The sequence below is a fragment of the Ambystoma mexicanum genome, chromosome 3p (genome assembly GCF_040938575.1).
Source record: "Ambystoma mexicanum isolate Mex_15411 chromosome 3p, UKY_AmexF1_1, whole genome shotgun sequence".
NCBI classification, from domain to species: domain Eukaryota; kingdom Metazoa; phylum Chordata; class Amphibia; order Caudata; family Ambystomatidae; genus Ambystoma; species Ambystoma mexicanum.
In genome coordinates, this window is record NC_090925.1 from 506,781,441 (window position 1) to 507,934,873 (window position 1,153,433).

Genomic DNA, 1,153,433 nt, shown 5'->3' on the forward strand with positions numbered 1-1,153,433 from the left:
GCTATTCTCTTGCACAATTTAGGTGCTGAAGGACGTAGAGTGTACGATGGTCTGCCGGAGCCACCACAGGAAGGTCAAGGAGAAGCTGATCTATACAGTATAGCTGAAAAGAAACTGGAAATCCACTTTGAGCCTAAGAAGAATACATTTGAAAGACACATGTTCTTCAAAAGAGTGCAAGAAACACAAGAGCCAGTTGAAAATTTCATAGCTGCACTGAGGACATTGAGTCATTCATGTGACTTTGGTCCACTCACTGATTCATTGATACAAGATCAGTCGGTCCGTTGCACGAATAGTCCCAAGATTCAAGAGAGGTTATTATCTAGAGATCTTCTGCTAGAAGCTGCGGTTGAAATGGCACGAAGCATGGAGCTGACAAGCAAGTATATGATAAACATGAAGGCGGACAAGTCAGCATTTGAAGTGGCAGCAGTAATAAATTTGGGCTCAAGTAGACCCAATACATTCAGAGAAATTAAGTGTTTCAAGTGTGGCAGCAATCGCCACATCGCCTCCAGTATGTTCTGCCCACCAAGGAATATAAATTGCTTAAAGTGCAAGAAAAGGGGTCACTTTGCAAGAGTGTGTAAGGAGGCAGGGCAGGTCAACAGTGTAGAAGTGGGAGTTCCCGAACAAGAAGAAAGCCATGCGTTCTCCTCTCAAGGGACACATGTTTTGGAAGTTGCTGAACTGTATCCTAGTGGAAAGGGGCCGACGGATGTTTTCTTAAACGAAGGCAGAGTGGTGACCATAAAGGTTGATAGTTGTTCACCATGGACTCTCATATCTAGGAAGACATTTGAAGGATGTGTACAAGGACAATTGTAACAATTAGATGAGCACATGATTGAACCATATGCATATGGTAATGTAAAAATCAAAGTACTGGGGAAGTTTCAAGCATCCATAAAATACAAAGGTCATAGTTGTGAGGCTGATGTGTACGTCACACATGAGGGATCCTCCCTGTTGGGGTGGGCAGAACTAGGAAACTAGGAATAAGGATACAGGCCAACACTGAAAGCCCCATATCTGTTGCTGAAGTAAAAGATAAATGGGAACAAGTTTATCCCAGAGTATTTACAGAAATTTTGGGGATGTTGACAGGATTCCAGCATGAAATTGTCCTCAAGAAAGGGGCGGTGCCAAAGATGCATAAAGTCAGGCCTATACCGCATCACCTGAATGAAAAGGTGAAACAGGAAATAGAAAAACTACTGCAAGGAGGTATTATTGAAAGAATTGAAAGCTCTGAATGGCTTTCACCGGTGGTGGTGGCGGCAAAGTCCAACGGTGAAATCAGATTATGTGTAGATTTAAGAGATTTGAACAGAAATATCCTGGTAAGGCACCCACTCCCTAATATCCGAGAGAAGTTGACAACACTCGAGGGTGCAAGTACATTTTCGTTTATAGACCTATCACAAGCGTATCATCAAGTGCCATTGCTTGAAGAGAACCAAAAACTGACAGCCTTTATAATACCGCTGGGAACATTTAAGTATTGTAGAATTCCTTTTGGACTGGCATCGGCTGCCGCTGTATTTCAGCGAGTAAGGGAGACTGTGTTGGAGGGTGTAGGAAATGTAATAATATTTCAAGATGATATCTTGGTACATGCTAGCTCAGAGAGAGAACATGATGAAGTCCTTTCTATGGTATTGAAAAGGTTTGATGAAGCAGGGTTGACTGTGAGAAGAAGTAAATGCAGAATACATGTGAAGAGTGTGGAGTTTTTGGGACATGTTGTAGATAAGAATGGTGTGAAGCCTAAAGAAAACTTGGTGGAAGCGATTAGGAATGCACCCAGGCCTGAGAATAAGGATCAAGTAAGATCATTCTTAGGACTTGCAAAGGATTTTGCAAGTATTTATACGCCTTTGAGAGTACTACTAGGAAAGGGAGTGAAGTTCATATGGAGCACGGATTGTGAAGAAGCACTAAATAGAATAAAGGAAGCAATAATAAATTGTAAGAGGATTCAATTCAACACTACAGCTAAGTCAATGCCTAGTCTGGGATACTGAATGGAAACCCTTATTGATATATCTTTATGTCCAGTTCATGAGTTCTGGATGACTACCCCTATATAACACCCCTCTCTTGGAATCCCCCTGACCCCACTGAGCCAAGAAGTAGTTCTGTTTTGCAAGTTAAAAGGTTTATTTGAGAATTTAAACAATATATATATATATATATATCACACTTTATAATAAATTAATAATTGAATATCACACTTAATCTGAGCAGTAATCAATAATGGATAGTCTGGCACTAGCACACTTCTTTATAATCAATGATGAGTGGTTATAGGATGGATAAGATAGCAACAATACTTTTATGGTTTCAAATAGATGCCATGTGGAATGAAAATGCAGTACAGAAAATAACTTGATAGGATTTCAGCAAAAGACAATGTAATCACTTTCTTGTACAACTCACCCCCCCTTTATGCAGTGTAAGGAGATGAAGAGGAAAGCACACAGTTCTCAGAAATGCAATCAAATGTAATTCAGTTCACCCCAGCAAGCTTAGAGAAAACAGGTATGAGTTTGAAATACAAGCAAAAGTGCTTTGAGAGGTGGCAATGAAGTGAGGAATCTGCTAAAAATGGTTTTAATTCCCTTTAGGAGGTTCAGGGTGAGTGAAATATACTTGGGATGAGTTCAGGCTCACTTTAGCAAGGATCTAGGAGTAACTAGCAGGTTAAACGAATTTTTGGCAAAGGAAAGCAAGGAAGCTGCTGTTTTCACACGTGGCTGGATTTTTAACCAAATCGCGAATCGCGGCAAAATTTGCGAATGCGTGAATCACGATTACGGCAAAAGTATAAGGAGTAGCAAGATTCTAAGCTTTCAGAGGAAAGTTAAACCAAGTTCCTAGCCCAAACGGTTCCAGAGATACGGACGATTAAATAAAGGTAGTTTTTCGGATTTGAAATTTTAAAAGTTCAAAGTGACAGGTTACAGCTTGCAGCTAGAAAATGAGAGGTGACAGCTTTTCAAAATAACAGTGACAGTTAGGAGGCAGTTCTGTTTAGATTAAAATAGTTTGAATTATATTATTTTAACTAAGAGATTGGTTCTGCACAGTTCTGCTAGGTACTCACAATATATTTTGAAATAGGCCTCCCCACGGATCTGGTCAGGTTTTGGACTGGACTCCGGTTCTGGTCTTGGCACTTCACAGTGATCTGGGTCAGCTCTCTGGTTCTGCTAACAGCGGTCTGGGTCACTCTGGATCTCTGGCCTCTGGTTCTGGATACTGCTCTGCTTTCTCTGGGTACAGCACTGCTTCTGGATCTTTCTGGCACAGGGTTTCAGGCCAGAATTAACACCTGGGTCCGGCTGTGAATAGTCTGCAAATGATTTTTGGGCCTGCTGACAAATACTTTTGCTTGCAGTGGGCCTTCTTGGTTCAAAGTTCTGTAGTCTCTGTTTAGCTTGGAAGTCTAAGTGTAGGATCTCTGGATGTGAAGTCGCCGATCAGCATGCTCCGCAGCAAATGGAATTGAGTGTCTCTACCTGTCCCAGCAGTCTCTTTTTATGTGTTTTGAAAGTGGGTGGAGAGGCTAGCTTTCTAGGCCCAACCCCTTCCGAGTTCTGATAGGTTGGAGAATTCTTTGCGTTCTCACTGGAGAGCAGGATTGTGTGTCAGAATGATGTCATTTAATGGCTTGCAAACAGGACACTCCGCTGTCAAATTGCACACAAATCTATATTTGATCAAAATACACATTTCTCAAATACATAGTGGTTTGTCATTGCATGTACATATTACCTATCGCATGAGGTATAATCTGTTCAAACTCTGCTCTTCCTAAGGGCTTGCATTCAAAAATGGCAACTTATTTTCGATTTTAGTGGGTTATGCAACCTTGGTTCTTCATTAAAAGTTATACACATATACACGGCCTGTCCATACATACTCCAGTAAATTCCCATGTCTCTAGCTTAAACACAGAGTCTGTAGTATACATAAATAGCGGGGTTTTGCCCCAGAACATCACACAAATTCCCAACGCGTCTTAAAACGTGCACAGAAAATTCACAAGAATTATGGTATCATTTAAATAATTTTGACAAGTCTGCACTGTGAGTTATACATCTTTCTTAGAATCATATTCTGGCCAACAGGGGTGTGTCTTTTCAGGTCACATGGTGTAGAAACCAGTTATCCAGTTTCTACCAAGCTCAGAGACCCTGCCCCTCCCAGCTTCTGCCAAGAGGAAGCTATTTTACGGTCCCCCTAATAAACCATCTGCCTGGGACCTGGAAGGCCCATTGTTCAAGAGGAAGCCATTTATGGCCTCCCCCCAATAAACCCTCTGCCTGGGTCCTTTGTTTGGTCTCTAGCAGTCCCTTGGTAATTCAATCAGAGAGGGGTAACCTCCCCTCAGAATGCAGCCAGGCCTGAGAACTGCTGTGGATCCAGTTTCACTCCAATTGGGGGGAAGTTGTCGGGCAGAATCCAGTTCCTTAAGCGAGGCCCCAGCTACTGTCACTTTTAGTTACCCAGTTTTCTGCATTCAAATAAAACTAACAATTTTTACACATGCAGCTGGAATGCTGATTCTGAGTTCAAAACTATGACATTTTAACAGTGATAAACTATGTGGCAGTCACAAGTCTGTCCCTCAGTTTATTTACACATTTCGATTTTTGGTAATTTTAAATCCAGTTTCAGTTTAAGCCCCTGCAGAGCTCAGCCAGTCTTGTTATAAACCTTCAAGTCACTTCAGAATATAACTTTACATTGTATCCACCTCTCAGTAATTCTTTCTTTGGCCTGCTTTGGGTTCATTTATTCAGTTTTACACAAATGTCTGGTGTTGTTTTAAAACGCCGGCTTTCTGATAGTGGTGAGTACTGGTAATGCAACCATTTTTGGGATTTAAGAAAATGAATTCCCCACAGTTCTAGGTTGCTTTTGGCAATCAGCATTGCCATTCCCAATGGTTTCAGGCTACCGTGTGGGTAGTCCAATGGTGGTTTTAGGCAGTGCCCTTCTGTGCCCATAACATCGGCAAAAATGGGTGGCAGCCTATTCTTCATGCATTTCCCTGTGCATTTTCTGGGAAGCTCTGGCCATCATGATGTTTTCAATGCCAGTAATGCACAGTTTCTTTTTTTTGGTAGGGCTCGGATGCATGGGTAAAAACATCCCACAAAATTCGCCCTCAATTGGAAAGTTCATGACTTATGACAAGTGTTTGTTAGTGGTGGATGCCAGTGGTATTGGTTTGGGTGAAACTATTGTACAGAACGACAAAGATAATGTGGAAAGAGTAATTGCATTCGCCTCACGTTCTCTGAGAGGTGCTGAGGCCATCTATTCTGTTATTGTAAGAGAAACTCTGGCAATGTTTTGGGCTATTAATCACTTTAAATATTTCCTGTGGGGGAGAACATTTATAGTGAGATCTGACCACAAACCCATGTTTCAGCTGTTCGAGAGTTCCAGGTGGGAAATTGGATCCCCTAGGATTAGCAGGTGGGGATTAGGTTTACAAATGTAAAATTTCAAAGTGAGCTACCTGCTTGGGAAGAAGAATGTGGTGGCAGATTATTTGTCCAGATTACCTGTAGAAAGGGAGGAAAGAGTTGAGGATGTTTTGGATGAAGGAGTAGTGGCAGACGTCATGGATGAAGGTGTAGTGGTGGATGTTGAGGGTGCAGTAACACAGGAAGTTTAGTTACAAGAAGAGGATGAAGATGAGGACATGAAGTTGTTGAAACGGTGGACTGTGGAAGGGTGGCCAGATAAGAAGATTTTAGAAAAAAAACTTTCAGGTATGGTGGGAAGTTAAAGATGAGCTGCATTGGTTGAATGATAAGTTATGGAGAGGACAGTTTTGTGTTCCACCGGAGGGAATAAGGAGCACCTTGATAGAGCTGGCTGACCAGGGTCATCCTGGAGAGGGAGCTATGAAAAGAAAGTTGAGACAAAGCTATTGGTGGCCAGGATTAGACAAAATGGCAGAAATGAAAGTAAAAAATTGTGTGATGTGCCAATCCAGTGATAAGTCTAAAATAGTACGTGAAACACCAATGATTTCAAACATTGTTCCAAGTTAACTGTGGGTGAAATTGGCTGTTGACATCATGGGGCCTATTGCAGGTCTGGGATAAAATTGCAAATATCTGCTAGTATTAGTGGATTACCATTCTAAATGGATTGAGTGGGAATCGGTGAAGGAAGTGACTGCGAGTGATTTAATTAAATTCCTGGAGGGAGTTTTTATGAGAGAGGGTGTTCCTTCTGAATTGGTAACACATAATGGAATGCAGTTTGCGTCAGCAAGAATGAAAACATTTTTGTCAAGCTATGGTATAAGACACACAAAAACAGCATTATACCATCCCAGGGCAAATGGCTTGGTAGAAAGAGTGAACAGGTACTTGAAAGGTGGTATTCAGATGGCATTGAACAGAGGACAACCATGGAAAGAAGTTTTGAAACATGTAACATGGAGTTATTTAACTACTCCACATTCCATAACTGGTGTAGCTCCATTTGTATCTCTTAAAGGAAGAGAACCTGCTACTAAATTGTGTCCAGGTTGGCTGGGGTTAGCTAAAACTGTTAAGGTTAATAGGGAAGAGATCATGAGGATGATTGAAGAAGGACAGATGAGGAACAAAGAGCATTTTGAAATGAGGAAGAAGGTGAAAGCACATGAATGGAGTGTAGGAGAGAAAGTGTTTGTAAAGAATCCTAGGTTTGTGGAAAAGTGTACAGAGAGTAAATTTTTGGGACCAAAGAGGATATCTGCGGTTAGAGATGGAGTAGTTGAGATGGAGGGAGGTGAAGTATGGTGAAGGGAAAATTGGCGAAAGCAAGTGAGGAACATCTTATGGATGGTGATGGAAATGGCCGTAATAATTTGAATGATCAGTCCAGGGTTGTAGATGGGGACTGTCAGAATGTCATTCGTGTGAGCACGAGAAGAGAGGCCAGATTGTGTAATGACAGCAAGAGAGTCACCTCTGAAGGAAGAATAAGCAAAAAACCAGGTCGATTGGGTGACTATGTACATTGAATGTATCTTTTATTCTGTATTCATTATACATGTTGTAATAGTGGGAAATGGGTAATAAGATAACTTTCTGTTATTAAATTGTTCCGGTTATAAGGGGGGGGATATGGAGGGATGTTTATTATTGAATTCTTTGTCTCGTACCTGCCTCGTCTCTCTCCGCCTCGCGCTGTGTTGACATTCTAGGTGGACGGGCGCGAGGCGGAGCAGAGACGGTTGGAGGACAGCATTTGAAGGGCGGCTCGTGTGCGGGCCTGTTTGAAATAAAGCGAATACTTTTAGCTTACCTACCCGTGTCCACCTCATCTATTTACATTGCTATCAGGTTAGTGTCCCGGGCCTGTATATGTTTTGTTGTGAATATGTTGTGGCGGAAGTGTAAAAGTGTTTTTCTTATTATAACCCTGTGGGGTGGTATTAGAGGATGATGTTGTCCAAGGCTGTTGTCTGTCTCCCGTGGCATGTTTTGCTGTGGCCTTTTCTACTAGTTTTGTTCCCCGGGTTAGCTAAATATGAAATGGTAATAGTATTTTTATGTATCTTCCATGGACATGTGGGAGGGGTTTGGCGTTTATCAAGGTGGACTATTTTCCTGTCTGGCATTCCATCGAGAGACTGAACGCAGCCTTTACTGTTTGGCATTTCTTCAAGTTGAGACTGAATGTGTTCTACTATTAAGCGTTCCACCAAAGGAGACTGAAGGCTGTGTTTACTCAGAGACTGATTGTTTACAGTTGCAAACAATTTTCAGTGATGTTTTGGAGTAGCTCTCATTTTGCAGTAAAGTGACACCTGTGTGGTGTCAGTACAGACTGTTCCGGCACCTATGTGTGCACAGCATTTGGGATTCAATGTTGTCGGGGCGGGCAGTGTGTGTGAGGGTTTATGTTACCAGTAAAGTAAAAAGCATTGATGTATATACCCAGTTTGTGTGTTTGGGGCGAGAGTACGTGTCAAGCGACGTAAGTCGGATTCCCTGTTGAGTTATTCACACGATGTTAAAGGGGGTGATTGGGTACAGGTACAAATTGCTGCGTAAGGTTTATTAAAGCACAGTCATGTTTGTTTATTCCTAAATTAGGGGCTGTGAAGTTAGTTTTGCAACAAGTTTTGCAGGTTGTTTCCAAGGAATGCGAGTTTATAGTGCTCGCTAGATGCTTTAGCGAGGTGTTATATGGGGGCATGGGAGTTGGGTGTGCCCCATTGAGCTGTGTGTTAGAAGTACTTTCGGGAGCAAGGGATGCTCTGTTTTGTGTCCATAGTGCCGGGTCATAGTGCCTGGGTAGTTCACTATAGGTAATGAAAGAATTCAGTTTTGCATGTCTGCTGGGTAGTGAGAGCAGGTGGTGATAACTGGTGGTGGGTGTAGGAGTGTGTTGAGAGAAAGGGTTGTTCTGTTGTGTCCATAGTGCTAGGTCATAGTGCTAGTGCCTTGGTAGTTTGTGTTGCGCAATGGAAAAGAGCAGTTTTGCCTGACTTCTAGGTATTGTAAGCAGGTTGTGTTGCTCTGTTGTGTCCATGGCGACTGGTCATAGTGCCTGGGTTGTTCGCTATGAGTAATGGAAAAGATCATTTTTGCCCGACTTCTATGTATTCTAAGCAGGTTGTGTTAACGGGTGTTGTCTATGGGTAGTGTAGTAGGAGAAAGAGAAAATGGTCAATTGGTAGATGTGTGGTGGTGCAGTTGTAGTAGTATGGAATAAAGTGTCAGTTGTTGAGAGTTGTTAAGTGTTTATACTATTTGGGTCCTTCAATGGTTAGTTGTGCATTTGTTGTTGCTCCTTATGGAGTTTTTAGTATATAGAGCACTGCTGGTGAGTTGGATAGTTTGTAGTGTTCTCTAGCTTGTCTAGGAGTGGCAGTCCTAGGTCCAGAGGGGCAGCTCGGGACAGGCGGTGGTGCATTGTTTTTGTTTTTAGTCTTCGAGGGTGGCCGATGAGTGGCAAGGGAAAAAGTGTAGTTCCAAGTTAGGTGCACATTGTTGGTAGGTTCACCAGGGTTAAAGGATGCTTGGAGTAAGGGAGGTGGTGTGTGCATCGTAGAGCTTTTGGCATTTTCAATGGTCCTGTTGGCCTGTGAACATTTCCTAATGTGTTTCTGGTGCCAGAGTTTCTGAGCATGGGTGGCCACTGTGTTGCAGGAATTCTGGTGTTGTGTATGTGTTGATGATGATTGGGGTTTGGCGCTGGTCATGGTTCCCTTTTTGTCCTGTTATGTTTTCCCCAGGGAGGAAGAGGTGTTGTAATGTATGCTTGTAATGTGTGAGGTCATGTTGGCGTGGAATGTGAGAGTCAGAGTGTTCTGCAGTGACCGTTGGGTTAGCAGTGAGAGAGCTGTTGTGGATGGGTGTGGGGGCAATCCCTGTGTCTTATCTTCCTTCTTATCGTCCTTCTTGTCTTGTCATTCATTTCCGCTACGACCCCGGTGTGCATCTTGAAGGAGTACAGGACCAGGACAATAAAGCACAAAGTAACTTACCTTGATGGTCCTGGATCTGTCTTCTTTACAGAGACATCTCCCAAATCTCATACCAGACAAATTAACTCATGGAACAATCTATTTACTTCGGAAGATTAACAAACCTGATAATCCAGGCCATTCAGTCGTCTCAGGAATGCAGACATTATCCAAAACTAGCTTGGATACACTTGGTGTCACTTAACTCTAGTCCAATATTCCACAAGAAGTTGGAATAGCTGCTTGCCAGAGATTCCTGTAAAATGAGACCAACATCATAGCCGCACCAATCGGACTGGCCACACCAGACCTCGTGAGATTCATTCTTATACAGAACAACCTTTGTTTTAATGGCCAACACTTTGTGGGATATTTTGACCCATGCTGATGTGCCCCCACTGCACCACTTTACAAATGGGGAAAGAAACAGCCAAAAATGGATGGGCTAACCCCTGTGCGTGCACACATCTTCAAAACTGTGTGGGTCACAACCACAAAAGGCAGCACACCCCTGCCACAGAGCCAAAGTGGGGGTGAAAACAGAAGTCACACTGCAGGAGCATGCCAGTGGGCTCTGTTCCATTCAACATGAAGCAAGGCTGCAGAATTGGGCTAAAAACCGAAAATGCCTTTTAAAATGTAGCTTTGCAACCTTCAAAGTGCGGTTTTGGATCTAGATCCATTCATTTCCAGTGAATACTTGAGAGTAAAAGGGTTACAGATCATCCAGTGTGGATTGAGGGGCTCAGAGGAGCCGGGCCTCATGGACTGACAGCAGCTAAGAAATGTATTTCCTGAAAAAGGCAGCCCAGCAACATTGTTTTCAGTTCCACAGGAAAAATGCGGCTAAAATGGCAACATGTAACAATTTCAGCTGTGTAGAGAGAACTCCAAGCACAGGCTGGATACATACATCCAGACTGCAGACAAGTCCCAGCACTCAAGGACAGAAATAATGCTGAATAAAATGTGTGGGCTGCAGAGGAAAAGCTGATGTAAAAGATTCAGTTTAAATGTGTTTTTCCCTGAAAAAAAGTGCAACATTGCCTGTTTAAAGGCATGTTTTTGTTGAAAGGCCTAATTCTTTGAATGTTAAAATCCACCTACAAACTGTGTTCATTTATATGTTTTAATGAAAGATGTAAGTAACTTAAAGTAAACCTCAGTGTTGAGTTAATTAAAATATTTAATTCTGGACTGACAGCCTCAGCCTGGGAATGGGTAACACCTCACTGCTAGCAGGAAGGCCCAATTGCTATGGGGAGGCCTCACATACTCAGAACAAATGCCCTCATTAGACATTCGTCTTTGCTTCAGGCACAGACAATAGAAGGCTTGGACCCCCATCCTCCCAGAGGAGGGACAGGATGTGGGGGAGGCTTCTCAGTGAACTTCAAAGGACTGGCCATTTGCTCACTATGAAGAAAGAGAAAAAAAACCCTGACATGGATTTTGAACAGAACTTCATGACATTTAACATGGCAGCCAAAATAAGTAGACAAGAGAAAAATACATACTTATGAATCTGAACTTGTGCTCCTTCTGTGAAGATGTGATTGAACCCTGTACTACATCAGGAACAAAGGTTACACAGAAAGATTAATTGTGCCAAAACTATTGATGCTGCAAATATAATATTGTATACCCGTGTGCTAGGGGTGATTGCACAGATATGTACTGAATTAGGAATTGTTAGGCCAAATCTGTATGATTAAAATTGACAAAATTCCACAGAAAGACAAATCCAGCTCTCACTGACGTCGGAATTGGATGTAAGGGTAACCCACAAAATATGTAATGCATGTGTCCGATTTTATTAGAAGGCATAATTATAGAAATGTGTATTTGTAGGAAAGTTAAATTGTGGTTCAAATAATTTGGGGCGTTCCCTAATGACATCATAAAATATGACAGCTCTTTATGGCTTCCAACCAGAAAAAGGCAATTGCATTTGACCACTCACAGCCTTGGGGGTGTGGATTATAATTCCGCCCCTACCATAAACTGAGTGATGTCACTTGGCATGAAAAATATGGGAACCTCACAACACACAGACACTGATTACTGACTATATCCTGATTTCCGCGTGATGCTCTGGTCCTGACTTCTTTATCCTCTTCCAGAACTTTTCATCTTGTCCTGATTCCAGACTACTTTGCCAAACCCAGGCCTCAGCATTTGCTGAACTCTTTTCAGCTAGTCCCAAATCCTGAACCATCCCAAACTTAATGGAAATAATTCTGATCCAGTTTGGCTTGCTACCATTAAGGCTTGCCTGCTGAAACTTGCCATCCTGCTAATCTACCGTGTCCAGTGACCCGACGATCCAATCCAATCCAGCCTGAGGTGCCAGTCCAATTGACCAGAACTGCCCAGTTGACCATCCCACCAGAACTGCCCTGCTGCCTGTAGACCCAATCCGTGATTACCAGAACCTGACGGTCCAATTTTAATTTACAGTTAACTGTAAGTATTAACAGGAATCATAGTAACCCATAGTATATTTGCCTTGCCCTACCCCAATCTCAACCCATCCTCTCTTTAACTTAAGAACCTCCAATAGTGTCAGAACCATTCTTGCAACCCTGTTTGTATCCCTAGTGTTAGCGCTGATGTCTCTCATTTGTTTTGCTAGACCATAAGCCATTAATAATTTGGGTTAAATAAAGTAATTCCCATAAAGAAAACGTAGTATCCACCATGTGAAGAGTTACAAGCTGCCGTGCGTAACTGTGGAGATTCCCGGGTGGCATTCTTCTTTTTCTTAGTCATTAATATAGTTTAAATAAAACCAATCTGTCCTTTAAAACCGATTTTACGTTTTTCTCTGATATTTTTCTTTCGAAAACACCTCTCAATTAAACTTGCATAACTTCTTCAATTTTATAGCTAGAGACTTAATTTCAGCTCTCACTTAAACCTAAGACCTGTACCTACATCCACAACTAGAAACAGTGTATTTGACCCATTTCTATTAAAAATTGCATAGCTAAAATTAATTATGTTAATGTTAAAGGACATTTGTACCGCGCACTATCACATCCGGAGTGGTCCCCTGCTGCTCTGGCTGCTCTGAAAGAGCGAGGGAAGGTGAGTTAGTGGGAGGATGCTGGAAAAGTGCAAGAGTGCAGTGATGTGCTGTTGGCAGCCTCAGCCCGATGGGTCTGTCGGCTGGGCCTGGGGTGTTTGCGGCCGGTCGTCGGCGTGTACTGATGTGTGAGTCTGTGTGTTTTATTATTTTGTTGTTGCAGTGTAGTGAAGTTTGTGCGGTTTGTTGTGCTGGAGGTTTGTGGTTGTGTTTGGTTTGGAGTTTGAGAGGTGTATGCAGAGGAGGAAATTGTTAGTGGTATTGGTTAGTTGGCATCTCTATCGTGAGTTGAGGAGTTGGGCTTGCGTAATCTCACCCGATGGGGTGCTTGGGCACCCTGTGCCTCTGGATGGTCTGTGCCCAGTTTGCATTCGAGGCCCCTTGAACATCTCGCTGCCTCCTCCACCCACTCCGTCAAGAACCCTGCATGTTCCTCACTCTCACTTACATGGCTAGTGCACCTGCCAGTGTCCCCACCTCAGTTGGTGTGGTGATTGGTGGTATCTCTACAATTCCACAACCCAGTGGTGCCTAGTAGCAGCTAAACGGGCGGTTGGGGATGTTGGTAAGGGTTGGCTGGGGTTGTTGCCTCCGTCTCCATGGGTCTCGCATGTGAACCAATCTGTCCGGCGTCACCCGTCCAGGTGCCGTGGGTGCTTCTCAGTTGGTTCTGGGAGCTTGTCAATGTCCTTTCCCGTTTAGTCATTTTATCCTACTGCTGTTTCGGTTTTAGTCTCTGGTATTGAAGAGCCAGGTTTTTAGGAATTTTCTGAATTTTAGGTGATCTTCGGTGTTTCTTATTTCTTTTGGGATGTTGTTCCAGGTTTTTGCGGCTAAGTGGTAGAAGGCGTTTTTTTCTCGATGTATGGTTTTAGTTCCAGGCGGATATCGTTGGTTGACCTGAGGGGTCTCGTTGGCTTGTAGATTGTTATTATCTTTTGTAGGAATTCCGCTCCTTGTCCTCCGATTGCCCTGTGCATTATGCACAGTGTTTTGAAGGTGATACAGTGTTTTACTGGGAGCCAGTGTAGGGTTTTTAGGGCTGGGGTGATGTGGTCTCTTCTGGATAGTTTGAGGAGTAGTCTGGCTGCTGTGTTTTGGATCTGTTGTTGCTTCTTCAGTAGGTATTCCAGTATTCCAAGGTAGAGGCTGTTTGCATAGTCAATTCTTGACATGATGATGGTGACGATAGTGAGTGTTTTGTGTGTGAAGGAGAGGAAATGTAGTATTTTTATTATCGTGTGGATGAGGAAGAAGCATTCCGTGACTGTTGCGTTCATTTGCGGTTCTAAGGTTAGGGTGTTGTCCATCAAGATGCACAGATTTTTTACCTCCTTAGACTGTGATGGTTTGGTTCCCATTTCCATTGGCCACGGGATGGCGGTTTCCTCCTCTTGGTCTTTGGATATGATCATGATTTCTGTTTTTCCTGGGTTGATTTTCAGGTTGTTGGCATTCATCCAGTTGAAGACTTCTTTTAGACAGTCAGTTAGGTTTGAATGATCAGCTTGGGTGTCTTTGATTTTGTAGATGATTTGAGTATCGTCTGCGTAGTTTTAGCATGCAATGTTGTGTTTCTTGAAGATTCTGATAACTGGGGTTTGGTAGATGTTGAAGTACAGTGGTGATAGTGAGGATCCTTGTGGCACTCCACAGTCGTTAACTCGTGGGGTGGATTTGTAGGGTTTAATCCAAATGGTTTCTGTTCTGTGTGCTAAGAATGATTTAGTCCAGCGTAGTTCTGTGTCTGTTATGCCTATGTCTTCTAGTCTTTTGGTTAGGGTGTCATGGCTAACTTTGTCGAAGGCTGCGGAGAGGTCGAGAAGAATAAGGGCTGATGTTGTGTTGGAGTCTGCGTTTGTTTTTAGGTCGTCCCAGATGGATAGTAGTGCTGTTTCAGTACCTCTTGGGGGTCTGAAGCCGACTTGAGCTTGGTCTAGCAGGTGGTGTTTTTCAACTTATTCTTGGGTTAGTTTGTATACATAGGTTTCGAGGAGTTTTGCCAGCTAGGGTATGTTAGAGATTGGTCTGTAGTTGGAGAGGTCATCTTGCTTGTGTTTTTCAGAAGTGGTTTGATGTAAGCTGATTTGAAGATCCTCGGTACGGTTCCTGTTGTTAGTGATAGATTTATAAGGTTTCTGTAGTATTCTGCTGGCGTTCCTTGTGCGAGGATTGATGGGGGGCATGGATCCATCAGGGAACCCGCTTTCTTGCTGTGTTTTACCAGCATTGCGAATGCCTCCGCTGATATTTCGGGGAAGTTATTGAGTTTGTGCTGCGGTTCTGAGATAGGTTCGTTTGGTTGTATGTTGCTGTTGGTTGGCCTCTGTTGGATGGTTTGTCGGATGTCATTGATTTATTTTTTGAAGTCGTCTGCAAGGTCATTGCAGAGTTTCTCTGAGGGGGTTGGGGTGTTGTCACAGCCTCGTGGGTTTCTCATTTCTTTAATGATGGGAAACATTTCTTTTTGTGTGTTGGTGGCCTTTGTGATTGTATCATCATAATGCCTTCTCTTTGCCTTTTGAATTTCCTTCTTGTATGCACAGATTTGCTTCTGGAACAGTGTTTTTTTGTCTTGGTTGTAATCTTTCCTCCATTTAAGTTCCATCTTTTTGTTTTCCTTTTTCATGGCGCTTAATAGTGGGGTAAACCATTTTGCTATTGCTCTCTTTTTTGATGGTGTAAATGGTTTTTCTGGTTCTATCTTGTCTGTTGTATCTGCAATCCATTTGTGTAATATCTCTGCTTTCCTGTCTAGGTCAGCTAGCTCTAGTTCTGTTGGTGAGGGCTTGGTTAACTCCAGTTGTTCGAATAGGTTGCTTTCGTTGACGTCTTTCCAGTTTCTTTTTGTGGTAGTTGAGAGTTTAGGGGGTTGGATGCAAACTTGCTTTGGCAGAGTGATTATGAATGGGATGATGAGATGGTCTCTCCACAGTATTTGTATTGGCGGTGCCGTGGTGATGAGTTTTTCCTCAGTGGAAATTGCGTCCAGAGTCTGTACTGCCGAGTGTATTGCCCCTTTTACTAGTTGTTGAAGTTTCATGGTGGTGAGTTGTTCAGTCAGTGAGTTTTGGGAGTTGCTGTGATTATCTTCGAACCAGATATTGAAGTCCCCCAGGATGATTAGGTGTTCATGGTTGATGGCTATGTTGGTGATGCCTTCTATGAAGTTGTCGACGAAGGATGCATCATAAATTGGAGGTCTGTACACCAGGATGAATGTGATGTTGGTTTTTGGGCTCGCTGTTAGGTGTATGACCATGGATTCGCAGTTGAGGATGTTGAGTGGTTCGTCTGTTCTTATTTTTAGGTGTTATTTGAATGCTATTGCAATGCCTCCTCCTCTTGTGTTTTTTCCTGTTTATTTGAAGGCATTTGAAGTTTGCTGGAAGGCAGCTTTGGAGTGTGATTTTGTAGTTGTCGTCTAGCCAAGTTTTTGTGATAAATGGGATGTCAATACCATTGTCATCGAGTAGGTCGAAGATCTCTCTAGAGTGTTTTGACATGGATCTTGCGTTTATTAGATTGCAGTGGACTTTGGAGGTGTAGTTTAGTTTGGCTTTTCTTGTTAGGGTCGTCGCCTGATCTTGTTGAGGTGTAGGTTTTGGGTTGTCGGCGTCCTAGAAAAGTTCTTCTAGGTTTTGTCTTGGGTTTTTGTTTTCATTGGGTTCGTCTCCCAGGGGTTGCGGTTGTCGATTGGAGGTTCTTCTAGCTTTCGTCGTGTGTTTGTTGTTTCTGGTGGTGTTCATTCTTCTTCTTCTTGATTTTGTTAGGTTATTTAATGTTGCTGCTTCTGGCGTTGCGTTCGGTCTGGTGAGCAGTTCTCAGCGAGGTAAGGATTTAGGTAGAGGGATTTGTCTCTTCTCTCAGAGTTGGTTCGATTTTTGATCCTGTCTGTGGGGGTGTGTTCTGTTGTTGCGGTTCTTAGTTGCAGTTCCGGAGTGTTTGTTCTTTCTTCTCTTCTTTCCCTCGGGGTGGGTCATTTGTGTGGCTTTGCACGATTCCGAGTTGTTTAGTCTTTCTTTTTTTTTTTTTAGGTTGGTTATGTTTTGGTCTGGTTGTCTTGTGGTGTAGGACTTGGTGTGGATGCTGTCCTCTACCGGTTTTAGTCTTTGTCTGTAGGTGGTATTTCCAGCTGATGTTCTCTATTCGTTCAGTCGCTGTCTTGGTGGGGGCAAGGGAGGTGGTTAAGGGTTGGTGTTAACTGTGGCTCTCTTTAGTCTTTATCTACCCGAACGTGGTTCACTGTGGTGAGTTAGCCATGCGTGCTTAGGAAGGAGAGACCTTTATAGTGGGAGAGAGGCCTATCAATGCAATCCGAGTATCATACAGTGCAATTTGGGGACAGAACCCCAGCTAAACTTGAGAGACCTCTATAGTGGGAGAGAGGCCTATCAATGCAATCTGAGTATTATTACAGTGCAATTTGGGGACAGAACCCCATCTAAACTTGAGAGACCTCTATAGTGGGAGAGAGGCCTATCAATGCAATCTGAGTATTATTACAGTGCAATTTGGGGACAGAACCCCAGGTAAACTTGAGAGACCTGTATAGTGGGAGAGAGGCCTACCAATACAATCCGAGTATCATACAGTGCAATTTGGGGACAGAACCCCAGCTAAACTTAGAGACCTCTATAGTGGGAGAGAGGCCTATCAATGCAATCTGAACATCACACAGTGCAGTTTGGAGCCAGAGCCCCAGCTGAAGCTTGAGAGACCTGTGTAGTGGGAAAAAGGCCTATTGGTGCAATCTGAGTATCATACAGAGCAATTTGGAGACAGAACCCCAGCTAAACCCGAGAGACCTGTATAGTGGGAGAGAGGCCTATCAATGCAATCTGAGTATCCTACACTGCAGTTTGGAGACAGGGTCAGTAGTATGTTTATCTGCGTTTGTGTCAGTCACATGCCCAGGTATGATCCACCATACCTAGGCCATCATCCACTAGCTCTGGTCCCTGGCCACTTTGGTGACCCCACTAAATGTTCCCAGTATATGGCAAAGAACGTAGTCACAAAGAGGAATTGGAAAATAATAACCGAAATGGGTGTTCAGATCAGGAATCTGGGCAGTAATATTTTTCAAACATGTGCAAGAATGACCACAGAGCTCAATGTCAGGGATACTTCACCAGATTTCTGGCGGAACAGCACAAAGACCTACAAACACTTCCTTTTTCACCAGAGTGTAACTGTGGTAGTTTTCTTACAAAAACCACAGTGCTTGGGATAATTTTTGGGATTTTACCCTTCTTTTAAAAGTGTATTTTTACAGACGTTCAGCGAAGAGGGGAAGGGCAATTACTTCATTGTCCATTTAGCCTCTTTCTCTCAGGTCCCAGTCTTTCCTTTGGTGACCGGTCTCCAAGTTTCTACTTTCAGCCCTTCCCTGGAAGGGAGTGGTGAGACCTAGCTCCGCCCCTTCCTAGCGGCCAGGAGTCCAAGGTGCTCGTCCTCCCAACCGCCCTGCAGCATGGCAGACCAGTGTCGTCCTAACTCCTGTGAGTGTTTTTGACTTTCCTCGTTTCCCCCATGTGAACTGGGCTGTCCGGAGTTCACACTGTTGTTTATTAGGGTTGGTGGGATGAGCCTGTGATTGCGGCCACCCAGTGTCAGTTGGGGAGTGCTGCATCTCTGTGCACCCGCTCAGCCATCCCACGGTACATCTCAGCCCAGTGGCATGCTGCAGCTAGGCAGGACGTGCCTCCCACTGATCCGGACCATCCTGCAGCACAATGCATCCGTGCGGTGCGATGGTCCAAGCCAGGGCACGGTCTGGCCGAGACCCACGACCTGCCGCCTTCCATCCCTGGTGGGAATTCGCATTTTTGCAAAAGTTTTACACGTGTCTTTTCCCATTCAAAGTATTTCCATACTCTGATTCTGATTCTAAATGTGTATTGTTGCTCATATTGTAGCTTATGTTTGTTAGAACCTGTTCAGTGTTGCTCCCTTAGGAATGTATATCAATTTAAGCATTTTTGCACATTTTTCATTGTTTTCCAAGCCATTTTCAACTGTCAGTTTAAAACTGTCAAAGTTTCAAAAACGTTTTTCTCTCTTGTTTGGGGAGGGAAGATTAGATATTCACAGAAAGGGTGCATCGTTTGGCCTGTTTAAGTATGGGGTGATACCCTAATATATCCTTTCTTAGATTTCTGAACTTTGGCTCGCGTCGCATCTAGATAGAAATGTGACTGTTAGCATGTGCCACACTAGTACGGAATTCTGAACTTTAGCTTGCATCGCATCTAGATAGAAATGTGATTCTTAGCATGCACCACATTTAATTCTGAACTTTAGCTCGCGTCGCATCTAGATAGAAATGTGACTGTTAGCATATGCCACACTAGTACGGAATTCTGAACTTTAGCTGGCGTTGCATCTAGATAGAAATGTGATTCTTAGCATGCACCACACTTAGAATTATGAACCTAGCTTGTGTCGAATCTAGATAGAAATGTGACTGTTAGCATGTACCGCGCCTAGATGGAATCCCACAATTACAAGGACAGCAATGCCAACTAACCAACCAGCTAACAATTCCATCCCTCTACATACACCTCTCAAACTATAACCAAACACAACCACATGCCTAAAACGCAGCAATCCGCACAAACTTCACAACAATGCAACAACAAAACAAACCACACATGGCACAACAGCACATGACGACTACGGACCAAAAACACCCCAAGCCCAGCCAACGGACCCACCGGGCTGAGGCTGCCAACAGCACATCACTGCTCTCTTGCACTTTTCTAGCTTATTCCCACTAACCCACCCCCCTCTCCTCCCCTTTTTTAGAGCCGCCAGAGCGCCAGGGGACCACTTCGGTGGTGATAGTGCGCGGTACAAGTGTCCATTAACATTAACATTAACATATTCAAACACTGTATTCTGTTTTTCATTCCTGAATACCTGCTGCTTACTTACATCTGTGTAGTGTTAGGGAGAATTCTCTGTTTCGGCTGAATTTCCTAACCTAGTGAGTCCCCCAGCAGCTTTGCTGGATTCTGGAGTTTGTTTTTTTCCATCCTGCCAAGAGTGAGACTCTTTTCTCCCACTCTTGGACATGTATGTGTGTAATTCCTTTGAAATGTCAATGTGTTCGATGGGCTATGGGGTCTTTTACTCCATAGGGTCTCATATGTTTTTCTATGTGTGTTACACCGCACCCTACGTGTCGTAACACGGGGGCGCCCTAGCGGGTCCCCCACCGTAGACTCCATACCCGGGGACTGACTACTGTCTCCCCGGGCATGTAAAGTCACCATTGGCTTTACTAGACCTAAATTTACTAACAGAACTAGTACCAACCATCTTATTGTGTACGTACTAGTAGGGGTAATTCGATTACTCCTGGATCTGTTACTCGAGGGGGCACTGTCCCGTCCCCCCTCGTCGAGTTTTGGCTGGTGGCAGTGGAAACTACTTGTTATGTTCGATCCCGAACATAACCCTATGGGATTCGTCCCATTGTTGGAGATTGATACTTTTTCTCATTTATCTCTGACGTACCACCGATCTACTTATCTTAAATAAGTTGATCAAGTGGTATTTTCTGCCAGAACTCGGTTTTAAAATGGCGTCTGTGTTCGTCTCTGTGACTCCTAAACCAAAGGTTGAGCCCTTTGTTCCACTTTTGGCGGGCCTCTGTACAGAGGCCCTCCAAAGTGGTGCCATTCTGTCTGGGTTACCTCAGGGGTGTGGGAGGGGGTTTAGGCACCCTGGACCGAGTTGCCTTGCCAACTCAGGTCGCACTCTGGAGTGATTGGCCCAGGTGGTGAGCCTTCCCGCTCACCACTTAGCATGTGTTGATTGACAGCTAGGCTGAATGAAAGGGGGTCTTCTGCATAAAAGCAGGGCTTTTGGGACTGGATCTTCAAAAGTCACCACAGGACCTAAGAATCCGACGAGGGTAACGCTGAGCCGACCTGCAACGACGACACCTCCGGTGGAGCCCTGCTGAGCCGACTCACCACTTCCCGACGACAGAGGAGATCTCCCTGCCGGAGAGTCTCTTCCCCTGACTGGTGGGAACAACCAGTCCCCTTCGCTTTTTATTCGCCTCAGGACGCAGTGGTCGAATTGCCCGTGCAGAGCACCTCGGCAACCGGATAGCCACTACCCCTGTACCGCGACCAAAAGGTGGTGCCTTGTGACAGAGCACTCCGCGGCTGGTCTCTTCCTTGGTGGTGCACCGGACTTCACTTTCCTTCGACGACGAGATCATCTCTACTCTTGGCCAAGACCCGACGTGCATCCACCACCAGGAACAACTGCCCCCGCCGGAGCTGCCCTCCACAACAGGGTACCGTGTCCGCCTGGCTTCCCTTTCTTTCGGTTCGAGTGAGGTGTCTTAATCCTCTCCGTTCCGCTGGGTCGCCTCCAAGCTTTGCTCATTCTTTGTTCTGAACTGGTTCAATCTGCCGATAACAATTTGCTATAAAGACTTGAATGCATCTCCACTAGAGACTTTTTGGGACATCGCGCCTTGCCTCTCTCCGAGTGGGCCTGGCCTCTGAACTTTACGATCTATTGTGATTCTTGCCTTCCTGCCTTGCATTTTATCCGCATAGGATTGAACTGTGTTGATTTCATAACCTGCCTATCTTTTTCTCTCCCGTCCTAACTAATATTCGAGTGTCATCTAGGTTGAGGTATACACCTCTGTCTGAAAATAAGTGGTACCGGTAGAACCTAGAGTTGTCGATATTTTGCTAGGGGGATTGATCGTTTTCTACTTCGTAGATTAATTGTGTTTGACTTGTTTGCCGTGATTTGCTTTAGTGTTTTCCATAGATGTTGTGTTATAAATAAATACCTTACTATCTTTACACTAAGCCTCGTTGCGTGTTTGCTTGTCTTGCTGTGAAGAATTGCCCTATGTTGTATACTCCACATACTGCTCAACTTTTCTTGAGAGAAGTCTGACTGCTCAGCCACAGCTACCAAGTGAATCTGTGTGGTGCAGACTGCTACCAAGTGGGTTCACCGCCAACGCCTGTAGTCCTAAATCTTTTGCAGTGCTCCCAGAGGGAACTGCACAGGTTTCCGCCTAACACTGGTGTACAGCGGTGGGATTTGTATCGAGTATACAGTTTAGAGTGCTTTTCGACGCTGTAGGATAACTAACAACAAAACTTAGCACTAAAAGGCAACTTTCACAAACATGTCTACGATGGAAACTTACAGTCAAGAATCCTTGTCAGGTGAAAATACTGAGAGTTTGCGAGCTCTCTGTAGGCAAGAGAATCTTTCTGTAAGAGGCAAGAAGTTAGAACTAATAGAGAGATTGCTGGCGAACCAAAGTCTGGATACTGGTTCAGAGGAACCACTCTCCCCAGCGAATGTAGATAACAGTGATGGTGTTGATCTGAATCATAATTCTGATGATAGCGATGAAGAGGCTGACGAGGACGGAGAGACTAACGAAACTGTCTCCCCCGCTCCTCTACCTGCCTTACCAGCTGTGCCTACGGGGCCCATACCAGGTCCCACAAGTAACCCTCCTTATTTTGAACTTGAAAAAATGAAGCTTGAATTAGAATATAAACGGTTCTTGGCTCAATCTGAACGAAACCAAGAGCTCGAGTTCAGACGGATGAATGCCCAGGCTGAGCAGAAGCAAGCTGAGTTAAGACTCAGAGAAATAGAACTTAATCACGAGTTAGAAATGAAAAAGTTGTCTATGGAAAATGCTTCTCTCTCCTCTGGTTCCTCTAGGAGCTCCAGTCCCAAAAGACCCCGGATGCCGAAGGAATTAGTGGGTATGTATGAACCGAGATTGGATGTGTTGGATTGGTTGAAACTGTTTGAATACAATCATGGGCTCCAGGACATCACCTGGAATGCGTTGCTTCCCTGGTTGTTCTCTAGGCTCCCTCCTGTTGCGACTGATGTGGTAATGGAGTTGGGGGAGGCGGATAAGACGGATTACGAAAGTGTGAAACTAGCTTTGATAGCTAGATTCGGGAAGACCCCTTCCCAGTATCTTAAGAGGTTTAGAACCCTCAAAAAGCATGATGGTACCCCTTGGGCTACCTGGGTGAGTGAAGGGTTGAAAAACTTAGAGGGGTGGATTAAGGGTTACAAAGTGAACACTTATGAGGGTATGAGAAATCTTTTTATGTTGGAGTCTATTTATGATGCCTGTTCTCCTGAGCTCAGACAGCACTTGGCTGATTCGAAGGAATTGGATTCCAGGGCACTAGCTAAGGCTGCTGACTTGTGGGTTGCCAACAGGGCTACTCATAAGGATTCTGGGGCAACTCAGAAAAAGAATGAGGGAAAACAGCCTAAAAAAGACTCAAAAGAGAATTCGAATAACTCACATTCCAAAGAGGGCCCCAAACAAAACCAGAAGGGTAAGCCACCGGGAAAACCACAGCAGAATAGTGTGTCTTCTGGTGCCAAACCAGAAGGAGGTCAGAACAAGCAACCATTCCACAAAGCATTTGGTAAATGCTTTGTTTGTGGCTCGACTGACCACGTGAAAGGAGATCCCAGATGTAAGGGTAAACCTTCAGGGGTCCAGCTTGTCTCCTTAGCCTTCGCTCCAGAGGAGGAAGTCCAAATGGCAAGTGGAAACTTTCTACTGCTAGCTGACGAACCCATTGGAGTCTCAGCCAGCGTTTCTTTAGTATCTCTGGGGTTGTGGGAACAACAGAATTTAGATGTCTATAATTCTATCCCCGATAATTTAGATGTCTATAATTCTATCCCCGATAATACTAAAGAGTATTATAAGGACAGTGTCCAGGTGAATGGTCAGGAGACTCCTGCCATTAGGGACACTGGGGCCAGCATAACTGTGGTGGATAAATTGTTTTTTCAGGCTGAGGATGTTGCTAAGGCACCCAAACGCCTCACCAAGTTAGCTGGAGGTCCTGTGCAGATGCTTCCCCAATTACCAGTTCTCATCCAGTGTAACGACATGACTGTGAAGATACCTGTCAGCATACAGAGTGAGGTACCAGGACGCGTACTGTTGGGTAACGATTTGAAAACTCTCTGAGTTGTATCGCATACTCCCAGACCTCCTAGTAAACGGTTACAGGAGCTAACCAGACCCGCAAGAGAGAGGACCATGCGCGGAACTCTCCAGGAGATGATGAAGAAAGATATCACTCCTGCTCCACTGGAATTGTCGGCCGCTGTCTCCAAGAAATCAGAAGCGAAAGGGAAACCTAAGAATTCTATCCTGAAACCAGCAGCCAGCATTCCAATGCAGCCGACACAGACTTCCCCGCGGTTGTCCAATGTCACACCCGTAACTCCACCTCCAGCCGAGGCTGAGAGGGAGGTACAACCCTGCGTGGTAGAATTAGACTCTGAGGAAGAGCTAATGGAAGGCCAGGAACTCATTGGAGATCTGGATCCTGTTGACCATCCTGAGCTGCAGTCTTTACTGGCAGAAGGTGGACCCAGCAGGGCAGACTTCAGTAAGGGACAGAGAGAATGTCCAACTCTGGAAGGTCTTCGCCATCAGGCAGAAGCTCAGGCTGAAGGGCAAGAGCCTGGGAAATACAGGTTGCACTGGGAAGATGGCCTCTTCTACAGTGAACCGACCAAGTCTGCACCGGGAGACTACAAACGCCTTGTAGTACCCCAAGAGAACAGACTACCGTTCTTGCAGTTAGCCCACGAGATTCCTTTGGCTGGTCACTTGAGTTTCAAGAAGACTAAGGAAAGGCTCTTGCTCTACTTCTATTGGCCAAAGATGGGGGCCGAAGTAGAAAAACACTGCAGGAGCTGCCACACCTGCCAGATCTCTGGTAAGGTTGGATCCAAGAACGTGGCACCGTTAGTGCCTCTCCCGGTTGTGGGAGTCCCATTTGAGAGAGTAGGGATTGACATCGTTGGTCCCCTTGATCCTCCAACCTCCTCAGGCAACAGGTTTATACTTGTTGTAGTAGACCATGCTACTAGGTATCCTGAGGCAATTCCTATGAGGATTGTCACAGCTCCGGCTGTGGCTAAGGCCCTCCTTGGTATTTTTACCAGGGTCGGGTTTCCTAAGGAAGTAATCTCTGACAGTGGGTCAAACTTTATGTCCCACTACATGAATGCCATGTGGAAAACCTGCGGAGTAACTTACAAGTTCTCAACGGCTTACCACCCACAAACCAATGGGTTGGTAGAACGGTTCAACCGAACCATGAAGAGCATGATAGGTGCTCTAGAGGAACCCCTTAATCGTAAGTGGGACCTTCTATTGCCATGCCTTCCCTTTGCTTATAGATAAGTCCCTCAGGAGGGAGTAGGTTACTCTCCCTTCGAACTACTCTATGGTCATCCCGTCAGAGGTCCATTGGCCCTGATTAAGGAGGGGTTGGAGAGTGCTCCTTCCCCCAAGCCAGTCAGAGTGACTGACTACGTGATAGGTCTCCGGAGGAGAATGTCGCACATGATGACGGAAGCAAGCGATAATTTGAAAGCTGGACAAGCATTGGTCAAGCACTGGCACGATCAAAAGGCTAACATGGTTGAGTTCGCTCAAGACCAGCTCGTTCTCGTTATGATCCCAACAAGGCAGAGGGCCTTGCAAGATAAGTGGATGGGACCCTACCGAGTAGTGGGTAAACTCAGAGAGGTTAACTATCTGGTGGACTTGGGCAATCCCAAGGAGGCTCTGACAGTCTTTCACACCAACCGACTTAAAGCGTATGTCTCACGACCTGATGTAGGAGCGTTGCTTCTAGCATCATCCGAGGAAGAAGAAGAGAGTGAAGCTCTTCCGGATCTCCTCAGAGGCTTACCTTTAGATGAAAAAATTGAAGGAGTGAATCTCTCCTCCTATCTGACACCCGAGCAACAAGAAGAGTGCAAATCTATGTTGAATCAGTTTGCCTCTCTGTTCTCGCTTTCACCAGGCCTGACCCCTTGGGGCCAGCACGACATACTCACTGGTGACTGTCTGCCGGTCAAAAGCAGAGGATACCACATGTCAGAAAACGTACGAACCCACATCAAAGGTGAGGTCAGCAAGATGCTTGATCTCGGGGTAATAGAGCCCTCTACTAGTCCATGGTCTAGCCCAGTTGTGTTAGTACCAAAGGCCGGATCTAAAGAACTTAGATTCTGCGTGGATTATCGAGCTCTTAATGCAGTCACCATGACTGATGCCCACCCTTTGCCAAGAACAGATGAGTTGGAGGATAAACTTGGCGCCGCCAAGTTCCTCAGCACATTTGACTTGATGTCAGGCTATTGGCAAATAGCCCTGACAGACCATGCCAACGAGAAAACTGCATTTTCTACCCCCGTTGGCTTATACCAGTTTAAGGTAATGCCTTTTGGACTAAAGAATGCACCTGCTACGTTTCAACGGATGGTAAACCAGGTTCTGAATGGGATGGAGGACTTCTGCATGGCATACCAGCAATTCCTGGGATGAACATGTAATCCACCTGAGAGATGTTTTGCAGGCTCTTGGACGAGCCAATCTGACCATAAAGGCAAGTAAATGCCAAATTGGACAGAGTAAGGTAGTCTATCTTGGGCATGAGGTAGGCGGTGGAGAAATAAGGCCTTTGCGCAGTAAGATTGAAGCTGTGCAAAATTGGACAACACCGACTACTCAAACCCAGGTGAGAGCCTTCCTAGGCCTCACTGGGTTTTACAGGAATTTCATAGAGAACTATGGGACCATAGCTTCTCCACTGAATGTCATCTCCTCGCCCACATTTCCTAAAAAGGTTAAATGGAACGAGGAGTGCAATCAGGCTTTTGAAAACCTGAAACAGGCTCTTTGCCAAGCCCCAGTAGTCAGAGCTCCTGATTACCGCCAACACTTCATTGTGCAGACAGACGCTTCCAATGTAGGGATAGGTGCCGTACTCAGTCAACTGGATGGGAAAGGTAGGGAGCACCCCGTTTGCTTCATCAGCCGCAAGCTGAAGGATCCTGAAACAAGGTGGGCAACAATCGAAAGAGAGTGCTTTGCTATCGTGTGGGCTCTGAAGAAGTTTAGGCCGTAGTTGTATGGTTCTACTTTTGTTATTCAGACTGACCACCAACCCTTGAGATGGTTAATGCAAATGAAAGGGGAGAACCCAAAACTATTGAGATGCTCGATCTGCCTGCAAGGGTTTGATTTCACCATTGAGCACAGGTCAGGGTGTCACCACCAAAATGCTGATGGTCTCTCTAGGATGTATGTCATCGACTAGAGGTATGAGATTCATCCAGGAGTGGATTAAATCCTCCTGTCCCTTAGTCTGGGGGGGGCGAGTGTTAGGGAGAATTCTCTGTTTCGGCTGAATTTCCTAACCTAGTGAGTCCCCCAGCAGCTTTGCTGGATTTCTGGAGTTTGTTTTTTTCCATCCTGCCAAGAGTGAGACTCTTTTCTCCCACTCTTGGACATGTATGTGTGTAATTCCTTTGAAATGTCAATGTGTTCGATGGGCTATGGGGTCTTTTACTCCATAGGGTCTCATATGTTTTTCTATGTGTGTTACACCGCACCCTACGTGTCGTAAGACGGGGGCGCCCTAGCGGGTCCCCCACCATAGACTCCATACCCGGGGACTGACTACTGTCTCCCCGGGCATGTAAAGTCACCATTGGCTTTACTAGACCTAAATTTACTAACAGAACTAGTACCAACCATCTTATTGTGGACGTACTAGTAGGGGTAATTCGATTACTCCTGGATCTGTTACTCGAGGGGGCACTGTCCCGTCCCCCCTCGTCGAGTTTTGGCTGGTGGCAGTGGAAACTACTTGTTATGTTCGATCCCGAACATAACCCTATGGGATTTGTCCCATTATTGGAGATTGATACTTTTTCTCATTTATCTCTGACGTACCACCGATCTACTTATCTTAAATAAGTTGATCAAGTGGTATTTTCTGCCAGAACTCGGTTTTAAAATGGCGTCTGTGTTCGTCTCTGTGACTCCTAAACCAAAGGTTGAGCCCTTTGTTCCACTTTTGTCGGGCCTCTGTACAGAGGCCCTCCAAAGTGGTGCCATTCTGTCTGGGTTAACTCAGAGGTGAGGGAGGGGGTTTAGGCACCCTGGACCGAGTTGCCTTGCCAACTCAGGTCGCACTCTGGAGTGATTGGCCCAGGTGGTGAGCCTTCCCGCTCACCACTTAGCATGTGTTGATTGACAGCTAGGCTGAATGAATGGGGGTCTTCTGCATAAAAGCAGGGCTTTTGGGACTGGATCTTCAGAAGTCGCCACAGGACCTAAGAATCCGACGAGGGTAACGCTGAGCCGACCTGCAACGACGACACCTCCGGTGGAGCCCTGCTGAGCCGGCTCACCACTTCCCGACGACAGAGGAGATCTCCCTGCCGGAGAGTCTCTTCCCCTGACTGGTGGGAACAACCAGTCCCCATCGCTTTTTATTCGCCTCAGGACGCAGTGGTCGAATTGCCCGTGCAGAGCACCTCGGCAACCGGATAGCCACTACCCCTGTACCACGACCAAAAGGTGGTGCCTTGTGACAGAGCACTCCGCGGCTGGTCTCTTCCCTGGTGGTGCACCGGACTTCACTTTCCTTCGACGACGAGATCATCTCTACTCTTGGCCAAGACCCGACGTGCATCCACCACCAGGAACAACTGCCCCCGCCGGAGCTGCCCTCCACAACAAGGTACCGTGTCCGCCTGGCTTCCCTTTCGTTCGGTTCGAGTGAGGTGTCTTAATCCTCTCCGTTCCGCTGGGTCGCCTCCAAGCTTTGCTCATTCTTTGTTCTGAACTGGTTCAATCTGCCGATAACAATTTGCTATAAAGACTTGAATGCATCTCCACTAGAGACTTTTTGGGACATCGCGCCTTGCCTCTCTCCGAGTGGGCCTGGCCTCTGAACTTTACGATCTATTGTGATTCTTGCCTTCCTGCCTTTCATTTTATCCGCATAGGATTGAACTGTGTTGATTTCATAACCTGCCTATCTTTTTCTCTCCCGTCCTAACTAATATTCGAGTGTCATCTAGGTTGAGGTATACACCTCTGTCTGAAAATAAGTGGTACCGGTAGAACCTAGAGTTGTCGATATTTTGCTAGGGGGGATTGATCGTTTTCTACTTCGTAGATTAATTGTGTTTGACTTGTTTGCCGTGATTTGCTTTATTGTTTTCCATAGATGTTGTGTTATAAATAAATACCTTACTATCTTTACACTAAGCCTCGTTGCGTGTTTGCTTGTCTTGCTGTGAAGAGTTGCCCTATGTTGTATACTCCACATACTGCTCAACTTTTCTTGAGAGAAGTCTGACTGCTCAGCCACAGCTACCAAGTGAATCTGTGTGGTGCAGACTGCTACCAAGTGGGTTCACCGCCAACGCCTGTAGTCCTAAATCTTTTGCAGTGGTCCCAGAGGGAACTGCACAGGTTTCCGCCTAAACTCTCTTTTCCCTGTGTTTTATCTTCTGTGCTGCTCAAAAGTGAACTCAATTGTCTTACTTATTTTCTGATTTGTGTTGTCACCACATTGGTGATTGCTGCCCCATATATTAAAACGTATGTGTGATTTGAAGCTTAAATAAATACATAAATATTTACCTTTACCAACCAGCCTGATTCCTGGTCCAGTGTGACCTGTGGGGTATTTTGAGAAGGGTGTGATATGAGTGGTATATAACTCAGAATATTGAACCTATGGACACTATAAATAAGTATTTTATCTGCGCACTAAATACTAGGCGAGACCCGGGTGTATTGCCTGATTGAAATCCTTAACAGCTTCCTATAATTTATAGGAAGTTGTTAAGGATTTCATTCAGGCAGCACACGGCACAGAGACAGCGTTGCTAGATCTGAAGGCAAATATGCTACAAAAAATGGACCAGGGCAGCATTGTGCTGCTGATGCTACTGGATTAGTCAGCTGCTTTCGACCTGGTTGACCATTCGATATTGGTTGAGAGATTGCTACATTCCACCTATTTTTCACCACCAGCAGCAAATTGGGTAAAGGGCTATCTATCCGACCGATCAGCTAGGATATTTAAAAGCACTGCAGCAGCCGATGTGGTCAAACTGCTCTGTGGTATACCTTGGGGGTCCTGCTTATCTCCTACACTCTGCAACATTTTTACCATGCCACTGTTTGAGTTACTGGATGAGAGGGGAATAATGTATACCAACTACACTGATGATACACAGTGTCTGATCCCGATCTCAGGAGATTATGAAAAAGACAATGAATTTGCCAATTATTCAGCAATGGATGCTCATTAATGGTATGCTCTGAATGACACCAAGACCGAGCTGAGGTTAGCAGGTACAGCAAATAGATAAACCAAATTAGGTGTTGAATATGACAGCTTTGTCATAGCTGGATGCACCATAGCAATGCTAACAAAAATGTAAACCTTGCTCATCGTCTTGGACTCTTGAGTTGAACATGAAGGCACAGGTGAACAACGTTGGGCTTCATTACAAGTTTGCCGGTCTGGTAGTAACGACGCCGATAAGCTACCAGCGCCGTTACTACCGGACTGGCAAACTACAAGTTCTGCTTGGGGATGCCTTTCCGCCCACCTGGTATGACCTGGCGGGCATACCGGCACCCGTGAGCTGAGCATATCGGATGCACCGGCACCATTCACGACTGGTGCCGGTGCATCCGACCTCCCCATTCTCCTTTGAGCCCTCAAATGGGAATGGGGAGTGTTTATTACCGGCACCCGGCAATGGGGTTGTACCGAGTCTGCCGGGGCTGGAATGCCCCGGTACATCCCCCATGCTAGGTGCCGGTAAAATAAATGACTCAGGTGGCAGCCGTGCTGGAAAGTACCGGCACGGCTACCACCAATGTCGTAATGAGTCCCATTGTCTCCATATCTACTTAACATCTCAAATTGTTGAGGCAACTGCAACCTTTTCTGTCTAAAATGAGCTGTAAGGTTGTGGCCAGAGCAATAATTGGTGCAAAATTGGACTATTACAGTAGTTTGCTTCATGGGATTGGCAAGGGAGAGATCCCAATACTGCAAGTGATTCAAAACAGCGCAGTTTGCCTAATTGAAGGGCTACGAAAGAGAGAGCATGTCTCGGAAGTCAGATGGGCGTTACTCAGGTTACCAGTTGAAGCTCGGATTTCATTTAGGGTCCTGACACTAATGAATAAATGCCTCTTTGGTAATAGCCCAAGTTATCTTTCAAAAGTATCTCTAGGCTACCTATTCGTAGGACACTACGATCGAATTTCACCAACCTGCTGCTGGTCCCGCAAGAAAAGCTGGCAGCAGTGAGCCAGAGAGCCTTTTCAATTGCAGCACCTAATAACTGATAACTTGGCAGAAATCCCAGTTATTTGAAATCCTCTCTTCATGGGGCCCACCTCTATTCTAGACAGTTGGAGGTCTTACCAAGAGAGAGGTTGCTGCATCTCGTGAATGCCCTGGCCATTGGTCTCAGGAATGACTGGGTCTCTGGAAGACAATTGCTGGTGTTTGGGGGTCGCATGGTTTCTTGGGTTTCCTTGCTCCCTTGGCTCTTCTCCACTGGAGGCCCCTAATTTCACATCTCCTGACTTCTTGGGTCCTTGCCTCTCAGGCCTGCGAGGCCTGAATTGTGGTGACCCCGGACTTACAACAGGGTGTGGAGTGGTGGTTGTTCTATATGAAGCCCGGATAGGGTGTTGGCTTGGTGCACCCCATGCCTCCCATCCTTGCTTCAGATGCTGGTGGTTTCGGGTTGGGGCGGCACTCTGGGGTTGTGACTGTGCAGGATTTGTGGTGTCAGGGGGACCCTTGGTTCTCATGATTGGAAGGGACCTTCTCTCTTTGTAATGCTTTGTCCTTCTCTGGGTAGACCACAGACAGGGCTGGCTTGGTCAGGATGGACATGCCTCTGTCTTGGCTTTTGTGACCCTTTAGGAGGGTTTGGCGCAAAGTCCCTGAATGGCTTGGTTGCACATTTGGGTCCTTTGCAGATGACCTGCCTCACAGGAGGTGGTTCTACCTGGTGGCTAGTGTTGTATCTCTTTGCTACCCCTCCTTGGCTAAGGAGCAGAAGGTTTGACACAGGTTCTAGGCGATGGGTGCCTGGGATTGATTGCCCTATATCAGAAATGGCTGCAGTGTCTGTTGTTTGCCTTGCATCTGGTTCCCCCCAGCATGATGCAAAGGATCAGGAGAGGTGGGGTTGCTGTCTTCTAGAGAGTCCCCTTTGTTCAGGGAGTAGATGGTTACCTGCTCTTCTGGATCTTTGGGGTCAGGACACATGGTAGATACCGAGGTGGCCTTGCCCTCTACAAGCGGGTTATGGCTTTCGGGACCTGTATTTACTGCGGTTGGTTGTTGATTATACGGTTGTCAGTGCACAGTTTCTGCTTCGGTGGCAGATGCTATCTTCCATGCCAAACACCCTTTCACTTTGAACTCCTTTGAGTGGCGGCATGGGAGTTTCTTAGGTGGTGAGGGGGTTTGGGTAATTTGTCAATTGTAATTTATAACTGTTTATTTGTACAGCACTTATACACAAGTGAAGTGCTTCAAAGTGCTTCAAGGTGGGAAGCGAACAAGGGAATACAGTTGTCATTCTTAGACTTTGAAGTTTCTGAATGATCTAACAAAAAAAGTAACTAGCGTACTAGGCCTGTGTCAATCTCATACACAATAATGGGGAAGGTGAGTCGACATTGTCCCCCGAACCACGGAAGCCGAATGAAAGTCGACCCTCCAGCCGTGGTTGGCACAGGTACCTGATATACTAAAAACAGGACACCACGTGGCAGCCAGTGGGGGGAAGAGGGTTAGGGAGAGGTTGTGGACAGGGAGGGGGAGGTAGGAACACCAGGTAGAGGATAAGGGAGTACCTAGTTTGGATCGGACTGGGGAAGTATCAGGGAAAAGCCCTACTCTGTCTAGTACCTTGTAAATAACATATACCATACACTTTCCTTGCTCAAGAACACCAATAGCACACCTTGGTACGTGCACCTATTTCACCCTATTACATGGATACCATATATAGCAAGCAAGATGAAACATACATATGGGATTGTTCCCACCATGATAAACAACACATGGACCTCTGGGCAAGCGTGAGCAACATCTACAAAAAAACATGGACCATAAATGATCATGGACATGGAATACCACAACTAGGCAGTTTTGACACCCTCTGCTCATAGGTTTTCCCCACAATAATCGAGTTATCAGCACTGGTTACTCAAGGGGAAAAAATGCAGCCCCTCAAGAGTGAGAGCGTGAAAATGCGCAGAAGCCCTAGTAGTCCATAACCACATTTAAGAGAACTTTTCCTCCCCGGGCGTGTTTACTTGTAAACACCAATATGCTGAGCTCACGTGGATTCCATACACTGGTATTCAAACACCCTGCCCCATATTAGCAAAGTCCGTTCACATGAATTATAACCATTGCGCTGAGTGCATTACTTCACTGTTCAAAAGAGCCCCTCCCGCACTTATCTTAAGTCCGGGATGCTCATGAGCATTCCCGGACGTAGTCTTGTGTAGCCCGTAGCAGCCGCGAGTGTCACCTCCTATCGTTGCTGCAAATTCCAGCCTACCCGCTCATAAAATAAAAGGCTCCTTGCACGGGCGTCTCCCTCATTCCTCTGACATGACTCCGTCCCGAAATCCAAAATAAGCCACACCAAACGGCAATGAACTACACAGTTTTCCCACGGACTGCTGGGGAATGCAGATTTTTCATATGTTGGCAGAATCTAGCCTTTTCTGAGTCCCTGACACATTCCCCTCCTACTCCAACCCATATTCCTGACAGCCTGACAGAATTTCTCCTAGTGCAAGTGCATGAAAGTGTAACATGCGCAACCAGATAAGGGAGGGGAGACAAAGGGGGGAGAAGACAGAACTCACTAGACCTAGTAAATTCAGGTCATGCAAGTGTACAGACGGAGGTGCAAGGGAGGGGGCAGGGGGAACAAGTGCACCCAGTGCAGTGGGGCCCAGGCTTAAGTGCGGAGAGGTAACCCCTCTCATGGAGCATATACTGAATGTGCAGTAGTGCTGAGCATAGTGCAGAAGCCCAAAGGCAAATGCAAAGACTGGTGGGGGAGCATGGGACCTGTGAGGCTCTGGAGGTGAGCCAGGCAACCAGTCAGCAAAGCTGAAAAGAGTTAGGCTAGGGGAGAGATGTAGGAGTGAAGCTGGAGAGTAAGAGAGAGGAGGTTATCAAGAGCGAGGGAGGGAGAAAGAGTGAGAGGAGAGGAAGGTCTTGAAGAGTTTCTGGAACTTAAGGTCCTCTGGCCCAAGGCAGAGAGAGGCAGGGAGGCTGTTCCAGAAGGAGGCACCTGCAGAGGATGAATATCTACCCCCAAATCTCTGCTGGGAAAAATGGCTCACACGCAAAGAGTTGGAGGAGGCCGAGCAGAGGGCTCTATAAGGAGAGTATTTAGCAAGATAGCGTTGCAGATCGTGTGGGCCCGACCCCAAAAAGCCTTGTGAACTATGCAGAGTGTCTTGGACTTGATCCTAGAAGCCACGGGGAGCCAGTGGAGGGATTTCAGTGCTAGAGAGATGCAGTCCCTGGGCTTGAGGCCAAGGATAAGTCTTGTGGTCTGTTCTGGATGAGTTGTAGCGGACAGAGAGAAGAAGTAGGAAGATTGAGAAAGAGGCTTTTGCAGTAGTCCAGCTTAGAGAGAACAAGGGCTCTGGAGACGGTGAGCTTTTGGGGGAAGGTGAGAAAAGGTAGAATACCTCTGAGGAGTTGCAGCTGGTATTGGGACTTTTTAGACATGTCCAATATGTGAGAAGAGAAGGAGAGAGTAGAGTCGAAAATGTGGTCTCCCTTCTGTGTTCCTGGAATATTTGAAAGGGGGCTGACGAGGTCCTCTCTGGGATCCGTATGGATAGCCATTCAGCCTCTTGCAGGGAGCATAGAGGGCAAAATGTATAGAGATTCTCTGGTGTGGTGCTTGTTGTATAGTCTAGTTCCCATTGCCCCTGCTCCTGTAGGGGCATTTGTTCTGGGTTCTATCTTTGATGTTGGGAATTATTTGGGGTCCTCCCTTTGTGCATTTGTATGACGTTGGCCTGGCTCTCCTCACGCTCGAAGCGGCATTCTTGGTAGCTTCTCCTCTGCCCATAGGTTGGGTTGGATGGGGTTTCTTGTGTGTTCCTCCATTCAGTGAGTGCTCCCAGTGGCAATTGTCTTACATTGTAGCCCTTGTCTCTTCTGAAAGGTTTGTCTAAGGTTTCATACGGCTCGTCCAGGCACACTTTCAAAGTGTTCTTGCTTGGGGAACGGTGGCCTCCCAGACACTTGGGTTGTCTCATTAGGAGATATGCGGTGCACTTGGGCTGATCAGGTCTACTTTCTTGGGCATTGTGGCCTGCCTGTGGTTGATCCAAAATGTGGGTCCTTTGGCGTTTGTGGTGCTGTCTGTTCTCATGTGCTGTTTGCCTTTATGGGGATGTGTGTTGGTAATGGGATGCAGCAGCTTTTTGGAGTGTTTGTGTGTCTCATTGGGACCTCTCCCCTTTACTAAGCTTTGTCTGCCTCACGGGTAATTCCTGGGACAGCGAAGAGGGACATGGAGGTAATGCCCTGATTACTTACTGGCAATCTTAATTACTCCTAGTCCTACTCTTCCTCATCATAGTACTGACGACCATCCTCCTCCCCATTGCCCACCGGAAGACGGGGAAGGTCCCATGACCTGGCTTTGGAAATTAGTAAATGCTGGTTTTCTAGGTAAGTGGGAGGTATTATAGCTCAAAGAAAAATATAAAAACAGTGTTCCTGGAGTAGAAGGTGGGGCCTCCTCAGAGGTAAGTACTCTGACAAGGAAGTGTAGTACTAGGCGCAATGAAAATTACTGGTAGGTAATCAGGGTAGACATATTTGTTGCTGTTTTAGGACCAACCGATTGCCAAGCGCAATAGAATGAAGAGTAACAAAGCTTTGCCACCTCTTTCTCCCCACTGCTAAGCTAATGTATTCCTCTGAACATGTCGGGTGTACATTCACTGCTCTTTTGCTTCTGTCTACCCTGCACCTTTGTAGCTGCCCAATCAACTGTGTCCTGTTTGGATGATGTACCTATGAGTGTTGGAGTTTAAATTGAAATAAGGAAAGGAAAAGACAACAGTTATTATAACATTACATGTAACAAGCTCATTATAGTAGGAAAACAAAAACACATGCTAATTTGTGGGGGAAATAACAGCAACAGAGTTAAAAACAAAAGCACACAGTTAGGGTAAGTCAGCATTTAAAGTGTATAACTAAATCTGCCACAGTAGGCACACGAAAAAAAACACGTTTAAATGATACGTTGGTACAACTGGGATTTTCAACATTTTTAAAGGCGTGCTTTGATGTTTGGTTCAAACTAGAGCTGCTATTGAGTAATTAGTATATGGTTACAAATAATAGCTAAACTGGATTCAAGGGGAACTCCATCACAGAAGTCACAGGACCAGAACTCCGGAAGAAGTACGCTTTGAAAATAACTGTCACAGTAAAGGAAGCTATGGAAGTACCTAGAGCTGAACAGCAGGGGTGTTGTCAGGTCTGGAAAAGATCCGGGGCTACGCTAATGTCGGGACTGTCGGTTCTTAGGGCGAGCTCGCCTTTTGGTTGTAGCCCCTGAGTTTCTATCCGGGCTACAACCAAAAGACCCGGGGCTATAGCCCCCTTAGCCACCCTGTAGCAACGCCTCTGCTGAACAGCATCCTTCATGACAATCTGGCTTCAGGCCTATGAGAGGACGGACACAGCCCTTGCCAATGTTAAGGCGAAGTTGCTCATATCCCCAAATGAGGACCAGGCTGCCTTGAGCCTCATTGACCTCTCTGCTGCACACAGTATGGTAAAGCACGCCAAATGCTGTTCAGACTAACAGTATTACTGATATTCCACTGGCCCAGAGCCAACTCCTCCAACCCTTTACAGAAGTTATGAAGTTCAGACTGGGTTAGCTGAATCAGCATCTTGTGCAATCTCAATGTCACTAGGCCCATTAAGATCGTTGTCTTTGTGATCCCTCTGTTTCTCCTCCCATGCCTCGTTGCTCCTTAAAATACTTATGTATAGGCGTGTTATAAATCTATATCATATCATATCATATCATATATCCCAAAGACTACCTTAAGGGGCCTATATTTGAAGACACCCTCCCTCTTTCCATTGCATGTGAACATGTTTCCTCTTGCTCGTGCCGGTGACATCCAAAGTCACACACACCTTGAGAATGGTTGGGGCGGGGGGGGGGGGGGCGGTGCGGGGGTCCATCAAGGTCAAACATTATGAAATGCTTCGACCACATTCAACATGGGATGATGCAAAGCGTCCTCTGCCTCAATGGTGAAAAAACAGAGATTCTGATGCTCATTATAACAGAATGCCACCGATTCCTGCTTCTATCACTCTCTCATGGTCTCTCTAAAGGTACAAAACCTGGTAGGGATATTGGATGTAGAGTTGTATTTTACAGTCCAGCTATCAGTGATGTTTCTACATATCGCAAACGGGCCACATCATGCACAGCCCCATTGTGCATGTGATGCTCTTTGTACACAATCTTTCGAGATTCTATTCATCATTTGACTGCTAAGTGTCTCCTTGCCATTCAAGGGGGGGGGGGGGGAAGTTGGAGAACCTGCATATTAATGCGCTGGCCCTGTGCACAGGCACAGGGTGAGTGGGAGGAGAGTGTGATGTAGGCATCTATTCAAACACAGGGCCAGCACCCAGGATGGACAGGGGCTGGGGATCGAACCTCAAATGAGCCTCATCAACTGGGCAAATTCCTCATCAGCTGGGCGACCCCGCAATCAAGCAGGCCATGCGATTTGAGGCGCGCCACCATGGTTACTTTTCAAAGGGCCAGGAAATAATTTCCATTACAGCTGTGGCATTAATATATCATTTATTTATTGTTTTGGTTTTGATCTATCCCAGGCGTTTTATACGCTCTGATTTTGGGGTCTGGAAGTTAAGCCCCAGAAATAAGTGCGGGCGAATGTATGAATGTTTTCTTGTTACTTGTTATTTAGCTTTATATTTGTTTTTCCAGAACACAATGAATGCTTATGGCATATTAATATGTGCTGCATGCAACAGAAACACTCTATTGCACAGTGCGCTTTTTGTTCAAGCTGCTCGTCCCTCGCTCGCCTCACCCCCTCCAGCGGTTCGCATCTGACAGAGGGCAGAGAACTACAGTTTGGGCTCATCAAGCTTACGGTACTGCAGATTTAAGGGAAAGGGGCCCATGAGCAAGCTTGGCAGAGAGTCTTGGGTACGTGGAATGGGGGCGGGGGGGATCGAAGGTTAGGGCGGGAGGAGTTAATGGCTGTCACAAGTGCGACACTCATGAATTGTAGGTAGGGATGTTCCGTGTTCCTTAAGCTGTATTTTTCTGCTATTGGAGTTATGTATTTAGGGGTAGGAATCTGTCTGAAAACAGACTAGCCACCTCACTAGGATTTGACAACATGAATTGATTTTCCCAGGATCACTCAATTTGTTCAAGTTGCAAATACGCTCTCTCCTTCCTTTCGCTCATTCCTTCCAAAAACGTCTGCTCTCCATTTCCATCTGCTCCTTGGTCTCCTTCATCTTCTTGCATTAGCCTCCACTCCTTTCACCTTCCATTGGCTGTCCTCTTCATGTTCCATCAGTTATCCATTCCTCTCACTTGCCAATCACTAGCTTCCACCCACTCCCCGCTTGCCCACAAGGAAACCAGTTGCCAAAACAAGAAAAATGAACATTCTACACGCTGACCCCCAAACAAGGGCCTGGAAGATGAGTCCCATTTAATTATGCCATAAGATTACATGTTTAGTAGCTTTTATTCAACATAAATGCATTATATTAAAAAGCGAATACAAACTAAAAAAAAAGAGAAAACGAGAAGCGCAGAAAATAGCGAGGCAACATAATTTTTTTAAATGGTTTTTCATTTATTTTTTATTGTGATTATGGTTTTAAAACAGAAAAAAACCTAACATAACAACAAACAATCTTCCACATGAATGAAAATCTCAGCAGTCACAGAAATGTAAAGGATATAAGATCACACATTATACATACATAGCAAAAAGGAAAATAATAATAACTATTCAGCAGGTTCCTGTCAATTGATCCAGCTCATATACAAAAAAGATATTCAAAGCTAAAATCAGTGACCCATTTTCTCCCCACATTCGTCTACACCAGAACAGATTATTTGCGAAATCCCGAATCACTACAGCTTTTATCATTAAAGCAACTAAGCTTTTGGTAAAAACTCTACAATCAATAATCCAATGCTTCAAACTTTCCTTCATATCCATATTATTGCAAAATCTACAGTGTGCTAAAGTGCTAGGTGCATGTGAATTATTCCAGCGCTTTACCCATTCCCTAGAGTGGAATTGGTTTAACCGGAAACATAGATATTGAGCCCGGATTTACCACACAGAAAAGTGGGAACATATTTTGACCAATCATTCTTTCCCATGTGCACCCCTTTCTGTTACATCCATTGCCCTTTCACATTTCACCACTAATCACCTTCCAGTTTGTCCCCCGTACCAACAGTGTGAGGAATTCGACCATTCACACAGGCACAGTGCGCTCGCCGGGGATTTTTTGATTTTTAATAGTGAAAAGGAATGATGGGAGATGAACCTCCGTGGACTTTGTGAGGCCATTCCACACACTGTCCATCTGCTTCCCACACAAAACACATAGTCACATTTACTCCGGTAAGACACAGCATACAGGTGCCGTCTTCCCCTGTCATATTCAGCTAGGAATGTGGCAGCCCCAGGTACATCAAAGCATCTCCAGAAGGGGGAAGGCACACCTTCCTACAGCCATGAGGAGACTAATTTAAATATCAAAGGCTCATGGATCTGTATTCCTTTTGTCCTCTGGCTGGTGGCAGTGCATACTAATGAGAGATAATTGAACCAAGCCTGAAGGGGCTTGGTTGCTGGAATAGAAAAGAGGAAAGGCGGGGCTAAGACCCCTTTGGTATGCAGTGTCAACTTGAAGCTAGTTCCCACCCCTCTGTATGAAAGGCAGTGCAATGCATGTCTGGGTCCACTATTTACCGTAGGCAAACCACTGCAGAGATTACCCCTTTCAGAGGGGCGAAGTATATGGTTTGGGGCAGACAGGAAGTCTGCTCCCGCACAAACCTCAAGGGAACTTTGCACTTTAATCAAGAGTCACAGAGGGCTCAGTTAACCAGAGAGACACTTTGATCTACAACACACAGGGAGATGGGTGAGACTTAGGTTTATGTTGTCACCCCCTGGTCTGTCCTGTTGCAGAGCACTCTGGTCCTGACTTCATATATAACAGAAGATTGTTGGTGGAGGAACCAGGATTGGCTCATTAATGTAGACTTAGCCTGCACAAATCACTGGGGCCCATTTGGCTTTCAAAGTGGGCTGAACCCCTCACTTAGCAGATCATCTGAAGACTTCAAAAGGAGTAAAAGGACTCATTTAGACCATAGCTTAAGGTACAGTCTAGCTTACATCTTCTGCCAGTGAAGGAAGGCCAGGAGTTCCAAGAGGGAAGCAGGATCCCTCCCCATAACATCTCCCAGGCAGATACCGGACTCAGAGGACCCATCAAGCAGCTCCAGAACCGGTAACCAACCAGCACACAGTGTGCCCTGCTAGGTTCTGCCAGCAAGCTTCCTAGGTGGGAAGAGCATTGAGGACCTCTGGGCAAAGGACAAGGCCATTTCCTGCACTCTCCTAAGCTTGGGGCCATCCGCCTTGAAAGGACATGAGCCCTGTGAAGATGCTAGGAGGAGTGTCACACAAGCATCATACAGCGTCCATCTTTTAAGGACATTTTCGAGACCGTCGAGTCCTCAAACCACATCCCACTGCACCGCTGACTGTTATCACGCCGCAGTCACCCGAGCCGTCCGAGATGCCTCACCGAGCATTCCAGAGCCACCAACCAGCACAGAGACATCAATTCCTGGCACCGAGCCACAATGCCAGACAGCCTGCAAACGTCCGTCCAGCCTCACTTGCCGAACTGCCTGCTGCCTAGTACCCGCAGCTACCTCACGGCACTAACTCTGTCTCAAGGGCTGCAAAGGGCCCTGAAACTGCTCTGACACTGTCGAGCACCACATACATTGTGGTTCTGCCTCCCGGATCCTTCTCCGAAGGCCCCTAGAGACAGTTACAAGCCATTGCTCTCTTGGTGCTGAAACCAAATAATTTTGAACAGTAAGACTAATTACTTTACCAACTGCCTTTCTGTCAGTATCCAGAGTGTGGCCCTTTCCTTCATGAAACTGTCCTCTGTGTTCCTTTACAGGGTGGGTTGTATTTTGTAGTGTGGTAGAATTTTCTGTTGTAGTAATAATAAAGTAGATATTTTTTATACAACCTTGACTGGACAGTTCCTTTTATCATTGGGTAATAATTGTATTTTCACTGTGTTGCAATTAACCACAACATTGCAGAGATAAGCCTGCTGTTCCATCCACGTTACCAAAATTGGACAACAAGGTCTTATAATTCACTTGTATTCCAATCTGTTCAGATCCATTCTGGTGTACTAGATGTGTGAGGCTGATTGATGGTTTAGAAACCAATATTCATCCCTGTTCCACTGATGCCCCGGAAGTTGATTAATCACAACCAGTCCAATTTACCTCCACTCCCACCCGCATCACGTCTTCTTGGCCTGGCTGAAGAGAATTGAACATTATGTCTCCCCTCCCCTGCAATGGAGGAGCAAGGAGGCCTCCAGCTCTTACTCCATCTCACCTTTAGCATTCTCCGACAATACCTCCCTGAACACTGTGGCTACACCAAGCATGCTGCAGAGGAAGGGCTTTGGGTCTCACAACTTGTTGTTAAAGACAGCCTCCACAGTCTTGTGCAGCAAGGAATGAGACATTTTGTGGCTTAAAAATGATGCTTTGAAGCACAATATTTTACTTTTTGCAGCACATTTTCTATTGAGTTTAGGGTGCCAGGGAGTGCTTGCATGCAGTAGAGAGAGTCAGGTTGAAACAGAAATTGGAAATGTAATGAATATTATCATTGTGACATAACATTTCAGAGCAACATGTGCTACCTTGTACAAATAATTATTATATATTGAGAAACAGTAGTCTTTTAAACCATGAGTGAGGCTTTTTTTGTCATAGCTTACACTGCAAAGTGAATCACTTTTAGTAGCAACTAATGTTGGCAGGTGAGATTAAATGATTTGCCCAGGAACATACACTTTGGTTAAGTGGTGAAGCCAGAATTTGAGTCTAGTCTGAAAAGTAGGTGATTGACCACGTATTTCCCAGCACACAAATATGTCTTAATGTTTGGTATGGAACATCTCAAATAAAACTCCATGCTATTCAGACAACTTTAAAAGTGCACAGGATACATTATAAAGCAACCTGACAATGTATACCTTACTGTCGAAACATGTTGATCAGAAAGATTAAGCCGGTCATTCTGTTTTGAATCCTAAATTGCACGCAGGGGGCCATTTCTGTTTACATGTTTGTGCAAAAGGGTGAAAATTAAATAGTGAAACAGAGACCTTTACTCTTTACTTTGCCACTATGTGTCTGTAAAAGTGCTATATCTAGGCCTGACAGTTTCTCTTTGAGGTGAGAGAATAAGAGCAGTGGGCACATGGACATGTTTTCTTTGTGTGACTGTTAAATCCATCTCTGAGTACATGGCACGGTATTGGTTGATCACATCACAGACGATTACTGCGAATCCGAGTTCATCTAATTATTTTGACCGAATTTCGCCGTAAATACAGATGGGGGTTGAGTTTGGGTTGTGTTTAATGTGAGGGGCTAGCAGGGAGTTGCAGGGGATCTCCACCTTATCTGTTTTTTGCTGAATTGTGGTAAAAATAAATATTTTAATGACGTATTCGCAGTAATGGATTCGATGAAATCACGTATATCCCTTGGCACCGTGGCAAAGCAACTGTGTTCCCTTTAAAAAGGAGCAAGGTGTGAACATCTTGAAATGGACACCTTGAGGTGCTATCAAGCACTCGGCAGGAGGTTAACATCTCTATAAGGAGTGGTGCGCTCTCACCCACAGGAACCAATTCAAAGGTACTGTAGGAAAGTTAAGGAATGGAAAAGGTGACCCAAACCACAGCAGACATTTTAGTTATGATATACCAACCAAATAAACAAAGGTTTAATATTGTGGGGGTGTTGCAAGTTTGCGGGGTGTTGCAGTGACCCCCCCAAACCCAACCAACAATGAAATGTACATTGAAAAAGTTAGTCCAGCATTTTTGTTATAATATTACTTTACCCAAAAACCAAAATCTTCAGTTACAAAGTAAGTGAACAGAACCGCTCAGCCAACCAAGTCATCAAGCTAATTGCTTCCCCAAGCATACATAAGCTGCAACCCAAAACTATGTTGTCATTTTGTATCCTAGTTATTAGTATTCTGTTTGCATTTTTATTGGTTTTGTCTTTTTAATTATTTAAAGACATGAAGACTAAAGAACCAAATCAAAGGCGTTGGAGCAGGCAGGAGGCAAACGCTCTCACTGCTTCACAGCAAACTACACTAAGATGGAGCTCGGAGGAGCAAAGGTGAGCCTCTACTCGTTCCCTGGCATCACAGCCCACTCAGCTACAAAAGGACCATCACAGTATATCATACCACAGTATGTTAGGCTCATAGCATCTCCAAGCGTTTCTGTGTTTGTTTATACTGTTCCTAAAGCAACAAGAGAACTCTGCTCAGTAAAAAACCATGCCCATGTGCAGTGCAGTTTCCATCTGCATGCACTGGCTCCTGCACCAACAGCAGCAGATCGCGACCTGCTAGAATATATCTATTGACACCAGCTACCCATGTGACCCAGCACACCTGGCAGCGCCGTTACATTACCTGCAAGTCAAGTAGTCCACTTGCTCCATGTGTCTCCAGCCCAGGAGCTACGTCATACACACGCTTCTTCGCCTCTAGAGTGCCCAACCATGCTAGACTCATGAAATGGAGCAGAACTCACTGCATGATTCACCAGCATACAGCCCTACCTGACCCACACACACCTTCTTGATAGATGCCCAGAGATCGCCATCCCCACTGCATCCCTCAAAGCACAGAGACCACCCTGAAGAAGGACAACTTGTCCGAAATGCATTGGCAATGGGTCTCTGCATAATATTAATTTATGAATTAACTATTAAAAAGAACACTTCTCTCAAAATTTGATTTGTTTAATCAATTTTCAAGGAAAAATTGGATTTCGACAATAGGCAGTAGTTTTCGCTACATCCTTTGGCGTCCTCAGGTCTGGTGATGCTTTCACCAGACACTCTTTTCTGGATTCTGACCATGGTCACTAACCAGTCAGCCAAATAAACTGTCTCTCATTAGGGTAAGGGCAGCATCATAAATTGGCCAATATTTCAAATATTGATAACAGTCCCTGTAATCTGGGTAAAAGCAGGACCATTTTTTTTGTGATCCATGTTACTGTAAAGTGCACACACCCTAAATCTACCCACCGGCAACATATTCAGCACCATTCTTGTGGGTTATTACTGAATTCCATGTCTGAGGAGGTGGCACACATATAGTGTCTCTTTTTTTATGATCTGCTGACTCCCTACTGCCGCCAATACTCCCTGTAATGGAAGAGTGGAAAAACCCTGCCCGAGCAGACCAGGTAGGCTGGGAAATCCCAGGCCTAGAAACGGAACAGTGAAAGTAAATGACAAAGGCCTGTTTTATTTAATTATTGTAAAACAGGGATAGCAGTAAGAACACAAGTGTCAAAGCTCTCACATTTCATTATGCAAAACATCGGTTTAAAAGGCAAAAATAAGTCACTCCTGATGTCACAATGTTATCTGGCTTAGTAAAACCTATGGGAAGCTGGGATTGGTTTAGTTCTATCATATAAGTGTATATTCTATAGGAGTCGATGTTCTGATTGGTTTTGCTCTATCTGATGGCGCCACTAGGACCACCTTTAAAATGATAACAGTAGCAGTGTGCCATTTCTAAGCCTTTGGATTGTTTCATGTAACTGTCGCAAAACAACACCATTTTGAGAGCAATAATTGGTGGGCATTGTCTTCGACCAACCTTGATTACTTGGCAGATCATCAGCAAATAAGCAACATTTTCACGCCGATTCATGGAATTAATGTGCGCCGAAAATTCCGGCGCAGAGGTGCCAAAACGTGCGATTCGCAGTAAAAGTGCGAAAATCGCAGTGCAACTGCGAAAATCGCAGGGAAACCAGCACACATCGATTCATGGAAGTCCGTGCGCGAGAAAATTTATTGGATGTGCGCTGAAAAAGTGTGCGGCGCATGCCGGTGCACAGGTCATCCAACGGCGTGTGCCACGGCCGCTGCGAATTCGCACATAGCGCGGCGCACATTACAAAAGTAGGCGGAACACGGGGCGTAACACTCAGAATGGGGAACAACGCGTGAAAATATGGGCGTCACGGAGGAACTACAGGAGGCAAGTGCGCGGAACGCCCACATGCTCGCCTACCACTCGTATTCATGGAATCGAATAGGGCAAACCAGCGCACGGTCAAAGACGCGCACAGGGCCAAACAAGTACGCCACAAGAAAGCAGGCGGTAGCGTCCCTGCGCCTGAAATAAATGTGCGCCAAAATGTGCGCTAATAAAAAGCACCCATATACAGCTATGATGAATGATCCATACTGTGGCCCTCTAGGACAAATGAGGTGCAAAGGGGTACCGACAAACACGGACACCCGCTGTGTGAAAAATAGCATGTGTGTGTATTACGGGGTGCGCGGGAAGTTCCACATGCGATTGGCTTGGGCACGTGTATTCCGGGGTGCGCGGGAAGTTCCACACGCGATTTCAGTGGGGTATGTGTATTTCGGGGTGCGCTGGAAGTTACACACGCGAATTTGCAGGGTACGTGTATTTCGGTGTGCACGTGAAGTTCCACACGCAATTTCAGCAGGGTACGTGTACTCCGGGTGCGCGGGAAATTCCACACGCAAATCCAGCAGCCTACGTGTATTTCGGGGGTGCTGGGGAGTCCCACACGTGAATTGGCCGTGTGGGTCCTCCCAGCTGTTCCCTCTACACCCTCCACGGCCCCTGCAGGCAGCCCACACTACAGGTGACTACCCTGCACCCCTGGACATGTCCCGCAGGCAGCCCATCCACCATGGCCATGCCCCCCAGCCAACCCACATGTCACCTTGCACTACTGCCCACCAACGCATGTCTCTCAGCACCCCCACGCCCCGGCATCCAGAGGCACCCTCCACCAGGCCCCCACTCATGTCCCCCTGCGCCCCCACCCCCCTGCACTGTAGGGCACCCTCCACCAGGCCCCCACTCTTGTCTCCCTGCACCCCCACCCCCCAGCACTGTGGGGCACCCTCCACCAGGCCCCCACTCATGTCCAACTCATGTCCCCTTGCAGCCCCACCCCCCTGCATACAGGGGCACCCTCCACCAGACCCCCACTCCTGTCTCCCTGCACCCCCACCCCCCAGCACTGTGGGGCACCCTCCACCAGGCCCCCACTTCATGTCCCCCTGCACCCCCACCCCCAGCACTGTAGGGCACCCTCCACCAGGCCCCCACTCCTGTCTCCCTGCACCCCTACCCCCAGCACTGTGGGGCACCCTCCACCAGGCCCCCACTCATGTCTCCCACCCTCCCCACCCCCCAGCAGTGCGATTTGCCTGGGTATGTGTATTTCAGGGCTGCGTGGGTAGTCTTACATGCGATTTCATCAGGGTACGTGTATTATGGGTCCGCGTGAACTTCCACACGCGATATCAGCAGGGTACGTGTATTACGGGGTTCGCAGGAAGTTCCACACGCGATTGCCCTGGGTACGTGTATTTCGGGGTGCACAGGAAGTTTCACACGCGAATTTGCAGGGTACGTGTATTTCTGTGTGTGCGTGAAGTTCCACACGCAATTTCAGCAGGGTACGTGTACTCCGGGTGCGCGGGAAATTCCACACGCGAATCCAGCAGCCTACGTGTATTTCGGGGGTGCTGGGGAGTCCCACACATGAATTGGCTGTGTGGGTCCTCCCAGCTGTTCCCTCTACACCCTCCACGGCCCCTGCAGGCAGCCCACACCACAGGGGACTACCCTGCACCACTGCACATGTCCCACAGGCACCCCATCCACCATGGCCATGCCCCCCAGCCAACCCACATGTCACCGTGCACTACTGCCCACCAACGCATGTCTCCCAGCACCACCACCCCCCAGCATCCAGGGGCACCCTCCACCAGGCCCCCACTCATGTCCCCCTGCACCCCCACCCCCCAGCATCCAGGGGCACCCTCCACCAGACCCCCACTCATGTCCCACTGCACCCCCACCCCCCTGCATCCAGGGGCACCCTCCACCAGACCCCCACTCCTGTCTCCCTGCACCCCCACCCCCCAGCACTGTGGGGCACCCTCCACCAGGCCCCCACTCATGTCCCCCTGCACCCCCACCCCCCAGCACTGTGGGGCACCCTCCACCCGACCCCCACTCATGTCCCCCTGCACCCCCAACCCCCTGCATCCAGGGGCACCCTCCACCAGGCCCCCACTCATGTCCCCCTGCACCCCCACCCCCCTGCATCCAGGGGCACCCTCCACCAGACCCCCACTCCTGTCTCCCTGCACCCCCACCCCCCAGCAATGTGGGGCACCCTCCACCAGGCTCCCACTCATGTCCCCCTGCACCCCCAGCACTGTGGGGCACCCTCCACCTGACCCCCACTCATGTCCCCCTGCACCCCCAACCCCCTGCATCCAGGGGCACCCTCCACCAGGCCCCCACTCATGTCCCCCTGCACCCCCACCCCCCTGCATCCAGGGGCACCCTCCACCAGACCCCCATTAATGTCCAACTCATGTCCCCCTGCACCCCCACCCCCCAGCACTGTAGGGCACCCTCCACCAGGCTCCCACTCCTGTCTCCCTGCACCTCCACCCCCCTGCATCCAGGGGCACCCTCCACCAGGCCCCCACTCCTGTCTCCCTGCACCCCCACCCCCAGCACTGTGGGGCACCCTCCACCAGGCCCCCACTCAATCTCCCACCCCCCACCCCCCAGCAGTGCGATTTGCCTGGGTACGTGTATTTCAGGTGTGCGCGGGTAGTCTTGCATGCGATTTCATCAGGGTACGTGTATTATGGGTCCGCGTGAACTTCCACATGCGATATCAGCAGGGTACGTGTATTACGGGGTTCGCGGGAAGTTCGACACGCAAATTTTCAGGGTACGTGTATTTCGGTGTGTGCGTGAAGTTCCACACGCGACTGGGCCTGTGAGAGTGGGGTATGTGTATTCCAGGGGTGGGCGGGAAAATTTACTCGCGACTGGGCCTGGGAGAGCGTGTTACGTGTATTCCTGGGGTGGGCGGGAAGAATTACACGGTCGCCTACAACACGCCAAAAAAAAAGGTCCAATCCGGAAACATACGCCAGCATGAAGCAGGCGCACGTCCCGCGCAGCATAAAAGAGTGCGCAAACAACAAACAAGCTCAGACGCCAGGATGAATATACCGTTCCTAGCAGTAGTGGCCGTGGGATACCGCAGGAGGAGGAGAAGGATAGTCAGGGCCAGAATCTTCACACCCAGAACCAGCCTATTTGGTATGCCTGATGACCAGGTGTATGGGAGGTATAGGTTTCCAACACACATAATACTCGACCTGGTCAGTGAGTGGGAGGATGACCTCACATCACCCACCCTGTGCTCCCAAGAACTCAGCCCCCTGGAGAAGGTCCTCAATGTACTGCACTTCTTGGCTACCGGATCATTTCACCGGCCAAGTGCCATAGTGGGGGGGGGGGGTGTCACAGGCCACGCAGTCACGGTGCCTACACCAGGTGTTGGCCATCATCACTGCACGCCCATCAGTCCACAGACCTGCCCAGAACACCTGCAGAAAGGCAGGCTGTCAGCCAGGATTTCTACAGGGTGGCACAATTCCCCAAAGTGCTAGGTGCCATTGATTGCACCCGTGTGGCTCTACGTCCCCCCAGGGCATCTGAGTACATCTATAGAAACCGCAAGCACTGGCATTCCATCAACGTCCAGGTAGTATGTGATGCCAAGGGAATCATCACCTCAATATATGCCAACTATCCAGGGTCCACCCACGACAGCTTAATTTACAGGATGTCAACCCTAAACCGGGACATGGAAGCTGGGCGGCATGGCGATGCATGGCTGCTTGGTGAGTAGAAATGCCACAGCACACGCATGCATGACAGATACAGAGTAATGTCACTACCCCACTAATGATCCCCATCACCATCTCCCCGGGGGACAGTGCCTACCCTCTGAGCACCCACATGATGACGCCAATTCGGAACCCCATCACGCCTCCCGAGGTAAGATATAACACAGCCCATATTGCAACCCGGGGCATAGTGGAGCGCACATTTGGAGTGCTCAAGTCACGCTTTCGCTCAATTGACCGTTCTGGCGGGCAGCTGTTATACACTCCCCCAGTAGTGTGCGGGATCATAGTGGCAGCATGTGTCCTGCACAATGTTGCAACACGCCGGTACCTGGCTGTGGACATGGTGGTGCCCCCACAACCCCAACAACATGCACGCCCGCTGCACATGGGAGGGGAAAGGGCATGGGGTGAGGCAGCCTGTACGCAGCTGGTGGCTAATTACTTCACATAGAAATCACACCCCTGTGGAGTGCACACAGCCCTGGCACATACCATCTGACAATCAATGATGACTCAATCTGACAATTATGATGAATTAAGGGACAGTCAACTGTCAGAACCATAGCAGCCTGAGATTGTTCATCTGGAAGTGTCACAATGTGTGCATCCCTACCTACACAAACACCACCAATGCAGTGTCATCAATAGACACACTTCTATGCAGCAAAAATGAATACCCACTTGCAAAATACAACATGAGAACAGTGCCATGTCACACAACCCCTCCCCGGCACCGCCACACAACACACCATGGCATGTCATGCTATGTGAGAGCAAACAAATTAATTCCCACAACATGACACAAGTGTCACAAACTACAGTGTCCCTAATGGAAACTGGCCACACATGAAATGCTCACAGTAATGCAGTACCAACAACACAAATTACCAACAATTTACCAATAATACTAATCACCTACACAACCTCCAACCTACCATAAACATGACAGTATGGACTTAAAAAATTGGTAGCCTCACTACCTGATAATGTCAGCACTTCGAACACTTCCAACTGTACAGTGTTAGCGCCACGCAAAAGTGTAGGTGCACTGCTTACAACATGGACTCCATTTCCAAAGTAGACCGCCTTGTGAAGACATGAGAAATGGACCTGCAAATTAGGAGGATGAGATGGATGCAGAGGCACATATCAATACACCATGCAGTGTACAATACAACAACAATATGCACTAGGAATGTACACACAGTATTGGCTACAGACTGCCCACACATCAAATGGGAGTCCAACGTCACCGTGTAAGTCAATGTCACTTGGGCACACCCTTTGCAAGCCCATGGAAAAGGGAAGCAGGAGGGGTGTGTGTCACACAAACCCAAGCATCTGACCCAAATTCAGGACAAGCCTGCATGTGCCCAGCCACAATACAGCGTATGCCCACGGGAGCCACACAAGGCAACACACTATCCAAAAAATCAAAAATCAAAATTCAAAAATCAAAAATGGCTATGAATGGGCAAGGGGGGTTGGGGGAGGCCACCCACGAGGTCCGAGGAAAGGGTGCACACCAAAACCCACCTGTGTGGATCTTGCGAAAAAAAAACACCTCCATGGGCTCATGGCCTGCACGGCTTCCCGATTGTAAGAGATTCGCTGCTGTCGCTCTCCTCACCCTCTGCAGCTGCATCAGGAGGTGGTGGCACTATGGGAGGCAGCCCACGCAAAGCCCTAGTCTGGTCCTCCATGGCAGCAAGCATGCGGGTGTGGAGGTCTGGTTCTGGAGGATAATCGTGCGGAGGTCCCCATGCATCAACTCACGGGATGCCCGGACCTCCTCCCTAGTTGCCTGCATCTCAGCTGAGAGCGTACGTGTGAGCCGCTCCAGCTGCTGTTCTTTCCTTGTGTTAGTTGAAGCCTCAAGCTCAACAAGAGTTACCCTGAGCTGACAGAGTTCCACCCTCAGGGCTTCTCTGTGGCCCTGGGACTCAATAGAAATGGCTTCCTGCAGAGTCTCCAGTGCCGCCCGCCTGTCCCTGTTGGACGCCAACATGTCCTCCCTGTGTGACTGGCAAATGGAGTCTGTTGCCTGCTGTAGTTGTTCAATCAGCCTTTCTTGGGGGGACAATGGAAATGGCCACCCTATCCATGGCCTGAGCCATCATCTCAGATGATGCTGCCTGTTGGTTTGCCATAACGTATATGGATTTCTCCCATGCGGCATTGCCAGGTGGCGTATGGCCATCGCGTCAGCGGGCACCACAACTTTCTGGGGCAAGGCGAACTGCGCCTTGCTGTGCCGGCACTGCCTGAGGCTGCAGGACTGCATTCCCCCTCTGATCTTCTGGCCCAGAAACAGGATCAGATGTTGCGGAGTGTGACCTTGCATCCGTAACCACCAAAGGCGGACCTACCAACACTGACATCCCCATTGAGGGTTCTACCCCTGGTGCAGGTGGGTTGGACAGTACAGAATCCCTCCCAGAAACACTTACCTGCGACGGCACCTAGGTCTCATCATCCGAATCGACACCTGAATAGAGCTCGGGCAGGTGCACCCAGAGACACCCCTTGAGATGATGGTCTGCAGCAAGTGTGGGTTCTCACCCACCACCACACCACGTCCCTCACTGGTGCTCGGTCGGGCCTGAGACCCCCCGCTGGGTCTGCACCATCTCCACAACCCCAGCAGTATCAAGTGTGTCATTCCCTGCAAAGACATGAAAGAAAAGAAATGGGAACAGGCATTAGCACCATGGCACACAATTAGGGCTGAGAAGCAACAGAAACAGTACTTCATTGAAACATGTCCCACATGACTATAACCCTCCCATGTATGCACCATCACTGCGTATGAAGGGGAGGCAAATGGCACACATTGATGACACCAAGATGGAAGACCAACACATTTGCTGCATGCTGGCTAGCAGTGCCATCACACATTGGCCTGTGATTGGCATGTCCAATACACATACATGACACATGCCATCACACAGATGGCATGTACCCTAGCCATGTCACACATGTGACAATAGGACTGAGAAATGCCTAGTGAAAGTGGTGGAATGCAGACAATCAGCCTGAATGAACACAGAATAATACGCAACTATGTTGTGGCAAGATGACACTTCAAGGGCAACTGGCGTGAGGTTGGGCTGAATGTCTACTGTTGCCAGAAGGGATACTGCAATACCCAAATCCTGGTGCGCAGAATGTATTGGATGAAGCACATGGGTGACCCAAACCACTCAGGCACACACACCCTCACCTGGCACTCAATCAGAAGCCCTCACACACACACCATGCACATGGATGACACACACATGCATGTGCACTCACTGGACAATGCCTCGTAATCTGGCAGGTCTCCCACGCCTTGGATCTGTTCCTCCGTGACGTAGGTCCCAGCAACATACTCATGTGGAGTGAGTTCTATGTCCTCTGCTGGAGACCCACCTCCAGTCACTAGAGTTGCGGCATGACTTGAGGCCAGCTTTTTCTTTGCCCTGCCCTTCCGATCATTCCAGCGCTTGTAGCAATCATTAGCTGTGCGCCTCACGAATCCAAGGGCACTTATGAGGTCCGCGATGGTCTGCCAGTGTGCCTGACGTTGTGCAGGTGTGGTCTTGCATCCAGCAGTAATCACCATTTCGCTGTCATGTGCGGACACATACTCAACAAGTGCATCAAGTTCGGCCTGATTGAAGCTGGGCTTCCTTGGTGGGCCGGACTGTGTAGCCGTGTCTGGGGCATCAGCCTGTACTGGACGAGCACTCTTCCTCTTCCGCTTGGAAGGTGGTGGGGATCCTGAGTGTCCTACGCTGCTCTGGACACTAGGGGCAGGAGCCCCGGTGGACTGTGGACTAGGAGTGTGGGAATGAACACTCACCATGGGACTTGGTGCAGGCATTAGCTGAAGTGTGATGTAGTCAGGGGGAACGTCAGCAGGATGGACTGGGACCGACATTGTCCTGGCTGGGAGACTCAGAGCTGGGGTGGATGGAGCCGCAGCTGCCCCTGCAGCCTCCCCACCCTGCCTACTCGGGGCAGCAGATGACATAGCTGCCCCTGATCCACGTGGCCTGGTGACACCAACGTGCACCGCCACACGTGGCCTAGACCTGCTCACCTGGAAGTCAGCCATGGAGTCACCCTGTGCCAGGTCTGGTGCCACAATGGGCTGGTCCAACAAGGGCTGAGCAGGGATGGTGTCAGCCACGTTACCCTCAACCAGGGGGGGGGGCATGGGTGTCCCTGACTGGTCACCCACACATGGGGGGCTAAGGGCACCTTGCAAGTCCCGGCCACGTCCCCTACCGTATCCACCACGGCCACCTCTTGTGGCTCGGCCACCTTTGCCACCCTTACCGCGTGCTCGCCTCCCAACCATGGCACTGATGTTGTTGTGCGTATGGGAGTTGCAGTAAACTATTGTCCTGGGCAATTGGGGGTCAAAGGGGTAGGGTACTAGACAGAATTCGTACCCTAGTGCTCTAGCAAGGCTGTATGTGACCCCTGGAGGAAGATGACGGGTCACGCAACGCACAGGAATCCCAAAAAAGGGAGATAATGTGCACGCAACCCCTCCTAGACCACGTACGTGCAAAAATAAACCTGCACTACGCTGTGGCACCCAGAAACACAAAAATTAACGTATGCGTGTCACACGCAGCCTACACTGACCTCTGAAGGGCAACACACGGGGCAAGCACAGATGTTAAATACGTGCGCGACTCACCGTCTGCCAGGAAAAATCACGTGAAAAATATGCGCGTGTGCGCGTTGGCAACACACATGCCAAAAGAAGAATTGTACGCTGTCTGAGGAGACAGGACAACAGGAGAAGTGAACGCTGTTTGAGGAAACGGGCCCAGGAAAAAGACAAAAAGAGAAAAAGCTGTCAGAGGTAACAGGGAGTACGAACTTGGAACGCCGTGAAGTAAATTGCATGTGAACCGACAAGAAGTACAGATTTCACCCACTCGCTCTCCACGAAAAGCACATATAAGGAAACGTCGTCCTACACGTACCTTTTAAACATGCCCACACGTCCAGCGTCACTTCCGCGTGTACGCGCTAAGGCCCCATCCTCCAATTGCACGAGCTGACACTCTGACGTGCAGTCATTGGACGTGTAACATGCACCCGTGTACAGGCAAACGCCCGTGCACACGTCACAGATGCGCATACGCGCTGGTGGCCTTTGGGCCAATGAATTCGCGTACGTGTGCTGACGCGCTTACGCCCTTTCCTCGAATTACACGCAGACATGCTTGATTTTAACGTGCCAAATCACTCCGTATCAAGCTGGCCATGCGTAAGCACACGGAAGACCACGCTCCTGCCCAGAAGGCCGAATTACTGCCCCCCAGAGCCCTGAGCACACTCCCACCTGCCATCTGCTGCTGCCTGATTGTCTACTGCCCACGTGCCCTGCCATTTGCTGCCTGCACATCAGCCAGGGGTGCTGTTGCTGTGACCACCCCTGCCGGAACCGAAGACTCCCGACTGGGATTCCATCACTCCACAGACCAGCCCCAGGACCCAGTTGCCCACCCACTCCTGCCTCTGGGGTTGTCATGTCGAGTACTGCAACATCTGGCACCACTGGCAACCCCCGGCCAGAGAGGCAGAGGGGCACCAGCTTCACTGCCACCAAAGTTGGTGTCCTGGTGGAGCAAGTCCTGGGGCAGTATGATGCCCTCTTCGGAAGTTTGCGTGCCGACAAGGAAGGACGGACTTGGATCTGGACGGACATCGTGACTGCCATCAACGCGGAGGGGGTGGCAGTCTGACTATTCCATCATGTCAAGAAGCGCTGGGAGGACTTCAGGTCCAGGACCCTCAACAAGGCCTGGCGCCTCTTGAAGGCAGCGGATGCTAAGGGGCGCCGGGGCCACTTGTCGGACGATCAGATGAGGGTCCTGGAACGCATATCCCCAGCGCTCCACGTCCAGGTCCTTGAGAGGCAGACCCGTCTGGAGTCGAGCGGTAAGTGTACATGCATCATCATTGTAAGCTGTGCGTGTGGTGATGTGCCAGTAGTGTGCAGGTTGCACATGTGTTTTTATGGGGCCAAGTATGGGGTGGGGTGTACAGGGCCGTGAGGCTAACTCATGCGAGGGCTCTCATGTGTGAGACATGGATGGTGCTTGTGTGTGTAGGCTTGCATGCCAAATGCAGTTGTGTGGGCACACATGTTTGGATGAATGTGTATGTAAGTAGGCATGTTCGTGATGTCACACATGGATGTTGATTTCAGCTGCATGCATCAGCAGTGTATACATGTGCATGTGTGTGTATTTGACAAGGGTGCAACAGTGATGCAGCATAGATGCATGTGACAGTGGGAAGTGGAAGCCTGATTGGCAGATGTGACATGGATGCCATTCTGAACATTGCGACAGTTGGCAAAGGTGTACACATGCATGCAAGTGTGGTGGTGTGTGTGCATGTGTAGTGCACTCCCTGTGTTGCATGTGATGTCTGGGTCACCTTTGCCTGCTCATGCTGTTGTATATGTATGGATGGTGCTGGCTGTTGCAATATGGCTGTGGTATGGCTCATGTGTGCGAGTTGAAATTACATGTGTGTTGGCGATTGTGATGCCATGTCTGAGGTTTGCCAATGCCACTCATGTACAACTGTCATGTGTGTATGTGTCCATTGTACAGTGCCCTGATGCCTGTGTTTTATTTCTCCCTGTCTGCAGCGTCAACTGATGAAGAGGGCGGAGAAGGTGCTGTGGAGCACAGCGGCGGGGATCGCACCGCCAGCCGGAGACGCAAGGCCCGGCTCCCCTCCGAGGTTGTCATCTCGTCAGGGAGTGAGGAGTCCGGTGCCGCGTCCCAGGCCGCAGCTGCCGGGGGAGGTCCAAGAGGCGGAGGTCGGAGTTGGACTCCTCGGCAGCAGAAGGGGCAGCTGGGACCCCACAGGGCCCAACGGGGGAAGATGGCACGGAGTCATCCAGGTTGGTGGAGGGTTTGGTGGAGGAGGAGGCCGTGCAAGCGACAGAGACGGGGTCTGGAGGTGAGGATTCCACTGGTGCTAGTGGTGCAGTGCAGGACCAGGGACAGGAGGCAGCACAGGCCGCCGCGGAGGTGCCTGTGTGCAATCCTTTCCCTGATCCTGTCACTGCATCATCTTGCACCAGCAGGGATGCCTACGTCCAGACCCATTTTCAGGCAGGGGATGAGCTTACGACAACTGGCCTTCCTCTGCCTGTGGACGTGGCTATCCAGGTACAGGTTGAGCCTGTCCTGACGGGTGTGGCGTTGCATCAACGGGCCATGCAAGGTGACCTGCAGTCTTTTCATGAGGAGACTGCACGTCATCTCGAATGGCTCGTTGACCGCGTCGGCCTACTGGGACAGGTCACCCAGGCCGGATTCCTCCGTTTGCTGGAGCTTGTTCCGACCCCCTCCTCAACTGAACACCCTATGCGCCAGTCGTCCTCCGTGCCATCTTTCCACCCATTTGTCACCTGGGTGCCCTGTGGAGCTGCCTCTGACGGTGCGGCCAGGTTGGTGGAGGACACATCCCTGCCACAGTTGGGAGTCGGACGTCCAGCAGGGGTGGCCACATCAACGACTGCACCCCGGCCGGTGGAGGATGTGCAGGCAGCAGGAGCCAGGGCACGGGCACAGGCACAGCAGCAGCAGCAACGAGGTGGGAGCCATGATGGCTCAGGGCCTTCGACATCGGAGGGGCAGGCATCGGCCGGAGGGCAGGAGGAACCAGGACAGGAAGTGTCTTTCATGTGGCAGCGGTTGGGCCACGCCATAGATGCAGAGCGGCAGCGGGCGGAAGAGGCACGGCTCACGATGGTCAGGTCGGAGAGCTCCATGCGGAGAGCCCTGAGGCGGGCCGAGTGCCTCGAGGCAATCTGCAGGGAGTTGGAGGAGAACATGTCGTCGGCCCTGCAGACCCTCGGGGCCATGGAGGAGGACCGCCTCGGGGACATTGAGCAGGAGTTCGATGATGCCCTGGCCCGGAACATCCCGAATTGAGCCGTCGGACTAGCCCGCTGCCCTTGTTAATAGTTATGTAGTTAGTGTTAGGTTTCCTTTGGTTTTTCTGTTTTTTTTGGACCTTTTGGACAATGGACCACATTTTTGTATATATTTTTTAAATTAGGTAGTATTAGTAGATAGGTTTAATTTCTTCTGTTGGGATCATGGACCCTGGGTTGGTTAAGCTGTATAGTTGACTGTTGGATTTTATTTTTTTGTTTTGAATTTACCCATGGAGCAATGGTTTTCAGTTTTGATTTTCCTTTGGATTTACTTTTTTGAACTGTGACTTTGGACACCTTTCCTTTGGATTATGATTTGTGGTTTTACATTATTTTACGGACATGCTGCTTTTTGTTTTTAATTCCCATTGTCGTTTGTTTATTTTTGATTCCATTTATGTTGCTTTTAATACATATTCTTCATCAAATTTCAATGTGTAGTAGCATCTCATTGGTTTCATGCATGTCATGATATGTGTTTTGACATTCACTGACACCCATTGTGTGTATGTGAGGGACATGTGTTCATTTACATACTTGCCATTGGGGTTGTATCATGTAATTGGCATTTCTAAGTGGGTGGATGCAATACTTGGGTGGGTGTTTGGCATGTCGAGGCAGCCCATAAGGGCCAAGGATCTAGATTCTGATGACGTGGTGGTTGGGAGACATGAGTAGGGGCCTGATGGAGGGTGCCCCTGCACTGCTGGGGAGTGGGGGTGCTGGGAGACATGAGTGGGGGCATGGTGGAGGGTGCCCTGCACTGCGGGGGGTCAGGGGTGCTGGGAGACATGAGTGGGGGCCTGGTGGAGGGTGCCCCTGGATGCTGGGGGGTGGGGGTGTAGAGGGACATGAGTTGGACATGAGTGGGGGCCTGCTGGCCAGTGCCCCACAGTGCTGGGGGGTGAGGGTGCTGGGAGACATGCGTTGTTGATCAGTAGTGCAAGGTGACATGTGGCTGGGATGGGGGGCATGCCCATGGTGGATGGGCTGCCTGTGGGACATGAGCAGGGGTGCAGGGTAGTCCCCTGTGGTGTGGGCTGCCTGCAGGGGCCGTGGAGGGTGTAGAGGGAACACCTGGGAGGACCCACATGGCCAATTCACGTGTAGTACTCCCCGCTCACCCCTGACATACACGTACCCTGCTGGATTGGCGTGTGATACTTCCCGCGCACCCCTGGAATACACGTACCCAGGACGATCGCGTGTGGAACTTCCTGCGCACCCCTGAAAGACACGTACCCTGCTGAATTCGCGTGTGAAACTTCACGTGCACCCCTGAAATATACGTGCCCTGATGGAATCGCGTGTGACACTTCCTGCGCACCCCTGAAATACATGTACCCTGCTGAATTTGCATGTGATACTCCGCGCGCACCCCTGGAATAAACGTACCCAGGACAAACACATGTGGAAATTCCCGCGCACCCCTGAAATACACGTACCCTGCTGGATTCGCATATGAGACTTCCCGCGCATCCCTGGAACACACGTACCCAGGACAATCGCGTGTGGAACTTCCCACGCACCCCTGAAATACATGTGCCCTGATGGAATCGCATGTGTTACTTCACGCGCACCCCTGATATACACGTACCCAGGACAATCGCGTGTGAAACTTCCCGCGAACCCCTGAAATACACATTCCCCGCTTGGCGTTTGCTGTTTGGCAGCCCTGTGAACTGGTCCAGGGTTAGCGCAGACATTTGCGATGAATTGGGGATTTTGATGGCTTTTCCTTGCGCGAGGGCGTTCTTGGGGGAGTAACTGGTGCTGCTGCAGGGTCGCTGCACCACTCTGCGCCACGGATGGTTTTGGAGGCTAAAATCCATGAATACGCTGTGCGATGAAATGGATTTTATCGCACGCGGCTGGCGCAGTGTATCGCATGGGGACACTGTGCGACAGCCGCGTGCGCCACTTTTGTGCGAAATTCTATGAATTACCCTGTTTATGTCACAGGTATAACATCCAGGTGCTGCCTTTCCCAATTATAATCCACCCTCTCTGATTTCCAAGGCCACGAGCCAGGGCTTCAGATTTGAAGTGGGTTGTATCTTTTATTTTCTATTGTGAGAATATCCAGGCAGTGAAGGTCTTGGTTTCTCTGTCTGAGGCTAATGAATAGCCCTTCTCCTCCAACTCTAAGTGACGTGTGAGGAGACCACAGTTAAATTATTATTTTCAGCTTTCCCCAGGATTTTAACCTATTTTACTATGGGTGCCATTACCCTCTCTGTCTACTGGAGACTTGTTCAAGCTACTTCTCTCTGTGTATTAGTTTTAATTAAGGAGCACCTCGTCCTTGAAGGTTGTCTGTTTCTTTATTTAATCTAAGAGAAATATGTCTTACGCTTGGGAACTGTTTATCTCATGCAAACCTCGGTACCAGTCCAAACCTCCCTTTCTTCAGAAACATTGGAGCGCTGTGCAGCTCTTGTTCAGTTTGTTCATCTGTGTGCTTTTTTAGCGAATTCAGCGGGTTTGCTTTTCCAGCAGCTTTGATGCTCCTTCAAGCTCTCCCATTCATTTATGCATAGCAGCGCCGTCCATTTTATCCAAATGTCTGCTTATTACTGTCGTGTTTATACATTGAGCAAGCATTATGTGTGTTCTTGTGCATCTTGCATTACAGCAGATATATTCAAGTATATTTTTTCTAGTGTCTATTGGGTGTGATGTTTATTCTTCATGTATAAATGTAGTTTTACCTAATATCTGTGTGAATTCCTGATGAATGTATATTTGCTTCGTGTCTCGTGCATCTATGTGTGTCAGAAGCAGGATAACCCCACTTGGTTTCATCATTCTTTGGGCTACAGCACGTTCGTGTATGCAAAATCCTGTAAGCTCATCTCTTCTACTGTTCCGGGGTAAGGTCGATAGGGTCGTCTTAGAGAATAACGTCTTTCGTGTCTGCAGTATGGCAGTGGAGGGACGCATTTGTCAGGACTGACACGCTTTTCCCGTTTCTACGACATAGAGGCAGGCGAGGGGCTGGAACCATGGATGATATAGTCATCTGTCTCATGACATTCCTGCCTCTGGTTGAGTCCTCAACCACTTCTCTCGGAGGACCCTCTCCTCGGTAAGGTGTCTTGCGCGCCCAATTTCTTCATCACCCCCCTCCAGTCACCCAAATGCTTATGTGTTCATCTACGCTCCAGGTCATATAGCAGCACTCCCTGCCAGGTTTGCAGAATACACATCACTCAAGGTAATTATGCAGGTCTCAGGGATAACATAATTTAGATCCTGGAGGGACGATAGGACTTTTCTTTAAGTCCAAATGAGGTAGATCTTCAGTTTATGTGCATTCATGCATAGTTGTCTCTATGCTTATCATCATCTTCATAACTGCTGCATTTTTCATAGTTTTTTTGCACTGGCTTATTGCTATTCTCTAGCAGAAAGCCACTAGTATGATTACCAGTAGTGCTAGCAGTATTTTTAATACATTTGCTAGCCAGGAGGGGACCCAGGAGAGCAAGTATGAGAGTCAATCATCATTCAGGATGTCTTCCACTTCCATCATTTTTATTTGCAAATCGGTTCATAATGTTTTTGCCACTGTGAGGGTTCCATTTTCCTCATCATTAGCAGGTCAGTCCATGCAGCAAGACGCGCTGATTTCTGTGCATGTGCCACCCTCCATAGCTGTTATGAAGTCAAGGACATTCCTGTTTTGAAGGGTTATTAATCGTATGGCCCTTAACTCTTCCCTAATGGCATTAAAGCCTTTCACTGTAGTGTTAATTGTCTGCGCCATTCCCACCATGTGATTTGGGGCCACTTTGCATTTGCAGCAATTTGCATTCCAGGAAGAAAGTTGACACTGAAAACCACTGCTGTCTTTCTTAACACCTTGTGTTCCTCTGGTTTATCGTCCTATGCCTCTACTGAGTTTGCTGGGAAATAGTTCTCTCTTTTTCACACTTAAGGATAAGGGATCTTTTTCTCCTCACGTGTGCATCCATTCTGGGGAAAGGTGAGGTCTGTAAATCGCTTTGAGGCACTACCAGAGATGGCATGTTCATTAGCACCAAAGAGCACAGCCTTCCCCAATCAGGAGGTAGCTTCATGTATGCTTTGATTGCACAGGCCCAATAGGGATCCATTAATACTGAGGTTCCTGCTTTCACTCCTACAACATTAAAAACTTGTTTACACCCCTTGTTTTCTCCAACGCTTGTGCCATTATTTCAGAACCACAAAGTAGCATTTCATAAGGGTGCTATTGCACTGGTCTCCCCTCATCATGAACCCATGTGAGTAATTCTGAAATGTTAGGCCAGAAGTAAGTGCACACCTTATCTGCAATTACAACAACCTTTTCCCATTGTTCCAATAGTGCCAATGTTTTGCATACTACTAGCAGTTCGGTCCACCCCTCAGTGTGAGCACTGTTCCTTTTATTTTTAGCTGTCCTCGCTCCCAACATCCTGGTACTTCTTTCACATTTTTAGCATTGCACTGCAGTATTTTATTTTCTTCTACTCTAACTCCCTCTTCGGGTGATTCAGGTTCTTCATATCTTATTACCCGATTCATTGTCTCCTTTTTTATCTTGGATTTAATTTGTTGCACATAATTATCTTCTTGTTGGGACTTTGCTTTATGTACCCTTACTAAGGATGCAGTATGCCCTTGGAATTGTCCTCGGGTTAAACAGAGTACCAGATGTGTCATGCAGTATGCCTTTTATTCAGGTATTTCTGAGACTATAAAGACCCTGGAAGCACTCATAGCTTAGGGAATGAAAGAACACATGTACCTGGGTCATGTGTTGATTTCACATATTATAACTTATCTGGACTGATCCAGCCATGTAAGCATTTATGCGCTGGAAGTTGGTGTCAGTATCTCGTCTTAATCTTTTGATCTGTTTAGTAGCAACAGGGAGGCATTGGATTGTTGCCTTATCCAACATAGGTATGGGTATAATGTTAGTATACATTTGCTTGGGTTCATTATATAGAATCACTTCTTGTAGTGCCATGAAAATAAAGAGGTAGAGACAACAAAAGCTAAAAAAGGCAGCTACGATCATTGCTGCTAAAGTGGCCACCTGTTGCAAGTTGGCACGGCCGTTGGGTGGTCTGCGTGCCAAAAGCCTATACTTAACAGAATACAAAGGCATTTACACATTAGATAACACATAGTTACCTACAGATGCGAGATGAGACAAAGCTAATTAGCTTTTTATGTTTACACAGAAAGGCGTATGAAACGACCTTCATTCAAAGGACATAGGAGGAGTAGACTATCAAGTATAAGAAAATTTGAACCTCTCGTGAGAAAGTCAGATATGGCTAATTAGGACAAACTTGGCTGTTTAGGAATGTAACCACGTTAGTAGTGAGGTATAACAACTTTGGTGGGCAAATGAACAAGTATTACTGAGTTTGATGTTCACTAACTAGTCAGCTGTTCTTAATCGTACATAGATTATTCTAAAACGGAATCACATTTTTAATTATTTTGTGGAGTAGGTTTCAAGAGTGTTTTCAAAACCTATAAATTGTAACTAATGATTTGATTACTGAATTATTATTATTCTGAGGAGAAGTTTACTAGAGTTTTTCCAATACTCATAAACTGTAACTAATGACTGATTTTGCCTTTCTCAACGAGTCAATGTTGAGCTACTGTTACACAAATGTTGCCATTTATATTATTTCATAGTAACAATGAAAAAATGAACCTCTGATGAAGAGAATGTTATTCTTGAAATGTGTTGGGCTTTAAGAATAAAAGATTAACTACATGTTAAGTCAATTTTCTCAAGTTACATTTGTTTCATTAACCATATTTTGAAAATCTGGCCATCAAATGTTCCTAAAATATATATGAATTTACTCAAATGTTTGGCTCTAATTTGAGGGTCTATGATAGTGTATGGGGGATGGGAGTTCCCTAACTGGGAACTTCTTTCATGTTCCTTTACTTGCTTATGAGGAGTCAGGTGATGGTCTGAGCCGGGCATATTCATAGTGCAAATAAGGCTAAGGTTAGACAGTGGAGCCATTCTTTGTTCTGGGTCAGTTTTAATTTGGCTATAATTTCTTTGAGGATACTGTTGAGTCTCTCACAAACATGGTTTGACTCTGGGTGATAAGCAGAAGAAATTATGTGCTTCATACCCAGTAGGATTGTTATGTGCTCAAACATTTCATTCACAAAGTGCGATCCATTATCAGACAGAAGGACTTTGTACACTCCTCATCTTGGGAAAAACCCTCTAATAGGGTATTTGGCAGCACAGGTGCCATTGGGGTGTGTGCATGGTCCTGCTTCGATCCATCAGGGGAAAGGGCACACGACTACCAACATCTATCAGTAGCAATTGCAACTTTGAAGCATATTTACATAATCAATGTACAAATGCTGAAAAGGTCTAGTAGGATAGGGTATTGCTCCTCTCACTACTCGCAGCGTATGCCCTGCAGTATATTCCTGGCACACTGTGCAATTAACTATAAAAGCGGCAACATGCTCAGCAAGATTTGGCAAAAACCAATCCTCGGAAATCAAGGCTGAAAAAATTCTCACATTCTGTGTACAGGATGGTGGAGCTGATCTAATGCTACCTTCAGTAATGCGAGGGGCATGACTGGTTTGCCGGTGCTGTACTGCTACCACATTGTGCTAGTAGGGGATAACAAAAACCCTCTCCTTTTCCATAGATCCTGCTCTTCTTGTGGTACACGTCCCTGTAGTTCATTTATTTGGGTTATGGGAAGATAATTAAACCCCACTTTCATTCCAATGCTACTCGCTCTGGTGCATTTATTAGGTGGTGTGTCAAATTCAGATACTTCGGAAAAATAAGCTGCTTTTCTGGCCCATGTGTCAGCAGCCTTCGTTGCCACAGTAAATTATGTCTCTGCCCCTTGGATCTGTGGCACACTTCACCAGTGCGATGGACAATGGCAGCTGTAGTGCAGCTATGAGCCTGTCCAATAATGGCTTGCGCTGAACTGGTGTGCCTTCCGTGTGAAGGAAGCCCCGCCTTTTCCAATGTGACAGTCCTGCATGTACTGTTTAGGTCACGTAGGTGGAGTCTGAATGCACTGTGATCTGCTCATCCTCATGCATTTTAAGAGCTACAATAAGCACTACTAGCTCGGCTGCTTGCGCTGAAAATTGTAGAGGCAATTGTGCGCTCGCCACTTCCTTAAATTTGCCATTCAGTTTCAATTTTACAACTAACCACTGCAGTCCCAGTGTGCCTTTCCCCTGAATCCTGGTCAATGGTTGATGACCTGTCAGCAAAGAGTATCTCCCCCTTGCAAGGGCATTTTCACTAACATGGGGTATGTCGTCATAATGTTCAGTGTACTTTGCACAGTCATGCAGATTGTCTTCTTCCTCTATTGGCTCTGCTCTGCTCTGAATGTTGCTGGGTTCACTACTGTGCACCTCACTTGATTGCTGGGTTCAGCATAATCACTGCATGCCCAGATGCCGTCTGCATACTCAATGTGCTTTTGGGTTTCTCAAGAATGGCAAACAGAGCATGCGCCACATACAACAATAGCAAAAGCTGCCACAGCCAATGATTGCTCACAGGGATAATGACCTCTCATCACTGGGTCTAGTATCCCGCTCTAATAAGCTAATGGTTTGTGTCCCAAAGAAGTTTTCTGAGTGACCACTGATGTCATTACCACTCCATTTTAGTTAGAACATATAATAAATACTGTAATGCAGTCAGGGATACCTAAACCGGGTGCTGTGCATATTGCTTCCTTTAATTCATCAAATGATACTGTCATCTCACTCGTCCAAACTACAATGCTGTCCTTTTTCAGGACTTCCTTAAGTCCCTTCAAAAGCAGTCTGGTGTATGTGCTGTAAGACCCATGCCCTGCAATAGTTACAAAGGCCTAGGAAATGCTGTATCTCTCTTACTGTCCTTGGCTGTGTTTTCATAATCACTTTTGTTTTCTCAGGATTCACTTTCCTGCCGTTTTGTGACATCACCTGTTCAATGTGCATTATTTCCTCCTGACAATACTGTAATTTCTCCTTTACTTCCTTATAGCACTTGTCTTCCAGGATTGTCATCAGCTGTATTGAATATTTTCTGCACAGTTCCTTTGAGTCACTACATACCAAAATGTCATCCACATGCTGAATCACTGTGCTATCAAGATGCACGTTTCCTAAGTCCATCTGAAGTACTCTGTTAAAGATGGACGGGGATCCGCAGTACCCTTGAGGTAATCGAGTATGTTTCCACTTTTTATTTCTGTATGAAAATGAAGGCAAATCTTGTGACTCTTCATGAAGGGGGGTTGAAAATAATGAGCTTTTCAGGTCAAGGACCATAAAACATTTGGCTCTGGTTGGAATATTGCATAATTTTGTGGCTGGATTTGGGACCAATGGAAATTCTGCTTCAACAATGTTGTTATGGGGCACAAATCCTGAATAAATCTCCATGACCCTCCGTTCAATATTTTCACTGGGTACACCTCTGTGTCACATGGGAATTCAGAGGAATCCAGTATCCCTTGCTGTACAACTGTACAAGCACCTAGATTGTCTCATAAATACACCTGTCTGCTTCTTTCGACATGATAGATTGTTTTACTCTCAGTAAAATTGCTCCTGGCTTTAATTTTATTTTAACTGCACCCATTGCTTTAAGCAGGCCAGCGTCATAGGGACTGCCGATCCATAATGTGTCTGGTACTTGTGCCAAGTCTTCCTTGCAAAATTATGTCTTTCTTATCATTGCCATCCTTTATGGCACTTCTCTGTTCTCAATCTTCACCCAATATATGAGACATATGAAGAATATTACTTTATCATCTGAATTTTCATCTTTGAACAATTCCTCATCTGTCAAGTCAGTAAGTCTGTGTCCTTCTCTCAAAGCTATTACGGCTCACTACACCTTCCCTTCATCATCAGTTCTGTGAATAACCACCCTTTCCTCTCTCACTATGACTGCTTGCAGCATCAATGGGAATGCATGCCCATCTTCTTCATCCATATGAAACTCTAGTATAAATTAGAACATTAGGGGTAGTTGTAATAGTTTTTTCCTGATCCCTTGGAAACCATGCTAACAGGAGATTCACTCCATATTGAAATACATAAAAATCCATAGGCACACCCCTCTGTGCATTCTGTCCTGAAAAGACCAATACAAACTTGTGTGCATTAATATAGTGAATCCCAGGAGTGGAACACACTATTCCATGATCGGTAAATGCGATGGTCATGTTGAGTTTACTCATCATGTCCCTTCCCATGAGGTTGACTTGTGTTTGGTGAGAATATAATAGTGGCAAGGAAAAATCACGCTCCCCTATGGTAATGGGTACATTGTCAGTGAAGGGAACCAAATGTGTAGCCCTAGAAAAACCTTGCTCATTCATGTCAGTGCCTGACATTGAGTATTTCCTGCCCCCAATACACAAATGGGTCTCCCCATGTCTACAAGAAAGGAAAATGTTTTGTCACCTGCTTTTACCCCAAACCATGTTTCCTCTTTTGGGTCAGGTGTAACCGATAGGATTGAATGCATTTAGTCAGTATGTGGGCTGTCCTATTGTGGATATAGGTTAATTCACATCCCAGTGAAAGGATTTCCTCCTACCACTGTCACAACTGTGTTTGGGTTACAGATCTCCATAGTATTCTGTTGCGCTGGCACTGGTGTTTGCATCAGTGCATGCTGTGTCTGTATCTGTGGTTGTTGCGCAGGTTTTGATTGCGGCACAGGTGTCTGATACTGAGTGTGATCTTTTCTATTGAGTGGAGGATATGCTGTCCCCCTTGGGACCCTGCCAATTTTGTTGCATCCCTACCCCACTTCTACACACTTGTGCCAGGTGCCCCATCTTCCCAAATGTCCAGCACTGTTGTGCTGGCCCCATAGGTCATGGCTGTCCCCCATTAAACCCTCCTCCTTGCAGAACCTGAAGTTAACCCCCTCTTCCTCTAGGGGAAAACCCTCTTCCTCACCGCCAATAATCATACTCTCCCCTTCCTGCAATGTTCCCTCCAGCCATTGCGTGTCCTTGCTGCACTTCTGGTGTAACCATTCCCCCTCCGCTTGTCAACATTGCTCCTGCCATTAAGCAATTTGACAATTTCTTCTGCACCAACTTTGCTTCGTCTATTTTTCTTTCCTCGAGTTTCTTTCTGTTGTCTCCTGTAATAATCAACAATGATGGACTATGGTCAATTGGATTTCGGGCAATGGTTTTGCTTCCATTCCTACTAGTTTTTTCAATTGTCTCTGCATTGGTTTGTGTAGGATGTGACATAATATGTGCTAACAAATTCACACATTTTTGTCCCATGTTCCCTCGTCTCAAGGCGCCATCGCTCTTGAATCTCTTGCATGTACACAATGGGGTCTTCGTCTTCACGCATCTTGCATGTCATGATCGCACTCATGCCTGATGTGTATGGGTATTTTACTCGGAGTGCCCTCCATACATCTGCTATGCAATTATGAAATGGTGCTCTTGCATGGGCTGCATTTTGTGCGGTCACTCCAGGGTTTCCCACCCTTGTCAATATCTCGTAAGCCCGCTCACCTATGGTGGCGGCTAGCAAACTCTTTGCACTGATTGCTAACGTCATTCCTGTCCTCAGTTCCTCTAGTTTAGCTCACGAATCCACTTTTGTGCCCTGGAAGTCAGTGTTGGTAGCTTAAACCTCAAATTGTCCTTATCCCTTTATGGCCATGGCATATATTCTGGTCACCCTCCCCCTTCTCTAACAATGGAAATGTTACTCAGACATTGTGCCCAGGAATGGTTGCAGTCTTTGTTTTTGTGAAGGCTCCTGTCATGCTCACTTTCCTTCACCGTAGTAATGTTCTCAACATGGTTGTATATGGGGTTATCTCTTCTATATTCCTTTGTGTGTTTAGGGGATGGCATGGGCTCAGGTCTTTCCTCTTCTAATTTCTTCATCAATCCCACTACGCTCCGTGTTATCCTTTTGCTAACACTGCTATCTCTCCTGCTTCTGTATACATTAACAATCCTCCTTTGTATTGCTGCTTCTCACGTTCATCTGGAAGAGAATGATTTTTCATTATCTTTTCTCTCTCTCGCTCCTGTTCTTCGCTTCCCTCTTTTCTTCGATGTTCATGCTCTGCAGACATTTTGTCAACTCCCCTTTGCAGTCCCCCTCTACTCTGCTCTGTCTGTCTTTTTCTTTCGTCTACTATTTCCGTCACTCATTTCTCTTTCTTCTTTTTGCCTTCTCACCTTTCTCTTTCTTCTTTTTGCCTTCTCACCTTTTCTCTGTCTTCCCTCTCTTTCTCTTGTTCTCTTTCCTTCAGTTCCCTTCTTGTCTGTTCCCGACATCTTTGCTCCTTTTCTTTGTTGGCTCAATGTTTTCTCACCCTTTCTTCTACTTCCTTCATTAGGTTGCCCCCTTTTCGTTCTTCTTCTAATTTCTTCATTTGTCTCGCTTCTGCTTCCTCTTTTTCCTGTCTCCTTTTATTCTCCCCATCTCTGTCTTTTGGTGTGTCTACATTTTTTCTGTCCAATTTAAGTAATATCTGTCCTCCCACCTACTCATTTGATGTCATACCTGTCCCTTTATTGTCATTTGGCTTATTTTTCTGCCTTTGAATTCCCTCTTCAAACTCTATCAATCCCGTCTGTAATTCATGGTGCTCGCTATATTCTTCATGTATGGATACTCTTTTTTGGTGGTTTAGTTTAGCTCCCTTTAGTGCGCCCATTAGTGTAAGCGGGTGGCACATATGTGGGATTAGTGTACCCTGCAGATCTATGTGATTATTGCGCCCAAATTACTGCAACCACCTAAAATGTCAACTTTATTTTTTCCGGTCCCCTTTTCACTGCATATATATGCGGGGGAGACCCCCCATAATCACCCCTACATATATTCATTATTATACCCAACCCCCACATATATATGAGGGTAAAGGGGATTAACATTTTAAAAAGAGGTTGATATTTGGGGGTCGCAGTAATTGAGGTTGCAGTAATTGTATAATCCTGTACCCTGCTGCTGCTTTTAATTCTTTTAATGGATAAAATCCCTGTCCCTCGGCTGGTGGATCAAGGCTCCGGAGAGGAGGAGGAGTCAAGGACCCTTTCTCCTTCCCCTTATGCTGATTAAGCATCCACTCCTTCAAGGGTGGATCTTCCACCTCGTCTCCGAACATTTTCCACAATTCTAGAATGGCTAATCGTTTCTGCAACCTTTTCCCTAATATGCAGCATGTAAATATGTGGTCATGTGTTGCAGCACTGATTTTGAAAGGGTTCCCTCTTGAGGCCAAGGTATAAACATTTTATATGCAGTCACTTGGACCTACTGGATGCAATACTTTTTTATATTATCTTTGTATCTTGGCAGGGATTTGCATAGGTGCATAAGGGAAGCATCTCATCCCATAATGGCACGTCACACTCTTGGCTGCCAATACTTACCGGATTTAAAATCACAAACTCTTCAAAACTACTACCTCTTCACTCTCTGTTTAAAATTTTCTATCAGCAATTCTTTACTTCACTTCTGCCACTTTTCTATATTTCCTTCCAAGCCTCTCAGCTTCACCAACAACCATGTGGATCCACATCATCGGCACCATCTATACTTCACAACTCTGCCTTTTAAGTCTAAACCAAAACTCCTCTTGTCCTATGATAGGAAGACATTTTAACAAAACCTTGTTTTCCACACCCTAAAATGGCTTCATCCCACACCGCTGGCCAGCAATCACTAACATATGTATATATATATTACCGTGGCCGTGTAGTTATGGTTAAGTTACTGTTTCCATAGGAAGAGCACTTTTTGGGCGGCTTATAACTCCGCTCTCCCTGGACGGATCCTCACCAAACTTTGCAAAAAAAGTATATAGCCCAATTTGTTTGAAAAGTTTGGTGAGGTTTGGTCCAGAGGGGGCAAAGTTATAAGGGGGGTCCCAAAATGTCCCAGCATATCACACCCATAGTGGCTTATAACATTGGCACCCAAGACCAAATTTATAAGAAACGAAGTTATAAGCTAGTATGGGTGTGATATGCTGAGGTGGTTGTGGGCAGGGCCTATAGTCTTGGGTGCATGGCCAAAGGCCAAAGGCCATGCACCCAAGATCAAATTTATAAGCACCAAAGTTATAAGCCACTATGGGAGTGATATGTTGTAGTGGTTGTGGCCAGCACCTAAAGTCTTGAGTGCATGGTCAAGACTAAATTTATAAGCACTGAAGTTATAAGTTACTATGGGTGTGATATTCTGCAGTGGTTGTGGCCAGGGCCTAGAGTCTTGGGTGCATGGCCAATACCCAATGTATAAGTACAGAAGTTATAAGCCACTATGGGTGTGATATGCTGCGGTGGTTGTGGCAAGGGCCTAGAGTTTTGGGTGCATGGCCAAGACTAAATTTATAAGCACCGAAGTTATAAACCACTATGGGTGTGATATGCTGCAGTGGTTGTACTTATTATAATATACTTACTGTTTGGTTTGGTAACTGGAGCACATATATTCCTTGTCAATTTATGTGATAAAAGAAAAGATCATGTTAGTATTGGTAGTTTGTAACGACTTATAACATTGAATAATAGACATTTTTTATTTATTTTGACCCTCATATTTAGTAGATTACAAACCAGTGTGCTGTGCAATTTGCTCAGTTTCTGTGTTTGTTGCTAAAATCATTGGGTCTGTGGGAAAAAAAACCATGTCGGATTAAAAAACTCTTTTTCTGTTATGCTACAGTCTATTTCTTTGCTTGTTTTCAGTGTTCACTTGTTGTTTCTGGCTAATGTTCTATCTGTTGGCTTGTTGCAGATTTTTGGAGCAGTTAGATACCTGTTGGCATATTTTAACTGTCTATTTTTTGTTATAATGTAGTGGTATTGATTTATCTGTTTGGTTATTGCAAAATCTTGGGGCAGTTAGATACCAGTTGCCATATTCTGTCTATTTTTTGTTATAATGTAGTGGTATTGATTTATCTGTTTGGTTATTGCAAAATCGTGGGGCAGTTAGATACAAGTTGGCGTATTCTAACTGTTTTTTTTTCTGATATAATTTAGTGGTATTCATTTATCTGTTTAGTTGTTATAGAATCTTGGGGCAGTTAGATAGTTGTTGGCATATTCTAACAGTTTATAGTTTTGTAATTGAAGTTTTGTTAATGTTTAAGTACAGATTAGTTATTAAATGTTGGTTTTAAGAAGATTAAATAAGCGTTTGTAAGATTTGCTGGTAATCTCTGCTTTAGAGTAATGGTACTATCATTACATTCAAACAATCCACATTTTTTTTAATATATGCAGTGTAGTGACCTGCATTGGTTGTGGCTCCTGTGTGGTAGATTATACCTACTGTTGTGAAAGTTTTCTTATTAAGTGATACTTGACCATGTGTGAATCCAGTCAGCTTGCAGTTGTTTTTGGTACCATCTGCATTGTAACGTAGAAGCATTAGTATTACGTATTTACTATGTGTTTGTATTAGTAAGGTGTATTGATTATCCGAATTGCAGGTAGTACATAATCTACCATGGTTTGCATTTTGTACAAGTTGCTGAAATGGAACAGATTCACAATTAGGTATGGATACATACACAAAGCGCTCATTAGGGATTTGTTCCTGTGTCACATTGTTTCAGAGAGTGCATGTATGTTTCCGCATGTATGAAATCTGGAAGATTTCATTTATAGGTATGTTTTTGTTTTCCAGTACTTGTAGTAAGTACATTAGAAATTCTTGTGGATCTTCCTGTGAGTTTATAGTGAATTTCACCATTCCAGCACAGTAGTCCAATTGTTGTCTTATTCCATGAACACTATACGTGTTGTCAGAATTGTTTGTTGCATTTCTATGAAGAATAGCGGATCCTGGCCAGCATGTTCTAGGCAATCAGACCTGGCGAATATAAAGCAGATTAAGATATATCAAATTTGGTATAAAGGAAATCTACTTTCAAGTTCTGAAATCATAAAAAACCACAAATTATCTTTCAAAAAGTGAACACCACAATATGAATCTCTCCTGAGGAACCACGGCTAAAAGCTGTGGAGAAACACGTGTTGGGAGAAAAAGTGCTTGCATGTAAACTTAGATGATTGGAATGTATGAAACTAATACATGAAGAATAAAATCACCTATGAATCAAAAAACTAAGAATCTATCGTATCATATTTGGTGCAGGAGTCGCACAAACTGCAAGTGACAACATATGAGAAAAAAATAGAGAGTGCATGTATGTTTCCACATGTATGAAATCTGGAAGATTTCATTTATAGGTATGTTTTTGTTTTCCAGTACTTGTAGTAAGTACATTAGAAATTCTTGTGGATCTTCCTGTGAGTGTATAGTGAATTTCACCATTCCAGCACAGTAGTCCAATGGTTGTCTTATTCCATGAACACTATATGTGTTGTCAGGATTGTTTGTTGCGTTTCTATGAAGTACTAACATTTGCAAACACAATTGGTCTGTACTGTGTAAGAAAATGTTGTCAACAATTGGTGGAAATTGAAATAGAATATTCATTGCTACATTGCGTAGCAATTTACACCAGTTATATTTGAAAATTTAAATGGACCAGATAGGTCTGTGTCCAAGTCATTTTTTCGGAATGTGTGTTGTTTCTTTGAAGAAGTACCCGAGTTACTTTGTGTAATAGGTTCTTCTTTGGTTCTGGTCATTGATGAAGTATTAGTTTCTTTTACTCTCTTTCGAGGATTTGCAGTGACATCCTGTTGCATTTCTGTTTGAATTAGTTTTCTTTTACAACGTTTTACTTTTTGTGGAACAGGATATGTTTTTAGATGGTGGGTGTATAGTGAACGTAGTCTATTGTATTCTAAAATGCAAGGAATATCAGCATTTACTTTACTTGCATCAAAGTTGATTATAAATAGGCCATCAAGTGTACGTAAGCATGATAGTGCTACGCAGCTCATGCATTCTTTAAAGACTGTGTTACCAATATCTATCAATGGTTTGTCTAGGGTAAGACCTTGTGATTTATGAATGGTGACTGCGTATTTAAGAGTTAGAGAAAATTGTTCTCTGCGTACATACATGTCTTTGAAGAGAAGGAGTCGAGCTGTTGAGCGTCCTATCCTTTTCACTTCTGAAAGTTTGTCAATGAGAATATTGACAAACTGAATGTTGTTGTCAATTGGGTATGTTTGAAAGCCAACAACTGTACCCAGTGCTCCATTAAATAGTCCTTGATCCACATCAAGGTTACGTTTAAGCATTACTCTACAATTTAAGGATAATTTTAATATTTCTTCCAACCCAGCTGTGTTGGAGATTGAATTTTCTAAACTATTTAGTCTTGTTGTGGCTTGCTCACACATGGGTAGTGTCATACCATGTACGTCTAGTTTGTCTGTGTCGCTAATTTCCATTATTGGTTGCATTTCTTTATTTAACATTGTTTCATTGAATGTGAAACAGCTTGCAAGAGTTGGCATTAAGGCCATACAATTGACATTTTTGTGCGCTTATTGTTCCATAACATCAGTAGCACATGCATTATCGCCATAAAGTGCATGAATGTGCCGGGTTTTCAATATTGCTTATCCTTCTTGAGATAGTATACCAACTTTAATACTTTTTAAGATGTTGGCATACGTGAGATCTGCAGATTGCTGCATGTTTTCTGTTAATTCTCTGTATTGGAAATGTTGCCAAAGGTTGACATTTCATCTGCTGCCAACAGTTTTAAGGCAAAGTTTGTGTCCTAAGGTATTAAAAATAGGTTCACCTTTCACTGGTGTCAATTGAAGAAGATCTCCGAAAACAATAATCTGTTTTCCTCCAAAGAGCTCTTCGTAGTTTGTTTGGAGTACTTTTTGTAATCTGAGGTGAATCAAAGCCAACATTAGGTTGGAGACCATGCTCACTTCATCTATTAGTATCATTTTCATTGGTTTTAACACTCTGCGTAGTCCCATTGCAGCTTCTGTAGAAAGTTTGTAATAGTTTAATTTGTTTTGGTGTTCTACTGGCAGGAGTAGTAATCGGTGTAAAGTGACACCGCCTATGTTGTAGACAGCTAAACCTGTGGGGGCAGTGACAACAGCTGACAGTTTGTTGTTTGTCAATTGTTGAAGGAACTTGCTGATGATTTTGATTAAGAATGTTTTGCCTCAACCAGCTTCACCACTGACGTACAGTAGTATAGGTTTGTAATTTTGGTAGGTGCATTCTTTATTTTCATGTTGTACACCATGTGCAATTTCTTTTGTTACTTCTTTAAAAATGCTACGTTGCTCATTGTTTAGTTTTGATTGTATAGTTAAGTCTTCTTTATCTTCATACTGACACATGGTGTTTTCTACTTCTGTCATAGCTAATTCTGCCTCATTTGCTATTAGTGGCTGTCCCAGTGGTTCTTGGCTTCCTGTTACAGAAGGCTGACTACTGTCAGGAGTGTCCTTATCTAATTGGGCCTGGAGTTCTTCTTTGTGTTGCTGTTCATTGTGCGACATTGTTTTGTAGTGTGTAAAGTTTACATTGGTTATAGTGCTTTCATTTGCTTTGAAAGAGTCTTCATAGGAGTCATAGTTATCTAGTATTTCTTCTTCTTTGATCCATGGTTTAAAGAGTTGTAGCAGGGACATGTAATATAGTTCTTTATGTTGAGGAGTCTTTAATGACAATTTGATATGATTAATTAAACTTGGTTTGGTGAGTTTTACTAAGCTGCCTTCACAATTTGTCACTCTGTATCTACCTTTTTTTCATCAGGTTTTATATTATTTTTGTATGTGAAGTTTTGGGCTATGTGGTATAGACACATGGTTTCCAAAGTGGTACTTCTGTTTGGGTTATATGTGTCCAGAAAATTGTTTTTTAAAATGTCTTGGGTGTTGGGATAATTTTTGGCTATTGTTTCTATGTCATCGTATGATTTGAGAACTCTTTTTCAAGACTTAGCCATACGATATTTTCAGATTTTCCATACAAAGCAGTACCGGTTAAACGATCTGCTGCTTCATAGGAGCCACATTCTCTATGAGAGAGCATTTTTATGCCCAAGCGGTACTAATTTCTGAGACAGTGTTTTGTCAGATGACAGGTCATTCCAGAGGTCTTGAAGGTCTGTTTTTTCTGCTTTGGTTAAGTATGCTGTAACATATCATGCGACTACAGTGGAATTGTCTGCAATGTATGGCACATCTATGTTTGCATTCCATAAGAGGGCAATGATTGCATTGTAATCATTGATATATTTTGGTTATTCTGTTCTTTTTATGTAATATGTATTTTTAGGTGATTTACCTTTAACACTATGTCTAACTGAAGACATGAAGTTGTTCACTTGACCTGTTTTTGTAACTGGTCTAGGGAAACCAAAGCAGCATTTGGTGTAGTATTTCCCTTTGTTTTCGTATTTGCGACGACAATATTTGCCACATTTGTGTCTTTGAAATTGTAAAATTTGTGCATGAAGATCACTATTTGTTACTTCCAATGGAATTTCGCAAGTGACATATTTTTCGATAAACTGTAACACAGTGGCATCATTGTCTTGACCAAATTTAGGAGCATCTTTAATCCATAAAAGCATGTGGATATGTGATGCTCCTCTGTCTTGGTATTCTTTTCTCCAAAAGAAGTGTTGCACTTCTCCGAGGGGAGGAACAGTTTTATTACAAATAAAGTGTAGCATAGCAATGAAGCGATGGTCAACATATCTTGAAACATTAACAGGATCTAGAGAACAAAGTTCTCCAGGTGTTAGAATATCTATGTTTGTTTTGTTTTTGTTTGATATGCATAGGAAATCATGTAAATATTCCCATGCATATTATGCACAACTTAATATAACAAACCAAGTGGGTGGGCCAAGGTTTCTTATCATACAACGTACATCTCCATGACGTCGGAACCAATTCTCTTTAGTACCACCCATGTTTCCGAATACATTTGTAATACTTGATTGTAAAACCTCATCTTTTTCTTGCACTTTTTGTAATAATTGCATAGCTGACATATTTTGAAAGTGGGTTCCTGATTTTAATGTGTGTGCAACTCCATAACATAGAGTTGCTATTTCACTTTCCAAGAGTAGGTGGAATATGTATTCCACATTTTGTCTAAATCTGGGATCTTCAGAATACTTCAGTAACGAGAGGTATTCTGATGCTGTTATTTGAATAGGTCTATCATCGTACCTTCCTCCTTTGCCAGTAGGAAAGAGTAGAGGAAAAGCACGTGCTTCTATACTTTTTTCCCATATGCTGATTGGTGATCCTTTTGTTTGTCGCATATGGTACGTTTCTAGTGCATCTTCTATGGTGTCATTAGAGTGCAATGGATGCATTATATAATGGTCTAAAATATTGGATAATGTAGCAGGATCTAGAAGCTCAAATTGACCAGTTTCTGGTGACTCTTGAATTATTTCAATGGTTTCCTTCAAGTTTTCTTCAATATTAATTTCTTTGTATTATTCATTATTGTCTTTTAGATATTGCAAGGCTTGTCTAACTTTATGTAAGTCTACCAGTTGCCATTTTTTTATGTCTTTTGTAGGTACACCATTTACTAAGATAATTAAAGATTGCTCTATTGGACGTTGCACTCCCAGAGTGTGCAAATTTTGTTTTAGATCTAATGGTAAATACACTACTTTGCCACGAATGCCTTTCACCAATTCCGAGGGAGGTAATTTTGCTGTTTTTGGTTGAAGGCGTATTATTGCTTGAAAGGGGTACACTGTTTGAATTATGATGCTCTCATATAAATTGAGTTGTTGTAGGGGTTTTGGTAGTGGGAATAACTCCAAATTATTTGTGATAGCACGTGAAGGAGTTTGGTTGTTGTCACTTTTTGTAGTGCAGTAACTGCAAAGTATTAAGGGGTCAGTTATTTCGTATTTGTTTTGTGCTATAAGGTAGAGAGCTAATTCAAACCATTTAGAATCTTCATTGTCTTCTATTTTGTATGTTAGGTCTACAGTTTTTGTGTTATTTTAATAAAAAGTTCTGCAGCAACACACACACACATGGTTTGGTACTTCAGCAGATTTACTTTTAAATTTCAGTATTTCTTTTTAGTATGTGTGTAGTAGAAGGTTGCCATGCATAGAATTGTTGCTAGTCTGTTGTAAAGCTATTGCATTTTGTAAGTGGCTTTCACTTCCAAAATTTTTTTTCTGGATATAGTCGATTTCTTCGAGTAGGTCTTTGGCTGTACCATGTAGAAGAATGCTATTTAAATTGGCTAGTGCTAAAGCAGGACTTTTAGCATAGTACAGTTTATAGACTAGATTTCGTATAGTTGAATGATTTGTTGATATCATTTTGATATGATGGAAGGTGGTTTTGCAAATAGGTCCTGAAATGCAGGCTAATGAATGTCCTTGCAGTCCTGTGTATTTGCGCAATGGACAGGTATCCATATTTTGCAGTAGTTTCATTTTGATTTTGTCTTTGCCTTTCACATATAATTGAGGAATTGGCGTAAAGACTTGAAAGATTTTTTTGGAATGTTACACATTGACGTGCATGGCCATTTGTATACTGGACGTTCTGGTTCAGTCGAATGAAGAGGTAATTCTGAGTTTTCTGGGGATATTTTTGTAAGCAGTATTTCTTGTTCCATTATGGTATTATTAACTTTTTCATAATCTCGTCCACTGCTATGTATGGCAATTGTATTTGTTTGCTTTTGTTTGTATGCTTCTTCATTAAAATAAGGTTCTGTGCTTGTGGTGTGACTCCATTCACCTGCACAGATATTTAAGAAGTTATTTTTGTTGACATTTCATTTATTGAGAAGTCTTTTTTGTAATTTAGTCATTAGTTTTGTTAGTGGTTTCATTTTGTTTAACACTAAAATAAATAACTTTCTCTTGAGAAGGATTGCACTCTCTATCAAAGCTTCTAAGATGAATTTTCTACGGTAGGATTTAAGGATTGTGCACGATTTCTCTCCCGTTTTTATGAGATTTTGAAGGACTCTGGCGGAACATTTTTGCTAAAATACTTTTTTTGGTATGCTTACTTGGCAGTATATCAAGATTTATAGGAGCAGTTTTATCAGTAGTGGTAGCTGAATTCTTGTTAATTGTTTTCTGTTTCGTTTTACATTTTGATAGAGGAGGCACAGTTTATGTACTTGAAGCTTGTTTTCTTTAGCTAAATTACTATATTAGCTGTTTTGTTTGAACTTTTTGTACAAATTCTGCTAGATATGGATGCTTATTTTGGACACTTCTATTTTCATTTGCTCTACTTCTGCGTTGCTTTCTACGGACTTGCTTTTTGGTAGGCATTCTTTGGGGTCTGTTGAAAAAAATAAAGAAGGTATGGGTTGGGCTGTTCTGCAATGTATGTGTGCTGCATGCATGAGTGTCTGAGTATGATGGTAAAGATGTATGTGATGGTGTGTGATTGTGCATTGGGCAACTACAATTAGTTGGGATGGCTATTCTTGAATTTGTGTGTTACTATACTGGGGTTCAGATGGCAGCTAGTAAGTTAGTGGTGAGGAGAAGCACACATAGTAAATCTAATGGTATAGAATTAAAACAGTTCTTTGTTCTACAATACTAACATTCTAGGGGCTGAGTTATGTCATTTGTGCGCCAAAAACGGGGATTTGTGTGACGTTCTGCCTGCAAATCCCTGTTTAACAAATGGGGATCTGTGGGCAGAATGGTACACAATCTCTGTTTTTTGGCGCAGAAATACCATGAATGAACCCCACAGTGTGTTTGAGTAACAGTAAAAATATTATGGTGGTATTTAACTTACTTTTTGTGTGGAATGAGCAGGTTTCTTCTGAGTTGTTGTTTGTACTTCAGATTCTGCTGCTGCTTTTCAGAAGAGTGGTCTTCACTGCAATTGTAAAGGAAAGAAGTTAGTCATTTTGTGTGTTTATAGCACTGATGTTAATTTAGACATAGTGTGTGCATGCAATTTTGTTTGACTATGTGCAGTCTTTATATTTTACTTTAAATATGTTAGTTCAACATGCTTTGCAAATGTGTGTAAAAAGAAATTAAATAGCAGATAGGTTTGGAAGTGACAGTTGATTATAGCAGATGGGAAAAATGACAGTAAGTTCATTTTATAGGTTACACGGGTTAAAAGGCAGTTAATCTGTTTATATGCATTTATAAGAATTGTACATGTACTTTACAGAAAATATGCATACCTGTAGTTTGTGTTCATGCATATGGATATGCATGCAGCTGCAAGTAGAAATCTTGGAGACTTGTACAGTAGTTCTTGTAGTAGGTGCTTTCTTTTTTTATTTTTTTTATTTTTATTTGGTTTAATCAATAAGATTTTTACAAAAACGGTAAATCATTTCGAGCTGTGCTGTTGCGAAGAAAAGAAACGAAGAAAAACACAAGAGTAAGAGGATGAAGAAGCTGGAAGAAAGAACTATGATGAAACAGCCGGTGAAAAAGGAGAAGAAGAAGGATAGCCAGGGAGCTTTGATGCTCATTCGGCAGCCTGGTTAAGCTGGGGTCGACCGACCAAGAAGTTCAGTGTTCACATAGTCCAACATTTTGTAGGTGGCCAGTAGCCACGAGGGACGGTCTCCAGCCATCAGTCGGGACCAACACACGTCCTGGTCGCTCAGTGTGTGGTCCGAGAACATCTTTGTCAGGTAGACTGTTCTGATCCTGGCTGTACTGGGACATGTCAAGAGCAAGTGCCTGATCGACTCAGTTACTTCAGGCACTTTGCAGAATCGACACTCGTTCGATGCGGAAAGTCCTCTGATTGCCAGGATCTCATTTGTTAGTAGGAGATTCAGTCGAGCTTGCATTATCAGATCACAAGCGTGTCTTGATGGAAACTTTTTGATATAAGGTTGTAATTTGTTGAATCTTCTGATGTTGATAGGTAGGTGCTGTGTCAATTTATTCTTTGAGGCTGCTTCGCTAGTTTGTATCCAGTCAATCTCTTTAAGTTTTTTTGGGATTTTTGTTGGGTTTGTAAAGAGTGTCTCCTCGTCACACTCTGTAGTAGCCAGTAGAGCCAGGTTCGCTTGCCTTCAACGAGTTAGCATTTTGCTTTGGCCATTTTCACATTCTTTCTTGATTAGGTTGAAAATTGATAGATCCGTCGAGATTCTGTACTTGCGCTAAAGCATAAGCATGCTGGATTTCACTGTGCCCCCGAGAGATAATAAACTGAGTTCTTTCCTTATTATAGTGACCGAAGTGGAGTTTGGCAAGCCCAATGTCCCCCTCCAAAACATTGCTTCCAGTATCGGCCACAGAGTGGCTGGTAGATTAGGGAGTGCATCAGCGCCGTAGGTCAGAGTGGGTATAACCTTTTTCTTATAGAAATCTAAGACAGGGATCAGAGAAATACGTCCACACTTTCTGTTTATGGCTTTGGCTTGCGCAGTTAGCTTTTTTGTTGTTGCTTTAAGATGGACTTGCATTGCCAATTCATTTCTGGAACAGTCGAGAGTCACTCCCAGATATCTGAATTCGTGAACGTTCTCGACTAACTGCTTTTCCAAGAACGGCACGGTTTTTTTATTCTGCTTCGTTGATGATGTAGACAGAATCATACATTTTGTCTTTTTTTCGTTGATCTCAAGTTTGTTCTCTGTCATATATTCCGCTAGTGTCGACACCTGCCGCTGCAAACCCACCAGCGTGTGGTCCAAAAGAACCAGGTCATCCACATATAGCATTCTGTTGATGTGGGTAGGACCCAACTTCGGCGGAAAGCAGCGGATTTCTTGAAACGTGATTTGCAGGTCCCCCAGGAAGGCAATGAAGAGGGCCGGGGCCAAGGGACACCCCTGTTTTACTCCTCTAGCAGTAGGAATAGCTGGCGATAAGATGCCTTGCTGGTTTAATCTCACACGCATGAAGGTGCCAGTATATAATGCTTTGATTGGCTCCAAAATCGGGGTGGGACATCTCCAGGCTTTGAGTTTCTTATAGAGCCGTGGGCGCTCTACTTTGTCGAACGCCTGGGTAAGGTCTATGAAGATGACATAGAGTGGCGGTCCGCCTTCCAACACTTTTCCTTTGAGCACACTGAGCATCAGTATGTTGGCTGCTGTGCCCAGTCCTTTTTTAAAGCCTGTTTGTAGGTAGTCGTGGCAGCCTGCCGCTCTGGCCCAGTTGTTAAATTCTTTCAGCAAGAGTGAACCAAACACTTTTCCAATACAGTCTAAAAGGGCTATGGGCCTGTAGTTTTTTGGATCTTCCTTGTCGCCCTTTTTGTAAATTGGAACAACTGTGGCTGTTTTCCAGGATGGTGGAATGCAGTGCAGTTGAGCACATCTTTGAAAGATTTTACTGAGGAAAGGTGCCCAAGCTCCCTCACAGGATTTCAGATCGACATTAGTAATGCCGTCTGGGCCCGGAGCTCCTGAGTTTTTGAGTTTCCTGATTTGGTGTGTGATGCTCTCAATGTCGTCTATTTTGACCCATGACGATGATGTTTCTTCCACCATTTCAGTTTGTTCGTTTTCCGATTTCTGGAATAATGAACTAAAGAAGTTCACCCAGGTAGGTTCGCCGATATTTGAGATAAATGCGGATTCTCCATTGAGGTTTGTAGAGTTCAGGAGAGTCCAGAACTCTCTACTGTTGTTGGCTGTTATTGTTTTCAGGATTTCCTCTGAATCTTGCTGATATAAGGTCAGACGGTAATTTTTAAGCCAGCTTTTGTACTGTCGGCACCCCTCCACTGCCTCAGCCATTGCTGATTGGGTTCCTTTAGATTTGGCATGCCTTTTTAGCCTTCTCATCTCCTTACTTTTAGTCACAACGATGTTGTCATACCTGTGGTGCGAGCTGTTTGACTTGACTATTTTGTTGACTTTGCCTTTGTATGTTGCTAATAGTGGTAAGTAGTCAATCTGCTCACTTGTTTCCTTTTGTGTCTGTGCTTCGTATTTAGCCCCTAAATCCTTTATGGCTTTTGCCGACAATTTCAGTCTTGTCCGTTGGTTGTTCGGACTAAGCTGGGGGAGGGCATATTCCCTTTCAGCCTGTACTGTCGACCAGACTGTCTCAAGCAAATTGTGGTCGCTCGCCGGGGCATCAATCACGTCGAAGGAGGTTATCACGGCCAGCTGCGGTGTGGACACAAATATGTGGTCTATTGTGGCACTTGTTTTTTGTCTCGCCCATGTGGGCAACCGTTTTGGGTCTGGAAAAGCTGTGTCTAGACTGTGGAGTTCACGCAACTTCATCAGTTTCAGCCACTCCGCCCCTCTCTTTGCGCCTGGGATGTTCTTATCGATTTCAGTGGTGCTGTGGACTGATGGCTGGCATATAGCGTTGATGTCCCCACAGATCAGAAGAAAAGGAGTTAATTGGGTTGCCAAAGCCTCGTCAATTGAGCTTTCCATTTGTTCCAGGTAAGATGTGTCGCTGATCCCTGCTGGATTCCAGTACGTATTTATTATGATCAGTGTCTCTGGAGTTTGCTTTACTGAAAGATCTTCACACTGTGTCCGGACTACTTTGGACATCAGGATAAACGGCTGTTGACTAACGTCGCCTCCAGTGTGAATCCACACCCCTGACGGCAGGCTGTCAGAATTCCTGAAGACGGACGCCCTGTCCGACCTTTATTTATGTAGTAGGTGCTTTCCAATGATATGACACTGGTACTCAGAGTGATTAACAGTACATTTTAAGTGCTGATCTATGATGATGGAGAGGTCTTGGATCTGATTGGTGGATGGTTGTGTGACTGTTTAGCTGTATCCAATCAGGGAATGGGACAGAGAGTGAAGTGGAAATGGTAGAAGGGCTGTCCATGTTACGATATGTCCGCGGACATCGCGTGTTACATACGGGGATTTTGGGGTGGGGAGCTATGCAAATGAGAATGAGCAGAGCAAGGGATTGGTCAGTAAAGTTTAGTGGGTGTGCTGTGTCAGGAGAGAGTTTGTCAGAAAGTCTTTTTCCTGAGAGAAGAACAGATAGCTATGGCTGTGTGTTTCAGAAAACAGATTGTCTGGATTTTGGGATACATTGGTTGAAGGTACATGCAGAAAGCTGTGGAGTAGCTGTAGATCTTGGATTCCCACATGTGGAAGTGCACTGGCATGGAGTGCGTGGAATGAAGTGGCTGGACTTGGTACCTCTCTGTGCTACTTTGGAGACAGAGCATCATCAAGACATAATGATAATTCATTGTGGAGGGATTAGTTTAGGACATGTGTCTGGAATTTCTTTGCAAATGTGCATTGACATTTGTGATGTCATCTTTGATGTCCTGGGTGTTAGTCTTAGCAGTGCACGGTGACGTGAGTTATGGTTACTTAGCTTACCATAACTGGCAGATTTCAAGGGTTTTTCGGTTTTACTTTGAACCATAACGTCCCTTTAACAATGTTTTTTATACTGCATTTGATAGGTTTTTAGTAGCGCAACCTAACCATAACGCCCCTTTAACAAAGTTTTTTTAATGAATATATATATATATATAGGTGCACCTTCAAAATTCCACAATAAAAATATTCTTACAGCTGTATTCTTATCATAGAGAGGGAACCTTCTTATTTTACATCCCAACAGGATGTTTGCATCGCATTCTTCCTATCTCCTTGGCTAATGATATCATTTTATCAATCACTACTTCAATACCTAGATCTGAGGCTTAATGCGTAACCCTCCACGACCCTTGTCACAGGTAATCTTCTCATAAATAAAACACTTTATCACAATTTTCCACTTTATACAAACAATTCCCTTGTACCTTTGTTTGTCACTAGAATTGCCTCATACTTACATTATCTGTGCATCGGCTGAGGCCTCCGGTATCACTCCTCCCTTCACGGGTCACTCACCTTTGCCGTGCGGGGTGCCTGAGTGGGGATCAGGGCAGGATTTTCACCAAGAGGGCTCCTGATAACCGTCTCAAGGTTCACATGCGACAGGAAAAAGTCGACCTTCTGGGGGTTCCTGGTCAACCATCTGGCTGTGCTACCATATGTAATGGAAGGGCGGAAAATCCCAGCCTGAGCAGACCAGGTAGGCTGGGAAATCCCAGGCCCAGAAACAGAAAAGTCAGAGTAAATGACAAAAGCCTGTTTTATTTAACAATTGTAAACCAGTGATAGCAGTAAGCACACAGGTCTCAAAGCTCTAACATTACCTGATGCAAAACATCTGTTTAAAAGGCAAAAATACATTGCTTCTAATGTCACAATGTTATCTGGGTTAGTAAAACCTATGGGAAGGTGGGATTGGGTTAGGTATATCATATAAGCATATAATCTATAGGAGTTGACATTCTGATTGGTTTTGCTCTATCTGATGGCTCCACCTGTGACCACCTCTAAATTGATAATGGTAGCAGTGTGTCATCTCTAAGCCTTTGGATTGTTTCATGCAACTGTTGTAAAACAACACAATTTTGAGAGAAATGATTGGTTGGCATTGGCTTCTCCAACCTTGATTACTTGGCAGGTCATCAGTACTTGAGCAACATTTTATGGCAGGGGGATGACATCCAGGTGCCACTTTTCCCAATTATAATTCACCCTGATTTCCTAGGCCATCAGCCAGGGCATCCGCTTTGAACTCGGCTATATCGTCTATCTTCTATTCTGAGAATTCTGAGGGATTGATGGTCTTGGTTTCTCTGTCTCAGGTTAATGAATAGCCCTTGTCCTCCGACTCTAAGTCACATCTCAGGAGACCACGTTTTAATTATTATTCTCAGGTGTTGGGGGGAAATTCTCCCGGGGTCGGCTGGACCGTCCGCGGACCTCCGGGCAGGGAGGCCCCATCTCCTCCCGTATATCCCAGAAAAATGAGTATAAGGCACACGCAAGAAGCAAGGTGATTCTGCTGTTCATTAAACAAAACGGCAGGGATGGGTCAAGGATCGTACGCGTCCGTCCTGACACTCTCTCTTCAATCATGAGGCTCACAGGCCCTTTTTACCTTAGTCTGACACGCTACTTGCGTCACCTGGGAAAAGTTAGCAAAAAACCTATCGCCACTCTGGATTGGTTCCTCGAGTGGTAGGGTTAGTATAGCATACGTATAGAGAGCGTTGTTAGTGGTCGAGGGTCAGTCAGGTGGTATACTTGGGTTGTCCCTTCAATTTGATACATGAAAATTGTTACACGAAGACCCCTGAGGATTGGCTAATGTTAATGGCGTCAGTGATAAGAGCCCCATGTTCTGATTGGTCCACTCGCGAGCCCCCCAGTCTGGGACCATCGCTGTTCCCAGCTCGCGGTGCACCTGTCATTTGCAACAATGTATCACTATGGGTATGTGCAGACAATGTGAGGATTTATTCATATGCTGGAAGGTAGACTACTCCCACCGCCACAGATGTCCATTGAGTCGCTTAATTGTATCTGCCTGTGTCTTGAAACGTGGGATCCAGGCGCCTCCCTCCTCCTGGGCCTGGCACCCTGTCAGGTTCCGCTTGGTCACGTGAGGAGAGACCGTGGTTGAGGCAGAATTCTGCACATTTAATATTGCATTTTCCACTGTGTGCCTGGCTTAAATTGCAGGTGTGACCTTAGCGTCGGCTTGCGGCATGCGAGTTTGCAACATTGTGCCCTTGACTGTCTTCTCTCGCCGGGCTCATTCTGCAGGGTCAGCAACTGTACTCTTGCTCGTTCAATGTTCATGGAAGCTCTTGCTCGCGGCCTACTTGGGCCTGGTGCATAGGTGGAGATGTTTGATGCACGGCGCTTTAGGTTGTGGTATCATATTGCTTTATCCCCAGTATCATGTCTTCGTTATATTTCTCATTGCAATGCATGGGTTTAGGAGAAGCGTGAGCAGGCATTTTAGATGAGTTCATTGTGCGTCTTGCGTTTCTGCATTTTGAAAAACCTATGTGAAAAATAATAACGGTGCGCGTCAGTGGGTGTGTCCGTTACCTACCTCATAGCACTGAATATGTTCTTCGTGTGGATTGGTGTGGGAGTGTCCAGTGTGCATGTTTGCACGGGTGTGCAGACCGTTGGCTAGGTCGTCATGGCATCTCTAATGATGTGTTCATTTACTGTTGAATGGTTCAGTCGAGTTCATCCATGCCGCAGGTGTTGGCATGGGCAGGGCAGGCTGGTGGGCACATCCGTATGTTCCTGTACCAGGGTATTTGGTCATCTGGTAGATGGGCAAACTCCTCTCGTGGCGGGTGTCTGGGCCGCGATCCTCTAGGCCAGGGGTGTGAGGGGATTGGTGGGAGCCTTTTGTTCCATTCTCCCACTTCACAGGTTTCACCAAGATTTCAACCTATTTTACTATGGGTGCCATTACCCTCTAAGTCCACTGGAGACTTGTTTGAGCTACTTCTCACTAATTATCAGTTTTAATTAATGAGCACCTGGTCCTTGAAGGTTGCTTGTTTCTATATGTAATCTGAGAGAAATATGTCTTACGCTTGGGAAGTGTTTATCTCATGCGCTCCTCAGTGCCAGTCCAAAACAGGACTACGGTTCATCTGTCCTTTTTTTAACCAATTCAGCGGGTTTGCTTTTCCAGCAGCTTTGATTCTCCTTCAAGCTTTCCGATTCATTTAAGCATGGCATTGCCGTCCATTTTATGCAAAATGTCTGCTTATTTCTGTCATGTTTCTGCATTGAACAAGCATTGTGTGTGTTCTTGTGCATCTTGCTTTACACCGAATATTTTTGAGTATATGTTTTCTATTGTCTATTGAGTCCAATATGTATTCTTCATGTATAAATGCAGGTTGGCCTAATGTCCATTGTATATTTGCTTTGTGTCTCGTGCATCTACGTGTGTCAGAAGCAGGATGACATCAATTGCTTTCCTCATTCTTTGGCTAGAGCATGTTCATGTATGCCAGATCTTGTAGGCTCATCTCCTCTTCGATTTTTCGGGGTTAAGGCTGATAGGGTCATCTTTGTGAATACCACCTTTTGTGTCTGCACTATGGCGGTGGTGATTGTGCATTTGTCAGGCCTGATATGTATCTCCCATTTCTTTGATATAGAAGCAGCAGAGGGGCTGACGTAATGAATAATGCAGTCATCTGTGTCTCGACATCCCTACGCTTGAATTTCCATGTCTTGCCAACGCTGACCTCTCTTACATCATATGGCACCAACACACTTTACTTTATACCATTCCTTTTTAGTGATGTCCCTTCAATGGGTGGATAGTTGTTGGCTGGTCATGATATACTTTGCCACTCCCCTCTGGTGCTGGTCACTGTCAGATTAGCACCTTTACTTTAGTGTCCCAGGAAAATGATCAATAACATTGCTCCACTTCTGCCCTCATAGACACTGCCATTGCCAATGGTTGGCAATAATTTCCAATCAACTGGAGAAAAGATGTTTGGTGTCTGCTCTCAACCATCATCTGTCTGCCGCACTAGGTTAGTTAGGGTGTGGACTATCTCTCATGTATATTCCCTACAGAAGGCAAAGATTTCTTGGTAGTGAGCTGCATTGTATATTATATATGTTGGGACAATGGCCTTCATTAGGTGTTTAGCGGTGCTAGCGGTGTTTACAAAAGGATTCACAGTTGCTGCTGTAGTAACAGTGGAACATCCGACACATCGTGAGTTTGAGTTACTTCCCATTTGGAAGCCGCATAGGACATCATTGGGGAATGGAAGAATTATTGCTGGTGGTAATTTCAGCAGCAGTATTTCTGGAGGAAGCTATCTCTGATATAATTCATAATAATGCAGACTAGAAAAACAGTCAGTAATTCCATTACGCTTGTTCAACTCGTAGGGCCTCATTACGACTTTACAGGTAGCCATGGCTGCCTCCAAAACCGTGTCCGGGTTCCCTAAATGGGGAAATATCGGGCCATTCCGAGTATGGAGGGTCCGGTATTTCCCCATTCAGGGAACCCGTACCCGGACCTTCCCCATTCCCATTCGAGCACCCATAGGGCTCAATGGGAATGGGGAGGGATCTAACAACGGGCCCATTACAAGAGGGCCCATTGTTAGCTCCCTGGTTCCTTCGCGGGACCCACAATATTCTCTTATTCAAACCCATAAGAACTGGATGTGGCTATGTTGTTTTAAACAAACTCAAGAGGATGCAGAGGCTATGTTTGTAACTCTTACAAACAAATCGGCTCAAGCATTTTGGCGACTAATTAATAAAACTGGTTGCTGCAAGTTAGTAACCAAATAATGTGGTTGCCGAAAGTGTATGGTTTGCTCATGGCAGAATACATACAGATCAAGAGTAATCCCCTCTAGAATTAAACACCTTAGAGATAATGGGCCTCATTACGACCCAGGCGGTAAGGGGTTAACGGTGCCATAAAAGGTGGTGGCGCCGTTAACCCCTGGTTTTACCAGCCGTTAAGGAACGGGCCCGCAAAGGGACCTTGGAGGCAATTACGGTACCGCAATTTGTGGTACCGTAATTACCGCCTTCCCCATTCCCATTGAGCCCTATGGGGCAAAAATGGGAATGGAGAAGGGCCAATGGGGAATTTCCGCCCCGCCAACCTTGTGATGGGGCGGTAATTCCGCCATTCACCATGGCGGATTCCGGCATCATCCATGGCGCTAATAGCGCCATCGTTAATGCCTGGGTCGTAATGACCCCCAATGGATCCTACTCTGTTTGGCCGTGATGTTGCATTACACATCAACAAGACAATTAGTCCCTCTCGGGCCCCTGGGCCGAACATGCTTTCCAAAATATTGTTTAAAGGAAACCTGGAAGCCTGGGCTACTGCCTTATTGTTAGGCGATCCTCAGCACATCAGGCCTCCCCTCATCAGAACACTGCTCACATTCCCCAAACATCTCCACCCCAGCTTCGAGGCTCAAGGGATTCGGTGAACCCACAGAACCGAAGACACCGTACCTTCTTTGGTGTACGGGCTCGTTTACAGCCTTTCCTGCACTGGCAACTGCCTTGGAGGATGTATCGCAGAAGGGACGGCGTTACGTCTTCACGTCGGTCACGTGATACAGTGTGGCGTTCCTCACGTGATCTTGGTGGACGTCACATGGCCCAGAGACGTCACATGACCCAGGGACACACAGTATAAAGAGCTGAGAGGCAGGACGATCATTGCTTCTCAGCTGGCTTCGGACCCTGTTTGGCGTTATTACTTGCTCCTTGCTACCTCGACCACGGAACTCTATCTTGGACTCTCTTGGACACCCCTTTGTACCTTTGCCTGGAACTGTTTACCTGTTGCCGGATTTTTGGACTGCACATCGACTTGTCTTTGGATCATCCCTGAGTATCTTGCTGTACTTCTACGCCCAAGTCAAGCCCTATCTTACAGGTGGCCTACCTGGATCCACGCTTACCTGCGGTTCTACCTCTCCAGGGACCGCTGCATCTTGTTGAGCCTCGAACCTCCCTACTAGGTTACCTGGGTCTCCCTTACACCAGATAGGTAAGACACTTTAGATTCTTTTGTTTACCTGCCTGTATTGTGATTGCCTGGTGCTTAACCTCATTCCTTCTTGACAGCAGCATCGGTGTTCCAGAGGCTCTGTGGATCTGGGAAGACATCTCTCACCTGTGGCCTCAAGGGTCGCACAGCGGGTTTCTATTTTTTTCCCCTGTGCGTCACTTGGGGACGGAGGTCTCATCGGTCTACACGACACTCAAGTCAGAACAGACTGAGAAGCCGTGTAGTCGTGTTAGACGATGCAGGGATCCACGGACGAACCCATAACTGCTCTAGTTCAGGCAATTACAATACTAAGGGCAGATATGGCCGCCGCAAACACAGTGATCCATCAAAGGTTGGATACCATACAGAGCGTTCAGCATTCTCTTCCTGCAGACCCTGAGTTTGGAGATGGCAGCTCCTCCACTACACCCCCTCCCTTGGCTGCTTCTACAGTCCCGACTCCAATAATCCTCCCGACTCCTTCCCCCCTGGCTGCTCCTGAACGTTACCAGGGTGATCCCAAGAAATTCAGAACCTTTGTTAACCAGTGCAAGTTACATTTCTTATGCAGGCCGTTGGCCTTTCCCACGTCCACTGCTAAGGCCGCCTTCGCCCTTTCCCATTTAGCTGGAACAGCTGCCGCTTGGGCTAATCCCCTGTTAGAAAACAATAGCCCAGTTCTTTATGACTTTGATTTGTTGGTCCTAGAAATGTCCCGAGTATTCGATACTCGACACAAGGCACAGTCTAGGGATTTGGAGTTGTTGGAATTGACTCAGGGCAAAAGAACTCTGATAGATTACATCACCCGGTTCAATCAGCTAGTTGCGGAAACATCATGGCCAGAAAACAAGCGGGCGGTGGTCTTTTATAGGGGGTTGTGTAACACCATGAAAGACGCTTTAGCAGTGATCCCTTCTATGCCTACTCAGTATCAGGAATTGGTTGATCTCGTCCTGCAGGTAGATGCACGCCGATCGGAGCGTAGAGCTGAATTGGGGGCCTCATCCTCTCCTACTCTTGTTAATACTCCCGCTTCCGGTACTGAAGAACCTATGCAAGTGGGAGGGGTACGTAGTCCTATTACAACATCTGAGAGGGAACGTAGAAGGGTAGATAATGCGTGCTTTTACTGTGGCACCACTGGACATTTCGTGAAAGAGTGTCCTCGACGTCCCAAGAAGAGTCAGGTTTTTCGGATGGCTCGACCTTAGAACCGGAGACCAGGTCGAGTTTCCCATCTTCTTCTCCGGGAACCCCTCTTGCCTTTGCTCGTGTTCAACCCATCTCCGTAAAGGCTACTCTATGTCCCTCTACTGGCCTTCTACATGCAGTCAATATCATTATTGATTCCGGCGCCACTGGTAATTACATAGATATTGATTTGGCCCATTCCCTCAACCTACCCTTAGTGGTAAAAACACGACCGGAACATGTTCAAGCCGTAGACGGCTCCGCGTTGGTTTCTGGTCCTGTTAGACATCAAACTGCACCCCTCTTGTTGAACATACAAGACATACACACAGAAACCTTATGTTTTGATTTGATCACCGCACCTCAATTCGGTATCATACTAGGGATTCCCTGGTTACGTGAACATAACCCACTGATCAATTGGCAAGCAGGCACTGTACTCTTTGAGTCCGATATTTGTCAGAATTATTGTCTCCCGATCCATCAAGCCCCTGACACACCCTCTCGGGTCTTGGGAGCCTTAGCACAACTCACACTGACAGTTGACGATCCAGAAGTCATACAGTCCCATACTGTTGGGGGGTTGGTGTCTGGGATTCCGCCAGAATATCGGGCTTTCGAATCAGTTTTCGATCGAGGCTCGTCTGAGGTACTTCCTCCACATAGAACTTATGACTGCCCAATCGAATTGCTTCCTGAGTCCACCGTTCCTTCGGGCAGGATCTACTCTTTGTCTCCTTCGGAGGAACTGGTGTTAAAAGAATATGTACAGAACGCCCTGCGTTTAGGACACATCCGCCCCTCCACTTCACCAGCGGCAAGTCCTATCTTCTTTGTACCCAAGAAGGAGGGGATTTACGTCCTTGTGTGGATTATCAGCGTCTTAACGCGATCACCAAGAAGGATAGATATCCCATCCTGTTAATTACTCCACTCTTAGATCATTTAACACATGCTTCCATTTTTACCAAACTTGATCTACGCGGCGCATACAATTTGGTACGCGTTCGCGAGGGAGACGAGTGGAAAACTGCTTTCTGTACTCGTTACGGCTTGTACGAATACCTTGTCATGCCCTTTGGCTTATGCAACGCCCCGGCCACGTTCCAACGATTCATGAATGACATTTTCAGGGATATTCTGGATGTGTACATGGTTGTGTATTTGGACGACATCCTGATCTTCTCTCGTGATCTTGATGACCATGTAAAACACGTCCGAGAAGTATTAACCCGTTTAAGCAAACATTCCTTATTTGCCAAACCTGAGAAATGTCAGTTCCATAAGACCTCTGTTGAGTTTTTGGGTTTCCACATCACCCCTGGGGCGTTATCCATGAACGAGTCTAAGGTCAAAGCAGTCTTAGATTGGCCAGTACCTCAAACACTCAAGTCCTTGCAGGCCTTTCTAGGATTCGCCAACTTTTATAGGCGTTTCATTTCTTCCTTTTCTACGATTGTAGCCCCACTCACGGCCCTGACTAGTCCTCGGGTATCATATCAGTGGCAGAGAGAACAGCAGGAGGCTTTTGAGACTTTGAAAACCGCCTTTACTACCGCACCGGTACTCCAACATCCCAATCCTGAGCTTCCGTTCATAGTCGAGGCAGATGCCTCTTCCTTTGCTCTCGGGTCGGTACTGTCACAAACATGTCCTAATACAGGCAAGTTACATCCAGTGGCATACCACTCCCGTAAGTTTTCCAGTACTGAGTCTCATTATACCGTTACGGAAAAAGAACTCCTGGCTGTCATGGACGCTTTCCGTGTTTGGCGTCATCATCTTCTGGGGGCTAAACATCCCATCACAGTATACTCCGATCATCGGAATCTACAGGATTTGGCCTCTCTGAAATGCATTAATAGCAGACAGGTCCGATGGCATCTTTTCTTTTCCTCTTTTGACTTCCGTATTATGCACCGTCCTGGAACGGCACATGGGAAGGCGGATGCCTTGTCACGTTCCCCGGGGGGGGTCCAATTGCCTACATTCCCCGACACTGTTCTCGGAAAGAGTCATGTGATTTGTCTCTGTACTCCCTCATTGTCACTGATAGACTCGGTTCGATCCTGGACTAGCGATCATTCTGACCAGTTGCGAGAATGGGACCCAGTGTTTTCTGATGGATTACCGTTCGTACATGAACGCCTGTTCCTTCCCACACCTGACACACGTAATCTGGCCCTTGAGTGGTCTCATGACGCTCCCTTTAACGCTCACCCCGGACAAGAGCGCACTTTAGATCTTCTCAAGCGTTGGTGTTGGTGGCCTTCTATGAAGCGCGATGTAGATTGTTATGTTAGATCATGCGCAGTATGTGCTCAGGCGAAACATCAAAGGGGTCGACCAATAGGGTTGTTGCTTCCGCTTCCGGTACCTCCCAGGCCCTGGCATACGTTGACGATGGATTTCGTTACTGATCTCCCCAAGTCGAAGGGCTTCGACTCCATCTGGGTGGTGGTGGACACGTTCACTAAAATGGCCCGTTTTGTTCCCTGCAAAGGTATCCCTTCGGCTCCTGTATTAGCGGATTTGTTTTTTGAACATGTGTTCATGCTATTCGGCCTTCCTTCGGTCATTATATCTGATCGAGGGTCACAGTTCACCTCTCGGTTTTGGAGATCCCTGACGAGGCTATTGGGCATTGATACCAGGTATTCTTCGGCCTATCATCCTGAGACCGATGGACAGACCGAAAGGACGAATCAATCTATGGAACAATACCTTCGTTGCCTTATATTGCAACATCAGACCTCTTGGTTGGCCGCTTTACGGCTTGCGGAGTTCGCATATAATAATGCGGCTCATTCAGCCACTGGTTATTCTCCTTTTTACGCCCTCTATGGCCAACATCCCAAGGTCTTGCCGGTCCCTGATGCTTCTGATTCTGCAAACCCTGCGGCCACGACATGTCTTAGGGATCTTTCTGCCTTACACGCTAGTACAGTGGTTCATCTCACTGAAGCAAAGGCTGCTATGAAGGCCCGTGTGGATGGCAAACGTCGGGCTGCTCCCCCTCTGGTGGTGGGTTCCAGGGTCTGGTTGTCTTCCCGTCATCTTCGCCTGGTGGGTTGTCGGAAGTTGCTACCTCGCTTTGTCGGTCCTTATGTGATATCAAAGGTTGTTAATCCGGTGGCTTTCCGTCTAGTGCTTCCCAGCTCTTGGCGCATCCATCCTGTGTTTCATGTCTCCCTCCTCAAACCCTGTCCCGACTCTGTCCGTCTTCGTACCCCTGTTGCGCCGGTGTCCTTGTCCTCTCCTGATGTTTTTGAGGTGTCGGCCATTTTGGGCTCCAGGTGGTTTAGGGGGGGGATCCAGTATCTGGTAGATTGGAAGGGTTACGGCCCGGAGGAACGTTCATGGGTTTCCACCTCTGACCTGAACGCCCCTCGCTTGGTAGCCCGTTTTCATTTAGACCATCCATCCTGCCCACGGGGTCGTGGGCCGTTGGGGAGGGGCTATGTTAGGCGATCCTCAGCACATCAGGCCTCCCCTCATCAGAACACTGCTCACATTCCCCAAACATCTCCACCCCAGCTTCGAGGCTCAAGGGATTCGGTGAACCCACAGAACCGAAGACACCGTACCTTCTTTGGTGTACGGGCTCGTTTACAGCCTTTCCTGCACTGGCAACTGCCTTGGAGGATGTATCGCAGAAGGGACGGCGTTACGTCTTCACGTCGGTCACGTGATACAGTGTGGCGTTCCTCACGTGATCTTGGTGGACGTCACATGGCCCAGAGACGTCACATGACCCAGGGACACACAGTATAAAGAGCTGAGAGGCAGGACGATCATTGCTTCTCAGCTGGCTTCGGACCCTGTTTGGCGTTATTACTTGCTCCTTGCTACCTCGACCACGGAACTCTATCTTGGACTCTCTTGGACACCCCTTTGTACCTTTGCCTGGAACTGTTTACCTGTTGCCGGATTTTTGGACTGCACATCGACTTGTCTTTGGATCATCCCTGAGTATCTTGCTGTACTTCTACGCCCAAGTCAAGCCCTATCTTACAGGTGGCCTACCTGGATCCACGCTTACCTGCGGTTCTACCTCTCCAGGGACCGCTGCATCTTGTTGAGCCTCGAACCTCCCTACTAGGTTACCTGGGTCTCCCTTACACCAGATAGGTAAGACACATTAGATTCTTTTGTTTACCTGCCTGTATTGTGATTGCCTGGTGCTTAACCTCATTCCTTCTTGACAGCAGCATCAGTGTTCCAGAGGCTCCGTGGATCTGGGAAGACATCTCTCACCTGTGGCCTCAAGGGTCGCACAGCGGGTTTCTATTTTTTTCCCCTGTGCGTCACTTGGGGACGGAGGTCTCATCGGTCTACACGACACTCAAGTCAGAACACTTATTGACTCTTTTCATGGACATAGTTGCTTTTGGGGCATTTCCCTTCACTTGGTCGCTGGCCCGTGTTGTACCTATTTACAAGAGGGGAGATTGTACCTCTCCACTTAACTACAGGCCTATTGCTATATTGGATGCGGAAAGCAAGGTGTTCTCTTGTATCTTGCTGTCCCATCTTGAATCATGGGCCTGTGGGGTTGGTAGGCTCCAGAAGTGGCAGACAGGTTTTCGTCGTACTCTAGGTACCGCTCTCAATGGTACAATAGTTTATATAGTTCAACATCTTGCTTGGGAGGGGAAGTATAATACTTTATACATCGCCTCAATTGACCTGTCCTCTGCGTTTTTTTTTTTTTTTAATTCTCTTTATTGAGTTTTCCAACAACATTAGCAATCCCCATAACTCCCCCATCCCTCCCTTTCCTCCTCCCCCAGGTGATGTTCCAAAGTCTCCGTAGCTAACTGTCACCACAAAGTGTCTAGTCGGGGTTATGCCAGGTCCAGAAGTCTTAGACGTTGCGGGCGCCACCCGATCCTGAAATCGTCTCTGAGAAAGGAAAGGACCTCACCCCACTCGCCCACACATTTTTGTACTGTATTGTTCATTGCGTAGGAGGCCCATTCCATCGCTACTATCTCCCAGACTTTACGCAGCCAGTCTTGAAACATTGGTATGATCGAACTCTTCCATCTTTGGGCTATGATTGTCATTGCTGCCAGAGTGAGCATCACCCTCGCTCTTTCCCTGTCCCTCGAACCCGCTGGCCCTTCTGCTGGCCTCAAGCCTAATAGTGACCATTCTGGGGGTATACCTCCCTCTGCCCCAAACACTTGTTCCATCGCCTGCTTGATGTCTCCCCAGAACGGGACTATTTTTGGGCATCTCCACCAAATATGTTCTGCAGTGCCCTCCTGGCCGCATCCCCTCCAGCAAGTTCCCGATGAGTCCAGGTAGATCCTGCGTAGCCGAGCTGGGGTATAGTGCCACCCATATAATATCTTATACCAGGCCTCCCGGGTTTGTGAGGCTCTCGCTAGTTTGGGGATCTTCTTCCATAGATTTTCCCACTCTGTCTTCTCTATTTCCCTGCCCAGAATTTTTTCCCACCGTCTCATGTATGCCCATTGCGGCCTCAGGGTAGCCTCATCCAAGATCTTGTAAATCTGCGAAATAAGGCCTTTCGAGCCGTCATTGGTCATCAGGAATTTTTCAAAAAGGGTTGGTGATCTAGTGGCTGCCTCCTTATTTATGGGGTGTAGAAGCCAGTGTCGAAGTTGTGAGTATCTCAGTCGTTCACGTTCCCCCAGTGCGAAATCCTTTTTACAATCTACAAAGGAACTGATCTCCCCTCCTATAAACATGTCCCGCATCCAACGGCAAACTCCCTCCCGCCAGTTCCGGAATGCCTCTCTTTCCAACCCCGGGGTGAAGTTTTTATTATTGAAGATGGGGGTGAAAGGAGACGGGAAGGTTGTAATTTCCTTCCGTTGGACCAGTCTGTCCCAGTTATCTGCAACTAGTATAGTGATCGAGCTAAGGTGCATATGGCCCGGACGGTGCTGTCTGGGTAGCCACAGAACCTCCCCAGTTCGTGTCGCGTGACCGCTCTATCCATCTGAACCCAGTGTTTTCCTTCCCCCTCCCGCAGCCATTCCCTAATCACCCTTAGTTGGGCTGCTTCGTAGTATTGACGGAAGTTGGGAAGAGCTAGTCCCCCCCCCCTTTTCTTGGGGCCATAAATTGCATCCTACTCACCCTTGCCCTTTTTCCCTCCCATATGAACTTGTTTGTTATTACCTGGAGCTCCTTGAAGAAGCTAGCTGGGACTGCTTGAGGAATAGCTTGGAAGAGGTAGAGCAGACTCGGCAGGGTAACCATTTTAAGTGCCTCTAGCCTCCCCAACCAGGAGATCCGCAAGTTCCGCCACTTACGGAGATCTTTCTTAATTCTTTGCAGGAGTGGGGGGTAGTTTGCTGCGTACCATCCACAGGTACGTAATTCCCCCCGGTCGCCAGGCAAAGGGCGTCATCCCCTTTAGCTCCTCCCTCTCTTCCCTTGCCAATGTCAGGTCCATCAATTCGGACTTGTGCATGTTAATGCGTAGTCCGGATGCTTCCCCAAAGTCTTCTAGTAGTAACCTGGCTTGCGTACTTGACTCTATGGGATTGGTCAGGGCGAGCAACATGTCGTCTGCGAAAGCCGCCACCTTGTGATGCCTGCCTCCAAACGGTATTCCCTGTATTCCTTCAGATTCCCGTATTGCCTGCAGGAGGGGCTCCAGGTAAATTGCATATAGTAGGGGTGATAGGGGACATCCCTGTTTTGAACCTCTTTGAAGTTGGAATGGTCTAGTTAAAAACCCATTTACCACCACCCTTGCTCGCGGGCCCTCATAGTTCGCCTTGACCATCTGTAAGTAAGCGCCTCCTAACCCCATCTTTTCCATGGTTTTGAAGAGGAAGGACCACTCCACCCGGTCGAACGCTTTTTCAGCGTCTAGGGACAGAAGTACTGCCGGTGTGCGAGTCTTTTCTGCCTTTTCCACCAGGTGGGCCACCATTCTGATATTATCCGCTGTCTGCCTCCCCTTTACGAATCCCGCCTGATCCTGATGGATCAAATCCGGGAGGAGCCCCTCGAGCCTATTCGCCAGGATCTTAGTGTAGATCTTTGCGTCTACATTAATGAGCGCTATTGGCCTATAGGAGGATCTTTCAAGGGGGTCCTTGCCCTCCTTCAGAATCAGAGAGATCTTGGCTTCTTTCATAGACGGGGTGATTTGCCCCTATCTCCGCATAGGTCTTATAAAAGGACGCAGTGTACCCATCAGGGCCGGGGGCCTTACACGCGGGCAGCTTCCGAATAACCCCCCTCACCTCCTCCTCCGTTATCTTTTGTTGTAGACCAATCTGGGCATCCTCCTCAATTTTACGTAGGTTAACCCTTTCCAGGAATTTCTCTTGAGCTTGGCCGCAGGGGTGCTGTGAAGCATATAAGGTCTCGTAAAAATCGGCCATGGCCTCTTGGATATCTTCTATTCGGGTAACACTTTCCCCCCTATCTGAGTTTAGCGCCGTGATTGTGTTTCTGGAGGCAGCTCCCCGAAGGAGGCGAGCAAGCAGGGCGTCCGCCTTATTCCCTCTTGCATAGACTTTTTGCCTCACAAAAAGCATGGCCCCCTCCGCTTTTTTGGTCCTAAGGATCCCCAGTTGTCCTATTGCCCTCCTGTAGTCCTTCTGGTTAATCCTGCTGGGGTTCGCTGCTGCCCTACCTCTCGCTTCCTCAACTTCCGCTTCCAGCCGGGACTCCAAGGCCTGTAGCTGTTTTTGTCTCTGTGCCTTAGCTGCTATAATTTCCCTTCTCAGTATGGCATTAAATGCGTCCCATCTTGTACCTTCCCTCGTGTCCCCTCTCTTGTTATTATCGAAGAACTCTCTCATCTTGCCCTCTATCTCCTCTCTTACCACAGGGTCCCTCAGCAGGAGTTCCGGGTATTTCCAACCCCACAGCTCCCTCCTCCTCTTTCCCAGTTCCAGCTGCATCGACAATATTTTATGATCTGCTATTCCCATGGGCCCAACCTCTGTCTCTGTGACCTTACCCACCAGGTTGGCCGAAATCCAGATGTAATCAATTCTGGACTGGGTCCCATGAACTTCAGAAAGGAATGTGTAGCCCTCCTCATCCCCCCTCAATTCCCTCCAGACGTCCCTCAGCCCTATGCTCTCCACTTTGTCCCAGAGTTCCGCTGAGGCTACCTCCCCTCCCCTACGGCTTCTGGTCCCTCCTGACCTGTCTTTAATCTTGTTCCAAGCTATATTCAGGTCCCCCATTATGATTATCTGGCCTGTTGCCCAGCCACCTATTTTCCCCATGAGATTGCAGAGGAAGGCGTCTTGCCCTGTGTTGGGCGCATAAATCACCCCTATTGTGTACGATTCTTCCGCAATTGTGCCTTTTACCACAACAAACCTACCCTCCTTGTCCCTTAGGGTGTCTTCCAAGCAGAAGTTCACCATGCCCCTGATGGCCAGCGCCACCCCCCACCCGATTTCGTGGGACCAGACGCCTGAAACACCTGATCAAACCCTCTCAACCTTAAGCAACTCTGGTCCTTGCGAAGCAGATGTGTCTCTTGTAATCCCAGAAAGTCTGGTTTTCCCCGCTTCGTAAATTGTTCCAGCTTTTTCCTTTTCAGCTGGGTATTTAGGCCCCTAACATTATGCGTTACCCACTTGAATTGTAGTTAGACACTTGTCCCCACCGTTCAAGACCCTCCGACAGTTCCCCACTCCCACTCATTTGCCCCATGCCTGTTACCCGGGTGCGTGGGTCATTTCTAGTTCGCCCCTCGTGCAGCACCTGAGGATCCCTCCCCTCCCTCTCCCCCTTTCCCCCGCCCCCCAACCCCTAATGACCTTATACCTTGGTCTGCCCGTGTCCCTCCCCCACCCCCCCTAGGCTTCCTCGCCCTTGATGATCCTATGATGTTTGCTCTTAGCACCCTCTCCCGTCCTTGTATACAAAACTGCCTTTGTGTCCACCACCCCCTGAAATTATTCAAGTACCCGATTAGTTCTCCTCTGGTCCAGCTCACTCCACCGCCGCTGGGTCCGCATCAGTTCCCTTTCCGGGAGACCTCCGCCGCACGGGCCTCCTCCTTTTTCCCTCCCCGACCAGCGACCATTCCCATGGCCTGGCTCGGGCACCACTCCTCACCTCCGAGGAGCTGCTTGGGCCCGCCATCCTTGATTCCTCAACCAGTTCTTGGTCCAGTTCAAGTTGAAGTAGGTCTGCACCTTCCTGCATCGTGGTTATCCGCTTCTGAGAACCAGGCCAATCGAATACAAGTCAAAACGGGAAGGTCCACTTATATCTAATCCCCTTTTCTTTAAGCTTCAGGGTGAGGGGGCTCCATTGTCGCCTCTTGAGCAAGGTGCAGCTGGCGAGATCCTGGTACAGCTCAATACGTTGGTCGTTAAAGGATATCGGCTCTTTTTGTCTAGCGGCCTTGAGTACTACCTCCCTAGACTTCGGGTTAATATTGAGGGAACCCACTCTGTGAACCCTGTCCAGTTCGATCCGATCAGGTGAGGACTCGCCCAATAGTTCCGCGAAAATTCCTTGAACTATTTCCTTCAGGTCCCTATCTTGCACCGTCTCCGGCAGGAGCTTCAACCTGATGTTGATCCGCCGAGACCTGTTTTCCATGTCTTCCATTCATATTTCCAGGTTCCACGTCACCATGTCGAGCCTCTCGATAGCTTCACTGTTCTCCGTGGTCTCTCTGCCTATCTCCTGCAGGCCTTTTTCGACTATGTCTGTTCTCTCACCCAGTTGACCCACTTCCTGCTTGATTTCGGCCAGCGCTTGGTTGATGTCAGATCTTATTAATTGAAATTGCTCTTGAAAGGTTTTCCCCAAAGATGCTTGGAATGAGAGCAGCTCACCGTGCAGGTCCTGGCATTAGATCTGAGCGGACGCTTCCAGGGTCTCGCCGTGCTCCTGCTCCATACTTCCCCCCCTGTGTGGCCCTGCGTTCCTCGGTTGCATCCTTGCTTGCCCAGAGGGCCATGTTGGGGCCTGAGGCATCCGGCTGCGACTGGCCGCCCTTATTGGCCTTTCCCTTGTTTTTAGCCGCCATATTTTTTGCTCAGAGGTCGGGGGGTCCCCCCCAGTCCTGCCCGTGCCTTCCCCGGGGGTCACGCCTGCCCGGTTCTGATTTCCTTGCCTCGCTGTTCCCGACCAGGCCTGAGTCCCCAGCCTTGCAGTGCTTGACGTTGCCTGTCGGGGTTGCGTGTAGTAGAGCAGTACCTCCGTGAGGCCGCACGGGGCACCAATGCCAGCCCCGCAGCCCGGCGCAAATGTCGCCCGGGCCCCACTCCCTTCGCCGCTCACCGCACTGCTCTGGTAGTATCCGCTCGCCGCCCGGGCCGTGCTCCACTTCACGGGCGGGGTCACTGCCCGGAGCTCGCCATCGCTCTAAAGGACTTGAGTGGGCCCCCGATCCGAGGCTCCGCCGCTGGGCCGATATCAGGTCCTCTGGTGTGTCCCGAAGGTACCTCCTTTCCCGGGGTCTCCTCCTCCTCCCCGGCTCAGGCAGCCGCGTTGCACCCCGGCGTGAGGACGGGACAGGGCTGCGATCTCGTCTCGCCTGGAGCGCCCCCTCTCCTGCTCTGCCCAGTAGGCCTGAAGCGTCTCCCTTCGCCCGCGGGCCTCTGGCACGCGCCGCGGTATTTTCCCCTGCTCCTGCTGGGTGAAATGGCAGCTACGGGTGGTCGAGAGTGCGGGAGGGCGCCGGCCGCTGTTATCCTGAGTTCCTCGGCTCATAAGGAGTGGTGGAACCGCTTAAATGAGTTGGAGGTTCTGGAGCGCCGTCGACACACGTCTACCTGGTGTCGGCGGCCATCTTGGAATCCCTGTCCTCTGCGTTTAATGTGGTTGATCTGACATTATTGTGGTCCAAATTGAAGTTATGGGTGTGCCTAATGGATTACTACGCTTAATAATTGGCCTTTATTCTACTTATAAGATGAAGGTCCGTCTGAATAATTTGGGAGCTTTGTCAATGCACATTTTTACCTTCCGTGGTGTTATGCAGGGGGGTGTATTAGCTGCCTGTTTGTTTCATTTGTACCTTTCAGATGTTAGTAAGCACCTCAAATAAGCCACCTTCATTTTGCCAAAGATCAAGCAATTTAAACCCTTCTGGCTCAAATATTCAGATGACTTTTTACTATTTGAGTGCACTGTGGTTTGTCTGCAAAGAATGTTGAATGCATTTACAATTTATATGAGTAAGCATGCTTTTAGTGTTAATCAAATTAAATAAAAAATCCTGCAATGTACTGAGGGCTGGATAAAACTCTCTTATCAGTGGAAAATTAATGAAGAAGTAATTGAGAAGGTGGATTCACTCATTTATTTGGTTTTTTTTCTCTCCTCAAAACAAGGGCACGCAACCCTTTTTAAATGGTTTAAGAAGCACGCTCATAATTTTACCAACCAATTAGTGAAAGTTGATAAAAAATATGGTAAATTCACTCTGAAGCCAACTTTAAGGTTCTAGCAATGTAAAATTGTTCCAAAGTTATTATGTGGCTCTGCTATTTACCCAATGGCACTAACGGACTATTTACCCATCTTAGAGGCCTTGATTTGGCAGAGAGTTTTCCGGCTTCCTAACTCCATACCCATTGATGCAATTAGGTACAATCTGGGTATTGTTTGATTATGGGAACGTGCAGTCTGGAAAATTCTAGCACTTATAAGGAAACATTTTTTTCCATCTACGGTTTCCTTATTTGAAGACCTGAACAGTATGGTGAAAGGCCCAGTGGTTTGTGGTTACTTGAAGTCTGCTTATTTAGTATCACGCTTTTGGCAGAACTGGGTACTTCTATTTATGATTTGAGAGATAATCTAATGCACACTAAGAAACTATTATCTGAGTCAGATTAGATTTTAACTATGGAAACATTTCATTTATTTCCATAGCTTAGCCATCTCCAAGGTGGTCATAAGAAGCTAGGAACTCTTGCTTCTTTTCTTTCAGTATATCCAGCCAAATCTATTAGGCCTGTTTTTTTGAGATTTTTCCTTAATCTGTGCAAAACTAGACAAATCCTCGGAAGATATGGGTTTCTCAAGGATGACGAGGTGGGTTGTCGTTTCTGTGAGACATTGACACATCTACTTATCTTTTGCGCAGTTCTTCAGGCGCGTATGTGGAATCTCAGGAAAAGGTTTACAGATTTGATGGCTATGGGCGATGATGATAGCATCTGGTCAATTTGTATATCAGGTCCTACAACTTCATTGGTTCTTGCTATTACTAACTTTATCAATTCTCTGAACCTGGAGATGGGATATTGAGTATAGTTTGACCATAACCCACTTGTAATGGTCACATCCCCTTTTTCCTGTGCTTTAGATCAAAGACATGAATATTTGAACTTTAACCTATTTGTAATGGTCACCTCTTTTTAGAAGTAAGATCAAAGTATGAACTGTATACTTGTACTTTTTAGTAGGGTAAGTTTTATGTGAATTTGTTAGTGTTCTTTTATGAATTGATTAATTGTAATATGAAAAATTGGGATTGGTATGATTTGACCGTGGCATAATTGTTTTTAGCGGAATTGAACGTAGTCAATTTTGCTGTGACCCCAATTTTGCTCTCCATGACCCCCTTAAATCCCCCGATACATCCCCACCCTCCACCCACTTACCTTTCAGCGTCTGCTTTCCATCTGACCCTGCGACTTCAGTTCCGTTCCTGCAATGCGGGTCAGAACTGATGCTGCAAGGACCCTTTCTCTGTTTTTCTTTTTTTTAAAGTCCCCTTTTCCAAAGTCCCAGAAGTGGGGGATACCCCCACAACCTCTGTTCCCGTTATAGTAAGCAAGGAGAGCAGGAGACACCCCCGCAACCACTGTTCCCATTGTTCGCTATAATGGAACCGTATGGTCCAGTTGACCACATTTTTGGTTGTACGATCATTTCGTGCAGCTTAAATTCGGTCAACTGGGCCATACAGTAACAATGTTTTGGTCAAATTGGCCAATTTAAAAAATTGTGATTGGTGTGTATAGTTTTACCTATTCATTGATTTTCATTTTTGTAATGAATGTATATTAAAAGTTGTTTTCAACCAAATAACATTGAATAAAACATGTTCTAAAAAATACTCAACCCAAGGCAGTACAATCTCAAGGACTCAGACAACAGCATACATGTTTCACCCTTTTTAGGGATCATCAGTACAGTAGATTCTAAACACTTGCTGGAACATTGAGGAATGTTGGGCAAACACCAGCAAAGTTACGGTGGGCTTAAAAGACTTGATGTGAAAGCAGAATTAGCCCTTTCAGCCAAGCCGTGGACAACACAGCACCACTCAGTAGCCACTACCAGAATTTCCCTTCCAGTTCAAGCCAAGCGGGCAATGAATTGTGGGTATACAAATGAACTGAGTTTATTTGTTTTATAAAGTATCATCTTAAGTACAGCCATCAAGGTTTGGTACCTTAATCAGGGCCTTTTGAGGTATTTCATTTAGAAAGAAATTGCTTCTGTGAAAAGATGTAAACACTTTGCAAATGGCCAAAGGTGGTACTTTGCCCTGTGAAGAGGTTAACAGCTCCATATCATGGTGGTACCTTGACCCCACAGAACCCCAAAGCCGAAATAAAAGCGGCGTTGCATGTCAAAGAGGTTCATACCTGTGCCTGTCCCGCATTGATTTATACACAGGAGACACCGACGCTGGCCCTAGCACAATGCAAGACTATTTTACAGATGTGGCGTCGATGAGTAGTAACACATATTCATGTCTCCCATGGCCGGCAGTATTGTATTGTTTCATATGTCTAAATGAAAACAAAAGCAGACAAATAATATACAATAAAAAAAGCTTTCGAAATGTATTGGTGGAGATGGTATTAGATGATATTAGAACCCAGTTTTCACAAACTGCTCTCAGTTGCGGGTCTGTGCTCAACCACATCACAATCTAACGTGGTGTGCATGAATCCCATAGAAGAGTAGATAAGCATTATCACACCCCCATATGTCACCATGTAATTTCTGTCTAGCGCCACACCATGGAGAGATTGAAGATCTGCAGCTGGTTTCCCTTTAGGCATATCAGGAATTAAGAAAAAAGAAATAAATCAACTAGGGGTCACTTGACAAGACACCAGTTCTCGTCAACAGGAAAAAGGGACCTCACCATGGGCCAATATCACAAAGCTTGATGACGAGTACTGTAGTTAATGCCATTAACTTCCAAGGTGTGTGTTCAGAATAATCGTCCCTTTCTCATAATCAACCTTCCCATGGAATTCACGTGAGCCCTGGTGATGGCCTGTCTCCACTACTGTAACGCACTTTAAACAGGGCCCCCCCAAAATACTCACAAACAAGTTCCAAAGACAAGACCAGATTGACAAAAACAGCCTGAACCTCCAGAAATGGGATCATGTAAAACCTCCAATGAATGCGCTTCACTGAATCCGAGTCAATGCCAGAATCCAATTTAAGACAATGTGCACTATACTCGAGGACAGGATCAGGTTACTGCCAGAAAATGGGAGCTGACTACAGACCAGCCGGAAACCTCTGATCGAAAAATGCTCCCTTGTGCAGCTTGTCCTTTGCACAGCGCAGCAACTGAGGAATACGTGAAAGCAGGCCACCCACTGTTTTCAGTTTCCTTCTAAATACTACCTGTACTTTCCAGACTGTAGTTTATCACCCTACTCTCTGAAGTGACCACAAGGTGACATGCATTGGTCGCTAACATTCCCCCCCTCAAAAGAAACAATAAAGAAAGAATGTGTTGCTGCTCAAAACTGCATGATGTGCAAAAAACATATTTTTGCAGTGTGTGATATACAGTTTTGAAGGACATAGGCATGAGATCACGATGTGTTTAGGTTCACGCCTTAAACTAATGCTTTTTTGGAACAGTAGTTGAGAGTTCAAGGTATTTTGCTACTGATGCATGTCAATGTGTTTGTAGTCCACCTCTCTGTATGCAAAGCCAGTGGTAGCATTTGTGTTATCTCAACAGAACCACCTTTCGGCACCTTCCCTTTTTTGGGTTCAGGTCCGATTTTCTGTTTGTGGGCTCGTTATAGCGCCTCGATGTATCACTTGATAACGACACGATCGGAAACCTGCCTAGAATTTCATTCTTGTTGAATCCTCCTTATCTGTTTAAAACATGACTATACTCATCAAATGTGTACAAACGGCAGCTTGTTGGGCTTTCAATTAGATACCATTCTTTTTATGTACTGCTGCAAGGAACAGATCTTGAAAATTCTTACGGTGCGTTGAAAAGACACTTGGTCAGGAAGGATCATCTCCCATAGTCAGGCTATCTATATATTAACGATAAGGAGCATTTATTTGAACAATGAAAAATGCATATATTTTAGGGATCTCAGCTTAGTTCCATAGTGTCGGCAATAGTTTTAGCCTATGGAAGCTCCACAGGGTCTATACAATGATTGTAAATTAAAATGGTAGTTAGATCTAATGAAGAAAGTCTCTGACATATCAAATTCCTAATCGATAAGTTCTGCCACAGGCCCCCAAACGCACAGCCACAGAAAGCTCCTGGTCTTATTTCCAGATTATCCGTATGCCTTTGGAGGAGTGAAATTAGAGAGTGCTTATAGGTTCTTGTAACGCTGCGAAGCTGTGATGCACGAAGAGTTAATCTGTGCTCGTACATAATCTATATCAAGAATTGGATCCAATATCCAGGGTTTTGCTTATTTCGACTGGACGGCTGACATTAATTGTAAGGAATAAACACACTCTCCCTTGGTGACTAATATTTTGCAATAGGTTTACGCAGTGAGCATAAGGGCTAATTTTATCACCCACTGACAAAAGGTCACTTTTTGGCTGCATTACTCATATAACTCATCTATCTGAGACCTTGATATCTTGGTTGCTCCGATAGTAAGTCTGTCAGGGATGTTCAGCACTGGTAAAGCAGTTTTATTGACGCAGATCACAGGTCATAATGGCTTATTATCTCATATTAAGATCTTTACTCAGGAGAGATCCTTAAGGATTGGGCCACAACATCTCCTTATCAAGATTAGGCACATTCACCATTTGAATACATTAACATTTAGGAGCCATAAACCCATTGAAGCCATATCTTTGGAAAATGGGGAAGGTTCAGTGCACTGAGACAAGTCAGTCACTTACATGCATTTTGAGGGGCCTTACACTTATGAACTAAAACTCTGGGGTTGTTCATTAAGAATATAATAATAATATTATTATTATTATTATTATTATTATTATTATTATTATTAAGTATATAGAGCTTCATACCAGATTCCTCACACTTCAAAGCAGTGCATTAACAGATGTTTGAATTGCTCAATTTAATGGTACTCAATTTATAAACCATATAAGGGTGAAGGGCTGAGTCATCCATTCCAAACTCTTGCAAACTGCAGGCCGCTCCATCTCTGAAGAAAGCACTTTGCTCCCGAAGATGGTCAAAGCCATGTCTAGCTCCTTGAAGAAAGACACTCGGAATTGTACAGGTAGGCACGGAAAGAGGTACATATTTGCTGGCTGGGATCATGTTTAGAGCCTCAGCTCTGCCCCACTAGGTTAGTTAGGGTGTGGACTATCTCTCATGTTTATCCCCACCAGAAGGCAAAGATTTCTTGGTAGTGAGCTGCATTGTATAATATATATGTTGGGACAATGGCCTTCATTAGGTGTTTAGCGGTGCTAGCGGTGTTTACAAAAGGATTCACAGTTGCTGCTGTAGTAACAGTGGAACATCCGACACATCGTGAGTTTGAGTTACTTCCCATTTGGAAGCCGCATAGGACATCATTGGGGAATGGAAGAATTATTGCTGGTGGTAATTTCAGCAGCAGTATTTCTGGAGGAAGCTATCTCTGATATAATTCATAATAATGCAGACTAGAAAAACAGTCAGTAATTCCATTACGCTTGTTCAACTCGTAGGGCCTCATTAGGACTTTACAGGTAGCCATGGCTGCCTCCAAAACCGTGTCCGGGTTCCCTAAATGGGGAAATATCGGGCCATTCCGAGTATGGAGGGCCCGGTATTTCCCCTTTCAGGGAACCCGGACCTTCCCCATTCCCATTCGAGCCCCCATAGGGCTCAATGGGAATGGGGAGGGATCTAACAACGGGCCCATTACAAGAGGGCCCATTGTTAGATCCCTGGTTCCCTCGCTGGACCCACTATGGAGGTCTGGATAAACCAGACGTCCACATCGGGTCCCGCGAGGGAACCTCGTAATAGTGCAGAATGCGTTTAACGGCACCGGCACCATTACCGCCGCCGTTAAACGCATTCCGCACAACTTGTAATGAGGCCCGTAATGCGGAGAGTGAGTATTTTAGGCATATTGCACAGATTTTAGGGGGGTACTCTTTTTTTGAAGTATTTTGGAAATAGACTAAGGGCCCGATTCAGAAGTCCGTGTAAAAAAACAAATGTGTTGTTCCAAGAAGGAACAACACATTTCTTAAACACACCATATATATTTCAGGGACGTCATTTAGGGGTCGCTGGGGGTCGCATCTGAGACTTCCAGGGTCTCCCTTGCTACCCATATGGTCTCCATTGCTACTCCTAAAAAAAAGATATATATACATTTTTTTATTCCAGCTTCCTGGGCTGTGGTCAGCAGCATGTGGCTCTTTGTTTCTGGAGTTGCTGGTTTTCTGATAGCTATAGCCAGTTAGGATAGCTCAGTGGGTTGAGGGCTCGCTGCTGCAATGTGTGTGTGATCTGCAGGTTGCAGGCTCGACTCCCGGCAAGGTCACTTCCTGTGATGTCATATGAGGTGATGTCACTTTCGCTACCCCTGGCATTTTGGTGAAATAGCGTCCCGGATATTCTGCCTAAGAAAGAATGCAGTCTAGGACATGAAAGCCTCAGCTTTTGCATGTGCCTGATAATGGTCTTGCTAACCACCTTGCTAACCACCAGTATGACGAGGCAGGGACTGCGAGGGGGTTCTCGTGACAGAGCCCTGCTTTGCATGTCAAAACAGGAATTAAAGAAGCATGGATCTAGGATATTTCATGAACCTCTTGTTAATTAATGCCTTTCGTAGACTAGAGCACCATGTTTCTAATTTACTAAAAGCTTAACGACACTTTTATAAATTAGAAAAGTGTCAGTCCACAGGAGGGATTTGGACAGGGTTGACAGCTCACAAACATGACATCACCCCTCTCTATTCTTTCCAGCCACCTCTTAATGGTGCTTCTGAAAACTGGAGGGAGAATGTCGGTTTTTAACACTGCTTTTGACATGCGCTCAGAATCGGGCCTTTCATTCTAAAGAATATTTCTGTACGTTGGTGCCATTTTGAGTGTAAATAGGGAAGGGTTCACTCTCACTATATAGCTGCTTGCAAGGCTCATGGATTACTTTGCAACCCAATGGATTCAATTTATCAGGCTACTGAGCTTTTAATATGTCCGTAGCTTTTGCCAGTTTTCAAATTAATAATCTTTTTTTTTATACATTGCTTGCAACCAAACTGTTTATTTTGTAGCTCTGTAAAATAACATATGCTTTTATAAACCAGCTTGGTGGCATTTACATTATCGATTCCAGAGGAATGAAATCCTGAAATGGCCCTGCCAGGAATTGAACCTCTGACCTGCAGGTTGAAAATGGATCACAGCGGCAAGTGTTTAATACTCTGAGGTATGTAATGGGCTCAAGGGTCAATCACTGAATGTGAACATGCCGAAGCCTCAACTAGGTTTCTGCCTGAAATCTATCTAAATGTTCATGTTCTTTAAATAGTTCATGTAGTTAAAGCTGGGCTGCCAAGAAGGACATATTTGAAATAGGATGGTAATTAGTCAAGCAGGATGGGTCCAAGTTGGCCTTCTTAAGTAGGGTTGGGGAGGAGGACATTGCAGCAATTTTTGATAACCTTTGGTGGCCAAGGTTTGGGAGGGAGCCAAGCATTTCCTCACATTGACTATGTCCCTATATCCCTGATATTGCCTACAGAGAGCAGTAAAAAGGCTTGGAAGGATGGTCCAAATCTTTGAGCAGGAGGAAAAGGCAGGTCGGAGTGGAATGTTCACGTTTGAGTTCAAATGACCTTCCATCGGCAAAAGATCCTGTATAGTTTGAACTTTGGGCAGAGTAAGGGAGCCGGTTAGTGAAGACAAAATCTGCTGAAGCAGATGGATTTATCAGCTCCTCTGGAGTCCTCTGTTAACAGTGCTGGATTATCCATTAGGCCAAGTAGGCACTGGCCTATGGGCCCTACTCCTTTTAGGGGGCCCAGCGCACACCAGTGCTCAATTTGGATTTTGTATTTGTGCCCAGAGTTCACCACAAATAAATTGAAGAAAGGGAACATGTAAAGTTTTGATGGTTTATTAAAATGAATACAATTGTTTTTGTTTAATAACATTAATATTTTTTTATGTTTAGTTAATGTTTAGTTTTGTATAATACAATTGTTTTATTAAAATTGTTGGTTGGTAAAATGTAAAGCATATTAGGAGATAAGTTGTGAGGGGGGGCCTGACATTTCGACTGCCTAGGGGCCTCCGCAGGGTTTAATCCGCGATGTCAGTAAAGCAAGTCTCTGTAACAAAAAGTAAGTCCAGCAAGAGTTCAGGTTTGTAGTCAGCGGTCCGCTAAGTGTTGCATATAATAAAAACCACGTACTCAAAAAATAGAGCACCAACTGGGCAAGAAGCAACACTGTTTATTACAGCTGGGTGACGCTGACATCTAAATGGACTATAAACAGCAGTTTTATAATAAGATATATGATAGTCGAAAGTCAGGAGAAACACTTGCAAGTTGGAGGAGTAGTTTTATTCTGTGCTTCCCAGGAATTTGAGTGGTTTTTAATCTCCTCCACCTCCGCAATAGCTACATTAATTGGTGAGAGTGTCATTAGAGCAAACAGTTCAATGGTTTCCCATCACTTCATCTCCTATAGTGGTACCACATTTTATTCACAACACACCCCGGAACATCTTGTTATCAATGAAGCAAAATTTGTGCTGACCGCCGGAACTTTAATTCACTGCCATTGGTTAGTACCATTGAGAACAGGACACAAGACACCCTCAGGCGGGTGGGAATGGGAATATTCACACAATGACTGTTAGATGATGACCTTCGTGTACTCTGGGGAAGATACTTTGAGAGCTGGCTCCCTCATCAGAGCTTAGGGACTCACCGTCTGATTATCTTCCCAGGAAGGCCACTACGTCCAGTGTTCCTTTCCCACTGCCACCTGCCGATAGTCATCAGCCATCATGTGATCGGCATACTAGTGCAGAGCCACCCTCCCTGCCACCGTGCAGGGTGGCTTGATTGGCTAACAGCCCTGCAGTTACATCACCCAATTCTGGTTGTCTTAATTCCCATATGACGAGTAAATTGAACCTCCTCCCCCCTTTGCACATCCCTGTCATTGTGGTCACATGTTTTGAATTGAAAAGGTCCCAGATCCAGCCCACTCTCAGGGACTTCCCACTATGCTCCTTTAGCTAATCATTGAGCGATGTGGTGGACCAAGTTTACATCCAGTGTAGCATTACCCCCTACCATTCCCAGTGAAATCCTTTATACAGTGTGTCTGTGGTTCAATCTGTGTTATTTCCCGTGTAGTCACCCCACTCTGTATCTTTTTTACTCCCGTAGTTGGTAGGCAAGTCCCCCTATCTGGTGCTGAATTAGCACCTTAAAAACATTTTCCCCTTCGATCAGTATTTTTCTTTTTTTTCTTTTTTTGTTGTTGTTGTGCATACAACTTTTCAAATGTATCATTTAAACATAAGTACAATCAAAGTAAGAACATTATATTAATTAAAGTGGTGACTTCTTAAAAATAATATTTACATACAAAGATTTCATATTCAATGTTTTTCAGTTTACAAGGTTTAAAATATAATCTTACACTTTACATAGTCTTAGAGGTGAGATTTAATCAGCAATTAGATTCTCTCAGGTCAGCCGTACTTCCAACACAATAGTGCATATCGCAATTTTCCTTAGATTTTCAGTTTTGCCAAGAATTTAATTGTAGTTATATTTAAGGATATGTGTAGAGCATTAAAGATCATTATACACATTTCATGTGGTGTCAGTAGGCGATACTCTGCAAAGAATTTATGAAAATATTCTCGCCTTAATGTAGTTAAATTTACACATTCGACCATAACATGTTCTAACATTTCCGAATAGCTAATCAAATTGCAGAATCAACATATAGATTCAGATTTGTCCTTCAGTCTTGAGGCTATTAGTGCCTTTGTAGCCCATAAATCGAATTGTAAGTGCATTAGTTGAGTACGAGAGTGTTGGCAAGGAAACGTCTCCAAATATACCGGCATTTGATTTGGTCTTATTTTAATGAAATGTCCGGAGGTAAATACTTTATATTTATTACATTCTTGCCATGTGTCATTCCAGTCAGAGTACCAGCATTTTTGCTTTGCTCGATAAGGATTGTTAATTAAAAGGTTCTGATCAATATCAGCTATATTAATTATTGAAATGCAGTATTGTTTCCAAGAATCTAGAGGCATATTACAATTCTTATCTAAAACGGATGCTAATGTTGGTATTAGGGAAGAATGGTACATCTCTTTATTTATACATTCAGTATATAACATTATGGCATTCCATGAAACAAGCACTTTCATCGATATTAGTCCGCGTTCGTACCAAACTATTTGAATAGGGAAAGATTTGAGTATAGGCAGTAAGTTCTTCCAAAAGACTCTCTCAAGGTAGTTCCAATATGGCTGATTTTCTGGGAGCTTTGTATGCGCGACAAAAGTTATAGCGAGGACTACTTTCTCTTTATAAAATGTTATTATGGGGATATAGAAGAATTTTCCATATTTCCTATTGACTAGTTTTGCTTGGGAGCACAATGTTGGCGTTTTGTACTTCAGGTCCTTTTTATATGGGATGTCTGCTTTGTTGTCATTGATTACCTGTCCTAGATATTTATACTGATGTATAATATCAATTTTGTGTATTCCTATTGTCGATTTAAAGGATGATATATTTACATTTCTAGAGCATTGCCATCTTAGAATATTTGACTTTCAAGTGTTAATAGTGAGCAAGTTTTCTGATGCATAATTCACTAGTCCTTATAGATTCCTCTGCAGCCCTATTGGGGTCTGGTCAATTATGACCAGATCGTCAGCATAGAAGAGATGAGCAATTGGGTAATTACCGAGTTTTGGAGGGAAAGCTCTTGTGTTTTCCAGGTGTTTATTCATATTTTTAATATAAAAATTAAAGCGAGTTGAGGCTAAGATGTAGCCTTGTTTCAAGCCACGGTCAGTAGGTATAGGATGGATTAATAATCCTTCTTGGTTCAGTTTAAATTGTACAACTGGTATTTGAGTAATATTGCCAAAGTACTTGTAGAATATAATTTGGGCACCCAGCTTTTATCAATTTTTGCCATAAAATAAACACGAGGCAAATAGGTTGTTTAGATGTCCAAACTTGCTTTTTACAGCTGTTAAGATTGGTAAATTGATTGAGTGCCAAAACCAGCTACAAAACTGGATTAATAGGGGTCTATCTTGTTTTCCGATTTCAGCCATTTATTTAGGTCTTTCAGATATCTAAGAGGGCAATCAGGCGATAGTTAGATGCTAAATTCAGATTTCCCTTCTTAAATATTGGGAACAATATTGAGTGCTTCCATGACCCCGGGATTGTTCCTGTAGTTTTTACTCTTTGAAATATCAGATACAGAATCGAGGCCCAATCGTAAGGATGGGTTTTCAAGATTGCATTTGAGAGACCATCTGGCACCTGTGCACTTGACGCACTTAATTTTTGAATTTGGATGATAATATCTATGTGGTCAAATTGTAGTAAGCTAAAATTGTTTTGATGCACATTAGACCTATTGATACACATGGTTGAGTCAGCAAAAAGGGTGGAAAATTAGTTTGTCCATGTATATTCCGACATAGAATTTTACAAAAGCGATGAGGTGCCAGTATTGGTTCCTTCATTTAGAAGTTTCCATATGTGTGCACTTGATTTCGATGCTAAAGCTGTCAGCATTTGTTTGTTTGCTTCTTGCATCTTGAGTGCTTTATTTTGTTTTACAAAGTTATTATACTTGGTATAAATCTTGGAGGCACTTTCATTATATTCCTTAAGATTACTAGTTTTTATATTTTTTAATTTGAGCCCTCATAGTCGCTTTGGTATTCTTGATAATTGGGTCAAATGGATATTTGTGTCTCAAGGATGGTCAAACACAAGCCTTAGAGGACTCCGCAAATAACAAAAGCGCTTGTGTGTATGCCGGTTGAGGAGCGATGTCTGAAGAATGTTCTTCTTTTTGTAAATTATCTAGAAGACATTTTCATTTAGGAGTAGTCCATTTTATTCTGTTTCGCCCTTCTGTGAGTTGACAGTGAGATGTATAGTGTTGACGTATGGAGGAGGCTGTTTTTCTCCAAATGGTTTCTAGGATGTTATGGTCGCTATATGTAGTTGGCGCAATTATAAATTTGACTACAGAGGCGATAGCTTCTGATGATATAAAGACATAATCTAAGACTACAGATGATTTGTCTCTTTTCCATGTTGGCTGCGGTGGAAAGTCACCTTCAACTGTACCATTAAGAATGGTAATATTTATTTCTTGCGTTAAATTTAACCACCTAGTTGCTCTTGTTTTTAGCATGATATTATTTTGAGCAAAACACAATATATTAAGATCTCCTACCAGTAACATTGTATATGGCTGCTTTTCAATGGCAATTAAGTCCACCATCTTGTTTACAAGATCAAAAAATTCATCATCATCCAATAGTGCTGGATTTCAATAAAGGTTCAAGATGGCAGTGTGAGTCGCTGCAGGGCATAAGGCATTTGGCAATATAGGTTTTGCTAATTGAATGCAGGGATGTGGGGAGGCCCATGCTGTAAGGCTATCATTCGTATACAATTTGAGGCCAATCAAAAGGCCAGCCATGGGTCTGCCTTTTGGCTGTTTAGTGGCAGGAATCCAAGAGATGTCATAATTTGGCCATAAGATTTATGTTGTTATCCACGTTTCTTGTAGTATTATTATATCATTGATCGCCAGATGGTGGTTGCTATTAGCACGCATTAGGTGTTTGAACCCTCTGGTGTTCAACACAGCCATCTTAACCATGTGAGAAATCGAGTTCAGTTGGCATTAATTGTTTAGATTGTGCTTTTTCTCCTTGATAGCTTTCTTAAGCCACCTCAAAGTAGTTTCCTGATCTGCATGGTTATCATTATCAATGTACACTGCACAAGTTAGTTGTCATCTGTTACCCTCACAGTTCTTGATTAGTTGATCTACCTTTTCTGGATTAGGTTGAATTTTTCAATGAGTTTTGAAGATGAGATTTTGTCTGTCTGATTTTACACTTGAACTTTGTGTATTTCTTGTGGTGTTCCATTGTTTGGTAATCGATCGTGTGAAACCTTTGTGTGCTAATGTGATTTTTTCTCCCCAAATAGTGTCTTTAACGATTTGTGAAGGGACAGTTAATTGTAACTGTATCCATTTTACCAGTTCTAAGCAAATAGACTGATTGAATATTGTGAGAGTCAATTATATTTAGGTTTAGAATTTTCTAAAAAACAGAATAGTTGATCTCTTTTTCTCTCATTCATTAGTTGATTTAAGGTGTCATGCCGATGTAATATGTTTTCTATCCCCTTAGTAGAATCCTTATTTGGGTAAGAGGCTGCTTGAAAATATTCAACATTTTCTACCGTGCGTGAACACCATCTCAATTTAGGGGTTTGATGTGATCTATCTTTTGAAGTACATGAGCGGGCTCTCGTTTGTGAACTATGATGATTAATAGGACCCAGTGATGGTTTGTCCCTTATTTGGTTGTCAAATACAAAATCGCTATTACAGCGTTTTGTAACATGGGCCTTTTTTTGTTCCATAGTAGCGAAAGTGTCATTTTCAGGCGACATATTTTCTGAGGAAAGATTATGTTTGGATATGCCACGTGGGCAGTCTACATGTTCTTGTTCAGGGCCAAAATTTGGTAAGGAAGTAACAGAATATGTTGAATAGTTGATAAGGTCTTCAATTTCTTCTTCATTTTCTTCTTCTTGCTCTATAGCCACCAAAGTATGCGCTTTGTTTAGGGTAAGCTTAGTACTACTTTGGTTATTTATTACCAGTTGTTCTTTAGAGACTGGTAATTTGGGTTTGGATCAAGTGTTCATTTCAACGTGCCGGGGTTATCAACACATCTATGATATTTTTTTATTTAGTATTAGATGTTTTGTTTGGTATTGATTGCTTTTCTTTTGTGGGGATTTAATAGTCACTCTTATTTCTTTTTTTACATTGAGGTAATTCAAAAACCTTGTATACTGTATCCTGCGAATCCTGTATTTCTGCTATGGAGGTCTGTGGTGCGAAGTCAAGTTGTACTGTGTCTTTTGCTGGCATCTCTAATAAATCATTTTTTAATGACTTTAGACCCACCCTGATTCTTTCCTTGGGTTTCAAGTTTTGAGTTGGAATGTCAACTACTATAAAGTTTTTTTTGTTGTTTTTTTTTTGTTTCTGTGAGCATTCAACGTCCGGAGACTGCAAGAAGAGGTGCATCTTGCTAACGCGCAGTCAAGTGCATTAAACATTTTATTAAACATGTGTTTTATATTGATACAAAGACTTTGAGCACCTGGACACCTTTTTCCTATGCCTGTCGGAAAACTTTGTGAGGGTTGACATTGACTGGAACATAGAAGCTATTTGCAGCAATCAAAAAAATGTTTGTACTTGTTACATAGGCCCAGTCTTGAAAAAGACCCAAGCGGGTCGAAACACGCATTTGCCTCCAATAGGGCCGCACACATGACTTTTGCATGTTGAATTAAATCAGCCCAACAGGGGCATTTCTAACGCATTATTGGTATTGTATGTTATTCAGTGAGAGTATACTGAGTTTTTGCAGCCTATTTGACATTGTTTGACATGAGCCAAGTGCCAGCGCACACCCCATACAAACCCTTTCCCCTATAAAACTGCACTATAATTGTTGATGGCAAAATCATTTGCACTTTTATAGAGCTTACATTTTTCTGGTTTAATAAAGCAGCTATCTAATCGAAGTTTGTTAAGGTGTAGACTCTATTATTCATTGCCGTTAAAGTAGTTTCATGAATTAGAATTGGTAATTGGTTTAACCGAAAGGAAGGACTTGGGGTGGGTTTTGCAAACGACATCACAGAGGAAACAGAAGAATGTATATAAGTGTTTGGTGAATCTGGATACAATATCGGTGAATGAGACACATTTATCATTTCCATCTTTGATGATAGCTCTTGTTGTGTTTCTGGAATTGTATCTCCATTGTTATGGAGCGGGGATACATTCTCTTTCAAGGGTTTTCCTAGCGTCAAGCCGGTTTTAGGCATACCATTAGTAGTACTTTGTTCATCCTTTTTTGCGCAGAAATATTTGTTTGCGTTGCGTTTTTAAGGGCTTGCGAATATAGCATTGGAAAATCCGAGCTATCTTGATCGTGAATTTCCACCTGACATTTTGCCAGGTATTCCATTTGATGAAGGATTTGAAGATTTTTCAGTTGAAGATCAGGTGAACTTAGTTCGACAAGGTCTCATTGGGTATGATGTACTAAGAGTTCCTCATCAGTAATCTGATGTGTGGGCAGCTGGTTGGTGAAACCGGCGGATCGTCCAGGCATAGTCGGTGCATTTGTAAAGAGCAGGGGGAATATTGCAGATTCAGCACAAAAAGTCATCAATAAATTTGAATCTTTAGATGTAGGCTGCCAAAAATTCCTAATGTCGGCGTTGAATGATTTAAGAATGCTTGTATTTTCTGGAAGTGCTTTTGCACTTTTTCCCAGGGTATATATGCAGTACTTGTTACACCGTGGCTGGAGAAGCTTGTTGTTGAGTTCCAATAAGAATATTAGCATGGCTGGGCATAGCCGATCTTAGAATGTAAAGGGCCATACTAAAAGAGCAGAGAAAGACAGGCCAAGTAACTAATTTGCACCAACAGTATTAAGGACAAAAAAGGAGGGGGGTGCTGAGTAGCAGGAGGGGCTGATCAGCTGAACAGCCAAACAGCACTCTCAAGCACTCCCACAATGCGCACGCATGATGCCCACGTCCAGGTTTATGCAATGTTGCTGAGAACAGATGCCAAAGACTGAGGAGCTAAAGGTGGTGCAGGATGAAGCTTGCAGGTGCTCAAGTCAAGGGAGCTGAAGGTGGCACAGAATGAGACAAATAGATGCCAAAGACAGAGATACTGAAGGAGGTGCAGAATGGACTTATAAATGCCAAAGACAGAGGACCTGAAGGGGGTGCAGAATATATGTTATAGGTGCCATAAACAGACGAGGTGCAGAATGAAGCTGATAGATGGCAAAGACAGAGGAGCTGAAGGAGGCGCACAATGAGGCGTGTAGATGCCAAAGACATAGGAGCTAGGGGTGGTACAGAATGAGGCTTATAAATGGCAAAGACAGAGGAGGTGAAGGAGATGCAGAATGAAGCTTATAGATTCCAAAGTCAAAGGAGCTAAAGAAGGTGCAGAATTAAGCTGTTAAATGCATAATACAGAGGAGCTGAAGGAGGTACAGATTAGACCATATAGATACCAAAGACAGAGGAGCTGAACGAGGCGCAGAATGGGGCAAATAGATGTCAAAGACAGAGATACTGAAGGAGGTGCAGAATGGACTTAAAAATGCCAAAGACAGAGGAGCTGAAGGGGGTGCAGAATATATGTTATAGGTGCCATAAACAGAGGAGGTGCAAAAAGAAGCTTATAGGTGCCAAAGATAGAGAAGCTGAAGGAGGTGCCGAATGAGGCATATAGATGCCAAAGACGTAGGAGCTAAGGGTGATGCAGAATTAATTTTATAGATGCCAAAGACAGAGGTACTGAAGGAGGTGCATAATGGATTTATAGATACCAAAGACAGAGGAGGTGAAGGAGGTGCCGACTACGTTTTGAAGATGGTGAAGACTCAGGTGTTAAAGGAGGTGCAGATTGAAGCTCGTAGATGCCGAAGATTGAGGTGCAGAAGGAGGCGCAGATTGAAGATTGTAGATACTGAAGACTGAGGTGCTGAAGGAGGTGCAGATTGAAGCTTGCAGATACTGGAGTCACAGATGCGGGTCTAGTGTGAAGTGATGTCGATAGGAAGCCCTTGACATAATAACCTGTAGGTTCTGGTGTGTAACCAATTGAAAGGAGACATGTGCAGGGAAATCTCTTCCATCGCTTGGCAGCACTTTCCTATAACAGACCAGTACTAGTTGTCTCGTGCGTTATCTTCCAACAATACTCTTTGTCTTCTTGTTATCTTTTTTATTGAATATCTTTGTTCATTGTCAATATAATCTTTTTAATAACATCATTACGACAGGCTTATTCAATGATCTGTCTTTGCATTGGACATTTCGGAAATTGCCTTCCTTATCCGATGCTGTCAGCGCTGCTAACACAAATGAAACTCCTTTTGTCAATGTGAATTCAACTTGTCACGTTATGTGCAAATGTTAAGCCACAGCTAACTGTACCAGTTGTATGTAAATTTTACTTAATATCACTGGCCCTGTTGAGTGAATTGGCTTCCCCTGTGCATCTCACACAGATGACGCGCAATGGCGCCATCTTTAACCGGCCATTGCACAAGAAAGTTAATCGTGTTATTGTCCATGTACTCCTTTTTTATTAACCAAGGAAACAGCTTATAGTTGAAAGTTAATAGACTGTCATTAGTAAACATAACGTCACCTGCTGAATTTAGATTTCCAAAAGTAGTGCTTGCATACACTGTGCACCAAACAAGCAGAAAGTGCCCTGAGCTGTAATCCATTTTATTTATTTATTTATTTTTAGTTTTTACGCGCCACATGCCCACAGGCCTGAGGGCGCACATAAAACGACAAGATGCACAAACATAAGAGAGTCAGACCAAAAGCGAACTGAAGAAGGCTGGAAGCCTGTTTTGTGATTGTATTACTTCCATTACAGTATAAGGTGCATTTATATAGCACACTTAGTGGCTGACTACTTTGCGGGGTAAATCATTGAATACCATGCGGGCCATTCAGTGCGTAAACCCCCCTTCGTAGATGCATGGAATGCAGATAAAATCTATATACCTCACAAAGGGTGGGTTGGGCTTAAGCAGAGCTCAAGGTAGGGGGCAGAACATGCAGGACGAAGAAGTACAAGGCAAATTGTAGGTGTGTCAAGGTACGGCCCGCGTGAGTCAATCGCACGTCCACAACTGCGCTGAACCAAGCGTACTCATCGATTTGACCACGCCACATCCTGTCGGGAAATCACCACGCTAAGATTGAGAGCCACCCGAATACAGACGTAAACACCTCTGTATGGGTGCGATACAAATAAAATATCATATCACATCGTAAAGGCCCTTGCTCATAGGAATAGCAGTGCAAAAGAAAGATCAGAACTTGGATTTAGGGGTGCGTGCACGCAGTCGGGGTTCTGATCGAAGTTAAGGCTGCGCGTAAGCAGCGTAGCAGGGTGCGGACCCGGTATACAGGGGATTGCACTCATGTTTACTGGGAAATGTCAACCTTTATGATACATGGTACGCATGTTGAGGGTGTCCTTGGAATAGTTACGGGGGACCCTACGCAGTGTTGCCGAGGTTCTGCCTTGGTTGTAGGGGTTCGCATGTATGCAGGGTGCATTACTTTGCGGTCGAAGAGTGCGCAAAGGTCTGTATACGTGGCTGGAATTGCTGTGCGTGGGGGCGTGTCATGGGCGTTCCGGTCGCAACTTGGGGATAGGGTTACTTTGTGGGAAGAATTCCATGAATACGTGTAGGATGCAGAAAATCTTAAGTGGTTTCGGGGGGCGGCCTTGTGGGATCATTGCACATTTTTCCATGAATCAGGCCCTTAACCTTCAAGGGGCTTTCTTGGCAATGAGGCCCCGTTGGGCCTACTAGCAGAAGACAGCTTTGAGCTTGACCTTATTAGTACCGAGAGTGATTTTATTTCCTAAAGCCTGCTCGAAGGCTCTTCCAGGTGTTTGCAGCATGAAACCAGTTCTCCTGTCTTCATTGCTGTAGGCTTTAAAGGGTTTGGCGGATATTCATTAAAGGGAATGCCCAGGGCAATAAAGGAAAACTCTTTTCATGAAGTAGGCTTCTAAGAATTTGGAACCAAGAAGAGATGTCTTGCGAGAAAATCATTCAATGGCTGCTAGCCAACACAGAGATTTCCACAACTTAGTTTGTGGAGGAGGTTAGTGGGAAGCCAGCAGCCACTGCAATGAGGACACTGCATTTTATTAGCAATAAAGCATAGCAGCCAGGTGTTTACTGGGTCTGGTAATGCCCGAGCTAAGCGAGGGCTTTAACGTTAGCCCGGTCACTGACCTGGTAAAGTCCTCCGTTCAAAGGCTGCTGTCGATTTTAGTCTTGACCATTCCAGCGCGTATTTGCTTTGATTCCCACTAACCTACTCCACAAATGAAGGCACTGCATTGGTTTCCAGCCGTTGAAGGCATTTAGAAGGATTGACCCTTCCCTCGCCCCTCAGGCCCCACCCCCACCCTCATTGATCAGTTTGACGAAGAGTTTCAAGGTAGGGGTTTAGTGGAGAGAGAAGTGAAAAGGTAAACAGTACCCGTGTTCACCTGCCATAGCTGCGGAATTTGGTGAAAATTGAGCAAACATTGTGGCCTCTGGAATGCAGAGATTCTATTGTTCAATTGATAGCCTCAATAAAATGTTGATACAATTGATTGATGAGAGACAACGTTCTGTAACTTTCACAAAGTGATGCTTTTGGCACAGCTTTAGGAATGACTGTATTGATGTCATGGAAGTTGGTATGTACCCTGCCCTATTTCAGAAATAAATACGCAGAGTCCTATTTGCGGGGTTGGGGCCGCAGGGCAGGGTGGGGAGGGGAGGAGTAAGTCTGTCAAAAATGCATCCATGCCGACATGTGAGGATAGAAAGCGGTGACAACTGTCAAATTTACTTAAAAACGGCATTCCCATTATTCATGATGCTGGCATTGAACCGGCTGAAAGGTTGCCATGAATGACAGACCACATGCCTAGTTAATTTGCGCAGATGTGAGGAACTCCAATTGGCCTGGAGGCATCAAGCTAGGATCACTGTGTTTATTTCAAGGACAAGTGCTTTTTCCTGGTAGGCAGAGCTTGAAAATGTACATTGGAAGGTTACAGTGGCATAGATGCCAACATGCCGCATGCCAATCAGAAGATGCATGTCCAGTCCTAGTTTTTTCTGCATCCTAGGATTTGTAGTCTTGGATTTCCCCTTTATAAATCTGGGCTATAAGTCCCAGACAGAAACGGACTCCCATCTGCCGAAAGGTTTTAATTGTATGACTTGATTATATTCGGGTTTTTTGAAGAATATTAAGGTTAATTTATTTAAACAGCACTGGAATGATAGAATGCTATGCACTGGATCACCAGTGAATGGCAAGTGCACCGGGAATGTAATAAGTGGTGTCCTTTAATTTAGCTTTAGTGCCTGCAGAGATTGGGATTCCAGTGATTAGGTGCCCTGAAGAATGACTTCATGAGCCTAAGCAAAAGGATGGCCTTTAAGGAGGTGTATCCTGCAGGGACGTCATTTGGGGGTCACCAGGGGTCGCAATTGTGACCCATGCGTTCTCCCTTGCTATCCCTGCGTTCTCCCTTGCTAACCATAAAAAACAAAAAAATAAAAATAAAATTGAGGATCCTGGGCTGTGGCCAGCAGCATGTGGCTCTTTACAGTAATATTGTAACCACATTTTCGTAGTGTAGTTAGAAACAATGCTATGTGATGTCACCTGCTGTTTTGTCAAGGGGTGAAAGGACATGTTCCAACGCTTCCTCTGATGTCACTTCAGGTGGGGTTAAATGGCATCACATCTTGTGATGTCATCAGAGGTCAAGGGTCGTATGATGTCACTTCCGCTACCACTGGCATTTTGGTGAAATTACGTCCCTAGAATCCTGTTCCCCTCTCATCCCCCCAAGGTGCTACGGCTAATAGCACCCATTCCCTGGAAGTGTCAGGCTAAGGGACAAACCTTTGTATAAAAAAAGAGGAAATCCCAGGCTTGGGGAGTGGTGCCCAGTGCGGACTGAGCTAGACAGGGGGTGTGATGACTGAGATGTCGGTTGTGCACTAAGGGAAGAACAGAGTGTGCACCATGGGGTGTCCAGAGACGCAGAGTGGGCTCTCAAGCGTACCCCATTTGCCTCCAATGCCGCCCTGAGGAAGTGTGATGATTTGGCCTGCCAGTAAGGAAGGAGGATTCTGATAATAGACAGAGAAACAGTGCCCTGAATTTACTCAGAATCTCTCCTTCCTGATTGGCTCCACTGATCAGAACATTCCATTCAAGGTGCTCATTTATTATTGGGGTGCATTCAAATGAATCTAAGAATGCATCTAGTTTATTGTGCTTTGTACTGAACCTGCGTGGCTAAATAAGCAGGAGTTCGCCCATGATTCTGAAGTGTGCTTGGGGGTCATTGTTCAGCTTGGATTTAGCATGTTGGTTGCAGTGAAAGGGTTTCAATAAGGTAAGTTGTCCAGGTAAGTAAACGGGGCCATTCGGTATGTTTCTTGAGCGAATGTAAGCTGGCAGTGGGTACTACAAGCTGGCCATTGGAACATGAATATACAGATTGCACCAAGTGATATGCCTGAATAATGAGTGCCCCAACAGTGTGTAAGGCTTGGACATAAATTCAAGATGAACATTACTCTGCAATATCCCTTCTTCAGGCTACACTATTAGCACTGTTGGATACAATTGCACACAATGCAGCATTTTCACCAAACAAGCAAATTATAAATTGAATGCGAGCCATACAATCTAGTAGCACAACAACATTGATAAGAACCTTAAATAACTTCCCAAAAGCAGCAAGAAGTGACATTAAATGGTGCTCTGGGCTTTATGCACGAGAGCATCCTTCTGATTTTCATTGCAGAACATATGAGTGGTGAATCACTCTTTCTAACAGCAGCCTCATTTCAACATACCTCATTCTATGCTGGAGATGCTAATCTCCTTTTTATTGGCATTCTGGGACTTGTAGTCTTGAATTTATAATAGAGAAAACCATTTACAAGGAGCAGAATGCAAGGCCAGGGCTGGGGTGCCGTGCCTTACTAATGGAGCGGGGCAAGTCAGCACGAATGCGAATGCTCTAATAAAATAAACTCGGCAGTCCTGGTACACTGTCGTCACTGCTCTCATTCTAAACAGCTGCTGTAACCCTCATTCTGTTGCTCGGCAGCATAGCTGTTCTACTTCATCCGTGGTAACATCAGCAAGATTCTTTGTCTTCAATAAATGTGGCATTCATGTTGTACATACCTGCTCGGGTTTCCAAGGCCCCCTCGCGCATGCTTAACACTAAGCTCATGGTTCTCTCCTTTCTAATGCCCAGGTAGCCAGATAAACACATTGCTGTCATGTGTGTGCTGCCCAGAGACTTTTTCTTTGTTATCATAGAAAGCACAGCCTGTGCTACTCCTGAAAATGGGTGATGTACAAAACACATATTTGGGGAGTTCAGGGGAAATTATATCCGTTAAAAAAGGGATATATTGTCTACCAATGCATGAGATGTCTTTTTCCAGTCCACTCCGCAAAATGCTCAGTTCCATATCAATGCACACTGTGTTGCTATTGGCGTGCCTTGCATGGGTGCTTTAACTGCATCCCAGCCACTGCGTGCAATGTGACCAAACTAAAAGGCCCTTGTCCATTTCTTCTCCATAGCCCAATGCCAAGAAGCCCCGTGTATATACTCTCTAAAGGGGTCAGATAGGCATGGGGGGGGGTCCTATTTTTGTATTCTGTCCTATTATCTCACCAGCACTGAATTGTACGCTGCCATAATTTATCAATGTGAAGTAAGTGCTTGTGAGGACCCAGACTGGAGCACCTCAGTGTGGGGTAGGGGAAAGTGCGATTAAAATGCATAGTTCTATTGGGTAGAAAAGTTCCAGCATGACATATTGGCTATATGTATATTTTTGAGACCCAGCAGCAATGGTGTTTGGACTTTATCTAATAATGACATTAATACTAATAACGATAGTAATAAGGTGTTCTTATATGGCACTTCATGACAGACTCCTCCAACTTCTAAGCGCTGCAATTACAGGTGTTAGTATTACCCCATTTTGATTGACAATTTATTTGGGAAACCGGAAGGATAAAGGATTTAGTAGGGTGTCGACAAAGATTAGAACTCGCGACGTGCAGATGGGCCTCATATCAGGGACCAGCACTTTACTTGCCCGGCTATCTACCCTTGGTCCATAAAAGGGTGTCCATCAGAGTCGGCGTAATACGGTTGCCAATTTCTAAACTAAAGTGCCTCCTAGGATCCTATGTACTCAACTCCATGCCAAAGCCTGCGCCATTAGAGATTCACAGATTTTCTGTTGTTTGCAGCAGATGCATACATATTGATTGCGCTGACTGTCTCCTACGGCTAGGTGATTTGAGATGTGAGCTGTGGCTTAGCATGTTCATACATTGGTCTAACATGGTCACATTTAGGATTATGACACTACACTTGCATTATTCCTATCGAATAAGCTGCAGTAATGATGCTGCGTTGTCAATGTACCGTGCAGTCATCCTGGTGATGTCATTGTCTCCGGCAGGTGCTTCGTAACCTTTCCCTGTTACACCAGAAAGATGTGGGAAGTTGATTTTCATCTTGTTTGAGAGGTTACATCTGGCCTGGGCTGGGAAGCAAAGCCATGTTCTTTAGCTACTTCAGTGCTGTTGATGTCAACAAGTCTGGGAGGAGCTTCTCTATGTGTGATCTACAGGTGCCTCCTCCTATGCAATCAATGGGCTCAATTTGGCACTAGTTGTGGCCTCTTCCAACCCAGCGGGTGAGTTCGAAAGGGTTCTTGTGCTCAATGGCCAATGTTGCTCTCTCCAACGGCTCTCAGTGTCTGCAATGACTGTGAGACATCTTAACTCTTGTATTGGCGCCCGAGGGTCTACCATACGAATGGTCACTTCGTAAGGGGCGATGTGTGGGAAATGCAAAGCTGTAACACAACTTAACTGTTCTATAGATGCCCAGTCTAGGTAAATAATGAAATCTATGTAATAAAGCCTTTGCCTTATGCTGGCTGACTGCCCCTTCCTTTGATCAATGCTACTTCATGTCATTCATTGCTCAGACACATCATTTGAGCCATGATTCTATAACACCTGGCTATTGTATCCACTCTACAAACTACATATTTGCTGTTTGGGGAAGACAAACACAACCTTTTGAGTTTCAAGAGAACATTACATCTCCTATCAAATTGTCCTTGGAAGGGATTGCTAAGACATTACGCAACAAAAGCTCCAGGCCCTGGTTTCATGCCCGTAGACAAGTACATAATTCACCAAGCGTTTGAATTCCATCCTTACATGTGGGTATGATTGCTGCAGCGCAAACAGAGGAAAGTCCCAAAGTTTTGTAAAGACCGAACAGTGGTTTCCATCTTGAGAATATCAGTACTATTCCAATCACAGCACTGTAGGCCAGTTATTATTATGGAAGTTAAGGTTAGCTTTTAATCTGGCTGGTCAAAATCTGATCTGGGGTCTGGCTACACACCTTTATACAGCTGGTTACGTTCAAAGGTGGCTACCATGTTCGTTTTTTTTTTACTCTGCATGTATCCTTTGACTTGGTAAATAAATCCTGAAAGATGTTTCACAGTCTAATGTGCAGGGTGGACAATATGACTGGGATCCATTCGGTTCCGTGAATTTGTGCTGAAGTGCAGACAAAGCGAGATGATTCAATTCCAGTCAATTTCCTTCCGGTTCACAAAGGTGTCAAAAACCTGCCACCTTGCTGTAGTTGTGTGCTTATTATAAGTGATCAGAAATGATCGTGATAAAGTGTTATCAACTGTAACTGGTGACAGCCTGCATACACGGACCAATTAAATGCTGCTCTTCCTTTGCAGTATTTTTGGCCACGAGCCACATCGCTATGGTAACAAGATTGACATCTGTGATACATTTAGCACTCAATTCATGCATGTTTTGAGAAATTGGCATTCCTAAAGAACATTATTGTACGCACTTTGGCTCCCTCTGTCTCACTAAGGCCCACTCATCAACTCTTCCATCGAGTTTACAGGAATTCTCATAGCAATCAGAGGCACGTCCCATTGCAAAGTACCTTCGCACAGCCATTTTATCTCTAGAAATGTTTGCAACAGTTTTGCCCCCTTCCATACTCTCTGTGTATGAAGAAGAACAGTTTCAGTGCTAAGCTCCACAGAACATACCTTACTCCTAACTTAAACCTGAGGGAGCTATGAGTTACACAAACAAGCTACTCTGAGTACCTCGGATTTACTACTGGCTTACTAAGAGTAAATCAGAGTTACTCCTCGTAACCTCTTACTAAATCCAATATCCCTCTCCAGGTTTAAGTCAAGAGTACGTGAGAGTAAAGTCTTTGTGAATCAGCCTTGTATGTCATTGAAATGAATTGCCATCTGGCAATGGTGTTAACATCTTGGCTTTTTTTATCAATTAATAAAATGTGGTGGGTAATTCCACCGCTGAAAAGGTAATTGATGAGCAGATTCTCCTTTCATAAACTCAATGCCAAAATCATAGTGTGTATTGATGTCCTGCTACATCAGTATCCTAATCTGGAGTGCCTGCACTACCAGTGGCCCAGAGCAGGTGCAGATGTCACAGTTGCCCATTTGACAACTGCAGTGACAGCCGAGTTTCTGTAGCACAGGGGCTGCATATATGATATGCACTCATGTACCACAACTATGCCGATCATAAGTAGCCCAAGCTGATGGCAGGGTAAACTCTAAATATAAACTATGACTGGGTTAAGGCATGGCGCATGGCACTACTTATGATCATTACAGCCACATCCAATTTGTTATCACAAATGTGTTTTTAGCCCACTACATGATAATAGGGAGTGATGTGCATTTTAATATTGTTGTGGGATTGTTTTATATCCCATTTGTCTATGTTCTTGATTTTCCCTTTTTTCTGTATGAAAGCTATTTATTGCATGTGTGTTATGATTGTTTTCTTAAATCCTCTTTATAAGGTTGACTGGTTTCAACCAGATTAGCAATAAATAAAATGTGTCAGCTCATTTGAGCCAGGTTTAGCTGTGGAAGGTGACACGTATTCTGGACAGTAAAGGCCAAAGGTGGTCAATCTACACAAATTATAGAGTAGAGTCTGTCTTCATTTACCAGTTGTACCAAAAGGGATTTCTAGAGAGGGGTAGTTGATCTGTCTCCCTTTTCTTTACTGTTTAACTCTCCCCATAGTACAGATTTGACCCCCCGTGAACAAAAATAGGGGAGAACCCACTTTTTTTCTGCATTTAAGGACAACCCTTTGGTTGTAGGGTTGATTATTTCAATTTAGGTGTCACAAATTAATAAGGACACCAGAATGGAAAGTGTCAATTTAGTTTCTTTTTCGGAAGAACACTATTTGAAACTTATGAGTCTGCCATCGCTACTAGGAAACAATACTGTTAATACCCTGGCACCAGCTCAGTGAGGGATGGATTGACATAGATGAAACTGCTTTTTTGGTGAATCTCCATCCTACTACGCCAGCCTTCTATGTTCTCCCAAAAATCCATAACAATCCACTAATACAACCAGAGAGACCCATTGTGGTGGCAATTGATTCAATATTACAACCTTTATCTGTATATCCAGACTGGTTTCTTCGTCTTTTTGCGTCCAAAATGAAATCTTATGTAAAAGACACAACCAGTATGATCAATATCATCCAATCAGTGCTGGAGGGCCCTAAAGATATTCTAGTTACCCTAGATGTGGTCAGTCTCTATACAAGCATCCCCAACAAGAGCGTCTAAAGGTGATTTCCAGCTATTTGAACAATCGTACCCACACACTAACAAAAGTCCCCACTGCTTTTATTGCGGAATGTATAAGATTAGCCTTAACAGAAAACTTTTTTATCTACAATGGCAAATTCTACAATAAACTACAAGGCACAAGCATGGGGGCTACATTTGCCCCAGATTTGGCTATTTTATGTATGGATAACCCGGAAAATTCATCCATCTATCATCCTAATAATCCTTTTGCCCAATACATCACAATATGGCTTTGCTATATTGATGATGTGTGTATGATCTGGAGTGGAACCACAGGACAACTAACAACATTCCATATTTGGTTAAACACACAAATCCATTTATTACATTCAGGATGGATTTTGATGAAAGAAAGGTGTCCTTTCTTGATCTTGAAATTGAAAACACAGATCAAGGCCATCTTGAAACAATACTTTACAGGTAGCCTATGGACAAAAATATGCTGCTCAACTATCAGAGTTTTCACCCACATAGTCTAAAAGAAGGACTCCCCTACAGTCAGTTCCTGCGTATCCGCAGAAACTGTACACAGATAGAGGCATTTAAAAAACATGGTAAAATCCTGAAAATGAGGCTGAAAGAAAGAGGATACCCATCCTCAACAGTACATCAAGCATATAAAAGAGCACAACACATGGATAGAGCAACATGTTTGCAACCCACAAACCATACCCACTTGGAGAAAATAACATGTGTGAGCACATTTAGCCCGATAAGTAGTCTACTTAGAAAAAACATCTTAAAGAATTGGCACATGATCAAGACAGAGGACTTTAACCTGCCCACTCCACATTTTGCCTTTAAAAGGCAAAAAAACTCAAAGACACTTTGGTACACATGTACCCCACTAAATCTAATGTACGCCAGCAACACACATTACTTTGGGGCTTGGCCCCCGTGATAGGACACCATCGCCGTGGAAATTGTTCAGAATGCGAACAAGCACAAAGTATGAAAAGTATTGTATTAAGAGACAGGACAATTCAACTCATATCATTTACAAACTGCCTCACACAATGGGCAGTATATGCAATCAAATGTCCATGTGACCAAGTCTATATAGGTAAAACCAAAAGACAAATCCGACAGAGAAAATGCACAAGTCTTGCATAAGAAATAAAGTGGATGCCAAACCATTGGTGACACCCTATTGGTCTAAACAACACAAATGCACAGACATGATCTGGTGCATCATTCAGGTCATTGACAAGTCACCTAGAGGAGGCAATAGGGACCTGAGGCTGACTAAGTGCGAACATAAATGGATATACGATATAGACACGGTCAAACATGGCCTCAATATAAGTGTTGAATGGAATGTGTTTTTATAAACAATGAGGTACTTTCACTAGATAACCATCTGTAAGACACCATATTACCTATGTGGTACACAAACGCACTCTATGTATGGGCAATATGAGTTTAGATCATGCAACCATCACTAGACTGGGGTAAGTGTAATTGGAGACAATAATAAAAAAAATGGCTAATACAATAGACGGTACTAATTAAATAATTCCAGGCTTATCCCGCTTGTCTCAAACAAACACCTTTCGGTTCAAATTAACATCTTGCTCTATGTCCATTATGCAAACTTAGGGTAAGAGACCCTTGAATTAAGCTGAGCACACATAATTTTTTTGTGGTGTGAAAAAGCCATGTGTTCACGTGGAATGAACACTACCTGGTAGTGGTTAAAGTGATGGACAACGATAAACAATATAGACATAAGGAAACCATAGAGTGGCATTCTGCATTAACCAAGAAGCCACAGTGGATAAGTTTGTGGTGTTTTTCCCTTGTCCCCTATACAATTCCGGGACAGTTCAGCTTTAAGTCGGGTGTACATGGTCCACTGATTATGAGTATATATTTTATGCGGACACTACTTATATCAAATATGGGCATCCTAAAGTGACAGGCAATGCGTTACGAGAAACAAGTAGAAGCGCCTCAGAATATGTAATTATGTGATCAGAAATGCTGTGTCACGTGTTAAAAACGTTTTTAGCCTGAAGACACGAGCACTATCGAGTGGGGCTGTGTTTTTTGATTTTTACGTTATGTGCCAAATGGTGACGATAACATCGACATGTAGAAACTACATAAAGACATGAAGGGTACTTGTCCAGTTCCAACTGATGCCATCCCGTAAGCAAATCACGTTCCTATTGAGAAGGGAAGCATACAGGGTTAGAACAGCCAAGAGCGCAGTGTTTTTGATGGTGACCCACTGCTAGCTGTGATTCGAGCGTGTTCGACACCGAGCTAACCTCCAGGACACTTTGAAGCTGCCTTCAACATTCATTGTTCTACAAACCACCATTTGCCATTCAACTCCCTTTGCTTCCGCACCCCACCAGCAGAAGCATGTCATTGCTTTGGCACAAACCAACAAAGTAGTGCTGCCTTGCATTTCTCAAGTTACTGTTCGAACCACCAGCATCTTCATCTCCACTCCTGTCAATCGACACGACCCCAGTGTCTCCCGAACAGTGACCTCCGAGCCTCCGCATCAAATCGACCCTCCTGCGCATTCTGGTAACACCTCGATCACAGTTGATTCTCGACCACTGAAACAAACCTAGAGACCGCCCAATCCACACAGCTCGAGTCAGTGCTCGGAGGCCGCAGCAACCTTACATTTGAACCCGACTCAATGCTAGCTTGCTGCTGGACCATCACGAGTACTGCACCCTTGTCAAACCACAAGATCTTTGTAAAGGTATTCAATAATAATCATTGCAGAGACATAATTCATCCATTAATTCGTTTTCTCATTTGTTTTAATGCCTTTCACCATAATTATGGTCCCAATGCTTTGTTGATTGAGTGCCCTCCGAGGGACCATAGTCCAAAGTTGGGAGAATTGGGAGGTGCTATTATGCGTGTGTGCATTTTGCCCATTACCGTTATGTGTGGGTGACCAAGGCCCTGCTAGTCACCCATGTCTGAATGGCGTGTGAATGGGTGCGGCAGAGGTAAACTATAAACTAAACAGGAGTGGATTGTGCTTAAGGAGACAGAGAATTATGTGGGAAGCTACAGTTCAAAATGTTGTCATTAAAGTTAGGTTAATTCTAATGGCAGAGGTGTTGTGCAATAGTGTTTGTGTTATATGTGAATGCAGGGTGTGCGGAATGAGCCTGTGCCTTCCGCTAAATTACGAAGGTGCAGTGTGTGAAGGAAGAAAAAGAGTTAGCTCTACAAAAAATGTTTTCATCCTTGGTTCTGTCTATGTACCAATGACAGGGCTAAGTATCGCAGACAAGATAAGTTATGTTATGTTATGTTTTGTTATGTTAAAGGTTCTTACACCATGCACTTTCACCACTTGCGTGGTTCCATTGGTGCTCTGGTGGATTTGTGAACCAAGAGAGTAGGAGGTCAAGCTAGCAGCACTGAGCGGGAGAAAAGAACAAGAGAGCTGTGATGTGCTGTTGGCAGCTTCAGTTCAATTTACACCGTTTGCTGAGCGAAGGTGTGTTTTTGAGATTGCAGAAATTCACAAGACAGTTAGTATTGAAACAAAATAAAATCACATATACCTGGGAACATTATATGGGCAAGAATCATACAGTTACACTGAGATCAATGAGTGAGCATGCAAAGAGTGTCATATCCCTACCCCACTGTATATATCTTTTTTGTTTAATAATCTTTATTGAGATTATAAGAAGTAAGAACAGAACACATTGATAACCTTGCAGAGATTCATTAAAAACATTAATCACAATTTAATCAGGAGGAATACAATAATATATTCGCAGAATTTGTGGCTAGATGGATAGGGCCCGAAGAATTGATAGTAATGAGGGAGGATCAACAACATTGACATCTGCAATCGAGTCAACGTTCATTTACCAAAGACTAACAGGGGGAACAAACGAGGGGACAGACAAATTACAAACATGAGAACAATGCGAAGGTGGGGGAGGTAGCAATAGCATTGTGATAAATGTTATTTTTGGTGCAAAGCATTGGAAAAATCTGATGAACAAATAAAAGATATTTGGCGATGCCTAAAAGGAAAGAAGACGATCAGATACCAAAGCTCAAGTACCATGCGATGACGCATTGACACAGTCCAGATAACGAATAAAAAAGCCCATTTGCCGTTATACTTGGGAATGATATCCAAACAAGTGGCCATGCATAACTCAATTCTTTGCATGTGACAGATGTTGTTCCACCAACCCCTGATGGTTAGGCTATGCAAGTCTTTCCATTTGGTGGTAATGAGCTTCAGAGCAAGGGCAATGAACAATGGCAGAGGTATGCAATTTCATGTTCGTGACCACCAGGCTTCCCAAAAATATATTCAGAAAAGATAACGGGACATCCACAGTAAAAATGAGTTTTAGGAATTTCCAAACTTCGTGCCAGATCTTACATACATAGGGACAGTCAAGATACATGTGTTTACAGGAGGCAGGGGCACCACCGCATGACCAACATTTATCATCTGCATCGTTCTTGGATTTGGATAATCTCAAGGGAGTGATCAATGTTTTGTGGATGAAGAAGAACAGATATTGTGTTATGTTTGCAGAAGCAGATATGTCCCTGATCCTAGAGTGCAATGGAGACCCCTTGTGGTAATTTAGAGCACTGCCCAGGTCATTTCCCCATGTCAAGCGCGTAGGCCATACAACATTCTCAGACATCAAAGCATTGCAAAATTTTTAAGCCTTTATGTCGGAAACCATGGTTAGCAACAAAAGTCTAGGGGCATCAGGCGATAGGATGATGTCAGCGAAATGATGGATGGCATCAAGGCACGCATTAACCAAAGTATTATAAAAGTTGAAGTCAGAAACATGGATGGAAAAGAGATTTCTTAGTTGCTGGAAGGAGAGAATGGAGGAGCCATTGACAATTTGCTGAATGAATCTGATGCCTCTTTTTAACCAGGATTTGCTATATAGTGCTCTGTTGTTAATAGTAATATTTTTATTGTGCCAAAGTAATGGAGAGAGGTCTTGGAAGGGGTCTTGGTATGTGGAATGAGAAATAGTTTAAAAGCAGAAATAGAGGCCTTAATGGGGTCAGAAAGGACCGTAGAAGATTGGTTGAATACATAAATAAGATCAGCTACAACACCGGGATGTACCAGGTGTTCTTTTTAATACACACCAGGAGGGAGTGTCTGAGGGATTAGGAGGAGCAAACTAGCAGCGGGATTGTTTAAGAAGGAATTCTGAATGATATAATTTGAAGTCCGGGAACCTAATGCCTCCTATGTCATATGGGACTTTTAACTGGGCAACAGCAATCCTTTTACATTTAACAGGACCCCATAAGAAATTGAGAAGAATAGAGCAGATAGGCTTGAAAAATGAAGGGATCATGGGACCGGAAGGAGTTGCAGGTAATATAAAACAATGGGGGACAGCATCATCTTAATGGTGTCCAGCTGATCCCACCTGGAGAGGTAAAAGGAGGACCTGATTGAGGTTAGTTCGCTAAGTCTGTCTAACAGTATTTGCATGTTAAGTTTGACATTATCATATGTTGAGGAGGCAAAACTAATACCCAGATATTTAAATGACTCATTACACCATTTGAAATGGAAGGCATCTAAGTCATGCTTATTGAAAAGGGAATTGACGGGTAACATTTCAGATTTTTCTTTAAGTTTGTAGCCAGACATTAGGGAAAATTGATGCAGTCTATTAAGCAAATATGGAAGATGAAGGTCTGGTTTTATAATAAGGATAAGAAGGATAAGAATATAATCAGTTCTTTCCTTCTTCGTTTTTAGATAAGAGGCAAGTGATTTACCTGCCTTATTGCAAGTTTGGTAAATCTTAGTTTAATATATTAGTAGGGTCCCAGAAAGCTAGTTCAGCGAGCTCATTGTTCATTTGGTAACGTAAAGCCATGGCCAGACGGAGGTTTGTTGCACTGCAGTCTTGATAGTAAAGTTTTTGAGCGTTGGACAGTTGGATATAGAGCCCATCAATGTGTTTTCTACGCAACTTCTTTTTTTTCCAGAGTAGGCTATGATATGACCCCTTAGCAAAGCCTTGAACGTGTCCCAATTGGTAACAACGAAGGTGTCACCATCGAGGTTTTCAGCAAAGAATTGCTGTAGGAATAGTTGTACTGATTGAATAAACTGCTGGTCTTGCAATTAATAGTTATTAAATTTCCATCTGGACGACAGCTTTTTGATGTCCTCAAAATTGAAAGAAGTGCAAACTGGGGCGTAATCAGAAATAATGATATTAAAGATCGAGAAGTCAACAATAGTACCCATAAGAGATTTGGAAGAGAAAATGTAACCTAGGCAGGAGAGTGTGTCATGTGGAGGCGAGTCAAATGTGTAATCTAGCTGCGTGGGATGGGAGAGTCTCCACGAATCAAATAGGCCAATCTCAGCAAGACAATTTGCCTGCCAGTGATGGCTTGAATTTATTGAGATGGGAAACAATCTTGCATCTCTTTATTGGGTTATTGCAGCCCTTAACGTTCCAAGTTACACATTTAAATACCAGTGAAACTGTTAGGTAATAGTAGAGTCAAGGTATAAACCATTAATGAGCACAAATTGCAGGCAAACCAAGATGAAATGAGCAATGCCAAAATGATATAAATCAGTGAAGTATAGATACAATTGGGACCTCCCATAATGGGGACAAGACACAAAGGGAAAACACACAAGGATAAGGGGATAGGGATGGAAAGTCTGATCAAGAACTGCTTTTCTGGGGTCAAAAAATGTGGAAAAAACCTCAGATATAGGGGAAAAAAAACAACAGCATATGTGACTTAGGAACAAAAAGGAGATCAGACCGGGAAGTGGGAAAAAATGGAAGAATGCGGTAAAAAGGGGAGTTGGTGACAACTACCGAACTGTCAAAAGGAAAATAAGGGAACTCAGAGCAGGAGAGGGATGCCACGACAGCACCTGACTCACCAATGTTATAGTATAAAGTTGGAAACAACATTGAATGAAGCCCGAAGTGGGTGAGGTAACAAAAACCTCATGTTCCGGAAGTGGTAGAGGCATTCATCGGTGATAAAGTGTCCAGGCCCTAAGTCTTGATGGAACAAATAAATGCTTTCAAGTCAGCAGGATCATCAAACATGGCAGTACGTCCCTCGTGAGTGACTTTGAAGGAGCATGGATGATATAAAACATATCTAATATTGAGCTGTACTCCTTGCCACATCCTGTGAGATATGCAATTTACTTCCATATGAAGTGAGAGAGTTTTTCTCCTTGATTGTTGAGATAATTAGCTGGAGCTGAATATATTCAAGCAAGCAGAACATATGAGTTCGGGGAGGAGGATGAGGGGATGCAGAGTTTCTTAGTGGACCAATACAATGAGCTCGCTGTATACTGAATGAAGTTTCCATAGGTAGATGAAGTATGGCAGGTAATCATTTCTGTATGAATGCAATGGGGTCTGAGTCTTCACAGCCTTCCGGCAGGCCTGAAATACATAGTTTGTTGCGTCTGCTTCGATTTTCCAAATCTTCATTATTTCACTGGAGGTCTTTGACAGTTTTCCAAGCTGCGCCACCCTAGAGGAGACATACTCCACAAGACCTACCCTTCTCTCCACCTCCTGCATTCTGTCTTTAAAGCCATTCCATCTATCGTCCAATTGTTGACATTTTTGATTAGTGGTCTCGATGAAGGACTTTAATGCTCTAATTTCTTGTAGGTTGGTCTCAATGGCTGGATCCGCTAAGCTAAACGTAGGTGGTGAATCACTCTTTGGCCTTTTCAGGTTAGTTGAGGAGAGGTTAGTGTCTTTAATGACAGGCGTTGTTGTTTGATTATTTGTACTAGTTGCCATTGTGACCAAAGGCACCAGATAGAAGATACCAAGGATAAACACATCTGATACAGAAGAGCAGCAGATGCAAAGCCAAGCGGTAGACCCAGAAAAGAGCTGTGCACTTAATACTACAGAAGGTAGTGACAAAGGCTGCACAATAACCAGGAATCCCGATGTCAATACATTGCTCAGTTTCGTATATTTGTACTGACCTTTCCTTAAATAAAATTACTTTTTCCCTTTGTTTCCCATTTATCTTCTTTCCTTATATTCCTTTACTTCTTCCCCTATCTAACTATATATTTTTCCTTAAATGCAGCAATATGTTAGAATAAATATAGCCAGTCTTAAAATGTCACCACACAACTCTTACCCTTTTTTGTATTACAATGTTGCCCACTTCAGCTTTCCACAAAACGTTGTGAAAAGAGCAAAGCAAAATCAAGTATCAGTATGTGATAAAAGAAAAACTTAGCTTGATGTCATTAATGTCTGGCAGCCCTTAGGTATATAGATTCCACAGGTGGTGGCGCTGTTACGGAGAAGAGCCAGCAAGGCCCAAGCCGGTGCACTGTAGTCCTCAGAACGCCGGGTGTCTCCTCAAGCAATGTGGCCGCATGCAGGAGCAGCAGGCACCCGGGAAATGAAGATCAGCGCTTCGGCCCACGCGTGAATGGTTTAAAGCCGGGACTTGAGGCCAAAGCATACCAAACCTTGCTGCGACTCCGGAGCAGGGATACAACAAGGAAAGAAACCGTTAAGTAATAGAAATGGCGTAGTTAAGACAAGGTGAGTCGCAGTGGCAGTTTTAGGCAGCAATCTTCCACGGCGCCTGACCACGCCCCCCCCCACTGTATATATCTGATAACAGATAAGGGTGCAACATTAGTGATGCTTTTGAATGCTGAGAAAGCTTTCAACTGAGTGTATTGGGCCCTTCCATGGCCAGTGCTGAATGGGAAGGGGTAGGCAGCAGTAAACCCTTACATCCTTCTACTAAGGGTCACGTATGTGTTAATAGGTCACTGTCAAAGGAATGTAAAATGAAAAGTGGGGGGCAGAGAGCTTTGCCTGCCCCTCTGTTGCCTTTATATCGATCCTCTAATTTTGCATATTTCCAAAAATCCAGCAACTAAGCCTGCAAATTGATGAGACAGGTCGACTACGATGCAGGCTTATGCTGATGGTGCTATCAAGGTTACTAGAAATCTAAATATACTCCTTAATGCAGCAGAATTGCTAGTCAAATGGTCTGATCTGTTCTCAGGATGCAAACTTGTTATAGGTAAAATGGTTGTGCTTGCTTCACGAATAGTGGGCACTATTTTCTAAGCTGATTAAATAATTGGTCAGTCGGGTGTGAGTTAAGAGATCTATCGGTACAGATATTGAGCTAAATACTTGACAAAAAAAACTTGCAGGCAATTCAAAGGTTAAGGTTCCAGAATTTTAAATGATCACTATGTATACCATTGTAATTTTTATAAAAACAATCAATGCTTTCTACAATAAGAAGTCAAAGCCACTTTATAAAAAATAACAGTAAACATTGTTCCATTGAAGACTAGCGTTTCCAAACTTCTGTTACTCAATATTTCTGCTGGTCCATCTCCAGGATCGCTTACAGGCATTGTTAAGTAATATATCTATGAATCACGTGACAGGATGTGATGGATGGAGAAGGAGGGTCTAACTGGTTTTATAATGAAACTTACAGTACTTGTTTTATTTGGAAAAGGCACGATTACACTTGGGTAGATATCAATAGACATACCAAAGTTCTGACAATTAATATCTGTGACCCAATCTGCAGTTGCAGCCCATTCCGTAATGGTCGAAGGGGAAGTACCCTCCCATTTATGATGGGGCTCCAATGTCTGCCATTCCGAGTGCTCCCCATCAGTTCTATGTTAGAACAATGCATTTTTTTGACCGGAAGTAAAATGATCGAATTCTTTTACCAAATGTTTTACCTCAAAATGTAGGGGGAGGGCCCCAGAGGTACACCATGGTAACAGACTGAGAAACGCTGGCACTACTATTTGTGCTTCCATGGCAGGGGAACATGACTGCTACCCTGGTCTTTGCTGCTCTGGAGGTCATCAGGAGTCATTAGATGGGCGCTGGATGCCTCACATACCTCAGGGGGATGCAAACACCCCATTTACATATGTTATGTTAAGTTGATTTATACCACCCACGGCTGCCATTTTTCATGGTCTCCATGCACTCATGTGACTCTGTAAGGAAAAGTGGGTAGTGTTGGTTAGTGAGGGGGAGGGATAAGATAGATGTTGTGCTCATCTGTTGATGTGTGCAGAACCAGGAACAACTGACGTCTGTGGGTGTGAGCTTACTGGATGTTTTTTTGCTTTGTGCACTGGGCTTCTTGTGTCCAGAAGGACAGCATCTTAGTTAGAGTGATGTGCGGTTTGCGTGTTTTGGTTGGTTCATTCGATTGCCCTCTCGGCATTTGTTGTATGTGAAGAGTGTGGGTTGTGTGTGGGAGAAGAGTTGGTTAGTGGGTTTTGGGTGATCTGGGGTTAGTTGTAGTTTTTTTTTTTTTATTCTCAATGTACCTCTTGTTTTCCATGTTTCCATTTTATGGTTTGTATACGCAGGTATTTTATGGGTTGGGCTGTCTGTTCATGGGGTGTTGTTAAATGGTTGGTCAGTGTTTATCTGGGTGAGTTGAAAAGCCAAGTTTGCAGACATTTCCTGAAAGTGAGGTGGTCTTTGCATTTCTTTTTTTCTTAGAGATCGAAATCTATCACATAGGAAAAGGGAGTTCCTTGTCATTTTAGTTTCTCTTAGTGTCTTGTTTCTGTTTGGAGGTCAGTGCTCGATATTAAGTCTCTCCTTGGCTGTTATCAGGTGATTTTTGTTCGGATAAATTTGACTCCTTGTCTGTGTAGTGATTTATAGACAATGCAGATTGCTTTGAAGTTGATGCATTTCTTTATTGGTAGCCAGGGTAGATGTCTTAGGTTTGATGTGATGTACTCTCTTCTATTTAGTCTCAGGAGTAGTCTTGCTGCAGTATTTTGATGCTCTGTAGTTTTTTGGTGGGGTGTTCGGGCAGTCCCATGTATAGCATATTTGTGTAGTCTATTCTTGATAATAGCAAGGAGATGATTGAAAAGGTTGTGTGTGCGAAGTTGAGGTAAGGGAGGATCCCTATTATTAATCGAAGGAGGTGGACACATTTTATAGCAATTGTGTTGACTTGTGGTTCCAAGGTGAGGCCATTGCCCATGAGGATTCCCATATTTTATCACTGCTAACATCTCTGGTTGGCTTCCCATGGGTGGGAGCCATCTGAGTGATGTCTGTGTTGGACTGTTTCCTTGTGGAGCGACTCATATTTCTGTTTTGGTTGGGTTTAGTTTGGGGTTGTTGTTTGCTATCCAGGTGTTTATTTTGGTGAGGCATTTATTGAGGGTGTTGACCGGGTCATTGTTGTTAGTTATAGTGAAGATGAGCTGTGTGTCATCCTTGTGGTACACCACATGTAAGATTTTTTGTATTTGATGTGAATGGTGGAATGTGGGTTATTTCTGTTTGGTATGGGAGGAAAGTTTTTCGCCATTATCGTGCAGAGATCTGTATACCAGTTGCTCCAATCTCTTGTAGTGAAGCAGGTGGATGCATTATCCCTAACTCCTGCCCCCTCACCGCTGTCATACTGGAATAGTAGAAGAAGAGCCCTATACAGGACTCCTTGTATTATGCCTATACCTTATGGAGTGCACAAAAGATGATATGCACTCAAACAACCGTATCAAAGGTATCCTCGCATATCAGAACGCACCATTGGACATCATGTAATGCTGAGTGAAATCTGACAAGTATAAAATGACGTTATGAAGAAGATATATAAGGACATACTGGGGGTCATTACGACCCAGGCGGTAAGTATGCCAACTTTACCACCATGGTGTAAACTATGTTTACACCATTGTGGATGGCGGATTTACCGCCCCATTCCAAGGTGAGTGGGGCGGTAAATCCCCATTTCCCATTTTACCCTTCCCCATTCCCATTTTTGCCCCATAGGGCATAATGGGAGTGGGGAAGGCGCTAATTACGCCACCGTAAATTACAGTGGCGTAATTAGCACCAAGGCGGTTTAGTGCCATGGATTTTAACGTCTAGCCGTTAAATTCGGAATCAGGCGTTAAGGGTTAACGACGGCGTTAACCCTTAACGCCTGAGTTGTAATGAGGCCCACTGAAATGATAGAAAATTACTTAAGAGTGACGATGTAACTGAAGCATTAAGAAAAAACATGTATGAAATGATAAAGTGATCATATACAAAAAAGACAAAGTAACTTGCTGTTCAATAAGTGTAAATATGCAGCAACGCAAGGTAGATGAGACATATAGAAGCTTGCTATGGAGGAAAATATAATGTGGCAAGGACAGCCATGATAGGGAAATGGACGGCAGCTTGTGCAAAGATTTAATCCAGCTACCTCAGAAACAGACCACGGTTGCAGACTCAGGAGACATTGGAGAGTTAGCTTTGTGTGCAAAATGAAGAGGAGTCTATGTTGGCCTGGGATCATGGATGTATTTCAAGGAAAAGCTGCAAAGAATAAAAGGAGGAAGATGGATAATCCATGGATGTGAGAAATATTTGTTTTAGATTAAAGAAGAAGAACACCTTTGCAAGAGCCAAGTATTGGACAATTAACAATGGATAAGGCTCCTACAAGATGGAGTAAGAAAGTCTCTGGAGGCCAAAAGGAGCAATGAAACCCAGCAAAATTGAATTAAATAGCAGTAAATAAGAAGTTGAAATGGACAAATTTGTGGTCTCCTCACACGTGATTCAGAAGTCCAAAACAAGGGCTATTCATTAAGCTGTGGATGAAGATTGTGATGTGTTTACACACCCTTAAATGTCTGAGAACAGAGAGGGAGCTACAAGGTCAACGACAGGTGGAAAACTTTGGCTTATGTCTGACTGATGAGAGATGATATACTAATTGGGAAAGTGGGGAGTTATCTGACGTGACTCAAGCACCTGGGTTTTATTGTGCTTATGTGCTGCTAGCCGAGCCAAAAGTCCAAAGTTGTGAGGGAATGCCAACCAATCAGTGGTTCTGTGAGGTAACCTTCTATACAATGTTACATAGACCAGTCTGCTACCATTTTGTCCTCTTTAATCAGTATTATATGTATTTAGAGGAAGTTGAAGACGGGCCTCACAGATAAGAGACATCCAATGAAGTAATAACCTATATGTATTGAAGTAGATATGTTCTACCAATCCCTCCCATCGATAGGTTTGACTGTTTTCCACGTAGGATGAAGTCATAGATGACGCATATTGGGATATAAAACCTCGGTGTGCAGTCATAATATCGAAAACAAAAAATATCGAAAGTCAAAATCTCAAAAACAATAATGTCGAAAAAAAAAAAGTCGAATAATTTATTTTTTTTATTTACATTTATTTTTTTGCTCTAGCATGTAAAAAAAACAACCGGGGGTTGGACGGGAACACCCCATTTCGAAAAAAAACCTAATAAAAAAATGCAACTTTTTTTTTCGACTGTTTTTTTCGAGATTTTGACTTTCGAAGTTTTTGTTTTCGATGTTATCACTATAAACCTAAAATCTCTGTTCAATCAATTTTGTGTGTGAGTGTGCAACATCAGTCTGATGTCTGCCAGTTCACCCTACTTTATTAAATTCAGAATAAAGTAGTATATTGCCATATTCTTTGAGTCTGTCGAACGTAGAGGGCTGGTGTTTTGTGGGTGAGTAGCTTTTTGTAGATATCTGGTGGTCATGGGTCTTTGGGAGATTGGGCTATTTTGTACCTTTTAATAGTTTGTCGAAGTTTTCCTCACTTATAGGTTTAAATCAATCAATTGTTGTGTTGACTGTTGGGGTGCTGATTTCTGTGAGGGTGTTGTTTGTGGTCCTGCGGGATGTGTCGATGGCCTTTGTATTGCTGCTATTTTTGCTCTTAGGTGGGCTATGATGATGTTGCATAGGGTTTGCGAGGGTATGGTGATGGTATTTCATGAGTTTAAAGTAAAAAAAATAATTGATGATTCTGAACATTTCTTTTTGTGGGTTTGTTGCAGATTGGATTCTTGAGGTATAGTATGTTTTCTTGGCTTTCAGAACTGTCGATTTGTATAGCTGAATTTGTAGTTGGTAGTTAATTTTGTCTATTTGGTTGTCGTGTTTGCTCCATCACTTTTCTAGTTTCCGGCTTGTTTTTTTGAGTTCCCTTAGTTCCTCTGAACCATCATGCTGTAATTTATTCCTTTGTGGTTTTGAAGAGTTTTCAGGGTGCTAATTGGTCTAACATATCTGTGATCCAGGTGTGAAGGTGCTCTTCAACTGTGACTGGTGTCATTTTGTTTAGGTCGGATGTGTCCGGTTTGGTAGTTTCTAATATTTGTGTTAAGGTTTCAAGGTCAAGTCTTTTCCAGTTTCTTTTGTTTGTTGCTGGGAGTTGTGTGTTTGCGGGCATCAAGCTGCTTTGGATTTTGACAGTAAAAGGGATCATATGGTGGTCGCTCAATGTGATTGGTAAAGGAGGGGCTGCGGTTGGAAGTTCAACCCTGCAGAAAACTGCATCTAGTGTGCGTCCAGCTCTGTGAGTTGGTATGTTCACTATTTGTTTGAGAACGGTCTAACGCTATTTCGGACAGTGCTCCCCAACCATCTTACCCCTACCTCGCCACGTCCGTAGTGCCACACTGACCTCCAATTACCAATTTGTCCCAGCAATGCCTACCCCTTCACTTGGCAACAGAGGTAGACACCCCCTCTCTGCCGCCCACTCTATTCCTCCCAGCATTGGAAGGGTTGCATCATCAGTGATCATGGCTGCAACCCCTGCCTAAAATGCTCTCCTCACACACTGTAGTTGATCCATTCACCAAGCCGATACCAACACGCTCTGCATATAAGCTATCTCTAATCCATCCAACCGCCTTGCACCTAGACAAGCCTGCCTTAGCCTGTCAAGCTTTCCAAAGTTATATAACCCTCCCTTCACCTCAGCAGAACATGCCACCACAGAACATGCCACCGACAGAAAGGACTACCCACCTGGCAGCCTGTACTAGTCTCCTGTGGCCCTCATCCATCCCACGGAACATCTCTACGTGGAATAGCCTCCTCCAACTGTGCACTAGCCTGGGACATATCTCCTTCCATTGTGAGCCGCCCACACTACCTACACCTTGACTGGTCCAACTGCCCCCACTTCCACCACTCTCTTCACCCTTCTGGTGCACTCTCATAAACAACTAGGTCCCTAGTAGCCCATGCTCATGAGATTCATGACCTCATCACAGATGAAAAACTTGACGTTCTAGCCCTTAGAGAAACCTGGCAAACCCCAGCATCTGGCCTACTCCTATCGATAGCCATCCCACCAGGTTATTCTATGATACGAAGTGATAGATCATTAAAAAAAGGTGGGGGAGTTGCAGTCATCTTTAGGGACACACTCCTACTACACACCACCACATCCACCGCCCGCACAACTGCAAGCATCTCTGGTCAAACTGATGTGCACCTCCATAGCCTAAATCACCATTCACCTCATTTACTGACCAACAGGCCCCACCCACTCCTTCGAAGTTGACCTCATCCAAATCATTATCTCCAACCTCAAACCATCCACTCATCTCCTCAGCGATCTCAACCTGGGGTTCAATGATCCAACTGATACCAAAGATGCCTCCCTCTCTAACTTACTGGAAGCTCTAGGCTGCACCCAACCTATCACACAACCCACGAATAGTCTTGGGCATACCATAGACTGGCTTGTAGACCACAACAGTAACATTAATATCCTCTCTGTCAGCCCCTGCTCATGGTCCAACCACCATACCATTACCTTCTCCGTACCTGACCCTGCCTCTCCCACCAAGACAGCAGATAGTGACACTACCATCTTAGCCCACAGTTTGCAGAACCTCACACATGACCATCTGACCCCCCTTCTCAACCAACCACTACCCCCACGTCCGACACTACCACCCTAGTGGAGCACTACAACACCCTGTTACACTCAACAGTCAACCAATCAGCTCCCCTCAAATCCCAAAAAAGTTGAACATTTTGCACACCTCAACTCATGGTTCATCCTTTGCATCCACGCTATTGGAACCACCAAAAGAGCAGCGGAAGTCGCATGGCAAAAATAATCCAACACCATTAAGAAAGCCCTACTCACAAAGATTTCCCTTTACTACAAACAAGCCTACCTAACTTCCAAAGTGGCAAGCTGCAACGAGAGAAAGCTACATCAAGCTCCCATAAACTCTTCTCATCCTCAAGGAATTAGAGAGCCCCATCTCCCCCCCTTGCCGTCCTCAAAGACGATACATGGTGCAACAGCATCCAAGACATTCTCATGAGAAAAGTAACCCGACTACAAGGAAAAATCTAAATCAAATAAAACACCCTCCCCACCCCTCCACCATCCCCTCTCTCCCTCCTGCCAGCCATCCCCCTTTTCGAGTTCCAACCCATCAACACCACCTGCCTAGCCAACATTATCAAAGGCCTTGAGCCATCATGCTGTAAGGGCAACTCCTGTTCTGCCTACTAATCAAAGATTGTGCAGAACCCTTACTATCCCTCATTGCTGCCATCATCAACACCCCCTTTGCTTCAGGCCTAGTTCCCGTCAGGCTTAAAGAATCCTGGGTAGCCCTGCTGCTAAAAAAAACCTACAGTTGACCCCGCCATCCTCTCCAACTACCGCCCAATTACAATATCCCCTTTCCGCCTCAAAAGCATGGACAGAGTTGCATATCTGCAAATCCAGGAATTCCTAGAATGCCGCCACATCTTAAGATCCTGTCAATTCAGCCTCCGCCCCAAACACAGCACAGAAACAGCCCCTCTTGACCTCAGAAACCTACCTGACATTGCCAACGACCAGGGCTCACTATAACTCCTCCTGCTGCTTGACATGTCTGCCGCTTTCAACCTTGTTGATCACAAGCTTCTTTGCCAAGCACTATCCACGTCAGCCCACTTCTCCCCAGACACAACTAAATGAATAGCCTCCTTCCTTGCCAACATATCTTCCTGAGTCTTTTCAGGAGAAGCCTCAGCTACCCCTGTCCCTACCTCTTGTGGTGTTCCCCCAGGATCCTGTGTTTCCCCTACACTATACAATGTGTATACCAAACCCCTCTTCGACCACTTAGACGTCCTTGACATCTCATACATAATCTATGTGGATGATACACACATTATCATCCCTCTTTCTAGTGACTACCCTTCCGACTCATGTCCCATCAACATTATCTACGAAAAAATCCAATCCTGGATGGCTACACATAGCCTCTGCCTTAATCGGGTGAAAATCAAGCTGCTGATTACTGGCATACCGCCCTGCCTGACCAGACTGGATGACTCCTACAAATATCCTTAACCATTGACTTTCATAATATATCAGTAGCTCCCTCTGTCAAAACTGTAGGTGTCCACTTAGACTCCCCCCTCACCATGACCCACCAAGTCAAACCCATTGCTTCCTCATCGAGGTATGCCATCAAACCTATCAATGCGAACAAACCCTTCCTCTCCTCCCAGAATCCTCTTGAAATTGCCAGGGCCCTAATAGGCTCAAAACTGGACTACTGCAACTCCCTACTTTGTGCAACCTCTGAAGAAACCCTGCACAAACTACAAACAATTCAGAAAATGCTCTCTGAGCAGTTCTCAACATCAGCAGAAGTAACCACATCTCAGAGACTAGAGAAGCAGTCCACTGGCTTCCTGTAAAAGACAGAATAAAGTTCAAGACACTCTCAATCACCTTCAAATGTATCACCAATGAGTCACCACAATACCTCACTGAGACAATTAAAAACATTCCTCTACCAGACCTATAGATCAGCCTGCAAACAACAGCTTACCATACCACAATTCAACATGAAAAGATCAGGGGGGGGAGCTTCAGAGCCTGTGTGCCGGCACTCTGGAATGAGCTCCCTGCACACCTGCAAAATTAACCTTCATGCTACACCTTCAGGAAACATCTAAAGACTTATCTCTTTAACTAATCCTATCATCCCCTTTCCCTCCCTCCCCCAGACCCCTTCTTTGTTCTTTTTCTGTAACAAGTGCCTAGATGCTTCTGGGTTACATGTGCTTCTTTTAAATGTACAAATAAATAAATAAAGAGTTTCCAGTAGGGCCCTGAGGGTGTTTGTTGTGGTTTCATTTTCTCTTATGAACAGATGTCGAAGTCTCCCAGAACAATTATATTATTGTAATTTGAAGAAAGGGTAGCTATGGCGTCAGTGAGCTTATGGCAAAATTAGGGCTGTAGTTGGGTGGCCTGTAGATCAGAAGGAAGTGTAAGTTGATTTGGTCATTGAGCTGTCAAGGGTAGTGGTGAGGAGCTGATGTGATGTTTGTGCACTAGAGCGATTCCTCCTCCTCTTCTAGTTCCTCTGTTAGATTGTAAAAGTTTGTAATTGTGAGGTATGGCTTCATGAACGATTACTTTTTAGTTGTCTGAGAGCCATGTTTCTGTGAAGAATAGAGCATCTGGAACCTCTTTGCTTAGGAGGTCATACATTTCTGGTTTGTTCTTTGCCATAGCTCGCACGTTGAGTAGGCTGCAGTGTAGTGTGTGAGGTATGGCTTGTTCTTTGTCAGGGGTTATTTCAGGTGTTCTCGGTTGGAGCGGCATTTGTGGGTCCTTTGACTCTCTATTGGGCTGGTCTGTTTATTGTTGGGTGTGTAGTTGTCTCATCTGTCACTTCATTGAGGAGTTCCATTAGGTTTCAAAATGGGTTCCTCTGCTCTGAGTCGTTGTAATTAGATCCTTTGCTGTCTTGGTAGTCTTTTCTCCAATCTCCAGTTATGTAAGGGGTGAAGGTAGCGAAGGATTCCTGTCTACCTCTCGTTTCTAGGTTTCTTTCCAATACTGATTTCTCTGATGTTGGGTTCTGTTTATTGTGGTCTGTTGTAGTTTGATAGTGTAGTGGGGTCTCCTTTAGTGGTCCCTTGGCCCTTTGTTGGGGGCTGTTTGATTGCTGACATGCCCCGTACTATATAGAAGAAGCCACTGCTGACCATGGGCACATGGGCACATTGAATGATCTGTACATCTGGAATCAACCATATCCGAACCTGGATTACAAATACAAGAATGGTCATGGAAACATACATTTCAATCCCTCAAACAGGGATAGAAATGCTTTTTCCCCTTGCGTTTCATACATGTGGGACACTGACCCCACCTCTGTCCTTTTGAAGGACCAAGGTGTTTTGCCTTCCCACCAAAATTCGAGCAGTTCCACGTTCAACTCCTTGAAGAAGGTGACTGGTACTTTTATCAGGAGCATTTGGAACATAAATAGCATGTGGGAGGCATCATTAATCTGTAATTTAATTGAGCCTCCGCATCCAAGATGGAGTAACCTTGGCCCAACACTTCATTTCTATTTTAATGTTGTCCCATAAGAAATACTATTAGCAACAAAGAGATGCTCCAATTACATTTTTACAGTGATTCCCACATATTTCATTTTCTGTTTTTATTTTAAAGGATAAAGTTTCGATTTGTTATTTGTATTACAGCCTGCTAGCATAGGATGCATGATTTTCTATAAGTCACCTTAAAACCTGAATCTTTGCAGTATCTTTGTACTTAGTTCAAAAGGTTGGTTTGGGATCAAGGACATGTGTCATGAGATACAAAGCAAAACATTATCAAATAACAAACAACTTAAATTCCATCCCTCCAGTTTTGAAGCCACAAATATGTTTTGCCAAATAGATGTTGCCAAGGGTTCCTTGACCATAGCAATAGTGCCCGTTGCCAAAAATAACCTTTCTAGAGCTCATTCTGCTAAGCAGAACTGTTGCAGAGGGAACAGATTACATGGATTCTATACTTCACATCCACCCTTTTCCCGTCCTTATGGGTTCCACTACTGCTCTCTTTAAAACTCCAACTGACCTGTATAAACGCCTTCTCCATGTCAAGCGACATAAGGACCATAGCAGATGAATTCCAAGAAGCCATTGGGTTCAAGATCTTCCTTATTTTATCAGCACCCTGTCTTCCTGGGATGAATCCTACTTGGTCAAATATGAACGTGCGTAGGGAAATGTTTTTCAAGCCTAGAGGCTAAAATGCTTGCAAAAATGTTGAAGTCAATATTTAATAAAGAAATGGGAACATACAATCTGTGCATTCTGTTTTATTCCCCTTCCTTTAAAATTACTGAATTTACTGCTTCCTGAAATTTTGGAGAGGAATGCTAATCTTCTAATATCTTATTGAAACGTGCTGTCAAATATGGTGCCAAATCATCAGAGAATCATTTATAAAGTAAAGCTGCAAAACCATGCCTCTAGATGCTGTCCACAGCTTAATTTCCCTTATTGTTCTTATAACCTCCAAAAACATTACGGATATCTCCAGTGTCTCTGCTACTAGCTTTGATAACCTAGCGTGACTCAAAAGGTTGAGATAGGCATTTACATGATCAATATTCTCCTCTCCGCATTGCTCTATATCTTACAGGTTATTACAGATCTGAACCCTCTCTTTCTTTACCTGCTAATTTCTGTGCTCGTATTTTACTTCCAAAGAAAGAGTCTGCTTTGTCCCCTTCTTCATAAAACCTTTGTTTTAGGAACCTTAATTTCTTAAACACATTGCCCAGTATCAGAACCTTTAGCTCTTCCTTCTTCATCTGTATGTCCTTATGAAGTCCTTATGAAGTCCTTATGAAGTTCCTTCTTATCTCCCTGTCCTTTTTGCAAGGAATCTTTCAAATCCTGTATTTTCATTATCAACCTTTCCTCTGACACCCCCCCTCCTTTCTTCTTCCTAGCACCTGCCTTGAAAGTAGGTCCCATAATTTGGCTTTAGCTGCATCCCACAATACACCCCATGACACCTTTCCAGAATCATTAAGCAAAAAAAGCAGGTCAGAACGAGAAGATAGACCAGGGTTTGCTATTTCAAGAAGTGTTTATTTAAACTAAATATGGCAATGCCTGACTTTACCTACTCTAAGGGTTTCCCTACCTATCAAAACTGAGCTAGGGTGCTTGTTGTCCATTCTATAGGCCAAAGTAACAATCTGTAATGCTTCCAAACCTAGTGTATTCTGACATTACCACTTATACCAAACAACTAAAGACCAGCTTTAAGCCCTGCTCAGCGCCTCTGTCTTACACACTCTGACCTGCTGTCCTCTGTTATTACCTAGCAGCACCGGCATCACTGTAGTATATGTAGATAGATTCCTTTAGTCACCTACTGTCTTTGTGTAAATTTGTAATTTTATGTCTGTACCTATGTATATCTGTAACCTGTACAAATTGTGCCCTGATGCCTCCGGGCCTGTTGGTCTGCGCGTTACAAATAAAATAAATACAAATACAAATACCAGGAGAATGACTACCTTCTCCTGGGGCTTGCTTTCCAGCAATGTTATTTTCAGTATAGGCTCTTCAATTAGCACTTAGCTATTTCTTGTACCATTTCATTCAGTTCTCATAAGGAACCTTTCCACATGCCTTTCTTTATCTCTCCTTGCTTTCTTATAGTCCTCTCTCTAGGTACCCTGCTACCTCTATACTTTTTTACTCCATCCTTCTCAATAGCAATAGATAGACCATATTTGTGCTATTTCCTTCATCAGTTGCATAGTTCTTCTTTTAGCACATACTATATCTTTATGACTTTTAGTTTCCTTACTGGGATCTGTGTCATGTACCCAGCGATTAGTCTCACTCTTATTATCATTTGTCCACCCACTTGGATGAGTAGGTAGAGCCCTTGAAGGATTCTCTCTATTCTTAGTATTTGGCTCTTCACTGGGACGAAGAGGCTGAGTCCCTAAAAGATTCTCACTCATCTTAGTATTTGGCTCTTCACTGCAACGAGGAGGATGTGCCTCTAAGAGTTTCCCACTCTTCTTATGACTTGGTCCTGCACTGGGACGAGGAGGCTGTATCCCTGAAGAATTCTTACTCTCTTTCTTATCTGGTTCTTCACTGGGACGAATAGGCTGAATCCCTAAGAGTTCATCACTCTTGTGATGACTTCGTTCTCACTGGGACAAGGAGGCTATGGTCCTAAGAGCCTCTCACTCTTCTTCTGACTTGGTCCTTTACTGGGACGAGGAGCCTGTGCCTCTGAAGGATTCTTACTCTCTTTCTTATCTGGTTATTCACTGGGATGAGCAGGGTGTGTACCTAAGAGTTCCTCACTCTTCTTATGACTTGGTTCGTCACTGGGATTAGTAGGCTGACCCCAGGAAGACTACTCACTGTTCGTCGCTTCTCGCCATTTACTGCGATGAGTAAGAGTACTCCAGTTTTTATATTTGGTTTTCTTGGGTACCGAATATGGTTATGGCAATCCGTATAAATGCCAAATTCCCTGTGTCTCCCAATTTCACCGTCACCTGAAATGTAATGGGATTGTGTCACTGAGTCGGTGTTCTCTTCTTCTTGTGTTCCGTAATCTGTCAGGACGGCTCTGTTGCTCACGTCACCTTCTCCATCTTCACTTTGGCGTTTCTTTTCGAGTGTGGAATCGGCACAGAAAGGTCTTTCCCTTCTCTTCTTCTGGCCACCGCTTTCCTCTTGTGTTCACTTCTCTGGACTCTCCACAAACAAACAGACCCCCATGGGTCTAGTGCTGATGCTGTGCAGCTCAAGCATTTCACTGTTCAGGCTTCCTTTTGCCAGTCTTCTTTGAACGTCCCTCCTGGGACCCTCTTCTTCCTGCCAGACTCTCGTTAGTCTGCTCGTTCTGCAGTCCGACTCAGACAGCTTTTCTTCACGACTGTTTGCCGGTACGTTAAGCAGCGTTCTCCACATGCTTTCGGTTTCCCTGACACCACTGCTTTTAAACTCCTGGGTCTCTCACTGACACTCTCTTGCCCCTCCTTCTTTTATGACATTGTTCTGGGGCTTCCCAAGCTTCTGGTGATAGTCATTTTTCTCTGTTCGTGCCATATTCGTTTTAACTCCGTTGGGTTTCTTAGTCCCCAGTACCTGGTAGGTACTTATTCTGCATTACGCCATAGATTTTACTCACCTAAGTACTGGTGAGATATTTGTCTTCTGTTGACACATCACAATAGTAAATGAGAAGAGGTTTCTCCAAGGTTTCTGTCAACAGGTTGGTTCTGAGTGAGATGGAAAGGGAGTTACTCACCAGAACTGGAATTATTGACCCCATGTGGGGATCCTCTCCCAGTAAGATCCTACTTGCCTCTACTTCTGGAGGGTATTGGTGTAACATCACACGGAAAGTCTCCCTTTTTGGGAGAAGTGACTGAATCTCATGATTATTCTCATACTCTTTCCCTCAACATTTTGGCTTTACCTTCCATCTCCACGCTGTTATAATCTGTTGCTTTTGACGCATACACAGACTTTTCAGAGACATTTTTTTTCCAGTTACATCTGAGATTTCTCCCTGTCGGTTTAATAATCTTTCATTCTAGATATATCTTATACTAAAAAAAACTTGTTCTCTTTAGTTATGATAATATTTCTAGTATAGCCCCTTCCTTATTGCCCTCCAACATATTCAGTTTTTGAGCCACTCATTTTAGGTTGTGTGGTGTGGCGAATCAGAAGAAGGACCTGTTTCACAATAATGTATTAAAGTAACAATATAAGGCCTAACTTTCCCTATCACTATGGGTGGTCCCTGCCTACGTTCCTAAGGTGCGTGCTTGTCTGTCAGTCATGAATATCCAAAGAAATAAGTCAGCTGTCTAAAACTACCCTAACTGACCCTACCACTATGGAAACTAACTTAGGTCAGGAGAATAACTCCCTTCTCCTGAGGGTATTTCCAGTACCAGTCTGTAGGATCATTCCTTAATATTTAATCTTCAAATAGTCTCTTGTGATCTCTTGAATCAGTCTCTGTAACTCTTCTTATGGGCTATTGAGTTTTCGTTCCTCCCTAGGAATAGCTTTTGGAGACCTTTTGTAAGATCTCTGTTCTTGGTTGTTGGTCTCAACTTCACCTTGTAAATTATTAGTTCCCAGATGGGCTTTCTTGCCTGGGTAATTATAGTCCTGCTTTTCCTGCTCTACTTGACCATGCATATATTTAAATTGCATAGTTCAGCCGGCGGCCCCCATAAAAGGCCCACATAAAAGGCCCCTGCCTGTCTGGACATGGCAGACCTGAATGGCCTCCTAGCCGCTGAGCTACAAACTTGCATTGCTGACCACTACTTGTGTATCTCCAAATGATCCTGACCCTGCAGGCTACACATAGGTAAGAGTGTGCCTGCGATTGCAGGCACCCCCACCACATTGCTGAATTACAGGTCACCCATTCACTCAGTTACTGGCACCCCCTGCCATGGATAGACTCCCTTACCCAATACCTTCACCAGCAGCCATTGACTGCTTCCCAGCCCGTCTTACTCTTCCATCAGGATGATGGGATCATGCAACGCTGTATGCAACGTTAATATCTCCAGACCCTACAAATGCTATCCCGTATAACTACACAGGGCAGCACTCGCTGCGTGCTGCTTCGAGACTCCTGATCATTGCTGAGGGTCTTAACACTGAAATCTCACTGTATGCTCATCTAGCAACAATGACAGTACCCTCGCCCAAAAGTATGGTCACCATGGCCATTCCCGATGACAAAGGCCCAAAAGCCAACATGCTGGGTCCTTATGCTGCTGGAATCTGTTGACCCATATGCACGCCTGCCAGCACAAACCCCTGCTGAAAACAAATGCCATGCGTCACCCCCCCAATATCATGTGTCCACGTAAGGATTTGTGCACACCCGCTTGCCAAAATTATTCAAAAACTGCCATAGTTATTTGCCTCACCAACAGCTCTGATACAATGTATAATCAAGCTAACAACTGCTTGCCTGTATGACCAAATGCTATTGATATGGCCTCTGTAAAATACTTGTACTCGTGCTGTGACTTAGCTGATGTTGATGCCCCAAGAACCACTTGCACTGTTGAATGGGTACCCATATGGTTTATTGCACTAGATGCTGTCTATGTAAAGTGTCTGCAAACTGGCTCTAGCACAATTGACATGCCGAAAGTCTTGAATGCCATGGAATTCCTACCCTTGTGCCCAAACATCCCTATTGCTGATCCTGGTAAAGACCTTAACTCCAATTTCATAACAATCAATGCTACTGCCGTACCTGCTCACCGCGTTACTTAGCGCCCTCAGTAAATACTGATACCACATGCTTGCATGATCGCTGCAGGAATGTTGTTGCGCTATCAGATAATTGCCTACTTGCATGCCCATATCATCTGGTTGCCACTACTTACAAATTCTTGTCCCCCACCAGTAAGGAGATTGAGTCCAAAAACAGTCTGCCCACCTGCCTCGTATTCAAAGAAACTACCACTGATAACCTAGTGCCCCTATGCTCAGTTATCCTGAGCACTCCTCCTGATAAATACCCTTACGCTAACCCTTCACTTGTGAATGACAACTTGGAAAACTGGGCACCCACTTACACCCTATTGGCCTTGGTGCAGACAACTTGTCCGGTTGAAGCCAAGTCCACTAGTATAACCTTGACACTCAACTATCACACACACATTCTAAACTACTTGAGTACATCTCTACTCTTCTGGCCAACAACATTCCTGCCCCCTCCAACTCATCACACATATTCATCTAATACGGAAGCCTCCTACACACCTAGGAGTAACCCAACCTTGCCTGGGTGTCTCCCGACTTGGGAGACTTAGAAGCAGAATAGCCCTTCTGCCACACAGCCAGTCATCTCTCCTTCCACCGTCACATCAAGGTGTAACTCAACCTTGCTTGGTTGACACGCGGATGGTGAGACTTAGAGCTAGAACAACCCTTCAGCCTCACCCCCCACCAACAAACAACAAAACAGGGTATAAGGGTACCAAAGGCCCTCCACACAACCTACATCTGTAAAACACAACTCCCCCTCACCCAGCAGGGAATTACAACAAGTTATCAAATCAAACAACCAGAGAGTTGTTAACTGCCTCAAAGGTAGCTTGTTGAATGTTCAATCACTGGCAGCCCATGCCATAGATATCCACAACTTTATTCTCAAACACCAACTTGACTTCTTTGCCATCGCAGAATCGTGGCTCCATGATGCCTTGGGCCCTCTACTCTCCTTGGTCATCCCGCCTAACTACACCATCCTCATGGTTGATTCCCTAAATGACATAGGCGGTGGAGTGGCTCTCATCCCCAAATTCTCACTTCAACTCAGAGCTTGCCCCATTCCCACCACTCTGGACCATGATATGATATGGCATTTATAATGTGCCTATACACAAGTGTTTCTAATGCTCCTAACAAAACTGTCACCTAACCCAAAAATTACCATCAACATACTCCTGATCAACCGTCAACCCAACAATGCCAGTTACCCCGACCAGGACATACCTTTACTGATCACACCATTCCTAAAACTTGCCAAAAAATGCATTATCCTAGGTGATACCAACCTGGGATTTAAGGACCTGGCTGATACTAAAGCTAATGCCCTCACTCTTGCCCTGGAAGACATGAACCTCACCCTAATAATAGGTTCAAAATGGGTTTTCTTCACACAGGGACATGCGCCACAAGAAAGCTCTCTAAAACTGAGATTTGGTTGAAACTTGCTCGAAGTTTATTTTGGTATTACTTGTATGATTTCTTTAGCCCTTTGTGATAATCCCAAGGGTCTTTCCGAACCTCCGCCCCGGGGATATTCTACACAGGTGGCCAGTAGTGGGCCATCACTTTTGGATCCCAACCCTGGGGGTGGACAAGTGAGGGAGGACCACCTTGATAGAGAGTCCTAAGAGATTATGGAGGGAATACCTGAGGGTGAGACATGGAATCCCCCCTTCTTGATAGTGACCTTTCAACCCCGCAGCCTTCATTGGGTATGTTCAAACACACACTTCTCCTTTCCCCAGACATGATCCAAAGACTGAGACAAAGAACAGTAAGTCAAGAGGAGTGCACATTTCCCATGAGAAACACCACTATGGTACTGGGATGACGTAGATGCAGATCAGAGCATATCAACTTCCCCCATGGACATGTCCCACTAACAAGGTTAGGCAAGGTTAGGCAATTGATTTCAACTGTGCCAACCTGCAGCCTGTTAACTATTAAGATGGATATAAAATGAACACACATGTTTGGCAAAACGAGTGAGTAGGGCGAGTAAAGGAAGTCGGACGGCGAGCAGGAGAGACAGCAGAGCCAGAGCTGCCCAAACCACAGCCACAGAGAGCCAAGTGCAGCAGGAGAAAGCACAGTGAGAAGGTCATGTCTCCAGAACCTATTGATTTGTGGAAATAGATTAGGACTGTGGACTATGTACCTGGTTTTGGGGACACTTGGGATACTATAGTTAGACAGGATAGAGAAAGACCAGCTGGCGAGAGACCGCCACAGGTAATACTGACTTTGCCTGATAGAATAGTCACAAAATTAAAAACTATAATTCCTGAGAGAAGGATTATTCGGGACAAACTTACTGTTTGTGTCCAAGGGAAGTCTGAGGGTGCTACCGAATTCTTTAATCGGTTTGAGCAATTGTTTTCAGATTTTAGTGGACAAGATTTGAGCACAGAGTCTGGAAAAAGATTATTCATAGATAGATTTGTGCGTGGATTTTTGCCAGATATCCAGATGCCAATGATGTCTTCTGAGAGCGCTTGGCAAGCTAAGTCTCAGTCTGAAGCATTGCATATGGCTCAGTACTATGAAAACCGAGTCAATAATGAAAAAGAGATAATTGAAAAGAGAAAGGGAGACCTGAAAACTAAAGTTCTATTGCAACAGATTGTTAGAAGCCTAGAGGGGGTAATTCACAATTTAGGGGACAATATGCTCCACAGGGCAATGTGCGTTGGGTCCTGTACACGCGAACCAATGTGCTTATTGCAGACAAGAAGGTCATTGGCAAGCACAATGTCCGATCCTCCAGCAGAGGTTGAATAACACATTTGGTAACATGGGTAGATGATCCAGATGCCGCCCTGGGGCGGGGGGTCCTGGTAGAAGCCAGTTTTCTCAAAATTTGCAACCTTTTTCACAGAATAATCAGTCACCGAGTGTGGATAGTAGAAACATTTTTGATCATCCTTCTACTGCATATCTCTGTTAAGACCTTCCTTTTGATGACATTTTGGGGCCGATTCATGGAGCAAACGTGCGCCGAAAATCTATGCGCAAGCAGGTGCAAGCGCGATTCATGGAAGTCCCTGCGCGTGTTTTCCTCGGGATGTGCGCCAAACCCGTGCATGGCGCACACGTCACTGAAACATCCCGGACGGCGTGCGCGACGCGCACAGTGAAAGCGCACAACCTCGGCGCACACACCAAAAAGGGGGTGGAACACGGGGCGTAACGCGCAGAATGGGGAACAACGTGCGAAAATAAGGGCGTAACTGGGATGTACTGCTGGGAAGCAGATGGAACGCCCACACGCACGCGAACCACACGTATTCATGGAATCGAATAGGGCAAAGCCGCGCACGGCCAAAGACACGCACAGGCCTAAACACGTCCGCCACACGAAGGCAGGCGGTAGCGTCCCTGCGCATCACAAAAGCGCCAATATACAGCAATGATGAATGTCCCATACTGCTATTGTGCCTGGGCCCGGGCTACGTGTATTTCAGGGGTACGCGTGAAGTTTTTCACGCGATCGGGCCTGGGTGAGCGGGCTACATGTATTTCAGGGGTTCGCGTGAAGTTTTTCACGCGATCGGGCCTGGGGGAGCGGGCTACGTGTATTTCAGGGGTTCGCGTGTAGTTTTTCACGCGATCGGGCCTGGGGGAGCGGGCTACGTGTATTTCAGGGGTTCGCGTGAAGTTTTTCACGCGATCGGGCCTGGGGGAGTGGGCTACGTGTATTTCAGGGGTTTGCGTGAAGTTTTTCCCGCGATCGGGCCTGGGGGAGCGGGCTACGTGTATTTCAGGGGTACGCGATCGGCCTGGGGGAGCGGGCTACCACTCACCGTCTGCCTTGCGTGTAGAAGAACGCGTAGCCAACACCCGCTGTGAAGTAATAGCGTGTGAACCCCAGTGGCTGGAAAACACACGCACCGCACCCCACGAAAAGCACGTACAGAGCAATGTAAAGGCACGTGGGATCTACAAGCCCTGCCATGGAAACGCCCGTGCGCGAAACGTCAGACGCGCTTACGCGCTAAGGGCCTTTGGTCCAATGAAATCGTGTATGCGTGCTGACGCGCTTACACGCTAAGGGCCTTTCCTCGAATTACACGCAGATGTGCAAGATTTTCACGTGCCAAATCACTCCGTATCAAGCTGGCCACACGTAAGCACACGGAAGACCATGCTCCTGCCCAAAAGGCCGAATTACTGCCCCCCAGAGCCCCGAGCAGCCTCCCACAAGCCATCTGCTGCTGCCTGCCTGCCTGCCTGCTGCCACCGTGCACTGCCATTTGGTGCCTGCACATCAGCCATCTGCAGGGGTCCATTTGCTGTGTCCACCCCTGCTGGAACAGAAGACTCCCGACTGGGATACCATCGCTCCACAGCCCAGCCCCAAGACCCAGTTGCCCACCCACTCCTGCCTCTGGGGTTGCCATGTCGGGCACTGCAACATCTGGCACCACTGGCAACCCCCGGCCAGAGAGGCAGAGGGGCACCAGCTTCACTGCCACTGAAGTTGGTGTCCTGGTGGAGCAAGTCCTGGGGCAGTATGATGCCCTCTTCGGAAGTAAGCGCGCCAACAAGGAAGGACGGACTTGGATCTGGACGGACATCGTGACTGCCATCAACGCGGAGGGGGTGGCAGTCCGCGACTACCAACATGTCAAGAAGCGCTGGGATGACTGCAGGTCCAGGACCCTCTTGAAGGCCCGGCGCCTCGTGGAGGGGGGCCGGGGCCGCATGAGTCCCATCCAGATGAGGGTCCTGGAACGCGTAGGCCCAGCGCTCCACGCCCAGATCCTTGAGAGGCAGGCCCGTCTGGAGTTGAGCGGTCAGTGGCCAAGCATTGCTGTGTGAGACAGGGCATGTCGCAGTGTGCTGGTTGTCTGATACTTGCCTGTATGTGTGACATAGGCCATGTATGCATGTGTGTGTGCAGGGACGTCATGCATGTGAGACCAGTAATGTGTGAACCACACGGTTGGTGCATGTGTTCAAATGCAACATGGGTTGCCCTATGCGGAATGGTCACATGAAAGCATGCCAGTCTCTGTTCCTGGACATGGGTGGGGGTGAGGGATGGGTGCTGATGCCATGTACATGTATGCTGTCCATGTCTGTGTGTCTGACCTGCGTGTCTGTGACTTGTGAATGCCAGGGATGCATGACACATGTCTGTCGCAATGTTCAGGTTCACTGATGCAGCCTAGTCATCCTTGTATCCACTGTGTCTGTGGTATACGAGGCCAGATGGATGAAACTAGGGTGAAGTGTGTGCATGTGATAGGCATGGCCCATGATGCATGTGAGTTCCAAAACAACATTGTATGTTTCAAGAATCCCTTGGACATGTATGCTAATGTCCATAGCATGCACCATGACTTTTACTGCATGTGTTTTACCTGCACTGACCCATGTGTTGTGGAGGGACATGATGGAAGTGATCTTTGACAGTGCCACTCATCTGCTATTGCTTCCTGTCTAGGGGACCATTGTACAGTACCCTGATGCTTGTGTTCTATGTCTCCCTCTACACAGCACCACGTTAAGAAGAGGGCGGAGACGGCGCTGTGGAGCAAAGCGGCGGGGATGCCCCCACGGCTGCAGCGGAAGGGGTGGGTGAGCCCCCACAGGGGCTTGCAACGGCAGAAGACGGGGTGGAGCCACCCAGGTTGGTGGTTTCCACAGAGGAGGAGGAGGCCGCTACTGAGGCGCACATGGGGCCTGGTGGGGGCATCCCTGCTGGTGCAAGTGTTGCAGTCCAGGGTCAGGTGGTTGGAGCTGGACACTGCTTTATCCCTGCGAGACCTTGGGGCCAGGGAACATGCCCGCCTCCAAGCCATTGAACAGGAGTTCGATGATGCCCTGGCCCATGACAACATCAAGGAGCCGTTGGACTAGCCCGCTGCCCTTGTAAATAGTTATGTAGTTAGTGTTAGGTTTCCTTTGTTTTTGCATTTTTTTGGACCTTTTGGACAATGGGCCACATTTTTGTATATAGTTTTTTTTTAATTAGGTAGTGCTGTTAGATAGGTTTCATTTCTTTTGTTGGGATCATGGACCCTGGCTTGTTCATCTGTACATAGTTCACTGTTGGATTTTCTTTTAATTTTACAATTTACCCATGAAGCAATGGCTTTCAATTATAATTTCCCAATGGATTTTCTTTTGTGGACTGTGACTTTGGACACCATTCCTTTGGATTATGATTTTTGGTTTTGCATTTTTTCACGGACATGCTTCTTTTTATTTTTTTACATTCCCATTTCTGTTTGTTTATTTTTGATTCAATTCATGTTTCCTTTAATACATATTTTTGGATCAAACTTCAATGTGTAGTATCATCTCATTGGTTTCCTGCATATCATGATATGGGTTTTGAGATTCACTGACACCCATTGGGTGTATGTGAGGGGCATGTGTTCGTTTCCAAACTTGCAATTGGTGTTCTATCATGTTATTGCCATTTCTAAGTGGGTGGATGCAATACTCGGGTGGATGTTTTGCAATTGGAGGCTGACCATAGGGACCAGGGATCTAGATTGTGATGACATGTTGGCTGGGGAACATGAGTGGGGGCCTGGTGGAGGGTGCCCCACAGTGCTGGGGGGTGGGGGTGCAGGGGAACATGAGTTGGGGCCTGGTGGAGGGTGCCCCACAGTGCTGGGGGGAGAAGGTGCAGGGGAACATGAGTTGGACATGAGTGGGGGCCTGCTGGCAGGTGCCCCACAGTGCTGGGGGGTGGGGGTGCAGGGGAACATGAGTTGGACATGAGTGGGGGCCTGCTGGCAGGTGCCCCACAGTGCTGGGGGGTGGGGGTGCACGGGAACATCAGTTGGACATGAGTGGGGGCCGGCTGGCAGGTGCCCCACAGTGCTGGGGGGTGGGGGTGCAGGGGAACATGAGTTGGGCCTGGTGGAGGGTGCCCCACAGTGCTGGGGGTGGGGGTGCAGGGGAACATGAGTTGGACATGAGTGGGGGCCTGCTGGCAGGTGCCCCACAGTGCTGGGGGGTGGGGGTGCAGGGGAACATGAGTTGGACATGAGTGGGGGCCTGCTGACAGGTGCCCCACAGTGCTGGGGGGTGGGGGTGCAGGGGAACATGAGTTGGACATGAGTGGGGGCCTGCTGGCAGGTGCCTCACAGTGCTGGGGGTGGGGGTGCAGGGGAACATGAGTTGGACATGAGTGGGGGCCTGCTGGCAGGTGCCCCACAGTGCTGGGGGGTGGGGGTGCAGGGGAACATGAGTTGGAGCCTGGTGGAGGGTGCCCCACAGTGCTGGGGGGTTGGGGTGCAGGGGGATGAGTGGGGGTGCAGGCTAGTCCCCCGTGGTGTGGGCTGCCTGCAGGGGCCGTGGAGGTTGTGGAGCGAACACCTGGGAGGACCCACACGGCCAATTCACGTGTAGTACTCCACGGAACCCCTGAAATACACGTACCCTGCTGATGTCGCTTGTGAAACTTCCTGCGCACCCCTGATATACACGTACCCTGCTGATATCGCGTGTGAAACTTCCCGCGCACCCCTGATGTACACGTACCCAGGACATTCGCGTGGGAAACTTCCCGCGCACCCCGAAATACACATACCCAGCACATTCGCGTGTGGAACTTCTCGCGCACCCCTGATGTACACGTACCCAGGACATTCGCGTGTGGGACTTCCCGCGCACCCCTGATGTACACGTACCCAGGACATTCGCGTGTGAAACTTCCCGCGCACCCCTGATGTACACGTACCCAGGACATTCGAGTGTGAAACTTCCCGCGCACCCCTGATATACACGTACCCTGCTGATATCGCGTGTGAAACTTCCCGCGCACCCCAAGATACACGTAGCCAGGACATTCGCGTGTGGAACTTTCAGCGCACCCCTGAAATACACCTACCCAGCTGAAATGACGTGAGGTACTTCCCGCGCACCCCAGTGATACACGTAGCCCGCTTGCCGTGCTGGTACAGGGTTAGCGCAGCCCTTTGCGCTGGATTGGGGATTTTGATGGCTTTTCCCTGCGCGGGAGGCGTTCTTGTGGGCGTAACTGGCGCTGTTGCAGGGTCGCTGCGCCACTGTGCGCCACGGCTGGTTTTGGTAGCTGGAATCCATGAATACGCTGTGTGCGGAAATGGATTTTAGCGCACGCGGCTGGTGCAGGGATTCGCACGCGCACACTGTGCGCCAGCCGTGTGCGCCACTTGTGCGCTGAATTCTATGAATTACCCCCTTTGTTTCGCTAGAATTACCCGAAGCAGGGTTTGGAACCGACGCCTATTCCCGTTAATCATAGAGGTCCCTACGTTGAAATGATAGTGGGAAATAGGAAACATCTATTCTTGATGGATACAGGAGCACAGAAGTGTTGCATTGACCATTCACAGTTTCCAAACATTCCACTGTCAGGGCAAACCAATGTTTCTCTAGGGTTTTCTGGTACACCAGTAGTCTGTCCAGTTTCTTCGCCGGTACAATTACATTGGGTCCATTCATGGACCACTGCCCATTTCTTTTGACAACGAACTGTGGAGAGAATTTGTTGGGGTTGAATCTGTTGAAAGAATTAAATGCGGTAATTCATTGTTCTTCGGATGGAGTACGTTTGACGATTTCGCCACGGCAACTTTCTGTCTCTCGGGTCTTGACTAGACCCTTGCCGCCGGAATTTAGTGATGTTCTGGAGTGTTTATGGGCAATTGATGACAATGATGTTGGTGTTCTACAAATTGAGCCTGTTAAGAAAATTTTAAAACATGGAGTAAAGTTGGCACGTATTCCTCAGTATAAGATTTCGGTTGATGGTGAGCAAGCTTTGAAGTGCATAGTCTCCGATTTTGTACACCGTGTGGTAATTGAGGAAATTGCAGGTAGTTTGTGCAAAAGTCTGATTTTGCCTGTGTATAAGAAAGGAGATAATGCAATTTCTTTTCATTTTATCATTGACCTACGTGCTATCAGTAAGATTGTTGCTCCACAATTTCCTATTGTGCCTGATGTAACGACGATATTAACTATGATCCAAGCTTCTGCTACTCATTTTAGTGTCGTAGATCTTAAGAATGGTTTCTTTAGTATTCCTATACACAAGGATAGCAGATACCTGTTCGCGTTCACCTTAGGGGGACGCTCGTTTACATTCACCCATGCGCCGCAAGGTTACACGGAAAGTCCGAGCATCTATAGTAGGGCTTTGAAAGAGCAGCTTGACACACTCAAGTTGCCTACCACTCGTACATTGCTTCAATACGTAGATGATCTTCTTTTAGCTGCTGACTCAGAAAGTGCCTGTTAGGAGGGCACAGTGTTGTTGCTTATTCACCCAGCAAAACATGGACACAAAGCCTCACTCAAAAAGTTTCAATATTGTCGACAGGCGGTCGCCTATTTAGGCTATCTCTTGTCAAAGGAAGGAAGAAGGTTGATGCCTGAACGGATTAAAATCACTTCTAGCATGTCTGTCCCAAATACACAGAAGGAAGTCAGAGCCTTGATAGGAATGGCTTCTTACTATAGGCAGTGGATCCCAAACTTCTCGTTAACGATTAAACCAATGTTTGCTTTGACAAAGAAAGGCATTTCTTTGCCATTGCCGTGGAACTTGGAACACCAGCAAGCGTTTGATCTGCTCAAGACTGCACTGTGTTCAGCACCAGTTTTGGGCACCCCAAATTATGAAAAGGCCTTTGTGTTGTATGTGCATGAACGTGATGGATATGCTTTGGCTGTATTAATGCAGGAACATGGAGGGAAGAATAGGCTGTGCGGCTACTTTTCTTCCGCCCTTGATCCTGTCGCATGCGCTTTGCCAAGATGTTTGAGAGCTGTCGCTGCTGCTGCTGCTGCATCTGTAAAACAGAGCGAGGGCATGGTCCTAGGCCATACTTTAACCCTGATGGTACCTCACTCTGTAGATGTTCTATTAAACAGAACACAAACGCAACACCTCACCTCCGCACGATTAACGAGATATGAATTGATCTTGTTCGCACCGCACATCAAAATTCAGAGGTGTTGTGTATTGAATCCGGCTGAACTTTTACCTTTCCCGCAAGATACTGCTTGCAGTGACGAAGCGTCACATGACTGCCTCTACACCACAGAGCAAGAGACTAAAGGCAGAATCGATTTGAAAGATACTTCTTTGAATAACCCACAAGGGGAGCTGTTTTGTGATGGCTCCTGTTTCAAACTTCTGGATGGTACATCCACGGCTGCTTATGCAATCACCACATTGAGCACAATTGTGGAAACCAAGAGAATCACGCATAACTCCGCGCAGGCCGCAGAGATTATTGCATTGACTCGAGCTGTGAACTTTCCGAAGGGCTTAGAGTAAATATATATACTGATAGCCAGTATGCTTTGGGGTGGTTCACAACTTCGGTAGACTTTGGGCAGAACGATGTTTCTTGACCTCACATGGAACAAAGATCCAATATGGCTCCTTGATAGTATGGTTACTCTCAGTGCTTGCACTCCCCACTCAATTAGCGATCATGAAATGCGCAGCGCATCAGAACATTATAGATGATGTAGGAAAAGGGAACGCTTTCGCTGACCAGATAGCCAAACAGACTGCCACTGATCTCTATTCAGAAATGTATACTTCAAGGGAAGCCACAAATGTTTGTACTATGGATGAGGGTATTGAATCTGTAAAGAATATCCAAGCTGATGCCACATTAGAAGAAACTAAACAATGGGCTGAGGGTTTGGCAAAATTAGATGATGATGGGTGTTGGGTGGACAAGTTAGATGGAAAATGGTTGCTGCCAGATGCGTACATTACAATTATGGTCGCAATGGCTCATGGGCCCACCCACATCTGTGCACGGAAGGTTTCCAAAATGTTACAAAATGTCTGCGTGAATGATAAAATCTCGAAAACAGCTGAACGTTCAGGTAAGGGTAACCAGAAATTGGCCTGCTGTATAGAATAGCAAAATTTGGACAACACACCTTAAGGATAAATTTAGGGGAACATCTGGCTGTCTGGTAAAAAACCTATAACCAACTTTATAATGTTATGAAATGATGTTATTTATTTATTTATTTCACATTTTTAAAGCACTCACACAGCCCGTGGGCATCGAAGCGCTGTTACAGGAATTGTTTGTTATAGTTGCATAATTGTTTTGTCTTAGTTGAGTTTCTATAACGCACTTAAACACCCAGAGGTTTCTAAGCGCAGACCCGGGGATCGAACCTGTGTTGCTTTGTGTCGTCTTGCTTCCAAGGCGAGCACGTTGCCGTTGCGCTATCCTCCCAGGACGTCATCAGGAAGCAAAAAACATGTAGGTCGCCCGGCCCTGATGGCTTGGGTAACATTATTATTAAGCAAAATTCTGATATCTGGGCTGACATTTTACTCATTATCTATCGTAAAATCTTAGAGACTGGCGTCTTATCCAAGTCTTGGAATACTTCTATAACCATACCTATATTCAAAAGTGGAAATGGGAATTTGCCTGGAAACTACCGTTTATTAGCACTTATGGATGCGCCTAGCAAGATCTTCTGCACGCTGGTCCTTCGGGAAATATACCGGTGGATAGCCCACAATAATATCCTTAACAAAGCCCAAACTGGGTTCCGTAAAGGCTATTCAACAGTGGATAATGGGCCTCATCACGAGTTGGGTGGTAATGCTGGTGGTATTACTGCCAGCACTATTAGCCCTACCGCCAAACCCCCCCACGCTATTAGCGCCGGATCACGGGTTTGGCGGTAATGGAATTCCCCATTCCCCACTGAGCCCATTCGGGAATGCCCCATTTTTCGCGCTCTTACCGCCGGCAGATTTCACGCCGGCGGTAACAGCACGGATTCTTGGCGGATTTCTCCCCAGCTCTGAGCTCAGTGGGCCCTGATTTGGCGGACCCTTAAATCCAGCGGTAACAGCGCAACCGCCGGATTTAAGGGTTACCGCCAAACTCGTGATGAGGCCCAATATCTTCATGGTTAATACCTTAGTTGAAGAAGCAAATAATACCACTGGGCTTCCTCCTTACATCCTCTGTGTTGATTTCTCGTCACCATTTGACATGGCAAATAGAAAAATGCTGTGGGTTAAATTTGAGCATATGGGTATGCCGGTCCATTTGCTTTATATCTGTAGGCTAATGTGTGAACATAATACCACCAGAGTAAGGATGAATAATATGTGCCTAATGTCCGACCCCATATCAGTCAAGATGGGAGTCAGACAAGGCTCTGCACTAGCACCCACGTTCTTCAACTTGTTCATGGCCGATTGTGGTGAAGTCTTTGTTGAAAAAATGAATGCATTTCCGAGGATTGGCATGAATAGGTTGGATTTGCTATGCAGACGATATAGTTATCTTTAATAATACTTATATTGGGATATGCAATGGCGATAGGGCAGTGTGTTCAGAATGGCCTGAAAGTAAACATAAATAAGACACAATGGGCCTCATCACGACTTGGGCGGTAACTGTAACGCTATTAGCGCGGGCGGTATTAGCCCTACCGCCGAACTCCCCGGCGCTAATAGCGCTGGATCACGAGTTCGGCGGTAATGTAAGTCCCCATTCCCCACTGAGCCCATTCGGGAATGCCCCATTCCCCATTGGGTTCAATGGGGAATCTTCGCGCTAATACCGCCGGCGGATTTCCCGCTGGCGGTAATAGCGCAAATTTTCAGCAGATTTCCCCCCAGCTCAAAGCTGGGGCGAAATCCGCCAAAGCCCTGATTTGGCAGACCCTTAAATCCAGCGGTAATAGCGCTACCGCCGGATTTAAGGGTTACCGCCGAAGTCGTGATGAGGTTATGGCTATTTGGCGCGAATGATGCAATAAGACGCCTATCCCTTGTAACATTGTCACCATCAAAAAGGTCAACTCATGTAAGTATTTGGGCCATGAAGTTGTGTTAGAAAAAAATGGGGTAAATTAAACATTGCAGCTTACCAAGAGAGCTAAGGTCCTTTCTACCATGGGAGTGGTCTTATCATTCTCTAAAAGATCTGCAGGCTATAGTCTGTGCGGGATTCGTACTTTTTATAGACAGAAAGTAGCATCGGCTTTCATGTACGGTGTGGAGGCATCTTTTAGTGTTTGGACCTCATGGGCTGACACAATTGAAGGTCTGATTTGGAGTAGAATTTTGGGACTGAGCAATTACACACCTGTTGAAGCTATTAGGCTGGAGATGGGAATAATTTCTCTCATACCCTGATTAGCCTAAACTGAGCAATTTTAAGATCATGTTCTCATATCCCGATACATTTCTGTCAATATTTCGTATGCCTATGGAGAATGGTACATGTGCAGCCATGAACAAATTTAAACTCATGAATGAGGGTTTCTATGAGATCCTGTGTTGGACACAGAGGTGGGAATATGGCGAAGGTGCCCTGTTGAAATCTTTGAAAAACTCTGCTGAGAAACTTGATTGGGTAGAAAGGCATGAGAGGGTTGCAAATATGAAGTCATTATCCCCCTTCTCCAGGATGGTCTTTAATTATGAGGAACTTCAAGAATATATAAAACTACATCCGTCTATGATAACATGCCGGATATTTATGAATATTAGGCTAAATCGGCTTGATGTGTTAGAAATTAGAGGTGCTTGGGCTGGAATCCCAGTACATGGGAGAACCTGCAGAATTTGCTGTGATAGACAGGAAGTGGAATCAGCTAGGCGTGTACTCACTAAATGTACTGAGAAGAGGTCCACTTATGAACGCTATTACTCTAAATTGGTGGAAGATCTAGACAAAATAACCTGTGAATCCTTTTGACTATTATGTTTGTCTGGCCAGAGCCATAGTAAAATCATTGCCATAATGCAGGTATGGAAATGTGGCAATGGGAAATTGCAAAAGTTTGAGGCCGATATCAAATTACTGGAGGAACTTCATTTGACTGAACATTATGGCCATCAGTGTTCTCTTCTGTGAGACTCATTCAGCCATAGATACCATAACACAGGATATTCTCTTTGCTGATCCACACTACCTTTGCAAACAATACCAGGTACACTATCATAGTAATACAATATACACACTGGCCGTCCGGGTTTAAACCCCTCTGTTAAAAGAGGAAACGAGCTTGCACGTCACAGGTAGGTCTTGTGCGACAGTGCTGCTGTCGTCCACTTAAGCCTTAAAGAACTGACCTACCTGTGAGACATTGCAGCAGCTCCTATGGGCATGCAAACATGCTAAGAGAGCAATACTATGGAGGTGGAAGGACTGCAAAGAACTCAAGATTCGCTTCTGGATTAATGATGTAAAACTGATGTAGGGTATGAGTTGGGTGCTGAGATACAACAGGGCATCCTCTGCTAATAAAGGCATCCTATGTTGCCCACCGTCCAAGTAAATACCTCAATCCTATTATGCAATCTAAATGTGTGTGCCAAAGGCTCAATTGTCAAGGATATACATTGGAGAGTGTGCCTATGTGAAGTCTTGTTCCAGTCTTGTGCCTGTCTGAAGTGCAAAAATGTGGCAACAAATAAATACCCATTCATGAGAACCGATGCCTGTGGATGGATATAAAGCGAACCTAACATGTTGATGAAATGCCCATCGATTCTGAAGTGGCGAGCATCTTAAACATACAATCTGAGATATACAGACGGGTGGGGTAAGTAGTTGGGGTGTGCGCCGAGACTCCAAGTTACTGATTTGAAAAATTCGCAAGGGCTGGCTCAATTATGTAAAGAGTGGTAGCTGCGGTTTCATGTGGAACTGAAGGGCTACCCCTGCCCTGCTGCAAAATTGACAAAATAACACAAGTTCCACTTCTGTAATATTTATGACAACTATTTGACTTAGAAAAAAGAGGCCACTTGGAGGAATTCTGCCTGAGAACTTGTGCTAATTTATTGTAAATATACTACATATGCGTAACAGATGAATGTCAATGATCTGATGGTATTCACTCTGATAACAAAGGTGACCAATTATGTGTCCATGTACGTAACAAATAAGTATCAATGATACTGATAGTATTTACACTTCAGAGATGTCAGGTAATAAAGATGGTACTATACCACCAGGGTGCCAGAGAAAGGCCTGTATCACTAGGGTGACAATGATTGCCAACACGTGTTTCGACCTTCTGACGAAGACGTCAGGGCATACAAACTCACATTGCAATCATAAATAGGTGTCACCTGTCGCAACATTAATATCATAAACCTGTACCATTGAGAAAGGAGAACATAAACATAAACAACAGACGGTTGGGAGGGGAGAGAGAGAAAGGGGAATAGTTAGTAATGAGTTCCAATTGCTAATTACATACTGTTCATGCATCTGGGGCATTTTCTTAGATCAATTATCACACATGTGATTCCATAGCATTGCACTTCATGCTTTAAACATCATCAAGTGGTTAGATTTGTAACTTTTCTGTTTCCTAACTATCTCTTCCTGAAATAGTCACTTGTTACTTCTGAGACTCTGGTCACCTAATGTCTAATTCATTGATAACATATTAAAACCATATTTAAATCTTATTTAAACTGAGAGTGCATAGGAGCCTGCCTCAGCCCTCGGTCCCAAATGATGGTACATCTCAGATAACATTATAATGTATAACTATGCCCATAGACTGACTGCTGCTCCTAAAGCAGCTATAGGTGAAAGATTCATATCGCTGCAATACTATCAGTATCATTGATACTTATTTGTTACGTACATGGACACATAATTGGTCGCCTTGGTTATCAGAGTGAATATCATCAGATCATTGACATTCATCTATTACGCATATGCAGTATATGTACAATAAATCAGCACAAGTTCTCAAATAGTTGTCATAAATATTATAGAAGGGTTAAGCGCGTATTAGTGGGACTTGTGTTATATTTAAAATCGGAGATAGCTAGGCTATATCGCTCCAATAACCTTTTTACCACATGTTTAAAAAGATACACAAGTCTACTGACTTGGTGAGTTTCGATCTTGTTCCAGATGGAGGAGTGGTGTACTGAGTTTAGTTTATTGAGTTTGGCGCTTATACAATTATACAACAGAACTGTGATTCGAAACGCCAGCAAGAGACAGAAGATGAAGGAGGAGAGCAGAGGCTGTGTTGGCCAAGCCAAGAAGGCCAAGTCGAGACACAGAAACAATGAGAAGGAACATCAGAAGAACAAAACCTGTGTTGGCCAAGCCAAGAAGACCAGTTAGTAACAGGGAAGCAGAAAAAAGGGTCTGGGGGGCAAGATAAGCCAGAGCTTAGGAAAGGCTAGGTTTAAAGGATAGACCAGACTAAAAAGGCAGCTAAGAACCTGGGCCCAAAGTCTCTCAATGACCACATTTCGAGGAAAGCATTAAGAGTGAGGTCAGCTGGGTGCTCCTGCCCGGTCTATGCTGACAATTGCAAGACTACTATCACACATAGAGAGACCTTGAAAGTCTTTGAAAACAAAGGTAGACATACTTTAATGCTCCTGTGCACTGAAAGTGGTTTGCATCTATTGGATTTTTGGATGCTATATTATCGCTGCAACTGGCAATGTAGGGGCTTTACTTATCATATGATGGCATTTTTTTTTTATTAGCAGATTTATAGTTTACATTTAAACATGTTTATGCTATTTACTAAAACAAAATAAACTTTCATAAAATTACTAGCAGAAAAAAAAACAAAAAAAACTCTTAATAGTGAAAAGGAGCCCCAATTCCCATCCCAAGAGTCTAAAATCGTTCCATCGTCATCTGTTTTTTTCCTCTCATCTCAGTGAAGCTCTTTCCCCGTCTTCTTCTATCGTCAGTCTCTCGAAGATTTTTTTAACATAGGCCATCAGGGCTAAAATCTCTGTATTTCTTCTCCCTTGACACAGGCTGACCGAAAGTGAATTAGGAAGTGATGTTGTTGGCTTCTGGAACAAATGTCCCAAATATGTTGTTCTTAAATCCTTCAGTGACTCGCATTTAGTTGTTAAATGTTCTAGGGTTTCGAGCGAACCATTGCAGAGCCGGCACGTGTAGTTTCTCATTGAGGATACTTTGCGTCTCTCGAGAACTTCTTTTGTAGGGAACAGGTTAAAGCTGAACCTCATGAACTCCTGTCTGATAGTGGTAGAGGGAAACTTTGTCAGGTATCTTGGAACTTGACCACGTTTCCTAACGTCTTTCCTTATCCCTCCACCACTTTTCATGCTCCGAAACCGTTCACCTGTGTCTATCCAGTCCTGATCGTAAAGTTTCTTCTTGACGTGGTCAGGATTTTTCAGTAGAAACTCTTCGCTCAGTGCTAGACTATTTAATATCTCCACACATGTAGATCTCCATTCAGTTAGAGGCTTCTCGCTGTTTAAGGAGATGGCTTTTTGTAGTACTTCGTACCCTCCTTCACTTGGTGTTGTAAACATTTCCTCAACATCGACAGTGATCTCCAAACCATAATGGTGTACATTCCCATTTCTCTCCTGATCACTTCTCCCGGTAGGGATCTTGGCATATTCAAAGCTTGTCACCAAAATGTTCCCTCAACCTGCTTCCAGAGCGAGCCTGCAAGTTGTAACTGTGTTTCAGAGCCATACGTCAAAATCGGGATCACCTTTGATTTGTAAAAGTTAATGATGGGAAGTAGGGTGAATTTTCCATACTTGCGGTTGATTATTCTGGCATGGGTTGCTAGTTTCTTGGCTCTGGACTTCACGACTGCTGCCCCGTGTGAGTCTACCATACTGGTGTTCACTGTTAACCCCAAGTACTTCATAGATGTAACCTCGGGTATTTTAACCCCTTGGAGACTCCAACTTCTCTTCGTTCTGTGGGTTCTATTTGCTTCTCCTATAACCATAATTTTGGATTTCTTAGGGTTGATGGGTAGTGAATTGTCACACACGTATTTAGACAAAGCATTCAGCTGTCTCTGCAGTCCCACTTCAGTTTGGTCCATGATAAGGAGGTCGTCAGCATAGAGTAGTCTTCCCACTGGAGTGCCTGCAATCCTTGGGCAGAAGCACCTCACATCTTCAAAAGCCTCCTCGAGGTCAGATATGCAAAGATTAAATATAGCCGGTGCTAGTCTGCATCCCTGTTTTATCCCTGCTGATGTTCCAATTTCGCTAGCAGGGTTCCTGCTCTGTCCAAGCATATTCTTAGTGTTGTTCCAGAATGCAGGAGTTCCAGGGCTTCCCTCAGGTCAGTCGGACAGCCCCATTTTGACAGTTTCCCCCCATAGAGTGCTCCTGTTTATTGAGTCGAAAGCATGGGCATTTCAACAAGTTTATCTGGAAAAGATTTAGGGCAGTTCCCGTCCCTTTTTTGAAGCCAGATTGCCAGCGGTCTTGGTGGTTTGATTGTTTGGACCGCGTGTTCAGGTGTTTCGGGAGTATTGCAGAGAACAGCCTTCCTACCACGTCCAAAAGGGCGATTGGTCATATGATGGCAATAACTCACATGCAGCTATAATTGGCATAATATGGACGTAACTATGGCAGTACCTCAGCCCATTTTTGCTTTTTTGTGTTAATAGTTTATTAAAAACGTTAACACATTTTTAATCATATACTTCGCAAATCTTAGTTCACTACAAATGACAATATATTACTTCAGGTACAACATTCTCAAACAAAAATTACAGATAATTCATTCAATTAATTCAACACACAAAATAGAATATAATATCATATACTATATATCTATTAGGGCCTCAAGATTAAATTTTCCACTGATCCGAAAAATTACTCCCTTCTCTACGTCAATATGGTGGACAAATCAAGAAAGAAAATTTCCACCAACTTTTTGCGTATCACTATTAAAATATTCACTAAAGCAATGATCATTGAGATATCCATACAAGAGACTAGCCCACTTGGCTTCACTTTTTAAATCCTCAGAAAAGAACTCATAACATACCTTTTCAAGGAGTCTCTCCTGCTCAACACCTAGGCCATCATGCCCCCGCCCCACACCACCTAACTCCCCACCACCCTCTAAAGCTGTACCCTTCCTCTGTGCCCCTCTGTATTCTACCCCCACTGTATATCTGTTCTGTTGTTACCGCTGAAAAGTGTTCTGTCATGCATCTGTACTGTTGTACACCTCTGTAAAGCATCCTGTTGTATATCTGTATTGTTGTTTACCTCTGTAAAAGCTCAGTTGCTTCTCGAAGCTAGATCAGCGCTCAAAAAATATAATAATAATAATAGTAATAATAATAATAATAATAATAAGAAGGCAGCATCCTTGTTAAAATGTGGTTGGTATCTAAAATATTCTTGTCTGCTTCAGTACACATTTTGTATTTTACATTTTTTACATGTATGCACTTTTTTTTACTCCCTCTTTATAAATGTTCAAATAAATAAATAAATATACTTTGTTTATTAAGCAAGAACGTTTTATGTCGCCTGCATGGACTTGGCAACTGCCTTTCGCTCTGCGGAGAGGTCCAGGGTCTAGAATTCTTTAAGTACCGTCTTAGGTCTTAGTTTCATTACACTCTGACAACCCAGCCGCTATTCGTTTAACCTCAGACAGCAAAGGAACAACGCCATTTAGATTTAACCACAGAGTGTGCCATGGCTGTGTTCTGGCACCTAACCGATCTAACATGTTCGCAAATGCTCTATATCCTCTGCTTTTGTGCCGAAGGTTGCTGGGATATCTGTTCCCATTTTGGCTTATGCTGCTGATTAGCAAGGACTCCACATTCCCTTCATGTGCTGCTTCATGCATATACTGATTTTATCGTGAAGCAACACCTGAAAGTTAATGCTAAGAAATCATCCCTTAAGCCCTTCTCTCTAAGAAAATAAAGAACTTCAAAAGATGTTTATTCCTTCAGGTCAAGGAAGTTGACTATCTTGGTATGAGACTTTCCCAGAAACTGCCAGGTTTGCCCCATGTGTCTAATCAGGCACACCCAGTCAAACAGACCATTGCAGAATGTGTAGGTGTCCAAAATTTGAGAGCAGCTATAGAAATGTCTAAACATAGGAACAGGCACCATTAACTAATTTCGCTTTTTTCTGGGTAGTCAACCCTACCTTTCATGGTCACCTTACTTTAAAGATCATCTCTTTGCTACAAAGATGCATTTTAACTGCTTCCCTTTGAGTGCATTGACGGATAAATGATGTGCTAAAATGTATCACATTGGCAATATAGAATCATTTGATCTATTTTCCTGAATTATTGATTTTAAGATCTTGGACAACAGCAATTGTCCTTTCTGTCCTCTAGCCCAAGAAACATTAATGCACTTTGAATGTTTTGCCCCAAATATAAAATGGTAAGTCCGAGAACTCTTAAACGCGTACTTAAGTCGTTAGAGTTCCGACAATGTTGACAAAGCTGCTCTTTTCACTTATGGCCCTTTCAGCCTATAGCACATGGGCCTTGCTGCTTTTTGCAAGGAAGGTATCAGGATTAGATGTAATGTATGGAGAAGTGTGGGTGTCAGCAAATTTTTAGCAATGTTCAACTTTTGACTGTATTTGTACTTGATTAAAATCTTGTATTGGTTGTTTCTAGGTTGATCATGCTTGTACAAAAGGCTATCTATGTGCTCATGTTATTTGGGCTTTAGACATGGGGCCTCATTACGACTCAGGCGGTAAGGGTTTTACGGCGGCGTAAACAGCGCCGACCTTTACCGCCTGAGTACGAGGTCCCTTAGCGCCATGGCGGACTTAACACCTGCTTTTAGCAGGTGTTAAAATCCATGGCGCTAAGGGACCATGGAGTTAATTACGCCACCGTAATTTACGGTGGTGTAATTAACGCCTTCCCCACTCCCATTATGCCCTATGGGGCAAAAATGGGAATGGGGAAGGGTAAATGGGGATTGGGGACTTACCGCCCCGCCAAGGTCGGAATGGGGCGGTAAGTCCGCCAACCACCATGGCGTAAACGCAGTTTACGCCATGGTGGTAAAGTCACGGCCCAGGCGGTAACTTACCGCCTGGGTTGTAATGAGGCCCATATGGTCTGGCTGATTATTTTACTGGCATTATCGAGCTAAATAAAGCTATTTCTGACTTATGTTAAAAATATATTATATAATAATTGTATTGTAAAACATTCGATCGAATATATGTATTCTAATAATGTGAAAAAAAAAGAAATAAAATTCAAATAATAAATGCATGATTTATAAATAAACATATAGCTCTACTTAAGAATGCATATAATATGACATAGATGTACCAAAATAATGATTGTATGCATATTAAGCATACACTAATTCAGAAAGCATTATTGTATGCATACGATGCATAGAAACATGATTTTCAGCAGAGGTTTTGAACGTTGCTCAACTTTGTGAAGTCTTGAAAGTTTTACAGTCAACTTTGTCAAGTGTGCGAAGGCGGAACCTCCTTAAACCCTTCCGCGTCTTGCTGCGTCACTTACACTAAGGTGCAGAGACACCTTCTGTAGCTGACTTGGATTGACCCCAAAGCAGACTACTATGACATTAAGCTATGACAGTTACCAACCACCCAACATATCCACAATGCAGGAGAACACATGCACACTTTACAGTTGCATTTAAAAAGGTTGTGTTCTATAGTGTGCACGAGTAGCCCTACATTTCCTTAAAAAACCTTCTTGTCATATTTCATGATCTGTGAATAAACCATTTGAAGCTTCAGGGTTTTCGACACATGTTTGTCTATCTAATTTAAAAGGGTATCTGGTCATTGCATCTAATGCCATTCCATCGAATGCCATTCCATCTAATTTTTTCCATCTAAAAGATGTGCAACGAAATGCATGTTTTTGGGGGGTAAAGGGTTAATTTGTGTTCGGTTGGATTTAAAAAGCTAAAAAACAGGAGTTTGGCACGGCCCGCACCCCAAAAAAAATAAATAAATAAATGCATTCAATGCACATTTTTTAGATGGAATCAATTTGAAGCAAATGCATTTAGATGCAAGGAATTAGATATAATGACCATAAACCTTTTAAATTAGATAGTATTGCATTTTTAGCTGTTCATTTCAATCTGATTGCTTCCAGCCTAGAAACATTTACCAGGCACAGCAATAGCACAGTGGTCGTTAACAGAATCCCTCATCTGCCCACCCCCTCCTGGCACATATAGTCGGATTGATCTGATGCTCTTAACTTTCTTCATCTGATTCCCAAAAATAAAAAAATCTTATGTTTTGTTATCTTATATTTATATAGCTTCTCCTGCCATATGTAATGGTGTCAAAGAGTTGCTGGATGCAGTGCCCTTCAGCAGACCAAGAGAGGTAGGAAGGGGAGTAGCTCAATGCATGCAGCAGACATTGTAGTTTAGGCACTCTACGGGGAGCAGAAAAGTCTAGTGCAGAGACATTGGAAGCTGAAGAGAAGATGTAGAAGAGGCAAGAAGTGTATTAAAGATGATATAAACTATGTCACAGCTGGACCACATTTCTTTCCTGGGAATCAGCTGTGTGCAATTGGGCTCAGTACTGCAAGAGGAATCTAGCAGGAATGAACAGTGTATGAATCTACAGTTGTGCGATCTTCTACATTTAACATGCAGTGTACATGCATATCGTAGAGACTATCTCCCAGCTGGATCGAATTTTACATGGGACTCAGCTCAGTGCTAGATGCAGTGTACGTGCCAAAACGAATGATATGCAGTCACTTGCAACAGCAATTCTGCAGATCTCTTACTTTGAATTCATGCTCGTGCAGCACACCTTTCCATGCGGCTACAGGTGAACTAACAAAGAGGAAGTTTATAATGAATGTATTTAACCTTGGACACTGACAACTATGCTGCTGTTTCTATATAGGTTCTGAACTCATAGACCTTAGAGTTCTTTAAGACGAGGTAGCAATACCTAGAGGTGGATGGGGATGCAGAAGTTACTCAAACATTAATCAAAACAACTCAGGTAGTTGGCAAAACTGTTTTATTATCAATTATCTAAAACAGGGAGTGCAATGGACATCATCCGATGTTGCACAGCACAATCTCAGCACATTTTCAAAAAACAGTACTTTTATAACAAAAAATCGTCATTTCTGACATCATACTATGTGGTGAACTACAAAAACGTATGACTAAAAGTGGTTGGCTTTCAGGGAACATCTAAGTATACGTTCTATATAGACAGAGGTTATGATTGGGTATCTTAAATCAGGTGGGCAACTAAGCCCATCCCAAATAAATGGTCATCATCATCATCACTAAATACACAACGATTGATTGGTTACACAAAATATAGGGCTCTTTACTACGTGACCCTCTATGATTGGTTTGGTCCTCTTGCACCCCTCTGGAATATTCCACAAGCTAGCAGCACGCAGCCTAACACTCCAGGTGCATGGAGGTTTGGCGTGGTCTTGCCCGCCACCAATTAGCCCACCATCTATCATCACTCCTACAGTCTGTCAGTCAATTAAGGCTTTGAACTTGGCCTTGCAGAAGCTGCTTGCGCCTGAGAAATAAAGGGGGTATGGCATCATTCTGTCTTCTTGGTTGTGGTGTAGCTTGACCCAAGCTATTTTGATCTCAACCATGTGACTAGAGACCACTCCTTTGAGCCTTTTGCTGCTTTTGATATTATTAAATGATGAACTCTTGACGCTGTCAGTGTTTTTTCATTCTGCTTCAAACAGAAGTTTGTTCTTTTCTCACGTTCGTTGTAGTATTTTTGACAGGCGCCCAACTCACTGTGGCCTCGTCTTCTTGGTGCTGGGCCAGCCAAGCCTTTCTGGAAATTCGTCCTTGCCATCATTAATTTCCAACTGCGCCACACACTGAAATCCTTTCCAACTGTGGGATTTCGAGCCTTGCTAAAGTGCATAGTTGAATATACAGGTTCTGTACATTCCTATATGTATACATTATCGTATCGCAGCAAAACAAATCACTACACAGCCAGCCTTATTATTACTTTTCCCTACTTCTGTAACTGCGTCTGTACAAGTGTAAACTGATTTACATAGTCTTCAGCGTTTCTGTAGCATGAGCATCTTCAGCTCGAGCCTGAAATTTTGCTTGTATTTACCATCATTCCTTCAGCTCTTAGAGAATGTTTATGTTCTTTCACCTCCTCCATCTCTTCTGGGTGCATCAGCTCTCACTTCACATGACGTCATCAGTCTTCTTCCGTGTTCAAATGCACATTTCTTCTGGCACTCTAGCCAGACAAGCACCATTTCTTCGTGCATTTGTATAGGGTTTTCTCAATGGGTACATTGTCTCGAAGTTTCTTTGCAGTATTGACATTCTCACTGGAACTGCACGTGGCGTCATTTCTGGTTCCCAACATATAGGCAACATCGGGGCAGAGCTTTTGTTTGGGGTACTTGGCTCCAACTCTACAATCCCCCCTCTGGGCGATTCATCGACCACTCTCTCATCACTCTTCACATCATGACATCCTCATCTGAAGAAAGGCTTCTTTGGTGCCCATATCTTTATCACTCCTTTCATACCTCCTGCTGATTTCACATGCTCATCAACACTACAAATCATAAGCATGCATTGTCCATTTGGGCTGCACTAGATCCATTTCCCCACATACTTCTTGTGGTGTCTCGGATACAGGAACTTCATTCCCTCAGATGCGTGGATGCTGGCCTTCACCTAGTCTCTAATTTCTTCATTTGTCAGCTCCTTACGCTCCAATACTGATTCAACATCAATCATAATCTTCATTCTTATTCCTTTCTTTGCAGTCTTCTTGCATTGTGTTATTATTATTCTGATCACTAAAAATCCGACCATGACCATCTCCAGCAGGGCTCCCAGGAACTTGAACATGTCTGCCATCCATTGTGGAACCCACAAGAAGATTGATCCAATCCAACTGTCATCAGCAATGTCTTCTACTTCGTCAATCAACTGGATTTGCAAGTTTGTCAGCATTAATATAACCTCTGTTAAGGTGCCATTCTTGTCATCATGAGAAGGTGTGAATGTGCAACAAGATTCTCCGATATTGGCACAAACACCTCCATCCATAGCTGTGATCATGTCAAGGACATGTCTGTTCTGGAGAGTCATTAGTCGTATGGCTCTCAGCTCTTCCTTGATAGCATTGAATCCCTTTATGGTAGTATTGATTGTCTGCAAAAGATCCTATAGCGAAGGAGCTAAGTACCCCCACCTCAAGCACCTTGCCCATTTTGCCTATATGCTGGGAACCAGATTGTGAGACACGTGCGGTGCCAGTGAAAATATTGATACCAAGGAGAATCCTGGAAGCAAGGTTCCCATTGAGAAACCCATACCTGCATACAAGACAGTATGATGGCCATTTGAATGAAATCCCGGAAGAAGCAGTACCAATGGATCGCCAAGACGAATGGTGACATCACACAGAGCCAAGCTGATGTGCATGGAAGAGATGCAGAGACTAGAGGATGCAGATATTATATAAGGCATCAAGAAAGTATCGAAGATAAGTGGCATCTTGGGATCAAGATGAAGAAACTTATGCTACAGAAAAGATGAAGATGTCAAGCTGTTTTACACGTGTACATATGCAAAGAAACACAAGCAGACACAGTATTCTTGAGGCTAGCTAAGTAGTGAATAGATTGAGGCATGCGCCAACATATACATATATATATAAGTGAGTAAAGAATGGATGTTTCCACTACGTGTTATAGCAGAGCTGGGCTAAAGAATGAAGGCCTCTTTTCCAGTGCGTCACAGTTAGAAAACAAGTGAATTACAAAGTGAATCTCAGAAAGATGAGGCTGGATGAGCCAAGAAGCCAAGGCCATATCAGGCTGGAGTGAGCAGAAATTGGATACAAATCGTGTGAAAGAACAGAGCTCCTGTTCAGGGAGCATGAAAAAAACAAGGAAGACTTCAGAGGTCTATTAGAAAATAGTATTTTTAATACACGAGAGGCTCGGTTTTGTGGCCTTCAGTCACGTGGATGGATGAAGTTGGACGAACATGATGGTCACACATACGCATGATGGCAGGGCGTGCCTTCACTCCCCTGAATTCTCCAGAGCAAAGAACACTCTCAAGGACAAGTTCAAAGCCCTAATTGACAGCAGACCACTGAGGTGATGATGGATGAATATGCTAATTGGTGGGAAGCTATGGTTAAGAATAGCTCACCAGCACCTGGAAGTCCAGTCTGCATGCTGCTAACATAGGTGGAAAGGTACTGACGGAGGTTAGAGTGCCAACCAATGGTAGGGGACTGCATGATTATGGGTCCTATAGGTTGTGTAGTAAATGGGACATTGTGTATTTAGTGACGTTCATAGTGACCTGTTTTAGGGGAGGGCTTAGTTGCCCCACCTGATGTTAAGAAACCGATCACATTTCTTCACCCTTTTAGACGAGTATGGATCGTTTACTTAGATGTTCCCTTAGACCCATTCACACTTGCCACTAGGTTTTCGTAGTTTGCCACGCAGGATGACGTCAGTAATACGTAGGTTGATGTCACCTATGATGATTCTTTGCTATAAAAGAATGCTTTTTTTCAAGATGCATTGTGAGATATTACGCTGAGACTTCCGTTGATGTCCGTTGTAGTCCCTGTTTTAGATAATTGATATTAAGACAGTTATCATTTTGCCAACTACCTGAGTCATTTCGTTTATTGATGTTTGAGTAACTTCTGCATCCATATCAAAGGTATTGCTACCTCATCTTAAAGTGCTGGAAAACCCCGGTTCACTCCCATCTGGTTATTTGTAACCATTTAGTATTTGTGTCTGTCTGGATCATGGGCATGAATATTATCGTGAATATCGATGAAGTCTTACTAATCTGTGTTCGTAGGGAATGGAATCAAAAGCTTCTATTGACTTTGCTGAGAAATAGTTCTGCCTCTTCAATCAATTCAAGAGCTCAGCAGACCTCTTCTTTCTCAGGTGAGCATCTGCCTTTGGGAACTCAACAATGTTCAGGACACTTTTTGGAATCACCAATGCTGGAACATGGACAATCACTATAGAACATAGTCTTCGCCAATCTCTGGGCAGCTTCATGTAAGCTTTGGATCCACAGGCCCAGTACTGATCCATTATCACTGCTATCCCAATGCTCATTCCTGGCACATCAAAGATTCAACCACAATTTTGATTCCCTCCAAGTTTTCTCGTGCCATTTTTTCTAAAGCACAGCTTTGCATTGTCCAGAGGAACTATCAGTAAAGGACCTCCTTTGTCTTCGACCTGCGCCAGTAATTTTGCAAGTTTCGGCCATAAAGGTTTGCATCTGGTTTCCAAAATGTCAATGGTTGGCTTGCAGCGACCAATTACTACCCAAGCTCTGCATATAACCACACCTTCCTCCCAGCAGTCCGGAGTAAGTACTGATGCCCAGATTTGCATCTGTCCCCTTTCCTTCCATCTTCAAATTTCTTCTGCAGTCTTTCCTGGGCTCTCAAGTCTTCTGTTTATTTCCCATCTGATTCCTCCTCCCTTCTTACCAGGCTGTTCATATCTTATCACATGATTTTTGGTGTGTGCTCTTGCTCTTGTCTTCAAATCTTGGCCATAATCATCTTCATCTGGGGATGACCATTCTGTCGCCAATACCAAAGATGCTGTTCGACCCATGAACTGGTCTCTTGCCCAGCAGAGTGCTATGTGAGATAGGCAATGTCCTGTTTGGACATCTATTTCCATGGCTATGAAAACCTTAGACTTCCCCATACTATAAGGCAGGAGTGCACATACATAGCATTCATACTCAGAAGTTCGTTTGCCCACCTCTTTCATATGCTGTTACCACACATTATTTCCTAAATGTGCTGTACTGTCTAAATAATTATTTAATTCATAATCATCTTCTATTGCGTGTCTCTTAGGTCTCTTTTTTGCATAATACTCAGGCATCCAAAGATCATGAAGAACTTGTAACGCAGACCTCCCTTCCCTCCCAGGTCCAACTTGGGTCCTTCCTATCATATATCTTCCTCTCCACCTGTGGTGTTCCCCAGGTTTCTAACCTCTTTCCCTGGCTTTTGCAACCAATACCTGTCAAATCTCGCCCACTGTATTACCATTTTCTGCTCAAACTTCCAGTGCTACGCGGACAACACTCAACTCATTTTCAGGCTGCCCTCGGCCACCTCCTCCACCTCTCTCATCACTGATTGCCTGACTGCCATTCAAGATTCATGTGCCGGCAACAATCTTTGTCTGAATGCCAGCAAGACGGAGATCCTCCTCATTGGCACACCATCACCTTCCTTTCCCCTCACTCTCTGGCCGGCCTCCCTTGGCCCTCCTCCTATCCCCACCTGCGAGGCCAAGAACCTTGGTATCACCTTTGATTCCACACTCTCCTTCTCCGCCCACATCGCTGATGTATCAAAAAAGTCAAACTTCCTACTGCACCTCCTCAGAGGTACTCTTCCTTTCCTCTCATTCCCCCAGAAGCTCACTGTCTCCCAAGCTCTGTGTAAGGGATTTCAATCAAGCACTCACCCAGGTCTCGGCCAGCATGTAGCGCGCGATGAAACCCTTATTTATTTTTGACTATAAGTTCAATATTCTGAATGATATACCACTCATATCACACCCATCTCAAAATACCCCCTAGGTCACACTGAACCAGGAATCAGGCTGGTTTGTAAAGGTAAATATTTATTTATTTATTTCGATATTGAAATCACACATAAGTTTAATATAGATATATATAGGGCAGAAATCACCTAACGGTGACAATACAATTCAGAATAAGCAAAGCAATTGAATTCACTTATAATGAGGCAACATAGAAAACACAGGAAAAAGAACAGTTTTGTTTTGTGCACAGATATCCCTCTCTCCCCTCTTCCTGGACAACTTCAGAACTTCGATGTGAAGGAAATTCCTGTCGAGGGGACTGTGGATTTAGACATTAAAATTGGGTGACACAAGGTGAAAGACCCGGTCATAGTTGTGACTCCAGAGGGCACACTATGTTTACTAGGGAATGACATCCTGCGTAGATTGTCTCCCCTAATAGATTGTGTTAACAAGGTCCCCTGGACCCAGACTAAACGACCAATAAAATTAAAACATAGTGTCAACCATGTTAGTTTAAATGGCGCATGCCACATGGTTGAACAAAAACCTGACCAAATTGAATTCCATTTTCAAAACAACAAAAACCCCAACGTGACAGTGATTGCAGTAGAACAACGAACTGGTGATGGGAAGTCCTCTCTATTTCTGAAAATCAACCTTCCTTCCAGTCTGAAGTGGCATTCCACACTGGAAGGAAATACTCTGAAATTCTATACCAATTCACAATCAGAAAATCCCACTTCTATAGTCCAAAATGGTGAGAAATCAGCTCAAAGATTGGGGAACAGTTGTTCATCCCTATTCAGATAAATAAGGGGAAGGACTCTATTCTCGCCCGAGTGTGTGTGAACAACGATAAGAGCTTCATCAGGGAAGCCATGTTACAAAAACTCCCAAAAGATCTAGCCATTTCCACCTTTAAATTGATAGACAAATGGGAAATGGACCTGGAAACGAAACACCCAATTCCAAACATCTCCAGCCTAGCAGGTGTATGCCCAAAATTTCCATAGGCAACAAGAGCATAGTCCATAATTGATGGGTCGTGCGAGATGTCCCTGCTGCATTTTATTTAGGCAGTGACATTCTCAATTGCTTTGCCATTAGTTTGGAACTTATAAACGTCAATGCCTGGTCCCGATTAGCGGGTAATCCCATGGACTTTGATGACCCAGAGAAAGCATTTCGGTAAGCTCAATTGCTGCCATATGCAGTTAAAGTTTAGATTGGAGAGGAATTCACCATCCCAGAACGGACCCGACAAATCACACTTAAAGTAAAAATTAAAAGAGGACAAAAACTACAAAATCCTGATGCATATGTTCACCTCAATGCCTATTTCCAACAGCAAGGGTTGGGGTTAAACCCAACACCACAAGTCAATACAGAACACAACACCATTCCAATAGTGGTGGATAACAGCGACCTTAGGAGTATCACTCTGGGTGCAGGCACCATTATTGGAATGGCGGTTGATGACCGACATTTTTCCATAGATTTAGGTAATTAACTGGTAGGACCAATCCCCAATGACTGTTTTGACAGTGATAGCGACAATGACACAACACCAGACAGGATCTTCACCTGGCATGGTGTACTCTTCCTGCCCTTATGGTAAGGAAGAGGTGACCTGTGACTTCAGGAGGGATGAGGTGATCTTTCAAGTCCACCAGGACTGTCTTTCCCACCTGAAGCCATCAGTCCAAGTCAGTACTTTAACCAGGGACTCCTCCACCCAGCTGGAGGAGGCCGCTGAGATAGCTAAACCAGAAGTTTTTCCGGGCTTCAGGCAAATGGTTGAAGAGAGAGTCAACCTAGCTGATGCCTGTGAGACTCTGAAGCTAAAGCAAAAATTGAAACAAGTTTTCTTAGATTTTCAAGATCTCTTTGCGGTGGACTCATGTGACTGTGGTTGCACCGAAATCCATATAACAACAATTCCCACGGACCCTGGCATGACTGCAGTCTTTGTGAAGCGGTATCGCTTGCCTCTCACATCCATGGAGTCCCTTACAGAAATAATTAAGAACCTTGAGTCCCGTGGGATAATTTGTCCAGTCTACAGCACCTTCAATAATCCGGTGCTGGGGATTTTGAAACCAAACGGCCAGCGGAGACTCTGTGATGACCTAAGGGAGATAAACAAACAGGTCCACACTTCCCGATGGCCTCTTCCCTACATTGACCAAGGGCTGGCCCAGTTCCAGGGGTCAAAGTTATACCCTGCCATTGACCTGACCAATGGGTAGTGGATTGTACCTGTTAGTAGGACCAATAGTAGCTGGCCTTTACCTTCGGGGCAGCAGTACGCTTGGACCCGGACTCCCTTCGGATACATCAACTCTGGCAACTAATTTAATATCTTTTTGCATAAGGCCATGCCCGACTTGGGTGAAAGAGGTAACCTGGCCTATGTAGATGATGTTCTAATCAAAAGCTCAACTGTGGAGGAACACATAGCGGAGATCCGTTATGTTCTGACACAGTCGAGGGCTGCCGGAGCAAAACTATCTTTCCAAAAGGCACAGTGGTGCAGGACCCGTGTCAACTTCTTGGGGCATGAGATAACTCCTGAGGGTCTCTGTCCCCAGGAAAAGAAAGTAGAAGCACTCCAGAAACTAAAAGACCCCACAACTCTGCGGGAGCTAAGGAGCCTCCTTGGTATGACTTATTACAGCAGAAAGTTAATTGAGGATTATGCAGAGAGCACAAGACCCCTGATCCATATGTTGAAGGGGGGGTCAAGTTGTCGAAATCGAAATAATATTATACCTCCTATCGCATTGTTTGAATGTATGTTGGCCTACGCCAAGTTGTCTAAAAACATTGTGTAAATAGATTCCGCGGCAAGGTCTTGACCTTAATGTATTGTGTAAATCGCCATCTTGGATTTAGCCGCCATTTTAGGTTCTCTTGTAGTGTGGAAGTCACCCTGAACATCAAAATGGAGGCCGAATGACATTTCGAGTGGGATTCTGGCCGTTGTGACCTCCGCACACATGAATAAGTAATATGCCTGCAGGCCACTTGTTGGGGTTGCGAACTGAGACCTTGTCCTATCCCTGACCTATGTGTAAATGAACAACTGTATCAGCGGAACTGATCAAAATGCATACATTATGGGATCAACCTGGCAACGAACTCTAGTCCTGGTTCTAAGAATGGTTAACCCGTGAGGGGGTTGGCCAGAGTTGGATAAAAAAGTATAAAAGCACAAGTATCCCAATGTACGGTCTCTCACACTAACACGGCGAACTACCGTTGATAGTTCGTTCTGTTACTCTGAGGGCCCAATAGCTATCCGTTTGTCAATTGACTTTTGGTAATTGTTGTATCTTTTGAATAAAGCGCTTTGTATGTTCTTTGTAACCTGTGTAGCTGTGTTTCCTTTGGGCTTCCCGGCCTCATATCAATTTCTCTGTTTCCACAGTTGGCGCCCGAATAGGGACCCTCAAGATTGATACCAGATCATTGAAGGTTGACGCAGACTATCGAACCGGGTTCGGACGGTGTGATTCTGCGGGCCCGACCGATCGAGACGCGATACCTCGGCAGCGCTGCACGATCCGATCCTTGGACGATAGTCGTGTGGTCTGACACGGCATCTTGACGAGGGTCCAATTTTGAGGCGGGCAGATTTGCCGGAACCACCAAACACAAGGTAAAATTCGTTAGGTAAGTTCTTTGGTAAACCGTACGGTCCTCCTTAGGTTTGGTCAGGTGCAGTCGTGACCCAGCTCTTAATTTAATCTTGACAATTTGAATTTGGCGTATTGTATCTGCAGACACAATTATTGAACCAGGTAACACCAATTTTTTGTGAAATGCCTGGGAAATTGTCTAGCTGCTTTAGGGCTCTGTTCCGCAGCGATCGACAATCCTTGGAATTTAACCGCCCGGCACCACAGGAGGGGTCGCCGGCGTGTACTATGTACTGTAAGTATGGCATTGGAAGTATAGTATTTAATGATATTTGGCACAGACAGACCAGACATGCCTCCGAATTTCAGTGGCCAATCAACGGTAGTTTCGAGATCCCCCGTATTGAATACTTAGAATCGATCTTGTTAAAGAAAAAGGCTAGACCAGCAGCCTTTGATGTGTTACAGAATTGGAAGAAAGAAGCATTACAGCAGCTTAAAAGTAGGGATAAACATGCACGTCGTCATAAAACAAACGCTGAAAAAGCATTATTATATGATAAAGAAAAGCGGTCAGAATCAGTTAAAAATATGGATAGAGCCTTTTCACTCGGGATCCAGAAAATTTACCCCTCTAAAGATTTCCATGTTTCTGAAGAATTTATTGAGAAGTTATTAAATGAACGCAGGCCCGATGCCTCAGCGCCACCTCCGTATGCTCCTATTTTGGGCGCTCTGACCATTCCTGCTGTTGCTCCTGTTGTTACTCCTGTTCCCCCTATACAACCTATTGTTCCTAGTCCTTTGGTTGTTGTTCCTCCGCCTATCGCACCGCCCCTTCCCCCTGCACCAATAGTTGCACCTTTGTTAAATTTACCTATACCTCCGCTCCCGAGTGGCCCCGTATTGACCGAAGTCGATCCAGGTGCAGGGTCAAAGATTGTGACTCGTAGTACTGTTTCTGCAGATAAGAAACAGGAATTGTTTGCATGGGCTAAGCATTGCATGGAGAAAGGTGATCAAGTTAATGTTTTTTCCACATTATCTAATTTGAAAAGTTTTCCCGAGAAAAATGTTTTTATTGAAGGACTGGGGACTCATTTGTGTGTGAGGTGGGGTAGATTACAAAATTCGGATCTTCCACAAGGGGTGAGAGATCTGAATGCTTTGGCACTTTCAAGGGACACGGAGCAGAAAGTATATGGACATGTTGAAAGATTGTTTGAGTTTAGGAAAGACTTCGAAAAATCGCGAGATGAGGACGACGAAGAAGATGATAGAATATATGTACAGACACGGTTCCTCCCGTGCCGTAGAGCGACACCTGAGGAAGTACGAATTTGTACTAAAGACGCGGTTCGATGGATCTCGGATTCATCGATATCGCCAGACTAAGTGTATGACACGTATAGTCAGTATACAGTAGAAATGCAGAGAAAGGTAATTCAGGTGATGGTACAGCACCTGCAAGAGGAATGTGTAAGGAAGAGGGTTAGTTGCCCCATAGAATTATTGGGGATTTGTAAAAGGGCTTTTTCGCCCGACACTTCTACAGCTGCCTTAGCGCTCGACCTGGCTCTATTGCTTAGTAAGCGGCCGGAGGTACCTATGTCTCAGTTGCCTATGAGAGAGGTTCCTTCGACCTTTGTTCCAAAAGTTGAGATCCCCGCCAACCCTGGGACTGGTGCCCCCGCTGTGGATATCCCCGCACATTATGTATCGCAATTTGTTCACGTCCCGTTTTCACGACAGGAAATGAACACAATTAGACAATCAGTTCCCGATATTAGGAAAAACCCGACGGGGTTTTACAAAGAAATAGAGTCCGTTTTACAGTTCTCTGTGTTCACCTTGAGTGACATTGACTTGTTATTCCCTGTACTCCTACCCGTAGATGTATGGAAACAGGTTCGGACAATAGATGATGTGCCGGGGTTGGGAGATACGTGGGCAAATATGATTAGAATTGATGGAGAAAGACCAGCTGGTGAGAAACCACCACAGGTAATACTTACTTTACCTGATAGGATTGTCGCTAAACTAAAAACTATAATTCCACAGAAAAGGATTATTTGGGACAAGCTTACGGCCTGTGTCCAAGAGAAAACTGAAGGCGCCACCGAATTTTTTAATAGATTCGAGCAGGTATTTTCTGACTTCAGTGGACAGGATTTAGGTACAGAGGTGGGGAAAAGGTTGTTCGTGGACAAATTTGTACGTGGATTGTTACCTGACATCCAGTCACATATTATGTCTTCTGAGAGCGCTTGGCAGGCAAAATCTCAATCTGAGGTTTTGCACATGGCTCAGTATTATGAAAACCGTGATAATAATGAGAAGGAGAGACTTGAAAAGAGAAAGGGAGATCTGAAAACCAAAGTATTATTGCAGCAAATTGTTAGAAACCCCAGAGGAGGTACGACACAGACTAGAGGTCAGTACGTTCCAAAAGGAAATGCTCCTCTGAGTCCTGTGAATATTAATCAATGTACTTATTGCCGCCAGGAAGGTCATTGGCGAGCACAGTGCCCTGTCCTTCGCCAGAGGTCAAACAGTTCGTTTGGGGGTATGGGTAGACGACCTAGGGGCCGCCCTGGAGCAGGGGGCCCTGACAGAGGTCAGCTTTTACAAGATTCTCAGCAACCTTTTTCACGGGAAAATCAGACCTCGAGTATGGACTCGAGAAACATATTTGATCACCCTTCTGCTGCCTACCTTTCTGAAGAGCTTCCTTCTGACGAGGCTCTGTTTCATTAGGATTGCCCGAAGCAGGGTTTGGAACCTTCGCCTATTCCCGTTAATCAGAAAGGCCACTACGTTGAATTATTAGTAGGGAATAGGAAACACCAGTTTTTGATTGACACTGGAGCACAGAAGTGCTCCATTGATCATTCTCGGGTTCTAAACATCCCACTGTCAGGGCAAACAAATGTTTCCGTAGGGTTTTCTGGTATACCAACTGTCTGTCCGGTTTCTACGCCGGTATCCGTTTCTTTGGGTCCCTTTACGGACCATTGTCCTTTTCTTCTCACTTCGAACTGTGGAGAGAATTTTCTGGGGTTGAACTTGTTAAAGAAGTTGAACGCAGTAATTCATTGTTCTTCGGATGGAGTACGGCTAACGGTTTCACCACAGCAACTTACTAATTCTCAGTTCTTGATTCGACCTTTACCTCCCGAGTTTAGCATTGTCCCGGAATGTTTGTGGGCAGTGGACGACAATGATGTCGGAGTGTTACAGATTGAGCCCGTTAAAATAGTTCTGAAACATGGGGTGAAACTGCAACACATCCCGCAGTATAAAATATCAGTGGAAGGCGAACGTGCTTTGAAATGTATTGTCTCCGATTTTGTGCATCGTGGGGTGATCGAGGAGATTACAGATAGTTTGTGTAACAGTCCGATCTTGCCCGTATATAAGAAAGGCGACAATGCAATTCCATACCGGTTCATAATTGATCTTCGTGCTATTAACCGAGTGGTCGCTCCACAATTTCCTATTGTACCCGATGTGACGATGATATTGACAATGATCCCTGCTACGGCTACGCACTTCAGCGTTGTGGATTTAAAAAACGCTTTCTTTAGTATCCCTATACATGAAGAAAGCAGATATCTGTTTGCGTTCACCTTGGGGGGACGCTCATTTACATTTACTAGGGCACCTCAAGGGTATACTGAAAGTCCCAGTATTTATAGTAGAGCTTTGAAAGAGCAGCTCGACACCCTTGAATTGCCACCTACTTGCACGCTGCTTCAATATGTTGACCATTTGCTTTTGGCTGCGGATTCTGAGAATGCCTGTAAAGAAGGCACTATACTGTTGCTTGTTCATCTAGCTAAAAATGGTCACAAAGCTTCGCTTAAAAAATTTCAATATTGTTGTCAGGAGGTTGCCTATTTAGGCTACCTCCTGTCAAAGGAGGGGAGAAGATTGACACCTGAAAGAATAAAACACATTTCTGGCATGTCTGTTCCAAATACACAGAAGGAAGTCAGAGCCCTGATAGGTATGGCTTCTTACTGTAGGTTGTGGATCCCGAATTTCGCACTAGTGATAAAACCGATGTTGGCTTTGACGAAGAAGGACATTTCTCTGCCACTGCCATGGGAATCGGAACATCAACGATCATTTGAGCTTCTCAAAACCACGCTATGTTCGGCACCGGTTCTGGGTACTCCAAATTATGACAAGGCCTTTGTGTTGTTTGTGCATGAATGTGATGGATGTGCTTTGGCTGTGTTAACACAGGAACACGGAGGGAAGAATAGGCCGTGCGGCTACTACTCCTCGGCCCTTGATCCTGTCGCATGCGCTTTGCCAAGATGTTTGCGCGCTGTCGCTGCTGCTGCCGCGTCTGTAAAACAGAGTGAGGGAATGGTCCTAGGCCATGATTTAATTTTGATGGTACCTCACTCTGTTGATATTCTATTGAACAAAACCCAAACGCAACACCTCACTTCAGCACGGTTAACAAGGTATGAACTAATTCTGTTTGCCCCTCATATTCAAATTAAGAGGTGTTGTGTTCTTAATCCAGCTGAACTCTTACCTTTCCCGCAAAACACTGTTTGCGGTGACGAAGAATTACATGACTGCCTGTATACCACTGATCAAGAAACGAAGGGCAGGATAGATCTCATAGATACTCCTTTGGATAATTCAGAAGGGGAGCTGTTTTGCGATGGCTCCTGCTTCAAACTTTCGAATGGTACATCTACAGCTGCTTATGCAGTTACTATATTGAGCAAAGTTGTCGAAACTAAGAGAATTTCGCATAACTCTGCGCAGGCCGCAGAGATTATAGCGTTGACCCGAGCTTGTGAACTTTCCCAAGGGCATAGAGTCAATATATATACTGATAGTCAGTATGCATTTGGGGTGGCTCACAACTTTGGAAAGCTTTGGTCGGAAAGAGGGTTCCTGACCTCACATGGGACCAAGATTCAGCATGGCCCCTTGATAGTACAATTACTTTCGGCACTCTCACTCCCTAAACAGTTAGCGATCATAAAATGTGCAGCACATCGGAAAGTTATAGATGATGTGGGCAAAGGGAACGCTTTTGCAGATTTGATAGCCAGACAAACGGCCACAGACCTTAGCACGGACATGTATGCCTCAAGGGAAATGAGAGATGCTTGCATAATGGATGAAGGTATTGGGTCTGTGTGAGATATTCAAACTGATGCCACAATAGAAGAATCTAAAAGGTGGGCTGAAGGAATGGGGAAACTGGATGACGAAGGGTGTTGGGTAGATACATCCGAGGGGAAATGGTTGCTTCCTGATTCTTATGTATTGGCAATGGTTACGATGGCACACGGTCCTACGCATGTGTGTGCCCAGCAGATTACGAAAATGTTAGAACAAGTTTGGGTGAATGACAAGATTCTGGACACTGCAAAGAGGCACATCCAGAACTGTATGATCTGCCTGCAGCACAATGTGGGTAAGGGGACAGTGGCTCCAAGGGGAAGTTTCGGGCCCCCTTCTGTCCCCTTTGAGGTTATTCACTTTGATTTCATTGAAATGGAGCGATGTAATAATCTAAATTATGTTCTTGTAATTATTTGTGCCTTCAGTAAATGGGCCGAGGCTTTCCCCGTCAAAGATGCTACCGCCGTGACCACTGCAAAGATTATGGTAAAAGAATTCTTTCCTCGATTTGGGCTCCCGAGGATAATCTGGTCGGATAATGGTCCTCACTTTATCGCAGCAGTAATTTTGCAAATATGTGCAGCCCTATGTATTGAGAAACAATTTCATTCAGCTAGACATCCTCAAAGCGCTGGGTTGGTGGAAAGACACAATGGTATTCTAAAGAATAAACTTGCAAAAACATGTGCTGATACCAAACTAAAATGGCCAGACGCCTTACCTATTGTGTTATTGGCTATGCGTACCACACCTCAGACTAGAACTGGGCTTTCTCCATTTGAAGTAGTGATGGGGAGACCTGCTAACATTTGGGGTCTCCCGAAACCTAAAGCCCTGAGAGAGGTGGAAAATGTATTGCTTGTAGAGTACTGTAACCAGTTAACTAAAAACCTGTATTTCATTTATCACCAGATTTACTCAGCTTTACCTGTACGGTTCACGGGCCCAGGACACGATATACAGCCCGGAAGTTGGGTCTTAGTAAAGGCCTACGAGCGGTCTTCCTGTCTCGCGCCTCGCTGGCGGGGACCCCATCAGGTGTTATTGGTCACCAGGACAGCAGTGCGGGTGGCTGGAAAGAAGAACTGGATTCACGCGACGCACGTCAAGAAACTTCCTCACCCGACGCCACACGTTACAGAAGAAGCAGATCCCCTCGCTGATGCTACAGTCTCTCATCTTGGAGTAGCAAACAGCGCTGTGAGTGTGTCGGAGAAGTTCTCTGAGCCTGAGGAGCTTGGGGAACAGTCCATTTCGTCTCCACACTCTCTTGAAAAATCACTTCCGGAAAACACTGTTTCGAGCTCTGCGACTTCCGTCGCCACCAACACGTCGCTTCCCTCAGGAAGTGACGATACTTTGCTTCCGGACCACACAATTTTGGGTACCATCAGGTACAACCTTCGACCAAGGAAATAGAACTACGGCACGAGTTTCGTGCATCTGGAAAAAAAGGAAGTGATTGGAAAATTGTCTTGTTATGAGAAAGTTTTGTTGAACAAAAAGGGATTCTGCTGGCTAGGGTTGGGAAGGACTAAGAAATCACGCGACCATAGCGTCGCCAGCAACGAACATTGGGGCCGTCGATCGAGAAACTACGATGCCTGCCACCTTCACCGCTGCTCCCGGCACTGGACTTGTAAATAAGGGGGTGACCAAATCGAACAATGAACAATGTGCCTGGGCCCCGAAAATGTACTGTTGTGTTTTGATAATGATTATTGCTATTTTTGCAACTGCTGCTGTAGGACTTTGGTATTTCGAAGAAATCTATCCTCTGAAACCTTTATTACCGACCGAGATTGTACCAACTGTTTTGACTCCCTTTGTACACCTTCACAGTCTGTCCCCTAGAGACTCCCAACATAGACAGAAGTATCATAATAACACTCTGATGATAGTAATGAATGCTACTCATGCCATTTTTAATAAGAGTAATTGTTGGATTTGTACTCATTTACCGCAACATGGGAACAAGGGACTGGGATGGTATATACATCCTCTACCTTTAACGACTGCTTGCTATGCCTATCTTAGAGCACTATTCTTTGGCCGATGGAATGATAGCATCTCAGGGAACTTTGATGGAACTAATTTAAATGATTTCGAGAAACGTGAATTGACTCCCCTGGGATGCTCGCTTTTCGCAAATAGAAGTAAACCTAACGTCGCTTCTATTAGGCCGTCTGACAAACTATCTCTTCCTTTTCAAACTCTGATTTCCTTTAAAATGGCTCCGATAGGCAATAAGGACGCTGTACCTCCTTCTTATTCTATAAAGCATAGTCCTGACTCAGTTCCCTTATGTGTACAGAGAAATGGCACTAGGCCAATGGGAGATTTTGAAGCTTGTAAAAACATTGTAAATTTGACTGGGGAAAACAGGCCTCTGTATGTAGGGGGGCCTGTTTATTTTGTTTGTGGTAATTTAGCATTTCCCTGGTTGCCCAAGGATTGGCAGGGAACCTGCTATTTAGGAATATTGTTACCCGGGGTATTTGTAGCAAGTACATTAGAGATTTCTGAGGCTCGCCCGCGGCGAGTCAACAACGGAGATACCCCTGGGCAAGTATTGGGGGACATAGCTAAATCAGTTGTGCCCTTTTGGGGACAAATAGCAAACTCAGAGAACATTAGGGGATTAGCAAGGGTACTGGAGAGAACGATCAACCGGACCACGGACATACTCTACAATATGACCTTAGAGCAAAAGGCAATAAGATTGGTAGCACTTCAAAATCGGATGGCATTAGATGTCATTTTGGCGGAACGAGGTGGGGTATGCAAATTAGTGGGGTCCGCTTGTTGTGTTTTCATACCAGACTCCTCGCCAACATTTTTTAAAGCAATTCAGAACTTGCATACTCTCAGTTCTGAAGTCCATATTCCTGTAGGAGACTGGGACCTTAGTACTTGGTTTTGGGATTCTTTGCGATCTTGGGGTTGGAAGGTGCTTTCCGTTATTCTGGTTATTTTAGGGATTCTGTTATTCCTTTGTTGCTGTTTTCAATGCCTCCCAAGTATGTGTGGAATGATAGGGGGGTGTTGTGATCAAGCAGTGAGCGCAATAGGGCATAAAATATATACCCCAGATACAGCATCGAAAGAATTCATGTTACAAGAGGTTTTTATGAACGACCTTATGGCTATAGACATTACAGACAATGATGCAGAATCTATGGATGATAACACATGGAGTTATTTTCAAAAGTATTAGGAATGATGTTTAGCACTTGGCATAGGCCAAAAGGTGGGTCTGTCGAAATCAAAATAATATTATACCTCCTATCGCATTATTTGAATGTATGTTGGCCTACGCCAAGTTGTCTAAAAACATCGTGTAAATAGATTCCGCGGCAAGGTCTTGACCTTAATGTATTGTGTAAATCGTCATCTTGGATTTAGCCGCCATTTTAGGTTCTCTTGTAGTGTGGAAGTCACCCTGAACATCAAAATGGAGGCCGAATTACATTTCGACTGGGATTCTGGCCGTTGTGACCTCCGCACACATGAATAAGTAATATGCCTGCAGGCCACTTGTTGGGGTCGCGAACTTAGACCTTGTCCTATCCCTGACCTATGTGTAAATGAACAACTGTATCAGCGGAACTGATCAAAATGCATACATTATGGGATCGACCTGGCAACGAACTCTAGTCCTGGTTCTAAGAATGGTTAACCCGCGAGGGGGTTGGCCAGAGTTGGATAAAAATGATAAAAGCACAAGTATCCCAATGTACGGTCTCTCACACTAACACGGCGGACTACCGTTGATAGTTCGTTCTGTTACTCTGAGGGCCGAATAGCTATCCGTTTGTCAATTGACTTTTGGTAATTGTTGTATCTTTTGAATAAAGCGCTTTGTATGTTCTTTGTAACCTGTGTTGGTGTGTTTCCTTTGGGCTTCCCGGCCTCATATCAATTTCTCTGTTTCCACAAAGTGGGAGTGGGGTCCAGAACAAGCCGAGGCAGTAAGACAACTCAAATAAGCCTCTCCCAAGCACCTTGCCTAGCTTACCCTGTCAAAAACAAGGAGTTCTTCTAGGAGACAGGGTTCTCAAATACATGCTTGACTGCAGTATTATACCAAAAGCATGAAAAGGTCAATAAAGTAATCTCCTATGCGAGTAAGACTTTATCCTCTGTGGAGGAAAAATTCAACGATTGTGAGAAGTCACTCCTGGCAAAGGTATGGGCATTGAAGAATTACTGCACGTTCATCGGGAAAACCTTATTGTGGAGACGTCACACCAGCCTCTGCAATATAGTGGAGACTCCACACCAGCCTCTGCAATATCTTCAAGTGACAGAATCCGGGCCGGAAATGTGAGCAATTCCCAAATTATTTCCTGGATTCTGTCAAGGAAGGCTTTCCTGTGGAGGTCATGGTCAACACAAGAAGAGTCCCCTCGCGCAATGTCTGGCTGGCTTGCATGATTGTGCCAGAGAAAACTGTCTTGAGGACGAAAGTCTTAAAATCAAGGACAACATGGAGGCATACCTTAATTCCCCACACAAGGTATATGAAGAAGACAAGTGTGAGGGAATGCCCACTGTCTATGTGGATGGGTGCTCCTACCATGTTGACAACAACGGGGAAAAGGAACTTGTGGCCGGTGTGGGGAATGCATGGGTGAATGAAGCCCCAGAACCCTCCGCTGGGTACAAAATCGGTCCCCGTAGTATTCAAGTGGCAGAGCTGATGGCTGTGCATCAAGCCATCCTCACTGCTGTCCAACACCAACTCCACAAACTAGTCATAATCACTGATTCAGATTATGTACGGAACGGGTTCGTGGAGCACCTGGTTAATTGGAAAACCAGAGGCATGCTACGTGCTTACAACAAACCACTAAAACATGGAAAATGTATACAGAATATTGATGATCTGGTCACCTCGAATGGGATGACCATCTACTGGAAAAAGATCAAGGGTCATTCCAAAGTAGAGGGACCAGACAAAACTGGAAATGACTTAGCTGATCAGCTGGCCAAATCCAGAGCCGTCCAAGGGGATCTACTTGAGATAGATTCCCTGTTGGGGGAAATCCAGGTCACTGCTATCACTAGGTCCCAGACAAATGCTCACAATGAACTCTCAAATGCTGCGTGGAGTAAGGAGACCCCAGATGCTGATTTGGTTACGGCTCAAAAAGGGATCCAATAATTGGTAAGTTTTATCAACACATTGAGGACCCTGAGAACTTTCCCCTCACGGATACTGATTGCATTGGGAAAGAGGACCTCAGCGTGTTGATGAAATGTCCAAAAATGTTCTGAATCCAAGACGGTTTGTTGGTGAGGAGATCCATATCTGGCCATGACCAGTGGGTGGACCCTACCTTATTCCAAAGCCTGATGCTAAGTCACACCCATTATGCGGCCACAGCCGGTCATCGGGGGTTTCATACGACATTAGAAAACTTATGAGAGGTTGCATACTGGCCACACATGGGGCAGGACCTCGACCAATACTTGAAGGGGTGTCTTGTGTGTGCACAATTTCAGCCAGAATCACTCACACACCATGCTCCCCTCCAAAAGAGGGGGATGACACTGCCTTGGTCGATTTGCAAGTCCATTTCATCGGGCCCGTGATTCGCTCCTCTAGGGGGAATAAGTACATGTTAACCGTAACATGCTTGTTTACTAAATGGGTGGAATGTCTCCCGGCCCCAAATTGCAAGGCAGAAACAGCAGCTGCCCTGATGATCAATCACATCTTCTCATGTTTTGGGCTACCCCAAAAGATTGAGTCAGACCGACGTAGACACTTCATTAGTGAAGTGATGTCAAAGATGTGGGAGATACTTGGGGTAAAAAGGAAATTACAAATTGAATACTGCCAGTCCTCTAGTGGTGGAGTTAAGAGGTACAATAAAACTATTGTGAGCATATTAAAAAAGTTTGTGGCAGATTCTGGGCCAAGTTGGGATATTCGATTACCCCTTGTCCTGATGGCCATCAGATCTACCCTTTCTTCTGCAACACAAATGTCTCCATTTGAGCTGACTGGACGAAGAATGGTGCTAATCCCCAGCATCTTCTCTACAGAACGCAAGAGCAGACCTTGATAAATGCCTCCACAACTCATGAGTATGTTGAGAATCTCAGAAAACACATTCAACATGCTTTTGCGTATGCTCAGCAGAATCTAAAGAGATCTGCAGACAGTATGAAGCCCCACTATGACCTTAAAACAACTAAAAAGGAATATCAAGTACGAGACCAGGTCTACTTGTACAATTTCCAAAGGAACCAAGCCCAAGAGTGCAAATTCCTCCCAAATTGGCAGGGTCTCACCGGTCGCCTACAGAATCCGCATCCCCAAGGGCAATTTGACAGAGGGGGAAGACAATTGGGTCCACATAAACCAGCTAAAGAGTTGCAATCCCAGGCATACTTTGGGACAAATAGAGGAGCTGACCGGAAACCCAGAAGGGGAAAATCCAGTGACATAAAAATAATTATTAAATGTTCATGGAGTACGTACAAGGAAAGAGTGTTAAGACCAGTGTTAAACATAGGCAGGGAATATTGTAAATTGTATTCAATGCATGCATCTGCCCCACTAAACCCTCAGGGAGTAGTAGTGGGGAAATTACCATAACCGTGCTATGTTCTATTTTCTAGCACTGGAACTAAAATCCACCTAATCACCAAGGAGGACTCCTCGGGGACCGGAAAAAAGAACCAAGAGCCCGTAGTGTCGCTCCACACTTCCAGCCAGAACCATCAAGGAGAGCGTGTCGCATCCATCGCTGATGGGATAAACAACTGGATTTCTACACATGGACCAAAAGAAAAATAATCCCACTTGTCCAACTCCTGCAAGACTGGACGTCACGATGGAGTCGGGGGGGTATATATGTGGAATATTTTTACCCACGCCAATGCGCCACGCTGCACCCCTTTTCCAATGGGAAAGAAAACGGCCAAAAATGGAGTTGATAACCCCTGTGTGCGCCAAATCAGGAAAATTGTGCATGGTGCATAAACCACATAAGAGCTGCACCCCCTTCCACACACACAGGCAAAGTTGGTGTAAAAACAGGAATCACTGCTGTCATCTGTCAACTGTCACATGAATCAATGCCACAGAAATGGGCTAAAATCCAAAAATACCCTTAAATACAGATCCCTCATCAATGGCAATCTTCAAAGTGCTGTTTTGGCACTAAATTCAGTCATTTTCCCCAGTGAATTATTGAGGGGAAAGTGTGCTGAAATCATGGATTCTCCAGGCAGTCAGAGGAATCCAGGCCTCCCTGTCTGGCAGCTGCTTAAGGAAATTAGCTGTGAAACCCATTTAAAGGGGTTTCTTTTCTAGAAGAAATTGCAAAATCCACTATTTCAAGCATTTTTGTGAAGGGCTAATTCTTTTAAAATGTTTAAATCCCTGATAAACTGTGCTTATATTTTATATGTGAAATGAAAAGACTTTAATGTCAAAGAGCCCAGTCTGGAGCCAATCCACTATTTAATTCTGATCGGACAGCCTGGCCTGGGAAAATTAACATCTCTGCTTGACACTTCCTTGAGAACAGGAAGGATAATGGCTGCTAATGGTTCCCGCATAATGTCAACAAGCAACACAATGGGGCCGCATTAGACATTCGTCTTCTGGCTGACCAAAGAACAAAGGACAGGCTGAGCATTGGCCTCTGCAAGGAGGGGCAGGGTGTGGAGGAGGTTTCTCAGTGAACTACAAAGGACTGGACAGCTGCTGCCTGGAAACTTTGATGTGATATCCTTATTTGGGATTAAAGTTTAAAACTCTTTTACTGAGCAACCTAAAGAGGGATAAATCCGAAACTTGGTAGACATTAAACTAATTGCAGCCTTGTGATTTGAAGACATTGAGGAAACTTGTACCATGTGAGGAACCAAAGTTATGAAAAACTTCTGATTGTGGCAAAACTATTAATGTTGCAAACTTACGATTGTATCTACATGATCCACTGATAAGCGCCCAGAGAGGTATCAAATAAGACATGATTAATCCAAACGGTTATGGGTAAAATTGATAAAAATCCGTAGAATGACCAAGACAGCTCTCACAAAGATGCAAAGTGAATGTAAATGTAGACAATCGAATATAAAATATATGTGTCCAATTTTATGAGGGTACATAATGTTTGAAATGAACATTTGTGCAAAAGTATGTTTTGGTAAAAATCCATGTCGGAGTTCCTAAATTCTGTCATAAAATGACAGCTCTGTTCAGACTGCCAACCAGGATAAAGCTCATGCCTGTAGCCCCTCACAACCATGGGGGTGTGTTTTGAAGTTCTGTCCATGCCATAAACTTTGTAATGTATAAATATAGGAGTTTCACTACACATAAGAGACACTGCTTCCAGAACCCATCCAGATTTCAGTGCAGCGCCTTATTCCAGAACATTTCATCTTGTAGCTGACTCCAGAACTCTTTGAAGATCCAGATTTCTTTGCAGAATCCAGAATTTAGCCTTCCAGAACTCTTGCTAGCTTGACCCAATTGCAAACCTCCAGAACTTAAAAGAATAATTCTTATTAAGCTTGGCTTACTACCATTAATGCTTGCCTGCTTAAACCTGCATCCTGCCATCTGCCGTGTCCAGTAACCAGAAGGGCCCATCCTAATCCAGCCTGAGGCACAATCTGAAATTGACCAGAACCGCGCCGCTGATCCAAATCCCTCCACAGGTGCCCTGCTGCCGCTAGACCTGATCCACCCTATGACCAGAACCGGACGGTCCAATTTAATTATAAAGGACTTTAAGTATAATAGGAAGAACAGTGACCCATAATATATTTGCATTGTATTATCCCTATCTCAACCCATCCCATCTTTAATTCAGAGCCCTAGTATTGTTAGCATCCTTCTTGCGCTGATTGTCTCACCTGTGTTCCAAAACCATAACTTGTTAGTGATTTTGAGTAACTAAAGTAAATCCCAGGAAGAAGAGTATCCACAATGTGATGGGTTACTCTGGCCACTTGACTGTAAGATCCATATGTGGCATTCTCTTTTTCATAGTCATAATATAGTGTAATCAAACCCATCTGTCATTTTCAAAAGCGCATTTCTGGTTTCATTTTCGCACCTATTTTGTAAAAACGCCTCTCACTGAAACCTCTATAACTCCTTCAGTTTTAAAAATAGAAACTCTCACTGATACCTAACACCCTTAGCTACTTCCACAACTAAAAATCGCATTGCGGAACAGTGTATTTGACCCGTTTTTCTTCAATATCGCATAGTAAAAGTTTACCGCAAATTTGCAAAGTTCAAAAGTTTACACGTGTCTTTGCCCATTTCAAAGTACTTTTTCCATCTCATCCTGATCTCAAGTGTATTGTTGTTTATATTATAGCTCATGTGTGTTAGGCCTTGCTTAGAGTTGCTTTACTTAGAATGTCTATACATTTAAGCATTTTTGCACACTTTTGCAGTATTTCACAATGCCATTTTCACCTGTCATTTTCAAAGTCTATTTCCAAAAACGATTTTCCTCTCTTGTTTGGGGAGGGAAGATTGCCTATAAACTCTAGAACTTGTCTTTCATTCCTGAAGACCTGTTGGCTACTCACATTGGTGTTGGATTGCTTATTGGTATTTAAATAAAACTTTGCACGGGAAATCTTAACCTAAACGCTATCTGTGCACAAAACAAAACTGTTCTTTTTCCTGTTTTTTCTATGTTGCCTCATTATAAGTGAATTCAATTGCTTTGCTTATTCTGAATTGTATTGTCACCATTAGGTGATTGCTGCCCCATATATATCTATATTAAACTTATGTGTGATTTGAATATTAAAATAAATAAATAAATAGTTACCTTTACAAACCAGCCTGATTTCTGGTTCAGTGTGACCTCGGGGGTATTTTGAGACGGGTGTGATATGAGTGGTATATCATTGAGAATATTGCACTTATAGACAAAAATAAATAAGGGTTTCATTGCGCGCTACATGCTGGGCGAGACATGGGTGAGTGCCTGATTGGAATCCCTTACATCTGGTTCTCTCTAGGTTGGACTATTGCAACAGCCTCTTTCTACCTCTTTCTACCTGCCTCTACACTCCGCCCTTTGCAACTTATCCAGAACAGGAGTGCGAGGCTTGTCCTTGGCCTCAAGCCCTCGGATCGTATCTCTCCAGCTCTGAAATCTCCCCATTGGCTCCCAGTGGATGCAAGGATTAAATTCAAAATCCTCTGCATTGTCCACGAGGCATTCTGGGGCCTGGATCCAACATACCTCGAGCACTCCGCTTCTCTACCTCTAACTCCGTCAGGGTCAGTCGTTTCTCAAAGAAGCGAGCTGGGGGTAGATTTCTGTCTTCGGCTGGGGCCTCCCTCTGGAACAGCCTCCCTACCACACTTAAACTTGAGGAGAACCATCTCCGGTTCCGGAAGCACCTCAAGACCTTCCTCTTTGCTTCTGCCTTCTCCCCTCCTCTCCCCTGCTGATTCTACTCTCCCTCGGCATCATGCACTTGGCCACCCTCTGTCGTCCGGTCCCAGGTACCTGCTCATCTTGCCACCCTCACACACTGCCTGCGGGCTACCCCTTGCACTGGGGTCTGTATCTGTACCCATACAGCCCTCCCCTTTTCTTCCTGCAATTATCAGACCTACCCGGCCTGCTGCCTTAAACCTAGCACTTGCCACTTGCTGGCTGCACTCCCATTGTTTGTTGCCTTTTTTAAATTAATTATTATTTATGTTTTTTCCCCCTCGCTCCGCACTCTCTTTTTTGTTCCCCCTTCCATGCACTTCTACCCCTCCCCCTCTACCCTACACTTGCGCATTCTCAATGTCACTGGGCCTAGTAAGATCATTATTTTTGTTCTCCCCTGTTCCCATTCCCTTGCTTTGTCGCGCTCTGAAACACTTGTGTATGAGCGCGATTGAAATAAAATATCAATATCAATATCAAAAACGGAAGCTCAGACCCATTTGTCACAAACTAGGTGCTTTCTCATGCACCACTGGTGTGGGGACAATCACATAAGGCCTAGGCTTTCTTGCAATGTCTAACCTCTACATTAGCTACTGGAGTGGGAAGAATTAGAGGAACTCTTCCCCTCTTTGGGCCCACAATATACACAGCATGAATTATCAGGATAAAAAAAAAAACGACTATGAACATTGAGCAAGCATATATTATGCACCAGTACATTACACTCGACCAACAATGTCTCTCCACTCGTCGATGTCTGTGATCATTTTCTGGAATAGCTAGGTGGTTTATGGACAACATGGTTTGCCTGTAATTATCTTTAAGGAAAGAAAAACTCTTTTTATTCAAGCAATCTCATAAAATACTCTGGCAGCTGTTGAATCAGGATGAGTGATAGGATTATGAATGAGCACAAATGTTTTATCTTTGCTCCAAACAAGATGTGGATGTGCTTCAAGCAAATAGTAAAAGATCAAGGCCAGTACATTGTGAATATCATCACTCGCAAGGACCATTCGTGCATTCAAAGAGATGTTCAGGTATTTGTCTGATCTGGTCTAGTATTGCTGCCAGAAGATGTCTAATCGCTGGGCCATTCTTAGGATCTTGGCCGAAAGTCTGCACATCCACACGACCGCCAACAAGAGCAGGGTAAACTCTGAGTATAAAGATAAAGACAGCAAGAAGTAGTCTGTGTACGTCGACATCAGTGAGCACCATATGGCCCTTCAAAGAGAAACTCGGTTTGGAAAGAGTCGGGGAAGTGCTCTCTCTTCGAATCGTCAAACATGAAATCCAGATCTGGTATTCTTTGCTTCTTCTTTTGCACTCCAAAGTCCAATGCAACACACTCCTATGGCTTAAGAACAGTAATTTTCTCCCTCCCTCCTATCGCAAATACAAAGAGTTTTCAGGGAAGCTGGAGTCCAATGTCACCAATCCCTGTGGCTCAAGAACAATTGCTGGTGTGCATTCCTACCAAGTATTTACAAGAGTGCCTGCGAAGGAGCCACAGTCAAAAATAGTCTTTGTCTATCTATTGGATAGTCTCTGTGTCCTTCTTCCTCGTCATCGCTCTAGTATGCACGTGCTGTGCTGCTTCTTCTTGACTTGCTTCCGAATGGGTTGTGGGTACTGGGGTCTCTCCAGCGTAGACTTTCACGTCACCTTAATGAATCCTAGCTCGTCTTCCGAGAACCTTGACTACTGACGGTGTGACGTTTTCCACAATAAAAGGGCCACCACATCTAGGCTTGTGCTACTTCCTTGTGAAATTTCTGATCTGTATTTGATCTCCTTGAAAAATCTTAGATATAGATATAGTTAGTTCTTGAACTCTGTTTGCTGAATGGTCTTCATCTGTGTTCTGAGCCCGACACCCAGTCTGCTTAACTTGATCTGAAATTACAGAGATACTAGCCATTGAGTCTCTCACATATCCCGTTTGCTTGCGGGTAATAAGCAGGAGAAAACGTATGTTTTATACTGAGTAACAAACTAATTTTCTCAACACCTCATTCACAAAATGGGGGCCATTAACTGATTGAAGCACCTCACATATTCCCCATCGAGGAAATACTTCTCAGACTAAAAACTTTACAGCGCAAGTGGCGTCAGGGTGTGTGCATGGACATGCTTTGATCCACCTTGAGAAGGGGCAGATCACCACTATCATATACCTATAACCCAAAAAAGGTAGCTGCCGCTCTTCTCCAGAAAGAACAAGGCATGATAACCTGTTCTGAGGTGAGAGTTTGCAGGACACACTTTCTGCTCACTATGCCTTTCACAGATGGGAAATATCCATTTGCATATCAGTCTTTGTCCCGCCCACATGGGCAGTCCAGCACCGAATTGTTATGGCAATTCCTCTCTGAACAAGAGTACCAAAAGCAACCCCATACACGTGTTTCAGCCTTGTTGGGCCTCATCAGTGAGGTGAAGCTTTGCCTCTCTGAGCACAGTGAGCAGGGAGTCCATGTCTGGTTGCCCCCAGGTAACTCAGGGTGACCAACCCCAAGTTCCTTTCAAATATTTCAAAAAAGGTAGCTGGCGCTCCTCTCCGGAAAGAACAAGGCATGATAACCTGTTCTGAGGTGAGAGTTTGCAGCACACGCTTTTTGCTCACTATGCCTTTCACAGATGGGAAATATCTATTTGCATATCAGTCTTTGTCCGGCCCACATGGGCAGTCCAGCAACGAAATGCTATGGCAATTCCTCTCTGAACAAGAGTACCAAAAGCAACCCCATACACGTGTTTCAGCCTTGTTGGGCCTCATCAGTGAGGTGAAGCTTTGCCTCTCTGAGCACAGTGAGCAGGGAGTCCACGTCTGGTTGCCCCCAGGTAACTCAGGGTGACCAACCCCAAGTTCCTTTCAAATATTTCAAAAAAGGTAACCCAAAATGCCTTTCTCTATCAGCTCGATCGATTCTCGAAGAATCATCAATAAAAAGAATCTCCCCTGCTGCAAGAGCATTTTCTTTCACTCTCGGAATATCCTAGAATTCCTCATAATTTGAACCATCATGCATTTGCTTATCCTCTGCCAGTGGTTCAGCAACAAGTCTATTTTCAAAAACGATTTTCCTCTCATGTTTGGGGAGGGAAGATTGCCTATAAACTCTAGAACTTGTCTTTCATTCCTGAAGACCTGTTGGCTACTCACATTGGTGTTGGATTGCTTATTGGTATTTAAATAAAACTTTGCACGGGAAATCTTAACCTAAACGCTATCTGTGCACAAAACAAAACTGTTCTTTTTCCTGTTTTTTCTATGTTGCCTCATTATAAGTGAATTCAATTGCTTTGCTTATTCTGAATTGTATTGTCACCATTAGGTGATTGCTGCCCCATATATATCTATATTAAACTTATGTGTGATTTGAATATTATAATAAATAAATAAATAGTTACCTTTACAAACCAGCCTGATTTCTGGTTCAGTGTGACCTCGGGGGTATTTTGAGACGGGTGTGATATGAGTGGTATATCATTGAGAATATTGCACTTATAGACAAAAATAAATAAGGGTTTCATTGCGCGCTACATGCTGGGCGAGACCTGGGTGAGTGCCTGATTGGAATCCCTTACATCTGGTTCTCTCTAGGTTGGACTATTGCAACAGCCTCTTTCTACCTCTTTCTACCTGCCTCTACACTCCGCCCTTTGCAACTTATCCAGAACAGGAGTGCGAGGCTTGTCCTTGGCCTCAAGCCCTCGGATCGTATCTCTCCAGCTCTGAAATCTCCCCATTGGCTCCCAGTGGATGCAAGGATTAAATTCAAAATCCTCTGCATTGTCCACGAGGCATTCTGGGGCCTGGATCCAACATACCTCGAGCACTCCGCTTCTCTACCTCTAACTCCGTCAGGGTCAGTCGTTTCTCAAAGAAGCGAGCTGGGGGTAGATTTCTGTCTTCGGCTGGGGCCTCCCTCTGGAACAGCCCCCCTACCACTCTTAAACTTGAGGAGAACCATCTCCGGTTCCGGAAGCACCTCAAGACCTTCCTCTTTGCTTCTGCCTTCTCCCCTCCTCTCCCCTGCTGATTCTACTCTCCCTCGGCATCATGCACTTGGCCACCCTCTGTCGTCCGGTCCCAGGTACCTGCTCATCTTGCCACCCTCACACACTGCCTGCGGGCTACCCCTTGCACTGGGGTCTGTATCTGTACCCATACAGCCCTCCCCTTTTCTTCCTGCAATTATCAGACCTACCCGGCCTGCTGCCTTAAACCTAGCACTTGCCACTTGCTGGCTGCACTCCCATTGTTTGTTGCCTTTTTTAAATTAATTATTATTTATGTTTTTTCCCCCTCGCTCCGCACTCTCTTTTTTGTTCCCCCTTCCATGCACTTCTACCCCTCCCCCTCTACCCTACACTTGCGCATTCTCAATGTCACTGGGCCTAGTAAGATCATTATTTTTGTTCTCCCCTGTTCCCATTCCCTTGCTTTGTCGCGCTCTGAAACACTTGTGTATGAGCGCGATTGAAATAAAATATCAATATCAATATCAAAAACGGAAGCTCAGACCCATTTGTCACAAACTAGGTGCTTTCTCATGCACCACTGGTGTGGGGACAATCACATAAGGCCTAGGCTTTCTTGCAATGTCTAACCTCTACATTAGCTACTGGAGTGGGAAGAATTAGAGGAACTCTTCCCCTCTTTGGGCCCACAATATACACAGCATGAATTATCAGGATAAAAAAAAAATGACTATGAACATTGAGCAAGCATATATTATGCACCAGTACATTACACTCGACCAACAATGTCTCTCCACTCGTCGATGTCTGTGATCATTTTCTGGAATAGCTAGGTGGTTTATGGACAACATGGTTTGCCTGTAATTATCTTTAAGGAAAGAAAAACTCTTTTTATTCAAGCAATCTCATAAAATACTCTGGCAGCTGTTGAATCAGGATGAGTGATAGGATTATGAATGAGCACAAATGTTTTATCTTTGCTCCAAACAAGATGTGGATGTGCTTCAAGCAAATAGTAAAAGATCAAGGCCAGTACATTGTGAATGTCATCACTCGCAAGGACCATTCGTGCGTTCAAAGAGATGTTCAGGTATTTGTCTGATCTGGTCTAGTATTGCTGCCAGAAGATGTCAAATCGCTGGGCCATTCTTAGGATCTTGGCCGAAAGTCTGCACATCCACACGACCGCCAACAAGAGCAGGGTAAACTCTGAGTATAAAGATAAAGACAGCAAGAAGTAGTCTGTGTACGTCGACATCAGTGAGCACCATATGGCCCTTCAAAGAGAAACTCGGTTTGGAAAGAGTCGGGGAAGTGCTCTCTCTTCGAATCGTCAAACATGAAATCCAGATCTGGTATTCTTTGCTTCTTCTTTTGCACTCCAAAGTCCAATGCAACACACTCCTATGGCTTAAGAACAGTAATTTTCTCCCTCCCTCCTATCGCAAATACAAAGAGTTTTCAGGGAAGCTGGAGTCCAATGTCACCAATCCCTGTGGCTCAAGAACAATTGCTGGTGTGCATTCCTACCAAGTATTTACAAGAGTGCCTGCGAAGGAGCCACAGTCAAAAATAGTCTTTGTCTATCTATTGGATAGTCTCTGTGTCCTTCTTCCTCGTCATCGCTCTAGTATGCACGTGCTGTGCTGCTTCTTCTTGACTTGCTTCCGAATGGGTTGTGGGTACTGGGGTCTCTCCAGCGTAGACTTTCACGTCACCTTAATGAATCCTAGCTCGTCTTCCGAGAACCTTGACTACTGACGGTGTGACGTTTTCCACAATAAAAGGGCCACCACATCTAGGCTTGTGCTACTTCCTTGTGAAATTTCTGATCTGTATTTGATCTCCTTGAAAAATCTTAGATATAGATATAGTTAGTTCTTGAACTCTGTTTGCTGAATGGTCTTCATCTGTGTTCTGAGCCCGACACCCAGTCTGCTTAACTTGATCTGAAATTACAGAGATACTAGCCATTGAGTCTCTCACATATCCCGTTTGCTTGCGGGTAATAAGCAGGAGAAAACGTGTGTTTTTTACTGAGTAACAAACTAATTTTCTCAACACCTCATTCACAAAATGGGGGCCATTAACTGATTGAAGCACCTCACATATTCCCCATCGAGGAAATACTTCTCAGACTAAAAACTTTACAGCGCAAGTGGCGTCAGGGTGTGTGCATGGACATGCTTTGATCCACCTTGAGAAGGGGCAGATCACCACTATCATATACCTATAACCCAAAAAAGGTAGCTGCCGCTCTTCTCCAGAAAGAACAAGGCATGATAACCTGTTCTGAGGTGAGAGTTTGCAGGACACACTTTCTGCTCACTATGCCTTTCACAGATGGGAAATATCCATTTGCATATCAGTCTTTGTCCCGCCCACATGGGCAGTCCAGCACCGAATTGCTATGGCAATTCCTCTCTGAACAAGAGTACCAAAAGCAACCCCATACACGTGTTTCAGCCTTGTTGGGCCTCATCAGTGAGGTGAAGCTTTGCCTCTCTGAGCACAGTGAGCAGGGAGTCCATGTCTGGTTGCCCCCAGGTAACTCAGGGTGACCAACCCCAAGTTCCTTTCAAATATTTCAAAAAAGGTAGCTGGCGCTCCTCTCCAGAAAGAACAAGGCATGATAACCTGTTCTGAGGTGAGAGTTTGCAGCACACGCTTTTTGCTCACTATGCCTTTCACAGATGTGAAATATCTATTTGCATATCAGTCTTTGTCCGGCCCACATGGGCAGTCCAGCAACGAAATGCTATGGCAATTCCTCTCTGAACAAGAGTACCAAAAGCAACCCCATACACGTGTTTCAGCCTTGTTGGGCCTCATCAGTGAGGTGAAGCTTTGCCTCTCTGAGCACAGTGAGCAGGGAGTCCACGTCTGGTTGCCCCCAGGTAACTCAGGGTGACCAACCCCAAGTTCCTTTCAAATATTTCAAAAAAGGTAACCCAAAATGCCTTTCTCTATCAGCTCGATCGATTCTCGAAGAATCATCAATAAAAAGAATCTCCCCTGCTGCAAGAGCATTTTCTTTCACTCTCGGAATATCCTAGAATTCCTCATAATTTGAACCATCATGCATTTGCTTATCCTCTGCCAGTGGTTCAGCAACAAACGTGTAGGGTTCACCATTTTACACCCGACTATTTTGATCGCCGGATTCGATATTACCACCGCATAAGCAGAGGCTCTTTGAGATGTCAGTGTACCATTTGGATAATCCAAAACAGCAAATAAAGCATGCCAAACAAATAACGTCATGGAACACCCCATTTCTATGGTTGCAGACTTTTCAATACTGAACGCGGTGGCTGCCAATGATTGTTTGCAACGGAAGTGACCCCTCATTACTGGGTCTAAAATCCCACTATAATATGCCAGGGTCTTGTACCCCAATGTAGTTCCCTGTGTGAGCACTGCTGTCATAACTGATCCATTTGTGTGCGAGAATCAAAATAACTCTTCAGAATAATTGGGGATTCCAAAAACTGGCGCTGTACATATGGCCTTTTTTAATTCATCAAACCCCTGATCCATTTCCTTAGTACATTCAATTTTTTCCTGATTCTGCTGTGCCTTTTTCAGGGATTGCAATAATGGTCTTGTGTAAGAACTATAATCAAATATCCATGCTCTCACATAATTGCACAGTCCTAAAAACTGCTGCATTTGTTATGTTGTGTGTGGTTTTGCTGTTTTCCAAATGGCCTCAGCTCTTTCAGGTGTAACTTTCTTTCCTTCATGTGAGATTAACTGTCCCATGTACAACACCTCTTCCTGGCAATTCTGCAGTTTCTCTTTGTCTACCTTATACCCTTTCTCTGCCAAAATAATAATTAGCTGAATGGAATCTTGTCTGCACTCTTCTTCTGATGTGCTGCAGACTAAATTGCATCTACATATTGCAGCAGGATACTTGGCATATCAATATTGCTTAGGTCCATCTGCAGGACCCTATTAAAGATTGATGGAGACTCAAAATACCCTTGAGGAAAATGTGTGCTTTTCAACTTAGTCTGACGGAACGTATAGGATGTAAGATTTGGGAGTCCTTATGCAACAGGATCGAGAAAAATGCATTTTTCAAGTCAATCACCGTGAAATATATCGTGTCTCAACCAGTATACTACATAGGATGGTCGCCAGATTTGGAACTAGAGGAAACTCTGCCTCTACAATCTGGTTAATCGTTCCCATGTCCTGAATTAAACGCCATGACCCCCTTTTGATTTCTTGATATGTCAAACGGCGGTATTGCATGTTGATTCTGACGTCACCAAGATGCCTTGATCCATCATGGCTGATATAGTTTTAAAAATCCCCTCATCCACCTCTCGAGACATGGGATGCTGCCTCAGTCGAAGTAAAATTGCTCCCGACTTCAGCTTGATCTTGACTTTTCCCACTCCCTTCAACAGGCCTATATCATAAGGTTTTGTTTTGGGTGAATGAGACTAATCTGTGCGCTCTACTTCCTGGTTTTTTTGTTTTTGTCCTTTATAGTTTATTTGCTTTCTGACTTATGTTATGTGGTGGCCAGTGGCTGTTTGTCTACATGGAGACCAACATCCACCTGTTGGTCGATTAGTTAGGATATAGATAATGTTTTTTCTATGCAGACCTTTGCGCATTCATTTATACATTAATCGTGTAAGTCATTTTTTGTAATAACTTGCTACTGCATGCTGTTTGGTGAATAACCGGTAACTGGTTTTAATGCAAGTATTATCCCTGTTTAAATATCAGTGACTTTTTAAAAAATATATTCAAGTGAATTTGTGCCAACATAACTCCGATAGGAGTCATGTGCTTGTGTTTCGCCCTTTCTTGGGCTTTGTAATGGCACTTAATACATTCTTTTTAGCAAATTCATTGAAATACAAAGTTACATTGCATTCTTTATTATAATAAAAAGATACATTTTCTTCTCAATAATCCAATAGTAATTTGTTGCTTTGTCTTTGATTGTGGTTCATTATTTAACACATTTCGGTGGTCCTTAATACAGTGAGTGTCTGTCAAACGTCGGTTCCACCTCCCCTGTCTCCTCACCGGATTCTTCAGAGGATAGATCCTGGAGCGGATTCTTCTTCTTTGGAAGCTTCTTCTTCTTGTTGCTAGATGACTCGTCCTTATAAATCCGGACCTTCTTTTCGCGGAGATAAGGTCTATCCCCTCCAGAGGCCACCGTGACAGTAGTGGGAACCTGTCTTGGGTGCCTCCAGTGGGGCCAGCCTCACTTTCAGGGAAAAAGCCAAAGCAGAAAAAACCCTGTAGGTCTTGATGGTATGAGGTGAGGCAGTCCTTGATAACCCAGGCCGTTGGAAGAAATGCGGATAGCGAAGGCTGACTGGAAGTAACCAGATGTCCGCGACCAGCTTCCAGACAGAGCTCCGAATAAGACTTGCAAGTAGAATCCTTCGATAGCAACAAGGAAATCGTAAGTAAGTAGCAGGATAATAGACGAAAAATTGGAAGAAAAGGAGAACAAATGGCCTAAGAAGGAAACCCGAAATGAAATACCCAGTGGAAGGAATAGATGGCAGATACCGCCGAGTAAATAAACCAGATACAGGAAGGGAGTGCCGCAAGGTAAGAAGTACCGGGCGGCAAAGGTAAGTAGTAAACAGAGCAAAAGAGTGCCGTGCACAGAGAAGGCTGCAGGCAGCAAGAAAGGAACGGTGAGATGTCGAGCAGAGAAGTAGGAGGAGTCAAGAATCCAGGTAAGCAAGACAGCAAGTCACCGAAGCGGTGAAACAGCGGAGTACACGCCGTGAACCCTAAGAACACGAAAGAAGGAAATGCAGCGAGAAACTAAGGTTGTACTAGATTGGATAGAGTTGGAAAAACTATGGCGGCTAAGGAAGCCCAATGGAAGGGAAAATACTAGAGAGCAACGGAGCGTTAGAGTGCGAGAAGCAAACACAGATACAACGCACCGTACAGGGAGGCGGAGTCAGTACTTATAGAGTCCTCCGCCATATTGGATAAGGACTAGAGCGAGGTAACCGCTAGCTAGTGCCGCCAGCGGTTCTCCGCCATATTGTATGAGGACTAGAGCGAGGTAACCGCTAGCTAGTGCCGCCAGCGGTTCCACAACTTCCACCCCTGATTCCTGACAGTATACCCCCTCTTTCTCGGGGATCCCCCTGGTTTGCTCGGGTGTAACCGATGGAATCTTCTTACCAGACTGGGAGCATGGAGATGGCTCTTAGGTTCCCAAGACCTCTCAGCTATCGGATAGCCTTTCCAATGTACCAGGTATTGTAACCTGCCCTGGTGATACCTGGAATCGATTAGCCGAGCCACCTCGTATTCCTCTGGAATCTCCTCCACCTGAGCAAGTCTCCGACGAGCTGGTCTTTGAAAGGGGTCTTCCTTATGCTCCTTGAGTAAGGAGACATGGAACACAGGATGCACCCTTTTGAGAGATATAGGGAGCTTTATCTTGTAAGCCACCGGGTTAATCTGTTGAATGATGGTGAAGGGCCCAATAAAACGTGGGGAAAACTTCCCGGTATGGACCCATTTTGGGAGAAATCTGGTGGACAACCAGACTAATTGTCCGTCTTCCAGCCTGGGTTAGATCGTCTGCTTCTATCTGCCCACCTCTTTTGTGTAAGACGGCTCGCCAGGAGAGCCTTCTTGGCTAGATCATGTACCTCATGCAGGTCTTTAAATGTACCCTCCAAAGCAGGGATCTTGGTTGTTGGTGGAATTACAGGGGGTAGATGGTGTGGGTGGAATCCATAAGTACAAAGAAAAGGACTCATCTGAATCGACGTGTGCAAAGTGTTGTTATAAGCAAACTCTGCTTGCGAGAGGAATTGAAACCATTCCTTCTGTTGATGACTACAGAAACATCTTAAATATTGCTCTAGGCTGGCGTTGAGTCTTTCCGTCTGGCCATTGCTTTCTGGATGGTAACCAGAGGAAAGAGCTCTTTGTATGCCCAAAACATGGCAGAGGGTAGCCCAGAGTCGGGAGGTGAATTGAGATCCTCTATCCGACACTATAGTCCTGGGCAATCCGTGTAAACGGACAATGTCTCTAAGGAAGGCAACTGCCGTATCAGGGGCGGATGGAACTTGTTTAAATGCAGTGAAGTGTGCCAATTTACTGTAGGAATCCACAGTCACCATGATTACCGTCATATCATAGGACTGGGGGAGATCCACAATAAAGTCCATGGATATATGTTCCCAAGGGCGTTCCGGAAGAGGCGGTTGTTGCAATAATCCAAATGGTTTGCCCGTCTGGTATTTACTGGAGGCACAAACCGCACAAGTCGACACATATTGGTATACATCTTCTCTAAGCCTTGGCCACCAAAAGTTCCTCTTCAGTAGTTCACAAGTCTTTCTAATTCCTGGATGGCCAGTCAAAGGGGTGTCATGGCACCAGGAAAGAACCTTGCTTTGAAGCTTCTTGGTAGGGATGAATAACGCCTTCTCATGATAGAACAACCCATCGTCTCCTTGAACCACAGTTGAAGGAAGCTCAGTGCAGGTTTGATATTTAGGTATCAATTCTTCTAGAAAGGAGGTGGTGGAGGCCAGAATCTTAATTCCAGGTAACATCAAGTCTTGTCTTTGACAGTACTCCGATCCTTCTCCGAGACTTCGTGACAATGCATCTGCTTTCTTGTTTTCTGTCCCAGGAATGTAAGTAATTACAAAATCATATTGCAAAAAGAAGAAGGCCCATCGAGCATGTCTTGCGTTGGAGAATTCCATCTGCTGTAGGACCCTGAGATTACGATGATCTGTGCGGATAATAAAGCAGTGAATGGCACCTTGTAAGAGATGACGCCATTCTAGGCAAGCCAATTTGATGGCCAATAACTCTCTTTCTAAGACAGAGTAGTTCCTTTCACTACTGGTCAGAGTCTTGGAAAAATAGGCTACAGGATGTTCATAGCCATCGTCCGAACATTGTAGTAAAATTGCTCCTACCGCTCCTACAGAAGCGTCAGTTTCTAGGATGAACTGTCTTGACTGATCTGGTTGAGCCAAAATGGGTGCGTTGGAGAACTTCTTTTTGAGAAAAAGGAAAGCCTCTCGGGGTTCCTTGTCGAAGGCGAACTTAACTCCCTTCTTAAGCAATGAAGTTAGAGGGAGTACCATCCTAGAAAAGTTGGGTATAAACCTCCTGTAAAAGTTGGCTAATCCTAGGAAGCTCTGTAGTTCTTTAATGTTAGTTGGTACCCTCCATTCCATGATTGCCTTGACCTTATTGGGATCCATCTTGATGCCTTCTTGTGATAGGATGAATCCTAGATAGGTCACTGAGGTTACTTCGAATTGACATTTTTCAGGTTTGACCAACAGTTGATGGAACTGTAGTCGGTGCAAAACCTCCTTAACTTGCTGCCGGTGATCGGCTAATTCTTCAGAATAAATCAGGATGTCGTCTAGATAGACTACGACTGACAAGAATAACTTGTCTGCAAACACCTAATCCATATATCTTTGAAAAACTGCTGGAGCGTTCACAAGGCCAAACGGCATTACCTTGTATTCATACAACCCAAAAGGGGTCCGGAATGCAGTCTTCCATTCATCTCCGTGTCTTATTCTCAGGAGGTGATAGGCACCCCTTAAATCGAGTTTGGTGAAATACCTTGCACCCTGCACCGCCTCCAGGATGTCCCTTATAAGGGGCATAGGGTATCTGTCTCGGATGGTTATCTTGTTAAGACCTCTGTAGTCTATGCATGGACGTAGCTCAGTGGTGTCCTTCTTTGGTATAAAGAATAAAGAGGCCCCACAAGATGATCTTGATTCTTGGATTAATCCGTTTTGGAGATGGGCATCGAGATAGATTCTGAGAGCTCCTCGTTCGGGAAGGGACAAGGGGTACATTCGACCAAAGGGCACCGTAGAGTTGGGTAACAAGTCAATACAACAGTCTTCGGCCCTGTGTGGAGGTAGGCTTTTAGGAATGGTATCCAGGAACACCTCAGAATATTCCTGATACTGAGTTGGGACTGTTGACACGATTACAGGCCCGATGACCCTGGTTTCTTCTTTGGCTACTTCCTTGATAGCAAAAGGGTCCATACAATTTGTCTTACAGAACTGGGAGTCAAAGCTGACCCTATTTGCGGTCCAATCTATATGAGGGTTATGCTTCCTTAACCAGGGAATGCCTAATACCAACGGAAAATGTGCCGCTCTGATCTGGTCAAAAACCAGAACCTCTTGGTGGTGGTCCAGTGCCATTCGCAGAGGAATTGTCTCACTTACAATAGGTCCTGAGGACAAAGGTGTTCCATCAACCCCTTCTACGGGAATGGCCCTTGACTTCGGTTTCGTGGGAACAAGGTTCTTCTTAGCCCAGTGTAGGTCCATAAAGTTTCCTGCGGCACCGCAGTCCAACATAGCCAACACTTCGACTTGTTTAGAATCCGATATCCATAGAGAGACCTTGAACACCATCAGACTATTTACTTCTGTGTCCCCTATTGTTCCTGCATGGTAGCAAGGGTTTTTGGCAAATCCCCCGACACTTCCCTTGTCACGGTTCGGGGGTTGTATTTTTCCTTCCGCCTGGGAGGGACTTCTGGACAATTCCGTAAAAAATGTTTTGTAGATCCGCAATACATGCATAAACCTGCCTCCTTACGGCGTCTTCTCTCTTCCGGAGTAAGAGGACCACGAGTAGCCCCGATCTGCATGGGTTCCTCTGTTAAGGGAGGCGTTCTCTGAACCGGAGCTTGGGTGGGTAAACCAGTTACCTGCTGGTTTCCGCGAAACCGTCTTCTTTCCTGACGACGTTCATGTAATCGAAATTCTATCTGGAGGGCTAAGGTCATCAGGTCTCGAAAAGAAGAAGGACGAGCTACTCGAGCTAGCTCGTCTTTAATTTCGTCTTGAAGACCTCGTCGAAAGATCGTTTGCTGTGCTGAGTCCGGCCAATCCGCCTTGGCCGCAAGTCTCAGGAATCTGGAAATGTATGTTTGGACGTCTGTGTTTCCCTGGCGGACGTCCAGGATAGCTTCCAAGGAAGAGTAAAGAACTTCAGGTCTGTCAAACCTGTCCTTAAATGCAGCTACAAATTGGTCAAAGTTATTTAATGTAGGATCTTCGTTTGTGACTAACGGGGTAGCCCAAGACAAGGCGTTTCCGTGTAGATTGGCTATGATGAATCCGACTCTAGATCGATCAGTTCCATAGGCATGAGGTCTGAAGGTGAAGTATACCTTACAGGCGTCCAAGAATTCCTTAAGTCCTCCCGGATGGCCATCATATTTGCCAAAAGAGAGTGGCATAGTAGGTAAATCCCCATGATCATCTCGGTGCAGTACGACCTGCTGTCGAAGGGCGAGATTCTCTGTTCTCAAAGACTGGACTTCCGCAGTGAGATTCTGCATGGCTGCGACCAGCTCTTGGTACTGCTCCAAGGACGCCATGGGTAATGTAGGGCGTTGTATTCTGTCAAACGTCGGTTCCACCTCCCCTGTCTCCTCACCGGATTCTTCAGAGGATAGATCCTGGAGCGGATTCTTCTTCTTTGGAAGCTTCTTCTTCTTGTTGCTAGATGACTCGTCCTTATAAATCCGGACCTTCTTTTCGCGGAGATAAGGTCTATCCCCTCCAGAGGCCACCGTGACAGTAGTGGGAACCTGTCTTGGGTGCCTCCAGTGGGGCCAGCCTCACTTTCAGGGAAAAAGCCAAAGCAGAAAAAACCCTGTAGGTCTTGATGGTATGAGGTGAGGCAGTCCTTGATAACCCAGGCCGTTGGAAGAAATGCGGATAGCGAAGGCTGACTGGAAGTAACCAGATGTCCGCGACCAGCTTCCAGACAGAGCTCCGAATAAGACTTGCAAGTAGAATCCTTCGATAGCAACAAGGAAATCGTAAGTAAGTAGCAGGATAATAGACGAAAAATTGGAAGAAAAGGAGAACAAATGGCCTAAGAAGGAAACCCGAAATTAAATACCCAGTGGAAGGAATAGATGGCAGATACCGCCGAGTAAATAAACCAGATACAGGAAGGGAGTGCCGCAAGGTAAGAAGTACCGGGCGGCAAAGGTAAGTAGTAAACAGAGCAAAAGAGTGCCGTGCACAGAGAAGGCTGCAGGCAGCAAGAAAGGAACGGTGAGATGTCGAGCAGAGAAGTAGGAGGAGTCAAGAATCCAGGTAAGCAAGACAGCAAGTCACCGAAGCGGTGAAACAGCGGAGTACACGCCGTGAACCCTAAGAACACGAAAGAAGGAAATGCAGCGAGAAACTAAGGTTGTACTAGATTGGATAAAGTTGGAAAAACTATGGCGGCTAAGGAAGCCCAATGGAAGGGAAAATACTAGAGAGCAACGGAGCGTTAGAGTGCGAGAAGCAAACACAGATACAACGCACCGTACAGGGAGGCGGAGTCAGTACTTATAGAGTCCTCCGCCATATTGGATAAGGACTAGAGCGAGGTAACCGCTAGCTAGTGCCGCCAGCGGTTCTCCGCCATATTGTATGAGGACTAGAGCGAGGTAACCGCTAGCTAGTGCCGCCAGCGGTTCCACAACTTCCACCCCTGATTCCTGACAGTGTCTTCCATTGTCCTGTGGTTCCGTCTATTCATGAAGAGACTGCGTCATTATGCAGTCCATCTTCTAGGGTGTCAGATACTTGGTTTATATTCCTTGTTTGTGGTTGCATATATCATTCCCAATTGGGAATCCCACTGCTCGGCACATATATGACAATGAAAATTCATTTCTGAAATAATTATTGGACATGATTTGATGGGACAATGATTCTGATGTGTATTTTTTAACCTTTTTTATCTTTTTTCTGTGTTTTTTATAAATGGTTTAATAATAAAAACGATGTATGTATTTGACTGACCTACTGTACTATTATTGAATTCAATCAAAATTGATGTATACTATGGTTTTTCCCATAGCATAGCTGCGTAAAAGCTGGGTAGCTACCTGTGGTATCTGTATTCCGGTCTCAGTGTTCTTGTCCTCATCCACAGAGCCCCCTATACAAACAAGAAGACCTACTTTGCTCATTTTGTTTACCTTGTACAGTGATAGGACTGCAAAGGTTGATCCTTGCATTTGCAAATTACACTAAAGAAAATGAACTGTTGATAAATCCCTCAAAAACTGTTGTTGTGGCTTTAAAATCTAATAAGGGAGGCGTAGTAAAATAAAAATGTGTGTGGTACCTTGACAATATCAAAGTGGCAATTCTAAAAGAAACAAAATATTTAGGTTACCAAATTAGAGAAAGATTGTAGTGATTGAGACTCACCTCATTAATAAAGTTAGACAGTTTGTAAGTCAGATAAAATCAATCTTACATAAATACTGTAAATTCATTTTAGCTCCCCTTCTGAAATGTTATGAAGGAAAGTTAGTCCCTGTTCTGAAGTACAGGATGGAACTCAAATCCCTGATGAAAAAAAACAACTGGACTCGACTGGAGGGTGGATTGTGGAAAAAGTCCTAAACCTGCCACACTCCTTATTGATGTCACGGTTGAGGTATGAACCGGGTATTCAATCGCTAGCTCCCCAAGCGCAATGGAAAGGAATGGCCCTATTTAGGCTTATCATAGTTCCAACATATAATTCTCTATATGACGACATTAAGCGTCTTTTGGATCTAAATACCAACCGCTTTTTAAATGATCTAAAAAATAATGTAATGCGGCAGCTCATAGTATGTAACTCGACAGAAAGGGAGTTAATTGAAAACCCCGTAAAAGTGAAGAACAACTTTGCGGAAAGTGATTGGATCATAACAAGATCTTTGTGGAAATGAAACATTTTGTGGACATGTTTCCTCTTGATAGATCTTTAGGTGAGTTAGCAAAGTATTTGTCAAAATTACTGGAGAACTAACTTTCTAAGGTTGAGAATGAATTTGATAATAACAAGAGAGACTGTTAGGATAAGAAAGAAAGCAGCGGAGAGGGAGGGTATATGTGGCCTTTGTGACTCAGGGCCAAAATAAATAGTGAAACATCTATTGATGGAATGCACAGGCACTCTGAGTTTGAGAACTAAGTTCTTCGGGCGATTTGTTCACAATTCTAATTGGTTGATGGCTGAGGAATTTTGGAAAAATTATGGGAAGGGAATGAGGTTTTCTTGGCACTAGAAGCACTGAGATTAATAAAGGAGATCGATTTCTTGATACATCCTTGAAGCCTTACAGATCCCCTCTATTTGCAATTGAAGTCTGAGCCTTCTCAAAGAAATAGATAACATAATGAATTTGAAATGTTGAGTTATTAAATCAATGTAGTGGGGGTGTATACTGTGAAACATGTTGAAACTTCCTTAGTCTTATTCTTTGTTTCCTTTCATGAAACTTTACATTTTTAATATAATAACGAATGTTATCGATTTTAGCACAATATTTTATGATTGATTTGTAGCGAGATTGTTGTATTAACTGCTTCGGTTGTTTTTTCTTTATTCTTTTGTTGCTTCTTGTGTGTTTTGCAAATTGATGACTTTCTTGTGTTTTGCTGTTTGTGGAAAAGTCAAATTTTGACTGTATCACAAATAAAAAAAAGTTTTTTTTAAAGTGATATCCAAGACAACATCTCTACTCAGCCCCCTCACCGCCACATGACTGAATGGATAACTGAATAGTGTATAACAGAAGAGCGATGGATTGAAGGTTTTAAATCAATGATAAAAACTGCTATTATTCTCGGCAAACCCCCAAAGAATGTGTTTTCAGCCTGTTGCTACAAAAACAAAAGGTAAGGTAAATGATGCGAGTTCGCACCCCAAAAGGAGCAGATCCACCTAAAATACCAGGCTGCATGCATCCCTTCTACTCCGGACCACAAGCAAACCGAGGCATGCTTCAACCTCACTGGGTCTATAGTCACAGCAAGCTCAGAGCCCATCCCACTGAGGGTGACTAATGCAAACACGAAGAGTGATAGTGTGTAGGTTTGGAATACATCATAACCACTGACATTTCACTGTGCAAACATATCAAACATTGTTTTTCCGCCTGCCATGTTATTACATATAGGGAAAGACGGTATTGTATTTTATTTGAATTTTTGACCGGTTCTGGTCCTACCCCAAGGGTCTTGAAGCATGGTTCAGCGGTTCACAAGGTAGAAGGTGAAACAGAATTAAAAAAATTTTCAGGACAGGATAGGAAGAAAGTAGAGATAGGTGATGGCAGGTGGGGGTGCTGTGGCTGGAATAAGTGTAGTAAAAGAGGTGTTTTGGTGTTTGGGGTGATGGAGGGTACAATGTGGATGTAGAGTGATAGGGTGTTTCAGGCTCTGGGTGCCCACTGGGTGAATGCTTATTTTTGTGTGAATGTTAGTTTGAAGAGTGAAATTGGTAGGAGATGTTGGTGGGTAGCTAATCTGCTGATTTTGTTGGTGATGGGTTTCAGTTTGTTGCCGATGGATTTGTATAAAAAGCAAAGTCCTTTTTATGCAGTTCCGTGAGGTATGGGGAGCCAGTGGAGTTGGGAAAGATCATGTGTTTTTCATAATAATAAAGCAGGGGTGATGTGTGAGGAGTCTTGGGCAAGTACAGGATGCGCCTTGCTGCTCCATTCTTTATGACTTGCAAGGGGGCGAGGGTGCTGTTGAGGATTCCAGTCAGGAGAGTGTTCCTATAGTCCAGCTTGGACAGAACTAGAGCTTGGATGGAGGGGCAGAAGTTGTGGAGGGCAGACCACTACGTCTGCTGCTTGTTTCCGCCCCCTATGGGGGCTGGTGCAGCTGCTGAGCTTCCACCAGCTGGGCTAGCAAACACTCTGCCTCTAAATCTGGAATTATCGCAGGTTATGGAAGCTGGAAGCAGGTTTCCTTTCACCACACTCATTATAAAGCACGCCATGAGTGCCTTTAATTCTCTATGCCATTTGAACGTGTTTGCGCCAGGTGAATAGTGACTTTGTGGGAACTCAAACGGAAAAGGAGAGAGAAGGAAAACATGTTGGTGCCCAATGCAGCTGCCATTTTGATTGGGGTCGCAGCGCTCCTTAGGTGTGAGTGTACAAGTGGTCTGTGCCAAACTTTTTTTTTCAAATATGACTTTTTATTTTTAGTCTGTTCAAAGTACCCACATTGCCTACACAGGTGATCCCGGAGACCCTCCTCATCTGTTGTTATTATAGCCCATGTTTTACTTGCTACACTCAATTTGCAAAGACATCTCCCGAATCTGGGACTATCCTAGATCACGTGAGAGCTTCACATAGACCAGTCATGTCATCATTTGTATTTTATTGTTTAAAGCACGGACCAAGGTCAAGAGCAGTGGAGCGCTGTACAAGGTTTGGGCAACCGGCATTTGGGCTGGCATCTTTTAACAGTAGCGCAGTACAGTGGCATTTTGTGCGGCATGTCTACAACAGCGGCTATTCCTACTGCATTTGTGTGTGAGCACATTCTGAACCAAAGGAGCTGCTCTCTAAATATTCAGGGCTGTTCTAGAACAAAGTAGTGCAGAAGTTCCTTGATTAGTGGCCAACTCTGAGACATGAAGCATTACATGATGGGCGCATACCTGAGAATGAATTACTGCTTGGCACCCTTTTAGTACCCAGTAGTCTGGAAGCCTACCATGCCGCGCTCCAGGGCACGGAGCTTTTAATTGCTGGGACTGCATTGGCTCGCGTGCGCCGTGTGCCCTTTGAAGCCTGCAGAAAGGTACAGTTCTGTTCAGCTGTTGCCTGGGCAGACGCCAGGTAAAAGTTAATAGGAACATTTGAAAAAAAAAATAGATTGAAGCCTTCGTGTTTGGAGGAGATGGCACACACTGGGCCACACAACAGAGACAACATGTTACACATTAGGACACTGTGTACCAGCTGGTGGTGAAAGGGTTTACTAATAGACCTGGAAGCAAAGAAAGAGGGTGACTATTGCTGTGAAGATGAAGGTGCACAGTCAGGGGGGCTTTGATAAATTCAGCTTTCTATGGGTGGCCATTGAAGCAGAAAACATAATGTATCACAAAGGCAATTCAACAGTGTATACAACTCAAAAATGTATCTTGACTTTCCAATTACCAAACTGTATGGTCCAAGGGGGATCTTCCCTCCCCTCGACACATATCGAGCGAGTAAGGATCGGGGCATATGAGGGTGGGCAGGCCAGGCTTGCCCTGTAAAACAAAGAACACAGGGAATTTCAATCGGAGCATTAATTGTCATCAGCATTGAAATAGATGCATTAAAACCTAAAACTGACATCAGGTATTTAAACCAACCAAATAGATGTGAGTAGAGGCATGGGAGCATCTCTTGAAGATACCTTGCTCATATGCTATCCAGACCATTGTTCATAATGCAGAGACAGAACACCGGCAGTACGGATTCCTCTAGAAGTCATAAGTAGCTCCATACTAGATGCTGCCACGTATTTAAACCAGTCAAAGTGATGCGAGTACAGGCATGGCAGCATCCATCGAAGATCCCTTGCTGATGGTCTCCAGACCATTGGTCATAGTGCAGAGACAGAACACTGGCAGTCCCCGATCCCTCTAGAACGCGTAAGTAGAAACATACTAGATTCTGCCACATATTTAAACCAATCAAAGAATTCCGAGTAGAGGCATGGGCACACCCCTTGAAGAAACCTTGCTCATGATACTGTGACTATTGTTCATAATGCAGTGACAGAACACTGGCAGTCCGAATTGCTCTAGAATGTATAAGTAGCATCATATTACATGATATGACATTTATAACGTGCCTATACACAAGTGTTTCAAGGAGCGACGAGGCAAGGGAGGGAAACAAAGGGAGGACAAGACAACGATCTTACTAGGCCAAGTGAAATTGAGATTGCGCAAGTTCAGAGGAGAGGGAAGGGGAAGAGTGCCACGGGAAGGGGGGGAGGAGCAAGTGCAGGACGCAGGATCAAAAACAAAACAAGTAGTGTGGCCAGCAGGTGGCAGTGCAAGGGTTAAGTGCAGACAACGAGTGCCTGATAAGTACAGCTAAGGGACTGTAGGGTTGCAGATGCAGACCCAAGCGCAAGGGTTGCCAGGAGGCAGTGCAGGTGTTCAACTGGGCAGGCAGGGACCTGGGCCCGAAGTTCAGAGGGTAGCCAGGTGACCAGTGCAGTAACAGGAGATCAGCAGGGGAGAGGAAGATTGAAGGCAGAAGCAAAGAGGAAAGTCTTGAGATGCTTCCGGAACCGGACATTGTTCTGCTCAAGTTTCAGAGAGGCAGGGAGGCTGTTCCAGAGAGAGGCACCTTGCCGAAGAGCAAGATCTGCCCCCAACTCGTTGCTTAGAGAAGCGCCTGACCCTCAGGGATGTAATTCAAAAGCTTAATAAAAATAATGTATGCACCTGTGGATCTAGCACTCAACCTCTGAATTTACATAACTTTGTGTTTGTTTTTTTGTCCTTGGAAATGGGAGGTGGTGCTGCAGCACAGGATTTCAGAATGCTTTAAAATGCTCTATCGTGGACAGTTAAAAAGAAAAATGGTCTAAATTGTGCATTCCACTGTGAAGTTTAGAGAGAGAGAGGAGAACGTGTCAGGTTGGCATTCCGCTACCAAAATTATCATATGGCCATTTAAATGCAGAAAATTATTAATATGTATACTTTTCCTCCTTTAGGCCTTAGGAAACTACATGTCAACAGAACGAGGAAGGTGTCAATTTGGCAAGCATCCGCATACTTGTAAATATGGGTAACTACTGTGCCAACTGGTAGTGTGCTCTACAGCCATGGCTGGTTTTGGTGAGGTCTCTATTAGATGCTGCCACATATTTAAACCAATCAAAGAGATGCTAGTGGAGGCATGTGAGCATCTCTTGAAGTCACCTTTATCATATGCTATCTTGACCATTGTTCATAATGCAGAGATAGAACACCAGAAGTCTGGGTTCCTCTAGAAGCCATAAGTAGTAAAGTAACATACTAGATGCTGCCACATATTTAAACCAATCAAAGAGATGTGAGTAGAGGCAGGGAAGCATCCCTTGAAGATCCCTTGCTCCTGGTATCCAGACCATTGTTCATAGTGCAGAGACAGAACACCAGCAGTCCGGGTTCCTCTAGAAGCCATAAATGATAACATACTAGATGCTGCCACATATTTAAACCAAAGAGATGCACGTAGAGGCAAGGGTGCATCCCTTGAAGAAACATTGCTCATGTTATTGAGACCATTGTACATAATGCAGAGATAGAACAGTGGCATTCTGGGTTGCTCTAGAAGACATAAGTAGGATCATATTAGATGCTGCCACATATTTAAACCAATCAAAGAGATGTGAGTTAAGGCATGGGAGCATCTCTCGAAGAAACCTTGCCCATATGCTATCCCGACCATTGTTCATAATGCAGAGGCAGAACACCAGCAGTCTGGGTTCCTCTAGAAGCCATAAAAAGCAACATACTTGATGCTGCCACATATTTAAACCAACGAGATGCGAGTAGAGGCATGTGTGCATCCCATGGAGAAACCTTGCTCATGATATCAAGACCATTGTTCATAAGGCAGAGACAGAACAGTGGCAGTCTGGGTTGCTCTAGAAGGCATAAGTAGAATCATATTAGATGCTGCCACGTATTTAAACCAATCAAAGAGATGTGAGTAGAGGCAGGGAAGCATCCCTTGAAGATCCCTTGCTCCTGGTATGCAGACCATTGTTCATAGTGCAGAGACAGAACACCAGAAATCCGGGTTCCTCTAGAAGCCATAAGTAGTAACATACTAGATGCTGCCACATATTTAAACCAATCTAAGTGATGCGAGCAGAGGCATGGCAGCATTCATTGAAGATCCCTTGCTCAGGGTATCCAGACCATTGCTCATAGTGCAGAGACAGAACACCAGCAGTCCAGATCCCTCTAGAAGCTGTAAGGAGGAACCTGCTAGATTCCGCCACATGTTTGAAGAAACCTTGCTCATGATACTGTGACCATTGTTCATAATGCAGAGACAGAACAGCGACATTCTGGTTTGCTCTAGAAGACATAAGTAGGATCATATTAGACGCTGCCACATATTTAAACCAATCCAAGAGATGTGAGTAAAGGCATGGGAGCATCTCTCGAAGAAACCTTGCTCATATGCTATCCAGACCATTGCTCATAATGCAGAGACAGAACACCAGCAGTACCAATTCCTCTAGAAGTCATAAGTAGCTCTATACTAGATGCTGCCACGTATTTAAACCAATCTAAGTGATGCGAGCAGAGGCATGGCAGCATTCATTGAAGATCCCTTGCTCATGGTATCCACACCATTGCTCATAGTGCAGAGACAGAACACCAGCAGTCCAGATCCCTCTAGAAGCTGTAAGGAGGAACCTACTAGATTCTGTCACATGTTTGAAGAAACCTTGCTCATAATACTGTGACCATTGTTCATAATGCAGAGACAGAACACTGGCAGCCTGGGTTGCTCTAGAATGTATAAGCAGGATCATATTAGATGCGGCCACATATTTAAACCAATCAAAGAGATGTGAGTAGAGGCATGGGAGCATCTCTTGAAGACAACTTGCTCATATGCTATCTAGACCATTGTTCATAATGCTGAGACAGAACACCGGAAGTCTGGGTTCCTCTAGAAGCCATAAGTAGGAGCATACTAGATGGTGCCACATATTTATAACCAATCAAAGAGATGTGAGTAGAGGCATGGGAGCATCTCTTGAAGACACCTTGCTCATATGCTATCTAGACCATTGTTCATAATGCAGAGACAGAACACTGGTAGTCTGGGTTCCTCTAGAAGGCATAAGTAGGATCATACTAGATGCTGCCACATATTTAAACCAATCTAAGTGATGCGAGCAGAGGCATGGCAGCATTCATTGAAGATCCCTTGCTCAGGGTATCCAGACCATTGCTCATAGTGCAGAGACAGAACACCAGCAGTCCAGATCCCTCTAGAAGCTGTAAGGAGGAACCTACTAGATTCCGCCACATGTTTGAAGAAACCTTGCTCATGATACTGTGACCATTGTTCATAATGCAGAGACAGAACAGCGACATTCTGGTTTGCTCTAGAAGACATAAGTAGGATCATATTAGACGCTGCCACATATTTAAACCAATCCAAGAGATGTGAGTAAAGGCATGGGAGCATCTCTCGAAGAAACCTTGCTCATATGCTATCCAGACCATTGCTCATAATGCAGAGACAGAACACCAGCAGTACCAATTCCTCTAGAAGTCATAAGTAGCTCTATACTAGATGCTGCCACGTATTTAAACCAATCTAAGTGATGCGAGCAGAGGCATGGCAGCATTCATTGAAGATCCCTTGCTCATGGTATCCACACCATTGCTCATAGTGCAGAGACAGAACACCAGCAGTCCAGATCCCTCTAGAAGCTGTAAGGAGGAACCTACTAGATTCTGTCACATGTTTGAAGAAACCTTGCTCATAATACTGTGACCATTGTTCATAATGCAGAGACAGAACACTGGCAGCCTGGGTTGCTCTAGAATGTATAAGCAGGATCATATTAGATGCGGCCACATATTTAAACCAATCAAAGAGATGTGAGTAGAGGCATGGGAGCATCTCTTGAAGACAACTTGCTCATATGCTATCTAGACCATTGTTCATAATGCTGAGACAGAACACCGGAAGTCTGGGTTCCTCTAGAAGCCATAAGTAGGAGCATACTAGATGGTGCCACATATTTATAACCAATCAAAGAGATGTGAGTAGAGGCATGGGAGCATCTCTTGAAGACACCTTGCTCATATGCTATCTAGACCATTGTTCATAATGCAGAGACAGAACACTGGTAGTCTGGGTTCCTCTAGAAGGCATAAGTAGGATCATACTAGATGCTGCCACGTATATTTAAACCAAAGAGATGTGAGTAGGGGGCAGCTCCTGAAGACACCTTGCTCACATGGTATTGAGACCATTTTTCATAATGCAGAGAGGCACCTGCTGCCCAGGTTCCTCTAGAAGACATATGTACTATACTATACTAGATGCTGCTTTACTTTGTAACTTCATTAACACTGCAGTGGAATCAAGGGTACTGATGGAATAGTGGCACCACCCTTGCCCTGCTACTGTCAATCCTACTGCTTATAGATAAGTGGGACAGAGGAGAGGGGGGCTAATTTGTGGAAAAGGGGATTGCGAAGTGGGGGGATCTGGAGTCACAGGGGAGCACTTACCTCTGTCACAACGGGGGAAGATGGCAGCCTCCAGCTCTGATGAGGCTTGGACCAGGGTTTTACCATGTGGTAACCCCCCCGACTCCTCTCTGAGCCTCCTGATTTGCTTGGAGGCCGCAACAACACCCCCACTGTGCACTCATTTAAAATATTATTAGATTGATAAATGCTTATGTAAAAATAGCACTTTTCCTCAGTGGGTTCTTGGCATTTTGTTACCCTCATTTGACAACATTGTGGCTTCGGTAAGGACAAGGAGCTAAGATATTAGTAACGATCCCTGGAGATAAGGACAATGCTACAAGGATCCCATCTTAGTAGGTTTGATAGAGCTTTGAATACTCTACATGTGCAAAGAGGCATGATGATGACACATTACAATGTCATTCCCCTGGTGTATGTGGAATTTGCATCTAAACAGAATTTGAACACACTGAGCACCTTGAAACTTCCTACCCTCCTTTTAGCTGAGTTTATATACAAGACATACACTAGACCATATGCGGAACCGGTTCCTATACTGCTACCCATGAATTGTCTATCATGGAATGACTTTACCATGCTGCTGCTCTGGATTCAAATGTAACATTGTTTTTTATTTCTTCTACTTTGTGTTTATTTCAATTGTAAATGTTAAAATGCTGATACAGACTGAGGTCTGACCAGGGGAGGCTCGTCCATAATGGAAGAGGGGGTGTCGACCCACCAGGTCTTGACCCCTTCTCACCCATTATGGAGGAGCCAGCCCGGTGAAATACGAGCACTCCCTCAGCTGTTTTTTTCAGCTGAGGGAGTGCTCTTAACTGTCATAGGGAAACACTATTTCCCGGTGGCAGCTGGTGACATTTGTAACTGGAGGGGCGTAAATATATCTGTACTAGATATGCAAGAGCAACCGGGCATAGCGAGGGAGCCTGCATCACTCAACGAGGGTGAAAATATTGCATTTTAGAGCACACTTTTTAGAAAAATTGGGTAAAAAGCCAAACAGTTTGCAATTGGGTTTTGTAGGGTAACTCATGAAAGAAATCCAGTAGATGCAAGTCACCAAGAGTGCACAAGAGCATTTCCCCAACACATGTTCATGATGCCTTTTCCCACAATATGTGCCAGTATAAAACATTTTCACACTGGCTATGCCCATACATTTCCAAGCTGACTGCACCATCATACACTATTATTCGATATAAGTACCTACTCATGTTTGTTTTGTGCATAATGCCAGCAATGATACAATAAGATAACATGTCCATGTTTGTTCGGCCAATATATGGCAATATCCCCACGCATGTACATACTTCATTTGGCTTTACCATTAAAAATGCATGCCGAAGTATGACAACATGTCCAAACTGACTGTACTAAAATGCCAGTCGAGCTACATAATAACACTTATCTTGCTTGCTTTACCAAAGATGCCCAATACAAAATGTCATACCACAATAAGAAATGACTAGACTGGCTGCATTGGAATGCCAGTCTAGCTATATAATAACACTTATGCTTGCTTTACCGAAGATGCCTAATACCAAATGTCATGCTAAGAATAATACCACTGATCGTGCTTGCTTTATCAGAGATGCCCAATACAAAATGGCATGCCTCAGTAGGAAATGGTTAAACTGGTTGCATAAAAATTTCCAGTCTTGCTTCGTAATAACACTTATCATGCTTCAGGATCAGTGGTATTATGCTTACTGTGGCATGACATTTTGCACTAGGCATCTTTGGTAAAAACAAGCATAAGTGTTCTTATATAGCTAGACTGGCATTCCAATGCAGCAAGTTTAGTCATTTCTTATTGTTGTATCACATTTTGTATTGGGCATCTTCGGTAAAGCAAGCATGATACGTGTTATTACGACGAAAGACTGGCCTTTTTTATGCAACCAGTCTAGCCATTTCTTACTGAGGCACGACATTTTGTGTTGGGTATCTTTCATAAAGCAAGCAGGATCAGTGGTATTATTCTTACTGTGGCATGACATTTTGTATTATGCATCTTTGTTAAAACAAGCATAAGTGTTATTATGCAGCTAGACTGGCATTTCAATGCAGCCAGTCTAATCCTGTCATATTGTGTTATGCCATTTTGCATTGGGAATCTTTGATAAAGCAAGCATGATAAGTGTTATTATGTAGCTTGAGTGGCATTTTAGTACAACCATTTTAGACATGTTTTCATACATTGGCATGCATTTTGAATTGCAAAGCCAACTGGAGTATGTTCTTAGGTGGCAAGGCAAGGACAGCCTAGGAGTCTCACCACGAGTAACTGCAACTGCAGCAAAATCTTAAGACCGGAATTTTTAGTATTGGGGCTGTCCACTGTGGGACAGACAGGAAGGCAAATAATCCCATGGTAGACTGCAGCTTTCTGTGGTTTAGGTATGGGAGTTTATTATGGCAATCCCCTGTGTCAGGGGGCAGACACAGCCGGTAATGTCCCGCTAGCCCGAGTATAGTCAGTGAGGACTATGGATTGTTACCGGCCATGTGAGCTCCCGAAAAAGGGTGATTGTCATTCGCACCCCAGGTTTATTTATGTATTTATTAATGTATAGAGGAGATGAGCTGCGCGCATATTGCATGAGCCCAATCTCCCATAAAAATGTTTTATTAAAAGACTTGGTCCCTTTTCCATTTCCATGGTGGTTGCCATGGGCAGGAGAAGCGCGGGGACAGGAGCACAACACTCTGGTCCAGCAGGTAAGTGGGGAAGGGGGTGGGGAAAGGGAATGGTATGCTTTTGTGAGTGCTGGGTAGGGTAGGAATGTGGGGGGCAACGGAGAGAGGCTCCCTCTTGCCCCCACACAATCAAAATGGCATCCCCGGGGAGGGCCTCGGGTGGCTATGAGCCCTTTCCCGGGTGCAAATGATGTTTTACAGCCTCAATCGAGCCTACTCCCATTGGTAAGAAACCAACGAGGAGACAGAGAAAGTACACCATCTGAGTCCCGAAAGTCCAAAATTAAAAGAGAGAAAGGAAGAATAAAGAATCAAATACGGCCAAAAGATCAAGAAGAACAAGGAGAGAAGAAAGTTTAGGATGACGAGAAGAAAGAAGTAAGTTAGTGATAGACAAGAGTGCAGTTTCTGTGGAATGATGAGGCCTAAAGCCAGACTGAAAAGAAGGTAAGAGAGAATGTGCATTAATAAAGAAACAGACTTGGAGATAAACAATACGCTTAAGAAGCTTAGAAAGAAAAGGAGGAAGAGATACAGGACAAACGTCAGGGAGTAGAGAAGAGTCAAGGAACTAGGAAGTATAGAAGCATTAACTAACCATATATAATTTATCCAGCATATAGTTAATGAATCTTGCAGGAGCCCCTTGATGCTTTGCCTTGGAGTATCTCCTCCCTGGATCATGCCCCTCTTTTCCGGTGCCACTGCATTGGGACTCTTCTTCAACCTCTGCGGTTTCTTTCGCCTTGCATGGTGGGTCTGACCCGGCAGGGTTTCCTCGCTGATTCCATATCATCTTTCCTGTGTTCTGTCCTCTTCACCACTCCTGCTCTGACTGGTGTTCCTCTGTTTTCGAAACCAGATGCAAGTTCTTGTCACTCCTGCTTCTTCTCTCTCTCTTCCTTGACCATGGACCACTTTGTTTCTATCACAGTCCATGCTGTAACTTTGAACAGACACTGCTTTTGTGTGGCATTTCGTGTAAGAATAAGCACCATGTCTCCCCTTTCGATGGGGGTGTCTCGTAGTGCTCTGCGAGCACTCAACCTACAGTTCACTTCCAGCTGCTTCCTTTTGGTGCTTGCCATGTCAACCTCTAGCTTCTGCAAAGATTCATATTCTGGGAGAGCTGACCACACCTTCCTGTTCCATGTGTCCTGGCCGGGGAAACTCCTCCGCCTTGTGAGATATCATCCTGTATGCCATAAGAAACTATGTGAGAGCAGCCTGGAGCGGTACCCCGGCATCATGGGCTATGCAAAATGCATTGTTTACGGTTTTCATGAAGCTCTTAGCCCAGGGCCAGCAGTGTGTGATCCTTTTTTGGACTATGCTGTATCTTGAAATGGCAGGCTCTCATTGGATTGCACTGCCTCGGGCAGGCCATTCGTTGTGAAGATGTCCACCAGCATGGACACCACCACTTTGTCCACCAGTGAGGGTATGATCCTGACCTCTTGCTACTGTAAGAACTCATCGAGCATGACAAGGCAATTCTGGAAGTCCGGAACTGTGCCAAAGTCAATGCTTATTGCCTGCCAGGGGTGACTCTATTGCAGGAGGTCGTGGTGCTGTAGCAGCCACCTGATACCACAGCAGTAGGCCAGGAACGAGTCGACCACATTCTTGAGGTGCCACTTCTGCTATAATGTTCAATAACCTGGTTTCACAGAAAGAAAGACAACTAAGATAAACTTTCTAGGACATTATCGCCACGAAATGTAGCAATCATAGCAGTGCTACTTCCTTTGAATATTGTTACCACATTATTTTTACTTTTCATTTTTATTAAGGGCCAGTGTACGCAATTCTATTATTAGAAGCAACCAAAATGGCAACTGCCCAAAAAACATAGTCTTGTGGTCACTGAAGTCGATAGGTTAATTTCGGATATCACGAGGCTGTTCCTGAACAAACACATAGTTTGAAGCTCTAGCATTGATTCTATATGTGATTCTGTACGTGAAATATTATATAGGAGACGATGTCTGGATAGCGCACTTCTGCGCGATGGACTCTGACCTAACATAAGGAGTTTCATTAGAGAGGATGTAGGAGGGCATATCTTGGGATATGGAATTCGATAGAGAGGGCATACTTCACATCATAAAGAAAGCTAAACCCTCAACAATGGAAGGGCCAGGTGAAGTCCTAATGGTGGTATTTGAAGGAAATGCCATTTTGTGGTCTAGAATTCTCTATAACTTCTTCCAAATTATCCTGTTTTTTAGAAACACTCTTGAGTTTTGGAAAACTGCGATCTTGGTGCATATTTTCAAGAAGGGAGATAGAGGCAGTCCGGGCAATTTTAGACCCATTGTCTTACTTGATTCAGGCAGCAAGATCTTCTCTGCAGTTGTCCTGAAGAATTTCAGAACTTGGATGGAGAAATATAAAACATGGGATGTAAACAGTCAGAATTAAGGCCAGGGTTAGACACAACACTAAACGTCTTTACTTTATCTCTTATCCAGCAACAATTCAAGATATTGAGTCAACCCACTTGTGTAGCATTTATGGATCTGTCGCAAGCAATCGATAAAGTGAACCGCACTAAGCCTATGGCTAAAGCTGCATAATATGGGATTCCCTTCCTCGTTGATTACCTTCTGAGACATCTACATACACCACGTTCCAAGTTCGTTTGGACAGTAAGGGCACCCTACAAGAGACAATTCTGTAGCACAGAGGATTGACACAAGAGTGCTTACTAGCCCTGTTTTATTTAACCTCTATATAGCAGATATGGAATTGGCTTTAGCTTCTCGAGATACTTATCCCCTTAAAATAGGCCAATGGCAGATCAGGCACTTGGCCTATGCTGATGAGATAATTCAGCTAGATCAGACACCCATAGAACTCCAGCAAGATCTGAGTATTATCGTGTAGAGGAGCAGCCAAATGCCTCGCAAGGAAGTCCCACCCCTATTCTGCTTATATGCTGGAAACCGGAAGTTGCGACATGTGCAAAACCAGTAATGATATCTATACCACGAAGAATCTTTGAGATGAGGTATCCGTTGCGAAGACCCTCTGAGAAGTACCCCCGAAAGACTGATGGCCACCCAAAAAGGAGCACCAAAAGAAGTGTGAAGATGTGAAAAGGAGAAGCTGGTGACGTCATGAGAAGTGGTTTTATGCACTGAAAAGGATGACTAGACAAGAGAATGCATATGTGATATAGAATCCGATTACAAAGTAAAGAATTAAGAAAGCTTTTATGTGTGGAATGAAGATTGCACCTGAGAAGAGCACTGCAGAAAACACAAGCTGTTTTACAATTGTACAGATGCTGCAAAGCAAGTAGACTAAGAATTCATTAGGCTGGCTATGTGTACTATATAGACTGCAGACGGTGCCGCAACATACATGTATACAGAGTTCTGGACATTCGATGATACATTTTTAGTAAGCAAGTCTCCAAGAAGAAAGACGGATTGGAAGCTATGTGTGTCGTGGCAAAGAATAGGCTTGAATTTGAAGCAAGACCAAAGCGGCTGTCTGACTTGATGTCAAAGACTGAAAGCAGCCAAGAACTGGTTAGCAGCTGCAAAGAACAGTAAAACATGAGAAGCTGAGGCATCCCTTGATAAGTTGCAAGGAGAGAACACCATGGGTGCCAAGATTCTTAATTAAGGAAAATGTAATACCATAATACGAGCAAATTCATGGTTTCTGATCTCGTGAGCCGAGGGTGAAAAATGGCGATGGGCATGGGGCATCACATTAAAGATAGCGAGTGCTCAACTCCCTTATGTTCCCAGAGATGAGAAGCTACTACAAGGGCGAGTTCTAAGACAATGTGAATGGCAGACGGCAAGAGTGATGAGAGATGTTAGGCTTATTAGGTGGGGAGATATGGTCAAGTCCACCCACCGGCACATGGGGTACCAGCTTACGTGCTGCTAGAGCATCGAATGTTCCAGAAGGGCAGAAGGGTACAAGCGTGCCAACCAATTGTAGAAGGCCATATAACAAAGAGCCTTATAGTTTAAGACCCAATGAAGTGTATTTCTAATTACTGTCAAAGATGACTTGCACTATGACTTGCACTAGGGGAAGGTATGAGTGCCCACCTGACTGTAGAGAACCAATCACGATCCTATCCCATATAGAAAGTATACTTAGATGTTCGCCTTGAGACATCCACAATCTCCCATAGGTTTTCTCAATTTGCCATGCAATATGACGTCACTTATGATGAACTTTTAGTATAAATGTGTTGTTTTTAAGAAATGATTGGAGATTATGCTGTCTGTCGTCCATTGATGTCCGTTGTACCTGTTTAAGACTATTGTTATTTGCCAACTTCCTGAGTCAGTCTTATTGCTTTGTGTAAGAAGTTATTCTATGTCCCATCCATAGCACGACATGTTACGTTGAGTAAAAGGGCCTCTAGGGTTCAATCACAACATATATGAGACACCCAGAGCTGGAAAAAACTGCCTGAAAACAGAATTTCTCATTTTTAACTCCCAAAAGACCAGAAACCCCCACTTTGCCTGGTACCTGAATGATACAAAGCTAGAATCTAGATGGAAATACCTGGGTATTTATTTTGAACAGCACATTTCATCTGATAATGTCTACAGTGATGCTCACTTGAAAAGTCTGCCACTTATGATGCAGATGAAACAAATGAGACAATATGTATGCCAATTTTTCCATATGGCCCCTCAATAAGTTCTACTGTGGGGCAGAATCCCTACCATTGAAAGCCCAATGGAGCAAACTGGAGGGCATGATTTGGAAAGTGGCTCTAAATCCGCATAAATGCAGACTGTATGGTTTGAATTTGGACTCAATTCTCTTAATATGTGGCTGCTATCCGTTGGTTTCATGAGATGCAGAGCATGCTCAAGTGTCTGGATCTGAGCAATGCGATTCCTTGAAGGGCCTTTAAGGGTCAAAAAAAGTTGCAGCATTTAGACTGGGTCGGAACCAGAGAGTCAATTCTCAATTACAGACTTTTTCACATCTCACATCTAACTAAAAAAGGCCTAGGCTCCATTTCTCTATACCTAAGAAGATCCCTGAGTCACAGGTGGAAGTATAATTTTCTAAGGTTTAGGCTGAATTTGCTTCCCACCCATGATATTAACAACAACAGATCTCGAGGGATGGAGGAGAGGACTACATGTAGACATTGCCGAGAGGAACCAAAGCCAGAAATGTTAGAACACATGCCTTTGACCTGTACCCATTTTCTGCAGAAGCTACGGTACATTTTACCAAATGTATAGATTCTTTTAAACTCAACAGCGATGAGGATTACGAGTGGGAATCAAATTTCTCTTAGCATCGCCGTGACAAACTATCTTAATGATGCGGTAAGACTAGACTGGCATAGTAGTGTATTGTGTCGGAGGTAGTATTTTATAGTGAGTCCCCAGAATAGTGGCTAAGGGAGCACTACAGTAAATTAAGTTTGAACAGTAGTTGGGAATATATAAGCAAAAGCTAAAAATATACTTTTTATTGCAGGGATGAACAAATGTTATATCAGACATGTTTTAATGAATGGTATATGTAAAAGGTTTGATTGATAAACCAACAAACACAATGAATACATTTTTTTTAAATAGCTGTGCAAGTAATCTCCATGAAATACTTTGTAGAACAGTTGGATTTCTAATCAAAATATTATAGAATAAACTGCCCATCGCAGCAGTTACAGCAAGATTACCTAATACTGCATATGTAGCACAATCATTATAAATGTTTATCAGATGATAACACTACCGAATATTTCATACAGTATATGTGTTTGGCCCATTAACAATTCCTTTATAGTTGTATATGTTTGACATTATTTTTTATTAGTTTTGTGGTTCAACAAGCATACATGTTAAGTCAAAGAATGCAGGGCAAACCATCAGATTTAATCCCTCCTCTCCGTGACCTTCCCACCCACCAACCCACCCACACATCTTAAAGTATCAATATGAGAACATCTGTTTCACCACTCAGAAATTAAACTTTACTAAGGTCATAAAGTCTCTTTACATAATCATGGAGCAATCGATTGCATGAAAATACATATGGAAACAGCTCAGGCTAAGAAATCATCAGATCACTCCCATTTTATATAGGAAACCCATCACAAAGTTGAAGTTAGACGCATGAACACACAGACACGATTCCCAGAGGTCACTCCCTTTCCTTCACCCTTTACACCACTGAGATTCAACACCTAGTTTCGGTCAGCACTCTCTGATAAGGCAATAAGCAGTATCACATTGCAATTTGCTGTGCAATTCTGTAGATGTGCTAATCATTTCAACACGTGTGTGGCAGATCTGGTGATCTAAATTACCCTAATGAAAAAAACTTAGCTCACCCTTCATTTTTCTCTTGCCTTCAGGGCTCTCCAAACCCTCCTTCCTGAGTGTTAGCCAGAAAGAGTTGTCTCTTTTTCAAATAATAGAAAATCAGCAGTAATCAGGGAGATACTTTTATTAGTGAACTACATTCTGTTTTGCATGGACCAGTACATGTATTTTTAAGTCAGTCCTGCAGTTCCATTCCTAAACATTTGAGTTGTTACATAAAGCCTAATTACAGTATGGCTCCTATAAAACACTTGATCATCCCCATGTTTCTCAGTAAAGTTCAGTTTACGTTAGTGCATCTAACTCTCACAGTGTGCACTAATTTTGATTGTGTAGGAGAAGGGGCATCATGTTGACAACCATGAGAGGCCATTTTTCAAAATGTACATTATCACACAGCTAAATGCTTTTGATGGACATCCTAGTTTGGTCACCTTCTGGTTAACTGTATCTGTGCAGCTGGTGCTCAAATCATGAGTTGATTGCAATCTCCTTAACATTTTATCTCATTAACTCTGAACACGTCAGTTCACAAACTACATTTTTACCTATATTGCCCAGTTCTCTGCCCGCTATGCGATCCACTACAATGCCATTGCTTACTCTCTCGCTTTGTCTTTGCTCTTACATAATGAGTAAACAAAACTAAATGTTTTTGCAAAGTAGAATCTATAGGTCTATTCATCCTATACATCTACAGATGTAATGCAACAGCATACACTATATTCAGTCTCCAGATGTCTCTTTGCTCTTCAGTTATGATTATATTATCTAATACCAATGGAAAGGCACTGCAAGGGGAATGTCCAAGTAACTGTCCACATTCCATGACTGCAGCATGCGTCTCTCACCTGGCTTCCAGCTTGGTGCCCTGAACCATGTCTCCCCATTGCCATCACTGGAGTCCTCACCCGATCCCCTCACTCCCTCACTGGAGTCCCCCATCCCATTTCCCTCCTCACTCGCATGCGCACCTCCCAGCTGTAAGGAACTCATGGTGGCAACGGTAAAGACAGAGACAAGTGATCACAGTTCAAGGGTGTATATTAAACTGTATGAATGGGTTGAGAAAAACGCCTAATCTAAACCTAAAGCTAAGATGGGAGCAAGCTACAACCATCAAATAATAATAAGGCAGTCCTAGTTTTTTTTTCATATAAAAAGGGCCTATACTAAAATTATCTATTTCCAATCCCTACCACTAAGTTACAAAAGAGTGTGGGATAATGTTCACCACAAAAGAAAGAAGTGTTCACAAAATCATAAGTCAGGATGGTCTGGCTCGGTCTCGCTTGCCCACGTTTTACGCACGGGACAAGGTGGAACTCCATAGCACAGCACGACGTTCAGAATTCCATTCAATGATACCAGCACCTTCGGGGGCCAAGTCTCTTTTCTACAAAGTCTCTTGCCTTAGAAGGCCTGCTGGATCAAATACAACAATCAAAAGTTCCTTAGATGACCTTGTACATTGGGTGATTGCTTTTTACCCCTTGGATCCTCCTCCGCCGGACTTGGATTCTTCTTGCAAAGTGGGCTTCCCTCTGCTGGGCACACTATGGTTTTTCACTCTGAATATCAATACTATCACTTAGCTTTTCCCATGGCATCCCTCCGTCGGGTTCACATAGCCAACACATAGCCATCTTTGACACAGTTCATGAATTTCTAACACTAAGTTCATGCTTTGTTTCATCTCATCAGAAAGCTTGTTTTTCCTTCTCCTAGCTTTCTCTTGGCAATGGGTCAGAGATGTTCGATTTTATAAGGGATTTGATGTGACACTTGTAGGACCACTCTGACACCTCATGACGCCCTTTCCTAGGGTCTTCTGGTACTTGCCGTTTCAACACAAAACAAAGGGGCCAGAGAGAGTCCTTTATACCTCCTACGGCGCCTGACCACTCTGCAGCTACCCCTTTCTCTGGGTTTTCCCAAAGTTCAAAGTTCAAACACACACACGTTCTTTGTTCCCAAGTCCCTCGCGTTCATATGAGGTTGCTACTTGCAACCTTGGGCTTAACACAGTTCGGTTTGCTATCAGCTTCCTCTGACTCACTGGCTGTGCTGAACCTGTTGGCTTGTCTTGCTTCTGGAGTCATGGATGGTACTACGGTAGCCAGCATGCCGCCCACCTGGCTTATCAATGTTATCAATGTTAAATCAAATATTGATCATCAATAGTGTGAAGTAACACCTTGATTTAATATGGATACAACAAATACATTTTTCTTCTTTGTTTACTCAATCATCTGTCAGTGAGCTAATTGACCTATTGACTCACCAGAAACATGACATATATCATTGATAATTTTGGTTGGCGCATTGTAGCTTTCCTCCCATTTATACTTTCTTCGATAAATTGTAGGTATCTTTATTAGTAAAAGATGGGGAATCTTTAAAAGGCATATACTATAAGCATGCATAGGGTAATCACAGATGAGCGAGAAAGGCATGTTGAGCAATGGACACATTTTTTAAAGTTTAGGCAAACTGTTGAAATGTTATTTGGAGAAGGGAAAGGTACCTTACCCAATGGTTTTCCAACATACAGGGAATGGGCATATGGAGGGGCCTCACACCCTTGTGTTAAGCAACAGAAATATTATTGCAAAACTGGAAGGGCTCTTAGATGTGTCAGTACACTATCTAAAGGAACAGCAGATGCACACAGTTCATTGTTATAGAATTTGTAACAATAAGAAAGCAAGGAAGTATGTCAGAAGAGGAAAATGGGAAAGTGATTGAGGAAGAGAGGGAAAGAAATGACGGTAAGAAAGGAAACAGGCATGGGAAAGCAAGGGTGAGATAGAGATTGCAATGAAGGTAAAGGAGAGTGCTACTAATAACCTACAGTGAGAATATTGGGAAATAAGAATAGAAAGAGGGGGTCAGCCTATCCCCCACCGCATAGCACAGAATCATTGAAATAATATGCCCAAGATCACACATGGTGCCAGGCATGCACCGAGAATAAAATAAAATCACAAATGCAAATTACACAACAGAGAAGGTTAATGTAATAAAATGTGACATCAGATCAGGCAGAAATTACCACAATTATAAGCACTTTTGCAGCAAATCACAGGATTAATGTGCAGGCACTGACACAAAGATTTGTATTCAGAATGGGGGAAGTAATAATTAGAGGGATCACTCTCACTAGCACAAAGACTGAAGTTACATACATTATAAGATAGAGGAGCATGATCTTTGTATACAATTATTACATTTTTTGTAGCATATTAACAGATATATTGGGGAGATATTTGAATAAGTGACTAGGGAATAATATGCACTATTTTAGAGATTAATTATGCAATTACACAGAAAGGCACATTAGTATTGTAAGGCCAGGAAACATAAAGGGGTATGCCATTAGTTCAAAGAAGTATTTTATGAAGCACACACCTTGATTAGCATGGCTTTCGAGAATAAAGGATAGATTGTTAAGATTACTTATAGAGTTGTGTATCTAGATAAAGCATACCTATGGATGAGGAAAAAGAACCAATGAGTGCAAGCAAGCTAGGAAATGCAGAAATGAGGGAATATAACTGAAGAACAGAGATGGCTCTTGGTGAAGAACACAGGTAGATCAATTTGACAAACAAAGGTTTGTTTAATGGAAGCTTATTAAGCAGTTAAGGATTATAAACAGAAATAAGGAGGATTTGGCACATATACTGAGCATGTTATGGATCAGTAGTACCAATGATGTTTGGTTTATTAGAAGGAGTGAAGAGGAAGGGAACTTGGAGATGTGGAAAAGAGAGGACATCATGCACAAGATTTGGAAAAACATAGTGATAATTAGGATAGAGTGTTTTCATGTTATGGCTATAAAGAGGGGTAGCTACATACACACACACAGGCCCTCATTCCAATATTGGTGCTAGTCATGGCGCTATTAGTGCCATGACTAGCAGCAATACCGGTACCACCACCGACTTGGTGGTATGGGGACTTACCGGTCTATTCCGACCTTTGCGGAAAATCCCCATTTGAAAATCCATTCCCCATTCCCATTTTAGCCCCCATAGGGAAGGCGCTAATGGGAAGGGGGAAGGTGCTAATAACGGTACCGCAAATTGCGGTACCGTTATTAGCTCTGAAGTCCCTTTGCGGGTCCCGTCCATAACACCTGATAAAACCAGGCGTTAAGGACGGGGCCGCAAAGGGACCTTGTAATAGGGCGCAAAGGGATTACCAGCGCCGGGGTCCTTACCGGTGCCGATAATCCCTTTGCGCCCACCTCGGAATGAGGCCCACACACTGAACATGTATATATCACCCCCACAATAGTAGACAATATTTTTACAATGTACGTATAGCGCCAACTTAAGTATCAGTAACCTTGTGTCTTGCTAAAACACAATATAGGAGAATGTAGAGTGTACAGTATTTGTGTAGTATATCTGGAGCAATTTAAACATTATAGGGGAGGGGTTAAAAGACATAAAGAGCACACATTAACATACAACTGTGAGGGCCAAGAATGAGGAGTTATGAGTAAAAACACAATGAGAGAACTCCTGCCAGTGCACAAAACAATTTATGAGAGTAAGTAACATATCCTCGATTGATCGTTACTTTTGACAATGCCTCACATGATGTCAGGAAAATAATTTTGAGACACTGGCGTATTCTTATGCTAGATAAAGACCTGTGCCCTGCCCTTCCTAAACGTCCAGTATTAACTTATAAGCAACCACCTTCACTAAGGGATAAGCTGGTGTCTAGTTGTTTGCCTCCCGTAGAAAAGGATTCCCCCATGACCTACTGGCTTTACTAAGTGCTTGAAATGTAAGGCCTGCCCCCATGCCACAGTACAAAAATCATTTCTGCATCCGATCACGGGCATTACATTTGAGATTAGACACTCTATCAATTGCAAGACTGCATTTGTTGTGTATGTCCTTTCATGCCCTTGCTTGAAGTGCTACGTTGGCATTACCACATGCAAATTAAAGCTCAGAATTTTGCAGCATTTTAGAGCCATTAAAAATTCTGACCCCACGTACCCGATGGCCAAACATTTCAAACAAGAACATGATAATGATTTCCATTTGTTTACATATAAGACAACTGGAAACAAGGTTCATCTTGGACTTTGATACGAAATATCCCAATGGTCATAATGTTGATGAGGAGTTACACACATTTTTGGGTATCTAATCTTGCTGTCTCCTCCCTCATTGCTCTCCCCCCTATATTTTAGCATGAAAAATATTTTCTATGCGGCTTGAGGTGGCACATCCTGGTCTGGTATTGCCTTTTAACCTTTTCTTGTCCTTGATTATAGATCCCATTTGTTGGCTCTATGGCTATCTTTTTATTCTTTCACATCTGGGGAACACCTTCAACCTTTTCACCTCTGTTTCAGTATTTTAAGACTTTGGCCCTTCTTTCCACTAGTGTCTGCTTTGTCGTTTCTGGCATCGGACACTGTTAGGATCCTTGGTATATCATTACACATGTATTCTGGCCTATGAATGACCGGCCATACTTGCACTTGCACTTTAAACCTAAGGCTCATGTATTGTAGATTGGAAGATAGTTGTCTTTATTGTGCATTATTGTTGATTGCGTATTTGTGTTGCTGCTACAATCTTACATCTGCATTTGCACTTTACGCTTATTTGACTACATCTATATTTTAACTCTATTGATATATCTGTTGCAGCATTTTACGTCGAACAGTACTGTATGCCTCCCTTTCTCCTACACTCTGTAGATTGAGAGATTTGTGTTTGCAAATGCATTTGCACTTTATCATCATCAAAGGTTGTATTTGCACTTGCCCTGTTATTGTATTAACGCACTAGCACTTGCACTTTATGCCTATGTGTTTACATCTGCATTAGCACTTTATGCTTAGTGTCATTGAATGTTTTTATCTCCATGTATTATGTATCTACATTTGTATTTTACCTAATATGTGCTTTATTGTTGGAATGTAACCTCTTTTTCTTGCATCACATGTATTATAGTGCTGTCCATGCACCATATTGTGGGTCCTATATCTTTCTTAGGGTCTCTTCTTTAACAACATTGTTATTTGTTCTTCATTGTGACAAGCTTCATTGTGGTTGGTCATAATTGATGGACTTTTCAGTAATACTTCCATTGAATTTTTAGGAATATTCCCTCTGGTCATGTTTTTGTTCCCTCTTTGGGTTCACTACGTCACTCTTAGTACTGAGCCGTATCTTTCTTTATTCTTTCTTGACCAGCTTGCTTTCTATTAATAGTATCTGTACTTGACACTTTCCAAGATGGCCGCCACGGTCTCTGTACATGGAACCACATTTTGGAGGTGGTTGAAATAGTGGTAGGACAATGCCTGCCTTTATATATCGAGATTGCAGCCTGGGTTCCCCCTACGTGACCAAGTGCTCAGGGAAGTGCGAAACGCGTCGTTATGGGATTCCCCCATGGTGTCCTGCCTCTGTCTGCTTTATGTTTGCTGGTGTGTCATTTATTGTGAAATAAATGTGTTTCTATTTCTAGACAGGAGTTCTCATGACTTTAGCTTTGGGAGCATGGGAAATGCCATATGCCTCTTTAAGAGTATGTTTTTTTTCCTCTGTTTGTTTGGATATATATATATATATTTATATATATTCAGTGAAAAAACTTTGTTACAGGGACATTATGGTTACAAGTAAAACCAAAAAAACCCCAGAAATTTGCCAGTCATGGTAAGCTAAGCAACCATAACTCACGCCACCACCGTGCACTGCTGCACTGCTAAGACTAACACCCAGGACATCAAAGATGACATCACAAATGTCATTGATGACATCACTGATGACATCTCATGTGAAATACATGTTGATGAAAACTCCCTATAAGGAGTTGTGTTTATATTGTTGGTAACAAGATGTCAGGGGTGATTGGGAGACCTATCATGAACTACTTAATCTGTTAAAGAATGTACTCATCTAAGAATGTACTCATCTAAAATTATTGTATTGGACTGTTGTTCTTAATACAGAAACCTAATCATATATGATATGATATCATATGATATCATATGATGTGATATTTTATTTATATCGCACTCGTACACAAGGGTTTCATAAACATAGGCAATGACTGCAGCATGCACCATAGAAGTACACTATTTATAATCTTGTAAATTTGGATAGTACAATAATGAATGCTACCTTATCAGAGTTTTGAATAATGTTAAATATGTAATAACTAGCTAACAATTCAAGACTTACAGCACTTGTGCTGGTACAAACAATGCATATGAAGACCCACAATGCGTACAAATCAGAGGCACATACAGGGAAACTAAAGTAAAAAAGAAACAGGATCATCAGAAAATGTTAATAACATTACATTTTATCTTCACTTAATACACCAACAGTGCAATCCTGTAACATATAAAACATTATGGAACATACCAAAAACAAAAGTAACCTATGCCTCGACCAGAATTACCTCACAGCTCCTTCATATGAAAACTGTGAACCAACTGTCAACAGTGCACTTTCCAGACCTCTAACAGCACAACTGAACAACAAATTGGTAAGTGAACTACATTTATTCCTACAGCAGAGCACTTTGTTCAATGGACTACAGTAAAAAAAAATGTTCTCTTTTTTTACATAGAAATGTCTAACACCTTGGATTGGCTTCAACAACATTTTCCTCACGATGAAATGACTGAAGACAATCATACTATTGGTACACAATGCATTTTGGAAATTAAGAAAATTGATACACATTGAACTACATATATTTGACACATTTTTATTCTTTAACAGTAGATACAGAAAATAACAGCAATACCAAAGAGACAGATAATCATGTACAAGTAAAAGACCATATCAAAGAAGAAACAGACACTGTGGAAAATCATCTACAGCATTTGGAACAACAAATGAATCTATTAATGACCAATTTCATTATTTTGAAGAACTTTTTTAGAAAACCATATCATGGAAAAAATGTAATATCACTGTCCTACGTGCACCTGTACCCCTTCTCCATGCCCCAGTCAACCATCCCCAAAATGTCCCCATCACCAAAAACAGTATGATGAGACCACAATCCCTTACACCCAACCTCTAGGACCCCCAGATTCCCCAATATATGTCTCAGTTTCTGCTTCCCCCTCTCTTTTATATTTTAAATTAAATATTAGTGTGTGTGAATAAAGTTATATGTATACTGTTTCTGTATGTGTCTGCGTTTATTTTTAAAAAGCTTGCTTGGGTGTCTGCGGACAGCGCGACTGTCCGTAATGTCCGTAATAAACCAAAATGGGGGTGTCCTAAGGACACTATGCCTGTTCGTACTGTTCGCAATCAAAATGGGGTGTCCGTAGGACACAGAAACTGTTCGCCTATCTGCAATTAACCAAAATGGTGGTGTCCTAAGGACACTTTACCTGTTCGTAATGTCTGCAATCAAAATAGGGGTGTCCGTGGGACACATAACCTGTTTGCCTGTCCGTAATTAACCAAAATGGGGGTGTGTTAAGAACATTGAGCCGGTCGTAATGTCTGCAAAATTGTGTCACACTTTTAATTAGTTCGGGGACCCATATCCTGTCCATAGAACACCCGCATGCATGCGTACAACTGATGCAGCGCAATTGGTGTCCTACGGACAGCCGTTCCATTCGCAAACGTGTCTGCAACATCATCATGTGACCGCACCCACGCTGAGCATAGGCCTTGTTCGTGAACACTGTCTGGGCCCCCGGACACCCATAAAGTGAGTTCTGGGGCAATGCAACGGGTCCCAGACCATGCCCCTGACAATCTGGATATTTTCAGGAACAGTCTGAGCCTTTTTTGTGTTCGTAGTGTCCACAGACAACACATCTGTCTGTGAAGCGCTACCTAGTACCCCTATAAAAGGCCACACCCCAAAACTGCTCATCATCCTGTTTTTGGACTTCCAGGACAGACACTGGTCCACATTGCTGGATTGCTCTTTCCTGTCTGCTGATTGCTGACTTCTTGGTGGTTCCTGAGAACTTTGGAGATGAAATCCGTGGCTGCTCCTGCTGCTGTTGCTTCTGCCTCAGCACCACCCCCACCCCCTCCACCACCACCACCTTCCCAAAGGCCTGGAGAGGGGAACAGGCGTGGAGATGCAGAGAGGGATGAAGAGGAAGGCGAGGATGAGGTAGAGGAAATTCCTACTAGGGCCAGCAATGTGTGAGGCTTGGTAGTGTAGGTAGTTTACCACCGTTGGATGGGTACCCAAGGCATGTGCATACAAGGTGCGCTGCACTGATTGCCAAATGGAGCTCAGTCATGACAAACCAGGTTTGTATAGCTATGGGACCACCACCATGAAGCGACACCTAAAGGCAGCACTTTGGAGGGTTGTCCCCTACGCTAGAACTAGTAGGTTGTTTTTTTCTACAGCATCCTCTAGATCTGCTCCTGTCACCACGAGAGACACTCCTGCGGGGCAGCGCATCCCTGAACCAGCCTCGGAGGCCATACAAGATGCAGTAGACCCTTACCTTTCAAGGGTCACTGTATTATGTATGTACTGCGACGCAGTATTCTGCAGGGGGGGGGAGTCATTTCGGAATGCTTTTGAGGCTGCGGTCTGGGAGAATGAGAAAGACTGCCAACTACCTAAATAAGGCCCACCCTACATTTTCCTCTCTCCACCTGCCTTTTCTTATCCAAGTGGTTGCTGTCCCTTCCCAACCTTCCTTACCTTTCCTTTCCTTTTGTGTCTTGTAAAAAAACAACAACAAAATACAAAACCACAAAAACCATAATAAAACAGCTCTTTTCTGAGTCACCTTTCACAGTTTAAAAATCAAAGTGCCAATGAAATGCTGCAGGGCCCTGTGCATAAATCCGTGGACAGTCTGCTGACTTTTTAAAAAAGATTTGCTGCAAGGGTATCGAAAACATTGCACTATTTTTCAAGGTCAAAGAGGTGTCTCTGAAAAGAGCATTTTTGTGGTGTTTGTTTTCAAAAAGTTGAATTGGTCATCTCTTACTGCAAAAATTGTTGCTATACTTCCAAAAAGGGCTGTAATGCATTTTGAATATTTCGCAGAAAAATCTGATTGCCAACATCAGTCAGATGGACTCCATCCCTGCAAAAAATGTTTGTGCTGCCAAACATAATATTTTCATTCTGAAAGAAGACATGCCAACATCTCTGAAAAAGGCACAAACAACCTTGTTGACATTGTGTTTCGCTTCCTCCATTTGTGTACCAAATAAGGAAGAGCGCAACCACATTTGTCTCTGTGCAATACGAGAAAAAATTACTCAGGAGTTCAGAAACATGTCCATCACTTTCCCAAGTCCTTCTTTCATTGAAAACTACAATGAGATTCCAGTAACATGTCCTAAACTATACCCTCCACAATGAATAATAATAATGTCTGGATGACTGTGTGTCACGAAAGTGGCACAAAAAGGGACCAAATCCAGCCACTTCATTCCGTGCACTCCACAACACTGCACATCCACATGATGGAATCCAAGATCTGCAGCTACTCCATATTTCTGTGCATGCACCTCCAACCAATATATCTACGAGTCTCCCAAAATCTAAACACTCTGCTTCTTAAAAGACATAGCCATAGTTATAGGCATCTGCTCTCCTCTAAACACACAGATCTTCTGACACAATCTCGCCTTTCAACCTACACCGAGTAAACCTTATTCACCAATCCCCTAACATGCAGAGTCCCATTTTCATGCCTTCCAACCACAAAATCCCTGGATGTAACATGTGCGGTCACCGAACTACCATAGTGTCCGCGGACATATTGCGCAATTTTTGTGGAATAGAGACACACATTTCAACCAGGATAGGAGATTTATTTGTAAAGGTGGCTCTGAAAAGGGCCTTTTTTTGTAAAGGTGCTTGTAAACAAAGACCTTTACTTTTTTATGTTTTCATATTTTCCTCTTCTTCACATTCTCACAGACTTACAGGAACCTTTTCAAAGCATCCCTTAGATTGCACAACCAAATAGCATTTCCAACAGTGGGTAGAGAAATGCCATCTGCATTGAAAAAGTTCAAATTCTGAGGATAAATGTTGTCATTGTCACAGGAGAACATTCCACAACTGCAAAGAAATGCCGACATTCCCCTTTTAACAACACACCTTCCAACATTTTGCTGTGGACATAGTATATTTGGATTATTCCATAGTGCTTTAGGTGTTTTATAAGGAAAAAAACACCTTCATGGTAGTACCAACTGCTTTAAATCTAGAAGCAAACTTCCAGCACTAATATATCCCAAATGCTTTCCTCCACAGTGCAGTATCAAAACATCAGGACTACCAACAGTAGCCATATCTCTGCACAAATCAAACAAAGCCTGCAAATTATGGCTTTGCACAAAGTTCCAAAAAGCCTGCACACCTGGAAAACCAATATCTCCAGAAATGCCTCTTCCCTCCCTCTTCAGATAATGCACAACAATATCTCCCACTATCCACACAATAATACTCTATCTCTCTCTTCAACACTAGCCATCTTCACTACACAGCCAACAAAGGAATAGAAAAAACTATAACCCTCCCTTCCCATACAACGCAGTGTTAACATTTGATTGGCTAATCCTCAAGTATACTCCCATTTCATGCAAAGCAGACACAGAAGCCCCGTATGTGGCATGTCCTGTCCACGAACTCCTGCGGTGTCCGCGGATGTCGTAACACAGAGACAGCCCTTATTCCCTTTCCACTTCACTCTCTACAGCACTCTATGATTGGTTCCTGTTAAACAGTCACTCAACTATCCACCAACCACATCCAAGACCTCTATATCTAACTCTATCATCACAGTTCAGCAGATTAGATCTACTGTTGAACACTTTCACTGTAGGTCTTCTGTAACTGCAAAACACCGACAGCAAACACTACTGCAATACTCTCTAGGATTTCTGCTTCCAGATTGATCTACATCTACATACATCAACACAAAATACAGGTTGAACACTTTCTGTATATTAGAATTACAACTCTATTATAAATGCAAATAAACAAAATATCTGCACTTACCCTGCAAAACCAACAAAAAACATACTGTATTTTCTCTCACATCATATCCTTACGTTTCACTTGCAAATCTATCTGCTTTACTAGTTTGAATTTATCAAAAATCACTCATTGTAATATGCAAACTATATTTTTCTTCTTTCTATTGCTCATTTTCACAACCACTTACTCCTTTACACACATGTTATGAAATTGCTACAAGGGACATGCAACTGGGACCAGTTTGTATCTTACCAAACAAAGTAAACTGCATATATATTAGCAAACCAAACCAAGTGCATCCTTTGCACAACTAACAAAAGGCACAATTTTTGCAATCATATATATAGAGAAAGATTAATTCATTTTTACAGACATAAATATTCTCCTCTACAATCTATATATCTATCCAAACCTTTTTTTCTCACTCTCCTACAACTTTCAATAATCTATTTACACAATAAATACTACAACACCACATATAATTTCAATAGTGCACCAAATACAAAATAATTACACATACTCCACTAACTACCTTACAATGATACTACAACTCTAAATTACACATTCATATACAAACCTACATAAGTTAACACATACAGTACCTCAACTTGACGTTTTTCAAAAGAAATTATGTCACAATTAACACATAAATGTACTAATTCCTTCTTTTGCAATTACAGTGAAGACCACACTCCTCAAGGCCAGTGGTGCCTCAAGTACAAAACAGAACCCAGAAGAAACCTCCTTTTAACAGCCAACAAAGTACACTACTATTGTTCTGTTCTGCCTATTACTAAGATAGTACAGTGTTCTTTTATAGCAAGACATACAATTGCATAAATGCAACCTTATTTCATGCAGTATTACTAATTGCACCTCAAAAGGTGCACATTTTCTATTATCATGTGAACATCAGCATACTAACATACAGATACAAGTACAGCCCTCCCAATCTAAACAGGCCATTGCACAAGCATACACCTCTACATGTATGCCTACTCTCATACTAAGACACTCATGCACAGTGCACACATACACAATATACAACCTCCAAACCCACAGTTTCTTTCTCCAACAGACACCAAACAATGCCTACCAAAAAGCAACTCTGTAGAAAGCAACGCAGAAGTAGAGCAGATCAAACTAAAATCATACAAAATAAGCATCCTCCTCTAGCAGAATTTATCCAAAAGGTTAAAACAAAACAGCTATTACAGTCTCTAAGCCAATCTAAAACACCTTGTAAGAAAGAAACTCTGACTCCCCTTTCAAAATGTAAGAATAAAAAGAAATTCTCTAAAAAGCTTACAACAACCACTAGTGATAATACTGCAATTACCAATGTTAATACAGCTTCAAGAAAACATTCCAAAAAATTAATTTTACAAAAAATGTTCGACAACAGAATCCTTAAGAACCTTTTAAATACAGGCAAAAGGCCACGCTCAACCCTTAAAACTTACCGGAGACAACTGATCCTGGAAGCTCTCGTAGACAGTGCAATGTTGCTCAAAAGGAAAATCTTTATATTAACTTTAAACAGAATGAAACCACTAACAAAATTAATTATTAAACTACAACTACTGCAAAACAAATGCAATATCAGCAGAGATCACTTTGGAAACATCTGCACAGGTGAGTGGTGTCACACCACTAGCACAGAACCATATTTCAAGGAAGAGGCATACAACCAAAAGCAAACAAACCAAATTTCCATACATGCAGTGGGTGAGGGTATATAAAAGGAGACAGTATAATTATGGAAGAAGAAATACTTATTTCAACAATACCCCCAACAAACTTAGCATCAACTCTCCAAACCACTGAACCAATACGCCCTTTCTACAAATGGCCATGCACATCAATGTGTTAAGTGCAGAAACAAACTTTAAAATCTTTGCAAGAGTTCCTCAATCGATATGTAAAAGCCAAAGACAAAGCAAAAATTAAAATACTGCAAATTATGGATTCTTGTCCAGTGCGCAAATACACATGACTACGAGGACATTCCTTAGCCTGCATTTCTGCACTTGCTTGCAAAAGCACCTTCCACCATATCAAAATGTTAGCAACACACCATTCTGGTGCAAGAAATCTCGTTCATAAGATGTACTTTGCAAAAAGTCCTGCTTTGGCACTGTACCATTTTAAAAAACATTCTCCTACATGGTACAGGCAAACAACTTCTCGAAGAAATAGAGCACATCAAAAACAAATATTTTGGAAATGAAGAGCTGTCTGAAAATCCAGTAACTTTAGGAAACAATACCAAAACTCATCCCAATGTCAACCTTCTATTACAGACATACAAAAAAGAAATAACAAAGTTTAAGCGAACATCTGCTGAAGTACCAAACGAAGTATGTGTATGTTGCCGCAGAACCTTTTATAAAAAAAGCTGCAAAACTATAGATATAATGCACAAAATAGAAGACAATGAGGAATCCCAATGGTTCCAATTAGCTCTCTACCTTATAGCAGAAAGCAAATATGAAATTAGAAACCCCTCAGTACTGTGCAAATACAACACAACAAAACTAGACTATAACGAAATGCCTTCACGAGCAATCTGTAATAAATATACCCACTGCCAAAACCACTCCAACAGCTTAACTTCTATAAGAACATTATAATCCAAACAGTACACCCATTTCAAGCAATAATACGCCTTCAACCAAAAACAGCAAAATTGCCTCCCTGTGAATTGCTAAAAGGAATTTGAGGCAAAGTAGTCTATTTGCCATTAGATCTTAAAGAAAATGTAGATACTCTAGGTGTACAACGTTCAATAGATCAATCTTTAATTATGTTAGTGAATGGTGTACCTACAAAAGACAAAATAATTTGGCAACAACTAGTAGACTTAAATAAAGTTAGAGAAGCCCTAACATATCTTAAAGACAATAATGAATACTAGAAAGAAATAAACATTGAACAAAACCTGAGGGAAACCACTGAAATAATTCAGGATTCCTCAGAAACTGGACAATTTCAATGTTTAGATCACACTGCAGCCTCCAATATTTTAGACCACTATACAATTCACCCATTGCACTGCAATGATAGCATAGACGATGCACTGGAAACATATCAAATGCGACAAGCTAAAGGATCTCCAATCACTATATGGGAAAAAAGTGTAGAAGCACAAGCCTTTCCTCTACGTTTTGCTACTGGAAAAGGTGGAAGGTACGATGAAAGGTGCAAACAAATAAGTGCATCAGAACACCGCTCCTTACGAATGTATTCTGAAGACCCCACTTTCAGACAAAATGTCGAATATATATTCCAACTCCTGTTTGAAAGTAAACTAGCAACTCTATCTTACGGAGTTGCACACACATTAAAAACAGGTGTCAATTTTCAAAACATTTCTGCTACGCAGCTACTTCAAAAGGTGCAAGAGAAAGATTAAGTTTTACAGTCCAGTATTACAAATCTCTTGGCAAACATGCGTGCAACGAAAGACTACTGGTCTCAACATCACGCATGTGTACGATGTATGCTTTGCAACCTTGGCCCACCCACGTGGTTTGTCACTTTAAGTTGCGCAGAGTACGCATGGGAAGACTTGCACGACTTCCTACACATAGCTAACAAAATTAAAGCAGGTATTGACATAAAAACACCAGGAGAATTATGTTCTCTGGTCCAGTAAACGTATCAATGTACTTCCATCATCCTTTTATTGCCATGCTGCACTTCATTTGTAATAAAACAGTTCCTCCCCTAGGAGAAGAAGAATACTTCATTTGGTAAAAACAAATATCAAGCCAGAGGAGCACCACACATCCACATGCTTTTGTGGATTAGAAATGCGCCAAAATATGGTCAAGACAGTGATGCCACTGTTATGGACTTCATTCATAAATATGTCACATGTGAAATTCCTTCAGAAACTTCACAGAGTGACCTACATGCCCAAATTTTGCAATTTCAAAAACACAAATGAGGCAAATATTGTCTGCGCAAATATAAAAACAAAGTAAACTAGCAACTCTATGTTACGGAGTTGAACACACATTAAAAACAGGTGTCAATTTTCAAAACATTTCTGCTAAGCAGCTACTTCAAAAGGTGCAAGAGAAAGATTAAGTTTTACAGTCCAGTATTACAAATCTCTTGGCAAAAATGCGTGCAACGAAAGAGTACTGGTCTCAACATCACCCAGGTGTACGATGTATGCTTTGCAACCTTGGCCCACCCACGTGGTTTTTCAATTTAAGTTGCGCAGAGTACGCATGGGAAGACTTGCACGACTTCCTACACATAGCTAACAAAAATAAAGCAGGTATTGACATAAAAACACCAGGAGAATTATGTTCTCTGGTCCAGTAAACATATCAAGGTACTTCCATCATCCCTTTATTGCCATGCTGCACTTCATTTGTAATAAAACAGTTCCTCCCCTAGGAGAAGAAGAATACTTATTTTGGTAAAGAAAATATCAAGCCAGAGGAGCACCACACATCCACATGCTTTTGTGGATTAAAAATGCGCCAAAATATGGTCAAGACAGTGATGCCACTGTTTTGGACTTCATTCATAAATATGTTACATATGAAATTCCTTCAGAAACTTCACAGAGTGACCTAAATGCCCAAATTTTGCAATTTCAAAAACACAAATGTGGCAAATATTGTCAGCACAAATATAAAAACAAAGGGAAATATTACACCAAATGCTGCTTTGGTTTCCCTAGACCAGTTTCAGCAACAGGCCAAATGAACAGCTTCATGTCTTCAGTAAGACACCGTATGAAAGGTAAATCCCCTAAGAACACATACAACGTAAAAAGAACTGAAGCCTCAAAGTACATCAATGACTACAATACAATCATTGCCCTCCTATGGAATGCAAAAAATAGATGTGCAGTACATTGCAGACAATTCCACTGCAGGTGCACGATATGTCACAGCCTACTTAACTAAAGCAGGGAAAACAGAGCTAAATGAACCCTGGGGTGACATATCATCTGAGAAAAAACGGACATAAAATTGTACAGCTTCGGTATAAAAATGCTATCCCATAGAGAATGTGGCTGCTACGAAGCCGCAGACCATTTAACCAACGCTGCCTTATATGGGAAATCTGAAAACATAGTCTGGCTAAGCCTTGGTCCTGCTGCATCCAGAAAAAGAGTTCTTAAATCATACCAAGATATAGAAACAATAGCCAAAAACGATCCCAAAAGCCAGGACATTCTGAAAAACAACTTATTGGACAAATACTACCCAAACAGAAGTACGCTTTGGACACAGTGTGCCTACACCATATAGCCCAAAAATTCTCATACAAAAATAATATTAAACCAGATGAGAAAAAAGGTAAATAATTAGTGAATGGCTGTGAGGGCAGCCTAGTTAAACTTACCAAAGTCAATCTCATTAATCATATGAAGCTATCTTTAAAATCTCCTCAACATAAAGAACTATACTACATGTCCTTAATCCTACTTATTAAACCATGGAGCAAGGAAGAAGATATATTAGACACCCATGACTCCTATTAAGATGCTTTCATTGCAACTGAAAGCACCATAACAGGCATAACCTTTACACAGTATAAAAATATGTTGGACCATGAATGCCAACAACAGGAAGAATTTCAAGAACAACTAAATATAGACACTCCTTAGAGCAGCCAACCTTCTCTAACAGGAAACCAAGAACCTCTTGGACAACCACATATAGCAAATGAGGCAGAATTAGCCATGAAAGAAGTAGAAAACACCATGTATCAGTATGAGCAATCTACAGAAGATTTTGCTCTAATGAAATCACAACTAAACAATGAGCAACGTAGCATTTTCCTAGAAGTAACAAAAGAAATTCAACATGGTATACAGCACAAAAGTCAAACTTGTACCTTTCAAGACTATAAACCTATACTGCTCTATGTAAGTGCTCAAGCTGGTTCGGGCAAACATTCTTAATAAAAATCATCAAAAAGTTCCTCCAACAATTAACAAACAACACATTTTCAGCAGTTGTAACTGCCCCCACAGGTTTAGCAGCCTACAACATAAGTGGTGTCACTTTACACCGATTGCTACTTCTGCCAGTAGAGCACAAAACAAATTAGACTACTACAAACTTTCAGCAGAAGCTTCTATGGAGCTACGCAGAGTTTTAAAACAAATGAAAATGCTCCTAATAGATGAGGTGAGCATGGTCTCCAACCTAATGTTGGCTTTGATTCACCTCAGATTGCAAGAGGTCCTCAAAACAGACTACGAACAACTCTTGGTGGAAAACATATTATTGTTTTTGGAGATCTTCTTCAATTAACACCAGTTAGGCAGCATAGGAAATGTAAATCTCTGGCAACATTTCCAATACAACGAACTAACAGAAAATATGCATCAGTCTGCAGACCTCACCTATGCCAACATTTTGAAAAGTGTTCTGATTGGCGTACTATCTAAGGAAGCACAATCTATCTTGAATACTAGACGCATCCATGACCTATACAGCCATAACACATGTGCTACTGATGTCATGGAACAATTAGCACACACAAATCTAAACTGTATGTCCTTAATACCAACTCTTGCAAGCTGTGCAAAATTCAATGAAACAATGCTGAAAAACGAAATGCAACCACTTGTACACATTAACTCCATAGACAAACTGGACATGCACAGTATGACACTACTTATGTGTCAACAAGCCACAGCATGACTAAATACCTTAAAAACTCTATCCCTAACACAGATGACCTAGACAAAATATTAACACTGTGTTCAAATTGTAGAGTGATGCTGAAGCATAACCTTGATGTGGAACAAGGTTTAGTTAATGGAGCACTGGGTACAGTTGTAGCCTTCCAAACATACGCATGTGACAACAGCATTCACTTTGTCAATGGTCATTTCGACAAACTTTCAGAAATTAAAAAAATAGGAAGCGTAACAGCCCGATCCCTTTTTTTCAAAGACATGTATGTACGCAGAGAACAGTTTACTCTGTCTCTAGCATACGCACTCACCATTCGAAAATTGCAAGGACTAACTCTAGATCAAGCATTGATTGATATTGGCAGCACAGTTTTTAAAGAAGGCATGAGTTACATAGCACTATCACGCCTATGTACACTTGAAGGACTATTTCAAGTCAACTTTGATGCAAATAAAGTCAATGCAGACGTTCCTTGTATCGTGGAGTACAATAGACTACGGGCACTCTACACACCCCATCTCAAAATGTACCCAGTTCCTCAAAAACACAAACTTTGTAAAAGAAAACTCAATCAAACCACAAAAGGATATACTGAAAAATCACATGCATACCCAACTCCTCAAACAAAAACTACCTCTGCACAGAAATCTCATGGACTTCCATGAAATGACACAGACACGGAACTGCCTGGTCCATTCAAGTTTTCCAATACAACTGGTGTAAATTGCTATGCAAATGTAGCAATCAATATTCTGTTCCAATTGCCACCAATTCTTGAAAACATTTACTTAAATGGTGCAGACCAGTTGTGTTTGCAAATGTTAGTCCTTCACAGAAATGCAACAAACAATCCTAACAACACTTACAGTGTTTCTGGAATAAGACTACTGTGCAGAAATGGTGGAATTCACAATAAACACTCAAGAGGATCCACAAGAATGTCTAATGTAATTACTGCAGGTACTAGAAAACAAAAATGTACCTATAAATGAAATAGATAAAAAGTGTCATTTTTGGAACAGAGAAGGAATGATTATATGGACTTACTGGAGTATAGTGACACAATTGGAAGACACATTATGAGAAAAGGTAAGTACTACTGGATAAATAAAGAGAAAAAAGGTAGTGGACACAGGACGTGTGTGGATATTCTCATTAACTATTATTAGAAGAAAGAGGACCCAGGTCAGTACAAGTGAAAGATAGGTATACAGTGGTTTCAAACAGATAACATTTGTCCCCAAGTAAAGTGTGGTGTTTGTAGATAAAGAATAGCACATGTATATGAGTATGGCCATATTTGGAGAAGAAGGAAGAGAAGACCTTTGGACGTAAGAAGGTGGAGTAACCCTTTTATGATTATGTTAATGTAAAAAAGTGTAAATTGGTCGATATATGTTTTGTTTTAATAAAGGAACAAAGCAATATTAGGATATGAAATGAAGTGATAGGCAAACATGGAATATATATATGCCACGCTTACATGCACTTACATAGGACCCGGGTTTCTTTCCAGCGTCAGGGGTAGGCAGATTAGAGCAGGAAGGGCAAAACATGTGTTAATTGTATCTCACCAGAATAAACACAGCAAATAAAGGAGAGACAGCGGTCCTACACTATTGGAAGAAGGACTACAACAGTAAGAGTACAAAGAATATTTTTTCACAAAACAAAGAGCACTAAAAGCAGGCCTGCCAACAACATTTACAAAAAATATAAATCAAAGTGCACCATCCTTTCTAATAAAAAAAATTACCTTGTGTTCTACCTGGCCATGGAGATAAAGAAATGACCGAGCATCGTGTTAAGGAAATACACAAGGGACAAGGCCTACTCCCTTCATGCAGAAGAAGGAGGAAATGCCTATTTTAGGGAAGTACAGTTCTCTTTGTTAGCTTACCATGACTTTTGCCTCCATTTGGTTTATGCAGGAAGTAAAATAACTGTGTATTCATTTATGCACCAAAAAGAAAGAAGAAGAGCAGCTGAAGAAGAAGACAGTTCCTTTTGTGTTGTTGGATTTGTCATGTGGTCTGTTTTGTCTTTTATTAATTTTTATTATAAAGAAGGGGACAATTTAACCCCAGTAGTGTAAAGCATGACACAGCCATTTATAAATAACCTCTATCAAGAATATAAGTGAAATGTTTCCTTTTTCAATAGAGGAGTTTGGAGATGATGTTTGAGTTTTGCACAGCACTAAGAAGGACAACATGGGGTGTGAACCTATGAAAAGGGTGGGGCAAGTGAGGATAAAACAACGTATGTGTGTGAATTCTGGTCCTATGTTATAGGTACACCCAGGTACAAGCATAGATAAACACAGGTGACACTAAGGTATGCACAAGAGGTAGGAGAAGCAGCCATTCAATTAAATTAAATAAGAGGAAATTTAGTAGCAAGTATTTTAGGAGGTAGGAGTAATATGTTTGAGAAATAGGAGCATTGAAGTATTCATGTTTAGGTTTTAGGAAGAAGTGTTGATAATGAAATGCACATCTTTTTGAAGAAACTCACCCAGTTTGTTATTTTTCAGAGGGAATACAGGCACTTCGAGTGATGTCAGCACACAAGCCTAAGAGTAGGGAAAACAGCCCTAAATGAAAAAGGGCTTGGGGGACCCAGCCAGATGCTCATTGCTGTAGAATAAAAGAAAACAAGAAGATGAAACAAACCTCTTTATGGACTCCCCCATCCTTTTGTCACCTTCACTGACTACTATACTCAAGACTCAAGAAGACAATGGGCCTCATTATGAGTTTGCTGGTCCAGGAACTACGGTACCGGTAAGCTTACCGGTACCGTAGTTCCCGGACCGGCAAACTATGAGTTGTGCTTGTGGGTGCCTTTCTGTCCACCAGGTCGGACCTGGCGGGCAGAAAGGCACCCGCGAGTACAGCATGTCAAATGTGCATCCGACCTCCCCATTCCCATTCGGCCCAATAGTGTCGAATGGGAATGGGGAGCATCTTTTTTCCGGCGCCCGCGAATGGGCAATTACCGGGTCTGGCGGGGCCGGAATGCCCCGGTAATTGCCCATTTGCGGGTGCAGGAAAATATTGCAAGTTTGGCAGCAGCCTGCCGGTTTTACCAGCCAGGCTACTGCCAAACTTGTAATCAGGCCCAATGCATCCTAAAAGAAGGCCCTTGTATGAATTAAGGGGCCCCTGAAATTGCTGCAAAGCTGAGGGGAAAAAACAACAATAATAAACTGATGAAAGGTCCTTGAATTCAAAATGGAGAGTAAAAGAGAACCTGATGGAAGATAATCTAACAGAAGCTAAGCAAAATAATGACCAGGAAATGGACTCCAGGCAGATGGCAAATGGGACAGGGACAGAGGAAATGTTATGGGGTGGAGAAGAGTAATAACTTACTGCAGGAAAAAAGAGGAAAAAGGAGAAATAATAATAATTAAAAATGAACGAGCTGGTGTGTCCCCTCAGAAGGAAACATATAAATGTCATTTATTGACCGACATTTCTCGAGTCTTGTAGTGGCAGAATCACTCACTGTGCATGTAAAGTAAAGTTTATTTGGATAACCGGGTGGGAACAAGAAGGAAGTAAAGAATGATACATACATAAACACAAATAATAAAAGATGGCAAACTATACAACTTTGGCAAAAAAGGATACATATACAATAAATTAGGAGAATGCAATTTGATTGGAGACATTATTGGTTCTTTAGAAAGTGTCTTACACGATGGCTCTCATGTAAGATAGAACATTGAGTTGAGGGGGGTGACTGAGATAGGGATGCATAGGTACATTGCATGCGGGAGAGGGTAACCAATAGGTAAGTGGCCAAATAGTGGTTGAATGTGTAGACCAGAGGGGGGAATGTAGAAGAGCAGCCACTCTCTCCCTCTGGTGAAAAAAAAGATGAATATGGTATTTAGGCTGGATACCCTTCTTTCCTATCCAACATAAAAGTCTGGAGCATTTTTCATGAAGGCAACCAGGTTGTCCTTATCATAGGCAGGTACATTAGAAATATTTAACACTGGCCACACTTAATTAGGGCTCATAAGACATAAAGGTATGCTTATATTGTGTACAACATAATTAACACAGAATATAGATCTCTGATGTAGAATATAGGTTACAAAAGACAGTCATTGCATTACGGATGGCTGCAGAGCTCAGAATCCCATGAAGGTTTAACAGTGCTGAAAGCACGGAAAACGTGCATTGTGCAACTCAAGAAATGGAAGGTCTGGGTAGAAGCGAAAGTACAGTAATATAACAGAACTTATTACAGAATATATGGTTTTCAACAGTGTGACTCATGAAGTGAAACAGGCATACAGTCAGAAGCAGAAAAGAAAGGCGAGATGGCCTTGGAGAGAATGTACTAGAAGACTGGAAAGTAAATGTGTCATTTGATAAACTTGTTTTTGTCTAGTTTAAAGCTTGCAACATATGCCAGATGATTCAAAAAAAGTGGAAAACACCTGGTCATTCTAATTAATATAGGATATCATGCGTTCAAGAAGTGTTTTTGTCCAATGATGTCCAATGATGTTTAACCTTTAAGTAAAATGCCCAATCAAAGTCTATTGAAATGTAAGTTTTATATTAGCATAAAATCAATGCATAATCTGTTGCCATTTATACACTATGATGTATGCAGTACAAAGTTGAGACATTCCCTTTTTCAGCTGTAAGAAGCAGTGATTGAATCAATGTACTCCCAGCCGGTTGCCCAGATTTCTCTTCCTTGGACAAAAGTATATTTATTTCCAGTGATGGCTGACTGCTGACTGCAGAGAATTATGGCTGAGAATTAATCTCTTTACATAACGCTGCACTCTGGCCTACCTATCTCAGGCTTGTGGACTGTTACCAGCCCTGACCAATCCCAGAAATGTGAATGTATCCCTACACTGAATCAAGATTCCATAAATTACTGGAAAGGGACATTTTGTCAATCTGAAGTTTCAAACTACCCTGCCTGATGCAACACCATACTCAGTTTCCATCTCTGACTTTTTTCTAACATTGAACTGTATGATTCATGAAACGTGTTTTTACACAGCACATGATGGGGCAGGCATAAGGTATATAGGGGCACTGCCCTCGACAACTCCAAATGCACCCAGCTGCACAGAGTCTTGCACTGAAAAGTGTTTTACAAGCTATTTGTAGCATATTATTTTAATGGCAGGGGGTTTGTGTTAATTTAAGCAGGTAAACTTTACATTTTAAAGGCATTCACGCCTCATTATGACCTTGCCAGTCTGGAAAAACGGGTGCCAGTAAGCTTACCGGTACCCTTGTTTCCGGACCAGCAAATTACAAGTTTGCCTGACTTGACCTCTGCGACCGACAGGTCTGACCCTGCAGGGCGCAGTGGCCCTGGTAAGCAAATTCATCACAGAAGCATCGGCACCGTTAGTAGCGGTGCTGATGCTTCTCTGAACCCATTCCCATGGAGTCCTGCAGGACTCCATGGGAATGGGGACTAACGTTTACCAGCATGCAGCTTCCTGGTTCCGCCAGGACTTGTAATGTCCCAGTGGCACTGGGAAGCTAGGTGCCCGTAAAATGTTACGAGCCCAGCGGCAACCTGCCGGTAGCACCGGCAGGGTTACGACAGGACTCGTAATGACTCCCATTCATCTCAGTCACGCAGGGGTCTGTTGACCCCTCCACTAGTATCTTATTTCAGAAGTTGAGAAAAATGCTGTATTGTTGTTTATTGTATGTCTTGGGTAGAAATAGTTTCTGGTAACATTAAAAACAATTGTACAACATTGCAAATCAAATTGGTTTTGTTGCTAATCAAGAAAAGTTCAATTAACAAACCCTGATAATCATTTTTTTTAAACAAATATATTCCTTTTCAGGGCTTTGCTACATTTAGCAGGGGACATTGCAATGTACTGGGGGGGGGGGCATTTTCGTAGGCGAAAAAGTTATTCTTGTATTGGTATTTTGTCATAGAACACAGTGAAGTGTTGAATCAAATGTACGACCAAGGACAGGTACAAAACATTTGAACCTTAAAATTAACCATTTCATGAAAGACTTAAAAACTAATTGAAGCATCTATTGGAGTAGCATTATGAAGATGACTGAGTGGTTAACAATTGCAAACAGATCTGATCAAATCAATGTAGATGCAATAAAAGTGGAGCGGCCGTAATCTTTACAGAATGTGAGTGGTAGGAGCATATGTGGGTTTGCTGTGAAAACCCCAAAATTGACAGCAGATTTCTTTAGAAGTGGATTCATCCACCCCAGGGAGATGAGCAACTCTTTCCAGTATGGCCGGACTCCATAATTCTCTGAGCCAATATGCTAATTTCCAATTTTGTAAAACTATTTCTTGGCTCTCCTCGGGCATCTGGCCAGCCGTCACCTTTGTAGAATTGTCAAGCTCTTGACATCCGAGAGGTGGTTGAATAGGTCTATATCAGTGGTCAAACGTTCTGGCTCATTTAGGTGTGATTTAGGCAGGTCTAAAGATACAGATGTTAAATGACCATACACTTCCCTTCTGTCCAGTTTAGGAAAGCAAACTCTGCATGATGCCTCTAGACCTGGGATGTAGCTCTGGATTCTGAATTTGTACGGTGATTGAAAAGTCAATGGAAATTCAGTTGTCAGTTGATTATTACAAACACAAACTAATCATGTTGTCCGCAGAATAAAGCTGAGAAGTTGTATTCTTAAGGATATCTCATTATTTACAATGAACCCTGGCTAAGGTGCTTCATGCTTGTAGCAAAGCAAGTAGACCTGGGGTGCTCACTGCTCTCATTTCTGTGGAAAACAGGTGTGCCATACCCAGGAAAATCACAAATGAAAGGGATACGGTGATCACGCCACTTCGTGTCAATAAGACAACTAGTTTGCTGTCCTGGTGTTTTATTTAGCAAATACATGATCTCTTGGAGTTGTTCTTTGATCAGTACGTGGACACTTTTCATGTGGAGGCCTGGTATTTTAGAGAAATGCCAAATTACAACCCTGAGGCAGTTAGCGATTTGGTGGCGCCATATTGGAAGCAAACAGAAGATACTCCAAGCAATGCCTCAATAATGTTGCTAACTGAAAACAATGGCAACACAAGGATTCATAGTACTTTAAACCCAGATTAATAGTAACAAAACATTTATTAAGCATTCCCAAATATTGGAGACAATAAATGTGAACAGTTCTTGACGGCACAATATAGTCGTAACTCTTCCGAGTGGTGCATTGATATTCCCTATTCTCATGTAATCCCAAAGCAATCTCATATTTCAGGAAAGGAACATTGAATTGATTTTTTAGGCTACTGCAGAGAGTGAGATGTTAAGATAATGCAATTCGCTGTTGTAGCACCTACACTGACTACAACAAGTGTGTGAGCTGTTGTAGATAGAAGCTGGCAGGTTAGGAGTCTGCTAAGTACACTAAACCTGTGTGCAAACAAGGTAGTGTGTGATAGTAAGTTTGCAAGATGTTTAGTAAAAGAGGATTTAGCTGTGGGATGAAAGGGATGGGGAAAGGGGCAAGGGATGAGGTATTTTAATTTCCTGGTTCTTAGTTGTAGCTTTGTTCCAGAGGTTCTGTTGTGGGTCTCTGTCATCCACCCGAGTGCACAAATCTGCAGAGTACCCCACGGAAGGTAGTTTAGGGAGATTTGCCAAGAGTCTAAGATGATTACCATTTGAACATCCCAGGTACTGTGTTATTGAAATATTATTATTCCATTTTGTAACTATTTGTAGTGAGGAGTTGGGTCTGCATGCTTCTCACAAGAGGATGGAAGAGGGTTGCCCTTACAAAAAGCGATGTTTGAGCGGCACACTTGATCCCTTGTCCATTTATTCTGCATGGTGCTGTCTTTGGGATGATATCTGCTGCATAGCTTTTCGTTGGTTCCTGTTATCTTTCATATTTTTCAAGCTGATTGGCTGTAGAACCAGCCATCTACAGGCAGAGATGTTTAGGTAGGGGTTTCCAAAGTTTCATGCCCAGAAAGGAGAATGAGGATATCCTTTGTCATTTCTTAATGAAATGTTTGATTAGGTCTAGTGCTACAGCATCCTTCCTCAGGAGATTGGCTGTGCAAACAGCGAATCTCCAGAGGGTGACAAAATAAACATTTGCACCACACATGAACCCGGTCAGGCGAATGGCTTTCACTCCCACAGCAGGGGTGCGGACATGGTCGGTAACGGCCTACAGCCCTAGCCGAGGCCCGTGCTTTGCTCGGGTCTACTATGACTCGGGCTGCTGGGCCGTTATCGGCCATGTCTGCCCCTCGCCTAGGGGGTGAAAGCCATGTTACAGCATCATTTATGGACTGCCCATAAGGGACCCGCTCTTGTCCTTGCATGTGCCCCTGACCGGTGCCACAAGATCTCAGCAATGGACATTGCTGCTGGTTATTTAGATCCTGCATGCCACAGAAAATCCCAGTTATCTAAGCTCCCCAGCTATCCCCACCTATAGGGTGAGAGCGCCTGACAGTGGTAGGATTAACGGTCAATGTTCTTAATGTTCTTTGATAGGTACAAATGGACTTTGAGGGTAATTAAGCAAGACAGAGGGGGGGGTGAATGTGCCAAATAGGCCTTACAACGTCTAATGGAATGTCATTGCCTGATGTGGTGACGGTGCCCAGTGCCAATGTGCTACCTAATTGGGTGTGGGGGCGCTGTGTCCGATACAGCGTTTATCCAACTGTACTGGCTGATGGGGTGACTGTGCGGATGGGGGTGAGAGGGAGGGGGATTGATCAAAGTAACCTCTAACCACGTGGACGGAAGGGAATTCTGGGCCAAACTTGTGAAACGAGCTTTTCCTACTGCTCCGGAAACATCTGTTGGCTCACTCACTGCTGTGGTGAGTAGCTGCCTTTCAAACACTCTAAGGTGCGGAGCAAGCGCCATTAGAGAGGCGGTAGGTTGCTCTCTGTGGAGTTATTCGCGCTGATTTTGGTAGTTTTCGAATGTCACACCAGTCAGTGTTCAGCAAAAAGTGCCTGCAGGCGAATTGTCACGCTTATTCCCAAGTACTTTTCACAATTCTGCTATACACTTAGCTTTACGGAAGCCTCATATAATTGTGTGCACATGAGGAATCTACACTCTTTAAACTTCATCCACTTAGTCATTTGGAGAAGCACATGAAGCATTGAGGTGGAGAAACACTGCCTCAATAGCCAGCTTTTTAGTTCGTGCTATTAGGAGGCAACGACACCTATTAGCCGAAAGTATTGCATTAAAGTACAGAGAGGGAGAAATGGCATATGAGGAGGGTCACAAAGCTTGTAGGTGTTGTGTGGTTATTAGACCACCCATTGTCTGCCCATAAGCATGCCGTTCCCACCCAATTCCTCCCTCTCCCCACCCAAAACACCTCCGCATGGGAACTTTTTGAGCTTCACTTAAACAAGTCTTACTATCAAAGTGCACACTCAAAGTGCCTGCAAGCGTTTTTTCAAAACAGTCCTCTGAAAGTTAACTTAATTGGAGTTCTAAACACCACGCTACTGGTGTAAAAAAACATGTGTTAACCAGGTCTGCCTTCAGCTACTCGATTTATGAGCACTATGTGTGTCCTTCACTGTAGTCCTGTTAAAAAACAACCATTGGCGAAGCCAACAGTTTAGCTTGTTTAAGCATTTGTCCGGCACTGTTATTAGATTCGCAGTAACATGCACCTTGTTGGTGCTGCTATCATAAATGACCAGTTAATACCACTACAGCAGCGCCTGGCAAGAGCCTTTCCCATGCCTAGACAAAAGTTCAAACTGTTGCCATTGCCAATGCTTGTTTATTAAAATAAGGGCAAGCTAACAAGACCTGAGTGCCCAAAGGAATACCCAGGGTTATAGCTGGCCCGAGGTTCCATCAAGGCCCCAGTTGTGTCTTGACAGTTGCCAGAAAGTGCAAAGTTGCTGCAGCATCTATTCATGGACCACATGTGAAATCCTGCCCCGTAGCGAAATCACTGGCCTACCAAGATTACCTCTCCACCAGGTGATAAACACGCCAAAGCTGGTATCTGATGAGATTGCTAGCAGTATAGCATTACCACCAGGGGCAAATACTGCCAGAAGTTAATAGAGTTAAGTATCATCTGCGGTAATTAGGACAGAGGTAGAAACTCATGTTTTTCTCATTTTGTGCGCTACCATGACTACCGCTGAAGGTGAAAATGCAGTTGGTCAAAAATTGCACTGCTTTTAAAATATGCATATTTTTGAGGCTGAAATGACATGGGGCCTCATTACGACCCTGGCGGTAAGGGGTTAACGCCAGCGTTAGCTGCGCTGACCCCTTACCGCCAATTACGAGGTCCCTTAGCGCCATGGCGCTTTTAACACCTGCTTTTAGCAGGTGTTAAAATCCATGGCGCTAAGGGACCATGGAGTTAATTACGCCACCGTAATTTACGGTGGCGTAATTAATGCCTTCCCCACTCCCATTATGCCCTATGGGGCAAAAATGGGAATGGGGAAGGGTAAATGGGGATTGGGGACTTACCGCCCCGCCAAGGTCGGAATGGGGCGGTAAGTCCGCCAACCACCATGGCGTAAACGTAGTTTACGCCATGGTGGTAAAGTCACGGCCCAGGCGGTAACTTACCGCCTGGGTCGTAATGAGGCCCATTTCCCCTTTTCTTTTACTCTCCGTTATGTAAAAGGTGTAAATACTGCCTGCAAACAACGCTTATCAGACATCATTTACAATGGATTTCTAAGGAATCAGCATCCCTTTAACAGGTGCTACATGTCGGTGGATCTATAAGAATCCGCTTGTTGCAAGCCTGCATGTAAATCTCATGTAGGCTTACATGTAAGCGGTTTTGCAGGCAGAGCGGGAAGAGCGAGGAGGCAATGCATTTCTATTTTTTGTCTCCCACTCCGGCTGGAAAACATTTTCGAAGAGACCCAGAGTGGTAAACCAAGCCATACAGTACTTCATGCCTTAGTTTAATCAACATGGTTGCCACGAACATGAGCATCTTTCCCTCCTAGAAACAATTGTTTCAATGGTCCCAAGGAGCACTGTAAATGTTTTGCTAGTGTCCATTCATTCAATCCATCAAAAATACTTTATTTGAGTGCATAATACATAGAAATGGACATAAAGGAAAAACATAACATTTGTACACGTTTGTTGCCAAAAATGCACTTCATTGCTTGGTTGCAATCCTCAGTTTCGTATCAGAGCAAGCATACAAGTGTTTCTTCAAAATGCAATGGGCCTCATTACGTGTTTGGGGATACATCTGTGGTAAATCCTATGATATACTGCCCAACTCTTTTACCGTTAGCCCCACTCGGACTTGTGACAATGCCATAACATTACAAGTGGTAATTAGGAAGTGTAAATCCCCATTTTTGCAATCTCTAGGACTTTATGGGTTTTCTTTGGTGGATTTACTGTGTGCGGAAATACCTAATGATTAATCCTCCAATAATTTTAGATAAAGTGGAGGATTCAACTCCAGCTTTTTGCCAGAGGCGAATCCTCCAAACTCAGAATTCAGCAGTATGGTAAAAGTGGTGGTAATTCAGCTACGGGCCAAAAAAGTTGCAAGTTGTAATTATCACGCTATTTTTGACCACTTCCAAAATCGTAATGAAGCCCAATGCTCTTTCCCAATTCTCTTATATACTTGGTTCTTAGTAAAGGTACCATAGACAAAAACTCTCATCGCATTTCAGGTGTTAGCATCCTTTAGTGCTAGCATCCTTTAGGGTTAGAATACTGACAACCAATTAGGATCCAGGGATTCTTGACAATATTCGCCATGTTGTCCATGGATACTGACACCTGTCGGGATTCCAATGATTTACCCAGCATGTGGCACTCAGCCCTCCCCGCTGTCACTACTCCTCTCCCACACTTACCCGAGCCCGAGACAGATGCTGTTATCCTCGCTCCATCGCAGCGCCACCCCCATGCTGTGGAAATGAAGAAAGGACTTCACTTCTTCGGCAGCAGAGGAAGTGAAATCCTTCCTGCGTTTCCATCACATGGAGGCAGAGCCACTGGTGAGCGAGAACAAGGCTGAATGTCCAAGGGTTTTCTCGCTTCTGCCTGCAAATGGTGTTATAGCCCTTGCCAACAGGGCAATATAGGCCTCTTAGGTGACCCTCAGTCCTCTTTCTGGGCCGTTGCTTTGTTCAGGCCCATAAATCGGGCTTGCAAACACATATTAAGCAATAACGCTTGATAAATATTCATAATAGCATCACGACAGCTACAGATATGTTTAAACTCAGTACTCTATTCCTTCCCAAATCTCTGAAACCGTTTGTTCTTACATAAAGTGCACTAGACTAGAAGCATCCCATTGCAAAACATGTGTTAATGTCCCTCAGCATTAGAAGGAACACCATAGCTGGTCCAAATTGTGAAAAGACATTTGCCTTTAGTAAAGGTCTAATGTAACATCATCATTTCCTTGATTATAAAAGGCAAAATAAGACAAACTGGGTTAAAGTTTTCAAATTACCTGACCCACAGTGACACCTCATGTCTCTACCTTTCCTTTGAAGAAAATGCCAGCTGGAGTTGTCAGCATCAACAGTCCCATTCCTAAGTGAGTCAGAATGTTCCTGCACCTTGAATTGGGAAGCATTATTAAATAGTCCAATGGGCACTAATAGGGGGTAATTGGTAAATGCAGGCCGTTAGCGTGCCTTTTTCCAGCTGAGCTTTGTTCTAAAAGGATGCTCTTCCTTATTTTCCTGCCATTCTCTGGCATTCTCCGGGACGCTATCCGGGTTAGTGTACTAATGCTTATATCCGAGTTTGTCCAAATTGCTCGGTACATAACACAGTTAAGAGATTTCGTTTGGGCAGGGCAGTGCATTGCGTGCCCCCTGGTTGATGGAGCTAGCAAGGATTTAAACCAAGGAATCTAAAGATAGGGACGACAGGCTGTCATACACGAATGACATTCCCAACTCTTGGTTACTAGGATAGGTGCATGTTGACTAGGGGGCACCTAGTAAAAGGTGCATGTTACGGTTTCACGGACGTTAAGTGAATCCATTTGTGTCCAGATTCCTGCACCCTATCTGACTATCCCAACTGTTCCCACTCTGTGGAGGTGTAGCATCTTCCCTGCATGCTGAGGCCACATTCTACGAATGAATCTAAACACATGCCACAATTACCCGGGTCATTTTCCTGCTTAGTTTGATGAACCGGTAATAGCAGGTTACCTTTCTATTAACCTTCAAATCATATAAATATATCCCCTTAGACTTACGTTTTGTCTTTTTAATCACCATCCCAGACCATTTCTTTGCATTAACCCTCAGACCACAGGAAATGTAAAGAGGCTGTTACCAGCTAGTATAATTTTAAGGGAGTTTTGGTAGTTAAAACTATGTCGTCCACATAGTTTAGGACTGCATTGTGTCTGTCTCTACCCTGTGCAACATTTAAGGTTACTTTCTCCATTTAATTGTGAGTATATTGCCCTTTGGGTATTGTGCATGCAATGGATGGGGTTGCAGAATAACTCTGACACAAAATAATCAAACAAACTCACAAAGATGGCAAATGTGCTGTTTTATTAACAATTATCTAAAACTGGGAGTTACAACGGACATCAACCGACGTTTGCTAGAGCTCTCAGTTTATTTCTCATACAAACAAACTTATACCCAAAACATACGTCAGCAGTGATGTCATACTACGTGGCAAATTAGAAAAACCTACAAGGGATTGTGATACGTTCAAGGGGAACATCTGAGTGCAATTTCTATAAGGGCAGGGATTGCGATTGGCTATGTACGGTCAGGTGGGCAATTTATGACTACCTCTAGAAACATGCCATCTCCAACACTATAAGGTACCCAGTTTATCATTGGTCTTCAGACTATAAGGCCCTTCGTTATACAGCCCTCTATAATTGGTTGGCAAGCGTGTGCCATGTCTGGAACATTTGGTTCACTTAGAAGCACATGAGCTCAGACCCAGGTGCTAGGATGTGGACTTGACCTTACCGCCCCACTCAATTAGTCCAACATCTCTCATTACCCATGCCTTCTGCCATGCAGATTGTCTTTGAACTTGGCCTTGCAAAGTATCCTTGTCTGTGGGAATATATGGGAGTACAGGCTTTACCTATCGTTGTTATAGTACTCCAAGCTCAACTTGATTTCCATCCACAGCTCACATGACAGGAGACCACGATTTGGTCAATTTTGCAGCATTTAAATGTCTCAAATGAATAAAACTTGGCATGCATAGTGTTCTTTCTTTGAACCTTAAAAAGCCATGATTCAGCTTTGCACGTTCACTGCCTTCAATAATAGGTAACCGACATTGGCAGCTTCATCTTTGATACCAGGCCAGACAGAATCGCCATTCGTTTCCTCGATCTAAGCTTATTTTTGCTGTGATACAGTTCTCGCCTTTGCACTCCATCCGTCATGGCTTACTAAATTCATGACACCGATGTCCAGTTTCAATACAATGGCGGCTTCGCCTGTGGTCTATTCACTACATATAGCCAGCTTCTAAGATGACTTAATCTACTAGCGTATCAGCGTCTGTACAATCATTGAACGACTGAATTTCTATAGCACTTCGCATACGTGCAATCTTCTTTTCGCATATGAAAGTTTATTCGATTCTTAACTTCATCATCAATTTCTGTAAGTTCCATGCATTCTCTTCAGCCAGTATCCTCAGGGTGTCACGCTCGTCTTTCGTGACATCACCAGCTCCTCTTTTTGCTCCCTTTCATATCCCTTCAGGGAGTTCTTCCCTCAGATTATCCTCTCTTCGGGGATACATTTGATAGGGCTGTCTCAGTGGGTACCTTCTTTCAAATACTCGCTGTGGTATGCTCACAAGAGCTGGTGTTAAGGATGGCACAATCTCAGGCTTCCAATATATAGGAGGTAGGGGGCAGGATTTCCTACAGAGGCATGTGACTGCTCCTCCGCAATTGTCAAGTGTATCCATTGAAACAGAGAGGTGCCAGCACACATCCTCGGTGGACACCCGGTACTGCAGTTGCGGGCATAGTTTGGCATTCCGCCCATATCTAATTTTTGCTTGACTGTCAGTTTATAAAGCATGTAGTATTGCCAACCGGTGAGATGGAAAATGCATATTGAAGAGTCTGCTATAATTTGGCCTCATTAACATAGCCAAAAGTAGCCGCATATACAGGTGGATTCTTCCCATGGATCCATTTAGACATTAACCCCTGTGAGTTTAGGCCTTGATGGGCCATGTCGTAGAGGTCATTCACATTTACCTATATTGAGAGTCTACGATCATTATTCATTTTTTGCCATTTTCCAAAAACACTTAAAATAGGAATGGGGAAGCAATACTGTGCAAACTGGACTCCCGGACCCAGCCACACTCAAGTCAGCTAAGATGGCTTACACATGCTCAGAATAAGGCCTTAATGCAGACGCTCTCTATTCAGAGATCCAGACTCTTCTTCCTCCCGCTTCTTGAAGCATTGACCATCGCCACACCTTGCTGCAGCTTATTACAGACACAGCAGACTATAATCTGTGCAATAAAATGCAGCGCGAGGGAGCAGTATTGTTAATGGCAACACATGCCGCTCATTAATAATAGGGTTAAGTGCACAAACAGAACATGTCCTCTACTTTTTCAAGCATGGAATTGACCCACGGGGAGGAAACTGCTTGGACGCAACCTGGAAATCGGACCACCCTCAGTTTTATAGACAACGTGGATCGCTCATCATGGAATAGCATTAGGGCTTAGTTAAAAAAAATGGGGTTCGAAATTCAAACAGGATTTTCTCATTTAAACTCAAGGGTTGACACTCCAATTTGACATAGGCATAGTAAGGAAGAGGAAAATATTTCGGTTGGGCCTCGATATTATGTGGTCAATTACAGACCTATTATGTGAAAGGACTTGAAGATCGTCTATCTTTTCGTCCCTGTCCCCCCCTCATGCATGGTGTCCCCTCTATGCTCTTGGAAACACTGCAGAATTATCGTCAGACCTATTGTTATCTACACTGTTAATTGTATAATATGCACTCACTCTGCCTGGGCAGACTGGTTATCATTCAGAAACTCAAGGTCTATGAATGACTGTTGTTTTTCTCCCCTGTCCCCTCCCTCCTTGACACTTTACAAATAAACATTACCATACCATACCATAGAAAGGGCTTAGATCTCTTCTGTGGGTTGCAGACTCATACCCAGCTGAAGAAAGGCACTCCCTAGTTGCTACCGAATTTAAAATTAATTGATTGTATACTGATTGATCTATTATTTATTACGTGCTTATACACAAGATGTTCGCGTCAAAACAGAGGTTTCCATTGAAAGGGGATTATTATAACTGATCATACTCTAAGAACAAAACGTAAGTAGCTTTCAGCGCCTAGATGCCCGAGGGCTTTGCACGCTTCTATAAATGGAATGCCTATCTGGCGAAACACTGGCACCTCCAGCTGGGGCATCAGGAGCTGGCTTGTGGCATCCCGGTGTCTGGGTTGCGCGGGTGCATAGATGGATGATTAATGATAATAAACTGAGTTAAAACCTGGGGCTGGGACGACATATAGAACTGCGGTGTGTGCGTGTACATACAATGGCTACTAGGTAACCATCTGGTCTATTCTCAAGTCTGCCCACACCGTGTGCCGTGCTTGCCACCATGTCATGTGTGATGGTTCGATGTGTGTAAGATAGATTTGAAGGGTTCCCTCAATAATGTTGGGAGTCATGTGTTAGTCGCCCGCAAAGCACCGGGTACTTGAGGTGTGGTGCTCTCTGGCCTTGTGTCTCTTGCAAAACATTGGGTACTTGAGGTGTGGTGCTCTCTGGCCTTGTGTCTCTTGCAAAACATCGGGTACTTGAGGTGTGGTGCTCTCTGGCCTTGTGACTCTTGCAAAACATCGGGTACTTGAGGTGTGGTGCTCCCTGGCCTTGTGTCTCTTGCGAAACATCGGGTACTTGCGGTGTGGTGCTCTCTGGCCTTGTGACTCTTGCAAAACATCGGGTACTTGAGGTGTGGTGCTCTCTGACCTTGTGACTCTTGCAAAACATCGGATACTTGGGGTGTGGTGCTCTCTGGCCTTGTGACTCTTGCAAACCATCGGGCACTTGAGGTGTGGTGCTCTCTGACCTTGTGACTCTTGCAAAACATCGGATACTTGCGGTGTGGTGCTCTATGGCCTTGTGTCTCTTGCTAAACATCGGGTACTTGAGGTGTGGTGCTCTCTAACCTTGTGACTCTTGCAAAACATCGGGTACTTGAGGTGAGGTGCTCTCTGGCCTTGTGTCTCTTGCAAAACATCGGGTACTTGAGGTGAGATGCTCTCTGGCCTTGTGTCTCTTGCAAAACATCGGGGACTTGCAGTGTGGTGCTCTCTGGCCTTGTGACTCTTGCAAAACATCGCACTTGAGGTGTGGTGCTCTCTGACCTTGTGATACTTGCGGTGTGGTGCTCTCTGGCCTTGTGACTCTTGCAAAACATCGGATACTTGCGGTGTGGTGCTCTCTGGCCTTGTGACTCTTGCAAAACATCGGGTACCTTTTCCGTTGGGGATGTGTGTCTACTAGGCGTGTAAGGGGAGTTTCAGCCACATTGTTATTGTTCTGCCTAGAGTAGCTAGAGTAATGGCAGTTTTTGCAGAGCAACGTGTTCGGATGTGCATGCATTGCGCTGGGGAGTTCCCACGTTGAGCTTGATAACTGCATCCATGTTGTGGTTCCCCTTTGGCCAGCCCAACACCCCTTTTACAGTGGAATTATTGCGTTTTGTGCAAGGCACATGCACATGAAAAGAGAAAATGGCCTTGTAGCATGCTACTATACAGAATCCACCAATACAGCATGACACCAGTTCCATGTGCTATGCCCGTGCCTGTGATTAAGCGCATGCTATGAAAGCCCCATTCATTATTACTCAGATGTACAGTACAGGGTGTTCATGTGACTTGTGAAAAATTATTTTGAAGTAATTTTAAAGACCAACGTTATATACCCCCAACCCAGGAAACCAATATAGTGTGAGACGTTTTACAGTGCATTACGATACGGTATAAGGCCCAGCACTAATTCAGCCCCCCCCCCGTACTACAGCTATGCTTTGCTAATCTGTGTTGCAGCTACACACTGCCTGCCTATAGCCTGCACTGAACCCTTCTACTGCTCCATCTGCCAATGGGAAGCACATTCGCTCTGTTGACTTTCTCCCGTGTGTCCGCAGGATGAACTAATTTTATTAACCAATACCCTAATTCTACAACTTGGATAACAGTACTGTAGCTGTGTGCCCTTACACTTTATAGTCTCTCAGACCCTGTCACAAGACCCTTCTCTCCCTTCACTGTTCGCTCCCTTTCACTTCCCGTCTCTCCCTTTAGGCCTATCTACCCCTTCACCCCTCATCTTTAACCCCTTTTCAAACTCCTTCATCCTTTTCACCTCCTGTCACTCCCCCTCTCCACTTTTAACCTTCCCATTTTAATCTTGGTCACCCCCTTTTGCCCTCAATGACCTCACTTCATCCCCTCGCATCCTTCACGAACTCTCCCTTTTACCACCCTCTTCCGCATTCACCTCTCTCCACTTCTAAAACTCTCCCCGTTAACCACCCTCTCACCCTTCAACCCCTTATTTTTTACTCTGCGTTTACTCCCCTTTCATCCTCTTTTGACTTTACCCCATCCACTGCCTCCTCGTTAATCCCTTCTCAGCCCTCTCCATGTTCACTCCTGATATCCCTCGTCACCCCCTGTTAGCTTTACACACCTCTCCCTTTCACAGTCCCTCCCACAATCCATACCCCTCCCATGTACACACCTCACACTGCACTTTCATACCCCTCTCCCCTTCACCTCTTTCACACCCCTTTTGCCCATCTCCCCTTTCAGCCCCTCCATCCCTCTCCCCTCTACCCTCTTTGCATCTTCTCCCCTTTCAGCCCTGTTCACCCTTCACACCATCTCACTCTTCATTTCTGTCCACACTTACACTCCATCTCTCCCCTTTTACCCCTCACCCCTTGCAGCTCTATCTCCCCATTCAACCCTTGCACCACCACTCCCTTTGACCCCCTCTCCACTTTCAACCCCCTTCAATTCCTTTCTCCTCCCTTTTCACAAGCTTTCACCTACCTTTCACTCCCCTATTTCCCCCTCTCTCATGCACCCATTTCTCCCCTGTCCCCTTTCGCCCCTTTTCCCACTCTCCTTGTACACCCCATTTCAACTGCCTTTCACTTTCCTTTTCCCCCTCACTTGTTACCTCTTTGCGCCCTCACTCCTTTCTGCCACTCACATTTCAGTACATCACCCCCTCTCCTTTCACACCTTTTACCACTTCACGTCTTACATCTCCCCCTCCCTTTCACTCAAAGTCACCCCTTTCACAGCCTCTCACCCGTCTAACCCTCTCTGCGTTCGTCCACTGTCACCCTCTCTCCCATTTCACCTCCTCTCATCCTTCATCATTTTGACAATTCACCCCTTCCTCCGCCTACCCCACTACACCGACTCTCCACTTTCACCCCTCCTGCCTTCACACCACCTACCACTTACGTTTCACTCGCTCTCCCTTTCTCACATTCAGCCTTGATATTTTGATTCCTTGCTTAGAGTCATGTTATGATTTTAAAGTCAGCAGCTAGGTGGTTTACATAATTTTTTATTGGAAGTATACATTTACTGCAACTCCAAGATGTCGCCAGGGACTAAAACTGTGCCTTTGAACAGTAAATAAATGCTGACCCCCCATTACTGTAACTAATAGAAGCAGGGATGTCCCCCGCACCTCGTAGTCGTGGTAATGGGGGTTGGCAGTGGCAGGGGTTGCAGAGGTTGCGGGTTGGGTCCACCGCTTCCATTAAACAGAGAGCGGGGGACAAAAAAGATTTAGGGAAAGAAAAAAAAGAAAGGAAAAAGGATCCTGCAGCGACAGCGCCGACCCACGTAAGTGGGTGGGAACTGACGCAGCAGGACCGAGTGAAGTCAGCGGCACAATTCCGTGTGTCCCGCGGTTAAGGTAAGTGGCTGGGGGAAGAGGGGTAGGCGAATGCGCACCACAGTGAGCTATCTGATCACTGCGCCGTGATGGTCATCGACATTTTCGTTGGCGGAATTACGGATGGAGCAGTGATCACATAGATTCTTTTTTATTTGATAGGGCACAGCTGATTAAATTAGGTCCTTATCTGAAAGGCCTGTCAGGTGGTCTGCCACAGGGCTCTGCATTGTAACTCTTACTGTTTGCTATCTATGTGAGACCGGTTATTGATATTCACGCCTATGCTGACGAAATCCAGGTTTATATGTATCTAGCAGATAGTAATGGGAAAATGTATGTTTTAGTGGATTGTCTAGATGAAGTGTAATCGTGGATACTGGACAATGCTTTACAGCTCAACCCCAATAAAAACAAACCTATCCTAAAAGGACCCAAGTTCAAAGCTTTCAGCTCCCATGATGTTTAACATCTCTATGGATTATGCATGTCAGGTAAATAATCTCAGATTCCTCTGGCAAAGTGACCTTGATCCGGAAGGACAGATAAACCAGGCGGTGAAAGCCACCTTTTTTAAACTTCAGCTTTTACACAGAGGGGCTCCATTTATTGATCCTGAGCATCTACCGAAGGCTAGTTGGTTCTTTAATAAATTCCAAAATTGAGTATTGTAATGCTCTGTATGTAGGCAGCCCGGCCTACCAGATCGAACGGCTACAAAAAATTCAAAACGACTTGTTTTTCCTGATTTTCCAGCTTTTGGTCACAATCCCACCACTGTCTTGCGTTAATGGCTGCATTAGCTTCCGGTTGTTGGGATGCAAGTCCAATACCCTAAACGTTAGAGAAAGTACAGATTAAGCAGGTTGCTATAGTAAGGAGAGTGAGCCATTTATAGGGTGAGTGATCCTGTCTTTGTGCGTGGGTACTCTGCTACATATTAGCTGTGTCAGGTGCACATGCATTTTTGAGAACAAGTCCACGAAGAAATGTAGGGCAGTGATATGCAGTATGCACCATATATAGAGGGCAGGCCAGATGGGATCATGGGACAGTTTTGCAGCAATGTAGTAGCTGATTAGAATTAGTGTAGATTTCTTAGACAGAGAAGAGTGCAATTGGCACCCCCGGTAATTGAAAATCTTTATGCAGTGTGACAGACAAGTAGTTGTAGATTACTTAATGAATGTATAAGGAAACTTACAGAGATTTGTACTAACAGCAAGTAGAGGGTTTTGCTAACATAGAATAGATCATGTTAGGTATTGCAGATGACTAGGCCACGGAAAGTCTTCAGAGTTTCTGCAGTGGATTAGGCTTCATTCTTTTTCGTCTTCGGTGGTGCACAGAGAGGGCCAGAGTCTTTGGAGGTGGTGTGAAATGCCACGTAGTGAATGGTTGAGGATGCAGGGCAAAGTAGGATCTCAGGCGTCAAAGTCTGAAATAACAAGTAATGTGTCAAACTCATAGCTAGCATTCCAAAGGGGAATGACACAGGTTGATGAGAACGAGGTAATGTTGAAGTACAGTCAGGTCAAGCGGGACAGGGTGTGACTTTACTGCCCCCACTGCAGGAATGGCCACTCAATTGGTACTGCAGAAATTAAGGGAAACAGAGCTCATACATTCATGAAAATACTCTCAGCTGAGTGGTGGCCTAGTATGATTTTTATAGGGTTGCTTGATCCCATGGTAAGAAGAGCTCTCGAAATGCAACACGTTTTCAAATAGAAATCGAAATATAAGCTGTCAGTTGTACAGGTAGAAGGGTGAGAACCATCAGGGAGTGCCAAGCGTTTTCCGGTCGCATGGGAATAGGATGAGATATTTGATTTTGTTGCTGCACTGTCTACACCTCACAAAGAGATTGGTTAAATCTGAGGAGTGAAGTACACCATGAGACACTCGAGGGTGGGTTGCCCAATGGGAGAGGGGTCTGAAAGCAACAAAGTGAACCTTAGCCACTGGGAAATGGGGATGAGGAACTCCAGCTGACCTGGACATTAAGACTCTGATAGAGGGTTGGTACTGGTCTGGTCACGAGAGAACATTTTAGCCTATAGGGCTAATAAATGTATGGTTTTCTGCAGGGGATTATTAGCATCAACTAATAAGATTGCAATGTTTTTTCATAAGTTTTGAAACAATGGCAACTCTTTTCTCATGACTCTGTCCTATATATATACACCACCATTCAATGGTGGTGTATATATATAGGACAGCCGAGACTGCATGTAATAGAATTTATTTTTCCTGCAATTCGTGCACTCATTTTTGCTCTTTGTGTTGATTTAGCTGTTTTCGGGTTTTTGGCCTACCTTAAACGACAGATGGATTGATTTTAAAATCATCTGGCTCAATTTTAAAAGTCTCCACAATCGCGACCCTACATATCTGCAGAACAAACTCAACAGACATATTCCATCACAAGCCTTACCTTAAAAAAACAAGATGCCGTTGGTTGCTCCGACTTCTTATTTCGTGCATAGAGGAGACCCGCTGTTCACTGTAACCACTTCAAGATTATGGAACTCTCTTTTGCAGGATATTCGTGAGATGTACAACTTCCTGCAATTTCAGAAAGCGATCAAGGCTGGGCTGTTCTGTTTGATGCGTTTTGGGCATACGATTTAACCACAGAGTGATTCCGTGTTATAGTGTTTTTTCTCGGGCCTTGATGCAATTTAGTTTTTTTTTGGTGAAACTATAAACCCCAATCGCAAATCACAACCTGTTTTCATTCTTCAACCTATGTACCCTTTTACCCCTTCACTGCTTCAGCCCTTTTTCCCACGTACCCCTTTCAAACCATCTACTGCATACATTTCACCCTCCCTCCTTCATTCTTTAAGCCACACTTCACCCATCACACCAAAGTCCCCTTTAATCCCTTCTCTCCTTTAACCTCCATTTCGCTCACCTTTCACCTACGATTCTGTTTCAAAACCATTTTCAACTCTCAACCCTTTAACCCGGTGCTTCCCCCTCTCCCTTCCCACACCTTTCATAACATCCTCATCTAACATTTCAGCCCCATTTCCACTTCAACCCCAGGTCCCCTTTTAACCCCTCTCTCCTTTTATCCATTTTACCTTCACCCCCTCTCGTTTCATACCTCTTTTCATCTTTCACCCCTTTCACATCATCCCATTTCCACAGTATCTTGCCTCTTGCCTTTCACCCATTCCACACCCCTGTCAATCCTCTCCACTTTCACCCCTTCATCTTCTCTCCCCTTTGACCTATTCCCCTTTGTGGGTCTTTCTTCCCATTCAATCCTTGCACCCCAAATCTCCTTTACACCCTCTCAGCTTTCATTCCCTCTCCCATTCACCCATTGAACCTCTCTCCTCTGTCACCTCTTGTTCCCCCTCTCCCTTACATCTCTTCTACCCTCTCACCAGTGACTCTCCATTCTTACCTTTGCACACCTTCTCCCCTTTGCCTCTTTACTCCTTCCACCCCCTTTTCCTTTCACCCCATCTCCCTTTAACCTCTTGCACCCTCTTCCCATTCACACCTTGGCTCCCCTTTCTCGCCCTTGCACCTCTTCTTCACCTTCTCTTTCTTTCCCTGTCAACCCACCTTTCCTCTCCTTCAGGGGAAATGTCACCCTTCTTCTGCCTTTACCCCTATTTTACTATCGATCCAGCACAAGAAATCCTCCCTTTCAAAGTCCACACTACCAAACAGCACAAGGCAATTTCTTCCTACAGACTAAATGGATGGATCAGGCAACAAGAGGAGATGACTAGTGGTTCTTGGGATGGAGTTGTTGGCTGACTTGGATGCCTGGTGCCCTGGTAGAAGCGCCGGTCGAAGCTTTTACTAGTGGCTCCTTCATTATCTAGAGTGTCTAGGGCTGGAGGACAAGGATGAAGCCTGCAGGATCATAAGGAGGGTAAAGGTGGGTGCACAAGTGCCTTACCATTAACAGAGATCTGATGGAAGAGCTGCTGAAGAAATGGGTTGCAAGTCTTTCAAGTGGTCCACATCTATTCATCCCTCTACATGTAATCATGGGAAGAATTGATTATACGGTATGCTTTGTATAATTTAGTTTGCATAATGCAGGACATTATTAACTTCTATAGGTTTAAGATACACGTTTGTTGAACCCCCTATCTAGAATTTTCAATTCCACATCAAGAAAGTATAGAAATAGTACTCCAATCTCCAGAGTGAATTTGATGCAATGGACTATATATTAGTATTAGTATTTGCAAAATAAAACTCTAAAGCATGTACAACATTATCTTTATATCTTATTGTATTGTGGTGAACCTATTTGCACCTGATGAAGGGAGTGATTCGGCATATATTTGAACATAAAGGAAGAATTTGAAAATCCGAGTTTCTCATATCATCATTTTCTACAGCATTACCAAGAATCTTAACACATAACTTGGAACTAAATTTATTTTACATGTATTTGAAATACTTTGGCTGATTTCTTCAGAAAAAAGGTGCGCAGGGGATGGGAGTGTCGGTCACTATGAACACCTTCTACTTTGTAAGTAAGCGTGTTGCCAGAAGTATAAACAGGTCAAGGATAACAAAGGACGACCTAATCATGCCCTCATTGAGAGCTAGGCTACCAAGTAGGATATTAGTTACATTTAAGAGAAAAGAGATTTTAAAGATCCATCAAAGACAATTCCAATCTTGGTTCCAAAACGTATTTACCAAGGGACAGTCAAAAAACATATGTCTAAAGGACCCAGAGGTTGAATGACAAGACCAGCATAAATCATTATCTGCCAATTTAAAAAATATTTCTTTGGGGTGATAAATGCTCTATGCATGAAAAGGTAAAGGATCTGGGTTACATTTGCCAATGTGGATATAATTTTAGTCTTGGACCAAATCATGGACCACAATTCATCACCAAAGTGAATTCCACAGTCTTCTTCCCATTGTAATTCAGGTGAACATAAATTATTGGGAATTCTTTCTGACCTTATAACCTTGTAAATGTTGTATGTTTTGATTGTATTAGGGGATTCTATGATACGCATTCTAGCAGGGTCTGCAAGTAATTGCTGGAAATCGTTTCTACTGATAGCATCTAAACATGCAGTAATTAAATAAAAATATGACTCAGAGGAAATGTTGGCAATAAGAATTCGTTTTTAAATTTTCTGCAGAGAGGATATTGTCATACACAATTATTTGATTAATGAATTGAATTCCTTTGCTAATAGAGATTTTCCAGAAAATAGGTCTATCATTTATGGTTATAGACTTATTGCACCAAATAAAGAGAGAGGGGGCCTAAACCAGTTTATTAATTTGATGAAACAGAAAGTTCTTCAAGTAAGAACTAATGAGACAGATTGTTTTAGAAAAGCCAAATTTGGATACGTTGAAAACATATATTGTACCTTTGATATAAAAAAGTGAAACAAGACACCTTTCAACAATTAACCAAGTTGGTGGGTTTATGACTTCATTGACGGGGAACCAATTGCTATCTTGTTTGAGAATGAAGGCTCTATGATTGTTTTTAAAATTAAGGAAACTGACACCACCATTGACAAATTGATACCTCAGTTTGCGAGCAGCAATTATTTTCTTTTTCTTACATCCCCATAAGAAATGTATAGATATTCTATCAATAGGCGTAAAAAAAAAAAAAGAGGCTGGAAAAGGAATGTGAAGCATTGGTAAGTAGCATGAAATCACAGGTGTGAACATAATTTTAATGGCTTCTAATCTTATGTACCAAGATAGGTATAAGGGGGACCATGTGGGTACAAATTAATTTAGCTTTGATTGTAGTTTTTGTAGATCAATTTGAAGCATTTGAGGAACTCAAGAGGCAATTGAAATACCTAGATAATCAATAGAGATAGGATTCAGCTAAGACCGAAATTGACCAAATCTTCTTTACCACAGTAGGCATTAAGCAGAAGCATTTCCTATTTATCCTTGTTCAACCTGTACCCCGAGAATTGAGAGAAAAAATTAATCGAATCTAGTAAGTGAGGAAGTGTTGTGGTTGGATTATCAAGGATATAAATATGTCGTCTGCATAAGCAGCTAACTTAAATTCAGATTCCCCACATCTAATACCAGCAATATCTTTGTTGGTTCATACTAATTCTAATAGCGGTTGCATGGCCAGTACAAATAAAATAGGTGAATGGGGACATCCTTGGCTAGTACCCTGATGGATGGTTAATCTAGGAGAAAATTGATTATTAATAAAAATTAAGGTTTTTGGGTCTGGGTATAAAGTTTAACTAACTCAAAATAACCATCCCCAATGCCGTGCCATTTTAAGGCTTGAAATAAAAAATCTGATTTGAGTGCAATTGCCATATAAGGTTTTTCGGGATGATTCCTCCTATGTGTATAGTGGAAGAAGTTCATGAATAGCATAGAGTTTGCTGATATAATTCTGCCTTTGACAAAACCTACTTGATCGAGATTTATTCATTTATACAAAAAGGATTATATTCAATGGGCTAAAGTCTTTGCAAAGATCTTTCAATCTGACTTAATTAACAAGATTGGCCTATAATTCTTGGATAGTTCATTATCTTTATTTTGTTGGGGAAAATAGGATCAGAAGGGCTTCTGTAAAGGAGCCTAGAAATGTATCAACTTTAGAGAATAATTTGCAGAGTGATTCAAGCTTGGGTGAAGGGGTAGAAGAAAAATGTGCAAATAAATCCTTAGAAAGCTAGTCCAGTCCCACGGCTTTACCTATTTTAAGATCTTTAATAGCCCCTTATTATGAAAAGTACCATCAAGGCTAATTAAATCAACATTAAAAGTATGGTTGTGCTTCAAGCGATCAGAAAATTAATTGAAGTTAAGATTAGTGTCAGTATGATCAGAAGAGTATAGATATTCATAGAATTTAGTAAAAACACCCAGGATATCCACATAAGAGGTTACTATTTTGACTGAGACATTTTTGATAGCAGATATCCTTGATCTTTCCTTGATTTTAAAATACGAGGCCAGAGCTTTACCTGCTTTATTGGATGAGTGATATATTTTGGATTTGAATTTCAGAAACACACCACATGCTTGTTCCATGTATTTTGTGTTAATGGAGAAATGGAGAGTTAGAATTTGTTTAAGCAAAGCATCATTTGCTGCAGCATTATACCGTCTCTTAAGAGCTCGTAATTCACTATATAAGGAGTCTAAATCTTTCCTGGCCTCTTTCTTTCTTTTGGCTACGTATGAAATGGTATGTCTCCTTAGGGCTGTTTATAGGCATCCCAATTGTTGGCAGTAGAGATGTCCTCATCTTTATTAATCTGAAAGAAGAAGTGGTGAAATTCAAGAAGGGATTTCTAGAAGTTGCCATCCTGAAGAAGTGAGTTGTTGAATCTCCATCTGCTTATATGACTTTTAACACATCCCAATTCTATACTAGTGATGACAGGAGAGTGATCTGATATTAGTGAGCATTCAATAGTGGAGTCAATTATTTCACATAATAAGGATTTAGTAACACAAATATTATCAATACATGATACCGAGTTATGTGGGAAGGAGTGGAAGGTGAAGTCTAGATCAGTTGGATGAGCAAACCTTCATGTGTCAACAACACCAATTTCCGCTAGATATTTTGTAAATTCAGCATGTGACTTACTGCGTTTAAATTGACATGGGGATTTTAGAAAGGGATCAATAACATTATTAAAGTCTCCAAAAATTATAAAATTTTGAAGATCTGCTTGGAGTATAATCTGTTTCATTTCGCTCCAAAACTTGGGATCAGGATTAGTTGGCCCATAAATATTTAGAATTAAAAAAATGTGACCGTTAATTGATAATTTAGCTAAAACCATCTATCACTATTATCTGTGTCTTTATGCAGATCTGATACTTAGTGCCCTTCTTGATCCGAATAGCTACTCCATTATGTATACCATCTGCCTGACTAGCCAATACCTCACCTACCCAAAATCTCTTCAATTTCATGGATTCTTGTAATGATAGATCATCTTGTGCAAGTAAGAAACAGTTGGTTTGAATCTATTGATGTAAGAACACACCCTTTTCTGCTTAATTGTGCTATTAAGACCTTTAACATTCCATGTCATACATCTGAGAGCCATCGTCTAAAAAGAAGTAATGATAGTAATATTAACATAAACGGGGTAATTCATAGAATCCAGCGCACAAGTGGCGCACGTGGCTGGCGCACAGTGTACGCGTGCAACAGTCTGCGCCAGCTGCGTGCGCTTCAGTCCATTTCCGCGCACAGCGTATTCATGGATTTCAACATCCAAAAACAGCCGTGGCGCAGAGTGGCACAGCGACCCTGCAGCAGCACCAGTTACATCCCCAACCCCTCCCCGTGCGCCATGCACAGTACACAACTCCCATACATGGCGCACAGGCCATTGGACCAGCATACAGCCCCTCAACCACGAAAACGTCTGTAAAACTCCCTGCGCACCCCTCCGAATACATGTACACCCCGGCGTGGGGCACTTCACACGCAATTGGCCCTGTGCGAGCGAGGTACATGTATTACTGCGGTTCGCGGGGAGTTTCACACGCGATTGGCCCTGTGCGAGCGTGATCCCAAGGGTTCGCAGGGACGATGACATGTTTCCCTCCAACTCCCTGCGAATTGCTTCGAGGCACTCGGCCCGCCTCCATGCCCTCCACATGGAGTTCTCTGCCCTGACCATTGTGAGCCGTGCCTCTTCCGCCCGCTACCACTCCGCATCTATGGCGTGGCCCAACACTTGCAATCCTGGGTCCTCCTGCCCTCTGGCCAATGCCTGCCCCTCCGATGTTGAAGGCCCCGAGCCATCATTGCTCCCACCATGTTGCTGCTGCTGCTGTGCCTGTGCCTTGGCTCTTGCTGCCTTCACGTCCTCCTCTGGCTGGGGTGCAGTTGTCGTGGTGGCCACCCCTGCTGGACGTCCAACTCCCGACTGTGGCAGGGATGTGTCCTCCACCAGCCTGGCCGCTGGGTCAGAGGCAGCTCCACGGGTACCCAGGTGATACATGGGTGGGAAGATGGCATGGAGGATGACTGGTGCGTAGGGTGTTCAGGTGAGGAGGGGGTCACAAGAAGGTCAAGCACACGGAGGAATCCAGCACTGGTGACCCGTCTCAGTAGGTGAAAGCGGTCAAAGAGGCATTCGAGATGACGTGCAGTGTCTTCACGAAAACACCACAGGTCACCTCGCATGCCCCGTTGACGCAACACTATCCCAGCCAGGACAGGCTCAACACGGTCCTGGATAGCCATGTCCACAGGGAGAGGAAGGCCAGTTGTTGTGTGCCCATCCCCTCCCTGAAAACGGTTCTGGATGTAGGCATCCCTGCTGGTGCCGGATGATGCAGTCACAGGATCAGGGACAGGATTACACACAGGCACCTCCGCGGCAACCTGTGCTGCCACCTGTCCCTGCCCCTGCACTGCACCACTGGCACCAGTGGAATCCCCACCTCCAGACCGCATGTGTGTCCCTTCCATGGCCTCCTCCTCCAAACCCCCCACCAACCTGGATGACTCCATGACATCTTCCTCCATTGGACCCCGTGGGGTCTCAGCTGCCCCTTCTGCTGCCGAGGAGTCCATCTCCAACCTCCGCCTCTTGGACCTACACACGACAGATGTAGCCTGGGACGCGGCACCAGACTCCTCACTCCCCGAAGAGATGACAATCTGGGAGGGGAGCCGGGCCTTGCGTCTCCGGCTGGTGGTGCGATCCCTGCTGCTTTGCTCCACAGCACCCTCTCCGCCCTCTTCATCAGTTGACGCTGCAGACAGGGAGAGATAGAACACAGGCATCAGGGCACTGTACAATGGACTGATACACACATGACAGTTGCACATGAGTGGCAGTGTCAAGCTTCAGACATGGCATCACACTCCCTAACACACATGTCATTTCTACTCACACACATGAGCAATTCCACAGCAATATTGCACCAGGCAGCACCATCCATACACATACAACAGCATCTGCATCCGAAGGTGAGTCTGACGTCACATGAAACATGGAGAGTACACAACACATGCACACACACCAACACACTTACATGCATGTGTACATGTCCACCAACTGTCAGAGTGATCAGATCGCCATCCATGTCACATCTGGCATTCAGCCTTCTACATGTCAGTGCTAGATGCATCCATGTTGTATCACAGTTGCACACTTGTCAAATACACACACATGTACACAGTGCAGATACATGCAGCTGGAACCAACATCCATGTGTGACAACACAACAATGCCAACGTACATACACAGTAATTCAAACATGTGTGCTCCCACATCTGAATTTGGCCTGCATGCTTACCCACACATACACCATCCATGTGTCTCACACATGAGAGGACTCGCATGTGTCAGTCTCATGCCCCTGTACATACACATCCATACATGGCCCTACAGAAACACATGTGCAACCTGCACACTACTGGCAGACCACGACACGCACAGCGTCCAACCAGTATGCATGTACACTTACCGCTCGACTACAGACGGGTCTGCCTCTCAAGGACCTGGACATGGAGCGCTGGGCCTATGCATTCCAGGACCCTCATTTGGTGGTTGGACAGGTGGCCCCGGCACCCCTTGGCATCCGCTGCCTTCAAGAGGCACCGGGCCTTGTCGAGGGTCCTGGACCTGAAGTCTTCCAAGCGCTTCTTGACATGTTTGATGTCGCGGACTGCCACCCCCTCCTCGTTGATGGCAGTCACGATGTCCATCCAGATCCTGGTCCGTCCTTCATAGTCGGCGTGCAAACTTCCAAAGAGGGCATCATACTGCCCCAGGACTTGCTCCACCAGGACACCAACTCCCTGGCACTGAAGCTGGTGGCCCTCTGCCTCCTTGGCTGGGGGTTGCCAGTGGTGCCAGATGGTGTTGTGCCCGACATGGCAACCCCAGAGGCAGGTGTGGATAGGCAACTGGGTCCTGGGGCTGGGCTGTGAAGTGATGGTATCCCAGTCGGGAGTCTTCAGTTCCAGCAGGGGTGGTGACAGCAACTTCACCCCTGGCTGACGTGCAGACAGCAAATAGCAGGGCACGTGGGCAGCAGGCAGGCAGTAGCAAATGGCAGGTGGGAGTGTGCTCGGGGCTCTTGGGGGCAGTAATTCGGCCTTCTGGGCAGGAGCGTGGTCTTCCGTGTGTTGTCGCGTGGCCAGCTTGATACAGAGTGATTTGGCACGTGAAAAAATTGCACGTCAGCGTGTAATTCTAGGAAAGGGCCTTATCGCGTAAGCGCGTCTGTGACGTTATGCGCGTGGGAGTTTCCCTCGTGACGGGTGCATAGTGAATCAGCACGTGAATACACCGCACATACGCAAATTCATTGGACTAAAGGCCCTTTAGCGCGTAAGCGCGTCTGTGACGTGACGCGCAAGGGCGTTTCCCTCAACATGGGTGCATGTTCATCGTACACGTGCAAAAACTGCATGTCCGAGTGTCAGCTCGTGTAATTTGAGGAAAGGGCCTTAGTGCGTACACGCGTAAGTGACGTTGTACGTGTGGGGCGGTTTAAAAGGTACGTGTAGGATGCCATTTACTTGTACGTGCTTTTCGTGGAGAGCGAGTGGGTGAATTTTGTACTTCTTGTCAGTTCACACGCGATTACTTCACAGCGTTTCAAGTTCGTACTCCCTGTTACCTCTGACAGCATTCAATTTTTTTGTTGTGCCTGTTTCCTCAGACAGTGTACAATTCTTCTTTTGGCGGGGGTGTTGCCAACGCGCACACGTGCGTCTTTTTCACATTCTTTTTCCAGGCATACAGTGAGTCGCGCTCATATTTACCACTGTGCTTGCCCCGTGTGTCGCGTACCCCTTCAGAGGTCATTGTAGGCTGCGTGTATTACGCGGACGCTTATTTTTGTGTTTCTGGGTGCCACAGAGTAGTGCAGGTTAATTTTTCCACGCACATGGTCTACGAGGGGTTGCGTACAGGTTCATTTTTGTTTTCGGGGTGCCTGTGTGTTGCGTGACCAGTCATTTTCACCCAGGGGTCACAGACAGCCTTGCTAGAGCACTAGGGTACGAATTCCATCTAGTACCCTACCCCTTTCACCTCCAATTGCCCAGGACAATAGTTTACTGCTACTCCCATACACACAACAACATCAGTGCCATGGTTGGGAGGCGACCAAGTGGTAAGGGAGGCAAAGGTGTCCGACCTTCAAAAGGTGGGCGTGGTGGGCGCAGTAGGGGACGTGGCCAGGATTTGCAGGGTGCCCTTATACCCCCATTTGTGGAGGACCAATCAGGGACACCCATGCCCCACCCCCCCATGGTTGTGAGAAACGTAGCTAACACCATCCCAGCTCAGCCCTTGTTGGACCGGCCCATTGTGGCACCTGAACCGGCACAGAAAGACTCCCAGGCTGACTTCCAAATCAGCAAGTCTAAGCCACGTGTGGCGGTGCAAGTTGGTGTCACCAGGCCACGTGGATCTGGGGCAGCTATGTCATCTGCTGCCCCAAGTAGGCCGGGTGGGGAGGCTGCAGGGGCAGCTGCAGCTCTATCCACCCCAGCTCTGAGTCTCCCAGCCGGGACAGTGTCGGTCCAGGTCCATCAAACTGACGTTGCCCCTGCCAACATCACCCTGCAGCCAATGCCTGCACCAAGACCGATGGTCATTGGGCCTTCGCACAATCCTAGTACACAGTCCACCGGCGCTTCTGCTCCTACTGACCAGAGTGGCGTAAGCCACTCAGAATCCGCACCACCTTTGAAAAAGAAGAAGAAGGGTGATCTGGCACTACAGGCTGAGAACCCAGACACGGATACACACTCCGGCACGTCAAGGAAGCCTATCTTTAATGATGCCGAACTTGATGCACTTGTGGCCTATGTGTCGGCACATAGCCACAAAATGGTGGTGACTGCAGGGTGCAAGACCACATCTGGTCAACGTAGGGCACACTGGCAGACCATCGCGGACCACATTAGTGCCCTTGGATTTGTGAGGCGCACAGCTGATGATTGCTACAAGCGGTGAAATGACCTGAAACGCAGAGCAAAGAACAAGCTGGCCTCAAATCATGCCTCTACTCTGGTGACTGGCGGTGGGTCTCCACCAGAGGACAACCAACTCACTGAACATGAGTCTGTTGCTGGAACCTTCGTCACAGAGGAAGAGATCCAAGGCGTGGGAGACCTACCTGATTACGACACATTGTCCGGTGAGTGACCATGCATGTGTGTGTAATCCATGTGTATGTTGTTTGGGTGACGGGTTCTGATTGAGTGCCAGGTGAGGGTGTGTACTCCAGAGTGGTATGGGTCACCCATGTGCTTCCTCCAATACATTCACATGCCTTGGATTTGGGTATGACAGTATCCCTTCTGCCCACAGTAGCCAATTAGCATCACATTACTGCAGTTGCCCTTGAACTGTCATCTTGCAACAACATTGTTCAGATTTTTTCAGTGTTCATTCAGGCTGATTGTTTCAATTCTCCCATTTTTGCAACACATTTTTCAGCTCTAATGCCACTTATGTGACATGCTTCTGTCATTGATTACACCACAAATTGGGCCACATTTGTTTCCTGGTTATGTGAAGGATTAGACCATTCAGGCCGATAGAGTATTGGCCTGCTCACATTTATTGTTAGGGCCTGTTTGTATGTGGAACATGATAGTTGTTTCCTGTCATGTTAAAGTGACCAACCAATGATGTGTACATCTGCCTACAATCACTGTATTATTGTACACTGGATGTGTTGCAGTGTGTGGCACATGCATATTTTGCCACACTATTTAGGATTTTTCATCTCATCATGTCCATCTCACATGGATGGGTGACAGTACTCATTCACTGACATATCGCTGTAGTTGTTTAATGTACAATGGCTATGCTGCATGCCATCTGTGTGCTGGCATGTGTCATGTGTGTGTATTGGACATGCCACTCACAGGCTAATGTGTGATGCCAGTGCTACCCACCATGCAGCAAGTGTGTTGCTTTTCCATCTTGGTGTCCTCAGTGTCTGCTTTTTGCCTCCCCTTCCAACTCATTGACAGTGCATGCATGCCAGGGTTATAGTCATGTGGGACATGTGTAAATCATGTACAGGATCTCTGTCTTGTCAGGCCTATGTGTGTGCTATGGTGCTCATGCCTGTTTCCATTTGTTGTATTTCATGTTTTTGCAGGTGATGACGCACTTGATGCTGGTGAGGTTGAGGAGATGGTGCAGACCCAGGAGGGATCTCAGCCATGACCGGGCACCAGTGGAGGACGTGGTGTGTGAAAACCCTTTGTTACTGCAGACCATAGTGTCCAGGGATGTCTCAGGGTGTACCTCCCCAGACCTCTATTCAGGTGCTGAATCGGATGATGAGACTTATGTGCTGTCACAGGTGAGTGCTTCTGGTAGGGATTCTGTTCTATCCAACCCACCTGCACCAGGGGTAGAACCCTCTATCGGGATGTCAGTGTTGGTAGGTCCGCCTTTGGCGGTTATGGATGCAGGGTCACACTCCACAACATCTGATCCTGTTCCTGGGCCAGCAGATCAGAGGGGGAATGCAGTCCTGCAGCCTCAGGCAGTGCCAGCACAGCAGGGTGCAGATCACCTTGCCCCAAACAGGTATGGTGCCCGCCGACGTGGTGGCCGTGCGCCACCAGGCAATACTGTATGGGAAAACTCCATGTACGGTACGGCAACCCAACAGGCAGCATCAGTTGAAATGATGGCTCAGGCAATGGAGAGGGTGGCCACTTCCATTATCCCCCCCATCCCTCCTGAAAGGCAGATGGAGCAACAACAGCAGGCAACAGACTCCATTTGCCAATCACACAGGGAAGACATGTTGGTGTCCAACAGGGACCGACGGCGGCACTGGAGACTCTGCGTGAAGCCATATCAATAGAGTCACAGGGCCACAGGGAAGCCCTGAGGGTAGAACTCCATAACGTCAGGGAGACTCTGCTTGAACTTGAGGCTTCTCAAAATTTTAGGGCAGAACAGCAGCTGGAGCAGCTCACACGTTCGCTCTCAGCTGAGCTTCAGGCAACCCGTGAGGCGATCCGGGCATCACGCGATGCCATGCATGCAGAAATGCAGGCAACCCATAAGGTGCTGCATGGGGATCTCCGCACTATCATCCTCCAGAATCAGACCTTCCAGACCCGCATGCTTGCTGCCATGGAGGACCATACCAAGGCTTTGCGTGGGCTGCCTCCCATAGCACCACCACCTCCTGATGCAGCAGCAGAGGGTGAAGAGACCGACAGCAGTTCTCCCACAATGGCATAGCCGCGCAGGCCATGAGCCCATGGAGGTATTTTTTTTCTCACAACATCCACGCAGGTGGGTGTTGGTGTGCACCCTGTCCTCGAACCACCTGGATGGCCTCCCCTGCCCCTGGCCCCCACATGGCCATTTTTGATTATTTTTTTATTATTATTATTTTTTTACAGTGTGTTATCTTGTGTGGCTCCCGTGGGCATCCACTGTGTATTCCGGCTGGGCACATGCAGGCTTGTCCTGAGTTTGGGTTAGATGCTTGGGTTTGTGACACACACACCCCTCCTGCTTCCCATTTCCATGGGCTTGCAAAGGGTGTGACCAAGTGACAAGACTTACACAGTGACATTGGGCTCCCACGAGCTGTGTGGGCAGTCTGTAGTCAATACTGTGTGGACATCCCTAGTGGGTATTGTTGTTGTATTGAACACTGCATAGTATATTGATATGTGCTTGTGCCTCCATGTCTTCCTCAAAATTCACAGGTACCTTCTTCATGTCTTCACAAGGCCGTCTCCTTTGCAGATGGAGTTCATGTTGTATGCAGTACACTGACACATTTGCGTGGCAGCAACACTCTGCAGTTGGAAGGGGTCGATGTGATGGCTTATTCAGGTTGTAAGACTACCACTACTTTGACTTTGTACTGTCATGTTTTTTCAATGTTTCATGCTGTGTTGCTGTATTGTGTTGGTGGTAAGTATTTGGTCATGTGTGCTGTTTGTTATTGATTACTGGGAGCATATTGTCTGTGGGCTGTTTACATTTGAGACAGTGCACTTTGTGACACTTGTGTCAGGTCTTGTGCATTGCTTTGTTTGCTTTCACATTGCATGACATGCCATGGTGTGTTGGGTGGTGGAGATGGGGAGGGGTTGGGTGACATGGCTCTATTTTCATGTTGTATTTTGCTAGGGGGTAGTCATTCATGCAGCATGAATGTATGTTTTTTAATGACACAGCATTGGTTGTCTTTCAATAGGTAGGTATGCACACAATGTAACACTTCCAGGTGACCAATCTCAGGCTGGTATGGTTGTGACAGTTGACTGTCCCTTATGCCATCATCATTGATTGTCAGCTGGTATGTGCCAGGGCTGTCTGCACTCCACAGGGATGTGATTTTAGGTGAAGTAATTAGCCACCAGCTGCGTACGGGCTGCCTCACCATGTGCCCTTTCGCCTCTCATGCGCAGCAGCCGTGCATGTGGTTGGGGATTTGGGGGCACAACCATGTCCACCGGCAGGCCACGGCGTGTTGCAACGTTGTGCAGGACACATGCTGCCACTATGATCCTGCACACTACTGGGGGAGCGTATAGCAGCTGCCTACCAGAACGTTCAAGGGAGCGAAAGCGTGACTTGAGCACTCTGAATGTGCGCTCCACTATGCCCCGAGTTGCAATATGTGCTTTGTTGTATCTTACCTCGGGTGGTGTGGTGGGGTTCTGAATTGGCGTCATCATGTGGGTGCTCACCAAGCAGCCAAGTATCGCCATGCCGCCCAGCTTCTAGGTCCCAGTTTAGGGTTGACATTCTGTATATGAAACTGTCATGGGTGGACCCTGGATAGTTGGCATATACTGAGGTGATGATTGCCTTGGCATCACATACTACCTGCACGTTGATGGAATGCCGGTGCTTGTGGTTTCTATACATCTGCTCTGACGCCCTGGGAGGATGAAGAGCCACATGGGTGCAATCAATGGCATCTAGCACTTTGGGGATGTGTGCCAACCCGTAAAAATCCTGGACAACAGCCTGCCTTTCTGCAAGTGTTCTGGGCAGGTATATGTGCCTGCGGACTGATGGCCGTGCAGTCATGATGGCCAAGACCTGGTGTAGGCAGCGTGACTGCGTGACCTATGGCACCCCCCCACTATGGCACTTGTCCACTGAAATGACCCAGTAGCCAAGAAGTGCAGTACATTGAGCACCTTTTCCAAGGGGCTCAGTGCTTGGGAGAACAGGGTGGGTGATGTGAGGTCATCCTCCCACTCATTCACCAGGTCGAGTATTATGTGAGGTGGAAACCTGTACCTCCTATACACCTGGTCATCAAGCATCCCAAAAAGGCTGGTCCTGGGTGTAAAAATTCTGGCCCTGACTATCCTCCTCCTCCTCCTGTGGTATCCCACGACCACTGCTGCGAGGAACGGTATATTCATCGTAGCGTCTGAGCTTGTTTGTTGTTTGCGTGCACTTTTATGCTGCTCGGGTCCGCGTACGCCTGCTTCCTGCTGGCGTACGTGTTTCCGGATTAGCGCATCTTTTTTGACGCACGCGTTAGTCCTGTTCGATTCCATGAATATGTGTTGTAGGCATGCGTGTGGGCGTTCCGCGCATTTGCCTCCTGTACTTCCCCCCGTAACGCCCACATTTTCACGCGCTGTTCCCCATTCCGTGTGTTACGCCCCGTGTTCTGCCTACTTTTGTTGTGTTTGCCACACTATGTGCCCTTTCGCTGTGCGTGTAGCGCACGCTGTTGGTGAAGTGTGCGCCCGCATGCGCCACACAGGATTTCAGCGCACATCCATGGATGTACACGCACACACTTTCATGAATCGATGTGCGCGGGTTACGCTGCGATTTTCGCACTTGCGCTGCAATTCGCAGGCTTTCGCATGCTTGAGTGGAAATTTTCAGCGCACAATAATTCCATGAATCGGCTTGAAGATATTGCAGTAGGGTGTCATCAAGTAGGAGCTTGTAATTTGATGATGCTTGAGAAGTTCCTACCCAATAAGTATGAGAGACTGAGATAGTGTAAAAACAAAAGGCTCAAATGTCAGAGTCTCCATGGCAAATGCATTAAGGGGTGCAGGCGCATCCCACAAAGGTCAAACCAGCAAGCAAAAACCAGAGAAAAACAAAAATCCACTCAAAAAGAAAAATCCTTAAGTTGACAGTTCTAGAGGGATGATTATTTCAAGGAAGTTCCTTTTGAGATGAAACGTAAGACAGGATCCGGTGAGGTGGAAAGAAGATCATGTGTGACTGACGTTGCCTGTATCCATTTTTTCCAGTCTTATGAAGTTCTTTGATTCGGCTGGGTCCTCGAATGAAGGTGTCTTGCCATTGATGGTGACCTTAAAGGTGTATGGCTGGATCAAGCCATATCTCATGTTCAATTGTTTGAGTGCTGGAAAGATCACTGCGAACACCCATCCGACATCCAGAGAACTCACTGGCCTAATAGCTACCCTCCAGCTCCCTTATACAGGATACAAAAACCACATTCAGACCATGCCTTGACAAAGACCTTTTTGGGTCGAAAACACGTGTTGGCTTTGGAACATAGCATATGGAACAACAGCATATCCATACTAATAAAAAACCACTGCACAACTTATATAAGTGGTATGAATCATCATTCTCAAATGCTCCACGCACAAGCCATATGAGTATTACCTCTACAAATCCAGCGCCAGGACAGACAATGTTCCCAAAAAAACCCTCTCACAACATTTTTACAACATAGGGTACCACTGAGCATTGCCCTTTGGGAACTGTCAATCAGGCAGCAGGACGAACTTCTAAAGAGACCTCCAAGATCAGTGCAGTGATCCAGCATCCCCTCTTGCTCTAGTACCTCCATATCATGCAATATGAAAGTAAGAATTTCCTTTATTGAGCTGTGATTTTGGATACATCTTGCAAAATAAAAATACTCTGGACATTCCATAGTAGATGTTCCATTTCTTTAGCTTTCTGCAGGATCAGTTGCAGGATCAGGATACTTGTAATCGAGAAGCAAGAAAATAATTATTCTTGGTCCATTTGTTTTATAGGATTCCGCCCTTTTAGGTCCACTTCTATGTGCCTATTGAATATTAAGAGCAATGTGTGGCTGAAGATTCAGAATTTTTGGAAAGGTTTTCTTAAGAAAGAGAGTGACATCATCCCCTGCAATTCCTTCTGGGAAACCAATAACACAGAGATTATTTCTGCTGTTCGTATTTTTTGGGTCTTCATTTTGTTTCTGAAGGGTAAGTATAGTTTGTTCAATGTGAGAAACTCTTGTGGAAACATCTTCAACCACACTAACTCTTCTCTCTACTTCTTCAATTCTGTTCTCAAAGCTTATCCATCTTTCATATAATAGTTGAAGCTTGGTGCTAGTGGTCTCCATAAGGGCTTAAGTGTTCTTATTTCCATTAGAATAGTTTCCATATTTGATTCCAAGATTGTTTGATTAGGAGGAGGGGATTCATTGTTTGTCCTTCTTAAGGTGGCCGCTGACGTTTCTTTTTTTTAGCCGGGCCTTTTGTTTGGCTTTTTTGAAAGGACATCTTGAGAAGTGGATTAAGACCACAAAAGGGTCTTTATAATGCACCAGGAGCATCTAAGTCCCTTTGTCTCCAATTATATCAAGGTGTTAAAATTACTACTTATTATTCATACCGCTTATTGAGAGACAATATTTATAGAAGATCTACATTAGTTCAGCTTCAATAATGAGAATAGATGGTGCAAAGAGTCACCATATGCACCATTCATCCATAGGATTAGTTATCTGCCTCTATTATGTATGCATGCTGGTAAAATTCTTAAATGCTGGATTTGTAGCGGAAAAGTTGTTATTAATGTACCAGCAAGTGCTGTGAGAGACGCATGCTTCCCTACAGAAGAAAAGCACCACAGCCATTTAGTATATATAAATTGTCGAATAGGGACTTAAAACAATGGTCAAAAGAGTCCACTTCCCGTGTAGATACAGGCTTTGTAAAAGGCTGCCGGTGTTACAAAGAAACACCTTAACCTTGACGGAAGAACAGGCCGCGTCAAGCTTCCGACGTGCCTGGACGTCTCTGACATGAAGCACGGGGCACTTCAAACTTGATGCTGATGTGTCGGGGCCACCTGGTCGTTTGACGAGGGATGAAGGCTGGAACGTGAAAGAAGGCTGTGGTGTCCTCCGGAGGCAAAGATGTCAGGTGAGGGTTAGCTTAAAGGGAAAATGTATTTTGATGCCCCTTTGGTGTTAAATATTTATAGCACGAGTGGGAGGTCCGGTTTATGCTGCCATCTCATAGCGTGTGCAGCCATGCCCCTCAGTAACTTTTGAATAATTAAAAACAAATAAGTACATTGGTTTTGTTTAGTTATTAGATCATCCTCTATTCATCCTCTATTCAGTGCAAAATAGGACCGAAGTAGTTTGCAATAAACTCCTTCAGTTAAGGCTCAATGAAATAAAATGATTTCCTCAGAATCACACATTTTAGTTAAGTGGCGAAGGCAGGTTGTGAGATAGTCTGCAATGTATACCTTTCACCTCACAGCGTCCCACTCATTTAATCAAAATACTTTCTTAATATGGCCGTCTTGGATTAGGAAAGTGGGGCTCCATATGGAGCCCCTCTTCTATTTACATGAGAGCCAGGAGGGGCAGCAGCACTGTGGTGGTGGGCGCCCCCACTGATCCTGTCGAAATGAGGTCAGTGGTGCTGGAGGTGGAAGGGATGGGACATTTTAAAGGAAGCAAGGGTGGGGATGATGGCAGAGCAGGGGAAGAAGCCATCAAGTTCCATGGAACATGGGCTTGAATCGGTAGATTCAGCCCGCGATCCAAGGAACCTGATTGGTTGATCACCCTGCCCCGGGTGCTTTCATGTGTTAATGTTGGCTTTCAAGGATACTCTGTTTGACAGAGATTACTTAAAGTACACTAATCATAAAAACCTGATGTGACAAATATCTAAGGATAAGATTGCCAACTTGTAGTCATTGTTTGACACAGGCATGCTGCTGTTTTTTTAGGAAGCGAAAAAAATGTGACGCTGCAGTAAAAAAAATATTTCTGTGTCACTCAAATAAGCACACTTCATGAATGTAAGACCGTTTAAAACATGTGTGCGTGCGTGCGTGTGTGCGATACTCTATATAAAAAGGTGCCACTGATTTGGGCAGTTAACTGCAGTTTGGTGTGGGCATTCATGAGCAATTTGCTAATCACAGTTCCGATCACAAACCATTAATACTTATTGGGATCTTGTCTGAGACAAGGCTTACTCCAATGTAGCAACACAAGTAAAGAGTTCTGCTTATAACAAAGCGAGTCTTAGGTATTTTGAAGCCTCCGTGTGAGGCTGTTAAATTTGCTAGGGACAAGGCATGAACCTGTCTCACAGCCATCCTCTGATCACTGCTTTGTTGGCTATCAAAGGTTGTAAGGTCGTAATCTTAAAGTGAGAATGTCATGGCAGCGGGCAATGCTCGACAGATCACCTCAATCAATATTTGCCACTTGGATATGGTCTATATTTGCTTCTGAGGGAAAGATCACCCACGGTGTACCCCGATAATTAGAACTGACCTAGATCCACTTTAACATCTATTTGGCAGCAATGACACATTCTTTTCTAGCTATAACAATGAATACTATTTGCTAATGAATGAGTTGTAGCTGCATGCACAAACCTTTGTGTGACTCGAGAATCCCTGGCTTGTCATGGATTGCCTGACTCAGGCTAATCAGTGCTTGAGTCGAATATGAATGTATTAAAACATCTCAAGAAAAGAGGTGCTGCTTATTGTGCTTGATGCTCCCACAAATCTGCTGTTCAACTATCCCACTACCATGGGGGCCCTCAACTCCCAGACCCTGCATCCTGGGTCCATTACATGGGACTCACCTTCAAAGATGAAGTGCATTTGTACCACTGGTTAAGCATGTGACTAAAGCATCATTCTTCCACTGTGTATGCTTCCTGTTATGCAAATATTGTGGCACATGCCATACCAGAATATCTGTCTCCTTGCATTGCCTCTCTCCTGTTGCGACTACTAAAGCAGCATCCATAATGTGCCAACAACTCAAGCAACAGGGAAGGTTCAGGGGGCTGCAGCTATCCATCCTGCCTCACCTCTTACCTGAAGCAAATGGCTAGCATCACTCCAGCTCTACAGTCAATTCACTTGTTGGAAGTCAAGAAGAAAATCAAATTTAAAACCCTCTGACTCATGTACAAAGCTTGGGATGGTCAAGCACAAGACTACCTATCAAAGCATTTAAAACCAGAAAAGGTGGTGGATGCAGCTTGTGACAGAGTAGTGGAAGAAGAACCTGAGAGGGCCCCTCAGTTCTAAGTGATTCATGGTTGGTGGTGGGTGGTGTTTTTGAATTGAAGATCCATTAATATTTCTCCCAAATTAGTGAAGTATGAAATAATCCAATAGTTATATGCTAGGTTACCAACAGTAAACATTAGAAATTTACAACATTTTGCTTGTGCCCACAATATATGCCAGCATTGCCACTGCAAAGCACATGTTCAGGATGCTTTGTACAGACTATATGACAACATGTCTCTGTAAAACGATATTGCATGCTGCATGTGCTGAAATATAGGCTAGTAGTGTAACGCTCACCTGGCTCCCACGGAGGCGCTGGTCTGGTCTGGGTTGCTGTGGCCACTTCAAGCGTGATGCGCAGAATTCGGACCACCGATTGAACTTTACCCCCAAATCTTGCTTGCCTGGCCCGTAGGAATATCCTTCTGCAGATGAGAAAGGGGATTAACTGTCTGCTGAATAATGTGCTTGCTCCCCTCTTTCCCCCTTCGTTCTCCTCTGACTTCCTCCAAAACCCCCGGTTTTGGAAGGATGAACTCTCCATCCTGCTTTTGGTGCAGGGGCGCGCGTTCGTCCAGTTACTTCACTGGTTTTCAGAATGGGTTGGCAAATCCACTTGACTTTACTGAGCGATACGCCGTAAGTATGAAGATGCAAAAGTTCAAGTGTGAGCCTCCTTTTATGTTGTCTTTTTCTGTCCTTTATTTCAGGTGCAGAACAAAGGCGATGCGTTGAGGGGTTAAATTGCCGGGGTAAATCAGGTGAGTCAGTGATGAGGGCGACCCCTCTAAATGTCTTTATAATTGTGGAGGGTTTTGACCCATGTGGAATCATTAGACGGGGTAAATGTGGGGATTAAGCTGTCGCTGCCCATCATTTTACCCCAGAACAAAAATAAATCATTGGAGTGGGTAAAGATGGGGATGCGCTGTCGCCGCCCATCATTTCATCCCAGAATCCAGGAGAGCTGCGCAGTTGTGCGCACACCAAAATGGGTTGCCAAAGGAAAAACAGTAGCGCCGGTTAGCTCAAAACAGCGCTTCAAAAACCACCCTGGTTTCCCTGAATGCAAGCTTCAAATGCCCATTTTAAACATTGCACATATGCAAAATGTTCACTGAACACCAGCAGACATTTGGCAGAAGGAAATTTTGTGTGCCTACAAAAATCTGGGAAGATGAAGAGCCCAGAACTGTGCTTATAACCAAACTGGCTGAGCTATGGAGTCAGCAGTTTTAAGTTTAACTGAACTACAGACATTAAAAATCCAAATGTTTAAAATAAATAAGTGACCTACTTTTGAGTGTCACATAGTCTGTAACTGTTGAAATGTCATAGTTTTAAACTTAAAATCAGCATTCTAGCTGCATATGTAAAAAATTGTTAGTTATTTGAATGCAGAAAACTGGGGAACAGAAATGACATGTGGCTAAAAACTGGCTTAAAGAGATTCCAATTTTGCCTGGCAACTACCCCCATCAGGAGTGAAACTTGATTCACAAGTAACTTCCCAGGCCTGGCTGTTTCCTGCTGGCCACACTAAGGATATGCCATCTCTCTGATAATTGAATTAAGGGGAGCCCCACAGAATACAGGAGCTCTGAACAATGCAACCCCCTTCACCCAGGCAGATGGTTTATTGCAGATGTCGTAAAACAGCTTCCTCTTGGCAGAAGCTGGGAGGGGCAGGGTCTCTGAGCTTGACAGAAACTGGAAAGACTGGTTTCTGTACCATGTGACCTGAAAAGACACATTCCTGTAGCCAGAATATGGTTTTAGAAAAAGATGGATCATTCATAGAGCGGACTTGTGAAAATTATTTAAATGATACCATAATTCTTGTGATTTTTCTGCCCACATTTTAAGACGTGTTAGGACCCGGTGGTATGTTCAGGGGGGTTTTAGCGGAAAAGAGGATATTACTCAAAATGTGTGCATGTGAAAAATCTGACACTTCATCAACTAATGTCCATACTCCTTGCGCACATGTGCGTAAATTTGGGTTAATGTCCGAAATTGCAAAATCAGTTAAAAAGTGCAAATGTTGCCATTTCTGAATGCAAGCCCCCAGGAAGAGGAGATTTGGACAGGGTATACCTCCTGTGATATGTGATGGGTGCGTGTAATTTTAAACGAATGTGTACCTGTGCAAATATGTTTTTTTTTATCAAATATAGATTATGTGCAATTTGACAGGGGAGGATCCTCTGACCCATAAAACCTACAGCATCACTCTGACTCACAGTTCCTTCCCCAATCATGGGAGAGGGGAGAATTGGGCCAATGGCAAGTGTAGAGGGGTAGGGTCTAGTGATGTTGCACACACACCCATTTTAAAAACAGATAAAAGCAGACAGACAGGACAGATAGGGACCTTCAAATCCATTTGCTGCGGGACGCTCTGCCGGGAAAATCCATACTTTACCTCCATCAATCTCTAGAGAAAGCTGTGCAGAAAGATCCAGACTTCAAATCCATCAATCTCCAGAATCCAGAGAGAGAGAGAGCTGACCCAGATCACTGTGAAGTGCAGAGACCAGACCAGAGTCCAGTCTAAAACCTGACCAGATCCGTGGCGAGGCCCATCTATTTCAAAAATATATTGTGAGTACCCAGCAGACTGTGCAGAACCAATCTCTTAGTTAAAATAATATAATTCAATCTATTTTAACCTAAGTAGAACTGCCTCCTAACTGTCACTTGTCATTTTCTAGTTGCTAGCTGTCACTTGTCTTTCTGAACTTTAAAATTTCAAATCTGAAAAACGACCTTTATTTAATCGCTCATATCTCCGTGACCGTTTGTCCTAGAGACTTGCAGTAACTTTCCTCTGAAAGCTGGGAATCGTGGCTTTTCTGAGAACCTAGAACCGCATTCCTACCCCCTATATTTGACATTTTGCCGCGATTTGCAAGTTTCTCCACGTGTGAAAACAGAAGTTTTCTTGCTTTCAGTTGCCAAAAATTCGTTTAACCTGCTAGTTACTCCTAGATCCTTGCTAAAGTGAGCCTGGACTAATATTAACTTGATACCACTCACCCTGAACCTCTAGAGGGAATTAAAAGCATTTTAGCATATTTTTCACTTCATTGCCAGCACATATAAAAGCATTTTGGGCCTGTGTTTCCAACTTCTGTAGTCTAAGCTTGCTGGGGTGAACTGAATTACATTTGATTGCATTTCTGAGAACTGTGTGCTTTCCTTCCATTTCCTTGCATTGCATAAAGGGGGAGGGGATTGCAAGAGAAAAGTGATTACATTGTTTTGTTGAACGCATATTGAGTATTTTCTGTACTGCATTTTCATTCCACCTTGCATCCATTTGAAACCATAAAGTATTGTTGCTATCTTATCCATCCTATAACCACTCATCATTGATTATAAAGAAGTGTGCTAGTGCCAGACTATCCATTATTGATTACTGCTCAGATTCAGTGTGATATTCAATTATTAAATTATTATAAAGTGTGATATATATATCTATTGTTTAAATTATCAAATAAACCTTTTTACTTGCAAAACAGAACTACTTCTTGGCTCAGTGGGGTCAGGGGGATTCCAAGGGAGGGGTGTTATATAGGGGTAGTCATCCAGAACGCATGAACTGGACATAAAGATATATCAATAAGGGTTTCCATTCAGTATCCCAGACTAGGCATTGACTTAGCTGTAGTGTTGAATTGAATCCTCTTACAAAATTGGGGGCTCGTGTCGGACGTTTGGATTAGATCTATCACTTGTGCAGATTAATACAGCGTGCCAGCTGACCAGATACACATATCCGGTCGGAGCACACGCTGTGTTACGCTGTAAAGCACTCCTCAAAGGAACGCTCTAAGAAAAAAGTCTGTTTTGCAAAAATAAAATACTAATTTTTGTAAGTCAGGACAGAGACCAATCTCTAGAATGACGACCTTGATAGATATGAAAATAGCCAGAGAGCACTTCTTACATAAGTTATTTGTGAGAGGTGAGTGGACTCTCCAGGACCGCATGGTCTGGTTGCAGGCCATCACGCAACAGGTCACTGAAACAGGGTCAGATATATGGGGAGATCAGGGTCCCCTACATGTGGCCCTGAGTGAACTATACATGGCTCCTAAAGCTAAGAATGAACAAGACAAGATGGTTAGGATAGCGGCATACCTGTACCTATATATGGGAGACATGCAGGATAAATGTACTGAAAGTCAAGATCTGGCGAATAAGCGACAGATGGCGTTAGAGAAGGTCCAATCTGACCTGGTCTCTTCTGAGCAGAGGCTGCAGGGGAGCCAGGAGTCAGAAAATGAGAGTAGACAGCACATCATTAAAATAAAGAGGGATATGGACATCCTGCAACAGGAAAAGGCTGACCAGGATACCAGATTTCTGGCCTTGCAGAGGGAGTACCAAGAAGGTTTGGACTCCCTACTGCAAAGCCAGAAAAAGCTGGAGCAACAATTAGACTTTAACAGGGCATGCACGGAGCAGGTAGCCACCCTGCAAAGTCATCTAGATAGAGTAAAGGCAGAGAGCAACAAGCTGATTTTGAAAGACCTGGATACCCAGGCAGAGTTTGATGAAGAACGCCAGAAAGCTGGTGCCTTTCAAAGGCAGAGGGACGACCTGGCGGCACAAATGCAGGCTCTTAGCCAGGAAAGAGACGCCTTAGGCCAGGAAGTCTGCCATTTAAAAAGAAAAACAGAAGAAAATCACCTGGCCCACCAGGGACTGGGTGACCTCCAAAAAGAACACCAGGACTTGCTAGAGCACACCAGGAGGGTGGAGGAGGCTCTGGCAAGACAGGAGCAGGCCAATAGGGACACAGCTCAGGAGGTAACCCTCCTGCAGCAAAGACTGGCCCAGTGCCCCAGGACCAATCAGGAAATGCAGAGAGAGAATGAGGCTCTCTGCCAGCACAATGATGGACTCCAACAACAGGTAGCGATGCAGGAGAGACTGATAGAGTCTAGTAAGGCCTTAACTGAGGAACTGAAGGCGCAGGCTCTTGCATTGCAACAGGGAGCAGGGGTGGATAGAGATGAGGTTCGCTGGGAAAGAGAAACTCCTGAGCATAATCCCAGGAGCCCTAGTACCAGAGGCCTTTATTTCTCTCAGTCCCTAGACTCTGCCACCCCCATGTCCCCTGGCGCACATGAGCACAGGGCCACAGGGATGGCAGATTACTATCCAGCCAGAAGCATGGGGCTCATAGGCCAGTACCTCCCAGGAATGGATGGGCGGGCATCCGGGTATGGGCACCCAAGCACAGTGCAATTTGATGGGGAACCCCAGGTGAGTAGGCCCATTAAGGGCATCCTGAAAACCTCTGCCCAGTTAGGTCAGTGGGGGGGGGGTACCCATCAAATCCTGGCAGCAAGGAGGGATCTGAAGACTCCTCTGAGCGGTACAGGACACAGGAGACCAGGTCCCCACATTCTGCCAGCCATTCCCAGGCTCGCAGAATCCGGGAAAACCTGGAAGAACAGACGGGAACCTCTGGGAGCAGTGCCTCTGAGTCAGAAGATTAATGGACCAGGGTTACCCGAACCAAAAAGGCCAATAAGGCAAAAAGGGCCTTGCTTAAGGACCCATTGAAGCAAATAAAGGCAATAAGGAGTGTCATCACGCCTTATCACAAGAACGCCAAGTACTCTGTTTGGGAACACTTGGAGCTCTATGAGCAAATGATGGAGACTTTTCATTTGAAGGACAGCCAAAGCTGTATCCAATATGTAAAGTGGACATTCTCCCCAGAGTACTCCAGTTTCTTTGCAGGGCTGGAGGACCAAAATCATTCCAGGTGGTCCACCTATAGGGCGGCCATATTAAAACATTTTTCTGTTCACAGAAATCCCCAAGAGGCTCGCAAGGCAGCCTACAATTTACAATGTGGGGAGGATCAGGCCCCACAAGAGTTCGTGCAAGAGTTAAAGCGTGCTTTTGCACAGACCACAAGAAGGATGCGCACCGACAGCAGAGAATTTATTAATACGTTTTTCCATGCCTTGCCCAAATACATAATGACCCAGCTCGTGAGGGATTTTCACGAGAAAAGATCTTTAGACTGGGGCATTGAACAGGCGACCCGGATCTATGAGGTGCAGAAGCCCATAGAAAATAAAAGCAATACCCAGAAAAACCCCAAAGCCAACAGCACCCCTGCTGCTGCCAAGGCGGCAGAGGTAAAGGTCACCCCCGTTTTGGATTTGGAGATGGGGGGGCCTAAAAACCTACCTGCACCTAATAATGTTAGGCCCAGAAGGTCCTCGGGCCAGTCACAGACAGGGGGCCAGGGAGGCAGCCCCACAAATGGGGTCCCTCGCTCTCCTGATTATGTAAGCCCCCGGTACAAGGGAAACAGACCCATCCTGGGTTATGTGTGGACTCCTCCAGCCCAAGGGGGGGGGATCCAGCCAAGCAACTAACCCAGAGAACTTCCCTCCCAACTTCTCACAGGAGGGCAGAAATTCTCTAAATCCTGGGCAGAACTTTTTCCCCAGGTATCCACCCAACTTTCAACCCCAAAATCCACCACCCTTCTTTCCTCAATTCCCTGAGCCCAGACAACCGAATCCGGGAGAGGGGAGGCCAAGGGTGGAGGGGTACCCAAATCTTCCCAACCCGGGGTACTACCAGAGAAGGGATAGCTACCCTTCCCGGGATCAGCCCAGGGGAGAAAACAGGGCCCCGTATCAGCCTGAGCGGGTTTCCCAGTTAGAGCGCCAGGTTCAGAACATGGCACAAGAGCTGGGTCGCGTGCTAAGGGCTCAGCAGAACCCTCAGATGGGCATGCCGGCGCAGAACGCACCCAACTCTGGACCTGGTGCCCCAGAACAATGACGGGGGCAGCACCCCGATAACTCACCGGTTCCCAGGGAGGAGGCACAAAGGGAAGGGGGGTGTAAAGCCTTGGAGGAAGCTTCCTTCCTCACTTGTAAACAGCCCCTGGAAACCCAGGAACCGGAAACAAAATCTCTTGCCCCTGAAAGTCTGCCTCCTAAGGAGCAGAGGGGGGGTAGGAGAAACAAAAGACCCAAACAGACTCAGTTTGAGGAGGAGGTACAGATCTTCCAATTTGAGGGAGAGGGATCCTCAGAGGGTCCTGGGAAAAGGATCTTCTCCTTCAGAGAGGGGGGAACTCCTCCCAAAGAAAAATGGGTCACTAGGGATGCAAATCCAGACTGGGGAGATGTGGAGACTGAGCTACCGCCGCCCACCATCTCATCCCAGAACCAACCGCAAGAAAATCCCCTGGTTCAAACCCATCCTGGTGACTGCCTCCAAAAAGGGGGGGGCGGCCCAGAACCGGAGCCAGGGGAACCCACAATGGCTCTGATCTCCAGTTGCCAATTTTTTCTTTCAGATTCCCAAGGCTCTCCACAGAATTCTGCCCAAATCTCTTCACTAGCGATATCCAAAACCAGAAAGTTAGCCCACCAGTTGTCCAAAAATGTGCATTATCTGTGCCCCCTTGAGGAGAAGGAGGGAAGATACTATGCCCCGGTCCAAGTACAGGGGCAGGGTACAATTTTGGCACTGGTGGACACTGGATCTCAAGCTACCCTTCTGTCCAGAAGGGCCTTTGACGAACTGAATGCAGGAAGGGGAGAGAATTACCAAATTCCTCTCACCTCTCTTCCTGGACAACTGCAGAACTTTGACGGGAAGGAAATTCCCGTCGAGGGGACGGCAGACTTGGACATTAAAATTGGGCGACACAAGTTGAAACACCCGGTCATAGTTGTGACTCCAGAGGTCACCCCTTGTTTACTAGGGAATGACCTCCTGAGAAGGTTGTCACCCCTAATAGATTGCGTAAACAAGGTCCTCTGGACCCAGACTAACCGACCAATAAAATTAAAACAGAGTTTCAACCATGTTAGTTTAAACGGCACCTGCCACATGGTTGAACAAAAATCTGACCAAGTAGAATTTCACTTCCAGAATAGCCAAATTCCTGACGTGACAGTAATAGCAGTAGAACAACAGACTGGTGATGGAGGGTCCTCTCTATTTCTGAAAATCAACCTTCCTTCCAGTCTAAGGTGGTATTCCACACTGGAAGGAAACACCCTGAAATTCTTTACTAATCCACAATCAGAAACTCCCACTCCTATAGTCCAGAAAGATGTGAAATCAGCTCAGAGCCTGGCAGATATTCAGCAAATTGGAGAGCAGTTGTTCATCCCTGTTCAGTTAAATGATGGGAAGGACTCTGTTCTCGCTCGAGTGTGCGTGAACAATGGTAAGAGCTCCATCAGCGAAGCCATGTTTCGCCAACTCCCAAAAGATCCAGCCATTTCCACCTTCAAACTGATAGACAAATGGGAAATGGACCTGGAAGCACCTAATTCCAAACATCTCCTGCCAAGCAGGTGTATGCTCAAAATCTCCATTGGCAACAAGAGCATAGTCCATAATTGTTGGGTCGTGCGAGACGTCCCTGCCGCCTTTTACTTAGGCAGTGACATTCTCAATCGCTTTGCCATTAGTTTGGACCTAATAAGCTTCAAAGCTTGGTCCCGATTAGCGGATAATCCCATGGGCTTTGATGATCCAGAAAAAGCATTTAGGTCAGCTCAATTGCTACCTTATGCAGTTGAAATTCAGATCAAAGAGGAAGTCACCATCCCAGAAAGGACCCGACAATTCTCCCTGGAAGTGAAAGTTAAAAGAGGACAATATTTGCAAAACCCTGATGCTTACATACATCTAAACGCTTCTCTCCAACAGCAAGGGTTGGGGGTAAACCCAACACCATTAGTCAACATAGAACATGACACCATTCTAATAGAGGTGGATAACAGCGACTTAAAGAGTATTACTCTAGCCGCAGGCACCATTATTGGAATGGCGGTTGATGACCGACATTTTTCCATAGATTTAGGTAATGAACTGTTAGGGCCAATCCCCAAGGACTGCTTTGACAGTGACAGTGATGACAATACAACACCAGACAGGATTTTTACCCGGCACGGGGGGAACTTCCTGGTGTACACTTCTTGCCCTTATGGTAAGGAAGATGTGACTTGTGACTTCAGGAGGGATGAGGTGATTTTCCAGGTCCATGAGGGCTGCCTTTCCCACCTGAAGCCTCCAGTCCAAATCAGCACTCTGACCAGGGACTTCTCCACCCAGTTGGAGGAGGCCGCTGAGATAGCCAAACCAGAAGTCTTTCCAGGCTTCAGGCAGATGGTGGAAGAGAGAGTCAACCTAGCTGATGCCTGTGTGACTCTGGAACAAAAGCAAAAGTTGAAACAAGTTTTCTTGGATTTCCAAGCTCTCTTTGCGGTAGACTCATATGACTGTGTCGACATCCACACAACAACAATCCCCACGGATCCTGGCATGACTCCAGTGTTTGTGAAGCAATATCGCTTGCCTCTCGCATCAATGGAGTCCCTTACTGAAATAATTAAGAACCTTGAGTCCAGGGGAATAATCCGTCCCGTCCACATCACCTTCAATAATCCGGTGCTGGGAATATTGAAGCCAAACGGCCAGTGGAGACTCTGCGCCGACCTTAGGGAGCTCAACAAACGGGTCCATACTTCCCGATGGCCTCTGCCCTACATTGACCAAGGGCTGGCCCAGATCCAGGGGTCACAGGTATTCACTGCAATAGACCTGACCAATGGATACTGGACCGTGCCTGTCAGCAGGGAGGACCAATATAAACTGGCTTTTACCTTTGGGGGCCAGCAGTACACATGGACCCGGACTCCCTTCGGATACCTTAACTCCGGTAATGAGTTCAATATTTTCCTACATAAGGCCATGCCCGACCTGGGTGCGAGGGGTAACCTGGCTTATGTAGATGATGACCTCATCAAAAGTTCATCTGTGGAGGAACACATAGCGGAGATCCGTTATGTTCTGACGCAGTTGAGGGCCGCCAGAGCAAAACTTTCCTTTCAGAAAGCACAGTGGTGTAGAACCCGTGTTAATTTCTTGGGGCATGAGATTACTCCTCAGGGTCTCTGTCCCCAGGAAAAGAAAGTGGAAGCACTTCAGAAACTGAAAGACCCCACAACTCTGCGGGAACTAAGGAGCCTCCTTGGACTGACTAATTACAGCAGAAAGTTCATTGAGGGCTACGCAGAGATCACCAGACCCCTGATTCATCTCCTGAAGGGGGGGGTCAAGTGGGAATGGGGTCCAGAACAAGCCGAGGCAGTAAAACAACTCAAAAGAAGCCTCTCACAAGCGCCTTGCCTAGCTTACCCTGTCAGAAACAAGGAGTTCTTCCTGGAGACGGGGTTCTCTAATACGTGCTTGACGGCAGTATTATACCAAAAGCATGACAAGGTCAATACAGTAATCTCCTATGCGAGCAAAACTTTATCCTCTGTGGAGGAAAACTTCAACGATTGTGAGAAGGCACTCCTGGCAACGGTGTGGGCATTGAAGAATTACCGCCCGTTTATCCAGGGGGAACACATCATAGTGGAGACTCCACACCAGCCTCTGCAATATCTCCAAAGTGATAGAATCCGGGCCGGAAATGTGAGTAATTCCCGAATTACTTCCTGGATTCTGTCAATGCAAGGCTTTCCTGTGGAGGTCAGATATGGCCAAAACAAAAAGAGTCCCCTCGCGCAAGGTCTGGCTGACTTGCATGATTGTGCCAGAGAAAACTGTCTCGAGGACGAAAGTCTAAAAATCAAGGACAACATGGAGGCATACCTTAATTCCCCACACAAAGTCTTTGAAGAAGATAAGTGTGAGGGAATGCCCACTGTCTATGTGGATGGATGCTCTTACCATGTTGACAACAACGGGGAAAAAGAACTGGTGGCCGGCGTAGGGAATGCATGGGTGAAGGAGTTCCCAGAACCCTCCGCTGGATACAAAATTGGTCCCCGAAGTAGTCAGGTGGCAGAATTGATGGCTGTGCATCAGGCCATCCTCACTGCTGTCCAGCATCAACTCCACGAACTGGTCATAATCACAGATTCGGATTATGTACGGAACCGGTTCGTGGAACACCTGGTTAATTGGAAAACCAGAGGCATGTTATGTGCTAACAACAAACCCTTGAAACATGGGAAGTTGATCCAAAACATTGATGATCTGGTCACCTCGAATGAGATGACCATCTATTGGAAAAAGATCAAGGGTCATTCCAAAGTAGAGGGACCAGACAAAACTGGAAATGACTTAGCTGATCAGCTGGCCAAAACCGGGGCCATCCAAGGGGATCTAATTGAGATTGAGTCCCTGTTGGGGGAAATCCAGGTCACTGCTATCACTAGGTCCCAGACAAATGCTCACCATGATCTTTCAATTGCCCAATGGAGCAAGGAGACCCCTGATGCTGATTTGATTACCGCTCAGAAGGGGGATCCAATAATTGGTAAATTTTACCAGCACCTTGAGGACCCTGAGAACTTTCCCCTGACGGATACCGATTACATTGGGAAAGAGGACCTAAGAGTGTTGATGAAATGTCCAAAAATGTTCCGAATCCAAGACGGTTTGCTGGTAAGGAAATCCAAAGCTGGCCACGATCAGTGGGTGGTTCCTACCTCATTCCGAAGCCTGATGTTAAGTCACGCCCATGATGCGGCCACCGCCGGTCATAGGGGGTTTCACACAACATTGGAAATCTTAAGAGAGGTTGCATACTGGCCACACATGGGGCAGGACCTCGACCAATACTTGAAGGGGTGTCTTGTGTGTGCACAATTTCAGCCATCATCCCTCACGCACCGTGCGCCTCTCCAAAAGAGGGGAATGACACTGCCATGGTCAGATTTACAAATCGACTTTGTAGGCCCTGTGATTCGCTCTGCTAGGGGGAATAAGTACATGTTGACTGTGACATGCTTGTTTACCAGGTGGGTGGAATGTCTCCCAGCCCCAAACTGCAAGGCAGAAACTGCAGCTGCCCTGATGATTAACCACATCTTTTCCCGTTTTGGTCTACCTCAAAGGATTGAGTCAGACAGAGGTAGCCACTTCACCAGTGAAGTGATGACAAAGATGTGGGAGATACTGGGGGTCACAAGGAAGTTGCATATTGCTTACCGGCCAGCTTCTTCTGGGGCAGTAGAGAGATATAACCGAACCATTGTGAGCATATTAAAGACGTTTGTGGCAGATTCTGGGCCAAGTTGGGATATCCGATTACCTCTGGTCCTAATGGCCATCAGATCTACCCCTTCATCTGCAACCAAAATGTCACCATTTGAGTTGATGACTGGGCGCAAGATGGTGCTTCCGCAGCATTTGATCTATAGGACCCAAGAGCAGACACTGATAAATGCCTCCACTACTCATGAGTATGTGGAGAATTTAAGGAAACACCTCCAACATGCTTTTGCTTACGCTCAGCGGAATCTAGAAAGATCGGCTGATAGCATGAAGACCCACTATGACCTGAAGACTTCCAGGAAGGAATATCAGGTGGGGGACCGGGTCTATCTATACAACTTCCAAAGAAACCAGGCAAAACAGCGGAAATTCTTGCCTACATGGAAGGGACCCTTTGAGATTATAGACAAAATCTCCCCTGTGGCCTACAAAATCCACATCCCCAAAGGTCCTTTGGCAGCGGGGGAAGACAAGTGGGTCCACATAAACCAGTTGAAATGTTGCCATCCCAGGCACACTCTGCAACAACTGGAGGAATCCTCTGGAATCCTAGCGGGTACTGTCTCAGACTAATTCAGTTCCAACCATAAAACATACCACATCTAGTCTCTAAAATATTGTGATTTGCATGAAACTGTCTCTTAGGTATCCTTTCTTTTTTAAAATAAGAATGTAATGTTAGGTTATTGTGAAATGTATATGCTGCCCCACTATCTCAACAGTTGTGGAAAAACGTCTATGAGTAGGTATTGCCGCTTTTGCTTTATCATCCTAGGAGAGATGAAACCATGGAGAATGACCAAGGAGGACGACCCAGGGACCGGGAACGAATATCCAAGGGGCCCGGGGTACCGCCCAATATTCCCATCAGGACCGGCAAGGAGAACTGACCGATCCGACCGGATGGAGAGGAAGATGCTGAACTGTGCCATCTACAGAATTGGAAGAAGATAATGTGGACATACCAGCGCCAGGGTTCAAAACCTCCCTTGCAACCGACTCCCCCTCGACTCAAGTCAAAGCGCAGTCGGGCGGGGGGGTTTGTGAAGGGTTTTGACCCATGTGGAATCATTAGACGGGGTAAATGTGGGGATTAAGCTGTCGCTGCCCATCATTTTACCCCAGAACAAAAATAAATCATTGGAGTGGGTAAAGATGGGGATGCGCTGTCGCCGCCCATCATTTCATCCCAGAATCCAGGAGAGCTGCGCAGTTGTGCGCACACCAAAATGGGTTGCCAAAGGAAAAACAGTAGCGCTGGTTAGCTCAAAACAGCGCTTCAAAAACCACCCTGGTTTCCCTGAATGCAAGCTTCAAATGCCCATTTTAAACATTGCACATATGCAAAATGTTCACTGAACACCAGCAGACATTTGGCAGAAGGAAATTTTGTGTGCCTACAAAAATCTGGGAAGATGAAGAGCCCAGAACTGTGCTTATAACCAAACTGGCTGAGCTATGGAGTCAGCAGTTTTAAGTTTAACTGAACTACAGACATTAAAAATCCAAATGTTTAAAATAAATAAGTGACCTACTTTTGAGTGTCACATAGTCTGTAACTGTTGAAATGTCATAGTTTTAAACTTAAAATCAGCATTCTAGCTGCATATGTAAAACATTGTTAGTTATTTGAATGCAGAAAACTGGGGAACAGAAATGACATGTGGCTAAAAACTGGCTTAAAGAGATTCCAATTTTGCCTGGCAACTACCCCCATCAGGAGTGAAACTTGATTCACAAGTAACTTCCCAGGCCTGGCTGTTTCCTGCTTGCCACACTAAGGATATGCCATCTCTCTGATAGTTGAATTAAGGGGAGCCCCCACAGAATACAGGAGCTCTGAACAATGCAACCCCCTTCACCCAGGCAGATGGTTTATTGCAGATGTCGTAAAACAGCTTCCTCTTGGCAGAAGCTGGGAGGGGCAGGGTCTCTGAGCTTGGCAGAAACTGGAAAGACTGGTTTCTGTACCATGTGACCTGAAAAGACACATTCCTGTAGCCAGAATATGGTTTTAGAAAAAGATGGATCATTCATAGAGCGGACTTGTGAAAATTATTTAAATGATACCATAATTCTTGTGATTTTTCTGCCCACATTTTAAGACGTGTTAGGACCCGGTGGTATGTTCAGGGGGGTTTTAGCGGAAAAGAGGATATTACTCAAAATGTGTGCATGTGAAAAATCTGACACTTCATCAACTAATGTCCATACTCCTTGCGCACATGTGTGTAAATTTGGGTTAATGTCCGAAATTGCAAAATCAGTTAAAAAGTGCAAATGTTGCCCCCAGGAAGAGCAGATTTGGACAGGGTATACCTCCTGTGATATGTGATGGGTGCGTGTAATTTTAAACGAATGTGTACCTGTACAAATATGTTTTTTTTTTTATCAAATATAGATTGTGTGCAATTTGACAGGGGAGGATCCTCTGACCCATAAAACCTACAGCATCACTCTGACTCACAGTTCCTTCCCCAATCATGGGAGAGGGGAGAATTGGGCCAATGGCAAGTGTAGAGGGGTAGGGTCTAGTGATGCTGCACACACACCCATTTTAAAAACAGATAAAAGCAGACAGACAGGACAGATAGGGACCTTCAAATCCATTTGCTGCGGGACGCTCTGCCGGGAAAATCCATACTTTACCTCCATCAATCTCTAGAGAAAGCTGTGCAGAAAGATCCAGACTTCAAATCCATCAATCTCCAGAATCCAGAGAGAGAGAGAGCTGACCCAGATCACTGTGAAGTGCAGAGACCAGACCAGAGTCCAGTCTAAAACCTGACCAGATCCGTGGCGAGGCCCATCTATTTCAAAAATATATTGTGAGTACCCAGCAGACTGTGCAGAACCAATCTCTTAGTTAAAATAATATAATTCAATCTATTTTAACCTAAGTAGAACTGCCTCCTAACTGTCACTTGTCATTTTCTAGTTGCTAGCTGTCACTTGTCTTTCTGAACTTTAAAATTTCAAATCTGAAAAACAACCTTTATTTAATCGCTCATATCTCCGTGACCGTTTGTCCTAGAGACTTGCAGTAACTTTCCTCTGAAAGCTGGGAATCGTGGCTTTTCTGCGAACCTAGAACCGCATTCCTACCCCTATAGTTTTGCCGCAATCGCGTAAAACGCACTCGCGAATTTGCCGCGATTTGACATTTTGCCGCGATTTGCAAGTTTCTCCACGTGTGAAAACAGAAGTTTTCTTGCTTTCAGTTGCCAAAAATTCATTTAACCTGCTAGTTACTCCTAGATCCTTGCTAAAGTGAGCCTGGACTAATATTAACTTGATACCACTCACCCTGAACCTCTAGAGGGAATTAAAAGCATTTTAGCATATTTTTCACTTCATTGCCAGCACATATAAAAGCATTTTGGGCCTGTGTTTCCAACTTCTGTAGTCTAAGCTTGCTGGGGTGAACTGAATTACATTTGATTGCATTTCTGAGAACTGTGTGCTTTCCTTCCATTTCCTTGCATTGCATAAAGGGGGGAGGGGATTGCCAGAGAAAAGTGATTACATTGTTTTGTTGAACGCATATTGAGTATTTTCTGTACTGCATTTTCATTCCACCTTGCATCCATTTGAAACCATAAAGTATTGTTGCTATCTTATCCATCCTATAACCACTCATCATTGATTATAAAGAAGTGTGCTAGTGCCAGACTATCCATTATTGATTACTGCTCAGATTCAGTGTGATATTCAATTATTAAATTATTATAAAGTGTGATATATATATCTATTGTTTAAATTATCAAATAAACCTTTTTACTTGCAAAACAGAACTACTTCTTGGCTCAGTGGGGTCAGGGGGATTCCAAGGGAGGGGTGTTATATAGGGGTAGTCATCCAGAACGCATGATCTGGACATAAAGATATATCAATAAGGGTTTCCATTCAGTATCCCAGACTAGGCATTGACTTAGCTGTAGTGTTGAATTGAATCCTCTTACAAAATTCCCCAGTAATATCTTTTGTCCTTTCCCCATAGGGGCCGGGGTGCGGTACCTGCCAGAGATGTGGCGCCGACCCGAGATGTGGAATGGCTCACCAAGAATAGCCGGTAAGTAATATGGCTGAAAATTCGGCTTTCCTCTTGTGCTCCCTTGCTCACCTTTTGTCTCTTCTTCTCTCCCTTAGGTGCAGTGCAGGGATGTGGTGACCGGCACTGAGAGCCGCAATGGAGCCGGGCGGCGTCTCGGGAACAGGTGAGTGAAGCGCGGCGCTGCAGCGAGCAACGCAGTGCTTTTAAATGGAAGTCTTCCTTCAGGAATGCTGGCGTGAAGATTCCGGATTCAGGTAAGAAGGTTGAAATAGTTCTTGGTTTTCACCTTTCTCTTCTCTTATTCCCTTACAGGTGTTCCAGGTTCGAGGCCGGCGTGGCTGGAGTCCAGGTGCAGGAGCAGACACGGTGAGCGTTCAGCTGCTGGGATGCAGAACAACGAGAAGCACGTGTGGCTTTCCGGGTGTGGCTTAAATAGCCTTGGAAGAAGTTCCAGGTGAGTATTCTTCCACAGCCCCACCCAAGTAACAAAATAGTTCCTTCAGAAAAATAGTCCCTCCTAAGCCTCCTTTGGCTTGGTTCTTCATGCAGCATGATCTGCATCAGGTGAGTGTGCAGCATGGTCTGCTTCAGGTAAGTGCACCAAACACTTCCCTTTATGAGCCTGGCGCCTATGGCGCCAGGACTGATGTCCAACTTGAGCCTGGCACCAACGGCGCCAGGACAGAGTCCAAAGAGTCACTATAAAGGGCCACTGGGCTTTTACCCGGGGGCGTGATGCCTGCTCCCGTGGGTGCTGGGTCTGTCCTGGTGCTCCGGGGGTAGGCATCATGACAAGTAGTTCCACTGTAAAACCTTTCCATGATGGTGACTGCAATATTTTCGAGTACTTCCACTACAAAGGACATGTTCATGATGCCAGGATCCACACTATATGCCTGCATGGCCCCTTTGCAATACTTGATAATACTGCCTGAGTCGAAATCTGTGCCAGCATTGCCACCACAAACACCTTTCATGATGCTGCCCTTTATATCTGCTAGCATTACCACTGTAAAGGACATTCTCAAGATGCCTTGGCCTACAATATATGCCCATATGGCGCTGTAAAACATTTTGTTAAGACTGCATGTGAAAAATATATATCAGTATAACCACTGTAAAGAAAGTTTATGATAGTGCCCATAATAAATGCCAGCACTACTACTATAAAGGATATGTTTATGATTGCCCGGTACATAATATATGCAAGCATGCTCTAGTAAAACAATAGTTCATGCTGCCTTTTTACAAATATAGGCCAGTATTGCCTCTTTTAAACACTTTCATGATGGTGTCCACAATGTATACCAACACTGCTACTCTAAACTAGACATTTTGGATGCTTGTGTCAGCTATATATGCTTGCCTGTCCCTGTAAAACACGTGTCATTTTGCCTGGCCCCAAATGTATCCCAGTAGTGGCACTGTAAAACACATTTCATGATAGTGCTTTCCTTACATGCTAAAACTGCCAATGAGAGGTACATATTTATGATGCCTTTGTTCACAGTATATACCATTCAGGCCAAATACAACACTTTTTAACTCTGTCTATCCCCAAACATGGCAATATTTTCACTGCAAAACACTTTCACAGTGCTGGCACACAACATAAAACAGCGACTGTAAAGCAAATATGCATGTTGTCTTGGTCCATAATATGTGCCAGTACAACACTGTAAACAATATTCATGATCACAGCATGGACCCCCTCCCTGACCAAAAACACACATTCACATGCATGCTTGAATTAAAACTCACTCAAACTCCCTTGCACTTATACAATGCATAAACATAGAAACATGCATGCATAGATACAAACACTATTATTTTTATTGTACCTTTCCACACAGTGATTTTCCTTCTATTCAGTCTGGGGTTTCTGGAAGGCAGTTCATATGAAATATATGTTGACCCAGGGGTCAGAGATATTACTGTCCAAGAAACCTGTGACTTTGGGGTAGAGCAGCACCTGTGTGGCACTGCTCAGCCCACCAATACCAGTGCACATTATATATATATTCTTTCCACATGACTGGCACTGCCACTGTAAAGTATATGTCTATGATGCTTGTGTCTACTATATATACCAGCATGGCCATATAAAACACTTGCTCATGTACCTGGCCCCAAATATATGCCAGTAGTGGCACTGCCTTTCGTGATAGTGTGCACAATATAAGCAAACACTGCCACTGTAAAGTAGATGTTAATGACACATTTGTACACAATATATGCCAGACAGGACTATTAAAATGGTGTTTAATTCTATCTGTGCCCAAACATGCCAATACTTACATTGAAAAACACTTTCCTGATAGTGGCACACAATTTAAGACGGCACAGTGCTGTAAAGCAAATGATCATTCTGTCTCTGTCTACAATATAGGCCAGCATCTAATTGTACAAAACATTCATGAACCCAGTTTACCAAAAATACTCACATACACCCCCCCCACACACACACATGCTTGAGCACAAACGTACACACACATTCAAACTCTTGCACACATACATTGCATAACATTCAAAACATACATGCATAGATACAAACACTTCATTTTAAGATTGAGGCTTCTGAAAGGCAGAGCAGGTTGCATGCTTATGGCTCAGAGACCTTTCTGGCTAAGCAACCTGCCACTGTGGGTTAGAGAGACACCTGTGTGGAACTGATCAGGACAACTACACCACAGCGCATTATATATATGTTTGCACCTGACTTGCTCACCATTCTGTCACGTGGGAGACCAGAATGGGGTGAAGGGGCCCCTTATGACTTCTACAGTGCGTAGACTGCCCATGCCAGCTGATCAGAACAGAACATCTCTCTAAATAGGGTGAAATGTTAATTTTGACCCGAGGTAGCAGCATTTTCAAGTCTGATGCTCTCATCTGAACTTCTCCCTCGAGGTGAACTTTGGAAACTACTAGGAAGGGTTCAAACCCATCTATTTCAATTAACAAGTGTGCTACTACCAATCGCACAGTTTGGATGTGTATTCCAGGACTTTTATATAAGCAATACCAGTTTGTCACGGTTTGAAATATGTATATGCCAGAAATATGAGAAATGCTGAGTTTTGCGCTCGTATGTTCAGCTGCGCCATGGCCTATGCTATTAAGTGGTTTCAAATATGGAATTTCCGCTTTAGGGCACATCCTGAAAATGTCTGATTAGTGGCTACTGATATGGGCATTGTTTTCGGCTCTTTGGGAGATTAGGGTGGCTACCTAAATATGGCGGCTTCCGCATCCGGTGGAACTTATATGGTGCCCTCCTTATATGATGCCCCGGCTTCCTAGGCATTGCTGTACAAAGGTTACGTTCAAGCAGTTTATTTAACATGGTTAAATGCAGGGGTTTTGTGAACATCTGAGTAATCCTGGCTAGGAGCCCATATAAAATAATTCCTGTCTAGCCAACGTATGCGGTGCTCTGCGAACAACAAGGGGTTGCAGTTTTATGCAGAGAATTCCACCGATCAGGCTATCGTAGGATGGTGGTATCGTTCTCAGCTCTCCCCTGAGACTACAGGGGTAGGGTCGGGCTCTATGTTCATGACCCTAGGAGTGTGAAAATCTGACAGTTGCTCCAGTGTTTGCAGCAAAGCTAACTAACCTTTGTGTTTACAGTCTATTGCTACAACCTGGTTCATTCAGATATATTCAGATACACATAAAAAACGGAGAAAACAATGTTCCTCTGTGTTTGTGTTCATCCAGACATGCCTGTTCCTTGCAGCAAGGTGGAAGCATGCTCCATTGCAGAATCCCTGGACCCATGTGATGTGTGTCCGCTCCGGAGCAGGCCTCTGCTCTAGAAAAGACTGTCACCCTGCTACCATTCAAGCTTCTGTGAATCTAATCATTACCAGACATTGTGCCCGGGGCTTGCAAGAACCTGCAAAATCTGTGGTGGCATAGTGGCTGCCATGTTTGCAATGATGACCGTCATCGGTGATCTCGGCTTTGCCTCTAAGCACCCAGGAACGAAGGCATGCATCTCAGCTTTCTGCTCTTTTCACTTTGGCATGCAGTGATTCACTGATTTATCACCGCTGTGTGGTGCGATGGATCAGATTAGTGGGAACCAACCAGCCCGACGGAACGGTCTCTCTTTAATTGCTAGTGCTAACATTGACCCTGGTACCTCTCTCTAGATAGCTTGGAATCAGTTTAAGAAGCATGCTTACAGTGACATTATCCTTATAGGATGACAATTTCACTGGAATACTTGCTGTCAAACAGTGTAGCTGATCCCTGATAAAAATGTGCATGCATATTCACAGCTTGTGGCTTAATTATCTCTGTTACAAAATGCTAGATTTATGTTTACCAGTGTATGTGTACCAAAAGACTTCATGGCGCAAAGTAAGGAACATTATTGGAAAGCCAAGTATTAATGATTTGACAAACACAATGGCAGTTCTCATGAGCATTCAGAGGGGTATATATATATATATATATACATATATATATATATATATATATGTATATATATATATATATATGCATATATATATATATATATTCAATAAAGAAACTTTGTTAATGGGACGTTATGGTTAAGTTGCGCTACTAAAAACCTATGAAATTCAGTGAAAACAAATGTTGTTAAAGGAACGTTATGGTTCCAAGTAAAACCGAAACCCCCCTGCAATTCGCCAGTTATGGTAAACTAAGCAACCATAACTCGCGCCACATAACCATAACTCGCGTGGTGGCACGCGTTATGGTTGTTTAGCTTACCATAACTGGCGAATTTCAGGGGGTTTTCGGTTTTATTTGGAACCATAACGTCCCTTTAACAACATTTTTTTCACTGAATTTCATAGGTTTTTAGCAGCACAACTTAACCATAATGTCCCTTTAACAACGTTTTTTTGACTGAACTTCATAGGTTTTTAGCAGCACAACTTAACCATAATGTCCCTTTAACAACGTTTTTTTGACTGAATTTCATAGGTTTTTAGCAGCACAACTTAACCATAATGTCCCTTTAACAACGTTTTTTTGACTGAATTTCATAGGTTTTTAGTAGCGCAACATAACCATAATGTTCCTGTAGCAAAGTTTTTTCACTTAATATAGATATATAAATAATGTAAATTTGATAAATGTTTACTAGGATGCCCTTAGTTTATATACATACAACATAGAACATACTGAACCCCCTACCTGCACTAGTGGGTCTGATATCCGCAGACCATGCGCCTCTTCGTGGACGGACTCGGACAACATTCACACTATCCAAAAACTCAGGGGGTATCTTACATTTTTATATCATCCAAAAAAAACACTAAACATGTTAAAAAAGCAGCACATAAATAAATGAGATTCAATAATAAATAAGAAGTGAAACTGTGTATGTAAGACACTAACAGTCCAATGACATAGCATATGCAACACAGTGGAATATACCAAAACACAATAAATATGCCTCCAACAGAATTACCTCATAGAAACTGCACAGCAAAAATCAACAGGACAACTACGCAGCATTAACAGCAAAACTTAGAAAGAAACTGGTAAGTACACTACACTTATTGTATATATTTATAAACTTTCTGTATTAGGTACACTAAAACTAAAGATTTTTTTTTTACACAGAAATGTCCAGTACTTTGGAATGGCTGGAAGAAAATGTTCCTCGGGATGAAATGAGTGAAGACAGTGATACTAATGGTAGACACTACACTTCTCTATATAAGCCAATTAGTAACCATTCATTTATGCTTATTTATTTATTTATTTATTTGTATAGCGCCGGGCAGCCCTTGGGCATCGTGGCGCTTGTTACAGAAGGCTTGTTGCTTACATTCTTTAGTTGCATACAAAGTTATATATGTGCAGGCAATCTTACAGGTTCCTTACAAGTTTACAGTGGAACAGTGGCTTGGTTTGGCAAGAGTTCGGGCAGTTGTGCAGAGTACTTAATTAAATGGTTCAGCATTTTTCTGAACACAGTGTATGATTTTTCATTTCTCAAGGAAGTGAGGAGGGCGTTCCAATTTTTTGGTGCTAAGTGGTGGAAGCTGGTGCCACTCGCTTTGGCTCTTTTAAAAGATGGGACGTAGATCTGGTTGGTGAGGAGAGATCTGGTGGGTCTGGAGGATTTGCAAGGGATAATCCTTTCGGAAAGATAGGAGGGAGCATTTAGTGAGAGGCACTTGTGTGTAATTGCCAGTGTTTTGAAGAGAATGTGCTCTTTATCTGGAAGCCAGTGTGCGTCTTTTCTTGCTTGGGATATTTGTTCCCTTTTGGGGATACTTAACGCAGCTTTCAGTGCATTGTTTTGCATCACTTGTAGTTTGTGTAGGTTTTTTGCAGAAGTGCCCAAGAAGAGGGTGTTGCAGTAATCAAGTTAGGTGCAGACAGTGGCTCTAGCAATGGATAGGCAGTTTTGTATAGATAGGAAAGGTTTGACTGCGTTGATGATTTTTGTGGTGAGGTCTGTGGACGAGGCTATGGCATTAACCTGTCGAGTCATGGATAAGGAGGAGTCGAGGTATACCCCTAGTGTTTTTACTGCTGAGGATACTGTGATAGTGGTGTTGTCGGCATCAAAGGTGTTATATTGTGGAGAGAGTTTGTTTAGTGATTCTTTGGTGCCTACTACAAGGATCTCAGTTTTATCTCCGTTGAGACAAAGTCCATTGGCTGCCATCCAGGTTTGGATTACAGCGAAGATGTTAGTTAGGGTTGCTGCATCTTGTTCATAGATGCCGGTGAGACGGATTAAAACTTGGGTGTCATCAGCATAGTTGGTGTAAGCTATGTTGTGACTAGCAGGATCATTAAACAGTGAAAGAGTGAATATGTTGTACAGAGTGGATGCCGTGCAGGAACCTTGTGGCACTCCGCAGTGTATGGTGGTAGGTGGGGCAGAGGCAGAGTCAGAAAACACTCTCATGAGTCTACCACGGAGGAAGGAGTCAATCCAGGCTGTGGCTTCTGGAGAGAAGTGGGCAGCGTTTTTTAGTTGCTTGCCCAGAATATCATGGTTGACAAGGTCGAAGGCAGTGGACAGGTCCAGCAGAAGGAGAAGTGCTGGTTTGCCTTTGTCCATGATATCTCTGAGTTGTATTTATAAATCTAGTAGAGCAGATTCGGTTCCATGGCCGGGACGGAACCCAGACTGCATTTTGCCTAGTATTTTATTTTCTTCTAGAAATTGTTGTATTTGCGTGTATGCCACCTTATCCAGAGCCTTGAGCAGAAAGGGTACGGTGGTGATGGGCCTGTAGTTGGTGGCTATTTCAGGATCTAATGTGGGTTTCTTCAGCAGCGGATGCCCCCAAGCTTCTTTTAGGCAGTCAGGGACTGTGTTCGAGTTGAAGGAGGCATTGATGAAGGTTTTGAGAAATGTGGCTAAGGTTTCTGAGCATTCTTTGACTAGTTTAGCCAGACACGCATCACCTTTTCAGTTGGAGGGTTTGATTTTTTTGCCTATTTCCGGTATAGTGACTTCCCTGAAGGAGAATGGTTTTATTTTTTTTGGATTAGTCTTGATTTCCGGGCAGGAAGAGAGATTGATGTGTTTGGAGAGGTTTTTGTGATGTTCCATGATCTTGCCCTGCAGGAGCTCAATTTTAATTATTAAGGCTGTTTCCACACTGGTGCACCATGCTACATCTTTGGTGATTTCTAAGCATTTAGTGGCTTGGATGGAGAGTTCTCTATAGATGGCAAAGAGTTCTTTGGATTCCATTGTTGTAGGAGGAGGATTTGGAAGTTAATATGTCTTTTTTTTATGTGCAATTAACACATTTTATTTTTCCTAACAGTTCGTACAGACATTAAAAATAATATACCAAGAGAGATGTTAGAAAATCCTCTGCAACGAATGAAGCTAAAAATGGATCTGTTAATGAAAACTGTAATTATTTTAAAACACTTTGTGGAGGACCATGTAAAAGAAAACATTGTGGGGCCGATTCATGGAACAAATGTGCGCCGAAATGCATTGTGCAAGCTGGCGCAAGCGTGAAAAAGCAAGCGCACGCATGCGATTCATGGAAGGCCCTGCGCATGTTTTCCCCGGGATGTGAGCCAAATCCGTGCGTTGCACACGCGCGCGCACACGTCACTGCAATATCCCGAACACCGTGCATGACACGCACAGCAAAAGTGCACAACATTAGCGCACAGCCCCAAAAAGGGGGTGGAACACGGGGCGGAACACACGGAATGGGGAACAACGTGTAAAAATAAGGGCGTAACTGGGGAAGTACTGCTGTGAAATACACAGAACGCCCGCACGCACGCAAACTACATGTATTCAAGGAATCGAATAGGGGATACACGCGCACGCCAAAAGACACCCTCAGGCCTAAACATGTCCACCACCCAAAAGCAGGCGGAAGCGTCTCCGTGCAGTATAAAAGGGCGAACAAACAACAAAGCACGTATATACAGCTACAATGAATGTCCCATTCTGTGGCCCTTAGGAGAAATGATGTTTCACGCAACACTCAGGCATCCCAAAAAAGCAAGAAAAAGAGATAAGCAACCACTGTAGCCCACGTGCATGTAAAAAAACACACACAATACGCTGTGGCAGCCAGGAACACAAAAAATGCATACGTGATCAACACGCAGGCTAGTATGCCTGAAAAAAGGGGTATGCGACTAACAGGGACACCCGCAGTAGGTATAATAGCGTGTGCGACTCACCGTCTGCCTTGCGTGTAGAAGAAGAACGCGTAGCCAACACCCACGCCAAAAGAAGAAGTACGCACTGTAGCCGATGTGAAGTAATCGCGTGTGAACCCCAATGTCTGGAAAACACACGCACCGCTTTCCACGAAAAGCACGTACAGAGCGATGGAAACCCACGTGGGACCTTCAACCAGTGCCGAGGGAAACGCCTGCGCACACGTTACGTCACCTACGCGCTTATGCGCTAAGGGCCTTCCCTCGCAATTCCCGCAAACATGCTGTTTTTCACATGCCAAATCACTCCATATCAAGCTGGCCATGCGACCACACACGGAAGACTACGCTCCTGCCCAGAAGGCCTAATTACTGCCCCCAGAGCCCCGAGCAGCACCCATGAGCCACCTGCTGCTGCCTGCCTGCCTGCTGCCACCGTGCCCTGCCATTTGGTGCCTGCACATCTGCCATCTGCAAGGGTCCAGTTGCTGTGACCACCCCTACTGGAACAGAAGACTCCAGACTGGTGTTCCATCACTCCACAGCCCAGCCCCAGGACCCAGTTGCCCACCCACACCAGCCTTGGGGGTTGCTATGTCTGACACAACACCTTCCGGCACCAGTGGTAACCCCCAGCAGAGAGGCAGAGGGCTACCAGCTTCAGTGAAAAGGAAGTTGGTATCCTGGTGGAGCAAGTTCTGGGGCATTATGATGCCCTCTTCACACCATCGCGCGCCGACAAGGAAGGACAGAAGAGGATCTGGAAGGACATAGTGGGTGCCATCAACGCGGAGGGGGTGGCACCCCGCAACATCAAACACATCCAGAAGTGCTGGGAGGACTACAAGTCCAGGACCCTCAAGAAGGCCCGTGGCCTCTTGGAAGCAGCAGATGCAGTGGGGCGCCTGCTCCAGCTTACCACCCAGCAGATGAGGGACCTGGAGCGCATTCGCCCAGTGCTTCACCACCAGATTCTCAGGATGCAGGCCCGTCTGGAGTCCAGCAGTAAGTGGCCATGCATTCACGTTTAAAAAAGGGCATGTTGCAGTGTGCTGGTAGTTATCTACTTGGCTGCATGTGTGACATGGGTCATGTTTGGATGTGTGTGTGTGCAGGGACATGATGGTGCTGCATGTGAGTCCAGTCAGGCGTGACCCACATGGATGGTGTGTGTGTTACAATGCCTCATGCGGAGCAGCATGCATAATGCACACATGTATGCATGCCTGTGTCTGTACCTTGACATGTTTGGGGTTTGAGAGATGTGTGCTGCTGTCATGGACATGCATGATATACATGTCCGTGTATCTGAGTAGTGTGTGCACCATGGATGCATGGCACATGTCCGTTACAATGTGTTGATTCACTGATACAGCCTAATCATCCTTGTATCCACTGTGTCTGGGGGTATATGGGGCCAGATGCATGACCCTCCGATGATGTGTGTGCATGTGACCAGCATGTCCCATGATGTATGTGAGTATCAGCCCACCATTGGATGAATCTACGGTGCCTTGGACATGGATGCCAATGTATGTTGCATGTGCCATGCCTGTTCCTGCATGTGTGTTGCCTGCACTGACCCATGTGTTGTGGAGGGACATGATGGAAGTAAAGTTTGACAGTGCCACCCATGTGCTATTGCTTTGTGTCTAGGGGACTATTGTTCAGTACCCTGATGCTTGTGCTCAATGTCTCCCTTTACACATCGGCGAGTGAAGAAGAGGGCGGAGATGGCGCTATGGAGCAAAGCGGCAGGGATGCCTCCACCGGCCGGCGACACAAGGCCCAGTCACCTTCCCAGGAAATTCCATCAACCGGAAGCGAGGGGACTGGTGCTGCGTCTGCCACTACGGCTGCAGCGGAAGGGGTGGATGAGCCCCCACAGGGGCTTGCAACGGCAGAAGATGGTGCAGAGCCATCCAGGTTGGTGGTGTGTATAGAGGAGGAGGAGGCCGCTACTGAGCCGCACATGGGGCCTTGTGGGGGTGGTACCACTGGTACAAGTGGTGCAGTCCAGGGGCAGGAGGCAGCACAGGTGGCCGTGGAGGTGCCTGTGCATGTCTCTGTCCCTGACACTGTGACTGCATCACCATGCACCAGCAGGGATGCCCCGTCCCAGGCCCGTCCGCAGGTAAGGGGAGGTCCATGTCATCTGGCAATGTGGATGAGGGGACCCGTGAATGGATTGAATCCATCTTGATTGGTGTGGCGTTGCACACACGTGACATTCATGATGATGTGTGTGCTTCCTGGGGGGACCATGCACGTCATCACGAAGAGCTGTGTGCCAACGTGGCCCAGTTGGGAGGGACCATGGTCGGGGGTTTCCTCCATGTGTCGGCCAGTATTGCAGCCCTCTCCTCCTCTGTGCACACTATACGCCAGTGGTTCTCCGTGCCGTCTTCCGGCCCAGATGCCACCAGGGCCCCCTGTGGATCTGCCCCAACCAACACAGCCAGCCTGGTGGAGATCCCATCCCTGCCACAGTCGGGAGTCGGAGGTCCAGGAGGGGTGGCCACCCCACCAACTGGACCCCAACAGATGGAGGATGTGCCAGCATCATCGGGCAAGGGCACGTACACGACGGCGCCAGGGGATTCCATCGGCCCGGAGGCCGTTGTGGTGGCAGAGGCAGTTGCTTTGGTGGCAGCAGCGGGCTCAGGGTGTGAGGCATCATGGCTCGGGGCCATCGACACCCCGGGGGCAGGAATCGGCCGAGGGGCAGGAGGACCCCGGACTGAGAGTGTCTTCCATGTGGCAGCAGTTTGTCCGGCAAATAGATGCAGAGAGGCAGCGGGTGGCGAGGGCACGGCTCACTATGGTCAGGGCAGAGAACTCCATGCACAGGGCATTGAGGCGGGCTGAGTGCCTCGAGGCAACTCGCAGGAAGGTGAGGGATTCCATAGCTGCATCCCTGCGAGACCTCGAGGCCAGGAAACAGGCCCGCCTCCGGAACATCGACGTGGAGTTCGATGATGCCGTGGCCAAGAAAATCACTAAATGAGCCCTGGGACTGGCCCGCCGCCTTTGTAAATAGTTATGTAGGTGTAGGTTTCCTTTCTATTTTTTTTTCCTTTGGGGCATATGGCCTATGCCCTACCTTATTGTAAATAGTTATTTATTAGGTAGGTTTTTTGTTAGGTTTCCTTTGGATTGTTGGGCTCATGGACCCTTGCTTTTTTAATTGTATATATTTACGGACCGGATTTCACTTTCTTTATTTTTTATTACCATGTAGTAATGGTTTGCTTATTTATTGAACTTTGCATTTTATATTATGTACGGCTGCTTTGGAGCCATTTTACTTTGATTTTATTGATTTCAGCATTCTTTTTTTTTCATTTGTTTCGGACATCCAGACTTTTATTTATTAATTTTTTTTCTTGTGTGATTTTTGTTTGTCATTCTATTTTGTATATAATACATTTTGATTATTTACTTCATTTGTGTGGTCTACTCTCATTGGTTTCATGCATGTCACAATGTGGGTTTTCTCATTCATGTGTCAACTTTGTGTGTGTCTGACGTTCATGTATTAATAAAAACCAACAAAATATGTCCCCACAGGTAGCAATCTAAAGGTCATGCGGTATATAATTACCTGCACATACCTCATTTATTTTTGAACAACAACAAGGAATGGGGGTGCAAAAGAATTGCGAGAGCAGCGATCACTTCTAACTGGGTGTGTTAATCTATATTCCCAGATGGTGTCCTAGTGTTCTCTATATATTCAAAATGACATCCCATGTATATATGGAACCAGAATTTATCCCATTATCTGGATCATTACACTCAATTTTTGTTCCTTGCCTGAACATAAGGCCTAACCAAAAAACTCAAAAACACTTATAATTTACTACAAAACATAAATCAATCTTTTATACAAAACCTCTGCAACATTTTACAAGGTATGTAACAATGTTCTTTAAAACAAGCTCAACTTCAAGCATATTACATAGATCAACAGACCAGGAAACATCTAAATTAAACATAAACCATACTTGACAATGGTGGTTAAATGTCAGCAAATAACGCAGAGAAAGCAAAATGTCAACAAATAAAGCAGAAAAAACAGTAAATGAAAAACAAAAAAAGTAAGAAGAAAAAAAGGCTTTCCATTAAGCTTACAATTTCACTGACAATCACATAAATTGGATTTGTGTCCTATGGTAAAGAATATTATTAAATGGCTCAATTTCCACCAAACGTCAGTTGCAAAAGTCGGGAAGGGTATGTTCCAAAAGCGTCAGAAAAATATTCAATTGTTATTTATTGTAAAATTTGGGATTAGTGGCTAGTGTAGACTGATTTATATATAAGCACTAGCCCACTGTTTCTTACAAGTCTGCTTGGGTTAATGGGCATACTGGTTATTTCGGATCTATCATGACATGGGGCTTTCAATGTGGAGAGGATGGAATGCTTGGTTGGGTGTTTGGACTGGAGTGGCGTGGGGTGGGCCATGGGTCTGGATTGGTGTAGGGTGGTCCCCTGTGGTGTGGGCTGCCTGCAGGGCATGGGGAGGGGGGAGAGGCACGCCCAGGAGGGCCCACACTGCCAAATCGTGTGTAAAACTCCCCGCAAACCCCCGGAATACACGTACCCTACTCGCACCAGTGAAATCGCATGTAAAACTCCACGCGCACCCCCGGAATACACATACCCTGCTCGCACCAGTGAAATCGCGTGTAAAACTCCACGCGCACTCCCGAAATACACGCATGCAGCCCATCCAGCCGCCCCATGGCCCGCAGGCAGCCCATCCACCACTGGGCATGCCCCGCAGGCAGCCCACACCACAGGGGTACTTTCTCCATGCGATTTCACTGGCGCGAACGGGGTACATGTATTCTGAGGGGTGCATGTGGATTTATACACACGATTTGGCTGGCATGAGCGGGATACGTGTATTCCGGGGGTGCGCGTGGAGTTTTACAAGCGATTTCGCTGGCGCGAGCGGGGTACGTGTATTCCGAGGGGTGCGTGTGGATTCTTACACGCGATATTGCTGGCACGAACGCAGTACATGTAATCCGAGGGGTGCGGGTGGATTATACACGTGATTTCGCTGGCGCGAGCTGGTATGTGTATTCCGGGGGTGCGCGTGGAGTTTTACACACGATTTCACTGGCGTGAGCGGGTACGCATATTCCGGGGGTGCGCGTGGATTTTTACACACAATTTCGCTGGCGCGAGTTGGGTACGTGTATTCCGAGGGGTGCGTGTGGATTTATACATGGGATTTCGCTGGCGCGAGTGGGGTATGTGTATTCTGGGGGTGCGCCTGGAGTTTTACACGCGATTTCGCTGGTGCGAGCGGGGTACGTGTATTTCGGGGGTGCGCGTGGATTTTTACACACAATTTAGCTGGCGCGAGCACGTTATGTGTATTCCGAGGGGGTGCATGTGGATTTATACATGCAATTTCGTGGTTGGGGGGCTGTATGCTGGTTCACTGGCCTTTGCGCCATGTACTGGCTTTGTGCGATGTTTTTGGCGCATGGGCGGGGTTGGGGCGTAACTGGAACTGCTGCAGGGTCACTACGCCACTCTGCGGCATGGCTGCTTATGGATGTATCAATCCATGAATACGTTGTACGCCGAAATGGGTTTTGGCGCATGCGGCTGGCCGCATGCGCCACTTGTGCGCTAAATTCTATGCATTACCCCCTAAAATTACCCCCTAAAATGTGCGCCAGCCGCGTACGACACTTGTGCGCTAAATTCTATGAATTACCCCCTAAATATCACTGTCTGACATGTACCTGTTCCCCCTCTCCATGTCCTAGCCAACTATCACCAAAACCTCCCCAGCAAGAAAAACATTATGATGAGACTTCAATCCCTTCCTCCCCTACCATCCATCATGTCAAAACCCCTAACTCCCCTGTATTTGTTTCAGTTTCTGGTTCCCACGATCTTTCATGATTTGTATACTTTTATACAATAATAAAATATTAAGTGTGTTGTTAATATATGCTGCTGGGTCTTATTTTTTTTAAAAACGCAGTTAGGGTGTCTGCGAACAGCGCGGCTGTCCGGGATGTCCTCAATTAACCAAAATGGGGGTGTCCTAAGGACACTATACCTGTTTGCATTGTTGGCAATCAAAATGGAGGTGTCCTTAGGACACACAAGATGTCCGACTGTCTGCAATTAACCAAAATGGGGGTGTCCTAAGGACACTATACCTGTTTGCACTGTCCTCAATCAAGATGGAAGTGTCCTTAGGACTCACAAGATGTCCCCCTGTCCATAATTAACCAAAATTGGGGTGTCCTAAGGACACTATGCCTGTTTGCAATGTCCTCAATCAATATGGAAGTGTCCTTAGGACACACAAGATGTCCGCCTGTCCGTAATTGACCAAAATGGGGGTGTCCTAAGGACACTACACCTGTTCGTAGTTATTCAAAATAAAGTGTCCGAAAAACATCCCCCCTGTTCGCATTGTCCGTAATCAGAATGAATATATCCGTAGAACACATAGCCCGTCCGCCTGTCCGCAAAGTTGTGACGCACGTTTATTTTGTTCGGGGATCTGAACACTGTCCGTAGAACACCTGCTTGCATGGGTAGCACACCCTTGCCCCTATGAACATAGTGGCGGTGTGCAACTGTCCGCCACACGTGTGTCGCACTTTTAATTAGTTTGGGGACTGGAAGACTGTCCGTAGAACAGCTGCATGCATGCAAGACCCAACCCCGTGCATTTGGTGTCCTACAGACAGCCGTCCCATTTGCCAACCTGTCCTCGACGTCATCATGTGACTGCACCTGCGCTTAGCGTAATGAAAACTGTCCGGGCCCCCAGACACCTAAAAAGTGTTTTTTTCACCGATCCAAGGTATTTTCCAGGCAAAGTTTACCCTTGCACATGTTCCACACTATGTCCCGGGTAATCTGCATACTTTTTGGAATTTATTTAGCCCTTTCTTAGTGTTCGAAGTGTCCTGGGACAACAGAGGTGTCCGTGAAGTGCACCCCAGCAACCCTGTAAGAGGACATACCCCAGAGCTGCTCCTTATTCTGTTTTTGGGCTTCCAGGACAGAGACTGCTCATTGTTGCATTGAATTGCTCTTGCTCTTTGAAACAACTGTCCTGATGGCATCCATGGCTGCTGCTGGTGCTACTGCTGTCTCAGCAACACCCCAACCCCTTCATCACCAACACCTCCCTGAGTGCCTGCAGAGGGGAACAGGCGTCAGGATACAGAGGAGATTGATGAAGAGGATGAAGAGGATGAGGTAGTGGATGTCCCTACTACTAGTTCTCACCGTGAATCTTGGGTGTGGAGGTTATTTAGCACTGTTGATGGAGTACCAGAATCACGTGCATACAAGGTGATCTGCAATCAGTGCAAGATGGTGCTGAGTCATGGGAAACTGGGTTTGTACAACTATGGTACTACCTCAATGAAGCAACACCTAAAATTGTTCCACGGTGGGGCTATTCGTAAGGTTGTACCTTGCGATAAACATAGTAGGTTGGGTTCCTCTGCAGCATCCTCCGTTTCTGCTTCTGCCACCACAAGAGACACTCCTGTGGGGCAGCGCGTCCCTCTAGCTGCCTCGCAGGCCAGACATGATGCTGTTGAGCCTTACCTTTCAAGGGTCACAGTATTGTGCATGTACTGCAAGGCAGTACCCTGCAGGGGGGAGAACCTTCGAAGTGCTTTGAAGACTGTGGTCAAGGAGCATCCGAAGAACTGCTACCTACCTGAATAAGGCCCACCCTACATCTTCCTCTCGCCACCTGCCCTTTCTTATCCCCGTGGTTGGTGCCACTTCCTTACCCTCCTTTCCCTTCCTTACCTTGTGTGTTGTGTTTAAAAAACCAGAGGAAGTGGTGTCTCTAAAAAGAACCTTTTTGTGTTGTTTTTTTGTGTTTCGAAAACTTCAAATGGTCAAAACCTACTGCAAAATGGATTGCTATAATTCCAAAAAGGGTCACAATGCATTTTGTATATTTCGCAGAAAAATCGGATTGCCAGCATAAGTAAGATGTACTTCATCTCTGCGAAAAATGTGTGTACTACGAAACATAATATTTTCATTGTTATAAGAGGACATACCAACATTTTTTTCAAAAAGGCACAAACAGCCTTGTTGACATTGCACCTCGCTTTCTTCATTTGTGGACTAAAAGAAGAAGAACGTAGCCACATTTGTCTTTGCGCAATACGCAAAAAAATTACTCGGGGCTTTGGAAACATGTCCATGAATTTCCCAAGTCCTTCTTTCATTGCAAATTGCAAAGAGATTCCACAGACATGTCCTAAACTGTTCCCTCCACAATGAATAATAATAATGTCTGGATGACACTGTGTCACCAAAGTAGCTCAAAGAAGTACCAAATCCAGCCACTTTATTCCACTCACTCCATGGCAGTGCACTTCCACATGAGGGAATCCAAGATGTGCAGCCACTCCACAGCGATCTGCATGCATATCCAACCAATTTATCCATGAGTCTCCCAAAATCCAGACATTCTGCTTTCTGAAACACACAGCCGTAGCTATCTCCTCTCTTCTCAGGAAAAAGACTTTCTGACAAACTCTCTGCTTACACATCACACCCAGTAAACCCTATTGACCAATCCCTTGCTGTGCTACGTCTCATTAGCATCCCTCTCAACCTCAAAAATCCTGTATGTAATACGCGGTGTCCGTGGACAACCGCGGTGTCCGTGGACAAATCGAAAAATCTGTGTGTGGGGAATTAAAATGTAAATAGTGTGCCCCATTTCCCCTTTGAGGTTGGCTCTGAAAAGAGCCTTTTTTGTTTTTTTGCAGATGCTTCAGAAACACTTTTTATTTAGTATTTGTTTTGTTTTTCTTCCTTATTTTCCTCCAAAAATATTCACATTAGCTTCTCCAAAGCAACCCTTATGTTCCAAAACAGCATGGAATTTCCCATAAAAGATAAAGACATGCCATGTTCTTGAAAGTAATCAACATTACCAGAGTCAATGTTCTCATTGTTGCAAAAGAACATGCCATCTCTAGTCGTAAAAGCAAACATGCCTCGGTTGATTAAACACCTACCAACATTTTGCTGAGGACAAAAAACAGAACTATTGTCCCATACTGCCCTTGGTACCAAAGCAGAAACAATAACATTTGGAACCACTTTCATGACTGTCTGAACCAAGTTTTGCAGATCTTGCAACAAAGTAGGGGCACTGACATATCTCAAATGCAAGGCACCACTGTGCAGAACAACCACATGTGGACTATAATACCTAGCCATATCCTGACAAACTTCTAGCATTGCATGCAAATTAAAACCAGGCACAGTGCACCACACCACTTCCACTTCCACTCTCTTTGTGTCAAAATGGTTAGCCACATTCCTAGATTTAGCATACTGCTCCAAACCATTCACAAACATATCTCCAAGCACCACCACCCTGACTTTCTCCACCTCCGCCATCTTCACTACACACAGCCTCTCTCAATACGAACCAGAACCTCAACACCTGATTGGCTAATCCTCAAAATACACTCCCAATTCATGCTCGGAAGCTCCAGATGTGGGATGCCCTGTCTGCGAACAGCCGCGCCGTCCGTAGAGCACGTAAGTAACACTAGGGCAGCCCTTCTACCCTTTCCACTTCACTCTCTGCACCATTCCCTCATTGGCTACTGTTAAGCAGTCACAGAACCATCCACCAATGCATGCAAGACCTCTACATCTAACTCCATCATCACAATTCAGCCCTTTAAATGTACTGTTGATCACTCCGAGTACAATTGAGCTGTGACTACAAAGCACCTACGGCAAATACTGGTAAACTCTCCAACATTTCGACTTGCAGATTCATGCACATCCACATGCATGAACACAAAGTACAGGTATGAATATTTTTTGCACAGTACATCATACATCCCAACATTCTGACCGACCTGGGAGGGACATTTCTTCCGAAAAATCGGGAGACAACATTTGTGTCATAAGAATGCATTTGGCAAAGATGTATTTTCGGCAGGAGAATGTGAGAAATAACAATATTTTTCAGGGAAAAATCAGGAGTCTCCCGCCGAAATCAGGAGGATTGGCATGTATGGTACATGTACATCTCTTGTATAAATGCATATAAACAGAGTAACTGCCACTTACCCTGTGTAACCTGTAAAACAAGCTTACTGTCATTTCTCCCATCTGCTATGATCAAGTGTCACTTGCAAAGTTTTTATTTACCCATATTATTAACTGCAATGTGCAAACTGTTATTTTCTTCATTCATTCTACCATTTCTGTAACCACTGCCGCATATTTAACCACATTTCAACCATGATAGCATTTAATGCATTAGAGTGCATAAAATGTACATACAATTTCCTCTCTATACATTCTGCATATTTCACATACATTCTATAATTTCAACTTTCTTTACAAATCACTATTTGTAAAATCAGACACAACACACACAGATATCTGACAAAGTGTCATTTAATGTTAAAAGATGGAAGAAATAACAGTATAATTATGGAAAAAGATTTTCTGCTGTGTTATGAAATTACACGCAGCCAGGATGTGTACATGCATCTTTATTTATTCAAACCGATAGCCAATATCATTTGAAAGGCTCCCAGCTGAAACAACACCACTGCATCTACAACTGTTCTTCCAATCTAGCCAGCTCTCTCATTCCAGCTGGTTGCCCATTCCGTTCTAGAATTTATAACAGCATTCAAATATGAACAGGTGCAGTCATGTCTATCACATCATCTACAACTATGTATAGTGTTGTAAAGCAAAACATATGACATCTTCCCCTTCCCTTCAGTCTGCAACACAAGCACCAGGTCTTTCCTTGCAACCCTTGCTTTATTTCAGACTCTCCCGTCTCCAAGCACCACATAATCATCCAGTACTCTAGTAATTACCTGCTGTGTAATAAGCTACTGACCCCATCAAATCCTTCTGATTTATTTCCCACACCTTCACAAATACATACATTGCATACTGTTCCATACAGTTCCTGCCATTTACCCTGTAAAAATAGCAAACAAAGCATACGATTATTTCTTCTATCTCCTAACATCCAATAACACCGCCTTACGAAGCCAAGTGTGCTCCATGTGCTTACTATTGTACTCATTTCTAAAGCACATTCAACTAACAGATTGTAAATAAAACATACAGAATGCACATAGGCAAAGAAAAGTGCATGGACATGCTATGCACAGTTATCACAAAGCACTAGTACTGCAAAAACAAAGAAATCCATGTCTACATTAACAGTGTCTGAAGTACTAACAAGAACTCAGAAGAAACCTACTCTTTCCATCCAAAAAGTAAGTGCTTCCCCTCATCAATCCACACATCACCTCACTATCCTATAAACACTATTACACTACTACCAATCAGTACTCACATTTTTAAAACATTTCCCCTAAGCAGCCCACATACCACAATCAAAATGTTTGGTAGCATTGTAGAGTTATGCTGCAGCGGTTGTTGCTCAGCCTAGAGTTTTGGGTGCATGGCTTACGGCCTCTGGCCATACACCCAAGACTCTAGGCCCTGGCCACACTCACTGCAGCAGAACACACCCATAGAAACAAACACCTACCATATGACCACAACCCAAAAACATAATACATCCACCTCAAAACTATGCACTTCAATTAACAATCTAAAAAATTATTACAACCAACGTACAAACTCTTCAATACATACCCTCTTCACCCAATGCTCTTCTAACGACCCAAAACCAACATCATACTAAACTAAAATAACCAGTAGTGCGCCCACACAATCCAACAAACAAACTAACACACATCATCTCACTATCCTATAAACACTATTACACTACTATGAATCAGTACTCACATTTCTGAAAAAATATCCCTAAGCAGCCCACATACCACAATCAAAATGTTTGGTAGCATTGTAGAGTTATGCTGTGGTGGTTGTGGCCAGGGCCTAGAGTCTTGGGTGCATGGCCTATGCCCTATGGCCTTTGACCATGCACCCAAGATTCTAGGTCCCTGGCCACAACCACACCCATAGAAACAAACACCTACCAAATGACCTCAACCCAAAAACATAATACATCCACCTCAAAACTGTGCACTTCAACTAACATTCTAAAAAATAATTACAACCAACGTACAAACTCTTCAATACATACCCTCTTCACCCAATGCTCTTCTAATTGCCCAAAACCAACATCATACTAATCAAAAATAGCCAGTAGTGCGCCCAGTGTTTAGTATGTCTGCAGACTACCACGGTGACCGCGGTGACCGTGGACACATCACGGCCTTCTCCCACCTAAATAAATACAGCATTTGACCAATCTTTTACTCCCCCACCCTCTCCAAGCACTCATACACACCAACAAACTTCCCAAAATTGGATTTATGCTCACTTCACAACATGTCCGCGCATCCAATATGGCGGGCGCAACGAAACAATTTGATGCACCTCACGCCTCATCCCAGCCAATCAGAGAGTTGCTTGTCCGCGGACATGGTGCAAGCCGATTATCCAATCGGTGTCTTGTCCGCAGAGCGAAGAGTGAAGTGTGTCCGCGGAGCGGACATAGATATCACAAATTGTTTTAGAAATGTTTTTTGGTCATTTAAAAAAAAAACTACTGGACAGATGTTCACCAAATTTACAAAAGCTTGCATTCGGGACCAAGCCACCGCTCCTGCTGCACATTTGGTGAAAATCCATCCAGCGGTTTGGGCTGTAGGCGCGACAGAAATTTTTTCTCCATTCAGTCTATGGGAAAAAAAAAATGTTTGGGACCACCCATATGACTTTGACCCCCTACACCAAACCTCACCAAACTATGCAAAACTATTCGGAGTGGGCCATATACTTCTTTTGCAAAGTGTGGTGAGGATTCCTCCAGAGGGAGCGAAGTTATAAGCCGCCAAAAAGTGCTCTTCCTATGGGTTTAGCAACTTAACCATAACTACACAGCCGCTACCGCGGGCTGTGTAATGAACTTCTACAGGACAGCACACCCTGTTTGTTTATTTGCAAAATGGTAATGATGAAAAGAGTGCCAAATGATACAGCATACTCTTTGGGAGCTAAGCCCAAGGAAAGTTGGGAGATTTGCAACACTGTTGCAAATGGTTGTTTTGTGTTTTTCCAGGTTGAATGTTGCTCCAATTCCAAACTTGTATGAATCAGGAATTAAAACAGGGTCAACTTAAAGAAAATAATTTCACTTTTTTTGCGTTATGTCTAACGGAGACCACGTTTAGTGCCGTTGGTGCACTTTTTAGAATGGCAAGCAAACATAATACTTTGCTCATACAATGTTGGCATGAGCAAGTTCCCTGCTCATCATATGATGTGTGCTTGTGCCAATTTCACAGGTTCATGGATATTGGCCTTGATTTACAAGTTGTTTTCCACTGTGATTGCGTCATTGTAAAACACTTTTGTAGATCAGGCCCGTTTTCTTTTCCGTTTTGGACAAGAGCAGTTTGCGCATGGAAGACAGAAAGTCTTATGAAGTAGCAAAAGAAGTAACAATGTGCAACGGGTTCTGTGTGTGCACACTGCGCCTGCCGCCAGCCGCAGTGGGCTCCTGATTTCATGTGTGGGGCAGGCTCACAGTGATTCTTTTCTAAATGCCCTACATTTTCACCTTTAAAGAAAGTGTCAAATGTTGACCTACATTCCGGTTGAATGCAGTCTTCGTTTTGCTTCACACATTCATTTTTAGGGCTATTCAATCCACCCCTAAGTGATCAGCAAATATTCGTGGGCCAATCCATCAAAAATCCATTAACCCAAAAATATGACCGGTGACTCAGTGGTCAAATGAATCATTCCCAACGTCCCTTCTAACCTGCTCTCCCTTCTTACTTTTGGGTCCAACCGACCATAGTAGGTTGGGGGCTCCCTAATGCAACTCAGAGGTTGTCTGCACATACCATTGCTTTCAAGGTGGTCGCTGTTCCCACGCTAGATATAGAAATAACAATTGTCCTCCTTTAAGATAAGCAGGCACCCAGTCTGGACATCAGAATAAATAAGTTCTACTTCTAGTTTGGAGATGGGGGGTTATCTGCCCAGCTACACCGGAGATATAAAAAGTATGTTTTCTATTTCTACCACGACCGAACAAACCCCACGTTGGAATTAGAAAACTGGACTCTGTGTGGGATGACAACCTGCACCCATCTACAAGGCTCTCCTTTTGTATTGTATTGTTTGATAGAGCATTCGTTCGCCAATAAAGATAGAGCATTGACTCGCCAATATAGAGCTTTCGCTAGCCACTAAAGGTAGAACATTCACTCGCCAATAAAGCTAGAGCATTCGCTAGCCACTAAAGAGGCACCTTCACAGTGGAAGTATGTTGCACAAAAAAGTATAGAACAAATAAAATACAAAAACAGTAATTGATATTTGGGTCTATGATATTAAAGTGAATCGCAAACTAGTGTAGACCAAGCAGGACGATGGGTCAAACAGGGGGTTATAGCTATTGGCCATCACCTGAATTGACCTCACTTCCAGGCACATTGGACCCCCTTTAGAAGAAAAGGCACTGATAGGCATGGCAGATAAAGTCATCAGGAGGAGTAGAAAAGCCAAAACAGTCACTTTGCTCTAGTCTTAGTCACATGGGTCCCCATAGACACAACATAGCAGCTGACTGGCTGAAAGATAGTCCCGGGAAGAGCACAATCCTAGTCCTTCCACGCATTCCCTGCAGTCTCAGCACATGGGTGGGGAAGGAGTAGCAGAAGGGAAGGTGGTACTGTGCCCATCTGTATTATTCATGGGCCTCACCCCTCCCATACATTTCAAACAGTGTAAGAACGCATAGTGAAAAACGTGCTGCTTTTAACTCCTGCGTCCACCCCGTTGTCCATGGGCCTCACTGCCACCCTCTTCCATCCAGTCTAAATTGCATGAGACAGTACCGAACCTGTATTGTGCCTGAATCAGAACCACGAGCAGTGCATGATCACCCCATCAGGCAGATCCTTCCATGGTCCATCCAGATGAAAGCATGCATTGCCATGTTCCCCCATGGGCCAAGCCACTGGCTCATCATCCATAATGCCACGGTGTCTTCTTTGAAGCCTTAGACATATTCAGCCTCAAAAGTTTGAAAAGTTTGAAAGTCTGAAGGATCTGCACTCAACCTCAGGGGTTCGAGCATGATTCTTTATAATGTGGCATATATCGATAAGAAAGTTTTATTTATAATTAAACATGTTCAAAATGATCTCTAGCCAAAAGTCTAACGTTTCACCTATTACATTTAACTTTGTTCTGGTACTGAATTACCAAACTCATTTCATGAGAAAATAAGCCCATAAAATGTGTTTGTTTGATGTTTTTAAATGAAATGCATGCATTTGTGGGAGCTGTGAAAGAGGTGGAGTGTTTGCTTTCTTGCATTGGGCAATTGTGTTATGATCATTCACAGAACCAGACGCTTGTCGTAGTGAAGGACCTCAGAGTATTTTTTTTCATTTATTGTGTGTTCTGGTCAAACAAATGTAAACTTTTCACACAATTCATTATTATTAAAAAGAAAAAAAAATCATACAAGTCCAATAAACAAGCTCACTATACGAACAGATCCCTAAGCATCATAAAACATCATTAAATATAAGAACCAAGCCTAACATTTAGCATGAGCGAAATTCAAAACATTTGTTATACAATTGATTATGGCAATAATCAAAGATATCTGATGACCAGAAATGTGTGGAGTACCAGGCGTTAAGGGAGGACCCGCAAATGGACCTCGGAATAGGGCGCAAAGGGATTACCGGCACCGGTGTCATTACCGGTGCCCGGTATCCCTTTGTGCCCAGGTTGTAATGACCGCACTCAAATATTCGGTGTACCCGTGGTGAGGAGTAGCAGACTCGGGTACAAAATACACTAATACAAAGAAACTAGTACTTCTACTGGAAAGGTTCATCTTGATTGTCATTGAGTAAAGCATGACCAATTTGTGAAATCAAGGAACCTTCACTGATTTTACTAATAGAATGTATCTTAAAAGAAATTTTAACCCAAAAGAACAAGTCCAGAAGGAAAACCCATTTACACACGAGGGGTTGTGAAAATAGATAACTTGTATTGAACACACGCACTTACGATTTTGTGCAAAACATTTAACATTGATTACAAACAAAACCAAACCATAATGTTTTCAAATAAGACAATAATACAACTTGAACATAGTGTTGTAAAGAAAAATTCTAAAATTAGACATAGAGCAGAAAAATCGATACTGATCAACAACTTGTACTTTTCATGAGTGTTTGCGTTGAAACAAATTCCTGAGTGTTTCCAGTAGTCTTAGAGCTATCTATCTGGGTAAGTTCAGTCTAATTCCCAATGGTTAGATGTCTATGCTGGAAAGTTCTATTGGGACAAAGGGATCCCAATAGGTTATGTGCCAGAAGATTGCAACTGGTTGTATGCCAACTGGTTATATGCCAACGTCGCAGGGGGTATATAGGTGGGAGTTCCACATCAAAAGAGTGTAACAATCAATATGCAGTATTGTCTCACTGGACCAAATTGAGTTGGTACATAAGTCCCCCTTGCTTGAAAACTGACGTTTCGGCGGCTATGGCGTCCATCATGTATCAAAATTAGAGGGACGTGGAAGCCGCCTTCTTCAGGGCGGTTGAGTGACCCCTGTAGTGGAAAGACCAAGAGAAAAAAACATAGGTCAATTATTCTCTTGGTGCAGTGGTGTTTCCCTGCTGGACTTATAAGGGTAAATTAGTAAAAAAGGTTGAACGAATCAGAACCTGACGGAAAATAATTCCCAATTTGATGAATACTAAAAAGTAAAAGAGGAGGGAACCTTGAATAGGAGACAGAGTGAACTATATGTAAACTCCTATCTCTAGTTGGCTGTGGAGGGCATAAAAAATAGATGTCTCACCACAGAAACCTTGTGGACACTCTCTTAATCGTGCAGGCTCTCCAGACTGGGCGTTGCAGGATACAGGGGTGGTTGCAATGCTTATGTGTGGGGGGCAGGAAGGAAACCCTGACGGCCCCTCTTGTTTGCTGTGTGCAGCTCGCACTCCAGAGGTAGTGCTCTGTAAAAATGTTTACAGAGATGCAGGTGAGAGCAGGAATGGACAGATGGTGTGGTACTCCTGACTAATGTGCCTGTTCGCAGGTATAGAAAAGAGAAGTAGAAACTGTACCTGGGTGTGGATGTTCGTTAGAAAATCCAATTGTTCCTCTGTCTTGAAGAACCCAAAAATGGGGGAGGCTCAAGTGGTATGTAGCCGTCCTTCGTCTTTAATTCTGTAGCGGGAATGCCAAGAAAAAGAAAAGCTAATTGTATAAAAAAAAAAAGTTTTTGGCAGTTCACATGTCTCTGTGGGGTAAAGTTGAACAATGAATAATGCTCTCCTGCAAACTGTGCGCCGTGAGGAGCACAAACCTCTTGAGAGGTCGTGTGTTGATGTGTGCTGAAATTTACCTGAGTTAGTTCGGCGCTGTGTGCGGAGTCTAATCCCTGTTGTCAGCCTGCTGCTGAAAGACGTGCGTTCGGCATGTGCAGCGTTGCTGTAATGAAGGCAGACGAGGGCTGGAGGTGGAGGGGGGTGTGTGGGTCTCTGAACCAATCAGAATGCTGAAAGGTTCAGAGACCTGATTCGCTGAAGCAGTAGCAATGCGGAAATGGACGCTGCCAAAGTGGTCAGTGTCTCTGTGTTTAACAGAAAGTTCTGTAATGATTCTGCAGACATCCGCTGGCTTGGTGAAAGGGGGAATCCAGAGGTAAGGAATACGGCTGAAGTGTATAGAGCGCTTTTGTGAGTAATTGCAATGAAAATGTTGCGCGATTCAGCAGGACTCAGAGGAGTGTGTTGGAGGCGGACTCGTGGTCTTAGGTCCTGGAAATGAAATTAGCAAGTCGAGGAATGGTATGGATGGCGCATTGTGGGTGCGAGAGGTTGTGCAGAGTAATGCGCCTCCTGGTTTGGTATGATAATGACGGCGACTGTAGCTGCTCTTGGTGGGCAAAGTCAGGACCAAGGCGGTGTATGATCATGGCAGTCTCTGGCCGTGTAATGAAAAAAAGGGGGGGGTTAAGTGTGATTGAAGGGGACTGGCGTAGAAAGCGTCCGCTTGTGAAAGTATACAATGTTGGGTGCGATCCAAAGGAGGATTATTTGGAGAATGTCTCAGTGTGATCTCGGTATTCATGCTGGGTGTTGGTGGTGTTACTGGAAGAATGTGGGAGGAAACTTCTGATGCATGTTGGGCAGTGGGGTTGGTAACTGCAACTGCGTGCCCAGCGACTGTCAATTATCTTTGTGGGAAGAGTTGTTGTTCGTTGAGGCCGTGGGTGACAGAGTCCATTCTGTGTATCCAACGGCATTCAAGGTCTAGCAGGCGGCCCTGAATGTTGGGTCCACTGCGAACCCTTTCAATGACCCACCATTTGATGTCATGGGTATTGTGTTTTTTCTCCATATAGTGCTGTACTAGTGGAGATGTCATATTTTTGCAGCGGATTCTTGACCGGTGTTCAGATATCCGTGTGCCAACGTTTCGCATGGTCTGTCCAATGTAGCGTAAATGGCATGGGCACTCTATGCAGTACACCACTTGGATAGTTTTGCAATTCGAAATTCATTGAGGGTCCAAGTTTTTGTTCCAATCTGAAATTGTTGTAGTTTCATGGTGAATTGGCATACTGAGCAAGTTCCACATGGGTAGTGCCCTTTAAGTGTTCGAAGATTCCAGATATTTGTCTGGGGGGATTTTTTGTTATGCATGGAATGTACCAGGTGTTCTCTCAAGTTGCGTCCCCTCTTGAACGCAAATCTGGGTTTGTCTTGGTCTGGTAGACAGAGTCTAACTATAGGCCAATATTTGTAAATGATTTTTTTGATCTGAAAAGCATGTTGGCCGTGGGTGATGGCACATGTGATTTGGTCATTCTCTACGTCTCGGGTTTTGGGTGTGAGAAGTGAGTCACGGCATGTTAATCGGGCTCTTTTGAGAGATCTTGACACCAGTTTCTTGGGGTAGCCACGTTGTTTAAGTCTATCACTTAGAAGATTGGCATCATGGTAGAAGTTGTCTAAGGAGGTACAATTTCTGCAAAGTCTTAAAAATTGCCCATACGGTAAATTTTCTTTAATGTGTTGGGGATGATCACTTTGGAAGTGTAGCAAGGTATTGCGGTCGGTGGGTTTGCGAAAAGTGGTGCATTTAAATTTGCCTTGGTCATGTTCAATTCTCAAATCTAGGAAGTGAATAGAGGAATTACTGTATTCAAATGTGAATTGAATGTCCTGACTACATGTGTTAAACCAGGAATATAACTCTAGTAGGGCCTCTTCTGTGCCTTCCCATAGGCATATAATGTCGTCTATATATCGACGTCATAATGACCCACACTGTGGTTTTACCAGGCGTTATGGACGGGACCCGCAAAGGGATACCGGGGTCAATAACGGTACCGCAGTTTGCGGTACCGTTATTGCCGCTTTCCCCCTTCCCATTGAGCCCTATGGGGGCTCAAATGGGAATGGGGAATGGCTCTGGTGAATGGGGAATTACCGGTCCCGCCGACCTTGGACTGGACCGGTAATTACTCCCTTCACCAGACCGGAGTCGGACCGATTTTGAAGGCAGCCATGGCGCCAATAGCGCCATGGCTACCTCCAAACTCGGAATGAGGGCCAGTGTTAGAAAACACACCCCGTGAAAATCTAGGAGGTTATTGGGCACTAAAGGAAGTCGCCAATATTTTAAACATAATTTCATTAAAAATAGGGATGTCCTTCATCGTCCAAAACAGATGATTTCTGGCCTGATTAATCTCAACGTTGTCACTTCTACCATATCACTAATTTGAAAGGTAGCACAGAAATGAAAGAGGATGTTAGAGACCCACACATAATCATAATTTGAAGCAGCAAGGCCTCTCATCCAAGTATTCTTAGGTGGAACATCACCATGTACATTGCCATTTAAGGTCGTAAAATGTCAGTGCTCAAAAATACTGAAGATATTATTACTAGCATATGCCGTGGGACCATGCATGATATTACAATGCTTATCCAGGAAATCGGGACCCCTGACATGTGGAGTTGAAATCACCTGCTATTAAAATACTACCACTACCAGAAACATTTCACCACCACATAAGGATGTTAGTTAGGTTCATTAGGACTTTCTCTTCCAAAGAGGTATTAGGCTTCAGATACAGATTAATGCTAAGAAGGCCATCTCAAACGAGCTTGTCCAAGCAGGAGATCTTTAAAGTCAGCATACCTGGAATTTCATTATAATTGACTTGAGTTTAGAGAGGCGATCCATTACCAATTGCTATCAAAAGACCTTTGAGAGCTGGTTGTAAAAAGGTGGAGCAGGCATAAATTAAGCATGATGTCCTCATTCAAACCTTTTGCAAGCTTCTGAGGTGTGGGCTTTGTGAATCCAGCTTCTGTAGATGAGTGAACCCCCTGGTGTTCCAAGAACATATGTGTTATAGTGCCCAGAGCAGTGTTAGAGGGTGAAAAGGGATTTAAATTGTTGATGTTGGCCGACAGCCAAGGTGCTGGCACACCAGGTCCAATCTTCCGGGGGCTCTTGTTTAGAGGTCAGGTCTTGATTCAAGCGAATAACCCTCTTTCTGAACTGGCCACTGTTGCAACACAGAGTCATGGAATCTAAACGTGCTAAATTGTCTGAGCCTTGATTGGCTGTCCTAAACCTCTTGCTTTTGGCTGGTAACTCTGATGGTATAAATAAATCAAATCCCATTTTCAAAAGGATGTTGGATTCTTCAGAAATCATGTCAACAACACATTTAGAATTCACATAGATCAGTGCTAAGTTAGCACGATTCTCAAACACAAAGTACATTATATCAATGTCCTCAGGTACAATTGTTTGTAGGCAGGGCACTGCATGAAGCAATTTCAAAATATTACCACGATTTAGTGCAGTTGCCTTCTCAGATTTCAAAATACATTCAAAACCAATGCAAAGTGGGGCTTAAGCAGCAGGCCTATTCCCTAGCCAAAGGATCTTGTTGGTATGCCTATCCAAGGTAATGCAAGGTCTGCTGCCACCCACAATGGCCTTTTCCATATCCCCAACAGAAATAGAGGACGCACAAAAAGTGTGTGAAAACATGTTCCATGGATCTCGCCTTGGATGCTGGAAGAGGCTTTGGATCCTCATCAGGCCCCAAAGAACTGGTTTCAGAGTCATAGACCTATTCATAAGAACCTCATCAATTGACTCATTTGCCTCAACCTTTTCCTGCAGTCCAGGCACTGGCGTAACAGGGACCCCCGCAGCCCCTGCGGTGCGGGGGACCCCGCCAGCACATGTCCTGGGAGGGGGCCCCACTTAAAAAAGCAAAATGCAAATATTTTTTTCTAAAAAAAAAAGTTTCTTTTGAAATTCACTCTGCATTCATAAAGAACATTTCTGTGACAGAAATCATTTCTTTATGAAGGCATAGTGACTACTAAAAGAAACTTTCTTTTTGAAGTTCGAGGGCCCCTTTAGCCCATGACATGGAAGACCCTAGGCTGGAGGCCTCAATGTCATGGGGCGGGTGGGAGCCCTATGACTTCAAAAAGAAATAGTTTTTTTTTGAAGTCATAAAGAAATCATTTTGGTTATGGGTCGGGCCTTAACTGAAATAATTTCTTAATGAAGGTATAGTGACTTAAAAAAGAAACAATAGGCCCATTCTGACCATGCCGGTCCGGAAACAACGGTGCTGGTAAGCTTACAGGCACTGTTGTTTCCGGACCGGCATTTTACAGGTCTGCCTGCTGGGGCTGCCGTGCCCGACAGGTCTGACCCTGCCCGGCACAGCAGCCACGGTAGGCAGACCCATAACGGAAGCACCGGCACCATTAACAACGGTGCCGGTGCTTCCGTGTCCCCATTCCCGTGGAGTCTGGGGATTAACGAAATTACCGGCGCCTGATTTCCCGGCCGCCGGACTTGAAATAGCACGGTGGCACTGGGAAGTTAGGCGCTAGGAATTTTTTACGGGTCTGGCGGCAACCCGCCGGTAGCACCGGCGCGGTTACCGCTGGACCCGTAATGAGCCCCAATTTCTTTTTGAAGTAATAGGGCTCCCCTCAACTCCATGACATTTGCGTGTGTGTGTGTCTATGGTGAAAGGGTGCACACTTAAATGTATGGGTGACTGTCTGGGTGTTCCTGCATGGTGAAAGGGTGCACACTTAAATGTATGGATGGCTGAGTGTGTATGTGGTGAATGGTGTGTGTGCTTGTGTACAGGAGCCCAACAAAACCTTTATTTCAGGGGGGGCTAACCCTTCAAATGTTGGGAGAGGCGCTAACTTCACAGGCGGTGGGGAGGGGGAAACTTATTTGTGTGGGGGCATCCAACTTATTTATGCATTTTAATGAGACTATTCTAGTGCAGATTCAATTTTACAAGCAGTTAACTCTCTCCTTTAAGTCTCCTGTTCCCTCTCTACCATTCCAATCACTCATCTGGCATACAAGTACTAAACCCACATCATGATTTCAATTGCCTAAACAATGTGGCATTTGAATGCAGGTACTGACAGTGAAATGCTTTATGTTGGTAATTGCTGGGTTCTTGTTAACAGCAAAAACCAGGTGCTGTTTAACATCTGTGTCCTGTTCGGTCTGGCAACTGCTCTAAAGGTTAGCCAGGTCGAGTCAATATAGCCCAAAATTTCAGGCGGGGTAGTGCTGAAGCCCAGTCCACTCAATGGTGTTGCGCCACTACTTGTGTTTAATGCCTTGCTTACTCCTAGCCCTATTTTTCCTCGTCCCAGTACTTATGTATGAGGCAGTACTTGTGTGTGAGGCACTCTGCCTCATACACAAGTACTGGGAAGAGGTAGAGGTACATGGAGGTAATACCTGATTTAGCTACCTGCAATCTTCATCACTCCTAGTCCCACTGTTCCTCATCCCAGTACTTACCTATAAGACAAGGAGCCTCATACGTAAGCTCTGGGACAAGGAAGAGGGATGTGGAGGTAATTCTGGGCCAAGGAGCTGATTGTGGAGGTTGGGGTAGAGGGTGGTAGGGAGAGGGGATGTGTGGGGGAGCGGGATTGTGTGACAAATCATAATGGTTGTCCATGTCCAGGCTAAGCAGGCATGATATGTGGTATTAGTGGCTAGAGAGGAATTTTGTTGCAACCAGGCTAGTCATTCCTCAGTTTGGCATGACTTTCTTTCAACTGGACATTTCTGATAAAGCAGTCCTGCTAACTTAAAGTACCTGGCTAGATTGGCATTTATAATAATAAATTGATTGTGAATTAGATCAAATTTGAACTTTACACAAACAATACAAAATACCAATATATCCAATATCTTAATACATACACTTTCCACATAAATTAAAATAAAATAAAATTTAACATATACATCTAAATGCAATACATAAATAGAATATACAAAACATCATATACAACCCAAAGCACAAAACACAAAACACGTAGCACTCAGCACTAAACACAGGGACCAGTACCTGGGAGGCCCAATAACTTGGGACCTGTAGAGTATGACACAAACAGCACATTTAGTGGATAATAATTTTGGGATGAGCTCAAGCAGTTACACTTACATCCTTCAAATTAGTGTAAATTTCAGGTAATGATGGAATTGCCTCCTGCTCCAACTCCACTCTAAGTTCAGCTACAGCAGGCTGATTTAATAATAAACTTTTAACTCTAACCCATACCCTGTATAATGCCAACTGTGTTCCAATAGAGTCTGAGTTCAAACAGTAATCCCAGAAGGACTCTCCCTTGATGGTATCATAGTTATTTACCAATTTACCCAACAGGCACATATACAGTGGGCCCAAACGAGGGCACCGGGTTAAAACGTACCTAGTTGTTTCTAAATGTTCTCCCATCTCACAGATACGACAATACCTATCCTTTGGTAGAATGCCCAGCCGTGGTCCAAAAACCACTAGCACCTGAAGCTGATTTGTCCGCAGCTTTAGCATGAATTGACGTACCTCTGGATCAGGGCAGAGTATCAAGTATTGTTAAGTCTTTCTGTATCTATGGATTACATGTGTAACAGCCTCGTACCCCTTTAAGGCGGACAAGTTGGTGTGTAATTCTGAGTCCAGTCCCATCTGTTCATTCTTTGTATGAACAATTTTTTTAAGTGCACGAATGGCATTGTTCTCTTCTTGTCATAAGACCAGTCTATATCGGCAAAATGGGACTTGTTTAACTGTTTGTAACTATAGCCCTGGGAAGACTTTTCGTCATCAAAGTTGTTACCAGCCAAGCTAAGCAATTTGCATGAAAGGGTGGAAATATCTTTCAGGCAAAACACACCTTGTGCCCGCAAGGCCATGCCTTTAAGTGAGGTTAGACCCAATTCCAGCCTTAATTATTGAACAGAGCAAGCTGGGCCCATACCCAGTACTGCACGCCAGTACGAGCCCTCTAATATATTGAGCCAGTTCAAATCTTGTATTGGTAATGGCTCCAGGCCATACAAAATGGCTGGGACAAAGCACTGTTGGTAAAGTTTAATAATCCCCACAATGCTATACCCTGCTGTTCCTTTAGCAAATTTACAGGCCTGCAATATGAGGAGTTTTGCCCGTCTCTTTTTTTGAGAAATGATCAGGTTGTAATTAGATTGGATATCGAATTCTAACCCCAAATATGGGTAAGATTGATAGATACTTATTGTACCCAAACTTGGAGACATTTCTGATAAAGCAGTCCTTCTAACTTTAATTACATGGCTAGATTGGCATTTGGGTGCTGCCAGTCTAGCCATTTCTTAGTGCAGCATTGTATATTTTTCTGGGCATCTGTTTTCTGGGCATCTGTGATAAAATGATATGATATAATACAAGTCATCTATAATGCGCCTGTACACAAGTGTAGACAAGGGAGGAAAGATAGAGGGAGGACAAGACAAACGATCTCACTAGGCCTTGTGTCATTGTGAGAACGAGAAGTGCATGGGGAAAGGGAGGGGGGGAAGTGCAAGTGAGAGGGGAGGGGAAAACAGGGCAGCAATGCCCTGAGTAAGTGCATCCAGGGCAGAACAGCTATTGGTTGTGCAAGGAGAACAAGGGACTGCAGGGTTACAGTTACAGCCCCTAAGTGCTCGGTAGGCCCGGAGGCAGTGCAAGCGTGACTTATCAAGAAAGAGACTCTGAAGGTAGCCAAGCAGCCAGTCGGTACAGCGGACAGGTAGGTCAGCAGGGGAGGGAGAGAGAGAGAAAGCAGTGGAGAAGAGGAACGTTTTGAGCTACTTCCGAAACTTCAGGTTGTCCGGCTCAAGTTAGAGAGAGACAGGGAGGCCATTCCAGAGGGAGGCACCAGCAGAGGAGAGAGGTCTACCCCCACTCTCTGTCTGGAGAAACATCTAAGCCTTAGAGAGTTGGAGATAGCTGAGTGAAGGGCTCAAGAAGGAAGGTATTTTGGAAGAGAGCATTGCATTTAGTGTGGGCCCGGCCCCAGAAAGCCTTGTGGACAATGCAAAGGTTCTTGAACTTGATCCTTGCAGCCACCGGGAGCCAGTGGAGAGATTTCAGGGCTGGAGAAATACGATCCCAGGGCTTGAGGCCAAGGGTAAGTCTTGCAGTCCTGTTCTGGATTAGTTGCAGATGACAGAGACTAGAGGAAAGCAGATTGAGAAAGTGGCTGTTGCAGTAGTCCAGCCTAGAGAGAACCAGGGCTCTGAAGACAGTGAGCTTCTGGTGGAATGTGAGAAAGGGAAGAGTCCCTTTGAGGAGGAGCAGCTGGTAGTGAGACTTCTTGGCGATGTCTGAGATGTGAGGAGAGAAAGAGAGTGTGGCATTGAAGATGACACCAAGGTTTTTTGCCTCGCAAGAAGGCAAAGAAAGAGGGCCCAAGGCGGTCTGCTATAGTGAGAGAGGAAACGCAGAGGCAAGGGTCCAAATGAGAAGGATCTCCGTCTTACTGGCATTAAGGCAGAGATCGTTGGAGGTGCACCAATCCTGAATCGTGGATAGACAGTCAGGAATTAGCAAGAGAGGAGAGGAGGCTGAGGGGAGCCTGAAGAAAAGCTGAGTTATCCGCATAACACTGAAAGTTCGGGGAGAAGGTAGAGATCAGGGAGGCCAAAGTGGCCAAGTAGAGGGTGAGAGGATAGAGCCCTGGGGAATGCCACAGGTAGAGAGAGGTGGAGGAGAGAACGGGACCAAGATGGACCTCGGAGCGGAGGGCAGGTCCAAGTGGAAGGAGGTCAGTCACTCTAGGGTCTGATCCGTAATGCCCAGGTTCTCACAGAGTCGATTGATCAGGATGGCGACGTTGACCCTGTTAAAAGCAGAGGAAGGATGAGAACAGAAGGAATGCTGGAATAAAGGTTAGAGAGCAGATCTTCACGAGTGTTAAGGAGAGCAGTTTCCATGCCTCTGGCAGCTCTGAAGCCAGACTGATGGTCATGGAGACAACCAACAGATTCAGTGTGGAGAGTAAGCTGGAAGATGGCAAGCTTTTCCAAGAGTTTGCTCAGGAAAGGGGTGATGGAGATTGAATGATAGTTTGCCGGGCAGGTAGGATCGGCAGACGGCTTCTTGAGGAGTGGGTGCACAAGGGAGTGCTTAAAGGGAGAGGGGAACGTTGCAGTGATGAAAGAGTGATTACAGAAATCGGCCAAGGCTGGAGCAAGGGTGTCAATATGGTCTTTGATGGTTCTGGAGGAGCAGCAGAGCACCTGTTTGGACGACACTTTCATAGATCAGACTTGTCTAGAAACCTTGTCAGGTGTTGTCAGAGAGAAAGAGGAAAAAGGAGGAGGAGAGGTAGAGATGGCCAAAGGGGGCTAAGAGAGGAAGAGGAGATAGAGGACAGGATGTCCTGAGATATAGCAGAGAAGTGAGAGGCCAGAGCTGTACAGAGAGCATGGGAGGGAACAGGAGAGGTAAAGACCACAACAGGATACACCAGTTCCTAGCAGATTTTAAAGAGTTTGGCCGTGTTGTTAGAGGCCGCGGAGACACACGCTTTAATGTGTGCTCTCTTCTTGATGAGTGTTATTGCTTCGACTGGCATTTTGGTGCAACCAGTCTAGGTATGTCTAAATGTGGCCTGGCATGCTTTACTAAAATGTTATTACGTGTTTACACTGGTCTACATTGTGCAGCCAGTTGGACATGTTTTCATTGTGGCATGGCATTGTAATAGCAAAGCATTAATGTTCCTGTGCACTGTTGGTGACTTGCATGCATTGGTTTGTGTTACCCTACAAAACAATTGCAAACACTCTGGCTTTATAGCCAATATATCTTAGAAAGTGTGCTGTATAATGCATTAAAACACACATTTATTTATTTCTCCTAGTGCAGTGTGCGGCATATCCCTTCAGCAGCACGTTCATGAGTATTGCGCAAGCGTGACAATCTAGGCCAGCCCAGAGTGTGGCGTGACCCGTGATTTGTTGCCGAGTTGGGGGGCCCCCTCAGCATGGCTCACAGGGGGGCCCCCACATTTTGTGTTACGCCACTGAGTCCAGGTGTTTGTGGAGAGTGTTTTCCTCTCAGTAGACATGGTAATATACTGCCGGCCGAGTCGGCCGTTGTTTGTTACATCGTAGAAACTATGTTTTTCTTAGCTTTATTCGATTTCTTCTTGTCTTTCTTTTCCCCATGTGTTACAGTAACCGGAAGAGACGTCTCAGCCAGAAGGGGCACCATTGCAGCATCAAAAGTAATCACGCAAGAGAATTCAGCAGCCGGTATAGACAACGATCTCAGAAGTATCCGCAAGCCGCAACTGTTGTTATTTTGCCTAACTGTCATGTTTTTTGCTTTTTTTTAGGCTGTGGTCATATGAGCTTAGTCACCTTCTTGTTTTTACTTTTGGGTTCACTTGGGGAATCTAAACCATCTCCACCCTGCCCCCGAGTGTCATCTGCCACCTCTAAAGGGGTGGCTCCCTGTTAAATTATACTGTGGACAATTTTCTGATCTCCTTTTGCTGATTCGAGTCCTTTAATAACATCCTCTAAATAATAAAGCAATAATCACCCATTCCAAGGGATGTAATGGGTGATAATGGCCCAGAGCCAGAGGGTCCCTGGTGCCGTTATCACGCATTGCAGCCCTTGGAATGGGTGATTATTGCTATAAGTACCCTGGGTTGCCAATCCGGTAACCCTGGGTGCTGAGAGCAAAGTATTTTACGGCATCCAGTTCATTCAAACGAAATACTCACTAAAAATGGCCACCATGGATCTGGAAGATGGGGCTCTGTATGGAGCCCCTCTTCCATTTCCATGGCGGCCAGCAAGGGCACCAGAAGGAGGCAGCAGTAACAGCAGCAGGCACTGCTGCTGCTGTAATCAGATAAAAGGGTGGGATTAAAATTAAGAAGGAACCCAGGGTGGTGGGAAGCATATATTTTTTTTTTTAGATTGGAAGAAATGGGCAGGGGCGGCCCACATGGTCGGTCTGAAGCATGACATTGTCTCAGGCACCAATGACAAAGAGGCCTGCAGTTGTGAATGGATATTCATTGACTGATTGTTTGAATAGTACCCAAGGGGGTGCTTTGTGTTAAAATGTAAGTGCATTGTGATATTTATAGAATATTTATTCAGCAACAATGGTCAAAATTACTAACTGCGTAGGGAAGTAACTCATCAAACTGGCCCACATTGGCCAAAAAGGTGCCCCATTTTGACTGGCCCACACTAGCATTTAGTATTTTTGGTACAGGCATTGCCCGATGATAATATATGATATTTTATTTGTATTGCACTCGTACATAGGTGTTTCAGAGTGCGACCAGGCAAAGGGAAGTGGAACAGGTCAGTAGGCCAGTCCGAGCCTGGTGGCTTATCCATAATGGCGAGGGGGTGCCCGCCCAGTGACCCCTTACCCATTATGGAGGAGCTAAGGAGCCAGCCCGGTGAAACAATGAGCGCTCCCTCAGCTGCTTTTTACAGCTGAGGGAGTGCTCCTGGGCTGGCTGACCTGTCAAAGGGAAACACTATTTCCCTTTGACAGTTCAATTCATTCCCCAGCGGCACATGCTCACTGAGCCATGCAAGGCTGGGGCGTTCTGCTTCGCCAGCATTGCATAGCTCATTGGAATTGCTGGCTGGGCTCCTGCACCTCCTCACACATACAGACAGAGCAGCCTGAAACAGGGCGTTTCAGCACCAACATGTAAACCAATGCAGAAGGTATGTTTATGTTAATTTATTTTATTGAATCATGTGATTGGATGCGTGAATGCTTGTGTTATATGTGAGTGTATGGTGATGGATGCTCATGTGAATGATAGAGTGATTGCTGTATGAATGTGTGTGTTAGTTTGTTTTGGTCCGTTGAGCTGATTTTGGCAAGTGGTGGATAGAGGGGGGAAGGAGGGCTGTACAACAAAGGCATTTTAAAAATGCCTAAATGCCTTTGTTGCACAATCCCCCTACCCACCTGCCAAAATCAGCTCTCCTTCTGAGGCGCTGTGGAGCCCAGGAGACAGGGATTGTATTTTTTTTACTGTATTTCTATCAAAGATATCCACTCAAAACACCATGCTTTCCCCCTTGGCACCCCAGCGCCTTGTATACACACATAACCATGTTGATTGTGTTAGGCCTAGTGGGCCCAGGGGACAGGGATGGTATATTTTTGCTGGACATCTATCATAGATGTCCAGTAAAACATGCCATGCCTGCCCTCTGGGCCCCCCTAGCAGCAATTGCAAACTGTTTGGATATTTACCCATTTTCTTTTAAAGAATGCTCTACAATACAACATTTTAACCCATTATTTTATTAAAAAATTAATGGGGGGAAACCCCACGAACTTCCCTTGATTGGTTCAGACTCCCTCACTACGCTCGGTCGCTATGGCATTTTTGGGGGAAATAGTTATGCCCCTCCACTTAAAAAAATCACCAGCCACCACTGGCTCTCAGACTGTGTTGGGAACGGGATGGGGAGCCCAGGGACTGTGGTGGGAGCAGGATGGGCGAGAACCATGGGATAGTGGTGGGAGCAGGGTGGGGAGAGCCCAGGGACTGGGTAGGAGTGGGATGGAGGAGCCCACAGACTGTGTTGGGAGCAGGCGGGGGAGCCCAGGGATTATACTGGGAGTAGGGTGCAGTGACGGTGCGCAATACATACTGTCTGTTTGGCATTTTTTTGGCAGCCCGGCGTGCCCAAATTTTGCTCAGGGGTGCCTAGGCTAAACATTTTTGAAGACCACTGGCCTAGTGGATTTACAATGTGAGGCATCTCCTTTGATTGGCATGCTCGTCAGAGTCTCATATACAAAACAATCCAGTGTGCTCGTGTATGGACATCACACATTTCGCAGCTATCTCTATAAAAAAAGAACATCAACACAGAGGGGTGGGACAGGGGGATCTCGAACAATTCACTGTTTGCTCAGGGGGGCCTTGGCATAAAAAGTTTGAAAAACACTGCCATAGATGATCCAGAGGACCAGAGCTCAAACGTAACTTGTTTGAAAAATCAAGTAAAGATGCCAACGTATGCTCCATGGGGTTAGGAGATGCCATCCTCCTTCATCAGCATCTACCAGCATTTGTGAGGCCTCTAAAGACGACTAGAGTGAAGACTCGAGGCGTCGGATCCAAAGAGGTCCGGGGTCACAGTAAGAGAATTATTCATAGTGAATATCTGCACAAGCTCTGTCAGCGGGTTGGAAAAATTGAAAAGTTAACAATAAAGTCACTTCCCACGACCATGTCTTCAACAGCAAGATGACCGTTCTTCACAGCTGAGCCAACTTGTTTCAGGGAGAAGGAGAGGGAGCTAGACACCATCATGGCAGGTTATTGACAATAGAAGTCGGTATTGCTGGACCAGGGGACCACGAGTGGCGCTGATAAAGAGAGTCCGCTGGAAGCAGTTACAGTCTGTTTAGTGAGAAGAGTGAGGGCCCTCACACCCCCGGGTGCTGAATGTACTGGGAACTCTGTTTTTGTACTATTTAATCACACTAGTTACATGATCTTTCAAGATTAGTTTACCTGTATATATAGCATCGGCTCTCGACTAGATGGGTGTGCCATTGCACGATTGCACTTCCCTACTAGCCTAAAACTTTCCAATGCACATTGCACTTCGTTTTCACTAAATGCATTTTAGATATGAATCACACCATTGCACTTTCAGCACGGTGTAAAGTTACTTTGCACTGCCAACAGGCACCCTGATTCACAGAGTGCTGCAAAGTGTATTTTTGCAGTGCAAAGTGACTTTGCATCACTTTTGCATCAGTGCAAAGTTACTTTGCATTGTAAAAATACACTTTGCACCGCTCTGTGTATCAGGGTGTTTGTTGACAGTACAAAGTCAATTTCCAGCAGTGCAAAGTCACATTGCACCGCTCTAAAAGTTCCATGAATCGGGCCCAGCGAGTCAATATCTTGGCTAGAGCAAATGGGAAGTGGAAACAAGCATTGACAAAGCAAATAGCTATGGCTTTTGTCTAAGTTGTGTAAAGGCATATGCCAGACATTCAGCACTTGACATCTATGCCTCTGTGACTTGGTTCAACGTCTCTGGTACTCCCATCATACGACAGGTACTGCTATGATATACCAACTACTGGTATCATATACAAGTTAATGTCATCAAAAAAGTAGGTGATCACCAACTTTCAAAAGAGCAACTTTGGAGGCCGATATATTTGCTTTACTAAGACTAGTGGATACCATGAAATGCCCACTGACAACAATGGCGAGCTATTAGGAAGCTGTGATGGGAAGTGAAAAATATCACCCCTCCTCCCTCCTTAGCCACCTCCCTACTCCCCTCACTGTGCCACTGCCTCTGGTATAGCACTCTACAGCATTCCCTGCGCCGGGTATCCAAAAGCAAACGACTCTACTGCTTGTTGATGGATGCGCACAGCACGCAATGTTCAGTACGCAGTACACATCACAGTCGATCTCCTCAGCCCAAGAGAACAGTTGCTGACCGCACCACCAATACGCCAAAAGCAAAAACTAGCAGACAGTCATATGTAGTGTTTTCACTGCGCGCATCATCGTTGAAAACTCACCGGGAGCATTGTACCGTGCTCTGGAAGAGACAGCTTACAAAGAATAAGGCAGAGTGAGCACAGTTCACGCAGGTGGGTCACCAATTTGGTGAACGTTCTACACTACCAGTCTTGCACCAGCAGAGAGGCTCAAGAATGTAAGTGCAAACAAATGGGCACAATAGTGTATTGCACTAGTTTCCAAAGGGCATACATACAGTTCAAGATGCATTCCTTCCTATTCGAAATATATGAATGCATCTGGGTATCAATAGAGATTAGATGGGTGGAGGTAAGTGGAGCTAGCTAATACACTGGGACATACACAACAAAGTGAGTATGGGAAGGAAAAGCTTGAGACCATGAAGGCTCAGACTGATAAAAGTAGAAAGGAGACTAGGCAAAGATTATACATTGTGAAGTCATAACCTTCTGTCAAATCCTAGGTTTCTGCCAATCCAGTGACAGGGTTGACAATTATCGAGAAATGTTATGAAACAGTTCACTAGCAAGTCAATCATATTTTAAGTCACGATTTGTCCAGCTTGCTGACTCAGGAAAAGATCTAACAGTAACGCATACACACCACACAAGCACGTGAAGCCACGGTAGCACATGTGTGTAATATGCAGTGAAACAGAATTCAAGGAAAGCAGCTCACGGATGGCCCGACTTAAGTTGCCTTCCATCGCATCTCTGCCTCTCGGAAGGGCTCGCGCAAACATTAGATGCCAGATGCCTCGTGTTCACGGGCCGGTAAATGCCACAGAGAGAGCAAACCGTGCGTTGAAAAGCGCACTGCATGTTTATCAACATCCAGGCCATTTTGGTGTGGTGGCCCTTGATGGAGCATGGTACTGAGCGGGAAACAACCCCTGCCAGTGTGCCCATCCATGCAAGGAATCAACACGGGTCCCTTGTAATGAGAGCCGCCATTTTAACATGTGATGGCCACCATTACAGATCTTCACAATACACACATGCGTGCATTGTGGTGATCAGAGTGCCCCGCCAGTTGCCCACCTGCACTGCCTTCCTGGCAACCCCTGCACCTGGGGACTGTTTTCTGTATCCCTACAGTCCCCCTACCAGCACTTATGTCTGCACTTACCTTGCACTTGCCACCAGTGGCTGTTTTATTTATCTAATTATTCTACTATCCCACCTACTGCATTTTCCCCTCTCCCTTCCCCATGCACTTTTCCCTTTCCCCTCCCCATGCACTTGCGCAATCTGAATGTCACCTGGCCCAGTAGGATCGTTGTCTCTGTCTTCCCTCTGTTCCCCCTCCCTTGCCTCATGCCTTGAAACACTTGTGTATAAGCGTGTTATAAATGCCATATCATATCATCTCCTTTCTTGGGCAGGAGGAAAAGACACACAAGCCCGCTCGCTTGACTGACTTTGGTGCCCTTTCTTTAGTGCTCAGGTGTAAAATGTTTGAAGTGCGATTAGGCGGCTGGCAGACACAGGCTACTTGCTGATCTTCTCTCCCAGATTCACGGGGGCCTACAAAAGGAGGGGGTTACTGCCCATGTGAAAGTGTATAAGACAAAACCGGCACTTACCTTTCCATCTCAACCCATCACTCGTGGAGAGTTCAAGGCACAGGAGCAAGCAGGCATGACATTTGGTGGGAGTGGCCAGTGCCCAGAAGTTCTTGTTTCATGAGAGAAATGAGGAGGCTCTGCTTAGGGCAATTAAGCTAATGGTCAAACTCAGGCCAAAGGTCAGGCTGTTTTTTCAGAGGTGAGACTTTTGCAATGAGTGAGACGTGAGTGGCTGGCAAGCACACACACGCACAGACACGCTGATTTTTTTCTTACCTATCATTAATACTTAAGAACTGCCATGGGCACATGCATGAACTTTAGTCTTGTATGAAGAATGATGGCAGCCCATGATTAAAATTCTTCAAGATAAGGCTATTCTTGTGTGGCCTGAAAGACAAAGTTGATGATGATAAGCAAGGGACCCTTCCCTTGGCCAACATACAGATTTAGCCTTTCCTTGGCACTATAATCTCCCACTTGGATAACAAAACAGGGAACGTCCCAATAACCACTTAGTCTGATTTTAGAAGCAGTATTTCCTCATGAGTTGCAGGCAACTGGATGGCGTGCGAACGTCAAGAGATAACAAATCATACAGAGAGCGCCACTCCACACTTATCTTATAAGGTTACCAAGCATACAATTGGAGCAGAGAGCAGTCAATTATTTCACTGGCTCGCCGACTAGCTCCTTCTATGTAACCAGTGGACCCGTATACAGACAGGGTAAAACATGGCACTTGGGTAGACCCATATTACTCCCCATCCCAAGTAGCACACGACACGTTGCTTAGGTGTTGGCCAATAAAAGGCTGTGGAATTTTATTGCACAGTTATGGTCATTACACACACAATCATAAATACATAACCATAATATGCTGTACTTTTGGGCACCGAGTCCTAAGGTTGCCCCCTCTGGCCCGTGCCACCTATCTTGTTCCACGACAGTGTGGTCACCGTACGGTGGCCTGTGTGCTTCCTCCTTCTTTTCTCCCTTTTTCTAGGGTGGGAGGGTTCTGGGAAAAAGAAGAGAGAGACTCTGCGTAAGCAGTGAACTCTTGTGTCTGGGTCCCCGTGCAGGGTCCCAAACTGATTCTGATTTTTTGGAGAAACTCAGCTCCTTATATTGGACCCAGGGCTGCCCCTGGGTCCTTTGTTGTGCCTGTGTGGGAGGCTCGATTGCCAGCCACCCGGCCAGCTGGCGCCAACGGCATCAGCACCCGGGGTGCATTTGGTCGGTTAGTCCCTACCTTTTTCCTGATTTTCCTCCTCCGGTGCTTAGCACCTCATTGGGAGGAAGGGCAAGGTGCTGCTTAACACCCTGCCCTTCCGTCTTCTGTTTTGTGCGTGGCAACAGTATGTCTCCCCAGAGCGAGTGTGGCGGGCAAGAGGGGGAGAGCAAAGCCCTTTGTGGTGGGGGGGCTGTTGCTCTGACCCTCTCCCCGCCTGACAGCCATGTGGCATGGGTTACCTGCTCCCGCTTGGTACCCTGGCAGCGTTGGCCATAACCGTGGGGGCCGGACATAGCTATTTAAACCTGTGATCGTCTTTCAGGATGACCTTTACAGCCACCATCAAAGAACGCGCATCCCAATTTTCTCAATCGCCCGGACCACATAATGCAATCTCTGTTGCCTGCCATTACATTCATAACTGTTACATTGCAGTGAATCTCTCTGGTAGCTTTACTCCAGCTTAAATCACCTCCTACCAAAGACCCAGGGACCATATTCTCAGGCCTCCGTATTTTCTTTCAAGAAGGCAGTTTCTGACACAAGCAAAGGCTGAGCACCACAAATTCCTTAATTGTCGTGACCATTTGAGGGTTGCCAGGTGTAGCAGGTGCTACCCCTGGCTCGCCCTCTGCTACCCCTAGATCTGTCCTTGCGACCCCTGGGCCACTGGACAAAGATGCAGTGCAAAGAACAGATATCTGTGTTGCACCTGAAAGGGCAGTTGTAAATACAGCTAAATGTGCCAACGCTTTTTTCACCTGAAATCTAGATCTCATTAGCCGGAGAAATAACAGGGATGCAGGAAAAATCGCGAAGCCACCATCACTAGCAGGTTGGCAGTCCATTTGTGAAGAATGCCTGATTGGTAGTTTCAGAGGCTGGGCTATCTGTGCAGCTCATGCACAGTACTGCAGTAACAGGGAGGGTATGAGTGGTAGGTCTAGCTAGCTGGGAATGGGTAAAAGCAGCCTGCAGTACTCAGTCGTGCACAACATGAACGCGAATCTCATCAGTGTTTCCCCTTGTCTGCTTTGCCTATCCAGTGTGCCACTGGGCCTGTGATGAGAGCGGCATGCCCAGTGGCCTCTGCCACCATCCCTGCCTGGGCACTATGTGACCTGACCCAGCTCTACCAGCTCTGTATCACAGGCACACTGTAGATAGACACAAGGTGAGATAATTAATTTACATGAAGTTACCCTCTGCCTTTAAAGTAAATCATCTGTTGCTTCCTCAAGCACAAAAAATATGTATTTGGAAGGATAGCTCAGGTGCAAAACACTTGCTTTGGGAACAAGAGGGTGCAGTGAAACATGGGTTCAGTTCCTGTTCTGGTGCGTATAAGCTGGAGGATGCTGGCATTAAGCAAGATATAAAGAGCCAAAGAAAATAAGAAAATGGGCCTTTTCTACTGGTGATGTCATTGAACTGCTGAGAGTTGAAATTCATTGAATGCAGATATATGATGTTTGAGGAGTGTAATTGAGACTGACACTGATGGGATGTTGAAGGAGGGTACTGTAGACGTAAGTTGCTAGTTTGCTGGAGGTTGATGGTGTTGAAGAATGCTGGAGACTTAAGTTGCTGTGTGAACATGAGGGTGTTTGAGCAAGGTGTTGTAGGTGTAAGGTGTTGGAGAGCGGAAGTGGGTGCCACACATTTAAAGCTGTTGACGGAGGGTACTTAGTGACTCAAAGTAGATGGTGGGGTGCCCGTGGTGAAAATGGTTGGGGGAGATTCAGGCTCTGGGTGAATGGAAGGAATGGGTTGCTGTGCAACTGTTCAAAGTGTACTATTGACAAGGAAATCCCTGTGTGTGTTGTCCAAGTGTAAAAGCATAAAGTGGTACAGCCTCTGATTGTCTTCTAGTTGTACTTGTGTTGTTCAGTTGCTGTTTCCAGTCTGTGGCCAGGCACATGGTAGGCACTGGATGTCTGCGTTTTGGGGTTTAGGCCTCTTCAAGATGCTCTGTCTGATTACAGTTGAGCCTGAGTGATGTACAATAGTCCAGGTTGTTGTGTGGGAAGTCTGCTTACAGTCACAGTACTTTGGTGATAAGGGTCTATACATACTGATATTAACACTACATTTGGTGACCCATTCTTGTATGAAATGTATATCGTATTACAATGATATAGTAGCCATATTTTTCTTATTGTACTGAGGAACAATGCTATGTGATGCCTCTTCCTGTTTTGTCCAGGTGTGAAAGTTTGTGTGCCATCACTTCCTGTGATATCACTTGGGGGTGGGGCCATTCATCAGAGGTCAATGATTGTGTGATGTCACTTCTGCTTCCCCTGGCATTTTGGTGAAATGAAGTCCCTGCATCTAATGTAATTTGTGCTGGTTGCATACAGTGACGAGCACCCTACACCTAAAAACGCTTTATTCAGACTTAGGTGCTGAATGTAAAAAACATGCAGACACACATACTACATTATAAAAAGCACAACAGCCAATGAGTTCTGGGCTAAAACCTCATGTGATATATATTTGAACCCATAGATAGGTAGCACATGAGCAATTATCCTGTAATCAGTGATGACAGCCCATGCTAAGTCAATATAGAAAGGTCCAGTTCAGTATACATTTTGTAAAGGAGGCTGTCGGAAGCGGCCCTTAGATGGGTGCAGCTTGACGGCCTGGCCTTTGCAGGGCCCTTCCTCTTACCACGTGTTGCCCGCCTCCCTGCCTGCTGCTCGCTTGCTGACCTCCAGGCCGTGTTGTGTCTCCCATGCTTGAGCTACAGCGCAGAGCCGCGTCTGAGGGTAGGAGATGATGCAGTGCTGATAAGCGGGTTGTGGCTTTGCTCATGGGGACTTACTGGACACAGTGAGGTTAGGTTTGACGTGAGTGGGGAGGTGTGTTTTCAAGAGCCTGGCGAACCGGGCTGAGCGTGTTGTGTGCAGGCTCTTGTTCCGGCCTCCTCCTCTGCACTTTAAACCCCCACCTCCTTCCTGTCAATCAGTCATTCGGCCTTCTTTTACTGTCCTGTTTTTTTTCCACCTTGCCACCATAATTCTGATCGCTGCAAGGCCAGGCCAGGCTCGGCCTATAGAGGCTGCCCCCTTGGCTGGCTAGTGGTGTGGATTGTTCTTTATTGCTCTGGTCCACTGGTGGTCCACTTTGATGTGTGTGAGGGGAGAGTGTGTCTACATTGGGTTGGGGGTCTGGGGTCTGCTGTGGCTGGCCACAGGGTGCACAGAATCACAACTCCAAACCACTGAATCTCCTAAACCCCCTGAACCACGGGACAGGACGTGGCGCTCTTGCCCTCGGAAACTCTAATGGAGGTGCCGGAGCTTCTACTCACTTCCCCTTACCCTTCAATTGTTTTTGTAAACAGCTTGATTCCCAGTCCACCATGCAAGAGCACCCCGAATCTAAGTCTGAGCCCAAGATTCAAGCCATAAGGAGGAAAAGAGGGGCCCCTCCTTCAAGCTCAGCAGGGAATGTGGCTTCTGGAATTGGTCTCGTCCATGGGAAAAAAAACAGCAGCACCTTTAATTTCACGGGGGAGGCTAATTCTTTGATAAAAGAGATCAATCATTTCTTGGGGTTTAGCCAAGACGCCATGGGAGCAGTAATAACTGTAAGAGGTGAACATCATGGAGGAGAAATACCCAGCAGTTTGACCGCTCCTAGTATTGAAGTTAGCCACACAGTGGAAAGAGGGGAAGACATAGCCACAAATGAAAGCTCGTCCATTACTATAGGTAAACCTCTGCATGGATATGGACACTGTCAAAGCCAAAGCCTCTATCAATGGAAATAACCCTTTGCTTTCAATTGCAGCGGAAACCTCCACAGACAATGTTCCTCTCATCCCTTCTCCAGCCTTCATTGTGTCCACCAATTATTGTTCATCTGCTCCGACAATTCCTGGGCTGGGAAAACAATCACTATTAGGGTGTCGAAGGATGCCACATCACCCCCCCTCCCCCTCTGCCCCTGCTGGTGGGTCCCTCCATAGATTCCAGTGTGGGGGGTCTGTTATCCAAGTTTACCACTGAGAACAACTGCTTGGTCTTTGATCCCCTGTCTGTGCTCGGTCCCATCAAAGACTATTCCTTTCCTACTCCCATTCTTATTCCCAATCCTGCACCATGCCTCCTGGATCTAATGGACACAGAGATGTGTAATTGAACTGAAGATAAGTCATCCCCAAGTCTCACTTGCAGCATTTGGAGTGAGAACATGCCGTCCACATGCCCCAGGTCAAGCTCCTTCCTTTGATTAACTCCATTTTGGGCTCCAAAGCAAATCAACCAAGGCATCCAAACTATCTCTGACCTACATCCCAAGGAGGATCATATTGTTCAGGGATGTAACTGTGAATGGGTCCTTGCAGAATTGCCAATCATCAAAAAACTCTTATTAGTCCTGAGGGAGGCTCACGGAAGGTGAGGTGGAGTTCTCAGGGGGAGCCTTCCAGTGTTTTATCTGCTGCTATGGAGGGCCGTAATCCAACTTTGGAATACCCTACCAAGCTAGCGATATCTGGTCTGTCGACCCTTGCAGAGTGTAAGAGGATTCAATTCAGCACTACAGCCAAGTCAACGCCTAGTCTAGAATACTGAATGAAAACCCTTATTGATATATCTTTATGTCCAGTTCATGCGTTCTGGATGACTACCCCTATATAACACCCCTCTCTTGGAATCCTCCTGACCCCACTGAGCCAAGAAGTAGTTCTGTTTTGCAAATTAAAAGGTTTATTTGAGAAGTAAAGCAATATATATCTATCACACTTTATAATAAATTAATAATTGAATATCACACTTAATCTGATATGATAAAGATTAACAACGGAGAATCTGGCACTAGCACACTTCTTTATAATCACTAAGGAGTTGACATGAAATGGATAAGATAGCACACTGGTAAATAGGGACAGAAGAATAATGTGGAAGAGAATGTTTTATAGGGTTCAAGGAAATGCAAGGTTGAATGAATGAAATGCAGTATAGAAAATACTTGATAGGATTTCAGCAAAAGACAATGTAATCACTTTCTTGGACAATTCACCCCCACCCCCCCTTTTTGCAATGCAAGGAAATGGAAGGAAGGCACACAGTTCTCAGAAATGCAATCAAATGTGATTCAGTTCACCCAGCAACTTAGACTACAGAAGTTGAAAACACAGGCAAAATGCTTTTAAATGTGCTGGAAATGGAGTGAAAAATATGCTAAATTTGCTTTTAATTCCCTCTAGAAGTTCAGGGTGAGTGGTATCTAGTTAATATTAGTCCAGGCTCACACTAGCAATGATTCAGGGATGATTAGCAGGTTAAACGAATTTCTGGCAAATGGAAGGCAAGCAGCAGCAGCTTTTTACACGTGAAGAAATTGCAAATCGCGGTAAAATTCGCGAATACGCCGAGCGAGATTACAGAGGAACTACAAGGACTATCACTATCGTTTTGGGGTCCTAAGAAAGCCTAGGATCTCAGCTTCCTGAAAGTTACTGCAAGTCTCTAAGACAAACGGTCGCGGAGATATGAGCGATTTAGTAAAGGTCGTTTTTGGTTTTGCAAATTTTAAACGCAGCACTTTTTCAGTTTTAAAAATGATGGCAGGATAACACAATTGCTAAGCTGCAGTTCTACTTAGATTAAAAATGGATTGAATTATATGATTTTAACTAAGAGATGTGTGCTGAGTTTTGCTGAGTACTCACAAGAGATTTTAAACCGGAAGGCGGCTTTGTCACGATCTGGTCAACAGGTCTGGACTTCGGACGGTCTCTGGGCACAGCGTCTGGTCTCTGGAACTGCTAACATGGGTCTGGGTCAGCTCTGCTCTCTCTCTGGGTACAGCACTGCTTCTGGATTCTGGAGATTGAGGGATTTGAAGTCTCTGTTTATCTTGGAGTCTAAGTGTTGGCTCTTTGAAGTTGATGGAGGTAAGTATGGATTTTCCGGCAGAGCTTCCAGCTGCAAATGGATTTGAAGAGTCCCTATCTGTCCTGTCTGTCTGCTTTTATGTGTTTAGAATGTGGGTGTGTTCTAGCATCACTGACCCTACCTCTCTCTCAGCTTCTAATTGGTCAAACTTCCATTTCTCACTTGATTGGGGGAGCTAAGTTGTGTCAGAGTGATGTCATTTTACAGCCTGCAGAAAGTCCACTCCTCCTGTCAACTTGCACACATTCTATATTTGATAACAAAAGACATATTTGCACAGGTAAACATTGGTTTAAAATTACATGCACACATCACATATCACAGGAGATATACCCTGTCCAAACTTTGCTCTTCCTGGGAGCTTGCATTCAGAAATGGCAATATTTTGCACTTTTTAACTGGTTTGCAATTCCGGACATTACCCCAAATTTACACACATGTGCGCAAGGAGTATGGACATTAGTTGATGAAGTGTCAGATTTTTCACATGCACACATTTTGAGTAATATCCTCTTTTCCGCTAAAACCCCCCTGAACATGCCACCGGTTCTAAAAACCTCTTAAAATGTGGGCAGAAAAATCACAAGAATTATGGTGTCATTTAAATAATTTTCACAAGTCCGCTCTATGAGTTATTCATCTTTTTCTAAAACCATATTCTGGCTATAGAGGTGTGTCTTTTCATGTCACATGGTACAGAAACCAGTCTTTCCAGTTTCTGCCAAGCTCAGAGACCCTGCCCCTCCCAGCTTCTGCCAAGAGGAAGCTGTTTTACGACCTCTGTAATAAACCATCTGCCTGGGCGAAGGGGGTTGCATTGTTCAGAGCTCCTGTGTTCTGTGGGGCTCCCCTTAATTCAATTATCAGAGAGATGGCATATCCTTAGTGTAGCCAGCAAACGGGCAGCTAGGCCTGGGAACACAGCTGTGACTCAAGTTTCACTCCTGATGGGGGTAGTTGCCAGGCAAATTGGAATCTCTTGAAGCCAGTTTTTTAGCTACATGTCATTTCTGTTCCCCAGTTTCTGCATTCAAATAAAACTAAACATTTTCACATATGCAGCTAGAAGGCTGATTCTAAGTTTAAAACTATGACATTTAAACAATTGCAACGTATGTGACACTCAAAAGTAGGTCACTCATTTCTCTTAAACCTTGAGATTTTTAATGTCTTTCAGTCCAAATTTACTTAAACTGTTGAAATCCCCAGCTCAGCCAGTCTTGTTATAAACCTTCAAGTCACTTCAGAATATAACTTTACATTGGATCCACCTCTCAGTAAGTCTTTCTTTGGCCTGTTTTGGGTTCAATTATTCAGTTTTCTACAAAAAAGTAAAATCTGGTGGTTTTAAAACGCCGGCTTTTGGATAGTGGTGAGTACTGGTACTGCACCCCTTTCTGGGATTTAAGAAAATTAATTCTCCACAGTTATGGGTTTGCTTTTGGCAATCAGCATTGCCATTCCCAATGGTTTCAGACTACTGTGTGGGTAGTCCAATGGTGGTTTTAGGCAGTGTCCTTCTGTGCCCATAACATCGGCAAAAATGAGTGGCAGCCTATTCTTCATGCATTTCCCTGTGCATTTTCTGGGAAGCTCTGGCCATCATGATGTTTTCCATGTCAGTACTGCACAGTTTTGAGGTAGGGCTCGGATGCATGGGTAAATACATCCCACAAGCCCCCCTCTTGCGATGGCCATTCTATTTCATGAATGGGACTCGCAAGACCTGGGATGTTTCCTCATCTTCTTCCAATAGATGGCACAGTTCAGCATCTTTTCCTCCATCCGGTACTGATCGATCGGTTCTCCTCGCCGGTCCTGATGGGAATATTGGGCGGTACCCCGGGCCCGTTGCGTCTCTGCTCCCGGTCACCGGATCGTCCTCCTTGTCCCGTCTCCAGGTTTTCTTTCTCCTAGGACGACAAAGGAAGAGCGGCAATACCTATTCATAGACGTTTTTCCACCACTGTTGAGATAGTGGGGCAGCATATGCATTTCATCATAACGAAACATTACATTCTTATTTTGAAAAAAAAACAGTATAACTAAGATACAGTTTCATGCAAATCAAAATATTTTAGAGACTAGATGTGGTATGTTTTATGGTTGGAACTGAATTAGTCTGAGACAGTGCCCGCTAGGATTCCAGAGGATTCCTCCAGTTGTTGCAGAGTGTGCCTGGGATGGCAACATTTCAACTGGTTTATGTGGACCCACTTGTCTTCCCCCTCTGCCAAAGGACCTTTGGGGATGTGTATTTTGTAGGCCACAGGGGAGATCTTGTCGATGATCTCGAAGGGTCCCTTCCATGTAGGCAAAAATTTGCGCTGCTTGGCCTGGTTCCTTTGGAAGTTGTATAGATAGACCCGGTCTCCCACCTGATATTCCTTCCTGGAAGTTTTCAGGTCATAATGGGTCTTCATGCTATCAGCTGATCTTTCTAGATTCCGCTGAGCATAAGCAAAAGCACGTTGGAGGTGTTTCCTTAAATTCTCCACATACTCATGAGTTGTGGAGGCATTTATTAGTGTCTGCTCTTGGGTCCTGTAGAGCAAATGCTGAGGAAGCACCATCTTGCGCCCAGTCATCAATTCAAATGGTGACATTTTGGTTGCAGATGAAGGGGTAGATCTGATGGCCATTAGGACCAGAGGTAATCGGATATCCCAACTTGGCCCAGAATCTGCCACAAACTTCTTTAATATGCTCACAATTGTCCGGTTATATCTCTCTACTGCCCCAGAAGAAGCTGGCCTGTAAGCAATATGCAACTTCCTTTTGACCCCCAGTATCTCCCACATCTTTGTCATTACTTCACTGGTGAAGTGGCTACCTCTGTCTGACTCAATCCTTTGAGGTAGACCAAAACGGGAAAAGATGTGGTTAATCATCAGGGCAGCTGCCGTTTCTGCCTTGCAATTTGGGGCTGGGAGACATTCCACCCACTTGGTAAACAAGCATGTCACAGTCAACATGTACTTATTCCCCCTAGCAGAGCGAATCACGGGGCCTACAAAGTCGATTTGTAAATCTGACCATGGCAGTGTCATCCCCCTCTTTTGGAGAGGCACACGGTGCGTGAGGGATGACGGCTGAAATTGTGCACACACAAGACACCCCTTCAAATATTGGTCGAGGTCCTGCCCCATGTGTGGCCAGTATGCAACCTCTCTTAAGATTTCCAATGTTGTGTGAAACCCCCTATGACCGGCGGTGGCCGCATCATGGGCGTGACTTAACATCAGGCTTCGGAATGAGGTAGGAACCACCCACTGATCGTGGCCAGCTTTGGATTTCCTTACCAGCAAACCGTCTTGGATCCGGAACATTTTTGGACATTTCATCAACACTCTTAGGTCCTCTTTCCCAATGTAATCGGTATCCGTCAGGGGAAAGTTCTCAGGGTCCTCAAGGTGCTGGTAAAACTTACCAATAACTGGATCCCCCTTCTGAGCTGTAATCAAATCAGCATCAGGGGTCTCATTACTCCATTGTGCAATTGAAAGGTCGTTGTGAGCATTTGTCTGGGACCTAGTGATAGCAGTGACCTGGATTTCCCCCAACAGGGACTCAATCTCAATTAGATCCCCTTGGATGGCCCCGGTTTTGGCCAGCTGATCAGCTAAGTCATTTCCAGTTTTGTCTGGTCCCTCTACTTTGGAATGACCCTTGATCTTTTTCCAATAGATGGTCATCTCATTCGAGGTGACGAGATCATCAATGTTTTGGATCAACTTCCCATGTTTCAAGGGTTTGTTGTTAGCACATAACATGCCTCTGGTTTTCCAATTAACCAGGTGCTCCACGAACCCGTTCCGTACATAATCCGAATCTGTGATTATGACCAGTTCGTGGAGTTGATGCTGGACAGCAGTGAGGATGGCATGATGCACAGCCATCAATTCTGCCACCTGACTACTTCGGGGACCAATTTTGTATCCAGCGGAGGGTTCTGGGGACTCATTCACCCATGCATGCCCTACGCCGGCCACCAGTTCTTTCTCCCCATTGTTGTCAACATGGTAAGAGCATCCATCCACATAGACAGTGGGCATTCCCTCACACTTGTCCTCTTCAAAGACTTTGTGTGGGGAATTAAGGTATGCCTCCGTGTTGTCCTTTATTTTTAGACTTTCGTCCTCGAGACAGTTTTCTCTGGCACAATCATGCAAGTCAGCCAGACCTTGCGCGAGGGGACTCTTCTTGTTTTGGCCATATCTGACCTCCACAGGAAAGCCTTGCATTGACAGAATCCAGGAAGTAATTCGGGAATTACTCACATTTCCGGCCCGGATTCTGTCACTTTGGAGATATTGCAGAGGCTGGTGTGGAGTCTCCACTATGATGTGTTCCCCCTGGATAAACGGGCGGTAATTCTTCAATGCCCACACCGTTGCCAGGAGTGCCTTCTCACAATCGTTGAATTTTTCCTCCACAGAGGATAAAGTTTTGCTCGCATAGGAGATTACTTTATTGACCTTGTCATGCTTTTGGTATAATACTGCCGTCAAGCACGTATTAGAGAACCCCGTCTCCAGGAAGAACTCCTTGTTTCTGACAGGGTAAGCTAGGCAAGGCGCTTGTGAGAGGCTTCTTTTGAGTTGTCTTACTGCCTCAGATTGTTCTGGACCCCATTCCCACTTGACCCCCCCTTCAGGAGATGAATCAGGGGTCTGGTGATCTCTGCGTAGCCCTCAATGAACTTTCTGCTGTAATTAGTCAGTCCAAGGAGGCTCCTTAGTTCCCGCAGAGTTGTGGGGTCTTTCAGTTTCTGAAGTGCTTCCACTTTCTTTTCCTGGGGACAGAGACCCTGAGGAGTAATCTCATGCCCCAAGAAATTAACACGGGTTCTACACCACTGTGCTTTCTGAAAGGAAAGTTTTGCTCCGGCGGCCCTCAACTGGGTCAGAACATAACGGATCTCCGCTATGTGTTCCTCCACAGATGAACTTTTGATGAGGACATCATCTACATAAGCCAGGTTACCCCTCGCACCCAGGTCGGGCATGGCCTTATGTAGGAAAATGTTGAATTCATTGCCGGAGTTGAGGTATCCGAAGGGAGTCCGGGTCCATGTGTATTGCTGGCCCCCAAAGGTAAAAGCCAGTTTGTATTGGTCCTCCCTGCTGACAGGCACGGTCCAGTATCCATTGGTCAGGTCTATTGCAGTGAATACCTGTGACCCCTGGATCTGGGCCAGCCCTTGGTCAATGTAGGGCAGAGGCCATCGGGAAGTATGGACCCGTTTGTTGAGCTCCCTGAGGTCGGTGCAGAGTCTCCACTGGCCGTTTGGCTTCAATATTCCCAGCACCGGATTATTGAAGGTGCTGTGGACTGGACGGATTATTCCCCGGGACTCAAGGTTCTTGATTATTTCAGTGAGGGACTCCATTGATGCGAGATGCAAGCGATATTGCTTCACAAACACAGGAGTCATGCCAGGGTCCGTGGGGATTGTTGTGGTGTGGATGTCGGTGCGACCACAGTCATATGAGTCTACCGCAAAGAGATCTTGGAAATCCAAGAAAACTTGTTTCAACTTTTGCTTTTGTTCCAGAGTCACACAGGCATCAGCTAGGTTGACTCTCTCTTCCACCATCTGCCTGAAGCCTGGAAAGACTTCTGGTTTGGCTATTTCGGCGGCCTCCTCCAGCTGGGTGGAGAAGTCCCTGGTCAGAGTGCTGATTTGGACTGGAGGCTTCAGGTGGGAAAGGCAGCCCTCATGGACCTGGAAAATCACCTCATCCCTCCTGAAGTCACAAGTCACATCTTCCTTACCATAGGGGCAGGAAGTGTACACCAGGAAGTTCCCCCCATGCCGGGTAAAAATCCTGTCTGGTGTTGTATTGTCCTCACTGTCACTGTCAAAACAGTCCTTGGGGATTGGTCCTAACAGTACATTTACTAAGTCGATGGAAAAATGTCGGTCATCAACCGCCATTCCAATAATGGTGCCTGCGGCTAGAGTAATACTCTTTAAGTCGCTGTTATCCACCTCTATTGGAATGGTGTCATGTTCTATGTTGACTAATGGTGTTGGGTTTACCCCTAACCCTTGCTGTTGGAGAGAAGCATTTAGATGTATGTAAGCATCAGGGTTTTGCAAATATTGTCCTCTTTTAACTTTCACTTCCAGGGAGAATTGTCGGGTCCTTTCTGGGATGGTGACTTCCTCTTTAATCTGAATTTCAACTGCATAAGGTAGCAATTGGGCTGACCTAAATGCTTTTTCTGGATCATCAAAGCCCATGGGATTATCCGCTAATCGGGACCAAGCTTTGAAGTTTATTAGGTCCAAACTAATGGCAAAGCGATTGAGAATGTCACTGCCTAAGTAAAAGGCGGCAGGGACGTCTCGCACGACCCAACAATTGTGGACTATGCTCTTGTTGCCAATGGAGATTTTGAGCATACACCTGCTTGGCAGGGGATGTTTGGAATTAGGTGCTTCCAGGTCCATTTCCCATTTGTCTATCAGTTTGAAGGTGGGAATGGCTGGATCTTTTGGGAGTTGGCGGAACATGGCTTCGCTGATGAAGCTCTTACCGTTGTTCACACACACTCGAGCGAGAACAGAGTCCTTCCCATCATTTAACTGAACAGGGATGAACAACTGCTCTCCAATTAACTGAATATCAGCCAGGCTCTGAGCTGATTTCACATCTTTCTGGACTGTAGGAGTGGGAGTTTCTGATTGTGGATTAGTAAAGAATTTCAGGGTGTTTCCTTCCAGTGTGGAATACCACCTTAAACTGGAAGGAAGGTTGATTTTCAGAAATAGAGAGGACCCCCCATCACCAGTCTGTTGTCCTACTGCTATTACTGTCACGTCTGGAATTTGGCTATTCTGGAAGTGAAATTCTACTTGGTCAGGTTTTTGTTCAACCATGTGGCAGGTGCCGTTTAAACTAACATGGTTGACACTCTGTTTTAATTTTATTGGTCGGCTAGTTTGGGTCCAGAGGACCTTGTTTACACAATCTATTAGGAGTGACAACCTTCTCAGGAGGTCATTCCCTAGTAAACAAGGGGTGCCCTCTGGGGTCACTACTATGACCGGGTGTTTCAACTTGTGTCGCCCGATTTTAATGTCCAAGTCTGCAGTTCCCTCAACGGGAATTTCCTTCCCGTCAAAGTTCTGCAGTTGTCCAGGAAGAGAGGTGAGAGGAATTTGGTAATTCTCTCCCCTTCCTGCATTCAGTTCATCAAAGGCCCTTCTGGACAGAAGGGTAGCTTGAGATCCAGTGTCCACCAGTGCCAAAATTGTACCCTGTCCCTGTACTTGTACCAGGGCATAATATCTTCCCTCCTTCTCCTCAAGGGGGCACAGATAATGTACATTTTTGGACAACTGGTGGGCTAACTTTCTGGTTTTGGACATCGCTAGCGAAGAGATTTGGGCAGAATTCTGTGGAGAGCCTTGGGAATCTGAAAGAAAAATTTGGCAACTGGAGATCAGAGCCATTGTGGGTTCCCCTGGCTCTGGTTCTGGGCCGCCCCCCCCTTTTTGGAGGCAGTCACCAGGATGGGTTTGAACCAGGGGATTTTCTTGCTGTTGGTTCTGGGATGAGATGGTGGGCGGCGGTAGCTCAGTCTCCACATCTCCCCAGTCTGGATTTGCATCCCTAGGGACCCATTTTTCTTTGGGAGGAGTTCCCCCCTCTCTGAAGGAGAAGATCATTTTCCCAGGATCCTCTGAGGATCCCTCTCCCTCAAATTGGAAGATCTGTACTTCCTCCTCAAACTGAGTCTGTTTGGGTCTTTTGTTTCTCCTACCCCCCCTCTGCTCCTTAGGAGGCAGACTTTCAGGGGCAAGAGATTTTGTTTCCGGTTCCTGGGTTTCCAGGGGCTGTTTACAAGTGAGGAAGGAAGCTTCCTCCAAGGCTTTACACCCCTCTTCCCTTCGTGCCTCCTCCCCGGGAACCGGTGAGTTATCGGGGTGCTGCCCCCGTCATTGTTCTGGGGCACCAGGTCCAGAGTTGGGTGCGTTCTGCGCCGGCATGCCGGTCTGAGGGTTCTGCTCAGCCCTCAGTATGTGACCCAGATCCCGCGCCATGGTTTGAACCTGGCGCTCTAACTGGGAAACCCGCTCAGGCTGATACGGGGCCCTGTTTTCTCCCCTGGGCTGATCTCGGGAAGGGTAGCTGTCCCTCCTCTGGTAATACCCCGGGTTGGGAAGATTTGGGTACCCCTCCACCCTTGGCCTCCCCTCTCCCGGATTAGGTTGTCTGGGCTCAGGGAATTGGGGAAAGAAGGATGGATGATTTTGGGGTTGGAAATTGGGTGGATACCTGGGGAAAAAGTTCTGCCCAGGATTTGGAGAATTTCTGCCTTCCTGTGGGAAGTTGGGAGGGAAGTTCCCTGGGTTAGGTGCTTGGCTGGATCCCCCCCCTTGGGCTGGAGGAGTCCACACATAACCCAGGATGGGTCGATTTCCCTTGTAACGGGGACTTACATAATCAGGAGAGCGAGGGACCCCATTTGTGGGGCTGCCTCCCTGGCTCCCTGTCTGTGACTGGCCCGAGGACCTTCTGGGCCTAGCATTATTAGGTGCAGGTAGGTTTTTAGGCCCCCCCATCTCCAACTCTAAAACGGGGGTGACCTTTACCTCTGCCACCTTGGCAGCAGCAGGGGTGCTGTTGGCTTTGGGGTTTTTCTGGGCATTATTTTTGCTATCTACCGGTTTCTGCACCTCATAGATCCGGGTAGCCTGTTCAATGACCCAGTCTAAAGATCTTTTCTCATGAAAATCCCTCACGAGCTGGGTCATGATATATTTGGGCAAGGCATGGAAAAACGTATTAATAAATTCTCTGCTATCCGTGCGCACCCTTCTTGTGGTCTGTGCAAAAGCACGCTTTAACTCCTGCACAAATTCTTGTGGGGCCTGATCCTCCCCACATTGCAAATTGTAGGCTGCCTTGCGAGCCTCTTGAGGATTTCTGTGAACAGAAAAATGTTTCAAGATGGCCGCCTTATAGGCGGACCATCTTAAATGATTTTGGTCCTCCAGCCCCGCAAAGAAACTGGAGTATTCCGGGGAGAAGGTCCACTTTACATATTGAATACAACTTTGGCTGTCCTTCAAATGGAAAGTCTCCATCATTTGTTCAAACAACTCTAAGTGCTCCCAAACAGAATACTTAGCGTTCTTATGGTAAGACGTGATGACGCTCCTGATCGCCTTAATCTGCTTTAAGGGGTCCTTAAGCAAGGCCCTTTTTGCCTTATTGGCCTTTTTGGTTCGGGTAACCCTTGTCCATTCGTCCTCGGACTCAGAGGCACTGCTCCCAGAGGTTCCCGTCTGTTCTTCCAGGTTTTCCCGGATTCTGCGAGCCTGAGAATGGCTGGCAGAATGTGGGGACCTGGTCTCCTGTGTCCTGAGCAGTTCAGAGGAGTCTTCAGATTCCTCCTTGCTGCCAGGATTTGATGGGTACCCCCTCCACTGACCTAACTGGGCAGAGGTTTTCAGGATGCCCTTAATGGGCCTACTCTCCTGGGGTTCCCCATTGAATTGCACCATGCTTGGGTGCCCATGCCCAGATGCCCGCCCATCCATTCCTGGGAGGTACTGGCTTATGAGCCCCATGCTTCTGGCTGGATAGTAATCTGCCATCCCTGTGGCCCGGTGCTCATGTGCGCCAGGGGATATGGGGGTGGCAGAGTCCAGGGACTGAGAAAGATAAAGGCCTCTGGTATTAGGGCTCCTGAGGTTATGCTCCTGAGTTTCCCTTTCCCAGCGAACCTGGTCTCTATCCGCCTCTGCTCCCTGTTGCAATGCAAGAGCCTGCATTTGTGCCTTCAGTTCCTCAGTTAAGGCCTTACTAGACTCTATCAGTCTCTCCTGCATCGCTACCTGTTGTTGGAGTCTATCATTGCGCTGGCAGAGAGCCTCATTCTCTCTCTCTGTGTTTCCTGATTGGTCCTGGAGCACTGGGCCAGTCTTTGCTGCAGGAGGGTTACCTCCTGAGCTGTGTCCCTATTGGCCTGCTCCTTTCTTGCTAGAGCATCCTCCACCCTCCTGGTGTGCTCTAACAAGTTCTGGTGTTCTTTTTGGAGGTCACCCAGTCCCTGGTGGGCCAGGTGATTTTCTTCCATTTTCCTTTTTAAATGGCAGACTTCCTGGCCTAAGGCGTCTCTTTCCTGACTAAGAGCCTGCATTTGTGCCGCCAGGTCGTCCCTCTGCCTTTGAAAGGCACCAGCTTTCTGTCGTTCTTCATCAAACTCTGCCTGGGTATCCAGGTCTTTCAAAATCAGCTTGTTGCTCTCTACCTTCACTCTATCTAGATGACTTTGCAGGGTGGCTACCTGCTCCGTGCATGCCCTGTTAAAGTCTAATTGTTGCTCCAGCTTTTTCTGGCTCTGCAGTAAGGAGTCCAAACTGTCTTGGTGCTCCTTCTGCAGGGCCAGAAATCTGGTATCCTGGTCAGCCTTTTCCTGTTGCAGTATATCCATATCCTCCTTTATTTTAGTGATGTACCGTCTGCTGTCATTTTCTGACTCCTGGCTCCTCTGCAGCCTCTGCTCAGAAGAGACCAGGTCAGATTGGACCTTCTCTAACACCATCTGTTGCCTATTTGCCAGATTTTGGCTTTCAGCACATCTATCCTGCATGTCTCCCATATATAGGTACAGGTATGCTGCTATCCTGGCAATTTTATTGTGTTCCCCTTTGGCTTTAGGAGCCATATATAGTTCACTCAGGGCCACATGTAAGGGACCCTGATCTCTATATATATCTGACCCTGTTTCAGTGACCAGTTGTGTGATGGCCTGCAACCACGCATCCTGGCCCTGTTCGGTCCATTCACCTCTCACAAATAGCTTATGCAAGAGGTGCTCTCTGGCTATTTTCATATCTACCAAGGTCATCATTCTAGAGATTGGTCTCTGTCCTGACTTACAGAAGTTAGTATTTTATTTTTGCAGAACAGAACTTTTCTTGGAGTGTCCCTTTTGAGGAATGCTTCACAGCGTAATGCAGCGTGGTGATCCGACTGGATGTATGTATCCCGTCAGTTAGCACACTGTATTAAGCTGCACAAGTGGTATTCTAACCCAAACGTCCGGCCCGAGCCCCCAATTTGTAAGAGGATTCAATTCAGCACTACAGCCAAGTCAACGCCTAGTCTAGAATACTGAATGAAAACCCTTATTGATATATCTTTATGTCCAGTTCATGCGTTCTGGATGACTACCCCTATATAACACCCCTCTCTTGGAATCCTCCTGACCCCACTGAGCCAAGAAGTAGTTCTGTTTTGCAAATTAAAAGGTTTATTTGAGAAGTAAAGCAATATATATCTATCACACTTTATAATAAATTAATAATTGAATAACACACTTAATCTGATATGATAAAGATTAACAACGGAGAATCTGGCACTAGCACACTTCTTTATAATCACTAAGGAGTTGACATGAAATGGATAAGATAGCACACTGGTAAATAGGGACAGAAGAATAATGTGGAAGAGAATGTTTTATAGGGTTCAAGGAAATGCAAGGTTGAATGAATGAAATGCAGTATAGAAAATACTTGATAGGATTTCAGCAAAAGACAATATGTAATCACTTTCTTGGACAATTCACCCCCCCCCTTTATGCAATGCAAGGAAATGGAAGAAAGGCACACAGTTCTCAGAAATGCAATCAAATGTGATTCAGTTCACCCAGCAACTTAGACTACAGAAGTTGAAAACACAGGCAAAATGCTTTTAAATGTGCTGGAAATGGAGTGAAAAATATGCTAAATTTGCTTTTAATTCCCTCTAGAAGTTCAGGGTGAGTGGTATCTAGTTAATATTAGTCCAGGCTCACACTAGCAATGATTCAGGGATGATTAGCAGGTTAAACGAATTTCTGGCAAATGGAAGGCAAGCAGCAGCAGCTTTTTACAGCTAGGCCTGGGAACACAGCTGTGACTCAAGTTTCACTCCTGATGGGGGTAGTTGCCAGGCAAATTGGAATCTCTTGAAGCCAGTTTTTTAGCTACATGTCATTTCTGTTCCCCAGTTTCTGCATTCAAATAAAACTAAACATTTTCACATATGCAGCTAGAAGGCTGATTCTAAGTTTAAAACTATGACATTTAAACAATTGCAACGTATGTGACACTCAAAAGTAGGTCACTCATTTCTCTTAAACCTTGAGATTTTTAATGTCTTTCAGTCCAAATTTACTTAAACTGTTGAAATCCCCAGCTCAGCCAGTCTTGTTATAAACCTTCAAGTCACTTCAGAATATAACTTTACATTGGATCCACCTCTCAGTAAGTCTTTCTTTGGCCTGTTTTGGGTTCAATTATTCAGTTTTCTACAAAAAAGTAAAATCTGGTGGTTTTAAAACGCCGGCTTTTGGATAGTGGTGAGTACTGGTACTGCACCCCTTTCTGGGATTTAAGAAAATTAATTCTCCACAGTTATGGGTTTGCTTTTGGCAATCAGCATTGCCATTCCCAATGGTTTCAGACTACTGTGTGGGTAGTCCAATGGTGGTTTTAGGCAGTGTCCTTCTGTGCCCATAACATCGGCAAAAATGAGTGGCAGCCTATTCTTCATGCATTTCCCTGTGCATTTTCTGGGAAGCTCTGGCCATCATGATGTTTTCCATGTCAGTACTGCACAGTTTTGAGGTAGGGCTCGGATGCATGGGTAAATACATCCCACAAGAGAAGACCGATAGTCCCAATCTAAGCTATGCAAGACCCTTTTCGGCTATTGTCCCCTGTGAGCCCAACAACGATATACATATGATGCAGCCCCAGCCAAGCAGTTATTGCAGCATATTATGCCTAATAAGGTCCCCAATCCTTATGTCAGGCATACTGTAGGATTCTAGAGCATGCAGTCACTGGACTAGGGAGAGTACAACCAAGGGTTACAATCATGGAGGGCAAAGAAGTGACACAGTATTTCTTCACAGGGTACCCAAATTGACCGCTAACATACAAGAACCAAGGAATAAATACCTACCCTGGCTTCATACTGTTAGTGGTTGCGCTTTTGTTTCCAGGAAAAGCCCTGGTGGGCTGCTATAGAATGTTTGGCAAGGGTGATAACCCGTATGACTCTATAAAACTGGTATTTAAAATCTGAGAATAGCAAAGGTGTCCTGGGAAGATCTGGGTGTCATGGTCGGACTGCTAACAGCGGGATTGTAATTAGTCTGTATCCTCATTATGGAATTGGTGGACCACTTGGGGGAACCGCAATTAACTATGCTTTATCTGGTGTGAACCTCACACACTTGGGGACAAGGCTTACAGGGAACTAATTTGGTTTTCGGACCGTGGAATATATAACTGTGTCCAGACTGTAATAAAGGGACTCACGCTATGCTTGAACTATATATGATGCATTATGGAAATTTAGAAATATTTTGTATCAGGATGTACTTAGTTGCTTGACATGATGTCATAAATACTGTGGTACTCAAATGATTCACAACATCCACACACTCTTTCCCAAGTAACGAGGACATTATTCCAATCTTGTGAGCTGCTTCCCTGTTCCAAATTGTGCATACATTATATATCTGCATATAATATAACTGTCAGTGCACTAATGTACTTTAATTAATGTAATCTAATTATAAGTATGTATTGTCCCCTTTTAAGGTTCCCGCTTCCGTCCGTCTGATGTATGTTTCATCTATATTCCACTATTGCATTATTGTAAATGACCTAAAAGCGCCAACCATTGATTTCTTCTGTAGAGTGTTTCAGTTCGAGGCACTGTCTCACCTCAAACAAATACATGTAAGTAAAAATATATCCTTACAAACTTTAACATTGACAACACTATTTTTTTAACTCTTTATTTGCCACAGAAGGTTTTACAAATGGACTGTATCAAAATATAATGAATACATGTGTATATAATAATTACCACTTACATACATAAGAATTTGTTTATGTATAAAAGAACACTTGTAATGACAATCAACAATTGCACCCTATGCATAGAGAAAAAGGTATAAGGAATTGGAAACATTGGGGATACCACAAAGCACAGACGTGAGTTGAGTAGGCAATATAGAATAAGAGGTACATTTCCAAACCCCACTTACTGGTCCTATATGAACGCTATGGAGCCACAGATATTCAGATGGTTTAATCATTTTTAATAAGGGGTCAACAATTGTATGGAACTAATGTTGCAAGTGTGATGGTTCAGGAGCTCCACGAACTGTCTTAAAGTGAACATAATCTTGACAGATGCTGAGGAAATTCTGTTATGTTTTGTACTTTTTCAGGAATTTCGTACTTGAGTGTATTAATTTAGGAATTCAACCTAATGACATAAATGACTGCACAAAGTCGCTAATGTATATTGATGCTCTAAAGTATCCACTGAGATAGATTTACTTACTTTATTTAAATTGATTAATGTTAAAACATTTCATGATGCCGATTTAACCTTTTTTCCCTTACACTATTACTGTTTAACATGCTCTACACGTGTCATATTTTTATTCTTAATCATAGAATCTAATGTTTTTGTGTAGCAGTTTACAAGATATAAGATCAATTTATATGTCAGATCAATTAATAAAATATCAGATTCATTCATGTCACAGTTTCCCTTTCGTATCAATCACTATTCAGCCAAAATGTTCTGCTCATCTTTCTTCCTTAACGTCTTTCCTCTTTCCTCCTTTCCACTGTCATGTCTTTTATTTATATAGGACTGCGGGCAAAATGTTTATACCCCGGTCACAAGAAGGCACTAACTCAAAGCTGGTACTGCAACACATGTTGTGGAGAATCCTGCGGATCCGCCACTAAAACCCTGCCTAAAGTCTCCTCCCAGGTGACCAGGAGATGGCAGACGCTTCCTGATCCTAATCCTGGGGGGGTGTACTGCAGGAAGATCACCTAGGTGGAGACATGTCCCAGGGCTGAGGGGAGATTTCACAGGGCCAGACACAGTATTTCTCCCTGAAGAGGAATACTCTTACCTCAGACTTAGAGGAGGAATTGGCTTATTGACATTTTGAGATATCTCAGCCTCCTATAACGATGGAAAGGTACATTCTAAAGAAGTGACTCAATATAGTGTTGAACCTAAAGAACACATCTTTTATACCCCTAAATCCCCATATCCTTCACAATGCCAAAGGTATGCCCACAAGAATGACAAGCATGGGATTTTTCCAGTCCCATCTGTCTCTAAAAAGGTCACACCCTATAACTCCTCTTTTAGTAATATCAAAAGAAGGCAAAATTATCCCTAAACCTTTTAAAGAACTAAGAAAATTGAATTTCTCTAAATTAGAATACATGTTCCAGAATCCCTCAGAGACTGACGAACAAGAGGGATAGGGAGGCATGTAGGTGCCAAGTAAGGCAGGCAGGCGTAATTGTCTTTGGCAAGGTAAGGCAATTAGTCCTAAGGGTCTGTGGGCCTCATTAAGAGTCAGGCGTTAAGGGGTTAACGGCGCCGTAAACGGCGCCGACCCTTAACGCCTGATTACAAGGTCCCTTAGCGCCATGGTGATTTTAACGCCTGCTTTTTGCAGGCGTTAAAATCCATGGCGCTAAGGGACCATGGTGCTAATTACGCCACCGTAAATTACGGTGGCGTAATTAGCGCCTTCCCCACTCCCATTATGCCCTATGCGGCAAAAATGGGAATGGGGAAGGGTAAAATGGGAAATGGGGATTTACCGCCCCACTCACCTTGGAATGGGGCGGTAAATCCGCCATCCACCATGGTGTAAACATAGTTTACACCATGGTGGTAAGGGTACGACCCAGGCGGTAACTTACCGCCTGGGTCGTAATGAGGCCCTGTATCTGAAGCCAACTAACCCACCTGAGGGGAATAACATGCTGCAGCAGGAAGGAGCAGTAGAAGGTAGCTGGAAGAGGAGCTGGAAGGTCAGCAGTAGCTGAAACAGAAGAAGCATAGCACTAGGCTGGCTGTTCACTAGAAAGAGTGACCAGAGAAGGGACGCCGCAGGAGAGGAAGAGCAGATTTCACCTGCAGGCTCTGAGTTGGTCCTGTGCTCACAAACCCTGTTTGACTGTGGCAGCATTGAAAGAGACTAGGAGAAAGAAGCAGTCTTTCCAGGTTTACCTAATTGCTGTGGATGCAGAGTTGAAGTCGTGCATCCACCTAAGGCCTGTGTGCAGAAGCAAGTCGAGGGAAGCTGGAGAAGGGAAGACTCTCCATTAACGAAGCCAGATTAGAGACACTTGTGTTGCAGAGGGGTGTGGGTCTCAAGAGTGCCTGTAGCAGTAGCAGTAGAAGAAATTAAGTCGGGAAGCAGGAGCAGCCGCAGTCGCTGTGATTGTGGAGTCGGTAGAAGAAAGCACCATGCTCAAAATCATCAAGAATACCTTACCAGTAACTGTAGCCAACTTAAATTATACTTGTGTGCCAGTAAAAGTGAGAAAAAGTTGTTTGCAGAAGTGGCAAGTCATTCTCACAAGGGAATTGTAACCCGCACTTACACCAACGTAGCTAAAGTACCCGTGTGTAGAGAAAGCTTCTCATTTCCCCATTGTGAGATGTAAACTGTTGCTGAGAAGTCACGTGTCTCCTTTTAAAGAGGAGAACGTTGCTGGTAAATCCTATGAAGTAGAAATTGACTTTCCTGCAATGTTACAAGCCCACATCAAGCTAACATCAAAAAGAGGTTGCGCACAAGAAACTGTGTTTCCCATATTCTTTTGAATTATAACGCTGATTGAAGAGAAGGAACACACATCTTTTAAGTGGTAGTTTATCATCATCAAGATGAAATCGTGTGTACCTAATTTTGCTTCTATAGAGAAATGTGCTGCTTGTAACATACTGAAGAATTATGTAGCAGTCGTAGAAGTTGCTGAAGAACAAGTAGTAACCAAGCCAGTAGATCAAACCCTATCAAAAGGGAATCCAGCTCAATTAAGAACTGAACACCATTGTTTAAAGTTGTTGAAGCTGTTGATCAATGGTCCTCTGATACAATGGTGACAAGGTTATCCAAGACTGGAAGAATGGCAATACAGCTTTAGGGTAACCGCTGGAGACAAAAAGGTGTATATATGAAGCTGGGGAATGGTGATGGGTACTTGTTAATAAAGCAATATGACCCTAGCGGCAGGGGCATTACTGACGCAGGTAATGCCCTGGCCCATAGTTATAGGCCCGAGCAAAGCGAAGGACCTCTCAGCTTTAGGCGGGCTGTGAAAACATTATTTTTTTAAGCTTAAATTCTAATTTTGGTCTTCAGCTTTCTTTGTCTGTCTCAGTCTAGTGTTACCTTAGCACAATGATGCCCGTTGGGGTCAGAGTTTGTGATTTATAAATGGTTTAACATAACATAACATAACATAACAGGCAGATGGTTTGGATTTCAAGCTCCACAAGGAGGAGGGTTTGATGCAGGGCAACCAAGATTTGGAGGACCACAACGTGTTGGACATGTGGGAAAATGGGGCACATTTCATGTGTATGCAGACATTGTGGAGCAATACAACAGAATTGGCAATCAGTAGAGAAAAGAGGGGAGCCTGCCTACCCCCACCATATACTGCAGAACTTCCAGCATATTACACCCAAGATCACATGCAGTATCAGACACCAGCACCACAAATACAGCAGACACAACAGGAGATACCACCTCAGACACAGCAAGCACCAAGGCAGGAACAGGCACTAGCACAACAGAATGCAGTAACGCCATGGAACGCGAACATATTGCCACAGGCACCTACACCTAGAATAGGAGGTGTAACAGTAGTGGGAGGGAATTCTTTCACCAGTTCGGGACTGAATATATACCCACAATAGGGCAACCTACAGAAAGACTTGATGTATTCCATCCTATCGATTACACCAGGCCCACAAGAGGTGCCAAGGGCTACGTTGACCATAGGCGACAAAACATTTTCCTTTTAGGTGGATACGGGAGCTACTCGATCATGTGTTAGAGAGGGAAAATTCCCAATGTCAGGTATTTCTATGGATGTGCAAGGATTTTCTAGGGCGATGACAAGTGTTCAGTTTACAGATAACTTATCCATAAGCCTAGGAAAACATGACATGGCTAAGCCATTGTCATATTCCGGCAAGAAGCCAGTTAACATATTGGGGAGAGACTTCATGAGTAAATTAAACAAGGCGATATTGTTTGCTGAAATGGGTATAATATGTTCTACTCTAGGGATCCATTATGTGAATGAACAGAAATTCAAAACAGCATTTTAGGGTCAGAAAGCAACCATCGGAGTGCCACTAAACCTGGATGTATTCCTTTATGGAGTACATGTATTGTTAGCATGGACTCCAAGAATACAGGACAAATTGTTGAGGTTACTCAAAGAGTTGTTTTTTCGACCATAAGTACCCATGGATGTGGTGGAAGAGCAGATCATTACAATTGGGCAAGAAGCAGCAATAGTAAGAGGGGACAGGGTCAGGATCTCTAGTTTCTGTCCATCCACACTACTCTTCTGACCATCATCTGCTTTTCTTTTCTATTTTCTCTCCCATCCCATCTACTATTTCATCTTCCTCTGTTCCTACTTTCTGTTATTTCCATCACAAACTTCATGCTTTTAATGTTCCCTTGTTTTTATCTTCCTGCATTTCTTGTCTCCTATCTCATTTTGATTTCCTTGCTCTTTTGATGGATGAGGCTGGTTTGGGCATCTCTTCTTCTCTCTCTTCCTCTCTTGATGAACTATATCCTGCCTCCCCATTTGCTCCCTCTTGGAAGTTCCCTCAGCCCTGGCTTACTTCCCAGTTTTGCTCAATGCAAAGAGCCCTTCATCATCTCGGGAGGCATTGATATTAGTCTTGTTCTGATGCTGATCCAATACCGTTTTTTTCTTACCATACTATCTATGATGAATCACTTCTTTCTTCTAAGTGCTCCTATTTATTACATAATTTTCAAGTCCAATCCTCTCATCCTTGATGTCTCTTCCAAATGCTTTCTTGTCTTCTTTCCCCCTCTCTCCGGACAATTCAGTCCAGTCAACTTTAACTGCACTTGATTTCTCCACTGACTTGACTTCACTTGATACTGTGCAGCTATTGCTGTTACTCCTTCTCATCCGTCTCATACTTCTTCGTCATGCATACTTATTTGTTTTTTCTCCTGTTACCAATTCTGATATTTCCATTCTTCTTTCGTGGGCTCACTCTGCTGCTTCACCAAATGATCCTATACCTTCCGTTCTTATTTCACAAACATATCCTTCTCTTAACTCTTCTCTTACTAGTCTTTTAACTATCTCCTTCGTCACATCTACTTATCCTCAGTCTTTTAAACATGCTGACATACTTCTGATTTGGAAGAAACCTTCTTTAGATCCATCTCTACTTTCTAATGTTCATCTTATTCCCCTTCTTCCTTATCTCTCTAAACTCTTTGAACATTTTGTTTTGCTCTCAGATTTCATCATTTGTCACACTGAACTCCTTTCCACCTCACTTCCAGGGTGGATTCCAGCCTTGTCACTCAACTGAAACTGCTCTTCTTTCTGTTTGTCACTCACTGCTCTCTGCTCATTACTCTAAACCCTCTTCTTTTCTTATACTTTTTGATTTTTCTGCTGGTTTTGACACAGTGGATCATATATTACTTCTTCAGTCTCTCTCTACTTTTGGTTTCTCAGGTCTGTATTATCTTGGTTTCAGTCTTATCTATCTAACCATACTTACTCTGTCTCATGGGCCAGAATCTGCAGTGATGCCTCTACTCTCTCTCATGGTGTTGCAGAGGTCTCTGTTCTCTGTCCTTTTGTCTTTTGTCTTTTGTCTTTATACTTCCCCCCTTGCGTCTATGATTACTTCCATTGGGTTATCTCATCAATTCTATGCTGATGACACCCAACGTTCCTTGTCTTTTTCATCCTTTACCCATTCTATTCATTCACATCACTCATCCTGTCTTTCTGCTGTTTAAAATGGGATGTCCGATCATTTTCTTGTTCTTAATGCTTCCAAAACTGAATTTATTTTCTTTCCAGGCTCTACTATTCCTTCTCTGTCCCCTCCTTCTTTTGTCTTGTTTCCCCCATCTCGTCTTCCCATTTCCCTCACTGCCCATAATATTGGTTTTCATCTTGACACTGATCTATCTTTTTCCCACCATATTTCTATTCTCTCTCATTCCTGTCAATTTCATTTATATTCGTAAAGTTAGGTCCTTTCTTAATTTCAGTGCTACCTAAACTATTGATATCTTCACTTATTTGTTCATGGTTGTTCTACTACTCTACGCTACTCTTTGGTCTCTCAGTTTCTCATCTTGCTACTCTAAAATCTGTCTTTAACTCTTCAGTTTGTCTTCGCTATTTACTTTTACCTTACAATTCTATGTCTGCCTCTTTATCTTCTCTTGGATAGTTATCTTTCCATTTGCGACTTAAATTCAACTTTCTCTTTATTGTATTCAAATCTCTTCATGGCCTTGCACCAATCTATCTTGCATCCGTTGTCTTCTTTCATGTTCTCCCTCAGGTTCTTTGTTCTCAACCTCTTTGTTTGTTATCTGTTTCTCGTCCTCCGTGTGCCCAATCACACATTTGTTCTTTTTCCCTGCTTGCTGCCTTTCACTGAAACGCTTTTCCTCTTTCTCTTCGTTCTGTTGATTCTTAATCTGCTTTTTTTACTGCTTTGAAAGGGTTTCTACTACAGTCTTAAGTTTACCTGTACTATTTTGTTATTGAATTGCTTGTTTATTGTGTATTTCTTCAATCATGCTTCAAACCCTTCTCTACTGTAAAGTGGTTTTGAACAGCACCTTGGCGTAAGGCGCTATATAAATAACAAATAAATACAGATTCTCAATTTTTCACTGCGTTCATCTGTCGCGGAATACAATTTAAACATTCCCATTTACCACAGGGGTACTGTGAATCACCCTCAGTCTTCAACAGGGTGCTACAGATGGACTTAGGAAAGGCACATTTTGACATTAAAAAAACACAATCGGACTGGCCACCAGGGGGTGCACGGATGACCGCCTAACCCGTGTGAGCTCCGTTGCCGATGGCCCGGGAAGTGAGTTGAGCCCCCCACTTCGCGACCCCCCCCCCACGGTGACAAACCCGTGAATAAGGTGTCGGAACATCTTCCCACGAAGCAGGAAGAAACCCGACCGAAATCGGGGCTGGGAAGCCCAGGAAAACCCCATCCGAAGTTTCACCTCGTCGGAAGCTGAAAGTGAAACTAAATCGACCCGACACGGCCGCGCTGGAGAGCGGGCTTGCCTAGAGGAGGACGCCCGACTCCTGGAGTGCCCGTCGGCGTGTCCCCCCCGGCCAGGAGCCCTTAATGTAGGAGTGCCTCCGCTGGCCCCCCGGCGCGGATCCCCGCTCCTGCCCGCGGAACGTCAGAGGGGAGGTAAGCCGCACCCTGCATAGTCAGTGGAGCGCGGCCCGCACAGTCAGCTGAGGCCGAGGTTCCTCGGATTGCCGAGGCCTGTCACTGGAGCCCCCCGTGCCCGTGGACTGAATCGGGCCCCCTCTCTTACAAGTGACTGTGCGGCTCCGGTCCTCACTGCCGTCACGTGAGAACACACGCGCTAGTGTTGGCAGGGGTGGCGCGGGATTCTATGCGAAGCGCCCGGCCCCCTAAAGCATATTGCCTCCATTGTCCTCCACAGTACGGATTTGCCAGAGCACGAGGGTAGGGGCCTGCTTCCCCCTCTCCAGGGGAGAAAAGTTGGATATGAAGACACACGAACTTAGGGCATGGCGCACATCGTGAGAATTGTAATTACTTTTAAGCCCTCCACTATCTAAGAGGCTGAAGTTGCACCAAAACAGTGTCCCTGTGAGAGGTACCCTCAATCACAAGCACGGACCCCGGGAGCAAGACACTGGGGGTGAGGTCCGAAGCTCAGGATTGCAGACTTGACAATTACTGCCCCTTTTCAAGAGCAACACTTTAAGAATAATTTGTTATGTGCATTTCACTCCATCCATCCGAGCAAACGGGGACCTGGAGCCTAGCTGTCTCTGGTGCTACACCACGAACTCGGCCCTGGGTGGCCACGGCGCAGGGTAAAAAGGAGACCCCTTGAGGATGCCACTGTGAACAGAAGGTGCACTGACGCTGCACTATAAGTAAAGGTCGCTGAAGGACCTGACCGGAAAACTGAAGCCCCACTACCCTGGGGGCTCACTGCATACACACGGGGTACACCCCACAGGGCCCAACATTCTAAATCCCCATCCTGCACCGCCAGTAAACAACGAGCACTCAGGGGTAGAATCTGCCCACTCAACTCTGTCTATGCACTGATCCCTGCTCATCGGGGAACGCTGAGAATCTTTACGCTACCGCCCCCTACATTCTCTGCAGTGTGCTTTGGGGCCCTTGACGCTACCGACGGACGGTGACTCGTCTGGGAACGTGGTACCGGACCCTGCCCCAGGTGGCCCTCCCCCCCACAGAACACAACTCTGGAAGTACTACTTGGAGAATTTGCAGCTCCTCCCCACGGAACTCATACCGCAACTTCCGATGACTTTATGTCAACTTACACGTGTCACCAAAATTAGGGGACAGCTTTGAACCTGCAGTCTTGCACGACTTCGTAGAGGGTAGGGCCCCCTACTCAGGGGCATGTGCCTCCTCTAATCCGGGTTGCACTGTATGGACCCGCTTCATAAACTAGCCAGATTTGCCTATGACCCGTTCTCCCCGCCGAGCAGGCCTACAGCAACTATGACCACGGCCACATCGGAGGTGAGTGCTGGCGCACCAAAGGAGACATTACCACACTACTAAATGAGATAAAAAACATGGGGGCCAATCTAGGCGGTAAAATCGATAAAATTACCCAGAGAATGGACAGATTTGAGGAACGATTGGAAAGTGTTGAGAATAATCAGGCTTCGATTGACACCCTTGAAACTCAGATGGATGTACGGATCCGTAGCATTGAAAAAAGAGAGGTTGAGGCGCGGCTCAAGATGGATGATTTAGAAAACAGGGAGAGGAGGAACAACCTCCGCTTTTTCGGTATTCCAGAGCGCGAGGGTGAAACTGAAAAGGACCTCAAAGACACCATTCATGACATCATAAAAATACTCACCGCCGATGAAGAAATTGATGAGCCCAAGACCGAATGCATACATAGAGCGGGCGGACCGCCTGGCGGCCTGCGCTCTGTCCTAGCCAAGTTTCACCGTTATCAAGATAAAACCAGGATTCTGGAGAAAGCTAGGTCCGGAGGCCCACTCACAATGGGGGCGCCCAAATCACGATCTTTCAGGATTTATCGTCACTAACATTGGCACTCCGACGCCTTTGCAGCCCCCTGACAAAATGGCTCAAGGACCAAGGCACACGGTATAGATGGGGTTACCCTTTCTCGCTCACGTTTGAGCATGGGAGCAGAAAAATAGTCCTACGCTCTGAAGACGAAATCAAAGATTGCATTGCTGACTTCCTTGGCACAGGCCCGAAGGGCAGCGATGGAGGTGACAGTGAGCAACCAGGAGCACAGTGGGAGCTCCAGGGCCCCAGGCGCAAGAGGGTGAAGGGATTGAGAAAATACAGACGCCCAAACAACACGCCTGATAATGATTAAGGGAAGGAAGTGTGTACGACCCGGCCAGACTACAATCGCCGGTGAAGGACGAAACACTGGCCCCCGCACAGTTGTGAAAAGGCAAGATCTGTCGTTGGGGTGCCACCGCTGGTGGGGCACCCCTCTCGACTAGGTGGTGAGGTGAACTCTTGCGAGAGGACCTGTGGAACGCACGTGATGTTAAACTTTTATTATGTTTGTTACCATTATTGTTGTAATTGTATAATGTTTTTTGGGGGGGGGATTGAGACGGGGGCTCACCCTTAAGTTGTGATTGAATATTTGACCGGGACCATGAGGCAACGGTCCCCACTGATGGTCCGCCAACGGGCCGCACAATGTCATCCGGTCCGTACCAGACACCGTCAACAGCTGCCCAGGCAGCACCTCCAGTTCCCAAGCTCAAAAGAGCTCCACCAGATATGGCGGAACAGGAGGAAAGAGGAGAGGAGTCATGGACACTTGGGTAATGTACACACATCACTGGGCGCAATCCAAAATGTCACAGTCAAGATGACACTGGGAAGTTGCATACCTATCTGGCCGCAACAGATGAGCGATCCTCGAATCCGAACCATCGATGGCATCACTTGAGAAATCTAAAGGCAAGGGTCTCCTGAGAGTTGGGACTGTCAATGTGAAGGGACTGAACTCTCCTACCAAGAGATCACTGGTCCACAGAGAATTCCGCAGATCTAACATAGACATTCTTCTCATCCAAGAGACGAAATTTGCACGGGGGGAGGAGCGGAGACTTCTGGGAAGGCGCGGGGGCATGGAATTCTGGGGCTCCGGCCCGCTCAGGAACGCAGGGGTCGGAATCCTCGTCAAGAAGGGAATTGGGTTTGAATTGGAAAAGACTTGGTCCGATGTGAGTGGTCGGGCCCTTCTCATAGTGGGGAGGATCGCACAAGTCCAGGTCACAATTGCTACAATATACTCACCCAACAACGGACAGATCGCATTCCTTAGGAAAACGATCCCTAAAATTGTACTAGAAACCGCGGGTCACCTCATCCTAGGTGGCGACTTTAACCAGTGGGTAGACCCCGCCGTGGACTAGAGGCCAGGCAAGCCGGGCCCGAGGACCCAGCATAGAGGGGACCGTACTGAATTCGCCGCCATGATGGATCTATACAACCTACGGGACGTCTGGAGGGCTCTTCACCCTGACGACAGTGGCTTCACCTTTTACTTGCATCCCCATGGCACATTCACACGCATTGATTATATATTCCTCTCTCCCGACCTCTCAGAGTAAAGATTTCAAAGGCACTCATGTGGATAGTACTGTCAGAAAAAATACAAAAGTAAAGACAAGTACTACAGTGAATAGTTTGACATCATGTTACTGGTAAGTCACCAAGAAATAAAGAGATGAGGAATGCCAATTCATTAATGATTATAATCCTGCCATTGCTCTGCTTTGGAATGCAAATACTGATGTGCAGTATATTGCTGATGATACAACAACTGTTTCTCGTTATGTTACAGCATGTATGACAAAAGCTGAAAAGAGCAATACAACTGAGGTATCGGCAGATATATCAGCAGATAACTTTTAAGCTTTGGTCTGAAGATGCTCTCACATAGAGAGTGTGCAAGCTGCGAAGCTGCAGATCAGCTAACTAGTTTGCCTCTGTATGGACGCAGCATTAATGAACTTTGGTTCATTAATGTTTAATCTTTGTTTATATGCAGTAGAATAACCCTTCTCATATCGAAATATTGAAGCAAACCGTGACAGAGGACGGTTTAATTTTTATGGTTGGACTGGTTGTCTAGTGAGACATGAGAGGGTAAGTCTCAGTAACCACATGAAACATTTGTGCCAAACTGTAGAGAATATTGAATTATAAAATGTTTGTCTTTTGCATTTGTTCTTCCCATTGCATGCAGAGAGTGATTCGCTTCAAAGTGTTTAAACTTTTGAAGAATCATTTTTTGCACAAAAAAAGCTTAATTACATATCCCAAATTTGAGCAGTACTTTGAGTTACTGGAGAAAGAACTACATCAAGAAGAACTTTTGTCAGCTGAATTGGCAAAAGAGACTCCTGAGGGAAGTCAAGATTCTGCAGCAGGAAGTCAAAATATGCTTGGTGATAAAATTATTCGAACTGATGTTGAGCTTGCCATGGAAGAAGTTGAAAGTGCAAATCAACAAACTAAAGTTGCAGAGTTAAATTATGATTAATTAGTTAGTAAACCTAATATAGAGCATAAAATAGGTTTATTAGAAAATGAAAGATAGGTTCTTACAAGGTTTACAGCATGACGAGCATGAATGTTCTTGTGTCTAATACAAACCTGTATTGTTGTATGTTAGTGGACAGGTACATCTTTTTTAATTCATGCAATAAGAGCTATGATCCAAAATATAACTGATTGCTCTTTGTCATGTATTGTAACTGCTTCAACTGGTTTAGCAGCATTCAATGTCGGAGATGTTACTTTACATTGACTGTTGAAGTTACCAGTGGAGCAGGACAAAAACTAGAGTATCAAAAACGTATATCAAGTGCAGCACAAGAAGTAAGAAAGGTTTTTAGAAAATGAAATACCTTGATTGTAGATGAAGTGAGCATGGTGTCTAACTTCATGCTAGCTTTCATTCACTTGTGCATGCAAGAGATTTTGAAGACTGAATACAGTGTTTTGTTTGGAGGTAAACATGACTTGTTCTTGGAGACTTGTTACAATTAACTCCTGTGAAATGTCACCCAGTTTTCAAAATGCTGCAATCTAAGGATAGTCAAACAACTACAGTAAGTATTGCTAATTTTCACCTTTGGAATTGTTTTGAATTCCAGGAACTTACTATTAATATTAGGCAAGCTGCAGAGTTAGAGTTAGACCAAGATTTAATGATTCCTTTAGCACTTGCAGATAGACTCAAAAAGATGATCAACGAGATATGTATTTCTTGAGGTGAATGAAATCACCATATCTAAGAATCATAGCACAAAAAGTGTTTCATAGATGGAGAATATGAGAGTTAATAAGAGTCATATTTTAACCTTATTTTGTGTCAAAGAAAAAGTCTGTGGATACATAAGATTGTTGCTAAGAAAAAGCACAAGTTTTCAATGGACAAGGTCACTAGCGGGCAAATAAGGTCTGTAAGAAGACTTAATAGCTTGCTTAAAGAAGAAAATAGAGAAATTAGAAAGACCCTGAAGAAAGGATGGTTGCATTACATATCACTGGCATTATATGCTTTAAGAAATTGGACAGATTTAGGGAAACCTGTCATGCACTCACCTATGATGTGTGGTAGTAAGAATTCCTACGCCTTTAGAACGGCGGCCAAGCCGCGTTATACCAAATGGAGACTGTTCTCCAAACTTCCTGCCAAACGATATTGAAGCTGCATTGAATCACATGGTTAGTCACGTGTCTAGGGCACGTATTTAGGTCCTTTCCTCAGAACGCTCTGAGCTTTTCCTGGCGTTCCGTGCGGTCACGTCCGAACGGAATTACTTCTTGTTTTGGAGTATCCTGTTTTGCCAATTTGGACTTTGTCTTCCCAGCGCCTTTTACTTGCTATTCCTCGTGCTCACCATTTTCTATGCGAGTTGTGTGCTTCCTAAAGCACATTCCATTGATGCGGCGGCTCCCTGCCGTCCGCGTCGGCTTTCATCGAGTGCTCCCTAAAGCACCTTCCATTGACGCGGCGGTTTCCCTGCCGTCCGTGTCAGCTTTCATCAAGTGCTCCCTAAAGCACCTTCCAGTGACGCGGCAACTTCCCAGCATTCATTCTGCAACTCCCCGTGGTCGCCTGTTTCCACACGGAAGATTCCGGTGGTGTGCTGCTTTCTACAAGGACTGCTTTCTTCCAGGACGGCTACAGCTACCTGCTTTTACTTCCATTTGCAGGTCATCCTCCACGGCAGTCTTGACGGCAGTCTTCACAGGAGCTGTCCCAATGGCGGATGCAGTATATGATCAAGGTACGAGACTTTAGTTCAGCATATTGTCTTATTAGAACGCTCTACTTACTTTCGGAGGAACGGAAGTTATATTAGTTGTAGTCTGCTCCAGGAGGTGAATCTGCCTTACAGCCCAGTGGGTTTTGAGTTTCTTTTACTTATGATGTATTATTTGGACTCATTAACTTAAGGGTGAATAACGGACTGCACCTGAGTGAGGACCTAACAATTTATCTTACCAAAGAAAGAGGTTATGTGCATTGAACAATGAAAGCTATCCAGACTGCACCATTCCGACTCTAGTGTGGCCCTCGTTCCGCCCGGGTTCAGTTTGGTACTAACCTTCCCTTCCTTGTCATTGCTTCCTTTGGATCCATCTGGAGCTTCCTGGTTCTTCACATTTCCTCAAGTCATCTAATCAATTAAGGTTAGTGCAGATACTTAGTGGCTATTAGGATATCCCAGCAAAGTTTCTGTTATTTACCAAGTGTTTTTCTTATAACAGATTGGAGGCTGTGCTTAGTTATTCATTCTTTCAAGTGCTTCTTCACGCTGACTGTAAAATACTTCAGACAGTGAGTAGAATCATTAGAACGGATTCTTCCTTGAGGATTCGTCACTGAAGGTTGTGAAGATAGCGTGGAGCCTTTGTGTATCCTTTCTTTTCATATATGTATCCTTTTATGGTTGTGGTGACCAGTGCAAATAGGGTGGCATGTCAAAACCATCTTGTTTCACACAAGAGCGACAAGGAGGCGAATGAGGATATTTCTCACACCTCTAAATAGGATACGGAGTGATGCACAGCAGACACTAGAATTTTTAGGACAGGAGCTACGTGTGTCTTTTTATGTGTATTATTTCAAGTATCTCTGTCATTTCAGCTCCACTCAAGCGACAAGGGAGTGGGTCAGCACAGAACACAGAAGGAGATGTTGCAACAACCAGAGATGCAGGGTTTCGTGTTTCCAAACTTCGAAATCCGATCATAGAGTCACAATCTTTGTTGGAAAAGGTGGCACGATTGCTCAAGTAGCCCCTTTATAGTGAAAGACAGTATACCGTCTGCAGTCACGGTGTAAGGCAGACATGCTTGGACATTCATTGCTACAATTAGAAGAACCAGGTTGAAGAATCCACAGCACACCCACACCCATCGGAATCAAGCATCTGAAGAAAGCATCGGGGAAGAACCACAGCACATGCAGGATAAGTCCATGGTGAGGAAAAAGGATGCAAAGCAGTCAAGTAAATGCAAAGAGTTCATTGAACTGTGGCTTATTTTTTGATGCTCATTTAGTTACTAAAAATAAGATAGTTAAGCAATGATATTGGTTCCTGAGCCACAAGAGCTTGTTGACATTGGACTGAGGCACATTTAAGCCTTGAGTAAACAGAAGAGTATGCCAGATTTGGAATTCTTGTTCGACAATTGGAAAAGACAGCAGTATCCTGATTCTTTTCTTACTGACTTTCTCTTTGGAGGAGCCTATGGTGATGCCCAATGACAACATTTCACATATCATTCTTCCTTTTCTCGAGTTTGTATTGCGCGCATATCCGATGCTGGTGGCGAGAACTGCTAGCATTCCTATTTTCCTGCAAGATCTTAAGAATGGCCCAGTTGTGATAAGATTGCTTATAGTTATCACTGAACAAATCCTTCAGCTTCCTGAGTACAGTGGGGGAAATACAGATGCCCATGTCACTGGATAATGCACATAGACTGGTTAGCCTAGTTTTTTACTATTTGATAGAAGAATGTCCACATTTTGTAGGGAGACAAACTGATGTCAGAACTTTCCTGATAGACCCGATAAATAATGCAGAACTAAACCGAATATTGAGAGACATTATACAGCAAGTGAATGAGTACTCTGAGAGAACCTTGAGGACGGAATGAGACTTGGTGAAGAAGAGAAGTAAAAATGTTTGCTAAGTGAGGATAGTTTTGTTTTATACTGAATGAAAAATGTTCATGTCATCTGGTCTAAGATAGATTTGTGGTATTGATTGGGAATTGGTGTATGTCATTGAACTGATCTAGTCAGCTAAAAGTAGACTGAGGACATCCTGAATGATACTTTTAGAGGAAGAGATCCAGAGCCTACTTGCTGTAGTCTTCTACTTCTTGTTGGAAAGGCATCCACATTTCGTCTGGAGAAAGGACGATTCTTTTTTATACATCAGCAACCCTGTTAATCATCATGAGATCAGCTAGTTGCTTGCAGAACTTATTGAGAAAATTAAGATATTACCAGAGTATTGCATGTTTTTGCCCCATTACCGTTACTTTTTTTCTTCCTTAAATAAATTATGGGCAGCACCAGTAGCAACTTCATCATGGGAGATCACGAAAGACATCCACGTTGTGCACGAAGGTCATGGCGCAGGTTTTCTTACATGTGTGTCATTTATGCCTGCATTTTATTCATAGTGGTATTGCTTTCACTCACAATACATACTGCAATTCTTTTAGAGACACACCTAGTCCACTGATGAATGTTTCTATGGTTGACCCAGTAAGAAGAACAGCACATTTGGGGAATAATCTATGGTACCAGCATATGAAAGAAGTGGGAAGAAGGTCTTCAAAGAAGGAATTCTTTGTATTTGCACTTCTGCCTTATAGCATGGTAAATTCCAAGATCTTCATAGCTATTGAAATAGACGTCCAGACAGCACATTGTCTTTTGCACATAGCACTTTGCAGAACAAGAGGCCAGTTTATGGGTCGAGATGCTTATCTCAAATGGGTAACAAAAAGGACAGATCCGGATGAAGATGACTATATACAAGATACGAAGACAGGAAATAAGGCACAAACGAAGAACCTTGGGATCAGATATGGAAAATCTGGAGTGAAAGGAGCAGAAATCAGAAGAGAAGCAAACAGGTTTCAGGAAAATCTGCAGAAGAAATTCGTAGATGGAAGAACAGAGGCCAGATGCAGATTTTGGGATCAGTGATATCACCAGATGGATGGGAAGAAGGAGTGGTAATCTGCAGAGCCTGGGTGGTCATTGGTCATTACCAACCAACCATTGACACAGTACAGAATGGATGCAAACCATTGTGGCCAAGACTTGCTAAACTACTGACTTGGGTCAAAGACAGAGGAGGATGCTTGCAGATAGTGCTGCTGGAAAGTTCAAAGTTGTGCTTCAAAAACAATGGCACAAGGAAGGTCAGAGAGAATGAGAACTGTGGTTGAATCTTTGATGTCCCAGGAATTAAACTCACAACAGCAGTAATTATGGATCATTATTGGGCTTGTGGATCCAAAACGTATTTGAGATTTTTCAAAGACTGAGGAGGAATATGCACACTGCGAATGTTCATGTTCCTGCGTTGGTGATTCCTAAAAGTGACCTGAACTTTGACAGTTTCCCAAAAGCAGATGCTCATCTAAGGAGAAAGAGATCTTTGGAACTGGTTCATTGAATGAAGAGGGAGAACTATTTCTCTGCCATGTCAATAGAAGCTTTTGACTCCATTCTGAACCCCCAGACCCATTATATCATTTAAGGGGAGCAGCACCCCCCCCCATAACCCCTGCTCCCCTTAAATGGTATAATGGGGTACACCTTCAACCGGGTCAAACTACAGCCTTTTTGCCATGATTTTTTGTAAAGGCGACATTTTTGCCCTGATTTTATTAGTGCATACCATTCCGTATAAGCACAGACTGTTTAGCCAGACGATCATTTTCACGCCAAGTATCCAGGTTGGAGCAAATATTATATGGTTACAGAGAAACAACACTACCATAAAGGGATTCAATGGTATCAAGGAGGAGCTGAGAGCCATAAGATTGATGGCTCTTCAGAACAGATACGTCTTGGATATGATCACAGCTATGGATGGAGGTGTTTGTGCAAAAATCTGAGAATCATGTTGCACATTCATACCTTCTCACGATGACGAGAATGGCACCTTGACTGAGGCCATAAAGATGCTGACGAAGTTACACGTCCAGATTTTGGATGTAGATATAAATGGTTTTCTAAAGTTTGGTGGGATTTTTCAAGAGGGGGCAAAATTAGAGGGGAGGTCCCATAATATTGTAAAGGCATATACATGTGGTGTCATTTGATGAATCTGCACAACATTTGGCAAAACGATTTTGGATCTAGATATAAATGGTTTTCTAAAATTTGGTGGGATTTTCTCAAGAGGGGGTGAAATTAGAGGGGGGTCTCAACATTTTTAGATGGCTTATAACTTTGTTGCTATTTGACGAATGTGGACAAAAGTTTTGAGACAGATTATAGACCCAATCTTCAATGTTTGTGTGAAGACTGAATGGATTTTGTCAAGTGGGGGCTAAGTTATATGACTATTGTATGTACATACATTTTGACACTTTTTAAAAAATAAAACATGGGGTATTCAAGCAAACTCGTGAGGAGCATTGGCAAGGACAGTAAAGCATGGTTTTGCAAATGTGCCTGTGTTTTATTTTTTGACAAGTGTAATAATGTAGGTACAAAAAATAGTCATATACCTTTGGTGACTGAGGTATAGCCTGTGGCCGTGGGCAGTAGCAGATTGTCTGGGTCATGGTATAAGGTCATGACACGGACAATCTGGCTACTGACCATGACCGCTAGGGACGAAAATTGTGTTAAAGTGGCTATGTCTACCTGGGACCGGCTATGTGGTAAAGTTATTCAAAGGTAGGATATGTTTGAAGGGAAAAAAGTGCTTGTGATAATATGTTCATAGGGTTTTGCAGGCTGCCATGGCAAGGGAAGAGGGGCTGTGTATGGAGCCCCGCCTTCTCTTTCCATGTTGGCTGTCTCGGAAAAGGATTTTCCTTCCTATATCAATGATATTTGTGATGTCATCTTTGATGTCCTGGGTATTAGTCTTAGCAGTGCACGGTGTTGGCGCGAATTATGGTTGCTTAGCTTACCATAACTGGCGAATTTCAGGGGGTTTTTCGATTTTACTTGTAACCATAACATCCTTTTAACAACGTTTTTTTACTGAATTTCATAGGTTTTTATTAGTGCAACTAAACCATAACGTCCCTTTAACATAGTTTTTTCATTGCATTTCATAGGTTTTTATTAGTGCAACTTAACCATAATGTCCCTTTAACAAAGCTTTTTCATTGATATATATATATATTGAAGTCAGTAGAAGATGGATGTTTCACCACGTACGATAGCAGTGCTGAGCAAAAGAAGGAAGTCTGCTTTTTCCAGTTTCCAAGTGTGGGTAGTTAGAACATAAGTGAATTACAGGTGAAAACTCAGAAAGGTGAGGTTGGATGAGCCAAGAAGCCAAGTCCATATCAGACGAGGGTGAGCTGACATTGGATACAAAGTCGTGTGAAAGAACACAGCTCCTATTCAGAAGGAATGGACAAAAACAAGAAGGCGTCAGCGGTCTATTAAAGAATAGTGTTTTAATACACTGAAAGCTCAAATGCGTGGTCTTTAGTCACGTGGGGAGGATAAGTTGGATGATCATGATGGTCACACACTCCCTTGAATTCCTTGGAGCAAAGACATGTTCATGGCCGAGTTTAAAGACCTAATTGACAGTGGACCACTGAGGTGATGATAGATGGATATGCTAATTGGTGGGAAGCTATCGTTAAGACAAGCCCATCTGCACCTAACTTTCAGCGTGCGTACCACCAACGTACGTTGAGAGGAAACTGACGGAGGTTGGAAAGCACCAATGATAGAGGACCGCATGATCAAGGGTCCCATAGTTATGTAGCCAATTAGATGTTGTATATTTAGTGACGTTCATAGTGACATATTTTAAGTGAAGGGCTTATTTGCCCCACCTGATGTTAAGAAACAAATCAGGTTCTTCCACTGCCCTAAACGAGTATGGATCATATACCTAGATGATCCTTGTAGAACCTATCACACTCACCATTAGGTTTTTGTAGTTTGCCACATAGGATGACGTTAGTGATACTCAGGTTAAACGTCACCTATGATGATTTTTCACTATAAGAATGTAATTTTTTATGAAATGCTTTGAGAAGTCTTGAGAGAGATCATGATGAGCGATGTCTGTTGATATCTGTTGTACTCCCTGTTTTAGATGATTGATATTAAAACAGTATCTTTTGCCAACTACCTGAGTTGCTTCTATTATTGATGTTTGAGTAAACATCCACCGTCCATTTCTAAGGTATTGCTAACCCATCTTAAAGGACTGAGAAGGAACCTCAGTTCAGCACGGCTGAAGGCCATCGCTTATTGCATTTTATTATTTTAAAATATACAAGTGGACATGGCCAAAAGATGTAAAACTGCTCATGGTCAAAGGGCATGGCTAGTGAGGCCCATTTATATGTTAGAAAATATAGTGGGCACAGCCAAAGATTGTGGCCACTGGCCCGTATTGTGTTAAAGTCCATGACTAGTGTCTGATCAGTTTCTATAATATACAGTGGACACAACTGAAAGCTGTAGCCACTGGTGAAGGCCAAAGTCTATATTGGTGGTCTCTTAGTGTTGCACATGGATGACGACTGTGGCCAGTGGCCATGACTGAAGGACATGATTAGTACTCATTAATGTGTTAAAATATATTTGGCCATGCAGACTTACCATGGCTGAAGGCCATCCTTAATGCCGGTTACTGTTGTAATGTAATTAGTGATGTCATCAGTGATGTGATCTGTGATGTCATCATTGTGGTCAAAGGCTGCTGGGCCTCGAAGGTAAGGTGGCTTTAGCTGAATTTCAGGGGTGTTGTGGTTAAGTTCTCACCTTAACGTCCCTGCATCTATAGTTGTTTCCAAAAGTTACTCAAAAGGGCTGCAGAGATGTGTGTTGGGTAATCAGCAATAAAAGGAGCTGCCATGTGTTTTTACATTGAAAAGGCTTGGCTGGTTGTGCAAGAACACAACTGAGTGTCCCAATGCAAGCATCTAAGGGCACATGTGCAATTTCTATTTGAATTAATACTATTTATGCCTATTTTTATACAGCACACAAAATAAATTCAGATAACTACAGATAAAATGGTGAAATGGTGAAACGACTTTCCTGACTGAATAGGTGAATAAATAAATAGAATAAAACCAGTAACCTTAATTTTAACAGAATCATGATATCTAGGTAATTTACTTTCAATTATGGTTATACAATCCTCATGTATTTAGTAAAGTCACCCTAACACCCTGTACTCCAACCCACCACCACTCACCCCACGACTCTGCCCCACCCCACCTCTCTATAACACCCCACCACTTTATCCCTTACTACTTCTCTAACGAGCACTATCACACCTCAACCCACTCTACATAGGCCACACTATTCAACCAACACCCACTCTGTCCTCCCACCACTTTACCTCACTCCACAACTCCAACCCACCTAACTTTCCCCAACTCAACCTACTGTACCACCATATCACTACTCTTTCCATCCCCACTACTCTAGTGCACTTATCTACCCCCACCACACTACTCTACCCCACTTCCTACCCCACCTCACCACTGTACAACACTATACCATTCTAGCCAACTACACTATTCTACACCTCTCACTGTACCTCTCTTCATTTACTCTACCATACAACTATTCGACCCACACCAATGATATCCTCCCACCACTGTACCGTACCACCGCAGCCCAATCCACTACACCAATGCGCCCACTCAACCACACCTCACCTTGCTCTAACCCACCGACCTCACTCTACCTCCACCTCATTGCTGTACCAAACCCACTGCTTTATCTCATTATCGACTCACCTCAATGCTCTACCCCATGATTTGCTAGACTATTCTGCTGCATGTCACACTTCACCCTGTGTGCATGCGGCGGTTCGGCTTCCCTGTTCTCCTGGATAAACGCTCTTGCGAGCGCCGTGGGACTGCACACAGAACTCTGGCCATCCCGCATGGTGTGCGTCGTTTTGTTGCACAGTTTTTTGTTAGATGGTGTCTTCGGCGTCACTAGACAACAGGTGCCTGTATTGGGACTACATCTCCCAAGCTGCCATGCTTGTGTCAGGTGACCTATGTTTTCCAGTCATGGAGAAGCTCCGCCTACTGAAGCAGCTGTGAAACGTTCTTCGCTGCTGCTATTTGAAGTTACTCCCCGAAGTCACGTCTTCCTTGCTTCCGTGCCAAATTGATTCCTGCTTTCGTTTACGGACTTCCCTGCTTTGCGATTCTGTTCCTGGCGTTTCAACTCGTGTACCAGACCTCTTGCTATTCTCACAGACTGAGTTAGATTACGATTCTGTCCTTGGCTTCCCGAACCGTGTACCAGACCCTGTTACTCCCACGGACTGCTTCTGATTACAATTTTTGTTATTGGCTTGTCACCTTGTATACCAGACCCTTGGCTACTCTCACGGATTGCACCACATAACGATTGCCATGACATCCCATCTTCAGCAACTCGCTATACATCCTCTGGATCTGGGTCCTCCGGTAATGTGAGTGTTCCTTTTCCTGTCTTTGAGGTTAATTTTCCACTCGCTAATTAGTGACTTATTGCTGTTATTGGACTGCCTATCCTAAACTTCCCTTTTCCAACCTGTACTGGCATTTCTCCTGTTGATGATTACTTACGTGCACTTGGGACGCTACGCTGATTGTGCCCCAACCCGGAACTAGAGCACCCCTCGTGCCGCCCAGGTCTAGTTTCCCTACTAATCACTAATTCCCTTTTTTTTATTGTATACCTGTCATTGTTTCCCTGGAAGTCGAGCCAGTACATTCATTGGTAAGATCTGACATCATCCTTTTTGGGTACTTCATCAAGAGTTTGTATTCCAGCATATCACATTGGTATTTCTTTTGTTTTGTACCATTAGGTGGGAAGGCGTCTATGTGTTTCTAGCCATTAATCAGGGATGAGGACTTATCAGGTATACACCAGAGCAAGGCTATAGTTTATGTCATCTTACCTGTCACCCGTTACTCACGGTCTCTTTTTTCCTTGCAGCTGGTACCGTGGCGGTATGTTCTCCCCGCTCTTTTGAGTGATCAGGTTTTTTGTACTGTTCACCAGTAGAGGGCCATATCATTAAAAATATCTTTATCCCTCACAGAGAGGAGGCTCAGGTGGAGGCTCCAACCCGAGCTCTTCAAGCAAATCACCAACCATACAGACGTAGTCGCCAATCCAGGCCACCCCTGTACGGTGAGTGACACTGCACCACACTTCTCTATCCAACTCCACTATTCTAATGCACCCCGCTACTCTAACCACACCACACTGTTCTAACCCCACCAATTTTACCTTCCCACTACTGCCCCACACCTCACTACTCTTCCCAACAATACTACTCCAACCCACCCACTCAACCCACCTCACCTTACTCTACCCCACCATCTCGCTGCACTTTGACCTACCCTAGCCCACCCAATCTACCTCACCTCACCCTATTCTGCCCCACCCTCTACTCTACTGCACTAACCACCAATTGTCTACCCCCACACCAATACTCCACCCATCCCATTACTCTACCCAACCCCACTACAATAACCCCCCGCTCAAGCCCACCTAAACACACTACTCGGACCCACCACACGGTCTATCCCACCACATCACACTCTAACTGCACCCACTATACCCCTACCCATTTTGCTCCAAATCAAATCTCTCCACCCCTACCTCACTCCCACACTACTCTGCATAGCCCACCCTAGACTCACTTCCCTACCCTACCCACCACACACTAATCCACTCCACCCCTACCTCCACCTCTCAATAATCCTTGGCCTACCCAATTCTGCCCTTACTTCAACCCACTCTGTTCCTTCACACCCCACTCTGCCTAGACCACACTTTACCCCATCCCATCCCACTATACCCTTACCACACTACCCTTGATGACCCCACTACTCTACTCCACCCACCTACTCCTAGGTTACCACACCCACTCTACCCCACACTCCTCTACAGCACCCACACTATCCCACCTGAGTCTACTCCACCCCATTATTCTCCCTCCTCTACCCCAAACAAATCACCCCATAAAACACCTTCCCCAGTATGCCCCTCCTCAGTACCCTACCACATACACTCTTCCCCACATCCGCTCACTCTACTGCTGTCCCACCATCACTGTTCCCCACATTTCCCTCTATATTTCTCTAAATTACCCCTATCCCTACGCCCAGTCAACTTTACCCACACACAACATCCAACTTCTCTAAACTCCCACCCCAATCAACCCCACACAGCCTACCTCACCCCACTCTATCCTCATCCCGACCAATTTCTCCCCAATCTGCTAACAGTCACCTCACTCTGCCAATACTCAGTCCACTGAGCCTTAACCCACATTACCCTCACTCCAATATCTTAACCCACAACCCACCCAACTACTCTAACCCACCCCACTTCACCCTGCACATCGTTGTACCTCTTCGAACACAACCTGCTTTGCCCACTTACACTCACTCACTACTGTAGCTAACCCCACTACTCTATCCAACCCTCACCCCACTACTCTCCTCGGCTCTACCTCACTCCACCACTTTATCCCACCCCACTACTCTACCACACACACTCTACCCCACCCACTCTACCACACATCAACCCACTCCACCACACCTCAGCAGACTCAATCCACCGCTCAATACCCCCAACCCACCCACTCTATCCAGAACTACTTCACCGACTCTACCCCTCATCACACTCTACTCTACCCCCACTACTTTATCCCACACCACTAGTCTATTCCATCCCAACACTCTACCCTCCACAACTCCTCCCCACTCCACCACACCATTACACTACTCCACTCCATCTATATTTCCCACCCCACTAATGTACCCCTCCTACTACTCTACCTCCTCAACCTAACCCCACTACTTTATTCCTCCCACTCTAGCCCCACGTTTCCCCACTCTAGACTCCCCCACTGGGTCCCTCTTCAAATCACAGTACCACTATCCCACACTATCCCTACCCAATGCTAACCCTACCTCACTCTACTCCAGCCCATCTATACCCCACCCATTATCTCTCTCCACCCTACTTCACACTGTTAACCCTCTCCACCTTACTCCTATCCATTCCATCCCTGCCCCACCTCACTCTGCCCATCTCCCACCATACTCTAGCCCTTCCCAACTGTATCCTTAACCTCACAACACTCTAGTACTACACGCCCTCGCTCACCCACACCTTACTTCTCCCAACTGTACCCCTGTCGACCCTGCTCAACCACTAACCCCCCTACTCTACAAGTACCCACTCTGTGCTAGCCCCAATCACTGCATTCTGCTCCTACACCACTCTGCATCCACCCCAAACTACCAGCAGTCGACTACTCTACCATACTCCACTGCTCTATCCAGCCCACCCACTCTATTCCACACCAATCTACCCCACTCCACTACTCAACCTCTTCAACTCCCAACCACTCTTCCCCACCAAACTCTAAACATCCCCACATACTTCATCCCCCACTGCAACTCTCTCCATCCACCCTACTTATCTCAGCCCTCTAAAGGGTACCCCTCTTTACCCCTACTAACTTTCCTCGAATTACTCCCACCACCCCATGCCAATCCATCCCACTTATCCCAACTCATGCTTCCACTCAACCTCAGACTACACCCATTCAATCCCCCATGCTCCCTACCTCTCCCTTGATCATCCACCTCATTTTCATACTACCATACCCATCCTTCATCTAGCCACGCTACTTCACCCCTGCCTACTTCCACCTACCTACCCTAACTCCCTGCTGCCTGTCCCCTAGCGGACACCTTCCTGCCCCCACCCTTAGCACACCTATGTCTAATATGCTCACACCTGCTTACTGCCTCCCACTGTATCATGCATGTTCTCCCTTTATCTCAGCTCAATGATACATCTGCCAGTCTAGCTCACTCCTAAACTCATCATCCCCATGTTACATGCTCCAAAGCTGGCAGCAGGTTTGGCCTTGCTGACATGTACTATGAGCAGTGCTCATACTGAAAAAGACTTGGCTTTTGTATAGGTGGTGTCATATGCGATAGCCTTTGGAGAAGACTTGACGGATTCAATTATTTCTCCAGGCTCTCACTCACCACTCTTTGTAGTATTTTAACAATATGTTGATTAATTAAGTGTATTCAGCTCATATATTATTAATTGTAATTGTGTGCGTAGAATAGTGGTATACACGAAATATAAAAAGTCATTTAAATTAAATATATAGAGCAACATTATCTATCTTCCTCATTCTGATTGTAATTTGATTGAATTACTTTTTTTATTCAATTAACATTTTTATACTTAAAGAATTTGAATTATAACAATCAGTTTAAATGCGTTCCCTTTCCATTCTTTGTTGGTTTATTTTTGGCAATAAAGCGCCACCCATTCGTTGAAGGCGCCAAGGTGCCACCTATGAGCAAAAACTGATGTTGGCACAAACGGGCCACTGATGCAAATAAATAGGTAGGTTCCCAAGTTGGTGCTTAAGCACCACCTCCATAGCTAAAGTTACAGTGGCTTTAAACACTACCGATGGGCGAAACGTATGTAGCCTCAGTAGACAATGCTAAAGTAATAGTGGTGAGCCAAAACTAATGGTAGCTCTAAAGCACCACCCATGGGTTGCTTTTCACCTGCCAGTGACTGTTCCATTTCCTCCCATTTACTTTGACATAGGATTGGTCTCTACACAGCCACAGCATTCATTGACTGATTTCTCAGTCCACCAGGAAATGTATTCCCTTTTGAGCTGGTTCAGAACTAGAAAAAGCTCACTCTTAGGTGACAAGATTAGGCAAGTACATTCCCTTACCAGATGTCAATAGGTTGGACTCTCGTGGGTGGTCAATTCACTTTTCTCTATATCATACATGTATGAGGCAAAATGATGTTGTCCCGCTGATCATGTTCACAGAACAAAGAATGTTGCTTTAGATCTGTTGTTTTTGCAAATTTGAAACAAATTTTGTTCACAAATGCTTTCTTTACTCATGGTCGGGGTATTGTTTTTGTCATATGTTTTGTTCTCACTAATGATTATATGAATTTATATGTATGTACACCATTTGTTGGTAAAAAAAAACCTGAAATTTAAACCTTTTACTTTTTGAATTAAATAGTGGCTACTAAGTCAAAACAGTAGCCTGTCAGAGTTGTTGCTCGCTCTCTTCATTGGTGCTTCTATCTCCAATTAGGTCAGCTAAGGGTATAGATTTGGTCGTATATCCAGAGCTACTCTAGGATTCAACATTTACTGCTCCTGAAGGGCGAATTTGATACAAGCCTCACCCTCAGTTAAAATAATGACACCACAATTAGGAGTGTGCTAAATGACCCATGTGGGTAGTTCAGTTCTCATTCCGTGTACTAGTTTCTGATGCCCTTTTTTGACCTTCCCAGTTTATAGGGCTATCCCTTCTGTTCACCATTTACTCCCCTCCACAACCTGGTCAGGCTGTCACTCAAACTCACCCCATTGTAAGAAGCTCACTGCTTCCTGACAAATTTGATTTCTTATCTATTGTACGTTCTGTTGTGATCCAAAGAGCATTATTACTCACTGTAAGTAAATAAATAAATGAATACATATAAAGGAAAAAAGAAATATGCAGCCTAAGAAATCATCATACTTTGTTTGACTGCAAGGTCATCCCTCGATCTACTCACACTACACTAATATGTTTGCCTAACTAGATGATACTAACTTGACACCTCATAGCGCTCAACTGACACGCGTTTGGCGGGTGTCACCCACCTTGCAACCAGCTGACTCACCCACCAAGCCTCTTATACACCCATTCACTTCAATGGACGATCAACTGCCCCAAAAAAACTGGTGTTTTCACCCGCCTTGGCGGCCGACAAGGTTGAGAACTATGCCTCCTTCCAGCCAAAAATATGAATGATCATCAGATCTCGAGGATCGCCGCTTCACTGGGCAATTATGAAGAGCACGCCACCCCTCCATTTAGGCATCTCACTCTTGCCTCCTCTCTTCTGGGGTGCACGTGAATAACTCCACTTGGGACATCCCTGTTTAATATTTCTGCCAGCAATTGTCCAGTATTGTTAGGGGACAATATGAGCCATGCTCCCAAAGTCGGGTTTTCCATACATTTTCCTTTGGTGAAGAAATGCCTTTAAGAAATATCTTTCTTATGACAAACTGGGTGATACTATCACCTTTTATTGCAGAGCTTTGAGGCTTAGAGGAACCCTCGAAGAAGCTCGATATAATAGCACACATTATTTACATTCAAGGCGAGCATCGTCTATATTTCTTTAGGGCTAGTATAAGGTGATAAGATTTTTTTGAAAAAAAAGACAGGCCACCGACATCAAAGTAGGACTTCAACTTGAAAGTGGCTACATAACAACACTTCATTAGTGGGATGAAGGTCGTGGGGGAGGAGGGCTACAGGAAGAGGAAGAGTCCAGTCCAGTCATTCTCGTGGATATACATTTTGCTGATTTGGCTGTCATGGCTAAGAAACACGTCCATAAAGAAAAAGGAACGTTTGCTCTGATCGCTCTTTCGGTGATTGCCATGCAGCCTGTTCCAAAGCAAGCTCCTGGGCACAGCCACTCAATGCAAGTGTCTGTTAACTCAAGGCAGGGCGTTGGGGGGTTGGAGCTCACCTTTGGTTTATGTGTTACTGTAGCACTGCCTTATTAACACGTGCAAGATGTAACGATTTTTGACAGTGGTCCTCCTCAATTCCCCCAAAACAGAATGGGTTTTTAAATGAAAAGAACTGTGGGGACAGAGGAGCAGAGGCCAAACTCAGGGACAGTCCCAGAAAAAACGGGACGTCTGGTCACACTAGGGCTAGAGTCGGCCACTGACCTCCGGCTGACTCCGAGAGCGGAGGCCCGATTTCACCACTTGCAACGCCTTCCAAACTCCCAGCAGACTGGTGCTGCCGACATGAGCCTGTGCTGGCTTAGTCTGCCTCAGTCAGAATGATGAAACTAGGAGTTGACCTTGCCAGTGTTCGAACACGTGACCATACGCCCAGACACCAGGCTGAGTCTGTGACTTATCTTCACGGTGTGTCCATGATGCAACTGTCTACAGCTATAACGTGTGCCCTTTGCAAACACCGACTGAGTGCAGGGCAATGATTGCCAGGCGAACAGCGTGCAAGGCCGTTGGCCAATCTTTGCACAAGCTGCTCTTGATGTCGTCTGCCAGCCAAACGGATACTCTTAATGGCAGTCATTATTAATGAATTAACGATTGAATACATTATCACTCCAGTATCTCAGAATGGAGCGATGACCTGCCGGCTGACAAGCGAGGCCAGGCTGACGAAACATTCACTGTATGGAGCATAGGTCAGGAAGTCTTGCCCATTCCAATGAGACGCATGACTTTTGCTCCCAATGTGACATGCTCGCGCCATGACTCAAAACCCTTGTGCTAATTTCCATTAAAAAAATATAATTGAGTGATAATGGAGTGGCTGAGCCTTTGAGCAGCTTGGCTACATCAAGCCCCCGCCTTGCGAAGACAATGTGTGGGGGTGGAGGTGATAGGTTATTTATAACGCCCTTAATACCCAGAGGTTTTTAAGCACGTACTCAAGGATTGAACCGGCGATGATCTGTGTTGTTTTGCTTCCAAGGCGAGCACATTGCCCCTGAGATGTTCTCCCGAGACCGTTCATCCCAAATACATTCTGTAAAAGGTTGCTTAAATTTGCATTTTTAGATACCATTTAACATATTTTATTATGTGCCAAGCTTAATTTTAAAGTTCATTTTGTCAAGAACATTGGGCAAGCACGGATAGGATTTCCCTTGTAATGTCCCCCCCACCCCCCAAACAGACTAGCATCGGTGTGTCCCTGGTGTTAATCTCAATTAAAGGAGCATTCCCATGCATTCATCTGAAGTGGGGGTGTAGGTGGGTGGCGGTATTTATACATGCAGATTCTTGCAGAATAACTTCTTTTACTAGGAATTATGCTTACTTACTGCCTGTAAAAAGTAAATCAATGATAAAGGTGCTACACTCGGTCTAAAAGGCATTGCACTACAAATCAACCAGTAACTCACACAACAACACTACTTCGCAGGACTCCCTTTAACCACAGTTATGTTATGATACTGTAGTAGATTGAGAGCTCCCAGGCGTGTCTGTGGAATGGCTTGTCATGTTTCCACCAGGAGGACCCAGACCTTAGTCTGCTGAAGGAGAGAACATGAGCAAGCAGAAGATAAGAGGACGGGAGAGCAGGAAATACATGCACAAAGGAAGGGAGGGTGGGTTGTAGTTTTGTGGTAGCATGTGTGCATGTCAATCCTGCTAGGTGGACCATGGTTCTGCTAAGGGGAGGAGGATGTGTCATTAAGTGTTGTGATTCTTGTGTTACATTTCCAAGGCACAGTTGGGGAATTGTAATTTGCTACACAATGTAATACCGGATGCATGAGGGGCACAGGAGAGAGCTTCGGCAAGCCGTAAAGTTTGGTGGCTAATTGCCCAGGCTTCGATATAAGATTTCTTCCATGTCAAACTCAAGCATGTTAATTCTGGCACCACCAAGCCTGAGCCAAGAGTGGCATATTCAAGAACAGACAGAGTATAAAGGTGAACTTTGTTGTTAACAGAAGAATGGAGGGGTCTGAGGAGAAATCTTGACAATGTCCAACCGGTCCGTTTTAGAGACTCAGGCCTCCTTACAATGAAATCCCCTCAAGTGAGACACACAGTTATTGCCTTTATAATTTGTCCACCTGTGCTTGGCTTAATGTTACCCATTGTTAGTCAATGGCCCATTGCTTTCAAATGGGGGAAGATGCAGGGTCTGCACTGACAGCACCCCGCCCCTCCAAACCCTTGATGAGCAGATAAGAGACCCCTGGGATGACGAGAGGACCACACTGAAGTCCAATCACAAAAGAATGGTCAGAGCGATGGCAACCTGAAGATTTCAGAGTGGAGCTCTGATGTCAGCAACTGGAGGAGTCGTTCAGGTCAGGATGGGCAGCGTCTGCAACATAAAACCACCGCCCAGTAGAACAGAGGAAAGATGCCAAGTAGAGTCCAGAGATCCTAAAGAGGAAGAGAAAGGAAAGAAAATGCACGAAAGTCACATGAATGAAGAGTTCCCCCCATCACAGCCAGAGGGTTTGCAGTTCACTGCTGGATGGGCAGGGTCAGCAGTAGAAAACCCTAGCCCCGCAGAGAAAGAAGGAAATCCATGGATAAAACTGAAGGCGTTCTCTAGGGTACTGTATGTGTCATAATACTAATATATGCTACCTGTCATTTAAAGCTGACAGATCTGTGGTGAATTCAATTCTTAATTCTGCTAAGGCAAACACTCTGATTTAGCACCTCCTGTACACAATCTCACCCCAGAATTCTGGGACAAGAAACAGACAGTATCTGGAGTTAAAACTCTATTTTAAAAAAAGAAATATTGGGAAAAGTGTGGTCCTCTAACTATAGGCTGGGGAAGACATCCACAGTGACATACCATTTACAAGCAGCTTGTTTACATAAAGAAATAACCTGTTTGCAAAACTCTCAATCAGATCATGAAATACACCACAATATGGCCAACTCTTGCTTATAATCCATTCTAAAAAGTAATGTGTAATAATTACATTTACCATTTGTTGGCCAGTGCGTTAAATAGTTTAACTCACTATGTTTTCTCCAACTAAAACAAAAAACCTTGGCATTTGAGATAATATGCCTGAAATTGGTTTGAATATCAGTGAAATCATTTCTAGATGTATTTCATGTTCTCCTGTTGGTATATGGTGCTGTAAGTTTCTATTGTATGCCTGAATGTAAAATATAAACTATAGTAGGCTGCATTCTAATCTACAGGTTCACATTTTTAGGGAAGATGTTTTTTCATTTTATCAGCACACAGAATATTGGTTCATTAACACCATATAGAAATCCAGAATTATGATTTTCTGAAAGGACAACAACTATGCCTTCAATTCCATTGGATGATTTGGGTCTATCTTATTCAGGTTCCTCCCATTTCTATGCAATGTCATGCACGAGATGTGCATGTTCATTTCAAATTGTATAACTTTCTAGGGGATGGAGTTGGTCCACCAAAGCTCCAATTAACCATATAGTATAAAGTGGGATTTTCCAATTTGTTTCTTTTGAACTATGCCCTTCATTTATTAATCCACTGTCAGGCTATTAAGCGGTTTGCACCTGTTGAAAGCCTGCCTCTCTAACGACTCCTGTGAACATGCATGGTGCTCAATTTGCTTGACTTTGATTATAGTGAGAAAGCAAGATGTATTTAACAACAAAAATACAAAATAATTTTATTTGGAGTCAGTCCCTCTAGTGACATCCCTCCCAGTTCCACCCATACCATGGTGTTAGCTGATAAATTACTCCAGAGAGCTGATAAATTACTCTAGAGGATATATATATAATTGCATCAAGGTTTTAACACTCACATTTGGATCCTTCCTTTAATGCACTAAGCCAGGACGGACCGTTGCAGCCTCTAGGGAATTATGCCAAGTCCGCTCAGCCCCTCCACTCTCTGCCTCAGGGAAATCCAGTCTACTTCAGGTACAGTCTGCTTTTGGCTTCCTCTTGGACAAGGCCCATGGTCTTGATTCTCTGAAGTTATTATCCTAGTACAGCAATAATCCATTTGGACAAAGGTTATTCTATGCAGAACTTCAGTGGCGCTGGGTTCTCTCTCTACTTTCTGTGGGCTCCTACCTATACATGCTTTAATTCTTTCTGCAGTGTATAATACAACATCACCATTTTTGATCTGTGAAATCTTTCCATTGGCTTGTTTAACAGGGCAGCACTCTCAGAGAATACACCCCCTAATTCAATAGGTCTAAACAATGTTTGATGTGTGACAAGTGGTGGTCCTGGAAGATCCAGACCATATTTATATTTTTTTCATAAGTCCTGAAAGGAATTGTTCCCATTAAGAGATAGGGACTTCTAAAGTCAGAGGATCATGCTGAATTCACGGACTTGTGTTTGTGCGATACAAATTGAGAAAGGTATTAATATTTATATAATTAAATAACTATTGGTCAATAGTAATATATAGTATTTGGTCTCCATTGATAGTTGAGACTCTCACAATATCAGATCATTTATCTATTTTTTAACAGATATAAGCATGGTAAATTTATGGCCAAAACCTTTTTTTAAGGATTAAATAACATCATAGAATATGGCCAGCTCAATTTCTGTCGATCATTGCATGTGAAAAACTTGTGTCAGCAAAATGAATCATGTGAGCATCTGACACAGGCACCTTTCCATTAGCTAAGTCGCAGAGGGTAGATGTATGACCAGGCTTATGCATAAATTGAACATGTAAGTGGATCTGGTTATTTTAGATTCTCTGGGCCTGATTCACAAAGCATTGTCCAATGGGATTGCACCATTAAAAAATGCTTCAGTGAATCAGGCCCTTTGTCTCTCAAACCAGGGCTAACTTGCAGCCGCCTCCTAGATTTTATCAGCTAGGGGTACCATTCAGAAAATGTATATAGGCCTATTCTATGTAATTCTGAAGACCTTCAGCATGTGATTGTATTGATATAATCTGGCATAATGGTTTTCTTTTGTGATGGATAGGTTGTCTATTTTCCAGATTACTTAACTCTTGACCACCCTGGACCGCTCCATTTCTTGTTTTGGAGTGCAATATTGAACTGAATTTACCATCTGTCATGGTGTTTTCATGGCGTATCCCAACTTGCTTGTGGCTGTGGTCTCTCCAACCTCCAGTTCCCCCACCTGTTTAGTTATAAGTGTTCTGCATGCCTGATGTAGTCACCGATTCCACGAAGTAAGACTTTTCGAGTCCTCAGTCACCTACCTGCTTAGTCTTAGTGTTGTCTGCTTGCCTGATGTAGCCCCTCACTTCATGAGGCAAGGCTTTTCCAGAGCGCACTCACGCATGCCTGTTTGTCATAATTGCATTCTGGGTTCCTAATGCAATTTACCTGCCTGTTCCTGCACTTTCAACTTGTTTGTTCATTTTGTACCTCTCTCCTTTTCCACTCTGCATGTCCCTTCCTCCCGTCCCCTTTTTTATGTTCAGCACTTGCACATTCCAAATTGTCTCACAACCGAGGGGCTGATTCAGAGGTTCATGTAAATAGGAAATATGCTTTGTATCAGCATAAATACACTTTACCACGATTGTAAAGTATTCTGTGCTAACCCGAGAGTGTCAGTAATAAATCAAGTCCACCTCTCCTGGGAAGCCGTGATTTTTGGCATAGCAACATCCTTGTCAGCTTTTCCTGCTATATTCAGCTCGAGCTCAGAACCATGCCCCTCGTCAGAATGTTTTTATTTGTCTTCCTACCCCTACCACTCCCCCCCACCCTCTACTGCTTCCATGCCTTAGCACTTGCCGAATATTTCAAGACCTTTTAAGAACGTTTTGTTTTTATTTTGTACCTCAGTTCCCCTTTTCCCTATCTTCCCCTACTTGCGTGATGCACCTTGAAACACTATTTTGCTGTATAGTACATATTAGAAATAAACAATAAATAAATCCTAGTAATATGCCATCTTTAATGCAGAGAATCCCACAGTATAATTCCTCTAGGATTTTTAACAGTTTAACATGTAATTATTTACTTTTAAAATATTGACAGTATGCCTTCCCTCATTCACAGTTGCATCACAGCAATTTCTTCCACATGTATTCTTACAAAATAACAATTTATTTGGGCAATCTCTTGAGAAAGGAAATGTTTACATTTAACATTGGGGACCATTTTTTTAATGATACATATTATAAAGCTGAAAAGAATGCAATTTTTCAAATTGTTATATTTGTAACAATATTGGATTTTGATGAAAGGTCATGTTCTTCCTGTTTAAATACACACCTCACCCCACTTGAAACCACATGGCAGAATGTCCCAGATCATCTGCAACAGAGAATATGTCCTTTGGCTTTCTCACATTTTGCTATATTCAGTTAAAGGCCTTGGTGGGCTCCACACTATTTTAAGGAATGGTGTAATATATTGTCTAGAGAAAATGCTGGTCTGCATTTGCAGGCTCCACATTTCTTGTTGCCAATTGTGAGTTTAGCAAGACACATGGTATTGTTTATATAATTAGACTAGCACTTCACAACACCACACACTCTGATTCAGTTAGTCTCTATTTCCATTAGTTTCCCCCTACAAAGCAAATATTTAGAAGTAGTGTTTTAGTGTGATTTAAGGTTTATCTGTTGTGTGATGGACTTTATTTAGAGTGAGTGTTTGTAGTAATATACCGTTCCCATTTCTGAAGTTTTTAGAGGTCACGTTACTAACCATAAGACCTTGTAAAATAAAAACATTTCAAATAAGTTCCTCTCATTTGGTTTTAGCCCATACAGTGGCCATTTAGCACCAGCTGTGCACCCAAAGCAGAATATTTGGTTGACATGGCAAATGACAATGCTATTGGCATGTAATGGTTGCATCACAGATTATTATTTTTTGTGTCTACTGCTTACCAAGTTTTCTTCTATCAAGTGTAGTTAATTGTGAATAGGATATGATACATTAGTGTTACTTTTTAGTTAAAGTTGATATATGTTAGATTGCACGTGCATAGAAAGATAAAATGGGGAAACCACAAAATGAAATCTAAATATGATTCAGACAGAATGTACTATGGGGTGCCCAGAAGCATGCAATTAGGAGTTTTCATAATGTGCATGAGAGAAAGGGGGCCTCTCCTCAAGAACCCACTGAAAAGGAATGATAGTATTTATGAAAGATGAATGCACACTGAGGAAACATATAAAGGGGATGTATGAATCTACATGTAGTGGGATTTTTACAAACAGATTAAAACACAGCAGTCAGGATTTGACTTTGAGAAACCGGTTCTACAGAGTTTCAGAGGATGGGTAAATAAGTAACTAAGACTTTAGCGATTGGTTAGCTCAGCTAAAGGAGCTGGTTATGGTTTTTATGGCATGATAGTATCACAGAAAGCAGGGGTATTCTCTTGAATGCATGGGAGCTTGAAAGAGGGTTTTCACTATTTGTTTTTGATCAGCAATAAATGTGGTTTGAGTCAATGCCCAAGGCTAGAGTAATCAAAACCCACAAGTTTCAATTGTATTCTCAAGATGTGCCATGGGTGGGGAAATGGCAGTCATTTAGATTACAGTGTTACTATGGAGCCAGTGAGCCATTGTCCTTGAATAAAGAAAAAACAGAGCTGTTGGTGGTTGGGTCACCCAACATGATACAGAAATTGGGTCCAGCATATGAATACATCCACATTGGAAGTGTTAAAATTAGCCCCCTCAAGAAAGTAAAATGCTGGGGGTTATTCTGGACCAACACCTCAGCATGAAGCCTCATCCGTGTAGTGTTGTTTCCTCATGCGCCTATTATATTAAATTATGGGCACATCTTAAACCCCTTATCTCCCAGACTAATGCAGAGCCTATAGCAAGGGCAACAGTGGGAGCCAAGATTCATTATTAGTCAAGCCTTCTAGTCGGCATTAATACAAATATTTGCAAGAGATTGCAGGTTGCACAAAATGGGGCTGTCTGAGTGGTAATGGGTCTCTCTCATAGAGATCATGTCTCTACAGCAAGGCATACACTTCATTAGTGTATGCCTTGATCCCAGTGTAATCAAGAATTCTTTTTCGCGTACTGGTTATTACACATAAGTGTAATCAGGGAAAGATGCCTGTATACCTCCAAACTTTAATTTCAAACAAAAGTCATGGAAGACATTGAGGTCAAGCAATCAGGATCTTTTGATGATCTCAAAGTGTACAACTGAGAAGGCCTTAAAGCAAGCCTTCTATGTTATCACCCATAGAGCCTGGAACAACCTGCTATTGGACCTACGAGGCATTGAGTCAACTGATGCATTTAAAAAGAAGTTGAAGACTCTGCTTTTTGCCTAGGTTTTTAATTTCTTGTCCTCCCTGACAGAGTGTCTACCTCCTTTCTATGTTTCTCGTTGTTTGTCTCTACGCATCCTGAAGCCCATGGGTCCTTGCGTGTGAATTATAAATGTATTAACGTAAAGTAAAGGAGCCAGTGAGCCAAGGCAGATGAGATAGCTATTGTTAGTTAAAAAAGAACCTGTTTATTCAGCTTTTCTCATATTGCCTAAAGTATCTATGCAAACCATGTGCAATCACAATTAAGGTTAAAGGACTCATGCCAGTTGTTACTAGTAATGAATTATGTTTGCCCACATATTGGGTAAAGGGCCATTTGTTTCCCGGAGGCGTGGTGCTGTGTCCCAGCTTTGCAGGATGACTTGACGGAGCACCACATCGCAGCACTTCGGGTTCACATGAGTGCACTTTTGGGGGGTAAAGAAAGAGGGGAAATAGGGGTAAAAGGGTGTTGTTTCTTTGATTTAAAGGGTTTGGTAAGGGTATACTTTAAATGCGTGTGTGAAGTTAGTCAAGGTTACAGGGATTGAAAAGGTGAGTTCTATGAGGAGTGAGTGAACTGTTTTTACATTGTAAGTCACTTGTATATATTTTTACCAAGTTTTTTATTTTAGAGGGGAGAGGTAGTATCCCACCCAGCACGGCCATTGTTAAGGTTTGTCCAGATACCCTTCAGTTTGCTTGTCTCGTTGTCAGGAGCCCTCACCTAGAGGTGCGGTGGCATCTTATCGTAAACCCACCTGCAGATACCTTCCTGAAGTGTACCCTGGCATCTTTCATACTGTATTGACTATGTGGACAGAATCCTCACTGCACCTTTCTGGGTTAGTCGTAGTGAAGGGAAACTTCCTGTAGTCAAGGAAAGATGGTTTTGTAGTAGAGAAGTCCATACTAATGATGAAGAGAGTGAAAGCGGTTGTGTTGTAGTGAAAAGCATTGCGCTCCTTCTATGCTCGAGTGAAGAAAATATCTCGGAAATATTGTCCGGCCAGTGTCTTTTGATAAGATGCTGTCTGTGTTGTAAAATTGATAAGTGGAATTAAAGCAAGTAACTGAGCATAGTAATGGTGGTATAAAAGGGGGTTTCTTTGGGGCATGCAGGTTCAGCTGTTCATTTTCTGTGCTATTTTTTCTGAACTCAGTTTGGGTAAATTGTTTGTTTGGGCATTTATAAAGCGCTACGAACGCTCAAGTATCTGAGCGCTTCTTATTTTCCACAGTGTGTGGTGCTCATTTATTTACCTCAGAAGGATGAAAGGCTGAGTTTGGCCCTGCCGGGATACGAACCTGCGTCAGCAGGCTCTGCACGGATGTCAAAGCGAGCGCTCTACTCTCTGTGCTATCTAACTGGCTTGGATTGGAGTATGGAGACTCCATTGAATCAAGGTGCACATTTTAAAGTACCATGGGGAAAAGCTGCAGAAAACTAAGGATAAAATGCTCAATTCCTGGCCTATCAAATGAAGCAATGATACAGGGGTATTGGATAACCTGCATACTTTTTAAACTACGCAGAAAAAGGGTTTGAAATTAGAGAAGTGGTTGAACATTTTAGATCTCTGGAGGATGTATGAAAAAGGCAGTAAGGCCCATGGTGTTAAAATCATGTAAGAAGGGCTGAAAAGGGGGGGTGCAGGAATTTCTTCTGCCCACAGAAGGGTACACAGACCCTGAGTTCGAACCTCCATTCCCCCCGGCCACTCCAGTCTTTGCGAGATGGACACAGTTGATGCCTATGAAGTGGGATAGCAAGGAAAGTGGAACGGAAACTCCTTCAATATTTAGGGCTACAGAAAGACTGAGAACAGAGAGTGGAAAGGGGATAACTCCCCCAACTGCTAGGTTAACAGATATAGTAAGGGTGGAATAATGAGAAAGAGTGAGGCCGGCAGTCATAAGAGTGGACAATGGATTGAGAACAAGGGAGAAGGAGGAGGTTTGGCCTTTTCCTGCTAGGATAGAGAATAGGCTGCAAAGAGCAGAACAACATGAACGAAGTGCTGAAGCAGGCAGAGGAAGAAGTAGTGCTGCTATGGTGGCAAAGAGATGAAGAGTGGAAGAAGGGAGAAGACTTGTGAGGAGTTTTCATATTGTGCATGCGAGAAAGCGGGCCTGTCCTGAAGAACCCACTGTATGATATGATATGAAATGGCATTTATAATGCGCCTATACACATGTGTTTCAAGGTGCAATGAGGCATGGGAGGCGAAAGAGAGGGAGATAAAGACTACGATCCTACTAGGCAGGGTGACATTGATATCACACAAGTGCAGGGGAGGGGCAAGGGGAAAAGTGGAGAGGGAAAGGGGAGGGGATAATGTAGTAGATTGGAGAACAGTAGGATAAATAAAGACAATAAATAAATAAATAAATAAATAAATAAATAAAAAAGCATAAATGCAGCCATCAGGTGGCAAGTGCTAGTCAGGGCTGTAGGGATAGAGAACAGTCCCCAAGTTCAAGGGTTGCCAGGGGGCAGTACAGGTGAGTAACTGGCGGGGAGGGACTTGGGCCCGAGATCAAAGGGTAGCCAGGTAACCAGTCAGGAGATCAGCAGGGGAGAGGAGGAGAGAAAGCAGAAGCAAAGGGAAAGGTCTTGAGGTGCTTCTGGAACTGGAGGTGGTTCTCCCAAGTTTCAGAGGGGCCGGGAGGCTGTTCCAGAGGCAGGCCCCAGCAGAAGAAAGAGATCTACCACCACCTCAGTGCTTGGAGAAGCTACTGACCCTGGGGGAGTTGGAGGTGGATGAGCGAAGAGCTCAAGAGGGAAGATATTTAGCAAGAGCGAGTTCAAGGTATTGAGGTCCCAGACCCCAGAAGGCCTTGTCGACAAAGCAGAGGGTTTTGAACGTAATCCTCGCCGCTTCTGGGAGCCAGTGCAGTGATTTCAGTTCTGGAGAGATACGATCCCTGGGCTTGAGGCCAAGGACAAGTTTTGCAGTCCTGTTTTGGATGAGTTGCAGATGGCGGACCCTTGAAAGGAAAGATAGTATTTATTAAACATGCATGTACACTGAGAGAACATATAAAGGGGATTTATGAATCTACATGTAGTGAGCTTTTTTCTAAACAGATTAAAACACAGCAATCAGGGTCTGACTTTGAGAAACTGGCTCTGCAGACTTTCAGCGGCCATAGGATGGGTAAATAAGTAACTATGAGCTTAGTGATGGTCAGCTCAGCTAAAGGAGCCAGCCATGGCTTTTATGGCATGATAATATCGCAGAAAGCAGATGCAATGTCTTGAATGCATGGAAGCTTGACAGAGGGTTTTAGCTATTTGTCTTTGACCAGCAATAAATGTGAGGTGAGTCAATGCTTGAGGCTAAAGTAAACCGAGGAGTTTCAATTGTATTCTCAAGAGGTGCCGTGTGTGAAGAAATGGCAGTTATTTAGATTAGAATGTTCCAATAGAGCTAGTGAGCCATGGCAGATGAGATAGCTATTGTTAGTACAAAGAGAACCTGTTTATTCAGCATTTCTCATATTGCCTAGAGTGTCTATGTGAACCATGTGCAATCACAATTAAGGGTAAAGGGCTCAGGCCAGTTGTTACTAGTAATGAATTATGTTTGCACGCAAATGTTTAACTGATTGATGTTGTCATGACATACCACAGACAAATCCTAGAAGCAGGTGTGTTCCACACATGAGTTGAAGATGGTGGTTAAGATAACGGCTAGGAAGGAGAAAGTAAGAATTGGAGAAAGATGAGATTTGTTTGAAGAGGTTTTGTCCAATTACATGTGGGGGTGGATTGTAATAAAATATATGGGAGTGTTTTAACTGTTGCAAAATTGTATATTAGGTGTCTACTTATGAAGTGCAGTGAGACGTGGGTTACTTTAACTCCACAGCGTCATCTAGCTCCTACCTGGATGACTGTACAATAAACTTGCTTTATGTATGAAACATGCATTCATTCCTCAGGTGGTGATCCTTCTTGGGATAAGGTGATAAAGGGACCTTCCCCCAATCATGCACCATCCAAACTGGTCACCAGCGTCAAAGTTTATCATTTCTTTCATTTTATATGTAGTCCATCTTTAAAGAAACCTCTGGTTGGATCAATACTAAATTTGTGAAGGGCCACTTGAAAAAAAGTGTGTATGGCCATGTCAGATTGATTTTGCGAAATTTGGTGAGGTTTCATGCAGGGGGTCATAGTTATCAGGCGGTCCCAAAATGTGTGGTTTATCCCATAGATTCTATAGCCCAAGCCACTAGATGGATTTTCACCAAATGTGTGCTTTTGTAAATTTGGTGTAAATCCATCCAGTAGTTTTTTTAAAATAGCCAAAAGGTAGGTAAAAAGAATTCATGATATCCGGGTTTGGTCCGTGGACTCACTTTCCTGTTCGGTCTGCAGATAGGCCTCTGATTGGTCTAGAGGCCAGTGTGATGTCTAGAGACATTGGACACGCCTGCTGATTGGATGGTAAAAAGCGCGAGGTGCGTGATATTTTCAGAAACGCCTGTCATGTTGTGTCCGCAGATAGTCATGGCTGACCGCAGATATCGTGGTGGGGAAAAAGTCTGGAAAACACATTTGGGGTTATTTGGTGGTGGAAAGAGGGGCTGGAAGGGTGGGAAAGTGGAGCAAATATGATATGGGGCTATTTTTATAGGTGGAAAAAGGTCAGGCAGGTGTTGTAGTAGTCTGTGGACAAAGCGGTAGTTCACGGACAGTGCCATGAACTGACAGCCTGGGAAACACATTTAGAGTTATTTGGTGGGTGAAAGAGGGTTTGAAAGAGGATTTAGAAAGGGTATGGCAGTGGAGTAAAGATGATATGGAGCTGTTTGTATAGGTTGATAAAAGGGTTTGCATATGCTGCCGTGTCGCAGTCAATTTCGTTGTCCGCGGAAATCAATTCAATTGCATGAGGTTCAGGGTGAGTTTTAATAGTTGACGGTCTATTGTATGCACTTTTTATATGGTTAATTGTATTGTGGTGGTCGTGGCCAGTGGCCAAATTCTGGGGGCTTGGCCATTGGCCATGGCCCTAAGAATCTGTCCACTGGCCACAACCACCACAGTAGTAATATGTGTATAGTAGTTCCACTGGCCATTACCACCACAGTAGTAATATGTGTATAGTAATTATAGGTAATGTAGTGCGAGTATAACGTGTTTGTAATACGGTGGAATGATATAATTGAACTGTATATGATTGTAGTACAATTGAGGATAGTGCATATAGAATAGTATTTGATTATACTGGGTATAGTTACTACATTAAATAGCGTTATGAAGCTGGAATCTCTGGTTCATTTTCAGTGAAATAAAATGTGTAAGTGTGATAGTATGTTTGTTTGAAGTATTGTGTGATTAAGGCAATGCTTAAAATAGTTAGCTACCTGTTGGCGTATTCTAACTACATTAGAGTTTAGAAGATATTTTGTGATGTAAACATTGTGATGGCTTATTTGAAGTGTTTTGCAAAGAAGGGTATTTGTTAAGTAGTTAGATACCTGTTGGCGTATTCTAACTGTATATACTTTTAAAAGTACTATTGTAGTATTGTGGATGTAGTTAGATACCTCTTGGCGTATTCTAACTATTAATTGTGGTACAGTTTAGTGACCAAATTTGGGTTGAAGGAATATTAAGTAGGCATTTGTTAGATTTTCTGGTAACCTATGTTTTGGAGTAACGGAAGTATTGTTACATTCAAACCAACCACTTCTTTTATTGACTTGGGCAGTTTAGTGTCCTGATGTGGTTGTGGCACCAGAGTGCTATATTATACCTACTGTTGTAAAGGTTTTATTTCCAAGAGATACTTGGCCGTGTGTGAAGCCTGTAAGTTTACAGTTATTTTTGGTACCATTTGCATTGTACCTTAGAAGCATTAGTATGACATATTGGCAATGTGAGTTGATTTGTATGGTGGAACGATTGTCTGAATTGCAAAAAGTGCATAATAAGTAATGATTTGCATTTTGCAGAAGTTGGTGAAATGCAATGGATTCCGAATTTGGTATAGATACATATACACATCGTTCATTAGGGATGTACTTGTGTGAAACATGGTTGCATAGAGTGCATGTATGTTTCAATGTGTATGAAATGTGTAAGATTTCTTTAATAGGGATGTTTTTGGTTTGCAGTTTTTGTAGTAAGTACATTAGTATTTCTTTTGGATCTTGATATGTGTTTGTGGTCAATTTTACCATTTGTGCACAGTAATCCAATCCTTGCCTTATACCTAAGACTCTACGTGCTGTCACGATCATTTGTGGCATTTCTATAAAGGACAAGCATTTGCAAACACAACTGGTCAGAGCCGTTTAAGTAAATGTTGTGAACAATTGGTGGCAATTGTAAAATTAGATTGATTGTTACATTAGCATAACAATTTACTCCAGTTGCGTTGCTGAATTTATTTAAATGGACCAGGGAGTTCTGTTTGTGGATCGTTTGATGGGCCTGCAGATTTTTCTCGAGAAGACACATGTGTGTCTTTGTTTTCTGATGGACCTGCAATTGATTTTGTAGTAGAAAGTTTAGTGGTTGTATTGTTTCATACAGAAGGATTTGTCGTAGTTTCTTTAGCGGTATTGATGGGAGATCTATTATAGATTCGGTTTATATTAGTCTTCTTTTTAAAGGCTTCCTTTTTTGAGGTACAGGGTACATATCGAGATTGGGGTGTATAGTGCACATAGTCTGTTGTATTCCAGGATGCAAGGAATGTCAGTGTTGACTTTGTTTGCATCAAAGTTAACTAGGAATAGAGCACTTAGTGTATGCAGATGTGAAAGTGCTACGTAACTCATACCTTCTAAAGACAGTGCTGCCAATGTCAGTTAGTGCTTGATCTAGAGTTAGACCTTGTGATGTGTGAATAGTAACAGCATAAGCAAGAAATAGAAAAAATTGTTTTCTGCGTATGTGCATGTCTTTGAGAAGAAGGAAACATGCTATTGTGCGGCCAATTTATTTAATTTCTGAAAGTTTGTTAAAGTGGATGTTGACAAACTGAATGTTGTTGTCATGTGGATATGTTTGGAAGCCAACAACTGTACCAATAGCTCCATTCACTAAACCTTGTTCTACGTCAAGGTTACGTTTTAGAATAACTGTGCAGTTTAGACACAAAGTCAATATGTTCTCCAATCCAGCTGTGTTGGAGATATATTTTTCTAAGCTATTTAGTCATGCTGTTCCTTGTTGACAAATAGGAAGTGTTATGCTGTGCACTTCAAGTTTGTCTGTGGAGCAGATATGCAGTGCGGGTGGCATTTAATTTTTCAACATTGTCTTGTTGAATTGACTACAGCTTGCAAGGGTTGACATTAAGGACATGCATTTTATATTTGTTTGAGTTAATTGTTCCATGACAGCAGGAGCAGATGTGTTTTGTCCATATAGCTCATGAATTAGCCTACTATTTAAGATGGATTTTGCATCTTTAGTAAACAGACATTGGGGATCTGCCAATCAGCTTTCCTGGGTGTGGTGTAGAGGAAGAGAGGGTAGGAGTAGTTTTGTTAGTAGGAGTTGTGAGAGCACTACTACTGCCCTGTCCACTGACTCCAAGCTGCACAGGGGCCTGTGATTTTTTTTCTCAGTTCTATTTTTCAACTGTGAAAGGTGACTCCTGAAGGGACCTTTTTTGCATTTTTTGGTTTTGTAATTTTTTGGGCTTTTTTGCAGGAGAGGGAAGGTAGGGGAAGGAAGGGAGGAAAGGGACACCAACCACAGGGAAGAAGGGGCAGGTGGAGAGAGGGAGATGTTCGGTGGGCCTTAATCAGGTAGGTGGCAGTGTTTCTCGAGCTCCCTGTCCGCAACCTTTAAAGGACTCCAAAACTGCTCCCATTACAGATCGGTGCAAACATAGCACTGTGACCCTTGAAAGGTAAGGATCCTATGCCCCAAAAGAGTATCCCTTGTGGTGACAGGATCAGTCAAAGAAGATGGGGTAGAGGGCATCAACCTACTTTTCCCTGAGAAACCTACCACCTTTCTCAGTGCCCCCGGGTGGTTGGACTTGGTATGGTACCTAAAGGAGGTGGTCCCGTAGGAGTACAAGTCTGGTTCCCCACGACTGACTACAACTTTGATCTCAGTGCATCGAACCTTGGCACCAGAGCCTTTGGTACACCCCCTACCGTGGTGAAAAATTGCCACACCCAGGACTCACTCCGGGTGCTGGAGACAGGGACATTCCATCACTTTCCTGTTCGGTCTGCAGATAGGCCTCTGATTGGTCTAGAGGCCAGTGTGATGTCTAGAGACATTGGACACGCCTGCTGATTGGATGGTAAAAAGCGCGAGGTGCGTGATATTTTCAGAAACGCCTGTCATGTTGTATCCGCAGATAGTCATGGCTGACCGCAGATATTGTGGTGGGGAAAAAGTCTGGAAAACACATTTGGGGTTATTTGGTGGTGGAAAGAGGGGCTGGAAGGGTGGGAAAGTGGAGCAAATATGATATGGGGCTATTTTTATATATATATATGGGGCATACGCTAGTGTCCATAGAACAGGTGCGGTGTCAGCGGACTAATTAAAAGTGCATCATGCGAAACCGGACATGTCCGGACATCACGCCTGTCCGGGTCACCTCCATTTTGAGTGTGGACACCCCAGAAAGTCGTGATGTCCATGGACTCATAATTGGGCTTTAAAAAAAAAAAGAACTATCACACAATGATATATAGCATATTTATGGAATACAAAAATACATGTATCCATGAAAGGGTTGGGTTATCGGAATGGGACACTTAAATAGGAGAATTAGGAATGTCTGTACAATAATGATGAGGGTAGGAAGGGAGTGAGGTTTCACCAAAGCGTCTTTGATTAAAATGATCAGAATTTGATGGGGATGATTGCTGGGGATAAGTGGGACAGGTGCAAGAAGGTCAGTGATAGGGAACATTTGTAATGACATGATTTTCCACATATTGTAAAAGTTTTTTAAAATCATTACTTAGTTCATCCAATTTTGTAGACAAGTTCAAGATTTGATTATGTACAGTTGGGGTGTAGGGTTCTCTTTGTGATTCTTGGGATTGTGTTTAATTAAACTGGGGCATGGTTTCTTCATGAAAACTATGTACTGTAAGAAAAAAAGAAATTTTGTTTTAGTTAGGTGTATACAAATTACAAATTACATTATTTGTTTACATTAAAATTACCATTAGAGATGATATTGTCACTCATTTCTTCTTTTGGGAAGTTCTCCTCTAACCACTCAAGCATGTTTACCATTTCAATGAGAAAAAAAAGTGCTTCTGTCTTAAAGCAAATATTTATATAATGAACGGTTATAATAGATAAACGCAATGCACTTACAGGCCGATTCATGGAAATAATGTGCGCGGAAAAACCGGCGCACGCGTGCGAAAATGTGCGATTCGCAGTGGCACAGAAAAAAACGCAGAAAATCGCACAGAAAACAGCGCACATCCTTCATGGAAGCACAGGCACGCGCAAAATGTGGGATGTGCGCTGAGAAAGTGCGCGGCGCACGCTGGCGCACGCTGGCGCACGCTGGCCCACAGGTCATCGAACGCCATGCGATAAGGCCACAGCGAATTCGCACATAGCGCGGAGCACAGAACAAAAGTAGGCGTAACACGGGGCGTCACACGCAGAATGGGGAACAACTTGTGAAAATGTGGGCGTCACGGGGGAAGTACAGGAGGCAAGTGCGCAGAACGCCCACACGCTCGCCTACAACACGTATTCATGGAATCGAATAGGGAAAAACAGCGCACAGCCAAAGACACGCAAAGGCCCATACATGTCCGCCACACGAAAGCAGGCGGTAGCGTCCCTGCGCAGGAAAAAAATGTGCGCCAAAGTCCTACACGCGCGTAAAGGCCCACACGTGATCGGGTCTGGGGGAGCGTGTGCGTGTATTTCAGTGGTGCGCATGAAGTTCCACACGCGATTGGCCTGGGCGCGTGTATTTCAGGGGTGCGCGAGAAGTATCTCACATGCGATTGGCCTGGGCGCGTGCATTCCATGGGCTCGCGGGTGGTTTCACACGCGATCACGCCTGGGGGAGCGTGTGCGTGTAATTCAGGGGTGCGCGAGAATTTTCACACGCGATTGGGCCTGGGGGAGCGTGTGCGTGTATTTCAGGGGCTCGCGTGTGTTTTCACACGCGATTGTCCTGGGCGCGTGTATTTCAGGGGTGCGCGAGAAGTTCCACACGCGATCGGGCCTGGGGGAGCGTGTGCGTGTATTTCAGGGGCTTGCGGGTGTTTTCACACGAGATTGGGCCTGGGGGAGCGTGTGCGTGTATTTCAGGGGTGCGCGAGAAGTTTACATGCGTTTTGGCTGGGTGCGTGTATTCCAGGGGTGCGCGAGAAGTTTCACACGCGATCGGGCCTGGGGGAGCGTGTGCGTGTATTTCAGGGGCTCGCGGGTGTTTTCACACGAGATTGGGCCTGGGGGAGCGTGTGCGTGTATTTCAGGGGTGCGCGAGAAGTTTACACGCGTTTTGGCTGGGTGCGTGTATTCCAGGGGTGCGCGAGAAGTTTCACACGCGATCAGGCCTGGGGGAGCGTGTGCGTGTATTTCAGGGCTCGCGGGTGTTTTCACACGAGATTGGGCCTGTGGGAGCATGTGCGTGTATTTCAGGGGTGCGCGAGAAGTTTTACACGCGTTTTGGCTGGGTGCGTGTATTCCAGGGGTGCGCGAGAAGTTTCACACGTGTATTGGCTGGGTACGCGAATCCATTGGACCAAAGGCCCTTACAGCGCAGGCGCGTCTGTGACGTGAACTGCACGTCCTAGTATCAGCACTTGTAATAGGTCCTTAGCACATATACGCGGAAGTGACGTTGGACGTGTGGTCCGGTTTAAAAGGTACGTGTAGGACGTAATTTCCTTGTACGTGCATTTCGTGGAGAGCGAGTGGGTGAAATCTGTACTTCTTGTCGGTTCACATGCGAATTACTTCACAGCGTTTCGAGTTCGTACTCCCTGTTACCTCTGTCAGTTTTTATTTTTTCTCTTTTTCTCTGGACCTGTTCCCTCAGACAGCGTTCACTTCTCCTGTAGTCCTGTCACCTCAGACAGCGTACAATTCTTCTTTTGGCGGGGGTGTTGCCAACACGGGCGCGCGCACGCGTGCGTACTTCACGCACTTTTTCCAGGCAGACGGTGAGTTGCGCACCTATTCTCCAACAGTGCTTGCCCCGTGTGTGGCGTACCCCTTCAGAGGTCATTGTAGGCTGCGTGTGACACGCATACGTTCATTATTGTGTTTCTGGGTGCCACAGCGTAGTGCGTGTTTTTGCTTCCACGCACGTGGTCTACGAGGGGTCGCTTGCACGTCATTTTCTGTTATTGGGGTGCCTGTGCTTTGCGTGACCCGTCATCTTTCCCCAGGGGTTCCATTCAGCCGTGCAAGTGCACTAGGGTACGAATACCATCTAGTACCCTACCCCTTTGACCCCCAATTGCCCAGGACAATACTTCCCTGCTACTCCCATATGCACAGCTACATCAGTGCCATGTCTGGGAGGCGAGCAAGAGGTAAGGGTGGCAAAGGTGGCCGACCCTCAAGAGGTGGGCGTGGTGGGCGCGGTAGGGGACGTGGCCGGGATTTGCAGGCTACCCCTAGCACCCCACGTGTGGAGGACCAGTCAGGGAGACCCATGCCCCCCCCCATGGTTGAGGAAAACGTGCCTGACACCATCGATGCTCAGCCCTTGTTGGACCCGTCCATTGTGGCACCTGACCTGGCACAGGCTGACTCCGAGACTGATTTCCAGGTCCACAAGTCTAGGCCACGGGTGGCCGTGCCAGTCAGTGTCACCAGGCCACGTGTATCAGGGGCAGCCATGTCATCTGCTGCCCCAAGTAGGCGGGGTGGGAAGGCTGCAGGGGCAGCTGCAGCTCCGTCCACCCCAGCTCTGACTCTCCCAGCCAGGACAGTGTTGGTCCCAGTCCGTCAGTCTGAGGGTCCCCCTGCCACTATCACACTCGAGCTAATGCCTTCAGGAAGTCAGATGGTCAGTGTGCCATTGCACACTACGACACAGTCCACCGGTGCTCCTGCCCCGAGTGGCCAGAGCGGCATATGCCACTCACAGTCCCCACCACCTCACAAGAGGAAGAGGAAGAGTGCACGTGCACTACAGGCTGATGCCCCAGACACGGCTACACAGTCCGGCACGCCGAGGAAGCCTAGCTTCAATGATGCCGAACTGAATCAACTTGTGCAGTATGTGTCCGATCATGACGCCGAAATGTTGAGCACTCCAGGGTCTAGGATCACACCTGCTCGCCATCAGGCACACTGGCAGGCCGTCGCGGACAGCATAAGTTCCCTTGGGTTTATGAGGCGCACAGCTACTGAGAGCTACAAGCGATGGAATGACCTGAAGCGCAGGGCAGAGAGTAAGCTGGCCTCAAGTCATGCCGCAACTCTGGTGACTGGAGGTGGGTCTCCAGTAGAGGACATTGAGCTCACTCCACATGAGAATGTCGCTGGGACTTACGTCACAGAGGAGCAGATCCAAGGTGTGGGAGAACTTCCAGATTACGAGGCATTGTCCGGTGGGTGCACATGCATGTGTGTGTGATCCTTGTGTACGTTGCATGTGGGAGGGGTCAAAGGTGGGTGCCAGGTCAGGGTGTGTGTGCCTGAGTGGTTTGGGTCACCCATGTGCTTCATCCAATGCATTTTGCCCCCCGGGATTTGGGTATTGCAGTGTCCCTTCTGGCCACAGCAGGCATTTGCCACTATATTGCGCCAGTTGACCTTGAAGTGGCAACATGCAACAACATTGTTCCGTATTTCGCTGTGCACGTTCTGGCTGATTGTAGGAATACCCCCAGTTCTATTGCACATCACTCTGCCCTATTCTCACAAATATGACATGCCTATGGTACATGCCAACTGTGGGATGGCACTGCTAGTCAGCATACATCTGATGTGTTGCCCTTCCATCTTGGTGTCATCAGTGTCTGACATTTACCTCCCCTTCCAACTCAGTCACAGTGCAGGCATGGGAGGGACGTAGTCATGTGGGACATGTGTCTATCAAGTACATTTCCTGTAGCTTGTCTGGCCTATTTGTGTGCCATGGTGCTAATGCCTGTTTCCATTTTCTGTCTTTCATGTTTTTTCAGAGGATGACGCACTTGATGCTGTTGAGGGTGAGGAGATGATGCTCACCCAGGAGGGATCTCTGACACGTCCGAGCACGAGTGGGGGACGTGGTGTGTTGGTGGGTGAGAACCCACTCTTGCTGCAGGGCATTCTCTCCAGGGCTGTATATGGGTGCACCTCCCCAGAACTCTTTTCAAGTGTTGATTCGGATGAGACCCATGTGGATTCGCAGGTATGTGTTCATGGAAGGGATACTGTTCTGTCTGACCCACCGGCACCAGGGGTAGAGCCCACAATGGGGATGTCAGTGTTGGTAGGTGCGCTTGTGGTGGTTACGGATGCAGGGCCACACTCCGCAACATCTGATCCTGTTCCTGGGCCAGCATATCAGAGGGGAAATGCAGTCCTGCAGCCTCAGGCAATGCCGACACAGCGAAGCGCAGTTCGCCTTGCCCCAGACAGGTGTGGTGCCCGCCAACGCGGTGGCCGTCCGCCACCTGGCAATACCGTATGGGAGCAATCCATATATGGTATGGCCAACCAACAGGCAGCATCATCAGAAATGATTGCTCAAGCCATGGACAGGGTGGCCACTTCCATTGTCCCCCCAGAAAGGCAGAGGGAGCTACTAGAGCAGGCAACAGCCTCCATTTGCCAATCAGTAAGGGAGGACATGTTGGCGTCCAACAGGGACAGACAGGCGGCCCTGGACAATCTGAGGGAATCAATTTCTCTAGATGCCCAGGGACAGAGGGAAGCCCTGAGGGGGGAGGTCCAGCACCTCAGGCAGACTCTACTGGACCTTGAGGCTTCCACTGTCACCAGGACAGAACAGCTGCTGGAGCGCGTCACCCGTACGCTCTCGGCAGAGATGCAGGCAACTCATGCGGAGGTACGGGCAACACGTCGGGTGTTGCATGGGGATCTCCGCACCATATCCCTCCAGAACGAGGCCTTCAACACCCGCATGCTTGCTGCAATGGAGGACCACACCAGGGCTTTGCGTGGGCTGCCTCCCATAGCACCACCACCTCCTGTGGCAGCAGCAGAGGTCGAGGAGAGCGAATCCAGCAGTGATTCTCCCACGAATTAGTAGCCGTGCAGGCCATGAGCCCATGGAGGTGTTTTATTTTCGCAACATTCACCCAGGTGGCTGTTGGTGAGCATCCTGTCCTCGGACCTCCTGGGTGGCCTCCCCCACCCCCCCTGGCCCCCACATGGCCATTTTTGATTTTTGCTTTTTGATTTTTGAGGTGCAGTGTGTTGCCTTGTGTGGCTCCCGTGGGCTTCCACTGTGTTCCGTTGGGCACATGCAGGCTTGTCCTGAGTTTGGGTTAGATGCTTGGGTTTGTGAGACACACACCCCTCCTGCTTCCCGTTTCCATGGGCTTGCAAAGGGTGTGCCCAAGTGACAGTGAATTACACAGTGACGTTGGACTCCCATGAGCTATGTGGCCAGTCTGTAGTCAATACTGTGTATACATTCCTAGTGCATATTGTAGTAGTATTGTACACTGCATGGTGTATTGATGTGTGCTTCTGCTTCCATGTCTCCCTCCTAATTTGCAGGGTCAGTCCTCATGTCTTCACAAGCCCGTCTACTTTGGAGATGGAGTTCATGTTGTTAGCAGTGCACTCGCAGATGTGGCTGGCACCAACACTGTACAGTAAGAGGTGGTCGATGAGCTGGCATCATCAGGTTGTAGGTCAACGTATCCTTTAGTATTTGGTCATGTTTGTTGTTATTTATACATGTATGTGGGCATACTGTGTGTGGGAAGTTTCCATTTGGGACACTGTACTCTGTGGCACTTGTGTAATGTTTGGGGTATTAATTTGTTTGCTCTCACATTGCATGACATGCCATGGTGGAGATGCGTGTGGGCCTGTTGGCAGGTGCCCCTCACTGCTGGGGGGTGGGGGTGCAGGGGGACATGGATGGAGGCCTGGGGGGGAGGTGTTGGGTGACATGGCACTGTTGTCATGTACTATCTTTGATGGTGGTAGTGATATTGGCATCATTGAAGTGTGTCTTTTGATGACACAGCATTGGTGGCGTTTGTGTAGGTAGGGTGGCACACAATGGTACACTTCCAGTTGTACAGTCTCAGGCTGGTATGGTTGTGACAGGTGACTCTCCATTGAGGCATCATCTTTGTCAGAATGAGTCATCATTGATTGTCAGCTGGTATGTGCCAGGGCTGTGCCCACTCCACAGGGGTGTGATTTTATGTGAAGTAATCAGCCACCAGCTGCGTGCGGGCTGCCTCCCCCCGTGTCCTTTCCCCTCCCATGCGCAGTGGGCGTGCATGTGGTTGGGGATGTGGGGGCACCACCATGTCCATGGCCAGGCCCCGGCGTGTTGCAACGTTGTGCAGGACACATGCTGCCACTATGATCCTGCACACTACTGGGGGAGCGTATAACAGCTGCCCGCCAGAACGCTCAAGGGAGCGAAATCGTGACTTGAGCACTCCGAATGTGCGCTCCACTATGCCCCGGGTTGCAATGTGGGCTGTGTTGTATCTTACCTGGGGTGGCGTGGTGGGGTTCCGAATTGGCGTCATCATGTGGGTGCTGAGAGGGTAGGCACTGTCCCCTGGGGAGGTGGTGATGGGTATCATTAGTGGGGTTGTGACATTACTCAGTATCTGACATGCATGCACGCGCAGTGGCATTTATACTCACCGAGCAGCCATGTATCGCCATGCCGCCCAGCCTCTATGTCCCGGTTTAGGGTAGACATTCTGTAGAAGAAGCTGTCGTGGGTTGAGCCTGGATAGTTTGCATATACTGAGGTGATGATTCCCTTGGCATCACATACTACCTGGACGTTGATGGAATGCCAGTGCTTGCGGTTTCTATAGATGTGCTCAGTTGCCCTGGGGGGACGTAGAGCCACATGGGTGCAATCAATGGCGCCTAGCACTTTGGGGAATTGTGCCACCCTGTAGTATTCCTGTGCGACAGCCTGCCTTTCTGCAGGTGTTCTGGGCAGGTATATGTGCCTGCGGACTGATGGGCGTGCAGTGATGATGGCCAAGACCTGGTGTAGGCAGCGTGACTAGGTGGCCTGTGACACCCCCCCCACTATGGCACTTGTCCGCTGAAATGATCCAGTGGCCAAGAAGTGCAGTACATTGAGGACCTTCTCCAGGGGGCTGAGGGCTTGGGAGCAAAGGGTGGGTGATGTGAGGTCATCCTCCCACTCACTGACCAGGTCGAGTATAATGTGAGGTGGAAACCTGTATCTCCCATACACCTGGTCATCCGGCATCCCGAAAAGGCTGGTTCTGGGTGTGAAAATTCTGGCCCGGACTATCCTCCTCCTCCTGCGATATCCCACGGCCACTGCTGCTAGGAACGGTATATTCATCCTGGCGTCTGAGCTTGTTTGTTGTTTGCGCGCACTTTTATGCTGTGCGGGTCAACGTACGCCTGCTTCCTGCTGGCGTACGTGCTTCCGGATTGGCCACGTTCGATTCCATGAATACGTGTTGTAGGCGAGCGTGTAGGACTTCCCGCGCACCCCTGAAATACACGCGCCCAGGCCAATCGCGTGTGGAACTTCTCGCGCACCCCTGTTATTCACGCACCCAGCCAAATCGCGTGTGGAACTTCCCGCGCACCCCTGAAATACACGCACGCAGCCCAATCGCGTGTGAAACCACACGCGAGGCCCTGAAATACACGCACGCAGCCCAATCGCGTGTGAATCCACCCGCGAGGCCCTGAAATACACGCACGCAGCCCAATCGCGTGTGAAACCACCCGCGAGCCCCTGTAATACACGCGCCCAGGCCAATCGCGTGTGGAACTTCCCGCGCACCGCTGAATTACACGCACCCAGCCCTAACACGTTAAAACTTCCCACGCACCCCTGCAATACACGCACCCAGCCCTAACGCGTGTAAAACTTCTTGCGCACCCCTGCAATACACGCACCCAGCCCTAACGCGTGTAAAACTCCTCGCGCACCCCTGGAATACACGCACACGCTCCCCCCAGGCCCCATCGCGTGTGAAACCACCCGCAGGCCCCTGAAATACACGCACCCTGCTCCCCCAGTCCCCATCGCGTGTGAAACTTCTCCCGCACCCCTGTTATACACGCACCCAGCCAAAACGCGTGTGAATCTTCTCGCGCACCTCTGATGTACACGCACCCAGCCAAAACGCATGTGAAACTTCTCGCGCACCCCTGATATACACGCACCCAGCCAAAACGCGTGTGAAACTTCTTGCGCACCCCTGATGTACACGCGCCCAGCCAAAACGTGTGTGAATCTTCTCGCGCACCCCTGATGTACACGCATCCAGACAAAACGCGTGTGAAACTTCTTGCGCACCCCTGCAATACACGCACCCAGCCAAAACGCGTGTGAAACTTCTCGCGCACCCCTGATATACACGCACCCAGCCAAAACGCGTGTGAAACTTCTTGCGCACCCCTGAAATACACGCACGCAGCCCAGTCGCGTGTGAATCCACCCGCGAGGCCCTGAAATACACGCATGCAGCCCAATCGCGTGTGAAACCACCCGCGAGCCCCTGTAATGCACGCGCCCAAGCAAATCGCGTGTGGAACTTCCCGCGCACCCCTGAATTACACGCACCCAGCCCTAACGCGTGTAAAACTTCTTGCGCACCCCTGCAATACACGCACCCAGCCCTAACGCGTGTAATACTCCTCGCGCACCCCTGGAATACACGCACACGCTCCCCCCAGGCTTCCCGCGCACCCCTGAAATGCACGCGCCCAGGCCAATCACGTGTGGAACTTCTCGCGCACCCCTGAATTACACGCACACGCTCCCCCAGGCCCGATCGCATGTGGAAGCACCCGCGAGCCCATGAAATACACGCGCCCAGGCCAATCGCGTGTGGAACTTCCCGCGCACCCCTGAAATGCACACGCCCAGGCCAATCGCGTGTGGAACTTCCCGCGCACCCCTGAAATACACGTGCCCAGGCCAATCGCGTGTGGAACTTCCCGCGCACCCCTGAAATGCACGCGCCCAGGCCAATCGCGTGTGGAACTTCTCGCGCACCCCTGAATTACACGCACACGCTCCCCCCAGGCACAATCGCGTTTGGAAGCACCCGCGAGCCCATGAAATACACGCGCCCAGGCCAATCGCGTGTGGAACTTCTCGGGCACCCCTGAATTACACGCACACGCTCCCCCCAGGCCCGATCGCGTGTGGCAGCACCCGCGAGCCCCAGAAATGCACGCGCCCAGGCCTAACGCGTGTGGAACTTCTCGCGCACCCCTGAATTACACGCACACTCTCCCCCAGGTCGCGTGTGTTGCTTCTCGCACTGGTACAGGGTTGGCGCAGCCCTTTGCGATGGTTTTGCGATCTTGATGGCTTTTCCTTGCGTGAGGGCGTTCTTGGGGGCGTAACTGGCGCTGCTGCAGGGTCGCTGCGATACTCTGCGCCACGGCTTGTTTTGGAAGATTAATCCATGAATACGATGTGCGCTGAAATGGATTTTATCGCACGCGGCTGGCGCAGACATTCGCACAGGAACACTCTGCGCCAGCCGCGTGCAATACTTTTGACTGTATTTCCATGAATCGGCCTGTTAGTATTTAGTGAGAATTTGATTTCCAATAAGCACCTGGTGTTTCTCAATCTGCATGCAGAGTTCTACTGAGGAGATTGTATGAAGTGTACAGTTATGGTTTCTGATTGGTGCGTTCCATTATAATGTGTGCTAAATGAAAAAACTATTCAATTTTTTTACAGTAATTTTTTGTAGAAAAAGGTATATGCGCATGTTGTGAACATTAGTAATGATGTTATGTACATCTGTTTGTTGGTTGATGGGTACAATTTCTTGTGTGTGTCCCCTATGATTCTAGGCTTTGTGAATGCTGTCTGATGTCTCCAGACTACCGCACTGTCCGCGGGCACCATATCTGCCTCATTGGGTATGAATATCATTATAAGGAACTTGTAGCAGATTAAGGGTGCACTAGTAAAAACCTATAAAATTAACTGAAAATACTGTGTTAAAGGGACATTATGGTTTAGTTGCACTAACAAAAACCAATGAAATTCAATGACAAGAATTTGTTCAAGAGACGTTATGGTTAGAAGTAAAACCAAAAAACCATTGAAATACAACAGTTATGGTAAGATAAGCAACCATAACTCGCGCCACCTCCATGCACTACTAAGACTAACACCCACGACATCAAAGATAACATCTTTAACTATGGTTTTTAATTACATTTCATGGGTTTTTCTTAGTGAGACTTAACCATAGCATCCTTTGAACAACGTTTTTCATTGAATATATATATCTATATATATATAGATATATATAGATATATATATATATACAATGAAAAACTTTGCTAAAGAGACGTTATGGTTAAGTTGCACTAATAAAAACCTATGAAATTCAATGAAAAAACTTTGTTAAAGGGACATTATGGTTACAAGTAAAACCGAAAAACCCCAGGAATTTGCCAGTTATGGTAAGCTAAGCAACCCTAACTCGCGTCAACACCGTGCACTGCTAAAACTAACACCCAGGACATCAAAGATGACATCACAAATGTTAATGATGACATCACTGATGACAATCTGGGCCACTTGTTTTTGTTCACTAACATATATAGGCCAGGTGGTTTTGTTCACTGACAGTCAGAATATTAACATTGAAAAGGTTCTATATATCTAGACTTTAACCTTGTCATATGTGCTTAAAGTACTTTCCTTAGGGTTTGGTCTCAGCTCCTGGTGCACATACATGGGGAAATGAGCAGGCCTTAAACACACAATTAATTTGTATACATGAAGATAAAGTTTAATGTTATTAACATTTTCTGATGATGCTGTTTCTTTCTTCCATACTTTAGTTTCCCTGTATGTGCCTCTGATTAGGGTGCATTGTGGTTCTTCAGATGTATTGTTTGTACTAGCACAAGTGTTCTAAGTCTTGAATTGTTAGCTAGTTATGACATGTTTAACATTACTCAAAGCTCTGATATGGTAGCATTCGTTATTGTACTATCCAAAATTACTAGATTATAAATATTGTACTTCTGCCACGCCCGCCTCGAGTTTGGAGCTTCTAGAAAAAGGGAGAAAGAAGGAGAAAAGGTTAGAACAAGAGCAATACCTTTGATCCTTACCTGAATTCCCGATCCATCTCGCCTTCGAGCTGGAAGAAAGAAGTTATTTTATGTGCGTCGCCTCGCCTGCTGTAGCGCCGCGCTGAACACACCAGCCTTCGCAGCATCTTCACATTTCACCGCATCCTCCTGCATGGTGCACGCTGCAGTCATTGCCTATATTTATATATGATTAGGTTTCTGTATTAACAACAACACTCCAATACAATGATTTTAGATGAGTACATTCTTTAATAGATTAAGTACTTAATGATCGGTCTCCCGATCACCCCTGACATCTTTTTACCAACAATATAAACACAACCCCTTGTAGGGACTTTTCATCAAAATTAATTTCGCATGTGATGTCATCAGTGATGTCATCAATGACATTTGTGATGTCATCTTTGATGTCCTCAGTGTTAGTCTTAGCAGTACACTGTGGTGGCGCAAGTTATGGTTTCTTAGCTTACCATAAATACCGAATTTCTGGGGGGTTTCGGTTTTACTTGTAACCTTAATGTCCCTTTAACAATGTTTTTTCATTGAATTTCATAGGTTTTTATTAGTGCAACTTAACCATAACGTCCCTTTAACAAAGTTTTTTCATTGAATTTCATAGATTTTTATTAGTGCAACTTAACCATAACGTCCCTTTAACAAAGTTTTTTCATTGAATTTCATAGATTTGTATTAGTGCAACTTAACCATAACGTCCCTTTAACAACATTTTTTCATTGAATTTCATAGGTTTTTATTAGTGCAAGCTAACCATAAGGTTCCTTTAACAAGGTTTTTTCAGTGAATTTCATGGGTTTTTACCAGTGCATGCTATTCTCCTACAATTTACTAATATCATACTTACCCAATATAGCAATATTTGTGTCCAGATTACACAGTGTCACCTTAAAACTCTGCCATTTTCCACCTTGTAGCATCATTTTTTACTCTTCTATACACTTTTTCAACTATTTTAACTGATTTTGCATCCGTAGACGTCTACGAACATCTGACTTCATTGTGGAACTTTGGAATGTGCCACATGACCATACGCTGGAGCGGGGCATTATGACGTCTCCGAGTACCCATCTGCACTTCGCAATAAGATCTGTGCTTCGCGGACAGTTCAGAACTGCATTTTCTACTGATCTAGGAACTTTCAACTTCAAAATTTCCCTTGCACAGCTCCTACACCTATTCCTACTCATTATCCATTAACAATCTAGTACACGGTACATACTTGGAAACATTTTAGCAAAACTGCTATTTATCTTAAAAATGGCATCAGCTAATGCCATCCCTCCTCCCCAAGAGCCACCACCAGCTGGAGGACCTTCGAAACAAAAAAAGTGCAGTACTTCCTAGACAATGAAGAGGACCAAGAAGATGGGGTAGAGGAAGTGCCTACCTCTAGCACCCAGAGAGAATCATGGGTGTGGCCGTTATTTACCACTGTTGGGAATGTACCAAAGGGTAAAGCTACCAAAGTAAAATGCAACTTTGTATTCAGTCGCGGACTCCCCGGACAATAATCCTACAGGACCACCTCCATGTTCTCCATGTGCTGCCACACCAAATCCAATGACCGCAATGCTCTCAGAAAGGTTGTTCCTTTCTTAGCAAGTAGGAGGATGTCTTCCTCCACCTCATCTTCCTCAAACAATACTGTAATCACACAGCGTACTTATGTGGGACACAAAATCCCACCAGCTGCCTTGCAAGCAACAAAAGAGGCTATTGATCCAGTTTTTTTCGAAGACAACAGTCCTCTGTACATACTAATACAAAACTTTCTGCAGAGGGAAACACTTTCAAAGCGCTTTTGAAGCTGTAATCAAGGAGCATGAGAACACTGCCCCCTACCTTAGAAATAACACACATGCAACATTTTCTCCTGTCCTCCTGTCCCTCCGTATAAGTGTTTGGTGCCTCTTCCATCATTTCCCTCCCCACCTTTCGTTCTAAGCTCTCCAGCCAAAAATAAAATACATTCAAAAACTACAAAAGAAATGTTCATTTAGTAACCACTGTTTACAGTTAAAAAATAGAACTAAAAAAAACTTAAGGACTCCATCTACTTTACATTTCTCAGTAAAGTACATAGACTCAATAGGATTTTCCAACATTTCCATTTGCATTTTGTGTTATGCTAATGGAAATATTGTGGCGTTCATCCCCGTTCCAGGCACTGGAACGGTGGATACCGGCACAGCAGCCCAAGTTATCAGCCCAAACAAAGCGGGGGTGGATAACGAGGTCTCTGGACCATAATCCCCCCATTGCAGCCCCTGTAATGAGGGATGAAGGCCATTAGCACCCTAGGTTCCCAAAGCAGGAACCCGGGGTGCTAAAAAAGGATTCTTTTCCAAGATGGCCACCATGGAAAGGGAAGGCGGGGTTCCATACAGGCCCCTCTTCGCTTTTCAGGGCAGCATGCAGAAGGTGAAGCGAAAACCCTATGACCATTTTACTAAGAGCACATTTTTCTTCCCTTTTAAACCTATCCCAATTTCAAACAACATTACCACAAAGCCAGTCCCAGGTGGACATGGCCACTTTAACCCCATGTGTATCCCTCGTGGTCATGGACAGTAGCCAGATCATGACCTTATTCCATGACCCGGACAATCTGGCCACTGCCCATGGCTACTGGCTATACCTGTGTCACCAAAAAGGTATATCACTATTTTTTGTATGACACTTGTTCAAAAATAAAACACAGGCACATTTGCAAAACCATGCATTCAGATCCTTGCCAATGCTGCTTTCACAAGTTTGCTGGAAATCCACACGTTTTATTTTTTCAAAAGTGTCAAATGTATGCACATACAATAGCCATATAACCTAGCCCCCACTTGCCAAAATCCATATAGACTTTATGAAAACATTTATATCTAGATCTAAAATGTTTTTGCAAACCTTTGGGTATATTCAGTAAATTGCACCACATTTATAAGCCTTTACAATATTTTGGGACCCCCTTCTAATTTTGACACCTCTTGACAAAATCCCACCAAACATTGCAAAAACATGTATATCTAGATATATAATGTTTTTGCACACCTTTGTGTAGATTTGTTAAATGGAACCACATTTATAAGCCTTTGAAATAATTTGTGTCCACCTCTCTAATTTTGCCCCCTCTTTAAAAAATCCCACCAAACTTCGCAAATGCATTTACACCTAGATCTATTATCAGTTCCCCAACCTAAGTGTAGATTCATCAAATGGCACCTCATTTATAAGCCTTTATATTATTTTGGAACCCTCCCTCTTATTTTCCCCCCTCTTGACAGAATCCCACCAAACTTTGCAGACTCATTCGGAATCAGGTCAAGAATATGAGTGCAAAACCTCTTGCAATTTAATGAAGTGGCGCCAAAGTTATAAGCCATCCAAGAACTGCTTTTCACCAACCCTATGATGCAGAGGGGTCCGCGAACTTCATAGGACTGTTCGCGAACATCCGACTGTTCGCAGCTTTTGTGGCAAAAACCACCCTTTTTTTGCTTCTTGCAGCCATATCCCATCACATCCTCATCACCCCTCACCTCCCCAGAGATTAATTGATAAGTTTGACAAGTGCAATGTTGTGTTTTAAATATGTGTTTACTTCGACGTCCACGGACACTGGCCGCTATCCGCGAATCCAAGATTGCGGGCGTTTCCAAAAATGTGACGCACTTCATGCTTTTCACCATCCAATCAGTGGCTGCATCCGGAATGAACAGGTAAGTGTGTCCGCGGAGCGGACATAGAGCTCACTAATTATTTTGGATCTATTTTTTGGTTGTTTTAAAAAAAACTACTGGACGGATTTCCACCAAATTTACGAAAGCACGCTTTCGGGACCAAGCCCCAGCTGCTGCTGCAAATTTGGTGAAAATCCGTCCAACGGTTTGGGTTGTAGGCATGAGCAATGTTTTTTCTCCATTCAGTCTATGGGAAAAAAAAATATTGGGACCCCCCTATAACTTTGCCCCCGCTTGACCAAACCTCACCAAACTCTGCAAAGAAATTCAGAGTAGGCTATATTCATCTGTTGCAAAGTTGAGGATTCGTCCAGGGGGAGCGAGGTTATAAGCCACCCAGGAAGTGCTCTTCCTATGGGTTTAGCAACTTAACCATACCGTGGCCATGTAATATATATGCATATTCATAAATGCATACATGTCTGAAGGTTTGCCAGGTTTGTGAATATCAATGTCCATGAATAACTGGGATTTTTGCATAAATCAGAAATAAAAATCACCCTTTTTTTACCCTTTTTTTAATATATTCCACTCCAACCTCACTACCACTAACCTCCACAGTGGTCGTTTCCCACGTCAGATGTGTGTGGTGTTGTGTTTTTGAGTATTATTTTCATTACTGTTCGGGGACTATGAGTAACAATTATGAATCCAATTTGGCAACATATTCAAAATGTTCAACATTCCTCACGTTTGTGATCTGACCAATCAGCAGCGTTCTACTGTGCATATGAACACCACAGTGCCCTCTGTTTTGCCGTTATGTGTCAGGAATTGAGTCAGCAGACCAAATTGAGATTTCAAAATTATTTATATCTACATTTTGGCTGTTATGAAAAAAGCATGTCTTGGATTAACGCAAAGTTTGCAATAGCACACTTATGGGACCAGGTTTCCAAAATTGGTCTATATTGTCTTTAGAAAATGTTATGAGGATTTTTCAAACAGGGTACTTCTACCTATGCACAGAGAAACTTTATCATAGATACAAGGTCGCTATGACCGACCCTGCTATATATATATATATTTGTATATTATGGGATGGCTGTCATTGCCCTATAGTTAAGGTAATACCTATGAGCTATTGTATTTTCCAAAATTCAATGACTAATAATGTTTGACCCGTGGCACGCACATACATGAAATTTCTCAAAAATATTGTTGGGCCAGATCCCCCCAAAACTGGAAAATGTTATGCAAATTGATATAACAGGTCAAACGATATAACAAAAAAAACAAACTGTTTTTTTTCAAACATATTTCAATGGTTTTCCCATAAGGACAATTCTCACTTTTTATGCAGCTGCCCAGTCTAAACCTCCAGGGAGATTTTAGCTAGGTTGCTTTAAAAAATGTTGGGAAGTATGGGAACGCATTACGTTGTTGTTTTGCAAGACATCTTTTCAGTAATTTCTTTTTACCTTCAGTTAAAAGGGGGTTTCCACTAGTGAAGGCGCCCATTCCCCAACACAATATCCAAAACTCAGAATAATGGATACACCGCAGATGGGATTGAGACCAGGAGATAGATTGCAAGCAGAACACAGGTTTATATAAGATACATTGTGCACGAAGAGAACTCTGCTGCCCAGAGAGCGCACTGCCAAACATTACAAGGGCAGTACATTATACAAGTGCACAATTCTACAATACAATTGGGTTGAGTCGTTAGTACAGTATGGATATGTAGGCGGGCACTAGAGATTACGTACATCTGCCTCTCTACATTTGTGTCAATCGTTAGTGGAGGTGACAACCTGTTATGCAATAGAAAGGGGACATACCAATAAGTATGCAATGATGGCTGTTTCATGCAACGTTGGCTAGTTGTCTTGAGCATGGGATTTAAAACAGCAGAGATACTGTTCCATCACTTAATTAACTCTTTCTTTTCTGCTGTTAGTTAGCAAGTGGAAAGCAGTGGAGTAGTGCTCCAAAAACCTAGTTTCTCAGGGAGAGTCTGACAGAATGTCCTGTTCTGTTCGGGACCCCTCTGTCAGATAAGCCATGACGCTGGACAATGCATTGCACAAATTAGGAGAGCAGGTTTTCAGCACAGGGTAGACATTCTGGGATTGACATCATAGGAGGGTGTGTCTTCCCTGGTGTGTGCGGTATACAATGATGATGGACTCAGAAAACAGTGGCACTGTGGGACCAGTGGGGCGGGGGAGAGATAAGTACTACTTATCTCTGCCCCACTCCAAAGTAATTATGACTTAAACTTTGCTAGCATTCACCCACTGTGTAGGCGTTCTTCACAGACCTCCACTTCAACAAAACAGATGGTTCAACAGTTAATCACACTGGTTAAAGAAACATTGGGCTTGCAGACAGAAACTGCTGTGTGCCTAGTAATTTCAGCTTGGTTGAATGCAGCAGCATGAATGAGACATAGGGCCTCATTACGACTTTGGAGGCAGCCATGCCCTTAATAAGGGCATGGCTGCCTCCAAAATCCGGTCCGGGTCCAGGTTCCCTGAATGGGGAAATACCGGGCCATTCCGAGTATGGAGGGCCCGGTATTTCCTCCTTCAGGGAACCCGGGCCCGGTCCTTCCTCATTCCCATTCGAGCCTCCATAGGGCTCAATGGGAATGGGGAGGGAGCTAACAACGGGCCCATTACAAGAGTTGTTAGCTCCCTGGTCCCCTCGCGGGACCCGCTATCGACGTCTGGATAAACCATTTCCAAGATAAACCAGACGTCCAGAGCGGGTCCTGCGAGGGGACCTCGTAATAGTGCGGAATGCGTTTAACGCCGCCGGCACCATTACCGGCGCCGTTAAACGCATTCCGCATAGGTTGTAATGAGACCCATGGGGACGTAGTACTGCCAGATAGGGTGTTTCGCGCAAGCTGACACAATACTGATGACCAATGATGTTGCAAGGTGAAGGTTGTGGGCAGATAGCCGGATTCTGTAGGCTGTCATTGCATACACAAGTGGGCTGGTCTTTCCAGTGACACCCGAGCTTGTGCAAAGACACTTAAAAAAGTGCTCCTGAGAGAGCAGCCAGTTCTGTGGAGTCAGTGATATGGGAGTAGACATGCGCGGGTTCTCCCTGCTCTCTCTCACATCTCTCTCCATCGCCCACTCCAATCCATCTCTCCTTCTAAGTGACTCAGTCTCACCCATTTCTTTCTACTCTCCTTTCCACCACAGTTTTGTTTTTCCTCTCTATCATTGTCTGCCATCCCCTCTTTCTCCTTCTTCCAATCTCCCTTACCTTCTGCTTCACTCATCTCTCAGTTTCTCCACTCTCAGTCTCCCTGTCTCTCTCCCCACTATCCCGCAGCGTCTCTTCCTCGGTATTTGCCCACCATGCCACCCCTCAGTCTTTCTTATCTCTCATGTTCCTATTGAAATGAAAACAGGACAGGCTCGGAATTAAAATGGATGCACCTACGATGCATGTGTCCTCTGAGGATTACAAGGGCTCCTTTTCTACCGGTGTACTTCTTTGCATTGGCGAAGTCGCCCTGGAGTGGAATGCTGAACTAAACGTGTTTACCTGGCCTGTCACCTTTCAAAAGGGGGCATACATTTGTCAACCATGATTTGATCCTGCCACAAGTCGAATGTTTAAACCGTTTTTTGGGTGGAGGAGGCTTCCTTAATGGAATTACTGGAGCAATTTACTGTTTAGTGTGCCAGTTAATTAATCTAAAAAACCGTTTGATAAAGCTGTGATTTGGGAGGTTTGTTTGATTGTAGTTTGACAAAGGTAAATCAACTTTTGTTTGCTTCCACTGTTTACCTGACTGAGTTTGTGAACAGCTTAATCATTAAAAATGGCATACACCCGGACTTCCATTAACTTTCCTGCGATAACATTCTCAAATTCTACCCTCGCACACACCACAGTGACTAAATAAGCCACTCACACGCTCCCAGGTAATGTCCCTTAGACAAGATATCAAGCAAGAGACTCTACAACCCCACAACCATCTTACATAGCACCGCCCTGGCTATTTCATCCTAGCACCATAGGCACCCAAAGCTTCCTTATGCACATGATTGCCTCTGTGCTCCTGACACAGAAGGCTTAGAAACAGCGTCCAGGATACATCCGATGTGCAAGCATCAACACAACAGCGAAGCTGCCCGGCATATCTCTTTCAGATATGCCAGGACACCTGGAGACCATGCAAAGATGGCAGTGGAGCATGGTATAAAACCCAGTAACATAAGGCCCGCAATTTCCTAATTCCCTCTTTGACCATGTACTTGCAAAATGAGCCATAGGGCCTTTATTACCCAGTTTGTATGAGTGCAAAAGGATAGCTGAAACAGAGCATATACAAACGGGTGTAATGCAATTTTACCAAACATATGCTTTTATTGGTGTAATTAAGGACAATGTCAGTTGTACTGTATATTGAACGGTTATCTAACATCACATGCCACCCTACACCACTGATTCTCCACCTAGCTCCCTCCTCTTCTCCTTGGGGTGCGCAGTTCTTACCTGTTGGATACACTGATGGACACTGTACAGTGAATCCAGCATGAGCTGGCCACTCAAGATTAGATCAGGCCATGCACTACTATGATGTGCATATGCGTGTATGACGAACAGGTCTTCAACATATAGTGTCATGTATTCTTTGATTGCTGATTTGTAGAGCTGCTTGAAGGGCTGATGCTACCAAAGGATCTGCTGTGGGAAAGGGGACTCCCAGCCCTCCTAATCTGACTACCTTAACCGCATGACAAAAGTGAGCTAGGAACACTAATCAGCAGACGGTATAGCACCTTTTGTCATTTTAACTGGCAATAATGCAAGTTTTGGACCAAATTTGTAAATAATAATATCACTAATATAGCAATAAAACCTGATTCTTATTCATTATAGCACCCTGTGGTTTCAATTCGAGAACCCTGGGTGCTGACCGCAATGTATGTTGTTTGAATGAAAGTGATACGCTTGCAGCATCCCATTCATTCATGTGGCCGCTGTGGAGATGGAAGGCTGGGCTCCATGCAGAGCCCCTTTTCCATTTCCAAGGGAGCCCAGGAGCCTGGACCTGCCGCCAAAGCAATCTGATAAGTGGGGCTGCGGGCTGGGTAGGGAAGGGATTGAGACCAGATGGAAGGGGATGGTGAGGGGGAAATGGTGAGGTGGGTGGAAGCTGCCTTCATGTTGCTTGGAACGTGAGCCTGGATCATGGGATTCAGCTTGCAATTCAAGCAATCTGATTGGCTGGCACCCCCCGCCATGGGTGATAGTAGCGTTTAAAGATACCTTACACAGCAATTAAGTACAGTAATTACATGCACCCATATCAGTGGTATTTATTTTATAGAGTTTCAAAGAATTTTTATTCTTAGGATTCTTAGAATGTTTAGGCTGTATTGGTCCCTCTGGACCTCTTTCTGCCAGGAACAAATGGTTATTTACAGAACCTTTGATCAATGCGAGATCCTTGGTAGCACATGCAGTTGACATAGCCGGCCTGATCACCTCCAAAGAACTAGACTTCTTAGCAATAACAGAGATGTGGCTCCATGCAGCTTCTGGTCCCTCCCTATTACTTGCTATCCCTGAGAATTACACTATCTTGAGATTAGACAGAGAATCATCCAGAGGCAGCGGCATGCCTTCGTTGCTAGGTCTAGCCTGGGATTTAGAGTATTGCCACAACCTCCTGTCACATCATGTGAACTTCTGACAGTGAAACTACCCCTCTCAAATTCCTGTACCTTAACCACGCACCTGATATATAGACATCCCGGCCCTATTGGCTCGTTTGAGGAATACATCACAACTATACTCCCTCCAACACTAAACCTAACTTGCAAATGTTAGTTCTACAAGATTTTAATTTTGGCCTCGACAGCCCTAATGATCAGCAAGCCCTAGTTCTGAATAACACCCTCACAGAACTAGGCACTTACGCAAAGGGTCAATCAGCTGACTCACGTAAAAGGCAGAACCTTAGACTGGGTGCTGACCTCAATTGCAAGATGGTTATTACATCCATTGAACCTTACATTTGGATAGACCAATATTTACTGACCTTTACCAGCACAATAGCCCACCTCCCATCAGTATGAACCTGCTTACCCCCCAACTACTCACCAGGAATAAACATAATATTACAGTGGACAAGCCAAGGCCCCTTCTCCGCCCCATCTTAAACCCACTACTTGCCACATCAGACCCAGCTATGCTCGTATACTTATACAATTATACTATCTCCCAAGCTATAGACAACATTGCACTTCTTAAAATGTGCAAAAGCAAACCTAGAGCCCACTTGAGTTCTTGGTTTACACCTAAACTCAAAGCCATTCGAGCACAAAAAAGGAAAGATGAAGCCCTGTGGAAAAATCACCCCAGAGCGGCCAACAAGGATAACTTACCGAAAACTACAGCTAAATACAAATCAGAAATACTACAAACTAAATGTGACACCTACAATGATAGGATCAACAAAGCCATCTCTAGCACGAGAGAACTCTTTGTCATCCTAAGAGAAATGGAATCTCCTATCCCCCCAACAGACACTTGTAGTAAGGATAACATCCGATGTACTAATATCCAAAATGCATTGTCCAACAAGATTTCTCTCCTCCAAGATAAAATAGCAGCAAACAAAATGAACCTACCCAATATAGGCGCTGCACAGAGAACCCAATGTAACTCCCTGAAACCAGTCCAGTGATTTAAATTTGCCCAAGTCTCTACCCAAGAAGTGGAAGACGTCATAGCTTTGCTTAAACCATCCAGGTGCCAGGGAGATACCTGCCCGGCCTCTATAATCGAAGAAGCGGCTAGAGACTTGGCCCCCTTCATTAACACTTTAATCAACTCATCATTTCAAATGTGCATTGTCCCTACTAACCTTAAGGATGCCTGGGTACTAACACTCTTAAAGAAACCTTTCCTGGACCCAAGCATTCCAAACAATTATAGACCAATTGTAAAAATCACTTTTCTATTAAAGATAATTGACAAAGCAGCCTACCTCCAGATACAATCGTACCTGGAGATTGATAATTTACTAGGGCTTGCGCAGTCTGGATTCAGGTCTCAACATGGCACAGAAATGGCTTTGATTGACCTAAAGTACCAAATTGTCAAACTTAAAGACAAAGGGAAACTTGCCCTCTTACTCCTATTAGACATATCTGCCACATTTGATTTGGTGGACCATAAAGTGCCCTGCAACCACCTGTCTACTGCTGCCCACTTCTCCCCGGTAGCAACAGCCTGGATTCAATCCTTTTTGAACAATAGGTCTATGAGAGTGTTTTCCCCTTCTGCCTCATTAGACCCTACTCCAATAACATGCGCGGTACCACAAGGATCTTGTGTATCGCCTACGATGTACAATGTCTTCACCAAGCCGCTATTTGATGACGTAGACCATCTGGGTGTCACCTACACTAATTATGCAGATGACACCCCGATCCTCATATCATTGACTGGTGACTACGATACGGACCAAGCCTAACAAACCCAGCAATCACTACCTTTCATTTAACATTGACGGTATTGACATTAAAGTGGCGAAGGAGGTAAAAACCCAGGGCTTCTACTTAAACTCAGCCTTGAACCTGCACAAGCAAGTTAATGCCACGGCCTCAGCAACTGCATACACCTGCAAGCTGATCCATGCCTGCAAACCTTTCTTATCTACACAGAGTTGCATTACCCTAGTGTGAGCCCTAATTCTCTCAAAATCAACTATTGCAATGCATTTTTTCTATGTGCTAGCAAATACATTGTCAACAAACTTCAAATTTTACAGAACAACGCATTTAGAATGGCTCTAAGTATTCCAAGAAGACAACCTATTTCAGAGGCCTTACGGAAGAATAATTGGCTTTCAGTCAAAACGGTCTCCCTCACCCATAAATGTCTAACTAATTCAGCCCCCAAATACTTAATGGATAAGTGTCAAAAATACATCGACATAGCCCACGAGGACTGTGAATTCCTTCTGCCTAAAGGTCCCCAGATACAAACTTAAAAAAGAAGGGGGTAGCAGTTTTCCAGTAATGGCGACCCCGTTATGGAACTCCTTACCTACAACCTTAAGAGCAAATCAGTACTTTTTTATCTTTAGGAAAAATACCAAAAGTTGGCTGTTCACAAAGGATTCATGACTAATTCAAGCTTGCCCTACTTAAGACCTGCCACATTAACACATTGTTGGTATATATGTAAATTGCCTCTTGTATATATCTTATGTATCATATTCCTTTTTTTCTCTTGTGAGCAATGTCATAATGGCCTGTAACTATCGTACCTTGTAATTGATCTTATGTGTAAATAGCTAACTGAAATGTACCTGTAACGTGCCCAGATACCTCTGGGTTTGGAGCACCATATAAATAAATAAACATACAAACAAACAAACAAACAAACAAACAAACAAACCTGCATTCATGCACTATTCCATCTTCTTCTGCTGAGCCACTAAATCTATACCCTCTACCCAACCCCTGAACAGTCTCCCTATACTCTGCTGGGTCCTACTGTTGGTAATCGAAAGTAATAACACTTCTGTGAACTAATCAACACAGTATGTATGCATGTACACACTGTATGTTATTGCGAGGATCAAGTTCAAGACCCTCTGCACCATCCACAAGGCTTTCTGAAGCCTGGGACCCTGCTGCATCCAACTCTCTCTCCCTAAATACCTCCCTGCTAGAGTCCGTCAATCTTCTCGCTGCAACTCTAACTCTCTGCAGATCACATGCTTTTCCAAGCAGAGAGAGTGGGGGTAGATCTCTCTCATTCGCAGGTGCCTCCCTCTGGAATGGCCTCCTTGCCCTTCTCAGACTTGAGCCGTATCTCCTTATGTTTTGGAAGCGTCTCAAGACTTTCCTTTTCTCTTCCCCCTTCCCTTTCCCCTGCCCCTGCTAATGTCCCCTCTGCCTCTTGACTAGCCTCTTGGATCCTTCAGATTCTTACAGGGCACCAGGCCATTCTTTACCAGTCTCCCCCTGCACTTGGCCTCCGCTAACCCCCACCCCACAACCTGCACTTGACCTTCCAGGCTCCCTCCCCCTGTACAAGCCTGGCAGGGCCTGCAGCTGTGAGCACTTCCAGCTTTGTTCCTCACACTTAGCATGTGGACTTTCTTCCTCTGCACTCTCTGCATCCCCTGGCACTGAACAACTGGCATCCCCTGGCACTCGCATAACACACAGGCACTTCTGCTGTGGGGCAAAATATAGCCCCTGAATCCCAGAATTAAAGAGACCCGAGTGATTTTTAAATGGTCATTGAAATATAAGGCCAGCACAGAATTGGTGATGTCAGACATGAGGCCCATTGACCAAAAACAGGCCTAAATCACCAAGGAAAGAAAGTGGGCTGAAATCAAAAGTGTGAACATATGCGCAATGCATTTCAGCAAGGAAATGAAAGACATGTGGCTGATAATGCCATTTTACTCAATCCATGGAGAGCTGCACTTTTACTTAAAGAGACAGAAGTGCATACATTATCTTCAATGTAATACCAGATGGGGCTTCAGGCAGCTAGAGTGAAACCGAGCTCATTGCATTTACAAGAAATAAAAGAATTTCCTTTCCGTTTTCCCTCATCCAAATGACAGTATGGTAAGAGAAATGCTCACTAGACTTTCAAAGTTTGAACATGGCTTTCTCATGTAACTGCCCTATACATATGGACAATCCAGAAGTGATACTCACATATTTTGAAACTGTGGAATTAAAGAAACATAATCCATATGGGTAAGGCCCAGCAGCCTTATCAAATGTCATGGAAAATGCCTTGTGTTTGAGTTTAAAAGGCCATTGCTTGCATGGTACATGAGCCGGTCATTTCTCCAAACATCAAACTTAACCTCCAAGACCTTTCCTCTGCTGCCCTGAAGATAGGGTCCTAGTTGTCAACTATCAATCAGGGCCTTTACTTAAAAATATAGAAAGAAATACACAGTAAAGACAGATAAGGCCATGCCTGTTCTTTCAGCAGAAGTGACGTTGAGGTCACAATTCCCATAAAATGTCCATTAGAGTTACCATTAGAGCCTCACAGGCCTTGAAGGGGGAGGCGAACATAAACATAAACCAGGCTCTGGCTGGCACATGTGTAAGGGGAAATGAAACTGAAAGTGAATAAAGAAAAAAAATGTAGTTTAAGTGAATGGAAAAACTTATATTATTGCATAAAAAGGGCAGCGTATGTGCCACAACGGTCATTCCAGATTTTTATTGAAGGTGTCAGAAACCCCCTTTTAAACATGCTAAAATGATTTTTTGTGTGTAATAAACATAACTAAAGTTATTATTGAACATTTGATATGGGCCTTCCTTTGATTCTGAAAGATTCAAAGTTGGTGTGGCGATGAAGGAAATAAGTAACATGAAAACTATGAAGTGGCATATTTTTCACTAATACAGCTCCTGAGTAAATGAAGCAAAAGCGTATCTCTGCATAGACTTCAGACTAGCATCATCTGATTTGCCTCAAAATGTAGTTATGAACAATATATACATACATGTAAAGATGTGAAAATTTAGGCTTCTTCTCATGTTAGAGTGTTGTCCATACCGAGCCCACCTGTCAAATTGGGATGACAAAGCTTTCTCCTCCCACAGCTGTCCTGACTCACTCCCCCCATTGCCTTGTCCTATTAGCACACAGGTAGGAGGTGGGTAGAGAAAAACAACCAATCCCTTTCGAACACTACCACAGGAAGCCCTCACACCACCCACCAATCCCCCTCACCTCTGACACTGCCCCAGGCACCCCTCACACCACCCACCAGTCCCCTCACCTCCAACACTACCCCAGGCAGCCCCCTCCAGTCCACACACCACACACAAGCCCCCCTCGCCCCTGACACCAACCCAGCCAGTACCCTGTCACATCACCCCCTAACAGTGCAACATTGCACAACAACCTACCTCAATTGTACTGACCTGCCACCAACATGAAGCACATTGGCCACATACCTACTCATATACCCAACAACTGAGTGCACCAATGCAGAATGCAGGATTTTAGCTCATCACATGACTCCCTGGTACATCACAACCAGTGGCAGAGCACATGACAGCTGGATTTAGCAGCAGCTACACAGTGAATCCACCATGTACATGTCACACATGTCACACAGTAAAGCAATGTGATGCAATGTGACGTATAATTGTGCACATGTGTCATTGCAATTGCCTCAAACTGCTGTAGGTGCATGACCTAGGAGGATACTAGTCCAAGACATCACTGACAGGACAGAGTCACATGTGATGTCTGTACATAGTAGCAAACAGCATGCAATGAATCAAGGGACTGAGATCGGAAGGCACAGCATTCTAAGCCCCTGCGACTAACATCATTTGAACTGGCATGCTTGCGGTGATGAATTCAGAGAATGTGTGAGCCACGCAGACATATGATGTGTACATCCACATATAACCAAACTCACATATGATGAGGAAGCAATACTGTGGCAGAGGTACTCCATGACATGGGACCACACACTCTTTGTTAGCTGATGTGTGTTGGTGGGTGTCCATGCATTGCGAGGCCCTACGACACACCCCTTTACATAATTGTTGAGTGTATGCCACCCCTCCACAGCTTGGTCCCCAACCCATGTTAGAGTCACATAACAAATGCATAGCAAAATGAAACAAAAACACATGAACAAAGGCAACAACAACTGTGTGATGAACAACGAGAAACTGTATTAACAATATATACACTATCAAAAATGACTATGTTGAAAAGGGGAAATGTCTAAGGGAATAAATGAACCAAAACAATAAACAACACAATCAACTATTTACATAGGCAACAGGCTCAATACTGGGCATTATGTCCTCCAGGGCAGAGTCACATTCTTTGTACTCCCCTTGCAGGCAGGTCCCTCATCCTCCTCTCCTCCCCCGCATCCCTGCAAGCTTCCTTCAGAATCTCAACCCACCTCAGTGTCCTTCTTTCCACCACCTCTGCCTTTCCCCTGGCAACCCTTTCCCAACCTAGCCCGCTGACTCTCCAACATCAACTGCATTTTCAAATCCATCCAGATGCACACCATATGCCTGAACTGACAGCTATCCTCCTACCAGTTGTCCAAACCTTGCTCTGTAGCTTGCCTCCCCAATGTGGTTAGGCCCTCTGTTACTTGCCCCTGGAGACTCCTATAGTGCTGCTGCCTGGCTAAGTGTACCTTGTGCATGCACCCCCACCATATGAATGTTGCACAATGGAAGGTACAGTACCAGCACTGTCCTGATGTGCCAGCTGCCCCACTGATGCCTGCTCCTGTGCAAGTGCCTGGGCAGGCACAGCAACCACCTCTGCTGTACTTTTTTGTACTTCCACCTTCGGCAGGGATGTGCTGATCATCAGACTGGGCGATGTGGGTAAGACAGGAGAAGAGGGGCTGTGATGGGAAGTGGCAAGGAATGCCCCCCGGAGGATGACTGGGCACAGAGGAGGCAGTGGAGGAGAGGGCAGTTGAATGTGCCAGGGCACAGAAAATGTGACAGCTGGGACATTGAGAGGCACATGGTTTGATGATGATGTGAGAGGAGCTCACAAATCTCTCTCACATCATCACAGATCCCACCCAGCCACCTCGCAATGCCAGCCAGCAGGGCATGCATCATCTCAGAGGTGATCTCTGTGGCCCCAAAGGAGGGCCTGGACTGGGTGTAGGCATCCACAATGGTGGTCACACCTGCATCAGATGGAGCAGGGACAGGAGTTTGGTCAGCCCTCTCTACGATGCACTGCACATCCTCCTGTCCCTGGCACAGGGGTGCAGCCTGAACACCCTTCTGGATGTCCCCACCCGACTCAGTGGGCTGGCCTTCATCTTCCTCCTCCTCCACCACCACCTCCCTGGATGACTCCGGAGAGCCTTCCTCCCTGGATGGTCCCACCGTTCCTGCACCCTGGCCCACAGACACTGAGGAGTCCCCCTCCACAACAACCTCATGGGACATACCCCCAGCAGCTCCACTCAATGGAACTAGCGCTCCCCCATCCAACTCACCTTCAGATGATGTAGGCTCCAGTAGGGCCGGCTGGGGTGTGTGCTTTTGCCTGGTGGCTTTATCTCTGCCCTTCCACTCCATAACGATGTTACTGCCCTTTTCACAAGCTGCAGTAACTGTAGAAAATTTAAAAAAAACATTGACATCAGTAAACATCACCAATGGATGTCTTGCATACACAAAATTAACAAGAGAAATCAAGCATCATGTTACAACCAAGAACTGAAACACACACGATGTACACACACACATACATGTGTCCTGGCAAACTGCATTGAACATGTGGCATGATTGCAGTGTGAAGGCTCAATCACAGTCATGAGCCATGCACATGTGAACAATGCACATTGTACAATGCCCAACAACACATCCCCTACAACAGGCAGCGTCACAATTGCAATCAGCAACTAACACAAGAACGACCTGCAGCCATGGTCATGGGGACGGCACCAGGGCAACTGCCCACACAAACACAGTCGCCATGGTCCACATGCCTCAGCGTGACCTGCAAGCAATATGTACCCGCAGCCATGTCTGACATCAAATTGTACATGTTAGTTGGCCAACCATACTAATATTGCATGTACACACATACACTTGTCTTACAAATACAGTGGAATGATATGCCACATCCCAGTCCCGGAGGTGTCTATGCCAATGCATGAACCCCACAACAGCAGGCATCAAAGCACATGTTTCACTATCATCAGATGTGCCTGCATGGATGTAATGTCAGTTGTGCCACACATTGGGCCTCATTACACGGTAAGCGGTGAGCCATGGCGCTATTAGCGCCATGGCTCATGCCGGTAAAATACCGGCACCGCCTTGGCGGAAAGGGGATTTACCGCCCCATTCCAAGGTTGGAGGGGCGGTAAATCCCCCTTCCACCATTGCACTTCCCCATTCCCATTTCTGCACCATAGGGCTCTATGGGAATGGGGAAGGCGCTTATTACGGCACTGCAATTTTGCGGTGCCGTAATTAGCTCCGAGGACCCTTAGCGGGTTGGATTTTAACGCCTGCAAAAAGCAGGCGTTAAATCCCCCAACCCGCAAAGGGACCTCGTAGTAAGGCGGTAAGGATTTACCGGTACCGGTATTTTACCGGTACCGGTAAATCCCTACCGCCATCCGTGTAATGAGGCCCATAGATTCGGATCATGCACGTCACTAACATGCCCACAACATAGCATGTGCACATCAGCCATGTCCAAGCACTTGCTCCATGCTCTCACACTGCACGTGCACAGCAAGCCATCAATGCACAATCCACCAATCCTCATGCAAATGGCAGCATACGTCTGATGTCACAAATGTATTGCGTCTCACAACACACACAAGCCACAAACAAGATGTGGCATCAGCATGCATGCAAGCCACACATACGCCCTAGAGCATTGTCCCACATAGGTACTCAGCAGCAGCATCCACATGACTTTTCCGGGCCAAGAGCTGGGAGTGGAGGTCTGCATAGAACCTCTCAAGTACCTGCAGCTGTACCTGAGTGATCCAGTGGCAGCCAGCACGGTACACCTCAATGGTGGATTCTGCGGAGAGGGCTGCTGATGCCTTGGTGTTGCTATGGGTCTTGAGGTTGTCACAGCGGTTCCAGACCATCTCCCAGCGCCGTACTGCCACTCCCTCCACATTGATGACAGCCGTGATGTCGTCCTAGATCATTTGCCTTGCGTTGAAGCCCAACTGTGTAGCTGAGTTAAAAGGGCATAATAGGCTCCCAGGACCCGATCCACCAGGATGCCAAGTTCGGTGTTGGTAAACTTGGCTGCCCTCTGCCTCAGTTGACGTGGATGGGGCAGACATGGCACACCCGAGGCAGGTATGGGCTTCCTGGGTAGGTGTTGTGGAGCTACAGTAGTGTTGGCAGAGGTAGAAGTCCCGGAAAGTACAGAGGAGGGCGTTACAAGGCCAACACAGCAGTCCAGGTAAAAGTAGGGCAGCTGGCATACCAAGACAATGCAGGTTGCAGGCAGGCACTCGCTCTCAAGAAGGCAGTAGCACTAAATGACTGAATGAGGCAAAGCAGGGCCAGAGGAGGCAAAATCAGCAGCAGTTTAGGCAGGAGGAACAGTGATGTGCTTCTTGCATCTGCACAATGACAGTCAGGGGCTGAATTACCATTTATAGCTGCTTCATTCAAACCATTATATTTCAAATGTTTTAACACACACAAACAGGTTTTGGGGCACTATATTTTGCACAACAATTTGAGCAGGAATTCATCTTGAAAACTACTATAAACTATCCCTAGGTAGAAGCACACCCTGTCCCTATCAGGGGGTGCTGTCCCTAGAAAGACAGTGATGTGCCCCCTATTTTGAAGAAAAGAAAGAGAAATATGTCCCTACCCAGAAGTGTGTAATCAATCTGGCATATAAGTCATTCACCTAAAATCCCACATGGGGTACTCCCTGTTTGTGTGTTTATGTCACTGTTGGATTTAAATGTGTCCAATGCTGGCATAGACATGATGGGTTGGGGGGGCACTTGTCAGCAAATGCCATGCATCTGTTGCTTACTGAAAAAATTGTGAATGCACACTGTTTGATGGGTGTGTGTCCTGACATTTGTTGTTAGAGTGCACCTTGAAACATATGTGAATTGCTGTCACTTTGAGCATGTCTCATTATGTCTTTCTCTGTGCCTGTGAAGGTGAGGATGGACCAGATGCAGAGGAGGAGGAGGGGGAGGAAGAGTTCATAGTGCATCAGACCACCAGTGGGGGAGATGGTGTGGTATGCCGTGAGAACCCACTGGCATTCCAGACCATCCTGAGTCATGCTGCATACTCTTCAGACTCTTCTGACTCAGCTGGCTTTGATGCTGAACCTGATGTGCATCCCTCAAAGAGGGCAAATGTTAATGGCCCAATGGGTGGATCAGATGGGGCCCAGGAGTCTGTGGTGGGCCAGCTGGCTTCACAAAGCCTATCAGTGGTTGTCCCCCTGTCTGTGGTGGTTATGGCTGCAAGGCCAGCCTCCCATGATTTGGCTTCCGGTCCTGGGGCTGATGTCAAATAGAGGGTTGCAGACCTGCAGCCAATGACAGAGGCACCACAGCAACAGACATGGTCCCTTGCATCAGGCCGCCATAGGCCCCATTCACGTGGGGGGGCGTGTGCAGGCTGGCGCAGAAGAGTTGGAGCAGCAGATGTTTCGTGCCGCCCTCTAACATCGTAATGTGTTGCACAAGTTATCAGAGGGGATGAATAATTTGGGCAAGTCCATCACCCCGCCAGCGGCCCCGGTAGAGCAACAGCTGCAGGTCATGCAGTCCTCATGCCACTCCCATAGACAGTGAATGGAAGGAAACATCAAGGGAAGAAGGGCTGATCTGTGGTGTCTGCAGGAGTCCCTGCATGCAGACGCTCAGGCAGACAGAGATGCCCTGAGGCGTGGGATGCAGTCCATGAGCACGCTATCCACGAAGGACTCTCAGCCACAAGGGAACAGATCTATGATGAGATGGATGCCTTCAGACAGACACTCTCTGAACAACTTAATGCATCACGATATGCATGTACACAGACTATGCAGCCATCCGTGAGGAAATGCATGGAGACATCACCAACCTCACTGTGCTGGTGTATTTGAGTGTGAATACCAGACCGTGGCAATGCCTGGGAGGGCTCCAACACCAGAGGCACCTGCAGACCCCCTCCCCCAGTCCATGATGGACTATTTCTTTTCTTTTTTTCTTTTTCCAAAGCCAGTGTTGTTATTTACTTCAGTTTGGTCCCCTTGATTCGCCATGGACACTTTTTTGGGTTTATTCCTCTGGCCCAGGTGTTGGCATGTGTTTTTTTTGCACTTTCAAAGGTGGATTTTTTAAAACCTTTTTTTGGACCTTGAGATGTGCAGTTGCACTCTCAGGGGCATGATGAATGCAGTTGTGGACAAGCAGCCAAGCAAAGTGATGTCAACTGGCATGGTTGCATCGTGATCAACTGGAGGGCATATGCAGGCAACATTGGGTTGAGTGAATCTTTACGCATGTGTGCTGTATGCATGATTGTGAAATACGGCTGTTGTAATGCATCATGCAGTGACTGCACTCCATGGGAAGTCTAGCCTGCACACTTTCACATCCCTAGTCCCACTGCCCTCTGCCAGGCACTGGTCCACCTCTCACGCATTTGGAGGCAGCGTTCCTGGTGGAGGTGATGAGGGAATCACATCAAGCCCTATCAGTAAGGGGGTAAGCATGTGCACTGTCTCGCATGTTGTGCCAGTGTTATTGGTCACCCTGGTATTTGCATGCAGTACACATCTTGATATACTGGTGGGTTAACCTTGTGTCACAGGGAATGTCTGGGCAGATGTGTGTCTATACACATGCATGTGTGAGCATGTGCAGTTACATTTCGATGCATTGGCATTGTTTGGGTGGATGCGCTTAGATAAGCGACACCATGGTTGGAAGTGAATGGACAGCACTATATACACTTTACCCATTGGCAGTGTTTCATTCAGTCTGAATGTAAGTACTGATTGATGCTATGCATTCACTGTGCATCTGCATTTCCAACAGAGATGATGTGTCCTTAATGCCACCCTTCAACTCCCCATGTTTCCTTCAGTGCCATGCATGTGTATTCCCTGTGCACACTTCTATTTGACCTGTGCCACTTCCTCACTTACATGACTTGCCCAGACATGCCACTGTTCAACATGTGCCACACACATTGATTCTCATGTATCTTCATGCTCCTCTGCAGCGCGTCATGACGTAGCCTATGGAGAATCATTCTGGCCTCCTTTTGTGTGCATTGACTCCACAGGACATGTTTGTCACACTTCATGCATGTTGGTTTGGCCAAATATGTGCATGTGTTCCTGTAACTGACTGCTTTTGTGTTGCACAACAATGAAACTTCTGTCACAGTGTTTAATTATGTTGGTTATCTGCACCAGGGTGTGTTACATGTTCATTGGTTTGGATTCCTTCTTCATGTCATCTACCAATATCAGTCAGGGAACATTGCATTCCCACATTGGGGACCCATGCATGGGTGAGATTGTCCACTCCCCACAGCATGTCTTCATCTGTTCTCCCCGTGTGAGTTGCAAGTGCACCCTGGAATCCATGCACACTTACTGGAACAGTCTCAATCATGGTGTGTGATGTGTTGGGGGGTGAGGGACGGCTGCATGTTGTCTGGAGGTCCATTTGCAGTATTGTGCACAGGGGGTATGTTTGTTGTTGTATGGTCTGGGTATATGTTTGGAGTGCCTTCTTAGCAGGGATGTGGTGTACATGAGTCTTTTTGTGATTTGCATGCCTTGCTGGGTGTTGCCTGTGTTGTTTCTGATGTAGAGCTGGTGATGGACCTTTCACATGGGCCCATTCTTTGCCAGTCTGAACTTCAGCTTCAACCTCTTTTGTCCTTCATGGACCACTAGATGTGGTTCGATTCCATCTCTGTACATTCTGTGCTCTTGAACTAGGATGCTACTTCGAGAGGGGTCCATGTCTCCATCTTCATCCCAAGGTTGCTTTATCTATGCTATCACCCACTGTGGTGTCAGACATGTCTGTCCTCTTCTCCGCTGCAGACAGCCTCCTCCTTGAAATGCTTTTCTCCTGTCCCTCTCTGTCTTTCCTGCTCCACTCCACTGCTAGTCAATCATCACTCTGTGTCCTGTCTACCTCTTGGACTCTGTGATCCAAGTATGCTGGGTGTTACAAGCTAAATCTCTTGTTCACTACATGAGTTGTCAGGGATGTCCAGTATCTTTTCATTGTTGCAATGCATGTCTTTGCAATTTCTAAATGTATTTCCAGATGTGAGGCAATTGATGCAAGCCAGGTGGATACCCTTTGCAGGTAGTTGAAGGGCACCCAGGGTGTCACTTGTCTTGTGGTTTGTGGCAGGTAGTCTGGCACTATGTGTGGTGGGTTTTGTTTAACATTTTTTGTGGGTTGGGGTCCAGCATCGTGAGTGCATGTCACACATGGTGGTATTGGGCTGGTGTGAAAATGCATGAGGTTTTGGACACACATTGATGGTGGTTCGTGTTGCATGATCCTATTGGGGGGAGGGGGTTATCACTGTGGGGCCTTTGTTGTTGAGTTGTTATGAGGGTGGCACGCCCAGCTGGTTGTGTGCTGTGGTAAGGGTTTGAGGTTGGGGTTGGGAGTGTTTACTTGCAATTTCCTGTTGCCTGCTCCACTTTGTGTGTTTGTCCTTGGTCTCTGTTTGTCATTGTTTTAGCATGTCTGCTTTTGTCTTTCAGGGCACTCGACTTGGTGCCCTGCCTTCCAGTCTGACGGCTGCCTCTGTGAAGTGTGCCTTCTGCAAGATCCTGTCTTCTGTGCAATTGGTGAGATTTGTGTTTCACTTCTTATTGGGCTTTTCATCAACTGCTACCCCAACAGTGTCTGCTGCATTGTTCCACTGCCACAATGATGAGGGTATGGCATATCATGGCATTGAGAATACTATGAAGGGGCTCCTTGGGTTCCTTCCTCTTCGTGGTCTCTTTTTGGGGGTTCTCTGAGTGTCATGCTGGATACTGCATGGCACTTGGGGAGGGCAGTGCAAGTGTTGTGGGTGGGTAATGTGTCACTGTGGGGATGGGTAGGTAAGCTGTCACTGTGGGGATGGGTGGGTAAGGTTTCACTGTGGGTATTGTAATTGTTCAATTGGTGTGAGGTGGGTGGATCTAGCAGCATGGGGGCCAGGACACATGGTGATGGGTGGCTGGTGAGTTATTGTGTGCATTTGTTGCAGGTCACTCAGGGGGCACATGTTGCTGTATGTCTGTGTGCATGTATGTGTTGTCTGCCCTCACATTGATTTGTATTTCTCTGCATAGACATTTTTCAATGATGGATGCAGCAATTGTGGAGGACGTTCATGCTGGATGAGTACACAGGACACTGCAATCATATTTGTTGGTTTATAGTCCGGCAGAATTTAGGAGGACTTCACTGTCCAGCTACTGCTGTTTTACATGGGATGAGGTAAGAAGTGCACTTTTTTTTAATTCAACAAGAATGCTTTGATTTCACTCTGTATTGTGAGCATAGTGCTTGTCAGGGAATGGGTTGGCCAATGAAAATATTCATTGTTGTGTAACACACATTGTGGTGGGTTCAGGGCTATCCTGGCTTGGGTTTGTTAGCATTTATATTGTACTATGACTTCCTACTTGTGGTCTGATGTATGTGGTTTGGTGTCTACGTGCAGTACAGTTGTTGTCCATGTGACAGTGGTCAGGAACTTTGATGCTTGTGGTGTGTGCTTTTGGGTGCACTACACGGACACTGTTGGTGCAAGTTGTTATGCCTGTGTTCAATTCAGCATTGCCATTCATATTGGGCCATGAGTCTCAGGCTGTTGTCATTTGTGATTGCACCATTATTTTACATTTCTGTAAATGTGGCCCTTGGGGTGTGAAAAATACTTTTGGTCACTTACAAATTGTCTTATACAGTGGTTATTTAACAATGTATCCATATTCCCAACATGTATGCCACATGTGCAATCTTGCACCAGTGCTTTCACACTCACAGCTACATGCATATGCTTGTTCTTGTAGTGCACATGATCACACAGGTCTTTGATCAAATTGTTTTTTGATTATGTGAATTGGTGGTATTGTTGTTTTGGTAGCCATGAATGGCTGGGTGCGGATAATTGATTGTTGCCTAGTTCATGCATTTTTCATTCACAACATACTTTTAATTGTACTTATATTTTTGGCATTTGTACAGTTGTCGAGCCTCCAGAATGATTTCACTCCACACATCACACAGTGGTAGTGGTATACTCCCAATTACAAGTTTTTTCTGGGGCCTCTGCTTGTGCGTGCTGTTTTATGTCTAATGGACACACAAATGTTTGCACTCCCAGTGGCACATTCTCAGTGTGTGTGAGCACGAAGGATCGGATCAATTCATCATTGAATGGCACCTGAGAGATGGCTTTACTGTGTACTTCACAGGGGCTGCTATTTCTGTAAAGTACGATTGCACCAGCTGTGTGTGTGCAGCCCCTCCACGTGCCCTTTGGCCAGCCATGGGCAGGGATGGTGCCTGTAGGTGCAGCCGGTGTCCCATATGCATGTCTACTGGTACACCATGCCATGTGGCTACATTGTGCAGGGAACATGCAGCCACAATGATTCTACAGACTACTGGTGGTGCATATAGCAACACCTCACCAGAGTAGTCAAGGGAGTGGAAATGTGTCTTTAGCACTCCGAATGTGCGCTCCACTATGCCCCTAGTGGCTACATGTGTAGTATTGTTCCTCACCTGAGCTGGTGTTGTCATGTTCCGGATGGATGTCATCATAAAGGTAGTCAGTGGGTACTGTCCTCTGTAAATGTGTACATGGTTGGCATTGTCATTTTTTGGCAGGGTCTATTGTTCAGTGTGTGACGTGCGTGCATGTGCATGTGCGTTCATACTCACCAATGAGCCATGCGTTGCCATGTTTTCCAGATATCAGGGCCCATTGCAGAGGTGACATGCAGAAGATGTAGCTGTCATGTATGCTGCCCAGGTAATTAGCATAGACTTCCATGATGATTCCATTGGCATCACACACTACCTGCACATTGATGTAGTACCAGTGCTTTCTGTTCTGGTAGATGTGCTCTGTTAATCGGGGTGGCCGAAGTGCAACATGTCTGCAGTCTATTGCACTTACTATACGGGGAAAGCGTGCCACTGCATAGAAATCCTGCATGACTGTCTGCATTTCCGCCCAGTGTTCGGGGCACATATATGTGCCTGGGCACACATGCACATGCTCTTATACAGGAAAGCACATGGTGAGACAGCGTGGCTGTGTGGCCTGTGATATCCCACCAACTACTGCAGTAGTCCGTTGGAAGGACCCAGTGGCAAGGAAATGGAGTGCAGTCAGCAGTTTGTCTAGTGGGGTAAGGGCCTGGCAGTAGATGGTGGGTGATGTTAGGCCATCTTCCCACTCCCTGACAAGGTCTGGGATTATATGGGGGGGAACCTGTACCTCCCATAGACCAAAATGTCTGGTGCGTATCGTGAAGATCCGGGCCCTGTGGTGTCCATGCACAATTGCTCTGAGTACTGCTGGATTCATTGTGGGTGTAGACGTTCTTTTGGTGTGTATTGCAAGCTTTACACACATTTGTTCCTATGTGCGTTGAATGCACGTTGGTGTTTACGGCTGCTATCATGTGTCGTATGGGTTTCGGGATTTGCATGTACTTTTTCGCAACCCGACTTTTCCAGTTCAAATCCATGGATACGGTTGTTATGCGCAGCGATGGGCGTGCAATTGCTTGGCCGTTTACCGTCCCTCAACATGCTCACATTTTTGCGTGTTCTTCCTCATTCTGCATGTTCCACCCACTATTTTGGTCGATTTGCAGGCCTGACCCACACTCTGTGGGGAGTCTCGCGCAAGGCGCTCATCGACTTGCACAGATGTGCCGAGCCTGCACGAACTCCACGCAAGTCCCAAGAAAGTCCTGCGCAGTCAGTCCCATGAATCGATGAGCGCAGATAGCCATGCAGTTTGGCACGCAAATTCCCTATTTTCAGCGCAAATAATTCCATGAATCGGGCCCATTGTGTATAGGCGCATTATAAATACCTCATAAAAATAACTAAAATATGTATGTAATGACATCTTTATGTGTGCATCAATGAACGTATGTATTGTTACTTACAGAGCACAAACCTACCTGAATAACCATTTAAACATGTATGAGGTGTTTGGATTATTTAAGGTTGTGTACATAGATAATGGGGGCATGGACGCGTCTTCATCCTTTTCTGACTCGTAAATTATCAGGGGACTTGATGACCCTATTCAAGTAGGAGACTGCCCCCACAAGGAAAACGTTTTAGGGCAGGTTTAATTGTGTGCGTTCGCGTCCCTTTCCTCAGCTCATACTGTATATAGTTGTGTGTGCCCAGGCCATCAGCTCCCAACGCCCAGCTGTGAACTCTGGTGCCCTGCCGAGCTATGTGAACTCCAGCAGGGCCACAATTCGAGCGGAAAAGTGAAAAGTCAGCTGGTTTCAGACACAGTTACACTTTGCTTAGAATTATCACATAAAACATTGCTCAGTTAAAGGAACTTGCCATCTATTTATTACACTGCTTTTGAATCATCGTTCAGCTTTCAGAGTCCAGCGGAACTCTCCAACCAGAATACTGGGTGCACAGGGCTGCCTGGCAAGGGACAGGAATCAGCACCGCGAGCAGCAGAGCAAGCTCAACAAATAACAATAACAAGTGCCGGAGCTCAGCTGTTGTTTCAAAATAAGTCCTGACACTGAGCTCCTGACAGCCTTGGCACAAAGGAAGCTCTACCATCACATCCGAATCACGTTTGTTTTATGAGGGCACTTAATTCGTTTGCACTTTGTTTGTGCACTTTTTCATTAAGCTCTTTTTCATTGATTTAAAAAAAACAAAGATTATATGAGAATATGGGTTCTATGTTCATTTATCCCCAGTTTTTTTTGCTGCATTTGTTACTGAATATGTTTGCCCGGTTTTATTTGGGGGGGTCCCCCAAACCACTTACCCCATTCTTTATTCCAATCCCCTACCCCACTGTACTCCTTATATCCCCTTGCCGACACCTACCCCCTGCCCCCATGTTTTCCATGATTCTCTCCTGGCAAATATTTTCAGAAAAAAATCCCATGAAAAAAATACGGTCGATGAATGAACGTTGTACCGGGTATGTCGGTGTAGAGGGTGGGGAGGGGCACAGGGTCGGAGTGGGCTAAATCAAGGGTTTGTGGGACCCCACATTTTTTTTAAAAACAGTGAAAAATCGAGGAAAAGTAATTAAAGGGTGCACTTATAAACTGGCCATGCCAATCACATCGTATACTTGGTGTTGTCATCATATGTCCAGGTACTGATGATAGTGAATATAATGGACAGAATATGATGACATTGACTGGCCTCTTGCTCTTTCTGTTACAAGAAAAAAGCTGGGGATCAAAAGGGGACATCTTTGTATCATCAATTGACCCGCCCACAGCTTTCAATAGAGTAATGAGGGATAACCTCTGGACGAGGCCTTAACCTTTTGCCGAGTTATGAAGTCATGAGCACAAGGCTTAAAATTCCCCCTGAATGACTGCTTTTGACCGTGTTGTAAAGATGTGGATTGTTTTGAAACACTGGAGCATCTTATCATTTGCTCCTCAAAATTCCAATTCCTAAGAGAGAAACATTTGTGGTTACGAATTTTTTTGTGCAGTAAAACTTCATTCACATTAGCTACAATTCGTACTGTGACTGATATCTTTCATTGGAAACTTGAGTGAACTTTGTTATTTTTTTTACTGGAATTGAATCAAATCGATATGTGATTACAATTATGTGTATGTATTGATCTTTGTAAATTATGTTTAATGAATGTAAAAAAATGATTGTTGGCCTCCTTGTTTCTTTTTGTGTAAGCTTTATAAATAAACCAAATCACAATAAAAAATAATTTAAGGCAAGAAAGGTGATGTATTGCCATTTTTCCATGTATTGCCATAGCTTCTACATGTCTGCACATCATGTTAAAGACCAATACTTATGTTATGTTATGTTCATTTATACTGCGCATAACTCACTGCCATTCACATGGTCTCCAGGTCCTCACGTGGCTCTGTAAGAAAAGTGGCTAGAGTTGGTTAGTGATGGAGAGAGGGATCGGATAGATGGTGTGCTCATCTGTTGATATGTGCAGGACCAGGAGAAACTGGTATCTGTGCATGTGAGATTTGTATGTGTGCTTTTTTGTGTGCAATGGGCTTGTTGTGTCCATAAGGGTGGCATCCAGTGTCTAAGTTGTTTGTTGTCTGGAGCCATTGGGTTTGTAGTATGATTAGAGAGGGGTCTGCAGTTTGTGTGTTTGTGGTGGGTTGTTTCACTATCCTCTGGGCGTGTGTGGTAAGTGAGAGGTGTTAGGGTGTGGAAAAGAGAAGGGTAAGATTAGTTGGTGTCAGGTGATCTCTGGGTGTTGAAAAGTTTTTTATTGTTGGTTCTTCATTCGTTATTGTCCCATTCTTGCTTTGGTCCAGGTATATGGTTGGTAGAGGCGCATGTCTAAACTGACAGGCCGATTCATGGAATAAATGTGCGCCGAAAATTCCGGCGCAGAGGGGCCTATACGTGCGCTGCGCCGAAAAATAGCGAAAAGCGCAGGGAAACCAGCGCGCGTCGATTCATGGAAGTCCGTGCGTAAGAAAAGCATAGGACGTGCGCTGAAAAAGTGCGCGGCGCACGCCGGCGCACAGGTCAACCAACGGCGTGCGCCACGGCCACTGCGCTATCACTCCGAGCGCAGCGCACAGCTCTAAAGTAGGCGGAACACAGGGCGGGACACTCGGAATGGGGAATAAAATGGGGCACAACACTCGGAATGGGGAAGAATGTGGGCGGCACGGGGAAGTACAGGAGGCAAGTGCGCGGAACGCCCACACGCTCTCCGGCAACACGTATTCATGGATTCGAACAGGGCAAAACAGCGCTCGATCAAACCAGCGCACAGGCCCAAAAACGTACGCCACAAGTAAGCAGGCGGTAGCGTCCCGACGCACTTAACGAAAGTGCGCCAAAACCTGCGCCAACAAATACCACCCACATACAGCAATGGGCCATACCGTGACCCCAAAGGACAAAAGAGGTGCAAAGGTGTACGCCATTAACACGGACACCCACTGTTCAACAATTCGCGCGTGTGTGTACAACGGGTTGCGCGAGAAGTCACTCGCGCGATTGCCCTGGGTACGTGTATCCCGGGGTGCGGGGAAGTCCCACACGCGATTGCCCTGGCCACGTCGATATCAGGGGTGCGTGTGAAGTTCCACACGCGAAAAGCCAGGGTACGTCAATTACAGGGGTGCGCGGGAAGTTTCACACGCGAAAAGCTAGGCTACGGGAATTCCAGGGGTGCGCGTGAAATCCTACACGCCAAAAACTAGGGTACGTCATTTACAGGGGTGCGCGGGAAGTTTCACACGCGAATAGGCTGGGCGCGTGTATTACAGGGGTGCGCGGGAAGTCCCACACGCGATTACAGCAGGGTACGTGTATTTCAGGGGTGCGCAGGAATTTCCACACGCGAATAGGCTGGGCGCGTGTATTTCAGGGGTGCGCGGGAAGTCCCACACGCGAAAAGCCAGGGTACGTCCATTACAGGGGTGCGCGGGAAGTTTCACACGCGAAAAGCCAGGGTACGTCCATTACAGGGGTGCGCGTGAAGTTTCACACGCGAAAAGCTAGGCTACGGGAATTGCAGGGGTGCGCGGGAAGTCCCACACGCGAAAAGCCAGGGTACGTCCATTACAGGGGTGCGCGGGAAGTTTCACACGCGAAAAGCTAGGCTACGGGAATTGCAGGGGTGCGCGGGAAGTCCCACACGCGAAAAGCCAGGGTACGTCCATTACAGGGGTGCGCGTGAAGTTTCACACGCGAAAAGCTAGGCTACGGGAATTGCAGGGGTGCGCGGGAATTTCCACACGCGAATAGCCTGGGCGCGTGTATTTCAGGGGTGCGCGGGAATTATCACACGCGATTTGGCTTGGTACGTGTATTACAGGGGTGCGTGCGAAGTTACACACGCGATTAGGCTGGGTGGGTCCTGTCACCCTCGACGGCCCCTGCAGGCAGCCCACAAAACAGGGGACTACCCTGCACACCTGCTCATGTCTCCCATCACCCCCACCCCCCACCATCCAGGGGCAGCCTCCACCAGGCCCCCACTCATGTCTCCCACCACCCCCACCCCCCACCATCCAGGGGCACCCTCCACCAGGCCCCCACTCATGTCACCCACCACCCCCACCCCCCAGCAGTGCAGGGGCACCCTCCACCAGGCCCCCACTCATGTCTCCCACCACCCCCACCCCCCCGCCACCAGGGGCACCCTCCACCAGGCCCCCACTCATGTCTCCCACCACCCCCACCCCCCCGCCACCAGGGGCAGCCTCCACCAGGCCCCCACCCATGTCTCCCACCACCCCCACCCCCCAGCAGTGCAGGGGCACCCTCCACCAGGCCCCCACTCATGTCTCCCACCACCCCCACCCACCTGCACCAGGGTCAGAACCCTCAATGGGGATGTCAGTGTTGGCAGCTAGGCCTTTGGTGGTTACGGATGCAGGGTCACACTCCGCGACATCTGATCCTGTTCCTGGGCCAGCAGATCAGAGGGGGAATGCAGTCCTGCAGCCTCAGGCAGTGCCGGCACAGCAAGGCGCAGTCCGCCTTGCCCCAGACAGGTGTGGTGCCCGCCGACATGGTGGCCGTACGCCACCTGGCAATACCGTATGGGAGCAATCCATTTACGGTATGGCTACCCAACAGGCAGCATCATCCGAGATGATGGCTCAGGTCATGGATAGGGTGGCCACTTCCATTGTCCCCCCTGAAAGGCTGATGGAGCGACTAGAGCAGGCAACCGACTCCATCTGCCAGTCACACAGGGAGGACATGTTGGCGTCCAACAGGGACAGGCGGGCGGCACTGGCGACTCTGCAGGAGGCCTTCTCCATAGAGTCCCAGGGCCACAGGGAAGCCCTGAGGCAGGAGCTACATCAACTCAGGACGACTCTTGTTGAGCTAGAGGCTTCAACACACCAAAGGACAGAACAGCAGCTGGAGCGTCTCACCCGTACGCTCTCAGCTGAGATGCAAGCAACGAGGGCGGAGGTCCGGGCATCCCGTGAGTTGTTGCATGGGGACCTACGCACCCTCATCCTCCAGAATGAGACCTACCACACCCGCATGCTTGCAGCCATGGAGGAACAGAGTAGGGCCTTGCGTGGGCTGCCTCCCATAGTGCAACCACCTCCGGATGCAGCTGCACAGGGTGATAATAGCGACAGCAGTGATACTCCCACAATAGGGTAGCCGTGTGGGCCATGAGCCCATGGAGGTGTTTTTTTTCCCCAGGATCCACAAGGGTGGTTTCTGGTGTGCACCCTGACCTCGGACCTCCTGGGTGGCCTCCCCAACCCCCCCGGGCCCTTTAATGGCCATTTTTGATTTTCTTTTTATTTTTATATTTTTTAAATTTTCATTTTTATTTTTATTTTAATATTTTTCCCAATTTTTTGGGGACACATTGTTGGCTTCCGTGGTTCCTGTGGGCATACGCTGCATTGTGGCTGGGCACATGCAGGCTTGTCATGTATTAGGTTCAGATGCCTGGGTTTGAGTCACACACACCCCTCCAGCTTCCCGTTTCCATGGGCTTGCAAAGGGTGTGCCCAAGTGACATTGAAGTACATGGTGACATTGGACTCCCACTACATGTGTGGGTAGTCTAGTCAATACTGTGTATACATTCCTAGTGCATATTGCTGTTGTGTTGTACACTGCATGTTGCATTGATGTGTAACTCATCATCTGTGTCTGCCTCCCAATTTGCAGGTCCCTTCCTCATGTCTACACAAGGCCCTCTAGTCTGGAGATGGGGTCCTTGTTGGCAGCAGTGCACCTACAACTCTACATGGCACCAACATTGTTCAGTTGGAAGTGGTGGGAGTGCAGGCATATCCAGGTGGTGAGACAACTGATTTATTACATTACTGAAGTCATGTTTATGGTAGTACGTGCTCAAGTATGTTGTTTGTCCTGCATTACAGTGAGCATTTCAGGTGTAGGAAGTTTCAATTGGGGACACTGTACATCGCAACACATGTCACGTTGTGGGGATAACTTTGTTTACCTGCACATAGCATGACATGGCACGGTGTGTTGTGTGGCGGTGCTGGGGATGGGTTGGGTGACATGGCACTGTCCTCTTGTTGCATTTAGCAAGTGGGTATTAATTTTGGCTGCTTGAATGTGTTCCTTCACAAAACTGCATTGGTGTTGTGTGTGGGTAGGGATGCACACATTGTAACACTTCCAGGTGAACAATCTCAGGCTGATATGCTTTTCACGGTTGAATCTCCAGACATTCAGGATCAGTGTCAGGTTGAGTCATCATTGATTGTCAGATGGAATGTGCCAGGCCAGTGTGCACTCCACAGGGGAGTGAATACTATGTGAAGTAATTAGCCACTAGCTGTGTACGGGCTGCCTCCCCTCGTGCCCTTTCCCCTCCCATGCGTAGCGGCTGTGCATGTGGTTGGGGATGTGGGGCCACCACCATGTCCACGGGCAGGCCCCGGCGTGTTGCAACGTTGTGCAGGACACATGCTGCCACTATGATCCTGCACACTACTGGGGGAGCGTATAACAGCTGCCCGCCAGAACGGTCAAGGGAGCGAAAGCGTGACTTTAGCACTCCGAATGTGCGCTCCACTATGCCCCGGGTTGTAATGTGGGCTGTGTTATATCTTACCTCGGGTGGCGTGGTGGGGTTCCGAATTGGCGTCATCATGTGGGGGCTGAGAGGGTAGGCACTGTCCCCTGTGGAGGTGGTGATTGGTATCATTGGTGGGGTTGTGACCTTGCTCAGTATCCAACATGCATGCATGTGCAGTGGCATACATACTCACCGAGAAGCCATGTATCGCCATGCCGCCCAGCATCTATGTCCCGGCATAGGGTGGACATTCGGTAAATGAAGCTGTCGTGGGTGGACCCGGGATAGTTGGCATACACTGAGGTGATGATTCCCTTGGCATTACATACTACCTGCACGTTGATGGAATGCCAGTGCTTGCGGTTCCTATAGATGTGCTCTGATGCCCTGGGGGGACGTAGAGCCACATGGGTGCAGTCGATGGCACCTAGCACTTTGGGGAATTGTGCCACTCCGTAAAAATCCAGGGCGGCAGCATGCCTTTCAGCAGGTGTTCTGGGCAGGTATATGTGCCTGCGGACTGATGGGCGTGCAGTGATGATGTCCAAGACCTGGTGTAGGCAGCGTGACTGGGTGGCCTGTGACACCCCACCCACTATGGCACTTGTCCGCTGAAATGATCCAGTGGCTAAGAAGTGCAGTACATTGAGGACCTTCTCCAGGGTGGGTGATGTGAGGTCATCCTCCCACTCACTCACCAGGTCCAGTATTATGTGTGGTGGAAACCTGTACCTTCCATACACCTGGTTATCAGGCATCCCGAAAAGGCTGGTTCTGGGTGTGAATATTCTGGCCCTGACTCTCCTCCTCCTCCTCCTTTGGTAGCCCACTGCCACTGCTGCTAGGAACGGTATGTTCATCCTGGCATCTGGCTTGTTATTTGAAAAGTGCGCAAATTAATGCTTTGCGCGTGTTCTAGGCGAGCGTGTGACCCGCGCACCCCTGGAATCTAGTTCCCACTCCAATAGCGTGTGGAAATTCCCACGCAGCAGCCATACAGGTGCGCTGACGTACTTGCGTGTGTAAGTGCCCGCGCACCCCTGAGATACACGTACATAGGCCAATCGCGTGTACGCGCACTTTTGTCCAATTACACGCAATGAAATACACGTACATAGGCCAATCACGCGATGACACTCTGACGTGCAGTATTTCCACGTGTGTTCCGTCATCACGTGCTGAGTGGGGAACGCCCGTGCGGGTCACGTCAGACGCGCTTACGCGCTGAGGGACTCTGGTCCAATAGAATCGCGTATGCGTGCTGACGCGCTTACGCGCTAAGGGCCTTTCCTCGGATTTCACGCTGACGTGCAGGATTTTCACGTGCCAAATCACTCCGTATCAAGCTGGCCACCCGAAAACACACGGAACACTACGCTCCTGCCCAGAAGGCCGAGTTACTGCCCCCCAGTGCCCCGAGCAGCCTCCCACGTGCTATCTGCTGCTGCCTGCCTGCCTGCCTGCTGCCACCGTGCCCTGCCATTTGGTGCCTGCACATCAGCCATCTGCAGGGGTCCAGTTGCTGTGTCCACCCCTGCTGGAACTGAAGACTCCCAACTGGGATTCCATCGCTCCACAGCCCAGCCCCAGGACCCAGTTGCCCACCCACACCTGCCTCTGGGGTTGCCATGTCGGGCACTTCCACATCTGGCACCAGTGGCAACCCCAGGCCAGAGGGGCACCAGCTTCACTGCCACCGAAGTTGGTGTCCTGGTGGAGCATGTCCTGGGGCAGTATGATGCCCTCTTTGGATCGTCCCGCGCCAGCAAGGAAGGACGGGAGAGGATCTGGGCCGACTGTGTGGTTGCCATCAACGCGGAGGGGGTGGCAACCCGCAACGTCCAGAAGATCAAGAAGCGCTGGGAGGACTTGAGGTCCAGGACCCTTGTGAAGGCCCGGCGCCTCGTGGAGGGGGGCCTGGGCTGCATGAGTTCCATCCAGAAGAGGGTCCTGGAACGCGTACCCCCAGCGCTCCACGCCCAGGTCCTTGAGAGGGAGGCCCGTCTGGAGTTGAGCGGTATGTGTCCAAGCATTACTGTGTGAGACAGGGCATGTTGCGGTGTGCTGGTTCTATGATACTTGCCTGTATGTGTGCCATGGGCCATGTATGCATGTATGTGTGCAGGGACATCATGGTAATGCATGTGCGACCAGTGATGTGTGACCCACATGGTTGTTGCATGTGTTGAAATGCGGCATGGGGAGCCCTATGCAGATTTTGGACATGAGAGCATGCCAGTCTCTGTACCTGGACATGGATGGGGGTGAAGGATGGGTGCTGATGCCAGGTACATATATGGTAGCCATGTCTGTGTGCCTGACCTGCGTGTCTGTGACTTGTGCATGCCATGGATGCATGACACATGTGTGTGACAATGCACAGATTCAGTGACGCACCCAACTTACCCTTGTTTCGCCTGTGTTCGGTGTGTTTGGGGCCAGATGGATGTGACTGAGGTGAAGTGTGTGCATGTGATATGCATGAGCCATGATGCATGTGAGTTACATATCATTGAATGTTTCTAGAGTCCATTGGACATGCATGGAAATGTCCATGGCATGCACCATGCCTGTTACTGTGTGTGTTTTGCCTGGACTGACCCATGTGTTGTGGAGGGACATGATGGAAGTGTACTTTGACAGTGGTGCTCATCTGCTATTGCTTCCTGTCTAGGGGACCATTGTACAGTAGCCTGATGCTTGTGTCCTTTGTCTCCCTCTACGCAGCGGCTAGTGAAGAAGAGGGCGGAGACGGCGCTGTGGAGCAAGGCGGCGGGGATGCCCCCACGGCTGCAGCGGAAGGGGTGGGTGAGCCCCCACAGGGGCCTGCTACGGCGGGAGACGGTGAGGAGCCATCCAGGTTGGTGGTTTGCACAGAGGAGGAGGAGGCCGACACTGGTGCACACATGGGGCCTGGTGGGAGCATCCCTGCTGGTGCAAGTGGTGCAGTCCAGGGCCAGGGGCAGGAGGCAGCACAGGTCACCGTGGAGGGGCCTGTGCATGTCACTGTCCCTGACCCTGTGAGTGCACCACCATGCACCAGCAGGGATGCCCCGTCCCAGGCCCGTCCGCAGGTAGAGGGGATGTCCATGTCACCTGACTCCCCTCCACCTGCGGACGTGGTAACCCCTGGCCGCGTGGAGAAGGTCCTGATTGGGGTCGCGATGCGCACGGCTGTGATTCGTGATGACGTGCGTGCTTCCCGGGAGGAGCACGCACGTCATCACGAAGTGCACCGTGCCGACGTGGCCCAATTGGGATCGGCCATGTTCGGGGGTTTCCTGCATGTGTTGGCCAATCTGACGGCCCTCTTCTCCTCTGTGCAGGCTATCCACCGGTCGTTCTCCTTGCCGTCTTCCGGCCCAGATGCCACCAGGGCCCCCTGTGGACCTGCCCCGACCAATGCAGCCAGCTCGGTGGGGATCCCATCCCTGCCACAGTTGGGAGTCGGAGGTCCAGCAGGGGTGGACAACACAGCAAGTGGACCCCAGCAGATGGAAGATGTGACGGCATCATCGGGCAGGGCACGTGCACGACGGCGTCGGTGGTTTCCATCAGCCTGGATGCCGTCGTGCTGGCAGAGGCAGTGGCGTCGGAGGCAGCAGCGGGCTCGACGTGGGAGGCATCATGGCTCGGGGCCATCAAGATCAGAGGGGCAGGCATCGGCCGGAGGGCAGGGCAACCCTGGGATGGTGGTGTGTTCCGTGTGGGAGGAGTTTGGCCAGCGGATAGGTGCGGAGCGGCAGCGGGCGGAAGAGGAGCGGCTCGCCATGGTCAGGGCGGAGTTCTCCATGCGTCGGGCATTGAGGCGGGCTGAGTGCCTCGAGGAAGCTCGCAGGGAGTTTGAGGTGGACATGGGGTTGTCCCTGCGAGACCTCGGGGCCAGGTCAGAGTCCCGCCTCCAGGACATCGACATGGAGTTCGATGATGCCCTGGCCAGCAACATCACCAAGTGAGCCGCAGGACTTGCCCGCTGCCTTTGTATATAGTTATTTAGTTAGTTAGTGCTAGGTTTCCTTTATTTATTTTTATTATTTTGGACCGCTCGGACAATGGCCACTTTTTTGTACATATATTTTTCATTAGTTAGTGGTAGGTTTCATTTTTGGTGTTGGGCTCATGGACCCTGGAACATTCCTGTATATAGTTTGTTTTTTTGGGAGATACATTTTTTTAATTTCTTATTGTTTTCACCATGACGTAATGGTTTTTCATTAATTTCCTATGACATGATATTGCTTTGGACAAAATCATTTAAATTTTTTATTCCTTTGTTTTTTTGTTTATCACTTTTGTTCTCGGACATGGGCCATTTATTTACTTAGCCACATCGTTGTATGTTTGAAAAGTTCACTTATTTTTGGTATTTAATACATTTTTTATATTTTCTTACACTTGTGTTATTTTCTCATTGGTTTGTTACATGTCATGATATGGGTTTTGACATTCACTTGCACCCATTGTGTATGTGTGTGTGACAGACATGTGTTCTTTTGCATACTTGGCATTGGGGTTGTGTCATGTGATTGCATTCACTATGTGGGTGGATGCAATCCTTGCCTGGGTGTTTGTGCTGGGTATGCTGGCCATTACTGCCATGACTGTGTATCGTCAGGACCTGGGGCCAGGGGGACATGTGTGGGGGCCTGCTGGCAGGTTCCCCACAGTGCTGGGGGGTGGGGGCGGTGGGAGACATGAGTGGGGGCCTGGTGGAGGGTGCCCCTGGTGACTGGGGGGGTGGGGGTGGTGGGAGACATGGTTGGGGGCCTGGTGGAGGGTGCCCCTGGTGACTGGGGGGTGGGGGTGGTGGGTGACATGAGTGGGGGCTTGGTGGAGGGTGCCCCTGCACTGCTGAGGGGTGGGGGTGGTGGGAGACATGGGTGGGGGCCTGGTGGAGGCTGCCCCTGGATGGTGGGGGGTGGGGGTGGTGGGAGACATGAGTGGGGGCCTGGTGGAGGGTGCCCCTGGTGACTGGGGGGGTGGGGGTGGTGGGTGACATGAGTGGGGGCCTGGTGGAGGGTGCCCCTGCACTGCTGGGGGGTGGGGGTGGTGGGAGACATGGGTGGGGGCCTGGTGGAGGCTGCCCCTGGATGGTGGGGGGTGGGGGTGGTGGGAGACATGAGTGGGGGCCTGGTGGAGGGTGCCCCTGGTGACTGGGGGGGTGGGGGTGGTGGGTGACATGAGTGGGGGCCTGGTGGAGGGTGCCCCTGCACTGCTGGGGGGTGGGGGTGGTGGGAGACATGGGTGGGGGCCTGGTGGAGGCTGCCCCTGGATGGTGGGGGGTGGGGGTGGTGGGAGACATGAGTGGGGGCCTGGTGGAGGGTGCCCCTGCACTGCTGGGGGGTGGGGGTGGTGGGAGACATGGGTGGGGGCCTGGTGGAGGCTGCCCCTGGATGGTGGGGGGTGGGGGTGGTGGAAGACATGAGTGGGGGCCTGGTGGAGGGTGCCCCTGGTGACTGGGGGGGTGGGGGTGGTGGGTGACATGAGTGGGGTCCTGGTGGAGGGTGCCCCTGGTGGCGGGGGGGTGGGGGTGGTGGGAGACATGAGTGGGGGCCTGGTGGAGGGTGCCCCTGGTGACTGGGGGGGTGGGGGTGGTGGGTGACATGAGTGGGGGCCTGGTGGAGGGTGCCCCTGGTGACTGGGGGGTGGGGGTGGTGGGAGACATGGTTGGGGGCCTGGTGGAGGGTGCCCCTGGATGGTGGGGGGTGGGGGTGGTGGGAGACATGGTTGGGGGCCTGGTGGAGGGTGCCCCTGGTGACTGGGGGGGTGGGGGTGGTGGGAGACATGAGTGGGGGCCTGGTGGAGGGTACCCCTGGTGACTGGGGGGGTGGGGGTGGTGGGAGACATGAGCAGGTGTGCAGGGTAGTCCCCTGTTTTGTGGGCTGCCTGCAGGGGCCGTCGAGGGTGACAGGACCCACCCAGCCTAATCGCATGTGTAACTTCGCACGCACCCCTGTAATACACGTACCAAGCCAAATCGCGTGTGATAATTCCCGCGCACCCCTGAAATACACGCGCCCAGGCTATTCGCGTGTGGGACTTCCCGCGCACCCCTGAAATACACGCGGCCAGGCTATTCGCGTGTGGAACTTCCCGCGCACCCCTGAAATACACGTACCCTGCTGTAATCGCGTGTGGGACTTCCCGCGCACCCCTGAAATACACGCGGCCAGGCTATTCGCGTGTGGAAATTCCCGCGCACCCCTGAAATACACGTACCCTGGCTTTTCGCGTGTGGGACTTCCCGCGCACCCCTGGTATTCCCGTAGCCTAGCTTTTCGCGTGTGAAACTTCCCGCGCACCCCTGAAATGGACGTAGCCTGGGATTTGACGTGTGAAACTTCCCGCGCACCCTTGAAAATCGCATGGGCCGCTTGCCGTGATGGTCCAGGGTTAGCGCAGCCCCTTGCGCTGGTTTGTGATTTTTATGAGATTTCCCAGCGCAAGGGGCGTTCCTGGGGGAGTAACTGGCGCTGCAGCGAGTCGCTGCGCCACTGTGCGCCACGGCTGCCTGGGGAAGCTAAAATCCATGTATACGCTGTGCGCTGGATTCGGTTTTGGCGCACGCGGCTGGCGCAGACTATCGCACGCGCACGCTGTGCGCCAGCCGCGTGCGCTACTTGTGCGCTGAATTCTATGAATTACCTTATAAATCTAAATTACTAAATCAGCACAATTTTAGTGTGGCTAAATTAAAAAACAGTGGACGCCAAATCAGTACAATTCTAGTGTGGCTAAATTAAAAAAGCAGCAGATACCAAATCAGTATAGTTCTAGTGTCGCTAAATTCAAAATCAGCTTTAACTGAGTCAGTACAATTCTAGTGTGGCTAAATTAAAAAAGCAGCAGATACCAAATCAGTATAGTTCTAGTGTCGCTAAATTCAAAAGCAGCATTACCTAACTCAGTACAATTGTTGCATGGCTAAATTCAAAATCAGCATTAACCAAACCATTGAAATTCTAGTGTGGCTAAATTCAAAGCAGCGGGAACCAAGTTAGTGCAGTTCGAGTGTAGCTTAATTCAAAAGCATTGTTAACTAAATATGTACCATTCTATTGTGGCCAAATAAAAAAGCAGTTTGTGCTAGTGTGGCTAAATTCAAAAGCAGTGAGAAAAACCAACTTAGTACAATTCTAGTGTGGCTAAATGCTAAAGCGGTGTTAAGTAAATCAGTAGAATTCTAGTGCGGGTAAATTCAAAGGCAGCGTTAACTAAATTATTACAATTCTAGAGGGGCTAAATTCAAAAGCAGTGAGAAAATCAAGTTAGTGCAATTCTAGTGTGGTTACATTCAAAGACAGCGTTAACTAAATCATTACAATTCTAGTGGGTCTAAATGCAAAAGAGATCAAAGAAGCAAGTTAGTACAATTCTACTGTGGCTAAATTTTAAAGCTGCATACAGTTCTAGTTTGGCGAAATTCAAAAGCAGTTTTAACTAAATCATTACATTCTAGTGTGGCTAAATTCAAAAGGATTGTTATCGAAATCTGTAACATTTTAGTGTGGCTACATTCAAAAGCAGCAGGAACCAAGTTACTACAATTTTAGTGTGGCTAAATTCTAAAGCGGCGTTAACTGAATCATTGCAATTCTAGTGTGGTTAAATCTGAAAGCAGCGGGGTACTGTTCTAGTGTGGCTAAATTCAAAAGCAGCATTAACTAACTCAGTACAATTCTAGCGGGAACCAAATTGGTTTGAATTATATTGTGAGGTCCCTTAACTTCTTTTCTGTAGTCCCCTGGATAGAGGGACTGCAGGACAGTGCGCCAAGAGAGCAGGCCAACAGGAATTGCCCTTATCCACTACCCTTTGTCAGCTGCCTGGGCAAGGCTGCCCTGGGATGGTCCAAAAAGGGTGCTAGTTGGGTTGCATTACTCCCCAGTAGCACCAATCAGGGTTTGGGGAGAAAGTTTGGAGGATGGTCTTGGGATGGGAATTGGGAGTGGGGTCTTTATTTTCTTTGTTCTCTCTTGTTTTTAAGGGTTACATTCGATAAAGTTATGGGATAAGGGGTTAATTGATTACAATTAAGCATAGGGGAATGAATTAATGAAATTAAGGGCGAGGGGTTGGAATTATTAAATTAAATTAAGGGCAGAGGGCAGAGGAGTCTGCATTATTTAATTAAAATTAGGGCAGGGAGGGGTCAGAATTAAATAGTTAAATTAAGGGCAGGGTGGTCGAGATAAATGAATTCAATTTAAGGGCAGTGGTCGGGGTAAAATTAAGTTGCAGGGGGAGTGGCTGTAGTGGGGATATAGGCCAAAACTACTGGATTTATCTGCTGTTCGGCATGCAGATGTCTATCTTACGATACAGTGGGAGGCGAAAATCCATAATTTGACAAAGTATTTCCAAAACATTTCCGAATATTCACAAAATGTGCCAAACTTTTGTAGCTTGAATTGCTAGATGTTGCCAATGGAGGATAGGGGGGTAGCTGGCTACACCTCTATCCCTTTCAAGCTCTGGTTAACATTTGCTTTGTTACTCCATTTGCCAGGTGCTGCAAGGGAGAGGGCAAATCATCCAATTGTCACTTGCCAATTCTCATCGTCATTTGCCCAGGTACTCACTCTGTTTGCCAGGTTGAGTCTGATGGCCAGAGCTGCCCACCCAGCCATACACGTTAACCCTTCTGTTATTGTAAACCAGGATCCATGTGCAAATGAAAGGTTGAGGTTCTGTGTGTAACATTATAGGCAGTTGTGGGCCATTCTGAGGCGACTGCCCCACAAGCCCCTTCTGTCACACATTGCCCAGCCCCTTCTTCTGCACTGATATGCTGTCCATCTGTGGCAGAAGGTATGTGGCGGGCTGCACTGTGTTACCAGGAAATATAGGTGAGGGAGGACCTTGTGGAAGCTGTTAGACGTGTTCAAAGACTTGGGTTTATTCTCAAAAATGAAACTGTCAATCAGCAAGCAATTTAAATGGTTAAAGAATGCAGGTTTTTAGCGTGCCCAATAGACATAACTGCCCTGGGATTCTCATCAAAATAAACAGGAAACATTATCTGTAACCTCTTTTACACCGCACCTATCGCGATATTGTCCTGTATGCCGTTAGCAGTGCACTTTTCAATCCTCCATTCTGTCATACAAATAGCAGCAGTATATAGTTATTTAAAACATATAACACTAGAACTAGCATCCAGACGTTTTGAGCAATGGCCAACATTTATTATTTTATATGGTTGCAATGAAAAACATTTAAAGGTGCATCTGACATTTATGAATCTTCCTTTGCCATTTGCACGACTTGCTCTAGAACAAGAAGGCGGCTGCCAGGGTTGTCAGAAAGTAGTATGGTGCCCTATTGCTATTGCACGTAGCGGTAAACCTCAGTCAACGGGTGCCTCATTTTGGTCCGCCCGACCGCTTCAGCACCGTGCCTCCTTACTGCTTGCTACGGATCTGTGTATTTTTCTTGGTAAGCATGGAAACATTTCTTCATCAGCCTCATTCTTTTTTTAGCGGCCATCTTTAATTCCTATTGTTTTCTTTAAGACTCTCACTGGCTATCAAGATTATCATAATTATAGTGTTTGACTTAGAAGGTATTTGTTGAGGATTGGGGTGCGACATAAGGGAAGGCCTGAAAATAGATCTTTGATTTGAAATGCGTTGGAGAGCATGATCTGCGTTTGTGAGACGCATAGTGGATATTGTGTAATAGGTGTTCAGAACAACCAAGCTGAAAGCTGTGGAGCACCGAGTACAGAAAAAGTTGTCCAGGGTTTAGCTAAAATCTGATTCCTTCCCTCATGCTGCAAAAAAACAATTCTGATGTTGCTCTGTGCAATTTTGTAATTTGAGGGAAGGTGTGCATTGAATGTGAGTGGTGTCCACTCTTGTAATAACTGTGCACAATATCACGTCCACCAGAAAACCGTCCTATTTAATGGCTGTTTCCGGCACTTGATCTGCTGGAATTACTGGCAAATTACAAGTGCTGTTATGGGCGGTAAATCCCCATTCCGTGGAGTTCCATAATACAATGGGGGGATTTTGTTGCAATTGCCAGACGTTCCAGTAATAAAGGCTGTTTTTTGCAGGTAGGGGTCAGATTTACCTCTGTATCTTTGTTGGAGGTAAATCATTCACCCATACCAGCAAAGTTTTAGTTAACTAGTCCGATAAAAATGCCGGTAAGCGTTATTACCAGCACTTTTACCGTGTACAAACCAACTCACAATGAGGCCCACAGTTTCCTGCTGAGCTCATGGCTGAGCAGAGTTCTGTATTATCAAGGTAGTTGTAAAAATAGCGACATAGTGCCTGAATGAAGGTCGGCAGTACTTGCTTCATGTGTGCCAGCCTGCTTCCTATGGGTCTGGTGCAGAGACTTGCAGGTTTGTTATGCATAGGGGAGGGCCTAAGACATGACAGACTAAAGTGCTTTGGGTCTGGTTAACCGCTGACATGGAAGAGTGTGATAGGGCTTAAGAGTAGAGCTTACACATTGCCTAATTAAAGTAGATCTGCTTATCTGTGGCGGTTGCCCGTGGGGGAATAATGCAAGGTGGTAGGAAATCTTAGAGGGGCGTTAGTTAGTTGGGGCAAGAGGAGGGTATGCCTTACAAGGTTAAAGGACCTGCAACCCTGCACTCCTACTAGTGGCCTCTGGCAGAGAGATCCCGTTTTTCTATTTCACATTAATTGCCACTGTCAATATCTCTCTCTCTCTCTCTCTCTCTCTCTCTCGCTCTCTCTCTCTGTGTTTGAACAAGATACATTGCACCCCATGCGCAACTAAATCATCATCTGCAAATTGGCATTCTGCTTAAAATTACAACTGATTGGAATGGATCCCTAGTAGGCTGTCTTAATCAGGATTACCCAGTCTGCCTCCTGTCGGTAAGATGCCATCAGTTCTTGGATGTGTGATTCTGTGTGATAAGGGTACTGGAGCCTGGACCCTTTTTGAGGGTATGGCGCGGAATCCCAGGTATCGATGTCTTGATCTGACCGCAGCTGCCTGTCCCTAGATCTTGAGGCCAGTCAAATGACAGTCTTTCCACTGTGTTGGTCAATCTGGATCCTTTCTCGGTTGTGCGCACTTTGTGGTTAGAGAGAATAGCCATTTGGTAATGTAGAGTTGATTGAAGATAGAGACATTTCTGATCAGTTGGCTTCAGTGGATTAGGAAGAATGTTGTCAACTGAATGGGTGATCGTCCCACCTAAGGACATTATTTCAGAGTTCAGGTTTAGAGGCATGTTATAATCGACTGTTTCGTATATCAACAACAAATCAAGTTGGATCACGATTTTGGTTTGGCTGTAGTCTAGGTATGTTAGGAGGACTTGGATGATAATTATTTTAGTGGTGTATTGAATAATATGTTTAATATGTTGATGAATACTAAAAAAGTTGTTCAGGTTTTTGGCCAATACTGAATAGTAAGCAGGATATTTATCTCTACTCCATAGTACCTGTGCCCATAATAGAGGCTGCCAGCACTGCCATTATAAAACACATGCTCATGATGCCTGTCCCAGATTACATGTGCCTGTAGTGCTACTGTAAAATGTTTTCATGAGACCTGGTCCCAGAATAAAGTCATGCACTGCCACTGTAAAATACACTTAACAAGGCCAATGCCCATAATATATTCCAGCACTACCACTGTAGGCACACATCCATGATCCCTGATCACACCATATATATGCCAGTAATAGCACTGTAAAACACATGTGTAATCCCTGTGCCCACTTTGTTAGTATACATCACAATTCATGGTGGTTGTGCCCAGAGCATATGCCAGTAAAATGCTTCTGGGGGGCCAGGCCCGGCAGATCCTGGTGATTAAGTAGGGGGATCTTGGGCAAAAGGCAAAGTCAACTGGGTCGTGATGTACAGCGACTGCAGAGTGGGTGGATAGAAAGGCACACAAAATGCCGGTTGCATTGCCAGGCAGGCCTGACAGTCCCGCATTTGCTCATGAGGTAAATAAGAAATCTGAAGGCTGCCAGGGAGTGAGGAATGGCAGCGACTATTGTCCATGGATAACATGATAGCAGGAGCCTCCACGGAGCTAGGCACATGCCTCCTAGTGTCTGTCAGAGGGGTGGGCACACACAAAGCTGGTGAATGCAGGGATTTAGGACCAGTGGACCATTATATTTGTGTGTGGGAGAGGCTGAAGATGGCATTGATGCTTCTGTCGCCCAGGACCTATTTCCGGCAGCCCATCATGTCCCTAGGTGGGGATCTGCCAGTGAACACATTTGTAATGGGCATGGGTGGGGAGCAGTAGGGGAAGAGACAGGACAGATGCAAGGAGGCAAGGAGGAGATGTGTAGGGGAGGGAGATGAGAGGTCCGGGAGGGAAGAGCCAAGGGCAGAGTGCCTCCCTGCTGTGGCCTGGCCCTCTTTATCTGGGTATCTTCATCCTGCTCTGGGTTCTTTCTGCAGCAGCCTCGTGTTCTGTGGGCAGGCTGAAGTAGCCATAAGCAAACATTTTTTTTTGACTGTAGAAGCTTGCATCTTCTTTCCCCTAGAGGCCTGATGTTCTTGACCTGATTCATATTTCTAACAACAGAAAGTGAACTTTGGCTTTGAGTCAGTAGCACAAGAGGTATTTGGCCATCTGGATTTCAGCTGAACTTTGGCTGATAACTTACTCGAATGCATTGTTCAGTACACAAGTAATCTACTTAGGCAATGTCTCAATGGCTATTGATATGAGTGCTAGCTGTTGATATTAAGTACTGAGTCAGTTTCCATAAACGCTGAAATGAACTTGCTGGGGAAAGGAAGATTGGAAATGGATTGAAAGGTGGCAATTTCGATCAGATCTGCATGAGGTTCCTTCACGGAAGGTTCCACTCTGTCTAGGGGATGTGTGCAGATCTCCCAACATATCCAGGACCAGGTGGTTGTCCAAAATTCCCTCAGGGAAGGGTGTGAGGCATGGCAACTCCAGAAAATGAAAGGCTTTATTTGTTCCTTCTATCTAGAGAATTAATAGGGCCATCGTTCATTCAGAAGATGATAGGAAGACTACACATTTGATTTTCCATGGGGCTAAACAGAGACTCCCTGAAGGTGTTCTAGAAAGCCACACTTATTGCACCCCTTGTGAATTCCTTTATAAACATCCTGAATGTCTAATTTTTGGAGTGTTTGCCTGGCTGATGCAGGCTGCATAATGTGCATTTTGCTGCTTCTATTTCCATTGTGGTCTATTCCTCTGAGGTTCAGTCAACACTGTTAGCAACGGTGCCGGTGCTTCTGTGGTCTCCATTCCCATAGAGTCCCAAAGGACTCTATGGAAATGCAGATTTACAATTTTACGGCGCCTGACTTCCTGGACTGCCGGGGATGGAATCCCCCGGTGTTACCGGGAAGTCAGGTGCCAGTAAATTATTCTGAGTCCGGCAGCAACCCGCTGGTAGCACCAGCAGGGTTACAGCCGGACTCGGAATGAGGCCCAATGTCTCTGTACACACAGAACAGTATATGCCCCATTTAAAGATGACCCCATACTCAATTGACATGTGCAGAGAGGCCTCTGGATGAAGTTGGACCCAGCAGAACAGGCTTAGTCAGCAGAAGTCGATACATCGGAAGAGACTGTAAGAAAAAATGAAAGTGTATTTGGTAATGGCATTTGTTTATTTATTCATTGGGTATTTATAATGTGCCTATACATCAAAAGGTGTTTCAAGGCACAAATGGGTGTTCACATTTCACCAAGCAAAGCACAAAGTAAGACCTGTCGCCATATTAGCCAAGGATGAACTGCAGAAGCACAATATCCAGATGAGTAAAGAAGGCACTATTGAACCAGTGGAATCCACAGAGAGGCTCATTCCAGTAGTCCTGATAAAGAAGAAGGAAAATGGCAAGCTAAGACTTTGCATTGACCTTTGCAGCCCCATTAAAGGGCGTCTTATTGACAAGTAACCACAGCCTAAAATAGAAAAACTAATGCTAATGCAGGGCAAAGCAAACCATTTTACGATGCTTGACATGCGCAATGCGCATCGTCCTTACTCCAAATCTCTGACTGTCTTCATAACTCTTATGGGAGGGTTTCAGTTTAACCGAACACCATCTGGGGCCTAATTCATGGAACGTCTAGCGCTGAGCAAAGTGACTTTGCCCTGCCAAAAACCATGTTCCTCAGGGCCTAACTCACAGAACGGAGCAACGTGTATTTTTGCAGAGAAAAGTCACTAAGCACCGCGCAAAAAGCATAAATCAGGCCTATTTAGCATTGTGCAAAGACTAATTTTTCAGTTCAAAGTCACTTTGCTCTGCAAAAATACATTTCGCACCGCTCTGTGAATGAGGCTGTGGAACATGTTTTTTTGGCAGTGCAAAGTCACTTTTCTCTGTGCTGAAAGTTCCATAAATCAGGCCCCTGGACTTCCAACAGCGGCCTCTACCTTCCAGATAATGATCCATTATCTACCTCCCCTCATAAAATAAAGAATGTCATATCGTCAAGAATATGTACTTTTATGCACGGCTTGTATATCCCTTATTTACAAATGATCTGCACTCCCTCTCTCTTTACCCCACGACTTGTGAAGTGATCATTGCTTCCCATAGCTAGATCCTTCCTCAATAAATCCCCTAAGAATAATATAGTGTTTTTTATTATCATCATTACCCAGAATTCTCAAACTGGAAGAAAGGAGACATGAGTTAGCTCACAGAAGACCATCATTGAGGCATGCACATAACGCATAGAGCTATCAGTACTCCTTGAAGCACCTGATGAAACACCACATATCGTTAACTTCCAGGGATCAGTACTAGATGACTATGAGAATTTAAAATAATTTGCAGAACATTTAAGAATGTTTGTTGCATTCCTTTTTAAGCATGGACAAAGTTCACTTGAAGTTGTTGCCACCTGCCCTCTAGAATAAGTAGAAAAAAAACTTGTAGGAATGTACTCCTTAAAATCGCTTTGGGATTTTCAGATTCAAATGTTATCGGACAAATCCAAACTCTGGGTGTCATTCTGAATTCCACTTTGTGTGGAAAAACACACTGAAAATGTAACAAAACCATCGGAGTTTAACTATGAGGCCTGTAACACAGCTGAGCGGGTTAAGTGCTTGCATCCAATATCTGTGTATGACTTTAAGATGGCATGCCACAGTAATAAAACATGTCCATGCTGGAAGAACAAATTACAACACAAGTCAACACAAGTCAACACAACACAGTCAACACAAGTTTGAATCGCAGGGCTTGCTGGTTCGGCCCCTTAATGCTGCGAGGCTGATATGCTGAGTACGTACCCAGTGAAAATGGCTGCGAAAATAGATAGTCATTACAAAAAGTCACTGGGAAAAGGTGTCTCATCATACATAAAGTCGCTGAGTCCCATTATAAAATGAAGGGGGTTTCAGGGGTGTGTCCCCTCCCATTGAACATATGATGGGTGTCCCCTGCTTTCTTTGCATGGCACACAGGGACAAAACGAAATGCTACAATGGCGGCATGTTAACCACAGTCTTTAACCGGCGACTTTTTGTAATGACTCTCTTTTTTTGGGGGGAACATTTTCGCATGGAACCGTTTAATAGGGTACGAATAACTGGAATTATTGCAATGCTTAGAGGAGGATGGAATACCTGTTTTCTCTTTGAGTTGCATCAACCATTGCCAGTGCAAATATTGGAAGGAAGCTGGAGGACAAACATTACCTGCTTGACGTGTATATCGAAGTACTTAATCCCGCACCGGCAGGATATTGAAAGTTCTGCACCTGAATTGTGAGCAAAGCCCGAGGGACGGCACCTACGCCACCAGTTCTACAGAAACAACTTTGTATGCCAATGAGGAGCAGATTGTCCTTTGTGCCCCGAGCAGTGGTGCATCAGTTGCAAAAAAAAATGCTCCTCTTCTCTGCTTTCTCTCTCTCCCTACCGTGCTGACCTGCCTGCCTGCTGCACCGACTGGTTGCTTGGCAGCCCTCGGGGTCTCACTGTGTACCAGGCTCTTTCTTGATCAGTCACCCTTGCACTGCCTCCGGGCTTACCACGCACTTAGGGGCAGTAACTGTAACCCTACAGTCCCTTGTTCTGCTTGCATTAGCTAGAGCCGCGCTGCCCTGGCTGCACTTACTCAGAGCATTGCTGCCCTGTACTCCCCTTCCCTCTCCCTTGCACTTCCCCCCTGCCTTTCCCCTTGAACTTCTCGTTCTCGCGCTTGCACAATCTGAATGACACAAGGCCTAGTAAGATCGTTTGTCTTGTCCTCCCTCTGTCTTCCTCTGTCTTCCCTCCTTTGTCTTGTCGCACCTAGAAACACTTGTGAACAGGCACGTTATAAATGACTTATCATATCATATCATATCTCCAATGGTCAAAGAAATTATTTTTAAATCCTCCACCTATCCTCAGGACAAGGGTTACTGCAGGGAGAGAACTTCAGTGGTAACCGGAACAATGTAAGTGTTCTAGTGCCAGCAATACTTAACAGCCCTCTCCAGTGCTGCCAGTAGAGATTGGCTAAACTGTCTCTGAAAGCAGCAAAGGACGCTCCTTTTGCATGCCACCTGGACGGCCAAACTTTATTTTGCTCAGGGCAGTTAAAAAACGTGCCCCAGCACTACTCGCTGTGCATGCCTAGTTTTCAATGAGTATCTGGTTTGTCTTGGATTCTGGCTTTTGTAGAGCAGTCTCCAAGCTACAGAGCCCTCTACATGCCCCGCTCTAAGGACTCAATAAGGAGCTGGTCAGATATGAGTAGAAGACAGGGGACAGTAGATAGGAGGAGAGCGGCATGGGTTGGAGCCAGCAACAACGAGTGAGTGCGCTTTGCAGAGGCGAGCTGTAGTTCCTTTCTGCAATGAGGGAGTGATGGGGTGAGTTGAGCCCTTACTGTTCTTTGAATATTTCTATTTCCCACGAAGACATGTGCAGTGCTTGGATGATCCTGTAAGGGTTAATCGCTTTGCATATGCGATGGGGATGGACACATCCGCTCAGACTCTGAGAGTGGCCTCCTTGGGGCAGTTGACGACTCTGAAATGTAAACCATTAAGGTGAGGCGTCAGATCCTTTTCAGTACAGGCTTCTGGACTCTGGAGTACTCTCCCGGTGTCTCTCTGACAGTTGAGCATCTGGACCTTTGGTGCAAATTGAACACATTTCTGCTATTCAGCCAGTTTATGGCTTTGCTAGAGCGCCAAGAACACGTATTAAGGTGAATGTGTGCTCTACAAGCGCTTTTTTACCTTACCTTTGAGCAGAGTGATGGAACATGTGAATGTAAGTTTCTTACGTTGGTGTATGAATGGTAGAGCAAGTTGCCTGGTAACCGCAGGCTTAATGGAGGAGCGCATTGATTAGAACTAGCTGTTCACTTGATGGCCGTGCAGATGTTGTGGATTGGCAGGAAGCTGAACTTGATGCACTCTTTGCACTCTTTCCCCCCGTTATGGAACTTTGCAGCCAATCAGGTGAGTTAGCTCAAGCTTGGCATACTTCAATTCTTAGGCCTTCAACGCTAATGGTCTTTGAGTTCATATTAGGGTGGGTCGTGGTGCCGGCATGAGGACTTATTTTGCCCTAATTGAAAAAGAGACGCATGTGATGCTTAGAATTAACTTGTAACTGGGCATTTTAATTTCGCCTAAAAATGAAGTTATAAAAATAATTATTTTTAAATTAAGGTTAATGTAAGGAGTAACACAAAATACATTTTAAATGAAGAACATAAAAATAACAATTATATACGAGTTTGTCTTAATAAACGAAAATCCTGTCCACATACATGCATTTGTTTAAAAAAAAAAACAAAAAAAAAACGGTTTCTGTTTTGATGGTATTCCCTTGGTTTGTAAGTGATTTAGGGGTGATGGAGGTATTTCTTGCATTTCCTAGTGATTTAGGGATGTGATGCTACTCCCTCGGCTTCTAGGTGATTTAGGGGTATGATGCTGTTCCCTCTGATTCTAGATGATTTAGGGGTAGGATGCTACTCCCTCGGCTTCTAGGTGATTTAGGGGTATGATGCTGTTCCCTCTGATTCTAGATGATTTAGGGGTAGGATGCTATTTCCTCTGTTTCTTAGTGATTTAGTGGTAGGATGGTATTCCCTTGATTTCTTAGAGATTTAGGAGTATGTTGTTACTCCCTCGGTTTTAGTGATTTAGGGATATGATGGTATTCCCTTGGTTTCTAGGGGATTAAGGGGTGCAACGGCATTCCCTTTGTTTCTTAGTGATTTAGGGATATGATAGTATTCCCTCGTTTTCTTAGGGATTTAGGGGTAGATACCATCAAGCAGCAACCAAAGAGTCACACCAGACACTCCAACAAACTGACCGCCTTACTAGCACAGCTCCCCTTCCTCCTCCTCCAGCATAGCCAACACCACTATACACATCTAGAATCTAGCCACACTGCACATAAACAAACAAAAAATCAATTCTATGTCCACACCCACCATTTCTGAGATGCTGGAAGCACACCTAGAGTGAAGCACCCCACATAGTCCACAGTCAACAATGCAAGTACACACCAAGATTCCAGACAGTCTTAAAGCTACGGCCACCCGCGACTCTGGTTCCCTTATGGACACAATCCCGTGCGCACATACAAAACTCACCCAAACATCACACAGCACATTTACCAACACAAACACTAGCACACAACGGAGGCACTGAATCTTACCCCTACGGCTACAACGCACAGGGCCTCCCACACCAACTCCCACATGAAAAACAACACTCACTGACACAAGTTCCTCCCGGTTCTAAACCTATCCTCTCATCCTTTCCTCGCTATCCCCCCCTTCCCCCTCTCTCTTCCAGAGCCACGCAAGCACCTGGAGTCTGCCCCTGTGTGGTAGCAGTGCGGAGTAAAAATCAACATAACATAAAATAACATATGATGGTATTCCCTCATCAGGAGACAGTTATTCATGAAAATAAATATGACTGTTAACAAGGCAGTCTAGAGTCCTAGGCTAGGAGGTAAACAAGCGCAAGACTGGAGACCTAAATGGTCTTTGAATTTTCAGAATTGCCAGACACTTGATAGTCTCTGGTAGCATCTGCAGGCTTCCATGTTTTTTGTAGAGGGTTGGGCAGTAAGAAAGACACATTGGAGGTAGCAGCTCAGAAGCAGCAATAGAAGCGCACAATACTCTGAAAATAAGCAAGTATTCTACTTTCCTGCTAACAAGCTTTGATTGCAATATCTTGAAACGAAGAAGGGACCCCTTCCGACGGGGTTATATTGTTGGTGCCGACGATGAGTTAATGTCCGCAGTGCTTTTACCGCCTATTGCAGTCCTGACAGGAAAGTAGCTAGGAGAAATGAGTTCTGTCACTCCAGTACCAGCAGCTTACACACCACAATGGTGTGTCAGCTGTTTGTGGCACCTCAATCCTAGGACCATCTTGCAGACACCCAAAGCGATAAGGCACCTTGGGCTTATTGATGGGGTTATGCCAGTGGACTTTTGCCAGGCTCGGATGAGCCACGGTCAAGTCTAGTCAACTAATGATTGAGTCATTAGGTACCCCACTAGCAAAGAAGCGTCCAGATGCTATTTCTATGGGGTCTTCGGTCTTTCAGAATCCTGCAGAGTATTTATTTTTCCCCCACAGTAAACCCAACACTGGGTGTTGGTCATCCATGGTAGTGAAAGCACTGGCGCTCTTCACGGCCAAAGGTGCTGCCCTTAAATGAAGGTGGTGAAATAGTGTGCTACATGGACGCCTTCTGCCATTGTTGCTGGCAGATGTGGATTACTTTGGTAATCCCTCACTCTCTGCTACCCCAACAGTATTGCTCTGACACTGCTACAATGTTTGCAAAATAGGCCCTGTCTGGCAGTTTATCACAAAGAACCTTATCACTGCTATTTGGTCTAAAGATGTTATTTATCTGTGGCATTCCTCATCATAGGTCTGTTTTTTTACATGTTCTTAAAAATGTTTTCGATGCTAAACATGGCCATTACATCCCTTTAAAGTTTAGTAAAGGTTACCAATTGGCATTAAGAATTGCAAACTTCAGGTTCATTCCTAAATTGCACTTGCGGTTTGGTGCTGGTCAGTACATGAAAGAGTGGCGCTCCATTTAGCAGGGTGTGCCGCGCGCCTGATATTCTTTGCCTACCTACACACCTTGAAGTGGCTGAAGATTTTCTTAAATTCCTCAAGGTTTCCAAAAAGAAAAAAAAAGTCCCATGCAGTAGGTGCTGCTGGAAAACAATGGGCAATTGTTTGAGAGCTTCAAAGGGATTCCATGTGCTGGCTCCAGGGCCAAAAGTCATCAAGAAGGGGGAATCTATTCTTTAGCTCAGTATTATTTGGCATAAAAATGCAAGATGGAATATTGTAAAAGCAATGCAGGGCTGCTCACAGGGAGTCCAAAATAGGTTTGCCTTTTTTTATATACTGCCAGCTGCCAGCACCAACTCTAATATCTTATTTCGGTTGGGACATACTACCTTTGTGGTTCTGCTGTGCAGTGTTACCTTAGAATTTGTCTGGTATGCTATGTCATGTTTGTGCTATGCGTTTGTCCTGTGCTACCCCATGCTACCTTTGTGGTTCTGCTATACAGCGTTACCTCATAATTTGTCTGGCATGCTGTGTTATGCCATTTTTGTGCTATGCGTTTGTCCTGTGCTACCCTATGCTACCTTTGCAGTGCTCTGCCCGGCTTGGCAAAGTTCTTCTTTCGCAGGTTTGATAAATTAAACTATGCCATTTTTTTGCTATGCCATGCCATGTTAATCTGCTGGAACCATGCTGGTCTTATTGGAGCTATGTGTTTTATTTCACAACACTTTTTGCTGAAAATGTGAAGGTCAAAGTGTGATTTTTTTATTGTACATCTTTGTTTTGCTTTTATGGAGTCCATCTACCCAACACACCTCTCTTGAGCTTCCATTTCCTATGCAACTCAATCTATATCAAACTCTGTTCTACCCGTGTTTTTCCTTTTTTAATTCCCGATGCTAATAATGTAACCACATTTTCTTTTTTAAACATTGAGGGAGTTTAGCTCCTTTTCATTTTTATTTGAGTATATATGTAACTATTATTATATGTTTTTTTTCTCTCTTATCTTTTTGATTTTAATCCTGGTTTTCTCAGACTAGCCGGTTGGGTTGTGTTATGTCTTGTTGTATAAATTCCTTTTTGTTATGTTGTTTCACAAAAATGTCCTGTCGGTTTGTACAAGGGAGACACGCACTTTGAAGCAGCTGCAAGGTAAGCACTCTACAAACCACGCAATTAAATAAATCACTCACTTAAGCAAGTCATGAAAAGGGTTACCCAAAGTTGGGCTGCAAAGGTAAGCGGGCATTCACACTGCACTCCCGAGGGGCCCAAAAATGCCCCTGCTGCCCTCTCTTAACAGGACACGGGAACTGCAGTCCACTTCGAGAAGGGTGGAAAAGACTGCCTTTTAGAACTTCTAGAAGAGCCCAAGAGGAATGCAGCCTCCCACACTACTCTAACCATCCATGTACAGGTCCTTGCAAGACTCCTGAACATCCAGGCAGCCTGGTCCAGGGTATTGCTCCCATAGGCTCCACAGTTGAAATCCCATTTTCATTGAAGCATGCCTGAAGTACCCGCCAGCATTCCTGTCTGTAGACCCTCGCTGTTTATGGTCGTTATGGGGCTTGGGAATAAATTGAAGGCTGTTTTCTCTCCTGTTCCCTTGCACATTCATTTAACACACGCAGTAGAAATAAATCCCAGGTGTTGCTGAATACCCCAAAGCCTGACCACCCCTGAAGCAAAGACATACTCAAATCGCTATATAGTGGTTGAAGTGGGGGAAAATAGTAGTGGAGCTATGGATTTTGTAGAAAAATGCTTGTTGTTTCCAGTGACGGCTTGTGAATTTTATAAATGGTTGGGACTGGTAATAAACATTGCCATGAATACGTGGAAGCGACCAAGCGCACCAAAGGCGCCTTAACTAAATGAGGGGGTTTGGGGGGAAGGTTTCTCCCACCGAGAATAATTTTTTTAATAATGTGTTAAACAGTGCATTTTACAGCACATTTTCTGAGAAAATTGGGTAAATAAATGCAAAGTTTACAAACAGATTTCTAGGGTAAGTCATGAAGAATCAATAAGATGCCAAGTCACCAGCAGTGCACAGGAGCATTTCCCAACACATTTTCATCATGGCTTTTCCCGCTACAATGACATTTTCTGCCATTGTAAAAAAATAAATGTAGTGCTGACTGTGCCCATACATGCCCGTGCTGGCTAAACCAATATATGCTAGTATTTACACGTAAGAACATACTAGTGTTTGATTTGACCATATTAACAGTAAAGATACTAGAGGAAAATATGTCCAAACTGGCACTTGAAACATGTCCTGACTGGTTGCACCATGTTGTCTGGTGTGGCCACAGAGAAAACACTCATCATGTTGGTTGGCTTTAAGATGGTATGCCACAGTAATAAAACATGTCCATGCTGGAAGAACAAATTACAAATGCCCATTCCCCAAGTTCACACATCGCAGACTTTTTTATTTGCCCAGAGTGAATATTCACTCGACGTGGGTGAACGGTGTCTCCATGTTTTGTGGGCTATACCTGAATGTGTTTTTTTTCCAATGAATGAATCATCCAGTGGTTTAAAATATATTAATGTTGCATAGCATGCTAGGGAAAGTTGCATTTCACAATGGTCTATTGTCTGTTTAATGAATCCATTGTATGATTTTGTTTGGGTTTTCACCTGTCTGGGATTCACCTTTACAATGTAGGTCTGCGTTGAACTATTCAGGAAAGAAATAGCCCTACCTCTTGGGGATATATGTCAGATTTAGATATTGAAAAACCTATTCTTTGGTAAGGTTGAGATATGCAGACCAATTTGCATGACAAAGGGATTTATGCTTAATTCCGATTCCCTAGATTTATTTCTCTCTTTACCTTAGCAGTGATTTGAGTAGACTGGTTACAAGAGTGGGAGACTTTAAAGACTCTGGCTCAGATTGGGGATGGCTCCAGCCGTCTATGGCCCTGCTAATGAAAAAGTCTTACTTTTTCTGCAGATTGTTAGGATTAATGTCCAGACTGGAAGCAGTTTATAAGTTCTTTAATCAGTCAATACGCGCAGACAGCAGGCACCCCCTTTAGAGGCAGGCTCCAACTGACTGCCATAGAACATACAGTGAAACAAAGCATTCTCATCAGAATTACATGACATCACAGTTGCTCTGTTCTGTCAAAACCACAACTGAGGCATACATGACCATTTTAATAACAATAAGAAAAGTATGAAGTAAAGTATACACCAGAACAGATCTCTTCCCTTTAATTTGCGGCAATTTAACCTAGGTAATAATCATTCAACCTGACGGGTTTTCTTTTGACTCTGTTTGCATTCAAATTGTTGTTGTGACTGAACTCTGTTCTCACATTCGGCTCGAATGGTTCAAATCTATGCTCATCCTCTCCATTCTCACCCAACACCTGCTCTTCTCTCTCTCTCTCACCAACATCATCATCAAGCCTATTGCACTTAACCAGTTTGGCCATTGACCAACATTCTCCGCCCTCCATGATAACAACATTCCCCCTGATCACAGCAATCTTCTTAGGTCCAATGAATTTACTCTCGATACACTTGGGAGAAACCCTGGGATTTTGAACATAAACCCAGTCCCCCACTGACCATGGTATCACCTTGACACCCCTTTTTGTATCAAACCTCCCTTTGTACTCATCTTGGGCCTCTTTGATGAGATCCATGACCTTTTCCCTGTTTACATGTACACTCTTAGCTAAATCCAACCGGCCCGGACATAACATTGTACCGGGTTGTCTTCCCTTGAGAGATATGAAAGGTGAAATGCCGGTGACAGAGTGTGGAGTTACACAGTAGTTCCATACCATCTCCCTGAGAACTGCCTGCCACTTTAGACCCGAAGCCATGGCTAATTGTAATCCTCCCTTTAGAAATCTGTTGGCTCTCTCAACAAGACCATTCACTCTAGGCTGGTAAAGTGCTGTTCTGTAGTGTTTAATACCAAACCTATTAAGAAACTCCACCATTCTGTCCGAACCGAATTGTATTCCATTATCCGAAACAAGCTCTGAGGGAAATCCGTCCCTGTAGAACACTTCCTCAAAAGAATTAATCAATTGTGAAGTGGTTGCTTCTCTAATGGCTTTCCACTCGACCCACTTAGAGTGATAATCTACTACAACAATAAAATACTTAAAGTCTTCTCCCAGCTCCTGTATGGGCCCTATCAAATCCACCGCTAATTTTCTCCATGGCTCTCCCGGAACACTGACAGGTCTTAAGGGAGCTTCTTTAACCATCTTGCTTTTGTTGCTTCTCTCACATTCCTTACAACTCCTCACACACCTTTCTACTTGACCATCAATCCCTGGCCACCAAAAGGATTGTCTGATGTGCCTTTTGGTACCCCCATACCCAAATGGCCTTGGTGAGCTATCTCCACTAATCTGGGCCTGATATCACAGGGAGGTACAATCTTCATACCTTTTCTGAGTTGAGATCCATCCTCTGATATGCTCAACTACTCTTTAACACAATGAAAAGAATCATATTTCTTCTCAATGAGGTCCTTCCTGGGCCAACCTGTTTTGGTCCACGACTTGACTTGCCCCAGGACCTCATCATTAGCATCCGCGGATTCCCATTCCTCTTTGCTTATAGCATTGTGTACAAGTTCGCAAATGCCCACAGTACACTCCGCACTCACATTTTAAAGGCTCTCATTCTGCACAGGCATTCTAGAGAGACAATCTGCTACCACATTTTCTTCCCCAGGTATGTACACCATTCTAAAATCATATGCCAGCAAATCAATCATCCACCAAGATATTCTGGGAGAACCTTTAGCCCAGTCTGCACTGCCCAATAACTGGATCAGCGGTTTATGATCTGTTTTTACAACAAACGACTGGCCCCATAGAAAGAATTTGAAATGAGACACGGCCCATGACACAGCTAAGGCCTCTCTCTCCACCACGGAATAATTGCTTTCTGCTCCCCTCAGTGGTCGGGAGGCAAAAGCTATAATGTGTTTGATGTTACCATCATACTGAAACAGAGCAGCACCAAGCCCTAATGTGCTTGCATCTACAGCCAGCACAGTTCACCTACCAGAAACAAACCCTCCTAGTGAAGGTGCTTTCACAATACTATCTTTAATCTTACTAACTGCAGTTTGACATTCTTCCGACCACACATATTTGGTGCCCGTTTTTAATAGATCTCTCAGGGGTGACGACATGGTAGAAAACCCATCAACAAACTTGTGGTAGTACTCCGCCAACCCCATGAACGAGCGTAACTGTTCCTTATCCAGGGGCTGGGGAGCACCCACAATGCTATCAACCAGCGACTTCCTGGCAGAAATACCATCGCTGGAGATCTTATGCCCCAAGTAATCCACTTCCCTGACAGCAATCTTGCATTTCTCCCTTTGTACCGTCAGACCCGCATCTCTGAGCCTGACCAGCACTGATCTAAGTATCCTATCATGTTCAGGACCATCTTTGGCAAAAATGAGAATGTCATCTTGGAACACCGTCACTTTTTCAAGATCTTTGAGTACTGTCTCCATTACTCTCTGAAATACCGATGCCGCAGAGGCCAAACCAAAGGGCATTAGGTTATACTTGAAAACACCTTCAGGAGTGATGAATGCAGTCAGATGTTGGCACTCTTTAGACAATGGAACCTGATGATAGGCAGCAGAGAGATCAATGATGGAAAATAACTTAGGTTCTCCTAGTGTAGACAAAACCTCTGAAATATTTGGCAACGGGTGCCTCTCCACCACTATGTTCTTATTGAGACTCCGTAGGTCGACACACAATCTTATTTTACCATTGGGCTTGGTAACCAGAACAATTGGGGACTACCATTCAGTAGCTATGGCTGGTTCAATTACCCCTTTGTCAACTAAACTATTAAGCTCCTCCTTCAGTTGTGCCCTCACTTTCAGTGGTACTTGACATACCTTGTGTACCACAGGCTGGGCATTGACCCTAAGCTTAATATGATGCTCAAACTCTTTCAACCTTCCTAGACTCTCAGAAAACACTTGTGGAAATTGCCTGGTCCAGGAATCTCCCACTTCAGCAATGGTGACAGGCTCCGGTGCACTAGCCTGTACCCTTAAGCCCAACTTTTTCTGCTCCTCCCAGCCCAACAGAGAGGTCCCTTTTTCCGCCACAAGGAGGGTGGCCTGGCATTCCCTTTCCTTATAAGTAATTTTGGCAAGAAATTCACCCAGGATGTTTATATCAGAATCTGCATATCCACACACCCTGACATTGGTGGGGCGAACAACAGCATTGCTCTTCCCCAAAATGTTTATCAACGTGTCTTGAGATATGATGGTCCAAGGGGAGCAAGTATCCACTTTCATTACAAGCTCAATACCATCAATTTGAAACTTATCCACAGGACCTTTGGTCATCCCAGACATCTCTGAAATTTCAAAAATGTGCCTTGGTGTGAATTCTTGAATACAGGATACTTCATGAATGTTATACCCCTTTCCAATGCCATCTTCACCATTGTCCATTGGCTTGAACTCTATACTATTGATAGCATTACCTTTGCATACGTTGGCAAAATGTACTTTATTCTTGCATTTGAAACATTCTGCATATTTGGCGGGGCATGAAGGATAATTCACACCATGTCTTGAACTGCCGCAATGAGAACATATATTCTTTGTATTTCCACTTCCTCTCTTCACTGTGGAATAACCAATTTTTTTCTTTTGATTAACCACACATACAGAGGCCGATGGGAGATTTGGTTTGTCAATCCTAAGTTCTTTAACATACTCAGATGTTTGCTCGATGCTTCTTGCTAATTCCACAGCCTCATCCAATTTCATATCTTTTGCAAGAAGTTTCTCCTGGACTCTCACATTGTTAGTGCATCTAACAAGCTGATCTCTTATTAGAGAATCAGTTAAGTGTTCAAACTCGCAAGTATAACTCAGGGATCTGAGACAAGCAATGTATGATTCCACAGATTCCGACTTCTCTTGAGCCCTCTGGAAGAATTTGTGTCTCTCAAAGCTAACGTTTTTCTTTGGTTCAAAGTGATCACGAAGTTGGTTAAGAGCAAACATGTATTCATCCATGTCATCAGCATCTGGAGCACGATGCCTAGAGAGTCCATCATAAATTCTGCGTCCTTCTATACCAAAGTTGTGAAGAAGTAATGCTCTCTTGCGTGCAGAGGGAAATCTCTCCACACCTATGGCCACCAGGTAGTTTTCAAACATGTCTCTCCACCTATCCCAAGCAATTTGGGGTCGTCCCGGTTCACTCAGGAAGGGAACAGGCGGTGGAATGGAAGTAGCCATATTTTGCAACTGTATAATGGCACACCAAATTAGGACTGTTGATTATCCTCCTAGTGTGATAATGCACAGCAGAGAGAATTTTTTTTTTAAATGTTGCAGGCTCCCATTAACATATTGTGCCACATTGTCTTGTCATAATGGCTCCTGTTCCTGCTGCATGAATGGATCAAGTGCTTCCAGGTGTGGGAATGTACCGTTGCTAGGCAGTGTTTGTGTCACAATGGGAGATCCGGGGTTTGCTCAGTCTGGCCGATAAAGTTCTGTGCTTCTACTTTCACTCTGAGGCGTGGAAGGTTTGTTGCTTAGCAACTGACATCACAATGGGAGGACTGGGGTTCCTGGAGGTCTACACGCCCTCTACTGCGCGTGTCTCGGGACGCGCTCTGGTCGAGAAAGTTCGCTCGCGAGCTCACGCCGTGGCTCACTCTGACCTCCTCAATGCCCCCACTCCCCACGGGAGCTCGCATGCAGCACAGCGCCGGGAAGGACCTCGCGCCGGCATCCGCGCTGGGGGCTCGTGCAGGTAATGGCTCGCGCAGGCTCCTCGGCAACTCTGGGCCCCTTTCTGGAGGTTTTGGTGCCCAACTCAAACAAACAGCTAGCGGCAGCGCCAGACCCACCCACTCAGTGATTGGTGCTCACCTCCCCACGTCTGCCTCCTGCCTGCTGTCTTCTAGGGAGGGAAAGCCGGGTCCGTTCGGCGCCACCCACACGGGAGATGCAGGATTCCACAGTGAGTTGTCAGCAATCCTCGTCGCCAATGTTAGGATTAATGTTCAGACTGGAAGCAGTTTATAAGTTCTTTAATCAGTCAATACGCGCAGACAGCAGGCACCCCCTTTAGAGGCAGGCTCCAACTGACTGCCATAGAACATACAGTGAAACAAAACATTCTTATCAGAATTACATGACATCACAGTTGCTCTGTTCTGTCAAAACCACAACTGAGGCATAAATGGCCATTTTAATAACAAGAAAAGTATGAAGTAAAGTATACACCAGAACACAGATCTGTGTCAAATGTTGCTTTATTAAGTGGCCATATGTGTACCCTTTGGAAAGAATTAAGTGTAGAATATCAGCCTACAAGCCACAACCCACAAAAACATGGCAGGTTTATGGATACATATGATCTGAGAGGCAAGCGGATATACCACCACAAGAAGCTGCACCATGGACAATCTGCAGCTGTTTTCTACACATGCAGGAGCGACATGGGACGGACTAGTAGCTATGTGAACAGACTGAATTGTGTCTTCCTTCATGTGCTTTAACAATAATAACATATGGAATATATATATTTATCTTTCTGCATCCTGAGCGAGCTGTGCAGGAAGGCCCTTTTCCTTCCCTGTCGCTCTGCCCGCAATTCATCTAAATGGTTTGTGGGAGCCGCAGCTCCATACCACCATGGCCGCTCACCAGCCACCTACTTGGAAGCCACACTTGCTTCCCCAGCCTGCTCCTGACAAGCAATGCCATTGGCTTGGAAGCACTGCTTAATGGCTTCCTGTTTTGAGCCGGAGGCAAAGCCAGTGCGTACCCACATCAAAGGCCCTCATAAAAGGCCCCTACATGCCTGTTTGTGTCTGTCCAGGGATTACGGCGGCTTGGCGAGATCCACTTTCTCTCTGCCTTGTACATCCCTGCGACCCCTGGCAGCGTTCCGCTGCTGCTCACCACTACACTTTAAGGTAAGGGCGGTTTTGTTCTCCTTCCCACCTGCTCTCCCCTTGTTTGCCTGACTATTTCCTATCCCTCTCACATGACTCGGCTGCATTTTTCTCATGGATCGCATTGCTTGACCTTCGTTCCTTTTTGTCGCACATGCAGCTAGCGTCACCCTACATCTGATGCCTACCGCTGAACTTGTTTTCTTTTCAGACTTTCACCTTGTGTGCAACAAGCAGCTTCTTGCCCCAAGAAGGGTAACTTGACAGTGTCCCCTTCTACTTCATCTTGTTCCTCTGGAATTGTATACTTGATGTTAGCCCGTAGCATAAGGAGTGGCCCGGCCAGTCTGTACATTTACCTTAACTGCTTCCTGCTTTCTATCTACCTGTTCCTGCTTAATTTTTTGTTGGCCCTGCACCTTGCTGTAAGGTATTCCAATGTTCGTTCACTGTTACTGTATGCTGCTGTATCCCCTTGCACCCTGAGTGTGACTTCCCCATATTGTGCACTCTTTCTAATGTCTCTTCTTCCCATCTGTTCTCTGTGAATGTACCTGCTCAGTTGCACTATTACTTGGGTGCTGTCCCTTCACAGCGGATGCATCTAATGTCTTCTGCATTTGTGTTTAAAAGGCAATTGCTGCATCTATGCTCACCTGCACTACATACTTGATGTAGCCCCCATACCATGAGGCATGGCTTTGCCAAGTTCTGCATTTTCTTTTGTACCCAAATGCCTAAAAATCGAATGCAGTTGTGTTTAAAAATGTAGTGCTGCATCTATGCTTACCTGCACTACATACTTGATGTAGCCCACAACATGCAGCGCAGCATTGCAAAGTTGTGCTACCTCACCTACTATAACCTTTGCTTATTGTACTATATATCTTGATGCAGCCTCCCGTAACATGAGGTGTGGCTTTGCCAAGTTGTATTCACACATCAACACTCCCTGTAACCACATGAGTATTTCTGCACTTCACTAATGTATTAAGCACTATCTGTAACTAGCGCCTAGATGCCTCAGGACTTGGTGTGCTGAAATAAATGTAAAATAAATAAAAATGTAAATACAACCTTGTTCTCTTACCTTGAACAGTATGGAAACGATACTTCCTGGATGCCTCTGGGTTGGCTGGGCAGGATTTCAGTCACCTAGTTCATCTTGTGGGCAGATGAAAGACAGGCATTCGCATGTTAGGGAACGTATACAACGCTTGAATCAGGTAGGGTACTGAGAGAAGGATGTGTCCAGGAAAGAATGAAACTTGAGGTTGAAGGAAGTGGAAGACTGATAAGGGCGCACTCATTCCAAGAGACTAGGAAGTTGAGCATTTAAGAAACCAGAGTACTACGAGGAGCATGCGCACACAAGTGGGATCCCAGGTATGGTATTCTTCATATACTTGATACTCACCCCATTTTCTAGCCATTACTTTCCGCAGATACTCTTATCATTTGCTTGGTCTTATTATGAAAATCCCTTGCCTAAAAAAGGTTCTAGGTGGGATATGGGATAGTAATACAGGGGTGAACATTTCAATTCGCAAACTACTGGCCAGCCATAAAAAGTCACTTACCACCTCAATTGCACACATACAGCGCACCATTTGCCAAATGGATATGTAGCTAGATAACAGGGTTGCCAGACATTTCGTCGAAAAAAATTCATCGACAGGACATTTGGTCGAAACCATTTGGTCGAAAACCAAATGGTCGAATTTTTTTTAAATTTTTATTTTCACTTTTTTTTTGGGGGGGGGGTCTCCCCCCAACCCCCTTTTTTTTCTAAAAAACCCTTTTTTTTCCTAAACTACAACCTACAAAATATATATATAAATAAAATAAAAAATTCGACCCTTTGGTTTTCAACGAAATTACATCGACCAAATGTCTTTCGACGAAATGTCTTTCGACGAAATGTCTGGACAGCGGATAAGCAGATAACACTTCTGTATATCCCATGGGAAGAGAAAACACATTGAGCGCTCCGAGGCACTCATTTTGAGCCGCAGAACGAAAATTGAGAAATTAATATATTGCATTGTTACATAACTGATGACTGACAACATGGGGGCTTTTGCTGGGGGCCCATCTGAAGCTTGAGGTGCCTTTGACTTGAAAAGTTGAAAGACCCCAAAGCTGTCCCTCTCACAGCTCAATGCATTTTATTTAGGAACTTCACTGTGCTACCACAACAATGTCCCTCTATTGACCTTTGTTTTTCTGCTTTTGTGAAGTTGGGTAGGAAGCTGGTGAAATACACACACGTCACTGCTTCCAAAGCTGATCAACTTGAAAAGAAGTACGCTTTTAGGTATGTAAGAGGATTCAATTCAACACTACAGCTAAGTCAACGCCTAGTCTATAATACTGAATGAAAACCCTTATTGATATATCTTTATGTCCAGTTCATGCGTTCTGGATGACTACCCCTATATAACACCCCTCTCTTGGAATCCCCCTGACCCCACTGAGCCAAGAAGTAGTTCTGTTTTGCAAGTTAAAAGGTTTATTTGATAATTTAAACAAGAGATGTATATATCACACCTTATAATAAATTAATAATTGAATAGCACACTTAATCTGATATGATAAAGATTAACAACGGAGAATCTGGCACTAACACGCTTCTCTATAATCAATAAGGAGTTGACATGAAATGGATAAGGTAGCACACAGGTGAATAGGAACAAAAGAAGAAGGTGGTACAAAATGCTTTATAGAGTTCAAATGGATGCAAGGTTGAATGAATGAAATGCAGTATAGAAATACTCAATATGATTTCAACAAAACAATGTAATCACTTTTCTCTGGCAATCCCCTCCCCCCCTTGATGCAAGGCAAGGAAATGGAAGGAAAACACACAGTTCTCAGAAATGCAATCAAATGTGATTCAGTTCACCCCAGCAAGCTTAGACTACAGAAGTTTGAAAACACAGGCCCAAATTGCTTTGATATGTGCTGGCAATGAATTAAAAAATATGCTAAAATGCTTTTAATTCCCTTTCAGAGGTTCAGGGTGAGTGGTATCTAGTTAATATTAGTCCCGGCTCACACTAGCAATGATGCAGGGATAGTTAGCAGGTTAAACGAATTTCTGGCAAATGGAAGGCAAGCAGCAGCCGATTTTTTACACGTGAAGAAATTTGCAAATCGCGGCAAAATTCGCGGATGCGCCGAGCGCTATTACAGAGGAACCACAAGGACTATCTCTATCGTTTTGGGGTCCTAGGAAAGCCTAGGATCTCAGCTTCCAAATTAAAGTTACTGCAAGTCTCTAAGACAAACGGTCGCGGAGATATGAGCGATTTTGTGAAGGTCGTTTTTCAGATTTGAAATTTTAAAAGCTCAAAATGACAAGTGACAGATTTTGCAGCTAGAATGACAGGTGACAGATTTGGAGCTATCAGGCAGTTCTACTTAGGTTAAATAGATTGAATTAGATGAATTTAAACAAAGAGATTGGTTCTACACAGTTCTGCTGGGTACTCACACTATATTCTTGAATTAAATGGGCCTCATCACGGATCTGGTCAGGGTTTTAGACTGGGCTCTGGTCTCTCTCTGGGCACAGCGTCTGGTCTCTGGAACTGCTCGCTCTCTGGTCTGGTCTCTTAGTTCTGGATAGATTGAAGTCTCTAGTTTGGCTTTCTGGAGGTTGATGAATTTGAAGTCTGGATCTCTGGATGTTGTATGGTCCGGCAGAGCGCGTTGCAGCAAATGGAATTGAAGGTCCCTATCTGTCCTGTCTGTCTGCTTTTATGTGTTTTGAGAGTGGGTGGGTATGTTGGTCATAACTAAACTTGCCCCTCTCACTTGTCATTGGTCAAATTTCCATTCCTCACTTGATTGGCGAAGCTAAGTTGTGTCAGAGTGATGTCATTTTATGGCTTGCAGATAGGACACTCCTCTGTCAGATTGCACACATTCTATATTTGATAACAAAAGACATATTTCACAGTTACACAGTTGCTTGAAATTACATATACATGGTGTGGCTGAATTTAGCCATGTCTCTGTCCAAATCTGTTGTTTCTAAGAGCTTGCATTCAGAAATGGCACATAATTGACTTTTTAACTGATTTTTCAATTTCTGACATTGACCCAACTTTACATACATGTGCGCAGGGAGTATGGACATTAACTGATGAAGTTTCAGATTTTTAACGTGCATACATTTAGAGTAATATCCACTTTTCCGCTAACACCCCCCTGAACATACCACCGGTTCTAAAAACCTCTTAAACTGTGGGCAGAAAAATCACAAGAATTATGGTATCATTTATAAAATTTTCACATGTCCGCACCATGAGTTATTCATCTTTTTCTAAACAATATTCTGGCTACAAAGGGGTGTGGTTTCCAAGGTCACATGGTGGAAATACTGGTTTATCCAGTTCTGCCAAGCCAGCTTGCTCTCACAGGCAGTGCCCCTCCCAGCTTCTGCCAAGAGGAAGCTACATTTTACGACCGCTGTAATAAATCCTTTGCCTGAGTCAAGACAGGCTTTGTTCAGAGCTCCTGTAGAGCACAGGTAATTCAATCAGGGAAGTGTCATATCCCTTTTGGTGTGAGCAGCAAAAGGGCAGCTAGGCCTGGGAACACAGCTGTGACTCAAGTTTCACTCCTGATGGGGGTAGTTGCCAGGCAGAATTCAGTTCCTTAAGCCAGACTTTCAGCTAACTGTCATGTTTTTTTGTTGCTTTTTAAATTAACTTGCAATTTTACACATGCAGCTAGAATGCTGATTCTAAGTTTAAACTATGACATTTAAACAATTGCAAAGGCATGTGACACCAAACATAGGTCACTCATTTAATCTAAACATTTTCGATTTTAGTGTCTTTAAATCCAGTGCAACTTAAACTGCTGACTCCATAGCAGTTTTGTTATAAGCATTGTTTTGGGCTCTTCATTTCCCAGATTTTGTAAGCACACAAAACCTCATTCTGCCAAATGTCTGCTGGTGTTCAGTGAATATTTTGCACATGTTGCAATGTTTGAAAATAGGCATTTTGAGCCTGCCTTCAGAGAAACACAGGGTGGTTTTAAAACGCCGGCTTTTGGATAGTGGTGAGTACTGGTACTGCACCCATTTTTGGGATTTAAGAAATGAATTCCCCACAATTCTAGGTTGCATTTGGCAATCAGCATTGCCATTCCCAATGGTTTCAGACTACTGTGCGGGTAGTCCAATGGTGGTTCTAAAGCGCTTTGAAGCTAACCGGCGCTACTGTTTTTCCTTTGGCAACCCATTTCCCTCATGGCAACCCGGCCTTTCATTCTCGCACTGGTGGGTGGCAAGTGAGGCAACCATTTTGGTGTGCGCACAAACTGCGCAGCTTTCCTGGATTTCGGCGCACATGTGGGTTTTCCGCCATCTTGAATTTACTAAGCCCACAGCACCAAATGTTGTGGCATGATAGCTTAAACGTGGGTCAGGACACCCAACAAGCCCCCCCACGCGACTGCACTTTGAATTTGAGTCGATGGGCAGTCGCGTGCCCAAGGGTTTTGACCCACGCACCGGTCTGTCCGCATAATCTTCTTCCTACTCTGTAGATGGCACAGTTTAGCATCTTCTTCTCCATCCGGTACTGATCGATCGGTTCTCCTCGCCAGTCCTGATGGGAGTATTGGGCGGTCCACTGGGCCCATTGGATCTTCGTTCCCGGTCTCCGGATCGTCCTCCTTGGCCAGTCTCAAGGTCTTCTTTTTCCTAGGACGACAAAGGAAGAGCGGCAATACCTACTCATAGACGTTTTTCCACCACTGTTGAGATAGTGGGGCAGCATATGCATTTCATCATAACGAAACATTACATTCTTATTTTGAAAAAAAAAACAGTATAACTAAGAGACAGTTTCATGCAAATCACAATATTTTAGAGACTAGATGTGGTATGTTTTATGATTGGAACAGAATTAGTCTGAGACAGTACCCGCTAGGATTCCAGAGGATTCCTCCAGTTGTTGCAGAGTGTGCCTGGGATGGCAACATTTCAATTGGTTTATGTGGACCCACTTGTCTTCTCCCTCTGCCAAAGGACCTTTGGGGATGTGGATTTTGTAGGCCACAGGGGAGATTTTGTCTATGATCTCGAATGGTCCCTTCCATGTAGGCAAAAATTTGCGCTGCTTGGCCTGGTTCCTTTGGAAGTTGTATAGATAGACCCGGTCCCCCACCTGATATTCCTTCCTGGAAGTTTTCAGGTCATAGTGGGTCTTCATGCTATCAGCTGATCTTTCTAGATTCCGCTGAGCATAAGCAAAAGCATGTTGGAGGTGTTTCCTTAAATTCTCCACATACTCATGAGTAGTGGAGGCATTTATCAGTGTCTGCTCTTGGGTCCTGTAGAGCAAATGCTGAGGAAGCACCATCTTGCGCCCAGTCATCAACTCAAATGGTGACATTTTGGTTGCAGATGAAGGGGTAGATCTGATGGCCATTAGGACCAGAGGTAATTGGATATCCCAACTTGGCCCAGAATCTGCCACAAACTTCTTTAATATGCTCACAATTGTCCGGTTATATCTCTCTACTGCCCCAGAAGAAGCTGGTCTATAAGCAATATGCAGCTTTCTCTTGACCCCCAGTATCTCCCACATCTTTGTCATTACTTCACTGGTGAAGTGGCTACCTCTGTCTGACTCAATCCTTTGAGGTAGACCAAAACGGGAAAAGATGTGGTTAATCATCAAGGCAGCTGCCGTTTCTGCCTTGCAGTTTGGGGCTGGGAGACATTCCACCCACTTGGTAAACAAGCATGTCACAGTCAACATGTACTTATTCCCCCTAGCCGAGCGAATCACGGGGCCTACGAAGTCGATTTGTAAATCTGACCATGGCAGGGTCATCCCTCTCTTTTGGAGAGGCGCACGGTGCGTGAGGGTGATGGCTGAAATTGTGCACACACAAGACACCCCTTCAAGTATTGGTCGAGGTCCTGCCCCATGTGTGGCCAGTATGCAACCTCTCTTAAGATTTCCAGTGTTGTGTGAAACCCCCTATGACCGGCAGTAGCCGCATCATGGGCGTGACTTAACATCAGGCTTCGGAATGAGGTAGGAACCACCCACTGGTCATGGCCAGCTTTGGATTTCCTTACCAACAAACCGTCTTGGATCCGGAACATTTTTGGACATTTCATCAACACTCTTAGGTCCTCTTTCCCAATGTAATCGGTATCCGTCAGGGGAAAGTTCTCAGGGTCCTCAAGGTGTTGGTAAAATTTACCAATTATTGGATCCCCCTTCTGAGCTGTAATTAAATCAGCATCAGGGGTCTCCTTACTCCATTGTGCAATTGAAATGTCGTTGTGAGCATTTGTCTGGGACCTAGTGATAGCAGTGACCTGGATTTCCCCCAACAGGGACTCAATCTCAATTAGATCCCCTTGGATGGCCCCAGTTTTGGCCAGCTGATCAGCTAAGTCATTTCCAGTTTTGTCTGGTCCCTCTACTTTGGAATGACCCTTAATCTTTTTCCAATAGATGGTCATCCCATTCGAGGTGACCAGATCATCAATGTTTTGTATCAACTTCCCATGTTTCAAGGGTTTGTTGTTAGCACATAACATGCCTCTGGTTTTCCAATTAACCAGGTGCTCCACGAACCCATTCCGTACATAATCCGAATCTGTGATTATGACCAGTTCGTGGAGTTGATGCTGGACAGCAGTGAGGATGGCCTGATGCACAGCCATCAATTCTGCCACCTGACTACTTCGGGGACCAATTTTGTATCCAGCGGAGGGTTCTGGGGACTCATTCACCCATGCATTCCCTACGCCGGCCACCAGTTCTTTCTCCCCGTTGGTGTCAACATGGTAAGAGCATCCATCCACATACGCAGTGGGCATTCCCTCACACTTGTCTTCTTCAAAGACTTTGTGGGGGGAATTAAGGTATGCCTCCATGTTGTCCTTTATTTTTAGACTTTCGTCCTCGAGACAGTTTTCTCTGGCACAATCATGCAAGTCAGCCAGACCTTGCGCGAGGGGACTCTTCTTGTTTTGGCCATATCGGACCTCCACAGGAAAGCCTTGCATTGACAGAATCCAGGAAGTAATTCGGGAATTACTCACATTTCCGGCCCGGATTCTGTCACTTTGGAGATATTGCAGAGGCTGGTGTGGAGTCTCCACTATGATGTGTTCCCCCTGGATAAACGGGCGGTAATTCTTCAATGCCCACACCGTTGCCAGGAGTGCCTTCTCACAATCGTTGAATTTTTCCTCCACAGAGGATAAAGTTTTGCTCGCATAGGAGATTACTTTATTGACCTTGTCATGCTTTTGGTATAATACTGCCGTCAAGCACGTATTAGAGAACCCCGTCTCCAGGAAGAACTCCTTGTTTCTGACAGGGTAAGCTAGGCAAGGCGCTTGTGAGAGGCTTCTCTTGAGTTGTTTTACTGCCTCGGCTTGTTCTGGACCCCATTCCCACTTGACCCCCCCCTTCAGGAGATGAATCAGGGGTCTGGTGATCACTGCGTAGCCCTCAATGAACTTCCTGCTGTAATTAGTCAGTCCAAGGAGGCTCCTTAGTTCTCGCAGAGTTGTGGGGTCTTTCAGTTTCTGAAGTGCTTCCACTTTCTTTTCCTGGGGACAGAGACCCTGAGGAGTAATCTCATGCCCCAAGAAATTAACACGGGTTCTACACCACTGTGCTTTCTGAAAGGAAAGTTTTGCTCCGGCGGCCCTCAACTGGGTCAGAACATAACGGATCTCCGCTATGTGTTCCTCCACAGATGAACTTTTGATGAGGACATCATCTACATAAGCCAGGTTACCCCTCGCACCCAGGTCGGGCATGGCCTTATGTAGGAAAATATTGAACTCATTACCGGAGTTGAGGTATCCGAAGGGAGTCCGGGTCCATGTGTACTGCTGGCCCCCAAAGGTAAAAGCCAGCTTGTATTGGTCCTCCCTACTGACAGGCACAGTCCAGTATCCATTGGTCAGGTCTATTGCTGTGAATACCTGTGACCCCTGGATCTGGGCCAGCCCTTGGTCAATGTAGGGCAGAGGCCATCGGGAAGTATGGACCCGTTTGTTGAGCTCCCTGAGGTCAGCACAGAGTCTCCACTGGCCGTTCGGCTTCAATATTCCCAGCACCGGATTATTGAAGGTGCTGTGGACGGGACGGATTATTCCCCGGGACTCAAGGTTCTTAATTATTTCGGTAAGGGACTCCATTGATGCGAGAGGCAAGCGATATTGCTTCACAAACACAGGAGTCATGCCAGGGTCCGTGGGGATTGTTGTTGTGTGGATGTCAGTGCGACCACAGTCATATGAGTCTACCGCAAAGAGATCTTGGAAATCCAAGAAAACTTGTTTCAACTTTTGCTTTTGTTCCAGAGTCACACAGGCATCAGCTAGGTTGACTCTCTCTTCCACCATCTGCCTGAAGCCTGGAAAGACTTCTGGTTTGGCTATCTCCGCGGCCTCCTCCAGCTGGGTGGAGAAGTCCCTGGTCAGAGTGCTGATTTGGACCGGAGGCTTCAGGTGGGCAAGGCAGCCTTCATGAACCTGGAAAATCACCTCATCCCTCCTGAATTCACAAGTCACATCTTCCTTACCATAAGGGCAGGAAGTGTACACCAGGAAGTTCCCCCCATGCCGGGTAAAAATCCTGTCTGGTGTTGTATTGTCCTCACTGTCACTGTCAAAACAGTCCTTGGGGATTGGTCCTAACAGTTCATTTCTAAGATCAATGGAGAAATGTCGGTCATCAACCGCCATTCCAATAATGGTGCCTGCGGCTAGAGTAATACTCTTTAAGTCGCTGTTATCCACCTCTATTGGAATGGTGTCATGTTCTATGTTGACTAATGGTGTTGGGTTTACCCCCAACCCTTGCTGTTGGAGAGAAGCATTTAGATGTATGTAAGCATCAGGGTTTTTCAACTCTTGTCCCCTTTTAACTTTCACTTCCAGGGAGAATTGTCGGGTCCTTTCTGGGATGGTGACTTCCTCTTTAACCAGAATTTCAACTGCATAAGGTAGCAATTGAGCTGACCTAAATGCTTTTTCTGGATCATCAAAGCTCATGGGATTATCCGCTAATCGGGACCAAGCTTTGAAGTTTATTAGGTCCAAACTAATGGCAAAGCGATTGAGAATGTCACTGCCTAAGTAAAAGGCGGCAGTGACGTCTCGCACGACCCAACAATTATGGACTATGCTCTTGTTGCCAATGGAGATTTTGAGCATACACCTGCTTGGCAGGAGATGTTTGGAATTAGGTGCTTCCAGGTCCATTTCCCATTTGTCTATCAGTTTGAAGGTGGGAATGGCTGGATCTTTTGGGAGTTGGCGAAACATGGCTTCGCTGATGAAGCTCTTACCGTTGTTCACACACACTCGAGCGAGAACAGAGTCCTTCCCATCATTTAACTGAACAGGGATGAACAACTGCTCTCCAATTTGCTGAATATCAGCCAGGCTCTGAGCTGATTTCACATCTTTCTGGACTATAGGAGTGGGAGTTTCAGATTGTGGATTAGTAAAGAATTTCAGAGTGTTTCCTTCCAATGTGGAATACCACTTTAGACTGGAAGGAAGGTTGATTTTCAGAAATAGAGAGGACCCCCCATCACCAGTCTGTTGTCCTACTGCTATTACTGTCACGTCTGGAATCTGGTTATTCTGGAAGTGAAATTCTACTTGGTCAGATTTTTGTTCAACCATGTGGCAGGTGCCGTTTAAACTAACATGGTTGACACTCTGTTTTAATTTTATTGGTCGGCTAGTCTGGGTCCAGAGGACCTTGTTTACACAATCTATTAGGGGTGACAACCTTCTCAGGAGGTCATTCCCTAGTAAACAAGGGGTGCCCTCTGGGGTCACAACTATGACCGGGTGTTTCAACTTATGTCGCCCAATTTTAATGTCCAAATCTGCCGTCCCCTCGACGGGAATTTCCTTCCCGTCAAAGTTCTGGAGTTGCCCAGGAAGAGAGGTGAGAGGAATTTGGTAATTCTCTCCCCTTCCTGCATTCAGTTCGTCAAAGGCCCTTCTGGACAGAAGGGTAGCTTGAGATCCAGTGTCCACCAGTGCCGAGCTTGTACCCTGCCCCTGTACTTGTACCGGGGCATAATATCTTCCCTCCTTCTCCTCAAGGGGGCACAGATAATGTACATTTTTGGACAACTGGTGGGCTAATTTTCTGGTTTTGGACATCGCTAGCGAAGAGATTTGGGAAGAATTCTGTGGAGAGCCTTGGGAATATGAAAGAAAAATTTGGCAACTGGAGATCAGAGCCATTGTGGGTTCCCCTGGCTCCGGTTCTGGGCGGCCCCCCCCTTTTTGGAGGCAGTCACCAGGATGGGTTTGAACCAGGGGATTTTCTTGCTGTTGGTTCTGGGATGAGATGGTGGGCGGCGGTAGCTCAGTCTCCACATCTCCCCAGTCTGGATTTGCATCCCTAGGGACCCATTTTTCTTTGGGAGGAGTTCCCCCTCTCTGAAGGAGAAGATCCTTTTCCCAGGATCCTCTGAGGATCCCTCTCCCTCAAATTGGAAGATCTGTACTTCCTCCTCAAACTGTGTCTGTTTGGGTCTTTTGTTTCTCCTACCACCCCTCTGCTCCTTAGGAGGCAGACTTTCAGGGGCAGGAGATTTTGTTTCCGGTTCCTGGGTTTCCAGGGGCTGTTTACAAGTGAGGAAGGAAGCTTCCTCCAAGGCTTTACACCCCCCTTCCCTTTGTGCCTCCTCCCTGGGAACCGGTGAGTTATCGGGGTGCTGCCCCCGTCATTGTTCTGGAGCACCAGGTCCAGAGTTGGGTGCGTTCTGCGCCGGCACGCCCATCTGAGGGTTCTGCTGAGCCCTCAGTATGTGACCCAGATCCCGCGCCATGTTTTGAACCTGGCGCTCTAACTGGGAAACCCGCTCAGGCTGATACGGGGCCCTGTTTTCTCCCCTGGGCTGATCCCGGGAAGGGTAGCTGTCCCTCCTCTGGTAATACCCCGGGTTGGGAAGATTTGGGTACCCCTCCACCCTTGGCCTCCCCTCTCCCGGATTCAGTGGTCTGGGCTCAGGGAATTGGGGAAAGAAGGATGGATGGTTTTGGGGCTGAAAGTCGGGTGGATATCTGGGGAAAAAGTTCTGCCCAGGGTTTGGTAAATTTCTGCCCTCCTGTGGGAAGTTTGGAGGGAAGTTCCCTGGGTTAGGTGCTTGGCTGGATCCCCCCCCTTGGGCTGGAGGAGTCCACACATAACCCAGGATGGGTCGATTTCCCTTGTAACGGGGACTTACATAATCAGGAGAGCGAGGGACCCCATTGGGGGGACTACCTCTTTCACTCCCTGCCTGTGACTGACCCGAGGACCTCCTAGGCCTAGCATTATTAGGTGCAGGTAGGTTTTTAGGCCCCCCCATCTCCAAATCCAAAACAGGGGTTACCTTTACCTCTGCCACCTTGGCAGCAGCAGGGGTGCTGTTGGCTTTGGGGTTTTTCTGGCCATTACTTTTGCTATCTACCGGTTTCTGCACCTCATAGATCCGGGTAGCCTGTTCAATGACCCAGTCTAAAGATCTTTTCTCGTGAAAATCCCTCACGAGCTGGGTCATGATATATTTGGGCAAGGCATGGAAAAACGTATTAATAAATTCTCTGCTATCCGTGCGCACCCTTCTTGTGGTCTGTGCAAAAGCACGCTTTAACTGATGCACAAATTCTTGTGGGGCCTGATCCTCCCCACATTGCAAATTGTAGGCTGCCTTGCGAGCCTCTTGAGGATTTCTGTGAACAGAAAAATGTTTCAAGATGGCCGCCTTATAGGTGGACCATCTTAAATGGTTTTGGTCCTCCAGCCCCGCAAAGAAACTGGAGTATTCCGGGGAGAAGGTCCACTTTACATATTGAATACAGCTTTGGCTGTCCTTCAAATGGAAAGTCTCCATCATTTGTTCAAACAACTCTAAGTGCTCCCAAACAGAATACTTGGCGTTCTTATGATAAGGCGTGATGACGCTCCTGACCGCCTTAATCTGCTTTAAGGGGTCCTTAAGCAAGGCCCTTTTTGCCTTATTGGCCTTTTTGGTTCGGGTAACCCTTGTCCATTCGTCCTCGGACTCAGAGGCACTGCTCCCAGAGGTTCCCGTCTGTTCTTCCAGGTTTTCCCGGATTCTGCGAGCCTGGGAATGGCTGTCAGAATGTGGGGACCTGGTCTCCTGTGTCCTGCGCAGTTCAGAGGAGTCTTCAGATTCCTCCTTGCTGCCAGGATTTGATGGGTACCCCCCCCACTGACCTAACTGGGCAGAGGTTTTCAGGATGCCCTTAATGGGCCTATTCTCCCGGGGTTCCCCACTGAATTGCACCATGCTTGGGTGCCCATGCCCAGATGCCCGCCCATCCATTCCTGGGAGGTACTGGCCTATGAGCCCCATGCTTCTGGCTGGATAGTAATCTGCCATCCCTGTGGCCCTGTGCTCATGTGCGCCAGGGGACATGGGGGTGGCAGAGTCCAGGGACTGAGAGGTATGAGGGCCTCTGGTACTAGGGCTCCTGAGGTTATGCTCCGGAGTTTCCATTTCCCAGCGAACCTCATCTCTATCCGCCCCTGCTCCCTGTTGCAATGCAAGAGCCTGCATTTGTGCCTTCAGTTCCTCAGTTAAGGCCTTACTAGACTCTATCAGTCTCTCCTGCATCGCTACCTGTTGTTGGAGCCTATCATTGTGTTGACAGAGGGCCTCATTTTCCCTCTGTGTTTCCTGATTGGTCCTGGAGCACTGGGCCAGTCTTTGCTGCAGGAGGGTTACCTCCTGAGCTGTGTCCCTATTGGCCTGCTCCTTTCTTGCTAGAGCATCCTCCACCCTCCTGGTGTGCTCTAACAAGTTCTGGTGTTCTTTTTGGAGGTCACCCAGTCCCTGGTGGGCCAGGTGATTTTCTTCCATTTTTCTTTTTAAATGGCAGACTTCCTGGCCTAAGGCGTCTCTTTCCTGACTAAGAGCCTGCATTTGTGCCGCCAGGTCGTCCCTCTGATTTTGAAAGGCACCAGCTTTCTGGCGTTCTTCATCAAACTCTGCCTGGGTATCCAGGTCTTTCGAAATCAGCATGTTGCTCTCTACCTTCACTCTATCTAGATGACTTTGCAGGGTGGCTACCTGCTCTGTGCGTGCCCTGTTAAAGTCTAATTGTTGCTCCAGCTTTTTCTGGCTTTGCAGTAGGGAGTCCAAACCTTCTTGGTGTTCCTTCTGCAAGGCCAGAAATCTGGTATCCTGTTCTGACTTTTCCTTTTGCAGCACATCCATATCCTCCTTTATTTTAGTGATGTACTGTCTGCTGTCATTTTCTGACTCCTGGCTCCTCTGCAGCCTCTGCTCAGAAGAGACCAGGTCAGATTGGACCTTCTCTAACACCATCTGTTGCCTATTTGCCAGATTTTGGCTTTCAGCACATCTATCCTGCATGTCTCCCATATATAGGTACAGGTATGCTGCTATCCTGGCAATCTTATTGTGTTCCTCTTTGGCTTTAGGAGCCATATATAGTTCACTTAGGGCCACATGTAATGGACCCTGATCTCTCCATAAGTCTGACCCTGTTTCAGTGACCTGTCGCGTGATGGCCTGCAACCAGGCATCCTGGCCCTGCTCAACCCATTCACCTCTCACAAATAGTTTATGTAAGAAGTGCTCTCTGGCTATTTTCATATCTACCAAGGTCGTCATTCTAGAGATTGGTCTCTGTCCTGACTTACAGAAGTTAGTGTTTTATTTTTGCAGAACAGAACTTTTCTTGGAGTGTCCCTTTTGAGGAATGCTTCACAGCGTAATGCAGCGTGGTGATCCGACCGGATGTATGTATCCCGTCAGTTAGCACACTGTATTAAGCTGCACAAGTGGTAAATCTAACCCAACGTCTCGGCTCGAGCCCCCAATTTGTAAGAGGATTCAATTCAACACTACAGCTAAGTCAACGCCTAGTCTATAATACTGAATGAAAACCCTTATTGAAATATCTTTATGTCCAGTTCATGCGTTCTGGATGATTACCCCTATATAACACCCCTCTCTTGGAATCCCCCTGACCCCACTGAGCCAAGAAGTAGTTCTGTTTTGCAAGTTAAAAGGTTTATTTGATAATTTAAACAAGAGATGTATATATCACACCTTATAATAAATTAATAATTGAATAGCACACTTAATCTGATATGATAAAGATTAACAACGGAGAATCTGGCACTAACACGCTTCTCTATAATCAATAAGGAGTTGACATGAAATGGATAAGGTAGCACACAGGTGAATAGGAACAAAAGAAGAAGGTGGTACAAAATGCTTTATAGAGTTCAAATGGATGCAAGGTTGAATGAATGAAATGCAGTATAGAAATACTCAATATGATTTCAACAAAACAATGTAATCACTTTTCTCTGGCAATCCCCTCCCCCCCTTGATGCAAGGCAAGGAAATGGAAGGAAAACACACAGTTCTCAGAAATGCAATCAAATGTGATTCAGTTCACCCCAGCAAGCTTAGACTACAGAAGTTTGAAAACACAGGCCCAAATTGCTTTGATATGTGCTGGCAATGAATTAAAAAATATGCTAAAATGCTTTTAATTCCCTTTCAGAGGTTCAGGGTGAGTGGTATCTAGTTAATATTAGTCCCGGCTCACACTAGCAATGATGCAGGGATAGTTAGCAGGTTAAACGAATTTCTGGCAAATGGAAGGCAAGCAGCAGCCGATTTTTTACACGTGAAGAAATTTGCAAATCGCGGCAAAATTCGCGGATGCGCCGAGCGCTATTACAGAGGAACCACAAGGACTATCTCTATCGTTTTGGAGACCTAGGAAAGCCTAGGATCTCAGCTTCCAAATGAAAGTTACTGCAAGTCTCTAAGACAAACGGTCGCGGAGATATGAGCGATTTTGTGAAGGTCGTTTTTCAGATTTGAAATTTTAAAAGCTCAAAATGACAAGTGACAGATTTTGCAGCTAGAATGACAGGTGACAGATTTGGAGCTATCAGGCAGTTCTACTTAGGTTAAATAGATTGAATTAGATGAATTTAAACGAAGAGATTGGTTCTACACAGTTCTGCTGGGTACTCACACTATATTCTTGAATTAAATGGGCCTCATCACGGATCTGGTCAGGGTTTTAGACTGGGCTCTGGTCTCTCTCTGGGCACAGCGTCTGGTCTCTGGAACTGCTCGCTCTCTGGTCTGGTCTCTTAGTTCTGGATAGATTGAAGTCTCTAGTTTGGCTTTCTGGAGGTTGATGAATTTGAAGTCTGGATCTCTGGATGTTGTATGGTCCGGCAGAGCGCGTTGCAGCAAATGGAATTGAAGGTCCCTATCTGTCCTGTCTGTCTGCTTTTATGTGTTTTGAGAGTGGGTGGGTATGTTGGTCATAACTAAACTTGCCCCTCTCACTTGTCATTGGTCAAATTTCCATTCCTCACTTGATTGGCGAAGCTAAGTTGTGTCAGAGTGATGTCATTTTATGGCTTGCAGATAGGACACTCCTCTGTCAGATTGCACACATTCTATATTTGATAACAAAAGACATATTTCACAGTTACACAGTTGCTTGAAATTACATATACATGGTGTGGCTGAATTTAGCCATGTCTCTGTCCAAATCTGTTGTTTCTAAGAGCTTGCATTCAGAAATGGCACATAATTGACTTTTTAACTGATTTTTCAATTTTTGACCCAACTTTACATACATGTGCGCAGGGAATATGGACATTAACTGATGAAGTTTCAGATTTTTAACATGCATACATTTAGAGTAATATCCACTTTTCCGCTAACACCCCCCTGAACATACCACCGGTTCTAAAAACCTCTTAAACTGTGGGCAGAAAAATCACAAGAATTATGGTATCATTTATAAAATTTTCACATGTCCGCACCATGAGTTATTCATCTTTTTCTAAACAATATTCTGGCTACAAAGGGGTGTGGTTTCCCAGGTCACATGTTGGAAATACTGGTTTATCCAGTTCTGCCAAGCCAGCTTGCTCTCACAGGCAGTGCCCCTCCCAGCTTCTGCCAAGAGGAAGCTACATTTTACGACCGCTGTAATAAATCCTTTGCCTGAGTCAAGACAGGCTTTGTTCAGAGCTCCTGTAGAGCACAGGTAATTCAATCAGGGAAGTGTCATATCCCTTTTGGTGTGAGCAGCAAAAGGGCAGCTAGGCCTGGGAACACAGCTGTGACTCAAGTTTCACTCCTGATGGGGGTAGTTGCCAGGCAGAATTCCGTTCCTTAAGCCAGACTTTCAGCTAACTGTCATGTTTTTTTGTTGCTTTTTAAATTAACTTGCAATTTTACACATGCAGCTAGAATGCTGATTCTAAGTTTAAACTATGACATTTAAACAATTGCAAAGGCATGTGACACCAAACATAGGTCACTCATTTAATCTAAACATTTTCGATTTTAGTGTCTTTAAATCCAGTGCAACTTAAACTGCTGACTCCATAGCAGTTTTGTTATAAGCATTGTTTTGGGCTCTTCATTTCCCAGATTTTGTAAGCACACAAAACCTCATTCTGCCAAATGTCTGCTGGTGTTCAGTGAATATTTTGCACATGTTGCAATGTTTGAAAATAGGCATTTTGAGCCTGCCTTCAGAGAAACACAGGGTGGTTTTAAAACACCGGCTTTTGGATAGTGGTGAGTACTGGTACTGCACCCATTTTTGGGATTTAAGAAATGAATTCCCCACAATTCTAGGTTGCATTTGGCAATCAGCATTGCCATTCCCAATGGTTTCAGACTACTGTGCGGGTAGTCCAATGGTGGTTCTAAAGCGCTTTGAAGCTAACCGGCGCTACTGTTTTTCCTTTGGCAACCCATTTCCCTCATGGCAACCCGGCCTTTCATTCTCGCACTGGTGGGTGGCAAGTGAGGCAGCCATTTTGGTGTGCGCACAAACTGCGCAGCTTTCCTGGATTTCGGCGCACATGTGGGTTTTCCGCCATCTTGAATTTTCTAAGCCCACAGCACCAAATGTTGTGGCCTGATAGCTTAAACGTGGGTCAGGACACCCAACAGGTAACAAAAATAATAATGCATTTTTATAGGCTGTTCAAAACTAGGGTGTTTCCAGACCCTGCAGTAATGGATGACATTAATATTACTGTATTCAGAAGTACTCATTTTGTGATCTTTAGAAGGATACAAGTGTGTGCTGGTCACATTGGCAGACTAGCCTTTGATTACATAACGTTCTCAACCACATTACCCTCCTTCGACCTATTTATTAATATTTCATTGCAACCAACCATATGAAGGCTCAATTCCTCAGTGCATGTCTGAATTACTACATCATTGTTTTGGCCAGGAAGAGCTGCTCTGCTGGCCTGCTGAGCATGAGTTTGCACTTCTTTACACTTTCGAAAGTGTGAAGACAGAGAGCTGGTCCGGGAACGCCTTTATCAGGCCGAGACTGGGGCCTGAAGCAAATGCCGGACTTTTGGCATCCTGCACAGGGTGTTTTACTGTTTGAAGATCTGCACAGCCTGTTGTCAGTTTTCCAGCAGTATGTGCATATTTTGTCCTGTCCATAGGTGGACACAGTGAGAATACAAAATAGATCCTGTGGTTTGTGGTGCATCCATGTGGCTGCGAGAGGCATAGGCTGGGCTCTGCAATTCGGAGAATGATGGTTCCAGACACATGAGGGGGCTAAAGTGGCACTTCCCTGGCTGACCATCGTATCCACAGTAAAGCTGCAATAGTAGTGTAGTAGTTGGGTGCTATTGCCATTGCAATGTTAAGTAACTGAGCCTGGGTGTGAATGGAAGATGGTGAGTGGGGTCACCCTGCAGTGCCTGCCAAGGGGCAGACATTTCATTTTACTTCCAAACAGTGGTACCCAAAGTAAAGATGTGCGGAAGTAAATTACAATGAGCTAGTATACAGAATAAGGAATGAGCACAAAACCCCTTTTTTTTGTATTACTGGACATTTTGTACTGCCGTCGGTAAAATGCTAGGTTAAGCGCTTCACTGACCGCTCCAGTGTTATCATCCCCAACCTGTCCAGGAATCTTTAATGCACTGATATCCATCCATGACGGCATCCCTCTCCATTCCATTCTCTCCCCATGAATCAACTGTCGGGGGAAAATTCTGCCGGGGTCGGCCGGGCCGTCCGCAGACCTCCGGGCAGGGAGTCCCCAACTCCTCCCGTGTATCCCAAACGAGATAGAGTATGCAACACACACAAGAAGCAAGGTGACTTCTGCTGTTTATTAAACACAAACGGCAGGGATGGGTCGAGGAGCGTACGCGTCCGTCCTGACACACACACAGTCGTGGGCTCGCAGGCCCTTTTTACCTTAGTATGACGCGCTACTTGCGTCATCTTACAAAGTTTAGCAAAAACCTACTTCCACTCTGGATTGGTTGCTCGAGTGATAGGGTTAGTATAGCATACGTATAGAGAACAATATTAGTGGACAATGTGGGTCAGGTGATATATCTGGGTTGTCCCTACGATTAGATACGTGAGAATTGTTACATGAAGACCACTAATGATTGGTCAAGCTATTGGTCGTCAGTGATAAGAGCTCCATGTTCTGATTGGTGCATTCGCGAGCCTCCCAGCCTGGGACCATCGCAGTTCCCAGCTCGCGGTGTACCTGTATGTGCAACAATGTTTCACTATGAGTACGTGTTGGACAATGGAAGACTTATTCATGAGCTGGTAGGCCGACTGCTCCCACTGTCGCAGATGCCCATTGAGCCTTTCAAGTGTATCTACCTGTGTCCCGTACTGAGGGATCCAGACGCCTTCTTTCTTCTGGGCTTGGCATCCTGTCAGGTTCGGCTTGGTCACGTGAGGTGGGACCGTGTTTGAGGCAGATTTTTCACCATTTAATATTGTTTTTCCATTGTGTGCTTAGTTTAATTTTGCAGATGTGACTTTAACGTTGGTGTGCGGCATGCGGAGTTTGCAACATCGTGCCTTTGATGGTCTGCTTTCGGAATGTGGGTTTGCAACATTACGACCTTGGCTGTCTGCTCTCGTCGGGCTCCTTCTGCAGGATCAGCAACTCGACTCTTGTTCTTTTCACATTCATGGAAACTCTTGCTTGCGGCCTACTTGGGCCTGGTGTATAGGTAGAACCATTTGGTGCACGGCGCTTTAAGTTATAGTAACATATTGTCTTATGACCAGAATCATGTCTTCGTTATATTTCTCATTATTGATAAGCGTAGCAAGCTCTTTAGGTGAGTTCGTGGTGCGTCTTGCGTTTCTGCATTTAAAACCCTATATGAAAAATAATAAAGATGCACGTCCGTGAGTATGTCTGTCGTCTGCGTCATAGCACTGAGTATATTCTTCATGTAGATTGGTGCGGGAGTGTCCAGCGTGTATATTTGCACAGGTGCGTTGATTGTTGGCTAGGTCGTCATGGCATCTCTAACGATGTGTTAGCCTTAATCTAGTTGATCCGTGCCGCAGGTGTCAGCATGGGCAGGTCGTGCTGTCGGGCAGGCAGATGGACACATCCGTATGTTCCTGTACCAGGGTATTTGGTCGTCTGGTAGATGGGCAAACTCTTCTCGTGGCGGGTGTCTGGGTCGTGATCCTTTAGGCCAGGCGCGAGAGGACAGGGACGGGAGTCTGTTTTTCCATTCTCCCACTTCAGTCCCCCCTCTGGTCGACTTGTCGACCACAAACATGTCCTTTTCGTTATCTCCTCTCACTCTCCATACTTTAGTTATCCCTCCTAGATGTCCATAGTGGTTAACATGATCTTCAAACGACCAGTACATGTATTCGCACGTACCTCCAGGAGTACAGTATACCCATTTCCCTATGTAACTCCTGGGGTTCCTTGGGTTTTCCATCTTCACTGAAGGTGGGTCCAGATGGTTGGTGATGATCTAGTTTCGCAGCTTCTCCCTTTCTTGTATTATCATGCCTGTGTGTTGGCCGTCATCTACTGGCATCAAGGGGTGCATCCCAACCATTTCAAGCAATTTGTCAGTGGTGCGTGCCTTCCGGGCCTTCCAAAATCTTATTATGATCAGTATAGCTCCAGCCAAAATAGTACAACCAACTATTATTTTCAGTCCATCTGACAGCCAAGATGGCATCCATGACCATAATAACGAAAACCAGCTCTCATCCTTTTTTACGCCGTTGCTTTCATCCATCATTTTAGAGTGCATCTGGGCCAATTGTGAAACTGCTTCAGTCAGTGTGCCGTTGTCAGCATCGTTGGCAGGAATGAACGTGCAGCATGATTGTCCAATCTTTGCACATACTCCTCCTTCCATGGCTGTGAGAAGGTCCAATACATATCTGTTCTGTAGTGCTACCATCCTTACAGCTCGCAACTCCTCTTTTATTGCGTTAAATCCATTCACTGTGGAATTGATGGTCATCATTAATTCCCACTTAGTTATCTGGAGCCATTTTGTGTTTGCGTAAGCCTGCAGTCCTGGGTGTATTATTGAGGAGAAGAACATTGCTGCCCTGCTGAATAGTCTATGTTCTGGCGGAATAGAAGTTAGTGCTGTTTCCGACCTTCCCCATAGATAATTTCCAGTCAGAGGTTCTCCTTGTCTTTTCCTTCTATTCAGGATGGTTTTGTTGCTGTTGGTCCTGTTCTCTTGCTCCTCTTGAGGTGGTGCTGATCTCTTCTTTCTCCTGTCCCCTTCATCCATTGTGGGAAAGCTTGCCACATTCACATGCTTCTTGGGTACCACCAGTGATGGTACATTGACGTGCACCATTGTGCATACACCATTCCACGGGGGGGCAGTGTGTGGTATGCTTTTTCTCCACAGGCCCAGTAATGATCCATTATTACTGCTGTTCCTGCTCCCCCTCAGGCAACTCCATCACGCTGGCACAATTGGTGTTGTATCCTACGTCCACTTCCCCTTTATGTTGGTAGCATCCCTTAGGCTCAGTCAGCGGCAGGATTGTTATTGGGTCTTCATCTGTCTCTACCCATGTGAGCATTGGTACGTACTTAATCCAAGTTGTCCAACACCTGTGGTTGTGTGCCTCAATACTTGAGATATTTTCCTTTGTCACCATGTTGCTTCCAATCACTCCTATCTCCCAGCTGTTATCCAAGTACACCTTCCCTGTTATCGTCACCAGTGGCCTCTCCCAGCATCCTAGTTTACCAGGAACTTCACTTTCATACCAATCACATGGCAAATACTGCAATGTTACTTTCTTTGTTTCCCCTTTTGCAGGACCACTTGTTATGTATCTGAATGCTTCAGCATGTAAACTTCTTTTGTGATAACTCAAATAGGTCTTGAGGAAGTTGTTTTCATATGGGTATGAATCTCGTGTTTTCCACGTCATGTGCACCACTGTCCCTTGAAATCTTCCTTTCGTTTGGAACAGTGCCAAGTATATAATGCATCGGGCTGTCTTTTCATCTATTTCCGTAGCCACAAATGTTGTTAATTAAGCTCTCCCTATCAGATAGTCATTCAGTGCCCAGGCGAAGAGTTGTTCCCACGCCAATCTAAGTGACCTATCTCTTAGCGCAGGGAGATATGGGTGGAGGTGGGGCATTGAATGTTCTATGGCCAGGAGGAATGCTGTGTAGTACACACGTACCCTTCTCTTTTTCAGATACGTTGGCCTTTTTATTTCATATACAAATTGGTGTGACAATTCTTCTGGGTAGTAATCGTCTGGGTGTACCATCTACTCCTGGGCAATGAATTTGTTAGTGTTCTAAATTCTTAACAGTACAATAATACGCAGTTCCTGCATGTGCGAGACAAAAAAAAAGAGAAAACATTCACGTGTTTACATGTGTATTGTGCAATATAATGTCCTTCAGTACAGATATTACTCGTAGTTGGGGTAGGGGTCAATGGGCAAGGGGTTTTTGTTCAATTTGCTGAAATACTTTTACTCTTTGAGCGCGTGACCATGGGGTGGGCAGTATGGGGATCACCCTTTTCTTCTTCAGTTATTGTCTCTGGGCAATTTGGTAAGTGACAGGGTATGGGGACACTTGGGTCATTGGTCATGATAGAACTCTCTTCTTTCGCTGGCGACGTTGTTATTCTTCCAACAGACCTGTCGGTGGCGCTGGGGCGGGTCTGAGGTCTGTAGATCTTTACATCGTGTAGGTGGTTCCAGGCGCACTTGTCCTGTAGTTTTACTGCTCTTGTTGATACCTCTTCTACTAGATGTGGGCCAGTAAATCTGGGGTCGCTCCACCTTCTATTGAAGTTGCGAAGCAATACGTGATCACCTTTAGTAACTTTACACAGTTTTTCTTTGTCCAATTCTTTATCCGCGTCTTCTTGTTGACTGCTGTTAGACCCGTCCCGTGTGCGCTCGAGCTGTTGAGACACAAACACTACACTAGTAATCAAAGAAGACACATATTGGTACATTTCATCTCCAAAGACATCAGCACTACTTTCATTATCAGTAAATGCTCTCGATGTTGGCGTTAGGGGAAGTCTCATCTGACGTCCGGTAACCACCTCGTGTGGGGTGAGGTGGTGGTCGGACCCTGGTCTATTCCTTAGTTCAAATAGAGCTAAAGGAAGACAGTATAACCAATTCTTATTAGTTGTTTTCTTTATCTTTGCTATAGCTTCCTTTAATAGGCCATTCAGGCGTTCACATATACCGTTAGCCTGTGGGTGGTATGCACATGCAAATGTATGTTTTATGTTCAACAGGGATGTAATATGCTGGAACATTTCGTTTGCGAAATGTGGGCCATTGTCTGATCTTAACACCTCGCACACTCCCCATCTTGGGAAGACCTCCCTTACTAGAAACTTAGCTGCTCTGAATGCATCTGGGTGTGAACAGGGCCCTGCTTCAATCCACCTAGAGAATGGGCATACTACTACGATCATATACCTATTTCCTTGACATATATTGATCATATCGACATAATCGATATGAAGATGCCGGAAAGGTCCCTCTGGCCGAGGTATAGTACCTCTTACCACCTTTAGAGTATGGCCGGCCGTAAACTGTTGACATGTGAGACAATTACTAATAAATTTAGACACGTGCGAATTTAGCTCGGGGCAGAACCAGTCTTCCCTAATTCGTGCTGCTATTACTTCTTTGCCTGTGTGGGCAGGATGATGTAGTTGACTTAGGGCAGTATCCAGAAGTGCCAATGGTATTACAACTTTTCCAGTGCCGCCTTGGCGCCATAGTGCGTCAGTTGGTGACATTATGCATCCTCTTTTTACCCATATTTCTTTTTCGGCCATTGGTGCGGCCGCTTGTAGTTCCATGATCTGTGTGGCTGGGAGGTGGGAATACCCTTCTTTTATCAACAACTCCTTAGCTATTCCCCTCCCTCTCCCTCTCTGTGACTCTGGGGGATTCCATATCTCTCCGAAGTATGCAGCATACTTCGCATGTGCGTCTGCTGCTGCATTTCCCTTAGAGACATGATCTTCACCATTGGTATGTGCTGTGCATTTTACTAAAGCTAATTCTTATGGGTCGTTTATTACTTCAATTAGTTCAGCCAATAACAGAGCATGTTGCACTGGAGTGCCATCAGCTCTTCTAAATCCTCTCCTTCTCCATTTTGACAGCCCTGAGTGGACAGTGGATGTAACATATGCGCTGTCTGAGTATATTGTTACTCGTTTGTTAAGGCTTTCCTTTAACGCCAAAATAAGTGCAACCAATTCGGCTGCTTGAGCGGAGTAATGCTGTGGTAATTGTACACATTGTATTGCCACACACACCGGTACTTCCATCATTTTTACCACTGCTGCTCCAGTCTTCCTTCTACCGTCCCCTTGGTCGATAGTTGATGACCCATCAATAAATAATAGCTCACCACCCTCTAGTGCGTTTTCTTCCACCTTTCTGCTACATGAGTATATTTCAGTTACCTCCGTACAGTCATGGGCATAGTCTCCTTCCTCAATTACTTCTGCTATGAACCTTGCAGGGTTGACCGTGCTACATCTAACTATTGATAGTTCAGCTTTTGATAAAATTATTTCATAACCAGATGCTCTCTGCGTGGTTAGGGTGGACTTAGGTTTATTCAATATCGCAAATAGTGCATGTTCCACAAACAAGGTAGTTGGGCATCCCATTGTTATTGTTGATGCCTTTTCCACTGCAAAAGCAGCTGCGGCTAAACCCTGTTCGCAAGAGAAGTGGCCTAACATTACAGGATCTAAGTGGCCGCTGTAAAATGCTACTGGTTTGTAGCCCATGCTTGTTTTTTGAGCCAACACTGCCTTCATTACTGCTGAGTCGCAGTGTGAAAATATAAAAAATCTTCTCTCATAATCTGGGGATGCAAGCACTGGAGCAGTAGATATCGCATCTTTTAGTTCACCAAAGGCCTCTTTCATTTCCATTGTCCACCCCAGCTTTTTCTCCCCCTTATTAGCTTCCCTCAACCCCTCAAGCAGGGGTCCTATATACGAGCTGTAATCAAACACCCATGCCCTACAATGGTTACACAGCCCCAGAAACTGCTGCAGTTCCCTCACAGTTTGTGGCAGTGGAGTGTTCGAAATTGCTTGTGCTCTTTGTGGTGCAATGTTTCTTCCATATTGGGATATGAGTTGACCAATGTAAAGCACCTGTTCTTGACAGTACTGTATCTTATCCATGTCTACCTTGTACCCCTTTTCAGCTAATATTGTCAACATCTTTAAAGAGTCCTCTCTGCATGTTTTCTCGTTCGTGCTGCATATTATTATGTCATCCACATAATGCAACACTGTGCTTTCCACTTCAATATTACCCAAATCCATCTGTATCACTCTATTGAAAATTGAGGGTGATTCACAATACCCTTGTGGCAATCTAGTGTGTTTCCACTTTGTGTTTCTGTAAGTGAAACTCGTCAGATCTTGTGAGTCGGGATGCAATGGTATTGAGAAAAAAGCGTTTTTAAGGTCGATCACTGTAAATCGTGATGCCTCTGCTGGAATGCCACACAATATTGTGGCCGGGTTTGCTGCTACGGGATATTCTGCTTCTACTATGTTGTTCAAGGGCCTGAGGTCCTGTAGGAAGCGCCAAGATCCCCCTTTAGCCTTGCGTACTGGGTACACAGCTGTGTTGCAAGGTGATTCAGAGGGTACCAATATACCGTTATTCACAAGGGCTGTTATGGTTTCATATATACCCTCATCTGCTTCTTTTGATAGTGGGTACTGTTTCACTCTAGGAAGTATTGCGCCTTTTTTCAATTTTATTCTTACTCCCCCTATACTTTTTATACCCCCCACGTCATAAGGGCCGGTAGTCCACAATGATTTGGGTACTTTTGACATATCCTCTTCAAAAAAGGGAACTGGGGTGCATGCGGGTGCCTCAAGTGCCATTGCAATTTTCTGTGCTACTTGTTTATATGCCACCCTTAGCCATATTTCCACACTCATCATGAACACCATTTCATCTTCTTCCTTTTCATCTGAGAACAGCTCCTCATCTGACACCTGGGTGAGCCTACATCCTTCTGCTAATGCTATTACTGCCCTCCATGCTCTTCCTTCTTTGTCTTGGGCATGTACAGCAATGTAGTCAGCTGTTGCAATAATACTCTCAATGTCCATTAACAACACCTTCCCTTCTGGTTCATTAGCAGGTGTTTCTGGTCTGAATAGATAGGTTGCTGGCCTCCTCCATATTTTCCCTTCTATCCCTGGCATCCATGCAATTGCCATGTCAGTCCCATACTGGAATAGTTCGCCATCTATTGGCTCCGCCCTAATCGCGGTCTGTCCGCAATATGCCTGCATAATTTGTCGCGCTGTGAGCATGTTAATCCCTGGAGTAGAGCAAATTATGCCGTCCTCAGTAAACGAAATCGTCATATTCAACCTGTTCATTATGTCTCTCCCCAATATATTTACTGGTGAGGTACTATAATATAAAAGTGGAACTGACAGATCATAATCTCCAATAGATAAGGCAATGTTATCAGTAAAGGGAACCAACCCTCTAGCCCCAGAGAATCCTTGGGTGTTCATGGCTTCGCCTGACATCTTAAATTTACCTTCCCTTATGCAAGACCGGGTTGCCCCGGTGTCAACAAGGAATGATAATTTTTTGTCACCTATCGTTACCTCTATGCGTGGCTCCTCCGCACTATTAGGTGTTACTGACAGGATGGGACACACCAAGGCCGTCTGTGGGCTGTCCTATTGGGGGTACAATGATTGGCCATTTCCTGTGTAAGGGTTGTGTCCCAAGACCGTCACCCTACCCAGTTGTGTTTGTTGTGCTTGCGACTGCTGTGTCACCGCTACCTGTTGTTGCGGCAGTGAACACGGCTGTGGCTGTTGTTGTGTAAATTGTGGTTGTTGTTCATTTCCCTGTTGCAACGCCTGTTGTTGCTGGATGCCCTGCTGTTCCTGTGAGGGTCTTTGTTGTCCCTGTTCACTCCATGATGGTATACCAGGTCTAACTCTACAAGTGCGAGACATGTGTCCTAATAGTCCACAACTCCAACACACCGGTGGTTCCCTACTTTGCCATGGAAAGCTCCCTGTGTTGTCCTGGTATACTGGTTGCCCTGTGGGGTAGGGGTTTCTAAATCCTCCCACCTGTTGTTGGGCATTATATCCGTATCCTCTCCCTCTCATAAATCCTCCTCTCCCCCTAATATAATTATAATAGCCAACTCCAGTCATCGTTTGTCCCCCTCCCATGCTAGTCATGTATGGTTGTATTTGTGGCACCTGTTGTGGTACACTCTGTGAGGGCGGTATTTGTGCACAATCTTGTGCAGCCACTACTTGTGCTGGGCTTTGGGTCACTGTTGTGGGCGTAGTTATTAGTGCCCCTTCCATCGTATACTTAGTAAGTTTTTTCTGTACTAGTTTAGCCTCTTCTGTTTTCCTGTCCTCTTCTTTTTGTTTCATTTTACCTTGCCATGTTCTGCAATGATGTACTATAGTAAGTTGTATTTCTGGCCATGGTTTTGCTTCCATTCCCACTACTTTCTTTAGTTTTTCTGAACTCCTTCTGGGAGCCCTTGTACTAGTATATGATAAAATATTGCTGGTGTTTTATCCCATTGTTCCCTCGTTTCCATACGCCACTTCTCTTGAATCTCCTGGATATAATCAACAGGATCTTCATTTTCACGCATCTTACGGGATGTAATTGCACCTATGTCTGATGTGTCTGGGTACTGTACCCTCAGTGCCTGCCATAGTGCATGTCTGCAGTTTGCGAATGGTGCCCCATCGTGCGATGTGTTTGTTATTGTTACCCCGTGAAATCCCGCTCTCTTCCAAATGTCATCCGCTCTATCCCCTAATATTGATATTAGCAGGCCCTTTACGTCTCCCACCGCTAGTTTCTGTCCTGCGGTGTGTTTTTCCATTTCATATATCCATTTACCTGCACCTCCACTTAATGATGGGAGCCTACATTTTATATTTTCTTTATCAGTATGCTTCCAAGGGACGTACTGTGGTCTAACCCCTCCTCTCTCTAAAAGTGGCATCAAGTTATGTCTTTTTTCATCCAGTGTTTTCCTCAATACCAAGTCCTCACACCCTTCCTCCTCCTCCCTCTCCTTTACATCTTCAATTTCGTCTGTATTTCCCCTTGTCTCAACTTTTTCTCCTATATTTTTTCCTGCGTTTAATGTGGTCACGTTTATTCCACTTTCTTGTCTGCGACTGGGGAGGTTCCTAAGCCGATATGCATAGGGTGTCAACTCTTCTGTGAATGGCGCTAGTTTTACCTTCCGTAACGAGCGTGAGGTGGTTGAGCTTGTAGGGTGCAATGGGTGAAGGTGTGATGGTGGTGGTGATGGAGGTGGTGTTGTGTCATGTGTTTGCTTTTGCATTATTTTTCGCTCTCCCTCCTCACTTCTTCCCAGTTCACCCATTCTCCTACTTATCCATGGTGAATTTACGTTGGTTCGGGTGATGTATAGTTTATCTAAACTCTCCCTTCCACTGCTACTCTCCTCTTTCTCCACTCCTTCTTCTCCCCCACTGCAGAAGTCAGACATAGACGGTAACCCCCACTCAGTTTTTTTCCCTTTTATTGTCACTGTCTCCAGATCTATCAGGTCCAGTTCTCTTGTTTCTCCTCTATTAACCACTCCCCTTTGTGCCGATGTTGTTGCTACTTCTGTATTTCTATATACATTCCCCCATTCTCCACTCTCCCCACTCCTCTCTTCTCTTTCTCCTTCATCTCTCTCCTCCATCTCCCTGCTATTTTCCTCCCTTTTCCTTTTCAACTCCTCCATTACTTCATTTCTCATCTTTTCTAATATTCTTTCATCCTCCTTTTTCCTTTCCCATTTCATCCTTTCTCTTTCTACTATACTCTCTATCACTTTTCCTTCTTCATATTTCTTACTAGTTTCTGATAATACTCTCCTCCTCCATAGTGCCATTTCTTTTTCTTTTTCTTCCTCTTCTCTTTTCTTTTCTCTCATTACTACCCTTGATACCCTTTCTGCTGCTGCTTTTACCCTGTCAACTTCTCTCTTTTTCTCCTCCCTTCGTTCCCGTATTCTCTCCAATTCCTCCATACCTTCTTTTCTTTTCCTCGCTCTCTCTTTCTCCTCCCTTTCAAGCTCCTTAATGAGTTCATTCCTTTCATCCCTTAATGTTGCTAGTCGTTCCTCCAAAATCTCTTCCTGTTCTCGCAACAGCTCTTCTCCCCTCATTTCACTATCTCTGGCATTATTCTCATCTTTTTTCCTTACTACCTCCTTCTCTTCTTCTGTTAATGAACCCCGTAGTTTTAATAATATCTGTGCAGCTACCCACTCATCGTTTCCTATTTCCACAGTCCGGTTTACTTCAGTTCCTCCTTCCCCCGCTAACATCTTCTTCTCAGCCACATATGGTGGAGGGCTGTATGCCGGATTCGAGTATCCCTCAGCCGCCCTTAACTGTCCTCTTTCTATTTCTCCTAGTTCTCTTAAAGGGTACAATCCCCCTACCTCTGTTTTTTCCCCTGTTGCTATAGGTATTTCGTTGCTCTGTTCCTTTTTTATCTCATCTGTTTTATTACTCTCTCCTCCTCCCTCTCTTCCGTTCCCCGTGTTCTTTGACTCCTCACTCCCCTTTTCCCCGTTCTTTCCTTCCTCCTTAATCTCGTTTCCTTCCGATATTTCCCCCATGGTGAACATTCCATTTGATCCTGGTCTTGACCCCTGGAACATCCTCCATAAGTTAAACATCTCCACATGATTTGCCAACTTCTTCCCTTTATATGTATTGTGTAGATGGTTTAGTAATGAATGTTGGACATATCTATCAAAGCTACCGTTAGGCGGCCATGGTGTTAACATCTTGTTGTCCGTCCCCTGGGTCCATTCTATGCTATATTTAATCAATTTCTCCCTGTGGGGTGGCAGTGTTGTGCAGATGTGTTGTAGTGGGGTAGTGAGTGTGTTCCCCCACCCTCCCGATCCTGCCCCATATGACATAGTAGCGCTCCACTTGTTACCCTTCTATCACTTTATCTCACCAGCAGATTGCAATATACAGCCTTATATTTCTTACCTTGCCCCGTAGGTTTGGGGACTTACGATAGTCCGTTTAAAAAAATTACAGAAACTACGATATGTTACATTTATATGTTTCCTTCTGTCTCCCCTACGGCCCCCTGCGGCCGCGGCGCACGTAGCCCCCTGCGGCTGCGTACCCCTTTACACGTTCCTATTTCCACAAACTCCTCCCCCTTCTACACTGACCATTGCCGGCGTTCTCCGTGCGCGGCCACGTTCCCCCTGTTCACCTTTCCCCAATTCACCCGTGCTCACGATATCCTATGAAAAGCCTACTGGTGACGTCACCGATTCTTTCGAGCTACTAATGAGTTCTTCATATACTCTTTATATTCAAAATACACTTCTACTCTACCCCCGTTAACCCTACAGCTGTCTTCCTGTCACTCCTGGAGCAAGGTAATCAAATCAATCATATAATCGGACTGCGCACGCTGCGTCGCCTCGCGTGCGATACGCCCCTCAACAGGAGGGCTTAACCAGCCAACTATCTTCCGTATTAGGCAACTAACTAGCTACCGCCTACAGGGAAACGTCATCTACCTATCGAGTTTCTTGCTCGAACAATAGGGATCCTCATCTACTCATTGATCAATAAATGCCAAATCGTAGGAAACCACACACACCCACCCCCTTACACGTAGTCGCGACTTAGGCCAATCAGTGTCTATGAGCGGCCGCACGTGATGTTTTCGTGCTCCGCCCCCCTCTCTCGCGTAACGTAGCCGACTGCTCTCGCACTCGATTGGCTACCATTTACTCCATTTCCAACACCAAATTCTCAGCCCTTCGCCGCTCACATGTGTAACACCTCCCGCCTCCCTTATTTAACTCCTCCCCCCTCCCTTACAATTTCACATTTCTTGTTGTGCGTGGCATGCTCACCAAGTTCTCCTGACGCGGGGCCGCTCGACTGCGTGCACCCCTCCAAGCGGCTCGCCACCTCCCTTCGTCTGGACCACGTCTGGGCACTCGCCGACCGCGGGCGGGATACTTCTCAACCGGCTCCCGAGGGCCAATATCCGGATTGCGCTGTCCGGTCTTCTCGCAGCTCCGCGATGGTCCTGTAGTCCTCAGAAGGGGGCAACGGCAGAGGGGGCCGCGCCGCCGGGCCTCCTCGCAACCGGAGTCCGTGGAAAAGTAAAAAATAAAAAGGCGGATCTTAAACAGATCTCAGCAGTGCCTCCAACTTGTCGGGGGGAAATTCTGCCGGGGTCGGCCGGGCCGTCCGCAGACCTCCAGGCAGGGAGGCCCCAACTCCTCCCGTGTATCCCAAACGAGATAGAGTATGCAACACACACAAGAAGCAAGGTGACTTCTGCTGTTTATTAAACACAAACGGCAGGGATGGGTCGAGGAGCGTACGCGTCCGTCCTGACACACACACAGTCGTGGGCTCGCAGGCCCTTTTTACCTTAGTATGACGCGCTACTTGCGTCATCTTACAAAGTTTAGCAAAAACCTACTTCCACTCTGGATTGGTTGCTCGAGTGATAGGGTTAGTATAGCATACGTATAGAGAACAATATTAGTGGACAAGGTGGGTCAGGTGATATATCTGGGTTGTCCCTATGATTAGATACATGAGAATTGTTACATGAAGACCACTAATTATTGGTCAAGCTATTGGTCGTCAGTGATAAGAGCTCCATGTTCTGATTGGTGCGTTCGCGAGCCTCCCAGCCTGGGACCATCGCAGTTCCCAGCTCGCGGTGTACCTGTATGTGCAACAATGTTTCACTATGAGTACGTGTTGGACAATGGAAGACTTATTCATGAGCTGGTAGGCCGACTGCTCCCACTGTCGCAGATGCCCATTGAGCCTTTCAAGTGTATCTACCTGTGTCCCGTACTGAGGGATCCAGACGCCTTCTTTCTTCTGGGCTTGGCATCCTGTCAGGTTCGGCTTGGTCACGTCAGGTGGGACCGTGTTTGAGGCAGATTTTTCACCATTTAATATAGTTTTTCCATTGTGTGCTTAGTTTAATTTTGCAGATGTGACTTTAACGTTGGTGTGCGGCATGTGGAGTTTGCAACATCGTGCCTTTGATGGTCTGCTTTCGGAATGTGGGTTTGCAACATTACGACCTTGGCTGTCTGCTCTCGTCGGGCTCCTTCTGCAGGATCAGCAACTCGACTCTTGTTCTTTTCACATTCATGGAAACTCTTGCTTGCGGCCTACTTGGGCCTGGTGTATAGGTAGAACCATTTGGTGCACGGCGCTTTAAGTTATAGTAACATATTGTCTTATGACCAGAATCATGTCTTCGTTATGTTTCTCATTATTGATAAGCGTAGCAAGCTCTTTAGGTGAGTTCGTGGTGCGTCTTGCGTTTCTGCATTTAAAACCCTATATGAAAAATAATAAAGATGCACGTCCGTGAGTATGTCTGTCGCCTGCGTCATAGCACTGAGTATATTCTTCATGTAGATTGGTGCGGGAGTGTCCAGCGTGTATATTTGCACAGGTGCGTTGATCGTTGGCTAGGTCGTCATGGCATCTCTAACGATGTGTTAGCTTTAATCTAGTTGATCCGTGCCGCAGGTGTCAGCATGGGCAGGTCGTGCTGTCGGGCAGGCAGATGGACACATCCGTATGTTCCTGTACCAGGGTATTTGGTCGTCTGGTAGATGGGCAAACTCTTCTCGTGGCGGGTGTCTGGGTCGTGATCCTTTAGGCCAGGCGCGAGAGGACAGGGACGGGAGTCTGTTTTTCCATTCTCCCACTTCACAACCGCACAAACTCTCCCTGTGGAGCAACCCAATGCATGTAGGGTGTTACAAAAAAAACAAATAAATGCATGAAATAAGTAGCAGCTGAAATCCCATGTCAACATTTTAGATGCAAATTACTTTCCACTCGTCCTCACATTCATCCCCTCCATGTCCCCAATAAAGCAACAAGAAGTTCTAGATAAAAGAGGGTACACAATAGATTCCAGTTGGGGGGGAGCTCTTCAGTAATGGGCTGCCCGGCTGCAATCAGGACCATGCAGTGGTGTATTCCGCTTGCACGTTGATGAGACTCACATCAGCACATTACGACATGCATCCATTTTCAATTATGTTTTATTTAGGGCAAGTGCTCAGTTTTGTAGGCTGCTGTCTTTTTAAAACAGGTTGTGTGAGAGTGCTACAACTAGTCTAAAATTTCGGGTAGGTGCTAACCCTTCAAATCTTAGGTAAGTGGCTAACTTCAGAGACTGTGGGGAATAGATGGGCAATGTTACGTGTGTGAGGGCCTCTACCGTCTTTACACATTCTAATGAAACTCTTCAGGTGCAGCCTCAATGTTACAAGGAGATGACTCTCTCCTTCATGCCTGAAACCACACACTTTAGAACTGCTATGAGAATGTGTCCCATGTCTCCCTACCCTTCCGATTGCTCCCCTGACAGGCAAGTACTAACACCCCATCACGATTTAAATTGCCTAAAAATGTATGCATACGAATGCATTGCTAAAAATGAAACACTTTACATTAGTATTGCCGGGCCTTTGTTAACTGTGCAGTCACAGGCAAGGTTACATATAACATAGTGGCCCAGTACTTGGTGGCCAAAGCACCTGGAACATGCAAAATGGAGGGCTCAGGGCATTTGGGGTCCACACGCATAAACACTGCAGCAAAGCTATCTAGCATTTTCGCCATGCTAACCAAACCGTGCCATCTCTTTTATGAGCCGCCGGAGCGCATGGAGACCATGCAAAAGGAAGCACTGTGCAGTGTAAATTCCAGTGACATAATAAGGTGTGTGAAATGGAAAATGTTCCAGCACAGTTTCAAGCAGATTGGGAATGAAAACTACTTATATTAAGATGTGTCTGGTAATTTGCGTGTTTACCTTGTCCCTCCTGGCCCGGGCCGCTGTCTAAGGAGTACACTTTTTTTGCACTGCGGTTTCAGATTTATTGCATAATAAATTGCTTTTGATTTTGTGGAGAAATTAATGGGAACAGCATCTGTTTCATTCAAATTGCTGCAGTTAAATTTGATGGATGGGTTATTTGCATAGAGGGATGTAATGTACAGTAGCAATCGATGGATCATGCATGAGGCATCTGAATTTTTGCACAAATAGAGCGGATCCAGCGCTGGTCAATGGGCCGGCTCTTGCCGGGTGACGCTTCAAGATCTGGCATCAGATGTCTGACTGGATCTCGGGACCTGGCATGCCTCAGCCCAGAGAAGTCTTTACTGAGCCCCCAGCTTCGCAGAGGGAAGCTGGGGGCTCAGTGATCTGATCTGCTCTGTGCTCTTTTACCCAGCCATCATTCGGGTATTTGCTTTTCCTATTTGTTCAGCCTGTTTTTTTTCTTCTGGCCTGAAAGGGACCCCACGGGAATCACTGGGCCATGACTATCACTGGGGTTGTGGACATCCAGTGCCTTAAGTGGCATTACAAATCGAGCCGGGGCTCATCCAGGGGGCGTGGCCTAACGGCAGGGTCCTGCTGGCCCATTAGGCCATGCCCCCTTGACAAGCCCCAGCTCAATGGGCTACTGGCACCCCTGCCAGGCAGCCTTTTGCAGAGATTAGCATCCTCTCCCCCTACCGGGGAGAGGATGCTAATCTTAGCATTTATTTTCTATAGGCTTGCCTGGCAGGGGACTGCGCCTCGCCTATTCAGCCTTAATGGTGGTGCTGCCCCTCGCCAGCTGGGGAGAGGCAGCGTCACCATTAAGGCTAAAAGGGTGAGGCCACTGGAAGCAGAGGCCTTTTTCCTAAAGACTGAAACTCCAGCGAATCCGTGGGAGATTCAGTATTTAGAAAGCAAGGCCTCTGCTTCCAGCGACCTCACATTTTCTCCATAATGGTGGCGCCGGCCCACGTGCATCCCTTGATTAAAGGGATGCCTCTCAGATGCGGCGCCACCATTACGGCTGAAAGGCCTTTTATTCTGAAGCCTGAAGCTCTCGCACACGAGCGAGTGCTCCAGGCTGTAGAAAAAAATGCCTTTTCGTGTAGTGGCCGGGGCTGCCAGGGGAGATTAGTGGGCCCCGGCAGGGCCCCGCCTCAAAACGAAATTTCAGAGCCTGCTGGGGCCCAGCCCCGGCAGGCCCCGGCCCACTTAAAGCCCTGGGGACATCACTGTTAAAAGCATACTTTCTACGTGCTGGGCACACTATTGTTTTCCAAATGAGAATCTTACTCTTCCATAGAGAAAGAAAAAAGTCATTTCCAAACTCCAAAATGCTGCTTAAACTTGCATTCACTAGTTTTCTTTGAAATGTGTATTTATTTTGTCAGACTATTGCACAAATACCCCATAATTTTTGTGGCACTTCCTTTGTGTTTTATCGCAGCAGGTTATATGTATAGGGTGTTTGTTTTATGCTTCTCAAACTGCTTAATCACAAATAAATGCTGCTGTTATGCTGACAGCTGTTATTAGGTAATAAAACTGTGGGTTCATGGGTGCCAACTTTTGATTTTCACTACAGGGGCAGAAATACCCTTACCTCCGCCCTGAATATAAGCAAGCAACTACAAGCCCAGCCCATGCCCTGGCCAAACACATGTTATAGCACTTGTTATTTTATAATGAATTGCAAAAGGTCATAAGATTGACAACCAGTTTTTAATATATAACACCTCAGCAACGCTCTGCAGAGCAATGAAAGGCAGCCTGATATGGTGGGTCCCGTATTATTGTTCTTTTGACTTTGGATTCACTGGGGAAACTCGGTCAACCTGATAGCGTTTCCCAGCTGAATACAAAGTCAAAACGAACAATAGAACATGTATTTACTGATTGGTGCCAGTAACGAGGCGAGGGCCTGTCTTCCGCATTAAAATACAAAAAATATTAGTGCAGAAGAAATGCCCTCATTATTGGCACCAAATGGGAAGATGATGGCTCTGCGTCTGCAGAGCAATGAGGCAGGTTGAAGGTGACGGTCCCGTCCCACCCAAAATAGAATTATGGTCATGGTCGGGAGAGGTGACGGTTCAGTGGAATTCACTGACAGTGTTCCGTGAAGTCCACTGAATCGTCCCACGCTCCCTACCTAGTAGTACACTGGCCTCCACCTCCTCCACCATTACCTACCTGAAACTCCGACCCTCTTGGGCCTTGTGATCTGGGCCTTGTTTTCGTGCTTGAGCCCCCCGGGTCCTGCCTGCAGCGTTGTCCGCCCTGTGTCCCTGCTTCCCCTCTCCTCCCTCCTCCCGCCCCCAGCCGTCCCCCGTGGTGTGATTGGCTGCTCTAAGGCAGACGGCTAACCTAGTTGCCGTCCCAGCTCCCGACCGCCTTTCCATCCGGGCGTGTTCAGGTGAGTGTGGGTGAGAGCCCGACCCTCTTGGGCCTTGTGATCTGGGCCTTGTTTTCGTGCTTGAGCCCCCCGGGCCCTGCCTGCAGCGTTGTCCGCCCCGTGTCCCTGCTTCCCCTCTCCTCCCTCCTCCCGCCCCCAGCCGTCCCCCGTGGACTGATTGGCTTGCTGGCCCCTTTTGACTGACCCTTCCAGGGCAGCCCCCTGCCCGGCAGCCCTTGCGGCTAAGGGCCCGGGGCAAAGGGCGGCTCCTACATTGGCGGCTCCAGGACGTGTCTGCAGGTGTCCGCAGGGGAAGCAAAGGAAGCCAGACACCAACAAAACTGTGAGTATGGCATGGGTGGGGTGTAGAGCAATCACTCTACTCCAGAAAGCCCCTGTCACTCTACCTTACCTTCCATAGCATAGACTGCCATAGACTTAAATCAAGACATACCTAGGAAGACTTGCGACCACCGTAAATGGATTGTAAATACTGCCTTACGATGCACATGAACTTACTTGCCAACTTTAGCTAGTGCCACACGTGTAGGGAACTGAGCTTTAGCTTGCACCGCATCTAGATAAAAATTGGTATTCTTAACATGCACCACACCTAGAATTCTGAACCCTAGCCTGCGTCGCATCTAGATAGAAATGTGATTGTTAGCATGTGCCTCACTCAGGATTCTTAACTCTAGCTTGCGTCGCATCTAGATAGAAATGGGATCGTTAGCATGTTAGAAGTGTCCTCAATAGCCTCTGTGAAAAGTCGATTTTAGAAGTGTGCCCAATAGCCTCTCTGCTAAAGTTGAACCTAGAAGTGTCCCGAATAGCCTTCTGTGAAAACTGAATTTAGAAGTGTCCTCAAAAGCCTCTTTGTTAAAGTTGAATTTAGAAGTGTCCTCTATAGCCTCTTTGTTAAAGTTGAATTTAGAAGTGTCCCCAATAGCCTCTCTGAGAAAGTAGAATTTAGAAGTGTCCCCAATAGCCTTTTGTGAAAACTGAATTTAGAAGTGTCCTCAATAGCCTCTTTGTTAAAGTTGAATTTAGAAGTGTCCTCAATAGCTCCTTTGTTAAAGTTGAATTTAGAAGTGTCCCCAATAGCCTCTCTGAGAAAGTAGAATTTAGAAGTGTCCCCAATAGCCTTTTGTGAAAACTGAATTTAGAAGTGTCCTCAATAGCCTCTTTGTTAAAGTTGAATTTAGAAGTGTCCCCAATAGCCTCTGTGAAAGTGGAATTTAGAAGTGTCCCCAATAGCCTTTTGTGAAAACTGAATTTAGAAGTGTCCTCAATAGCCTCTTTGTTAAAGTTGAATTTAGAAGTGTCCCCAATAGCCTCTGTGAAAGTAGAATTTAGAAGTGTGCCCAATAGCGTCTGCGAAAAGTAGAATTTAGAAGTGCGCCCAATAGCCTCTCTGAGAAAGTTGAATTTAGATGTGTGCCCAATACCCCCTGTGAAAGTAGAATTTAGAAGTGTGCCCAATAGCCTTTGTGAAAGTTGAATTTGGAAGTGTGCCCAATAGCGTCTGTGAAAAGTAGAATTTAGAAGTGTGCCCAATAGCCTTTGTGAAAAGTTGAATTTGGAAGTGTACCTAATAGCCTCTGTGAAAGTTGAATTTAGAAGAGTCCTCAATAGCCTCTTTGTTAAAGTTGAATTTAGAAGTGTCCCCAATAGCCTCTGTGAAAAGTTGAATTTAGAAGTGTGCCCAATAGCCTCTGTGAAAGTTGAATTTAGAAGTGTCCTCAATAGCCTCTGTGAAAAGTCGATTTTAGAAGTGTGCCCAATAGCCTCTCTGTTAAAGTTAAATTTAGAAATGTGCCCAATAGCCTCTGTGAAAAGTTGAACCTAGAAGTGTTCCCAATAGCTCTCTGTGAAAAGTAGAATTTAGAAGTGTCCCCAATAGCCTCTCTGTGAAAGTAGAATTTAGAAATGTGCCCAATAGCCTCTGTGAAAAGTTGAACCTAGAAGTGTTCCCAATAGCCTCTCTGTGAAAAGTAGAATTTAGAAGTGTCCCCAATAGCCTCTCTGTGAAAGTAGAATTTAGAAATGTGCCCAATAGCCTCTGTGAAAAGTTGAACCTAGAAGTGTCCCCAATAGCCTTTTGTGAAAACTGACTATAGAAGGGTGCCCAATAGCCTCTTTGTGAAAGTTGAATTTAGAAGTATCCCCAATAGCCTCTCTGAGAAAGTAGAATTTAGAAGTGTTCCCAATAGCCTCTTTAGAACATTTTAGAAAACACTTGAATGACCATATAACCCACCATATGCTTACTCTCTCCTTTACACCACCACTCAACTAGAACACAGAGATACTATGACACCATTCGGTATAACTGTTCTCATACCAACATCCGTCTCATACTCCACATCACTCTATGTAAACACTGCTGGTTACACACCCCCAGCCAGGCGTTCTCCTCAGGCCTAACGCAGCCACATCCGGTCTGGATTAATCCTGCCAGAACGAACACATACTCCTGACCCCTCAACCACCACACCTACCGCTAAGAAGCAGCTATTACACGAATACCGCACAAGCTGCACACATACATGGTGCCCACACGCACCTTTGACTCTCTCTACTCCCTCTACTGATCTGAACTTCGGTTCCCAAGGGCGTTCAACCTACCAGCGCCTTCAGACCATACCAATGGTATATAAGGCGCTATATAAATGCAAAATAACAATAACAATAACAATAACAATAACATAAAAAAATGTAGGCTCAGCTGCCGATCCGCGACTGCATACAGTGCGATATTTCGGGCAAGAATGTTTAAGCTTGGCCGCTGCCGCTTTGCCCACACCTGCGCATAGTGAGGGCACGTGCAGAAATTAGAAGAATGTCACTGCTCAATGCGCAGGCACGGGCCAAGGCTGTGCGATCCAGTCTGCTGCAGCCTGTATCTCAATCAGAGAGTGCAGTGCTGCTGATTGACTACAATATATTAGGCAGTCACCCTCAACTCAGGGAGGTCCTTTCCTTCCCAAGTAAGGTGGCGCAAACCCAAATCCTTTATACAGATTGAACTTTAGTGAGGCCTCCAAACCCGTCTCGCACAACCCCACAAATACCCTCTGTGCCTCCAATGAGCTAGCAACCAGGCCGGTGTATAGTAAGAATATATATTTATTTAAGGTTTGACCAAATATTAGCAACCAAAACATCAGTCACCAACGCCATGGCACAACACAATGTCACAATTTCAAATTACTTGTACCAATTGACTGACTTTCTAATGAACTTACAGATATTACAACACACAGGTACAATTTAGAGATGGACAGTTTTCAGTTTATATCAGATTTCTTGCAATTTCATCCACAAACAATGTAATTCACCCAGTGATTGCTTAGTCTGTTATCAAGGTCTTTTCTCCCAGCAACTCCCACCATGAGGCATCAGTTATACATAACCCCTTAAGTTGTAGGCAAGGTACAGGAGTGCGAATACAGTAGCAACATCGTTTTGGCTTTTTATTAAAAGGTAGAGTTTGACAAATAGACACAATGAAGAAAAACACATTTTGAGTTTTTTATTTGAAAGGCAAAGTTTAGGAAAGGAACTCAATGGGAAAATCGTTTTGGGCTTTTTATTTGCATAAAATGTAGGGCTTTGGGAAAATCGTTTTGGGATGCAAGTAAATAAATGAGAAATTTCGTTTTGCACACTCTACATTCACTGGAATGGCAGCGTTTTAGTGTTACTGATTTTGGGATTATGGGCACCCCCTCTTCTGTAAAGAAGACATGCGTTTTAGAAAGGGAGAGTCACCCGAGTACCTTATTGTCTATACCGGCTCTAACACACTGGGCATGAACTTTGTTAGTCCAAACAGTCGAAAAGTCAAAGAAAGATCAGCAAGCCCCTCTCAGATAGAAAACTGATCTCTTATAGGGCTGGTGACACTCCATTATTATCAAAATTCCCATGCTATGGATTGGCCAGCTCTCTCCTTCTCCCTACGCCCAATACACCCACTGCCTGCTGATAGGAGGTGTGAATGATGGAGGCTGAGGGAGGAGGAAAAATACATCATTTCAAATTGACAGGTAGTTTTACACATTTGGGTTCTGGAAATCTAACAACATGGCAGCTACCCTAATTTTTCAGATAATTGCCAGCAGATATATATTTTTTCGATATATATTTTATGGCGTGTCATAAAATACTAATCATATCTCGGCACGCTGTTCGTGGTAGGAGCTACCGTTTTGATAGATTTACTCCTGAGTCGAAATAATCAAAAATCTGCCCCTTACTGATTCAAATCTTACTTCCATAACCTATCACCACAACAACTTTCTATTCCCTTGGAATTATGAGATGGCCGGAATCATAATTTTCTCATAACTCCAGTTGTATCCATCACAAAATAATTGATACATGGTCCCGACGGGCTTCTTCCCCCCTTCAATATGAGAAAGGGATGAGCTCACTGGGGCACACAATGTACTTTCTATTCAAGAAAATGTATTCAATGTTAGTCAATGGCAAGCCATCCCGTGTCCCTAAATTTCACATCAACCCCCCCAAATCTTAGGTTACATTTCTCCATCGTCCCCTGATCCGACATCTGCTTACCAGCAATCTGTTTCATACACAATGTTTGATCATCCTGTTTGATCAACCATTAGTGGCTCTGAAGCCATTTCTTGATGTCGAGTTAGACCTGAAAAGGTCATTTCTGTTGCCCACTAATTCACAAAATGGGGAGACCTGACCTTAAAGGTCATTTATGCTGATGGTGTTATCTGCAAATCCCACAATTTTTATCTAACTCCCTGTACATGTTGTTATATTTATAACTGAAAACCAGACCTTCTTCTCTTGAGGTCCTCAGCCAAAGGTCTTGAGTTCAAATTTTCAAAGGCGCAGACCTTTCAGTTCAGAGTGGAAAACTCAACTGCATCTATACTTCAGAAAATACAGCTTACAATTGACAAGATGTGCTTACATGCAACATTTTAGCATTATATCTGGGCATGTGGTTTAAAATACAATCTTTCTTTTCTACTATATTAGAACATCGGTGGATTGATTATTAATCTTATGCACACAGATAAGCTGCAGTTAACATAGGAAACCAGTGTTCACTTCTACAAAAACAAATTGGGCCTTACGCTTTACAGTCTGTCATTTTATATGATGAAAATTAAGTCGCTTTTTTCCTGATGAATGCAATCTGTCACTTACTTTATTTCTTAAATGTCAGGCATCATTCCTTCTTTTTATCTTCCAAATATGCAGTGTTTCAAATGTATCATTTCTTTCCACGTGCACTGCTTCAGTTTTACATCTGTCAAGGTGCCTTTTCCCAGTTTACACAAAATCAGCCTCTGCAGCCCCCATGTTACTTCCCATTCATTGGTCATATCCATCAGTTGATTAGGCCAATTTCTTTCCATTTGACTAGGCCTTATGTCGAAAATCACTGTTTTGTACTGGCTTTTATATTTCAATGGAACTCCACATTAGCCAGCTTCACTCTCTCAATAGGGGCCTAGCATGGCCTCTCCATCTCTGTCACTCTGGGACTGTGTTTTCACCCAACAATACCCCTCACTCCCCTGGGTCTTTGACTCGGTTGACCCATAGAAAAGCGCAAGGGGAGAGTGGGATTTTTGCTTTCTTTTCGCGTTTGGCTTATTTTATACATTTCATCATTGGAGCATGTCCGCTCTTTTCCTGTCCTGAGGGAGTGGTGCTCTGGTCTGCACGCCACTCTTTTCAGATTTTGGGGTTTGGTCCTGGAACCCTTCCCTTTTTGGAACTTCCTACCCCCAGGCTCTGAAGAGTTATTGAGTCAGCAGAGAGTAAAAAGAGAGGTTAAGTATATCATACAGTACTTTTTTCCCCGGTAAATAGACATACAATTTGGAAAGCAAAACAACGTCACATAACACATTGACATTTATTTCCCTCACATGAACATTTCTACACACATTTCAATTTTGTTTCATTTTCTTATACCTTCTTTGTGAATATAAATTCCTTTACTATCTGTAAATGTGTGATATTTTCCTCCGGGTTTCCATCCTTTCCTTTCATTCTTCATATGGCATCTGGGCTCTACCTTCACTGGTCCCTTCAATCGGTCGTAGCACCTGCCTGGGGAGACAGCTCTTCAACTGACTGATATGGACTCATTTCTCTTCCGTATGTTCTCCTTTAGGGATGCAGATCTTATAGGCGATAGGTGATATTTTATCAACAATTTCGAAGGCACCACGCCAAGAGGGGAGGAACATCTGCTCCTTGGTCTGGTTGCCTTGGAAATTGTACAGGTAGACCATGTCTCCTACTTCGTACTCCTTCATGGTAGTTTTTAAGTCATAGTAGGCTTTCATCCCTTCTGCCGACTTTTCTAAATTACCCTGAGCATAAGCAAAAGCATGCTGAAGGTGTGTCTGTACATTTTTAACTACGCATGTACTCATGGGTAGTGGACGTGTTGATTAGGGTCTGCTCTTGAGTTCTGTAGAGCAGATTCTGAGGTAGCACCATTTTGTGTACAGTCATGAACTTAAATGGAGACATTTTGGTTGCAGAAGTTGGCATGGACTTAATGGGCAATAAGATAAGCGGTAGTCGGATGTCCCAACTTGGTCCAGGTCCTGCCACAAACTTCTTCAAGATGCCCACAATTTCTTTATTGTACCTCCCATCTCCTTCGCTCTAGGCTAGGTGGTAGGCAATGTGGAGTTTTCTCTATAACCCTCGTATCTCCCGCATCTTGGTCATCACCTCACTGGTAAAATGGCTTCCTTGGTTCAACTCAATTCTTTGGTAAAGGCCAAAACGAGAAAAGATGTGATTGATCATTAGTGCGGAAGCTGTCTCTGCCTTGCAATTTGGGAGCCGGAAGACATTCTACCCACTTCGTAAACAAACATGTCACAGTCAACATGTATTTGTTTCCTCTAGAGGAGCGAATCACTGGCTCGATGAAATTGACTTGCAAATCTAACCAAGGCAGTGTCATTCCCCTTTTCTGTAGGAGAGCTATGTGTGTGAGAGAACTTGGCTGAAACTGAGCACACACAATACACACCTTTAAGTAGATGTTAAGGTCCTGGCCCATGTGTGGCCAATATCCGACCTTGCACAAGCTTTCTAATTTTGTATGAAACCCCTTATGAACTGCAGTGGTCGCCTCATGGGCATGACTTAACATTAGGCTTCAGAATGAGGTAGGTACTACCCACTGGTCACATCCAGCTATGGATCTCCGTACCAACAAACCAGATTTGGAACATTTTGGAAAACCTCATCAACGGAGATCCTCCTTCTCAATGTAATTGGATTCTGTCAGAGTAAAATTCACAGTGTCTTCATCATGTTGATAACATTTCCCAATAATTGGGTCCTCTTTGTGTGCAGTTATGAAATCAGCATCTGGGGTTTCATTACTCCACTGTGCAGTTGAAAGTTCATTATTGGCATGGGTTTGGAACCTGATGACAGCAGCAACCTGGATTTCCCCCAACAGGGATTCTGTTTCTATGACATCCCCGTGAATGGCTCCAGTTTTGGTTAACTGGTCAGCAAAGTAATTTCCAGTTTAGTCTGGTTCCTCTATTTTGGAGTGACCTCTGATCTTTTTCCAATAAATGGTCATTTCGTTAGAGGTTAACAGATCATCAATTGATTGAATTAATGTCCCATGCTTCAGCAGTTTATTGTTTGCTCACAGCATGCCTTGATTTTTACAGTTAATCAGGTGTTCCACAAACCCATTCCTGACATAATCAGATTCAGTGATTATGACCAGTTGTTTGAGTTGGTGGTGTGTTGCAGTGAGGATGGCTTGATGTGCCACCATCAACTCTGCCACCTGACTACTTTGAGGACCTATTTTGCACCCAGCAGAGGGTTCCAGTGTGCCATTCACCCAGGCATTCCCAATGCCAGACACCAGTTCTTTTTCCACGTGATTGTCAACATAGTAGGAACACCTATCAAGATAAACAGTGGGTATCCCTTGACACATGTTTTCCTCATAGACATTGTGCGGGGAAGTAAGGTAGTCATTGGTCCTTAGACTTTCGTCCTAGAGACACTTTTCTTGAGCACAGTCAGGCAAGTCAGCCAATCTTTGCGGTAGAGGACTCTTCTTGTTTTGGCCATATCTGACCTCCACAGGAAAGCCTTGCATGGACAGAATCCAGGAAGTAATTCTGGAACTACTCATGTTCCCTGTTTGGACTCGTTCACTCTTGAGATATTCCAAGGGTTACTGAGGCATCTCAACAATGATGTGCTCCCCCAGGATGAATGGGCAGTAATTCTTCAAAGCCCACACCATTGTCAGGGGTGTCTTTTTAGCAGTCATTGAATTTTTTCTCCACAGAGGACAAAGTCTTGCTCTTGTACGAGTTTACTTTGTTGACCTTATCATGCTTTTGATATTATACCGTGGTTAAGTAAGTATCTGAGAGCCCCGTCTCCAAGAGGAATTCCTTGTTCTTTATGGGGCAAACCAAACAATGGGCTTGGGAAAGGCTTCTCTTTAGTTGTTTTACTGCCTCAGATTGTTCCGGACCCACTCCAAAATGACCCCAGCCTTTAATAAATGGACCAACGGTCGAGTGACCTCTCCGTAGTAATCAATTAACTTTCTTCTATGATTAGTGAGCCCAAGAAGGTGTCTTAGTTCTCAAGGGGAAGTGCGGTCTTTCAATTTTGATAATGCTTCCACCTTTTTTGCCTGGGGACTGAGACCCTCAGGGGTGATTTCGTGCCCTAAGAAGTTCATGCGGTTCTTATACCACTGTGCCTTCTGAAAGGACAGTTTTGCTCCAGCTTTCTGCAACTCGGTCAGAATATAGAAGATTTCCGCTACATGTTTCTCCACAGTTGAGCTCTTGATTAAGATATCATCTACATAGGCCAGGTGTCCCCTTTAACCCAAATTGGGCATGGCCTTATGTAAGAAGATATTACATTTGTTGCCAGAGTTTATGTATCCAAAACGGGGTTGGGGTCAACTCGTATTGCTGCCCCGAAGGTAAAGGCCAACTTGTACTGGTCTTCCTTACTCACCTTTACGGTCCAGTAACCATTGGACAGGTCTATGGCGGTATACACCTTTGACTCTTGGATCCAAGCAAGTCAATGATCGCTGTAGGGAAGGGGCAAGATTGACATGTTTACTCATTTATTTAACTCCCTTAAGTCTGCGCAAAGTCTCAATTGGCCATTGGGTTTGAGTATCCCCGGTACTGGGTTGTTAAAAGTACTGTGGATTGGATACATTATCCTATGGGATTCTACGTTTTTAATAATCTCTGTGAGTGACTCCATAGAAGTGAGAGGTAACTGGTATTGCTTCACAAATACTGTAGCCATCTAGGGGTCCGTGGGTATGGTGGTTGAATGTATCTCTGTGCGTCCACAATCATATGAATCCACTGCAAAGATATCCTGAAAATCCACAAACACCTGTTTCAGCTTCTATTTTTGCTCCTCGGTCTCACATGCATCAGCAAGATTGATTAATTCTTTGACCATCTGTTAAAGCCCAGAAAGACCTCAGGCTTGGCAATTTCGGCGGTATCCTCCAGTTGGGTGGAGAGATCTCTTGTTCTGGTTTTGGCCTGGACGTGAGGTTCCAGGGATGGGATGTAGTCACTGTTAACTCAGAATGCCATCTCATCCTTCCTGATTCATTCACAGTTCACATCTTCCACACCGTAAGGGCAGGAAGAGCACACCAAGAAATTTCCCCTTGCCTGGTGAAAATCTTTTCCAGAGGTATACTGTCGTTGATATGGAAGCAGACATTTGAAATTGGCCTAATGATCTCATTATCTAAATCAATAGAATAATGTTGGGCATCAAACGCCAATCCAATAAAGGTGTCTGCACCCAAAGTGATACTTCAAGGGTCACTGTTATCCACCAATATTAGAATGGTGCCGTGTTCTAGGTCAACTAGGGGTATCGGATGTAAATACAAACCTTGTTGTTGGAAATTATAATTCAAATTTATATAGGCATCATTGTTTTTGAGGTTCTGTCCTCTCTTAATTTTTGGGGGAATTGTAAATTGTCGCACCTGTCCTGTGATGATAATCTCTTCTCTCACTTGAACTTCAACCGGATAACATAGCAATTGAGCTGATCAGAATACTTTCTCAGTGTTGTAAAGCCCATGGTGTTACCCCCCAGTCGGGAACAGGCTTTGTTATTAATTAGGTCCAAATTAACAATCGAACTGCGAATCGATTGACAATGTCAATGCCTAAGTAAATGGTGGAGGGGACATCTCTTATGGCCAAACAATTATGTTCTGTGCTTTTGTCACCAATGTACATTTTTAGCATATACCTGCTAGGCAGGAGACGTTTGGAATTTGGAGTTTACAGGCCCATTTCCCACTTATCAATCAATCTAAATGTGGGAATGGTCTAATCTTTTGGGAGTTTCCTGAATAATGCTTTGCTGGTGAAGCTTATTCCATTATTCAGGCATACATTGGCGAGGGCATGCTACCCCCTCATCTACCTGAATGGGGTAAAAACAGCTGTTCACTGTTTATCTGGATGTCGGTCAACCTTTGAGGTGGTTTTTCATCATCTTTTTTCATGTGATGTGGGTTTTCCTCTGATTTTGAACTAATATAACATTTCAGAATATTCCCTTCCAGTGTGCAATGCCACTGAAAACTGGGAGGAAGGTTGATGTTCAAGAACGGAGAAGGGTTCCAATCACCAGTGATGTCTGGGACTTCATTTTTCTAAAATTAAATTCTATTTCATTGGACCATTGTTCAATCATGTGGCATGTGCCATTCAAATTCACATAATTTGTGCTGTTTTAATTTAATTTGCCCGTTAGTCTGAGTCCAGAGGACCTTGTTCACACAGTCAATCAGGGGTGACAACCTCAGAAGAAGGCCTTTCCCCAAGAGACAAGGTGTGCCCTCTGGAGTCATGACTATCAATGGATGTTTCACCCTATGTCGCCCAGTTTTTATTTCCTGATCTGCAGTCCCTTCAAAGGAAATATAATTCCCATGGAAATTTTTGAGTTGTCTGCGAAGAGGTTTGATTGTTGTTGATGTACTATAATACACATTCGATCAGCATATGCAAATTATTCTTCCCACATCATATGCTGTATCTGCACAGGTCAATTTTTTAGAGCAATTTTTTGCTACTAATAGTGAAGGTGCATGTAAACACTTATGATTTCCAACCATGTATTCGTAATGTCTTCTGTTTATATTGTAGAATTTGATTATTGTGGTGTGATTTATGCACAAAGTGTTGCTGAAAATTCATTTCTACATGCATAACAAATGATCCTGTCCTGAGGAAGGCTGTTGTAGATATTATGAAAGGACACTTTGGATGAGTGTATCTTTCACTTTTTTGGCTGAAACACAAAGTGTTGATAAATGTAGTTGCATTATGTGAGAAACCTAAAGGTGTCTCACCCGCTAGACCCTGGAAATCTGTCACCCAGATGGCTAGAAAATGGCCATGGCTATTGGATCCAGTTCCTGGGGTTGGACCAGTGGGGGAGGATCAACTGGGTGAGGGGTCTTTGTGGAGTGGAAGTGGGACACCAGGGGTTTAGTTGCGGTATCCCTTTCCTTGTAACACATTTTCCCCATCCTACCCTGTAGGATATTTAGAAGCTCTACCCCCCTCCCTTTTCCCACACAAATACTTTCTTACATGGTAACAGACAACAAACTAACACCAGAGCTGTTTACCTGACTTGTCCCAATACATGGGTCAGGCAGAGTCAGGCAATTGACAATAATCATGCACACCTGACAGCCCTTTACCTTCCCCACAGGGATAAAAGGCAGAGCACGAAAGCACACTTTGAACAAGGCCGAACGCACGTGGAGACAGCTACACCTAACCAGTAGTTCAAATGGAGAAGGAAAGCGGTAAGACCGGAAGGGCGATGTTGGTGGAGTTGTCCTTGCCATTTCCACCTCAGACCCGTGTAGCCTTTGAAAGGGAAATATTAAGACTGGGAGCTACAGCTGGCGTGCTAAGCAGCAGATGTCAATGGTACATTGGGGCCTCCCGCTCTGATAACGCAGGGGGAGAGGCAAGTTGGCTACCATGGTACTATCCTTGACTCCAGGGAACAAAGAAGCCAATGGCTTCAGCACAGACAGTGAGTAACAGGAAGCTGATAATAAACCAAGCTGTGTTGAGCCCAAGGTTGCAAGTAGCAACATTTTGAATCCAAGGAATTTGCAAGAGACAGGATTTGTGTTTGAACTTTAAAGAAAGCCCAGTTGAGGTCCAGATGCAGAGGGGTCCGGTGCAACCTGGGCGGCGCTCATTCGAAAGACTCTGACTAGGACCTGTTTTGAAACTACAAGAACCAGAAAGCCCTAGAAGAGCGTGACCTGAGGTGTCAGAGTGGTCCTATAAAGGTTACATCAAATCTCTTATACAATTGAAAGTCTCTGACCGGTGGACAGAGGAAAGCTAGGGGAAGGGAACCCCACTTTCCGATAGGATTGTGAACTGTGGAATAAGGCTAGTGTGAACCCGATAGAGGGATGTTGAAAGAAAGCTAGGAGAAGGAGAACCCTGCTTTCTGATGAAAATTAGCAATACATGAACTGTGTTAGAAATACATGGATTGTGTTAAAGAGAGGCTGTAGTGAATCCAACGGAGGGATGCCCAAACTGCAAGGAGGAACCTAGCCCAGAGGAGAGAGATCCTGGGGCAAAAAGCAATTGCCCAAGGTGCAAGATCCCGGAGAGAACCTTTGTTTGTTTGTTTGTTTGTCTTTGTGAAGCAGGAGGCCTTCAAAAGCAATAGAATTTGTAAGGAAAGAGATTTAGCCTCTGAAGGTTTTGATATTGTTGAACTGGAACTGTGAACCTCATGCTGACGAGGTCTAGGAGTGTGCTGTGCCCGAGGGTCCGGCCTTGTCCTGTGTTTCAAACGTGGGCAAGGGAGACCCAGCCTTACCACCCTGACTTTTCTGATGAACATTCTCCCACACACTTTTTGTAATTTAGTAGTTAGGATTGGCAAAATTATTTTTTAGTATAGGCCCTGTTTTATTTGATAAGATGCCACTAGGACTGCTTTATTATTATTTGATGGTCGTAGCTTGCTCCCATCTTAGATTTAGGTTTAGATTAGGCATTTATCTTACCCATTATAAAGTTTAATAAATAAATACCCTTGAACTGTGATCACTTGTGTCTGTCTTTACTGGGTCCACCATGAGTCCCTTACCATCCCTCCTGGACATTCAGAAGCCTCAAGTATAGACCAACAGCAGAGGACTGTCATTGTTGTCTGATAATTTGTATAGAGCCACATGGAGGTGCTGTAGACCGTTCATTAGTTACCGGCCTGACCAGTCTAACCCTATAGACCAAAATTGTGAAATGCAAAGATAGTGGCCAGGTGTGCATGGTCCCCTCCCTTAATTTAATATTGTCATTCTGGTTGAGAATGTAACAAACTTGCACTTTAGGTACTAACCCTTGATGCACTGAATTGTTTCTCTATTTTGTTTCAATGTTTTCTTATTTGTTGTAAATGTTGATTTTTTTTGTATTGTATGAAATTGCCAAGGTGGACAAATATGAACTCTGTATACATAGACAGTTGGGGTCTAGTATACCCTATGCTGATTGAATTAAAAGATATAAAGGTTTTTCTAAAAATATCACAAATCTTTTTGAAATAGAGTTCTCTGTTAAAATCAGTAAATATAAATGTGACTGGTCTAGAAACGTATTGTGGGATTGGGGGCCCTACCCTCTTTCGAGATTGAATGGTTTTTCCCAGGTTTTTATCTAGACCTCCTGTCTCTTGGACGAAACAAATTGACTAGGTTGACCCGTAAACCCTGAGAGACTTTGCAGGTGACAGAGTAGTGATCAGACCTGAGGGAACCCATCTGTGCAGCCTGGTGTCTGCCAGATAGGTAGGATGTGAAGGATTTCAATACAGTACCAGAACGGCTCATCCTGTGTGGAAGGAGGTTAAGTAGTGTGTGATGGTTGACTGTGTCGAATGCAGCTAAGACGTCCATGAGGAACAGCAAGCATGAGTACCCTTTGTTGATAGTGTGAAGGATCCCCTGGATGGTGGCAGGTTCAGTGCTGCATTTGCGCCGCAAGCCAGATTGATAATCCTTGAGCACACAGAGTTGCTCAATTTTTGGAAGCAGCTGGTTTGCAACGGTCAACTACCTTCTAGATGACTTTGCCGATAAACAGGAGCCTTGTGATGAGCCTGTGGTTTGCTAAGTCTTCTGGGTCAGGGATGTTTTTTTCAGGTTTGGGTGTAATGCTTTTAGGATGTTCTGGAATGGTATGCTCACCGAGAGAGGCATTATATATTCTAGTAAGAGCAGTAAGGGCAGGACCAGTATGTTAATTAATGTTGGTTGCCGGTAGAATGTTGTCAGTTCAAGAGGTAGGTTTTAAGGATTCATGTATATGCAAGAGGTCTTCGGGCAAGACTGGAAAGAAGTCTGTCCAGGATACAATGACCCATAGGGGCGATATAGTAATGTGGGGGAGAGGTTTTTGAGCCCTCGATGTTGAGCCTGTCAATAATGACCTTGTTGATACATAACGTATTGATAGCTTCCCATTTCTCCAGGGATTCTGGTAGCTATGAGTCTGGTGTGGGGTTTGAGCAGTGCTTGACAGCTGCAAATATGTCTTGCTACTCTTAAAGACTGCTGCAATGGTGGTGGGCTAATAAGTAGCCCTGGTTTCAGATATCAGGGTCTACCACTTTGAAATGTAAGGCCCGAAGGGATAGAAGGTCCTCTGGTTTGTGGGCTGTAAGGCCATGACGGATAGGTGGTCCTCTGTTTGGGAGTCCTTGCACCAACATTTTTCAAGAGCTCTAATGAACTGTTTGGTGATACTGAGAAACCCAATGATTCCAGAGGAAAAGTATCTGCCAACTTCTGAACGTTGAAAACCTCCAACCTTCAAGGAATGGCTCCTCTCTGAAACCTCAGTCCACTTAGGTCCACACATCCTCAACTCCTCACCCTACCTGAGACTGAGTTGCTTGTAGATTCCTTGCTTCCAATTCGCCCACCCTCACCCTCTCTTATTAGTTCCCGACTGCATTGTTTCTCTACTTCCCTCACTAAGTTCTCCCCCCTATGATTGTGAAAGCACTATGTTGCTTCCCAAAGCTAGGTCTGCACTCAATACACTAATAATAATAGTAATAATACCAATGATGATAATGACAGCAAGGTGATATTTGCAGAGGTGGGGGGAGGTGGAGAAACGGTTATCTAGAGCCTCCACTAGGAAATGTTTTAAGGAGTTATTTGTCACCATTACGCATTTATCTTGACTTTTGTGGGCTGGGAAGGAGTGTGATAAGGAGAATGCGATGTCTGCATGTTCTGTCCAGTCGAGCGTGACGGGTTCAATGCAGCATAGGAGAGGGGAAGAGAATAAAAGGCGGGATGGGGTATTACATCTGTGTATGTGGGCTATTACACATTGGGCTATGTCCAGCAATTCTCCGAGGGACAGGAATGCATCTATTTTGTTTTTGGTTGCTTCAGTCCCGAAGGTTGAGTCTCCAAGGGAGATGTTAATCATGAGAGACTAAAGTACATAATCTCATCTAGGAAGGTACCACACCTGTTAGGTGGTCCATAGATGAGGTGAAAAGCGTGTGAGTCCTTGTGTGATAGAGGCAATGGGCAAGTGAGTTTCCATTGAATCTAATGGTGATTGATTGTGTGCTGTACAAGGCCAGTCAATTTTCTGGATGGCTGCCATTCCTCCCCATTTTGAACAACCCATCGACATATGGGGTGAGGACATCAAAGACATGATGGGTGGCTGGTGTGAGAAAGGTTCTGATAACGAAGATAGCTTTGAGATGGTCGGCAGTGAATATATCCAAACTTTCTGCTGAATGTATGATGCCTGAGTGGGCATTTATCAGCATTAAAGAGTGCATAGAGTGAAGGTTGACCAGGTTAGATGTGAAATGTGGATGAATGTGTTTGCCTGGACGCTATTGGAGGGGGTGAAGATGAAGTGGGTTTGTGAGAGACACATAGCTATGTCTTACAATTAGCGAGGGGCAGAGGGTCTAGCACTTGGAACTGCCAGGCCTGCACCGGCACAAATAATTGCGTCCTGGTCTTCGTATGTCCTTTGCTCTGACACCCTGCGATGGAGGTTAGATCGACGTATGCGGCCGGCGTCCCTTAAGTGAAGCCTGAGATGGACATGATCATTGGGGAATGGCGGACAGAAGGCAGGAAGAGCGATTTCACGTGACCTGTTCTTACCTTGTCTGCTTCTGGAAGCTGGATTACCTACACTGCTGGTGTGTCCTTTGAGCTGCAAATGGTCAGAAGTGGATGGCAGGCAGAAGGCAGGAAGAGAGCGGTCACATGACATGCTCTCACCACATCTGCTCCTGGAGGCTGGATTGGCTTACAGCGCTATTTTCCCTTAATGTAGCGAATTATTTGTTAAAATCAAAAAGATGTCTTTCCAACATTATGGCTAACGAAGGCGCATGGAATCCTAACACAATTAACACAATTAACACAATTAAACATCTCTAAGGTTACGTTGATTGAGAGACCCAATGGTGTCAAAAAACAATTATGGAAGCTAGATTGGATCAAGACAAGGGAGGCTTGCTCCATGTATCAATCGTTCAAAGATAATCCATTTAATTTGAAACAATATGGCATGACAGAACCATATATGGTACTTTTCCCAAATTCTCATCAAAGGGATTATTTCCTGCGCTTTCATTTAAACATATGCCCACTCACGAAGTATTATGCAGAAGAAAAATGTTACCACCAGAAGCTTTATCCTGTAGGTTTTCTCTATCTGCTCCTGAGCCGCTGAGCCATCTTTGTGCAGAATGTGTAGTGTTGCTTCCCCAGAGGATTGTACACTTTAAACCTCTATTTGAAGGGTCATTCATTGAGTCGGCTGTAGAATTATGGAACTTGTTATTTCATACATCAAGGAAATCTGTTAGGTATGCTATTTTAAACTTTCTATATAGTTTAAAACTCTGTAAACAAGAGAAGAAGCAATGTATCAATTAATTTAATTTTATAATATGCAAAAATTCATTTTTCAGTAGCATTTTTCTTTTTTTAAAATTGTCTAATTTTTCCTAATTGTTGTATATAAATGATGATTGATTTTGTTATCGCAGAAATGTTATGTTGTACTGTTGAAAAAATCAAATATTTTTTTTACTTGATTAAAACAACAATAAAAAATAAAAAAATAAAAAAGTTTCCCTTAATTGAATCCTGAGGTCGGTGTCGGCAGCAGTGGGTGGCAGGCAGAGGGCAGAAAGAGTGAGGTGATATGCTTCTGGCTTACCTGTGGGGCAGGGAGCAGCAGTGTTAAACCCTTTTCAGGCCCTTCCAGCACTAGACTGGAAATGCCCTTTTCTTTGTCTGCCCTTCCCCCTGGAAGCCGGGGAAAAACAGACGCCCTCTGATATAAGAGTTAAGAAAGGAAAGAAAGGGACTGAGCCAAGCAGGCGGGTGGGCTAGTGGTCACATGACCCAGATCCACATGCACCAGCTGACCCACCAACTGCAAAAGAGAAGAGGCTGGGAGAGAGCTTAAGTAGGGAAAGAAAGGGATGGGGTTAAGAAAAAGAGCTCCAAAAACCAGCTACCAAAAGATGATCAGTGATTTGCAGTTGGGTGGGGCAGAGGTCACCTAAATTCCCTTGCACCCGCTGAACAACTGGCAAACAAAAGAGTATAGGGATGAGAAAAAATTGTGCCAAAAATGGCACTTAGCGATTAGCAGTGATTAGCAGGAGGGCTTTTCCCTGGGAACACTCCTAGCCCGACAGAAGGAAGTGGCAAGTAGATCTGTGAGTATGATGTGTGCTTTATCATAGATTGGGAGGGCAGCAGACAAGGCCCATTTTACACTAACAAGTAATGGGAGCCCACAAATATGTGTGCTTACAACATGGCTAGTTGGACCCTGCACCTCTATGCAAGATCGGTTGCATGCTGTATTTCTCTTCGCTTGAAATTGCACAAAGTCTCTGAAGTTTTGGAAAGTTCGTAGCCACCACCAAAAGTCTTATTGGCTGATGTGTCCTATGAATTCACCTGTGCCAGCAGAGGACAAAGAAAGAATGCCATGTTTTGTTCCAGCTTTTAAAGCGAGAGCATAGGAATAACACTCTAGCAATGTAAGTGTCGGCAAATGTCTTCCAAACCCATGATCTACAGACTCCGAACACAGTCGCCACGATAATACCCAGTGAGTGACTGGCACTCTCCGGGGCACTGGGCGGGCTTTACTTGCATTGAAGAAACTTGATGTGGCTGTGTGCCTGTGTCTTGCCACAGTTTGAACAGGGTCGATGTGAAACAAGTTCCTGGAATGCTACTGGCCCTCACTTCTCCTTTCCACTAGAGGGGGGACAGGAAACGTGTCCTCGCCCTTTATCCGGACATTGCAGCCATCCTGTCTTGACACACGAGCCAACTGAAAAACGTGCAACAGGCCGCTTCTCCTTTAATCGTGAAGTCAGATGTACACACACACACACACAACCCTTTCTACAACATCCTTCCCTATTGGCACGGTTTCATTACACTGTCCCTGGGACTTGATGAGTAAATTGACACGGGCAACATTACTGGCGCTATTAAACTGTTCACAACGGGCCAAACATAGGATGAGAGGTGAATGGCGATGGAGACCTTTCGATGCTAAACTGCGTTCCGCTATTCAAAGGTCCGATAGCTTGACCTTTGTCCCAGAAGTGACCAGAGGCCAGATCACTACGCTGAATGCTGTGGAAGACAGACACAGCGGCTTCCAGCTCTACAATGGCATCAGATGTCTCCTCCCCAGCATTGCAATTAAGTGTTACTGTGGGCAGTATATCTTCGCCTATATCTATCGGTGGCAATTATTTTTTATTTATACTTTATTGTGATACAATCCAAAAATTGGATTTTACACAACTCATAAGTATATACATCCCAAAAAACATATATACATCTCAAAATACAGACAGAACATAAACAGAGCATAAATAAGACAAGACAAATCAGCTCACTCATATGAAATATAAGATATAAAAGTATAAGAAAATACAAATACATCACATAGCAACCACGTAGAGGAGTTTGATAAGTTAAAGTAGGTGAGTTACTCTACCAGGTGAGCACCTATAGTTATTGGGAATTCCAATAAAAATCTATCGGTGGCAATAAGACTGGTAGTAATGACCATTGGTGTAAACACGAACACAGGCCAAACACATTTGTGTCTACCCCAACAGCTAAGTAAATACTGCCTCTGGTCAAAAATGCACTTGTGCCCCCAGCATAGAATGTTCCCCTCAGCAGCTTAGCACAGGATGCAGCAAGATGCACTCATAAACACACACCTGGCACTCACCAACTCACGCGCTGCAGGTCCCTGCCCGCAGTTTGCAGAGAGAACATGAGCAGTCAGAGCATTCGTGTGGGGCATTGGGTTCCTTTCCCCACCCATTGGGTCCCTTCATTGCAGGGGTGGACGGGGAACCAAAAGAGGCCTTGGAAATTATTTTCAAAGTGGCCCCATATTACAGATTTTCAGCGAGCCCAACCCTTTTCTTATGAGAAAATTCGGGAGTAAAACAGATTACCACACAAAAGAGACCCAACGTGCAGAAAGGCCAACCCACCCCTGCTTCCTCGCCCATATTTTACTAGACCGTGCATTCTGATGGTATCTTTTTGGTCGTCACAACACTCTGGTCGACATCATTAACTCGTTGGCACCACTGGCTCCATGGCTCGTCGAGTCACTGGATGCACAAGCGGATTGATAGAAATACAACCCTTGTTGTATATGTTGTAATATGCTTAATGTTTATATGTTATTACACTAATTCATTTCAATAAAAAATAAAAAAAGACAACCCTTTTTGGTCGGTCATGTCATGCACTTCAGGGTTTTCCGTTACCACACTTCCTTTTGGGAGGCATAGCCCGTTCTCATATTTGATTTTTTTTCGGGCACAGGATGGCATGGACTGGGTCATACTTCTACACTCTCTTTCCTCCACTCAGGAGCATAGCTCAGGGGCAACGTGCTCGCCTTGGAAGCAAGCCAACACGGAGCACCACAGGTTCGATTCCCGGTCTGTGCTTAGAAACCTCTGGGTGTTAAGCATGTTATAAATAACCTATCATATCATAACACTTGCACTAGTGTTAGAACCACCTGAGGCGGCCATGTTCTTCCCTTGAAGAGAAGGCTTTCCATCTCGTCTGCCTTTGTCTATGCGTGTATTTTCAGCGTTCACCATGCGGCAGGAGGAAGTTAAGGCAAGAAGGTACCTGTCGCACAGGATGACACAGGCACTTTGTAAAGCAGTGGTATACCAGGTGAATGCAAAAGGGGCCTGGCATGGCCTTAAGAATGCCACTATCTTCATAATACCACTGGAAGTGCAAAAACATAACTGTCAGGTTGCTGAGGGTTGGGGGCACAGCAGGTGCAGGGCATTGACATTCATTTTGGAGCTTGCAGATTGAAGGCTACTCTCACTTTAGAGTGCCAGCAGGACCACTGGTATGTCTCCACTGCACGCCACTGCCTTTGAGGGCAGAGGACACCCTGAGGGGCGTAGGGAGCAGTGCGCCACCACAGAACCGGTGCTGCGGTTATGTGGCAGTCTGAGACGTGCCCATTTTCGAGCACCGCTGTATGTGCTGTGTATAAGCGTTTGGAAGCTGCTCGTAGGCAGCATTTTAGCACTACATGAAACACCAACACAAACATTTCACTTTCACGGGCAGGGACAAGGAAATGGTAGGACCATTGCAATGGAAATCGCTGTGATACCTCCGGGTCGGGCGGTACCAACAAATACAATGAATGAATAAAGTAAATAAATAAATGACAATCCCTCAGACATGAAGGGACTCTTCAGCAGCTGATTATCCATTTTTAGACTAGATAAGAGCTCATCTTCGTTTAGGAACCTATACCCATATCTTTCAGATGGAATGTTGTTCTGTTATGAGTATTGCCTGTAGGACTGGCATTAGATTAGACCAGGGTTCTCCAACTCCAGGGCTCAGGGGCTTGAAACCTGACAGATTTTCATTATATCCCTCATTAATATTCATGAAGGAAAATGTGCATACATGTGTAATCCTTGTTTGCAAATTGGTCTCATGAATATTAATGAGGGGTATCGTGAAAATCCGACATGGATCCGGCCCTTGAGGCCTGCAGCTGGACAACCCTGGATTAGACCATTACTGATGCATTAAACTACCAGCAGAAATTGAACTAGCTGGTGTTTCTTTTATCCAGCATATTTACTGCTTCCTTAGTCCTCCTGCAATGTCCAATTACGTCTTGTTCCCGTGGTGGCCACTGCATTGCTATTCACGGTCCATTGCTCAGGAAATCCTTGCACTGTGCTTAATTCTCTAAAGACCCTTTTTTCGCACCAACATTTCGTATAACATCCAGCCTCTTAGTTCATGGCTCCGGACCAAGTGTGAGCTTTATGGCTCCTCTGCTTTTGAGCGGTCAATTACATCTGCCTTTGGCCGCTATCAAGACCCCCCTCCCACCCATCCTTCAGCAGTCATGAGCATATGTTCGAGCAAATTCAGCCCATTGAGGGAAATAATTACGCTTCATCTCTCAGAGGAAGATTTAAATTAGCTACAAGCTCAGTAGGTATTATTAAAATCACCCTCCATGGACATTTGACCTCACAGCATCAGGAAATGGCAGCATGCAGTTTGTATCGCGTGTAACGACCAAGGCCCCAATGTTGATAGGCTCCAAGAGTGCGTGTGAGAGTTAGGGGCCCTGTGGGTATGCTAGGTTTCTTTTCTCCGGGTTTTAGAACGGAAGATTTTAATGCTGTGGTTACAGCCCGCTGAGAAGATTGGCGGCATGCCGACAAAATGGCGGACTACGCCTGTCTTAAGTCGCAGCACTGGTTATTCCTTCTTAAAACATGTCAGCTATAGCCGTATGGTGTTACAGTATACACGCCATGTACAAGATGCACAGTCTTAGATAAAGTATGTGAGAAAAGAAGACACATTTTCACATCAATGTTCTTTTGTTTACTTGCAGATAATTGTTTTAGTCGCAAATGCATGTCGCCGTGAGCAAGGACTGCCTCTGCTAACGTTTGACGTTAGATACTTATATATTATTACTTGGAGAGATATTTGCCCCTTGTTGAGTGTTTTTCAAGTGACCAAAAACATTAGATAATTATCACATAGGACAATTATTATAGAGAAACTCATATTTATTAATAATAAGGAAAGTGTATTTTTTCATGTGGCACAGTATTCATACATATGAGTGAGATAGAAGCGAGCGTGAGAGTCATGAAAGCTAACGGAGGGCCAGTGTTTTGCACCTAGGCCTTTGTTAAGCCATAGTAATTATGAATGACTGTTTTAGTATTGCTAATTTTAATAGTCCAAAACTCTTCCCCACTCTTGGCAGCTTTCAATATTGTGCTTTTTCAAGGCTTTTAAGACACAATCCCTTCTTAAGTGTCCTCAGTAATAGCTGCTGGTTTTCTTTTCAAACGAGCTTTCCACCTATTAGGTTTCCTTTAACTTATTTACTTTGTGGGTTGGTCATGTGCTATTATACCAATGGTTACAACTTAATGCCTGTTTCTTGAAGCCAAGAATTCATAGTCTGGATAAGTGAGCACCAGCTACGTTCTCACAATCATAACGTATCATTGGACGTTGACACAGTTAAGAACGCACACAACTACACTAGTCTTCCAATGTCTCTGGTTGAATCTCTCTTCCTTGTGCAAGAAAAGGATAACGACAAGAGAAGCCACACTTATACACTTTGGGAAACATAGATAGACAGAATAAAAAAAAAAACGTAATCAAGAGTTAAGGTTAATCTGAAAAACAGCAACATGAATAAAGGGGGATAACAATTTTAAAGTACACACACATTGGACCCGATTCATGCAATGGGGCGCAGAAATGGTGCAAGGTCTGCGTGCCGAGAAGGACCCTGCCCTAATGTGGCACAGATTTTTTTTTGCGTGCTACACGTATTAGTGGATTTAAAGACGCATTATTGCATTTTTAAATCCATGAACGTCTTTAAATCCATGAATACACATTGCTGCAATATCTTTTCTGTGCCACAGCTTGCACATGGTCCTGGACACCCCCTGCAGACTGGACACTCCCCAGGCATTCCACTCCAGACTGGACACCTCCTCCAGACTGGGCACCCCCTCGGGCATCCCACTCCAGACTGGACACCACCTCCAGACTGGACACCCCCCAGGAATCCCACTCCAGACTGGACACCACCTCCACACTGGACACCCCCAAGCATCCCTCTGAAGACTAGATACCCCCTCCAGACTGGAAACCCCCCAAGCATCCCACTCCAAAATGGACCCCTGCAGGAACCCACTCAAGAGTGAACACTCCCCCAGGCAGCCCCTTCCAGACTGTACACCTCCAGGCATCCCACTCCATACTGGACATCTCCTCCAGACTGGACACCACCTCCAGGCTGGACACACCCCCAGGAATCCCACTCCTAACTGGGCACCCCCTCCAGACTGGACAACCCCAGGCATCCCACTCCAGACTGGACAGCCCCTGCCGAATGGACACCCCCCAGGCATTCCCAATCCAGACTGGACACTCCCTCCAGACTGCACACCCCTAGCATCCCACTCCAGACAGAACACCCCCTGCAGACTGAACACACCACCAGGCATCCCACTTCAGACTGGACAGCCCCCCAGCATCCCAGTGAAGACTGGACAAACCCTCTGGGATGGACACCCCCCAGGCATCCCTCTCCAGACTGGACAAACCCCAGGCATCCCTCTCAAGACTGGACATGCCCTCCAGACTGTACATCCCCCCCAGGGCAGCCACCTCCAGACTGGACCCCCTCCAGACTGGACACCCCCTCCAGACTGGACCCACCCAGGCATCGCACTCCAGACAGGACACTGAGCCCCGGGCAGCCCCCTGACAGTCTTCTACAATATCAGCACAATGCGTGTCTGCAGTTTACCTGAACCTCCGTGGTCTGCCAGCTACATGAAGTGTAACACCAATATGTCAGCCGCAAACATGATCAACTGGAAGCACCGGAGATCCATACAGGATTGCAGAATCTGCTGAAACACCCCTCAAGACTTTAACCAGCCCACCTCATACACATGTGACAAGTGAATGCAATGGCAAGTGGCATGTGCATGTTGGCAATAACATGACAGGGGCATGCATGGGTGATGGGAGGGCAGTCAGAGAGTGCATGAGTAACAGAGACCAGAGAAACATGATGCCACGTGAAAATAACAAACATGGCTCACCACTGCATTCCAGTGTTCGGGGTGGAGCAACAAATGAGAGAAGGCAGTGTGTAACTGCACATGCTGGTTGGTGTGTATGCATGGCATGGGTTTAACACAGCAATGACAAACAAAATGACCATTAACGGGACCATGGAACACCTCCACAGTGAGCCCACCTAGCTCCACCCCAACCACACTGATGGCAAACACACCCAGATGCCATGCACATGTGCATCCTTCCAGCTGCAACCATCACAGCAACAACAACACACATTCATGCATGCATGCCACAAGACACAGGAGTAGCACTGGCGAGATGCACTGGCTGAAAAGTGAAGGATCGAAGTTGCATACAACACAAATGAACTGCATGAAGCGTGAAATGTAACAAAATCAAATATGTGTTGCATAGAAATATTTACAATAAAATCGTGAAAGGAAGTTAAAAGCAGTCCGGATGAAAAAAGAAAAGAAATAAAAACCCTATGCCTAACTAACTATATAAATGAAAAACTGGGAAGTAAAGTCTGGGAAAATACAAAATAAAAAAGGAAACCTACATCTAAATAACTATTTACATAGGCATCGGGCTAGTCCTCCTTTCAGATCTTAAAAGAATAGTGCGCTCAAAAATATTATTGTCCCGAGGGTTCGGGCATGTGTTTTTAAGTATACGTTGATCGATCGCACAACCATTTCCTATGCACCGTACCGCTGTTTTCCTCATTTTTACACATGCGAAATCAGGCAGCAGGGTGCGGCCATCTTCTGCTAATCTTATCTGTTGCTGCATTGCCCTAAGGTGAACTGCACTGGCGGCACTAAATCATATCCCCCGCCCCTGAGGCAGACATCACCAAACCTACTGATATTCTCTGCCTATCTCCATGACGTTACTGGGCACCGTAGCCAAATGCACCCAGTCATCACCTACGTGCTAACGTAAGTTGACGCAGCACCCAGAATATCAACACACATCATCTCACAACATAGCGCATCCCAATTTTGAATATAAAACTATACTTTTAAAGGAAATAGCAAAACTCTACAATTTGTAATGTACTTTTATTTCACAATAAACGCTCCGAGAACATCCAGTGATTGCCATATTCAAGCAAATGAGTCCTTTATTTCTTTGTTCTCGATCCACAAATGTTTATCGTGAGTTACACAGTTTTTCTTTTGGATATAAGAAGCACATTGGATGCAACGTGAATCGCAAGGCCACCGTAAACGATGTGAGGTTGCTCCTTATCGCTAGTACGCATAAGGGCATATCAGCCCATGGCGATCGTCCCAAAACGCCATCATGGTGATCCAGCCATTTAAGTGTATTTGCTGCTGCCTATTAAAGAAGCCATCAATTGGTATCTGGAATCGATGACAATAGCATAAAGGCAAATGTGCCTCAGTAGCCGTTCTTTATTATAATTTATCATTTTACCCATTAATTCTGCACCGTGTGAAAACTAATGATGAACACAAACGTGAAACAATGGGAACACAGAGAAAACAATGTGGAAAGTAGTCTACCATTTATTTTATTTGGTTATGGTTAAAACAACCTTTACAAATATAGTCATAATTCATAACATTATTTTATACATCATATTTGTAGTATTCCAATTTTCTTCTGATATCAACTACCATAATAGACAATTTAGAAAGACAACAAATACATGTTTACATACTGTGCAAATAACAAATGGCAAATCGGCAAAGGACAAAATCACCATATATATATATACAGTCTAAAAACGTTTCCTTTATTTAAATGAACATATTAAATCCCACATCCAAGTGTACTTAATAGTGATATTCTATGATGGATAATTAGTTACACATTACATTTACAATTTGCATAAAAATACTAAAATCACCTCATAACAATGTTCATTCACATAACCCTAAATGTCCAATTCGTTAGGAAGTATGTAATAGGGATTCCGGAATGCAGGCAGAAGAGGCAGCAGCATAAACCTGCAGCTCCTGGCCCTTTCCTTATATTGATGATTGGAAATTATGAACTCCAAGAAGAAGATTGATACAGCAGATAGTCCAATCCCCAAGAAACCCAAGCCTACATCAGGGATGAATGAAATCCCAAGTACACAGGATATCTATTCTTTGCTCCTGAAAATGCCCCAGGATCTTGGGAAAGTGGCCGAGGATGTAGGGGATGTAAAATCAACCATGGAGGATCTATCCCTGAAAGTCACCCAAATAGAGAGCAGAGTTTCTGTCTTGGAAACCGGTTCAGCTTCAATGTCGTCAGAGATTTCTGGAAGCTATAGGGCATACAGGAATTTAAGAGATGATTTCCAAAAAGGAAGAGAGAAAACCTTGGAAATAGACCTGAAAATCAGAAATAAAAATGTGAGTATTGTTGGAGTTGAAGAAAGGACTGAGGAAGTCCTGGTCAAGATGGTAATTGAAATATTAAAATCCTTCTTCAATTATGATCGTATCATTTGTGCTGACATAGACAATATCTACAGGATGGTCAAGAAAGGAGGCCCCAAACCTAGGCAGATTCTGATCTCCCTCATGAATACAAGAACAAAGGAAGAAATCTTAAAAGTGGCCAGAACCAAGGATGGTGCTTTCTTCAGGGAAAACAGAGTTTTTGTATATCCAGATTATTTTAAGGAAGTCTTGCTAATTAGAAAATATTTTAAAGCTGCAAAGGATTTGGCAAGATCTATGGGTGTAAAGTCATAATTGAACAGATTACATTTTTGAACAATGGTTTTTCCAGAGGGAGAAAAAACTACTTCTGTGCCTAGTGAAATGGTAAAATGGCTGTAAGAGCTAAAAAGCAGGTCTTCAGCAATGGATTAGAAGGTTTGAATTACTTTCTGGCCTTTGTTTTTATTTGACAATAATAATAACTTTACATTTGTTACTTTTTTATTATTATATTGATGTGCAAAATGGCGCTGCATCCATGTATCAGTTAAACAAATTTAGTTTAAAGAATGCCGGAATGCTCACCGTCCTAGTGCTGTTCTGGAATTCTGGGTCAATTTAGAGGAAAGGACCCATTTACATGACTTATATCAGCTGACTGCAGGCATACATGGTGAGGTATTGAAAGACCCGATGACCGATGATTTCAAAATGGCTGCTGAGAGTGATGCAGATTTCGAGCTGGGAAGATGGATTCCGTAATTTCTTCATGCTGTGTCAAGAAGCATAGAAGATCCGGTAAGAGCTGAACATCTACGCTGTGCTGGTTTGATATCGCTTATGAAGGCTATAATTCATGTCTGCAACCATACAGTGCTTGCACGGATCAATCTCTTCCTGTGTCCCCACTACACACATGCCCCGTGTGCTGACATTCGCCACCACCATCGTCGTCATTGTGTTCCAAGCAGCTTACTGGCAGTGCCTCCAAACACGCCACAGGTTAATAATGAGGCATGAGATCTGGGGCGCAAACACCCCTCTCATCACATCCGCCCCATCAGTGCACGATCCCAGAATGACTCAACTGATGTGGGCGTATAGGTGGGAGCAAACTGCCCACAGTCACAACTGGCGTCCGAGGCGAGTGAGACTCTCTATTGGATATGGAACATTAATTCTAAAAGCAAACTGAGTCTGATTGCAAAGACATAGTTGCAGCATGTGCTGTATACACCGACTCTCGCACCAACTCTGGAAGATGTGGCTGCAAAATGTGCACATGCTTAGAAATGGAGAGGCTTTCTGCTTCGCTGGTAGCATTCCCTAGAGGTTGATGATCCGTGAAGACAAAACTGGTTCAAAGTTCAAACATATAATTGCCTCAAGGGTAAAGCATCGTTATGAAGGGCATATTTCATGACTGCAACCACCTGGCCGGCTGTGACAGGGCAGTTGTGTATGGTGTGTGAAATTGAGGCGTTCCCTTTCACTCCTGCTTCAGTGCTCTGGATGGAATCTAGGTATCTTCTGGGGTCAACTACATCAACAAATGCTTATCTGACGATGCAACATGTTTTTACCTATCCGAGTGGGGCACGTTTATGAGGAGCAGTTATTTTCATTTGATTTATACAGCGCGTATTGTCCAACGCGTTATAAAATAACTTGCAAAATGGGAATTACAATTCATCTGTATATTGTCTAAGACACACTTGCTGTACCTAGTTATTTTCCATTATGGAACAGGTTGCTGGGAATATTCTGTCTCGTTTCCCACATGTCCAGTATAAAATCTTATTTCTTTTGTTGAGATGAGATGTCTGCAATTAGATTTGAACCTATTTTTAGTACTCATATTGTTACGTGTATAGCTTAATGTTGCTTTGGTCACCCACACCTAGAACATACACCAAACTCCATGTGGTGCAAGACGTTGGTTTACTTACAGTACTGAAATTGTTTACATTCATGGACAATCCAGGTTTTCATATAAAATGGTGCTTTGGAACTCAAACTGACATGACTTGCTTGTTTCAACTTATATATGATGGTAGTTGGTTTTAGGTTGATATGAGAATTATCCAACTGTCGATGTGGTGGGGGTGTGTTCTTTACTTGTTGACCCTGTTGTATTGGTTGTTTTATTGAATGGACGATGAGTTTTTTATGGGCACAGTTTAATTCATAGTCAGTTTTGTTCTAAATGGTTAAGGATACAACAAAAGATATGCAGGGGTGGGGTTTAGCATATAGGCAGTTGGACTTTGGGGCAAGATATGAGTGATGCGAAAACTTGTATTGACAATACATGACACATTGCTGGCCAGATATTGTTAAAGACAGTGGGTATACTGGAAAGATTGGACAGGGGTGCTGGTTGTGTGAATGATTGTTAAGGGAAAGTTATGTGTGATTAAGAAGGAGGTGAGCATTTGCCAATAGTATGGTGATTTTGATTTTTAATACTCTTGTTTATTAATTCCGTTATCTAGCTGTCTGGTATGTAATTTTAACAATTAGCTTAAGGGGGATGTCATTTTGTAAATGTTGAAGGGGTGAAGTTGATATTGGCTGATTCACTGGTTCAGGTATCAGTATGTTGTTTGTGGGTCTTGTGAAAAGTGAAAATATAATTTGAAACTATTCAATAGGTTAAATAATAGAACAGATATAGTAGCCATCTGATATAGATTCGAGTTACATGATAAGGGGGGTGTCCATGGCTGGACAGTTAAAAATGTGTAATATTAGTTCATTTTTTAGGTTGCTCCTTGTGCTTTGCATCTATTTTAAAATTTGTGGGGCAGAGTTCACATGTGAATATTATCTTGTCAAGTTAGGTTTAGTTTATGTTTATAGGTTAAGTTCGGAATTCAAAATGGATAATGATCTTCGTGTGGTCACATGGAATGTGAATAGATTGAACAACATTCCAAAAAAGAAAAATATAATGTCATATTTAAATGATTTGAAAAGTGATATCTTTTTCATTCAGGAAACGCACCTCCTACAGGGAGAACAAGACAAACCGAAGAAGGGTTGAATTGGAAGAGTGTGTGGGTCAGCATTCAATACAAGATCAAGAGAAGTTGCAATACTCATTAGGAAAACTGTTCCAATGAAAGTTTTGAAAGAAATGAGTTATGAGGATGGGAGAATGATTGTGTTGTTGATTAATATCCAGGGGTTAGAGATCATTTTGTGCAATGTATATGCTCCTTCGGTTGATAATGGCACTTTCTTTAGAAGTGTTGCCCAAGTTATACAGAATCTAAAATGCTGGAATATTATCTTGGGTGGAGATTTTAACACAGTTCTGAATCAATGTTTGGATAGAAGTGTATTGAGACATGGCAGACATTTAGATATGCAAACGATTACTCTAGGTGATCTTTTGAAGGAACATAACTTGATTGACATGTGGAGGGCAGAAAATCCCTTACTTAGAGAATACAGTTTTTACTCTGGGGCACATGCAGTAACCTCAAGGTTAGATATGTTGTTCACAAGTGGGAAAATGTCAGAATGTTATGTGACAAGTGAGATTGGTAACATTGTATTGACAGACCATGCACATGTAATAATGAAGCTGAAGTTAGACTCTACTGTGCAAACTCACTATACTTGGTGCTTGAATACTACTTTGTTAGACACTAAGGAAATATTGGACAAGCTTTTAGAAGAAGCAGAATTTTTTTGTAATGGAGAATTGTACTGGTGAGGGTGGGGCTGATGTGGTGTGGGAGGCTTTTAAGTGTACAATGAGAGGAATTCTGACTGGGATGGTGAGTGGGCAAAAAATGATTTTTGAGCAGAAAAGACAGAATCTATAATCTGGAATTAAAGAGATTAATAAGGAGTTGCTGATGCACCCAGCATGCAAAGGTTTGATTCAGGAACAATTGAAGTTAAAAAAAGAATTGAAAACATTATTACTAGAGTGCATGGAGAAACAGAACTTTAATAAAAAATGTACATACTTTGAGAGGGGGGAAAAATGTTATAAGTAAGAGATAATCAGAGTGTACTATCAATTCAATCTGAAGTAAAGATGGTGAGGTCACTTTTAAACCAAGTGAAATAAATGAGGTTTTTAGATCATTTTAATCAGATTTATACAAAAATGATGCAAATGTGAACGGGGCAGATGAGAAATTCCTAAGGAAAATAGATTTTAATGGATGATGCTGAAGTTCTTGAAAGGGACATATCGTTGGATGAAATAAGGAAGGCAATTTCCAAGTTGAACTCCGGAAAGTCCCCTGGTCCAGACAGTTTGCCGGTGGAATTTTATAAAATTCTCCACAATTCTGTCTTAAATATGTTTTCCACTTCACTAACTAAGCGTTTGCTACCTAGTACCACAAGGCATGCCATGATTGTGGTCCTGTTAAAAAAGGATAAGGACGTTGATTTGGTATCTAGTTATAGACCAACAAGTTTGATTAATGTGGATAATAAAATCCTGGCGAAAATACTAGCAATGAGAATGGAATCTTGTTTACCGATGTTAATACATCAAGATCAATCAGGGTTTGTGAAAGGGAGGAAAACCTCTAGTAATATCAGGAAGTTATTACATAGCATATCAAAAGTGCAGAAGGTCAAGAAGATTCAGTGGTCCTATCATTGGACGCTGAGAAAGCATTTGACAGAGTTAATTGGGAATTTCTATTTCAGATCTTAGAGAGAATGGGTTTCGGAGTCAAATTTAGATCCTGGGTCAAATTTCTTTACACCAATCCAACTGCAGATGTTAATACAAATGGGCAGCGGTCTAAACCTTTTAATTTGAAATGAGGCACAAGAACGGGATGTCCACTATCACCCTTGTTATTTGTAATGGTGATTGAGCCATTGGCTATAGCCTTGCGTTCAGATATGGACCTCCAAGGGGTGAGTTGTTGGGGTTTGCAGCAAAAAATGTGGTTATATGTAGACGATTTACTGCTTGTGCTAAGCAATATAAAACAGTCTCTTCCGAAAGTTATGAATATTTTGGAAGCTTTTACCCATTGTTCAGGTTACAAAATAAACTGGACCAAATCAGAAATGTTATTGGTGCACATCTGCAACAAGAATGTGATCACCCAGCTAGGGTTTAGATGGTGTGATAACAAAATATTATATTTGGGCATTTGGATAATAATAGAGGTGAAAGATTTAATTTCAGAGAATATGAACATGATTTGTTCTGCATTTAAACTGGACATTGAGAGGTGGAGGCAGCTTCACCTATCTCTTTGGGGGAAGGTAAATGCCTTGAAAATGGTCTCAACCCCAAAAATAAATTATGTTTTAGGCATGATTCCGCTGGAAATTGGGAAAAGCTATTGGATGGAACTGGATAGGATTATTCAGAGTTTCCTTTGGGACCAAAAGCCGCCATGCCTGAAAATGAGCAAATTGCAATTACCCTTGTCAAAAGATGGTTTGGATGTTCCACAATTTCTTGTCGAATTTTTATAACCAAAACCAGATGATTGGGTGCTTGCAGAAGCCAGTTTTCACGGTCCACTCACACCAAGAGCAATGCTGACAACTGTGTCTTCTGGGTCCAGTAAGGACATGTAACATCCGATAACTAAGTACTTGAAAATCGCATGGGAGAAATTGAATAGTTTCCTTGGTCTTGATGCTTTGCGTGATCCAGGGACTTTTTTTTGGATGAATCTGTCAATCAAAATAGAGGAAAATGTAATTTTCTGGCATGACTGGTTCTTTTGTGGTATAAAATGGCTTGGAGACCTTCGTAAAGATGGAAGATGGATGACAGGTAAAGAAGTCCAATCCGCCTGTAATATTCCAAATTTTAGTGGAACAGATTACAGGAAGATTAGGAAAGCAATTGGTAAACTTGAAATGAAAGAAGGATTGAACTTGGAATTGTTCAATAAAACTCCAAAGCTAGGAGAAAGGGGACTAGCCAGCAGAGTTTATGGAATTTTTTGGAATGCTTACAAGGGAAATGATTTACTGAGAGAAGAATGGAGCAGGAGAATTGGATATGTGATCGATGAAGATGAGTTGTCTCATATCTGTGAAAATGTTACATTATGCTTGTTCGGATTAATAGAGAGATCATGCCAAATTAAGATCTTGAATCATGTCTATTGGACACCAGAGCGGTTAGAGAGGAATGAGGGACAATTCCGAGTGTTGGGCCTGTGTTCAAGAAGGTTGGATATTAGAGCATATGTAATGGGATTGGTTAAGAGGTTTTTGGTTGGAGTTTGACAATGTCTGTGAAAAAGTAATAGTCGGGAGGCTCAAATATGATTTCAAAACATTGATATTGGGTAGTTATTTGATGTTAGATGACCAGTTTACTTGTCAGAAAAATTGATCTTCACGAGCACAATGGTAGGGAAAAGAACGATTCTCAGGGGTTGGAAAACAGCAGAACCTGTAACTATTGCTGTGTGGCTCAATGAAATGCATGATTTGGCAGAGATTGAGAGGGTACTTTACCGCAGAGAGAAGAAAAATGTATTATTTGAGAACATTTGGGGGAAATTCCTTTCGTTGTACTGAACAGTTTGATTGCAAATGTGGACTCTATGGGAGGGGAGTAAAATTGGATTTTATTATATATTTGTTTTGAATTGTGTATTATGTGTTTTGTTTACTGTACAGCACTTTGTATAAAGTTTAAACTAAAATAAAAACATTTAAAAAAAGAAAGTCTGCTTTAAAAATTTAACCAATGCCAAAATGTGTGCATTTCCTTGGCCCAACATTAAACGATTCCATAATGATTCCTTGCAATCTACATAATCAATGTTTACAAATTTCATCAACCATGTTGTTCAAGCAGCTCTAAGACATGGACATTCCAGAATAAGAGGTTTTAATGTCGCATTTAGTTTTTCACAGTTAGGGACTCTACATGAGATGGATGGGGTATTATCTATTTTAGGCCCCCAAAATCTGGTCCGTTCCAATGTTTGCATTTGGTTCAATTTAAATCGCATGAAATACATGCATGCAATGTTACAAGAAATTTTGCCAAATATGCACTGCAACCATCACGCTTGCGAGAGAATTTAGAGTATTCTATATAAGTGCTAAATTTCGCTAGTTCCCTTAGCAAACACACAGGTCCCATTGTTCTACACCAAGGTCCTCTAAAATTGTAAGCATTCTTGTATTAGATGATATAAACGAACTAGAACTGTAACCCTTTTTTATCAGATTAAGATCACAGTAGAGTAAATTATCTAAAGGAGTAATGATCCAGGCATAATTAGAAAGGTCTCTCCATTCTTTTCAACATGACAGAGAAATGATTCCTAATTTGTGTCGTATAATACAGTTGGGAATGGAGAGAGAGAGTTTGAGTGTGGATTTTAGCAAACGTCCTTGTAGTACATCAAGCTGCGAGTTCATGTCAGCTAGACAAATATCCAATGCATATGAAAGTACAGATATACTTATAATCCAATAAAGGTAACACAAAAAATTCACAGTATTTGGAAAAAATTATTTTCATCTGGCTAGATAAGGGTCTTGTTTTAAGACTTAAATATTCTTCCCAGGCTTTCACTGAAGAAGTATTGCTGAGACGATAGCCAAGGTAAATAAATTCTTGAGAATGAGCTTTTACCTCGCCATCAATATGCCAGATGTATTTTTTTAGCTTTTTTCCAGTGTCAAATACCATAATATTTGTCTTGGCTAGATTATGTTTCAAATTGTGTTCATATGCGAACTCAGAAAACAGCTGCAGTTTCTTATGTAAACCAGTTGGAGTGAGGTCAAAGAATATAATATTATCAGCGAAGGCTATCCACATAACCGTGCGGCAAACATATTATTATTATTATTCCACATGTAATCCATATCACAAAGATACATATTGAATAATATCACTGCAAAATGACAACCTTGTTTGAGGCCTAAATAGGACAGTACATGTTCAGTAACAGCACCACCATGCATAATTCAGATCCTATAGGATGTGTTACAGTGAAACTAAGAAATACAATATATAAAGTGATCGGGAATGCCTAAATGGGACATTTTAGTCCATAGTAAATTGTGAACCACCGTATCCTAGGCACAGGTCATGTCGATAGAGGCTATATGTATAGGACTGAGTTCTTTTTCTTTTGCCCCAGCTTGTAAATGTGCCATAATTGAGGCATTAAGAGTAGTAGACATGTTTTTTTCTAAATCCAGTTTGGTATTTAGAATATATTTTTTGTGATCCAAGATATTTTTCAAGATCAGCAATCACAAAGATAGAGAATATTTTAGCCGCCACATCCGTTAAAGAAATAGGTCTATAATTTTCAGGTTTGTAGGAGTCACCTTTTTTTAAAAATAGGGATGAGAATGGAGGTTAACCACGTATCCGGAAGTGTGACTGATTTAAGAATGTAATCGCTGCCCAAAAACAATTATCTGCCTAATAAACACATGATGGAATACAGTCAGGACGAGGTGCGCGTGAATTAGAACGTTTATTTATGGCCCATTCAATATCAGAAATAGACCGGTTGAATGGACTTAGCAATGCTTTTGGATGAGTTACATATGTAATATGTGCAAATCTAGCAGGAAGTTGGTATTTCAGGCTGATGAAGGATCTCTAGGTATCAGCTTGGATAACAGTTGCAGAATCCAGTCTATTACAGCTTTGGTCATTTTTTTTATAGCAGACCAGATTGCTCTAGTAGTATGGCTGCAAATGAATCTAATCATATCACAATTATTCCTAATGTACAAGGAAATATGAATACCTTTCACTTTAAATGTATATCTTTGGAGGATTGATTTTTTTCAAATACAACATTTGTGAAGGAGATACTTGATCGAGATATAGCATTCGTATTTCTTTGTTTTTTTGTTGTTTCAACATTTTAATTTCGTAATCAAAAGAATGTTTGGCATTACTAACCAGAGGTTTTTGAATTCTTATGAAACGAGTTAATGCATTAGCTACTGATGACGAGATCATTTGATCTAAGTAAGAGGGACAAAATGTCCCAAGAAATTTATAACCTTGGCAAGATAGATCTCTTAATACCATTTCCGCAAGACGTTCACAAAAATTATGATTCCATCTAAGTGAGGTGTATTCACGCTTGGTCTCTAATACCGATAAGAATTCATTCATTTTTAGAGTATTGCATACCATTGAAATACACATATAGATAGGTGCATGGTTGCTATATTAGATTTGATCTATACCAGCAGAATCAGAAAGAGATAACAAAGAGTTTGAAACACAAAAATGATCAATCAGAGAATATGAAATACCTCGTCTCCATGTAAAATCAGGCGAGTGTTCATTGTAATTTACAAATGACATATCCCATTCCTTACAATAGGAAATCCAAGACTCGCCTCTATCACATGCACTGTTGCTCCTGCTTTTGTGAGGGTACTTTAAGTCAACAATCCCTAAATTAGACACCGAGTTGAAGTCACCGCCAATGATGACTTCAATTTCAGAGTTACAGCTAAAAGCATTTCCTAAACATAGGTCCATATCATCCAATATTACAGCAATGTTGTATTTAAGTGGATTCCAATATAAGCAAATCAGCAGGAGTGATTTAGTAGCAAGGGCGTTAAAAGTTAATAATGCAGCTAATAAATGATTAGAAGAGTGAAACATCCTGGCTACATAGTCAACAGAATTTTTAATATCGATAGCAAGGGCCCCACAAGGACGACCCACAAGACCTTTAGACGCATTGGAGCAGAAGGTACAATAGTTAGGAAGGACTAGGGCATTGAGTTTCATGGTTTCTTGAATAAACAGGATATCTGGTAAAATATTATAAACAAATCAGGACAGCCAGCTTGAAATATTATGAAATCCACACAAATTCCATGAATATAGAACAAGTTTAAATAATGACTTGTTCTATGAGTTGATTAACCCTGGTTTTGAGGCATAAATAGTCCTTAAAAGGGGTTCTATCCATGACATCTCATTATTACTACGTGCTATGACTAGTAATTGTGAAATGCATATTTTTCACCATGTGTCTTGCTCGATCCATCATCCCCTTTGCATGCATCAAAATGCTGTTTCATTGGTTCATACTCCAGAAATTCAGCAGCAGTATTCTCATTGTTGAAAGTATGCAGAGTAAATCCCAAGTCAAACAGCTCTTTTCTATATGACCAAATGAGTTTCAACACATGCTCATAGTATAAGTGACATGTCATTCGATTATTATTTTGCGCAACCAGGGCAGTCTTATCGAAGTCATTAGAAGTAAGTATTCTTAAAGATGGGCTTGAATAAAGTATGCTTAAAAGATAGGCACGGTTGATTCTCGATTTGCCTACTACGCCTGGTCTACCCTCCAATACCATCATGTTGATTCCCTTCATATAGGAGTTTTCTTTTTTAACAGCCAAAGTATTCGGAATTGTTAACGAAACAGTATTCCCTTCCGTATTTTGTGAATTGTTAATAGTGTAGTTGACCGCATCTGTGTTCACTCTTAATAGGTTAGAAGCACCTGAAGTCGATAGTGCATCACTATGGCAACTGACATAGTTCATTAGCTGAATGCCATCAGAAGGAATACATTTTGGTGTGGGGTTCAGTAGATTGTACAGGGTTGCTAATGTCAAACGTCCACTTTTAAGAGCATTTTCTAAAGTGTCTAAGTCATAGCCCTGAGATTGAGTGTTATCAACTACAATACATGTATTAGGCCCATCGGTCACACTCCGAGTCATTCCATCCATATCTTTAGTGGTCACTTTATCTTTTTGTTCCATATTTACATTTCCCCGTGGTATAGAATCTAAGGGAACAAAAACTTGTAGACCGCTAACATGACTTTTGTTATTTTCAAGGGAATCAACATATTGCTGCACTGCCCCAGAAGGAGCTAGAGATCCTTCACCACTGCAGGAGCATTGGATTGCCTGGAGGCACACCCCGAACCTCCCCAGACCACAAGGTAGGCCCTTGTACTACAACGCTGCATTTTCTAACCAGCAGCCTAACATCGCGCTTTTTTCCATCTTTGTCGCCGGAGCCTTGCCTTTAATGCTCACAACACATGCCATCTACATTGGATTTCCCTCATGTGTCTGTTGCTGCCTATACTACATGGGAGTGTAGCCTGCCACCATTAATGCCCACAAGGCTCTTAGCAAGTTCAAAATGGCCGCCCACCATGTCCTCGCCAAGTCCTTTGTGTGAAAACACACCAGGACCTCCATCCCTTTGCTGATTGGCCCGCCGCACCTTCTTCTGTGCCATTGGAGAGCCGGCAGGCTTAAGCCGGCCCACATTCAAAGGCTCACTTCTAAGGCAGTGCTTCCAGTCGTGAGACTGTCTGGAGCCTTCCGAGCCCAGTGCCACAATCCCTTGAGCGCGACTCATCCGCTCCTCGTGCCCCTTCCCCATTACTAAATCTTGCTACCATCAAATTCCCTTGCCTCGCTCGTTCTATCATGTGCTCGCTACCGCACCCGATACTACCATGATGGGCACGCTGCTTTGGTAAACTCTACGGTATATGCACTCTCTGTAACACTGAACCTATCTTTCCTGCCGCCCACCAGACATTTTCATCAGCTTATGCAGCGCATGCTACATAGTACTGAACATTATTTGTGAATTACATATAATTGTGCTCTAGTCTGTTAGCCTGACCCTATGCTGCACTGTACTAGTCTGGCCCCATGCTTTTTGATTGCCCCTAATTGTGCTCTAGTGTGTTAGCCTGACCCTATGCTGCACTGTAATACTCTAGCCCCGTGTTGACTGGCTACACCCCACTGTACTAGCTTAGCCTATCGCCACATTGATGTGCTTATAGTACTAGTTGAGGCTGCCACCTCCTTCTGATATCTAGTCATAGCCAGCCACCTTCCTGTATGCCATTACCTAGCTATTCCTATACTTACACCTGTCCCATCTTCAGGCATCCGACTGTACCAGCCTGGTTATAACTTCATCTGTGTTTAACCTGCCCACGCGATCCTTAGTCATCCTCACCACATTTACTGCCCAAACTGCAATGGCAGCCACTCTCTTCAGACTCCCGAAAGCAGGGGAACTGTCTAATAAAATGTATACCCAGCCTCCTACCAACGACACATTAGTGTCTACCTATCAGAATCAGATTTGTCCTACTACCTTAAGAAACCTTAGATTAGGCTCCAGAAAATGTATTCAACCACAAGCCTACCCCATGCTATGTCACTCCAAAACAGAACCTACACGAGTTACGCACCATCATCCTAAAAGCAAAGCTTACCTGGCTCAGAAACTCTATACCGAAGCATCTGAGACCAAGAATAACGTTGACCTTACTAGCGCCCCTACGAAAGCAACACACAACCTCCAAGGAGGCCTCATCAACGCTAGATCACTGATAGCCCATGCCTCTGCAATTGCAGACATCATAAGTTGCAATCAGCTTGACTTCCTAGCAGTGACAGAAACATGGCTGCATAAAGCAGCAGGTCCAGCCCTAATGCTCGCCATCCCTCCTAACTATACCATCTTTAGAAAGGACAGAGAAACCTCCAAAGGAGGCGGCATAGCCTTCATTTGTAGAGCCGACATAACTATCAAAGAAACTGACCATATATTCATGCCCTCAGCAGAACTACTATCCCTTAAACTAGGTATTTCTGCCTCACGCACTATTACTGTACACCTTATTTACAGACCTCCAGGCCCACTAGGTTCTTTTGAAGAAGACATAACCACTCTTCTTGACACCAGCACCAAACTAGCGACACAAATCATCCTATTGGGTGACTTTAACTTAGGATATAACGACCCTAAAGATCCTAACGCCACAATCCTAGCTAACACCATACTGGAAACATGCCTTACTGTCTAAAATATAGGCCCCACACACATCAAAGGTCACACTCTAGACTGGGTGACAGATATCAACTGCACCTCAATCATAACAGCTATTCAACCTTGCGTATGGACTGACCATCACCTTATATTGCTGACCATCTCAGAGTTACTGCAACCTAAAACATCTAAACCTCAGGCACCTCCTGCCCTTACACGCTGTAAAAAAACATAACAGTCACCAATCTCCTACCTCTAATTCAGCCCATTACCAACCATGTCAATCTCATCAACAAACCTAATGACTTGGTTGACCTTTATAACAACATTATCAATGCCACCATTGACACCATTGCTCCACTGAAACTATGTAAATCTAAACATCTTGCCCATCTCAACACTTGGTTTACCCCAAGCTTAAAAGCCATGCGTAAAGAAAAAAGACAAGCCGAAGACCACTGGAAAAAAACCTCCCCCTCTAACAAAAACATCCTCACTACCCTCACTAATAATTACAACAACAAATCATTCAAGCAAAAAAGAGTCCTTTAATGACAGAATTTAAAAAGCTACCTCTAACACTAGGGAAATCTTCACTATCCTCAGAGAAATGGAATCCCCTATCACACCTATAGACTCGTGCACTAAAGATAAAATCTAGTGTACTAACATTCAAAATGCTTTTTGCAATAAAATTACTATGCTAGAGAATAAAATGATGGCCAAACGGTCCTCCTTCCATATCATTGCACTCTCCACACAAGAAGCCATCCTACAGGAATTCGCTATTAACCAAACTAAACCTCATAATCAATTCAACTTTAGAGCTATCTCTATCGAAGAAGCCAAGAATATCATCACATCTCTTAAACCTTCGAGATGTCTTGGTGACTCTTGGCCAGCCACTATTATCAAGGAAGCTGCAAATGAACTAGCCCCTTTCGTCACCACCTTCATTAACTCATCATTCAAATAATGCTTAGTGCCCAACAACCTCAAAGATGCCTGGATATTACCCCTACTAAAAAAAAACAACTTATACCCCAATGTCCCTACAAACTACAGATCCATCACGCCAGTCCCATTCCTCCTTAAAATCTTAGATAAAGCTGCCTATTTACAGATTCAATCCTACCTGGAGATTAACAATTTACTGGGCATGAGACAATCCGGCTTTAGACCAAGACATGGGGCCTCATTACGAATCAGGCGTTAAGGGGTTAACGGCGCCGTAAACGGCGCCGACCCTTAACGCCTGATTACAAGGTCCGTTAGCGCCATGGTGATATTAATGGCTGCTTTTTGCAGGCGTTAAAATCCATGGCGCTAAGAGACCATGGTGCTAATTACGCCACCGTAATTTACGGTGGTGTAATTAGCGCCTTCCCCACTCCCATTATGCCCTATGGGGCAAAAATGGGAATGGGGAAGGGTAAAATGGGAAATGGGGATTTACCGCCCCACTCACCTTGGAATGGGGCGGTAAATCCGCCATCCACCATGGTGTAAACATAGTTTACACCATGGTGGTAAGGGTACGACCCAGGCGGTAACTTACCGCCTGGGTCGTAATGAGGCCCATGGTACTGAGACGTCCCTTCTCAATCTCAAAAACCAACTGGATGAGCGTAAAGACAAAGGAAATATATCCATTCTACTTCTCCTAGATCTATCAGCCGCACTTGACTTGGTAGATCACAAATCACCTTAAATCAGCCGCCAACTTCTCCACCAAGGCCACAGCATGGATAAATTCCTTCCTAAATAATAGAACTATTAGAGTGTTTTCGCCCATCTCAGCAGCCAACCCCGTCCCTATCACTTGTGGTATCTCCCAGGGGTCATGTGTCTCCCCTACTTTATATAATATTTTTACAAAGCCCCTCTTTGATATCTTGGACAAACTGGGTGTCTCATACACTAACTATGCTGATGACACCCAGATCCTCATCCCAATCCAAGGGGACTACGACAAAGACACCGCACACATAAATAAAATTTACCAAATTATTCAAACCTGGATGGCCACTCACGGTTTATGTCTTAATGACGATAACACCGAGCTACTTATCATTGGCTCCACTAGCAAACTCAACAAACTCCCCCACCCATACAAAACTATTTCTATTGAAGGTATCAAAATTAAAGTAGCTAATGAAGTCAAAATGCTAGGATTCTACCTAGGCTCAGCTCTGAACCTTAACAAGCAAGTTAATACTACAGCTTCAGCAACTAGCTACACCTGCAAGTTAATTCATGCTTGCAAACCTTTTCTTTCTACAGACAGCTGTATCACCATAGCACAAGCCCTCATTCTTTCAAAACTAGACTATTGCAACACACTCTATCTAGGTACCAGTAAATACAACACTCATAAACTTCAAACTTTGCAAAATACTGCCCTCAGGACAGCACTAGGTATCCCTAAAGGCCTCCACATTTCTGACCAAAGAAGAAATATCAATTGGCTATCTATCAATGACCGTATCAAACTTAAATCTCTGAACATCACACACAACTGTCTTAACAACAAAGCACCTGCATACCTCATTGAGAAGTTTACTAGGTTCACATCAGGCCGCCCTATTAGAAATTCCCAAACTAATAGCATTAGAATCCCCAACTTCAACCTGAAAAGAACTGGATGGTCTAGCTTCCCAGTAATGGCTGCTAACCTGTGGAATTCTATCCCGGACCCACTTAGAGCCATTCCCTCCTTTCACAGGTTTAAATCTAATGTCAAACTCTGGCTACAAACCGACGACTGCTAACAGTTCTCCTCCTATGACAAACCATTTATTGCTGATTCCCCTGTTATGCCCACTTGTAATTGTATAGTTAAGTCTTCTTTGCAACATAAGAAATGTAAGATATTTATAATTGTAAGATATGTCTATAACTGTAACATAAGAAATGTCAAGATACCTATGCAATCGTTCCTCCTTGCAACTGTAACATAAGAAATGTAAATAATCATGTAATTGTAACACAAGATGTCTTCAAGCGCCCAGTTGCTTAACGGCCCGGTTGCGCTCTATAAATAAATAAACAATACAATGCAATACAATATTGGTGAGAGTCACGTAGTGCATTCACTTGACTAGAAGGTAACAATTCACAGCAATTACCAGCACCAATACGCATGACTGAGGAGCCGTTACTAGCTATATTTAAACGTGATGTATCTTTCATCGTCTGGGCACAAATTTTGGAATACAAATCTATTTGTTTCGACATAATATCAAGTTGTGCTGTACCCATATTAGAATACATTGGGCCTCATTACGACCCTGGCGGAGAACCATGGTGCAATTTGCACCATGGTCCATGGCGCAAAGCTGCCAACTCCGCCATGGGGGTTGGCGGACTTACCGCCCCATTCCGACCTTGGTGGGGCGGTAAGTCCCCAATCCCCATTTACCCTTCCCCATTCCCATTTTTGCCGTGGCGTAATTAACGACAAGTCCCGTAGCGCCATGGATTTTTCCGCCTGCAAAAAGCAGGCGTAAAAATCACCATGGCGCTACGGGAACTCGTAGTCGGGCGGAAAGGTACGCCATGCTTTACGCCGGCGTAAACCCCTTTCCGCCAGGGTCGTAATGAGGGCCATTGTGTTGGTAGTACATTTTCTACCATCACTGGGAAAATAGTTTGCTAAAATTGTTTGAGATTTTGAAGATACACCTGCATCAACATTAACAATTTATTTTTTACCAGAATGTATCGAATCAGATGGTGCTGCAGTCACTCCATTAGATATTGAATCTTCATCTACACGCAATTGTTTTATAGAGTCAACCACAATAGGATTCGCCTTTCCATCTTTAGTGCCAAGGTGCAATTGACTCTCTTTAGAGAGTTGTTTTTTGGTCAATAATATCTTTGGGCCTCATTACGAGCCAGGCGTTAAGGGTTAACGCCGTCGTTAACCCTTAACGCCTATTCTGATTTTAACGGCTGCTTTTAGCAGCCGTTAAAATCCATGGCGCTAACCTGCCATGATGCTAATTACGCCACCGTAATTTACGGTGGCGTAATTAGCGCCTTCCCCACCCCCATTATGCCCTATGGGGCAAAAATGGGAATGGGGAAGGGAAAATGGGAAATGGGGATTTACCGCCCCACTCACCTTGGAATGGGGCGGTAAATCCGCCATCCACCATGGTGTAAACATAGTTTACACCATGGTGGTAAAGTTGGCGCAATTAGCGCCTGGGTCGTAATGACCCCCTTTGTCTCCACTCATTCTGGCCGATGATTTATCAAGATTTGCACTTGTCAAGCTAGGAGTATTTTTTTAAATGTTTTACAATTTTTCATCAGCTGAACGCCTCTTTTTTTCAGCTCATTTTATCACTCTCTGCTGCTGTTTGCGACAACGACGTGACAAAAATGTGGGTTTCTCCCAGGTTAATTCATCATGAGAATCCATATGGGATTCAAGCTCAATAATATTGGTCAGTACTGTGGGGCTATCTAAGAGCTCTTCCATTATTGGGTTTGAATGGGTACTCAATCTATCTTTAATTTCAATAAAATCCTTTCTAAGATCTTGAACTACTGCATTGGTTAGCTTTATTTCTTCATGATGTCCGTAAGTAGGTCGTTTTTGTTAGGACCAATTACATGTACATCACTTCCCTCGTCACCCATATGATCAACACTGGGAGCCTTACTCATGGAGGATTACAGATTTAGGGTTTGGATGGGAGGAAGTAACCTTCATGCATTATTCTCTTCCAATTATAAATCCTTCCAATTTGGTCACTTTAGATTTAATTTCCGTAATAGAATGTTTGATGTTCCGTAAATCTAAATGTGTGACATTGTGGCCTTTGTCAAGTAACTCTAAGATCTGAATTATAACAGGAAATGTGTACAGATCTTGATTATCGAGAGTTGAAGACGGAATAGGGTCATTATCACTTACTAAGTCAGATTGGTACCCTCCTCTTGATCCATTAGATGCTCTTTAATTGTTACATTAACAGGTGATACCAACGAGTTGGACCCTGAAATGTCAATGCTCCCTCTGTGATCATGACTTGGGGGGGCACAATTAGATGTTTCGCCCTTGTGTGTAGATGTGCTGTTAATACATTTTCGAGGTATAAGCAGGGCCAGCAAGCCTGTGGATTGGTAAACGCGTTTGTTCAAGTCAACCATATGAATGAGACCAAATTCCCAGCTTGGAGTTGAATGGATATTACTGGGCCTGACTGGAATAGGCATTACATTGGCATTCTGCACATCTGAATGGTCAAAAAAACACTGGAAGGGATATCCACTTCCCCTTCCAGATCAGTTTGAGCTGGTTAAACAATCATTATATCCGGCGAACTCACCACAATGTTTTGATTTGCCAGGCCTTCGTTAGAAGTTAGCTTAGGGGTATTTTCAAAACCATTCCTCTGTTCAATGTATTCTTAGCTCCCAGTGTTTAAAGGCAGACTTTGATTTCTTACCTCCTCAATGTTGTCAGAATCAGAACAGATAGTTGTACACATACGGGAGGACTCACCTCCCGTGCATGTTAGATTCGCGACTTGAAGGGGAGTAGGTACTTAAAATAGCAGCTAGGTCTACGCACCTGCCAATCCCTAAACCACCAGCCATGGAATGGAAATACCAAGTGCTCACCCAGAAATGGCTCTTCGAAACAAAAGAAGAATTGATTTAACTAATTATTTTTACAATGATTTATATAAGACTCAACTATCCACTCACCCACACACCCAAACACCTCAACACCTACACTTGCAGGCACTTGATGAACGCTCAGATGCGTGTGCACTAGTGGTTTTGATGCTTTCTGAGAGACTGGGGTGGGGCAATCTGCCGCACAGAATGTTGGTTGGTGTAGTCCTTCCAACGAAGTTGCGTCACACCGGCTAGAACAAACTTCCTCTTGTCCATACACGCTTCCGTAAACAAGGTTCAGTAGGAGATGGCAGGTCCAACGAGGCAGAGTAACACCTCAACACCTACACTTGCAGGCACTTGATGTAGTCTACAATTCGCTTGGAGTATGTTTAGCTCACAATGGATGCGGAAGCTGACGCTACAATCCGAAGAACACATAGACGGCATTTTAACTAAATATAAGCGTAGAATGTGGCGTTTGTGTAACCTGGGGAAACCCAGATGTGGACTACATGCATTATGATGCTGGACTGCCCAAGTACAAACACAGGTTGTTTTTGTATGTCATTGCAATATGCCACAAAGAACAACCCATTACAATGTAAGCCAGCAATAACGGTTGGCTAATGAAACCTTGGCTCGTTCGTCTATAAAATGGTCTGCAGTAAAACGTACATAATCTTTGTCATTTCCATTCTCTCGGTGTAACGCAGAGACTCTGCTCAGATCAGCAAATTTTCATAAAATGAAATTACATGTTCCTTTGTCCAGTTTTGGAATGGTGAAACTTATCATATTTGATGGTATTACACCCCTCCCTTCATTCATACATTTCGGAATCCTTCCTTTCTTCCAAGGTCAAAAAACAATTGAACCTTATTCTGCGTATGATGCGTGGGTTTGCTAAACTCGCAAGCAAAATTCAAAGGCGCTGACCTTCACTCCAAATGGGAGCGAATAGCCCTTCAGACCATAGTGGCATTATAAATTGAAAAACAAAAGAATTGTTTGCTACCATCCACCAATGGCGCGCAAAATTTCTAGTAATTCTTTTTTTACTGAAAACAGTTACAGTTAGTTTACTTCCAAATGCCTTATTTATAATGTTCCTCTGGAGAACTTTACACTCTCCCAGCGACTCCCACAGCCAGCACACACCACCTGTCAGCTCAGCCCATCTCCTGTTCACACAGAAAATCCCGTAAACATGTTTTGCAAGGAGCGAGTCTCGAACTCTGACAAAACGTGCTCATATGAGAATGTCAGAGCAAGCCCTGCTGCAACCCCCTCCTGCCAGGCCACGGTCCCCTGAACCCATGACCCCAGTTCTCTTTGAATGCATCTGGTTTCCAGACCCTTACCCCACACCACCTCAACCTCACCTCCCATATACCTATTCTGGATTGGTAATATATTCTGGTAACGCAGACACCTACCCCCACTGCGTTTGAAATCGGGAGACTCTGAGGGCTAAAAATCAAAGAATGGCCCCTGTGATAAGACATCCAATAGTGAAGGTGCTCACTCCCCACACTGATCTGCACACTTATCCTAGACATGCATTAAATAATGATCATCACTATACCTTTTAAGTGCATATTAGAAGCCTAGTACAAACACGTGTGTTTGTACTATTCCACTTTGGGTCACTAGCGAGGTGAAGAAAGGGACTTGGTAGTCAGAGGCGCAGGAGGAAAAAGGTGGGGGCTGTCAGCGCTCGCTGTGCGTGGCTCTGCTGAGGGGAGGGGAGACTTTGCAATGCCTGAATGCGGCCTAGTTCAAAGGTGGAATCGAGGGTACACAAAATGGAGTCCAAGTGTGTCTAGCAATAGCCCCACCTCTGCTTATGCCAGGGCCTTCTTCCCCATGGCTGCAGAAGGGCAAAGGAGGCATCCCCCACGAGTGCAAGAGCAAGTGGTCACTTTCACATAGAATCTATGGGGAGCTCAATCGACCCATTCCTTCCTTAAATTGCAACGACCCCTAACACATGCCCCCATGAAAATATAGGTCAAAATGCACCTTGTTCTCACCAACAACACCCATTGATGCACTGTTTTGCTTACAGTTAGTAGTCCTTGCGTGCCAAGTATCTTATCTAGCCTAGGTCTCATTCCTTTTGTGGGATACATAGTTATTCAACTATTTGAGCAAGTGTTTGGTAAGGCAACTGCAGAACCCCAAAGTTGCTTTCATGCTGTTATCCATCTGACCCTCCCACGATCAGTGAAAGACCCACAAGAGCTCGACGAAACCGGGAAGTGTGAAAGCACAGCGCTACACTGTATGGCATTCTCCAAAAGGCACTTCTTGCAAAAAAAAATAATTGACACAGAGGATAGATTTCAAAAGACAAATTGGGCGCTTTATTTGGACACTTTATATAAACATTGTTGAACAAATAAATAGCTGCTAATCATTTGAACCGAGAAGTGAACTGTTCCACAAGCTCTGCTTTCGGTGGACAGGGCATGTTTGCAAAGTTTTGTGGCAATGTATGTGTCCTCGGAACAAAATCGGGCACGATTCCATGAGTATGTATGTCCAAGACAGTCAAAATAAGATCTTTCACAAAATCGAATTCCATTTCCTGGTATATTGGCTTGACCAACCATTTTTTGCTTCTTTTCGTAAAGGCCATTGTGTAAAGAAGCATCCCAACGTTTCCTGCAGTCCTCGATTGTTCATGCACTATGTTCTCGTTATGCGCTAATAGCACTAGTAATGTCCTATATTGCATCCCGTCTATGCTGAAATGCAATCTCTTGGGCCTGTACTTTAGGCACATATTGTGTAACACCTCCAAATCTCCTGTGTGACAGAACTCTGTGAGTCTCTTCAGATCTCTTGATATAGTTTTATCAAACACAATCTTCTGAAGAGCTTTGTGTGGAGGTGAAGATGGAATCAGACACTTCTTCTTGTGTTCCTGCTCCTCCGACAAAGGTCCATGTGCACGTTGGTGGAAGCATTGGTTTTCTTCTGTCCAAGAGTGAACGTTAGAACAGTGGTACATTAGTGACCGCCATTTTTCTAGTAGAATTTCCACAGACCCACCACAAGATTTGGAGCTCCACCAAAGATGGTTGATGAAAGACTGGGACCACTGTAAAATATTTTCAGAACCTTTTTTTTCCAGCTTTTTTTTTCCAGCTGCTGAGATTTTTTTATTGATTGTTTTGGCAATGTAGCATACATCAAATTGATGATGAATATTTGGAAACTGCTCTATCATGGTCTTGGCTATTGAAACATGTCTGTCAGTGGCTATGAGGTCTGTTTGCATTCCCATCGACTTGAGATCTTCCAGGGATTTGATGAAACCATTTTTCTCCATGGCCACTGTGGATTGAAATTCGGACACCTACCTGACCACCAAAATCACAATTATTTTAGTTTCCATGTCCTAAAAGTGGTATGTGCAGTACTTTGCTGAAAATCCAGGGCTGTCACACTGTCCATCACCAGCTAGTCTGAACCGTTTGTTAGAGAATGTCCTTTCAATTGACATTTGTTCAATTATCCAAGCTTCACTAATAGCAGGGAATAAATATTCACGTAGATATTTGTAGTACAGTGTTTTAGAAAGGAACTGGAGTCCCAAAAATTGTCAGAAACTGGACAACTTATTAAAAGTAGAGCCACTGAAAAGTAAAGCTGCTGCACACAATAGATTCCAGCTGCCACTTTCCCCAGCATCGGTTGAGCGACCAAGAACATTTTGCATGGAGCAGATAACAGGTGGCTTGTATTTTCAAGTTAGTGCCTTGTGATACATAAGTCACATTCAACAATGGCTTCCCGCATACTTCCCCCCTCACTGGATGGACATTTTTCAGCATCAGTATAATCTCCACCAGGCAGCTGTCAAATACAATGTATTTTGGCTCCTTTATTAGACTATCGTCCTGCATGAATGTGGTTTGTGACTCAACAGTGGTGGACATATCGGCCGAACAGGACGCACTGTAGTGGAGATCTTTGGCTAGTTCCTCGGTCAATTGTGTTGAGGCTTCAGTCTCTGTTATTTCGGCTTGTGTTATTTGAACACAAATCAGAGAAAACATTAATATCAATTTTTTTCTGGTGTTGATTGTGTCAAGTGGTCTGCAAGTAATTCAAAAGCATCTTCATTATATTCAGTTTCATCTTCATCGTTTGGAGTTCTCTCATTGTAGCAATGGTCCAACAACACTTTGCTGGCTTCGCCGGTCACATTCAATTCATTTTCTGGTCATTGGGCATAAGCATCTTGAGTCTGCTTATTGATTTGAACACGCTGTGCCTCAAATAATAGTAGCTCAATGGTGAAATCAGTTTGGCAAGCAGCATCTCTGGTTTCAGTAGCTGTGTGTGTCTTCATAGTTTGTTTACTTCTGGGCCTCTAAGAGATGGGTCATAAAAACATGTTCAATGTAAAACCAACATACAATATATTGAACTTTAGATTTTAAAAAAGCATGTTATGAAGACACCAGCCCAAAACACTTTTTGTAATCGCAATTGTTTGTTAGTTACCCTCGCTTTCTTGATTTTTTGTGAAACTGTGTTCTTCACTGTAATGACTGCACCAGCAAGTTGGTCCGCCACCTCAGATCCACGTGCCTCCTCTTCTATTTCCTGATCTTGTATACATCCCTAGAATAGAATATTCATTAAAAAAAGTCAATCGTATTTGAAATCAAATTATTTCCTCGCACACATGGCTTACGTAGCTACCCTCGTACACTGTGTACGTCATTCAGTCAAAATATACAATTCAAATTTCACCAGATTGATTACTAGTGTACTCAATCAGAGATCACCGTGCAAAATCCACTGATTATAATGTTGCACTCAAGCATTTTCATAAAGTTGCTTGTTTATAATACTGTCACTGTCTAATAGTATCAGATGCACGATATACTTTCTTTCATTCGAGGGAACTGTCAGTATGCATACCTCAGGCCCTGGATCAGCTTCAAAGGATGATGTAATTGTAGTGAAAGTACCAGCATCACCCTGTAACATAGTACTTGTTTTAGTATGGATGAAAAAAGTTAAATTGAACACACATAATGGGATGCAGACAATGGTACATATTAATAAAAACCCATAAATGACACATTATGTAAACCAACGACAGGATACGTAAACTTTATCATATTATCTCTAATTCCATGCATAAGGCATTTCCGGAACTGAATAGCAAAATAAAAGTACTTGATACACGCTCAAAGTTGTTGTTGACTCCGGGAAAGACATGGATGCAGAATCTTGCTCCTTCATATTCAGTGCATTGTCATGGAGTTGTAAAGGGAAAATTAGATTTGAATAAGAAATGCTAACCTAAAAAGATTGACATGTAAAGCAACCGATTACGAAACGATTATGCTTATTTCCAAGGGCACTATAGCATCATTTTCTGTGGCCATAAATAGTTTTCTATGATGCTCCTAAAACCAAGTGCAGATGTATAGCAAAATGGGGTTTAGTAAATATGAAAAGTATTATAAGGAACATTTACACCTAAAGCACCAATCCGTCCATGTAGTTACCTGTTCACTACCCCAAGGCCTACAGCTAAATCCTGAACCGTGACTCACCTGAGGCAGCGTGTTCATGAATAGAGTTGGAATTGCATTTGGAAGCAATTAACAAGACATTGTGAGTCGATGCTTCTTTGTGTACTGTGATTGGTCATACATATTTGTGGTAAAGTGCAGGCTGCAGATGTGGAATCAATCACCCCTCAAGTCCCCCAAGACATCCTAGGCTCGACTTTCAAGCTCTTCTGGTGCAAATCCGCAATATCTGAACCATTCTCTTATTAGATCTTTATTCCTTGGGAATATATGCATTATTGTGCCTTTAGGTTTGTTATGGGTCTTAGAACGGAAACCGTAAACCATACATGTGGGCATTGTTGGAAATTCTGTGAAAAAAAGGACCACATTGTTAAAAAATTCTTTTGCATAAAAGAATGAGAACGATGGAATTATATGATACATTTTTCTATGCAATCTATGTTTTGGTCACCGAAGCAAAACCTGTGTAGTGTAGCCAACTGTATTGTAGGATAACTTTCCATACACAATTGTTTGATGTGACGCAAATCGCAACATGTTACTCGTCCCTTGAATGTACTATCATGCATCAAAAGGAAACATGCTTATAGACACGGTGCATGAAGGATGCAATCCTATCTCAATTGACACTGATGACAATTGCTATATATCGAGAACAGAACAAATCAAACTCAAGTGAATGGTAATGGCAATAAGATGAATGAACATTACACTAATTGGTACATTCGTTCGAAATAGATAGAAATGTAGAGATCAAGAAGATATGATTAGGTGACCTGCCCTTACCTTGACCAACAAATAGTTAATTTGAGCAAGCAGGGTAGTTAGTAGTAGGAGAACAGGGAGATGTTCACAGGTAGCACGATGACAAGCTGACTTTCAGTGGTCACAGATGTTTTCAGGTAGCACGTTCATGAGTTGACTTGCAGTGCTCACAGATGTTCTCATGATAAATATCAAGGGATTTATAAAGAATTAGAAATGTGGGTGTGTTTGTCAATGAGTGACGTGTATATGGCGTGGTCTTATGTGGATAGCAGGGGCGCGGCCTGCTTCAGGTGAGCCTGCCTGGAAATACTGGGTCTGGGGAGGGCATGTGAACAATGGCCCCTGGGAGTAAGATACCTTTGAAGTGTACATGGTGTTTGGCACCTTGGCTTTTCCCACCCTGCCAGTCCCCTTGTTAGTGCACGGACACAGGTGTGAACTGCCATTGATAGGGTAGGGGGGATGGATGGCCAAGAGGCATGCAGGAAAGGGCCGGAACACTGCTAAATGGAGACACACTTATGTGGATTGCCGGGCGCGGCCTGCTTCAGAGGAGCATGCCTGGAGACACTGGGGGCCTCATTACGACTTTGGCGGTAACCATGCCGCTATTGGCAGCATGACTGCCACCAAAATCAGGTCCGGGTTCCCAGAATGGGGAATTACTGGGCCATTCCTAGTTTGGAGGGCCCGGTAATTCCTCCCTCCAGGAATCCAGGCCTGGACCTTCCCCATTCCCATCTCAGCTCCCATAGGGCTCAAAGGGAATGGGAGAGGGTGCCAACAACGGGCCGATTATGAGCGGCCCGTTGTTTGCTACCTCTTCCCCTCGTGGGACCCGGTGAGGACGCCTGGTTTGACCAGGCGTTACTTACCGGGTCCCGCGAGGGGAGCTTGTAATGAGGTGTAATGGGTTTAACGGGTCCGCCTCCTTTAGCGGAGCCCGTTAAGCGGTTCTGCCTCACTCGTAATGAGGCCCTGGGTCTGGGGAGGCCATGTGAACAATGCCCTTGTACCCTCCCCCCCCCTGCGCGTAAGATACCTTTGAAGGGTACATGGTGTTTGGCACCTTGTCCGTTCCCACCCTGACAGCCCCCTTGGGAGGGCACCGCCACAGGAGTTAACAGTCATTGATTCTGGAGGGGTGGAAGGAGAGGCATGAGGTGTGCAGACAAGGGCTAGAACACTGCTGAATGGAGACACACTTATGTGGATTGCAGAGGCGCGGTCTGCTTCAGGGGAGCATGCCTGGAGACACTGGGTCTGGGGAGGCCATGTGAACAATGGACCCTGCATGTAAGATACCTTTGAAGTGTACATGGTGTTTAGCACCTTGGCCGTTCCCACCCCTGCCAGCCCCCTTTAGCAGCGCACACCCACTGGTGTGAACTGCCGTTGATTCGGGTGGATGGATGAAGGGGCATAAGGCGTGCAGACAAGGCACGGATCACTGCTGAAAGGAGAGACACACTTATGAGGATTGCAGGGGCAGGGTCTGCTTCAGGGGAGCCTGTCTGGAGCACTGGGACTGAGGAGGGCATGTGAACAATGGCCCCTGCACGTAAAATACCTTTGAAGTGTACATGGTGTGGCACCTTCGCCGTTCCCACCCTGCCAGCCACCTTGGGAGGACACGGCCACAGGTGCTAACTGTCAGTGATAGGGTAGGGGGTGGGACGGCCAAGCGGCATGCAGGAAAGGGCCGGAACACTGCTGAATGGAGACACACGGGATTCACTGAAAAATTGAAACAACCATTCATAAGAGTTCAGGTGTATTTTATTTTGTTGCTGATTTTGATGACAAAAATGTACTGCACATTATAAACTTCGGGTTGCAGCACAGTATGGGAAAATCCCCTGTATTGACCGCTGTCACTGGGGAATGTGTCTCTAATGGCACCAACGACACAGGCGGGTATTAATCGTCGAACGCGGTGTCCAACCCTCCCATGAAGCCACCATGTAAACGAACGATAGGCCACCAGCCTGTACCACCTGTGGAAGAGAAAGATAGAAACTGTTTTTAAATTAACAAGATAAGTGTATTAAATCTTAGTTGAAAATGCAATCTTGTATCCAAATGCATTGTTGCCAGTACAAATGTAACTTCATGGATCAATCCACTTGGGCTTTAAAGTGTAGACACATTACAATATTGAGCGACTATTCATTCCATTACATTTGGGACACAAAGAAATATTGGTTCATGGTTGTACATGAAATAAACATAAGAAGACCACTATGATTTCCCCAAATTGCAAGTGATGTTTAGAATTACAAGACTACATTCATTTGGCGGTGATAGATCAAAGTTACAAAAATATAGGAGACAACCATGAAATGTTAGTGGCCTAAGTGACATCACAACTAGAGTATACTTACTCGCTACTTGGATTGCGAGGGCGAACTGTTGCGCAAAGTTTATGCATAAGCACCATCACAATCCTCAACACGGACCGTGTGAGGCAGGCTGCCCTGAAGTCATGCAGCTCGGTAACTCATTGCAGCCATGTCTTGCCTTCCGATATGTAGGACAAGCATCCAGGGTTTTCTCAGCAGCAGCAGTTCTCCTCCTCGGTTGGCATTAGCACGCACCAATTGCAGGTACACCAGGTGGCGACGTCGTCCATGCGACTTGGCTCAGACTCTTGATCTGTTAATTCCTCCTCCCAACTGTCATCCGAAGCCCCATCGTTTCTGCATCTTTCTCTTTTGAGTAATTCCGCCTCGGAATACTCGGGTTCGTACTGTTAGGGCTGTATTGTTGCCATTATGGGACATAACAAAAATAGATAGTAATGATAGTATGAGTATCTGTTCTCACGGAATACGGGCAACCAATGAAGCTGACCAGAGCACAGAAACGAGGCACAGAATACTCAATAAAAGACAGTGAAACGATTAGAAAAGCAAATCTGATGTTGTCTAATGAGAAGCGGTCGGTTTATACTTATTGAGGAAATAGGCATCCTGCCATTTCCATGGCGACACGTCATTAGCTGAAGCACAGAGAATGTTGACACGAGACGTGCATTGGCATTGTGAAATGGGCGGTACGCTTCTAATGATCTCAGCCTCAGGGGTGGGGGATATGATTTAGTGCCGCCAGGGGAGTTCACCTTAGGGCGTTGCAGCAACAGATAAGATTAGCACAAGATGGTCATGCCCTGCCGCCAGATTTTGCATGTGTAAAAATGAGGAAAACTATGGTAAGGTGCATAGGACACGTTTGTACGATCGATCAAACGTATGCTTAAAAACATATGCCTGAACCCTCGTGCCAATAATATTTTTGAGCGCACTATTTCTTTAATCAGCCTTTCCCCCAGGGCTGGGTCCCACATCACACCACCTCACCACCTCAGACGGGCCTCCATTCTTGCCTGCAGGGCTTGCAGGTCATCCAGCATCCATGCCTCTATCTCCTCAGCCTCCCTGCAAGTAGCCTCCAGGATGGCAGCCCGCTTCCATGCAAGATGCAGCGCAATCCCAGCCCTGGCTATCACCACTCCTCCTTCCTGTTCCTGCTGCCTCTCTGTCACAAACTGCCCATCATAATGGCTGAACACGGAAGACAATCTGTGCCTGAGGCATGCCCCCTTCCTCACTCTTGCCAACTGCCTCCTTTGAGTGGTCTACCCTGTGTAAAATGGCATCCTCCTTATTTCCCACGGATGCTCCAGTGCCCGGTGCCTGCTACGTTGGTACGCCCTCTGAGCTGATGATGATACCAGGGGCGTACGGTACCTGCACTGCTCATAGGTGCCTGCTGTCCCTCCATTGCCCATGCCTGTCGGTGCCTGGGTAGGCACGGTGGCCACCTCAGTGGGCAGGGATGTGATCTCCACCAGACAAGGCATTGGGGGTGGGACTGGTGTACAGGGGGCCCTGCTGGTACCTGGGCTGGAAGGCACCCTCGAGGACGACTGGTGGGCAGAGGAGGAAGTGGTTGCATCATGGAGCATCCCACATAGTACAACATGGAACAGGCATGTTGTGAGCCATGACATGAGGTGGTATATCTCACCGTAATGATTTGCAAGTAGACCATGAGTATCCTGCAGATCATCACGAATGACACCTCTCCGCCTCGTCAATCCGGCCAACCGGGGTAGCACATAATCCCGGATGTACACATCACATGGTAATGGGGTGCCGGTCTGGGTGCACACACCAGCCGACAATGGGGGATGAGTCTGGGTGGAGGCACACTGGCAGGTGCACACTGCTGCATTCGATGGTCCAGGGACTGGATTTTGTACAGGCACCTTCTTTGACTTATCCCCAGCATCCATGCCGAATGTATGTGGCACTGCCCCAGCCACATCGCTCCACGAAGATGAGCTGTGCCTGCGCCTCTTCCTGGTGGAGGCATCCCTACTCTACAGCACTGCTTCCACCCTCTTCATCAGATGCAACTGTGGAAAAGGAGACACTGAACAGCAACATCAGTGTACTGCACCAAAGCCAGCGTGGCATCATCAACATTCACAGGAACGCGACTCGTCAAGGGAACAACCATAAACCTCCACACCCACACACAAGAACATGCAATCCACATCCATGCAGACACCTGCCTGGCCATCACTCCAGACAATCACATCAAACTACATGCCACTGTCACAACTAATCCATTGCGTATGCCATAAATGCATGCATCAATTGCACATACACATGAGATTTAAGATGCTCCCAGCGCGTGTGCACAGTCTTGAGGGAGCAAACTGCCTCCCCCTCCATGTTGATGGCATCCGTGATCCCATTCTAGATCTGTTGACATCCTTCCTTGCTGCGTTGCATCACAGGCTCCAACAGTGCATCATAATGCCCCAGGACCTTCACCACAAGGATGTCAACATCCCTGGCGCTGAAATTGACAGCCCTCTGCCTCACTGTCAAGGGGTTACGCTCTGGTCTGATGATGATGGTGCAGATATGGCAACCCAGAGGCAGGTGTGTGTCGGAAAGGTGGTCCTGTAGCTGTACTGTGGTACGTTGGTGGTGCAATGGCATGGCGGGAGTCAAATGTAGCAGCAGAGGTGGTCACAGGGCCAAAGACAGGAGCATAGGCAAGTGCTGGACAGCATGCACTCCAAACACAGTGCAGGTGGGCAACAGGCATACACACTGGACAAGCAGCAACAGATGGAAAAGTTGGAGGCAGCACAGGGCTTGTGGAGGCAGGTAGTATGGTACAAAGGCAGGATCATGGGTCTTCTGTGTACATCAATGCTGGCAGACGCAAACAGAGTGACTCTGCATGTAAAAAATGCAGAAAGCGTGGACACGTGAAATCAGAGGAAAGGCCCTCAGTGCGTAACTTACATAACACGTGCTGCAAACAGGGATTTAGCACGCCATATTCAGGGATACATTAGTATGTGTAGAACCAACTCCGAATCTGCATGCTAAGGGGAGGAAACAGACAAGTGGAGCACTGCGTACTTAGGGGTGCCATGCAATCCGTTCACTTCCGGGACTGTACAAACGTCTTATCTTGGTGAGGGATTTGCCAACACGCTTGTAATTTTGATTTTTGCAAGGCTAACAGTGAGTCGCGTATGCATTTTTCTCAGCTCTGGTTGCCCCTGTGTATCACGTAACTCTATTCATACCGTTGGGTAGCTCTCCAGGGTTTGCGAACACATTTTTTGTGTTGCTGGGTGCAACTGCGTATGGTGTAAATTTTTTTCTTTTTCCAGAAGCTATCCTGGTCTCCCGTATGCATCTATTTGTTTTTTGGGGTGCCTGTGCGTTATACATACAATATGTTTCACACCCGGGGTACATTTGAGCCTTGCTGGACCACAGAACTATGTCTTCCATCACAAAGTGTATTTTTGCTGGGCAAAGTCCGGGAAAAGTCATTTTGTACTGCAAACATGACTATGCCCTGACTCTGCCCAGACTTTACCCGACAAAAATACACTTTCTACTTTTACATGAATCAGAGTTTGTGTCTTCAGTGCAAAGTCACTTTTCAGCAATGCAAATTCACTTTGAACCGGGCAAATATTCAATGAATCAAGCCCTAAGTGTGTCCCAAACGCTTATTGCAAAACACTACATTTAAAGTCAACCATACATGGGAAAACCCCTGTTTCACTTTCAAAATAGGTAAAACCATTTGTGGACGGCGGTTGTGAATTAGAAAAGAAACTTTTTGCTGCAGTAGCACCTATGAGAGGGGTGTGCCAGCATTGACATGTGGCAAAAGATCTGCAGTTTCCTAACACACATCATTCGTACATGGCTTGAATTATCTTTTCCCACTGACTAATTGTTTTTAAGTTGGTTTTAACTGAAATGTATTTTAAAAGTCACAAGGAAGGAACCACACCGCTCAGTAGGAATCACCTATCAACACGTTTGATGAGGATGTCATTTATATATAATAGGGATTTACGCTAGTTTTGGGCCTTGCAAAGAGACACTTTGCAAAAGGCCACTGGCAAATGTTCGCCCTCTTCAAGGTCATGTCTGCCTTTTGCGCTGCCGACTTCCTCTATTGGGGCTCCTTGGCTCCTCCTGTTCCCCAGTTCCTTCTCCTTCCACTCGCCTCCCTCTACTCCTCTCCCACATCCTTCCCCTCTGACCCCACTTACATTGTTCTTGCTTCCCAGGCCAGCTGCCGCCATTAAGAGCATACTCCTGATCGCCAGTCTACCGCGGCACTCTTTGGTGTGCCAGGCTTCTACCTGGAGGTATCTAGACAGCCAACAATATAATACACCAATAGCTACTCTTAAACATAGGGGAACACACTGGTGAGTCTGGATTATATTGAAAATTGGCCTTGAAAAAGATCTGTTTGAGAGTATGAACAATATGTTGGCTAGATTGGTAAAATCTTGGATTCAATTGATTATTTTGACACATAATTGGGTAGGTTACTAAAGCTCTCTTTCCACACCACTCTATACAGGAAGCCTATGGAAAGAAACACTACTCTGCTATACAAAAGCCAACATCCAGAGTAATTGCAAGACAATCTTTTCTATAGCCATCTGTTCAGAGACAGGTGTAACGGCTCTTTTAAGGATGATTATACAGTCCATGCGAAACAGATGATTGGCAGTTTGCATGGTAGGGGATATCCTTGCAAAATGTTGACACACGCGGCCAACCGCATTTACTACACTGACAGAGACCTTTTGTTAATCCCTCAAGCTCATCCAAAGCCTCAGAACTGGCTTGTTTGCATGACAAATTGTTCCTCAAAGACAGCACGCATAAAGAAACTTGTCAAAAAACATTGGAACTTAGATTCTCAGCTCTGGATGCCCTTCTGAACCTTCACTACTTACCCCAATAGTGGCAGCAATGTTAAAGACCATGTGGTGCATGCCAAGTTGTCCACACCAGCAAACAGACAAATTGCCTGATGTATGGCTCTAACCGAGCCAACCTGTTCTGGGCCATTTCCCGTGCAGCTCTTGCTCTGCATGTGAATCATGCTACTTACTGTTTTGTTGGTTTGATTCATTATTGTAAATTGCTTCTACTGTAGAATGTTGTATGTATTCTGTTGTTAAAATTTAAAGCGTTTTAGATTAAAGCATTGTATAAACACAATAAATACAATACAATACAATACTATACTAGTGCAGTTTTTGTTCACAACAATGTCAGTTGGGCATTCAAATTTTATTCTACTGCAATACTGCAAATGTTATTTATGTTATCAAATGCCCTTGTCAACTATTTTATGTGGGCATGACCACAAGGATAGTGGCAACAAGAATTACTGAGTCCAGATCAAGAATCAGAACTGGTACTGCAGTGCCTCCTGTAACGCACTGCACCAGTCACAGCCATACAGACGTCAAGTTAATTGGATGGTCATAGACCGGGTCCTACCTGACCCACAACATTCTCCACTATGAACCGTCTGTTATGGTTGGAGCAACAGTGGATCCATCATTTGAGATCACACACACAGGGTCTCAATGAGGACCTTAAGTGGTCTGTACTTTTGTGAAAATACAAATATGGCGTAATATTATAAACCCCCTCTGTCACAACCCTTGGTTCACCTTTAAATGGTCTTAGCAGAGACATTTGAACACCTTTCGGTATATCTAGCTTTGTCTAAATTCAATATTTTCTTCAAGATGGTCGCAGGGCCGCACTTCTACATCACGTGATTTTGGGTAATATCATATGGCATGCAACACGATTACATGTCATTAATCATTCCGTCAATACGGAAGCAATATGAGAGGACACCACTGCTCTGCATTTCGGTACGTTTGTTTTGCTGGAATCCCGGTACTTGAATCAAGTTAGATTTGATAAGAGCACACAAACCTTGTTGACAATTTTTGTTACAGTGTACAACATATGATCTTGGGTACGAATCACGACTTTGATTCAGTGCCATTGTACATTTACGCCGAACGCTGCTGATGACATACATTCAACCAAGACATGCTACTTTGGTGTTCAATATAAGTTAAGGCTTTTCATGACCATCGTTTCCACTTCTGCCATACAAAGACTTACAACAGTTTATATCCGTTCTCTTTTACAAACTCTTTTCTCCAAACAGTAACTTTCTGGTCAGTACTTGCTTCAGCTTTGTTTATGTCATACACAATTTCCGTCCTTTTGGGACTTTACCGTGGCGCTGCATCATTAGAGGGATGTCTGCAGTGCTTTGTAAGGTTTGATTGATGTTCCTCCCCTCCCCTTCTAGACAGACCTTTGATTATGTGTAGGGCGGCACCTGTAGTTTTTCTCATGCTTTATTTAGCTTTCCAATTTTTTCCCCCTTTTTTGACTCCCCCATGTGATCTACGAGACTTCACAGCAGAACAGGCTGTCTATGTATAAATCTTACGGCAAACCATTTGAATATGTGCATCATTCATTCAATTTTGGACTCTTAGTCTTTTCACACTTACCCTAATTGCTCAATGTGTTCTGGTTACATTTTCATATTGCAAAGCTTTCATGTGATTTATCCTTTTTTAGTGCAATATGTCCTATTGCCGTCTACCTATCCTAATATGCCGTGTTTGCCCTGAGGAAGGTTGGCCTCGTGAAATCAATAGGCCCGGATTAGCTGAAACTCTAGTTTTCATTGGTACCCCCTTGATTGGAAAATATTTGCTCGTGTTGAGCCTGGCTCAATGACAGGGGATCATAGCCCTATTCAGGCTTTTTGTACCCCAGACATATACAAAATTATTTGCACATTGTGATTCTTTGTCTGTGTGGGGTCGACTCATTGGAGAGACCCTATAATCTCTAACAAATTTAAGATTTCTTAATTTCCTTTGCTCTTTATTTCCTTTATTATTTTGTCTTTCCTTGATTCTTGTTCTGCACATGACGTTGGGCATCACTCCACAGGTTCTTTTCCTTTTTCTTTGCAGACTCGGAGGCTCTCTTTAATTTTATGGTTGATTGTTTTTTTTCTGTTGAATGCCATTTCCATTGATCCTTTATTATTGAGTTGTTTAATGTTTTTTTTGTTTTGTATTAATATTATACAAAAAAAGGTTTCATATTTCTGTTTTCCTATAAGAATATCTTTTTTAAAGTGAACATTTTGCTTTGCTTTCCTTACCCTGAGTAGCTTGGGTAGTACAGCAATGGTCCACATCAGAAATTAATCAATAAACCTTGTCTTGGTTGCATAAGGTCTATCACACATTTATTTTACCAGTCCCTTACTCATAACTCATTGCAGAGCAAAACTACAAGGCAATACACATGGCATTGATTATGTATGGCCCACTTTCCAAAACACTGTCCAAGTTGCAAGCTTGCCAAAACTTTATTCCAGAGCAAGAACGTGCAGAGAAGTGGCTGCAGCATGGACGAGCCGGAGAAGGAAGAGGAGATAAAAGTAAAGCAGGTGGTTAAGAGAAAAGAAAGGGGAAAGGATGCAGGGATAACATAGAGAGGCAGGAATTAGGGGATCCTGCCATATTAGGAACAGCCCAACTATGCAACGGGATGGAGCAACAAAAGAAAATATACAAATATAAAGGGCTGGGCTGGGAAGAGAAATTGGAAGACAATTTCTCCACTGGCTCCCCATGGCTGTAAGGGTCAAGTTCAAGTCCCTCTGTGTCATGATGCCTACCTCCAAGGAGCCAGGTCCGACCCAGCAACCCCAGAGGCAGGCATCATTTCCCCCAGGGGAGTGCCAGCGGGCCCAAGCTGGGGCCCTTTGGACGCAGTCCTGGCGCCTTAGGCGCCCGGCTCATGTTGGACCCCTGTCCTGGCGCCTTAGGCGCCAGGCTCATAAAGCTAGACATGTGTTCAAGTGTTTTAATGTGCACTTACCTGATGCAGACCATGCTGCTACATCCAGGCCCTCTTGAGGCCTGAATGGAACTACTTTACCTGTGGGACTACTTTCCACCCGGGTGTGGTCGGGGAAGGATACATACCTGATCGGTGGAAGGATACACACTGGGAACTTCTTCCAAAGCTATTTAAACCACACCCGATCAGCAACTCACGCTTCGCGTTGTTCTGCTCCTCGCAGCTGGACGCTCACCGTGTCAGCTCCTGCATCTGGACCTCAGCCACGCCTGTCAGTATCCTGGGTCACCTGCAAAGGGAGACAAAAGACCTTACCTGCTAAATCAGCACCACGGAGACATCACACTGACGATCCTGAAAAGGAAGACATCATTTTTAAAAGCATTTCGCTACGATTGCTGCAGCGCTGCATTTCACTCACCTATCCTGGACGCCTCCATCTTCAGCAGCGATCATCCGGATCCACAGCCACTTCCCAGAGCCTAAAGAGAAAAAGACAAGAACAAGATGAGAGAAGGAAAGGAATAGGAAAAGCTCAGTTTCCTTCTAAGACTTACCTGTTGGGTCATTCCCATTTCATTTCGGGTCTTGCCGCTTCCAGGCATTTTCCGGACCCCAGCCCCGATGGGGAAAAAAGTCAAAGACATTGAATGAGCGAATGCAAAGACATTACCCGAGCGCTCATCCAGAACTTACCTGTCATTTACTGGAACTGCACGTTTCACTTCGGGTCGGCGCCATACCTCCGGCATTCTGAACCCCGGCCCCTAAGGGGAAAAAGACATAAGCATTAGCGCTTGCTGCAACAAGACAATGAACATTATTATTAAGCTTGGACTTTTGAACTTGCAGCAGAACTTTTACAGCGCCGTACCTGAATAGTCAATCTTACCTGAACTCCCATCAATCCTCAATCCAGGGAAGTAACTGGGTTTCAACGCGCCCCTGCATCAGAAGCAGGATGGAGAGCTCATCCTTCCTGACCCTAAGGTGAGACTTCACGGGGAATCGTGGAAGGGTATCGTGGAGGGTTGGAGGAGAGTGGGAGGCTTGAGCATAACTCAGTCAGTAGGTAATACTCCCTTTTCACGCACAGGGGAATATTCCTGCGAGCCAGAGAAGCCAGAGTAGAGGGGCCCTTCCTGTCCATCTTCAGGGTCCTGCGCTTCACCATTGAAGGAATCAGGTGAGTGTTACAGAACGCAAAGCCTACCCACAATTTCCCTCCCGGGCGCTATGGAGACTTCCAAGACTGACCAGCTGGCCCAGCTTTTGGGGGAGTTGCGGGCAGAGGTGCACTCAGGCCGCCAGGAGACTAACGCTCTCAAAAGAGAACTGATCCTATCCAAGGAAAGAACAGATGACCTAGACAAAAGGTTATTACAGGCCCAGGCAGGGCACACTCCTTTACCTAATTCCGGAGACATTTCCACATCAATGGGTTTGAATAACCCGGTACAAATCAATCTACCTGGACACATGCCTTTGGCCCCGCCTGAACGTTTTGCGGGGGATCCCAAGAAATATGCCGTCTTTATGAACCAATGTCGTTTACACTTTCTATGCAGACCCGGAGCCTTCCCTAACGACCAGACCAAGGTAGCCTTTATACTATCTTACCTCAGTGGCAGTGCTGCCGATTGGTCTATTCCATTGGTAAATCAGGATGATCCTATTCTCCAGAATTTTCAGGGCTTCCAGGCCAGCATGGAAAGATTGTTCGCTCGACACTCTCAAGGACAGGCCCTTGATAACGAACCTCTATCCTTACGACAAGGTAATCAGGATCTTCTGCCCTACATTGCCACCTTTAACAGACTGGTTGTGGAAACTGGATGGCCAGAAAACAAAAGGATCACATTGTTTCATCGAGGCCTGCGCGGAGAGCTTAAGGATGTTTTAGCTCAGATAGTAAACCCACCCCAGGTCTGCGCAGACTACATAGACTTGGTGGTTCAACTTGATCACAGACTTCAAAACAGAAAAGCAGATCGGTTCAAGTACGAAACCCGAATACCGATCAAAACTCACGCTAACTCCAAGAGTACCGACGTATCCGAACCTATGCAAATCGGTGGTGTTAAAGGACCATTAACGCAGAAAGAACGAGAGAGAAGGCGGCAAATGCAACTTTGTCTGTATTGCGGGACTTCCGGTCACTTTCTTAGAAATTGTCCAGTTAAACCACCTAAGAAGGTGGTTGGAGCTACTGATAACGAATTATTGACACCTGATTCGGGAAACGACCTAGCCCGACAAGCGTAGGGGTCCGCTTGCCGAGCTTGAAAACTAACTCTTTGACCTCGCATTTTGTCATGCCAATGGTGCTCGTGGACCCAAAACAGCCTCAGCAGTTGCATGCTATAAAAGCATACATCGAAAGTGGAGCTATTGGAAATTACATAGACCGTGAATTGGCTTCCAGGATTAAGCTTCCTCTCCGCCTGAAAGTAACCCAAGATGTCATTACTACAGTAGATGGAACCGAAATAGCCTCAGGGCCTGTAACGCATTCCACTGTTGAAATGACAATGGTGGGTCAGGACAAAAATCAGGAAGCAATCGTGTTTGATGTGATCAAGGCCCCACAATTTCAAGTAATTCTTGGAATTCCTTGGTTAGAAACGCATAATCCCAGAATTGACTGGCGAGCAAAGAAGATAAGTTTTCCTGATTGTGAACCAACTTGTTATCCAAGAAATCCAGCTATGGGTCTAGCCTCAGCAACTTCCACCCCTGTACAGTTACCGTCAGAATACCAAGAATTCCAAGACGTTTTTCAGAAAGAACAGGCTAACACGTTACCTCCCCATCGGTCTTATGATTGCCAAATCGATCTGGTACCCAATGCTCAACTACCTTGTAGTAGGATTTATGCTCTTACGGAACCTGAGAACCTGCATTTGCGTCAGTATTTAGATCAGTAGCTAGCCAATGGTTTTATTCGCCCGGCCAAGTCTCCTGTCTCTTCAGCTCTGTTCTTCGTGCCGAAAAAAGAGGGCGACCTTAGAACGTGTATAGACTATCGCGCCCTAAATCAAATAACGATTAAGAATCGTTATCCTCTGCCCTTGATCCCTGAGCTTATCGACCAGGTGAAAGACGCTTGTGTGTACCCCAAGTTAGATCTCCGAGGAGCTTATCACCTGGTGCGTATAAAAGAAGGCAACGAATGGAAGACTGCATTCCGCACCAAGTTTGGGCTGTTCGAATATCAGGTGATGCCCTTCGGTTTGTGCAATGCACCTGCCGCCTTTCAGTACTTTATGAATGATGTTCTTCAGGAACTTATCGATGTCTGTGTCATTGTTTACATTGACGACATCCTGGTGTACTCTTCTTCAGAATCGGATCACAGAAAACATGTTAGGGCAGTTCTTGAGAAATTGCGCCAGCACAGACTATTTGCAAAACTCGAAAAATGCGTTTTTCATACCACAGAAGTTGAGTTTCTCGGATTCATCCTGACACCTCAAGGAGTCCGTATGGACTCGCGAACGGTGGACGCCATCCTTAAATGGCCATCTCCTAGCTCGGTGAAGGGAGTTCAGAGCATGCTCGGCTTTGCCAATTTCTATCGAAGATTCATCCCGGAATTTTCCCGAACAGTCCAACCCATCACAGCTCTCCTAAAGAAAAACAAACGCTTTGAATGGACTCTTGAGGCTGAACAAGCCTTTCAGGAACTGAAAACCAAATTCACTTATGCACCTGTATTGAAGCACCCGCACCCAGATCTCCCGTACATTGTGGAAACCGACGCATCCAGTTCGGCCATGGGAGCTGTTCTGTCGCAAAGAGACCCACAAACTAACCAACTACACCCAGTGGCCTTTTGGTCCAGAAAATGTTCTCCTCCTGAAATCAACTACGCAATTACCTATAAAGAGTTACTGGCCATCAAATCTGCTTTCAAGGTTTGGCATCACTAACTTCTCGGGGCAAGACACACCATCACCGTAATTACGGACCACAGAAACTTACAGTATTTAAAGACGGCCAAAGCTCAATCTTCACGACAACTCCGATGGGCTCTATTCTTCGCGGAATTTGATTTTGTAATTACCTATCGCCCTGGCTGCAAGAATGGAAAAGCGGACGCCTTATCCCGGATTGGCATGGAAGAACCTAATTCGAGCTTAGAACCTGTGCCCATCATACCTGAGCAAAGAATCTTAGGCTTAACTTCATTGCAAACTATTGAGGACATCCAAACGCAAGTAAAACAACTTCTAGACTCTACAACCTTACTGGAATGGAGTCAAAAGGGTCCTCATTACACCGTTAAGGATGACTTACCCTACTTCCAGGAGCGGTTGTTTCTGCCAAGTAAAGAATTGCAAGAACTTGTTATTGCCCATCATCATGAATCTTTAATGGAAGGACACCCTGGTATCGCTAAAACCGAGGAAAAAATCAAACGCCACTTCTGGTGGCCTTCTTGGAGAAAAGACATAAAGTCTTTTGTTCTGTCTTGCGGAATTTGCGCCCAAAACAAAGCTCAAAAGAAAAGGCCACCCGGCCTACTTCAACCCTTGGATATTCCACCGGCACCATGGCACACCCTGTCAATGGACTTTATAACCGACCTGCCTCCTTGTGCTGGTTACAACACAATCCTTGTAATTGTGGACCAATTCTCCAAAATGACCCACTTTATCCCTTTAAAAGGTTTGCCTTCAGCTTCCACCGTGGCCAAGGAATTCCTGGAGAATATAGTTTGCATACATGGTTTCCCTTCCGAATTAGTCTCGGATCGTGGAAGTCAATTTATCTCCCATTTTTGGAAGAAGTGTTGCCAATTAGCACAAATAGATGTGCGGTTATCCACCAGCCACCACCCCCAGACCGACGGACAAACCGAGAGAACCAATCAGACTCTCGAGCAATATCTTCGGTGCATGTTACACCAATCTGAGTTGAATTGGAAAGACATTCTTTGGATCGCAGAATATGCATACAACAACTCAGTGCATTCTGGAACCGGACAAACCCCTTTTTATACTTTGTATGGTCACCATCCTCGGACCTCTGACCTAGATCCACCTCTGACCCTGGAAATGCCTGCAGTAAATCATCTGCATTCCACAATAACCCGAGCCTTCAAAGAAGCTGCAAGTCATTTACAGCAAGCCAAGAAAAAGTATAAAGAAAACGCTGATTTGCACCGAAGTAAAACTCCTCCTTACCAAGTAGGAGACCAGGTATGGCTAGCAACTAAACATTTACCCCTCAAGGGCCCGCGAACCTTCAATCCCAGATTCATAGGACCTTACACCATCAAGGCTATAATCAACCCAGTGGCCTTTAAACTGGATCTACCGTCCAACATGCGTATTCATCCAGTTTTTCATGCATCACTTTTGAAGCCAGTACAACCAGGAACCCGATTGTCCAAGCCTCCAGATCCAGTTCAAATTGAAGGGGAATTAGAATTCGAAGTTAAAGATATTTTAGACTCCAAGGTGGTAAAGTCAAAACTCTTCTATCTTGTTGACTGGAAGGGATATGGACCTCAGGAGAGATCGTGGGAGCCTAGTAACGATGTCCACGCACCTCGATTAGTACAAAGGTTTCACCGGAGATTTCCGAACAAGCCAAAACCCCCGGAGGAAAGAACCTTCGGAGGGGCCTTGAGGGGGGGTACTGTCATGATGCCTACCTCCAAGGAGCCAGGTCCGACGCAGCAACCCCAGAGGCAGGCATCATTTCCCCCAGGGGAGTGCCAGCCGGCCCAAGCTGGGGCCCTTTGGACGCAGTCCTGGCGCCTTAGGCGCCAGGCTCATGCTGGACCCCTGTCCTGGCGCCTTAGGCGCCAGGCTCATAAAGCTAGACATGTGTTCAAGTGTTTTAATGTGCACTTACCTGATGCAGACCATGCTGCTACATCCAGACCCTCTTGAGGCCTGAATGGAACTACTTTACCTGTGGGACTACTTTCCACCCGGGTGTGGTCGGGGAAGGATACATACCTGATCGGTGGAAGGATACACACTGGGAACTTCTTCCAAAGCTATTTAAACCACACCCAATCAGCAACTCACGCTTCGCGTTGTTCTGCTCCTCGCAGCTGGACGCTCACCGTGTCAGCTCCTGCATCTGGACCTCAGCCACGCCTGTCAGTATCCTGGGTCACCTGCAAAGGGAGACAAAAGACCTTACCTGCTAAGTCAGCACCACAGAGACATCACACTGACGATCCTGAAAAGGAAGACATCATTTTTAAAAGCATTTCGCTACGATCGCTGCAGCGCTGCATTTCACTCACCTATCCTGGACGCCTCCATCTTCAGCAGCGATCATCCGGATCCACAGCCACTTCCCAGTGCCTAGAGAGAAAAAGACAAGAACATGGTGAGAGAAGGAAAGGAATAGGAAAAGCTCAGTTTCCTTCTAAGACTTACCTGTTGGGTCATTCCCATTTCATTTCGGGTCTTGCCGCTTCCAGGCATTTTTCGGACCCGGCCCCGATGGGGAAAAAAGACAAAGACATTGAATGAGCGAATGCAAAGACATTACCCGAGCGCTCATCCAGAACTTACCTGTCATTTACTGGAACTGCACGTTTCACTTCGGGTCGGCGCCATATCTCCGGCATTCCGAACCCCGGCCCCTAAGGGGAAAAAGACATAAGCATTAGCGCTTGCTGCAACAAGACAATGAACATTATTATTAAGCTTGGACTTTTGAACTTGCAGCAGAACTTTTACAGCGCCTTACCTGAATAGTCATGCTTACCTGAACTCCCATCAATCCTCAATCCAGTGAAGTAACTGGGTTTCAACGCGCCCCCGCATCAGAAGCAGGATGGAGAGCTCATCCTTCCTGACCCTAAGGTGAGACTTCACGGGGAATCGTGGAAGGTTATCGTGGAGGGTTGGAGGAGAATGGGAAGCTTGAGCATAACTCAGTCAGTAGGTAATACCCCCTTTTCACGCACAGGGGAATATTCCTGCGAGCCAGAGAAGCCAGAGTAGAGGGGCCCTTCCTGTCCATCTTCAGGGTCCTGCACTTCACCATTGAAGAAGCACCAGCACTCGAAGCCAGACCTGCGCCTCCGTGGGAATCAGGTGAGCGTTACACTCTGCATAGTCCACAAAGGTTTCTGGGGCCGGGACCCGTACTATCTACAATGTTCTCTTCCTAAATACTCTCCTCCCAGAGTCCCCTACTCTACCTCCTCCAACTCTCTGCGGCTGAGCCATTTTTCCAAACAGAGATTTGGGGGTAGATCCTTATCCTCTGCAGGTGCCCCCCTCTGAAACAGCCTCCTTGCCACACTCCCTCTTGAGCCAGATAACCTTAAGTTCCAGATACTCAAGACCTTCTTCTTCTCTTCTTCTTTCTCTCTCCCTCTTCCCTGCTATCCTCCTTTCTCTTCTCTCCTGCTTCCCTGCTGTTTCTCTTCCCCACCCTGCTCAGTTTGCTGACTGGTCGCCTGGTGCACCTCCAGAGCCACACAGGTCACAGGCCCCCACCAGTCCTGCCCTTGCTTCCGGCCCCTTGCATTCTGCTTTGCAATACGGCACTCAGAATGTGTACAATTAGATGTGGCAACCACTCTGCACTTAACACAGGCCCCTGCTGCACTGCACACACTTGTCCCCCTCCCTCACATTCCCTGTCTGCGCACTTGCATGACAATGAAGGTACTTGGCTTAGCAGGATTGTCTGTTCTTCCTCTGTGTCCTCTCACTAGTTTGGTTGTGCCTGATATGCCTATGCATAGGCGCTTAGACCAACCTTTTTTGTTTCTGTTTGTCCTTCTCCCCCCGCCCCTTCTATGCCCACACTTTGTCTCAAACTTATACCAGTAGAAATGCCTCTGACCTAGAATGTTAGTATACTAGTTATTGTTGTCAGATCATTTGGAATCTTCAAGGCCTAAGAATGACTACCCCCTTGTTCCCTTCCCGCCTTGAAGCACTTTGAAGCATTTCACTTGTGTATAAGCGCTTTACAAATAAACAATTACAATTACACAAGATCAAAAATAAACAGCTGGAAGAGAAAGGAGCAAAAAGAGACAAAAGGAGTGGAAACTATGGACAGAAAGAAGGAGAGGGTCACAATGGACTTTCCAGAGAAAACAAAAACAATGCAATCTGAAACAAAAGAAATAGTTAAAAAAAATGTTCTACCAAAAAAAAAGACTTTAGTTCCCTATGATAACCTTACCGGGGGCAGAAGTGGAGGGAGGTGGAATGTTTGGGAGTTTAAAAAAACTACAACATAACAAAAAGCAAGGCAAAGTGAACCTCAAACGCTCATTATTTAAACGTTTAGTTTATATCCCTGGAAATGAGAAATGACCGTCTAGCTTTTGCCTATTTTAGGGCCACTGACCCCTACCTAACCACACTACCTTGTACCTTGAGCTGGCCTCCTTTTAGGCCCGAACACTCTGCACGAGCCAGTCTAACCCTACCACACCCCAGAGCTGTTTACTCCACACACGCTATGCCATCCATGGCTTGCCTTACTCACCGACCCTACCCTGCACATACCTACCCACCCTGTGCAATGTCTGCCTTTGGAATAATCCCCCCACCCATGGCCACCTTGCCCCAACAGACCCACCTTACCCCAGCCAGCCTAACCCTACACACCCGCTTGCCTACACAACACCTGCTGCCTTTCCTCTTACCCTACGTTTGTCTGCATACCCACACACCCTACCTCATTCTTGCCAATCCAAACCAGACACCTTGCAAAAAGATGGCAGGAGCCAAAGCAAAAGCAATGGTGCCAGAAATGCAGCTTCAGAAGCCACAATTCACTAACGTAGAGCTCACTGTGCTTGCTGAGCAGGTGGAGGACTATGAAGAAGAGCATTATGGGATACAAAATTGGAAGACCACCCACCAGAAGAAAAACGCCATATGTACAGAGATTGGGGACATGGTGGTTGCTGTCGGGACTGTGCCATGGGACTTTGAGGACATTAGGAAGTTGGGAATGACCTTAAATCCAGGGCATGCACCCTAATAGCCAACCACCGTAGGGGGACAGCAGATGCAGCAGGAGGGACAGTGGAGCACCTGCAACTCATACCTTGGGAGAAGACTGTGAGCAGCATACTCCAAATGGAGAGCGTAGGAGCTGCAGAGGTTGGAGCTGGCAGGCAGGAAGGCCCTAGTGAGTATATGAGTGGCCATGGGCCCATTTACCACCAACCTCAATTGAATGGCATTCTACACACTTGCACTCACCCTGCAGAGCATGGGTTAAACAATGCATAAACACAGTTAACACATTGAACACCATTAAGCTGTATCAAGAGGCATAGCTGGTGAAAAGCCCTAATAAGGGCCACCATATAGAAGGAGGAGACCCTTTATGTAGAATAGTTATGTGAAAAAGTCAACAGAAAGTATCCTGGAGTGACAATAAATTACAAGGCACATCACAAAGCACTGTTGACCTTATCCACCACACTCACATATTCACAACACATGTCAGCAAGAAGGCTCACACAAAAACTGCTGGTTGTCTGGCTCCACAGAATAAAAAGTGCAACAGAGCAGAAGTAGCAAGGCCTCTGTATGTAAAATTTGATTCCCCAAATGTTGCCTTCACACTATGACTGGTAGAAGTGCAAGTCTCAGGTGATAGGGATATTCATTGCAAAAAAGCAAGAGTAGATGATGATACAGACAGTCCACAGGCTTCTGGCTCTGAGGGTAAGCTCCACCATGACCCTCCAATCTAAGTTCAGCAACACACAATGGATGCTTCATGTGAGAGATTTGCACAGTTTGAACAGTGGCAGGAGGAGATGGACCACATTTTCCATGAACAACTGGACGACTCCCAGCAAAGCAAGAAGCTGTGCAGGGTTGCTACTGCCCTGGACAGTTTTTGTCAGTGTACAGCACTAGTTTATCTAGTCTGTCAGTCGGTTCATTACAGTCAGTGAGTGAGCAAGTGAGTCCCCAGAATCTATGGATTTGGATGTTTAATAGATTAGAATCCCCTCTCCTTAGAGGTGGGTATAATTTATCTAACCTAAATGGTCAGTCCATGTGATTGGATAATGTTGCAAAAGTGACATGACACTACACCACCCCCTTTGCATTCATTGGGCATATTAATGAAGAACTAAGTCTAATGGGAGTAACTTCCAAACCCAGCTTCCCTCCCACTTGAAGTGATGTCATCTCGGAGATATCTACATTAAAGAATTGTAATTTTCTGAAACATCATGTTACTAATCAGTTATTCAGATGTCTCCCACTCAGGCAAATTTAATGATGCTATTCTGATGTCGGCACCCCATGTGATGTAAGTGTTACACATTTTATCTTTTTTCACACTGATACATTGTTGTATTTTTAAGCTTTTTTTGCCGAGGCCCAATGACAAATGGGATTGTTAATGAGTAGTATTTGTTTTGCTCTTGAAGGCTTGGCTTCTGAGAACCAAGAGAGCATTTGGTCCTTAGCGGAAATCCAGGAATTCGTCATACATTTTTATAGTTCAGCTTCAAAGCGTGTGTTTGCATTTTTCTCATGAGAAGTACCCCTATGTCCTGTAACGTGTTGGGGTATATTTGCAATTTTATCTTCCTGCCAAATTCGTTTTATTCCCCAATGGAGCCTTTAAAATAATGTTCCTTTCCATGTAGCAATTGTCACTTTAAACAGCGCAATATAACACTTATTTTTTCTGTCATCATTTAACATTTTTAAGTATCTATATGTTTTATAATGTTGATTCTTAATCATGTAAAAAAATAAACAGAAGAATGCAGTCCAAATTCGATTTTTGACTATCCTATGAAATGCTGATGAAATGCTGTACTTTCATCCCAAATTGGACTGTTCTCCAATTAACAAAAGATAGCTGGATTCTTCCATGTAACTGAAAATATGTGTCTTTGCCTTGCAGTTTACTTTTGACAAATATTCTGGTCGTAGATTAGCTGCTAAAATCATCACGCATTTTCTTGCATATGTCTTTTTCAGATCATGTGCACAGGCTGCAGTTAACATGTAGATTTTTAAATGTTAAGTTTTGCTTTGCATCTTTTTCTTTCACATACAATTCCCTACAATTATGGGATTTGTAGTTTAGTCAAATGTGTTCTCATACCTATCTCCATGTGTGTCTCTGTGCCAAATCATTGTCAGATTTACTACTGACCCAAATGCCAAGCATGCTGTTCTCTAGGCGTTTTCATGAAAGCTTGGATGTTGCCAATCCTCAGGAGCATGGCATCATGGGTGGAACGTGGAAAAAGGGCACAGCTGTGGCTGATGTGGAGATCTGCATCACATGTCGTCTCAATGTTCATGCAATTGTACTGTTTCCAGTTCCGATAGGCTCCACTGGCTGGGGGGTAAGGGGGCACTAATGCCACATGTGTACAGAGCAGTGCTACTTTGACATTGGCTAACTGGGCAACGGCTTAGAACCGTGGATCTGCGTAGGAGATGTGCTGATAGGCATGTCTCCTGAATACATCCAACACTTGCTCCAGCACTTTGGAGAATGTTGGCTGGGAGATGCCATGCAGCATCCCAACAGTGTGTTGGAATGCGCTGTGACAGAGAAGTGAGGAGGGCGGCCAGTGTCAGAAGATTCATGCAAACCATTAGATTTGGTCAAAACGACCAATACCGAGAAAAAGTATAATACCTCTGAGAAGGTGGAATTGGTAGTGGGACTTTTTAGAGATGTCTGTGATGTGAGACGAGAAGGAGAGAATGGAGTTGACGATGACCCCAGGTGTTTTGCCCGCGTTGGTAGGTGGAGGTGCAGTTCCAAGGGAGGCCAGCCAGAGAGAAACAGAGAAGGGCGGAACAGGGGTCCTGATGAGGACAATCTCTGTCTTACTGCCATTGAGTCAGAGGTAGTCAGAGGTAGTTTGCAGCACACCGTGACTGAATTGAGGACAGACAGTCAGATATGAGTGAAAGTTGAAGGTGAAGGAGGCTATTATCTAGGCAAGGGGGGCCATGTAGCCATTGAAAAACCAGCTGAATAGGTTAGATCCCTGGGGGACCGCACAAGTAAAGAGAGAGTGGTAGGGGAGAGGAAAGACAGCAGTTTGACCTGGGATGGGTTGACGGAGACAAAGGAGGTTAGCTACGCCAGGGCATGATAAGTGGTGCCCAGGGTATCACGGAGACATTCAATCAGGGTGTTGTGGTTCACTGTATCAAGGGCAGAGGAGAGAGAGGGTGTTAGAGCAGATCTTCATGGGTGTTCAGAGGAGCAGTTTCCGTGCCTCTGGGTGCTCTAAAGCTGGACTGGTGGTCATGGAAGCAGCCAACAGATTCAGTCTGGAGGGTAAGCTGGGAAATAGCCAACTTCTCCAGGCGTTTGCCCGGGAAAGGAGTGATAGAGATCGGGTGATAGTTTGCAGGAATGGAAAGGTCAGCAGAAGGTTTTTTGAGGAAAGGGTGCACAAGGGAGTGCTTAAGAGCAGTGAGGGAAACTCCAGTGCGATGGAGAGGTTGCAGAGGTCGAACCAAAGCTGGGGAGAGAGAGTCAATGTTGTCTTTGATGGTTTTGGAGGGACAAGGGCACACCTGTTTGGAGGAGGCTTTCATAGACCTGACTTGTCTAGTGACCTCCTCAGGTATGACCGGGAGGAGAGAAGAGAGAAAAAGGGGGGAGGGTGGAGATGGCCAAGGGTGGTAGAAGAGATGTTGGTGCATGAGGAGGTGAAGAATAGAGGGAGGATAGGATATCCTGTGTTTTTGAGGTGAAATTTGCAGCCAGAGCCAAGAAAAGGCCCTGGGTGGGTGCAATGACGGAGGAGGCTGTAGTAGGGTTGGCTAGTTCCTTGCAGACTTTGAAAAGTTCTGCTGTTTTATTTGATGCCACAGAGATGCAGGCTTGAATAAAGACTCTTTTCTTGGAGCTGATGCAGAATCTATACTGCCTTTGGAGAAGGCGGGCAGGCCGGGTGGTCAGAGGATGCGCCCGAGGAATCCCATATCAGTTTGGCTGCCCTGAACTTGCATTTAAGGGCAGCCAGTTCAGAGTCGTACCAAGAGTTGCACTTTTTTGCTAGGTTTCAAACATATCCTCATGACAGGGGCAAGAATATCAAGAGTGTTGGAAATGGAGAGGTTAAAGTTAGAGAGGGCTGTGTCGGGTGGGAGTCAGCCCCAGGAGTGGAAAAAGCAGAGTAGGTGGAGGCAAAGGCAGCTACTGACACTCTTTTCATGGGTCGGATGACCTTGTAGATGAAAGGCAGTGCTGGGCTTACCGAGGGAGCATCAAGTGTGAAGAAAGAAGATAGTGATCATTCCAGGAGAGAAAAGTAGTGAGAGGGATAGATAGAGTTATGTCAGTTGAGATGAGAGTGCCCAAGGTGTGGCTAGCGCTGTGCGTTGGGCCAAAGGATAAGATGGAAAGAGAGAGAGAGTCACAACTGTTACAGAAAGGTCCTGAGGAATCAGGTGAATCGAGATGGAGGAGATCACCCATTAGGAGATGTTGAGAAGAGAAGAAGAGGAAAGAGGAGGCCAGGACAGCCCATTCCGAAAGTAAGAGGGAGGGCTGACCAGGTGGCCGATATAAGGTGGCCAGCAGGAGTTAAGAGCTAGGAGAGAGGGAGAGCCTGCACTCAAAGGATGAGTAGGCCTGAGTGGGAATGACAGACACAGGGATCCACTCAGGGAAGATGAATGCTACTACCCCACCTGGTCTGTTTGGTCTAGGCAGAGAGAGTATCTTGTAGCCTTCTGGGAGAAGTGTGTCTGTCGAATCTCATGACAGAGCTATCCTTGAAGCAGGTTTCAGTGAGGGCAAGAATATCAAGATCCAGGAGTTCAAGGAAGTTGCAGATGTCAGAGGAGTGTTTGACAGCTGAACAAGTGTTAAGCATGGCAATGTGGAGCAGATTGCCATCAGTGAAAGACTACTTATGGGGAGTGGAGCAGGGGACAGTGGTCCCCCCCATAAGTGATGAGAATACCTGAGGAACAGAGGTAGAAGGGGGCAGAGGAGAACAGGCCAGCAAGGGATCTGTTGTCACAAGTCTCTCCCTGTCTCACCTTTTTTTGTTGAGTGCTTGCGACCTTCTGGGATTTCTTCTTTTTTACGGTCCGGGATTTGTATAGACCCGAACGCTGATCTTCGGCATCCAGCGTGAGGATAGCGATTCAGTTTCCAGGAGCGATCGGAAAGTCCAGGGTAACACCAGGAAGCAAACAAATTACGCTCGGAGGCACGGAGGACCGTGACTTGAGCGCAGAAGGTTTTCCAGGAGATTGGAGAGGGTAGGAATAGGACAGGGAATCAAGGAGCTGGGAACAAGGATTCAAGCGAGAGCCCCAATCGAACTCTGGCAGAGCACATCTGACTACAGGTAGCGGTAGCGTTGAGACGCGCAGAGCCGCGGGAGCGTGTCTCTCTTGTAGGATGAGCAGCGTGGAACGCATAGACTGATCCGGAGCGTTCCGTTCCGAGCGGCCATGTTGGAAGGAATACTGCATGCAATCCTCTGCGAGTCAGGAACCAGGAGGACCAGAAAGGACGTAGACAATGGTTCATGAAAGTATGCATCCTCTGAAAACCAGCTCCTTCAGGTTTGCCCGGATGGATCAGATGAAATCGTCAAACAAATCTGGGCGCATTCATGTTTGACACTGGTACCCACGTATGCTCACTGGAAGGGTAACCTTTCCACTCAACCAGATATTGTAGTTGATCTCGTCTATATCTTGAGTCACAAATACTAGAAACCTCGTATTCCAGTTGATCATTTACAATAACAGGGGTAGATCTAGCAGCTGTTCGGGATGACTGAATGTATGGTTTTAGCAGAGAAGTGTGAAAGACTGGATGAATCCTTTTCCAAGATTCAGGTAACCGAAGTCGAAAGGCGACTGGGTTGATGATTTCTTGTATGGAAAAGGGACCGTAGTATCTGGGGGCCAGTTTATTAGAGCGCAGGTGTCTAGGAAGGAGCTTCGAGGATAACCAAACCTTATCTCCTACTGAATAGGGAGGTCCAGGTCTTCTTTTAGAGTCAGCATAACGTTTGACATCTTTTCAGGCCCTTTCTAGGTTTTCTTTAACCTCCTTATGGACTGTGATGAGGTTTTCGATCCAGGAGTCTACTGCAGGTACTGGGGTAGGATGTGGGAGTACGGAGGGTAGGACAAATGGATGGAATCCTTGACTACAGAAGAAGGGAGTGGTCTTGATAGCTGAGTGATCTGAATTGTTATAAGCGAACTTGGCCATAGGTGTTAGGAGTGACCAATCGTCCTGAACTTTGGTGGCGAAACAACGTAGGTATTGTTCGAGAGTCTGGTTGACACGCTCCGTGGCTCCATTGGTTTGTGGGTGGTAGCCAGAGGATAAGGCACATTGGATTCCTAGAATACGACACACTTGCTTCCAAAACTGAGATATGTACTGGGGTCCTCGGTCTGAAATGATTTTGGAAGGCAGCCCATGAAGTCGGAATATGTGTTCCAGGAAAATTCCAGCAGATCTGATGAGGAAGGTAGTTTGGATAAGGGTGTAAAATGAGCCATATGAGTAATCAAGTCAATAGTGACCATGATTGTTGTATAGCCTCTAGAGGGTGGTAATTCCACGATAAAGTCAGTGGCGATGAATTCCCAGGGTCTTGGTGGTATTGCTGGTTGGAGTAAGAGTCCGTCCTGCTTCTTATTATCATGTTTGTTCTGATTGCAAAGGGCGCATGTTTGGACATGGATCCTAATGGCATCCTTCATCTTCGGCCACCAAAACTGTCTTTGTACTAAATGGAGAGTGTTGGTAATTCCACGATGTCCCGAATGTAAGGTATCATGACATAGCCTTGTGATTCTTTGTCTCAGTCCAGGAGTGGGAATAACTAGGCGATTGTCCTTGAATAAATATCCGTCCTTTGCTGTGAGATTCCATCTGTTACTTCTCTTGTGCTCCTTCCAGAGGTTCGGAAGTCGAGTTTGGCCTTGGATATTCTCCAGGAGGGTGAGTGCTTGGGCAACAAAGATTGTGTGGGGAAACATTTTTGGAAAGGTCCGATCCTCAGGGTTTTCATTGTCAGGACGTCTGGAAAGGGCATCTGCAATTATATTCTGTGATCCAGGGACATGATGGATGTGGAACTGATAATGGGCAAAGAAGAAGGCCCAACGGGCCTGACGACTGTTCCTACACTCCAAGGATTGTAGAACTTGAAGATTTCGATGGTCCGTACGGACCTGGACTGGATGCCTAGCTCCCAGGAGTAGATGTCGCCACTCTGTAAAGGCTTGGCGGATGGCTAATAGCTCCTTTTCTAAGACGGAATAATGAGTCTCACTGGGAGTCAGAGTTTGTGAAAGATAAGCAATGGGGTGCTCCAATTTGTCGTCAAATTCCTGTTTTAGGACTGCTCCTATGGTGTAGTTAGAGGCATCCGTCTCCACTAGGAATGGCCGGTTAATGTCGGGTTGAGCTAGGATGGGGGCTTAAGTGAACTCTGTCTTTAATCATTGGAATGCCTTGTCTTGGGCTGCGGACCAGAGAAATGGGGCATCTTTCTTCAAGAGAGAAATGATCGGTTGAACAATTTCAGAAAAGGACGGTATGAACTTTCGGTAAAAATTAGCAAGTCCCAGGAAGGATTGAATTTGTTTCACAGAAGTGGGAGCCGGCCAAGATAGTATGGCCTTTACCTTTGAAGGATCCATTCCAATTCCTTCTGGACTAAGGACAAATCCTAGGTAATGAACAGAAGTGACGTGAAATAGGCATTTCTCGGGTTTAGCCAGGAGTTTGTTTTCACGTAATCGTTGTAGGACTGCCTTAACATGCTCTTCATGCTTTAGAAGGACCTTGGAGTAGATCAAGATATCATCCAGATAGACGATGACGAAGAGGAATAGCATATCCGAGAACACCCTATCCATGAAATGTTGAAAAACTGCTGGGGCATTATCAAGTCCGAAGGGCATGACTAGGTATTCAAAATGGCCGAAGGGGGTTCTAAAGGCTGTTTTTCATTCATTACCTTCTTTTATACGAATGAGATGGTAAGCACCCCTTAGGTCTAATTTAGTAAAGATTACTGCACCTCTGACTGCTTCTAGGATATCCGAGATGAGGGGTAAGGGATAACGGTCCTTGAGAGTACACTGATTTAGACCACGGTAGTCCAAACATGGTCTAAGTTCCTTGGTATCTTTCTTTGGAACGAAGAACAATGAAGCGTCCGCTGGAGATTTGGACGGGCGTATGGTACCATTTTCCAGGTTAGTATCCAGGTATTCTCGGAGAGCCCTCTTTTCAGGTTCAGATAATATAAACATTCTGCCAAAAGGAATCACTGCAGAGGGCTCAGTATCAATGTCACAATCCTCTGGTCTGTGAGGAGGTAGACCTTGAACTATATCGGTCGAAAAGACATCAGAAAAAGCTTGCTAGGCTCTGGGAATCTGGATGATGTTAGAAACGGTGATTGGACTTTGTTGGTTCTCTTGAAAGTCTTCAGAAGGCTTCGGTACGGTATCCAGGGATAGGCAGTGGGCCATACAATATTCAGATCCAAGAAACAGTGAGCCGGCTGCCCAATTGATGTAAGGATTGTGCCTTTGTAGCCAGGGCATTCCGAGAACCATCGGATAATGGGCTGATTTAATGAGGTCAAATTTGATCCTCTCTTGATGGTGATTAATAGAAAGTAGAATCTCTTTAGTGTGAAGGGTAATGGGTCCTGAGGAAAGAGGGCTTCCATCAATGGCCTCTACTGGTTGCATTGTTACTCAGCTTTCATGGGGAATGTTGTTAGCAGTGACCCAATCTTGATCTAGAAATACGCCCATGGCTCCGCAATCAACTAATGCCAGGATGGGGTAGGATTCTGTCTTGGAAGGCGATAGAAAGGCCTGAAGAACCACAAGGTTATTTTGTCCAGGAGAGTTCAAGGATGAAACTGAAGTGGAGCAAACATCTCTCTCCTGACACTGTGCTCCATCTAGGATCGGGAGCTGGCGTTTGCCGAACTCCGTGGAGGAGCAATTGGACATTCTCTCATCAGATGTTTATCGGAGGCGCAATACATGCACAGACCAGTATGGATCCGTCACATCCTTTCTTGAGGGGTAATGGGTCCATGGAAGGCTCCTAGTTGCATAGGTTCGAGGTCCTGGGTAGAAGGAACAGTAGGCTCTGCTCTAGGAGCATGTTCCGTACTGGTCTTTTGGAAACTCGCCTTAGACTTCTTTTTCTCTGCTCTTCTTTCTTGGATTCGGAAATCTATCTGTAAGGATAGGTCTATAAGAGCCTGGAAGGAACTTGGGCGGGCCTCCCTTGCTAGCTCATCTTTTATTTCTTCGTTCAGCCCCCTTCGGAAGACAGCAAAACTAGCTTCTGGAGACCAGTCTGCTTCCTTTACAAGTTGTTTGAAACGAGTAACATAGGTGAGCATATCCTGGGACCCTTGTTGAAACTCGAGTAGTTTCTCTTGAGCACTGTACACTTGTTCTGGGAGATCAAACATTTCCTTAAGGGCTCTCACAAAGCCATCATAGTCATCCAAGAGGGCATCGCTTGAATTGACCAGGGGGGTTGCCCAAGTCAATGCATTTCCAGTGAGGTGTGAGATCATAAAACCCACCTTTGCTCTAGGAGTGGAGAAATAGTAGGGTTTGAAGGTGAAGTGAACTAGATACGAATCAAGGAAGGCGCAGAGAGTCTTGAAAGAACCGCCATACTTGTCCACTATTCCTCCCAACAACACACTTTCTTTTGTCGCTGAATCACGTGATAGAACTAACTGCTTTAACGCAGCGTTCTCTGCCTTGAGGTTCTGTACCTCTATTGTTAATCCTGCATGCCTCGCATGAGGTCTTGAATGGCGGCTTCCATCTCTGTATCTGTATCGTTTTTAAGGCGTCTCAATCTGTCACAAGTCTCTCCCCGTCTCACCTGTTTTTGTTGAGCACTTGCGACCTTCTGGGATTTCTTCTTTTTTACGGTCCAGGATTTGTATAGACCCGAACGCTGATCTTCGGCGTCCAGCGTGAGGATAGCGGTTCAGTTTCCAGGAGCGTTCAGAAAGTCCAGGGTAACACCAGGAAGCAAAGAAGTTACGCTCGGAGGCACGGAGGACCGTGACTTGAGCGCAGAAGGTTTTCCAGGAGATTGGAGAGGGTAGTAATAGGACAGGGAATCAAGGAGCTGGGAACAAGGAATCAAGCAAGAGCCCCGATCGAACTCCGGCAAAGCACATCCGACTACAGGTAGCGGTAGCGTTGAGAAGCGCAGAGCCGCGGGGGCGTGTTTCTCTTGTAGGATGAGCAGCGTGGAACGCATAGACTGATCCGAAGCGTTCCGTTCCGAGCGGCCATGTTGGAAGGAATACTGCATGCAATCCTCTGCGAGTCAGGGACCAAGAGGACCAGAAAGGACGTAGACGGCGGTCATGACATCTGGGACCATAGTGGTTGAGAAGGCAGCCAGTATGGGATGGGCCGCAGGGGACAAGGGAGCCCCAGATATGGTGTTAGTGGGTGGTAAGTTCACCAAAGATGAGGAGGCTGGAGGGGTTGTCAATGTGTGGGTGGCGGCAAGGAGGCTGTGGCGAGGGTAGAAGGGTGGTTAGGAGGTGGCAAGGGAGCCATGGTGGGCACAGCAGGCAAGGGCTGCAATGGCAGTCCTAATGGTGATGGCTCTCTGAAGGTCTAGCTCAATCAGGTTTCATCAGGATTGCAATGGTGTGCCGGTCCAGGCGATACAGTGTGACTAAATGTTTGTCATTTAGTGTTCAGGGGGAAGGACGGAGACTTGGCATGGGCAGCCTCCGCAAAACACATCTCCTCTGCATTTGTTGATGCATGAATCCTTCCCTGCTGTGATAGAAATAAAGTGTAGAGGTGCACTCTTGTTGTTTGTGCTAATAAGTTTGCAAAGGATTTAACTAAAATTACCCTTTATCCTATTGGAATTTAGGTGCTCCTGAGTAGGTCTCGGCTAAAAGACCATAACAAAGTAGAACAAGAGAAATGGTCCACCACTAATCGGTGGACAAAAACAGGGCACACTTATGTCTGACAAACGTCAGTCGATATTAGATTCGTTGTTAAGTAAAAATAATATTTTTTTATTTTTTTATTTTTTATTTTTAATTATATTTAATTTCATTCGAGATAACTATCTCAACTGAATTAAACATGTATATCCTACAGAGGTTAACATTTCACGTACACTTTGTGTAAAGTAAATACATTGTACATAAAGAAATTAAACAATTTGTAAACATTATGAGCAAACATGAGAATTTATGACATTCACATTATCTCAGTCAAGAGCATGAGGTTCATAATCTCACAAAACGTATGTACGACACGTTTCGGGACTAGCCCTTCTTCAGGTACAAATTTGAAGCTTTACTTTTCTTGTAGTCTAAAATACAAATAAGAAAATATCGGGCTTGCATTCAATTTTCAAAAGTATATTGGATTTTAACAATGACCATAGTCGAAAGTCAAAAGGTACATAACTGACCTGTGTTAAAAGGGTACCAATGAAAACTGGACCAAATTAGATGGCATCAGAGAGTTGATAAGGTCTTCTAGATGTTAGTTTGTGAATCGGGCTGATACCTAATAGAGAATTGCATATTTACAAAAACTCGTCATGAGTCTTATATGTACAAAAAACCGCGAGTGGGACCGAGTCACTCAAAAGAAGCGCTGGGTCCCACTCCACGGTTATGTCATCTGTTATTTCAAAACCAAAACATTTGTCTCACCGTATTCCTTTGTAATATTTAGTTGAGTGTGGAGATTGCAGTGCACAGAACGTCACTTGTAAAGTTCGGCTACATGTCAATAGTGGTATTGTTCGTGTTTGCCTTGCGATTCTATCCACAACAACGCTCTCTGAAAGGTGACAATAAATGTTGATTACGATATTATCTCAACTACTCAACACAGCACACAGTGGCATGTCACAACCGTCCATTATGCGGCCACATATCCAAGTGCCCTTACACCCCCCCAAACACATCCCCAAACACACAAGGGTCCACCGATCCCCAACATGGACCACCCATGAGACACACAACAGTAAAGCTGGACCAAAAGCAAATGGAGGCATGGCAAATGACAATGTTGCCCCTGACAGCACCCACCGGTCGTATGTGGACCAGCTTGGCATGCACGTTGCGGACATCAACTGCAAACAATACCACTCCCCCTACGTGCAGATGGAATGCAACACTACCAAGAACCGCACACATGGGTGGGCCCGACACCAAACAACTACACATGACTCAAAGGGCCTGCTGAAATGACATGATATGATATGATATGGCATTTGGAACGTGCCCATACACAAGTGTCTCAAGGCGCGACGAGGCAGGGAAGGGGGAACAAGGGGAAGACAGACAATGATCCCACTAGGCCAGGTGTCACACAGACCGCGCCAGTGCAGGGGTAGTGAGAATGGAAAAAGTGCAAGTGCAAGGGGACGGGGGAAGTGCAGTAAGTCGAATATCCAAAAATAAAATAATAGGGCCAGCTGGTGGCAAGTTCAAGGTAAGTGCAGACAAGTGCTGGGAAGGGGGGGCTGTAGGGATAGAGAGACAGTCCCGCAGTGCAGGGGTTGCCAGGGAGGCAGTGCAAGTGGAGAGTGGCTGGGCCCAGGACCGAGGTCGGCGAGAGTGGCCCAGATCCAGATCCTGTGCAGTTTCAGTGAAGAATTCAGCAGGGGAGAGGGAGAGAGAAAGCAGAAGCAAAGAGGAAGGTCATGAGGTGCTACCGGAACCAGTGATGGTTCTCCTCAAATATCAGGGATGCAGGAAGGCTGTTCCAGAGGGATGCCCCTGCCGCGGAGAGAGATCTACCCCCAGCTCGTTGCTCTGAGAAGCGGCTGACCCTGAGTGAGTCGGAGACGGATGAGCAAAGGTCTTGGGAAGGAAGACATTCAGGAAGAGAGAGTAGAAGGTATTCATGCCCCAGGCCCCAGAAGGCCTTGTGGACAATGCATAGTGTTTTGAACTTAAGGGAAGGAGGGAGTGGGTGTGCCGATGAGGAGAATCTCAGTCTTACTAGCATTAAGGCAGTGTTCATTGGCTGCACACCATTCCTGGATATCAGACAGACAGTCAGAGATGAGGGAAGGAGAGGAGGACGCCGAGGGTAGGCTGAAAATTTGCCGGGTATCGTCCGCATAGCGCTGAAAGTTTGGGCAGAGGGTGGCGATGCGGTGGCCAAGGAGTGCCAAATACTGGTTGAACAGCCAGGGAGGGAGATTAGATCCCAGGGGAACACCACAGGTGGAGGAAAAGATGTCAGAGAGGAGGGCCCCAAGTTGGACCTGGGAGGGTCGATTGAAAAGGAAAGAGGTCAGCACGCTACCGCGCCACATGGCCGAACATGCAGGATGACCTGTCTGGCTGGCTGTTGAGTCGTCTGACTGTGTCATGCAAGTGCACTGGTGCCACAGGGTGGGTGCCTGCATGAACCAACTGCGTAGAAAAGATGGAGCCATTGTACGTTGTTCACCCTGACAACAAACCTGCCAAAGAACCAGGGCAACGGCACATATGAACATATTTTCACTTTGCCAGAATAAGGCACCCACATCACACTACATCTACACCAACTGACAAGGGATAGGCACACTACACCAGCACCACTCATTGGCGGACACCACAACCGCAAGTGCATATCCGAGGGCACACTGCACATTCACATTGCGGCATCCCCCAGCCTGGCACCTCATTGGAGACCCACCCCTGGAAGTGGAATTCACGGAGGACAGCAGGGGTACGATATCACGTCACCGGCATGGCACCCCCATAGGAGTGTTGGGAATCACCATAGAATGGATCAGAGCTGGATGATGGACATGATCCACAGCCAAATGAGAATGTACACAGTACACAGCACCAGAATGATCCGACATCAGAACAGCAGCATGCGACAAAGGAACATGTACCCCAAGATGTCCACACCACCGTTCACGGACCATCATGTAGACACGACACCCCACAGCATTACATTGCATCGGACACATATTTGTGTCCCTGATCGTGCCGAATATATCTATGTACATGTACATATGGCCATCATCGAAAGCCTGCCATGACAGCCAAGTACTGTTCACCACCATGACAGTCCACACACCCACCTCATTTTGCGACACATGCAGCTGTTGGTGGATGCACCCTAACAGCAAGCCACATGACCCCTGTCATGAACCCCCTGAACAAACCCATGGGGCAACCAGACCATGGCCATACCCGTGCATGCGTGTAGATGCAGCAGTCAGCAGGTTTGCGTGATGCACATATGTGCCCGCGAACCAGGACTGGTGGATGACCCCTCCACTGATATCTGGTGTCGAATGGGCCCATGCCATATGTGCAGATGGACAAAAAGTGCAATGAAGAATGTCCACAACGGTTCAACTTTGCAACACCAATTGTGTATTGAGATAACAAGAAATGAAAAAACAGTGCTTACTTCAGCAAATGCCCATGCCCCCTCCCCCCTCCCCCCAACTCCAGAACACAACATCACCCCCCTCCCCCCAACCCCAGAACACAACATCACCCCCCTCCCCCCAACTCCAGAACACAACGCCACCCCCCTACCCCCTCCCCCCAACTCCCGAGCAGTCGTCCCATATAGGATCTTGGGACCACATGTGGCAGGAATGGCTAATGTCCCTTGGAGCCCTTGTCTGGGGGAGGCAAATCCCGTTTGCGCAAGGAACGCCGGAGGCATCTCTCCGGGCTGCCTTGCGTAGCCTCACTTGTCTCGGACGTGCCCTCCTGCTGTGGCTCCGTATTTTGACTCCCTGCCTCAAGGGCATTAGCAATGCGGTTGAGGACATGGCATAGCCGGGTTGTATTGTCCGTCAGGGAGTCGCACAATCTGGTGGTGCAGTCGTTGAGGGACTGGCGCATTTGATCGAGTTCCTCATGCAGTCCAGCCCTGGTCTGGCGATTATCCTCAATATAGTTCCCTATGAGATCGCTCAATTGCTGAACTCTGAACTGGTCAGGTGAAGGGGGGCCATCGGATGATCTACTTGCACCAGCATGCTGTGCAGGGGGTTGTATGGGTGGACTGGGGGGAACGACGTCACACCCCAGCGGGTCAAGTTCAAGGCTGTGCACTGGTGATGGTGCATCCCCGGAGTCACTGCATGACGCCAGTGTCACGAGGCATGGTTCCAGCATTTGCATGCTCTCCTGGTCGTCCTCCGACATGGGCCCCTGGATGGGTGGCGGGCTGGGCTCCCACTCATCTGGTGCGGTAGCGGCAGCCTCCCCTGAAATGCTCGATTGTGCTGAGGTAGGGGTCTGCTCGGCTGCTGCCGCGGATGTTGTGTGGCTTGCTGGTCTGCCAGCTTCAAGTGGCCTTTCCGTAGGCTGAGGGGTGGTTTTCTTGGCTGCTGGCTTCGGCCTGGCCCTGCCAGTACCCGCGGAGGTGCTTGGCCGGCTTCCTTGGGGCTCTATGCTGTCATGGTCTGTGCCTGTGGGGGTAGGAGAGAGGGACAACATTAGTGTATGTGCTATGTCCTATTTGCATACATGGTTGCATGGACATTTCAGTCATTCACGGGTTGTTCAGTTTGGGGGGTAGCTATGGCAGTGGTACATGTGCATGGTGATGACATATACACATGTTTGGGAGTGATTCGTTGTGCCCTGTTCATGTACATTTCGGCAGGTACTATGCCTACCACGCTGGATGGTGTGCATGATGGGCTGTGCAAGTCAGTCCAGTATGGTTGATGTGCGTTATGTACTCGCACTTGGGCCAGCATTAGGCGGCACTTGCCTCAGCATTTGTTGGATGGGGGGATGCGTTGGATGGGGGGAGGGCAACACGAGAGGGTGCCTTCGATGGCCCCTGGGTCAGTTTACATGATGCAATGGACACTCACCTCCTTCTGCAGAAGTCGTTCCGCCGCACTCCATGGTCCCCACGCCCTCTATGGATTCCGTGCCAATGAGCTGCGCGCAGGTCTCCTCCCACGGCTCTAGTTGGACCTGTGTACTTGGCCCACCTCCCGTCTGCAGGGCCTGGCTGCGGTTGGTGGAGAGGAGGCCCCGCACCCGCACCCGCAGGTCGTCCCACCGCTTGCGGCAGTCCCTTGGGGTGCGGGGGGTGCTTCCAACAGTCCAACAGCACTCACCCTCTGTGACAGTTCCACCCAGATGGTCTTCTTGCGGAGGGTTGATTCCTTGCGCATGTCGCCGCTGAAAACTATATCAGCATGCTCTGCAAGGTAGTCTACCATGACCTGCAGTTCATCGGTGGAGAATTTCACCTTGCGGACGCGATCCGCCGCCCTTTTTGGTGCTTTCGGCATGTCCTGCGGTGCCTGGTCCGGTTCACGACTTTACTTTCCTCACAGGGCTGCTGGCAGCTGCAGATGGCAATGGATTGTGTTTTTAAAGATGGCCGCCACTCTCCTTCCCGTTCCTGTGCGATGTCGTAATTTCCGGATCCGTTTTTCGGCGGAGACCGTAATTTACGGTTTCTGTAAATTACGGTCACTGTAATTTACGGTCACCGTTATGCACTGTCGCTAATGCTTACAGGGCGGTGTAGTACTTTACGTGTCGGTTGCATGCCGGTAGGGGTTTTTCGGGGGGTTTTGCGGCAGGCCGCGCGGTCCTTTTCCGGCATGGCGGAAAGCGCGTGTCCGTGAGCTCGGAATGGGCCGTAATTTTCGGACTTCAACCAGCACGGTGTCGTACTTTACGCCATGCCGGAAAATACAGATACTTACCGGCATGACTCGGAATGAGGTCCATTTTCTTTTCTTTTTAACACTGCATTTATTGCCAGAGATCTAATAGCATGTAAACTTGTACTTGCACTGGTGCCAAGTTTCTGTAATATGGACCCATGAATGTTGCTGCGGTAAAAAGGTCTTGTGCTCCCCCAACTGTGCAAGGTCCAATTGGGGCTTGTTTCCAGCTCCAGGTTCCCCTTCTGTGTCTGGGTCAGCGTGTCTGTCTCTTTCTCTTTGCAGTGCTTAGAAGGCAGTAAGGGATTCTATAGCCAATGCGGAGCTGTAGACTAAACTCTGTTTTGTTTATTTCTGAAAAGAAATGGCCTTGGGTTTGAAGTTATTTTGGTAGAGCAATCATTTGTGGCGCGCATGTGCCAAATATTCTGGATAGGGTGTAAAATGCAGGACGTGGCAGTGTTTGAATTTTTGCCTAGTCGTGCTTAGGTGGAAAATGTAATATTGTCTTCACGTGTGTTTTTTTCCTTCCACATGTTTTAACAGTATCCCACCAGCTATGCCACCTGTGCAGTTTCCAGTAGCATTTAGGGCCTGGCCCTTCTAGTCGGCCTGTTTCCCAGCCTCAGTTGGATTCCCTGCTGTGCTTGGTCTCCCGCTTTATCTCTGCGCTGATTTGTAAAGGGAGCAGATGCTGCTGATACAGGTCTTGTTGGACTCCTCTCTAAGTTATGAGTGAGTCGCAGATGTATCTTGAACTGACGTGACTTCTAAAAGCACTGTGTGAAAAACTGTGCATTAACCCGAACAATAGTCTGCCCCTCTTCTCCCCGCCCACCTGTGCAGCTGTACCCCTCCTCTATGCCCCTCTGTATCCTACCCTGCGCTGTATATCTGTTCTGGTGTTAACTCTTTAAAGCACCCCTTTGTGTATCTGTATTATATACCTCTGTAAAGCGCAGTGTTGCTTTTCGGAGCCAGGTCCGTACTCAATAAATAACATAATATCATAATAGGGGTATGATTGTTTCATTCATGACCTTTATTAACATGGACATCCTGTTGTGATCTTTTAAATGTTTCTAGGCGCATAATCTATGGTGGGAAGTGAGGGGAACTGAATTGGATCAATGAAATAATGAAGTGTTTGGCAATTAGGGTCTTTTTATCCATCACTGTGTATGAACTTGTTGAACCCCCTAAAATGTTCCTTGATGACTATTGATTACTCTATTGGCCCCATTTTCACAATGTGTGGAAATGTATTTATTGCAAAATGGGTGTTTTATTGTTTTAATGTTTTATCGTTATCACTGATATGTAATTGTTATTTAACGTTGTTTTGTGAAAAGTTACATTTTAAACTGTAACAGAATAAGTAAGTAAGTAAGTAAATAAATAAATAAATAAATAAATACCATAAAAACCTAATAGGGTTCTGATTGTTTCCTTCATGACCTTGAGTGGGCTTGATTGATGCATTGATCATACACCTGTTCCCTCCTTGAGCAAATTCTTGTCTAGATCAGAGACTTTTTCCCTTCTTACATTTGCGATTCCATCAGCCATTATTCCGCAGGCACGAAAAACAGACATTTCTTCATGATTATTGGAGAGTTCTGTATTGTTCGTGTTTTTAGGGGCACCTGGCCTCCCTTTGTTGTACGGTGCCTCCCTACATTAGGTGTGTCTGCCACTGCTGAGGTACGTGGCTTCTTGTTTTCTGTATTCCATCCAGCTGAGGTGGCGCACCGTGTGACCAGGGGCGTTGCTAGGGGGGGGGGCTAAGGGGGCTATAGCCCCTGATCTTTTGGTTGTAGCCCCGGATAGAATCTCAGGAGCTATAGCCAAAAGACTAGCTAGCCCCCAGTCCCAACAGTTCCGACATCAGCTTAGCCCCGGGTCTTTTCCAGACCTAGAAACTCCCCTGCGTGTGACTCTTGTCCTAGAGAAGCCTTACACATATGCAATAAATTAAATCAATGAAATACATTCAGATACTTTGAGACGCATAATGTCGGTCTCCAATCCACTCCTTTGACAGAAAACAGTCAAAATGGCAGTTGCTGTAAATTGGCTACAGTTCATGTGCACGTGTGCCCTGACAGGGTGGCAGTTGTGTATTTCTCCATGGCTTTTAGAGACCCTGCTACCTAAGGCACTGTGACAGGCATGGTCCTGATGGTGTAAGTTCCCTGGAGTCTTACCACGGTGGCTGGAGAATGTTTAAATAGTACGAGGGACTGAGTCTGAAGAGGGACACCCAAGTAAGTAAGGGTAGGTTGATGGGGTTCTGACCCCAACCTAGGCTTCAAAATAATGGGTTAAAATGTTGCATTCTGCAGTGCACCTATTGCAAAATATTAGGTCAAAGGCCATGCAACTTGCAATCAGTTCTCTATACATCAGGTCACAACGATGATCGGGAGCATTTTCTATCACATTTTCATGATGTCTTTGCCCTCAATATAAAGCCGTATTTTACCAATGTATCAAGACATATTATCCTGGCCGTGCCTAACAATGCTATTATTTCTTACTGTAATAAAACGAGTGCTGGCTGTGCCCATTAGGGGCCTGATTAATTGAAAAGTGTGCATAGACCCTGCAAAGTCTGTGCAGCAAGAAGGACTTTGAATGCCTCCTCGCGCATGAGTCACCTGTGCGCGATCAACGTATTCATGGACGCTTCTTCGCAAAGTAACCCTATGGCCAAGTCGCAGCTAGATTATTCACGACACCCACCCATGCAAAGCAAATGTAGCCACTAATACCTACCAATGCACGGTCCTCAGGTGCAAACTCAAGCACCCAGGTAATCCTGCGTGGTGTCCCCGCAACACCACAGCGGCACTGTGTAGTGTCCCACGTAACTGGTTCACAGCACCCCGCCAACATGCACACCATGTTCCGTAACTCGATTATTTTCATGGTCAATCTGCCTGCGAACCCCCTAAACCGTGCCTGCACCCTGCTACACTGCTTACCCCTAAGCTCGATTGGAACCCTGACTGTGTGCACGCACCCCTAAATCCAACATTCAATTTTACCTCTGTCTGGTTATTCTTATGCACAAATGTCTGTATGCCTGCCTTCGGTGGCGGTTAGACTGGGAGTTTTGCGTGGTCATTTCCCGGATGTGAGGTTGCGTGGTCAGTTCCGTGAAAATGATTTGTTCTGCGCATTTTTGGGTGTGCAATCTCCTCGCGTCAGGGTGTCCCTCGGCACGCCCACATTTTCTGTTGTACTTCCTCATTTTGCATGTTTTGGCCCCTATTTTGGACTCTGCATAGGCCCAACCCACAATCTGCGAGGAGTCTTGTGCAAGGCACCCAACCGCTCGCAGAGGCGTGTCAGACCTGCGTGAAGTCCACGCAAGTCCAGGAAAAGTTCTGCGCAGTCGATTCCATGAATGGACAGACATGGTTGGCAAGCAGAATGGCATGCAAAGTCCTGAATTTTCACGCAGATAATTCCATGAATCAGGGCCTAAGTATTTACGGCCATAAGAAATCTGAGTTGCTGGGCCCAGTAATGGCATTATTCGCTCCTCTAAGAACATTTGTTCTGGCTATGACCTCTGAGGTCACCATTTGCCACTGAAAGAACACTTGTGCCTGCTGTGCCCAGGAAGGCCAATATTTGCCACTGTAAGAATACTTGCGCTGGTTGTACCAATTAGAGTTAAGTATTTGCCAATTTAAGAACACTCATTTGGGCTTTGCCCAGGTATGAAAGTATTTGCCACAATAAGAAAACAAATTTTGGCTGTTCCCAGCAATGCCAATATTTGCCACTGTAAGAACACGTGTGCCCAGTAAGAGTAGTGTTTGCATCGGTAAACATATTTCTGTTGGCTGTGCCAAGTAAGACCAGAGGCTGGTCACCAGACCCCCTTCTCAGTTGAGGGGCTGAACTGCCACCAGATGGCTATGACTTTGGGTCACCACTGGTCTTGGTGGCTCTCATGCCATCAAGACCAGTGTTTTATATGGCAGAGGTTTGGTGTGGCATTGGTGTTAAGACTGCTGGTCTATCTAATGCCCACAACAAGGGCACACTTGTTCTCCAGCCTCACCCACACACATTCCGTCTGGAAACCGCACACATTTTCATTAATCTGTACCTGAGGTATAGGAGGAGATAGACTTGAAGTCTCACCCAGGCCCAGCCTAACATGCTATGCTATTCCCGCCGATGTCTCGTTCCCAAAGCAAACATGAGGGGGCACGGCACGTGAATGCAACTTGTTCATGTTTTGTTTTCCGACTCAAAGTACAAGCCGAAGTCAAAGCTCCTTGAAGCAGGCCCAATCCTGCAGGCACGCACAGCACAAACATGGGAATGCCTTCCAGGACCCGCTCTCACCCCGCCTTCGCTTTCAGTGGATTTCAAACTGAAGGGCGTTTAATGAGGCAAACCGCAGAAAGAAAAACACGGGTTTGAAGTGAAACGCTTGAGTGTGTGTGACATGTTCCTTAATTGTAGGACGGTAACCCCGTGCTGGTTAACCACCCTGGAAGGCTTCTCCCATTGTTCAGTGATCATTGGCTGCTGTCGTGGATCACCTCTGTGTCTTTGCTCGCGAGCACGATGCGCCTTATCACTTGTTGCCTCTTCTTGCCAGTCTAATTTCAAAATGGCGCCCTCATTTGTGCCTTGGAGATTTGCATCATTCCATTTATGTTATATTATTTGCTATCTATATAGTGCCTTTTGCCAATGTTACGGCTTTGAAGTGTTGTGGTGGACGAAGACCCTTCGGAAGACCGTAGTATAAGCAAATATGAAAAATAAAGTCATTACGACGCATGCAAATAGTGCTTGAATTCAGTGAATATTCAATTACTAGCAGAGATGATTAGTTTAAAACATTATACATATCCTGCAGTGCATTGTGTTCAGGCGCTGAGATGATTGCTATGCTATGTCACTGTCTATATGACAGCTGGACCGAATTTATGCAATTCAAAGCCAAAAGGTGGCTTGGGGGATGAGCCTTTCAATAGACAGTAGGGCTGAGTTGGAGTCCATACTGCAGTATGCTGCCCACACAACCCCCATATACAATCCAGTCAAGCAGTGCTTTGGTCTCATTTTTACCTCTTTCATTTATTTTCTTACGCGGATAAACGTTTGGATATTTTTTTTATTCCATATCATGTTTCAATGTGTTATTTGGTGTTTTGCATAGAGCTCATTCTGCTGGAAGGCGACTCCCGGGTGCCGGCAGGAGAAGGGTGTTGTCACTCCACTTGGAAGTGATCTAAGAGTCCCTAGAGCAGTGGTCTTCAAACTTTTTTGGCCTGGGCAGTATGTAGAAATCGCTATGAACTTTTGCGTGCTGTCAGAGCACCCTACTCCCAGTACAGACCCTGGGCTCTCCCCACCCTACTCCCACCACTATCCCAGTGCTGCAGCCCATCCTGCTCCCACCACAGTCCCATAAAACAAGCATACACATTTAAATAAAAAATAAATCTCCATAAGCGTACCTTCTGCAGGGGCCTGGGCGTGGTTGCTAAAATGGCCCGCTCCAGGTTGCTCTGCCCGTATGTGCGAGGAGGCACAGGAGCTCCCCCTCACACATACATACATGCAGTGCCCCAGCCAGCATTTCCAATGATCTATGCAAGGCTGGTGAAGCAAAACACCCACAGCGTTGCATGGCTCAGTGATCATGTGCGACTGGGGAAATTAACTGTCAAAGGCAAACAGTGTTTCCCTTTGACAGTTCAGCCAGCCCAGGAACACTCCTTCAGCTGGAAAAAGCAGCTGAGGGAGTGCTCAGTGTTTCACTGGGCTGGCTCCTTGGATCCTCCATAATGGGTGAGGTGGTCAGTGGGTGGACGCCCCCCTCACCCATTATGGATGAGCTGGCAGGCTTGGACTGGCCTGTAGGGCAATAGCGCGATGACCGTACCAAAAATGCAAAATGCTAGTGTAGGCCAGTCAAAATGGGCCACTTATTTGGTCAATGTGGGCTAGTTTGAGGAGTTACTTCACTATGCAGCTAGTAGTTTTGGCCATTGTTGCTGAATAAATATTCTTTAAATATCACCATTTGTTTACATTTGAGCAAAAAACATCCCCTTGGGTACTATTCAAACAGTCTGTGACTAAAGGACTGAAAATCCATTTGCACCTGCTGGCCATTTTTTTCATTGGTGCCTAAGACCGGTTTATGGTCCAGTCTGACCATGTGAGCTGCCCCTTCACATTTCCTCCAATCTAAATTTTTTTTTTAACTCATTTCATGCTGGGCTCTGGCGCCCCCCCTGGGATGCGGCCGCGCCACCCTGGAGGGGCGCGCCCCACAGTTTGAAGACCTCTGCCCTAGAGAGTGCACAATAGGTGAGTGTTCACTTATTTCCTGAACGACAGGAAGTCTGGTTTCTGATGTAGAGTGGTGCAGGAAAGAGGTTTTTTACAGGGAGGACTTAGCGCATTTGATGTGTAGGGCTCTTACTCCAAAATCCTTGCATCAATTGAGCACCGACAGCAAATTCTGGCAGGATAACCGTAGGTGTCTGGTCAGCGGGACCTTTCGTCCTTTATAGAACATCTTCCAAGGAATCTTCATGGAGTAGTAACACCAATTATTGTGCCCACTACTCTTTGGGCCCGATTAGGAGTTCGGGTGTGTTTTCCCTCCGATACCGCTTGCAGTAATTACTGTTACCCAGTGGTAGAAGTGTACCAAACAAAGTAGTGGAAGTGTGGTCTTGGCAGGGGAGAGGGTAGGCAGAGGCATAGTGCAACATGTGACAAGGTGTTGCAGCTGGGGCATTGCAAATAGTCTAAGTGACTAGAAACAAAGGCTCCTATTACAACTTTAAACTTGCACAGGGACATGAATGGACAAATCCTCTATAGAATTTATTTCATTTTATTTTATTTATTTGAATTCATAAAGCGTACAAACGGCCCTGAGGCATCGTGGCGCTGTTACAGCACATTCACTTAGATGCAGCTTGGAAAAACTGTTTCTTGAGAAAAGGATTGCATGAACAATGTTATGGCAGGGTGGTGAATATGGTTGTAAAAAGTAGAGGAATGGTCAACAGATAGAAATAAAATTAGTGGAACAGCGCTCCTGACCGTTCCAGCTCACTTCGAACACTGCCAAGGGTTTCCACTGATTTAAGATTTTACCAGCAGTAAAGCATGCAGATTTTCAGAAATACTGCCCGTACCACTGCCGAAGATCTGCATGTTTTGTTGTAGCATGTGTCAATGATCGACTGCGCCACTGTTTGGGCATAGAAGGGGAGATGGTACAATGTTGGGTGCCACTGCTACTGTGGCACCTAGAGTGATGCACAGATGGCTAAGTAATGATGCTGTGGGAATGCGGGCATCTCACATGGCCCCATTTATACCCCCTTACAGACATGTGGGTGTCTGCCGGGAGGGAGTGAAAATGTAGGCATTTGAGATGCCCACATTTTCTCATCGTCATGGGGACCCTTACACTTACTTTGAAGCGATACTCTACTGTATATTGTATTCAAATATTGAGAAAAAAAGGTATGCTTGTGCCTGTTTTGGTTTAAAAACAAACCTCACCCTTTATGGTAGAAGTAAAAATTGGAGGAACTTCTAGGTGGAATACATTTTATAATCATGCAGTATTTACGGCATGTGTACTAGGCAGGTGGTAAAAACAAACAGTATTTGAAATCTGCCGTTTTTACGCTAATGGCCTGATTCATAATGAGGACTATTGCTGTGGTGCACCTTGATGACCGGGCGTTGCGCTGTTGTGTGACGTGTTATGTGGTAACGCAGAGAGCCGTTCAGAGGTCTGCTCCTCCCTCTTCTCCGTGCCAGCGACCGGAAGCAGATGAATTAACTACGTGGAAGTGGCAGGCTGATCTAAACCACCTTGACGGAAGAAGAAAGCTCTGTGCGAACGCCGACAAGTGAGGGGGACTGTGGTGGCTGTCTCCTGCCAGCGTCTGTAACTCTCCGTAGAGGGACCAATTGGAGCTTGGGTTGTCTCTCAGGAAACGTGTGGCGTTAAGAATGTTACTAAGCAGCAGTATGTGTGTTAAGTCGCTCCTCAGGCTAATTTCAAAGCCGGAGTGCGAGGAGCGTATACAGCACTTGGGGTGAGGCGGGTGAGGTTTTCTAGGCCAGTCGAGTTTGCTTTCTAGGACCGGCTGAGTCCTTGGCTGTCATTCCTTCCCTCTCCCCTCCCCTCATCCCTTCTATCGAACTGGTGATACCGCACTGGTCAAACTAGAGCCCAGAGCATTAGCGTGTACCTAGTGCAGGAAGAGCGTGGTTGGAGTGTCTGGTGATTGGAGACTCGGGGCTCGGAGTGAGAGGCCCCGGGTGAACCTGCACCAGGTAAGACTCCACACTCCTTAATCCCACACTTTAACACCTCCGTATTAAGCGAACCACCACACGCAAATATGGCCTCTGTAGTGATTCAGACTGCTCTGGGAAACGACCCAAGTGTCTGGCTACCTCCTCTAAAAACATAATTTCTGATGCCTGCCCTAAGAAGGCCAAGCTTGAGGTGACTTCCGACACCCAGCCGGCTATAGTGGGCTTTTTTTTACTCCATCTAAACAACACGCAAACCAGATTTGCAATTTAACCTAATGAGCACCCACATTAATCTTGAAAAGGCAACTTTGGAAATATCGCCTACTATTGATAATAACAACTCACTCCTCAACATGTGTATAGGTTTACATCCTGCATCACTTGGTGGAGAGAAAACTTTACCTCAATGTAACGGCAATGAGAACATCATTGATAACAATTTATCTATTACTCCGGATTTGGCTGCTTTGGCATCTTACTCTAACTCTTCGGAGGAGGAAGATCAGGAGATTTTATGCCTGTTAACATTGCAAACTTAATTGTCTCTAAAGCATCTGGCTGAGACTCTCAAAACCAGGACAAATGGCCGGCAGAGGGACCCTCCCCTCCTTGTTTTTTTGCATAATTTAAATATCATTGGGTCTCACCCTAAGTTACTAGGGGAATCCAGACATGGACCCCTTGCTCACTATTCTTAGAGAGGCACAGCTCCACCCTACTGATGAGGTCCAACCAGACCAAAACACATGTCTGGGGTTGCTGTTGGTACTCTTGTTCAGAGAAGAATTGCCTAGCATTTCGGAGCTGGACTGCCCCAGGGCAGGACAAAGACTGATATGTTATGGATATTTCTCCCCTGAGAAAGATCGTGAGCTAAAGAATCTGGGTAAGGCTCTCGTAACCGGGTCTAGTGTTCGGCAGAGGGACTCCCAGGACACCCCTTGTTTTTTGCATAATTTAAGTAACTTTGGGTCCCACCATAAGTTAATAGGGCAATCCAGACATGGACCACTAGCTCACTATTCTTAGAGAGGCAAAGCTCCACCCTACTAATGCGGTCCAACCAGAGCGAAACACATGTCTGGGGTTGCTATTGGTACTCTTGATCAGAGGAGAATTGCCTAGCATTTCAGTGCTGGACTGCCCCAGGGCAGGACAAAGACTGATATGTTTTGGATAGTTCTCCTCTGTGAAACATAGTGATCTAAAGAATCTGGGTAAGGTTCTCGTAACTGGGTTTAGTGTCCGGCAGAGGGACAGCCAGGATCCCCCTTGTTTTTTTTAAATAGTATTTCAACATACTTTCATTGCAGTGAAATCCCTTTGTAGGAGCACAAACTATTGGGATTGTGGGCAATTCTTTTTAGAATTTGCTGATGAAAAACCAAGTTCCTAGTTACCTAAATGGTTAATATAGTTGAGGAAATCATACTGCATTTATTTTCCTATACTACACTGTAGCAACTCTTTTTTTTAAGTGTTATTTTATTAAGTGTTTTTTTTTGGATAGAATGTTATTTTATAAAATTGTTTACAACTTTGTTTCACATGGTGTATAGATATACTTGTAGAAAGTAATATAGTGTATAATTTGTATATTTATATATATTTATTGTTAAATATTTTAAAGAATTGAATATAGCTTTTTTCTCTCTATTGTATGATTAATGAATACAACCTTTTATTGGTTGTGTACTGGAAATACATCACTATTCACTTAGTGCCATTGCGAATACCATTATGAATTATGAAATACATTTCATTCTGTTTCAGAGTTAGTAATATTGAAGAAATAAGACAACACATTTAAAGGTATTGAGTAAGGCATTTGATAAATATGATGTATACATGTGCAATGCACATATGTATAGACATAGATTTGTATATTTTTGTAATATTATATTTTTTTGTTGCCACGGCTACAGTATCAACCAACAAGTCACAGGATTATGCTTCTGTGGCTAAGGCGAGCAATGACTGGAGTGGTTCTAGCCCCAGCTAAATGGGATAACATTGTAACCGCGGTTACAAACACACATTTTGGGGGATTTTAAGCACTCAAACTGCATAAAATAAATTACAATAGATATTGTAATATATTTTTGCAGTCTGTGTTCAGTTTTATTTATTTCTGTTATGGCATCATTGTGGTCATAGGCTGCACAACAGGGAGCACAAATTTAAGGTGGCTTTAGCTGAATTTCAGGGGTTTTGTTGCATTAAGTTCTCACCTTAACGTCCCTGCAACTAAAGTTGTTTCCTTGAATATATTACAGGGCCTGCGGCAGTTATGATTAAGTAGCTCAAACCAAAGGAAGAGCACTTTTTGGGTGGCTTATAACTTTGCCCCCCATTGGATGAATCCTCACAAAACTTTACAAATAAAGTACACCGCCCGTCAGATTGATTCTGAAAAGTTTAGTGAGGTTTTGTTAAGGGAGGGCAAAGTTAAAGGGGGTGTCCCAAAATGTGTGGTTTTTCCCATAGACACAATGGAAGAAATAAAAGTGCTCACGCCTGCAGCCCAAACTGCTGGGGGGAATTTTCACCAAACTTGTGCCAGGAGCGCCGGCTTGGTCCCAAAAGTGTGCATTTTTTAAATTTGGTGTAAATCTGTCCAATACTTTTTTTTTAAAACAACCAAAAATTAGGTACAAAAATAAAGTGGTGATATCTGGGTTCACCCCACCGACTCACTTCCCTGTTCGGTCCACCGATGGGCCTCTGATTGGCCCAGAGGATGATGTGATGTCTACAGACATCGGAATCGGACGCGCCTACTAATTGTACAGTGAAAAGCGTGAGGAGCATCATATATTTGAAAACACCCGCCATGTTGGATCCGTGGACAGTGTGCCAGGGGAAAAGTCTAGAAAACCCATTTTGGGTTATTTGGTGGTGGAAAGAGGGGCTGAGACGGGTGGGGGAGTGGAAAAAAGATGATATGGGGCTGTTTTTGTAGGTGGAAAAACGTCCGGCAGGCATCGTGTCGGTCCGCGGACACCGTAGTAGTGTCACCTTTGAAAGAAAATGTAAATGTATTGGCAACAGGCGCATTAATACCATTAAAATGGAAGTAAATATTGTGATATGTGGTTTACTTGAAATATTTCATTGTTTTTCAGTACACTGATTGCCAGTAATATTGTTCATTTTTGTGATATGTGTTACCAAAAACGAAACCGACCCAGGCACGCTGTGAAGGCTAGATGAAGGGTCTCATTGTTATGTCTCCTTGAATAGAATACACTGCAATAAGAATTTCATGGACTAAATGTGTCGAAAATCCACAAAGAAATGATAAGATTCACTATATTGAGATCTTACGTGGGAAAGTAAAGTTTCTATTTCAGAAAAACATGTTTTGAAGCTGTTTTGAAGCAGTTGGTCCACCGCTATATCAGAAGCATGGATTTGCAAAAACACAATTTAAGCAAGATGTTAAATAATATTATTGCAGTGTGGACTGAAAGTGTGCTGTGTGTCATATGATGAATGTTCTGATGGATGAATGTTCGATTTGACCTAAAGAAAAGACATTGGGCCGCATTACAACGAGGGCGGTAAGGCAACAATGGCGTCGGTATCACTACAGGGAATGGGGATGTACTGGGCCCGGCACACGCGAAAGGGCAATTACCGGTCCGGCTGGGCCGGAATAGCCTGGTAATTGCCCATTCACGGGTGCTGGACCCGGATGTCAGTTTGAAGGTAAAACTGGCAAGGGTACCTCCAACCTCGTAATGAGGCCCATTGTAAATGCTAATTGTAACTTAAATTTATAGCGAAAATAAGAATGTACTGTGTATATTCAATTATAAAGTGGTTACTGAAATATGTTTTTGCATTCTCGATTTTCCATAGTATAATCCTGATGTGCGCGTGTCATGGGTACAGTCTACCGGCCGACAGCTTCTTCAACTGTCTTCGGACAATTATTATCAACAACGGTTCTGTGATAACAATCATCTGGAACGATCGCCAGACAACAATCTGTCCTTTCGCGGTTGCAGTAACAAGGAGCAACGTGGGAGCATATAGGTTCTAGAAACGTGCGGATGTGATAGTGTTGCATTTATTTCAATTTCTCCTCTGGTATGGAGCACCATGTGCGTAGATTACTCATTGGTCATTGAAGATAACTTTTTTGTGAAGAATGCAAAGACTTGGATTAATCGATCAATGATCGGATTTGGCATTAGAAGATCACAGTTGACAGTTATACTAAAAATTAGAACGATGCGAAGTTCAGTAGCTATGAGCAGTGTTTGAAAATGTTTGTGATGTCATCTTTGATGTCCTGGGTGTTAGTCTTAGCAGTGCACAGAGGTGGCGCGAGTTATGGTTGTTTTGCGTACCATAACTGCCGAATTTCAAGGGTTTTTCAGTTTTACATGTAACCATAATTTCCCTTTAATAACGTTTTTTCACTGAATATATTTATACACAAAATAATCATGGAAAGCAGGAGATGCGATAGAGGCAGTACAGTTATTACTGCTGCAACAGTGAGAATTGTAGTTAATGTTACATTGTACTTCACTTTCACCAGACAGAGCACTTTATCTGAGTTTTGTAAAATGATTTGTATTTGTAATATAATATGTCCTCGTATTGACACAATTACTATTGTCAACAGTGAAAATAACCTTAATTCTTTGTAAAAACGTCTATTTTTCAATTAATTTGATCAATTTTTTATGAAGGGCCTGATTCATGGAAGTGTTTTATAATGGCACAATGCAATAGGAAAACGTTCTGGTTAGTATTGGTTGCTGATTTCTGGTTTCCTGGCTGTGTGTGCACAGTGTAAGAATTACACCTTCAAGATGCTTGTGTGAGTTCACTGTGTCATGAGCTATTATCAGCAGCTAGAATATCCCTAATATAACTTTTCACAACTTAATTTCTCCGCTTTTGTTGCTGAAAATAAATCAGTTGTCCATTTATCACTCCAGTTAGTCAAGTAAATGTTCTGCCTCCACAGAAAAAAGATCATAGGTGCGTTTCTCAATTCAGTCAATCAAATGAATGGTGCACGCAATCACAAACAATGCTGGCGTGTGTTTCTTAATCCCGTTACTCAAATGAACATTGGTTGTGTGGCGTTTCTGTTTTTGTAGATTTTTTTATTTTGTATTTATTTGTATTTTCTTAAGGGAGAAACAAACTAAGGAAATACAACTCTGCTAGGGGGAAGTGGAGGCCTGAGTCTTACTGCCTTCATGCTTCCGGTGAGGCGTCTATGTAGTAGTTTGAAATTGCTGCAGGTGTGCCACTCTAGCATCTATCCTATCTGTGTGGTGAAATCATTTCCCCAGGCACCACAGCATGGCAGATGCTGAAAACCTGGAAAGAAATCCCAGAATATGTGGGGGGGTGATGTCTTTGGAAGGAAAAGTGGAGGCGGTCCCCTGCTGGCTGCAGTCTCCTCATCCCCATAACAGGGGGAAATGGGTCTACTTCTGAATTACCTAAAGAGGAAATAACTGAGTGTTTCTTAGGGCGTAACAGTGTTCCAGAGGTGGTTAAGTAAGGCCTTCTACCCTGTCAACCAGGGGTGTTGCTAGGCCTGGAAAAGATCTGGGGCTACGCTAATGTCAGGACTTTCGGGATTCAGTGCTAGCTAGCCTTGCCTTTTCATTGTAGCCCCTGAGTTTGTATCCGGGGCTACAACTAAAAGACCCGGGGCTATAGACACCCCCCAGTTCCCTAGGATTACCCGTGGATTGGGATCTCTCACTTCCCTTTCCAAATACTCAAGATTGTATGCTCTCTGTCTCCTTTTGCATTCCATGTCATCATCGACTTCTCTGCGCTTTCTCGCCTCTTCTCTTATTCTATCTTCCTCTTTATTTTTTATATCCCTTTGTTCATATGCCCTTCGCTTTTCCCCGTCACTTCACCTTTGTATTCTTTTCTCTCTTATCCTTTCTTGTTCATCGACTTCTACTATTCGTTTCTCTTTTAGCCTTTCTTTTTCATCTGCAGTTCTTCTTTTATTATCACGCTTTCTTTGTTCTCCTGCTCTCTCTTGTTTTTTAGCTTGTTCATCTTGATATAACTGTTCTTGTCATTGTCTCTCTTTTCTTCTCGCTTCTTCATCTTTCAATCGTTCCTCCCTTTCATCGTCTTTTCTGTCTTGTTCGTCTTGGTCTGCCCTTTGTCTTATATCTTTGATGACTTTACCATTGAGTTTAAGTAAAATCTGACCTCCCAACCACTCGTTCTGTACAAACGCTATATCATAAATTTTATACTCATCTCCCTTCCATCTCTTTATTTCTCTCCTCATGTCTAGAGATGTACTTGCTTGATTACTTCTCTCCTTATTGCGTCTCTCCTTGTCCCTTCGGACTTTGGAGGTGATATCTTTCTCGGTGTCTTTCTCTGGGCCCTCCTCACTACTTTGCGTAGGTGACTCATATGACCGATTGCTATATCCCGTCGCTGCTTTAAGTTCTCTTAATGGGTATAATCCTTCATCTTTCTTAATCTCGCCTTTTATTTCAGATGGGGCGGGCGGAGCAGAAGGCTCTTCACCCCCATACATTTTCCAAAGCTCTAGACTTGCTAGGCGCTTTTCTAACTTTTTTCCTGTGTACACAGCATGCAAATATGTCATCATATGCTGTAGAACTGTTCTCAATAATGACCCGCATTGAAGCCATGGCATAAACATTTTGTCTGCGGTCCCATTCTGCGCTGCACTTTTTAAGCTTAAGCGTGTGCTTTGGTAGCTGTTTGCAAAGATGCACTAAAGGCGTAACTTCTTCCATTTCTAACTTTTACTCCTACTTTTATTACCACTTCGCTTATGCTTTAGTTACAGTTTTAAATTTTGCGTTTCAATCAACATACACTTATGAGGAAGCACCAATCGTCGCAAGCTCCAATCCCGTCATAATGCAATGTTTTACTTTAATGTTGCTAAAAAAACAACCATCAAAGTTTAATCTTAAAATAGTCACTTTTTCACGTCTTAACTTCACGTTTCTCTATCACCTAAAACATTATTTTTTTCAACTCTGACGTCATCACACTTTTCATAAAACAAAACAGACAGACTTGACCGGCCACATATATGTGCACCTCACAATCCTTTCTTAAGACTCGTCTTACCCTCTAAATTCTTGTTCCGTTTGGAACTTAAGCCAATTCCCTTAAGAAAATCTTTAATCTATTCTCGTCTTCTATATGTCCCTCATAAAGGGGGCGAATTAAAGCTTCTGCTAGCATTCTTTAAAGTCTAGGAACAGGGCGTATCCTTATAGCGTGGCTTCACCTCACGACTATTTTCCTCATATATTACTTGGCAACACTCAAGTAAATATCTTGTCCCCATATACATATATTTTACGCTCCTACTCTTGCATTATATTTTATCCCACCTCCCTCCGTTACTCTCCGTTATTTACTACGCATGCATCCCTTTTGCCACTCTCTTTGGTCTTATTCACTCACTGTTCGCATGTTTTTGGCTTCAGACCCTAGGGATCAGCGCCTTCATTACCACCTCTTCGAGCTGCTTTCCGATCTGCTTCTTGTAGATGTGGGAGGGGTTCCTATATTAAAATAGGGTGGGTTCCTGTCACACCCTCCTTGCAAGGTTTTTGTCCTATTCTAAACACGATCTACCGGGAGCTTCACGTCCTGTCAGTCAAATGGCAAAGGTCATGCAGTATTGCCGAGACCCTAAAGTTACTTATGTCGACGGCCGATGCTATGTTATCTAACCATCAATCTCTGCTACCAAGTGAACTGGAGACTTCCAGCCCTTTAAAATGAGTAGCAATACCCTTGAGATGGATGGGGATGCAGATTTTAATCAAACATCAATAATTCAGATGACGCAAATACCTTGGCAAAAGTTTGTCTGTTTTAATGCAAGTAACTAAAACAGGGAGTACAACGAACATCAGCAATCGCTCGATACTCAACTCTCAATCATTTCATAAAAAAGCTGGGTTCTTAAACCCAAAATTGGTCATAGCTGACGTGTTGGCCTGCGTCATTACCAACGTCATCCTACGTGGCAAACTTATAAAACCTATCGGGAAGCAGGATTTGTTCTAAGTGAATAACTAAGCATAGGTGTATATCTGTATAGAGTAACAAAGAGAAATAATTGGGTACTTCACATCAGATGGGGCAACTAAGCCCTCCCTTCAAAACGGCCCCTATGAACATCACTAAATGTATGATGTCCCATTGGCTACACAAACCATATGACCCCCAACTACGTGGTCCTCTACAATTGGTTGGCTACCAACCCCATCAGTAATTTTCCTCCTACGTGAGCAGCATGCAGTCAGAACAACAAGGTGCTGGTGAGATTGTCTTGATAATAGCTTCCCACCAATTAAAAGTACACTCCATCATCACCTCAATGGTTCAGTGTCAATTAGTGTTTGACGTTGGCCTTGAGTCTGTACTGTTCTCTGAGATTTTTTAAGGAGTATGGGTACTGTCTGGCTTCCGTGCATAGGTGTGATCTCCTCATGCATCCAACTTTCTTCCATCATGTGACTGGACACCACAATTTGAGCCTTTTCTTGTATTTGATTTTATTCCCCAATAGTCCTCTGACGTCTTTTGTTTCACTCAACCTTTTTGAACAGGAGATTCTGTTCTTTTACTTTAATTGTATCCAATGTCAGCCAATTCTAGTTTTGATAAGTCCTTGGCTCTCTTGGCTCAACCAACTCCTTAGCTGAAATATATTCTGTTTAATTCAAATGCTTTTGTAACTGCGACACTGAATTGATGCCTTCCTCATTGCTGAAGACTGCTATATACGTAGTGGAAATATTAATTCTTTATTTAAGCCATATGTATCTGTGAGGTATATATGTATATGTTGGCGCTTGCCGCGATCTATTCACTATAAGCATTTGGCTAGCTTCATGATTGCTTGCTGCTTGCGTTTGATTGCGTCTGTACTTGTTTAAACTATTTAAGTATTTTCCTCATGCTTATGGCATAAGTCTCTTCATCTTGATCCCAAGAAGACACTTATCCTTGGTACCTCTTTGATCTTCAAAAATCGCCCTGCCTCTCTGGTCTGGTTATCTTCTAAATGGAGTCGATTCAGTTTCATATGATGTCACCATTTATCCTGATCATTCAGTTTCTTTGTTTCATCAGGAATCGCCTTCAAATGCCCATCATATCGTCTTGAATGTAGGTATAGTTTCCTTAACGGGTACTTCACTTCCCATATTCTCTTAGGGATAGGTATTCTTATGGGTACTGCACAGAGTCGTTTCTCATCTTCCTGCTTTCTGATTGGTGTAGTATACATCACTTACTTTGGTTCATACTTCTCAGGTAATGTAGGCGGGGTAGGTGGAGTGGGGTACTTGGCTCCTTCGCTACAAAGGAGAGGTGCTATGGCTTTTCTCTTTTACCTTATGCTATGGGGAATTCCAAGATATTCATAGCTATAGAAGTAGAAGTGCAGAAAGCTCATTGCTTGACACACCTTGCACTCTGCCATGCGAGAGGTCAATTTCAGGGTCAAATGGCATCCTTGGTATAGGTGACCGAGAAGACAGTTCCAGAAGAAGATGATTATGTGCAAGATTTAAAGACAAGATAAAGAACACACACCAGAGATCATGTGATAAGATATGAAGAGCCTGGAATGAATGAAGCAGGAATCCGATGGAAGTAAACAAAAAGCTCAATTGTCAAGGAAAGAATTATGAAGAAATACAAAGATGCAGAGAGAGAGAGTCCAGGTCCATATCAAGGGAACAGTACTCTCTCTGGGAGGATGGGAGGAAGGCCTGGTTGTGTGCAGAAAAGTAGCTATAACAGGAGATTATGAACCAGTTTTAGATAGAGTGGAGAAGATGTGCAAACCCCTTTGGCCGAAGATTGCAAAGTTGCTGACATGGATTGATGACAAAGATGGCCCGTTGCAGAGAGTGTCTCTGGCTAGTGCAGAGCTCTGCTTCAGAAACAATGGCACAAGAAATGTTGGAGAGCATCAGCAGTGCGGTCGAATTTTCATTGTACCAGGAATGAAAGATGGAACACTAGAGTTAATGGACCACTACCGGACCAGCGGATCCAGAGCATACATGAAGCTGCCCAAAGATTGAGGAGGTCTGTGTTCTATAGCGATCATTCATGTTCCAGCGTTGCTGATTCCAAAAAGTGACCTGAACATTGGAGAGTTTCCAAAAGCAGTTGCTCTTCTAAGAAAAAGGAGACCAGTCAGATTTCTTAATCCAGCAAAGAGGGAGAACTACTTCTCAGCTAAATCAAAGAAGCCTTTAATGACATTCCATATGAACATAAGTTGTTCAGCCAGACCTCAGCGATATTCACGACTATCTTCATGCCATGGTTCCAGACGATGGCAAATGCCAAGTGGTTACAAATAAACAGATGGGAGCTTTTGCAGACGCTCAACACTACCATAAAGGGATTCAACGTGTTCAAAGAAGAGCTGAGAGCCATACGACTGATGACTCTTCAGAACAGATATGTCCTGGATATGATTACAGCAATGGAAGGAGTTGTTTGTGGCAAAATTGGAGAATCATGCTACACATTCATATCTTCTCATGATGATGAGAATGGAACCTTCACAGAGGCCATAGCGATGCTTACGAACTTGCACATCAAGATGGAAGATGAAGTAGAAGATATTGCAGATGACAGCTGGTTTGCATCGATCTTCTCATTCGTTCCACACTGGATAACGAATATCTTCAAGTTTCTTGTAGCACTTCTGTGGATGATCATTTTTGGATTCTATGTAATAATAATAATAATAATAATAATAATAATAATAATAAGTGATTAGAATAATAATCACACAGTGCAACAAGACAACAAAGAAAGCAGTAGGAATGAAGATAATAATCGATGTCGATTCTGAGTTTGAACTCAAAGAGTTGAAAGATGAAGAAATCATGGACTGCGTAAAGGCCAGTATTCTAGCACCTGAGGGAACAAAGTTCCTGCACCCGAGACACCACACGAAGTATGTGGGACGATGGATCTACTGCAGTCCGAATGGACAATGTAGCAACATGACCTTGAGCAGTGAAGAGCATGTCAAATCAGCAGGATCTTTGAAAGCAGTAGTGAAGATATCGACACCAAAGAAGCACTTTTTCAAACAAAGATGTCTAGATGTGAAAACTGATGGTTGAGTGGTTGATGAATCAACCAGGGGAGGGAGTGTATAGGAGGAGCCAAATGCCTCTACTGGAAGTGCCGCCCCTATTCTGCCCTTATGTTGAAAGCCGGGAAATGCGACATGCACAATAGAGGTCATTACAACCCCGGCGTTAAGGGTTAGCGACGGCGTTAACCCTTAACACCGGATTCCCACTTTAACGCCTGCTTTTGGCAGGCGTTAAAGTCCATGGCGCTAACCCGCCATGGTGCTAATTACGCCGCCGTAATTAGCGCCTTCCCCACTCCCATTGTGCCCTATGGGGTAAAAATGGGAATGGGGAAGGGTAAATGGGAAATGGGGATTTACCGCCCCACTCAACTTGGAATGGGGCGGTAAATCCGGCATCCACCATGGTGTAAACGTAGTTTACACCATGGTGGTAAAGTTTGGGGAACTTAGCACCAAGGTTGTAATGACCTCCAATGTCTGTGTTGCTGTCCACAAAGACTCTTTGAGGCAAGGTATCCACTACGGAAACCCCATGTAATGTATCCTTGAAGAACTGATGGGCTCTTAGGAGAAGCGTCTGAAGAAGTGTGAATCAGTGAAGGCAAGAGCCTGGTGACGTCACGTGAAGCAGAAATGACGCACCAAGAAGAGATGCTGAAGAAGAAAGTAATTAAACCTTATATATCCTTATGACGAAGTAAAGAATTTAGTGACATTTCATGTGCGGAGTGAAGATTACACGCACGCAAAGCACTGAAGAAAATGCAAATCACTTGATAACTGTACAGTTGCTGAAACGCAAGTAGATTAAGTGTCATGAAGGCTGGCTAAACGTAGTGAATAGACTCCAGGCATTGCCGCCAATATATATAAGTGTACATAGATTCTGGATGTTCCACGTTGCATATTTAGCAAACTAAGGACTCCATGAACAGAAGGCCTGAAAGTGAGGCGTAGTAAAGAAAGATGGCTGACGATGGAGGAAGGTTCGAGCAGGCTTGTCTGGCCCAGTGTCAAGGGTTGAGGCAGCCAAGAAACTGGTTATCTCTTCGAGAAGACACAATGAATGTGAGAAGCGAGATGAGCTCTTGTTTGAGGTGTAATGAAAAACACTATGAGTGCCAAGTTTTATTCATTTAGTTGTATTAAATACAAAGAAAGGGGCTCAGACACAGTTTGCTGTCACATGGTCAACATGAAAATAGACTTTGGGCAAGCCAAATCGAGACTGAAGATAAGGCTGTGCTGGCACTCCTTTTTATTCTCCTGCAAAGTGAAAATCACAAGGCCAAGTTCAAAGGCAAACTCGAGTGATGATGGATTATGGGCCAGTTGGGTGGGAAGGCATGACCAAGTCAAACCCACAAGCACCTGGGGTACCAGCTTGCGTGCTGCTGGCGGGTGGAATAACAATGAAACGTTGTGTATTATATGACAGTGAAGATGACTTGCATTAGGGGTGGGCATAAGTTGTCCACCTGATGTTAGAGACCCAATCACAACCCTAACCCCATAGAAAGTATACTTAGACGTTACCTTTAAGCCAATCCCGACCTTGAGTAAGTGTTCTTATTTTGCCACGTAGTGTGACGCTAGTAGTGACGAGTTTTCCTTATAAAAGTGTTGTTTGTTATAAAATATGTTGAGAGAATACTTGGGCAACATCCGTTGATGTCCGTTGTAACCTCCCTGTTTTAGACAATTGCAAATAAAACAGTTAAAGTTTGCCAGCGCCTGATTCGGTATTGTTTTTGGTGTCTGAATAAATTATGTACCCGCATCCATCCCATAGATCGCTATCTCGCTTAAAGGGCTTACGGGTTCAGTAGTTGTAATCTGGAGCCATGGATTTGGAGTTTCATGGCTTAAAACCTTTATTCGGGTGGCCTTCTTGACAAGTGTCAACTGCCTAGATTATGGACAGCCCGTCTGACCTTTTAGAACTGGATTTAAAAAGGCCATATACCCATCACATACCGGGGCTTCTCGCAACCATGTTTCCTGAAATAACAAGATATCATAATTTGGCCAGTCTACAGAATTATAGTTCATTAGGTGCAAGAAGCCCCATGTATTCCAGGACCCAATTTGGAGTCTTTCGCTTCCTAAATTCTTTAAGCATTACTGTTTCTTCGGGGGCACCAGTGCCGCCTAAATCCAGGCCGAATCTTCATCCTTTGAAGAGTGTGAGATCCTAGAATTATATTCCACCGCCCTTTCGATCTGTGGACTTCTCAAAAAAGTGACTTTCAGTCGGAGGTCCAGTTTCCACACTGGGGTCGCATCTACTGCATCCAGTTTTGTTTGACTAGATTCAGACTCTTTCACCTCCTTCTGATCCTTTGCCCATTGACCATTTCTCTTCTTCGAAACCCTGAAGTTCCTGTAATGTTTATATGCTGGATTTGAGCATGGCGGTTCATCAGCTATCACTTTAGTCAAATCAAAACTCAGAGATCGAAAGGCGGAGGTAGAGCTCCAGAGAACTGACTTAATCCGTTATGATCTCACATGTAATCGGACCAAATCCATTCTATCCTCTCACAGAAACTCCACCACCAGGATGTCCTTGGAAGTCAAATTGGCCAAAGCCGATATATGATGTAATAGTATCATCACATTTATTCAATTCAATATCAAACCATCACCTTCTCGCTTTCGACGCTCCAAGGATAATATTATAGGCTCTGCTCTTTTTGCATCCACATTCGAGGCCTCAGGCCTCTTTACCCCTTTTTGTATTTTAGCTTTAAAAAAGAGGGGGACTCAGGCCTCTCTGTTTTTTTCCCCACCATTGCCCTTCGATCACCGAGGGTCATTAAGGATTCCTCGTCTTCCAAAGGAACATTTTGCCTAGTCAGTTTTGTAAACAAAGGGTCCGGGAAACTAACAGAACCCAGAGGACTCCTCTGGGCAGCTATCTTCGGCACTGTTTGGATTCTTTGAATTGATTCTTCAGATAATTCAACCGAGTACGTAGAGAGGTACAATATAGAGATGGAATCATTGTTAACACTCTCAGGAACTTTCTTTTCCGACTCATTCAAACAGTGGGCTTCATGTGTAACCAGCAAAGAGGCTACCACAGAGGGGACTTGAGTTACAGTTCTCACCTCTGCAGTTAGATGGGCACCAGCATCCAATGATTTTAGATTCCTAATGAATGCTCTAGACTAATTGGATTTCTTTTTTTTCAGAGCCATATTTTTCATTTCTTTCGTTTGCATTAAAGTCCCTCCACGTTTAGATTTCCATTTTTTATTGAAAATGGAATAGATTGGGTCAGCCACCCAGAAATGTCCTATTCTGCTCTCAATTTGTGTGGCACATTTGACCTTGGCTGTGCCTGGTTAGGCCCCCCTAGGGAACTATCCCCACTAACAGCCACCTCTTCTGTTATTAGAGGTTCCAGATTGCGTGCTCACAGTTCTGCATCCTGTACATCCACCATACCCGGGGGACCCTCGGTAATCCGGATGTTTGTTGTCCCCTGATTTCTGGACATGGGCTCCCCCATCAGCCAATTAAGGCCATCCAGTTTGTTTGACTTTGGATCAGACGTTGGGGTCCTATTGGTTCCTATATTGGGCATCCTCTTCGAACGCAAAGTTGACACGGTTCGCTCGGCCGCCTCCAAGACCACCCTATCTCTCAGCTCGACTGACTTCCGAATCCACTTGTGTGACTCTAAGACTGCTTCCATTAGTGACCTTTTATCAATCTGCTCCATACTGGCTATATCACACAGCCTACTTTGCCACTTGCTTGTGGCTTCACCTTCCTGGTCCAATCTGGCTTGCAGCTTGTTGGAAAATGCCTCTAAGAAAATCAATTTTGAGTGGGCCATAGCCAGCAACGTGGCTCAGTCCGTAAAATCCTCATTGATTGATGCATAGAGCTTAACGAAAGGAGCCAGCGAGATTAGAGTGTTGACATAATTATTGCTTGAATTTGATGCATTGAATGATGGATTGAGTGGTCATCTACTTGGGGGATTTGATTGTGCATGTTTGGAGAAAAGACTGAGTCACTCAAAGAGGATGATTCAGAAATTTGTGAGGATTCTGGCAAAATTGCAGAGTTTAGGGGATCGCCCTTCAATGACTTCAGGCATCATAGATGGCTCTGCCAGTCGAGGCACCACTTCCCAAGGTTCCTCCCTGGGTATAGGGGTCAAGGTGTCCATGGATGGCAGAATATTGGCATGTATGCACTGCATTTTCGAAGATCGGGGGTCATGATTCAATGAGATTGAGCGCCCTAAGGAGATCAGTGAGGCCAGGTGCTTTAAAAGCTCATTCACCTGAGCTGAGTGATTGTTCCTTTCCCATTTAGCTCTATTATTCAAAGATGCCTGGATGAGAGCTATATCCTGGGACAAGCGAAGTGCAAGCAAGGAGGATGACAATGCTATGGGGGGCAGATCACTGGCAGTGACCAATATTTTTTCTGTCATAGGGCTCCTCTTCAAGGTATCCCCCTTGTCCATTGATGCAGGGAGGGCACTTGGTGGTATTTCGTGGGTTCCCAGCTCATCTCCCTCAGCCACTAACATGGTCCGATTCTCCATTCGGCCTGGTTTAGAGCAAGGAGCAACACAAACCTGGTTGCCCTCAATCAATGTGTTTAGACTCGGTATAATGGCTTCTGAGTCTGGATTTAGACTGACCAAGCCACTCCCAGGGATTCGCTTTGACATATCCAAAACCGACGGGCCACCACCAGCCAAGCCCAACATCAGTGACCTCCAGCCTACAGGCCGGAACCCCGATGAGGAGACCCGGAGAGTCGAAGCGGGGAAGGATCTCTCCACAGGATCAGCAGCAGGGAAGAAAACAAGGTCATCACTTCCAGGGGGGGGAGGATAGCTGGGACCGGCGGTATAAGTTCACCTTGGATACGAGTCTGTCTCCTAGTCTGGCCCAGCATTGTTTCATTATCCCCTCCATCATAGTCAATTCAACAGGGTCGCAAAGATCTTTAAGCGGCCACTCCCTTCCGCGAACTGCACTCTGCGTGTTGATGGGGGTGTTAACTCCTCCTCCCCCGTGAACAGTGATAACAGACTGCTGCTCCGTTCACCACACACCATCAGGGAAAACAAGGTCTGCTGCAAACTGCTTCCACAGACACTGCAGACACTGCAGATTCTGCTGCACTCTGCGCATTGATGGGGGTTTTAACTCCTCCTTCCGCGTGACAGCGATAACAGACTGCTGCTCCTTTCGCCACACACATCAGGGAAAATAAGGTCTGCTGCAAATGCTTCCACAGACACAGCAGACTCTGCTGCGCTCTCCGCGTTAGTCTCTGCTGCACTCTGCCCGTTGATGGGGGTTTTAACTTCTCCTCCCCTGTGTACAGCAATAACAGACTGCTTCTCCATTTGCCACACACCAGCAGGGAAAACAAGGTCTGCTGCAAACTGCTTCCACAGACACCGCAGACTCCAGAGTTAATGTTATAGAGATCCCAACGGGGACCCCTCTTTATTCAATAAAAGCCATAATTCCTTTCCCTGTTCCCCTCTGAGTACCTTGGCATGATCTCCAACTGACTGGGGTCCCGCTAAGTCAGCTCACCCTGCCTTGGAGGGGTGTCAGGGACCCTTAGGGTGAGTCTGCTGCAATTGCCCCTCTACCTAACCTCAGACACCACCCACATTGAGTTTGATGCCAGAAAATGTTCTCTGTGTTGATCCCACCCTGCTATGTGGCCTCAGGCAGGCTGCAGCAGGCTGCCAGCCTATCCCACTACCTTACGCCAGAGTACCTCCCCTCTACCTCCAATTTAAAATACTGGCCATCTTTACATCCTACCCCTACTTAACTTGTCAACCTACTTAACATACCCCCTAAAACTCACCCTAACTCCATACTTCCCCCTACTTACCATTTACCATACATAACGATACTTAAATAAATATATACATATAACTATACATACATATATACATTTCATTATCATTAAACTTTATTTTGGTCACAAGCCATACAAATTACATCACATCTTGTTGAAAACATACAATTTAAAAAACAAAACTCTTTAGCAGCACTTTGGATTAAGAATATAAATACAGCATATATGCAATGACAACCAGAGCGGGATTAAAGTGCAAGTGCCAAATAGAGTGACATAATCCTAATCCATTTGTGGGTTAATGGTTGTTTGCTTCATTTATGAAAAACCTTGTCTGGCTAGTGGCTGTTAAAAAGAAAAAATGTGATTTAAAATTCATATTGTTCGGTTGTTACAGCTTGATTTCAGTATTTTATTTTGTAACCATAAAAGCCAACATATTCAAAATAATCCCATTTAAAATAAGGTGTCTCCCTAGCTAGTCCCCGGAGAGCTGTGATCCAGGTGGCCAGGACAAGGCCATTGCTATTGGATCCAGTTGCTGGGGGTGGATCAGTGAGGGAGGATCACCTTAATGGGGGTTCCTTGGGGAGTGGGAGTGGGGCACCAATGGGTGAAAACCAGTACCCCCCTTCTTTCAACATCCTTTTCCCATTCTACCAAGTAGGATATTCCAAAACACTGCCACTTCCAAAACACTGCCACTCCCCCACCCCCACTTTTCCGACACAAACACTTTTACACAACATGAAAGACACAGGACTAACACAAGAGCTGTTTACCTGACATGTCCCAATACAAGGGTCAGGCAAAGTCAGGCAATTGACCAGAATCACACACACCCCTGACAGCCCTTTCCCTTCCCCACAGGGTTAAAAGGTGAAGCACAGGAGCACAGAACAAGCCAGGCATACCGCATGATGTAAGAGCTAACTCGGCATGGCAGTTCAAGGGGAGAAAGACGGCACATACTGAGGGGGTAACAAGGAGAGAAGTGACCTTGCCTTTTCCGACGAAGGCCTGTGAAAACTCTGCAGAAGGAATCATAAGACTGCAAACAATAGCCAGCCTGTGTTGCAGCAGATGCTTACGGTACACAAGACCCTCCTCTGCTGATAACCAAGCTGGGGAGAGACGCTGGTCTCCGTGGTACCAACCTTAACTCCGGAGAGGAAGAAAGCCAAGCGATTCATTACAGCCAGTGAGCCAGGGGGAGAGTCGATGAGAAGCAAAACTGTATTGATCGAAAAGTAGCAAATAGTTTATTTGAACATTGAAAGGTTTAAAGAAACTATTGATGAAAGAGGGGGAAAGCCACAGCAACAGGGGGATCTGGCACCACATGGATGCTCACGCAGGAAACTCTGAGCGATTACTCAAGTGTAAACTACCGTAACCAGAAAGCCTTTAGAAAAGGCGAGAAGAGGTCAAAGTAGTCATACAGGGGTTTTGTAAAATTCTCTGTACGGTTGAAAGTCTTCGACCGACATGATTGGGAAACTAAGGGAAATGAATCCTGCTTGGTGAAATGAAAGTGATGAACACTGAACTGTTTCATAAAGGTTGGCAAGAATGAACCTGGCAGAGGGATGCTTACGCGAAGGGGCAAAATCTAAAAGACACATATTGAACTGTTTTGTAAGGGTTGGCAAAAGTGGACCCAGCAGAGGAATGCTAACGGAGAGGGGCAAAGCCGAAAGTCCCTACGAACGGAGTGTTGACAGGAGTGAACCCTACTGAGGGATGTCCACAGTGAACTGTTCTGTAAAAGGTGGCCAGAGTGAACCCGGCAGAGGGAGGCCGACAAACAGGGGTGAATCCTGAGGAAGTGTTCATAAAGAAGATATTAAGATTTGTGAAAGCAAGAAGCATTGCAAGACAAGGGGAAGTGAGTGTCCCCTTGTCAATTGGGGTCCGAGACTGGCCGAGGGAGATCCAGGGGTGGAGAGTCATCACCCAAAGTTCATTGAGAAAAGAACTGCTTAATTGTTTTCGTTGAATACGACTAGTGAGGGGTCTGTGCCCAGAAAAGGGGGACCCAGGAGTGAAGCCATCACCTAAAGTATTAGTGGAACAGAACTTTGTGTTTGTGTGTTGATAACATCAGGCCCTCGAAGGCAAGAGACATTTAGTGAAAAGAGACCTACCCATCAGAGAACCTTACAGCTGGTACGGAACTGTTGACTCGTGCTGGGAAGGCTCGAGTGTGTGCTGTGCTCAGGAGATCCACCTTGTCCCATGCTCAAAACATTGGGAAGGAAGACCCCTGGCAATCACATCCTGACTAATTATTTATGAACACTTCTTTCTTTATCGCAAACCCCTTCATACACTCTTTTCGTGATTAATTGTGAGGATTTGGCAATAGGTTTTTTTTTTAGTATAGGCCTTTTTACTTTGACAAGATGCCACTAGGACTGCCTAATTTTTTCATTTGATGGTCGAAGCTTACTCCCATCTTAGATTTAGGTTTAGGTTAGGCATTTTTCCACACTGCATTTACATTTTAATAAACACCTTTGAACTGTGATCACTTGTGTCTGTCTTTACTGTTCAAACCATGAGTTCCGTACAGAACACATCATATAAAAGATAAAATCAAGAAAATTGATATCATAAAAACTGTTATTTCCTAAAATCATCAAAAAATGTCAACTTTCATCGAACAAGAAGCATAAATGCAGTGTTACTTTTAAGTACTGGTCCAGATTATCTGAGGGAAGAATTACTAATTAGTATCGACCTCTTCAGCCATGCCCTATGAAGAAATTGAGCAACATAGTGTACCGTTGATAGGTCATTGGACCTTTGCAGTAACCCATTGCCTCAGCTACTTTATGGATACATGCCTGTTTCAGTACTGGGAGTAAATATCTGACTCTTAAGTCCTATATCCTGCACAGAATATCATAACATGAACTAGGGTTTCATCTTGATACCCACAAACTGGGCATACTGTGTCATTAGACCCTTGCCAGGTTCCCGTGAAGCTCTGCAGTCTCAGGGTGTTGATTCTACGTACAAGACCCATACAAATCATGGACCTGTAACATCTACGTAATTTCCAAATCCAAAGTCTTCTTTGTTCCTTAAATAAAGCCAACTGGTGCTAAATGTGTCTTACGCTTCCACCATCCAGTCTGGGGTGCTGGGGGTGCTCTATGCTAACTCTTTTTTCCAGATCCTTAGATTCCTTGGTCATAGCCTCTGGTGAACACCACAAAGCTTCCAGGTTCAATTCCAGTAGACAAGACTTTATGTGTTTGAACCAGGGAAGCAACCTCAATCCTTCCAAGGACAACACATGGGATAAAGCATCTCTAAACCTGACCAAGATCGGAGTGGTCCAGACTCTTACCCAGTAAAGGAGTGGATTGAACCTAATTACATCATCAACCGATTGAAGGTAGCATTCCATTTGCAAGCTTGCATTTGAAGTGCTCGTTGTTTGGCAAAGGAGCAGTTTCATAAACTTATTTTCAACAGTCTCTGGAAGCAATGCTTGTGTAGACCCCCAGTGCTCTGCTCCATAGATGGACGAAGAGAGGGCTTGAAGTCTATAGATCTGAAGCGCTGGAGTAATTGCTCTCCCACCATGGCTAGAATGGAACCTCCTAATTCCTCTGCTATACTTTTCCAAAGCAGCTGTGGTTTTGATGACTTGGTGTGACCAAAGACTATTTTCAGAAAATGTAATACCCGGATATTCATAAGAAGATACCGGTTCTAACTTTATACCGTCAACTGCGATATTACATTTTGTGTGACTGACCAATCTATGCCTGAAGACCATGGTTTTCATTTTTTCTTTATTTAACTTCAGGCATAGCTTTTTGAATGTATCTGTCAAAATAGCCAGGGAATGTTTAAGTACCCATTGGAGATGTGGCCAGTTGTACTTCTATGTCGGCAAAAATAAGAGCTGGAACCTTGTCCTTACCTAATCTATGTGGGTACAAGCAATGCACCATCAGTTCTTCTATTACTTAATTGATGTACAGACAGAAGAGGAGTGGTGCCAAAACGCACCTTTGCCTTACTCCCCACCGTGCATCAATGGACTTGGTCAGCGGGCAGTACATCACACAACCACTATTGAGCAGCAAATAACGTATTCATGGAATCGATCGCGCAATGTCTCAGCTGGGAAATGCCCATGCAAGTCCTTCATAGTATCCGCCACCCGAAGGCTGGCCGAAGTAAACTTGCATGTAGGATTTTCAGCACGCAGGTAGCATCACATGTCGTATTTCGGGGTTAGTCAACTGAAATGGAGTTCTGATGTAACATAGGGGTGCACTTATGCTGTGTAGCGGGGTACAGGAACGTTTTACATGTGTTTGCATACACATTTCCTGAGTTATTGCAGAGTTACGATTTTTCATACACTTGTTGTCAGGGTGCCGGATGCAGTTACAGGGGAACCCGCGCATGCTCCCCGAGTCGCAGGCTTGCTTATGGGGGATCCCTCGCACTGTTTGAAGGGTGCATATATTCACACCTGAGGGACCGCGCAAAGGTAGCTGATCTGGCAGTTTCCTGCTTTGCTTGTGGGCGTATCGGGACGTTCCAGCTTTGACTTGCAAATTACGGTTACTTTGCGCAAAAATTCCATAAATGCCTGCATTTTTCTTTCTGCGCGCTGGCTCGGTGCACGGCCCTTGTGTGATTTCTGCACAAAATTTCATGAATCAGGCCCTTCATCTATAAAGGGATCTACTGGGATTTTGTCTGCTGCCGGAGCTTTCCTGGCCCCAATTGCAATAATTGCCCTCTCAGCCTACTTCACATGAAAGCTTGGAATCTCCACATCCACAGGAAAACTCCTGCTAGCGGCGGGTTCTTCCAAGTGGAGGTCTAAGTGATCACTATACAGCTTCCCAAAGTGGTTTTGCCAGGTAACTGGAGCTATACTACACTGTAGATCGTTTCCTCATTCACAATTTTGCCCATCACCAATCTCCAAATTAAACAGGAATCACCATGTATACATGCATTATGCAGACTGGCCCACCTATCTTGGCCAAAGGTAGCTTTTTTCTGTTTAATTATAGATTTGTAAGAAGCCCTCAAGTATCGAAGTCGTGTTTTGGGCACAGTTGAGGCCGTCTTTAGACAAGATTAAAGGCCTGCTTTGGCTAGTTCCCAATCTTTGTTAAACCATCCAGCTTGTTTTAGCACTTTCCACTTTAACCGACTGGTAGGTTTAGTGAAAGTAAAATAAAGGCTAAGTGACATGGCCGAATAGGTCGCCAATTTGCTCTGATCACAATTTGCACTATCCCAAATCGCTTCAATATTATTTAGAATAGTGGAGTAAATGTCCGGTTTACAATTTCCTTTTCTAATGTCCAACCACTTCACACTACTCAGTTCTTGATTGTCCATTATGCCCAAAAAAGGTATTTTTAGCCGTGTGATCTGATTTAATCCTGCCATTGCAGGCTCTACGGTTCAATTTGCAATAAATCTGTGTAGCATTCCATGATATGATATTGCAAGTTGTAGGCAGGCTGGGCAAGATGGGCTGCGTAATATACACTGTAATTTCTGGAAATGTTAGTCAATCAACGCCCTGCAAACCTTGGGCAAGCGGCAGGAGATGGTCTACAGCTTGTCCCCTCCCTGGTATTCCTCTCGGACCATCTAATGTGGGGAAGTACGTTCTAAACGTAATCCTTGAATCTTATCGGGGATAAGAGCAGAGCTTGGTGGATAGCAAGCCCTCCACTATAGGTCTGCTCGTTAGAACCAGCTGGATATAATCTTCCATACCTGATGGCATCTGCCCACGCACACACTGGGCAATGTCCTCTCTGATCATAGACTTACATTCCATGATATGCCACAACCATTCTATGGACTTGTTCAACAATGATTCCTTATTTTCAGATCTTCCTGGTGCCAATCTCAGTACATCATGCAAATAAATGCAGTTTGCCTCCATTAGTTTGGATCTCCCTGATCGATGTGCAACATCCCCATTGAAACCAGAATTCAATCTGTTTATATGTACATTTGTATATTGACTTACAACATATATACAACATAAAACACAAGTTATTCACCCCTTAACAGTACCTTGAGTCTGTCCATGGGTGCTGGCTCTGTGCAAGCTGATGCTGATGCAGGGCTGACAGCAGGCTGTTTATGTTGGTCCTGGTGGTTGGGGCCTGTTCCCCATAGGTGATGGATGGGACCTGGCCCCTTTTCTTTCTTCAGGGTGGCCCCGTTCAACACATGGAGTCACCCATCCTCACAGTGCAACCTGCACTCTGTTTCTAAGCATGGGTGGCCCCATGCATGAGTGAGGGTCCACCCATTCTGCTTCGCCACACCATGCAGCCTTACTTTAACTTCAGGGTGGGCCCCGTCAACTGGACGCACCCCTGCATACACTACCGCACCCACAGTATTTATATTATTCTGGTTGGGCCCCATTGGCCATTGGCTGTGGGCCCGCTCCAATATTATCACTACGCCCATGGTGCCATTGGGCCCCCTCCAATATTATCACTACGCCCATGGCGGAGTCTGCATTGCCATGGCAAGCCTTGCTCACCGCCACGCTGCCAGTGCCTATCTTGGGGTTGGTGGCATCCCCATGGTAACAGGAGATGCTGCCCTGCTCACCGCTACACCCCGCAGCCTTCATTGATGCTTCAGGACTTCCCCCGGCCCTCTGCAATGTGACGCGAGACACAGGGACGGGCTGCTTACCTTCACCCAGGCTGCTCAGCTGGGCTGACGGGGGCTTTCTTCACTCCAGCCGCTCAACGGAGCAAGCTGGTGCTTTCTCCTCCTTACGCTTCACCTGGGTTGGTGCAAGAGGCCAACCCGGGACTCAGATTTTCACTGCTCTACCCTCCAGGGTTGACCAGTCTTTCCGCTACATTGTTTCACCTCCAGGGCTGCGTCTGGCATATGCAGCCTGGAGGGACTTTACTGAAGGCCTCGCTGGCCATGAGGCGGGCCTTTGGGGGCATGGCCGGTCCGCCTGGTCTGGGCCATCCCCCACACATGGCAGCGGCGGGATGTTCTCTGTAGGCCCACGGATCCCATGATATGTTTCCTGCGCCCTGAATATCACTGAGCCCATCTGATCCTGCCCCTGGGCGGGCTGACTGGCGCCACAGCCCTGGGGCAGCCGAGCTGCCTCTGACAAAGGCAGCTCAGCCCCCTTGAATAAGTCCCTGGAGGGCTCCCCCATTTGCCAGCCGGTTCCCGCAAATGTATTTAGGCCCTTGGGGGACACTTGAGGCAGCAACTCCCCCAGATAAGTCTCTTTGTCTTCTTCTGTTCTCTCTCTCCCCATAACTGTCATTCCCAACTATCTTTCCTTCTTCAGTCCTCTGGATTCTTCTTCTCTCGCCTGTGCAGCCCATTCCTGGGCAGGGGAGTTCTTATCCATTTATTTTTCTTTTATTTCTCCTTCAATATTCCATCCAGCCCTATTGTGGGCTGGATGGTTCAGTCCAAAGCACAAACACACACAAGACACATCTAAATAAATAGACACACTCCACATGTAATAAAACTTGTATTGCCCTAGTGTCTGTGTCTTCATTTCTAGGTATTCCCTCCGGGGACAAGCATGTAGCAACACTACCGGGTCCTGTGGGGCCACGGGCTGCACTGTCATTACCCTCCCAGCTATTTTCCATTTTTTAAAAGGAAAAGCCAGAGCTGATTCAAGACGGTCTGAGCCATTTGGTTCTATTGGCTTGAATTGTTTGAAATATATACCAGCCGGTAATAGTCAATAGATGTTAACAGAGAAGGGAGGGGAATGACAGGAACAGAAGAGGGAGTGAGAACAATTAAAAGCAGGAAGCCATCTGGACCCTATTCCAGTGACCCCAAGAGGCGAACATCAGCAGTCCCCAATCCCAGGCTGTGCTTCAGAGAAGGCTTTTTCTCAATAGGGAGGAGCAGCAACCCCCACCAGTCCAGGCTTAGCTGTAGTTACCGCCTGAGACACTCTTGCTTGAGATTCATAAAGTTAAGCCGATTTAACATGGTGCGAAACAATAGGTCACTATTTTCTTAAATTGTTTCAGATCTATTTTGGCCAGTTACGGAGTCACTAGAGGACATGCTTTATAAGCTCAAGCCACTTCAGTCAATCGGTCTTTATGGGTCTACATGGATTGAGCCTACTTTTTCCAATTGGCTCAAATCCTTTTCAATCAGCTCATGTGAGTAACAAACACACTAGAAAACATACATTATGAGATTGAGCCAGTTTGATACATTTTGAAACAATTGTTGCCTATTGGCTGGAATAGCAATTCAAACTTATCTAGGCAATTTAGCAGGTTATCCAGTGACAAAGGTTCGAATCATGCAAGGTGATTCAGTGTTCCATTGTTTAGATAAGATGCAAGAACAGACTTCGTAGCGTGACTACCACTTTGCATGACCAAAATATAACATTGGATGCCATATGTGTGAAATGTGATGATAATTGTATCATTCGTTTTTGAGACATGTGTCTCGAAACATTTTGCCATGAAATGAGTTAAAAAAAACTCTTCTATTTTAACATCTTTGTAATTTTAGACATCCTCCACCAAACTCCACATGCCGCACAACATATGTGATAGCTTAAAAAAAAAAAAAAGTTTTGATGAATGGGGAGCATGGCTATGATGGGCGAACAAGAAGATGTGCTCTGAATATGCTAAGTACGGATAAGTACTGTTTGCTGGTTTGCTGGACCTGTTGGACCCGCTGTAGAAAATCACCACGAGACTCCTATTGAGCCCGCTGCCGTGCCGCGTAAACGCAAAGTAAATCGTCCAGGAGGACGTCTTTGCATGCGGCGCCTGGCTTGCCTGACTTCCTAATCCACAAGGGCACTTCCTGGAGGGAGACTCTGCCCTCGCTAATCACGTGACGTGCAAGTTGCTCCTCCCCTCCTCCCCTACAAGTACTGTTTCCCTGGCGCACTCGCGCCGCGCACTAAGTACGGATAAGTACTGTTTGCTGGTTTGCTGGACCTGTTGGACCCGCTGAAGAAAATCACCACGAGACTCCTATTGAGCCCGCTGCCATGCCGTGTAAATGCAAAGTAAATCGTCCAGGAGGACGTCTTTGCATGCGGCGACTGGCTTGCCTGACTTCCTAATCCACAAGGGCACTTCCTGGAGGGAGAGTCCGCCCTCGCTAATCACGTGACGTGCAAGTTGCTCCTCCCCTCCTCCACTACAAGTGCTGTTTCCCTGGCGCACTCGCGCCACGCACTAAGTACGGATAAGTACTGTTTTCTGGTTTGCTGGAACTGTTGGACCCGCTGAAGAAAATCACCACGAGACTCCTATTGAGCCCGCTGCCATGCCGTGTAGATGCAAAGTAAATCGTCCAGGAGGACGTCTTTGCATGCGGCGCCTGGCTTGCCTGACTTCCTAATCCACAAGGTGATTAAGTACCCAGGCCCCCGTGTGTGTGTATTTAATTGGACTCGTGTCTTATGAGTATATTTGGACTCTTTTTGGACTCGTGCTTGGATAAGCCTGTTATTGTCTTTACATACTCCAAGCCTTACTAAGAGTGTGTCCTCATTCTTTTTGTTTAGGGCACTTCCTGGAGGGAGACTCCGCCCTCGCTAATCACGTGACGTGCAAGTTGCTCCTCCCCTCCTCCCCTACAAGTACTGTTTCCCTGGCGCACTCTCGCCGCACACTAAATACGGATAAGTATTGTTTGCTGGTTTGCTGGACCTGTTGGACCCGCTGAAGAAAATCACCACGAGACTCCTATTGAGCCCGCTGCCGTGCTGTGTAAACGCAAAGTAAATCGTCCAGGAGGACGTCTTTGCATGCGGCGCCTGGCTTGCCTGACTTCCTAATCCACAAGGTGATTAAGTACCCAGCCCCCCGTGTGTGTGTATTTAATTGGACTCGTGTCTTATGAGTATATTTGGACTCTTTTTGGACATGTGCTTGGAGAAGCCTGTTATTGTCTTTACATACTCCAAGCCTTACTAAGAGTGTGTCCTCATTCTTTTTGTTTAGGGCACTTCCTGGAGGGAGACTCCGCCCTCGCTAATCACGTGACGTGTAAGTTGCTCCTCCCCTCCTCCCCTCCTCCCCTACAAGTACTGTTTCCCTGGCGCACTCGCGCCACGCACTAAGTACGGATAAGTACTGTTTGCTGTTCGCTGTTCATTGTGCCTGGTGCGCGGATTGGGTTGGCAGCACTTGACTTAGCCATACCATAAACGAGGAGGAGAAAGAAAGGTATAAAAAAAAAAGGGGAAAACTGTGCACTACGTGAAAGGGTAAGAGGCTACTGCCTGTATTATTATTCCCAGCCATATTGCAATCTCTAGGCTACGTACCACGCACGAAACTACCGTGGAAAAAGATTATAGATTTGGCGATCAATATTAGCAAGACATAATAATAATAATCTAGTTGTGATCGATCAAAAACAAAAAAAAAAGGGGGTAGTTTAATTTTGTTTAATTGTGATAGCATGGAGAAGGGTCCCTACACATTGAAATCTGGTGCACTATTTAAAGAAGGAATTATTCCAAAGTTAAAAAACATGGTGGGTATGCCGCATACTCCAACAGTCCCACTTTCAAAGAAGAAAGGAGCTGCCTGTGCAGGGGAGAAAAAAGTGGGAAACAAAAACAGGAACCGCTTAATGTCAAAGGTACCTGATATCCGCTTATATTATAATTTGAATACAAGTACAGGGACCGAAATTCCCCAGGAACAACAACAACAAATTAAAAATTGTCATCTGAATCAAGAAAAGCTCACTGAGCTGAATAAGCGCCTTGACATGGAAGTAGCTGCCATTAAAGTAAGCGCACCTGTAATATCAAATGTCGGAGTGGGAAATGCAATCTCCGACACTACCATTGAACATGAGAGCAAACGGTGTGAAAATGATAAAGTGCATGCACCTCAAACACTTGAAAAAATTGTTAAAAGTCCGCCCAAGCCCTGTACGGTCGAAGCACAGCAGAAACTAAGAGAGGCTTATCATAACTTGAAAATTACAGGTCAAGTAGATGAGGAAGCTATACATTTTATGGATTGTAGCTCTGCCTCGATGAGTGTAGTTGAGTGTAGAGGAAGTTGTGTTTGTACACTCCAATACAGGAGACTTAATGCAATTAGACAGTCTGTCGCCCATCCCAATACAACATCAACATGACACAAGCAGGCGTAGAGTTGAAGAGGATGACATAATGAATGCATCACAAAATTACAAAGCAATGACATCTTTAGAAATGTTAGAATGTTCTGAGGAACAAGCGTTTGTGAAATCACTCTCTGTTGCTCCTCCAACCCCCAGGCAAGCTGTAAGGGGAAACAAAAATCTTACTGGTGGGAAAGCACGGCCGGTGATCCCTCTTGAAAGTCCTGCAGAAGAGGCCGAGGCCCTGATTGAGAATAATTCTGTCCTATTAGCAATGCACACAGCTCTGCTATCGTTGGCCAAACTATACGAAGCAATGGACCAAAAATTGAACTATCAAACTATATTATTGAATAAGCTGACAGATCAAAGTAACAGCTGCCAGGAAATGGGAGAACGAAGAGAGTGCATTCAACAATAGGAAATATTTAGACATTGTGAATCAAAAGAGTCGGGAACCCAGACCACACTCCGCCCAAGTTTTACGAACTACAGGTTTAAGACTCCTTTGCAGCCAAAACAATTCAACTTTAGTGGGGCGCCTAATACTAATAAACTTGAAGAACTCTCAAAGCATCTGTTACAGAACGTTGCAAAAGGTAGCGATGGTGAGCCGTCCACGACTAAGCCAATCGTGGAAGCAACTATTGAGACCGATAATAGTGAAAAAGGACAATAGAAAACAGATGCAAAACAGAACAAGCAAAACAAAGAGGGTCAATCTTTAACAAATAAAATGAAAAGCACCATGTCTGTAGCAAAAGGTGTTAAAGGGAAAGTAAAGAATAGACGAATTTTGAAGATAACAAGTGCTATAAAAGAAACCAGAGAAAAATCAAAAATCACTGATGAAAGCAGTGAGCATATGAGAACTATGCCCTCAAGCAGTATAAATAAAATCACACCAAGCCTATTCTACAAACCATTAAATGATTTAGTAGCAGTGGAAACAGCAATGAGAAGAAATGAAAGTGCCCAACCTCAAGCACTCCCCAACAGTGAAAAGATAGATTCAAGGTGGAGGGGGTTAAATGAGGCGCAAATGAGAGAAGAAATAAACAAAACTGTAGAAAATTACATGGCCAGCAGGTTAAAGGAAACTACGGAAACTGGATCTAGCAAGATGGAGACAAAATCCATGCCAGAAGGTCGCCTAGTGAGAGGTCTCGTAAACAACGTAATGTCCTCAAATAAAGAGACAATGGAGAATGCTAGTATGAAGAAAACAGCACAATGGCAAAAGAATAAGAATATGAGCAAAGAGGTCTCATTTAAATCGAGGGCAGTGGCCCAGAAGAACAGTCACTGCTTTATACTGGAATGTAGGGACCATCCATTCCAGCAATTTGACCTGAATCGATCAAGCGTCATAAACATCTGCAGGGAGATATCTCAATTGAGGAACATATCAACGTCGGACATCGACAGAGTTGAGTTTATGGATGATCAGGATCTTACACGATCCAGAGTTTCTATACACTCAACCATTCTTGCAGATATATTATGGCAGGCTAGAGATGCTCTCTTTCAAATGGGCTTTAATTTGTATCAAGAAGACTGTCAATCGAATGAAGAAGTCGTAGGCTCCACAAAGTGGATTCCCTGCATTTATGGCGCCAACTTTGCTGTATCAAATGAGGGCAGAGGTAATCACTTAGATCGTTCATAACAACCCATAGCAAAAGAGAAACTCCAAATGATATGTTGGAACACTCGGGGGTTCAAGCATTTTACGAATACGGCGAATACTGAACTTGACAAGTTTGACATAGTGTTCTTGCAGGAGACATGGTTGGCCGAAGCCCCAATATGGGATGGATATGAAATATACTTGGAACCAGCAATACGCCTACCGCGCGGTAGACCGATGGCAGGGCTTCTGGTTGCAGTAAAGAAATCAAAAGGCTTTACAATAGCTATGTATGATTCCACCACCCCTTTTTTTCAAACCGTCAAATTGAAGAGTAATTCACATCTACTTATACTCATAAACATCTATTGGGGAAGGTCTCATCTAACTGCTGATTGTTTTTTTGACCTTTGTCAAGAAGTATTTGCCAAAATTGCTAAAGAAAGAAATGTTGATCATATAATGATCATGGGCGATTTTAACATGCATCTGCTGAATAAGGGAAAACGAAAAAGAACGGTAGAAGAAAGAAGATGGCTAGCAATAATGGAAGACATGCAGTTATTTATGCTAAATGGGACCGTGGAGGGGGACACGCAGGCTTCTAACACATGGCATAATGGTCCATCTGAAGCCATACTAGATTACATATTTGTGAACAGTGCACTGCTGAATTTAATCCAGTCCATGACTGTAAAGTCAAAAAGGGAAAGTGATCATAGCCAACTTTGCCTGGTGTGGGAAACAGAAAAAAACCCCAGTAAAAGCATTTGTGAGACCTATAATGGAGATATAACCGCTAACAACAGGAGGAATAAAATCAAGTGGTCTAATGCTTCCTTGTGGGATTTTGACAAACATTTGTCCATACGTCCAGGTTTGGATTATGTATCAATAATGCAGATATATGCATATGTGAAAAACACCTCACAAGGACAAGGGTACAAACATGCTCATGTCTTTGACATTGATGTGAAAACCAAAAAAGCTAACATGAGAAAACAAATACGACTACTAAAAGATTTAACATTAGAAGAGAAACTCCCGCAGATAAGGCACATACGGACAGTATATAAAAACCGGTTAAGAGGTAGAAAGGCCCAATGTTACCAGAGAGACAGTGAGGATATGCTTAAAAAAATAGCCTCCAAATCTTCAGCGGAAATCTGGAAGGTCCTGAATAATGTCACCTACAAAAACCAGTCTTCTGTTCAAATTAACTCCATATCGGCCAAAACCTGGTGCGATTACTTCCTGAAAATATATCAGACACCAATGATGATCCAGCAAATGCCTCTTAAAGGTACGAATTGGGGTCACACGATACAATTCGATCAAAGTGACATTATATTTTACATCTCAAAACTAAGCTCCTCAAGGGCCCCTGGCCCGGATGGGCTTGATAATAAAACCATCAAAGAAGAGATAGAAGTATGGTCACTAATACTGATGAAAAAAATGATGCGCACCGGGTTGATTCCAACATCATGGAAAAAATCTATTTTAATCCCGTTGTTCAAGAAGGGAGACAGACTTGATCCAGGATCCTATAGACCGATAGCCCTTCTGGACTGTCCAGGGAAAATATTTGCTCGCCTTGTCTTGCATGAATTTAACAACTGGCTAGACAGGGTGAACCTGAGGGACCCTTGGCAGACAGGTTTCATTAAAGGCCTAGGAACAGGTATTAACCTATTCACTATAAATGCCATTATTGCAAAGCAAGCGAGTAAAAATCTACCACTGTATATTGCATTCATCGATTTCAAAACTGCGTTTGATTCTATACTGAGGGAGCTGCTAGTGGCGAAGCTAATGAGAAACAATTGCCCATGGAACATCTTGAAGTGGATCATTGAGCTTCATCAGGGTACCTCACTCCAAATAAGATTAAACAGCGATGGTCTGCTGACTGACCCCATTGACACATCGAGAGGTCTTAAGCAAGAGTGTATACTTGCTTCGGCAATTTTTTATTTTTTCATTTCTGACATGGGTAAAGAGTTTCTTAACATCATAACTGACTCCCCAAAATTAGGCAAGCACGAGATTAAATGGCTCTTGTATGCCGATGATCTCCTTCTCCTATCAAAGACACCGATGGGGTTACGCAATATGCTTAATGTATTGGAGAACTATGCCAAATTCAATGGCATGATCATAAATATTAAAAAAACAAAAGTGATCCAATTTGGAAACTCACAGCAAAGAAACAGAGAACATAGGTGGGTTTTAGATAATCAGCAGCTCGAATCAGTGGGTGAATATATTTACCTGGGAGTGAATATTAACAACAACCCACAGGACACTCCATATGAAACCACTGCAATAATAAAATGGAATAATTTAATCTCCCAAGCAAAAATCATCAGCGGCAAGTATTGTAAATTCACCATCGCTCCCCTGCTGACATACTATAAGCAAAAGGCTCTGCAAATACAATTGTATGGGTCAGAGACAAGATTATACAAAATACGCAAATATTGGGATAAGAAAGAAGGGGAATATTGGAAAAATCTCTTGAAACTCTCGAGATCTACACCCATAGCCCTCATAAGGCATAAATTAGGGCTTATATCGATGCAAGCCACCTATAAATGGAGAGTATGCATGCTATACAGGAAATGTGCCTTGTAAGATCATAGGAATAGGCTGGTAAAACATTTAGCAAATTATGTAAAAACATCGAATGATAGTTTTGCTAAGCATTGGAAAGCCCAAGCGCAGAGATTTTTGCAAGAAGCAGACGTAGGGAATGAGCTTTTTTGCCAGAGGAAACACACATGCCATCACACAGATGGCATGTACCATTGCTATTGAGTGAAGATGGAGAGGAGGGCAGCACCTATTCATTCAGTCCAGTTCCCGCATGTAATTGCTTTTCTAATTCTAACAGGTCAGATTTTTCACCTGGAGCTGCCAGTCTGAAATGGTCCAATTGCACAGGGACATGTGTGTACAAATGATATCCAGGTAACAAAGTCACTCCACTTTACCATAGCCATGTCAGACATGTGACTAGTGGACAGCGACATGGCTAGTAGAAGTGGGGGAATGCAAACAATCTGACTGAATGAACAGTGAAAAATAAGCAACAATGTTGTGGCAAGGTGACACTTCAAGGGCAACTGGCGTGCAGTTGGGCTAGATGTCTACTGTTGGCAGATGGGATACTGCTATGGCCAAATGCAGCTGCGCAGGAAGTATTGCATGAAGCACATGGCTGACCCATACGACTCAGGCGCACACACTCTCACCTGGCACACAAACAGAAGCCCTCACACACACACCATGCACATGGATGACACACACATGCATGTGCACTCACCGGACAATGCCTCGTAATCAGCCAGATCTCCCACGCCTTGGATCTGTTCCTCCGTGACGTAGGTCCCAGCGACTGACTCATGTGGAGTGAGTTCCATGTCTACTACTGGAGAACCACCTCCAGTCACTAGAGTTGCGGCATGACTTGAGGCCAGCTTACTCTTTGCCCTGCGCTTTAGGTCATTCCAGCGCTTATAGCAATCATTGGCTGTGCGCCTCACGATTCCAAGGGCACTTACGATGTCCGCAACGGTCTGCCAGTGTGCCTGGCGTTGTGCAGGTGTGGTCTTGGATCCTGCAACAATGACCATCTCGTTGTCATGTCCGGACACATACTCGACAAGTGCATTCAGTTCGTCATCCGTGAAGCTGGGCTTCCTGGACGGGCCGGACTGTGTAGGCGTGTCTGGGGCATCAGCCTGTGCCGGACGAGCACTCTTCCTCTTCCGCTTGGAAGGTGGTGGTGATCCTGAGTGTCCTGCGCCGCTCTGGACACTAGGGGCAGGAACCCTGGTGGACTCTGTATCAGGAGTGTGGGATTGCACACTCAGCATGGGAGTTGGTGCAGGCATTGGCTCTAGTGTGATGGTGTCAGGGGGAATGTCAGCAGCATGGACTAGGACCGACACTGTCCTGGCTGGGTGTGTGAGGGCTGGGGTGGATGGAGCCGCAGCTGCCCCTGCAGCCTCTCCGCCCTGCCTCCTTGGTGCAGCAGATGACCTTGCTGCCCCAGATCCACGTGGCATGATGGCATCAACGTGCACCAGCGCACGTGTCGTAGCCCTGCTGACCTGGAAGTCAGCCATGGAGTCAGCCAGGTCTGGTGCCACAATGGGCTGGTCCAACAAGGGCTGAGCATGGATGGTGTCAGCCACATCAGCCTCAATGGGAGGGGGGGAGGGGGGTATTATGGGTGCCCGTGACTGGTCCTCCACACATGGGGGGACAGGCTCACCCTGCAAGTTACGACCACGTCCCCTACCGGATCCACCACGGCCACCACTTGTGGCTCTTCCACCTTTGCCACCCTTACGGAATCCTCGCCTCCCAGCCATGGCACTGATGTTAATGTGCGTATGGGAGTGGATGTAGACTATTGTCCTGGGCAATTGGGGGTCAAAGGGGTTGGGTACCAGATGGTAATTGTACCCTAGTGCTCTAGCAAGGCTGAATGTAACCCCTGGGGAAAGATGACGGGTCACGCAACGCACAGGAGGCCCAAAAAAGGGAGATGACGTGCACGCAACCCCTCCAAGACCACGTGTGCAGAAAGAAAAACCTGCACTACGCTGTGGCAACCAGTAACACAAGAATGAACGTATGCGTGTCACACGCAGCCTAGAATGACCTCTGAAGGGGTAGGCTACACACGGGGCAAGCACAGATGTTAGATACGTGCGTGACTCACCGTCTGCCAGGTAAAATAGCGTGAAAAATTAGCGCGTTTGTTTGGCAACACCCCCGCCAAAAGAAGATATGTACGCTGTCTGAGGAGACAGGACAACAGTAGAAGGGAACACTGTTTGAGGGAACAGGCCCAGGTAAACCAGTACAAGAGAAAAAATAGAAAAAGCTGTCAGAGGTAACAGGGAGTACGAACTTGAAACGCTGTGAAGTAAATAGCGTGTGAAACGACAAGAAGTACAGAATTCACCCACTCGCTCTCCACGAAAAGCAGTACAAGGAATTGGTGTTCTACACGTACCTTATATGCAGGCCCACACGTACAGCGTCACTTACGCGGCGTGTACGTGCTAGGCCCATTCCCACCAATTACACGCTTTGTCACTTCTGCGTGTAGGTCCATTTGCACCAATTACACGCTTTGTCACTTCTGCGTGTATGTCCATTTGCACCAATTACACGCTTTGACACTTCTGCGTGTAGGTCCATTTGCACCAATTACACGCTTTGACACTTCTGCGTGTAGGGCTATTTCCACCAATAACACGCTTTGACACTCGGACGTGTCACGCAACTTTTTCCTACGCGTGCACGTGACTTCATAGACGCGCATACGCGTTTACGCGCTAAGGGCCTTTCATCGATTTACACGCAGACGTGTGGGATTTTCACGTGCAAAATCACTCACTACGTATCAAGCTGTCCAGGCGTTCACACACGAAAGACCACGCTCCTGCCCAGGAGGCCAAATGACTGCCCCCCAGAGCCCGGAGCACGCTCCAAACCTGCCATCTGCTGCTGCCTGACTGCCTGCTGCCCACGTGCCCTGCCATTTGCTGCCTGCACATCAGCCAGGGGTGCTGTTGCTGTGACCACCCCTGCTGGAACCAAAGGCTCCCGACTGCTTTTCCATCGCCCCACAGCCCAGCCCCAGGACCCAGTTGCCCACCCACTCCTGCCTCTGGGGTTGCCATGTCGGGCACTACAACATCTGGCACCAGTGGCAACCCCCGGCCAAGGAGGCAGAGGGGCACCAGCTTCAGTGCCAGGGAAGTTGGTGTCCTGGTGGAGGGTGCCCCTGGTGGCTGGGGGGTGGGGGTGATAGGGGACATGAGTGGGGGCCTGGTGGAGGGTGCCCCTGCACTGCTGGGGGGTGGGGGTGATAGGGGACATGGGTGGGGGCCTGGTGGAGGGTGCCCCTGGATGGTGGGGGGTGGGGGTGGTGGGAGACATGGATGGGGGCCTGGTGGAGGGTGCCCCTGGTGGCTGGGGGGTGGGGGTGATAGGGGACATGGGTGGGGGCCTGGTGGAGGGTGCCCCTGGATGGTGGGGGGTGGGGGTGGTGGGAGACATGGATGGGGGCCTGGTGGAGGGTGCCCCTGGTGACTGGGGGGGTGGGGGTGGTGGGAGACATGAGTGGGGGCCTGGTGGAGGCTGCCCCTGGTGACTGGGGGGGTGGGGGGGGTGGGAGACATGAGTGGGGGCCTGGTGGAGGGTGCCCCTGGTGGCTGGGGGGTGGGGGTGATAGGGGACATGAGTGGGGGCCTGGTGGAGGGTGCCCCTGCACTGCTGGGGGGTGGGGGTGATAGGGGACATGGGTGGGGGCCTGGTGGAGGGTGCCCCTGGTGGCGGGGGGTGGGGGTGATAGGGGACATGAGTGGGGGCCTGGTGGAGGGTGCCCCTGCACTGCTGGGGGGTGGGGGTGATAGGGACATGGGTGGGGGCCTGGTGGAGGGTGCCCCTGCACTGCTGGGGGGTGGGGGTGGTGGGAGACATGAGTGGGGGCCTGGTGGAGGGTGCCCCTGGATGGTGGGGGGTGGGGGTGGTGGGAGACATGGATGGGGGCCTGGTGGAGGGTGCCCCTGGTGACTGGGGGGGTGGGGGTGGTGGGAGACATGAGTGGGGGCCTGGTGGAGGCTGCCCCTGGTGACTGGGGGGGTGGGGGTGGTGGGAGACATGAGTGGGGGCCTGGTGGAGGGTGCCCCTGGTGGCTGGGGGGTGGGGGTGATAGGGGACATGAGTGGGGGCCTGGTGGAGGGTGCCCCTGCACTTCTGGGGGGTGGGGGTGATAGGGGACATGGGTGGGGGCCTGGTGGAGGGTGCCCCATGTGGCGGGGGGGTGGGGGTGATAGGGGACATGAGTGGGGGCCTGGTGGAGGGTGCCCCTGCACTGCTGGGGGGTGGGGGTGATAGGGGACATGGGTGGGGGCCTGGTGGAGGGTGCCCCTGCACTGCTGGGGGGTGGGGGTGGTGGGAGACATGAGTGGGGGCCTGGTGGAGGCTGCCCCTGCACTGCTGGTGGGTGGGGGTGGTGGGAGACATGAGTGGGGGCCTGGTGGAGGGTGCCCCTGGATGGTGGGGGGTGGGGGTGGTGGGAGACATGGATGGGGGCCTGGTGGAGGGTGCCCCTGGTGACTGGGGGGGTGGGGGTGGTGGGAGACATGAGTGGGGGCCTGATGGAGGCTGCCCCTGGTGACTGGGGGGGTGGGGGTGGTGGGAGACATGAGTGGGGGCCTGGTGGAGGGTGCCCCTGGTGGCGGGGGGGTGGGGGTGATAGGGGACATGAGTGGGGGCCTGGTGGAGGGTGCCCCTGCACTGCTGGGGGGTGGGGGTGATAGGGGACATGAGTGGGGGCCTGGTGGAGGGTGCCCCTGCACTGCTGGGGGGTGGGGGTGATAGGGGACATGGGTGGGGGCCTGGTGGAGGGTGCCCCTGGATGGTGGGGGGTGGGGGTGGTGGGAGACATGGATGGGGGCCTGGTGGAGGGTGCCCCTGGTGACTGGGGGGGTGGGGGTGGTGGGAGACATGAGTGGGGGCCTGGTGGAGGCTGCCCCTGGTGACTGGGGGGGTGGGGGTGGTGGGAGACATGAGTGGGGGCCTGGTGGAGGGTGCCCCTAGTGGCGGGGGGGTGGGGGTGATAGGGGACATGAGTGGGGGCCTGGTGGAGGGTGCCCCTGCACTGCTGGGGGGTGGGGGTGGTGGGAGACATGGATGGGGGCCTGGTGGAGGGTGCCCCTGCACTGCTGGGGGGTGGGGGTGATAGGGGACATGGGTGGGGGCCTGGTGGAGGGTGCCCCTGCACTGCTGGGGGGTGGGGGTGGTGGGAGACATGAGTGGGGGCCTGATGGAGGGTGCCCCTGGATGCTGGGGGGTGGGGGTGGTGGGAGACATGAGTGGGGGCCTGGTGGAGGCTGCCCCTGGATGGTGGGGGGTGGGGGTGGTGGGAGACATGAGTGGGGGCCTGGTGGAGGGTGCCCCTGGTGGCGGGGGGGTGGGGGTGAAAGGGGACATGAGTGGGGGCCTGGTGGAGGATGCCCCTGCACTGCTGTTGGGTGGGGGTGGTGGGAGACATGAGTGGGGGCCTGGTGGAGGGTGCCCCTGGTGGCGGGGGGGTGGGGGTGATAGGGGACATGAGTGGGGGCCTGGTGGAGGGTGCCCCTGCACTGCTGGGGGGTGGGGGTGATAGGGGACATGGGTGGGGGCCTGGTGGAGGGTGCCCCTGCACTGCTGGGGGGTGGGGGTGGTGGGAGACATGGATGGGGGCCTGGTGGAGGGTGCCCCTGGTGGCGGGGGGGTGGGGGTGATAGGGGACATGAGTGGGGGCCTGGTGGAGGGTGCCCCTGCACTGCTGGGGGGTGGGGGTGATAGGGGACATGGGTGGGGGCCTGGTGGAGGGTGCCCCTGCACTGCTGGGGCGTGGGGGTGGTGGGAGACATGAGTGGGGGCCTGGTGGAGGGTGCCCTTGGATGCTGGGGGGTAGGGGTGGTGGGAGACATGAGTGGGGGCCTGGTGGAGGGTGCCCCTGGATGCTGGGGGGTGGGGGTGATAGGGGACATGAGTGGGGGCCTGGTGGAGGGTGCCCCTGCACTGCTGGGGGGTGGGGGTGATAGGGGACATGAGTGGGGGCCTGGTGGAGGGTGCCCCTGCACTGCTGGGGGGTGGGGGTGATAGGGGACATGAGTGGGGGCCTGGTGGAGGGTGCCCCTGCATTGCTGGGGGGTGGGGGTGATAGGGGACATGAGTGGGGGCCTGGTGGAGGGTGCCCCTGGTGGCGGGGGGGTGGGGGTGATAGGGGACATGAGTGGGGGCCTGGTGGAGGGTGCCCCTGCACTGCTGGGGGGTGGGGGTGGTGGGAGACATGAGTGGGGGCCTGGTGGAGGGTGCCCCTGGTGGCTGGGGGGTGGGGGTGGTGGGAGACATGGGTGGGGGCCTGGTGGAGGGTGCCCCTGGATGCTGGGGGGTGGGGGTGGTGGGAGACATGAGTGGGGGCCTGGTGGAGGGTGCCCCTGGTGGCTAGGGGGTGGGGGTGGTGGGAGACATGGGTGGGAGCCTGGTGGAGGGTGCCCCTGGATGCTGGGGGGTGGGGGTGGTGGGAGACATGGGTGGGGGCCTGGTGGAGGGTGCCCCTGGATGCTGGGGGGTGGGGGTGGTGGGAGACATGAGTGGGGGCCTGGTGGAGGGTGCCCCTGGTGGCTGGGGGTTGGGGGTGGTGGGAGACATGGGTGGGGGCCTGGTGGAGGGTGCCCCTGGATGCTGGGGGGTGGGGGTGGTGGGAGACATGAGTGGGGGCCTGGTGGAGGCTGCCCCTGCACTGCTGGGGGGTGGGGGTGTTGGGAGACATGGGTGGGGGCCTGGTGGAGGCTGCCCCTGCACTGCTGGGGGGTGGGGGTGCAGGGGGACATGAGCAGGTGTGCAGGGTAGTCCCCTGTTTTGTGGGCTGCCTGCAGGGGCCGTGGAGGGTGTACAGGGAACACCTGTGAGGACCCACCCAGCCTAATTGCGTGTGATAATTCCTGCACACCCCTGTAATACACGTACCTGGCCAAATCGCATGTGAGAATTCCCGCGCACCCCTGTAATACACGTACCCAGCCGAATCGCGTGTAGAACTTCCCGTGTACCCCTATAATACACGTACCCAGCCAAATCGCGTGTGATAATTCCCACGTACCCCTGTAATACACGTACCCTGGCCAATCGCGTGTAGAACTTCCCACGCACCCCTGTATTACACGTACCAAGCCAAATCACGTGTGATAATTCCCGCGCACCCCTGTAATACACGTACCTGGCCAAATCGCATGTGAGAATTCCCGCGCACCCCTGTAATACACGTACCCAGCCGAATCGCGTGTAGAACTTCCCGTGTACCCCTGTAATACACGTACCCAGCCAAGTCGCGTGTGATAATTCCTGCGTACCCCTGTGATACACGTGCCCTGGCTAATCGCGTGTAAAACTTCACGCGTACCCCTGTAATACACGTACCCTGGCTAATCGCGTGTATAACTTCACGCGTACCCCTGATATGCACGTTACCCGCTTTGCGTTCCTTGTTTGGCAGCCCTGTAGACTGGTTCAGGGTTAGGGCAGCCCTTTGCGATGATTTAGCGATTTTGATTGCTTTTCCTTGCGCGAGGGCGTTCTTGGGGGCGTTACTGGCGCTGCTGCAGGGTCGCTGCGATACTCTGCGCCACGGCTGGTTTGGGAGCCTAAAATCCATGAATACGCTGTGCGCGGAAATCGGTTTTGGCGCACGTGCCTGGCGCAGACAATCGCACGCGGACACTCTGCGCCAGCCGCTTGCGACACTTTTCTGCGAAATTCTATGAATTACCCTGTTGATGTGTAGGGCTCTTACTCCAAAATCCTTGCATCAATTGCACACCGGCAGCAAATTCTGGCAGGATAACCGTAGGTGTCTGGTCAGCGGGACCTTTCGTCCTTTATAGAACATCTTCCAAGGAATCTTCATGGAGTAGTAACACCAATTATTGTGCCCACTACTCTTTGGGCCCGATTAGGAGTTCGGGTGTGTTTTCCCTCCGATACCGCTTGCAGTAATTACTGTTACCCAGTGGTAGAAGTGTACCAAACAAAGTAGTGGAAGTGTGGTCTCGGCAGGGGAGAGGGTAGGCAGAGGCATAGTGCAACATGTGACAAGGTGTTGCAGCCAGGGCATTGCAAATAGTCTAAGTGACTAGAAACAAAGGCTCCTATTACAACTTTAAACTTGCACAGGGACATGAATGGACAAATCCTCTATAGGATTTATTTAATTTTATTTTATTTATTTGAATTCATAAAGCGTACAAACGGCCCTGAGGCATCGTGGCGCTGTTACAGCACATTCACTTAGATGCAGCTTGGAAAAACTGTTTCTTGAGAAAAGGATTGCATGAACAATGTTATGGCAGGGTGGTGAATATGGTTGTAAAAAGTAGAGGAATGGTCAACAGATAGAAATAAAATTAGTGGAACAGCTCTCCTGACCGTTCCAGCTCACTTCGAACACTGCCAAGGGTTTCCACTGATTTAAGATTTTACAAGCAGTAAAGCATGCAGATTTTCAGAAATACTGCCCGTACCACTGCCGAAGATCTGCATGTTTTGTTGTAGCATGTGTCAATGATCGACTGCGCCACTGTTTGGGCATAGAAGGGGAGATGGTACAATGTTGGGTGCCACTGCTACTGTGGCACCTACGGTGATGCACAGATGGCTAAGTAATGATGCTGTGGGAATGCGGGCATCTCACATGGCCCCATTTATACCCCCTTACAGACATGTGGGTGTCTGCCGGGAGGGAGTGAAAATGTAGGCATTTGAGATGCCCACATTTTCTCATCGTCATGGGGACCCTTACACTTACTTTGAAGCGATACTCTACTGTATATTGTATTCAAATATTGAGAAAAAAAGGTATGCCTGTGCCTGTTTTGGTTTAAAAACAAACCTCACCCTTTATGGTAGAAGTAAAAATTGGAGGAACTTCTAGGTGGAATACATTTTATAATCATGCAGTATTTACGGCATGTGTACTAGGCAGGTGGTAAAAACAAACAGTATTTGAAATCTGCCGTTTTTACGCTAATGGCCTGATTCATAATGAGGACTATTGCTGTGGTGCACCTTGATGACCGGGCGTTGCGCTGTTGTGTGACGTGTTATGTGGTAACGCAGAGAGCCGTTCAGAGGTCTGCTCCTCCCTCTTCTCCGTGCCAGCGACCGGAAGCAGATGAATTAACTACGTGGAAGTGGCAGGCTGATCTAAACCACCTTGACGGAAGAGGAAAGCTCTGTGCGAACGCCGACAAGTGAGGGGGACTGTGGTGGCTGTCTCCTGCCAGCGTCTGTAACTCTCCGTAGAGGGACCAATTGGAGCTTGGGTTGTCTCTCAGGAAACGTGTGGCGTTAAGATCGTTACTAAGCAGCAGTATGTGTGTTAAGTCGCTCCTCAGGCTAATTTCAAAGCCGGAGTGCGAGGAGCGTATACAGCACTTGGGGTGAGGCGGGTGAGGTTTTCTAGGCCAGTCGAGTTTGCTTTCTAGGACCGGCTGAGTCCTTGGCTGTCATTCCTTCCCTCTCCCCTCATCCCTTCTATCGAACTGGTGATACCGCACTGGTCAAACTAGAGCCCAGAGCATTAGCGTGTACCTAGTGCAGGAAGAGCGTGGTTGGAGTGTCTGGTGATTGGAGACTCGGGGCTCGGAGTGAGAGGCCCCGGGTGAACCTGCACCAGGTAAGACTCCACACTCCTTAATCCCACACTTTAACACCTCCGTATTAAGCGAACCACCACACGCAAATATGGCCTCCGTAGTGATTCAGACCGCTCTGGGAAACGACCCAAGTGTCTGGCTACCTCCTCTAAAAACATAATTTCTGATGCCTTCCCTAAGAAGGCCAAGCTAGAGGTGACTTCCGACACCCAGCCGGCTATAGTGGGCTTTTTTTTACTCCATCTAAACAACACGCAAACCAGATTTGCAATTTAACCTAATGAGCACCCACATTAATCTTGAAAAGGCAACTTTGGAAATATGTGTATAGGTTTACATCCTGCATCACTTGGTGGAGAGAAAACTTTACCTCAATGTAACGGCAATGAGAACATCATTGATAACAATTTATCTATTACTCCGGATTTGGCTGCTTTGGCATCTTACTCTAACTCTTCGGAGGAGGAAGATCAGGAGATTTTATGCCTGTTAACATTGCAAACTTAATTGTCTCTAAAGCATCTGGCTGAGACTCTCAAAACCAGGACAAATGGCCGGCAGAGGGACCCTCCCCCCTTGTTTTTTTGCATAATTTAAGTATCATTGGGTCTCACCCTAAATTACTAGGGGAATCCAGACATGGACCCCTTGCTCACTATTCTTAGAGAGGCACAGCTCCACCCTACTGATGAGGTCCAACCAGACCAAAACACATGTCTGGGGTTGCTGTTGGTACTCTTGTTCAGAGAAGAATTGCCTAGCATTTCGGAGCTGGACTGCCCCAGGGCAGGACAAAGACTGATATGTTATGGATATTTCTCCCCTGAGAAAGATCGTGAGCTAAAGAATCTGGGTAAGGCTCTCGTAACCGGGTCTAGTGTTCAGCAGAGGGACTCCCAGGACCACCCTTGTTTTTTGCATAATTTAAGTAACTTTGGGTCCCACCATAAGTTAATAGGGCAATCCAGACATGGACCACTAGCTCACTATTCTTAGAGAGGCAAAGCTCCACCCTACTAATGCGGTCCAACCAGAGCGAAACACATGTCTGGGGTTGCTATTGGTACTCTTGTTCAGAGGAGAATTGCCTAGCATTTCAGTGCTGGACTGCCCCAGGGCAGGACAAAGACTGATATGTTTTGGATAGTTCTCCTCTGTGAAACATAGTGATCTAAAGAATCTGGGTAAGGTTCTCGTAACTGGGTCTAGTGTCCGGCAGAGGGACAGCCAGGATCCCCCTTGTTTTTTTTAAATAGTATTTTAACATACTTTCATTGCAGTGAAATCCCTTTGTAGGAGCACAAACTATTGGGATTGTGGGCAATTCTTTTTAGAATTTGCTGATGAAAAACCAAGTTCCTAGTTACCTTAATGGTTAGTATAGTTGAGGAAATCATACTGCATTTATTTTCCTATACTACACTGTAGCAACTCTTTTTTTAAAGTGTTATTTTATTAAGTGTATTTTTTTGGATAGAATGTTATTTTATAAAATTGTTTACAACTTTGTTTCACATGGTGTATAGATATACTTGTAGAAAGTAATATAGTGTATAATTTGTATATTTATATATATTTATTGTTAAATATTTTAAAGAATTGAATATAGCTTTTTTCTCTCTATTGTATGATTAATGAATACAACCTTTTATTGGTTGTGTACTGGGAATACATCACTATTCACTTAGTGCCATTACGAATACCATTATTAATTATGAAATACATTTCATTCTGTTTCAGAGTTAGTAATATTGAAGAAATAAGACAACACATTTAAAGGTATTGAGTAAGGCATTTGATAAATATGATGTATACATGTGCAATGCACATATGTATAGACATAGATTTGTATATTTTTGTAATATTATATTTTTTTGTTGCCACGGCTACAGTATCAACCAACAAGTCACAGGATTATGCTTCTGTGGCTAAGGCGAGCAATGACTGGAGTGGTTCTAGCCCCAGCTAAATGGGATAACATTGTAACCGCGGTTACAAACACACATTTTGGGGGATTTTAAGCACTCAAACTGCATAAAATAAATTACAATAGATATTGTAATATATTTTTGCAGTCTGTGTTCAGTTTTATTTATTTCTGTTATGGCATCATTGTGGTCATAGGCTGCACAACAGGGAGCACAAATTTAAGGTGGCTTTAGCTGAATTTCAGGGGTTTTGTTGCATTAAGTTCTCATCTTAACGTCCCTGCAACTAAAGTTGTTTCCTTGAATATATTACAGGGCCTGCGGCAGTTATGATTAAGTAGCTCAAACCAAAGGAAGAGCACTTTTTGGGTGGCTTATAACTTTGCCCCCCATTGGATGAATCCTCACAAAACTTTACAAATAAAGTACACGGCCCGTCAGATTGATTCTGAAAAGTTTAGTGAGGTTTTGTTAAGGGAGGGCAAAGTTAAAGGGGGTGTCCCAAAATGTGTGGTTTTTCCCATAGACACAATGGAAGAAATAAATGTGCTCACGCCTGCAGCCCAAACTGCTGGGGGGAATTTTCACCAAACTTGTGCCAGGAGCGGCGGCTTGGTCCCAAAAGCGTGCATTTTTTTAAATTTGGTGTAAATCTGTCCAATACTTTTTTTTTAAAACAACCAAAAATTAGGTACAAAAATAAAGTGGTGATATCTGGGTTCACCCCACCGACTCACTTCCCTGTTCGGTCCACCGATGGGCCTCTGATTGGCCCAGAGGATGATGTGATGTCTGCGGACATCGGAATCGGACGCGCCTACTAATTGTACAGTGAAAAGCGTGAGGAGCATCATATATTTGAAAACACCCGCCATGTTGGATCCGTGGACAGTGTGCCAGGGGAAAAGTCTAGAAAACCCATTTTGGGTTATTTGGTGGTGGAAAGAGGGGCTGAGACGGGTGGGGGAGTGGAAAAAAGATGATATGGGGCTGTTTCTGTAGGTGGAAAAACGTCCGGCAGGCATCGTGTCAGTCCGCGGACACCGAAGTAGTGTCACCTTTGAAAGAAAATGTAAATGTATTGGCAACAGGCGCATTAATACCATTAAAATGGAAGTAAATATTGTGATATGTGGTTTACTTGAAATATTTCATTGTTTTTCAGTACACTGATTGCCAGTAATATTGTTCATTTTTGTGACATGTGTTACCAAAAACAAAACCGACCCAGGCACGCTGTGAAGGCTAGATGAAGGGTCTCATTGTTATGTGTCCTTGAATAGAATACACTGCACTAAGAATTTCATGGACTAAATGTGTCGAAAATCCACAAAGAAATGATAAGATTCACTATATTGAGATCTTACGCGGGAAAGTAAAGTTTCTATTTCAGAAAAAACATGTTTTGAAGCAGTTTTGAAGCAGTTGGTCCACCGCTATATCAGAAGCATGGATTTGCAAAAATACAATTTAAGCAAGATGTTAAATAATATTATTGCAGTGTGGACTGAAAGTGTGCTGTGTGTCATATGATGAATGTTCTGATGGATGAATGTTCGATTTGACCTAAAGAAAAGACATTGGGCCGCATTACAACGATGGCGGTAAGGCAACAATGGCGTCGATATCACTACAGGGAATGGGGATGTACTGGGCCCGGCACACGCGAAAGGGCAATTACCGGGTCCGGCTGGGCCGGAATAGCCTGGTAATTGCCCATTCACGGGTGCTGGACCCGGATGTCAGTTTGAAGGTAAAACTGGCAAGGGTACCTCCAACCTCGTAATGAGGCCCATTGTAAATGCTAATTGTAACTTAAATTTATAGCGAAAATAAGAATGTACTGTGTATATTCAATTATAAAGTGGTTACTGAAATATGTTTTTGCATTCTCGATTTTCCATAGTATAATCCTGATGTGCGCGTGTCATGGGTACAGTCTACCGGCCGACAGCTTCTTCAACTGTCTTCGGACAATTATTATCAACAACGGTTCTGTGATAACAATCATCTGGAACGATCGCCAGACAACAATCTGTCCTTTCGTGGTTGCAGTAACAAGGAGCAACGTGGGAGCATATAGGTTCTAGAAACGTGCGGATGTGATAGTGTTGCATTTATTTCAATTTCTCCTCTGGTATGGAGCACCATGTGCGTAGATTACTCATGGGTCATTGAAGATAACTTTTTGTGAAGAATGCAAAGACTTGGATTAATCGATCAATGATCGGATTTGGCATTAGAAGATCACAGTTGACAGTTATACTAAAAATTAGAACGATGCGAAGTTCAGTAGCTATGAGCAGTGTTTGAAAATGTTTGTGATGTCATCTTTGATGTCCTGGGTGTTAGTCTTAGCAGTGCACAGAGGTGGCGCGAGTTATGGTTGTTTTGCGTACCATAACTGCCGAATTTCAAGGGTTTTTCAGTTTTACATGTAACCATAACGTCCCTTTAATAACGTTTTTTCACTGAATATATTTATACACAAAATAATCATGGAAAGCAGGAGATGCGATAGAGGCAGTACAGTTATTACTGCTGCAACAGTGGGAATTGTAGTTAATGTTACATTGTACTTCACTTTCACCAGACAGAGCACTTTATCTGAGTTTTGTAAAATGATTTGTATTTGTAATATAATATGTCCTCGTATTGACACAATTACTATTGTCAACAGTGCAAATAACCTTAATTCTTTGTAAAAACGTCTATTTTTCAATTAATTTGATCAATTTTTTATGAAGGGCCTGATTCATGGAAGTGTTTTATAATGGCACAATGCAATAGGAAAACAGTCTGGTTAGTATCGGTTGCTGATTTCTGGTTTCCTGGCTGTGTGTGCACAGTGTAAGAATTACACCTTCAAGATGCTTGTGTGAGTTCACTGTGTCATGAGCTACTATCAGCAGCTAGAATATCCCTAATATAACTTTTCACAACTTAATTTCTCCGCTTTTGTTGCTGAAAATAAATCAGTTGTCCACTCCAGTTAGTCAAGTAAATGTTCTGCCCCCACAGAAAAAAGATCATAGGTGCGTTTCTCAATTCAGTCAATCAAATGAATGGTGCACGCAATCACAAACAATGCTGGCGTGTGTTTCTTAATCCCGTTACTCAAATGAACATTGGTTGTGTGGCGTTTCTGTTTTTGTAGATTTTTTTATTTTGTATTTATTTGTATTTTCTTAAGGGAGAAACAAACTAAGGAAATACAACTCTGCTAGGGGGAAGTGGAGGCCTGAGTCTTACTGCCTTCATGCTTCCGGTGAGGCGTCTATGTAGTAGTTTGAAATTGCTGCAGGTGTGCCACTCTAGCATCTATCCTATCTGTGTGGTGAAATCATTTCCCCAGACACCACAGCATGGCAGATGCTGAAAACCTGTAAAGAAAGACCAGAATATGTGGGGGGGGGTGATGTCTTTGGAAGGAAAAGTGGAGGCGGTCCCCTGCTGGCTGCAGTCTCCTCATCCCCATAACAGGGGGAAATGGGTCTACTTCTGAATTACCTAAAGGGGAAATAACTGAGTGTTTCTTAGGGCGTAACAGTGTTCCAGAGGTGGTTAAGTAAGGCCTTCTACCCTGTCAACCAGGGGTGTTGCTAGGCCTGGAAAAGATCTGGGGCTACGCTAATGTCAGGACTTTCGGGATTCAGTGCTAGCTAGCCTTGCCTTTTCATTGTAGCCCCTGAGTTTCTATCCGGGGCTACAACTGAAAGACCCGGGGCTATAGACACCCCCCAGTTCCCTAGGATTACCCGTGGATTGGGATCTCTCACTTCCCTTTCCAAATACTCAAGATTGTATGCTCTCTGTCTCCTTTTGCGTTCCATGTCATCATCGACTTCTCTGCGCTTTCTCGCCTCTTCTCTTATTCTATGCTCCTCTTTATTTTTTATATCCCTTTGTTCATATGCCCTTCGCTTTTCCTCGTCACTTCACCTTTGTATTCTTTTCTCTCTTATCCTTTCTTATTCATCGACTTCTATTCGTTTCTCTTTTAGCCTTTCTTTTTCATCTGCTGTTCTTCTTTTATTATCACACTTTCTTTGTTCTTCTGCTCTCTCTTGTTTTTTAGCTTGTTCATCTTGATATAACTGTTCTTGTCGTTGTCTCTCTTTTCTTCTCGCTTCTTCATCTTTCAATCGTTCCTCCCTTTCATCGTCTTTTCTGTCTTGTTCGTCTTGGTCTGCCCTTTGTCTTATATCTTTGATGACTTTACCATTGAGTTTAAGTAAAATCTGACCTCCCAACCACTCGTTCTGTACAAACGCTATATCATAAGTTTTATACTCATCTCCCTTCCATCTCTTTATTTCTCTCCTCATGTCTAGAGATGTACTTGCTTGATTACTTCTCTCCTTATTGCGTCTCTCCTTGTCCCTTGGGACTTTGGAGGTGATATCTTTCTCGGTGTCTTTCTCTGGGCCCTCGTCACTACTTTGCGTAGGTGACTCATATGACCGATTGCTATATCCCGTCGCTGCTTTAAGTTCTCTTAAAAGGTATAATCCTTCATCTTTCTTAATCTCGCCTTTTATTTCAGATGGGGCGGGCGGAGCAGAAGGCTCTTCACCCCCATACATTTTCCAAAGCTCTAGACTTGCTAGGCGCTTTTCTAACTTTTTTCCTGTGTACACGGCATGCAAATATGTCATCATATGCTGTAGAACTGTTCTCAATAATGACCCGCATTGAAGCCATGGCATAAACATTTTGTCTGCGGTCCCATTCTCCGCTGCACTTTTTAAGCTTAAGCGTGTGCTTTGGTAGCTGTTTGCAAAGATGCACTAAAGGCGTAACTTCTTCCATTTCTAACTTTTACTCCTACTTGTATTACCACTTCGATTATGCTTTAGTTACAGTTTTAAATTTTGCGTTTCAATCAACATACACTTATGAGCAAGCACCAATCATCGCAAGCTCCAATTCCGTCATAATGCAATTTTTTACTTTAATGTTGCTAAAAAAACAACCATCAAAGTTTAATCTTAAAATAGTCACTTTTTCACGTCTTAACTTCACGTTTCTCTATCACTTAAAACATTATTTTTTTCAACTCTGACGTCATCACACTTTTCATAAAACAAAACAGACAGACTTGACCGGCCACATATATGTGCACCTCACAATCCTTTCTTAAGACTCGTCTTACCCTCTAAATTCTTGTTCCGATTGGAACTTAAGCCAATTCCCTTAAGAAAATCTTTAATCTATTCTCGTCTTCTATATGTCTCTCATAAAGGGGGCTCTGAATTAAAGCTTCTGCTAGCATTCTTTAAAGTCTAGGAACAGGGCGTATCCTTATAGCGTGGCTTCACCTCACGACTATTTTCCTCATATATTACTTGGCAACACTCAAGTAAATATCTTGTCCTCATATACATATATTTTACGCTCCTACTCTTGCATTATATTTTATCCCACCTCCCTCCGTTACTCTCCGTTATTTACTACGCATGCATCCCTTTTGCCACTCTCTTTGGTCTTATTCACTCACTGTTCGCATGTTTTTGGCTTCAGACCCTCGGGATCAGAGCCTCCATTACCACCTCTTCGAGCTGCTTTCCGATCTGCTTCGTGTAGATGTGGGAGGGGTTCCTATATTAAAATAGGGTGGGTTCCTGTCACACCCTCCTTGCAAGGTTTTTGTCCTATTCTAAACACGATCTACCGGAAGCTTCACGTCCTGTCAGTCAAATGGCAAAGGTCATGAGGTATTGCCGAGACCCTAAAGTTACTTATGTCGACGGCCGATGTTATCTAACCATCAATCTCTGCTACCAAGTGAACTGGAGACTTCCAGCCCTTTAAAATGAGTAGCAATACCCTTGAGATGGATGGGGATGCAGATTTTAATCAAACATCAATAATTCAGATGACGCAAATACCTTGGCAAAAGTTTGTCTGTTTTAATGCAAGTAACTCAAACAGGGAGTACAACGAACATCAGCAATCGCTCGATACTCAACTCTCAATCATTTCATAAAAAAGCTGGGTTCTTAAACCCAAAATTGGTCATAGCTGACGTGTTGACCTGCGTCATTACCAACGTCATCCTACGTGGCAAACTTATAAAACCTATCAGGAAGCGGGATTGGTTCTAAGTGAATAACTAAGCATAGGTGTATATCTGTATAGAGTAACAAAGAGAAATAATTGGGTACTTCACAACAGGTGGGGCAACTAAGCCCTCCCTTCAAAACAGCCCCTATGAACATCACTAAATGTATGATGTCCCATTGGCTACACAAACCATATGACCCCCAACTACGTGGTCCTCTACAATTGGTTGGCTACCAACCCCCATCAGTAATTTTCCTCCTACGTGAGCAGCATGCAGTCAGAACAACAAGGTGCGGGTGAGATTGTCTTGATAATAGCTTCCCACCAATTAAAAGTACACTCCATCATCACCTCAATGGTTCAGTGTCAATTAGTGTTTGACGTTGGCCTTGAGTCTGTACTGTTCTCTGAGATTTTTTAAGGAGTATGGGTACTGTCTGGCTTCCGTGCATAGGTGTGATCTCCTCATGCATCCAACTTTCTTCCATCATGTGACTGGACACCACAATTTGAGCCTTTTCTTGTATTTGATTTTATTCCCCAATAGTCCTCTGACGTCTTTTGTTTCACTCAACCTTTTTGAACAGGAGATTATGTTCTTTTACTTTAATTGTATCCAATGTCAGCCAATTCTAGTTTTGATAAGTCCTTGGCTCTCTTGGCTCAACCAACTCCTTAGCTGAAATATATTCTGTTTAATTCAAATGCTTTTGTAACTGCGACACTGAATTGATGCCTTCCTCATTGCTGAAGACTGCTATATACGTAGTGGAAATATGAATTCTTTATTTAAGCCATATGTATCTGTGAGGTATATATGTATATGTTGGCGCTTGCCGCGATCTATTCACTATAAGCATTTGGCTAGCTTCATGATTGCTTGCTGCTTGCGTTTGATTGCGTCTGTACATGTTTAAACTAACTAAGTATTTTCCTCATGCTTATGGCATAAGTCTCTTCATCTTGATCCCAAGATGACACTTATCCTTGGTACCTCTTTGATCTTCAAAAATCGCCCTGCCTCTCTGGTCTGGTTATCTTCTAAATGGAGTCGATTCAGTTTCATATGATGTCACCATTTATCCTGATCATTCAGTTTCTTTGTTTTATCAGGAATCGCCTTCAAATGCCCATCATATCGTCTTGAATGTAGGTATAGTTTCCTTAACGGGTACTTCACTTCCCATATTCTCTTAGGGATAGGTATTCTTATGGGTACTGCACAGAGTCGTTTCTCATCTTCCTGCTTTCTGATTGGTGTAGTATACATCACTTACTTTGGTTCATACTTCTCAGGTAATGTAGGCGGGGTAGGTGGAGTGGGGTACTTGGCTCCTTCGCTACAAAGGAGAGGTGCTATGGCTTTTCTCTTTTACCTTATGCTATGGGGAATTCCAAGATATTCATAGCTATAGAAGTAGAAGTGCAGAAAGCTCATTGCTTGACACACCTTGCACTCTGCCATGCGAGAGGTCAATTTCAGGGTCAAACGGCATCCTTGGTATAAGTGACCGAGAAGACAGCTCCAGAAGAAGATGATTATGTGCAAGATTTAAAGACAAGATAAAGAACACACACCAGAGATCATGTGATAAGATATGAAGAGCCCGGAATGAATGAAGCAGGAATCTGATGGAAGTAAACAAAAAGCTCAATTGTCAAGGAAAGAATTATGAAGAAATACAAAGATGCAGAGAGAGAGTCCAGGTCCATATCAAGGGAACAGTACTCTCTCTGGGAGGATGGGAGGAAGGCCTGGTTGTGTGCAGAAAAGTAGCTATAACAGGAGATTATGAACCAGTTTTAGATAGAGTGGAGAAGGTGTGCAAACCCCTTTGGCCGAAGATTGCAAAGTTGCTGACATGGATTGATGACAAAGATGGCCCGTTGCAGATAGTGTCTCTGGCTAGTGCAGAGCTCTGCTTCAGAAACAATGGCACAAGAAATGTTGGAGAGCATCAGCAGTGCGGTCGAATTTTCATTGTACCAGGAATGAAAGATGGAACACTAGAGTTAATGGACCACTACCGGGCCAGCGGATCCAGAGCATACATGAAGCTGCCCAAGGATTGAAGAGGTCTGTGTTCTATAATGATCATTCATGTTCCAGCGTTGCAGATTCCAAAAAGTGACCTGAACATTGGAGAGTTTCCAAAAGCAGATGCTCATCTAAGAAAAAGGAGATCAGTCAGATTTCTTAATCCAGCAAAGAGGGAGAACCACTTCTCAGCTAAATCAAAGAAGCCTTTAATGACATTCCATATGAACATAAGTTGTTCAGCCAGACCTCAGCGATATTCACGACTATCTTCATGCCATGGTTCCAGACGATGGCAAATGCCAAGTGGTTACAAATAAACAGATGGGAGCTTTTGCAGACGCTCAACACTACCATAAAGGGATTCAACGTGTTCAAAGAAGAGCTGAGAGTCATACGACTGATGACTCTTCAGAACAGATATGTCCTGGATATGATTACCGCAATGGAAGGAGTTGTTTGTGCCAAAATTGGAGAATCATGCTACACATTCATATCTTCTCATGATGATGAGAATGGAACCTTCACAGAGGCCATAGCGATGCTTACGAACTTGCACATCAAGATGGAAGATGAAGTAGAAGATATTGCAGATGACAGCTGGTTTGCATCGATCTTCTCATTCGTTCCACACTGGATAGCGAATATCTTCAAGTTTCTTGTAGCACTTCTGTGGATGATCATTTTTGGATTCTATGTAATAATAATAATAATAATAATAATAATAATAATAATAATAAGTGATTAGAATAATAATCAGACAGTGCAACAAGACAACAAAGAAAGCAGTAGGAATGAAGATAATAATCGATGTCGATTCTGAGTTTGAACTCAAAGAGTTGAAAGATGAAGAAATCATGGACTGCGTAAAGGCCAGTATTCTAGCACCTGAGGGAACAAAGTTCCTGTACCCGAGACACCACAAGAAGTATGTGGGACGATGGATCTACTGCAGTCCGAATGGACAATGTAGCAACATGACCTTGAGCATTGATGAGCATGTCAAATCAGCAGGATCTTTGAAAGCAGTAGTGAAGATATGGACACCAAAGAAGCACTTTTTCAAACAAAGATCTCTAGATGTGAAAACTGATGGTTGAGTGGTTGATGAATCAACCAGGGGAGGGAGTGTATAGGAGGAGCCAAATTCCTCTACTGGAAGTGCTGCCCCTATTCTGCCCTTATGTTGAAAGCCGGGAAATGCGACATGCACAATAGAGGTCATTACAACCCCGGCGTTAAGGGTTAACGACGGCGTTAACCCTTAACACCGGATTCCCACTTTAACGCCTGCTTTTGGCAGGCGTTAAAGTCCATGGCGCTAACCCGCCATGGTGCTAATTACGCCGCCGTAATTTACGGCGGCGTAATTAGCGCCTTCCCCACTCCCATTATGCCCTATGGGGCAAAAATGGGAATGGGGAAGGGAAAATGGGAAATGGGGATTTACCGCCCCACTCACCTTGGAATGGGGCGGTAAATCCGCCATCCACCATGGTGTAAACGTAGTTTACACCATGGTGGTAAAGTTGGTGCACTTAGCACCAAGGTTGTAATGACCTCCAATGTCTGTGTTGCTGTCAATTCCACAAAGACTCTTTGAGGCAAGGTATCCACTACGGAAACCCCATGTAATGTATCCTTGAAGAACTGATGGGCTCTTAGGAGAAGCGTCTGAAGAAGTGTGAATCAGTGAAGGCAAGAGCCTGGTGACGTCACGTGAAGCAGAAATGACGCACCAAGAAGAGATGCTGAAGAAGAAAGTAATTAAACCTTATATATCCTGATGACGAAGTAAAGAATTTAGTGACATTTCATGTGCGGAGTGAAGATTACACGCACGCAAAGCACTGAAGAAAATGCAAATCACTTGATAACTGTACAGTTGCTGAAACGCAAGTAGATTAAGTGTCATGAAGGCTGGCTAAACGTAGTGAATAGACTCCAGGCATTGCCGCCAATATATATAAGTGTACATAGATTCTGGATGTTCCACGTTGCATATTTAGCAAACTAAGGACTCCATGAACAGAAGGCCTGAAAGTGAGGCGTAGTAAAGAAAGATGGCTGACGATGGAGGAAGGTTCGAGCAGGCTTGTCTGGCCCAGTATCAAGGGTTGAGGCAGCCAAGAAACTGGTTATCTCTTCGAGAAGACACAATGAACGTGAGAAGCGAGATGAGCTCTTGTTTGAGGTGTAATGAAAAACACTATGAGTGCCAAGTTTTATTCATTTAGTTGTATTAAATACAAAGAAAGGAGCTCAGACACAGTTTGCTGTCACATGGTCAACATGAAAATAGACTTTGGGCAAGCCAAATCGAGACTGAAGATAAGGCTGTGCTGGCACTCCTTTTTATTCTCCTGCACAGTGAAAATCACAAGGCCAAGTTCAAAGGCAAACTCGAGTGATGATGGATTATGGGCCAGTTGGGTGGGAAGGCATGACCAAGTCAAACCCACAAGCACCTGGGGTACCAGCTTGCGTGCTGCTGGCGGGTGGAATAACAATGAAACGTTGTGTATTATATGACAGTGAAGATGACTTGCACTAGGGGTGGGCATAAGTTGTCCACCTGATGTTAGAGACCCAATCACAACCCTAACCCCATAGAAAGTATACTTAGACGTTCCTTTTAAGCCAATCCCGACCTTGAGTAAGTGTTCTTATTTTGCCACGTAGTGTGACGCTAGTAGTGACGAGTTTTCCTTATAAAAGTGTTGTTTTTTATAAAATATGTTGAGAGAATACTTGGGCAACATCCGTTGATGTCCGTTGTAACCTCCCTGTTTTAGACAATTGCAAATAAAACAGTTAAAGTTTGCCAGCGCCTGATTCGGTATTGTTTTTGGTGTCTGAATAAATTATGTACCCGCATCCATCCCATAGATCGCTATCTCGCTTAAAGGGCTTACGGGTTCAGTAGTTGTAATCTGGACCCATGGATTTGGAGTTTCATGGCTTAAAACCTTTATTCGGGTGGCCTTCTTGACAAGTGTCAACTGCCTAGATTATGGACAGCCCGTCTGACCTTTTAGAACTGGATTTAAAAAGGCCATATACCCATCACATACCGGGGCTTCTCCCAACCATGTTTCCTGAAATAACAAGATATCATAATTTGGCCAGTCTACAGAATTATAGTTCATTAGGTGCAAGAAGCCTCATGTATTCCAGGACCCAATTTGGAGTCTTTCGCTTCCTAAATTCTTTAAGCATTACTGTTTCTTCGGGGGCACCAGTGCCGCCTAAATCCAGGCCGAATCTTCATCCTTTGAAGAGTGTGAGATCCTAGAATTATATTCCACCGCCCTTTCGATCTGTGGACTTCTCAAAAAAGTGACTTTCAGTCGGAGGTCCAGTTTCCACACTGGGGTCGCATCTACTGCATCCAGTTTTGTTTGACTAGATTCAGACTCTTTCACCTCCTTCTGATCCTTTGCCCATTGACCATTTCTCTTCTTCGAAACCCTGAAGTTCCTGTAATGTTTATATACTGGATTTGAGCATGGCGGTTCATCAGCTATCACTTTAGTCAAATCAAAACTCAGAGATCGAAAGGCGGAGGTAGAGCTCCAGAGAACTGACTTAATCCGTTATGATCTCACATGTAATCGGACCAAATCCATTCTATCCTCTCCCAGAAACTCCACCACCAGGATGTCCTTGGAAGTCAAATTGGCCAAAGTCGATATATGATGTAATAGTATCATCACATTTATTCAATTCAATATCAAACCATCACCTTCTCGCTTTCGACGCTCCAAGGATAATATTATAGGCTCTGCTCTTTTTGCATCCACATTCGAGGCCTCAGGCCTCTTTACCCCTTTTTGTATTTTAGCTTTAAAAAAGAGGGGGACTCAGGCCTCTCTGTTTTTTTCCCCACCATTGCCCTTCGATCATCGAGGGTCATTAAGGATTCCTCGTCTGCCAAAGGAACATTTTGCCTAGTCAGTTTTGTAAACAAAGGGTCTGGGAAACTAACAGAACCCAGAGGACTCCTCTGGGCAGCTATCTTCGGCACTGTTTGGATTCTTTGAATTGATTCTTCAGATAATTCAACCGAGTACGTAGAGAGGTACAATATAGAGATGGAATCATTGTTGACACTCTCAGGAACTTCCTTTTCCGACTCATTCAAACAGTGGGCTTCATGTGTAACCAGCAAAGAGGCTACCACAGAGGGGACTTGAGTTACAGTTCTCACCTCTGCAGTTAGATGGGCACCAGCATCCAATGATTTTAGATTCCTAATGAATGCTCTAGACTAATTGGATTTCTTTTTTTTCAGAGCCATATTTTTCATTTCTTTCATTTGCATTAAAGTCCCTCCACGTTTAGATTTCCATTTTTTATTGAAAATGGAATAGATTGGGTCAGCCACCCAGAAATTTCCTATTCTGCTCTCAATTTGTGTGGCACATTTGACCTTGGCTGTGCCTGGTTAGGCCCCCCTAGGGAACTATCCCCACTAACAGCCACCTCTTCTGTTATTAGAGGTTCCAGATTGCGTGCTCACAGTTCTGCATCCTGTACATCCACCATACCCGGGGGACCCTCGGTAATCCGGATGTTTGTTGTCCCCTGATTTCTGGACATGGGCTCCCCCATCAGCCAATTAAGGCCATCCAGTTTGTTTGACTTTGGATCAGACGTTGGGGTCCTATTGGTTCCTATATTGGGCATCCTCTTCGAACGCAAAGTTGACACGGTTCGCTCGGCCGCCTCCAAGACCACCCTATCTCTCAGCCCGACTGACTTCCGAATCCACTTGTGTGACTCTAAGACTGCTTCCATTAGTGACCTTTTATCAATCTGCTCCATACTGGCTATATCACACAGCCTACTTTGCCACTTGCTTGTGGCTTCAGCTTCCTGGTCCAATCTGGCTTGCAGCTTGTTGGAAAATGCCTCTAAGAAAATCAATTTTGAGTGGGCCATAGCCAGCAACGTGGCTTAGTCCTTAAAATCCTCATTGATTGATGCATAGAGCTTAACGAAAGGAGCCAGCGAGATTAGAGTGTTGACATAATTATTGCTTGAATTTGATGCATTGAATGATGGATTGAGTGGTCATCTACTTGGGGGATTTGATTGTGCATGTTTGGAGAAAAGACTGAGTCACTCAAAGAGGATGATTCAGAAATTTGTGAGGATTCTGGCAAAATTGCAGAGTTTAGGGGATCGCCCTTCAATGACTTCAGGCATCATAGATGGCTCTGCCAGTCGAGGCACCACTTCCCAAGGTTCCTCCCTGGGTATAGGGGTCAAGGTGTCCATGGATGGCAGAATATTGGCATGTATGCACTGCATTTTCGAAGACCGGGGGTCATGATTCAATGAGATTGAGCGCCCTAAGGAGATCAGTGAGGCCAGGTGCTTTAAAAGCTCATTCACCTGAGCTGAGTGATTGTTCCTTTCCCATTTAGCTCTATTATTCAAGGATGCCTGGATGAGAGCTATATCCTGGGACAAGCGAAGTGCAAGCAAGGAGGATGACAATGCTATGGGGGGCAGATCACTGGCAGTGACCAATATTTTTTCTGTCATAGGGCTCCTCTTCAAGGTATCCCCCTTGTCCATTGATGCAGGGAGGGCACTTGGTGGTATTTCATGGGTTCCCAGCTCATCTCCCTCAGCCACTAACATGGTCCGATTCTCCATTCGGCCTGGTTTAGAGCAAGGAGCAACACAAACCTGGTTGCCCTCAATCAATGTGTTTAGACTCGGTATAATGGCTTCTGAGTCTGGATTTAGACTGACCAAGCCACTCCCAGGGATTCGCTTTGACATATCCAAAACCGACGGGCGACCACCAGCCAAGCCCAACATCAGTGACCTCCAGCCTACAGGCCGGAACCCCGATGAGGAGACCCGGAGAGTCGAGGCGGGGACAGACCTCTCCACAGGATCAGCAGCAGGGAAGAAAACAAGGTCATCACTTCCGGGGGGGGCGGGTAGCTGGGACCGGCGGTATAAGTTCACCTTGGATACGAGTCTGTCTCCTAGTCTGGCCCAGCATTGTTTCATTATCCCCCTCCATCATAGTCAATTCAACAGGGTCGCAAAGATCTTTAAGCGGCCACTCCCTTCCGCGAACTGCACTCTGCGTGTTGATGGGGGTGTTAACTCCTCCTCCCCCGTGAACAGTGATAACAGACTGCTGCTCCGTTCACCACACACCATCAGGGAAAACAAGGTCTGCTGCAAACTTCTTCCACAGACACTGCAGACACTGCAGACTCTGCTGCACTCTGCGCATTGATGGGGGTTTTAACTCCTCCTTCCACGTGAACAGCGATAACAGACTGCTGCTCCTTAAGGTCTGCTGCAAATGCTTCCACAGACACCGCAGACTCTGCTGCGCTCTCCGCGTTAGTCTCTGCTGCACTCTGCCCGTTGATGGGGGTTTTAACTTCTCCTCCCCTGTGAACAGCAATAACAGACTGCTTCTCCATTTGCCACACACCAGCAGGGAAAACAAGGTCTGCTGCAAACTGCTTCCACAGACACCGCAGACTCCAGAGTTAATGTTATAGAGATCCCAACGGGGACCCCTCTTTATTCAATAAAAGCCATAATTCCTTTCCCTGTTCCCCTCTGAGTACCTTGGCATGATCTCCAACTGACTGGGGTCCCGCTACGTCCGCTCACCCTGCCTTGGAGGGGTGTCAGGGACCCTTAGGGTGAGTCTGCTGCAATTGCCCCTCTACCTAACCTCAGACACCACCCACATTGAGTTTGATGCCAGAAAATGTTCTCTGTGTTGATCCCACCCTGCTATGTGGCCTCAGGCAGGCTGCAGCAGGCTGCCAGCCTATCCCACTACCTTACGCCAGAGTACCTCCCCTCTACCTCCAATTTAAAATACTGGCCATCTTTACATCCTACCCCTACTTAACTTGTCAACCTACTTAACATACCCCCTAAAACTCACCCTAACTCCATACTTCCCCCTACTTACCATTTACCATACATAATGATACTTAAATAAATATATACATATAACTATACATACATATATACATTTCATTATCATCAAACTTTATTTTGGTCACAAGCCATACAAATTACATCACATCTTGTTGAAAACATACAATTTAAAAAACAAAACTCTTTAGCAGCACTTTGGATTAAGAATAGAAATACAGCATATATGCAATGACAACCAGAGCGGGATTAAAGTGCAAGTGCCAAATAGAGTGACATAATCCTAATCCATTCGTGGGTTAATGGTTGTTTGCTTCATTTATGAAAAACCTTGTCTGGCTAGTGGCTGTTAAAAAGAAAAAATGTGATTTAAAATTCATGTTGTTCGGTTGTTACAGCTTGATTTCAGTATTTTATTTTGTAACCATAAAAGCCAACATATTCAAAATAATCCCATTTAAAATAAGGTGTCTCCCTAGCTAGTCCCCGGAGATCTGTTATCCGGGTGGCCAGGACAAGGCCATTGCTATTGGATCCAGTTGCTGGGGGTGGATCAGTGAGAGAGGATAACCTTAATGGGGGTTCCTTGGGGAGTGGGAGTGGGGCACCAATGGGTGAAAACCAGTACCCCCCTTCTTTCAACACCTTTTTCCCATTCTACCAAGTAGGATATTCCAAAACACTGCCACTTCAAAAACACTGCCACTCCCCCACCCTCACTTTTCCGACACAAACACTTTTACACAACATGAAAGACACAGGGCTAACACAAGAGCTGTTTACCTGACATGTCCCAATACAAGGGTCAGGCAAAGTCAGGCAATTGACCAGAATCACACACACCCCTGACAGCCCTTTCCCTTCCCCACAGGGTTAAAAGGTGAAGCACAGGAGCACAGAACAAGCCAGGCATACCGCATGATGTAAGAGCTAACTCGGCATTGCAGTTCAAGGGGAGAAAGACGGCACATACTGAGGGGGTAACAAGGAGAGAAGTGCCCTTGCCTTTTCCGACGAAGGCCTGTGAAAACTCTGCAGAAGGAATCATAAGACTGCAAACAATAGCCAGCCTGTGTTGCAGCAGATGTTTACGGTACACAAGACCCTCCTCTGCTGATAACCAAGCTGGGAGAGACGCTGGTCTCCGTGGTACCAACCTTAACTCCGGAGAGGAAGAAAGCCAAGCGATTCATTACAGCCAGTGAGCCAGGGGGAGAGTCGATGAGAAGCAAAACTGTATTGATCGAAAAGTAGCAAATAGCTTATTTGAACATTGAAAGGTTTAAAGAAACTATTGATGAAAGAGGGGGAAAGCCACAGCAACAGGGGGATCTGGCACCACGTGGATGCTCACACAGGAAACTCTGAGCGATTACTCAAGTGTAAACTACCGTAACCAGAAAGCCTTTAGAAAAGGCGAGAAGAGGTCAAGGTAGTCATACAGGGGTTTTGTAAAATTCTCTGTACGGTTGAAAGTCTTCAACCGACATATGATTGGGAAACTAAGGGAAATGAATCCCGCTTGGTGAAATGAAAGTGATGAACACTGAACTGTTTCATAAAGGTTGTCAAGAATGAACCTGGCAGAGGGATGCTTACGCGAAGGGGCAAAATCTAAAAGACACATATTGAACTGTTTTGTAAGGGTTGGCAAAAGTGGACCCAGCAGAGGGATGCTAACGGAGAGGGGCAAAGCCGAAAGTCCCTACGAACGGAGTGTTGACAGGAGTGAACCCTACTGAGGGATGTCCACAGTGAACTGTTCTGTAAAAGGTGGCCAGAGTGAACCCGGCAGAGGGAGGCCGACAAACAGGGGTGAATCCTGAGGAAGTGTTTATAAAGAAGATATTAAGATTTGTGAAAGCAAGAAGCATTGCAAGACAAGGGGAAGTGAGTGTCCCCTTGTCAATTGGGGTCCGAGACTGGCCGAGGGAGATCCAGGGGTGGAGAGTCATCACCCAAAGTTCATTGAGAAAAGAACTGCTTAATTGTTTTCGTTGAATACGACTTGTGAGGGGTCTGTGCCCAGAAAAGGGGGACCCAGGAGTGAAGCCATCACCTAAAGTATTAGTGGAACAGAACTTTGTGTTTGTGTGTTGATAACATCAGGCCCTCGAAGGCAAGAGACATTTAGTGAAAAGAGACCTACCCATCAGAGAACCTTATAGCTGGTACGGAACTGTTGACTCGTGCTGGGAAGGCTCAAGTGTGTGCTTTGCTCAGGAGATCTACCTTGTCCCATGCTCAAAACATTGGGAAGGAAGACCCCTGGCAATCACATCCTGACTTATTATTTATGAACACTTCTTTCTTTATTGCAAACCCCTTCCCACACTCTTTTCGTGATTAATTGTGAGGATTTGGCAATAGTTTTTTTTTTAGTATAGGCCTTTTTACTTTGACAAGATGCCACTAGGGCTGCCTAATTTTTTCATTTGATGGTCGAAGCTTACTCCCATCTTAGATTTAGGTTTAGGTTAGGCATTTTTCCACACTGCATTTACATTTTAATAAACACCCTTGAACTGTGATCACTTGTGTCTGTCTTTACTGTTCAAACCATGAGTTCCGTACAGAACACATCATATAAAAGATAAAATCAAGAAAATTGATATCATAAAAACTGTTATTTCCTAAAATCATCAAAAAATGTCAACTTTCATCGAACAAGAAGCATAAATGCAGTGTTACTTTTAAGTACTGGTCCAGATTATCTGAGGGAAGAATTACTAATTAGTATCGACCTCTTCAGCCATGCCCTATGAAGAAATTGAGCAACATAGTGTACCGTTGATAGGTCATTGGACCTTTGCAGTAACCCATTGCCTCAGCTACTTTATGGATACATGCCTGTTTCAGTACTGGGAGTAAATATCTGACTCTTAAGTCCTATATCCTGCACAGAATATCATAACATGAACTAGGGTTTCATCTTGATACCCACAAACTGGGCATACTGTGTCATTAGACCCTTGCCAGGTTCCCGTGAAGCTCTGCAGTCTCAGGGTGTTGATTCTACGTACAAGACCCATACAAATCATGGACCTGTAACATCTACGTAATTTCCAAATCCAAAGTCTTCTTTGTTCCTTAAATAAAGCCAACTGGTGCTAAATGTGTCTTACGCTTCCACCATCCAGTCTGGGGTGCTGGGGGTGCTCTATGCTAACTCTTTTTTCCAGATCCTTAGATTCCTTGGTCATAGCCTCTGGTGAACACCACAAAGCTTCCAGGTTCAATTCCAGTAGACAAGACTTTATGTGTTTGAACCAGGGAAGCAACCTCAATCCTTCCAAGGACAACACATGGGATAAAGCATCTCTAAACCTGACCAAGATCGGAGTGGTCCAGACTCTTACCCAGTAAAGGAGTGGATTGAACCTAATTAGATCATCAACCGATTGAAGGTAGCATTCCATTTGCAAGCTTGCATTTGAAGTGCCCGTTGTTTGGCAAAGGAGCAGTTTCATAAACTTATTTTCAACAGTCTCTGGAAGCAATGCTTGTGTAGACCCCCAGTGCTCTGCTCCATAGATGGACGAAGAGAGGGCTTGGAGTCTATAGATCTGAAGCGCTGGAGTAATTGCTCTCCCACCATGGCTAGAATGGAACCTCCTAATTCCTCTGCTATACTTTTCCAAAGCAGCTGTGGTTTTGATGACTTGGTGTGACCAAAGACTATTTTCAGAAAATGTAATACCCGGATATTCATAAGAAGATACCGGTTCTAACTTTATACCGTAAACTGCGATATTACATTTTGTGTGACTGACCAATCTATGCCTGAAGACCATGGTTTTCATTTTTTCTTTATTTAACTTCAGGCATAGCTTTTTGAATGTATCTGTCAAAATAGCCAGGGGAATGTTTAAGTACCCATTGGAGATGTGGCCAGTTATACTTCTATGCCGGCAAAAATAAGAGCTGGAACCTTGTCCTTACCTAATCTATGTGGGTACAAGCAATGCATCATCAGTTCTTCTATTACTTACTTGATGTACAGACAGAAGAGGAGTGGTGCCAAAACGCACCTTTGCCTTACTCACCACCGTACATCAATGGACTTGGTCAGCGGGCAGTACATCACACAACCACTATTGAGCAGCAAATAACGTATTCATGGAATCGATCGCGCAATGTCTCAGCTGGGAAATGCCCATGCAAGTCCTTCATAGTATCCGCCACCCGAAGGCTGGCCGAAGTAAACTTGCACGTAGGATTTTCAGCACGCAGGTAGCATCACATGTCGTATTTCGGGGTTAGTCAACTGAAATGGAGTTCTGATGTAAAATAGGGGTGCTCTTATGCTGTGTAGCGGGGTACAGGAACGTTTTACATGTGTTTGCATACACATTTCCTGAGTTATTGCAGAGTTACGATTTTTCATACACTTGTTGTCAGGGTGCCGGATGCAGTTACAGGGGAACCCGCGCATGCTCCCCGAGTCGCAGGCTTGCTTATGGGGGATCCCTCGCACTGTTTGAAGGGTGCATATATTCACACCTGAGGGGCCGCACAAAGGTAGCTGATCTGGCAGTTTCCTGCTTTGCTTGTGGGCGTATCGGGGCGTTCCAGCTTTGACTTGCAAATTACGGTTACTTTGGCAAACAATTCCATAAATGCCTGCATTTTTCTTTCTGCGCGCTGGCTCGGTGCATGGCCCTTGTGCGATTTCTGCACAAAATTTCATGAATCAGGCCCTTCATCTTTAAAGGGATCTACTGGGATTTTGTCTGCTGCCGGAGCTTTCCTGGCCCCAATTGCAATAATTGCCCTCTCAGCCTACTTCACATGAAAGCTGGAATCTCCACATCCACAGGAAAACTCCTGCTAGCGGCGGGTTCTTCCAAGTGGAGGTCTAAGTGATCACTATACAGCTTCCCAAAGTGGTTTTGCCAGGTAACTGGAGCTATACTACACTGTAGATCGTTTCCTCATTCACAATTTTGCCCATCACCAATCTCCAAATTAAACAGGAATCACCATGTATACATGCATTATGCAGACTGGCCCACCTATCTTGGCCAAAGGTGGCTTTTTTCTGTTTAATTATAGATTTGTAAGAAGCCCTCAAGTATCGAAGTCGTGTTTTGGCCACAGTTGAGGCCTTCTTTAGACAAGATAATAGGCCTGCTTTGGCTAGTTCCCAATCTTTGTTAAACCATCCAGCTTGTTTTAGCACTTTCCACTTTAACCGACTGGTAGGTTTAGTGAAAGTAAAATAAAGGCTAAGTGACATGGCCGAATAGGTCGCCAATTTGCTCTAATCACAATTTGCACTATCGCAAATTGCTTCAATATTATTTAGAATAGTGGAGTAAATGTCCGGTTTACAATTTCCTTTTCTAATGTCCAACCACTTCACACTACACCTTCAATGGCCTATCACTTCCACATCCACCGATCTCCCGCACTCTTGGATACAGTTACCAGCCCTAGGCCGCAGGCATCCTGTGGTCACTCTCATATCGATTTAAGACATCAAATGTATCCACTAAAGCCCAGTCCTCAGCACTGATAAAAATATCGTCAGTTCTTGATTGTCCATTATGCCCAAAAAAGGTATTTTTAGCCGTGTGATCTGATTTAATCCTGCCATTGCAGGCTCTACGGTTCAATTTGCAATAAATCTGTGTAGCATTCCATGATAGGATATTGCAAGTTGTAGGCGGGCTGGGCAAGACGGGCTGCGTAATATACACTGTAATTTCTGGAAATGTTAGTCAATCAACGCCCTGCAAACCTTGGGCAAGCGGCAGAAGATGGTCTACAGCTTGTCCCCTCCCTGGTATTCCTCTCGGACCATCTAATGTGGGGAAGTACGTTCTAAACGTAATCCTTGAATCTTATCGGGGATAAGAGCAGAGTTTTGTGGATAGCAAGCCCTCCACTATAGGTCTGCTCGTTAGAACCAGCTGGATATAATCTTCCATACCTGATGGCATCTGCCCATGCACACACTGGGCAATGTCCTCTCTGATCATAGACTTACATTCCCTGATATGCCACAACCATTCTATGGACTTGTTCAACAATGATTCCTTATTTTCAGATCTTCCTGGTGCCAATCTCAGTACATCATGCAAATAAATGCAGTTTGCCTCCATTAGTTTGGATCTCCCTGATCGATGTGCAACATCCCCATTGAAACCAGAATTCAATCTGTTTATATGTACATTTGTATATTGACTTACAACATATATACAACATAAAACACAAGTTATTCACCCCTTAACAGTACCTTGAGTCTGTCCATGGGTGCTGGCTCTGTGCAAGCTGATGCTGATGCAGGGCTGACAGCAGGCTGTTTATGTTGGTCCTGGTGGTTGGGGCCTGTTCCCCATAGGTGATGTATGGGACCTGGCCCCTTTTCTTTCTTCAGGGTGGCCCCGTTCATCACATGGAGTCATCCATCCTCACAGTGCAACCTGCACTCTGTTTCTAAGCCTGGGTGGCCCCATGCGTGAGTGAGGGTCCACCCATTCTGCTTCGCCACACCCTGCAGCCTTACTTTAACTTCAGGGTGGGCCCCGTCAACTGGACGCAGCCCTGCATGCACTACCGCACCCACAGTATTTATATTATTCTGGTTGGGCCCCATTGGCCATTGGCTGTGGGCCCCCTCCAATATTATCACTACGCCCATGGTGCCATTGGGCCCCCTCCAATATTATCACTACGCCCATGGCGGAGTCTGCATTGCCATGGCAAGCCTTACTCACCGCCACGCTGCCAGTGCCTATCTTGGGGTTGGTGGCATCCCCATGGTAACAGGAGATGCTGCCCTGCTCACCGCTACACCCCGCAGCCTTCATTGATGCTTCAGGACTGCCCCTGCCCCTCTGCAATGTGACGCGAGACACAGGGGACGGGCTGCTTACCTTCACCCAGGCTGCTCAGCTGGGCTGACGGGGGCTTTCGTCACTCCAGCCGCTCAATGGAGCAAGCTGGTGCTTTCTCCTCCTTACGCTTCACCTGGGTTGGTGGAAGAGGCCAACCCGGGACTCAGATTTTCACTGCTCTACCCTCCAGGGTTGACCAGTCTTTCCGCTACATTGTTTCACCTCCAGGGCTGCGTCTGGCATATGCAGCCTGGAGGGACTTTACTGAAGGCCTCGCTGGCCATGAGGCGGGCCTTTGGGGGCATGGCCGGTCCGCCTGGTCTGGGCCATCCCCCACACATGGCAGCGGCGGGATGTTCTCTGTAGGCCCACGGATCCCATGATATGTTTCCTGTGCCCTGAATATCACTGAGCCCATCTGATCTTGCCCCTGGGCGGGCTGACTGGTGCCACAGCCCTGGGGCAGCCGAGCTGCCTCTGACAAAGGCAGCTCAGCCCCCTTGAATAAGTCCCTGGAGGGCTCCCCAATTTGCCAGCCGGTTCCCGCAAATGGATTTAGGCCCTTGGGGGACACTTGAGGCAGCAACTCCCCCAGATAAGTCTCTTTGTCTTCTTCTGTTCTCTCTCTCCCCATCACTGTCATTCCCAACTATCTTTCCTTCTTCAGTCCTCTGGATTCTTCTTCTCTCGCCTGTGCAGCCCATTCCTGGGCAGGGGAGTTATTATCCATTTATTTTTCTTTTATTTCTCCTTCAATATTCCATCCAGCCCTATTGTGGGCTGGATGGTTCAGTCCAAAGCACAAACAAACACAAGACACATCTAAATAAATAGACACACTCCACATGTAATAAAACTTGTATTGCCCTAGTGTCTGTGTCTTCATTTCTAGGTATTCCCTCCGGGGACAAGCATGTAGCAACACTACCGGGTCCTGTGGGGCCACGGGCTGCACTGTCATTACCCTCCCAGCTATTTTCCATTTTTTAAAAGGAAAAAGCCAGAGCTGATTCAAGACGGTCTGAGCCAATTGGTTCTATTGGCTTGAATTGTTTGAAATATATACCAGCCGGTAATAGTCAATAGATGTTAACAGAGAAGGGAGGGGAATGACAGGAACAGAAGAGGGAGTGAGAACAATTAAAAGCAGGAAGCCATCTGGACCCTATTCCAGTGACCCCAAGAGGCGAACATCGGCAGCCCCCAATACCAGGCTGTGCTTCAGAGAAGGCTTTTTCTCAATAGGGAGGAGCAGCAACCCCCACCAGTCCAGGCTTAGCTGTAGTTACCGCCTGAGACACTCTTGCTTGAGATTCATAAAGTTAAGCCGATTTAACATGGTGCGAAACAATAGGTCACTATTTTCTTAAATTGTTTCAGATCTTTTTTGGCCAGTTACAGAGTCACTAGAGGACATGCTTTATAAGCTCAAGCCACTTCAGTCAATCGGTCTTTATGGCTCTACATGGATTGAGCCTACTTTTTCCAATTGGCTCAAATCCTTTTCAATCAGCTCATGTGAGTAACAAACACACTAGAAAACATACATTATGAGATTGAGCCAGTTTGATACATTTTGAAACAATTGTTGACTATTGGCTGGAATAGCAATTCAAACTTATCTAGGCAGTTTAGCAGTTATCCAGTGACAAAGGTTCGAATCATGCAAGGTGATTCAGTGTTCCATTGTTTAGATAAGATGCAAGAACAGACTTCGTAGCGTGACTACCACTTTGCATGACCAAAATATTGATGGACTATCCCTTGCCAATAGGATAGCTCAGCTGCCACGTGCTTTCCTGGGCTGCAAGACGATACTGAGCCACACGGGTTCGATCCCCCAGTCCGCCCTTAGAAACCTCTGGGTATTAAGCACGTCGTAAATAACTTATCATATCAATTAGTTGTTTTTCTCAAGATTGGAATTTCCATCAAATTAACATTGTATGCCATATTTGTGAAATGTGATGATAATTGTATCATTCGTTTTTGAGACATGTGTCTCGAAACATTTTGCCATGAAATGAGTTAAAAAAAACTCTTCTATTTTAACATCTTTGTAATTTTAGACATCCTCCACCAAACTCCACATGCCGCACAACATATGTGATAGGTTAAAAAAAAAAAAAAAGTTTTGATGAATGGGGAGCATGGCTATGATGGGCGAACAAGAAGATGTGCTCTGAATATGCTAAGTACGGATAAGTACTGTTTGCTGGTTTGCTGGACCTGTTGGACCCGCTGAAGAAAATCACCACAAGACTCCTATTGAGCCCGCTGCCGTGCCGCGTAAACGCAAAGTAAATTGTCCAGGAGGACGTCTTCGCATGCGGCGCCTGGCTTGCCTGACTTCCTAATCCACAAGGGCACTTCCTGGAGGGAGACTCTGCCCTTGCTAATCACGTGACGTGCAAGTTGCTCCTCCCCTCCTCCCCTACAAGTACTGTTTCCCTCGCGCCCTCGCGCCGCGCACTAAGTACGGATAAGTGCTGTTTGCTGGTTTGCTGGACCTGTTGGACCCGCTGAAGAAAATCACCACGAGACTCCTATTGAGCCCGCTGCCATGCCGTGTAAACGCAAAGTAAATCGTCCAGGAGGACATCTTGCATGCGGCGACTGGCTTGCCTGACTTCCTAATCCACAAGGGCACTTCCTGGAGGGAGAGTCCGCCCTCGCTAATCACGTGACGTGCAAGTTGCTCCTCCCCTCCTCCACTACAAGTACTGTTTCCCTGGCACACTCGCGCCACGCACTAAGTACGGATAAGTACTGTTTTCTGGTTTGCTGGAACTGTTGGACCCGCTGAAGAAAATCACAACGAGACTACTATTGAGCCCGCTGCCGTGCCGTGTAAATGCAAAGTAAATCGTCCAGGAGGATGTCTTTGCATGCGGCGCCTGGCTTGCCTGACTTCCTAATACACAAGGTGATTAAGTATCCAGCCCCCCGTGTGTGTGTATTTAATTGGACTCGTGTCTTATGAGTATATTTGGACTCTTTTTGGACTCGTGCTTGGATAAGCCTGTTATTGTCTTTACATACTCCAAGCCTTACTAAGAGTGTGTCCTCATTCTTTTTGTTTAGGGCACTTCCTGGAGGGAGACTCCGCCCTCGCTAATCACGTGACGTGCAAGTTGCTCCTCCCCTCCTCCCCTACAAGTACTGTTTCCCTGGCGCACTCGCGCCGCGCACTAAATACGGGTAAGTACTGTTTGCTGGTTTGCTGGACCTGTTGGACCCGCTGAAGAAAATCACCACGAGACTCCTATTGAGCCCGCTGCCGTGCTGTGTAAACGCAAAGTAAATCGTCCAGGAGGACGTCTTTTCATGCGGCGCCTGGCTTGCCTGACTTCCTAATCCACAAGGTGATTAAGTACCCAGCCCCCCGTGTGTGTGTATTTAATTGGACTCGTGTCTTATGAGTATATTTGGACTCTTTTTGGACATGTGCTTGGAGAAGCCTGTTATTGTCTTTACATACTCCAAGCCTTACTAAGAGTGTGTCCTCATTCTTTTTGTTTAGGGCACTTCCTGGAGGGAGACTCCGCCCTCGCTAATCACGTGACGTGCAAGTTGCTCCTCCCCTCCTCCCCTCCTCCCCTACAAGTACTGTTTCCCTGGCGCACTCGCGCCACGCACTAAGTACGGATAAGTACTGTTTGCTGTTCGCTGTTCATTGTGCCTGGTGCCCGGATTGGGTTGGCAGCACTTGACTTAGCCATACCATAAACGAGGAGGAGAAAGAAAGGTATAAAAAAAAAGGGGAAAACTGTGCACTACGTGAAAGGGTAAGAGGCTACTGCCTGTATTATTATTCCCACCCATATTGCAATCTTTAGGCTATGTACCGTGCACGAAACTACCGTGGAAAAAGATTATAGATTTGGCGATCAATATTAGCAAGACATAATAATAATAATCTAGTTGTGATCGATCAAAAAAAAAAGGGGGTAGTTTAATTTTGTTTAATTGTGATAGCATGGAGAAGGGTCCCTACACATTGAAATCTGGTATGCCGCCCATGAATGGCGCACTATTTAAAGAAGGAATTATTCCAAAGTTAAAAAACATGGTGGGTATGCCGCATACTCCAACAGTCCCACTTTCAAAGAAGAAAGGAGCTGCCTGTGCAGGGGAGAAAAAAGTGGGAAACAAAAACAGGAACCGCTTAATGTCAAAGGTACCTGATATCCGCTTATATTATAATTTGAATACAAGTACAGGGACCAAAATTCCCCAGGGACAACAACAACAAATTAAAAATTGTCATCTGAATCAAGAAAAGCTCACTGAGCTGAATAAGCGCCTTGACATGGAAGTAGCTGCCATTAAAGTAAGCGCACCTGTAATATCAAATGTCGGAGTGGGAAATGCAATCTCAGACACTACCATGGAACATGAGAGCAAACGGTGTGAAAATGATAAAGTGTATGCACCTCAAATACTTGAAAAAATTGTTGAAAGTCCGCCCAAGCCCTGTACGGTCGAAGCACAGCAGAAACTAAGAGAGGCTTATCATAACTTGAAAATTACAGGTCAAGTAGATGAGGAAGCTATACATTTTATGGATTGTAGCTCTGCCTCGATGAGTGTAGAGGAAGTTGTGTTTGTACACTCCAATACAGGAGACTTAATGCAATTAGACAGTCTGTCGCCCATCCCAATACAACATCAACATGACACAAGGAGGCATAGAGTTGAAGAGGATGACATAATGAATGCATCACAAAATTACAAAGCAATGACATCTTTAGAAATGTTAGAATGTTCTGAGGAACAAGCGTTTGTGAAATCACTCTCTGTTGCTCCTCCAACCCCCAGGCAAGTTGTAAGGGGAAACAAAAATCTTACTGGTGGGAAAGCACGGCCGGTGATCCCTCTTGAAAGTCCTGCAGAAGAGGCCGAGGCTCTGATTGAGAATAATTCTGTCCTATTAGCAATGCACACAGCTCTGCTATCGTTGGCCAAACTATACGAAGCAATGGACCAAAAATTGAACTATCAAACTATATTATTGAATAAGCTGACAGATCAAAGTAACAGCTGCCAGGAAATGGGAGAACGAAGAGAGTGCATTCAACAATAGGAAATATTTAGACATTGTGAATCAAAAGAGTCGGGAACCCAGACCACACTCCGCCCAAGTTTTACGAACTACAGGTTTAAGACTCCTTTGCAGCCAAAACAATTCAACTTTAGTGGGGCGCCTAATACTAATAAACTTGAAGAACCCTCAAAGCATCTGTTACAGAACGTTGCAAAAGGTAGCGATGGTGAGCCGTCCACGACTAAGCCAATCGTGGAAGCAACTATTGAGACCGATAGTAGTGAAAAAGGACAATAGAAAACAGATGCAAAACAGAACAAGCAAAACAAAGAGGGTCAATCTTTAACAAATAAAATGAAAAGCACCATGTCTGTAGCAAAAGGTGTTAAAGGGAAAGTAAAGAATAGACGAATTTTGAAGATAACAAGTGCTATAAAAGAAACCAGAGAAAAATCAAAAATCACTGATGAAAGCAGTGAGCATATGAGAACTATGCCCTCAAGCAGTATAAATAAAATCACACCAAGCCTATTCTACAAACCATTAAATGATTTAGTAGCAGTGGAAACAGCAATGAGAAGAAATGAAAGTGCCCAATCTCAGGCACTCCCCAACAGTGAAAAGATAGATTCAAGGTGGAGGGGGTTAAATGAGGCGCAAATGAGAGAAGAAATAAACAAAACTGTAGAAAATTACATGGCCAGCAGGTTAAAGGAAACTACGGAAACTGGATCTAGCAAGATGGAGACAAAATCCATGCCAGAAGGTTGCCTAGTGAGAGGTCTCGTAAACAACGTAATGTCCTCAAATAAAGAGACAATGGAGAATGCTAGTATGAAGAAAACAGCACAATGGCAAAAGAATAAGAATATGAGCAAAGAGGTCTCATTTAAATCGAGGGCAGTGGCCCAGAAGAACAGTCACTGCTTTATACTGGAATGTAGGGACCATCCATTCCAGCAATTTGACCTGAATCGATCAAGCGTCATAAACATCTGCAGGGAGATATCTCAATTGAGGAACATATCAACGTCGGACATCGACAGAGTTGAGTTTATGGATGATCAGGATCTTACACGATCCAGAGTTTCTATACACTCAACCATTCTTGCAGATATATTATGGCAGGCTAGAGATGCTCTCTTTCAAATGGGCTTTAATTTGTATCAAGAAGACTGTCAATCGAATGAAGAAGTCGTAGGCTCCACAAAGTGGATTCCCCGCATTTATGGCGCCAACTTTGCTGCATCAAATGAGGGCAGAGGTAATCACTTAGATCGTTCATAACAACCCATAGCAAAAGAGGAACTCCAATTGATATGTTGGAACACTCGGGGGTTCAAGCATTTTACGAATACGGCGAATACTGAACTTGACAAGTTTGACATAGTGTTCTTGCAGGAGACGTGGTTGGCCGAAGCCCCAATCTGGGATGGATATGAAATATACTTGGAACCAGCAATACGCCTACCGCGCGGTAGACCGATGGCAGGGCTTCTGGTTGCAGTAAAGAAATCAAAAGTCTTTACAATAGCTATGTATGATTCCATTACCCCTTTTATTCAAACCGTCAAATTGAAGAGTAATTCACATCTACTTATACTCATAAACATCTATTGGGGAAGGTCTCATCTAACTGCTGATTGTTTTTTTGACCTTTGTCAAGAAGTATTTGCCAAAATTGCTAAAGAAAGAAATGTTGATCATGTAATGATCATGGGCGATTTTAACATGTATCTGCTGAATAAGGGAAAACGAAAAAGAACGGTAGAAGAAAGAAGATGGCTAGCAATAATGGAAGACATGCAGTTATTTATGCTAAATGGGACCGTGGAGGGGGACACGCAGGCTTCTAACACATGGCATAATGGTCCATCTGAAGCCATACTAGATTACATATTTGTGAACAGTGCACTGCTGAATTGAATCCAGTCCATGACTGTAAAGTCAAAAAGGGAAAGTGATCATAGCCAACTTTGCCTGGTGTGGGAAACAGAAAAAAACCCCAGTAAAAGTATTTTTGAGACCTATAATGGAGATATAACCTCTAACAACAGGAGGAATAAAATCAAGTGGTCTAATGCTTCCTTGTGGGATTTTGACAAACATTTGTCCATACGTCCAGGTTTGGATTATGTATCAATAATGCAGAAATATGCATATGTGAAAAACACCTCACAAGGACAAGGGTACAAACATGCTCATGTCTTTGACATTGATGTGAAAACCAAAAAAGCTAACATGAGAAAACAAATATGACTACTAAAAGATTTAACATTAGAAGAGAAACTCCCGCAGATAAGGCACATACGGACAGTATATAAAAACCGGTTAAGAGGTAGAAAGGCCCAATGTTACCAGAGAGACAGTGAGGATATGCTTAAAAAAATAGCCTCCAAATCTTCAGCGGAAATCTGGAAGGTCCTGAATAATGTCACCTACAAAAACCAGTCTTCTGTTCAAATTAACTCCATATCGGCCAAAACCTGATGTGATTACTTCCTGAAAATATATCAGACACCAATGATGATCCAGCAAATGCCTCTTAAAGGTACGAATTGGGGTCACACGATACAATTCGATCAAAGTGACATTATATTTTACATCTCAAAACTAAGCTCCTCAAGGGCCCCTGGCCCGGATGGGCTTGATAATAAAACCATCAAAGAAGAGATAGAAGTATGGTCACTAATACTGATGAAAATATTTGCGGAAGTGATGCACACCGGGTTGATTCCAACATCATGGAAAAAATCTATTTTAATCCCGTTGTTCAAGAAGGGAGACAGACTTGATCCAGGATCCTATAGACCGATAGCCCTTCTGGACTGTCCAGGGAAAATATTTGCTCGCCTTGTCTTGCATGAATTTAAAAACTGGCTAGACAGGGAGAACCTGAGGGACCCTTGGCAGACAGGTTTCATTAAAGGCCTAGGAACAGGTATTAACCTATTCACTATAAATGCCATTATTGCAAAGCAAGCGAGTAAAAATCTACCACTGTATATTGCATTCATCGATTTCAAAACTGCGTTTGATTCTATACTGAGGGAGCTGCTAGTGGCGAAGCTAATGAGAAACAATTGCCCATGGAACATCTTGAAGTGGATCATTGAGCTTCATCAGGGTACCTCACTCCAAATAAGATTAAACAGCGATGGTCTGCTGACTGACCCCATTGACACATCGAGAGGTCTTAAGCAAGAGTGTATACTTGCTTCTGCAATTTTTTATTTTTTCATTTCTGACATGGGTAAAGAGTTTCTTAACATCATAACTGACTCCCCAAAATTAGGCAAGCACGAGATTAAATGGCTCTTGTATGCCGATGATCTCCTTCTCCTATCAAAGACACTGATGGGGTTACGCAATATGCTTAATGTATTGGAGAACTATGCCAAATTCAATCGCACGATCATAAATATTAAAAAAACAAAAGTGATCCAATTTGGAAACTCACAGCAAAGAAACAGAGAACATAGGTGGGTTTTAGATAATCAGCAGCTCGAACCAGTGGGTGAATATATTTACCGGGGAGTGAATATTAACAACAACCCACAGGACACTCCATATGAAACCACTGCAATAATAAAATGGAATAATTTAATCTCCCAAGCAGAAATCATCAGCGGCAAGTATTGTAAATTCACCATCGCTCCCCTGCTGACATACTATAAGCAAAAGGCTCTGCCAATACAATTGTATGGGTCAGAGACAAGATTATACAAAATACGCAAATATTGGGTTAAGAAAGAAGGGGAATATTGGAAACATCTTGAAACTCTCGAGATCTACACCCATAGCCCTCATAAGGCATGAATTAGGGCTTATATCGATGCAAGCCACCTATAAATGGAGAGTATGCATGCTATACAGGAAATGTGCCCTGGAAGATCAAAGGAATAGGCTGGTAAAACATTTAACAAATTATGTAAAAACATCGAATGATAGTTTTGCTAAGCATTGGAAAGCCCAAGCGCAGAGATTTTTGCAAGAAGCAGACGTAGGGAATGAGCTTTTGTTACAAAATCCTGACAAAGCTAAGCAAAAGATCTGGGAAATGGATTGGATAAGCACTAGAGAACAATGTCAAGTCTACAAATGCTTCAGACAGAATCCTTTTCCCTTAAAATCCCGTGGCTCCCCTGAAGAGTATCTCTTAAAATCACCAAATGTCTCGCATCGAGCAGGACTTCTGCGCTTGAGGTTAAACCAATGGAAAACCAGGGAAGTTACATCTAGATGGTTTCCTGATGCTGTAGAATGTAGTCTATGTCGCTTCTGTAATAAGCATGAGGAATCACTAGAACACCAGTTCTCAAATGCACAAATTTGGATTGCTTAAGAGTTAAATACTTTAAAAACCTTTTTAAACACCGAGTACACATGGAGGCTAAAGATCTATGGAAGTCTATATTCCATGTGCACTCAAAATCAATAGGATATGCAACGGTAAACTTTCTAAATGAATTAAAACTAGAAAATGATGATGAACCAAAAACAAAGTAAAAAATAACAAATAACTCAATCAAAACAAATAATAATGATATGCTATGTTGAGAACTGTTTAAAGCACCTTGCTCTGTATGCTAAATAACTGCCATTTGATTGCACCTTGAACACGGCACTTTCTCTTTTTGTTTCTATACTTTTATATTTTCTTGTTGCTTATCTTTTCTCTTCGTTTTATTATTAATTTAAATGATTTATGCTTAGAATAGTTTAGAATAATTTATGAGAATTGTGATCAGTTAAATGAATATAATATTTATGTAGTGTTATGACACATTTTATATGTTTTAATGAAGTAAATGGATTTTGTATTGAAAGGTTGTATTTTTCAGGCAAATCAAATAAAAAAATTTAAAAAGAAGAATATGCTCCTGGTCCTCACTCCCAGAATAGCCGCTGCTGATGGAGCCAGAGACTGCTGAGGTGCCGGGACACCCTTGAGAGAGCCATTACCCAGATGGAGTCAATTGAACTCCTATATTTTGCCAAAGGGCATAGGGCATAGAACTGTGTGAAATTTGATCAAGGTGCCCGTATTTTAACTAAACTAATAGCAAGGAGCAGTTGAACCAGTGTGTGAACAGAAACCCTTGGTGAAGTGAGACTACCCTTGTTGTGTATGCTACCTCACCAGGTTGTAGTGAAGGATGGCTGTTGAGGTTGTCGCTGACACCCCTCTGCTGAAGAATTGCCTCTATGGAAGCAAAGCCGCTCACTGGAGGTAAGGCCGTGAAAATGGCACTGATAAAATGGCTGATTCAGGCCCAGATTATTATACTAAAAAAGGCAACCATTATACGAAAAGACGGAACGAAATGAGTCAGGACTGCCAGAGCACAGACAGCCCACATACAATAGACCAACAGAAAGGGGGTTGGGGGATTCTACTGCCCCTAATTGGCATGCAAACAAGAGGACCTGTGTCAATCCCAGTGACAACGGCAGTGGCGGCTGGTGAGTTTTAAAGCTGGTGGGGCGTAAAGTTCCCAGGTGGAATTTGGGAGCGAGTGCAAGCAGCGCGCAAGCCCGCACCACCCAAGGAGGGTGTGGGAGGGTTCTCCCCGCAAAACATTTTGAAAAATGGCCTCCAAAATGTGCCATTTACTGTCCAAAACCCACCGAAAAATGACATAAAATGCATTAGGTTTTACCTACTAATGGTGGTACATTATTATTACGTGTGCAAGTGTGATGGTGTATTTTACAGCAGCTTGTATTAAGAATCGCTGGTACTATGATGTATGCATAAAGAAATTCATCATTATATAGTCAGTAATGATGGAAAAATATCATTTTGTCATGCTGTTACTGGCATTCATATGCATTCATCCTCTCACTTCTAAGGCCACTTCTACTCCTCCTACTCCTCCTGTTCTCTGTGGCCCCGGTCTTCTATTTCTCAGGCCTATTACATTCCTAGCCCTCCCCTTTTCTATAACCCCTGTCCTCTACCTTTCAGGCCTCTTCCACTCCTAGCCCCCACACCCCCTTCTCTGTACCCACGTACTGTACCTCCTAGCCCTTTGTACCCCCGTTCTCTTTCACCTGGCTCTGAAATATCCCATAAGGTGGGCGCAGCTGCACTCAACAAAAGCACTTAAATAATTCAAAGATGTGTTGGAAACAGATATATCTGCTTAAAAGTGTGCTTTTGCTTTAACAAACACTTTTGCAATTTGATTCACATTTTTCTTAAAATGAGCAAAAGTGTTGATAGAATGCATTTTCCTAACCAAGACACCATTTCATCAAAAAATAAACCTCAAACTTGCGTTGCATTTCTGGTCTTCCAATGAATCGATGTGAGCAATCGCCTCCCAGTCCCGACCCTAACCCAGGAAACCGTGAACCCCCATTTGTCTGCATCAACAAAATCTGGGTTCATCCCGCCGTGAGAAAGAGGGGCTGACAGGGGAGGAGGGGTAAGCAAACCCTTCACAAACTACATCCTCTACAAAAGATCATAAAACAGCATATGGAGAACAGAAGAATAACTCATCTAAATAAAATTCAAGTCAACAGGGGCTCTGACCGTTCTGTCGAGCACAACAGACACCACAAGCTATGTCTGCCAAGAACTTATTAGATATAGTTCAAATAAGCAAAAAACATATGTTCCCAAAAGTTTCCCTCTGTCGGGTAGGGCTATTACACTAAACTCTATTAAATTATACTGGCTATTATGTAGATGGTACATCATTATTATTATTATCAATGATGATGTAGGATCTGGGGCAGATTAGATAGCGTTTTGTGCACTTCTTAGGGGCTTCAGTGGCAGTGCAGGGTTGCATCACTTACGCATAGCTGCAGCAGCGACGTGAAAGGTGCGACGGGAGTTGCTTGGCGGGATTCGGGAAGGACCACCCTGCCTATGTGTCCGGCATTGCTGGTCATTCAAATCCCTCAACATTCTACATGCACCATGCCATGGAAACACAGGGCAGTTTTCGTAAGCACGCCACTTAAGGTCCCGCGGGCGCCCCTTTTAAGACCTGCTCTTCAAATATAAGACTGTGTAATACTCATTTTACCTACCCCCAATTTAATTCGTCAGGGTTCACCAAGTGCATTAGCGAACAAATGCACTTTCAACCCGCTACCTTCCCATTTCGCACAAACTCACACCAGCAGCTTTCAGTGACTGATATATTCCTCCATACCCAATCCGCCTCCCTGAAAATTTACCATTTCCAAAAATATTCCAGCCCTTTGTACTATTCCCTATCTCCAGAAGGACGCCTGATGGTAACCGCATGCACTGCTTTGCCAAAAGCTGCGCACGTTATACTGGAAAAGTCTCTCATGTTAAATAGCAAAGCAGGATCCTCACAGCCGCACCCTTTCAACTCAGACACTCACATGGAGCTTTTTTAAATCCCCGCTTTGAGGCCATAAAAGACTCCAGTCAGAAATTAAATAGTTATAATTAGACATACCACTGCTACTGCTACCTGGGTCACTTCGATGACAGTGTATAGCACACGGAAGAGACCCAGGCCAGCCGCTGAGCCGCTAAAAGACATTCAAGGCCTCGACAACATGATAGGTGTCTTTTACTCGGGAGGACACAGCATACATCTCTCACTGAGAGTCAGGTAGAGGTAGGCCAAGTGTCCCGCGGCCGCCATTAAGTTTTAGTTAAGGAAACTGTCTTCTTAGAAGACTAATAGTTTCCTTAACTGAAACCTAATGGCGGCTGCGGGACACTCAGCCTACATCTCAGTTTTAGTTAAGGTTAAGGAAACTCTTAGTCTTCTTCGCCAATGCGGCATGGAAGACTAAGAGTTCACTTAACTAAGAAGCCAACACAAACACAATTTATATGCTCACTTACCTGGGGCTGCAGCAGCACACGTCCGTCCGTGGATGGGCCTGGTTCTGGGCCTGGGTCACTGCGACGACGAGTCCTCGACCACCACACCAGCAAGCAACTAGGATCAGATGGAAAGAACGAGAAGAAGGTGAGGCACACTGTGTGCCCATGACCGTCACCCGACTCCACCCACACGGATTGTCATTGGCTGGTAGACAGCCAATGACAATCCAACACAACCTGTTGCTATGGTCCTGCATGGCCTGCAATGCTAGCACAGGAGTCAGGTTTCCTCTACTGCTGCGCTGTTTGCGCAGAATACCGACAGTGAGGGGCCACCATTCCACCGCCCCGACAGCCTCCCAAATGTGGGAATGGGATACGTAAAGTGCGTGGAGCTCAGAGCTCCACGCACTCTACATGGTAGAATATGGACGTAGTCTACGTAGATCCGGACGCGCCCCGCTGCTCTAGGTTGGGCAGGAGCAGGCCTGGCAGCCCAGCATACTGCAGACATAGCGGCAGATTAATAAATAAATAATCTGCCGCTCTGCAAAAATTGATTAAATTAATTCCAGCACAGCAAAAAGAGTTGTCTCTTCTTCTTTCTGTGGTGGGGAGGGGGGGGCGGCGCCCCCCCGCCCTAAGTAAGCAGCCGCCACTGGACAACGGGTCAGGCAATCAGTACCGGGCATTATTGTCAAGCTGGCGGTCCCCTAATATCTCAAATCAGCTCTAATGAAATGCCAGATACTGGAATGATAGCCAAAAAAAAAAAAAAACAAGACTGATCCGCCCCCATTAGTGGTCTACTACCCTGACTACCAATGATGCAATACTACTGCGATTATCGAATGGGTGTAATGGTGATCCCAAAAATAACAATGCACGCCTTTTTTCTGCTGTGCTCCATGTGATGGGGGAAAGGTTAGCTAAACTTTTTTTCTTGGAATGGTTGGCTGGGGTGGAAAACCCCTGCAGGGAACCGCAGAATAATTTAACATGACGAGAACACAAAAGAAAGGGAAGCACATGGACATGGAAGCGTTCCTTGAACCAGTGAAGAAACCAGTGAAGAAATAGTGGCAGCAGCTGCCACAACAGGAGATTTGGAATCTGAAGAAGCGCAGTTAATGGGAAATGCCCACGGTGAAGAACGTTTGACGAAAATGTTGCAGAGACAGAAGTATAGCATAAAATATTGATATAAGTTGCAAATGGGTACGTTATGGGCAGACCTCAAGTCCGCAGTAAAAGGAATCCGAGGACAAGGTAAGTCTGTCTGCCGTTTACAGCCAGAATGTTACCGGGCAGGTCTAACGCTTTAGCATGCAAAGTCCTGAGTACCACTCTCTAGGCAGCAGACAGGACTTGCCCAAGAGCAGGTGACTCCAAATGTACTCCTGAAGTCGGTGGGGGGAAGGTATTGCTCGTTAATTGGAAATCCTGATCCTCAACCCAATGGCAGAGTACGTTGTGCAGACTGATATCCCAACAAGGCTCCACTGAAATCATTCTTTTCTTCAGTCCAAAGACGATTCAACTAAGGCGGCGTCTCACACCTGTGTATAGTCATTTTGTCACAGAGGATGGGTCATCAGAAGATTTCTGTACAAGGTCAATCTCAGCTGTTGTAACACACGTTTTTACCTGCTGACGTCAGCTGCCACAACACCTTTTCTGCAGGAAGTTGAGATGGGGCACAGGAAGGAGTGGTGCCTAAACATTTCCGAGATGACAGGCCCCTTCCTCTGGGAGCACATCACTGCTAAGCTTTCCTATACCCCATCCGCTCTCATGCCTGCCCATTCAAAGACATGCCATTCATTAGCTGCCTGGTGTGACTTCCATATTGTGCTGGCAGAGCTTCCTTTCAAGGAAAGAACTAATCCCACCTGGTCAAGCCGGACCAGGCAGGTATCAAAAGGAGCCCTCGGGGTGGGTCCAGCAACCTGTTGTGGGTGAATCGCAGCCCCTGATAGTGATACCCAAAAGCTATGACAACTTCAGGTTGTCACAGGAAACCAGTAGATAACCAAGTGGCATCAGATCGTTTTGGCAATTCATAACAGTACTTCCTCATAGACCGCTATGTCAAAAGCGTATAGCTTTATGTGTATATTTAACTAAACTGCCACTAGGCCTTGGGACACACAATTCTAATAACATGTCAATCACGGGTGGCCACTGTTGAGGGTAGCCTATGACTGTTGGAATAGTTTGGATTCCAGAGGGCTGTTTCAGGAATGTAACTGTTTCTCTGCGGTTGCCATGTTGCCAAGCCCCTTGGCTGTTAACGGGATGTCAGTAGATAGGGTACAGCGAAGAGAACACATGTATACCATACTTTTCCAGCATTGAGCATTTAGAAAGTGAAACCGGATTAGCAGAGTTCACTTTCTGAGAGCGCGAAAAACGGCATCATTTTACACAGTAAAAATCAAAACCAGATGGGCTTGCACATCTGCGTATGTGGCATTTTTTCACAGACGGAGGCCATGTTTTTCTTGGAAGTGCACTCACAAAAAGATCTCATTTTTTTCAAGTATTTTCTCTAATTTTTTGACCGCATTGCAACTCCCTCACTCATTGATTCAGGTGCATCTGCATAGTTCATGGCTGTACATTTTGGTAAAAATGTACTACTGATCCAATTGGCACAGTTGATGCTTGACCACTTATTTCAGGGGATATTAAAAAAGAAATCCCATGACGACCAAGACAGCACCTGTTGGGGCCATCCAATTTGATAAAATTCGGCCCCTTTCTTTTCCAGTAATATTAGGGACATCATGGTCGCAAAACTCCAGTGATGGATTGGGTAAGCCAGCAGATAACCTCTCTGCTCCATGTTGGAAAAACATTGCTGGACTAGACCACAAACAGTACGCATTCAATCCTTAATGAGTATGGTAGATAAGCGACAAGAGAAGGTGGACAAAGCACACATTATCAACAGTTCCTACAGGTATTTTGAGAAAAGGAAGCAGAAAACCATCCTGCAAATAGGACCTATGATTACCTGATGGCTAAAGTACCTGAAGCAAAGATACCACAAGGCTCCATATATGCTCTCACAGAAATTGAAGATGTGCAACTTAAGAAGTACTTAGTAGAGATTTTGAAAACAAATCACTCTAGGTCACCAGCAGGGGCAGTCACAAATCTTTAATAGACACTCGAGGTCACCAGCAGTGGGCAATCATCCTTCGCGTTCCCACACCTGGAGGGGAAATGAGGCTGCGAAAAGTCTAGAGTCAGCAGAATGCCATCGCAATCCATATAAGAGATCTGTTGCTGCTAATTAGACTGCTTATTGATCAATTATGGTCGGAAAAAATATTTTTCAAATGAGATCTGAGAGGGGCCTACAATCACATAAGAATCAGGCATAGTGGTGAATGAAAGACAGAATTCAACACAAGATATGGGCCCACTGAAGATCTGGTAAGGCCCTTCGGGCTCTGTAATACGCTGTTAACAATTCACCATCTTACCAAGGACGCAGGATAATGTATTATCCTAGATACATTTGTTATTGTGTATCTTGATGGCATTTTGTTAGTCTATATACAACAAGAAGAACACCAGGAACACAGGAGAGGTCCTAAAAAGGCTGAGGAAAAACTTGCTTCATGCTAAATTGGTAAAATATGAATTTGAAACTATAGCAGTGAATATGTTAGGGTTTCACATCTTAACAGACGGCAGCATCACAGATACGAGAAATTGTTATGCAGTAATTGTGTCATCCACATTCAAGCCAGTGAAAGGCATTCAAAGGTGTTTTGGTTTTGCAAACTGTTATCAATGTTTTATTAGCTCCCTGGTCCCTTAGCGGGAGCCGCTAAGGGACCAGGGAGCTAATAACTTGCCCGTTATTAGCTCCATCCCCATTCCCATTGAGCCCTGTGGGGGCTCGAATGGGAATGGGGAATGGTTCTCAGAATGGGGACTTACCGGGTCCTCCAAGGTTGGAATGACCCGGTAAGTCCCTATTCCGAGAACCCGGACCCGGAATGCAGTAAGGGAGTAGCCATGGTGCAAAAAGCACCATGGCTACCTCCAACCTCGTAATGAGGCCCAATATCTTGGATAGGTGGCATCTCACACAAGACTGCCTGTCATATTTCCCCCCCTAAATATTCATATAGATGCTGGAGGGGTGCAGTAATGGTCCCCTACTTACCTTTCCTGGCATTTCCCAATGCTTAGAAGCTTCTGGCTAGAAACACGGTCACAAATTAAGGGAAGTGCTGGAAGGGCTATGCATGCCATCCCACTCTATGCCATCCTGGGTGCCGCTGATGCCTGCTCAAACCTACTGGAGGCTCAGGGGGGATATTTGATTACACTACTGTTAATGGCTGACAAATTATTGATTGCTATATTTTGGGGGAAGGTAGACCCATAAACACTGCCACTCTAGTATGCATAGCTCCCGATCTGAATACCATGGAAAAGGTCATGGCAACTGTTATTCAGTTATAAATGCTCTCCCTTATTGTACTCTATGAGGAGAGACTGCAGAGATCTCTAATGCACGTAACCTGTTGGATGCTGGAGAACATTTGACCTCAGACATCATGTTCCTTACTGTTGGCTGGTCACTAAGGGCCGAGAATTGTCACACGTTGTGAGATTTTGGGGAGCTTGAAGGGGAGCTGGGTGGTATGCATGCTCGGGGAAAAAATGGATACGATGTTAATGAGATAAGGATATTGTGCATTTTTGTATATTGTGTAGTGTTAAAGTTTCATCTCAATAAAGTGTTTTGGAAAAAACAACTTTGGGGAACGTTGGCCAAAGATGACAAAATGTATAGGGGTGTGCAGGAATTGCATATTGAATGTTATTGCTGCTGGGATAAATGTCAGACTTCCTTGCTGCCTATATGGTTGCAGGACTGCTGTGACTAGTGATCTACTTTCATATTGTGTAGTGATGGCATTATGCATCATATTAAGGATGTCAGCCATATTTGCTTAAGTGATGCTTCGACCAATCACATATTTGGAGATGTTACATGGGGCATCAGATGAGATGTCAGTAGCAACACATTCTTGAGGTGTAGTTAACATTCCCATGGCACCTTAACATTGGCCTTTTAGCACAATAGACTTTCAATGACTTATGTAAAAAAAAAATATATATTTGTCATAATAAAAGTCCTCATTTTGACACCATTGCTATTGTCAATGTAACCTTCACTCATTGAGATTTGTTTCATCCATACCGATTCAGGCAAACATGGGGCCTCTTAAAATGACGCAGTCTTCTGCATTCTGTCCTCTTTAATGTTCTTGTCCACTCTTTGTGAATGTCTGCAGGGCGTCAACATATGCACTTGTCTGTAGTGTGGAAATGGGCATAACCAATTCCTTGGCCTACAATGTCCTCCAGATGTAGCACACCCCTTTGTAGATAGTGAGTGGGATGTGCTATGATGATTCGCCTGCATATGAGAGGGGCTGTGATAGTGATACACCACCTGCATCCTTAACCTCATCTCTTTTCATAATATATTATTCAAGTTCTAGGGCCTCATCACAACCCTGGCGCTAATGGGTTAACGGCGCCGTAAAAGGCTGTGGTGCCGTTAACCCATTAGCGCCTTACTACGAGGTCCCTTTGCGGGACCCGACCCGAACGGCTGGTCCCCTGGTGCTAAGTACGGTACCGCAATTTGCGGTACCGTACTTAGCGCCTTCCCCAGTCCCATTGAGCCCTATGCGGCAAAAATGGGAATGGGGAAGGGCCAATGTTCAATGGGGAATTACCGCCCCGCCAACCTTGGAATGTAGTGGTAATTCCCCATTGAACATTGGCGGACCGTTACGATAACGGCACCAACCATAGTGCTAATAGCGCCGTGGTTTAGCGCCAGTATCCTAATGAGGGTCCTAATCTTTTCAAAATAAGCTTTTGCCTAAATATGATCCAGCTGAGTCCAGGTGCAGTTAATGCTGCCCAATACTTTTGAGTAATGCACAATATCAATCTCCATTCAATCAGTCAGTCAATCAATTTGATCAGAAACACCAGGTTGAGTGAATGCTGCACCTCCACTTTAAGTATTGAGGGGCTCTGCAAGAAACCACTGGACAAGACAAAGCAACTCTTTGAGCCTCATTACGAGTAGGGCGGTAAGGGATACCGGGCACTGGTAAGGAGACCGGTGCCGGTAATCCCTTACCGCCCTACTACGAGTTCCCTTAGCGGGTCCCTCCTTTAAGGCCTGGTCTGACCAGGCGTTATGGACGCGACCCAGCTGAGGGAAATCAGAGCCAATAACGGTACCGTAATTTGCTATATTGCTATTCTCATTAGCTACTTCCCCATCCCCATTGAGCGCAATGAGGGCTCAAATGGGAATGGGGAATGGTTTTTTCAATGGGGATTTACCGGTCCCGCAAAGGTCGGACTACATCAGTAAGTCCCCACTGAACGAGACCGGTGCCGGTACCATTATTGGAGGCAGTCATGGCGCAAATAGCGCCATGACTACCTCCAATCTCAGAATGAGGCCCATTGGCTCAAAAATACACTCACGCAGAATTGTGGTTCAACACTTTTTAAAATTATTTTAAAGCAACATCACAAACAAGAAATGGTTAATGCATATCTACAGCAATACATACATATTCCCTTTGGCTTGAAAGTGAGGCTCCATACACCCCAACTTTCCCCTCTCATTTCCCTCGCAGATGCAAACTTTTTTGCCCTTCCCACAGTTCCTTCCAGAGTCTTTGCATACGTGAGGTGTTTACAGGGCAGTGTTCTCAGTGCAGGAAGACAGTGTGGAAATTGCTGTATGTGAATAATTATATGGTAATATTGACATTTGAGAAGTACAATTCTGAAATTTGACTTGTAAAACAATGTTGGAGTACTTGTATAACTAACAGCACTTGGAATGATGATGTACAAATATATTGAAGAGATACAGTAAGGGGTTCCCTTTTCAACCCCCAAGGAGTGCACCAGGCTAACCTGTTGGCAACAAGAGGTTCTTTTGGGGTTTTGTGATGCACTTCCATTTGTCCATTCCTTTTAACATATTTCTAATACATACTTCACAGTACCTGTTGCCTGCAGCTGTGACAGACCATATGAGAGGCTTGGCTCAGAGGCTGTTACAGAGTTTTGACTGCCTCATAACTTTATTGCATGGTTCTCTACAATATGTGTTACTTAAAGTCTTGGTAGCAAAGTAACAAAGTTCTGTGCTGTTTTGTTACAGGGGTTGCATACAGGCTCAATGGGGATTTTATTGGGACCACATATTTACATTGAGATTACACAGATAAAATACCAATTGTGTCGTACATTTCTAGATGCACACAACAGAGGCACTTCCCCCTTGTTCATTGCTTCCCCCTGTACATTTTTCCAACCCTTTTCCTTTTACAAGCCGAGGTGACTCCCCCCAATTGAAACATGCGGTCCAGCATTTTCTCTTTCCCTTCTCCCATGACGTTGGCCTAGCTGTTACTATCTAAACCCATCTTCTCTCTCTCTCTCTCTCTCTCTCTCTCTCTCTCTCTCTCTCTCTCTCTCCACTCATATCAGCAACACGAGATAGGGCTCTTTACTATTATCTCCTCGTACTGCCCCCCCCCCCTCATGATAGAGGACATCGCCACCATTACCCACACAGCTACAGAGCGGGCCTTTCTTTTTCTGCGACCTTACACTGAGGTAAGTCATCGTCTGCATTCTGTCCTCTTTCATTGCATCATTCCATCGTTCCCTCTTTATGAGTGTATGTAGTGAGCAAATGTGTGCAAATGCCTAGACTGTGGAAAGGGTCAGAACCTCTGTAGGTAACCACAGAGAACCTCGTCCATAACAAACCCCAATTCAGCCATAGATGTTTGTATAAACAGTCAGCAAGCCAGTTCATTGTAATTCGAAATGCATGTACACACATTGGGCCTCATTAGGACTCTGGCGCTAAACCATGGTGCTATTAGCACCATGGTCCATGCCGGAGTCCGCCATGGCGGAATGGGGAATTACCACCCCATTCCGAGGTTGGTGGGGGCGGTAAATCCCCAATGCCGCCATGGCCCTTCCCCATTCCCATTTTTGCCCCATAGCGCTCAATGGGAATGGGGAAGGTGCTAATTACGGTACCGCAAATTGCGCTACCGTAATTAGCACCAAGGTCCCTTTGCGTGTCCCTACTTGAACGGCTGTTAAAACCAGCCGTTAAGGTCGGGTCCCGCAAAGGGACCTCGTAATTAAGCGCTAGGTGTTTAACGGCGGCGCTGCCTTTTACGGCGCTGTTAAACACTTAGCGCCTGGGTCATATTGAGGCCCATTGGCTGTTTCACCTCCCCAATATGATGAAGTGCGAATAGGTTGTTGATAAACACAGAGGATATTGTGGACACATAGAGAGATTTCCTCATTCTCTAACCCATGTTCACTCGTACGCAGTTGCCCGAGTGGCTGCCTGGTGTCCATTTAATGTGGTCCCCGCCTGTGGTAAAGCAAGTAACAGCAAGTGCTGCATCGCATCGACATGTCAGATGTTGACTTTTGCTGAGTTCCCGTCTTGGCTTGACTGCTTTTTGCCATCACTCTATGCAGCCTATGCCAGTCCATGTTCCCGTGCAGTGTACGAAGGCCGAGAGTGAACACTGATTCTCTTATCCATACTCAGATGGGCAAGTGCAAAAGAAGAGGCCAGAGTCCATGGCGTGTTAATCAGTAACATGGGCTGTTCTGTCCAATCAAAGGTTTACATAGGCCCACACCTTTGTTCACTGACTGAGGTCTGAGGTTCGTGTTACAGCAGGTCCCGCCAGCGCATGCTACTTGTGGGTCAACATTCGTATCACATATCCTTATTTAACAATTACAGCTGATCTTGGCAATGTGTACACAGGTTATGTTATCTTACATTGCTGAATTGTGCTCCAGTACAGCCCTGGCCGTTTGGATGGCACATTGGTGCTTTGATGTGAAGCGGTTGAGTATGGTTGTGATGTGTACTTTCTTATGTTGTGCAGGAAGCCCCCTGAACAGGGGGACCTGAGAAAGGTGTTAGCTCACACTTGGGTAAGGTGGGGGAGAACTCAAAGTTGATTCTATTGAGAGCAATACAAGGAAAATAGAAAGAGAAAGCCACATAAAAAACAATGCCTGGATGATGAGTGTCCATCATAGGGGCCCAGTGTGCCCTTCTTCTCCCTGCAGCTTGCGTGGGCTGTGGAGAAATGAGCAAAGGTCTGGTTTGCTTCACATCTTAACTTTTCAGTCCACAATAAAAATAGTGACGTCCCTTGCAGTCGTGTAACAGTGAGTGACAATAAAAGTGCTTCCAAGTTCAAGACAGGAATAGCTGAGGGGCTCCTGTAGTTTATGTGTATTTGATTGCTGTGGAGCACTTTACAACAGGATTGTGCCAGAATTCGACTTGGCGTTTTATGCAGTAACGCAGTACTGTTGGTGGTGCTCGAGAGGGATTTTAATTTCTGCGGCAGGTCCCTTGCCTCATAGGTCTCTGATGCAGACGGGAAATGCCACACAGAGAAGCACAGGGCTAAGGATTCATACCTCTCAGCTAGCAGGATGTTTCTGCTGGTTCTCTGACCTCTTTGGATTAAGGGTGCTACTGTGTGTTTCTGGCTACCTCTCCTTCAGGACACACAGCTACCAACTGACACAACAGCTCTTACATGGTTGGGGCTTCTTGACAAGCAAGCATGGAACCCAGCAGACCATAGAGTGCACTGAAAACAGCAGAATGCTGGGTCCTAACTCATCCAGGAGCGCACTCCTTTAAAGCACTGGAGGAGACTGGTCGCAGCAGCCAATCACAGATTTCATTGGGCCTGCAAATCAGCAAGGACTCTAGTAGCATAGTGGAAGCTCAGTAGAAAATGTCTGGGGGGCAGAGGGAGAGTAGGGAGACTTTTGTGTCAAGTCGTCCATATCATTATCATACATTTGCTGACTTTAAAATATTCTCTGTCTCCAGTCTCGGAAGATAGCTCAGCGGCAACTTGCTGGCCTTGGAAACCAGATGACACGGAGCAACCTGGTCCGCGCTTAGAAACCTATGGGTATTAAGCACATTATAAATAACTAATCATAGCATATCATATCATGAAAGGAGTGTGGCTGCCATATTGACTGGGAACCTGATGCTTTGGTGCCCTTGGATACTTGTAGATAGTGTTTGAGAAGGGGAAGGATGCTCTGAAGGGTTGGCTTCATGAGCAGCTTTAGAATGGGCCAGTTATCACTTCAAAATCTCCATCTGGGGCATCTTCATTTCGTGTGCCGAAAATGACTTGTGAATTGTGACAATGTTTGGGTTATCTTGGGTTTAACAGTCTAAAGGTGAAGGATTTGTATCCTTTACAGGTTATTAGTGATATTCTGGATTCAGTGTAGGATACCGTTCTGTTTATGAAGCTTGACTTACATGGTGCTTGCAACCTTATGTATCAAAACAGGTTGTAAGTGGAACACCTCCTGGCCATTACAAGAACTGTGCTATGTCCTTTGGACTATGTAATGTTTTTATTTGTTAACATTACATGGAGGCAGATTTTTTCAGATTATTTTTTCACAGAATATTTTGATGAGATATCAATTTGTCTGGGCTAATGTGGTTCATGGGGATCTTGGCAGCCATGTTTTGGAGATATTTTAACATAATAGAAGCAATAATAATAATTTGGGTTCTTCTATATTTTGTTTGCATTTGTATATATTTGAAGAACATGGACGTCAATTTCGAAAAGAAATTACCTGCAATAACACAAATAGCATGTCATGCCAGATTCCTATGACTTACAAGCGCTGTTGTAGCAGGTGCTATTGTTAACCAATTTACTGATACTCAGCTAATCGGCTGTGTGACAAGTAAGAGTGTCATTTTGAGTGGAATACCATACTGTTTTCGGGACCAATAGAGAGGGTACGTTGAAAACTCTAGCGGCATATGTGGTGTTCTGAGAATGCCACGCAATCCCATCGAAAGTCTCTGTTGCCCAGAGTTTGCTTTTAATAAATCTTTATATTCTGCTGCCCAGGTGATGCCTATATTTTGCTTTTTAGCCACAGGTTGTCTCACAGAACTCAAGTCCTGCCTCTCTGGCGTTTTTTTATTCTTGTGGGATTCTGGAAAAGTTGGATTTTACCGAATATGTACTTTGTAGATGTCAGCTATAATGGTGTCTGCAGATGGGTCCTGACAAAAGGCTTGTCGGGCACGTCGTTACCGGCCTGGTCACTTGCTCTGAAGCTTGCACATCCATTCCTTTATCACTTTTCAAAATCCTCAAATATCAGCTCTCAGATGTGTTCTCATGTTTGCCCGATGAAAGTATCTCAGACAGATTCTGTTGGATTTATAATACACCACTATAGGTGTTCTCGTTGTGTTCTGATATTTGCCTTTTATAGTTGCACATCACAACTGTAGTGGTCTTGGAAGCCCTAGCTTGGTCCGTGTATAGGTGAATTCTGACCCTGCACAGTGTGGCAGTCAGTCCGTGGAAGAGTGGAAAAAGTCAGGAAGATAGAAATGTAGACTTAACTAACACAACATAGGGAAATTAAAACGCAAGTGTGAGTGATAGTGATTGTTAGGATGAGTGTATACTTTTCAGTGGTTTGACCAAAATAAAATGTAATCAAAAGAAGGCATGAGCGTGTTCATTATTGGCCAACTATTATGGAGGCCATTACTAGTGTGGTGCTGGCATTATGTTAAGTCATGTTGTTGAAGTTTGGTGGCCTTGAGGTGTGCTTCAGAGTTCCTGGGACTTGGGGCTACTAACCAGATCATTGTATTGGCTCCCCGCGTGGAGATGGCTGGAGGGGATTCAGGTAAAGCCAAGCCCACTGATGGAGGTTTTGCATCTTGCCTTGGCTATGTGCAGAATGTGTGCTCTGGGGCACAACAGGAGAGCTTGACAAAAAAGAATCTCCCCCACCACAAGACATACCCAGAATCGGCTTTGCAGCCACTGCCATTAAATGGCCTTCCTAACAGCTATGTGGCAGACACCAGGCAATCCAGATGAGTTATCTGAGATTGGCATGCCGCCGCGCAATCTGCAATGTCCCCAGGGCACCATTCTTTGTCTGCTCTTAGTCAGTCTATACATGGGATTCTTCAGCACACGTCTCACAGACTCTGAGATGCACCAAGACGCTGACACCACTCAGCTTCACATACATGTTAAGGGTCCCCAGGGCATTGCCCTTCTCAAGAATGCCTTGATAACAAGCAAACATGGATGTGAAGTGCCTACTTAAAAACTAACCCTAACAAGCCAGAATTAGTCCTCCTTGCTACCCCCAGCTTTGCAGGCTCCCACTCAGAGGTGGCTGGATGGAATGCACTTGGACAAGCTTATCCTGGAACTCACCAACTCAGCTAAATCTCTCGTATTCATTGTGGACAGCAACCTGTCCTTTCAACAACAAAAAGCTTCAAAGGCCTAAATGGCCTGGGGCCTCATTACGACCCTGGTGGTACGGGGTTAACGGCGCCATAAAAGGTGCCGGCACCGTTAACCCCATACCGCCTCATTACGAGGTCCCTCGCGGGACACGGTAAGCATGCCTGGGAAAACCAGGTGTGCTTACCGGGTCCCGCGAGGGGAAGAGGGAGCAAACAACGGGACAACTCATAATGGCCCGTTGTTTGCTCCCTCTCACATTCCCATTCAGCCCTCTGGGGCTGAATGGGAATGGAGAAGGACCGGGTCCGGGTCCTTGGAGGGATGAATTACCGGGCCTTCCGAACTCGGAATGGCCCGGTAATTCCTCATTCTGTGGATCCGGACCCGGACGCGATTTCGACGGCAGCCATGCCGCCAATAGCGGCATGGCTACCGCCGAAGTCGTAATGAGGGCCCTGGTATCAAATCACCCTACTTTGCAAGACACATGCCTTCTGAACTGTAGTGCAGGGCCTGGTAATTTCTCATATATATTGGGGAATATTGCTGTTAACAGGGCTTGCAGCCGCCACAAAACTGCCCCTTAAGGGGGCTCACCATGCAGAGATGTGCCACATCACTAGGACACACAGATTCAACCACATTTCCCCCACCGTAGGCAAGCTACAGTGGTTACACTAACCAGCTATGCAACATGAAACAGTCGGTTCCATGTCTTTTCATGGAAAAATGTTTAATCTAAACATTTTCCATCTAATATTTTCTAACGAAAGAATGTTCAGCAAATGTATTTGTTTTGGGGGGGGTACCCCGACCCCCTGTTTAGGACCCTTAAAAACCTACCCAAACATTCACAAACAAAATTAACCCTTTACCCCACACAAAAATGCATTCGTTGAACATTTTCTCGTTAGGAAATATTCGATGGAAAATGGTTAGATGAAACATTTTTCGATGAAAAGAATGTATACCGAAACAGTCATTCTCCTGTTATCCTTTGGTCATATGGAATTCCACCTCAGTATCAATCCAGACCACTCCATCCCGCCTCCTGGTATGTAAAGTACTGCAAACATGGATATTTCAGTCATGCCTTAGCATTACCTAAACTCCAAGCCTGCACAAGGGTCATGGTGTGACTATCTGCAGATCAACACAGTGCTTCCCTTTTAATTGTATGTATACACACACAATACTCTGGTACTGCCTGCCCCTCAAATCTCTTGCCTGTCAATTTTATCCTGATCCTGCTGTACAGTGTTCAGCTGCTTTCAAGCTGAGCTATATAATATATTTTTTTAATTAAAATGTTTATAGTACGCAAAGTACTTTTACATTATGACACACATGCAAAGCCATTTCCCTAGTAATAGAATAAAATACTGCAACACAATACAGTTCACAGAGAAGGAAGAGAAAGAAGAAAAAAAAGAGACAAGAAGGAAAAGATAGAGAAAACATAAAAGAAACATACTGGGCCTCATTACGATTTTGACAGTAGCCATGCCGCTATTGGCCAAAATGGGGTCTGGGTTCCCAGAATGGGGAATTACCATGCCATTCCGAATTCGGAGGGCCCGGTAATTCCTCTCTCCAGGAACCCGGACCTTCCCAATTCCCATTTCAGCAGCCAATGGGCTGAATGGGAATGGGGGAGGGAGCAAACAACGGGCCGATTACGAGCGGGTCCCGTTAGCGGGTCCCCTTACCCCGTTCCGCCTCACTTGTAATGAGGCCCACTGTCTTTCGCCTTGTGCATATTCATTTTGTGGTATTACCAATAAAATAATCAGTTTGACACAATACAATGCAACAGTGTACAGGACATCAGATACTGTGGCTTCTAGTTGTTTTCTAGCCTGTACAGTGAGATACATATGACGGCACCACCTTACGTAGAAGCCATAAACTTCTCTAGCTCAGCCTGTGCTCTCTTCATCGCCTCCTCAAGTCTACTAAAATTGATCACCAGAAAATGTACAAGTGGCAGCGTGAGTGTCAGATGGACAGTCGTCATAAGCCTGTGCCATAAATCGATGGCAATAATGCCACTAGGGAAATTAATAAAGAGTTCAAAAGTTGTGATCCTGCTCTCCATCAATCTAGGACAATACATAATCCGATGCTTTGTTGACTCTGTGTCCTCTCTACACAATCTGCAAACACGTAACTCTGAGGGAATACCCAATTTGGGCCCAATAACTTCTAAAGTCGGCAAGCAGTTAAATCTGGACTTGACTACCAATCTCTAAATTTAGCCGAGGGATTTTTTTTACATACTGTCTGACTTCCCTTGTTGATAGCAACAGGAGTTCTTGTCTACTGTACCTTTTTTAGTTGCCCTATATTTTGTAGATCTGCTGCATTATCGCATCTTTTGACCTTCTTTTTCAGAAAATCATCCGATACCGGCCATTCCATGAAATACTCACACATTCCCTTCCCCATGTTGATATTCAGGTAATATTCAATGTGTGGCCCCTCTGCTCTAGACATCTTAAAATAGAGGGTAAGACTGCTCTTCATCAGCTGCGCCCACCAGGACACCAGCCCCAGCTCTAATCTTATCAGACTGACCCGGGACTGAGATGGGAGCCCCAGCACTCCCTTAAAGATCCTCCCTTCCAGGATGTCAAAAAACGTCCTGCTCCTACAGTGCATATGTTCGCAACCGTCCAAAATAATCGCAGATATCTTTGTCCAATAAAAGAGTTTGGTCTGAAGGGCCTCCCTTGCTGCACCCTCCCCACTCGATGACGTCGACGACGCCCCCTTCCTTTCTTCTAAGCCTAACCCATTCCAGCATAAGGCCAACCTCTTGTTTATTTTCCCCACTTTCGTACTGAGCTGGACCAGTCTATTCCTCTTTCACCTGTGATAAGCAGGTTTCTTTGTCCCATTGATTCCGTCTTGAAAAAATGAGGCTGAGGCTTGTAAGGTCAATAGGAGGAGAGAGTGGGTGGGGGTGGGGCCAAGTCAGAAATGTTCAGGGGATAAAAGACAGAAGGTTATTTCGGAAAAATAATCTTCAGTCTTTTCTCCCTCAAACATTTCTACCTCAGGCTTTCAACCCCGATCAATTATAAGAGATGTAAGTAAGTAGAGTCTGGACCCTTTGGCTGTTGATCTTATCCAAATCATAGTAACCAACATGCCCTCTGTACCTGTTTTAACACAGTGTAATGACCTCCAAGTCCTAATTTTAACTGCAACCAGTAAGCCTCCCATTGGGCGCTTGTTTGTGCCCTACTTTGCACTGCTGCACATTGTCATATACCCATCAAACATGGGTGTATCCCGTAGCCAGTTTTCTTGCAGGAAAATGAATTCCGCCACCCTAAACATAACTTTAAAGTCTGCATTCAAAAACGAGTTGTGCCTCTTGAGATCCAGCTGCCAATTATAAGGTCGGTGTCATTAGAACCCTCGGCGCATTCTTGTGAATGCTGGCAGGGCTCTGGAAATCCAGCCCCAACTCGAAGAGGCCCCGCCCTGGTCAACCTGCCTCCGATGATCTGATTCAAAGAAACATTTCACAGTTAGATTCGACCACCCTTCATCTTGATCCACATCTGGGTTAATATATCTCAGATCCGTTCAGAAGAAGATCTTCCTGGCACTCACTGACTAGTGTTTCAATCAGCTTCGAATGAAAGCGTACTGCACATTTCCCAAGCTCAAGGTGATGAAACAAATGCAGAGCTAATATGCTGCGTCTATTAAGTGTCACAGTCTTATCTTCCTCAAATAGCGATTTGAAGATGATGGGGTGTGAGCCAGACTTCAGCCTAGGTGGGTCCTGTTGACTTTCCCATCCACCCTTCTGACTGCCTGTGGCCCGGGCTGCTGATGTGTCGAAAGCTGCTTTGGCATTGTATGAAATGTTCTCGCCATCATTTTGGGCACAAATCGTTGGATTGCTCAGAATCTGGTTTGGTTTCTCAGGATAAAGAAAGCCCATGCCTTTGATACTATGGGCCTCATTACACGGTAGGCGGTGAGCCATGGCGCTATTAGCGCCATGGCTCATGCCGGTAAAATACCGGCACCGCCTTGGCGGAAAGGGGATTTACTGCCCCATTCCAAGGTTGGAGGGGCGATAAATCCCCCTTCCGCCATTGCCCTTCCCCATTCCCATTTCTGCCCCATAGGTCTCTATGGGAATGGGGAAGGCGCTAATTACGGCACCGCAATTTTGCGGTGCCGTAATTAGCTCCGAGGTCCCTTAGCGGGTTGGATTTTAATGCCTGCAAAAAGGTATTTTACCGGTACCGGTAAATCTCTACCGCCATCCGTGTAATGAGGCCCTATGTGGCACTCAACGAGACACTCCCATCTTCGGCTCTGAGTACATGACAGCGCCTGTGTCAGCATTATTTTGACTCTTCTTGAGTGGCTGCCTTTTTTATTTGCTCTGCTGCTGTCACACTGTGTCCTCTTGTCTGAGGGCGAGCTTCGTGGCCTCTTTAGTACTCCTAATTAGAACCTCTGCTAGCCCCTCTGCATATCTTGGAGCCCGTGAGTTACAGCTAATTCCTAAGTCGCCAGGTGCCTCAGTGGACTCTGTCATTCATTTGTCATGTTGTCCTCTCTGTTTTTCCTGTTTTGCTTGGACGATGGGAACCACATGTTTCTCAAGAACTTGCGTGACCCCCTATTTGGGACTTTAGTGGCGATCGTACTCATCCCTTTGTTTGAAGCATGCTTTATGTATGCACCAACCTCTTCCCCCCGTTAAGCTGGTATCGGGGAACCACCTTCTTCTTCATTCGCATCCTTGCAGATAGATTCTGGCGCCCCACCTGGAGATGATTGACCATTGAATGTAGTTCACAGTCTCATGTCACAGGAATTGAAAAATGCACACTCAGCTAGCAGCTTATTGATTTGTGTCAGGGAGTTAGTGTTTGCTTTAACTTCTAAGGCAATGGTGTCATAGAGTCTAATAAAAGATTAGAGAACAATATTCAGAGCTGCAAGCAAGCTTATGCCTGCCTCTGGTGGATCCCCGAAGCTAGACTCATTGCCCTGAAATGGTAAGGAGGAACGACTGTTCGCCAAAAAGAGAGCTCCTCTGAACAGTTGGATATTTGTAATGTGTCCGGAATGACGATCGCTTCCTGATTTTTAGTTTTGAAGAGTGCCGGAGAGATGCTTAAACGCTCATAGGTGCTTTCTGCTGCTCTAATTTCGTTTTCAAGGCTGACACAGACTTCATGCAGGGGAATGCTTGCCTATAATTCTGCTTGCACATGCACAATCCCTGAAATTTCAAGTTCTTGTCCATTGCATTCCGATTCTACTGGCCTCGTAATGTCCTGAGGTGCCGGTTCGGCAGACAGAACCTGACTATACAGCTTTTGCGATCTCAGTGGAAAAAACTCTGTGATTTTTACTTGAGTGACTTTGAGCCCTTTGGGCCACACACACGTTGAGACTGCTTCCAGTTCCTTTTCTGGAAGAAGGTGTTTGGAGCTCCTTAAATGATATCATTTGACTTCGCTTTTACTTTTTACTTTCATACTGGGGAAGGACGGTACTTTTTCCTGCAGTCTCCTAGCCGGTCAAAAGGAAAAATTCCCCACAGTCCCCACACTAGGAGCTGTCAAAGTGGAGCCCGGCCAATGAGTGTAGGTTCAAGATGCTAGATCTGCTATCCGCAGGTCAAATGCACTCAGCGTGGAAGAGGCAGCGTGTATAAGGCAAAGTCAATCACCTCCTTCCCGTGAGTCATTGCTGGTCGAAGCGTAGTTTCTCTTTCAGTGAGTCCTTGTCACCTCTGTGACACAGAACACGAAACACTCAGGCTACACTCTGCTACATTCTGCTCGGAGCTGGAGTCTATGTAGCGAAAGACCTTCTTCCAGGATAGACAAGAATAACAGACTCTCTGAGGCAGGAAAAAAGACTGCAGTCGTTCTGGTCCCACTGCTCCATCGAAACACTCAGGGTACACTCCACTACGCTCTGCTTGGATCTGGAGTCTATTCAGCAAAAGACCTTCTTCTGTGATAGACAAGGATAACAGACTATCCAAGGCAAGAAAAAAGACTGCAGTTATTCTGGTCCCACTGCTTCCACAAAACACTCAGGCTACACTCCGCTTTGCTCCGCTCCACTTGGAACTGGAGTCTATGTAGCAAAAGACTTTCTTCTGTGAAAGAAAAGGATAACAGACTCTCTGAGGCAGGAAAATGACTGCAGTCGTTCTGGTCCCACTGCTCCCACGAAACACACAGACTACACTCTGCTGTGCTATATAAATGTAATATAAATGAGTAAAGAAATAACCATGTAGCCTGATTTATGGGAACAAGGTATAATCAGTGGTTGAAAAATCTGTGAATTCCTTTGACAAAATCAAGCGGGTTACAAAAACGCAGTTTTCGGTGAAGACGCTGGGGGTCATTACGTGTTTGCTGGTATTCTGTCGGTAATTACAGTGGGATACTGACAAACTGACCTTACTGATATCCTGGAATTTTCAGATTATTACAGGTGCCAGCAACAGTGGTAAATCTCCACGGAGAGACTCCATAGAGGGGATTGCAGGAAGTACGGGCACCAGTAATTCCAGTGCCAGTAATTCTGGTATTTATTTGCTCCCATGTGGGCAGGACAACACTGCAGTGATCACTTCTAGCCTGGCTATAGGGCCTTCTGGATAGCATGTGCTTGAAAGCCTGGTACAAGCAGGTGTGTCTTCCAAGCATGACTGTGACTGCCCCCTGGGGAATGCGAGCAACCTATTTAAGGGGTTGCATGGGTCTGAGTCTATGGGCCTCATTACACGGTAGGCGCTAAGGGACTACCCGGACCCGGAATGCGAAGGGGGTAGCCATGCCGCTATTAGCAGCATGGTTACCTTCTACCGTGTAATGAGGCCCCATGTTCCTAATAGTACAGGGGCCCAAATGTTTTTATCCCCACCATTTCAAAAGATGCCACAGTAAATGACTTTAGCACCAGGACTGCCTTGCCCATTCATCCTGTAATACTGTTGATATTCATGTGATAATTCCCAGGACTTTAATGGTCGGTGTGTTTTTGATGTCTGCCAGTTAAAACCATTTGAGACAGATTCATTTTGGTGCAAGTTGAGGCCTTCACAATAGATTGTGGTGGGCGGCAATGATGAACCTGATGCTTTTAAGATCTGTGATTCCAGGACCTGCCGAGGGGGTAATTGCATTATTTGGTTGGATGAACATTGTATCATTCTATTTGTAGTTCTTGGTAACCTGTCTTTTTGTGCATTGACCCTTGTAAGTATGACCTTTGTAAGTACAGTTTCTTGATAAATATGTGCCTTTTATGGAGCAATATTGTTGGGCGGCAGGGTCATCACGGAGCCAGCTGTATTGGTTCATGAACCTGGGCATTGGCGTTCCAGTACTATATCTACTTGTCAGACCACAGGTTCATATTGAAAGGGGCTCGGGTCCACAGTGACTGGAGCATACATTAGCAGCTGAGGTCTGGGTCCTTACATTACAGGTGGGTTCACCATTCCATGATGGCTATTGCTGTATATTCTGTTTCATTGTTCGTGGGTAGATGGCTGAGAAGCTTCACAAGCAGTGCATCCCATTACCCGGAGCCTGCAATAAGTTACACCTGCCCACTCTCTGGTAGAGTTGAAGTTCAGCTGAAGAAGATCCCTGAACTTGGACATGCATTTAACTCCACCAACATCCCCCACATAGACATGAGTGGGGCACATGGGGACATCACTGCTAAGGGTAAAAGCACTACTGACCGGCAAGTTGCTGTTGCCACCACCACCACCACTGCGCCGACTGCAACCAGCACCTCGGCAGAGCCTGCAACTGCCACTGCCACTATCACAAATGCTGCTGTTACAGTCGGCAGGGTTATCAAACAGTCAGACTCCTCTCTCCTTCCCCTCATGTCCCGTTGCCCCAACACGCCCTCACCCTTATCAAGTCATTGTGCACAGCTGTGGCACACTGAAGAGGAATCTGAAATTGGCACTGGTGGCAATGGTACACCTGTGGATGTTGCACGACAATCAGGGAGGGAACAGAGCCCCAGCACATCTTCCCCGACACCCAAGATCACCCTGGCCATGCCTTGGGAAAGGCTCAATTCCATGGAGCAGTGGCAGGAGGAGGTGGAGTGAATTACTGAGGAACAATTGGGCCATTCTCGGGGGGCAACAAGCCTGATGGTCAACACAATGGACATGCTGAGCAGGCACATAGGTGATGGCACAGCTGCTATGACTGTGGTTGGGCAGAGGCTGTGGGAGCTGGCTGGCTGCCCCAAAGGCCTGCAGCAGGACATAGCAGGTGCATGCACAAGTAGACATGGGGATGAGGGAAGGGTGGCGGGAGGGCATTGATGTTGGGCATGGAGTATATGTTCAATAAATCACTTAGAACTACAGGCAATGGATACAGTGATCATTTAATTACAGTGAGACATATGAATACAGTGTAAGTTAACAGCAAAGTGACAGGTGCATATGTGTAGTTTCAAAATAGTAATGGATTTACTGCCACTTTTACTACTTACTGCCCTACTCTAAATGAGGGCCAAAGGTTTTAAAATAAGAAGATTATGCATTTTCAAATAATTTTCTCTGAAAGCCAATTGAAATGGATAACAGGATTTTTCTTTCTTCTTAAGCATCCTCAAAATACGAGGCACAACAATTTTACTTGAGGTGTCAAAAAGAGAGATGTATCTGTAATTTGCCGGAACGTGTTAACCTCCTTTTATATGAATGGGGAGGATCAAAGCTTCATGCCAAGATTTGGAAATCATCCTATTATAATTTACAATTCTAAACATTTTCATCGGCATAACCATCCATGCCTGTGGGTGTGTATTCACAACTACATTTGCTAATCATTCTGACCTTTATTATCTTGATGTTTCAAATCACCTAATAAAAGTATCTATTTATTCTACTGTAAAATCAGAAATATTCCTCTATCCGTCTCTTTTAAAAACATCATCTTAGTACTTTGACATCGTTTGTTTTTTTTTGTGCAGAATTTTGATGTCATATCCAGTGCTATATTTCCCTTGTTAGATGGTGCATCTCTTGTATGTTTTATGGCCAAACACATTGGTTATCCTCAAAATCTCATTTTCATTTCTCTGTTCCCCTAACATCCCAGCTATATTTCAGTCATGATTACTGGCCCAACCTCTTTTAGATTTTATATATTTATTAAGTGACTCAAAATTCGCATTTATCCAAGTGCTTCGATTACTCTTATTCGAGCAATCAACCTTACCTATCCAACTCTTGTCCCTAAAATGTTATTATCTAAACTAATCCAAAGTGTCAAAAAGACATGGACACCTGCAGCTGTGGGCACCACATGTAAACTAACCAGTCTCAATCAATATCTCTTGTCGACACTACTCGCAACATTGGAATGGAGTGGAGCAATTCCCATATTCTAGATCTACTGACCAGCATCACAGCTGATGGGAAAATGTCTTCCACTGCTAATACTGAAGTTCTGTGCTACCCTGTTACTAACGAGTACTCTCACCACCTTTTTGCACTTCAGCTTGCAATAAACCAATCTAGGGTTGTCTTGGGCTCCCCTCTTAAGGTTTGATATATTCATCTGTATTCAATGTTCTGCAATTTTAGAGCCGCTTCATCTATTGAGTTTTACAATTGTGTGGCCAATGGTTAGCCTACATTACGTTCTTCCACCTTTGTCCAATGGACTATCCGCATCCTGTTGTTGAATTCCTACCTTGTTTCTGATGCCTGAGAAAGCTACTCTCTTGTTCGTTAGACCCCCATATGTCTCCTTTTTTATGTGTGCCTTTTATCTCCAACTTCCTTTTTCTTTTTTATGCTTAGTTCCCATTTGCCTTTTCCTCCCCAGTGATCCCCTTTTAGTCTCCAGATCAAACCACCCATCTTCTTTTTTAATCATTGTTACTTCACCTGATCTGTGTAGGTATGCTGTCTATGTGCCTCCCTATGCCATTTATGCTAGGGATATGTATGTTTTGCTGTCCATTGACTTCTTCCCTAAGACTTGTTCTTTTCTGCCCTGATTTCTATTGTTAACCAGTATTTGTTGAAATCATTTTCTAGGAATCTTCTTTAATCTGTTGGAATTCAAAGAATCTGCCCTTGAGTATCGCCTTGTTCTATAGACCTGGCTGCCATCTTTGTCCAAGATATATGTCATGGCGTAATAATATAAGTGTGACATGATAAGAAGGCTATGTGATCACAATTTTTTGATGCATTTCCGGTATGTTTTTATTTTATAACATGGAGATGGGAATGGACTCTCCGTGGGGTAAAGGTTATGTCGGGCCTTGTACTACTGATACCAACATTTTTTCACTTTGAATGCAAAAGGAGAGGGATCAGCCCTTGCAGGCAGCCAATCAAAAGGGATGTTCACTGGTGCTGGAAAACCAAACAGATCATTTGTATTTTATCTGCAATGAGGCACCATTTACTATTGATTGTCCAGCCTTGGTTTCTTTGGAGACACTTTGTTATTGTATCCGAGGGCTTGCTTGACTATGAGATGGGCAGTAATGTTTGACAGTCATCAGCGTAAAGTTGAATGATATTGGTGGAAGACTGAACTGGGTCAGCTTGTGCTCCTATCTACAGGCTGGACAGCTAGGGCGAAAGCATGGAGCCCTCGGGAACCCCACCCTAGATTGGTGGTGGGTGATTCACTTCTTCAATTTTTACATGAGTGTTGCAGTTGGTCATCCCAGAAAACACACTTCCTCCAATCCCATTGTATCGTTTAGCCTCTGGATTAGTTGGGCATGGTCTACAGGGCCATGTGAAGTTGAGAGGTCCAGTAATATTGGCACAGCTGTTTCTTTAATCCAGAGAGTCTATGATATGTTCCCCATTACAGAGAAAACACATTTCTGTGTTTCTTTGGAGACAGAAGCTAGTCTCACTGGCATGAAACACATTTTGATATTCTGTTTACAGAGCCAATTGGGATGTGATTATTATCTGCAAAAGTTTACCCAGGAAGGGTATATCTGAGATAGGTCAGTAGTTATCTGTGTCAGAATGGTCTGAATTCTGTTTTTCAATATTTTGGTGATAGTAGCCAACTTCAAAGCAGGTGGAATGTCACCTCTCGTTAAGCTATCAATGCAAAATCACATCATGGCATAAACCAAAGACTGCATAGCTGCATAGCCTCATTTAAGACGTTCGTTGGATGAGGCCATCATCAATGAAAAACCTCAAATGGCACATGATACTGCAAAGTTCCTTAAGGGAAGAAATGTTGAACTAGATGAATTTATACTGCAAAGAAATAGTAGGTGGTGTGGCCATGTTTGATCTAACTTGAAGTTTGATATTCTCTTGAATTTGATCTATGTAGTCATGGAATGCCCAGCTGTTTTACATGCCGAGTTACTTGAAGGCATAGGACCCATACATTAACATTCTGGGCTGCAAGCTGTATATATTTTCATGATTCACCTATCACACAATACCTCTTGACTGGTAGGAGGCATCCTTGGAGGACTAGCTGGGTCTCAGAATACATCATCACAGACCATCTTGATCTTTCTTTATGCATATTTCTGGCTTTGCATTACCTTTGGAAAGTATTGGAAATTCCATATTGGATTACACAAAATAGCCTTTTGCTCCTCTGCCTGCACTCCCTTTTCTTCCCTGTCTGCAGTCCCTTTGATCAACTGCAGACAGTCCTTTATGTCATGACAGTTTCCGTCCATAGATTCCTTGATTCTAGTTTTCAATTTCAGTCGATAGTCTTCCGTGATTCTAGCCATAGATTTTGTCTTTAGATTCCTTCATTGTTTTATATAGCTCAGTCTTCAGTTCCCTGGTTGCAGTTCACAATTTCCTGTCTGCAGTTCCAGTCCACAGTAGACTTGTACTTGTATGAAGTATGCTTGGTGATGGAGTTGCTCCGCGTTTTCTGTCTTTATACTTTCCTTACTAAGCCTTCCTTTTCCTTTCCTGGTATATTCTGTCACAACTGGTCTTTTTGTTTATGTCGTCACTTGGCTAATGTAACTTCTTTGTCCAGATGTGTGGTCCTGTATGCCCAGCAGGGCAATCTCATTCCCTTTTCTTTGTCATATCTCTGTATCTTTGTGTTGTCCATTATGCTGTTTTTTAAAAGTGTATTGGTTCCTGTTTGAGGAGGTTGTCACTGTTCTGTTCCGGCTGAACATATACAGGCTATTGTCATGTTAGTATTGTTTCCTCGTTCATGCATGTGGGTCCAGACACAGTAATCCATTCCTAGTTCTCCTTACCATGACCATTCAGAATGAGGCAGTATAACATTATTTTTTTCAGAAGGTTTACATTTCGCCCGGCATGTAGGAAAACCTGCAGCACTAGGTGTACACCCCAAGTGGGAAACAACATATTTGTCTTAGTTGAATTTCTTACCCTTTTCTGTTGACCATATTGTGTCTTTGAGACTCTCTTACTTGATGTCACATCTTGTCTTCAGCGGAATACGCAGATTTCATCACAGGTTATTCCATTGAGGGAGAATTCATAACATTTTGTCCACCACATTTTACCACAAATGTATGTGAGGGGGTGTTCAGGGTAGTAAAAAAGGGAGCAGGGTATTGCGTGGGGCTGCAGGGGTCTCCTCCTGCATACATTTGTAGTAAAATGTCCAAAATTAAAAACAAGAATAAGATTAAATAAAACTGACGAAATAACATAGAATCCCCTTCACCTCTGAAATTCTGCCTGATTGTTTTCTGTTGCAGGGATCCGTTTTTGGAAGAAGAGTTTCATTTTTCTTTAGACTGCCCTTTGATAACTCCTGTTAAGGATCTAAAGTCTTATTTTGTCAAGAATGTTTTCTGTATTAGGCCAAATACGCATGAGTTTCTCTACTGCCGCTCTCTTGATTAATGCCACTTTCCATTCAAACCATTGGTTGTCCCTTTCCACCTGAGCAAAGACATGGAAGACAGACATGCATGGACACAAACCAAGGTCCAAGCAATAACAACAGAAACAATCGTAAAAATATCTCACTATGTGAATTTAAGCACACAGAAATAAGAGTCCTAAATAAAGGCATGCCTTGCATACCAACACAGAGGAATCCAGATTCTCAAACACAAGTTGTACTATCATGGTTTTTCAGAACCTTAAAAATATAGGTGTATTTTTATACCACTTTAGAGCAGCCCTAAGTGGAAACATGATAAGACGAGTTGCAGGAAAAAACACAGTTAATCCTCCACTTCAAAACAACATTTTGTGGACCGTCATGACACCAGGGCTAAGTGAAATGTAGGTGCGCGCACCAGTCGTAGTACCGTGAAGTACCGCCTGGCCGCTCACTCTCTTCCTTAACCTGTGGATCTGCGTCCTTCTGCTAACTTCAATGATAATAGCTGAGCTTATTTGCTCACTTGTTGTGTGGTGATATCCAAGCCCCGCCCATTGAGAAACTGAAGTCATAAAAACTAGCCAGGGCACGCACCAGCACTCGCGCACCAGTCGAAGTACCCTGAAGTACTGCTTGGCTGCTCACCCTCTTCCTTAACCTGTGGATCTACATCCTTCTGCTAACTTCAATGGTATAATCTGTGAACTAATCAGCACAAGGGTGAGTTTATTGCCTGTGGACTCTGCGTTGAAAGCAATTGTATTTTCACTTCTTTTATCTAGATAATAACTGAGCTTATCTGGTCACTTGTTGTGTGGTGTTATCCAAGCCCCGCCCATTGAGGAAGTGAAGTCATAAAAACTAGCCGGCACGCACACCAGTCGAAGTACTGTGAATTACTGCTTGCCCGCTTCGCCATGCTCATCGCAGTCTCGCGTTTGCGTGCAGTGCTTCCCGGCCCTTCGCTGATTATGGTTTGTTTGATTGATTGATTATGGGTGATTATGGTTTGTTTCCCAAGAATTTGTTTGAGAGTCCTGCGATGCAATGAGGAATATTTTATCTAAAATCTGGTATGCCTCCCATTATTCCAGTTTGTGCAATTTCTGACACAATGGTGTAAACACCCACCCAGGATTGCTCAACACCGCTCTCAAGAAAGAGCAAAGTCCCTATAAATTCAACAACTAAAACTGGAAAGCACACAGATATTTGCTAGTTTTTACCAAGACTCGAGTCACGTTGGAACGCCAGTAACAGGCAAAAGAACACTGACCCTGCCAATTGCAATACACATGGCCAAAGCCTCGGCAATGGAAACTGTTGGTAACATCCCACCTGTGAATTCCACAACCAACGCAAAAACAAAGCAAGAATCATACGTAGGTGCTGCACGAAACATTCTGGCAGTAAGTGAACCTACAGTTCCCCATAAATCCGTTGTAAATGTGGAAAACATTTCCTTATCTGATAGTATACTACTCTTTAATGCCTTGACCGCTCCTACAGTTGACTATGTTAATGAACAATTGCAAATTGAACTGTTGGACCCACTTGTGATCGATATTGATCGAGATAAGTCATGTTTCTCCTCCTAAAACTTATCGAGATCACCTGACCTATTTCCAGACATCAGTCAACCAAATTCAGCTTTAATGCTCTATTTTGCCGCTCTGACTCCTCAGAAACAACGGCAAATGTCAATCGGCACTGAACCTCGTACCAGTTTAGAACCAGCCAATAACCTGATTGAGATTGCATTAAAATCAATGAATTTGGCCATACAATGAATGGCAAAACTCTTTGAATCTTTGAACAACAAGTTATAAAAGCAAACTGCTCAAATGGATCAAATTTTGAACTGGCAACAGACAATCTCCAATAATTTATGCTGTAACTTAGAAATGTCCAGCAATTCTACTCACACAAAGAAAATTATGGTTTCAGTAGCCAGTCAGACCAGATTGCAAAGTATAGAACCTAACATGTTCAATCAATTTATTTCCTTGGACCCATTTATTCCTGAGGTTATAATGGAACCAAACCCTGCGAATATAGAAACAATTAGCCAGAAGCAAACCGGAAATAACGAAGCAATAGAACGACCATTAGTGGGAAAATCAAGTTATCCCATGTTTTCTGCAGTGAGTCCACAAAAGGACCTGCAAAAAAGCTAAGCCAAAATTATAATGACTGCACCGAATAAAAAATCTAAAAATATTAAAAATGTAAAAACCAAACCTTCCTCGCAAACTAAACAATTCATCAAAATGCTAAATCAGCCCAGAACTGCAGCTTTACAAGTTTCGAAAGCAATAACAAAAAGATATCTGCTTCAACCACAAAACAAGACAAATAGTACACTATCAGGGAAAAAAATGATAGCATTCCAGGTTATGGACCCCTTCATGACTTAGTAGAAGCAGCTGTGGCTGTCTCCATTGCTGATAACTACTGTCAAGTGATTGCACAAACTCTAAAAAAATCACATAATTTGCAGAAGAATAAAAGTATCACTGCTAAAGAAATAGCTGACGATCATCAAAGAGATATTGGACGAGCAATAGAAGAATACATGGCCATACAACCTGTTCAGAAACATCCTCTGATCTACTCATCTGACCCAAGAACACAACAAGATTTTTAAATTGAACAAGAGGACAATTATCAAAATGAAAATCATATTCAGCAGACACATCAAAAAACAATATGCAATATAGCAGACACGAAAGGCACTGTAACAAACTGTTGTAAAGCAACAATTGAGTATAATACAAAGAGTCCCAAATCCCATTCCCTAACAGGCCTCGGAATGAAACAACTAATTGTATCAACTATCTATCAAGTTCTAGAGGGGAGATCAGCACCAATTGACCCATCCATTAAAGTGCAAGCTGCCCCTTTCAATATTAAAAAACAACAAAGCTTAAAGGCGAAACGCCCAGCCATACACTCTCTCACAATAATGTGCCGACCGTCGCCTCCTATCCAGTAGTACCTGAACCGCAAATCAATATTGAAAATGTTTTCAGAGATCCCAGCTCTAGATGACATTGTGGATTAATTCCTGAGTGGTATTTAACACCATCTGGGCAGCAAAAACACAATTTTATTATCTGGGTTTTATTATCCTTGCAGAGCCAACTCAAATGCATAATGTGTCCAATAAGTTGTTAAACGTCACCACTAGATCTATAATCCTACATCAAATGTGCAGACAGCAATCAATGTTCCATGCATATGCAGTCAGCGATGTATTGAACATTAGCTGGCTCATTTGAGCAGTCAATAATTTTCATTAGTTAGCTGGAACTCAAGAAGCTTCAGACATTTGTTAAACAACAAAGCTTCAAAGTTAGAAATGCATGACATAGTCATGTTACAGGAGACATGGCTCACAAATATTCCCTCCTGTAATAATTTCTAATTACATCTAGTACCAGCTAACAAAGCAATTCATGGTAGACCCACTTCTGACTAATAATTGATATAAAGCAGAGTACTCACGTACAATCTGAAAATTGGATATCACCTAATCCATATATTCAGATGACAAAACCTAATTGAAATAAGAGAACATATGCACTAATCAATCTTTATTAGAACCCAGATGGAATATCTGATGACCGATTTTTGGATGATATAAACAATTTATTGGATCTGTATCCCTCTATCCAAATATCCTTCACATGATGGTAGCGGGCGATTTGAATTTACATTGCCTAGATCACAATCAGTCCCATAGCCGAGATCGTTTGGTGAAATGGCTACACCTAGTTAAATCAAGGAATCTATATTTACTAAATTGCTCATTTGCATCATATACTTGGCATAGAGGGAACAGCGTTGGGATCATAGATTATATCTATGTAGATTTCACACTTATGACCCAAAGTTAATTTTACAAATATGAGTGATCATAATATGTTAACTATTAGATGGTCACCTAAAAGTTCACCTGATAAAATAGGGTGTGATCAAATACATGGCAAGACGATTATAAAACCTGCTCACAACAGATTATACTGGTCTGAAAAATATTTGAAGGAGTTTGGAGAATATTATGCAATGCAAATACATAAAACTAAAAATAAATGGGAACAACACAATATAATTTACCGTGATGTAATGCAGTTATTCCAACCAGACCCTATTCGACATCAAAAAAAGCAAATGCCAAACTTGCATATTTTTAGCAGCGAAATTAAAGCAAAGAAAACTCAAGTTCCAGTTCCAGTTTCCAGTCAGGTTTTGTAACTGGTTTGGGCACAGTGCCAAACATGATCACCCTAAATATGTTAAAATCGTAAAGTGCTATCCGGAAACAACCACTTTATATAGTGTTCATCGATTTCTGGACGGCGTTTGACTCCATTGATAGGAAACTCCTATATGCAAAATTATATCGATATGGATGCCCTCTATCCTTAATAGCCTTAGTAAAACACCTTGACACAAATACTTCTATGCCAGTACGCTTAACTACATAAGGGCTACTCTCCTCTTATTTAACATGAACTGAGGCCTGAAGCAAGGTTGCATATTGGCCTCTATTCTGTTCAATCTCTTCATCTTAGACATGGCAGAAGTTTTTATGCTCACTAAATCTGATGCATCTAAACCTAAACCTAAGCATGGTTGCTATACGCTGATGATCAAGTCTTCCACCCCAAACACCTAGCGAAGTAAGCCGAAGTTAATCATTTAATTGTGAACCTAGAAAAGACACAAATCCTAGTATGTAAAAAGAACCTTAAGTATTGATCCACAAATTACAGATGGAACTTGCAAAATGTGGAATTAATGACTTTATCGGATTATAAATGTTTAGAAATGACTGTACAACAGTGCATGTCCAATTCAACTTTTCTGATAAATTTGGACTGCAAGTTGGCAGCTTTACTCTCACAAGCAAAAATGTTGGTTTACAAATACGGTAAATTTTCATATAAACATATAAATATATTTTATGAGCAAAAGGTTGTCCCTATTTTGCTTTACGGAGTCGAAACCACGCTTCACAACCAGCAGCAGATTTGGAACATTTTAGATGCTCGCTTTTGGAAAGGAGTCTTAAAACTGCCTACTTGCACTCCAATGGCGATATTGCGTTTTGAACTCGGATTGTTGTCTTTGTCAGCCTATGTATCATGGAAAGTATGCAGTTTCTTTTGAAAATGTGCAGTTTCTTTCGAAAATGCTTATTAGGACTAGAAGTAAATAACATTCTAAGGCCCTCATTACGACCTTGGCGGTAGCCATGCCGCTATTGGCGGCATTGCTGCCGCCGAAATCGCGTCTGGGTCCTCAGAATGAGGAATTACCGGGCCATTCTGAGTTCGGAAGGCCCGGTAATTCCTCCCTCCAATGACCCGGACCTTCTCCATTCCCATTTCAGCCCCCAAAGGGCTGAATGGGAATGGGAGAGGGAGCAAACAACGGGCCATTACGAGTTGGCCCGTTGTTTGCTCCCTCTTCCACTCGCGGGCCTCGATAAGCACGCCTGGTTTGACCAGGCGTTACTTCCTGGGTCCCGCGAGGGGACCTCGTAATGAGGCGGTAAGGGTAAACGGCGCCGGCACCTTTTACGGCGCCGTTAACCCCGTACCACCAGGGTCGTAATGAGGCCCTAAGTGTTGTAGCTCATTTTCTGATTACTTCTACTCATTTATTCCCACTAAAATGGCGAGATGATGTGCTGAACATTATGTCAGATGCAGACATTTCCTTAAACCTTTTACTAGAAAATCCCTTGCGAGCCATATTGAAACTGTATGGATGCACAATCGAGAAAAATGTCTTATGTACAGGGATTTTGATACATTTTTATTCGGATTTAAGAAACTCTGACAAATGTCAGATTATTTAGTAAAATTTCCATCACCATAAATCAGAAAATAAATATCTACGCTTTAGATTAAACTTGTGGCACACAAAAGACATCCTGGCTAGAAGAAGGTTAATACCAAAGGAATTGAATTATTTTCGCTTTTGTAGCAATGTCTCCCAAAAAGAAACACTCCAACATATAGTAGTAACCTGTCCAGAATTGATTTCTCAGTGAAAACTATACTTCGATAAGTTGTTCTGCTTGTATAAACCAGTTGAAATCGACGAAGTATGGCAGAATATCTTTTCCAGGACCAAGTTAGCTGTTAGAATAGCCATAGTACAATATCTTGACTCTCTAATTCCATATGTGAATATTAGTAGAAAGAAATAGAACTAAGAGGTTTGTGTAATAAAATATTGGTATGGGTGTAGAAAGCTGTGACAACTGTTACTCAGAAGGGACTGAAGGATACACATTGTTGTGGAATTTGGTAAATCGAATAAGAAATAATGTATAGAATTACACACACAAATGTATTAAGAAGTATTTAAAAAAAATAATTTTAAGATTTATGTAATTATGTAATTTTTAATGGCTCACGTAACTGTTAAATGACAATGCAATTGAAATTAACTCCTTACATTGTAAATTTGAAAGGTTGATTATTTTCAGCCAACCAAATAAAAAATAAATGAATAAACAAATAAATAAGTGAGATAAAGAAAATAACGACTTATTATTTTTATTTATTTTAGTATAATATAAACATGAAAAACATGGCTTTTATATGCATATATATATATGTATGGCAATAAGCAATATAAAAGTACAGAAGAAAAAAGAAGACAGAAGATAGCCTTATAAAACAGTGATAAAAATAACATCAAATTGATTTTATTACACATCTCATAGAAAAATTAACATACACACGTTCTTTGGAGACATTTTTGTATTTTAAATTAAACATGGATAGCAGATTGAATAAGGTAATGGTTATTGCCTTCCATAACAATGAACCACACGTTTTCCTTTGTTATATCAGCAAGATAAGGTGTATAATATGCTCTTTAATTACTCATTTTATAGGGTTTAGTCTGATGACAATATACCATTAAATGATTAGCAGACTCTATTTCCTCAGGTTCATTAATTTATTTACCCAGGCAGCAATAACCTCCATAGTTGGTAGGTTATTAATTTTGAGGCTCAAGTAATTTTTTATAAATTTCCCATTCGGAAAAGTGTTTACAGACTGTGCAATTTCATAAGGCAAACCTGTGCAAGCTAAACATTTGGTGGAAAGCAGTTTAGTAGCCAAGTCAGTAATGTTTTGTTCATAGGCAAGCCTTGAACCCTCCCACAAAGCTATCAATGTTATAGCCGAGATATTTGGCCCACTTGATATCATCACTACGACATTGTCAAAGGTAGTAGGCCTATAATGCCCAGTCATAGAAGAACAGAATAGCAGAAAGTGATCTATTACAGGAATCATCGCTGGCCAATTTACATTTGTGGAAGAAGTCAAGTCTCTATTTTAACATCTTAAATGTTATTGGTATGATGCTGAATTTGACTCTAAGATATATTCGGCAATTTTTGTGATAAATAGAATAAATATTGAATGCAGTAGTTCTCCAAGTGTAACTAGCTTCATCCTTTTTTTCCCTAAATCTCAGTACCATCTAGCAGAATTTGAGCAAGTGTTGAAATATATCAATCAATTTGAGGTTTCAGTGAGTAACCACATTTCTTTTTTTAAAAGAATCTAAAGGCCACCATCCTTTGCTTAATTGTCCTCCTCACATGCTCATATTGGTGCTTCCACAAAATGTGTGTATCTATATGAATACCTAGGTAGCACTAATGAGGAACCACATCAACTGCAGCTTGGTTAATAACTCACTATCTCTGATGTTTGTTAGAGCCATTAAAAACATTTTCATTGTTTGAATGTTGATAATCAAGGAACGATAAGCTGCATAACTTCGGAAAGTACTTAGTAGATTCTGTAGTCCACAAAGGGTAAGATCTAGTAACACGATGTCATGAGAGTAGCCCAGCCACTGCAACTACATAGATCCAATTTCAGAAGGGTAGGCAGTGACATGACTAAGTGCATCATTTATATCGGCTTAATATAGGTTGAATAGCGTGGGAGCCAGGACACAGCCCTTCTTGAGTCCGGTGAGTGTAGTGACCTTCCCAGTTATTGAACCTTGCCGATTTATAGGTACCGCAATTGTCATGTTCTTGTGGAGAGCTACTATCATCCCGAGAAGTCTCAGAGATACAGGGTGTGTAAACAAATTGGGATCATGCCCTTTAATAGACCATTAGCAACACAAACCAAAGATCCCAATGCCATTAAATGCCATTAAATTGTTACACCAGACACTTAGTATGGTTAGCATTCAAAGTGACAAATGAATCATAATCCAAATCTAAAATATTTTATAAGTATAATGATATAAAAACTCATAAAAAATACGCATAACAATAAATACAAAAATCACTAAAGTGAAAAGTGCTCTACAGTACTAAATATACAACATATGGTTTCTAAAATAAAAACACTTTTAGAGAACATCAGCAGGTAATATATGGCCTGCACTATCCCATTGATCATTGCTAATTTGTAAATCAGCAATGTACTCTATCGACCAAATACCTTCTCTAAATCACAAGTAAATCACAGGAACACTGCTAAAATTAACAGCCCAACATGTTTCGTTCTTATCACAATTCCGTTCGCAATCAAACAACTTCTTCAGGGGAAGACGATGTTTGAGAAAAAGTTCTCTACACATTTAAGAAGTGTTGACTTAGTTGCTGGCTTCTTAATTCCAGTTTTATACTCCGGTTGCTGTCTATTTCATTAGGTGTGGACAAACGACGGTTTGAGTGACCTTGTTAATAGGTAGCAATCGTAACAGCAATTAGATATCGCGAGCCGTATCTTTTTCTCAGTATGCGCGTGTCTGCCTGCTCATTGCAAATATGTTGTTTATGGACAATACAAGCTGCATGGATTTTCATACTCTTAATGTAGCATTGTTGATGCATAGAGTTGTCGGCTTCAGAATGCCTATCTTCTGCAACTGTATATGATATGATATGATATGGTATTTGTAACGCGCCTATACACAAGTGTTTCAAGGCGCAACAAGGCAGGGAGGGGGAACAAAGGGAAGACAGACAACGATCCTACTAGGCCAGGTGTCATTCAGATCGTGCAAGTGCATGGGTAGAGGGGAAGTGAAAAGTGCAAGGGGAAAGGGAGAGGGGAAAGTGCAGTACAAGGGTAGTAGAATAACAAGATAAATAATAAGGACCAGCTGGTGGCAAGTGCAAGGTAAGTGCAGACAAGTGCTGGGAAGGGGGGCTGTAGGGATACATAGACAGTTCCGCAGTGCAGGGGTTGCCAGGTAGGCAGTGCAAGGGGAGACTGGCTGGGCCAAGGACCGAGATCTGTGAGAGTGGCCCAGTTGCAGATTCAGTGCAATTTCAGTCAGGAATTTAGCAGGGGAGAGGGGGAGAGAAAGCAGAAGCAAAGAGGAAGGTTTCGAGGTGCTTCTGGGACCGGAGATGGTTCTCCTCAAGTTTCAGGGAGGCAGGAAGGCTGTTCCAGAGGGAGGCCCCTGCCACGGAGAGAGATCTACCCCCAACTCGTTGCTTGGAGAATCGGCTGACCCTGAGGGAGTTGGAGGCGGATGAACGAAGAGCTCGAGAAGGAAGATATTTAGGAAGAGAGAGTTGAAGGTATTTTGGCCCCAAGCCCCAGAAGGCCTTGTGTACAATGCAGAGGGTTTTGAACTTAATCCTCGCAGCCACTGGGAGCCAGTGTAGAGATTTCAGTCCTGGAGAGATATGGTCCCTGGGCTTGAGGCCAAGGACAAGTCTTGCAGTCCTGTTCTGGATGAGTTGCAGAGGGCGGAGCGTAGAGGCAGGCAGATTTAGATAGAGGCTGTTACAGTAGTCCAGCTTAGAGAGAATCAGGGCTATGGAGACAGTGAGCTTCTGGGGGAAGGAGAGGAAAGGAAGAATACCTCTGAGGAGGTGCAGCTGACAGTGTGACTTCTTAGAGACGTCAGACATGTGAGGAGAGAAGGAGAGTGTGGAGATGAAGATGACCCTGAGGTTTTTTGCCTTGCAGGTAGGAGCAGGAAGAGGGCCAAGAGAGGCCGGCCAGAGAGCTGCAGGGAAGGAGGGAGTGGGTGTGCCGATGAGTAGAATCTCAGTCTTGCTGGCATTTAGGCATAGGTCATTGGCGGCACACCATTCCTGGATAGCAGACAGACAGTCAGAGATGAGGGAAGGAGAGGAGGAGGATGAGGGTAGCCTGAAAATGATCTGGGTATCATCCGCATAGCACTGAAAGTTGGGGCAGAGAGCGGCGATGCAGTGGGCAAGGAGCGCCAGATACTGGTTGAACAACCAGCGAGCGAGGTTAGATCCCTGGGGGACACCACAGGTAGAGAAAAAGATGTCAGAGAGGAAGGACCCCAGTTGGACCTGGGAGGGTCAATTGGAGAGGAAAGAGGTCAGCCATGCCAGGGCCTGACCAGTGATACCCAGGTTATCACGGAGACGGTTGAGCAGGATGGCATGGTCGACAGTATCAAAGGCAGAAGAGAGATCGAGCAAAATGAGAACACACAGAGTCAAGGTTGGAGAGCAAGTCTTCACGGATGTTCAGGCGAGCAGTTTCCGTGCTTCTGATAGCTCTGAAGCCAGACTGATGGTCATGAAGACTACCAACAGATTCAGCATGGAGATTAAGCTGGGAGATGGCCAGTTTCTCCAGGAGTTTGTCCAGGAAGGGAGTGATGGAGATTGGGCGATAGTTAGACGAGCAGGAGGGGTCGGAAGAGGGTTTCTTAAGAAGAGGGTGCACAAGGGAGTGCTTAAGGGGGGATGGGAAGACTCCAGAGGCGAAGGAGTGATTGCAGAAGTAAGCCGGGGCAGGAGCCAGGGAGTCGATGTGGTCCTTGATAGTTTTGGAGGAACAGGGGTGAACCTGTTTTGACAAGACTTTCATAGATCGGACTTGTCTGGAAACCTTGTCAGCAGAAAAAAGGGGAAAGGCAGAGAAGGAGGGAGGAGGGGTGGCTGCAGAAGGGCCAGAGGAAGAGCAGGGAATAGAGGGAGGGAGGTGATAGGAGGAGAGTGAGGACAGGATGTCCTGAGTTTTAGAAATGAAGTGAGAGGCCAGTGCCGTGCAGAGGGCCTGGGAGGAGACAGGCGAGGTAGAGACTGCAGCAGGGTTGGCCAGTTCCTTGCAGATTTTAAAGAGTTCAGCCGAATTGTTAGATGCCGCAGAGATTCGGGCTTGGATAAGGGCTCTCTTCTTGGTGAGAACGGAGAGCCGGTATTGCCTTTGGAGCAGGCGGCAGGCCAGTTTGTCAGAGGATGAACATGAAGCACACCATTTCCTCTCAGCCACCCTGCACTTGCGTTTTAGGGTGACGAGATCCGAGTCATACCAGGAGTTACATTTGGCTTTGGGCTTCAGGCAGATTCTCATGACAAGGGCAAGGATATCAAGAGTATCAGATATAACAGAGTGGAGAGTGGAGAGGGCTGTGTCAGGGTGGGAGTCAGCCGAAGGGGGGGGGTGAGAAGGTGGCAGCGAAAGCCTCAACTGACACACGCTTCATGGGTCGGATGACCGAGAAAGGGGGTGGCAGTGATGAAGGTGGCTTTGCCTGAGGGGTAGGGAAGGTGAGGTGGGAGGAGAGGAGAAAGTGATCACTCCAGGAGAGAGGAGTGGAGAGAGGGACAGAGAGGGGAAGGTCTGAAGAGATCAGAACATCGAGAGTGTGCCCTCCAGAATGAGTCAGGCCAGAGGGGAGAATGGTGAGTGAGAGAGAGTCACAGAGGTCGCACAAGAGTTCAGTGGGGGGACAGGAGGCATCCAGGTGGATGTTGAAGTCTCCAAGAAGGAGGAGTTGAGTGGTTGAGGCCAGGAGTGAGGAGGAGAGGTCCGCCCACTCAGAGAGGAAGAAAGAAATCCGACCAGGTAGCCGATAGATAGTAGCCACAGTAAGGGAATGGCTTGGCGAGAGAGAGAGCCTGCAGACGAGGCATTCAAAAGAGGAGTAGGCCTGCGTAGGAATGACAGAGGCAGGAATCCACTCAGGGAAGATAAGGGCTACGCCACCACCAGAGCGGTTGGGCCTGGGTGCAGAGAGGATCTTGTAGCCATCAGGCAGGAGTGTGTCAAAGCTGGCCGTAAACCATGTCTCAGTGAGGCTGAGGACATCTAGGTCAAGTTCTTCAAGAAGGCGGCAGATGTCAGAGGAGTGTTTGACAGTAGAGCGGGAGTTAAGAGTGGCAATGTGGAGAAGGTTGCCCCCCTTGAAAGACTAACGGGGAGGGGTACAGATCAGAGATACGCCCTGCGGAAGTGTAGAGAACGCCCGAGAGGGGGCTTAGAGGGAGGTAGAAGGGAAGGTAGCAGAGAAAAGGGGGGAGGGGACAGCAGGAGAAGAAAGGAAGTTGATAAGGCATGGAAAGCGTCTATCAAAGAGATGAAGGTTGGCCTGAGGGCCTTGGACCAAGACGGTCCCATTAGAGTAGACATTAATGATGACCTTAGAGGATAGGAAGGAGGCCAGGAGGGCGTCCCAACGGGTGCCTCCATTAATGGGAGAAGAGGAGAAAGGGGAGAGCACAGAGACCATATGGGGGGTCCATAGATCAGGTGAAGGAACGACAAAGAGGATGTCTGTGAGAGTTTCCTTGGAGGAGGCACTGATGTAGGTGTCAGCGATAGGGAGGCCTGGGTTGGAGACCAGGATGTCCTTTTTAAAAATGTTCCTACCAGACTTAGTGAGGAGAGCAGGATAGTCAATAGAGAAACAGTTTGAAAAGATAGGGGAGACAGAGAGCACCATGAGTAGGAGGGAGGTCAGAGGGGTAGACAGACAAGACAGAGAGGGACAAGTGCGCAGGAGAGAGTGGGAACAAGACGATGGCACTAGGGGGGGCGAACGTAGGAAAGGCACCAGGCATACCAAGATAGGAAGGAAGACAAATCTAAATAGAGAATCCTAGAGAGGGAGAAAAAGGCCTAGGTTTCACAGTGCGGTAATAAGGCAGGCGGAATTTGCAAGTAGAACAGCCGTGGATTATAGCTAGTGAGCGGTGAGCAGGAGGTCGAAGGGAGAGGGCAGGCACCTGGCGTCCCCTGCAGACACCTGCAGACACAAACAGGAGCCGCCCTTTGCCTGAGGGGCCCTTAGCCCCGAGCAATGCCAGTGGTTAAGATTCAGTCTAAACCTTCCAGCCATCACCTCTTTGTTTTTGCTTTGTCACCCCGAGTGGGACGGGTATGCCCAGACGTGGGTCCCGTGCCTGCTGGGCCTAGAGACCCAAGCTACTCCTCACTGATGAGCCCCAACAAGGGTGAAACATGTTTGGGGATGCTTGTGGTCTCGTGCATAAGGGATGTGACCTAGCAGTTCGGGCTGGACTTCCCCTTTTGGGGTGGGGCCAAGCCTGATTTGCATATGGTCTTTCCCCTTCTGTAATGGCTTGGCAGGCGAAGAACGATGGTCTGGAGGGTTGCCCCGAGCAATGCCAGTGGTTAAGATTCAGTCTAAACCTTCCAGCCATCACCTCTTTGTTTTTGCTTTGTCACCCCGAGTGGGACGGGTATGCCCAGACGTGGGTCCCGTGCCTGCTGGGCCTAGAGACCCAAGCTACTCCTCACTGATGAGCCCCAACAAGGGTGAAACATGTTTGGGGATGCTTGTGGTCTCGTGCAGAAGGGATGTGACCTAGCAGTTCGGGCTGGACTTCCCCTTTTGGGGTGGGGCCAAGCCTGATTTGCATATGGTCTTTCCCCTTCTGTAATGGCTTGGCAGGCGAAGAACGATGGTCTGGAGGGTTGCCCCGAGCAATGCCAGTGGTTAAGATTCAGTCTAAACCTTCCAGCCATCACCTCTTTGTTTTTCCTTAGCCGTGGGGGCTGCCGGGCATACTTAATAAAATATTTTAGATTTGGATAATGAACAGATTATGATGCATTTGTCACTTTGAATGCCAACCATACTAAGTGTCTAGAGCAACAGTTTAATGGCATTGGGATCTTTGATTTTGTTGACTCTCAGAGATGCACCATCAGTTCAATTCAGCCCAGAGAAGATGACAGTTGAAAATAACTACTGCAAAATAGTGGTAAGAATTCAAATTATCCAGCAGGAGTGAGAATCATTGAACAATATTTAAGCTTATACCACTATCACCATAAAGAAACCTGATATGGGTGGCGCTATGGTAGTCATGGATAAGGTGGATGACAGGAATATGGTATTATCACAAATAAGCAATATGGATGAATATGAAAGGGTGATGCATGATCCCATCAAAAAGTCCAATCTTTCATCCTGGCCATTCTGGGAAGAGAGCTAGAACTTCAATATTTCTCAGAAAAATCACAAAGATTGATTAAAACTAGCCGAAAGACCAATAGCTTCCGAATGTGATGGGCTTTGTTAACCTTTGCAAAACAGGGGGCTAGACACAATGCCACCCTACTGATGGTCCAACCAGACCGAAAAACACGTGTCTGGGGTTGTTCTTGGTAATCTTGTTCAGAGGATATTTGCCTAGCATTTTGGTGCTGGACTGACCTAGGGCTGGACAAAGACTGATATGTCGTGGATATTTTGCCTATGTGAAAGATAGTGAGCTAAGGAATCTGGGTAAGGCTCTCCTAACTGGGACTAATGTCCGGTAGAGGGACTCCCAGAGCCCTCCTTGTTTTTTGCATATTTCAAGTGACTTTGGATCTCACCCTAAGTTACTAGGGGAATCCAAATATGGACCCCTTGCTCACTATTCTTAGAGAGGCACAGCTCCACTCTACTGATGAGGTCTAACCAGACCGAAACACGTGTCTGGGGATGCTGTTGGTACTCTTGTTCAGAGGAGAATTGCCTAGCATTTTGGTGCTGGACTGCCCCAGGGCAGGACAAACACTGATATGCTTTGTATATTTCTCCTCTGTGAAAGATAGTGAGCTAAAAGATGTGGGTAAGGCTCCAGTAACCGGCTCCCAGGACCCCCCTTGTTTTTTTTTGCTTTTTTAAACCTTGGCATTCAAAATCAACACATTTCTGAAACAAGAAATAATTCAAGTGGCACATTTTGTACAATAATCTGCTGGTTTTGTAAATATGATGGAGAGTTTACAGATTTGCAACACTGGTGTTATCATCATCACAATTGATTAAATTGAGCTGTATTCTAACAACGCAGACCCTGAAGGCATGAAAGCCAACCGTGAGGTATTATGCAAAGTACCCACGGTAAATCATGAATTCCTCTTGACATTATTGTGTTTGAGTTTACACAGCAGCCTTTTCAGATTTGAGTACACATACTAAAACACATTAAAGCGGCATCAATGGAGCACATTTCTGTCAAAGTGCACCAACATGCGTATGGAATAGTTCGAAAGAACATTTGTTTTTCCAATGACATCATAGCTAAAGGGAGGCTTACTTTGGACCCGATATATACATGATCATGACATGTTTGTGTTATAGAGACCTTTATTTAAATCATCTCGAACTGTTTTAATAAATTGTACAATGTGCATCAAACGACAATATATACATTCAACACGAGTTCATTATTTGGCTACTATGGAAATAAGGAGATCATTTGTCTCCATTCTATCAAAAACCCTCATGCAGGATTTTAGATTTACATGTTTTATTCTTCTTCTTTTATAACACACTAAACACATGGAACAGTTTCTAAGCGCAAGCCCAGGATTCGAACCTGTGTTGCAATCTGTTGGCTTGCTTCCAATACAAAAGTGTTGCTGCGGAGCTATCCTCCCAGCCTGTCCTGATTTAAGCATTGATGCATTACCATATTTTCAATTCCTGAGTGCAAAGGGATCGTTAGTGATCCAGGACAAGACTAAGGCAAGTCCACAGTGGAATCCATGCAAGAACAGTATTTTTCGAGGCAAAACAGCACACAAGTACTTGAGCAGTCTCTCAAGAAAGTGCAAGAGATATCCAGAACAAAAGCACCAGCTAAAGCACAAAATGCACTGCCATGAGAATGACGTGGCATATTGCAAATTAACTGATGGAGCCTGCATGTAATCAATTAAGAAGAGCATTAGAAAACAATAGAACATCTTTCAAGGATATGCTCAGTGTGACTCATTAAATAAATGCAGAACAATATTCACTCATAAATGCATTAAATACTCATCCGATTTCTTTATGAGGGCAGCTATGCCACCAGTCAAAAACAAGCAAATCCTATTGACGAGGGGAGAGACAGGTACTTACCCATGCATCAATTATTCTTGTCGCCCTAACATAATCAAGGCATGTGAGATACAACGTCCAATGCACGGTACTGAGACCAAACTGCAGCACTATGCAACATGCACCGTAGTGTATGTTGTGTATGTATTCAAATGTCAGTGCTGTGAATTCTATGCAGGTCAACCCAAACGCACACTTGACTGAACACAAAAGTGATGTAAGGAATAACAACACGAAAATGGCGCAACCCTTTACAGAGCATCAACATAAGTGCCACAATTAGTAGACAAGTGATTTATGTAATACCTCCACACCCAAGCAGGAGAGATCATGAACATGAAGTCCTGAAGAGAGAAACGAATTTACAATATGCAATCAAAGCTTCCCGACAGGATGAGCAAGGCTGTTATTGCACAAGTTTATTTTTGATTATCAACAAAGAATGAGCTGGAAATAGTTATAAAATTAAGGATTTTTATAAAGGTCTTGTTTTCATGACCAGTATTTTCTGAGTTGTAAGTTAATTTACTTTTTTTATGTTGATGATTTTATTTCCTAATGTAAGGACATGATAAGGTCCTTTCATTAAGTCACTTAGATTTTGAAATTATAACCCTTTATGAATTATGAATATATGGATTATTCTGAAATAGTTATCTAGCAAACTTCACAGTGGTATATATACATATCATAATTAAAACCAACAACATAACATTGGTACATACAATCAGATGAAAAGCTATAAAATCATTAATTCATGTGATTATCATACCCTCAGTTTAACAAACATTCTCTTATTCTCAGTTCAGTTCTTTAAAAACTCAGTAAACTCCAAGTAACAACTGATGCCTCAACACACGCAATGTTCTCTTAATGCAAGCACAGGAGGGAATGGACAAGATCTTCTGGGAAATACATTTTCCTTATACGCTTCCAAAGTGTTGATCGTCAGGCCTTATCAAGGTAGCGCTAAAGTCCATGGATGCCAGGTAGATAGTACTTAAATGGCATTTGAGATAATCAGGTAATGGTTTAGGGATTGTTCGTTAGTCCCAAGGCCTTCTTTAAACCCACGCTGGTTATCTACAAGTATTTTTAATTATCTAACCATTGTTGCATACGTGCCAAGACTGCTCTGCCAAAAATCTTGAACATTGCGTCAAGATGCAAAATGGGTCTATTGCTCTTTTTGAACACTTGAACTACTATCACTCATGCACAGGAGCTCGCAAAGCAAGAAAGTTCAAGCATGCAATTGAAAAGGTGAGCCAAAACCGGTGCCCAGAATTCCTAAAGAGAGTGAATTAAGTCTGCTCGTATAGCAATGGGACTAGGGCTTTTCCCACAAGCCTTCTTTCGTAGAGCTAATAATATCTCGTTAAGAGTAAACCGTAGCTCAATTCTTTCATGGGGGAAAGATATCAAGAATGTGCCTGCTGTATTCCTAAAATAAATAAGCTCTTTGTTTCTCTTGAAGAAAGACAAGAAATGTTCCAACCATATCCTTTCAGGGACATTGGTATTGATAAGGTTTTCATTACCAGTCATCTGGGGGCACTAGTTCACAAGTTCCTAGACATTCATAGAATTTAGTTGGCTGGCAGCCAGTTCAAGTTCCTCCTAAGCTTTAACTTCCAATTCTAATTCCCTTGTGTGTATGACTCTTTTGGTAGCAGCTCTAGCTTTGACAATTCTCATTCTGTCATGATGCTCAGATTTTAAAGCACTCAACAGCTCTAAATTAGCCAGGTTTCAAGAGTCATTAAAACAGGACATCCTTTTTACAGTACGATGACGTGAGCATTTTTAAAACAATTAGAAGAAGTTTTAAGTATGAGTTCCTGGTAACAGTCAACACCTTATCAGCCATAACCTCAGGATCAACAATATTTAGTAGTGACTCAACAATTACCCCAAGTATTCGATTTTGTATTTCAGTAGTGATCCAATCATTAGTAGTGACCTTATTATTCATCGATTGAACATTTGGTCAATTGACACTCTGATTTTTCATGGTCAATTTTAGGGAGAGGCCATAATAATCGCTGTACAAATTAAACACTTAAATGGTCTTCCATCTGTTTGCAGATATGCAAAGGTAGTCTATCATAGATGTACCTCTATGATTAGTGAAGGTGTAATTCCCTCCTATATCGTTCCTATGCCTCCCATTAATTGAATGAATGCCCTGTTCCATTAGTCAATAGTAATGTTTTAGACAATTTGCACAAGTACATGAATCTAGCATGACAGGCAGGGGCATACCATACATCAAATCCTTAATTATATCAAGGACTTCACCCGGTAGTCTGTTGCCGATGTTAAACCTTAACCCCGCCCCCTAAAATATAGCAAGCAAGTCTTTTTTCATTACTAGCCAGAAGGCTCTATATCACAGATTTGAAAAATGATGGTCCTACTTTTTTTTCATAACACTTTTTATTGATTTTAAAGAAACAAAGCATGATTGGGTACAATTGTTAGAAACACAAAGTGAGTAAATACAAGGAGGCAAGAATTGCAAATATCCAATATGTTAGACCAACCATATCCTGGACCAACAAATTCCCCATTAGTCTTCCTCATCCAATTTCCCCCATTTCTTCTGCGCTTTGGCCGGGCTGCCCCATGCATTATATACTCACTTCTGAAAGGATACACAAGTGTGAACCACTGCTCCCCATTTAGTTGTGATAATTTGTTTGATCAACCCAATTGTGGTGGACAGGAACAGCTTTTCATAGAGATTATACGAGGATTCTCCCTCTATCTTCAGCGATAACAGTTTAGGGTCGTCTGGAAGATCAGTACACAAAACTGCATTCAAATCTGTCTAGACATTTTCTCCCAAAACACTGGATTTGGGTACATTACCAAAGGGTATGAAAGAAAGTTTCATCAGCTCCCCAACATCTCAAACAGTTAGCGTGGCCAGCACGTCCCCATTTGAATAACAATGTACAAGGGTAGTACACTCTATGAAGTATTTTCAGTTTTATAAGCCAAAGTTTAGCTGAGATTCCAATTTCCCTGAAGTACATCAGAGCTTCCACCCACTCTTCAGATTCAAGCATGCCCACATCCACCTCCCATTTTGCTTTGAGGCTGGACAATTCCCTGGTTCCAAAACAGTGATGGCCCAATATAAAATGGATGTGACTTTGGTAGCAATGCTGTCTGGGAGAACATTTGTCTCAAGGGGATAGCACATCAGGATTTCTTGAAGGTTTGGAATGTGTGCACCAAGAGCGTGATCAAACTGCATGTAATGGTAATGTTCAGTGTGAGGCAGCCCAAAAGTATGTTGGAGATCTGCAAAAGACACAAGAGGACCTTCCCTCACCAGGTCTGACAATGTTAACACATTGCATCTAAACCATACCTTGAATTTACTGATCGTATTGATTTCTGGCATGTGTCCATTATCCCACAGGGGTTGGGCCAAAATCAGTCTTCCCCCTCACCCCATGTGTTGGTGTGCATTCTTCCACACCCTCAAGGTGTGTTGTATCATATCCGGAAGTGTTACCCCCCCGTCCGCTATACAGGACGTTAATCAATGTAAGGCCCTTCATCCATGTCCTCCCGGCTGCCATGTGAGGCAATCAAAGGTCCTCATGCAACCAGTAATTTACCGTCACCCGTTGACTTGGCCAGTAATATCGCAGAATGCAGTGTAATTCTAAACCCTCCACCCACAGTGAGGGTTGTAGTGTAGTCAGGGTGATACAAGACTGTTCCTCTCCCCACAAAAGTTCTCGAAGAAATGCGTCAATCCTTTCAAAATCCATTATGGGGATAGAGAGCGGGAGTTCTGCAGTATGTAGAGATACCTGGGTAATGTTAACATTTTGAAGAGGGCAGCCCTCCGCATCAGATTCAACAGTAGAGATTTCCAGTGTTTCACATCCTGAAGAAATCTTAAAGAAATAGGATAAAGATTCTCAGGGATTAGGATCAGCCATATCTGTACACCCAAATGCTTCAAATCACCCATGGAGACAGGGACGTCCCGTGGGATAGTCTCGTCCTGCCCCTGTATCAGAAAATGAGGTGATTTGTGCCCCTTTATTCTAAGCCCGTTGACAGCTTATAATTCACATAGTGTGCAGTTATTTATCAGGCAGGGAGTTCCGGTAGTTTGCCATTCTTGGGAAGGACTACAATGCAGGCTTCCGAAGGTCTGGAGGAAGAATCCCACATTCCCTGCTATGCTGAAATAGGCTATACAAAGGAGAAATTTTGAGATCGCTGAGTTTCTTCCAAACCTCTATAGGGAGCCCGTTCGGGCCCAGTGTCTTCTGTGATTGGAGATGGGAAATGGCAGCAGTTATCTTCTCCTCACTTAGCTCAGCCTCAAGGTCCATTCGCTGCTGATTTGACAGATTGGTAAGGCAGATTTCCCTCAGGACATTTGAGTGTGTGCATAAGATTTGGGCCAGGGGGGCCTGGTTAAGTTTCTCATAATAAATTGCAAATGTCTCCACAATGTCTGAGTCTTTAGTGGTCACCCCACTCCTGATGTCCACCAAATGCCACACATGCCTGTTCCCTTCATCCCGTCTTTCCAACCAGGTGAGCATTTTCCATGCTTTGTCGCCAGAGTTGTAAACTTGGTTTCAGTTAGCCCTATATGCTCGCCATACATTGTCTCAGAAGGAGTTCCTGAGTATCTGTTGGGCGCTCTGGAGTGTATCTAGCACTGCTGAAGACCCTGTAGTGTGGGACTCCTCCTCGGCAGTTATTGCGGCAAGTTATGCATCTCGTACTGCCTGTGCCTGAGATTTCTTTTTTGCAGCTATTAAAGAGATCATTTCCCCCCTGAGCACTGTTTTGTAGCCTTCCCATAGTGTTACTGGACTGTTTACTGAACCCTCATTAAAAGTGAAGTATTCAGACGTACACCGTGCACAAATTAAACATAAAGAGCAGGAAAGAAATGGAAAGCATTTGTCTTGCACACAAACCATTCTCCAAGTTATTTAACTTAGTGGGCGTGGTAGGGTTCCTGCCTCTAAGATGGGTATGTCATAGAACCGCGTCCATCATTTTGTTAAAGTCACTGCCCAAGACCCAGGTGTCTGCTTCGTGATGTGCAACCAATACCTGAATGCCATCTAGTAAATCCAGTGTCAGTGGCAGGGGAGCATATATGGCAATAATGCCCCGAACCATACCACATACCTCCCCCCCATAACAACACGAATCACGTCCACTTTGTAATGGTGTACCGTAAGGAGCCTAAGGGGAAGCCGTTTGTGTACCAAAATCAAGGTGCCCGGGCAGCCCCTAGAGAAACCTGCATGGACAGCCATCTTATAGTTCGATCTTCTGAAGAAGCAACATTTTGACCCAGCGAGATGGGTTTCGGTAAGTATGGCAATGTCTGGGAGTATCTGTTGAGAAACTGTAACACAAGCCTGCGTTTGATAATGGAACCCAGCCTGTTCACATTCCAAGTTATAAAGGAGATATGTCTGTCATTGGATTCGGTTCACATGTGGGTAAGCTGCCCATAGTGTGTCTATCCCAGCCATCCTTATAAGGGGGCCGATGTGCTCTCAGGTTTTGCAAATCCTAAGCGAGTGACACAATCAACAGTAATTAACGCAAAACCATTCCCAACTCCCGCCACCAGTAGTTCACCCAAACCTGAAGCACCTGTAGCCCAAACATAGTCATACAAGAAAAAACAAAATCGATCAGCATGTCTAGCCGACTGTTGGGTGGGGGTGTAAAGGAACAACCGGTATGGGGAACAACAGGTATGCAGAGGAATGGCCCCTCCACCACGACCAGGGATGCTGGAAAAGATTATGTCAAGAGTCATGAATGGAGGAAATCAGTTTTCTGCATTAAGATGAAAAGCAGGGCCAAGGCATGTCTAAGTTCTGCAGAGTTCATCATCTTGTTCACTGTGTCGAGAGTGTAGAGGAGGAGCCAAGTACCCCCACCTCAACCAACTCACCCATATTGCCTATATGAGTCCGAATGCGAAAAACGCGCAGTAGCAGTGGGAATACCGATACCTAGGAGAATCCTGGAGGCAAGGTTCCCATTGGGAAAACTGTACCTGCATGCAAGAAAAAATTATGGCCATTCGAATGAAATCCCAGAAGAAGCGGAGCAAATGAATGGCAAAGACGAATGCTGACATCGCACAGAGCTGAGCTGACATGCATGGAAAAGATGCAGAGACTAGAGAATGCAGATATTCTATAAGGCATCAGGAAAGTATCAAAGATAACTGGCATCTTGGGATGAAGGTGAAGAAGCTTATGCTACAAAATGGATGAAGATATCAAGTCAGTTTACACCTGTACAGATGCAGAGAAACGCAAGCAGATGAAGTATTCTTGAGGCTAGCTTAACAGTGAATGTATTGCGGCAAGTGCCAATGTTTATATATGTATATGAACAAGTGAAGTATGGATGTTTCCACTATGTATTGTAACAGTGCTGCACTCTAGAAAGAAGGCCTCATTTCTATTGTGTTGCAGCATACAAACATTGAAATAACAAAGTGAATCTCGAAAAGACGAGGTTGGATGAGCCATGAAGCCAAGCCAAGAAGCCAAGGTCTTATCAGGATGAAGTTAACTAACATTGAATAAAAATCATGGGAAAGAACAAAACCCCTGTTCAAAAGACATGAACAAACGAGGAAGACATCAGAAGTCTATTAAAAATAGTATTATTAAGACAGTGAAAGCTCTAAATCATGGTCTTCAGTCACGTGGAAGGATGAAGTTGGACGAGCAAGATGCTCACACCTACGCATGAGGGCAGAGCTTGTCTTCACTCCCCTGAATTCTCCACAGTACAGAACAAACTCAAGGCCGATCTTCCAAGCCTAATTGACTAAGCAGACCACTGAGGTGATGATGGATTGATATGCTAATTGGTGGGAAGCTATGGTTAAGACAAGCTCACCAGCACTTGAAAGGCAATCCTGCGTGCTGCTAGACATGGGTGGAAAAGTAATGACGAAGGTTAGAGTGCCAACCAATTGTAGGGGGCTGCGTAATTAAGGGTCCTATAGTTTGTGTAGCCAATGGGACATTGTGTATTTAGTGACATTCATAGTGACCTGTTTAAGGGGAGGATTAGTTGCCTCACCTGGTCATAAGTAACCAATCACATATTCATATTTTTAGGGTAGTATAGATCATATACTTAGATGTTCACTAAAAGCCTATCACAGTTACTCGTAGGTTTTTGTATTTTGCCACATAGGATGACATTGGTAGTAACGTAGGTCAACATCAATGATGACGAGTTTTTGATATATAAGTTCAGTTTTTTATTAAACTAGTTGAGTAAGAGGATTGAGTAAATTCGATGATGTTCGTTGTACTCCCTCTTTTAGATAATTAATAATAAAACAGTTATCCTTTTTGCCAATAACCTGAGTCATTTCGATTATTGATGTATGAATAAAATCTGCATCCCCGTCCAACTACCAGGTAATTGCTACTCATCTTAAAGGGCTGAGGTTATTCAGTTAACTTGGTAGCGGACAGGATGGTTTAAAAAATCAATCGACATAAGTCAACTTTGGAGCCCAGACAATATCGCACAACCTCTGCCATTCGGCTAACAGGACATGAAGCTCCCCGTAAAAAGTGGTTTAGTTTAAATTGCTAAAATATTGCAAGTAGGGTGTGACGGTCCCTCCGATTTCAGACGGAATACCCTGCCACGGTGTACATAAAGCTGAACGAACGGGAAGTTGAAGAGGCAGTAAAAGAGGCATACAATCCCAAGAGTCGGAAGACGAACATGCAAATAGTGAGTAAAAACTGAGCATGGGCAATGAGTGACAAGAAGTGATAAAGGAAAGAAGTGTAACAGAGGGTGGTGGGGTAAACGTAACATGAGAATAAGAGTGTTAAATATTGAGTAGAAATTGAATGGTGAGAGGCCAAGCAATTAAGAGGTATTGTGATGAGAATGCCACGATAACAGAATATGCCCTGTGCCTGCATGTTAAAGAACATAACAGAAGAAATCTGAACCTAAAATCCCATAGTGGATGACGTAGAAGATGAGTTTGGTCAAAGACGTAAACTAAAGAGGTTGATTTAAGCTCCATAGTAGTATTGATTTAGAGGGCAAGACGAGTATTAGAGAAAAGATTGTAAGAGATAATATATATATGCGACCGGTCGAGTATGTCTGTTTGTTGGTTTTGTTTTATGTATTTATGTGTTGGTGTTGATGTAATAGTCAAAAGTGATTGATGAAAAAAGGAGAAACACAAGGTTGGAAAATGTAATAGTTTGTAAAAAATTTAAGTTGATGGTGTTTTTTAGCAAGATTAAAGTTTAAAAAAAGTGATTTTAAAGGATTGGAGCCTGCAACGATTGGTGCACGCTCATATTATATTGTTTTTCGGAAACTTATTTTTTCCAAATCTGTGACAAAAGCAAACGAGTATTGATGGTCAAGAGTGACAAGTCAAAAATGGAGGATGTTACTCCACTGTGCACCTCTGCAAGCAATTGCTGAAACATGCACCAAAGCTTAGACATTATAGTGCGGAATGGATTAAGGGAATCGCAGACAAAATGTTTATGCCGTGGCCACAAGGAGGGTCACTATCGAAGGTAGTCCTGCAGCATATGATGACATATTTGCATGCAGCATATACAAGAAAAAAGCTAGACAAGAGACTAGCAAGCTTAGAACTTTGGAAAATGTACCAGGAGGAAAGAGAAGAGCTGACTCCTATAGATTGGATCCGTAATATATGCAAAGAGGGGGAGAGGAGCCTTCTGCTCCTCGCGCCCCACCTGAAATAGATGGCGAAAACAAGAAAAACAATGGGTTGTACCCATTGAGGGAGCTTAAGGCAGCAACAGGGTATAGCAACCCGGCATATGTGTCACCTGCGCAAAGCAGTGACGATGGCTCAGAGAAGAATACTGAGAAAGATGTAACCCCTAAGGTCCCCAAGGACAAGGAGAGACGCAACAAGGAGAGAAATGATCGAGCAAGCACATCTTTAGATATAGGAAGAGAAATAAAGAGATGGAAGGGAGAAAGAGGTAAAGCTGATGAGTTAGCACTTCTATGGAACAAATTGATGGGTGGAGAGATTTTGCTCAAACTCGATGGTAAAGGCATCAAGGATGTAAGACAAAGAGAAGATCAAGATGGGCAAGATAAAAAGGATAGAGAAAGGGAGGAATTATTGAAAGAAGAGGCAAAATGTAAAGATAGGCATAGACGGGAGCAGTTATATCAAGATGAACAATTGAAGAAGCAGGAAAGAGTAGAGGAACAAAGAAAACCAGATAACAGACAAAGGGCAATCAATGAGCGGGGAAGGTTAGAAAGAAAAAGAATAGAAGAAGAGGAACACAAGTTAAGGGTTAAGAGAATACAAAGACAAAAGGATGAGGAGATACGAAGGACAAACGAAAGAAGGGATATGAAGAAAAAAGAGGAAGACAGGGTGAGGGACGAAGTAAGAAAGCATAAAGAGCTTGATGATGACATAAATTAAAAAGAATGCAAAGAGCATGTAATCTCGATCGCCTGGAGAAGGAGGTAAGGAATCCTGATACAGAAGTAGCATGGGAGGACATAGAGGAGTTCTTCCTGGAATATGAGTCATTACCAAGCCCATCTAGAGTAAATCTAGAGGATGAGTTTGACTCTAGAAGCATTGGGAAGCGATTGATAAAGTTTATCATGACATGAGAGCCCAGAAAGAATTAAAAGGGAAGGGAAAAATTCATTGGCTCGAGAGTACACATTTGTGGGAGCCTCACGTAGCACGAGGCCCAAGGAGTTGTCTTTAGACTGACTCTACACAGAGTTGAAGAGGAGAGAACTTATACGAGCTGGGCACGGGAAATGTCAGACGAAGACAGAGACACCTTCTGTGGAGAAGAGAGAGGTGACATATGTGGTCCTGAGGGTAGTTTTACAATGATTAAGGAAGTGAGATGGTTAGATTTAGAGGTACCTATACCTCAGACGTCAAACAGAATGACGCAGTCAGACCAACCTAAATTGCAACCCCATGGTGAGAGGGGGGAGTCGCCACCTTATGTGAGCAGATTAAGTTCGCTGCCAGGAAGAAGGCAGTGCAGAAATATTGTCCCTGCCTTAAATAGACAGACAATGTGAGATTAGAGTGAGTTTGGGGTTTCACAGTTTCCCTTGATAGGGAAAGGGGGAGCTAGGCCACAGTTTATACCTTGGCCCCAGATGGACAAGGATAATTGAAGATGGAAACTCATGAGTTTAACTTCTGGCGCTGGAAAATACATACATGAATTAGAGAAGATGACAGGAGGAAATACATTGGCTATAAGGGACATTAAGGGTCTCCTGATTGTCATCCTTGGAGAGAGAGCTGGTGACGTTTGGTCTAGAGCAGGGTATGCTGATGTTGCTACGGTTAACACTGCACATGATAGAGCACCGTTCAATAACTGCAGAGCAGCAGTCTGGAAAGCACTTAGAGTACTGTATCCAGACACATCCGATATGGGAGCTATAATGACAAAAAAGATGCAGGAAGGGGAAGACCTGCTTGTTTACATTCAGAATTTCCTAAAGCAATGGGCTTTGGAGACACACAAGGCTTGGGGGAAATGTATACCTGTGCTCTATCATATATTATGCCAAGGGCTGCCAGACCCAATACAGAAGCAGCTCAAGAAGTTAGTGGGTATGGAGGCAAAACTGTGGTCAGAAATTCAGCTAACCATTGCACATTATTGGAGGCTCTTGCAAGTTAAGAATCGCAAAAAGATGAAATCAGGAAAGGCGAAGAGGCAAAGTTAGTGCCAAATAAGTTATCTAAGTACGCTATTGAAGGGGCGATGATAACTATATATATACTCTAATGGTTCCCGATATGAAGGTTTTGGAGACATGGTCGGCAGATAGATTGAATTCACACAAGGTAACAAACGTGCCGCAGATGAATAATCAAAGACAGTTTTATCAGGGCAATATTGGATTTGCTCTGCGAGGAAGAGGAGGATTTCGAGGTAGAAATGTTCAATATAATCAAGGGAAGTGGCAGAACAATCAGGTAAACTTTCAGAGCAATCAATGTAGGTTTCAAAATATGCAGAAATGACAATCAAGATATGCAGGATGGGCAGAATAGGAGGTTTCAGCCTCCTATGTGTTGGGCATGTGGAATGACAGGGAATTTAGCTCGTGGGTGTAGAAGTCAAGTGTTTGTGCAGAATTATTCAATTTTCAAGAGGGGGGATTTCAAACCCACAGCAGAGTGGATATGGGTTTGCTCAGAGTCAAACAGTGCAATAGGCACAAGCACAGAGAATGTAGCAAGGTTTGCACACACAACAAGCAGCAGTTGATCCACCGCAAGGGCAGTCGCCGCATTCACCTATGCAGATTCAGCAAAGCACAAGCACGGGCCAGTTAATGACTTCTAGGGTAGGGGGTGTCACTGTAGTGGGTGGGAATCCTTTTACAGGTACCAGATTGAGGCTATATCCATAATAGCACAGCTCACTGGGAAACGAGGGTAGATGTCAGTATACAAACGTTTTTTGTTTTTACTGGACACTGGTGCAACACGCTTGTGTATAAAAGAAGGAACATTTTCAATGTCTGGCAATGTCATGAATACTCATGCTTTCACAGGAGCTACAAGCAGAGTTCCTTTAACTGAAGAATTGCCAGTCTCTATATGAGAATGTGACATGCTGGTGCCATTGCTGTATTCAAGACAGACGCTTGTCAATATATTAGGTCGAGATTTGATGACCAAGTTTACTGATGAAGGTATAGCGTGTTCAACACCAGGAATACATTATTTAAATGTGAGTGAATTTATCATGGCATTTGCAAGACAAGTGACCATACGAGCAGTTCCGTTGAAACCTAAAGTTTTTCATTATGGGGTACGCATTTTGTTGACATGGCTACCAAGCATAGTAGGCAGAACTGTGAGAATACCTGATGAGTTTCTATTCAGGCCAAAAATATCTATGGATGATAAGGGAGGTTGAGTCTTTCCTTTAGAACTGCAAGCACCCACAGTGCGAGGAGAATTGGCTTTGCTTGATGGAAATGATTATGAAGGAAGACGATGGTGCACAGTAATCACCATCGGGGAGGGATACAGATTAACTGACGTTAGTGATGAAGATCTGTTTGGGGATCACCAATCTGATGACGAAATAGTGTTTGAAATGAGCATTACTTATTGGGTATGAGCCATCAAACGAGAGGTTCTTCAAAAAATGATGATAGCACAAAAGCGTCCCGAATATTTTGACGTGGACATGGCAAAAGTGCCAGTCTCATTATAGACTACAGGACCTTATGCCGTAGGCCTATTGAAGTGGGTTGGAGAAGTAATGATTTAATTGAAGCCAGGAGCAATTGTAACTCGAGCACGACATTATCCTATGTCTCCAGAGGCAGATGAAGGTATTTTTAAAACAATTTCCGCCATGATAGATCAAGGCATCTTGGTGCCGTCAGCGTCACTGTGTAATACGTCAGAGTACCCTATCAAGAAATTTAAGGGGGGGTCATAGAGATTCAAGACTTTGGCCCAATTGACTAGATTGTAGAGGCCGAGTTCCCTCTATTTCCTAATCCTAATACAATCTTATGTAACATACCTGTTGAAGCACGATATTTTACTGTGATTGATTTGAAAAATGCGTTTTTCTCAATCCCCTTGCACAAAGACTTGCAGGATTTGATGTAATTTACTTTCAGACCGACAGAGTTAAAAAACTTGAGATTGCCTCAAGGGTATTGTGAGTCTCCATCGATTTTCAATGGAGTTCTCCAGATGGATTTAAGTAATATTAATCTGGAAAGTGTTGTGTTGCAATACATAGATGACATTTTAGTTTGCAGCACTTCAGAGGAAGGGAGCAGAAGTGATTCTATTCAGTTGATGATTATGCTTGCTGATAAAGGATATAAAGTTGACAAGGAGAAGTTACAGTATTGTCAACAAAAAGTGTTGTATATAGGTCAGTTGATTTTGCATGAAGGAAAAAAGGTTACTCCTGAAAGAGCTGGGTCTTTGATTACAGCTCATATATAAGGCCTTTATTACAAGATCTAAAGAAAGCACAGGCAACACAAAAGAACATTGTTTGGAATGAGAAGATGGATGAAGGGATTGATTAATTGAAAAAGGCAATTTGTATAGCTCCAGTTTTAGGGATTCCTAATTATGCTAAGGAATTCTTTTTATTCTCGCATACGGGTGGTACTGTTATGACAGCAGTCCTCACACAGTGAACCACATTGGGGTACAAGCCCCTTGCATATGACAGTGGGATTTTGGAATCAGTAATGTGGGGTCATTTTCCGTGCAAACAATCTTTTGCAGTCACCATGTTCACCATTGAAAAGGCCACAAGTATAGTGATAAGATGGTCTATGACGCTGTTTGTTGAGCATGCATTATTTGCCATCTTGGAGAAACCGAAAGGGACGTTGACTTCTCAAAGAGCTTCTCCCTACAAGCTAATCATATTGAATCCGGCAATTAAAAGAGTTTGATGCAAACTAGTGAATCCTGCCATGTTTGTAGCTGAACCATTGGCAGAGGGTGAGCGTGCGCATGACTGTTCAAACTATGAAGAGTTCTATGATGAAATCCCTAGGATAAAAGAAAATGCTTTGGCAGTTGGAAAAATTGTTTTTATTGATGGTTCTTCAAGGATCAATCGAAATGATGGACAGAGAAATACAGGTTACGCTGTGGTAAAATACATGGCCAATAGGGTGTTTCAGCAAAAACAAAGTGATGGCTGGAAGGTTTAGACTGAATCTTAACCACTGGCATTGCTCGGGGCAACCCTCCAGACCATTGTTCTTCGCCTGCCAAGCCATTACAGAAGGGGAAAGACCATATGCAAATCAGGCATGGCCCCACTCCAAAAGGGGCAGTCCAGCCCGAACTGCTAGGTCACATCCCTTCTGCACAAGACCACAAGCATCCCCAAACATGTTTAGCCCTTGTTGGGGTTCATCAGTGAGGAGTAGCTTGGGTCTCTAGGCCCAGCAGACACGGGACCCACGTCTGGGCATACCAGTCCCACTTGGGGTGACAAAGCAAAAACAAAGGGGTGATGGCTGGAAGGTTTAGACTGAATCTTAACCAGTGGCATTGCTCGGGGCAACCCTCCAGACCATTGTTCTTTGCCTGCCAAGCCATTACAGAAGGGGAAAGACCATATGCAAATCAGGCATAGCCCCACCCCAAAAGGGGCAGTCCAGCCCGAACTGCTAGGTCACATCCCTTCTGCACAAGACCACAAGCATCCCCAAACATGTTTCGCCCTTGTTGAGGCTCATCAGTGAGGAGTAGCTTGGGTCTCTAGGCCCAGCAGACACGGGATCCACGTCTGTGCATACCCGTCCCACTCGGGGTGACAAAGCAAAAACAAAGAGGTGATGGCTGGAAGGTTTAGACTGAATCTTAACCACTGGCATTGCTCGGGGCAACCCTCCAGACCATTGTTCTTCGCCTGCCAAGACATTACAGAAGGGGAAAGACCATATGCAAATCAGGCATGGCCCCACCCCAAAAGGGGCAGTCCAGCCCGAACTGCTAGGTCACATCGCTTCTGCACGAGACCACAAGCATCCCCAAACATGTTTCGCCCCTGTTGGGGCTCATCAGTGAGGAGTAGCTTGGGTCTCTAGGCCCAGCAGACACGGGACCCACGTCTGGGCATACCCGTCCCACTCGGGGTGACAAAGTGACAAAGCAAACACAAAGGGGTGATGGCTGGAAGGTTTAGACTGAATCTTAACCACTGGCATTGCTCGGGGCAACCCTCCAGACCATTGTTCTTCGCCTGCCAAGACATTACAGAAGGGTAAAGACCATATGCAAATCAGGCATGGCCCCACCCCAAAAGGGGCAGTCCAGCCCAAACTGCTAGGTCACATCCCTTCTGCACGAGACCACAAGCATCCCCAAACATGTTTTGCCCTTGTTGGGGCTCATCAGTGAGCAGTAGCTTGGGTCTCTAGGCCCAGCAGACATGGGAACCACGTCTGGGCATACCCGTCCCAATCGTGGTGACAAAGCAAAAACAAAGGGGTGATGGCTGGAAGGTTTAGACTGAATCTTAACCACTGGCATTGCTCGGGGCAACCCTCCAGACAATTGTTCTTCGTCTGCCAAGCCATTACAGAAAGGGAAACACCATATGCAAATCAGGCATGGCCCCACCCCAAAAGGGGCAGTCCAGCCCGAACTGCTAGGTCACATCCCTTCTGCACGAGACCACAAGCATACCCAAACATGTTTTGCCCTTGTTGGGGCTCATCAGTGAGGAGTAGCTTGGGTCTCTAGGCCCAGCAGACACGGGACCCACGTCTGGGCATACCCGTCCCACTCGGTGTGACAAAGCAAAAACAAAGGGGTGATGACTGGAAGGTTTAGACTGAATCTTAACCACTGGAATTGCTCGGGGCAACCCTCCAGACCATTGTTCTTCACCTGCCAAGCCATTACAGAAGGGGAAAGACCATATGCAAATCAGGCATGGCCACACCCCAGAAGGGGCAGTCCAACCCGAACTGCTAGGTCACATCCCTTTTGCACGAGACCACAAGCATCCCCAAACATGTTTCGCCCTTGTTGGGGCTCATCAGTGAGGAGTAGCTTGGGTCTCTAGGCCCAGCAGACACAGGACACACGTCTGGGCATACCGGTCCCACTCGGGGTGACAAAGCAAAAACAAAGGGGTGATGGCTGGAAGGTTTAGACTGAATCTTAACCACTGGCATTGCTCGGGGCAACCCTCCAGACCATTGTTCTTCGCCTGCCAAGCCATTACAGAAGGGGAAAGACCATATGCAAATCAGGCATGGCCCCGCCCCAAAAGGGGCAGTCCAGCCCGAACTGCTAGGTCACATCCCTTCTGCACGAGACCACAAGCATCCCCAAACATGTTTCGCCCTTGTTGGGGCTCATCAGTGAGGAGTAGCTTGGGTCTCTAGGCCGAGCAGACACGGGACCCACGTCTGGGCATACCTGTCCCACTCGGGGTGACAAAGCAAAAACAAAGGGGTGATGGCTGGAAGGTTTAGACTGAATCTTAACCACTTGCATTGCTCGGGGCAACCCTCCAGACCATTGTTCTTCGCCTGCCAAGCCATTACAGAAGGGGAAACACCATATGCAAATCAGGCATGGCTCACCCCAAAAGGGGCAGTCCAGCCCGAACTGCTAGGTCACATCCCTTCTGTATGAGACCACAAGCATCCCCAAACATGTTTCGCCCTGGTTGGGGCTCATCAGTGAGGAGTAGCTTGGGTCTCTAGGCCCAGCAGACACGGGACCCACGTCTGGGCATACCCGTCCCACTCGGTGTGACAAAGCAAAAACAAAGGGGTGATGGCTGGAAGGTTTAGACTGAATCTTAACCACTGGCATTGCTCGGGGCAACCCTCCAGACCATTGTTCTTTGCCTGCCAAGCCATTACAGAAGGGGAAAGACCATATGCATATCAGGCATGGCCACACCCCAGAAGGGGCAGTCCAACCCGAACTGCTAGGTCACATCCCTTCTGCACGAGACCACAAGCATCCCCAAACATGTTTCGCCCTTGTTGGGGCTCATCAGTGAGGAGTAGCTTGTGTCTCTAGGCCCAGCAGACACGGGACCCACGTCTGGGCATACCCGTCCCTCTCGGGTGACAAAGCAAAAACAAAGGGGTGATGGCTGGAAGGTTTAGACTGAATCTTAACCACTGGCATTGCTCGGGGCAACCCTCCAGACCATTGTTCTTCGCCTGCCAAGCCATTACAGAAGGAGAAAGACCATATGCAAATCAGGCATGGCCCCACCCCAAAAGGGGCAGTCCAGCCCGAACTGCTAGGTCACATCCCTTCTGCACGAGACCACAAGCACCCCCAAAAATGTTTTGCCCTTGTTGGGGCTCATCAGTGAGGAGTAGCTTGGGTCTCTAGGCCCAGCAGACACGGGACCCACGTCTGGGCATACCCCTCCCACTCGGGGTGACAAAGCAAAAACAAAGGGGTGATGGCTGGAAGGTTTAGACTGAATCTTAACCACTGGCATTGCTCGGGGCAACCTTCCAGACCATTGTTCTTTGCCTGCCAAGCCATTACAGAAGGGGAAAGACCATATGCAAATCAGGCATAGCCCCACCCCAAAAGGGGCAGTCCTGCCCGAACTGCTAGGTCACATCCCTTCTGCACGAGACCACAAGCATCCCCAAACATGTTTCGCCCTTGTTGGGGCTCATCAGTGAGGTTTTTCAAACATTGGTAAGTGCACGACTACCATCTCACTATTCAGCACAGGCTGCAGATTTAGTGGCGCTGATAGACGCGCTGGAGAATCATGCAGTAGTAATGGTGTACAGTGACTCCGCCTATGTGACATTGACGGTACACGCAGGATTACCACGTTTAGAAAAGTAGGGGCTATCTCAGAGCGGATAGCACTCCAGTGCAGCATGCCACTTTATTGGACAGGCTTATTAAGGCACTACAACTCCCAATAGCCATCGCAGCCGTTAAATGCTCAGCTCACACTAAAAAGACAGACTTTATCTCACTGGGAAATCAAGCTGTGTACGATGAACCCGAATGCGCTGCATGTTCAGAAATGGTCATGTCATTTGATACGCCTAATGTAAATGAAAAAATGGTGTTAATGATGAGTGTGTCTGAATCCTATAGTAATCTTTCAAAGTCACAATTAATAGAGGTCCAGGGGACCCACCTCAAGATGAGAAGGATCTATGAACATAAAGTGGGTGTTCTTTAAACTCCTCTGAAGCATTATGGCAACCAGACTGCACTGGTAAACCAGTAATGCCTCTAGCCTTATTAAGGGTGGCACTGGAACAGTTACACTATCGAGCGCATACAAATAGAGAAAACCTCACTGCAACTATTGCAGAGGAGTGGTTTGTACCAAATTTGTTCAAACACATTGCATTCTATGTAGTGAATGGCATTGTTTGTCAAAAACTCACCACTGGGCACACACTGCGCACAGTTAGAGGAGTTATCCCAAGACCTAATGGCCCATTTCAGCATTTGCATATCGACTATGTTGATATGCTGCAAGTATGTAATGGATATAGATACATGATTGTAGTAGCCTGTCCCTTTTCACAATGGATTGAAGCTGGTCTGTGTACACACCCAGACTCCCCATGTGCATCAGAATTCTTAGTGCGAGAAGCATTTCGTAGATGGGGACTGTGTGAAGTATTAAGATCAGATAATGGTCCTCATTTTGTGAATCAAATCTTTGAACAGATTAGCTTGCTGCTTGGTATAAAGCACAAGTTTTCTTCAGCTTATCATCCACAAGGAAATGGGATCTGTGAGAGGCTCAACGGCTTGCTTAAAGAAAGGATAGCCAAGTTGAAGCTTACCTTAAAGAAAGGGTGGTTGCATTGCCTACCATAGGCATTATATGCATTGAGGAACCTACCAGGTTCGGACCACCATCTTATCCCCTATGAAATAGTGACAGGGAGGTGAATGAGGACACCCCTCACACCTCCATCCACAGATAGAAGTGATGTCCAGCCAACGTCAGAACTGATAGGAATGGAGTTACGTGACTATCTTACTTGTATGACTTCAAGAATCTCTGTCCTTTCAGATCAGCTATGGCGAAAAGGGTGTGTGGCAGTACAGAACACAGAAGGAGATGCTTCAACAAGTGGATTTCAAGAACTATGTATTCCTAAAGTGTTCCCAGAGATGCGGTCCTAATCCGCAACTTTACAAGGAAGAAGTGGGACGAGTCCTGTTTCAACAGTCACAAATTGTACTTTATTGTTTTTGTATCGGATGTACGTTATAAAATCGATAACCAAAAAATGAGTTACTAAATTTGTGAACACCACTTGTTTGCATTTTGTAACTCAAACTTTATTTTTGTCCCCCACCAAACATGTAATGTATGCGGGGGACACCCCTGTGACCCCTGCAGCCCATAATACCAAACTAGGGGAGCGGGGGACACCCCTGCAACCCACACTACCCTAGTTCGGTATTTTAGTATTCAGTATTTTCAACCAGACCGAATGCACACTATTTGTGCATTCCATCTTTTTTATTCAATCTTTTCATGCAATAACTTTTGTATCTACAACCTACTGTTTACTTGCTTCATATGTAAACAGTCATGACCATCTACACTCCTTAACACTCAGAATAATGTATATGGAACCATTTATGTAACCTAGCACATATATGGAACACTGGAACATATTCAAATATACACTGTTTCACACAATAAAACAGAAGCAGAAGATTGCAGAATGCTGTTTTGTCTTCTAATTTATGTAATATTTAGAATCTTACCTCTACATTTATTTCATACTGTTTTTAAAATACTTTCTAGTAACAATCTATCTTACATATAATACTTATTACCCGATTCTTACATTTCAAACTTTTATTTTGTATGTTTATATTCAAAAAGAATACAAAAAATAAATTTTAAAACTTTTTTCTAAGAACTTTAAGTAAGCATTCTTTAAACCCTTTGGCAACCTATCTTTATGTGTGACTATAGAGTCATTACAAACATGCCAATCTACTTCTGAACGCACCATGTTGTGGAATGTCCACAGTGAATGGATGCTCCCTCATGAAAAATAATTGCACACATCTTTAAAGGTATCTTACTAATAGAAGCTTGACTTTTTTTTTAAATTCATTGTTGACGTGTTAATTTTCCACCCATTTACACTGTATATTTGAAACATAATTAATACATACTTATAACAAACTTGATTTTGCAGTGTTGATTGTAAATAACAAACACAGTCACTGCATTGCATGTCATGGAATGCTTTAGTTAGAAGATCAGAAACATGTACACTTTTCTGATCAGGGATGGGAACATATACACATCTTTAAGAAAGGTCCTAAGTAGTGTAATATTTCTTACATTGTGGACACATATGATTCCACTCATAACTAATTCCTACATACCAATCTACACTAACACTTTCCTGTACTAATAAATCAAAAACAATCATTTAAAATGCTTAACTATCTTCCTGTGTATTTTGAGAAAATTGTTGATTTCCACTTGTAACAGCTACTACATTTTGGATTGGCATTGTTGAATGTGTACTGTGTGGTTGTTCATCTACAGATATTTTAAGTAACCAAGGTTTCACACATAGTTGCTTCTTGGATGTGGAAGCTACTTCTTGTACCAATGTAGTCATTTAAAACATCATACACAAAGCTGCATTACTATAGCATTCAACACCTGTTTCATTACTAAATCTGCAATGAGAGTATGTTATTGTTGAACAACTCTGCAACTGTTGTAGATTCCATTGTTTCTTAGTCTTAAAAGCAATGATTTTATTTGAACATACTTTCGCTGACTCCTTATGTTTCCTGGCACTTAGCGCTTAGCAGGGACAGGTATAAGATTCAGGTGAGGAGCATACATTACACGCAACCTATTATATTCTTCAATGCAAGAAATGTCAGCTGTCACATTTGTTTCATCAAAGCTAATTAAGAATAAACCATCTATAGTTTTCACACATGACAAAGCTACATATGACATTCCTTCTTTAAACACTGTATGACCAATGTCAATAAATGCTGTTTCTAAAATCAACCCTTGTGATTTATGAATAGTTGTTGAATATGCAGAGCACAATGGTAACTGTGCTCTTTTGACAAAGGTATCCTTAAAAAGCATGAAAAGTGCAGAGGTCTGAGAAATCAAATGAGTTTCTTCCACACAATCAAACTTTACGACATGTTCAATATTTGTACAGTGAGGAAAACTGTGAAATGCAATCAGTCTTCCCATCGCTCCATTGACTAGACCAATTCCTACATTCAAGTTCCTCTTAAACATTACTCATGCATTGATGCACTGTTTGTTTCTAGACCTGCTGTTTTAGAAATAAAATTATCTAGTTGACCGAATCAAGCTTTTGCTCTCTTATGCAAATCTAATGCTATAACATGACCATCTAAAACATTACAAGATTTTGTCTCCACAATATTTTGCTTCTCTGACAGTAGCATTGTAGAGCAAAACTTGTGTGCACATCAAAGCAATGCAAAACATGGCATCAGATGGACTGCAATCTACATGAAACATGTTAGAAATCAGTCTTCCCTTTAAGACTGCTTTCACATTCTCCTCACGAACACCTATACGAATCTCAGTGAGCATTTCTGCATTCTCTTTCTGCAGATTGCCTCATATTAATGGAACATTCCTTGAATTCAAAACAATTCCAAAGGTTAAAATGACCAATACAACCTGTACTTTTTTGACTATGCTCAGATTGAGCATTTTGAAAACTGTTTGACCTTTCACAGGATTTAATTGTAACAAGTCTCCAAAAACAAGTACATGTTTACCTCCAAACAAAAGGTTTAAGTCAGTTTTCAAAACCTCTTGCATTCGCAAGTGAATGAAAGCTAGCATCAAGTTAGACACCATACTTACTTCATCTACAAGACCTTTTCAAAGTAACACAGTAAAACCTTCTACATTAAATGCTGCTAAACCTGTTGGAGCACTTACAATGCATGACAAAGTGCAATCCATTACAGTTTGGACCATAGCTCTTATTGCACGAATTAAAAAAGATTTACCTGTTTCTGCTTTTCCACTAACATACAACAGTACAGGTTTGTATTGAACACAAGAACATTCATGCTTGTCATGCTGTAAACCATGTGAGAACATATCTTTAAGTTTATAATAAATTTCTTTTTGCACTATATATAGTCTACTAACTATTTCATCACAATTTGCATCTGCCACTTTAGTTGGGTGCATTGCACATTCTACTTCTTCCATGGCAAGCTCAACATCAGTTTGAATAATGACTTCCTCAGGAGTCTCTTTTGCCAATTCAGCTGCCAAACATTCTTCTTGATGTAGAGGTTCTCCAGTAACTCCAACTAGTGCTCACATTTTGGATATTTAATTAAGCTTTGTCTAGCAAAAAATGCTTCTTCAAAAGTTTCAAAACTTCCAATCAAATCACGTTCTGCACACCATGGGAAGAACAACTGCAAAAGACAAAAATTAAATAATGCCTTTTTCTCTGCAGTTTGACAGTTTCCTGTGGTTGATGAGACTTTCCTTCTCATGTCTCACTAGACAAGCAGTAAATCCTTGTACTTTAACCAGTCTTCTGTCACTGTTTGATTCAATATTTTATCATGAACAGCATTTTGCTACTTCATACAAACAAAGATCCTCCAACGCTACAGATCAATTTGGATCAATCAAGTTGGTTTTCAGAATCTCTGTACTGTCAGATACTGCTTCAGCTAACTGGCAATTTTCTCTTAACCAAAGTACGTTAATGCTACATCCATATAGAGGCAAACTAGTTAGCCGATCTGCAGCTTCGTAACTACCACACTTGTGCTCTCTGTGTGAGAGCATCATCAGACCAAAGCTTAGAGGTATTTGACTAAGACTTTTATCTGCTGATAAATCTGCCCATACCTCAGCTACATTGCTCTTTTCAGGTTTTGTCATGTATGCTGTAACATAACGAGCAACAGCTGTTGTATCATCAGCAATATACTGTACATCAGTATTTGCATTCCAAAGCTAAGTAATGACAGGATTTTAATCATTAATGAGTTGGCATTCCTTATTTCTTTTTAAATGATATGTATTTCTTGGTGACTTACCCGCAACATGGTATTGAACAGATGACATCAAACGATTCAATCAACCGGCTCTTGTCACAGGCCAAATCTGCACTGATTGTAGTACCTGTCTTTACATTTGTATTTTCTCTGACAGTACTTGTCAAAGGAGTGCCTTTGAACCCCTTGCACTGTGTTCCGTATATCAGCATTCACATGCTGAGCAGGAATGGAACAAGTAACATATTTTTCTATGAACTCCATCACAAAGCCATCACTTTCTTTACCGAACTGAGGAGCAGCTTTAATCAAGAACAGCATATGTATATGTGGAGCCCCAGATGCCTGGTAGTCTTCCCTCCAAAAGAAATGTTCCACAATGCCGTATGGACCATTTTCTTTATTACATATAAAGTGTAACATGGATAAAAATCTTTGATGAAAGAACCGCAATACACTTACAGGGTCCATGGAACACAATTCTCCTGATGTCATGTGTTCTATGTCTTCTTTCTGTGGATTACTTTCAGGAATCCACTCTGCAAGATTATCCCAACCATACTCAGCACAACTTAAAGTCACAAACCAAGTTGGAGGGCCAAAGTTTCTAATCATGCATCTAACCTCGGAGTGTCTCCTATGCCAATATTCCTTTGTTCCTCTCATTTTAGCACGAATATAGGTAAGGTTACTCTCTAAACCTTCATTTTTTTCTAACACTTGTTGCATCATCTCACATGCAGAAAGATTTTGAAATCTAGTTCCGTTCTGAAGTATATGAGAAACAGCATAAAATAATGTTGAAAATTTACTTTCATACAATAAGTGAAAAATATATTCAACATTGGTGTGGAATCGAGAATCTTCAGAATTCATTCTTGTACAAAGATATTCCGTCCGAAGAAGAGATTCAAACCTTCTGATCATTCAGTCTAAACTGTGACCCATAACTTTACGTGAGTGTAGATGATGAATAGTGTAATGTTCTTACAAACTATTTCCTTCTGCAAAAGATAGATGCTGCAACTGACCTTCACTGCTTTTGTTTGTTTACTCAACATCAAGCATAGACAAGTCTGGTACAGTCAGACTGCCTTTGTATAAATCATTGTGCTCCAATAAAAACACCAATGCATTTTTCACCCCTCCAATATCTATAAGCTGTGTCAAAATGCTCTTATCTTTAGTGGCAACACCATTTACTAAAATAAACAAAGATTCTGAAATGTCACACTTCACTCGTAGAGTGTTCACATTTTCTTCCAAATAAAGAGGTATAAACAACTTTGCATCTCACACCTTGCACTAATGATTTTTAGGCAGATTTGACATCTTTGTTTTTATCTAACAATAACTTGGAAAGGATGAACAGTTTCTAGCAGGAATACGTCTTTGATTATAAAACCCAACACAGTGTCTACAAACATAAAGTGCATTACTTGTGTCAAATCGTTCTTCTACAAACAAATACAGATAAAGTTATTTCCAAACATGTTCAACACTGTGTTTAATTTTTTCCTCAATGTACACTAGTTGCACTTGAGACTTATATAAAAAATGTGTCAACAAGGTACGCAAACAATGTCAGGTCTTTCAGTAGAAGAAAGCTCAAACATTGCAATACGTTTTATACTATCAAAAAATGCATAGGATCATCATTTCTACTGCCTGTACGTGTTTCATCTACGTACACATACTCTTTTAAATGCATGATATTTATAATTTGCTCTTTAGAAAGTAAACTTTCTACAGTTCTGGTCAGAGGTGTTTGATTTAAAAGTGCAAGAGACATACTTGGTGTTTTACACTCATACAATTTAACTAGAAGGTATCTTCATTTTAGTATGATGTGCAGCCAGCATCCGTATATGATGAAACTTACTCTTACATCTACTTTCATCAAGACATGCTAGAGAGTGATTCAGAAGTCCTGTTCTTTCATGACTGTCACAAACATCTATTCTCTGTAGCATATTGATCTGTCTTTGAACATTATTATTTGTGTGTACATCCCTATATCAAAATTAATTTAGGTTTTATTGTAGACTAACCGAAACTTTCCGGTTCTGTATTATCAGACCCTAGGATGTCTTCTTTTTTAGAAATCACACCATTTCGGACTGTATAACTATGTCCACTCTCATCAATAGCTAGAAAAACATTATTTTCGAAAAATGAAGAATTTTCTTTTCATATGAAAACTTTTTTTAATTATGACTTCTACTTTTTTCTTTTGCAAAAAATGTTTTACCATATGTCTATATTTTGTAAAATCTCAAGAGTGGTACATTTTCCTATATACATCTTTATTCCTCTGTTTCAAATTGAAAGCAATTTTGCTATATTTTCTTGTAAAAATCTTTGTTTTTTACTGGCTAACAGATTTGATACATGTTGTCTTTTCTTACTTTCACTAAAACCGTTCTTGGATCCATCAATGTGTTCATTTGGCACATCTCCCATTCAAAAGTGAAGATTTTGAAAAGTATTATTGATAACAGGTATTGTAGTATTATCTAAAGTATTTGTAAATACAGATTTAAGAATACTACTTTTTAAAATATTATATTTTAAAACTTGACTTCCCTGCACACGATTCTTTCTTATGGCACGCTGTTGTTGCTTTCTTTAGGGCATCTCAGAAAATTTTTTTAAAAAGAAAATGGGATGGTGAACATGAGTCATTGCTTCTTTATATTTTCAATATATAATATTAGTTATTCTTTATATAAAATATATTCAGTATATTTAGGTTTGCAATATAATGCACTTTATAAGTATTACTTGGAAAGTACAGTTTTCCATATTTAATTTCAGTGTTTTTCTTCTGAAGCAGGTTCAAGCAGTAGTATATGTTATGCTATGTATTATGTATGTAAAAAATACATTTCCCATATCAAATGTCCTCTGTTTTTCTCTATATGTATAACCTGGCAATTCTCTTAGTTGGTGCATATCTTTCTATTCATATGTGCATCCCTTATCATGATTTCTAAGGCTGTAAAACAAATGGTCACTATCATCTATACAATTATTTTAGTTTTCATGCAGTCTTACCATCTTGAAAATGTACTGCTCCATCCACAAATGCATCTCACACTGAGAAACTGTGTTACCATCCATTCCAACTCTACTTTGCTCATCTTATTTTCACTACATGCAATCTTTCACACACTTTCTCCAACCATGTAAGGCTAATTTATAAGAAATATATCTATCTATAAGGCAAAAGGCATTCCTTCACCAGAAATTTGAAGGAAGGAGGCATGGTTTTCTCCCTTTACATTCATTCATCACATAAAACTTAACATTCAAAGTGTGCATCTTAGTCCTGAACACAATAAGCATGTTATAAAGTAGCATAACTTGTTAATTTACATACATAAAGGTGTGGCAAAAAAATCTGGTACATAACTTTGGTTTGATGTAGCAACCTGCCATTCATTATTCTCTTGTGTGTCCTCAATTTATGAGGAAGATGATGAGGTATGAGACCTGGAAGGTAATGCACTTCCATTAAGTTTCTCCAACCAGCTCCAGTGTTGATACCTTACAAGCCTTTACTTAAAGACTGTAGCTCAACTCCAGGTACACAGCATTGAGGAGGCTGCTGGTCACATGACCAGATCCTGCCACTCACTTACTCCTCCCACCATCTATTAAATGAATCCTCCTTAAGCATCCTCATCAAAGGACATGCAAAGACAACGGCCTCACCTGTTTGTATATGATCAGGCCTCACAAGGCCAATGGCCTTACCCAGTATCCTGCATTTCACCTACAAACTAATCGCTACTACTGCTACTCAACAAAAGACATCACCATGTGCGTACTTCTTTCACTGCCCATGCCCACTCTCACTAGGGTTTGAATGGCCAAATGCCCTGGGCAGCCCCAGAAAGCTTCCCTAGCGAACCTCATCAAATGCCCTCCATCCCACTGAACATTTCTTTAGTAATACCTGACATACTGTAACCATAAATTCACACTACAATTCACAAACCACGTCTAAAGAGAAAAAATGTTAACTGAAAACTTACCAATTGAAATTAATTTCCCCTGTAACATGGCAGAATCCATGAATTACCAAAAATAAAAAAGAAATAACATTTGCCAACATCACCACCAAGTTAGCATGTATCAGCTGCACTCCATCATAAGACTTGTCATATGTAAGGCCACATTCAAAATGGTCCACAAATCGACCACAAAAGTAGGGACAAATATGGGATCATTTTGAAGAGCTTGCTACCCCACTTCAAAGCACAAACACAGCAGCAATATTTTTCAAGGGTAGAGGTATGCTGCTTGATTAAGTATACAAATTACTATGCACCCCTATTTATTTGATATCTCCCTGTCAGTGCATTGTGTAACAACATATGACATTACATAATTGACACTCAAATAGGTTCCTGCCCTTCCAAAGCACACCATTTCCAAGCAAGTTGTGAAATTGCCAAATATGGTTGCTGATTATTATTCTTAAATTACTACCAATAATTAGATGTGAGTCAAAATACGGCAATATACAATAATGCCCCATGTAGAACTCTCCTCTATGTGCTTGAGTAATATTGGATACTATTCAGCAGCTCAAATAGCTTAAATAAGATGGCAAAGTAAAGTTTCACTAGGTGGGCATTAAGTTTGTCGGGTTGTGATATATCTGCGGTTGGCACAGTACGTTTTATTAATGATAAGTCTAAATGAAAAGAGAGCTAATCTTATACACTACAGAACCGATTTCTTTCATAACCTAACAATTCATGATAAAGCATGCAGATATTAAGAGATACATATGCATAAACCATGTTGTTTGCAAGCTCATACCTATATAGAAAGAGCCAAACACATTTTGTACATTACTGTATAAAAGCTGAAATGCAAACTATAAGACACTACCCACTTAGCCACTGTGAATTCACCTTCTTCACTTTGCTTCATAATTTCTCAGAAACCATTTACCTGGTGCATTTTGCCTGAAACGGAAAAGGACTTGAATAATACCTGGCGTACTCTAGCCATAACTTCACAGTAGAATTTCCAAACCACTTGAAAGAGAACAAACGTTCACTGCAAACAACAGAGCATAAATTAGCATCATTTGTTAATTCAAATTCATAAAGGTGTTGCAAGATAATCTGTTACACATCTTTGCTTTGATGTACCAACCTCACATTCATGCCTCTCTGGTGTGTCCTAAATTCATGAGGAAGGTGATAAGGGAGGAGAGCTGCAATGCACTGCCTCTTACTCTACCCAGCTCTGGTTTTCATGCCTTAAAAGCTTCTACTTAAGCATTGTAGGTCAAATCCAGGCACACAGCATTCAGTATACTTCTGGTCACATAACTGGGCCCTGCCACACTCTTGATCCTCCCACCAAACATTTAAACAGTCCTCCTTAGGCACCCTCATGAAAGAACTCATCCCTACTACTGCTATTCAAAAAGGATATCGGCATGTGAGTCCTCCCTCCACTCCCCATCCCCACTCTCACTAGGTTTTTAATGGCCAAGTGCCCTGGGCAGGTTCAGAAAGCTACCCTAGCAAACCTCATCAATAATACCCTTGCCTTCCATCCCATTGAACATTTCTTCAGTAATACCTGACATACTGTAACCATAAATTCAAAGTACAATTCACAAACCACTTCTAAAGAGAATAACTGTTCACTGGAAACCTACCAATTGAAATTAACTTCCCCAGTGACATGGCATAATCCATGAATTGCCACAAATAAAAAAGAAATAACATTTTCCAACATCAACGCCAAGTTAGCATTTATCAGTTGCACTCCATCATAAGACTTGTCATATTTAAGGCCACATTCAAAATCGTCCACAAATTGAACACAAAAGTAGGTACCAATATCGGATCATAATGAAGAGCTTGCTACCCAACTTCAAACCACAAACACAGCAGCAATATTTTCCATGGGTAGAGGTATGCTGCTTGTTTAATTATCCAAATTGCCATGTACCCCTATTTATTTTATATCTCCCTATCAAAGTGCATTGTGTAACAGCATTTGACATTTCATAGCATGAAACTCAAATAGGTTCCTGCCCTTCCAAAGCACACCATTTACAAGCAAGTTATGAAATTGCCAAATATGTTTGCTGAATCCTATTCCTAAATTACTACCAACAATTACATTGGAGTCACAATTCTGCAGTATAAAAGAATGCCCCATGTAGACCTCTCGTCTAAGTGCTTGAGTAATGCAGGATACTATTCAGCAGCTCAAATATTGTAAAAAGGATGTCAAAGTAGAATCTCACTAGTTGGGTATTACGTTTTGTTGGGTTGTGATATATCTGTGGTTGGCACAGTATGTTTTTTTAATGATAAGCCTAAATGAAAAGTGAGCTAATCTTATGCACCACAGAAACCATTTCTTTCATAACCTAACAATTCATGATAAAGCATGCAGATATTAAGAGACATATATGCATAAACCATGTTGTTTGCAAGCTCATACCTATATAGAAAGATTCAAACACATTTTGTACATTACTGCATAAAAACTGAAATGCAAACTATAACACCCTACCCACTTAGCCACTAAGAATTCCCCTTTTTCACTTTGCTTCATAATATCTCATAAACCATTTACCTGGTGCATTTTGCCTGAAATGCCAAACGATTTCAATAATACCTGGCATACCCTAGCCATAACTTCACAGTACAATTCCCAAACCACTTCTCAAGTGAACAAAAGTTCACTCCAAACTTACAAGTAAGCTAACAGACTCCACAAATCTCCACAAATAAGCAAAAGAACATTGTCGAAGATTGTAACAAATCTAGCATTTGTCAGGTGCACTACCTCATAAAACCTCTCAAATTTAAAGGCACATTCAAATACTTCCCCAATTCCAACACAGTAGAACATCACCAATATAGGGTCACAGAAAACACCTTCATATCCAACTACAAAGCACATACAGAGGTGCAATATTTATCAATGGTAGACTTATGTTGCTTGGTTGACACTAGTGTTTCGTATGAACCCCATTCATATCACATCGTCCAATGTCAGTGAGATACAGCCTTAATTGCAAATATGTTTTTTGTCACACACATCCATAGCATAACATGTAACACTGCTTCATCACTCTCCTAAAACCACTGAACTAAAACATGGAACCACTACTTTCCGAACAATACTTGTAAAGTTGACTAAATCAGACACCTAAACATGCTTAATTTATCTTATAAATACAACAATTCATAATATACATACATTATAGAAAAACTCAATAACTCACCTTCAGCTGCTCCAAATAATGAATATATCTTCACAATAGCCAAACAGAGAACAAGGTCACGTTCATAGCTTTCAGGAATCAAAAGCACAAAAAGAGGGCTGTAAAAAGCAAACAAGCAAAATGCCCAACATATTTTTTTACAACCAAAACAGTTAACAAACCGCAACACAGCCATTGCAAAGAATACTCTGTAGAACATGTACAAACACAATAAAATAAACATTTATTTTTCTTAATTTACAAATGACATAACCGCATCTATAACCCCAGTTACACAGCGAGGACTCTCCTATAGATACAGGTACACGTACATTTTTTAAATGCGCTGGAAAACACATATTGCCAAGGTTTCACATTTAAATCACACATGCCATAAGGTGAGAACATCCAAACAGAAAAACATAAAACAATCTGTGCTAAAACATCCATGAAATAATATGATCACTGCACCAAAATACAAACACCCATAACCGCAGGTACAATGAGCAGGTTCATACCAGCGCATACCAAAGACTGGCACAAAGTACGACGTACAATTGGAGCATTCATTGCCACGGATAGAGTCAACTGCCAATAGTCGTGGCTGCCCATAACATCTTTATAGATTCAAAAAGACATATTAACAAGGTGTAATCATTCAAACAACAAAGGTACAAATGAGGGCACAGTATCAGGAACACATTCAAAATTGTGCAGTGTAAAATCAATGAAACAACATGATCAATGCACAGAAGTTGGAATTATCATACCCGTGTCTAAGGCGATAGTCATAGATACTGCTTCACCCACTAAAAATACACGTTGTATTGGCTTAATGGTACCAACGGCTATAATTCATCTGACAGGGCACAACGTTTTATTGGATGATATTGTAACAATAATAGCTATTTTAAAAAAGGCAAGGTATTTTCCTTTTTCAATATACTTAAAATGTTCTCTGGGTGGCTCTTAAAAGAGCCTTCGGGTTCTTTTACCAATATATAACCAAAACATATATTTTCAATCAGAGAAACACTATTCACCTTTATTACTATTAAAGAAATCTTAGAACACTTCTCTGTGCTATTTCTTTAGATGATTAATTCATGTTCTTTTCCCAAAGAGAAAAAAAAAACTGTGCTACCTGTCAAAAATATTTCTTCACAATTGCATCATAAACCTCTCATTTGAAACACTCCATCTAAAATAATAGTATAGAACCAAATAAACATTGCAAACCAATGTGTTGACAACACATCACCTATGTCCTCAACATCACTATGAACCCATTTTTTAACATTCTTAAATTCTCTACGGTCTTCTGAACAATGGAAATCCTCTCCTTCTGAAATTGGCTGCATGTTTGAAATATCCAATCAAACAATACATTTACCCCAAAAATAGCTCACTCTCCTAAAACTACACCTCAGTCTCAAGCAATACAAATTTACTATGTAGAAAAACTCTTAATACAATGATACAATATAATCTACAGTTTTGTTGGAATATATAAACATCAGTCAAAACAATACATTCTCTGATAGGTTCAACAATTCAACACCATCTGAGGTACTTGACGTCCTATTGGCAGCCACCCACCACACAGACAACGAACAACCAATCAGAAAGTAAATACAAACATTCCACCTTCTTTCCTCATGCACTCTTCCTCCATTGCTAATTCTAACACATATCAGTCACCAAACAGATATACTTTATCTACATACTATCAAATGTCTATACAACCAACAAAAATATTTTGTTCTATTTTATTGTTTAAAAATATTTTAAATCATTCAAGTATCAAGAGGAATCAAACAAGAAGCACCGCAAATATCCACAAAACTAATCATGGATTAATTAACAGAATTAAAACAACTACTAATTAATAATAAAAAAGAAGTACAATCAATGAAAAAGGACATTGAAAAATGTAAGACAAATCATGGACAGTAAAAATCCAGATTATTGGACTAAATAAGAAGATGTATCATGTATTCCAACTAAAAGAAAACAAAAAACCCACAACCACATCCCCCCAAATAAACCTGTTTTCAACAAAATGTGTTTGCATATTTATTTACCTTTTTTAAGTATTTTGTTATACGTATTGTTAATGAATAAAAAGTATTTCAAATATGTAATAACTGTTTACAAACACACCACTCAATAATGCCCACATGTAATTTATTTTCTCCAAACTTTTCCATAGCCACGGCTAGCAGCACATGGGGTGGGTTTGGGATAGCCACAGACCAACAACCGCAGTCTTTGATACTCCTAGTAGCGATGATGAACATACCAATGGTGCCCCATTTCTGCTAGCTGCGGCTATAGGATTATGTTTTTTTAAAGAAACTGAGTATAAAATATGAATAAAAAAGACACAGTAAAAAGAGTACATAAAAAGAGTTATGTAAAGTACATAATAACTCATCACTCATAGCCACAGCAAGAGTTCATTGACTTTTTTCTAGCCACGGTTACAATATAAAACTTTTGCCGGAAAGTCACATAGATTTATTTATAAATATATACATAAAAGATCATTCTTAGAAAGGACTCTTTCGGGTACAAAACGCATACTTTTTTCACATTGAGGTGAATACCTGTGGGTATGGTTCAACAAACCCACGACTACGACCATCCCTGGTCACTGCTGCAGTTAACCATACCTCCAATACTTAACAACCCATTGGACTACACCGTAGCCACGGTAATTCATCTATGTTTAAAAGATATAATAATATACTTCTGAAAAAAAATAAAACATAATCAGTTAAAGAACACACACACTTTAAGAAACACAATTTAATTCACATGTTTTTATGAACCTCATATCTTGTATGCAGTGCATCACATACACTATATAAGATACAGCATTTGTGCGTACAACACTGTTGTTCTCTTTGCACATAGTAATCATTGGGTCATTGGGAAAAGAAATCCAACTTGAATTAAAAGAAAACATACAATAATATAATAAAGTATAAGAAAATTCTGCTGCAATAAGCAAACAGGGATATATAAACTGGGTAAAAATAAACAAAGGATGTTACACTGGGTGGTTGCAGGACAGAGGGTGGTGAAGGTTATGTACAATTGGAGAACAAGAGAGAACAGGGTGGGATAAGTAAACTTAGAAAACATGCAAATGAAAAAAATAAAACAGGTAGATACACAAGTAAATCATTTTTCCTATATTGTGGCAAAAAAGGAATGGCGAAAGTCCAAAGCACATTGTGCAAAAAAAACACCAAGCCGTGGACCTTCAAATGTTTCCAGCTGGTCTGCCCCATGCTAGGATGCAGACTCTTTTGACCTGCATATGGCCTTTCCTTATCACTGGAGCTGTGAGCTATGGTTGTGCACAATCACAATCAACCTATACACATTAAAGGTACTGCCACCAATAGCCAGAGTCTTAAAACGCCTGCAGCACTGGAGCACTCAATTTGAAAAATCATCAGAAATGCTAAAAAGGTTCACAAAGCGGGCTATTCATTAACTACTACACAGGTACTGCTCCCATCTCCAGCAGTACCACTATGTTTGTATGAATATGGGTTGGCCTTCAATGGGAATTAAAGGTACAATATCTGCTGAAAATACACTGAGATGATGGGAATGATGCACCTACAACAAAATACAAAAATGAAAAATAGCTAAAATGAACTTCCAAAACACCATGAATTGTACTCGTAAAAACTAAAAACAGCTAAGATTACTTCATAGCTGATAGTGCATTAAAATTACAACAAATACAATCAAATAAACCTTCAACATCACTAACATGAATACAAACACTACATAGTACCATAAAAATTACAATGGTTGACAAATCTTATTTTGTAGGCCCACGTTAGTGAAACTTAAAAAATACATTAAAAAATTGTTGCCACACAATCAGAGCAGATAAAAAAAATTATAATAAACACCACCTGATAACACTGCTTAATATAACTAACCCACACAACAATTCAAATAAACCTTCAAATATATAAATACTTAATTTTACATCAGACACACTCCTGCCATGTGCACAGTGGGAGTTCTGGAATTAAAAGGATAAAACTGCAGAAAATGGTGGCTTTTATATTTTCAAAAATGAATGCCAAAAAAAGAGAACCATATACGAATCAAACTACTAAAATGCATGACACATTTTCACTATAACCAATCACAAAGAGCGACACAAATAGAATAGTAACAACAACCAATAACAAACAATGTTCTTTCATAGCAGTGGATATTTGACGCAGCTACAGATCGTGCTTTGTATCCGTGGCTACACATACATTTTTCTGTAAGCACAAAACCAAACTAAAACGGCATCAAACCTTCAAATGATATAAGAGAACACCTCACAGATAAAATAACACACACAAATAAAATGCTGCACTGTATCATCCACATAAAAATATGATTATTGCACAGACAATTAATAGTTAATAGATGCAGCTTTAAATATAACCGCACCCACGCATACAACCAATAAAATGACAAAAAGCATTGACGTGCGTATGCACATATTTTTCAGTAGACATGTTTATAGAAAAGCTCTTCATGGACATTTGCTATTAGCAGTGGCTATACTAAAACAAAATGTGAATATAAAAATGTATTTCCACGCCCTCAAACTCCAAATACGTGTCCCTAACATGCCCACCAGCCCTCCTCCACTCCCCTAGTCTCTCCCAATCCTCCAAAACATTCAATGCATCTATGATGCTACTCCACTGAAAATGTTGGATAGCCGCGAGTACCACATGTCCACAAACGTGCCATTTGCCACACTATAGCCACGGCTGCACAGGGTACCACATCTACCCATGGGTAGCAATGCCACGCACTGAGTGGCTGCTGTATAGCCACGGATAATGACAACAGTACCATCAATCAATTAAAAACTTTAAAACTCCCACATCACGCATACCATGCTCATACAAACTGCTAGAAATTCAAACTGGGAATCATTTTCCAGGAAACAGAGAAAGTATGCAGATACCATGGCGGGTTTCAAAACTGTATGGCTGATCAGAGACATTTGGCAGTTTTGGTTGCTGGCTTTTTGTGAGAAACTAAATATGAACATGGATGTAGGTTTGAGAGATTTTAAAATGAAATGGTTTGGATTGCAGGGATGGCATTGGTTCCAAGTTTTTCCAAAATGATTAAGTCTAAGAAGTACAGGGCAACCAGGCGTCATTCAGTTAATTGTGGAGGCAATGATTTGGGGAATGTACGGGTTGTCGCCCTTACTTTAATGATCAAACAAGACATGGGAAAACTAATGGAACTATTTCCTCACACCATCTTAATCTTTTCCAATTTTTATTCAGAGGCAAAAATGGAGATGGACCGCCAGATTTAATGCTACAATTGAGATCATGGAGAAATGTTAATATAGTAGTTTCAGCATTCATCAGAGAGCACAACCAATTATGGATTTCCAACAACAACATGCAGTTCTACATGGCCAATTTTCATAGACATGATGGAGTACACCTAACAGATGAAGGAAATGTGGTGTTCCTTCATAACATCAAAACAGTACTCCAAATGTGCTAAAATACTACACTTAGTGTACTTCAAAACAGTCCTTTTAAGGACTAGTTATCACACATAAATTCACAAATACAATAACTTTTTTTATTATACCCGCAGCTACTGTACATTGACTTTTATTATAACTGCGGTTACAAATTGTTAGTTAAAGTGGGGGGGTCAGTTTGGGTTTCATAATACAATAGAACTAAAAAGATCAATACAGTACAACAGTGCTCATGTAGTAATGTAAGGTAGCTGAAGATAAAGAAAGCATACTATAATACATCACAGTACACTAGGTAGGGAAATATTTAATAGGCACAAGGTATAATAGCATGAGTGACAATTCAGAGACTAAAATACAGTGTATGGGGCATCTTAAACTAGCGTAGGATGGTTCCTTTTCCTATACATTTTGTTAAATATTTTCTTATGTTTTTCCCCACAGTCTCACATGTACAAAAGTCTAAAAACACAGCGCACAAATAGATAGGACTCACAAATACCTACTGAGTCACTGACCATGGCCTTTGGCAACGGCCAGTGATTTTTCTCCCCTTATGTCACTATGTCTGAAAAAAGTACTTTCAAAAAGAAATAAAACTCTGACACCCCAAAATGTATAGCCATTGGTACTAAACTACACATACCCTCGGCTACCAGTAGTCCTTTATAGCCTCAGGTGTAGCCGTGAATATCGGAAAAATGCCCGAAACATAATGTTTTTCTGAGCCCCAAGGCTGTCACCAAGTGCCCCCCTCATCTGTGCAAGCTCACCCACTCCCCAGATGGCCTCCTCACCTCCCCTGCCCTCTCACTTTTCCCCCACAACACACGCTGTTTCTGTGACGCAGTTTCGTAAACATTTGTTAAAAAATAAATTTATTAAGCGTCAAAATAATTATTTTTTTCCAAAAGTGCAGCTTGCTTCCCATTAATTTTCCCATACACAAACAAGATAATGCAATATTTTGGGTGGAGTAGCATCATAGATGCATTGAGTGTTTTGAGGAATTGGGAGAGATCAGGGGAGTGGAGGAGGATCATGGGAAGTAGAGGGGGATGGTATGTGTGCTAGGGGTACTTGTTTGGAGTTTGAGGAAGTGGAAGTACATTTTTTAATTCATTGTTTTTAGGAATAGCCGTGGGTAGCAGCAAACGTCCATGCATGGGTCTTATAAAACACTTGCGCATAGGTGTGTCAACACTTTTCATCTTTTCATTGGTTGTAGGCACGGTTATATTCATAGCTGCATATATAAATATACACTTTCTGTGCAATAATCATATTGTTATGTGAATAATATAGCACTGAAATGTATATGTGTGTTGTTATTTTGTGTGTTTAGGTGTTGTCTTGTCTTATCTTAAGTATTGAAGGTTGGCTTAATTTGGTTTTTAGTAAGTAGAAAAGTGACTTGTAGCCGCGGCTACAAGTAAGGTGTTTAGCCGCGTTGAATATTTGCAGCTACTAGTGATGCTGGCCAGAGTTTTGTATGTTTTTCAGTGTTTCTAATTGGTTGGTGTTCATGTTGTAAATGTGTCCTTCACTGTGATAGGTTGCAGTGAATATGTCAGCATTTTATACATTTTCTTACAATATAGACCTCTTTTTTTCTGGTTTGATTTTGGAAAGTATGAAAATCCCCATTTTGTCTACCTTTCTCATTTTGACTGCAGAACTCACACTGTGCAGTTCATGTTACCTGTGATAAAATATGACTGGCATTAATCAGTTGTCATTGTTTTGTTGAAAGATTGATTTGATAATATGTTGATAATGGGGCTCTGTGTTTTTTTTTTGTTTTTTTTACTTTATTTGTTAACAATGAAGTGGTCCTGCTGTATATGTTGGAAATGGGTGGGAATAATTATTGGAAGTTGTTTATTAGGAAATAAATTAGTCAGGAGCATGATATAGAATCATGAAGTATACTTGTTGTATTCAAAATAAAAGAATGATCACAGAACAGTAGAAATGTGATTTTATCTGGAATGTTTTTTAAATCACTTATGGTGTGTGTTAAGGTGATTTTTTGGGTGATATGAAAATGTGCTTGTTTAAAAAGGATGTTCTTTTGAAGTGTTACTGTGTGGTTATGTATAAAAGAAAATACATTTGGTTTATTTCTTTGTTGTTTTGTGAGACCTAGTGTTTAATTTCATGAAAAATATGTTTGATTGGTTTTATTTTTAAATATACATTCAGAATGGTATTAGTTGTGCAAACTGGCATTATGTAAAAAAGAAATGCAATGGATTTTTCGGTGCAAATTGCCCAAATAAATGCAGGCACAGTATGTGTTCAGCAATACTATTTTAATAGACAAATTAAAGGTTGTAAACATTTGGGATGGTTTATTGGAAGTTTACATTTGCGACAGTTTAAATTAGGATACACACTGATTTTTTTTTAATGGTCTTGTTACTGTACTTCTAATTGATACAAAAATACTGTTAGATGTCAATGGCAGTTTACTGGGCATACAGGTTCTTACATGGAGTTAAGATGATTATTTATCGTGGTCATAGTTACAGGTTCTAATTTCAGGGCATTAATAAAGACCTTTGGGCATTATCTGACACAGGAATGCCCCCTTGGTGTTGGGCGTATTATGTAAAAAGAAAGAGCATGAGTGCCTCTTCGCCTACCCGCTCTCTTCAGCAGCTCCACGAGTGTGTTTTACTGTTCTGCTGTTTCGTGCTCCGTGAACTCTCCTGCACGTATCATCATATTGGTGCCGTCTGAGACCACGCCCCCTTTCTCCTGGAGGACATATAGGCAGACACCGGCACGCACCAGCGCGTGCGCACCAAGCTGATTGCCTCTTTGCCTACCCGCTCTCTTCAGCTGCTCCACGAGTGTGTTTTACTGCGCTGTTGTTTCGTGCTCTGTGAACTCTCCTGCACAGTATATTTTACTTAATGGCCTGTGAATAACTAGAACCGATTTGACACTTCATACCACAGACTATAGCTTGTTTTCTTTTACTCTAGTATCATCATATTGGTGCCATCTGAGACCACGCCCGCTTTCTCCTGGAGGATGCGTACATCCGCGCGCACCAGCGCGCGCACCAAGCGGAGTGCCAGCTGAGTGCCTCTTCGCTGAGTGAGCGAGGGTGAGAGATCATTCGGTTGGTCCCGCTGGGTGCAACGGGGTGTTAATTAGTGGAGTACAATACCGCTGTATAATACTGCCGTGTGTTAGAAATCGCGTCTTCAACATGCAGCGCAGACTGCAATCATTGAAGGCGGGCATGCCGGTTTCTCGCCCACTCCCTCGCGAATCCTTTAAACTCTGGCTCTTCCATCGTTAAAAGTATGAAGCAGCCTGTTGGCATAATGAGCTCTACGCTGATAAACATCCTACAACACCTAAAGGGAAAAAAAAACATATCAAAACTGGCGGTACTGGCGGACATTCGGAAGTATTGTAAAGACTTTAACCCAGTGACTACGGCTCCGGTCCATCAAACAAGTCAACCAGAGAATCGTGCGGCTGTCTTGCCGCCGCCGCCAACTTTACAAGACAAAGCGTGTGAAATCCATTACACGCCTGGTGAGACAACCAAATCAGTGGTCGTTTTATCACATCTTGCTCCATCGGATAACACTGTTCTGGACTCAATCTCTAATGCACCTTTTCTTGCGGGGCCTGCTGTGGAAGATTTGCCTTGTGTAAGTGAACTAAATGTGATTAACATGAGTGATCAAACTCCAAGATCATATCACGAGGTGCCCCCACATTCATTATCAAAGTCTCTGGTGTTGTTCTTAGAACCAAGTCACACTTCTGTTAGTACCATAGCTTCCTACTCTGCCCCAACACCGCGCAAAGTATGTGATTCCCCTGAACCACCTAGAGCTCATCCTCCTGATTCTATCACCAAAGTGCTTGAAATTACTTTCACAACTATGAATTTAGCACTACAAACAATGACTAAACGTTTCGAAACTTTAGAAGGAAAAATGTGTATTCAGCATGAGCAGATAGAACAAATACTACAATGGCAACGTGAAACATCTGTCCTCTTGCATAAATCTTTATCACAACAAACACTAATAATGGGGCTCTGTGTTTTTTTTGTTTTTTTTAATTTATTTGTTAACAATGAAGTGGTCCTGCTGTATATGTTGGAAATGGGTGGGAATAATTATTGGAAGTTGTTTATTAGGAAAGAATTAGTCAGGAGCATGATATAGAATCATGAAGTATACTTGTTGCATTCACAATAAAAGAATGATCACAGAACAGTAGAAATGTGATTTTATCTGGAATGTTTTTTAAATCACTTATGGTGTGTGTTAAGGTGATTTTTTGGGTGATATGAAAATGTGCTTGTTTAAAAAGGATGTTCTTTTGAAGTGTTACTGTGTGGTTATGTATAAAAGAAAATACATTTGGTTTATTTCTTTGTTGTTTTGTGAGACCTTTTGTTTAATTTCATGAAAAATATGTTTGATTGGTTTTATTTTTAAATATACATTCAGAATGGTATTAGTTGTGCAAACTGGCATTATGTAAAAAAGAAATGCAATGGATTTTTCGGTGCAAATTGCCCAAATAAATGCAGGCACAGTATGTGTTCATCAATACTATTTTAAAAGACAAATTAAAGGTTGTAAACATTTGGGATGGTTTATTGGAAGTTTACATTTGCGACAGTTTAAATTAGGATACACACTGATTTTTTTTTTTAATGGTCTTGTTACTGTACTTCTAATTGATACAAAAATACTGTTAGATGTCAATGGCAGTTTACTGGGCATACTGGTTCTTACATGGAGTTCAGATGATTATTTATCATGGTCATAGTTACAGGTTCTAATTTCAGGGCATTAATAAAGACCTTTGAGCATTATCTGACACAGGAATGCCCCTTGGTGTTGGGCGTATTATGTAAAAAGAAAGAGCATGAGTGCCTCTTCGCCTACCCGCTCTCTTCAGCAGCTCCACGAGTGTGTTTTACTGTTCTGCTGTTTCGTGCTCCGTGAACTCTCCTGCACGTATCATCATATTGGTGCCGTCTGAGACCACGCCCCCTTTCTCCTGGAGGACATATAGGCAGACACCGGCACGCACCAGCGCGTGCGCACCAAGCTGATTGCCTCTTTGCCTACCCGCTCTCTTCAGCTGCTCCACGAGTGTGTTTTACTGCGCTGTTGTTTCGTGCTCTGTGAACTCTCCTGCACAGTATATTTTACTTAATGGCCTGTGAATAACTAGAACCGATTTGACACTTCATACCACAGACTATAGCTTGTTTTCTTTTACTCTAGTATCATCATATTGGTGCCATCTGAGACCACGCCCGCTTTCTCCTGGAGGATGCAGACATCCGCGCGCACCAGCGCGCGCACCAAGCGGAGTGCCAGCTGAGTGCCTCTTCGCTGAGTGAGCGAGGGTGAGAGATCATTCGGTTGGTCCCGCTGGGTGCAACGGGGTGTTAATTAGTGGAGTACAATACCGCTGTATAATACTGCCGTGTGTTAGAAATCGCGTCTTCAACATGCAGCGCAGACTGCAATCATTGAAGGCGGGCATGCCGGTTTCTCGCCCACTCCCTCGCGAATCCTTTAAACTCTGGCTCTTCCATCGTTAAAAGTATGAAGCAGCCTGTTGGCATAATGAGCTCTACGCTGATAAACATCCTACAACACCTAAAGGGAAAAAAAAACATATCAAAACTGGCGGTACTGGCGGACATTCGGAAGTATTGTAAAGACTTTAACCCAGTGACTACGGCTCCGATCCATCAAACAAGTCAACCAGAGAATCGTGCGGCTGTCTTGTCGCCGCCGCCAACTTTACAAGACAAAGCGTGTGAAATCCATTACACGCCTGGTGAGACAACCAAATCAGTGGTCGTTTTATCACATCTTGCTCCATCGGATAACACGGTTCTGGACTCAATCTCTAATGCACCTTTTCTTGCAGGGCCTGCTGTGGAAGATTTGCCTTGTGTAAGTGAACTAAATGTGATTAACATGAGTGATCAAACTCCAAGATCATATCACGAGGTGCCCCCACATTCATTATCAAAGTCTCTGGTGTTGTTCTTAGAACCAAGTCACACTTCTGTTAGTAGCATAGCTTCCTACTATGCCCCAACACCGCGCAAAGTATGTGATTCCCCTGAACCACCTAGAGCTCATCCTCCTGATTCTATCACCAAAGTGCTTGAAATTACTTTCACAACTATGAATTTAGCACTACAAACAATGACTAAACTTTTCGAAACTTTAGAAGGAAAAATGTGTATTCAGCATGAGCAGATAGAACAAATACTACAATGGCAACGTGAAACATCTGTCCTCTTGCATAAATCTTTATCACAACAAACACTAAATTCTAACCAAAAAGTTCCTTTGTCACTGACATCAGTATCTTCACAGATGGTCAGTGATCCAACATCTGACTCAATAATGCAGTCGATATTGCCGGTGTTTCAGAACCCCATCACTGAAATCAGTATAAAACCTACGGAGGTTACCGCTGACTGCGTAATTTTGCCAGTGGTTGTTGCCTCTGATTTGAAATTTGCTGATTCCCAACAACCACGGAGTGCACAACAATCCACAGTTGTGCCTCCAAAAAACAAAAAAACTGCCTATACAATTTTCAATAAAGCCAAAACAACCCCTCCAATGACAACGAAAGAATTGAAACTTCCCAAAAATCAGAAAGCTCAAACGAAAAGCAATGAAGCAAAAACTAAGCAGTTCATTTAAACAATATCGATGCCAAAAGCAACAAAGAACTCACTCCTGACGTCTAAAGCTATTTCCAAAAAATATCAAAAACTTGCTTTAATGAAAAAGGTGACCTTCGCTTCCAACAGTATGGAGAATGTAGAAGTAATATTTATGCTCCCCTTGACGATTTGGTAAATGTGATTACAGAACAACAACCCCGACAGGTCCACCATTCAAATCCGCCCCAAAAGATCTTTTAGCGTTGCAGCGGTCTGAAATTCGAAAAGTGGTGGACGCCTATATGTCGGCTCATTTACCATCAAATAGAATAACTGCTAATCCTTTGCCTTCAGAGGTCAAAAAGCTAAAAATTGGGAGTAATTCTAATATAGACAGTACAACTTCACAATCCATACATAATCATATCCAACCCAAAAGAAAGTGTGAGAAAGAGTCTTTAGTTTCACCTGTTCGAATGGAAATTCCTAAAGTGAATAAACAAGACTCTAATCTTCCCAATAATGAGATTGAGCCCCCGGCTCGCATTGATCCGGGATTGGGTGAGCCTCTTACAATTGATTCGACCCAAATTATACAATTACTACAATCAACATTGACAACATTCTTTACCCCAACTCAAGCTAAGAGTTTGAAGGAAAGTGAAGGGATAAAGGCTTGTGATTCTAAAGAAGATCTGTTTCCGCTAGTAAGCCAGATACCAGCCTCCTATGCACTGAACCTAATGTGTCGACCAACACCATCACCACAATATGTTTTGAATCGATTTGCGGCCTTGGCAATCTTTTCAGACATACCACAGTTGGAAGACATCAGGTCATCCGACATCATACGCATTGACTTCCCTAGAAATAAAGCGATCCTGAGCATAAAACTTTGGATTAATTTCTAGAGTTGTGCAAAAAACTATATGGCAAACAAAAGACTCTCTTTATAATTTGGGCTTTGAAATAGCTGTTGTTAATGTTCAAAATCTTCCAATGAACCTAAAAAAGAGCTCGCCAGTGGTAAAAATTCCAATTTTATTTGCAAAGATGATCCCAAGCCTCATACGAAATCAGTAGCATGCACATGTTCACAAGCTCAAAGATAGACAATACAAGCTGCTTTGGGAAATTGGGGCTCATTGGTCAGCTGGAATACGAGAGGTTATAAGCATCTATCAGTGAGTTTCAGTGATCTCATGAAATATGACTTTATAATGCTTCAAGAAACTTGGCTTATGAATCCCCCCTTAATAAATGGTGTTGATGTTTTTCTGAATGCTGCTTTCAAATCAGCCAACGGGCGCCCCTCGTCAGGCCTGCTAATTGCTATTAAAACACAAATAGGAACCATAGCTTGTCAATGGCCAACGACAAATGGTTTCATGCAAATGGTAGAGGTTAGTACTATATTGAATGTATATGCACTTATCAATTTGTACTGGAACCCAGCAGGCATTTCGGACGCACGGTTTATTGAGAATCTATACGATCTTATGCTCACAATTTCGTTGGATAGTTCAATTAAACATATCATTGGAGGTGATCTCAATCTCAATTGTTTAGGCAAAACTGTACAGTAATCTAACTCAAGACATAAAATTTGGGACAAATGTATTTCTTCCCATAATCTGGTGATGCTCAATGAATCATGTGAGTCCGACATCCCTGCTCATCCAACCTGGCGGCGGGGAGTCTCTGTCACCTGGATTGACTACATCTATGTACGTGCCTCCCTGTTCCCAACAGTGGATGCGTTTCAGATTGTGAATTTGCACTATAGCCATCATGAACTACTCACTGTTAAATGGCAAACTGGAACAGGACCAAGAATTATTGAGAAAGCCTCAGCCCTTACAAATGTGTCTGTTAATACCAGAGACAATAGACTATGATGTTCAGAAAAACACTTGCAAAACTACAATAAGTTTTTAGTGGACCATCTTTATTCCACAGAAAATTCTTTTAGTACTGATACAACATTTTATACAAAGATGCCTCTCTTTCTGACTGGCAAGTCAAAGAAACCTATACACTCAAGCAATCAGTTGCATCAATATGATAGTGAGCTAAAAGCGAGGAAATCGCAATTTAGAGCCGAAAAAAGATCGATCTGCCATCTTCAAGTAAATTTAAGAAGTGTGGCCCTAGCGAACATCAAAACCCGATATAAAAACTGGTTAAGAGCAAGACGGGCTTCTCTATATCAGGAAGATGGCTCTCACATGTTGAATCCCATTCAAACCAAAAATTCTGCAAGTGTATGGTCTATCATCAATGGCCCCCATACTGTATCCCAGATGCTTGCTCAAGTAAATAGCGTAACAGAAAGCAACTGGATTCCTCATTTCACTAATCTATATGCTACTCCAGCAAACAAGGCGAGTCTTGATGAAACACCCTGTCCCTCCAAGTTCTATCTGAAGTATGATCTCCTTGATATTGATTTATGTATCCAATCTATTAGCCGCTCAAGAGCCTGCGGCCCCGACGGCCTTTCTAACTACATGCTTAAACAAAATCCAATCTTGTGGGCCCAAATTCTTTATAATATCTTCACTTTAGTAAATAAACTTCAAACCATCCCGCAATTTTGATGGCATTCGGTAACTGTTCCGATATACAAAAAGGGTGACCATCAGGCACCAAGCAGCTACCGTCCAATAGCTCTTCTGGATGCTCCTGGCAAGATTTTAGACCGCATTCTGTTGAAGGAACTTAAGAGTTGGATTTGTAAATCAAACTTACTCGATCAGGCGGGTTTTGTAACAGGAGTGGGCACGATCCCGAATATTATGATTCTACATCTTATCAAAACAAAATATGCAAGCCGTGGCCAAAATTTATTTATGGGCTTCGTAGATTTCAGAGTTGCTTTTGATTCGATTGACTATACCAGAAATTAACTAAACATAATTGTCCCCCATCGTTACTAGCCCTTATTATGCTTTTACATACCCACACCTCCATGCAAGTGAGGCTAACATTGGATGGGTTACTATCTGCAGATATTTGTACTCAAAGATGATTAAAACAAGGGTGCATCTTGGCATCTACTCTCTTTAATCTATTTATATTGGATATTAGATGCGCCTTTCAAAATATCATCTGTGATGCACCAAAATTGGGTCCACATTCCATTAATTACTTATTATATGCTGATGAATTAATTCTGATAGCTCAAACGCCGAGTGGGTTGCAAAATATGCTAGACAAGTTGAATAATTATGCTTCTTCAAATAACATGATCATAAATACTTCCAAAACTAAAGTTCTTGTACGAATCTCTACACTGGCACTTGGGCGCGGAAAAACTTGAAAAAGTTATAACCTATAAATATCTAGGAGTTTCAATAACTAATTCATTGAGGATGGATAAAGGTACTGTAAAACTTCAACAAAAACTGCAACCTCTAATTAATCAAGCAAAACTCTTATCGCATAAATTTGCAAAATTCTCCTATAATCATATCGTAATGTTTTATAGATAAAAAGTAGTACCCATACTAACGTAAGGTGAGGAGACAACATTACCTCGACAACGAGCCATTTGGGATGCGATTGAGGTGAAATTTTGGAGGAAGACTCTATGTCTTCCTAATTTTACACCTCGAGCAATGATGCGATTTGAAATTGGCTTATCTTCATTAGTTTCTCAAGTACAATGGAAAAGATGTGCCCTGTTAAGAAAATGCTTAAGCAATTTAACAGCTGTAAATGAAGTTGGTATGTTGGCTCGATATTTAATGACCTCTAAGGATTAATTTCCAAGTAAATCGTTGGAAAATACTTTAAATATTCTCGCTGATGCAGACATTCCACTGGAAACGCTCTTACATAATCCTGGCAGAGCCAAAATAAAATTGTACCAGATGGACTGGATTAATACCATCAGTCATCAGTCAATGCTCTCAGTTAAAAGATTTTGATATAATGCTATTTGGCCATAGGAAATTAGGAACGATGGTGGACTATCTTGACCTCTCCCCAATTGCGCCGTGAGTATCTACGTTTTAGATTTAATCTTTGGCATACATGAGATGTATTAGCAAAAAGAAAACTGATAGCAAACGAGTAAACTGAAAATGATTTCGGCCATGGAATGGGATACAACGTGTGTTCATGCTTTCCATGGTTGCTATTTAATACAGGAGTAGGTTATGGGCATAGTTTGAGAACTCTGTATGAGGGATAGATGCTGTGAACTATGTGTCATAGTAGCATCTTATGTCTTCTTGATGGTTTTGCCTATACTTGGTTGCACATTGTGCAAGAAAACACTAAGACATGGTCCTTCTAATGTTCTGTCACACATATTGGGAATATGCAACAGTTTAAAATAGAAAACACACTTATTTTTTTACAATCTTCTTGAAACTATACTGCTACTTGAAATACTATCAGTTGTGAATGGCAGTTTAGTGGACACACTGGTTCTTGCATGTAGTTAAGGTGAATATTTAGCGTGCCCCTTGTTACAGGTCTGACTAACATGAGGGCTTAATGAAGAGCCTGTGGCACTATCTGATGCAGGAATGCCCCACTGACTGTGGGTTTATTGCTATTAGGATTGTGTTCTTTGAGACTGGAACAGTAATATTGTCTTAATTTGCTCGGAAAACAGAACAGAATTTTTCAGCTGAGAAAGATTTCTGCCATGGAATGGGATATAATACAGAACGATTATGTCTCAAACTAGCACTTATTGCTCTCTGAATGGTATGGCCCATACTGGGCTGCCGCCATTTTTGGCTTACATGTGGTTTTACCTGTTAATTGTAGCTGTGATTGGTGGTTGTGTAGAATCAACCTCCGCCCATTTAAGGTGGTGCCCGTAACAGCCAGAGTGTAGAAACACCTGTAGAACTGAAAGACTGCATTTGAAGGTTCATTCAAAATGCTAGAGAGATTTAGAAATGAGACTTCATTTTTTTGTGGCATTGTCATTTTTTATTATTTTACATATTCCTTATTGGTTGGACATTTCAACATGTCTGGCCATGAGAGTAGCAGTAGTGTTAATCACGTTATCCTTTGGGTTCTGAATCCATTGCCACTGAGGAAGAAGGCAACTGGGGTGAAAATGATTGCTGACAGTTGGCGCTTCTTCCAAGTCAATCAACACTGTTGTACAAGTGCTACGTTAACAACACTTAATGAACTGGTGATTTTGGCAGCTGTGTCAACTTCATATGTTGCAGTTTTACCGGCTGTCAATGTGCAAGTTAGGAGAGTTATCTGTGATCTAAGCCAGCAGAGTGCATTTGTCATGTTATTTAGAGCTTGCTTTATAAAAAACTATTCTTTACCTTCTTACAGATTTCTATTTGCAGATTCACAAAAATCTATATTTGTTTGTATTCATATTAATTTTCATTAAAAAAGAAAAATACGTTAAGAGATCAATTTACTCACGGGTTTTTGGAATTAGTGCCTTTTCAGTAAAAGTATGTAATCTATTACACATCTGTATTGCATGAAAATTATTATTTAATATTAGTACCCAGTGAGGGTCAAAGAGCTTGTTACAATCAAGCTGATTGGCCCTTGGAGGGCATTACCCAGCCAAAAAGGCTCCTTCATGGCCGTGGCTTAGGGGTTCCTTTCATGACTGTCCGCTATGGAAAGGGAGAAGGGACTATGTGTAGTCCCTTCTCCCTGCTGCATTGTGGCTATTCTTTTTTGGGGGATTTTGTCGAGAAATGCTCTCTGTGCCATTTGTCAACATGTGTATTCTTGAGATTAGCAGCATCAACACCCAGGAAGAAAGTCATAAGAATAAAAATGTGTGTAGACAGTTAATATTTAAGATATTTAATGTGAACTAATAGTGCTTCAAAATGGAGGCGGACCATATCCATTGTAGAGGAAAACGCTAAAACCTGGCCCTACTAATGTTCTGTTAGAAGGCTTGGGAACATCAATTATAATAAATTATCTGATGCCTTATTCATGGGATGATGTGGATGATGTGTATTGGAAATTGAATGAGCACAACAAAATAAAAATACTTGGGTCTCATGCGTTATGTGTATGGAAATTGGCAGCACGTTGAGTAGGTGAATCCACCAGTGAGATGACACCAATAGTTAATGAATCCTTAAATTTAACAGCAGTGTCAATTCCACACACTCTCTAAGTTATGAGAATTATTTGTGATCTATGCCAGCAATGGGTAGCTGTGGGATATGGTGTAACTAAAGATTGGAACATTTTAATATCTCAGTACTCATTTAATTCTGTGTTTTTTTTAGGGCTTTATCATCTTTATGTTTTTTGGAAGATGATGGCATTTCTGTCTTTTGTTTACTGAATTGCTAATGCAAGCTTTCTTTTTACTCAACAGAGCTGGGTGGGGATATTTTGTATGATGTGTTTTCTTGTATCCTTGATCTCAGTGCTTTTATTTTACCTGTTTTATTTTTGTGTTGTGTAAATGCACATGTGTGGCCATCATGTACCCTCTGGGCTTTCTATTTCCTCCTTTTTCTCTTGTATCGATGCCTATATTTTTTATCTTCTCTATGACTTGGGAGAATTTGATCTAATTCTGAATCAGGGCGAGTTATTGTGAACTATGTTTCAAACTAGCACCTAATGCCTGCTGAATGTTCTGCAGCATACGCGGATGCAGACTTTTTTGTCTTCTATCTGGAGTTACCTGACAATTTCCGGAAAAAAGGTTTGCATTTGAGTTAATTTCCATACCCACAAAACCTTGCTGCTGGCATTGTGGGATGTGTGACATGGCTCAAAGGAACATCCTACTTTTACATTTCTGGTAAACGTTTTTTTTTCAAACCTTTTTAAATCCATCATATCTTTCTTGGAGTTGTGAAAACATGGGCAAACGCTCCAACTACAAGGCTGTCAGCACTATACTGCACTGATGATCCCTAATAAGGGTGAAAGCAGGTATTTAGTTGTCCTGGTAGCCTTGCAAAATGTCTGCTTTGGGTTGATTACGCTTTGTATAAAATAGCACTGCCCTCAACTGCAATTTCTTGGAGAAAAAGGTTTGCATTTGAGTTAATTTGCATACCCACAATGCCTTGCTGCTGTGGCTCAGAACTGGAGGTGAACTTCCAGCGATGGCTACTAGGTGGCGCTGTGGAATGTGTGACTTGGCTGAAATAAACTTTCCTATATATATATAGACCCAGACCTCACTAAAAGTCTTAAAAACCACCCACAGATCAGTTACAGAAGAAATAGATATTTTAAAGACATCCTGATCCAGAGTTTTATGTCCAAAGAAGACTCTAATACACAAACTAATTGGTTGACAAGGAAAAAGAAGGGGTTTTATAAGTGTACAAGGTGCAACAGTTGTAAATATGTGACAAACTGTGAAGCTTTTACACATCCGGTGACTGGTTTAAAAATCCGGATCCCACAATGGATCACATGTGAATCTGACCATGTGGTGTATGTCCTTACCTGTCCCTGCCAGAAATGGTACATTGGCAGCACAAAGTGTAAACTGAAAATCCGGATCCAACAACATGTGCGTGCAATCCTTCACAATGATGCAAATTACCCCATGGCAAAACATTTTTCTGAATGTTATCAAAGTAAAATTGAGAATTTTAGCTTCTTTGGACTACACAAAATAGAAATGGGCCCGAGGGGTGGAAACAAGGAGAAACTGTTAAGACAAAAAGAAACGCGGTGTATCTTGGACTTTGAAAGCAAACAACCCGATGGACATAATATCGATGAAGAGTTGTATACTTTTTTGAGTTGCTAAACTAACTCTGTTGCTGGCCAGTCAAAACACATGTATGAATAAAGTAGAGGGTAAACAAGCATAGAGATATCAGAGTTCCTTAGCTGGTCCTGAAAGAGGTATTTCTCCATAGTAGCCTGTAAGTATCCCAGCACCCGTATTAATGGGTGCGTAAGTAATAAGGATGTGTAATGTGAATCATAATAGTACCAACATTAACAATATTTTTATAATTCAGGTTTTATAAACAAGGTTTTATTGTTTTAAATTTTGTAATATCTTTTAGGTGATTGTTTCTGTTTTACACTTATGTTTAAGTCACATTTTTGAATAGACGAATTGAAGAGGTTGAATAGGTGTTACAAACAAGTACTGCAAACCCCATGGATTACAATTTGGTGAAAATGATAACCATAACCAGTCTAAATGAGAGTACAATATTTGAATCATTAGGGCATTCAAAGAAAAGTAAGGCATAACAAGTAACCAGAATTTGTATTATTGCACCTCATTTTTATAATGATGAATTTGTACAAAGAATGGGAGTGAACCAAAGTGTTAAAGAGAGATGGACTGTTAGTCAAATCTTTGCGGCATTTTGCACTGTATCACTGTAAAAGTATGTTGCTAATGCACTAAGCACTTTATTGTGAGTAGAACATGCTTCTATTGCACGTAGCACTTTATTTTGTTATAAACAGATCCCCCATATGCACGAGGTAACCTGGATATACTCAGGAAATGGGGGAAAATCAAAGCATTAATGAGAAGCTAGATGGACTGTACAGTCAAATCTTTGTGGCACTTTGCACTTTATCGCTTAAAGAGTATGCTGCTAATGCACTAAGCACTTTATCTTAAGAAGAACGTGCTGCTATTGCACGTAGCACTTTATTTGGTTACAAACAGATCCCCCATACATAGGGCGCTATGTTTTGCAGAACATGAAATACATTATAAATGTTTTAAGGGCACTTGCTCTGGAATCATTCCCATAACACACATATGAAATATGCCATACTAGCGATTCATAGAAACAGAAATGTCTGTATTACTTATGTACTGAAATGTGGCACGTTATTTAGTATTATACTATAATTGAAAACATACTGCTGTGCACACATTAGAATGAAACTCGTACTCAGTAAAATGTTGTTGGTCAAAATACTAGTCCAATATGGCCGACATGTAACATGGGTGCTGTTGTACCTTAGGAATACTAGTCCTTTTATTGTGTTTGCACCTAATCCTCTTGGGTTGCCTCGATTTCATGTCTTTTAAAATGTTGTTTGACATTTTTCGATTTTAAAAGGATTTCCATGTTTTGTACTACACGATTTTCCCTGTAAGAAAAACAAAGGAAGGTTACTTTGGTTAACAAGATGTGAATCCGGCAGTTGATATTTTTTCCAATTGGGATTGATTGGCCTGAAAATAACTATGGAGAGTGCAGCTTGAATCATCTGCATGAAAATGGCAGCATTTTGAACATCTACATCTACATATATACATATATATACATATATATATATTTCCAATAAAGAAATGTGTTAAAGGGAGGTTATGGTTACAAGTAAAACCGAAAACCCCCAGAAATTCCACAGTTATGGTAAGCTAAGCAACCATAACTCGGGCCACCACCGTGCACTGCACCCAGGACATCAAATATGACATCACAAATGTCATATGACATCACTGATGACATCACATACTTGGACCACTTGGTTTTGTTCACTGACATATATAGGCCAGGTGGTTTTGTTCACTGACAGTCAGAATATTAAAACTGAAAAGGTGCTATATATCTAGACGTTAACCTTGTCATATGTTCTTAAATTACTTCCCTTAGGGTTTGGTCTCAGCTCATGGCGCACATACATGTGGAAATGAGCAGACCTCATTCACACAATTCATTTGTATACATGAAGATACACTTTAATGTAATTAACATTTTCTGATGATGCCGTTTCTTTCTTCCTTACTTTAGTTTCCCTTACGTGCCTCTGATTTGTATGCATTGTGGTTCTTCATATGTATTGTTTGTACTAGCATAAGTGTTGTAAGTCTTGAATTGTTAGCTAGTTATTACATGTTTAACATTACTCAAAACTCTGATAAGGTAGCATTCATTATTGTACTATCCAAAATTACAAGATTATAAATATTGTATTTCTATGGTGCATGCTGCAGTCATTGCATATGTTTATATATGATTAGGTTTCTGTATTAACAACAACACTCCAATACAATGATTTCAGAGGAGTACATTTGTTAATAGATTAAGTAGTTCATGATAGGTCTCCCAATCACCCCAGACATCTTGTTACCAACAATATGAACACAATCCCTTGTAGGGACGTTTAATCAAAATGTATTTCACATGTGATGTCATCAGTGATGTCATCAATGACATTTGTGATGTCATCTTTGATGTCCTAGTTGTTAGTCTTAGCAGTGCACAGTGGTGGTGCAAGTTATGGTTGCTTAGCTTACCATAACTGGCGAATTTCTGGGGTTTTTCGGTTTTATTTGTAAACATAACGTCCCTCTAACAAAGTTTTTTCATTGAATTTCATAGGTTTTTATTAGTGCAAATGAACCATAACGTCCCTCTAACAAAGTTTTTCATTGAATTTCATAGGTTTTTATCAGTGCAACTGAACCATACCGTCCCTTTAATAAAGCTTTTTCATTGAATTTCATGGGTTTTTACCAGTGCATGCTGTTTTCCTACAACTTAATAATATCATACTTACCCAATATAGCAATATTTGTGTGCAATTTACAAAGTGACACCTTAAAATTCTGCATTTTCCCACCTTCTAGAATCATTTTGAACACTTGTATACACTTTTTGCAACTATTTCAACTGGTTTTCCATCCTTAGACGTCTATGAACATTTGACTTAATTGCAGACCTTCCAGACAATGCCACATGACCATACGCGTGGCATGATGACGTGTCCGAGAACCCGTATGCACTTCACAATAAGATCCGTGCTTCGTGGACAGTTTGGAACTGCATTTTCTACTAATCTAGGAATTTTCAACTTCAATATTTCCCTTGCACAGCTCCTACACCTATTCCTACTCATTATCCATTAACAATCTAGTACACATGAGGGATGAAGGCCATTAGCACCCCGGGTTCCCAAAGTGGGAACCCGGGGTGCTAAAAAAAGATTTTTCTTCCTACACGGGGACGCCTGCGGCATCCCGCTGAAGGAAGGAAAATCCTTTTCCAAGACTGCCACCATGGAAAGGGAAGGCGGGGTTCCATACAGAGCCACTCTTTGCTCTCCATGGCAGCCTGCAGAAGGCAAAAAGAGAACACTACGACCATATTACATTGAGCACATTTTTTCTTCCCTTTCAAACCTATCCCAATTTCGAATGACTTTACCACAAAGCAAGTCACAGGTGGACATGGCCACTTTAACCCCATGTTTTTCCCTCGTGGTCTTGGCCAATAGCCAGATTGTCCAGATCATTACCTTATCCCATGACCCGGGCAATCTGGCCACTGCCCATGGCCACGGGCTACACCTCAGTCACCAAAGGTATATCACTATTTTTTGTACCTACATTATGACACTTGTCAAAAAATAAAACACGGGCACATTTGCAAAACCATGCTTTCAGGTCCTTGCCAATGCTGCTTACAAAAGTTTGCTGGAAATCTACCCATGTTTTATTTTTTCAACAGTGTCAAATGTATGCACATACAATAGTCATATAACCTGGCCTCCACTTGACAAAATCCATTCAGACTTTACGAAAACATGTATATCTAGATCTATAATCTATTTTCAAACCTTTGTGTAGATTCGTCAAATGGCACCACATTTATAAGCCTTTACAATATTTTGGGACCCCCCCTCTAATTTTTCCCCCTCTTGACAAAATCCCACCAAACTTGCAAAAACATTTATATCTAGATCCATTATCAGTTTGCCAAATTAAGTGTAGATTCGTCAAACGGCACTTCATTTAAAAGTCTTTACATTATTTTGGGACACCCCCTCTAACTTTGTCCCCTCTTGACAGAATTCCACCAAACCTTGCAAACTCATTTGGAATCAGGTCCGGAATATAATTGCACAACTTCATGCAGTTTCATTAAGTGGCGCCAAAGGTATAAGCCATTCAAGAACTGCTTTTCACCAACCCTGTAATGCAGAGGTGCCCATGAACTTCAGATGACTGTTCGCAAACATCCGGACTGTTTGCTGACTTTTATGGCAAAAAAACGCCTGCAGCCATATCCCATCCCATCATCATCACCCCTCACCTCCCCAATGATTATTTGATAAGTTTGACAAGTGCAATGTTGTGTTTATTAATATGGCCAAGATGGCGGCCATTTCCAAAAATCTGATGCTTTTCACCATCCAATCAGTGGGCACGTCCGATGTCCGCAGACAGAATGTTGCCTTCTAAGCCAATCAGAGTCCAGTCCGTGGACCAAACAGGGAAATTAGTCCGCAGTCCGGACCCAGATATCCAAAAAAACTTTGGACCTACTTTTAGGTCGTTTTAAAAGAAACTACTGGACGGATTTACACCAAATTTACAAAAGCAACTTTAGGGACCAATCCACCGCTCCTGCCACAGATTCGGTGAAAATTCCTCCAGCGGTTTGTTTTGTAGGAGTGACCAAAGTTTTTCTCCAATCAGTCTATGGAAAAAATAAAAATCAGACCCCCACTATAACTTTGCCACCTCTTTGCTAAAGCAACTTGGGCATAAAGGGTTGACTCGCGATCCATGCATGGTTTGGCGTTATTCCATGATGTAGTTATTTTAAAATTTGACGGAGAAGGGGGTGCCCCAGGTCCCCAAATAATATAGTTATATCTCTCGATGCAAGAGATATTCACATCTATAGCCGAGGTTATGGAAAAATGGGAAAATGAAACGCAGTAAAAAGCCATTCTCAGGTCAAAAAACATGCAAATGCCATCAGGGTAGAATTGGGGGGATGGCTAGAGGGCACTGAGTGAAATGAAGGAGTTGGAGGGGGCACAGAGACCGGGTTTGCAACACAAAGATTTCCAAAGCCTCAGGTAAATGCGTGAACAGCCGACATTTCACAGCAAACTGTGTCACAGAAGCAGCGGGCGTTGTGGGGGGAAAGGCAGAGAGCAGGGGAGGTGAGGAGGCCATCTGGAGAATGGGGGAGCTTGCACAGATAAGGGGGGCACTTGGTGAGGTGTGGGGGGCGGGAAAGCATTTTTTCCCCATCCGTTTTGCTGATATTTACAGATATATTCGAGTCTAAAAAGGACTACAGATAGCTGAGGGTATGTGTAGTTCGGTATCCACGGCTATATAGTTTGGGGTGTCAGTGTTTTATTATAATGTATTGTATTTGTGTATTTTTATATGATAAGTAGTCCCAAAAAGAACTGTTTTGGGGTACACTGAGTGTAGAACTTTAGCACATTAGGAGTACTTTTTTGATGTTATGACGGAACACTGCATTTCCTTCATCCGTTTGGTGCACTCTGTCATGTCTATAGAAATTGGCCATGTACAATTGTATGTTGTTGTTTGCAATCCATAATTGGACGTGGTCTGTCATAAATGCTGAAACTGCTTTATTAAAATTTTTCCAGGATTTTTTAATTTTACCATTAAATCTGGTAGTCCATCTCCATTTTTACCTCTGAGTGAGATTGGAAAGGATAAAGATGGTGTGAGGAAATAGTTGCATTTCCAATGTCTTGTTTCATCATTAAAATAAGGGACACCCCTCGTACCTTCCCCAAATAATTTCCTCCACAATGAATTGTTATGACGTCTGAGTGCCTTGTACTTCTCAGAATTAAACATTTTTGAAAAACCTGGAACCAACGCATTCCCCGCTATTCAAACAATTTAATTGTAAAATCTCTCAAACCTAGGTCCATGTTAAGATTTAGTTTCTCACAAAAAGCCAGCAACCAAAACAGCCAACTGTCTCCAATCAGCCACACAGTTTTCAAACCAGCCATGGTATCTGCAGTATTTCTCTGTTTCCTAAAAAATGATTCCTAGTTTGAATTTCTAGTAGTTTCTATGAGCTGGGTAGGTATGATGTGTGTGTATTGTACTTTCTAATTAGTTGATGGTGCTGGTGTTATTATTCGCGACTATCCAACAGCCGCCCAGCGTGCAGCATTACTATTCACAGATAGATCCTCACCCCACCCCAATTGCAGCCACGGCTATATTCGAGCAAGTGACACGTCGGGTGTTTGTGGATAGGTGGTAGCCGCGGCTATCCAACATTTTAGGTGGGGTGGAATCTTATATGCATTGAGTGTATTGGGGGATTGTAAGAGTCTAGGGGAGTGGAGGAGGACTATGAGGAGTGGAGGGTGGGCTGGTAGACATGTTGGGGACAGTTTTTGGAGTTTAGTGGAGTGCAAATGCAATTTTGAATGCGTAGCTTTTTCGAATAGCCACAGTTATCAGCAAACGTCTAGCAGGGGCTCTTGTATAGGCGCGTCTCTGAAAAGCATGTGCGTGGGCATGTCAATACTATTCTGCATTTCATTTCTACTGGCTGGCACCACGGCTATATTTAAAGTCGCGTCTATAAATATAAATTTCTGTGCAATAATCATATGGTCATGTGGATGATACAGTACAGAATTTGCTGTGTGTGTGTGTGTTATTTTATGTACTTAGTTGTTCATTTATTTGATTTGAAGGTTTGAAAGCCAATTCAGTTTGATTTTGGGCTTGCAGAAAAATGTGCATGAAGCCGCAGATACAAATCAAGATCTATAGCCACGTCAAAAACTTTGGTGGTTTAATGTGTTATTATTGGCATTGCAGGTGAACCAAATGGCTAATTTGCCAACATTTGTTGTGTCAGGCTATCTACATCCTGTTTTTTCCATATCCTGTTTTCTTTGTTATGCCATGTATTGGGTTTTGACATATCACACCAATTCTTTCGGATGTGGTGTGGATATTGAATTATTATGGTACATAAGAAATGGGTAATGTGGTGTATCGGATGTCAAATTAATGGGGTGCATAGTGGGATGGGGAAACAGTATTATTGATGAGGTTTGTTAAGAAGGTTTTCTGGGGCTGCTTAGGGCAAACTTTAGTAGAGTGGGGATGGACAGTTAAGGAAGGACATACATGCTGATATCTTTCTGTTGATTAGTAGTAATAGTTATTAGTTTGTAGGTGAAAGGCAGGATAGTGGATTAAGCTATTGTGTTATTATGCTGAAATGGGTGCAATCAGGTGAGGTAGTTAATTGTGCAATTTTTTTTAGAGTGGCCAAATGGGTGCTGGGAGAAGAAAGGGTGTTATGTGGACACTAATATATGTAATGCTGTGTGCTCGGAGTTGTCGTTTAGCTGTTAGATAAAGGCTTGCGTGGTGTGAAAACTGGAGCCGGGTGGACCAATTAAGTGGCAGTGTATTATGTTGGTGCTATATTCTCTTATCACGTTCTTTCTGCATTGAGAACATAACATAGATGAATTAATAGTTGGTTGGTATATGAAAGCTAAGACGTGTTACATATTATTTTGGAACACCTTTATGAATGTGAATGAAGAAATGCCATGTTCTTTCTAGTGAACATTTCTTCTATTTAGAATTTGTTTGGGAATTGTATTCTGAAGTTATATTTAAAGTATGTGAGGTATTATTTAAGAAGTGTATAGTGGTATGGAGATTACAGTGTTATTGATTAGGCTTAGTAGAGTAGTTTTATGGTGCTGCTAGGGAACTCAGCCATTCAAACTGTAGTGATAGTTGGGTAGTGGAGGGAGGGTGGACATGCTGATGTGTTTTGTTGAGTAGTAGTAGTAGTTTTAGTTTAAAGGTTCCTTTTTTAATTATGGTGGACAATTTGGAAGTTTTTTATGTTTGCTGTCATCTGAAAAGGGAAAAACTTTTTCTGATGGGAGGTGTACTCCTCTTCAGTATATATCTTGTCAGGAATAAAAAAAAAAGAAAATGATCTGCACCCAGGAACATCCCAGGGTGCGAATAACTATTACACTTGGGCTGACGCTCAGACACAGGATTTTATGTTCTGAAGCTTTGAGTGAGTGTCTTGCTTTGCTTGGCTCTACAAATCCTGGGTTAGCAGGCCGATAAACTCAATCTCCAACTCTAAGCCTGGGCTTGAAAGTTATATTTTATATTGAAATATAATTGTCTTAGTTATGTGTATGTTGTTTATGTTTTGTCCGTTAGTGCCCTTAAGTCTTCGGGTCAGTGGCAGCGCTATAAAAATCATTAAAGTAAAGTAAAGTAAAGTAAAGTAAAGTAAAGTAAAGTAAAGTAAAGAAAATGTAAAAAAACGCAATGCGTGAACTTAATCATTTCAATTTTCTTTTATATGGCCTTTTTTTGTAAAATGCCATCAAGAAAACAACAACAATGAGCTATAAGAAAGGGTTGTCTGCAGGGAAGTAGACTTAAACAGCATACTTTTTAAAGTATTGTTTTTAAATCTGTAGATACAAATCTTGTAGATAATGCAACAATTTCTAGGGTTGTGGATAGTTTTAAAAATGTTGAAGTTGGAATAAGAGATATGCCAACACAAAGTTTTGCTGGAATCGATAATGTTTTTATTGAAAGTAAAAAAAGAAAAAAAATCAAATGTGTTATTTACTAGCTAGAAAAAAAGAAAGATGTTTAGAAAAAAATTTAGCAAATGTTTTATTAATTTGAAACAGAGGATTAAAGATATATATAGGAAAATGTATCACTCCCGAGTTTTTACAAATCTTTGGAGAAGTGGGAAACCAAAATCTAGATATGTGGTAAAACATTTTTTTGCAAAAGATAAAAGTGGAAGTAATCATTAAGAAAGCTTTTGTTATGAAAGAAAATTATTCATTTTTCGTATTAAATAAACTTTAGAAATTGCTTATGTGAGTACACCATTCTCTACACATATAGAAACAGTTAATGTGCTTACACGGGACAACTTTTGTGTGTCTTTGGTGTAGTGGAAACACACTTCTCATACTGAAAGATTTTTTAATGAGGATAGTTACATTCAAGGAAAGAATGTCCCACTAGCTATTGATGAGAGTGGACGTAGCTATGAAATCCAAAATTGTGTGATTTCTAAAAAAAGAAGAAATTATACAGTGTAATAATACAGAAATGGAAACTGTAGGTCAGTCAAAAAAGAAATGAAAGAAGGATTGTGAGGTATGGACTTGCAATTTTTTGTGCAATATTGATAAGTTTTCTTTTAAAGTTTTAAATAAATGTTTTCAAGTTTTGCACAAAAATGATAATGTTAAAAGACATATCAATATGCTACAAAGAATTGATGACTGTGAAGTTTGTGATAAAACAGGACTTTTGGGCCACTGTCTAGCTTGCCTTCATAAAAGTAGATGTAAGAGTTTGTTTCATCGTATATTTATGCTTGCTACACATCATGCTAAAATGAGATACCTTCTAGTTAAACTGTATGAGTGCAAAACACCAAGTATGTCTATTGCAGTTTTAAATGAAATTATTTTGACTGGACCTGTAGAAAGTTTAGTTTCTACAATGCATATGATAAATATGGTGTTATGTTATGTTATGTTATGTGTTTTGAATTTATAGAGCGTGCTGTCACCAAAGGTATCTTGGCACTGAGGTGAAAAGATGAGGATGAACAGCAGTACATCCACAAGATTTAGAATAAAAGGGTTTTCAAGGATTTTCTGGAGGCAAAAAGATTGTATATAGCCTTAAGGGAAGGAGGGAGATTATTCCAAATTTGAGCTGCCGCAACAGAAAGAGCCCGCCTCCAATGCGTTTGCGGCGGAAGGAGGGGACTACCAGCAGCTCCGCTGTGGACGAGCGTAACATACAAGCAGGGTGGTAACAAACAAACTTAGACTGAAGGTATTCTGCTCCTAGTACATGGAGTGCTCGATGAACAATGCACAATGACTTACACTTGATTCTCTGACTAACCGGAAGCCAGTACAGAGTGCGTAGCACCGGGGAAACATGAGCTCCATAGAGAGATCCAGTGGCAACACGAGCTGCCAGATTTTGGAGGTGCTGAAGCCGCTGGACTAAACCCTTAGATTGCGCAAGATACAGCGAATTACAGTAGTCCAGACAGCTAAGCACCATAGCTGCAACAACCGGAGGACGAAGAGTGGCCGGAAGAAGCGGTAGAACCTTTTTCAAAATTTTAAGATGAAAGTGGCCTGTCTTGCTCACAGCGGAAACCTGATCGTGCATTGAAAGAGAAGCAGAAAGAATAACACAAAGGTTTCTAACCTTTGTCACAGGAACCGGCATAGAGCCAAGAGAAGAGGGCCAGAAAGAGGACACCAAAAGTGAGGGATCAGGTGGGGGCACCAACCACCAGCACCTCTGTCTTGTCCCCATTCAGCTTCAGCCAGTTCCCGCTCATCCACTCACCTACAGCAGTCAGGCACTGATGTAAACACAATGACACGATGATGCATTTAAAAGAGTATGTGTACGTAGATGAAAAACTTATAGGAAGTGGAAATGATGACTCTGCTTTCAACGGATCAGATTTTTCAAACGTATAAAAGAAGTATTGCAATGTTTGAGTTGATCTACTGTAAGACCTGACATTGTTCGTGTATCTTATCAACATACTTTTTATAAGTCTCAAGTGCAACTGGTGCATGTTGAGAACAAATTAAACACACTGTAGAAGATGTTTGGAAATAACTTTATCTGTATTTGTTTGTGGAAGAACGATTTGACGCAAGTGAGGCACTTTATGTTTTTAGGCACTGTGTTGGATTTTATAATCAAACACATATTCTGCCAAGAAGTGTCTTAAACGATATGGCAGTGCCTGATATCCATGTTGTGATTCAAAATTTAACATGTTTGAAGAGATTACATTGCAAACTGTTCATCCTTTCCAAGTTAGTGTTAGATTGCAAACAAATATGTCAAATCTGCCTAAGAAGTCATTAGTGCAAGGTGTGAGAGGCAAAGTTGTATATTTACCTCTCAATCTGGAAGAAAATGTTAATACTCTAAGAGTGAAGCATGACATTGCAGAGTCTTGTTTGTTGTAGTAAATGCTGTTGCCATTAAAGATAAGAGCATATTATAGCAAAATGATATATACAAAGGCAGTCTGACTGTACCAGACTTGTCTATGCTTGATGTTGAGTCAACAAACAAAAGCAGTGAATGTCAGTTTCAGCATCTATCTGTTGCAGAAGGGAATAGTTTGTATGAGCATTACACTATTCATCCTCTACACTCACGTGAAGTCATGGGCGACAGTTTAAAATTGTATCAAATGAATGCAATGAAAGCTGCATCAATTAGTATCCGGGAAAAGACATTAGAAGCCTGTTGTTTCCCTATGCTTTTTCCAACTGGTACTGGAGGGAGATTGGATGATCAGAAGGTGCAAAATCTCTGCTTCAGAGTAACGTTGTACAATAATGTATTAAGAAGATTCACGATTCCGCACCAATGTTGAATATATGTTTCACTTGTTGTATGAAAGTGAATTTTCAACATTATGTTATGCTGTTGCTCATACAATTCGGACCGGAACTAGATTTCAAAATCTTTCTGCATGTGAGATGCTGCAACAGGTGAAAAAAAAAATGAAGTTTTAGAAGGCAAACTTACGAATATTCTTGCTACAATGAGAGGAAATAAAGAATATTGGTATTGGAGACACTCCGAGGTTAGATGCATGATCAGAAACGTGGGATCTTCAACCTGGTTTCCGACTGTAAGTTGCACTGAGTATGGTTGGGATAATCTTGCAGGGTAGATTCAGGAAACTATTGAAGAGAAAGACAACATAGAGCACATGACACCAGGAGAATTGTGTTCTATGGACCCTATAAGGGTATCACGGTTTTTTCATCACAGATTTTTATCCATGTTACACTTTATATGTATTAAAGAAAATGGTACACTGGGCCCTGTGGAACATTTCTTTTAGAGGAAAGAGTACCAGGCATGTGGGGCTCCATATATACATATGCTGTTGTAGTTTAAAGATGCTCCTCAGTTTGTAATGATTACAATCCTGCCATTGCAAAGCTGCGTAATGCAAATACTGATGTACAGTTTATTGCTGATGATTCAACAGCGGTTGCTCATTATAGTACAGCATACACGACAAATGCAGAAAAGAGCAATGCAGCTGAAATATGGGCATATTTATCATCAGATAAAAGTATCAGTCAGAAACATGTAAGCTTTGGTTTTAAGATGCTTTCACATAGAGAGTGTGGTAGCTATGAAGCTGCAGATTGGGTAACTAGTTTGTCTCTGTATGGACATAGCGTTAATGTAGTTTGGTTAAGTCTTGGACCAGGTAGGACTAGAAATCAGCTATTGAAGCCTTTGACTGAAAGTGAGCAGTAAGCTGAAGCAGCACCTGACAGTACAGAGATTTTGAAACCCAACTTGATTGATACATATCATTCAACTTGATCTGAAATATTGGAGGATCTTTGTTTATATGAAGTAGCACAATGCTACTCATATCAAAATATTGAAGCAAACAGCGACAGAGGACGTTTTAAAGTACATGGATGTGGTGTTTGTCTAGTGAGATATGAAAAGGAAAGTCTCATTAACCACATGTAACTGTCTTGCCAAACTGCAGAGAAAAAGGAATTATTTTATTTTTGTCTTTTGCAGTTGTTCTTCCCATGGCGTGCAGAGAGTGATTTACTTGGAAGTTATAAAACTTTAAAAAAAAAATTCTTAAAAAATGCTTAATTACATATCTAAAATGTGAGCAGTACTTGGAGTTACTGGAGAAAGAACTATGTCAATAAGAACATTTGGCAGCTGAATTGCCAAAAGGGACTCCTGAGGGCAGTCAAGATTCTGCAGCAGCAAATCAAAATGTTCTTGGTGAGCAAATTATTCAAATGATGTTGAGCTTGCTATAAAGGTAGTTGAAATTGCAGTGCAACAAAGTGAAGTTGCGGATGTGAATTGTGATGAAATTGTTAGCAAACTTAATGCAGAGCAAAAGGAAGTTTGTTATAAAATTAAAGATAGGTTCTTGCATGGTTTTCTGCATGACAATCCTGAATGCTCTTGTGTGCAATACAAACCTGTATTGTTGTATGTTAGTGGACAAGCAGGAACAAGTAAATCTTTTTTAATTCATGCAATTAGAGCTATGATCCAAAATTAAACAGATTCTTTTTTGTCATGAATTGTAACTGCTCCAACAGGATTAGCAGCATTTAATGTAGGAGGTGTTACTTTACATCGCCTGTTGATGCTACCAGTGGATCATGACAACAAACTAGAGTAATGAAAACTTGCATGAAGTACAGCACTAGAAGTTGAAAAAGTTCTTACAAAATTAAATACATTGATTGTAGATGAGGTAAGTATGGTGTCTAACTTGATGCTAGATTGCATTCACTTGCGAATGCAAGAATTCTTGAAGATTGACTACAATGTTTTGTTTGAAGGTAAACATATACTTGTTTTTGGAGACTTGTTACAATTAACTCCTGTGAAAGGTCAACCAGTTTTCAAAATGCTGCAATCTAAGGATAGTCAGAAACGTATAGAAGTATTGACCATTTTAACCTTTGGAATTGCTATGAATTCCAGGAACTTACAATTAATGTGAGGCAATCTGCAGACTTAAACTATGCAGAGATGCTTAATAAGATTCATATAGGTATCCTTGAGGAAAATGTGAAAGCAGTCTTAAAGGGAAGACTGATTTCTAACATATTTCATGCAGATTGCAGTCTGTCTGATATCATGTTGACTCTTAAGGAAATACATATTTATTGTGTTGCTTTTATGTGCACACTTGGAGAGTGTAACAGGTTTAACTCTACAATGCTACTCTCAGTGAGGCAGAATATTGTGGAGATAAAATCGTGTGATATTTTAGATGGTCATGTTATGCCTTTACAGTTGGATAAGAGAGCATAAGCTTGATAAGGTCAACTAGAGAATTTAATTTTGAAAAACAGCAGGTCTGGAAGGAGTTTTGAAACTGTGCATCAATGCAAGAGTAATGTTGAAGAGGAAATTGAATGTATCATTGGTTTAAGCAATGGAGCCATAGGAAGAGTGATTGCATATCACACTTTTCCTCACAGTACAAATATTGAACATGTTAAAGTTATGTTTGATCATGTTGAAGGAACTCATTTGATTTCACAGACCTCTGCACGTTTCATGCTTTTTTAAGGATACCTTTGTGAAAAAAGCACAGTTTCCATTGTGCTCTACTTATGTAATAACTAGTCATAAATCACAAAAGTTGACTTTAGAAGCAGTACTTATTGACATTGGTCATACTGTGTTTAAAGAAGGAATGTCATATGTAGCTTTATCATATGTGTAAAATATTGAAGGTTTATTTGTAATAAACTTTGATGAAAGAAAAGTGACGACAGCTGACATATCTTGCATTGAAGAATATAATAGGTTGCCTGCACTGTATGCTCCTCACCTGAACCCTATACATGTACCTGCAAAGCACTCATCCAAGAAACATAAGGAGCCAGTGAGGGCACACTCAAATGAAATCAGTCCTTGTAAGACTTAAAAAACAACAGAATTTCTAAGAGTTGGAGAGTTGTTCAACTAAAGCATACTCTCATTGCAGATTTAGGGATGAAACAGGAGTTGAATGCTATTGTAATGCATCTTTGTGTACGCTGTTTCAATTGACTCCATTAATGCAAGAAATAGCTTCAACCACAGAGAAGCAGCTAAGTTTGGAACTTTCATTTCTTAAAATATCTGTAGATGAAAAAACACAGAGTTTACATTCAGCAATGTCAATCTGAAATGTAGTAGCTGTTGCAAGTGCAAATCAACAATTGTGTCAAAATACACAGGAAAAAAGTCAAGAATTGTCAATGACTGTTTTTGATTTATTAGTGAAGGAAACTGTTAGTGTAGATGGGTATGTAGGAATTAGTTACGAGTGGATTCATATGTGCCCACAATGTAAGAAAGGTTATTCTACTTCAGATTATTGTGAAAGATTTGTGTATGTGCCTAACCCTGATCAGAAAAGTGTAAATGTTTCTATTCCTGCAACTAAAGCATTTCATGACATGCAATGCAGTGACTGTGGGTGTAATTTACAATCAACACTGCAAAATCTAGTTTTTATGTATTGATTATGTTTCAAAGATACAGTGTAGATGGTAGGAAGATTAACACTTCAAAAATGAATTTTAAATGTGGTCAAGTTTCTTTTAGTAAGAAAACTTTTAAAATGTGAGCAATTATTTTTCATGAATGCGAATCCATTCAATGTGGACATTTCACACATGGGTGCATGCAGAAGTAGATTGGCTTGTTTGTAATGACTCTATAGTCACACACCAAGCTAATGTCAATGGGTTTAAAGAATGCTTACTTAATGTTGTTAGAGCCAAAGTTTTGAAATATATGTGTAACATGCTTTATGAATATAAACATGCAAAATAAAGTTTGAAATGGAAGAATAGGGTAATACGTGTTTTAAATAAAGTAGGAGATGGATTGTTATTAGGATGTACTTTAAAAATAGTACAACATATATGTTGAGGTAATATTCTGACGAGTATATAAACTAAAAGAGAAAATAGCATTCTGCAATCTTCTACTTCTGTTTCATTGTGTAAACCACTGTATATTTTAATATGTGCAAGTGTTCCCTATAAGTGCTAGGTTACATGCATGGTTCCATGTACATTATTTTGAGTGTGAGGGAGTGTTGCAAGGCATGACTGTTTACATATGAAAAAGATACAAAAACCATATAATACAATGTTTGAAAAATAAATAAAATGCAACTACTCATAAGAGTTTTAGGGAACAATTTAGATATACTGTGTTTACTTATTTTAAGTATAGGTGGTGAAAATAAGTATGTAGCCAACCTTACTGAAAGCATTAGTTTGTTAAATGTATAAATAACTTTTGTATGCAGTGTGAGGTTTTCAGAACAATTGTCCAATTCATCCAGTCATTAAACTATGCATGTTTTTCTATTTTGTATGGTGGATTTAGGAAAATTGTCTTTAGCTTCTTAGGTGTGTAGGTGGCCAAAAAAAGGACACACATCAAATTATGAAAGAAGTTATGAAATGGCAATGAAGATATAATGTATATAATTTTAAATGCATATTTATAGAGTAAAAAAATGTATTGCACACTCGGTAAAACTATCAGTCCCAATAGATGTTTACATAAGAATTCTTAGTTTATAAGAAATTTAAATATGAAGTGTATATTATAAAAATTTAAAATGTCATTATCTACTTCTCATGTGTGTAGCTGGCCAAAACAAGGACGCACACAGAATTTATGAGAAGTATGGAAATTACATTTCTTAGGGTATTAGTGTAGATTTTTCCAAGTGTTAATATGTTTACATACAAAATGTGTCTACCAATTGTGTGAAATATAGGTATGACTATACTTTATAAAGATTAGTACTCAAAATAATGTTACACTGTTGGCATGTCTTCATTTCTTTATTTGTAAAACTAAAGACATAGTTAGGTTGTATGTCTTGGTTTCCTGGTTATGGTTGCATAAATTCATCTGTGAATTTGTCATCATTTAATATTAAATTATGTTTATACAGTATTTTAATATGTCTTCATTGTAGTGAAATGGCTTTATTGGTGTATATATATGTTATTATATACATATACTTGTAGAAAGTGAGATAGTGTATAATTTGTATTTGTATAATTTGTAGATGCATATATAATCATTGTTAAATAGTTAAATAACTGAAGAGAGTTTTTTTTTCTCCAACAAGATGGATTGTTCCTCTATGGTATTGTAGAGGAGGTCCCAGCTACGGCCTGCACTCCAGCACCCCATTTTGAGGTACCAGGAACATACTCGCCAAGATATGTGACGTATCAGGACCAAATAAACCAACTCTCTGCCCAGTGCCCATCAGAAGAGCAATGCCTGTTGAAGTGCCTATAACCAGACAACCATGGACAGCCCGGTACCCACTGAGACAATCGTACCAGCAGTTAACAGGAAATGAAGACAACTTGCAAACTGTCCCCGAAGAGACCTAAAGAGCCTTAATGGAAGGCGAGTGGTGATGACCCAAGGGCCTGGACAGACGTACAGATGAACATAAACGGCAATCAAAAGATGAAACACAAGGACGAAATGTGAAGAGTAATGATGTAATGGACCTGTAAGAAGAAACAATGTTGATATATAAGGAAACGTAACCATGAAGTGAGATGAAGTATGCAACTAACTAACGCCTGTAAATAGGCTTGGAACGCAAGGAGCTAAGGAAACAGTAGTGCTTGCAATGCTTAGTAGAAGAATATAGCGGCAAGCACCAATTTATATCTACCTCAACGAAGCACATTATACAAGTACGACTCCATTCTGTAAAAGCAGAATTAAGCCCAGGCTCCAAGGGGCCAACAAGGCTGAGATTCATATTCTAGCTAAAGCCAGAAGGAAAGAGCGGAATCGAAACTGAGCACAAAGCAGCTCATGCCTGGGAATTCAAGGTCAACTCAAGGAAGGGAGGAGAGCGGCAACTTCAAAGAATCGAAACTTCAGAGCATAGCAGCCTGCACCGTGAAGGTCGAGATAAGGAGGCCCCAGGCAGGTGGCAAGGCTAAGAAAGAATCAAATACACGAAAAGAAGGAAAATGAAGCAGAATCACGGTGAACAGACACGTAACCAGCCAAGCGAGAAGAGGTACCAACGTCTGATGTCACTCAGAACCCGAGGATGCCATAACTTTTCCTAATAAGAAGCTACATTTTCAAGGCCATCCTCAGCCAACTAATTGACACATAGCCCTAAAGTACCGATTGATGCAAGGGAGGCAGGTTGATTCTTGGGGCACACCGCATCTGGGTGTCCATTCTCATTGCTGCTAATTAAAGTGGAGATTTATGTCTAGGGGTGTAACCTACCCAATCATAATGGACCAAATAATCTAGGGTCCTATAGCTAGTAGAACCAATGAGACGTCGTACTTGTAGTGACGTCTATCACGAGTGATGTGGAGGGATGGGCGTAGGCGCCCACCCGATAAGAGTTATCCAATCCTCACACTCTGTTACCATATACAGATGTAACACCTATACTTAAGTTACCTTTCTCAACCAATAGAATTGCATGACAATTTTGGAGTGTAACACGTCAGTGATGATGAGAATGTACTATAACTATTGCTGTCTGAATGAAGAAGTTGGGAGTTGAAGCGAGACAGGAGATAGCATCACTGTTGATTTCCATTTGTTTCCCGTTTTTTGTAATTGTCATTAAACACACTTCCTTTTGCCAAACTACTGAGTTGTCCTTATTGATTGGTGTTGGAGTAAGAGAATCCTGCACCCCATCCTCCTCAAGGTGCAGCTATCTCATCTTAAAAGTTCTTGAGGGTGAGCTCTGATCCCATGGGCCCGTCAGAGGTCACTTCGCCCTCTTGTACACTTGGTAGCAGAGGATGGTTTTGACCATCAACTATTGATTATCGATTATTGATAAGAGACCTATTGACTGTCGACACGAAGTAACTCTAGGTCTTTGGCAATATCACGAGTCCTTCGCCATTTGGGCCGAGTAGACTGTGAAGCTTCCCATGGACAATGATAGTATAAACATGTCCTAAAAAACTGCAGTGGGTTTGAAGGCACCCGTTTTAAAAACAGAAAACCTTCCATTCCTACGGGCAGTGATCAGACGAAAGACCAAAAAGCGCGGTAAAGGAGGCGGTGATCCCGAGGATCCAGAGAGGAATGAAGCCAGCGGTGAGTGAAACAAAAAATTCAATGCTTTGGCAAATGTTTTTATAGGCATTGGAACAAGTAAGGGAAAGGTAACGGAGGGAGGCAGAAAAACAAAATAGTCAGAAGTAGAGAAGACTGTATATATATATAGGGGGATAATGACTCTAGAATAACGGAATAAAATAGTCAATACCGGGGTAGACACCCGAGAAGAGAGAGGATACCGGGGTAGACACCCGAGAAGAGAGTGGATACGCCATGTTCCTGTGCTTTAATATAGCGGTCAGAAGAAACGTGAACTCATAGTTCCACATAATAGGGAAAAAATAGGCTACTACGACGATTAAAGACATCGTAAAAGGAGTTTGTTTAACCTCCATGTCGGGTATTGATTAGAAGGCAGAGATATATTTGTCAAGCTGGTGTCTGTCTAGTTTGTTTAAAGTTTGCCATACATGTTCTGTTGATGTGTCATATGTATGGAAATTTGTCTCCTTGATGTTTGAAATTGATTAGGGGTTTTTACGCGATTTTATAGTTGAGAGGGAATCGCACCTGAATTGATGTTCTTGAGTAAATTGGTGATATAAAATTTTGGCAGGAAAAGATTGGATTGGAGCTTGCAGTATTTGGTGCTCGCTCATATTGTTGGGAGTGGTGAAATTGCATGAAAGTATTGTTAGAAACAGAATTCAAGCATGGAAGATATTACTCCACTAGCTCACTTATGTAAACAATTGCCTAAACATGCACCCAAGCTTAAGAAATATAGTACAGAGTGGGTTAAGGGTACCGCCCACAATATGTTTATGCCATGGCCACAGAACAGGTCCTTATCTAAAGCCGTCTTACAACATATGACGACTTATTTGCATGCCACATATACAGGCAAAAAACTAGAGATACGCCTCGCTGTTCTAGAACTTTGGAAAATGTTCGAATAGTCGAAAGAGAAAGAGCCACCTGCAGACTGGATATTAAATGTATGCACCGAGGGGGGTGAGACGCCCACTGCGCCACCAGCACCACCTGAAATAGAAACCGAGAGAAGTAAGTCAGAGGGACTCTACCCACTAAGAGAGCTCAAGGCAGCTACAGGGTACAGCAACCCTGCATATGAGTCACCTACGTAGAGTAGTGACGAAATTAAGGGGAAGGATCAGGATAAAAATCTTGCCTCTGCAGTCCCAAGGGAAAAGGAGAGACATGACGATGGGAAGATGGATCAGGCACAGATTAGGGCACCTCTCTATAAAGAGAGAGAGGGGACGGAATGGAAATGAAGTGAAGACAGAACTGATGAGATAGCATTCGCGAAAGGTGAATGTATGGGAGGACAGATATTTTTGAAACTCGATGGAAAAGGAAGTGATGATGTGAGACCAAGAGAGAAGTCTGATGAGACACAGAGAAGGGAGAAGGAGAAGGAGAAGGAAATAAGGGATGAGCAAATAAAAAGGAAGGGTAGGCTGAGGTGAGAACAGCTATATCGCGAAGAGCAGGTAAAGCCGCTCAGTCTCAAACAGAGCGCAGCCTATGATCAGTACAGACAGAACCTGCAAAGGTTGGAAGAAGAGCAAAGAGTACGTGAAAAAAGAGTAATGAGACGAGAAGATGAGGAAGTTAGAAGGGCAAATGAACATAGAAATGAAAGGAGAAGAGAAGAATATAAGGTCAGAGAAGAAGCCAGGAAGCGTAAAGAATTCGATGATGATATCGAGCGTAAGCGTAGACAGAGGGCACACAATCTCGAATATCTGGAGCGGGAAGTTAAAAAACCCAATCCTGTGTAGAATGGGAAGACTTGGAAGAATTTTTCCCTGCGTACGATTCAGTACCAGGCACGAGTGGGGCAAATATTGAAGATGACATCGACACTAGAAGCATAGGGGAAACGATCGATAAAATATATGACAAAATGAGGTTGGAAACGATATCCCAAAGGTAAAGAGAAGACGAGTGCTTGGAAAGCACTCAGCTATATGACACTGAGGATGTCACCCGAAGTAGTGGGAGCAGGAGACTGTCCCTGGACAGGATAGAAATTAGTAAGAACGATGATGACGCGACTCCGGGGAGGAGACAGAGTGCGAGGCAAATGAAGAAGGGAGACGGCGCGAAAAGCGGCTCCCAAGGGACAAATGGATACGATGGTCCGATGCTAGCGAGTCCGCACCAAGAACATCAGAGTCTGCCACACATACTGACCAACACGAAGGAACATCCCAGGGTCAGAGGGGGGTGTCAGCATCCACCTATGCAGACAGGCTAAGGACATTGCCAGGCAGATGGCGATGCGGGAATATTACCCCAGCAATAGACAGGAGAGCTATGGGGAAAGAGAAGGAAGACTGCGCATTCCAATTTCCACTGCTAGAAAAGGGGGGAGTAAGACCACAATATATTCCATGGCCACATATGGATCGAGAAAACTTGAAAATCAAGCTTCGGGAGCCGGGAAGTGGATACATGAGTTAGAACAGATGACAGAGGGTGTCACATTAGCTATAGGGGACATTAAAGGTCTCCTGATTGCCATACTTGGTGAGAGAGCAGATGATGTATGGGCACGGGCTGGGTACTCTGGTGTTACCATAATTAACACTGCCCACGACAGAGCGCCATTTAATAATTGCAGAACAGCAGTATGGAAAGCGCTATGAGTGCGTGACCCAGACACTTCCGATATGGGAGCTATCATGACTCGGAGAATGAAGGAGTCAGAAGACCCGTTGATTTATATCCACAATTTCCAAGACGCGTGGGTGCTCGAAACGCATGAATCTTAGACGAAATCTATACCTGTATTTGACCACATATTGTGCCAAGGGTTGCCAGAACCAGTGCAGAAACAGCTCAAGAAATTGGTAGGAGTAGAGGCTAAACCTTGGGCTGAAATACAGTTGACTATTGCACATTACTGTAGATTGTTGCAAGAAAAGAATCGGAAAAAGGAGGCAACTCGTAAGGGCGAGGAAGCAAAGCTGGTGCAAAAGAAATGATCAAAGTATGCTCTCGTAGGAGCCATGCTAACTAGCCCAACTGAACGTACAACAGGTGGCTAACCCACAGCAGAGCAACCAGGGTAAGGTAGGATTGTACCCGAGGGGAAGGGTATTTAGAGGAAAAGGATGGCAGAATAACCGGGAGGTTTTCGGAGTAATCAAGGAGGCTTTCAAAACATGCAGATGGGCAATATCCAGACATGTAAAATGGACAAATAGCCCGACCACCGCCAGTGTGTTGGCTGTGTGGGATGAGAGGGCATTTAGCACGCTCGTGCAGAAGCCAAGGCGTGTGCCAAAATGGCCAAGGAATGGGAGCAGGCACGGTGAATCCGCCTGCAATCTACCAACATGACGGTGCACAGAATCACACAGTGTAGAAGCAAGCACCAGGCATGCAGCAGGGTGTGCAGCAGGGGGTGTAACCCCCGAGCATGGGGACTTGCCATAGGGGCCATGCCAACAGGCACCACAGCAAATGTCTCAGTGCACAAACTCCGGAATGGGAGGCAAACCTGGGAATGGAGAAAATCCACAAGTGTACAATGGACCGAATTTATATATGAACCAGGACAGCTCACTGGGAACCCTGATGTGCTCTATCCTATCAGTGACAGCAGACCCTAACAGGGAAGCAAGGGTGAATGTCGTCATAGGAGTAAAGTACCCTCGTGCAAACGGGAGGGTACGTTTTCCTTGTCTGGCGAGGACATAGATACTCAGAATTTTACAGGAGCTCACAGTCGAGTTCCCATTACAGATGCACTCCCAGTCTCCGTAGGAGAGTGCGAAATGAATGTACCTCTATTGTATTTGCGTCAGACCCCAGTAAACATTTTGGGTCGAGACTTGATGACAAAATTGAACATGACAATCTCGTTCATGGAGGAGGGCATAGTATGCTCCACTCCAGGAATGCATTATTCAACGGTATGCAAAATGATCAGAGCATACTCAGGACGCAAAGCCATGTGAGCTATACCATTAGAACGAGAAGTCTTCGCATATGGCATGCGTGTGCTTATGGCGGGATTGCCAGGCCTCGCAGATAGAACTATGAGAACCCCTGACGAGTTCCTATTCAGACCAAGAATACCTATGCATGAAGAAGAGGGACAAGTATTTACCTTGATGATACATACTGCAGCAGTACAAGGCAAAGTAGCATGGTTGAAGGGTACGATGATGAAGGCAGACAATGGTGCAAGATTATCGCCATTGAAGAAGGGTATCGAGTGACTGACGTCACAGATGGCGATCTATTTGAGGAACACCCCGACTCAGAAGAAACAAGGGTGGAAGTAAGTCTCATATTTTGGGTAAAAATTATCAAATGAGAAGTGCCGCAGAGGATGATGTTGGCACTGATCCGTCCAGCGTATTTTGAGGATGACATGGCCCAAGTGCCTGTCTCGGTTTGGACTACAGGACCTTATGACGTAGGCCTCCTGAAGGGGGTAGGAGAAGTGAAAATTCAACTGAAACCAGGAGCAATTTTACCAAGAGCGCGACAATATCCCATGTCCGGAGAAGCGGATGAAGAGATTGCAAAGACAATTTCCGCCATGATGGATCAGGCATCCTAGTGACGTCAGAATCACCCTGTAATACGGTGATTTACCCCATCAAGAAATCGAAAGGAGGGTCTTGGCGTTTAATCCAAGATTTAAGAGAATTAAACAATATTGTTGAAGCCGAGTTCCCTCTAGTCCCTAACCCATCTACGATCCTGTGTAACATACCGATCGATGCAAAATATTTCACGGTGATTGACTTGAAAAATGCTTTTTTCTCAATCCTGTTGCACCGTGACTCACAAGATCTGACGTCATTTACATTCAGACAAATTCGTCTGAAAAGTACGAGTTTTCCAGAGGGGTACTGTGAGTCCCCGTTCATTATCAACAGAGTCCTACAGATGGACCGAAGCAATATTGCATTAGACAGTGTTGTCATGCAGTATGTGGATGACATTCTAATCTGCAGCGCCACTGAAGAGCAATGCAGGCGGATTCTGTCCAGCTACTGACTATACTAGCTGAGAAAGGATATAAGGTTGACAAGGAAAAGTTACAATACTGTCGACAAGAGGTGCTGTACATAGGCCAGCTAATCTTACATGAAGGGAAAAAGGTAACCCCAGAAAGGGTTGAAGCTATCATGAACACGGCTAAGCCGCTCACGATAAAGCAAATGCAGAGCTTCTTAGGCCTGTACAACTATGTTAGAGCATGGGTTTTTGATTACAGCACTTATACCAAGCCTTGCTCCAGGCTCTAAAGAAGGCCCATGTGACAAAGGAAAAAATTGAATGGACTGAGGCAATGGAAAAGGGGTTTACAGAACTCAAGAGAGCGATTTGTACAGCCCCAGTTCTCGGGATTCCTAATTATGCAGAGGAATTCTACCTATTCTCACACACAGATGGCAGCTTTATGACGGCAGTACTCGCTCAGAGAACCTTGTTGGGATACAAGCCCCTGGCCTACTACAGTGGGAGCCTGGACCCAGTCATGAGAGGCCACTTCCCATACAAACATAGCTTAGCTGCCACAGCGTTCACCATAGAGAAGCCGACAACCATTGTAATGGGATGCTCGATGATGTTATACGTCGAGCACGCATTATTTGCCATCTTAGAAAAACCAGAAGGCACATTGACATCTCAGAGAGCTTCTGCCTATGAAGTGATCATATCTAATCCATCAATCAAAATAGTTCGATGTAAAACAGTAAACCCACCTACGTTCATAGCTGAACCAGTCACTGAAGGAGAGCTGATACATGGCTGTGCGAACTATGAAGAATTCTATGATGAAATCCCCAGGGTAAAAGAAAATGCCCTGGTGGGTGGTGAGATGGTTTTCATTGACGGTTCTTTGAGAATCGACCAAGAAGACGCCATTGAGAATCATGCAAACCAGGAAGTAACGGTGTACAGTGACTCTGCCTATGTAACGTCTACAGTGCACGCAGGCCTAGCATGCTGGAAAAGGAGGGGCTACCTCCGAGCAGACAGCACGCCAGTGCAGCACGCAGCCTTATTGGTCTGGCTGATAAAGGCACTACAGCTTCCAGTTGACATAGCGGTCGTGAAATACGCCACCCACACCACACCACAACTGATGGAGCTTCAAGGGGAGGCAACCCAGGATGAAAAAAACCTATGGAAGTTTTGAGGGTGTTCTTTAAACCCCTCTGATGGCTTGTGGTGCCAAGACAGCACTGGTAAACCAGTAATGCCTGTAGCCCTACTAAAAATAGCATTGGAACAGTTGCATTACCCATTTCACATGTCAAAAGAGAATCTAGCAGCAATGCTCGCAGAAGACTGGTTTATACCGAATTTAGCAGAGCATGTTGCATTCTTCATGGTGAACTGCATAATCTGTCAGCAATTCACCTCTGTGCACACATTAAAAGTAGTGAGAGGAATCATCCCCCGGCCAAATGGGCCCTTTCAGCACTTACATATCTACTATGTCGACATGATTCAAGTGTGTAACGGGTACAGGTACTTAATCGTAGTGGTGTGTCCATTCTGTAGATGATAGAAGCAGGTCCCTGTACACACCCAGACTCAACCTGTGCTGCCAAATTCCTGGTGAGGGAAGTGTTCCCTAGATGGGGGGTGTGTGAGGTGATGAGGTCAGACAACGGGGCACATTTTGTTAACGCAGTCTTTGAGCAGATCAGCTTGCTGTTTGTTATAAAGCACAAGTTCTCGTCTGCGTATCATCCGGAAGGTAATGGTATTTGTAAGAGGCTCAATGGCTTGTTAAAGGAAAGGATAGCCAAGTTGGAGCTTACTCTAAAGAGGGGATGGTTCCACTGCCTTCCACTGGCATTGTATGCTCTTCGGAAACAACCAGGCACCCACCATCATCTTACGCCACACTAGATAGTTACGGGAAGGAGAATGAAGACCCCCCTAACCCCTCGAGATAGAGCTAGATGTGATGCCCTGTCAACCCGTGAGGTGCTAGGATCCGAAATGAAAGAGTTCTTGAACTGCATGACATCCAGCCTTAGTGTAATTTCAGACCAACTACAGCGACGACGAAAAGGGTGCAGTGCAGCACAAAACACAGCAGGAAATGCTGAAACAGACGCAGTTCAAGGTCTACGTAGGCCACTCATCTTTCCTGGAGATGGTGTGTTGGTGAAAAACCACATGAGAAAAAGGTGGGACGAGCCAAAATTCAACAGACCTTTTATCGTAGAGGACTCCACTCCTTCAGCTGTCAAACTGCAAGGCAGAAGAGCATGGATCTTTCTCAATGACATTAAGCCCTATCGGAGAAGGCCCTCTAGCTGCACCCCACCGTGAAGAGACCACAGACAACGGGGAAGAACCTCAGCACGTGAAGACAAGATCCGTGACAAGGAAGAAGGACGCATGAGCAGCAAAGCCAAGACAAAGGAACACTTTTTGAAAGTTGTGGCTTTAAACTGGACATTTCCTCTGAGCATAAAAAGGGGATAAGGACAATAAAAGACACTCTGTGCATCCCAGTTGTAGAGTGAAGAAGGACAAAAAGGGGCTAAGGGCATAAAACGGACACTCTGTGCAGCCTAAGTTGCAGGATGAACATCCAAAGCCACAACAACGTTGGTGATACGAACTTTTGAATCAAGCCACACTTAAGCATTGTTGAACAACAAGACCCAAATAGACAGTGATCAAGGACTTTTATCTTAAGGGCTTAACACAGTATTCTGAATCATCAAAAAGCAAGACGTCATTTTGCAGAATTTCTGGTATCCCCCAGCAGAAATATCACAAGGGATGTGCTGTCCTGTTTCCAACTAGTACTAGAGACATATCCGTCACTTGTAGGGAGAGTCACCAGTGTCACAGACTTTATTCAAGATCCTGCCAACAAGAAAGTAATCTGGCAACTGCTGACTCTCATAGCGGAAGCCTTCGCTGTGTTACCAGAATACAGTGATAAGGACACAAATGCTTCCACCACAGGCGATAGTAGATGAACTCACAAACACGCTTTTCTTTCGCATCATAGAGGAGTGCCCATCAATCATCAGGAGAACCATTGACACGCTTACTTTCATTAGAGTCCAAGAAACACTGAACATTTGCACCAGCTGTGGGCTAAGCTCAGCTACCTGGTCGCAATCTACGCAGCAGGAAATTGCAAAGACTGTTAATGTTAAGGGAAGGACCTGTGATCCAGAGCCCAGCAAAGCAGGACAAATGTCCCTGTCGCCCGAGGACAGCCGACTGGTGCATAACGTCCTGTTTCGCCTAGTCACTGACTTTCCAGAAATGGTGGGGAGACCTGCCGAGGTTGACGTCATCAACTTATTCAGAGATCCAGCTAATGTCGTGCATATGGCAACGCTCCTTCATGGCATCATGCTCCAAGTGGAACTTTCCAACTTTCAAAGAGAGTATCTGAGGAGATTCCAGTGAAACCTTCCGCCGAGGGACAGATCGAGGAAGCCAAGGCAGCTCTTCATCTTTCCACCGAGGGACAGATCCAGGAGACAGAGTCAAAGCACTCCATCTTTCCACCGTGGGACAGATCGTGGGAGCAGAGATGAGAACTTCACCATTTTATTTTATTTTATTTTTGACTTTGATTTGATTGATTGCTATTTTTCTATTTCTTCGCATTGAACAGGCTCCAGCATGTCCTCAGGACTGAAGCAAATTCAGGGTGTGGACTGGGAACTGACCTATTTTGAATATGCACAATCAATGTGCCTCACCAAAGGTGTTAGTCTAGCAAGGGAACTGTATCCCATATCCAGAGACAATCGTCACCCGCAAGAGGGGGGACACCTGCGAAGCACCAGCCACTTTATGATACAAACTTTCTGAGAAACAATAATGGAGTAAGTGAAAAGAATAGAACTTAGACATTGCTATGATTGAAATGGGGGCCCAGAACAGTAACCTGGTCCTCCCACAAACAGAGGTGCGCCCCCACTTCCCTGGAAGGAAATGCTGCCAATTGTCATACCGCACGATTATGTGTATATGTATAGTGATTATCATTGTCTTTCTGTCATTAACAATCAGAACTGCATTCTTTATTGGTGCACAAAGCGTTCCAATTTCGGTGCACCCACCGGATAATGTACGCATGAGTCCCACAAAAGCACCCAGACCATATATAGTTATTCCAGTTCCAAGAAAACCTGATGCTAAAGTAAACGAACTAAAATTGAATGTAATTAGCAGTGATTCATACACATTTGAGGTAACGAATGAAGAGAAAAGCTGCAGACAGGGTCAGCACGGAATGAATAAAAACATAGAACTTACTACTACACGCACACACACACCGAATGCACACGAACCAGGACAAGTGTCAATGGCTACAGAACCTTGTACGAAGACAGCAAAAGGTACAAGACTGCTTACCGAACAACCAGTCCCAGAAAATAGTAAAGGTGACCGAAAAGAACCAAGTGAAAGGCTTACTGAAGAAGATATAGCAAAAGCCCTCAAGAAGACAGAAGCGGCTACGGGAGAATTCACTGCAAGGGCACAAATGTTGATAGATCATTTATTCCCGTTCATAACTAGAGCGAAGAAACTACATGAGGAACTGAAAAATAGAACCGCAGAGATTATAGTGACAAACACACCAGTTCCAACAAAAGGAACAAGCACCAGGCCCACGATGCGGCCCTACGTTGGGCTGATGTCAGACAGATGGTGGTTAAAGAGACTCCACGAAAGAATACAAGAGGAGAGGAAGAGAATCGCAAAACAGCCTGCTAGCACATCGATGCAGATAATTAAAACTGCTTCACCGACCAGAATGCCGGAGAGTCCTCCAGCAATAAAAAGTCACACAGATGCGTTTAAAGATGTAGTTATAGCCAACTACAGAAAGACATTAAGAATCAAGAGAAGCCCACATGAAGATAACAACGAACTGATCGATTACCTGGACAGCACAGCACATCTAAGAAACAACATTTGGTACCAACACATGAAAGAGGTTGAAAGAAGAAATCAGAAGGAGAATGCTTTGTCTGTGCACTTCTACCGTACAGCATGGGAAAATCCAAGATCTCTGTAGCTGTAGAAATTGATGTTCCAACAGCACACTGTATGTCACACGTGGCAATGTGCAACACCAGAGGACAGTTCATGGGGAGAGATGCCTCATTGATATGGGCAACTGAAACAGATTACCCAGATGAAGACGGCTACGTCCAGGACATCAAGACAAGAAACAGAGCACATACTAAGAATCACGTGATCAGGTATGAGAAGCCTGAAGTTAAAGGATCAGGAACAAGATGGGAGATAAACCCGAGGCTGAACGTCCAAGGAAAAACTCCAGAAGAAGCTCAAATTTGGAAAAACAGAGGCCAAATGCAGATTTGGGGAACAGTGGTTTTCCCCAAACGGATGGGAAGAAGGAGTGGTGATCTGCCGAGCGTGGATGGTCCTTGGAGCCTGCAAAGAAGCGATAGAAAACTTACAAAGACTGTGCAAACCTCTATGGCCGAAGTTGGTAAAGTTACTAACCTGGGTCGAAGACAGAGGAGCACTCTTGCAGATAGTGCCACTGAAAAGTCCAAAACTGTGCTTCAGGAACAATGGCACAAGAAAGATGGGAGAGAATCAAAACTGCGGACGAATCTTTGAAGCTCCCGGAATGACTCACGGAACCGCAGTAATTATGGATCATTAATGGGCATGTGGATCCAAAGCATTCATAAGACTGCCGGAAAACTGGGGAGGCATATGCACAATAGTGAACGTCCACATTCCTGCACTAGTAATCCCAAAAGTTACCTAAATATTGACAGTTTTCCGAAAGCAGATGCTCACCTGAGGAAAAGGAGATCAGTGGAACTGGTATCCCGAATGAAGAGAGAGAATTACTTTTCTGCCAAATCAGAAGAAGCATTTCATGCAATCCCATATGAACACAGGCTTTTCAGCCTCACTTCATCAGTGTTCACAACAATCTTCATGCCAAGAATCCAAGTTGGAGTAAATACCAAATGGTTGCAGATAACCAGATGGGAGTTATTGCAGACCATCAACACAACCATAAAAAGATTCAACGCGATTAAAGAAGAACTAAGAGCAATCCGATTGATAACCCTCCAGAACAGATATGTACTTGACATGGTCACCGCAATGGATGGAGGTGTTTGCTCAAAAATCGAAGAATCATGTTGCACATTTATACCTTCGCATGATGAAGAAAATGGAACCTTATCAGAAGCCATAAGTATGCTGACAAACATATAGAACCAGATGATTGATGCAACTGATAAAGTTGATGATGACAGCTGGTTCGGAACTCTATTCTCATGGGTCCCACAATGGATGGCGGACATATTCAAGTTTCTGGGAGCCCTGCTATTAATGATACCACTAGGATTTTGTGTTATCAAGATAATCATTACACAATGCCAGAAAACCGCGAAGAAAGCCATATAGATGAAGATCATGATCGATGTCAAACCAGGATGGAAGCCAAGAGACCTGACTGATGAAGAAATAAGAGAACTTGTGAAGGCCAGCTAATTTGCGCCAGAAGGAACAAAGTTTGTGTATCCCAGAAAACAAAGAAAGTATGAAGGAAAATGGTTCTATTGCAGCCCAAATGGACAATGCCAGCTAATGACCTGGAACAAAGACGAACAAGTAAAAACAGCAGGAAGTCTGAAAGGAGTGATAAAAATATGGACTCCAAAGAAACACATGTTCACACCATCATGTACAAACCCAGAAGACGATGAACAAGATGCAGAAGAACCTAGTAAGATTAATCCAAGGGAGGAAGCAGAAGTGGTCGATGACCGACCAGAGGGGGGAGTGTAGAGGAGATCCCAGCTACGGCCTGCACTCCATCCCCCCATTTTGAGGTACTAGGAACATACTTGCCAAGATATGTGACGTATGAGGACCAAATAAACCAACAGAGAGCTGCACTTGGACTCTGCCCAGTGCCTGTTGAAGTGCCTATAACCAGACAACCATGGGCGGCCCGGTACCCACTGAGACAACCATACCAGCAGTTAACACGAAATGAAGACTACTTGCAAACTGTCCCCGAAGAGGCCCAAAGAGCCTTAATGGAAGGCGAGTGGTGATGACCCAAGGGCCCGGACAGATAAACAGATGAACATAAACGACAATCAAAAGATGACACACAAGGACGAAATGTGAAGAGTAATGATGTAATGGGCTTGTAAGAAGAAACAATGTTGATATATAAGGAAACGTAACCATGAAATGAGATGAAGTATGCAACTAACTAACACCTGTAAATAGGCTTGGAACGCAAGGAGCTAAGGAAACGGTACTACTTGCAATGCTTAGTAGAAGAATAGAGCGGCAAGCGCCAATTTATATCTACCTCAACGAAGCACATTATACAAGTGCAACTCCATTTTGTAAAAGCAGAACTAAGCCCAGGCTGCAAGGGGCCAAAAAGACCGAGATTCATATTCTAGCTAAAGCCAGAAGGAAAGAGCGGAATCGAAACTGAGCACAAAGCAGCTCATGCCTGGGAATTCGAGGTCAACTCAAGGAAGGGAGGAGAGCGGCAACTTCGAAGAATCTGAACTTCAGAGCATAGCTGCCTGCCCCGTGAAGGTCGGGATAAGGAGGCCCCAGGCAGGTGGCAAGGCTAAGAAAGAATCAAATACACGAAAAGAAGGAAAATGAAGCAAATTCACGGTGAACAGACACATGACCAGCCAAGCGCGAAGAGGTACCAACGCCTGATGTCACCCAGAACCCGAGGATGCCATAACTTTTCCTGATAAGAAGCTACAGTTTCGAGGCCATCCTCAGCCAAATAATTGACACATAGCCCTAAAGTACTGATTGATGCAAGGGAGGCAGGGTGAATCTTGGGGCACACCGCATCTGGGTGTCCATTCTGCATGCTGCTAATTAAAGTGGAGATTTATGTCTAGGGGTGTAACCTACCCAATCATAATGGACCAAATAATCTAGGGTCCTATAGCTAGTAGAACCAAACTACTGAGTTGTCCTTATTGATTGGTGTTGGAGTAAGAGAATCCTGCACCCCATCCTCCTCAAGGTGCAGCTATCCCGTCTTAAAAGTACTTGAGGGTGAGCTCTGATGCCATGGGCCCGTCAGAGGTCGCTCCGCCCTCTTGTACACTATGATTAATGAATACAATCTGGTAATGGTTGTGTACTTAGAATACAATCAGAGTTACTAATATAGAAGAAAGAAGAGAACATGAATAAAGGTTTTTGATCAAAATGATACATAATTCTTTAATGCAGATAATTACAGACCAGTGTTGTATATTTTTGTTTTATATTATTTTATTTGCAGCTGCAGCCAATGAATTGCAGTATTTTGCTTACGTGGCTAAAGCGAGCAACACTCTGGTGCTTCTATTCACTGCTAAACTGCTTCACCTGTTAGCAGTGTAACTGTGGCTACAAACAAACAATTGGGGGATTTTGATTACTGCAACTGCATAAAATAAATTACAATAGATCTTGTAATATATGTTTGCAGTTTGTGTTCAATTGTATCTATTTTTAAAATATAAAAGGTGGAATAGGGGAGGAAAACACATAATGATGAAAAATATAACAAAGGGAATTAAAATAAAAAGAAACATATTTTATGTATTTAAAATATAATAATTTTTAAAAAAAAGGGGAAAGAAAATGCCTCTTTAAGAAAACGATGCATGGCAGGTGATCTGATGTTTAGCAATTTCTTCTGCCATTGTTCAAATGTGGCATATCCCTCGACCACCCATTTGAAGCATTTTATACAAATGACGTGCATCATGGAAAGATCGGGAGTCTGCAAAAAAAGAATCTGTGCAGTTGGCACCGTTGGTGAAGTTGGGGCTTCATTTCCAGTAGGTGATGTTATTGCACTGGTGGATGAAGGTGCTACAGGTGGTACTGATGTCCGTCGACGCAAGGAATGGGACGCATGCATTTTTGTTTTATGATGTTCGTCTGCTTTTCGATATTCATCGTCAACATCATCCCAGTGCACTTGCACTAGATGATTAATCATAATAGATGTTCCCAGGATTTGAGAAGAAACATTGGAAGGCCTACGCAAAGTACCTCCTCTGCCTCTTTTCGTGAACAGTGTTTTTTTTATTTGGAAGAAGCACTAACCATCTGCAGTGGTTTTAATTCCAGTTGCCTTCTTCCTTGGTGGAGATGGATTCGGAACCCAAACGATAACGTCATCATCACTGCTGCTAGTCTCATGGTTGAACCGGGCAGAAATATGTAAAATAATAAAAATGACAACACAAAATAGACAAGGTGCCTCATTCCGAGTCTGGCTGGTAACCCCGCTGGTGCCACCGCGGGTTTGCCGCCACTTTCAGAATAATTTTATCGGCGCCTGACCTCCTGGTGCCACTGGCTCATTCTGAGTCTGGCGGCCGGGAAGTTAGGCACTGGTATATTTGTTAATCCCCATTCCTATAGAGTCTTATTGGACTCTATGGGACTCGGACACAGGAGCACCGGCACTGTTGCTAATGGTGCCGGTGCTCCAGTGAAAAGTCTGCCTACCATGACCGCTGTGCTTGGCAGGGTCAGATGTGTCAGGCACAGCAGCCCCAGCAGGCAGACTTGTAGTTTGCCCGTCCAGAAACAAGGGTCCCTTGATTCCAAACCCAGCAATCTTAGAATGAAGCCCAATGCCTCTAAAAATGAAAGGGTTTAAAAAAGAGGAAAAGAAAACAAAAAATAGACAAACTGAACAAAGGAAATTAGTATTAGGGTAAAACTGGGTAGAAAGGATGAAGAATTTAAGGGGTAAAGTGCCAAAAGTGGCAAAATTGCATTTTATTTTACTTTGAACACATGATGCATCATTTTCCAATTGTCTGTATTTTTATTGTCAATTATATATGTAATACAAAACCCTTGAAATTCAATGAACAATCTTTAGTTGCAGGGTCGTTAAGGTGAGCAATAGATTGTAAAAATAACCTTTGAATATCAAGGAAAAAACTTTGGTTGCAGGGACGTTAAGGTGAGAACTTAACGCAACAAAACCCCTGAAATTCAGCTAAAGCCACCTTAACTTTGCACCCCTGTTGCGCAGCCTATGACCACAATGATGACATCAAAAGGTTGTGTTTAGGGTATTGCAACCAACATATGAAGATTGACAGATAGGCCTCATGAATTTGTCCATTTATGAAAAATGCACTTTTTCTAACAGAAACTGTCCACTGGAGTCGTGCTGAGAATATAGCAACCCAGAAATACATTAGCATGTGCAATGGCTACAGCATTGTCCATGTATAGTATTCCTTGTATGGTAGACTTAGCCAGTAGAAATATAACTCCACACCAATCAGAACATTGAGTGATGTTAAACTTGGAGTCAAGGGTTAAGTATATAAGAATGACTAGACATGTGTATGGATATAGCGTGTATTCTTAGAGTATCAATGCATACATATCTGTTGCACAGATAGGTAACCTCTAGTGAGGGGGAAATCAATACTGTAACTGGAGAAGGCAACTAAGACTGGAGCCACTCATTACATATCTATGTAAATATATAGTCATTAAAAAAAACTTGGTTAAAGGGACGTTATGGTTAAGATGCGCTAATAGAAACGTATGAAATTCAGTGAAAAGACTTTGTTAAAGGGACTTTATGGTTAAGTCGCACTAATAAAAACCTAACAAATTTAAGGGGGAATAACGTTGTTAAAGGGACGTGGTTAAGATGTGCTAATAGAAACGTATGAAATTCAGTGAAAACACTTCGTTAAAGGGACTTTATGGTTAAGTCGCACTAATAAAAACCTATCAAATTTAAGGGGGAATAACGTTGTTAAAGGGACGTTATGGTTACAAGTGAAATTGAAAAATTCAATGGTTTTCCCATTGACGTCAATCTGTAAATCAATCTGTATCCCCACAACTTTCCTGACCTCTGCAACCGCACCACAACAAAAAAAGATTAAAGGGCCTGATTCATGGAAGTGTTTTATAATGGCGCAATCGCTTAGGAAAATGTTCTGTGAATCAGGCCCTCAGAGTTCCGTCTACATGATTGTTTGCAGAATTTCATGCAGATTTGTTGAACAGCACCAAAGTTATAATCCACTGACTCAAACAAACTTGCCACTTTCAAAAACGACCATAGCAGATGTGAAACGCTTTCCAAGACATTGAAATCCTGTCTTGAACAGCAGATGAACGCATTGGTCTCATTACCTAAGCATCACATTTCAAAACATGTGATTGAACTAAACGAGAACAAACACAAACATGAGCAGAGCGGACTGAGGCTCCTGGGCGGACCCAGCAGAGCCCCCAGCACGCCTTACGGAACACGCGCGCCCTTTAGCAGGAAGTGTTCAACCCAACACGAAATGGTGCCGGGTTAGTTACTGAAATAGTTAATTGCAGTGAGCGGCAAGCGCAGTCCCAGTCATGTGCTGCTGCTTACCAGAAGCCCAGCCGCCGCTCAGGCCAGGGAAATCCCCGGCACAGGGTACGGCCTGTTTCGTACACAGTAGAAAGGCTGGGTCCTTCCTGGATACTGGACTGACTCATGCTCCTGGGTGGAGAGGAGTGTGTGTCATGCTGGGAGTGTACCCAGCAACCGAAAGCACGCTTTATTCAGCTGCAGTGTACATACAGGAACAGTCGGGATGATTGACCTTGGCTGTTGCTCTGCCTCAGTTCTCTGCCTTTGAACTCTATGGCCTTCCATTCTTTCTGTTATAGAACTCCAATGCGGTAAACACATCGAGGTGCAGTTTTTTATTGTTGAGTGTAGGCTTCAACATATATTGCAAAGTGGTTTCGAAGTCGCAAATATGAAACCAAGGCGAGGGAAATAAAATGTTCTGCCGGTGTGACAATTTTTGTTTCTTTCCTTGCACCTTCTTCCTTTCTCCATCTCCCTCACTCCATCCTCCCTCCCTCCCTCCCTCACTTCTTTCCTTCCTTCCTTCCTTCCTTCCTTCCTTCCTTCCTTCCTTCCTTCCTTCCTTCCTTCCTTCCTTCCTTCCTTCCTTCCTTCCTTCCTTCCTTCCTTCCTTCCTTCCTTCCTTCCTTCCTCCCACCCTCCCTCCCTCTCCCCACCCTCCTTTCCTCCCTCCCACTCTCCCTCCCTCCCTACTTTCCTTCCTTCCTTCCTTCCTTCCTTCCTTCCTTCCTTCCTTCCTTCCTTCCTTCCTTCCTTCCTTCCTTCCTTCCTTCCTTCCTTCCTTCCTTCCTTCATTCCTTCCTTCATCACTACTTTCTTCCTTCCTTCATCACTACTTTCTTCCTTCTTTCCTCCCACCATCCCACCTTCCCTCCCTCCTTCCCCTTCTTCCCTTTCCTTCCTTCCTTCCTTCCTTCCTTCCTTCCTTCCTTCCTTCCTTCCTTCCTTCCTTCCTTCCTTCCTTCCTTCCTTCCTTCCTTCCTTCCTTCCTTCCTTCCTTCCTCCCACCCTCCCTCCCTCTCCTCACCCTCCTTTCCTCCCTCCCACTCTCCCTCCCTCCCTACTTTCCTTCCTTCCTTCCTTCCTTCATTCCTTCCTTCATCACTACTTTCTTCCTTCCTTCATCACTACTTTCTTCCTTCTTTCCTCCCACCATCCCACCTTCCCTCCCTCATTCCCTCCTTCCCCTTCTTCCCCTTCCTTCCTTCCTTCCTTCCTTCCTTCCTTCCTTCCTTCCTTCCTTCCTTCCTTCCTTCCTTCCTTACTTCCTTCCTTCCTTCCTTCCTTCCTTCCTTCCTTCCTTCCTTCCTTCCTTCCTTCCTCCCACCCTCCCTCCCTCTCCCCACCCTCCTTTCCTCCCTCCCACTCTCCCTCCCTCCCTACTTTCCTTCCTTCCTTCCTTCCTTCCTTCCTTCCTTCCTTCCTTCCTTCCTTCCTTCCTTCCTTCCTTCCTTCCTTCCTTCCTTCCTTCATTCCTTCCTTCATCACTACTTTCTTCCTTCCTTCATCACTACTTTCTTCCTTCTTTCCTCCCACCATCCCACCTTCCCTCCCTCCTTCCCCTTCTTCCCTTTCCTTCCTTCCTTCCTTCCTTCCTTCCTTCCTTCCTTCCTTCCTTCCTTCCTTCCTTCCTTCCTTCCTTCCTTCCTTTCTTCCTCCCACCCTCCCTCCCTCTCCTCACCCTCCTTTCCTCCCTCCCACTCTCCCTCCCTCCCTACTTTCCTTCCTTCCTTCCTTCCTTCATTCCTTCCTTCATCACTACTTTCTTCCTTCCTTCATCACTACTTTCTTCCTTCTTTCCTCCCACCATCCCACCTTCCCTCCCTCATTCCCTCCTTCCCCTTCTTCTCCTTCCTTCCTTCCTTCCTTCCTTCCTTCCTTCCTTCCTTCCTTCCTTCCTTCCTTCCTTCCTTCCTTCCTTCCTTCCTTCCCTCCCTCCCTCCGTCCTTCCTCCCTTCTTTCTCCCTCCTTCCTAATTTGCTTGCTCCCTCTATACTTTAATCCATCCCTTCCTTCCTCCCAACTTCCCTCCTTTACTCCTACCTTCCATTCTCCATCCCTCCTTCCTTATCTCCCACCCTCCCTTCCTGCTTTCATCTATTTCTTTTCTCACCTAGGACTAACAATCCTCTTTAAGCATCTTTAGTGCACCTCGTGACACTTTGTTATGCTCTGTTAAGTTGATTTATAGTGCACACTGCTGCCATTTATGAAACTAATAGAGGGATTTGCAGAGCATAGTCACGGTAAACAAAGCGGCCATGCAGCCAAATTAAAGGTATACTCAGCCCTGCTACAGGGGAAATGCGTCCTTACCAGTTCATGGGCTTCCCCAGTTTCTATAAAACAAGTAATGGCAGAAAATAGGCCTTCACATGTATGGTCACCCCGTTTATCACATGTTGCAGCGCCTACAGTAGGGGCAGCATGGGCGCCGAGTACTTGGGGAGAAAGGTGGCAACTGCCCCCTCTGCTCTTTAGCAGTGGGAGTAGGACTCGCCCTTTTCTCCCGTGGGGGAGAGTACAGTTTTCGAATTCGGACCAGCAGACTGTAGAAGCAGCATCGCTGTTGCTGTAGATGAACCATCCGGCTGTGGAAGCAGTGTCAATGTCCAGTATCAGGACGCCTATATCCAATGTTACATTCTTTAAAAGTCGTGTGATGAGAAAATGGGGCACAAAGCTAGAAATGTAGCTTAGCAGGTTGAGAGATTGCTGCATAAAGTATCCCTAAACTGCATGCCGCGGCACCTGTTTAAAACCCTGTGAGGAGAAAACGCTACCTTCCTTTTCTCTCAAGAAGGGAATCAAGCAAACCGTGTTCTATTAAGACGTTTTCACATTGTTTAGGTTGGTTTATCAGGTGTGTTTGTGCTTCACCAGTTAGATTGATGGACGAGAGGGCTAGTTTAGCCATTGAGAGGCAACGTGGCACAACACATCGTATATTGTTTCTAAAACTGAAGATTTGACATCAGAATGTGTCATTTACTCTGCTGTCTAAATAGTAAACTGTGGAACAAGGACACCAAGGTTCCGATCCAGGCTTCCTACGCGAACCATACAGTGATCCTGGGCAAAACACTTCACATTCTCTTATTTTCTGTAACCACCAACTTTGTGATCACCCAGAATGCATTCAGTTTCTAATTCAGGAGGTACTACACAGAAAGTCTCAATCCTATATGGTTTAACAGTCTGTATTTTTGCTCCTAATATAGGTGTAATATTAAACATCTATATTGTGCACAGGCATATGTTACTATGACCTGGATGAGAACGCCTGTCTATAAAATTGTTGGCATATTACTCAAAATGCCAATTGATCTGCATTTAAAAGGATAGCTTAATCTACATGAGCGTATTTGGTCCCATTCCAAGGCCATGAGATACCAGGCCTGTGCTGGGAAATCAAGCAGTGCATTTACCTCCCAATAAACATTAGCACTTGGAGACATTTCAGAGTACAAGCAGACACTACAGAAGTTATCCCATTCCATTTGGAGCGTGAGTGTGGAATTGTGTCTCCCGTTTTATATAGGAGGTGTGTATATTTTGCACATCTGTCTTCAGGCAGCGGGTATCACAGGTATGTGGCATGCTGGATGGGTGGATGGGTGGATGGATGGATGGATGGATGATGGATGGATCGGCTGTATATCCTATGGTGGGTGCCATTCACTGAAATGGTTGTTAAAGATATCCTACCCTAGTACTAGTGCCATACAAAATTACACTTGCACCAGGGAAAGTTTGTGTAATGAGGTCCATTAAGGCAGAGTTACATGTTTGGGTTTTCTGCTGTCCCATTTTATGGAACCCCTATACTTGTTTATTTTTTCCATTTGGTTTTCTAGGATCTCTGACTTATTTTGGTGGTCAGAGGGACGTCTAGTGCAGCCCCCCTTCCACTGCGCCCCTTTTTTATATTTTCCAATATTCGCTCATATGACTCCTAGGACAGGGGTGCTACCTAAGCACCCTATTTTGGCCCTTGAACAATGTCTTTGTGGAGTAGTCTGGTGGCAGCTGTAATTTAGCTTTGGATTCACCAGTGGTGCAGCCAATTCTATTGCATTAGTAGGCCAATGTACATGGTAGCTATTACAGTACTATATATATATATATATGTATATATATATAGTGTTCGGATCATTAGTTGTGACAGTGGACCGCGAAACACATAGACTCCATCTACTATGCGGCAGCTACCTTGGGAGGACCACAATGTGTGTGGTTTTTGATAATTTTTTGCCATGAGGATGTGCGGCAATTTTTTACGGAACTTTGAAATTAAAATAAAGTGGAATACTTTTTGCACCTTGGTTTCTTGACTTTCTTTGGAATTGACAAGTGCTCCTCCAACGACTGTGAAATCGACAGCCGAACGAATATATATATATATATATATATATATATATATATATATATATATATATATATTTATTTAAGGTTTACTTTGTTTTGGGGAATTCCTTTCTTCATGGCAACCATGAGATAGGCCTGCAATGGCCTTTGTGGAAACATGGGTTCATTGTGACCTCAGCCTGCACCCTATGTAATGGTTTAAACAATGATTTTTACCTACCAGGTTGTGTTTCCATTCCTCAGCCACGTTCCCCGAAAGACGTTCCTGGGCTGGTGGATTATTTTTCGAATTCACCCTCTGGGATCCACTGGGTCCATGGTGGTGGATTTCTGCAGGTCCTCTTCTACCATAATTCCCCATTGGTTTACATGGGTCGCAATTCTGCTTTCTTCCCCTTCTTTCTGGTTCTTCTCGGTCTTGAAACGGGAACTCTTGAGAGAGTATCCTCTGGCATCCCCTGGGTTTGGTTGCTGCCTTTTCCGAACTTGGGGGTAGAACAGGGACTTACCTGAATGTTTCCCATGTCCACTGCTTTGCCTCTTGGATGAGTCCCTTTCAATCCTATGGGTAAGATTTACCAACTCTTTAAACTTTTATGAAGTGACTTTGCAAGGTACTCACGTGTTCTCAGGCATGTGTCCTTCCCTTCCTCACTCAAGTCCCTGTAGTTTTAGATCAAGAGAAGGGATTTTTATCTGGGACTGCTGATTTACTATTTTATTTAGATGATTGTATTACATTCATGTTCATTGAAATGTGCTAAGTTACTGCGCATCACTATTGGTTACTTTACTTTCTAATTTCTTGGAGTATAATAAGACCCTATCAGTTGGGTACTCTGAGACTAAACTAATCCTAACTTTTCATGGCCCTCTAGGCAGTGTTGGTTGTTAACCCCTTGTCCTCCTTCTAGGTCCTATATGTATTCATGTGTGGCATGTATCGTGCCTTAGTGGGTATATATTTAGTTTAAGAGTGTGCAGAGTTTTCTATGGCCCATTACTGTTTCTATATATACACACTGTGCACTGCCATGTGCACTGCTATGTGTTACATTTACCCAAAAGTACTAATTTAACGTTAAAGATATGCTATGTGCAATTTTATGATAAAGTATATATTACCAGTGTGATATATTCTCTAGGGGTAAATAATGGGAACAACTGTACTTCACTGCCAGCCTACCTCCTCCTTGAATTAAACCTGACTGCTGTGCTACTGATACCACTGTAGAGCGTTTGGTCTTTCTTTTGGTGAGAAATGTTGTCTTGCCTTTGATTTATTTATTCTTTAATGTGATTTAGTTTGAGAAATTCAAACTTTACACATGACACATTAATATACACTTCAAACAAAGGTAACTAAAAAAAAAGAACAGATAAAAAGAAAAAATAAATGAAATAATAATAATATACCAAAGTAATACTATACCTAAAATCTTTGGCAGCAAAAACATTTCAGTTAATGATAAAATAAGCCTAAAAAAACATGCAATAGTATCTTTCAAATTCGATTACAAGTTAGACACTAAAAATAATGAGATTCAAAACTGTCCTCATCAGATTCATGAGTTAATTACGATTTGCAATGTACAAATAATTGTCCCCATAGCGGAATCTAACGTTGTAAATGTTACAGATCTCATGTTTCTCAGATCAAAGGACCCAGCTTTGATTCAATGTTTAGCCATATGTTATAAAGAGCAATAAACAGCTGCATGTTACAGGTGTTCGTGCAATATAACCAGAATGACATTTCACCAATGGTTTCTGGATTATGCACATATTTACCAAGATGTAATACAATTGTACTAGTCAATGTTTGGCATTCGGTTAATAAATGTTTGGCTGTCTCCAATGATTCAGATGTATTACAAAGGCGACAGACTCGCTCTAGAACAGGAATATTTTCCCTAGTTCCCAGGCTCATCCTGGTTGGTAGTTGTTCCATTCTAAATAGGATGATGAAGCGTCTGAGTCTTTTGGCAGGACAAAGATTCAAATACGCTTGAGGCTTCATGAAGGTGTATTGCCTGTATCTGATAAACTGGTATCTCTTTAGCAGTCTCAAATGGGCAAAGTTCTCAAGCCAGTCCCAAAGGTCCATACGTTTCCCAAGTGCATTTTGGACTTCCTTCGAGTAGGCAACACCTCTGTGTGTCCAACCTATATCTGCTAGGTATTTTATCATTGATTTGAGTAGGGGTGAGGTAGTATGTTTTTGGCCACTTCCTGATATATCACTAACGAAAATGGATTAGTGCAGCAACTAATCATCTTTAGGAATAATCCAGCCCTCTTTTTGTTGTTCTATCGCTTTTAGTGATCGGAGTCCCAGTTCTAATCTTATAAGGACCATCGGAACCCCTGGGGGCAACCCAGTATCCAACGCCATAATTTTCCTTCCATCACCTGGAGCCAACTTAAATCAAAAGAAAGGAGAGCCTCAAGTGCAGAGCCACCCTGCTTGCTTGAAAATGTGGAAATCAATGTTACGTACTTGTCTGCAATAACAGTAGTCACTGTTGGGCTCAGTCTCTACTCCCAGGTAACGGTAGGAGGGTGCATATGGTAAATTTATTTTACCCATCATCAAATTAACTCGGGAGGCTCTTTTACCGGTGAATCTCAACACTTTGGTCTCATCTAAGTTGATGGTCAAGCCGTTAGTGCTAGCATATTCCCATAAAGCGGTGGCGGAACATCGTAATCCGCTAATGGTCTTGTCTAATAATACCAAATCATTGGCGTATGCTAGCACTGCACAAGACGCCACACCAATTTTGGGAGGGCAATTATTGGCTTCTGCTATTGCTGCTGGTATATTGTAGACGTACAGGTTATAGATGAGGGGCTCGGTGACACATCCCTGTTTAACCCCCCTATTTTGGAGCACCTTTTTAGTCATGTTGCCTTCTTGATTTAATCTAAGTTGAACCGTGGTATTCTGATGCAAGAGTCTTAGATTGTACAGGAGTCCCATCGGGCAACCCATAGCTTCTAGTTTTATCCACAATCTATCTCTTGGGATGGAGTCAAAGGCAGCCTTGAAATCAATGTATAGGGCATAAAGTGGAGGCGGCCCCCCACTAATTGCTCTTGTACGTAATATATCCATCACCAAGAGGTTGTGGGAAGTAGAGTAACGCCGCCGGAACCCACACTGAAATTTGCTTAGTATGTTGGCATCATCTACCCATTTCTGTACTTCACTTAACAGCAATGAGGCAAAAAGCTTTCCTGTTATATCCAACATAGACAGAAGCCTATAATTATTGGGATCTAATAGGTTGCCCTTTTTAAAAATTCGTATGAGAATTGCTGTTTGCCAAGAATGGGGGATTCTTCCCTGGGTTAGGATCTTTTCAAATAATCCAGAAAATAAATTGACCCAGAATTCTGGGTAGTTCTTAATTACTACAACACAGTTTCGGGGTTTTGTTTGTACCAATTTAGAACATTCCCATGTGCCTGGCTACTATTCCAATTCAGAATTGTGTCGCAGTTTGTGTGGGGTAAAGAAGGAGACCAGACCCCGACCCCTTGGAGACACAGTAGAAAGTATTGCTACACACTTAAGGAACTGCGCTACTCTTAGTACTAGTGAACTGGTTTGTATTTATTGCATTGCCCTTTTAGGATAACACGCGTTTCGACACACCAGTGTCCTTTTCAAATCACGGCCAATATCATAGCTGCATCATGTATTCCGTACATACATACAATGATATCAACAAGCCAAATGTATGTAACAAATCAAAATGAAATAAAATACATAATCACATTCACATAGAATCAAAACCACAAATAATAATATTGATGTTGTAAAATCACAGACAGGTGGGAGAGGTGAAAGGGGAGAAAGTTTAGGGTAAATGGACACGAGAGAACAATATGGAGAGAAAAATATAAAAAAGAATAACATGTAAGTATTTTAATCCAAATAAACAGGTCATTAGAACGTAGTGTAGTAGGTCATTTCGATTTAAGATGAATAGTTTCACCCATGGGAGCCTTAACTATGTTGCAATTTTAGGGTTCCAATATGGTGGATTAAAATGTCACAGGATGAATCCCCCTATTAAAGATTAGGTCATGGGTTAGAAGCCGTTTTAGCACTTCCCCATTCTTTATTTAGAAAAAGGCCATCGGCCTCTGCTGAACCATATAATATTCGCCTGACAAGAATACACACATGCATATTTATTCGAGGTGTGAAAGTCTAACATGCCAAATCACTTGAAGTTGGTTACTTTCAATGGGCTAATGGTCCAATTTCAACTCGACTGGATGCGAGCTCCCGAATTAATTTGCAGCCGTACACTTGTAACGCTACTGTTGCAGATGCCCGAATGTTATAAAAATATTACCACCTACACACGAGAATCCGTGGTACACTATTGTGTAAAAATAACAGTCTCGCTTGGTTGGGCGTTCAATGATGTTAGAGCTTACCTTAGGATTACTCTGAATCTCCTTCCGTCGGGTGCGGAGATTGACCGCAATACCTGGTGTATACAAGGGTTGTCATGGCAACCCAAGTCCTATTTCTATATTAGTTAACGTCCTGTTCTGCTCGTGAGAGGCCGAGCACCATGTTATGGGCTCGATTGTCGTATTTCGAATGGCGCACACTAAAGAGACAGCCGGCAAGTTCCCATGGTCTTGCAAAATCCGATTGTATACATCGTATTATTTAAGTTTGATAGATGTAATCGCATATTCAATATCTAGAATCTGCATAACAAAAAAATTATTCTGTGCGGTAAATTAACCCGTGTAATTTTCCATTCCAATTGTAAGTCAGACCTAGATATATTGGATTGGTGATTGATGACTGGTCAGATAGTTAAAAAGGCCATAGATAATGTAAACAGTATTAAAAAATGTTGATAATGAGTCCATGTTAAAGGGGGGGACCAGCTAAACTCATACCATATACGCTATTACGGCACAAATGGTCAAAGCGCTGCCACACACTTATTAATCTATGGGTGAAATCAATGATATATGTAGTGAAATGACTATGGGCCTCATTACACGGTAGGCGGTAACCATGGCGCTATAAGCGTCATGGTTGCCGCCGGTATTTTACCGTGTCCGCCTTGGTGGATGGCGGAATTACCACCCTACTCCAAGGTGAGCGGGGGCGGTAATTCCCCATTCACCACGGCACTTCCCCATTCCCATTTTTGCCCCCATAGGGCATAATGGGAATGGGGAAGGCGCTAATTACGGTACCACAAATTGCGGTACCGTAATTAGCTCCAACGTCCCTTTGCAGCACCCTACTTTAACGGCTGGTAAAACAAGCCGTTAAGGTCGGGTCCCGCAAAGGGAACTCGTAGTAAGGCGGTAACGGTTTACCAGTACCGGTGCCCTTACCGGTACCGGTAAACCCTTACCGCCTAACGTGTAATGATGCCCTATATTTGGTGTATACAGAGATATCAGTGAGTTTGTGTAAGGCTGTACATATACTGGTCATGCACCCAGTGGTATGCAGAATAATAGTACGTATTAAAAAGGCATAAGTTGTAGTCACTTAGTGTCATGTTTTTAGAGAAAGTAGGCCATCTCATGGTCTTGATTAAGGCCAAATTCCGTTGCTCGGAACTTGCAAATAAGACGGACTTCCATCTGGTGGAGGAAGATTTCTCTATTTCCTCCAAATTAGCCTGTTTAAGTCCGTTGAACCTCAAATTCATGTTATCATCCAATTGGTGCTTGGTTTGCCAATGTTGTGCAAGTGGCACTACTGTATGTGGTTTGCTCATGCCATAAAAATGTTCGTGTATTCTGAACCTAAGTTCTCTTATAGTACTTCCAATATATATTTGTTCACATGTGCATATGATGGCATATACAATGTATTTGCTTCGACAATTGATGGTATCACTAATTGGGCCTCATTAGGACCCTGGCGGAGAGGGTATTACGCCAGCGTAGTGCATGGCGTACCTCTCCGCCATACTACGAGTTCCCGTAGCGCCATGGAGGTTTTCTCCGCCTGGTTTTACCAGCCGGAGAAAACCATGGCGCTACGGGACCTCGTTGTTAATTACGCCACCGTATTTTACGGTGGCGTAATTAACTCCTTCCCCACTCCCATTATACCCTATGGGGCAAAAATGGGAATGGGGAAGGGCAGAATGGGGATTGGGGATTTACCGCTCCGCCGAGGTCGGAATGGGGCGGTAAATCCGCCAACCCCCATGGCGCTATCGGCGGCTTTCCGCCATGCTTCGCGGTGCATTTAGCACCGCGAAGTCCGCCTGGGTCGTAATGAGGCCCATTGTGTTGGTTGTTCCTCTTGAGTCAGAAAAAGTCTCGGTGTTTGAGTGTTCTAATTTGCACATGCCACATGATCCGCACCTCCTGAATCCTTTTGGTGCAATCGGTAACCATAGTTCTGGTCTTGGTGGTGGTATTTTCGGGAGTAGAGATGGGCTAAGGCATGGTTTTAGGGTTCTGGCTTATTTGAAAATTAGTTTGGGCTTTACATCAATGATTTCTTTGAGGTGTTCGTCCAATTTGAGTAAATGCCAGTTACTGTTCAATATTTTTCTAATTTCAAAATTGTTCTGGGAAAAGGTTGTAATGAAACTCACTTTGTTTTGTTCCTCTATTCGTTTAGGGTATTTGGTTGTGAGAGTTTCATCCCTATTCATCGTATTAACTTTTCCATATGCCAATTCTATACATCTCTTATTGTAGCCTCTTTGGTAAAATCTGTGTTTCAGTAGGTCACATTCCTGTAGGAAGTCAGTAGTATTAGTACAATTTCTTCGAGCTCTTACAAATTCTCCTTTTGGTATGTTATTAATCACTGATTTCTGATGGCAACTCGTTGTAAATAGGGTTGAGTTTGCTTCTGTGGGTTTGCGGAAAGTCTTGGTCAACAGTTTGTCGTCCTTCACATATATTGTAAGGTCCAAGAAGTCTAAGCTTATATTGCTAGATGATCCTGTCAGGAAAATCCCTTCTTTATTGTTGTTTAAACGGTCTTTGACTTCGATGAGTTCTTGATCATTGCCATTCCAGATTAGCAAAATATCATCAATAAATCGAGTCCATATCACAATTTTATCTTGTACTTTTTGGTCCTTGTATACATGTTTTTCTTCGAACATACTCATAAAGAGATTTGCAAGAGCAGGTGCGTATTTAACGCCCATTGCTACTCCCTGTTTCTGCCTGAAGTATCTTTTGTCGAACAGGAAGATATTATTTTTCAAAGTTGTTGTCAACATTTCCTTTAACATAGTTACTTAGTGGTAGTCCGAAGCTGTTTCCCCATGAAATATGTACTCTATGGTTTCAATAGTTGACTCATGTTTAATAGATGTATACAGTGCTCGGACATCCCAGGTAACAAGTTTATATGTGGCCTTCCAATGTATGGTTTGTAATTTCTTGATGACGTCAGTAGAATCTTTACAGAAAGCTCTAGTTTCAGGCCCTCATGGGCTGAGTATATTATCAATGAATTCACTGATTATTTCTGTGACCCAGCCTATACCACTAACAATTGGTCTCCCTTCCGGAATTTCATTGAATGTTTTGTGCACTTTAGGTAAAAAATAAATAGTCAGGGCCACAGGGTGTGAAACAGACATGTAGGCTCTTTCATCTTCAGTAATTAGGGCATGTGTAGGTGGTAATATTTATATAACATTCGGGCATCTGCAACCGTAGCGTTACAAGCGAACGGCTGCAAATTAATTCAGGAGCTCGCATCCAGGACCAGTCGAGTTGAAATTGGACCATTAGCCCATTGAAATTAACCAACTTCAAGTGATTTGGCATGTTAGACTATCACACCTCGAATAAATATACATGTGTGTATTCTTGTCAGGCGAATATTATATGGTTCAGCAGACGCTGATGGCCTTTTTCTAAATAAACAATGGGGAAGTGCTATAACGGCTTCTAACCCGTGATTTTCAACCTAATCTTTAATAGGGGGATTCATCCTGTGATATTTTGATCCACCATATTGGAACCCTAAAATTGGAACATAGGTAAGGCTCCCATGGGTTAAACTATTCATCTTAAATCGAAATGACCTACTACACCACGTTCATATGACCTGTTTATTTGGATTAAAATACTTACATGTTGTTCTTTTTTATATTTTTCTCTCCATGTTGTTCTCTCGTGTCCATTTACCCTAAACTTCCTCCCCTTTCACCCGTCCCACCTGTCTGTGATTTTACAACATCAATATTATTATTTGTGGTTTTGATTCTATGTGAATGTGATTATGTATTTTATTTCATTTTGATTTGTTACATACATTTGGCTTGTTGATATCATTGTATGTATGTAAGGTATTCATGATGCAGCTATGAAATTGGCCCTGATTTGAAAAGGACACTGGTGTGTCGAAACGCGTGTTATCCTAAAAGGGCAATGCAATAAATACAAACCAGTTCACTAGTACTAAGAGTGGCGCAGTTCCTTAAGTGTGTAGCAATACTTTCTACTAGTTCTTAATTACAACATTAGCCAGCCCATTAGGGCCCGGGGCTCTCGAGGACTTAAGGTCTTTTATTTTATTCAGAATTGCCTCAGAGGATACATCAAAAGGTGGATAAATTGGGGCATTACACAGGGATATAATAAAAGACTCATCGTCCCCTGATTTTCGTCCTTCTAAGAATTATACCCATTTCTCCCCACTGATAGATTTGGCTAATTGTCCTTTACCATTATCCCTAGACTCATTCAAGAGTGTCCAAATACTAAGCACATTTTTAGAGCAGATAGTCTGCACTAGCCTTTGATAGGCACTATTTATATCTGCCTTTTTTATATTCTTAATATTGGCTCTATATCTATTTTTGGCTTTTCTTACTCTATCGCAGTATTGTACTGCTGACAGGTTCATGGCCTTAATTCTACGGAGCTCAATTCTCAACCCTCTCTTGGTATCTCTAATTTCTTTATTGAATGGAGGTTTATTGCTCTCAGTTCTTACCATGTAACCCATTTTAACCGCAGCGTGTTTACCCGCAAATGCCAAAATCCATTCTTCGATAGCATTAATGGACATGGCATTAAAATCCGGTAGGCTAGCAGTAAACATGGGTTCGAAAGCTTCCGAGGCCAATCTTAAATTCTTCTCTGACACGATAATTCTTGAACCTGCTTAATAAGTGCTTATACTGCCGATATTCATTGTCGCAGTAGCAGATCTTGGTAGATGGAGAGAACATTGGAGTATCACGTGGTCAATCCAGTTGTTGTGAATCACTTTCATGTCAGTAACTTTCAGCTGCATATTGGGACACATAAATATGTAATCTAAGGTACTGGAGGCTATCCCATTTGTCCAGGTATGTTTCCCCGGCCTATCACTGGGCGTATGGCCGTTGATCATCTCTAATTCCCAGGATTCAAGCAGTTGTATCCAACCTAATCCCTCCAACTCTCTTTTCTTGTGGGCCATTAGACACTTTAGATTTAGCTTAGGGTTAGATGAAATTACCCCCTCGCCTGTCATGTGGCAGTTAAAGTCCCCCATTACTACTACTGCTGCATTGCCAGGTTTTATTGTCCAAGATGACATTAAATCCTGGAATGCTTCTTGTAAAGATTCTCTGACTGCTGCTCCTGGTGGATTATATAGGCTTATAAGGAGGAGTCTTTGGGGACTACATTCCTCACCATACTCCACCTCCACTGCCATGAGATTGCCCTCTTGATTACATTGACTCCTTCTAGAAACCAAAGTGTTTACCACCCCCATGAGTAATCCCCCAAATGGACGACCCCTTAAGCCCCTTTTGCAAATGTTTGATACAACACAAAACCATCTAATACCCGAGGGTCCATTGCCCACGTCTCTTGCAAACAAATACAGCTATGTTTAGCCAAAAAATCGACGGAACCCTCAGGTCTCAGTAAATGGGCAAAGCCTCTGCAATTCCATGTAAGAAATGAAAAGGCTCAATGGTTGAGTAAGGCCCCCGGGAGAGATTCCATCAACCATTTTAGCACTGGTTGCACTTCGGCGAGTTCAAGATTTTTCCCTTCGGATGGCTTAAGACAATTTGGTAAAAAAGCTGGAGTTGCCACGAATCTTGGACGATGCTAGGATCAATCTCATTCAGGTCCACATCAATGTCAACTGCCCTAAGTTCCTCTTTGTATCTTCTAATCATCCGGGCTGTGGATAAGAAAGAACAATGTAGGGCAGAGACATTGGGATTAGGGCCTTTCAACGGTTCAACAAAGAGAAAGTCATCAGATTTCAATACTCGAAGTTGGGGAACACAGTTAAGTCTGACTAATCGCTCAGATCTCGCTAGCCAACTGTTTTTGCCACTCTGATATAAATTCTTAATGAGGCAAATACGATTCTCATTAGTATCCTTAGAGTCGTTTCCTGATTTAGGCGATGTAAACACCGGACTATTTCCTACGTTCGCAGGTCCTACTGATTGATCAGGGCATACTGGAGATCTTAATTCTACCCCCTGATCCATTACTTCCAATAGTTCCTCATCTTCGACCAGATATATCTGTTTCTCTTCTTCCGGTAGCAGCCAGCTAGTTAAGCGGCCCTTGGCAGTTGAGGCCCTTGCTTCTGCTCTAGCTATTCTTTTCTTGTTTTTTTGTTGCATATATCCAACGTTGTCCTGGACCAGCTATAGAGGGAGGGGCACTTATTTCTTTTTTGTTTTTTAGTGCCTTCTTCTCCAATCTACATTGCTTCCGTGAGAAGAAAACTTGAGGACTTTGTTTAGTATCTGGGTCAGTGTCATTATCCTGAGGTACAACATTGGCTTCAACACTATGAATGGATTTTGAAGGGTTTAATTCCACCTTTTCTGTACTTTCCTGCTCTTCACTTCCTTCCACTATGTGCATAGCATCAGATAGATTAACTTTGCCTCCTCAGGGTGTGGCTCCTTCTGTTCTTGTGCCATAGTGAGGATGTTAGTATTTGCCAGAATACGTCCGGACATTTATAATGAGATATTGAGCGCAAATTGCAATGCAGCAGCTGATGACTGTAATTCAGCGATCTCATTTGAGCCAGGGTACTGACATTCAAAATCATCCACCTCTTTATCTGGAACATCCTCCATAGAAGCCATTACTAGGTTAGGGGAAGCTGACAGTCGTCCACTGCATCCAATGGAGTTTTGTAGACCATGCGGAATGCTCATATTACTTTCATTGTGGGGTAGGGTACCACTTACTACCATCGGTGGTATTTGCAATGACATCCCTCTTTGTATATTTAAACACAATTCCAATAGGGAATTATTATCAATGTCATCAAAATTGGTAGAATTCATTAGGGTACTGCCACTAGGGTCTGGGACTGCTGTTTCCTTAATTGTTGTTGAGTTAATTTCCAGAGGTGGATTCAATGGAAAGAACCCAGTATTAACACCTTGGTCCGCGGGCTTGGAGTACTTCGCTTTCTTCTTGGATTTAGTCCCCTTCATAGGAGTCTCCCTGTTCTCATTATTAGGTTGAATCTTGATTTTCCGCAGATTATATTTGGATTGTGTGGCCCTTTTCCCCTGCTGCATTTCGTCGGGGAAATAGTTGTCGGGATCAACTAAGATCCTCTATTCATCAATGGGGCGCTCTCCACCATTTGACTTAGTGGCTAGCACAATGGTTAGAAATAAAAGGAACTGATATTCCCTTTTATTACCAAAAAATAGAAGAGGTTAACCACAATCCTCGGTGGATTTCCAACTGATTCCACTCCACAGGAGGCTGTTAAGGTAATGCAGCTTTATTAATTGCCCTAAAATGGATACGTCTGTGTGCCCAGGATCAAAGGCCTAAGCCCGCAGTCTCCTGGTCATATCTCTTAGGCACCTGATTAAATGCCAATAATGACAGTATCCAACCTGATCTAATATAAATTGGATGGTTCGTAGCGGCTGATGCTATGCACTTATAACCTCCAAGGGTTACAGGATTAGGGAGCAGAGGCTAATGAGACCTTCAGCCAGCAAGAAATCGGTAGGAGAGACCAGTGCTTAAGCAATATAAACTGTCGTGTGCCTATAAACTGTATGTACACAGTGCCCATTTAGCAGTGCGCAGTACCAAAGAGCCACAGTTGACTCAGGGCGAAGTCAAACAGCCTGCTTGCATTAGCCAGTCGCCCTCAGCTCACATCCCCCAGTGAGGAGATGCCCTAAAGGTACCGCTCCCAGAGTCCTACTCACCTCCGGAGCTTCTCCTTTCAGCCCACACTGGAAAAGAGCAAACTGGGGAAAGCACAACCACGGCACACAGAGGCTCTCAACAAGCCCAAAAAAGGGCCACACTGCAGGACACCACCGCTGTGAGAAAGCCACGTACAGAGCCTCACAGGTCCGGCTCTCACAAAACACCAACGCCGGCTCCGACACCAACGACACCTCCAGGGGCCTCCAGGAACTCAGAGGGGCTCACACGAACAACGCTGTACTTGCGAGCCGTTCAAGCCGTTCGAGGAAAGGACCCTACGGCGTGAATGTGCAACGCTGTGTCAGGCAGTGTCAAGCCGCACCTCGGCGATTGCAGTGCGTAAGGAACAGCATTGAATCAGAGGCCGCCTCCGACACGCGAAAAAAATGCCTTTTGCTGAGATGAATTTACATTCCTCACCAGAGGACTGTGGTAAAATCTCCCCATCAAGGTCGCTGGTCTAAAGTCTGTCTCCCAAATGCCAGTTCAGATGCAAACTTTGTGTGTGCAGAGCATGCCGCACCCATTGCTCTGCACTCCCTCTGCACCTCCGCCTAAATCCTGGCCTTACAGACATTCAGTTCTGAAGAGCATTGAAAGCTAAACTTTTACACTTGCCATACAGACGTGGAACCACTCACTCTCTCGGGACTTCCCTAATGTCTTAACTTCTTTTCAGACCCTCCAGCTTATAGCAATTTTGCGATCCCACAAAAGCTGCAAAAATGGCTGTTTTGCACAAACACCCACAAAAGGCACAAAAAAGATACAAGGTGGCAGTTTCTCAAAACTTTTTTGGGGCGCAAGTAATGAAATGTGCTCACATAGATAAAAAATTTGAGGATCTGGGCCAGAATCTACATTAATAACAAAATAGACACAACATGAAGGGGGGAAGGAGAGAGTGGGGGAGTGATGGGCCAGATGCAGAGTGATAGGCAATGTAGCAGATAGGGAGTGGTGGGTCAGAGGTGGGGCGGTGGACCAGAAAGCAGAGTGAGCGCTGGCTACAGGGGAGAGGTGGGCCTGAAAGCAAAGAGGGAGTGGTTTGCTGGAAAGAGTCAGTGAGCTGCAGATTGGGCAAAAGGATGAGGGAAGAGTGCGATAGAATGGGAGAGAGGATGCAAGATGAGGAAGTAGCAAGAGAGAACGAAGGACTGTAGATGCAAGAGGAATTGAAGAGTTAAGGTATGAGTAGAGGGCATGGTTTGGAGAGTGGCATGGACTGGGGAGTGCGAGTTGTAACTTGGCAGCATGACTGATTATGTGAGTATAGTTTGTAGATATTATAGTGAGAGGTTTGGAAGTGTAAGTTGTGATGGGGAATTGGTTAGTGTGAGGGGTGTTGATAGAGAGGTGTTTGGGGGTTTGGAAAACATAGAAGGTGAATATTCTCACCATTGCAACTGGCAATGATCAATAAAGTTAACAATACTAAATAGGCATGCAAATTAAACCAAAAAAGTGGAGCAAAACAAACACTGTTCTGTCAAGCAAGGGACATCAGGGACTCGTCCCATTAAATTGATACAAAAGGAACAAATACTGACAACCTGTCTCTCCTGTAGTCTCCCACACTGCCTCTTTACTGCAATGTGCCACTCTTACACCTTCCAGTCAATAGAAAAATGTGCTGCAAAAATGCTATAATAAACACAATTTTGCACCACATAATTTGCATTACTATGCAGCAAAATATTCCATTTCATGACACAATATCCTGGAGGGTCTTGCCTTTTTCTCTCTCTTCTTCCCCATCCTCCCAGAAGTGTGATGTATCAACCAATCAACTCCATTGCAGCTATGTTCACATAGATCTCTGTAAAGAAATACATCAGAAATGAATTGACAGAAGTCCACTTGCAGTAAATGCAGAGTTAAAAACAATACACATCTCCCCTCAGACAGTCTCAGTCCACAGCATGACCGATTCTAACAACTATTGATGCATGCACTACAATGCTGCTTTCTCTCGTCATCTTAGACTTCGGTCTTCTTAAGGGCCATCCTACCTAGAGTGCTTTGACATCATAACATATGGCAGAAGTGCTAATACAAGGGTTCCATGTGTTTTCACTGTGGCCACTTTACAAGTCTGTATTTTAAACATACCATTTTCACCATGGTCGGTTTTGCTAATTTGTCTTTTTTTCAAATGTGAAGGGTACCCTATGCCCCCATCTAACCCACCCTCACCGCCTCACCCTGCCACCCACACCCACAAATCCTCTAACCCAAACACAGAACACATTATAGGGCGGCAATAGCCGTTACGGTGAGTCAGAGACACATGGGAACCTCTAAAAATTCTATTGTTAATAACTTTTGATTTGCGTAACGGATTTAACCGAAATGTCTAAAGTGATTAAAAGTCTGCAGGACCCTCCCTCCCCCGCACTGCAAAGTTTCGCAAAGATTCATTAAAAAATAAAATAGTTATTAAGCATCAAAAACAATTCTTTCAAAACTGCGGCCTACTTCCCATTCTTTTTCCTATTGACAAAAAAGGTAAATTTTTGCCAAAAGCACAGCTCAATCCACTGGACGGATTTGGAACAGGTCTGAAACAACTTGGGCACGAAGCATTCAAAAGAGTGCTCTTCTTGGTTTGGGGTTATTCTGTGCAGTGGTTATTTAAATATTTGACGGAGAAGTGGGTGCCACCTCCCCCCCAAAAAAATAGAGATATCTGCCATGATGCATTGCAGTATCATGGTTTACCCACATCTTGCTTTTCTCTCGATGCGAGTGATATTCACAGCTATAGCAGGGGTTATGGGAAAATGAAATGCAGTAAAACGCTTTTGCAGGTTGCAAAACATACAAATGCCATCAGGGTAGAGGTGGGGGGATGGCTAAAGGGCACTGAGTGACATTTTGTAGTTGTAGGGGTTCCAGGGACTGAGTTTGCAACACAAAGCTAAAGCTATAGCCGCGAATAACTGACATCTGAAAGCAAACTGCGTCACAGAAACAGCGCATGCTCTGGAGTGAAATGGAGAGGGCAGGGGAGTTGAGGAGGCCATCTGGGGAGTGGGGTGAGCTGGCATATATGTGGTGGGGCACTTGGTGGGAGCGTGGGGGGCAAGGGAAGCATTATTTTTTTCAGACGTTTTGCCAATATTCACAGCTATATCTGAGGCTACATGACTACGGTACCTGTAGTTTAGTACCCACGGTTATATATTTTTTAATGATTTTTTTTCAAAAGATATTTTTACAGCTATAGTGAAGTTGAGGGTGAAAAATCACTGACCATTGTCAAGGCCATGGCCAGTGACTTTGATTTCCATCCAGGTCTCCCAACCATGCAGTAACCAGGACAGACTTTGCTTAGCTTCATAGGGAGGAAGGGCTAGCCCCCTCAGGCCATGTCACCAGATAAATGACCCAAACCCACAAGACCACTTAAAGGAACAGGCTGGCCCTTTCCTTGCTTAGAAGCTAAGCTGCGTCAGTCCCGGTTACTGCATGGATGGGTGACTGAATGGGCATCTGTTTTTTTTGTATAAACCATGCTACTGTCAGTCCTTGAAAGCTTTGCACTCAGAGACCATTTTTTGCCTTTTGCTGAATTGCATTCTGGTATTTGTTGTCTTCCAGTAAATAATAATAAAATAAAATAGATATTTTTACAGCAACAGTGGATTACCCATCCATGCAGTAACTGGGACAAACCCCGCTTAGGTTAAAAATGAGGAAGCAGTTATCCCCCTAAGGCCACATTTCCTAATATATGAGCCTTCCTAACAAGACCACTTAGAGAAACATGGCCTAAGGGTGCTGGATCTTTCCTCGCTTTGAAACTAAGAAATATCAGTCCTGCTTACTGTATGGATAACAGACAGTCCACAGTCCTCAATGCTGTGTGTTGTCTTAGTTTTAAATATCTCATAACACAAGGCATCCGCATCGTTTACTTTAAAACTGTGCTACTGTCAGTACTTGAAAGTTCTGCACTCAGAGACCATTGCTGAATTGCCTCCTGGTATGTGTATTCTCACAGTGAATATGGGGCGAAAAATGCCAAACTGTACACTTTTGCCTAACATAGTATAATATGGATTTATATATTTGAGTGACACTATGGTATGTGTACGTTTCAAATTAGCTTATTAAAGCAGAATAATGTTGAAAGCCAGACATGGGGGTGAGGAGGGGCAATGATGACAGGGCAAGTAAGTCATGAGTGTTTGCCCACGATGTGGCAAGAGAGTTTGCAATCCTGGACACTGGTGCAGTTATGTTCCCCTGATTGTGGCTGCTTTTCAGGGTACAAGTAAATGACAAATTTGGGGGGACAGCGTAACTCTTTTTCAGAGGACAGAAGTTACCCCATGGGGCTTTTTGTGGTTGCTAAGCTTGCTCAAGTATTTGGATACCAGTATTTTACTCTGGTTGTCATGTTCCCAGTGCAGCCGTTTACCCACAAGACCACAAGCACTTGCTTCATATTGGGATTTTGTTTTCCATAGAATATTTCACTACAGATTGCTGGGTTTAAAAGGTGAGCACCTTTCATACTTTGCAAGCATATTTATTGGAAGATTTCCTCTCTCAGGTTATTTTTCTGGTGTTCATTACTTTTTTTTAAGTCCAATGCTATGTTGTCTTGCGCCCTGTGTTCTAAGGAGAAGGTCAATTGAACTACATTTGTATATTTGACTTTAAAATATATGGTCACTTACTGTGTGTATATTCATGGGTGTCAGCTTTTGATTTTTGCTACGGAGGCAAAAGTACCTGGGCATGTGTTATTCTTGCAGCTGATAATTCTTTACCCATTCCGTGCGACTTAAATGCAGTTATTTGAGGTTGTGCGACAGTCACCAAGAGACCGGCCATAAAATAAGGGGCTTGTAGCATGCTGCTTAACCAAAGTGTGTGATCCTCAGCAAATAACCTAATCACACAAGTACATTAACTAAAAATATTGGGAGTTCTCAATGCCTCCAATAGTTATTTTTACAGCTACAGTGACATTGAGGGTGAAAAATCACAGTCTCCCATCCATGCAGTAACAAAGACCAACTCTAATTAGCTTCAAATTGAGGATAAGACCAGTTCCCTTAGGCCATTGTGCCTGTTAAGCAAAGAAAAGTTGTAAGACCACTTAGAGCGCCTTCCTCACTTTGAAGCTAAGCAGTGCTGTGCGTATATTCATGGTTGCCAGATTTCTATTTTCGCTATGGGTGTAGAATGTACCTGGGCATATGTTATTCTTGTGGTTAGTTGGGGTTGTGCGATGTATCACAACAGTCACCAAGAGACCAGCCATTAAACAAGGGGCTTGAAGCATTGGACAGGACATTTCGGCACAGCCTGTTAGACTCGTGCCATTATGGCACAACCGTTCCACCACATGTCCCGTTTGGGCGCGCCCAGTTAGACGCCACCAGTTGGGCGCAGGGACCTCTTGACGCAAGGATGTTTTGGCGTGAGAGGTCGCCATTGGCATGGCATGACGCTGTAGGTACTTTGCATTTTTTACCTCTCGGCGCAAGGATGATTTGGCCCGAGATGTCACAATTGGCATGAACCTGCAGGCTCTTTGCATTTTGTGATATGGATTAAAAGTGAAAAACATTTATTTACTGCAACATTATAAAACAGGATGGGACATGTATCACACCATCGTTGCAGAATTTAACACGTATTAAACATGAAACAGATTTATTTACTGCAACATTATGAAACAGAATAGAACATGTATTACACCATCACTGGGCAACATCATAAAACTGAAAAAACTAAATAAAACACATTTAAGCTGAATGCTGCCTGTGATAACCCTGGCCTGCTGGAGTTCAAAACACAGCACTTAACCATTATACTAAATTTAAATTAATGTTTGAATTCTCACAAGTTTCATACCTTTTATATTCGGACAAATTGAATTGTAGCGTAAGTATGAAATGTATGCACCTTGAAGCACTAAGCCATTTTGGCGTAGTGGTTGAAGGTTGGTCCTTGAACTCTGGCAGACCAGGGATCAAGAATTTTTAAAATTTTGATTTAAGACAATATATTTTTGTAAACACTCTGTATTCTGGACTATGTTGTCTAACAGACATGCCTTTGATCCATGCGGCCTCCTTCATGGAAAAGTTCACCCAATCACTGCATGATTTTAAGAAGGTCTTTTGAGCTGCACTACCAATGGGTTAAGAATAGTTGCATGTCTTCCATTGCACGTGAGCCAGCGCAAACAAGACGTTCTTTGCAGTTCAAGGGAGGGGCTTGCCACACAGTCCCATTATTCCCACAATATATTGCGCTACTTTTAGACTTTGAAAACGGCGGGGGCAGGTAGACAACACGCCTCTCCAGCCCCTTATTCTCACTTTCCCCAGCTGAAAAAGGCACATTTAACTTTTCCCCCCTCCTCTGATTCTACACAACCTACCTCCTCCTTCAATAACTTACAGATCCCCTACTGCCATTCAGCCCAAACAATTAGAGGTGCAAGAGAAATCATGAATATAGCCAAGTTGCATGGCTTGTATATATTGTTATATGCCACACATCCCATGTTATTTGTAAGATGATCATTCAGATTTCCTTTTTACTTTGCATTTTGGGACTTGTAGTACAGGACACTTGATGGACAAAACAAAACTACAAGTCACAAAATGACAAAATAAAAACAAGAACTGGATGGGCATCTTCAGAATTACATGGAGAGATGCACAGACACCCACACACACTGACACTGAAAACTCACACTTGACGTGTCACAATGTTCACATACATAAATGGGAGCAAATGTACACTGCACGCACAATCCCTCACAAACAACTTCACACCATGTACACACACACACACACGCTCACATCAAATACACACACATTGTATGCACACCCTCTCAGATGACATGCACACCCTAACACCACAAATTCCACATACACCACACATATACTCAAAAAGAGGACTACACCATCTCTGGGCAACATTATAAAACAGGAAGAAAAAAATCACATTTATGCTGAAATCAGAGAACCCTGGCCTGAAGGAGCTTGAGATGCAGCACTTAACCATTATGCTACAATTATGTTATTGTTTGGATTCTCACAAATGTCATACCTAGTCTTTTATCATTAAACATATTAAATTATAGGCTAATTATGAAATTAATGCCCCATGAAGCAACATGCTTTTGTGGCCTGGTGGTTAAATGCTAGGCCTTAAACGCCGGCAGACCAGGTTTCAAGGCTGTGTGGTTATTTTTTATTTAATTAAATTAAATTAAAAGAAAAGCAACACAACTGGCAGGTGACGAGGTTGGTTGCAGTGCAGTCATGAGACTGTATTTGGCATGAGGACGTCCAGACGTGGCTGCAATGTCAGCCACATCCAAACATCCCTTGCACAAAAATAACAGCACCAGAATGGCTTTCACACCAAAAAGGGCGTGCTGAAATGGGCGCTGCAGTGCGAATTGCTGTGCAAAATAGTCCCATGCCAAAATGATGGCGCTGAAATGGGGTGTACCACTTGGAGCACGCTGCATAACCAAAATGTGTGCTCCATGGCAAATAATTTAATCACCCTACCCATTGCCTACAAACATTGTGAGTTCTCAAAGCCTGCAATCCGAAGGCTATGGCTAGTGGTCTGGTAGCATTTTAAAATGGACAGTGGGCACGGCCAGAGGTCATGGCTGAAGACCATTCTAGTGGTCTGGATGCATTCTAAAAATCTATGGAATAACAAAACTCTTGAAATTCAAGGAAAAAACTTTAGTTGCAGGGACATTAAGGTGAGCAATACATTGTAATAAAACCCTTGAAATTCAAGAATAAAACTTTAGTTGCAGGGACATTAAGGTGAGCAATACATTTTAACAAAACCCTTGAAATTCAAGAAAAAAACTTTAGTTGCAGGGACATTAAGGTGAGCAATACATTATAACAAAACCTTTGAAATTCAAGGAAAAAACTTTAGTTGCAGGGACGTTACGGTGAGAACTTAATGCAACTAATCCCCTGAAATTCAGCTAAAGCCACCTTAAATTCGCACCACGGTTGCGCAGCCTATGACCACAACAATGCATGTATTCTTAACACATACCAACGCGAAAATAAAGTACCAGTAAAAGACTTTATGAAACAGTAATAAAAGTGCCATAGCTTGCAATTATAACGAGTCGCTAGGAAGAGTGTGCTGCAGGGGAGGAGATAGTCAGGGATTCTCTCAGAAAGATCACGAGACTACAACAATGGTTGAAAAATGACTTACTGCTCCGCTGAGCAAAAATAACAGAAAATTGAGAAAGTATTTATGCTATATAATTCTAGGCATCCAGAAAAATTAAGACTGGAACAAGCCAATCTATGTAAATACACAGAGAGCTACAAGCAACAAATGTGTATCTAACCAAAATAACCACCAACAAAAACGAATCACCTGCAGCAACACCAGTCCATTCTCAACAAAGCCACATGAAAGAAGGACAAATGTCCTAATAACAGTAAATGACTCTAAAAGCAGACACAAATTCAGCAATCAAACACAAGAAAATCAATGTATGGACATCCCCAGAATGACAAAACTACACAATGTAGTAGACAGCTGTCACAAAGAGAATGAAACATAGTGAACCAGTATTTATCTTAAGAGATATACAGTGAGCTCTTCATCAGAGTTATGACCAATGGACCTCTTTGTATTCTTTTGAATCTTTTGAATTCAATATTTAATTTGGATTCAAGTTGTCTCCATTTTTTCTCTCTGTTGCCTTATCTTCTATGCTCCGGAACATGGGCTAGTGCCCCAAATCTCAATAGAGAGGGATCACTATTATGAAATTCTTCAAATTGAAGACCTTGAGTGGACAAATGGTGGAACCTAGTCCTGTTTGTCACTTAACCTATCCTCATTGTGTGATTGATGAGCAGTGATCTGCTGGTCTTTGAGTTGTTTATATATATATTATATATTTTTGGACCTTGGGACAAAAAGACCTAGGGGTCATAATCTTGATGAAGAACTTTATACGTTTCTAGGCACCTAAAAGTATTTTTGAATTTTTCTTTATACTTCTGGCCCTTTCTTTTCTTCCTTGATGACCCTGGACATGTCCAACAGTATGTTTACATCACCCTAGTTATAATTACGACATCCTGCTCTCTCTTAACATACACTTCAGGTTGCTCTCTTATGACATTTTTGAAGCTTTACTTTTTGATAATAGTTTTTAGCATGAATTTTAGGTGGGATTTTAAAGTGAATATCATTATGATAAGCTTTTATACACAGAATGGTTTTGATTCTTTATGCCTTTTTCTGTTGTCCTTTTTGTCAGTAGTTGTTACCAGATTAAATATTAGGGCACCTGGCAATGCCCTGAAAAACCCAGGTCGGTCTAATTGAGTGAACAAAACCAAAATTTCAGGGTGAGAGGTCACACCAATCCAACATTTTGACACATATAACAGTCAATGGCGATGCATTTTGAACTGAATGTATTTAATAACATCTGAATAACGATAGTGGGGATAGAGCACCCAGGGATATTTGGAAGACAATACAGGTAAGTATAATCCAGTGGATAGAACTGGATTCAATGAAAAACAAAACAAAAAAACTACTAATATTGGTCAATTATTTCAATTGTGCAGTTACAGAATGAACATAAACCCAATTTCATGGACATATAACACAAAGAACAACAACAATGCTTGAGCTGTGCACTGTTTAGATGGTATAATCGTCAACACAACAGTGTTTCAGCCTAGAAAAGAGCTGTAAAATGCAGCTTTAAGAGCAGGCCTTCATCAGGACGTGTGGTGGAGTAAATTGTGGTCCTGGGATCTCTATCTATAAATAACAAATGACGTGTGATGAGTAAAGGAGTAACCTTGAATATAAAATGATTATTCAATAAGCTCACAAAGGATGCTTCATTAAAAAAAGGAAAGGCTCCATGAGTGTGGAGCATAATTCTTGCCGAAGACTTATCCAGTACAGGTGTAAGCAAAAATATCCATCATTGGTATAGATATCTGGATGGCATTAAATGGGCCGATGAGGAAACAAGTGTATACCTGTAACGACATGAGGGGATCTATAAGGTTTCTGTACATATCCTCGTTCACTGCATAAATAAATGGAAACATAGGTAAAGTCTTTCCTCAGGCAGTAAGTGGTGTCATCTATAGTGGTAACGGTGGAGACACCCACTGTGGATAGCGGCTGCTAACCCAGACTGTCCATATGTGACAGAACCTATGCGCGAAAAGCGCATATCTATGAGATTACTGTGTTGTTGAGGCGCGTATAAGAAATGAGCAGAAGGCAACAAATCTTGGTTAAAAAGTCTGTGCCTAACAAAGGTGCATGGACTGGGAAGGGTGGTACGAAAGAAGCGCATTTAATGAGACTTACTTGCATGAATTCTGGCATTCGTCTTGGGCTGCACGGCACGGCATCTCTGAAAGCGAGAGCTGGCAAAAAGTGAAACCGTGGCCATGATGACCGTGGGTAAACATACCCACAGATAATCCTGATTGGGTGAGCCATAGCGCTCCCCTAGTGGCGCATCATCTGATGTGCAACAAATGGAAAGTTTCCACGAAGGGTGGAGGGGAGGAGAACCCGAGGGCCGTCAATGCCTGAAGCATAAAAAATGAAAAAAATGCTGCAAGGAGGGAGGCGTAGTTGTTGTGTACGTGCTATTGGCACGTAGACTGCGAGAAGCCAGGCTAAACGGGGCCCGTCAGGAAAAAATGGGACCTGCACAGAACCTAGGTGTGCACGACTTTAAGAGCAACGCGCAATGGGCGTGTGCTATATCTAGTGCAGAAATGGTTATGGACTCAGTACGCGGGTGCTGTCTATAAAAAGGAAAATGACATGGCCGCATAAACTCGCTGTGTGCTGAGGAAAAACACCAGAATGTTAATAATAGACGTGTCTAGGTCAGCTAATGTTCCTAAAGTGTGTGGTGGAAATAAAATTAAAAATAGAGAATACGCGGACCCAGCTGTTAGGTTAGTGGCGTACCCCCTACTGAACGTTGTTTCATATGGGCACCGGACATCTTGAGTGAGCATATTGGAAAACATATGTTCTGGTACAAAAACGTGTGAGCCTTGATTAATACTCAGTATGTGCAAAGTGGTATATACTTCTGGTCAACATTGTGAAGATACAAATTAAGTATACAGTTCACAGAAACACTTTTCAAAAAACATTTTACAAAAAACATCTTTCAAAAACATTGGATGTTGAACCACAATCTCTAAACCAGTAATCACGAGGTACAGAGAACTTTTGATGACAAAAGTGAAACGAGATTAAAAAAATATGGTTAGAGGGTTGTGTTTGTTAGACAACAGCGTGCGGACATTTTTGAAAACAGATGTTTGTTGGTCCTCAGTGTGTGTATAACGGTATATATTTCTGGTAAACATTGTAATAATACATTTGGAAGACTCGGTTTCCAAAAACAATGTGTAAATAACATTGGATGTTTTTCCGTATTTTCCAAACAAATAAGCTTAACGTATGAATGGCTTTTATAGACACAATTCCACAAAAATGGTTAAAGACCCTGCAGGATAAAGGGAGATTGTTTATATGTATATATAGGGGGAGTAGCCAAACACCGGTTGTGGTGGTTCCCTGCCAACCTAAAATGTCTTGTGTTAACACCGCGTAGAGTGGGAAGGACGCCACATGATACGTAAGAGATGTGTGGGGCTAAAGTAGAGGAAAAAACTGTCCATATCTGTTCACTGACTGTAGAAGTGTTTCCATTCCACAGAAACATTCAATCCCGTTTTCACAGTGTCTAGTTTGTGGACAAATTGTTGTTCCGGTCTCGTGAGTGCTTTGTCCCTGTCTCCTCCTCTCTTTTGTGGAGTTAATTGTTGTATGATGGTCCATGAGATGTCATCGTTGGTGTGTCCTAGTCAGCTGAAATGTTTGACCATGGGCTTGTCCGGTATTTTGTTCTTAATGCAGGACCTGTGTTCTGAAATCCGCTGCTTCACTGGTCTGGTGGTCTTGCCTATGTATAGCAGGTGGCAATGGTAATCCTTATACTCAAAAAGTTTTGGTGGGGGTGGTGTAGTGGCATGCCACACATGTACCACATCGATAGTGTCCCACAACACTTGGAAGGTCCCACAGTGTGTTAGGTGTCTTGGTTTCTTTGATGTAAGTGTGGACCAAAGTGTCATTTAGGTTTCTGTTCTTTTTTAATGCAAATATGGGCTTTCTTTCCAAAGTGCCGTTGTTTTTTATCAAATGCCAGTGTTTGTTAATTGTTTGTTTGGTGAGATTGCTCATAGGGCTGTATGTTATGACAAAGACCAGTCTGTTCATTTCGGTTTTCTCCTTTGGTGTTAAACATGTTGTTCTTTCCGTGTTCAGAGCCCTTTTTCTTGCCTGTTTGATGGATTTTTTGGGGTATTCCCTCACTTTTAACCGATTTTCCAGGCCGTTGGCATGTAGCTCATATTTTTCTTTATCTGAACAATTCCGTCTAATTCTCAGAAACTGGCCGTAGGGTAGATTGTATTTTAGACCCTGGGGGTGGTAACTGTAAAAATGCAGTAAGCTATTCCGGTCTGTAGGTTTTCTGTAAAGTTCAGTTTTAAGGCTGTTTCCTGATCTATATATATGCAAATCTAAAAAATCCACCGCCTGGTAGCTCCAATCGATAGTGAACCGGATGTGGTCATTACATTCATTGAGCCATTGGTGAAAAAGGCCCAAGTTTGCTTCTGTGCCAGTCCATATGAGTAAAACATCGTCGATGTACCGTCGCCATAAGAGTATGTGTGACTTATAGGGGTTGTGGTCGTTGTGTACATGGTCTGTTTCATATTGGGCCATATACAAGTTGGTGACATCAGGGGCAAAAGTTGCCCCCATACTCACACCTTTTATTTGTTGATATAGTTGGTCCTTGAATAGAAAGAAATTCTCTGACATGGCAAGTCTAACACATTCTAAAATGAAATCTGTAGGTGTTGAGGTCACATCTGTCCTTTTGTTGAGGCACATTTTAAGAGCTTCTAGACCTTCTCTTTGTGGTATAGATGTATATAGGGCTTCAACATCCATTGTAGCCAGAATACAGTGTTGAGGTAATTCAAGTTCTTGTAGGATTTGTATGACATTCGTGGAACCCTTGATGTAAAATGACATTTTGCCCACAAATGGTTTTAAAAAGAAATCTGTGTATAAGGATAAAGGCTCTAGGAGAGAGTCGCAAGCCGAGCCTATTGGTCTACCCAGTGGTTGTCTTGTGTTTTTGTGGATTTTGGGTAGAATGTAGAATGCAGGGGTTCTTGGGTGTGTTCTATTTAAGAAGTGACATTCCCCCTCGCAAATCCAACCTTCCTGTTCAGCGTGTTTGGTTAAATTGGTGATTTCTTCCTGGAGTCTAGTTGTGGGGTCCCTGCCCAAGATCTTGTATGATGTTTCATCGGCCAGGAGGCGCAGGCATTCTTTGTTGTAGTCGACTGTTTCCAAATTGACAATTCCACCTCCTTTATCAGCCGGTTTCAGAGTAATGGTGGAATCTTGGTTAAGGTCTGACAAGGATTTTCTTTCTTCCCGAGTTAAATTGTCTTGGTAGTAATTTTTATGGGCCAGACCTTCGGTCAGTGTTTTGGTAACAAGTTTTTCAAAGGTTTCAAACTCAGCCGGTATGGTGTGGGTGGTGGCATGAAGACTGTTTTTGGCTTGAAGCCAGTGGTATTCTCAGGCACTTCGTTGTTGTTGGATGTATTTTCTTGGTGTTCAGGTAAGTATACCTCGAAAAAGTACTTAAGTTTGATGTTACGGAAGAATCTCTTCATCTCCATCTCGGCTTGGAATGGATTTGCTCAAGCAGAGGGTACAAAAGACATGCCTTTTCCCAGTAGTGTTTCTTCACACCGTGTCAATGTTCTGGATGACAGGTTAAAGATTGGAATCTGTTGTCTTATGGTTGGTTCGAGTACCATTGCCGTGTTCTCATGTTCTCATGTACTGTTCTTGTTGTTGGGGCCGTTTCTTGGGGCATCCCCGTTGTCCTCCCCGGGGAAAAAAAGGATGTTGTGATGGTGGGCCAGAGGTATTTCCTCCAGACAGACTGGGGTCGGTTCCACTTGAAGACGCTGAGCTACCGGAGAAATTTACCACTTTGTTATGCCTGTAGAAGTTGCTTTGTTGCTGCTGTTGTAAATCTGTGTAGTATGTCTCTCGTAGGTAAGGGTAGGTCTTTTCCTCTCCGTAGCTGTTGAGATCTTTCCTAAACTTCTGGATCTTTCTGTCGATCGTGATCTGTTTAAATTTTGCCATCTCTTCTTCTAATTTTTCTAATTTCTTTTTGACATCTTGTATGGTTGCGTTCTCCGTGAATTTTTTCTCCAGTTCGAGTAACTCCTCTCCTTGCTTTTTACATTCCTCCTTGGCGGTATCTATAATCAGAATGATCCCGTCCCTGCTGCATTTATTGCCAATCCCACTGAAGTTTTTCTTGAACTTGGGTTTGTCAATAAACACTCGGGGTATGTTTTTAACCTGCAATCCGTCTGGAATGATTCCTGCTTTCAGATATTCATGGCCACGGTTTCACTTTTCCCCACTATCATTATTCAGATGTTATTAAATACATTCAGTTCAAAAATGCATCGCCATTGACTGTTATATGTGTCAAAATGTTGGATTGGTGTGACCGCTCACCATGAAATTTTGGTTTTGTTCACTCAGTAATTGTTACCATTCACCTTCGGGATGCCTATTAGGGTTTTGGAGGCTATACAGACATTATGGGTCATTCCGAGTTGGGCGGTAAAGGAAAAACGATGCCGGTAAAGGATTACCAGCATCGTTTCCCTTTACGGCCCATTCTGACCCACCAGACCGTTATTTACGGTGCCGTAAATTACGAGGCCGTAAATAGCAGTTTAGTGGCGCGCGCCCGACACTCCATACCGAAAATAGCGCCATGGCGTAAACCGGAGCTGATCCAAAGTAAAGCGGACATGGAGAAAATGGCCTCCACAAGGCCGCAAAGTACCTTACCGCCATGGAGTAAATACCGGCATCACCGAGAAGGTGTTAAGAACCATGAGCAGTGTTTCAAAGAGGCACAGGTGCACTCAATCAGCACAGGTGGAGGCAATGGAGTCTGTCACAGCACAAAAGGAGCACACCCACACACCACACCCCCTCCCACACCAAGATGATACCAATTGTAGCAGCATTCCTGGAGCTGGAGGCCTTGCTTGCAAGGCAGCATTTACAACAACAGCAACAACAACAACCACAGCCCCCACCACAGAGGATACACAGGAGGAGAAGGAGGGTGAGACAGGCCCAGCATGCCCTACCGGTGCAGCCACCATTACCACGCTGGCAGCCCCCAATCCCCCGCATCAGAGCCACCCCCTTCAACCTCACACCAGAGCAGATCCACACCCTGTACCGGCTTGACCGGGGCACCATTACCACCATAGTGGACCTGATACATGACGACATAGTGAGCCGCATAGAAATCTGCACTGCCATCCCCCCTCTACTGAAGGTAGTGTCTGTGCTCCACTTCCTTGCCACAGGCACCTACCAGCATACAGTGGGGCACATGCATGGCATTTCACAGCCCATATTTTCCCGGATACTCAACCAAGTGCTGGATGCCCTCCTCAACCACACAAGGGACTACATATCCCTACCACGGACTCCCCAGGAGATATATGATACCAAAGTTGCCTTCCATGCACTGGCAGGCATGCCAAATTGCATAGGTGCCCTTGACTGCACCCACGTTGAATTGGTGGTCCCGCATGCCATGGAGGTGTCGTATCGCAACCGCAAGCAATACCACTCCATCAACATCCAGATGGTGTGTAATGCCAGTAAAGCCATCACACATTGCAATGCCCGATACCCTGGATCAACTCATGACTCCTTGGTCCTGCGGAACTCAATACTACCACGCTACATGGAGCGACATGCTGGACGACGTGCCTGGCTACTTGGTGAGTAACCTGAATGGGCCATGGCAGTGCATTGGGGCTGTGAGTAGGTTGTCTGCATACTCCACCTGTGTGGGAAGGGGGGGAGATGCATACTCCACCTGTGTGGGAAAGGGGGGGCGATGTATACTCCACCTGTGTGGGAAAGGGGGGTGGGGGATGCATACTCCACCTGTGTGGGAAAGGGGGGGGGAGATGCATACTCCACCTGTGCGGGAATGTTCACGCCAGTGAACGATGTGCACCTCACAGAACAATGTGCCCTAAAACAAGTGACACGGCACATGACCACCTAACCACACAGTGCTGAATCCGAGGCGACACCTAACACTACATGACTAACAGGAAACCTGACCAAATACCACAACACATGCACCACTCATCGGCGGCCCTTACACACAGTAAGGGCATCCTGCACCATGCAGTGCAATAGCACCATGTCGCTGACTCCTGCATCACAACACACAGGACAGTCATCCCTGGGAGTGCATAGAAGTGAGTCTAACAGGGATCCCACAGCGTGTCACTGGTCCTGCACCCCCATACGATTGCTGCAAGCCACCATGTTAGGGATCAGTGCAGAATGACGAGTATGCTACCAACTACAGCCAACACCCCCCGTCACCAAATCTCACGTATGAGATCAATGAATGCAGTCCAACACTGCTGCATGCATATACGACGCACATGCAACAAGACGTGAGTGCACACCATGACCCATCAGGAAGAAGCTACCCCCTCCATCATTCCATTGCACAGGACACATACCCGGGCCAGTAATGGGGTGACTGTATCCTGGGACATGTGTGCATGGCCAGTAATCACCTGCTGCCATGTAAGACTAGTACAGTTCTGCACCATGAATGTACAAACACTTACCTTCATTCCACTCTTATGCAGGTGATGCTGGCTACCCTTTGAAGCCGTGGCTCATGACCCTGGTCCGCAACCCACAGAACAGGCACAAGGAGGACTACAATAGATCCCATACCCGTATACGGGTGGTGATAGAGCAGACCTTCGGCCTGTTGAAGGCACGATTTCGTTGCCTCAGCCGGTCGGGTGGGGCACTCATCTACAGCCACGAGAAGGTGTCCAAGATCACCATGGCATGTGTAATGCTGCACAACATGTGCATCCGTCGGAACGTGCCACTGCCCCCTGGCGTGGAACTGCTACCACCAGATGATGATGAGGGGGAGGAGGAAGGAATGGCAGGACAGCATCACGGTGCCGATGCACAGGAGGGACCTTCCGTGCGGCAATCATTGATCGGACAATATTTCTGACTCACAAGTCAGCTGAGGGTGTGAGGATGACAGGACATTGGGCACTGGGTGTGGGGATACATGTACACCATGCACTGTGAGACATTAAAGGTCACATGCACAATGATCAATGTCCACTCTGTTTCTTAGGGATGATCAACCAGTGTATTGAGTAATAATGTTCAAATGTGTACAACAAAACTGCCACACCCCCTCCCCCTGGCCCTCCCCCCAACTCCCACACACACCCTCACCCCACTCCCCCTCCCCCCCAACTCCCACACACACCCTCAGCCCCCTCCCCCTCCCCCCCAACTCCCACACACACCCTCACCCCCTCCCCCTCCCCCCAACTCCCACACACACCCTCACCCCCCTCCACCTCCCCCCACAACAACCCCACAATAGTCCCATTAGTTCAACATAGGCAACATGTGTGTGCCAACATGGTCAACGTGCACTCCCAGAGCCGGGGGGATCCGTGTCGTGGCGGCGCAATGTACGCAGTGAGCGTCGGACCGGGCTGGTCTGCGTGGACGAGCTTTGGGAGGGGGGGTCCACCCGCTCGGGCTGTGGTGTGGGATGTGCTGCCTCCAGGGCATCTGTGATCCGGCCGAGCACCTCGCAGAGCCGGGTTGTGTTCGCCGTGATCACCTCGCCCAGAGCCTGAAGGTCATTTTGCCACTCCAACCTAGAATCAGGTGCTGGGAGTGCAATACATCCGTGGCCGATGTGGCCGATGTGCTTGGCAGGCTTGGTATTGGGCCTGCAGGCCTTTCCGGAGTGTCTGCATGGGAAGTGGATTCAGGGCAGGCAGGTTGTAATCCTTGCCGTGTGAGCCCTGGGGTGTCACTCTCCCCGGAGACGCTGTGTGCCACCTGGCTGTATGATGGTGTGTCAGGGGTATGGGCAATGTCATTGGTATCCTCCGCGTTGGCTCCAGAAATTGATGGTGGGCTGTCTGGCACATCGAGGAGGCACATGGCTGCATGCTCCCCAGCCACACTGGACTCCTCTGAGTGCAGCGTGGGGCACGTGTCCAGGGGCACTGCAGGCATGGGTAGGGGTGCAGGTGGGGGTTGTGCACCCTCCATGGGGGTTGCAGGAGCAGGTGGTGTTGCTTGTGTTTTTCTCCTGCTTGCAGGTATACGTTGGCCCCTGCCTCTGCCCCTCGAGGTACTGGCCCGGGTGCTTTCCTGGTCCTCGCTGTCATGCCCGCTGCCTGTGGGGGGGGGAGAGAGAGACGGCATAAGCAATGATTTGGGTGTCAGCATTTGTACATGCCTATGGTATCACAATGGGATTGCAGCGTTTTGTGGACATTTGGGTGGTGAGTGGGACAGTGATCTGGGCTTGGATGCTAAATGCATGCAGATGTCTGGGTCACTCATGTTGGCGGCGTACTGTGATGACTCACATTCACAGTGTTTACAATCACTGCCCCGTGTGCCTCACAGATTCGGCCTCTTTGTGTGATATGGGCCATATGGGTTACAGCCTTGCACCTGACATCAGACTGGGTCCCACTTGTTACGGCATGATTTCATTGGGGGGACGGGTTTGCCCAACCATGACGTGACACCTTGCCCAGCCCTTGGCAGTGACTTACATTAGGAATGCATGTTCTGTCTTGAATCATGACACTCACCTCCATCAGCGGATGACGCTGCACCGCACTCCATTTCGCCAACCCCTTCTATGGCTTCTGTGCCCATCATGGCCGCGCACGTTTCCTCCCACGGCATCATTTTGATGGGGGAACCTAGCCCTCCTCCTGTCTCCAGGGCCTGACTTCGGTTTGCCGAGAGGATGGCCCACACCCGGAGACGGAGGTCATCCCACCGTTTCCGGCAATCCTTGGTGGTGCGGGGAGTGTTTCCTACGGCGCTCACCCTCTGTGCTACCAAGGCCCAGATCTCTTTCTTCCTGACGACGGTGGGCCTTCGCATATCACTGCTGAATACAGTGTCTGCATGTTCGTGCAGGGTGTCCACCAGTATCTGGAGCTCATCCTGGGTAAAGCGCGCCTTTCTTATGCGTGTGGCCCCCTTTTTTAGTGCTTTAGGCATGATGCTGGTTTGAATGCCAATTTCTCTCTTCAGTATATGCCTCCGGGTCCTGTATGGAGAGGATGGCAATGGATTGTGATTTTAAAGATGGCCACCGTGCTCCTTCCCGTTTCTGTGCGGTGACGTTTTTGTCCGATTCCGTTCTTTACCGGTGACCTAAATAGCGGGGACCGCTATTTACGGTCACCGCTGATTACTCCATGTCGGTAGTGTTATGTACGGTGCATTTGTTGGCAGTAAGGGCTTTGGGGGCACTTTTGTGGTATGGCGCTAACGTTCATTACCGGCATGGCGGTAAGCGCGTGCTCGCGAAGTCAGAACAGGCCGATTTGTACAGTCTAGTGCCAGCACGGAAACGCTCTTAACGCCATGCCGGTATTCCCCTCTACTTACCGCCCAACTCGGAATGACCCCCATTGTCTTAAATTATTCCTGTTTATTCAGCCCATTATAATCCATTGATATGGACATGCCATTTGACAACATTTTTTGATATGTAGCACTAGGCATTTTATCATAGCAGTTTTGCCATGCATGTTGGCACTTTAATATGAGTATTGTTCACATGCACTTAGCACTTTAATACTGATACACCCCTTCTTTATCCTCCAGTAGTCCATGTATGCACTTTTTATTCTTTGTATTTTACCTTAAAGATAAGAGTATTTTTAACATATTGATATCATGTCATCTTTACAATTTGTTATTGTGTCTTTCTGGACATCAACTAAACTGTTCCGTGATATCATTTTGTTATATATTTTTTTATCTTTGTGCATACATGGACGGAGAGCACTATGCATACTATATCTTTGTGCATACATGGACGGAGAGCACTATGCATACTATCAGTACTGTTGAGAGTATTTTTTGCTGCTAGGTACTATGCACTTTCTTTGCTGCTAGGCATTAGGCACTATGCACTTTACATTGCTATTATATCGCATCATTTTTGCTGCTATTTTTATCGTGCATATTATTTTTAAGATCAACATAATGTTGTGTCCGTATATAAAGGTGACTTGTGGTGACAATGCAGCAATTTCTGCCAGCCACTCATAACAGTGTAAGTGGCTGCTGCATTATAAAACTGAGTTGAGTAAATGGTTGTTTACTAACCTTTAGTCCTGTCCCCCTCACAGTTGGGAGTATTGACATGGACGGTGCTTCCCGGCTAGGCTCTTCTATATGCATATTTTATTTTTATTCTTTAGAGGCCAGAGCCAGCTAATTTTGCCCGTATAGGTTTCATTATTCTGGCGGTTCTAAATTGGATAATGAAATTACAAGACATAAACATCCATTGACATACCATTACATTATGCCTCAGCCAAAAAAGTGAGTATTTACATACACCGCTTAAAATAACAATGTTGTGTATTACCATCCCCCCCCCTGCTTTTTCCTCCTCAGTTTATGTAATTGCAGTAGCCCGTACAAGTTTAAAAATATTTTTAACTAGATTGTATTAGCACTATGTACTGGAGATTGTAGAGGCCACTTGGCTCTATTAATACATATTACACTGTGCTACTTTAGCATGTTTGAATATGGTTGCCAGATGCTTACTACTATTACCGACATCGGACTTGGGCCACTCTATGTACTTACCATAGAGTTTCGTATAGCATTTAAAGATTCCTTTTTCTGTGTTACTCCCTACCTACGTGAACAAGCGGTCAGAATACAGCGGAACGCGTCATCTGCCATCCAGACTTTTCCCTTTCTGATGCACTTTAACTAAAAAAGATACCTTCGTGCTGCCTCCTGGACTTGCTGTCATGCTTCTTTCTTGCTGAGACTGGACGCCCATTTCTCAGCTGCTTTCAGGACTGCAACCCGCCGGATTTGCCTTTTTTTAAAGGGCACTTTTCCTTTTTCTTGAAAATATATATATATAAATATATATATATATACACACATAAGCATGGTTCGTGTACATGCAGGCAGACATCTTGAAATGTTCTATGTCAGTATAAGGTATTCTGTTAACATGTTCCTGATTGTCACACATTCCAAGCAAATAATTAATCCATTGCAGCAATGCGCCATGCATGAAACATAAAAACATTTGTAACTTTAATTTGCTTATTTATTGAGACAGATTGCGAAGGTTTTATGCCCTTGCTTTTCCAATCTCAACCACCTTATGAATGGCATATTTCTTTTAACAACACACTGACTGTTTCATATAGGTACACAGGATCTTTAAAGTGCAATATAATCATGATAAGGGGCAGTTTTAAGATATAGAATAGCATATACAAGTGTGTAGGTCTCATACTGGCATACTTAATAGCCTATTATGCAAAACTTGGAAGTATGATGTCACACTCACTGATCTCCCTCTGTGACCAGATTTAAAGTGCGATGTGCCTAATGCAGGAATAATAATGCCAACCTGATACATTACTCATAGTGCAAAACTTTGCACGCTGTATTGTGCAAGTCACAAATGCTACTCTGCGGTTGGATATGGGTTGGATGTACCAAATACAGATCATGCCACCATTGAAGAGGGCACACTGTACAACACTTTTCAAGGTAATAGCCACGCTGCCAAGCATCCCCAGTGGGTGCTTCTTGCATCTAACATACTGAAATATAAAGGTCAATGCGCTATATGCACCAAATGTTGGCAGCCTCATGAGTCACACAGCATGTGAATCTTCGTACACTGTACTGTGCCGATCGCAAGTGCTTCTCAATATTTAGATATAAGGTGCAATGTGCCCAATATAGGACTCATGCCAGCACTGTGCATAATACACTATGCAAAACATCTCAAGGTATTGTGCAAATGTGGAATCTACCCCTGTGGTTACTCTTGACCTCGGAAAGTGTAAAGTGCAATATGCTATGTAGACTAATGGGTACCCATCTGGTAACCATGTACAGCTGCTAGGTCCGCCAACCTGATGAACTGCACATAATGAGAAACTTTGCACGTTATAATGTGCTAGTCGAAAATATTACTCTGTAATAAGATTTAAAGTGCAATGTGCCAAATATGAAGTATGTCAATATTACAGACGGCATGCTGTACAGCACTTTACAAGGTAAAGTGCACATGATCAGTCATCCCCAGTGGGTGCTTCTTACAACTGTTGAATTCAAATATAAAGTGCAATGTGCTATGCGCAAATATGATTTCAGCCTTATGAATCACCCACTGTGTAAATCTTTGCACACTATATACTGTGCAGATCACTAATACTCCTCAGTACTCAGATATAAGGTATATATGTTTTGTTTTTGTTCAAATTTGTCAAAAACGACCACAGTGAAAACAGCACGTTCAAAATGCAAACATGTAACGTGACCGCGGCAAAAACACGGCATACGACTACAAGATAACATACTGACATTTTAGGTCACCAGAAGGCAGCAGAAGGATCCTGCACGCATCCTATTTCAGTCCATTGCCAGGTTAAGCGGTGTTGAACCATGCCACTTGCCCTAGTGAGGCAAACATCCCTGCACATGGCCTTGCCTACCACTGTAACCACAGCTCTCATTGAGAAAGGTGTAGATTGCAAAGCATAGGCCGGATGATGACCAGGCTCCATGACTCACTGAATGATGGAGTATAGTGGGGGGGAGCCTTTGTCTTTGCTTCCCCTGCTCAATCGGACTTACACAAACATGACATGGAAAGTCCAGCATTGCAATAACTGGCAGCTGATGTCACGCTCCGCAGAAGGCATGACTCGCCTATTCACTATACCATGAGATCCATGTGGGAGTTTCTTTTTACGGAACTGCATTTTCTCTCTATGGACCTGCCCCTAAATCTCAGGGGCGCATTCACTGTTTATTTTTCAAAGGATGCGACAGGCTATAGGGACAGGAAAGTTGTACTTAACAAGGAGAAGGTAAGCGTCCCCTGGTGCACAGGTCTCGATAATTGATAATCTGGTTCCCCAGTGTCCTAATGGGGTCATCATGAGTGTTGCAGTCACAGTAAAATCAGGGGTACATGGCATCGTGAATAAGAAGGGCATTTTCCTTGATGAATGATACGTGTCTAATATACATTAGTGTTCCCCTTCAAGATAGCCATCCCATTTGTGTACTTCGATGGTGAAAAATTACAGGCAACGTCTCATAGCTGCGGTTTGAACGATAGTGGGCAGGGAGCGGACAGTAAAGCATGTCTGTTCGGACGTATCTAAGTGATTTGCCCGCGGCTGAAAGTACCGTGGGCAAATCGTTCTCACAAGAAAGGTGCAAACTACCAAAGGTTTGCACATTTCTCATGCAAACACACATACATTCTCACACACAACACACAACACACCCATAACACCCCCCACTCACACCCTCCGCACACCCCCACCCACACCCCCAACATAAACAAACCCCACTTACCTTCATCTTCATGCTGGGTTCCTGCACTTAAGTGATCGGGAACCGGCACTGCAGGGTCCTTTTCTTTTCTTTTTTTTTGTAACAGAAGGCTGCAGGGGTGTCCCCGGCAGCCCCCGCTCACTATACCATAAAGTATAGTGAGCGGGGCGATGCAGGGGGCCCCCCACCTGAAACCACTGTTTCTTTTTTAAAAAAAATGTTTAAATGGAAGGCTGCAGGGGTGTCCCCCGCAACCCCCGCTCATTATACCATGAAGTACGTGAGCGGGGCGATACGGGGGACACCCCCGCAGCCCCTGTTTTTTTTTTTACAATGCTACCACCAAAGGTTCGAACATTTGGTGTTTGAACCTTTGGTGGTAGCATTTTTAGAACTTTTGGTCAATGCGACCATTTTTTTCCGGTAATTTCTACCTAAACCTGTTCAGACGGTCATGTGAAGAATGGTGAATTGTCATAGCCGAAGTACACCTGAAAGGGGTTCTATGCCCTTTTTTCACCATATTTCTGCTGCCGATTTTTTGCCGCAAAAACTCATCGAATTCTTTTTGATTTTGTTAACCCCCACCTCACTTCCCACCTATTTACAATGAAGTCCCCACACCCCCACTACACCATATATCCCTTTACCCACCCCTCTCCCCCCATATTTTTCAATGGGTTTTTGCAGTAAAAAATCAGTGGCAAAAAATGCAGTGAGAATAAAACGGGCGATGAATGGACCTCGTACCCCTGAAAGGCGGGTGTGCGTCCTCATGGACATTTACGATTCAAGGGTTTTCCTTGCACCACCTGTCACAATCATTTTATGGGACATTGCTGACGACTTTATTCAGAAAGATAGGTCCTCCTAATGTCCATGTGATATTGCTAGGTCTGGAAAAGATCTGGGGCTATGCTAATGTCTGGACTGTTGGGACTAGGGGCTAGCTGGCCTTTTGGTTGTAGCCCCTGAGCTTCTATCTGGTGCTACAACCAAAAGACCTGGGGTACAACCGCCCCCAGCCGCCCTAAAAATGCCTCTGGTCTGGTTCACCCCTTCTTCACTCTTCCCAGTTTACCTTTGCCTTCCCCTTTGAACAGCCCATTTTGAGTTATGTTACTTCTGGTCATTGGCTCAACAGTCCCCAATCATTACCCCAGCCATTGGCAGGGTACGCTTGAGCACATCTCAAGTCCATCCCACGCCCGTGCTCTGACAAATCCCAGCCCCACCCTCCAAGCACTAGAAAGCGCCTGGACATGAAGGTGCTCATTATCACTAGAAGTTTCCTTGCCCTCTCTTTCTGATCAGCATTCCGTGAGATCTACCGCCATAGCTACGCACGCGCCTCTACCTCAAGGCTCACATACCACCTCCCACAAACCCCCTCATAGCTTTCCAACTGTTGGTTGAGTCTCTTCTTCTCCACCTCTCTAACCGTTTTCCTTTTCCCCTCCTCCTTTCCCTTGAGTGTGGCGACCCACGGTGAGGGCACAGCAGGCTGCTTTTTGGACAAGCCTTGGTGCTGTACGACCACTATGATGGTGAATGGCACAGTGCAAAAGCCTGGTGACGTAACAAAACATCATAGGCTATCTCCCTACCATCCACACTCCCAGGCGTTTATTTTTGCCTCCATTGGTTCCGCTAACACGTCTTCAATGAGTCGAATCTAATTAGGAATTGGGATTCCAGGTGGGTTGCTAGTTGCCTGCCCTCACTTCTCTTGCTGACACCAGTATAATCGTTCCAATTAGTTTAATGAGATCGATTGAAGGAACCAAGACTGCTTTAGGTAGTCAGATGAACCTGCAGGATTGGACCACTGGGCATTGGGAACATAGCGTCACCTGGCAACCTTGCTTTTGAATAGACTAACACTTCAGAAGTGGAGATTGGGTAATGTTGTTGTGTACCTGGTAGGTGCAAGATTGCAGATGGTAGGAAATTAAACCGCAATCTAAACTTTGAGAAGGAGCAGAAAGGCAATTTCAGTCAAAGAACTCCCAAAGAGTGGTGAATACACAAGTGTTGAAAGCTAGTCCTTGGGGGCCTTTAGCATTCTGCAGCATTGGCCCTGACCTGCGATAACTGGTCCAGAAATGTGCCGGCTTTGTACAAACTATCTTGCTACATTCCGTGAGAATAATAAGCCGTGGAGATGCCACTTTACTCGCCAAGCAGGACTAAGAATGTTACATGATCCAACTGCGGTAGGCCGAAAGAGTGGCTTACTTTAGAAATAATCCTGCGTTCTTCTGGCTACGCCGGCGGATAATGGCCTGGGGACCGAGTTACAGGTCTGAGGAAACTTCGAGGTGCTAATAGCAATTTTTTTTAAACTGTGCACGATGCTTCGTTCACAGCAGCAGTGGGGGGAGCCAGGCAGGGTTGCCATGGAAATGGAAGGCGGGGCTCCACTAAGAGCTCCTTTTCCATGTCCATGCTTTCATCAGGAACCCGTGCAGTCCAAGCATAGAAGCCCTGAAGAGGAAGGTAAGGAGAATTGGGGGGAGCTGGGAGAGTAACATTGGTGGAAGGGCTGGATTAGGGTGCGTGAGGCAAGGGAGGAGGGAACTCAGCAGCGCTGGGTGCGGCAACCACTCCGGTTGCTCAGAACCCAGGCTTGCACCGTTAGACTAATTCGGGTGTTGAAGAACCTGATATGCTGCCGCACCCGCCGAGTGTCCTAATGAGTGAATAGAAAACAGGCTTCATGCTGTGTTAGGCCAACACATAATACCCCCCCACTACAACTTCCAAAATGTGATGGGGCTACGAAACACATACTGCTGCTCTAAGGTGACAGACAGCCCTAGATCAGGTTGTGGAACTTAGCGTTGAAACTTAAACCTAGGGCTGAATTCAACAATTTAATTTTGGCCTAGTACATACAAGGGTGCGACTTCCAGATTATGTGCAATGAGACTTCCCTGAATTCTGATCCACATGTGAGCCTCAAGTGAGCAAAGCGAAGGTGTTGCTTACATCCTGTCTCATCTCCTGAAGATGAACGTTTTAGGTTGATGGAGTCTTTTATCGCGCCCTTGTGTCAATATTGTTTACCAAGCTGCGCATTACATAACCTTACATGCTATTGCCCCACCCAGTCCTTTTTATTCCTTAGCATTCTGGCACTTGGAATCCTGGATCCACAATGAGAAAAGCAAAACTACAAATCCCAGAATGCAGAGAATAAACCAGGGCTGAATGAGCATCACCTCAAATGACACTGGGCAGGTAGGGATGTAGGCAACGCAATTTTGTATGAAAAGGACTTAATAAAAAAAAGAAAAAAGAAAACATGCGGGGATGAGTCAGGATATTTATTCCAAAGGTTGTCAGAGTACGGGCGAATCTAGGGAGGGGCGGAGGTGGAGGGTTCACGGGCCCCTTTCACAATGCCTCCACCTCCGACCCCCCCTAAAACCACAGCAATAGGTCTTGCGCCGCGCACGCGCATCACACAGAAACGGCGAGAAGCGTTGCGTCATGTTTATGCACTCTAGTCAGCAGACACGTGGGCTGCACCGTGACAGTCACCACAGGCTGGCCATAGACCTTCATCCTTTTATGTGTGTGTTGGCTTTCTTGTAGTGGCTAATGCGCGCTATACATCAGCAAGGGTACATTAAGAGAGTAGGGGTTGCATGTATAGGTCCGGCTGGATGCCCCAGTCCACTGGCGTAACAGGGAGAAAACAAATAAAAAAAAATATATTTTTCAAATTTATTTTGAACATTTTTTTATTTCACTCTGCCTTCATAAAAAAATTATTTTTGCAACAGAAATTATTTTTTAATGAAGGCAGAGTAACTACAAAAAGAAACTTTCTTTTTGAAGTCTGAGGGCTTCCCCCTGCCCCATGACTTGGAAGACCCCAGGCCGGTGTTCTCCATGTCATGGGGTGGGGGGAGCCCAATGGCTTCTAAAAGAAATAGTTCATTTTTGAAGTCACTCTACCTTCATGAAGAAATTATTTCCGTTATGGTTTGGTCCTTAATGGAAATAGTGTCTTTGTGAAGTCAGAGTGACTTCAAAAAGAAACAACTTCTATTTGAAGTAATAGGGCTCCTCCCAACCCCATGGCGTTTGCGTGTGTGAGTGTATGGTGAAAGGATGTACACTTAAATGTGTAGGTGGCTGCCTGTGTGAGTGTATGGTGAAAGGGTGCACACAAATGTATGGGTGGCTAGGAGTGCATGTGTGTGTCTACAGTGAAAGGGTGCGCCTGCATGGTGAAAGGGTGCACACTTAAATGTATGGGTGGCTGGGTGTGCGTGTGTATATGGTGAATGATGTGTGTGCATGTGTTAAGGGGCACAACAAAACCTACAATCCTTCAAATGTTGGGAGAGGCGCTAACTTCACAGGTGGTGGGGGAGGGGCACACTTATTTTTGTGGGGGCATCTAACTTCTCTATGCATTTTAATTAGACTATTCTAGTGCTGCACCAATGTTACAAGCAGTTAACTCTCTACTTTGTCTGAAAGCACCCACTTATGGACTGCTGTGAGAATGAGCGGTCTCCTGTTGCCTCTCTACCCTTTCAGTCACTCCCCTGGCATGCAAGTGCTAAACCCACATCATGATTTAAATTGCCTAAAATAATTGCATGAGAATGCAGGTACTAACAGTTTAATGCTTTATGTTAGTAATTGCTGGGCCCTTGTTAACAGCGAAACCCAGGTGCCGTTTAACATCTGTGTCGTGTTCTGTCCGGCAACTGCTCTGAAGGTCAGCCAGGTTGAGTCAACATAGCCCAACATTTCAGGTTGGGGCAGCGCTGAAACCCAGTCAACTCAATGGTGTTAAGCCACTATTTGTGTTTAATGCCTTGATTGCTTACTGGTAATCATCATTACTCCTAGCCCTATTCGTCCTCGTCCCTGTACTTGTATAAGGCAGTACATGTGTATGAGGCATTTTGCCTCATACACAAGTATTTGGATGAGGCAGAAGTTCATAGAGGTAGTGCCTAATTTAGTTACCTGTAATCTTCATTACTCCTAGTCCCAAAGCAGGCATGATATTTGGTATTAGTGGATAGAGAGGCATTTTGATGCATATAGTCTGGCCATTCCTCAGTTTGGAATGACTTTTTTTACCTGTGCATTTCTGATAAAGCAGTCCTGCTAAGTGTAATTACCTGGCTAGACAGGCATTTGAGTGCTGCAAGTCTAGCAGTTTCTTACTGCAGCATTGGATATTTTTCTGGGCATCTGTGATAAAATGATATGATATGATATAAGTCATTTATAAGAAGCCTGTACACAGCGGTTTCTAGGCGTGACAAGACAAGGGTGAGAGGATGGATCCCTGGGGAACCACACTGGTAGAGAGAGAGAGGTGCCAGGGAGAAAGGGACCAAGTTGGACCTAGGAGGGCAGTCCAAGAGGAAGGAGGTCCACCACTCCAGGGCCTGATCCATGATGCCCAGGTTCTCACATAGTTGATTGATAAGGATGGCGTGGTTGGCTGTGTTGAAAGTAGAGGAACAATCAAGAAGGATTAGGACAGAAGGAATGATGGAATCAAGGTTAGAGAGCAGACCTTCACGGGTGTTTAGGAGAGCAGTTTCTGTGTCTCTGGCAGCTCTGAAGCCAGATTGATGGTCATGGAGCCAACCAACTGATTCATTGTGGAGAGTAAGCTGGGAGATGGCCAGCTTTTCCAAGTGTTTGTCCCGGAAAGGGTTGATGGAGATTGGGCGATAGTTTGTTGGGCAGGCAGGATCGGCAGACGGCTTCTTGAGGAGTGCGTGCACAAGGGAGCGCTTAAGGGGCGAGGGAAACGTTCCAGTGGCGAAAGAGTAATAACAGAAATCGGCCAAGGCTGGAGCGAGGGTGTCAATATCGTCCTTTATGTTTCTGGAGGAGCAGGGGAGCATCTGTCTGGACGATACTTTCATAGATCGGACTTGTCTAGAAACCTTGTTAGGTGTTGTCAGAGATAAAGGAGGAGGAGAGGTAGAGATGGCCAAATGGGGGTCAAGAGAGGAAGAGGGAGAGGAAGAGGAGAGAGAGGACAGTATGTGTTGAGTTTTTGCTGAGAAGTGAGAGGCCAGAGCCATACATAGTGCCTGGTAGGGAACAGGAGAGATAGATACTGCAACAGGATTGACCAGTTCCTTGTAGATTTTAAAGAGTTTGGCCGTGTTGTTAGAGGCCGCTGAGACCCGGGCTTAAATGTGTGCTCTCTTCTTGATGAGTGCTATTGCTTCGACTGGAATTTTTGTGCAACCAGTCTAGGTATGTCTAAATGTGGCCTGGCATGGTTTACTGTAATGTTATTAAGTGTCTACACTGGTCTACATTCTGCAGCCAGTTGGACATGTTTTCATTGTGGCATGGCATTTTTAATAGCAAAGCACTAATGTTCCTGTGCACTTTTGGTGACTTGCATGTATTGGATTGGTGTTACCCTACAAAACAATTGCAAACACTCTGGCATTTTAGCCAATTTTTCTCAGAAAGTGTGTTGTATATTGCATTAAAACACAGATTTATATCTTTCTCCTAGTACAGTTTGCGGCATACCCCTTCAGAAGCATGTTTGTGTGTATTGTGCAAGCGTGATAATCTAGGCCGGCCCAGAGTGTGGCACGACCCGTGATTTGTTGCCGAGTTTGGGGGGCCCCCTCAGCATAGCTCGCAGGGGGGCCACCACATTTTGTGTTACGCCACTGCCCCAATCCTGGCCTTCTTATCTACAGTCAACTTTATTGTTTCATTTTCCTGTGACCTTTTATTTTGTGGATGCCAAAAATCTCCATGTTCTCGTGTTACTGTGGACTAGATTGTGACACTTCCAGCTAGAATATTTGATATTATATCACATTTTTAGGTATAGTGCTGTATGCGTGATTCTTCATCCTTCGAAGTGCTTCAAAAGTTAATCTAACTATCAGATGTGATGGCAATAGATTTATCGAATTAAGAAGCAAGGAGGGCTAATTTGCCTCTGCCAGGATTTGATCTTGGAAAGTGAAGGCTGGCACATGTCAGAGTTGCGTATTAACTCCCTGCGGTGTCCGCTTGCACCACAGTACGTTGCTTTATCAACTGTGCAGTTAAAGAGAAACATTTCATAATATATCTGTCTGTCTACCACCCTATCCCCTGTCCCCTTTTTCATAACAAAATACAAAATATATATGATCAGGTCTATAAGAAGACTGCAATAGCATATGCCTCCTGCTTCTAAGCACTGCAATAATAGGTGTTATATTAATATAAAATGCAACCTCCAGATTCAAGCTCTTACCAAAAGCTGTCGGAATGCATATTTAACCAGAAGTGCCTGAGTGCTAGCATCAATAATTCTGAGTGAAGGCTCAGAACAATGCCAGAGTCTTGCATTAGTTGTGCCCAAAGTGTGACTGCTGTGACGGGTATTCCTCATCAGACATGCCCATATAGAAACCATATCCAAAGCAGTTTCTTTGCTTCCACGAGACTTGCATGATTCTCCTTACACTGGCATGTCCGAGGGGGGATGAGACTGGATTATGACTGGTCAGTGAGCTTTCGCGCAGCTTGCAAGGAGCACACATCAGGATGCTACACATATATATATATTGGCACACAAATGCACGGGTGTGTTTCATTATTTGTGCTATAGAACTTTGCTGTAACCAATTACAGGTACCACCCGCCACCCTGATGTTTGTGTGAGGATCTCGGTGTGCCCCCACCCCCCGACCCACTAATTAGAATTGCTGTAGACTCCAGAGCATCAGAGAGAGAAAAGGGTGACGTAGGGCTTAAATAAATGCGTTAGGGGCACACGCATATCCTTGATGTTTCGCCTCGTGGCTGTGCACTCGTGTCTTGCTTCCTGGCAGGTACTCCATGCTGTAGTGACAACATTAGCATACACCAGGAAGGGCCCGGGGCAGGTTTCAATGGTGCTGTCAGCCAGATCTTGAGGAGAGGAACAATTCCCATTGTTCATCCAGGACAGAACACTTTGCACAGATGTCTTGCGGAAGGTCACTCGTGCCAATCAAGTCGCACCTGCACTACAAAACAACCATTGACAAAGCCAACATGTCTGCCTTTTTGTCTTGGTATCAGGCCCGGCTCCAGCAGGGGGCACAGGGGGCCAGCCCCCCCCCCAAGGTCATCCCCTGGCCCCCCCTAGAAAGGAGGCATTGCAAGTGGGACCTGAGGGAGTGGAGGCATTGGGGGTCTGTGGGGGAGGTGGACCGCATTTCACTGTAAAGATGCAGCAATGCAGAGAGACTAGCATTCTAATGGGCTGCGCCGCTGAAGGAGCCCTGGCCCGGATTTGTTTGCTTATCCTGGACAATGATCTAAGCCCTACAGCCATGAAAGAGCAAATGACCATTGAGACGAGGGGCCATTCACACCTTTAAGTGAGGTAGCACTTACTTGATAAGTCTGCATTCAACTATTTTCTCAAGCCTAAAGTCGCAAAGTTGGCTTCAGTAATTTAAAGTATGTTTATTTTTTGAGGGAAAATAGCATTTTTTCACATCACGCTTAATAAAATGGTTAACTATGTCAAACAATAAATGGCAGGTGATGTTGATTGCACACAGATTTCTGCAGAAGGTGCATCAACTGACTGGGGACAATTACAAATATATTCTGCTGCATTAACTACTTGAGTATAAGTGAAAAAATAAGGTTGGTAGTAACAAAAATATAATTCTGGAGGGGTGAGCAGTATAGTGAAAAAGTGATGGATGCAAGGCTTTGATTTAAACATTACCACTATCATTTCTTTGCACAACATTTCATTCTATAATTCTTTAGTATGTCCTGCCATTACAGAAGGGGAAAGCCATTAGCAAATGACTCTTGGTCCTATCACAAGCAACCACAGGAAGTTTTTGGCCTTGTGGTCTAGCAGTCTAGCAGTTTAGGCAGGGCTGCTCACATTAATGGCAGGGCCAAAACTGATTTGCAGACAATGTTATGGAAGGCTGACCAGAGCAATGCTGGTGGTTATGATTGATTCAGAGACAAACATACATCCTTTTTAGTTTTGCCTACTATGTCTAAGTCAGACCTCTTGCAGTGGAACACAGATAGGATGGAGATAGGATGTGAGGAGAAACACACATCCTATGTTTGTGTTTGGTCATTTACCCACACAATGACTAGCAATGGCTATGTGAATGCCTATGGCATTACTACCAACTACCTGCCCCTCACTGCCAAAATGTACCCTTTGGGAACTCTCTGTGCAAGTTCTATCACAAACTAACACCAATCTGTGTGCTGTATAGGACCTTCCAGTGTTATATCTAAGCATCCTTTTGAGTGTTTAATTACTTAATTGCCTCTGTGAATTAGCTCCTGGTGTGATAAAAAATCTCTTAAAGTGTGTCTTCAGCCAGTTGATTTTATAAGCAACTAGCAAATGGTGTCCGTACTTCGCACGGGTTCTGTAGACAGACATGATAACACTGTCATCAATTGTTGACAATCGCGGAGCAGACATGGAGGGGAGCAGCATAATGGGATCTTCTATGTGCTCTCCCCACCTGTCACCTCACCCTGGCGTGGTGCAGTATGTTGCAGTGCATTGTGGTGCAGGTATTTTGTAAACAGAGTCCAAGGGCCTTGAAACGTGGGTTTTGAGACTTCGATTTTGTTCCTGGCCTCGAGACGGTTAAAATGAGCTTTGTCCGGTCCTTCTATGACCACATTGATGTTTTGCACATTGCGGTGCGTATATCTTGGAAACGGAGCATCCTAAGGCCTGGAAACATGGTTGACCTTGAATTTCTGTTTCTCGCAACCAGACACTTGAAATGAGCCCTGCCTGGACCTTCTACGACCACCTTGATGTTTTGCTGCTTCCAGCCAACCGTCTCATGTGCAGAGGCTTAAATCCAAGGTATGGAGTGGAGTGTCCACATGTAATGTAGCCAGTGACATCGGGAGAGTCCTAACAGGTAATTGTGCAAAATATGGTGCAGACTGGCTGAACGGTGTGGAATTGTATGAAGAACAAACAAAAAAACAAACAGATTTTCCATTTTATAACATGGCCCCGGTAGCGGCCATGTAGTTATGGTTAAGTTGCTATACCCATAGGAAGAGCACTTTTTGGGCGGCTTATAACTTTGCTCCCCCTGGACGAATCCTCACCAAACTTTGCAAAAAAAGTATATGGCCCACTTTGAATATTTTTGCAAAGTAAATTTGGTGAGGTTTGGTCCAGGGGGAGCAAAGTTATAAGCCGCCCAAAAAGTGCTCTTTTTTGCACAATTACCTGTTAGGACTCTCCCGACGTCACTGGCTACATTACATGTGGACACCCCACTCCATTCCTTTCACCAAATTTGTGGCAGGAGCGGCAGCTTGGTCCCAAAAGCGTGTTTTTATTAATTTGGTGTACATCTGTCCAGTAGTTTTCTTTTAAACGACCAAAACATAAGGCAAAACAATTAGTGATATCTATGTCCGCTCCACGGATACACATCCCTTTTCGCCCCGCGGACAGGACACTGATTGGCTAATGGACTTGCATCATGTCCGCGGACACACAACGTGTTCACTGATTGGTTGGAGTGAAGCGCGAGGAGCGTTAGATTTTTGGAAACGCCCGCCATCTTGGATTCGCAGACATCGTCCGATGTCCGTGGACATCGCAGTAAAAACATATTAAAAAAACATAACATTGCACTTGGCAAACTTATGAAATAATCTCTTGGGAGGTGGGATGGGATATGGCTGCAAGAAGCAAAAAAACGTTTTTTTCTGCCATAAAAGCCAGCAAACAGTCCAGATGTTCGCGAACAGTCCTGTGAAAGTTTGCGGACACCCCTGCATTACTGGTTTGGTGGAAAGCAGTTCTTGGATGGTTTATAACTTTGGCACCACTTAATGGAACTGCATGTAATTTTGCAATTATATTCCTGACCTGATCCCAAATGAGTTTGCAAAGGTTAGTGGGATTCTGTCAAGAGGGGGCATAATTAGAGGGGGTGTTCCCAAAATGATGTAAAGGCTTATAAATGAAGTGCCATTTGACGAATATACACTTATAACTTGGCAAACTGATAATACATATAGATATAAATGTTTTTGCAGAATTTTGTGGGATTTTGTCAAGAGGGGGCAAAATTGGAGGGGCTTCCCAAAATAATGTAAAGGCTTATAAATGAGGTGCCATTTGACGAATCTACACTTAATTTGGCATACTGATAATAGATCTAGATATAAATGTTTTTGCGAAGTTTGGTGGGATTTTGTCAATAGGGGCTGGAATCGGGGGATAATGGTCCAGAGACCTCGTTATCCACCCTTGCTTCGCTTGGGCTGATAACTTGGATGCATTTTTCTTTTTTTGTAGGAGAGCTTAGAACGAAAGGTGGGGAGGGAAATGAGGGAAGAGGCACCAAACACTAATATGAAGGGGCAGTTGGACAGGGAAAAATGTTGCGCATATGTTATTTCTAAGGTAGGGGCAGTGTTTCTCATGCTCCTTGATTACAGCAGTGGTGGTGTCTCTTGGGGAGGAGGGATGGCATTAGCTGATTCCATTTTAAGATAAATAGCAGTTTTGCTAAAAGTATGTACTGTGTACTAGATTGTTAATGGATGAGTAGGAATAGGTGTTGGAGCTGTGCAAGGGAAATTTTGAATTTGAAAGTTCCTATATCAGTAGAAAATGCAGTTCTGAACTGTCTGCAAAGCACAGATCTTATTGTGAAGTTTGGACGGGTTCTCGGACACGTCATCATGCCGCACACCAGAATATGGTCATGTGGCACTGTCCGGAGGACTGCAATGAAGTCAGATGTTCGTAGTCGTTACGGTTAAGTTGCACTAATAAAAACCTATGAAATTCCATGAAAAAACTTTGTTAAGAGGACGTTATGGTTAAGTTGCACTAATAAAAACCTATGAAATTCACTGAAACAACTTTGTTAAAGGGATGTTATGGTTAAATTGGACTCATAAAAACCTATGAAATTCAATTAAAAAACTTTGTTAAAGGGACGTTATGGTTAAGTTGCGCTACTGAAAACCTATCAAATTCAGTGAAAAAACTTTGTTAAAGGGATGTTATGGTTACAAGTAAAACTGAAAAACCCCTGAAATTCGCCAGTTATGGTAAGCTAAGCAACCATAACTCGCGCCACCACCGTGCACTGCTAAGAATAACACCCAGGACATCAAAGATGACATCACAAATATGATTGATGGCATCACTGATGACATCACATGCCTAGCCCCTTCTTTTTTTGTTCACTGACATATCTAGGCCAGGTGCGTTTATTCGCTGACAGTCAAAAACTTAAAAATTCAAAAGGTATTACATTTGTAGATTTGCTATTCTCACATGTTCTTACAGTACTTTCCTTAGAATTCAATTGCATCTTATGATGCACATACATAGGGGAAGAAGCAGTCCTGAAACACAGCAATCATTTCTATGCCTAAAGATAATCATGTTGGTTATAAACAGTGGCTCATGATACTGCCTCTTGTTTACTTACTTTACTCTCCCTCTATAAGCCCCAGATTTGTATACATTGTGGTTTCTTAAGGTTTTGTGTGTTGTAGTACAAGCATGTAGTAAGTGTTGCATTATTACATACTTAGTATATGTTTCACAGTATGCAAAAATGTGATACACAACCATTCACCGTTTTACTATCCAAAATGGGAAAATTAGAAATATTACATCTATATGGTGTAGGCTGCAGCCAATGCCTATTTTTCCGTATGAGTAGGTTCCTGTTCTAGAAACAATACTGCGATGGAATGTTCTTTGGATCAATACATTGCATAATCAAGTATGTAGTTCATCACACATCTCCAGATGACCCCTGACACTTTTTTGCCAACATTAAATTCACAACCCCTTGTAGGGACTTCCTATGAAAATTAAATTCACATGTGATGTCATCAGTGATGTCATCAATCATATTTGGGATGTCATCTTTGATTTCATGGGTGTTATTCTTAGCAGTGCACGGTGATGGCGCGAGTTATGGTTGCTTAGCTTACCATAACTGGCGAATTTCAGGGGTTTTCGGGTTTTACTTGTAACTATAACGTCCCTTTGACAACGTTTTTCACTGAATTTGATAGGTTTTTAGTAGCGCAACTTAACCATAATGTCCCTTTAACAACGTTTTTTCAGTGAATATATATATCTGTGTCAACGCCTCTGTCCCTTGCACTGGAGTCCTGTCTAAAACAAGCATTTGCAAAGCCAAAGGTTTTGGCTTGCGTATAGGTATTAGACAGACATTTGCCAGGCAATATTATCATATGCCCAGGTACTCACAAAGTTTCACAGCTGTTCCCATATTATGGCAAGGTGTTACCCTTATGGCAGTGACTGGCAAATACCTACCCATGCCTAATCAAAACCCCAAGCTGTTGGCTTTGCCAATGCGTTTTGGTTTCAGTTTGTCTCCCTAAGTAAAAGTGTGTATGCCCGGATGTGGGTGTCTTGTTTGCTATGCCTTAGGGAAACAAGCTGCACCTCACTGAGTTGATCCAAAAAGGCCCTACCTGAAAATGACAAGGCTAGGATGGTAAGTATGAACCACATTCAGATCTTCTTCTCAAGCGTGCTTACCAGTAGGGTTCCAACCTATGCAGAATGCATCTTTTTCTGTGTGGAAGAGTTCCCTGATTGCCAGGACTTTTCGTGATTCAAACTGATAAGTACTGAATTGATAACCTCATACTGTTTGAGTAACTTAACAGTGTCTGTATGCAAACAAAATACATCATGTGTATTGTGGGTTTTGTTTGGAAAGTGTAATGAAAATCCTGTGTGCTGGGAGTTAGGCAGTGCCGGAAATGGAAATGATTTGCTGTGGGACTCCATCAGTGATTGTGGGAGGGGGATGGGAGGATTGCTCCCATCTCCCATTAAACCTTTGCCTCTCTGAAAATTAATCATGAAGACTTGGAAAATAACACAAGAGTGAGGGCGTTTCCTATACTGTTGCTGGCAAAATATAAAATATGAACATCTTTTAAAACAAAAATACAGTATTTAAATATTTCCTAAAGAGTGCAATCAGAGGTGGATTTCACATTTGGACAAGGGACAACTGGCCATGCCCCTTCTCCCAGCTCTGCCTCTCTATCCTCAAACACAGTCAGTGCTGCAAAGGTCCTCCCAGTGAGGTTTTATCTTTTTAATGTGTCTCAGAGGCAATCATTTACAACAGGGGGAGATGGGAAAAGGTAACTGGCAGTGACCATGGCTGTGGCACCTTTTTCTTAAAATGATATAAGGTGTGATTGTTGGGTGATTAGAAATGAAGGTGATACAGAACAAGCTGTGTGAAACAATGACCTTGTGTGAGATTTTTTGTAAATTCTCATTAATTTCTATGCTGGAGCTTGTAGGCTTCCATTCAGGATGAGTAAAATAAAGCTACAATCATAGGGGGTCATTTTCCAAATCAAGCACAGTGGAAAGGTTGTGCTAAAAGCATTTATTGACATTTTTATTTGCTGGAGGATTTTGAATGATTTGGCAGTCGAAGTTGGAAAGCAGATCGGACTTAACAAGTTTGCCTGCTCTTACAGGTCCCCCTGCCCAATCCGATAGGTTTTTCACCAGCATGTAATTTTATTTTGGCAGAAAACCAGTGGATTCCTATGGACTGACCTTTCCACCTGGTAAAAGCAGGCAGATTCCAAAAGAAACCACTGTGGATGGCTCCCACAATCATTAATTGTGGGAGGGATTTACACTTTTCCAGACACGTAGTAGAAAAGTGAAGATCAAAGGCGATATTTGCCAGTGTCTCATTCTTTACTTTTCCAGTACTTGGTGGAAACACTTAAAATTGCATGGAGGGGCCCTTTTGGAAAAACATCAAACACGAGTGGTCCCCTCTCTGCAATTTAAGGTTCAAAACAAAATGATTCCCTTACTGTTTTTCATCAACACATTTCCGCAATGATGCATACATTGTCAGGTTGGTTTATCGTGTGACTTTTTAAAGTAATCTGTATAAAATCGAGTATTATTTTAGGTATTCAAAACCAAACTTCAACACATATTTGTACCAACTTGAGCTTGGAAGATGCATGATCATGTATCAAATTTCAGCATAGGCTAAAAATCTGGATTTACCACTTAACCAAAGTGTGTGATCCTGGGCAAATCATTTAATCACACTGTGCCTTACCTGCCAACATTAGGTGCCCTAGAAGTGATTCAGTTCACAGTATAAGCTATTTAAGAAAAGTCTCACTCATGGTTTAAGAGATGGGCAGCGAATGTGTCAGGACCTGCCAAGAACACACATCTTTCATTGAAAATATTAGGCCACATTTATTTAACAACATTGTTAAATTCAATAGCAAATCAAAGTGAACACATCAAACAAAAAGCCCTAATGGACAATTGCATATAATAACCAGTAAGTAAACAGTATGTAACAGACAATGACGTATAGGGAAGTGGTAGGAGAGCAAGGGACCATACTCCCTTGCCAAGCCTCACCGAGAGCGATACCAGGAAGACAGAAAACCCTAAACCTACACCATCGGCCTCTTGACCCCACATCTCCCACCCTGGCTCTCTTCCCTCTATGCTAGCACTCTCTTGTGCACGCAACTGAATTAAAATGTTTTGCAAAAATGCAAAAAAAAAGAAATTGTGCTTCAAAATTAAATTTTTGTATGAAACAAAATGTCCTCTTCCTTGCTTCAGTATACTAGAAGGGGGCGTGGGTTGTCTTTCACATCAAGGTGGCAGAACAACAAGCAACTCCTCCAAGGCCTACTGGGAGTATCCACAGTGTTCAGGGAGGCATTGGCACACTATCTGAGATGAAACAAACACTGGTGTCTTACTCCTCAGCCCTCGCAGAGGAGGAAGCATCACCTTTGATTCTCCCCAGCCAGCCAAGAAAGACATGGTGTGGGTTTTTGGGGCTAGTTGGGAGTGGTGATAAATGGGATTGGTGTTCATGGGGAGATGATCGAAGGTGACTGGTGTGTGAAAGGTGAAGGAGAAGTGTATTTTATTTTATTTTTTATTTTTTATTTGGTTGGTTGATAAAATCAACCTTTCAAATATAAAACATACAAAGTTTTACAATAAAATCATTGTACAAATCCATACATAAGCTTGCCTAAAAATTACTTCCACATTAATGTAACCACTGAGAGCTTAATTAAGCTACTTTTAGTAAATTTGGAAATATGGAGCCCAAGTATTGAACTATCGCAACTCGGACGGCCAATTTCATACTGGTAGTGCTTAACAATCAAATTCTTAAAGAATTCTTAAAGAACAGTTCTCGTTTATCATTTAACATAGGGCAAACTACAATGCAATGCTGAAATGTTTCTCTTTCTGATCTGTTTTTACAGAATCGGCAATAATTTTGTTCAGAAGATATTTGCTTTCTTCTAGCCATCACATCTTGAGTAGGCCATAGGTTTAGTCTGAAGCGTAGATACTGTGTTCATATGCATGGAGACGGGCACTTAAGCAAACAGTCAGCCATTACACGATATTTTTTATGGCCAAGCAATAAGCTGTTAAAGTCTTTGGGCCTCATCACGAGTTTGGCGGTAACCCTTAAATGCGGCGGTAGCGCTATTACTGCCGCATTTAAGGGTCCGCCAAATCACGGGTTTGGCAGATTTCCCCCCAGCTCTGACCTGGGGGAAATCTGCCAAAATTTCACGCTCATACCGCCGGCGGGAAATCCGCCGGCGGTAAGAGAGCGAAAATTCCCCATTGAGCCCAATGGGGAATGGGGAATTCCCGAATGGGCTCAGTGGGGAATGGGCAATACCCGTTCTGCCAAACCTGTGATCCGGCGCTGTTAGCGCCGGGGGGTATGGCAGTAGGGCTATTAACGCCCAACTCGTGATGAGGCCTTTTATATAACATACATCAGCTTCGATTCATGTTCCAGTCATGCTGGTAAATTTTCATTTTAGCACGAACAGGATTTTGTATAGGTAAATCTAAATCAACCGATGAGTCGGCCAGTGCATTTATGGTAAACTTAAACCAAATTTTAGGCAACATATGATGCACAGTTAGTAGGTATTGTGCTATTGCTCCCAGAATATTCTGACCATTTAGACCCAACAGGGACTTTCTTAAAAAGGCACACATTTTCCACACTAATTGGGCATAAAGGGATACCAGCCATAATTCAAATTCAAACCATATCAATGGAAGAGGAAGGCAAAGGATTTGTTTCCAGAAACGGGATTCTAGTTTATCCCACCACTGTCTACCTTTGGGGATGTTAGCTTCTACACCATAGGTTAAAATTGGGATCACCTTTTGCTGATAGAATAACATGATATGTTTGAATGAGAATTTTGCAAATTTACGTGTTACTATTTTAGCTTGTGAGATTAAAGTTTGCAGTTTACATTTCAGTTCTATCTCATTTATATCATGGTTCAAGGAGTCAGTTATAGTAATACGCAAATACTTATATTGAGTGACCTTAGCAAGTTCCATCTTTTGCAGCTTCCACTTATAAAGCCTCTGCTTAGCTCTGATGTTGGGTCTACAGACCAAGACTTGCGTCTTATCTGTATTTATCACAAGGTTATTTTTCCTTACATAAATATTGAGTTCTTTTAACATATTTTGCAAGCCAACTGGGGTCTGAGACAAGAGCACAAGATCATCTGCATATAATAGATAGCAGATTTTCTGTTCACCCAATCTGAGTGGATCACTTGTCACATTTTGAAAAGACTCTCCCATGTCTAGTATAAACATTTTAAATATTGTGGTTGCCAAAATGCAACCCTGTTTAAGGCCACGATGGGTGGAAAATATCAAAGAAATCTGTCCATCTATGGTCAGTCTGACTTGCATAGTTGGTGATTGTGGACTATTATAAGTGACCCGTTTTTGATATAGGAGAAGACGATCGATGGAATCAAACGCGACTCACAAAAAAAGGGAATATATGTAGATTGATGTTGCAACGCTATTTTCCTTGATTCTCTTTTGCTTTGTACTGTAATTTATAGAGCAGTGCAAATGCATTTTTTTGGGATCTGGGAAGACATTTTTTTCTGAATCAAATCACGGATCTGGGAAATCTGGATTAATGTCAGTACTTTGTTTAGGGTGCTCCTACACCCACACCCAATGAAAATTGGGCCCCCCATCACAAACCTGGCCCACCCAGATGCAAATTCGTGGAGCCGGGCCTTGTATGAGATAAGCATTTGCCAGACACTGGCATAATGGTACTTCCTGGCCATAAGATAGCAAACACTAGAACATGGTGTGAGTAGCTAGGCACAGGATGTTGGTGGCTTGAAGATGTCTATCTAAACTTCACGCACAAGCCAAACCCGATAGCTTAGCCAAGTCTTGCTTTCACAGGACTTCAGTACAAGGGGCAGATGCAAGTTCACAAATATTGCTCATAAATCAAGTAGCTGCAGGCACACTTGGTTACAACATTTACGTTACACCAGGACTTCATTTACTGGAGCAACGAGCCCATTAACTGTGAGAATACTGCTTAGAAATAAAGATGGCAGGTCCTTAACAGTACCAAGTTTGGTGATACTGGATGGGATCCAGTGGGATTCTTGGGTGGGGAGGGCCAGGTAGTAGGTGAGAACAACCCTAGGGACTAGCATGGTCATGGGCACTCAATGGATGGCAAACAACCAAACAACACCCAGAGGCTGTGTGTCCCTCCTCACATTCCATCTCCCTGCTATCTGTAATAGGCTTGCCCCTAACGCGTCACCTAATAGCCAAAGCTAAAAAATAAATAGTCACTCAGGTGCCTCCTCGCCCAACTGACCACTATGGAATGCATTCATACTGCACTTGACGCCATGAGTCATCTCCACGCACAACAATCTATTTGAAGGACATGGCCAACAGGAACTGCTTTATGTAGAATGGCACGCCCGTTTGATACTTCTTACTTTTTCAGGCTCTTTCAATTCGACCAACTCCTCATCCTATGCAGACGATGAAACATTTTACATAAAACAAGTAGTAAGAAAATACTGAAATGTTGTTATTTTTAAAAAATCATGCATTGTCGGTTATTTGCTGTGAGCTTATAATTACGCTAATGTAGGGTCATGGCATGGGCATTTTTTTGGGCAGGTGAATGAATCAGACATTTCTTTGCTGTCAGGTACTTTGATGATGACTTAATGGCATATCTACTAAAATGGCCACAATTCTGTTCTGCACAAAACTGTACTCCCAGAAATACACAACTCATGGGACTGGCACATATTTTTGAAGAGCCTGCGCCCCAAACCCAGTAATCACACAAAAGGTGAGCCATGCCGGGGGACTGCATTTTGGTTGGACCTTGACAATGTGGAGCATGGGGGCTGGTCTCTGGAGAAGGCCAGCCCCTCTCCCTGAGACATTGAAGCTGAAATCCCGAAGAAGACCACAAAAGATCCTACCCCAAAGTGTGTTTTTAAAATAGATATTTTAAATGATCAAAAATATTAAATTCAGGAGCAGTGATCATGATTTGACTACACATTTTCGTTGTGACACCACGCATCGGTCAGAAGCCGGCCAGATGAATAAGGAAGACATGATATTCTTACAAAAAGTTATTTCATACTGTTAAGGTGTGATGTTCCCTCAATATCGATATCCCAAACAGAAGTGCTTTCCTTTAATAATATTTTCAACACTTTGTAACCATTTTGCTGAGTTAGATTTTCCTGCATTTGGTGAACTGCCTTCTTCCATGAAACACATAATGGCATCAGGAGAGGAGGGGACGTGCATTCTGCAGTCTATCCGCAAAAATACACAGTAAAAAGTGGCATTTTGCTTTCCATCAACAAGTGTGAAAATGCCATTAAAGAGATAAAATGAATGTGTCATTCATTACGTCTGCCCCTCCCCCATCCTGATGCTACAGAAATGGCAGGTGCGCCTCACTCGTGGCCTCTGACTCACCACCGCTATACCACAGGTAAGAGAGACCCTACTCGCTGAGGCAACCCTAGCTCCCTTGTCTTGGATCAATCGAAGGATCACTAAAGCTGCAGGGCATGAACAAGCTGTGAACAGAGGTGATGAATGCACATGATGTCACTACTGAATATTGGCACACGTAGGTGCCGTAGGTGCCGTAGACATGAAGCACATATGCATCCATCACGAAAATACATGAACAATAGGTCAAAGCACACTTAGACATGAAGAATATGCTTGCATCGCTTAGGATAGAGAACATATATTCCTTCTTTATGCTGAAATGCAAGACGCACAAAAGCACACATAATGCTTGCTTAATTCAGAACGGAACAAAATGAATGGCCATGTAAAACAAGGTGGACGGCACAGCTATGTGTGAGTGAATGGGAAACACTGGAGACGTTTTGAGGTTGCAGGGGGACCTGGCTTGCTCAGTAAACAGAAAACCCAATTGAACAGCGCGGACAACAAGGAACATATGCTTGCTAAGGCTACACAGGGAATAAAGTCTGAATCAGTACCCAAAAGTACAGATGATACTAGTTCCCAGTTGTTGGATTTAGTGTTTCTAGATTAGTAAAGAAACAAGTAACATTGGAACGTCAGATTCCCACCAACTCAGATTTAATATTGAGAGGTAAAATAGCTTGAACAAGTCTCTAGAGGCCAAGGGAGGTAACGACACAAGCAGTAAGAAGGGCTAAAATCCTCTTGAATGCTGAGCAGAATAATCCAAAATGTGGTTTCCACAAATGTGACTCACAGGTGAAGGATAATGCCTATTCATTAAAACCAGACACAGGCAGAGAGAGACCTTCGTTCCCATCCAGTTCTCGGAACAAATGATACGATGTAGTGCAATGTTGAAAGCTAAATGTCCTGGCCTTTAGCCTAGAGAGTCTGAAATGGTAACCTTATTAGGACAAGTAGCACCCTGGTGCCGTTCTCACCACGCCCTATTGTGCTGATTGGCTGGTAACCTTCCAAAGTGCCAAGGCTGAGAAAGCCACCACTGAACAATCATTACCCTTCGTCCACATTGCTTTACACACTGTTGCATGGGCCACTGAAACATTGTAGATATTACATGTTTTTACCTGTAGTAACTTAGAAGGTGGTCTCAGGTGGAGTTAGTAGATAGGGCCTGACTAATGACCGCACTAACCCTTATACAAAGTATAAATACTTGATTCTCTTAACCAATCCCTTTCCACTTTAGGTTTTTGGAAATGCAACGCCAATGATGATGTCACAACCAATTTTTAAGATTGTGCCAAGCCTGGAAGCATTTGAGAGGGTGGAACATCTTCTTGATGTCCACAGCTTTCCCTGTTTTATTTGGGTGTTGTTAAATAAAACAGGTGTTTGTCACATCTGTGGTCTCTTCTGTTTTTTGGGCATGGGATTCCCCTGGCCTGTCCTTGCGCTGTGTTCTTGAAAGACTGCATCATGCCCCGTGGGGACCGGATACCAAATCACTCATGAACAGAGGTGGTCATCCGGAGCCCCTGTGGTGAAATTCCTACCTGCTCCCTACAGTAGGCCTTGCAGGCCGGAAGGCAGAGTTGTAGATTGTGCGAGGAGCTGTTCCGAAGGGCTTTGGCTGACACATGGATGAGAGCACTGATCTGACAAACCAAAGTGGGAGGGGGCTGTTTGTTTGTTTTCAAGACTGTGTTCTGTAGAATGTTGGGGAAAGAGATGATGCGTTTATTTTTTAGAGTTTACCTGTAGCCAGGGTTACAGAAGGGAACGCCTTAAACTCTGAGAAGGAGTACTGAGTTTTGAGATAAGAAAAAATAAAAAACTATAAAAAAACAGAGAAATAAATTAGTTATCCTGTGTCCGGCAGCGCAGAAGAAGGTGTTTCACTCGAGGGCCAGTTATTTCAGAGAAGAGGGTTACCTTGTCACAGTTGAGGTAGGAAGATCATTTATGATGGACCCCTTGTCATATTTTAGGCAGGATGACTGCTGTGGGGTTGTTCGTTTGGTTTTATTGTCTTAAGAGCGCACTCAGATGCCCTACATGTATAGAGGTTACTGGCTCCAGTGAAAATGTGTGAGGACAGGGGCAAAAGATGTGTCTGCCAATAAGAGATGGTGAATAGGATTTGGAGGAGTGTGAGGAGAAGTCTTGGTGGATCATGGAGGAGAACACGAAGTTTGTGGAGAAGTGACTGAAACGGTTTGGGTTTAGAGGTGAGAGATAATAGCTGGGGAGTGAGAAATTGACTTGAGGTGATGATACAAAGTTGCATTAATATTGGTCCATGTTCTAGGAACATGTGGAGCTTTGGTTTGGCCTTAAAGGGTGGAGTTTGGTGCGTGGGCAGCGTTTCTGGTGCATGCCACATTTGGTGTTGTTGAAGCCAGAGAGGCTTGCGGAAATGTCCAAAGAGTTCTGAAACTTTGAAAATATAGAGTTTATTGTTGATAAGAAATTGTGACAATAAAGTGTAACCATCTTGTGTACAAAACCCTCGGTTTGAGATCAAGTTAGTATCGTCAGTCAGAAGAGTGATGTGCCATTATGTGAGACACTCCCCTCATGCATTTGTGCAACTTTTGAAAGTCTGCAAAGAATTGGCAATCCCTTCTGCAGCCTCATCTTCCACATCGCCCACCCAGGCCCTCTGCTCGGCATTGGCAGCACATTTCACCATCAAAACCTTAGACATCCTTTCCTCTCTGACCCTTTTAACCACACATGCACTAACATCCCACTAGCCCTCTTTGGCCTCTGACACTCTTCCCCCTCTCCCTTTTCCTGCCTTTTCCCCGTCACACCTGAGGATGTCACTAGGCTAGTCCGGTCAAAGAAAGCCTCCTCCAAACAGGTGGATCCATGCCCCTCCAAAACTATCAAGGACAACATTGACACTCTAGCTCCTGCCTTGGCAGACCTCTGCAACCTCTCTTCCCCTTTGGAGTTTCCCCTCCTCTCACAAGCACACTCTGGTGCGCCCACTACTCAAAAAAACTTCGCCCGGCCCTTCTATCCCAGCAAACTATTGCCCGATTTCTATCACTCCTTTCCTGAGCAAACTACTGGAGAAATTGGAAAACGTAGAAATGGCTTCCCCTAAGGCTGGTCTTGGGCTGGCGACACTAATAATTGCCTGATATTCTTGTGTTGATTCAGATAATTGTTGTTGGTAGGAGTAATTAGAATGATGTTGCATCACACTGGAGTAGGTGGAGGGAAAGTCATAAACCACCGTAGTAAGCAAGTAAAAGGAAAACTCCCAGAGACTTGTGCCAAGTTATTGTACCTTGAAAGTTTTAATTATAACAAATATCAAGCTGCACTTGCTGATGACACGTGTTTCGTCTGGTTAGCCTTTATCAAATCAGGGCAAAGTCTAAATCATAAACCATCATTAGTACAGATTAAATGATGTCAAAGGATCAAAAAACATAGAAATGCAAATGCGAAAATAGAATCAAAAGAATGATGAAGCGTCAAAGAATCATATTATTGCAATCATAATGTGTATATGTTAGAAATAATCATAAAATATTAGCCTTCATATTCCACATAACCATAATTTGACAGAGAGTAAGGGTGGGGTTTTGAGGAGGATTGTTGGGGGGGAGAAAAAGCAGAAAGATTCATTAGGTCTTGTGTAACCATACACTAGTAGTGATATCATAATGGGTCATTGCGGACTGATGGTATTACCCATGTCATCCTGTGCTTACCATCCATAATTGGTTAAAGGTAAAGTTCTTGTGTTCATGTCATGGGTTTGATCCCTGTGTAACTAAAATTGGAAAGAATGTGTGTTAGGCTTCCTAATCCATAATTATAAAGTATGTATAGTCTCTTGTTTGTTGGCACATTTGTTAGCCTGTAGTGGTTGTTCCTATCATCTGCTCGCCTTCGCGTGTCACTAAAGACATCCCTAGTTTATAAGTACCTCATACTCAGATCTTTTTATCAAGGTAATCTCTCAGAAAGAACTGCGCTGAAAAGGTCTCATTCGCTACTCACAATTTTGTTATCCTTGTTATGATCTTAATTCAACATGTATCTATACTATAACATATTAAGCGCTAAGGATCCTGTGCACATAAAAGTACTGTTCACGTGGTCCAAACACTAAACTGATAGCTATGCAGGTGCTGCTTGTCAAGGTTTGTAGAGCACTCAGAGTGTTAAAGAAAATGCGAAATTGCTTCTTACCTTAAGTGTTGGATTAATCTGTCAGATGCGTTCCTCCTCTCATGGCGAGATACCGGCGCCATGTTTGTAACTTGCTATACGCATTGCCATGACCACCGTCACAATTGACAGCTGCTGTCATGGTAACGCCGAGATCCCTTGGCAACGTTTTCTGCCTTTGTTAAATGGGGCTGCCATCTTGGAAATGAAGGTAGCACTAGTTTGGATGTTTACTAAATGTTGTTGGGAACCAATGGAGTACTTTTCTAAGATTCTGTCCTCATTATTTAAACTCCTTGTAGTGATGTGGAAATCTCCTAACGTACCAATATGAAATCAAGGATATGTACAAGGTAGGATCCTAAATTGTTAATCACTATAAGTAAATGTGTGTCAAGTAATATACCCGATATCCTATACATTCATGGTGCACAATTTGGAAATGACTGAATAGTATGTTAAGGTCCCAGGTGCTTGTGTCTCTCACTGGGTTCGAGATTCTGAAAGGGCGGCAGATGATGTCTTTAAACTATATTCTTGTGCAATCCTCGCTCAATGCCGGTTTTAAAACGATTAACCTACTACCTACGATGATATTGTGTTCCTACTTGTATCTATAATCCCTACAGTTACGCCCAGATATACAAAATCAAAATTAACCACATCATAAATGCATGTTTTCCGTGTTAAAGTTTGTGATAATATCTTGTCATGTAGTATCACTACTCTTCTTCCTATGGTACTAATAGTATTTGTGTGATTCTATGCGTAATAATTATACTTGTACGGTGCTCTATCCTAAGGGAAGGAAAGCATTGGTTAATCAGCATTGACAGATCTAAATGAGTTTCACATTGTAGACACTAGTTCTTCAGAGCAAGGAAACCGTTTCAATATCAGAATTCAAACCTGTTACAGTCGTGTTAAGATAACAGATTAATCTGACCTCTGCTTGTCTAAGCAGTTTAATCCTGTCCCCTCCTCTTCTTCCAAGGTTCACTTGTTGTAAACCTATGAATTTAATGTTCGACTTGTCCCCCAGCTGGTGCATTGTTTACCAGTGGTGGGATAACGGAAAGTGTGGGTCTTGGCTCCCAATTTTAGCCAGGTGTTCTCTAATCCTTATTCTTAATTCTCTTTTTGTGCCCCCAATATACAATTTGTTGCATGTGCAAATAATGCCATAGATCACAAAAATAGTTCTACAATTAATGTCTTGTTTAATCTTTATATTTTCACCAGTCTTGTCTTGAAATTCTTGGTTTTGACGTGCGCATATCTGCACATGGTACATGTACCACATTTTTTGGTAATAGTGATGGACTAACTTTCGATCTCAATGTATCTGCATGTTTAAAAATCATGGTTGGTTTCTCACCTACATATTGTTTGATATGATCATCCAATCTTAATAGGCACCAATGTTTTGTAAGTACCTTTCTTAAGATGTAATTATTACTGCTTTATTTGGTAATAAAACATACTTGTTTTGGTTCCAATGTATCGTGTTTGCTCTTAGTAAGTAATGTTTGCTCTCGGTTCATCTTGCTTGCCTTCTTGTATGCTGTTTTAACACTTGTGGTTGAATACCCCCTTTATTAAAAGCGTTGTTCCAATAGCTCACATTCACTTTCAAATCTTCCTTGTTTCAGACAGTTTCTTCTGGCTCTAACATATTCTCCAAATGGTATGTTGTCAATAGTAGGTCTGAAGTGGCAGCTACTTGCATGCAAAGTTGAGTTTATCTCTGTGTCCTTTCTGAATGTCCAGGTTTGAAGGTGAGCTCCATCCACATGTATTGTCAAATCAAAGAAATTGATTTCGTTACTGTCGTGTGTTCCTGTGAATTCAATTCCAAAAATGTTGGTATTGATTCTATTAGTGAATTTTTGGAACTGTTCTGGTGTTCCTTCCCAAATGACAAAGACATTGGTCCTCATTACGAGTCTGGTGGTAACCAAGCTGGAAAAACCGTCAGGTTACCGCCAGACTCCCATTACCATTGAGCCTCCGTGATTCCCGGAATTACTGGGGCATTACGACCCCGGTGACCCAGGAATTCCAAAGGCAGAATTGCGTAAATCCTCAGTCCCATGGAGCCCCATAGGACTTCATGGGGATGGGGACAATGGAAACACTGGTTCCGTCTATGACAGAGTCAGTGTTTTCATGTCCGCCTGCAGGCGGATGGTGTTAAACCCGCCAGGTCAGACCTGGCGGGAGTGACACCTCTCATCTGCAGGACTCGGAATCAGCCAGTCTGGAAAGAACGGTGGCAGCGGTTTTGCCACCACCGTTCTTTCCAGACCGGCAGGGTCGTAATGAGGCCCATTGTCTATTTACCATGTCCATGGCGGTCATTACAACCTTGGTGCTAAGTGCACCAACTTTACCACCATGGTGTAAACTATGTTTACACCATGGTGGATGGTGGATTTACCGCCCCATTCCAAGGTGAGTGGGGCGGTAAATCCCCATTTCCCATTTTCCCTTCCCCATTCCCATTTTTGCACCATAGGGCATAATGGGAGTGGGGAAGGCGCTAATTACGCCGCCGTAAATTACGGCGGCGTAATTAGCACCATGGCGGATTAGCGCCATGGACTTTAACGCCTGCCAAAAGCAGGCGTTAGAATGCGAATCCTGCGTTAAGGGTTAACGCCGTTGTTAACCCTTAACGCCGGGGTTGTAATGACCTCCCATAATTTAATCTTGCTGTCATAGTCCAGATCCTTGTAAACTACATTGAAGTGGGAGAATGGAACAAAAGACTCCCACCAATCCCCTCATGCCCCTGGCCTAAAGGATCGCGGCCCAGACACCCGCCACGAGAGGAGTTTGCCTATCTACCAGACGACCAAATACCCTGGTACAGGAACAAACGGATGTGCCCACCAGCCTGCCCACCACCCTGCCCTGCCCAAGCCGACTCCTGCGGCATGGATGAACTCGACTGAACCATTCAACAGTAAATGAACACATCGTTAGAGGTGCCATGACGACCTAGCCAACGGTCAGAACACCCGTGCAAACATGCACACTGGACACTCCCACACCAATCCACACGAAGAACATATTCAGGGCTATGACGTAGGTGACAGACACACCCACTGACGCGCGTCTTTATTATTTTTCACATAGGTTTTACAAAATGCAGAAACGCAAGACGCACAACGAACTCATCTAAAATGCTTGCTGACACTTCTCCTAACCCATGCATTGCAATGAGAAAAATAACGAAGACATGATACTGGGGATAAAGCAATATGATACCATAACCTAAAGCTCCGTGCATCAAACATCCCCACCTATGCACCAGGCCCAAGCAGGCCGCAAGCAAGAGCCTCCACGAACATTGAACGAGCCAGAGTACAATTGCTGACCCTGCAGAATGAGCCGGCGAGAACAGACAGCCAAGGGCACAATGTTGCAAACTCGCATGCCACAAGCCGAAGCCAAGGTCACACCTGCAAACTAAGCCAGACACACAGTGGAAAATGCAACATTAAATGTGCAGAATTCTGCCTCAACCACGGTCTCTCCTCACGTGACCAAGCCGAACCTGACAGGGTGCCAGACCAAGGAGGGAGGAGGCGCCTGGGTCCCAAGTTTCGAGACACAGGCAGCAACAATGAAGAGGCTCAATGGACATCTGCGGCGGTGGGAGTAGTCTGCCTTCAAGCATATGAACAAATCCACGCATTGTCTGCACAAACACATAGTTACACATTGTTGCAAATAGCAGGTGCACCGCGAGCTGGGAACAACGATGGTCCCAGGCTGGGGGGCTTGCGAGTGGACCAATCAGAACATGGGGTACTTATCACTAACGCCATTAACATTAGCCAATCCTCAGGGGTCTTCATGTAACAATTTTCATGTATCTAATAGAAGGGACAACCCAAGTATACCACCTGACTGACCCTCAACCACTAACAGCGTTCTCTATACGTATGCTATACTAACCCTATCACTCGAGGAACCAATCCAGAGTGGCGATAGGTTTTTTGCTAACTTTCCCAGGTGACGCGAGTAGCGCGTCATATTGAGGTAAAAAGGGCCTGCGAGCCCCACGAATTTTGAGAGAGAGTCAGGACGGACGCGTACGATCCTTGACCCATCCCTGCCGTTTTTTAATAAATAGCAGAACCACCTTGCTTCTTGCGTGTGCCTCATACTCATTTTTGGGATACGCGGGAGGAGTTGGGGCCTCCCTGCCCGGGGGTCCGCGGACAGCCAGCTGACCCCGACAGAATTTCACCCCGACACGTTGGAGGCACTGCTGAGATCTGTTTAAGATCTGCTTTCATTTTATTTTTCCGAGTGCTCTCGTTGCGAGGAGGCCCGGCGGCGCGGCCCCCTCTGCCGCTGCCCCCTTTTGAGGACTACAGGACCATCGCGGAACTGCGAGAAGACCGGACAGCGCAATCCGGATATTGGCCTTCGGGAGCCGGTTGAGAAGTATCCCGCCCGCGGTTGGTGAGTGTCCAGACGTGGTCCAGATGAGGGGAGGTGGCGAGCCGCTTGGAGGGGTGCACGCAGTCGAGCGGCCCTGCGTCAAGAGAACTTGGTGAGTATGCCACCCCCAACAAGCAATGTGAAATTGTGAGGGAGGGGGGAGGAATAGAATACGGGAGGTGGGAGGTGTTACACAGGTGCGCGGAGAAGGTTTGATAAATTAGTGTTGAGGGTGAAATGAATGGTAGCTGGACAAGTGCGAGAGCAGTCCGCTACCTTACGGAAGAGGAGGGGGCGGAGCACGAAAACATCGTAGACACTGATTGGCCTAGGTCGCGACCACCTGTAAGGGTGTGTGTGTGCGTTTCCTACGATTTGGTGATTATTGATCAATGAGTAGATGAGGATCCCTATTGATCGAGCAGAAAACTCGATAGATAGATGACGTTTCCCTGTAGGCGGTAGCTAACTGGTTGCCTAATACGGAAGATAATTGGCTGGTTAAGCCCTCCTTTCGAGGGGCGTATCACACGCGAGGCGACGCAGCGTGCGCAGTCTGATTATATTGTTGATTACCTTGTTCCAGGCGAGACAAGAGGACAGCTGTGGGGTTAACTGGGGTAGATTGCAAGCGTATTTTGAAATTTTAAAAACATGTAAAGAACTTACTAGTAGTTTTGGAAGAGATCGGTCACATCACCAGTAGGGCTTTCATAGGATATCTCGAACGCGAGGCATTTTTCGGAGAGTGGTGGGGAAGAGAATAATGGTAAGGGAATGGAGACGGAGATAAACGGTAACAAGTAGATCGGTGCAAGGTGAAAAGAGGGACGTGGCCACGCACGGAGAACGCCGGCCACGACAAGTGAAGAAAGAGGAGGAGGGGTAAAACAAAGTGGGATGGCTGTATAAGAACGTCATACAGGGCACGCAGCCGCAGGGGGCTACGTGCGCCTCGGCCGTAGGGGGCCGTAAAGGTGTTCGGTAAAGGAAGAAAAGAAAGAAAAGAATATACAAATGCAAATGCTATATTTTACTATTTTGTTTTAGCGGACATTCGCAAGTCCCCAAAATTACAGGGCCAGGTAAAGATCTGAAATTGTATAGCGTACACTATTAGCAAGATAACCGCTACCATATAGAGGGAGGATAACAATTGAAGTGCTACTATGTCACACGGGACAGGATCGGGAGGGTGGGGAAACACCCTCACTACCCCGCTGCAGCATATATGTAAAACACTGTCACCCCATAGGGAGAAACTGATCAAATACAGCATAGAATGGACACAGGGGACGGACAACAAAATGACGACACCATGGCCGCCTAATGGCAGTTTCGATCCATATACCCAACATTCACTATTAACCCATCTGCATAACACATACAAGGGGAAGAAGTTGACACACCACGTGGAGGTGTTTAACTTATGGAGGATGTTCCAAGGGTCCCGACCAGGACCAAACGGAATGTTCACTATGGGGGAAACAAAGGAGGCGAAGAAGATTAAGGAGGAAGGAGAGAATGGGGAAAAAGAGAGTGAAGGCACACAGAACACGGGGAACGGACAAGAGGGAGGAGAAAAGAGCAACAACTCAAACGAAAAGGAAATAAAAAAGGAACAAGCGACGATATGCCCCTAGCGAAGGTAGTGAAAACGGAGGGAGGGGGGTTATATCCTTTAAGAGAACTAGGAGAAATAGTAAGAGAACAATTAAGGGCGGCTGAGGGGTACTCGAACCCGGCATACAGCCCGCCACCATATACAGCTACAGGTGGCCACACGGGAAGGGAGCGGACTAGTACGACGGGATCAGCTCATAGGAAGATGCCCGCAGGGGAGGGGAGGACTGGCGAAGAGCAGATCGCGGAAATAGGACATGATGAGTGGGTAGCTGCGCAGGTACTATTAAAATTACGAGGTTCATTAACAGGAGAAGAGAAGGAGGTAGTAAGGAAAATGGACGAGGATAATACCAGAAAGAGTGAAATGAAAGGGGAAGAGGGGAAAAGAAAGGAGGAAGAGCTGTTATGACAAAAGGAAGAGATTTTGGAGGAACGATTAGCAGAATTAAGGGATGAGCAGAACGCACTGATCAAGCAGCTCGAGAGAGAGGAAAGAGAGAGAGCACGGGAAAGGAAAGAAAGTAAGAATGAGTTGGAAAAAATGAGGGAACGAACTGAGGAGCAAAAGAGAGAAGCCGAAAGGGTAAAGGCAGTAGCAGAACGGGTATCCAGAGCAGCACTGCGTGACAGGAAAAGAGAGGAAGAAGAGAAAGAAAAAGAAATGGAAATATGGAAGAGGAGATTACTATCAGAAACGACAAGGAAATACGAAGAAGGGAGGATGATAGAGAGTATATTAGAACGGGAAAGAGCGAGATGGGAAAGGAAGAGAGAAGAAGAAAGGATATTGGAAAAGATGAGTAGTGAAGTAATGGAGGAATTGAAAAAGAAAAGAGAGGAAATTGGTAGAGAAATAGCGGAGAAAAATGAAGGGGAAAGTGAAGTAAGGAGGTATGTACACAGAGACACAGAAGTAGCAACAACATCAGCACAAAGGGGAGCAATTGGTAAAGAAGAAACGGGAGGAACGGATCTAATAGACTTAAAAACAGTAACGATTAGGGGGAAAAGGACAGATTGGGGGTTGCCATTCCTGGATGGCTTTTGTAGTGAGGAAGAAGAAGGAATGGAGAAGGAAGGAAGAAATAGTGAAAGGGAAAGCCTAGATAAATTATACATCACCCGGACAAATAGAGAATCACCATGGGCCTGCAGGAGAAAGGAAGACCTGGAGGGAAGTGAGGGGGAAGAGGAAGGAATGGCGGGAAGGAAGACACGTGCAGCTACACCCTCATCATCCCGTCCAACATGCTCCACCACCCCACACTCATTACGTGCAACATGCCCACCTACACCCGCCCCCCACGCACTGACACCCTACGCAGGCAGGCTTAGAGACCTCCCTGGACGCAGGCAGGGAGAACGAATACACACGCCCACATTAAATAAAGGAAATGATAAAAGAAGGGGAAGAGATGGAGGGGAAACAGTTATGACCAGGGGAAATATGGACGCAATTGACGATGTAGAAGACACGGAAGAAGAGGAGGGGTACACGGACTCGATTTTGTGGAACCCAGGGGGTGAAACAGGATACAACTTAATGCCACTTCTGGAGAGGGGAGAGGTTAGACCACAATACGTCCCTTGGAAGCATGCAGACAAGGAAAATATAAAGTGCAGGCTCCCATCATTAAGTGGAGGTGCGGGAAAATGGATATATGAAATGGAAAAACACACCGCAGGACAGAAACTGGCAGTGGGGGATGTAAAGGGCCTTCTAATATCAATATTGGGGGATGCAGCAGATGACATCTGGAAGAGAGCAGGCTTCCCCGGGGTCACAATAACAAACACATCGCACAATGGGGCACCATTCGCAAACTGCAGAAATGCATTATGGCAAGCGCTCAGGGTACAGTACCCGGACACATCAGACATAGGAGCAATTACATCACGCAAGATGCGTGAGAACGAAGATCCTGTTGATTATATCCAGGAAATTCAAGAGAAGTGGCATATGGAAACTAGAGAACAATGGGACAAAACACCAGCAATATTCTATCATATACTAATACAAGGGCTCCCGGAAGCAGTTCAGAAACAACCGAAGAAGGTAGTGGGGATGGAAGCAAAAGCATGGCCAGAAATACAGCTGACGAGAGTACATCATTGTAGGACATGGCAAGAAAATATGAAACAAAAGGAAGAGGATAGAAAAGCGGAAGAGGCTAAATTGGTACAGAAAAAACTTACTAAATACACGATGGAAGGTGCACTAATAACTACACCTGCAACAATGACTCAAAACCCCACACAAGTAGTGGCTGCACAAGATCCCTCCCAAATACAACCATCACAGATTGTAGCACAACAGCTTCCACCACCCCAACCATACACGACTAACATGGGAGGAGGATACTCAACGCCAGGAGCTGGATATTATAATTATAACAGGGGAAGGGGAGGAATGATGAGGGGGAGGGGATACGGCTATAACACACAACAGCAAGGGGGAGGATTCAGAAATTTCTACCCCACCGGGCAACCAGTATACCAGGACAATTCAGGGAGCTTTCCATGGCAGAACAGGGAACCACCTGTATGTTGGATTTGTGGATTACTAGGGCACATGTCACGCACATGTAGAATGAGACCAGGCACACCAACAACAGCAGGCACTGCAACCGGGAAATGTGCAGCAACAACTAGTAACACAACAACAGCCACAGACATATTCACTACCACAACAACAGGTAGCGATAACACAACAACATCAAGTGCAGCAAGTACAGCAACCTGCCCAAATTCAAGACCGTACAATAACCTCTACCAATACACAACTACAGCAAACACAACTGGGAAGGGTGACGGTCCTGGGACACAACCCTTACACAGGAAGTGGTCAATCATTATACCCTCAATAGGACAGCCCACAGGTGGCCTTGGTGTGTCCCATCCTGTCGGTAACACCTAATAGTGCGGAGGAACCACGCATAGAGGTAACGATAGGTGACAAAAAATTATCATTCCTTGTTGACACCGGGGCGACCCGGTCTTGCATAAGGGAAGGTAAATTTAAGATGTCAAGTGAGGCCATGAACACCCAAGGATTCGCTGGGGCTAGGGGGTTGGTTCCCATTACTGATAGCATTCCCTTATCGATAGGGGATTATGACATGTCCGTCCCGCTTCTATATTCTAGGGACTCACCAGTAAACATACTCGGGAGAGACATAATGAGAAGGTTGAATATGACGATCTCCTTTACGGAGGACGGCATAATTTGCTCCACTCCTGGAATAAACATGCTCACTGCACGACAAATCATGCAAGCATATTGTGGACAGACAGTGATTAGGGCTGAGCCAGGAGATGGCGAACTGTTCCAGTACGGAACAGACATGGCATTCGCATGGATGCCAGGAATAGAAGGAAAGATCTGGAGGAGGCCAATAGCCTATTTGTTTAGACCAGAAACACCAGCCAATGAACCAGAAGGAAAGGTGATTTCAGTGAGCATGGAGAGCATTATAGCAACTGCTGATTATATCGCAGTACATGCCCAAGACAGGGAAGGAAGAGCATGGAGGGCAGTGATAGCCCTAGCTGAGGGATGCAGGCTCACCCAGGTGTCAGACGAGGAGCTCTTTTCAGAAAAAAAGGAAGAAGGTGAAATGGTATTCATGATGAGTGTAGAAATATGGCTAAGAGTTACATACAAACAAGTGGCACAGAAAATTGCAATGGCACTTGAAGCACCCACATCCACCCAAGTTCCCTTCTTTGAGGAAGATATGGCAAAAGTCCCAACATCATTATGGACTACTAGTCCCTATGACGTGGGGTGCATAAAGAGTATAGGGGGAGTAAGAATAAAATTGAAAAAAGGTGCAATACTCCCTAGAGTGAAGCAATACCCACTATCAAAAGAGGCAGATGAGGGCATATATGAAACAATAACGGCCCTTATAAATAATGGCATATTGGTACCATCAGAATCACCATGTAACACAGCCGTATATCCAGTGCGCAAAGCTAAAGGAGGGTCTTGGCGTTTCATCCAGGACCTCAGGCCCTTGAACAACATAGTGGAAGCAGAATACCCCATAGCAGCAAACCCGCCCACAATATTGTGTGGCATTCCAGCAGAAGCATCACGATTTACAGTGATTGACCTCAAAAATGCCTTTTTCTCAATACCCCTGCACCCAGACTCACAAGATCTAACAAGCTTAACGTACAGAAACACAAAATGGAAACACACCAGATTGCCACAAGGTTACTGCGAGTCACCCTCAATTTTCAACAGATGGGCTTGGGAAACATTGAATTGGAAAGCACAGTGTTGCAGTATGTTGACGATATAATAATTTGCAGCACAAGCGAAAATAAATGCAGAGAGGACTCATTGAAGATGCTGACAATATTGGCTGAAAAGGGTTACAAGGTAGACAAAGAAAAGTTACAGTACTGTCAGGAACAGGTACTATACATTGGTCAGCTCATATCCCAATACGGAAGAAAGATTGCACCACAAAGAGCACAGGCCATATCAAAAACGCCGTTGCCACAAACGGTGAGGGAACTGCAGCAGTTCCTGGGACTGTGCAACTACTGTAGAGCATGGGTATTTGATTACAGCTCGTACATAGGACCCCTACTTGAGGCATTAAGAGAAGCTAACAAAGGGGAGAAAAAATTGGGGTGGACAATGGAAATGAAAGAGGCCTTTGATGAACTGAAAGATGCAATATCAACTGCTCCAGTACTGGCCACACCAGATTATGAACGACAATTCTTTATATTTTCACATTGCGACTCAGCAGTAATGAAAGGAGTGTTGGCTCAAAAAACAAGCATGGGTTACAAACCAGTAGCATTTTACAGCGGTCACTTGGATCCTGTAATGTTAGGACATTTCCCTTGCGAACAAGGTCTCGCCGCAGCTGCCTTCGCGGTAGAGAAAGCATCATCAATTACAATGGGGTGCCCAACCACACTATTTGTGCAACATGCACTATTTGCAATATTGAACAAGCCTAAGTCCACACTAACCACGCAGAGGGCGTCAGGTTATGAGATCATCTTATCTAGACCAGAATTATCAATTGTTAGATGCAGCACAGTTAATCCTGCAAGGTTTATAGCGGAAGTGATTGAGGAAGGCGACTATGCACATGATTGTACGCAGAATACCGAAATGTACTCATGTACTAGAAAAGTTGAAGAGGACGCGCTAAATGTAGGACAGCTCTTGTTCATTGATGGGTCATCGACAATAGACCAAAGTGATGGGATAAGGAGAACTGGGGCAGCAGTGGTAAAAATGACAGAGGAATTGGTGTATGTGGCGGTGAAATGCGTACAATTACCACAAAATTACTCTGCTCAAGCAGCAGAATTGGTTGCACTGATCTTGGCGTTGAAGGAAAGCTTTGACAAAAGAGTAACTATATATTCTGACAGCGCATATGTCACGTCTACTGTCCACTCAGGATTGTCCAAATGGAGGAGAAGAGGGTTTAGGAGAGCTGACGGCACCCCAGTGCAACATGCTCTCTTATTAGCCGAATTAATTGAAGTAATAAATGACCCCCAAGAATTAGCTTTGGCCAAATGTACTGCCCACACTAATGGAGAAGATCATATCTCAAAAGGAAATGCAGCAGCAGATGCACATGCGAAGTATGCTGCACATTCTGGTGAGATATGGAACCCTCCAGAGTCAGAGAGAGGGAGAGGGAGGGGGATAGCTAAAGAGATGCTGATGAGAGAAGGGTACACTCATCTCCCAGCCACACAGATAATGGAGTTTCAAGCGGCTGCACCAATGGCAGAAAAAGAAATATGGGTAAAAAGAGGATGTACAATGTCGCCAACTGATGCACTATGGCGCCAGGGTAACACTGGAAAGATGGTAATGCCATTGGCACTATTGAACACCGCCCTGAGCCAACTCCACCACCCAGCCCACACAGGCAAGGAAGTTATTGCAGCACGAATTAGGGAAGATTGGTTCTGTCCCGAGTTAAATTCCCATGTGACAAATTTTATCAGCAATTGTCTCACATGTCAACAGTTTACGGCCGGTCACACGCTGAAAGTGATAAGAGGTACTATACCCCGGCCAGAGGGACCCTTCCTGCACATACATATTGACTACGTTGATATGATCAACGTATGTCAAGGAAATAGGTATATGATTGTAGTGGTATGCCCATTCTCCAGGTGGATTGAGGCAGGACCCTGCTCACATCCAGATGCATTTAGAGCAGCTAAATGTTTAGTGAGGGAGGTTTTCCCCAGGTGGGGAGTGTGCAAGGTACTGCGGTCGGATAACGGCCCACATTTCGCTAATGAAATGTTCCAGCACATCACATCCTTACTGAACATCAAGCATAAATTTGCATGTGCATATCACCCACAGGCCAACGGTATATGCGAACGCCTGAATGGCCTACTGAAGGAGGCAATTGCAAAAATACAGCAAACAACAAAGAAGAGTTGGTTGTATTGCCTTCCGCTAGCTCTATTTGAGCTGAGGAATAGACCAGGCTCCGACCACCACCTCACTCCTCATGAGGTGGTGACCGGACGTCAAATGCGCCTTCCTCTAACACCAACATCAAGGGCATTCACAGACTATGAAAACACTGCAACTGTTCTTGGTGATGAAATGTACCAATATGTGTCTTCTTTGATTACTAGTGTAGTGTTTGTGTCTCAACAGCTCGAGCGCACGCGGGGCGGGTCTAATAGTTATCAACAAGAAGACGAGGACCAAGGATCGGAAAAGGAAAAACTGTGCAAAATTGCTAAAGGTGACCACGTGCTACTCCGCAATTTCAATAGAAGTGGAACAGCCCACGCTTCACTGGTCCCCACCTTGTAGAGGAGGTATCTACGAGAGCAGTAAAGTTGCAGGATAAGCGTGCTTGGAATCACCTACACGACGTAAAGATCTGCAAACTCCAGACCCGCCCTAGCGTCACCGACAGGGCCATTGGAAGAACAGCGACAGCGTCACCCACGGAGGAAGAGACTTCTACCACAGCTGACGACCTAAGTGTCTCCATACCCTGCCACCCCCCAGATTCCCCAGAGACAACTACTGAAATAGAAACTGGTAATTCCCATACCGCCCACCCCATGGTCACACGATCAAAGAGTAAAGAGACTCCCACCAGTTGAACCCCAAACCCTCTGCCCATCGACCTCCTACCCACTACAGTAACCACCCAATTGAAGGACATTGTCTTGCACATATACACATGTAAACACTTGAATGTTCTCTTTTTCTTTCTCGCACATGCAGGTACCACGTATTATTGTATTGCTAAGAAAACAGATAACTAACAAAGTTCATTGCCCAGGAGTAGATGCTACCCTCAGACGATAACTACCCTGAAGCCCTATCACACCAATTTGTCTATCACATAAAAAGGCCAAAGTACCTAAAAAGAAGGAGGGTACGTGTCTACTACACAGCATTTATCTTGGCCATAGAACAATCAATGCCCCATCTTCACCAACACTTGCCTGCCCTAAGAGACAGATCGCTTAGATTGGCGTGGGAACAGCTCTTCGCCTGGGCACTGAACGACTACTTGATAGGGAGAGCTTGAAAACAACAACTAACACTAATAACAAGTATATTGAGAATTTTCAGGCGGGCAACTCTAACGTCGCAAGAATAAGCTGCCGGACTGCAGCAAGGTAAGAGCAAAATGCCGGTGAGACTAGCTTCTGTAATAAAAATGATAGGGATTTTGATGATCACTGGGTTTTTGGCTGCCTCTGTATGGCAGAAAAGTTATGCTATCAATATTTTGGCAGTACCCAAACCTAATGTACCCCCACCCACGGCTGCAACAGGTGTTACGCCAGGTGGTACTAGCAAGCCTCCACACAAGGGAATAAGAGTTAAACGTAGCACATACTCAGATAATAAAGGTATTGATAATTACATAACAGATTCAGCACACGTCTCGAACAACATGTGGTACTAACACATGACCCAAATAGGTAAGCAGACAACAGAAGACAGCTGCTACGTCTGCTCATTGATCCCATATGCCATGAGCGCTTCTCGAACATTTGTTGCCACGGAAATAGATGAAAAGACAGCACAATGTATAATATACCTGGCACTGTTCCAAACGAAAGGGAGATTTCAAGGGACGGTGGTGAAACTGGTGTGGAAAACGCGAGACACATATTCATACGAAAACAACTTCCTCAAGACTTATTTCAGTTACCACAAGAGCAGTTTGCATGCTGAAGCATTCAGATACATGACAAGTGGTCCTGAAAAGGGAGAAACAAAGAAAGTAACACTACAATACCTACCATGTGACTGGTACGCCACTGAAGTTCCTGGTAATCAAGGATGTTGGGAAAGACCACTGGTAACAATAACAGGGAAGGTGTACATGGACAACAAATGGGACATAGGAGTGATTGGCAGCAACATGGTAACAAGAGAAAATATTACAACTATTGATGAACACAACAACAGATGTTGGACGATTTGGGGCAAGTACGTACCCATGCTGACGTGGATGGAGAAGGATGAAGACCCAATAAGCATACTGCCGCTGTCTGCACCTAAGGTATGCTACCAACACAGAGGAGAAGTGGACGTGGGATACAACACCAACTGTGCAAGCGTGATAGAGTTACCTGAGGGGGGAGCAGGAACAGCAGTATTAATGGACCATTACTGGGCCTGCGGAAACAAGGCATACCACACACTGCCCCCTCTGTGGAATGGTATATGCACAATGGTACATGTTAATGTACCATCACTAGTAGTGCCCCAGAAACATATGAACGTGGCGAACTTCCCTAAAATGGATGAAGGAAACAAGAGGAAGAAGAGATCTGTAAAACCTCAGAAGGGGTCAGAGAACGAAAAGAACAACAACAACAATGTCCTGAATAGAAAGAAGAGACAAGGAGAACCTCTGACAGGAAATTACCTATGGGGAAGGTCGGAAACAGCACTCGCTTCAATCCCACCAGAACACAGACTATTCAGCAGAGCAGCAATGTTCTTCTCGTCAATAATACATCCGGGACTACAAGCTTACGCAAAAGCAAAATGGCTCCAGATAACTAGATGGGAGCTAATGATGACAATTAATTCTACAGTAAATGGATTCAACGCAATAAAAGAGGAACTGCGAGCAGTGAGGATGGTAGCACTACAGAACAGATATGTATTAGATCTCCTTACAACAATGGAAGGAGGAGTTTGCGCAAAGATAGGACAATCATGCTGCACATTCATTCCTGCTAACGATGCTGACAATGGTACACTGACAGAAGCAGTATCACAACTGGCCCAGATGCACTCCAAAATGATGGAAGAAAGTAAAGGAGTGAAGAAGGATGACAGCTGGTTTTCAATGTTATGGTCATGGATGCCATCTTGGCTGTCAGACGGACTAAAGATTATAGTTGGATGCATAATACTGGCTGGAGCTGCACTGATCATAATAAGATTTTGGAAGGCCCGGAAGGCACGCGCTACAGACGAAATGATCGAGATGATTGGTATGGACCCCTTGATGCCGACAGATGATGGCCAGCACACAGGCACAATAATAAAAGAAAGAGAAAAACTGCGCAAACAGATCATCACCAACCACCTGGACCCACCATCTGTGAAGCTCGAAAACCCAAGAAACCCAAGGAGCTACATATTGAAATGGGTATACTGCACACCTGGAGGAACCTGTGTATATATGTATTGGTCATTTGAAGACCATGTCAACCATTATGGACACTTGGGAGGAGTAACTAAAATATGGAGAGTAAGAGGAGATAAGGAAAAAGATATGTTTGTGGTCGACAAGTCGACCAGAGGGGGGACTGAAGTGGGAGAATGGAACAAAAGACTCCCACCAATCCCCTCATGCCCCTGGCCTAGAGGATCGCGGCCCAGACTACCGCCACGAGAGGAGTTTGCCTATCTACCAGATGACCAAATAGCCTGGTGCAGGAACATATGGATGTGCCACCAGCCTGCCCTGCCCAAGCCGACTCCTGCGGCATGGATGAAATCGACTGAACCATTCAACAGTAAATGAACACATTGTTAGAGGTGCCATGATGACCTAGCCAACGGTCAGAACACCCGTGCAAACATGCACACTGGACACTCCCACACCAATCCACACGAAGAACATGGTCAGTGCTATGACGTAGGTGACGGACACACCCACTGACGCGCATCTTTATTATTTTTCACATAGGTTTTTCAAAATGCAGAAACGCAAGACGCACAACGAACTCATCTAAAATGCTTGCTGACGCTTCTCCTAACCCATGCATTGCAATGAGAAAAATAACGAAGACATGATACTGGGGATAAAGCAATATGATACCATAACCTAAAGCGCCGTGCATCAAACACCCCCACCTATGCACCAGGCCCAAGTAGGCCGCAAGCAAGAGCCTCCACGAACATTGAACGAGCCAGAGTACAATTGCTGACCCTGCAGAATGAGCCGGCGAGAACAGACAGCCAAGGGCACAATGTTGCAAACTTGCATGCCACAAGCCGAAGCCAAGGTCACACCTGCAAACTAAGCCAGACACACAGTGGAAAATGCAACATTAAATGTGCAGAATTCTGCCTCAACCACAGTCTCTCCTCACGTGACCAAGCCGAACCTGACAGGGTGCCAGACCAAGGAGGGAGGAGGCGCCTGGGTCCCACGTTTCGAGACACAGGCAGCAACAATGAAGAGGCTCAATGGACATCTGCGGCAGTGGAAGTAGTCTGCCTTCAAACATATGAACAAATCCACGCATTGTCTGCACAAACACATAGTTACACATTGTTGCAAATAGCAGGTGCACCGCGAGCTGGGAACAACGATGGTCCCAGGCTGGGGGGCTCGCGAGTGGACCAATCACAACATGGGGTACTTATCACTAACGCCATTAACATTAGCCAATCCTCAGGGGTCTTCATGTAACAATTTTCATGTATCTAATAGAAGGGACAACCCAAGTATACCACCTGACTGACCCTCAACCACTAACAGCGTTCTCTATACGTGTGCTATACTAACCCTATCACTCGAGGAACCAATCCAGAGTGGCGATAGGTTTTTTGCTAACTTTCCCAGGTGACGCGAGTAGCGCGTCATACTGAGGTAAAAAGGGCCTGCGAGCCCCGCGAATTTTGAGAGAGAGTCAGGACGGACGCGTACGATCCTTGACCCATCCCTGCCATTTTTTAATAAACAGCAGAACCACCTTGCTTCTTGCGTGTGCCTCATACTCATTTTTGGGATACGCGGGAGGAGTTGGGGCCTCCCTGCCCGGGGGTCCGCGGACGGCCAGCTGACCCCGGCAGAATTTCCCCCTGACAACATGATCCTCAAAAAAGCCCATAAACAGGTTGGCCAGGGCAGGGGCATATCTTGTGCCCATGGCCACACTCATTGTCTGTTAATAATATGTGTTATTGAAGGTGAAGACACTAAAGTCTGGTGTTAATAGTAACAGTTCTTTAATCATTTCAATTTGTTGGTAGAAAGAGGCTGAGTCATTCCTGAAGGTGTAATCAATGGTAGAGATTGCCCATTTGTGTTGGATTGAGGTGTATAGGGCCTTTATGTCAAGAGTGGCCATGTTGGTGTCTTGAGTTTGTTGATTATACTGGTTGTGTCTTTCAAATAAGATGGCAGAAGATTTGCTCTTGGTTTAAGAATGCTCTCTAGATATTCCGAAATATGCTCTGTCGCCCATCCGTTTCAGCACAGTATTGGATGTCCTTCTGGTATTAATGTGAAGTGTTTATGTATCTTAGGTAGAAAATACATTGTGGGAGTGACTGGTTCCCTAATCTTCAGATAGTTTTGTTCTTCATCATTGATAAGTCCTCTTTTGTGGCAATTTGTGATAGACTCTTCCAATTGTTTGACGATATCACGTGTCAGGTTGTTAGTCAGTATTTTATAGCATCCTGGGGTGGTGAGATGATTGAATGCCATTTGGAGACCCACTTTAGGGTCCATAGTGACAATGTTTCCCCCTTTGTCAGCCTCCTTAATAACTACTGATGTATCTGCAGCCAATCGTTTCAAAGCTTGTGTTTCATCCTGAGTTAGGTTGGTTATTCCCATTGTTGGTCTTTTGTGACCCCGAAGTTCTTTATCTGAAATGGCATACAGCTCTTCAGAGACCACCTTATGAAATATGCCAATGACATTATCATTAGGTAACTGTGGAACAAATTTTGGATTTGGTTTTAAGTTCCTTGATAATCAGTATGTCAGGGCTAATCCTCAATTCCTGTAATACGTTTCTCATTTCAAAGTCTTCCGTTTCAGCCAATGATCTCAACATATAAATGTCTTCAATTTCCTGAATTGATAGGTCACTGCTCAGTATTGGCATTGTTCTGATGTAGTCTTCCGGTGTTTTGGTGGCAAAGAATCTTTTGAGTTTGAGTTTACGTACAAACTTATATAAATCTATGCATACGTCTACATGATTAAACCCAGCAGTAGGTGTGAATGACAGTCCTTTATTGAGCACCCCGCTTTCTTCTTTGGTATTTAATTGGCTGGATAAATTCAGCACTAAATCATTCAGTTCTTGGTCTTGTTCATCTCTTTCACACTGGCACCTGTGTATCTCTTGTTTAAATTTGCAAGTGCATCTGGGTTTCCACAGTCTTCTACCCCCGTAAGGAGTAAGCAGTAAGTTTCTATTGCCTTTCTTGTAGCGCCTGATTTGGTTCATGTATCCTTGTAGTGTCCATCTCTTTGTCTTCTGTGGTACTTGGCCCTTCTGTTCCCTGATTGTCGGGTTCCGAATCAGTGTCCGAGCTGGTAGACGAGATGTTGGGTGTTGTACTTTTTGAAGATGGTTTAGAGTATTGGTTATACTTCTCTTGGAAAGTTTACACTCTATCTTCTTTGTAATCTCTTTCATCACAATAGCATTTTCTAATTTTTCTCAATTTTACCTCATCTTGATATGCATGAAGTATTTCATACATCTTTTCGAAATTCTTCTCTTTGGTTGTTTCCAAGGCATTCATTTGGCTTATTTATTTTTTGATATTCTCAATACCTTCTACTGCTTGTGTATACTCTCTGGTTGCATGTTAAATAAGTAAATCCATCATTGTCATGGAACTGCTATTAAGATTATTTTCCCATTTGTCTTCCAGATCCTTGTATTGATCATTATTGAAATTGGGAAAATCAGTATTCTCAAACCTCATGGGATTAAATCATTTTTGACATAATTCTCAAGTGATACTTTTCCTTTTACTTACTGGAGAAATTGGCTATTTTACAGCTTACTCCCATACTCAATCTGTTGGTTGACTCAACAATCATCAGTCTGGCGTCAGAGCATCCATAGGCATGGAAACTGTTCTCCTGAAAACCTGTGAATACCTGCTCTCAAATCTTGACTGTAACTCTCCTTCTGTACTCATTCTCCTTGATCTCTCCTCTGCATTCGACACAGTGAACCATAACACCCTGATCTATTGTCTGCATGATACCCTTGGCATCACTGGTCAGACCCTGGTTTGTCTTACCTCCTTTCTCTCTCACCGTCCATCCCAGGTGGTACTAAGGCCCTTTCTCTCTGCTATCACTCTCTCTACTAGCGGGGTCCCCCAGGGATCTAACCTATCCCCCTGGTTCTTCAATATCTACATAGCCGCCTTAGCCACTTGATCTCTTCCTTCACTTCCAACTTTCACGGTTATGCAGATGACAGTCATCTCTCCTTCAAGCTACCCTCAGCTTCTTCTTCATACTCGCTCATTCATGACTGTCTGTCCACAATCCAGTCATGGTGTGCAGCTAACGACCCCTACCTTAATGCCATTAAGACAGAGATTGTTCTCATTGGGACCCCTGCTCCCATTTTCCCACTCTCACTCTGGCTGGCCTCCTTTGGACATGTGCCCTCACCCACCAGTGAGGCAAAAACCTTGGTGATCATCTTCAACTCCACTCTGTCCTTCTCCCCACACATCTCAGATATTTCCAGGAAATCTCACTACCAGGTGCACCTACTCTGAGGTATTCTACCTTTTCTCACTTTCCCCCAGAGACTCATTGTCTCCAGAGCTCTGGTTCTCTCTAGACTTGACTACTCTAGCAGTCTTTTTCTCAATCTCCCTACTTCTACACTCAGACCCTTGCAACTAATCCAGAACGGACTTGCTGACTCATCGCCTGGCTCACCTCAGCACCTTACAAGTCCCAGGCACCCGCACCAGTCGCTGCACTTGCCTCCAATCCCCCAGCACTACTTGCAGCACTACATACTTCCCTAAGAGATAACCCTCTGCACTAACCATGCCCTCCGGGACCTGGCACAATTCCGCCTTCCCTAACTGCTGGTCACACACTTGCATTATTGTCAGTTTGTTAGGCTTGTGCTCACCTCTCCTCCCCACCCCCTACCCCCAACTACCCCGCAATGCAGGTGAATTAGCAGAAATAACATCAGGCCTAGTATGCTTATTATAATTGTATCTCATTCTGAAATTTCCAAAGCCTTATGAATGTTTGTATCCCATGTTCCCCTCCTGGCTTGGAGCAATTTGAAACAGTTGTTTTGTGTATAAGCGATTTATAAATAAACAATACAATACAATACAAGTCCCTCATGTAGTATAAGATGAAGAATTGTACGTATAGCGTGGAATGAACTCGCAAAACCATGGGAAAGATGTCTTTTGAAAACTGTGTTGCAACACGTGACCACATATTTACATGCTGCATATAAGGGAAAGAAGTTGAGCACCAGGTTAGCAATTCTGGAGCTATGGAAGATGTTTGGGGATTGAGGCGGAGGACCCACCCTAGAGGGAGTGGATACTCAATCAGCATGATGTGGGGGATGAAGCGCTCATGGCTCCTCGTCCTCCCCAGAGCACCAACTCACCAATTGAAGGGCTAGGATTTTACCCATTGAAAGAATTGAAAGCACGGGTAGGCTATACAAACCCTGTGTATACACCCTCTGTGCCCCCTGCATACAGCAGCGAAGACACTCTAAATGGATCCGGGGCAGTGAAAATAAAGTTCAAACCAGGAGCAATCTTTCCATGGGTAAAACAATATCCCATGGTAAAAGAAGCAGATGAGGGTATTTTTTAGTCGATTTCTGCATTAGTACAGCAGGGGATTTTGGTACCCTCAGGGTCCCCATGTAACACAACTATGTACCCAGTCTAAAAGGTGATGGAGATTTATTCAGGATGTGTGACCTCCAAAATAACATTGTTGAGGCAGAATTTCCATTGGTTCCCAACCCAGCAATATTATGCAGCATCCCATTCAAAGGCACACATTTTACAGTGATTGATCTAAATAATGCATTCTTCACAATTCCCCTTCACAAGGAGTCACAAGACTTCACTTCATTTTCACATAGAAATAAAAAGTGGAAACATACACGATTCCCTCAAAGGTACCATGAGTGCCCATCTATATTTAACAGGGTCCTTCAAATGGACTTAGGGAATGTAGATCTCGACAGCACAGTCATTAAGTATGTGGAAAACATTTTGGTGTGCAGTGAGACAGAAGAGCAATGTCAAAAGGACTCAATCCAGCTGATGACAGTATTGGCAAACAAGGGGTATAAGGTGGACAGGGCCAAATTACAGTATTGTCAGGAAGAGGTTCTTTACATTGACCAGTTGATTTCACAGGAAGGTGACCCCAGAAATAGCAGAAGATTTGTGGGTTTGTTTAACGTATAGCAGGGCATGGATCTTCGATTACAATACATACGTTAGGGTCCTCCTAGCGGGACTCAAAGAGACTCAGAAAGATTACAGTAAGATAGCCTGTACAAGTCAAATGATCAAAACCTTTGACAAATTGAATAGAGAAATATTCACAGCACCAGTTTTGGGAATTTTTAATTATAATGAGGAATTTTATCTATTTTCACACTCAAGCAGTGTAGTGATAGCAGCAGTACTCACACAAAAGACAACCCTGGGTCACAAACCATTGGCATATTACAGCTGGCTTTTAGATCCAGTAATGAAGGGTCATTATCCCTGTGAACATGCACTGGCTACAGTGACTTTTGCAATTGAGAAGTCAGCAAATATCACAATGGACTGTGGAGTAACACTGTATGTGGAGAACGCCCTATTCGCCATTCTCTAGAAACCCAAGAGCACACTGACAACACTGAGAGCATCTGGGTATGAAGTTATTACTTTTAACTGAGCAGTCAAAATAGTGAGGTCCAGAGTAGTGAGCCAAGCAATGTTCATAGCAGAGCCAGTGAAAGAAGGAGATTACGTGCAGGACTGCACCAACTACACAGAATATTATGATGATGTATGCCATGTCACAGAAAATTACCTCAGAGGGGGGGGGCTCTTTATTGATGATCCCTTCGGCACAACGGGACGGCAGTGATAAAAGTCAGACAGAGTGGGATCTGTTAGGAATCCTGCAGAGTCACCACAAAATCCCAGCATAGAGTCTCCTCCTATGTTGCCAAGGAAAGGCAGCTCTGACCTGATCCCAACCCTAGGAGGGGTCTTAGGAGGGAGAATCAAATGGGAGAAGAAGGCTATCAAAGGTACTTCATTAAGAAAGAGGCGGTATTCCTCCTATTTTGAGGATGGATTACCATAGTCCCTGAATATTTAATAGCATCTTGTCACAGTAAGGCCTCCACTCCATAACTTTCCCATGGTATCGAGTATATGAACTCTCTTTGTAAAAATTGAATTAATTCATGTGAGAGTCAGGAAATCAATATTACTACTTTTAGTAGTAATGATTCTTTATGGGGGTTCAGGTTACAGGACTAAGAGAAATTCCATATGGCCTTTAAAATCTTCTCTTAAACATTTGTCCTGTAAATCCACTAAGCAATGTGGATTAAAGGAAGTTAAAACAGCTAGGAACATTATGAACTTCATGTCCCATAATGCTCCTACTACTGAGATGAAGAAGAGTGTTAAAAAATTCCCAAAGTGTGAGGTGCAGTCTAGTTGTCCTAATGACCCACACCTGAGTGGGACCTTTAAACATTATTAAGGCCTGTAAGGTGTGAGCCAAAAAGACACAGCAGGGGAAGCAGCACAGCGAAGCAGGGACTGAGGCCGAGGCTGTAGTGACAGTGGGACACCATGGGCAGATCCTGGAGGAGGTCAGGATCCTTAATGCATGAAAAGGATGCAAAGAGAGAAGCTGTATTGATGCTGGTGAACCCAAGGCAGAGAGAATCTCAATGTGTTTTTCAATCCGCTCCGGTGTACGGTGTACACCGGTTAGCGTTCAGGGTTCTGCAGGCTGCAGTGACAGACAAAACAAGCCGTGGTATGCTGGTGGATGTCAATCTCTTCAGAAGTCCCAGCGAATGGGAAAGTGCATTCAGTATCTTAAAGGAAGACGCCAAGAAAGAGCAATGAGTTGGCCTAATGCAGGTGACCCTGGGGCACTCCGAGGGAGACTGCTGAATGTTTTTGAATACCGAACAGTTGAATGTAAGCAAATTGGATGCAACTCTCCGGTTATGAGATGTCAGATTGGAGATTATTGTAATCCGCATTGCCAGATTGGGGAATATCCATTAAAAGAATATTTTTACCCACATTGCCCGAGGAAAAAAGGGGCAATAATAAATCAAAGGAGATAGAACTTCCCTGAAGAGGGATATCTAAAAAGGGGGCATTGTAACATACATTGCCAAAGCCAAACCAAGCTGACATCAAGGTAAGTTGAATTCAACAATCAAAATACCTTGAGGGAGGAAGTTGTTAACCAAATAACCAAATAACCAATAGCCAAGAGTTTAAGAAAGTCAGATACAGCAGGAGAAAAGCCCCCTCTTGTAACAATGAACAAGTCAGAGAGAAGCATAACACGTATTGCTTATGGCAAACAGATCAAAACTCTATGCCAACTGTGTTAACAAGCCTTTCCACAGGATACTAGTTGTAGAAGTAGGAGTTTTGTTTATCCAGCGAGGAGAGTAAAGAAGGAGAGGGACAATTAGTGGTAGTCCTGGCACGCAAGTGGACCTGGAAATAGATAACTTGAAGTCTAATGAATGTGGTTTAAGGTTGTGACAAAAAGAAGTCGCAATTAGTCTGGGAGGAAACCTCAGGGGCAAAGAATTTGTCTTAGAAAGCAAGACAACGCATAACATCGCATGTTCAAATCCCGGGCTCATGCTTAGAAACTGGTTTCTGGTATTAAGCATGTTATAAAAGAAAAGTGATAATTATAATTCCATTATTGTGTTTGATGAACTATGACAGAAAAAAAGAGTCATTTTCATTACTGTGTTTGATGAACTGTGGTATAACCATACTGACTAAGAAGTTGTTTTCGGTGGAGGAAATTTTGTCTGATCCTCAGAGAATCTTTTTTTTTACTTTTGGCTGGAAGTGTGAAGAGACAGTAAAGTCGCTTTACCAAGTGAAGACATTATTGAATGAAAATAACTTTTATTTCTATTTGGACTTTCACTTGGCTTATGAAAGAATGAAAGAATCTTTTCTGAAACTGAACTTTAATTGGAAACATCCTGAACTAATCCAGGGGAAGGGGATCCTACCCTGGTCACAAGAATTCTTGGTTATAACATTTGTGTTTGAATGTATATGTTATTTTTTAAGTTAAATTGCCAAATTATCCCTGTATGATTTTGTAATGTGTATTAGTGTGAGGGACAGATATTTAGCTTTAGTTTGTTACAAGGGGAAACCTCTATTAGGCTAGGGAAAGATAAGCATTTGTCTCACCCTTTTTAAAAAAAATAAAATGTCAACTTCTGACAAACTTATACCTAAGTGCCCATCTCACATGTCTGACTGCTCACAGATCTTTGAGGTAGCGGTGAGTGCGAGATTACCCTCACATTTTTCAGTGCAACAGGCAGTGTTAGTTGCACTCATAGCACTCAAAGCCCACAAGGATGAGGAGATCACAGGGTACTCTGATTCCACCTACGTGGCATCAACCGTACATGCAGGTCTGTCACATTGGAAAAAACATGGCTTCTTATGTGCTGATGGCACACCAGCCCCTAATGGACAGGCCCATAGATGCACTACAGTTCTATGCAGACATTTCTGTGGCAACGTACACCGCCTACGCGAGGGTGGGAGACATCTTCTGTGGAAATGAAGCTGCAGATGTGGAAGCCAAAAGAGCAGTATATTTTTCAAAATAACTGCATTTGACACATCACCCAATGAATACACATGGGCACGCAACATGGTGATGAAAGAAGGCTTTAACTCCCTGCCCATTACACAGATCATAAAACTACAGGGGAGGGCACCAGGAAAAGAACAGGAACCTTGGAAGAGGAGATGGTGTTCAGTATCCCCCACTAATACAATGTGGTGGCAGGACAGCACCAGAAAACCAGTTATGTCTCTCGCATTACAGAAGGAAACATTAGAGCAGCTCCATTTCCCGAACCATGCGAGCAAAGAGAGTCTTGCAGCACAGATATCGGTAGATTGGTTCACCACAAACTTGGCAGAAGATATTACTGCCTTCATTTTCAATTGCATTGTCTGTCAGAAATACACTGCAGGGCAAACCTTTCCGAGTAGTGAGAAGAGAAATACCCCATTCTACCTGACCCTTGCAGCATTTGCAGATAGACTACGTGGACAGGACCCAAACTTGTAATGGCTACAGACATATGCTGGTTGTTTTATGCGATTATCTCAATGGATAGAAGCCGGTCCATGCGCCCACCCCAATTCCACCTGTACTTCCAAATTCCTCGTAGGAGAGGTATTCCCATGATGAGGGGCGGGGTGAGTTCTTCAGATCTTACAATGGACCACATTTTGTGAATGAAGTATTTGAGCACATCACAATTCTACTGGGGATTAAGCATACGTTTTCCTGTGCTTATCACCTGAAAGCAAATGGAATTTGTGAACGCCTCACTGGCCTGCTCAAAGAGAAAATAGCCACATTGAAAATGACCCTGAAGCAGGGTTGGCTCCATTGCCTTCCCTTGGCCCTATTTGCGTTACGCAACCAACCAGGCTCGGAACACCACCTGACTCCTCATTAGTTGGTGACAGAACACTCTATGTGTATACCTCTTTCTCCTCCCCCCAGAGTGTCAACTGATGCCCAGAATGCCTCAACAGGTCAAAGGACTGCAGGGGAGGTTGAGGAAGAATGATGAAGATGATACACCAATAAACCCGCAAGATCTTCTCAAACCCCTTACCCTCTATCCAGGTGACTCAGTATTTTTAAAGAATTTTACTAGGACAACACACAAGCCACTCTTTTAGGGTGCATATATTGTAGAAGATATAACCCCCACGACAGTGAAAGTGGTATGAAGGAGAGCCTGGTTACATAGTGGCCATGTGAACCCTTGCAAAGGTGAGACTCTACTGCTCCAAGTCCCAGAATGTGTAGCCCAAGAAGAAGAAGAAACAGGAGTCCAAACTCGAACAATGACAAAGTGCAGACTACAGTCCACAGAGAGTAGCAACAGCATATAGGCACACAGTCCTTTTTTACACAGAAAAGGAATCTGCTCACACAAACGATGTTCCTAAAGAGACTTTTACCCACAGTGTAAAAGAAGAGAAGTGCTTCTGAAGAAAAGAGATTGACTAGATGTTGCATTTTCATACGTTCCTTTATGTTGTTTTCTCATTTGCTGCAAATAATTATAGTGGCTTCAAGAGAAGTAGATTATCAATAACAGCCTTGCTAACAAATGTAAAGATGCAGTTTTATTTTTAGCACATCTTTTTTGCAGTGCTCATACAGTTCCTCTTGTGAATACTAGGTGTTATACAGATAGAAGTGAAAGTATCATAAAAAGAGCATAGAAATATTCACAATGATGAGTTTAGTAATATTTGTTAAGCACAAGCTTCTGGCCCGAGGATAACTGAATGAACGCGTACAGCTGCAGAATATGGATCCAACAGCAAAAACAATTGTAGCAAATGGAGTTCTGGTGTCTCTATCACTTTACCCTCTTAGCATTACAGAAAGCAGCTTGTTATCATATACTTGATTCAATGTACAGAAATGTCACCTTTGTTCCCATAGTAACTGAAGTAGTGACCAAGGCCTTGGCCAGTACCATCCAAGAAATAAAATGGCTCAAGAGGAGCACCAATTACAATTCTGAGCACATTCAATCACATATGACTAATTTGGCTAACTTGACTAATAATATGTGGTACCAGCACATGACCTGTGTGGGGAGAGAGACATCAAGGCAGAGCTGCTTTGTGTGTTGTCTCATTCCCTATAGCATGGCAGCCTCCAGGACATTTGTGGCCACTGAAATCCCAGAAACTAAAGCACAGTGCCTAATGCACGTTGCACTACGAACAACTAGGGGTCAGTTTCAAGGGAAATGGGCCACTTTGCAGTGGATGTCACAAATATGTTTCCCTAGTATACAGACAGGTGTTTACAGGAGACAAATGGGTTAAGGGGCTGATGGGGTGCAAGGCACAATCACTCTTGAAGGTGCCAGTAGAAGTAGTACAGACAGAGAATGATGAATAACTCAATGAATGGTTGGAATATTCTAAATTGCTCACATGGGGAGAAAATGGTGCAGGCTCTGTACCCATAATACCTCTCAAGAATCCAGCACTATGTTTGCAGAATGAAGGCCTAGTAAAGGTTGGAGCAAATGAAGGGTACAAACGCATGTGAAAAATACCTGCCATGATGGTTGCCACTGCAGCACTCATGGATCAATATTGGGCCTGTTTTCCCAAAACTTACATGCAGTTGCATCCAAATTGGGGAGGAATATTTTCCCCTGTACTGCCGAACACACCAGCCTTGGCAGTACCCCAAAAGTACATACAGATAGATGTGTTCCCCAAAATGGATACTGTGAAAAGCTTGAGGGAGTCCTCTCATGTTCTCCCTCTGGATCCTTTGCTCAGGTTGCCAGGGAAGGGCCATCATGTTTGGATCCCGACCCTGGGGGTGGACAAGTGAGGGAGGAAAGTGGTGGAAGGCAATATCAATCACATTCTGTGTCCCCAAGATTATTTAGTAGCAGGGAGAAACAAGATCCTAATCTCTTCAGATTTACAAATACATTTATCCATCAGCTCAGCCATCTATGCGATTCCTGCAGAAAGAGAGAATTAAAAATACTGCTCTTCTCTTTTGCGGAGATGAGCTGAGATTTATTCTGCTCAACTTCTCCTCCACTCCCATAGGAATCAATAGGGTAGTGGTAGTGGGAAACTGAAGTACTGGCCCACACGAAAGAGGTTGAACATGAGCTTTATTCTAAAGGATGTAAGTTAATTTAGATAAATAATAAAGGGGATATGAGCGGAGTAACACTCCCAGCCCCTTCTTCTTCTCTCACCAACTGTCGCTCTCCCTCCTTTCCTTCACTCCTCGAATCTCCCTTTTCCACTTTCTCGTTCCAGGCCATTTTCTTTCTGTTGTATATGACACTTCACATCCTCCTTCCCTCACAAGAACGTCCGCTACTCAGCAAACTCCATCAGGTGCTTTGGTCTTCGATAACTCCTCCCAAATCCTGATGTGGTTGCCAACATCATATTCACGATATCTGATTCTTCTGGCAAGGAACAATCACCTTTTCTTCAAGCACCTCCTCACTCCCTCTCACACCACATTGCCTGTCATAACCATGTCTCCTTCATTGTTCAACACCCTGCGATCCTTTGTTACTACAGCATGATTGAACACTTCTGTCACCTCAATTGGTTTAGACCATTTACAGCCATCATCCCTCAGGACCAGTAGCAACTTGATCCTAACCCAACATCCAACCTGTGGCATCTTTGCTGCTTTAGACCTCCTGTCATCCTGCAGCAATTTATTGCTCAATTGCCTCCCCCTGACCCTCTCTTTCACCTCATCCAGTTTCACACTCACACCAATCACCTCACCCATCCAACCCGGAAACAGTTTGGTATTCACCTTCTTCCCCCTGCTAAGCTCAAAAGGTAAGGCCACAGTTGTGCTGTGCAGGGTGGACCTATGTGCCACAACTGTCCTCTCCACAACTTCTTTCCAGTCTTTCCCATTGGTCCATGCCCACCTTATTGCCTCCTTTATCACTCTATTGTACCTCTCCACAATGCCATTGGTTTGGGGGTGATATATGATACTGCTTTTGTGTGTGACAGACCTTCCCTTGAGATATTCCTCCATTTCCTTGGATTTAAATTGTGACCCATTATCCATCAAAACCTCCTCCGGATAAACCTCACAACCACCTATCTCTTCCAAGAAATCTACCACTCTTTTTGTAGAAACATTTGGTAACATCTTCACTTCCACCCATCTCGGCAAATCGTCAATAACCACAATGCAAAAGGTCTGACAACCCTCACTCCACACAGGACCTAGAACATCAATAGCTATTTTTTTCCAGGGCCTCTCTGGTGTATCTGTCAGAACCATTGGATAGTTCCCTTTATCACTGTTCATACAAAGGATACAGTTTCTGACGTTCCTCTCAATTTGCACGGCACATCCTGGACACCAGTATGTATTCCTTATCCTGCGTTTGGTTTTCACAGTGATTGGTTATTTATAGCGTGCTTAATACCCAGAGGTTTCTAAGCGCAGACCCGGGGATCGAACATGTGTTGCTCAGTGTCGTCTTGCTTCCAAGCTGAGAACATTGCCCCAAAGCTATCCTCCTGAGACTAAATAAATAAATAACCATTCATAGATGACATTTTAGTATGCAGCACGTCAGAGGAAGAGTGCAGACGCAGTTCTGTTCAGATGATGATTACACTTGCTGACAAAGGATAAAGAGTTGACCAAGAAAAGTTACAATATTGTCAACAAGTGCTGTACATAGGAAAGTTGATTTCACATGAAGGTCACCCCTGAAAGAACTGAGGCTCAATTGAAAACTGCAATGCCACACACAATAAAACATACGCAGAGATTTTTGGAATTTGTATTTATTTTATTTATAAAGCGTACCAGGCACAAGGGCATTAATTACGTCAGGGCATGGGTCTTTGACTACAGCTTGTGCATAAGGCCTTATTGCAGGCTCGAAAGAACACACAGGCAACGCAGGAAAAAATCATGTGGACTGAGGAAATGGAGGGAGCATTTGACGAGATGAAAAAAGCAATTTGTACAGCTTCAATTTTAGGGATTCCTAATTATGCTCAGCATTTTCTTTTTATTCTCGCATACAGACGGCACTGTTATGACAGCAGTCCTTACGCAGAGAACCACATTAGGGTACAAGCCCCTTGCATATTACAGTGGAATCTTAGACCCAGTAATGAGGGGTCACTTTCCACGCGAACAATCGCTGGCAGCCACCGCGTTCGCTATAGAGAAAGCTGCAAGCATAGTGATGGGATGCTCTATGACTTTATTTGTTGTGCACACACTATTGCCATTCTAGTGAAGCCAAAAAGTATGTTGACTTCTCAAAAGGCTTCTGCCTACGAGGTAGTCATATAGAATCCAGCGATTGAAGTTTGATGCATAATAGTGACCCCTGCCATGTTTATAGCTGAACCACTGGCAGAGGATGAGCATGTGCATGATTATTTGAACTATGAAGAGTTCTATGATGAAATTCCTAGAATAAAAGAAAATGCCTTGACAGGAAGAGAAATTGTTTTTATTGACGGTTCTTCAAGAATCGATCAAAATGATGGACAGAGATACACATGTGCCGCTGTGTTAAAACACACAGCCAATGGGGAGTTTCAGACTTTGGTAAGTGCACGACTCTCATCTAATTTTTCAGCACAGGCTGCAGAGCTAGTGGCACTGATAGTCGTGCTCGAGAACCATGCAGTAAAGGAAGTAACAGTATACAGCGACTCCGCCTATGTGACATCAACGGTGCACGCAGGGTTTGCATGTTGGAAAAAGAGGGGCTAACTTTGAGCGGATGGCATGCCAGTGCAGCACACCACCTTATTGGACAGGCTTGTTAAGGCACTACAACTCCCAGTGGCCATTCCGGTCGTTACATGTGCAGCACATACTAAGAGGGCATATTTTATCTCACGTGGGAACCAAGCAGCAGCCAATGAAGCGAAACTCGCTGTATGTTCAGAAAATGTTATGACCTTTGAAACGCCTGATGTAAATGAGAACATGGTTGTGGTGATGAATGTGTCTGAAAAATATGGTGATTTGTCAAAAACGCAGTTTATGGAAATTCAGGGGTAAGCACCTCAAGATGAGAAGGATTTGTGGACACGAAGAAGGTGTTTTTTAAACTCCTCTGAAGCACTGTAGCGACAAGACAGTACTGGTAAACCGGTGATGCCTGTAGCCTTATTAAGGGTGGCGCTTGAACAGTTACACTACCCTATGCATACAACTAGAGAGAACCTTGCTGCAACTATTGCAGAGGATTGGTTCTTACCAAATTTGTTAGAACATGTTGCGTTCTATTTAGTGAACTGTATCGAGTGTCAAAAATATACAGCTGGGAACACACTACGCACAGTTAGGGTAGTTATTCCAAAACCCACTCGCCGCTTTCAGCATTTGCATATTGACTATGTCGGCATTCTGCAAGTATATAATGGATATAGATACATGATTTTTGTGGTTTGTCATTTCTCACAGTGGATTGAGGCTGGTCCATGTACACACTCAGACTCTACCTGTGCAGCTTAATTCTTAGTGGCGGAAGTGTTTCCCAGACAGGGAGTATGTGAAGTAATGAGGTCAGATAATGGCCCACATTTTGTGAATCAAACATTTGAGCAGATCAGCTTGTTCCTTGGTATAAAGCACACATTTTCTTCAGCCTATCATCCACAAGGAAATGGGATATGTGAATGGCTCAACGCCTTGCTTAAAGAAAGGATAGCTAAGTTGAAGCTTACCTTGAAGAAAGGATGGTTGCTTTACCTACCACTGGCATCATATGCGTTACGGAACCAACCAGGTTTGTACCACCATCTTAACCCCCATGAAATAGTGACAGGGAGATGGATGAGGACACCCCTCTTTGCCTCCATCCAGAGTTAGAAACGATGCTCAGCATACATCTGAATTGTTATAAATGGAGCTATGTGGGTATCTTACATGTATGACTTCAAGTATCTCTGTCATTGCAGGTCAGCTACGGCCAAAAGGGTGTGGGGCAGTACAGAACACAGAAAGAGATGCTTTAACAAGTAGTGTTCAAAAACTTTGTGTACCCCAACTATTCCCTGGAGATGCAGTCCTAATCTGTAACCACATAAGGAAGAAGTGGGATGAACCCCGCTTCAACTGCCCTTTTATTATGGAAGACATTATGCCGTCTGCAGTCAGAGTGAAATGCAGAAGTGCTTGGTCTTTCTTAGGCAACGTCAGGCATTACACCAGAGAAACCCCTCTGTCAACACCCCCAACAGAAGCAAGCATCAGGAAGAACCTCCGCAAATGCAGACACGGTCTATAACAAGGAAGAAGGACGCAGATGCTGTTGAATAAAAGAAAAGATTTTATGGACTGTGGCTTGGATCGGGACACTCTTTTAGCCATCTCTGAAAGTGTTAAGGGAAGCTGATGTGAACACTCTGTGCTGTCATTTCAGGGTGAAAGAAGATCTTTTGTTCTTAAAGCCACAGGAGCATTGTTAACTTTGGACTGAGGCATGCTTAAGCCTTGATAAGAAGAGAAATATGCCAGATTCGTATCGTGGTTTTGACAACTGGAAAATAGTATAGCATTCTGATTCATTTCACACTGAGTTTCTGTTTATATTTGCCTATGGTGATTCCCAATGACAATGTTTCAAGGATCATATTTGAAATTGTTCTCTTCATTTTGCGCTCTTATCCGGCTATTTTAGGGAGAACTTCTAATATTCCTGGTTTCCTGCAAGATCTTAAAAATCTTCAAATTGTAAGGAGACTACACGCAGCAATCATCGAGCAAATTTGTAGTTACCCGAGTACAATGGGGAGAGCACAAATGCCCCCATCAACTGATGCTGCGCACAGACTAGTCAGTGGAGTTTTCTTTTGTTTAATTGAAGAGTATCCACATCTTGTTGGAAGACGCACGGATGTGCTCACCTTTCTAAGGGATCCTAGAGACACTGCACATTTGAATGTAATATTGGAAGGCATTATAGTACAAGTGAGCATATATTCCGAGCGAACCCTGAGGTCGGTGTGACAGATCGAGAAGTTGCTGGTCGAGACAGAACTTTTGTTTCATGCTGAAAGAAGTTCATCATGTCGTCTAGTCTAAGGCAGATTCGAGGAGTAGACTGGGAAATGGTGTATGTCATTGTCTAGACAAACTGATAGCTGTTTTCTTCTTGCTGGAAAGGTGTCTACATTCCGTCTGGTTAACGACTGGTTCCAGGGAGACATCGAGAGTTTGTTCTTATCTAGAAAAGCAGACAGCAGATTGAGGACAAAATTGCTGAGTCAAGACAGCAGCTTCCAGAAGCAGTACATAATGCTGATGCATTAAAGATTACTTTTTCCTTACTTAGGCAATAAAGATGGGTAACATCAACAGTAATATAATAATGCCAGATGCAGGGAGACGTCCAAGTTGTCCACGTTGTCCACGAAGTAGATTTTGTAAATTGACATATCTTTGTGTTATTTACACTTGCATTATGTTCATAATTAAATTGCTTTCACTGACAGTACAGACATCGTACTACCTTGATGTACATGGAGCTAGGGCTCCTGTGAATCGTCTTGAGTAGAAGGAAGGTGTAATCATGGCAACTACTAGGCAGCCAAGACTGTATGTTGTTATTCCTGTCCCAAAGAAAGATGACAAACTGCCTGCACTTGAGATAAGTGTCACTATTAATCATTTGCATGCAAAATGTGTTGTAGAAATTCTGTTTGGACACAAGAAACAGGCTTGGCAAGACAGGCAGGACAAGAGGTTGGTAGACGATGAGCCTATACAAGTAATACATGCAAGCACACCTATTCCTGTGATAAATTACCTAAAATGATCCCTAGAAGACAGACACCCATGGAGATTTTGTGAGACATTGTCACGCCTAAATGGTATGTTGAGAGGATGAAACTTGCTTAACTTTTTCCTACTGAGGGAGCACTGATAGATGTTCCTGTAATTAATCCAGTCAGAAGGAGCTATGCTAACACACTTCATGACATGATTATGGAAGGCCACATGGGAAGAATGAGACCTAAAAGATGCACCAAAAAGGATGATTTCAAATTAAATGAATACCTGGACAGTACAGCACACCTGGGAAATAACATATGGTATCAGCATATGAAAGAAGTAGGAAGAAGTGTGTCAAAGGAGGAATGCTTCATATGTGCACTCCTGCCATTCAGTATGGGGAAATCTAAGATATTTATAGCCACTGAAATAGATGTTCTGACTGCACACTGCATATTACATCTAGCATTCTGTAGTACGAGAGGCCAGGTCATGGGTCGAACAGCCTACCTCATATGGGCAACTGAATGGACAGATCCAGATGAAGACGACTATATCCAAGACACAAAGACAAGAAACAGAGCCCATACTAAGAATCAAGTGATCAGATACGAAAAACCTGGGGTAAAAGGAGCTGCGATCAGATGGGAAGTAAATAAAAAATTGGAAGTGCCAGGAAAAACTGCAGAAGATATTTGTTGATGGAAGAACAGAGGCCATATGCAGATTTGGGGAACTGTGCTATCACCAGAAGGTGTAGTGATCTGCAGAGACTGGGTGATAATGGGTCACTACCAACCAACTATTGAGAATGCACAGATGTTGTGTAAGCCTCTGTGGTCAAAACCTGCTAAGCTACTGACACGGGTGGAAGATAGAGGAGGACCCTTGCAGGTAGTGCCTTTGGAGAGTGTGATGCTGTGTTTCAGAAACAATTGCACAAGAAAAAATGGAGAGTACCAGAACTGTGGGAGAATATTCGAAGCACCAGGAATGAAAATTGGGACAGTAGTGATCATGGATAATTATTGGGCTTGTGGATCCAAGGCATACATGAAGTTACCCACGGACTGGGGAGGAATATGCACATTGGTGAATGTCCATGTTCCAGCACTGGTGATTCCAAAGAGTGATCTGAGCCTCAACAGTTTTCCAAAAGCAGATGCTCACTTGAGGAAGAAGAGATCTGTGGAGCTGCTAAAAAGGATAAAGAGGGAGACCTATTTCTCAGCCAAATCAATAGAAGCTTTTGACTCTATTCCTTATGAGCACAGGCAGTTCAGCCAGACCTCGTGAGTGTTCACATTGATCTTCATGCTGAGAATCCAGATTGGAGCAAATACAAAATGGCTTCAAATCACTAGATGGGAATTGCTGCAGACAATTAACACAAATATAAAGGGATTTACTGCTATCAGAGAAGAGATGAGAGCTATACCACTGATGACTCTTCAGAATAGACACGTCCTGGACATGATTACAGCAATGGATGGAGGTGTTTGTGCAAAAATCGGAGAATCATGTTGCACAATTATACCTTTTCATGATGATGAGAATGGTACCTTGACAGAGGCCATAGACATGCTGATGAAGCTCCGTGGTCAGATGATAGACGAAGTAGAAGACATGGCTGATGACAGCTGTTTGGATCCCTCTTCTCTTGGGTTCCACAATGGATGGCAGACATGTTCAAGTTTCTTTGAGCCCTGATCATGTTGGTGTTGCTTGGATTTTGTGTGATCAAGATAATAATCTTGCAGTGTAAGAAAACAGCAAAAGAAAGCCATAGGGATGAAGATCATGATCAATGTCGAATCAGGATGGAAAGCCAGAGACCTGACAGATAAAGAAATCAGAGACTTTGTAAAGGCCAGTATCCATGCACCTGAGGAGACAAAGTTCCTGTATCCAAGGAACCATAAGAAGTATGTGGGAAGATGGATCTACTGCAGTCCAAGTGGACAATGTAGTCTTATGACATGGAACAAAGATGAGCATGTTAAATCAGCTGGATGACTGAAGGGAGTCATAAAGATATGGGTCCCTAAGAAACTCTTTTTCAGAAGAGGATGCCTGGATTGGAAGGATGATAAGAGAGTGGTCGATAAATCGCCCAGAGGGTGGAGTGTGGAGGAAGGGCCAAGTACCCCCACCTCAACCGTTCTGCCCCTTTTACCTGTATGTTGGAAACCAGAGTGTGTGACATACACAGAACAGTTGAACCAACAAAGGGCAGAATATGGACTCTTTCCAGTACCAGTGAGGGTACCGATACCTAAGAGAATCTGGGAGGCAAGGTACCTATTGAGAAAACCATGCCTGCACACAAGAAAATATGATGATCATTTGAATGAAATCCCTGAAGAAGTAGAGCCAATAAACGGCAAGGACAAAAGGTAAAGATGCCAACCATCGCCAGCACACATCATGCAGAGCGGAGATGACATACGCAGAAGAAATCCAGAGACCAGAGAATGCAGATATTCTATAAGGCATCAAGAAAGTATAAAGGATAAATAACATCTTGGGATCAAGGTGAAGAAGCTCATGCCACAGAAACAGATGAAGATATCAAGTAATTTTATACGTGTACAGAATCAAAAGAAACACACGCAGACAAAGTCATCTTAAGGCTGGCTTTATAGTGAATAGACTGCGGCAAGTGCCTATATATATATATATATATATATATATATATATATATATATATTATATATATATATATATATATATATATATATATATATTTATGCATATGGACAAGTGAAGGATGAATGTTTCCTCTACACATTTTAGCAGTGCTGGACAGTAGCAAGAAGGCCTCATTTTTAGTGTGTCGCAGTTATAAAGCAAATTAAATTACAAAGTGAATCTCAGCAGACGAGGCTGAGTGAGCCAAGAAGCCAAGGTCTTATCAAAGTGGAGTGAATTGACATTGGATACAAATTGTGTGAAAGAATAAAACTCCTGTTCAGAAGGCATGAACATAACAAGGAACACTTCAGAGGTTTATTAAAAAATTGTATTAAATGCATGAAAAGGCTTGATTCCATGGTCTCCAGTCACATGGAAGCATGAAGCTGGACGAACGAGATGGTCACACCTACGCACGAGGGCAGGCTGTGCTTTTCACTCACTAAATTTCTCAGAGCTAAGAACACTCTCAAGGACGAGCTTCAAATCTTAATTGACAATAGACCACTGAAGTGATGATGGATTGATATTCTAATTGGTGGGAAGCAGTGGTTGAGGCGAGCTCACCAACACCTGGATGTCCAGCCTGCAGGCTGCTTGACGTAGGTGGAAAAGTACTGAAAGAGGTTAGAGTGCCAACCAATTGTAGAGCACTGTGTAATTAGGGGTCCTATAGTTGTGTAAACCAATGGGCCATTATGTATTTAGTGACGTTCATAGTGGTCTTTTTTAGGGGAGGGCTTAGTTGCCTCACCTGATGTTAAGTAACCGATCACATATTCACACTTTTGTAGTCTAGTATGGATCATATACGTAGATGTTCACTCAGAGCCAATCACCCATGCACGGAGGTTTTTGTAGTTTGCAACGTAGGATGACGTTAGTACACACATAGGTTAAACATCATTGGTGACGCATTTTGCTTACAAGATCTCAGTTTTTACTAAGAATGTTTCAGTAAGAGGATCAAGCGAATTTGTTGATGTTCGTTATGCTCCCTGTTTTAGATACTTGATATTAAAACAGTCTTCCTTTTGCCAACTTCCTGAGTCATCTCTATTATTGATGTATTAATAAAGTCTGCCTCCACATCCATCTCCAGGGTAATTGCTACTCATCAAAGGGGCTGGGACTATCCATTTCAAATGTATTTTTTGAAAATCACCTGATCACTAGGCAAAATACTTATGACGAAATAATCACTGGTTTAGAGTATATAGTACAAGCTAAAGGGGAGATGCAACTAAACAGATCTAAACTTTTACACATGTTTACCAGGATTACCACTTTGAGACTTTTATATTCGGCGGGTATCAATTTGGTTGACATACCCGATAATGGCAAGGACAAATTAGTTTTGTTAATGTTATTCTCATATTGTGGCCCATCGTGTGTGGGAACATATGGATACTTTTAGGTCCTTCAGGTTTTATTTGATTTCTTTTGTGAGTTTTGGTCACATAAAATCATTTCTTAATAATAGGTTCACTTATCCAACAGAAAAGGAACAAAACCACACTACTACTCTTAGATCTGTGCCTAACAAATGGGCCCAGGTTACAAGCACTGATTCCCAAAAGGATTGGTCCTGGCTCACAGCATCCCTGATTACACATGCAAAACTAAAGGGTATATTTTCCAATCTTTAGCTCTTGTGGGTTTAGAATCTTGATATAGAACTCTTGTGGCCTGATGAACATTATTAAAGCGACAACAATGAATGCCATTTTCCTGGACAAACATATTTTGGTGTTACAGGAGACGTTGTCGCTTGCGCATCTAAAAATTGAGGGTTTTACAACTTTTTCTAAAGTGGCTATTAGAGGATCATCAGGTCCTCCATTGTGGGGGCTTGCTGTGGCAACTGACTTGAATCTTAAAATGCATTATTTTGAAATGTTTACAATGAATGATGGTCTGTTGGCTGCAGGGTTGTTTTGGGAAGATCTGCCTATTCAACTGTTGGTTGTAAACATTTTACTGAAATCCCGAGAAATACTATTGCCATACTTTTCAAACAGCATTAGATGAGATCATTGTGGAATGGTTGGGAATGGGCTACTCTAATAATTTTGTATTGGGCTTGATTTTATTCTTCTTGTGCTGTGTGTCTACCGTCTAATGTTAATTGTGAAGGCAATGTTATAGGAGCCTCAGCTGCAATGCTTGACAGAGGAAACTTTGGGAGAAATACATGAATACATGGAGTTTCCATCTTTTTGCTTCCCAAGAGTTGGTCTCCTTCGAGTAGAATTATGACCTGGAAAAAGGGTTCAAGTTTTCCGTGGATTGACCAGATTTATGTGTCTCTAAACTTGTTACCATTGTGTTCAACACATCGTATTAAGAAACTGGAGTATAGTAACCATTCTATCAAATCATTTGATATACATATCTAGACACAAAGGCACAAGACTCAATCAATGCTGGCTTTAGCAAACCCTGATAGGGCGGGGTTGGGGGGCTTACTGTGAAGTGGAATAGAGCATTATGTAACAAGTTCACAAATGCAATAAAAAACGTGTTGATTGAATATAAATATGTGAACCCTAACAAAGCTTTCTCTGTCAGGTGTTTCAATGAGCCCATTATGACTTGTTAAAAAAAATAACTGGAAAAGCTTTGGTAGTAGCACCCAAGAGACGTAGTCATAATTATGATAGCAAGGTGGTTATTGTTAAAGGGGTGACAGCTCATAGAGCGTGCTCATAGAATTGATCTAGATTCAGCCGCTATTAGACTCTTGAGGAACAAGATTCTTCAGAAATGCAGAAATTATGTGAAGGTGTTGAAATTCCACTTAAATCTAAAGGACAGCCAAGTTACCTTGAAGCTTTTGTATGACACTGACAGCTCAGAATTGTGGGAGTTGACTAATAAGCTAACTGATAAAAATATTTCAAGCGTCTCTTTGGGTGCAATTTTATGGGGACTAATATATGAAAAAGGTGGGACATTTCTCCATAGTCTTTAATAATGAAAATTACACCCAGTTGCCTGAATTTCAATGGTCACAGGATGCTGTATATTTCGTTATTATTGAAGCAAAAGCCTCAAAGGCTCAGGGGTCTGATTGCCTCACACCTTTTACCATCAAACGTGATCCTTTTTTATGGCCGAGCCTCCTTTTTCACCTGTTTATCAACGTTCTGACAACTTTAGACTTACCCCCTTTTGGAGGAAATCTTACATCATTCCGATCTTAAATGAAGGGGATCGTACAAATCCTTCTACTTACAGTCCAGTTGCCATCTTGGATGCTTCAAGTAAGCTTTTTACTTCCCTGATTCTGCAAGCTCTAACTACATGGGTAGACCGGTTAGACATTCTGTCCCGTTCAGAGGCTGGTTTTAGGAAATCTTTAGGGACCTCCTTAAATATCATCATTATTTCACATCTCCTAGCAGAAGTAAAGAAAGTGTCAAAAAGCACTGCCTATATCACCTCTATGGATATGAATAACGCGTTTCATTGCATTCATCAGGAAAAACAATGGTCTAAAGTTTTGAAGTGGAATATACCATCTCCCCTAGTTCAAATTCGATCATGTTTACATTTGAACACTTCTGTAAAGATGAGACTATCCAGAGAATGTGAATTATCTCAACCTATTGAAACATCAATTGACCTTAGACAAGGTTATGTGCTTGCGCCTACACTTTTTAAGATTTATATATCCAATATTGTTGAATAATGGTCATCTTCTACCACAAACTGGGAGCAACCAAATTGAAGTGGCTTTTATTTGCTGATGATCTTTTGTTCTTTGATCAGACCCCTTTGGGTCTTCAAAGAAAACTAAATCTGTTTTCAGAATATGCCATCGGCAATAGCCGAAAACAATGTATTGGGTTGGGGACTCTCGGTTGGATAGGGTATCGTCCCTGCGTCATCTGGATCATAGCTTAACTAACACTGTTTCAATATCGGAATAGCATAGGTTATGACCCAATTTTCAACCCTTGGTGGCCCTATTAAAAACAATATGTGCTAGGATGTGCCGTTTATCTTTAATGCTGATTTTGTGTTTCTATCTAACAAAAATGTAACCTGCAATCAGTTATGGGTTGGAAGTATCCTTGATAGAAATGGATTCCTTTCTTAACACCGTTCAAGGTATTATCTGGAAGAGAGTATTGAGATTATCCCTTTCAATTCCTACTTTGTTTTTAGGCACACATTTGGACTAATCTCTCTTAAATACAAAGTCTTATGTAAATAACTTCGTATTTACTCTAAAATGATTGCTCCACCCAAGAACTCTTTGTACATAGATTTTAATTTGATTTTATGGCACGTTCCGTCTCCTTTATCAATGCATTTCAAGATAAGATTTGTGAGGTCGTACATAAAATAGAATCGTACTCAGAGGAATTGATTTTTTAATCCATCTAATACAAAAACATTTTTTTATGAAACTGGCTGGAGGATGACTATTGAACATCTGGGTACATATAACAAATATATATATTTTTTTTATTTAACATTGTTTAGCTGAAAAATCAACCTTTCAATACAAATATTAGGAGTATGCAGCCTTTGTAAGGAATAGAGATTGTTGATCACAATACGTTTATTTATTCCTATGCACTCAGGCAAGATCTGTCTATTTGTTGTTCAAACTGAACCAATTATCAACTTTAGACTGGAAGGGCCCTACATTAGCCTTAGAACAGTCTGAATGTTATTGTAGATTATGTTTTAAGACTGATGAATTGGAAACATTACAACATATAATATCATACTGCCCAGCACCTACCAGTTTAAGGCACTTGCACTTTAGTTCCTATGCATGTGCTGACCATGTACATGCAGATCTGGCAATGTGGAGCCAGTTGTTGGAAGCCAATAGCATTGCACTTCTTTTAACACTTTATAGGTGTTTTTACTAAGATTTTTGAAATGTTACATGAATAGTTTTGAATGACCTTCATTAAACAAACCTACAGATGCATTATGTAATGTATAAGGGTTGGGTTGTATTAAGATCTTGTATAGTATATTTTAAGAATAATTATGTTTGAAGGAAATGTTTTCTATTAATGAATCACTGTAAAGTTTTATTTTTGATGATGTTTTAATGTTATGTGATTGATTCTCTTAACTTTGTTTATTGATGAAATATGGTGAAATGTTTAAATTTGTAAACCGTAACATAAATATATATATATATATATGTATAAATGGAAAAAAACAAGGAAAGGTGCGCACTCCAGTTCCCTGCATAACCTTCCAGGCCACTGGTATTCTCCTCCGACCGGTTTCTGTGCCAATACACGTCATCAGGGAGGCTGTCTTAACTTGCAGCTCACCGCAGGTGCAGGTGATGATAATCTGCTGCAAGGGCTTCTGGTGGATGTAGTCATCAGGTTAGCAAGGAAAACGCTCACGCCCAATTCCACAGTGGAGAAAGAGGGAGGAGTGTAGCCTCCAGTGAGGCACTCCAAAGCCGGGCATATATCACCCTGTTGCAGCACCTTGTCAGGTCTTGAAGATTCCACCCTTCAAGATCCTGCAAAAATGGAAGATTATCATCACCTGCACCTGCGGTGAGCTGCAAGTTAAGACAGCCTCCCTGATGATGTGTATTGGCACAGAAACCGGTCGGAGGAGAATACCAGTGGCCTGGAAGGTTATGCAGGGAACTGGAGTGCGCACCTTTCCTTGTTTTTTTCCATATATATATATGTATATATATATATATATATATATATATATTCAGTGAAAAAACTTTGTTAAAGGGACGTTATGGTTAAGTTGCGCTACTAAAAACCTATGAAATTCAGTGAAAAAACTTTGTCAAAGGGACGTTATGGTTCCAAGTAAAACCGAAAAACCCTTGAAATTCACCAGTTATGGTAAGCTAAGCAACCATAACTCGCGCCACCACCGTGCACTGCTAAGACTAACACCCAGGACATCAAAGATGACATCACAAATGTCATTGATGACATCACTGATGACATCACATGTGTATGTACTTTTCATGAAATATGTGTACAAGGGATTCTTATTATAATGTTGGATTTTTGTGTACTATGAAATATGTAATAAGTAGCTAATAAAACACATGTATTACATAATTGCATTACTATAGACAAAACACAAAGACACAAGAACACATACCAATATGGGTATATACAGGGAAAGTGAAGTTAGCAAAAAAGCACAAGTAGTAGCAGAAACAATTCATAATTTAACTGATTATTTCCATGCAAATAAATGATTGCTCTGTTTCAAAGCTGCTAATTAACCTAGGTATATGTATCACTTGATGTGATTGGACCCTAAGGAAAGTAGTGTGAGTACAATGTATACAAATATGACCATATACAGGGAAAGTACAGCCATAAAAAAAAAAAACAGAACTATCAGAAAGTGCTCATAAGTCTATTGATTATCTTTATGCACAAAAAGGATTGCTGTCTTTCAAGCTTGTGTCTTCCCGTATGTATATGTTTCATATCATGTGATTGGACTCTAAGGGAATTACTGTAAGAACCTACTTGAAGGATACGTCAACAAATAAAATAAAATGTTTAGTTTCTGACTGTTACTGAAGAAAACCATGTGGCCTAGATATGTCAGCAAAATAAAAAAGAGTGAGCCAGACATGTGATGTCATCAGTGATGTCATCAATGACATTTGTGATGTCATCTTTGATGTCCTGGGTGTTAGTCTTATCAGTGCACGGTGGTGGCGCGAGTTATGGTTGCTTAGCTTACCATAACTGGCGAATTTTAAGGCTTTTTCGGTTTTACTTGGAACCATAACGTCTCTTTGACAAAGTTTTTTCACTGAATTTCATAGGTTTTTAGTAGCGCAACTTAACCATAATGTCCCTTTAACAAAGTTTTTTCACTGAATTTCATAGGTTTTTAGTAGCGCAACTTAACCATAACGTCCCTTTAACAAAGTTTTTTCATTGAATTTCATAGGTTTTTATTAGTGCAACTTAACCATAATGTCCCTGTAACATTTTTTTTAACTCAATTTTAAAGGTTTTTATTAGTGCAACGTCACCATAACATCCTTTTCAATAGATGAAGACCACTAACATCTTATGTCCTCAAAGTGGGAACACCGGGTGGTAAAAAAACAAAAAGATGGCCACCATGGAAAGGGAAGGCGGGGTGTATAAAGAACACAACAGGGCATGAGCGGGGGGTGGGGGGGAGTAGGGGGTGAGAGGGAACAGGGTACAAACGGGGCATGAGAAGGGGGTGCGGGGAAAAGGAAGGAAACACAGGGAATGAGCAGTGGTGGGGGAACACGAGAGAGACACGGGGCATGAGCAGCGGGTGGGGAGGAACATGAGGGAGACACGGGGTATGAGCGGGGGTGGGGAGGAACACGAGGGAGAAACGGGGCATAAGCGGGCGGGTACAGGGCACACACGGGACATGAGCGGGGGTTTGGGGGAAAGGAGAGAGACAAGGGGCATGAGCGGGGTGTGGGGGGAACACGAGGGAAACATGGGGCATGAGCGGGGGTGGGGGGAACACGAGGGAGACACGGGGCAGGAGCAGGGGGTGGGGGGCAACAGGAGACAGACACGGGGCATGAGCAGGTGGGGGAACAGGAGACAGACACGGGGCATGAGCGGGGGGGTACAGGAGACAGACACGGGGAATGAGCGGGGGGTGGGGAGAACAGGAGACAGACACGGGGCATGAGCAGGGGATGGGGGAACAGGAGACAGATACGGGGCATGAGCAGGGGTGTGGGGGGCAACAGGAGACAGACACGGGGCATGAGTGGGGGGTGGGGGGCAACAGGAGAGAGACACGGGGCATGAGCGCAGAGTGGGGGGGTACAGGAGGCAGACACGGGCATGTGTGGGGGCAACAGGAGACAGACACGGGGCATGAGCGGGGGGTGGGGGGAACAGGAGACAGTTACGGGGCATGAGCGGGGGGTGGGGGGAACAGAAGACAGACACTGGGCATGAGTGGGGGGTGGGAGGCAACAGGAGAGAGACACGGGGCATGAGCAGGGGGTGGGGGGTACAGGAGACAGACACAGGGTATGAGCAGGGGGTGGGGGGCAACAGGAGAGAGACACGGGGCATGAGCGGGGGGTGGGGAGGTACAGGAGACAGACACGGGGCATGAGCGGGGAGTGGGGGGCAACAGGAGAGAGACACGGGGCATGAGCGGGTGGGTGGAACAGGAGACAGACACGGGGCATGAGCGGCGGGCAACAGGAGAGAGACACGGGGCATGAGCGGGTGGGGGAACAGGAGACAGACATGGGGCATGAGCGGGGGGGTACAGGAGACAGACACGGGGCGTGAGTGGGGGCTGGGGGGCAACAGGAGAGAGACACAGGGCATGAACGGGGGGTGGGGGAACAGGAGTCAGACATGGGGCATGAGCGGGGGGTGGGGGAACAACAGAGACAGACACGGGGCATGAGCGGGGGGTGGGGGGGAACAGGAGACAGACACAGAGCATGAGCGTGGGGTGGGGAGAACAGGAGACAGACACAGGGCATGAGCTGGGGGTGTGGGGCAACAGGAGACAGACACGGGGCAAGAGCGGGGGGTGGGGGGCAGCAGGAGAGACACGGGGCATGAGCGGGGGGTGGGGGGAACAGGAGACAGACACGGGGCATGAGCGAGGGGTGGGGGGAACAGGAGACAGACACGGGGCATGAGCGGGGGGTGGGGGGAACAACAGACATGGGGCATGAGCGGGGGGTGGGGAGAACAGACACGGGGCATGAGCGGGGGGTGTGGGGGGCAACAGGAGACAGACACGGGGCATGAGCGGGGGATGGGAGGAACAGGAGACAGACACGGGGCATGAGCGGGGGGGGTACAGGAGACAGACACGGGGCATGAGTGGGGGGTGGGGGGCAACAGGAGAGAGACATGGGGCATGAACGGGGGGTGGGGGGAACAGGAGTCAGACACGGGGCATGAGCGGGGGGTGGGGGGAACAACAGAGACAGACACAGGGCATGAGCGGAGGGTGGGGGGCAACAGGAGACAGACCCGGGGCATGAGCGGGGGTGGGGGGCAACAGGAGATACACGGGGCATGAGCGGGGGTGGGGGGAACAGGAGACAGACACGGGGCATGAGCGAGGGGTGGGGGGAACAGGAGACAGACAGGGGGCATGAGCAGGTGGGGGAACAGGAGACAGACACGGGGCATGAGCGGGGGGGTACAGGAGACAGACACGGGGCATGAGTGGGGGGTGGGGCAACAGGAGAGAGACACGGGGCATGAACGGGGGGATGGGGGGAACAGGAGTCAGACACAGGGCATGAGCGGGGGGTGGGGGGAACAACAGAAACAGACACGGGGCATGAGCAGGGGCTGGGGGCAACAGGAGACAGACACAGGGCATGAGCGGGGGGTGGGGAGAACAGGAGACAGACACGGGGCATGAGCAGGGGGGTGGGGGGCAACAAGAGAGAGACACGGGGCATGAGCGGGTGGGGGGAACAGGAGACAGACACGGGGCATGAGCGGGTGGGGGGAACAGGAGACAGACACGGGGCATGAGCGGGTGGGTGGGGGGCAACAGGAGATAGACACGGGCATGAGCGGGGGGGTGGGGGAGAACAGGACACAGACACAGGGCATGAGCAGGGGGTGAGGGGAACCGGAGACAGACACGGGCATGAGCAGGGGGTGTGGGGGGCAACAGGAGACAGACACGGCACATGAGGGGAACAGGAGACAGATACGGGGGGTGGGGAGAACAGGAGACAGACACGGGGCATGAGTGGGGGGAATAGAAGACAGACATGAGCACGGGGTGGGCGCGAGGGAGAGAGACACACGGGGCATGAGCGGGGGAAGGACGGGAGGGAGAGAGACACACGGGGCATGAGCAGGGGGTGGTCGGTAGGGAGAGAGACACACGGGGCATGAGCGGGGGGTGGGTGGGAGGGAGAGAGACACACGGGGCATGAGCGGGGGGTGGGCGGGAGGGGGAGAGACACACGGGGGATGAGCGGGGGGTGGGTGGGAGGGAAAGAGACACACGGGGCATGAGCCGGGGGTTGGCGGGAGGGAGAGAGACACACGGGGCATGAGAGGGGGGTGGGCGGGAGGGGGAGAGACACACGGGGCATGAGCGGGGGTGGGAGGAAGGGGAGAGACACACGGGGCATGAGCGGGGAGTGGGCGGGAGGGAGAGAGACACACGGGGCATGAGCGGGGGTGGGAGGAGGAAAGACACACGGGGCAAGAGCGGGGGTGGGCAGGAGGGGGAGAGACACACGGGGCATGAGCAGGGGTGGGGGAGAGATAGAGAGACACACGAGGCATGAACGGGGGGTGGGGGGAAGGGGAGAGAAACACGGAGCATGAGCGGGGGTGGAGGGGAGGGAGAGAGACACACGGGGCATGAGCGGGGGGTGGGCGGGAGGTTCGAGAGACACACGGGGCATGAGCGGGGGGTGGGCGGGAGGGGGAGAGACACACGGGGCGTGAGCGGGGGGTGGGCGGGAGGGAGAGAGACACACGGGGCATGAGAGGGGGGTGGGCGGGAGGGGGAGAGACACACGGGGCATGAGCGGGGGTGGGAGGAAGGGGAGAGACACACGGGGCATGAGCAGGGGGTGGGCGGGAGGGGGAGAGACACACGGGGCATACAATAGGTATAGTTGTACAATTTATAATGTATATAATTTATAATTGTTCTTTTATAATGCGCTTAATGCCGGAGACCAGTAGTCATGATTTGCTACAGATAACACACATCCAGGCGCTGCCATAATATGCAAAGTATAGCCTCCTATATGTGGATGCTACCATATTATGCCAATTGTAGCCTCACGTGACAAATATGTTCATAAATATGTATGGTGCAGCCTCATGTGCCCAGGTGTTTTCATCACATGCCCAGTGCAAAATGCCCCACTACTGTATCCTTATGGTAAGTAATGCCTCAATAACACTAATACTCCTACCGTATGCCAGTCAACGCCTCCTATGGTTGATCATGATATGTAATATACAGCCTTACATTCCCAGATGCTCCCATCATATTCCAAGTGCTGCCTCCAATCTTCCTGTACCAATATCTCACATCATTGTGTGCTTCTTATGCAATGCTATTTTCCATATGTGTAAGGCAAATGCTCACATATCCAGGTGCTGCCAGCATATGCCACATTCAGCCTCAAATGCCCCAGTGCAGCCATTTGATCAAAGTTAATATATCCTATGCCTGATATAGACCCGTGTGTAAGGCACAGTCTCATATGCCTGGTTGCTCCCCTTACATGCCATGTACACTCTCAGATTCCCTATTACTACCATCTAATGCCAGTCAATTCCCCACATGTGAGGTATAATCTTAAAATGTAAGGCGTAGCCTCACATGAAATCATATGACCAGCAAAACTTTAAATGCCACAGTACTCTGGTGCCAATACATGCTGCCAAGGGCTGGTATATACCCAAGTATTTTGTGTTGTTTAGCCGTGAAATACCTTCTTTGAGTTCTTTATTTCAAAAATGCCTTGAAAGTGGGCAGCCATTCAAAACCATAACTGGAAAGGGCCATTATTCTTGCTAGTGCAGTGGTCCTGGCGCTGTTGGTAAAATGGTGCCAGTACTGTTCATGTTCAGCAAAACATCGAAATATTTTGCCCCCATTACATTGATGCCAAATGCCAACCAACGCAGGTCCCAGTGTTGATACAGGATAGCTCCGATACCCTGGCCTGTGCAATGCCATGGTTAACCCCTTGCATGCATGAGCTAGGCATTAGCATGGGCCCAAGAAGCACATTTCTCACCACCCCCCTGAATATCCCTGGGACTTGATTGAATATACTACACACTTCATCTGCCTCCTTCTGCTAAATATTTGGGGCGTCGATGTCTCATGGATCTCCTATCTAGGTCCCCGGACTCCTTATACTTATGTCTGCCTGGTTGCAACGAGGGCACATGTGGCAGAGGCTTCATTCACAGATTGCCCCGAGGTTAGAGCCACCGAGCAGGAAAATAAACGAAGACGTACATTCCCATCAAGCAGAACACACGTCCCACTTTTTCAGGATGCCCCTATATGACCAGTGCCAACAAAAGGATGCATTTGTCACTACTGATTTCACCTCAAGACTATTTCTGTTTATTTCATTGTATTCCATTTTTTGAAGTGTGGAGCTAGCTCGAGACCAGCAGAGCGCTACACAGGGCAGGGGCAACCAGCCGTTTGTCCACGCCTTCTAACAGTAGGGCAGTACTGTATCTCTTGCTCTGATGGGCCAGTCTGTGCGTCCTTCTGGATTAGTCCTCAGGCAACTCACTAAAATGCAAGTCAATGCGTTTATCTCGCAGAATTCTACCTCAATTAAATGTTTTTGCACATTTGTCCACAATTCACCTCACTGTTTATTTTCTTTTTCTTTTAATTTGTACTAATGTATTTTTTAAGTAATATTCCTCCCTTCAACCGGGTACCCTCAGGCCCCCTACTTAATTCCTGTCACCACTTTAACTTTATCTTACAGTGCCTTTTGCCCACACTGTTTATGATATGTTGGACTATTGTTAAAATGTCTGTATGAATATGCATACTTTTTGTTCCATTCAGTGAGGTTTGTATATGTACAGTGATGAAGTCAGAGTCTGGAACCCCTCCAGAGACCTGGAGGGGACAGCCTAACATTGTCTTCAGGCTGGAGCCATGAGCTACATGGAGGTGGACAAGGGTCGGATCCACAGAGGACCACTCTGAATCCCACCGCCTGAGCCAGGCTACCTACCCCCTGAATGTGCAGGCCCTAAAAGAGACATTCCCCCCCACCCCCATAGTAATAATTGAGGCCGGTAACAGCTGCCCCTCAAACTTCACAAAGGGGTCAGGATAAGTATGGGACACAAGAAGGACAGTGTTTCCCTGAACCCCATTTTTCATTTCTGAAATAAGGAATAACTTCCCCTTTCAGTTTTTGAGGGAGTCTCGATACAGAGGACAAACAGCCCACCAAAGACGACCAGTGTCCAGCTGCAAATCCCAGTATCTATTTTGCTGCATGGAAGCCCCTCAGAAAATAGGAGGAGAACACAACAATGTGCAGGTCCTGGGGGGGCAGACAAGACGACTGAGGCATTGGAGCCAGAAACCCATGGAGAGTGAGCGTGAAACTGCAAAAGGAAGGCAGGCTTCCTGCTCGATTCCAAAGCTACCCCAGAGAAGCATTCCACAGTCGGGTGAATCCGGGTGTTCACAGAAGGAAACAGGCCAACCCGAAAGGCTGATAGAAAAATGCAAGAGCCTCAGCCAATGCGAAAACGCAATGGAAAACGCCAATCCAGGGAAACCATATGAAAAACTCCAATGGGCAGAGCATGGAGGCCAGTTACCCGGTGCAGACCGAAAGGGCAAGACAATAGGAAATGAGTGGAAATAGAAAGCAGACTTTGGTAAATTTCACCAACTGTTACGCCTGAAGCTTTTTTTTGCATAAATATAAAATGATGTACTAAAGTGAATTACAAAAGAGCAATGGTGTATTTATAACATCACACACTTCATTGTTTGGAAGGGGCCATTGTATTAATTACATACGATTTACCCTTCTAATAATTTAGCTGTGACTTATCATTACACACCCTGACTAAAATCAAGTCTGTTGAATGATTGTGGCATGCTCTGTAGTCAGAGCCGGCCTTAGGGGGGGACAAGCCGGGTGACCGACCCCGTCTTTTGCCCCTGCCAAGCCAGCTCAGGGGAGTCTTTCAAGTGGTCCCCCGAGCTGGCGTGGTGGCAGAAGGTGTGGCAGGCACCACATTGTCATTGAATGAACCCATGATGGCGGGCTCATTCAATGACAATGGGCGAGGAGGTTAAATAAATAAATAAATAAAGTTGCCCATCCTGGCCTCGCCCCCTTCCACCCCACCCCCTGCTAGCCAGGGGGGCGCAGTGGGCGAGGGGGGCGCCAGTTTGCCCAGGGCGCTGCTGGCCTTAAGGCCGCCCTAGCTCAATGGGTGCATTTTCTCTGATATGTACTTTCATTGGGACACCTTCATTGAGAGAGAAATTGATTTAATTGAAACAAAGGATGTGTGATGGTCGGAAACCTCCAAACACCTGCTTAGAGAAAAAAATGCAAAGAATGGCTTAATCTCAAACTCTCTCAAAATGTGGCCTGATAGCAAATCAAATACCAGATGTTAGGATTGCGTCAATCTTGGAAAAATGAGAGGATGCCTCTGGTGCACCGGAATAAGCAACCTTCAAGCTACGGCGCCATCTTTACATCATCTGCATTGGCCCACTGACCAAAGTCATGCATTTGAGCAAAGCCTCGGTGGCGGGTGTTTACACTGCTGCTACTCCCCCCACCTCCACCAGATGAAGGAATATGAGCACAGAGAGATAAAGGCGCATGTTATGGAAAACATTTGAGAAAATATCGCTAAAATACATTTTTCCATTTCATCAGGAAGTAGGATTAAAAAAAAAGAAGTCACTCTCCATTTTCTGATTGGTGGTTTACCTTGTGAGGCTCTCCCAAGAACACAGAGGGTGTCGGGGAACCCAGAGGGCACAGGCCCCAAACAGCACAGAGAATGCGATCAGCTAAAGGATGACCTCATTCGAATAGGTGGCTGCCTTGGCCCTGCTGGCACTGGAGTCCAGAAATGGGTGGTTTCAGTGAGGGACAGGGCACCTATGCAGGGGCACGCCCCACAACATGGGCTCCACGTTACTCAATGCAGCTGAGTGGAGGCATCCAGCTGTGGAGAATTCCTGCTCAGTGTAGCCACCCCAGGACCTTTTACAAAGGCCAAAGGTCAAACTAAGCATGGTTACTTCAATGTGGTAGTATAGTGCATGCCGACAAACCTATCAATTAGTATATTTATGTAATATGGGCCAAAATGTCTTAGCCAGAATCACTCATATTTGATGACATATACATTTACTTTAATTCTCTGACAATATGGAATGGCTATGTTATAATTGAATAACGCTATTGAATCATGACGATTGTCCGTTTTGTATATTTATGATCAAGTGAGTCTTGCTTGTTCGATTTTTCGGAGTTTTGTGTTTGTTGTAAATTTTTACTTAAATATAACTTCACTGCTAGAAATGTATTGACTGCCATTGACGTGTTATGTCAAATTGTATCCAGCACTAGACTGGATCCCCTGGATGGAAGAGTCTGGAATTAGAGGTTTTACAATGTTTGCTTGAGAAAATGTGTTTGCTGCCGAAAAAGTGGGGGGAGACCCCACAAAACCCCCCAAAGCCCAACCCACCTTAATATATAGCTAAACCTAACTCCCATCTACTTTTGCAGCAAAATGTGCAAAGAAAAGTGCGCAAATGGACCTCGAACAAATGGGCCTGCAAGCAAATGGGCAAGTACCGAATTGAAGCTAGTGCAGCTCCTTGTCACATGCGGCTCACTGCTCCAATTTTGCACCATATTTGTACCAGGGCAAAACATTGCCTAGTTCAAAAAAACATTGTTTCAATGCATATGTGCAACTGGGCACAGGTTGCCCTGGTGCTAAAATGGAATGCTATTAGGTCAGGGCAAGCATGGCCTGGTGCAAATGCTGAATGAAAGGAATGTTTTTCCCCCCTAAGACAATTGTTGCCCTTGTGCTAATAGCGTGCAAAACTGGATGAACTTGCATGATGCAAAGTTTCTGTAGTGAGGCCCTTCATACCATCGAGGTTCAGCCATGGGCGTAATTTCAGGGGGGTGGGGGGGTCAGGGGTGTTTGTCTCCCCAACTTTCATGGCACACTATTTTGACCCCATTCGTTTGGCTGGGGCAACTTTTCTTCAGATGCCATGCCCCCCCCCCCCCAACATTTTCAGCAAAGTTACTCCACTGGGTTCAACTTCTATGGCGCGTTCAGGAGCCAACACTGGGGTCAGTTCCCCTGCGCTTGGGCAATCGCCTTGCCCCAGCAGCCCAGGAGCTTGATGTTTATTTAGAGTCATGATTATAGCGCCTAGATCTTCTATTTCAGCCGGGCGTGCAAAGGACTCTAAAATTTTAGGAGATGGCGTGCTACCCACCGCCACATCCCATCCCGGCCCTACAAGCTGCAAGCCCGAATAAACCTGCGTGTTGTAAACACCAACTCGGGTCCGTTTTACAAACATGGTTGCACTGTATGCGAGTAGCAGCAGCTGGTTCCTATATTGTGTAATCTGCAAACGCAACTTAAAACAGTTTACCGTGTTTCTAGTGGTATTTTACACCCAAGACAGCGGAAGGTTTCTCCTCTCCAATCCATTGCACTGGGGATGTTGCAGCCAGGACTGGCTCGCATGTGCTTGACTGGAGAGAGATTGCTACCTTGCTCAGGGACGTCATTTAGGGGTCACCAGTGGTCGCGCTTGTGACCACTGAGGTCTCCCTTGCTACCCATGTGGTCTCCCTTGCTACCCCTAAAAAAAATAAAAGACACTCTTTTTTTAAACCAATTGGAGCTCCTGGGCTGTGGCCAATACCATGCGGCTCTTTGTTTTAGAGTGGCTGGCTTACTTTTTCAGGTTTCTTTAAAAAAAACAGGGGGTTCCACAAGTGTAACACTTTGAGCAGTGACCCTAAATAAAAGAAAGAATAGGAATAACAAATACTTTGCCTTTCTGGAATTCTATTCAATAATTGCTGGACTCATTAAAGGTTTATTTCAGGCACACTTCAGGGTGTGAGCCACTGAGTTAGTTTGTTCTTAAACACTTCAAATTCACAAGGCAGACAAAATCCCTCAAAAAGCATTTAGAGTAGAATAAGCATCCATTTCGGACTATGCATTTTGCTTTTCACAAGTTGCAGTTATAGCATGTCTTAGTCAGCCGACACATATTGTGATCCATTCTTGTATGAAATGTATACCACCTTACAGGGATATTGTAACCATATTTTTCATAGTGCACTTAGGAACAATGCTATGTTATGCCACGTCCTGTTTTGTCAAGGGGTAAAAGGTCGTGTTCCATCGCTTCCCGTGCTGTCACGTTGTGGTGGGTTCAAATGACATCCCGTCCTGTGATGTCATCATATGTCAAGGGCCATGTGATGTCACTTCCGCTACCCGTGGCATTTTGGTGAAATGGCGTCCCTGACCTTGTTCAGTCTGAACTCATACATGTGAAAGTAGGTCGGTTTGCAAACCCACTATGCGTGTTTGACTGAGACTCGGGGATTGAAAACACTAACCTTCCTGCAGTCCACTGCACCCCCCCTCCACCTCAGAAGAAACTGGGCTCTGGGGGAGATAACTCGCCTGTTAGCCACCCACTCAGGAAAGTGTCAGATAGAAACCCCCTCACCGCATGTTTCTATGCCCCTGAATGCATCCATTTAGAAAGCGCTATAGGTTTCAAACCATATAATAGGCTCCGTTTGTCGCCTTATACATTCCATGTAATCTTTACAATCAGAAGGGCATTTTTTCACACTCTGCAGTTCTCTCTTTCAAATAAACCACTACCCTCATAACTTGCACAGCGAGCCAATTTCCGGTCTCTCCCCGCCCTCCGCCCCCACCCCGTGGTCTAAGTGAGCGTGCACGCTGGGGAGCAGCGTTGTATTACTTGGATTCTTTACTACTAACAGTTCCACTACTTATTGTAACCATTTTACACCAGAACTGTTCTTTACTTCTCTACTTTACCATCCAATCGCAGTTACAGCTAAACTGAAATCTGTTTAAACTTGATTGGCTGTCAACCAGCATGGCTGCAACCAATGGGAAATGTGCTGCATGTTGCTCCCTTCCTGCCTACTCTGCGCCACACAGGAGTCACAGTCCCACTACTTATTTTGGTACTCTTCTACACAAGCCACAGGTTGTAAACCAGGCAAGGCAAGCACCATTACTTTTGGAAACACATGACATTTTCTGTGCTACAAACGCCGAAGCCTGCAAAACACGTTGCCATTCCGAATCTAAATATATGTATATATACATTAAAGTTAAATGTACAGCACAACTGAGAAATAATGCTCTGGTACTCCTTATGCAAGGCGTGGCACAGTAGTACACACTACTGTTTATCTATTGTGCATTTGTAAGGCGCTTATACATCAAAAAAGTGTTACAAAACGCCTTTGCCAGAGAACACCCGAGCTTGGACAATCAGCCAAGAGATGAGGCATCTTTTCCCTTCCCCTCACCCACCCGGACACCTAAACCTGGAACTCCCTACACCCATAAGGACAGAAACAATCACAAACACCTAATACTGCTTATTCAACCGGCCTGCACCAATCCATAATCCCCGCCTGCACCTATGGAAAGTGGATGCAACCACACACAGAGAACACACAGAGGCACTTTGAATGGTCTAAAGGAGCCCACCTTCCAGTAATCAAACGTACCCATTGGTTCATCATCACCATCACTCTCCCGCTTCATACACCAAGCAACTAAGACACATCCAGTACAGGTGCGCCACTCTTATCTGTTCTCCCATCCCACCCTGCTTCATGCCCACACTTAGCCATGCTTCTTGGATGAATCTGGTTAATACGCAGTACAGCATAACACCTGTGACACATATGGCAACACAAACCCCTTGTGTCAAACTCACTTAGAACCTCACAGATACAGAGAAGGCGGCCATTTCCGACTCTGCACACCGGGGCCAGCCTTAGGGCAGGACCGCCTGGCCGACAGCCTGGTACACCATTCGTCCCCGCCACACCAGGTCAGGGGGGTCTTTCAAGGTCTCCCACAAGCTGGCGTAGTGGGAGAAGGCTCTCAGGAGCGGGGCACATTTAATAACAATAGGGTGCTGATGCTTTTACTGGCCTGGCACGGCACTGGCAAGACAAGAGTTGTGGTATGTGGTGGGGGGCGTAGCCGCAAGCAGCAGATTGGCGCCATGAGAGACATGCTCTTCTGGCTCTGCCCCCCTTCAAATGTCACGCAGCAGGAGCCTAGGCCAAAGGGCTTCTTAAAGATGGCCGGGACTACAGTCAATCCCATCCCACGCTGCCTTGAAGAGCCGCCCATCTCTGTCTGCAGCCACTGCCACCCATCTCACTGAAAGCAGGAGCAGCAGGATAGCATGATGCCCTGCAGCCCCACACCCCCTCCCCACTTCTGCCTCTGCCTCACTGAGGTTTCTTTGACCCCTTGTGAACCTGGGGGCTCGGTGATCTAATCTACTCTGTGCAAGCACATGCAGAGCAGATTACATCACTGATCCCCCAGCTTTGCTGAGGGACCAGTATAACACATGCGAAGCTGGGGGCTGAGTGATACATGCCTTTTGCTGAATTAGATTCTAGAACTTGTAATCTCTCAGTTAAGATGGGGGGAATGTCACAATGGAACACGTTTTCCCTAACATATTTCTCCTTATTTGTATAAAAGATGGCTTGGAAAGTACACACACCATAGTATGGAATACACACAAATATAGAAGTCCTTATATTTATATATTTGTGTGCGTACCTCCCTATGGTGTGTGTACTTTTCAAGCCATCTTTTATAAAGAAGTGCATTGTTGAAAACCAAACAGAGGGGTGAGTAGGGGAGATGATGATAAGGTATTTTGGGTGCACCACTGCTATGGAAGTGATTTAAAGTGGAATTGATGTACAATGTGGAGTTTGGAAAGAAGCAGAATGAACGAAATGCCACCATTTAAAAACAAATATTATTCACATTTCCTTTGAGTGGAGTTCAACTGCCAGCTCTGCCCCCTCTGAACTCCGGCTCCTTGGTCTACGGCCGCTGTGGGATCCCCCTTTAAATGTTTTTTTCATTTTCACCACTGGCACATAGAGTTTTGTCCATGCTGTATATTGGTGTTGCTTTACTTTCCTGGTTGCAAGTGGAATTAGCTTAGCCTGCACCACTCCTGGAAGTTTAAGCGCCTAGCTAAGAATGATGGCCTCCTGCCTGCATTGCGGCAGCATCGGACTGCTGTGGGTATGTACGATCAGCATGCAAATATTTCAACCTGGCATAATACTAACATATCTAAAGAGCAGTAGCCCCTCAATGCATGAGAGCACATGTTGTAAGTTCCATATAGCTAGTTCCTTGAGGAAGGAAATCTCAGGGGCAACACATATGCCTTGGACATAAGACAACGCAGCGCGGCACAAGTTTGAATCCCGATCCTGTGCTTGGAAACCACTCCTTGGCATAAAGGGCGTTATAAATAAATTATTAATGTCTGATACAATGGTGCACACACCAGTATCAGTTCTCCACCGAGCGCATCATTTCCTGACATTATGGCCGTTCCACTGCCTGCACACTGCAGCTACAGCACTTTTGAATACACTAGTGAAGGGGTGTAAAATGCGTTCCTCTTTCTTATTGGAAGTCACTGTATAGCAAAATATTCATTATGGTATAACCTTGGCCGAGTTGGCGCATGGATTTCACATCCCAGGCTCTGCACTCTACCTCATTGCAACCTTCCAGGGCTACGGCACAGTCAGTCCCCAGAAAGCTTATTAACAGTGTTTCCGGAGTTGAGTAGGTCAGGGTATATGTTGTTTTATGTCAATGTGTCATCGTTTTCTCACACAAATGTTTCTCTGGATCCTCTGAATGTGCTCATCGCCACAGTTTTGCATTCTGGGCAGGGTTCTTATAGAGTACTTTATATTATATAAATTGCTAGATTCTGGCAGAACATATGCTCTCACAGCACATGCATGGGTGCTCTCCATATCGATATCGGTCTACGCAATGGCGGTCGGTCCTCAAGGAGATCTTCGGGGTCATTCCGAGGTTGGTGCTAAGGAAAAAAACGATGCCGGTAAAGGAATACCGGGATTGATTACCGCTACGGGACATTCTGACCTACCAGACCGCTATTAACGGCATTGGAAAGTACAGGGCCTTTAATAACAGTCTGGGCGCGTGCACGCGACCCACCATGCTGGCATTAGCGGCATGCCGTAAACTGGAGCAGATCCCAAGTGAGGCAGAGATGCAAATAACGGCCCCATGAAGTTGAAAAAAGTGCTTACCGGCATGCCGTAAATACCGGCATCGCCGACCTACCATTAAATGCCCTGAGCGATGTTCCCAACTGCCACAGGTGCACACAATCAGCACAGGTGGAGGCTATGGAGTCTGGCCCAGTACAAAAGGAGCACACCCACACACCACACCCCCTCCCACACCAAGATGATTCCAATAGTAGTAGCATTACTGGAGCTGGAGGACTTGCTTGCATTGCCACAACATCAACAACAACAACAACACCCGCCACCACAGGGGAGACGCAGGAGGAGAATGAGGGTGAGACAGGCCCAGCATGCCCCACTGGTGCAACCACCGTTACCACACCGACAGTGGGGCACATGCATGGCATATCTCAACCCTTATTTTCCCGGATACTGAACCAAGTGCTGGATGCCCTCCTCAAGCACACAATGGACTACATATCCCGACCACGGATCCCCCAGGAGATATTTGATACAAAAGTTGCCTTCCATGCACTGGCAGGCATGCCAAATTGTGTAGGTGCCCTCGACTGCATCCACGTGGAGTTGGTGGTCCCGCATGCCATGGAGGTGGTGTACCGCAACCACAAGCAATACCACTCCATCAATGTGCAGATGGGATGTGATGCCAGCTAGATCATCACACATTGTTGTGTCCGATATCCTGGATTGACTCATGACTCTTTGGTCCTGCGGAACTCCACGCTACCACGCTTCATGGAGCGACATGCTGGACGACGTGACTGGCTTCTTGGTAAGTAGCAGGACTGGCACATGGCATTGAAAAGGGGGGAGAGATGCACACACCCCCATGCTGCCAATGTTGATGTGACTGCACAATGTGCACATCACCAAACATTGTGCCCCAAACCATCACATACTGTACAAGACACACAAATCCCATAGGAATGAAGTAAGGTCCACACCTATACAGGAAACCACCCCACATCCCACAACACGTGCACCACTCATCAGCGACCCTCACACTCCATAACGCCATCCTGCACCATGCAGTGCATATGCACCATGTTGCTGTCTCCAGCATATCACCACACAGGACAAGCATCCCTGGGAGTGCATCAAACTGAACCTACTAGGGAATCCAATGTCCGCCACAGGGCCGGCACACTCAGAGGAGTGCTGCATGTCACCATGGGAATGCCAATGATGATTGCCCAACGCTCCCTCTAAGTAAATCTCACAGGACACAACACCTCACTATTTTGACACAAACATAGCTGTATGCATACACCATGCATGTGCAACAAGACGGCAGTGCACACCATGTATCATCTTGTAGATGCAACCCACACCACTAGACCATGGCACATGACACATGGAGGAACAGAAAATGGCATCAATGCATCCAGGGACATGTGAATGTGGCAATGATAACCTTCAGGCATGTGTGACTAGTACAGCTGTCCTTCATGATTCCCCTGACATTTACCTTCATTTTCCTCTCATACAGGTGATATTGGCTTTCCTCTGAAGCTGTGGCTCCTCACCCGTCACACACGAGGAGGACTACAATCGTTTCCATACCCGTACCCGTGTGGTAATCGAGCAGACCTCTGGCCTGTTGAAGGAATGACTTTGGTGCCTCAGCCGGTCGGGTGGGGCACTCCTCTACAGGCATGAGAAGGTGGCCAAGATCATCATGGCATGTGTAATGCTGCACAATATGTGCATCCGCCGGAACGTGTCCCTGCCCCCTGACATTGAACTGCTACCACCTGATGAAGATGAAGGGGAAGATGAAGATGTGGCAGGACATCATCATGGTGCCGATGCACAGGGTGGACGTGCTGTGCGTCAGTCAATGATTGCACAATATTTCTGACACACATGTCAGCAGAGGGTGACCTGATAGTTGGACAGAGGGCACTGGGTTTGGGGGTACATGTACACTATGCACTGTATATGAATAAATGACACATGCGCATTGATGAATGTCCACTCAGGTCTTCTTTTTCAAACAATCGGTGTATTGAATGTAACAATATAAACATAAGTGACAAGACCCTCCACCACCCTTACCCCCCTCTGCTTGCCCCCACAACTCCCCCACACACCCTCACCCCTTTCCCCTCCCCCCACAACTCCCCCACACAAGTCCCATTGAGTCCATGAAGCCTAGATGAGGCTGCCATAACATTCACTCTGCACTCCCAGAGCCACAGGGTGGCATGTCCCGTCGACGCTGAGCACGGACCGACCTGCGGAGCGGGCTCATTTGGGTGGAACTGCAGGACGACGGTGTGGCCTCCTGCTGAGGTTGTGGGGCGGGATGACCTGCCTCCAATGCATCAGCGATGTGCCCTAGCACCTGCCGGAGGGCCGAGACCTCCTCACAGAGGCGGCTGGTATTGTCCATAAAGGACCGGCCTCATGCTGCTAACTCTGTACGCCACTCCTCTCTGGCCTAACGGTTGTCCTCTACAAACTCATGGACAAGTGCAGTGAGCAGGTCAGCCCGCTGTGGCCCTGCGGCTGCACCCGTGGGTGTGCTGGGAATCTGGCTGTCATGCCCAGCCTGCTCATCCTCCCCAACACTGAAAACTGTACTCAGATGTCCCTGGGTGTGGTCATGGCCAAACTGCTCTGGGGTGTTGGTGTTCCTGGTATTGATCAATGATTCTTGGGGGGGATGCAATTTGGGTTGGAGTATGGACCACATCCATTATGTCATCCTCCATCGTGCCCCAGATGTCCTCCTGGTTGTCATCCACTGTCAGGGGTGCCGTGGCTGCCACCTCCACAGCCACACTAGACTCCTCCGAATGGGGTGTCTCACAGGTGTCTCCAGGCAGAACAGTGGGTGGGGGGGTGGTAGTGCTGTGCCCTCCACGGGCCTTGGTGGTACAGGTGCAATGTGTACCTGCGGTGGCATGGTTGCTGGGACACAGCACCCCCTGGCTTGTCCCCTGGAGGTTGACGGCCGGTTGCTGTCCTCCTGGGACCTCTTTCCGGTTGTGGCCTGTGCAGAGGTGGTGTCCTGCTCTTCGCTCTCATGGTCACTGCCTGTGGGGGTGGAAGAGAGGGACGGCATGAGTGATGTTTTGATAGGCATCATACATACATTGGGACGATTGCTCATCCACACAATTGTGGGTAATAGACATTTGTGTTGGGAAGGGCATGTCATTTCATACATGGGTGGTAAATGCAGCCATATGTAGGCATCTCTCATGTTGGCCAGGAACAGTGCTGTCTAACATGCTTACTATTTTGGTCATGCACGCTGTGTGCCTCATGGAATTTCCTACTTTGGGTGGTATGTGTCATGTACGGTATTGCCTTGCAACAGGCATCACCATGTGTCTCTGATGCTTCGGCATACTTTACAGGGGGTGTGTGTGTGTGGCCGACCATGGCGTGACTCTTTGGACAGACATTGGCATTGACTTTCATCAGATTTGGCATAACAGTGTTTACTTTGTACACTCACCTCCATGGCGCCACACTCCATCTCACCTACGCCTTCAATGGATTCCATCCCAATCATGCTTGCGCATGTGTCCTCCCACGGGGTGAGCTTTATGGGCGAACTAGGTCCTCCTCCAGTTTCCATGGCCTGGGTGCGATTGACTGATAATATGTTGTGCACCCTTAGGCGCAAGTCGTCCCACCGCTTACGGCAGTCTTTCACTGTGCTGGGTGTGTTGCCCACTGCACTAACCTTCTGGGTGACAAGTGCCCAGATCTCTTTTTTACGTAGCACTGCCTCTCTCCTCATGTTGCTGCTGAAGACTGTGCCTGCATGCTCGTGCAAAGTGTCCACAAGCATCTGGAGCTCGTCCTGATTAAATCTTTCCTTTCTGAGGCGGGCAGATCCCTTCTTCAGAGCTTTCGGCATTCTTGTGTTGTAGGAGGAAGTTTTCAGTCGATCAGAAGTGTCCCAGGGGTCCTGTGTGCTGACGATGGCAATGGATTCTGTTTTTAAGATGGCCACCGTGCTCCTTCCCGTTCCTGTGCGATGATGCTATTTCCGGTTCCGCTTATTAGCGGTGACTGTAAATGGCGGTGTCCGCTAATTACGGTCACCGCTATTTACGGTCACCGCTAATGACGCATTGGACAATGTCGGTAGTGTTATCTGCACTTAGCTTGATGCCCGTAAGGCCTTTTTGGGGGCCTTTTGCGGCATGGCGCTAGGTACCTTACCGGCATGGCGCAAAGCTCGTGCCCACAAAGTCGTAATAGTCCTCTATTAGCGGACTGGTGCCAGCACGGACACGCTATTTGCGCCATGCCGGTAAGGGACGTTACTTACCTCCAAACTCGGAATGAGGGCCCTTGTCTCTATGCAGTGCTCACCTCTTGGCGTTGGTTCTGCTGTGCTTATGACTTTGACCTGTGGTTTTAATTAAACCTTACATGTTATATAAAAATATATAACAAACATACAGATCACATGCATGTACAATTCCTTTAAAAGACAAACCAATTTTCAGACACATATAAAATGTCCACATTCTAAAAAACAAAAATGTGCCCATCGGACACATTCTGTGATGAGAAAATCTGTCAGAGCAGGGGCTATAATCAACCCTGATGAGTTTACGCATCCCAATCTAATTTCACGCAGTCCGAAGTCCGAAGATCCAAAACCTTACATCAATATCTTATTGCGGCTATTGTTAAGGAGACCTTTGGTCCAGAGCAGATACAAAGCCATCATTGATCACCTACTATCAGATTACCTCCTGTCATTAAGGAACCTCTGTTTTGTCCGATTTGCTGCATTTTGTTTCCATACTTGTATTTGTTCATTTTGTCTGCCTAATTTGGCCTTTTGTGTTTCTGCTCCGGTTCGGGTTCAGATGCTGATTGCGCCACTCCTTGTGGTTTGGTGTTGCCTCGCTGTGGACTTTGGGGGGACCTGGTGGTGTCAATCTGTGCAAGGAGCCTATGCCCTGAGGACAATGGAAGATGATGTGCCCAGTTGAAGGATGGTATCCCCTGCTGAACAAGGCATAAGACTTTATCACAGAAGAAGTTGACAACTTTTCATGTCCCCAAAAAGGTTCTGAGTAGGTTCTTAAAGGTCTGATGACTAAAACTGTTAGAGTGCAACGTCTAAGGAAGAATCTTGTCCAATGAAGCAGCAATCTTCCTCTTTTTAGTAGGGCAAGAAACTCAAAGTGGCTGCCCCATTTCTCCTTAATTTATATTTTGATATCTTCGTCTGATCTATGGGAGAGAGTGCTTGCTCGCAAACAGCATTTGCCACAGGTGTAAGCCAATGATATTTTGATTTTTGCTGCCAATACTTTCCATCCACTCACCTCATCTACGACATACATTTAAGTGCTTGAGTGCTATGGCTGAAAACATCAACGTCCTCAAGATTCCTTGTGGACTTTTGATGACATGGTCGTCTACGACCTTGCAGCACCCGCGGATTAATGACTATTCGCAAGCAAGGTAGAGGCTTACATACGTGGAGGATATTGACAGCAGAATTCACATAGACTGAATGGTTAGACCTTAAAGAATTCAGCATTAATAATCTTTTTTAAATATTCTGTACTAGTTCATTGTGTCTAGTAAAAGGTGACCTAGCTCCCACTCACACTGTATGCCTGAATATAAATAAAACAAACATTGCTTGTATCTTGAGAAAGAATGTACCTTGCTTCGTATGATCTCTGTCTTTTCAGCAGGTAAATCAGGTGCTGTATCATTTGCATTCGACCGAATGAGCCGCTTAATTAATGCAAATTCACACGTTCGAGGCATGTTTGAGATGAATATCATTCTGCAGTCTGGCGAGATATTATATAAACCTTGGACCAGTGCAAGTGCAATTAGCATTACGGCAAACATTGCCACAACGAAACAAACATGCCATGATATTACAGAATATTTGAACAGGTGAAAGTGCAATTAGAACTAGGACAAAATATTGCTGTAGTGCAGAAAATATTTTTTTTTCAATGCTTCTTTGTACCATGCCAAAGGACTAAAACGAGGGTAAGCATTGTCCTGGTGCAAAAACACATTGAGAAAAATATGTTTTTCCCTAGTACTAGCAATTGCGTGCAGTATGCCCGGGTTCAAACATGCTTTAAAACCAAATGGGCAGTCTTATAAAAACGTTTCACTGACGTTAGTGCAATTAACACTAGGGCAAATATTGTGCAAGTGAAAAAACATACCTTTTCAATGAATTTTTGCACCAGGGCAAAGTTCCAGGGCCAGGGTAAATAAGGCTTTGTTGCAAAAATGCCTCGAAATACAATGTTTTTGGCAGGGGGAAATTTGGGCCCTAGTGCTAATTGCACTTTCACTGGTGCACAGTTTCTATAATAGCGCCCTTTCCTTTTTGGAGTAGGACAATGTTTGCCCTAAGGCTAATGGTAGTTGTGCCAGCATTATGTTCTATAATTTGGCCCCTGGAGTACATTTTAGGCAAAGGTTTATGCACGAGTATTTTGAGAAATGTTAGCAGATTAATTGGTTTACATCATTTGCCTGAAAAAGGACTATTAAATCAATATCCGTATCCTGCCAAGTGAGGATCAGTAATGTTCAGCGGCTTATTCTTTCCATGCATTTTTCCACCAAGTGAAAGGTTGCTTTAGTGCTAATACTGTTTTGTATAAGCACTAGCGCAAGGAACCCTAATGCAAAAATGCTTTGGGAGAATTGGCGTGTTGCGCAAGAGCTAATGTTTACCCTAGTTCTAATACCATACACAAGTGTACCTGCAGCGGTGCGAAGTTTCTGTAATGTGGCCAGCAGTGTTTTAAGTGGCACAACACCAAAATGCGATAAAATAATATAGACAATTATTCTTCCAAATCGTCTGCAATACGTCTTAAACGTAGGAACAGATCTCTAATTTAAATAGGTATTTCCACAATGAACTATGCTTTTTTAAAATCAAGTTTGCATCAACGCTGTTTAATTATACAATATTCGTCATCAGTATTGTCCTTTCGGTGATCTCCAAAATGCATTACAATGATACCACGTCCCATAACCTACTTTCCTACTGTGCGGAATAAATCCTAAACAGACATTATTTATAAGAGGGTTGTATCAGCCAGCTTCATATGTCTGCCCAGGTGTGGTCCCTAATCTTTTCCTCATCAAGGCAGGGCAAGTGCACAATTCCCGTCATGCTTTGTCTAGGTGATATTTCAATCTGTTGCATGAACACAACCCAAAGGTCCATCCAACACCTCCACAGCACCCAAAGACAGAGCTAAGTTGATGCAATGCAACATAGTGTGGTACAAAAGCATCAAGTAGACTGACGCCATGTCCACCACCCCTGTTACTCTAAGATGAAAGAATTGGTGATTTTCTACCAGTGTGATGGTGGTTAGCCAAACACATCACTTATTTTCCTTTCAGGAGTACAAAGCTAGTTACCTTTCAACTGTACATGACAACACTACCAGACCTAATCATGTTGCATCAACACTAAGTTGTGAATCCTTGAGCATTCCCTTTGGAAGATCCTCTTCTACAATCTATTTAGAAGAAGGGTGAGTCTGATTCTGATTAGGTTTTTCACTAACTTTTTTTCATTATAAAAAACCTAACATAGGCATTGTCATGACTGAACACATTATATCCCTCTAACTACCTGGACTTAAGGTCCAGATGTTCTTTTATTTTGTTACTTTAAAACAACTGTGGAGTATTGAATAGAAGCAAGTCACTCACAAGTAATGTGTATTTCTGAAAGGAATGTTGTACATTAGCAAAATCAGGGTCCGAGTGACAAGTTTTTTTTTATTTTTATTTTTTTTTTAAAGTCACCTAACGCTGCCATCTTATTTTTCAATTATTGATAACATTAGTAAATGTTTGATTCATTTCTGTTTCTATAGATCTATGTGAAATTTTTATTGGAATCTATGCCCCTGATGAAGAGAATATGAATCTCGAAACGCATTGGGCCAAATCGAAAATATTAAAAAGAAGAAGACCTTTCTTTCTCTAACCAAAAGGAGTCATTGAATGCATTTTCTGAATGAACCTTTTTACAAAGCACTTTTACTCATTTGATTATGTAATAGCTAATGTCAAAAAGTTATTGGAACTAAACATACTTGTCAAAATATCTCTTAGGCTTATTGCCCCGTGGAAAGTGTGCAGGGGATGTAGCTTTCCATAGCTTGGATTTCTCTGTTCTCTATTATATTCCAGCCTAGATACCAAGGCTGAGTCTTTCTCCCCTGCACCTTAAATTCTGTCAAAACATTCTATTGAATAATACTCACCCCACATGGAATTATAACCTAACAATTGGTGTGCAAGTGTATTTTGGTGTTTTGTTCAGACTACATATCTAGAACAGCTGACCAACAGACGACGTGCAATTCAGAGAGCACATTCACAGTGAAAATGAGCGGTTGGACAGCGAATCCACCTGAAATAAAACAAAACCCCCGAAGGCAGTTGAGGACAGAGTGAAACCCAAAGAAGGCATCTTGACTTTGGAAAGAATATTATCAATAGATGACAGTTTGATAATGAAGCAAAACAATGTGTTGCCTTTGTTCCATCATATACCAAAGTTAAGAGCTATTGAATCTGCAGACATTGCTGTGGTTGATTTTATAAATGAAAAACACTACAATTGGGTGTGTTTGCATGTAGTATCTACCTTAATTTGCTATATACTTTTAGATGCAGCAGAGTCCTTATATCCATTGGGCTTCTCGATTACATAGTATCGTAGCTAGGCCGATAGGATGGAAAATAACAGGCTGAGTGCACGAAAAAAGGTGAGGGAGGCGGGAGGGGGTCTAGTCAGTCAATGCAATACCCGAAAGGAAGAGGGTGCATTGCCCATCCATTTTGCCTATAAACCAAACCCCTGGTGAATTGTGGATGGAGGAGGGGAGTTGAAACCCATTTAAGATAACTTTTAGTTCCATTAACACCTCTAAAGAACAATAGTAGAAGAAAGCAGTGATAAATCAAATTTGAGGAAGGTTGACTCTTGTGATCGGCTGGCAGGAGCCCTAACAGCACACAAAAAGATGTAATGCCAAGAGCCAGCCTTAGAGGAATGTATTACTATGGGTTTGTGGAAAACTAGGGGGTTTGTTAATTTGTTTAACAACATCAATGTAGTCAAGTAAAGCCCTGATACTTCAAAAAGAGGGGGAAGAAATGCTAAATGCAATCCCAGGAACAACTCGCAGAATTATTGGACTATTATACATTCTATGAATAATAGACCAAATCAGGCACAGTGCGCAATTATCCAAGAACATTCCTCGATAGAGCATTTTTCTAAAGTGTATGGTCCACCAGAAACATTAGAATCGGAAGTTATATCCCATTAGGACTGGTGACTATCGTGCCCCCGAGCTGATATGAAATTGATCGATAATTCATCAGTATCCAAAGTTGCGGGCCCTAACGGGTTAAGCAATATGGTTTTGAAACTGAATGCACCCGTTTGGGCGATGATTCTAAAGATCTCTTTCGACAATTTAATTAGTTCCTAATAAATCCCTGAGTCTTGGAGGTCCTCAATAATAGTACCAATCTACAAAAAGGGAGACAGATTAGCAGCCTCTAATTACCATCCCATCTCTCTCCTGGATGCCAATGGCAACATTTTTTCAGGACTAGTATTGGGTGACCTGGAGCAATGGGCAAAAACAAAAGGGATTATCCCGAAACAGCAGACAGGATTTAGAAAAGGTATAGCTACTGCTTTGAGTGGATTCATCCTTAGCTGTATTACGGTAGATTCCTCCATAAGAGGAGGTATTCCTGTATTCGGGGCTTGGATAGATTTATCTCAAGCTTTCAATTCAATCAACAGGAACCGCTTGTGGAGAAAACTACAAAGCTGGGGGATTCCACCAACCCTACTCACAATCATAATTGAACTGCATGAGAATTCATCCCTTAAAATCAAGTTTATCACCTCAGGATCCTTAACGCAACCGTTCAGAATGGAAAGAGGAGTGAGGCAAGGCTGTTTGTTAGCCCCACTCCTCTTCCTTTTATATCTTTCGGACCTGTTGCCCTGGCTCAAGGGGATTGGCCTGATCAACCCGCAGGTTGGCCACATGAAAATTAATTGGATTGCATATGCCGATGATATATTTATATTAGACAACACACAGATTGGTCTACAGCACATCTTAAGTGCTTTCTCGGTATATGCTCTTCAAAATGATCTGAAAATCAACCCCAAGAAGTCAAATATAGTCATCTTCAAACATCCCATGAAAAAACTGAAGCCGTTCAACTGGCATCGAGGTCCTCAATCTATCCCAATTGTCAATGAAGTCACTCATCTAGATACAAAGGTTACCGCAATTCCTTGTTGTATTCCATGGCTAGTATAAGATATGAGTTTGGCTTGTGTTCTTTTTTATCATATTTGGAATGGAAATGGATTGCAATGTACAGATTAATCTTAGACCCCCTCTCCTCTTTGTATGAGGAAATTGCAATATCTATGCAGATCTCTAATAATCGATTTATGAATATTTTTAGAGACAATTGTGATAGAATACTACATAAGGCTGAGACAAATATTGAAACCTTGTTGCAAAATCCTATGAAAGTGAAAAGGTGTTTCAAAAGAATGGTCTGCATACGAACCATTGACAAGATGAGAAGTGCAAAGCTATCGTCATGTTTTACACTATTAGACAAACCAAGATTAATCGTACCACCATACTTGAAGAGATCTTCAGATCCAAGAACTCGAATGGAATTCTTAAGATTCCATCTGAATTTAATGCTGACACGTGAAGTTCTACATACCAGAGATAAAGGAAAATACCCCTCAGATATCTGTGACTAGTGTGATCAAATGGAGAGGCAAACGATCACCATTTGTGCCCAGGATGCACGGGCACTTGGAATCTGAGATCTCAAAGATTCCACTGGTTTGTAAATGATATCCAGGTGTTTGACTCCAAACATTTTTGGGACAGACTGTCATCTGGAAATGAAAAGTCAATTTTTTAAGAGATTTGGATTCATAGAAACTAAACGATCCATCCAATGTATTTTATAGTGTTTGATATGGTTTGCTTATTTATCCTTTATTCTCTTCTCTGTGTATGTATGCATAGTCATTTTTGCTTTTATCTGTTGTGTTTCCATTTCTTATTTTTTGTAACTCTATGTGTGAAAAGTCAAGATCTGTGTACACTGCTCTTGGCTAAAACACAATAAATTTAAAAAAAACACCAATGTAGCTGTGGTAACGTTTGATATTGTATGCCTCCAGGAAACCTGGATGAGTAACATCCCCATTCTAGAAGGTTTTAGTATGTACCTGAACAGTGCTTTAAAAGGTCTGAAAGGCAGGCCCTCTTCAGGCCTATTAACCACCATAAAGAATGGGATTGGTTTGAAGGTGGTTGAAGAAAGTAATCCCAATCCATACATGCCAATGCTAGTAATGGAATTAGAGGCCTCAAAAAGAGTTACGGAAAACCTACTAGTCATTATAAATTCACATTGGTACCCTGTGGCATGGGGAAAAAACTGTTTAGTAGATTGTGTGATGTCTCTGATTGATGATTACAATATTTCGCTGACAGAACCAAGGAGTATTCTTTGTGGCGATGTGAATATTCATTGCATGACAAGTAGGCTGAGAGATGGCATGAATGTTGGGAGTGAGTGGCAGGTGAAGAAAGGGCGAGCCCCCATATGGGTGAGGGAAATACAAGAATGTAATTTCTGAAGATTAAATAGCCTTATATCAGGGGATATACCAGGGTCACCTACATCGCATAGAGGGCAACTGAAGTCAACGCTTGATTTTTTCTTTGTCTCTCAAAATGCTGCAGACCCGGTAAGATATTTAGAGAAAGTTTCAACTCTCAACAATGATCATGACCTATTAAAAATTATGTGGTGTCCTCGAATTTAGAGGAACCAAGAAAGGTGGGAGGCTCGGGTTGAGATAGAAACTGCCCACAATAGGTTGCATTTAGGCCCAACAGATGTGCCTTTATTGACGGAAAAATATCAGTCCATGATTCGGCACCAATTGATTGGGATTGATGATACACCCCTCTTACTAGAATTTACAAAATAGAAAATAGAAGGGGGAGAGCATACTTCAAAATAAAAACATGCTTATGATGAAGCTATCCAGGTTCAAAAAGAAAAAATGACATAAGGAAATTAGGAATATGCAAAATCTGCCAGTCTTGGTTACAGCAGCACGTTGTAAACAAAAGAGGCAGAAATATAAGAATTGGTCAATTTCACACAGGAGCATTGTTCTCCAATAAGATGCAGAAGCATTGCTGGGTTTGTTATCCTCCAATAATGTTAAAAGCTTATGGCAGCTTCTACAAAGCAATCCTGTGTCCGAGGACAAATGGGTTTAGCATTATGGAAACCTTTTCGCAGCGTCAGAATCATCTGAATCAGACACACTGCTTAAAGACTGTGGGTAATGTGTAATCCCAATCGACAAAGATAAAATAGCGGGTTTGATCAAGAAGGCTAGCAGTTCCCGTGCCCTAGGACCGGATGGACTGACAAATTGTATGCTGAGGGTGGCACTATAGGAGTGTATGGAATTCTGTTTGATTTGGTTCGGTAGGGTCAGTAAGGCTGGTGAAGTGCCCCCCTCATGGCGGAAGCCCATATGGGTCCCTATCTTCAAGAAGGGCATTAGGATGCAAATTACAGCCATATAGCGCTTATTGATGTTGCCTCAATGGTCCTGGTGAGGCTTAGAGAATGGGTAATAAGGTTGGAACATTATGACTGTCGCCAAAACAGGATTTGTCAAAGAGATTGGGTGTAGCCTAAACATGTTTCTGATAAACCTGTTGAAAATGTGTGCAATAAAGGGAAAGACTAGATTATATCTAGCCTTTACAGGCTTAAAGAAAGCATTTGACAGCATAAATAGAAACCTGTTATGGAGGAAGCTCTTGTCGTGGAATTTTCCAAGAGATTTAGTCTTGGCAATTAGAAACCTCAGTGCAGATGAGAGTAAACATTTGGGGCCAGTTTTCTAGAAACATCAACCCTTACAGGGGTCTAAAGCAGGGCTGTCCTTTGGCCCATGCCTTGTTCAATTTGTTCATTTCCGATCTGAAGGACGTCATGAATCCGCATAATGCATTCCCTCCAAAAATAAATGATATCCTGGTGGGATGGATAATGTACACAGATGACTTGGTCATCCTTAACCAGACTCCTATTGCTTTACAGAGAACATTGAGAATCCTACAGGACTATGCAGAAACCAATGGTTTACAAAATAAATGTAGAAAAATCAGAAATCGTGATGCTACAGAACTTAATGCGAAGATAAAAGAGCTCCTTTCAGTGGCTACTAGGATCTGATATGGTAAGACCCGTGGTAGTGGAAAATATGTCTGGGAATGTGCATGAACTAAGTACAAACGACTCAAGTATAACGACTTAAGTATAAATGACTCCCAGTGGGTGACTGAGATAAAAGCAAAAGCAAAGAACTATTTTCAAAAGCAAAGAGCTTGGTGACCCAGGGAGCTGTGATACATACAAAATATGGGACCTTTCTCAGTAATCCAGACGCTAACATTATTTAAGCGACAGCAGGTCCCAGTGTTATCATACAGGGCAGAGTCAGCCCTGTGTCTACCGAGTGAAATTTGGGGAGTACTCGAAGGCAGCAAGTTTTGGAGTTTTACGCTTGCCCAATAGGATCCCTATTTCATTCATAAAATACAAACTGGGTCTCCTTTCTATCCATGCTATGGAGACTTGGAAAACCCTTGCGCTGTTCCGCAAATTAATCATGGATGACAGCTCTCCACAATTGTTAGTCTTTAAGGAAAGAAATGGCTGCTCATACGAAATTTTGGGTGGAGCACTGGAGAGTGCTCCTAAGAAGTATGGGTACAGCAGAAAAGCTGCTAAAAACTAATCCTGACTCTGTGAAAAAGAAGGTGTGGTGTAAAGATTGCATGTATTTGTGCATCTGAATAATGACATTACATTCATGAATGTGCTTCCAAAATATCTAGCTTAATACCTTGGTCCACACCACCGTGAACTATTTCAGAGAATTTGAATGAACAGAATGCTCATGAAAGAGGTCTTAATGGCCTGAAAGTAGGGGGGCTTTAAGAGCGATATGGATTCAGCCTGTGTAAGCAGCAGCACTGAGAGACCTAATGAACTGGACCTTCCAGCCCTTTAAGATGGGTTAGCAATACCTTAGAGATGGACGGTGGATCCATACTCGTTTAGGGCAGTGGAAGAAAATGATTTATTTCTTAACATCAGGTGGGGCAACTAAGCCTTTCCCTTAAAATATGTCACTATGAACGTCACTAAATATATGACGTCTGATTGGCTACACAACTATAAGACCCTTGATCATGCAGTCCTCTATCATTGGTTACTTTCCAACCTCTGTCAGTACCATCCCAACCTATGGTACCAGCACACAGGCTGAAAGTCCAGGTGCAGATGAGCTCATCTTAACCATAGCTTCCCACCAATTAGCATATCCATACATCATCACCTTAGTGGCCAACTGTCAAATAGGTCTGTGAACTCGGCCTTGAACATGTTCTTTGCTGCAGGGAATTCAGGGGAGTGATGGCACGCTCTGCCCTCATGCGTAGGTGTGACCATCGTGTTCGTCCAGCTTCTTCTCCCCACATGACTAGAGACCACGAATTTGAGCTTTCAGTGTATTAAAACACTATTCTTTAATAGACCTGTGACTTCTTCTTGTTTTTGTCCATGTCTTCTGAACAGGGGCTTCGTTCTTTCACACGATTTGTATCCAATGTCAGCTCACCCAAGCCTGATAGGGCCTTGGTTTCTTGGCTCATCCAACCTCGCCTTTCTGAGTTTTCACCTGTAATTCACTTTTTTTCTAACTGCGCCACTCTTGGAAACTAGTAAAAGCGGCCTTCCTTCTTTTGCTCAGCACTACACTAATACGTGGTGGAAACATCCATCATCTACTGACTCCAATATATATATATATATATATATATATATATATATATATATATATATATATATATATATATATATATATATATGTATGTTCATGCTGGCGCATTCGGCAATATATTCCCTATTTAGCTAGCCTTTAAGAATACTTTATCTGCTTGCGTTTCTTTGCATGTGTATACGTGTGAAATAGCTTGATCTCTTCATTATGTCTGCAGCATAAGTTTCTTCATCTTGATCCCAAGATGTCAATTATCTTGATACGTTCTTGATGCCTTATAGAATTGTCTACATTCTCTAGTCTCTGGATCTCTTCCCTATATGTCAGCTTTGCTCTGTATGACGGTGATGATGTCACCATTCTTCTTCGTCATTCAACTGTCCTGTTTCTTCTGGATTCTCATTCTGACGACCATCGTATAGTCTTGTATGCAAATATGGTTTCTTCAATGGGAACCTTGCCTCCCAGATTCTCCTTGGTATCGGTATTTTCAATGGTACCCCACGTGTTTCACACTTCGGCATCCAGCATACAGGTGCTGTGGGCGTGATGGTTGAGCTGGGGTACTTAACTCCTTCTCTACACTGCGCCCTCTGGGCGATTCATCGACCACTCTCCCCTCAGTCTTCATCTCTAGACATCCTTTTCTGAAGACCTGTTTCTTTGGGACCCATATCTTTATGACTCCTTTCAGGCATCCAGCTGATTTCACATGCTCATTTTTATTCCAAATCATGAGCATGCACTGTCCACTTGGACTGCAATAGATCCATCTTCCCACACACTTCTTATGTTTCTTTGGATACAGGAACTTCGTTCCCTCAGGTGCATGGGTACTGTCCTTCACAAAGTCCCTGATTTCTTCATCTGTTAGATCTCTGGCCTTTCACCCTGATACAAGATCAATCATAATCTTCATCCCTATAGCTTTCTTTGCTGTCTTCTTACATTGTGTGATTATTATCTTGATCCCACGGAATCCCAGCAACACTAACAAGATCAGGGCTCCAAGGAACTTGAACATGCCTGCCATCCATTGTGGAATCCAAGAAAAAATTGTTCCAAATCAGCTGTCATCAACAACGTCTTCTCCTTCGTCTGTCATCTGGACCTGTAACCTCGTCAGCATCTTTATGGCCTCAGTCAAAGTGCCATTGACATCATTGTGAGAAGGTATGAAGGTGCAACATGATTCTCCAATTTCTGCACAAACACCCCCAACCATAGATGTGATCATGTCCAAGACGTATCTGTTCTGAAGAGTCATCAAGCATATGGCTCTCAGCTCCTCCTTAATAGCATTGAATCCATTTAGGGTAGTATTGATAGTCTGTCGTAATTCCTGTCTCATTTTCTGTAACCATTTAGTATTTGCTCCAACCTGGATACTCGGCATAAAAATGATAGTGAACACTTATGCGGTCTGTCTGTACAGTCTGTGCTCATACGGGATAGAGTCAAAAGCTTCTATTGACATGGCAGAGAAATAGTTCTCCCTCTTCATCCGATGAACCAATTCCAAAGAGCTCTTCTTTCTTAGATGAGCATCTGCTTTCGGGAATCTGCCAATGTTCATGTCACTTTTAAGAATCACCAACACTGGAACATGAACATTCACCAAGGTGCATTTTCCTCCCCAGTCTTTGGGCAGCTTCATATATGCTCTGGATGCACAAGCCCAATAATTATCTATATTTACTGCTGTCCCAAGTTTCATTCCTGGTACATCAAAAATTCAACAACAGTAACAACAGTTCACATTCTCTCCGACTTTTCTTGTGCCATTGCTTCTGAAGCACAACTTCGAACTTTCCAACGGCACTATCTGCAAGGTCCTCCTCGGTCTTTGACCCAGGTCAATAGTTTAGCTAGTCTTGGCGACAATGGTTTGCATCCATTCTGCACTATGTCAATGTTTGGCTGATAATGACCAATGACCACCCATTCTCTGCAGATTACCACTTCTTCTTCCCATCCATCTAGAGATAGCACTGATCCCCAAATGCATTTGGCCTCTGTTCTTCCATCTACACATTTCTAATGCAGATTTTCCTGAAACCTCGAGTTTCCTGTTCGCTTCTCGTCTGATTTCTGCTCCTTTTACTCCAGATTTTCCATATCTGATCACAAGGTTCTTTGTTTGTGCCTTATTTCTTGTCTTCGTATCTTGTGTATAGTCATGTTCATTTGGATCTGTCCTTTCCGTTGCCCATTTGAGATAGGCATCTCAACCCATGAACTGGCCTTTTGTTCTGCAAAGTGCTACATGCGAAAGACAATGTGCTGTCTGGAAGTCTATTTCAATACCTATGAAGATCTTGGACTTCCCCATGCTGTAAGGCAGGAGTGCACATACAAAGCATTCCTCCTTTGAAGACTTCCTTCCCACTTCGTTCATATGCTGGTACCATAGAATATACCCCAAATGTGCTGTACTGTCCAGGTAATCATTCAGCTCATGATCATTCTCCCTAGTATTTCTCTTGGGCCTAATTTTTCTCTTATGAGCCTGTGTAATCATGTCATGAAGTATGTCAGAATGTGCTCTTCTTACTGGACCAATCATAGAAACCTTCATCAGTGGACTAGGTGTATTCACATGTGCTACCTGTGTAGGATAAAGTTCTAGAAGCCTTTGTCTACTTGATGCCATTTCCTAGTAGCAGCATGTGAAGGCATTAAAGAGTCTCCTATAATCTCCATATGTGACCTCTCTTCAACAGGCAACTCAGGTTTATCTAGTACAGGAATAATAACCTTAGGCTTCGGCTACCTAGTAGTTGCTACGTTTGTACCCTTCTTGTGCACTGGAGGATACACAGGAATCTTTGCTTCATGTGTCCCTACAAAAATTGCAGTACGTATTGTAAGCAATACCACTATGAATATAATTCAATAAGAAAACTTGCACCATGACCTTCGTGCACAACGTGGATGTCTCTCGTGATCTCCCATGATGAAGTTTAATCATACTTTATTTAAGGAAGGAAAAAAGTAACTTTAATGGGGCAACAGCATGCAGTACTCTGGTAATATCTTAATTTTCTCAATAAGTTCTTCAAGCAGCTGGCTAATCTCAGAATGATTAACAGGGTTCTTGATATAAAAAAAAAATGTCCTTTTCTAGATGAAATGTGGATGCCTCTCCAACAAGAAGTAGAAGACTACAGCAGGTAGGCTCTGGATCTCTTCCTCTAAAAGTCTCATTCAGGATGTCCTCAGTCTACTTTTAGCTGGCTAGATTATTTCAATGACATACACCAATTCCCAATCGATACCATACATTTGTCTCAGAACAGATGACATGAAAACTGTTCTTTCAGTGTAAAACAAAAGGATACTCACTTTAGCAAATTTCTTTACTTTTCTTCTTCACCAAGTCTCATTCAGTCCTCAAGGTTCTCTCAGAGTACTCATTCACTTGGTATATCATGTCTCTCAATATTCGGTTGAGTTCTTAATTATTTCTCGGGTCTCTCAGGAAAGTTCTGACATCAGATTGTCTCCCTACAAGATGTGGACTTTCTTCTATCAAATAATAAAAAACTAGGCTAACCAGTCTATGTGCATTCTCCGGTGACAGGGGCATCTGTGTTTCCCCCACTATACTCAGGAAACTGAAGAATATGTTCAGTGATAACTATAAGCAATCTTCTCACAACTGGGCCATTCTTAGGATCTTGCAGGAAAATAGGAATGCTAGTAGTTCTCCCCACCAGCGTAGGGAATTGAGGCAATACAAACTAGAAAAAAGTAAGAATGATCTGTGAAACATTGTCAATGGGCATCACCATAGGCACCTCCAAAGAGAAAGTCAGCAAGAAAGGAATCGGGATACTGCTCTCTTTTCCAATTGTCAAACAAGAATTCCAAATATGGCATACTCTTCTGTTTACTCAAGGCTTAAATGTGCCATAGTCCAATGTCAACAAGCTCTTGTGCCTTAGGAACCAACATCTTTCCTTAATTCTCTTATTTTTAGAAACAAAGAGAGTGTCTCGAATTAAGTCATAGTTCAATGTTCTTTTTGCCTTTATTTGACCGATTCTGCGTCCTTCTTTCTCACCATGGACTTATCCTGCATGCGCTGTGATCCTTCACTGATGCTTGCTTCTGATGCTTGCTTCCGATGGGTGTGGGTGTGCTGTGGGTTCTTCAACCTGGATCTTTACATTGGAGCAAGGAATGTCCAAGCACGTCTGCCTTACATCGTGACTGCAGACGGTATACTGTCTTTCACTATAAAGGGGCTATGTGAGCAATTGTGCCACCTTTTCAACAACGTTTGTGGGTCTATGATCGGATTTCCAGAAAAAAGTTTGGAAACACGAAACTCTGCATCTCTGGTTGTTGCAACATCTCCTTCTGTGTTCTGCGCTGACCCACTCCCTTGTCGCTTGAGTGGAGCTGAAATGACAGAGATACTTGAAGTAATACACATAAACAGAAACACGTAGCTCCTTTCCTAGCAATTCTATTGTTTGCTGGGCATCACTCCTAATCCTCTATAGAGGTGTGAGAAATATCCTCATTCGCCTCCTTGTCACTCTTGTGTGAAACAAGATGTTTTTTCTAAATCTGTCCAATTTCTTAAAGCATATAATGCCGGTGATAGGTAATTGAACCATCCTTTCTTCAGAGTTCTTTTTAATGTTTCTATTTGCTTCCTTAAGCAAGCTATTAAGTCTTCTTACAGACCTTATTCGCCCGCTGGTGACCTTGTCCATGAAAACTTGTGCCTTTTCTAAGCAACAATCTTATGTATCCACAGGCTTTTTCTTTGACACAAAATTAGGTTTAAATGGTGACTTAATTCACCTCAAGAAGTACATATCCTTAATGATCATATATCCGAGTCTATATGCAAGTGTCAAAGGAACCATTAAATCTCGGTCTAACTCCTTCTTTGTTCATAACTTGTGCACAGTAATAATATTTTTTTAACTCACAAAACGTTTTACTATACAAAATGCAACGTATTCTACTATATGCAAAAACCAAACCAATCCTTTGCACTCGTTGCGGTAAGGTTTTTTCCTAATGACGTGCACAGCGTAGTGTAGCTATTCCAACGCCACCCTAATAAGGCTACAGGCATCACTGGTTTGCCAGTACTATCTTGTCGCCACAATGCTGTAGAGGGGTTTAAAGAACACCCTCTCCGCATCTACAAGTTTTTCTTATCGTGACGTACTTCTCCTTAAGTCTTTATTCATTTAAAATGTAAACATTTATCACAATAATTCAACATACTCAACATTATCATACTTCCATCCACTTCTAAACATCTCAACTAACATACCTACTTCAATACATACAACACATTTCCTTTCTTTTCTGCTTTTCTAATTTCCATGTAACCTGAAATCTACCCGTTTAATGCGAACGTCGCATGTTACAACTGCAATGGCTATTGGAAGTTGCAGTGCTCTAAGCAGCCTGTCCAATAAGAATTCGTGCTGCACTGGAACCCCCCTCTTAGAGGTGGGCCCTTCCATTTTGCCAACATGCTAATCCTACATGCACCGTTGACGTCACAAAGGCGCAGTCACTATACACCGTTACTTCCTGATCAGCATAATTCTGCAATCAGTGCCACTAATTCAGCAGCCTGTGCCGAAAAGTGAGACCATAGTCATACACTGGATACTACTTCAAACTCTCCATTGGCCATGTGCTTTACCCCAGTGGATCTCCGATATCTTTGCCCACTCATCAATTCTAAATGACTCTTCAAATAAAATGACGTTCCTCGGCTATCAATGCATTTCCCTTCACCCTTGGGATAAAGTTCCCAACTCAATCATATGAGTATTCACCCTCTGCCAGTGATTTAAATACAAACATGGCAGGGTTCATTACTCTAAATTCAATATTTGTAATCACTACACTCACTATAATCACCCCATAAACTGAGCCTTCTAAGATGTCAATGCCCCTTCAGGCTCTTCCTTCATAGCGAATAATACATATTCAATAACTAACATCATAAAACATCCCATTACTGCACTGACATAAAGCTTTTTTAATTCTCCCAACACTTCTCATGTGGCTATCCTTATTAAACATACCATAATACATTGATTATCATTTACACAATACATTCTTAATAAAACATTCTGTGCCTTTATCTTGTGACAAAAAATAAAAATCGTCATACTTAATTTTGTCATTTAATTTTACCCCAATATGTGACCCTTTTTCTGCCTTAAATATAATATAAAATAACCTAAACATGCCTTTCTCCTATACATGGGCATGTGAAATCCATGTTTATGCTCTTTCATGTCTTCATAAGTAACTTACTGTGTTCTGAAAATGTTACTGCACACTCTGCGCTTGTCTACTGCACCTTCTGATCTGTACATCTCATCTTAATTTTCCTGCTAATATACAGGTACATTTTTCAACCACTCTTCTCAAAAGCTGGTTATCCTATATAAATCCTTCACCTTTTCATATCACAAAGAAATATTCTGTCATACCCCATATCTATCCTACATGTGGAAGTCTTTTCATTTACCTTATCTTCACATCTCGGTACTCCATGAGTTTCCCTAATCATTCTGGAAGTTCCTATCTCGATGGTCTCCTTTCTTAATAAAATAACTGAAAGAAATCTCAAAAGCTCACATTTGTCACCTATCGTTTGCCTGCTCATGGCAGGGACAATGGTCCCACATTGCCTTTTATCTGGCAATGGCCTTATCCTGCTCACATATAATGACGAGTCCCCCCTCTGACTGTGGGACTGCTATTTTAAGGTCAATTTAGCCGCATCACTAAGTTTGACGCCTGAAATATTGGAAGGTCTAAATCCAACCGTATTACTTTCTTACTCCTTGAAAGCTTTTTACAAGGCTACATTTATTACATATCTCCTCATAAATATGCTCTCTCTCCCCTTTTTGCCGTATTATATTCTCATCATGTATAAGCCTGTGTTTCATCATTTCTTAGTAAGAGTAAGTCTATTTTAAAAGACAACTCCTCAGGTTTTATACTGTGCAAGACTTTCTCCATGCCATATAACTGTGTACTATTGAATCGATCATCTTTACTCTTCCCCTACGGGACTTCCTTAGCTCTCGTGTAATGATAGCCTTTGTCGATCTCATCCACAATGCTTTTCGAGTCTGCCTCATCCTTCAAATTTGTTCTTGACAGATCTACTTATCAACTCATGTGTCAGGAAGAGCTCTTCTAAGCCTTCCCTTGTCACTGCTGGATTTAGGATTCATTACTTCCTTTTCCATACAATCAATGCCATGTGCTCTCATGTCCTCAATGCTCTTATCATTGAGTCTGTGCAACCTCTGACCACACATTCATTCATTCTGTATATGCGCTAGCCCATCAGTTTTGTCATTTTCCTTCTTACTATCCCTTTTATATCTCATCTTATATCTAAAGATATTCTCAGCTATTACTCCTTTGTCGTCACTTCTCTCCTTGTCTCTTGGAACCTTAGAGATCACATCTTTCTGCCAGTATGTTTTTCCAGGCCCTCGTTGCTGCTTTGCGCAGACAACGCATTACGCCGGTCTACTATATCCTATTACTGCCTAGACCTCCGTTAATGGGTACAAGCCCATCCTTCTTTTCATTATTGCCATCTGTTTCAGGCATGGCGGCTGGAGCAGAGGGCTCCTCACTCCCCTCTGTGCATATATTATCTATTTGATCGCTAGGAGACGACTCATCTTTTACCTCTTGATCTATATTTTTAAAAAGAGCTAGCTCGCTAGTCGCTTGTCTAACTTTTTTCTTGCATATGCATCATGCAAATATATCTTCATGTACTGCAGAACTGCCTTCAATGGCGAGCCCTCTTGCAGTTAAAATACTTGTTTTTTGTCTGTGGTTCCTTCACCTTATTCCTCGGTGTACTATCTATGCTTAAATATGTGTATTTTCAGCAACGTATAAGCGGAGTAACATGCTCCATATTTGACACGTCATTCCTTGACTGTCCATACTCACCGTTTACTCTTTGCAAAATGTCAGCATTACTTATTTAATGGAAAACAACATAATATGAGTGTGCACCATCGTTGCAGGCTCTAAGCCCTCTATTTGCACATGTTTTACTTTAATCTGCTAAAAACATCATCAATACAAATGTATTTTTTAAATACATGCTTCTCTCTTCTTTATTTTTATCGACTTCATCTACTATTTCATTTCATCATCATTACACAATCACATAAAACAAACAAACAGACTGACATACTCAGCCGGCCACATACATTTTGTCTTCTCTCATAAGACTCATTTTGCCCCTAAAAAATACTCCATACAGAGTGTGAACCGACCTCATTATGTTCGTCTTTAAACTAACCAGTCTCCTACAGATTCCTCTATGGGATTTTAGGGGCTGTTCCTTCTATTATGCTCTTTAAAGCGCAAGCACTGGGTATACTATTTACCGTGGCTCTTCCTCACAATTCTTCTTAAATTGCTTGGCCTCCCCTCAAGTCAATTTCTACTCATTTTTAATGCTCATCGTTCCGCAAGTTACATCATCCCTATGCACCTCCTTTACATATTTTCACCTTATCATTCTATTTAACCACTACCCATTCACTCTTTTGCCACCTCGCTCAATTTTATCTCACCATTCGTGTTTTTTCAACTTCCGATTCTCGGGATCGTACACCTCTTCAGTAGCTTCTTCCAACCTTTGGTTCGTTCAACTTCCTGTAGACGCCGGGAGGGGTTTTCGTGGAAACCGGGGTACCCGTCCTACCCTAGCTTGTACAAGTCTTCCTTTATTCTAAAACCACTATCTACAGGGAGTTTCATGTCCTTCCAGCCGAATGGCAGAGGTCCTGTGATATTGTTGGGACCCCAAAGCTTACTTTTCTCGATGCCTATATCTAACCATCCAATCTCTGCTACCATGTGAACTGGACCTTCCAGCCCTTTAAGATGGGTTAGCAATACCTTAGAGATGGACGGTGGATGCAGAGTTTACTCAAACATCAATAATAGAAACAACTCAGATAGTAGGCAAAAGATACTGTTTTAATACCAGCAGGGGGTGCAGACGCTCGGCTGCTTGAACCGGCACCTCCTCACATCAGGCTGATTCTTTCATAAATAAAACATTGAAAACAGCAATTCTACACCCTACCTCTCTCCGATCCTGCTTCTTGACTCCGGGGGCCCTCTGACAGCGATTTCGTCAGGAATCGGATCTGCCTTCAACTGGATCTGGTACAGCCCCTCAGTGAGGCCTCCTCCTGTTCCATCACCAGCGAGACCTTCCTGATCCTGTGTGCCTCCCCGCCTTCGGTGCCCCACGGGCTTCGGTGTAGGCCCTCAAAGACAGCTCAACGACTGACTCTACGCCTGGGTCCACCCCTCTGCGGGCCACCTTCGGCACCTTCCTGCTTTGCTCCCACTGCCGCCCTTCCCACTCTGCAGCCGGCGCGGATAACCGGGATAGTGGAATCTTCCTGCCCGCAACCGTTCAGGTGCCTCCATCTTGGACCCAGTGCCTCCGCTTGCAGTCCTCCCCGCACAGGGGTAGGCGCGGCTGTCCAGGACCACGGTGTCAGCCCTCCTGCCTCAGCTGCCAGGAGCCTCCTCCATAGGCCCGGGGCTTCCGCCTATGGCGACGGGTGCCTGCTGACAGCGCCTCCACTCAGGCTCCTGACTTCCATCCACGGCGGCGGGTCCTGGGTCCTCCACCCGTGGCGGTAGGTGCTTGCTGCCTGGTGCCTCCATTCTGGTCTGGGGTGCCCACATGCCTGCCAGAAAGGAACCTACGCTCCTGGTCCAGAGCCTCCAGCTGCAGCAGCGCTTACCTGCTGTGTCCTCTGGCCTGCCTCTGCCCCCCGGGTGCCTGCTGACTGCGCCTCCATTCCGGCTCCTGACTTCCATCCAAGGCGCTGGGTCCTGGGACTTCCATTCGTAGCGGAAGGTACTTGCTACCTAGTGCCTCCATTCCGGCCCGGGGCCTCCATCTGCCTTTCCTACCGGGGACCTGTGCTCCTGGTCCAGAGCTTCCAGCTGCAGCAGAGTTTCACCTTCTGTGTCATCTGGCCTGCCTCTGCCGCCCGGGGCCGCCATCTTGTTGTTGAGTGAGACACTGCTTCCCGCACCCTCAGCCAGGAGTGTCTGCTGAGGGCCCACCTTACAGCGGCAGGAGCTGCTACATTCTGCACATGGTCCGATCTTGCCTCCTCTATTGACTACGGCTGTACTGTTATCCATCCCAGCTCCATTCTGGGCCCTACGCTTGCTTCCCTCACCCTGCGCCTGGTGTGATAGCTGGGGACTCCCATCTGACAGTGGCAGGAGCCGCTTCATTCTCCACCTGGACCATCTTGCCTCCTCTACTGTCTACAGCTGAACCACTATCCATGTCAGCCCCATTAAACCCCCTTACCGGGTTTAACTTGGCACACGCAAACTGCTACAGCTCTTAGCCTACCCTTTCCTTCCCTGCCACTTACCTCACAGTCTCCACAGCTGAGTCTCTTCCCACCTCCTTCCCAACTTGAGCACAACCAATACTACCAACTTCCTGCCTGCCTCCTACCCACCCGTTAGGCGCTGCAACTGGGCCTTTCCCACCTCCTTCCCTGCCACTTACCTCACGGTCTCCACAGCTGAGTCTCTTCCCACCTCCTTACCAGCTTGTCCATAACCAATACTACCAACTTCCTGCCTGCCTCCTACCCACCCGCCAGGCACTGCAACTGGGCTCTTCCCACCTCCTTCCTAGCCTGGTCCCTACCACTCCTCTTACCCTGCCTTTGTTCTAGTGCACCCTGTCTCTCTGCCACCTCCCATACAGTCTGCAGCTGAACATCTTCAACCTCCTTCCCAACCTGTTCCAATCCACTTCTCGCTGCCTGCTCTTAATCTTGCGTACCCCGACTATCTGCTTGCTACCTACCAACCTGAGTACCATACCGGGTAGCAATCTGAGCACCAATCTGACCCTCCTCTCTCTCCTACACCAGGTCTGTCTTTACTGAGAGCTGCTACATTGGTCCCTGTTCTCACCATCATAACTCTCAACAGCAACAGACCAACATAGCTCCTCGTATCACTGATTCCTCTGTTATGCGATCTGCCAAATCTCTCACTCACCACCCTCTCTTCCCTCCCTTTCACTCTTACCATCTTCCCCTTCCCTCCTACTCTCCTTTTCCCTCCTTATGCCCAGTCCCCTCTTTAATCCCCTTCCCCACTCCTCCTGTTACACACCTACCCTCTCTCACTGTCCCAATCTTCTTTACCCCCCCCACTGCTCATCATTCCAGCATCATGAACATGGCGCTCTAGAATGCCAGATCCATCTGCAACAAGACTGCAGCAGTTCTAGACATATTCTTTCGTCTCAACCTTCATTTCCTATGCCTAACTGAAACCTGGACACCCCCCATAATACTTCTGTCCCAGCTTCCCTAACTACCTCCTCCTCCTCCTTCTCTCATATCTCTTGCACTACTGGCCGTGGCGGAGGTATTGGCCTCCTCTACCACCCCAAATACATTTCCTCTCCTCCTCATCACCTCTTCCTTCTTTCCCTTCCTTCGAATTTCTTTGCAAATCTTTCTCCTCTCCTCACCCCATTTCCTTTCTAGTCATCTATCGTCCCCCTGGCCCTCTTTCTTCCTTCTATGAAGATCTTGATCACCTTCTCTCGCTTATCTCTCCCTCTCCTCTAACTGTTCTTTTTGACTTTAATCTTCACCTCCCTTCTCCTTGTCATTCATCACCCCTCTTCTCCATCCTTATCTCCTACCTCCTTTCTCCCCTTCCCGCTTCCCCCACTCATTCCTCTGGCTCCACTGTAGACCTCATCTGCAACTCCTCCTACCCCTCTTCCCCAGTCTCTACTCTTCCTGTCTATCTCTCCGATCATGGCTTACTCTCTTTCTCCCTTACTCCCTCTAGACATTGCTCTTCTACTAAGCCCTCTCCTCCCATCTTCTCTCGGCGTGACTTTCGCAACTTTGATCCTTCCCTCTTTATTGACACTTGCTTATCATCTCTCCCCTCTCTCCAAGACTTCTCTTCATTGTCAGCCAACGATGCTCTATCCACTCTTTCCTCTTCTATTTCCTCTTCCCTTGATCAACTCCACCCCTTGTCTTTCTTCCGTCCAACCCGGAAACCCTCTCAACCGTGGCTCACTCCTCAACTCCTCTCTATGGGGGATGTCTCAGATGTCTGGAGCGACTCTGGCTCAAATCTCCTTCGCTTTCCAACCAAACCTCATATTTCTCTAACCACGCTCTCTTTGACTCTTGTCTTGCCTCGGCTAAATGCTCCTACTACTCTAACCTTCTCCACTCCCAGGCCTCCCACCCTCACCATATCTTCCAAACTCTCTCTCAACTTCTCTCCCCCCTATACCCCCAATCCCTTCTCCTCTTCTACACTTTCTCCCTCTGACTTAGCTAGCTTCTTCTCCTCCAAGATCCTGACCCTTCGGCAAAAAATCAACTGCTCCTCTGATTTCCCCTCTTCTCTTTCCCCCCTCCCTCGTCCTGCCTGTCCTCCTTCTCACCTATCTCCCCCTCTGAAGTCTCCACCCTCCTCTCCAAAGCCCACCCCACGTCCGCTCCTACCGACCCTCTCCCATCCCTTCTTATCCCTAAGATCTACCCTCTTCTTATTCCCTACCTTACTTCCTTTTTCAACATCTGTCTTTCCTCAGCCACCTTTCCCTCTGCTTTAAAGCATGCCACGATCATCCCCATTTTGAAGAAACCTTCTGCTTATCCCCTTCTCACCTGTAACTTCCGCCCTATCTCTCTTCTTCCATTCCTCTCTAAGCTTCTCGAGCGCCTCGCCTACTCTCAGCTCTCATCCTTTGTCTCCAATCTCTCTCTTCTACCCCCCTCCCAATCTGGCTTCTGTCCTAAACACTCTCCTGAAACTGCTCTCACCTACATCCTTAATTCCCTCCTCTCTGCTCGACACTCTAAGCAATCCTCTATCCTTATTCTTCTTGACCTCTCTGCTGCCTTCGACACTGTCGACCATCCCCTTCTTCTCCACATTCTTTCTTCCTTTGGGTTCAAATGCTCTGTCCTTAACTGGCTATCCTCTTACCTCTCTTCCCGTTCTTTTACTGTTTCCTGGGGCGCCGGTCCTCTCCAACCCAACCTCTAGAATACGGCATTCCCCAAGGTTCAGTGCTTGGCCCTTTCCTCTTCTCTCTTTACACCTCCCTCCTTGCCCCTGTTATCGTTTGGCATCTCCCACCATTTATATGCTGACGACACTCGACTCTTTCTCTCTTTCTCTTCCTTTTCAACTGACCTCCACCTAAAATCTTCTTCCTGTCTTACTGCCATAAAGAACTGGATGTCTTCCCACTTTCTCTCCCTTAACACTCACAAGACTTAAGTCTTATTCTTTCCCTCCAACTCTCTTCCCCCTCCCTCTCCTCCTCCATTCATTCTCTTCCCTCCCATTAATCTCCCTATCTCTCTCCATGCTCGTAACTTAGGCATTCACTTTGACTTCTCTCTCTCTTTCTCCCACCATATCTCTCTCACTTATCGTACCTGTCGCTACCACCTCTTTAATATTCGCAAAGTCCACCCCTCTCTCACCTTCCATGCTACCAAACTTTTAATCTCCTCCCTTATCTTCTCCCGTCTCTTCTACTGCTCTACCTTATTCTTTGGACTACCCATTTCTCATCTTGCCCCCTCAAATCTATCTACCATTCTGCTGTTCGTACCCTCTGTCTCCTTAACCCCCGCTACTCCATCTCTACTTCCCTCTCTTCCCTCGGCTGGCTTCCATTTCACTCCCAACTTAAATTTCACTTTCTCTGCCTTGTCTTCAAATCTCTCCATGGTCTTGCTCCCCCTTATCTCTCCTCCCTCCTATCTTTCTACTCTCCTTCCCGTTCCCTTCGTTCTGCTGACCTTTTCCTTCTCACTGTACCCCCATCCCCTTGTGCACCCTCCCGTTTCCGCTCCTTCCAACTCCTAGCCCCCCTGCACTGGAACTCCCTACCTGTCGCAATCCGCTCTCCCCCTACCTTCTCCTCATTCTGCACCTCCCTTAAATCTCTCCTTCTCCATTCTCCTCCTTGAAACCCTTTCCCCTCCCTGCTTCCCCTCCCTCCTTATCTTTCCCCTTGAATATCTTCCTCCCCTCCCCTACCTCCCTACTCGCACCTTTTCCCCTTCCCTCCTCCTTCTCCTACTTACCCCTCTCCCTCCCACACAGTCCTACTCCACTACTCCCCCTATTCCATTCAGTTAATTGCTCTTCTTACTGTTTTGTTGACTGATTCATATTGTCATTTGCTTCTACAGTTATATTGTTATGTTTCATGTATTAAGTTCTTCAATTGTGCAGTGCTTTGGTGTAAAGCGTGATATAAATAAATAAATACAAATATAAATACAAAATATGAATTATCTAAAACAGGGAGTACAACGGATATCAACAGACATCCCTCTTTACGATCTCTCTCGAGACTTCTCAAAGCATTTCATAAAAAATTACATTCTTATTGTAAAAAATCGTCATAGGTGACGCTTAACCTTCATATTACTAACGTCATCCTACTTGGCAAACTACAAAAACCTAATGGTGATTGTAATAGGTTCTCCAAGGATCATCTAGGTATATGATCCATACTCGTTTGGGGCAGTGGAAGAAAATGATTTGTTTCTTAACATCAGGTGGGGCAACTAAGCCCTTCCCTTAAAATATGTCACTCTGAACATCACTAAATATACAACGTCTAATTGGCTGCACAACTATAGGACCCTTGATCATGCGGTCCTCTATCATTGGTTACTTTCCATCCTCCGGATTTTGCACTAGGAACAGTTTTTTTTTTTTAAATGATTCTAATATAGTCAGATCATGCAAGAAATACAAAGAAAAATATGTCCAACATTACTTGAGTCCATTCCAGGCTGGAATAGTTTTAAGTGTATGTGTACTTCACGGCAGAAATGTCCCTGAAATCTCCCATTCTAGAGTTTTTTCTTTTTACTTTTCTTGCAGCCGCCAATGCTGGAAAATGCAAGTAGGTATTTCTAGCGAAATTTCTTGGGCAAAACCTGTATATGCTAGACAAAAATTTGTCTGAAATTAAAAAAGCGCAGAGTATGCACATTTCTTATTTGCATGTATTGCTTAAATGCACAGGTCACCTCATTCTGAAAGGTGACCTGCACATTTCAGGAGGGGTGGGACCGGGACACCAAGGCGTGCTGTCCAGCCTCCTTGCATACAATAGTGTCGGGACCAACCAACAGTAATTTCTGACAGGAGATGTGCCATCTCTGAAATGATCAAAGAAATTAAGGGGCCGATTCATGGAATAATTGTGCGCCGAAATCGGTGGCGCAAGCGAGAAAAATCAAGAGCACGCGTGCAAATCGCATGCAAGCGATTCATGGAATTCTGTGTGTGTGTTTTACCTGGGATCTGTGCCTAATCCGCGCCTACCCTACACGTCACTTCGACATCCCGAATGCCGTGCACGACGCGCAAAGCGAAAGCGCACAACGTGTAGCGCACATACCAAAAAGGGGGCGGAACACGCGGTATGGAGAACAACGCTTGAAAATGAGGGCGGAACTGGGGAAGTACTGCTGGGAAATGCATGGAACGCCCAAACACTGGCGAACAACACGTATTCATGGAATCGAAAATGGAAAACCTGCGCACACAAAACACACGCACAGGTGTAAAAACGTTCACCACACGAAAGCAGGTGGAAGCGCCCCTGCGAAGTATAAAAGTGCGCGCAAACAATAAACACGCATATACAGCTACAATGAATGTAACATTTCTCGCAGCAATGATCGCGGGACACCGCAGGAGGAGGAGAATAGCCAGGCCCCGCATTTTTTTGCCCAGGACCAGCCTTTTTGGGATGCCTGATGATCAGGTCTATGGCAGGTATAGGTTTCCAGCTCATATCATCCTAGACCTGGTCACTGAGTGGGAGGATAACCTCACATCACCCACCTTGTGCTCCCAAGCACTGAGCCCCTTGGAAAAGCTGCTCAATGTACTGCATTTTTCGGCCACTGGGTCATTTCAGCGGACAACTGCCATGGTTGGGGGCCTCTCACAGGCCACGCAGTCACGCTGCCTACACAAGGTGTTGGCAATCATGACTGCGCGCCCCTCAGTCTGCAGGCACATATACATGCCCAGAACACCCGCAGAAAGGCAGGCCATGGTCCAGAAATTTAATAGGGTGTCACACTTCCCCAAAGTGCTTGGTGCCATAGATTCCACACATGTGGCCCTATGTCGACCTAGGGCCACTGAGAACATCTACCGCAACCGCGAATCATCACCTCTGTCTATGCAAACTATCCTGGGTCTAACCATGACAGTTCCATATACAGAATGTCTGCCCTGAGCTGGGCCCTGAAAGCTGGGAAGCATGGCAACACATGGCTCATTGGTGAGTAGAAATGTCTGTGCTCATGCATGCATGTCACACACAGACAAATACAGAAACCCAACTAATGACAACCATCATCACCTCCCCAGGGGACAGTGCCTACCATCTGAGCACCCACATGATGACGCCAATACGGAACCCCACCACACCACCCCAGGTAAGATACAATGCATCCCATATTGCAACCAGGGCCATAGTGGAGCGCACATTTGGAGTGCTCAAGTCACACTTCCGCTCCCTTGACCGCTCTGGTGGGCAGCTACTATATGCACCCCAATAGTGTGCAGGATCACTGGGGCAGCATGTGTCCTGCACAATGTTGCAACACGGCGGATTGTACCGGTGGACATGGTGTTGCCCTCACATCCCCAACCCCAAGCACAGGTGCTGCGCATGAGAGGGGAAAGGGCACATGGCGAGGCAGCCCAGACCCAGCTTGTGGCCACATATTTCACCTAAACTCCCACCCCTGTGGAGTGCACACAGGCCTGGCACATACCAGGTGACAATCGATGATGACAAAGGGACAGTCAACTGTCACAACCTTACCACCGTGAGAATGTTTCCACGGAAGGGCAACATTGTGTGCATCCCTAGCTAATTAAACATAACCAATCCCGTGTGACCAAAAGGAATGCATGCAAGGTGCATATCCCACCACCCCCCTGCAAACAGACCACCCCTGCTGGAACAGAAGACTCCCGACTCTGTTCCATCGCTCCACAGCCCAGCCTAGCCCCAGGACCCAGTTGCCTACCCACACCTGCCTCGGGGGTTGCCATGTTGGGACAAACACCATCTGAGACCACTGGCAACCCCCAGCCAGAGAGGCAGAGGGCTGTCAGCTTCTCAGGCACAGACGTTGGCATCCTGGTGGAGCAAGTCCTGGGGCATTATGATGCCCTCTTCAGACGACCGTGCGCCGACAAGGTTAGATGGAAGAGGACCTGGTCGGACATCGTGGTTGCCATCAACATGGAGGGGGTGGCAACGCGCAACTTGAAACACATCCAGAAGGGCTGGGAGGACCTCAGGTCCAGGACCCTCATGAAGGCCTGGCACCTCTTGCGTACAGTGGATGCAGGAGGCGCCAGGTCCAATTTACCATTGACCAGATGAGGGTCCTGGAATGCATCAACCCAGTGCTTCACCACTAGGTCCTAGTGAGCCAGACTCACCTGGAGTCAAGGGGTGAGTGTCTGGGCTATCCCATTCCACACAGTGCATGTTGAGTTGCGGCAGGAGTGTGCAGCTTGGACATGTGTCTGACATGGCCCATGTATGGATGTGTGTATGCAGGGACATGCCCGTGCTGCATGTGAGTCCAGTCATGTGTGATGCATATCAATGGAGTATGTGTTCCAATGCATGATGCCCAACTGCATGTGGAGATGCACACATGTTTGCATTTCTGTGTATGCACTATGCCATCGTTGGGGTGTGTCACATGGATGCTGGTCCCACCTTCATGTTTTCATGTATGTGCCTGGTGTACATGTGTGTGTGTCTGTTTGGCATGTGTGTGACTGTGAGACACCATGGATGTGTGCTCCGATACCCCCAACCGGCCCATAGAGTCGGGGTTTGCCCAGAAGCACTTTAAGACAAGATAGCAGTACCCGTGAGATGGATGGGGTTGCAGATTTATACTTCAACACCAATCAATAAGGAGTACTCAAACGGTTTGGCAAAGGGAGTCTGTTTAATGACAAATACAGAAAACGGGGAGTTATAAATATCAGCAATGGCGCAATCTTCCTTCTCGCTTCAACTCCAGCGAACTTCATAAAGATCGTAGCATTTATACTAAAAACTCATCATCATTGACGTGTAACACTCAAAAGTTGACATGCAATTCTATTGGTTAGGAAAAGGTAACTTTAATATAGGTACTATATCTGTATATGGTAACAGAGTGAGGGGATTGGGTAAACACTGTCAGGTGGGCATCTAAGCTCTTCCTTCAAAATGGCTACTATAGATGTCACTAAAAGTACAACGTCTCATTGGTTCTACTAACTATAGGACCCTAGATTATTTGGTCCACTGTGATTGGTTTGGCACCAACCCCATGCATACTTACCCATTTTGCTTAGCAGCACGCAGAATGGTTGGTCAGGTGCGGGATGCCCCTCAGTTACCCAGCCTTCCTCCAATTATTGTTACAATCCATCATCACTTTAGTAGCTATGTGTCAATTATTTCACTGTTGTTGGCCTCGAGACTGCATCTTCTGTCTGGAAATGTTTTGATATCTTCGCCTGGCCTTGTGCCATGCGTAGGTGTGAGCTCTCATTCTCGTCCTGCTCGGCTGGTCACGTGATTCGGACACCGTGAATTTGCCTCTTTTCCATCAATTTGTGTATTTTATTTACGATTCACCCACCACCTGGCTTCACCTTCTTATCTCGGTCTTTCAGAGGCAGGATATTATCCTTAGTTTCAATTAAATGTAGCTACTGTTCGTCTCTTCTACTGATATGACCTTGGCTTCTCTGGCACAAGTTGCCTCGGATGGGTTTCGTTTCAGCCGTCACTTCTTGATTTTGCTAAATCTGAAGCCTTCTTTCGTGTGGCCTTTAGTAACCCTTGGTTGATTCTGCTTCTTGTTCTGAGTGGAAATGCACTTATATAACATACTTTGTTTGAGGTAGATTATGTATTGTGGCACTTGCCGCACTATCTTTCTACTAAGCATAGCAAGCTGCACTGTTTTCTTAGCTTTCTTGTGGTTCCAAGCGCATGTACAGGTGTAGACTTGGTCAAATATCTTCATCATGCTTACAGCTTAAGCCTCTTACATTTTGACATTGTATTTTTACTTTAGGTTCACGATATCCTTGTTCATGGCATTTCATCTCTTTGCATCGTTCTTTGGTCGTTATTTCTTCTATATGTGAGTCAGTCCTGACTCTCGTGACGTCACCATTCCTCTTCCATTAAGACCTTTTTAGTTTCTTCAGGGACTGTACTCAGACAATCTTCATTTCGTTTCATCTGTTGATAGGGTTTCCTCAATAGATACCTTACTATCCATGGTTTGTTTGGTATTGGTGCTTCAATCGGTGCTGTTCTTCTGATAGGTACTGGACAGAGCCCTACTGCAGCTCTCTGCTAGTTTATTTGCTCATCATACATCACGTATCTCGGTGTGAATGTTCCTGGTACTTCAAAATGGGCGGTTGGAGTGCAGGCTTTATTTGGGACCTCCTCTACACTCCCCCCTCTGGGCGATTCATTGACCACTTTCTCATCCTTCCTTGGATCCACCTTCCTTGGTTCCTCTGTATTCACCTTCATGTCATCGCCTGGGTTCATTCTTTCTTCATCATCTGGGTCTATACATGATGGTCTGAAGAAATGTCTCTTTGGGGTCCATATCTTATTACTCCTTTTAAACTTCCTGCTGTTCTCACGTGTTCGTCCTTGTTCCATGTCATCAGTTGACATTGTCTATTTGGGCTTCAGTAAAACCATCTTCCCACATACTCTCGATGCTTTCTGGGATAGAGAAACTTTGGTCCCTCGGGTGCATGAATGCTGGCTTTCACAAAATCTATTATCTCCTCATCTGCCTTTCATTGTGGAACCCATGAGAATAGTGATCCAAACCAACTGTCATCATCAACTTCATCAGTTTCATCAATCATATGGTTCTGCAGCTTTGTCAGCATACCTATGGCTTCTGTTAGAGTTCCATTTTCCTCATCGTGAGAGGGTGTAAATGTGCAACATGATTCTCCGATTTTTGCACAAACTCCTCCATCCATAGCTGTGATCATGTCAAGTACTTATCTGTTCAGGAGAGTCATCACTCGGATGGCTCTTAACTCTTCTTTGATTGCATTGAATTCCTTTATGGTTGCGTTGATGGTCTGCAGTAACTCCCATATGGTTATCTGCAACCATTTAGTATTGTTCCAACTTGGAATCTTGGCATGAAGATTTTCGTGAACAGTGATGAGGTGAGGCTGAACAGCCTGTGTTCATATTGGATTGCATGAAAAGCTTCTTCAGATTTGGCTGAAAAGTAATTTTCTCTCTTCATTCGAGTCCACGGATCTCTTCTTCCTTAGGTGAGCATCTGCTTTCAGGAAACTGTCAATTTCAGGTCACTTTTCAGAATCACCAACACTGGAACGTGGACATTCACTATGTGCATAAACCTTCCAAGTTTCTCAGCAGTCTGATGTATGCTTTGGATCCACATGCTCAGTAATGATCCATAATTACTGCAGTTCCATGCGTCATTCCTGGGGCGTCAAAGATGCGTCCACAGTTCTGATTCCTCGTGCCATTATTCCTGAAGCACAATTTTGAGTTTTCCAGTGGTATTATCTGCAAAGGTCCTCCTCTGTCTTTGACCAATGTCAGCAGTTTTGCAAGCTTTGGCCATAATGTCTTGCATATCCTTTGTGAATATTCAATTGCTTCCTTGCAGGCCCAGACGACCATCCATGCCCTGCAAATCACTACCCCTTTTTCCCATCCATCTGGTGAAAGCACTGTTCCCCAGATCTGCATTTGGCCTCTGGTTTTCCAATTTTGAGTCTCTTCTTGAGTTTTTTCCTTGGACATTTAGCTTCTTGTTCACTTCCCATCTAATTTCAGCTCCTTTTACTCCCAGTTTCTTGTACCTGATCACATGATTTCTAGTATGAGCTCTATTTCTTGTCTTTATGTCTTCAACATAACCATCTTCATCAGGATAAGCTGTTTCAGTTGCCCATTTTAGTGAGGCATCACTACCCATGAACTGGCCTCTGGCTTTGCACATGACTACGTGTGAAAAGACAGTGTGCTGTCTGGACATCAATTTCTACAGCCACAAAGATCTTGGATTTCCCCGTGCTGTATGGTAGGAGTGCACAAACAAAGCATTCCCCTTCTGAACTCTGTCTTCCAACTTCTTTCATGTGCTGGGATCAAATATTGTTTCCCGAATGTGCTGTGCTGTCCAAGTAATCGTTTAGTTCACTGTTGTCCCCATGCATGCTTCTCTTGATTCTTACGGTTTTCATGTAGTTCGCTATAACTACATCCCTGAATGCATCTGTATGGCTCCTTCTTGCTGGAGGATTCTCAGGTATACAGGTCCATGGTGCAGGTCTTCTCATCTGTACCATTTGGGTGGACAAAAGTCTGGCGATTCTTTCCTTGTCCTCATATACATTTTTCTTCCTGGTTAGGAATGTCTGTATCCACTCTGACATTGGTCCAGTATATGGCTGTATTGTAGAACATTTACTTGTCCCTTTTTCTGGAACATATATGCTCGGCAATGTTGTCTCTGTGGGTTTATTCTTCAACTCCTCTTGTCTTTTTTGTGCTCTGGCTATGAAAGGCCATAATGAATCTGCTATCAGTTGTGCTCTTGCAGAGATCTTTTCCAGTTTTGCTCGTGCCTTTCTTGGTGTTGGATCAAGAGTTTCTAATACTGCGGTTTCTGTTGGTTTTCTTGTTGACTGTTCTTGTCTCTCCATGACATCCGCTTCCTTCATTTGGCTCTTTACTTTGCTTATAGTTGGATTTCTCATAGTAGGCAGTATTTTCTTCTTCCATGATTTGAATTGTGGTTCTGCAGCCATTGGCACTAGGCCTGATGTATGTGCATTCAATGTTTGCATGTGTGTGGTTGTCAGTAACCTTATCACATTCATACTCTACCGACCTTGTCTCTGGCTTATCGATTTGTTTGTCACCACAAGTGTGTGTGCATTATTGCTAAGCTCATCCATCTCAAGTTCATTCACTCCACCATCAGATCTTTTTATTTCATTTTGTCATTTCATATTTATTTTAATACATTTACAAATGTTAATTATTGGTGCGGTCTACTCTCATTGGTTTGGTGCATGTGTCAGTCAGCATTGGCGCAGTCATGTGTCACTGTGGTGTGTCTCTGTTGGACATGTCTTTGGGTGCATGCGTGTGCTTTTCTGAATGTCATGGCATGGGGCATTTACTGGGGAGTGGGTACAATGGATGGTGGTGTGTTTGGACTGGGGTGGTGCAGCGTGGGGTGTGATTTGGGTTTTGCATTTGTAACGTGGACCTGTATTGTGACAATGTGTTTGTTGGGGGGAAATGAGTCGGGCCTGCTTGCAGGTTGCCGTCACTGGGGTGGTGTGGGGTGGGGGACATGAGTCGGGGCCTGCTGGCAGGTTGCTGTCACTGGGAGTGCGGTGGGGGGACATGAGTCAGGGCCTGCTGGCAGGTTGCCGTCACTGGGGGTGTGGTGGGGGGGACATGAGTCGGGGCCTGCTAGCAGGTTGCTGTCACTGGTGGTGGGGTGGGGGGGACATGAGTCAGGGCCTGCTGGCAGGTTGCCGTCACTGGGGGTGGGGGGACATGAGTCGGGGCCTGCTGCAGGTTGCCGTCACTGGGGGTGGGGTGGGGGGGACATGAGTCGGGGCCTGCTCCGTTGTTATGTGGGCTTCCTGCTGGCGTGCTTACGGGTGATGGGGGGGCTCTGTTGTTGTGTGGGCTGCCTATTGGCATGATCACAGGTGATGGGGTGCTCCGTTGTGGTGTGGGCTGCTTGGGAGATGCATTTGCGGGTGATCCAAGCACGTGCGTTCTTTTTTCACGTGATTGGGCTGGCGTGAGCGGGCTATGCATATTCCAAGGTGGTGCGCGAGGAATGCATAGCCCGCTCGCGCCAGCCCAATCACATGTTAAACTCCTTGCGCACCCCCGGAATACGCGTACCCCGCTGGCGCCAGCAAAATTGCGTGAAAAGCACACTCGCGTACCCGGGAATACGCGTACCCCGCACACGCCAGCCCAATCGCGTGAAAAGTGCACTTGTGTACCCCAATATTCACGCACCTGTGTGGTGAGGAGCCACATGCACCACCTGCCGGCAGCCCACACCACAGGAGACACCCCTAGTACCCTGACCATGCCCTGTAGGCAGTCCATCACACCTGGCCATGCGCGCAAGCAGCCCATCACCTTGGCCATGCCCCGCAGGCAGCCCACACCACAGGGGACCCCCCTAATACCCTGGCCATGCCCCGTAGGCAGCCCATCCCCCCTGGCCATGCCCCACAGGCAGCCCATCACCCCTGACCATGCCCCACAGGCAGCCCATCACCCCTAGCCATGCCCACAGGCAGCCCATCACACCTGGTCATGCCCCGCAGGCAGCCAATCACCCCTGGCCATGCCCCAGAGGCAGCCCACACCACAGGGGGACCCCCACTACCCTGGCCATGCCACGCGACAGCCCATCACCCCTGACCATGCCCTGCAGGCAGTCCACACCACAGGGGGGACTTTTCCAATGCGATTTATTTGGCGCAGGCATGGTACGCGTATTGCAGGGGGTGCGCGAGTAGATTATCACGGGTTTTGGCTGCAGCGAGTGGGGTACACGTATTCCGAGGGGTACGCAAGGAGTTTTACATGCGATTGGGCTGGCGTGTGCGGGGTATGCGTATTCCGAGGGGTGCGCGAGTAGTTTTACATGCGATTGGGCTGGCGCGTGGAGGGTACGCATATTCCGAGGGGTGCATGACGAGTGTTACATGCGATTGGGTGGCGCATGAGGGGTGAGTAGCGTTTTTAGTGCAATTTCGCTGTTGGGGGCTGTATGCTGGTCCACTGGCCTTTGCGCCATATAGGAGATTTGTGCGGAGGTTTTTGGCGCAAGGCGCAGGGTTGGGGGCGTAACTGGCACTGACGCAGGGTGGCTGCACCATGCTGTGCCACGGCTGGTTATGGATGTTTGAATCCATGAATATGCGGTGCATCAAAATGGATTTTGGCGCACGCGGCTGGCGCAAGCTGGCGCACGCTCCCTCTGTGCGCCAGCCATGTGTGCAACTTCTGCGCTTGATTCCATGAATTACCCTCTAAATTGCACTTTCATCCCCGTTTGGTGGATGAAAATACAAGCGGGTGTCAAACTTAAAGAAAACAAAAATCATTAAAGTGTCAGCAATGACCCTGTCATGACTTGCGCCTTCGCTTGCGCTTGTTCCCAACCAGCATAGGGGGATAACCCTAATTTATGCACATGTACAAACACACCCCGTTTGTGAATTCTTAATGCGTTTTAAAATGTGCAGAACCACCCCCTTGATTTGTACAAATGTGCAAAGGGGGGGCAAAGAATCACTCATTCATGTGCCTTTTTGTGAATCGGGCTGCTCCCTTTTTTTGGAGAAAGTGAGGCGATGCGGTAGAGGCTAGCACATCTCAACACTTGCGCACATACTTTTTTGGAGAATCTGGCCCAGTGTTTTCGGATTCTAGTGTAGTCTGCCCTTGCTCTGAAAATGTTGTGTTTGCTATTTCTAGCCCAAGTACCACCCACGCTAAAAAGAGAAAAAAATGACCTTTATTTCTTGCAAGGGTGTGCAAGAAACTCTGCCCGACTGCTCTGCGCGGCCTGCCCACGTCCCTGAGTGCTGAGGAGCAAGTTAGGACATTGCAAAGGGTGTCAGCTTGCCCCAGCCTTCATGGCACGGCTGGACAAACGTATGGTGTGATATAGTTTGGCATTTCGTCAAACTCTGAATCACCACAACATCCCGGCAACTCTGAGTTTATGCTAATTAGCTTACTCCACCTTATTGAAAGCATCTGTGTTGGAAATAACAGCACACATGTGAACATGATTTGCTCACAGTAGGAACAAGGAATTAAAAGTTACAACTGCTCAATTCCTTGCAGAACATTTTAATTGTGTACTGCCTGCAATGCAAACACAAAGCAGAGGTAGGCCTGCACGTTCAGCAGAAGGGGCTTTTACCCTGTGAATTTGAACAGTTGTGATAAGGACTTGTCTAAGTTGCCCTTGTATTGCACGAGGCTGTCTGGTGTGAGCACCTGCTTGTATGACCCATTCCCTATGTTTTGTGCTGCCACTGAATCTCACCACCAGCTAACTAGTCCAGGCCTGAGTGAAACCGTGTCTGATCTTGGCATAATGTTGCATTGTACCTGATTTGCATAGCACAACATCATTAAATCAATAACTTTCTCCAGAGAGATCTGGAAATGGGAATCAATTCACGAAAATAATAAACAACACAATTTACAAACCCCAAAACCAAAGCACCTGATCGCCAATGTGTAATTGGCAAATGATCGATGGTGATGGAGAGGAAAGGCGCTACCCCTGACCCACAGAGCTTTGCGCCCAAAGAGAGGCGCCGCGAGCCTTATGTAAGAATGGCCACTTAGCAAGGGCAAGACAGTTCAGGCAGACCTCAAAACTCTCGATGTTTAATTATTTTGATCAGGTCGCGCCTCGCAAGCTTTTTTCCGAGGTTTAGACCATGTTCGACTTTGCATACAGTGGCAGCGTCTCCAGATATTTTTAATAGGGGTGGCCTGATAAGGTGACTGAAACTGTTGGGGTGGCACTCACCCGAACAAACACATAACTGGCATGCGGGCCGCTGAGGGGGGCAGTGTTTTTATAAGGGTGGCCGTGGCCCCCCCTTGAACACCCCTTGGTGCAACCTCTGTGTATAAAGGCAGGTGAGCTGAACTGTGAAACAATCACTTGGCATTTGAAGAGGCAAGATTGATGGAGACCTCAGATTTTGGGCTAGTGAGGGAAGGGAATGGTTGCGCTGTACTTGCGACACCATTTGAAACATCAGTTGACACATACTGCATCCGTTGGCACGAGAGAAGACACATCCGGCCTGATTCACAGAGCGTTTTCATGGAGGACTGAGCCATTATGAAACGCTTCTGTGAATCGGGCCCCTTGTCTCAGCGTGTGACCGATTGATTTATTGTCCATTGTCAATGACCGTGAAAAGAAACAAAAAGGCGTACCCCACTCTAGCCAGGCTGTGGAACGAGACAGAACTGTGCTGCCCATGTGCAAGGCTTTTCCCGAGCCGAGTGCATGGTGACGTATGTAGATGGCGTCACACTTGACTTACCTTCAGTACCACAGGCTCCAGACGTACAGCATTGGACGTGAACTTATCAGTACCCTCCCCACTGAATAATGAGAAAGGAGCTGCTGTAAACAACCTCTGTCAAAGAATTTCCCTTGACATCCAATGCCTCTTTTCAATTCCATCTCTGAAAACCGTGGCACTTTTTAATTACAAACGTTCAGAATTAAAAGAAAAAACATGCTACACTTCATACTATTCTAATGTCATGAAGACTGCAGTGTGGGGGCACAGTACATGTTTGCTTGGAGACAATTACTCTCGTGGCTTGGTTGGATGAGGGGTTCTGCAGTCTTACTTGCTAAGTGGAGAAACTTCTCCCATCTATTGAAATGCCCAGGACTGGTCCAGACAGCACTACCAGTTGTGGGTTTCTAAGGTTGATACTTGATACGGTTACCTATAAAATAGCACAACTATATTAGACAGTAACAGTTTTCTCATTAGAAACAAAGAAGCTTTGCGGCTAATTTGCATACCCATAATGCATTGTCGTGTGGCGATACGATCCAGGGGTGAGCGTCCAGTATTGGCTACTAGGTGGTGTGGTGCGTGTGTGGCTTGTTGGATGAAATAGCCTATTCTGCTATCACATTTCCGGCAGAAGGGTTTTTTCCTTGCTTTTCTAAACCCACCACACAATTGATGGTGAATATTAAACATGGCCCACCGCCTCAGTCTCAAAGACGCCCAACTCTATGGCACTCGTGAATCCTAATGAGGGTGAAATGGGTGAGTGGTTAATCATTGCTTTCTTTACAGCTGCCACGTTTGGGTTGATTGATCTGTGTATAAAATAGCACAACACTGCAAGATGGCTCATTCCAAGTATGCCGGTCCGGAAACAATGGTTCCGGTAAGCTCACTGGCACAGTTGTTTCCATACCAGCATACCACAGGTCTGCACGCTGGAGCAGCCGTGCCTGACAGGTCTGACCCTGTCTGGCACAGCGGCCACGATAGGCAAACCGTCACGGAAGCACCCGCAACGTTAGCACTGGTGCTGGTGCTTCCGTGTCCCCTGACTCTATGGGAATGGGGACTTACAATTTACTGGTGCCTGACATTCCGGGCCTCCAGGGTTGTAATCTCCCAGTGGCACGGGGACGTCAGGCGCCGGTAAATATTTACGGGTTCAGCAGCAACACGCCGGTAGCACCTCCACGGTTACTGCTGGACCCGTAAAGAGCCAAGCTTTCATCTAATTTTCATACCCATAGTGTGTTGCTTTGTGGCTCTGATCTAGAGATGAATTTCCATTGATGGTTACCAGGTGGTGATTTGCATGTGTAGCTATTTAGCTGAAATGCCCTAGTCTATTATCACATTGCAGCTAGAGGTATTTGTTTCTTACTAATGTTTACTGTAAAAGGCACCCAAATTGAAATTTTAATATATTAAAGCACCTCCAATAAAAATGAGGTGATAACACAATAAACAAATAAACATCCTAATAAAACACAGCTAGCTGAGCACATTCCGGCTAGCTTAGGTGTCTCTTCAGGCCTAACGCAGCCAGAACTCAGTCTGGTTGTCCACCCTCCAGATCGAACACATTCAACTGATTTCCTCAGCACCACACCTACCGCTAAGAAGCAGCTATCATGCAACAACCACACCAGCTGCAAACATATCCGGTACACCCACGCACTATACGACACTCTCTCTCTCTACTGACTTGAACTGCGGTTCCCAAGGGCGTTCAACCTACCAGCGCTTTGAGGTCATACCAATGATACATAAAGCGCTATATAAATGCCAAGTAACATAACATAACATAACATAAACATAAACTAATAAATACTGCAAGTGTTAAATTCAATGGTTTCAAAAGTACTACGTACTTAACACATTAAACATAAGAATGGTGGAGTGGATCGAATCCTGGAAGCCAGTTGCTGTTCTGTGGTGGCAAGTATTGCAGGCTTGATGGGAAATAAACTGCAGCCCTGAGCACTCTCATGTGTAAATGAGTAGGTAGTGAGGGTGGAGCAAAGGAAAGGGCAGCTTCAGGTGAACAGCGCCCTAGGACTGGGGGAGGGGGGGTTCATTGAGCAAGTGGGCCAAGCAACCTCAGGGTGCGTTTGTTTTTGTAATGCATGACAGTATGTGCCAGGCACAAGCAGATGTGAAAGTCTCTATGAAATAAAACTCACCGACAATAACATTTACTGTAAAAACAGGATGTGGTAAATAAAAATAATGACTACTTCACCCATTCCCCAGTGCATATTTCCTGCACCCACAAAAATGAGTGTAAACCAAAGACATTGGAAAAACAGGGGATGCATAAAAAACAATAAACGTATAAGCTACACAGGTATAAAATGTCCCGTTTAATTAATGTAATGTAATTCAAATGGACATTGGTGCAGTGAACCAAAACCTGCGGTATAGTTGCTTCAGGGCACAGCCAGTTGATGAAGGTGTTACCCAGTTGATGAGGTGCACACCAGGTTTGAACCTTGGAGGCCATTCACACATGCTAGTCACTCAACCTTGCATCAACCGTCTTTACAGGGAACAGTGGGGGCCTCCAAGCCTTTGTGTCAGTCATTCAGTCAGAAATAGATTTATTTCTGCGTAATACCATAACATCACACAAATGAAATGACACTCTCGGGTAAGCAAATTAATATCACATACGTTTATAGAAAAGTGTCTGAAAAATCCACACAATGGTAATTATGTCTACAGAAAGGCAATGCAGATTATGCGCACGGTGGACGAGTTAGTTTCTGGCTTGTTTATTATACAATTGTTTAAAAGTTGTGCAAGAGGCACGGTACAATGGGCGAACAATAACAACACTACTCAGTGTCCATAGTATGAGCAGATTCTTTTTTTTTTAATATAAAGGTTTTGAAGTTATAAAAAAATGGCAGAACATTGCGTTTACTATACACTTCATCAAAGAGAATATAAATCCATATCAAGGATCAGTGCAACAATAACAAAGCTGCAGACCAACTAGTTTTGGCGAATGCCCGGGTATGTGGCCGCCTTCGTCAGGGTCAACATGGTCTTTATATCGTCTTTGTACCTAATCAAGACACAAATGTACCTGCCAGGACTGCACACAGTGGTGGAAGTGGGCGGGATTGGTTCGGAGCCGTGCTCCTCTACTTTCTTTTTTTAAGTTTCACTGTTCCTATGATATGATATGATAGTCTATTTATATAGCGCCTATGCACAATGTGTTTCAAAGCGCTTCAAGGCAATGGAGGGAACAAGGGAAAATACAATGACATTGTTACAGGCCATGAACAGTAAGGATGTGAAATTAACTATCGTACTTGGCCTGGCGACATTTCAGATAGTGCAAGAACTAAGACATAGATAAGGGAGGGGGAGAGTGGGAAGGAAATAGAAACAGACAGGCGACTACCGTACTAGGCCTGACAACATTTCTGGTAGAGCCGGAGAAAACAAAAGGTGAGGGAGAGGGAGGGGACGAACAAAACAAGCGACTATTGTACTATGCCTGATGACATTTCACATGGTGGGGGGGCGAGAAACAAGTAAGGAGAGGGGGGAGGAGACAGACAAGGTTGCGATCACTGGTTAGCACTGGTTTGAAAAAGAAATCGTTCCAGAATGGTTTCGTTTTAAAATAAAGTGCAGGAAGAAGTTGAAACTTGCACTTGAGTGCACTGCACTGAACACTCCCTTAAACAGCAAGTGTGTTTTTTTTGGGGGGGTTGATTGTGCGTGGGAGGGAGTGTGGCAATGGGGTGTGTGGGAAGCAGGGGCAGGCCAGCAGGGTGCATAGTTCCACTACTTCTTTTCGTACTCTTCGACCACTGACTGCACATATAATGTACATAGTGGCATAACCAGCAAGAAGGTCAAAGCATTCAGACCCCCATATCTGTTTTGCATGTGGGGAGTACAGCAAGGCAATCTTAGGCACACATTTTCTTTGCTCGTGGAGGAGGCCAACGCAGTCAGAATCGCACATCCCTTTCGTAGGCAAAGAAGGGGAAAGCGGTGCTAGGTACATATGTCATATTTTGGTGGAGGAGAAGGCCAAAGCAAGGTTCGGCACACATGGATGTTTCTGGCAGAGGAGAAGGGCAAAGCAGTGTTATGTATACATGTCTTTTTTGGCCGAGTAGAAGGCTGAAGCAAAGATGAGCAGTGTGTCCATTTTTGGACTGAGGTGGATACAAATAACGCGTCTCAATGTTCTCTAACACTCACATGTGGTAAGGAATAGAGTGAAGGCAGGGGATGAAAGTGTTTGAGTGTCTCTGCATCTACCACGCCAGCCAATCCGTAGCAAGAGATCTACCCATCTGCCTCAAGCGAATCAGCTGCACCACTAACACACCTGAGTCAGAAAACAGATGATGAAGATCAGAAGGAGGAGGCTGCAGAGGGCGCAAAAGAGGAAAAGGAGGTGGAAGTTGAACCCCTGCCATCTAGGGTTCAAAGGGGGAAAAGAGATGACACTACCACAGCAACAAAGCAAGCGATCCATAGATGATGAGCGAGAGGTGATCACTTCTGATTGCCTTCGAATGAGAACGCAATGAAGCTCTTGGCCAAGATTAGACTCTGTTCCCTAATGCAAGCCTAAGACCAGGGCCGGTCTTTGCATAAGGCAGTGCAGGTGGCTGCCTAACATGCCAGCCTCTAGGGGGTGCCGAGAGGATCAACACACACATGCTTTGGCATCATTTAATTTGATAAAGTAATACATACATCGTGTACGGCAGTAATGTTATTGTTGTAAAGAAAAAAGTGCTTCTCGAATTTGGAATCAGACTCAGTCTGAGAGCACTATCTGAATACATGATGCCTGGGCAGGGACATCATTTGGGGGTCGCTCCCTTACAGCGCCTGACTTGCCCTTTGCATCCCCTACCATATTGAAAAAACCAGATGTAAAAACTGAAACCCTGAGCTTCCATTTTTGTGTCTTTTTTTTTTCAATATAGGCGCCGGCTTCCTGGCTGTGACGCTGCGGGGGGTGCCACTGGGTCTTCTCCTGTGGCGGGCGCCACTGGGTCTCCTCCTTTTTTCAAGAGATCTGTAACTTGTAACCACGAAAAGTTATAGGTCTTAAAAGCACGGGTGCAGGGAGTTAGGGGGGGCGGTTCTGAATGACATTGGGTGTTTGGTTCCTCCTTCAGTTCACATACAAGGAAACACCTTGCCAAACATGAAAGCAGCTTTTCCAGCCGTAGCAGACCCATTGTACGCCCTAACCCGTCTGCCAGTGCGTTTGGTTTCTTTAAAAAGCTGGTCGAGAACATCAATTCAGTGTTTTTCTCCTATGGTAGTTATACAGAGGAAGTCTCCGCTTGCAGTCAACTGCCTTGCCTTTTACTACACTGGCATTTCCTTCGAGTTAGTGTCTCCCGAAGTGGAGGCAAAGTCCTGCCCATGCCAGCCAGGCTGTTTGGCCAGCAGCAAGGTTCCACCTCAGGCATGCCACAGTAAGAGGGCATTGAGCAGTGCAATTGGAACCTGTGACAACACAGCCAGCATAGAGATTGCAAGCAGATCAGTGCTCGAGTCGGCCATGACAAGCAAAGCAATACTAATGAGAAAAGAAACTGTGCCAATAAAAGGTCTTGGCAGACATCACAGACCCTAAGGTGATGCGGTCATCTTGTCTGCAACCGTGAGGACACTGCTAAGAACGCCGTAAACACTTCATGTTTAACCATGGGCGGTATAAAACGCATGCCACCTATATGATAATTGATTTGCAGTGTTTTCCCAGGCTGGTGTTGCCTAGACTGAATGGGCAAACCATCCCTTGCAACGACTTCGTCCCTAATAAAGGCAATTTGTTTGATAAGTCTGGATCCCATCACAGAATTATAAAGACCATCTACGTGCTTAGAACTTCTGAATGGTGTCTAAATAAACCTAGGAGGCCGGGACTGGGCACGTGTTCGCGTAGGCTTTTTTTGTAAACTTACTGAATGCTGTGGCACGGAATGAGGAACCATTTCACTGAAGCCAGAGGATCTCACGTGCCTGTCAGACCTGCCAGTTGCGGCTGCAGCCTGCGCAGTGAAGCCCCAGCCCAGGAGCTTGCAAAACAGGTAGGATGCATGTCACGTTCACCATGCATTTGATGTTTAGTTCATAGAAGAAACAAATTGACTTTTATGTGTTTTTAAACAGTTGAGAAATTCTGTCAGCAGCACCATGGTACCTAAAACATTCCTTTCCAGTTATCTTCAGGGCCTCAGTGAAAACTCCAATCACAATATAAACAAGCATTGGCAAAGCCAATGTGTTTTTTCTATCACATGCCAAGTGTTTTTCCACATGCTGCCATAATGCCATTGTATGCGTGGCACAATCGCCATGCCTTAAGCAGGGACAGCGTCGGGGTCTTTAACCTTTTCATATTAAAGGGGCCTTGAGCCTCAGGGGGTCCCACAGCAACTGCCACACCCCTCTGCCCCCTTATTGCCAGTCACCAGTCTTGTAACATGGCAATCTACTTATTTTTCGATTTTCGTTCTAGGGCTTCAAAAAGTGCACTTTGTAGCATTCTCATTACAAGCTGCACATTCTCTCCCCAAAGGATATACAGAAGTGTTATCACCTCATTGCCTTCTAATACTGGTTCCTCCACATCAGCCACTTGCAGACAAAGAAGCATTTAGAGCTCTTCAGTGGGCATTTTGTGTTTAAGCTTCCTGATGGCAAAGGGCAAAGTCAAGAAATGTAACTTTTTGAACACATAGGACTCATTACAATTATGGTGGAGTGGTAAAAAAATGGGCGGTAACGGAATTACCGCCACTTTTCCCACACCGCCATACTACGAGTATGGCCCTGTAGTGGGGGATATACTTCCAGCATCATGCCAAAGGTAAATCCTCCCACTTTCTGCTAAAAAGCGGCAAAATCATTGGAATAACCACAGTGGTAATTCCACCAAAAATGCCCCATAGAGTCTAAAAGAAATGGGGATTAACTCTCCCACTGCCACTTGTAATTAAACAGTAATTCTGCTGGACCAAGTGGCGGTAACGGTAATTCCATTGGGCGGTATTCCGGTAGGATTTACTACTGGAATACTGCCCCACTCATGATGAGGCCCATAATCCAGGTAACAGTCTAAGACTGTCACCTAGTATCTAAAGTATGCATTTTCCATTGCATTTGTATTTCCGCCTAGTTATTTATCGAGTGCCCCATTTACAACATTTGTAAAATACAATTTTTGTTATTGTCATTTTTGGGGGAGGGGGCACCAACGATCCTTCCTGCCTGGGGTGCAATCTGGTCTAAGACCGGCCCTGCCTAAGACTCAGCGACGTCTTCCTTGAGAATACAACAGAGAGCGATGGAGAAAAGGGCCAGAAGCAGAGCAAGCAGGCAGTGACAAATGAATGCAATTGTCAACAGTGGCGGCTGGTGACATTTCTCAGTGGAGGGGCGTAACTATTGTCCACCAATTTGTGGGTGTAACCAAGTATAACAAAGGAGCTTTAAAAAAATCTATAGATATATATTTTGGGGACGTTATCCCCTTGCAAAAAATGTAAAAATATGGGTTTGGAATGGTGCAACTTTAGAGCACTGTTTATTGCAAAACATGAGGTAAAACGACATTAAAAAAATATAACTAGTCACATGAAAAATGTTCAATATATGCCAAGTGACCAAAAGAACACAGAAGTATTTAACAGGACATATTCATTACTCACAATATATGCCAGCACTATCCCTGTAGAGCAAACAATCATGATGCATGTGTCATTGTATAGCATTCTTCTTATTGTAAAACACTTTCATGACACTGGTGTTGACACTTCATGCCATGCTTGCCACTGTAAAACCCTTTACTGAGGCTGGTGTCCACTGGTGTGACTGCCCCTGTAATTCACGTTCGTGGTGCTGCTTCCCATAGTGTATATGTGAGCATTGTCACTTTAGGTCAAATTCAGGATGCTGGTGCCGCAAAGTGGCCGTCACTGCCACAGTTCTGCCTCAATGCCGCTCTCGATCTTTACACACAAGTATTGCTCAGTAGTTTACAGGTGTCCCACTAGGTGCTATGCCTGGGGAAGCAGCTGTGCATTTATGGCTGGAGAAGCTATATTTATTTTCATTATCATATTAAAAATATGATTTCATTAATATAGGGGGGTGGGGCTTAAAGTCACTTTCTCAAACTCGCACAGCTTCTTAGTAGCAATTTCGATTGGGTAATAATAGTCATGTATCTAAATATGTCCTATGTAAAGCGCTTTAGAGTAAAGCGTTGTATAAAAAAACAAATTGTTATTATTAATGCAGAACTTTGGCGTGGAATGGTTACTCAGAAAATAATTTAAGGGCATTCATAATCAGGACCAGGTAAGGGCAGTGTCAACTTGGTTGAGCAAATGAAGGTCAGGGCAGGCACTTTTGAGTCCCTAGTGTCTGTGGCCACTGACACAATAGAAGTGCCACTAGGTTTCTGTTGCCAGGTACGGGATATGCCCATCCCCGCGACTCACAACACCCAAAACAAGCAGAACAATTGTTTGTTTAAACAAATGCAATGTTTTTAAAACCATTGTGTACCTCCCACAGACATGCAGGGCCACTTCATGTATACCATATTACAATAGTGCTATCACTAATTGACAATGGTAGCCTCTGATATGCAGATTGCATGCATAACTCTGCAGCTGGCGCGCAAAGGACTGATATATCATTCTCCCTTCTCTAGAATCTTTAAGGCTTTGGGGCCAGGGGAGCAGAGACACACTGGCAGGAGGATGAGTGCATGGGAGACCCTGTGAGAGGCAGTAAGCGGCAGGAACTTGTAGAAATGAATGCACGAGTACGGGACAAGGGGGCAGCCCCAGTGCAGAGCCAGGGACAATTTAAAAAGCGATCAGGTGACAGGGTCACAAGCAGTGCTTGGTTCTGAGCTGTCAGACTGATACGAGTGTGTACAATCTGAACTTCAGGGAGCCAATGGCACTTGTGAGATCCTCCCCACGTGATCATTGCTGGGGGGGATTATGCAGGGCCCAGGATGTAGTTAGCGTGTGAAGATAATGTGCACACGCATGCGGGTTTTATGCCGCGCCGGGTAATAATGAATGTTACCCCTGCCTGCAAACCTCGCTCCATAGATTAAAAGAAGGCCGGGCATGTGTGCAGCGGTGGCTGCAACGTTGTCGTGTTTATAGAATTGCACACTAATGCAGTCTAGTGGTCTGTGCAGTGGGTGAGGGCACGAGGTGAGCCTACAGTTACAGGGAACCACCAGGGCCACATTTAACAGCTGGGTCAAAACTGTATTGAGGTTGGGAAAGGCATAGAGAAGGGGTAGCATCACGACCATACGAATGCCATTTCAAAATGGATAAGAGCGGATTCGGAAAGTGTAAGCATCACATCCCACACATATCGGTTTGCATGACAGCGTGGGACTGCTTTCTGCACAATGACTTAAGCACGTGAGTGTGACGCAGCCCACTAAGCTGTGCAGTGACTCGGGGCCATTACAGGGGGAAATTCCGCATCCCACCTCACTACAAAAGGTAATCCTGGGTCCATATTGAAATGCTTTGCAACTTGAACTTTCCCCTGACACGAAATGCAACGGACCACTGGCTGAATATTGCATAGGTGCCCTTCAAGAAAATGAGTGTCAGCCTCCAATTGAGGGTCCCGTGCGATCTATCATTCCTGATTGTAAGAATCGGAAGGGCAGCAGGCCGGGAGGCGCAGCAGACAGGGCCTGAATATGGAGGCTAAGAAGTGGCCGTGCGTTTGCACACTCGCCGCCAAGGATGCATGCAGTTTCATTGGAGAATGCAATTACAACAAACAGTGAGAAGGCAGTGGTGTGCCGCTCCTGTTTGGTTAAAGCGAACACTATCATTTTCTTACATCGACTGCTCAGGGGGTGGTGCGTACACCAATTGCACAAGTGATTAGATGAAAACTGCGCACAAAAGCAGTGCTTTAGTTCACAGCAGAAGAATAATCAAAATCAGTTATCCATTCACTCTTCCAAACTGCAGAGTTTTGTATAAAAATAATTTGACCTTCCCTGTTCACGCAGCTCTTTAGTACTCGACCTGTGAACTGGTGACGCAGCTTCGAAGCTCGGTCTAGGAGCGCACATAAGGGCAGGACAGAGTGATCTGACCGTACCACACCCCAAGCAGATGATCCATTTCCCCAGTCTACTACCCCGCCCACACATGCATGTCCCAACACAGGCCGGGGCGGTGCCGGCCTACGAGTGACAGAGAGAGGGGCAAGGCAAAGGCCCGATCGTGCCCGCAGTGCGCTGCAATTTTACCGCCCCAAACAGATTTGCGGTCCAGTTTGGTGCTCCTGCACACATGCGCTGTTAATACTAATTGCAGTGGGGTTTCAGCTTATGGAAGCCTCTCTCCCGTGTCTCCTCTCTAGGGAGCATGGAATCCATCACACTGTTTATAGGTGAGGCAGGCCTCCGTAGATTGCATACACCTATGGACATCGATGTGGGTGTGGCTGAGCAACTGCATTGAGGCAAAGGGATGGCGACCGCCCATCCGGCCCCAATGAACCAGCTGTGCCTGATTGTCAAGTTCAAGAACTGTTCGGGCACTATCCATGATATGATAGCTTATTTAAAACACCCTTAATACCCAGAGGTTTCTAAGCGCAGAACCGGGGATCGAACATGTGGTGCTCCTGTCGTCTTGCTTCCAAGGCGAGTACGCTGCCCCTGGGCTATCCACCCGAGACCAATGAGCCAATGTCTATTCAATCTTATGGCAGTTTGTAATCCAATCTATTCAAAAATGGTCTTAAAATACGGATGCTGGAAGTAGTACAGCTTTGCGGTCAGTCACATCAACGCCATCTACATCTCTGTCTACAGCACCCATATAGCATCCACTGTATAGTGCACTGAGCTGACCCCAAGACATAGGAGAGGTTACAGCCCGTCTTAGACCTCAAAGACAACAAGGTGTGTGAAGTTATTTTACAAGAGAAATGTAACAACCAGAACTTGCCATATAAGCATACAACGTGTCTTGCGAGACAAGCTGGGAATGGTTTTGGGCACCCAGTCCCATGAGAGGGCATCCTCCACATATTTAGCAAAAGGCGATAGGTCAGCCTCTGATGCTTCAACTGGGCAGTCACTGGAAACAATTGCAGAACCATCTGGCAAAACTTCCTAGAGAGACTTACAGATTCTAAGATTTTAACAAGTCCTGTTGGAACACCATCTTTGCCTGTAGATCCTACGTCATGCAGGCAACTTGCTTCCCCCGCAATGGCCAGGCCATCCAAGGACGAAGCGTCTGTACATGTGACAAAATATCTCAAAAGACATGGAAGGATTTATCTCTATAATGATATACTTGGCATAATATTGGCAATGGATTTTGTGCCCTACTTCTGTCTTCAAACACATGGCTTCAGAGGTCTCCTTGGCATTGTTAACCCCTGCTGGAAAGGTCAGATTTAGCACTACTGCACGTGCACTTTATTTATTTTATTTATTTTTACATTTGTGAAGCGCCCAAACCCTGAGGCACCAGGACGCTGTTGCGTAAACCAGTTACATGATTCATACTTACAAAATTACAAAAGATTACAATATCACAGTGCGGGGCATTCTTAATGGACGAGCAAGCGTCTATAACCCTAAGTGGGTTAATCAGATCAGATGAATAGCCAGGTTTTCAGTGCTTCGTGGAATGTCCAGTAGAAGCTCTCTGCCCTCAGTTTTGAGGGGAGTGATTTCCAGTGGTTGACTGCCACCTTTGGGAAGCTGGACCCTCCTCCTTTCACTCTTTTGTTTTTGGGTAGAGAGAGGCTGGTGGGCCTAGATGGCTCTAACAGGTCTATTGGAGTTGGCTCTTTCAATTTTCTGGGCCAGGTATTGCGGAGCAGAATTGCTCAGGCCTTTGTGAGCCATGGAGAGTGTTTTGAAATTGATTCTCTCTTTTATGGGGAGCCAATGCACTTTTCCTCTGGTGGCATAAATGTGGTCTCTCTTTGGGATGTATAGGGCAGCCCACAGGGCATTGTTTTGAATTATCTGGAATTTATTGATGTTCTTTTTTGAGATTCCAGCAAAGAGTAGATTACAATCGTCAGGTTTTGCTCCAGTGGTGGCTCTAGCAATAATAACTCAGCTTTCAGGGGTTTGGAATTGTCCTGCAGTGTTGATAAGTTTGGCTGTGTATGCTGCTGAGGATTTCACAGCATTTACTTGTCTGGTGAGGGAGAGGGCCGAGTCTAGGTAGAACCCCACTGTTTTTACTGCGGCTGACACTGGAATCTGGATGCCGTCTATGTTGAAGGTGGTGTATTGGGGGCCAAGTTTCTGTAGCATTACAGATAGACCTGCCAATAAGATTTCTGTGTTGTCAACGTTTAGACAGAGGTAGTTTGGGGCAATCCAGGATTGTATTGTAGAATGTTTTGTTGAGTAGATGTGAGTCTTTTTCGTAGCAGCATGTTAGGGGTGGGAGAATTTGAGTGTTGTCGGCGTAGTTGGTATAGGAAATGCCTGCTTCATCCAGTATGTCGAACAGTGGTTTTGTGAATATGTTATAGAAGGAAGGGGAGACGCAGAAGCCTTGTGGGATGCCACCTGGGGTGAGGATGGGGAGCGCTGGCTGTGTCTGAGAAGACCGTCATAGTTCTGTTTTCTAGGAATGAGCCTATCCATTAGGTGGCATTGGTGGACAAGTTTACAGAGTTGATGAGGTGGTGACATAGAGTGGAGCGGTTTACGAAACTGAATGCCACCGATAGATCTAACAGAAGAAAGATGGCCAGTTTGCTTTCGTCTTGGAAGGAGTCAAGTTGGATTTTGAGGTCTAATAGTGCTGTTTCTCTACCATGGCCAGGGCAGAAACCTGATTGGTGAATACCTAAAATGTGGTTGGTTTCAAGACAGGATTGGATCTGATTGCATGAAAGGTGTCACGATATATGATTATGCAGCACAAGCAAGTCAGGGATCTCTTTCCTCTGGAATGAATGTGGTGCACAATAAAACCGCTTTTTATTCTTACAAGCATATTTTTTTAAGGAATCCTCCAACCCGTCTCGCACCCACCTCCACAAGCACCCTGAGATCAGTAAACCAGGAACCAGACTGGTGTGTTGTCAATGAATATTTTATTTATTCAAGATTTTAATGGAAGATTTAATTAACAGTTACAATGACCACCAAGGAGCGGCAACACAAGCTTCAGAGTATTCTTAGTCAAATGGCACACTTAGACAACCCAGACATGGATGGCACACAGATGTGATTTACTGATTTCACCACTGCAATCAACAGTTCAAAACACCATGTAAATGAATGCAACCCACCAGAAAGTGCATGCACACACAAAAGACTCTTGAGTCCCAGCAACCATGAGCTCTCCTAGACCTCCACTAGGCTTATCAGCTTTGAAGGGAAGGCAGTGGCAAGGACTGGGAACACCAGGTTAAAATCGGATTTTAAATGAGGTCTTCAGAAGCAATATGGGAACAGCAATGAACGGGACAATTCGTTTTCTGCACCAGGTAAATGGATTTGTACTTTATTAGGACAACTGCTATGGGACAGCCCATAAGGGCACTCTGTGCTGTTTGCTTTTACGAGTCAAATAGGGCTTCAGAACAGACTAGTTAGCACACAATAGGAACTGTGTACAGGCAACATATGAAGAAAATAAAAACGGAATGCAATTGTAAATCCTTTGTCAGAATATAGTCGGGGAAGAGGGTTTGACTGGGAAAAACGGTTTTAGACAGGTTAAGCAAAATTTCCAGAAAAACGACACTCGTTTTTACTACGGCTGCAAATGACAGACACGCTTTAAGCAATGGGAAACTCACATAGAGAAATTGGTTTTCAGTTCCAAAGACAGAGGCACATAACAGATAGCTTCTGGGCAAAGGGATTACTCGCACTAAGAAAAATGGTTTGGGTTCACAATGACAAATACACATAGAACTTGGTTTTGTAGAACACCATTTAAATGCACGGACAACTTGGATTTTAGCTCTCAATGAATTTGATTCTTTGGGGAACACTTTATACTTATAATTTCTGCTAAACACTGGGAAGGAATAGCAAGTTTGGATGCCAACTATTCCAATCCTGTGAAATAATGTGGAAATTAATATATTTACTGAAAAATATACCAGGGATCTACACAAGCAACGGGAGATTCTTTCAATGGGAAATGACATAAATGCACAGGCAAACACAGATTTGGAAACAAATGGAAACAATTACTACAATGCACAGACAAGTGAACTATTTTTCAACGGGAAAATGCTTAATTACACAAACACAAAGGACTTTCACTGGGAACAATTATCACAATGCACGGACAAGTGAAATATCTTTCAATTGAAAAATTACTGAATTACACAAACAAAGAAGATAGGGGATTTTCCATGGGGGAATCTCTATGGCAATGCAGAAAAAGATAGGGCTTATTTAATCTATTTCTGGGGATTTATATACTTACAAGAGAGGGCTTGATGGACATCAAGGGAGCACCAGGGCCTCACTGCATGGACAATCAAGGAGTCAGTTGAGGACTCTCTCTGTCCTCCAAAAGAGTCCTGCTCCAGCTACTACAGCTCCTGGCTTCTCTCCAAGAGTTAGGCCCAACTCTGCAATGATGATTCAAAATGTGGTCAGCTGCACACCTCAAGATATGTTAGGGAGAGCCCTGATTTGAGGCTGAGTGACTTATTTATAAGGCCAACTATATCACTGATGTGTCATCTTTCTCGCAAAAATGATAGGACAGCGGGCAAGGGTTCCCTCCCATCTGCGGGACAATAGGTCCAAAGAAAGTGGGTGTGTTTTGGGAAGCCAAGGGAGGATACCCCATCCATCATCTAAGATAAGAGGTTGTATCTGGTTTTTTGCATATGGAAATCTCACTTATGACAAATGCCCTTTCTCATCATATTATGACACATTTGTCGGCATTTTTGAATACTCCATGCTTCAGGGAATCACATAAAGCTTGTTTGGTGTCTGTGTGGCCTACTGGTCAGAAGCTACAGTATTTTCTCGTTTACGCCAGAACTATATTAATGAAAAATCTAGCACTCGGTGGGCGGAATATGAATAAAATTGAACACATTTCTCTTAATTTCCATGGTTCTCACAGTTATACAGAGATCACCACCAAGCTTTTCCTCGTAACATGTGGTGTCTTGGTGTCACAAAAATAGTTTTTGGCTCACCAGAAGCATGTCACTGACAGCTTTTTGGAAATCCAGACATGAACCATGTACGATTAATATTTCCTAAGTTATCCCCTAAACAACATATTTATCATTCTGTGCACTGGGTGTGACGCTACGCCCCCAGCCATAGAAGAGATCTGGTTTTAGCTCTGGCGTCAAGAGGGAGGCTTTTGCTGCCTGTACAAGCTGCCAACATCTGGAACTCCCTACCCCCCACAATTAGACTGCTACCATCCTTCAATGCATTCAAAACCAGCGTTAAACTCTGGCTTACTGACAACCCTAATAACTGATGGCTCCCAGTGATCCTGCATCAAAGCCTCATTGTACTGCTAGTATTCCTTTGCTCCCTTCCTACTGTACTTATTTGAAAATCAGACCACGCTGTATGATCCCTTTGTAGTGTATTTTTTTGAAGATTAGACCGCTATGTAAGCCAGGTCGACCTTCTGTCAATTGTTCATGTATTTCCTCTTATGTAATTATGCTTGTGTGTGTAAAATGTTAAGTTCTCCAGCGCCCAGTTACCTCAGGGTTAGGTGCGTGATACAAATAATAAACAAATACAAATAGTAGCCCAGAGCTTCAATGGGCTAATGGCCAGTTTTTATGATGGCCTAAGTGGTTTTAGTCATAAAACTTGGGGGAGCAGGAGAATTCCTCATCTCCTCCCCTTGACAATGGGGCCTTTGGAATTTAGTTTCACACTTGAAGAACCCACAGCAGAAATGAAACCAAGACTTTGACTCCCCCCCCCCACTGCAAGCATTTTAATCTTAAATCCCCTCTTAAAATCGGGCAAGTTCAACATGTGAGACCCTCGCACAGTGGTTACCTGCAAACAGTGCTGACAGAAGGGCAACATAAATATATGTGTCAAGACTTTAGCTGCACCTTTGAATGCTTAAAATGTTACTGTTAAAGGCACAATGCAATGTTAATGCAGAAAGTTCCAGCCGTTAAACCTTACATTCTGCTGCGCATGCTTGCATACGATCTTGACACTTTCATTTGCATGCTGGACACTGCCGTTTCTGCCAATAGGACTTCAGCCATATGAGACTTTTTGCAAAAATAGCTTTGTGTCTTTCCCTTCGATGAGACAATGAACATTTTTAGGCATCTCTAAGTTTTGATGCCTGATTTTGCTTCTTTTCGCTTTGACAATGCAGGGCCTCATTTACCACATTACTTCATTTTGGGGAGCCCTCATACTGACTCTGGCCTGTAATTATGGCATTCAGGGCTATTTCACCCCACAAAGGTACTGTGGTTATGTGACTTTAGCTGTTTGGATTGGAGGGGTCAAGTGATGTTATTTTTAATAGAGGGCGGACCCAGGATTAACTAAGGCTAGCTGGTACAGTGTTGGAGGGGAGGGAGGCATTCATGAATTTGGTGATGAAGGGCACAAGGTGTTCAGAGCAGTCTTTGATAGCAGCAGCAGGGCATATGTCTCCCTTGCAGTTTGAGGGTTTAAGGTTATTGATTATGATAACTGTTTCTACTTCTTTAGCCGCTGTGATTGTTTATATTCAATTGCGATTTTGATTAAGGCTGTTTTTTTTTTTTTTTTTTACTTTAGTACCAAGACTCTTTGATCACATCCTGCAAGTAGTGCAAATGGCATCGACTGCAGGGGTAAACAAATACATCAGACACTTGACATGTTGACCAGTGCTGAAGGCACAGATTTCAAGGCTATACACAGCAATTGGGTGACTTTTCTTCATACCTGTTGCCTGAAAAACAAGGGTCAGCATGGACAGAATCCCATTCACCAAAAAGCCATCTACTGCATGGAATTATCTGACAGCAGGTTCCACAGGGGAGTTGATATTGCAGAGATGAAAAGGAGATTGTGTCACATTGGCTCACTTCCAGTGTTTTAAACCTGGGCTTTGTGGCTGCTGATAACGGGTCTAATTTTGTATCTGCCAATGTTTTCAATCTTGTGGTAACACATTTCATAAACCAGTTCCCGCCACTTAGTGAGATGGTGAGTGTGGCCCAGAAGAGCTGTGCCATCTTAGCCACATTCACAAGGTCAGAAATATGTTGCAAAAGCTGCAGTCACAACACAAGTTTCCTTACAACCAGCTAAAAACCACTATGCCAAGTTATTGAATCCATGGAGGGGCTGCAGGAACAGTGAAACACACTGACCGAAATCTGCAATAGCTAGAGCTGGCTACTTGAAGGTTCGGCCTAACACCCACATGGTGGCAAACATTGGACAATATATGTTATTTACTGCACACTTTTGAAGAGGTCACTCAGCGTGTTAGCCTGTGAGGCCACTTAGCAAGGTGCTGCCACAGGCGTTTCCATTGGAGCTAGAACTACTTAACATATGCCATGCCTGGCTATGCAGAAGAAGGGCAAATGGCCATGTAGCTGCTCACAAATATCAAATGGGATACAAGCCATGTTTGTTTGGAAGAAGTCGATTATGGAATAACCCCTGGAATCTTTCCTTGACAATGGTTTGAAGTCAAGATGGCAATACTTAAACAGTATTTGCTTTAGAGTGAGGAGAACAAAGGGGGTTGTCCTTTGCAAGAGTAAATGCAATCCATGTGCAAGAAGGGATGAAAGAAATTCTGTAAAGCTCAGAGAGAACAAGAAGAGGGAGCCAAAGATCTGAGAGCAACAGCTTAGATTCGGCACTCCACCACTACAAAGTACGTTTTCGCACAGTGCACACTCATTCTCCACAACTTCTACCTCTAGTTCAGGGGACAACACAACAAGTTTGCATCAAGTGGAAACATTTAAGAGACAGAATTCTCCCTCAGTCCAGCATGCTGCATACATTGGTGTCACCACCAAAATTCAGTGGGTCCACCGTAAACCATATGGTTGATGCCTGTGTTCTCCGCCAACCAGTGGAGCATACACTTATAAGTGCTATGCTCACAAAATGGAGGTTCTGCCTCAATGTATTTGGTTCTGCCAACCAACTGAGCCACTCCTGTACTCCTATTGTCAAACTAATAAACTGAAAGTTCATCCTTAATGTATTGCTCTACCAGCTAGTGGAGCCCCTCTCATACTCCCAATATCACAATAACAAACTGGAGGTTCAGCCTCAATTATTTTTGGTTCTGAGCTGCCATGCGTGTATTTTTGGAATACTCCGAGTTGTCCATGTCTCCCCTTTTTCTACCCACTTATTTAGTGATCTATAATAGGGTAGGAAGGTACTGAAGTGTGTTCCTCTCTTTGGCATCCACCACTTTCATGGGATCCAGTTCCCCCTAACAAACAGTTGCCAGTCAATGAAGACAAAATATGCCTGTATTCGTCATCACTCGATCTATCCTCACCTGCCCCAATAGATTCCAAACCCTCAATTCTACCACCACAAGCAGGATGCTGCAGTGCAGGTGGTGGCAATGCAACCCTGACAAAGAATGGTGCTACTGGGTCATGCTAAGCTTGGTCAAATGCAGAGCGTCGAGTATGTTTAGTTTGCCCCAGTTGATTGGGGTATTAAATGTGCTTGCAACAGCACATCTGTTGATGAAATGATGTGTCATCCCACACCCCAACATCACTGTCACTGCTGGAAAGTGCTGCATAACAGGTTTGGAGGCACATGATATGATATGATATGAAATGGCATTTATAACGCGCCTATACACAAGTGTTTCAAGGCGTGATGAAGTAAGGGAGGGGAACAGAGGGATGACAAAGACAATGATCTTTCTAGGCCAGGTAACATTGAGATTACGCAAGTGCAGGGGACGAGGAAGGGGTAAAGTAAAGGGGCAAGGGGGAGCGGGCAGTGCAGTACATGGGATTGACAATAAAAATAAATAGAATAAATAAAAGCAATAAGTAAAATGTGCAACCAGCTGGTGGCAAGTGCAAGGGTAAATGCAGACACATGAAGTGCTATTTCTGTTTGCATTATTGTGCTCACCATTTGCAGTGCTTATACATCTCTATCATGCCCAAAGTGCATTTCCTAATTTGATAACCCCACTAGACTGTTTTTTGACAGAGGTTGCATATTAATACACATTCCTTCCCCCTGATAGTATTCCCTCGGGTATGCTGAATTAGTCCCAGACATAGGACCAAATGGGTGTGGTCGTAGGTGGTGGTGACTCCTGATCCACTTGAAACTGCATAAGGAAAGCCTGAGCTCCTGGTCCCCCTTCAGCCATGGTGCAACGGCCCAGTCTCCTCCCGAGCTAAACCAACGATTGATACCTAGAAGGTTTTGAATTAATCATAGCCATATCCGGCTCTGGGCAACCTTTCAGACCATTTTCTTTTAACCTGCCAAGCCATTACTGAAAAGGAATGACCATGAGCAAATAAGGCCTGGTCCCGTCTCACCTACTAGGTCACATCCTATCTACATCAGAACATAAGCAAACCCATGCATGTGTCTGCCCCAATCGGCATCATCAGTGAGGTGTAACTTGGGGTTTTAGGCTTTAGGCCCAGCTGGCTTTGTCTAAGCATACCTGTCCTACTCAGGGTTACCTAAGTCACACAGTAGATGGTCCACTATCAATCTGCTGGGGGACCTTCCCTGGCTCCTTTGCCTGGTGCTCTTATGTCTCCTAGAGCTCCACTTTTACTTGTAACTGATATAATTCCCTATTTTTGTGCTAAAATTCAATTTCCTAGACTTGCCACTCATATATTCAAACACACATACAAAGAAAGAGTTAAGTCATGAGACAAGTTTATGGTGTCATTCTTTTTAAGTTACAAATGACAATCAGTAATACTTTCAAAAATGGTTAGCAGTCGTAGCACCAGAGATTATCAGCAATTGTGCTCAGATCACAACACAGCCACTAAGCAAGATTGTTTCGAAAGTCTCTTATGGTTCCGGGGACAACACTAAATTGTTTACCAAAATGAAAGCGTCAACACTTTTGCTGCATAGGGCAGCAAGTGCTTACGTTAACTGCCAAACAAGACACACGAGAAATACCAAAAGGCAGGCACAGCTTAGAACAAATCAAGTCAGGTAGGAAAACTAAATAAATGAATAATTACCCATGCGAGTTGCAACAAGATGTTTTACGTACATATTCATGCAGCAATGCTTTACGTTTCACATTAGTTTGTGAGAAGACAATGGATGCTTTTTCAAAACCTACAAATGAGAAGCCATATAAAACTGCACACTGTGTGATGATTCACAGGATCCTGTCATTTCTCCCTGGAGGGGAGCTCTTCCCTGTGAGGCTAATCCCTTAAGGATTGGTAGAATGCAGGACCTCACAGGGAGAGGCTCCTCTCCTGAGGATAAGGACTCCGTCCGGTTAAGGATCTCCCTATACCCCTTTCCCCAGAAGCCATGACCCTGGTGAAGCCATCTAACATTCAACCTGACTGTACAACTGTTGGTTGTTGTAATGTCTCTTCTATCTCACCTTCAATATCTGCTTTGACTGAGACGAGTAAGAGACAAGGAAACATGCAGAGTAACCACACACTGTATTACCAAGAGACTGTGATGTGATGAGGTGGCCGCAAGGAGGCATGAGAATTGCATTAAGAATACCAAAGAAAGACAGTGGCGTTACGCTGGGGTGGGCCCAGTTATATAACATAAAGACTGAGGAAGGACTACATTTGTGGGAAAACAAGAACAGCCACGAGGGAAGCTGGGAGTTCAATGTACAATTCTGTGCCATCCGAAGTCCCAAAAGAGAGTCGGTCCTCGGGCAAGAAGCAGAGAGGAGCTATACGAGCCAGTGGGAGACTGACTCGCTACTGAAGCGGGAAAAATCTGGTGGTAGCGTGACCTCCAAGAGGTGGATCGTGTGTCCATTACCAATGCTGAGACCGCTGTGAAAAGGATATGTCAAGCTGCAGTAACTGAAGAGAAGCAGCAGAAGAACATGCTGAAGAAACGTTCTGAAGCAACACTGCCCTGCGACCCGTAGAATAACTCCCCAGTCAAGGTCAAGGTAACGGGAGTTGTTGGCAAACTGGGTGAGGTCTCAGAATATACAAGAGTCAAACATTCCTCGAGAGTGAACTCCCTCATGACAGTAGTGATACCCAAAGAACGAAGAGGCAAGTCTTCTTCAGGAGTAATCTCCCTTGTCACAATAATGATACCTAGAGAACCAAAAGTCAAGTGTTCCTCGGAAGTTAACTCCCTCATCACAGTAGTGATACCCAGAGATCCAAGAGGCAAGTCTTGTTTGGGAGTAATCTCCATTGTCACAATAGTGAGATGCAAAGAACCAAGAGTCAAGCATTGGGAGTCAACTCCTTCATCACAGTAGTGATACCCAGAGAACCAAGACTTAAGTCATTTCCGGGAGTAATCTCCATGGTCATAATAGTGACACCTAGCGAACCAAAAGTCAAAAAAGTGACGGGACGAATCTCCCTTGTTACAATAGTAATCTACAAATCAGCCAAAGTACAGAGTGCATTGGAAGTGATTGTCCTCATCACAGTGATGACAACACAAGTAGTAAAATCCAAGAGTGCCTCAGGAGCGAATTCCCTTGTCACATTGGTGAACATAGTCAGCCTGGAAAAAATCTATTAAGTCCAATAACTGTATGGGAGCAAGCTCCACAGTGATCAAGGTCAGATACAGGGTCCAGGAAAGCCGGACAGTAGAAAGGTCATAGGAAGAAGAATTGATAAAACCTTGTGATTGTTAATCAAGAACCCAATGGAGCAAGTCAAGAAACTTTAAAAGATTTGTGCAAAAGACTTTATCTGAACAGCCTTCAAAGTTCCTCCTGATTACCAAAAGAAGGGAGTAATTCTCCTTGTCACATTGGTTAATCAGATCCTATTCTTCAAAAAATGTTGTTAAGGCACTGATACTGACTGCAGCGCTGTGACTGAGCTGCTACAAGATACAGGAGGGCATGGGATTGTGTACTCTGCTGCCTCCAATCAGTACACCGGGAAGGGGAAAGTGGGCACATTATTAAAACAGCTACATAATGGCTTATATGGCAGAAAACACAAAAAAATGACAAATAGTGCTTTGCCGAATACATGCCACAAACATTGGCAATTGTCATGCCAACCAAAAATTCTTCTTCTCAAAACCCCTTCTCTCCTTCCTCACCAGCTCTATTGTTTTCACCTCTAGGTAGTATTAAAGTACCAGTTATGCATCAAAACACCAAATGTTGTTTTCAGAATTTTGTAAGCAAAAAACAAACAAAAAAACGACATCACTAATACTTGAATACTCCCTGAGCCCAAATAAGAAGAATAGTCAGAAATGTTCAATCACGCTCTAGAGGATCTGGCCACCCTTGCTGACTGCCTGTCATTCTCTCTTTCATCAGCACTGGATGCATCTAATAAACAATAAGGGCCTCATTACGAGCTTTGTGGTAGAGGCAAAACCTCTGATTATTCTGAATGCTGGTTGTTTACCACTGCATCAAATTACAATTTCCATAATCACAACTCCTAAACAAAACTGCCTGCTCTTGAGTGGAGGAATCTACCTCCCCACAAATGCTTTACCACATATGGTATTTCCCATGCAGTATTAACAAATGTGGTAATAGCACATGTTCCCACTTATACCCTATGTGACTCCAAAATGTGGAAAAACTGAAAGGTCCACATGTAAATCTTGCAGATTCTTAGTGTTACCGCCCCATTACGACTGCCATTCTCAGTGTGCTTTTTGGACTGTTATGCCCTTTGGCCATTCTCATAGCACAATGATGGCATGTGATTTCCATGGGTTCCCCAGAGGTGGATTTGACCTTGCTCTCATCAGAAGACCCAGAAAGAGGAGTGCAGACACAACTGAGACGTGGTTTGGTACTGATGGGCATCTCCAAGACACCTTTATTTGTCCACTTGAAATAGTCCTTTAGCCATGCCCCTGGAACCCCAAACCCACTCATCGTGTCCACCACTAGGCACAGTCTGAGACCATACTCACCTCGAAGAGAGCCAAGGTGGTTCCTAGTAGATAGGCTCAGACAAACGCGATTGATACCTGGCTTAAGACCCATGAGCCTTAGGTGGTCCAGTGAGCCCTATGCTGACCTGGCTCAGCAACTGTGGGACCCAAGCCGGTCCACATGCCCCAAACGGACCCCGCTTCGAGTTGCCTCAGGGACCACAAACCTCTCACCATGGCCCCACACAGAGCAGGCACTAGTTCTGCATAGATGGAGTTGAGACCACAGACCAGGTATGCAGAATCGAGCTGGGTCCAGAGATCCAATACAGACACGCCTCTGGGCATGCATAATCTGCACAGCCCCAGCCAAAAAGGTCTACAGACCCCACAGATACCTAGCTCCAGGTCTGCATACCCAAAGGCAAGTACACAGACATAGCTGAGATGTGGTCTTATGCCTGCAGGCCCAGAGACGGGTCCACAGACTGAGCTGAGACTTGGCTCTTTGCCTGTGGGACAAGAGCCTCACACAGACTCAACTCTGGATCTGAAGACCAAGAGCTGTGTCTGCAGACCTGGCTCAGATCCATCTCTGTGCTATTATACTGCACAAACAAATGTGCATGTACTACTTTTAAAAGCACATTTTGTTCGGCCAAAGGTGGTTCAAAAAGATCCTAGTTTCAAAATGCCTCTAGGGGGAATCCTCCTCTCTAGCTGGGAATGGTGTTTGGCCATGGCTATGTGCAATTTCTAAATGTTGGCCAGGGATTCTGGCATCTTTGCATGTACGGCAGCATCATCGACATGCTGTCTGAGACTGCAAACCTAGAGATATCACAAAACGTGTAAAAACATGCATTAGGCCTGATGCAAACTGCGACATGCACAGACTGTGGTTGCGACCACACACACGTTTCACATGTAGGGTCATTTAGAGAGAACCCCACATCAGGATCAGACTGACCTATAGGGCAATACGCCGAGGGCCGAACAAAAAACACGAAATGCTTGTGTGGGCAAGTATTTGTGGTCAAAGTGAGCCACCTTCTTTGCCAATGTTGGCCAGTTTGGTGAGCTAATTCACTCTGCAGCTAGTAGTTTTAACCAGTGTTGCTGAATAAGTATTCTTTAAAATGCACAGTTTGCATCACACTTTATCAAAAAGCTCCCCCATGGGTACTATTCAGTGTCACAAAAGGAATGAATAGCCATTTGCAACTGTGGGTCACTTTTTCATTTGCGCCCGAGACCATTTTACGGCCCAGTCCCACCCTGCCCCATATGGTTTATAGTGATAATCTCGAAAGCAAAAATGTCGAAAGTCATTTTTGCGAAAAAATTATGTCGAAAAAAAAAATCTAATTTCTTTTTAACTATGTCTTTTATTCGAAATGGGGGGGTTCCCCTCCAACCCCCCCTTTTTTATTTTATTTTTTAATCTTTTTTTACTCACGAAACCCCCCCAAAAAATATATAAATAAAAAAATAAATAATTCGATTTTTTATTTTTCAACATTATTGATTCGACATTATTGTCATTCGACCTTTTGTTTTCAAAATTATGACCGACCACCGCCCCACATATGCCATGCACAACCTCTCTGGAGGTTCTACTTAACATGCGATGGAACAACAGGAAAAACATGTTATATCTGCAGACACATATCTGGCTGGAAGGGATGCTTTGTGAGTAGGGACCCTTGGCGCACACGTTGCCCCCTCCACAGAGCATACACCATGGCCTCGGGGACATCAAATGTTCCCGAAATTGGGAGAGATATACAGCACAGGGCAGAGCAGCACAAGTACAAAGAGCTCCTTACAGTGATAGTCTGCCTAGACCTGACACAGAGTCAACAGGAACAAGCGTCATTGTCAGTAACACGATGGGAATCTGACGATACACCAGTAATGTATTCAGGTCTTGTAATTGCAAAGGGTGGGGCAATTATTCATTCTCGTAAGGAATTGTAGGTGCATTTTTTGGCCCAGGGCAACAGTGTTCTGTGAAATGAAGGCAAAGTCTGATGCCACCCAGCATGTGGGAACCAACATTCAAATAAAGTCAGAATGCAAAGTCATATTGTGCCTACGATGCAAGCTATTAGAAATGGATAAATAGCATCAGATCTGAGCCTGCTGCTTCCAAATCTAGCGTCTGATACTAGTCTGGCGCCTGTTCAACTCCACCCAGCATCAAGGCTTATCGATGGATGCTCTCATATGAAATAATGTTAATGTTAAAGGACATTTGTACCGCGCACTATCACCACCGGAGTGGTCCCCTGGCGCTCTGGCGGCTCTGAAAGAGGAGGGGAGGTTGAGTTAGTGGGAGGAAGCAGGAAAAGTGCAAGAGAGCAGTGATGTACTGTTGGCGGCCTCAGCCCGGTGGGTTGGTTGGCTGGGCCCGGGGTGTTTGCGGCCGGTAGTCGTCGTGTACTGTTGTGCAAGGCTATGTGTGTTTTTGTTTTGTTGTTGCAATGTAGTGAAGTTTGTGCGGTTTGTTGTGCTGTAGGTTTTGGTTGTGTTTGGTTTGGAGTTTGAGAGGTGTATGCAGAAAGGGAAATTGTTAGTAGGGTTGGTTAGTTTGCGTCTCTATCCTGAATTGAAGTGCTCGGCTTGCGTAGTCTCCCCTGTTGCGGCTCTGTCCTGATCTGGGTCTGACTGGCATACATGCTAACATTAAAAATCCCATCCAGATGCGACGCAAGCCAATGTTCACTACTCTATCTAAGTGTAGGCATGCTAATATTCACAATTATATCTAAGTGTGGATATGCTAGTATTCACAATTCTATCTAGGTGTGGACATGCTAACATTCACAATTCTATCTAAGTGTGGATATGCTAATATTGGCCAATAATGTGCAAAGACATGATTGCACTCAGGGTCGGACTGGGACAAGAAACAGGCCCGGTCACCCAAAAAGAAGTGGCACACCCCTCGCCTCAAAAAAGTGACCCAGCCCTCGCCTCACGACGCTTGACCTCTGATGACATCACTGGAAGTGATGTAATTTGACCCCACCCCAAAGTGACATCCCGGGAAGCGATGAAACACGACTTTCATCCCTTTACAAAACAGGAAGTGGCATCAAATAGCATTGTCCCTAAGTACACTAAATTACTGTGAATCCAAGCAGACGTCCAAGGCCAAATGATAATGTGTTATTGTATAGCACTTACGCTTAAGCTCTTTTTTATAGAACAGATGTGCATACAATATCACCCAACCTGTGTTGGTACTCTTTTTTTGGACATAAGAAGGATGAAAGGCTTTTTGAAAAGAAAAAAAAAATGTAAAAAAAAAACATTTCAATTTCTTTTTCTTCCAAACCGGCCCAACCATGGCCAGAAACCGGCCCCAACTCCCCAGGGATGATTTTGGCCCAGCCACGGGCCGAAAGGCTGAGGGGCCAACCCGACCCTGATTGCAAGAGTACCAAAAACAGCTGTTTATCCTGAGTAATAGTACAACAATATCAATTATTTTATAGCTCTTTATGTTGTATTTGAAAAACTGTAATAATAGGTGTTGTTACTATCCAATCAAAATTGCGCAAGTCATTTAAGTGAGCCCAGGGTCATGATTCATCATAAAGAGTGAGCCATGTTATGCTCGCTTTTTACACAAAGATATGCTTGGGGTGTTTCTGTGAATAACGAAGAGTGGTATGCAAATCTGTGTGGGAGGAGAGCAAAGCTGAGTGTACTCTCATTCTTTATAATAGGCCTCTTTACCGATGCAATGTTATGCAATCTGACAAATGTACTATCCTGCTACTTTGCTATGGTGTTCGTGAACTATTATATTTAGTATGGCGATAAGACCTGCAGCGGCCGGATGGATAGGCTGGTAACAGCCTAGGGCCCAAGTTATAGGCCTGAGACCAGGGAGGGCCTTAACACAGGGCCCCCAATGCCATTTTTGGCTGCTCCAGCCTGCCGCTGTGGGTGTTATGGAGACCCAGCATACTAACAGCGAGTCCTATTTTGAGGTCAACAGCATATTTGTGAAAAACTCATTATCACACATCAAAGAAATACATTAGTGGGATGCTGAGTCCAGAAACTGTAAGACCCAAAAGAAGAGCCCCCATACACACTTCCATTAGAACTGTAATGAGTTACAAAGTTGGACCAGAAAGGGGCAGCTTGCATCAGCAAATCCCTCTGACTGCCGTTATCTAACTGGACAGCAAGGATTACAGAACAAATTGAGAAAGTTACAGATAAAGCCCTCTGGCAAAAGAAAAACAGATGAATTTGCTTTCCCCCCTATGCAAATCTGTTGTGCTAAATCTCCAATAGCGATTCACGCAGCCTTGAATGCTGTTCATCTATTTGGAGGCAGACTCCTTAACAAGGGAAACACCTGAAGGGCCATGTCATCCTTCCAACTGAAGTACAGAAATGTTTTTAATTTAAAACATCTTCCCCATGTTTGTTCTTAGGGCTGCCCCTTAATCCCTGTACCAGCAGCTGTTTCTATGTACCAAAGAATAGAAGGGGAAAAGGGCAGCCTGTTTCTCAGATCTGCAGCACAGTTGGTTCACACACTCAGAACAGACTTCAGTGACTTGGGAACACAAACTTGTAATGTTTTTGTGCCATTCTACATTAGGCCTCCTCCCAGTTGATGATAAAACTGTGGTCCTCAAGAAAAATCAACTCAAAACTGACTCAGAAGGCTAAGTTTCAAGGAAGTTTTATTAGGGTTGTTTCCAGGTTTGGCCAAAAGGGGCGAACAAATCAACATAAAACTTTACAATAGCAGAATGTCTCTCCTTGGAATAAGCAATGTGTGTCTCAATTAATAAATTAATATCACAGGTTTGATGATCAATGTACAGTCGCACTCAGCCCCAGAGGTTTTGAGTGCCCCTGGTACTTCTTTCTTGACACTTTGATTGGCATATTCTGGTTGCCTGTTTCTGATTCTCACTTTCAGGAAGGCCCCGTCCCTGGGTCTCTGGGACCAATGTATAAGAAGAGAGGTTGGGAGAGGTACTTGAAAACACCTCAAAGCTACCACCAAGGGGCTGGTAACCAGATACTACCCAAGGATTAACCCTCAACATTATTGCCTATGTCCTATCTCAGGGTTCTGGCCTCACTATCCACATCCCTGTCCTCACAGTCCTCCTCCTTGATGGGACGCAATGATCTTGTGTCTAGGGTAACCACGTCTGCAACTCCTGTCCTCTCTGCTTCAATCTTTCTCTCATTCAGTAACTCGTTGCCACTGAGCCATGTGACCTCTACCCAGTACATGCTCAACTTTGTCAGACATCGGGTTTGCCTCTTGCTGGTCCTACTCACCTCTTATCCATATCAATCTTCTCCTGTCTCCACCTCTTTCCATCACAACTGCTTTAACCTCTCCTTTGATTTTATCCCAACCACCTCCTTGACCTTCATCTCTTCTTCCATCTCAATACTGTTTCAACCATCTTCACCTATCGCCTTTCCACCACTTCCTTGATCTTCTTACAAGCCTCCACTCTAATGTTCTCTCCAACCAACTTTCTCTGCACACCTGCCTCCTTCCCTGGCATCCTCCTTGACATTACCTCCCTCTCACTAGCTCTCTTGTATATCTCCTCCTACCTCCTCCTTGATGGTCTCACTGCCTTCCTACTGAAGGTCTCCTCCAACCTCCTGTCTCTATTTATTGTCATCTCTTTCCTGATGTTTCGTCTACTTTTACATTTTGATTTCTCCTCCCACCTCCTGTTTGATTTTTCTTTTTACACCCCTTCCATCTTCCTTCCTTCTTCCTCTTCCTCTCTCCTCCCGGGGCCTTTTTTCTCTCTCCTCCTCCTCACCTCAGACTCTTCTTTCCTCTAATCAACTTCCAGCTACCTCCTTTGCCAAGCCCCCTTATTCTCTCTCCGATCTTCCATTGCAATACTCCTCCTTAACCTTACCACTGCCTTATTTCCTCTCCACCACGTCTACCCTAACACAAACTCCACACCTTGCTCTCCAACTGCTTCCACACACACCACGTTCAAACTGCCCCTCCCCTTATTATGAACCACACCCTTTCTTTGAGCTGTCATACCCAAGTTTGGGGTATTTATTGAAGCTAAGCCGGGATTGGTGCAGTAGTTCTCTGCATTGAAGTCACCTGATTGTGATGAGTGCGTGCCGCAGTGCATGGCAGGCCAAGCTGAATTTATGCTGCTCGGCGGCCATCTTGAATATCATGTGCTTCTGTCTGATGACACCAAGCGGATCACACTCCCACACTTCCTTGCGATTTGGCTGCGGCCTATCTCACTCACCATCAGATACTGCCAGCAGACTGCCCCTACACTCTTCATTCTGTGTAAGACTTTCTGACCCCGGGTAGGACACCAGAAGAGTACATCCTCTGCTCCCTCATCTCCATTTGGAAGGCTGACGATGACATTGCATATAATAATGGTATACAGGAAGTTACTTTGGCACAGCATAAAGCATTGTAAGAATCCCACATGACAAGAAAGGCGTATGAGGAAGACTATAACAATCCAGGAACCCAATTATTGTCTACCAGCACCTGTTAGCTTTTTACTTCATGCAATCTGTTACACCAATGTGGAATCCTGTATGCCCTGAAGGCACACTGGCACCATTAAAAACATATTCACCCCTTTGATGTGTTGTCTGTCACTATTCTCAGATTGTTTGCATTTGTCCGCTTTTAGGTTTGAAGAGGAGGTCCCAAAAAAAGCCTGCACTCCAACCATCCATTTTTAAGTACCAAGAACGTTCACACCGAAATATGTGATGTATGATGAGCAAATAAACCAGTGGAGAGCCGCAGTAGGGCTCTGCCTAGTACCTATTAGAAGAACATCACCTATTGAAGTACCAATACTAAGGAAACCATGGACAGTAAGGTATCCATTGAGAAAACCATATCAACAAATGAAACAAAATGAAGATCGTCTGAGTACAGTCCCTGAAGAAACCAAAAAGGTCTTAATGGAAGACGAAAGGTGACGTAACGAGAACAGGGACTGACTCACATATAGAAGAAATGACGACCAGAGAACGATGCAAAGAGACGAAACGCCATAAACAAGGATATTGTAAACCTAAAGTGAAAGGACGATGTCAAAATGTATGAAGCTTAAGCTGTAAGCATGATAAAGATATTTGACCAAGTTTACACCTGTACATATGCTTGGAACCGCAAGAAAGCTAAGAAAATCATGTGGCTTGCTATGCTTAGTAGAAGGATAGTGCGGCAAGCGCCACTATACATAATCTACCTCAAACGAAGTACGTTATATAAGTATATTTCCACCTTGCACAAGAAGCAGAATAAATCCAAGGGTTACTAAAGGCCACACAAGAAAAAGCTTCATATTTAGCAAAATCATGAAGAGACGGCTGAAACGAAACTCAGCAGAGGCAACTCATGCCAGAGAAGCCAAGGTCATATCAGTAGAAGAGACGAACAGTAGCTACATTTAATTGAAACTAAGAACAGAATATCCTTCCTCTGAAAGGTCGAGATAAGAAGACGAAGCCAGGTGTTAGGAAAAATGAAAATCAAATACACATATTGATGGAGAAAGAGGCAAATTCACAGTGTCCAAATCACGTGACCAGCCGAACAAGAAGAAGCGAGAGTTCACACCTACGCCTGTCACCAGGCCAGATGAAGATATCGGAACCTTTTCCAGACAGAAGATGCAGTCTCGAGGCCAACCACAGTAAAATAATTGACACATAGCTACTAAAGTGATGATTGATTGTAACAATAATTGGCGGAAGGCCAGGTAACTGAGGAGCACCCCGCACCTGGCCGACAATTCTGCGTGCTGCTAAGCAAAGTGGAAAAGTATGCATGGGGTTGGTGCCAACCCAATCACAATGGACCAAGTAGTCTAGGGTCCTATAGTTAGTGGAACCAATCGTATGTCGTGCTTTTAGTGACGTCTGCAGTAGCCATTTTGAGGGAAGAGCTTAGACACCCACCTGAAAGTGTTTACCCAATTCCCTCACTCCATTACCATATACAGGTATAGTACCTATATTAAAGTTACCTTTTCCTAACCAATAGAATTGCATGTCAACTTTTGAGTGTTACACGTCAATGATGACAAGTTTTTAGTATAAATGCCACGATTTTTATGAAGTTCGTTGGAGTTGAAGCGAGAAGGAAGATCGCACCATTGCTGATATTCATAACTCCCCATTATTTGTACTTGTCATTAAACGGACTCCCTTTGCCAACCCGTTGAGTTGTCCTTATTGATTGGTGTTGGAGTAATACATCTGCACCCCCATCCATCTCACGGGTGCTGCTATCTTGTCTTAAAGTGCTTCTGAGCAAACCTTGACTCTATGGGCCGGTTGGGGGTCTCGGAGCACAGGTTCCCTTTAATGATGATGTTGATTACCTATTAAAGTATTAATTAATGCAACTGCTATGTTGATTTTCTTAATAATGATGGCATATTTAACACATAAAGGTATGAAAATACGATGTACTCAGGTTGTAAAACGTGCCTCTGTCATTTGTGCCTTGAGCCTGGGTGCAATCAGCTTGTAAACCCACCATCCAATACCCACTACAGCGCAGTATTTGCATTTTACTATAAATGATTGAGTATAATGATCCCCCAAAATGTCTGACCCACAAATCAAGTTGTCACAAAGCCAAATATGCCTTCCACACATCGTGTGGTTGTTGAGTGAGACTATGAAAGTGAATGAAAATTAGAGTGATTGGAACTTGAGGTTGAGTGAGATGTGTTTAATGAGGCATAGCCCAGTGTGAATATCAGCACAGCACAAGACACTTTAACGGAGAGATAATTAAACTAACATATTTAACCGTTGGAGGGGGAAAGCTCAAGCTTACACCTCAGTGAACGTGTGTCTTTTTGATCTTCAATGTAGGAGACTTAATAGACAGACTAACAATACACCCCTAGGTTTTTTTAATATTTGTATGTACTTGACAAATAAAATATGTATATTTTTTCATAAATAACGCTTTGAAGTATTGGTCTTCTTTAACACCATAAACGAATATGGTACCAGAACAGAATTCTCCCCTTTATGGTAGTAATTACAATCACAAGCTTTGTGTTTCAAAGTGTTAAGGGTTGATCCTTTTAGTTCGAGGGTAGGCTTGTGAATTGTTTATCCCTCCACTTCTCGTTTTTGTATGAGTAATGCCTTCCACCCACGGCACTGGAACCAAGTCCCATTTAATCACCATTATTTTTATTTTGTTGGACACACTGAGCCCAATTAGAAGAAACATATTACAAATGCACGAGCACAGGTTATCAGATATATCAATACAATGGGCCTCATTCCGAGGTTGGAGGTAAGTACCGGTCGTTTCCGGCATGGCGGAAAGTACGACTCCGGCAAGGTGACAGACCGCTAATTGCGTCCCATTCCGACCTCGCGGACACATGCTTTTCGCCATGCCGGAAAAGTACCTAGCGGCATGCCGCAAAACCCCCCGAAAAACCCCTACCAGCCTGCTGCGACACATACATTACAACACCGCCATGGAAGCAGCAGCGACAGTAAATAACGGGGACCGTAATTTACGGATCACGTAAATTACGGTCACCGCAAAACAACGGAACCGGAAATTACGTCATCGCACAGGAACGGGAAGGAGCGCGGCGGCCATCTTTAAAAACACAATCCATTGCCATCCTCATCAGGCAGCACCCTTGGGAGCAATCTGAAGTTGGGGAAAGCATCAGGAACCCAGGAACTATGCCTAAAGCACCTAAGAAGTCTGCGGACCGGCTCCGCAAGAAGCGATTCTGCCCTGATGAGCTCCAGGTCATGGTGGACTACCTGGCAGAACACGCTGACGTGGTGTTCAGCCCTGACATGCGGAGGGAGTCCACTATCCGCAAAAAGGACATCTGGGCAGAAACCGCCCAAAGGGTGAGCGCTGTAGGCTCCACCCCTCGCACCCCCAAGGACTGCCGCAAGCGGTGGGATGACTTGCGTGTGCGGGTGCGGGGACTCCTCACTGCCAACAGGAGTCAGGCCATGCAGACTGGAGGGGGCCCAAGTTCCCCTGTGCGACTAGAGCCATGGGAGGAGACATGCGCCGCAATGATTGGCACGGAATGCATAGAGGGCATCGGTGAAATGGACTGCGGGGCAACGTCGTCTGCCGATGGAGGTGAGTGTCCAAAGTCAACACTGCCAATGGCAATTGCATGATGTAGACTCCCCCAAGGGCCATAAAAGGCACCTTGTCATGTAGCCACCCCCCATCCAACTAATGCAGAGTCAACTGCAACGCAATCAAGGGCCAAGTGCAAGTACATAACACACATCAGCCATAGTGCAGTAACTTGCACATTCCATCATGCACATTGTGCATCAGGTTCGGCAGTGTGTGAGCCAGACTGCACATTACTATGGCAGGATGAGTCACTCCGACACATGCGTACACATGCGTACATTCAATTCACATTCATATGTACTAGTACTGTTGCAACGCCCAGAGGGCCACAAACCCCAAATTACAGAAATGTGAATGCAGCGATCTATGCAATTAGCGCATCATACAATCACTCATGTTGTCCCTCTCCTCTACCCCCACAGGCACCGATCATGACAGCGGGGATACCCAGACGACCCGTCCATCCACCTCCACGTGCAGAGGCCGGTCCCGGAGCATGCCAGCACGGAATAAGAAAACCACCCAGGCACCACAAACGCCAGTGGAGGATGCACCACCACAATCCCTCCCTGCCTCGGCACCTGCCACATTAGACACCCCATGGTCGGCAGAATCAAGCATTGCTGGGGAGTTGGCAGCTACGGCCACCCAGGAGAATGTGGACAGCCCCTTATCGATCTGTGGTGCCACTGAGGAGGACTTTTACCCCACAGTCCACACCCCGGAGCCCACCAATGTCCCCCTGCCATCAAGCAGTGACTCTGTGGAGCAGGAAAACACCTGGCCGTAGTGCTCCGGCAGATCCTGGACCTATTCCACCAGTTGAGGCCATGCCAGGGCAGGTAGGCCCAAGACCCGCCAGGAATGTACCTACATACATTGATGAACCACGTGCACATCAGCTGACGGACCTCATCAATGTGTTCATGGAGGACACCCGCCAGGGCAGGGTGGAGTGGGTGGATGAGCTAAGGCAGATGCGTCAGGCGGTCACTGACAGCAGCAATAGGTTGTGTGCGGTCCTGGGACGCATCGCGGATGCCCTGGAGGCTGCACCTCCCACACGACAGCCCCAGCGGGAGGACACACCGTCACAGTGCTCCTCCACCCAGACCAGCCCGCTCCGACGCTCATTGCATACATTGCGCCGGCCCAGCATGGATCCCCCTGGCTCTGGGGGCACGCCTTGAACATGCTGGCACACACATGTGGCCTATGTTGGCCTTATGGCACTATTCTGGGGTTGTTGTGGGTGAGGGGGAGGGGAGTGAGGGTGTGTTTGGGAGTTGGGGGGAGGGGGAGGGTGGTGGAGGTTTTGTTGTACACGTTTCATGACAATTATTCAATACACTGGTTGTTTATAATGTAAAACGGAGTGGACATTGATCATTGCGCAGGTGTCATTTGATGTCTCACAGTGCATGGAAGGCAACATTTGCATCCTGGGGAGTCCGTGGTAGGTATATGTAGTCCCTTGTGTGCTTGAGGAGGGCATCCAGCACTTGGTTCAGTATCCGGGTAAATAAGGGTTGTGATATACTATGCATGTGCCCCACTCTGTGCCGGTAGGTGCCTGTGGCAAGGAAGTGGAGCACAGTCACTACCTTCAGTGGAGGGGGGATGGCAGAGCTTTATTCTATGAAACTCACTATGTTGTCATGTATCAGGTCCACTATGGTGGTGATGGTGTCATGGTCAAGCCGGTACAGGGTGTGGATCTGATGTGGTGTTAGGTTGAAGGAGGTGGCTCAGATGCGAGGGATTGGGGGCTGCCGGCGTGGTAACGGTGGATGCACTGGTGGTGCATGCTGGGCCTGTCTCACCCTCCGTCTCCTCCTGTGTGTCCTCTGTGGTTGGGGCTGTGGTTGTTGTTGTTACTGCCTTGCAAGCAAGGCCTCCAGCTCCAGTTGTGCCACTACTATTGGTATCATCTTGGTGTGGGAGAGGGTGTGGTGTGTGGGTATGCTCATTTTGGGCTGTGCCAGACTCCATTGGCTACACCTGTGCTGATTGTGTGCACCTGTGGCTGTGGAAACCACTGCTCAGTGTTCTTAACTCCTTCTCTGAGATGCCTGTATGTACTCCATGCCGGTAAGGTACTTTACGGCCTTAAGGAGACCGTTATTTACGTGTGCTCCTTACTTGCGATCAGCTCCGGTTTACGCCATGCCGTTGATTACGCCATGGTGGTGTGCGCGCGCAACCCAAGACCGTAAATTACGGCATTGTTGTTTACGGTGCCGTAATTTACGGTCTGAAGAGTCGGAATGGCATGGAGCGGAAATCCATGCCGGTAAATCATTACCGGCATGGTTTGTACCTTACCTCCAACCTGGGAATGAGGCCCAATACCTATTTACACGTGCATTTTCAGAGCAAAGACATGTTTGCAAATGTGCCCCCATTCACAGTTTGACAAAACTCCTCCTCTAAAATACGCAATCAATCACACTCAAAGAGCCTTATTACAAGGTTGATCATATCCTGGTGGTATTACCGACAGGATACTGTCAACCGGTAACACCATTACTGCCATTTGGTCTGGCGTAATTACTGCTAGATTACAAGTGGCAGTAAGGGTGGTAAAACCATGTGGGATTTGCGGGTATTACCGGCACTGGTAATACCAGCTATTTTGTCAGTAGGGTGGCGGAATTACCTCCAAAATCTGTGCCGCAGCGCATTGGTGTGCTTCATGGTGGTGGTAGGTGCATCACGCCACCAGGGGCCGCAAAAACCCTGCAGTTCTCGCTTTACAAAATAATGAATCAAGAGAAGTCGCAGACCAAGTCCAACTCACAGCTTTTGCGCTTTTTGTTGATGGCGCCTCCATAAAAGGATTCATCATCAACATCATCATGATAGCTTTATTCGACTTAACTGCATTTATCTAAAAAAACATAATGCAAAACAAAAAATAAAATAAGATAAAAATACAGTTATGCAGATAATGACGTATTCAACTTCCAGTTCACAGCAGTGCAATACGAAAAATATTAGTACAATTCATATAAATAAAATGATTAACTACATGATGCCAACAATGCATTAAAATCAATATAAAATTACACAATCCTGAGGCATACGACTTGAGGATGCACTCTTAAACACATTCCTCGGGAGCCACGCTCTATAAATACATTTAGCAGCATTAAAGATAACTTCATTATTAGTTGTTGATTTATACAGAGTCATTGCATCATCACTGTACCTCAGCCTGTAATCTCTGAATATTGGATTTTAATAAAGTAGTCTGTGTGTAGAATACAAAGGATAACATAGGGAAACATGTTGAATGAAGTGTGTGTACTTTGTATCTTTACAACGAGGGCAAGAATCAGCATAAGCCACATTGCTGACACTCATCGGGTAGGCCAATGGATGCATACCCAATCTAGACCGAGGGTAAAGTGCCCGGGCATACTGTGGCTTGAATAGGTGCTAGTAGTGTTCAGAGCCCAAAATGCATGAGCCAGCGGAGAGTGTTGGCACTTAACTACCATGCACATGTTTTTCTGTTTAGGCATACAATGTGTTTCCCATGAATGTAGTCCTATTATTCATAGTAGCCGCGTTAGCTCATACATCAGAATGTCTTAGAGAGGTTAATAAAGACTTTACATGTTTACACCATGGAGGAGAAGTCCCACTACCCTGCCTTAACACGTCCATTAATCCTCCCGTATATTTTGAAAGTGCAGGAGAAGCCCAGAAACAAATTCGCATCCCTCAACAATGCCACGTAAATGAATTTCAATGTTGAGGGATAAGCTTCATAAAAGAACATTTTCTTTTTGCATAGAATTACCTGACTGAACATCCGACTGAGATATTTTTCAAGATAACAATGAATTCATGCAAAATCAGAGAATTTAACTGGAAAAAATGCAACAGTGCATACAATGGGACTGCCGCAATGCCTCAAAATATGCCTCGAAATATCAGCGGGTTCCTCTTGTCAAATAAAAGAAAACAATGTCAAATAAAATGAAACGGTTCAGGTCGCTCATTCTTGTACTCACTCTGAAGTGCTCAAGGCCAAGAGTTTGCCAGAAGAACTCGCATCATCAACAGGACAAAGTGCCAAAACTGTTAGCGCTCATAAATCAAAAAGCTCTACATATTTGTCAAGAATTGTCTGTGAAGAAACTGGAGCTGCACATCATGCGCTTCTACTTCAGATTGAAGAGCACAGGCTGGTCGAGGAATAGTTTTGCTGGGAATATTGGAACTCGCTAATGAAGTGACACATTTCTTGATCATTTGAAATGACTTTGATTGTATAAAAATGCCCATAAGGCAGGTGTTTTCGAAAGCCTCACTGAAGTAAACCACAAGAAACAAGGTCCCAAAGAAAGCTTTCTAAACCTTTTGGACAAATTGAGGATTTAAAACAATGTTGTTGCCTCGAGATGTTTGAGGGGATACAGAAGGTGGGAAAATGTAACGATAAACCGATTTGTTACAATTGGATTCACGATTCCTTTGCGGCATCTACGGGCACTGCAATAAACCACTTTCTCTTAAAATGAGAGAACAGTTTGCTGTCCCCACGATCACTCGAACTCTGCAACTGGTCTTTAATGATGTAAAGAGCCATTTTCTTTAAATCTTTACTGAAACAAAAATATTCAATAATATCCCAGAAAACTATTTTGATTTTGGTATCGTTTTCCGCGAGCTATCTGTGGGACCTTATCTTTTTAATATTAACATCAATTAAAAAGAGCAATACGGCAAATTTGCTTTCCAATATTGAGCCAAAGAGATGGCATTTCTCCTTCACAAAACATACACTACTTTCTCGTTAAAAGATACAATGTTCTAATCCATTTTTCATTTTCCGGTCATTTGTTAAGCAGGAAAACATGTATGTTTAACTATTTATATGTACACCTTGTGTATAATGTTCAAGTGTGGATGCTGACGTGTCACACATTTATAATGAATCCTAAATTGTGCCACAAGTCAAAAATGTTTGCATAGAACTACTGTAGGATCCATCCTCATGCTATAACTAAGCATTCTCTCTGGCTCCATGCTCTAATACAAACAACTGTGATATTGCAAATACCACCACAAAGCTTGAGGGCACAAAGAGGAAGGCCAGAGCACCAGCAATTATGTGAATCCCCAAATCCCCCAATATCGTCTTCAACCAAGTAGGTCTTAGCTCTGATAAGCTGAGGCAAAAGACAAGAACGTTCCCTATGGCGTCAGTGCTGGTGCATCAAAGCCAGTGTGTGCTGGTTTGTGCAGGATGTGAAAGGTGCTGTGCCCCCCATGCACTGGTTTAGTTGAAGGAAGGGACTGTTTGTCTAGCATTAAATCTCTTTTAACTCCCAACTCTTTGTTCGTGATTTTCTCCCGCATTACTAAGCTATACCGCATTTTTGCTAACCATCATGAGCCATTACCTGGGACCTAACTTACTTCTGGTTGCACAGAAAGCAACTTGACAACAGATGGAACTGATAGAGGTTCATCAGCTTCAGCTGACTTAGCAGAACAGGGATCCTCAGAAAACATCACAGCCTTGGGGGATAAAAGCTTGCAGCTTGTAACTGTGAATCCTAAGCCTTCTAATATTTACACTAACTGTACTACATCGCCGTACAACTGTAGTTTAGAGGCTTCATCTGCCATTTTCATGAGAGAATCTCTCTGCAGGACAAAGTAGCATTGAGACACTGAGATTTGTTTGGACAAGCCTACACTTTCCACTGCTCATACTCACTACCACAGTACATGTGACACACCTCTTATGGAAGATATTAGTGAAACTACAGACCTGATGGAATCTACACATTTTTTGATGGAGGATTGTATTTGAAGCGCTTTGAAACACATTGTGTATAGGCGCTATACAAATAAACAATCAATCAATCAATCAATTACAGTCCCCACCAATCTCGATAGTACCAATGCTAATTTGACAACTGGTGACTATTGTTGATAGTAGGAATACTCCAAATTAATTTCATGTTCTGAAACCATTTGAGGACAACAATATTAAATTGTCTCTCTTGAATGCATGTAACATGAATAAATATGCTATGTTCATGATTATATTACAAGAAAACAATATTGAATTTCTCTGCCTCACCGAAACATGGCTTAAAGACTACAATGGACCCTCAATTGATCTACCTGTTCGTACCGGTTACAAATTCTTCTCACAGAACCGGGCCTAGGGATATGGTGGGAGAAGATGTTGCATCTCTTTGAAAGACCTTGCATTTGCAATGGTTGTGAGATTCTGCATCTCAAATTTACCGCCAACCACAATAGTCATATAATCTTTTTTCTTGTGTATCGCCCCCAACCCCAGAGAATATGCCCAACTTTAACAACGGCATTGTTTTAAAATCTGCACCCATTAAACAAACCATGCTGCTCCACGTTTTCTTTGGGCAATTTAAACCGATGGCGATGGGATCTAAATCTAAATATCAGGCTGATAAAACAACATGGAAAGGTCTCGCAAAATGTTATAAACAACTATATACCACATGAAAAAATGCAGCGAACAACTCTAAAAAGCTGTTTGACATTCTTAGATCACTGGAGAAGCCTGAATCTCAAGTGCACCTTTTTTCTCCATCTAAAACCGATTTCACAAAAGCCCAATTGGCTTTTTCAGAGATGATTTCCAATGCACGTGATCAAATTAAAGGGGACTTAGTGGCCAATTCAAACACAACTATTGTTGATCAGTCTGCAGACTATAAAAACAAGGAGACTAAGGGGGTCATTCCAAGGTGGGCGGTAAGGGATACCTGGCACCGGTAAGGAGACTGGTGCCGGTAATCCCTCACTGCCCTAATACAAGGTCCCTTAGCGGGTCCCACCATTAATGGCTGGTCTGACCAGCCGTTGTGGATGGGACCCGTTAAGGGACCAGGGCGCAAATAACGGGCTTGCCATTCGCAAGCCCGTTATTTGCACCATCCCCATTCCCATTGAGCCCTATGGGGGCTCAAATGGGAATGGGGAATGGCATTTTCAATGGGGATTTACCGGTCCCGCAAAGGTCGGACTACACCGGTAAGTCCCCATTGAACTATACCGGTGCCAGACCCGTTATTGCTGGCAGTCATGGCGCAAATAGCGCCATGACTACCACCAACCTCGGAATGAGGGCCTAAATCTTCCTCTGACTTTCCAAATTGTGTAGAGTTTACATTTCAACCTATCACTGTGACTATCATGGAAGATGTTTTGAGGAAACCACCCCCCACATCTTGCTTTGGATATGTAATTCCTGTAAAGATAGTTCTAGAGAACTTTACCATATTTGCTCCTTTTTAACCAGATTTGTGAACTCATTTTTTAGGCACAATAGTGTGCTGGATGTCATTAAATAAGTTACTGTGACGCCACTTGTGAAGAAACCGAGTTTAAACCCTAGATACCCAACTAACTTCAGACCAATTCTTGCTTTTTGCTTAAAGTAATTGATAAAATTGCCAGCATACAACTCCAAGCTAACTTAGAAGCTGCCTTTATTTTACACCCTAGACAATCCGGATTTAGACCACACTATGATATGATATGATATGGCATTTATAACGCGCCTATACACAAGTGTTTCAAGACGCGACGAGGCAAGGGAGGGGGGAACAGTGGGAAGACAAACAGTGATCCTACTCGGCCAGGTGTCATCCAGATCGCGCAAGTGCATGGGAGAGGAGGGGGAAAGTGCAAGAGAGAGGGGCAGGGGTAAGTGTCGGAAACAGGATAAAAGACTAATAACATAGTAAGTATGGCCAGCTAGTGGCAAGTGCAAGGGTAAGTGCAGACATCCGGTATCAAGTGCTGGTAGAAGGACTGAAGGGATACAGCAACAGTCCAGAGTGCGGGGGTTGCCAGGAAGGCAGTGCAGGAGTGCGACTGGTGGTGGAGGGGCCCTGGGGCTGAGATCAGTGGGTTTCCAGGTAACCAGTGCAGTTTCAGCCAGGGGTTCAGCAGGAGAGAGGAGGAGAAAAAGCTGAAGCAAAGAGAAACGTTTTGAGGTGCTTCCGGAACTGGATATGGTTCTCCTCACGTTTCAGTGAGGGAGGGAGACTGTTCCAGAGGGTGGCCCCACACGAAGAAAGAGATCTACCGCCAACTCGTTGCTTGGAGAAGCGACTGACCCTGAGGGAGTTGGAGGCAGATGAGCGAAGAGCTCGAGATGGAAGATATTTAGAAAGAGAGAGTTGAAGGTATTGAGGCCCCAATCCCCAGAAGGCCTTGTAGACAATGCAGAGGGTTTTGAACTTAATCCTCGCAGCCACTGGGAGCCAGTGCAGGGATTTCAGTCCTGGAGAGATGCGATCCCTGGGCTTGAGGCCAAGAACAAGTCTTGCAGTCCTGTTCCGAATAAGTTGCAGAGGGCGGAGAGTAGAGGCAGGCAGATTTAAAAACAGGCTATTGCAGTAGTCCAGCCTAGAGAGTCCCAGAGCTCTGGAGACAGTGAGCTTCTGGGGTAAGGAGAGGAAAGGAAGAATACCTCTGAGGAGGTGTAGCTGCTAGTGTGACTTCTTAGAGAAGTCAGAGATGTGAGGAGAGAAGGAGAGTGTGGAGTTGAAGATAACCCCAAGGTTTTTGGCCTCATAGGTGGGTGCAGAAAGAGGGCCAAGAGAGGCCAGCCAGAGAGAGACAGGAAAGGAGGGGGCAGGTGTGCCGATGAGGAGAATCTCAGTCTTACTGACATTAAGGCATAGATCATTGGCAACACACCACTCCTTGATGGCGGAAAGACCCTCAGAGAAGAGAGAGGAAGAAGAGGTGGCTGAGGGCAGCCTGAAAATGAGCTGGCTGTCATCCACATAGCACTGGAAGTTGGGGCAGAGTGTTGCAATGTGGTGGGCAAGAAATGCCAGGTATTGGTTAAACAGCCAGGGAGAGAGGTTAGACCCCTGGGGAACACCACAGGTAGAAATAGAGATAGAGGGGAGGAAGGACTCAAGTTGAACCTGGGAGGGTTGGTCAGAGAGTAAAGAAGTCAACCATGCCAGGCCTGACCGGTGATGCCCAGGTTTTCAAATAGACGATTGAGCAGGATGGCATGGTTGACCTATCAAAGGCAGAAGAGAGATCATGTAAGATGAGGACACACGGGGTGTTGGAGTCAAGGTTGGAGAGCAGGTTTTCACGGATGTTCAGAAGAGCAGTTTCGGTGCTTCTGGCAGCTTGGAAGCCAGACTGATGGTCATGGAGACAACCAACAGATTCAGTGTGAATCTATGGCACTGAAAGTGTGTTATTGGATTTACAATCCAGTATGCTCAATATTATGGACAGAGGGAAGTCAAGGATACTGATTTTACTCAACCTATCAGCAGAGGTTGATCTACTTAATCACATCCACCTTCTATTTGCCCTGGCTACAGTAGGTTCAGAGAATGCCATTCAATGAGTCTGATCATTCCTCAGTAATAGGAGATCCACTGTGCTTTTGGGTAATGCTTTATCTGCCTGGCTCATGCATGTTGCCAATGGTCAATATGGGCATGCAAATCACCAACTACGCTGATGACACGCAATTACTGTTTGAGCTGGACTGGACTTCTAGGCATAAGTGGAATCCTATCTATTCAACCATTTAACAGTGGATGTCAGCCCACTGGATGTGCCTCAACAGCAATAAAACAGAGCTCATGATATTTGGGTGCCCTCAAGCAAGGAAGGAACTTCTGTCTGAGTTTGTAAAATGTTCTTTTGAGAATTGTTCGATTCCTGTGCTGGAAAAAGTTAAAACTTTAGGTGCTTACTTAGACGCCTTACTGGGGGCAGACACACATGGTAAATATATTTGGAAATATTCACCAAACCATCTAAAGCTCTTGAGGCAGATAAAACTGTTCCTTTCAGAATGAGACTGTATCGCCTTAGCACGTGATACAGTCCTTCCAAAGATTGATTACTGCAATGCTCTTCTGGCCAGAGCAAATAAATATTGCATTCACAAACTTCAGGTTATCCAAAACATGCACCGGAAATCACACATATCTGCCATAAGAAAGGAATTACATTGGTTACCAGTGGCTGCTCAGGTGCAGTTTAATATTCTCTCTTTAACACACAAATGTGTGCATCACAAGGCCCCTAATTATCTTAAAGAGAAGTTGACCTCATATGAACCCAAGAGAGTCCTAGGGTCCTCTGGCTCCTGGCTGCTCTCATGTCCAAAAACGAAACAAGTCAATGGTAATGGCAGATCATTTCCATCATTGACACATAAAGCATGGAATTCCTTACCTTTAAAACGTCGACAGGAAAGTGGTCTCCTCTTGTTGCTGAGACATCTGAAAACATTACTGTTTGGATAGAATCCCTTCTTTGTGAATGTGCTCCTCTTGATGTCCTGTGCTAGCTGTTTTTGCCTGATTTCTTGGTGCGCACCCTGATGCCTGTCGGCTGTTGGCATGTAAGAAATAAATATATTATTAAATAAATGGTTAGTACCCTCCCACTCTCACAGAGGCACAGACAACCAGCATCCTTGAGAACACTCTAGAGGCCTGGACAGGCCAACCCATCAGCAGCAGCCCCACCCACAAACAGAGTCCTTCCACTTCTGTCCTGTATCCATGAGAGGTATGGTTCTAGACCCACCCCCCACTTTGAGGGGGAAGTAGCCTACAAAAGCCAAGCTTCAGCTTTCTTGTCCGGCCACAATATTTCCTTCCAGGCCGAGAATTTCTCTTTGAGAATAGTCTCACCTTATGCTTCCAGGTTGGACAGACCGCATCACATGAAGGAGGCTTGTGAATTCATTTCAACTCTCTATGCTCTAATCCAGTCCTAAAGATCTGAGAGCTGGGACTGAGAGGCATGCATTGAACAAATGTAAGTATTCAAGGCTAGATGAAAGTCTGCATAATTCTTCTTCAGCAAAACTATGTGTGCCTGTCCACTGCATCAAATGCAGCTATCCCTTGCTCTGCTGCAGTAGAACCCCCAAACACCCTCGCTGAGTTGGAGTCCATTAGTAGGGTTCCAGGTATAGCATCTTCTAATGTGTACCTTTGTGTTATAAACTGAGCAACAAGAATCCGGTCTAGGTCTTTCTACTCCGAATATATGACGTGGTGCAGCAGGAGACAATGCTGTAAGCACTTCCTATATTGCCCAATGTGCTACCTGAAAGCCTCTTCTGGTAAAAGGAGGAGCAGAATCATTTTCATCCAATCCACTGCCTGTTTGATCACCATCTGGGGGAGAAATTGTCTCTTAGCTGGCTGGTCAATCCATCTCTCAGTGTTCCTCTATGAAGAGCGAATTGTAGAACGAGGAAAGGTGCACAATGATGAAGGTGTCTTTGGATGATGGTAAAAGGATACCACTTCATGCTGTGTTTTAGCTTTGTCTGCCACTTTGGTCTGGCCAGAAATTAGGCAACAGTCCAGTCTGCCAGCTAAGTTATATATTCCACTGCTAGAAGCCACCTGTGATGATCAGGGTCTGGAGCCAGGAAGTATTATGGGGAAGAAGGAGAATCCCTCACAGGAATTGATAGTGCTTTGCGTTTTCTCCCTGGCACGATGAAAGGGAGGGCCATTGCAGCTCAGACACTGAGACCCATCCGAGAAGAAACAAAAGAAGGCCATCGGGACTTGGCGCCTGCACCTGGCACCTTGCAAATTTTCCTGATACAGGGCGTGATTAAACTTAAGATCTGGAACTCCTGCTGGTGTGAGCGTGTGCATGTGTACCAGACAAAGTAACATGTTTCTGCTGCTGAAGGCCTGCTTAAGACTTTCATCCCCTTTGGGTGGGAGTGGTGTGGGGCTCTTTTCGAGTGCCACAAGCAAGACGTTGAGAACATGCCTCATCTGGCACTCGAGTGCTGAGGAATCAGCATGCCAGCTGCTGTCTCAGCCAAATAGCAGGCGCTGTCCTGCAGAGTTACCTCCTGATGGGGCTCAGAAAGGTGGGGTCCACATGAGATTTAGCAGGCAACTAAAACACTCCACCTAAGGATATATGTTGACATTTAGTCCTGCTCAAAGATACCTCCTGTAGATCTGCTTCTTCTCCGAGGACTTGGAGCTGATGTGTTTAATCTATAGAAGATCTTGATCTAACAGTAGGTTTTGGGCACTACTGTGGCGTGAACTTTGTGGTCTCTGCTCTCTTCTTTCACCTATCTTAGGGTGTCCACCTGCAAAAACACCTTAAATGGCACTCACCCTTACTGGCGCCATATACCAGAAATGTGTAACCCGCGCTAATTGGTATTGTACAATACGGTATCCAGTCAGTACAACAAATGCATTTTTTGGAAATTCAAATATGTCGAAAACATCTGGTCAACAAAAAAAATTCGAATGTATTCTTTTTTATTTCATACGTTTTTTGGGGGTTTTGTAAGTAAAATAAAGAGTTTAAAAAAATGGGGCATTGGGGGGAACCGCCCATTAAAAAAAAAGAAAAAAAAAGAAACGTTCGAAAACAAATTTCAACCAAATGTTTTCGACATATTTGCATTCGAAAAAATGTCATTCGAAATACTCACTATAAACCGTACAATAGACCACTCAAGTGTAATATTCGCTGCCTAGTGCTTTCCTCTTTCCGCTTCTCGTGGCACTTACTGATCTTACTCTACAGTGCCAAGGCTGTGAATGATTGTTTGCCCTTGCCCTCTATATCTACTGCCCCTAGCATCTCGCCCGGCATCCAGTGGGGCTCTATACACATCCATAATAAATGAATAAATAAATACTTACAAACATATAGAAGCAGTGGATAATAGGAGAAATAAGTGGCAAGTATACTCCTATGACCCACCGTCATGCATAAAATGCCAGAGGCACATTCCCCAGAGCCAGACATCACGCCAGGATATCTGTACACTGAAAACAGCCCCAAGACTTAAAACAATAGGAAGCGTAAAAAGAATGGTAGGTTGGAGTGTTATGGACCCCATGGGCCCTGGAAAGAACAAGGATTCATGTTTTGAGCTGGCAGTCAAACTCCTGCCTCTGAGAAGCTCACACACTTTAATAACTAAGGTAAGTACTAGCAGGGCAATGCATTGGCAGATTGCACTGTGTGTCCTTGACCAAAGGGACTTTGGTGTTTTAGGGTTTGAGAAAATGCCACAAAATGCAAAACAATCAATGGTGTAAATATAATTTAAAAAGAAATAAATGGAACATGTGATGGAAAGAGTATCAGATTTGGATTAGGCAGATGATCCAAAGTTAAAAGCACATTTTATTTTGAAGAAATGGTTTTGATCATTAGAACAAGTAAAACTAGAGGATCCAAGAATACAGGCTACCAAATCCCCTATGCTGGAAAGTTCTCTTTAATTGCAGATGGTCTAGTGTCGGGATGGGGGATTCGGTGTCAATCTTTGGAAAAAAAGGCCAACAATTGGCTATCATGAGAAAAAATATTATAATAGCACATTTTCATATACGGCTTCAAGAGGGGCTTCTATTGCTTGTAAGAGCTACACTAGTAGGTTTTATTATTACCAAAGTTCTCGACCTTGAAAGGATGAACAGTTGAGTCTGACTTGCTGGAGTCAACATCGTGACTTTGCTCACCTTTCTCAGAAGGAAGTGTTTAACTTGCTGAGCCATCTTACTTCATAGGCGGTAGATTTATCAAAGTAAGGAGACATCATGTCCAGCCTGAATCCATGATGGACATGGAATGGGTGTGTGGCCTGTCCAGGAAAAACCAATGGATAGTCTGGGTAGCACAGCTTGATACAGAAAGATAATTTCAGAGAATTCACATGCGAGTAGTAACTTATAGAAAAATCTTAAGGACTATAGCAAAGGCAGGAGCACATGCTCAATCAGGTCACTTATAAAGTAAGGTGTTCAATAAATGGCATTAGTAACATATGCTATAAGTTATAGGAAATACAATTATGGAAGCTAAAGCCTAAAGGTAGGGTTTAACATTTACCCATGTTTGAAGGTGCAATATACATTTCCACTGGAATCGATATAAACCAGTGGAGTTGGGGGATACTGAGAGGTTAAGATTCAGACTAGTCTGCTAAACTGGGAAGATGCATCCATCATATAGATTCACTACAGAACGCCTTGACGATCGCTAAACATGGGTATCAGGGTAGTACCACACAAGAATTAATAAGGCCTAGTGTTTACCAATGTACTTTTCCCAGAGTCTACGTATGAAGGCAAAGTCATTTTACTGGGACAAGCCTCCGGGAGAAATTTTAAGAAGGTTCCGGATGGCCAGTCTGTAGGAAGAGGATTTTCCCAGAGATTCAGAAGAACTGTTGACACATAAAACAATTTAAAGTCACGATTTGTGAGAACCGCTCCCTCAGCAGTAAACCTAGGAGGTGAGACGGTGAGTATGACTTGGAGAGTGTGTTTTGTCCTCTCAGGCTAGGAGGCCTTAACACCAAAGATATAGAGGTTTTAGAGTTTCTGAGGCTAGGGTCTCAGAGGTTTTGAGGGAAAAATGTAATCACAATCTCCATGTGCATACCTTGGTAAAACCCTAGCCCAGTATTAAGCATGTTCTAGTAGCTAGGCTACCAAAGCAACTGTTTGTGAGGACTTCAAATTGTTGAGAGGTGGCCTTTAGATATCTTTTAGAATCAACATAGAGGTGAGCTTCCCGGCATAATTGATAGAGAACCATTGGTGCTCCCTTGGGTGGCATGGTCAGCTAAGGAGTTCCAAGAAACAAAGATGTGGCTGGCGGGAAAGGAAGCAAGCGGGTGTTTGGGTCATCCAGCCTTTATTTGTCTTCAGGGTGCCACAATAGTATCACAACCTGACCAGCCACATAAAGATGGGATAGCAATGTATGAAAGGATGCCTGGCTCAGTTGTGCAAAGCTTTGCACTCGTCCTGTGGCATGCCTTTGCTGTGCAGGCATTCTTTTTGTCTTTTGGTCAGAGCCGCAGGAGCCACAAGGGAGCTGTAGGGTACACATTGCAAAGGGGGCTCCTCATATGGCATAAAGGGTGGGCTGCAGGTTAAGCACAGCGGATGCTTTGCAACTCTCGCCGTCGCTTACCATTTTCCCGAACCCCCCTGTGCTTTAGGTGAGGTATGTTACTTTGGTTCCTTTGCACTTTCGCTCCTACTGAGTGTACAGCACAATAAACCCACTTTGCTGTCACACTATTGCCTCTTGCGTTCTTCTTTGTTGATCACCTGTCCTGAATCAGCCCTCGTAGTTTTGGACGTGGCAACAATGTTCTTCACTATTGATCACCATATCCTCCATGCTCTCCTGATTGTGTACTGAGCCATGCACCCCCCTGGAATGGAACCATCCTCTCTTCAAGATCCCAGATAAATACCACTTTCACTCTAAGACTCACCTCTTACGCTCTGGAACTACTCAAGGCGCTTTACTCTTCCCAACTCTTCAACATGTATCCTGCCCCCTAAGCACACTCTTTGGGTCACTGCGTCTGAACTATTATTCTCCTGCAGCCGACGCCCAAATGGTCATCTGAATATATGTATGTCTTTTTGCTAAAGTTAAAACCTAGATGGGGAGCAACAGAGGGGTGTACAATACAAGTTTGAGGATACAATACAACTGTGAAGAGGGTAGGGAGGGAGGAGGCAGCAAGAGGTTTAGCTGAGACCCAGGGATCCGCTGAAGACCAGCTGTTCTTTTTATGAGCAGAGTCTTTGTTTCTCTCTGGAAGTGGAAGAAGGGCGCAGCCATCCATAGGCCTGTTGGCATGTTGCTCTAGAGGATAGGTGCATAGCATGGGAAGGCCTGCATTCTTTTTCTGTTTTCTTAATGGACACAGACAAAAAAAGGACAAGGGAGAAGGACTCCAACTTACAGCTCCAACATCCTTCACTCGCCCCCTCTGACTCTGCGTCAGTCAGCAACTTTGCAATACATAACAGCATTGACCTGCCTCGGAACAATGTCTGCTAATACCAACACAAACTTCCAGCAAATGTTCAAGGTCACACACAAAGCAACTCTTCTAAAACCCTTCATCTGAAACAGATGCGATTATGGAGCCATTGTTTCCCTTTATCCCCTTCCTCAGTTTTGAGCAGGTTTCAACATTTCCAAAATACCATTGCCCATCTCCCTCTTGACCCTAGGGAAAAGTAACAGCTCACCTTGTCCTTTTCTTTTCCCTTTTGGATACTATACACCAAACACACCACATTCAAGTCTCTCTGCTTGTTTCGTCAGCTCCAACCCCAACACTACTCTCCCGGAAAGCCCGCCTTTCAACAATTAAGCTTCTCTACACACTCCACATCAGCAAATCATGCTCTGCGGGCAAGTCTTCTCTGTCACCACAACTCACCTCTGGGGCTGCTCCCCCCCCATATTTGGTCCATACCTGACCATTTTGTTTTCATCAGTGCCTTAGAGGCCTGGCGCTTCCAAAAGTAGTTGTCCCTCTCTCATGCTCTCCAAAGCTGGCCTGGCGTGTTCTCAAAATTGTCCAAATAATAATCATAATATTGATGGAAATAATATTGAAAAAGAACTCCCATGCTGGTTGGTGCCAGATAAGCCTCCACCTGGAGGTCGATTGATTCCTGCAAAAAGCCACTTTACTCAGAAAGCCCTGTATCTCGCACATTTCTATTGGACAGCGTCCTCCTCGTTGAATTCCCCAGCTACACCATCGCCCCTCAAAGAGCCTTCTTCCACACTGAAGCACACCTGAAGTTTGGTCAGGCATACAATCTACATCACGCTCATGGTTATCCACTGATTAGCTGCTTAAGCCGCCAACCTGTTCCAGTCGCTTTATGTCATATATAAAGTCCTCGACTCCCCCAAACCTGTCTTCTGAATAAGAACATAGCCGCTCACAGGATGCACAACGAGCGAAGGCAGCACCGAAGGCAGCACAAGTGAGATGTTAAGGGACAACCAAAAGGTCGCCAAGGAAAAGACTCAAAGACAGCCACCTTAAGGAACCAGCTACTCATCCACATGGGACTTGCTCTCACCTTAATCTTTTCAGACCTGAAGTTATAACCATCCTCTTCACCTAACACTTCCCAACTCCTATTTAACATCTTATCCCAGGGAAAAGGTATGCTTTAGGTGTGGGCTGCATTGCCCAGGTAGGCAGGCATCCCTGTCTCCCTGTGTTGCCACCCCTAGCATGATGGCACAGCACTGCCTTCTCTGTTAGAAGGCGACGCCCAGCCACCTGGATGTTCCTAGCTGTTGCCGCCATTCCACTCGTGTGTGTGTGTGTGTGTGTGTGTGTGTGTGTTTGAAATGCTTCACATGTTCATTAAAGTGAAGCAATACTGGCAATCGTGCCTCAGCTCCCTGGGACTCTCCCCTCTCCAGCTCAGAATCGCCCTCGTCATTGTGACATACACTTAATGAAGCAAACATCCTGCAAGGAATGGTTGTGTTGATATATTCAAGTTGAATCGGTGTCTCCATTTCTAGGAATAACTAGGCAGTGCACTTATGCATAACTCCATGACGCTGGAATCTTCCAGAAGCTTGGAAAGCTGTGGAGTTCCCTCTGCAATGCCTGCTCTCTCTGCAGCACAAGGTAATGCAGCCGGCACTAGGCATGTGTATGGCATTATGGGACGATGACACGATGTTTTCAAAGGAAACGATCGTAACGATTGTATTTAATGAATCATTATTCATAAAAGATTGAAATGCTCTAAACCTTATTTGAAAGATTACATAAATGAGGTGTTACAATTGATTATATTTATGCAAAATACATTTATTAAAACATACGAATAAGGCGCTGACATGTGGTTCAATTATGTACTACAATAAGCATTTACTATTGTTGTTATTAATATGTATAATAGCATTTTATATAAGTACCTATTTGTATATGTTTATTTTTAGGTATAGGATAATTTTAGAATTAATAATTGACATTATTAAAGTAGACTGCTTGATATAATATAACATCACAGAATATGTTCCACTGCCCTGAATATATATATATATATATACATATATATATATATATATATATATATATATATATATTTTATTATTTTTTTTACCGGGGCTTCGGGTGTTTTCCAAGCAATTGTGGAATTCACTGATTGCAAAACAAATTCTGTTAGTAATACTGTAAAACAAACGATGCAATAACATAACACAGGAACAATTTGTCATTTAAACGGAAAAAAGGTGTTATCAAAAGATGTTCTCGATTCTGGGATTAGTCATTACAGGTTTTTCATAACTACCCAAATGACGTAGAAAAGGTGCCCTAATGGGTTCTTCAAAAACGTATTTCTTCATAAAAGTGGTCTTCATGATCACTTTGATGCCATGCATGCACCTCTCTTTTTCGTCCTGGCCAATAAGTACATAGCCGGGTAAAGTTGGGCGTGTGGGCACCGGGGTCTGATTGCCCACCTACGCAGGGATGGGACTCCTCATAGTAAATGATGCAGAGGCGAGTGATAGGTGGGCCCAGAAGTCTTCCGCATACAAAGCTGCCTATCAGCCTCTCCCATGTCCTCCTAACCCCAGATCCAGCTCTATCGAGGGCAGAGAGACTGGCGCAACCTGTTGGGGTTACCCTTGCTGTGCAGTGCAGTTGAGTGCGCTCTGATGTTGGGTGAGGAGTACAGAGCAGATGGGCAGTTTTGTTACAATTTAGCTAGTAGGCTGCACACATACCTTTTATATGATTTATGTATACAATACCTGTATATTATTCACACCTAAACATACGGCATTGTAGCACTGTGGAGTGAATAATACAGACAGAGGAGAAAATGCAGGTACAGATGGAAAGAGTTTTGAACAGATGAAAATATTTCTGTACAAAGATACAATTGTTGCTAACGACCGCTGCAAGATCAGCTGACCCATTACAGACATGCACCTTGTGTGACAAATTACACTCAGGCAAAGGAACGAAAAATAACCCACATCATTTCACATGTGTATCTTTGGTTTTGAAGTATCAAAAGAAGTTCCATCACTTGCTGGGTTTAAGGTCTGGGAAAGGAACATTTAGGTATAACTATATTTAAATGACAGTTAATTCTGAAAATGGAATATGTACCCCGGGGTTCCACGAGGCATGGTGAGATAGGGTGAGGACAGTCTGATTGGGTGGGGTGAAGGGTGGGGTCATGCAGGCAACTGATAGTCTAGAAAAAGTGTAAAAACACAGGACAATGATAAAATAACACTGTTTAGAACGATCAATTTAAACACGCACAACTCACATAATAGACTAACATGACAAGGTATAAATCATTACTGCAACATGTTGAGGAGAATGAGTTTAGCTTTATTTTCCACATTCTGAATGTAAGCCTACACTTACCAGCATGCAAACTATTGTGACCCTACAAAACTAACCTAGCCTAATAGACCCATGGAGGAGCATGTATTGTGGGATACAGACATGACCCCAGTTATTGTTATTGCCTGAGACAAAGTCCAGGGCTATAGGTTGGGGAAGGGACATCTTCTTAGGTGATATCAACCCCTCCCAGGTCTGTAAGTCTACTAGCACATGTAGTTGTACAACGAAATTGGAAAGTGTCTTTAATGTGGGGGGGGGGGAATTAACACACACAAGTAACTTTTAATGCTAATTTATTGAGCATGGGCTAGTAACAATAAAGATTACCCTTTTGTCCTTTATTGCTCTTTGCTGGTTCAAGGAATTCAGCTGTGCATGCACCTCATTGCATCGACACAACTGAAGACAATTGTTTCTGTGCTGCTTGTCACACTGCTCCACGAGTCACAATGTTTGGAGTGAGAGGACATACCAGAGAATAAAGAGTGCATTTTGAGCAATCTGTGAATGGATGAAGGAAGATCTATAATGGGATCTATGTGTTCATTAGGCAATAGGCCCCGAGCAGGTGGGGCATTATCACTTCAGGTAATGCCCCGGGACCCATAGTTACAGGCCCGATAGAAGCAGGGTGCCTGCGGGGTGAGGTCATGGGTGATGGGGGCTAGGGTGTCCCATGTGGAGGGGGCTGCCTGCAGGGTGGGGTCATGGGTGATGGGGGCTAGGGTGTCCCATGTGGAGGGGGCTTCCTGCAGGGTGGGGTCACAGTTGATGGGGGCTGGGGTGTCCCATGTGGAGAGGCTGCCTGCAGGGTGGGGTCACAGTTGATGGGGGCTGGGGTGTCCCATGTGGAGAGGCTGCTTGCAGGGTGGGGTCACGGGTGATGGGTGATGGGGTGGGGGTGTCCCATGTGGAGGGGGCTGTCTGCAGGTTGGGGTCATGGGTGATGGGGGCTGGGGTGTCCCATGTGGAGGGGGTGGCATCACGGGTGATGGGGGTTGGGGTGGGAGTGTCCTATGTGGAGGGGGCTGCCTGTAGGGTGGGGTCATGGATGATGGGGGCTGAGGTGGTGGTGTTCCATGTGAAGGGGGCTGCCTGCAGGGTGGCATCATGGGTGATGGGGGCTGCAGTGTCCCATGTGGAGGGGGCTGCCTGCAGGGTGGGGTCATGGGTGATGGGGGCTGGGGTGGGGTGTCCCATGTGGAGGGGGCTGCCTGTAGGGTAGTGTCATGGGTGATGGGGGATGGGGTGGGGGTGTCCCATGTGGAGGGGGTTGCCTGCAGGGTGGCATCACAGTTGATGGGGGCTGGGGTATCCCATGTGGAGAGGCTGCCTGCAGGGTGGGGTCACGGGTGATGGGGGATGTGGTGGGGGTGTCCCATGTGGAGGGGGCTGTCTGCAGGTTGGGGTCATGGGTGATGGGGGCTGGGGTGCCCCATGTGGAGGGGGTGGCATCATGGGTGATGGGGGTTGGGGTGGGAGTGTCCCATGTGGAGGGGGCTGCCTGTAGGGTGGGGTCATGGGTGATGGGGGCTGAGGTGGGGGTGTTCCATGTGGAGGGGGCTGCCTGCAGGGTGGCATCATGGGTGATGGGGGCTGCAGTGTCCCATGTGGAGGGGGCTGCCTGCAGGGTGGGGGCTGGGGTGGGGTGTCCCATGTGGAGGGGGCTGCCTGTAGGGTAGTGTCACGGGTGATGTGGGCTGGGAGGGGGATGTCCCATGTGAAGGGGACTGTCTGAAGGGTGGGGTCATGGGTGATGGGGGCTGGGGTGTCCCATGTGGAAGGGGATGCCTGCAGTGTGGTGTCACCGGTGATGGGGGCTGGGGGGTCACATGTGGAGGGGGCCGCCTGCAGGGTGGCATCAAGGGTGATGGGGCTGGGGTGTCCCATGTGAAGGGGGCTGCCTGCAGTGTGGGGTCACAGGTGATGGGGCTGGGGTTGGGGCATCGTCCCATCTGGAGGGTGCTGTATGTACTGGGGAGACCTCCCGGCCGGCCCATAGGGTCGGGGTTTGCTCTGCAGTACTTGAGGTAGATGCACCTTGAGATGGATGGGGTGCAGGTTTTCTTACTCCAACACCAATCAATAAGGACAACTCAATGGTTTGGCAAAGGGAAGTCTGTTTTATGACAAGTACAAAAAACGGGGAAACCTGGAAATCAGCAGTGATGCAATAGTCCATCTCGCTTCAACTGTCAACTCCAAACTCCCAACCACCTCATATAAACAGTAACATTTATACCCAAAACTCGTCATCATTGATGTGTAACACCCAAAAGTTAACATGCACTTCTATTGGTTAGGAAAAGGTAACTTTACTATAGGTACTACATCTGTATATGGTAACGGAGTGAGAGTATTGGATAAACACTATCAGGTGGGCGTCTAAGCTCTTCCTTCTAACATTACTCTTGTAGACATCACTATGAGTATGACGTCCCATTGGTTCTACTCTCTATAGGATCCTAGATTATTTGGTCCATTGTGATTGGGTTGGCTTCACTCCATGCATAAATCTCCACTTTACTTAGCAGCATGCAGAATGGTCAGCCAGTTGCAGGGTGCCCCAAGATTCACCCGGCCTCCCTTCAATCAATCATTACTTTAGTGGCTTTGTGTCAATTAGTTGGCTGTGGTTGGCCTCGAAACTGTGTCTTCTTGTCAGGAAAAGTTATGATATCTCTGTCTGGGCCACAGCCAAGCGTAGGTGTGAACCTGTGCTTCTTCTTGCTCGGATGGTCACATGCTACTCACACCGTGAATCTGCCTAGATTCCTCCAATTTGTGCATTTAATTCTTCTTCGGCTTGCCACCTGCCTATGCCTCCTTATCTCAGGCTTCCTGAGAGAGGCTATTCTGTTCTTAAGTTTCGATTCCGCAAAGCTACTGTTCGCTCGTTCTATTTGTCTGGCCTTGGCTCTTCCTGGCTCACGTTGCCTCTGCTGTCTTTTGATTCAGCCATCTCTTCTCGTTTTAGCTGGAATACGAATCCTGTCCTGTTTGACCTCTAGTAACCTGAGTTAATTCTGCTTTTTTGTAAAGTGGACTTGCACTTATATAACATGCTTCATTTTGAGGTAGATTGTGTATAATGGCGCTTGCTGCTCTATTCTTCTACTTAGCATAGCAATATCCTTATTCATGGCATTTCGTCTCTTGTGTTAACCTTGGGCCATCATATCTTCTATCTGCGAGTCAGCCCAGGGCTTCGTGATGTCACCATTCATCTTCAATTAAGGCCTTTTGGGTTTCTTCTGTGTTAGGGAGAATTCTCATTTCATGGCTAATTTCCCTTACCTATAGAGTCCCCCAGCAGCTTTGCTGGATTTGAAGGGTTTGTTTATTTTTACCTGCTAAGAGTGAGACTCTTTTTCCCACTCTTATGCATTTTTGCTATGTGTGTTCTTGGCTATTTTTGTGTTTAATGCCTATGGGATCTTTTCTCTCACCCATAGGAACCATCTTTATGCACATGTGTCACACAGCACCCTCCGTGCCATGACACAGGGGTTTCGTAGCGACCCCCAAGCATAGACTCCATACCCTGGGACTGACTACTGTCTCCCAGGGCATGTAAAGTCCCCATTGACTTTACTAGTCGATTTTTATGACCTTAACCAGTACACACTATCTTAATATGGAAGTACTGGAAGGGGTTAATAGTTTTTCCCCTATGTTCATTTTCGAGAGGGTACCTTAAAGTCCCCCTCTACAAAGTTTCTGGCTGGTGGCAGTGGTTACTACCTTTTATATTCAACCGTGAATAATTCTCTATGGGATTTTCCCATTGTTCGATGCTACCATTTTTACTGACAGCCTCTAACATACCGCCGGTCTATATTTTTTATTAACTTTACTCCGGTAGGTTTTATTTGCCAGAACTTTGATAAAACTTCTTTTTCAAATCTTACTCCATTTTTCTAACCCAGGTCGGGGATCCTTTGTTCGTCCTTTTGGCGGGCTTCTGCCAAGAAGCCCTCCTTTCAGTGCCACTGAGTCTGGGGTGGGTCTGTTGTTTGGGAGTGGGAGTAGAACCCTGGACAGAGTTGCCACCGCAACTCAGGTCGCACTCTAACCTGATAGGCTGGAGGGTCTCCCGCCAAGATGACTACTCCACTGTGTGAGTGACAGCTAGGCTGTATGAATGGGTCTCTTTCTGCATAAAAGCAGGGTCCTGAGGACTGGAAGAGCAAGACGTCACCACTGGAACTACGGAACCGAAGGGAAGAGAAGACAGACATCTTCAGCATCTACATCACCGGGGAAGCCCTGCCGGATCGTCTCACCACTTTTTCTTCCACACAACGAGAGGAGATCTTCAGCGGAGGATCCTCCTTCCATTGAGCTGGTGGGGTCAACCAGTTCACCTATCGCATCCTCGGACATACCTTGGTCATCTTGACAGTGCCCCGCACTTGAAGACTTGATAGCCAGGCAGCTATCGACCAGGACCGCGATTAAAAGGAGCGTACTTTTTAAACTTTGTCAGGCAGCACCGCGGCTGGTTTCATGCCTGGGTAGTGCAGCGACTCGAACCTTCCTCCACGATGAGAGCCTCTCTTGCTCTGTTGGACCCCTCGACCTGCAGGAACTACCAGGAACAACCACCACCGCAGGAGCCATCTCTCCACGTTTAAGGTACATTGTTCCGCCAGGCCGCCCTTTCTCCGTGGTAGCCCTAAACGTGTTTTAAATCCTTTAACTACTTGTGGAGTCGGCCGCCTTCTCTCTTAACATTGTCTTTCGCCTTGCATCTACCTCTTTAAAAGTTTTCTACTAAAGACTTAACTGCAGCTACAAGAACATTTCTGCTCCTGAGCTCTTGGTCCTGTACCACTGACTCTGGCCTATTGACTCTGGCTGATTTGTTAGATCTGCTCTCACTAGATTCGTTTTCAATGAAAAATGTGTTGATGCACCTAAATCTTCTAAACCCCTCTTCCTTCCTACTGTTTTAACCTGTGGAATGCCATTTTGCTCAGTTTTCATTCACTTGTCTTTTGGTTAAAGTGTTGCTGTGCATTACTTGTTAACAAAACATCCGGGATGTGTTGCTAGGGGGTGTCTGAAGATATTTCAGTTTAACTTGTACTTTCCCTCCCTTTTGTTGAATTGGTAGAGTGCCATTTGTAGTAGGTTTTCACAGTGCCGTTTTGCTCAGTTTTCACTATACCGCAAACTTGTCTACAATTGAATAGGGAGTTGTATATGCTTTTCTTTTGACTAAACTTAACTTACTTTATTAACTGTGATCTATGTATTGACTTAGAAGTGTATGAAATAAATATATATTCTCTTTTTAAATACAAAACTTTGGTCAATGTTTCCTTGCTCCATAGTACTGTACTACCTATTGTTTTAACGCTAAATACTGCTCATCTCCCTCTTCAGATAAGTCTGACTGCTCAGCCACAGCTACCAACAAAATCTTTGTGGTACAGACTGATACCAAAGGGGATTTATTGCTCTCACCTGTGGTCCTAATCTGGGGTAGTGCTCCCTGAGGGAACTGCCCTGGATTCTGCCTAACATTCCGGGCCAGCGCTTAGGCAATCTTCATTTCGTCTTATTTGCTGGTAGGGTTTTCTCAATGGATACCTTACTGTCCATGGTTTTCGAGGTATGGGTATTTCAACAGATGTTGTTCTCCTGATAGGCACGGGGCAGAGCTCTATTGCGGCTCTCTGCTGGTTGATTTGATCCTCATATGTCACATATCTCGGTGTGAATGTTCCTGGTACTTCAAAATGGGCGACTGGAGTGCAGGCTTTATTTGGGACCTCTTCTACGCTCGAATAATCAACCACTTCCACTTCCTCCTTTGGATTCATCTCACTTGGTTCTTCTGTATTCATCTTCATCTTCTGGGTTAATTCCTTCTTCATCTTGTGGGTCTGTGCATGATGGTTTGAAGAAGTGTCTCTTTGGAGTCCATATTTTTATCACTCCTCTCAAGCTTCCTGCTGTCTTTACATGTTCATCTTTGTTCCATGTCATCAGCTGACATTGTCCATTTGGGATGCAGTAAATCAATTTTCCTTCATAATTTCTGTGTTTCCTGGGATAAAGAAACTTTGTACCTTCTGGTGCTTGCTTGCTGGCCTTCACAAAGTCTCCTATTTCTTCATCAGTCAGATCTCTGGGCTTCCATCCTGGTTTGACATCAATCATGATCTTCATTCCTATGGCTTTCTTCGCAGTTTTCTGGCATTGCGAGAGTATTATTTTGATAACACAAACTCCCAGTAATATCATCACTAGAAGAGCTCCCAAGAATTTCAATGAATCCGCCATCCATTGTGGAACCCATGAAAATAGTGATCCAAACCAGCTGTCATCATCAACTTAATCGCTTTCATTGATCATCTGGTTCTGCAGGTTTGTCAACATACTTATAGCTTCTGTTAAAGTTCAATTTTCCTCGTCGTCAGATGGTGTAAATGTGCAACATGATTCTCCTATTTTTGCACAAACTCCTCCATCCATAGCTGTGATCATGTCAAGTACATATCTGTTCTAGAGAGTCATCAGTCGGATGGCTCTTAACTCTTCCTTGATTGCATTGAATACTTCTATTGTCGTGTTGATGGTTTGCAGTAACTCCCATCTGGTTATCTGCAACCATTTAGTATTTACTCCAACTTGGATTCTTGGCATAAAAATTGTTGTGAACACTGATGATGTGAGGTTGAACAGCCTATGTTCATATGGGATCGCATGAAATGCTTCTTCTGATTTAGCACAGAAGTCATTTTCTCTCTTCATTCGCATCAGTTCCATGGATCTCTTTTTTCTCAGGTGAGCATCTGCTTTTGGGAAACTGTCAATATTCAGGTCGCTTTTTGGGATTACTAATGCTGGAACGTCGACGTTCACTATTGTGCATATGCCTCCCCAGTTTTTCGGCAGTCTGATGTACGCTTTGGGTCCGCATGCCCAATAATGATCCATGATTACTGCGGTTCCGTGATCCATTCCTGGAGCATCAACAATTCGTCCACTGTTCTGATTCTCCCCCATTTTTCTTGTGCCATTGTTTCTGAAGCACAATTTCGGACTTTCTAGTGGCACTATATGCAGGGGTCCTCCTCTGTCTTTGACCCATGTCAGTAGTCTTGTAAGTTTAGGCCATAGTGGTTTGCACAGTCTTTGTGAGTTTTCGATGGCTTCCTTGAAGGCTTCAAGGACCGTCCATGCTCGGCAGATCCCTACTCCTTTCTCCCATCCGTCTGGTGAAAGCACTGCTCCCCAAATCTTCATTTGGCCTCTGTTTTTCCAAATTTGAGCCTCTTCTGGAGTTTTCCTTTGGACGTTAAGTCTCGGGTTTACTTCCCATTTTATTCCTGCTCCTTTAACTCCAGGCTTCTCGCATCCAATCACATGATTCCTAGTATGGGCTCTGTTTCTTGTCTTAATGTCCTGGACATAATCATCTTCATCAGGGTAAGCTGTTTCAGTTGACCATGTCAATGAGGCATCACTTCCCATGAACTGGCCTCTGGTATTGCACATTGCTATGTGTGAGAGACAGTGTGCTGTCGGGACATCAATTTCTACAGCCACGAAGATCTTGCCATGCTGTACGGTAGAAGTGCACAAACAAAGCATTCCTCTTCGGATTTTCGTCTTCCAGCTTCCTTCATGTGCTGGTACCAAATGTTGTTTCCCAGATGTGCTGTGCTATCCAAGTAATTGTTTAGTTCATTGTCATCTACATGCATGCTTCTCTTGATTCTTAAGGTTTTCCTGTAGTTCGCTATTACTACATCTCTGAATGCCTCTGTATGTCTTTTTCTCGCTGGAGGATCTTCGGGTATCCCTGTCCATGGTGCAGGTCTCCTCATCTGCCCCATTTGAGTGGACAAGTGTCTGGCAGCTCTTACCCGGTCCTCATGCATCTTTTCTCAGCTGCGTGCAAATGCCCATGCAACCAGCCTGACACTGGTCCGGTATATGGCTGTATTGTGGAACTGGTACTTGTCCCTTGTGTTAGAACATGTGTGCTTGTCAATACAGTCTCTGTGGTTTTATTTTCCAGTTCCTCATGCAGTTTCCTTGCTCTGGCTATGTGCGGGAATAGTAAGTCTACTAACATTTGTGTCCTTGCAGAGAGTTTTTCTGAGGCCGCTTCTGTTTTCTTAAGGGTTTCTGATATGACTGCTTCTGTTGGCCTTTCTCTTAACTCTTGTTTTCTCATGACAGTTTCTGTGAAGTTCCTTATGGCAGGCAGTCTCTTCTTTTCTGCTGCTTTGGTTTGTGGTTCTGCAGTCATTGACACTAGGCCTGTTTCATGTGCATTCAGTGTGTGTGTGCATGTAGTTGTCAGTGTTTGTTCTTCATTCATTTCATGCCGACCCTGTCTCTGACTTTCCTGCTTGTTCGTTACCATACGTGTGTGTGTATGACTATTAATCATGTTAATCACATTCATTTCAAGTTCATTTACTCTATCATCGGATTTTCTAAGGACTGGAATGACTAAATAGGGTCTGGGTGCTCTTGTGGGTTTCATGCGTGTACCATCAGGTGGGTGCACTGAAATTGGAACGCTTTGTGCACCAATAAAGAATGCAGTTCTGATCGTTAATGACAGTCAAATAATGATAAATACAATGCATAAGTACATTATGGTACATATGTAAGGTGACAGCATTTTCTTCCAGAGAAGCGGGGGTGCCTCTCTGCTTGTGGAAGGACCAGGTTGCTGCTCTGGGCCCCCATCTCGATCATTCACCTAATGTAAATGTTATGATTTCCTTAGCCAATATTGTCTTCCAAATACTGCTTTTGCGAGTGTTAGATGTTCACAAGTGTCCCCCCTCTTGCGGGCGACAGATTGTCTCTTATTTCAGGATACAGTTCCACTGCTAGACTATGGGAAAAACAGATTATATAACACTTCAGTGAGCCCCTTTACTGTGCATGTTCAGAGTAAGTCAGCTCCCAGTCCACCCCTCGAATCTGCTTCAGTCCTGAGGTCATGTTGGACACTGGTCAGTATGAAGAAATAGGGAAAAATGATAACAAATATACCACATGGAGTTCTCGACTCCGCTCCCTCAATCTTTCCTTCGGCGGAAAGTTTCACGATCTTCTCCTAAGGAATTGATGGAGATTGGAAATTTTGATTTGAGCTATAATACCATGCAGGAGCATGTTTAGCTGAGTACACTTTACTGGATCTCCGAGAAATGTAAGTACGTCAACATTGATTGGTCTTCCCACTAGCTTGGGAAAGTCTTCAATAAGGTGAAAGAAGACGTTGCATGTCAATCTGCTGTCTTCTGGTGACAAGGACATCTGTTCTGTCTTTGTTAAGATTCATTATCATGGGTTTTTTCCTTGATGTAAACAATGTCTGCACTGTCCGGTTGCATGGAGTGCGATTAAAATGACAATTTTTTTTAAAATATGGCTTAAATGTTCAGTGTTCATTGGGTCTCGAAGAAGTGTGAGTGTGTCTGTCGTTCTTCCAATAAGAGTTGGACACTCCTTGATTATGCTAAAGAGCAGTGTGTTGACAAGCTCATTAATTTCCACCTGTGTTGGGAACATTTGATTCTTCCTTACTATACTCAGGGAGTATAATAAATTGTTCGGCAATGACAGTAAGCAGTTGTCTTATTATTATTTTGTTTTCAGGATCTTGGAGAAAGTCTGCGACACTTGCGAGCCTCCCTACTAATGTCAGGTATGGTCTTAGCACTAGGTTGAAATAGATGACCATGTCCTTTGTGATGTCTCTACTGTGGGACACCATAAGTGATTTCGAATAAGGTCTCGGTGCTGAATGAATCGGGATACTGTATTTGCTTCCAATGTAAATGTCCTTGTTCAAAAATTTGGCATAGTCCTTTTCTCATCAAGGCTTAAGTGTGCCTCAGTCCAAAGTTCAAATCAACAGAATATGTTGTGGCTTGTACATGCAATTTTGCTCTTCACTCTGCAACTAGGGTGCACAGAGTGTCAATTTTTATGTCCTTATCCCCCTTTTTCTGCTTAGAGGAAGTGTCCAAGTTATGCCATAACTTGCTAAAAGTTCCTTGTCTTTGTTTTGCTGGTCATGCGTCCTTCTTCCTCATCATGGTTCTCGTCTGCACGTGCTGTGGTTCTTCCCTGTCGCTCGTCAATTCCTCTCATTGGGGTGCAGGCAGGGGGCCTTCTCTGATGTAGGGTTCGATATCACCGAGAAAAATCCATGCTCTCCTGCCCTGTAGCTTCACAGCAGATGCAGTCCTCTATGATAAAAGGACCGTTGAATATTGGCTCGTCCCACCTTTTCCTTGAATGTTTTCTCACAAGGATGGCATCTCCAGGGAAGACAAGTGGAACGCGTAGACCTTGAACTGAGTCTGATGTAGTGTCTCCTTCTGTGTTCTGTGCTGTGCTACACCATTTTCGTCGTTGCTGCAACTGGTCGGAAATTACAGTCAGGCAAGATGTCATACAGTTCAGATAGTTTTTGTCACAACCGCAGGTTCCTGGAGTTTATGGAAGAGGTGGAAACATGGCGGTCGTCTGACCGTGCCGCCACGTTGTGCTCGCTAGCGAGGTTACGTTCTAGTCTTTTCCAACATGGCCGCCGCTGAGATTATTTCTCTGTTCACGCTCGGCGGTTCGGCGCGTTGCAACTTCTGAATTCTTCTTCGTTGCTAGCGCTCCACAGTACTCTCGCTTAGCGGTGATCCGCTCCTGTACTATTTTCCTCCTGTTGTTTCCACTCTCTCTCTCTCTCTTCATACCTGGTGCTCCTTTTCTTTCACGGGCACTTGTTTTGTTCTCCTCCTTTCTTTCCTCCTGCCTTTCTTGTTTTAGTTTTCACTCTCTGGACCCCTCTCATTTCAGGGCCGTGCTCTGCATTTATTGCTACTCCCTACCATCAGTATAGCCAGCCTCCCGTATTACCAGCTGGCTTGGACATTGCTCTCGGATACCTACACTCCAAAGGGGTTTTTGTGCCGTAAGGCTTTTCCCCTCGCCGCACTTGTCTGTCGCGGAGGGGGAGTCCCCGCGAATTCTTTCCCAAAGGGTCGCGGTGGCTTCCTCCCGAGGCAGACCCTATCTACACAAGGAGAAGAGGACTTTTACTCGTCAACCTCGTGGAAGGAAGTTGGACTTCTTGTCTTCATCAGGTGAGGAGGAAGGGGGATTGAAAGACTCTCAGGGTTTGAGTGGGGTGGACCACATCACGGACAACCCTGCAGATACGCCCACAACGTCAGACATTGTTGATAGCTTGCAACGCCCAGATACAGACATGGCAACTCCCCAGCAACTTCAAGAATTGGTCGCGGCTGTACAAAACTTAAACCTGGAGGTTCAAGCACTTCAAACGGCAAATACCGCCCTCCAACAGAGAGTTACCACCAGAGAACAGCAAGTCACAGATTTACCGCCTTTGCCTCTGGTGTCGGGAAAATTCAACGGTTCTGAGAAAAGAGTCAAAGAATTCTTGGAGGCTTGTAATATCCATTTCACATTCAGACAAAACACCTTTTCCTCTGATCATGCCAAAGTGGGATTTATGATCACTCACATGACTGGGAATGCCCTAGCCTGGGCTACCCCTCTGGTGTCCCGGTCCGACCCAGTATTACAGGACTATGTAACATTCAAGGATCTTCTAAAGCAGGCATTTCTTCGCTCTGAAGGCGCTCACCAGGCTAGTGAAGACTTGTTGGATGTACGTCAGGGTGGTTCTGACCTACTAACTTACATATCCTCCTTCAAAAGACTAGCTGCTGAAGCCGGCTGGCAAGAAGAGGCTCAATATACCATCTTCAGGAGAGGTTTGCGCGAAGAGCTAAAGGACGAGCTCGCTAGAATCCCTCGCCCTGATTCTTTCTCAGATCTCATAAATGCAGTGGTACGAATAGATTTCCGGTTGTCGGAAAGGAGAAATGAAAAGAGAAAGACCCGCAACGTCAGTACCTACCCCGAGACTCACCCATCGACCTCCTCACCTGCCGTTCGTCCATCCACCCGGGATGAACCGATGCAGATAGGAACAACCAGATCGCCCTTGACAGCTGAAGAGAAGAAGAGGAGAAGAGAAGGCAGCCTGTGTCTATACTGTGGCTCCTCCACTCACCTATTGAGAGACTGCCCAGATGTACCTCCCAGACGTTCGGGAAACGAACGCCCTCGGTAGTTGGTAGGACGGACTACCGAGGGGCTTTTCTCAGTTCCTATGTAACCCTTTCAGTTACTTCTGCTCAACCCTCGGAGGATCAACGTCTTATGGTGATTTCCGTCCAGCTTCAGTTCAGAGGAAAGGAAATAGAGACTCTGGCCCTGCTGGATTGTGGAGCAGCAGGAAACTTCCTGGACACCCTATGGGCCGACAAGATAGGCCTTCGTAGGATAGCCAAGAAGGAAGACCAGAAGGTAGAGGGTGTAGACGGTACCCCTCTGTGCTCCGGCCTCATTACCCATACCACAGAGGAGGTACGAGTATCCATTCAGCAACACACTGAAGAACTGAACTTCGACATCATCCAAGCAGCTCATTTCCCAGTCATTTTGGGAATTGGATGGCTCCGACGACACAACCCTACCATCGATTGGTCGGCAAATCTCATAAATTTTCATTCGGCCTTCTGCCAGGAGAAGTGTCTTCCAGGACCCTTGTTCGAAAGCATCAAGATGGGGTGTGCCCCAGAGAGGAGCACGATTCACTGTATCCCAAACAGTTTCCAGGAGTACGCCACAGTGTTCCAAGAACAACAACCTATGGAACTTCCTCCTCACCGACCTGAGGACTGTAGGATAGACTTAGTCCCTCAGGCTCTGGTTCCGTTTTGTAGGATGTATCCCCTTTCATTGTCGGAAAAGGAAGTCCTTAGACGTTACTTAGATGACAACTTAGCCAATGGACTTATCCGACCGTCCAGATCACCAGCAGGAGCATCATTATTCTTCATTCCAAAGAGGGACTCCAAAGACCTAAGACCTTGTATCGATTACCGAGGGCTCAACCAACTAACCATCAAGGACCGGTACCCTATGCCCATCATCACTGAGATCCTGGAGGCCATCCAAGGTTCGGTAGTGTTTTCCAAACTCGACCTACGGAATGCTTATCATTTACTCCGCATCAGAACTGGTGACGAATGGAAGACGGCTTTCCGCACTCCCTATGGATTGTTCGAATATCAAGTAATGCCGTTCGGATTGGTCAACGCTCCCTCAATCTTTCAAAGGTTTATGGACCGTATATTTTCAGATCTCTTGGGTCAAAATACCGATATTCTGGTTTACTCCCGTCAACTCGAAGAACATACCCATCATGTGAAGGAAGTATTACGCAGGCTGCAGCATCATCATTTACTGGTCAAGCCGGAAAAGTGTGCTTTTGCTAAGTCCTCTGTCTCCTATTTGGGCTTCATCTTATCCAGCGAGGGAATCGCCATGGATCCAAAGAAGGTCGAAGCTATACTAGGCTGGCCCTCCCCTTCATCGGTTAAAGAGATCGAAAGATTTTTGGGACTGGCCAACTTTTACCGGAAGTTCATTCCCGAATTCTCCAGACTCACCCTACCCATCACCTCCTTACTGAAGAAAGCCTCCAGGCCATTTCAATGGTCCAGGGAAGCCAAAGAGAGTTTCATTAGCCTAAAAAGAAGGTTCTGTTCAGCCCCTATACTGAGACAGCCGGACCAACTACTCCCCTTTATTCTTGAGACCGACGGTTCTGCGGGGGCGGTTGGCGCCATTCTCCTACAAACTAATCAGGGTCAAGAACATCCCATCGCCTATTTCTCAAAGACCCTCAATCCTAGCCAACAGAACTACTCTGTTATAGAATAGGAACTTTTAGCCATGAAGTTGGCTTGTCTTGAATGGAGACATCTTCTCCAAGGAAGCTTACACCCGTTCCTGATACGGACTGATCATAAGAACCTACAGATCCTGCGTCAACAATAGTGCTATAACACCAGACAAGCCCGATGGGCACATTTCTTTGCACAGTTCCATTTTCTCATAACATACATACCCGGAACCCAAAACCAGGTTGCTGACGCATTATCCCGCAGAGATGAGACCTCTCTGGGATACGAAAAAGAACTCATGTTTCCCCATGTCAAGATCATTTCCGCAGTATCTTCTTTCCTGGAAAAGGTGAGAGAAAGATCTCGGTCCCCCGAAGACACACTCATGCAAGTGGGGAGAACTCCGGTGGATCTGAAGGACGGTTTGTACTTCTCTCGAGGAAGGCTCATCCTTCCTTCACAGGACCTCAGAATACAAGCTCTCCAGTGGTGCGACGACTCAAGGGTAGCCGGGCATAGAGGATTACGAGGGACCCTGGAATTACTGCAAAGATCCTTTTACTGGCCCGGTATGCGAGCCGATACTCAGGCATACATCCAGACCTGTCTTATCTATGCAAAGCAAGCATTCCACTCGACGTCCTCTTGGCTTGCTTCAACAAGACCCGATTCCATCAGGCCCCTGGATGTACATATCTACAGACTTCATCGTATACCTACCAAATTCCCAGGGCTGTACCTGTATTATGGTAACCGTGGACTCCTTCTCGAAGTTGGCTCATTTTTCCCCCTTACCCAGAATTCCTTCGGCCTCCCTTATGGCTGAAGTCTTCTTGAAAGATATCTTCAGATTACATGGACTTCCCAAAAAGATTGTGTCTGACCGTGGGAGTCAATACACCTCAAAGTTCTGGACAGCCTTGTGCAGACTGCTGGGTATCGAAAGGGCTCTATCCTCTGCGTTTCACCCACAGACCAACGGGCAGACAGAAAGGCTAAACGGTACCCTTGAGCAGTATTTGAGGTGTTTCATCAACCAACAACAGGACAACTGGGTGTCCCTCTTACCAACAGCTGAGTTTACTTATAACAATTCAGTACACAGCGCACTGGGAATCAGCCCTTTCTTTTGTACGTATGGGTACCATCCTACATCCATAGTACCTACCTTCTGGACTGAGACTCCCATACCTTCCTTGGAAAACTCTCTGTATAGTATAAAGGAAGCCCATAACACCGCCAACCAAAGTCTTCTAAAGGCCAATACCCGTAACAAACTACAAGCGGATAAACACCGGAGACCTGTACCGGAGTGGAACAGAGGATCTAAGGTCATGCTGTCCACAAAGTTTTTACCCCGCTGGGTACACCCTTCTAAACTATCCCCCCGATTTATTGGTCCCTTCGATGTTCTATCCAGGATCAATCCGGTGGCTTATCGCCTCAAACTGCCTAACAATCTTAGTCGCATACATCCGACCTTTCATGCCTCTCAATTACGTCCCTTCAGATCAGGAAACAGGAAACAGAATACCCCCAGACTCCCTACTTTGTCTGCTCCCATCTCTGAGGAATACGAGGTCTCCCATATCCGGGATTCACGGTAGCGCAGAGGATGCCTCGAATATCTTATTCATTGGAAGGGGTATCCTTCCTCGGAAGATACCTGGGAACCTAGGATCCATGTACATGCTCCCCGCTTGTTACGTCAGTTTCACAGATTACATCCCGGCAAGCCGGGGGGAACCCGACTTCGAGGGAGGCATACTGTCATGCTCTCCTGCCCTGTAGCTTCACAGCAGACGGAGTGCAGTCCTCTATGATAAAAGGACCGTTGAATATTGGCTCGTCCCACCTTTTCCTTGAATGTTTTCTCACAAGGATGGCATCTCCAGGGAAGACAAGTGGAACGCGTAGACCTTGAACTGAGTCTGATGTAGTGTCTCCTTCTGTGTTCTGTGCTGTGCTACACCCTTTTCGTCGTTGCTGCAACTGGTCGGAAATTACAGTCAGGCAAGATGTCATACAGTTCATATAGTTTTTGTCACAACCGCAGGTTCCTGGCGTTTATGGAAGAGGTGGAAACATGGCGGTCGTCTGACCGTGCCGCCACGTTGTGCTCGCTAGCGAGGTTACGTTCTAGTCTTTTCCAACATGGCCGCCGCTGAGATTATTTCTCTGTTCATGCTCGGCGGTTCGGCGCGTTGCAACTTCTGAATTCTTCTTCGTTGCTAGCGCTCCACAGTACTCTCGCTTAGCGGTGATCCGCTCCTGTACTATTTTCCTCCTGTTGTTTCCACTCTCTCTCTCTCTCTTCATACCTGGTGCTCCTTTTCTTTCCCAGGCACTTGTTTTGTTCTCCTCCTTTCTTTCCTCCTGCCTTTCTTGTTTTAGTTTTCACTCTCTGGACCCCTCTCATTTCAGGGCCGTGCTCTGCATTTATTGCTACTCCCTACCATCAGTATAGCCAGCCTCCCGTATTACCAGCTGGCTTGGATATTGCTCTCGGATACCTACACTCCAAAGGGGTTTTTGTGCCGTAAGGCTTTTCCCCTCGCCGCACTTGTCTGTCGCAGAGGGGGAGTCCCGCGAATTCTTTCCCAAAGGGTCGCGGTGGCTTCCTCCCGAGGCAGACCCTATCTACACAAGGAGAAGAGGACTTTTACTCGTCGACCTCGTGGAAGGAAGTTGGACTTCTTGTCTTCATCAGGTGAGGAGGAAGGGGAATTGAAAGACTCTCAGGGTTTGAGTGGGGTGGACCACATCACGGACAACCCTGCAGATACGCCCACAACGTTAGACATTGTTGATAGTTTTGCATTTCAGACCCTAAAACCTCTCCTGTTGACTGGGCATCACATCTAGCTCTATCTTGGGGTTTAAGGGGAGTTCTCATTCTTCTTCCTGTGACTATCTCATGTGGCATAAAATTATTAAGATGATGATCGGAGTCGGGTTGGTTCCGAAGAGCATACAGTGCCAGTGGAAAGTAGTGCAACCATCCCTTCCTTAGAGTAAGCTTCAACTTGGCTATCCTTTCCTTTAACAAGCCGTTGAGCTTCTCACAGATCCATTACCTTGTGGATGATACACCGATGAGAACTTGTGCTTTATACCAAGCAACAAGCTAATCTGCTCGAACACTGTATTGACAAAATGAGGGCCATTATCTGATCTCATGACTTCGCACACCCCCCATCTGGGTAAAACTTTCCTCACAAAATATTTGGCTGCACAGGTAGAGTTTGGGTGTGTACATGGACCTGCCTCAATCCATCTAGAGAATGGACACACCACAAGAATTTATTATCTGTACCCGTTACATACTTGAATCATGTCAACGTTATCGATGTGCAAGTGCTGAAAAGGCCCATTTGGCCTGGGGATGACTCCTCCCATTACTTTTAGTGTGTGCCCAGCTGTGAATTGCTGGCAGATTATGCAGTTCACCATAAAGAATGCAACATGCTCTGCTAAATTTGGTATGAACCAGTCTTCCACGAGCTTTGCTGCTAGATTCTCTTTAGTCATATGAGCTGGGTAATGTAACTGCTCCAGCGCTATTTTTAGTAGGGCTACAGGCATTACTGGTTTACCAGTGCTGGCTTGTCGTCACAAGCTGTCAGAGGGGTTTAAAGAACACCCTCGATGTTTCCACAGGTTTTTCTCTTCCTGCGGTGCCTCCCCTTGGAGTTCCATTAACTGCGTTTACCCCAAATTGTTATAGGCTTCATGTGTTGTTCGTGCAACCATCATTCGCTTATTGGTACAGGTGACTTCCACTTCTATAACCGTCTCACTTTTGGATGCCATACGCTTGGCTTCTGTGTCTGCTGCTTGGTTTCCGCGTGAGACAAAATCTGTCCCTTTCGTGCGGGCGGCGCATTACATGACCGCTATGCCCACTGGGAGCTGTAGTGCCTTAATCAGCCTGTCCAATAAGGCTGCATGCTGCACTGGCGTGCCATCTTCTCGGAGGTAGCCCCTCCTTTTCCAGCGTGCTAAACCTGCATGCACTGTCGACGTCACATAGGCCGAGTCACTGTATACCATTACTTCCTGGTCTGCGTGATTCTTAATGGCGAGTATTAACGCCAATAATTCTGCAGCCTGTGCTGAATAATGAGATGGTATTTGTGCACTAAGAAGCACTCAAAATTCTCCATTTGCTGTGTGCTTCATCACAGCGACGCCTGTGTATCTTTTCCCATCAGTTTGGTCGATCCTTGAAGACCCGTCAATAAAGACGATCTCTCCTCTTGCCAAGGTATTTTCTTTTACCCTGGGGATTTCATCATAGAATTCTTCATAATTTGCACAGTCATGTATCGGCTCTCTTTCAGTGACTGGCTCTGCTAGAAACAAAGCTGGGTTCACTATCTTACATCGGACTATCTTAATCGATGGATTTGATATGATGACTTCATAAGCAGAAGCTCTCTGAGATGTCAATGTGCCCTTTGTTTTCTCCAGAATGGCAAATAATGAGTGCTCGATGTATAACATCATGGAGCATCCCATTACAATGGTTGTCACCTTTTATATGGCGAGCGCTGCGGCAGCTAAACTTTGTTCGCATGGGAAGTGGCCTCTCATTACTGAGTCCCGATTCCCACTGTAGTATGCCAGGAGCTTGTACCCCAACAAGGTTCTTTGAGCAAGCACTGCTGTCATGATGCTGCCATTTGTGTGTGAAAACAGTTAAAATTCCTCTGCATAATTGGGAATTCTGAGAACTGGAGCTGTACAAAAAGCTCTCTTGAGTTCAGCAAACCCTTTCTCCATGGTTCCAGACCATTCAATCTTTTCTTTTATCACTTGGGCCTTCTTTAGGGCCTGAAGTAAAGGCTTAGTGTAACAGCTGTAGTCGAAGACCCATGCCCTGTCATAGTTGCATAGGCCTAAAAAGATATGCATCTGCTTTATCGTGTGCGGTTTAGCCGTGTTCAATATGGCTTCAGCCCTTTGTGGGGTCACTTTCTCTCCTTCATGTGAGATCAGCTGGCCTATGTTCAGCACTTCCTGTTGACAATATTGTAACTTTTGCTTGTCAGCCTTATATCCTTTCTCAACCAGTATAGTCAGTAGCTGAACAGAATCATGCCTGAATTGCTCTTCTGTTGTGCTACAGATTAAGATGTCATCCACATACTGCAGGACGACACTTTTTAATGCAATATTGCTCAAATACATCTGCAGGACTCTCTTGAAAATAGAAAGGGTCTCACAGTACTCCTGTGGCAACCTCGTGCTTTTCAGACGCATTTGTCTGAATGTGAATGACGTCAGATCTTGTGAGTCACGGTGCAACAGGATTGAGAAAAATTTATTTTTCAAGTCAATCACCGTGAAATATTTTGCCTAAACAGGTATATTGCATAGAATTGTTGACGGGTTAGGGACTAAAGGGAGCTCAGCCTCAACAATATCATTTATAGGACGTAAATCCTGAATTAAACGCCAAGACCCTCCCTTTGATTTTTTGACAGAATACACTGGCATATTACATGGTGACTCCGACGTCACTAAGATGCCCTGTTCCATCATGGCGGAAATTGTCTTAAAAATCCCTTCATCTGCCTCTCTGGACATGGGATATTGTTGGGCTCTTGGTAGGATTGCTTCTGGTTTCAGTTTAATCCTTACTTCTCCAACCCCCTCCCAGAGACCCACATCATAGGGTCCGGTAGTCCACACTGAGACAGGCACTTTAACTATATCATCATCAAAATATTCAGGACGTTTTAGTTCCAACATCATTCTCTGAGGTACTTCTCTTTTAATCATCTTTACCAAAAAGGTAAGACTTACTTCTACCATTGTCTCTCCTATATTTGTTTGCTCTTCAGGCAGATCGTCATCGGTGACGTCAGTCACTCGATATACTTCTTCGATGGCGATTATCGCAGACAATTGTCTGCCATCATCATCGTAACGATCAACCAAGACCACTTTTCCTCACACTGTGGCTATGTGTATCATCAAGGGAAATACTTGTCCCTCCTCATCATGCATAGGTATTCTTGGTCTGAATAAAAACTCATCAGGGGTTCTCATGATTTTGTCTCCAAGGCATGGCAATCCTGCCATAAGCACACACATGCCATATACAAAGGTTTCTGGCTCTAATGGTATGGCCCAATGGCTATGTGTCCTGAGTATGCTGTAACCATTTCGCATACATTTGAATAGTGCATTCCTGGAGTGGAGCATACTATGCCCTCCTCCATGAATGAAATTGTCATGTTCAACTTTGTCATCAAGTCTCGACCCAAAATGTTTATTGGGTTTGACGTGAATATAATAAAAGTACATTAATTTCGCACTCTCCTATGGAGACTGGGAGTGCGTTTGTAAAGGGAGCTCGACTGTGAGCTCCAGTAAAACTCTGAGTATCTATGGCCTCGTCGGACAAGGAAAACTTGCCTTCACGTATGCACGAGTGTGTCGCACCCGTATCAACTAGGAAGGAATAATCTTTACCCCCTATAAAGACATCCACCCTATGTTCCCTATGAGGGTCTAGTGTCACTGATAGGATAGAGCACATCAGGGTTCCCAGTGAGCTGTCCTAATTTATATATAAATTTGGCCCACTGTGTGCCGGTGGATTTCCCCCATTCCCATTGATACTTCCCCTTCCAGGTTTGATGGTCTGTGAGAGTTGCAGCAGTGCCTGTTGGGATTGTGGTTGCACCCCTTGCTGCACTCCTTGTGCTTGTTGCTGCACCGTGTGATTCTGTGCACCACCCTTATTGCGCGCCAAATGCCCTGTCATTCCACACAGCTAACAAACTGGTGGTGGTTGGACCATTTGCACATATGACATATCTTGGTTACCATTTTGCATATTTTGAAAGCCTCATTGAATATTTTGGAAACCTCCCTGATTGCTCTGCCATCCTCTTCCCCTAAATCCTCTTCCCCGTGGCTAAAACCCTATGTTACTCTGATTATTTTGTTCTGGACAAGCCACCTGCTGCATGCTTGTTTCAGCTGCGCTAGTTATCATGGCTCCCTCAAGAGCAGACTTTCTTTTGCACCAACTTTGCTTCTTCACCCATACGAGTCGCTTCCTTTTTGCGATTCTTTTCTTGCAACAGTCTACAATAATGTGCGATGGTCAACTGTAATTCTGCCCACGGTTTGGCTTCAACTCTTACCAATTTCTTGATTTGTTTTTTTGCACCGGCTCTGGCAACCCTTGGCACAATATATGGTAAAACACAGGTATAGAATTCGTCCAAGATTCATGCAATTTGAAAACCCACGCGTCTTGGAAATTCTGTATATAAATGAACGGATCCTCAGAATCCTTTATTTTTTGAGTCATTATAGCTCCCATATCGGAAGTATCTGGATACAGCACTTGTATCACTTTCCATACTGCAGTTCTACAATTGTTAAATGGGGCTCCGTCCTGTGAGGTATTAATTGTGGTTACACCAGGGTAGCCTACTCGTGCCCACACATCTTCTGTTCTCTCACCAAGTATGGCAATCAGGAGACCTTTGATATCCCCTATAGCTAATGTGTTTCCCCCAGTCATTTTTTCTAACTCATGTATCCACTTTCCAGCTCCCGATGTCAGCATTGGAAGCTTGTTTTTTAAGTTTTCTCGATCCATGTGGGGCCATGGAATATATTGTGAACTTATTCCCCCTTCTCCAGTAGCAGAAATTGTAATGCATAGCCCTCTTTCTCTTCTGTGATTGTCCTTCTGCCTATTGCAGGGGCAATATTCCCACATCGCCGTCTACCTGGCAATGTCCTTAGTCTATCTACATAAGGTGGCAAAGGCACCCCCCTCTGACCGTGCAATGCTTCTTCATATCGGTCAGACTGCGTGGCAGACTCTGAAGCTCTTGGTGCAGACTCACGAGCGTCTGACCATGTTATTTCCTTTTCCCTTGGGAGTCGCCTTTCACTTCGCCTCCCTTCTTTGTTTTCTTCACGCTCTTCCCTTTCGGAGTCGGACATTGTCCCCAATTCATGCAACTTCTCGTATCCTCCTTGTTCCTGCTTATTTCTAATCTATCCAGGGATAGCTCTCTATTCCCACTACTTCGGGTGACATTCTCAGTGTCATACAGCTGAGTGCTCTCCAGGCGCTCGTCTTCCCCCTCCTCTTGGGGTGTCTGTTCTATCCCCATTTCATCATATATTCTATCGATCGCTTCTCCGATGCTTCTGGTGTCAAAGTCATCTTCAATATTTGCCCTAGACGTGCCTGGTACTGAATCGTATGCTGGAAAGAATTCTTCAATGTCTTCCCAATCTACTACTGGAGCGGGTTTTTTAACCTCTCTCCTCAGATATTCAAGATCGCGTGCTCTATGTCTTTGCTTACGTTCAATATCGTCATCAAATTCTTTGCGCTTCCTTGCCTCTTCTCTGACCCTATCTTCTTCCTTTCTCTTTTCATTTCTACGTTCATCTGCCCTTCGAATTTCCTCATCTCCTCATTCTTTTCTCACATATTTGTTGCTCTTCCTCTAACCTTTGCTGTTTCTGTCTGTCTTGATCATAGGCTGCTCTCGGTTTGTGATTGAGCTGTTTTTCTTGCTCTTCATGATATAGCTGCTCTCGCCTTTGTCTGTCTTTCCTTCTTATCCTTTCGTCTCTTAACTCCTTCTCTTTCCCCTTTCTCTGTGTTTCATCTAACCTCTCCTTTCGTCTTGCGTCATCAATGCCTTTGTCATCCAGTTTCAATAAGATTTGTCCTCCCACCCATTTGTCTTTTGCAAATGCTATCTCATCAGTTCTGTCTTCGCTCCCTTTCCATCTCTTTCATTCATTATCCTTGTCGAGCGATATACTTGTCTGTGCCTGATATTTCCTTTCATCATCGCATCTCCCCTTGTTCCTTGGGACTGCAGAGGTAATATTCTTGTCCTTATCTTTCCCTTAATTCTCGTCACTACTATGTGTAGGTGACTCATATGCAGGATTTCTATACCCCTTAGCTGCTTTAAGTTCCCTTAACGGGTATAATCCCTCGCCTTTACTTTCTTCGATTCTCGTTTCGGGTGGGGCAGGTGCTGCAGTAGACATCTCACCCCCCTCTGTACATACATTAAGTATCCAATCTGTTGGTGGCGCTTCCTCCTTTACCTGTTTGTACATTTTCCACAGCTCGAGAACAGCAAGGCATTTTTCTAACTTCTTTCCTGTATATGTGGCGTGCAAATATGTCATCATGTGCTGTAAGACGGCTTTGGATAAAGACCCATTTTGTGGCCATGGCATAAACATCTTGTGGGTGGTACCCTTAACCCACTCAGTGCTATATTTCTTTAGCTTGGGTGCGTGATTTGTCAATTGCTTGCATAAGTGTGCTAATGGAGTTATGTCTTCCATGCTTAAATCTGTTCCCTTTCCTCTTATTTGACACTTGTCAATGCTTTCATGTGGTTTAAACAGCTTCTGCCTCAGCTATCAAATCATGAAATTTTAAATCAGTTTTCTCAAAAAAATGTTCAATGCATATGTGTGACGTCACAACAGAGAAACATGTAAGACAGACACTTAACAGACTAGACAGACAGCAGCTGGACACAAATATCTCTGCCTCTAATCATTACCCCTTCATGGAGTGTAAACGTACCCCTTTGTGTGGGACTCTGGGTACACGTTTCTTCTGGCCGCTATATTAAAGTGCAGGAATAAGGCGAATCCTCTCACTTCTCGGGTGTCGGCCCTGGTAACCCCTCTCTTCTTGGGTGTCTACCCCAGTAACCTCTCTCTTCTCGGGTGTCTACCCAGGTAACCTCTCTCTTTTCTTTTATTTCTCTCGAGTACATATATACAGTATTCTCTACTTCTAATCATATTTTTGTTTTCCCTCCTCCCTCTGTTACCTTTTCCCTTTACTTGTTCTAATGCATGCACTGTTTGCCAAAACATTCAATTTTTTGCTTCACTCACCGTTCGCATGGTTCGTCTCTGGACCCTCGTGATCACTGACTTTGTTACCGCCTTCTTCGTTTGACCTCTAGTAACCTGAGTTAATTCTGCTTTTGTGTAAAGTGGACTTGCACTTATATAACATGCTTCGTTTTGAGGTAGATTGTGTATAATGGTGCTTGCCGCTCTTTTCTCCTACTTAGCATAGCAAGCCGCACTGTTTTCTTAGCTTTCTTGCGGATACAAGCATATGTACAGACGTTAGCTGGTTGAATGGCTTCATCCTGCTTTACAGCTTAAGCTTCTTTATATTTCAACATTGTTCTGTCCTTTTAGGTTCACGATATCCTTATTCATGGCATTTCGTCTCTTGTGTCATCCTTGGATCATCATATCTTCTATCTGCGAGTCCGTCCAGGCCTTTGTGACGTCACCATTCGTCTTCAATTAAGGCCTTTTGTTTTTTTTTTCCAGGACAACGTTTAGGGAATCTTCATTTCGTCTTATTTGCTGGTAGGGTTTTCTCAATGGATACCTTACTGTCCATGGTTTTCTAGGTATCGGTACTTCAACAGGTGTTGTTCTCCTGATAGGCACTGGGCAGAGCCCTACTGCGGCTCTCTGATGGTTTATTAGCTACTCATACATCACATATCTTGGTGTGAACGTTCCTGGTACTTCAAAATGGGCGACTGGAGTGCAGGATCTCCTCTACATGCATGTCGCAGATTGCGAGATTATTGGTGCGCCATTTGTCTTGTGGTGGGCCAGGCCTTACGTGGGAGGGCACATGGATTCTAGGGGGTGCGCACAGGGTTCACGGGGTGTTTTTGCAGGATTACGCTGGGGTGCAGACAGGGATCACGTGGTGTTTTCACGCGACTATGCTCGGGTGTCGGCGGGGATTGCGAGGGGTTTTCGCATGATTACACTGGGGTGTGGATCAGGATCACAGGGTGTTTTCATGCGATTACACTGGGGTGCAGGTGGGGATTGCGAGGGGTTTTCGTGTGATTACGCTGGGGTGCAGATGCGGATTGAGTGGTGTTTTCAAGCAATTTCATTAGGGGGGCTGTATGCAGGCCCGGGATGGCGCAGAGGTTTGCACCGTGTTAGGCATTTCACTTACTTTTTGCTGTGCAGAGGGGCATGTTGGGGGCGTTACTGGCGCAGCTTGCTCTTCTTGCATTACGGCTACTGATGCAAAGATTTCTCTGTGCCAGACTCCTTCTCGGCACACGCCACTTGTGCCTTTTCTGTTCCAGATTCTATTAATCGGGCCTCTAGAGAAAAAAAGAATATGGGTTATGTGGCATTGCCCCCTTGGAAACTTTAGAACATCGTTTAATACATCGGCCAAATTTGACCAGGCTGAGATTCAAATATTGTGGTCCATAACACAGAGAGGATGTCGGAAGGAGGTTTCTGGCATAGAATTTAAGATGAAACGTACGTATCTTTGATTTTAGTAACAATACATTTTGTATTATTTTTGTTTCCACAAAATGAATTAAGGTGGATTGCATTTAACCTTATTCGGCTCAGTCGAGTATTGTAATGTGGATACCTTATATATCTAATTGTATATTGTGGTTTGCATACATTGGAGTTATTGTATGTTGTAGTTGAGGTTCTATATGTTTTTCATGTGCAAGATTTGTTGTAAAAACTAGGCACCATAAATAAATAATTTCGAGCATATACTCACAGTGCCCGGAATTTGCTCAAAATTCTTAATCCTGGTTGGATGCGCCAACTGGCCCTCATTACAACCCAGGCGTTAAGGGGTATCGGCACCCTTAACGCCTGATTACGAGGCCCCTTTGCGGGTGGCACTTTAGCGCCTGCTTTTAGCAGGCGTTAAAAAACCGACCCGCAAAGGGACCTAGGAGCTAATTACGGCACCGTAATTTACGGTGCCGTAATTAGCGCCTTCCCCAGTCCCAGTGAGCCCTATGGGGCAAAAATGGGAATGGGGAAGGGCCATGGCGGCATGGGGAATTACCGCCCCGCCAACCTTGGAATGGGGCGGTATTTCCCCATTCCACCATGGCGGACTCGTTACAACATCGGCACCAATCATGGTGCTAATAGCACCATGGTTTAGCGCCGGGGTTGTAATGAGGGAGGGTTAATGTATCAGTCCCATATAAAATCATAGAAGGAGATACTTTAGAGCTGGCAGTCAATACAGGATATTTGGAGATGGAACTGGAAAGACTGATCCATGTAAACAGTTCATAGGTCTAGTGACCAGCCTTGCACATTTAGTGATGATGAGGCCTTGAAACAAAAAGAAAAAGAAAACGTATTTAAATTGTTGGAAGAATGACAAAATGTGGCAATACATGAGCAGAATTTGTTGTTGGCGCTGGTTTGCTTAGAAAAAATATCGAAAACAAATGGCACAAAGTAGCATGAACATTGTGACATTTTTAATATAATAGCAGAGAGTGTGTGCGTGCGTGCGTGCGCGCGCGCGCGCCTTTCCCCAGAAAGAACCTTGAATAGCCACTTCAGTCACTTGCTGTATAATAGCAGAGACAGCTTGGTGTTGAGCCGAGGCTATACATCATGGAGCGAAGTATCAGCACTTCGAATACATTCCTTGGTGTATGTTCCTTGATGTTTCTTCGTGCCATGGATCGACCTATCAATGAAGTACTGTTTCCATCTCGGAAAGAAAAACAGTTTGGAGTCAAGACACAACATGAAACAAAATAAGAAAAGCGAAATGTGTTCACCATTTGGAAAACAGGCACCACACCCAACCCTTGGTGTAGCTGCATCCCTCAAGTCCCCCCCCTGACAAGGTGGCGGTGCCACACCTGCATTAGTCAGCGGTGGGTGGACGAGTCCATTTATAACAAGCGCGCATTGATAGGGCGGGCACGATTAGCGCACTTACGAGATACTCTTTACGATGTTCAAAGGTATGACGTTAGGTCATTTGAGACATACCACTGAAATCAAAAACACCAGAAAGAAACCACAGCATACAATCACAAGCTATGTTATACAAAAGGTTACTAAAAGAAATCAGAGAATATTGTATTGCTTGGGCCATTTCATCATTTCTAATTCCCTTTAGAACAACAGTGGGGACTAACGCAAGTGACTGTATCGTATACTGTGATCCCAGGCGTATATCATGTCCTTGTCTCATGGCATTGCAGACGTGAAGAGTGGTGATGGGAAGTAAAGGGGAATAGGCGGACATCTCAGGAGGGGGCAGGGATTTTACAATGAGCAAGTGATGACAAGGTGTTGTGCTCTTGTAACTATGTTAGGGACATTGGGCCTCATTCCGAGTCGGGCGGTAAGGGTTAACGGTCACCGGTAACGAGACCGGTGCCGTTAAACCCTTACCACCCTATTCCGAGTTCCTTTTGCGGGTTGGAACTTAACACCTGCTTTTTGCAGGCGTTAAAAAACCACCCCGCAAAGGGACCTTGGAGCTAATTACGGCACCGTAATTTACGGTGCCGTAATTAGCACATTCCCCATTCCCATTGAGCCCTATGGGGCAAAAATGGGAATGGGGAAGGGCCCATGGTGAATGGGGAATTACCGACCCCGCCAACCTTGGAATGGGGCGGTAATTCCGCCATTCACCATGCCGGAGTCGGAATGATAACGGCGTCAACCAAGGCGCTAATAGCGCCTTGGTTAACGCCAGGGTCGGAATGAGGCCCATTGTCATTTAAACACAGCCCACGTTTGCAGCAATAATGCACAGATGATGCATGCCTTGGAGAGAACACTGCATCACTGCATGATGCATGCATCAGACAGGGGAAGCATCCCTGCTGAACCATGCATAAGACAGGACGATGTATTCCTTGCTGATGAGTACATCAGACAGGAGGATTCACTCCATGCTGGTGTATGCATCAAACAGGAGGATTCGCTCCTTACTGATGTATGCATCAAACAGGAGGATTCACTCCTTACTGGTGTATGCATCACACAGGAGGATTCACTCCTTACTGGTGTATTCATCAAACAGGAGAATTCACTCCTTACTGATGTATGCATCAGACCGGAGGATTCACTCTTTACTGGTGTATGCATCAAACAGGAGGATTCACTCCTTACTGGTGTATGCATCAAACAGGAGAATTCACTCCTTACTGATGTATGCATCGGACCGGAGGATTCACTCCTTACTGATGTATAAATCAGACAGGAGGATTCACTCCTTACTGATGTATGCATCACACAGGAGGATTCAATCCATGCTGATGTATGCATCACACAGGAGGATTCACTCCTTACTGTTATATGCATCAGACAGGATGATGTATCCTTTGCTGATGCATACATCAGACAAAAGGATTCCCTCCTTGCTGATGTATACATCAGACAGAAGGATTCATTCCTTGCTGAAGTAAGCATCAAATATGAGGATTCACTCCTTACTGATGTATGAATTAGACAGGAAGATTCACTCCTTATTGATGTTGCCTCAAACAGGAGGATTCACTCCTCGCTGATGCATGCATCAAACAGGAGCATTCACTCCTTACTGATGTATGAATTAGACAGGAGGTTACACTCCTTATTGATGTATGCATCAAATAAGAGGATTCATCCTTACTGATGTTTGAATTAGACAAGAGGATTCTCTCCTTACTGATTTATGCATCAGACAGGAGGATTCACTCCTTACTGATGTATGAATTAGACAGGAGGATTCACTCCTCACTGATGTATGCATCAAACAGGAGGATTCACTCCTTACTGTTGTATGCATCAGACAGGAGGATTCACTCCTTACTGATGTATGCATCAAACAGGAGGATGCACTCCTTACTGATGTATGCATCAGACAGAAGGATTCACTTCTTGTTGATGTAAGAATCAAATAGGAGGATTCACTCCTTACTGATGCATGAATTAGACAGGAACATTCACTCCTTATTGATGTATGCCTCAAACAGGAGGATTCACTCATTGCTGAAGCATGAAACATACAGGGAGTTTCCCTCCTTGCTGATGTATGCTTCAGCCAGGAGGATTCTCTTCTCGCTGATGCATGCATCAAACAGGAGAATTCACTCCTTACTGATGTATGAATTAGACAGGAGGTTTCACTCCTTACTGATGTATGCATCAAACAGGAGGATTCATTCCTTACTGATGTTTAAATTAGACAAGAGTATTCTCTCCTTATTGATTTATGCATCAGACAGGTAGATTAGCTCCTTGCTGAGGATGTATTCCTCAGACAGGAGGATTCGCTCCTTATTGATGTATGAATTAGACAGGAGGATTCACTCCTCACTGATATATGCATCAAACAGGAGGATTCACTCCATCTTGATGTATGCATCAGACAGGAGGATTCACTCCTTGCTGATGCATGCATCGGACAAGAGGATTCCCTCCTTGCTAATGTATGCGTCAGGCAGGGGGATTAACTCCTTGCTGATGTATGCATCAGACAGGAGGATTCACTCGTTACTGCTGTATGCATCAGACAGGAGGATGTATCCCTTGCTGATGTAAGCATCAAATAGGGGGATTCACTCCTTACTGATGTATGAATTAGACAGGAAGATTCACTCCTTATTGCTGTATGCCACAAACAGGAGGATTCACTCCTTGCTGACGCATGAATCATACTGGGAGATTCCCTCCTTGCTGATGTATGCTTCAACCAGGAGGATTCAGTCATCGCTGATGCATGCATCAAACAGGAGCATTCACTCCTTAATGATGTATGAATTAGACAGGAGGTTTCACTCCTTACTGATGTATACATCAAACAAGAGGATTCACTCCTTACTGATTTTTGAATTAGACAAAATGTTTCTCTCCTTACTGATTTATGCATCAGACAGGTAGATTAGTTCCTTGCTGATGTATTCATCAGACAGGAGGATTCACTCCTTACTGATGTATGAATTAGACAGGAGGTTTCACTCCTTACTGATGTATGCATCAAATAGGAGGATTCATTCCTTATTGCTGTTTAAATTAGACAAGAGTATTCTCTCCTTATTGATTTATGCATCAGACAGGTAGATTAGCTCCTTGCTGAGGATGTATTCATCAGACAGGAGGATTCGCTCCTTATTGATGTATGAATTAGATAGGAGGATTCACTCCTCACTGATATATGCATCAAACAGGAGGATTCACTCCTTCTTGATGTATGCATCAGACAGGAGGAGTCACTACTTGCTGATGCATGCATCGGACAAGAGGATTCCCTCCTTGCTAATGTATGCGTCAGGCAGGGGGATTAACTCCTTGCTGATGTATGCATCAGACAGGAGGATTCACTCGTTACTGCTGTATGCATCAGACAGGAGGATGTATCCCTTGCTGATGCATGCATTGGACAAAAGGCTTCCCTCCTTGCTGATGTATGCATCAGACAGAAGGATTCACTCCTTGCTGATGTAAGCATCAAATAGGGGGATTCACTCCTTACTGATGTATGAATTAGACAGGAAGATTCACTCCTTATTGCTGTATGGAGGATTCACTCCTTGCTGACGCATGAATCATACTGGGAGATTCCCTCCTTGCTGATGTATGCTTCAACCAGGAGGATTCAGTCATCGCTGATGCATGCATCAAACAGGAGCATTCACTCCTTAGTGATGTATGAATTAGACAGGAGGTTTCACTCCTTACTGATGTATACATCAAACAAGAGGATTCACGCCTTACTGATTTTTGAATTAGACAAAATGTTTCTCTCCTTACTGATTTATGCATCAGACAGGTGGATTAGTTCCTTGCTGATGTGTTCATCAGACAGAAGGATTCACTCCTTACTGATGTATGAATTAGACAGCAGGATTTACTCCTTATTGATGTATGAATTAGACAGGAGGATTCACTCCTCACTGATGTATGCATCAAACAGCAGGATTCTCTCCTTACTGATGTATGCATCAGACAGGAGTATTCACTCCTTACTGGTGTATGCATCAAACAGGAGTATTCACTCCTTGCTGATGTATGCATCAGACAGAAGGATTCACTCCTTGCTGATGTAAGCATCAAATAGGAGGATTCACTCCTTACTGATGTATGAATTAGACAGGAAGATTCACTCCTTGTTGACGTATGCCTCAAACAGGAGGATTTACTCATTGCTGAAGCATGAATCAAACAGGGAGATTCCCTCCTTGCTGATGTATGCTTCAGCCAGGAGGATTCACTCCTCGCTGATGCATGCATCAAACAGGAACATTCACTCCTTACTGATGTATGAATTAGACAGGAGGTTTCACTCCTTACTGATGTTTGAATTAGACAAGAGGACTGTCTCCTTACGGATTTATGCATCAGACAGGTAGATTAGCTCCTTGCTAATGTATTCATCAGACAGGGGGATTCACTCCTTACTGATGTATGAATTAGGAGGATTCACTCCTTGCTAATGTATGCTTCAGGCAAGGGGATTAACTCCTTGCTGAAGCATGCATCATACAGGGGGATTCACTCCTTGCGGAAGCATGCATCATACAGGGAGAATCACTCCTTGCGGAAGAATGCATCATACAGGGGGATTCACTCCTTGCTGAAGCATGCCTCAGCCAGAAAGGGCGCATCCTCTTTATTTGGACTCATTAATATATGGCCAGGGTTTGACCCAAGGCCAGCTAATGGCTATCTCCGCTCATTCGATCTGGGGAATTTTACGGTTTAAGGTGAGAAAAGATTAATTAGTACCATGGATTATTTTGTAGTGCCCATCAAAAACTGGCCTCTCTTGCCAGGCTTGGAAGTAACTCCCCGTGTTGAAGGTGATTACAACCCATTTAAACTTTTGTTAACCATCCTGTTATTAGGCCTGGAGTTGAAAGAGCAGTTGCGATTAGAAGGGAGTTTAAATGGGATGAAAGGGGGTTTTACCCAAATAGGTTCATTTTAAGGGTATGTTGCAAACTGAAGTCTCACCTCTTATGATCACCATTGATCCAGGGATGGACTTCGCAAGGTTTAATAATCTATTAGAACTGATCAGGCATCTTGCCTCGACTGACAGACGGCATAAGAAGATGCCAAATTCAGGGGCTAGTATAATGGTCACTACAAAGTAGCCAATCAGACCCAGTTGCAGTTATTGAAGTCCTCCCCGCGGGATAACGCTGCAATTGCAACACATTGAAGGAACTATAAGAATGCTGAGTGCACAGGAAAGAGTGTGGTATATGCTAAACTGTGCCATCATGTTCACTTCTGGTCTCGTGGTCCAAATGGTTTGTAATAGGGTCACTGTTATCCATCTTTGACCGCTACCATCCAAGAGTGTGACTGGATGGCACACTTTTCATCACTGCATGGCGCAGTCAATAAAATAGCAGCAGGAGTTGCATATGAGCTGCTCGTGCCGAGGATATCATTGCCATAGAATATTCTACACTTACTGTAGATCACTTGATAGAAGCATTATTCAATGCAGGATCCCATAAACCCATTTGTCCCGATTACTGCCCCATGAACTTTATGCTAATTTGATTTGTAAGTGTGTGAAAGTGCTGGAACATGATTGTGGTTCTAACTTATAAGAAAGGTGATCAAGGATATCCTAAATCCGATTGGCCAATCTCCCGCTTTGATGCAGCCTCAAAGTTGCTTGGTAGATTAGTACATAGGAAAGTCATTGAATGGGTTAAAGAAGTCTACCCAATCTCAGAAGTCTGGTTTGGCTTTTTAGAGGGGTTTGGAACGGTCGAGGAGGCATTGAATTTGTCCCTGATTGAGAGCAGTTCTGGGTATGAGATCTCGGTCTTCATGGCTTTCATGGACCTTGTGAATGCCGTTGATGGTGTCCATCCGGCTCTTTTATCCAAAGCCCTCAAAGTGAAATGTCTCCCACCTTCTATTCAGAATTTTCAGAAAGAACTTCACTTAGACTTAGGAGTTTGTTAGAGTGAGGTATGCATCTAGTGGTATTCACCTTTCCCATATATTGGCAGAGTCTTCACAAGAGTGCATTCTCAGGCCATTGTGGTTCAATTAGTATATTAAGGACCTTGATGAACATCTTGCAGATATTGGTGATGTTCCTGTAGTAGCTGGTCTCTTTTTATCACTCCTGCTATTCGCTGATGATGCAGTGGTCTGAGTTTATCCCCAGAAAACTTTACAGGTCTTGATTGACAGTTATGTAGATTTCATGGATTACAGACAACTTTCTGTACGTACAAGTAAGTCTAAATGAATATTTTAGGGAGAACTGCATGATAAAGCATACCAAATAATGTGCATGGGTAAAAGAATAAACTAAGTCCAAACACGATTATTTGGGGATTACATTTGATGGCTCACCTTGATGGGTTGTCCATTATGATGAATCCTGCAGGGTCATTACTGATTCACCAGTGATGATCTCCTCCCATATGGTCAGGGAACGGAAGCCACTACCTGATCCTAGCCCTGGAGTGGTACTATAAAGAAGGATCATGTAGGACTGGATGACTGCTGGGAGGAGGTGTTGACTCCATTCGGAGAGAAGCAGTATTTCCCCCTTTCTGAAGAATACCGATGATACCTAAACTTCTGATGGCATACTGCCATTTCAGTCAAGCCACACATAATACACCTTTAACATCTCCTGTCTCTTATTATTTTTTTAACAGAAGTTCTGAACAACATCACATTTGAAGCCACAGAAACTCAGGTACTGAGACGAGGAAGAGTAAGAAGGAGTTAATGGAGATCAACAGAATAACAAAGTTAAACATGCAGACTAGTTATTTTGTGCGGTCCGAGTGAGTGGGACACTTACAAATCGTGTCTGCTTTCAAAACAAGAGAACAGAAGAAGAGGAAAACAAAACTGGAGACAAGAGAAGCAGACACAAAGCAGACAGCAGTACAGGGAAGCACCATGCTGGGGGAAGCAGGCACTGCCACTTGACTGCTCGCAAATGATACATACCTTTGTGGCACGAGGCCAAAAGGGAAATTGCACGGACCAAGATAGAACAGCAATTCCACAATGAAGTCCATCAAAACCATTGCCCAAGGTTTGTTTGGTATCAGGAGAGGTTGTAGGAGGCCCATAGGCTTGACAGTGTTTCCTTTACACTTGGCACAAACTGAACAGGAAGCAATATATTCTGCTACATCCTTATGTAGAGACGGCTACCAACACCAGCGTTTCAAGAGCTCAATTGTTTTATGTTGACCTGGATGTGCGGCTATAACTGAGTCATGGCACGACTGTAACGTGGTTTGTCTAGTACCAGCATTAGGTAGGTAAATACGACCCTTGACATTTGGAAGAGTATCAATAATATCTATATTGTGCTCCGATATTTCCACAGGTCTCTTTGCCACCCATTCCTGAATAGCAGTTTTCAATGATGAATTCAATGTACAGGTACAAACAACCTGATTGGGTAGGAGTACTTTGCCTTCCCAAGTACGTGGAGAATCGTCCCCATGCATTCTTGATAATGCATCAGCCTTGGAGTGAAGCAAATTGTGATGGTCCGTGTAAACCAGCACTGGAGTGACGGGACCCAACAAATGAGGTCTCCACACCTTAAAGGCATCTCTAACAGACAACAACTCACGTTCAATGATGGTATAATTCATCTCATATTTAGTGAGTTTCCTGGAATGGTATGCCATGGGATGCAAAAAACCTGTGTCTAGACAAACTTGTGACAAGACTGCCCCTACCACCTGGTGTGACGTATTCGCTTCCACATAAAACGGTCGTTTCGAGTCAGGATGTTGAAGTACTGGAGCCGTGGTGAAGGCAGATTTGAAGACGTCAAAGGCTAACTGGGCTTCATTATTCCAGACAAAAGAACGCTTCCAGCTAGTAAGAGCTGTCAACGGAGCAACAGTGGCAGAGAAAGACCAGATAAACTTTCTGTAAAAATTTGAGAAGCCAAGAAAGGATTGTATAGCTTTGATAGACGTAGGAACGGGTCATTCCAGGATAGCTCTGGCCTTAGAAGAACTCATCCGGACCACTTTACTTCTTATGTCATAACCCAGAAATTCAACGTGCGTAGCATGGAAAATACACTTTTCTAGTTTGGCATAGACATTGTTATCACGCAATCATTGCAAGACCGTAGACACATTTTGTACATGAGTATCATATGAAGGTGAAGAGATCAATATATCATCGAGATATACAATAACATAGAGATCTAACAAATTTCTAAACACGTTATTAATAAAGCATTGGAAGATAGCCGGAGCATTGCATAAACTGAATGGCATAACCAAGTACTCAAACAGGCCATACTTGGTTTTGAATGCTGTTTTCCATTCGTCACCCCTCCTCATTCTTAGCAGATTGTAAGCACCACATAGGTCAAGTTTAGTGAACAGTACAGAAGAGCCCAACTTATCCAACAAGACCGAAATAAGTGGGATAGAATATTGATTGCGTATTGTGATGGAGTTCAAGGCTTGGTAATCTATGCATGGACGCAAATCCCCCTCCTTCTTTGAAACAAAGAAGAGAGGTGAAGTGGCAGGAGAGCGAGAGGGACGTATGAACCATGACTTCAGTGCCTTGTATAAATACTCCTTGAGTACAAAGTCCACCTTATGTGTCACTGAGTATATCCGACCAGAGGGGATCGTGGCATCCGGAATCAAATCAATAGGACAATCGTAAGGGCGGTGGGGAGGAAGGACCTCTGCATCACCCTTGTCAAAGACGTTGTATGACTCATACTCTTTCAGTAGAACAACTGTAGTAATGCCCCCTACCACAGGAGCCGAGTCCATGATGAATATAGAAGGACTTAATACTGTAGCCTGGGTAGACAAACAAGTCTCCTCACACAGTGTCATGGTGAACTCTACTGAGCCTGCACGCCAATCAATGATAGGATTGTGTAGCTTTATCCATGGCAAGCCAAGTATAAGCTTGAATTGTGGAGCTGCTATGACGTCCAAAGTTATGACTTCAAAGTGTCCGGATGCAATGATTATAGTAAACTCAATTGTGCATTCCGTTACTAACCCAGATAATAATGTAGTTCCTTCTACTGCGTTAACCAGCTCAGGGACAACCGGGATACACCTTTCACACAGATATTGTGCATCCACATAATTTCCTGTTGCCCCTGAGTCCAAAACCACCTCTGTGAACCAAGGTACGCTAGAGGAATGGACAAGAGTAGTGGGTATAGAAAATGGAACCATACAGTTGGAGCCCTGGTTATTTCTGCACGGCAAAGGGGCCCCCTCTATTGTCGGGCTTTGGCATTTCCCTGCTTTTTGGGGTTTTTCGGGCATAGTCTCAAAAGGTGTTCAGAAGAACTGCAGTAAAAATATAAATTGTTCTTCTTATGGAGTTCTCTCTCCTCAGCAGTTAACGGTCCCACGAACAGCCCTAATTTGCATTGGTTCACTGTTTCCTGAGGTAGATGCAACAGGGGTGTGGGATATGAATGGCACCCTCTTCTTTTCCCCTTTACGTTCTGCTTTTTGTGCATCAATCTGCAAAACAAGATCCACGAGTTCCGGGAAAGTGGTAGGAACAGTAGGAACCGTGGCTAAAACATCCTTCAATGAGTCAGACAATCCCTTGTAATACAAAGCTGCCTTCTTTTCATCAGGCCAGCAAGGACATCATTTGGGGTAGCCAGAGGTCGCAAGTGCAACCTCTGAGGTCTCCCTTGCGACTTCTGTGGTCTCACTTGCGACCTCTAAAAAAATGTTTTTTTTTTTGTATGCAATGCAATGCAAGCTCCTGGGCCGTGGCCAGCACCATGTGGATCTTTAATTCTGGAGTGGCTAGCTTTCTTGTTCAGGTCCCTTAAAAAGAAGAAAAATAAGAACAGGAGTGCCACAAGTCTAACACTTTCAGCACTGACCCTAAATATGAAAGAATAGGAATGCCAAAACATGAGTCTTTCTGGAATTCTATACAATAATTGCTAGACTGTAGTGTACAGTGCTATGTGATGACACTTCCTGTTTTGTCAACGGGTGAAAGGTCATGTTCCATCGCTTCCCGTGATATCACTTTGGGGTGGGGTCAAATGACATCACTTCCTGTGATGTCATCAGGGGGTCAAGGGTCGTGTGATGTTACTTCTGCTACCCCTGGCATTTTGGTGAAATGACGTCCCTGCAGGCCAGCCTGTCTCAGCAACAAGCTGATTAAGCCTCACCAGGTATGCTAACAAGTTTGTATCTCCTTGCTGTTATGCGAGCAGCTCCAGATCAGAGGCCTGAGATTTGTACCGTGTGTCATAAACCCAAGACATGGCAGTTATTAAGGCGTCACAATCATCTAGCAGGTTACTTCCCTTCTCCAACAACGGATTAGCCCAAACTGCTGCTGTACCATCTAAATGTAATAGGCCGCCTTAGTGGTTGAGTCTGGAAATGACGTGGGATGACACTTAAAATGTAATCTACATTGATTGATAAACGTCTGAAATGTCTTTGGGTCACCTTGAAAACGTTCCGGAGGGGCCAAAGGAAATTGTGCTGACATATACACGGGCATGTTTTCTTGTCTGAGTGGTACCCTGCCTGAAACTGAAGCGGTTACTGAAGCAGAGGAGGAAGCACCTGCCCCGGATTGCAGTCCAGCCTGTAAATCATTAATACGACATTGAGTGGCATCATGAGCAGCACTCATGACAGCACATAGGTCTGCCACCAATTGAACTAGAGCAGCCAATTGATCATTTGTGTGCTCCATGGTATAATGTATAGGCTTCTGAATATGCCAGATAACCCAATCAGATAACTGGGAGAAACACCTATTGCCGGTTGTGCAAGACATGTAGGAGAAGAATCCTTTCTGCCAATATAACTCTCAAGTGTACCAAAGGATAGATTGAGAGGACTATTGGCCAAAAAATGGATTACCGCCCTGGTACACAGCTTGCTGTAAGAAAAACACACACAATCAATATCTAGTTTAGCCAAAAGTTACAATACTAAAGCAATGAGTTCATAGACTCACTTGTGTGTATACAGCAGAAGTCTTCTAATTTATCAATGCAACAGATTTTCTTCTTTTTTCGAACAATCGGGCGTAATCCTGTGAATCAAGAACAGAAAACTATAAACACCTAACCAAGTACGATAGAATCAACAAAACATTACATGAATGCAAGAGGAAGAAGAATGTCTTACCGACTGCAGTGTGGAGGAAGGTTGGAGTTCCTTGAAGATAATGAAGATGAAAGCAAGTCCGCTATACCCGCCAGCACGAGGCCACCGATAATATGTCCAGAGTTTCCAAGGCACAACCCTGACACCGATGGCATGAGGACGCCTATTAAAGAGTCCATTGGTTAAATAAGCAGTCTAGTCTAAGCACTTTTTTCTCTTGCGACTGTGTTCTCCTAACTTCCGATGCAGATGAAGCAGTGATACCGTTATGTGAGGTGAAAGGAATACTTTAAGAGTTCCAAGGTCCTAACATTCAAAGAAGCCCTGTACAAAGTCGTAATCTGAAAACAGTTCTGTTGGGCTTTCCAGGTCGAGGGTAATCTACGAGTAACCAGGTGAGGGCAAAACAGAAGCAAAAAACAGATAAGCAAGGCCAGGTCAAAACACAAAAAGACTTAATCCAAGAAGTGCGAAATAACATGAACGCTGCTGTAACCAAATTCAGAAGTGCTGCACTACGAACTGGGAGAGGCTTATATCCATATCACCTGACACGGTGAACGCAGCATTGCCGTAAGCGAGCAGAGGACCACCAGTGTTTCGGCTTCCATTGTTTCCATGGCAACCCCCAACGCTCCCTAAAAGATCTGAAACGTTTCGGGGTTTGTTCTTCATATGTTGCATACCACGCTGTTCCGATTACTAGGGCCAACACGTGAACTTGACAGGGAAATGTCGGAGAGAGTACTACGTTCTCTATACACATTTCAGGATGCTTTTAATGTCCATGAAGAGCAATGAGATGATTTCCTGACACCTTGGTGGGGTGCCACTTGGTGACATTAAGGTTGACTGTGTTTTTGTTTAAATGTCTTGAATTGAATTGTCCATTGAAATCAATGGATAAAGAAAACGCTAAAGTCGTGCAAAGAACCTGACAAAAAGACAGTGAGCAATTTAGTCTTCAACAGTCCAAGTTCACATTTCATCCTTCTCAGGCACTAATTTATTTTGTTTTTATTTTTATTTTAGTATTTATAGAGCGCACTATAGCCCAGAGGCAACAAGGCGCTATAAGGAGATTTAAAGAAGGCTTGCTTGAGGATTACAATAAGCGGCCCCAGAAGGTATACTTAAGTAGATTCAGATAGATCCAGTTACATGGTTACAGAGGATACATAGTGATTGTAACATTTGGTTACTCATATTCTTGTCTAGGTAGCAAGTGGCATAACAGAAAGTGTCCTATACATGGTGATACAGTGGTAGTGCATACCTGGAGTGAAGGGCTCTTATACAAAGAGCTGGGTTTTAAAGGCCTTGCGGAAGGCTGTGTGAGAATCAATTGATCTAATCTGAGCTGGGAGGTTGTTCCATAAAGTTGCTGCCACTAAGATATTGCAGTTACAATATGTCCTTCAGAGCAAAGGTTCAAGGGCCGGAGAAGTTCTCAATATATAATTCTTAAAGAAATGCCTTTCACTTGTGTGTTCCTAGAGCTCATACACGTGGAAGAAATTGCCCTGTTCTGCAGGTGGATGTTTTGAGAACTTCATGCAAAGGGAGTTCTGAAAAGGATCTCTCTCACTCCCTGTCCACCTACCCCACTCCCATTGCCTCTCCTTACTCTCCAGGTGACTGTAGAGGAGCAGATGTATACATCCACAGGAGATCCTCCCCACCTACCTCCTTTGTATTGGGGACATGAGACTGTGCCTTGCCTGACACCAGCAATCGTGCCAATACCGCAGCGAGTATTCGGAAGGAGATACCAATTGAGACAACCTTATCTAATGTAATCTCAAAGGGATGACAACCTCCAGTAGGAACTCCCTGGCAAATGGAAAAATACATAATAAAGTAATTATGTTCATTACCAAGTGTAATGGAACATTGACAAATTGAATGTTGCCCAATATATCCACCTGGCAGGGGATGAGTGTCCCAGTTGGCGCTGGCAGGAGTAGAACTTGCAAAGTCTAGGCACGCCCCATGTGTGCTACATGCCCTTATACGCAGAGCTAAAGCATATACTTAACACAGTGTTTTGGAATTACAACATGCAATAAATGATGCACCATCAGGGGTTGCAAAACCTTCGGAAATTCAGAGGTGTTTCCCCATAACTGTATCTATAGGCAAAAGGGGGGAGGTAAAAAAGCTGCACCCTCGCATCACAAAACGGGTGAATCCCTTTGCTTTTTGAGCTAAAAGCCGGCAGCGTTATCAGAAAGGCAGTGATGCTCGCCTTGTCCCGGGCTTTCTGCACGTGATGCTCAATGAGCTTAAGGCTCATTACTGATGCACCTGCTCATTATTTTCCTTGGGACAGCAGTGATGGGCCTCACTGCTGCCCCTTATGCATTTCTACAGGGATAGGGAGTTTTTGCCGCAGGGGATTTCTTTGAAGTAGAATTCATTGACTTTTTTTTAAAGGATTTTGTCCCAAATGCATGCGGCGGTGGGTTTAGGCTAATAACTAATGTACGGTGTGACGGGGAGGCTGCGGGGGGTCTCCCCTGCATATATTTGCTGCAAAATCTACCAGTAAAAAAACGAATTGATGAAATGTTTTCGAGCAGATCACATAGCACCTTTCTATATCCCTCAAACAGGAAGGCATTGTTTTGATTATATTTCAGAAAGACAGGCATGGCTATTTCAGAATTTATGGATGCAGCATTTCTGGCACACTTCATGGTTTTTATAACTATATCGCTCTGGTGGCAGTAAAGTCGTGAGCCTGCACAGCCCAGGCGGTGCCACCAGCAGAAAGGGCACGTTTTGCCTGTGTGCAGCATTGCTGGAATCTCAAGGAGGATATTCCTTTAACTGAAACATTGCGCCTTTCAGCATGTGCAGTTCTGCCAAAATCCACGAAAGCCTCTGATTTACAGCACCTGTATACATTTCATCTCGAGGTTAAACCAGGACACGATAGGCCCTAATAATAAAACAGTGTTCCTCTACGTTTGCCAACTGTGCACGGAGATTGTGAAAATTAACTCGTGTTGGTTGAGGGCCAGTTCTCTAAACAAATCCCTCACTTGCGAATGATTTTGCGCCCATACTTTGGTCAAATGTGCGTTTTATGGCTGTGCCGGGGCAGGGGAATACTGACTTTGAACAGCCATTTACTTACTCACAGAGGTGTAGTGTCCAGGATGCAGCGCTCCTCCGGGAGCACCTGTCCACACACTGCCACTTTCCTGCTTTGCCCCAGGAAAATGCGCAACGCAGAGGGGACTTAGCTGGCCCTAAGGGAGCACCTGTCCATACACCGCCACTTTCCTGCTCTGACCCAGGAAAATACGCAATGCAGATGGGACTTAGCTGGCCCTAGGGGAGCACCCGTCCATACACTGCCACTTTCCTGCTCTCCGCCAGGAAAATGCCCAATGCAGAGGGGACTTAGCTGGCCCTAGAAAGCACCGTCCACACACCGCCACATTCCTACTCTGCCCCAGGAAAATGCGCAACACAGAGGGGACTTAGCTGGCGCTAGGGGAGCACCCGTCCATACAGGGCCGGCCTTAAGGGCAGCAGCGCCCTGGGCGAAATAGCGCCCCCCCTCGCGCCCCTGGTTAACAGGGGGCGAAAGGGGGCGGAGCCAGGATGGGCAACATTCTTTTTTTAACCTGCTCGCCTGGGCAAGGAGGTTAAACAGGGCGCCTTAGCACCTCATTGTCATTGAATGAGCCCGCCACTGCAGGTGCATTCAATGACAATGAGGCTCCTGCCACTACGCCAGCTCAGGGGACCCCTTGAAAGACTCCCCCGAGCTGGCATGGTGGAGGGCTAATGGTGCCTTTTCTCATGAAAAGTGCCCGCGGCGGAGTGGCGCATTTAAATGCAACTGCCGCCGCGGGCACATTTTACAGTAAAGGGCCGCCTCCCGCACCTTCTCCCACAACTCCAGCTCGGGGGAGCCCTTGAAAGACTCCCCCGAGCTGGCGTGTCCCAAGCTAATGGCGCCCTGGGGGCGTGACGCTCCGGGCGGTTGCCTGGCCCACCCCCCCACCCCCAAGGCCGGCTCTGCGTCCATACACCGCCACTTTCCTGCTCTGCCCCAGGAAAATGCGCAATGCAGAGGGGATTTAGCTGGCCCTAGGGGAGCACCCGTACAAACACCGCCACTTTCCTGCTCTGCATGTACTGAATGCACCCACAGGTCATTGCACGCACTGTGACCTGCAGCTTTGATTACGTGACTGTTCATTCTAATGAGGCCACATTTCACACTCCCTGTCACTGAGCTGGCTTGTGCACAGGGGGTGATTCAGAGAGCTGGCCTTTGCACACGTGTTTGTCCCACCGCACCGCTGCTTCCTTGAGCGTCCTTCCCAACAGGTCTGTTGTTTCTTTGTTTAAGGGTGGCAGGCCTCCAAGGAGCCAGGAGGAAATACCGGTCTTCAGCTGGCATGCTGTGCACACGGCTGTATGTGCTTTCGCGTGCCTAATTTGTGTAATTTGCAAGAGGGTGGGGACTGTTCCCTGAAAAAGAGAGAAGGCAAAGCCATCTTGCAAATGTGATTCTTTTCTTCTTGTTTTAGTTCTTAAATATGTGTGCACAATGTGCAACACACTGAGGAATAAAACACAGGGGCTGAATGCCCCACTCTGCACACATATGGGGTTCATTCTAAGTTTGGTGATGAAGTACAAAAGTGTCTGCGATTCCGTTATCGGCACTTTTTTGGGCGATGACAAAATTATCAACATTTTTCCCACACCGCCAAATTACACATTTTGGTGGAATTATCACCCACAGTGGTAATTTCACTGATTATTGGAGGAAGAGTGGAGAATTTACCTCCAGTTTAATGAGGTACATCTACTTTTCCTCCCACAAATTGTGGAATTACCACTCAGTAATTCCACCGGTGATAATTCCACCAAAAATCCCCAAATGAGTCCTGTTGACTCAATAAATGGGGACTAACACTGTCCTGCCACCACAAGGTGGTAAACCCACAGGCCCAAGTGGTGGTAACGGCATCCGAATTTGGTGGTAATTCGGCAGAATTAGCACCGAATTACCTCCAAACTCAGAATGAGCCTGCATTGTGCCAGATTCTCACAAATGGTTTCTCCACTTACGTATTTGCATGACACGCGCAGGTATAGACAGTGGTCGAAGTGAGCGGGAACAGTTGAGAGAGGTGCTCCTCTACTTTTTTAAATTAGGTTTTACTGTTCCTATCCTTTTATTTTAAAAAGAAACTGATCCGGAATGGTTTTGTTTTAAAATAAAAGTGTAGGAAGAAGTTTAAACTTGCACTTTTAGTGCACTGCCCCGAACGTTCCCATAAACAGCAGGTGCATGTGTTTGGGTGCTTGGATTGGCGGGGAGGGGGCGTGGCGATGAGGTTTGTGGGTAGTGGGTTCAGGCCAGCAGGGAACATAGTTCCACTACTTCTTTTCGTACACTTCAGCCACTGGGTATAGACAGCACTGGCATTCTGCGCGCAGCTAGATTGACAGGACAGCATCTCCATGTATATGACTGCGTGGGTGCGCGCTCCCCTGAGTGAGGCAGCTCACCCCCAGAAGGCAGGCAAGGCGCATGCCGCCAGAGGGGCTGACACAGAACTTAGTGCAACTCAGCACCAGCTCTGAGGCACTTTCTCTTCTGTCTGGCCTTCCCTGTCGCAGAACAGGTGCAGGACAGGGGTTTACACAGACCCCACATTCCAGAGCCTAAAAGGGACCATGTTATGCTCGGTATGAGCATTTTGAATTCATTTTTAAAACTCCTTATCTGCCAGGCTATTATGCAAGTCTATGCAAAAAGGACGAGCATACTCGTCCTTGGCACTTAAGTTCCAAAATAGAGGTAGATGCATAAAAACTGCATTTGCGCTCCCATGCCCATCCCTGTAAATGCCCTCTCCGAATGCATGCAAGTGTGGCACTGCTACACCTACATGGGCACAGTTGAGCAATGCATGATGAAGTGACGGGAGCACGCTTAAAACCATATTGTACATATAGAGGCAGGTTGCAGGTCCAGTGTGCCAACAACCAGACCCTCGAGTACTCAAAAGCCCCTTTTGAGAATCTATGATTTGTGAGGAAAGAATTGCAAGGGCAGACATACGATGGACAAATGAGCTGCCCTTCCATTCCGCCATCACAGTTCTTGGGCCATTGTGTCATTGGCAGGTTGTACTATGTACTTATTTATTTTTATTTTTTACATTATTAAAGCACTCACACAGCGCGGGGGCATCGAGGCGCTGTTACAGGAATATGTCTTAGTTGCGTATTTATAACACGCTTAAATTATCGGTGTGAAATTGCTGTCCTTGATCTTATGGTTCATTGATCTTATGTTCTGTCATGTGATGTTTTTGGGGTCCATCCCGCTGCCATTTGCATAGGCTGCAGGTACTCTGGTGCATCTAAGAGAGAGGGTGTGTTAGGTGAGTGGGGAGAAAGGGAAAGGCAGGACGTCCATGCTGCTGCATTGGTGCCTGCAGCAGTGCAGTACAGAAGTGCCCGGCTCCATTCCTGGCTGGCCTGTGTGCCCTGTGTGCCCATGGTGCTGGGGAGGAAGAGCCGAGGCGGAGGTAGGTAGTTGCTTGTAGGGTTCTAGAGTTTTGTTGTTTGGTGTCTGCAGGGACGCATGTTAAATTGTTGTCCACGAATCGCATATTTGGTCTGTGTGTAGTGTGTTTGGGCACGAAGAAGTGAGTGTATTCATGGAATTTTCCACTGCAAAAATGTACGTTGCACTGCTCTGTGAATTACGGTGTTCGTTGGCAGATAAAAGTTCCATGAATCAGGCCCTTAGTGTCGTGGTTCACGACTCATAGCATTGGCATAGTCTAGAATTGATGGAGAAAATAATCATTGTATGTGTGTGAGAGGGAGAGAGTGTGTGTGCCTTTTCATGCAATTGCTTTAATATAAGTGGGTATGGGAATTGTTATCTGTCAGTCTGTGTATGCTTAGCCCGTGTCCAGTTGTGTATATGTAGTGCTGTGTACGAATGTCCACGTATGTTTAGGCTGTGTATTATCATTGGGTGGCGTATGTTTTGGTTGTGTCCTTTGTGTGTGAGTACATTTGTGTCTGTGTGTGTTTTTGTCCGAATTCTAGACACCTACTTTGTATTTTAAAACGTGACCTTCTTCGAAGTATTACGACATGCTTGAGTTACACACACGAGCTCGGAGTAAGCAGAGACTCATGATAAACAAGGCACAGCCGAAACGTTTAGGGGTCACTCGATCAAAGCGAATCACCATACATGTAACTGCAACAAAAAAAACGTTACTTCTGAAAAGCGAGGGCAGGCAATCCAAATCCAGTCATGGCAAAGACAGCACATAAAAAGAAATAAAACGCGCTATCGGAGGAGGACACACCTTCAAACTCCCTGCCAAGATTACACCAACTGCCGGGAATGCATCAGCGCGCGCGAAGATATGGGCTTCAGCGAGTCATCTTGACATCGTTTGTGACGCACTGGACAATTACACGCCCTGAACTGCCAGAGTAAAAACCAGAACACGCTTCCTCACCCAACACAACACAAATCTGCCTTGCATGGCAATACAAAGGACTATGATGAAGGGACTGTGAAGTGGCAGACCGAAACACCACAAAGCACAAACAACAATGCCGCCTATTCTCCCAGCCCAAGACACATGTAGTAGGAGCAGGCGCAGATACCATGTGCGGTAATTGGTTATTTGCAGAGGTGTTGCTCTCTGTTATGATGTTATGCACTTATAGAATGTTAACCTGTGTTCTAACGAAACACCTGTGCGCTCCTATGCTCTCACCTGAGAACGTACCAAGTCATTTTGAGCACTGGCGATTTCAACCTCCGGGGGCCTTATATAAAGCTCTTATACCAGCTTCTTTGGTGCCGTGCCTCTTTATTACAATTGGCGACGAGGCACTCCTGTGGCCCCCAAAGTACACCTGATGCGCCGCCGGCCGGCCCTGCAGCTCGCAGCCGCACAGCAGCCGCACACTCACCGGAACACTTGGCGCCGCTTTCTGCCATGGCCTCCCCGACTGTTCAGCTGCCTCAGCGACACGGGAGAGCTGTCCCACTCTGTAAAAGCAACTCAGGGGTGAACGTCGGATTGTTCAAGGTACCCTTTTATCCATTTCTAAGGGTTTGCAAAGGACCCGGTACCACAAGACGATAAGCGCATCTTACGAATCACCCACCAACGGTGATTCGAGAAAAGGACCTTCGAACGTAAGATTGCGCACGGCCATTTTGTATGTCTACCCTTGGTTTCCATGGTAACAACACGCTGCGGAGTTCGCTTTCGGCTGCTGAATGCCATCCCCCACACAAGCCGGCTCACTCCACTAAGTAAACCTGACGAACACTGCACACCTCGTGTGCACTAACCCTACACTGGGTGGTTCCCTTGCCCTACGCTCCTCTGCGAGCCTGTCCCAGCTCAGCCCCTCCAGAACCAAGTCTTACTGAAAGGAAGACTTAATGCGGTGTGAAGGAGTACCTGTGTCACTCTGAAGGCTCCTCGCAAAAACAGTAGTTTCTCTTCCTACTCCCAGTTACTGCTGCTACTCACGAACGTGCCAGCCTCTCGCCCTCCTGTTGCTACAAGTGAACATATGCTCAACCTGGGAACTGTTGAACTGTGACCTGACAACCACAAGGCTTGGACACTCATTCCATTTGTACCTATCTACAACACAAGGATACCTTGTCCTGCACCCTATCTCTCTACACACATATTGCCAAATATGCAGAATATTCCACATCCTGCGAAGTTTCTCCCCTGCCCTGGAACTCCCGTGTGCCCGTGGGAACAATGGCTCGATGGCTTCCAGGTCTACCTGAGAGCCATTGGGGGCAATAAATTTAATGATGACCTCAAGGAAGCAACCCTTTTGAATTGCATAGGAACAGAGGCTCTGAGATTGTTTAGGGCGCTCCCAGAACCTGACGATGTTGGGGGGGATGGCAACCGCAAGTTTGACACTGCCTTAGCCAAGCTCACCAAACACTTCGGCAATAAGACAAATGTAGTGCTAGAAAGATACAAGTTTTTCTCCAGAAAGCAATTGAAGGGTGAATCGGTTGATTCATACTTAGCATCCCTCAGGGTGCTCAGGTCCACTTGTGATTTCACTGGTGTCGGTGATGAATATTTGAGAGACCAGCTTGTACTCAATGTGGCCGATCCTCGCATACAGCAGAGACTATGGCAGACAAGAAATCCCTCATTAGACCAAGACACCAAAATTGTGAGGAGTATGGAATTTGGAGATCACTGCATGAAAGAGAGACTGGCCCAGAGAGAGAATATTGAAGTGAAATCTGTAGAGGTCAGCCCTAAGGTCAACTCTGGAGAAACCCTGGTGGCAGCGGTGAGGAAAGCTCCACAAAGTTCAAGATTCAGCTCCGGAAGAGGGAGAGTGTCAATGTATGACAGTCAAAACCCTGTACGCTGCCAAAAGTGCAGGTGGCACAAACACCATGGGCCCGGCAAGATATGTCCTGCAACGAATGTTGAGTGTTACAAATGTGGCCAGTTAGGGCATTTTGCCAAAGTATGTAGGAATACCTGAGGGAGACCTGGTAGATATGGTAATGTTACCACGTGGCCTTTCAGCAGATTTGGGTCGGTGAGAACAGTGGACAGTGATCAAGTGTGTGACAGCATGTTATCCATCAATCAAGCATGCACACAAGTACAAATCTTCACTGTCATCTCTTCACAAGAGTGCAACGGTCCCTGGCTCTACATGTACATGAATGACATACCTCTTCAAGTGATGGTGGATACAGGTTCCCCCTACACCATGTTAGACGTTAAGACATTCCTGAAGGTGCTGTCCGGCAAAATCCATGATTTACGTAACTCCCCAGTGAGAGTTACGGGTTATGGAAAGACCCCCATCGACATCATTGGGTACACTTGGATTAAGTTTAGATTCCACAACAGGGAAACATACTGTAAACTGTTTGTGGCCAAGAACGGATCGTGAGTAATAGGTTGGGCAGAACAAGCTGCCCTCCAAGTGAAAATCCACCCTGGAGAAGAAGTCCCCATGTTGAGTGTACTCAAAAACAACACCGACATTAAATCTGCTTTGGCCAAACGATTCCCTAAGGTGTTCTGTAATAAAATTGGACTCCTCAAGGGCTTTCAACACAAAATTGTATTGAAAAGGGGTGCCATTCCTGTAGCCCATCGAGTCAGTGGAGTTCCTTTCGGAACTAAAGAAGCGTTAAGAAATTAACTCACACGTCTGTGCGATGAGAACATTATCCAGCCCATAGAAAGCTCTGAATGGCTCGCCCCGATCGTCTTAGTGAGAAAACCTGACAACTCCATAAGAATGTGCGTCGATTTGAGGGACCTGAACAAAAACATATGGATCGACAGGCACCCTCTTCCCAATATATCTGAGCTTCTCTCGACCATGAAGCCAGCAAGATATTTCAGCACCCTGGACCTCTCCTTGGCATATCACCAAATCGCCTTGGAAGAGAGCTCAAGGACTCTCACATCCTTTGTTACACCGTTGGGAGCATTCATGTTCAACAGAATGCCTTTTGGGCTCGCTTCGGCAGCGGCGGTGTTCCAAAGGTTAATGTCACACTTATTTGGAGGCCTTGATGGAGTACAATGTTTTCAAGACGACATCCTCATATCAGCCAGCACAGAGGAGGAGCATGATGCCAAACTTATGGGTGTCCTACAGGTGATCCAAAAAAGTGGGCTCACTCTAAAGCTGGAGAAATGCAAAATAAAATGTAATCAAGTTTCCTAACTCGGCCATTCCATTGACGCTAGGGGCATCGTCCCAAAAATAAACTCATGGACACCATATTGAACCTTGCCGAACCTGAAAATAAAGATCAGTTGAGCAGTTTCCTCGGGATGATGGAGTATTACTCCAAATTTATAAGTAATTATGCCAACAAGACAAAGAACATGAGGAACCTCATGAAGAAGGCAACCAAGTTTGACTGGTCCACAGAATGCAAAAACTTATCTGAAGAACTCAAATCCGACATCAATCGAGCTCCAGCTTTAAGCATGTTTGACTATAAAGCTAAGACAATTGTGTCAGTAGATGCCAGTAAGATCGGGCTTGGTGGGGTCCTGGAACAACAACAGAATGGAGACACTGTGACCATCACTTTCGCATCAAGGGTACTAAGAGGTGCCGAATTCAACTATTCCACCATCGAGAGGGAGGCCCCAGCCATCAAATGGATTCTACAACACTTCAGGAACCTGATTTGGGGTCTGCCCATTCTACTCAAAACAGACCACAAACCTTTGGTGAATGTTCTTCAATCCAAAACACCTCATATCCCCAAGGATTAGGCGTTGGTTCCTTGACATCATACAATACAATCTTCAAGTATGTTACACCCCTGGTCCGCAAAACCAAGTAGCCAATTGCCTCTCTAGATTACCAACCAACCAAGACACCCAAGACATCGAAACTGAATGTTCTGATGAGGACATCATAGCTGTCATCAGTCCCTTCATCCCCAGAGATGAATGGAAAAACATCACCAACATTGACTTGGAACAACAAGAAATCAGGAGAGCCATGGCCAATGACTGGGTAGGAGTTGGACAAACTCTAGCGGATTTCACACCTTTCAAGGAGGAAATATCCATGGATGAAACACATATCTATAAAGGCGACAGAGTAATTCCAGCTGTGGCACTTAGGAAGGGACTACTTGAATTGGCACACGAGGGACACCTAGGGAGGAGTTTGACAAAAAATAGAGTGAGGAACAACTATTGGTGGCCAAACATGTGGAAAGAAGCTGAAGAAGTAGTCAAAAATTGCTCCGCCTGCGCCACCAGTGACGAATCAAAAGTGTTAAGGAAGACTCCCCTACAACCTATAGAACCCCCAAGAAACGTGTGGTCAAAACTTGCAATAGACATTGTGGGCCCTTTCGAGAACCTAGAGGCATTGAGAGTATTCATTATTGTGATCATAGATCATACTTCCAAATGGACTGAATGGGTGGTAGTGGAAATGAGTGTAACCACAATAAAAGTTACAGATTTCCTAACTGAAATCTTCAATAGAGAGGGAGACCCCAAGGATCTGGTCTCAGACAATGGGTCCCAGTTTACATCATCAGAATTTCAAGAGTTCCTCAGAAACAGATCCATCAACCACACCACAACGTCCCTGTACCACCCGATCTCCAATGGACTGGTAGAAAGAATGAATAGACTAGTGAAAAGCGTAGTCCATCTAGCTACAGCAAATGCTCTTCCATGGAGGGAAACTCTCAAGAAAGCTCTATATGCATACAGAACAACCCCACATACCACCACTAACGTGGAGCCCTTTACCATGATGCGGGGCAGAGTAGCAACCAACCAACTGAGGCCAGCGTGAATCTTCATGGCTACTGGTGATGCAAGAGTGGACATAGACCAAATCCGGAAAACGGTGAAGGAGAAGCAGGAAAAATACAAAACATATTATGACTCAAGGAACGGAGTAAAAGAAATGTCCATTCAGGAAGGAGACTGGGTTTGTGTCAAAGAACCAAAGAAAACACTCAAGGGTGAATCTAACTTTAGGTCTCCAGAAAGGGTCACACGTTGTCAAGGAAAATCTGTCATATTGGACGATGGAAAGAGATGGTCTGGGGATGATCTTGTGAAAATAACAAACAACATCTACAGACCCAGCACATCCAAAACTATGGCACACTATCAAGAAAAGACCTCATTCCTGATGGAACATCATACCACAGGCGCATGGAAGATGATGAGCTCCATTCTGACAACGATAAAGCCCCTGTCGGGAGACTTTCGAAAAGAAATCGGAAAACCATCTGAAATTTCAACAGCGACTACATCTACTATTAACCAGCAGTTGCCTACAAAACATTGCTTCATATTTACCCCTTCGTTTATTTCCTCCTTTTGCCTTGTTCCACCCTTTCCCCTCCCCCCCTCCGTCCCTTTCTTTCCCATAGATAAGGAGATGTTATGATGTAATGCCCTTATAGAGTGTTAACCTGTGTTCTAACGGAACGCCTGTGCGCTCCTATGCTCTCACCTGAGAACGTACCAGGTCATTTTGGGCACTGGCGATTCCAACCTCCGGGGGCCTTATATAAAGCTCTTATACCAGCTTCTTTGGTGCCGTGTCTCTTTATTACACTCTCTGTGCTAGAGATTGGTGTAAAGAGAGGCAAACGTGGTAGGAAAAGCTCTGTAACACAGAAAGAGTCCCCCACAGCGCCGTTTGGTTCTGCTTGGGGGCGGCGGGGGGGTGGGGAAGATATTTTTCTGACAGCACTATGATGATATTTTGATCTAGCGAAGAAAAAACGGTTTCTGGATTTAGCTTTTTAAAATATATTTCCAATAAAAAGTCTTGAATCCGGTATAATGTGAGCCCATTATTCAGTCAGTAGATATTAGGCACCATTTTCTGTCAGCACGTGTTTCATGCTAGCAAGAGCACTTCATCAGGGCTGGGGGACTGAAGATGCTGGTTTGTCCAGGAAGGTTATTGATGAGGTTATAAAGATAATTCGAGGAGGCTGTTTAATAAAGTCCCGGCAAGTCTTCCTACCTATTGCTACAAATTATGAAAGCAAATGTACAGATAGTATTTTACTCCCAATCTAACTTTGTTTTTCTAAAAGGGCTGTGTTGAGAAAAACTTGATTAATTTCCACAGATCATGCATGCAAACTACAGACACGCTCTACTGCATACAAAATGTGGAAAAGTATTACAATTTGACAGGAAAAAGACGTTCTCCAACACTGAGGAGTGTCGAAACAGGTTCCCCATCAGCCACTGACTGTTATTGTGGTTGTTGTGGTTCGGCGCTTTGAACCAAGAGTATCAAAGTGTTAATTGAATTAGAAGCTACAGAGATGAGAACGAGACACAGAATCAGCAAGAGATGGAAATCAGAATAAAATGGTTTTCATTTTCATTTTGAACCTGAAGCGGTCTTTGATGCAGAAATGAGGCATGTCGAGGCTGGTGCTGCGTTCAAAAGCATGCAACAGTGCATCAGAGCAACCCCCCCACCCCACAGAGAAGGTCCAAATGCCCAAAGGGTAACAGGGGGGCCATCTCTGTCATAAAACACATGATATCTGCATCTAGCTGTACGTTCTCCTATTGTCCCCATTGTTAGAGTCTCACCGGAAAGCAGAGCGTGGGCCAAGGAAGCTGCCAGCGCACACTTATGACACAGTATCCAAGACACTGCAACAACAGCAGGCCACCTGGAGCACAGCAACACAACATAGCTAAAAAGTGAAGAAAGCAAAAGTTACTGTTTTCCTAACCATACTTGTGGCAGTTGCTGTTTGTAGAAACGGGATGGAAACCATTTTTGGGCACATACAAACATTCCTTCAATTCTGATTGGTTACAGGCCCACGTGTATGCATGCATGTGGCCACATCCCTCGAGGGACTGGCCCCTGCCTCCCACTCACAGTTCTTTTCTACCACCTAGGCCGTACAATACGAATGTCTAGTTTAGCGGGGACAGTAGGAGGGCACATGGAGGAAAGAGGGCTATGGACTCGGAGTACATTAGTCAGTATGGTGAGTAACCTTTACATAGTCCGATTCCCCCTCCTCCTTCCTTCATAGTTGTTGGGGATTATCATGCATTAACAAGTGGATTTAGGGAGGTGGGACCAATACAGTATAACCAAAAGGACCCATCAAGACTGCTTGCCCAAGTCTGGCGTAAGCCCGAGAATTGGAGTCCAAGCAGTATCGATGGCAGAAAGCAGAAAGCAAAGCCTGTGTAGCAGACCTGGCAATGGCTGTCCAATGTAACATGTGTCCAAGGCAAAACCAGCAGAGTCCATAATTGTGGCTTGCGTGTGAGATCGGCCTCTCATATCATTTACACAGATACCGTATTGACAATAGTTCTTATCCACTCCAGGCTTAACAGCTTCCAACCTTTCCAAGAGACTGGGACATCACAGCTTTTCTGGTACCCCACTTGTGCCAAATGAATTGAAAAAAAGTGACTTGGTCTGGCAGAGCGCTTGCTTGGGCCCTAGATACACTATGGGCCCCAGTGTCAATATCCATTTACCCCCAACCCCCAGGTCACCAGTCATGCCAAATGACAGGGTGCTGCAGCTATACAGAAGGAAATGCCTGAAATAGTGAAACGGAAGTGTGACGTATTGCATGGTACATCGTTGGCACACCCTTGCAGGTGCACCCATGATATATAATACGCTCTACATCCCAGGACATCCCATTTACTAATTGGAGGAATAACAACCTGATGTTTGAACATGATGATGACCTCACATTTTCTACAGTGAACTCCATTGCATGTCATTTCCTACATGTAAAGCCTGGCACTTCATGGCCAGGTGTTAGAGCTGAAATGGAATGTTTAATGATCATACACTGAACTTATATGAGACTAGCTACTGTCACTCTATTTTCTCTTTCTGCATCAGTGTATGTTTCTCTCTCTCTGGCAAGAGACAGTTCAGCATGTGTGCATTTACTGGACCCACCCAAGCCTTTGTTGACAGCAGAATGACCAGAAGAAACACCACTATTGTGGGGGGAGGAGTGTCTGTATTTTTAAAAGGTTAAAACTAGAATGTGAGCAGCAGTAACAGAAGCATCCCCAGAGGTATGTGGAGACATGTGCTGTCATGTGTGTGTCCTGTAGAAATGTCGCCATCATACTGATGGTGCATTGAACGTATGGTGGGAGGTGATGGGGTGTGCATAGGCTCGGTGGGGGACAGGGTTTGACAGTCCGTTTAAGGTATCAGAGGACAGCCTGCAGAGTCTACAGTGCTGTTGTTTTCTATTTGTTGTTATGTATACATTTTTGTGTATACTGTTTAAATGTGCGGGTTGGGCAGAACTACCAATCAATCAGTGGCCACTACACACGAATTAAAATGTCCTTCGTGCTGACAGAAGACCCGGATCATTGGCTTAGTTTGAGCACAGCACTATCCAAAAAGGCAGTGCATTTTGAGAGATAAAAAGGTGTTTATTTTCGGCAAAGAAGCTATGAAGGAAAAAAGGAAAGTATTTAATGTCATTAGCATTGTACACTGGCTCCTTCTGAAATGTTAAAATGTGCATTTCTAATAATTTACTTCCAGTATAATGTGCAGTCATAACAGGACAGGAACATTTCATTTGTCATACTGAGCAAAGCATATTATCAAAACCTAGAGTAGCGGCATACAATATTTTCTGATAGATGGTTGTCATTCCAAGAATGACTGTCATGTACACTCTTATCTTACTATTTTGAAAGAGGGAAAGAGGAAAGGTACAAATACCAAACGGGCAGATTTGCATAAAATTAAAGATAATTTTGAGAACAAAAGAATGACCATATATCTTCATATTTGACAAATATGTCTGTGATAAAGAGTTAATTGTATGAATCTCTACACTCATAAAGCCCACTGGACATGTTGCTTGTTTCCTTTTTAAAACACTGATACTACCATTATAGTGCTCGTATATCTGTGGACCATATATATTAATTCAGGCAGCTTCAAGATTTGAATATGAGAATAAAATAGCGATATGTAAATAATGTTTCCTCTCCCCAAATCTAGGAGTATTGACACCTTTTAGATAGGAGTGTGTACCCAGGTCCCAAAGAGCAAACATCCTTAGAGAAGGATATACATGGGAGGAAAAGCCATTGGTGTGTTTGCTTTGATTGTTTAGCCCATTATGGCACATGTGCCACATGTGTGAACATATGGAGACTAGAACTTTGGTTGTGTTCTTACAGGCACACACAGATATGTGTCATTGCTCAAGGGAAGCATTACTGCCTGGAAGTCAGCTGATACATTGCTGCAAATTATGTCAAAAACCAAAAGTGTGACCAACTATGAGCCAAGACTTGGCCTAATGCCTGCGTGGAAGGTTTCAGGAGGTTTTTCTCTTCAATGAAAAGGTTAGTTGTCTCATAACTACTCTGTAAAGAAGATTGGAAGCTTGGCAAGAAAAGGAAAAGGAACATTAACGATGACTGTATAGGCAGGAGGATCCAGTTGATCAAATTTGGATATTTTTTAAACAGGAGTACGCAGGATTTTCTTAAATTGAGATGGAACCACCTCAGTGGCAAATGTACAAAAGATCACACTGAAGTGGGACCACCACAAGATGCTCCACCAGAGGCTTGAGCTGATCAAAGAACATGTATCTCACACAGAACCTTGGCATTTGCCAGCTCCCACTGACTTCTGAAAACCCTACAGAGTGATGGGTGTGAAAGTATTCAAAGTTATAATGGGGCGGCAAATGTTGAAAGGCAGTAGCCAACAATGAAAGTGATTTGTCCATAATGTTACTGGTCATAGTGGTGATCTTGTGGACACAAAAGAGTCAAGATGTCAGAAACTAGCTGAAGTGACATAACCTTGGAAGAGCGGGTTTTGATAATTTCCTTCTTTTGTGTTGCTTTCAGACTGCCCTTTGTTTAATATGTTTTCATCTACTGCTGCTTCAATGTTCACCAGTAACACATAAAGGAGAGATGTTTATGCTTGCCATTTATATTTTAGTGTAACCAACAGCTGTCGGGTGCATTCAAAGGTCCCAAACTAAAGGTCCCTTTCACCTGAGAAACAGAATACAATATTTAACACTAACACCTAAACCGCTTTGCATGTGTGCCTGCGAGGGAAAACTGAAGGTCACTGTCACAGTGCTTGCCCCCAAACATCAGGAGCAGACCAGCCTGCCCAGGGTACTGGCACCCATGGGCACCTTTAAGGCCCCGAAGGATTGCCTAACGGGATTCCTGGACACGGTCCTTGCGCCACTGCCCGTTCAGGCAAGGCAGGTTACAAATTAAGAGAACCACATGCAGACCAGTCTGAGGCAGGCAGAAGGGATTACTTTACCTGGGAACTATTTGATAGGGTGTGGTTTGAGGGACTACTTTACCTGGGGACTACTTCTGGAAGGCTATTTAAACCACCCCCTCACAACAGAACACGCTTTGCGTTATTCTGCACTCCTGCAGCGTAACACTCACCGTGTCTGCTAACTTCAGGGCAGTCTTCAACCATGCCCGTCCAGATTTTCACAAGCTACCTGCAAGGAAAGAAGAGAAGGGAGAAACTGAACAAGACTCTTACCTGATGCTCCATCTCGATTGCTCGGGAGTCTATGCTTCTGCTGAGCTGAAAAGGAAGACACCAGGTAAACCGCGCAGACCACGTTAAAGACATTACAATGCTGCGCAACGCTAATACTTACCAGAAGGCAGCTTGTGAAAACAAAATCAAAATATCGAGGCTGAGTACCCCAAAAGGAAATACACCGAACACGGGTTACAAAGGAACATACAAAGTACTTTATTTTATACTGAATCCAGTTACGAAGAACAGAGCAAAATCAGATAGCTATCGGCCCTCAGTGCAACACAACGAACTCCTAAAATGGCGGTTTACATTGATTTTAAGGTCAGGACCTTGCAACACGGATTTCTTCGCAAGCAACTTATAAGCAGCTTGGCGTAGGCCAATATACATATATTTATTGCGATAGGAGGCACGATATAATTTCTCATTTGACAAACCCTCCTTTTGGCCTATGCCAAGTGCTAAAACTGCTTTGGATCTCCTTACAAATAACTCCACGTATCATCGTCCATGCACCCTGAATCACTGTCGGAAATATCTATTGCCATTAGGTAATTCGCTAAAATTTCTTTCAACACATATTCTTTGGAAGTTTTATCTGGGGCATACACTTTATGTCCTATTGTACCTATCGCTTGTGCGCAACATCCCCCTAGCATCGAACATATACTAGGTAGACACTGAATACAGCAACAAAGAAACAACAGGATTCCCAAAATAATCAGCAAGGCCGAAAGTACTTTCCAACCCCAAGATCACAAGAAGTCCCAGAACCAAGCGCTAAGATCCCAGTTTCCTTCGGGAACATGCACTTCTGAACTAAGGACGTGCAGATTCTGTATTGCCTTGAAGATGATTGGGGAGGAATCTGGTCCGAAAACACAGCAGGCGGACCCCACTAATTTACACACTCCACCACGTTCAACCAGAATGACATCTAATGCCATCCGGTTTTGAAGTGCTACTAATCTTATCACCTTCTGTTCTAATGTCATATTATAGAGTATGTCCGTGGTCCGGTTGATGGTTCTCTCCAGTACTCTCGCTAGTCTTCTGATATCTTCTGAATTCGCTATCTGCCCCCAAAATGGCACAACTGATTTTACTATATCTCCCAAGATTTGTGCTGGGGTGTCATCATTCTCGTCCCTCCGTGGACGAGCCTTTGAAACTTCTTTTGTACTAGCGATAAACACCCCAGGTAACAGGATCCCTAAATAACAGGTTCCCTGCCAATCCCTGGGCAACCAAGGGAATGCTACATTACCGCAGACGAAGTAGACAGGTTCGCCTACATACAAAGGTCTGTTTTCCCCAGTCAAATTTGCAACGTTGGCACAACCTAGAAAATCTCCCATTGACTGAGTTCCATTCCTCTGTATGCAAAAAGAAACTGAATCGGGGCTATGATTAACAGTGCAAGAAGGATGCATGGCATCCGTATTGCCTATCGGAGCTATTTCAACAAGGATTCTAAAGGATGCTTTTCCTCAAGGTACCACAATCCTAAGACAGTGACTATTAAAAACCCAACTATCATTATAAAAACACAGCAATACGTTTTCGGGGCCCAGGCATATTGTACATTGTCCGGTTGGTCACCCCCTCATTTACAAGTCCCATACGAGCGGTAGCGGTGGCAGGCATTGTAGTCTTCAAACGGAAACCCCAATGTTCGTTGCTGGCGACCTCCCGGCCGCGCAACTTCTTAGTCCTTTCCACAACCCTAGCCAACAGAATCCCCTTTCTCAAATTTGGGCAAAAACAAGCCCTCAATGATCCTTTTCTTCTTCGAATGCACAGCCGAACCATGCCGTAACGCAGATTGTACCTTGCTTTTCCCAGTACTGATTGATCCGGAAACAATGTGTCATCACTTCCCGTTGGAAGCAACGTATCAGAGACAAGTGAAGATGCCAAATTTGGGACAGCAGTTTCCGGATGCAAAACTTTTGGCGAGTCGAAATGGCTGTTTCCCCAAGCCTCACGGGCTCAGAAAGATTCTCTGACACACTCTCGGTGCTATTTACTGCTTTGGGATCATTGGTTGCAGCATTAGCGAGGGGTTCTGTTTCTTCTGTAACGTGTGGCACTGGGTGAAGAAGTTTCTTGACATGGGACGTGTGGATCCAGTTCTTTCTTCCAGAGACCCGCACCGCTGTTTGGGTGACCAACAGTACCTGGAATGGCCCACGCCAGCGAGGTGCAAGGCAGGAAAAGCACTCAAATGCCTTGATGAGCCCCCAACTTCCAGGCCGTATACTGTGGCCCGGGCCCTCGTATCGCACAGGTAAAGCTTCTCGTACCTGGTGATAAATCCAATACAGGTTTTTAGTCAACTGGCTGCAATAATCTGAAAGTAATACATTTTCAACGTTTCTCAACAAATTGCATTTAGGAAGGTTCCAGATATTGGCAGGTCTCCCCATTACCACCTCAAATGGAGAGAGCCCAGTCTTAGTTTGAGGGGTTGTACACATGGATAATAACACGATTGGTAAGGCGTCCGGCCATTTTAATTTAGTGCCGGCACACGTCTTAGCGAGCTTGTTCTTGATGATACCGTTGTGTCTTTCTACTAGTCCGGCGCTCTGAGCATGACTGGCCGAATGGAACCATTTGTCGATCTGTAATGCCGCACATATCTGCAGAATTACAGCAGCGACAACATGTGGACCATTGTCCGACCAGAGAACTCTTGGTAGCCCGAACTGCGGAAAATATTCCCTTAACATGGTTTTCGCAGTAGTCATGGCTGTAGCATCTTTGACGGGGAAAGCCTCAACCCATTTACTAAAAGCACAGATGACCACCAGCACATATTTTTTATTGTCACATCATTCCATTTCAATAAAGTCAAAGTGGATAACTTCAAAGAGGACAGAGGGTGGCCCAAAACTTCCCCTTGGAGTTGCTGTCCCCTTTCCCACATTGTGTTGTAGGCAAATCATACAATCCTGTACATAGCGCTGGGCAATTTTTGAAATTTTGTCATTTGCCCAAACTTTTTCTAACATCTTTGTCATTTTCTGGGCACATACATGGGTAGGACTAGGGCCATGATGACCATCATCATTATATACGCGTCAGGGAGTAGCCATTTGCCTTCAGCTATGTCCACCCAACACCCGTCTTCATCAAGTTTTCCCAAGCCTTCAGCCCACCTCTTGGATTCTTCTAAAGTGGCATCAGCCTGGATATCCCATACAGACCCAACACCCTCATCCATTGCATAAGCATTTACAGTCTTCCACCGCTGCCGCTAGTATGGGACATGGAAATGAGGGGGTGACCAACCGGGACAATGGACAATATGCCTGGGCCCCGAAAACGTATTGCTGTGTTTTTATAATGTTATTTGGGTTTTTAATAGTCACTGACTTAGGATTGTGGTACCTTGAGGAAATGCATCCTTTAGAATTCGTGTTGCCCACTGAAAATGTACCTGCTGTTCTTACTCCCTTTGTACATTTGCATACTCTGTCCCCTAGGGACTCTCAGCATAGACAAAGGTGGGAAGAATAGGCCGGGCGGTTACTTTTCTTCCGCCCTTGATCCTGTAGCATGCGCTTTGCCAAGATGTTTGCGAGCTGTCGCTGCTGCTGCTGCGTCTGTAAAACAGAGTGAGGTAATGGTCCTAGGCCATGATCTAACCCTGATGGTGCCTCTCTCTGTAGATGTTCTGCTGAACCGAACCGAAACGCAACACCTCACTTCTGCACGGTTGACAAGATATGAATTGATCTTGTTTGCTCCTCACATTCAAATTAAGAGGTGTTGTGTTCTTAATCCGGCTGAACTCCTACCTTTTCCGCAAGATACTTCTTGCGGCGATGAAGAGTCACATGACTGTCTGTATACTACCGAACAAGAAACAAAGGGTAGAATTGATTTGAAAAACACTCCTTTGGATAATCCGCAAGGAGAGCTGTTCTGTGATGGCTCCTGCTTCAAACTTCCGGATGGTACATCCACAGCTGCTTATGCAATCACCACATTAAGCACGGTCGTGGAAACCAAGAGAATCACGCATAACTCTGCGCAGGCCGCAGAGATTATAGCATTGACCCGAGCTTGTGAACTTTCCAAAGGGCTTGCAGTAAACATATATACTGATAGTCAGTATGCCTTTGGGGTGGTTCACAACTTTGGCAGACTTTGGTCAGAGAGAGGGTTCTTAACTTCACATGGCACTAAAATCCAACATGGCTCCCTAATAGTACGACTACTCTCAGTGCTTGCGCTCCCTACTCTGTTAGCACATCCATCACATTCATGCACAAACAACACAAAGGCCTTTTCATAGTTTGGTGTGCCCAAAACCGGTGCAGAGCATAATGCAGTCTTAAGCAAGTCAAACGATTGCTGGTGTTCCGCGTTCCATGGCAATGGCGAAGCTTTGTGACCATGCTTAGCTAGATGGATAAGCAATAACACAGTGCCCTCCTTACAGGTGCTCTCAGAGTCAGCAGCTAAAAGCAAGTCATCAACGTACTGAAGCAATGTACAAGTAGAGGGCAATTCAAGGGTATCAAGTTGTTCTTTCAAAGCCCTACTATAGATGCTAGGACTCTCTGTGTACCCTTGAGGTGCATGAGTAAATGTGAACGAGCGTCCCCCTAAGGTGAACGCAAACAAGTATCTACTATCCTTGTGTATAGGAATACTAAAGAAAGCATTCTTTAGATCCACAACACTAAAGTAAGTAGCTGTAGCTGGAATCATGGTTAATATTGTTGTCACATCAGGCACAATTGGAAATTGCGGAGAGATGACCTTATTAATGGCACGTAAATCAATTATGAAACGGAATGGAATTGCATTATCGCCTTTTATGTACATGGGCAAAATCGGACTATTGCACAAACTTCCTGGAATTTCTTCAATCACCCGGCGATGCACAAAATCGGAAACAATGCATTTCAAAGCTTGCTCGCCCTCAACTGAAATCTTATACTGGGGAATGCGTGGCAGCTCAATCCATGTTTCAAAACTATCTTAACAGGTTAAATCTGTAAAACACTGACATCATTGTCGTCAACAGCCCATAAGCTCTCTGGTATATCAATGAATTCTGGCGGCAAAGGTCTAGTCAAGAATTGCGAGACAGAAAATTGCTGTGGTGAAATCGTCAAACGCACTCCATCAGAAGTACAATAAATCACTGCATTTAATTCTTTTAACAGTTTCAACCCCAGCAAGTTCTCTCCACACTTCGAAGTCAACAGAAATGGACAGTGGTCCGTAAAGGGACCCAAAGAAATGGGTATCAGCGAAGAAACCGGACAAACAACTGGTGTGCCAGAAAAACCTGACAGTGGAATGTTTGGGACCCGCAAATGATCAATGGAACACTTCTGTGCTCCAGTGTCTACCAAAAACTGATGTTTTCTATTTCCCACCACCATTTCAACGCAGTGACCTTTCTGATTGATGGGAATAGGTGTAGGTTCCAAACCCTGCTTTGGGCAATCCTAACGAAACAGAATGTCATCAAAAGGAAGCTCTTCAGATAAATATGCAGCGGAAGGATGATCAAATATGTTCCTGGTGTCCACACTCGAAGTCTGATTATCCTGTGAAAAAGGTTGCTGAGGATCCTGTGTAAACTGCCCTCTACCAGGGCCCCCTACACCCGGGCGACCTCTGGATCGTCTACCCATATTCCCAAATGTGTTATTCGACCTTTGTCGAAGGACGGGGCATTGTGCATGCCAATGACCCTCTTGATGACAATAGGCGCACTGGTTAATGTTCACAGGACCCAACGGCACATTCCCTTGCGGGACATACTGACCTCTAATCTGACAACTAGCCCCTCTGGGGCCTCTAACAATTTGCTGTAATAGCACTTTAGTCTTCAAATCACCTTTTCGTTTTTCAACTCTATCTTTTTCATTATTGACACGGTTCTCATAGTACTGAGCCATGTGCTGAGCCAAGCGCTCTCAGAAGACATAATTTGTGACTGGATGTCAGGCAGCAAACCACACACAAATTTGGCCTCAAATAACCTTTTCCCAGACTCTGTGCCCAGGACTTGTCCGCTGAAATCCGAGAATATCTGTTTGAACTGTTAAAGAACTCAGTAGCACCCTCAGACTTCCCTTGGACACAAGCTGTAAGTTTGTCCCAAAAATTCTTTTCTCTTGAATTATAGTTTTCAATTTTGCAATGATTCTATCAGGCAAAGTTAGTATCACCTGAGGCGGTCTTTCACCAGCTGGCCTTTCTCCATCGAGTCTAGTTATATTCACCCATTTATCTCCCAACCCTGGCACATCGTCTATAGTTCTAACTTGTTTCCACAAATCTACGGGCAGGAGTACAGGGAATAACAGATCAATATCTCCTAAGGTGAACACTGAGGACTGCAAGACGGACTCTATTTCTTTATAGAATCCTGTCGGATTTTTCCTAATATCCGGAATAGATTGCCTAATAGTATTCACTTCCTGTCTTGAGAACGGAACGTGAACGAACTGTGATACATAATGTGCAGGAATGTCCACAGCGACTATACTCCATGCAGCATCGGCCGCAATCTCAACCTTTGGGACAAATGTCGGAGGAACCTCTCTCATTGGCAACTGAGAAGTAGGTGACTCCGAATGCTTACTAAGCAACAGAGCTAAGTCGAGCGCTAAAGCAGTCGAAGAAGTGTCAAGTGAAAAAGCTCTCTTTTAAATACTCAATAACTCTGTGGGACAACTAATCTTTCTTTTTACACAATCATCCTGTAGGTACTCTATCATTACCTATATCACTTTCCTCTGCATTTCTGGCATATACTGACTATATGTGTCATATGCTTCAACTGGAGTTATCGACGTATCTGAAATACATCTAAGCACGTCCTTCGTACAAATTCGTGCTTCCTCAGATATCGATTTACGACAAGGAAGGAACCGTTTCTGTACATACATACTTTCCTCCTCATCATCCTCATTCTGCAACTTTTCTAACTCCTTTCTATACCCAAATAAACTCTCGACATGCTCATTTACTTTCTCCACAGTGTCTCTAGAAAACACTAAAGTATTTAGATCCCTTAACCCTTGCAGGAGATCTGTATTATTTAATTTCCCCTACATTACACATAAATGAATCCCTAAACCTTCAATAAAAACATTTTTCTCAGGAAAATTATCCATAATATAGAGTGTGGCAAAAACATTAGCTTGATCATCCCTCTCCATACAATGCTTAGCCCATGCAATCAAATCACGTTTCTTCTCTGGTGGTACAGCATTGCGAGTGACAACCTTCGACCCTGCACCTCGATCGACTACAAGTGGCTCAGGACCACTTGGAAGAGAGGGAGCAGGCAAATTCAATGGAGGTAATGTAACTGGTGCGATAAGAAGAGGTGGAGGAGCTGGAGGAAGGGGAACATTAGGAGGAGCAGGAACAGCGGGAGCAGCAGCAGGTAGAGCAGGAATAGCAGGAGGAAGAGGCAAAGCAGCAGGAAGAGGAACATACGGAGGTGGCGCAGAGGCACCAGGCCTTCGTTCATTTAACAATTTGTCTATGAATTCATCGGAAGAGTGGAGGTCTTTGGAAGGATAGATTTTCTGAATTCCAAGGGAGAAAGCCCTATCCATATTCCTAGTCAATTCAGAATGTTTATCTTGGTCATGTAATAATTTCTTTAATAGAATTGACTCTAAATGCTAATATGAGGGATTTCAAAACTACCATTGATTGGCCACTGAAGTTCGGAGGCATGTCTGGTTTGTCTGTGCCAAATGTCATTAAATACTATACTTCAAATGCCATGCTTACAGTACATAGTAGATGCCGGCGACCCCTCCTGTGGTGCGGGACGGCTAAATTCCAAAGATTGTCTATCGCTGCAGAACAACGCCGTGAAGCAGGTAGACAATTTCCCAGGCATATCAAATTATTGGTGTTACCTGGTCAATAATTGTTTCTGCAGATACAATGCGCCAAATTCAAATGATCAGGGTTAAATTAGTCGGGTCATGACTCACCTGAACAAACCTAAGGAGGTGCTATTGGATTTCAAAGAATCTTACCTAACTAATCTTACCTCGTGTATGGTGATTTCGACAAATCTGCCCGCCTCGATAAGTGGACCCTCATCAAGATGCCGTCTCGGACCACAAGCTAATCGTCCAGGGATCAGATTGTGCAGCGCTGCTGAGGTGTCACGTCTCGTTCAGTGGGGCCCCTTTTTGTCACACCGTCCGATCCTGGTCCGATAGCCTGAGTCAACCTTCAACAATCCAGCATCAATTTTGAGGGTCCCTATTCGGGCGCCAACTGTGAAAAAAAAATTCAAATATCGAGGCTGTGTACCCCAAAAGGAAATACACCGAACACGGGTTACAAAGGAACATACAAAGTACTTTATTTTATGCTGAATACAGTTGCGAAGAACAGAGCAAAATCAGATAGCTATCGGCCCTCAGTGCAACACAACGAACTCCAGCGTGGTTCAGTGTGTTCAGTGAGAGACACTGTACATTGGAATGCATTGGTCTTTTATACTCTTCGTGAGCACGATGTCCAGCCCTACTTCGGGTTAATATTCTGCTAATCCATCACCGATCTAGGGTTCATGCCGCGTTTCGCACATCCACATGAAACTGGTTTGCTTTTAATACATATATCAACAAGCCTATACGGCAACTGTGTATTCTGGGATTTTCCATGCAGGTCTTCTCAAACATTAATACAATGTAGTTAAACAAGTGTTCTAAGTTCAGTATTTGAATACATTGTTCTTAACATATGCTCGCGGATTAGTTTCATTGCACAAGTAATCCTTTATACACAGGTCAACGAAGGACAAGATCTCAGTTCACGACTTCAACAAGTGGCCTGCAGGCAAGTTACATATTAGCTACATACAGAGGTCAAGACAGCCATGTTGTATTTCGGAATGACATCGTCCACCATTTTAACTCACAGGGTGACTTTACAAAGCAAACCTAAAATGGCGGATTGACCTAAAATGGCGGTTTACATTGATTTTAAGGTCAGGACCTTGCAACACGGATTTCTTCACAAGCAACTTATAAGCAGCTTGGTGTAGGCCAATATACATATATTTATTGCGATAGGAGGCACGATATAATTTCTCATTTGACAAGCTCACCCTTAAGATCCATCGAAGCACCATCACTCGATCACCGCTCTGGAGCTGCCTCACCTGTGGAACACAAAGAAGGCATCAGGTTAGCTGCGCGATGGGGAAGGGCCTCATTAAAGACATTTAAATCTTATGTAGCGCTACTACTCACCTGAAGGCTGCATTTCCTTGCGGTCCCTCAAGACATAATCACACGATCTTCGCCCTGGAGGCACCGCACCTGCATAATAGAAAAATAACAGCAGGTTAGTTGCGCAGAAGAACAATACCGTATGTTAAGACATTATTGCATAAGGCTGGCGTGGAAACTTACCTTGGAATTCAGCTCAACATTTCAGGGGAGGTGTAACGCTTACCTTAGACTCCTCAGGGACACCACGTGATATTCTGAACTTCTCAGGGTTCGCAGCTATCTTTTGTTCACTATCCCAACTGAACTCTCTTTCTATACCACAAAAACAAATTACCCCACGAAATGAATGAAAAGAGTTCTAATGTAGTGAAAATATTAAAAGGTTCAAATTCTTAAAAACTGTGTAGTTCCGTTACCTTAGTTGGTGATTTGGTTAGCTCTCTATCCTGTTTCTGTGCAGGGGTGCATGTTCTGAAGAAGGGTCAAAACTAGGGAAGATGGACTGCCCAATATGAATTTTCGGTTATAAATAAATGCCTATGGTGAGGTGGAAAGAGAATAACCTATTTTCAACAACACAACCGTGACTGAAGAGGAAGGGTTGTTCTCAGGAAATCCTAAAAATATCTCAAAGGTGCTACTCCTAAAATATACCCAGTCAGGAATGGTATTGCAACAAACTACTTAAGAAAGAAAAGAAACCTTACTGTGTCTAAAAACCGAATGTGCACAACCCTAAACCTTTTATGTACCTTAATGTGTGGAATTAGTGTACCTAACTTGTGACAGAAAAAACGGAACACTTCTGTTCTTAGAACAAAAATCTCCTCACAACCCCTTAGCTCCGTAAGGCTAATACGATACAGTGGTTAAACAAACACTCACCCTCTAAGAACAATGTGCACAGGGCACTAGCCTTTTAGGAACCGTTAAATCGGTATAGAGGAAAAAATGGGTAACGAATACTTGCTGTGGAAGGAGACCGAACAGGAATGAGTGCCTCGAAAATCTCCTCACAAACCAAACACCAAAAGGAAATGCGTCTCCGCCAGCTCACACACTGACGAACGCAACTCCACACAGAGTTCCCAGAATTGTTGCCGCGGAATGGAACAGGAAAAACAATGACCATGGAACTACAGAGAGGGTTTCTATGGATTACAAGGGGAACTGAGGAATTCCTGTCAAAGGGATGAACCGCGGTAAGCGTCCGCTGACACAGCTGAAGACGCGAAGCGCCGTTGAACAAGGGGGAGGGGCTTAAGTACTCCAGAGTGACAGAAAACTAGACCGCTTGCCCAATCTAGTGGTTGAAACATCAGGCGGCCATGTTGGTTGATGAGGAAGAGCCCCACCCTACCTATTCCTTGACCAGGACTTGTAAGCGGCCACCCAGGAAATTTGGGAAATTCTTTTGAGAGGGAACCCCGTAGTCATGACAGTACTCCCCCCCAAGTCCCTCCTAAACTGAATTCCCCCCTCCCTGGTTTGGACGGGTGGTTGCGGTGAAAGGTTCTGAGTACCCTAGGGGCATGAACATTCTCGCATGGTTCCCAAGTTCTGTCTTGACGGCCATAACCCTTCCAATCCACTAAGTAGAATAGCTTATTACGCACAATCTTAGAATCTAAGATGGCCTTGACTTCATATTCTAGTTGGTCATTAGCTACAACTACAGGGGCTGGCGCTTCGGAAATTCGTGTGTTTGGATTAACAGGTTTTAAAAGAGATACGTGAAATACTGAATGGATTTTCATGGTTTTTGGAAGGGTTAGCTTCATGGCCACAGGATTGATGATTTTTTCAATAGCAAAAGGTCCCAGGAAGCGGGGAAGGAATTTTCTAGATCCCTTCAAGGTCAGATTTCGAGTGGCTAACCAAACCAAATTTCCCACTTCATACTCTGGTGCAACACATCTTTTGTCGTCAGCAAATTTCTTCTGGGATTCTTTAGCCAAAGATAATTGTTCTCGAGCTTGAGCTATGGCAGTGGTGATTTTTTCATGCAGAAATTTTACTGCTGGCATTTCTAACGGTTCCGGTGGATCGTAAACTGAGGTACGTGGATGTCGACCATGCAAGGTGTAAAAAGGACTCAAACCAGTGGAGGAATGGACAGAATTGTTATATGCATATTCAGTTATCCACAAAACGTTCAGCCAGGTGTCTTCTAGTTGATGTAACATACATCTAAGGTACTGCTCCAAGGTTTGATTGGTTCGCTCAGTTTGACCGTCAGTTTGGGGATGATGACTGGTGGACAAACGTACATCAATTTTAGCCAATTCACAACATTTTCTCCAAAACTTGGAGACAAATTGGCTTCCTCGATCAGAGATTATCACCGTAGGAAAGCCATGCAGCTTCACAATATTCTCCAAAAAGGTTTTTGCCAGCACTGAGGCTGATGGTAATCCTTTCAATGCTATGAAATGCGCCATCTTGGAGAACAAGTCCACCACCACCATGATCGTGTCAAACCCTTCACAAGGAGGCAAATCTGTAATGAAGTCCATGGAGATGGTGTGCCAAGGGGTTGGTGGCACATTCAACGGCAGAAGCAAGCCAGCAGGTTTCTTTTTTTGATTCTTGTTTTGAGCGCAGTTACCACAAGTTTTCAAATGCTGAATGATATCTTTTCTCCAAGTAGGCCACCAATATGACCTCTTAACCTTCTCCATGGTCTTTTTGATTCCGGGGTGACCTTCCAAAAGAGCGTCATGGTAGTTGGTAACCACTTTTTCTTGCAGTTGTGGCGTGGGCAAGTACAACCGTTCCTGATGAAAGGGAAGGCCCTCCTGCACAGTAAAGCCTTCTCCTCTGGATTCCCAGTTCAACAATTCATCCTGCGTAAGGTGGATTTGAATTTCCATTTTTAATTCTTCAAGAGCAGAGTCTGTCGTGTTAATTACTCCCAGGATTTTTTCTCCAGAAATTATCTCCACAGGATTCACCGGCACATAGGCTTCTTCCCCGTTACCCATTCGTGACAAGGCATCCGCCTTTCCATTTCGCACTCCTGGTCTGAAGGTGATAACAAAATCATACTCAGCGAGAAAGAGAGCCCATCGTAACTGTCTTGAAGATTGTGCCCGTGCAGAGCGTAAGTATTGCAAGTTCCGATGGTCGGTGAAGATGGTCACAGTGTGTCGTGCGCCCAGCAAGTGATGTCTCCATTCCTTCAAGGCACAAATTATAGCCAAAAACTCCTTATCTGTAATGGTGTAATTCAATTCTGCAGCGGAGAATTTTTTAGACCAGAAGGCTACTGGGTGCATTTCTTGGGTGCCAGGATCACGCTGAGACAACACAGCTCCCATTGCTACATTTGAAGCATCGGTTTCAACCACAAACGGAAGATCAGGTCTCGGATGTTGTAGAACAGGTGCAGCAGTAAATTGTTCCTTTAGTTTCTTAAATGCCTCATCAGCTTCATTAGTCCATTCAAATTTCCTGTTTTTTCTAAGTAGGGAGGTGATAGGATGAACTAGGCGAGAGAAATCAGAAATAAACCGCCTATAGAAATTTGCAAATCCCAGAAAACTCTGGATTCCTTTGACAGAAGTTGGAGCAGGCCAAGACAGGATGGCATCAACTTTTCTGTTATCCATTTTGATTCCACTTGAAGATAGAATGAACCCCAAGAATTCAATTTCGGGGACATGGAAATGACACTTCTCCAATTTCACATACAGAGAATTTTCTTGGAGCCTTTGAAGCACCGATGTGACGTGCCTAACATGATCCGCCAGGTTCGCAGAGAAAATTAGAATGTCATCCACATAGACCACCACACAGATGTCCAGTAGTTCTCTAAAGATATCATTCATAAAGGACTGAAAGGCAGCAGGAGCAATGCAAAGCCCGAAGGGCATGACTTGATACTCGAAGAGCCCGAATCGTGTTCGAAAAGCGGTTTTCCACTCCTCACCTTTCTTAATGCGAATGAGATGATAGGCACCTCTAAGATCAAGCTTGGTGAATATTCATGCCTGCTTCACCTGATCCAGCAAAGTCGAAATAAGGGGAAGAGGATAGCGGTTCTTCACAGTGATTTGATTCAGTGCTCTGTAATCTATGCAGGTTCGCAAATCCCCTTCCTTCTTGGGCACAAAAAAAAGAGGAGATGCCACCGGTGACTTGGACGGTCTAATAAACCCATTGGCCAGGTATTGATCCAGATAAGACTTCAGATGTGCATTTTCTTTTTCAGTGAGGGCATAAATTCTGCTGCAAGGAAGTTGAGCCCCTGGAATGAGATCGATTTGACAGTCATATGGTCTGTGCGGGGGCAAAATTTCCGCCTGCCGTTCTTCTTGAAAAATGGCCTGGAATCTTTTGTATTCTACTGGTAACGAACCGATGAGGCCTAAAGTGGTGTTGCTTGTTATCTCAAACTGCCTGGCGTTTTTCGAACCTTCTGCAGAAAAACACATACTCTGACATTTGGAGTTAAACGTCAATGTCCGGGAACACCAATCGATCACAGGGTTATGCTTCTCCAACCAAGGTATTCCCAAGATGATCTGGAATTGAGGAGCTTGAATCAGGTCAAAAGAGATCCTCTCTCTGTGCCCTTCCTGGCAAAGCATCATGAGGGGGTCAGTGCACTGGGTTACGGGGCCTGACACCAAAGGTGTGCCATCCACCCCGGAAACATTTTCAGCTTCCAACTTATTCCTCAACGGGAATCCCAATTTACTAGCCAGATGTTGATCCATGTAGTTGCCAATGGCCCCACAGTCTATGTATGCAACTAATGCATGCCTCTCTGTGGGGTTCTTCTGGCAAGAAAGGACTATAGGACACATGAAGTGTGAGGTCGCTGCAACCTTTTCCATGCTCGACAAGCGGACCTCTAGACTTGTCGGGCACTGGAGTTTTCCGCCGTCTGTTCTTTTTTATCCGGATTAATTCCTCCTAAAGGCTTCCGTGAAGGTTTTACTGGACAATCCTTTAAAAAGTGACCGGCCTTGCCACAATACAAACACAACTGTAGTTGTCGTCTCTTCTCTCTTTCTGCTTGGGAAATAGGGCCTCGAATTCCGCCCAACTGCATGGGTTCATTGGGAACATCCAATCCTGACTTCGACACTGGTTCTCTTGGACGGACTACAAAGGGTCGACTGTCCTGACGAGCTCGATCCGTCCTCCTATCCTGAAGACGATGATCCAACTGAATCGTCAGATCTATGAATTCTGTGAGACATTCAGGCGGATTGACAACTTGAGCGAGAACATCCTTCAGCTCATTGCGCAGACCACGATAAAACAACGTCACTCTCTTTTCTGTAGGCCAATTTGTTTCTGCCACTAATCGATTAAAAGTGGCTACATATGCAAGCAGCTCCTGATTGCCCTGCTTAAGTGACAGTAACTCATTGTCCAATGCCTGACCTTGTGAATGGCGAGCAAACAGTTTCTCTAACTCTCGTTGGAATTCTGAAAAGTTCTGTAACACGGGATCATCCCGATTAACCAAAGGAATGGACCAATCGGCTGCATGACCACCTAAATAAGACAACACAAAGGCAACCTTTGATTGGTCAGTGGAGAACACGCCAGGTCTGCACAAAAAATGTAGTCTGCACTGATTTAAAAACACTGCAAACCTTTTTGGGTCCCCCGTGAATCTTTCGGGAGGGGCCAAGGGAATATTCCCTGGAATCACCACTTGGACTGGAACTGAGGGCGATGTTGATGAGGAAGCTTGGGCATTACCTTGGGGAAGGGGCACCTGTCCCGCCTGATTCTGTAATAACTGGCGAGCCAATTCTTCAGTTCGTTCCCTATTGATTCCCAGTTCCCTTCTAAGAGCACCGGTTTCGGTCCGGGCTGCATGGACTTCAGCTCTAAGTTCTCCCAATAGTTGAGCTAACTGGTCTACCTCAGAAGTTCCCATGATGCCCAGGCGGAGTATTTTTTTTTTATGGTGGCTTCGCGTTCTGTAACGCTTACCTTAGACTCCTCAGGGACACCACGTGATATTCTGAACTTCTCAGGGTTCGCAGCTATCTTTTGTTCACTATCCCAACTGAACTCTCTTTCTATACCACAAAAACAAATTACCCCACGAAATGAATGAAAAGAGTTCTAATGTAGTGAAAATATTAAAAGGTTCAAATTCTTAAAAACTGTGTAGTTCCGTTACCTTAGTTGGTGATTTGGTTAGCTCTCCATCCTGTTTCTGTGCAGGGGTGCATGTTCTGAAGAAGGGTCAAAACTAGGGAAGATGGACTGCCCAATATGAATTTTCGGTTATAAATAAATGCCTATGGTGAGGTGGAAAGAGAATAACCTATTTTCAACAACACAACCGTGACTGAAGAGGAAGGGTTGTTCTCAGGAAATCCTAAAAATATCTCAAAGGTGCTACTCCTAAAATATACCCAGTCAGGAATGGTATTGCAACAAACTACTTAAGAAAGAAAAGAAACCTTACTGTGTCTAAAAACCGAATGTGCACAACCCTAAACCTTTTATGTACCTTAATGTGTGGAATTAGTGTACCTAACTTGTGACAGAAAAAACGGAACACTTCTGTTCTTAGAACAAAAATCTCCTCACAACCCCTTAGCTCCGTAAGGCTAATACGATACAGTGGTTAAACAAACACTCACCCTCTAAGAACAATGTGCACAGGGCACTAGCCTTTTAGGAACCGTTAAATCGGTATAGAGGAAAAAATGGGTAACGAATACTTGCTGTGGAAGGAGACCGAACAGGAATGAGTGCCTCGAAAATCTCCTCACAAACCAAACACCAAAAGGAAATGCGTCTCCGCCAGCTCACACACTGACGAACGCAATTCCACACAGAGTTCCCAGAATTGTTGCCGCGGAATGGAACAGGAAAAACAATGACCATGGAACTACAGAGAGGGTTTCTATGGATTACAAGGGGAACTGAGGAATTCCTGTCAAAGGGATGAACCGCGGTAAGCGTCCGCTGACACAGCTGAAGACGCGAAGCGCCGTTGAACAAGGGGGAGGGGCTTAAGTACTCCAGAGTGACAGAAAACTAGACCGCTTGCCCAATCTAGTGGTTGTAACATCAGGCGGCCATGTTGGTTGATGAGGAAGAGCCCCACCCTACCTATTCCTTGACCAGGACTTGTAAGCGGCCACCCAGGAAATTTGGGAAATTCTTTTGAGAGGGAACCCCGTAGTCATGACAGGAGGTGTCTGCTTCATTTTATGCACCAAGGGGAAACCTGCAAAGAAGAGGCACAAGAGTGAACTTTTTACAACTTGAACTCTAAAGCAAGCCATACCATTGGTATAAGGACTTACCCCATTGAGTCAGTTGTCCTGAACTCTTCAGGATCAGTGAAGTAACTAGATCCTTGGACTGCTACACACCCCTGCATACAGTTGCAGGATGGAGAGTCTGCCATTCATAACATTAAGGCAAATCTGCTTTTTGGGACGGAAGAGGCAAACAGAGGGGGCACGTGTAGCCATTCAGCATCGAACCGTCCAACTCTGTTCGGCGCCCCTGTGGAGACCAGCTGAGCATAACAGTCACTTTCACATGAAAAGCAGGATTGTTCCACACTAACACCAAAAACGGCTCTGCATGTGTGATTGCAAATGAAAAATGAAAGGCCGTGTGAAAAAGGCCGACCTGTCACTACCCAGGGAAAAACTGCATTTTAATTAAGAAAAATCAAAGGTCCCTTTCACATGGAAAACAGGATTTTTAAACAATGACACAAAAATGGCTTTCATGTCTGTTTGCAGTTTAAATGTGAAAAATGTACCCCTGATAACATTTGAAAAAAAACTCCCTTTTTGTTTTCCATGGAAAAGCTTCTGTAGGCTAAAGACAAACCCTTTGGCTTGCTGTGGGACAGTTCACAAGGAAGTCCCCACCTGCAGGTCTGTAGTTTACACCCCCAGCTGATTATAAAGGCAATAAAGTGTCCTGCTAAAGGTGTGGAAATGTCAGTGTTCCCTAGACTTGCTGGCTCTGAAGAGAGTGACTGCAGGACAAGTTCCCCTTGGCTACAGCTTAACCAAAATAGGTGAAGATGGAGGCAACCAACTTCAAAGAGCAAGCTGCAAACACAAAGAGAATAATAAAAACTCTGGTTACAGGTTGACCCAGTGAGACCATATGGCCTGACTGCAGGAGAATTGCCATTTGTCCCACATGAAGATTCACAATTAATTGAAAAAGACTATTATCATTTAGGCCTTTTTCTCAGCAACCATAAGTTTTACTGATTACATGTATGTGTTATTTTTTATGTAATTTCCAGTCAATTGTGGAGATATAAAATTCATCCACCTGCAACTCCGGGAACTGTAATTGCCATCTAAGATGGGTTTGTGGCTGATCTGAAAAGGTTCCAAATATGAGATTTGGTGAACGGGTGGAGGGCAAAATTAGGAATATGGGTAATAAATTACAGATTCATAACTATTATGCTTTTTGTGAAAACATCAGAAAAATGTCAAACAGTCGTGAAACATGGTGCGGGCCCATCTGTTGTTTGATTAAATACCCCATGATTACCTGAAAAAGAAAATATATGTATTATGGCAGTTACGAGTAAATCACAAAGTTTTTGATACATAACTAGTTTTTGCCAAACATTTGAAAGGAGAACAAATGGCTATTACAAATGGGAATTGCCATATGTTGCACCAGACCCCTTAACCAATCCTGACTGGGAGGCTGGGTTTGGGAGGTGAGAGAAGAGTAACTGTCCAATCCTATTTGGGTGACCTCTTTCAGGGGACTTGCCATGATTGTAAAATTGGTGGTGTCAATGCTGCTATATAAGGGGGAACTTCCCAGGAGGAGGAGACAGAGCTTTTGCAATTTACCATCAAAGAACACTAATTAAACTTAACATCTGACAGCTGCAAGGAACCTCCAGACGAGATTGCTCAGAGTGCATCTGGGTGGAGCCGTCTATTTCTAAGAAGGCCTAAGTGCTGACTGGGTCCTATGGTGGAAAATGGGAGGCCATCCTTGAGAGTGGAGTGACCAGACCCCACCCCTATCTTTCCTTAACATGCAACTGGTTGTCCTGAACTTTAAACACAGTCTTTCCATGTAAGTAGAACTGAGCCCTTGGAATCCAAAGGTGAGGAGTCTGCTTGCCCTAAATCATTTCCCTTTATAGTGGGTGGGGGGGCAAAACTGTGTAGATCCTTAGCGTGTTTAACTAAAACAATTAATTTAATTAATTCCCCATTTGGTGGAATGCTACGGGGTGATTTTTGTCCGAATTCTAAATTAACAAAGCTCATTTCCCAGTGTGCGCTGAAAAACTATAGCCTATAATTTAATTGGGTAAACATTTTTGTCCTGTTGACCCCAACCTCTTTAAGGCAGAGGGGTGTCTTTGTTCTTTAATCAGTCCAATCTTTTTGTCCAGCTTCCACTAACACAGGCCTTTCAGTGGAGGGGGATCTGAAATCCAAAATTCCCCAAATCATTTCACTTTTTCTGTACGACTTCTCCAACACAGACCAAAGTAGGGGGGGGGGCAGAGGGGGGTCAAAAAAACAAACCGCTAAATTACCCTGTGTTTATTTTAAACCAAAAGTGTGGGTGAAACCATATTTGCCATAAGTATTTGTACCAATCTTTAAACCCTACTGCTAGCTTTTTAAGCCCTCAGGGAAATCAAAATTGCACAACACTACATGTATAATTGCTTTGGTTATGGATTAGTTTAATAATTTCTTGAAATTAAATTTGTAGAAAGTAAAGAATGTATTTGTGTTGTTTTAACTAATTTCTGCAATTGAATTGAGCAACAAGAAGTTAATGGTGAGCCACAAAGAAGGTGGTGCATGTAGTTCAGTGTGATTTCTATTACTTTTAATTTAAATAAATACAAATATATTTGTACACCAGCCTGGTTCTTGGCTCACTGGTAGTTCAGGGGGAAGGATCCAAAGGCCATGATATGCATCTGAGGTAGGGCTCAAGAAAAGAATCTGTTAAACAATTTCTTGCGTAACACCTTGATTGATATGATATGATTGGTTATTTATAACGCGCTTAATAGGCAGAGGTTTCTAAGCACGGACCCGGGGATCTAACCTGTGCTACTCCATGTCGTTTTGCTTCCAAGGTGAGCACATTCCGGCTGAGCTATCCTCCCGAGTGGGGAGGGAAATAATTCCCTGTGTCGAGGGTGGCTTCTCAATAAACCATTACACAGCTCCTGTATCTGAAGAGTGTATGATCAGTCGAAGATAGACATCAGCGTCCCTTAAAATAACATTGACAACCTTTGTAATCCCAGAAAACCTCAGCAGGATTGCCAATTATTTTCTTGTTTACTGAATCTCACCCGACATGCATTAGGTATCACGCTGAACTTCCTGGTAAACGTTTCAATGGTTTTACAGATAAATGCTTAACTACAGTAAATGTTATCATCTTTAATTTCACAAAACATTAATTAAACTTTAATGAAAGCATCCCACAGTAGCTTGACAACTGTCAGGTTTTAATCTTCCCAAGCCAAATGGAATCAAATGCTGCGCATAGTAGTTATTGCTCTCATTTTTTCTCATATCAGCCCCATTCTTCATAAGCTGCCTTGGCTTCCCTTTTAGTCCTGTATTATGTTCAAAGCGGCCACCTTTACACAGAGTTAATTCAAACCAAAATGCTGGATCAAACACTATGAACCCACAAGAACTCTGTGATCTGCTAATGCCTGTCGCCTCATAGCTCCTTCTAACAGTCTGAAATTGGATGGCCACAAGACCCTGGCTGTTCAAGCACTAGTGGTTTGGAAACCCCTTCCATTCTCACTCGGATCGCAGTCTAATCTCCTTTCATTTTAACTGGAACCATTCTTGTTTCTTTACTACCCGATGATGTTTCCTCTTATAATTGTTGCCATTGACTCCGAAAATAAGTTCTTTAATGCATCTGGGGTCTCAGTGATATATAAATTCACAAAGAAATATAAATAGGTGAATATTTGTCCAAAACCTGCTTTGCAAGGAATTGGGATCCTGTTTGTTCCTCATGAGTGAATATGGAATTCATGTATGCTTCATTGTCGAAGTGAATCAGGTGAAAACATATGATTCAATTAGCATAGGGGTGGTCAGCCTACCCCTCCAAGACAAATGTTTGTGGGTCACGCTTAACATTGTGTAGATCCGGGAAAATTTGTTGGCACTTGGGCAGCATATGACTCATCCAGAACTTCTCTGCTCTTTCCTTCTGGTCGCTCCCCTCCTTACCTTTGCCCCAAGGTTTGGTGTACATGTTTTGCCTGAATTCCTGTGAGGCTCTGCGCATTAATTTTAATTCAGTCACCTTTTTCTATACCTAGTGCTGGCAGGATTGCCAGCACATGCTTAAAATAGAAAGCAGTATTTCTTCTATGTCTATCTTAAGTGAGGCCACTCATATTTTAAGCAGAGCAATGTTTTCCTATTTGTAAAATGAGAGGCCTCCTTTGCCTAGAATTTTTTTTTAAATAACATTTTTATTTATTTTTATTGTATTTATTTAAATATTTCTAAAGTGCCGACAGCCTACAGGCATTGAGTCGCTGTAACAAGAACACAACAGACAAACCATTTAACACGACACAAGGACAGCTATTTCCAGCACAAGTTGGTACTCGCACAGGAAATAGAAAAAAACAGGTAGATGAGAGGCATGGCAGCCTGCACTCCTCTGCAGGGTTCTTGTCCGCCTGAACAATCACACCTTTTTCACCAGATTTGCAGAAAATATTTCAGCATGCCGGGCAGGGGTGGCTCGTCCATAATGGGCGAGGGGGCATCGACCCACTGGCCCCCTCTCTCATTAAGGAGGAGCTGAGGAGCCAGCCCAGTGAAACACTGAGCACTCCCTCATCTGCTTTTTCCAGCTGAGAGAGCGCTCCTGTGCTGGGTCTGGCTGGACTGTCAAAAGGAAACACGGTTCTCTTTGACAGTTCAGTTCCATTCCCCAGTTGCATATTCTGAATGAGCCATTCAAAGCTTGGGGAGTTTTGCTTCCCTGGCCATGCATAGCGCATTAGAAATGCTGGCTGGAGAACTGCATGTCTGTATGTGCGAGGGGGTATTCCTGCACCTCCCACACATGCAGACAGCGCAGGCTGGAGCAGGGCGTTTCATCACAGACACTCAGGCAGGAACCAGGAAGCTCTTTCTTCCTGATTCCTGTTAATGCTGCAGAAGCTGGAGCACGCGGGAGGAAACATCAGGACTGAGGCAGAAGGTACGTTTCTGTTTATTTATTTATTATTTAAATATGTGTATCGGTGTGTGTATGCTTGTGTGGTTATGAGTGAGTGTATGGTGATGAGTACTTGTGTGAATAAAAATGTGCATGGTGTGTGAATGTTGTGTGAATGTGTGTGTGTGTGTTGGTATGCTCATTTATTTATTATTTAAATATGTGTATGGATGCATGTATGCTTGTATTATGAGTGAGTGCATGATGACGGGAGCTTGTGTGAATGATCAACTGCTTGCTGTGTGAATGTGTGTGTGTCAGTGCGTGTGTTTATTCTAGTGGGGAGCGGGGTGTACAAAAAAAAGCATTTAACTACCTTTGTTGCACAATCCCCCTCCTCACCAGCCAAAATCAGCTCTTCTTCTGAGGCACTGTGGGGCCCAGGGGACAGGAATGGTATTTTTTTATGGGATATCTACCATAGATGTCCAGAAACAAATACCATGCATTTCCCATTGATTGTGTGCATCTGGGGGGTGCTGTGAGGCCCAGGGGAGAGGGATGGTATTATTTTTACTGGACATATATGTTGCAGTAAAAAAATACCATGCCAGCCCTGTGGACCTCGAGCGCCTGGCATACACACATAACCACATTGATTGTGTGCGTGTGTGAGGAGATGGGGACCTAGAGAGTTGGCATGTCGTTTTCCTTTAATGGGCATCTACGATAGATGTCCAGTAAAAAAATACCATGCCTGACCCCTTGTTCCCCCCAGCGCCTCGCATACACACAACTACATTCATTGTGTGCATGTGAGGCACTGGGGCCCAGGGGGCAGACATGGCATTTTATATTGGGAAAGCCCAGTAAAGAATGCCAACCCATTCCACTGGGATTCCTAGGGCCTCACATGTAATGCCATGCCTGACCCCAAGCCCTCCTGGAGAGCTCAGGGGGAAGGCATGCCATTTATTAATGGGCATCTATGATAGATGCCCAGTAAATGATGCCATTCTTGGTCCACCCAGCACTTCACCCGCATACAATTGATTGGGTGCCTGCTTCCAAGCGATCAGGGCCCCAGGTGGTGGGCATGGCAGTTTTTACTGGGCATTCATGGGCAGCAAAAAAATCCCATGGCAATACCCTAGAACCGCAGTGCCTCACACTCAGAGATATTCACAATGTGATTATGTCTGAGTGCAAGGCGCTGGCACACCAGCGGGCAGGCATGGCATTTTTTACTAGGCATGGATGATGAAGCAAGCATGATTAGTGTTGTGAAGCTTTTTCTGGCTTTTTATACAATTAGAAAAAGTGTGATTCATACATCAACGTTGTTGAAATTCAGTGTACTGATATACTGTGGTTTCATATTGTATGATCTCTTCATACATTTGTGTATCATATTATTGTTTTATCCATTATTTGTAATGTTTATGGCATTATATTATTGTGTGTGAAAATGTATAATAAAACGGAACGTATTTAGTATGTTAAAAAATGGTGCCCTGTTTCATGGTTGAAATTTAAACCCAGGTCTTGATGAGATAAGACTTTGTGACACGCACTGTATCACCTTCCTTTGGTACATCTATTGTTAATTACCCGCTAGGTAGGAAGGCTGTGAATTCCCCCGCCGTGAAGTGAGTCGTTGTGAGAGGAATGTATTATTCTTACAGTGGCGTGAACTTTGGTATTCAGAATCTTTGATAAAGCAAGCATGATAAATGTTATTATGCAGCTACACTGGCATTGCAATGCAGCAGGTATAGCCATTTCTTACTGTGGCATGACAGTTTGTCTTGGGCATCATTGATAAATAAAACAAGCATGATAAGTGCTATTATGAAGCAAGACTGGCATTTTTATGCAACCAATCTAACCATGTCTTACTGTGGCATAACAGTTTGTATTGGGAATCTTTAGTAAAGCAAGCATGTTCAGTGGTATTATTCTTAATGTGGCATGACATTTTGTATTGGCCAGTTTTAACAAAACAAGCATAGTAAGTGTTGTTCTGTAGCTAAACTGGCATTTCAATGCAGTCAGTCTAGCCATTTCTTATTGTGTTATAACATTTTGAATTGGGCATCTTTGGTAAAGCAAGCATGATAAGTGTTATTATGTAGCTAGACCGGTATTTTGGTGCAGCCAGTTTGGACATGTTTTCATACTCTGGCATGCATGTTTAATGGTAAAGCCAAATGGAGTGGGATTACTGTGATATATTGGCAGAACCAACATAAACATATTTTCTTATGGTATGATTACTGTCATAATGCGCAAAGCAAACATGAGTATGTTTTTATATGGGAATACTAGGGTATAATGGTGCAGTAGGCATGGAAATGTATGGGCACAGCCAGCGTCAAAAAGTGTTATACTGGTACACATTGTGTGCAAAGGCATCATGAAAATGTGTTGGAGAAATGCTCCTGTGCACTGTTGATGACTATCATCTATTGGATTTTTTCATGACTTACCCTACAAATCCAATTGCAAACTGGTTGGCTTTTTAGGCAATTTTCTAAAAAAAAGTGTGCTCTAGAATGAAGCCGCCTGAACCTCCGTTGATTGATTTGGGCTCCATCAGCTGTGTTAGGTTGCTATGGCATTTTCTGTGAGAAATATTTACTGCCATCCACTTAAATATTTGAGCAATCCGAAATGTGGGTGTTCTGAGCTTCCCTGAGACTAGTTTGAGCATGACTGAATGAGTGACTTGGAAGTGACTTGTAATTTCATTTTTATAACTTGATTTATTTTCAGATTTATGAGCAAAAGATAGTGTTGATATCGTTGGGTGGTGCGTAAACTGTGCGAGCTGCCATGTGAGGAGCTGTGAGTGTAACTGTCAGTAGACTTCTGTATGGAGTGAGCAAAACTCAGATTTGAGTTGTTTTAGGATCTGTTTCGAAATTAATACTTTGGCAAATCCAACCTCCAATTTGTTAAAGAATTAAGATATGGTAAGTCATTGATAAATTGGATTGCATTCGTCATGTCGTCTTCAGTGAATAGACCAATCGATAGCGATTCAGAGATGATACAATATGGTGCAAGTTACCAATTCAATTAACACAAAAATAACAATTCAGGAGTAGGAAACCCACTGAATAATAATATCAGGTTTCTATTTTCTGAGCTGCATTCTCCATCCGCATTTGCCACAACAAAATAACAACACAACAGCGAACCGGGAAGTCTTTTCACCAATTTGCATTTGCCCTTTGCAGGGAAAAAAAGATCTGACCTTCTCAACAGTATATATTCATTTGAATGGGTCCCAGGCCTTGCTCAGTAGACAGAGCAACACAATAATGTGCCTAAATATATTAAGGGACCAGGTCACCGGAGACGACGTCATTCAAATTCCCCACGAAATCTACCACATCCAACCACAGAAGATGCAACGAGAATGCGATCTAGAGGTGCTGATTGGTAGCATTTGGCCAAATGCAAGATTCACAAAATACTTCGTATTAAACAATCCAACATGTTTGTGTTAGAAATCTATGTATATGACACAATCAAAGAAATGACGAGTGCTGTTTAAAAGGTTTGCAAACCCTAAACGCTGTAAAACAAAAATGGCGGAGGAATTTCAAATTGTTTTATTCCCTTAAGAACCTTTCACTAGAAACCCACATCCGCTTGGGAGGGGCACGGCCAAGAAACAATGAGAAGGCGCATGACATGGGACACATTCCTAGCCAGAGGTGAAAACTGCCTAGTTTTACGGTTATGACTGGAAACATATGGTTGAATCCGTTTTAATACGTGCATGGGTGATTTAATAAAAGGGAAACATGTCAACACTGGGACGGTGGAGTGGAGTTTATTCTGCGATGTTTTGTGGTTTGACAAACGTGCTGAATCTGCATGCAGATGGTATTATGCATCACACCAAGCCTGTGCTTTCATTTCCCTTTTATTCTGCATCATGTCTATTTCGGGTTCAGAAGATCCTGAGTCATCAATCTTCTACAATTCAAATCTGCTTCATCATCTAGACTCAGGAATTAACTTGCCACTTGTTCCACGCGCTTTAAATGTGTAAAAAGTCACAAGGCCGCCCATCTCTGACAGTAAGTAGATAAGGACATATCAGGGAAGGCACGGGATACCGCGCATTCACAACGTAGCATTATTAGTCGAGGAGACGGTCAATAATGATTCTTATTGGCCCTCGCCCAACATCTGCTCCCCAAATCACAAGTGATGGTACATTAGATGGATTAGGGACAGTAACTAGAATTATTGGCCATCTCCTACGTCAAACCAAGGTCAATAATTCCATTAGCCCATGTTTTTGAATTGGCACTTTTCTCCCATCCCTTATTCCATTCTTTTCTCTGCCAATCTCTCCTCCCCCATATGGTTTCTCTGAAAATGTTTTGTGTTTTGAACAGCATTTAAGTGTCATAGGAATCGCATACCGTTATTTAACAAATGTATTCTGAGGAATCCCACTGGGTGCCCTGCTCCCAAAATCTGTTAATCACTGTTCAAATGAACCTTAAATAAACACACTACAATTAATGGAACAAGCCTTAATTTCTGATCGTTTCATTGTATGCCAAGAGTATGCAGCACATCATATGCCAGTCTAGAGTGCGCTCTCTCTCTCTCTGTCTCTCTCTCAATTTCTCTCTCCATCTCTCTTTCTATCCCGTTCTCTCTCTCTATCACTACCTTTCTTTGCTCTTCCTCTCAATCTCACTTTGTGTCTATATATTTAATTGTCCATACCTTGTAAACTGGCTTTTTTTTTTAAATATACAAATGTCATGTCTAATAATTACTCCTAGCAAATATTGTATGAATAGTACAAATATTACAACATCCTTACAGAGCAAAGCACCTTTTCGAAATCTAGAAGAATCATGTACACGTGTTTCCGGTTGAAGGTTATCATTTCTGGATGGGCAGTATGGTCGCTTCCATTAAACTCTTTTGAGAAAGAGGAAGTGGACAAATAGCACTAATCAGGGTTCCTGGATGCATTGCATGACATGTAAGAACATCGTGGAAACATTAGAATGCCCACAGAGTTGTATTGATGAAGGAGTTGTTTGGTTGAATCATTATGTGGACAATAAACCGTGAGTTTGGAGCTTATTTCATTCTTCACACCACTCACCCTAACATTAAAGTGTTTGTCATAATAAAACATGCATATACTCCTTCCGACAGCCTCAGTGCTCGATTTTAATAAAACAAATGGCCATCCCAAGATATTCCTTCCTCTTCCCAAAACCAGGAGCCTTCCAGAATTTTAAAAGAGGCCGTGGGCCCCATCAACAATCCACAGGCATGTTTATATAGATGGGACATATGGCATTGGCTGCCACGTGTAAAGGTTAGCATTGGTATCAGGCTCTCCATCATCGCAATGCTCTAATATCAAGCTTGTGGATTATGGGTATCGTAAAATCAGTCCTGGTGATCCAAAAGCCGATAGAGAATATAACTTCGAGGCGCTGCACTGCGGATTTAGTGCCGCACAAATACGAGAACACGTGTATAATAGATACTTGTTGAATTTCTTATTTCCTAACCCTTAGATAACCAACCACATAGTCAACCTGCCACCTTTTTCTAATTGAATAGTACAAATGCACACCCAAGCCCCCCTGGCACTCCGCCAATGGTATCAGCTATATCCAATTCCCATATCACTGCCCTAGATGTCTGTGCATGAATGGAACTGTTTTGTTGTAGAAACCCCTGCAAACACCGAAAATGCAGAAACAGAAGGGTATCTTGCATTCACTGAAACGACCTCGCAGACAGTGTATTTCTGTTGTTGTATTTATTTATTGGTTATTTGTAATGCGCACTATACAGAAAGATTTGGGCTTCAAGGCACATCAAGACAGGCTGGGGGGGCAGGGAAGAGAAGGAAGTGTAAAATAAAAACAAAGCGTTCCTCAAGGTCACAGTAGATTATTACATATATTTTGAAGAATTGAAACAAGAAAGGGGAGCTAAGGGCCCCTTGTTTCAAACTGAAAATGTTTTAGGTAACAAATAGCAAAAACACTTTGAATATCTTGGGCCTGATTGGGAGATTTTGCACTATTTCCTGGGGACATACCACCAAGCGCTGTCACCTTTCATTGGTCTGGTGGTGAATTCGCCTTCTCGTGAGTGGTGGATTTGAAGTGCTACTTCCCATTCGCAGAGTGTGGAGCGATACAAGGGGGATATGGAACATTTAGCAGAGATGGGAGGGAATTCAGCCCACAGTTAATATTCCATTTTTGTAGGTAAAGAGGAGGAGAAATCTACAGCTGAGCACTGAAGGTTTTTCCTCCACTTTGCACCAAACTCGACAACCAGAGGTTCTGTAAAGGGGCAGTATATATGTCACATCCACACAAACTCGCCCCTCACTTCTACAGTTTAGGAAGGAGCTCAAGACCCTCCTCTTCAAGGAATGGCTCCTCCCTAACACCTAGGTTCACACACCCTCCACTCCCCACCCTCCCTGAGACAGGATGATCTGATCCCCACTGTTTCCTCCCCTGGTTGCTTGTAGCTCCCTTGCTGAGAAATTGTCCACATTCCCCCTGCTCTGTTCCCTGTTGTTAGCTCCCCACACCCATGTTTCTATGCTCCCCTTGCCATGTTCTCCCACCTAGGATTGTCAAACGCAACAGAGCTAGGTCCAAGGTTAATAAATACCTTAACAACAATAATAATAAACTTTTTGCAAGTCAAGGCGATGTCAACTTTCTCCAGAATGTGAAATGATTGCGACAAGAAATGGGGTGACTTAAAATGGTGGGCATGCATCATACTTGCAGAATATTGCAAGTGCTGCATGACAACAGGCGGAGGTTCTTTACCCAAAGCCTTCATGATATGATATTATATGATATGATGATTAATTTATAACGTGCCTGTACACAAGTGTTTCTAGGCATGACAAGACAAGGTAGGGAGACAAAGGGAGGATGAAACAAACAATCTTACTAGGCCTTGCGTCATTCAGGTCGTGCAAGTGCAGGGGGGAGAAGTGCCAGGGGGTGTGAGAAGGGAAGTGCGGATAGGACAGCAGTTGCTCTGAGTAAGTGCAGCCAGTGGAACCAGCTATGGGAAGTGCACAACGTATGGGGGGGGATTGTAGGGCTACAGATACAGCCCCTAAATTCGTGGAGGCTCGGAGGCAGTTCAGGTGCTTGAAGGTCGTGGAGGAAGCCAGGTGTCCACTGAGTTTAAAGGGTAGCCCGATGACCAGCTAGTGCCGCAAACAGGTGGTTAGCATGGGAGAACAAGAGAAAAAGCAGAAGTGAAAGGGAAGGTCTTGAGCTGCGTCCCGGAACCTGAGGTGGGCCAGCTCGAGTTTGGGAGGGGCAGGGAGGCCATTCCAGAGGGAGCCCTCTGCAGAAGAGAGATATCTACCTCCAACTCTCTGCCTGGAGAAGCATCTGACCATCAGAGATTTAGAGGTAGCTGAGCGAAGATGTTTAGGAAGAGAGAGTTGGATGCAATGCAGGACCCAGCCTCAGGCAGCCTTGTGGAACATGCAGAGGGTCTTGAACTTGATCCTTGCAGCCACCGGGAGCCAGTGGAGAGATTTCAGGGCTGGAGAGATATGATCCCTGGGCTTGAGGCCAAGGACAAGTCTCGCAGCCCTGTTCTGGATTAGTTGCAGAGGGCGGAGAGTAGAGGAAGGCAGATTGAGATAGAGGTTATTGCAGTAGTTCAGCATAGGGATAACCAGGGCTCTTGAGACGTTGAGCTTCTGGAGGAAAGTGAGAAAAGGAAGAATACCTGGTAGTGGAACTTCTTGGAGAGGTCTGTGATGTGAGGGGAGAATGAGAGAGTGGAGTCGAAGATGACCCCAAGGTTTTCTGCCTCACAGGAAGGGGCAGGGAGAGGGCCCAAGGAGGGGGGCCAGAGTGAAAGAGGGAAAGTGAGAGCATGGGTCCCAATGAGGAGAATATCTGTCGTGGTGCCATTGAGGCAGAGATGGTTGCACACACACCATTCCTAAATCCCAGATAGGCATTCAGGAATGAGCAAGAGAGGCGATGAGGCAGAGGGAAGCTTGAAGCAGAGCTGAGTGTCATACGCATAACACTGAAAGTTAGAGGAGAAGGTAGAGATGAGATGGGCCAAAGAGGCTGATTAGAGGTTGAAAAGACTGGGAGAGAGGTTGGAGCCCTGGGGAACAGCACATGTGGAGAGAGAGGTGGTGGAGAGAAAGGACCTCGGTTGTACCTGAGAGGGACGGTCCAGGAGGAAGGAAGTCAACCAGGCGTGGGCCTGATCTGTGATGCCCAGGTTCTCATGGAGACGATTTATCAGCATGGCATGGTTGACTGTGTCGAAAGAAGAGGAAAGATCAAGGAGGATGAGGACAGAAGGAAGGCTATTGATCAGGTATTCACAGATGCTCAGGAGAGCACTTTCTGTGCTTCTGGCTGCTCTGAAGCCAGAATGATGGTCATGGAGGCAACCAACACAGATTCAGTGTGGAGAGTGAGCTGCGAGATGGGCAGCTTTTCCAAGAGTTTTCCCAAGGAAGGAGTGATAGAGATAGGGCAGTAGTTTGCCGGACAGGAAAGATCGGCAGATGGTTTCTTCAGGAGGTGATGCACAAGGGAGTCCTTGATAGGGGTGGTGAAAGTTCCAGTGGCAAAATAATGACTGCAGAAATCGGCCAAGGATGGAGCGAGAGTGTCATTTTGGTCCTTGATGGTTCTGGAGATGCAAGGGAACACCTGCTTTGATGACACTTTCATAGATTGGACTTGTCTAGAAACGTCATCAGGAGTGATCACAGAAAAAGAGGTGAAGGGAGGAGGAGGAGGAGGAGGGGGAGAGGCAGCCAGATGAGGGCCAGGAGAGGTAGAGGGAGAGGAAGAGGAATAAGAGGAGGAGAGAGAGGACACAATGTAATTGGGTTGAGTAGAGAAGTGAGAGGCCAGAGCTGTGCACAGGGCCTGGGAGTTAACAGGTGAGGGGGAGACTGCAGAAGGATTGGCCAGCTACTTGCAGATTTTGATGATTTCCTCCTTGTTGTTACAGGCCACAGAGACGTGGACTTGGATGTAGGCTCTCTTCTTGGACAGTACAGAGAGCCTGTATTGCCTTTGGAGCAGACGTCAGGCCAGTTTGTCAGAGGATGTGCCAGAGGCCCTCCACTTCCTCTCGACCACCCTACACCTGCGTTTTAGGGTGGCGAGGTTGGAGTCATACCAAGAGTTGCACTTAGAGTTAGGCTTCAGGTGGATTCTCATGACAGGGGTAAGGGCATCCAGAGTGTTAGTGATAGAAAGATGTAGGCTAGAGAGGGCTGTGTCTGAGTGTGAGTCAGCCGCAGGAGTGGGAGGAGGAGAGAAAGTAGCGGCAAAGGCCTTCACTGACACACACTTCATGGACCGGCTGACCGAGAAGGTTGGTGGCAGTTCTGGGGTAGGCTTCACATGGAGGACAACAGAGGGCCTCATTACTAGGCTGGTGGTAGCCGTGCCTGTAATACAGGCATGGCTGCTGCCGGTATTTAATTTTTTTCCGGCACCCAGAAATGGGCAAATATCGGGTCATTACGGCCTTGCCGGACCCAGTATTTGGCCATTCCTGGTCGTCGGGAAAAATTCTTCCCTATTCCCTTTTGAGCCCTATCGGGCTAAATGCAGCGGTACTGTTATGAATGGTGCCGGTCCATCCGACATGCTGTGCTCGTGCTTGCCACTCTGCCCGCCAGGTCCGACCTGCCAGGCAGAAAGCCAGCCGTGAGCACAACCCATAGTTTGCCGGTCCGGGAACTACGGTACCGGCAAGCTTACCAGTACCATAGTTCCCAGACCTGCAAACTTATAATGAGGCCCAGAGAGTGTCAGTTGAGAGGAGAGCAGAAAGTGGTAAGTCCAGGAGAGAGGAGTGGTAAGAGTTTTGGAGGGGGATGTCAGAGGAGATGAGGACATCCAAGGTGTGCCCGGCAGAGTGTGTTGGACCAGAGGGTAGAATAGAGAGAGAGAGTGTTGCAGAGATTGCAGAAGAGGCCGGAGGAGTGATTAGAAGCATTCAGATGGATGTTGAGGTCTCCAAGTAGGAGAAGTTGAGAGGTAGAGACAAGGAGGGAAGATGTGAGATCAGCCCATTCAGAGAGGAAGAGGGTCACTGGGAAGGTGGCCTATAGATGGTGGCCACAGTTAGAGAGAGGCCAGGAGAGATAGAGAGCCTGCAGACCAGGCATTCAGAGGAGGAGTAGGCCTGCATAAGGATGACAGAGGGAGGGACCCACTTGGGTAAGATCAAGGCTACTCCATCTCCAGAACGGTTAGTTCTGGGTTCAGAGAGGATCTTGTAGCCCTCAAGGAGGAGAGTGTACATCTAGATCGAGTTCTTCAAGGCAGTGACAGATGTCAGAAGAGTATATGACAGCAGAACGAGAGTTGAGAGTAACGACGTGGAGCAGGTTGCCACATTTGAAAGACATCCCTGGAGGGGTACATGCTTGAAGTACGACCTGCAGAGGTGGTAGATGGGCTTGAGGGTGGAAAGAGGAGTAAGAGGAGGGGGCCAAAGAGGTGGCGGAGGGAGTAGCAGGAGAAGGAAGGTAGTTGATGAGATGCGGGAAATGCCTATCAAAAAGGAGGAGATTGGGCTGAGGGTGGTGCCATTCAGATAGACATTAATGATGGTCTTGCAGGAGTTGAAAGATGCCAAGAAGATCTCCCACCTAGTGCCTCCATTAATGGAAGAGGGGGAACATTGAGAGACGAGCTAAAGGAAGCATCTGTGGTGGACATACCAGAAGTTAATGGTTCTGAAGGTACTGAGTTGAGCAGATGATCACAGATAGCAGCTGCTAAGTACAAATAAAGGTTGGCAAAATGCAAAATGTTGCATGTTAATTACAGTTATGTGATTTGTAGTCCAGGTGTATATGTAGCATCACCCAAGCATGCCTGCACAGGATCACAGTCAAATAAAATAAACCAAACCAGGCACTGGCTCCCATAAGGAAGACATGCATCGCATTGGCCTCAAAGCATATGTCGGGCAATTGCCCTCAGAGATAAGTGGCACGGAAACGGTAACAGGCACAGATGTGAACCCCCTCCCAACCCTCATCAGCTTCCAACTGTAACGGGCATACTATCACCAGATTGCCACATCACCCTCCTCCATGCCCAGGGGGCCCCAGACATGCATGCCACCCCAATGTACCAGGGAGTGCCATGGAAGGAAAGAGACACATGCATCTGTGCCTCATCAGACATGAAATGGAAGTGCGTGAATGCATCACCCCAGGCATCCCGCCAGTGTGACTGGCCTATTCTCCCCACCTCCTTACCCACAGAGGATACCTCCAGAGACCAGAAGGAAGCATTCAGCTCACAAACAGCTGTACCCATGGGAGTAGCCACTGTCACAAGTGCCCCAGGCATCGGCAGTACCACGACAATCACCACCACTACTCCTACTACGGCCAGCACGTCATCTGTGAGAAAGGGTGGTGAGTTATGCACTGCGGGGGAAAAGGAGGAATGGGAAGAGAAAGAACAAGGCACATGTGCAACCTGCCCTGGCACCTGAAGAGGCCCAACTGGGGACCAATGTCTTGCATGTGTGGCGGTGTCAGAGGATATCTTGAGTAGTACACCTCCAGACTAAACTGTTTGAGTCAAAATTCTGTCAATGGGAAAAGAGGATAATACAGCCATCCAAAACCTCATTAGGCCCGAGTGAAGTGACCCCATGGATAATGAAGGTGAAGAACAGCCCAATATTGGACGAGGACCATTCACAAAGACACTGTCACAGACAATGGACTGTAAGTGACTCCAACCAAGCAATCCCACTAAGTCAGTGCTTTGTCTGGGATGCCCAAGGGAAGCCCTTATTTATGTATTTTTATGGCAAGTTATAATCTGGATGATGAACCCTTGTATAACACCCCTCTCTTAGAATCCCCCTTGAACCCACTCAGCCAAGAAGTAGGCTTGTTTTGCAAATTTAAAAGGTTTATTTGAAAAATTAAACAAAATATATATATATATCACACTTCTATAAATAAATTGATAATGGATAGCACACTTGTGAATATGAGCAGTAATCAGCAATAGGTAACCCTACAGTAGCACAGTTCTTGGTTACTTATGAATAGGAAAAGAAGAATAAGGTGGCAGAGAATGCTTTATATGGTTCAAGGAAATGCAATGATGAATGAAATGCAGTACAGAAAATAAATTGACATGGCTTCAACAAAAGACAATGTAATCACTTTTCCTTGACAATTCACTCCCCCCTTTATGCAATATAAGGAGATGGAAAGAGGAGCACGCAGTTCTCAGGAATGCAATCAAATACAATACGAAATTCAGTTCCCCCCAGCAAGCTTAGAGGAAAACAGGTAGAAGTTTGAAACACAGGCCCAAAATGCTTTGAATGTGATGACAATGAAGTGAGAAATGTGCTAAAAATGCTTTTAATTCCCTCTAGAGGTTCAGGGTGGGTGATATCTAGTTTATATTAGTTCAGGCTCACTTTAGCAATGCTCTATGAGTAACTAGCAGGTTAAAACGAATTTTAGCAAAGGAAAGCAAGGAGCTGCTGATTTTTACACGTGGCTGAAATTGTGCAAAATGTCAAATCGCTGCAAATTTAATCGCGTGCGTCGAGCGTAATTACGGAGGCCCTATAAGGAGTAGCAAGTCGGTTCTAGGTTCGTTGGAAAGCCTAGAATCTTAGCTTTAAGATAAAAGTTTAATTTCTCCTAGCACAAACGAGTCCGGAGATACGGCCGATTTAGTCAGGGAAGTTTTTCGGATTTGAAATTTTAAAGCTCAGAATGACAGATGACAGTTTTCAGTTTTAAAGATGACAGAATGACACGATTCTAGGAGGCAGTTCTAATAGGCTAAAATAGTTTGGATTAGATTATTTTAAACTAAGAAATTGGTTTGGCACAGTGAGTACTCACACTATATTTTTGAAATAAGCCGTCAAGGTCTGGTCAGGTTGGACGGGACTTCCGGCGGGTGGTTCTGAAGTCCCGGCTATCTGGGTCAGCTCTGCTCTCTGGGTCTGTCAAGCATCGGTTCTGCTCACAGCGGTCTGGTTTGTGGTTCTCTCTGGTTCCGGATACAGCACTGCTTTCTCGATACTGCTACAGATTCTTGCAAAGGTTCTTGGCTAAAAATTCGACCAGCTCGCCCGGCTGTTGAACAGTTTGGTTGGTTTTGAGGCCTGCTGAAGAGGATTCAGCTTGTGTATTCAGGCCTCTCTGCTACAAATTCTGGAGTTAATTTCTGCTACAGGTTCTGGAGATTGATGGATTTGAAGTCTGGATCTCTGGATGTGAAGTCTGAAGTCTCCCGGCAAAGTGTCCCGCAAGAAAGTGGAAAGTGAATGTCCCTACCTGTCCTGCACTGTCTGCTTTTATGTGATTAGAAAGTGGGTGTGCGCGTGGCATCACTGAGCCTGCCCCTCTCTACTTGTCATTGGCCCAATTCTCCCCTCTCCCATGATTGGGGGAAGGAAATGGATTGTCATCATGATGAGGTCTGTTTATGGGTCAGAGGATCCTCCCATGGTCAATTTGCCCGCAAATCTATATTTGATTCAAATACATATTTCCCAGATACACAAGTGTTTGACATTACATGTACATATTACAGATGAATTAAGACAGGTCTCTGTTCAAGCCCCATGCTCCTGCGAGCTGGGATTTAGAAATGATAACATTTTGCGCTTTTTGGTCGGTTTACCAATATCAGACATTCACCAAAAATTAGACAAATGTGCGCAAGGAGTATGGACATTAATTGATGAAGGGTCAGAATTTTAACATGCAGACATTTGGAGTAAGACCCTATTTTCCGCTAGCAACCCCCCAGAATACACCACAGGGTCCTAACACCTCTTAAAACGTGCACAGAAAAATCACAAGAATAATGATATTACTTATATAATTCTGACCAGTCCGCACTATGAGTTATCTATCTTTTTAAAATGATGCCCTGGTCAAAAAGGGGTGTGGCTTCCCACATCACATGGTGGAATAACTGGTTTGTCCACTTCCCCCAAGCTGAGCTTGTTAGCAGAGGCACTGCCCCTCCCATTTCCTTCCAAGAGGAAGCCACTTTACGCCCCCCCATATAACATTTGCCTGAGTCCAGGACAAGGCTTTGTTCAACTTCCTGCAGTCCCCAGGTGCTCCTCCCCTAACCCAATCAGAGAGGTCTCATCTCCTTTTGGTGGGGGCAGCAGGATGCAGCCAGGCCTGGGAAGAGTGGCTGAGCAGGTTTCTCCTGTCGGGGGTAGTTGTCAGGCAGAATTCAGCTAAATGTCACTTTAGTTCCCAGTTTTCTACATTCAAATCCAATTTACATGCAGCTATTTTTTATATATACATTAAATAATTACTTCCTTCAAGTCATTTCAGAATATAGTTTTACATTGTATCCACCTCTTAGCAAGTCTTTCCTTGGCCTGGTTTCGGTTCATTTGTTCAGTTTTACACAAAAGTCTGGTGGTTTTAAAATGCCGGCTTTCTGATATTGGTGAGCACCAGTACTGCATCCATTTTTGACATTAAGAAAATGAATTCCCCACAGTTCTGGGTTGCTTTTGGCAATCAGCATTGCCATTCCCAATGATTTCAGGCTACTGTGTGTGTAGCCCAATGGTGGTTTTAGGCAGTGCCCTCCTGTGCTCACAACATAGGCAAAAATGGGTGGCAGCCTATTCTTCATGTTTTCCCTGCGCACTCTGTGGGGAGTTCTGGCCATCATGATGTTTTCAATGCCAGTAACGCACAGTTTTATGGTAGGGCTTGGATGCATGGGTAAAAACATCCCACAAGCCCCCCCTCTTGCGATGGCCATTCTGGCTTTCACTGATGGAACTCGCAAGATCTGGGATGTTCATCTTCTTCCAATTCCGTAGATGGCACAGTTCAGCATCTTTTCCTCCCTCCAGTCGATCAATCAGTTCTCCTTGCTGGTCCTGATGGGAGGATTGGGCGGTACCGCTGGCCCCTCGGATCTTTGCCCCCGGTCCCTGGGTCGCCTTCCGTGGTCAGTCTCCATGGTTTCATTTCTTCTAGGATGATAAAGCAAAGTGGCAAAACACATTGCTAGACATTTTTCCACCACTATTAATGGTGTGGCGAACATATACATTTTACAAATCAGAAGATATGAACATATACATTTATTTTTTTAATTAGGAGACAAGAACATATATATTCAAGAATCACAGAATTTTATATGCTATATGTGAAATATTTTAGGGTTGGGACTGAATTACCCTGGAGCGGCCCCCTCTGGGATTCCAGTGGATTCCTCCAGTTGTTGCAGAGTGTGCCTGGGATGGCAACACTTCAGCTGATTAATATGGACCCACTTATCTTCCCCTTCCGCCAAATTACCTTTGGGGATGTGGATTTTGTAGGCAACAGGGGAGATCTTGTCTATAATTTCAAAAGGTCCCTTCCATGTAGGCAAAAATGTTCGCTGTTTGACCTGGTTCCATTGGAAATTGTATAGATAGACCCAGTCTGCCACATCATATTCCTTCCTGGTGGTTTTCATATCACAGTGCGTTTTCATACTCTCAGCTGATCTTTCTAGATTCCGCTGAGCATAGGCAAAAGCATGTTGGAGATGTTTCCTTAAATTCTCCACATACTCATGAGTTGTGGAGGCATTTATCAACGTTTGCTCTTGGGTTCTGTAGAGCAAATGCTGGGGAAGCACCATCTTGCATCCAGTCATCAACTCAAATGGTGACATTTTAGTTGCAGATGAAGGGGTAGATCTGATGGCCATTAGGACCAGAGGTAGTCGGATATCCCAACTTGGCCCAGAATCTGCCACAAACTTTTTTAATATGCTCACAATGGTTCGGTTGTATCTCTCTACTGCTCCAGAAGAAGCTGGCCTGTAAGCAATATGTAGCTTCCTTTTGACCCCCAGTATCTCCCACATCTTTGTCATTACTTCACTGGTGAAGTGGCTACCCCTGTCTGACTCAATCCTTTGAGGCAGACCAAAACGGGAAAAGATGTGGTTAATCATCAGGGCAGCTGCTGTTTCTGCCTTGCAGTTTGGGGCCGGGAGACATTCCACCCACTTGGTAAACAAGCATGTGACAGTCAACATGTACTTGTTTCCTCTAGACGAGCAAATTACAGGGCCTACGAAGCCGATTTGCAAATATGACCATGGCAGTGTCATCCCCCTCTTTTGGAGAGGCGCACGGTGTGTGAGGGATGATGGCTGAAATTGTGCACACACAAGACACCCCTTCAAGTATTGGTCGAGGTCCTACCCCATGTGTGGCCACTATGCAATCTCTCTTAAGATCTCAAGTGTGACCGCATCATGGGTGTGTCTTAACATCAGGCTTCGGAATGAGGTAGGAACCACGCACTGATCATGGCCAGCTTGGGATTTCCTTACCAACAAACCGTCTTGGATACGGAACCTTTTTGGACATTTCATCAACACTCTTAGGTCCTCTTTCCCAATGTAATCGGTATCCGTCAGGGGAAAGTTCTCAGGGTCCTCAATGTGTTGGTAAAACTTACTAATTATTGGATCCCCCTTCTGAGCTGTAATCAAATCAGCATCAGGGGTCTCCTTACTCCATTGTGCAGTTGAAAGATCATTGTGAGCATTTGTCTGGGACCTAGTGATAGCAGTGACCTGGATTTCCCCCAACAGGGACTCTATTTCTATTAGATCCCCTTGGATGGCCCCGGTTTTGGCCAGCTGATCAGCTAAGTCATTTCCAGTTTTGTCTGGTCCCTCTACTTTGGAATGACCCTTGACCTTTTTCCAGTAGATGGTCATCCCATTCGAGGTGACCAGATCATCAATGCTTTGAATTAACTTCCCATGTTTCAAGGGTTTGTTGTTAGCACATAACATGCCTCTGGTTTTCCAATTAACCAGGTGCTCCACGAACCCGTTCCGTACATAATCCGAATCTGTGATTATGACCAGTTCGTGGAGTTGATGTTGGACAGCAGTGAGGATGGCTTGATGCACAGCCATCAATTCTGCCACCTGACTACTTCGGGGACCAATTTTGTATCCAGCAGAGGGTTCTGGGGACTCATTCACCCATGCATTCCCTACGCCGGCCACCAGTTCTTTCTCCCCGTTGTTGTCAACATGGTAAGAGCATCCATCCACATAGACAGTGGGCATTCCCTCACACTTGTCTTCTTCAAAGACTTTGTGTGGGGAATGAAGGTATGCCTCCATGTTGTCCTTGATTTTTAGACTTTCGTCATTGAGACAGTTTTCTCTGGCACAATCATGCAAGTCAGCCAGACCTTGCGCGAGGGGACTCTTCTTGTTTTGGCCATATCTGACCTCCACAGGAAAGCCTTGCATTGACAGAATCAAGGAAGTAATTCGGGAATTACTCACATTTCCGGCCCGGATTCTGTCACTTTCGAGATATTGCAGAGGCTCGTGTGGAGTCTCCACTATGATGTGTTCCCCCTGGATAAACGGGTGGTAATTCTTCAATGCCCACACCGTTGCCAGGAGTGCCTTCTCACAATCGTTGAATTTTTCCTCCACAGAGGATAAAGTTTTGCTCGCATAGGAGATTACTTTATTGACCTTGTCATTCTTTTGGTATAATACTGCCGTCAAGCACGTATTAGAAAACCCTATCTCCAGGAAGAACTCCTTGTTTCTGACAGGGTAAGCTAGGCAAGGCGCTTGTGAGAGGCTTCTTTTGAGTTGTCTTACTGCTTCGGATTGTTCTGGACCCCATTCCCCCTTGACCACCCTTCAAGAGATGAATCAGGGGTCTAGTGATCTCTGCGTAGCCTTCAATGAACTTTCTGCTGTAATTAGTCAGTCCAAGGAGGCTCCTTAGTTCCCGAAGAGTTGTGGGATCCTTCATTTTCTGAAGTGCTTCCACTTTCTTTTCTTGGGGACAGAGACCCTGAGGAGTAATCTCATGCCCCAAGAAATGAACACGGCTTCTACACCACTGTGCTTTCTGAAAGGAAAGTTTTGCTCCGGCGGCCCTCAACTATGTCAGAACATAACAGATCTCCGCTATGTGTTCTTCCACAGATGAAATTTTGATGAGGACATCATCTACATAAGCCAGGTTACCCCTCGCACCCAGGTCGGGCATGGCCTTATGTAGGAAAATGTTGAATTAATTGCCAGAGTTGAGGTATCCGAAGGGAGTCCGGGTCCATGTGTACTGCTGGCCCCCAAAGGTAAAAGCCAGTTTGTATTGGTCCTGCCTACTGACAGGCACGGTCCAGTATCCATTGGTCAGGTCTATTGCAGTGAATACCTGTGACCCCTGGATTTGGGCCAGCCCTTGGTCAATGTAGGGCAGAGGCCATCGGGAAGTATGGACCCGTTTGTTGAGCTCCCTAAGGTCGGCGCAGAGTCTCCACTGGCCGTTTGGCTTCAATATTCCCAGCACCGGATTATTGAAGGTGCTGTGTACTGGACGGATTATTCCCCGGGACTCAAGGTTCTTAATTATTTCAGTAAGGCACTCCATGGATGCGAGAGGCAAACGATATTGCTTCACAAACACTGGAGTCATTCCAGGGTCCATGGGAATCGTTGTGGTGTGGATGTCGGTGCGACCACAGTCATATGAGTCTACCGCAAAGAGATCTTGGAAATCCAAGAAAACTTGTTTCAACTTTTGCTTCTGTTCCAGAGTCACGCAGGCATCAGCTAGGCTGACTCTCTCTTCCACCATCTGCCTGAAGCCTGGAAAGACTTCTGGTTTTGCTATCTCAGCGGCCTCCACCAGCTGGGTGGAGAAGTCCCTGGTCAGAGTGCTGATTTGGACCGGAGGCTTCAGGTGGGAAAGGCAGCCCTCATGGACCTGGAAAATCACCTCATCCCCTCTGAAGTCACAAGTCACATCTTCCTTACCATAAGGGCAAGAAGTGTACACCGGGAAGTTCCCCCCATGCCAGGTGAAAATCCTGTCTGGTGTTGTATTGTCCTCACTGTCACTGTCAAAACAGTCCTTGGGGATTTGTCCTAAAAGTCCATTTCCTAAATCAATGGAGAAATGTCGGTCATCAACCGCCATTCCAATGATGGTGCCTGCGGCTAGAGTAATACTCTGTAAGTCGCTGTTATCCACCTCTATTGGAATGGTGTCATGTTCTATGTTGACTAATGGTGTTGGGTTTACCCCTAACCCTTGCTGTTGGAGAGAAGCATTTAGATGAATATAAGCATCAGGGTTTTTCAATGTTTGTCCTCTTTTAACTATCACTTCCAAGGAGAATTGTCGGGTCTTTTCTGGGATGGTGACTTCCTCTTTAAGCTGAATTTCAACTGCATAAGGTAGCAATTGAGCTGACCTAAATGCTTTTTCTGGATCATCAAAGCCCATGGGATTATCCGCTAATCGGGACCAAGCTTTGAAGTTTATTAGGTCCAAACTAATGGCAAAGCGATTGAGAATGTCACTGCCTAAGTAAAAGGCGGCAGTGATGTCTCGCATGACCCAACAATTATGGACTATGCTCTTGTTGCCAATGGAGATTCTGAGCATACACCTGCTTGGCAGGAGATGTTTCAAATTGGGTGCTTCCAGGTCCATTTCCCATTTGTCTATCAGTTTGAATGTGGGAATGGCTGGATCTTTTGGGAGTTGGCGGAACATGGCTTCGCTAATGAAGCTCTTACCATTGTTCACACACACTCGGGCGAGAACAGAGTCCTTCCCATCATTTAACTGAATAGGGATGAACAACTGATCTCCAATTTGCTGAATATCAGCCAGGCTCTGAGCTGATTTCACATTTTTCTGGACTATAGGAGTGGGAGTGTCTGATTGTGGATTGGTAAAGAATTTCAGAGTGTTTCCTTCCAGTGTGGAATACCACCTTAAACTGGAAGGAAGGTTGATTTTCAGAAATAGAGAGGACCCCCCATCACCAGTCTGTTGTCCTACTGCTATTACTGTCACGTCTGGAATCTGGTTGTTCTGGAAGTGAAATTCTACTTGGTCAGATTTTTGTTCAACCATGTGGCAGGTGCCGTTTAAACTAACATGGTTGACACTCTGTTTTAATTTTATTGGTCGGCTAGTCTGGGTCCAGAGGACCTTGTTTACACAATCTATTAGGGGTGACAACCTTCTCGGGAGGTCGTTCCCTAGTAAACAAGGGGTGCCCTCTGGAGTCACTACTATGACCGGGTGTTTCAACCTGTGACGCCCAATTTTAATGTCCAAATCTGCCGTCCCCTCGACGGGAACTTCCTTCCCGTCAATGTTCTGGAGTTGTCCAGGAAGAGAGGTGAGAGGAATATGATAATTCTGTCCCCTTTCTAAATTCAGTTCATCAAAGGCCCTTCTGCACAGAAGGGTAGCTTCAGAACCAGTGTCCACCAGCGCTGAAATTGTACCCTGCCCCTGTACATGTACCGGGGCATAATATCTTCCCTCCTTCTCCTCAAGGGGGCACAGATAATGCGCATTTTTGGACAACTGGTGGGCCAATTTTCTGGTTTTGGACATTGCAAGAGAAGAGATTTGGGCAGAAATCTGTGGAGAGCCTTGGGAATCTAAAAGAAAAAGTTGGCAACTGGAGATCAGAGCCATTGTGGGTTCCACTGGTTCCGGTTCTGGGCCGCCCCCCTTTTTGGAGGCAGTCACCAGGATGGGTTTGAACCAGGGGATTTCGGTATTGTGGGTTCTGGGATGAGATGATGGGCGGCGGTAGCTCAGTCTCCATATCTCCCAGTCTGGATTGGAATCCCTTGGGACCCATTTTTCTTTGGGAGGAGTTCCCCCATCTCTAAAGGAGAAGATCCTTTCCCCAAGATCCTTTGAAGATCCCTCTCCCTCAAATTGGAAGATCTGTACCTCCTCCACAAACTGGGCCTGTTTGGGTACTTTGTTTCTCCTACCCCCCTCTGCTCCTTTGGAGGCAGACTTTCAGGGGCAGGAGATTTTGTTTCCGGTTCCTGGGTTTCCAGGGGATGTTTACAAGTGAGGAAGGAAGCTTCCTCCAAGGCTTTACACCCCCTTCCCTTTGTGCCTCCTCCCTGGGAACCAGTGGGTTATCGGGGTGCTGCCCCCGTCATTGTTCTGGAGCACCAGGCCCAGAGTTTGGGGCATTCTGCGGTGGCATGCTCATCTGAGGGTTCTGTTGAGCCCTCAGTATGTGACCCAGATCCCGTGCCATATTTTGGACCTGGCGCTCAAGTTGTGAAACCCGCTCAGGCTGATACAGGGCTCTATTTTCTCCCCTGGGCTGATCCCGGGAAGGGTAGCTATCCCTTCTCGGGTAATACCCCGGATTGGGAAGATTTGGGTACCCCTCCACCCTTGGCCTCCCCTCTCCCAGATTAGGTTGTCTGGGCTCAGGGAATTGGGGAAAGAAGGATGGATGATTTTGGGGCAGGAAATTGGGTGGATACCTGGGAAAAAAGTTCTGCCCAGAATTTGGTGAATTTCTGCCCTCCTGGGGGAAGTTAGGAGCAAAGTTCCCTGGGTCAGATGCTTGGCTGGATCCCCCCCTTGGGCTGGAGGAGTCCACACATAACCCAGGATGGGTCGATTTCCCTTGTAGCGGGGACTTACACAATCAGGGGAGCGGGGGACCCCATTTGTGGGATTACCTCCTCGACTCCCTGTCTGTGACTGGCCCGAGGGCCTTCTGGGCTATGAATTATTTGGTGCAGGCAGGTTTTTAGGCCCCCCCATCTCCAAATCTAAAACGGGGGCAACCTTTACCTCTGCCACCTTGGCAGCAGCAGGGGTGCTGTTGGTTTTGGGGTTTTTCTGCGCATTACTTTTATTTTCTATGGGCTTCTGCACCTCATAGATCCGGGTAGCCTGTTCAATGACCCAGTCTAGTGACCTCTTCTTGTGAAAATCTCTCACTAGCTGGGTCATGATGTATTTGGGCAAGGCATGGAAAAAAGTATTGACAAATTCTCTGCTGTCCGTGCGCACCCTTCTGGTGGTCTGCGCAAAGGCACGCTTCAATTCTTGCACAAATTCTTGTGGGGCCTGATCCTCCCCACATTGTAAATTGTAGGCTGCCTTGTGAGCCTCTTGAGGATTTCTATGAACAGAAAAATGTTTCAAGATGGCCGCCCTATATGCGGACCATCTTGAATTGTTTTGGTCCTCCAGCCCTGCAAAGAAACTGGAGTATTCTGGGGAGAATGTCCATTTGACGTACTGAATGCATCTACTGCTGTCCTTCAAATGGAAAGTCTCCATCATTTGCTCATAGAGCTCCAAGTGTTCCCAAACAGAATACTTGGCGTTCTTATGACAAGGCGTGATGACACTCCTTATTGCCTTTATTTGTTTCAATGGGTCCTTAAGCAAGGCCCTTTTTTGCCTTATTGGCCTTTTTGGTTTGGGTCACCCTGGTCCATTCATCCTCTGACTCCGAAGCACTGCTCCCAGAGGTGCCCGTCTGATCTTCCAGGTTTTCCCGGATTCTGCGAGCCTGGGAATGGCTGGCAGAATGTGGGGACCTGGTCTCCTGTGTCCTGTAACGCTCAGAGGAGTCTTCAGATCCCTCCTTGCTGCCAGGTTTTGATGGGTAGCCCCCCCACTGACCTAACTGGGCAGAGGTTTTCAGGATGCCCTTAATGGGCCTACTCTCCTGGGGTTCCCCAATAAATTGCACTGTGCTTGGGTGCCCATACCCGGATGCCCGCCCCTCCATTCCTGGGTGGTACTGGCCTATGAGACCCATACTTTTGGCTGGATAGTAATCTGCCATCCCTGTGGCCCTGTGCTCATGTGCGCAAGGGGACATGGGGGTGGCAGAGTCCAGGGACTGAGAGAGATGAAGGCCTCCGGTACTAGGGCTCCTGAGGTTATGCTCAGGCGTTTCCCTTTCCCAGCGAACTTCATCTCTGTCAGCCCCTGCTCCCTGTTGCAAAGCAAGAGCCTGCGCCTTCAGTTCCTCAGTTAAGGCCTCACTAGACACTATCAGTCTCTCCTGCATCGCTACCTGTTGCTGGAGCCTATAATTGTGCTGACAGAGAGCCTCATTTTCTCTCTGTGCCTCCTGATTGGTCCTGGAGTACTGGACCAGTCTCTGCTGCAGGAGGGTTACCTCCTGAGTCCCATCGCTACTGGCCTGCTCCTTTCTTGCCAGAGCCTCCTCCACCCTCCTGGTGTGCTCTAGCAGGTCGTGATGCTCTTTTTGGAGGTCACCCAGCCCCTGGAGGGCCAGGTGATTTTCTTCAATTTTTTCTTTTAATTGGCAGACTTCCTGGCCTAAGGTGTCCCTTTCCTGACTCAGAGCCTGCATCTGTGCCGCCAGGTTGTCCCTCTGCCTTTGAAAGGCACCAGCTTTCTGGCGCTCTTCCTGAAATTCTGTCTGGGTGTCCAGGTCTTTCAAAATCAGTTTATTGCTCTCCTCTTTTTCTCTATCCAATTGGCTTTGCAGGGTGGGTACCTGCTTCGTGCATGCCCTGTTGAAATCTATCTATTGATCCAGCTTTTTCTGGCTCTGCAGTAAGGAGTCCAAACTGTCTTGGTGCTCCTTCTGCAAGGCCAGAAATCTGGTATCCTGGTCAGCCTTTTCCTGTTGCAGCATATCCATATCCTCCTTTATTTTAGTGATGTACTGTCTGCTGTAATTTTCTGACTCCTGGCTCCTGAGCAGCCTCTGCTCAGAAGAGTCCAGATCAGATTGGGCCTTCTCTAACGCAATCTGTCGCCTATTTGCCAGATCTTGGCCTTCAGCACATTTATCCTGCATGGCTCCCATATATAGATACAAATATGCCGCTATCCTAACAATCTTATTGTGTTCATCTTTGGCTTTAGGGGCCATATATAATTCACTCAGGGCCACATGTAATGGACCCTGATCTCTCCATTTATCTGACCCTGTTTCAGTGACCTGTTGCGCGATTGCCTGCAACCAGACCGTTTGGTCCTGATGAGTCCACTCACCTCTCACAAATAGCTAATGTAAGAAGTGCTCTCTGGCTATTTTGATGTCTACCAGTGTCGTCATTCTGGAGATTTGAGTTCCTTCCTGATTTACCGAAGTTTGTATTTTATTTTGCAAAACAGACCTTCTCCTTAGAGCGTTCCTTTGAGGAGTGCTTTACAGCGTACCACAGCGTGGTGATCCGACCGGATGTATGTATCCTGTCAGTTAGCAAACTCTATTAAGCTGCACAAGTGGTAATCCTAACCCAGAATTTCCCGGAATTTCCCGGCACGAGCCCCCACTTTGTAAGTGACTCCAATCAAGCAATCCCACTAAGTCAGTACCTTGTCTGGGATGCCTAAGGGAAGCCCTTATTTATGTATTTTTATGGCAAGTTATAATCTGGATGATGAACCCTTGTATAACACCCCTCTCTTAGAATCCCCCTTGACTCCACTGAGCCAGGAAGTAGGCTTGTTTTGCAAATGTAAAAGGTTTTTTTTATTTTTCTATTACGAGAATATAATCACCGAAGTGATTTTTACAAGAGGATGAGAAAAAAAACATCAATTTACAATTTCTTTAAAAAAAAAAAATCGTTACAGAATGGTTGAAGCAGAGAACAGATCCAAAGTCAGGAGAACCTGTAGCTAGGGGAAGCATGAGCAAGTTCAAAGCAAGTTCAAAGACACACTCAGCCCTCAATGCCCAAATTTAAAAGGTTTATTTGAAAAATTAAACAATATATATATATATATCACACTTCTATGAATAAATTGATAATGGATAGCATACTTGTGAATATGAGCAGTAATCAGCAATAGGTAACCCTACAGTAGCACAGTTCTTGGTTACTTATGAATAGGAAAAGAAGAATAAGGTGGCAGAGAATGCTTTATATGGTTCAAGGAAATGCAATGATGAATGTAATGCAGTACAGAAAATAACTTGATATGGCTTCAACAAAAGACAATGTAATCACTTTTCCTTGACACTTCACTCCCCCCCTTTATGCAATATAAGGAGATGGAAAGAGGAGCACACAGTTCTCAGGAATGCAATCAAATACAATATGAAATTCAGTTCCCCCCCCCAGCAAGCTTAGAGGAAAACAGGTAGAAGTTTGAAACACAGGCCCAAAATGCTTTGAATGTGATGACAATGAAGTGAGAAATGTGCTAAAAATGCTTTTAATTCCCTCTAGAGGTTCAGGGTGATATCTAGTTTATATTAGTTCAGGCTCACTTTAGCAATGCTCTATGAGTAACTAGCAGGTTAAAACGAATTTTAGCAAGGGAAAGCAAGGAGCTGCTGATTTTTACACGTGGCTGAAATTGTGCAAAATGTCAAATCGTGGCAAATTTAATCGTGTGCGTCGAGCGTAATTACGGAGGCCCTAGAAGGAGTAGCAAGTCGGTTCTAGGTTCGTTGGAAAGCCTAGAATCTTAGCTTTAAGATAAAAGTTAAATTCTCATAGCACAAACGGTTCAGGAGATACGGCCGATTTAGTCAGGGTAGTTTTTCATATTTGAAATTTTAAAGCTCAGAATGACAGATGACAGTTTTCAGTTTTAAAGATGACAGAATGACACGATTCTAGGAGACAGTTCCTATAGGCTAAAATAGTTTGGATTAGATTATTTTAAAGTAAGAAATTGGTTTGGCACAGTGAGTACTCACACTATATTTTTGAAATAAGCCGTCAAGGTCTGGTCAGGTTGGACAGGACTTCCGGCGGGTGGTTCTGAAGTCCCGGCTATCTGGGTCAGCTCTGCTCTCTGGTTCTGTCAAGCACCGGTTCTGCTCACAACGGTCTGGTTTGTGGTTCTCTCTGGTTCCGGATACAGCACTGCTTTCTGGATACTGCTACAGGTTCTTGCAAAGGTTCTTGGCAAAAAAATTCAAACAGCTTGCCCGGCTGTTGAATAGTTTGGTTGGTTTTGAGGCCTGCTGAAGAGGATTCAGCTTGTGCATTCAGGCCTCTCTGCACCAAATTCTGGAGTTAATTTCTGCTTCAGGTTCTGGAGATTGATGGATTTGAAGTCTGGATCTCTGGATGTGAAGTCTGAAGTTCCCAGCAAAGCATCCCGCAAGGAAGTGGAAAGTGAATGTCCCTACCTGTCCTGCACTGTCTGCTTTTATGTTTTTTAAAAGTGGGTGTGTGCGTGGCATCACTGAGCCTGCCCCTCTCTACTTGTCATTGGCCCAATTCTCCCTTCTCTCGTGATTGGGGGAAGGAAATGGATTGTCATCATGATGAAGTCTGTTTATGGGTCAGAGGATCCTCCCCTAGTCAATTTGCCCGCAAATCTATATTTGATTCAAGTACATATTTCCCAGATACACAAGTGGTTGACATTACATGTAGATATTACAGATGAATTAAGACAGGTCTCTGTTCAAGCCCCATGTTCCTGCGAGCTGGGATTCAGAAATGACAACATTTTGCGCTTTTTGGTCGGTTTACCAATATCAGACATTTACCAAAAATTACACAAATGTGCGCAAGGAGTATGAACATTAATTGATGAAGGGTCAGATTTTTAACATGCAGACATTTGGAGTAAGACCCTATTTTCTGCTAGCAACCCCCCAGAATATCCCACAGGGTCCTAAAACCTCCTAAAACGTGCACAGAAAAATCACAAGAATAATGATATTACTTATATAATTCTGACCAGTCTGCACTATGAGTTATCTATCTTTTTAAAATGATGCCCTGGTCAAAAAGGGGTGTGGCTTCCCACATCACATGGTGGAATAACTGGTTTGTCCACTTCCCCCAAGCTCAGCTTGTTAGCAGAGGCACTGCCCCTCCCATTTCCTTCCAAGAGGAAGCCACTTTACGCCCCCCCCCCCCCAATATAACATTTGCCTGAGTCCAGGACAAGGCTTTGTTCAACTTCCTGCAGTCCCCAGGTGCTCCTCCCCTAACCCAATCAGAGAGGTGTCATCTCCTTTTTGTGGGGGCAGCAGGATGCAGCCAGGCCTGGGAAGAGTGGCTGAGCAGGTTTCTCCTGTCGGGGGTAGTTGTCAGGCAGAATTCAGCTAAATGTCACTTTAGTTCCCAGTTTTCTACATTCAAATCCAACTTACATGCAGCTATTTTTTATATACACATCAAATAATTACTTCCTTCAAGTCATTTCAGAAAATAGATTTACATTGTATCCAACTCTTAGCAAGTCTTTCCTTGGCCTGGTTTCGGTTCATTTGTTCAGTTTTACACAAAAGTCTGGTGGTTTTAAAACGCCGGCTTTCTGATAGTGGTGAGCACCAGTACTGCATCCATTTTTGACATTAAGAAAATTAATTCCCCACAGTTCTGGGTTGCTTTTGGCAATCAGCATTGCCATTCCCAATGGTTTCAGGCTACTGTGTGTGTAGCCCAATGGTGGTTTTAGGCAGTGCCCTCCTGTGCTCACAACATAGGCAAAAATGGGTGGCAGCCTATTCTTCATGTTTTTTCCCTGTGCACTCTCTGGGGAGTTCTGGCCATCATGATGTTTTCAATGCCAGTAACGCACAGTTTTATGGTAGGGCTTGGATGCATGGGTAAAAACATCCCACAGGTCCTACTCATCCCTGGGAGACCACATCACCACTGCCTCAGGCAAGGAATTGGGCATAGAAACATGCAGGTTCCACGGAATGGGGCCTTTCTATGCCACCTGCATGAAATGGTGAGAAGGCAGGGTTATGAAAAATGCAGCAGCCAATACAGATGTCAGCAACCTTTTCAGGTACATACTTCAAAGCCCCGCCTGTGCACTGCAGACAGTGGACTCTGACATTCAGGAATCCAAAGGCCCCCCGCATTTGGGCTCCTTTTACGAATGCCTGCTTCATTGTGCAACCTCTCCTGTGGGCTTTGTGTTTTGCAAAACAGTGTCATGAGCTCTGGAACAAAGGGGTACCCTACATCACTTGAACATATCAAATTAACCGAACAGCACGTTGTGTGTTTGAGCATATCACACAGCGGCTTTGGCGTGGAGTCCTGAAGGCCTTTGTTACCGATGCAACTGGGCTATGCGTAATGGTGCGTACAATCCACATCTATTTCACTCCACTAGAATTTGCTCCTGTATTTCCTACACATCCTTTCACTCTGTCCTTACTATGCATCCCCTCTCTCTCTGTCCTTCCTATGTATCCACTCTCTCTCTGTCCTTCCTATGCATCCCCTCTCTCTATCCTTCCTATGCATCCCCTCTCTCTGTCCTTCCTATGCATTCACTATCTCACTGTCCTTCCTATGCATCCCCTATCTCTCTCCTTCATATTCATCCCCTCTACCTCTGCTCTTACTATGCATTACCTCTCTGTCCTTCATATGTATCCACTCGCTCTCTGTCCTTCCTATGCATCCCCTATCTCTGTCCTTAATATGCATCCCCTCTATCTCTGTCCTTCCTATGCATCCCCCTATCTCCCTCTCTGTCCTTCCTATGAATCTCCTCTCTCTCTGTTCTTCCTATTCATCCCCTTCTCTGCCCTTCCTATCCATCCCCTCTCTCTTTCCTATGCACCCCCTCTCTCTCTGTCCTTCCTGTGCATCCCCACTCTTTGGCCTTCCTATGAATCACCTTTCTCTCTGTCCCTCTTATGCATCCCCTCTCTCTCTGTCCTTCCTACGTATCCACTCTCTCTCTGTCCTTCTTA